Source organism: Callithrix jacchus, chromosome 7 (assembly GCF_049354715.1).
Source record: "Callithrix jacchus isolate 240 chromosome 7, calJac240_pri, whole genome shotgun sequence".
Lineage (NCBI taxonomy): Eukaryota > Metazoa > Chordata > Mammalia > Primates > Cebidae > Callithrix > Callithrix jacchus.
In genome coordinates, this window is record NC_133508.1 from 113,288,484 (window position 1) to 114,441,916 (window position 1,153,433).

At 38.6% G+C, this 1,153,433-nt stretch overlaps 3 protein-coding genes, 3 long non-coding RNA genes, 1 other non-coding gene and 1 pseudogene across 15 annotated transcripts in view; 4 read left to right on the forward strand and 4 right to left on the reverse strand.

Annotated features, from left to right (window-relative positions):
• The first annotated feature begins 1,301 nt into the window (after positions 1 to 1,301).
• On the forward strand, positions 1,302 to 581,969 carry ST6GALNAC3 (ST6 N-acetylgalactosaminide alpha-2,6-sialyltransferase 3). 5 transcript variants are annotated; one of them, XM_002750988.6, is made up of 5 exons: positions 1,302 to 1,440; positions 257,364 to 257,558; positions 359,303 to 359,712; positions 574,856 to 574,963; positions 576,025 to 581,969. In XM_002750988.6, exons 1-5 carry the CDS (start codon positions 1,423 to 1,425, stop codon positions 576,209 to 576,211), a joined length of 918 nt encoding a protein of 305 aa, XP_002751034.1. In that variant the 5' UTR covers positions 1,302 to 1,422; the 3' UTR covers positions 576,212 to 581,969. The 5 variants fall into 5 exon arrangements, with proteins under 5 accessions (XP_002751034.1, XP_035107814.1, XP_054092408.1 ...); XM_035251923.3 differs by lacking the exon at positions 257,364 to 257,558; XM_054236433.2 differs by lacking the exons at positions 574,856 to 574,963; positions 576,025 to 581,969 and adding an exon at positions 418,679 to 421,082.
• On the reverse strand, positions 491,781 to 491,850 carry LOC118143298 (U4 spliceosomal RNA; annotated as a pseudogene).
• On the reverse strand, positions 527,667 to 536,828 carry LOC118142992 (uncharacterized). Its single transcript, XR_004726995.3, has 3 exons — positions 536,699 to 536,828; positions 533,494 to 533,676; positions 527,667 to 527,820 (listed from the first exon to the last, which is right to left on the reverse strand). It is a non-coding gene; the product is annotated as an uncharacterized LOC118142992 (long non-coding RNA).
• Positions 581,970 to 687,559: 105,590 nt separating the features above from the next.
• Positions 687,560 to 687,662, forward strand: LOC118143407 (U6 spliceosomal RNA). The gene has a single exon (XR_004727627.1). It is a non-coding gene; the product is annotated as a U6 spliceosomal RNA (small nuclear RNA).
• Positions 687,663 to 806,029: 118,367 nt separating this feature from the next.
• ST6GALNAC5 (ST6 N-acetylgalactosaminide alpha-2,6-sialyltransferase 5) lies at positions 806,030 to 1,003,962 on the forward strand. 4 transcript variants are annotated; one of them, XM_035251927.3, is made up of 5 exons: positions 806,030 to 806,240; positions 807,053 to 807,280; positions 959,286 to 959,695; positions 965,413 to 965,520; positions 998,315 to 1,003,962. In XM_035251927.3, exons 1-5 carry the CDS (start codon positions 806,226 to 806,228, stop codon positions 998,340 to 998,342), a joined length of 789 nt encoding a protein of 262 aa, XP_035107818.1. In that variant the 5' UTR covers positions 806,030 to 806,225; the 3' UTR covers positions 998,343 to 1,003,962. The 4 variants fall into 4 exon arrangements, with proteins under 4 accessions (XP_035107818.1, XP_002751035.1, XP_008999764.1 ...); XM_002750989.6 differs by lacking the exon at positions 998,315 to 1,003,962 and adding an exon at positions 979,545 to 982,264; XM_009001516.5 differs by lacking the exon at positions 998,315 to 1,003,962 and adding an exon at positions 978,093 to 979,513.
• On the reverse strand, positions 961,803 to 965,532 carry LOC118142993 (uncharacterized). Its single transcript, XR_004726996.2, has 3 exons — positions 965,381 to 965,532; positions 963,937 to 964,010; positions 961,803 to 963,851 (listed from the first exon to the last, which is right to left on the reverse strand). It is a non-coding gene; the product is annotated as an uncharacterized LOC118142993 (long non-coding RNA).
• Positions 1,003,963 to 1,005,925: 1,963 nt separating the features above from the next.
• On the reverse strand, positions 1,005,926 to 1,132,951 carry PIGK (phosphatidylinositol glycan anchor biosynthesis class K). The gene is made up of 11 exons (XM_002750990.7): positions 1,132,836 to 1,132,951; positions 1,118,767 to 1,118,820; positions 1,115,607 to 1,115,698; positions 1,090,539 to 1,090,674; positions 1,087,540 to 1,087,651; positions 1,084,628 to 1,084,724; positions 1,084,104 to 1,084,221; positions 1,083,795 to 1,083,905; positions 1,077,235 to 1,077,407; positions 1,038,744 to 1,038,828; positions 1,005,926 to 1,009,721 (listed from the first exon to the last, which is right to left on the reverse strand). Exons 1-11 carry the CDS (start codon positions 1,132,926 to 1,132,928, stop codon positions 1,009,605 to 1,009,607), a joined length of 1,188 nt encoding a protein of 395 aa, XP_002751036.1. The 5' UTR covers positions 1,132,929 to 1,132,951; the 3' UTR covers positions 1,005,926 to 1,009,604.
• Positions 1,132,952 to 1,133,021: 70 nt separating this feature from the next.
• The window catches only part of LOC118142994 (uncharacterized), a 44,698-nt gene continuing 24,286 nt past the window's right edge, over positions 1,133,022 to 1,153,433 (forward strand). The window contains exons 1-2 of one of the 2 annotated variants that reach the window (XR_004726998.3): positions 1,133,022 to 1,133,185; positions 1,137,623 to 1,137,691. This is a non-coding gene — a long non-coding RNA (uncharacterized LOC118142994). The remainder of the gene's footprint in view (positions 1,133,186 to 1,137,622; positions 1,137,692 to 1,153,433) is intronic. The other variant, XR_004726999.3, reaches the window with a different exon arrangement.

Here is a 1,153,433-nt window from a genome sequence, read left to right on the forward strand (position 1 = left end):
TTTCCTGGCCCATGAAGGACCATGAGCTAAAGCAGCAGTTTAAAGTACATAGTCCTGAACAAGGAGTTTGTACTGAAAACATACTGGATCTGTAAGGCAGAGGAGGAAGGAGAGGGAGGGAGTCGAAGAGCAGGCTGTGGTACCCCAGGGAGACTGAAGACAGGAGCTTCCCATGGGAGAGGCAGTTCATCCACAGGCTCAGCTTCTGCAACCTCCTTCTTGTGGTTACTCCTGCACTCTAAGAATTTCGCGTGCTCTCATCCAGAAAATACCAAATTCCTTGAAAGCCTGGTGTCTGCCTTGTGGTTTGTGAGCCAATCTCATGACACCACCAGCCCACAGTGCTTTTCCTGATTCCATAGAGGCAAACTAGACAGGGCTTCTAGGAAGTAAAACTTCTTCTGGATAAATATTTGGGGGCTGCTTTAAAATTTTTCTGACAGACCAAGTGGTAAAAAGTTGTGTATATTCAGGGAATGCTCTGTCTCTCCTGCAATGTGTTTTCTCTCCTTGTGGAAATAACTGCTTCTCTTAGCCAGCTCTTGCTTGGAGCAGTGAAGAGCAGAGTCCTGCCATGTACACACACACACTTTATAAACATATAACGTACAATCAACATGTGCATATATAATGCAATATACACCTGTGTACATCCTACCTATGTCTATATACTGTATCTTACGCATATACAATTTCATAAACAAGCTGGTAGCAGGAAAAGGCAATCATCTCTATATTATACACATGCATAAACACAAAATATATGACAGGCAGTGTAAGGTTCATGACGTCTTTCATTCATTGACATTTGTGCTCCCTTATTAGTGGCAAATTATTAACTTTAGATGAGCCCATCACAGAGTGAAGGCTCAATCCTTGAACAGCCCAGGGAGAACTTCTTGCTACTTTTGAAGAACCCTTTGAAGTCTGTAGAAGGGCGATGCCAAATCCACTGAACTTTGACGAAAGTGTGAAACTTCTGTAAAAAGGAGTTCTCTGATGTGTGAGAGGAGACGGAACCAAGGAGAAGAAAAGAAGGTTCTTTGCTCCCCCGCGGGACCCAGGTCCCTGACTGCTGCGGAGCGCACTCGGTGCACGTCGAGCCGCCAAAGGGTCACAGAAGAAAACAAGAGAAAGAAGCAGTAGACACCGAGGGGCCGCCGGCGCCGGCGCCCGGGACGGCACGTGACCTGGGGGCGGGGCCTCGCGGGCCGCGGGCCAGTGGATGGGGACGGGGGCGGGGCCGCGGCTCGGGGGGCGGGGTCTGTGGCGGCGCAGCTTGTGCCGCGGTCCCCTTATTTGGATCTGCGGGAATGTGGGCTGGAGCGGTCCTGCCGCGGTACCAGCCTCCAGCCTGCCGCCGGGACTGCCCCTGACCCAGGCGCGCCCGCTGCTCGGTGGCAGGAGGGCCGGCGGAGCGCCATGGCCTGCATCCTGAAGGTAACGACTCGGATCTGTAGCTCGGACGCGTGGTTGGCCAGCCCCTTGCTGCTCAGAGGCACGGAGTCAGCCACGGTCCCACCGCATCCTCGTCTCAGTTGTCTTTTCCTGGCATTGATTTTCTTTTTGTTCCTCTGGCAAATGCATATGGAGGGAGATTCTGAAACATGCAGCTGGCACAGCTTCTTTTCCCACCATTCCTGCCTGCTCGCGCCTGCATTGAAGGAGCTGCAGACTGTTGGCTCCAGGGGAGAGCAGGGCTGTGTGCCGAATAATGGGGATGGTAGGGAGAGGAGGGGTGTTCCCGCGGGTCCCGCGGCTCTGTGGAGCCTGAGGCCTTCCAGGGGCCACGGGGAGGGGTGGAGTGGCTAGGTGTGAGTTGCTGGTGGTGAGAGGCATAGCGCTTTGAATGGAGGGAAGAGTGAGTGGAGGTGGGCTCTACTGTGCATTTGCCTCATGTGAAGACAGAAACTTCTGAGTTTACAGGTAGTCCCTTAGGAATGAGTTTTCTATGAGATCGGCTAGCTCTGTGTGCCGTTAGCTCTACTTTGGAAAAGTTCACACGAGGATGTATGTGTTAGTGGAGAACCTCTCACCCTTCTTATGCTCATAAATTTGAATAGACAAAATGATTTTATACTTTGTCAAAGTGCGCTCAGCTGCTCCTTCTTTGTTGAGTTTTCTTTTTCCAACACCGGATTCTTAGACTCAGCTGAGCATCTTTATGGGTTCACAGACTTGTGGCCTCAGGTCGGGGGACTTGTTGTGAGGGCCTCGCTTAAAAAGAACTTTCCAACCCCACTGTTAGAGGCTCTCCTTCCCGCACTACGTTTCTACAAGAGCATAACCTGGCCACGTGAATCAAAAACATGCACAGTGTGAAAGTTTCCTGGGCCTTGACTGGAAAATGCAAAGGCCTATTATCTGTCCAAGCATGGGGGAACTGTGTGACGAAGGAAAATACCAGAAAACAATTCGTTGTTGTTGTGTTATTGTGAAGTAGCATTTATTTCTCTGTAAGATGTTGTGAAGTCATCTACTGCTATTCTGGTTACTTGAATCATCTTCTAATGTGCCTGGTGTTAATGATGCAAATAAGAAATGATCCTAGTAGAATTTGTTTCTCCTTCTTTGAGTTAAGGAGATCAGACATTTCCTGTGACCTTTCTGAACTTCCTTCTTTTGTTTCAGAAAAATTTCCAGGACATAATAAATGGCAGCAAAATCACAAGGAAATAATACATCAGTATTACAATATGCAGTATTTAACCTGGAGACTCTTAGTACAAGGACTGACATATGAATATGAGTCATCTCTACTATTCATTGTGTTATTTGCTGAAAGGGACATTGAGGAGCATGGTATTTATTGTTGGCCATCTTTTTCCCTTTTGGTTTCTCCCTTGCCTTGTCCTGTACATGTGCTAAACATCTTTAATGCACATCCCAAACTGCACATGAACCTGGTGGAGTTTTTCTCCTCTAGCACTTCACACTGCTCTCAGACTTTGGGACATGTTTGTCCACCTTATCTTCCCTCCACTGAAACTAATCTGGGCTTTAGACTTAGATGTGTCTGGAGCTGGCTCTGCCCACAGCTCCCTCTGTGATGCTGGAGAAGTTACTTAAATGTCTCTGGGCCTTAGTTGCTTCAGTAAGATCAAAGTAGTGACACCTGCTTCACAAGGTTGCTGTGGGAATGAAATAAGATAGGGTGGGAAGAGTACTTTGTGGCACAGGCGTTAATATGTGCCTTTTTTCCCTCTAACCTGTAATAATAACTGCAGTTTGGTTGACCCTTACTATATCCTCAGTCTGTTTCATATCATGATTTTTTATAAAATACAAAATGTTTTTTGTTCTTTAATCTTTATATAAAACCCTGAAAGATAAGTATTATTGTTTTAAACCCCATTTTACAGATGAGAAAGCTGAGGCTTCCTAGTTGAAGAGATTTGCCCAAGGCCACACAGGGTTAATGATAGAGTGATCCTGGATTTAGACCCAGATATGTCAACCTTCCTTATACTTTGCTGCTGTTCCCAATACTTTTGTAAGTGATTAAGATGTCCTAATGCCATTCAGTTCCTACCACCTTTGAGCACCTTTGAGCACCTTTGAGCAATCACTTTCTCTAGTTACGGTCTAGACGGTCTGGGCTAGGTCTTTTTTCTGTGTTGTCTTTGAAAAGCTACAACTGGAGCAATGCAGAATACAGGTTTCAGTCCAGAGACTTGAGTTCAGTGTAAGTTTGGCCTCTTGCATATGATTTTAGACAGCTGCTGCAACTTGGAGCCTTAGTTTTCCCATGTTGAAGTGTTCACAGAATTATAACCTTGTGCTATAGGGTTGTTATGAAGATAAAACTATGGCCCTGCCTTTTTTTTAAAACGAAACATTTTCTTCCATATGCTGGTCCTGGACTTGGTGTTGGCATCTGTAGATAAGGAGAGATTTTCCTCTGCCTTCTTAGTTTCTGTGCCTGGTTCTGATAACTAAACTGACAAAAAGCATACTAACAGAGGAAAAGCATTCACATTTTATTTGATGTTAATGTTTTTAAATGTACACAGAGGGCTTCATATATAAGCAATAAAGACTCAAAGAAGGGGAGAGGCCTGCGAGTTTATAAAACATTTTAATAAAGAAGGCTAAATTGTGGAGATGTGACAAGACAAAGGAAAAAGGGGGTTTGGCCTGGGGCAGTAAATTGTGGGAAAGTGACTGGGAAATGTATGGGGAAAACTAATGGAAAATAGGTGAGTGTTTTTAGTAGCGATTCATCTTGGTGTTGACTCTCCGTCTTTGGTCATAAGAATGTTCTCCTCTTCCTGGCATAAGGAAGACACATTTCTCATGGGAACTTTTATGCCTTGCTTTTAGGTAGAAATGGGGAGGTCAGAAAGCCCTTCCTGTGTCTGCTTTTTCTCAATTGCCTTTAGCTCAAAGTAATCAGTATGCCAAAGTGATATATTTTGGGGTGGCCTGTTCTGATTCCTTTTTCATCACAAGACGCATAAACCATTGACCCCATTCTCAAACGGCTTGTGGTTTAGTAAGGGTGATAGAAAAGTAAATGAGTGCTTAGGTTACAATGTGAAAAATAAAACTACATAAGTCCCTGGCAGGCACAATCGAAGCATGGAACGAGACAGCAATTACCCCATCATTGGGTAATTCAGACAGTTCCCACTGATGATGCTGGAGCTGTGTTTTGAAGACTAAATAGGATTTACTATGATGGAGCTTGTGTTTTAGGAAGATAACTTTTGAGGCAGTGCCAACTGTGTTCTGTGGGCTAAGACTTTAATTTTTTCAACAGACTTTTGCAGATTTTACTCCATTTTTTGCAAATGAGAAAACTGAGATAGATACTGATTAAAGTATCATTATTGCCTACACAATAGTGACCCTCACTAAGAAGAGTCACCCCAATTTTGGTCTTTTAGGGGATATGGAACTATCCCCCCAAGGTGCTGTGCATGCTGAGGGCCCATTCTGCCCATGCATAGGGCTTGTTCTCATAACAGAATGTTGATCACCTCATAATCATTCAGTTTTGGAATACAGACTTCACATTGCCTGGACTTTAAAGCCAGAAAGATGTGAATTTTAATTATGGCTCCACTCCTTTTTAATTGTAGGACCATAGCAAGTTTCTTGATTTTACTACCTCAGTTTCCAAAATGGGAGTGATCACACATTCTTCAATGGGTTATTCTAAAGGTGAAATGAGATAATCTGAATATTGGTTATATTGCAGGGGGAAAAAAGAAACTCCGAATCTTAGCAGGTTCATTTCTTGCCATGCTCCTGGTTAGAAGGCTCTCCTGTGTAGCTCTATCATTGAATAAAGAATCAACTAAAGGACCAGTCTCTTTATTATTAATGTTTTGAGACAGTCACACTCTGTTACCCAGGCTGGAGTGCAGTGGCGTGATGTTGGCTACCTACAACCTGTGCCTCCTGGATTCAAGCGATTCTCATGCCTCGGTCTCCCAAGTAGCTGGACTACAGGTGTAGTCCCCACCCATGCTTGGCTAATTTTTTGTATTTTTAGTAGAGATGGGGTTTTGCCATGTTGGCCAGACTGGTCTTAAACTGCGGGCCTCAAGTGATCTGCCTGCCTTGGCCTCCCAAAGTGCTCTGGATTACAGGCATGAGCCATGGTGCCCAGCCTAGGACCAGTTTCTTTTCATCAAGGAGCTCTGATGTCTTCTTGGGTCCCAGAGCCCTTGTCAGATTCTCTGCCTTTAGCTGCTCCAGCAGACAGAGTACAGGGAAGATCTCGTGGGGGTGTTTAAAAAGTCTCTCAAATTTGATAGATAAGAAAATTATTTGCTTTAATTTTTATTTATTAGTGATTATTTTAAATTTGTATTAGTTATTTTTTTCTTTTCTAAATTATAGATACTTTGACATTTTACATAATAAAGCCTATTCATATTTTATTTTATAATTTCTACCTTTGGTCAGCAGGTACATTTTCAGCACAGTGTCTTGTACACTTTTATTTTTAAAAAAATATAGGTGAATTGTATAAACTTTTGTATCAGAAGTGGACATCGAGTGGACATGAGGGCACAAGATCCTTGTGAATCAGTTCTGCTTTGAAGAAGATTGTGGTTTTGGCAGGTTGATGAAGCTTATGAACATGAAGCAGTTAGCTGATAGAACACATGCGTGACTAAGCCACAGTTACCTTCTCTCCAGTGACCTGTCCCCATATATCAATCTTGATTGATAGGAAATTAGATGAATGATGATATCAAATTATGAACTTGGTGTCTTCTCGTTTCCTCTTTCTCCCCCTGCCCCAGATCTAATCCGTTTCTACAGTGAATCAATTCTGTCTCAGGAAAAACTCAACTTTGCCCCTTACTCTCCAACCTTACTCCCTCTGCCTTGTTCAACTCCTACTTTAGAGCCACGTCCGTGGTCAAGCCGTCCCCTGCCTCAGCGGCTTCCTCTGTGCTCCTGTGGTCTTAGTTCTTGACTCTGTAGTAGCAGGCGTTGCCATGTACTGTCAATAAACTGCTTTCATGCCCAATTCTTTTGTTTAACTATCAACTGTTAGGGAGCTGCAGCCTTTCAGTGTTTACTGAGCATCTGTAAATGAATTCTGTTATCTCCCTAAGTGTGATTATAGACTTATTGAGAAGGCAAATAATTAAACTAGTAATTAAAACTATGCAAATTACTTTGAAACTTACACCTCATGGTATGGAAGTACATGGGTAGGGTGGTGGTAGTTTCTTACCTGAATCCAGAAGGCAGAAAAGGCTTTGTTTTATTCAAATTCGTATTCCTAAGAACTAGCCTGGCTCTCAGTAGGTGCTTCTTAAGTGTTTGCTGAATGTATGAGTGGTGTTATTAATTTTTTTTGATGCCAGATATAGAGACAGGTCCAACCTGTCTTCTGAAAACAGCTAGTTCTTCAAGGATGTGGGATGGATTTTTTTGCGTTAATATATAGCAAGCAGATTAGAGCTTGTCAATTAGTTTGCTCTTTACATTTTTTCTTAATGTGTTTCTTGTAGATAGGTCTGTTATCATTCCTCATATAAGACCTGGGGCCAATTTAAAATTTGGGGTTGGGGGTATGGGGAGATGAGAGAACTGGGCTAGAGGAAGAAAAAAAGGGAAGCATGGGAGTGGCTTAACTTTCTTGAGACAGAGTCTCGCTTTGTCACCAGGCTGGAGTGCAGTGGTGCCATCACAACTCACTGCAACCTCCACCTCCCGGTTCAAGCTATCCTCCTGCCTCAGCCTCCCGAGCAGCTAGCACCTGCCACCATGCCTGGCTAATTTTGTTGTATTTTTAGTAGAGATGGGGTTTCACCATATTGGCCAGGATGGTCTCGATCTTTTGACCTCGTGGTCTACCCACCTTTTTCTCCCAAAGTGCTGAGATTACAGGCGTGAGCCACCACGCCCAGCAAGAGTGGTTTCACTTTCATGATTATTTTGGTTCCCCAGATTAACAGAAACAGATAAACCAAAAAAGCAAAAAACGAATCAAAAACCAAATACCCACAACCAAACGATTGTGTGGTTCTCAAACTATGAGGTCTCAAAGCATTTGAAAACAGTATGGCTTCACTGAGACTGGAGAGCCACAGGGACTTCACAGGTACACAGATGATAAATCTGAAACTAGGATAACCCTGGCAAGTAGACAAGTCACTTCATTTAATAAATCTGCTATGACATTTCTTACTGCTGCCCAGGAAATGCTGAATTCTCAGCAGCTGCCTGGCCTAATTTCCAGTCTTATGGTGACTGAGCAGATGCTTTTTGCTACATATGTCAGCACACCGTGGGGAATGAGTGGCTTGTGTAAAAGTAGTGCTCTTTGGATGGACTAGTAACAACAGCGACAATAGGTACCATTTATTGAACAGCCAGAGTGCTCAGGCTGGGTTCTGTGCTAAGTAAACTTCTATTACAGATGAAGACACTGAAGTTCAGAAAACCTAAGTAAATTGTCCCGTGTCCTGTGGTCAGTTAAGTGTTGGAGGCGCGGTTCACTCTGGCTTTGCCTGGTTAAAGAGCAGGGGTGTTCAATCTTTTGGCTTCCTTGGGCCACACTGAAAGAAGAATTGTCTTGGGCCACACATGAAATACACTAACACTAACGATAGCTGATGAGCTAAACATAAATAAATAAATAAAAATCAAATCTCAAAAAAAAAATCTTATAATGTTTTAAGAATGTTTACAAATTTGTGTTGGGCTACATTCAAAGCCATCCTGGGCTGCGGGTTGGACAAGCTATAGAGCTTGTCTTTTACCTTCGGTGCCAATTAAGTAAATATTTGTAGGGATTCTGAGTTTATTTCACCATCTTCTACCCCAGGCAATATTCAGTCTAGACAACTTCCTAATCTGGTGGCCTGATGGGGACCACTTTTAGCTGTGCTGTTTTTATTTGTTCCTCCAAGTTTCCTTTGTGACAGAGGAACTAGAGGGGCTGCAAAGACTGGGGAGGTAAGAAGGCTTTAATTCTGTGTCTAACTCTGAATAGCTGTTTGACCCTGGGCAAGTTATGTGAACCTGCATGTCCTTTATGGGGGTGGGAGTGAGGGAGAGTTGGATTTACCCTGAGCCCAAGTTTCAGGGCCCTGCCAAGGTTCTGGGAAGAGACACTAGCATTTTGGTATTTATCATTTTATATTCATTTTATCAAAGAATCCCACAAATTTTATACATTTCAGGATCCCCAACCAGGATCTGTTCCTAGGGTGGTGTTAGAGACTGAGATACTGCTTGTGAATGCACTTTGCAAAGCAGAGTACACTGCACAGATAGGAGGTGGAAACGGCAAAAAATATTATTAGTATTATTAATACTGATAATAGCTGGAATCGAGGAAACCATTCTTGAAGGACTAGTGGAAGAAAGAAGGGGTTTATATCTGAGGAAAACAGAGGAAGCCTATTAAGCTTTCTAGTAAACCATTGAGCAAAGTTATGAAAGTTTCTCTCCAGGAGAAAAATTTCTGTTTGTGAGAATTTAACACACTCTGCCTGAGGGCTGGGAGCTGAATGAGGTTCTTCTCTATTTCCTGGCTTAAGGGAACAGTGCAGGAAGGCATTTTTCTAATTGGAGGGAGTAGATTTACAAGTGCTACCTGGATCCCATTACCAAAAGCTGCAGTTAGCTCCTGGTTATTAAAAGGCTCATTATTCAGTTTATGGATTATCCAGACCCTGTTTGCCTCCAGCTATTCTGATGTACACATTTTATGTATTTTACTGCCAATTAGCATCTTCACCTGAGCAGGGAAAGAAAGGGGTGCTAAACCCCAAATTGGCTCATTTCTCTCTTTGTTAGCAGCGCTGTAAAAGTTTGTCAGCAGGAGAGTGGATCTAGGAAACGGCTCAAATGAGGTGAAGGGATTATCTGTACTTTGTCTATTGCTGTCTCTCTCAGTTCAAAAATTGAGACTAGCCTCTGGCTCTGATTGCAAAGGGATTTAAAGTCACTAAGTCAGAGACCTTGGCCTGGGATCTCAAAAGACTTTAATAAACAGCAGCCCCAGGGTAGGTGATATTCTTTGAGAAGTCCCTTGCCCCACACTCCGTATCTCCAGGCCTCTCTTTCATTTCCTGTGTGATGTGGAGGGGTGGGGGCCAACGACATCTGCCACCTGAGAGAGTGAGGGAGAAGTTAACTTCTAAACAGATTTGTCGGAGGCCAGAAAAAGAGCATACTCGGGTGATCTTAGTATGTGTTTTTTTTTAAAGGTGTGTGTTTCTGTGCACATGTAGTAAATATAAATATACATCCACATTCATTCAATCTTAATATTTACTCAGATTTGAAAACTGTCACACACAAAATCCTTTTCTGGAAGAGACTTCTCTCTGATTTCAAAGGTATTTGATTTCTTAGTGAATTTATAAGCTTTGCATTTACTAGATATAAAATAAAAACTTACTTGGTCAGCTATGAAAACCATTTGTGTCTTGCTCTGAGAAGATCATAATCACAAGGGAATTGGAAGTCCAATGTGTATGCTCTGGGTTGGAAGTGAGTCCTGATCTGGGATTAAAACCTGGTTGTGATACTCATCTTAGATTTTGAGAACTAGAATGAGCAAATGACTGTTGTAAATTGATTCTTCTCCTTGGGACTAGTGGGATATGCACTTGGATGAGCAGGGCTGAGATTCCTGGTGCTATTTGCTGCCTGGCTGGCTGCAACAATGGGCTAGACTCTAAAGAAAGAGGAGTGTAAGTCTGTCTTTGTGAAGAATTTGCGTTATCAATCAGAGAAAGTGGTACCAGAGAAAAGACGCAGGAGCTGCTCTCTGGGGCGTGGGCAGTAGGAAGACTGTGGGGTGCAGAGGTCAGAGCTGGACTGACTCTGAGGCCCACTCTGGCTTTGTGATTAATATGACGATTAATATGTGATTAATATGACAATAATACCTTTATTTCATGCTCTGTAGCAGTGCTGTCCAGCAGAAATACGATGTAGGCTATTTATGCAATTGTACATTTCCCAATTGAGCTATATTTAAAAAAGCAAAAAAGAAGCATGCAGAATTTAATGTGTGTTAATTAACTTGACATATCCAAAATAATTTCATTTTAACATGTACTCAATATAAAAATTAATGAGCTATGTATATCCTTTTTTTTTTTTTTTAACAAAAAGTCCTTAAAAATTCAGTGTACATTTTACACTGATAGCATCTCTCCAGTTGGATGCTAAATTTTTCATCAGAAATACTTTTTTGTATTTTGATTTTTAAAGTCAAAAAGTAGGTTCACTCATCTAAGTTGAATTGTGTTTAGACCTTTTCCAATAGCTGAATGGAACATTATTTTTTAAAGGTAAATTAATTAATATAAAATTAAATAAAAAACCGTGGTTCATTGGTTTTGCTAGCCATGTTTCAATGCTCAAAAGCCACATGTGGCTAGTGGCTCCTTTGAGTATTCATCTTTGCCATCAGAAGAGACCACTAGATTCATCCATGTCCCTACAAACGACACAAACTCATCATTTCTGATTGCTGCATAATATTCCATGGTGTATATGTGCCACATTTTCCCAGTCCAGTCTATCATCAATCAAAGAACTCAAACAGATTTACAGGAAAAAAACAAACAAGCCCATTCAAAAATGGGCAAAGGATATGAACAGACACTTTACAAAAGAAGACATATATGAGGCCAACAATCATATGAAAAAATGCTCATCATCACTGGTCATCAGAGAGATGCAAATCAAAACCACATTGAGATACTATCTCACGCCAGTTAGAATGGCGATCGTTAAAAAATCTGGAGACAACAGATGCTGGAGAGGATGTGGAGAAAAAGGAACACTTTTACACTGTTGGATGAATCTGGAGAACATCATTCTCAGCAAACTGACACAAGAACAGAAAATGAAATACCGCATATTCTCACTCATAGGCAGGTGATGAAAAATGAGAACACATGGACACAGGGAGGGGAGTACTAAACACTGGGGTCTATTGGGGGGAAAAGAGGAGGGCCAGTGGGAGGGGGAGCCGGGGAGGGATAGCCTGGGGAGAAATGCCAAATGTGGGTAAAGGGGAGAAAGGAAGCAAAACACACTGCCATGTGTGTACCTATGCAACTGTCTTGCATGTTCTGCACATGTACCCACAAACCTAAAATGCAATAAAAAATAAAATTAAAAAAAAAAGAAGAGACCACTAGACTTGGAGACAATGAGAGTAGTGTAAGGGGCTGCAGAAAGGATTGGCTGCTGGATCAAGTTCAGATGTGGAAGACACACCTGTTGGCTAGACCCCCTGGCAGCCAAAGCCTGGCAAATGATGAGCAAGTAATAAGTGCCTGACTCAGAGACACATGTGAGCCTTTGATGAGCCCTTGAAATTTTATCTGGAAATGCAGTCCTATGTTTTACCATATCCTGAGCCTAATTTTCCCGCAGATGTTGTGCAGCTGTGAATTTTCCCAAGGGAGTGCTGCTTTGTGGGATGTGTGAGTTGGCTCTTTGGTCTCAGTGTGGTAGTGTGGACTTCTGGAGGCTTAGAGGTCAGAGACAGACTTGATGCACTTTGAGTTGTTTCATTGCTCCAGCAGGGTGGTACACATATGGGAGCAATTTAAATGTCCAGAACAAACCGCATGTCTTCTTTTAAGTCAAGAGAGCAAGGTGATTGCAGTTCCTTTGTTCAGTTTGCTTATTTTTTACTGCTTATTTCTGTGTGTATAAATTCAGCAACATGCTAATAGACATATGGCCAGTGGTGCTTAGAGCAAATCTGTTTGTAAACCTTTGTCTCTGTTTTGCCTACACATTTGCATTGTATTCCTGCCCTGCTTCAACTCGTTGTTCTAGATCATCCAGTGTAGGTATTTTTTTCTGTGAGGTGAACATTTCGTTATAATAATGACAGTAGATGTCATTTGCTGAGGGTTTTCTCTGTGTGAGGCGGCCTACTAGGTAGTTTATAGAATTTATTGTCTCACAACCACCTTCAGCATGGGCGAGATTGGTTTCATCAGATAGGTGATCAAACTCTGGCTTGACAACTTTACCAGTATGAGAGTGCTAGACTAGGGTCAGCAAACGACCTTCTCTAGGACAAGTCTGGCCTGCTGCCTATTTCTGTGCAGCTCCTGAGTAAGAATGGCTTTTGTGTTTATAAATGGTTGAAAAAAATAAAAATAAGAGTAAGATTTCCTGACATGTGGAAATGACATGAAATTTAAATTTTCTGTCCATAAATAAAGTTTTATTGAAACACAGCCATGCTTATTCACCATATCTGCTTTGATGGCACAAAAGCAGAATTGAGTAGTTCAGATGGGTGAGGCATGGCCTATAATGCCAAAAATATTTACTCACCATCTCTTTACAGATAAAGCTTGCCAACCCTTGTGCTAGACAGTTGAGTTCTTTCAGTGGACTCAAAGCACCACAGTGAAGAGCAGTGTGGTTCTCCCATGTCTGGCCAGCACCAGGCCTCATGCCTCACACTCTGAATGTTGGGGATATTTACTGAGTAGAGCCAAGCATAATATGTGGAAGAGGAGACTGACACTTAGAGAGGTCAAGTGGCTGCCCAAAGACTCATAGTGGGGCTGGAATTCAGACCCAAATTCTGAGCCCATAACAGTTATGTTGACCTCAGTGCTCCAAAACCTGAACTACATCAGGACCACTGGAAGGGACGATTATACTAGAGTTTGTCAGGCCTTACTACCCATTTCTGATTCTTCCAGTCTGGGTAGGACTCAAGAATTTGCATCTCTTACAAGCCACCAGGTGATACTGGCACTGCACATCTGGGAACTGCACTTTGATTAACCCTACCATGTGACATCCAGCTCAACGAACAGTGTCGAGTTATGGAAATTGCAGAGCATGGATTCAAACCCATGCATTTCCCAAATGAAATTGACTAGAAATATAAATCAATTTAGAAATTTAAGCGCAGTGTATTCCAGTTAACTTTCTTGGCATTGTAATAATCTGATTTCTGGCTCCACTGTTTTCATTGAACTCAAGATTTCTGATGCTATGAAGCTGAGGCCACCATGTACTTTGACAAGCTTTTGCCTTTGCATGAGCTAGGGGGGCTGGGACTGAAATTAACCCCTCACTGATGGCATCACTTGTGTGTTTCTGGAAAAATCAGTTTATGATTATTTCTAAACCAAGGAATTTTGTTTCTGCCGATTGCATACCAAACCCTTTCTCACAGTTTGCCCCCCCCCCCCATATCTTTGCTGGCTAACAGGGAGAATTAGGGGTGCAGGAAACAGCTTTCGTAGTTAGATTTTTATGCTGGCTTTGGTTACAAAAGTTTATGCATCAGTGCTAGAGTTCACTATCTGAATTATTGGCTTACTCTCATACTTAAAAAGTCATTATTTAAGGATAAGGAATGGGAAGATCGAAGATTGGTGAAAGATAGTTTTTTTTTCATGTTGATGATTCATAGCCTTGTTTTAGATTTTTGTAAGTAACAAAAAGCACTGGATACTGCTGATTTAGTCTCTTCTTATAGACTCATGTTTGTGTAAAGAAGGAAATTGCTCTGTAAGTTTTCCCTTTTGCTGTCTCCTGGCTCTCTATTTCTGTGCCTTTATCTATAGTGCAGCCTATTTTTCTGCTGTTCCTTCTTCATCTCCAGCCTTCATACGCCTTCCCAATACAGGTGTTGCAGGGATTATTAGCTAGGAGGTCTAAGGAACCATCCTATCAGCCCAAGAGAAGGGAAGCTTGGGGGACTCTTACAACCAGGTAGATGAAGCCCTCTTGCAGAGTCCCAGGATGTAAGCTCTTCCATTAGGAATCCTTCTCTGGAAAATATGAATGTTTGCTATGCCTGATATAAAGTCATTGGCATGGCATTCATTACAGCTCACCATGTCATCCCTCACACCTTTGTCATGGCCTGCAGGCTGACTTCACTGCTCCTCGTGTTTGTTCTTTTATTGCTGACCTTGTCAACCAGGTCATTCCATCTTTCCTTCTTCCTATTTCTAAGAGAAAATTCATTCCCCAAAAACAGCAAGTACCTGAACCATTGCTGCTTTATATGTGCTGCCTTATTTATTTTCCTCTAATTCTTTTGGCTTGGAGTACCCTGGTTTATGTGGCCTGATGATCTGTTCGTCGGCTGGTTTGATGTTTATTTAATTCTGCCATACTGCTTAACCTCAGCAGCCTGGTTTTATTTTTGCATGTGACTTCTGACTTGTTGGCAAATTAAGGTTTGTTTTTCTCTCACCTGTTAAAACCTTATTTGAAGAAAGGACATCCAACCCATATACCACTCTAGACTTCAGTGTTAGAACTACTGAATTTCACTATACATTACCTCAGATTTACATAAGTTAAAGGGATCTGGGTTTGACCTTTCCTCACTTATTTTCAGCAAGTAGAGACGTGTGAAGGGGAGGTTTATTTATCAAGCACTTATAGAGAATCTAAGTACTGTGGGTAAGGGGAGGGGTACAGAGAATACAGATAAAAGAGACACTGAAGATCTAATTATTTTTCTAGGGGAAACTTCGGGTGTGTGTGAATGGTAATAATAATTGTAACAATAGCTTACATTTGCTGAATGCTCACCTGTCCTGTGTTAGGGCTTTATGTTTGGGGATTATCTCATTTCATCCTTATAGGCTCATGGGGTACATCCACCTAGGTGAGAAAATGAAGGCTTGGAGAGGCGAAGTTGCCTCTCAAAAGCCAAACTACTAGTTAAAGGGTATTATGCTTGAATACAGGAGTTTGGCTGAAGTAAAATACATTTCCTGAAACATATTACTAAGGTCATACATAGACAAACCTATCTGTAACTTGCTCACAATAATAATAACTTTAATGACACAATAACATCAGCAAACATTTTCTAGGCACTTACTATATGGTAGATACTATGTTTAATGCATACAGATGATTTCTTTTAATGTTTAGCAATTCTATTAGAAATCTATTTTATCTGAGGAAACTGAGGCTCACAGAGAACTTAAATTCTTTGTCCAAGGTCATGTGGCTGGTGAGTGGAACACCTGTGGGGTCATGTTATTTTTATAATTGTTATTCTTATTAGCTAAGAGTTACTCACTGCAGTAAGGAGGAGGCATTGTTCTCAGCACTTCACATTTATTAATTCATTTAATCCTCATTTTACAGGAAGGAAACTGAGGCACACAGTGGTTAAGGTTATAAAACTATTCTGTGGCAGCGGTGAGATTTGAACCCAGGCACTTTGACTCTGGAGTCTGTAGCAGACACGCATGTGACCACAAACTTTGTCTCTTTTGCCACTTTGGTGGTCGATCTCCTAGAGCAGAGAATCACTAGTGCTATTAAAAACCATCCCAGTATCAAAGTAACTTACTTGAAAGGAGCTTGTGGAAACGAAAAATACAACTTGAATTTTGACTTGAAATAAACTGAATTTTTAAAATCCTTTGAGGCTTTAAAAAAATGTATTTGAAGAATTTCAAATCAGATCAACTTAGGAAGGCCCACTTAGGTCAAATCAGACATGGAGGAATTCATTTCCTTGTGGAGCTGGTGTTGAGCATGAGTCCATCGAGCTGCCTGGGTGGGGAATGCCCGGCAGCTTTCCTTCCTTCTGGACTGCTCTCCCTGTTCTCCCCTCAATCACTCATCTTTCTGGATAAGGACACGAAACAGCCAGAGTGATCTTTTAACAAAGTAAATAAGATTGTGGCAGCCTATTTGTTTGTTGATCTGTCAGTCAAAAAACTAAAAGGATCACAACAAAAACTAAAGGGATCGCAACTGTTTTGTTTATGGCTGTGTACCTATCATCCAGCACAATGCAGTCAACAAAAGCATGATGAAATTTTTTAGGCAAAAAAATAGCATGTGCAAAGATATGATGCTGTGAAGGAATAGGACATTTTGGGAAACAGTGAAAAGTTGTGGATGGCTGGCATTAAGCATTAAGCTGGCATTAAGTTGTGGATGGCTGGCATTAACAGTGAAAAGTTGTGGATGGCTGGTTTTGGGAGCTGGAAGAGATAATACAATTGGGATCAGATCATAAGGATCAGGTAGATTTTGTCAAGGAGTATAGATTTTATCCTCTAGAAATAGGGAAACATGAAAGGATTTTTAACCAGAGTCCTTGGGTTGGCTCTGGACATTGTATTTTGTATTTGGAAATTACTTGTCTCAATGATGATTTTGCTGCAGTGATTGCACAGTGGTAATTTCAAACATGACACTAAAAGCTAAAATATGCCAAAGATGAAGGTGTGCTTGTTTACGACACAGCTTGGAGTTGTATATATCAAATGGGTCAAGCCAATGACAACATAACTGAACATTTTATACAAGTAAGTTATTAGTTGTACCGGTTGTTAAATTTTCCATTTGATGAAGGGAATCACATCTGAGCATTATCTCTTGGGTCATTTAGATGATACATTGTGGATTTTTGGTTCCTTTTGGTAGAGTCAACAATTGACATTCAGTTGACAGTATTGCCCTTAAGGAGGATGCTAGGTGGTCCTTCCCTCAGAGTCACTATGTAACAGCTGTCTGAGTCCTGCCTTGGAAGGAAAATATTCTTTCAGCAGCTACTATTCACTGAGCACCTACAATGTGGCAGATAAACTAATCATCTTGCCTTATGTGAGTAAAAACTTTATAGCATTTCTTTAAGGGAGGTGTGTCCCTATTTTACAAATGGAGACACTGTGGCTCAGAGAAGTTAAGAATAACGTAGAGTGCAGTTACATACACCTGGATGTGCACCTCGAGTATGCTTATATAAACGTAGAAATTAAGAATAACTTATCTGAGCCACAGTTTCTCCATTGTTAAGTGCTGGTGGGGCCACGGAATAAAATTCAGATCTGTCTGACCCAAAATACCTTGCTTTTAACCATCTGGTATTCTACCTCTGTAGAGGAGAGAATCATTTAGGACTGTTGAAATGAACTAAACATCAGTACACTTTGAAGGAGCTTATGGAAATAATTTTGATCTGAATTAAACTATTTTTTAATCATCAAGGAATTCCTAGAACTTTTCTTTGATATTAAGAACTTTTCAACTAGATTGTACCTAAGAAGACAATTTATTTAACTTGCTTAGTTCAGGTCAGACCTAGTGGAATTAGCCTCACTCATAAGCAGATACTTAAACAGAGTCTTGGTGAATAGGCATGAGGGTTAACTTCAGGCTAACTGGCCAGATGGCTGTGCCTCCTGGTCTCCCCACCTATTGGTCTCCCTGCCACAAGTTCCTCTTCTTCCTTTGTCACTCTTTTATCATTTCTTGGCACAGCAACCAGAAGGAATTTTTAAAAGATGCACATAAATTGATCTCATTCCCTTTCTTATCTGCTCAGTGGCTTCCTCTTTCATTTGGAATACATTGTGGTCTTTTAATCATGACTCCACAGGCCTATGTTATCCCTCTCCAGACTCTTCCAAGGCACTCAGCCTCTTATTGTTTATTTTCTAGCTACTCTGGGGTCCTTTCAGGCCCTGAATCTGAAACATGATGTTTGTGGAAAATGGTGGGGAGTACTTTATGGCTAAAGCTCAGTCTGGACTCTTGGGGGCTGGTGGGAGATTAGGTAGACTAAGGGGTTTGGACTTGACCTTGTAGGTAATGAAACACCTTTGAGACATTTTTAGCACAAAACTAAATGTGATGGAGCCACTGAGCTGGGGGGTAGAATATTCTTCTATTGTCTTATTGCCTTTTTAAAGTGCTCAGAGTGCCTGCATTGCCACTGGTCATTGCCCTTTGTATTTGGAAATGACTTGTCTCAATTATGACAGCCTTGCAATTGCACAGGCAGAATGTTTATCAGAAAGCTGCAAGTTAAAGCATGGCAATGACATCTCTCCTTGTGTGTCATATTTAAGGCACTTGCTCTCTGAAATAAAGGAGCTGGGCTGGGTCTTGCACTGGCCCCAGACCACATTCTGTTATGACCATGCTTCAGTGAGAAGGCATCACCTGTAAAATGAAGATAAGCAAGAATATCAGTCTGTTTGAAAGTGATAATAGAAGTAAAATGTTCTTGGCAAATAAAGCTGTTAATGTAGGTGTCGAAATTTTCATTTACTCAGAGCAGTCCTAAACTTAAATGTAACCTTTCGAGCCTTGAGATCATTGAGTTAAGGCTCTTTCTCATGTGGGTGAACAGTAAAGGCTTGTGATCTGAAGGTATAATTTAGGAGGAGTAAGGTACTTCTGGCCCATTGTGCATTAATGCCTACTGTTTGTTTCCCTGACTTAGAGTGTGACTCTGTAATATTGCCCTCAAGGCAGCTGTTGATGGTGTCATCCTGTGCTCCAAACCTTGAGCTAAGCACCACATATAGGCATGTGCCACATAACGATGTTTCAGTCTAGTCAGTGACAGACTGCCTATATGACAGTGGTCCCATAAGATTATAATATCACATTTTCACTGTATCTTTTCTATGTTTAGGTACACAGATACTTATCATTGTGTTACAGTTATTATACCTACAGTATATGGGTTTGTAGCCTAAAAGCAATTGGCTATGCCATGTAGCCTAGGTGTGTGTAGGCTATACCGTCTAGCTGTATGTAAGTGTAGTCTATGATGTTCACACAACTACACCTAAGGATGCATTTCTCAGAACGTATCCCTGTCCTTGAGCCATTTGTGACTGTATGTATATGCCAGTTAAAGCTTATAACAACCCTGTGAATCTGTTTTTTCAGCCTGCTGTGACTCTGGATTGTTTATGAGGAAATGCAAACTTAGAGAAGTTAATTGCTTAAAGACAAAGAGTTAGGAGACCCTTCAGGTTTGACTGATGTCCAAATTCGTGCTCTTAACCTCAGCCCTGTCCAAGTCATAAGACCGTCCTATAGACAGGCCAGAATGGTACAGGTGGAAACCCAGGGAGAGATCTCCTTTCCTGTAGACCTTAAATAAAAATGTTTCTTGGACCATCTGGTCTGAAAGCCCATCTTTTTGGCTTTGTTTCTCTGATTAGAGATAAACTTTGTTTTGCCTAATACATATTTTTAGTAAGTAGTACAGGCATCAGTCTTTTGTAAACTATCAGATTTAAACAAGGAAGTTTGCTATTTGAAAGACTTTGTGGCTAAACTCTCGGTAAAGAAGTATCTTATAATTGACTGTTAATGCCTTAGTAGCTCTTCTGTTTCATAATTTGGCTTTCAAAAAATAATAATGGCAAAAGATAACTTTTTTGATAAGCACCAGGTGCTTTTAGAAGCAGTTTTTATGGGAGTTTCTAATGTAATCATCACAACAACCCTTTAAAATGGGTGCTATTATTGTATCCATTTGACAGAGAAGTAAAGGCATTTCACCTGCATGATCACACAGGACCGCGCTTAGAAGGGCCCCATACTTGGTGTAATATTCTGCAATTACTGTCTTAAAAGGCTTCGTAAGTTTGAACAAGGGCCCTGCATTTGAATTTTGCATGGGGCCCCATAAATTACGTGGCTGGTCCTGCCTAGCCAAGTTGTCTAAGGCCATTCTGCAGTGAGCAGCAGAGTTGAGATTCAAACCCATACTGCCTGGCCTCCAGCGTGTGCCCTTCCCATTGCGTCCTCCTGCTTCCCACATTCCCATCTTAAAGCACTGTCCTCCATCTTCTTTTTCTCTGGGTGTGTCTTTAGAGGCACGTGGTTTGACTCATCTCTGTTCAATTCTTCAGATTCAAAATTTATTTGTTGAACTGAATGTTTGATACATACAATTTCCTAATTAGGTTTGTGGAAGTGCAACAGTAAAGATTTGAAGATATGGTAAGAATTGCATATCCTTGCTGTAGTGAAGAATCATAGTCTAAAAATAAATGGGAATGAAGCGGAAACATTGTAACATATTTGTTTTGTACAGCTTTAATGGAAAAAGGAAAGAAAGCAAGCTCCAGTACATATGAAAGGAAGGCAGTCCCTTGGCACTGCCTGTCTCAGTGCTGTGTGCCGTGGGCTGGGGACACTTAATTACCACGTACAATTTTATGGACTGTTTACGAGAAACTGCTTTTTAACTTTTCATGGATTGCAGTAAAGCAAAATGTAGAAAGATAGAGGAGGATTTTCATCACTTTGGCAAAAACTGTTCCTCCATGGTCTATGGCTACAGCCTGAAACTGCCCAAGTTCATCTCTCACCATTTTCTCAGCACTTTCTGTGAAGAGAAGTTCAGAGGCCGATAAAACAAGTGTGGTCACCAAGAAAATCAGAACATGACTCCCCAAAATCTGCCTCTCTGATGTAAAATTATTTTTGAGCTGAAGGCAATTAAGAAGCAGTAAACAGGGGAAAAGCTCTAGTCTCCTCATTTTTTGCCTACAGACAGGATATAAATCTTCCTCTACTGGAGACAACTCTAGACTCTCATCAGCCCAGAGACAATGCCAAAGGAATCTGCAAACAAACCTCACTTCATTAATTTCTCCTATATATTTACCTTCCCAGAGTTTCCCATCCTTGGAAGCCCAAAACTTCACTCCTTTGTTCTGTCATTTCTTGACAACTTTATTGTTCTTTGTTGAATATGCCGCATAAGCCAGAGTTGTAAGCCGCTGCCATAGGCTACCTTTCATTGAGGTTTCTCCTGTGTGATGTACACTGCATGCATGTATTCATAAGTTCTTTGTGTTACTTCTGTTAATCTGTCTGTTATTATGGGAGTTCATCCCAACTAAAACTCATGGGGCTTGGAGGCAAAATTATTTTTCCTCCCTGATAGTCACTGGAGGGCAACTAAGGCTCTGACAGAGGCAGGCATCTGCCACAGGAGCGGCTGATAGAGTTAAGAGCAGTCTAGAAGGGTCAGGGGAGTTATCCATGTAGAGAAGAGGGAAAGAGTGTTCATCTATGGAGGGAATATAAGAACAAAGTCACGGAGGCGAGGGAGATCATGGTCAAGACGAACTGCAGTATTTGGCCCTGGGGGAAGTGTTAGAAACGTAGGTGGGGACCAAATGCTAGTGTGCTAAGTTAAGGAGTGTGGATTTATATATCCCAAGGCATTAGGGATGCTGATCATAATAGCTAACATTTATCGAGAGCTTCCCAAGTGCTAGGCACGATTTAGCCCTATAATATCTTTATTCTCCAACACTGCTCTGGGGTTAGTTATTAATCTCATTTTACAAAGAAGTAAACCAAGACACAGAGACATCTAGTAACTTACCAAAGGTCATACAGCTAGTATGTTTCAGAGCCGGGATTGTGAACCCGGGAAGTCTGGTTCCAGAGCCTGCGTTCCTGATGGCAACGTTATACTGATTCCAGTGATGGAAGAATTTTAAATAGAGAAGATGTGTATATAATTTACATTTCCAGAGATTGTTCTACTGGAAGTGTGGCCTGCTGGGTGCAGGGAGATGAGCATCTCTGGTTTTGCCACCGCAGGAGCTACGAAGATGTGTTCTTTAACAGTGACTTCTCCTCTCTTCCCTTGGCATGCGGGTGCAGTCAATTCTGGCTTTAAATACCTTCTCCCCACTCTGTCTCTGAACAGATTCCTCACCCCACTCCACTGTTCCTTACCCATGGCCTTCAGCATGTGCTCTTTCCATTGTGTCTTCCTTCACTTCCATATTCCCATGTTCTTAAAGCACTGTCCTCCATCCTTTTCTCGGGGCATGTTTTTAGAGGCAGGTGGTTTGACTCATCTCTGTTGAATTCCTCAGATTCAGAATTTATTTGTTGAACTGTTCAACAAATTCTGAATCTGAGGAATTCAACAGAGATGAGTCACTTACTCATCAGCATTCACTGACCTTTATGCTACTTGACCATCACTCAACATCACTTACCAATCTAGCTTTCTTTCTCCTTCTTCTTGGTACTGTTCTCTGCATTAGAAACATCCATGTGGTCCCTAGTCACCTGTATGTATACCTATTAGGTGACATGATGTGCACACTCAGTGGTCATTATTAGCACATGAAATGACTGAGGACTCTAGAGACACGAATGGAGTTAGAGTCCTTCCTGTGTTATATATCCCCCTGGGGTCTGGGGGGCAGGCAGCAAACCTCTTTGGACCTTAGAGATAAACTGGGCAAAGTAATCATATCTGCCACACTGGTTTTTGTCAGAAACAAAATGAGATAAGATTATATACTCTGTATAAATAATGTTCTCTGGCTAAATTGTCCCTAGTGTTAGCAATTTTATTTACTATTTGTACTCTACTTGTTTTGGTATCATTTATGGCAGCTTTATGTATTATAGCATTTAAACCTGGAGGGATCCAGGCAGACTGTGGTTAATTAGCTGATGTTTAGAAAGACTGGTTAATTCACTGCCAGAATGGAGGTGGGGTGGGTGGGGAGGATAACTGTTTTCTCCAGGCAGTGGGTCAGACTGTTCCAAAAGTGTGATCTTACCCATATCACTTAACCTCTCTGGGCCTCTGTTACCTCCTGGAAAATGAAGGCAAAGTTGCCTACTTGTAGGGCTAATTGTGAAGAAGACTGAGATATTTTATGTAAAGAACTTGGCACATAGCAAGTGTTCTATAAATGCTATTATTATTTTCATTCCTGAAAAGGAACAAGTTAGTATTCTAGTGTTGAGTGTAAAAAGAGCGGGAGAAGGAGTGTGGGAGGGGTTTATACAGTTTTCTTCCTGTCCTCTCGGTTGTCCTCCCTCATCTGTACTCCCTCCATCTCCAATCTTTTCTCCCCTCAAGGCTGAATGAAATTGGATGTCTTGTAAATGTGTGCAGCCTTTGCCACAGGGCCCTCAGACATGCCCTTCTAACACTCTGACGTAATGGATGAAAACATGAACAGCTCAGAGTCATTGGTTAAATCTCCAAATGTTTCACCTCCTCACTTGTAGGCATGGTGCCCTCTGCCTGGTGAACCCAGCCTAGGCAGAGCTTGCAGGAGCCAGCTCTGCTGGTGGTGGGCCTGGTTATCTAGGCAACATTTACCTGTGCTGATGACAAAGGGCCTGTCACTGCCTCCTGATGCATGTAGAAGAATATGAACTTTGCGGGGAGATGGAAAGAAACAATTTTCTCTTGAAATGAGGTAGAGGCAGGTGCTAATTTCTTTGGAGTGAATTTTATGTTTTCAGAGAGGCAGGGGTAGAGCTTAAACACAAACTTCTGGCTGAAAATACTTAGTTTGCGAATGTGGTAAGCCTCTGAAGAAAAAGAACAATCCTAGCGCTAGGTCTGTTAGACTTCCTGTCTTTTTCAGCAGCTTGTTGCATTTATTTTACTACTTTGAAGGATTGGAAGTCTGAAGGCCGTTTCTTTAATGACTTGGAATATTGATGTAAAAACTTGCTCGTTGGACAATATAGTGAATACTAAACTTTGTCTCTAATTGGCTTTTCACTTCTTCACTCTGTAAAGCCTCCCCTTTTAAGATATTTTCTTTATTTTAAAATATAATGTATTTTATATTTATAAATTCTATTTATAAAATATGCTTATTTTATAAATTAATTAGCGATGATGGAAAGTACATCAAACAAATAGCCCAATGATTTATTATAAAATGGATATATTGATGATTGCTGCCGTTAACAAGGTAAAGACAGAACGGTGTAGCTGTCCCAGAAACAGTCCTCCCCATTTCCAACCATTGCCTTCTCTCACTTCTCCAAAGGAGACCGTTGTCTTGGCTTTCCAAAGAAAATCAATGAAGTTCTTACCAGAACTTTTGTTGCTTAAGCGTTCATTTTAAACACTGTTGTTTAGTTTTGTCTCTTTTGAATTTCATGTAGATGAAGTCATATAGCATTGTTTTGTGTATGGCTTCTGATATGGTTTGGCTGTGTCCTCGCTCAAATCTCCTGTCGAATTGTAGTTCCCATAATCCCCATGTGTCATGGGAGGGACCTGGTGGGAGGTGATTGAATCACAGGGGTGATTACCTCCACGCTGTTCTCATGATAGTGAGCCCTCATGAGAGCTGATTTTTTTTTTTTTTTTTAACAGTTTCGCTCTTGTTACCCAGGCTGGAGTGCAATGGCGCGATCTCGGCTCACCGTTCCTCTGCCTCCTGGGTTCAGGCAATTCTCCTGCCTCAGCCTCCTGAGTAGCTGGGATTACAGGCACGCGCCACCATGCCCAGCTAAGTTTTTGTATTTTTAGTAGAGACGGGGTTTCACCATGTTGACCAGGATGGTCTCGATCTCTTGACCTTGTGATCCACCCATCTCGGCTTCCCAAAGTGCTGGGATTACAGCCGTGAGCCCCCGCGCCCAGCCGAGCTGATGGTTTTATAAGGGATTTCCCCCCAACTTTGCTCTGCACTTCTGTTTGCTGCTGCCATGTGAAGAAGGATGTGTTTGCTTCCCCTTCTGCCATGATTGTAAGTTTCCTGAGTCCTCCCCAGCCATAATGTCAATTAAACGTCTTTCCTTTATAAATTACCCAGTGTTCAGTATGTCTTTATTAGCAGCATAAGAATGGACTAATACAGCTTCTTTTTTTCAGTGTTATGTTTATAAAGTTTATCCATGTCGTGGTGTACAGCTGTAGTGCATTCATCTTACTTGTTATATTTCATTATAGAAATATTCCACAGTTTATCTGTCCACTTGACCGTTGATGTATATTTGAGGTATTTCCATTTTTTAGCTATAAATAATGATGTTATGAACATTCTTGTACCTGTCTCTTGGCCACATGTGCATGCATTTCTGTTGATTGCATTCTTAGAAGTGGAATTGTTGGGACATAAGATATATGTTATCTTTGACCTTAGTAGTATAAAAAAGTTTTGTTGTTGTTTTTTCACAAAAAGCAAAATAATTGCTCTCATACAAACACAAAATGAACATATATCAAAGGTTTTATTTAACTCATTAGTTAATGAGGGATCCAGTAGATGTTAACAGCTGGTTCAAAGGAGAATGGAAAGATCTATGTATATGTAGGCAATAAGAGATGAGGAAATGAATTTATCAATAAAAAGTGAAATGGGTCTTTCCACAAGGCAATAATTTGTTGCATTTCTAGCATACATAATTCACTTGCCTTTCTTTGGACAGGAAGAATTTGTATCATTATCAGTTTTCTGCAACTTAAATAGTTGTAGAATAGCTGAAAGACATAGAAAGGCATGATAACACAGTAGGGTGCATAAGACTGGACACTCAGTATGCTTTTTCTTTCCTATTAAAAATCTTTCACAATTTTTCCTGATGGTAGATAATACCAACCTGTTTTCCAAAGTTAGTGTATCCAATTACCCTCCCACCAGAAGTGTGCAGGAGTTCCTTTTGCTTCTGGCCAACAACTGGTTTAAACTTTTGCCATTCTGGTAGGTACGCAGTGGTATCTTTGTGGTTTTAATATGTATTCCTTGATTGAGAGTGAAATTGGACACCTTTAAGATACTTATTGGCTATTTGAATATCTTCTTGTGTGAACTGCCTGTACTAGTCTTTTCCCCATTTAAAAAAAATGGGTTGTCTTTTACTTTTTTGACGAGTAGGAGTGTTTTATGTAATTTATGCATTAATATATATTTTCCAATCATTTGTGTTCAGACATCTTTCACGTCTTAGCTTGCCGTTTCATTCATTTACTGGTGTCTTTGATGAACAAAACAATTATAGTACAGCTCATTTTCTTAATCCTTTGTTTTACAATTAATCCTTAAGAAGTCTTTCACCAGTTTGATTTTATGGAAATATTTTAGCATATTAATGTCTAGAAGCTACGTTATTTTGCCTTTCAAATTTAGATCTAAAATCTATTTTGATTTGATTTTGTTTTTCTGTATGTATAGGGCATCATTTTCCCCCCAATATGGTATCCAGTTTTCCTGACATCTTTCATTAAAAAGATTGTGGTTTCACTATTGCTTGGCAGAGACACCCAAATGTTCATATGTTTGAGTCTTTTTCTGGATATTTTGCTACATTCTATTGATCCATTGATCTATTTGATCATTTTAATACCAACGCCACGCTGTAGTTTTTATAATAAGTTTTATAATAAGTCTTTATTTCTGATAAAGCCAGGCCTCCCACCTTGCTGTTCCCCTTTGAGGCAATCCTGGCCCTCTATACTTCCTTTGAATTTTAGAATTAGCTCATAAAGTTCTGCAAAACTGTGGATTTTATTTATTGAGTTTTTATTTAAGACTACCTTGAATCCTTAAAAATTCCACTTGTAGGTGTTTATCCAAGTGAAATGAAGACATATGTCCACAAAAGAGTGGTACATGCATATATTCAAGCGCTTTTATTCGTAATTGCTCCAAACTGGAAACGACCAATATGTTTATAAAATGTAAAACCACTAAGCAATGAGAAGGAATGAGCTATTGATACGTGCAACAATATAGATGAATCTCAATAACATTACATTAAGCAAAAGAAGCTAGACCTGAAAGAATACGTAATACATGATTCTATCTATATGAAGTTTATAACAGCCCGAACTTTACAGTGATAAAAATCAATCAATGGTTGACTACAGTCAGGGATGAGTGGGGAGATTAGGGGGAAGAGCCTTACAGGGGCATGTGGGTACCAACTGGGGTGATGATTACAGAGATCACCAAACCGCATCCTAAAAATGTATATATTTTATTGTAAATAAATGATACTTTATTAAAGTTTTTTTTTTCTTTTTCAAAGATTCCATTAACTACATAGATCTGTTTAGGAAGAACTAACATTTTTACAAATTGAGTCTTTCCACCTAGGAATATGTTATATACCTCCAAGTACTATTGCATTTCAATTCTTGCAATAATATTCTATTTTTTACATAGAGATTTTACATATTTTTCAAAGAAATATCCTTAGGTACTTATTTTGAGGTATTGTTAAGTTTTTATGATATAGTGGAAATAAAATAAAATTTGATTATAGCTGGTTTATAAACAATTAGTTTTTATTTATTGAAAATTTTGTCTAGCGATCTTGCTACATTGACTTATTAATTTTATCTGTAGATTCTTTGGATTCCTACATCCACAATAGTATTATTTGCTAAAAATGGCACTTTTACTTCTTTTCTAATTGTTTTATATCTTTCTTTTTACCTGATTATACTGGCCACAAAAATTAATACAATGTTGCTATCAAAAAGAAAGTTTTCGACATTTTATCAATGTGTTAGGTTTGCAATAGTGTTTTTTTTTTTTTGAGGAGTTTCCCTCTTGTTACCCAGGCTGGAGTGCAATGGCGCGATCTCCGCTCACCGCAACCTCCGCCTCCTGGGTTCAGGCAATTCTCCTGCCTCAGCCTCCTGAGTAGCTGGGATTACAGGCAGGCGCCACCATGCCCAGCTAATTTTTTATATTTTTAGTAGAGACGGGGTTTCACCATGTTGACCAGGATGGGCTTGACCTCTTGACCTCGTGATCCACCCACCTCGGCCTCCCAAAGTGCTGGGATTACAGGCGTGAGCCACCGCGCCCGGCTGCAATAGTGTTTTTAAAGATACATTTTAAAGTAATTTCCCTTCTGTTCCTCCTTTGCTAAGACGTTTTATTCATTAATGGATGTTGAATTTTATCAAAGCTAATCTTGCATCTATTAAAATTATTATATGTATTTTCTCCTTAATTCTGTTAATGTAATGAATATTCTTTAAATGTTGAACAACCATGCATTTCTGGAAGCAACCCAATTGGGTCAAGACGGATTAACATTTTTATATGATGTTGTATTTGGTTTGCTAATATTTTGTTTAAGCATTTTGCCTTTATGTTCATGAATGAAATAGACCCGAAATTTTCCTTTCTCACAAAGTCCATGTCAGGTTTTGGTTATCAAAGTCATGCTTAAAGTTAGTTAGGAAATGTATTCTCTTATTGTTCGGTGGTATTTGAATATAATCAGTATTGTTTCTTCTTTAAATTTCTGCTACATTTATCTGGTGAAGTTATCAGAATCTGTTTTTTTTTCTTTGTGGGAAGTTTTAAAATTATGCATTAAAATTTTTAATGGACAATTTTTTTTAGGCAGTTTTAGATTCACAGCAAAATTGAGCAGTAGGTACAGAGATAACTAATGTAATCCTTGCCCCATCCATGCCTAGCCTTCCCGTAACCAAGATACCCCATCAGCGTGGGATATTTGTTACAATGGAGAAACCTAAATTAACACATCATTATCACCCAAAGTCCGTAGTTTATATTAGGATTCACTCTTGGTGTTATACATGCTGTGAGTTTGGACAAATATATCCACCATTGTGTCATGCAGAATAGTGGTACTGCCCTCTGTGCCTGCCTATCCATCCCTCCCTTCTACCATAACCCCTGGACACCACTGATTTTTGTTTCTGTCTCTACAGTTTTGCCTTTTCCAGAATGTCACATAGTTGGAATCATACAGTATGTAACCTTTTCAGAATGGCTTCTTTCACTTACTAATATGCACTGAAGTTTCCTCCATGTCTTTGCACAGCTTGATAGCTCATTTCTTTTTTAGCACTGAATAATATTTCATTTTCTGGGTGTATCAGAATTTGCTTATCCATTTCCCTCCTGAAGGCCAGCTTGGTTGCTCCAAGTTTTGGCAGTTTTGAATACAGCTTCTGTATTTGTAAACACAGAATAAACACCTATATGCAGGTTTTGGCATGTACATAAGTTTTCAACTCCTTTGGATAAATGCCAAGGAGAATAATTGCTAGATTGCGTGGTAAGAGTGTTTTCAACACTTCCTCGTGTTGGTCTTCTATTTGTAGGTTTGTTTTCACTTCACTCACTTCTGCTCTTTATTCATTTTCTTCATTCCACTTTCTTTTGTTGAAATTTACTGATTTTTAAAAATAATTTCTTGAAGTGATTAGCAGATTCTCAGATTTTGTTCTGATGTGTTCAAACGATAGTTTTCTGTTTAAGTACTGCTTTTGCTGTGTTAGATGAAATCATTTTATTATCATTCAATTAAGAGCATTTTCTAATTTCTACCAGATATTTTCTAGCCATCTTTTCATTATTGATTTTTGGCTTCATTGTATTGTGAGCAAAGAACACACTTTGAATGATTTCAGTGCTTGACATGTGTTGAGATGTGTTTGATATCGTAACAGCTGGCATATTTTTATATGTGTGTGCTATGTGCTTGAAAATAAAGTGTATCCTCTATTTGTTGAGTGCAATGTTCTATATGTTTATTTGATCAACTTTGCTGTTTATGTGCTTCAGATTTTCTGCATCCTCACTGATTTCTTTGGTCTTTTTATTTTATATGTTTCTGAGAGAGATATGTTAAAATTCCATAATATGATTGTAGAATTGTCTTTTCCTCAATTACAAAGGATCTTCCATATACCTAGTAAGATTTTCTGCCTTACAGTCTATCTTATCTGATATTAATAAAACCACACCAGCTTTCTTTTGGTTAGTATTTGCCTGGTGTGTGTGTGTGTGTGTGTGTGTGTGTGTGTGTACGCCTATTTTAATACTTTTAGCTCCGGTATTTCTATAGCATTATTTTTAGTTGTGTCTCTTGTAAATAGCATGTGGTTGAGTTGCACAGAATTTGTCTTTTAATTGCAGCATTGAATTTTCCTAATTTTAATGTAATAACCCACGGTGGGTTGAAATTTACTATTTTATTAATTTACTATCTTTCTTTTAGTCCTGCTTGTTCCTGGTTCCAGTGTCTCCTCTTTTTCTCCCTTCTTTTGAATTGAGGATTTGTTGTTGTTGCTTTTAACCATTCCACTTTTTAACGTCTATTACCTTTGAAGTTTTATGTGCTTTTATGATTATTCTGGTGCTTCCATTAGAGACTATAGTATGCGTCCTGACTCAGGTCTTAGCCCACTTTGATGGCATTTATCACTCTCTTGACTTCAGTGTCAGTGTTACGTATTTTACTTTTATACTTTTCAGATGCCCAAAACATTGTTATTATGGCTTTATTCAATCATAATTCATTTGATTACTCATGTATTTATTCTTTCCTTTGTTCTTCATTTTATTTTCTTGTATTATTTATCTTTCATCTGGGAGCACTCTCTTTTTTCCTGAAGAACATCCTTTAGTATTTCCTTTGTTGTAGCTCTGTTGGTAACAAATTCTTTTAGTTTTTGTCTGAAGTGCTTTGTTTTACTATTACTCTTAGGGATATTTCCTCTGGGCATAAAATTCTAGGCTGTCAGTTATGTTCTTTCAATACTTAAAAGATATTTTATTTACCCCTGGCTTCCTTTATTTCTGTTGGTAAGTTAGCTAAAAATCCATTTTTTGTTTCTTTTTACCCCTTAGGCTGATTTTAGTTCTTTTTTTTCTTTGTGGATTTAGCAGTTTTAGTGTAATTTGCCTAGGCTAAGTTTTCTTTTTATAAATTTTGCTTGGGGTTTCTAGGGTTCTTTGTCTTGGCTCCTTCTAAGGCCTGATATCTTTCTTCAGTTTTGGAAAGTTCTTAAGCATCATTCATCTTGTCTAATACTGCTTTTCCCCATTCACTGTCTTCTTTTCCATGGACTATAATTACACATGTGTTATACCTCCTCACTGTATCCTGTAGTATCTTATCCTGTATTTTCCATCTTTTTGTCTTTCTGTACTTTATTCTAGCTATTTTCTTTTGGCTTCTAATTCTTGCTTCAGCTGTGTCTATTGTTCGTTTATCAAGTTTATTAATTTTAGTTAATGTATTTTTAGGCCTAAAGTTTTCATTTGACTCTCTCTGTTGTCTTTTTATTAGTTTCATAGGATGGCATAGCAAATTCCTAGAGACTGGGTAGCCTAGACCACAGAAATGTATTATCTCCCTGTTCAGGAGGCTGGAGGTCAAGGTGTCGGCAGCCACTCTCCCTCCAAAGGCTCTAGGGAAGAATCCACCCCTTGCCTCTTTTAGTTTCTAGTGGCTGTTGGCCTTCCTTTGCTTGTAGCTATCTGTCTCTCCATTTTCACATTGCTTCTCCTCTTTGTGTCTGTCTTAAAATTTGTTCTGCCAATCTCTTGTAAGAACACATGTGATTGCATTCAGGGTTCATCTTGATAATCCAAGATAAGTCCTCCTCTCAGCACCCTTAATTCAGTCATATCTTTCTCCATATAGTGTATTGTTTGCTCCATTGCTACATAAGGTAATATTCACAGGTCTCAGAGATTAAAAGGTGGACATATCTTTTTCGGGGCCACCTGCTATACCATTGTATCTTGAAATTCTCAACTTTATAATTTTATCTTTCTATATATAGGAAGACTTTTTACAAAAAGTCTGTTTCAGATAATTCTAGTATCTGGAGGATTGTGGGTGGGTTTCTATTTCTGTTATTTCTGCTGGGTTTGTTTATATCTTCTTATCTCCTTATGTGCTTGGTTATTTTTAATTGTGTGTGAGACAGTATATTCGTACAATTTTTTAGAGATATAATTTGAGGTCAATATTGAGGTTTCTCAAATGCAGAAGGGATTTAGATTTGCTTCTGCAAGCACTTGGGGTATTAGAATTCTGGAAGCATCTGATTTTAGTTTCAGATATTGAGATGGTTTAAAGATGATCCATAGTCCTCTGCAAGGGCCTCTTAGCTCTCCACTCTCCCTTCCTGTTAGGATACATCTCTGTGCGGATCCCAGTCTGAAACAAATGATATACCTGGTCAGTTCCCCCATCCTTAGAAGGCCTTAAACCCAAATCTTTATCTTTATTTCCTTGGCTCCTCAATACTCGATAAGGGAAATGCAGGTCCAGAATGTTAGCCTCTTCTGTCTGGACTTCGTCCTTCCCATGATCCTGGCCTGATGCTCTTCTTTTTTTAGTTTTTACGTGTTTGAAAGCATTTACTAAATGCTTTTTCTCTCTTCTACTTGTCTTCAATGGGAAGGTGTATTAGTCTGTTTTTGCACTGCTGATAAAGACATACCTGAGATTGGGCAATTTATAGAAGAAAAAGGTTTATTGGACTTACGGTTCCATGTGGCTGGGAGGCCTCACAACCATGGTGGAAGGTGAAAGGCACGCCTCACCTGGCAGCAGACAAGAGAAGAGAGCTTGTGCAGGGTAACTCCCTTATTTAAAACCATCAGATCCCATGAGACTTACTCACTATCATTCAATTACTTCCCGCTGGGTCCCTCCTACAACATGTGGGAATTCAAGATGAGGTTTGGGTGGGGACACAGCCAAACCATATCAGAAGGTATATCTGGCATATCTAGTGGATCATTATCAGAAACAGTAGTCTCTCTGAAGCTTTTCTCATCTATTGCACTTAAATTTTTATGATTAAAAATTCCAAATATTGCAGAAGTGGAGAGAATAGCGAAAATATCCCCCCATCACTCAAATGCAACCTTTATCAAGATTTTGTCACATTTGTGTGGAAATGTTCACAACCTATAAGAAGAGAAAGTTGTAAAGCAAGACAGTATCTCAACTCAAAACCATCCACTCATCTCTAACAGCCAGCATCGGAGACAGAGACTTCTGCCTTGGTTACTGTTGTCCTGAGCTTTCTAGCACAGGTGTGCCCCTGGTTGATACTCTGTGAGCTGTTGTTAAATGAATGTGAATTCACTGAAGAACCGCAGACTGTTGGAGTTGGAGGAAGTCTTGCCTTCTCATAATGAACCTCAGATTACAGATGGTGATGCTGACATCCTGAGATTTCAGAAGGGCTATAGGTCACACAGGTGCATAATAGAATTAGGCTAAGGTCTCAACTCAGAGCTCTTCCACTTTTCCACACTTCCTCCTCACTTTACTAGCTCATTTAACTACCGCTTTTTCTTCCTTTCTGATAGCACTGAAGTTTAAGAGCATTTCATTATAGTGTGATGATACAATGTGGTATTGAGACATGACAAGGCAGGTTTTATTGGCCATTACTATTTGCCTCAAGTGAGTGGCAAAGCCTTTGACCACTTGAGGCATATATTAATAGCTCTATAAAATACATCCTGGATTGCTAGAGCTATTACTGTCTGGCTATTACATTTAAAAAAATATTGTATGAGTACCACTTCAAACAGTTTTCTTCCTTTTTTTTTTTAAACTGGAAAGATGAGCTTTTTTTATGAGGGACAATTCTTCACATGCTGCTGGAGAAAACAGAATTGTCAGGTAACACGGAAAGAGTAAGCTTTGGAGTCGTATCGAACTGTGTACAGGTATTTGCTCTGCTATGTATTATCGCTATGACATTAGGTGCTTTTCTTAAATTCTCTGAGTCTGTTTTCTCCTCTGTCAAATGACAATAAGAATACTTGTCTTTTAGAATTCCTACGTATATTAAAAGACCTAGCATAGGGCCTTGAACATAATGAGTGATCAGTCTTATCTTTTTGTTGTTATTATGGTTATGATAATGAAAGCAAATGGGAAATTTTTTCTTTTAATTAGTTGATTTATTTGTAAGATTAAAAATGTTGTTATAACAGATCATTGTCTTGTAGGGCAATCTTTAAGTTCTTCTCTAGCCCGCATCCCTTGGAAAAATAAACTGAACCATGTTGGTTGGTACAAGAGGGGCTGGCCAAGAAGAGTTTTCATAAATCCACAAGATAGCTTTGGAAACTCTTCGCCATTTTCCCCTCCTACTCAATGCTGCTGGGACTTTGGGCTCGTCGAGGGGGTCTGCGTCTGTGCTTTGACGTCAGCGCTGTGCGTTGTGCTTGGGATAATTGTGTTTTCCATTTGATGACCCCCAATGCTTTGTGTAGGAATTGGATGCTACACCATGATCTTCAAATGACGAAGTAGTCATGTCGCTTGGTGGGGTGACGTGGATCAACAGCAACAACATACTTTTCTTTTCTCTTTGAATTAAGCATACGGAAAAAGCCATAATTTAAACACGAGGGACATTACGTTTTGGATGGAAGAGAGTAAATTTTGCAATGATAACAACTAAAAGCCCAGGACAGAGAATAATGACTGAAAGCAGCTTGCTGAAGTATATAAATAAATAAAAGTGTCATTTCCAAAGTGTCTTTCCTTCCCTAGGCTCACTGCCATTGTCATGGGAAATGTGTGCATGGCAGCATTTACTCTGAAGTAATAACATAGATACATTTCCTGTTGCTCAAAACTTGCACGTGGAGTCTAAATACAATTTCTTGCTATCTTGCTGAGAAATTAACTTCTATTTTTCCCTTCCTGTGAGCCAGAAGAGTAATCATCACATGTTTCCAGTCATGAGTTTATGGAAAGAAACACAGGCTTCATTCAGGGTCTTCACCAACTGGGTGGAGTTGGATTGGTCACGGAGGGAACTTTCATTGTGGGTTTACAGCTGTACTGCAAACGACTCTTCAAATCTGGGGCAAACTCAGCCCCTCTTTCCTGACTAACTTCCTTGACTAATCCAATGAAGTCAGTGGTTGATGAGAATAATAATAGTTATAGCATATTAAGTATTAATCAGTCATGTTATTCTTTAAACACATTTTTGCTTTTCTTCAAGAGAATCAGCAATCCAATGAGATCCATCCTCTTTTTAATCCTCATTTCCCTGAGGAGGTACTGGTGGCTCTGAAGAGTTAAAAAACTTACCTAAGCTGACAATTTTAGATGGTGTGACCAAGGCTCAAACCCAGATTGGTTTGATTGTCAAAGCTACTCTCTTTGGTACCAGGATGATCTCCTTGCCTTATAAATATTCTTGTATGTGATATTATCTTGGTCTTATTATTCATAGTACATGGGAGCTTTTTTCTTCCTACTTCCGTTTCCAGTTCCTTCCTTATTAATCAGTGTGAGCTTTTTGTGACTGAGTCTTCTTTTCTTTTGCCCCACCTGCCCAGTCCACCTCTTGTTCAAATACAGCCCTGTGGGTGGACACTATGGGCAGCCCATGTGTGTAGGCTCATAGGAAGATGCAGTGTGGAGAAGAATGAAAGCTTCTATGGCAGATCTAGGTTCTTTGTCCTACCCACTCCTCTCTGTACCCAGTGTACTTTTTGGGGGGTCAATTTCTGCTCCAATATGCCCTTCATCATCCTCAGAGCCTGTAGCCTTGGCATTTTGTCTGGAGACATTTATATCTCTTGGCATTGAGGCTATAGATCTCTGATACTTGAATTGATTTTCAAAATTAGGGAAAAGAGCTATGATGTTAGCTATATATTTGGGCTGTTTGCATTGAGAATGATGAAGAGCAAAGTAATGTTTGGCTAAGAGGTGGGAGGCAGGACTGTGACATGGTCAGCCTGACTCTCAGATGTGTGATAATGGTCTGGCACCACCAGTCTTTCACTGTCTCCTTGAAATCACCTCTGAAGAAGAGTGATCTGGAAGGTCAGCACTGGCAGTGGGCTGAAGCTGTTCTCCCTGTGCATCTATTCATTTATCACAAATCAGTTACTCGCCTATGTGCCTCAAGATTCCTAAATCTTATTGAATCACCAACCCTTTTATTGAAAGCTACAGGCTCTTTTTTTCACAAAAATTTGCAGAATACATAACATGGTTTTGCATGCAATTTGAAGGGATTCACAGATCCTTTGAAGCCCATCTGAGGACTGCCAACCAGGACCCCTAGCTTGGTGATGCACTACCCTTCTTGTTTAATCACATTCTGATCTCCAGATCAAGGCCTTTTCCATTGTGAATAGAGATAGAAACTCAGCCCAGATTCTTTGATGGAACTGTGTTCAGCCAAGTTGTATTTACTCCTCACTAAAGCTTTAAGAGATGGTTAGAGAAACAAAGTAACAATGTGGAATTACTTGTGATCAAAAAGGCATCCATAGCAAAGGATCTATCTTCATAGGAGTTGCTTTCTGAGCCTGAGGGTCTCTAAACTATTTCATGGGAAATTTAAATCTCTCGATTGAAACAAATTATCATAGGAGGGAAGAAAAAGAAAATCTCAGTAATGCTTAGGTGTAGTGGGTTAAATATTTGCAAAGTCTCTTTCATTTTGAAAATGGTAGTACCAATTCAATGAGTTCTGAAATCTGTTGACATTGTGTGTGTGTGTGTGTGTGTGTGTGTGTGTGTGTGTACGCGGGCATGTCTGAAGAAAATAAAAATTTTCATCTAAAATAAAGGTGCAATTTCCTTTGGGGTTCCTTAGTTAACAGCAGTATGACAGCTAATCAGAAAGCTGCCATACTGTGATTTTGTTTTTATATTATTTAATTAGATGATTTAAAGATTCTCTGAAAAATCTGGTGCAGGCTTTGTGTTCCTGGGAGGAATCTTACATAACGTGGAGTCCTAGAATACAGGAAGACAGCAGTGGTACCCAGGCCTGTTTGCTGTTATGGTTTATGTCACTGACTTGATATGTATGGCTTCCATCAACAGAAACAGAAGGTTACAAAAGAGTGGATAAAATTTTTTGCTGACTTTTCTCCTGGCTACACTCTCCATACTCCATCCCCATTAAGAGTAACAGGAGAGTTCCTGAACTAAAGTGGCATTGTGTTTCCATACAGAAAACCAAAGCCTCCTGTAAACCGAGCTGAGGTAGGCAGGGCATGAAACCCAAGGGCTGCAGGTTTGTTGTTTGTTGTTAAGAGCTGTGGCATAATTGATCTAAGGGGCTCACTGTCTAGAGCCTTCTATAAGTTATTTTGTAATATTCCATTCAAAGGAAAAGCAACCAAGTTCTGTTTCCATCTTTCCAAAGCCTTTGGTGGTCCCTGTCCATTGTGTGTGTGTCCTGCTGTTTGCCTCACTGTCTCAATGTAGCATGTGAAAACCAGCTTTCTCTCTGGTCTGGGGGATCTGTTGAGCAGGGAGTGGCAAAGACTGCATCTGCATTGCTTGCTCCTGGCATTGCCTGTCTGCCAGGGTACCAGACAGAGCTTGGGCTTTCAGGCACATTTTGAGTGAAGTCATTCTTCCCTGAAAACTGAGATGGGAAATGTATTCTGACATGTCAGAACTGATGAAGAAGGCAAAGCCATGGCTAGCCGAGCATTAGTCTGGGAGTGTATTCTTTTAAACACAGGTTTAGAAAGGGATCACTTTACCCTTATTTCTATTGTTTTCTCTACTAAAAAATTATGAACTAGATTTCCATGAGAAAGAAAAGACCAGAATTTGAAACTGTAATAGAGTGCACATTCATTATCAAGATTATTAGAAAGCCTTTGAGAAGATCAGGCAGTGAGCTGAGAATTATTTGTTGGATATCTGGATGAAAACCAGCAGGACTGGCCACGCCCTCTTTTTCACAACGCTTCTAATTCTTTTTTATTCTTTCAGCACCCTCATATTCTCTACATACCTTTCTCCTCTGGAATCCTGCTCTGGGGAAAGAAATGGGTCTGAGTCACCTACACCTTTTACACCTTACTGTGAATGTAAGGATATTGTATAACCTGGATACTGATACTCGCAGGTCATTTGATTGTTATCATTTACTGTGAGTTAGAAGACTTTGCCTTCTTTAAAAAGGAAGGAGAAGCCATGCTTAAATGCTTTCAAAAACAAACCTGCACAGTTTGTGCTTTGCACTATTTTTGAATCATTTGTATTAATGCTATGACTTTGCGAGCACAGTATGTGTGAGTTACAGTAGAGATGAGGACCTACAGAGTTCTGGCTTGCCATTAACCTGCACTGTGGCTTTGGGACTGTGATCTCCCTGCATCACTGTAAAATGAGGTTGTATTAGGTGATTGCTAGGGGCCCTTGTAGACCTGAGAGCCCAGGGATAAAGTTGAGTGCTAAAGGAGCAGGCTGTGTAGCCAGATTGCAAGTGTCTACCAGTGGATGGTCTTGGAACAACAAGGCTGCCTCATGGTCATTTTTGGTCTCGACAAGTTCAATATAAAGTGGAAGAAATGTTGTAATTGTAACCATTGGTACCAGACTTTCCCTTAGTGGGAGAATTGCCTTTGTGTGGGAAAATACCATGATGAGACATTTGGAGTAGATTGGAGTAGATTGTGAAGCACTGAAAACATTAGTGTCTGGGAACCTAAGTCAAAAAGTGAATGCTTAATCTTCTGTACACAAGGAAGTACAAGAAATTTGTTCAACCTTATGCAGAGGTAGAAAAGAAAATGGAAGAGAAGAGACAAGAGAGGAAGGAGAGAGAAACTCTGGAAAGGTGGCAGAAGACTGGATGCTGTGTGTCCTAAAAGCCAGTAAGAAAGCCTTACAGACAGATATTAGGAGCTATAATGTCTAATGTGAGATATCTATTTAGTTTACTGTGTGTTTTTTGCTCTCTTGTTTCTGTGACTCACCAATCTTCATAAAAGATTTTATTTTTCCTTCAATTGTGAAGCTTAGTTTGGCAGGATATGAAATTCTGGGCTGAAAATTCTTTTCTTTAACGATGTTGAATATTGGACCCCACTCTCTTCTGCCTTGTAGGGTTTCTGCTGAGAGATCTGCTGTAAGTCTAATAGGCTTCCCTTTGTGGGTAACCTGACCTTTCTCTCTGGCTGCCCTTAGTATTTTCTCCTTCATTTCAACCCTGGTGAATCTAACAATTATGTGCCTTGGGGTTGCTCTTCTTGAGGAATATCTTTGTGGTGTTCTCTGTATTACCTGGGGTTGAATAGTGTCCTGCTTTGCTAGATTGGGAAAGTTTTCCTGAATAATATCCTGAAGAGTATTTTCCAGCTTAGATTCATTCTCTTCATCGTATTCAGGTACACCTATCAAACGTAAATTTGGTCTTTTCACATAGTCCCATATTTCTTGGAGATTTTGCTCATTCCTTTTTATCCTTTTTTTCTCTATTCTTGTCCTCTCATTTTATTTCATTAAGTAGGTCTTCGACCTCCGATATCCTTTCCTCTGCTTGATCAGTTTGGCTATTCAAACTTGTGCATATTTTGGTAAGTTTTCATGTTGTGTTTTTCAACTCCGTTAGTTCATTTATATTCCTCTCTATATTGTCTATTCTTGTTAGCATTTCGTCAAACCTTTTTTCAAAGTTCTTAGTTTCTTTACATTGGGTTAAAACAAGTTCTTTTAACTCCCAGAAGTTTCTTATCATCCACCTTCTGAAGCCTACTTCTGTTAATGGCACACAGTCCTTTTCCATCAGGGCTTGTTCCATTGCTGATGAGGAACTGTAATCCCCTGTAGAGGGAGAGGGGTTCTGATTTTGGGTATTCTCAGCCTTTTTAGGCTGGTTTCTTCCCTTTGTTATAAATTTATCCATCTGTCATCTTTACAATTACTGCCTTTCTAGTTGGGTTTCTGAGTGGACGTCCAGTTTATTGATTCCCATTGCTGGAATCCGAGGAACCCACTGCGCCAGCCAAAACAGCAGCGATAAGACTGATGGTGCTCTTCTGCCCGGGAATCTCCTCCCATTTACTCTGCACGAAGAGCTGCCGTTCCGAGGCGCCAGCAAAACCGCTGCACCGGCCACAAGAGTCATGCTGGTGACCCGTGGGGCTCCTCCACTGGGAATCTTCTGGTCCGTGAGCAATGAAAATTCGTCTGAAAGTGTGGCGTCCTCTTGTTCTCTGCACTTTCACTGGGAGCTACGATCCCGAGCTGTTAGCGATCAGCCATCTTGGATCAATCCCGACTCACCAATCTTTAATAACTCACAAATTGATTTTGAGTGAATTATTTTGTGAAGACTAAGAAAGGCATGGAGGTTTTTATTTATTTATTTATTTTGGTCTACATTAATGTGTAAACAGATAGCTGGTGTGGAAATAAAATATTGCAGGCAGAGGTGAACAGAAAACACATTCCCACCTAGACAATTGTAGACGTCTTAGTGAGAGGTTTGTGTCTGCACTGGACATGGAGTTTGGGAGTCTCTAGCCAATCTAATCTAGATCTTGCGGGGCTGGTCATGTGGGAGGTCCCCAAATGGCATTATTATGAGGTCTTATCTGCAAACACAGGATGCTTATGACATAATGATGGATGAGCCATTTAACAAATTTGCAAGACTCTAGAAGAAAGAAGAAGAATCTGGAATGTGTTCTTATACACTGGTTTTGGTTTAGTTTGTTTCTCTATTTTTTTTTCCAAGATGGACACTCAGTTTAAATGTTCTTATGTACTGTTCATTGTACCTCTAAGATGATGTAATGACCTCATCTAGCTCTCAACAATGGCTCCTTTTTGGCCAGAGGTTATTTGACTGCTTCAGATAGATCTGGAAAACACAATTCCTTACTTTATCTGTGGCCAGTTGTAACTCCGTAATGGCTGTTTTGTCCAACATTGTTTCCTGAGATTTCTTAGGAAAATTCTGAGACAAGTAACTCCTTTGTTTGTGGAATATAGTTTTGGAAATGACAAATGAAATTTCTATTCTAAAATGGTATGCATTATCTAATCCCTGGTGAGTAAAAAAATGTATATATATTTAATAGTTGCTCTCAAAAAATATAGAAAGCATGGGTACCAAAATATTAACTATAGTAAGGGGTCCCATCATAGTTTTCATAGCATCCTATCCTGTGCTTGTATGTTGTCACATTTATACAGATTGAAATTCATTACTAATGTGGTTGGTTATAAGTTTCTTTCCTAGAACAGAGAGCAGCTGTCCTGCACCAGGTCCAGAGTAGTGTAAATGACACCTCAGCAATAGAATGAGAAGTGTATATATATATATGTGTGTGTGTGTATTTATATATATATATATATGTATGTATATTTTTTTGAGATGGAGACTTCCTCTGTCACCAGGCTGGAGTGCAGTGGTGCAATCTCAGCTCACTGCATCCTCCGCCTCCTGGGTGATTCTTCCGCCCCTGCCTCCTAAGTAGCTGGGACCACAGGCACGTGCCACCACAACTGGCTAATTTTTTTATATTTTTAGTAGAGATGGGGTTTCACCGTGCTGGCTAAGATGGTCTCGATCTCTTGACCTCATGATCTACCCACCTTGGCCTCCCAAAGTGCTGGGATTACAGGCGTGAGCCACCACGCCCAGCCGAGAAGTGTATATTTTTATATTTTTGATGTTCTCTAGTTTTACAGTTTCTACATTGAACATATTATTTTTCCTGATTAAAAAATATAAATCTCTTTAAAATGAAACATGTATAAGTACTCAGTATTACTTTCAGGAAATTATATTTGTACAACTGAAGAAAAGGCTTACATGGAAAGAACTAGAACAGAAAGGAACAGTTGAGGGATGTTTATGAATGGTAGGTTTCCCACTTTGAGAGGCTGAAGCAAATGGATCACTTGAGGTCAGGAGTTCAAGACCAGCCTGGGCAACATGGTGAAACTCTACCTCTACTACAAATACAAAAATTAGCCAGGTGTGGTGGCACAGGCTGGTACATGCCTGTAATCCCAGCTACTTGGGAGGCTGAGGTGGGAAAATTGCTTGAACCTGGAAGGCAGAGGTTGCAGTGAGCTGAGATCATGGCACTGCACTACAACCTGGGTGACAGAGCGAGTCCTTGTCTCAAAAAAAAAAGTGGTTTTCTGCTCTTGGATCTAAGTGCTCAATTGTAGAGATGCTATCCTAAAGGGAGTCCAGAGAGTGAGTTCATACCCACAATAGCCAGTAATTGACGTGGCAGCTTTGTTTTGCCTTCACTTAAAATACTGGCACAGTGTATGTTCTGTTCTCTGTCCTTCAGAATTGGATTTTGTTTTTTCAAGGAGAAAAATAAATGAGACTGCTATTATAGAATCACTTGTTAGATATATTACATTTCAGGATATGGTTCCAGGCACTTCATGGTGGAAATTTGGCTCTCGGAGCTTAGGCTTGGTTTTGGTATGTTTTCTGCATGTCAGTATATTTCAGTATGCCTCTGAGTAAACCAAGGAGCTCCTCCTCCCCCTCAACACCTGGCATGATCCATGACTGATCTGGGTAGCTGTAATTTTTCTAATGTCAGTTAGAAGGGAAAGAATTTAAATTTATTACATGTCAATCATATTCCAAAGCCATACTTGGTATTAAAACCACAGAAGGAGTCATTTGCATTTAACAGGAGCTGTGAGGTCTTAAGCAATGATCATTTGGTAATGTATGTTTTGATTTTAGGTTAAAATGAACCTTGATGTTGTGGGATTTCTGGTTTTCAGATGAGTGGCTAATAGCCTGTTTTTAGAAAGACACTGGGATGGGAACATGTACTTGGCTTCTTCGCATACGGACATTCTGCTTCTTGGTGGACCACAGTTTGACTTCGTTTTCAGGGTTGCCTCGGTGTAACAAACATCCCTTATGCCTTCGGGGCTGTCCTTGCCAGCCATCACCTGCCAATTGGTTCATGTCTATGTCAGTGTTTTGAGTCAGAATATGAGGTGTGAGAAATACTTTATTCAATTTTAGACCACTCCTACCTTTTGGAAACTATTACATTTGAAAGTTTAGGATTTGGCCTAGTTCACTTGCATATTTTTTCACTCTAAAATAGATGTTAATGTATTTTGAGCATTTACTGTTGCAGGACACTGTGCTAGGCACTAGGAATTAGATACAGACTGGAGAGACAGGCTCTGCTCGCATTAAACTTATCAAATGACAGGAAAGAAAGAAAACAATTGAAAAGCTATGTAGCCCTTTCGTTGCAGAGTGGACAGTGCTATGGTGTGGACAGGGTGTCCTGAGGGAGTCTAAGTAGAAGGTAGGATGAGGGAGAAGTAGATAGCGAGTGTGTATGACCTTATGCAAAGGTATTGGAGTAAAAAGGTGCATCTGTCATTGAAGAGATGGAAAAAAAAAAAAAAACTGCAGGGACAGGAGCGCAGTGAAGGAAGGTGAGTATGCCCAGAGGAGGACAGGATGGATGGTGAGGAGCCAGACCATGAAGGCTCCTGGGCTGCAGGGAGGACTTTGGACTCTATGAGCTAGGAGTGCTCTGCCCACTTAAAAAAAAAGGCATGTAGGGGACACATTATTTTATTTGCCTGCAGCTTGACCACTTGTCCTTTAGCTCCCTTCTGGAAAATGCTTCTGCATTTCTGTAGCTCCATGGTTACCATGGAGGCAGCCTCTTGTTTTAAGCTACTCTGTGTCCCAACCACAGATGATTGATCCAGAGGTTTTATTTAATTCTGGGATATTGGAATTGGATTGTAAAGTAAAGAGATGCTGAAGGCCACGTTCTGTCAAGAAGCCTGAAGAGCAGAGATAGAAGAATGAAGCAAGACCAAAGAGAGTATTGAGAGTAAAATCTGGCCGGGTGCAGTGGCCCACACCTATAATCTCAGTACTTTGGGAGGCTGAGGTAGGAGGGTTACTTGAGGCCAAGAATTTGAGACCAGCCTGGCCAACATGGCAAAACCCCATCTATACTAAAAATACAAAAATTAGCCAGGCCTGGTGGGGTGTGTCTGTAATCCCAGCTACTCAGGAGGCTGAGGCAGGAGAAGTGCTGGAACCTGAAAGGCGGAGGTTGCAGTGAGCCAAGATCATGCCACTGAACTTCAGCCTGGGTGACAGAGCAAAACTCTGTCAAAAAAAAAAAAAGAAAGAAAACAAATAAAAATAAAGTAAAATCAAGGAGGTATAGCATATTCCTGGGCCTTCCACATGTTCCAGGCACTGGTTCCAGACCTTTCTAACATGTATCCTAGTCTTGGATTCTATAATACAACAGTATTCCTCTAACAAGTCTTCTCTTCCTATTTTGTTTACTAGCCAGAGTTGGTTTCTGTCACTAATGTAAAACTATTTTCTCTGTATGTGCAGGTATTTGTAGATATTTACAATAATTTGGCTTTAGGGCGATCTTCTGATTGTAAATGGGCCTTAAAGCTTCTTAATTCATGGAAAGTCAGTTATCCTCTGGTTTAGTTTGAGGATACAAAGGGACAGGAGAAGCTAAGCTCATCTCATATTTCCCAAGAATGTAAATGTGATAAAAGGGAACTTTTCAGCCTAAGCAAAAACACTCAAACAAGATAACTTATGGATTTGAGTGTAAATACTTCATAAGAAGTGGGCATTTACTTGTAACATTCTCTCTGATGTGAGTCTTTCCAGCCTACTCAGGTCTTACTTCTTTTTGAAAATGATGCAAACAGCAATATTATTAGCATAAACCTAAAATGTAGTTTATTTAATATAATCTTATGACCAACTGCATTTTCCTAATTCTGTCTTTGCTGCATTATCAGCTCTTGGAGTGTGTAGCTTTGCTAATGGCAGGGTTATTCACGCTGGACTGGCCTCTGAGCCTCCTGATTCAAATGAGCAGTCCCTGCCAGTCACTGCTAAGCTTTGAGAGAGTCTAGCCTAAAAATGGGAAAATGAAAGACAATTCCACACTGTGGTAAGATAATCAACTAGTCTGGTTACCTAGCAACTAAGCTGAGTGGGAAGCAGTATAGTATAGGAGATAAGAGCTGCTATGTGGATTCAGACCTGTGTGGGAATTCCACCTCAGCTATCTACATGCTGGTTGACTTCAAGCAAGTTCCCTGATCTTTCCGAATCTCAGTTTTCCTATTGATAAAGTGAAATAAAACCATTCCTATGTTGTGGAACTATTATGATTCTGTAAAATAATATTTATAAGACACAGTAAATTCTTTTTTAAAATTACTTTAAGTTCTGGGTTACGTGTGCAGAACGTGCAGGTTTGTTACATAGGTACACGTGTGCCATGGTGGTTTGCTAACCTATTAACCCGTCATCTAGGTTTTAGGCCCTGCATGCATTAGGTAAATGTCCTAGTTCCTTCCCTCACCTTGCCCCTGACCCCGACAGGTCCCAGTGTGTGACGTTCCTCCCTGTGTCCAGGTGTTCTCATTGTTCCACTCCCCCCCATGAGTGAGAACATGCAGTGCTTGGTTTTCTATTCCCAGACACAGGGAAGTTCTTAAGCATTAGCATTATTATGGATGTCATTTTGTAAAGCAGTTAGCATAATGCCTGGAATTTGATAAATGTTATTCACTCTTTTACCTTAAAAATGTACCTATCCATATCTTTGAAACTGCAGTGAGTAAACATCTCCCCTGATTTACCTGTCTCTGGACAGCAGGTTAAGAATCCCTGAAATAAGCTGACCATCTCTTTTTGTAGATGGAAATTGAAACCCCAAAGAGTGGCAATTTTGTAGGGTCAAGTGGAGCTGAGTCTGGAGCTTAGGGGCTGTCTCCTAATTCAGTGTTTTACGAGCTACACTGCTTGTTTCATGTGCAGATGACCTAGGGCATTCTTTGGCTGCATGGATATGTATACAGAGGCATATGATGCTTGCAAAAGGTGCAGTTTAAGACCTTCCCAAACCCACAAACTTGTGAATATGGAAATGCTTACGTGCTCCTTATTTTTCCCAAATCATATTTCTATAGGGATTCTCATTTCCTATACACATTCCTTTTTTTATGTGCATACAGTTTTACTGAAATATCTTCCCTTGCTTGATGGCAAATATTTACAAGGAACCTGAGTTTGTAATCACTTCACAGGTATCACCGCATCCAAGGACAAAGGAGGAATCTCCAAGTTATATTGCCAGAAAGATGCTGGGCCCTTGGGACCTGCATAGCTATTCTAAACACTGGGTACATCAACCACAGGATCCAAGTTTGCATCTCACTGAGATTTCACACTAGAATATGCTCTTTGGAATTCCTCGTGAATAATTGAAAAAATGATTGTTAAGTCCTTTCATGCTAAATATTTACTCTATAATGGTCCCATTCTACTTGACATTAATCAGACTGACATGTTCCACTGAGGGTCGTATTTAAAAGAGCTGTGGCCAAACCTAAGTTTACAGAACAGAATGCATTGAGGCTGGGAAGGAGTTCTAGAAGTTGTTTGTGGGATGGTGTATTTGTTCTGCACGAGAGACGAAGAGGAGCAATAAAAGCCACCATTAAATGTTTTAAGGCTGTCAGGGGAGGAGGGATTTTACTTACTCCGTCATACTGGATATTTCAGAGAGGCATGGTTTTTAGGCTGTTTAATAAAAATTTCGGTGAAACTTGACCAAAAATAATAACTGTAACAATTAAGGCTGCCAGTTCTTGAGCACTTAGTACAGAGCACGAGGTTAAGTGCCCCCCAGGGATTGTAATCCCTGTTTTACAGATGATGAAACTGGGATTCAAATAGGTTTGGGCATTGGTCCTTAAGTGGCAGATCCACAGGACTCTAGAGCCTTGGGAAGAGCAAATGCCTCCCTCACAGAAGACGTAAGAGGTTGTAGGAAGAATAGTTCTGTGAACTATTTTTTTAATTTAATTTAATTTAAAATGTATTTATTTATTTAACTTTAAGTTCTGGGGTACATGTGCAGATGGTGCAGGTTTGTTACATAGGGATACACTTGCCATGGTGGTGGTTTGCTGCACCCATCGCCCCCTCATCTACATTAGGCATTTCTCCTAAGGTTATTTCTCCCCAATTTCCCAACTCCCTGCTCTTCCTCCCCTAGGCCCCCATCCCCCAGGCCTCAGGGTGTGATGTTCCCCTCCCTGTGTCTGTGTGTTCTCATGGTTCAAAACCCACTTATGAGTAAGAACATGTAGTGCTTGGTTTTCTGTTCTTGTGTCAGTTTGCTGAAGATTGCTGGTTTCCAGTTTTATCCATGTCCTTGCAAAGGACATGAAATCATCTTTTTTATGGCTGTATAGTATTCCATGGTGTATATGTGCCACATTTTTTTTATCCAGTCTATCCTTGACGGGCATTTGGGTTGGTTCCAAGTCTTTGCTATTGTGAACAGTGTTGCAGTAAACACAGGTGTGCATGTGTCTTTATAGTAGAGTGATTTTTAATCCTTTGGGTATATACCCAGTAATGGAATTCCTGGGTCAAATTGTGTGTCTAGTTCTGGATCCTTGAGGAATCACCACATTGTCTTCCACAGCGGTTGAATTACACTCCCACCACTGGTGTAAAAGTGTTCTTTTTTCTTCACATCCTCTCCAGCATCTGTTATCTCCTCATTTTTAAATGATCGTCATTTTAACTGGCATGAGATGGTATCTTGATGTGGTTTTGATTTGCATTTCTCTATTCATATTCTTTGGCCACTTTTTGATGGTTTTTTTTTCTTGTAAATTTTTCTCTGTAGTTTCTGTATGTTAGCCCTTTGTCAGATGGGTAGCTTGCAAAATTTTTCCCCATTCTGTTGGTTGCCAGTTCACTCTAATGATTGTTCTTTTGCTGTGCAGAAACTTTTAAGTTTAATTCAATCCCATTTGTCTATTTTGGCTTTTGTTGTCAATGCTTTTGGTGTTTTAGTCATGAAGTCCTTTTCTATACCTATGTCCTGAATGATATTGCCTAGGTTCTCTTCTAGAGTTTTTATGATGTTAGGCCTAATGTTTAAATCCTTAATTTATCTAGAGTTAATTTTTGTATAAGATATAAGGAAAGGGTCCAGTTTCAGTTTTCTGCATAAGGCTAGCCAGTTTTCCCAATACCATTTACTATATGGGGAATCCTTTCCCCATTTCTCGTTTTTGTCAGGGTTGTAAAAGACAGTCTCACTGTGCACAGTAATTGTCTGCTTGTGTGTTTGTCACTTTCCCTACAGCAAAGCTTCTTAAACATTAATGTGCAGAGGAATCACCTGGGCATCTTGTTAAAATGCAGATCTTGATTCAAGAGATGTGGGGTGGGTCCTGAGAGTCTGCATTTCTAATAAATGTCCAGGCGATGCTGATACTGCTGTTCCACAGACCCCACTCTAAATAGCACTGATGCAGACTACAAGCTCCTCCAGAGCAATGCCTGGAGCTGTCTGAGCTTTGTGTCTGCAGTTCTCATCTCAGTTCCCAGCACATGGCATATGCACAACAGGGTCTGGCTGAGCTGATGAAAACGATGCTACCCATTCCTGGAGCTCTGGTACCCCTTTTGCAGCTCATGCAGACATCAAGAATATGGGAAGTGCTTTGGGGTCCAATGAACATTCTCAAGCATAACCACCCTCATATTAAACTCATGAGAGAGTTACGAAATGTGTGCACATAATTGTAAGTGGTGCATAGCCAGTGAAAGAGGCTTCCAAGGAGTCATTGGTTCACCTTGGGAAATTTTCAGTAAATAGCTCAGTGCTTTGCCAGAGAGTAGACAGCTCTTCATTGGCTTGAGAGAGAGAGCCATTCACCTGTTCACCTCCCTGCCTCCCGGCAGACATCGGGGCATGTTTGACTTGTTCTGACTGATATTTGGGAAGGTGTTAGGAAAACATACACTTTGCTGATGTTACAAAAATCATAGTTTTCTTTAACCACCTATGAAGAAGACACATGAGGGAGGGAAGAGCACATTCTATCCAGAGCCAGAAGACCTAGATTTAAACCTCAGGTTTCATCTATATATTTATTGAGCTCTTACTATGTGCAAGTAATCTTTTCAGGTTCTTAGAAAATGCAAATTCTCTGCCCTCATGGAACTACCCTCTGAGGGAGAAAGGTAGATGATACACTTACAACCGCTGTATATACAATATATGGTCAGTAGTGCCAAGTGTTTGCATGGGAAAATAAAGTAGCGTAAATTGACAGTGTCAGGTCAGGTGGGCTGACATGGAAGGTAGCCCTGCAGAGGTAAAAGTTAAGCAGAGACATGAAAGAAGGGAGGGAGAGAGACACGCAGATATCGAAGGGAAGAACATTCCAGGCATGTTCCAGGTATGGTTATACAGCAAGAGGGCTGGAACAGAGTGAGTGAGGTGGAGAGTGGAAGAGAGGAGGTCAGAAATGTAAGGCCAACAAGGGCAGGCAGTAGGGCCCAGAACCATGAGAAGGGATATGGGTATTCTTGTTCTGAGTGAGATAGAAACCTCCTGGAGGCTTCGTGTGCAGAGCAGTGGTGTGATCTGACCCATATTTTTAACATGCTGCTGTACGGAGAACATACAGTAGGGAGGCAAGGCTGGAAGCAGGGAGATCAGATGGGATGTTCTGGCATAAAAAGCCCAGGTGTGAGAGGGTGGAGATCCCAGCAAGGTTTGCTGATGAACTGGATGAAAGAACAAAGGGTGATCCTTGTAGTAAGCAGAAGATCAGCCCACAAAATGCCAACATTTTGCTCTCAAACCTGTGAATATGTTGCTTTCCATGCCAAAAGGGACTTTGCAGATGTGATGAAATTAAAGATCTTGAGGTGCGGGAATGTCCTGGAATATCTGGGTGGGACTCCGTGTAATTATAGGGATTCTGATTAGGAAGAGATGGAGACAGGAGGGCCAGAGTCAGAGAAGGAGATGTGATGATGAAGCAGAGGTCAGAGTTATGCAAACCACTTGCCAAGGAACATCAGGAGCCTCTAGAAGCTGAAAAGGCATGGAAACAGTCTCCTCTGAAGACTCCAGAAGCATTGCAGCCCAGCCAACCCACATTAGATTTCTGGCCTCCAGAAGTAAGAAATCATAAAGTTGTACAGCTTTTATGTTGGTGGTGTTTGTTACAGCAGCAATAGGAAACTAATGTACCTGGGTTCTCTGGGATGCCATTTGCTGAAACAGAGAGCATCAGTGCTCTTCAGAGAAAGAGCAGGAGTCAGAAACTCTGTTTAGGAGTCAGGAGCTGGATTTAAGGTGCCCATTAGCTATCCAAGTGGAGGTATCAAGTGGGCAGATGATAACTGACCCTGGAGCTGAGAGAAAGATTGGAATTTCATATGACCTTGAGCAAGTCCTATAATTTCTCTGAGCTTCAATGTCTTCTGCAAAATGGGGCTTATATCTTCTTTATCTATCAAGGATCAAAGGAGACATTTTATGGCAAGTGTTCAAAGTGTGCCACTAACATAAGGCATTTGCTATTCCTGTAAATCAGCCTCTCACCCAAAGGCAATAGGAGTCATTTCTCACAGAGACCTTTTAAGTCTTTTGTCCCCACAAAGCTCATCATGTCCCATCAGGTGCCACAAAATGCAGAGAGCAGCACTTAGGGCAGTATGTGGCCACAATTCTCAAGGAAACACCAGATCTTTCTGGACACATCCAGTTAATAGAACTGTAAGGAAAAATCCCACCCTTTGCACTCTCAGCAACTGCCACTCTTCCCCCAGTCCAGCCTTGCCAGACTTTAACTGTGATGAGTTTATATTTAACAGCCAAGTGACGGGGCTGTATATTTTATTTCCACCTAAATGATTAGTGAGTTTGGAAAGACCTCCAAGTCCAGTCAGAGAATTCCAAGCTTCCACTAAATGCAGAGTCCGTTCCTGTGTCCACTGCACAACCATTTTCTGAGCACTGGCAGAGGCCAGGCCAGTGCTGGGCACTCCGGGTAGAGTGGGACACAAAGCAGGCCTGTGCTCACAGAGTTGGGACTGTGCATATAGTGTTTGCATACCCCAGAGTTGCTCCCTGCCCAGCACAGCTTTTTGGATGAAGCTGGAAACCATCATTCTCAGCAAACTGACACAAGAACAGAAAACCAAACACCACATGTTCCCACTCATAAGTGGGCGTTGAACAATGAGAACACACGGACACAGGGAGGGGAACATCACACACTGGGGCCTGGGGGATGGGGGCCTAGGGGAGAAATAGTAGGGGGTGGGGGTACTGGGGAGGGATAGCATTAGGAGAAATACCTAATGTAGATGAGGGGGCGATGGATGCAGCAAACCACCACCATGGCACGTGTATACCTGTGTAACAAACCTGCACGATCTGCACATGTATCCCAGAACTTAAAATATTAAAAAAGAAAGAAAGAATGGGAAGAGTAGGAAGCACAGCTACCCAGAGGGGATCATCCCCTCTGAGTGTGTGAGTGCACTTTTTGTGTGTGGCAGGTAAGGGGATAGGTATGGGGCTTGGTCAGAAATAACTAACTAGCAGAATGAGGTCATAGCGGAAGTAATGTTTGCAGGAAGGAGTAAAGATTTTAATAATCATCATAGTTTTCACCTATTGAATACTGAATAATAGTGTAGCAAATAATAGTAAACACTTGTGTAGTTCTTAGCATGCTCCAGGCCCAGTTCTACTCATTTTAATTTTTCTTTTTTGTTTTTGGGATGTCTCACTCTCACCCAGGCAGGAGGGCAGTGGCACAATCTCAGCTCAATGCAACCTCCACCTCCGGGGTTCAGGCAGTTCTCATGCCCCAGCCTCCCAAATATCTGGGACTACAAGTTTGCACCATGATGCCTGGCTAATTTTTTTTTTTTTTTTTTTTTTTGGTAGAAACAGCATTTCACCATGCTGGCCAGGCTGGTCTCAAACTCCTGACTTTTAGTGACCCACCCGACTCTGCCTCCCACCCAAAGTGTTGGGATTACAGGCGTGAGCCACCATCCCCGGCCTTATTTTAATTTTGAATGCATTTGTTTTAGAACATTAATTTTAATCTTTACATGTCTTTGTGAAGTACACATGATTATTATACCCATTTTTAAAGTGAGGAAACTCACTCACTGAGCCCAAGTAATTTGTGCAAGTTGACACAGTGAGTGAATATTAGCAGCAGGACTTGGGTTTGTCTTTAAAGCCTGATGTATTATCTACATGAGCATGATTCTGCCTCTCTTCTTGGGTGTGTATGCATGTCTGTGCGCATGCGTGTCCATGTACGTGCGCTTGCATGCCTGAGGGAGAGGGCAGATACCCACTAGCTGCATGGTGTTGCTAAAGTACAAAACAGGAGGTGAGGAAGGTACGGACCTGTGCGAGATGAGGCTGGAGAGGCAAGCAGGAATCTGCTTTCATTTCATGGGCTTAGGTGTCAGAGCCTTGCCCTTTTCCCCTCTCAGGAATGACAGTTTGTAATGAAAAACATTTGGGGTTATCAGAAGTGAAAAAGAATACTTTTGGTTTCTAACACAGCTGTGAGGGTCTCAAAAGCTGGAGAAAAGAGGCAAGCAGAGACCAGGCATGGCAGCTCCTGCCTGTAATTCTAGCACATTGGGAGGCTGAGGTGGGTAGATTACCTGAGGTCAGGAGTTCAAGACTTACTTGGCCAACATGGTGAAACCCCATCTCTACTACAAATACAAAAAATTAGCCGGGCATGGAGGTGGGTGCTTCTAATCCCAGTTACTTGGGAGGCTGAGGGAGGAGAATCACTTGAACCCAGGAGGCGAAGGTTGCAGTGAGCCGTGATTGTGTCATTGCACTCGAGCCTGAGCAACAAGAGTGAGACTCTGTCTCAAAAAAAAAAAAAACGGAAGAGAAAAGAGGCAAGCAGAAAAGCAGAATTTAGTAGAGCTCCCAACTATGATTGCTGGAGTGCCAGGTGAGCCCCAGCTGGGCGATTCCATTCATCTGGTTCCTGCCCTTCCTCCTTGGGGAGCCTGCCTTGCTGCTGATGAGATCGAGGTAGAGAGCCGTGAAGTGGAGTCCTGTTAGCATCCCGTGATGAAGAAATCATGCACATTCTTTCAAGGTGATGTGAAGAGATGACTAAAAGGTTTTGAAAAGTCCCAGATAGAAATCTTCTTAGATGGCATTGTCTAGGCTGGTGTGGGGGTGGCCCCTGCTTCTGTGGGTGAGTTGCAGTCCTCCCTACTTGACCTTGAATAATGTAGCCTGTCCCTGAATGACGACATGCCGCACTCCACCGACTGTGTATTAAAAAGCTGTATTGACTTATTCCTACAGGGAACAGGCTCTGATTTCCATTTCACAGCAGCTGTCACCTGCTCTACTCTTTAGCAACAAACACAGGGTCAGCTTGTCCCCCAATTTTTTCCCTCTTGTGATAGTGTTAAAAAGCACCACAACTGTCCCAGTCTTTCTGTACCTGCTGGATTTGATATTCTGCCTGCTACCTAGGCCTTTCAGAGACCTCCTTTTGATCATCTACTTCTCAGGGGTTTTTATTATTGAAAGAAAATTTGGGGAAAGGTAAAATATTGGTATACAACTATTAATCTTCATTGTCCAATATGGTACTAGCTGTGTGTGGCTCTACCGAGTACTTGAAATGTGGAGGGTCTGAACCAGATGTGCTATAAGAGTAAGATACACACCAGGTTATAAAAGACTTGATTACAAAATGTAAAATATCTCATTACTAAGAAGATAAAATAGCTCATTAATAATTTTTATGTTGATTAGTGAATATTTTGGATCTACTGGGTTAAGAAAATAGATCAAAATTAATTTCACTTGTCTCTCTTTACTTTTTGTTAATGTAACTACTGGAAAATTTAGTTTCCTGTGTGGCATGTGTTTGTAGCTTGAATTACATTTCTCTGGGGCAGCCTCTCTCTAAACCCATTGGACCAGGAGCAGCCAACAAGGTTTCTGTATGCCGGAATCCATATTTAGAGGCAAACGCTGAGTCACTTTAATTCCACACATGGCATTTTCCCCCCACCCCCTCCTCCTTACCTGTTCCCTGGACCTCATATCAGATCTTGTTCAGGTTTCGGACACTGCACTTATGACTGATCACTCAGTGGCTGCTGGCTGGCTCTTTGTCCTACCTTCACCTGGTCTTTCTGGGACTCCTTAGCCGGCTCCTCTGGGTGGGCTAGCCCTAAATGTGAGTGACCCTCACAGTTCTGACCCCTCTATCACTACTCTCCTCTCTGCTCCTTTTACCTGGTTTGGGACCCAGATTCACACTGAACCTTTTTTTAACTGGCAGGGCAAGCCTCCATGATCCATCTGGAGAGAGCCATAAAGCATCCTTTGTCATCCTGGTTTACTACCTACAATACGCTCTGAAGATCAGAAGCAGTCTCTCTATACAAGACATGTGTTTCCCATCAGCAGACAGCAGACTCTTTTGTAGCTGGGTTCAAAATCTTTGTTGTTGACCGCTTCTGGTATCTTAGCTTTTGTGAATCTGGGGCAATACCTTTTGGTTTCTCCTCCTTTTCTTTAATATCAGATCTACTTCATCCTGATGCATTTTTAAACGCCAGTCAGGATATGCCATTTGTGTTCGTGCTAAAGTCTTTACTGACACTCACCACACCAATTTCCTACTTTCATTCCCAGTTACTATGTTAGAATCCATTTAGATAGACGGAGCCAATTGAGCAGGCCCTGCAGAAAGCCGTATTCAGTTAGTGTAAATCTTCCTGCTGATGTTGGAGACAGCAAGGTCTCCTGGGATTCAGTCTAGAAATCTTATTGGATTTTCAAGACTTAAGCTAATATTGAGACCCCCCAGATAGTATAGGGTCTCATTTCTTTGTCTTGAAAGATGTTTTTAGAGGTCTGCCTCAAGAGTCTTGCTGATAAGGAAGTTACTTCAAATATTTCAAGAGAAATGACCACAAAGAGTCTTCTGTTTTCTCAATATTTTTCTCTCCCTGCCCTTCCATCTTTTTAGTATTTTTTAAATGCCTGCCCTCCACATTTATTTCCCACTTTCTCTCATGCACTCATTAACCTTAGGACCCCGTTTCAAATGGAATTAATTAGTAACCATAAAACTTTGTAAGTGATGGCCTTAAGGGAAAAGTTTCCCTCCCTCCCTCTCTCCTTCCCTCCTTCCCTCCCTCCCTCCCCCTCACTTTCCCCTCCCTCCCTCTTTCCTTCTCTCTCTCTCTTTCATGAGGAATGAATATACCTTATAGACATAAGTGAATACATTTCATGATACTGTACTTTTTTCTTAATCAACTGAACACCTTCCTTACTCACATACAGGATACTGTTTCCTGACTTTTGCTCTGTGAAACAGCACTCACCAGAGGGACAGAGTGTGGGCTTTGGATTCAGAGCCATGAGTTTGAGTCCCAGCTCTACCTTTACGCTGGGCAAACAATGTCACTGTTCTAGAGTTCCATTCCCATAATTGTAATATGGGCGCGATCATATCTGCCTTGCCATATTGTGTTCAGAACTAAAGGTGATTGTGCATGTAAATTACCTCACTCCCAGTGGACTTACAGGGAGTAGTTCTAAATACCTCCCACCAGTGTCTTTGATAAATGTCTTGTCTCAGCCTTCTTGAGTCCAGTGAGGATACCACCTTCATACCTTCAGTAAACTAGATTTTGTACTTCTAAAAAACTTTTATTAGGCACATAAGAAAATGGTGCTAACAAAGTTCAAAGTTGCTGAGTGTTGCAGTGATCTTTTAAAGGGGAAGCTTTGAGGTAGTTTTGAAGTTGAATTCTGAAATCATTTTCAGGACTTTTGTGAGCTCATTGCAGTGTGCTATGTGAAATGCATGTCCTCAAAATGTGGATGGTTGGATAAATGCGAAAGCTGGCACCTTGGAGCCAAAGTGGCATGGAGAGGCCCAAACAGCTTGCTGTGGGGAAGCCTGACTGCCCGTGGGATTTTTAATCAGCATGAAAAGCCACCCAGGGCCCCAAACCATTAGTAATGTTTTAATTGGCAGCAGAGTAATAGTGTATCTACTTTGGCTTAAAGATAGAGATTTCCTGCTCTTTGATAGCAGATGGTGATGAGGTGCATGGTAACTAAAGGAAGCATGGCAAGAACTGTGTTACTCAAAATGTAGACTTCACTGCAAATCTGAAATGGAAATAAAGTGAAGGTTCTGTCTTTATTTACAATAAATTTCACGTGCTAAATGGACTTGTCTGTTCTTCTATTTTACCATGCGACGAGATAATAAACATTTATTATGTGCGTCTGGCATGCACTGTGTTAAATACTTTACATGGATTATGTCATGGATCCCTCGCCATGATCCTAAGGAAAGTACTATTGCTACTTTTAGTTGCATCAAAAGCTTGGAAGAAAGTCTGCAAGGGAACCTGGTAATATGTCAGCGATGTCTGTCTTCTGAGATGACAGTGATGAAGGGCTGACTGCCCACCTAGGAAGGCAGTCTCGTCTCCCGTGAGTGCCAGGAGCCATAGAATGTGAGCCTGGAGGCTGTCAACACCAGGTAGGTGACCCTGTGCACACCCTCCCATTGCTCTCATCACATTCAGATAGCATCTGCAGTCTTTACTGTCACCTTTAAGGCCCTACATGACCCAGCTTCATCTTCTATTCTCCCTCTGTTCTTTTTTCTCCCTCTGCTTGATGTTCCTATGTAGCAGTTATTCCTACCTGGCATTATGTTATGTGTCAAACAGGTAACATAACATAATGTTATGAAGATCCGGCTGCCAATCTCATGTGGGGATTCCCAACCTGTGGACGATGGCAAAGAGTATAACACCACCAGCTGCTAGAAGTTGGAGCCCATTGAGCTTGGGCCCGCATCACCTATGGGCTTGGACTCTGCAAGGAGACCTCAGCACACAAGGTGCTGGTTGGAACAATGCTTTATGCACAGAAAGGAGAAAAGGCACAGCATCTGCAGCATGTGCCAGTCTTCTGTGGTTACCAGGTCCCTCCAGATAAAGTGGAAGACTGTACGCAGGCTGCTCTGACTGCAGGAGAACACCCCATTCCCTCCCCAAGGGGAGCAGATATACAAGTGGGCTGGCAAGATGCCATACGATGCACACACATAAGCAGTACAAGAAAGTTGTGTCCCCAGAACAAGAAAAAATTTCTCCCAATGAGGAAGAAGAATCTGGGAGCCAGTGGCAACTCCAAATGAGGAAAGGTTCCTGGTCCAGGGCACTGACTGGGCAAACTTGGGTTGAGGAATGACTGATTCCCCCACAGCACATCCCCAGGTCATCATCAAGATGCCAGGGCAAAAATCTCAAGCATGTCATACCCAATAGGACAAACAGCTCCTCCAAATATGGAGTGCTTCCACAGTCACCACCGAAGATAGAGGTGTGTTCAATGGGGTCCTAGAGTGGTTCGCATGGCTCACAGAGCTTCCCTGCCCAGCTGAGATAGCACTTTGTCAGCGCCACTAACAGGGACAGTTCAAGGAAGATGATCAGGCCTCCCTGGTTGTCAGCCCTGAGCCATAGGTGCTGGGATTTAGTCAGTTAAAAAAGTCAAAGGAAGAGTCTAGCGGATACACAGGTTTACAGACAACAACCATTCTGTTTGAATGTAGATTTCTTTTCCCGAATAGTTGATGTGTTGGCAGTGGCATGGACTCTGCCCTGAATAGTGTCCCAGGCCATCTCTCCTAACCCAAGGGCTTTTACCTCTGTAGGAATACATTGCTCTTGCTGTTTACCCAAAGCTCTCTTCCCTGATCATCCAATCGAGGCAGTGAGTTATGTCTTGTACAAATTTTGCGTGTCCTATAACATCACCCAATTCTATAGGGGAGTTGGTAGTTCCTGATGCTACCAGGGAAATTTTGGTATTGTGGTGTTTTATGCTCCTCTCCTTTCCTGGGGGTCCCCAGGAGGTGAGCAACCTGGGGCAACATCACTTCCAAGTTAGAGTCAGGGATGGGGGTCCCTGTCAGGCACTACAGCTGCAAGGACTGCAGACCACTCTGGGCACAGTGCTCCAGAAGGAAAAAACTAAAGGAGTGGTTGTGCACACAGAGTGGGATGCCTCAGGCACAGCCTAATCAGGCGACTGCCTGCTCCTTTACCCACTGCCAAACTCAGGATGCCCCAATGTGCATTTCAGTGCTGTTTCCCTTCAGGTAGAGTGCAGTGTCAAGTGTCCAAATGGCCTCAGCGAGGTGAGGGTATCATCTTGTTAATAATCCTCCTTTACGGCCCTTCTTTAATTATCGACTTCGTCTTCTATTCCACTTCCGTGGCTCTCTTAGCTTATGGGTGGTGTGAATGTGGGAGATGCAGTGTATGCCATGGGATTGTGCCCATTGTTTTGTGGCTTGTGCTGTAAAAGAAGTTCCCTGATTTGATTGGCATTTAGCATGGTATCCAAACTCATGGCAAAGATTTTTTTCCAGGGCAACTATGGTGGTACTGGCATCCGCATGCAGTGCAGAGATGACAGTTCTAAACCTTGCGTAGGTGTCAGCTGCTGTGAGGCACCAGAAGAATCTGTGGCTGGGTGTTAAAGATCCAGTGTGATCTATCTGCCAAACCCAAGCCTGCAGATGCCCCTCACGATAGGTCATAATTCTCATCACACTGTTTGGGCCGATTGGCAGGAATTGCACCACATTCTTGGCTTCTGTGTCTTCAAGGATTACAGCCATGGATTTGGCCCATTCCTGCATTTGAGGTGGGATTCCATGACTTGTTCATTGATGCACCTAGTGTGTGACCCTTACAACTTGTTTTGCCCAGGCTCTGATTCATTAGGAATTCCCCTTGTCTTCTTGTTTAAGAGGCATTTTGCTGGGAGCATCTACATGAGTGATAAATATTTGCCCATTTCATGCAGCAAACTTGCCATAATCCCTGTCCCCACACAGATTTTTAATAGTTCGTTCAGTCATGTAGTTGCCAGTCTGCTGACCAAATGGCTAGACCACCACCCAGGAATCGGCAGACATAGCAAGGTGTGTGGGGTAGGTTGGCCTGCATATCATTACCACCACATGAAATTCAGCCTCTCGGGCCAAGTGTTGTCTTCCAGTTTCAGGTAAGAATGGCTCTCCAAGGGGTGGATGGCTGTGTGGGCACAGTGGACTCCACCAACTCATTTTGCAGAAGCCTGGGTAAACTAGGCCATACCTTCAGCTGAAACCTCTTCAACATGGCCCAGGTGACCAGGGAAGGGACCAGCACTCTGCTCCCTCTGTCAGGGTGGCCACTTGCTCATGTAGTTGACCCCTTGGAGTCCTAGCCTGGCTCAGTCTTAGATGTACCATTACCATTTGATGATGGAACTCTCCTGGGTTTGTCCAGTTTTATTAGTGATACTGGTGAGAACCCAAGTAAGGATGAGTGCTTCAGGCCCCAGAAGCACATAATGTGCTTTGGTAGTGAGATGTTCTATCTCCGCCGGAGCCCAGTTGCAAGCAAGAAGCTACCTATAAAGGGTGTGTATTGAGCAGCAGCTTCAGGCAGTTTGTGTGTCCAGAACTGCAGAGGCTGCACCCTGCCCAGAGGTAGGTTCCTGCTGTTACTGACTCAGCGTGCTCAGTGCTGCAGACATCTGAAGTTTCATGTGGCTATCAGGCTCCAAATGTCCCACTCAGAGGCAGAGCCTAGGCCATGGCATGCTGAATAGTTTTCATTGCTCACTGCTGAGAAGGGCCCCATTTAAAGGTTGCTGTCTTTTGTGCCACCTTGACAAAGGGGCCAGAAGGATACCTAGATGGGGTGTGTTGTCTGTGATGTTTGAAGAGATCCACCAGGTGCTGTGCTTCTATCTTGTAGAAGATACAGTGGGAGAGCCAGGGACTGTAACTTCTATGTAACCTTCTCTATAATACTCTGTTGATTTTATGCCCAGATGGTCCTGAGAAATTGTACTTGTTGGGTGTGTCCTTGAATCTTATCTGAATTTATGGCCCAACTGGTGTTAGTCCTTGCACTGGTGATCGAGCGAAAAGCCAAGGCCACTTGTTCTTCAGTGGGACCACAAAGAAGATGCCATCTATTTAACCTGAATTGGGCTTGCTGTAAATCAAGCCCTACCCATTGCTGACAAATGGCAGGGTCACGAAGGGACCCCTGAAGGAAGACAGAAGAAGTGTATTACAAGCCATTCCACAGGATGCAAATTGGTCTTGGTCTTCCTCCGCCTGGGAAATTGAGAAACAGGCATTGGCCAAATCTGTAACAGCACACCAGTCTCCAGTATGAGCTGCCATTGACTCAGAAAAATGGGATGATCGCCAGCACTCAGGGGCCAATGCATTTGGCCTGAAGTATTCCAAGCCAGCCTCTGGGGCACAGAGGCTGATGCAGCCTCTCGGGCACAGAGGCTGATGCAGCCTCTCAGCCTCTCTGTGTTGAAGGCCTTTTTGGCCAGATATTAAATTGTGACAAAGTTGTTTGAAGCAGTCCTGCTTGCACCAGGTTATTCTCATATTGAAAGAGTAATGCCTTTCTTTCCACAATGAGTAGGGGCTTGGGCAGTTCTGGGAGGAGGAAGAGGAGAAATGTATTTGGCTCACATGGCTCAAATATTGCCCTGGGGAGGTGCAGTGCACATTCCTGCAGGTGACCCTGGTGTTCAGTGTCATAGGCCATCAAAATGTCATTACCCATAACACATGGTGCAAGGGGTACCATGATCACTGGCGCCAAAATGGTCTTGCCCATAAGTACATGTTTATTTGTTTTCCATGGGCTATCATGCCCTCCCCCAAAACACCCAAGGCCACCGTTCCACTCCTCCCCTTGTGGGGACTTGGTATAATAATCACTAAGCACCGTGCTTGTTTTCGTACTCTCTCGCACTCCCATATTTTCCGTCCACCCCCACAGGGGCACAGAGCTGCAGGACCCTGTGGGAGCATGGAACCTTTGGTCCTACCCCTAATCATTCTTTTTAAAGGGAGTCAGGCTATAGGTAGCACAGCTCCTCCTCTTCATCTGAGTCTAGCCCGTAATTGGAACCACTGCTCTCCTCACTTTCCGAGCTGGGTATTGTAAAGCTCCAGCAGCAGTGGGGTGGAGCAGGGAGTATCTGAATCTTCAGGGTGGCAATCCAAAACTCTAAATCCTTCCAATCTGGTGAGTGCCCCTCTTCCTGTTCCTTAATGGTCTCCATGAGTTCCTTCATCTCTAATTTAGGGGGTCCTCTTTCTGCTTTATGTCATGGAACAAATGTCTTCAGTGGAGACTCTGTCTATCTCAGTCTTATCTATTCTGTTTAGAAGCCACAACCATAGTGCACTGTGCATGGGTCCTGACCCTTTGATTGTCTCCCCTTTTTGCCCTTGGAGGACCACTTATAGGGGTTTCTGCTGCTCCGGTCTCATCCATCCACAGCTAAAATGGCTTCCACCTTGCAGTTCTCTCCACCAGACAAATGGGACATTGCAGTGATGTGTCTCCACCACCTCATTCATTATCATCCCAGGGGACAGAAGAAGGGACATTGGAGTCTTCCATTGTGGGGGATCCTGCCTCTTAAAGGCCTCTAAGGCTGTACAAGATGGGACAGCTTCATCTACATCTTGTCTGGGGGAGGATCATACAGCAAGGTGTCAATGGCCTTTATATCTGAATGGCTATACTGGTTTTCTGTGACATTTTCCAGGGAGCCTTGCTTCCAGGAAATCCCCCTGCAGTAGCATCCACTGTGGTTATTCTTCCACTCACCCAAAACTAACAGTGGCACCAGTTTGTCTTGGGCAGGTCCCATTAGTTGTTCTCTGTGATGCAGGTGAAAAGATGCTGGAGTAGGGGGTGGGCTCTCCACTTCCCAAACTACACTTTCTGCTGGAGACACTGAGTCTGCAAGGCCCCCTCATCCAACAGGCACCCAACCAGGTAGCTTGGGACTCTCCTGGCCTCTGCCCACATCTATTCTTTGATTTCCTTATCTTGCTGCCCAAAATTGAACACATTTCCATGGTTTCATCTTCAGGGACACCATCAGTCCTTTGGCCTTTTGTGACAATGGATCTCATCTGCCTGTGGCCACAGAACCTCACTGGTTGGAACTCTGTCCTAGGGCCTTCAGTCTGCATTGGAGCTTGTAATTTTTGAGCTACCGGTGTACCAGCAGCAAGGTGGCCAGCAGTCAAGGGACAGTTTTCCTGCTCCTCTTATATCTCCACCAGGGCTTCCACTTCCCCTCTCTCCACCGTATGACCCATTGCCCCAGTCATTCTGCTCTAAAAGTAGATTGTTAAATCTCATCTGTCCTCCTGTCTCCAGAGGGTGGCCAAAATTTCTGCCAACTGGTTACCCCGTGGGGAGCTCGTGACAGAAACATACACCCTTGCTTTCGGTGAGACCACAGTACGTATCTTGGGCAAACCTAACTTCAGAAGCTGTGCAGCAGGAAGATGCAGCTGCTGATCTCAGGGGAAGATTCTGTTCACGTGCAGGACAGCAGAGACCATACATTGTCGACTTCCAGGAGGAGGATCCCACAGACATTTGCTCACTGCATCTTCTGCAGGTCTGGATTCACCAAAGAGGACTCGATGCACAAGGGCCGGTTGGAACAATGCTTTACTTACAGAGTGACGAGAATATGGGTCCCTCTGATAACCAATGCAGGGTGATGGCCTGCATGCAGCCCTTTAGGTTATAGGCAAAGACCCCCATCCCACCACTCCACCGAGTCATATAGACAAGGGGAGCTGTCCAGGAGCCACTGACACACACACTTAAGTGGTAGAAGGAAATTCACCACATACCCAGAACAGAGAAATATTTCTCCAAATAAGGAAAAGAAGACTGAGGCTGCGGAATAGCTGGACACCTGGCCCCTAGATTAGGGAATGTCCCAGGTCCAGGGCACTGATTAGGCAATCCTGTGGAATGATGGACAGGTCACAAGATGGCTGCTTCCTCAGCATTATACATTGTATGTATGTTTATTTTCCTCCCCCATACATTCTCTAGAAGGCAGGTACTTTGCTCACAGCTGTATCCCCACCCCCTGAAACTGAGTAATGTCTGGCATGTAGTTGGTGCATTCAATAGAAACTGTTGATTGAATCAAGAACGAATAAATGCCCTTCAACTTTTCCAGGCCTGAAGCTCCTACTCTATGAGATGAGAGCACCGGACAGATGACACCTGAGGTGTCCTGCAGCTCTAACATTCTGTGACTGTCCTGCTGTGGAGGGGTGTCCTACAGCAGCCAGTGATTTAATCATGGGTTAGGAGACAGGTCAGAGACAGGATTGGGCTTTTTCCTGCTCGGTTTTCAGATGTCCCTTTTCCCTCAGCTTTTCATCGTTGTGAGTCCCTGAGGTGTGAGCCCCTCTAGGGGTGGCCAGTGCTTGTTTCCTGTTTGCGCCCTCCTGACCAAAGGCGCAGCACCTGGGCTCCTGCATGGTTAGTGTTTACCAGCTGCTAGAGGAATGGCTCTTGCCTTGTGTCTGTGTCTTGAAAAGCACTGTCTTCAGACAGACTGTCTCCTTCAAGAACACTCTGGTTTAATAATTACCTGTTACTAAAACAATAACATTTTGCTATTATAAAAGTAATAGTTTCTGGCAGGGTGTGGTGGCTCACCCCTGTAAGCCCAGCACTTTGGGAAGCCGAGGCAGCCGGATCACCTGAGGTCAGGAGTTCACGACCAGCCTAACCAACATGGTGAAACCCTGTCTCTACTAAAAAAACAAAATTAGCTGGGCTTGGTAGCACATGCCTGTAAACCCAGCTACTTGGGAGGCTGAGGCAGGAGAATCACTTGAACCCAGGAGGCAGAGGTTGCTATGAGCCAAGATCACACCACTGAACCCTAGACTGGGAAATAGGATGAGACTCTGTCTAAAAAAAATTAATGTTTTCTTCTTAAAAGTAAATTTGGAAAAAAAAAACTTGCTAATAAGCCCTCCACACAAATGTAGCATGGCTAAGGTTCTAGAGAATTTCCTCCTATTCTGTTTTATATGTTTGTTTGCTTGATTGCACAAAGTAGTGTTTTGCATTTGTGTTAATATATATATTTTTAAACTTAGTATGTAAGTATATTCCACGTTGCTGTGTGACTTGTTTTAAAAATAAACCAAATATTGAGTATCTACTGATAGACGGAAACTAAATTAGGTATTTTGACATAAATTAGCTAGTTTACTACACCACTGTAGTGAGGTAGACATCATTATCCCTATTTCGCAGTTGAGAAAACTAAGGCTCAGAAAGTTTCGCCTACTCAAATCAAATAGCTAATAACCACCAAAGTCAAAATTCACTGGACATGGGGCTGACTTGAAAAACCTGTGTTTTTTGGGGTATGCACTGTAATGGCTACCAGATATTCCATCTATCATGCCATGAAGCAAATTGAACATCAGGTGAGGGGCCCTGTAGTGGAGCCTCTTGCCATCCAAGATAGGATTTCTCCTTTCAGGCAACTTCTTCAAGGCCCAATTCAGCACATAGACATATAGATAGAAAGGTTGTTGTTTCCTGCCTGGGATAGGCTTCCCTGCATTGGGCTCTGCTGTAATCTTAGGTGCACATTATTGATTCCAGGTGTCTTATGTGTCCCTATGTGTATTGTGGGTAAGAAGCTCCGCAGTCTTTTCTCTTGATAGACTTGGCTCTGGCTCAGCTGTGCCTTGAATCTGTGATCCTGTGGCATACCCCAGGCTTTTCTGCTCAGGATGGGGCCCCTTTGAGACCAGACCTTTTATGCAGTCTGGAATCAGCTGCACATGGCTGGGAAGCTGCGTTGCCCACCTCTAACAGGCTCACAGTGGAATTCTTAACACAGGTGCTTTATTTTAGAAGTGTATACTCTTCATTGTAAATAGCTAATAAAAAGTGACAGCTACAGCTCATTTATAAATGCACTTCCAGAAACCAGATTCAAAGGGTTTACTAAATGGCAGGAACCTGGTCAACAGCTGTTTTAAATGCATTTATTTCTGTCGGGAGGCAAATGTTCTGCAAAATAGCTTTGTTGTCAATAGACTCTTTGTTCCTTGATGTACGGCTTACAAATAAATGCATTTATAAGACCTGCTAATGTGCGAGGGTTCTGATATTAGTGCTAAATTTACAATCTATGATATATCATCTAGTCATCTTTGACAAACTCAATTTTAATCTAATTAAGTGGTGTCTTCTGTGATTCTGAGTAGAGATCCCTAAGGTAATTCTATCCTACTTGGTTTTCACAGGAGAAAAAAAAATCCCTAAGAGTACTGTTCAACAATGTGTGTGTGTGTGTGTGTGTGTGTGTGTGTGTGTATAAAATAGTCCTTTTAGATGAGCAAAACCAAGAAGATGCCTAGTAATAAATAGCTTTCACAGTTGGTTAAATATCAGAACTGGGGAGGCATTTGACCCCGAAATCATATGGCATCTTTAGTGCGTGGCAATTCTGGGAAACTGATTGTTGCTTAAAGAAGGTTTAAAGTATTTGGGAAGCAATTTCTCTTTTATTTTACTCCCTTAGGATGATTTGGATTTGCAGCCTTTATCACTAACTCCTTGGTGGGAATTTTTTTGTAGTTTGCCAAATCTATAAGCCTCAGAAATGGCGGTTCTCATACAAATCCCAGTAATGACGGGATTCATCCAGTGTCAGAGTCAATCCAAGGTTCTTGAAAAACATTTCGTTTAGTCTTTACAATAGCTTATGAAGTCGGTACTTTTGTCTCAGCCTTTAAATAAGAAAGCCAAAACTCAGATTGGTTTAGTAATCTGGTCAAGATTCCAGAGCCAGGAAGTAAAAGGAGGAATTGAAAACAAGGTCTGCCTGCCTGGGAGTCGGTGCTGTTTTAAGTCACTTTACTGTCCCATGCTCTGCCACACTGCCTGTGTATTCAGAGAGGAGGCAACCACTAGCTAAATGACTATCTGGCAAGAATCTTTGTGGAGTTGGTTCTTCCTATTATATTGTATCTGTCTGGGACGTCTGAGTGTTTGCAGAGATTCTTGCCCTGATTTTCGGTACCCTCAGCTGTTAGCCGCTCTATGGATCTGATGTTGGGGCACTTCTGGGATTGAAGTGGCTAGTTGCATGTAGATGAGAAGACTTTCTTTCACTTCCCCTGAGTAGACATTCTGCAAAGTCAGTGTGTGTTCTTGATACGTATTTCTGGGAGGCAGGTGATCCAAGGGATGTTGATCAAAAAGCACAAAATATATAGAGATGGAATAGAAACAAATGCAATGGAAGATCAGGACATTTTGTTCAAAATCAAAATTTCCAGTAAAGGATCTTCCTCCCACCTACCCTCATGAGTTCCAAGGAGATTTTGATTTAAGAATCCTAGTCTTTATGTGTATTCTTTAGCATATGAGTAAAACATATTACTGGTTTCTCTTTTCATTAAGTTGTAGTCATGCCCCTGCAAGGCAGCTAGTTTGTATGTACTGCTAGGGGCTTTAAGATGGCGATTCTCCAGGCTGGGAACCCTTCTGAGATATTCTATTGCTTACCCAAAGATTTCATTTTTCCTCCTTCTTACCCCTGTGAATCTAAGGAGTTTAAAAAAATCTATGCATCTACACATACACACATAACACATGCAATCACACAAACATAAGCACACATGCATGCGTATTTAAGCACACAAATCCACACCTCATACACACACATTCACAACTCATACATGCATATGCACCTGTATAGCACTCACATGCTCTTACAAATATACACATATACAAACACAAATACATACAAAGCCAAAACACTTGTCCCGTTTAGCAGGAAATGTCTGTATGAATATGATTTTCTTGCTTTCAGCCATTTGTGGCTCTGAGTTAACTGGTGCCCTGAGGAAGCCACCTCTGACCCAAACATTCCTTGTGAAACCACTGACATGGCTCAAGTGACTTGGAAGCCTCACTGTAAATATTATTGCGTGACTTCCACAACAAACCTTCATTCTTTTGTGGTAAAACCTCACTCTATATTCAGACATACACCGATTAGTACCTATATTCTCTTAAACGTGCACTGTGCATCATGACATGTCCTTGGGATATGGAGATAAAATACGTCGTTTTTGCTCTCAAAGTGAAGTGAAGAAGACTACATTCTGAAGTCTCTGAATGTCAAAAAGTTCTGGTTGAAAATATTTCATTTTTTGTCAAACATGAGAATAGGTAAAATCATTTTCAGAAGCGCTTATGGAGGGGAGACATCTGGTCCTTTAGAAAGGCAAGGTTATTGAACCCTCAGGGTTTTAGTGAAGTGACAGAACAGTGTCCCCAGAGTGATGTGTTTCCTTGAAAGATACTTTGAGAACATAGGGTGGGGTTCTTCCTGAGGACAATGATGATATTGCCAGTCTGATAATGGTGAGGTTGAGAAAAGCCAGGAAATTTAAACAAAGGCACGATTCAAGACCAATATTTAGGAGGAAGCACTCACCACAGGACCAGAGCCTGACCTTTGGACCCTTGTTCTCTGCATTCCAGCAGTTCCCATGCTCTTCCCAGCACCTTCCTCCAAATGGGTCATTCCATGCAAATCCCAGCAGCCTTCCAAAAGAATGTCACTGCCCTGCTTAGCAAGTATTTGTATACTTTTTCTCTAAAATGTCTTCTTGATATGTATCTTCTTGTATGTTCCTTCTGGCTTGTATTTGTTCTTTACAACTTCAGTACAATTCCTTTTTCCATCTATCAGACAATGCAAAGGACTTCCAAAACTCTCCAGTGGGATATATGCATAGCTTTGTAATGGCAGCCAAAAACGGTTTGTAAAGATTTTATTTTCCCCCCTTTTGCCCCTGTGAATATAAGGAGGAGTTAAAAAACATCTTTGCAACTACACATACATACATACATACACACACAATCTCACAAACATAAGCACACATATATGCACATTTAAGCACACAAAGAGCCCTCAGACACACACAGACACACATTCACAACTCATACATACATATGTACATATATAGCACTCACATGCTCTTACAAATATACACATAAACATATACACTACATATAAACATGCACACATGCAAACATATACATACATATAAACCAATACACACACACACTGTACGTGTATTGTTTCTTGGGAAGAAATGCTCATTCTGTGACAGTGGCTTCTTTTTCTTTGTGGATTTGCTCCTTGGCCTTTATCCCTATAGGAAGCCAAGCCTTTTAAACTGGTACAGCGTTTGTCCTACCTACATCTGGGTGACACAGATTCTCAGAGAGAGGGAGAGATATTAAGGGAAAAAAGTCTCTAAGCAAATCATAGTCTTTCCCAAAGAAGTTCTTGCCTAGTGCCAGGTTTCTGGGCTCAGGGCAGATTAGTGAAACAAGAACTCAACTCAGAGTCCAGGGCCCGCTTTCTGGTTCTGGTTTGACCCTAATCAGCCGGGCAAATCACTTATGTTCTATGAGCCTCAGCTCTCTAACCTGTGCAATGATGATATCTCAGATTCTAGCTCTGAAATTCTGTGCATGTCTCTTTCCTAGTGACTGAGGAAGTTCAAAGTAGAATAGGATGGATGGTGATAACACGTGAATAAGCTCTGAATCCTCACCTGTCTCGAGGAGGAATGAATTCAATCCTAATGCCAAAATGACAGAATCTCTTTACTTCCCCACTGCTTTGCTAAATGCTCATTTAGATGTATCTATCAATCACAGGTTTATTCATATGGTGCCTCTCACCATGAAATCTAGGTTCTGGAACAATATAATTGGTCTAATTTTGGTTTTCTGACTGCAGAAGCGGATGCTTCCTCTGCCTGTCTCTACTCTCAGCACTTATTGATTTTGATGGTGAAAGAGATTAATCCATGCTCCGTGGAAGTAGATATCAAGGTCTCTTGTGCAGAGAGATGTTTTGCATTCTGCCTGTTTGACATTTACAAGGTATTTCATTAACACTGTGGGCAATTCCAGCCCCTTTTATTTTTGGCTGCCCTTGCGGTGCCTCTGAAGGAAGGGAGGCCATTCTTTTGCCAGGTAAGGGACAGGAAAATGCATGGCTCCAAAGCTACCTGGAGCCTGATGGGGGTTAGCTGGGTCCTCACTGCCCCTCCTGGTCACATAGTCCCTGCTTACCCTGCTTGCCTTCTGTCTTCCTCTTTGTGGACTCCGGTTGATTCCTATACTTCCTCTGGCAGAGTGTTTATCATATTATATTGAAACTTCCTGTTTATTTCTGCCATTCCCACTGAACAGCAAAAACCTCAAAGACTGGGGCTTTGCCCTTCCTTCCTTCCTTCCTTCCTTCCTTCCTTCCTTCCTTCCTTCCTTCCTTCCTTCCTTCCTCCCTCCCTCCCTCCCCCCTCTTTCTTTTCCTTCCTTTCTTCCTTCCTTCCTTTCCTCCCTCCCTCCCCCTCTTTCTTTCTCTTCCTTCCTTCCCTCCCTCTCTCCCTCCCTCCCTCCCCCTTTCTTTCCCTCCCTCCCTCCCTCCCTCCTTCCCTCCCTCCTTCCTTTTTTTGGACACAGGATCTCACTCTGTTGTCTAAGCTGGAGTGCAGTGGTGCAGTCACAGCTCACTGTAACCTTAGACTCCTGGGTCAAAGGATCCTGCCACCCCAGACTCCTGAGAGGCTGAGACTACAAGCATACACCACCATGTCCAGCTAATTTTTTTTACATTTTATTTTTTTGGTAGAGGGGGTCTTGCTAAGTTGCCAGGGCTGATCTCAAACTCCTGGCCTCAAGTAATCCTCCCATATCAGCCTTCCAAAGTGCTAGGATTATATGAGCCACCATGCCCAGACTTGTTTCTTATTGTATACTTAGGGACTTGCCTATGGTAGGTACTCAGTAAATGTTTCTTGAAATAATTAATTACAGGTTCATTTGAATGAAAGAAGGAATGGATGGAGGGCATTTTTTAGTAGCTTGGAGACTTGGTTTCCATGCCCCATGCTGGGATGTCCCTGGCAGCCCATCTACTGAGCTGGCACCAGGATGCTTACTGGTCTCCTTTGTGACAGGCCCAGTGGACGTGATTATTGGCCAGCATGGTCTATTTCATCATGCTGAGCGGTGACACCCTGCATGGCAAGGGTTTTTTTTTTTTTTGCTGTGGAGACAAGTTCTAAGAACTGTCTCCATTCCAGAAAAGAGAGGGTTTCTCTTGTCTGTAGCCCAGAAAAGAAGTCAGTTTACATATGCATCTGTCCTGGGTCAGGCTAAGAAGTGGCCCCAGCACTGGCATGCTAGACTTACAGAGTCTAATATTCTTCCAGCCAAACCCTGAAGCAAACTGCACCTCTTAGGTCCTGCAAGTCCCCATTAAGTGTGCTTGAATCATTTGAACTCCTGGAGAATCTGTGTCAAAGGTGGGGAGTCAGAATCTAACAAGAGATAACATGTAATTCTTTTTTTTTTAAGTGAAAAACTGAGCCGGGTGCGGTGGCTCATGCCTGTAATCCCAGCACTTTAGGAGGCTGAGGTGGGCAGATCATGAGGCCAGGAGTTTGAGACCAGCCTGGCCAACATGATGAAACCCGTCTCTACTAATACAAAAATTAGCCAGGAATGGTGACATGTGCCTGTAATCTCAGCTACTCAGGAGGCTGAGGTAGGAGAATTGCTTGAACCTGGGAGGCAGAGGTTGCAGTGAGCTGAGATTGTGCCACTGCACTCCAGCCTGGGTGAAAGAGCAAGACTCCATCTCAAAAAAAAAAAGTCAAAAACAAAGCTTGCCTTTTATATTGATCATCAACATGTTTACTTATAGCAAAAACAAAATAAAACAAAACACGTAGAGATAGATTTTTGCCATTTAAAGCATTTGTTAAAACCCCTATTTTCAGCCAAGATTTATGCCAAAGTTTTTGGGGAAATAACATACAATCTCCTCCCATCTGGAAATGAAAAGAACAAGCAAAATGGATGTACTGTCTTCATTGTAAAAGGTACCTTAGCATGTACTTCAGTCTCCCCATGAAGTACTCCCAATACGTAAGGATAGGGAGAGGCTCTGCAAGCCGCCCATTTCCATGCTGCTCTAGAGCTGAGATTCAGCCAAGACCCCTGCTTTAATTTAGGCTTCAATAAAGCCTAAGGCAGCGAGGAATACACTCACAAGACAAGTCTTGTGCTTATTGGCACCTGATCAAGTGCTAAAGCTTCAGAGGAAAAGGGCAACAGAGTCTCCAAGGAAAAGGGATTCAGTTAGTGGAGGATTCTTTAGAGAGAAGGGAAGAGACCCTTCCTGGGCCTTGGGGGAATGGAGCATTTAGTCACGAAGATGACATCCCAGAAGGGCAGTCTACCCCTTAAAGCAAAGGTGTGGAGATGGGAGGGAGTGCGGAGAGGGGTAGAGAAATTCCATCTTTGTTAGGACAGGAGTCAAGGATGAGTGAATTCGCCTCTGAAGGAAGAGGCTAAGCTGTTAGAATACAGAGGTTTAAAGCATCCGTGGCTTAAATCAAATAGATTTTCACATCAAAGTAGATGTGTCTAGAAAGGGTATTTGGCTCTGCTCCGCTGTGCCTCTCAGGGACCCAGGCTTCTCTTGTCTTCACGCAACGCTTCCTAGGGTGTTGTCTTCATCTACATAGTCATAGCTAATTTTCCACAGTCACCACCAACCAGGGGAAGAAGAGGAAAGGTAGCCTCCTTTTCATGATAGGTGCAAAGTTACACAGGACACTCTCAGAGTGAATGGACCACCGTGTGGCCCCCGACGGGGCAGGGAGGATCTGCTGCTGGAGAAAGAAGGGAAGACAGTCGATCATCTTTGCCATCATGAGTTGCATAAGATGGGAATAAAAACTGGGAAAGACCTTAATCACCATTAATAGTGAACTCTAGCCATTCTAAAGACATTGTAGAATCCTATTTGGATCTTTCAGCAGTGAGGAGCAGCCAGCTCTGGTTATCTGGAGAGTGCAATGGGCGGAACTTGTTGGTAGAGGCCCCGCTTCCCTGACTTGAATGCCTGGCTTTTTTTTCTGTTAAATTTTGCATCTGCTTCTGGATCACATTGCTGTGAGCCAAATTGGGTCAATTCACGTGGAGGATTAGATCCGGACATGCCGTATCTTTTATGTGTCATTTATTTCCTTGACTTTATTCTGCTGGAAAATGTTGGCTCACAGCCAGAACCAGGAGAGGCCAAAGGAGGGATTACTTTCTTATCACAAGGAAATTAGATGCCTAAGCCAGCAATATAGTGATTTTTTAAAAAAAGAATTTTTAGGAAAATTGAACGTACCCTGTTTACTTTTATGGAAGGCTTTTTGGACTGCGGGAAGGAACCTATTTTTGTACTTAATGAAATGGATCTTGGCAGCAAAGGGTTTAAACTAACTTTGGATTTATTTAAAAAGTAATATCCTTGCCACTAACTTGTCTTCTGTCTTTAAAGGGAAGAGAGTTTTTACAGTGCCTATAGAATACGCCATTCCTCACCGGTTGTTTCACAGTCCTATTAGCAAACTCATTTGTCAAAGCCTCGTTAGGTGATTGCAAAAGTACTCTCCCAGGACCCACTTTGGACATCTTACCAAGTCATGTGTTTGTGTGTGTGTGTCCATCTGTGTGTGTGTATATTTGAAATGGAAGCGTGGGAACATGACAGTGTAGAAAAGCTTACAGCCCCTGTTTTTCTTCAGGTGGCCCCCTCTGATACAAGGTTATATCTTGGAAGAGAACTTAAAACATTTGAAAAATCAAATTCTCTTGGAATATAATACCAAAGTGATACTGTTGTTTTTCTTGCATCCACATGTTCTGTAAATATTTTCCAATAAATTACTCTTCAGCCCAGCGCCCGTGCTAACATAAAAAACTTTTGGGAAGGAAAATTATTATCAAATAGCAGTATGGCACCAAGCAGGTGGGATCATTGTCCCCCAGGCTAAGGCATTTCTCATGTGATGGAGAGGAAGACTGTGGATCTGACAATATGATGAGGACTGTGGCTTACTGAGGCCTCGCTATTGAGAGGCGGCTTGGAATGATGGTGAAGAGTGGCCTCTAGTGCAGGACTGCTGGGGGCTTAAGCACACTGGACCACTTCCTAGCTGGCCAACCTTGGACCAGTCGATAGCCTTTCAGGCATCAGTCTTCTCATCTATGAGATGATGTAATGTCACCTCCCATGTCAATGTGAGGAGTACAGGAATGGTTACGTGTAAAGAGCTGGGAGCATCATCTAGCACGTGGAAATGCTCAGTAAATGATGCAGGTCTCTCAAACTCTAGGGCCCATTGTTTTTCCCCTATACCACTAAGAAACCTCATAAGCAGCATGGGCTCAGGAATAGCAGGAGGCTTCTGGCACAGATTGAGAAGATGGGAAAGTGTGCTGCTTGGCCACAATGGAGAGAGGAGAAAGGTCAAGGAGCCTGGTCAGTAATGCCCACCCCGAGGCCAAGGAAAGAGGATGGAGGAAACGTTGAATGCCACATAAGCAAGAAACCATATGTTTCTTTCCAGACTAACAGTTAAAAAGAAAACAGACCTAACTACTTCTAGTCAGGGACTACATCTTATTTATTTTTGTATCTATAGTGCCTGGCCTCTAGTTGAGCTTCACAAATAGTGTGTGCTGACCTGTTTCTTGTTCACTCATTTGTTCAGTCATTCAACAAATATTCAAGTGCCTATCATAGAACAGCCACTGCTTTGAGAGCTTAGATTCAATGCTGAAGAAAACAGACATGGACGGATCCCCCTGCCTTGGTTTTACCTGGGAGTGGAGATGGGCAGTGAGCCCATGCTGGCTTCTAATGCACTCACCACTTCTTTTAATACATATAATACTCTTCCCAGTTTTGCTGATTTTGTGAAGCAAACTAGTCTGCAGTTCCTGGTATCTTCTTTTCTTGAAAATCTGACATAGATGACAGTTGACTCCTGAAGCCTGATAGCTTTTATGAGTTTTTGGTTACCAGCTGGTTTGGGGATCAGCTTGATAAATTGTGTTATTTAGAGGAGAGGCCTCGTTTCTTGGAGTCAGAAGACCTCCTGGGTTTGTATCTTAGCTCTGTTATGAGTTGAGTGGCCCCGGGCATCTTCTGAGTTTCTCATTCCTTTATTGCAAATAATAAGAATGCTTATCTTAAGTCAGCTTGTTCAGAACTTGCCTTGTCCCAAGAATCAGCCAGACATTTATAAACAAATCCGAACCCTGAACCACAACCCAGGCTCGTCTAAGAACCCTCCTCTTTATTATTCTTAGCTGCTCAGAGTAGAGAGCCGGTCACCACATCTCACACTGTTATTACAGTTTCATGTTTCTTCTTAGCATTTTGCACATATGACTTTAGGCCTTGAACTTTCAAGTCTTTTAGAGCAAAGGCACAGCAATGCTTTCCAGAGAGTCCAGCAGGAATCACACTGGGCAAGCTAAAAAAAACAACTCAATCCCTTTCACCCAGCTATTTCCTCCAACCCCGCTGCCCTTCCTTAAAACCTGGAAGGATGATCTATTGCCTTGAGACTCAAAGTGCAGGACATGTACCAGCAGCATAGGTGTCACCGGGGAGCTTGTTGGACACGGGGAATCTCAGACTCCACCTTAGACCCACTGACTCAGAATCTGAGTCCTGACGAGGTTCCTGTGCATCATGCTTGTTATTCTTTGGGAAGCACCAGCCTGTTGAATACCTCTGGGCCAAAATGCTATTCAGATGTTTTGTTCTTTTTCAATTAGGAAAGTAATTAGTGACTTAAAACTCACTTCTGATTCAGGACTGCATGGCTATGTAAGTCGGTATATCTGCATTAATGCCATTGTAATGATATCACTGAATTGCGGTGTTTATGAGCTAGAGAGTAAATTCTATATGTGTTTAAAGAATTAGATAAATAAGAATTTACATGACAGATTAATAGGGGCTTTACAATTTTAACACAGATAAGTCATCTGCTTTTTCAATGAATTTTTCTAAATAGTGGGATCACAAAAGAGATTTATGTGTTTTTCTAAGTTTTTAAAATTTCTTTTCATGTGGATTTATGAGTGATTAATTTATAAATTCACTCTCTGATTAGCAGGTAACATTTATAATCTAGGCCTGTACCTAAGACAGCTTGGCAAATAAACACAAATGGCTTACTAGGTCTTTGCTTTTGAAAACGTATGACCATCTAAAAGTAGCAAAGGCAATTTAATAAATACAGACAACCTGCTAAGCAGCCAAGGAGAAAAGGTGCCTGAATTCTATGTCTGTATGAGTGGACAGGAGCTGTTCTTTACATTCCCAGCCTGATTAAACAAGGCTTCATTCTAAACAACACTTTTTCCTTCTCTTGCTTCTTCAAAATGCACTGTCCTTCTCCATCCCTTCAGGAGTGATTGCAGGGCGATCCAGGATGGTGTCTGTCTAAAGCCTTAACTTCTCCCTCTTTATAAAAGGAAGATTATCCCCTTTTTAATTCCTTGTTTTCATTGATGTCAGATGGGAGGCATTCAGAAGGAGTGAGTCAGCGTTCACTGCACTTTCCCTGAAGGTGGCTCAACTTTCTATTGAGACATTGTTGAGGATTCCGTTAGTGGCATCTTGACATGTTCCTGTCCTCTCTGACTCTGATGGCTCCTCCCTTCCTCTTCTCTTCCCTCACGCTCCTGTCCACACTCCCAGTCAAGTGCTTGCCAGAGCCTGTCATTCAGTTTTTTCTCTCTCCCCGAAATCTATCATCTTTTCCCTATTTAAAGGACTTTCTCTCTTTCCCTCTTGTTGAGCATTTCATAAAGTTTGTCCTGCCAGCTTTTACTAGGGATTCCACTTCCCTGATCTATAAAACAATAAATTGGTCAGGACAAAGTATCGAATGTTAATTTAGACAGTTAAATATCATTTTGCTTGTTGGTTTAGGCTCAGGACAATTTAGAACTTTTAATATGCTGCCAGGAGGGGGTTAGGTGGTTGTCTCATTTCTGAATTTATTTCCCTGTAGAACCTGCTTTGGGAGTATCTAGGAAGACCCATGTTTGATGAAATGCACTTTCCGACCTCCTCCTTAATGTCTCTCCTACATGCGTCTCTCTGTCTCATGCTGTGTCTAATGACTCCACGGGCTACTGCATATGTAACATCCTCAAATGCATCCTGAATTAAACACTACCAACACTATATAACTTCTACTGATCACTCCTGCTTTTTTGTTTTTGTTTTTGTTTTTGAGATGAGTCTTGCTCTGTTGCCCAGGCTGGAGTGCAATGGCACCATACTGGCTCACTGCAACCTCTGCCTCCTGGGTTCAAGCGATTCTCCTGCCTCAGCCTCCCAAGTAGCAGGGATTACAGGCATTTGCCATCATGCCCAGCTAATTTTTGTGTTTTAAGTAGAGATGGGGTTTCACCATGTTGGCCAGGCTGGTCTTGAACTCCTGGATCAGGTGATCCAACTGCCTAGGCCTCCCAAAGTGCTGTGATTACAGACATGAGCCACCGTGCCCGGCCTGATCAGTCACTTTTACTGCTAAGGCTTTTACAAGCATTTTGGCTCTTTGGTTGTTGGTGAAGTCAAGTGCAGATATCTTAACCTGGTACGCAAGACTGTGTGCATTCTCGGACCAACCAAGTTGCCATCATACTTCCCCCTTCCCCAGCATTTGACATTCTTCTCCGTGCTTGGTTTCTCTTTACTAGGGTAAACGTTACGCCTCCCAATATACTATACCATTTACTTATATATTTTGTTTACTGTCTATTTTACCTCAACTAGAATGTAAGCTCCATGAGACTGGGATATTTGTTTGTTCATGCTGTGTCCCAAGTACCTACAACAGTGTCTGGGAAATGGTAGGTGATCAGCATGTTTCCGATACAGGCCGAATGAATGAGTGAGCATTCTCAGTCTCGTCTCCTGCCTGTGCCTGGTCTTTTTTTTTTTTTGAGACAGAGACTCTGTTGCCAGGCGCCAGGTTGGAGTGCAATGGCACAATCTCGGCTTACTGCAACCTCCACCTCCTGGGTTCAAGCAATTCTCCTGCCTCAGCCTCCCAAGTAGCTGGGACTACAGGCACGTGCCACCATGCCCACCTAATTTTTGTATTTTTAGTAGAGACTGGGTTTCACCATGTTGACCAGGAGGGTCTCGATCTCCTGACCTTGTGATCCACCTGCCTCAGACTCCAAAAGTTGGTCTTTATTCCTACTCTTCCCTTGCCTTTTTCACTCTCTTAGCCTTCAGTATCCATCTGTCATCATCTCTCTTCATTCTGCAGAGTTTCTCTCTCTGAGCAACGTTACTTCCAACAAGTCCTCTCTAATTGTGACTCTTCTCGCTTTCTATGGGTCCCTCTCTTTGGAATGTTGTGTTTTTTTACCTGTTTTATCAGTCAGTTACATTCTGCCTTGTAGTAGAGTTACTTTTAAGCTGAAAAAGGATAATGGGGTATTCATGTTTGCCTCTTACCTCACTGTGGAATATGCTCAGTAAATTCATAATGAATAGGACAAATCCAACATTGTGCTTCCAGGAAGGTAAACCCCATGTGTGCCTCAGTCTGTACCATGGGGACTGCTTGACACATCTGCTTCCTCAGTTGAGCCCTTAAGATGAATGCTTGATATTCTCAAGAGGCTATTAACGAGAATTTTTATTTCCCCAAAGTTTCTTTTTTCCTAAAAGGCATTTCTTTGATATGTAACAAAGCTCTGTTATAAAAGTTTCAACTGCTCATCCCAGTAGGAGAGAGTGTTCTACAAAGTCAGATACAGGAGGGGTTCAGGGGCTACATTTTCTTTTCCTTTGGGTTTTCATGTTCACGTTTCATCTATTTTTCCCCTCTTGGGCAATAGGTTGCATAATTTAGGGCAGATCTCTTTGGTTTTCCTTCTGATGTCTTTATTTATTTTTCCTTATTATTTACTTTCTCTCCCTTCCCTCCAAGAGAGTTTGGATACTTACCACAAAGGATAAACTTAGGCTGGGAAATTGCAAAGCTTTTCTTTTTTTTTGCAAAATTCAGGCCTCATGTACATATGAAGACTGCTGACACTAGCTTTCCATCTGGCCACAGCAAAGTGTGTCCTCTCTTTCTTCCACGGCTTGTCTCCTGTCCCCAGGGGCCTCAGTGGAGGCCAGGCAGTAACTTGTCTCTCTTTCAAAAACCCACCCAAATCCCCAGGACCTTTCGTATACAGCTTGTCCACATATTCGTGTATCACCACCTTAAACTTGTTCCATTCTAAGTTAAGGATTAACGAAATGAGTGAAAACTGTATTTATTTGGGAGACAGAATAGGAAAGGCTTAGAATCAGGCAGACTTGTGTTTCATCCTGGAATTCTCCTATTTACTCATTGTATAATCATAGCTGGGTCAATTCCATTTGCCGAGCCTCAGATTCATCATCTGTCAATTGGGGATAACAATGCCTGCTCATTATATTCTTGCAAAAATTAAGTCAGATAATTCATGTAAAGCTTGGAGCATAGTATGTGGCACCTGGTAATTGATCTCTCTATGATGAAGACTTGCTAATGATGCTGCTTGCTTTTCTGGCTTATGGGGGCCTAGGTTCTGAATCTTTTAAATCTTTTTGTGCCTGAGGCATATGGTCAAATCATTTTAGTTTGATAGACAGACGTGGGGTTTTTCCTTAACAAGCCATTCAACCACATATAGTAAATAGTTGCTTATGATTGGTGTTAGTCTACCATGTCTAGATATCAGAAGAAAAGGCTCAAACATGAGGTTACTCTCTATAGTGCAGTGGGAAAGAGCATATTCCCAGGAAGCTGGCACCCACTATTAATCTATAAGCAGACCAATAAGCAAAGGAAGGGCTTTAGGATGCTTCCCTCCCCGACTCCATCAGCTTTGTTGAGGTATAAGTGACGAATAAAAATTATATGTATTTTTGGTGTACAACGTGTGTGTGTGTGTGTGTGTGTGTGTGTGTGTGTATATATATATATATATATACACTCTGGATGATGTTTTATCTGGATGATGATAATGTCATAATCATTGTGAAATGATTATTACAATCAAGGCAGTCTATCAGCTCACATAATTGTCCCTCCAGGTTCATCCATGTTGGTGCAAATGACAGGATTTACTTCTTCTTTAAAGTTAAATAATATTCCATTGTGTGATTATATTACATTGTATATTCACATCTGTTTATTCATTCATTGATCCATAGATATTTAGGTTGTTTCCAAATCTTGGCTTTTGTGAAGAAGATGTGCTGACCACAGGGCTGCAGATATCTCTCTGAGATGCTGATTTCATTCATTTGGATGTGAACCCAGAGGTGGGATTGCTGGGTCATAATATAGTTGTAGGAGTTGTTTTGCATGTTGCTAGATGTTTCCTGAATGATATGAGGAGATGCTTAAATACAGGAACCTCCCTGGAGCCAAAGCTGACCTGATTTATTCTTCCTAGGAGGGACGTGGTGGTGGAAAGAGCTCTGCTGGGGAGAATGGGGACTTAGCTCTTCAGCATGCTGCAGCGTGACACAGGAAGAGCCAGGCTGTTAGTAGCCAGGTTGTAACACTGATGTTTCAACTACCTGGACTCCGAAGAGGTGTGATCAGGCCCAAGCCTGCACATTTCTGGACTGCATTTCCTTCTCTACAGGATGAGACAGCAAGCCTAGACTATCTCTAATACCTTACAGCACTGCAGACCCTACCCCTCCTTTGTTTTCAGCCCCTGTTTAGGAGCCTCTTTCTGTTTCTGGTAAGGGCATCTTCACCTGTCACCGCCCTGGTGGGCTGGCTTTTACACGAGTGCTTTGGCGTGAAAGGCAGGCTTCTCTCAAGCTGACTTCAACTTTCCTCCTTAACCTTTTCTCTTGTGTTCTTGTTCATTCTCTTCCTTAACGGTGTCAGGTAAAGCGAGTAGGGATGAATCCGGTTCACTGTTCTTTTGGAGATGTGAAATCCTTGAGTGGGGCTAGGTTTCATTGTGTCTCCCTCTGGGTAGTCTCAGTTCCCTCCTACTTGCCCTTTTCCTGTTGATCATTCACATCTTCTGCCTTGGAATTTCTTTGAAGTTTTGTCATGGTTTCCCTTCATCACATCCTTCCCTTTGTGACTTCAGATTTTCTGTGGATAGATGTCTACTAGATTCCCTCTGAGCGTGGCTGGTGCAGTGGTAGGATACTGTGAAACCACCTCTGTTTTATCTGGATGATGATAATTACAGCACCTCAGTAGATGTAGAGATTTCTCCAGCAGTGGTCTAATGGTGGCCTTGTGTGCACAGTGGACTGGGAACCAGAAGGTGGCTTTATCAAGGAGATCTTAGTTGCAGGCAATCCTATTTCTGCCAGGCTAGGGATTGTCTGGGTCTTGGTAGAGCTGGGTGTTTTGCACCATTGTTAGTAGCCAGGCTGTACCTCTGACATTTCAACTGCTTGGACTCTGAAAACCTGTGGTCGGGTCCCAGGTCTTCAGCCAAAACCTTCACTCAGCCTGCTTCATGACCTGATGTGCTTAGCATTTGGGCCCCTTTCTAAGAGTGAAGTAACACACTAATAGGGAAACAAGGAAGTGAAATCGTGGCCCCTTGGTTCTGACGAGGAAGGGAGGAGATGTGTTTAGGGGCTCTCTGCCTTCATTGCTTCCTAGGTGAGAATCACTAGGAATCAGGAGGAGCCATCAGAACAGACTTGAGATCTTGTGGGGCAAACAGGAGGCAAGGGGTGATATTAAAACCAGGCTTTGTCACTTTGAGAAGGCTGCATCATGATCAGCCCTGGAGAAAATGGCCTACTTTCTACATCACAGGCATGGCTTAAAGATACAATGCCAGGCCATTTGAAAAGATTTAGTCCCTGGTAGAAAGGCATACAACCACCCCTCCTAGTTTGGGTTCCCACAGAGGCAGGATTCCAGTGCACATAGTTTATGTGGGAGATGATCCCAGGAAACTTGGGAAGGAGAATGGGGGGATGAGAAGAGAAGGGAGGAAGCCAATAAAGGATGTGCTGTCCAGCTCGCCATCCCTGAGGACAAGTGGAACTCAGTTCCACTGCAGAAGTTTGGGAAAGCATGCAGCACAGGTGTGTCTGAGTAATCCCTGAGAGGGAACATACTGCTGGCCAGAGAGCCCCTGGTGAGGAGGTGCAGGGGCCGGCAGCTGGAGGTCAGGCCAGTGGACACTGTTATAATGAAGGCTGAGGGAAAATGGGTGGGGCACCGATTGGTCCGCTGCGGGTCCTATCCCGGATTCACCTTCTGAGGGATCCTAGATGGGAGTCCACACATTGTCTTTATAGAGAACGAATCCAGAATTCAGAAAGGCAACCAAGGCCCACCGTGGCAGAGCCAGTTCTTGAGAGCTGGGTGAGAATCCAGGCTTCCTGACTCCTGCTGCAGTGTTCTTTCCACTTGGCTGCTCAAGGCAGACACTGAAATGTGTGATGACTTATGAGGCATACCGCACCTGATTCATGGAACAATGTTGTCCTTCCCACCACGGATATTCTTCAGTCTTTCTCGGAGTGAAAAATCGTCAAGGGATTAAATCCTATTTGAGAGCCAGACAAAGAGCAAAAGAATGGCTGAGTGTGTAAATAAAGTCTCCCAGGAAGATCATATTTTTGAAGGCATTTATTATTCATGTCTTTTTGTCATTGTCGTGTTGTATGTAAGTGTTTACTTGGCTTCTAGCTTTTTGCTTTTCCAAGGACACTGCTGATCTATCTTAGAAGAAGCTGACAGCTATCGCCTTAACACTTGTTCATGGCTGTCTGGGTTATTTAAGATGTGGAGGAAATCTTATCATAGAGAAACAGCTTCTGAACATGTCCTGCTAGGTGGGTGATGAGGTAAAGGCTGCCCAGGTGCCTTCTGCATACCACATGCTTGTGGAGCCACTTTGATGCAAGGGTCGGTTGTTTGCAAAGTCTTGCGCTAGGCGAAGGTGGGTCTTTCTTAGATTATGAAATGCCCACTAGTCTCTGGTAATGGTCATAGTGAAGCATCTTAGCTGAGCCCAAACCTTTCAAGGAGGCTATGCCAAGGATGAAACACACTGAGATTGTTGACTCTGGCCTCCTGGCAGCACGAAAGGCCTCCACAGTTTCCATTTAAACTGTAAGCCTTTACATAGAAAATAAAGTGCTGGCGTATGATTCTGAACTCGTGAGACTACTGGAAACCTGAAAACACTTTTTGACCTTTGGGAAGAGATTTCCCATCATGAGATAAGCCGTAGACCATGTCCACTGGGAACATGGAGAAAAGGTTTGGAAGTGTCACCAACACTTTCCCTAATTCTTCAATGTCGTTTGGTGGTTGAATTCTGTCTTTATTTTCTTATGTATTTGAAGCCCAAAGTATAAGCCCTATAATGTGGTCATTCATAAACCTTTAGAAAAGGGATATTCATATTGGAAAATGTTGTTCAAGTTTTATTTTAGAGTTCCCAGAAGGGAATTACTGGACCTTAAGATATGCACATTTTTAAGATATTGGATACATCTGGTCTCCAGAAGCGGGAAGACCATTTTTACTCCTTTTAATAGTGGTTTCTGGTGTCTTTCCTGAGATATTCAGTAATGGATATGTCATGCTTTTTCATTGTGCCCTTCTGATAGGTGGAAAATGATGTAACATCCTTAATTTAATTTGCATTTTTTGAATGCCATTGTGAATTTTTTTCCCTGTGGCTACTGCCTATTTGCATACCCTCTGAAGTTGCCCGTTCTTGAAGGACACTGATAATATTCTCCTCCCCTGCCCTTTCCTCTTTGCTGTCAGAATAACCTAATCTAATATCTGTGCTGCCGAAGCGAGCACAAGAATAACCTAATCTAAACCAGACGCTCCATCGCTTCTTCCCCAGGGCTCCTATAGATCTATAGGCATCCAGAGTATATCTATGAGCCTCTGGGGAGATGTCCCACCCCTGGAGAGCTGCTCCCAGCTCAGGACCTCACCTGCCAGTGTGTGCAAAATCACACCTGAGATGGAGTGGCTTCGTCCAGCTAACAAAGCCATTTGTGGAGGGGATTTCAAGTGATCATATTCCTTTTTCACTTCAGTAAAACATGGCATGAATTCAGGCAAAGGGATTCAGTCCTTCCTCCCTCAGGTCAGACTTTTCTGTGTTTTGCTGTTGGTATAACTTGTCCTGTGTTGCTAAGTTTTAAACATATCTATATTTTGTTTAAAACACTAACCATGGCTTTGAGTGACTTATTTTTGTGTCCTAAAGAGGTGACAAAACGGGACAGTTAGTCATATTCTGTATCAGGCCAATCCCTCTGACCCCTCCCCTTCTCATTTTTCTCTGTTTGAAGTGATGTTCTTGGCTGCCAGGTTTGAAGAAATCTTACCATTTTGCTGTTTGTCCAAAGGCACGCCCCTCAGCAATGGGCAGCTGTCTCCATTTTGGTGTCTTCTTTAAGACCTTGCCTACTGGCTTAAAGGGTTGGCTTATGTTCCTTCACGGTGATGAGACGCTTGCCCTGCGGTCTGTAGTCCGGAGGGCTTTTTCTGTAATGAGAATGAGCTGCAAAAGCAGGCAAAGACTGATCAGAAGAGACATGAAACCCAACCTGGCCCAGTCGGCTTGAAAATAGTCCCATCATTTCCCCCAGGAATTTTCTCGTACTTATGTGGGTGGGCAGTTCTCTTGGAACACCACCAAGATCACGAAAAGGAGAAAACAGCAGGCACCAACCACGTGAATCCAGCCCAGGCTGACCTGTCCGTCGCGGGTGCATTGGCCCGCGCAAGTTTGCCCGCTGCGTGCAAGACCCTTTCTCCGCCACGAGAGGGCGCGCTCGTCCCTCTTAAAGCCATTGTACCGGGGAAAACTCGGGTGGTTTCTTCGTGAAGTCCCTGAAGAGCACTGCATTTAAGCTGCTACTTTGTGTCTCAGCTTCTACTTTCAAGGTTTGTTGTGAATGTAAAGATATTCTCCAACCCAAGCAGGTGTGGGCAATATTAGTGTTTGGAAACGCCTGTTGCAAATGAAGCACTGCCGCTGCTTCTTTGTGTTTCATTAGTGAAGCGTGATTGTGACCCAGAGTTTTTGACACTCACAGAAGCTGTGGTAGTGCTGTACATGAAGTCTCCTCTCCTCCTTTGTCGGCACCTGGTTGCAGTGTGGCCCTAGCATGCTTGTGTTGAGGTCTGACAGGAGATGAGGACTCGACCTCCTTCCTGGGCTGTCTGACTCATTTCGGGGAGAGCAGTAGTGCCCTTGGTTAGTGTGGATCAGCCTGACAGGAGATTTTCCACTGAGGGAGGATTTAAGACTGCAGGCAAGGGAAATACAAGCCATATTTCACCAGCTCAATACACCAGGTTTTGCTACCATTTACCAAAAACCACCATTCTGACTTCTGGGTTTTTAGGTCATCGGGCAGCCACTGTGTGGGGTGAGTTCCTCGGCCCTTTGTTAGAAGTCCCTTCTGATTACAAAATATCTCTTGATTGAAATCTTTGCATTTCCACCAATCTTCATTTTTTCTTTAGCCGTAGAGGATGTGTGTGTGTGTCAGGGTGACCTTCTCTTTATTTATGGGAATCGGGAGGTACCCTCCTTCCTACAAAGTCACTGTAAAACTATGGGCTGTGCTGTTCTTGGTACAGGCTCTGTAAGTGGTTGTTGGGTGTGACAACACTATGACAGTTTATTTCTTGGGCCTTTTAACCTGAATTCCCATATGAAGAACACAAAGGACTCAGCAAATCTTGCCCCCAACTGCTGCCACCTCCATCCCCCTACGCTGGAGCCATGAGTACTATTGCCACCGTCACTACTGCCAGATAATTATAGAGAATTACTATGCGCCAGGCCTGGGTAATTTCTGGTTGTTTCAGCAAACTTTGTTTCAAACAGCTTTAGATTTGCAGAAAAACTATGAACATAGCATTCTCCTACTTTCCCCTATTTTTAAAGTGTATTTCTCCTGTTTTTTTTTTTTTAAATCATATGAGCATAACACATTTTGTTATAATTAGTAAATGAATATTGATGCATTATTATTAAGGGAAATCAACACTTTATTCAGATCCCTTTTATTTTGACCTAGTGACCTTTTTCTACTCCTGGAGCCTACCCAGGACACCACATTACCTTAGTTGTCATGTCTCCTTAAGATCCTGCTGACGGTAGCAGTTCTCAGACTTTAAACTTGTTTTAATGACCTTGAAAATTTTAAGGAGTACTGCTCAGGGGTTTTGCAGAAGGTTCTTCTTTTGGAATTTGTCTAAGGTTTTCTGATGATGAGACTGGGGTTATGGGTTTCTGAGAGAAAGATGACAGGGATAAAATGCCATTCTTATCACATTATATTCAGGGCGTATCTTACAAACATGATTTAACGTTGTAGATGTTGAACGTCATCACCTCGCTGAGACGGTGTTTGTCAGGTTTCTTTTCTGTAAAGTTACTGTCCCCCATCCCTTTTTTATACTATCACAAGAAAGTGACCACATGCAGTCCACACTTGAGGGGGAGTTATATTCCATCCGCTGAGAGCACAGTACCTATACACATTTTTTGAAATTTCTCTGCACAGAAAATTGATCTCTTCTTCTCCCTTTCTTTACATATTTAATTGTTTATTTCTAACAGTATGGACTCATGGAGATTCATTCCCTATTTGGGGTTATAATCAAATGGTGTACTACTAGATTTTGTGGATTGTGTTGCCTCTGGGAGCTCTTTCACTTGGCTCCTGTGTCCCTTTGCCACACCTCATCATTGTGGGTGTTTTTTTGGAGTTGTTTCTTTCCTGCTTTCCTTCTAGCACTACAAGATACTCAAGGCTTGTCTTTTATATCTTCTGCCCTAATCCTCGAATCGGTGATTTCTCCAAAAAGTCCTGGCTCTGTTTGTTGGAGGGTGGCATTAGAAGCCAAGGTCTGGGCTCTGGGTGTGCTCAAACTTCCAGGTGCTGCTGCTGTATAAGGTTTCATCTGACAGCCAGGAAACGTGCATACGAACCCATCTATAGATGCCTGTCTATTGATCTACAAATGTATCTGTACATAACCCTTTGTATCTGTGTTATGCTAAACATGAGTTCACACTGATGTCTCCAGCTCTAAGCCATTATCACGTGGATCATTCTAGCCTTCCCCTTGTCTGTCTGTAGCCTCCTACTCCAAAAATGATAAACTTGGCTCTCAGTATCTGCCACACATTTATTTAATTGTTCAATTCCAGTATACATATGTAGCAGTATCAAAATTGTTAACTCATACTCCCATGGAAATAGCTTCGTCAACTGGAGTACAGTGCTTGTGTATGGTTTATTTGCCTTTAGTTTTACAGACTGCATACATTTCCAAAGACACTTAAATAGCACCTATTTTTCCCACCCACTTCAGTGAGGGTTGCTCACATATTTGTACCACAGATTGCTTTGGCACATTCTACATTTCATTCTGGGATTACCCTGACCTCCAATGAAATGATTCTTTTTGTTTGTTTGAGGTGGAGTCTCACTCTGTTACCCAAGCTGGAATGCAATGGCACAATTTTGGCTCACTGCAGCCTCCATCTTCTGGGTTCAAGCGATTCTCCTGCCTCAGCATCCTGAGTAGCTGAGACTACAGGCCACCACGCCTGGCTATTTTTTGTATTTTTAGTAGAGATGAGGTTTCACCATGTTGGTCAGGCTGGTCTTGAACTCCTGACCTCGTGATCCACCTGCCTTGGCCTCCCAAAGTGTTGGGATTAGTGGCACGAGCCACTTGCCTGGCCTGATGTTTTTTGAAGTTTACGTATGTTAAGATTTGCTCTTTGTGCTATAAATTTCAATGGGTTTTCACAAATGCATAATATTATGTATCCGCCATTACAGTAATGTACAGAATAACTACACCATCCTAGAAATTCTTGGTGCTTCATCTCTTCACTACTATTTAATCATCCTCCATCCCTGGAAACTGTGGATTTTTAAAAACTATATTTATCTATAGTTTTGCCTTTTCCAGAATGTCATATAATTGGAATAATATAGTAGATAGGTTTTTCAGACTGGCTTCTTTCACTTTAAATATGCATTTAAGATTTATCCATGTCTTTTCATGGCTTGATAGATTATTTCCTCATATTGCTGAGTAATGTTCCATTGTGTAGACATACTCCAGTTTGTTTAACTATTCACCTAGTTAATGACATCTTGGTTGTTTCCAGTTTTTAGTAATTGTGAATAAAGCTGTTGTAACATTCACATGCAGGTTTTTGTGTGGACGTGGTTCTCAGATTAGTTGGGTAAATGTCTAAGACTGTGATTGCTGGGTTGTACGGGAAGGCTATATTTAGCTTTGTAAGAAACTACCAAACTATCTCCTAAAGCGGTTGTACCACGTTGCCTTCCCACCAGCAGTGAATAAGAGTTCCTGTTGCCCCGCTTCTTTGCCAAGAATTGGCATTCTCATTTTGGATTTTAACCATACTAATAGGTGTGTAATGGTATCTTGTTTTAAAATTTTCTAATGAGAGATGATTCTCAGCATCTTTTCATATGCTGATTTGCCATTTTTGTATCTTCTTTGGTGAGGTCTCTGCTCAGATCTTTTGATCGTTTTTAATTGGAATTTTGTTTTCTTGTTGTTGAGTTTTATGAGTTCTTTGCATTCAAGTCCTTTATCAGATATGCGTTTGCAAATATCTTCTCCCAGTTTGTGGCTTTTTTCATTTTTTGAACACTGCCTTTGTAACACCTAAGTTTTTAATTTTAATAACATCTGACTTAACAATTTTTTCTTTCATGGATCATGCTTTTATGATGTTGTATCCAGAAACTCATCTCTAAGCCCAAGGTCACCTAGATTTTCTCCTTTGTTCTTCTCTAAAAGTTTTAGAGTTGCATTTTACATTTAGGTCTGTGATCCAGATTGATTTAATTTTTGTGAGAGATGTTAAGGTCTGTGTTTAGATTCTTTTTCTGCATACGGGCATTCAATTGTTCAAACACCTTTTGTTGAAAAGGCTGTCCTTTCTCCATTGAACTGCTTTTACGCCATTGTCAAAAGTTAGTTGACTTTATCTGTGTGAATCTGTTCCTGGGCTCTGTATACTGTTCCTTTGATCTATGTGTCTATTCTTTTACCAGTACAGTGCTGTTTTGATTACTGCAGCTTCATTGTTAAGTTTTGAAATTGGATAATGTTATTCCTTCAACTTCGTTCTTGTTCGATATTATGTTGGTTATTCTAGGTCTTTTACTTCAGACTTGGTTTGAGTCCTTTACATACATTAACTCAAAGAAGTGAAACCACCTGTTCAAATCACACAGGTAGGAAATGGAGGTGGTAGGGTCGTGGTGTCAGAAGTGAAACCACCTGAAGAAATGAAACCACCTGCTCAAATCACATAGGTAAGAGATGGAGGAGGTAGGATTCAAATCCTGGCAGCGTGGCTACAGAGGCTGACTCATGCCCACCCCACAGACGGCCTCCGAAGGTAGGGAAAGAGGCATGCTTGTTGACTTTTGACAACCTAGTGAAAATATATACGAGGTGGCTTCCCGGACCCATTTCATTGGAAAGTAGGCAACAGACGGCCTCCGAAGGTAGGGAAAGAGGCGTGCTTGTTAACTTTTGACAACCTAGTGAAAATATATACGAGGTGGCTTCCCGGACCCATTTCATTGGAAAGTAGGCAACAGACGGCCTCCGAAGGTAGGGAAAGAGGCGTGCTTGTTAACTTTTGACAACCTAGTGAAAATATATACGAGGTGGCTTCCCGGACCCATTTCACTGGAAAGTAGGCAGCATAGTGGGGAGTTTCAGAGTTCTTATTTTAACATCAGAGACTTGGGTTGACCCTGGCTTCACCATTTACAACCCAGAGAACTCTGGGTAATCACGAGTTCTAGGTCAGAGTCCTCAACAGGAAAGTGGGAACACGAAAGCGTTTTAATCCTGTCTTTCTTGGCTTACTAAACAATTCTTCCTTTTTAGGAATGTGGGGGAGGGGAGATCTGTGCAATGCATTTGTACACCTGGACATAGCAATCGACTGAATCAGGCCAATTAACTTCTCTAGCCTAGGGATTTGAAACCCAGAGCCTGGGCCCTCTGCCATGAAGGCACCTTTATGTCTGTAGTCTGGAGGGCAGGCCATCAACCCCTGCAGCCACAGTTCCTGGGGTGGCCCCAGGTCTGGATGCTTAGGGATTTATTAGTTCTTTAAGCAACTGCAGTATCTTAAAAAAAAATTCATCCTTCTCTTCCTTTCTTTGTTGTTCTTCTTTTATTCTTATTTTTAAAATTTAAGCCAGGTAGAATTAGCCCCTCTTAGCTACAGATACTTTACTATAGGAGATCACAGTGACTACCTCATTGGTCCTAAGAGTTAAATAAGATAATGTATAAGGCAGTTAGCACAGTGCCTGTGAGGGAGTAAGTCCCTGGTAATTAGTAACTTTTACTATTATCTAATAATCGTTCTTGATACTTACTTAGAGCTTTGTAATGTGAACCATACACTCCTGTATGCTTCTCTCCTTGACAACTGAGTGGAAATTGCATCTCCATTTTATGGATGAGCAAAGGTGATGCTTTGGGGTTTGCCCAGGGTCACAAAGCTGGCAAGGGACTGAGCCGGGATTATGTTGTGTATTCAGGGTTCTCTCCAGTGTGCCAGGGCCCTGTGTGGTTTCCCAGGGATGTGAGTGATGATGGAGAGGGAGGCAGCTTTCCTTTTCCATTTTAGGGACAAGAGTGGAGATGGGAAAGCACTCTCCTGGCGACAGGATGGAGGTGAAGGTGGTGGATTTCTTTAGTTATGGGGAGTTAGATTGGGAATGTTAGGCCTCCAGTCCTTTCCTTTTCTCTACTTTTCTTTTTCCTTTTTTTAAAAGACAGAATCTTGCTCTGTTGCCTAGGCTGGAGTGTAGTGGCAAGATCTTGGTTCAGTGCAATCTGTGCCTCCTGGGTTCAAGTGATTCTTATGCCTCAGCCTCCCTGGTAGCTGGGATTACTGCTGTATGTCATCATGCCAGGCTAATTGTGTTTTTAGTAGAGAATGGGTTTCACCATGTTGGCCAGGCTTGTCTGGAACTCCTGGCGTCAAGTGATCTGCCTGCTTCAGCCTCCCAACGTGCTGGCATTACAGGTGTGAGCTACCACACCCAGTCTAGGCCCTGAGTCAGCTTCTGACTTGCCTTCCAAGCTCTGGATGGTGCCTGGGATCAGCCTGCTTCTGGCTTCACCACTCTCTATCCTGCTGCATTTATTGTGGAAATAGTTGTTTCCAACTAGTATGTGGCAAACACTGTACTAGGGATACAGATGAAAGAATGCGCGAGACCCATTAAGGTCTGCCTTTCAAAAGCTTGTAACATGTTGGAGAAACCAGACATGAAAACAACTAAGTATGATACAACATAAGGTCAGAGCGATAACAAGTGTTTTAGGAACACAATCACCTACGGAATACCTACACATGCCATAAACTGTGCTGACGGTTTTCCATGGGTTAGCTAATTTAATTTCCCCACCAGCCCTACAAAGGAATTACTGTGGTTGTGGTTCTTCTCATTTCACAAGTGGGGAACTAAGCACAGAGATGTTAAATCACTTGCTCAATGTTATAAAGACAGGAGTTGTAGAGTTAAGTTCCAGAACCTGCCCGGTTATCAATGGCACGAAACTGCCTTCCAGGGAAGGTCAGAATGCATAGCTCTTTCTAGGATCGCCAGTGAAATAGCAGAAAGGGTATTTTCTGAACTGATATTAAGGGATGAGTAGGAATTTATCGATGGAGAGAAGAGTGTATTCCAAGTAGAGGAAGCGATGTGAGTGGATGCACAGATGGATAAAAATACGTAATGTGTTCAGGGAATGACTAGTAATCCCAGAGGTCGAGAGTGGCAGAGTGGTTGACTGTTACACTTGAAACGTTAAAGCTGATGCCCTAGGCGCTGGGGAGCTCTCAGAGGATTTTAAGCAGGGGAGTGAGTGTCTATAAAGGATTCCTGTAGTAGCAGTGTGAAGGCTGGCTTGAGCATGTGTCGCATTGTTGGAAAGGCAAGAGGGCCTGCTGGAAGGCCCCGCAATAGTCTAGGTGAGATCGTGCATCGGCTTTGGGATGTGACAGTAGAAATGCCCACTTCTTGTGGTTTGGGGGCTTTGTGCTTCACAGAGTGAAGTAAGAGATGTCAGAAGGGTCATTAAAATCCCACTTGTGGCCAGGCGTGGTGGCTCATGCCTGTAATCTCAGCACTTTGGGATGCTGAGGTGGGCGGATCACGAGGTCAGAAGATCGAGACCATCCTGGGTAACACAGTGAAACCCCTGTCTCTACTAAAAATACAAAAAATTAGCTAGGCGTGGTGGTGGGCGCCTGTAGTCCTAGCTACTCCGGAGGCTGAGGCAGGAGAATCTATTGAACCCAGGAGGCAGAGGTTGCAGTGAGCTGAGATCATGTCACTGCACTCCAGCCTGGGCAACTGAGACTCCATCTGAAAAAAAAAAAGCCCACTGGTGTGCCTGTTGATATAGGAAGCACCCATCTTACTCTCTAAGAGTGCTCTACAAACTAGTCTGGCTGTGAAACTGTTCATTACTGTTTGGGCCAAAATAAGGGGCTTACACCAGAATGTAGATCAACGCACTGCTTTCATCATTGAGAAAATCTCATTGCACACACATACAGTCTACTGAGGCAAAAAGTGTGCTTAGTGACAAAGTTGATTTGGATTCTAGTGCAAGCTCCTATTTTCCTGCAGTTGACAACATGTGGACCTTCTCCAGTCTACAACCAGAGAGAGCGCCATTGCTGTATAATCAACTTATTTGATTTGCCAAATGGTTCAAATATCTTTTTCTCTACAGCTGAACTTTGCATGTGAAAAAAATTATTTTAAAGTTTCAACATTTTAAGAGGTTCCTTTTACTCTACAGGCAAACCACTTATGTCAAGGACCCATCTCTTAATTTTTGATTTTGGGAAACTTACATGAGTACTTAACCTTGATTAATAATTGATAACTCTTTCCATAGAGATGGGTCAGTGACCTCTTCCTACTTTCTAGCATGGTTAAGTACTATTGCCTTTCAGACTTCAGATTCTTTCCAACCTGTAACATTTAGGTCGTTATTCCTTCTCCAAGCTTCTCAGAAGCGATAGAGCACTGGAGAGGTAATGGAAGCAACGATTTCTCTATCACTAGAGTGTAAAGTGTAAACTCAATTATCACTTAGCAGCCATGTTATAAAAGGGATTCAAACATTGGTAAAGTGTCTGGACTAACAGAACTTCAAGATTCTTTGCAACCCTGAGATTTTCCATTTGTCTGAGATTATAGAACTGATAAGCAGCAGAGTGGGGCTACAGCTGGGTTTCCTGACCCTCACTGCTTGCTTCCCTGCCGCTCCCCTCAGTCCATCATCAAGAGCTGCCAGAACAAGTACCATGCTTTCTGGGGGACAGGTGCTGTGGGTCTTCATTTAATGATGGGGCCTCCAGAGACTTTTCTGTCTGCTAATCACCTAAGGATGCTTTACATACCGCATTAAGATCTAAATTTGTATTGCAGATGGGCTGACGCTGATGTCTTAAAGTACATGCTGGGAAGATAATCCCCATCTCTGGAGGAAAGAGCATTCATATTTCTTTTTACTCAGTGCTGTTCTGTAATTTGGCTCTCCTAACTCTGGCTTGCCCTAGCAATCAGCTACATAATTGACCTTAAAGGGCCACGCATTGATTTGGACAGGGTCTGGACATGCACCAGTTAACACAGTGCCTCATGCTGGGTCTGTGTATTTGTTGAGCTTTCTTTTCTAACTGTTATCTAATTCCAGGGTTTCCATTAGTGTTTTAGTCAAATATTGTCAGGCTTTTGTCAAAAACCCTTAACTGATGATCAGGGTTGGTCATAAAAAGTTGGAAATTGACATTTGCCAATGCCAATGGCAGACAGTTGTCACTCAAATTAGGGAACAGGGCCAGGCAAAAAGAAGTCTTCAAAAATTGCGCTCCCAATCCTCTAAAATTCATTGTGGTTGCATCATTGCCCAAACTTACAGCTTAATATGTTGGCTTTGCTGCTTAACAGCTGTGTGAGTGGGCACGTTACTTAACCTCTGTATTTCTCCATCATAACATACAGATAATACATTTAAACCCATGGGATATTGTGAGAATACATAAGATAATCCACATAAAAGATGCTCAGCCCAGTGACTGGCGTATGGCAGGTACTCAGGAAATGTTTAATTTGAGTCTGTTGCATGTGTATTCGCCATTGTAGCCAGTTAAGTCTCTCTGCACCATGAAATGCCATTCTATCCCTGCCTTTTAGTATGACCTAAGGGTTAACAACTTGGCCGTTGGTGTCGGGCACAGCTGGCTGAAGTTTTGCCTTCTCTGTTGCAGGACTGGGTGAGTTAATTAGCTTCTTTAAGTCCCAGTTTCTTCACTCCATAATGGGGGAAATAATGGTAGTGATCTTACAGTGTTGTAGTGAAGATTTAAATGAGATAGTTTGTGGATGCTTGGTTAAGACGATCATGAGCCAGCTTATTGAATTCCAATTATGAGTTAGTCCTGGAAGTAGAGTGCTGAGCACACAGCTGGGTCTAATGGATGTATAACCAGAAACAGTTATAAGCCTTGAAGTAAATATTTACAAACGATTACAAAGGGGCAATGCATGTAAGTGCCATGGGAGCAGTTACTAAGGGGGCCCAACTAGGTCTAGTGGTCACATAAAACTTCTCGGTTACCTTAATACCACACAGGATGTGGTATTAAAGCTTGACGTGAAGGACAAAGAGAAGGTGATAGGCCCAGAGCTGGGGCAAGACTGTCCAAGGCAGGGGAATAGCAGTGTGTGGACTCAGAGGCCAGAGGGCATGTGCTATGTTTTGAGGAGCTGAGAGAAGTCCGGTGTCCGTGCTCCGTCAAAGGCAATTGTCATTATTCTAGATTCCCTCTCAGGCTGCCGAATCCTGACTCACAACTTGAGTGCCTTCCTTCAGTCTCATTTGTTTCTCTTTTTAATGAGGCTTCCTTTGACCGACTCAGAACTGATTCCAATCTACTCTAAAAACTTATAGTATTTCAGTCAGTGCTATAGAGATCAGCACTTAGTTATATGATCTGAAAAGTTGTTCTTGAAGTTTTATGTATCTTTCCTGAGTCATCAAATTGATTGAACATTCACTGAAGAAAAGAGCCCTGATTTTATATCATCAGTCTCCAGAGGGCTTAGCACAATGTTGAGTCCACAGTGATTAACAAATAAGTAATGCTTGTTGTAGAAATAGATCTTCCACCTAAAACCTTATAGCGTACCCTGGGCAGTGCTGGGAGGGTGCGCACTTGGGATCCAGATTCGATGACTTCACCATTTTCTACGTGTGTAATCTTGGGCAAGTCTTTCTTTTTAAACCTCAGTTATCTTGAATAAAAAATGAGGATAATATCATAGTTCATTGACTGTAAGACTCATTTTCTTTTCTTTACATTTTAACATCTCTACAACTTGAATGTGTCCTACAATAAATGGCATGTTACAGTTTAATTGGCCTTTTTTTCTTTGTTGGTGATTATAAAATAATGATGTGTCTTAAATTCAGTGGCATTTTAGTTTTGATGAAATACAACTTTTACATTTTAGGATGTTTATGAAAATTCAAGCTAATTCACACAATTTATTTGTCCACAATTCATTTACCTGATGTTGCCATGACAGGGAAAAGGTAGCTGCCAGACAATGAAAATCATTCTGTGATCCAGTACGAACTTTGCTAACTGCCAAAGTTAAACGCTGTTATGGCCCACACACATGCCAGAACTCAAAGACACCTCCCCTCAGCCTCGATTCCTCTAAATGTATTTTGCTACTTTTACACATTGTTAAGGTTCATGGCATAATGCTTAAGATGTTGGATTTGTTGAGAAGCTCTAACCCTCCTGCCTAAGTTCTAAGCCAGTTGAGAAATAAGGTGAAAAACCAACAGACAAAGAATCAAAATGTCACTAAATTCTAGGTTGGCGTGTGTAGCTTTTCTCTGTGGTTAAGTGCGTTCTCTGGTACTGAACCCAAGAATTATCTGTGCATTTAGGGATATGCTGATAGGCCATTGCTGTGAGGGTGTAAAGGAGAGTGAGGATGCCTGTGGCAGCCCATTCCAAGGAGAGAGGGGAAGAGCTAGGAGCCGGACTATACATGTGACTCACAGATCATGTAAGTCAGTCTCAGGCCAAGGAGAGAGGGGAAGAGCTAGGAGCCCGACTATACATGTGACTCACAGATCATGTAAGTCACTCTCAGAGCCAGGAGAGAACTCTAGCAAGTCCCTGCCCAACTAAAGGAAGCGTCTAGGGTGGGGCAGCACCTGGCATAGAGTAGGCTTTTAGTAGAGATAGCAAATAGGGAAAATCATGGCAGCTTTAAAAAGAAAAAGAAGTGATCTCAATGTTCAAAAATACTCTGTTTTTTACATTATGTACCCTATAAGTAGACATTTAAGAGCATGTATGTTTGTCTAGGATTCCTAAGCATTATTTTCATTAAATATTGTTAGCCCAGTGATTACTTGGTTGGTTATGCAATTCTCAAATCAGATGGATTTTAAAACATTAATATCTCAGCAATCTTAAAAACACTATTCAAATTATGTACTTACACTAAGTTCATAATAATAGGGTATTGCAAACACAGGAATTGTTGTTGTAAACTTAAGGATAAAAATAATTTGAGTGAGTAAATTAGGATGGAGAAAGGCTGATGTTAGTCAACACCAAGGCTGATTTCGTACAACTAGAATAAAAACATTTCTTTGATTGAAAAATGTGGGCATCTATCTGGAAGACTTTCTAAAACAAAGTGAAGATAGTAGTAATCTGCATTGCTGGAGAGAGGGGACAAAAATGTGTGTGTTTTTTCTTAATTTAACTTTTAAGTTCAGGGGTACATGCGCAGATTTGCTATTCAGGTAGACTTGTCTCAAGGGGGTCTGTTATACTGATTATTTCATCACCCAGGTATTAAGCCTAGTGTTATTTAGGTACGCGTGTGTCATGGCGTTTGTTGTGCAGATTGTTTTATTGCCTAGATGTTAAGCCTAGGACCCATTAGTTATTGTTCCTGATCCTTTCCCTCCTCTCACCTTCCATCCTCTGATAGGCCCCAGTGTGTGTTGTTCCCCTCTGTGTGTTCTTATCATTTAGCTCCTACTTATAAGTGAGAGCATGCAGTATTTGGTTTTCTATTCCTGTGTTAGTTTCTTAAGGATAATGGCCTTCAGCTCCATTCATGTCCCTGCAAAAGACATGATCTTGTTCTTTTTAATGGCTGCATAGTATTCCATGGTGTATGTATATATATACCACATTTTCTTTATCTAGTCTATCATTGATGAGCATTTAGGTTGATTCACTGTCTTCGCAATTGTGAATAGTGCTGTAATTAACATACACGTAGATGTGTCTTTATAATAGAACGATTTAAATTCCTTTGGGTATATATCCAGTCATGAGATTACTAGGTTGAATAGTATCTGTTTTTAGGTCTTTGAGGAGTCACAAATGTCTTCCACAGTGGTTGAACTAATTTACAGTCCCACCAACAGTATATAAGCATTCCTTTTTCTCCACAATCTCATCAGTATCAGTTTTTTTCTGACGTTTTAATATAGACATTCTTACTGGTGTGAGATGGCATCTCATTGTGGTTTTGATTTGCGTTTCTCTAATAATCAGTGGTATTGAGTTTTTTTCTCGTATGATTATTGGCTACATGTATGTGTATATCTCTTTTTGAAAAGTGTCTGTTCCTTTGCCTGCTTTGTAATGATTTTTTTCTTGTAAATTTGTTTATATTTCTTATAAATGCTAGATATTAGACCTTTGTCAGATGCATAGTTTGCAAAAATTTCCTTCCATGCTGTAGATTGTTTGTTCACTCTGTTGAGAGTTTCCTTTGCTGTGCAGAAGCTCTTTAGTTTAATTAGATCCTGCTTGTCAATTTTTGCTTTTCTTGCAATTGCTTTTGGTGTCTTTGTCATGAAATCTTTCCCTGTTTCTATGGCTAGAATGGTGTTGCCTAAGTTGGAGTTTTTATAGTCTTAGGTTTTACATTTAAGTTTTTAATTCGTCTTGAGTTGATTTTTGTATGTGGTGGAAGGAATGGGTCCAGTTATTCTGCACATGGCTAGCCAATTATCCCAGAGCAATTTATTAAATAGGAAATCCTTTCCCCATTGCCTGTTTTTGTCATGTTTGCTGAAGATCAGATAGTTGTAGGTGTGTGGCCTTATTTCTGGGTTCTCTAGTTTGTTTCATTGGTCTTTGTATCTCTTTTTATACCAGTACCATGCTGTTTTGGTTATTGTAGCCCTATAGTACAGTTTGAAGTTCAATAGCGTGATGCCTCCAGTTTTGTTTTGCTTAACATTGCCTTGACTATTTGGGCTCATTTTTTTGCTTCCATATGAATTTTAAAATTGTTTTCTCTAGTTCTGTGAAGAATGTCAGTGCTAGTTTAACAGGAATAGCATTTAATCTATAAAATTCTTTGGGCAGCATGGCCATTTTAACAATATTGATTCTTCCTATCCATAAGCATGGAATGTTTTTCCCTTTATTTGTGTCACGTCTGATTTCTTTGAGCAGTGTTTTATGGTTCTCCTTGTAGAGATCTTTCACCTCCCTGGTTAGCTGTATTCCTAAGTAGTTTATTGTTTTTATGGCAATTGTGAGTAGGATTGCATTCCTTATTTGGCTTTTGGCTTCACTCTTGTTGGTGTATAGGAATGTTAGTGATTTTTGTACATTGATTTTGTATCCTGAGATACAGCTGATGTTGTTTATCAGCTTAAGGACCTTTTGGGCTGAGACTATGGGTATAGGATCATCTTGTCTGCAAATAGGGCTAGTTTGACTTCCTCTCTTCCTAGATGGATGCCCTTTATTTCTTTCTCTTGCCTGATTGCTCTGGCTAGGACCTAATACAATTGAATAGGAGTGGTGAGAGAGGGCATCCTTGTCTTGTGCTGGTTTTCAGGGGAAATGCTTCCAGCTTTTACTCATTCATTATGATATTAAGTGTGGGTTTGTCATGGATAGCTCTTATTATTTTGAGGTGTATTCCTTTAATACCTAGTTTATTGAGTGCTTTTAACATGAAGGATGTTGAATTTTATCAAAAGCCTTTTCTGTATCTATTGAAATAATAATTGATTTTTGTCTTTAGTTTTGTTTATATGATGACTCACATTAATTGATTCTGCATGTGTTGAACAAACCTTGCATCCCAGGGATAACAAGCCTACTTGATCGTGGTAGGTAAACTTTTTGATGTGCTGCTGGATTTGGTTTGCCAGTGTTTCGTTGAGGATCTTTGCATTGATATTCATCCAGATATTGGCCTGAAGATTCCTTTTGTTGTTGTTGTGTCTCTGCCAGGTCTTGGTATCAGGATAAGGCTGGCCTCATAGAATGAGTTAGGGAGAAGTCTCTCTATCTCAAATTTTGGGAATTTTTTTCAGCAGGAATGATACCATCTCATCTATGTACCTCTGGTAGGATTCAGCTATGAATCCATCTGGACCTGGGCTCTTATTGGTTGGTAGGCTATTTGTTGGTTCAATTTCAGAGCTTGTTATTGCCTGTTCACAGATTCCATTTCTTCCTGGTATAGTCTTGATACATTCCAGAAATGTATCAGTTTCTTCTAGATTTTCTAGTTGATGTGCATAGAGGTGTTCGTAATATTCTCTGATGTTGGTTGTATTTCTGTGGGGTCAGTGGTAATATCCCCCTTGCCATTTCTGATTATGTTTATTGTAATCTTCTCTCTTTTCTTTTCTTCTTTATTAGTCTACCTAGCGGTATATCTATTTTATTAATTTGTTCAAGAAAACAGCTTCTGGATTCATTGATTTTTAAAAATGATTTTTCATATCTCAATTTTCTTCTGCTCAGCTCTGATTTTGGTTATTTCTTCTGCTAGCTTTGGAATTTGATTCTCTATTTATTTGGTTGTGATATTAGGCTATTAACTTGATATCTTTTTAACTTTTTGATGTGGTCATTTAGTGCTATAAATTTCCTTCTTAACACTGCCATTAGCTGTGTCTCAGAGATTATGCTACATTGTATCTTTGTTCTCATTGGTTTCAAAGAACTTCTTGATTTCTGCTTTAATTTATTTATCCCAAAGCCATTTAGGAATAAGTTACCCCATTTCCATGTAATTGTATGGTTTTGAGTGAACTTCTTTGTCTTGATTTCTAATTCGATTGTGCTGTGGTCTGAGAGATTGTTATGATTTCAGTTCTTTTGCATGTGCTGAGGAGTGTTTTAATTTTAGAGTAAGTGCCATATGGCAATAAGAAGAATGTATATTCTGTTCTTTTTGCATGAAGAGTTCTATAGATGTCTATCAGGTCCATTTGATCCAATGCTGAGTTCTGGTCCTGAATATCTTTGTTAATTTTCTGTCTCAATGATCTGTCTAATATTGTCATTGGGGTGTTAAAGTCTCCCAATATTATTGTGTGAGAGTCTAAGTCTCTTTGAAGATCTCTCAGAACTTGCTTTATGAATCTGAGTGTTCCTGTGTTGGGTGTATATATATTTAGGAAAGTTAGATCTTCTTGTTGAATTGAGCCCTTTACCATATGTAATGGCCTTCTTTGTCTTTTTTGATCTTTGTTGGTTTAAAGTCTATTTTGTCTGAAACTGAAATTGCAACTCTTGCTTTTTATCTGTTTTCCATTTACTTGGTAGATTTTTCTCCATCCCTTTATTTTGAGCTTTATGTGTGTCATTGCATATGAGATGGTCTCTTGAGGACAGCATATCAATGAGACATGTTTTTTTTAATCCAGCTTGCCACTCAGTGTCTTTAAACTGGGACACTTCGCTCATCTACCTTGAAAGTTAATATTGATATGTGAGGATTTGATACTGTCATAATAATGTTAACTGGTTATTTTGCAGACTTGTTTATGTGATTGTTTTATAGCATTACTGGTCTATGTACTTCAGTGTGTTTTGTAGTGCTGGTAATGCTTTCCTTTCCATATTTAGTGTTTCCTTCAAGAGCTTTTGTAAGGCAGGTCTGGTGGTAATGAATTCCCTTAGCATTTGCTTGTCTGTAAAAGATTTCTCCTTTGCTTAGTTAGGCTGGATATGAAATTCTGGGTAGGAATTTCTTTACTTTAAGAATATTGAATGTTGACCCCCCCAGTCTATTCTGGTTTGTAGGATTTCTGCAGAGAGGTCTGCTGTTCGTCTGATGGGCTTCCCTTTGTAGGTGACCTGACCTTTTTCTCTAGCTACCTTTAACATTTTTCCTTTCATTTCAACCATAGAGAATCCGATAATTATGTGCTTGGGGGTGATCTTTTTAGTATTGGCAAAAAGTATTTTACTGGGGTTCTCTGCAGTTCCTGAATTTGAATGTTGTCCTCCCTAGCTAGGTTGGGGAAGTTCTCATGGATGATGTCCTGAAATATGTTTTCAGGGTTGGTCGCATTCTCCCTATCTCAGGGACACAAATGGTTTGTGTCATAGTTTGGTCTGTTTACATAATCCCATGTTTCTCAGACATTTTGTTCATTCCTTTTCATTATTTTTCTCTATTCTTGTCTGTCTTATTTCAGAAAGCCAATCTTCAAGCTCTGAGATTCTTTTCTTCACTTGGTCTATTCTGCTATTAATACTTGTAATTGCATTACTAAATTCCTGTAGTGTGTTTTTTAGCTCCATCAAGTTGGTTACTGTTTTTTTTTCCCCTTATATACTGGCTATTTTGTCTGTCAGCTTTTGCATTGTTTTATCATGATTTGGAGAGGTGATGCAGTCATTTGAAGGAACTAAGGTACTCTGGCCTTTTGGCTTTTCAGAGTTCTTACACTGATTTGTTTTTGTCGGTTTATCTACCTTCAATCTTTGAGGTTGCTGACCTTCGGAGTTTTTTTTAATCCTATTAGATTATCTTGAGGGCTTGATTGTGGTATAATGTGGATTTAACTGACTGGCTTCATTTCTGGAAGATTTTAGAGGGCCAGTGTTCAACTCTCAACTCCTGAACTGTGTGCTCTAACTCTGGAGGACTTTTATTGGGCCCTAACTTTGTTCTTTGGCTCCTCAAGGTTAAGAATCCACTGCACTGAAGGGGCCCAAGGTGTGGCAGCTCTGGGAGAGTGCAAGCAGGTGTCAGGACGCCTGCCTCTATGTGGGTGTTCATCACAGTGGCAGAGGCAATGAAGCAGTTGGGGGAGTCCCTGCTGGCAACTATTTATGTGGTTGTGCTGGACATGGTGTTGGCTTGGGGTGGAATGCTGGCAGACACAGGTCTGGGTGTCTTTCCTGTGCCAATAAGCAAGAGTGATTGCTCAGTGTGAGGGAGGGCTGTTGTTCTCTGCAAAAATGTTTGAAAAAGAAATTGTTTCAAAAATCTATGTAAAGCTTTGGATTCTGTAAATCCAAAAGTCATTACTAGTTTATTACTTTACTGGCCAGGGATTATGGCACCAGAAGAGGGATCTGTGGTCTTGACAATAAGCCATAAATGTGGTTTGCCCTGCACATGGTTTAGCTTTGTTTCTGTATCAGACATGCTAGTTTAATTTACAAATGGAGTTTTGATATACTCAGGACTGTGAATAAGTATTGGGGTGGTGGTGTCTGGTGAAAGGCAGACAAACCACAGTAGCTCATTCTTTTATTGATCTGTGTACAAAGCCTTGCTGTTGCATCTTAGAAATTAAAATCCTTGATTCATGGAATAGTCTGGTGCAATCTGGAAAGATGTTGTTGCGGTCTCTCAGGAGTAAATACTATGAATTTTTAAACACTCTCCAAGAATAATTTACATGATTCCAAACACTCGAAAGCATCAGGATATACAGTATTTCTTACAGTAGAGGAAACTGCCAAATATTTTAGAAAAATGTAAGACAGAAACTATATGTTGGTAAGAATGCATTTTTAAAGACTATGTATTTTGTTTGTTTTTAACTGAACAATTATTCACTGAGAGGGGTGTGTGTGTGTGTGTGTGTGTGTGTGTATGTATGGGTGCTGCAGATAGTATTATCCCAAATATCATATTATATAGAGAGTAAAACTCAGACTTATGAACTGCTCATATTTGAAACTCACAACTACCTCCCATACCTGCTTGGCATTTTTCTAGTGAAGCTATTGATGTAATTATTGCTTTTAGTGTTCTGTATTAAATTTAAAAAACAACTTCTTTTAATTTTGTGCTTAGTACAGAAATCCTAAAAAAAAATCATAGAAAAACACAAAGGGAAAAAATCCAGCATTAACCACTAAGTGGATAACTAAGATCAGAGAAGAAACTAAAACAAGTAACAAATAACTAAGATCAAAAAGAATTGCAGGTGATAAAGACACGAAGAACCCTCCAAAAAAAAATGAATCCAGGAGCTGTTTTTATTATTATTATTTTTTAAATCAACAAAATATACCACTGGCTATACTAATAATGAAGAAGATGGACAAGAACCAAATAGACACAATAAAAAATGATAAAGGGGATATCACCACTGACCACACAGAAATACAGACTGCCGTCAGAGAATACTATAAACACCTCTATGCAAGTAAACTAGAAAATCTGGAAGAAATGGGTAAATTCCTGGACATATACACCCTACCAAGACTAAACCAAAAAGAAGCTGCATTCCTGAATAGACCAATAACAAGCTCTGAAACTGAGGTGTAATTAATAGCCTACCAACCAAAAAAAGCCAGGACCAGATGGATTCCCAGCTGAATTGTACTAGAAATATAAGGGAGAGCCAGTCCCATTCCTTCTGAAACTATTCCAAACAATTGAAAAGGAGGGACTCCTCCATAACTCATTTTATGAAGCCAGCATCATCCTGATTCCAAAACCAGGAAGAGACACAATGTAAAAAGAAAACTACAGACCAGTAACTCTAATAAACGTCGATACAAAAACCTTCAATAAAATACTGACAAGCTGAATCCAGCAGCACATTAAAAAACTTATCCATCACGATCAAGTTGGCTTTATCCCTGGGATGCAAGGCTGGTTCAACATATGTAGATCAATAAATGTAATCCATGACATAAACAGAACCAAAGACAAAAACCACATGATTATCTCAATAGATGCAGAAAAGGCCTTTGATAAAATTTAATATCCCTTCATGTTAAAAACTCTCAATAAACTAGGTTTTGATGGAATATATTTCAAAATAATAAGAACTATTTATGACAAACCCACAGACAATATCATATTGAATGGCCAAAAGCTGGAAGCATTCCTGTTGAAAACCAGTACAAGACAAGGATGCCCTCTCTCGACACTCCTATTCAACATAGTATTGGAAGTTCTGGCCAGAGCAATCAGGCAAGAAAAAGAAATAAAGGTATTCAAATAGAAAAAGAGGAAGTCAAGTTGTCTCTGTTTGCAGGTGATATGAATTTATATTTAGAAAACCCCATCATCTCAGCCCAAAAACTCCTTGAACTGAAAGGTAACTTCAGCAAAGTCTCAGGATACAAAATCAATGTGAAAAAATAACAAGTTATTACTTTACACCAACAATAGGCAAGCAGAGAGCCAAATCAAGAATGAACTCCCATTCACAATTGTTACAAAGAGAATAAAATACCTAGGAATACAGCTAGCAAGGCATATGAAGGACCTCTTCAAGGAGAACTACAAACCACTGCTTAAGGAAATAAGAAAGGGCACAAACAAATGGAAACACATTTTATTCTCATGGAGAGGAAGAATCAATATCATGAAAATGTCCATACTGCCCAAAGTAATTCACAGCTTCAATGCTATTCCCATTGAACTACCATTGACATTCTTCACAGAATTAGAAAAAAGCTATTTAAAATTTCATGTGGAATCAAAGAAGACCCCATATAGCCAATACAATCCTAAGCAAAAAACAAAGCTGAAGGCATCACGCTACCTGATTTCAAACTATACTACAAGGCTGCAGTAACCAGACATATCGACCAATGGAGCAGAATAGAGACCTCAGAAATAACACCACACATCTACAACCCTCAGATCTTCAACAAACCTGACACAAACAAGCAATGGGGAAAGGATCTCCTATTCAGTAAATGGTGTTGGGAAAACCGGCTAGCCACATGCAGAAAACTGAAACTGGACCCTTTCCTTACAAATTATACAAAAATTGACTCAAGATGGGTTAAACACTTAAATGCAAAACCCAAAGTCATAAAAACCCTAGAAGAAAACCTAGGCAATACCATTCAGGACATAGGCATGGACAAAGACTTCATGACTAAAATGCCAAAAGCAATGGCAACAAAAGCCAAAATTGACAAATGGGATCTAATTAAACTAAAGAGCTTCTGTACAGCAAAAAACAAAAACGACAACAACAACAACAAACAAACAAACAAAAAACCCCCAAAAACTATCATCAGAGTGAAGAGGCATCCTACAGATTGGGAGAAAATTTTTGCAACCTACCCGTCTGACAAATGTCTAATATCCAGAATTTACAAGGAACTTAAACATATTTACAAGAAAAAAACAACCCCATCAAAAAGTGACCAAAGGATATAAACAGACACTTCTCAAAAGAAGACATTTATGTGGCCAACAAACATATGAAAAAAATGAAATAAAAGCTCAACATCACTGATCATTAGAGAAATTTATATCAAAACCACAATAAGATACCATCTCATACCAGTGAGAATGGCGACTATTAAAAAGTTAGGAAACAATAGATGCTGGTGAGGCTGTGAGAAATAGAAAGGCTTTTACACTGTTGGTGGGATGTAAGTAGGTTCAACCATTGTGGAAGACAGTGTGGCGATTAATCAAGGATCTGGAACCAGAAATACCATTTGACCCAACAATCCTATTACTGGGTATATACCCAAAGAAATAGAAATAATTCTATGAGAAAGACATATGCACACGTATGTTTATTGCAGCACTATTTACAATAGCAAAGACATGGAACCAATCCAAATGCCCATCAGTGATTGACTGGATAAAGAAAATGTGATACATATACACCATAGAATACCATGCAGCCATAAAAAAGAATGAGATTATGTCCTTTGCAGGGACACGAATGAAGTTTGAAGCCATCATCTTCAGCAAACTAACACAGGAACAGAAAACCAAATACCACATGTTCTCACTAGGAAGTGGGAGTTGACCATTGGGAACACATGGACACAGAGAGGGGAACAATACACACCAGGGCTGTTGTGGGTTGGGGGTGAGGAGAGGTAACTTAGAGAATGGGTCAATAGTTACAGCAGACCACTATGGTACACATATACCTGTGTAACAAACCTGCACGTTCTTCACATGTATCCCATTTTATTTCTCAGAAGAAATGAAGAAAAAAATCCAGCATTAATGACTGTTTACATTTTTGTGAATTCTTTCCAACATTTGATATTTATACATACATAATAAAATTCTATCTATCTGCTTTCTAGTCCTCCTTTTTCTTTTACTTAAATATGTTAATATGTTTCGTTTCTGTTTTTTTTTTTTTTTTTTTGGAGCTGGAGTCTCACTCTGTTGCCCAGGCTAGAGTGCAGTGGCATGATCTTGGCTCACTGCAACCTCCACCATTTGGATTCAAGCAATTCTCCTGCCTCAGCCTCCCAAGTAGCTGGGATCACAGGTTCCAGCCACCATGCCCAGCTAATTTATTGCATTTTTAGTAGAGACGGGTTTCACCATTTTGGCCAGGCTGGTCTTGAACTCCCGACCTTAAGTGATCCCTCCGCCTTGGCCTCCCAAAGTGCTGGGATTAGAGGTGTGAGCCACTGTGCCTGGTCCAATATATATGTTTCTGTGATGTGCTATTTAATGTTACTTGTTACATTCGATCATATGGAAGTTCCGTTGTTTACTTCATCTGTTCTTACTGGACTTTAGGTCTCTGATTTTTCTTTATTGTAAAATGTGACATCCTAAACATCTCTACATATTCATCTTCTTGCATGTCTTTGATTATGTCCTTTGTATAGTTCTTAATAGTGTTTTTGCTGGGTCAGTGTTTTTATAAATTAAAAAAAAAATGTTAAGGATTTAGACATGTATAACCAAAGTGCCCTCCCAGGTGAGTGTAATCAGCTTATGCCACCTCCAGGACTTTTTGGGAGTGCTTGTTTTTTCATATCCTCTCCCACCAGATAAACTTATGATTATTTTTACCATTTTTAACCCATTGGATAGGAAAATATTTTCATGTTTTTATTTGCATTTCTTTCACTTTTTGAGGCTAAGTTTTGCAAAGCTGTTACTTTAAAGCATACCAGAGAACATGAAGTCCTATTTTATTCATATCTTGGTTTTATCCATTTGCTTTGAACCCCCTGAGCCAGCTGCCCTGATGGATGGGTTTTTTTGGTGTGGGCCTGGCCAGGATGGGGACTTGGTTGAAAGATGAGTGAAGTTAAGGCAGTTCAAGGGTATCATGCTTTTTAGAAGTGCCAGAAGATAAGAAAGAAGTACAGAATATGAGAAACAAAGAAATCAAATACTTAAAAATATACTCCCCCAGGTCAATGCTTTACCACAAAAATGAGGAAAAACAATTGTTTCTCTCCTCTAAGCTGCAGTACCCCTGGGTTACTGTTCCAAAGCTCTCAGGGTAGACCGTTTGTCCTATACATGGCTACATGTGGATGAAGTTATTTTTGTGTGATCTTTTAAGAATGAAGGTACTAATCACAATTTTAACATTGCTTCTCCAGAAAAATACTTTCTAAGTTACGAGCTAGTTACCCCTTTATTTTTCTAAATTAAACTTTAAGACAATCTGAGCTTTGCCTTTTTTTCTTTTGTATATCTTGATGTACCAATTATAATTAATGTCTGTTAATTCTTTCACAGTTTAGGGTGAATTCTAATTAGCCATCTCCCTAAGATATGTGGTTTGTGGCTTGAAAGGTTTTCTAATGCCTTCCCTTCCTAGAACTAATGACTCAGTACTGAGAAAGACTGACACGAGCTTCATCTTCTGCTGGGGCTGCAAATGCTCTAGAGATTGCTCACGCCCTCTTGCAGGCACTTCTAGCTGAAGACTAAAGCCCACTGCCCAAACAGCATCAGGATTTCACCTGTTCGGTATTGCACAAAAAAGGCATGGTTTGATTTACAGAATGCTCATTGCTGGAAGGTCAGAACCACTGTTTTTTGATAGAGTTTTGAGTAGTCATTTTTCCTAGTGCTTTGAAGAGATTTAAATGTGGTTTTATGGATGGTCATTTCCCAGATCCTTGTGAAAACAATTCTAATCCTAATTGATGGTAAAACAGATTCAGAGACTCAGAAAAGAAAGATGTCTGTGACTTTTAGTTCAAAACAGGTTTACTATTGATAGATCACTCACCAGCATTAGCTTATAGATACTTGAAGATTAAACATGACCTTCTGGAACAAAATAACATTGTTTGTTTTTTGTTTTTTTTTTTTTTTTGCTAAACATAATGTACAAGCTGAGCTTAAACAAGTGAAATTAGAAAATAATCTCAATTTTGCCCTATTTAAGAATAAAACATCCATCAAAATATTTAAAGAATAAAGGTTTCTGTTGGTGCAATCTTCTGGTTAAGAGGTTAACGGAGGGGAATGGAAAGTAATTATTTTATGGATACAGAATTTTAGTTTTAGTAGACAAAAAGAGTTCTGGAGGTAGATGGTGGTAATGATAGCACAACAATGTGAATGTATTTAATACCGTTGAGCTGCGCATTTAGAACCAGTTAATGCCTGGTACAATAGCTTGAGCCTGAAATCTCAGCTCCTCAGGAGGAGGGATCCTCAGTGGGAGGATCACTTGAGCCCAGGAGTTCAAGACAACAGTGAGCTCTGACTGTGCTACTGAACTCTAGCTTGGGCAACAGAGTAAGACCTTGTCTCTTAACAAAAAGAATTAAGAAAAGATTAGGATAGTAATTTTTATGTTACATGTACTTTACCACAATTTTTTTTTTTTAAAGTGTGAAATGGAAACAAACCTATTTTGGAGAGCCTTTTGGTCTGAGCTTTGACTTAGTAAATGCAATATTAAATGTAACTCTGTATTTAGCAGATATTTGAGGGACATTATTCTGGAAGCCAGGTCTCATTTCCTAGGACTGGAGAAGACACAATGTGTTTTGGACTCAGGATGTGTTTGTGAAAGAGCTTAAAATTTCTTTAGGTGATTGTGCATTCCTGTGCTATGCATTTTCTCCAAAATGTACAGAAAGAAAATACTTTGAATCCTAACGAATTAGGTTCTAATTGGTCTGTGTTTTAGGCTCTAAAAGATCTTAAAAGATCAGTTACCAATACAGTATTTAAATGTAACTGATTTTTATGCAACTGAGCGGGAGAAGAATTGTTCAGATGCAGCTTTCTGCACATCCGTGCCTTCGCTAGGCCATTGTGCTTTGTGTTCTTGAGACTCGGTGAATGTTTCTGAAGGTCAGCTAGAGTGCAGAGGAGAGTTAATATTAAAATGCTTTTAATAAATAAGCTGTCAGATGATTCCTGAAGATACCATAAGCAGCAGAAATTCTTCTTTCCTCTTTCATTCAGCTCTCTGTGTACAGAGGGTATACTGGTTAATATAGAGTCTCTGTTGGTGTCTCCTAACGGGTTTTGGTAATCATTTCTAGCCTAGCTGTGCTCTACTGATTTCATCACTCTTGAGTGACGGGGCCATTTCCTCACAGAACATGGCCCCTCCCTTAAAAAGGGAGTTGAAATAGTCATCTAGCAGTGTAACAGTTGGGGAATGGAAAGAAAATGGCTGATTTTGCAGAGGAGGCCTGCACAAACTGATCCAGTGTTTCTGGCAGTTTGAGTAGAGAGTGGGATTTTGGTCTTTGAATTGTCATGATTATTTAATGTCAAACCTATGGAGTGTTATGAGGCTGCAAGATTTTGAACTCTGTGCCCTTCAGAGGCTTTGCCTCAGGGCACAAACACAGGAAGATTAAACATTAATTAAAGTAACCACACAGGAGAATAAACAATGTAAAGAAGTAGAAAAAGATCTGGCTTCCCCACCTGGGTAAACCATTTTAGAAAGAGAGATCTTATATCGAACTTTGGAGATAGATGAAATAGGCTTCACTAGACCCAAGGGCATGGCTTAATTTCTCAGGAAAGCATTCTGCCGTTGATTCCTGGAAGAAAAATTAGAAAAACTCATTGGATGATGGACCAACCCAGAGGCCTTAATGGTACAGAGAGAACGGAAACATGACCATATTCAAGTTACAAGTTGTAGCTGACCTTGATGTTTATTGCCAGACGGTGGGAGGTTTTGGAACCTGACTGATGCCTTTCTTCCCTATAGATTCTAGTTCAGTGCCTGGGATGTGGGCCTAGGAAGCTGTATTTTTAAAAGATTCTCAGATGCACAGCCGGGTATGAAAACTACTGGTTAAGATCAATAGTTTTAATTAAAGTCAGCGTGGAAGGAATAGGAGGGAGGGAAAGACAGAAAGAGGGACAATGAATGAGCTTTGGATTCCTTTGTTCAAATAGGATCATGTGAGGAAGAGAAATTTGTCAGCCAGTTCAGAGCAGAGCTGTGCTGGCTCAATTGGAGCTGGGAGACTTTTCTTAGGTTCCCAGGGCCACAGAAGGGAAGCCCATGCAGAGCTATCCAGATTTAAGCTTTACGCATTGGCCTTAGATGCCTGTTTCCATCTTCCCTGTCTGCTGCTGCCACTGTCAGCTCTTTGTAGCTGTTCCATCCCATGTGTCAGCTATTTGTGAGCCGGTTTCCCTCTGGAACTATTGCTCTTGGTTCTTCTGTCCATTCCCTGCTTGGCTTAGTGGGCTCCCAAGTTAGCCTTCAGCATGACATGGTTCTGGCATCTCCATGGTACTAGAGCCTTCATTCTTCATGGGGTCTCTAACCAGCAGCATCTCCCCACTGGGAGTGTCTTAGGCTGATGGACAGGACTGGACACTCAAGGTGGGTCTGAATTAGATATTAAATGAGTTTAATAATTAATTATTAAATGAATTTCAATACTTGGTATACCTTTGTGAAAGTATGGTGATTTTGAGAGAGCATTGACTTTATATCTGATAGATTTTTTTTGCAAGCTTCTTTTCAGCAAATGGCTTGCTGTCCTTCCATTTGCTGAGCTCAAACTCCTCAGAGTCATTCTTAACTCCTTTCTGTTTTTCACACCCCACATAAAAATAGTGAATCCCTTAAAATATGTGAAGAAGCCATCTCTTTTCCCCGCCTCCATTGTCAACATCTGGGGCTGGGCCACCACCGTGTGTGGCCTGGATTGTTGCCACAGTCTCCTAATCAGTCCACCAGTTTCTGCTCATTTCTTGAATCTTTTCCTTACGTAGTCACATAATGATCCTTTAAAAACATGACTCGGGTTCCTCCCTTTTACTCAGAACTCCTATCTCTTAGAGTCAAAACCAAAGACTTTATAGTGTCTTACAAAGCCCTCCATGACATGGTGCTCCTCATCTGGATTTACCCTTGATCTTAGCCAAAAGCTTGAGAAGCGAGCTCATCCGGATCTCACCTCATCTCCAATTTATTTTCCCCCAAGTCACTCTGCTCTAGCCGTAATTTCCTCCTTGCTTTTTCTCACTTGGCCAAGCATACTGTTCTTTTTGGGCCCCTCCCTCATTTCTTCTGGCTGAAAGAGGTTTTTGTAAGTTAGGTATTTGTATGGTTTCCTCACTTTCTTTCAAGTCTGACCAATTTTGCCTTGTTAGAATCAGTTTCAGACCTGCCTATATAAAAATGGAACCCCTTTGTTAATTTCATACACTGTTTTCCCCTTACCCTGCTTTACTTTTCTTCACAGCACATTTCATCATCTGAAATTCCATTTATTTATTTTATTGGTTTATTATTTATAAAGTGCTAACAAGTACTTTAATCCAAATTCCGTGAGGGCAGGGCCCACATTTTGTTAATTACAGATTCCCAGTGTTTAAAAAAGAACCTAGCACATAGTAGGTGTTCAGAAAGTATTTGTTAAACAAATGTATTATTAATAAATCTGAGTTTTAAATTCAAATTTGTCACTTCTTAATTATGTGACACTCAGCAAGTTACTTCTCAGAATTCAAGCTTTCTGAGGTTAAAAATAAAGATAACTTCCATTTCATGGAGTTGTTTTGCAGAGTAGAACTAAGGCTTAAGCTTCCCACCTAAAGTGTGAGATCAAATTTGCATTAAAAATATAATGTTGTTAATATTGCTGTTGATGCCGATAAGAGACAGGGAAATACTGGGTAGATGAGGGCAGTTCCCCAACAAAGGCCCGCCCCTCAAGCCTGGTTACCCATGGCCCTTTTTGGCAAAAAGGCCCAAAACATTGCCTTTTACCCCACCACGCTGCTTATCCTTTACCCATATAAACCCTGAACCCCAGGCTTCAGAAGCAGATGAGGAGACGAGCAGATGAGAAGATGCGCAGGTTAGCAGACGAATGCAGAATGTTGCGGCAGAGAAGGAGAGAAGGGAAGGAGCATCTGAATGTTAGCAGGAGTTTGGCTGGAGATGGTCAGAAAATCAGCCACTGGATTGCCAAACTCCAGGGGAAGATCAACTTCCCATTCCATCCCCTATCTACCTCCCCATCCATCCTGCTGAGAGCCACCTCTACCACCCAGTAAAACCCCACTCACCATCCTTCAAGTCCATGTGTGACCCGATTCTTCCAGGATGCTGGACAATAGCTCAGGATTTGAAAGCTGTCACACTGGCCCTCTGCCCTTGCAAAAAGGCAGAGGGTCCACTGAGCCAGTTAACGCTTAAGCCATGTATGGATGGCAAGCCTAAAAGAACACATTGTAATACACACCCAACTGGGCTCCAGGAGTCACAGGCTCCCATCCCTGGACGCTGCTGTGGGGCCAGAGTCCAGTGTCTTAGCTCCTGCACCTGTCTGTCTGCATGCTCACCCTCCTGTAAGGGGTTTGAGCAATGGTGGTGACTGAACAGACAGGCCACACCTCTGTTGCAAGCCCTGCAAGGGAAGTCAGGGAACTCTCCTGTTTCACTGTTGTTAATATTGATAGAGCTTTAAGACTGAATTTATTCTGATATGGGTAGAATTTCAGTGGAAGTGGAATTCAGGAACTGGCTTTAATCCTATGTGACTTTTCTAGAAGGAAAGTCGTGATTGCCTCTATTTTACTTCTAAAAAAGTGTCGGCTACCTGCTAATGCCTCCTGGATTTCTGCTTGAATGATCTTTGAATAAGTAAAGGTGTTCTGATTATAAATTTTTCTATTATTCTTAAGCAAGTCATTAAAATTAAATATAACTATAGAATGGAGAGTGTTTTATTCTTTCAATTACATAAGGTTTGTGAAGAGTCATTTTTTTGTCTACTTATATTTAATCAACATGCAATATTTCATGTGCTTTTATTATTCATGTGTTAAGGTAATATTCACATTAGCTAGCTATTTTTTACATTAACCCAAAAATATATGGTTATGTGCAAATTCTGTGAAGAATATGCATGCAAGTAGTTTGCTTATTAACCAGGTTTGGTATTAGCTACACACTTATAAAGCTAATAATTGCTAGCTATTAATATTATAACTTTAGCTCAAATATTATTGGTATCTGTTCTTCTAAGACTGCGTGTTAAGATTAGGATTTAGAATTTAGTACAAGTATGTATAAATCATTTCAACAGAAAAAATGAATGCAAATCAGGAACCAGCTGGAGGCAGATTTGCATGATTATTTTAATGCTGTGACAGGACACGAGCACTCAGAAATTCGAATTAGAATGCTTATTTCTCATACCTGCAGTGGTCACCGAGTCTCTCTTATGATGTGGCCAGCTATCACTGTGTGTTTTCAGTAAACCCTACTGACAGAAATTTGTGAGTCTAATATCAAACTCACTCTTGCTATTTGTTTTCTCTGCACCCTGGGTTAGAAGACTGAAATGAAATAGGCATTTTCACTATAGTGAACTACACTTACCATTTACATTATTGGAGCTGCTTAGAAATTACTCTACAACTTTTCAAAAGATAAATCCTGCCATTTGATTATCAGCAATCATTTGTCCAGTCAGCACCCAAATGCAGTGTTTTGTTTGCACTGGGAAGCCACTCTTAAAAGAGATTTAAGAAGTAACAAGGCCATTTTTTGTGGATAAGTCTAGACAATAGTCTCTTCTGCAGCATGAAACTAATATCTGGAGGGTCGAGTCTTATTGCATGATCATTTTTCATGCACATGCTAAATCCTTTAATGCCATTCATAAAACTTTTCATAAGAATGACTTCATAGGAGTTTCTGTTCTTTTTAGAGATATGATTATCTATCTGCTTTCAGTTTACACTATTGCACTTGTGTGTGTAGGGGGATGTCCTCTGGTCTTTTGCAATTATTTTCCTTTTAGTTATTCAAATGAATTGCTGATTAAAAAATAAATATTGATGGTCACGTAAATTGGAGATGATTCTGGCTTAAAAGGATAACTAGGAAGGTATTTTTGAAAATTAACAAGTAAGGCTATCACTCCACATAAGCAAAGTGATTTTTTTAGGAGCAGAACGCTTGATATACTGGTTGGTGCTTCAGTCTGGTGTGGTATTTGAAGAGCATAAAGTTGTAACATAGATTTTCATTTTAATGGGAGTGTTGTAATATCCTCATAATTTTTTTTTTACTTCTCATTAGCTTTTACAACCTATGAATTACCTAAAACAACTTTAGTCATTTGAATTTTGACTTGCCACTTATTTTACTATGTGCAAAATTGTCATTTGAGAAATGTAACCTGTATTTATGGTACTGGTGTCTATGGCTAGACATTAGGACTATTGCAGAGTTTGGAGATGTCACTACGTATAATGCAGTTCCAATGCAGATTTGTTTGGGGTTTTGTTCAATATAGAATTATGGAGAAGTCTAGAAAGGAATGACAATGAAGTAGCAGGTACTGTGAATCTTGTGGTCACATAATGAAACTTTAGGGGGCTTTTCTGTACACAGGTTTAGCTCTGCTCTTTGTAGACTGACTCATCTAGAGGAGATTTTGTACAATTTTTAAGCTTATTTCTCCAGTTTGTTTATTGATATAGTATTACATTATTATTTACTTAAGAAAATGGTCTACAGCACAAGACTTCAAGCCTAAATGTCTTCTTTTTTTTCGTTGATTTGTATACTAAATTTCAGAAATGGCTCTTTGTGGAAAGGATTGGAGACAAATAATGACCATATACACATATTTCACATGTATACATTATGGAAACATATATGTCATATATGTTTAAGTGGATGGAGACAAGTAATGACTATATATACGTATGCAGTCATGTGTCACTTAACAACAGGGATACATTCTGAAATGCATCATTAGGTGATTTTGTCATTGTGGGAACATCACAAAGTGTATTTACACAAAACTAAGTAGTAGAGCCTAGGCTATATGTTACAGCCTATTGCTCCTAGGCTACAAACCTGTACAACATGCTACTGTACTGGATGCTATAGGCAATTGTGACACAATAATAAGTATTTGTGTCTAAACATATTTGAACCTAGAAAAGGTACAGTAAAATTATGGTATTATAGTCTTATGGGATCACCATTGTATATGCATTCTGTTGACTAAAATGTAGTGCATGAATATATACATATACATGTATACATATATACATATATATGTTAATATGTTATATTATTGAAACCTACTTTTATTATAACACGCATATACATAAATATATGGCCCTACTTCTGCAGTCATGTGAAGTTATGCCTACTGACATGTATATTAGTCTTTCTTTTTTTTTTTTTTGAGACGGAGTTTTGCTCTTGTTACCCAGGCTGGAGTGCAATGGCGCGACCTCGGCTTACCACAACCTCCGCCTCCTGGGTTTAGGCAATTCTCCTGCCTCAGCCTCCTGAGTAGCTGGGATTACAGGCATGCATCACCATGCCCAGCTAATTTTTTGTATTTTTTAGTACAGGCGGGGTTTCACCATGTTGACCAGGATGGTCTCGATATCTTGACCTCATGATTCACCCTCCTCGGCCTCCCAAAGTGCTAGGATTACAGGCTTGAGCCACTGTGCCCGGCCATATATTAGTCTTTCTATCTTATTTCTTCTTGCCACTTCTCCTTTCTCCTCTAAGCCCATTCAAGTAACCCATTTTAACAACTACTTACAGATTATTTCATAATTTTCTTATTTTAGTTCATTTCTAATTCTTAACTGTGTTATTGATTACCCCATATGTGAGTTCTACTTTATTATAGGTAAGTCAGCTTAACCAAGTCACCAGAACTGAGTTAAAAAACATACGAGGGTCAGGTATGGTGGCTTAAGCCTGCAATCCCAGCACTTTGGGAGGCTGAAGCAGGCAGATCATTTGAGCTCAGGAGTTTAAGACCAGCCTGGCCAACATGGTGAAATCCCATCTCTACTGAAAATACAAAAGTTAGCCAGGTGTGGTAGCATGCCTGTAGTCCCAGCTTCTTGAGGGACTGAAGCAGAATTGCTTCAATTGAGGAGGTGGAGATTGCAATGAGCTGAGATTGTGCCACTGCACTCCTGCCTGGGCAACGAAGCAAGACTTGTCTCAAAATACACACACACACACACACACACACACAAAACTTATGGGCAGTCCAGTGGATTCTAGTTCTTCAGAGTTTGCCCAGGACTAAAACTGGCAGTACAAAATTTAGCATTGACCCTTTGAGATCACTGGAAGCAAACCAACTAATGAGGACCACCCATGGGAATAGATGGACTTCAGAAATGGGTTTGAAATTAGGGCTAACTGTATAGAGGGTATTGTGGCATGAAAAGGAGTCTGTTTGCCTGGGTCATTGGGGAAGTTCTTATGTGTCAGACTGTCTTATTTTGAGTTAAAAGTTTTACAGGTGAGGATTTTGCTGTAATTTTCTACTCATGTTGTCCAGTCGAGTATGGCCATGTGTGCTTCTGTCTCTGATGAGAAATAATAATGATAAAGATCATGAGAGCAGCAGGTACCACTCTGACAATGAAGTGCCCTTCTCTGTCCCAGTTACTTAAAAGGTAGCACATTTTTTAATCCTCACCACAATTCTGTGAATGCATATTTCTTTCTTTCTTTTACAGATAAGGAAACTGAGGATCAGAGAGGGAAAGCAACTTGCTCAAGCCCACCAGGCTAGTTAGTGTTAGACCTGAGACTCAAATCTAGGACTGCAGCACTTTCTATCCCAGGCCAATATTATCTGGTGCTTCTTGACATTTTGAGATCAGTTTAGATACTTATTGTGCTTTTCTTGTGGGCCTGCTGGCACTGGGGCCAGCACTGAGGAGTCAGCGATGACCAAGACGTGGTCCCTGCATGTTCATAACACATGCACCATTTTATTGTAACATCACATTACATTGTGTTTAATGTGACATAATATGAGCTCCAGATGAGGAGGTCTTTTCTTTATTTTGTTCTTAATATGGTGCTGGGAACATAGCATTCAATGACTATCTGAAAAACACAAAGTATGTCATGAAGTCCTGTCATGGAGGGAAGCACTCTTTGCTTTGTCTGTGCTTTTCATCTGTGCCTCACTCCTAGCTCCTCACCTCTGATGCATTTGCCCATGAGCTCCTGGCATGCCTTGCTGTCCTTAGCATTCATTCTGCAGAAAGTTTATGGAGCACATACTGTGTCCCAGGCATCATGCTGGCACTAGGAATGCAGAGGTGGACAGACCAGACATGGTCCTTGCCCTCATGGAGGAACACAGTTGCTTCTTTGTACCCATGGGTTCTGCATCCATGGATTCAACCCACCTTGGATCGAAAGTACTCAGGGAAAAAAATATGTGTCTGTACTGCATACATAGAGACAATTTTGCCTTGTCATTATCTCTGAAACAATACAGTACAACAACTATTTAGCATTTATATTGTGTTAGGTATTATAAGTAATCTAGAGATGATCTAAAGTATACAGGAGGATGTGTGTAGGTTATATGCAAATACTATGCCATTTTATAACAGGGATATGAGCATCTGCAGATTTTTGTAGTTCTGAGAGGTCCTGGTACCAATCCTCCACAGATATGGAGGGAACACTGTTCTTTCATACTCAGTTCTCCTTCAGGCATTCAGAATTTAGCTCAGCTCTTCACCCACACACATTACACTCTTCCACCCACTGCCCCTATGTCATTGATAGCATTGATTTTTAAGTGTGTGAATGGCAGTCAAAGCCCATGCACCTCAGTTCTGACTTGGCCAGATGCCACACCCTGGAGTTTCTCCATAAAGACTTCCTGCCATGAATTTTCATATGAAATCAACTTCTTTGTGCATATGGAATATCCATGGTAGAAAGAAGCAGAGAGGTTAAAATAAACCCATCAACTACTGAAAGAAGAATTAACATGTATGAGTCCCTCGACTATGTCTCAGGCAATATAATAGGGCTTTTCCTCCTTCATTCAATACTCATAGTAATCCTGAGGGGAAAAAAAATAGTATTTTCTTTGTTTTTCTAGATAACGTCCATGGAGGTTAGTGGGGTGTCCAAGCCTGGAGAGCTAGGGAGTGGCACAGCTGAGATAAGGAATGGAGGTCGGTCTTTGTACAAACCTGCTTATTTCGTACAAACCTGCCATGTATTCTCAAGGCTATGAGAGAACCAGGGAGGGCTGCAGACTGAGCTGCCTGGTGGTGCCTATTGATATCCACGCCCTGGAAATTGTACATGTAACTTATTACTGTGGTCATCTGCTTTCTGTAGCCTCCTGATGGGCCCTTCTTCTGTTCCTCTATAGATTTATGAGCTTGTATATGGCACCACCATTCTACAGCAGTTTTTAGAGTTCCCTGAGGATTTTATAACAATCACAATTATTTAGGTTCTAAATTACCCTTGTCCAGTGTTAAGCAGATGAGCATTGTTTTCACCTTCTAAACAATGATTCCTAAGGTGACTGCTGCCATAATATCACATTTCGTTTCCAAGGAAACTGCGTATCTATCCCTTTCTCCCCGCCTTCCCAATTCCTTAAGCATGAGTTTTTTTGAAACTCAAAATGTGCTATTTCAACCTCTTGTTATTGTGAAAGTTTTAGTTCCGGCATTGGTTCCTAGGAAATTATAGTTTTCCTTCTGATCTTCTTCTTAATGTTTTAGATGCTTTTCTGCAGAATAGCCGTGCATTCTAAACAGCATTGAAATAAATTACTGCCTTCATTGTGACACACAATAGATGAATGTATTCTACTTCAGAGTCACAGCTTCTTTAGCCAGAATACCTTGATTGTTTTCCATCCTGACATTCTATAATTGCTTACTTGATATTCCATTGTGAGACCTCAGAATAAAGTAAAAGGTAGGCTGTGCATATATGTATCTATTTCTCTCAGGATGTATGTGCATTCAAGTTAACTGACTGGATGGATTCAATAAGTTTGTCCTCCAGATAAAGTAATTACTGAATCTAAGCATCCCTTTTCTATAGATTATGCTACTAGTGACTAAAAATATCTTCAGATATTGTATAAATAATGGAATTCAGGCAGCCATGTTTACTACAAGTGGCAGTGAAGTATTTACTAACTCCAAAGGAGCTCTGGAGTACTCTGCAATCGTGCTGGAAAGCAGGCAAGATGTGGGTGGCCACAGAGGGTCAGAGGATGTCAACATGCAGGTCCTGCGTAGGCATTTGAGCTGTGTGGATTGAAGACTCTCTCCTCACTCTTTAGTTTCCCCACTGCACACACACACACACACACACACACACACACACACATCTCAGAAAACAGTGGTGAGCAGCCCTGTGTTTACAGATGCCCACTTCTGGCAATATCCATGCAGCTAAATAATGGTCACTCTGTCTGTCCCAGGATTGCCTCAAGCCTCCATACTTCCCTCCAGCCTCTGGGTTTTTGACATAGAGACTTGGACACTTGGATATTGTTTTTGTTTTTCCAGAAAATCTCTCTGAGACTCAGCTCTTAAGGAATGTGGAACCCAGAATCTGACTTTTTTTTTTTCAAAGGAAGGAGTAGTCATGAACAGCCTATGAGTAGATACAAGTTGATGCAGAAATAGTCTGTATGTATTTAGTAGGTAAGGATTGCAAATGTATGGTGTATGTGGGAGTAGGAGGAAATTAGCCCAGGTACAATTAGACTGGTGAGGTGTTGTATATGCAAAATTGATCCTCCATTTACCCAGTCTTTTAAGCACTTGGGTCTGGTCAGTTGATCAGGTAAAATTGACCCAATGAACTATATGGGAGTTAGGGGCGTTGACCCTGTACAGTGGAAAATTTGTGTTTAACTTTTGACTCTGCCCAAAACCTAACTATAATAGACTGCTATTGACTGCAAGCTTTGCTGGTAACATGAACAATTGATTAATACATAAAAAATATTATTAAGAAAACCATAAGAAAATAAAATGAATTCATTATTCATTAACTGCAAGTGGATCATCATAAAGGTTTTCATCCTTCTTGTCTTCATGTCAAGGAGGAGGAACAGGAAGAGGACTGTTGGTCTTGCTGTCTCAGGGATGTCAGAGGTGGAAGAAAATCTGCATATTATTGGGCCTGCACAATTCATATTCATGCTGCTCAAGGGTCACCTGTACTAGCTTCTCGTGGGCAGCAGGTCTGGAGCCAATGTCTCTGGTAGAGTTGGATGGGGCCAAGAGGGTGTAACTCGTCCCCCTTCTTCCCATAGGAGAATGGAAAGGGAGCTTCCTTAAGGGCTTCTGGCCCTGCTGGGCTATATGGCCCTGCAGGCAAGTGTGCCCATCTGCTGAGAGAAAATGTTTTGTGTGCATATTCATGCAAGTAAGTTTTTAGATTTTTTCCTTACACAAAGTGATTTGTACATTTTGCCTATGGTTACCACCACCACCCCTGTGATAAGTCCATAGCTTTCCAAACTCCAGGTACGTAGAACCTTTCTGCCTCTTTTGGATCTACCTCTGTACACAGTGGCTCTGGACTTCTCAATGTCCCCACATTGGTCTGTGCTGAAGCTGACAGGCCAGTAGACAAGGGAGTGAACTATGGGATGTACTCAAGTTCATTTAAGTCCCAAGTCATTGTGCTTAGTGAATATTGAATCTGAGACAAAATATACCCTTTGATGAGCAGAGAGTAGAATAACTAATAAGAGATCAGAAGCCAGCAAAGAGTAAATCCAGCAACAACAAGAAGAATGTAGAGTTTGAAATTTCTTAGGTTTAAATGAGAATGTTAGCTTATTTTGCAAATAGCTTTGTCTTTTTCTGACCCCTCCTCTCACCCACGTGGAAGTATGGAGGAGAGAAAGGCTCTTGCAGAAAAGTATGAGTGCAAGTGGAGAGTACGGCAGAGATGGAGGTGGAGGCCCGGTCTGCTTGTGAAGGGTCTTGTCTTATAGTCTAGGCTAAGATGTTTAAGCATCACCTTAGAGGTATGAAAGAATCTCTGAAAGCTATTAAGTGGGGACTGAAATTCTAAAAGCCAAATTATGAGCCTGGCTATGAGATCAGTTTCTAGTCATTAGATCACAGTAGACTAAATTCTGTGAGCTCAGTGTGGCAGATAAAGGAAAGTTTGTCAGATGGATACTCTTCTGACTTTTGGGGTAGAGTTAAACCCCTTATTTTAAAGCAATGCACTATGTCTAGTTGGTAATTAACGTAAAAAAATGCAGTATGTGACACTTATGACATTTCACCTATAAAGTAACTTGTGGTGATTTGCCCTAGAGTGTTCCATCAAAGGTTGATAGGATTCAAGAACTGTATCCTTGTTTTCTACCCTAATAGATTGGAAGGCGGATTAGGATGAGAGGCAGGTTCAGAGATAGGAAGAAAGAATATTTTCATAGCAAAGCAAAACTTTTTTAGGAAAGCGCATGGTACGCCAAGCCTTCAGCCTAGTAACTTCTTGCTGCTGTTTCCTTCTTTGCAAGTTTGGAATGTAGGCCCAGCTGCTGGAAGGATTTGGTTCACAGCATATTGAAAAATAAGGCCAGGTGTGGTGGTTCATGCCTGTAATCCCAGCACCTTGGGAGGCCAATGCAGGCAGATCACAAGGTCAGGAGTTCAAGACCAGCTTGGCCAACGTGGTGAAACTCCATCTCTACTAAAAACAAAAAATTAGTTGGGCATGGTGGCATGTGCCTGTAATCCCAGCTGCTCAGGAGGCTGAGGCAGGAGAATTGCTTTAACCAGGAGCCAGAAGGCAGAGGTTGCAGTGAGCTGAGATCATGCCACTGCACTCCAGCCTGGGCTACGCAGCAAGACTCTGTCTCAAAAAAAAAAAAAAAAAAAAAAGAAACAGAAAATAAAACAAGACAAGTAAAAGAAAACATTAACAAATAAAACTCATAAGCAAACACAAATAAAATGATTTAGTGAGGTAATTTCTCACAAATTTCAGAATTTCCCATGAATGTTCAGAAATAGTTCTTGCCTGTGGATCACAAGGGCTTCAAGAATTTAGTTTACGCATGTTGATCAGATGTGTAAAATGATGGTTCTATCATTTGTTGAAAAAACTTTAGGTGCTAGAATTTGGAAATATTTGCTTACAGATGTCCATCATTGTAAGCTAAAGCTTTTTAGCCAACCAGGCCAAACAGTGGGACTTAAATTCCATTTGCTGTTGTTCTTATGAACATCTAAAAATAGCAATAAAGGGGTTTTTATATTTATTTTACATTTATACTCCCATCCCCAGAAATCCATTTAAAAATCGATATTGGTTCTGGTAGCAGAAAAAGTAGAAGTGAAAGTAGAGTACAGAAATTTATTTCTCAAAGTGTGGTCTGCCCACATCAGCATCACCTGGGAGCTTGTTAAAAATTCAGAGTTGCTGGCCCTACACCATCTCACTGAACCGGAACCTGCATTTTACCACAATCCTCAACTAGCACATTACTGTTGAGAACCACCAGTCGGGAATACCCTTTTAGAAAGCGTGGTCATGAAGATAATAGGGTGGGTGGGGAGCAGGTCCTAGCTAGAGATGGATCATGAGGTCAGGGCATTTGTTTGTCTTAAAATTTAGACAAGCCTTGAGCATGTTTATACTTGTAGAGAAGGAGACCTTTGAAGTAACCAGACACTGAAAGACAAATACCACATGATGTCACTCTTATGTGGAATCTAAAAAAAAGAGGATTGATATCATAGAAACAGAGTAGAACCATGGTTACCAGGATACTAGGAACTGGGGAGGGATGGAAGGAGGGGAGGATGGTCAACAGGAACAGAGTTACAATTAGGAGGAAAATGTTCTGGTGTTCTATTGTAGAGAGGGGTGACAATGGTTAACAGTTAAGATGTGGTATATTTAAAAATAGCTGGAACATTGGGTTTTGAGAATGTCCTCACCACATAAAAATGATAACCGCATGAGGTGATAGTCATGCTAATACCATGATTTGATCATTATATAACATATACATGTATCAAAACGTCAAGTTGTACCCCATAAATATGTACAATTACAATGTGTCAACTAAAATATAAATAAGAAAAGAAGTCGAAGAGAAAGAAGAGGTGACTGAGGTCCCTGGGAGTAGAGGGCTGAGATGCAGTCATAGGAGGGAGATTAGACTAAGGTGGATGAAGGACACTTGTTCTTCCAAAATGAGAGGGAAGGAAGAGAGAGTGGGCTAGGGTGGGCTGCCTATAAAATAGCTTGTGTATTGAGGAAGCTGGAGAATTGAGAGTAGTAAAAAATGGTGGCTTATTTTTACCCATGGTGGTAGTGAAGTCATTTTTTGAGCATAAAGGGGCAGACCTGGTCATGGGATTTCAGAAAAGTGCAGGGCCCCTTGGTAAAACACACCGATGAGGGGGAAAGAACAGATGGGGGTAAGAGGACCTGAGTTACCGGTTTCTTTGGTCTCCCCCTCGTACAATTCAATACACCTTTCAGATATGTAGAATGGAAGAAGTACCCAACACCGATGTATATTAAATTCCAGCCCTGAACATCATATAATTAAATAAGCGAATATAATACCTACATAAAATGTGAGACTGTGTATAATGCTTCTTTCAGAAGTTCTGGTAAAGCAGGCCTGGTGGTAATAAAATCTCTGAGTACTTGCTTGTTCATAAAATATTTTATTTTTCCTTCAATTGTGAAGCTTAGTTTGGCATTATACATAGAAAGGAACAACCAGTATGAGCGTTTCTAAAAATATACCAAAAAGTAAAGAACATCAACATAAAGAAGAATTTACATCAACGAATGGATAAAATAGCCAGTTAACATCAAATGGCAGTAACCCTAAATTTAAATCAACTAAATCCCCCAATCAAAAGATACAGCCAAAACGTAACGGTATATCCAAAGATACACAAAGACTCAAAACAAAGGGTTGGAGAAAAATTTACCAACCAAATGGAGAGCAAAAATAAATAAATAAACAAAAAGTAGGAGTTGCAATTCTCACATTTGATAAAATAGATTTCAAAGCAACAAAGATACAGTGGTAAAAGGATCGATGCAACAATAAGAGATCTTAATACCCAGATACATAAGACCCATAACGAGATTTAGACTCAACGAGACAGAAAATTAATAAGGATATCCAGGACTTCAACTCAGATCCAGAACAAGTAAACTCAATAAATATTTATAGAGTTCTCCATTTTAAATACACAAAATATTGATCAGCCATTATTAATACCCATGTTTAGAATGAAGCAATATTCCTGTTCTCCCTCTTTTTCTTCCTCTTTCTTCCTCTCCTTCTCTCCTTTTTTTACTTTTCAACATCCTAGTTCCTCACCTCTACTCAATACATTCCTCTGAACACTGATTCCTTGTGATTCTCCCATCCCACTGAAACCTCCAATCCAAAAAATAAATAAATAAATAAATAAAATATCAAATAAATAAATAAATAAATAAAATGTGAGACTGTTTTGACTATATTGGTACTTTCTTTTCTCCAAAAAGGCAGAGCTGTTTGCAAATGAACTCATTTTCTTCAAAATCCATTATCCTTATGTGAGAGATGGAGAATTTGGGGCATAGAAAACAAATTTTGCCTGTAGCCCTGAACTGAAATTGGTACCAGGCTCTTCTGGCTGCCAGCTAGAATTCCTTCCAGTAAGCTATTTCCATTTCATAATTTATCAAGAGCTCCTCTCTACTTGACTTGGAAAAAGAGTTTTTGAAGAGTCCTCGTGGGACATCTGTGGGAATGCAGAAGGAAAAGGTAAAGAGAGGCACACTTCAATATTTTATTATCTCCACACACAGCCTCAAAGGTCCCCTCAATTGTCTCTGCCTACAGAAAGACTCAGCTGCTTTTTTTTTTTTTTTTTTTTTTTTGAGATGGAATCTAGCTCTGTTGCCCAGGTTGGAGTGTAATGGCTCGATCTCGGCTCACTGCAACCTCCGCCTCCCGGGTTCAAGTGATTCGCTTGTCTCAGCCTCCTGAGCAGCTGGCACTGCAGCTGTCCACCACGATGTCCAGCTAATTTTTGTATTTTTAGCAGAGACGAGGTTTCACCATGCTGGTCAGGTTCCTGACCCGTGATCCTCCTGCCTCGGCCTCCCAAAATGCTGGGATTACAGGCGTGAGCTACCGTGCCCAACCTCAGCTTTTTATCCTTCCATTGGCGCCTTGTTTCAGGGGCTTGTGTTTTGGTAAGATGTTATGTTTCTGAGGACAGGTGGTTAAAACGCACTTCCTTACCTGCAATATTCACAGGTATGTACTGCTCGGCCCTGTGAATCATTTTTCAAAGCTTTTCGTGGCTTCCGCTCTTTGATCAGGATAAATCACACCACAGTGAGATTGGAATCTACTTTCATAGACTCCCATGTGTCCTTGTTCTCAACCACTGGGCTTTACTTCTCTGAAGAACCTGACCTTATGAATTTAATTCTTTCTGATTGTGACATTAGTCAGACGAATTGGGGAACTGGGGACGTTTGTTTATTGGTCCTTTTATCTTCTGCTTTTTTGCTCAGAAAGGTCATTTTTCAATTCCCCCAGAAGATAATTCTACTTCTGTCAGTAATTCTCCACAAACGCTAAGCTTAGGACATTTATATAAAAGCCAGAATAAACATTCAGTTTAGAAGTGTCATATAAAAACTAGAAACAAGCTTTTATGCTTCTGAGTATACCTTAAATTAGGTAGAAAAATATCTAATAATGGAAGTAGATACTTCTACCCTGTGCAGGGTCCACAAAGGAAAGCACATGGTCTCTTCCTTCTAGGAGTTTAGATGCCACTTTCTTAAAGTGCCTTCCTTCATGTTTAGCCAACCCCCTCTCCAGTCTACATCAGGGCCCCCCCTTTAGAAAATGTCTCTATTTATTTTTAATTGTGTATATTTCTCATGTACATGTTGTTTTGAAGTACGTGCACATTGTGAGATGACTAAATTGAGCTACTTAACATATGTACCAACTCACATGAAGTCTCCCTTCTTTATCTTATCTTAGCATCCTTGATTTCCTCCACAACATTTAACACAACTACAGTATATTTATTTGAGTAACTATTGGTTTAACTGCCTCCTCCCTGCCACCCCAGACTATAAGTCCCATGATGGCAAAAGCCTTGGTAGCTGTAGTAGACACTACATAAATCTTTCTGGAATGAATAATAATAATAGTGGAGAATATTTGTTGTGGTTATGATGCACCAGGGACTGTGTTACTCATCCTGTCTTACTCCTCTGTCTTAATCCACTTAAGTGGCCATTACAAAATGCCATCGACTAGGTGACTTAAACAACAGAAATGCGTTTTCTTGCAGTTCTGGAGGCTAGAATTTCAATATCAAGGGTCCAGTGATTTGATTCCTAGTGAGGGCTTTCTTCATGGCCTCCTTCTTGCTGTATCCTCACGTGGTGTAGAGAGAGAGTGAACGGGTTCTCTGGTGTCTCTTCTTACAAGAACCTTAATCTTATAGGACCAGGGCTCTACACTTACTACTTCATTTAATTTTAATTACTTTCTTATGCCTAATGTAGCCACACTGGATGTCAGTACTCCTATAGATAAAATTTGAGGGAACATATAGCAATCCATAAAACCCACCTAACCACCCTAATAAAGTAGGCACCGTGATCATCTCTGTTATACATATGAGACCTCTAAGGCTTAGAGCAAGGAGCTTTCTCAAGGTCACATGAGTAAGTGAACAAGCTGGGGCAAGGTTGTAGGTCTTGTTTACTCAAACTTGGGCTTATAAAGGTATAAAAATCTGAACTAGTTACAGGTACTTTCTCTTTGGAAGAGATGTGATCTGAGATACAGAGTAGGAACTTAAAAAACTATTATATATGTAAGGAAAAAAGTTTATAGGCTAAAAGAGTGGTTGTCAAACCTTGTGTTTTACGATGCTTCTATACTAAAAAACGTATTAAGAAACTCAAAAAGCTTTTGTTTATGTAAGTTGTATCTGTTGATACTTACAGTGTTAGAAATTAAAACTGGAAAAAATTTTAAATATTTAATTTATTTCAAAGTATTAATAAACTCATTACATGTTAACACAAATAATACATATTTATGAAAAATAATTATATTTTCCAAAATAAAAAATTGTATGAATGATTGCATTTAAAACGTTTTTTGCAAATCTCTCTCACATCTGCCTTAAGAGAAGACATAGATATGGATTCCCATATCTTCTTCTGCATTTACTCTGTTGCAATATGTTGTATTGGTAAAAGTAGATGAAAATTCAGCCTCACACAAATAAGCTATTGGAAAAAGGAGGAGTATTTGATTAGCCTTTTCAGATAATTGTGGACATTCTATTTTGTTATTACGGCAAAACTCCAACTGGTAGTTTTCTAAAGGTTAGTTGCAATGTGAAATCTGAAACAGAATCAATGAACTTTTCATATTCCACTACTTTGAAATCCACTGGTCTAGCTTGCACTTTGAATGGATTTTTCACTCATGCATGATTTTGTAACATCTTCCATTGGTCATTTGAAAATATCAGTTCACTGAGTTAATACAGATCTTTCAGATGTTGACACATTTCATTATATAATGTCCAAAAATCACATTGCTTAATGCCACCACTCAAATATCTCATCAGAAAAATCTTTATATACTGGGAAGCTGTCAAGACCATGGTGGCAGATATGAGTTTTAGAAAATCCCAATTTTCATTTGAAAATGAGATTTTTATCATTGGCATCAATGTAGTTGCTTTTCTTAAAGTGTTAAGATGGTTTCATTCATTTTTAAGAAAACATCTGCCAACTGCCCACATATAAATAACTTTACTTTGTTAATTTTCCTTTCGAGTAAAAATTGTGTTCACCAAAAAAGCAATTATTTGAGTTTGCAACTCAAACAATTACACAAGTGCTTTTCTTTGTGAAAACCACTGTATTTACGTGTGTAATAGAAGTATTTTATACATTTTCTCATTTCATCACATAGAATATTAAAAAGAATGTGTACTCAAGGTTTAATAAAATTAATAATTTCTTCTCCTTCAAGGACATTCTTAATTAAAACTAGTGTTTATTTTATTGAGAGTGCAGGGCTGTGAATAACGCATGGCTACTTGCACAATTTGGAGCTGCTGCCTTAATTTGTGCGAAGGCGCTAGAAATTATCTTTTGTATTTTTGGTGCAAATGTTAACATAGTTTAAAAAAAAGGCCAATACACTTTAGTATTCTTGCAAATACAATTTTCACCTTGTGGTTCCCTAGTAGGGTCTTAGGGAGCTCCTAACATCCCCGACTCCCCAACATTCCTCCAGGATCAAGGACTTCTTCCATGAGGATGAGTTCTACAAAGGAATTCAGGAACAAGCATGCACTTGGTTTGACTGTACGGCTCAAGAATTAGGGAATCTGAAGGAGTATAGAGTGGGGAATAGGGAAGCCATTAACTGAGGTTGGTAAGGAGAAACGTTTTTGCAAGGAGTCTTAAAGCTCAGAAGCTCAAATTCTATAATTTCTCTTTAAGGAAAAGCAGGAGTTTCTGTAATTTGTTGAGACAAAAATGACACTGTCCATGTGTTTCCTTATCTGTAGTAAGAGCATTGTTATTGTGTGAATGAATGTATAAACAGTTTAGAACAGAGCTGGGCACACAGTAGGTCCTATATAAGTGTTATTATTGTGAAAATGGGGTTTTGTTCAGTTATATGATGAATTGGAGCAGCTGTTCTTACACTTCAGTCAGCAGCAGAATGCCTTGGTGGGATTGTTAAAACACAGATTGCTGGGCCTTGCCTCTGGAATTTCTGACTAAGGAAGTCTGAGATGGGGCCATGATTTTGCATTTCTATCAGGTTCCTGGGTGATACTGATGCTGCTCTTCTGGGTAGCACACTATAAGAAACTGAATCACGGGAATTCGCACAATGAATACTATAAATATCAGTAGATACAACTCACATAAACACAAGCTGTTTGAGATTCTCAATATATATATATATATTTTTTTGAAATGGAGTTTTGCTCATCACCCAGGCTGGAATACAATGATCTAGGCTCACTGGAACCTCCTCCTCCAGGGTTCAAGCGATTCTCCCACCTCAGCCTAGCAAGTAGCTGGGATTACAAATACACAACACGATGCCCAGATAATTTTTGTATTTTTAGTAGAGATAGGGTTGCACCACATGGGCCAGGCTGGTCTTGAACTCCTGACCTCAGGTGATCCATCCACCTGGGCCTCCCAAAGTGCTGAGTTTACAGGCATGAACCATTGCACCCGGCCTCTCAATACTTTTTTTTAAGAGTGTAAACGGGTCCTAAGATGCAAGGTTTGATGCTCTTTTGATTTCTAGATATTCAACAAGCCATTGCCTTTTATTCATATCCAAGTATGGAAAGCAATGTCTACTTATTCTACTTGTTTTCATTTAACTTTGTGTAAGAACTGAAATTTCCCCCATGTTTTTATTTTTATCTGCACAATAAGCTGGGACAGTAACTGGTTCAGTATTTACATTTTTTCCAGCATGCCCTATTTTGCTGTGCCTAATTGCTATCAAAGCCAGATGGCTGGGTTCCAAAGACTTGTCTGATTTGCCAACAGTTTTACTCACCTGCATAATTTTCACTGGCTCTAAGCTCCCTGACTTATGTTACAGGGCCTCATTGCCACTTTTCTGAACTTGCCAAAGCATACTTGCTTTCAGGGCTTAGATTCATTGTTAAGATTGCCGATGAAGATGTGCTAAATGAAGAGTGTTGGTATTTGATGATTACTGATGATGTTGATTTTAAATCCTACATTCACTTAACAAATATGTGTGTGCCAAGTGTATGTAAGGCTTTGCGCTGAATGCTGGGGACCAAACTGAGGATAAGAGGGGCGTAGACTCTGATTTTCAGTCTGGGGAGACACTAAGTCAACAGGCCATAAACAGTACAATGGCAAGGGAAGGGCAGCGAGATAATTGGGCTGAACGGGGCGTCTAATCCATGAGGGGCAGGGAAGGCTTTCTAGGGTAAGTGATATCTGAGCTGAAAACTTGGAGGAGACTTTGAATTCGTTAGGTAAAGAAAGCAGGTAAAAAAGCATGACAGTATCCCAGGCTGAAAGGGACAGATTGCAGAAAGACCTAGAGGAGAAGCAGCACACTCCACTGTCTTTGAGAAGTTTCATTTGGCTGGTTCACTGAGTTTAGGTCAAGATAGGGATGTAGAAGGAGGAAATGATAAAAAAGTAAAAAGGTTAGGCAGGACCCTCTAAGCCTTTGGGGTTTCTCAGCCTTAGCACTATCGCCATTCTGGGCTGGATAATTTTTTGTTGAAGTTGGGAGGGGAGCTGATCTATGCATTAGAGGATGTTTAGTAGCATTTCTGGCCTTTGTGCTAGATACCAAGAGTGACTCCCATCCCTCCAGTTTTAACAACTAAAATGGTCTCCAGATATTGCCAAATGTACCTTAGGGAAGTAAAATTGCCCCGATTTAGAACAACTGTTACAGCGTTTTTGCCTTTATTTATGTTTTTATTGTTTGTTTTGAGACAGGGTCTCACTCTCTTGCCCAGGCTGGAGTCCACTGACACAATCAGGGCTCACTGCAGCCTTGACTTCCCAGGCTCAAGTGACCCTCCCACCTCAGCCCCCAAGTAGCGGGGACTACAGGCATGTGCCACCACACCCAGCTAATTTTTTAAAAATTTAGTAGAGATGAGGTTTTGTTATGCTGCCCAGGCTGGTCTTCAAACTCCTGAGCTCAGGTGATCCTCCTGCCTCAGTTTCCCAAAGTGCTAGGATTACAGGTGTGACCCACCATGCCTGGCTTTGTCTTTATGTTGAGAACAGTGGTGGGCATGTATAAGATTTATTCAGGTGAATTACAGCAAGATTTATACCTTTTGGATATTCATTTATAATAACAGTGTGGAAAATGAACAGAGAATTGACAGCATTTGAGAAAGGGAAACATATTAGGACGTCACTGTTGCAGCTAGGATGTATCTAAAGAAGTGGCTGTAGGAACGGAGACAACTATATATACTTGAAATGTAATTGGGAGATAAACTCCATAGGGTTTGGTGGCTAATTGGACATGAAGGGTAAAGGAGAGAGAGGAATCAAGTCTGCCTCAAGGTTTCTGGCCTGGGTCCTGAAGAAGATGGTGCAATTCACTGATGAAGGGAGCACGGGAGGAGAGACATACTTACTTGAAAAATCAGGAGAGGATAGCTGGTATTTGAGATATGTTGGATTTGAGGTGCCTTGTGACAGCCATGTGGAGATTTTCACCTGTGGGTAGAGTTTGGGTTCTGGAACTTAGGAGATATAACTGAGTCAATCAGCAACTAGACAGTAGTCGAAACTCTTGGCAAAGCTAATTCAGAAAGGCTGCATTGAATGGGTTGGGCTGGGGACTAAGGGCCGGTCCTGGCTCACGCCAGGTAGATCATGGCAAGAGTTGGAGGGGCTGGTGAAGAGGATATTTCAGAGGAGGAAATCTAGGATGTGGCAGTGTCAGGGAAGTTTGGAAGAGTTAACTATGTGAAGAGAAACAAACTTTCCATCCATGGTTCAATGTCCTTCCTTTCCTTCAATGAGTAAAACTTTCATGTGGTTCTTGATACTCATTAGCATTCTTCTGAAGTGATTGGATCCTCTAAGACATAGAAGGTTATGGCTGGTTATAAAAATTGCCACATTTACCTGTGGTATAACCCAAATAGAAGCTCTGAATCATAAAATCTGGAGTTGAAGACAGATACCTTCATAGGATTGATGCCGGGCCAGACTGCTGAATTATGTAGAGGCCTTATAATGGAGATACATCTTTCTAGCCAGATATGATTTGCCACTTCATATCTTTCCAGCCAGATATCACTTGCCACTTCCATAAGGAAAACTCCCTTGAGTTGAAGAGTAGTAGAGCTATGCTTCTGCTTTATATCATCTACTTTTGATGAAAAATTAACATTTTAATTTAGAGATGTGTAGTTACCACCAAAGGGTTATGATGTCATGTTACTAAGTCTCAGATACCAACATTGTTCAATATTGTATAATTTTTTCCTGACTGGTATGTGCTCTAGATATCTGACCTTTGAAGGTAGTAATGTATTATTTACATGAAACTAAAATCCAGTGCATTCTAAATGGCTGATTTATCATGACCATTTTGAAATTGGGTGCTGTGGCCTTATGCTAATCTGACTCAAAGGAAATTCTATGCTGTATGCTTGGATTTCATGCTTAAAAAGTTCAGCAATAGTTTCAATGCTATTTTAATTAAAATAAGATGCTTCATAACATTTCCCACATAATGTGGAATGTACTCTTTTGCTCATATATGAATTAAAATCCTTCGAAGATTTATATTTTCTGGTCTAGCGACCTTCATTTTTCTAATTTATGTGTCCCATTTGTTCTGAAGGAGTTGGGAAGTTGAGATTTAAAGCCATTCCAAATGGGAGAGTTAAGATTCTTGATTAAATGAGAGCTTGTTTGTGTATTAAAATGGAAAAATGTGGGTGGACAAAATTAAATTTGCAGTGGGTTATCTACTGAACAGTTTTGTCTTTCCTGGTAATTTCACCCTGCCCAACTATCCACATGGTAAGTATGAGGAAAACCATGTTGTATAATAAAACTTTTTAGCAATAACTGACTGGACCATGTTGGGCTTCTATTCCAAGTTATTCTAATCAGCCCCTGCATCTGAGACTTTGTAACTGGCTCCATCATATTCCCAGTATGCCTTTTGTGTGTGGCCTTTTTCTGCTATGTAAATAGGAAAACTGAGAAATCAGGTCTGCAGAAATAGAAGAATGAATGCGGAGAAGCAAAGACAAGCAATGCAGAGAAAGAATCCCCAGTCATTCCTGGTACACTGTAGTCTCCAGTTTCTGTGAGTTTCCAAGACCCAACTCATTCATGCCTTTGGGGTCCTTGAAAGACCTCTCTATCCTTCAGGGGTCTTTGAAAACCCCTGTTTATTTCAACCAGCTCAGATGATCTCCTGCATGTGGGAGCAATGAAACAACCCATATTGCTTAGACTTCTATTTTCTGATTAATGATGACTATGATGCTATGTGTGTATCCTTAAAACAAGCCCCTTTATATAAGTTAGATAATATTTGATGGTTTTGGTTGAGCTAGTCTTTGGCTTAAGTGTTACTGAAATTTTTGTGAAAAAAATATGGTAAGTATAGGAAATGTATATCTCACACAAGTTTGAAACTATTTAATAGATTCTTAAAGGAAGGGTGTATTTGTAGATATGTTGGTTGGTTCTAGGTCTAGGAATCCAGGCCATTTTCAGTTTGATGTGTGGAGAAGGAAAAGAGTACAATCTCTCAGTGGTAGTAAGGAGGCAGGATGGATTGGGGGGAACCAGAAATGCCCCTGAGATACAGTGTCCCAAGGTCCAGTGTTTTTATGCTTGGGAAACAGACTGCTATAAAATTTTTGACATTTGAAGATTATTAATAATAAATGTCCTCACTAAGTTCCTCCATTCATAGGATGGTAATGCAAAACAAATTTTATCCCAATACAGCAGTGTGAAAAAAATAAGAAAAAAAGGCCAAGATTATTAAATTCTAATGTTCAAACTGAGAACCAGAAAGTGAAAGAGAGTTAATCATTGAGTTGTGTATTCGTCTGTTCTCACACTGCTAATAAAAATATTCCTGAGGCTGGGTAATTTATAAAGGAAAGAGGTTTCATTGACTCACAGTTCCATATAACTGGAAAGGCCTCACAATTATGGTCGAAGGCAAAGGAGGAGCAAAGGCATGTCTTATGTGGTGGCAGGCAAGAGAATTTGTGCAGGGGAACTCCCCTTTATCAAACCGTCACATCTTGTGAGACTTATTCACCATCACAAGAACAGCATGGGAAAAACCTGCATCCATGATTCAATTGCCTTCCACTGAGTTCCTCTCATGACATGTGGGAATTATGGGAGCTATAATTCAAGATGAGATTTGGGTGGGGACACAGCCAAGCCATATGAGGTTGGAAACAGAATGTATAGGTGGTCATAGGGCTAGATGGCACTGATGATAACTGTTTGGAGTCTTCTGTGTCTGGAAAAAAATAATAGCTTCCCTGCTTAGAAAGTCAGAATGTAGGTGGTAGGGAGAAAAAACTGTTCAAAAAAAACTTCAAAGACTGGAATAAACTACATTTTTGTAGAGCTACTATATTAAAATATAAGAGGAAAGAGAAGTGGAAAAGTGGGGGAGTGGGAATTGCAGGCCTCTGCAGAAAGGAGATAAACAAGTGCCTTTGGCTGGGATCATTTGTGATTTTAACAGAAAGACATAAAAAGACACAAATATGTCCTTAGAAGCAGAGTGGCAATTTCAAGTTTATAATTACCAATAACCCCTGTGTACACAGCATTCGGCATGCGCAAAATATATTGGCAGATGCATTAGTAAAATTTAACTATACTAAAGCCTCTGGGAACATTGACTTGGTAAAATAACAGAATCTCCATTAAAGCAAAAGTAATGAACTGATGCAGCACTCCTTCTGAGTAAAGTGACCAAATGTCACAGATACCCCTGAAGGACACAGAGGGCAAATCTGGTGAATTTTCTGGCTACAGTTGGAAGGGTGGCACACAGAGACACAAAACCATGAATATACCTTTGACTTCAAGTTTACCTCAAAGGCAGTGACATTTACCTGGAGAGCAGGGAGAACCATTGATGCTTCCAAGCTGATTCTTTAAAGAGGTGTGGGTGGAGAATGTGTGTATGTGTGTATGTGTGTCTGTGTGTATGTGTGTATGTGTGTGTATGTATATACACATATATACAATTAGCTCCAATGCTTTAAATACACTCAACACAAGTATTTATTCAGACTTTTATTGTGTAAGGTCCTAGGAGGGAAAACATATATGTGTGAAGCCCTAAGCCTTGCTTTAACAAAGCTAATAGTAAAATGAGAGTGAAGATGACCCCACCTCCTCTCCAAGCTCTCTCCCCCAGCCTCTTCCAGTCATGGCTCTCGGGAGACCCTACAGTAGGAACAGTTGAATGTGTGTGTAAGTTGTTGGAAAGGGAAGTAGAGATGATACTTAGACAACATAAATGAGAGAAGTGTGAAGTGTTTGCAACCAGAGAGTAACTATTCCCAATAGGCTGCTTTTCATTTGGATAAAACCATTCAGTTTTGGATGTTGAGATCAATTTTTTTCAGTAAAAATTCTGCCCAAAGTCTTAAAAATGCAAGCAAGTCATCTGTATATGACCTCAGAGCCATATACATTTTTGATGTACTGATTTTCTATGTACTTATTTTCTAGGTATATATGGAAGTGGCCTTTGGACCCTGGGTATTAAATACAGAGATCTGAATGTCCTTCAGTTCATTTTAATTGTGAAGAAGTTAACTACTGAGGAAACACACTTCCTGATATAATCAGTCTATAGCATTATAGAGATCCAAATATGTCACCTTTAACACATAATTCAAATTTATTAGTTTTGATTAATTTGTGGAGAGTTGCAAGATTGGAATTTAGAATATTTTAAGTGAAATTATTGGATTATAGATTTAAAAAAACTTACAAAACTCAATTATGTACAAGTTCTGGGCTAGGTCCTAGGGTACATGCCTAAGGAATACAAGGATGTTCCCAGTCTTTGTTTCAGAGCAGAGTCACCTGGAGCATTTTAGAAAAATCTTGAGACTCTCGCAGCACTCAGATCCATGGAGGTGGCACTCAGAATCTGTGCAGGGGATGCCCATGCATTACTCAATTGTAAAGCTCTCTCCCAATCAGGCGATTCCAAGTTCAGCCAGGTATGAGAAGTAGATCAATTTAACATCAATTTAAATAAGAATCTCTGGGCATTAGTTTGCAGTTGGTAAGTTTTCCAGGCTCTCCAGGTGATTCTGATGTACATGGAAGGTTTAGAACCTGTGGTATAGACCCTGCCCTTCAGGTGATTATACTCCAACGAGGGAAAAGGTGCCTATGTATTAAACTGTTTAGGAAAATTATAAGAAAGTTTACATTTATTTTATTTATTTTTTTACAGATGTGCAAAATTTTATTATCCTTCTTCTATAAGCTTTTATATTTTTAAAACTTATTTTTATTTTTATTTTATTTTTCACATTTGTGAGGTTTTTTTTTGCATTTTAGGTTTTGGGGTACATGTGAAGAACATGCAAGATTGTTGCATAGGTACACACATGGCAGTGTGATTTGCTGCCTTCCTCCCCTTCACCTATATCTGACATTTCTCCTCATGCTATCTCTCCCCAACTCCCCACCCTCTCCTATTTCCCTCCAACAGTGTGTGATGCTCCCCTCCCTGTGTCCATGTATTCTTGTTGTTCAACACCTGCCTATGCGTGAGAACATGTGGTGTTTGATTTTTCTGTTCTTGTGTCAGTTTGCTGAGAATGATGGTTTCCAGGTTCATCCATGTCCCTACAAAGGACACGAACTCATCATTTTTTATTGCTGCATAATATTCCATGGTGTATATGTGCCACATTTTCCCTGTCCAGTCTATCATCGATAGGCATTTGGGTTGGTTCCAGGCCTTTGCTATTGTAAACAGTGCTGCAATGAACATTCGTGTGCATGTGTCCTTATAGTAGAATGATTTATAATCCTTTGGATATATACCCAGTAATGGGATTGCTGGGTCAAATGGAATTTCTATTTCTAGGTCCTTGAGGAATCACCACACTGTCTTCCACAATGGTTGAACTAATTTACACTTTCACCAACAGTGTAAAAGTGTTCCTATTTCTCCACATCCTCTCCAGCATCTGTTGTCTCCAGATTTTTTAATGATCGCCATTCTAAATGGCATGAGATGGCATCTCAATGTAGTTTTGATTTGCATTTCTCTAATGACCAGTGATGATGAGCATTTTTTCATGTGTTTATTGGCCTCATGTAAGTCTTCTTTTGTAAAGTGTCTGTTCATATCCTTCGCCCACTTTTCAATGGGGTTGTTTATTTTTTTCTTGTAAATCTCTTTTAGTTCTTTGTAAATTCTGGATATCAGCCCTTTGTCAGATGGGTAAACTGCAAAAATTTTTTCCCATTCTGTTGGTTGCTGATTCACTCTAATGACTGTTTCTTTTGCTGTGCAGAAGCTGTGGAGTTTCATTAGGTCCCATTTGTCTATTTTGGCTTTTGTTGCCAATGCTTTTGGTGTTTTGGTCATGAAGTCCTTCCCTCGCCCATGTCCTGAATGGTTTCACCTAGATTTTCTTCTAGGGTTTGTATGGTGTTAGGTCTTATGTTTAAGTCTTTAATTCATCTGGAGTTAATTTTAGTGTAAGGTGTCAGGAAGGGGTCCAGTTTCTGCTTTCTGCACATGGCTAGCCAGTTTTCCCAACACCATTTATTAAACAGGGAATCCTTTCCCCATTGCTTGTTTTTGTCAGGTTTGTCAGAGATTGGATGGTTGTAGATATGTTGTGTTGCCTCTGATGCCTCTGTTCTGTTCCATTGATCTATATCTCTGTTTTGGTACCAGTACCATGCTGTTTTGATTACTGTAGCCTTGTAGTATAGTTTGAAGTCTGGTAGTGTGATACCTCCCACTGTGTTCTTTTTGCTTAGAATTGACTTGGCTATGCGGGCTCTCTTTTGGTTTCATATGAAGTTTAACGTGTTTTTTTCCAGTTCTGTGAAGAAGGTCATTGGTAGCTTGATGGGGATAGCGTTGAATCTGTAAATTACTTTGGGCAGTATAGCCATTTTCACGATGTTGATTCTTCCTAACCATGAACATTGAATGTTTCTCCATCTGTTTGTGTCCTCTCTTATTTCATTGAGCAGTGGCTTGTAGTTCTCCTTGAAGAGGTCCTTTACATTCCTTGTGAGTTGTATTCCAAGGTATTTTATTCTCTTTGTAGCAATTGTGAATGGCAGTTCATTCTTGATTTGGCTCTCTTTAAGTCTGTTATTGGTGTATAGGAATGCTTGTGATTTTTTCACATTGATTTTGTATCCTGAGACTTTGCTGAAGTTGCTTATCAGTTTCAGGAGATTTTGGGTGGTCTTCTAGATATACTATCATGTCATCTGCAAATAGAGACAATTTGACTTCCTTTGTTCCTATTTGAATACCCTTTCTTTCTTTTTCTTGCCTGATTGCTCTGGCTAGGACTTCCAGTACTATATTGAATAGGAGTGGTGAGAGCGGGCATCCTTGTCTAGTGCCAGATTTCAAAGGGAATGCTTCCAGTTTTTGCCCATTCAGTATGATATTGGCTTTTGGTTTGTCATAAATAGCTTTTATTATTTTGAGATACGTTCCATCAATAGTTGATTTATTGAGGGTTTTTAGCATAAAGGGCTGTTGAATTTTGTCAGAGGCTTTCTCTGCATCTATTGAGATAATCATGTGGTTTTTGTCTTTGGTTCTGTTTATGTGGTGAATTACATTTATAGACTTGCGTATGTTGAACCAGCCTTGCATCCCCGGGATGAATCCTACTTGATCATAATGGATAAGCTTTTTGATGTGCTGTTGCAATTGGCTTGCCAGTATTTTATTGAAGATTTTTGCATCTATGTTCATCATGGATATTGGCCTGAAGTTTACATTTAAATGCCAAAAAACAGATAAAAGACAATAAGGAGTGATAAGAAAATGCAAAAGGTAAACATTTAGTGAATAAATTAATAATGATTTATATTTAGCATGTTGATTCAGGTGCAAATTGTGTTTTTAAAGTGTATACATTTTTTGAAATACTCTTTTCCTTTGTATAGTTTCAATATGTATTCTACCATATATATATATATATATATATATATATATATGTACATATATATACACATATATTTATAATTACATGATAGACCTACATATTTTCAGGGTACCTGTGATAATTTAATACACACATATAATTTGTAAAGATCAAGTCAGTGTAATTGGGGTATCCATCACCTTAAATATTTGTCTTTTCTTCTTGCTAGAAACATTCAATTTATTATCTTCTAGCTATTTTGAAATATGTGATAGATTATTGTAAACTATTATCACCCTACTGACCTATCTAACACTAGCTCTTATTTCTTCTTTCAAATTGTGTATTTAATCAACCTTTATCAACCCATTAATCAACATTTGTTTATACCCTTCACCCCCACTACTCTTCCTGGCCTCTGGTAACCACATGTCTACTCTCTATCTTTATGGGATCCACTTTTTTAACTCCCAGAGATTAGTGAGAACATGCAATCATTTTGTCTTTCTATGCTTGGCTTATTTCACCTAACATAATAACCTCCAGTTCCATCAGTGTTGCTGCAAGTGCTTTACTTATGGCTAATATTCCATGTGTGTATGTGTGTGTGTGTGTGTGTGTGTGTGTGTGTGTGTGTTTATATACACACCACAATTTCTTTACCCACTTACCCCTTGCCCATTGATGGGCACTTAGGTTGAGTCCATATTTTGCCTATTGTAAATAGTGTTGCAATAAATATAGGGGTAGAGACAGTAGATGAAAATGTAATCCTCTTATCTGAAGAATTACTTAAAATTTTAAAGTAGAAGAGTTGGAATTGAGAGCTAGATAGATCATCTGGTCTCTGATGATCTGTTTGCAGAGGCAAGTTGGGTGGAACTGGGTGCTCTGGGAGGACTCTGATGGTAGAAAGAGTACTTTTTATTTCACTGTGGGGGTGGGGTATGTGCTTGAGTTGGGTTTTGGGTCTGGATATCCAGGAGCAGTATTTCTCAAATGGCACTATTCTGTATATTCCTTATTGTAAGATGTGTATCTTCTTGCTAAAACCAGGCAGTAGCACTAATATTTGATAGAAATATTGGTAGAACTTTTTTATTTTAAGTTTTATTTCCATAATCTTCTCTTAGCCCTTTGGTAACTATTACTGGTAGTCTCAAGAAAATTGAGTGAGAGATAATATGGAATATTTCTTTGGATTTTCATAGCACTTCATCTGAGTACCAGTAGCATTGGATTCTTACATTAATAACTGTACCTTACCTCATAGGATTCTTTTGCAGACTTACATGAATTGATATGTGTAAATGTATGGCTTAGGAAAATGCCAGGCACATGGTGAGCCCTCAGTAAATGTCAGCAATTCTATAACTTCCCCACCACTGCTATTATTCCCAACATCATTTGCTTCATGAACTGTGGAACCCATGAGGACAGGACAGATCTTTTATCTTTATACTCCCAGTCTCCTAGCACAAGGTTTGGTTTGGTCTCAACACCCTTCAGCATGTGCTGAGTGAAGGATTAGCCAGTTTAGATCTGATTTAGCCCCAAAGCATTTATGCAGTTATTTTAAGACTATTATATCAGTGTTTAAATAATTTTCTACCTGAGTGAAATGCTTCCAAATGCTCTTCTATGTTAACAGTGCAGAGAATGACTGCTTTAGAAGAAAGAGCCCCTTGTACACTCAATAGTCCACAGACTCCCCCTTTACCTTCCTGATGGTGGTCAGGCCACTACATCTCCCCATCTGTCTCCCTGCTTGCTTAGGGTTCCCCCACACACAGATCAGCCCTGATTCATCATTCCCTACAGAAGACTGATCTTGGGGCCAAAAGACTGGTAGATATGATTCAGGGGATAAGGAGGGGAAATGAGCCAGCAACATGCCAGCTGGACACCTGAGTCCCCTTTCAAAAGAGCATCTTGTTTTGTCCCATCAGGCATCCTCTAAGAGAAAGTTAGCCTGCACTTACGAAAGAGACCCTTGCTGCTGTTTTGATGTTGTAAAGGAGGAGGGAAATCTACAATGGCATTGAGGAATAATGAAAGTGCATATATTTTTTCTCCCAAAGAAACCAAAAGTATTTCCTCCTCTGTATTATCCGATGCTGCCGATTTTATGCTTCAAAGAATTGAGAATGAATACCTGGCAGTAAGTACTAAATCTGTGTGTGATGACTGACAGATTAAGCACCAGGGATGTTAAAGGAGATTAGACCATGGATCCCCAAACAGTGAATGTCAGTGTTATTTTCCATTTTGAAATTGAATGAAGTTACCTTTCTATTCTTACCATAGCCAGCACTGTTGTATCCACCCAATTTGGTTCTTACATTACTTCACTCTTTAGAACATCATTCATTTATTTAAATGGTATTTCTTGAGCTCCTTTTGTGTTATGGCTTGGTTCTGGCTACGGAGAAGTATATAATAAAATGTGAGACATGGTCTTTGGATCCAAAATGTTTGTAATGTCAAGAAATGGAAAAATAAGGCCATAAATCATGATTATGTGATTAAGTTCTATAGTTCCACGGTGAAAGGATATTTTTGAAATACAGGGAACAGAACAGAAAATAATGCTACCTTTCAAGATGAGTCTAATTATACCTCTTATGTTGTCAGCCTGTGAGAGCCGAGGGTTGGTGGCTTTTAATTCTCATTCAGGCTGTTGAAGGCAGTGGGGGTGTGGAAGGAGTGTGATCATTAGAGTTAGTTCTGGATTCAAATCCAAACTCTGCTGCTTTCCACTTGTAGAAATTTAGGCAAGTGACATTATTTCTGAGCAAAACTAAGTATATCCACATCTGTCAGAGATGTGAAGAATTGCACTAATGCTCACAGTTAGAAAATTGCTGTCAGAGGCGGGTGGATCACGAAGTCAGGAGAACGAGACTATCCTGGCCAACATGGTGAAACCTAGTCTCTACTAAAAAATACAAAAATTAGCCAGGTGTGGTGGTGTGTGCCTTAGTCCCAGCTTCTCAGAGGCTGAGTCAGGAGAATCGCTTGAACCCAGGAGGCGGAGGTTTCAGTGAGCCAAGATCGAGCCACGGTACTCCAGCCTGGCGACAGAGTGAAACTCCCTCTCAAAAAAAAGAAAAAAGAAAAAAGAAAAAAATGCTGTCGTTAAAAAGGACCTCAATAAATGGTAATGGTGATTGTTATTAACAATGATCACTAACAGTAAAGATACTGCTTTATGAAGCTCATGCTTAAATGATAACTTCCAGAAAAACAACTCCATTTACCTTGCTCAGGTTAAGCTGTTTTTCTTTATACTACAAAATTAGTACTTTTTGTCCCTCTAAATAGGCAGTATTAGACAATATATCATGGAGAGTTGTTTCCTTCCCTTGAGGAAGCAATATGCTATTTTATTTTTCATTCCATTGACATTTCTTAAGAATTCCCAAGGAAGGAAGTCTCAGGTGGCCTCCTTCCACATATTAAGAAAGAACTGTCACTCCATTATGTTAGACTTCTGATTCCTCTTCCTATAATTTTAATAGTCACTGTGCTGAGTATTTTACACTATTTTTCTTATTTAACTATCCTCAGAGTTTCCTGAAGTAGGTGTTAACCCTGTTTTACAAATTGAAGCCCAAATTGCCCAGCCAACTAGCAAGTCATTAGGTGGGATTTGAGCTCTGGCAGTCTGGCTCCAGAGCCTGTGTGTCTCACTGTGATGCTAGGCTTGTCTGCCTGTGTGCCTGTCCCACCATCAGGGGGCTGTACTACCCCTACATCTGCTCCTTTTGCTCCTGCCTATATGGGCTTTAGCACCATTTGCGAGAACACACAGTAAAGGTAGTGTCTTTGTTAGCTTTCTGTTGCTGTAACAACACATATTGGGTAGTTTATCAAGACAAGAAGTTTACTTGGCTCACAATTCCAGGGGCTGGGAAGTCTGAAAGCATGGCACTGGTATCTGGTGATGTTCATCCCAAGGCAGAAGGTGTCATGTGGCAAACATGTGAGATAGAAATGGGACTGATCCTATTTCCTTGACAACTAACCCAGTCCAGTGATCATGGCGCTAATTCATTTATGAGGTCTCTGCCCTCATGAATTAATCACCTCTTAAAGACTCCATTACTTAACAGTATTACAGAGGCAATTCAATTTTAACACAAGTTTTGGAGGGAGACATTCAAACCATACCAGGTGATTACCCACAGCACCCATTCAAATTGATGGTAAAGAATGAATGTTAAATTTATTTTCTCTCTAGTATTGATTCCCATAGTCCATATTCTTCACTGGCTATTAGATTTTCACCTTACATGCTCCAATGTGCTCAATATATAAAATGATCTTAGAACCTGCACCATCCTGAGGGGACAAGAGGAACCAGGCCCTGAGTTCTGCTGCTGTGTTTCAGAGGGGCCTGCATTAGCCATCTCTGGCTGTTCCCACTTATGAGTGCACCTCCCTCCCACGGCCAAAAAATTAGTTCACCAAGAACCCATGCTGGTCCTTTTATGTGGCAGGGACTCAAGATCCTGTAACTCCCCACTTAAACATCCCTTACCCCTTCTCAGGGCCTACCAAGACCTTTGGCCTGGGCCTGTCCTCCTGGGGTCAGCCTGGCACCACCAGTGGGAGCATCCCTAGACCTCAGGGATATAGGGTGACTATTGGGATGGTGCTACAACTTGCGGGCTGTCCTGATGATCATTGAAACAGTGTTTCAATATGAAAGTGCTTTGCAAATGGTAAGATGTCGCATGAATTCAGCCACTGTTGGGTCATTTTCACTTTATCTGTGAAAGCTCATGTTTATAGCTAAACATTTGGTTACAGGATTAAAGTCTGAAAAAAGTTGGATCTAGTAGGTCACAGCTTATTAGGAATAGGACAGAGACTCAAACCATGTGCCTCCGTCTTCTGGAGTTGGACTTTTACCATGACGTTCCTTCTCTGGATGAAATCTGAGGGCTCTTCAGTCTAACTTTCGAAGGGGGTCATTCAGGGAACGTTTTAGTGTCAAGACATTAAATCACACCTCAAGAGGCTGAAAGTGGCCCAAATATGAGTCTATATAGGTGGGTCTGGAAAGGTGGGATGAGTTGCTATAACTATCTTTGGACTTAAACTCTGCTGAGATCTGAGTGCCTTGTTGAGCAGAGCAAGAATCTCTTTCCATTATGATGTATGATGATGGAGTTTCTAAAGTAATTATTGCTTTTTTTTTTTTTTTTTTTAACATTCTGCCTCTGCCATTTTCCAGTCACACTTTTCTTGGAGCAATGTGCATCATAAATACTTTTCACATTAAACAGCCTCTGCTATTAGATTTACCTGGATTCTAGAGGTATCTTTTTCACATTTCTCTGGAGACAATTAGTGCTGATAAGGATTTTCTGATGTCTCTCTTGCTCCCAAGCTCGTTTTCCTTAACTTTTCTTGTCCCAGTTTCCATTTTCTTTGGTCTCCCGAAACCCTTTAAGCTTCGTCTTTAATGATAAATTCATCTTTTGTAGTTCTCCTCTCAAAGCTTTTGTGTTTAATGACTCATTTTGCTTAATTGCTAGAGTTTTCTGGCCTTTTGTTATTTGGTCCTGCATATTTTCAAAGATTCCGTAGAAGTTTCAGGCTGTTACTCTAATGTCTACTTGGTAGATTGATTGCTAAGTTACACTGTGTTCAGAGTAGGTTTTTGAGGTTGTGCCTATTATAATGTCTGCTTCGACCTGGAGTCCATTGCACTTGGAGTGCTTCCTGAAGCCCCTGAGTTTGTGCTGTGATAAAAGCATGGATGTTTTACTGTGTCATAGCACAGTGGCTCATAAGGCTTCAGAAGCTATGGCTTTTACTTCAGAGCATCTCATATGGTTGTGCAGATTGCATCTTGGTCAAGCATGCTGGGTTGAGGATCTAAGGGGGTACTGAATGCCAGCCTGTGCTTCATTTGCCAAGCCTTGCATCTGATGCAGGACTGTATCCTCACAGGGGGCACCTTTTCCTAATATACACAAAGCTATCATGTGGGCTAGCAGCTGTCCTGCTATAACTTACAAGTTACAGGCGGTGGAAGAGGTGGTGGTGTTTCCCCTGGGGAACTCAGATCAGCTTGCTCACCAGGAATCTTTAAGGGTCCCAAGATGAAGCCCTTAGTGCCTGCCCCCACCAATTGTTTAAAAATTGTTAAAGAACTGCTTGACATTTGCTATCATGTTAAATGCTCAGGATGATTTATGAGGCTATGTCAGTTATTCTTTACTCAGAAGGGGACTTGAAGCTGCAGATCTGATTTCAGCCTCTGCTCAGCCCCGGGGCTACCCTTCCTGCAGTCTGAGCCCTACTCTCTCTACAGAATTAGCCTGGGGTTTATTTTGGCTCCTGGCTTTAAGTCAGAATTGCTGCCCCTCAAGTTATATTTAAACAGCTCTATTAAGATAACCTTGTCTCCAGGGGCTGCAACCAGCCAGTTTCATTTTCTAACTAGTTTAGTTGGTCAGTGCCCAGAACAGACCCACCTGAAATTAGAGCTGTATTTTCTTTTTTTTTATTATTTTACCTTAAGTTCTGGGATACACGTGCAGAATGCGCAGGTTTGCTACATAGGTATATGTGTGCCACTGTGGTTTGCTGCACCCATCAACCCATCACCTAGATTTTAACTCCTACATGCCGTAGCTAATTGTCCTGATGAGAGCTGCATTTTCTAGAAGTCAACAACACAGTGTCTTGAAAACCTTCTTTGTCATATTACAGTTGTGTCTGAGACCTGCACGTACCTTAGTTTTTTGGGTTTTTCTTTCCGCATGTGAACCACAGTTATCTTTTCTCTGGCTAGTATGCTGAAGTGTTAGTACATTTCTATTTAGCAGCTGCTTCCTGTGGTTGGCCTTTGTTCTGAAATCTATGAGTTGGACCTTATCTATATTGATCCAAATTTATTATCTATCTGCCTGGACATCTGTACTACATGACTCATTTTGTATTCACCTTTAATATGGTAGGATTTCCATAGCAAAATACTGCAGGCTGGGTGGCATAAACAACAGAAATACATTTTTTACAGTTCTGGAAGCAGGAAGTACTACATGATTCATTTTGTATTCACCTTTAATATGGTAGGATTTCCATAGCAAAATACTGCAGGCTGGGTGGCATAAACAACAGAAATACATTTTTTACAGTTCTGGAAGCAGGAAGTCTACAATCAAGGTGTTGGCATGTTTGATTTCTCCTGAGGCCTCTCTCTTTGGCTTGCAGACAACTGCCTTCTCTCTGTGTCCTTACATGGACATGGACTTTTCTCTGTGCATATATTCCTCGTATCTCTTTCCTTCTTTTTTTTTGAGACAGACTCTCATTGTGTGGCCCAGACTGGAGTGCAGTGGCATGATCTTGGCTCACTGCAACCTCCACATCCCGGGTGCAAGTGATTCTCCTGCCTCAGCCTCCTAAGTGGCTGGGGTTACAGGACCTGCCACCACGCCTGGCTAATTTTTGCAGTTTTAGTAGAGAAGGGATCTCAGACTCCCGACCTCAAGTGTTCCACCCCCCTCAGCCTCCCAAAGTGCTGGGATTTCAGGCATGAGCCACTGTGCCAGGCCTCTCTTTCTCTTCCTATGAGGACACTGGTCTATTGGATTAGGGCCCCAGGCTTATGACCTCACTTACTCTTAACTACTTCTTTAAAGTCCCATCTCCAACATAGTCATACTGGGGATTAATGCTGAAACATATGAATTTGCGGGGGAGCACAGTTCAGTTCATAACAATTTTCACTGCTAGGCTTTCTTATTTAAGCATATCCAGTAGATATTAAAACAAAAACAACATTTCGGTTATACCTTTTCTGTCCATTTGGGCTCATGCAGCTTGTTAAAGACTTCATTTCCATCCCCAGAAAAACATTCCATTTAGCAATAATTATATTTTGGATCTTGCCCCTTAGACAGCTTCCTAATTGTTATTTCCAAAAATCTAAGCCTCATTTTTTGGAAACTGCTCCCCTATGTTAAATATAGTGAAACGCTTCCAGACAATCTCATTTTGTTAAAATTAAATTGGTGTTTTCTGGACCATGTTTGTCCCATAAGCAGCATTCTCGAAGGGCTCGGCAGGCTGGGGCCTCTAGCCTGTGCTTGTAGAAATCATGTTGATTTTTAATCAAAAGCCATATTTTGGCAGCTTCCATTTTTTTGATTGTTTGAAAAATACTTCCTGATGGTTTAGAGTTTAGATTCTCAGTTGCTGGATCCTGGAGAAGAGTTTGAGGCCTTAGTTTTTCAGAAAAATGCACCAGACATGTGTATATTAAGCTGCTAAATATTTAGGAGCATCGGGACTTAGTTCCACTTCTACCACACAGTATTGAAGCAATTCAACAATTGGATTTTTTTTTCCCACAAGAAGAGAGGGTTTTTCAGGCCACTTTGAAATGCAGGTGGTTGATTTAAAAATGCAAATTCTTTGGGGATTAATCATGAAATGTTTCAGGGTTTTTATAAGGAAGCTTATCCACTTAGTGAAATAAGGGATGCTTTCTTGGTCATGGATTTTCTTTTTGCATTATTTTGTTAGTTACTTGCTAGGCTAGATAGTATTTGTGGGTGCCACTGGCAAGTCTAAAACATAGGAAGGGAGAAAGTAAACAGCTGAGACTTACGAAGTCTGACTCCTTCTGTGCTGGAAACATTTGGTAAATGGTTAAATTTACTGCATACGCTGGAAATGAATAGCTGAATAAATTAATGAATGACTTTGTTAATTCAAGCTGTTCTATTTTTCAAATAATACAAATTGGAGATAGTGATAAAGACCATCTAAGCTCTGATCATTTTCCTCCTGGGAGCTTAATGTGCAACTCATTCTCAAGAGTTATTGCGTAGGGCCATGGGGTTGGATTCTGGCCAATGGGATCTGTTAGGAATGACATATGGTACTTCAAAACCTAAAAATCCTCCTGCATGATTCTCCACATTTTCTGTCTTTCTTTATCTACTGACCGGAGGGTGCTAGGGGATGGTGGAGGTATTAGATGGAAGCATGCCGTGTCCTTGAAACACAGCATAGAGCAGACCCCCTGTCGGTGTACCTGAAACCACGATGTAATTGAGCAAGAAACAAACCTTCATTGTGTTTTAAGTAAAGGAAATTTGATTGTGGGTAGTTTGTTACAGTAGCTTGTGTTAATTTTGAAAAGTGTCACTATGGTGTAGTTTCTTAGTATCATTAAGCTAAAAAATATTTGATCAGAAAGCAACAAATACTGCAACCAAAGTACCTGTGCCAGTTTCTATTCTGTTAAAAACAGATTCCTCTTGCTCTATTCATTCCTAGTAGAATCACAGAGATGTGCTCATTTACAGGCCAGCCGAGCACTTGTCACATGCACATTAAAACAGTGAACACACAGTCTTTTGGGGAGGTGAATAGTGGCAGGTGTCTATTCTCCCTCTGAACCCTTCCCAGGAGACTGCTTTGCCTGGGCATAACCCAGCAGATGAAGTCATCCACCTCTGCTGCCCACCATCATCTGATAGGGGAATTCAGACCACATGCTTTAGATGGTGAATGTCTCACTAAAGGGATATGTTGTCAGAGATGAAGTGCATGAATTCCACGTATGACCACTGCATCATTTGTGAATGCTTACTGTATATTACTGTATGAATGGGCCACCTGCATCTCAGAATGTTTTTGGAAAAAAGATTAAATATAATTGAAAGAAACCAAAGAAAGAGCAAAGGCCATAAGGAGTGAGTCTATAAGGTTTTATGTTTTCCTTCCCCTTTGAGAGGTGGCCAGTTCATAACCTAGATTCCTCCCAAGCTGTGCAGCTCAACATCATGGACACTACTATTTAAATTTAAGTGTAAATTAAAATTAAATAAAAAACTTATTTTCTCAGTCATACGAGCCACATTTCAAGAATACAATAGCCACATGTACAGTCAGGTTGCCAGACTGTACAGCACAGATATAGAACATTTCTGTCATTTCTGAAAGCTGATCTAGAGCTAGCTTTCATATTTTCATCTTTTCATGATGCAATCCAATTGCCAAATTTCTTACTCTCATATACTCAGAGCAACCCCTTGAAATGTTTTTAAGATTGTTACAATATAAATTCTGGAAAAGGTTCTAGAACAAATCACAAAAGGTTGATTTCTAAGTACACATTAAAGGAAGCTATGATAATTAGAAAAGCCAAGCATTCACTGAAATTAAGTGACTACACATTTACTTCATTTCCTTCAGTGACTGGAATAAAAGTCTAAGCTTCAATGAAAGAAAGGACTTTTTTTTTTCATTGCCAAATATTTGCAGTTCTTGCACGTAGTAGGTACTCAATAAATATATTTTAAATGCCTATTAGAGAAATAAAATTGGAATAGTCAGCTTTAGTTTTTAATCAATTTAAATGAGAAAAGTCCCTATGCTGTTACTGAAGAGATGGTTACTGGGTCGTAGGGCAGTTGAGTCAGTTGCTAAAGAGCTAACCAGTCATGAGAAGTAGCTGATGAAGAGAGCGTGAGACTTGAAATTACATATAGACCTACCTTCACTTCTAGGCATTCACTCGATCTGTATAATCCCAGGCAGGCATTTCACTTCGCTGAATCACTGTTTCTTCATCCTCAAATTGGGCATAATAGGGTGCTCATAACAAATATCATAATATTAAGAGCTAGCATGAACATAGCCCGGAAGGTTTCTAGCAGAATGTTGTGGAGTGGTTCTTCACACTTACCTAGCCAGTAATTATATCTCTGACTTCAGTAAGGATATACTGATTAAATTTGTGGATGACTCAAGGTGGAGTAAGAATCAGAACTCAGAGGGACCTTAGTAGACAAAAAGATAGGCTGAATGTAATGCTTTAAAGTTTCATAAGAGTAAATAATAAAACTGCAACAGTAATTGACAGAGGACATGTCATTTAACCTCATTGTATAATAGACTTGGGGATTAAAAAATAATGTCATTCACTATGTGATGTGGCTGCCAGAATTTAGATTTTACCAATAGAAAGAAGCAATGCAGAGCAGCACATTGGAACTCCTGGGAAGTTAAAATGCCAACGGCAGGGTTATTGCCAGAGATTATTTCATTGATGTGAGATGCAGCTTTGGCATTGGAATATTTCATGCCCCTCCCCTGCCCCAGGTGATCCTAATCTTCAGCCATATTTGAGAACCACTGAGGGAGGTCCTACCTATTTCTGTTTGCTCCAGGTTTACATAGTCTATTAGGTTACCGGCATGGAAAAATGCGTGCTGCATGTAGTTCCGAATGTCCCACCCAAAGCTTGGAATGTATCAGGAAGACGATTGGGACAGTGAGTAGATGGCAATTGTGAGAGAAATGTTGAAGAAAACAAAGAAATTTGTCCTGAAGAAGAGTGGGAAAAGGTAACAGTCTTGAACATTGCCTGCTTGGTCTATTTCAGGAAGCTGGCTTCAGTTCTTCTCTCTGGCATTCCAGAGGGTAGAAAGCGATCCACTGGGTGGCAGCTTCAGGAGATGAATGTAGGGAAGCATGTGCTTACCATAGTACTTTCTAGAGATGGTGGGTTTGCCAGGTGCCACAGATGTTTACAGAGACCCCACAGATGTTTTTGAGAATTTAAAGGTACATAAATGTTTATTGACAGATTCAACTTCCAGAAGGTTTTGTTTCATCCCTCTTCTCATCTCTTACTCTTTCGCTTTCATCTCCTGCCTTGGCAACACTGGTCTCATGGATGTCACTTGAGCCCCCCATGCACCACCTCAGGGTCTTTGGACTTGCTGTTCTTCCTGGTTGAAATACTTCTCATATCTGGACAATTTACTCTCACCTCCTTCAGGTTTTTGCATATATTACAACCTTACCCTGGACTCCGTGTCCTTCTTATATTTCTCTATCCCCATCTCTCTTAAACACACCACTCACACACACAAATATGCAAATATGTATATGTTTTCCTCTAACAAAATGTAAGCCCCGCATGGGCCAGGACTTTTGTCTGATGTGTTTGATGATGTATCCCCAGGGCAAGTATAGTGCCAGGTTTTCAGAAGTGCTCAAGAAATAATTGGTTGTTGAATAGATCTCTAGGATCTTCTAGTTCCTTGGAATTTCCTATTCAGGCAACTTGGTAGCTTGAATTTTCTATTCAGGCCTGGACAAACGTCCTGTGAAGAAGGCCATCTAATTTGTATCTTTGAAGGATGAATCCAATAATATGTGTGTAGAGTGACCACTTTCAAGCTTTTCTTCTTTCTTCTTTTCTCCCCCTGCATCAAACAGGAACAGCATCTTCTAAGACAAAACGTTATTCATTGGTCAGCAGTTTCAGGCAACCATTGAATAAAATCCAATGTGAAAAGGAAATCCAAAACTTTACTGCAGTGTAATTTGTTTCTTCTGTGCCACTTTGTGTACAGTAAAGGTCAATAATGCGCAGGAAAGTTAGGTTTAATTTCTTTGATATGTAAAACTTAGTGCTTTGTCATCAATTACAGTTGCAAGAGGACAAATCACTGGCACATTCAGTTGTTCCTGCTACATAAATTACAAATCTTGTTAGGAAAAAAAATATTCGCATCCCCCCTTGCTATTTTAAAAATGCCAACACTGATAAACCGTCAGCCTTGGGCATATATTAAAATCTTTGAATTGTACTAAAATAAATTTAGTCTTTTAAGATAACACCTTATTTTAATTTCATACATGATTAAATCCATCAATTCAAAGGTCTTTTAAGATGTAAGTTTTGAAATAATAATAGTACCTTTTAACTCCCTGTGAAAAACTTAAACCTCTCTCTACTTCATTAATAATGATCTTGACAGACAAAATTTTTAAAGAAAATTCTCCACCGCTTTGTTTTGTGTTTTTGTGTGTTTTTCTTGAGAAGAAATTAAATTATGATCCTAAATCCCTTTCATTTTTAGAAGTAGATTTTTCTTTTAATCATAATCCATAGGAGGTGGAAAAAACTTTGTGAATCAAATATTGTATTTCTAACATGATGACATAGTCTAAATTATTGTCCAATATTCAGCAAAATCTTTATTTCTATATGTGGCAGAATTGAATTTTTTAGTGCGTCCTCTTCCCTATCCAGGGTGATGACTGCTTCTTTGCGACTTTACAAACACAACTTCTTATTATTATTATTTCAGTAGGATTTTGGGGAATTGGTGGTGTTTGGTTATATGAATAAGTTCTTTAGTGGTGATTTCTGAGATTTTGGTGCACCTATCGTGCAAGCAGTGTACATTGTACCCAATGTATAGTCTTTTATCTCTCACCCCCTCCAACTCCTTCCCCGTGTCCCCAAAGTCCATTGTATCTTCCTTGGGCCTTTGCATCCTCATAGCTTAGCTCCTATATATGAGTGAGAATATATGATGTTTGGTTTTCCATTCCTGAGTTACTTCACTTAGAATAATGGTCTCCAGTTCCATCCAGGTTACTGTGAATGCCATTATGTTATTCCTTTTTATGGCTGAATAGTGTTCTATGGTATATAAGTACCACATTTTCTTTATCCACTTGTTGATAGATGGACATTTGGTTTGGTTTTATATTTTTTGCAATTACAAATTGTGCTGCTATAAACCTGCATGTGCAATTATCTTTTTTGTATAATGACTTCTTTTACCCAGGAGTGGGATTGGTGGATTAATTGATAGCTCTACCTTTAGTTCTTTAGGGAATCTCCACACTGTTTTCCGTAGTGGTTGTACTAGTTTACATTCCCATCAACAGTGTAGAAGTGTTCCCTTTTCACTACATCCAAGCCAACATCTATTATTTTTTGATTTTTTGATTATGGCCATTCTGGAAACACAACTTTGAAGAGACTTTCTAAGGCTGGGGCTGGATATAGATCTGATGACTCACACTGGTCCAGGAGGCCACCTTCAGGCAGAGCAGCCCTGTAGCCTTTCCAGAAGAGGTAGCCTCCTGCCCATGTCAAAGACCTTGGAGGCTTGATAATTTGCACTTCTGCTCTAATCAAGATCTCTTTGGAAAGAAAGCTCAATCAGCAAATCTTTGTTGAGTACTTTCCATTAGATAGATGGTGAGGATAACTATATCTCCTATAAGATACCTGACCTACAGAAACAATGTGTTGTGCATATTACCATTTTAAAAGAAAAGCTGTTCACCATTTTCTGTAGGAAAAATTATATCTATAATATATGTATTCATATATATATATATTTTATATCAGTATTTATCTGCTTTTCCTTTCCATGCCTCCCCCATCTCTCTCTACCCTCTTTCCTTCCTTCCCTTGTCTTCCTCCTGTATACATCCATTCCTGCAGCTTAATTCTTATTAGCTAAGAGTTATATTGCAGTTGTGTGAATTAAGAGCAAAGGCTCTAGAATCTGGAAGACCTATGTTTGAATCCCAGCTCTGCCACTTCACAAAAATATTGGTGTATTTGTTATTGTTACTGGCACTATTATTGCCGTCATTTGTAGCATAGACAATTACTACTTGTGCTATTTATGTTTATTAGTTATTTACCATATCAGGCACTAAGGGATTTGCATGCATTTTGAATTTAATCCTTGTAACAATTATATGATGTAGGTAGTATTATCCCCACTTTATGACAAACGAAACTGCCTTGAGATTTTAAGTAATATGTTGCCCAAGGCCGCATAGTAAATGTGTAAAAGAACTGAAACTAGCTTTGTGCTTAGAACTTACTGAGATTTGCTTTATCCTCTGTAAAATGGAGATACTAATTCCTGCCATGGTAGCTGGTTGGGATGATTCAATGAGATGGAATATTTCACATTCGCAGTTTGGTTTCCTGCATATAACATATGCTCACACAGTATATGGCTGTTCCTGCTCTGCTTCTACTATCTGCTTTAAGGTTGAATAATCTTTCTTTTTTCTCTCTTAGCTATTTCCTAGCCCCTCACTTAAGTTTGTAACTTTATTCTTTTCATCAGCCTAGAAAACCAAATGAAGCCTGAAGTATTGGAACTCACAAAATGTTTTTGAGGTCCCACGTGTTTCAGTGGCAAAGGCAGAGCAGGTGCAGGTGCAAACCTCTGGGCTCCTAGATGTGAACCCTCTGTCTGGTGTTTTCTCCTGGCTTGTCTCTGCAGCAAAGCAGGTGCTAGGATCCAAGTGGGTCCTTGAGGCCAGCTTCCCCCAGGCACAGAAATTCGCTCTCCCTCAAACCATCCCGTGGTGATTTTTCCTGGTGATCAGGAGCCTTAAGGGGTGAAAAGATTTTGGCAAGTGTGTTAGTAAGAAGCATGAGGCAGCTAAGGACTGGATGTGGTGGATGTGTCATATGACATATGAAGTGGCGTTATTTGATAGTGTGCCATTTTCTGTCTGTAACTAAATCAAATTCTGTGGTTGAAAATGACTCATACATAACCTTGGTGTCCTTTAACACGGTAATAGTTCTTGTGTTAAATCAGTTAGGATTGGAGAGTTGGATTGCTAGACCCCAGGGGAGTGGTTCTGGATCTTGTTTTGGTTTCCTGAATTGCTGTGGCATCCAGCCCTGGGCAATTCCTGTGACTCTTGGTGGTTGTTATAGAGAAGATACACAGTGGTGAATGAGAAGGAGGTTTATTATTACTGTAAGCACCATTTTGCTTGAAAATGTGTAATGGCAAACTGCAAAATTAGAAATACTTATTTCCAATTAATTGTGGTTTTGGTCATAGCATTCTTTTAATTTTTTGAGAGTTCTTTGATTCAAATTTCACAAGATCTCGCCTAATAAGCTGGTAAATTTCACCAGAAGTATGAAGACAGAATAAAGTTTCTTGAATTTTTTTCCTGCAATGTAACAGTCTGATTCTAGATGACTTCTTGAAGAATTATCTACTCTGATTTGTATTTTTTAGGAGACATCATAGAGAGAAAAAAATTCACGTTAAGGAAGATATGCATATTATATCAGTAAATCTAAGTAAATCCTCTTTGCTTACAGTTGTTCTTTTTTAAAAAAGCATATTATACAAAGTAAAATCATTTTAGCAGTTTGATTTATTTTTAAGGTATCTCATGCCTATATACATGATTGAGTCATTCATTCCTTTTAACTAATATTTGAGCACATACTATATGCCAAGAAATGGGGCTACTCAGGCCTTCACAGATCTTATAATCTATCAATCAATATAAACACATAATCAGGTTATTATAATTTAGAGGACAGTGTTGTGAGAGCACACGGCAGGGTAACCCAATGCTGAGTTGGTGGATGATGCAATGACTCCTCCTGAATGAAGTAGGTGCTAAGCCAGATCCTGAAGGAGCAGTGAACGTTAACCTGGTGAAACTGTGAGGGCAGGCTAGGGCTTTGGATGAGGGAACAGCTCATGCAAATGCCTGGAATGGGCAGCAACCATGGTGTTATTTTGTTCTTCTTCTCAGAGATATTTACATGAGCAGGAACTTCAGATTATACTTGATTGTGACATTTGCAGTTTCAAAAAACTGCAAAAGCTGCTTGGGGAAAACCATCCCAGCGGTGACAGGTGCATAGTCTAATATGTCCAAAGGCAACAGGTGGCCTGCCTTGTTGAGATACCAGCCCGTTAAGCAGTTTATTTTCATCCCATGGCCAGGTTGGCTTTGGAGCAATCAGTGCAGCCTGGTACAGCCAGGAGTAGAGATCCTACTGGATAAGGTGAGTAGCCTTTGTCAATCAAAGGTTGTAGGACTGCTCCTACTAGGAAGATAGAAGTGATGGATGGAATGGATGGGTAATTATAAAGAAATTCTTTTGGTTCTAGAACCCTCAATGTAAAAAACATTGGAGGCACATAGATCCATAATCATGTAGCATAATTTTGATTAATTTCCCAGGAAACCTTGATACTACAAAGTCATTTGGCATCATAAACTTGTGTTTTATGGTGCAAAGAGCCCTGGACTTGGGAAAGGTCCACAGGGTCTGTGTTCTAGTTTCAATCACGTGCCCTGGGGTCCATTATTTATAATGTATAATTAGGCTGTCATATTGTATCACCATGACATGGATCTGGTTGTGCCAAGGCAGACATTTGAGATGAGATGCCTTAAAATACCATGGAAAATAACTGTGGCTTTCGCCGTCTCTAGCCTCTTTCTGGGCTTCATAGCTCCCCTTCCCCAGAGAATATATCATTCAGACCATCTTCCTTCCTTCATTCAGTGTCATAGTCCCATGCCTCAGTGATTCAACAATCAAGCTCTGTGACCCTCTTTTTGCCTAGCCTTCGTCTTCCTTTCATTTCAGGTGTTCAGTAACTAAAAACAAAAAAGGGAAAAAGTATATGAATATATTTCATACTCAATATAAATATTGGCAAAATTGGCCTTTTTCTCTATGTTCCCTACAATGAGTGATAGGTTCTCAGTCAATTTAACTTAAATGTAGGGATTATTGGCATAAAGGTTATTAATATAAAAATTATTTGACTCAAAAATATCTCCACTGTTTAACACCTCCTGCAAAACTTTATTGTTTCTCTTGGCATGAGCTTTGATTGTGTTGAAAGAATGAACTTGCATTTTTGTTCCTGTATTGTAAATGATGGACAGGGGAGTGATTTTTCTGTGGCTGAGTGGTATCCTCTTGACTAAGAGGATTCTGAAATTTTCTTTTCATGTATATATGAATGTATCCTTTTTCCTTTTTCATTTTTGGTTATAGTGAAAGTTCTATCTCTAAGCATTAAAAATTAAACATTTAAAATGTGCTTTTACAGTGGGGAAAAGACTCCCTATTCAATAAATAATGCTGGGATAACTGGCTAGCCATAAGCAGAATATTGAAACTGGACCCCTTTCTTAAAAAAAAATCAACTCAAGATGGATTAAAGACTTAAATGTAAAAGATAAAACTATAAAAGCCTTGGAAGATAACCTAGGAAATACCATTCTGGACATAGGACCTGGCAAAGATTTCATGATGAAGATGCCAAAAGCAATTGCAATGAAAACAGGAATTGACAAATGGGACCTAATTAAGCTAAAGAGCTTTTGTATAGCAAAAGAAATTATCAACAGAGTACAGAGACAATCTACATAATGGGAGAAAATATTTACAAACTAGGCATCTGTGAAAGGTCTAATATTCAGAATGTATAAGGCGTTTAAACAAATTTACAAGCAAAAAGCAAACAACACCTCCAGAAAGTGAGAGACGGAAATGAACACTTTTCAAAAGAAGGCATACACATGGCCGACAAGGATATGAGAAAATGCTCAATATCATTAATCATTAGAGAATGCAGATCAAAACCACAATGAGATACCATCTAAAATGGCTATTACTAAAAAGCCAATAAATAAATAAATAAATAAAACCCAGATGCTGGCAAGATTGCAGAGAAAAGGGAACACTTATACATTATTTGTGGGAGTGTAAATTTGTTCAGCCATTGTGGAAAGCAGTGGTGATTCCTCAAAGAACTTAAAACAGAATTACCATTTATATCCAAAGGAATATAAAGCATTGACACATGCATGCATATGTTTATTGTAGCATTATTTCAAATAGCAAAGACATGGAATCCATCTAAATGCTCATTGATGGTAGAGTAGATAAAGGAAATATGATACATATATATCATGGAATACTATGCAGCCATAAAAAAGAACAAGATTGTGTTCTTTGAAGCAACATGGATGGATCTGTAAGCCATTATACTAAGGAAACAAACTAAGGCAGGAACAAAAACCTGAATACTGTATGTTCTCACTTGTAAGTGGGAGCTAAACATAAGAACACATGGACACAAAGAGAAGAACAATAGATACTGGGGCTTATTTCAAAGTAGAAGGTGGGAGGAAAGAGAGGATCAAAAAACTACTTTTAGATACCATTACTGTGCTTAATACTTGGGTGATGGAACAATCTGTACACCAAAATCCTGTGACATGCAGTTTACCTGTATACCAAACCTGCACATGTATCCCTGAACTTGAAATAAAAGTTAAAAAATTGTACTTTTACAAGTATCCAGCCCAGGCCAGGGCTTGTATAAATCCATGTTACTATCTTGCAGTTGGTCAAAATAGTTAAGAACCTGTGTAATGGTGTTTTCTGGAATATTGGAACAACTTTCTATCTTTATTGCAAGGGTTTCTATCTTCCTGATTATACTAGTTAATTCCTCCAGTCCCTCCTGATTATTGATGCCATGATGTTTTTTTTTTTCTTAAGAATTTGATCCTGCAAGCTTTTATGCCTAAAATCTCTCTAGCTTTATTATTGCCTCCAGCAGGAATTCTTAACCTAAGTTAATAAATTGCTGGCAGGAAATTGGTGAACTCTGAAGCTTTCTGTAAACTTTTATATAGAGAGCATCCAGAGAGAGTTTGAGTCAGAGCCTGAAAGGTATCCTTGGTTGGATTTAGAATATCCTAATTCTTTAGTAAGAAATACACTTGTCTAGTTTTACATGCAGCCATTGGCCATGACATGAGACTCGCCTCACACTAACCTGTTATTCAGCATTTCCTGACACTCCTGTACTTCTCTGCCGTTGAATCTGATGATCATTCTACTTATAATGCCCTTTCCTCATCCTTAACTTTGCCTGTTGAAATTCTATTTCACCTTCAAGATTTACTCCAGAGCCACCTTGTTTGGAGAGATGTTGTTTACTTTGTCAGGAAGAGAATGCTGCTCTTTTATCTTCTTCCTCCTTTAAAACGCTCATCACATCTCCCCGCTAAGTTTGTGGACAAGAAATGTATTCTGTTTACCTATGTATTCCCAGCCCAGATAAAGGTACTGGCCCAGAATAAATGCTCATTGAATATTGTGAATAAATGGGCAGAAGGATAGAAGATACATTCTTTACTTAGATGGAGTTGAGATAAACTTAGAGAGTCACAGTGCTGGAATCAACATTGTTTTCTTGCAGGCAAATGATTTACATAATCTGGACATCAAGCTGCCTGTCCTTTGGATGAAGTATCTCAGTCTCCTACGTTAAATAATAGTATATTGATTCTTTCTCCAGCACAAACAGGGCATAACAAATACCTCTAAGTTTTATGAAACAAAAAATTTCTGGTGCTGGAGATTGATGTTGGTAGTTACAAGCTTCTCAGTATATCTCCAAAGAGACAAAGAGCCTAGGTGGTTAAAAAGATTTCCCTTAAATCAGCCTGATAAAAAGTTCTCCATGTTAAGGTAGCCTTGTCTTGTATTAAAACTCGTTTTTTTCACCAAGTGACTTTGGCAGGTTGGTGAATCTTTTAAGAAAAAGAGATCTGGTCTGGAGTTGTGGGCCCCCAGATATTTAGTTGCTATTGTGATCATCTGATTACAGCAGAAAACCCAGGAGGATCAGCGTGGTTTATTTCAGACTGCGTAGATGTCAACCTGGTATTATAGGAGTGGGAGCTACCTAGGCAGATGACTGCTTTCTAATTTGTGGATTGGGAACACGAATTGAGCAGCAGCCAGTGCAGTGACACTTGTAATACTCTTCTGAAGCCCCTCTTTTTTTGGCTACTGAGAAACAGTACCCACCTGCTAATCTACAAGGCAAAGCCATCCTTATTTCAAAGTGTATTTGATACAACAAAATTCTTTATGCTGAAAGTCTTTAAAAGGTCTCTAAATTTCTTGAAATGAGATTTAATCTGATATTTGAATCTTATGCCTTCTATCCAAAGAACAATCTCTCCCTAGTTCCCATTTCTATGTATAGATGCAGAAAGTTCAAAATTAGAAACTTGGGACTTTAGCTTATGGCTTGGTCCCTCGTGAAGAATGTATTATGCTTTTTAAGTGATGTGTGTATTTTTCTGATTTCGTCTCTCAGAAGTATCTTTGTTGAGACTAGTCATTGATGAAGATGAGAAAGAGAGCTCGTAGGGACACAAGGAGGAAAACAGAGCCATTAAAGAGAGGAGAGAATTCCCTGCCCCTACCCCAATGGCATTTAAGGCCACCAAAGGTAGCTTTTTCTGTGTTACTGTTCATTCAGGAGTTGGCTTCTAACCTGCCATGTGCTTCACTGTATTTAAAGAGCCTAGTTAATGTTCTCTCCTTTTATAAGGAAATAATATTACTTACATAACAGCTTGTGCAAACTGAGGAAAATAGTTTGCTAATAAGTTACATGCGTCCATGAATTGCACCATAGAGATGAAATGATGACAAACTGGGATGAGAGGCAATGAGTGTTGAATGGGAATATACAGGATTTAATATTTGACAAGAGCCATTTTAAGAGCCCATGTTTTGCTTTCTGTCCTCAGCTTAAGGACCCCAGTTATACTCACTGGCTTCATTGTACCTGACTTTACCCATTCACACACCTGTCATCCAAAATACTACCAAATATTTTCCTTTAATGTTATTTTTGCATTTAATCCTCATGAAGGCTAATAAAGTCCTCTCTCTCTCTGTGGTATGAAAGCATAACTGATGACTTCATTGGTGCAGATATATTATGGCTGCTTTTGACATTTATGTTTTCAGCCCAGATAGATGAATGATTCCAGTGAAAGTAAATCAATTGCACCCAGACTGTGGGTATAAAACACCACACTCAGAGTTTTTCTTCTTGTCTGGCAGATAGTAGAGGGTGTGAAATATTGAAATTGGACTTAATGCTGTATATTTCTTCTGAAAAAGAGAATTCCCTTTGACTGTCTCCAAAGTACATCTATGATCGATATTTGGCCTGGCATTTAGTGCCAATCTAGTGATGGGATGCCTCTTTCGTGGGGCCTGTTTGCTCGCCAGGGGAACCTTTATGGCTTTCTTTGGTCTAGTTGGAGTAACTTGGAGGATTGAATTCAATAAAGAGTGATTACAAATTCAGTTATTAAGAATTTATCAGTGATGGGAAATGGAATTTTACTGGTGTATTAGTACATTCTTGCATTGCTATGAAGAAATACCTGAGACTGGGAAATTTGCAAAGAAAAGAGGTTTAATTGGCTCACCATTCTGCAGTCTGGCTGTACAGGAAGCATAGTGGCTTGTGGTTCTGGGGAGGCCTCAGGAGACTTCAAATCATGTTGGAAGGCAAAGGGGGAACAGCCATCTTACATGGCAGGAGCAGGAGCAAGAGAGAGAGTTGGGGGCGCAGTGCTACACAGCTTTAAACAACCAGATCTCAGGGGAGAAGTCACTCACTATCACAGGAACAGAACCAAGGGGATGCTGCTAAACTATTCATGAAGGATCCACCCCACCTCCACCCCACCCATTCCAGTCACCTCCTCACCTCCAACACTGGGGATTACAATTCAGCATGAGATTTAGGTGGAAACACAGATTGAAACTTTATTAACAGGATTCCCAACAACTGGAAACATGAGAGGGTAATTTCAGTTTCTAGGATGGGTTTAACTGGCTCTCATGATAAAAAGAGAAATATTTCTTGATCCACAAAAATACAGGCTTTTGTCGTTGCTGCTGCTATTTTTTCCAAAAGTGATTTGAGTTCCTAGTGTAAATCAAAACCAGATGCAACTGTAATTGCCAACTGATGGTACAAACAGACAGGTAAATCCAAGAAGAGTGTTTCTCTTTTGAAAAAGTTCTGTGCCCTGGAATTCCCTTCTTCAGCTTGCCTCCCACCTCTGCATTCAGGAGAGCTCTGGCCCCAATCAATCAAAATGAACACTTGCTGTAAACAGCCAGTATGGTGGTGATGCTGAGCCTGAATGACAGCCTTTTCTGGTCCTTCAAGCAAGAATTAATTACATTCTCATTAGGAGTCCTGGGATCTTCAGGATCAATCTTTCTTGTGGCATTGATCACATTGTTTTAAGCTGTTTGTTTATTTGTCCAGTGCAATTTCCTTCTAGACAGTGAAGTACTTGAGGGCAGGGACTGTATATATCTATCTTTATATCTTTATCAGCAACTTGGTGCCTAGTCCAGAGATAGTTCTCAGTCAGTATCTACAAAATAAATTAAAATTATAGAGAATATTGAGGATTTTTATGTTAAGATAAATGCAGATGTGTTACTGTGTCAAGCACTCATGTGTATTTAAATCCCACTTACTGAAACGTGTTTTAACAACAGTTTAGTCTGCACCTTACATTGACTGGATGAGTTTCTATCCTATAGTTTAAAAATCCCTAGGGAAGAAAATTTCAAAACTTCCTTGTTGCTCTTTTTAGAAGTTCAATTACAGTAATAATCAGCACCTACTAACTCACTGGGATATTTCTAGTATTATTTGCACTCATGTGACCATATAGCATATATCTCAAGTGCTGCAAAAGATTTGCAGCTGTGACTATATGGAAAACTAGGGAAATGTTGTGCTGAGCTCCTTTTGTGAGGGATGTGGTTTCTAGAATCTGTGTTCAGGGGAAAAAATGTCTAAAACCTGCAAATAGTCATTTGTGGAACATTTAATTTCATTACTTTGTTAACAAAGCATGTATCTGGACGTAAATACCAATCAGCAACAGTTAGCTTCAGGCCCAAAAGAATTGAGGTTAGGAGTCAAGACAGAAAGATGGCTGTTGTAGCAAAATACATTTGCCCTAGACAAGGACAGATTTTCCTATTGAAATATGGAAATGGACCATTACACAGAAGTTTGCCTACCACTTAAACATTTTTAAGAACGTTATAGTTCAAGGTTGTCAAATTTTAAGCAAAGCCCTGTGGTTTCAGTAATACTATTATCAAATCATGATAATCGAATGCAGCACAACAGGAGTAAAAAGCAAAAGTGTAGCTTTCTCTCACAGAAATTCATATATTTTGGCTGTCCTGTCTTCCACTAATCTGAGAAGTTTATGGTACGAATCCAATTATTTTCCTTAAACACTTGTACTTACCAGGTTAATTCATAGGTGGTCCAGTAACCTTGCAAAGAAAGGTCAGTTCGGGGAAAAACCATGTGAAGCCCCCTTTCAAATTTATTTCTGCCCTACTTTCCATCTGATTTAATCCACCACATTTCCTTGTCTACTTCGTACTCTAGGTCAAACCACAGCAGCACATTTTAAAACCCAGTAGGAAGTGAGTCTCAGAGCTCTAGAGGAACTATTATGCCAGTCTCACAAATTATTTTTTAATTATCGATTTCTCAGACAACTCACTTGGTTTACTTTCAGGAACAATGCTATTGCTGTAAATGAGTTGTACTTTCTTCTGCCAGAAAACATAAAATGTGTAACCAGTTTTATTTTAGCTGAGAGTAAATTTTTTGATTCAAATTGTTTGCCATGTATTTCTCAGTTTGTCAGTTTGAAATGAAGCAACATAAACAATGGTTTCTGCCCAGAGAAGGTCATGCCAGTCAGGACCCTGTGCACTGATGGTCATCTTCAGGTGATTAACGTTGATGGACACCTGACTTGAGAATAGTGCAGGATAGAGAAGGAGCCACCATCAGACAGGGTTTAGCGCATTCAGAGTAGACTCACCAGGCTAATGCTCACTGGGCCTGCTCTGGTTTCATTTAGGGCGAAGAGGCTGATTATATGAATGGACAATAGCCAGACCCTGTATGAAAATAGAAACCTGACCTACAACCTACAGCAACCTGCCCAGGAAACTGAGCCTTTATCCACAATAAAGAACCCAGCAAGCTAGCCTGCTGAGTTAGACTTGTAGCAAGTCAGATTGCAATTTCCAGTAACCATCTAGTAAGCGAAACAATACTTCAATAATTGACTCCAAGTGGCCAGGACTTGATCAATAACTGCCAGCTTCCCTAATTGTTGTCCCCATTTTTAACTTAGGATGAACCAGAGAAAGCCAAATAACACACCCCTAACAAATGAGACAGGATGCTCCACTTCCTGTTAGACCACCTACAGCTTCCCTGCACCCATAGCCTTTAATTAGGGCACATCTGAAACCTTCCTTTTTTTCAGGAAGGTTTTTTTCTACTTCTCTCCCTGCCTTTATGTCTCTGCCAAAACACAAGTGACCGTGTGGCTGGCTCCCTGGCTCTAGCAAGCTCAGAATAAATAGCCTTTGCTTGCTCTCATTTGGTTGGTCTTTGTTTATTTCCAGAGGGCTTGGTTGGGCAGGAAATGATATTGTCCAGGAGCACGTTTTAGTTTCATGTTCTCTGTAGGTGGGTGGCTGTTGTTCCTTCGGATACATTAGCATTTTCTAGCTTTGGGGTGGGGGCTGTGACTGACCTGCGAGAGAGGCAGCCTTGCTCCCACTTGCTGTTCTGTGTGTGGAAATGGCAGAGCAGTAAAGCACATTACTAAATGTCAATGCATGCATTAGGCATTACTATCTCTCGGTGAACCCCACTCACATGGCGCCCAGTAGGGAGGAGCAGAGGGGCCTCTTTGCAACAGAGATCAATGGCCAACAGCTTTTCTTTTTTTAAATGTAGAACTATAAAGGAACACCTTTTCAAACATTATCCTCGAAAGATTTGAAAATAGGAGATCTGAGCTTAGTGGGTCACTGAAGGGCTAGCACTTGCTTATAGATGAGTTAGCTTAGAAACTCCAACTTCCTCATACTTTTGTTTGTGCTGATAATAGAATGCAGTACAACAAGAGTGAAAAACAAAACCAAGTTATTTATCTTTTTCTAATGAAAATTCAATGACATTTCAGCAGTGACCTCTTCCCAAACTTTAAGGAGTACATGTAAGCGTTAAGATGAGAATTTAGACCAAGAACAGTTTGGAGCTGCATCACACCTTGTTTTGTTATTATACTTGATTTCTGCGGCATTGAGTTCATTATTTGTGTTCTCTCTGTTATTACTGTATTTAGGAATTGTAATTATGGAGCTTTAACAGGATGAAAGAAAAGAAAGATGCAAAAATACTTAAATATAATTCATGGTGAAAGATCTACATTATTTTCAAATTATCTTTTGTTAGCTGTTTTTGGGTCCTATGGCAATATACTAGAGTCCAAGCATTTTTTCAAAATGATTTAATTTTATGCTGTTATGATTAGGTAAGCCTACTGAATTGAATCAGTTTCTAGGAAGAGTATGAGATTAGTATTATTAAATTTTATATTGTAGTCTTTGGTTTATTTTAATATACCTATATATGTATGTATGTGTGTATTTAAGACTTTAGTTGGGAAATATAGACTCCTGTTAGTAACTGATGCCTTTTCCTCTTTTTGATTAGAAGAAATATATTAGAATGGTATCACAATCAACTCATTTGCCAGTTGGCAAACATTTCTGCAATTTTAAGAATTGTAATAACAATAAAACAGTAACCGCTTATTAAGTGCTTACTCATCACACTGTTCTTAGTGCTTTACTTCTGTTACTCTAAGCGTTAGATTATTTATACAGATCACAGTAATCCCTTCATTGTTTATGCACATGCACATTTGCAATGTAAATTTGCTGTCTGCCCCACCTCCTTCTGTGAGGGAAGTCTATTTTCCTTTTCTCTGATTCTGGTCTGGCCTTGTGACTTTCTATGAATAAACTGTGGTGAAAGTGATATTTTGCAAGACAAGGCCTTAAGAGACATGGCTGCTTTCTCTCTCAGCTTTTTGGAACACAGGACTGGGATTGACCATGGAGGGAAGAGGCCCAGCCACTGAGCTAGCACTGATATGCAAGTGAGGCCATCTTGAACAACGCAGGTCCAGCTGAGCTACCAGATGGCTGCAGGCAAGACCCAATCCAAATGGTATATTATAAACCAAGATTTATAAACTAAGTAAATGTCTGTTTTTTTAAAAAATTTAATTTTTATTATTTTATTGTTAATTGTAATAAAATGCACATAACATAAAATTTACCATGTTAACCATTTTTAAGTGTACAATTCAGTAGTGTTAAGTATATTCACATTGCTGTACAACCAATCTCCAAAACATTTTCATCTCGTAGGACTGAAACTCTATACCCATTAAACAACAACTTCTGTTTCTCCCTCCTGCCATTCCCTCACAATTCCATTTTACTTTCTGTTTCTGTGAGCTTGACTATTCTAGATACCTCCTCATACAAGTGAAATCATGCTATATCTTTATGTGACTGGCTTATTTCATTAAGTATAATGTACCTCAAGGTTCATCCATGTCATAGCCTGTATCAGAATTTCTTCCTTGGTGAGGCTGAATAATATCCATTGTAGGTATGTGTCACTTTTTGTTCATCCATTCGTCCGTCAGTGGAAACTTCTGTTGTCTCTATCCAAATGGCTATTGTAAATAATGCTGCTATAAACATAGGTATACAGGCACCTCTTTGAGACCCTGCTTTAGATTCTTTTGAATATTCCCAGAGGTGGAATTGCTGGATTATATGGTAATACTATTTTTTAATTTTTTGAAATGGTGGTTGTTTTAAGCCATTAATAACTGAGGTGATTTTGTCTGTGTGATAGCTGAAACACCTAACTGATTTTTGACAACAATGCTTAGAGGTAGATACCATAATTCTCATTTTTCAAGAGAGAAACTTCACTTATCCAAGGTCATATGGTTTGCACAGACAGAGCCAGTCTTTGATACCATGAAGTCTGGTACTAGAGCCTCACTCTTTGGCACACTGTACTATTTTATGAAAAGCGTGTTCAGAATTGTTTTACCTATAGTGGTTGACACTGGACAGAAAGAAACATTAGTAACCAACAACATTGAAAAGATGCCTATCCTGACTGATAGAGTTCAAGGAAATATACTTTTCCAGAGTTGATAGTATTTATCCATCGTATGGTGGCCTCTGAGCTTATTTCTGTGCTGCCAGCTAGGCTTACTCTGGTGGTGGTGGGAATATTACTGGGTGATCTATAAGGAGATCCATCCCCCTCACTCCAGGGCTGCTGGATGCAGATGGGCAAACTGGTTTTGAACAAAGGGGCTTGCCAGAGTGAGCTGGAAGCCAGAGCCCTTCTGGATTCTACTCAGGTGGGACCAAGCCTGTGCTCTGGCCATCTGGGAGTAAGGGGTCCTTTTTCTAATTGATCCTCCCAGAAAGGCTCCTTTGTGCGATTCACTGGAGCATGTTCTCTCCTTAAGTTCTTCTACGTGTTCTACTTCAAAACACTCTTCCCTCAGATAGCAGCACTGTCGTCGAACTGTGTTACAGCTCCCTGTCCTCCCCAACACCCAGTCCCTGCCCCTTAGTGCTGGGCGACTGTTGTTTTTCCTCCATCAAGGTAACCCATGTTGTAGAAGAAGCCACCTGGAAGAATTGTGGTTCAGTGATAATGAACTCTTGACTTGAGTGTTAAAGCTGGGCCCCAGTGGTTTGCAGGAGCCAGCCAAGTAGAGAGAGACTGCGATGGAGATGAGCCACCATCAGCTGAGTGTGTAATCCAGAAGCCTCTTTACACAGGCCTGGGCTTTGAAGTCGGAGCAACTCCTGGTTTTACCACTTAGGAACCACATGACTTTGGACACTGTACTTAACCTCGTCAAGTCTCTGAGACACAGGTACATGAGAAATGCCTGCCTTGCAGGACTGCTGTAGGCTCAGGAAACAAAGTCTCTAAAGGGACTGGAAGAGACTCCTCTAAATAGTCAGTGTTCAATACACATTTATTGGCTACCACACCCATTCTTCCTGGTTCCTTCCTTCCTCACTTCCTCCCAAATTCCTCTCCAGTAATACTAATATTAATATTACAATGATTACCACTAAAACCAGAGGACAGTTTTGTGAGATTTGGTGGTATCTGATACTATTAATGTTGAGAGTTATAATAAAGACCTGCTTTTGATTGCAGAGTTTCACTTGCAAAGGCATAGGATGAATGGGATATGGATTAGCTGCCGCATTATAAAAAGCTTTGCAAGTTTCAGTTGAGAATAATCTAACATGCTTTGACCAAAGCAAGCATACAAGTAAGCCCACAAGCAATGAGTAGGAAAGGGCGTCCACCAACCACCAGGCCAAGGCAGGGCCTAGGTATCTCTACAGGAGAGACGAATCGTAACCTGTAGTTTAATCCGCCACAAAGGGCACGTGCTGGTACAGTTGGCCAGTTTTTTAAGGCATGTATCCATCCTAAATGGGTATCCTAAATGCTTGATTCATAGTGCCAAGTAGTGTCTGTTGCTAAGTATTTTGAGTAGCATCCTCATTGCTAAGAACTTCGTCTACAGTGTATATCATTTACTCTTTTTGTCTCTGCATTAGTCTGTATTATGAGATACCTATTTATGTATTTATTTATTTATTTTTTCCGAGACGGAGTTTTGTTCTTGTTACCCAGGCTGGAGTGCGATGGCGCAATCTTGGCTCACTGCAACCTCCGTCTCCTGGGTTTAAGCAATTCTCCTGCCTCAGCCTCCTGAGTAGCTGGGATTTCAGGCATGTGCCACCATGCCCAGCTAATTTTTGTATGTTTAGTAGAGATGGGGTTTCACTATGTTGACCAGGACGGTCTCGATCTCTTGACCTTGTGATCCACCCGCCTCAGCCTCCCAAAGTGCTGGGATTACAGGTGTGAGCCACCACGCCCGGCCTGTTTATTTAAATAAATTTCAGAGGTACAAGTGCAATTTTGTTACATGGATATATTACAGTAGTGGTGAAGTCTGGGAGGAAATACCATTTACTTTTAGCAACAAACATATACTTTTTGTACATTTAAAGAACAGATATATGTGCAGTATATAAACAGATACACAATATATCTGTGGTATTAAAATTCAATGTGGGGAAACAATTAGAAAAAAAATGTCTAAAAACTGTCCTTAGAGGGATAATAATAATAAAAAAAATCTAAAATGTACCGCCAATTAATATTATTCCTTTTATTAAATAAATGTGAAAATATAGGTTGAGAGGTTAAATAATCAGTCCAAGAACATAAAATAAGGCGTAAGAGCTCTGCCTTCTACCCACGTTTGTGTAGTCATGAAGCAGGTGCTTTTATCCACTTTACCACCTTGCCTCCTTGCCCTTCCTTCAGCTCCCTGAGCCTCTGCTTCCCTCCAGGTGCTTTTCTGCTTCCTTCCTCCCAAATCCCTCTGTTCCCCCGCCCAGTAGTGGCCTGGGTTCTCCTAAACTGCTCTGTCCTCCTTCCAGGATCTAAGACCCCACCTCTTTGGTTTCATTGTTAGTGAAGAAGTGGTTCAAGAGAACTTTCTGCTCTTGGGTTGGAGGAATGAGTGTTTGCATTTTAATGCCCACGCAGAGACATTTCTCAAAGGACTGGGTCTTTTCCAGTGAAACTTCAGGATCTCTCGCATGCCAGTGGGAAGCAATTTGGAGCTGTGTGCTTTGCAAACCCATGCAAATCACAGCAGGAAGGCCAACACCATTCTCTCACTGAAGCCTTCTGTGCTACATCTCTTCCTGTGACCCTCTGGACTAGAATCCCTGCTGTTATGCCGTAACCTGGGCTCTACACCTGAGTTTCTCTGTGGAGCAATTCCAAGAAAATTCAATCTTCAAAACACATTTTTTTAGTAAATAGAGGCAGCCATGAGAAACATTTTGTTGTTGCTCTGAAAGTTGTTGTTTTAGAAAATGGAATAATAAGTCTCAGCTTTTTAAAAAGGGTTTCTAGGATCAATTTATCAGGAAAGACTGGATTCCTTTTTCTTCCTCCGAAAGGGCCTATGGAAGATGAAGAATTGCTATTATTTGCAATAATAGCAAATCAATCAAATTTACATTGCAAAGAATCTTTCACGAAAGTACTTTAGAGGGCTCTACATAGATAATTAAATGCTGACACTACCCCTTTCTCAAATATAGTCCACTTCTGCAAAGAAGCAAGAGGGTGGGCTTCAGCTTCTCTACAGAGTCACTGGTGGTTAAACTCAAGGTAGCAGGGCCTGACATGTGAGCATTGCTGTGTAGGGGGTGCCAAGAGTCAGCCACTCAGCTGATGGCTTCTGGTTTTCAAAGGCAAAGCAAAAACTGTTCAGAGCCATTGTTCAAAAGGGAAAAATGATTACCCGCCAAATTTTAGCATCCAAAAGCACACATGTGAGTGTCAAGTGCTAACATTTCCTGAATCAGGTCCAGAAGCTCGGCCTCAGCACTTTGGGAGGCCAAGACCGGAGGATCACTTGAGTCCAAAAGTTCAAGTCCAGCCTGGGCAGTATAGTGAGAACCCATCCCTACAAAAAAATGAAAAATAATAGCCAGGCATGGTGGTACATGCCTGTAGTCCCAGCTACTTGGGAGGCTAAGGTGGAAGGGTCGTCTGAGCCTGAGAGGTTGAGGCTGCAGTGATCCATGAAGTTGCTGCTGTACTCTAGCCTGGGCAACAGAGCAAGACACTGTCTCTAAATAAATAAGTAAAATAAAATAGAATCTGCCTATATAGAATGCCTACAAAAGCCAAGGATATTTCTTAGAATTGTAAGTAAATAGGGGTTTCTCATTTGATATATTGGATACATTCATTCAAATGCCTCAGTTTTGCTATCTTTAAAATGGGAATCATAAGAATACCCACCTGCAATAGTTTGCTACGGCTGTGGTAACAAGGCATCACAAAATGGGTGACTTAAATGAGAAATTTACTGTGTCACAGTTCTGCAGGCTAGACATCTGAGATCGAAGCATCATAGGGCTGTTTTCTTTCTCAGGGTTCCTGGGTGTGCTGCCAGTCTTTGGTGTTTCTGATCTCTGCCTTCATCTTCACATGGTGTTCTTCCCTGTGTATATCTGTATCCATTTTCTCATTTTAATAATGGTACCGGTCATATTGGAGCCATGCTACTCCAGTATGACCTCATTTTGTTTTTTGTTGTTTTTTTGAGACAGAGTTCCACTCTGTTGCCCAGGCTGGAGTGCAATGGCACAATCTTGGCTCACTGCAACCTCCACCTCCCAAGTTCAAGCGATTCTTTTGCCTTAGCCTCCTGAGTAGCTGGGATTACAGACACACACCACCATGCCCAGCTACGTTTTTGTGTTTTTAGTAGAAATGATGTTTTGCCATGTTGGCCAGGCTGGTCCCAAACCCTTGACCTCAGGTAATCCACCTACCTTGACTTCCCAAAGTGCTAGGATTGTAAGTGTGAGCCACCGCGCCTGGCTGACCTCATTTTAATATAACTAATTATATCTACAATGGCCCTATTTCTAAATAAGGTCAGACTATGAGGTATTGGGGTTTAGGATTTTAACATAGAAGTTTTGGAAGGATATAATTCAATCTACGACACCACCTCACATGGATTGGTGTGGATTAAATGAGTATATAAATTGCTATGTAAGGGTTTGCTCTAATTATTATTGGTAAGTAGGTATCTTAAAGGATAACAATATAAGCGATGATTACTACTTGAGAACCTATTAAGTGTCAGACACTATATTGTCATAAACTCTTTCTAATCCTTGTAGAAACCTTCAAAGTGTGGTTTTTATCTCTAGTATCCCCAGTTTATAAATGTGTAAGCTGAAACTTAGAGAGGTGAAAAGATTTTGATGTAGCTGAGGCTTCACAATTGTTTATGATTATAAACAAGACTATAATCTCTACCTGATGGTGAAACTCATTGAATAATGGAAGAACATTTTAAAAATTCATACCTCCTTACTTTAGTTTTTGTCTGTAAATGCAATCCTTCATATAATATATTGAGTGTGTGTAATCAAAGGGTTCTAAAATAATTTTTTAGATAGGAAGCTTAGCTGTTGCATAAAACTGTCAAACAGATAAAAATATAGTCATTTTGATTTTGTCAATAATTAAGATAGTAGCAGGTACCTGATTTAGTTAACACTCAGTGAACAGAGTTTCTGAACCTGTGCTAGGAATCCCAGACCAATAAAACCTTGATCCTGCCTTCAAAGAACTAACGTTGGTTTGGAAGTGTGCTAAGGGGATAGATGGGCCACGGGGCCAGGTAGGCATCTGTAAGAGGCTTGGAAGAGGCCACGTGCAGGTGAGCTGCAGCATGGTGAGGAAGATTCAGGTTCATGGTGTCTGGTACAGGCGTGAAATAACTTACTTGGGATCAGTGAATCATTCAGGAATTCTGTTTTTTACATTTTCCCCACCCAGGCAAAAGTGCTGTGGTGCAATCTTTGCTCACTGCAACATCTGTCTCTTAGGTTCAAGCAATTCTCTTGCCTCAGCCTCCCAGGTAGCTGGGACTACAGGCACCTAACACCATGCTGGGTTAAGTTTTGTGTTTTTAATAGAGACAGAGTTTCACCAGATTAGCTCAAGTGATCCACCTCCTCAGCCTCAAAGTGCTGGGATTACAGGAATGAGCTACCCTTCTGGCCTGGAATTCTTTGATGCAGTGAGAGGAGGTGAAGGCCACTTAAGCTAAGCCTTTAGGTTCATTGAAGGGGCCATTCAAAAAGCTGAAAGGTTTGACATACACTTCCCTATATCAAACCATGCCTGATTTTTTAGAAATAAGGTGGAAGATAAATGGATGTCATAGTCTAAAAATTTGTAATGTAATCACTGTAAATAGAGGAAAAAACCCAGTTATTTTCTTTTAGGGCCATTTCTCATGGGAACGCAGACTAAAATAAAAGAAAGTTATTTATAGTATATATATTACGCAGTCACCCACCATGATTCTAGATAGAACAAAAATATTTCTGGATATGGAAATGCTGGCTCCAGTGTCATGTGGAAAATTTTGTTGAAGACCTATCATGTGCAAAAAATGAATATGATAGGGTCCTTGATTTAGAAGAGCATATAGTCTAGAGGAGGAAGATATACACTTCAAACTTTTCACCTCACTTGCCTGGATATGAAATGCTTCCTGCTTTTGAATGAATTATGTTGATCTTGATTAATGATAATGGAATAACATTACTTTGCATTTGGAGGATGCTTTTAACATTTCAAAGTGCTTTCTATATTATTTCGCCTGTCAAACTGTCCGACAAGCCTGGTGTGGATAGGGGCTGGGCTGATACTCGCATGGGCACAGGGCCCCCAGGAGCCTGGCCTGACCGCTACTTTTCTGCCAGTGGCTTTCCCCCGCTTGCAATTTCTTCCCAGCCTGAGCCTTCTACTTTTTCTCTCTAGTTCCCACACTGTGCTTCCTTTGTTTTGGTCTTCCTGGCTATTGCCTTGGATTCTTTACATATCCTGCCATGCTCTTTGAAGCAAAGCTATTACAGAAATGTAATAAATAATAAATTTCATCACTCAGACAGATCAATAAAATGCATGATAAGAAGAGGCCATTGCGGAGAGTGAAAAATGCACAAGAGGATGCCCACAGCATGAGTCAGTCTTCAGCCAGGAGATGCCAAAGACCGGCCAGGCCATTCCTGGGTACTTTAAGCTTTTATTTGTTAGTATATTCACAGATATTTGTTGAGGATATGTTTCCTGCTATGCCCAGGGCTAGGCACTGGACATGCTGAGACATACTGTGTCCAGAAGCTCAACAATTTAGCTGAGGAGACGGATGATGCAGCCATAACTAATTGTAATGCAGTGCTGTTACCTCTGTAGACAATAGGCAGAGAGCAGTGAGAGTTCAGAGTGGGAAGGAACCAGCTTTGGAGAGGAGAGGGAGAGGGGGCTTTTATTAAAGCGATGACATTGGACTTCAATTATACAGTATGAGCAGAATTTTTCTCAGGTGGAAGAGTTGAAGTAGATGTGAGATAGAATATTTTCCAAGGGCAGGAAATGTCACATGCAAATATGATGGATCCTACACTTACTGACAATGTCTAGGGATTTTTTTTGGTTCACAGTTTTTATACAGGTATTTAAAGTCTTTCTCAATCTGGGACAGTTTAGATAAGCAGCCTTTTCCACTAAGCCTGTTTCCACTAATCTTTTTTTTTTTAACTGTTAAAAAGATAAGGCCCAGTAAGAGAGAAGTGAGCACAAAAGCAAGGGGCTTCTGTGCTCCAATGGCATAGCATATAGGTAGCGTGGGCTGAGGCCACCAACTGCCTCTGCGGGCTCTCAAGCCTGGAGTCCTGGGGAGCCTCTTGTCCTTCTCACTTCTCTGGTCTCCTTGAAGGAAGAATCCGAAGAGAAGAATTCAGTGTTATTATCATCCTGGTAACATGAAGAAAAGAGATAGAAGGGTGATGCTGTTTCTCCTCACGCCCCAGTTTTTGAATATGTGGCCCAAGTCAGCATCCTTGAACTTGATCGGTCAGTGACAATACTCCTCTTCCATGGAGGAAGCGGGGAGGATGTGGAGAGAGGATATATTAATCCATTTTACATTGCTATAAAGGAATACCTGAAGCCAGATAATTTATAGACAAAAATGTTTTATTTTGGCTCATGATTCTGCAGACTGTGCAAGAAGCCATGGTGCCAGTGTGTGCTTTTGGTCAGGACCTCATGGCAGAAGGCAAAGGGGGAGCAGGTGTGTCACATGGTGAGAGAGGAAGCAAGGGGGAAGGGAGAAGATGCCAGACTCTTTAAACAAACAGCTCTTGCATGAATGAATAGAGCAGGAACTCACTCATTACTGCAGGGGAGGCACCAAGCCATTCATGAGAGATCTGCCCCCATGACTCAACACCTCCCACTAGTCCTACCTCCAATATCAGGGATCGTATTTCAACGTGAGATTTGGATTGGATAAACATCCAAACTATATCAGAGGAGCTTTGAATTATATGGTGCAGAAACATCAACTTCCAACCACAGCTTTGTTATGAAATTGGATACAGGGCTGAGATGAGATGCGAAGAAGGTCCTATGCAATAGAAGTTTCTTCCGTTACCTCCTTAATCTTTTTCTTCCGGATAATCCTCCTTCATTTATTTTTATTCTCACTTTACACTCTTTATTCCCAGGCACAACGTTTCAGCCTCTTTTGCATTTCTGCCTTTCTCTGTTAAGGTCACCATTGATAAATTAATTATGGAAAAGGAGTATGCACTTTGGAGTCAGAGGTGGGTTCAAATTGAAGAACTATTACTAGCTTAAACACATGACCTTGAAAAAGTTGCTAGGAAAATTTAATAAAATAACATAGGTATAATACATAGTGCCTTGCAGTACAAGCATTCAATGAATGGCATACACACACACGCGCGCGCGCACACACACATGTGTATATATTCACTGTTAGTTTTTTACTAGTGATGTGGTATGCTGGAAAGAATAAAATATGTAGCATGATGTTTTACATAAAACTGCTTGAAAATGCCTGTCTCATCTCCTCTTTTGAGTCTCTATAAAGCTTCTACCTTGCTTTACTTTTTACTAGCAATTCTGTCTCACTTCTTGGCAGACTTATATTTAGTTGGCTAATGTTGAACACTAACTGCTAACTGTCCAGCCACATCCATTCTCTTGTTCCTCTTTAGTTGGTCATGTCTTCTCCATTTCTCAGCCTTTTTATAGTTAAGTGTGGCCATCAGACTAAGTGTTCACTGGTGTGGAATGTAAGTAGAAGTGATGTGTGCCATTTCCAGTCTTGGCCATTAACTTCCTACAAGCAATTCTCTGTGTTCTTATCTTCCTTCCAGACAGCTGGGATGGGGATGCCCAGAGCAATCTTGGAAGCCAGTCTGCTGATCTGTCCCTCAGCTGAGTCCCTAAATGACTGTTGAGCCAATTGCCTCCCACAACATACAGATACATTGTGAGCATGAACATGCACAAACACAGCAACAAAACATTTGAAAATAAACTATTGCCTTTGAGCCATTTAATTTGGGGTCTTTTTGTTCTGACAGTTTATCCTATCTCCAAGTTTGACTGAGATACCTGGAAAAAGCCAAACTATAAGGTACTTTTGAAAGCACTGAACCTAGATACAGATCTAGGTTTAAGATAGTGTTGTGCCTAACAGCTATATAATCCTTGTATTTAACTATTCAACTCTTCTCTTTCTTATTGAGAAAAATGCTAATAATCTCTGTGACTTAGTTGAGCTATTTAACTTCCTGGTTATGAGGTCACTAACTTGCAAAATGTGTCATAGAATTACTGTGAGAAATAATTAGAATAGTGCATGTCATAATTTTAAATTTGTAGACTCCTCTAGCACTTCACTGTCCAAAATAGTAGCCACTAGCCATATGTTGCCATTGAGTACCTGTCTTAGTCTGTTTTGTGTTGCTATAAAGAAATATATGAAATAGGTAATTTGTACAGAAGAAAAGGTATCTTTGGCTTACAATTCTGATATTTAGGAAAGTTCAAGGTCGGGCATCTGATGAGGCCCACAAGCTGTTTTCACTCATGGTGGAAAGTAAAGGAAAGCCAGTGTGTGCAGAGATCACATAGTGAGAGAGGAAGCAAGAGAGAGGTGGGAGGTGCTAAGCTTCTATAAACAATCAGCTCTCTCCCGGGAGTGAACACAGTGAGAACTCAATCACCCTTTCCCTTCCCCAAGAATGGAATTAATCCATTCATGAGCGATTCTCCTCCATGGCCCAAACACCTCCCATTAGTCCCCTTCTCCAACACTGGAGATCAAATTTCAACAAGAGATTTGGGTGGGACAAATATCCAAACTATAACAGTACCTGAAATGTGGATAGTCTGAATTGAGATACTCTATAAGTGTAAAATACAAACTGTATTTCACGTCTAGTACACAAAAAAAGTGTATCACATGGTTCATTAAAATTTTAAAATACTGATATACGTTGAAATGATAATATCTTGAGTCTAGTGGGTTAATAAAATATGTTATTCAATAGGATTTCCTTTTTTTCCACTTTTCATGTGCCTAGCAGAAAATTTAAGATTATATATGTAATGTGACTCACATTACATTTCTATTGGACAGCCTTGTTCTAGACATAAAGTATTGTAATTTAGTGCCGGCAGACATCCTCAATACTTTTGAATGTGGGGGTTGAGTAGTAGGAGTCAGAAAGCAAGATTTCTTTAAACAGGATTGATCATCCTTACCTTGCAGGGTTGTAATTGGGATTAAAGATCTTATATGCCTAGTGACTGGTCATAGAAGTTGCTCGGCAAATACTAGTTATTGTTCTCCCACCTTTTCCTTTCATCCAAAAGTAGCTTCCACAATCACAGGCTATCTGGCTTTGGATTTTTCTCATTTAGAAACAATTTCCTTTGTTTTCTCTTTTAAATATTCTTTTTATTTTTTGAGGATTGGAAGAAACCTTTTTTCTTTTTCTTTTTTTTTGGAGATGGAGTCTTGCTTCTTCCCAGTGTCGCCAGGCTGGAGTGGAGTGGCATAATCTTAGCTCACTGCAACCTCTGCCTCCCAGGTTCAAGTGATTCTCCTGCCTCAGCCTCTCTAGTAGCTGGGACTACAGTCACGCACCACCACACCCAGCTAATATTTTTGTAGTTTTAGTAGAGATGGGGTTTCACCATGTTGGCCAGGATGGTCTCGATCTCTTGACCTCATGATACACCTACCTTGGCCTCCCAAAGTGCTGGGATTACAGGCTTGAGCCACCGTGCCTAGCCAGAAGAACCTTTTTAATAGTACACACACACAAAAAGAGTAGACTGAGGAAAATGAGATTAAAAGGAAACCCCGAGGCTGGGATGAGCTAGAGTTGGAAGGAAGGTCTTGGAGGTCACTGCATGCTGAGGACCTCACGTCTGGAACAGAGCTGGGAGCAAGTGTTAGGGTGATGTTGCCAGATGCTTTTTTTTTCTTTTTTTTTTTGAGATGGCTCTCTGTCGCCCAGGCTGGAGGGCAGTGGCATGAACTCAGCTCACTGCAACCTCTGCCTCCCAGGTTCAAGTGATTCTCCTGCCTCAGCCTCCCAAATAGCTGGTACTATAGGTGTGCACCACCATGCCTGGCTAATTTATATATTTTTAGAAGAGATGGAGTTTCACCATATTGGCCAGGCTGGTCTTGAACTCTTGACCTCAGATGATCCACCTGCCTCAGCCTCCCAACATGCTGGGATTACAGGCATGAGCTACTATACCTGGACTTTTCTTTTTTCTTAAATTCTACTTTAAGTTCTGGGATACATGTGCAGAATGTGCAGGTTTGTTATATAGGTGTATACATGTGGCATGGTGGTTTCCTGGACCTATCAACCCATCATCTAGGTTTTAAGCCCTGCATGCATCAGGTATTTGTCCTAATGCTCTCCCTCCCCTTTCCCCCCATCCCCCAGTAGGCCCTTGTATGTGATGTTCCCCTCCCTGTATCCATGTGTTCTCATTGTACAACTCCTACTTACAAGTGAGAACATGTGGTGTTTGGTTTTCTGTTCTATGTTAGTTTGCTGAGAATGATGGCATCCAGCTTCATCCATGTCCCTGCAAATGACATGATCTCATTCTTTTTATGGCTGGAAACTATTCCATAGTGTATATGTACCACATTTTCTTTATCCTGTCCATCATTGGTGGGCATTTAGATTGGTTCCAAGAATTTTCTATTGTAAAATAGTGCTGCAGTAAACATACATGTGCATACGTCTTTGTAGCAGACTGTTTCATAATCTTGGGGTATATAACCAGTAATGGGATTGCTGGGTCAAATGGTATTTCTTGTTCTAGATTCTTGAGGAATTATCACACAGTCTTCCACAAAGATTGAACTAATTTACACTCCCACCAACAATGTAAAAGCATTCCTATGTCTCCACAGACTCGCCAGTATCTGTTGATCCTGATTTTTTAATAATCGCCATTCTAACTGGTATGAGATTTTTGTGGTTTTGATTTGCATTTCTCTAATGTTCATTGATAATGATCTTTTTTTCCTATGTTTTTTGCCACAAACATGCCTTCTTTTGAGAAGTTAATGTTCATATCCACCCTCTTTTTAATGGTTTTTTTTTTTTCTTGTAACTTTAAGTTCCTTGTAGATTCTGGATATTAGATGTTTGTCAGATGGGTAGATTGCAAAAATCTCCCATTTTATAGGCTGCCTGTTCACTCTGACAATAGTTTCTTTTGCTGTGCAGAAGCTCTTCAGTTTGATTAGATCCCATTTGTCAATTTTGGCTTTTGTTGCCTTTGCTTTTGGTGTTATAGTAGTAAAGTCTTCGACCATCCATGCCTATGTCCTGAATGGTATTGACTAGGTTTTCTTCTGGGGTTTTTATGGTTTGGGGTTTTACATTTAAGTCTTTAATCCATTGTGAGTTAATTTTTGTATAAGTTGTAAGGAAGGGGTCAACTTTCTATTTTCTGCATATGGCTAGGCAGTTTTCCCAGCACCATTTATTAAATAGGAAATTCTTTCCCCATTGCTTGTTTCTGTCAGGTTTGTGGAAGATCAGATGGTTGTAGATGTGTGGTGTTATTTCTGAGGTCTCTGTTCTGTTCCTTTGGTCTATATATCTGTTTTGGTACCAGTACCATGCTGTTTTTGTTACTGTAGGCTTGTGGTGTAGTTTGAAGTCAGGTAGAGTGATGTCTCCAGCTTTGTTCTTTTTGCTTAGGACTGTCTAGGCTATACAGGTTCTTTTTTGGTTCCATATGAAATTTAAAGTTGTTTTTTCTAATTCTGTGAACAAAGTCAATGGTAGTTTGATGGGGATGGCAATGAATCTATAAATTACTTTAGGCAGTACGGCCATTTTCATGATTGATTCTTCCTATCCATAAGCATGGAATTTTTTTTCCATTTGTTTGTGTCCTCTCTTATTTCCTTGAGCAGCAGTTTGTAGTTCTCCTTGAAGAGGTCCTTCATGCCCCTTGTAAGCTGTATTCCTAGGTATTTTATTCTCTCATGATTTGGCTCTCTGCTTGTCTGTTGTTGGTGTGTAAGAATGCTTGTGATTTTTGCACATTGGTTTTGTATTCTGATACTTTGTTGAAGTTGCTTATGAGCTTAAGGAGTTTTAGGGGTGAGATGATGGGGTTTTCTAAATATACAATCATGTCATCTGCAAACAGAGACAATTAGACTTCCTTTCTTCCTATTGGAATATCCTTTATTTCTTTCTCTTGCCTGATTGCTCTGGCCAGTACTTCCAATACTATGTTGAATAGGAGTGGTGAGAAAGGACATCCTTGTCTTGTGCTTTTCAAAGGGAATGGGGAATGCTTCCAGCTTTTCTGTATTCAGTATGATATTGGGTATGGGTTTGTTATGAATAGCTCTTGTTATTTTGAGATGTTTCATCAATACCTAGTTTACTGAGAGTTTTTAACACAAAGGGATGTTGAATTTTATCAAAGGCCTTTTCTGCATCTATTGAGATAATCATGTGGTTTTTGTCATTTGTTCTGTTTATGTGATGGATTATGTTTATTGATTAGCACATGTTGAACCATCCTTGCATTCCAGGGATAAAGCTGACTTGATTGTGGTGGATAAGTGTTTTGATGTACTGCTGGATTCAGTTTGCCAGTATTTTATTGAGGATTTTCACATTGATATTCATCAAAGATATTGGTATGAAATTTTCTTTTCTTTTTGTGTCTCTGCCAGGTTTTGGCATCAGGATGCTGGCCTCATAAAATGAGTTAGGGAAGAGTCCCTCTTTTTCTATTGTTTGGAATCATTTTAGAAGGAATCATACCAGCTCCTCTTTGTACATCTGGTAGAATTCCTCTGTGAATCCATTTGGTCCTGGGCTTTTTGTTGTTGTTGTTGTTGGTACGCTATTAATTGCTCCCTCAATTTCATAACTTGTTATTGGTATATTCAGGGATTGTCTTCTTTCTAGTTCAGACTTGGGAAGGTGTATGTGTCTAGGAAATTATCTGTTTCTTCTAGATTTTCTAGTTTATTTACATAGAGGAATTTATAGTATTCTCTGATGGTAATTTGTATTTCTGTGAGATCAGTGGGATATCCCCTTTATCAATTTTGATTGTGTCTATTTGATTCTTTTTTCTTCTTTATTTGTCTTGCTAGTGGTCTATTTTTTTGTTAATCTTTTCAAAAAAGAAAAAAAACAGCTCCTGCATTCATTGATTTCTTTGAAGGGTTTTTCATATGTCTATCTCCTTCAGTTCTGCTCTGATCTTAGTTATTTCCTATTTGCAGCTAGCTTTTGAATTTGTTTGCTCTTGCTTCTCTAGTTCTTTTAATTGTGATGTTATGGTGTAGATTTGAGGCCTTTCCAGCTTTCTGATGTGGATATTTGTGCTATAAATTTCCCTCTTAACACGGCTTTACCTGTGTCCCAGAGATTCTGGTACATTGTCTCTTTGTTCTCATTGGTTTCTGAGAATTTCTTTATTTCTGCCTTAATATTATTATTTAACCAGGAGTCATTTGGAAGCAAGTTGTTCACTTTCCTTGTAGTGTGCAGTTTTGAGTAAGTTTTTAAATCTTGAGTCCTAATTTGATTGCACAGTGGTCAGACAGACTGTTTATGATTTCTGTTTCTTTGCATTTGCTGAGAAGTGTTTTATTTCCAATTATGTAGTCAATTTTGGAATAAATGCTATGTGGTGCTGAGAAGAAAGTATATTCTGCTGATTTGGGGTAGAGAGTTCTGTAAATGTCTATTAGGTCCACTTGCTCCAGAGCTGAGTTCAAGTTCTGAATATCCTTGTGAATTTTCTGTCTCCTTGATCTAATACTGAGAGTGGGTGTTAAAGTCTCCTACTATTATTGTGTGGGGGTCTAAGTCTCTTTGTAAGTCTCTAAGAACTTGTTTTATGAATCTGGGTGCTCCTGTATTGGGTGCATATATATTTAGGATAGTCAGCTCTTCTTGTTGTATTGAGTCCTTTACCATTATGTAATTCCCTTCTTTGTCTTTTTTTATCTTTGTTGGTTTAATGTCTGTTTTATCAGAGACTAGGATTGCAACCCTTGATGTTTTTTGCTTTCCATTTTCTTGGTAGACATTCTTCCATCCCTTCATTTTGAGACTATGTGTGTCTGTACTTGAGGTGGGTCTCCTAAATACAGCACTCTGATGGGTCTTGAATCTGTGTCTTTTAACTGGGGCATTTGGCCCATTTACTTTTAAGGTCAGTATTGTGTGTGAATTTGATCCTGTCATCATGATGCTAGCTGGTTATTTTGTACATTGGTTGATGCAGTTTCTTTATAGTGTCATTGGTCTTTATATTTTTGTGTGTTTTTGCAGTGGCTGGTACTGCTTTTTTCTTTCCATATTTAGTGCTTACTTCAGAAGCTCTTGATTTGCTATTGATACTTGTGTATGCTTCACGAACTTCTCATGTTGTGTTTTTCAGCTCCATCAGGTCGTTTATGTTCCTCTCAAAACTGGTTATTCTAGTTAACAGTTCCTGTAACCTTTTTATCAAGGTGCTTAGCTTCCTTGCATTGGGTTAGAACATGTTCCTTTAGCTCAGAGGAATTTGTTATTACTTACCTTGTGAAACCTACTTCAGCCAATTAATCAGACTCGTTTTCTGTACAATTTTGTGCCCTTGCTGGAGAGGAGTTGCGAACATTTGGAGAAGAAAAGGCATTCTGGTTTTTGGAATTTTCAGTGTTTTTGCACTGATTTTCCCTCATCCTCATGGATTTATCTACCTTTGATCTTTGAGGCTGATGTCTTTTGGAGGGGATTTTTGTGTGAGGGTCTTTTTTGTTGATGTTGTCGCTTTCTGTTTGTTAGTTTTTCTTCTAACAGTCAGGCCCCTCTTCTGCAGGCCTGCTGCAGTTTGCTGGAGGTCCACTCCAGACCCTGTTCGCCTGGGTATCACCAGTGGAGGCTGCAGAACAGCAAAGATTGCTTCTGGCTCCTTCCTCTGGAAGCTTCTCCCCAGAGGGGCATTGGCCTGATGCCAGCTGCAGCTCTCCTGTATGAGGTGTCTTTCAACCCATGTTGGGAGGTCTTCACACGCCGGGGGCACAGGGGTCACGGATTCACTTGAGGAGGCAGTCTTTCCCTTAGCAGAGCTGGTGCACTATGTTGGGAAAATCCCCCTAGTCAGGATTAGCTTTTCTCTTCAGAGGCGGCAGGAAAGATTAAGATTAAGTTTTCATATCCCAGTGGCATCTAGAAACCTAGCAAGCTGGAAAAACCATCCACTTCCCTGAGAAAGGGGCTGAAGCCAGAGAGTCAAGTGATCTCACCCAGTGGGTCCCACTCCCATGAAGCCCAGCAAGCTAGGAAACACTGGCTTGAAATTCTCACTGCCAGCACAGAAGTCTAGAGTCAACCTGAGATGATTGAGCTTGGTGGGGTAGGGGATCCACCATTACTGAGGCTTTAGTAATGGCCCACAGCCACCTCTCCCCTAGGTGCTCTGTCCAGGAAGATGAGTTTTACCTGTAAGCCCCTGATTGGGGCTGCTGCATTTCCTTTGAAGATGCCTTGCTCAGTGAGGAGGAATCTAGAGAAGCATTACGGCCACAGCCGCTTTACTGCACTGTGGTGAATTCATCCCGGCCCAAACCTTTTAGTCTCCTTAGCACCGTCAGGGGAAAACCACCTACTAAAGCCTCAGTAATGGTGGATCCCCCACCCCACCAAGCTCAATCATCTCAGGTTGACTCTAGACTTCTGTGCTGGCAGTGACAATTTCAAGCCAGTGTTTCCTAGCTTGCTGGGCTTCATGGGAGTGGGACCCACTAGGTGAGATCACTTGACTCTCTGGCTTCAGCCCCTTTCTCAGGGAAGTGGATGGTTTTTCCAGCTTGCTAGGTTTCTAGATGCCACTGGGATATGAAAATCCTCCTGCAGCTAGCTCAGTGCCTGTTCAAACAGCTGCCCAGTTTTGTGCTTGAAACCCAGATGTTGTAGGCTCATGAGGGAATCTCCTGATCTGCAGATTGCAAAAATCTGTGGGAAAAGTATAGTACCAGGGGTGGATAGCACATTTTCTCATGGCTTCTCTTGGCTGGGGGAGTGTGTCCCCTGGCTCCTTGCACTTCCTGGGTGCAGAGATGCCCTACCCTGCTTCTGCTTACTCTCTGTGGGTTGCACTTCCTGTCTAACCAGTCCCAGTAAGATGAACTGGGTACCTCAGTTGGATATGCAGAAATCACCCACCTTCTGTGTTGGTCTCACTGGGAGCTGCAGATGGGAGGTGTTCCTATTTGGCTATCTTGGCCCCTCCTTTGTCAGATTCCCTCTTTTAAAAACTCTTAAATATATTTGCAGTATTAAAGTTGAGACTATTTTTGTTTTCCTTTACAGCCTTTTCAATATCACCATCTCCCTAAGTATGCAGTTACAACAAGTAACCTCTTTCTGGATCTAATCTGGAAACTGAGAGTGTTTAGCTTCTTTGGTATGAGGAAAATGGGTTTATGTCTAGCAGTTCCTACTTAAAGCCCTTTCCTTAGCTAATGCTTTTCTTTAATCAAATCACTGCTCCTTAGATTCTAAAGGAAACAACCATTATCCTAATTTCAGGAATGTTTTATTTTTCTTTGTTTTTGGCTGAAGATCCATAATTTTGACTGTCTAATATGAAGCATGTATTTTCCAATACTTTTCTCTTGGAACCAAATACTTGTTTTTCCCTCTTATCTCCTCTTGTCTTCTCTCCTTTTCCTTCCCTCTTACCTCTTCCCTCTTCTTCTCCCCTCTTTCCTTCTTTTCCTTTTTCTTTCTCTCCCATTTCCTGCTTTCCTTCTTCTCTATTTTCTTGCCTTTTTCTTTGTTCACATGACAGAGATGGAAACAAGATGACACATTAGGAAGACAAGAAACTGTCCCATTTGTGGCCACCCAGAAACCAGAAGCTACTAAGATCTAGCACTAATAAATTTCTTCTCAAAGTACTGATTTATCTTGTATTAACGTGGCTTTCAAGATACTCTTGAGACCAGTGTTCCCCTCTTACTTCCTGAATGAAGACTATTTGTGTTTTCACTTGAGGAGGAGACCTTGAGAGATTAGGGTATGTAGTCAAAAGTTTCTTTTTAAAATATTAGCTTTATAGAGAGATAACTCACTAACATAACATTCACCACTTTCTAATATACAGTTCAATGGTTTTTAGTATGCTCACAGCATTGTGCAAACATCTCCATTGTTTAGTTGCTTTATTTTTTCAACCTTCCACAAACCAAATATGTATTAGTAGACATTTCCCATTGCCTTCTTCTCCTAGAAACTGCTAATCTACTTTCTGTTTTTATTAATTTACCTACCCCAGACATACATTTTCTAGAAGTGGAATAATATAATTGTGACTTTTGGTTTTTGATTTTAATTTTGTGATTTTGTGACTGGGCTTTTGTGACTGGCTTCTTTCACTTAGAAAAATATTTTGAGTTTCATTCATATTGTAGCATATATCAATGCTTCATTTTTTTTATTGCCACACATATTCCATTCTATAAAGCTACCATATCTTCCTTTTCTATTAATCAGTTCCAGCCACTTTTTGGATATCATTAATAATGTTGCTATGAACATTACTCTATAGGTTTTTGTGTATATGTGTTTAATTCTTTTAGGTATATACTTAGGCTTAGAAGTGTTATATTATATGATACATCTGTGTTTAATTGTCAAACTGTTTTCATAAGTGGCTGCATCATTTTATAATTATACCAGAAATGTATGGGGGAATCAATTGCTCCACATCCTTGTCAACACTTACTATTGTCCATCTTTTTTATTTTAGCTATGCCAATGACTATGAAGTGTGTCTTGTGGTTTTGATTTGCATTTCTCTGTTGATTAATCATGTTTAACATCTTTTCATGTGTTTGTTAGCCATTTGAATATGATTTTTGGATTAAAGCATATTCAAATCCTTTGTTCATTTTTGATTTTTATTAAATTGTTGAGTTGTAAGAGTGCTTTATATATTCTGCATATATGTTCCTTATTAGATATATGATTTGCAAGTATTTTCTTTCATTTTATGTTTGTCTTTTCACTTTCTTGATGGTATTTTCTGAAGCATGAAATTTTAATTTTGATGAAGCCCACTTTATTCTTTTATTTTGTCACTTGTACTTCGAATGATAGATCTAAGGAATCATAGCCTAATCCTTAGAAGTTTCTCTCATGTCTTTAAAAACACATATACATAAAATAGAATGGTTTGTAATTTCCTACCAGCCCTTGTCAGGCTTCAGTGGCTTCCAGACAAAGTTTTGTCTGTGCTAGCAAAGACATGTTAAAATCTTATTTTCATAGCTAGCCGGTAGTATGAGGAGGGCACAGCTGCTAGGCATTTGGACACTGCAGCAATTGCCTTAATTGGACATTCCTCACCCCTCTCGTCTGACTTGTTAATGGTTTTTTAAGTGAGACACACCAGCCAAGTGAATTAGACTATTTGGCAAGTCAATTCCTGCTCACTTGGAAGTGTTAATCCATGGAAAATAAGCAGAGGCCTTCAGCCAGGAGGAAACCTGAATTTCATTTGCAGAGGTGAAAGAGAAAGAGCTGTTGTCTGCGGTCTGAGGAGTTTCCAAGTACACTTCCAAGGGCTGCCTGGAAAAGGTCTTATCTAACTGTATCTCTCTCTCTCTCTCTCTCTCTCAAACCCACTTTTCAAAATTCAGCACATATTTATTTTTACCAGCAACATGGGTGTAAGCATACAAGTGAGATCTGTCGTGGTGCCTGCCCTGTGAAGCATCTATGCATTGGAAGCAGGAGAAAAATACACATACAAAATAATTAGCAGTAATTTGCTAAAATATAATGTATTTTCCTTTCACTCTTTGACATAGCATATTCTGACTTCAGTCGACCGCTCTACTTAAATTGGTCTCTTAAAAAACAATGACATTCACTAGTAACCTATTAGGTGTCAAACTTGACGATTTTTGAAATCTGCGTTTGTAGCGTCGACCTTTCTTCTGGGCTTCACCCTGAATTTCCCCTGCCTATCACACATGTTTACATAGAAATCCTAGCAGCACATCTATCACACATCAAAAGTCAAACTTCTCCTACCCTTTTGTCTTAATCGCCTTTTCCACCTTCAACAATGTATTCTCCTCCTCTGATCATGGCTAAACACCTACTTTTAATTAGAAAATTCTCCCATTAACACCTTCACATCACTAGTTTTAGTGCATTTATGTGACTTCCTTTCTACTCCCACTTCCTTAGTGTAGACTTTCTGTTTCCTGCGTAATACAGTATAAGGCTTCTTCCACACCCAACTTCTCCTCTAATACTTTGTTATACTTCTGCTCAAATATTTTTTCAAAACCACAAACCTTATCCTGCCTGTTCTTTTTTCACACATCTTCAGTTATTCTTCAGTGCCTGGGGAAGAAGGTCGAAATCTTTGGGCAGCTTTTGTAGACCTGGTCACTCTTGCCTCAATCTCTCTTTCTGGCCTTGTCTCATGTAGCACTAAATCCTTCACTGTTCTCTCCTCCCATCATGCTCCTCTGCACATCCACTCTCCTTCCTCTCCCTGAAATGCCCTTTCTTTTGTCTGTTTGGAAAACTCTTAAGTTCCCCAATCCACGTGAACTTGGAAAGTCTTCCTTGAGATCCACGGCTTCATATAGACGTCTCTTCTGGTTTTTATCATACTTCTTTGTGCACAAATTTTTCTCTTGCTCCAATCCCTTACTTTTGATTCCTCCAATGCATTTTTCAATCTCTTGCTCTTTATTCCTCTCTCAAACTCCCTCTACACCATACCTCCATTTATGAACTGGTCTGCTCCTCGATGAGTGGGCTCTGTCCTGCCTGAGCACCTTGCTTAGTGCCTCACTTAGAAGAGATGCTCCATAAAGGGCCTAAGGAAGGAATTTGTTGAATTAAACCTCACCCATCTAAAGACAAACATGCTCAGGTTTCAAATTAGTTTAAAATACGGCTTAAGGGGATTTTTTAATGTGATAGTTTTTGTCGTTGTTAGATGGTGGGGAGCGTTGGTATGGTGGGACCAAAACCTGGAAAAACCAAATGTGAGGAATGTAGTGATACAGAATTGCCGATGGAGGGCCAGAGGCCATCCCTGGAGTGGCTCATCTGACCCTGTATGTGATGTTCATTTGGATGGATGGCTGTAGTGTAATAGTCACTTGGACACCAGCTTTAGAGTCAGAAGAGATTTGACTTCAGGCTTTTGTATGTCTCATTCATAGTCATCTGCCTAACTTATCTGAACTTCAGAATCTACTACTGTGATATAAACAACCTCCTAAACCTTGAGGGTTTTGTGGGAATAAATAGGGTAAATATTTGTAGCTTAATCAAATTCTTTCCTGTGGCAAGTGCTTATCAAGCGGGAACTGTTTCATGTTTACGTTTAAAAGAGTATGTATGTATTATTTAACTAGCCTGGAAAAATACAGATGATATTTTTATTATATCTGACCAGTTCTCTTGAGGATGCCCCTCCTTTTAAAATTTCTTGGGCTGGGGACCCATCTCTCATTCCTGAATGCTGTGAGTACTGAGAGAGATGTGCCATTAAAGCTAGTGAATGGCAATTGGACAGAGACATTTTTTCTAGAATTTGTCCTTGGGGGTATTTAAACAGCAATGTCCAAAGACTGTAAACACAGCTGAGAAATGCTGTTATTGCATTTAAGAATCTCTTTTCTGTAATATTAAGACATCTTGATTTAATTGGTAAGCTGCTCTGTGATAGTGTTCAATTTAAATGAGGTTTGTCGAGTGGAGAATCATAAGGCAATCTCTCATGGACCAGGGATTGCTGATGAAGTCTACCTTATTGCCATGTGTCAGAAATTAAATCACTGTCTATTATCATGAACCAGTCGATCAGATTCTCTTTCTGATTAGAATGCACTAGTGGGGGTGGTAGAGAAAGTGAGAATTTAAAATAGAGTTTTACCACTTCTGTATTGTGTTGCTTACTTTATGATACTAGAAATGCTCTTGGCTCACTAGAATATTATCAATCAGTATTTTCATGGGAAACAAAAATACACACACATGTATACACTAACAGAATGAAATCTAGAGGTAATATGTATAGAGGAAAATATAATTTTGTCTTTAAAAATTCCAGAATCCTTAGACTCCCATGATTAGAATTGTTTTCGACTTGTACATTCTTCTGTGTCATTCATCCTTTGGTAAATTAAGAATGACTAGTATGTGCTAGCTCCTTTCTGAATAAGGAAGTGTAAATAAATGTTTGCTGAATTCCCTGAAGTCCTGGGCAAAGCACACTGTCATAATGTCTTCAGTTTGCATGAAGATGGAGGCACTCATTTATAATGTGAAGCCTTTCACCATTAAAGCTTCACATGAACCCTAACTGACACAGAATCAATGCTTTTGTGAGAGCTTGGTGGAAAGACATTATGTCAATATATCCAGTCTCAAAATGTTGTGAAGTGTCAGGCTTCTCAGGGTATTCCATGATACTGCTAGAATCTGTCTGGTATTTGGTCACATAGATCATTATTTTACTATTTATTATTTTAGATGAGTTCAATTGGAGCCTGCCCTCTAATGGAAATTATTGATGCAGTTACATTAATCCTGATCACCATGGTGATGTATAGTTATAAAATTGGCTTAAAATACTGTAAGGCAGGAAAACTAGGCAACCTTAACTCTTTTAGCGCAGGTGGTCCTCTTTGCAGAGCATTCTGACTTTCTTAGTTTCCAGTATTCTAGCAGACAGCATGGGTAGTTGGGCACAATCAGTTCTCTGTGCACTGCCTCACATCTTCCGGTGAGACTCTGTGGAAGGATGGTGTGTGCACCACAGATCTTGGGATCTTTGAAAGGATTCTCAAAGCTCCTCAGTGGCCAATCAGCAGTTAAGAGGGCAATGGTGGTAAATGAGGTAGAAGCTCTCTGTGAATGAAGTAATGTTCTGGAAGGGGCTATGCATTTAGATTTTCATTCTGGTAATTTTCTCTATAACCTTGGAAAATGACTTTATTTCTTGGCTTTTGCAGATGGAAGGAATTCTATGAAAATGGTTCCATGAAACCTTGAAACCATAAAATGCTATAGAGATGCTAAATATACAGCATTTAGCATGCGACTTCCCTCTGTTCTTAGGACAGTTACTATTTCTAGACCTTAGTGGATGGGGGAGAATAGTGCACTAATGCTCTAAGAAGGAAACGAGTGTTAAGCTGGATTAGCTAAAACTAAGGAAGCTGCTGTGGAATTAGTCACTCATCCTTCATTGGGATGGAAAACTGTCTCATGCCGTGTTTTTGATTTTTCTCCCCTATTCAATTTATTTGAAGTCTCTCTTTTGTGATAGGAGAAAATGACAATTATCCTTCTCTTGTGTTGTTTCCATTTTTGGTAAGCAGTGGGCAGAGTTTACACTGGATGAAATTTCAAAAGCTGTTTTTGTTTTTTGTTTTTGAAAAATCACTTCCTCTGAACAATGGCAAAATGGTGAGAGAGAGTCTATAGTTGGCTTTTAGTTTACCAGGTTCTACCACCTGCAAAGGCTATATTCAAGACTGCCCTATAGACATTGAGAATCTAGTTAATGCCACTTTCTGCCTGTGAATTTCCTGCCTTAAACTGTCTTGGATTATACATTAAACTATTCCCCCCCACCCCGATAATGTGTCAGAAAACAAAATTTCAACAAATTGAGCTTAAAGATCTAATTGGCTTTTATTGGTGATTCATGAATCAATTTACATCCCATCTATGAGACAGCGAGGTGCTCTTCGGGGTGTGGCAGAAAAGTGGTTTTCATAAGGCAACTTGAGCAGAAACAATGAAGCAGCAAGTGTACAAAATGGATTGGTTGACATCATATTACTTCAGGTTACTTTCCTTGTATAGAAAAGCACAGGAGGTTTCCTTATCATCCTGGCTCAGCCAATCTTCTGCTTGGTTTCCACAAATTTCTTATTTTTTTTATGGAAAACTGGCTCATTTCGAAGTTTGATTTGATTATGTGGCACCTAGCACAAGTGATGCCATTCTGGTTTGGTCTGGTCTGTTAGAGTCAGGAGCCTAGTCCAAAGCATTGGCCTCCCATAAATTTTATTCAACAAATGTTTCCTATACCCCTGTGTCAATTTCATCACCTACATAAATCTATCACCCCTGCCCCTCCTCTTCCCCAGCCCCTTATACTCAGAGTTGTTTGTGCTTGGGAGGAATACAAAGTATTTTCAATACATGGTTAGCAGGAACAAATTATAGTTAAATGATAAATTTTATAGAAAAAGCAATGCACACTGAGGTCATTTGCATGCAGATATTAAATTATCTGCTTTTTGTGTTATTATATGTGCTGTAGCACTTATCCACTGGTGTAAATAAGAAAGTCAATTTAACACTCTTTGTCTGGAGAGAGAGAAAATGAGATTGGGAATAAAGTCTTGCAAATGTTGCAGACTGGCCCTGCAAGGCTGAATTCAGCCCTTGTATGTATTTTGTTCAGTTGGTACAAAGTTAAATGTAAATGCAGTTAAATGGCTTCCAGATACACTTTGCTACAGTCCCCATTCCTCCTTAGTGTCTTGTGCCCTTTTTGTTTCACTACTTTGTTGCTTATGTAGTTTCTGAAGGAATTTGAGCTTGCAACTCCTGGTTTACATACTTGCTCCTATTATGAAATTGTGGGTACTTAATGCTAAGGACTTAATCTTTCTCTCTTGCACAGCAGGAAAGGATATTTATACTAGAACAATAATTGTAAACTAGGAGAGTAGAAAAAAACGCAGTGTCTCAGGCCGGGTGTGGTGTCTCAGGCCGGGTGCGATAGCTCACACCTGTAATCCCAGCACTTTGAAAGGCCAAGGCGGGTGGATCACCTTAGATCAGAAGTTCAAGACCAGCCTGACCAATATGGTGAAACCTTGTCTCTACTAAAAACACCCAAAATTAGCCTGGCGTCGTGGCCTGCACCTGTAGTCCCAGCTACTAGGGAGGCTGAGGCAGGAGAATTGCTTGAACCCAGGAGATGGAAGTTAAAGTGAGCTAAGATCGCGCCACTACACTCCAGCCTGGGCGACAGAGGGAGACTCCATTAAAAAAAGAGAAAAAAAAAAAAAAAGAAGGAAAAGCGCACTATAAAAGGCAGGGAAAGACTGGAAATCAAATACATTTATTATTTATTAGGATGAGAGCTTCTATACAGGAAAAAGAAAAGCAAAGTATAATAATAGAAGGCAACCATATAACTAAAAAATTTTTTCCAAAGACTGTCGATGGTAACACACACACACACACACACACACACACACACACACACAATTAGGAAAAGCCGTAAAAGAGTCTCAAGTCTAACTTGACAAAATTGAAAGTATGTTATATTTTTTAAATAAAAATTACTTTAAACTAGTTTAAGAATATATCTCTACTTCATGTATAGCTATTCTATTTGACATGGTATAACAAATGTTAAATTGTCTTTATAATTTAAGAAGAAAAGAAAAGTAATGGTCTTCCTTCTCTCCCTCCAATTCTAGTTCTTTGGAACAGTCATTGCTAATTAGATTGTAGATATGTTCACTTTTCAACATTATAGTAATTTAAAAAGACCATGCCTATGTAAGAAAAGGCCAGGTATATGGAATTTTTCTTGATCATAACGACAAGACACTGAAACTCAGAGGCAGCAAGAGGCCCCATTACGGGGGCAAAGAGTAGCAGTGGAAATGAAAGTGAGTTCCTGAACAAGTTGCTTCCAACAGGGTAGGGGTATTTTGAAGTGGTGTCATAAGTGGCATCCTACTGCTTCCATGAGTTTAAATGGTATCAACTGAGTATAAAATGTAAGCCAATTTTAAAAATGAGAATTTGTAGAATATATGTGATTAAATTCAAGGTTTTTTAAAAGTAGATTTGAATTTCGTCGGCGGTGGGGAGGAGGGCGGCCAGTGGGGGGTATTTATAATGTGTTCATAGGATGACAGCACATATCTCCAAGGAAGTGGTTTGGAGTACATTAAGTTCTGAATACATAAAATTACTTTTTTGTTTTCCTTTTTAGTCTTCAGGAGACTTGAGAAAACAAATGCTGTGTTAAGTTATAAACAGGACACATGGAATACTGATTTTGCAGGAGTGAGAAAAATACTCCAGTCACAGAAGTTAAAATCAGAGTAATCTGAGGCATTCTCCATACTTTGGATATCCTGTCCACATGCAGGGCTACTGATTATATTTCTAAAGAAACTTATAAAACCAGATGTCTAGCTGGCAATTGGTTTTGACGAATCTCCAAATCTCAGCAATGAGAAAATTTGACAGTTGTCAGAAAGCAGCTAGCTATTACGAGTGAGCCAGGGAATTTTCTTATCTGTTACAAGTATAGAACTATTACAGGGAGGTACCGAATCATAATGTCATGTTTATAAAGAAGGCTTCAGAGCATATGGTTTAATCCCCAAATTTCTAGAATGACAGTTCATTTTCTTGGTTGTTGAAAGACGCCTTAATACCTATACTACATGAATATGGTTTTATTATCACCAATCAAAATACATTGGTATTTCTTAATTTAAAGAAATTCATTTTATAGGAATTACATTGCCAAGAATTCACACCATGACACTGACGTGGCTTATAATAGTGGTTCTAAAGCCTGCATGTACATCAGAATAATTTGGGGATTTGAGGGGACTTGTTAAATATACAGTCACTGGGTACCCCCCTGTAAGATTCTGATTTGGTAAATTTGGGGTGGAATCCAGGCATCTACATTTTTAATAAGCACCTTAGCCAATTCTGAATCATGGTCAGGTTTGAAAAGCACCAGGTTTGGGCAGGCCTGGTTTATTTCAAAGAATTTTCAAGTATCTTTAGTTGTGCTGTTCAGTAATAGTAGCTTCTCTTGTTACTGTGTGTATCCCAATAAATCTCTTCCCATTTACTCTTTCATCACCCCACTCTGGGTTCTTCTGCTCTGACGCTATCTATTTGGCCTATACCCACTGTTCACTAATGAAAGCCCATAGCTTCTAAAATGGGCCGAGATTCACAGTTGATAGAAGCTGAGAAAGACTGACAAGTTATTCTGCCAAATGATACTGGAAAAAAGAATAGGATAGAGGGCTGATGATGTTATTTTATTTTTGTCCAGTGTCTTTACACTGTGAGTTGCTTTTTCATTTGTCAAATGGAATCTCGTGTAGAATCCCACTCTACAAAGCAGATGAACAAATGTGGAGCCAGTCTGGCTGGCAGTCCCGTCCCCTTGGTTTCCCTCTGACTCAGACACTGGTGTCCCAGGCCCCTTTGTCTCATATCTCCTTGAAAACTGCTGTGACATTTAAGCTTTTGTGTCTCACATAAAGGCAATAAGCATATTGCAAGGTTTTCTTTTCTTCAGGATTCAATACTCTAGTATAACAGATATGTTCTCAAATTCGAATTAGTCCTTAGTTAAAATGATTCACATGTAATCTAAAGTGTTTTTCCTCATAAACTCATCTCCAGCTTTTATAGTGAAATTCAATTGTAAAATAAGATGAGGTATTAAGTTTAATTTTTTTGGAAGATGTTCATTCCATAAATATTTATTAAGCACTCTCTAGATATGGCACAATTCAGTTTCTATAAAGCACAGTACACCTCTTACAAAATTGGATAATCTTTAAACTGAAAGGCCAAATATCTTCATCAAATACTGCTTCTTCAGATCCCTGCTTCCTTAGCTCTTTAAAGAAATGGGCAACTTTGGCATGGATGGGCTTATATCCAGATGATAATTCCAGAACCATCAGGGCTTCAGGTTTTCCGGCAAAAGAAATCAATTTTATTGCTACTTGAAGACTCCCCTGGGCTGAAGCAATATTGGAGGAAGCAATGCATTCTAGAAACTCACAGGTTTGGAGTTTGCTCAAAAAATAAATGCTCTCTGACTTGATTAAACCTCTTTTGAGTTCCTACTATATATAAAGGGCCATGGAAGGGCTGGGTACCCTGGCATTGTAAGATGCGACATCAGCCCTCAAGGGGATTGCAGTCTAGTTGGAAAGAAGGATCTGGCAATAAGAAAGCACAGTGAGCCCAAACGACGGGATCAGATTCCACAGATGCATTCTATGTACAGAATGCATCATGTAATTGAAGAAATAGAAATCACCAGGTTACATGGCAGAACTAAAAAATTCAGCGAGTCTCTTTGAATGGTCTTGTGACTGTCAACATTTACTTTGTCCAGAATTTTCCAATGAAGTGAGGGCATCAAAGAACTCTTAAACGCTTTCATATGTGGTGGGAGCACCTTGCTTCTATGTGAAGATTTATATTCTCCTTGCCTTCTCAATTGTTTCCCTATCTTACATGCTATAAACAAAACCTCGCCCAGGAAAATAAAAGATGAATGTGTGTTCTGAAAGAATACAGAAGCATGACAGCTGAAATGGTCATGGTTTCTTTTAGGAGGTGAAAAAATTAAATATGTAGGTGAAAAGCATTACAATGAAATTCTCTAGGTTACCATATGCTTCCAAAAAAAAAAAAAAAAATCAAAAGCAGCTGCAGAAATGGAAATTTCTAATGACAGAAGAAATCAAATACCAGATACAGTAGAGACGTTAGAGATAAATGAATGGCAATATAGTGGTAAGAATATGGGTTCAGAGGAGATCCCATGTTCCACTTAAATCCTGGTTCCATCACTGACTGGAAATTATTACTTGATCTTTCTGTGTCTCGTTTCATGTGATAATATCTATTATATGTGGTGTTGAGTAAAACACTTAGCATAATGCCTGGCACCCAGTCAGTGTTCAATAAATGTTGAATATTATCATTATCACCACCTCCATCATCATTCTCGAATAAAAGTAAGCCCTTCTCTCTCTTGAATAAGCCCCTCAGTTAGTACTAGTGGCTCCTTTTAAATAGCCTAAAAGCAACCAACACTCTATAGATTGCAGTGGGGAAGATTGTAAGTGAAATGGCTGCTGTGACCTTTCTTGAAAATAACCCTTCTCTCTATTAGTATCTAAATGCTAGTGCTGAGTACACATACTCTGAAGTTGAACTTAATTAATTTGGGGCAGTAGCATTTTCACTGTTGATGAGCTTGTATTTATTTTCTCTGGGTTACAAAGCAGCTGGTGTTGTCCAAAAATTAAAAAACCCTTTTCCAAAATTTAAATGAACCCTCCATTTACGGTGTTGTTCTAGAACCTGGGAGGACGCTCTGCAGGGTGAGTAGACTGCTCCCTCTGTCTTCTTTCCCATCTCTCTTGCTTTAGTTTTGCTTTTTTCTTTCTTTCTTTTTTCTGACTGAAGCATGGAATAACTGGCTGTGTTCATTGAGCTAATTTCCTCACCTGCTTCAGGGTCTTTGAACCCAAAGACCTATGGGTGATCTGTGATCATGGCAAGCAGGAAGACTTGGGGACCACACTTCACTTTTGGAGTAGTCCTGGTTTGAAAATGTGGGAGGGAGCTGGGCAGCCGGAGAGTACCATGTGGCTGCCGACTTAGAAAATGCTGAAATGGAAAGATGCTGGAATAGAAAATCAAATGTCATTTATTCATTGGCCTACACTTTCACAAGTACCTTCCTGGTAGCCAAAGTGTATTCTTTGTGGTGATGGCCTTTTGAATGTCAGTCTGTGGAAGAACTTCTGTTTTTAGAAAAGGCTGATCTTTAAGGCAATTAGATAACAGTTATAGTAATAGCCCCCACTTATTGAACACTTGCTATATACAGGGTACTGTGCTCAGCACTTCCCATGATTTCACTCAATCGGGACAACAGCCTTTTGCAATGAGGTATTATTATGATCAGTTTGTAGTTGAGGAAACTGAGGTTAAGGGATAAGTGACTTCCCCAAGGTCACAGGAAGTAAGTCATGGAGATGAGATATGAACATGGGCTTTCTAATTTCAAAGCTTGTGCTGTTAACCCCTTTGCTATACTTCCTCATGTGTGTTTAATGGGGTCCAGTTTCTACCAAAAGAATATTTTACTTCTATGGTAAATCAGACAGGTCTAAAAAAATTAGGTGCAGACTGTGAATAAATTGAATATACTTACCCATCTCTCTCATTCCTCTTAGGCTCATTTAAAAAAAAAAAATCTGTTTTAAAAAGGAGGTTTTCTTTTTAAACTTAATGATATACTGTGGACATCGATCCAAGTTAATAAATATGTGTCTTTTTTTTTAGAAATTTTTTAAAAAGTTTAATTGACAAGTAAAAATTATATATATATTTATGGTGTACAACATGAAATTTTGGTATGTGTGTATATATATACATTATTTTATATATTACATATGTTATGTATAATATATAGTTATATACATTATTAGCTTGATTTGGCCATTTCACAATGTGTGTATATAAATACATGTATACACACACACACACACACACACACACACTGTGAAATGGCCAAATCAAGCTAATAAACACATGTATTAACTCAGGAACTTATTTTTTATATTATATACTTAAAATATAATTGCTTAGCAATTTTTAAGTATATGATATGTTATTATTAACTAATATCTCCGTGAGGCATGGTAGACATCATGAATGTATTCCTCCTATCTAACTGGAGTTTAGTCCCCCTTCCCACTTTAAGTATCTCTTTTGATGGCTACATAATATGGTTTAGATACATTATAATCTGTTCAATCAGCCTTTTGTTGATTTAAGGGACTAAAAGAGGAATGTACACAAGGCTAAAAGAGGAGAGTATTGCCTTGTCAATTTTGATGTCTTTCTTTAATGTTGATATTTGAATCATCTAAGTAAATGCTATGATGAAAATAATATTCAAGAGTCTGATCTGGCTGTCTGGGTAGAATGAGGTAGATGTAGTAAAAGCTGGAATGGAGGAAAGCAGCTAAGAGGCTATTATAATCATTAGACACTGAAGTAAGAACATATGGCAGTGGTAATGATTAGGGACAAATTGGCAAACAAGTGGGTAGCAATTAGACCTTCATTCAGTGGCTTGTAGGAAGTGGGGGTCATGGTTCACCATCCTCCAAGATGGATCTCTCCCTGGAGATTGCAAACATGCACCCACTCATTTCTTACTTCCACGTACTTTGGGGAGCATTCACAGGTGGTATTTCCCAACCTCATGGAGTCATGTTTATTATATCCTGGATAAAGAAGCACTTTTTGTCATCTGAGGCTCACTGGGTCTAGGGTTGTGTGGTGATCTAAAGGCCTTATCGATGAGGAATTTTTCTAAGAGTATCTCAGATAGTGGCTCTCAGGCACAGCATTTTAGCTGAGTCACCAAACTCCAGATTTGATCTTCAATGTTGTGACTGCAGAGAATGAATATTTTCAGGTGACTCAGTTTAGTGTCTACCTCATGAAAATTAGGCTGAGCGGGAGAGATCGAAGATGGCCCATTAGCAGCAGCTTAGGATTGTAGCTCCCAGTGAAAGCACAGAGAGTGAGTGGAAGCCACACTTCCAGATGAATTTTTGTTGTCAAAGGACCAGGAGATTCCCAGCAGAGGAGCCCCATGGGTTGCCAGCACGACTCTTTTGGCTGGCACAACTGTTTTGCTGGCGCCTGGCATGGCAGTTCTAATGCGGAGCATATGGGACTGGGTGCCCTTTTGGTTGGTGTTTGGAGCTCTGGGAAGGCAGAGTCACCCATTCAGCTGATTGAAGGGGGGACCGAAGTGGGGAGCCAGACCAGGAGATTCCCGGGCAGAAAAGCGCCACGTGTCTCAGCACCGCAGTTTCAGCCAGTGCAGTGCCCCCACAAAAAAACAGCAATTGGAAGTGCTGAAGATTGAGAGTTTTACATCAAGCACAGCTGAACCCGGGAAGGTCCAGCTCTGTGGGTGAGGGGCATCCACTGAAGGAAAACTAAGAAACAGAAAAAACTTTATCTCCAGCAAGCTGGACGTCCACTCAGAGACCCAATCTGAAAGTCAGCAATTACAAAGACGACAGGTGGGTAAATCCACAAAGATGGGAAGAAACCAGCGCAAAAAGGCTGAAAACACCCGAAATCAGAATGTCTCTCCTCCTACAGGGGATCGTAGCTCCTCATCAGCAAGGGAACAAGGCCTGATGGAGAATGAGTGTGATGAATTGACAGAATTAGGCTTCAGAAGGTGGGTAATAAGAAACTTCTGTGAGCTAAAAGAACATGTTCTAACCCAATGCAAAGAAACTGAGAACCTTGAAAAAAGGTTTGGTGAAATGCTAACGAGAATAGACAATTTAGAGAGGAATATAAGTGAATTAATAGAGCTGAAAAACACAATACGAGAACTTTGCGAAGTATGCACAAGTTTTAACAGTTGAATTGATCAAACAGAATAAAGGATATCAGAGATCGAAGACCTACTTAATGAAATAAGACGAGAAGACAAGGTTAGAGAAAAAAAGGCCAAAAAGAAATGAGCAAAGTCTTCAAGAAATATGGGACTATGTGAAAAGACCTAATCTACATTTGATAGGTGTACCTGAATGTGACGAAGACAGTGAATCCAAGCTGGAATATATTTTTCAGGGTATTATCCAGGAAAACTTTCCCAACCTAGCAAGGAGGACAATATTCAACTCCAGGTAATACAGAGCTTAGGATTCTTTAGGAACACCACAAAGATATTCCTCAAGAAGAGCAACTCCAAGGCACATAATTGTTAGATTCACCAGGGTTGAAATGAAGGAGAAAATACTAAGGGCAGCCAGAGAAAAAGGTCAGGTTACCCACAAAGGGAAGCCTATCAGACTCACAGCAGATCTCTCAGCAGAAACCCTACAAGCCAGAAGAGAGTGAGGGCCAATATTCAATATCCTTAAAGAAAAGAACTTTTAACATGGAATTTCATATCCAGCCAAACTAAGCTTCATAAGTGGAGGAAAAATAAAAATTTTGCTAACAAGCAAGTACTCAGAGATTTCATCACCACCAGGCCTGCTTTACAAGAGCTTCTGAAAGAAGCATTACACATAGAAAGGAACAACTAGTATCAGTCATTCCAAAAACATACCAAATGGTAAAGAGCATCACCATAATGAAGAATTTACATCAACTAATGGGCAAAACAGCCAGCCAGCATTAAATGACAGTATTAAATTCATATATATCAATATCAGTCCCAAATTTAAATGGACTAAATGCCCCAATCAAAAGACACAGACAGGAAAATTGGATAAAAAGCCAAAACCCGTCAGTATGCTGCATCCAGACCCATCTCACATGCAAGGATACACAAAGACTCAAAACAAAGGGATGGAGGAAGATTTACCAACCAAATGGAGAGCAGGAAAAAAAAGCAGGAGTTGCAATTCTTATTTCTGATAAAATAGACTTTAAAGCAACAAAGATCAAAAGAGACAAAGAAGGACATTACATAATGGTAAAAGCATCAATTCAACAAGAAGAGCTAATGATCCGAAATATATACGTACCCAATACAGGAGCATCCAGATACATAAGGCAAGTTCTTAATGACTTACAAAGAGACTTAGACTCCCACATAATAATAGTGGGAGACTTTAACACTACATTGCCAATATTAGACAGATCAACAAGACAGAAAATTAACAAGGATATCCAGGACTTGAACTCAGACCTGAAATAAGTAAACTTAATAAACATTTACAGAACTCTCCACCCCAAATCCACAAAGCATGCATTTATCTCAGTATCACATCACACCTATTCTAATAGTGACCACAATATTGGAAGTAAATCACTCCTCAGCAATTGCATAGCATTTCGCAGGTTTAAATAAAATATTGGTTGACTGCTTGTTATTTTCCTCCCTTATTTCTTCCTGTCTCCATTGTTAAGCACATTTATTGACATAAAAGAGGTTTCTAATACCCATTTTTAGACTGCATTTTAGCCTGGGCAATAGAGCAAGATTCCCATTATCTCTCCCTCTTTCTCTTTCTCTCTTTCTTCTTTTCTTTCTTTTTCTCTCTTTCTTTCTTTTTTCTCAAAAAGAGAATTAGGCTGAAAGAACAATATAGAGATTATAGTTCAAGTCCTCTGCCACTGTGTAACTGTGTAAGATTGGGCAAATGATTTAATCTCTGTCAGCTTCGGTTTCCTCATATTAGCATGGGATGGTCCTCAGAAGACACTATGTTGGTTAAATGGACCCATGCATGCAAAGAACTTATAGTGCTTGGTACATTGCCAATACCTGATAAATATTATATGCTAATATTTTAATGATCTATAAGTCATAACTACCTTGTCATGTAATATTTTTTATATGGTTATCAAATCTAAAACCTGCATATCAAGAGCTCTCTGAGCCGTTTTTGTCACCTCGTCTTTCCCCTACCCCAATTCTTGTGTTGAGGTTATTGGGAAACTGAACTGTTAATCGGACGGTAGCTTAGTTAAGTGTGGACTCAACAAAGAAAGGAGATCATTGAGATGTGTAATATTGAAGACCTGGGAAAGTGACAGAATATTTATATCTACAATAGCAGATACCTTTCTGTCAATGGAATTGGTTTAGTTTCTCAGCTCCATTGTCCCATTCTTTTGGAGACTTCTGGGTAAACACATTTTGCTCCTCTGAACACTATATTTCTCTACTGTTCCTCCCTGGCAGTTGCCATATTCTTTCTGTTGATTTGTTAGAATCACTTATTAAATTAAAGTCAGGGTCACCCCTTATAGGGCATAGAAGTGATTTTTTTTCTAAGACAGAGTCTCACTCTGTCACCCAGGCTGGAGTGCAGTGGCAGAATCTCAGCTCACTGCACCCTTCGTTCAAGCAATTCTCCTGCCTCATCATCCCAAGTAGCTGGGATTACAGGTGACTGCCATCGTGTCCAGCTAATTTCTGTATTTTTAGTAGAAATGAGGTGTCACCATCTTGGTCAGGCTGGTTTTGAACTTCTGACCTCATGATCCACCTGCCTCGGCCTCTGAAAGTGCTGGGATTACAGGAGTAAGCCACTGTGGCTGGTCAGAAGTGCTTTTTAAAAATCTTTTGTCTGTTGATGGAGCTTTTGTTTCTGAGTGGAATCTTGTAGTGAATGATATTTGGTCTAGGTAGGAAGAGGTTTGAACTAGAACAGCAAATAAAAGGCATTGGATGGACAAATCATCTTAAATGTAACTGCCGTAATCAGGGTAGTTGAAACAGGGAGATAAGAGAAGGTTACCAAAAGTTCTGTGTTAGTTGGATAAGACTCTTCGTACAATATACAGAAACGATTGTCTACTCATACAGCTGGAAGGAGCCGTGGAGATTACCTTTATATCCCACATTTTACAGGCGGGGAAACTTCTCAGCAAGTAGGTAATAGTCTGAAATTCTATTACTTAGAGCAAGCAGGGAAGGTGTCAGGAGGGAGTTGGGGTTAGCTCTGGGCAGCCATATCAGCATAATAGTAGTAGTGTCAGTTTTTCTTCCTATTGCACTGAATTCATTTGTAGTAATGAACCTATCTGTCTATTTATATTATTGTCATCAAATTATCTTCAGTAACTATGTAGGTGTTATTAGTTTAAACCTTTAAGACCCATGAAGATACTTGGGTTCACCAAGCACGTCTGCCATATGCACTTAAGGAGATTCTTCACTGAATAGTAATTGTAGTAACTGCTGCCCTGCTCTTGTAATATCTTCTATAAAAATAATAATTTGCGCTTCAAATGTCTCTTTCTGTGAGGTGCTTGGCGTACCTTGCAGGAATCACTTACCTAAATCTATCCTTCAAGGTGGTGTATGGAATAGCTTCTAGTGGAGTAGCTCAGTAGGAGGAGAGGAAGAGGGCTGGGAGTGCCTAGAATGCCAACCAAAACCTGGTTTTGTTCAGACAAAATCTTTATTCATCAAATTAAAATAACACCTTATATGTTCAAAGCTCTTTTATACTTATTGAATTAATAGAGCCACTAAACCCCTCTGAAATAGTAGTAGTGGATAGGGTGACAGATGATTAAGACCAGAAGGAGAAGTCTTTTTTGACCCTAACAACACCAAACTGATTAGTGATGAAGCCATTCTTCAAGACACTTGACTGTAACTCCAGTGTGTGCTCTCTCTCTCTTACTTGATTATATTAACTAGAGATTTTTCTTGATAAGACAGTGGTGCTTTAAGGGCTTTATTCCTCTGGATCACAAAAAGTAAGTCACCTATTCCTCATTATATGAAGCAAGTTAACTCTTTCAGGAACATCTAGAGACCATTTACCACATCACAATAAAACTCAAGGTCATTTTGCTCCAGGAGTATTTATACAGGTAATATTTGATGGTGGTACCTACCTTGAAGAGAAAATAAGTCATTTTGGCTAGAGTAAGCACAGTTAAAGATGGTCATGGCAGCTTCCAATAAGTCATGCCTCTTTTTATGGCACAATTAAATTTTTTGAGACCAACTGTGATTGTATCAGCTATCCAGGTCACCTGTAGGCAGGTCATGGTTGTTACATGGGGTGGTGATATTGGTACAAGGTCATGTTCTAAGCATGTTATAGAATCAGCTATCCAGGTCACCTGTAGGCAGGTCATGGTTGTTACATGGGGTGGTGATATTGGTACAAGGTCATGTTCTAAGCATGTTATAGAATAGTAGCCCAGCATTGCTATTTTAAATCAAGAATACAAAATTCAACTGTAGCATTTCACTTCAGAGAAAATTATTGCATTTGCTTGTCCATGTTGCTATTTCCCTTCCTCTCCATGTCTTTCTCTCCCCAATCCTATCACTTTGATAGGCTGTAAGAAGCTTCATACCCAGCAAATGTGACCATATTTCCTCTCAGCTCTTCAATACAAACATGCACTTTTATCAAAATTTTTAAAAAAGACTGAAAATGAGACTCAGAATCTCTTATTTATCACAAGGAGGGACCCTGGCTCAGCTGATTATTGGGTGTGTAAACTTGTTTGAATCAGTTTCTCTGCTTAGAAAATAAGGAAAGTAATACTTGTCTCATAGAGTAATTGTAAGCATTAAATGAATGTGTATAAAATCTAGAAAAGCTTAAGGTCTGGAATGTAGTATTTTTCCATAAATGTAAGTTTCCATGTTTTTCAAACAGTTGTGTGCATAGGTATCACCTGCATTACTTGTGAAATCTTCAAATTCTTGTGCTTATTCCTGCTCCCTGAGGATTTTGGTGCAGTAGGACTGGTTAGGGCTTAGGAATCTGCAGTTGCACAGGTCTGAGGATCATAGTTAGAAATGCCATGCATTAGGTTTGAAGCAAATGGGCTGTATAACACATTCTTCATAAATTTCTGGGTTACGGTCAAATTTCCTACATTTTACAGAGAAGGAAATTATAGTGTCCAGGGGTCACTTAACTAACTGGAAATAGGTAGCAACAGAAAACTGGATGTTGTTGAATTTATTTCTTGATTCACCATATGTTACTCTCACTGGCAAACTTGCACCTTCTCTCTGGCAAACTTGCCCATAGCTGCAGGGAACGCAGTGATAAATGAGGTAGGGATGGAGGCAGAGCACTAAATGAGTAACTCTTTCCTGGGATCCCAGGGCTCTATTACCCAGGATATGCTGTCTTCTTCAGCATAAGGATGATGCTATCAAGTAGGTCTGTAGATACTTTCAAGTCTTTACTGCTGAAACTCTCACCCTTGCCCTAGAAAGGTGTTGGGTCTCAAAGGGAGTTGTCTTAGAGAAAGGACAAGCTGCAGCCTTTATTTTGTTGGGACCAGACCCTGCATCTTTGGCTCAGATCCATATTTACATGTCCTTGTCATCAGATGTGGCGTAAAGTCTTCTGGAGCAGCAGATGTGGTTTTCTGCTTATGAAGGTGACACTCTTTAAAGCCTAGAGGATGGAATCTGATCTCTAGGGATAAAAGAGCAACAGTGGCTCTTAGGAACTTGTCTAACATTTGGTTCAGAAGGTACTATCTCCAATTCTCATCTACCTGCTCCATCTTGATTTTAGCCACCCATCTAAGCTTCCAGCTGCCACCTTTCTTGTGATTATGCTAGCCACTGACTGTGCTCCCTTTGGTCCCACTTGGGGAAGAGACAATCCAGAATGCTGGGAATTACCTGAACTCTCATCTCATTTGTCTCTCCAGCCATGTGTTAGGTTCTGTGGCCACCCACAATCTCAGGTGCAGCTGTTCTGTAGGACCAGCCCCAGGTGGCCCACAGAAATATTTTCTTTGGGTTATATCCAATAGAAGGATACACTCGGGTCTTGTTGAGAGGCAGCCTGGTAAATGGAGCAAAAACAGCTGGAAGCAGGCAATGCCAATGTGAAGTCCCTCTGGTCCAGCCAGCTGCCCAACCTTGGCCAAGTGCCCACTTTCTCAGGAGAATCCCACCTCCCTTCCAGACCAGAAATGCTGTGGGGCTTGACAGCCAATTTGCAGTCTCTTTCCTACATCCTGACCTCTTTGACTCAGATCCCTGATCTTTTGATCATCAGTGATGAATCCTCAAGATTCAACCCCTTGATCATGATCCCTTGCCTACTGGACTCATGGAATTCTGTCTCCTCTCTCTAGCCCCTGCTAAGCTTTCTAGGCTTTGTCACTAATTTACTTCACCTATGGTCTTCCTAGTTGCTTCCTCTGTCACCTCTTTCCCAGCCCTCCCAAGCGCTGTCCTGCTGCTGGTCCAAAGTCAGACGAGGCAGAACTGCCTTCCTTGCTTTATTTTCTCTCCCTTCTACTTTGCTCTTTCTGTCTCTGCAGAGCATCTGCAACCACCCTCACTGCATTCATTTTTTTTTTTTTTGAGGTGGAGCCTCCCTCTGTCACCAGGCTGGAGTACAGTGGCACAATCTCAGCTCACTGCAGCCTCCGCCTCCCAGGTTCAAGTGATTCTTCTGCCTCAGCCTCCCATGTAGCTCGGACTACAGGCACGTGCCACCATGCCTAGCTAATGTTTGTATTTTTAGTAGAGACAAAGTTTCCCCATGTTGGCCAGGATGGTCTCAATCTCTTAACCTCGTGATCTGCCTGCCTTGGCCTCCAAAGTGCTGGGATTACAGGTGTGAGCCACCATGCCTGGCCCTCTCACTGCATTCTTTACCACCTTTCCTTCAGGGCCTACTTGAAAATGAAATACAGATTTGTTAGAAATATATTTTTATACTGAGGCTGAATAAGAATCTGATCTTTATGATTCTTAGACTTAAAAAATAAATATTTTCTGAAGAAAGTAGACTGTTATCTTCCTTATCACCTCTGTAAAATTGCAAATGGTCAAAAACACAAACAAATGGCTTTGCTCTATGTATAATAGGCAAATGAAATGAATTCATGGCAACTGAGGCCCTTGCTTTAAAATCAGCTCTTTGTGAATGGAAAGCAGCTGATATTCTGTAAATCTTCCCCAGATAGAGTTTCTTATAGAAATACTGGCAGACTCTCTAATGACAGTGACTGCTTTGATATGAGGATGTAGTAAATATCTCATGAAAAAAGATGGCAACTTTCTACCTTCTGCAGTATAGAGAGGAGAAAAGAAAGTATATAATGTTCTCATGTCCATCTAACTTAGCGACGAAAATGCTCTATAGTTTTTTAATTGATTCATCTGGAAAGAGTCCATGCCCCATAGAACTCACAGATCTCCATTTATGTAGGAAAGAAAATTGTAGTCCTATTCCCTTGGCTGCTTGAAATTCCATTATTGACGTGATGAGCTCTTTGTTCTTCATTTTGATACAGATAAGATATTGAACTGAAGAAAATGCACAAAATATATCTCTCTCCACTAATGAACTGAAAAGTGATAGTGGTGCCATTTGTTAATTTGGGATTTATTTTGCTTTGCCAAATGGATTTGCCATTAATTTCACTCAGGTCACACAAAACTCTACATCAGTGACATGCAGAAATAGAGGTGAGATTGTCCAGTAGTTGCCAGAATTTGTCTTGATGATGCTTGATGCAGATTCTACAGAGAGAAGGTAGAAGCAATCTATTTCCCTGGGGTGCTGGAGCCAGGAGGACTGAGACTGCCACGATGTGTGGGGCCTTTCCTTTCTGAGCACAGCCTGGTGGCCGTCAGCATTTCCCTGTAGCCCCCGCACAAAACAAGTCGGTCAAGCCATGCACGAGTGATCTTGATTTGAAGAGAGAGAAAGAAATTGGATCCCCAAGTCTCAGAGCTGAGGTGCTTATGCACTAAACTCTAAGAGGCATTTCATTTCTAACTAGCTTAGAGTTTCCCATAGTTTGACAGCAACCCAAATAAAGAAAATACTTGAGGAAGCAAAGTAGATGTGGTGGAAGTTAAGGGCATTACCTGATGGCTGAATGAATTCGACAGGCTTTTCTCCTGTTGTTTTGATGCAATTGTGTTTTCCTCTACATAGCTGATGGAATGCTCTGCCTAACCAGGATGCACCCACCTTCCATGGCTCAGCTGAGGGCCACTTTGTCAGTCTCTCTGTCTCACTCATTCCTCGCCATTGCCCGCTCCCATTAGGGACCTCCCAGATCACTTTGTCACACCCAAGACCACACATTTCAGCACGTCTTGCTGCCTTCTCTTACTCTCTGTTTCATGTTTTATTGCTTCATGGCATTTAACGTTATTACTACAGCAAAATTGTATTTCCCTAGAGGGAGGAAATTTGACTTGTTTTGGTCTCAAACTCCGGTCAGCTGTGAAGAAGCTGGGAACCAAATTTGCAGCCCTCCTCCAGGAACATGTATAAAATTGTGTGATGGATACTGTGGGTCATGACCCTATTCATGGCTCCATCTAATTCTTTCTTCTCCCTCTTCCCCCTTCCTCCTTGTTGTCAATCTTTTCTAAGCTTCTTTCAAGCCTTTTCGGGATTGCATGGAATATAAATAACCTTCCACACGCTAAGCCAGAAGTTACCAACACGGATGTTTGCTGATGCCAGGGAAGTGATGTAGTATAATGACTCAGCCAAGGGAAGAGGGCATGACTCTTCTCTGCACAGCTGCAGTCACCGGTGGCCATGCTGGCATGGGGGCCCTCTGTTGCCAAATTTTCAGATTTTTAAAGAGAAGTTAGAAATACAGAGTCTTTGGCAAACTTCACAATTTTTAAACATAGACAGCTAAAGTGTGGGAATATCCTTGGTGTTTCCCTTAACCTGAAAAACATATTTGGGTGCCATATTCAGTTTGTGCATTACTGGTTTACACAACCTGCTTTAAAGTTTCATTTGGTAGGTACCCAGTTATAATGGAATGAACTATCCTACTCTGGCTTTCTTTCTTTCTTTTTCTTTTCTTTTGAGATGGAGTCTTGCTCTGTCACTCAGGCTGGAGTGCAGTGGTGCAATCTTGGCTTACTGCAACCTCCGCCTCCCAGGTTCAAGCAATTCTCCTGCCTTAGCCTCCCAAGTAGCTGGTACTATAGGTACGTGCCACCATGCCCAGCTAATTTTTAGATTTTTAGTAGAAACAGGATTTCACCGTGTTGTCCAGGCTGTTTTCAAACTCCTGACCTTGTGATCCACCCACCTCGGTCTGCCAAAGTGCTGGGATTACAGACTTGAGCCACAGCACTTGTCCTGGGTTTCTTAGCATAAGGCCATGAGCCATGTGCTGATCAGCAAGAGCTGTTGAAGTATTTTGAAAGGACTGGAAAAAAGGAAATCTGGTTGTTTAGTTGTCTAAAGACCCTGGACTGTGTTATATCCACTATGAATACACCCTCCAAAATCTGAGACCTTGTTAATGAACCCTGTCTTTTCTCCCAGATTCTAACTGCTTTTCAGTGCTATAACTTAGAGGGGATGCCATAATGTATGTCTGCCTAGAACCCAGTGAGGCAGAGGTCCTAATGTGAAGCATGAAGTTAGACTCACGTAGAGCCTCACACAGAGGTGTGCCATTCTGGATAAGGGATTAAGGAGCATTTGCATTCATACTCCCCAATAGTGGTCCCTGAGAAAACTTCTCTGACATGCTGAGAAAAAATAAAGAATTCATAAGGTTGAAATTATTGAACTTGTTTTGAGATTATGTACTTTTTTCCCTGTGGTTGTGCCAAAATATCTCATTGGGTATATTACCTGACAAAATTAAAAGTTGTCAACCTTAGAATGGTTCCTCTCATCTCTCTTTATTGTTTCATTTTTAAATTATAGTTTCATTTGGTAGCTACCCAGTTATAATGAAACTGAAATCTATAATGGTCTGTGAAATCTAAGTCTGTGACCAGATTTGAGCCACACCCTCAGTAAATGACAGTTTAGGGAGAGAGAGGGAAGGATGAGAATGACCAGGAACACCAGGTGCAGATAGAAAATGTCCATCCTCAGTAAGACTAGTCACCTCTGTGAGGGGTACATGTCCTCATTCAGTCCATACTAAAAAGAGATTTATCTGAAAGCTGTCACAAGCAGCTCAGGATTTGGGGCAGGGGGTTGACCTTTTCTAGTCTTTGAAAGAGAATGTATTACTCTTGAGAAATGGAGGATTTCATTGTCAGTGTGTTTGAATTCAGTAAACAGACCCGGAGATGGCCCCATGGGGACAATAGGCTCAAAGAACATAGATGATACCATGGAACTGTGACCTGTTTCATGTGAGCATCCCTGAGCCTGCATTTGGGACTGACTGCCTTGTTTGTTTTATAAGTTGATCCTCATATTGATTCCTTACTTGCTGGCTATGGGAAAGGAGTCTCCTTCTTGTTTGAACTTGTGTCTTTGTGGGCTGCCTTTATGCTTATTACATAAAAGTCTCTCCGATTCTTGTTCATTTGGTGAGGGACTTCCTTGCTGAGAATTTTGCAATGGGAGAGGTTCCAGAAAGTTTCCATTTTGAAATGCCACTTCTTGGAACCAGAAGAATTTATTCTAGGAGGAAGAAAAGAATTATTGATAAGTTCATAATTATTCACAGTTATTTATTGAGTACCCACTCTGTGCCAGGTTGTATTTTAGACAGTAGGGCTCTAATAACCACTAAGCAAAATGGACAAAATTGCTTGTCCTCAGTGGTCTCATGCTTTATTGGAACAAAACAGATCGGAAACAAAATTCACAACATATAAGAATATCACATACTATGTGAGAAGGAGGCAATTCTACTTGGAAAATCTAGCAGAGCCAGTGTGATCAAGAGTTTAGAAGAAGGGATTGCTATTTAAAACAGGGAAGGCAGATTAGGTTTCCTTGACTAAGTGATAGTTGAGTGACAATGATCACTGGCTGCTTTGATTAGGAAAAGACTGCAGAGTAGCTAGAATGACGCCATGGAGACCTGTTAGGAAGCCATTGCAAAAGTCCCGGCAGATGGCTGGGAATAGGGTGGTAGCAGTAGAGGTGGTGAGAAGAGGTTAGATTTTGAGTGTATTTTAAAAGCAGAGCCACTGTGGACTTCCAATAAACTGGATTTTTAAATAAAGCTGAGGGACTTTATAGATCATTTAGACCTCTTCTGAGACTGGGTAGGTGGCACGACTGAGTGAAATTAGCTCCATGGCAATAGGGGCTCTTAGAAACAGGGTGCATCGTCTCATTACATTAAAATAATTAACACCAAGTGCAGTGCCTCATGCCTGTAATCCCAGCACTTTGGGAGGCTGAGGCAGGTCAATTACAAGGTCAAGAGATTGAGACCATCCTGGCCAATGTGGTGAAATGCCATCTCTACTAAAATAAAATTAGCTGGGCGTGGTGGCGCATACCTGCAGTCTCAGCTACTCGGAGGGCCGAGGAAGGAGAATTGCTTAAACCAAGGAGGCGGAGGTCGTAGTGAGCCGAGGTCGTGCCACTGCCTTCCAGCCTGGTGACAGCGCAAGACTCCATCTCAAAAAAAAAAAAAAAAAATTAAAACACCATTCAAGCCAAATTATATCTGTACAATAGGCCTATAAACTTTTAAAGCTAAATCCTGTAAGAATCAAGCCCATTCTTTTTACAAATGAGAGATTTGGGGTCTTACAAAGTTTATTGACTTGTCCAGGATAGAAGCCTCAGGGTTCCTCATTTGTAGTTAGTGTTCATTCATTACATCTATACTTGAACCATGAGCAGCTTTCCACCTTAGTACTGCTCTGAGTGGTTGCTAGCCATGTAGAATATTCTTCTATTTTCCCACTGGTGCAGCATTTTACTCTTCATCTCTATCATCAGGTATCACCTTTTAAAACTTGTGAGCCCTTGGCTGTCCCAGCCACCTACAAAGAACATCCTTGGGATTCACTGATTGGCTGCTTGTGCTCTAGGACCACTATTCGGGGAGTATGAATGCAAATGCTCCTTAAGCACATTGTGAGCAATGAAAGAATAGGCCAACTTCCCCTCCTCCCTAGTTTGGTGGGTCACATCAGAGAGAGGAAGACTAACAAAGAAGGCCTGTAGAAGACTAACAAATGGGACTGAGGACTATCTTATGCTTTAGGCATCCTGATGGATGCCTAAGGTGGATCAGTATTTATGTAACATAACAGGGGTACTTTACCTGTGAGGAGAGGAGTGACCATTTAAAACACTGTTCAAAGGGATCACTGATAGTCCTGCATTTATAAGTTTTTAAAAAATAGCTTTTTTCCTCTTATAAAAGACATATATCTTGTTATATAGAATAATTTTATACATTTGATAAAGAAGATATTTCCAGGGAAATGATGTTGAGAAGATGAGATATCCAGGGGAACATTAAGTTGGATTTTCATTTTATATTGTTGACAGAAATAAAAATCTGCATGGATTAAAATTGAACTAGAAAACGCTTTTAAAAACTCTAAGGAAATTTAGCCAATATTTATTTAACCTCTGCTAGAGAGAGGTTTTGAAACTTTAAAAGTAATGAAAAGGGAAAAAAAAAGTAAAATTTATCACATGAAAATTAAAATACAAACCAGAAAAGTATTCACAATAAATACTGAATAAAAGGTGAACAACCTTAATGTGAAAAGTTACATTTTTCTTGGATAGGAATCCCATGGCATCAATAGATAATAGAGCTGAGAGGAAGAGCTCACAATTCATGACAGAGGAAATACAAATATGGCAAGTCAACTTGCAAGAAAAGGTAGAACTTCCTATTAATCAAAGAAGACAGGTTCAATTAAAATGAAAACCATTTTTTTTTGGTGTGTCAGATTGGTAAAGATTAAATAAAATTTGTAATACGCAAAGTCAGCGAGTTAAGACAGACCTGTTTACATATACCTGGAATTAGTATCACATGGCATATCAATTTGGAAAGCAATATGGCAACATGCATTGAGAGCCTTAAGTTGCTGATATCCATCAATCCTTGAATCTCACTTTTGGGACTTCATTCTAAAAAATGCAAAAGCTAAGGTTTGAGCAAAAATTTGCATCATAGTCTTATTTATAATAGGAAAAGTTGGTAACAATGTACATATCCACTTGTAAGATGTGTAAGTAAATTTTGCTATAGTTATGTGATGGAATGATGTATCTGGATGTTTATTTCCCTCCATACATACTCTCTGTGCCACTCCTGTGCTTTATATACTATGGGAGTCCTCTGTTAAAAATCTCACTGCTTCATCCAGTGGTAACATGTTTTATGGCCCACAGGTGAGAGTCCCATTTATCACAGAAACTTTGGAGTGTACATAAAACTAAAAGAGAGAAAAAGAAAAGCCATAATCACAGCATTCAAAGTCAGACTTAGTTAATATTTTCATATTTTCCTTCTAATTTTTGCAAAGTACAGTTGTAGTTCAAGAGAGTTTTACTTAAGTGTAATCTCTCAATAATGAAAACTCTTTCAAACTATGGATCAATTTTGCATGTGTGCACCTGTGGGTACATTATAAGTATATGTCTGAATATATATAAGCAAGTTTATGTCCTAATTCTCCAATTTAATATTAGTCTCTGAACCTTTCCAACTCATCTTACATTTTTAAAGTTTTTATAAAAATTCTAATTTGTGATTTTAAAAACAGAACTGGTATGTGAAGACATGTTAGAGAACCCAACTCTGTAACTATTTAAACAACATGGTGGCTTATAGCAGGCATGGGCGGTCTTTTACAACTTTGCTCCCAATCTCTCCCAACCTCCTGCAATTCAGGCATTTCACATTGCTCAACCTTATCTCTGATCAGCCTCTTCACCCATTACTCATCATTTCACATCAGGAATCCACAAGTAAGCAATTCAAGACCCTTGAGTGGAACATGAGTGAAAGCTATTTCTGCAGCCTAAACCGCTTCAATCAATACAAGAATGTCAGCAATTCTATAGTCCGAGCTTATTGAATTCTCATATTATTTTAAAAATGCTAGCACCAGACCTCTTTGATTTCTAATCTGTGAGAGAAATCACAGATTTCTTTCAGTAAACAGTAAACAGAGATTTTAATGGGATGGGGTGGAGAGGGGATGCTTTTTCAGGGTATTCTCTTATCGTTTTCCTGACAAACTTATGTGATTTAACAGTTACTGGTAAAACCTTTCACCAACAGTTTGTTACTGTGACAGCAGAAGCACTCAAATTCAGAGAATGTCGAACTTCATCTTGTGAATTCAGACCTGGCAGAAGGCCATTGCTTCACTGGAAGATGGAAAAATGTCAGTCTCTGAGACTGCAATAAATGGACCCCAGGGTTCTGCTTTGTGTACTGAGTGAGAGGATAACAGGGTGATATCCCTGTAGACAGAGAGATTGACTATGCTCTACAGAGATGGTGTTTTCTAAAATGTGTTAAGTGTAATTCCAGCTTCTCAGCTTTTAATAGATGTTCCTCTAGAAATGTTCATTGCTCAAAGGCATTTAGGAAAAGATTCATTGCAGGACTGTAATATGCTAAGGTGCAATATGAATCAATAAGCACAAATTGTAGCATTGAAATCTACATGAGCATGAAACCCTTCTTCAAGGGAGAATAGTGTTTTCCAAAGCCTGATTTGGGAAATTCTTATTGGATGCTTTGCTTTTGTAGCAGATTTGAATCTTAGTTCATAAACTCAGATATGCAAGAAATAGACATTTCACATTTTTGAAATATTGAACCCTGACTTTAACGTCCCCATTCCTCCAAGGTGGCAGGAAGCTTAACTTTGGCCTTTCTTGGAGCTCTGAACCGACCTGTTGGTACCATGCCAAAGTTCTGGTCATTGCTCATCTGTCACACTTGTCTAGTTGCCCCTTGACTCAAACAGTACCCAGGATCCATTCTAAGGTCTTCCCTCAGGATGCTTCATGGGCGATACCCGAGTCTCTTTCTACTGGTGGTATGGGGTGTAAATCTTTTTTTCTCTTTTCCTTCCTGATTCTCTTGCCCTGTACTCCCAAAGTCTTCCTGAGTATAGCTAGCATTAGGTTCTACTGTTTCTTTTTCTTAATTGATGGCTAGTATTTAAGAACATTACCTTCTTTTAGTATTCATGTATTTTTTTTGAGATAGAGTTTTGCTCTTGTTGTCCAGGCTGGAGTGCGACGGAGTAATCTTGGCTCACCACAACCTCTGTCTCCTGGGTTCAAGCGATTCTCCTGCCTCAGCCTCCAGACTAGCTGCGATTACAGGCATGTACCACCACACCCGGCTACTTTTGTATTTTTAGTAGAGACCGGGTTTCTCCATGTTGGTCAGGCTGGTCTTGAACTCCCGACCTTAGGTGATCTGCCTGCCTCGGCCTCCCAAAGTGCTGGGATTACAAGTGTGTGCCACTGCACCGAGCCTATGTAGTTTAAGTAAGACTATTTACTGTCTTATGTATCTGAATGGGTCACATGTAGTGCAAGCTTTAAGACTGGTTTGATTCAGCAGTTCAGCAGTGTCATCAAAATACTAGTTTCATTCTTCCTTTATGTTTTGTGACTGTGCTATGACATCAAACCTGAGATGTATCCCTTTTTGAAGGGGAAATGGCTAGCATTTCCAGGTTTTATATTTGCACACCACGTCTTCCAGTAGAGAGACACAGTGGCTTTGGGTAACTTTTCAGAACATTAAGCAATCCTTCTCTTAATAACTTCCATCAAACCTCTATAACATCTTACTGACCTTCATTGTATCACATAAGTACATTAAAATTATGAAATGTTTTATGCATGTAAAAAATATATATAACATGTAAGATATGTGAAGAAAAATATAATGTGATTTCATAGCCTCCTATATTCCCTGACAGGGGTAAAGTTTCTTTGTATTTATCAATATCTTACTTTCCTGCATAATTTTACCCTTTATGTACATAATCCTAAACACTATTTTTTTAGTGTTGCATGATTTAAAATTTTTCCTTAATGGTATCAGCTATGTGTATTCTTCTGCCACTTGCCTTTTTGATTCCACATGATTTGTGAGATTCATCCATGCTGGTGGATGAATCTGTTTCTTCATTTGTATTGTGATATATTATTCCATTGTGTGATTAAACCACAGTTTACTTATCTGTGTGTTGTTGAGAAACTGTTAGGTTGGCTGTAGTTTGGGAGTATTAGGAATAATGCTGCCAGTCTTCTCTTACACATTCTTGTGCCTGCATGGAAGAGGCACCCAAAAGTACATACATACTTAAGAATGGCATTGTCAAATGAAGTCATGAACAGTTTTTAATGTTACTGTATAATGCAAAATTATTTTCCAAAATAGAATAATATTTTCAATATAAGTAGAATATAAGAAATCCTGTTTTTCACATCTTTGCCAACACTTGGTTTTGTCAGCATTTTAAAAAGTTGTCACATTGGTGTGTATAAATTTATACTTTACAGTTCAATTTACCTTTTTGGCAAATTAGTTAGGCTGAGAATATTTAATTTTTTTTTTTTTTTTTTGAGATGGAGTTTTACTCTTGTTACCTAGGCTGGAGTGCAATGACGATCTCGGCTCACTGCAACCTCTGCCTCCCAGGTTCAAGCAATTCTCCTGCCTTAGACTCAAGTAGCTGGGATTATAGGCACCTGCCACCATGCCTGGCGGATTTTGTATTTTTAGTAGAAACAGGGTTTCTCTATGTTGGTCAGGCTGGTCTTGAACTCCCGACCTCAGGTGATCTGCCCGCCTCGGCCTCCCAAAGTGCTGGGATTTCAGGCATGAGCCACTGTGCCCAGAGAGATATTTGCATTTTTAATTGATATTTTTATTTCATCCTTTGTGAAATGTTTATGATTTTTACCCATTTTGATTTTGTGTTGTTTTCTCCTTCTTAATGGATTTGTGGAAGTTTTTGTATGTTCTGCTTAATAATCCAGTGTCAGTTATACATGTTGCAATATCCTCTCCCAATTTGTAATTTACGTTTTCACTTTTTAAAATAAATTATTTTAACAAACTAAAAAAATAAGGTGGTCAAATTATCAAACTATTCCTTGTGGTTGATATTTTGTTGTCTTATTTTTAAAATTATTTCTCTAACTTCATATATATTGTGTATGCATATGTATGTGTGTGTATTTACATATGTGCTTATATATTTATTTGGGCAGTGTGGTACTGACACAAAGACAGACCAATGAGACACAATGGAAAGCCCAGAAATGAATCCAGGCATATATGTAAATTTCGTAGATGACATTACAGAACATTGGGAAAAGATAAGTGGTACTGAAACAATTAATTGCCATATTCAAAAAAATAGATGGAATAAGACCCCCATAGGTCAATTAAAGCCTTATATGTATGTTTATATATATATATATATATATATATATATGCACACTTATTTCTACATATATACCTGTATATATACTAATATACACATACATGTCTTTAACATAAAGGAGGAGTTATTTCATCTATGTTTTAATATGGCTATAAATTGTCTCAGCATCATTTACCTTTCCCAGTGATCTGTAATGATATCTCTGTCATGTACCAATTTTCCACATATTTCTGACTTTATTTCTGGGCTTTCTGTTGGTGCCTTTGGTCTGTTTTCTTTGAGTCAGTACCATACTGCCACTAGCTTCTGCACCTTTACAACAAGCTTTCAGACTGGTTAGGCACGTCTCCTCTCACATTCTTACTCCTACACCTTATTCTTCAGGAATATCTTGGTCATTCTTGGCTCTTTGCATTTCTACAGAACTTTTTTAATGGACTTGGAAACTTTTAATATCTTTATTAAATTTTATTAAATTTATAGTTTTGGGGAAGAGTTGATATCTTTGTAACATTATAATGTTGAGTCTCTCTATCTGTATCTCTATCCAAATCTCCTTATTTAGATCTTTAGTGTCTTTCATTGCTATTATAAATGGTATCTTTCAGCATCATGTACTCGCATTATTGCTAGGCATTCTTTTTTCTAATGGACTTCGGTGTTCACATAGGTTAAGAAGAGCCTTTGATATCTGGTTACCTCTACTTTTTAAATTCCTGATTCAGAGAATGAGTTTGTCTATCTGCTTGAACGGAGAAGAAAAGAAAAATAAACAGAAAATATTGCAATTTAAAAGTGATTTTAGGAAACTTGCCTGCCGTACCTACATAATCTTATTAATCTTCACCACAACGTTCCAAGTTAGGTGTTATTTGTCCTGTTTTCATGACAAGGAAACCAAGTTTCAGGAAAGCCAAGTACTTTCTCAAAGTAACAGAGCTAAGGTGTTTATGGTAAAGCCAGGTTTTAAAATCAGGTGGATTTCACACCAAAATGTTTCTGTTCATCACATAGTACTTCCCTCAGGCAAGAAGAATGTTTAGAATTTTCTGAGCATTTGAGTACAAAGACCAGAATGAATAATCCTTTCTGGAGACAATTATGTGACAATTATGTCTCCCCATGCTAAGGCCAGCAGACATTTGAAACAACTTTATCCATCTCTTCTTGTCACTGTTACTGGCTGAGGACACCACTTGGCTCCCAGGGAAGAGATTTTGCACACCTGAAGAAACAGACAGCAGACAGCACCAAAACCCTTCCCCTTGACTGCGTTTGGACACATGCAGCCAGGTGGGGGACCTGAAATTGCATTCTGAAAGAGCAACATTCTGTGTGGAGTCATTTTAATATTTTCTTAAACAGTCAGTGATGGAAAACTGATAACTCAAGTGAATGCTTATGGCTGCAAAAAGCCTCCTCTGTGGATTTGACTGGGAAGGATTCTCTGCTGAATATAGCTTAGATGCCTGAGCCCCGTGTTCTTTGGTAAGAAAATTACTGCAAGTCATTCACCATCTGTGATCCTCAGGGGTGGAATCTTTTGCTGGAAGACACAGTTGTTCTCAATCAACCTGCACTAGTCAACAGGCCTCCAGAGCTTCGCGGGTGGGGGGAGTGTTATCACAGAAGAAACAGGAAAGAGGAGCCTTTGTGGGAAAGGAGGATTCGTATTCTTGATGGCTTCTCAGAGGCAGTAGTAGTCATAATCAAGTGAGTGCAGCACTTGAGCTGTTCAGAGCTGCAGTGTCTGGAGTCCTGTCTGCCAGCAGCTGCCGGAGGCGGAAGTGGCATCCATGGTGGCCACTTCCTCGGGAGGGCTCTTCGGTTTTTAGAGCCAGAGCACAATTGTGACTCCTGCACCAGGCGCACTCGACCTCAGGAGCCCTACTGGTGTCTCCTCAGAATTCAGAAAAAAAATATGAAGAATTAAGAAGAAAGTTTACAAAACTTAGTAGAGATCCTCTTAATAGATGCAATTTGAGAAAGCGCACAGATATAGGTTACTCAACTGGAGTTCTGTGTTTGTGTTTTCCTATCGGGAGAAAGTGGGTGCTCACTAACCATTGGTTCTCTGTCTTCTCTTCCTTTTCTCTCATCTTGCCCTTTCTCTTTTGCCCTGTTCCTTTTCTCATTTTTTTTTTTTGAGACAGAGGTTCGCTGTTGTTACCCAGACTGGAGTGCAATGGCACGATCTCGGCTCACTGCAACCTCTGCCTGGGTTCAAGCAATTCTCCTGCCTCAGCCTCCTGAGTAGCTGGGATTACAGGCGCGTACCACCATGCCCAGCTAATTTTTGTATTTTTAGTAGAGACGGGGTTTCACCTTGTTGACCAGGATAGTCTCGATCTCTTGACCTCGTGATCCACCCGCCTCACCTCCCAAAGTGCTGGGATTACAGGCATGAGCCATCTCATTTTTTGTTCTCTTATTTGTTCTTCCCTTCTCCCTCTACTTCTCCTTTTCTCTCTCGCTTCTTTCTGTGCTTTACTTCATTCTCCCTGTTCTATCCTCTCTTCCAGTCCCCCCTTTCTCCACTCCACCCTTTTCTATGTTCTGAATTAGTAATTAACTCAGTGGAAAGTTGGAAACTGTTTCAGAAATCCTATTTATTTTATTTCATCCATTGTTACTCTGCGCTTTTTGTTTGAGTGAATTTCGGGTATACCCTCAATGTTACTGATGGAGTACAGAAATTTCTGGTGACTGCTACTCTCTGATGTCTCTCTTTCCTTCCTAGAACTGACTACTGGTTCTTTCCAATTCGGGCAGACGGATTCTATTTCCTGCATAGTACTTTCAGCATTGATTGTTTTTGGTAAATGAATGCCTAATGTGCCACTCGGGAAGCTAAATTCATACCTCTTTCAGCTGGGATGAGCACTGTGACCTTCTGCTATATATACCTACTGTTGCCACCAGAGACAGAAGATTGAGTTGGGTGTACTAAGGGTAGAGACAAGGGCTGGTGCTACATACTTATCAGATGAGATTCTTCCAAGAATTAAGTAAAATAATGGGCATAAAAATTTAGAATTAAATAATCCTTTGTGCATGGTATGCCACAAAGATTTAGACCTCTTTACGAATCTCAGATTAGTCATTTACTAGCATGCAAACTTGGGCAAGTCACTTTATTCCACTTGAACCTTAGTTTACTTTTCTATAAAATGGAATCAAATGCTTCTTCCCTCTACCCAACTATGCATTTATGTATCAGTCAAGCATTTGGATCATGCTCACTTTATGGCATGCACTGCACTAAGCACTTTATAAATTTATTTAATATTTTCATAACCCTTTGATACTTACTGTCTCATTTTGCAGATTGGGAACTGAAGCACAGAGAGGTTTAATAACTTGTTTAAAGCTTCGTGGATAGTAAGTAGTGGAGCCACTAACATTTTTTGTGCAGCCACCTTAATTCAAGCTTTTTTCCCTTTTAACTGAAGATATTATTGCCTTGAGATATTGCCTTGAAATTGATATAGATTTTTTTCTTGAGTTTGCAAATTTTCTCTCTTAGAGGCCTTAGGAAAAAATAACATTAAACAAATGCACACTTAATTATGAGTTCATTTTCTGTGTTAATGTAGTAAAGAGGTGAATGAATGTCATAAAATATATTCTCATTTGGTTCCACTCCGAGAGAGCCGTTGGATTGCAGCCCCAGCACTTTTCAGCTGGGGAACCAGCCAGACATGGCTGCAGCCTGTTGGGCAGTGTGTGGGCAGCTCGTGCAGCAGTGTGCCTGCACTCCTCATCTGCATAGAGCATGCACAGTGTTCAGAGGCACACAGATGGGGACTCAAGTGGGGCCAAGATCACTGGGAAGAGTGTCGGCAAATGAAACCTGGCCAACAGACAGCACCCTTCTGTTTAATCAGAATGCTGGAGCCAGGTCCAGAGAATAATGACTACAAGCTGGCTGTGGCTTGGGCCTATTCAGCATCTTGTTCTCATTTTCAAATGTCTGGTCCTTGGGAAGGTCTCAAACTTCACTTTACTACTCAATTATACTGCCTATTGAGGAGTTTTCAAGGCAAAGTGAATTCATGTGGCCTGGATTCATTATTTTTATTCAAGATTATTAACACATTTTTAGACCAAATTGGCAGCAAGAGGCAGAAGGAAACATCTATTGAAGTTATACCAGGTGCTGGGTGCTGTAACGGGCGCTTTTATGCATGTTACCTCAACGGACGATACCAGAGAAGTGGAAATAACTTCAGATTGTCATAGAAAAGACAAATAGAGAAGGTGAGATGCATGAAAAATGGACTTTTAAAATTCCTAAATCAATGCCCTCAAGTCACCTAAAATGATTAGAAACAGTTTATAGTTGCCTTATGTGTGTGTGTGTATGTATATGTATATGTATATGTATATGTATATGTATATGTATATGTATATGTATATGTATATATATTGTTTATTGTGTTTTAGGTTTTGGGGTACATGTGAAGAACATGTAAGATTGTTGCATAGGTACACACATGGCAGTGCGGTTTGCTGCCTTCCTCCCCATCACCTGGATAACATGTGGAGAAATGCCAGATATAGTTGCCTTTTATGAGGAGACAAGAACTGTATGTGTTCCTCGTGTTTTCTCTGTCTGCTTGCTGAAGGGTCCCGGTTTCACTTGTGTAGTCCTTCTCCTTCCCTTTGTCCAGTCTAGAGAGACTGATTTTACTAAGCTTTTGTGTGGAATTTCAGGTGAGAGGGAACGGAGGAAGAAAAAAGAGCCTTAGAGACACATGTTCATATCCATGTGTGTATGTGTATTTACGTGACATATGTATAATTTTATACACATGATACATACACATTACGAATGCAATTAGGCCATACTTAATGTTTCATGATATATTTTAAATCTTTCGAGTTTATTATGAACATTTCCCCATGTCAACACATTTAAAACCACAGTATCATTTTTAATATTGCCTAAAACTCCTACTCGGTATACGTCAATACTTGATTATTGGATACTTAGGTAGTTTCCGGTTTTAGTTTTATCAACAGCAGTGCAGCAGTGACATCTGAAAAAAGTCATTTAAATTGGCACCAATTCCTGTTTCTCAGGGATCAGCTTTATTGTGATTTTTCTTAAATTAGAGGAGTTGCCTATATATTTGAACTTTCTTTTAGATTATTAGAAATATTCTTGTAACAATATCTTATGGTGGACCCACTGTATAAAACCCATAGAAGTGTACTTCCCTGGCCAGGCATGGTGACTCACACCTGTAATGCCAGCACTTTGGGAGGCCAAGGCGGGTAGATCACTTGAGGTCAGGAGTGCCAGACCAGCCTGACCAACATGGTGATACCCCATCTCTACTAACAACAACAAGAACAAGAACAACAACAACAAAAATACAAAAATCAGTTGGGCTTGGTTGTGCACATGTGTAATCCCAGCTATTCGGGAGGCTGAGGCAGGAGAATCACTTGGCCCTGGAGGTGGAAGTTGCAGTAAGCTAAGATCAAGATCATGCCACTGCACTCCAGCCTGGGTGACAGAGCTAGTCTCTGTCTCAAAAAGAAAAATAAGTGGTACTTTCCTCCATGGGTTGCCTCCTTTCCCTCAACACTCCCATCCCTCTGTGACCTCTGAGCTTCCACAGTACCCAAGACTGCTCCAGAACAATGGTGAGACCACTGAGCTCGGGACTAGTTTTGTTTTGTTTGTTTATTATTCCTTGCTGATGTCACAGAACACTGAAAATTTGCTTTTTTTCTTTAAAAGAGGAAACTTTCTTTTTTAAACTCAGATTGAGCGTTGATGTGCTACTTTTTTACCTGAATTCATAATGATTTTTCTCTTTTTTCTGATATAACAGAATCTTTATATTTAAACAAACTTAAACACATTCAGGCACTGTGGTTTAGAGCTCACTGAAAATGTTATGTATACATGAGCAGGAACCCCCCCAAGAGCCAACCTGTGTTTTTTGTCTCATTAGCTTGGAGAAAGGCATGAGGGGTCAGGACCTACTATATCTCTCGGAAATTAAGAATATAAAGACAATCTGGCTTGTTTGGTAAAACTGTGCTTCTCCATGTCTTGCCCCTTTTGATCTCTTGCCTCAGTTTTGTTTTGAAATGTTAACACTGTTCATCTTGTCATGATCTTTTGATCTTGGATATTAAGGTAGTTTCCAGTTTTAGTTTTATCAACAGTGCAACAGTGACATCTGAAAAAAGTCTTTTAAAATGGTACCAATTCCTGTTTCTCAGCGATCAGCTTTATTGTGATTTTTCTTAAATTAAAGGAATTGTCTATATATTCAAACTAATTTTTTAGATTACTAGAAATATTCTTGTTAGTGAATATTGAATCACTTGATCTCTTCCCTAAGTTTTGTGTTTAAAATGTTGACACTATTCGTCTTGTCATGACTTTAATCAGATGACTTTCCTATGCAATGGTGCTTCGTTTTTCTAAGTTTCTTATTTCTCCAGTGATTCTGGGGTGGGATGGAGAGTGAAATAGAAATACAGGCATCGGCCTTTGTGTTTTCATTGGAATTGTTTTGTTTGTGCCCCTCAAGGTGAACCTCTCTGATGAATGTTATCATATATCTCACAAACCTGTGTTTTTTCTTCAGACGTTGATATTGAAATTCTTTGGAAATTTCACATGTTGAAGCTAACTTAGTGACATCATGTGATCATGCATAAGAGAACCTTCATGATTTTTTATATTATTAGGAACCCGATCTCTTTGTCATTCCTCTATTTTGTGCCCTGGCTGTTGGAAGATGAGAATCTTGTGATTGGATCTAACCAATGGAAATGCTGGAGAACTGAGTTAGATATGCATATGCGTAGGATGTTGAAAGAACAGAAATTTATGCTTTAAAGTATTACTACTATTAGATTTATAACTTTATTTCCCCCCCCCCCCCCGGTCTTAAATAAAGCAGATTGCTCACATGTCTCTGACACCAGAGGGAAATTAGTCAGTAAATGTGTGTTGATAATACAGAAGGATCAGAGAGAGAAATCCATTAGCAAATAAAAGAAAATGGGAAGAGTAAGTACATCATTGTAAGCAAAAACTGGCAAAAAGGAAGGTTTGAAGCCAGAAACAGTCAAATCGTTCTTCTAAAAGTGAGAAAATGTTTATGAGGCTCACATTAGACATATTTTCTATTCTATTGGGGTCTGGATAAATAGATAGGAAAGTATGATTGAACAGGTGGAATTTAGTTGTTTTTCAAAACTTGAACAAACAAAAAAGGGTATTTTGGGGTCCAATTAGCAACATTAAGATAAATTTTATGTACTGGCTTCCTGGGATTTATGCCTTCAATTTACAAGTTTTGCTGATAAAGAAGAAAATCAATTTTATTTTATTCTATTTCCCAGGGAGATAGCAAAATGCTTGAGGAGTTTTTTTTTTGCAAGAGACTTTTTAATTAGGACTATTATAGAAACGAGTTAAAGAGCCAAATATCAAACCTGAAAATGATCTCCTGAGGCAAGAGTGTGCATGATTATTAGGTTTGGAGGCAGACTGTTGTTAAGGATCCTCATGTAAGGTTTCTTAGTCTCCACAAGCAAAGGTGCTCAAATCTAGTTGAACTTGGTTTACACCATATGCAATTGCCCTTCATTCTCCCAAGTAGACAAATCAAGCTTGCTTGATTGCATATGAGATACCAAGGCATCCAGAGAAATGATAGTGGGTGTAAGTCATGTCACAATGGAGTGTGGGTAGGTGTTTCTGGGTAGGAGATGGATGGCCACACAATCCTGCCTCCTTCACCCAGCCAGCTCACATCTTAAGAGAGGCAGAAAACAGGACAAAGAAAGGAAGATCTGAGCCCTTCCCGGAGCTCAGCTGCATCCTGAGGCAGATATCTAATGGACTAGAACTGACTACGTGGAGAATTTCTTGTGTCTAACCTAGAACTGAAGCCTATGTGAACACTCTCTTAGTTTATTTCCATCCTGAAGCTCTAACCAGAAGTTTAGATATTAGCATTCCAACATAACAAGGAGACAAGGGTTACCAGCCTAATCTCTGAGAAGTAAAATAATATGTGAAAAAAGTAACATGAGCCCCAGAGTCTAAAGCAGAAGTGGATAAGATGAGCTAACCTACAATCTTCTAATCTGAGACAAGAATAGACCAGGCCCCTGGTCGGGAGGATGGTGTGTGTGTGTGTGTGTGTGTGTGTGTGTGTGTGTGTTTTACCCATTAGGCACCATAGGTACAATGTAGTGGGACCATGACAGTTTTAGGGGTCCACAAAAATGTTTCAATGTTTTTTAAAATCAAGAATAAAAAATGAATATAATAAAAATAATGAATATTTAATAATGAATTCAGCATGGATTATATAAACTTGCCTTATGCCAATGTAGTCCTAAAATATGTTTTCATATTTTTTTTCTATGGAGGAAGATGCTCATTATGGCCGAAGTGACTAGGGCAAAAAACGTCATCGTCAGCTCTGACAGAGAATGCCCATGAGAGACACAGAATGTCAACCTCCTGATAGAGAGATTGGCAGAAAGGAACAGAGACAGAACAGCAAGAATCAGACACAGGAAGATACTGCAGAGTGAGAAACGGAGACAGAGAGAGGGAAATGAAAACAGACACACAGGCACACACACAGAGAGGGAGACAGGCAGACACACTCCTACACCCCCTCGCCCTCCCCGACCTGCCCCACCAACATCCTGACAGATACAGGAAGGTGGAGAGCATGAGACAGATGGAGAGACAAGAAAGACATAGAGAACTAGACAGACAGACATAGGCTAAGATATCACAGGGAACATTCTGCTGGAAGGAGGTGGCCATCAGCTTGATCTTACTTGTTTCAGCCTCCCAGGATCAAATATGTCTGAAGAGTAACAGGCCTTTCCATGCACTCTTTAATTCTAACCGCAGAGAAAACAGTAAGAGAGAAGAGGGCAGACTCTTCTGTTTACCAGGATTTTAATTGGCTACCTTTGGAGCCTGTGGGCCTAAGCTATGACTGTTGTCTGGAAGCTTTGGGAGAAAGGTAAAATCACAGTGGAAGCTTGAAGCTGAAATGATTATTGTATCTTCTCCAACCTGATACCCAGTAATGATGTGTTTGTAAGGCCAGTGGTCCAATTTTTTTCCTGCAGAGTGAACAAAACAATGGCTCCCACACTACTTCTATATGGATGTTTTAACACAGATACATTCTAAACAGCAAACTACATCAGAGGCCATTCTCCTATAATTACCAGAGAGCTGAGCCTCCTCCTGGCCTTAATTTTCCCATGCTCCTCGATACATAAGCGTCTCAAGAGGGAGGTTTGATGTCAATCCCTGCCCTCGACCTTGGGGAATGTTCTTCCCTTTTGTGGGTGGAATGAGATGCCATGACTTGTTGCTTTTATTCACGAAGTGCCTCACTTGTTGCTCTGAATCCACTGGCCTCATGGCCATGCCTCCCCAAGCCAGCTGGGAATTGCAAAGATTGGTTTGAGGCAGGAGGTGCCCTGGCTGTAGAGCTAGGACAGCTGCTTTGATTGTGGGTGCACCAGGAAAGTGGGACAGTTGAAACCTGAAGACCTTCTCCCTTAATTGAAAGTCACAGCGTTCCTTTTCACCTTTATTGTCTCTGAAAAATTGGAGAGAGATGATCTATACAAGACCCAGTAAGATACATGCCATTTAAAATGCCCTACAAGAAATCACAGTGAAATGAAACAATTTACATGAAAAGGTGTATGTACTTCAATCTCCTCTGAATTCTGGTCTTCTGATCTTGCCAGAGATGGGTGTAAGAATAAATCGATAGTAGCTCTTTTTTTAAAAGAGAGAAGTTTTAAAATTAGAACTAGCTAAGCCTTCCCTTCATTCAAGGCTGGAGAAGCAGTAGGCAGTGAGGACCTGGGAAAACAGTCTTGAAGAGGAACTTGTTCACATGTCCTTAGTCATAAGAAGCATGTTTAGGTGAAGTGATTTCTCATTTTGCACAAATGTTCACAGCATGTGTCTGTTTGTGAATTTGGTCATAACTGCTGCCCCACATCCTTATGGAGATAATTTGTTTAGCTAAGAGAATAAGGACAGTTGAAGTTTTTTGTTTTTTTGTTTTTTTGTATTTGTTGACACCAGCTGAGTGTGAGATGGTGAACAAATCCCCTCAGAACTATGGTCACAGTTAAACTGAAGCCTCTCCCCAACCCCCAAGATAACAGTAATTACTTTGGATTCATTTTAGTAGGTGTGAAAAGCTCATCTGTTTAAAAGATGAGTAGCATGCTTTATATAGGATCCTCTGGTATCAGCAGGTTAATTAAAGAGTGATTCTATTATCTCTAGCCCAAATCACAGGCATTATGAAAGCCAGCCTGCATTATGACTGCCATGTGAGAAATGTGCACACTGATATCCCAGAGTTAGAAGTTAGTTCACTGGGTGGGTTTGTTCTTCACATTATACAGGGCCTCTGCCACTTTCTTCTTTCTTGATGATATGCACCTTGCAAACAATAGTACAGTTAACAACACTCTTCTGAGGGTGCCACATTTAATTCCAGGTGGGAATAAAGCTTTAATTCCATTTTACAGATGAAGAAATGGAGGCAAAAAGTTGTTAAGGACCTTTGTTCAAGGTCCTAAAGTTTGTGAGCAGCAGAAGGGCTTTAGCAGTCAGCCTGCCTTGGGAGCCATGTGCATTTACCCACAATTCACTGCCCACCTGAGAACTAGTATAGGAGATTACATCTCCCACTCATCTTGGAGATACTGATTCATTATTTGACTAAGAGGGCAGACTCTTCTGCTTATCATGATTTTAATTGGCTATTTTTGGAGCTTTTGGGCCTCTGCTATGCCTGTTGTCTAGAAGCTTTGGGAGAAAGGTAAAATCACTGTGAAATCACAGTGGAAGCTTGGAGCTGAAATGATTATTGTATCTTTTCCAGCCTTATACCCCATAATGATGTGTTTGTAAGGCCAGTGGTCTAATTTTTTCCTGCACAGTGAAAAAAAACAATGGCTCCTTCACTGCCTTGATATGGATCTTTTAATACAGACATATTCTAAATAGCAAACTACATCAGACACCTGTCTCCTCATCCCTGGAGGCATCACACTGTGTGCTGGGCCCTGGAAAAAGTAATGGAAATATAAGTTCTAAGCAGTCCTTACCACCAAGGAACTTGTAGTGTAAGAGAGGGAATAGCACACAGAACTGTCAAGTCATCCCTTATTGCAAAGAAGGTCAGATGGGTGGTGCAAACAGTAACTGCTGTGGAAGCTCAGATGAGGAAGAAAACAGGTCAGGCTGAATGGTATGGGTCTCCACGAAGGGGGCAGGATGTGTGTTTGTCTGAGTTTGGGGATAAGATTCAATTATATTCTCAAAAAAATTGCACTTAGATGAATGGAGAAAAGAAGATGCCATGTGCAGAGATGAGAGCAGGACTCTGTGAACGTAAAAGATGGGTGATGGTCAGTCACGGGGAGAGGCTGAAGATACCCACTGACTCAGGCTCCACTATAGCGAGCAGAAAAATGAACACGTTGTACTTTGCTTATTTTGTATATGAAAGTGTGTGGCTCAAAAATCTGATTACTGTGTGTGGCATGTAGAACTACACTTCCCCCTCCAAAGTATGTCTCACGCCATTGTATATTCTCATCTTGTCTAAGAAGAAGCTGTATCGCTAAGTGCCATCAACTCCAATAAAAACAGGGTTTGCTCTTTCCTTCCACTTGTGTTCCTGAAACCTATGTTTATAGAACCTTATGTTACTTACACTTTGGTACGTTACCTTTAATCTTAACCTCTGTTTGCTACAAACAACACTGAAAGGTGACAGTTTCATGTGAGATAAACTCTATTGATCTCCATCTGTGAGGCAAGATGTTTTTCTCAAGCATTTTTGGGCACATTTTCTCTGAGAGGTGGCATAAGGCAGTGGTCGTGAGCATTGATGGAAGTCAGATCGTCTGGTTTATGATCCCGGCACTGGCACTTATTGCTGGGCAACCTATGGTATGTACTTAACTTCTCTGTGCTTCAGATTTCTCATGTGTTTAAAGATTAAATATGTTAATTCAGACACCATGCTTTAAGAAGCACCTGGCACATCGTATGGAATAGTTGTCGTAAATCATGGGTTCCCAGCAGGAGTGACAGCACCCTCGAGGGGGCAAAAAGTTTAATTTCAGGAATGGTTTCATTAGGAAAAACATTTTTTAAAGAGGCTTCTTGTGGGGCTAAGGGGTAAGAGGAATGAGTAGAGAGGAAAAAAGTAGAGAAACCCTGGGTTACACCAACCTGATTAAATTCAACCCAATGAAGCATTGATAGAAAGAATTCCGAAAGAGGTTTACATGTTGTACTTGGAGGCCCATAACCAACAGAGGATTTAATCGACAGGCTTTTACCTGATGTATGTTCTGCCTTAAGGCCATCACAGTCACTGTTTTATCATTTGCAAAGGAGGCAACCAATGGAAGCCCAGTCCCCCTTCCACAAGGTTCTTTCTTGAAGCTAGTAGTGCAGGGAACAAAGGGAGGAGGAATGAGTTGCTTTGCCTGCTTTGCCTGAGTGAAAATAGCTGGGATAGATGTGGTGTGACCTGGGCAGAGTTAGTAGTAAAAGTTCACAACCACCCAGCACTTTCTGTTTTTCAGAGTAGTTTCACACTCGTAATCTCACAAGCACTATTTTTCTTTTGAAATGATTTTTAATTACACATGTAGTAAAGAAGCGAATTATTTTATAATAAATTGAAGTGTTACTAATAAAAGTAAAAATGCCCCATGAGCCACAGCTGGTTCCGGTTTCCTGCTCCCGCCAGAGGGTTAACACCTATTAACACTGTGATGTCCAGGACTTGTTTCTGTTCATTTACACTCAGGTAAACCTCTTTTTAAAAAGTACAGTATTGCTGTGTAGATCCTTTAACACTAAGGATATCAACTGTATGTAATTTTCTTTCTTTTTATTTTTTTTGAGATGGAGTCTCGCTCTGTTGCCCAGGCTGGAGTGCAGTGGCATGACCTCGGCTCACTGTAACCTCTGCCTCCCAGGTACAAGCAATTCTCTGCGTCAGCCTCCCAAGTAGCTGGGATTACAGGTGTCTGCCACCACGCCTGGCTAATTTTTGTATTTTTAGTAGAGACGGAGTTTCACCATCTTGGCCAGGCTGGTCTTGAATTCCTGACCTCAAGATCCACCCACCTTGGCCTCCCAAAGTTCTGGGATTACAGGCGTGAGCCACTGCACCTGGCCTATATGTAATTTTCTACTTCAAGCTTTTTTAAAGTCATAATAAGTCATGGTGATGGTTTCATAATAAAACATACAGATCTACCTTAATCCTTTCACTGACTGCATTCCCATGGAATGAATACCTTATTATTTATTTGGCCATCTTATCTTCTGGTAAATACTGATGTTGTTCCATTTTTTTCTTTTCTTTTTCTTAAATATATTTTTTATTGTACTTTAGGTTCTGGGGTACATGTACAGATCATGCAGGATTGTTGCATAGGTACATACATGGCAAAGTGGTTTGCTGCCTCCATCCCCATCACCTGTATCTGGCATTTATTCCCATGTTTTTGTCACTCCCTAACCTCCCCATCCCCTGCTGTCCTTCCCCTAGTCCCCACCTACAGACTCCAGAGTGTGATGCTCCCCTCCCTGTGTCCCTGTGTTCTCATTGTTCAACACCTGGTTATGAGTGAGAACATGCAGTGTTTGATTTTCTGTTCTTGTGTCAGTGTGCTGAGAATGATGGTTTCCAGATTCATCCATGTCCCTACAAAGGACATGAACTCATTTTTTTTGTGGATACATATTATTCTGTGGTGTATATGTGTCACATTTTCCTTGTCCAGTTTATCACTGATGGGCATTTGGGTTGGTTCCAGGTCTTTGCTATTGTAAACAGTGCTGCAATGAACATACCTGTGCATGTGTTTCCTTTTTTTTTTACCACAGCTATGAATGCCACCTCTTTGGGTATGTGGGTGCATGTCTACAGCTGCTCACTGAGTCAGATATTATCTTTACAGAAAAGGAGACTGAGGCCCAGAGAAGGGACACAGGCAGTGAATAGCAGCAAGTCCAGGACCAGAGGCCAGGTCTTTTTGTTCCAAATCCAGGTTTGATGGATTTTGTTTCCTCATTCCACAGCCGCTTCCCACCCTTATCCCATACTGGGACATTTGCATTTGGCAACTGATTTCCTAGCGGTAACATCCCCGGGGTGGCCCTAAATGTCGCTACTTTTATTGCTGTAGATGATGGATCAGCTGCTATGTGTCCCTGAAGGAAGGCAGCTTCAGGAGGGGGACAGCTGTGTGTGAATAAAACCGGGGAAGAGGGGATCCACACATACCTGACCCGACCTATTTACCGAGGGAGCTGTTGAGCCAAAGCAGCACCATGTTATCTACCCACAGCTAAAATTTGAAGGGTCTGACTGAGAAATGTCAGGAGGAAGTAAAGCTTAAATTATTAAGGAAGTAGGTACTAAAGGAGATGGAGAAGAATAACCTATGAGACCGCTTGTTTCCAGCAGGAAAGGAAGAGATGGATGTTCTAAGTGACCGACATAACTTTAAAATAAAATGGTTCCTGGCGCCTACTAAATGTTTAAATTTCAGAGAACCCGAAGCTTCTTTTTGATGAGCTGCCTTCAATATTTTACAACGGCATATCGAAAGGGTTTCTCAATTAAAATCCCCAGCATGTTGGAGGGGCGGGCTGATTAAGGATGCAGCGCCTGCAGGCAGGGTGCCCACCTCCATCAGCCATGCCAGCCAAGGGGGCACCGTGCAGCTCCTCTGTCAGAGGGATTCCTACCAGAGCATATCCTGGCAGACAGCATGGGGCCCGGCCGGCTCAATGTGGTCTCGCTGCCCCGGCTCGGCCAGGACACTCCCCAGGACCCAATTAGCAGATTGGAAATCACATCCAAGTATGCTACAACCACCAAGTTAAAGGGGAGTAACAGATATGAAAGAATCAGGTGGGGAAAGGACATTCTGGACCCTGAAGGAGCACGTTACTTGTTGGAGATCTAACGAACCTAAACAAAGCAAGTAGTTGTTCCTTAAGCCTCTTTTCTAACACTGCTGAGATTGGTTAGTGTAGAGAAAAGCACCGAAATTGCAAATGAAAAAAGTGCTTATTGTCCCTAAGTTCAATTTGTTATATAATATAACTTGTTTTTTTAAGAATTTAATTAAAAAAGGGAGGGCATTATTAATATTAGATTCTGTGAGAAAATGAAAAATGATCTGCTGATTAGTGATGTGCAATTTGTTCCTTGAACATCTCCAGTAATGTGTGAATGTCACATTACATAACACTTATAATGATTAAACCAGAAGATGAAATAAGATAGGATAGATCTTGTGTTCTTTCCTAGACTGGTGGACAACTCATCTCATTAATCTCTTTTGGGCTTGCAGCCTTAAATTGAACAAGCAGTGTTATTGGGCGAGATTTATGGCCAAAAGACTTAGCAGCCTCACTGAGGAAATCTTATAGCACTATTTTGAGAGCTTTCCAAGATAATTCTTGGGATTTGTATTAATTGTAGCTTGTCATAAAACATTGCTCAAACCAAAAATGAGCAATGAACCTTCTCAGGAACTTAATATTATAGCAACATTGAAAACACACACTTCTTGATGTTCCATCTCATGAGATGTTAAAACATTCTGAGTCTCAATTTAAAATTATTACATTAGAAACGGTAGCTTCAGCATAGCGGGAAATAATACACTGATAGACCTGGATACTGAGGAATGTTGGTGAAAAACCAGTGAGCTTTCAATATCACAAGGGCAGCTCTTCACAGAGGAGTGAGCAGAATGCCCACATGAGATGATTGTTGAAAAAAATGAACAAAATGGTAACCATGAGTCCTATTTTTAAAATTTAAGTTCTCTTTGTGGCTGAATTTCTGACACGTGGTGTATAAGTACCAGTCAGTAACATTGGCTCACTTGATGCAATTTTTAAAGGCAGTGCCTTGCCACTCTCAGAGCCAGTAGCCTTGACTGAAAGTTGAAAAGAGGTTAGATTTAACAAGTCATCCAATATATGCAAGATTTCCCTTTAGCAGTCATCAGTAAGCCTTGCTTGATGATTTATTCATTTGGGGTATTCACTTCCTCTCACCATAGTGTGTTTATTACTGGACCGTGGGCTCCTTGAATGTGATTCTGTGCCCTTTTCTGTAGCACCACATGCCATTTATGCACAGGACACATTAAATGCTCCATAAACATTTTCTGTTATATAAAACCAATATTATTGTTTATATGAAGTCAAAATCTACCTGCTTAAACTTCCACTTGGTGGACCTAATCCTATCTTCTGCAATAAAATGAACATGTCAACTCCCTCTTCCATGTGAGTATTTTGAGACTAAATCACTCCTCGTGTTCTCCGTGCCAGATTAATCAATCCCCAGTTTCCTAAATTAATTGTTTTCTTAAACAGCCCTGTCAATCATTTTGTGCTTCCTGGTCAACTAAAACCTCAGGTTGTTCTTCTCTTAAGTAATATAAAGGAAACAGTTCTACCCATCTTTTATTGGAGTCATGTTTTCCTTTTAATTTTTCTAACTGAATCCTACTTAATCACTGTCAATTTTAAAATGTTTTTTAACCAATCTTTCTACCTTACTGAGTTTTTCAAATGCTGATTTTGCCAATAATACTGTTGCCATGGCGTCGTATCTTTTGCAGATTTGATCAACAGAACTGGCAACAGAAAAATGCAGATGCTGTGGTAGGTGCCACTAGGGTCCTCATCTCTCCCTATTCTGGCACTGATCTCTATCACCTTATGTGATCTTTAGCCCCATAAAAATTTTCATGTGACATTAGAAGTAAATTTAGAAAATATTAAATCTATTTGTCCTGTCTATTGAGGACATATTATACGTGAGGAAACTGAGTCCCAAAGAGCCCATGGCCACATTACTGGTTAATAGGAAAACTCATATTAGAACCAAGGTCCAAGTGACATCAAACCCAGGTGTCCTTTTCTCTTTATCATAGCTGCCAGTCTTCATATCATTTGCAAGGTCAATGCAAGAAACATGTAAGCATCTTGTTGGAATCCCAACATATTGCGGTAGGTTACCTACTATGGGAGAGTCATATACCACTGTCAATTAGAAGATAAAGCAAAGTGGTGGCCTTTTTCTCTTATTCTAAGATCTTCAGTAAAATTCCTTCTGTTTCTAAATATAAAGCTTTAAAACAGACTATACTGATGTTGTGAAAGAACTGGTACATTATAAGTAGAAGTGTGTGTGTATGTGTGTGAGGGAGGGGTTTTATATATATATGTATGCATTTCCTTTATATCATAATTAAAGAGTATAAGAAACAGGAGGCCGGGCGCGGTGGCTCAAGCCTGTAATCCCAGCACTTTGGGAGGCCGAGGCGGGTGGATCACGAGGTCAACAGATCGAGACCATCCTGGTCAACATGGTGAAACCCTGTCTCTACTAAAAATTACAAAAAATTAGCTGGGCATGGTGGCGCATGCCTGTAATCCCAGCTACTCAGGAGGCTGAGGCAGGAGAATTGCCTGAACCCAGGGGGCGGAGGTTGCGGTGAGCCGAGATTGCGCCATTGCACTCCAGCCTGGGTAACGAGCGAAACTCCGTCTCAAAAAAAAAAAAAAAAAAAAAAAAAGAAACAGGATGTATTACTGGTCAATGAACACTTTGCGGAGGAAGGCAAACTGGTCATTTATAAAACACCATTTGGGGACCATGTGGTCTTCCTTTGCCCTGACTAAGAAAGCACCCTTTTTAATGAGGGAATATACATTTGTTCAATGAAAAGAAAGTAACTCTTTGTACCTTATTAACTGAATTGCTAACTATTCTTCAGATACAAGTCTCATTGTTCCCACTATTCAGTATTTAAATACATATAATGCCATGTCTTTACTGCCATTAGTCAGTATTTTCAAAGAGCTCTTTTTATTAAATTTCTGAAACCCAGGACCAAGGAACACTTTTCTCTTAGGTATATATTATTTGTTAGAATAGAAACAATCAATACATTTTCAGAGTCAAAAAGCACTGAGAAAAAGTTTCTTTTAGAATCTTCTTAGAACCTATATTTAGTCTGAGGGTATTTTTATTTTATTTTTTTTAAAAAAAACCTTTAAAATATTTTGTTTTATCAGAATTGTTTGTAGGGAAAATGTAAACCTCAGTATTGTTTAACTGCAGTCCAAAGAGGACTATCATATTGCACTTCTAATCAAAAAAATAAATTGAACATAGTGGTAGGCTTACAGAAAAAGAGAGAATTAGGTTTGATTAGATTAGCTTTAACCTGCCCAGAAGAAAACTGTCTGCCTTTCCTGTTATTTGTCAGTGTTTATAGCAGGTTTTGTCTACAATGCTTTCACTATTATTTCTAGGTGGTAAAAAGCAGTCAAGCAGAAAAGACACTCATAAATGTCAGAAAAGAGTAAGTTTTTCTTTGCATTTCAAGGGCTTCGAAGGTCAAGCTCATCCCACTTAAGGGAAGCAGAGTGATGGGTATGTGGTCGCATGTTGTTAGCTGGTGTTTAGGCATATAATTTATGTGAAGTTAATGCACTTGTTGATTACTCTAAGAAAGCAAAAGGTCCTGGGAAGATTCTATTTATTTTATCCATTTTGTTGAACTTTTAGAAGGTAAAATAATTCAAATTTCCATAATTTGTAATGGGAAAGAAATATGTTTAACTTGTTAACAGCTGATGGGGTAGAGCACTGTAATATTTCCCTGGCTCTTCCTGTTATAATTTGTTTCTTCTTCCAAGCAGCTGCCCCACTCCATGCTGCGCAGAAGAAGAGCTCTGTTAAGAATTTTTGCAAACCAGTGACAATTTTTTCCCCTTCTGGAAGCCATTATTGAGATGTTTTCTTTTTCTTTCTCTCTATGAGACTATTTTTTCCCACCAGGGAGCCTGAGCAATTATAGTTTAAAGCTTCCGAAGACAGGTATGTTCTTTGATATCAAAGAGCTTCTTGAAGATTTTTCAAACTAAAGAGACCCAAAGAATGTATTTTAAGGTGCTACTAGCATGGCCCTTTGTAGCTGAAAACTCTCAGAATGTCTACCAAGTGTATTATGCTTTATTTGGAAATGTTGGACCTCCATACTATCGCATTTGTAAAAGGCAGGGTGTTAGAGTCTGTGTGTATGTGTGTTCCTGCTGCTGCTCAGTGGAGTCTCTGAAGTTGCAAAGTGTTTCCCTAGTGATATAGGATGACTAGGGAGAGAATAGGGAGTAGGGAATAAAATTGACATTTATTGAGCACTCACTATGTGCTGGAGGCATAATGTACATAGGGGATGGAAAATCTTGTCTCTATTCTTTTGGGTTTTTTCCCAGCTTGAATTGAATTGACATAGACAGATCAACGGGAGAAAAGTTTATTTAATACAAGTTTTATGTGGCACAGGATCCTTCATGAAAAAACAAAGACCCAAAGACACAGTTTTGTTGAACACTTACATACTGAACTGGACAAAGAATAGTGAGTTGTGAAAAAGAAAATAATTATGTGGAGAGACTAGAAGGTAAGACTTATTTTAAGGTTAGTACGGAATTCTCTTAGTCTCAGCTTCCTGTCCTTGATGATAAGAATGTTGCTTTCATTTTCTTATAGGGAGGGGAGCCTTCACAGGAAATCCACATGGGAATTTCACCTCCTGCTTTTAGGAAGCAGATGGAGGGTCAGAGTGATTTAGCACCTCCTATTTTTTGAGTACTTTTAGCTCAAAATGATTACGCTAAAGTAGCATATGTGGGGGTAGTGTGTTTTGAACATTTTTATGCATCTTATTTCTTTCAATCCTCAGTTATTCTGAGAAATGGCAGGTTACTATCCTCATTTTCCCGAGTAGAGAATCAGAAAGGGAAAGTTTACTTGTCTTTAAGTCAAAACTGGTTTCTTTAACATCCGTGGTGGCCTTATTAGAATAGTCTCCAGAGGGGAGGAATTGGAGGAAAAAGAATGAAAACTCACAAAGCAAAGCAAGCTTCTTGGGGAAAGTGTGTGTCTATGTGAAAATAGATTTTTGAGTAGTGAAATGGTTTGAGTACTGTAACTCTGAGTTCTTTCATAGCTTTGAGGGCTTTTACCACTAAATGGTAGAAATTCAGGTGTTCTCTTTCTTTCTAAGGAAACGTCTTTGCACCCCATTGAGGTGCTGGCTTGCTGCCTCTTTCCTGGACTTCTTTTCCTCCATCGACCCTTCTCTTCTTCTATTCGTCAGTTCTCATTCTGCAAATTCCTGTTACTTTTCATATATAGAAAATTCAGTTCTCTCTTTGTTTTTACCGTCCATTTCCAGATCATGCTTTATCTTAGAAACCCCAAATGTCCACAGCAATATTTTACTGAATAATGAACCATGAATGTGTATTCAGCTAATGAGTGTTGAGTGCCACCTGTATATCAGATATTATACTGGGATGACATAGTGGTAAACAAAACAGACACAGTTCCTGCCCTTGCAGAATTTCAACCTTGATGAGAAAGAAAGGCATTACATTGTTTTATAATAAATACATTATAGTTTTTCTCCTTTATACTTTCTGCTGCCATCAACTTTATTATTTTAGAAGAAAAGATGGAATTTTAACCTATAGCTTGTGTGGTGCAGGTGCTCAATAAAAATGTATTGATTGGTGGAAAATATCAAATCTCTTTAGCTCTCCTATTTTCTTGTTGCAAAAGTATTAATAATATTTTGTATTAAATGGTCAATGAAGAAAATCATCATGTGTAATTGAGTGTCAGCATCAGTCAGCATCTATATAGAACTGGAGAGCCTATAAAGGGAGGATTTTTATGTACTTTTTCAGAAGTAAGCTTTATAAATCTGTGGGGAAGGGGCTCTTCTCTCCATTTTGCAGTTGAGAAATTGGTAGATGGGAACTGATTTGTCCAAGTTGGAGCTGAGATGAGAATCTCGTCTCTCCTGTCTCTAAATCATGTTTTCTTTTGACTGTATTGTCTCTTGATGATAATTAAAACAAAAAGGAATAATATAAGTATCTCAATATCCACTAAAATAACTTTTTTTTCTGCTTGAAAATTATAGGAGCAGATTATTTCATTCATTTAATGTATTGATTCATCAACATTTCTTGCACATCTAATATGTGCCAAATAATACATTTCCAGAGCCAGGGGTATGTTGTCCTTTTCCTCAAGGCATTGTATTCTAACTTATTGGAGTAGAAAGAAACATGACTAAATAAATACAGGATCCTTATTTAGGATAAGGACACATCACATAAGTATAGACTAAGTTATCCTTGTAGAATAATGAAAAGATCATTAGCTTTTTAGGTGAGTCTTCTTTGAATCTTGACATCACCAGTTACACTGTTAATTTGAGCAAATCATTCATCCTTTTTTTATTATACTTTAAGTTCTGGGGTACGTGTGCAGATTGTGCAGGATTTTTAAATAGGTGTACATATGCCATGGCAGTTTGCTGCATCCATTCCCCCGTGATCTACATTAGGTATTTCTCCTAATGTTATTCCTCCCCAATCCCCCCATCCCCTGCTATTCCTCCCCTACTCGCCCCCACCCCTCAACAGGCCCTCATGTATGATGTTCCCCTCCCTGTGTCCATGTGTTCTCATTGGTAAACGTCCACTTATGAGTGAGAACATGTGGTGTTTGGTTTTCTGCTCTTGTGTCAGTTTGCTGAGAATGATAGTTTCTAGCTTCATTCATGTCCCTGCAAAGGACATGAGCTTACCCTTTTTTATGACTGCATAGTATTCCATGGTGTATATATGCCATATTTTCTGTACCCGGTCTAACCTTGATGGGCATTTGGGTTGGAACAGACACTTTTCAAAAGAAGACATTCATGCAGCCAATAAACATATGAAAAAAAGCTCATCATCACTGGTCATTAGAGAAATACAAATCCAAACCACATTGAGATACCATCTCATGCCAGTTAGAACGGCGATCATTAAAAAATATGGAGACAACAGATGCTGGAGAGGATGTGGAGAAATAGGAACACTTTTACATTGTTGGTGGAATGTAAATTAGTTCAACCATTTTGGAAAACAATGTGGTGATTCCTCAAGGATCTAGAAATAGAAATACCATTTGACCCAGCAATCCCATTACTGGTTATATACCCAAAGGATTATAAATCATTCTATTATAAAGACGCATGCACACATGTGTTCATAGTGGCACTGTTTACAATAGCAAAGACTTGAAATCATCTTTTTAATGAACAGTGAAACCATGTTCAACTATGAAGTGGAGGATAAAGGTATTTACATGCATTGTAGTTGTAAAGATCAAAGGTTATGTTTGTAAGAGACCTAGTGCAATTTCAAAAATGTAGTAGATGCCCAATTAATGGTACTGCAATTTATCATGTCTATTATCTACACACACACACACACACACACACACGCACACACACAATTTATACTGTACTTATTTGTTTCTTATCTACATATCTATATTACCTTGTCTATCTGGCTACCCACCCACTTATATACTTGGCTTCGTATTCCTCAAGAATCAAGAGACTAACTTCCTGAAGAGACAGAAGAACAGCTAGGAGAACTATCAGAGAAGTAAAGTGCTTTTAGGGTTGAAGACAGTTTTTTTCCAAAAACTTAAGTTTTATGCAGCAAAAAACTATACTAATATATGTGGCAATTGAAAAGTATGGAATTTATCAAGAACCACAAAAAGCTTACCATGGATAAAGTATGGGGTATAAGTTTGGGAGGCTGAGAGATGAGGCTGGATGAACAGTCAGAGGTCAGATTATGAAGGGGCTTTCATAACATCTTAAGATACTTGAACTTTATCTTGCCATACAGACAACTCCCTCTCACTTAAATAGGAAATGACAAACTGGCAATTAAAGTGCTTCAAATCGTATATCTTAGTTTGTGGAATTCTTAATTGTATAGAAAGAGGAGAAAAATCTATTTTAAAACTTACCCAAAATACCAACACATGATATATATGGAATAAGAATGCTTATGATTGATGGGCAAAGAAGAGGTGAGATTTCTAGTGAAATATACCATTAGAAAGTGTCGTAAACCAAATCCCAGAAGGAGCATGCAGTGCTGAAATGTTATAGGCCAAAGCACCCTCAGGAAGATGTTGTCCATTACATGGTAAGTTTTAAAGCAGCAGGGACAGGGCTCAGAGTAACTAAACGCCATGGAACACCTGCAGTTTTTTCCTGAATGTCAGCATAAATATTTGACAATGTCTCCCTTTCTGTGAGGGGCCCTGTCCCAGTGGGAGTGGTGTCTGGTATTCCTTAGCAGAAGTATTTGTTTTCTTAAGTTTTTCTTTATGTCCTAGAGGTGGATTCCAAAAGCTCCTAACGTATTTGATTTTGAATTTTCACAAAAGTATTTTTTTCTTTCACAGTTATTCAGTATAAAAGGCAATAAAATGATATATTCAGAAAAATTCAAGACCTGCTATCAGCACCACATGGGAATAAACTATCTTGCCACTTGCACATCCCATGGGAAAAAAGAATCACAATCCACATATAGGAAATACTGCATGTGTTTGCCTCCGTTTTGCTTGTATTGTCTGCTCTGCTGAAAGGCAGATTTTTTTGCAGATAAAAGCTGCCCTGTGTTACCGAACTGCTCACCTATTTTACTCAGGAAGAAAAGGCTTTGTGAAAATCAGGAGCAAAGCCTGATTTGCAGAATACCACCTAAAAATAAAATGCATAAAAATGTCAAAATAGCTAAGGATATAGGGCTAGCTTCATGCTTTGAAAAATTACCTAGTAAATTCAGCAAATGCTGTTTTTAAGTGAATGTAAATTGTGTGTTTTTGAGTATCATCTTGTGAATTCGTGGTTATGTGCTGGAGGAGACGTGAGGGTGTGGAGGTGGCCTTTCCCTTTCTGCTGTGCTAGGGCAATAGATCTGTGGTTAAAGCTAATGAACTGAAAACTCTCGATTGGGCCTACAAAATACCCAGATTCTTGTGTATTTTCTGGTTTGTGTGCACAAGGCTTCTGGCTTGAGGCTGCTTTTGCTAGTGGGGAAGCATTAGTGAACAAAACAGATATAGCTTCTGGTTTTCAAGAGCTCACAGTCTAGCAAGTCACCTCAACTTTAAAAAGGGGATATGCATGTGTGGTTTAAGGTATGGTGGGTAAAGCCTCTTAGGGGTTGTAAAAGTTCAGTCATTGTGAGTTAATTCTGCAAAAGAGAAATTCTTACCAAGGCTGGGACACAGTGAGAATCTTGGCCACTAGAGCAGAAGTTTTAGTTAACGTATTAAGATCCAGCCCAAAGTTACCTCCCACCAATTGAAACTGTTTTCGAAATTTGGAGAAATGGCCTGTTTCTCCACAACTATGTATTGATAATTCTTCCCTAGGGACTAGCTTCATATATATTTTCACAATAATGCTCACTGAATAAAACGGAATATTTTGCTTATGGAACCAACAAATAATATCCAGAGAAAGTTTCATTATGCAGTCATACATATGATACAAAATTCCCTTTATTTTGAGAAGCATACATAGAATAAAAATTCTCCGACTTTCTTTGCTTTATGTAGCACCATTTCTTTTTTTTCCATTGTATCCTTTTTTTTTTTTAGTTTTTTTTTTATTGCATTTTAGGTATTGGGGTACATGTGCAGAACATGCAAGATAGGTGCATGGGTACACACGTGGCAGTGTGATTTGCTGCCTTCCTCCCCTTCACCCACATCTGGCATTTCTCCCCATGCTATCCCTCCCCACCTCCCCACCCCGTGCTGTCCCTCCCCTATTCCCCCCAATAGACCCCAGTGTGTAGTGCTCCCCTCCCTGTGTCCATGTGTTCTCATTGTTCATCACCCGCCTATGAGTGAGATCTTGCGGTATTTCATTTTCTGTTCTTGTGTCAGTTTGTTGAGAATGTTGTTCTCCAGATTCATCCATGTCCCTACAAAGGATACGAACTCATCATTTTTGATTGCTGTATAATATTCCATGGTGTATATGTAACCACATTTTCCCAGTCCAGTCTGTCATCGATGGGCATTTGGGTTGGTTCCAGGTCTTTGCTATTGTAAACAGTGCTGCAATGAACATTCGTGTGCATGTGTCCTTCTAGTAGAACAATTTATAGTTCTTTGGATATATACCCAGTAATGGGATTGCTGGGTCAAATGGAATTTCTATTTCTAGGTCCTTGAGGATTTGCCACACTGTCTTCCACAATGGTTGAACTAATTTACACTTTCACCAGCAGTGTAAAAGTGTTCCTATTTCTCCACATCCTCTCCAACATCTGCTGTCTCCAGATTTTTTAATGATCGCCATTCTAACTGGTGTGAGATGGTGTCTCAATGTAGTTTTGATTTGCATGTCTCTAATGGCCAGTGATGATGAGCATTTTTTCATGTTTGTTGGCCTCATGTATGTCTTCTTTTGTAAAGTGTCTGTTCATATCCTTTGCCCAGTTTTGAATGGGCTTGTTTGGTTTTTCTTGTAAACCTGTTTGAGTTCTTTGTAAATTCTGGATATCAGCCCTTTGTCAGATAGGTAAACTGCAAAATTTTTTTCCCATTCTGTTGGTTGTCGATTCACTCTAATGACTGTTTCTTTTGCCATGCAGAAGCGGTGGAGTTTGATTAGGTTCTATTTGTCTATTTTGGCTTTTGTTGCCACTGCTTTTGGTGTTTTGGTCATGAAGTCCTTGCGTACTCCTATGTCCTGAATGGTTTTGCCTAGATTTTCTTCTAGGGTTTTTATGGTGCCAGGTCTTATGTTTAAGTCTTTAATCTAACTGGAGTTAATTTTAGTGTAAGGTGTCAGGAAGGGGTCCAGTTTCTGCTTTCTGCACATGGCTAGCCAGTTTTCCCAACACCATTTATTAAACAGGGAATCCTTTCCCCATTGCTTGTTTTTGTCAGGTTTGTCAAAGATTGGATGGTTGTAGATATGCTGTATTGCCTCCAATGCCTCTGTTCTCTTCCATTGGTCTATATCTCTGTTTTAGTACCAGTACCATGCTGTTTTGATTACTGTAGCCTTGTTGTATAGTTTGAAGTCCTATAGTGTGATGCCTCCCGCTGTGTTCTTTGTGCTTAGAATTGAGTTGGCTATGAGGGCTCTCTTTTGGTTCCATATGAAGTTTAAGGTGTTTTTTTCCAGTTCTGTGAAGAAGGTCATTGGTAGCTTGATGGGGATAGCATTGAATCTGTAAATTACTTTGGGCAGTATGGCCATTTTCACGATATTGATTCTTCCTACCATGAGCATGGAATGTTTCTCCATCTGTTTGTGTCCTCTCTTATTTTGTTGAGCAGTGGTTTGTAGTTCTCCTTGAAGAGGTCCTTTATGTTCCTTGTTAGTTGTATTTCTAGGTATTTTATTCTCTTTGTAGCAATTGTGAATGGCAGTTTGTTCTTGATTTGGCTCTCTTTAAGTCTGTTATTGTTGTATAGGAATGCTTGTGATTTTAGCACATTGATATTGTATGCTGAGACTTTGCTGAAGTTGCTTGTAAGTTTCAGGAGTTTTTGGGCTGAGACGATGGGGTCTTCTAGATATACTATCATGTCGTCTGCAAGTAGAGACAATTTGGCTTCCTCCTTTCCTATTTGAATACCCTTTATCTCTTTTTTCTTGCCTGATTGCTCTGGCTGGAACTTCCCATACTATATTGAATACAAGTGGTGAGAAAGGGTATCCTTGTCTAGTGCCAGATTTCAAAGGGAATGCTTCCAGTTTTTGCCCATTCAGTATGGTATTGGCTGTTGGTTTCTTGTAAATAGCTTTTATTATTTTGAGATATGTTCCTTCAATACCGAGTTTATTGAGGGTTTTTAGCATAAAGGGCTGTTGAATTTTGTCAAAGGCCTTCTCTGCATCAATTGAGGTAATAGTGTGATTTTTGTTTTTGGTTCTGTTTATGTGGTGAATTACGTTGATAGACTTGCGTATGTTGAACCAGCCTTGCATCCCCGGGATGAATCCTACTTGATCGTGGTGGATAAGCTTTTTGATGTGCTGTTGCAATCAGCTTGCCAGTATTTTATTGAAGATTTTTGCATCTATGTTCATCATGGATATTGGCCTGAAGTTTTCTTTTCTTGTTGAGTCTCTGCCAGGTTTTGGTATCAGGATGATGTTGGTCTCATAAAATGATTTGGAAAGGAATAGTTTCAGAAGGAATGGTACCAGTTCCTCTTTGTGTGTATGGTAGAATTTGGCTGTGAACCCATTTGGACCTGGGCTTTTTTGGTGTGGTAGGCTCTTAATTGCTGCCTCAACTGCAGATCTTGTTATTGGTCTATTCATAGTTTTGGCTTCTTCCTGGTTTAGGCTTGGGAGGACACAAGTGTCCAGGAATTTATCCCTTTCTTCCAGGTTTCCTAGTTTATGTGCATAGAGTTGTTTGTAATATTCTCTGATGATGGTTTGAATTTCTGTGGAATCTGCAGTGATTTCCTCTTTATCATTTTTTATTGCATCTATTTGGTTATTCTCTCTTTTCTTTTTTATTAATCTGGCTAGTGGTCTGCCCATTTTGTTGATTTTTTCAATAACCCAGCTCTTGGATATATTGATTTTTTGAAGGGTTTTCGTGTCTCTATCTCCTTCAGTTCTGCTCTGATCTTAGTTATTTCTTGTCTTCTGCTAGTTTTTGAGTTTTTTGATCTTGCTCCTTTAGCTCTTTCAATTTTGATGAAAGGGTGTCAATTTTGGATCTCTCCACTCTTGTCATGTGGGCACTTATAGCTATATATTTTCCTCTAGAGATTGCTTTAAATATGTCCCAGAGATTTTGGTATGTTGTGTCTTCATTCTCGTTGGTTTTGAAGAACTTCTTTATTTCTGCCTTCATTTCATTGTTTATCCAGTCAACATTCAAGAGCCAGTTGTTCAGTTTCCATGAAGCTGTGCAGTTCTGAGTTAGTTTCTTTAGTTTCTGAATTCTGAGTTCTAACTTGATTGCAGTGTGGTCTGAGAGACTGTTTGTTATGATTTCAGTTGTTTTGCATTTTCTAAGGAGTGCTTTACTTCCAATTATGTGGTCAATTTTAGAGTAGGTGTGATGTCACGCTGAGAAGAATGTATATCCTGTGGATTTGGGGTGGAATGTATATCAGGTTTGCTTGTTCTAGGTCTGAGTTCAAGTCCTGGATATCCTGGTTAATTTTCTGTCTGGTTGATCTGTCTAATATTGACAGTAGAGTGTTAAAGTCTCCCACTATCATTGTGTAAGAGTCTAAGTCTCTTTGTAAGTCATTAAGAACTTGCCTTATATATCTGGGTGCTCCTGTATTGGATCCATATATATTTAGGATCATTAGCTCTTCTTGTTGTATCGATCCTTCTACCATTATGTAGTGTCCTTCTTTGTCTCTTTTGATCTTTGTTGCTTTAAAATCTATTTTATCAGAGATGAGAATTGCAACTCCTGATTTTTTTTGCCCTCCATTTTGTTGGTAAATTTTCCTCCATCCCTTTGTTTTGAGCCTTTGTGCATCCTTGCATGTGAGATGGGTTTCCTGGATACAGCACACCAATGGGTTTGGCTTTTTATCCAATTTGCCAGTCGGTGTCTTTTGATTGGTACATTTAGCCCATTTACATTTAGGGTTAATATTGTTATGTGTGAATTTGATACTGCCATTTTGATGCTAAGTGGCTGTTTTGCCCATTAGTTAATGCAGATTCTTCATTTTGTTGATGCTCTTTAGCATTTGGTATGTTTTTGGAATGGCTGGTACTGGTTGTTCCTTTCTATGTGTAGTGCCTCTTTCAGGAGCTCTTGTAAAGCAGGCCTGGTGGTGACAAAATCTCTGAGTACTTGCTTGTTTGCAAAGGATTTTATTTTTCCTTCACTTATGAAGCTCAGTTTGGCTGGATATGAAATTCAGGGTTGAAAGTTCTTTTCTTTAAGGATGTTGAATATTGGCCCCCACTCTCTTCTGGCTTGTAGGGTTTCTGCCGAGAGATCTGCTGTGAGTCTGATGGGCTTCCCTTTGTGCGTAACCCGACCTTTCTCTCTGGCTGCCCATAGCATTTTCTCCTCCATTTCAACCCTGGTGAATCTGACCCTGGTGATTATTATGTGCCTTGGGGTTGCTCTTTTTGAGGAATATCTTTGTGATGTTCTCTGTATTTCCTGGATTTGAATATTGGCCTGCTTTGCTTTGTTGGGGAAGTTTTCCTGGATAATATCCTAAAGAGTGCTTTCCAGCTTGGATTCATTCTCTTCGTCACATTCAGGTACACCTATCAAACGTAGATTAGGTCTCTTCACATAGTCCCACATTTCTTGGAGACTTTGTTCATTCCTTTTTGCGCTTTTTTCTCTAATCTTGCCTTCTCATTTTATTTCATTGAGTTGATCATTTCTGATAAGATACTGGGTTTCAACAGACTAGCTCAGTGGACATTTAAAATTCCCATTGTGAGTGCCAGGGCTTAGTGGAAGACATTTGACCATGTGTATTAACATGTCAATGTCCATCTACATATTGGCAGACTGAACCTGATCTATTCTGCACAACTGGGTGAAAAAATATGGAGGTGTGTTTTCACCCAAGGGTTAAAAAGGAAATAATCTCTTTTGCTGCAAACTTTTTCTCAGTAGGTGTAAAATAGCTGCTTTGGTAAATGGCAGCTGCTGTCTGCCAAGTTGAGAGATCAGAAACTCTTACCCCATTTCTATTTCAATTATGTAGACAGTGGCTTCAATTTTCGTGTGTCTAAAGGCATGCCTAACTCTGTGATAAGAAATGAATGTGGGCCAGAGTGGGAGTCATGTGCAAAGCTGTGCTGCAAACCCTTTTTTTAGTGGTACCAGCTCTAGACAATCAAGATGCCTTGGTTATCATTATAGAGTCATTTAACTCAGGAGCCAGCAGGGATCACTAAAAAAATGGATGTACACATGAGGAAACTGAGGCCTAGAGAGGTTAACAATCTGACTTGTGGTCAGACAACTTGTAGACTTATCTAGATATGGCCTCTGTCCTTAAGCTGCTGCCTGTTTAGTGCTAAGTGGTAAACTGATTAGTATCATAACCACCTGGAATATTATATTGTGAGGCTTCTGAAGTTGCATCTGACTCAGGTGGAAATAGCCCTGTGATTGATTAGCAATGTCTGCCTGGGGTGAAGGTGGGATATGGTGTGCTATGAATTTGCTGAATTTGGTTGAATGATGATGGTTGCTTGGTAATCACATGATTGCTACAGGATATGAAGTGTGCTTCAGTCAGAACAAAGTGCTCTAAAATCTTCTTGGAGGGGCAGGACATTTTCACAGAGGAGACAACATCTGAATTTGATCTTGAAGGACATGTAGAAGTTTTCCTGAGAGAAACAGGAAGGAAAGGAAAGAAGATACTGCATGAAGAAAGAGTAGTTTGTATAGGCAACCTGATATGTGGAGAAAAAAAGGAAATCGATGCTCATTGATTGTCTGCTATGTAATGGGCACTAAGCTAGGCCTTTTCTGTGCTATGTAAGTATTTAATTTTCATAATGACCATTTGGTTTTACAGATGAGGAATCAGAGACAAAGAAAATTAAGATATCTGAGATTACTCAGCTATTAAGTAGAGCTAAGATTTTAATTCTTGTGGTTTCAAAGTAACCTTAGTGGCAGCAACTCAGAGGGACAGTATAGGTAAGGAAGAGTGGATCAGAGAGGCAGAGATCATTAGTTTGGATTCAGACTATTGAACTTGAGTTGCTTCTGGAACATCCAGATTGGGATGGCGAATACTGTTGAAAATCTGGCACAGAGTGATCTGGTGATGAGAAAAAGAAAATGTCAGTCTCTTTGATACAGACCTGGTGCATTGTATATCTATCTTCCTGCCTAATAGTGGAGATCTTTCTGCCTTTGCTATTCTAACACAAGAGAGTATATGTAATAAATGAATATGCTTTATATTGTATTAATGATTCAAATGACTTCCAATGCAATATGAAATTCAGAATCGATAGGAAAACTGTCCTACTTAGAAATTCAAGTGTTCCTGGGACAATACTATTTATTATCACCATGAGACATGTGCTCTAGCAAAAACTCTGCTTGTGTTTCAGTGAAAGACTTTAATATGTATATGTTACTTTATCGCGGTTCAACTTTGACCTCTAAGAGGACACTGTACATTTTTTAGAGAGATGCTGGAAAGTACCACAATTGATATCTATGTATGGGAAAGGGTGGGATATGCCTGCACAAGCAACATAATCTCAACCATGTTCGAAAAAAGAAGGGTTGTTTTTATCTTTTACAGGTGCAATCTTGACAAGAAGAAAAACCTCAAAAAGGTATTTTACACTGGAAAATTCTGATGTCTTGGGCAGCTCCAGGACTGTTTGTCATCCTTTCCTTATGGACTTTTGGTTTTGCTTCCTTAAGGGTATGGGATGAGGGATAAGTGTTTAAAATAATCCAGGCACCATTTCTGATTCTTTGTTCCCTAGGATGATGATAATTGTGGTGTTGGTGACCACAACAGCGACAACAATGATACCGCCATATTTCACTAATTATTAAAATGTCTTTCCACATTTTCACATATCTAAGAATACTTATACTCAGTATTTCCTTGCAGTCACTATCAGCCTGCAACAAAGTTAAATTCATCCACAGAGGATTGGTGTTATTTCAGATGGTCAACTGGGGACACTACCAACTTGAGACCCCATTTAAAATTATTTGCTGAGGTTTTTGTTTTTTTTTTTAAATCATACTTTCAGTATGAACTTGTATCAAAAACCTGCATGAGTACCTGCTTGTGGTTCAAATTCTCAGGGAAGATTATTTTACCTCTTTCTCTTCTTGCTGTGCCTTTCTGAATGGAAGCTTTATTTCTGGCATATTCAAGCACTAAGGAAATAGCTGTTTGGTGTTTCAGCTTTTTGCATAGGTCTCTTATTAGACTCCTCATCTTATTTTGCTTTCTTATTTTATTTAGCATAACAGTGTAACTAACAATTGACGGTCTCTTATAGTTGATGAACTACTATAAGGATAAAAGCTAACATTTACTTAGCACTTTCCTTTTGCCAGGCAGTGCTCTAGGGGCTTTTTATATGTGATAACTCATTTAAACCTTCAATAATGATACTAGATAGATACTCTTATTTTCTCCAATTTTAGGTAAGAAAACAGAGACACAAAAGTTCCACTGTGTGCCCAAGTTTGCATGTATTGACTCACTTAGTGTTAGCGGTGAAGGGTGTCCAGGTTCTGGGCGTTTTGAACAAAGAATTGCACAAAATACACAAATAAAACCAGAGCAAAGTATGAAGCAGCAAAAGCAGAGATTTATTGAAAATGAAAGTACACTCCACAGGATGGGAGCAGGCAGAGCGTAAGGGGCTCAAGGGCCTGGATGTGGAATCTTTTCAGGTCCAAATACCCCTCAAAAGGTTTCTCATTGGCCACTTGGTGTTCACCTCATGTAAATGAAGTGGTGATTCAACCACTCAGAGGCTGAAGTGAAGTTACAAAGGTCACAGTCTTATGCAAGCTTTTTGCAAGCAATCAGAGGCTGGAGTGATGTTACAAAGTTGCACCTCTATGCAAATGAAGACTTGGTTGGCAATCAGTCTAATTGGTTGCAGACAGCTATTAATCAGAGGCTGAAGTAAAGTTTCATAGTTCACACTCCTATGCAAGTATCTGATTGGCTGCAGAAAACAACCAATCAGAGGTACTTTCAATTTTCCATCTGCCACCCAGAGAAGATGGGGGTTTGCAAAGGGAGTAGTCTCTGGTCCTTTAGTTACCGAACAGTGGAAAATTAGGGTTTTCCTTTCAATTTAGTTTTAGGAAGTCAGTGTGAAATGGCCTTAGTTTCCCTGCCTCCAGACCCTATTCTCCTGCCTCATTAGTGTAACTTGACCACTCTGAGTCTACAGGTACACTCCTGGTGAGAATCCACTTTTAGCTCTCTAAAATACTTGGCATAATACCTGATACTTGCTGAGTATACAGTGAGCTGTTGCAAGTCCCTTCTGCTAAAAAATAGGCTATTGTCCTTATCAGAAGAATAGGATACTCTTTTGTTATCTATTTCTCATTCCATGATATGGGAATCTAGCTTTACATGTTGTCAATCTCAGAGAAGAGGTGATTTTCTAAAAAATATGGATTCTTGTAAGTCTTTTCATTATGTGCCATATAAAAAATGTTGCTCTAAGCAGATTTACTAGTTTACCACCTCTCAGATTTACAAGTTCTATCAGGAAATTCAAAGCAATTTCTAGTAAAATGTCCAGCTTAACAAATCTTTAAATTTTCTCACTTCTCTTTGTATTTCACACCCTAGCCCTCTACCTCACTTTCCCACCACCTTCACCTCAAATCTACACAGAAATCTTAAAGTGAGGTGAATTAAGAAAAAAGAAAAAAATTGCCTTTTTTCTTTTACAGAAAAACATATTTTTATAATAATCTGAAACTGAAACTTTTAAAATAATTTAGGACTTATATTTAGAAAAAATAACATTCAATCCCTCTGCCCTTCCTTCTTTCTGTCCTTCATTCTTTCATTTATTCCACAAATATTTACTGAATATTTTCTAAGTTAAAGACATTGTGCTTGATACTGCTTTATGAGATATATTTCTCAGATTTTGTTCATGACCTCAAGAAATTTTCAAAGACAAAATTAAGGGGGAATCCTTCTCTCCCTCTCTCCTGTCCTTTCTTCCTCCTCTCTCCTTCTTCCCTCTTTCCTCCATCTTCTTTCTCCACCCATGCCACCATAGTCATTTTCATCATTGTTGGGATGGCTCTGGCAGGACTTCCTCCCTAATGACACCAGGACCACCAGAATTTACACTTATGCTCTGCTTCTATGTCCTGAACACCTTGAAGGTAAGAATGGATTCTAAGAGACAATCTCATCTTGTTTGGAGTGAAAAGACAACAAGCAGAGGTTTGCAGGAGCCGCATACAACCAATGAAGCCTATAAGATAGCTGAGAATTAAACAAAAGCACGTGTTATGATTACCTTCATTGTTCCTGGTTCGTTAGCACCTCCCTTTCCTCAACAGAATGCCAGGGGCACAGGAGTGGGATGTGAGTGAGGGCAACAGGTGGATTGGAGAACATTTCTTCCCATAAGTAGTAGGATTTGATGGAAAAACAAGTAACTTCAGGGTAATAAAATGATGGAAAGTTCTGATGGGTCGAGTCCATATCTGAGCTTATGAAGGGCAGCCTTAGGCAGCATAGCTGGTGCTAGAATCATTGATATCATCAAGAAAAGAGTAGTAAGATGAATGCCAAAGAAGATCACTTTGGGATAATGGACAGCATGACAGAATCCAGGAGCCTAATGAAGAAGATGTGATGTGGTAAAAGAAATACATTGAGAGTAGGCTTTGAATAGGGCAGAAGAAGTGGAACTAGAAAGGCAAGAAGAGATGTGCTTATGGAAGGTCCTGTATATCATACTAAGGGTCTGTCCTTACACTGTAGAGTCCAAAGGGATCTAAATGTGGGACAGGCAGGGTCAAGTCTGATTTTAGAAAGTTCAGTCTGGAGGTGGTGTGGCCAGTGTTTGGGGGGGTGGTAGAGACTCTTTCAGGAAGGACAATATCAAGAGCAAACATGGACTACTTCATCAGGTATCACTAGCAGATATTAAATTATTGGTATAAAAACCAGCTACTATTACTTTCAGATTGGTCTTTCTTTTCTTAGTCAAGGCACTTAGTAGGAGAATCTAGTCCAGATAGAGTGTAAATGCATGAATAATCATCATAGTCTTACCAGAGGATAATGTTTAATGTGTGTTATCAGTTAGAGAAATATTTATATAATCTCAATTTTCAAGACAAAGAAATAGAGGCATAGTGAGATGAAGTGACTTGCCCAAAGTCATAGATTGAGAAAATGGTAAAGATGACTTGCACTCTGATATTCTGCCTTTAGAGCCCAGCCCACGTTCTAGTGTGTGAATTAACTAAGTTATTAATTATTATTTGTACCAATGGGAACATTATCATATAACTGGTTCAGAAATGTTAAAAACTGGTACTAGCCTTAGGTAGATTTTGTAATGCAGTTTGTCAATAAGCAAAATACCTAACTTGTACGGAAAATTAAGAGGCTGATGTGAAGCATGATAATTACATTTACTTTGAAATCAGCAATTTGTGGACAAATTTAATTCATTTTGCCCAACTCTGGCTTCATTCCCAGTATTGAAAAGACAACTACAGGGTACACTTGGTTAGCATCAGGGAAAATAAAGCAATTATTTTCCAGTTTCTGCTAGAGAACACTAAGTACCCTTTGTCAGTCAATGGTATTGACTCTTATTGTAGGCAGTGTGTAGGAACCAATCTGATGGAATGGGTATGTCTCCCTCATTCAGCTCTGCAATCCAGTCACCCTTTTATTCAACAAAGACACAACTAAACAACAAAATGTTGGTAGTTAAAAAAAAAGTTTAAAAGTAATAGAATGCCTTCAACTTGGTAATCTACTTTAGAGCACATGTCAGTATGCCACCTTCAGACATGGTCATAATCAAGTCAAAATTACAAATCCAACAAACAAAACTCAAGGCAAGAAAATTCTCCTGGGTACCACTGTATAAAGTCTTCTGTGCAAAAAGTGAGTCCTAGAGAAAAATTATAGTTAGGCAACATTTCCTGAGGGACTTTTTTCCCGAAGGAGATTTTGTTTTGGCTGCAGACATTATTGAGAAGTTCAAGTTAACAGGAGGATTATGAATGCGTCAGATGACATAATAAGAGGTTACACTGAACTTTCTAACATCTATTTTTAAATTATAATAGAAAAACTCAATGAGTTTTTAAGATACCTGCACATTTTCCCATTTTATTCAGGGAGTGGATTTAGGTTTTTCTGGCCTGACTGGATTTTTAAACTGCTACAACATGACATGAAAATAATCATGGCTATATTCACTGAGTTTGATTCATTTGGCCAAATTGTGAAAAACATGTTTATCTTTTCAGCCTCTTTAGCATATTGATTCAGTATATCTCACTTTATAGAGAAGAAAGAAAGCAAAGATTTTCACAAGATAGAGCTGAAGACTGATATTGAGTATATAGAATGAAAGAAGAGCCCAGAAAGCAACATCTCTCAGTGCGGCTGGACAGGTAGATACACATAAATGTGATCCAAAGGGTTAGTTCTGAGTATGAGAGCATGGGAGCCTGGGGCCTTCCTTACTTACCCATACCCCTCACAAATGAGTGGGGTTTTTCCTAGAGTTTACTGTAGTTTAATAAACAGGATACGCCCAGAATGTGGATTCAACAGATGAAACAAAATGAATGAAGGTTTTATTTATATACTCTGTGCTTTGCTACTTCATCTTTGTGCAAATGGCAAGAAGCTTTATCGTATTCAGGGAGAACTAGATTTGGAACTTGGTCAGTGGCGCAAAGTAGAAAAATAACATATTGATGACACAACTTTTTATATGGGAGAAGAATTAGCATTTGATAAAAATCACAAAGAAGCAATGGGCAGGGACTCATCAATGTATGAGGTGACTGGGCATTGGTACACATAATACAGTTGACATTGTCTTTAAAATTTATTGAATAAATGATAGCATATGAACAAAAGCATATACCTTTCACACTTCTTCACAAATTATAACCAATGATATAAAGGTGTGTTTTTTATTTAAAAATATTGTTTAGTGACTACTTGGTCATTAAACAATATTTTAAAATAAAAAATGCACCTTTATACCATTGATTATAATTTATGAAGAAGAAAACCAGAAAACCAAAAAAACTAGCAATAGACTGGATTAAGAGTTAAAGATTTTATTTTGTGGTTAAAGACTACTTCTACAGTAGAAAGAATAAAAACATATACATATTAATATAGATTGCAAATTTACTAGGTACAGATCTTTGCATTTGCGTTTTCTCCTGAAATAATGGATTCTCTGTGGGTTTCATTTTGGAATAGGTATTTCTGCTATGAAGTCTGATAAATGATATTCCCACTCTAAAGAGCAAGCAACTAGCATGCCACATTTTTGATGCATATTTTTGCAGCACAGAGGGGATTAAATTCTAAATGTCTCAGCTGTTAAAGGCCCCTTCAGACTTGCCCAAAATGAGAACAAAGAAGGAGAAAGCTTTCCCTACAGCAATTCATCAGATCTATTTGGGCACAGTGACATTCTCTCAGAACTTGTATGGATAAGTTACACTGAAAAGTTCAAGGGTTTGCAGCTGCTTGGAATTATTGGAGAAAAATAATATCTCTGGTTCTTAGGCATTTCACGTGGCCTGACCAGTGCTCAACACTGGCTAATGTTCACTGAGGATCTAACAATCAGTAGTTATATCATAATATCTTCTGTTTCTCAAGTGCGCACTATGTACCTGGAACTGTGTTCTGCATTTTCCACCCATTGTATCATTTAATATTCATGCTTCTTATCTTAGGGGAATGACTGTTTATATTGCATATGTGCCAGTTTTTTTGCAGTATGAAAAATTTGTTGAGCTGAGTGTTATACATTATAAACTGACATGTAGTTACTGTTGTTTAATCTAATTGGTGGTTGTTGAATCTAAAAGATGTTCTGACTACTTCAATAAAGGCAGCAGCAATCACTTCCATAAATAAATCATTAGACGTTGAACACATGTGTAAACAGGTAGAGTCTTCTAATTTGATGAGTGTTGATGGACTCAAAACAGTTACTAGAACAAGCCATAGATGGAATACATTTATTGATGGAGTAAGTCAGACAACTTGAAACAAGGTATTGTGGTGTGTTAAATGGTAATTCAAATAAAATGAAGTGACTGATAACATTTTCATTTGTTTGGAAAGTGGAGAATATTTAGAATTACAAAACATGGCACTTTTACATACATTTGTCCTTTCATTATCCCATTGTAGGGTACATAGGACAAAGGACTGCATCCAACTTAATTTATTTGGTATATTATCTTTTGTTTTATGATTTTAACTCTAGCATCGTCTCCTACCACTTAGAGCCTATGTATTCTTTCGACCAATTGACTTGAAGGTTTCTGACCAAATTATGGCCTTTCAAACTGTTAATCCCTCTGCCTGGAATGCCCTTTGCCTCTTCTCTTGGTGAGGCCACCTCGGTCCTCAGGACTCTGTTGGAATATCACCACCCAGACAAACATTTCCTTACCTGTTTCTCCTGTACCCACCCTTCCTCTGAACTCTCACAGCACCCTGTGCACATCCCCATTAGCCTCATTTGACACCTGGTATTAGAGTGTTCTATTTACTGGCCAGCTGCAGTAAGTTGTGACTCTTTGGAAGCATGGTGTGTCTTTTATGGTTTTATTTCTATTGTTTCAGCACCTAGCCAAGTCTGCACAGAGTATGAACTCAATGAACAATTGTGGCTTGAAGATGTAAATTCTTTAGTACGTATTGCATGATATCCATGTGATACATGCAGGTATATCATGCATATTAGTACTTTGTCCAACTCCCACATCCCTACCCCCTGCCCCCACCCCCACACACACATTCTCACTGCATTCATTGATGTGTAGACTTCTGTCTCGTCCATGGTTTTCATTGTAGTTGCTGAAGCTTGAGGTCACAATCTGGTGGAAGTGACTACTAGAAGGCACCTGTGCATTGTATTCTGTTGTACTTGTCATCTGGAGCACATAGTGTGCCTGAAGGTATGCCTTTCCTAGTGGAAAGGAAATACTAGCACTATGAGTACACTTTCACGCCAAATAGGAAGAAGGGCAAAGAATCGAACCAGGCAATATAACAGAAATTGGGTTGGGGACGTGAGCTGTGGAAGGAACCTCTGTCCACTGCAGAATACTACTCCCAGTGGCTCACAGAGGAGTCAGTGTCTGGCTTCAGCTCTCAGGTTGCTCCCTTCACCCTCTCTGTGCTCATTACATGGTTCCCTTTGATAGAACATGAGAGGCAGACATGGATTGCCAGGAAGCAGGCTTTTACAACTGTGATTTCATTGTGTTTTGAAGTTTCTCTCAAAATGGTTGATTTATTTTTCTCTCATGTATGCATTATGTATGTGTTGCTGCACACAACAGTGGATTCAGAACGGCTGTCCACGTCTTTGTGCCTAAACCCCAGCTATGCAATGTGATGCAATGCAGTGACCAAGAGAACCAGATTGCTGTGCTGGGCTCAGAATAAACAAGAGCACAAATCCCATCTGGGTCTCCTTCAAAGCAAACTGCTGTTTTGCAACAAGCTACCAAATGACGATTAAAAAAAAAAGATTCTTACCTGTTTACTTAATGGGTGACTGGCCTCTTTGCTTTTATTTAGCCATCTGTTCTGGTCTATGTCCCTTTAAACTTGTAAGATCCATCACTTCATTTAAGCTGTTACCTTGACACATTGCAATGTTGTGGACATAATGATTCCACAGAGGAGCAAATTAAAACAGTTTTTCATGATTAGAAGGTTAAATGAGGTAAGGCTGTGGTAGTTAGTGGTGAGATAAGAGGTGTGAGGCGGCAGAGCTCAGGGGACTTTCAGGTGATTGGAAAATTAGGCTGGTGAGACAGAGGGCTGGGGCTTTTACAAATTATGGGAGGTGAGCAAGAAGCAAGACTGCCTTTGGGTATCACCGACTCCTGGAGGCTGGTTCCACTGCCCACACAGAGGCTATGGCCCTAGCCCTGGGAGAATACAGGAACTGCCTTCAGGTTTCTTGACTTCCCTGGGAGAGTCTGAAGAGCAGAAAGAACTAATTCCACCAGGTAGTAGTAAGCTGAAAACACAACAACAATAAACATTTTGGTCTTTCGCAGACAGTTCCGTGGCTTTTCTTAAGTTCGAAGAAGAATCATGGGGGCCCAGCCCAACTATATGAAAACAGATTTTATTGTCTTTACCCTGTACTTCATGGCTTCAGCAATGCCCCTTTTTGCTCTAGACTTGACCTTCCACCTGACTCCTTCACAGTCCCTGAAAACTAGAAAGCGAAGAGCTTTATATTTTTTACTATCTTAAATCAGTTCCTGCTCTGACAACTCTGGTTTCTCTTGATATGATCCATAATATCGTAGTCACCTAGACTCAAAATCTGAGGCATCTCTGAATTTTCCATCAGCCACTTCTGTCCTGTCAGTAGCCCAAGTTCCATTTCTTCCACCTAAATCACGTTTCTCACATTTTTTCCCACCTTGTTATTTTCTCTGCTTCTACCCTAGTTTCCATCCCTCATTACCTCTGTCCTAGGCAGTTGGGAAATAGCCTCCTAACTAGTCACTTTTACTCTCTCCCTGCCCCAAAGCATCTTAAACACTGATGTTTGATCATAACTCATGACTGTCTTCTTTTTCTTATTATACTTTAAGTTCTGGGATATATGTGCAGAATGTGCAGGTTTGTTACATAGGTAACACGTGCCATGGCTGTTTGCTGCACTATTCAACCCATAACCTACATTATGTATTTCACCTAATGCTATCCCTCCCCTAGCCCCCTACCCCCAATGGGCCCCAGTGTATGATGTTCCCCCCTCCCATTTCCATGTGTTCTTATTGTTCTACTCCTACTTATGAGTGAGAACATGTGGTGTTTGGTTTTCTGATCTTATGTTAGTTTGCTAAGAATGATGGTTTCTAGCTTCATCCATGTCCCTGCAAAGGACATGAACTCATCCTTGTTTATGGTTGCACAGTATTCCATGGTGTATATGTGCTGCATTCTCTTTATCTAGTCTATCATTGATGGGCATTTGAGTTGCTTCCAAGTCTTTGCTATTGTGAATAGTGCTGCAATAAACATATGTGTGCACATGTCTTAATAGTAGAATGGTGTATAATCATTTGGGTATATACCCAGTAATGGGATTGCTGGGTCAAATGGTATTTCTAGTTCTAGGTCCTTGAGGAATTACCACACTGTCTTGCACAGTGGCTGAGCTACTTTACACTCCCACAAACAGTTTAAAAGCATTCCTATTTCTCCGCATCCTTTCCAGCATCTGTTGTACCCTAACATTTTAATGATCACCACTCTAACTGACATGAGATGTCTCATTGTGCTTTTGATTTGCGTTTCTCTAATGACCAGTGATGATGAGCATTTGTTCATATGCTTGTTGGTTGCAGATGTATAGACCAACAGAACAGAGGCCTCAGAAATAACACCACACATCTACAACCATCTGATCTTTGACAAACCTGACAAAAACAAGCAATGGGGAAAAGATTCCCTATTTATTAAATGGTAGTGGGAAAACTGGATAGCCATATGGAGAAAACTGAAACTGGACCCCTTCCTTACACCTTGTACAAAAATTAACTCAAGATGGATTGAAGATTTTAAATAAGACCTAAAGCCATAAAAACCCTAGAAGAGAACCTAGGCAATACCATTTAGGACATAGGCATGGCCAAAGACTTCATGACTCAAACACTGAAAGCAATGGCAACAAAAGCCAAAATTAGCAAATGGTACCTAATTAAACTAAAGATCTTTTGCACAGCAAAGGAAACTATCATCAGAGTGAACAGGCAACCTACAGAATGGGAGAGAATTTTTGCAATCTACCCAGATGACAAAGAGCTAATATCCAGAATCTACAAGGAACTTAAACAAATGTACAAAAAAAAAAACCAACCTCATCAAAAAGTAGGTGAAATATATGAACAGACACTTCTCAAAAGAAGACATTTATGCAGCCAACTGTCCCCTTTAACGAAACAAATAAGCAAACAAAAAACAAATGTCTTTTGGCTTTACATAACCTAGCAAACTCAGTATAGATGTATTAGCTTGATATCTGAGACAATTCAGCATATAGTTATCATTTGTGTTCTAGCATTTTCTCTTTCTTTGTACTTCAGTAGGGCAAACTACTGTGTGGCGACGAGTAACTCTATGTATTCCTGTCTCCGTGCTGTTTCCTTTGTCTAGAAATCTCTGTTCACAGATCCCTATCAAGTGAAACACATGCATTTTATGAAGCTCAGTCTCAAAAACATCTTTGCTTTCTCCCATCTCAATCAGATGCAGTTGTTCCTGCTTTTCTTCTACAGCAACACACTTAGAGGAATGTTCTGCTGCTTGGCACAATTTTTTTTCCCTCTCATTTTTTGAATCTTACTTTTGCACATCGTATAGCACAAGCAGAATTTCCTACTCATAGAGGGTGCTAGATACAGAAACAGAAGAATGAATGATAGTGATACTGTGTCCACAAGAATGTGAACATCCATTCATTTATTTATTTATTCGTTCATTTGTTTCACTCAAGTGTTCTTTGAATGCTTGTAGCATGTAAGGTACCATGTTAAGAGCCTGGGATACAGAGATTAAGATGACACAGTACATTCCAGTTCTCTAAGACCTCGCAAATACATGGAGGAAAACCACATAAATAATTGCACAGTGAAAAAGTACAACGATAGAAGTGTCTTTAAAGTATGGGAGTGATGGGTCTTTACCTCTGTTAGAGTGGATAGGTTGGGGGTCAAAATATGGTGGTGAGGAGAAGATTGAGCAATTAGAAAATGTTTCCTGTCATTGGAAATGTATGATTTGGGTTTTGCAAACTAAATAGGAGCTTACAAGGAATATAAGGAGATATGGAAGGGTGGAGAGGCAATGGAAGAGTCCAAGAAAGCAGCTCTGCTTGCTCTCAGCAGCCCAGCACACTGGGACAACCTGGTCACCAAATAATTATTTTCTGTTTTCAAGTAAAATATCCTGAATGACAGAATCCTTTGATCCCTATGAAAGAAAAAGAGGAATAAAGGAAGCTCTTTCTGTGACTGCCTTTGGTTGAAAGTCATTCATTCTTCTTTTTTTTGTTGTTTTTTTTTTTTAATGTTTTGTAGAGAAAGTCTGTGATTGCTGTGAGCTTCATAGCAGCGTTCCTTTTCCTGCTGGTTGTGCGCCTTGTAAATGAAGTGAATTTCCCATTGCTACTAAACTGCTTTGGACAGCCTGGTACAAAGTGGGTACCATTCTCCTACACATACAGGCGGCCCCTTCGAACTCACTATGGATACATAAATGTGAAGACGCAAGAGGTAAGACCTCAGAGAGTTACCTAGCAGTTGGAGAGTATCCATGGTAACGGCTTTTCTTTAGGAGCAGGAGGGCTTCCAACTCACTGAACTTACTCTCTCTGCCCTAGAGAGCTTGCTTGGGTCCCTGATGACATCTTCTGTTTTATTATTCTTAGACTTTTACTGACAAATGTCTAAATCTGCCACCCCTACTACATTAAATCTTCTGATTCACTGGCTTCATATGGAGTCAAGGAAGCAATTACTTGTTTTCCTGGTGGTTTGTGACATAACGTACATATCTCTCCATTTAGAAGCTATGATCAGCAGTTACCAGCTGGAGAACTGGCTGGCTTGATTTCCTGTAGGTCAGCTGGGTGGGGAGAGCTCTTTATAGAACTTCAAAAAGGCATTTATACTCCTTAAAACTCTGTAATCCTTAGACCTGGAGCTAGAAACGGCCAAGCTGATTTTAAAATTTGCAGTGGCTGCAGAGATAATGGGATTTAAAGAGTTTTCAAATTTAAAGGGGTTAAAATCATATAAATCCTATAATCACTGAACCTTTAAATCTTTGTAGCCAATTGGTAGTACAGGATGGAGGTATATTGACAACTAGAAAGTGCACAGTATGCTAGCACTCTTGCAAGCAAACATTTGCCTCAAAAGTAAAATAAAAATAATGAACCTCACAAAATATGTGATGTATATAGAAGTGGTTAATAAAATTGTTTTCACTCTTCATTTCTATGGAGTGGGATGAATGTGAGTTTAATATTCAGATACACAAAGTCCAAGCCTGTTGGTAACAAAGGTACAAGCTACCAGTGTGTCTACATCACTAGACAGAGTCTTGGATCAGATCCCATTGAAAGGTCATTTTGTAAAGATACTAGAGGGTAGAGTCATGCACGGAATGCTACTCCTATCCTGAGAGTTATTCTTAGCATTCTGGGAGAAGGCTAAGCCTGGTCTATCTCCTTTTGTAGGGAATCTCATATCTGAGTCATTGCTTCTGGTTTACTTTGATTCTTCGAAAATTGTTTCTGTATCTGCAGGATTTACAGGTTTTTAATTAGAACTTTGTAGTTGCAAAAAAAAGCACCATTAATAACACATAAATTCTTAGGATTGTTGTTTGATGTTTATCCTTTAATTGGTTTTAAATTAAGTTTTTAAAGTGTCTATTGCTTGAATTTGTTGAGTGTTTAGTAAATTGATTACCTATCTAAAAATGTATATTTGAGGAGAGTTTGTCTCACTCTTGTCTTTTGTTACTTTTATTTCTTGCTGTCATTTAATATTCTATAACTCTGCCGTACAGTGTTAATTCACAAGTGCCTGTCACAGGTTGAAAATGAAACATGTGACTAAAATGTCTCACGAATTATTCTCATATGGGAAATCCCGTCAAATATCAAAGACCCCTTCATTTGTTTAAATATTAATGAATTGGATTTTGGAGTGTGAAAGGACAAACTGACCTATGGATGCAGTTATTTAATTGGTTATATTAACTAGACTATCTGTGAAATTATTTTGATGTACTTTTTAATATAATGACTTTACAAAAGAATGTTGAATATTATTTTGCTCTTGCAAAGGTTATTTCTTAGAAAATATAGTTACTGGAAAGAATTTGGGCTCTGGAGGCATACAGGCATGGTTAGAGTGCCATTTCTAACACTTAATGAACTTAAGCTGTCTATTTGCTTTGGGGTAACTTCCTTAACCTCAGAGCCTCAATTTCCTTATTTTGCAAATAAGGATAACAACATCAGCCTAGCAAAATTATTTCGAGGGTAAAACAGGTCAAAGCATATGAGGTTCCCAGCTCCAAATTGCTATTCAGTGAATGAATTTCTTTTGCTTTCCCTGGCCTTTCCAGGATGGTTTGAAGTGTTCAGTATAAATAACATCAAATTATCCAAGTCCCGAGTACCTGAATTTATATGTACATTTTAAAGTTTCTGGCCTTGGGGCAGTAAACACATGTAGGAGTTCTCAATCTTATTAGTCATCATGGTTTTAGAAATTAAAGCCACATTGAGAAAAAAATTACAAATCACAAGGAGATACTAATATACACAAAATTCCAGATTGGCAAAAAATCAAGAAGTCTGACAATACCAAGTGTTGGTGAGGATGTGGAAAACAGACACTATTGTATACTTGTAGGGGAAGTAAACATTGCAATACCCACTTTGGAAAAACGGCTTCCATCTTGTACTGAGCAAAGTTGAAGATTTACATGCTGCATGGATATCTACATTAGAGGTGCTCATGAACCTGTGCACTGGAAGGCATGGACAGAACATGTGGCAGCCAGATCCCAGAATGCACCTAAATATTGATGAGTAGGAGAATGAATTAAACTCACACCACATGCACTGGAATACCATACAGCAGTGGCAGTGAAGAAACTGCAAGTATATGTGACGACATGGAATATAAAGCAAAGTACAGTTACGTTCCATTTATGGGTCACAAGCAGAGACAAAACTAAATAACGTTGCTTAGGGACGTATATAGCAGTAAACCAAAACAGGAAAAGAAAAGCAGGAAAATTATTGTCATGAAAGGGAATCTAGCAGTTACCTCTGAGAGGAGCGGGCAGTTTGTGATCAGAATGGGCTTCTGGGGATTTAGCAATATGTTACCTCTTGATCCTGTTGGAGGTTACACAGATGTTCATAGTTCGTTTATTAAGTATAAATTATGGTTTTTGGACTTTCTTGTGTGTCTATTTTATTGAAAAATTAAAAATATATTCTGATCCCAGGAAGAATATTTATTTACCACTTATTACAGTTAAGAAATTGTACAAAGCGATTCACCTAATTCAGCAGCAGGAAATAACTAAAAAGAAGCAATGAATGGGATATTAAGCTACCTAAAGTAAACTAGGAATATTTGAAATAGGCAGTTTGATTTTATACGAAGACTAACAGACACATAGGCAACTTATTCCTCTAGTCCTGGTCTATGCATGATAGAGAGGCCTCGTATTACAACAGGAATGCAGGTGATAGAGCAGAAAATTTTGCATGAAAGTTAAAAACATTAGAATGCTAGAAGAAAATGACAGTTTTCTCCTAAATTCAAGTATTTGAAGCTAAATCAGGAGGACATCAAAACCTTGTGACTTTTGACCACCCTCCTCATTGATTTTATCCTTTGTTCTGATAGTCCCACCCCTACCACCATGTCTGTGCCATGCTCTTACTCACAAATGATTGTGCATTTGTTCTCACCAATAGTGTCCTCAGGTCAGCCCATTGTGGAAATGGTTGCGTTAAATAAGAGACATAGTATGATAAAGCTTTCAAGATCCAAAGAAATATAGCTGAAATGTTAGGTGGTGAGTTCAATGTTCTAGGGCAAATACTTTAAATAGTGACCACAAAACCAAGCTTTAGAGATTGTCACACACAATGCCCCTATCCATTCTATTCTAATCCTGAGAAGGTCAATACGATCACTGAATTGAGTCAGGTGATCACCAAACTGATCTACTTATTTCAAGAACTTGGCCCTTAAAGTTTTCTCAGAAGTTTCTTCCCTCTTAAATGCATATGCTTTCTGGAAATTACTAAACTTCTTAGCATTTTTTTTAATATATGCAGGCATACCAGCAGTGATTTCCAGACCTAGAGCATCTGCAAACGTGATGGCTGTTGAGGGTGGTTTTACTGCCTGATGCTTCAGCTTGGCCAGAAGTTGTGTAACTAGACATGGATTTTATGAGCTAAAATGATTACAAGAAAGAATATCTCTTCATTACTGTCTAAAGAAAAGTGGAGTAGGAGGCAGCAGAATTAGGTCAAACATCTAGTGGACACTGTAAAGTACAGGGTTGCTTAGGAGCAAAATCTGATTCTTTACTTATCTTTTAAAAATAGATGAGCCTGGTCCTTTGGATTGGCACAATTGAAAATATTGGTGGCCCTGTGAATCTATGAACGCCTGTCCTGAAGTTCCCACATATAGTAAATTATGCCCAGTTTAAGCTCTGCTTCATTGTATCAAATAATCTTTTTTAAAAAATAATCTGTTCCCAGGGGAAATAAAAATATTAAAAGAAACACAGGACATGTAGTTTTTGCTTATATTTCAAATCGTTTATTTTTTCCCTTATCTAGACCCATAAAAAGGAACATGTGAAAACTGTGATGACTATATAAAGGAGTTAAATAGAAAGATTAAAATATTCCTTCCCACTGTAATAATAATGATCTAAACATAACAGAGTTGGTGATTGGCTTTAACTCTTTAGCCAGTCTCCCCTTCACTTTCTCAACCAGTGCAAGCTAAGGGTCTTTTCTTCGGGGGAGGGGAAATCTTGAGAAGCAGAAGGAAAATGAGTGCCAACTGTTTGTGAGTGCTGAAATTCTCAAAGTCTTTGCTGGCCACAGAGCCCCAAATTCCTCATCAACACATGTTTAAGCTGATAGCAATCATGATGTCAAACCAAAGCTTGGATCCAGAGTGATTTAGATTTTGAAACAGACCCAGCCCTTACCTCCCTGCTGTATCATTACTGTATCTATAATGCAATCCCTCATTTTAAAAATTGACAATATGGAGATTCCACCTATAACATTATGGCAGAATTACTGTATTATCAATTGGTCTTGGATATGATATAAAGCATATGTCACCCATGTGTATTTCCAGAAAAAAATTAAAAACATATTCATGCTTGACAATATCCTAAAACCCCATTTTCTCCTTGACACAAATACTATTTATTTTAAATTATTAATTGTAGCAGACAGAGAAGGTATAAAGGGCTAAGGTAGTCCAGGGCTTGGTTCGAGGTAAACTTGTTTCCTCCCTGTTAGGATGATGGCAAATTTTTGGGGAAAAGGAGGAAATGAACTTCAGGCTCTATTCCATTTGTAGTTTCCTATCATGGACTCAGTCATTGTGTTGTCTTTTTTGTTGTGTGACCTGGTGTGAAAACATTCCTCAGGGCAAGCAACCTGAAGTTTATTTGCATTTACTGCTAGGTGAGAGGATCCAGCTCTGATGATCAATAGGATGCCAAGGCCAGATTTTTCTGGTAATCAGTGGGGGTAACAGATGTCTTCCTCAGATCTGATAGGAACTGTCTTTTTTTTTATTGCATTTTAGGTTTTGGGGTACATGTGCAGAACATGCAGGACATTTGCATAGGTACACACATGGCAATGTGTTTAGATGCTGGGGCTACAGAGGATTTCTGGTATTTGGGGAACAACAGAGCCCTTTCCCTGGGTGTCTGAAATGTGCCAAGTGGATAGGTGCAAGATTTCCAGAGCACAGAAAGCAAGTGTAGGGGTTGCATACCGACTTACTCAACAATTTAATGAGGCTGAAGTATGCCTCTTTAAAAAATGAGAACTTTTTAAAACCTCAAGTAGACTAAATAGGAATATTTAGGATCAGTTGCTGTGAAAGACAGGCCGCACTAGCCTAATTAAAGATGTGCATAACATATTGATGTTGCAATAGAATTTCCCAAATTATGGTTATAGTAACAATTAAGGAAGAGAGCTGACTTTCTTGGCAATAAAAGCGCACACTCCACACATTTAAATAAATGTACACATGTAACTAAAGCTGACATGAATAGGTTTTCTATATTTGGAAATAGAGGCTTTGGGTTTTACATAAGTATATTGAGAGCAATTATATGCAAATGTATGTTTCAAAAGTTGCAAACTAATCAATTTAATTGTTAATTAAAATCTGAACATTCCTATTTATGTAATCATAAAGCAAAATAAAATTTGACTATTAAGTTGTTATAGAAAAGGAGACAGCTAAATTAACATGTAATAAATCAAAACTTTGTGACTTTTTACCACCCTCCTCATTGATTTCAGCCTTTCTTCTAACAGTCCCACCCCTACCACCATGTCTGTGCCATGCTCTTACTCCCAAACGAATTTGACATGTGCATATTGGATTTGTCATTTTAAGGATAATTTATCATTTTCTCCAAGTATGAAAGGATATATTTTTTGAGTGGAGAAGAGATGACCATGTTTCTCAGTCTGGTTGTAAAATACAACTCTCAATCAATGACCATATCTCAAGACAATCTATAATTGAGTGACAAATGAGAAGGTCATATACCATTGTGGGTTGGAATAATTCCAGGAAGCTTTTATGGGAGAGGTGAGACATGTGGGAGAAGGGTTTGGATGGGACAGAGTAAGAAGAAAAAGTAGAGTTGGATAAAAAAAGGGAAAGTTCAGAATATTTATTGTGCATTTTCATTCAGCCCCTATGACTCCCAGTAAGCCAAGGACATGACATCAAAAGCCACAGTAAACCCCTAATGTCTATTCAGGTAATCATCATTGCCTCTCACTTGGTGGATCCATTTGATACCTTTCTCTGGATCCAATATCTAGTCCTAATCTTGTGGCTCTTCTTTTTGTTTGGCTGGTTACCTAGTCTTGGAGTGCTCTTGCCTTGTTCCTGCTGCCCTGCATACTACGTAGGTGATCAGTTCTGATAATGCTTCTCTCTATGTACCCCTGACGTGGACACAACTCCCCATTTCCAAGGGGCCCCTGAAGTACTGCCCCAGGTCTGTGTGATCCTCTGACTTCCAGAGAATGAATTCAGGCACATGTATGGTTAATACATAGGTCAATCTGGCTGGAATTAACTTACTCTGGAGTAGAGAAGAAGATAGAAAAGGCATTCATTGGGTAATTATGATCTAGGAATGTGAGTGGGATTATAGAAAGACTACACTTCTATGTAGACATTGGAGTAATACATACATGCAATATATACATCCATTCATATTTATGAATCAGTATATGCACATCTATGGAAAATACATGTATGCATATATTCAACATATGTATGCATATTCACAGATCATGTTTATCTTCTTAAATACAAGCATATGTAGAATATATACATACATACTATATTACACATTAAATGATGTGTAAATGGTATGTAAAATGGTGTGTTCATGGTGTAAAATGGTATGTGTACCCAAACACACACACACACACACACACACACACAAATTTTATATATACATGTATATATCTATATGTATGTATATATTTAGACCGGTAGGTGTATATTGTGCCTCTTGTGGTTGTCTACTCTCCACCTTCCCTTTATTAGAGAAGGTGGCCCGCCCTTTTGACCACAAGGTTTTAAAAAAAACTCATTTTTAAACAAGTTGCCACCTAGAGGAGGAGAGGCTTGGTCTTTCCCAATCTGTACTCTCAAACCTGCTGTGGGCCAAACACAAGTCATATCTATCAGTCAGTTCAGGTGTCTGCAAGGGGCACACGCTATCTTTCTGCTTGGGAGCATATTGCTTAGTAACTAGCTTATCCTTTTGTGGAAGGAAAATGAAGGTCAATTTCCCAGGGTTATAATGCCAGAAAATGGCTGGACAAGACTGATTACTACCTGAATTGCTAGTCGTACTCAACTGATAAATCATATAGTTTTATTATAATTGCTGGGTGAAATTTTCTCTATTGCTGTGAGGCATCAGCAGTCAAAATAGATTGATTTTCACTTTACAGATTGCATTTTTGATTGATGAAAAATCCATTATTATCATAGGTTTTAATGTAGTAATTGGTTCCCCAGGAATATATACTGCAATTTTATTTATTACAGAACCTTAGGTAGAAAAGTACCCATTCGCCAACTGTCTTGTTAGCGTACTTGAAAGGGGTGTATTAGAAATATCAAATTACCTCATTTGTGACAAGCAAAGGAAAACAAAGCAGTGTACCTGTCACAAATACCTCTATTTGAGAGTTGAAAAACATGATAGAACTCGTGCTGATGGTGAGAGTTCGTAGCTTTTCTCAAGCTGATGGTCTGGCAGAGTTACTAGCACAAAAAGCTTTCATCAAATGGCAATTAGTAGTGACCGTAAATATTAGTCAATTACCAAATATTTTAACAAGTGCTTATTCTGTTCCAGACATTGTGCTAAGGATCAGCAATGAACTGTAATTTAAAGAAGTGTTAAAATTGGGGTTCACCAAAGAAGAGAACAGTAAGGACTCAAGTTAGGCATATCCGGGAACAATACCACCTAGGTGGTGATTGCATGGCCGCTGTAATGACGATGGCTGCGTAAACATCTTACACAAGAGATTCATTTCACTGTTCTTAAGAATAGTGAATATTCAAGTGATTTCAATTGAACAATTGTATTCAGTGTCTGAAAGGTAATTTGTCACTAAGTAGATGGTGTCAGATTGTGAGTTCTCATTTTCAGAGTAGTCTTTCAAAGGCTTATTCACAAAAGAAAGATAGCCATTACAGAATATTTTATTTCAAAAATAAATATATGCTTTTATATCAAATGTTATCCTCCTCACCAAGTTTGGGAAATGGTATGTCTGGTTAACTGAGTCATTTGACTAATAGGGATTTGCCAAGTATTTAATACATAGGCTATTTATTTATTTATTGAGATGGAGTCTCACTCTGTCACCCAGGCTGGAGTTCAGTGTCGTGATCTCAGCTCACTGCAACCTCCGCTTCCCGGACTCAAGCAATTCTCCCGCCTCAGCCTCCCGGGTAGCTGGGATTACAGGCATGCACCACTGTGCCCAGCTAATTTTTGTATTTTTAGTAGAGATGGGGTTTCACCATCTTGGCCAGGCTGGTCTCAAACTCCTGACCTCAAGTGATCCACCCACTGTGGCCTCCCAAAGTGCTGGGATTACAGGCATGAGCCACCCCGCCCAACCCAGATTATTGATTTAAAAGGAAAATGAAACCAGGAGTTTTGGTCTGGCAATACATGGTCTAAGATAACATGACAGCCCTCCTGTTGTAGCACCGTGACACGCTAGATAAAACTGGATGCATTACTTAATTCCCAGCTGGCCTGGACAGAGTAGAGGAAAATCTTCAGGTACCAGAAAGTGAGAAGGAATGGGAAGTGAGGTAAGCATGAAAGCTGTGGATGTGGCTTCTGTGGGACTCATCAGTGTCAGTAACTGAGGGGATTGGGTAGCACTGGCTCTACAGGTCAGAAAGTGAGGCCTGGGCCCAGGAAAGGCAAAAAGTGAGACCTACTCTCACACATACCCACCTATAGCTGGGCCTTTAGAAACCATACTCTAGCAAAAGGATACACTAGAAAACACACACACACACACACACACACACACACATAAAAAATGAAACAGAAGGAAAAAAGGCTTATTTATATATTTGGTCTTTGGGTAACAAAAAAATTTATCCCTTGAAATTCGTGATGCTAGATGTGTACCCTAGTGATCTTACAGTTTGAATTTTACTTCTTACATTTTCTAGGAACCCTGCAAACTGACAAATATACCAAAAATTGGTCTCCATTTAATGACAAATCAGGGCTAGAGGCATTAAATACTCCTCTAGAGAGTATTCACACAACCTAGACCCAAGATATTCTTAAAATACACCATTAAGAATTATAGAGTGCACAAGGAAACAGTCTATTTATTGTGATTAGTCATACTTTGCTACAAAAATATTACTGTTTGATTATAGCGTGTTTAGCTATACTGCTGTGGTGTTTAATAATATACTGTGTATTTGCTCCACTGTCTTCTTCAAATATGAACAGTTACAAATTCCAAAGTATACCTGGTTCAAATGATTTTGGATAAGGGATTGTGGGCCTATGTCAAACACAGACTATAAAAATGATTAAGAATAATTAAATAAAATACATGGGAAGCAAATTCTAGCAAAATAAAATAGCTCTGAAAAACAATCGAATATAATGCCTAGAAATGAGTAAATAAAATTTTAATACCTCAGTGGTTAGATTAAATGAGTCACTGTGTTAAGTATTTAACTAATTTTTTAGGACCCCAAACTATTGATTCTATGCTAGTGTCTTTCATTGTCCTGTGTGGCAAAACAAGAACCTGAGATTATCCTGGTCAACAGATTCCTTTAAACGGTTTCACAGAATGTCTGCCAATTCATCAAGTCAGTAAGTTCATGGGATCCCATTTGTTGAATTTACTGCATGCCAGGCACTGTGCTAGGCTCTGGAATTATAAAAAAGAAAACAGTTTTTGCCTAAGAATAAATAAAATTTTTAATAATGTTAAATGGTAATAAGGAAGGTAGAGTAAGTATATAAAAGATTATTTCAATTCCTTAAATGTAGTCATAGAAAGAAGGTTTGGAGATAATACTTCAAGATATTAACTGTGGTGGTCTATGGGTTGTAAATTTTAGTTTAGTTTTTTTTTTTTTTTTTTTTTGAGATGTAGTCTCGCTCTGTTACCCAGTCTGTAGTGCAGTGGTGTGATCTTGGCTCACTGCAACCTCTGCCTCCCAGGTTCAAGTGATTCTCTGGCCTCAGATACCCGAGTAGCTGGGACTACAGGTGCATGTCACCACGCCCAGACAATTTTTTGTATTCTTAGTGGAGACAGGGTTTCACCATGTTAGCCAGGATGGTCTTGATTTCCTGACCTAGTGATTCACCCACCTTGGCCTCCCAAAGTGCTTGGATTACAGATGTGAACCACTGTACCTGGCCAATTTTAGGAATTTTTAAAAAAACATGTTTCCAAATTGTCTACAGTGAGCCTGTTTTGCATTTATTACTTGAAAATTTTTTTTTTTAATTTTTTGAGATGGAGTCTCATTCTGTAGCCCACGCTGGAGTGTAGTGACATGATTTTGTCTGACTGCAGCCTCCACTTCCCACGCTCAAGTGATTCTCATGCCTCAGCCTCCTGAGTAGTTGGGACTACAGATGTGCGCCACTACACCCAGCTAATTTTTTGTGTTTTAGTAAAGATGGGGTTTCCCCATGTTGCCCAGGGTGGTCTCAAACTCCTGAGCCAGATCCGCCTACCTAGGCCTCCCAAAGTGTTGGGATTACAGACGTGAGCCACCATGCCTGAATAAAAAAGTATTCTTTAAGCAGTATATATCTGTAAATACTCTAGAACTTTCACTATCATTTAAAAAATAGGATTTAAAATGTCTAAAAAATATATTGTTTGGAATACTTAAAAAAGTGAATATTCTCCCATTCCTTAAATGGGCTAGCATCAGTACTGACAAATGGCGTTGGTAGTATGTACCCTTGGTATGATGTGATGAAAGTGATACTTTACCACTGAGGTCGTTGTCCCCAAATCCCTTAAGCTTGTCTAATAATGAGATAAATACCAGACAAATAAATATTGAGAGCCCCTCTACAGAACACCTAATGACTACTTCTGTAAACTGTTAAGGTAATCAAAAACAAGGGAAGTGTCAGAAACCACCACAGCCAAGAGCATCTTGAGGAAACATGACAACTAAATGCAATATGGTATCCTGGATGGGCTCCTGAACAGAAAGACATTAGATCAAAACTAACTATGAATAAAGTATGGACTTGAGTTAATAATAACTAATTGTAACAAATGTATCATACTATATAAGATGTTGATCATGATAATGGGCGTGGGCTATATGGTAACTATTCTATCTTCTCAATTTTTAAATAAATCTGAAACTATTTTAAAATAAAAGGTTTACTTTTTAAAAAGGTATTTAGGTTTTTGACCTGTGCATCTAGAAGGTTGGAATTTTCATTGACTGAGATGGAGAAGACCATTGGAGAAGGGGAATTGAAAAAATTTGAAATATATTAGTCTAAATCCATAGGGCAGGATGTATAAAATACATTCATTGTGCATACATCACTGTTTTAGTATTCTGTACTGAATACCATAAATATTTTGGCAGGAAAAAAGTGAATATTCTAGAAGTAATTCCTGTCCTCTTTAAGAAGTACCAGTTCTTCGAAGAACAGCTGTGCAAGTCAGTGTGGCTTTTTAATCTCTTTCATCTATACTAATATACTATAACAGTTTCTTCTATTGCAACAGAACCCAAGATTTTTGCAAGGTAAATTATTTGTGATATTCTTAGGAAGAAAGGGTGGAAAGTAAATAACTTTTTGGTGGCTTGGTATGGGCTTGTATTTTGCCAATAACTATTTATTTTCAATAGAGTTTAATGATATTTATTGGATTGAAGTAACTTAGTTATCTTTCAGGTATCTTTCCCAGAGTGCACAGGACAATATTTCTAGCACGTACCCAGAATGGTAGGCATGCTGAGAATATTGTGTTGTGAGCTCTGACCATCTAGTAATTGTCACAAATAATTATTATTACAATTATTATTGTTATTATATCATTGCTACCATTTGTATGCATACACACAAATATATATACATATATATATTTGTTCTTTTTGTGCTGTTTATTTTGTTTCATTGATCAACTTTTTTGGTAAATACTCTTTTAAAATAATTGTTGCTTGTGGTATTAGACCTACTTTTTGCTCATCTTTTTTCAAAAATGTTTCATAAATGCAACTCTCTATGAATTTCAGCATCATTTTATTAAGTAAAATAGGAAATCTTGGGTGTGTCAGACAACTATTTGCATAATAATGCTGTGTAACAAATCCCCCAAACTCAGTGGCTTAAACAACAATTGTTTATTCTTGCCCTTGTTTTCATGGGCCAGCTTCCATCCAGGCTGAGATCAGCTGGGCTTAGTTCCAAACCTGCCAGTTGGGTCCTGGTCTGTTTCATGTGTCTCTCTTCACCAATGACCATTGGGCCACCTGGGGCAAATTCTTCTCATGGCATGGTAAAGGAAAAAGCACAAAAGATTAAGTTCAGTCTTGAAAGCACATTGCAAGCTTCTGGTGGCCTCACATCTGTTAACATCCCCTTGATCAAAGGCAGGCCCAAAATGAAGGGGGAGGAAAGTGCACTTCACCCACCATGAGGTCAAGTCAAGTTACACGGGGAAGTCTAACATCAATGAAAGGAGAAGTATACTCCTCCTATGAAGGTAAGAGGAGAGAGAGTGACTGTTTTCCAAAAAGAATTTCATTCACCATACTGGTGGGATGTTTATGGAAACTGCATTAAATGTTGACTTGAAAACAGACAGTATTATAACAATTGCTTTTTCTACTAAGATCTTATCTACATAAGTAATTGTTAAGTAATTTACTAAAAAAGACCATGAATGTACATTTCAAGTAGATTTCCTGTGGTATCTAGTAAGAGCTTGAAAAATGTTTGCTAAATTCTTATTCATGGATATTTTGTATTTTTCTCGAGTGCAAGCTCTTAAAATGAAATGTGGAATTATTTGGCATGCAAAAAATGCTAATAATTTTATATATTTTTCCTGCATTTGGTTGCTATACTGAACTCTTCTAATTAAGTTCTGGAAGTTTTGGGGGTTTTTTGCATTGTTTAGATATGCCATCTCAATGTTTTTAAGTAATCTTTTTCTCGTTTCTTTTCAATACTGATTGCATTGACTAGAGCTTATTCAAACAATAGTAAACAATACTGTTAGATTTTTAAAGACAGTACTTCCAATGTTTGCTCACTTAGTGCATAGTTGAACTGACTTAGTTTTCTTTACCATATTAAGGAAGAATTCAAATATTTTTAAAATTATTTTTCTAAAATAATACCTATTTGTGTTGAATTTTTATCAAATGACTCCTTGGTATCTATTGAAATAACTGCATGATTTTTCTCTTGAATCTTCTCAAGGTGGTATTTTCTTATTTTGAACCACCATTGCCAATTAATTTCTTTTTTTTTTAATAGTGTATATTAGTCATGGTTCTCCAGAGAAAAAGGACCAACAGGATGTGTATATATATATATGTACATATGCGTGTGTGTGTGTGTGTGTGTGTGTGTGTGGAGAGAGAGAGAGATTGAGAAAGAGAAATTTTAAGGAATTGCCTCATGAGATTGTGGGGGTAGGCCAGTAGGCTGGAGACTTAGGAAGATTTGCAGTTTGACTCCAAAGACAATCTGCTGTCAGAATTCGTTTTTGCTCAGGGACAGTAGTCTTTGTTCTGTTAAAGCCTTGAACTGATTGGAGGAAGGCCTATCCGTTTTATGAAGGGTAATCTGATTTACTCAGAGTCTACTGACTTAAATGTTACTCTCACCTACAGACTGTCTTCACCGAGCATACCATTTTAGCATACTGTTTATTTTTTGTTTGTTGTTGTTGCTTTTATTTTTTTTTTATGCTGTCTCACTGTGTCGCTCAGGGGGAAGTGCAGTGATGCAATCTCAGTTCACCACAACCTTCCCCTCCTGGGTTAAAGTCATTCTCCTGCCTCAGCCTCCTGAGTAGCTGGGATTACAGGCACCTCCCACCATGACCAGCTAATTTTTGTATTTTTAGTAGAAATAGGGTTTCACCATGTTGGCCAGACTGGTCTTGAACTCATGACCTCAAGTGGTCTGTCCTCCTTGGGCTTTCAAAGTGCTGGGATTACTGGGGTGAGCTCCCATGCCTGGCCCAGAATAAAGTTTGGGTACCGTAATGTGGTCAAGTTGAAGCATAAACCATCACAACATATAATTTTAATTGTTGAATTTGAATATTTCTCAGAAATACTCTTCAAGTTATACAAAATTATTATCCCATATAAAAGATGAGTCAGTTGAAGCTAGGAAAGATAATACAAGTCACCCGAAGTCACACATGCTCAAAATAGCAGGACTGAGATTTGAACCCTGGCTCCAGAGTCCCAGGTTTTAGTCACATATTCAAGAACACAGAAAGAACATCCAATGTGCTGATACATTATTCTTCAGACTGGCCTTACTTCCTTTGCTCAGGATCCTCCTGCCTATAATTCTCATGTGTGATTTAATCTTGATTGTTTTTATTGAATTGGGGAACTTAATGCATGAGAAATACAGGAGTTGAGATTTTTACTTTCTGGCATGAGCTGCTGTTCAGCCGATTATCTTGCTGCAGTCCACATTTCCGCCAACTACGAAAGTACAGCTCTCCTGACTTTACTCTATGGTGCTGATAGGAATAGCAGGCAAAACACCACCATTTTTGCCATCTTGCTGATGAACTGACCTACCTAAGTTTTTCAAAATAATGCTCTTTTATGAGTTACTCAAGCCCCATTTCAAAAGCAGTGTGGTTGATAAGTATGTTTCATATCTGCTTGTACTGAGCTTTTTAAACCCTGTGCTCTTGAAATAATATGAGCTTTTGGGCACGATGTATTCAATACAGCCTTTCAGAGTGAAAATGTTGATTCTCCCAAATTAAAGAACTAGGGGATATGGTAATATATGCTCTCGATTTTAAATTGGGTGGAAATTGACATCATTAGTCAGAAATCTGCTGAGGATAAAAATGAGGTAAAGTTTTAGGTGCTGAGCTCTGTGCCAAATAGCCCTTGTGTTTCTTTCTTGAACACCTACTTCAAAGAAGCAGATTTGCCTTTGATATCCCTGGGAGCCACATGAATATGAACTGACTCCAATTGCCCTTATCATCCCCAGAATTTATTTTTTATTTTTTTTAGGGCACGAGTCTGTGGTCAATTTGCTTATTTGCCTCTCCAAACCAGCATGATCATTATAATTCTTCTTTTCATGAAATAACCCACTGTCAGCCTGTTGTTAATCCTACCTAGAGGTTGGGAGTGGAGTCACCTAACATGAGGGCATTCATCTCTTCAGTAAGTGGTGTGCTTGTGTCAGAAATTTTTATGCAGACAAAAGCCCAGGAATCTTCATGGCAACAGAATAATATTCACCACCTGAGCCACCTTGACATTTCCCTGCTAGCAGGAAGCTTTCCTTTTTCTTTTGTGCTTTTAACATAGAAGAATGCCTCCTAAATTTTGTAGGCTACATAATCATGCCCATGAGCCTCCTCTTTTCAATGCATCCTGCCCCCATAACCATTTTTCTCTGTAAGTGATGTTAACTATGCAGAAAGCCAATTAGGAGATTCCACTTTGGATTCCTTCTCTTAACTGTTTCTTGAAGCTTATATGGTATAACGGCTAGAAAAAGATGTTTGAAAAACAAGAATATATTCTATATTGGCCATTCAGTGTCTTAATTTCATGCCTTAGCTCAAACTGGCAAGCTTCTTTATGCCATCTCTACATGTGGAAAGTCTACCTATTACTTAAAACCCCATCCAAAGACCATTTCCTCCATGGTGGTTTGCCTGTTTTGCTTCCTTAGCAGTCATGGCTCTTTCTCATGAATCCTTTTAACATCTTAATGATAACTTATAATTATAAACACATGGGTCATTTTTTAGGCTTCACTAAGTTTGTTGACATATCATTTTATTTAATAAATAATCCTGTGGCCTTGATTATATTCTCCATTTTCTTTTTTCTTCTTCTTTTTTTTTTTTTTTGTTTGAGATGGAGTCTTGCTCTTACCTAGGCTGGAATTCGGTGGCGTGATCTTGGCTCACTGCAACCTTTACCTCCCAGTTTCAAGCGATTCTCATGCCTCAGCCTCCCAAGTAGCTGGGATTACAGGTGTGCACCACCAAGCCTGGCTAATTTTTGTAATTTCAGTAGAGATGACATTTTGCCATGTTGGCCAGGCTGGTCTCAACATCTGACCTCAGGTGATTCACTCGCCTTGGCTCCCAAAGTGCTGGGATTACAAGTGTGAGTCACCATGCTAAGCCTATATTCTCCATGTTCAATGGAGAATATTAAACAAATAAAACACAGAAGGGTTAAGTAAGGGTTTTTTTTGTTTGTTTGTTTGTTTGTTTTGAGACAGAGTCTTGCTCTGTCACCCAGGCTGGAGTACTGTGTTGCAACTTTGGCTCACTGCAACTTCCGCCTCCCAGGTTCAAGCTATTCTCCTGCCTCAGCCTCCTGAGTAGCTGGGATTACAGGCGTGCACCACCACGCCTGGAAAATTTTTGTATTTTTAGTAGAAACGGACTTTCACCATGTTGCTCAGGCTGATCTTGAACTCCTGACCTCATGATCTACTTACCTCGGCCTTCCAAAGTGCTGGGATTACAGGCATGAGCCACCGCACCCGGCCAAGTAATTTGTTGAGTGCCACACAACTGTCCTCTGTCTTCTGACATCAAATGCTTCCTGTGTTAGCTATATCCTGTTGATCTCAAATTATCATTATCTTAGCCAACCCTTATGGAGCACGTCTCTGTGCCAGGCATTCTTCTAAGTGGTTTATATGCAGCAACAGTAATAGCTAACATCTTCTGCCAGATATTCACTTAGTCTTCAAAGCAACCCTGTGTAATAGATACCATTATTATCCCACCATTTGCAAATGAATAATCTAAGGCACAGGGAAGTTAAGGAACTTTCTCCAAGTCAGATAACTACAGCAGGTTGCTGGAAGTGTCATTCTTTCCATAACCAAAATCTGGTGTTTAGTCAGTGAAGATGCTTCAAAATCTCAAAATTGACAGAGGCCACCCTGTAGACATCATTGCTACAGGAATATAGATTCCATCTCCTCTTGTATTTCAACTCTTGTGAAGTGCATTCCACAGGCGGAATCTAAATGGTATCCAAGACCCTGGTGGCAAGAAAGTATGGGAAATGTGGGTGTTAGATTGCCAGCCTCTGTTGTGTAAGATGGCAGAAGAGCACAGAAGAAGGTAAAAATGAATACTGGGTACCTATCGGCAATATCTAGCATATCTGTGATAATGATGTAAGGTTACTGGCATTTCTTTTTCTTTTTTTGAGACGGAGTTTTGCTCTTGTTACCCAGGCTGAAGTGCAATGGCGCTATCTCGGCTCACCAACAACCTCCGCCTTCTAGGCTCAGGCAATTCTCCTGCCTCAGCCTCCTGAGTAGGTGGGATTACAGGCACGCGCCACCATGCCCAGCTAATTTTTTGTATTTTTAGTAGAGACGTGCGATCCTGGTAAGATGGCCAATGAATGTTGTCACTCAGATATGCAGTGGTGTTCCCCGACCACTAGGGGGAGATGAACAACCGGCATAGTTTGATGGCTTAAGAAAGATTATTTGTTAATGAGTAATGGAAAAAAGGACCGAGAAAGAAGTGGGTTTTTCTATGGCTTATGAGGAGAAGCTTATGTTATCTTTAATGAAGAATTAATCAGGCAAACGAATGCCCAGAGGAACATACCCACATATATTCCTATTTGCAGTCACTTAGTGGATGTGCGAGCATCCAAATGCTTCCTTAATCCTTCAACTATCTAAGTAATGATTGAATAGAACCTGCTCTCCCCTTTTCCTGCTCAAATGCTACTTTATTAGTATTACTTCTTGTCCATAGCCATCATTTCCTAAGTGCTCTGCATCTTAGCTCTATAAATACTAGATAGATTGTCATCAGTTCCTCAACTTACTAACCATTTGTTTCACCAGTTACTTGCAAGTTCTCATTCTCACAGTGTCCTACCATGGAAGGGTTTCATCTCCTTGTTTTCCTCACCACCTCCAGCTAATCAGGGTAGCGTTTGCTCCGATGAGCTTGTGTCTCAGGTGGGCAGGCCTTCCTGTGAAAAATTGCCAAGATTCTTCTAATGGGGAACAAATATTAATGTAAATGTAGACATTTATTTGCCAAAAGAGTAGTAGCTCAAGAATTACTAGCTAATAATTACCCTACTTGCCAGTGTATTGTGTCTTTTTTGATTATTCCTGTCTTTCTATGTAGAGACCTGCCTAGAGCAGCTCATGAATTTTTCTCCCTCAAGAGTGCATTTGTGAAGTTTCTCAAAAGATTGATTGGAACACAAGGATTTCAATTCATGGCATCCTGTTAATCAGCTCAGATTTGTTAAAGTCATTAGTGTTATAAATTTCCCTGTACTCACAATTCTCCTTACCCAGAGTTAGTTCTGTGGCAGTGTATTAGTGTGAGCAGGGTATCTTCCATCAACTTAGAGTTTTTAATGGAGCTTACCAGAGTTAATGACAGTGGCAATCCCCCCAGGGAAAACAAGGCAGTTGGCTCAGATGTCTTGTGGGAGCTGAACCTGCTAGAATGTTCTTCTGGGGATTTCATCACTAATCTGCCAACAACTGGAGCCTGTATCCTATTAGTTTCTATTCCCTGAAGTTTTGACATGCCATGGACTTTCTCTTTCCAGTCATCTCATTTTTCTCATCACCTAATTCGTGAAAGGGACACAAACATTTAGAAAAGTTGGGACTCTGCAAATTGTGAGATTGATTTTCCTATGTTCATCCCATTGTTCAGATTGAGATAAGGTACTTAACTTTACTAAGTTCTTAAGTTGCCTACTGTAAGACAAAGTCAATACCACTTCCTTGGAAAGAAATAAGGCCATGATGAGTGAGGTTTTCACCATGTGTAGGTTATGCTAAGTGTTTCAGGGCTAATGATATCCCCTGAGATATTAGGTAGATAAGTTGGTCATCAGCTTAGAGCCTGTGTTGTGAATCAGTTCATGTGTAGTCCTTACAACTGTTCAGTCTACAGATTCTGATATCTACCCACTCTCAGGCCCATTTCTCATTGCACGCTGTACCTGCAGTGCTCATGCTTCTCCCATTCTGAATCATTTTGAGTTCTAAGTTATACAGTATACTTTAATACATTTCTGAATTTTCAAATGCCAGCTCCTCCCCTCATTTACCTGGTAAACTCTTCACCTTCTAGGTCTTTTCTGGTTATCTTCCTGTGGGTGTGCTCAGGTTCCTAGTGTAGCTTATACCTGTTTCAACCAGAGCACCTATAGCAATTGTTTGCCATCACTTATGAGCAGAGCTCCTTCTACAGCACCATAGGCCCCTAAAAGCTGGACCCTCTTTACATCTCAGGTCTCTTCTTCCATTCCCTGCCTGCCCGTAGTGGGGTCTCAATAAAGTATTTGTTTCAACCCATAGAGAAAGTGAAATCAGATTTGTACAGAGATGTGGTTCTCCTCAATTATGGTAATTTTAATGGGTGAGAATGCTCAGCAGGATTTGCATTTCATAAAAATCACAGGAATTAGGACTAGTGACTGGAAGTTTCAAAGGAAGATTAAGCTCAGTATAAGTAATAAGTTTCTGGGCATTAACATTGTTCAAAACTGGAATGCACTATCTTTTCAACTAGTGAGGTCTCAATTACTGGAAGTATTTGTACCAAGACTCATAAGGATGCTATCATATATATTCTTATATTGGTTCGGAAGAGGTGCTCAGCAATATTATTTCTAATCTTAAGATTCTGTTTTTACTTCTGTAATTCAGTTCAAATATTAACTTCTTATAATTGCCAGTCATGGCTTTTATATTTGTCATTATTCATTTGATATTCATCGTCAGTTAAATTTTTCTGTTAATCAAAGTCAGTGAAAAAATTATCTAAAAATCTGACTGTTCCTGTTTGTCCATGTTTCCTTTCACTTCTCTCTATATACACCATAAAATTAATGAGACTTTAAAAAAATCTTTCAATTTTAGTCAATAAATACTTGAGTGTTGGTCCAGATACAGTAGGAGGTACAAAGAAGATATGACATTGATTACAGTAGCTAGTGTTTATCAGTGATTACTGGCATTTTCTGTCTATGAATCATTTGTTTCTCACAGTAATGCTATACAATAGGTACTGTTTTATAGACGAGAATCCTGAGGCACAGAGAGACTAATTTTCCAAGACTGTATTGCTCTTAGATGGAAGAACACAAGGAACCTAATCTAAAATCTGAATGTGTAACCATTAAGCATTACTGCCTCTCGATGAAGAAATTTAATACCATCTCTTGCCTTCAAAGATGATTATTTATTATTCACTGGATAAGACTGTTCTTTTACTTATTGTAAAAATCAAACTTCTCTGCATTGGTATCACTTTATAGTGTTCTGGCATTGGCCAAACAGAAATCCATGTTAATCTAATTTACATCACGTATGATATTCTAAACTTGCTGTGTAACTATATATCTATTTTGAACTCAAAGTGATACAATTGTATCTCCATAATTATGTTAATTATCCTTCCCTGAGACTTCTCCATTTACCTTTTGCTTTTGTGGAAATCAAAACAGCATGCAATAATTCAGTGACACAGAGACCTTTTGATTTGGATATAGTCATCTTTCCACGTTATTAAATGGATACTACATGCAGAATGTCTAGGAGGAAGTAGAAGATATATGCATCCAACAAAAGATACCATGTGAGAAGTACAAATAAAGCAATGTTGGACAAATGAAGTGAAATGAGCAGTCATAGAAATGAGATTCACAATATGCCTTCATGAGCGTCTTCACTGGTATTTATTTTGAAGTGGCCATCATGTTGGTAATCTCACAGTAGGCAGGTAATAGGTTACAGTGATTCTTCCCAATCTTTCCTGAACATACTTCTTCTGTAAGCACAGCTGAAACCCTGGAAAGTATAATTTAGAAAAGCAATTTTTAATCTTTAATATGCATCATATTAAACTGAAAGATTAGGTAAAACGCCAATTGATGGGCCCCAGCCCCAGGGTTTCGGATTCAGTAGATGTGAGGTCAGTTTCAAGAGTTTGCGTTTGCACTTTGAAAGAGCTGGAATAATACTAAAAATATGCATAACTCCTGTGTGTGCTCTAGAATCACCTGTGATTCTGGTCACAAAGACAATCACCAAACTTCCAAATAAAGACCCAAAGCTCTTCTAATATTAAACCCTGAGATAAATATGAGCTGTATGTATACTTTAAAAAGATGAATACAAGCAAGTAAGGGAATCATTTACCCAATTTTTCATGAATAAGTGAGTGGCAGCAGTTGCAGTGGTAAGTTAAATCAGGGAATAAATGTTTGCAAAGTGAAAATTGTAAGAAGCAACTCCTCTTACCATGCAGTTCATAAACAAACAATCACAAATAGGGCAGGGTTGCTGAGCTCTTTCGCACCTGGTGGGTTATTGTCATGAATTTGTAGGATTATTATGTACTTTATAAATTTTTATTTTACAATAATTTGTATTTTTCATTCATTCATTTTCCAACCCACTTATTCCAGTTAAGCACTGAGGATGGCTGGAGCCTATCCTGGCTGCTCAGGGTCTGAGGTGGTAACCAACCTGGGACAGGACAGGATCTCAGCACAGGGAAAACACACACACACACACACACACACAGACACACACACACACATACACACACACACACATGGAAAACACACACACACACACACACACACACACACGCTCCGGCTGGGACCATTTAGACACACCAGTGAACCTCATGTGCACAGCTTTGAGATGTAGGAAGAAACTGGTGTTCAGAGGAAACCCACAGTCATGGGAAAAACATACAAACTCCACACAGACAGTGGCCCTGGCAAGAAATTGATTTTTTTCTTCATAAACATTATAATGAAATCCCTTTGAATAAACAATGTTATTCAAGTATTTGCTCTAATTAATTGAGGCTTTTAGTATCTCCTTTTCCAATTATGTTTTCCAATTACCAAACATTGCCCATCATATAATAGATGCTCAAGTAATGTTTGTTAAGCAAATGAATCTCTCTTATGATAAAAAATATTGCAGCAGGCTAGGTTGACTGACCACATATCTCTAATCATGCTGGAATGACTTATTTATGATGAAAATCATTCACTTTGTTGATCTAAAAAGAGCCATGTAAAATTGTTTTCCTCTTCTTGCTTGCTATTTTCAAGTTTTCCAATTTGGACTCAGCTAGCAGTGCCACAGCTGAACGAACTGCATGGATTTTAATAAGGACTCCTATTGCTGAGAAGGATAATGAGTGAGTCTGGAGGGCAGGGTCATACTCTTAAAGCCTTTCTGATGGGAGGCAAGATTAAAATGCACGGCAGGCTGAGAGGGCTGGGAAGAAGCTGTGGTTTCTCACTGTGGATTTCCTCAGAGTGCCATTAGTGTACCAAGGAGAACACAGGGGAGATTGCATTTACATGAGGAAAGCAAGTTAGAGCTCAGTGATCTTGAATTTTTTGGTGTTATTTCAATTATTCCTTGGAATAATTTAACTTTGACCCAAAACGTGTCTTAGTATTGTATAGATTTGCAGGTCACAGAATATTTCCAGTTTTTCCCTAATGATTGTCATGGAATCCCCTTAAATTTAATGAATAAGTGAATCCCAAGACAGTGGTATAGTAGGCTTCTAATTCTGAACAGTAATGTATTTTTTTGTGAAATAAGGCTCAGTATTTCCATTCGATTCGGTGGCATTGATGGAATCTGAGCACATTGGGCGGTTCACAACACAGTCATATTCTTATTCAGTCTTCATTAGAAATTCATGAGATAATCACTGTGCTATTAACCTCATTATATAGGTGAGGAAACGAAGTCACTAAAAGTTTAAATGACTGGTCCAAATTAAAATAGCTGGTGAGTGATGAGGGCTGTGAAGACATCCCAGAATTTTTCTTCCCTGGCTCAGTGCTGCTCTACCCAGCACCTCTGTGGACAGGAACTCCTTTTATCCCCACTTGGTTGATGAGAACTTTATGAGGCCAGGGAAAGGCAGGTGACATGGTCAAGGGCAAATGGCATTGTGAGAGTCTGTTCAGGAATCACATCTGAATCTAAACAGAAATCCACCCCGCCTGCCATCCTAAAGAGATTCCTTATTTGCTCCCAATCCTCACTGGGTCTGTGGTGTGTTTGTGAACAGCAGCTGCATTTGCAAGTAGCCAGGACTTCCTCCAGATGACCTAATGTGCTGCCAGAGTGGAGACAAGCGGGGCTCACTTCACAGGCCAAAGAGGGCATCTGCATTTGCCACTCACCCCCAATTATTCAAATCTACTCAAGGCAGGCGGGATGGTGGGTCCCTTAGGCACAGAGGCCTGCCTCTGATCTCCAGGCACTCTCATTTTTCCCAGATCTGCTACCTCCTGTTGCTTAAGCAGAAGCCAGGCTCTACCCCCGCCCACCCCACCCTTGAACGCGAAGCACATCATTCCTGCATTCCCTAAGCACTTTCTGGCTGCTGTGTCAGCAACTGGATGCTCGCCCAGGCTCTGCAAGACTCTAGAGTCTAGTGCCTGCTGGCCCAGAGGCAAGAGGGCTGCCAGATGTGCGTGCTAGCAAACCGCAGGAGCTATTGTGAGATTAGAGTGGCACAGAAATAGGCAGGAAATTACCCTTCCCACTGGGCTTGGAATCCAGGGTAACTGAGGCAGCAAACAAACTTCTCTGCATGTGAGGTGTCCCAGTGTACCAGTGCCCTCTATTCAGAGATGTCCTCTTCTTGGAAAGAGAACTTTTTTTTTTTAACCCCTAAAGGGTCAGGGCTCTACAAGCTGATTGGCAGCAGTACTTGATGCCTAAATTGTGGTCTGTGGGTCACCATCACCTGGGTGCTAGTTAGAAATGGGGAATCCCCTGGCCCAGCCCAGACCTATGGAATCAAAATCTGCATTTTAACAAGATCACGAGGTTTATTTGCATATTTGAGAAGCCCTGCCCTAAACAACACTCATAAGCTGGGGGAGAATCTTAAGGGTTTGTGAGACAATTGAGGGCTGTGACATTTCCTAGGTACTTTTGGAGCCTAAATTGATGGATCCTATGTGATTGGGATCCATCTCTAGTACTGGGTCTGTGATGATACTAACTTTCCTCTCTCCTGGCCCAGACTGACATTTCCAAAGGGCTGCTTGAAGTGGTGCATAATACAAGGCATTACTGGTCACACAAGGACTCCAGGGCTTTCTCCTGGCATTGCTTGAGCCATGTGGCCCTCCATGGAGCACCTACCTCTATCTTGGACCTTATAGTTAGAAAAGCCAACCGCTGCCCTGTGTGGGGGAACTGCACAGTATGCTAATGGAAGAGCAGCATACTGAAAATGATGTTGTGGCTATTAACATTTTTATGGGTGGACTGCTTTGCAAAGCAGAGGGAAAGTATTACTCTTCTAGGATTAATATATTTAACAAAAAGTCTGCCAGGAGAGGAGGTTTTTGCTGATAAATATAATTCTGCTGTTGATTTATTTAGTAATGGAGACTTGAAATTACAGGAATCAATGTGTATATGGAAGCCATTGTCATTTGGTTAATTATGTTTTGCCAGCAGGATGGGGAAGCACTTTATGCTCAGTGCAGCCAAATGTATTTCAGCCAGAATCCTGTGTTATAAATGATGAGCACATAAATGTAGATAAAGAGAAAGACTCCTATAATTCTAGATTCCTGTACACTTGATCCTCCAGAGGCTTGACGTCCCTGGTCCCCTGCGCAGGAGGCTGTAGTATGTAACGTAAATAGGTCTGCTTCTTCTATAGCAGTGCTTCTTAACTGGGCTGATTTTGCACCCATGGGATATTTATAGATGTCTGGAAACATTTTGGTTGTCATAACTGGACAGGGAAGGTGGGCAACAAGAGGGTAGAGGCCACAATGATGCTGATGAGAAGTATCCTACAATGCAAAAGATATGGCCCCCAACCCTGCCCCTAACAAAGAATTATTTGGCTGAAAGTATCCATAGTTCTGAGGTTTAGAAGCTCTACTCTAGAGCATTCCTATTTATGATTCTGACCAAAAGAAATGGGGTCAAGTGTATAGTATTTCTGTTGACAAATAAAGAAATAAGGTGTGGCCATCATGTCTGGTTATGTAGGATTATCTTCCAAGATATCTGCCTGGGGTGGAGTCAAGATGCATGTATAGTAGGAGAGGCTGGAATAGTTCTCCAGCCACTGCCACTTATCTGAAGAGGTCTAGCACTGTCATTGTCGCCATCCTGTCTTCAAGGTAATCCCCAACCTTCCTTTCCCTGCATTCTGATGAACCAGCCATGTAGCATAACCTTTGCTACAATCACAGCTGTGCTATTTACTGAGTGATGTTGAGAGTGGTGGACAGTATAATGTCCCTCAAAGATGATGCTCACATCCTAATTCCTGGAAACTGTGACCTTTCATGGCAAAGTGGACTTGCAGATGTGATTTGGTCAAGGATTTTGAAAAGAGAAGTTTCCCCTGTATTTTCTGAGGTGGTCTTTGTAAGTAGAAGATGAAGACAGGAGGGTCAGAATCAGAGATCTAAAGATGCAGTGCTGCTGATCATGAAGATGGTATGAAGCTAAACGAAGGAGCCATGAGCCAGGCATGTGGGAAGTTCCTAGAAATTGGGAAAGACGAAGAATCAGATTCTTCCCTAGAGCATTCAGAAGGCACACATTCCTGCTGACACCTTGATTTGAAGACCCATTTTATACTCAAGACCTCCATAACTAGAAAAAAGACAAATTTGTGGTAATTTATTATAGCAGCAATAGGAAACCAATCCATTAAGAAAGGCATTTTTCCTCTTGAATGTCCCACTATAAAATAGGGCTTCATCCACTATAAAATAGGTGTTGCTCATTTATTTGTTCCTTTGTTCTTTGAAAAATCATTTATTGAGTGCCTACTATGTGTCAGCTCTTCTAGGCACTTGGGAGAGACCAGTAGACAACAGAGACCAAGCAGCTCCTCTAATCTAGTGACAGGAGACTGATAATAAACTTCCAAAAAATACATAAATCTACAGTGATAAGTGTTATGAGGGCAAATGAAGCCAGGTAAGGCGACCGGAGTCCACATCTATTTCTTACAAAGCATTCAGAGCAGGTTCAGTGAAAAGATGACATTTAACAAAAACCTCAAGGAAGTAGGAGAGAGAGCAATGCAGATATTCAAAGGAAGAATATTTTTAGTAGGGGAAACGGCAAGAATACGTCCCCTGAGCTAGGAGCTTGATTCTGAGATTCAAAGAACAAGGGAACCAGTGTTGATAATGATAATAATGACCTCACAACGCTGGTGTGAGAATTTTGGGCAACATGAATGAAACCCTCTGGTGAATTTCAAAACACTGCACAAGTATAAATCATCATTGCCATGGTCCCTCAGAGTGCATTTTGGGGGATGCCAAGGAATGTGTAGAATGACCTTCATTTTTTGCCTATATGAATGTGAAGGGGAAACAGCTTTTGGCCTAAGATCATGGAAATTATGCACAGAGGCCCAGAAATAGGAGTATTTTCCCAAAAAGGAGCTAATGATGACTCTATGTGTGTCCTTCACAGTGGCAAACCTTCAAGTGGCAGAGACATCATTGCTGCTATGGTCCTTACAACCCTGTGGTCCAGAAGGGTGCTCCCCACAAGCCAAAGGGGGGCCAGAGTAGTCAGCTTGTCTGTCATGGAGACATATAAAGAAATAATTCAACAAGGAATTCAAAGACCTCAACCCCTGCCTTGCTAGGGCCCAGAGAGAAGCAGTTAGGACAGCCACTGATACCCAGCCTTGCCAGCAGCTAATCTGCCAAAGGATGAGATTGAAATATTTGAAATATAATCCATGCACTTCTTTTTCCAAGACAGGTGGTGAAATGGTCTAGTTTTTACAAAAGGTTGAGAAAATTAAAATGCTAAAATGTTGCACGTCTTTGTGTTTGGGAGTAGGACTTCCCATGGAACCTAGGGTGGGGATTAGAGAAGCCTGAGTAGGAGGCATCTGGACGTCTCTCAGAATCTAAAGCTGGCCCATTAAAACATTAGGTTAAAGGAGCTTTTTCAGCTCATTTTGTATTTCTTATCTTCAAATGACCAAGGCAAGGCCACAGATAATGTGTATATATTTCATCCTATTTTATGCTGAAGAATCCATTTGTAACTGAAAAGTATTTTGTGTATTAATTTCTCATGTTAGATTCTTTTTTCTAAATGAGTTTCTTTAGGCTGTTTCTCCTTACTTAAAACAAATTTATTTTTAATTTTAGATTCAAGTGCTACAGGTAGATTATATGGATACATTGCACCATGCTAGGATTTGGGCTTCTAATGATTCTGTTGCCTAAGTAGTGAATAGAGAACCCTGCAGGTAATTTTTCAAGGCTTGACCCCTTCCTCCCTCCCCTTTTTTGGTTGTTGACAGAGTCCCCAGTGTTTAATGTCCCTATCTTTGTGTATCCTTGTGGACCCAATGTTTAGCTCCCACTTGTAAGTGATAATATGCAGTATTTAGTTTTCTGTTTCTGTATTAATTCACTTGGAATAATGGCCTCTAGCTGCATCCATATTGCTACAAATGACCTTATTTAATTTTTTTAAAATGGCTGCATGGTATTCCATGGTGTGTACATCATACATTTTCTTTGCTAATCCACTGTTGATGGGTACCTGGGTGGATTCCATGTCTTTGCTATTGTGAATAGTGCTGTGATAAGCATACTAGTGCAGGTGTCTTTGGGTATATACTCAGAAATAGGATTGCTGACTGAATTCTTTTAGTTCTTTGAGAAATCTCCAAATGGCTTTTCTTTTTTTTTTTTTTTCCTTTTTTATTTTACTTTAAGTTCTGGGATACATGTGCCAGATTCTACAAACCTGCAGAATGTGCAGGTTTGTTACATAGGTATGCATGTGCCATGGTGATTTGCTGCACCCATCAACCCATCACCTACATTAGATATTTTTCCTAATGCTATCCCTCTCCTAGCCCTCCACCCCTGTCAGGCCCCGCTATGTGACCATGTGTTCTCATTGTTCAACTCCCACTTATGAATGAGAACATGAGGTGTTTCATTCCTGTGTTAGTTTGCTGATGATGACAGCTTCCAGCTTTATCCGTGTCCCTCCAAAGGACAAGACCTCATCCTTTTTTATGGCTGTGCAGTATTCCACGGTGTATATGTGCCACGTTTTCTTTATCCAGTTTATCATTGATGAGCATTCGAGTTGGTTCCAAGTCTTTGCTATTGTAAACAGTGCTGCAATAAACATACGTATGCATGTGTCTTTATAGTAGATGATTTATAATCATTTGGGTATATACCCAGTAATGGGATTGCTGGGTTAAATGGTATTTCTAGTTCTAGATCCTTGAGGAATCACCACACTGTCTTCCACAATGGTTGAACTCATTTACACTTCCACCAACAGTGTAAAAGCATTCCTATTTCTCCACATCCTCTCCAGCATCTGTTGTCTCCTAACATTTTAATGATCACATGAGATGGTATCTCACTGTGGTTTCATTTACATTTCTCTAATGACCGGTGATGATGTACTTTTTTTCATATGTTTATTGGCCGCATATGTGTCTTTTTTTGAGAAGTGTCTGTTCATACCCTTTGCCCACTTTTTGATGGGGTTGTTTATTGTTTCCTTGTAAATTTGTTTAAATTTCTTGTAGATTCTGGATATTAGCCTATGTCAGATGGCTACACTGCAAAAATTTTCTCCCATTTTGTAGATTGCCTGTTCACAGTGGCTGAACTAATTTGCATTCCCACCAACAGTGTATAAACTTTTTCTTTTCTCTGCAACCTCACTAACCTGTGTTATTTTTTGATTTTTTAATAGTAGCCATTATGATTGGTATGAGATGGTGTCTCACTGCAGTCTGGATTTGCGTCTCTCTGATGACTAGCAATTTTGAGCTTTTTTTCATATATTTGTTGGCCACTTATATGTCTTCTTTTGAGAAGTGTCTGTTCAGTTCCTTTGCCCACTAATTAATGGGGTTATTTGTGAGGTTTTTTTCTTGTTTATTTGTTTAAGTTTCTTATCGATTCTGGATATTAGTCCTTTGTCAGATGTATAGATGAAAATATTTTCTCCCATTTCATAGGTTGTCTGTTTACTCTGTTGATCATTTCTTTTGCAGTGCAGAAGCCTGTCTGCTTAATTCAGTCCTGTTTGTCTACTTTTAATTTTGTTACATTTGCTTTGGGGATCTTTATCATAACTTATTTGCCCCGGCCAATGTCTACCAGAGTATTTCTTAGGTTTTCTTCTAGTTTTTCCTCTGTTTTTTTTTTATAAAACAAATGCCTAAATTTTTCAGAACTGAAATATTAATGTGTACATGTTATTGTCTTAGTGGGCAAACTCTCTTTTTTTAGACTCATAGTAACAAAAGGAAGGTGGACATCTTTAGCAACTCTTTCAGTGACAGAGCCTCTTTTATATAATCTGAACTTTTATATCAGTTGTTTCTGAAGTCTGAAGGGAATATAAGAGGAAAATAAAGGAAGGCTGGACAAGATAGATAGCTCCATATCAGGAGAAATAAAAATGAAAAGACCGTTAGATCAGTGTGTACTCTGAGTTCTGTGGGAGCTGAGTCTGTATCCTAGAAAGCCTGGGAAAGTAGTCTAGGGCAGAAATAAACCAGGCATGCTGCCAGGATGAACAACTAGAAAAACCTTTTAGAACCATGGTCTGTCAAATGCTGATGTGCAGGCAGCTTCCTCTGTCCCCAAGGTCAGAAGAAATTCCTATCTTACTATTTCTTTCTTCTCCTCAACATCTAAAGCAAAACCCTACTGAGTACAAAGGTAAAGTGAAGACAAAACAAGTTCTTCTAGCTTCGAAGTGCTTTGATATTCTTTGTCTTTTATTTTCATAAAGCCTTGATAGCATGCTAATGCCACAGAATGGCAGGATTCCCTTCTATTATATGATAAACATGCTAGGAGAAAAGAATTATAAAATAGTTTGAACAGAAGAATTAAGGCAACCTGTGAGAATTGCTTCAAGTGTATTCATCAAAGAGTTGTGGTATCCACTAGATGTCAGGCATTGAGCTAAGTATTGGACAGGGGGCAAGTATGGGACAAGACCCTATTCTGGGATCCTGGAATTCATAATATAAATGGTGGCATAGACAAATATGCAAATGAACAAATATACACTTGAGTTACAAATTGTCAAAAGTGTTATGAAAGAAACAGACGTGATATTCTGCTAGAGTTATGACTGACAGATAAAGGGTGAATAGCCAGGGATGGCCTTGCAAAGATTTAATCTGAGACTTCAATGATGAGAGGGAGCCAAGTATATTGTTATAGGCTAGGAACAGAAACAATTTTTACTCAGGCTCTTCTGGAAAAACATGAAAGCCTGTGTTTACAAAAGGAGATTTTGATTTACCGAGTCACATGATCTAAAGAAACACTTTCATTCTTATGCTTCTAAAGAGATCTTTCTCGGTCCCCCACCCTCCTGACCACATTTCATAATCTTTTTCCCTGCATTATTTTTTTCTCCCCAGGTATTATAAATCTCTGACATACTTTTTCACTTACTAATTTGCCTGGTTGAATGTCTGTCTCCACCACTAGAATATAAGCCCTATAAGGAACTAGTTTTATCCATTTTGTTCAAGATGACTGTGTCTCTGGTGCTTAGAGAAGTAACTGGCACATTAGATACTCAATGAATATGATTCCTGCTATACTAAGTTATTTGTTTTTGCCCCCAGGGAGGGAGTGTGATATAGAAGAAAGATACGGAGTTTTGAAAACTGCCAGGTTTGGAAGAATATGCTATACTTTCCAAGGTTGTTAGATTTGAATGAGAAAAATAAACACTAAAAGGAGTCCCATGCTGATACATAGTAAAGGCTGAGTAAATATCACTCTTGGATACTTCCCTGTGTCTTTTCTCCTAAGCACACTGAGTTCGGTGGGAGCTGTGAAATGCTGTGAGTTAGGAGAAGGTGATGGCTAATGTTTCTCTACTGCCCTGTTGGGGCTCCCCATGTTTCTCTCAGTGCCTTTGCCCAGCCTTCCTCTGCACACACTGCAGCCAGCTCTACCATTTCCTCATGCTCCGTCAAGTCCTACCTGTCTTCCTAGACCCTCAGGATCCTTGGCTCTGGCTTACAAGGGACATCTGATTAATCTGTAACCAATTCATGTTGATCCCTACCTGATTGCCTCTCTGCCACCATGCGGCTATCCTCCTTACCATGTGTGGGTGCAGCAAGCAGGCACACCATCACCCTGCATGAGATATCAGGCTCCTTCTTCCCCAGACAGTGATGAGGAGACACTGTCATCCTTTGCCTCATTACCTTTCTCATTTTAAAGCTATTGACTAATTTTGAGAAAAGACTTTTTGAATTCCTTTTACTCATGGAAAGCAGAACAATGGAATAGTAAGGAAGAAAAGAGAAATCAAGGCTGGAGAAGAGAAGACAGAGACACAGAGAGACAGGAAAGGATAAGAGAAGAGAAGACAGGAGATAAGAGAATGAATGAACGATCAAGGGAGAAGAGAGGCAGTGGGTAAACAGCCTGTTAGATGTTGGCATAGCTTTTACCTGTTGAAAAGATGTTCACAGCAAGGTCTATTAAAACCTACCATGGTATAGTGGCTCTATCTTGAAATAGTATTTCTAATGATAAAAATAATAACACAAGAAAGTTTATTAAACACTCTGCTAAGACCTTTGCATATGTTATCTCCTTCACATGATTCTTTTAGTTGAAGGCGAATTTTATCCTATGCTCAGAATTCTTCAGTCACCTCTCATCTTATTCCGAGTAAAAGGATGGGGATCTGCTCCCCACCCTTTCCTCCAAGTAGGACCCATTCTTCAGCCCCAGCTTTGACAGTATGTCCTCCCACTCTCTCTCTTGCTCCCTCTATTTCACATATACTGGTCTCCTTGCTATTTTTGATCAAAGTAATTGACCTGCCTGAGGGCCTTTGCACTGGCTATTGTTTTGCCTGGAAAAGTCTTCTCTTATATGTCCTTCTGACCCTCTCCCTTACATCCTTTGGGGGCCTTCTTCCTTTACTTCTTAAGCAAACGTCTCCCATGGCCACCTGTATAAAATGTCAGCCCGCACTACCATCTCTTCCTCCTGCTAACTACTCCCTCACTTTGCTTTAATTTTTCTATACTGCTTATCACCACCAGGAGTATAATATTATTTTATGCCAATTGTTTGTCTTTTAACTCCAAATTATGAGTACAGGGACTATGTCAGCTTTCTTCTTGATTCATACATAGTCAGCACTTACTGTATCCTCATAATAGCCCTAGAAGGTGGATACTGTTTTTTCTTCCATTGTAGAGGTGGGGAAGAAAAGCTCACGTCAGGTAAGTAAATTTTCCAAGGTCACAGACAGGAGGTGGTAAAGCCAGGCTTCCAATAGAGCCATGCCCATGTCCAAGGCCCATGCCTTCAACCACTATGCTAGAGGATTCCCCAGTGGCTTTCCACACTGTTAGGACACCTGTCCCAAAGGGTAGGTTGGCATTTCAGGAGATGCCTTTCTGTGCTCACTCAGTATCAATGCAGATGTAATTGTGGAAAGCAAGACAGGACTATAAGGCAGAAGAAATAGTGTAAAGCAAAACATTGACTGTAAGGCAAGGTGGACAGAAATGCACTTGCCTTAAGCTTGACCTGTATGATTGACTCTGGCTGTACTGCACAGCTACAGAGGCAGTGGTGTATGATATGTGGTGCTTAAGGACATAAGTTTTGTGAGATAAGCGTGGCTTCCAATTCCTACTGTGCCATTACTTAGTTCTGAGACCTTGGCCAAGTTACATAGTGCTCCTGTGCCCCAGTTCCTTCTACATGAAATGTGGTTGGATAAATGGGAATAATGCCTACCCTTAGAGATGACTTAAAAACTAAATAAGGGAATGTTTACACTGTTCTTAGCATAGTACCTGGATCATGTAAAGATTCAATAAACACTAAATAAATTACTATTATTATAATGATTATGACGTTTACTTAGTATATAGATGTAGAGAAAGTTTTAGTTGAAATCGTATCTGTTTATCCATCATCATTTTCTTTTAAGAATGAACATCTACATTTGGAAATAGGACAAAAGCTTCCTGCATATCCTTTCACTGTTATGCCACAGCATTCTCTAATGAGCCGTCCTAAGGGTCATCTCACTCTGTCAGACAATGTAATTTTGTTCAGCTTAAAATTTACCATTGATTACAGTATAGCCTCTGCAAAGTAGATGTTGGTATGTAGAAAATTAATAAGATGCAAATCACTGCTGTCCAATACAGAGACAAGTGATTTCTAACAGTAGAGAGAGAATAAAATGTTAGGGTTTTATTGCCCTTTAGACTATTAAGCAGTTTTGGTTATATGACTTAAAAATATTACTCCAGCAAACTCTTCCCCATCCGTCCATTGATCTATCCACCCACTTACTTTCCTACTTACCCATCTCAATTTCTTGCATTCTTCTTGAATCTACTTTATTTTGTTACTTCCTTTATTAATGATTTTAATATATCTTTGATACATGCCCCCTATGTATTTGTATGAGAATAGGTTTATATATATATATATAATAGAATAGAATACGATACTTACATAATGTAGATGTTCTCCTGGAAAGCAATTGGTGGTATCTAAGTTATTTAATCTTGGAAAACCCTACCGGATACCTAATTTCTATGCTGCTACTTCTGATGATATTGACTACTTTTAAGTTTTACTGTACTTTTGCTTACTAAATATGGGAAAAGTATATCATAGTGTTTAACATCAATGGCTCTGGACAGACTTCCTGGGTTCAAGCTCTTGCTCTATCACTTATTAGCTCTATGATCTTGGAAAGTTGCTTAAACTACCTACAAAATGAGGCCATATGAATACCTCTTATCTCAGAGACTGTTTTGAGGAGTAAATGCAATAGTGTGTGTAAAAGTGTTTAGTATGGTCCACGGTGTTGAATAAATATTGGCTATTATGATTTAAGATTGACTTTAATTTTAGAACTTAATAAAGAAAATGAAACTTTGCAGTTCTATTGTCAATGGTTGATTTTAATACTTCCTTGGCAAACTCTGGTAGTAATTGTATAATACAACTGTTTTTCCTAGAAACCTACCACCTAGAAGTTCTGAGAGCAAGTGTTTACCATGAAGGGTATTTTATTCTTAGAGACCCCTACAAATTAAAATAGCCTACACAGAATGCAACTGAAAAATGACCTCCAGATTCATCCATGTCCCTAAAAAGGACATGAAGTCATCATTTTTTATCGCTGCATAGTATTCCATGGTGTATATTGCCACATTTTCCTTGTCCAGACTGTCATCGATGGGCATTTGGGTTGGTTCCAGGTGTTTGCTGTGGTAAACAGTGCTGCTATGAACATATGTGTGTGTGTGTCTTTATAATAGAATGATTTATAATCCTTTGGGTATATACCCAGTAATGAGATTGCTGGGTCAAATGGAATTTTCTAGGGCTCAGCAAACTGACACAAGAACAGAAAATCAAACACCTCATATTCTCACTCATAGGCAGTTGGTGAACAATGAGAACACAGGGTCACAGGGAGGGGAACATCACACACTGGGGTCTGTTGGGGGGCACCAAGGTAGGGACAGCGGGGGCTGGGGAGGTCAGGGAGGGATAAGATGGGGGGGGAATGCCAGATGTAGGTGATGGGGGGATGGAGGCAGCAAACCACATTGCCACATGTGTACCTATGCAACAATCCTGCATGGTCTGCACATGTACCCCAGAACCTAAAGTACAACTAAAAAAAAAAAAGAAAGAAAAGAAAAATGGCCTCTATTGTTTATTTTCTAACTGCCTATGGTGCAGACAGAGATAATTTAGTTGTTTAGTAGTGACTGGTCTCGTCTGTTTCATTGTCTTCTGCACTTTCTGACCCTCTTGATTTACCCTGAAAGTCTAATTTAGTGTGAGAGATCACCTGTGATTTTTTTATATTTCCGAATGTGTAAGTATCTTTCCCAGTAACTTGTACATTCTGATTTCCTTTGCATATGAGAATTGATGTGGAAAAGACAGCTGAGCAGAGGTTGGCAACCTTTCTGAAGTACTATGCCAACTCTCCATTTATTCACTCTAATTTAAGGTTTTCCATGCCAGGATGAACCTCCTGTCTTCCAAACCACTGGAGGCTGAAAACTTCTGAGACAGAGCAAGGCTACAGAAATTAAAATTATCACTGTATGATAGATTTTCTAGCTTTTTTCCTTTCCTGAAAACCAAGAACTTTGAAAATGCTGAGGCCAATTTTATGCAATCCAGGCAGAATGATCTTATATATGGGCAGGTGGTTGGTGGAGAAGATTGCAGTTCCCAAATCTCTTGAAGCTTTTCCTATAGCATCTATTCATTGATGCATGCATGCCTATAGACATGTGTTGTGTGTTCATTTAGTAATTCATTCATTACATCAATATTCAGTTTTAAAAATGTGCCAGCCACTCTGGTTATGGCTTTACATATACAATACTTAACGGTTTTGAAGACTAAGTGAGAGAACACATTTAATGCACCTAGCAGAGTGCCTGGCTCATAGTATGTATTCAGTAATGAAAACCATTAGTTTTAATCTTCTCTTTAAAATTTTACAAAAGTAATAAATGTACATAGTAAAGAATCTAATAGTGCAGAAGAGTTGAAATAAAAAGCAACAATTCCCCATGCTGCTTCTGTTCTCTCCCAGTCATATTCTCCAGAGCCTTAATTTTAAAAAACCAGTTCTTCCGATACTTACCTATGTAGCATTAAATAATGCAAGTTCCAGTGGTGTGTGTCCTCCCCTAGACTCTCATAGGGAAGTTCTCTGCTTGTTCAATCTAGATTCACCTTGGTCAGGGGCAGAGTTCCCTCTTATCATTTTTCTAGTGAGATTCTTAAAAGTGTCTATGGCTGTTGGACACCAGATCTGTCGTCCAGGGGAATAAATTGGCATGGAGGAGACCACTGTGGAGGACAGCTCATCTTCTAAGTCCCTTTTGCATGTGCTGCTTTCCAGACCTGTGTGGGAGGCAATATCCTTTGCATCCCTTCAGTATTTCTCCTGTTCTCTTTCAGTGGCCGCCTCTTGCCTTTTCTTATATGTATCTCTATATTCTGGGCTCTCCAAGAAAAAACACCCTGAAGGCCTCTTAGTCTGGCTTTTTGAATTTTTGTTTCCCCCCTTGTTAAGAATTGAGAGTGACATGGCAGGAGGAAAATGAACCAAAATATTTGCAGGGAAATGCACAGAAAACAACTAGATTAATATTTTGAGACAGAACCATCCTGCTCTGTTTTCTTATTTGACTATTCTTTGATTTATCAACTTTAGACATTATTTATTGACTCCTCTCTATGAAAAAGGAAAATTTAGCTCATACTTCTTTGTATCTGTTTCTCTCCATCCCAAAGCTGGATTATTAATGTTGGTATTTTGGTTCTTCTGTTGTTTCTTTTTGTAGTTTTAAATAGCAAGCTTAGATCTGTCTTGTTACATCAACTTGAGACAGTGTCTCTCTTTTTTTTTTTTGAGACGGAGTTTTGCTCCTGTTACCCAGGCTGGAGTGCAATGGCGCGATCTCGGCTCACCGCAACCTCCGCCTCCTGGGTTCAGTCAATTCTCCTGCCTCAGCCTCCCGAGTAGCTGGGATTACAGGCACGTGCCACCGTGCCCAGCTAATTTTTTGTAATTTTAGTAGAGACGGGGTTTCACCATGTTGACCAGGATGGTCTCGATCTCTTGACCTTGCGATCAACCCGCCTTGGCCTCCCAAAGTGCTGGGATTACAGGCGTGAGCCACCGCGCCCGGCCGAGGCAGTGTCTCTTGTCTGTCCAGCAGAATGAGGGTATTTGCTCCCCTATGTTTTTTTTCCTTTTTCCTTGTCAAGGTTGCTAGTGTTCTATTCGATAGCTGTGTTTAAAGTTATATATAGCTTGATTATAAAAGTTGAAAAATTATATACTGGATTGATTTTATAATGTTGCTTAGAAAACTGTGAAAATTGTGTATTAGAAATTATTCACTCTAATGCATTATACATGTAACATTTCTGTTGGTTTAAATTTTTGCAACATAAAAATTTCAAGAGAAAATCTAGCTCATTTCAGAATCCAGATTTTTAAAGAAAAGGTTTTTTTTTAAAAAAAAAAAAAAAGCAATGGAGTCTCCCTATGTTACCCAGGCAGGACTTGAACTCCTGGGCTTGAGTCATCTTTCCTTCTGAGCCTCCTAAGTAGCTAAGATGACAGGTGCACATCACTGATGTGCTCAAAATCAAAATTTTCAAACAAGCTTAAAATAGGTAAAGTTTATCTTGATTTTAGCTCCCTTACAAGATTTACTAAGCATCAGGTTCAAAAAGGAATATTTAAGCTTTACTTTTTAAAGGAATAACTACTGACAGTTAATAATATTAAGAAAAAGAACATGAAAATGTCTTTTGAATGACATTTTAAAAGCATTTGTTTGAATCAGATTTCTTCAGCTCAAGTGCAATTAATAGTCTAATAAAAGAATCATCAATAAGATGGGTAAATGTGCGAATCATGTCTTAGATTTTTAAACTAAGACAGGTTGAAAATAAACACATTTTCTGGCTTCTTAGATAAGCCTTCTGTTATACCAACTCTGTGACATAGATTAAAATTACGATAATGGATTACAAGTATTATTTTGTCTCATCTAAAACATGAAATATTAGCGCTGTAATGTCTTTTAGTGCTTAAACTAATATATGGGCTGACAGTGGTGAAACAAATACTAGGTTACTGAAGTTTCCCTAAGCATTATAATTCTGATATATGATCATATTATTTTCAACACCACATCTCAATTTCCTGACACATTTTTCACTTTCATAAGTCTAAGGATTTGCAGCATCACATTCTTCTCTAACTCCTTGCTTATGTGACTAAGAAAAGTGTTAAACTAAATACAAAGGCTCAGAGTGTAACTCCGTGTTAAGAAGTAAGCCAGATTGTGCCCCAGATCTTACATACTAATCAACTTTCACTGAGAGATTAATTTACTAGAATTTCTTTTGAGTGTGGGTGTCTGCATTCATACAGAGATTGGGCTACAGTTTTCTTTTTTGTGTATTAGCTTTGTCAAGTTTGGCATTAGGCTTATGCTGGTTTTACAAAATGGATACCTTTCTTTTTGTTCAGCTTTGGAACAAATTGTTTAGCATAGTCATTATATGTTTTTTGAAGATTTCAAAGAACTCTTTTCAAAGAAATGTATGGGCCTAAATATCTTTTTGAAAACATTCCATTGATAACATTTTCAAAATTTTTCATAATTATCTATATTGTTTTAAACTCCTTCTTGAGTCAGGTTTAAACACTTGCACATTACCAGAAAATTCCCTTTTTATCTAAATTTTCAACTTGTTTATTATAAAGACTATATGGCGATCTGTGATACGTTTTAAAGCTACTATATGTTTTTTTATAACTTCTTTTTTATTTTATTTTATTTTATTATTATTATTTTTTGAGACAGAGTCTTGCTCTGTCACCAGGCTGGAGTGCAGTGGTGCAATGTTGGCTTGGTGTTTTCTCCTTTTTGTCTTTGTTAGATTCTCCATGTTTGCCCATTTTGTTCATTTTTCTGACAGCCCAGCTGTTGAATTTATTTGCCCCCTTTAGAATTCAAATATTGCCTATTTTGTTTTTATAATTAAAAATTTTTCAGTTTGTAATGAGGAGGAGAAGCACATATCCTAGTTGCCTGGCATATTCTGGTATATGCCCTCTATCCCAGCGTAATTATTAGCAGTATTCTCTTTCCTCCCCAAAATATGTCAGTTCGGTAATAAATTACGTGGCCACTATAATGATGAGTGAAACATACATTTTCCTCTCAGTAAACAGCAGGCTATAATTACAATGCATATTTATAATTATAGATGTTGTCTCATCCCGAGGGGTATGAAAATTCACGTTGAGGAGGCTGGGGTGGGGGTAGGGCAAAAGGCTTTTGATATTATAAAGGTGTGTGGCCGTCCAAAGGGCCATAGTACCTAAGTAGATAGCCAGGTTAACTGCAGTATCCAATTTCATGTAGGAGGGGGTGTAAGTAGGATAAAATTGTTTTAACCAGGCTTTTTAGAGGGACAATAATGGAAAAAAAAAGACTGAGAACAATGTTATAATACTGTTTGAATACCACCATTGATTCATTTTATTTTTTGCCTTAATAGTTATTCAGTGTTTTATAATTTCTAAGTAGATATAGTTTCTGTTTAAACAATAAGTTATTGTTTCAACACTGAAATACCCTTGTTGACATCATCAGTGGTCAACATTGTCAACACAATTGTTCTGTTTTTAGCTGACTCTGCCTTTCAGTAGCATCTGTCCATTGACTACTTCCTCCTTTTTACAGTCAGAATATTATTGGCCTCATAGGATTAAATTAAATAAGACAGTGAGGCATTCAGAGCTGTGCCTGTCCTCCTAATTTCCCTCTGTCTCACTAGTTATTTTCAAACCTGTTGGGTTTTTTTTTTTAATTTCTGGCTGATGTCTAATTGCTGGAATGCTGAAGAGCTTGAGCCCTTTTTCTTCTCTCTCTGCATTTTATTCCTAGTGACCTCATCCAAGTCCATTGCTTTACTCCTTCTGTATAACTGCACACCTCCAGCCCTGACTCGTACCATGAGTTTCTGACTTAAATATTCCACTGCCCACTTGATATTTCCATCTGGATATGTAATAGTTATCAGAATTAGGTACAAGCTCAAAATTGAATTTTCTATTCACACCTGTTCTACATTCCTCCTTGTTCCGGTAAATGGTACTGCCATTGACTCAGTTTCTTAAGCCAAAAACCTAAGATGCATTCTAGAGGTTTCACTGTCTGCCTTGCTCCACGTTGCATCTGCCATCATGCCAACTGATTGTATCACCAAACCTGTCCACTTCTCTTGATTTTCTCTGTTACTCTAATCCAAGGCACCGTCCGTTCTCACCTACTCTCTCCACTGGTCTCCTGTTTCCACTCTCATCCCCCAGCCCTCACTCTCATCATCCATTCTCCAAAGAGATCTTTTAAATATACAAATCGAATTGCTTCACTCCCCTCCTTAAATTCTCTGTTGGCCTTTCACCGCAGTCAGAATAAACACTGAACTCTTTATCATAGCCAATGAAGAACCACACTCCCATCTCCCCTCCAGCCACACTGGCCTTCTATTTGTTTAATGTGCCTAACCAGTTTCTGTCATGGGTTTGCTCTTTGCTTCCTCTACCTGGACATTCTTCAGGCCCACATGTTCCTGTAGCTGACCCTTCTTGTCTGAGCAGTCTCAGCAGAGTTGTCACTCCCTCAGAGAGGCTTCCAACCTGTTACCATAACCTATGTCAGCTTTTTTTCACCAATGACTATTGAGTTCCCCTGTCCAGTTTTTCTTCTTCATTTTTTTAAATTGTTGTTTGTTTTGAACTGGATTATTTATTGCAGAAATTTGGCCTAGGTTCCAATTGAGTGACTCCAGTTGAGGTTAGACTGGGGCCCCTTGCCCAGGGCTGGGCACATGAGACAGGAGAGTGGAGGGATCTGGTCCTCAGAGCTGTGGGATGGGACTGGGGCCAGGCTGCAGGTGAGGCCTGTATGGTCAGGCTCATGCAACGCCTTCACCACGCCATCCTCTATCACCAGGAAGAATCTCAAAAGCCGTCATCCCCAAAGAGTGGCAACAGCAAATCATCTAGTAAAAATCTGTCTCCTTCCCAGAGGCCTCAGGGTGGCCACCCATGAGCTGATCTTGGCCTTCTGCACTATGGCCTGTTCCCACTCACCAGTCACAAAGACACAAAGACAGTGGCACTCAGACATGGAGCTGGCCCCTCTTGACCTTCAGAACCCCAGACTACTCCCCAAACCCAAGCAGGTGGGTCTTTGACAGTTGGGGTGAAAGCCCCAGCGATTCTGAACAGCACACCCTTCTTTCCCTGGCATAGTTCTGTCAGGTCCACCTTGTTCCCAGGCTCCCTTTAAAACACCACTAGTGCCAGGATAGCATCTCCCAGCATGACAGGGGCCATGGCTGCAAAGGCACTGCTGAAATTATGGGTCCCCAAGCATCCAGCCTCCTCTTCTTTCCAGTAGTCATACTGCTCCTGCTGCTGCTGCCACCACTGCTCCTGCTACTATGATTCTATCATGGCAGCTCCAGTGAGGACCAATGCAGTCCAATGTTCTAGGGTACACAGTTGTGCCAGCTCCAGGCTGGGCACTGTGGCTGTGTCAGTCCTATCTCTCTGGTTAGGCACCACCTATTGTATTCAGTCTTCTTAGGGTTATCTTAGTTTTTGGTATAGGACTTTCTTTTCTGTTGTCTTCCCAATGCTATCATGTCAGTTCCTTGGGAAAAAAGGGACCCGTTTCTTTATTCACAGTGCACACACTCTCAGTACCTAGAACAGCTCCTGTCCCACAGTAGGTATTTGTGTGTATGTTTTATGTAATGGACTTTTGGATTAATTCTCATAGAGTCAAATGATGAATGTGAAATTCTTAAATGCTGAAGGTTTGCTGTAGTTAGAGGGGTTTTTTTTGACTGATGGGTTGGTTGGCTTTAAAGTGAAGTAATCCATCAGGTTTTATGTATGTGAAATTTTATGGAATTTGGTGAAGTGTGTGCCTGTGTAGATGAGGATATAGGAGAGAGGTTTGTATTTCTTTTCAGATGATTAGTTATGCTTTGCCGGTATTTCCCTAGAAATTCTAAGAATGTTGGTTTGGGGGAATGTATTCAGTATTGACAATTCCACGTTTATCTACATTCAATTATCAGGTTGGTGAATTAACCATTCTGAGGCTTTTCTTTTCTATTATGGCCACTTAAAACAAAGCAAAGCAAAATGCAACTAAACTGTTTTGGTAGACTTTTATTGAAATAAGAAGGGAAAATGTAGGGGGTAAAAATTGGTAAGTTATTTGAAATAATTTTTTGATGCAGAGGTTGACTTTATTGACTGAAACAATTTAAGAAGTATCTGTACATTTAGTTGATTGTAATTAGCATCTTATTTGGATGTTAAGAATTGACTATCCTTTGGTTGTTTCCAGAACAATTATGTAGGTTTCTTTTTGCTTAGACTGAAAATGATTTGGGATGAAATAAAAAATTCACTCCCCCACGATAGATTAATTGCTTCTCTCAGTGGAAATGCCATGCTGTCAGAATTTCTTGAAAATGACCCGCAAGCTTAATAACTAAGCAGCTTGGGGCCAAAGAGCACTCTTTTAAAGAAAACATTTGATTTATATTTCTAATTAGAGAATAATATATATTCATTGTAAATAAATAAAATCGAAATTATGTCTTTTCCACCAAAGACAATTTCCATTTTAGTGAATTTCCTTTCAGTTCTTTTTCTGATATACTATCTCTTCACTTCTGCTTTGAGATATGCATTGTGACTTCCCTTTGTGATAAAGAGGATAAATCTGCTGGCTCATTTCCTTTTATAGACTGCCACCTTCTCTACCAACCAAGAAAAAGTATATTTTGGATTTTGCTTGAGTTGAAACAATTTATTCTGGAACAATTATAAAAAGTAGCATCTGTAATGTGAATCTGGGCCACTCTGCATCAGAAAAAAATAACTCCCACCACAGCCTGAGAGGAAACTTTACGTATCTATCACTGATAGAGCCAATGCTTTTAATACATATTTCATGATCACAGCTGAGGCTTTTCCAAACTCAGAGTGCTGTATCATTCATTCACTCTTTTAAACTACAAGATTGTTTTTGGCTCTTTGTGTTGGCACATAGGCCCTTTCATTGCTGATCTGCATGAACCATTTATCAAGTCAAGGGTCTAATCTATCAAAGTCAGGGTTTCTTTGTTCTGCCTGTCTCTGCCTTGCCCTCCCAGATGGTATTGTCTTATATGTGTACACTGTTGGCTTAAAAACCGCTATTTGGAATGCAAAGGTTTATGAAGTTTCTCCATTTTTTTTTTCAAAATAATATATTATGGAGCAAAGTGATATTTTTATAGGCAATGATAATTATAGTGTTGATCAGGTTCTGTAGGTAATGTTGAACATTACCTTCACTATAATGTACCAAACCTTTTTCTTGGCTGGTATTCTGGTTCTGTTCTTGCCAGTAGCTCCTGCTTTCTCTACTCACTCACTCTGAAAACTTGAATCATCTTTGATTTTCTTCTCTCCTCTTTCCAAACATTTATTGAATTGTCAAATCCTTTGGATCCTATCTCCTGGATATTTCTTGAATTCATCCTCCAGTGCCTTTGTTTACTGGACTCACGATGCTGCCTGTTGTCTTCAAAAAAGCAGGCAATCCATTTTGAATGCTTTCAATTTGATCAAATATAAAGGCTAAAACAACTTAAGTCATTTATTTAATGACACTGACTGCTTGCCACAGGCCAACCTCTGATCTAGGCTCTGGTGATACAGCAGTGAATGTAGGGTTAAAAAAAAAAAAGTATAATGGAACTTACATGCCAGTGCAGGAACAGGGGAGAAAGAGACAAAAAAATAACAAAGTAAGTAAATTATAGTATGTTGGATTTTTTAATGTTATGAGGAAAAGTAAAGGAATGAAAGATTGCAGTGAAAGCTGGAATGGACAGGGAAAGGTTAGATCTAAAGCAAGTGGTGGGCATGATAATGAAAGCTAACTAAAACTTAAAGAGGCATCATAAACAAAGAGAATACATCAAAAAGCATTCTGATTCTGTCAGCGTGGTGTCCTGAATCCCCTAGTCCTGATGCCTAGGATGCATAGATGATGAAAGGGATCTTCTATACCTGAGTATAATGCAATAAGAATGATTACAGTCGCCACCAAGCTGTTCTCCCTCTCTTTGAACCATCCCCTTCCCAGGTCAGCACTTTCAGCAAAACCGTATTGTGATCTAAACATAGGAATTGTGCTTAAGACAAAGTGCTAAAGTTGATCCAAAGAGGTATGTTCACAATAGGTAACCCAAGGCACACAAGGTGAGACTTCCTGGGCCAAAGTAAGACTCAAATCGAAATCATGAATAATATTTAGTGAATCCTTTCCATCAAGTTTATAGTCGTTAGCCTAATGTTTATGGCTCGCCACCAAATAGCTTCATGCTAGTTTTCTTTTTCTTTTCTTTTGTTTTTTTCATGTTTGAGACCGAGTCTTCCTCTGTTACTCAGGCTGGAGTGCAGTGCTGCAATCTCAACTCACTGCAACCTCTGCCTCCTGGGTTCAAGTGATTCTCATACTTCATCCTCCTGAGTAGCTGGTATTACAGTTGTATGCCACCAGGCCCAGCTACTTTTTGTATTTTTAGTAGAGACAGGGTTTCACCACATTGGCCAGGCTGGTCTTGAACTCCTGACCCCAGGTGATCCACTTACCTTGGCTTCCAAAAGATCTTGCTAGTTTTCTAACCTTATTTACTAGCACTCATTCTTCACATCCTTCAACATGTTTTCCGATTTCCATCCTTGTTGTCTTTCTTTGATTCTTTTTTCTAGGTGGAAGGTCTTTTTGTACCATATTTTTAGGGTCCGAATTCCCTCTATCCAGTAGGACTCACATCAGATGTTTTTTCTTCTATGATAACGTTACAGAAATCATCACCTCCTCTTTACAATGTTAATAACAAACTCTTTTGGGGCAGTTGGTATATTTACTATATGTGTGCCTCAGCATTTCTGTTAGATTAAAGCTCTTCAAGGGTAGCTGTCTGGTCTGGCTGTTCTTTGATCCTTTCCCCATGGCCCACACAGTGTTCAGCATGGATGAGGGAATGATTAACAAAGTGCTCAGTGGCATTTTCAATGACCCATTTTTTAAATGGCAATTCGAAAATATTGTTGCACTGGACTGCCTCCAGATTACGGTCTTAGAAATGGTAAAGTGTCATGAAATAATCAGTCAAAGACATGGAATGTTTAGCTTGGAGAGGAAAAAAAGTGATGATAGGCAAGATTTTTTCAATATTCAACACCCCCCACCTGCTTCCCCACACATACTCTGCTTTTTTCAGTATTTTTATTAACTGACCTTCTGGCTATATTCATCAGTGTTCACCACTTCTTTTTAAAAACATTTTCTCCCCTCGGTGTACATGGTATACCTCAAATCTCTCCATCCCTATTGTTGGCTTTTTTGCCCATATCCAATCTTTAAATGTTAGAATATAAGCTGAGTCTTATATGCCCTATTTTTCTCAGTTCTGACTTATTGATGCTTGTGGCTTCAATTTCAACCTACATGGTGGAGAGTCACAAAAGTGTACTTCAACCCAGGCAAGACCTCAGAACTTCAAGTACTTACTCAACATCTCTCCGAAGATGCTTCAGAGGACCCAACATGTACATATGGAACTCACAAAACCTTTCCTCTCTAATTTTAATGAATGACTTTGCAAGTCTTCCGTGTACTAAGTAAAAATTCTGAAAGTCACCCTTGACAGCTTCTTCTCCCTTACTCCTTATAAACAATCCATTTCCAAGCCTCTAGTTTTTACCTCCTAATGTATCTAAAATCGACTTAGAGATAGATCGTTTCCTCATATAGGGCACCATTGTCCCTTATTTTACACAGACTTCTCCAGTAGCCTCTAACTGAGCTTCCCCCATCCACATTTGCCTCCTCTACTCTGTTCTCCACTCCTCTATAGTTGCCAGGGTGATTTTTTGAAATGCAGATTTTATTGCTTTATTTCCCTGGGTAATAATCCCAGGGATTCTTCTGTGGCTTCTCTAAACTCCTTCTGAATATGGCCCACAGGCCCCTGTTTCATCTGGACCTTCCTACCTCTCCAGCCTCATCTCCTACCATGTTGCTCTTATCTTTCTTTGGTTTATTCTTCAAGCATAGAGGACAAACTAAATCTTCTGTCTGGGATGCTCTTCTCTTCTGTTTCTACCTATTTAGATCTTTTCTCTCAGATCAGTCATCACTCCCTTGAAGAGGCAAATTTTGATCCTCCTGAATAGATCAAATCCACTATTAGAGTCTTCGCTGGCATCAGGTTATGAAAATATGTATTGCGATTATAATTTTACATTTGTTGCTGAGTATTTCTAGGAGTGGGGTGGGAAGAAGGAGAGCTGCAAGGTATGAAACCAGAGAGGACCTAGGGGTCAGAGTATGAAGCACTTAGTAAACCATATTAAGACATTTTGGGTGTTATCCTGAAGACAGTGGGGAACCATTTTAAGAGGAAATGACAGGATCATATTAACATTTAAAAAACATAATGATTGAATTGTGTCCCTCCATAATTTTTATGTTAAAGTGCCTCAGAATGTGAACTAATTTGGAAATTAGGTTATTGCAGATGGAGTTAGTAAGATGAGGGCATGCTGTAGCAGAGTGGGCCCCTAAACCAATAAGACTGATGTCCTTATTGTTAAAATATCATGTGAATAGATAGAAATTCACACAGGAAGAATGCTATATGAAGATTGGGGTTATGTTTCTACAAACAAGGAACTACCAGAAGTTAGCAGAGAGGCCTGGGATAGATTCTTCCCAGTACCTTCAGAAGTAGCATGGTTCTGCCAACACATTGATCTCAAACTATAGATTCCAGAACTGGGAGACAGTGGACTGCTATTATTAAGCCACTCAGTTTCTAGTACTTTGTTCCAGCAGCTCTAGAAAACTGATATAGTAAGGATAATTCTGGCTGCAGTATAGAGAATGTTTTGGAAGTGGGCAAAACTGAATATGGTGAGACAATTTGAGGCTATTAATATAAGAGGTGACAATGACCATGGGAAAGATTAGAGAAAAGAACTAATTTGAAAGTGGAATCAATGAAGATAGGTGAATGATTAGACTTGCAGAGTGGGGAGAAGGGGAATGGCTTGAGAAACAATGGAAAAATTTCAATCCCATTTATTTATTGATGACTCACAAATGTACATCTTTAGCTAAGACTTCTCTTCAGTCTTCCAGATTCTCATATCCAAATGCCAGTTTAGCTGTGGATTTTCCACAGTCACTTTGATGTATGTTTAAAAAAAGAAAGAAATTAATAACTAATAGTTGACGAGCTACCATATAGATTACAAAGAAGAATTGATGTATTATTTATCAAAATAACTGTTAAAGGAAGATTAACTTTCATTTGACCAAGGAAAGAGTTTTTAATCAACCATAGCTCCTCTAAATAGAATGCAATGGAAAACCTGCTTCTGTGAGGTAGATTTCTATCTCTGATGCCTTCTTTCAGGGTCTAAATGTCTGTAAGTCTGCAACTTTAGCCTGTTTATCTTTCTCTTTTTCATTCATGTGGTTGTTTGTTTATAGCTCTTATATTGTTCTCTTTACATTCAAGTTATATAGAGGCCTAATGATAGTCCTCATATTATGGTAAGCTTTCTCACAGCAAAGAACAAGGTTTGTTAATGTTGTCAGCACATGGAACCAAACACTAAGCCATATTCCTAACGACTTAATAACTGCTGCTCTGTTGAGAATGAAAAAGTTTAGGCCCCAATTTCAAGTATTTTCTACCCCAACTATCTTATGCAATATGTTAGTACTAAATATGCCAGTCTATTTTCTTGCTTAATAATAAAAATACAATGTGTTGAGATAAAATATTTCTGGTAGCTAACCAATATTCCTGTTATCAATTATCCATGCTAGATTATATTATGCATTAATTTGATTGCATGCTCTGCAGTATATTGTGTATGTGTTGTGCAAAGGCATAATTGCTCATGTTCATACATAATAAGTAGGTTTGGGAATATTTCTGAAGGTATATCTTAGTTATTAATAGTGATTGTCAAGTACACATTTCAAGTTTAGAGCCTCATTGGCCTTCTGGGAGTCAGAGTCTCAATTTCAAGGAAAATTTAAACCTTTCCTTTCATGTATTCCTGTTCATTTAATTCTGTCAAAATAGAAGATTTTGTGTCTAAGAAGAAAGAGCTAGAGGCTAATTAAAGGACTGAAGCAGAGGATTTCATGGACCTCTGATTTCCCTCCAAATGAGTGATGAATTAAATGTAAATGAGTCAGAAACATACCTTAGATTTTGCTTTTTTCTTAATTGTTATGAGAAAAGTGACAATATTTAGCATCTTAATGATTCTTAAGTGCACAGTTCAGTAGTATTAAGTATATTTGCATTGCTGTAAAACAGATCTTCAGAAGCTTTTTCATCTTGCAGAACTAAAACTCTATGCACATTAAACAACTCCCATTCCCCCGTCCCCTCGTTTCCTTCCTGGTAACTGCCATTCTCCTTTCTGTTTCCATGAAATTGACTACTTTAGATGCTTCATATAAGTGGAACCATGCAATATTTGTTTTTCGGTGACTAGCTTATTTCAATTTGTATAATGTTCTTAAGGATCATTCATGTTGTAGCATGTAACTTGATTTCCTTCCTATTTCCTGTATAATATTCCATTGTACATATATACCACATTTTGTTTAACCATTCATCTGTCTATAAACATGTGGGTTGTTTCCACCTCTTAACTACTGTGAATTTCTTTTCTGACTAAGTGTATTTGAAAATATAAAGTTCCTGTATCTGTTCCTTTAAAATTTTCTCTGTATGAAAACAAAAGAAGAATATTTTTATATACTTGAAAACTTAAAACTCTTTGTCCCTTAAGCCTTCTATATTAGTACATTCTCACACTGCTATAAAGAAATACCTGAGGACTGGGAGCAGAGGCTCACACCGGTAATCTCAGCACTTTGGGAGGCCAAGGTGGGTGGATCACCTGAGGTCAGGGGTTTGAGACCAACCTGCCCAATGTAGTAAAATCCCGTCTCTACTAAAAATACAAAAATTAGCCGGGCATGGTGGCACATGACTGTAATCTCAGCTACTTGGGAGGCTGAAGCGGGAGAATCACTTGAATCCAGGAGGCAAAGGTTACACTGAGTCTAGATCATGCTCCTACACTCCAGTGTGGGAAACAGAGTAAGACTCTGTATCAAAAAGAAAAGGTAAGAGAAGAAAGACAGGAGAAGAGAAGAGAAGAAGAGGAAGGAAGGGAAAAAAGAAAGAGAAAGAAACATGTAAGACTGGGTAATTTATAAAGAAAAGAGCTTTAATTGTCTCTGTGTTCCACAGGCTGTACAGGAAGCATGACACTAGCATCTGCTCTGCTTCTGAGAAGGCCTCAAGAACCTTACAATAATGATGGAAGGCAAAAAGGAGAGCCAGCACTTCGCATGCCCAGAGCAGGAAGATGTAGGGGGAAGTGCTACACATGTTTAAACAACCAGATCTCATGACAACTCACTCATTGTCACCAAGACAATACTAAGGGGAATGGTGTTAAACTATTCAGGAGAAACTGCCCCCTGGTCCAATTACCTCCCACCAGACTCCACCTGCAATATTAGGGATTACAGTTTGACATGAGATTTGGTAGGGACACATATCCAAACCATATCATTTCACCCTGGCCCTCCAAATCTCATATCCTTCTCATATTGCAAAATACAACCATCCCTTCTCAACAGTTCACCAAAGTCTTAACTCTTTTCAGCATTAACTCAACAGTCCAAAGTCCAAAGTCTCATTTGAGACAAGGCTGGTCCCTTCTGCCTATGAGCCTGTAAAATCAAAAACAAGTTACTTACTTCCAAGATACAATGGGGATATGGGCATTGGGTAAATACTTCCATTACAAAATGGAGAAACTGGCCAAAACAAAAGGGCTATAGGCCCCATGCAAATCCTAAACCCAGCAGGGCAGGCATTAAATTTTAAAGCTTCAAAGTAATCTCCTTTGACTCCATGTCTAACATCTAGGGCACACTAATGGAAGGGGTGGGCTCCCAAGGCTTTGGGCAGCTCTGTCCTTGTGGCTTTGCAGCAGTCAGCCCCGTGGCTGCTCTCTTGGGCTGCCACTGAGTGAGTACCTGCAGCTTTTCCAGGTTTCAGGTATAAGCTGTCAGTGGATCTACCATTCTGAGATCTGAAGGATGGTGGCTCTCCTGACAGCTTCTCTAGGCAGTGTTCCAGTGGGGACTCTATGTGGGCTCCAGTCCCATATCTCTCCTCCACACTGCCCCAGTAAATTTTCTCCATGAGGGATCGGTTCCTGCAGCAGGCTTCTTTCTGGACATCCAGGCTTTTCTTTTCTACCACATGGCCAGGCTGCAAATTTTCCAAACTTTTATGCTGTGCTTCCCTTTTAAATATAATGTCCAGTTTTAGGTAATTTCATTGCTCACACATATGAGCATAGGTTGTTAGAAACAGCCAGGCCACATATTATACACTTTGCTGTTTAGAAATTTCTCCCACCAGATTCTATAAATCATCACTCTCAAGTTCAAAGTTTCACAGATCCCTACATCAGGGGCACAATGCAGCCAGGTTCTTTGCTAAAGCATTGCAAAAATGACATTTACTCCAGTTCCCAATAATTTCCTCATTTCCATCTGAGACCTTCTCAGACTGGACTTCATTGTTCACATCACTATCAGCACTTTAGTCAAAACCATTCAACAAGTCTATAGGAAGTTCCAGACTTTCCCTGACCCTCCTGTCTTTTGAGCCCTCCAAATTGTTCCAATCACTGCCATTACCCAGTTCTAAAATTGTTTCATTTTCAGATCCTTTATAGCAATACCCCATTCGGTTCTAATTTTCTGTACTAGTCAGTTCTTGCAGTACTATAAAGAAATACCTGACAGTGGGTAATTTATAAAGAAAATACATTTAATTGATTCATGGTTCTACAAGATACACAAGAAGCATGATGCTGACATCTGCTCTGCTTCTAGGGAAGCCTCAGTAATCTTACAATCATGGTGGAAAGCAAAAAGGGGGAGTTGGCACTTCACATGGCTGAAGCAGGAAGAAGAGAGAGAGGGGAGAGGTGCTACACACTTTTAAACAGGCAAATCTCCTGAGAACTCACCCATTGCCAAGACAACACCAAGGGGGATGGCGTTAAACTATTTATGATAATCTGCCCCATGATTCCGTCAGCTCCCACCAGGCCCCGCCTCCAACATTAGGAATCACAACTCAACATGAGATTTGTTGGAAATATAAATCCAAAGCACATCAGCTTCTTATTGTAGATTGTTTTTCTCTGATAAAAACTGGTACCAAATATTTTTAGACAGAATAATGTGAAAGTCAGTACAAGGAATGTATGTAAGTCTGAAAACAGATATTAGATTTGTTTGGCAGATTGGTGAATAGGCAATGGAAGTGAATGACTTTTTATTTCTGAAGAACCAAAGAGACTCTGAAGAGAATTACTAAGACATACTCATATCTTTTTAAAAGTAGCTCTTGGTCAGGTGGCTCATGCCTGACCACTTTGGGAGGCCAAGGTGGGTTGATCACCTGAAGTCAGGAGTTTGAGACCAGTCTGGCCAATGTGGCGAACCCCTTCTCTACTTAAAGTAAAAATACAAAAATTAGCCAGGCATGGTGGCAGGTACCTGTAATCCCAGCCATTCAAGGGGTCAGGTAGAAGAATAACTTGAACCCAGGAGGCAAAGGTTGCAGTGAGCTGAGATGGCACCACTGTACTCCAACCTGGGTGACAGAGCAAGACTCCATCTCAAAAAAATAAAATAAAAAGTTATTCTTCAAAATTCAGTATTTTCCATCCTTATTAGAATCTAAAAGGATCTCAAACAGCTCAACAAAAATAAAAAAATAAGAAACCTCATTAAAAAAAAGGCAAAAGGCACCAACAGACATTTCTCAAAAGAGGATCTACAAGTGGCCAACAAAAATATGAAAAAGTACTCAATATCACTAATTATGAACAAAATACAAACTAAAACCACAATGACATATTTCATACCAGTCAGAATGACTATTAAAAAGTCAAAAAATAACACATTTTGGTGGATGTAGATATAAAGGTATGCTTATGCTCTATTGGTAGGAATGAAACTTAGTTCAAACACTGTGGAAAGCAATTTGGAGACTTCTCAAAGAACTAAAAATAGCACTACCATTTGACCCAGCAATCTCACTATTGGGTATACACCCAAAAGAAAAGAAAACATTATATTTAAAAAACACCTGCATTCATAAATTTATCGCAACACCATTCACAATAGCTAAGTCATGAAATCAACCTAAGTGTTCATCAATAGTGGATTGCATAAAGAAAATGTGGCACATATATACCATGGAATACTATGCAGCCATAGAAAAAAATGAAATCATGAAGTTTGCAGTAACATGGATAGAGCTGGAGGCCATTATCCTAAGTGAAATAGTTCAGACACTGAAAATCAAATACTGCATGTTCTCCTTTATAAGTGGCAGTTAAACAATAGGTACCCATGGACATACAGAAGGAAATACTAGATACTAGGGAATCTAAAAGCGGGAAGGTGTTTGGGTGTGAAGGTTAAAAAAGTACCTATTGGGTACAATCTTCACTATTTGAGTGATGGGTTCACAAGAAACCCAAACTCCAACACTACACAATATATCCGTGTAACAACCTGAACATTTACTTCCTGAGCCTAAAATAAAATAAAATTTAAGATTTAACTTCTTTTCCACCTTTATTAAAAGTAAACCTATTACTTTTGTTTTAATACTATAGTGAGTAGACTTTTCTGTGTTGTTTTAAATAATTCAGTCATCTAAGTATCTGGTACAGAGATCTTTACCAATGATCATCAATGGTTTTTCCACAAAATTAAGCTTCTCTAAGACAAATTCTCAAGGGCTTTGAGTGTGTATGTAAAAATAAGTCCTAGAGTTCTTTTACAATAATGACAAGCTTGGTCTTTCAATTTTTCAACATTCTGAAAATTGATGAACAAGCCATTTGCCCTGTCTCTAATTTTCTGAAGATTAGGTTCATTAATTTAAGTCATGGTTACAGTTCTTGTGTCAACTGTATTGATGTATGCATCAATAAACACAGTCTTTCACTTTCACTCAGTCTTCTGTCTCCACCTTCTCTCTCCAGTTCTTACATTATTCAGAATCCCTGGCAATTCATATGTGTTACGTGTGAAGATGTGGAATTGTCAGCATTAACAAAAGCTATTGCCTTGCTACTTCAGACGGAGTCCTTCTCTTTTCTTTGTTTACTTTAGGTGATTTCTCTTTTTTAAAGACTGAGTTCTTGAATTCTTATTCTCTGGCTTGCTTCATAGTCTATTTCAGAATTTCTTGCCCCTACATCATATTTCTTTATTAATCTGTGCATGAAATATATTCCATTTTTAACCCTGCTTAAATTTCTCCAATGTACCCTTGTTTTGCTTTCAAGGCAGTTAGAAGCTCTGAATTCAAGCCTATGATCTTCTTTTAGAAACCTGATCTGATTGACTCCTGGAAAATTCTACGTTTCTTTTTCCTGGCTCTTAATTTAGCTTCAAAAATGAAGTACATACTATTTGTTTGGTTATAAATTTAAAAGTGGATTCTAAGTGCAAAGAATGTGCCTAGTCAATTCAAATTGACTCTGATTTTTTGAAAAAACATTGAGAATTTAATAACAAGAATAAGAATAAATATAAGGCTATTGACTGCAATGTACCATGATCTTTCTCTAATTTTGAACATCTAATTTTACAGATTTCTAAGTCCTTTTCTATTTGGCTTGACCTCTTCTATATGACCATGGACATAAAACAATCAAACAGAAAGTTCCCATTCAGCAAATATCAGGTGTTCTTAATACAAGAATTTGAAATCCGTGAAGAACTCACATTTTTGGTTTGTAAAAACTGCCTCATGTGTCCCTGATCTGGCAAAAAATACACACACAAGCTCTGAAAATGGAAGACTGTAACACCAGCTAAATAGCACCATTCCTAGGCATAAGATTTGAAAGCCAGCACTTAGCAGGGCAAATTTGAATAAGCAATCCTCTGTAGAAATACAGTTAATTAAATCTCTATTCTATCAACTGTGAACCAGAGCTTATATAAAAGAGAGACTGAGGAGTCTTTGTTGTAAGTGTGAAAAATTCTGACATAAGGAAGTTACCACTCTAGCAGATCAGTGTTAGAAAAATGACAGTGTGGGACTCCAAGGCAGAGGCCCAGTGAGGCTGCAAAATCTGGACCAAGAAAGGCAGAACAAGAGCAGAGACTACAGAAAAGAGAACCTTCTCTGAGCAACACAAGGCTAATTCCTTGGTGTGAAGAAAAGAGGAGTTAATGCTGAAAACATATGGCTCATTATTGATGTAATTATGCTTATTAGCTATATAGTAAACTGTGTATGAAATTTTCATTCCATAATATAAATTCAATCATTAGTTTTTCCTTTTCATATATACATTAAGTAAATATATATTGAGGACCCTCAGATATCTCAGGCATGGACCTATAATATTGAAGGATTCAGCTCAAGGATCTTATAGGAATGGGGCAGATGGCAAGGAAAGAAACGATACTGTGTGGTAAGCGCAGGGCATTAGGAATACAAGAAGCAGGATATTTATCTGGACCCTTGTGGGCCGAGGAAATAAACATAATTAAGAAAAGTGAATGATAGATTTACAAAAGGGTAGGGGAGAAGGTTCCAAGTAGAAGCATGTACTAAATTTTGAATGGGGCAGAAGTTCAGTGAAACTTTTATTTTTTATTATAAAACCACCAAAGTAAAAGTTCTCAGCTTATATATTATACATAGCTTTCTGAACTGGATGAATGTCAACTGTGATTTCAGTCAAGCACTGATGATGTGGCCAGATGGAATGTGCCACCTCCCTTCAGCATTTTGTCTTAAGAGGGCTTCTAATATGGCTTGTCAGATGGTATGTATATTCCACCTGTTGATGGAAATTTGAGGGTACCATCTAGAAACACAGGTCTTGGTCTCAGCAGCATGCAGTGAGTTAGCACCCCCCAGTACCTCAGATAAAAAATGTATCCTATAAAGGGCTCGACAAAGCACAAATGTAAAATCATGCTACAAAAGCATCTCTTCCTTTCATAGTGCCACAGGGGCTGTCCCTGTGAGTCTGACTTGCAAAGTGCACAGAAAAGCCAGCCTGTGGACTCACTATTTCGCTTTATACTACTGCCCACTCCAGCACCTGCATAATGCTGAAGGATGTCCACTGAGAATGCTCATCACTTTGCCAACTGCTGTCTGTGCTGTAGCCTGGGGTGGGCATTTTTTTTTTCTGTAAAGACCAGCTGGCAAATATTGTAGGTTTCAAGTACCTTACAGTCTCTGTGACAACTTATCAACTCTGCCATCATAGAGAAAACCAGCATAAAACCATCTATAGGCAATAGGCAAATGAATGAACGTGGCTGTGTTTCAATCAAACGAAATTTGCAGAAACAGGCAGTGGTCCACAGGCCATAGTTTGCTGATCCCTGCCCACAACAGTCCTTTAAGGTGTGGTATCTGGATCCTAGCATATGCTGTTTCTGTTGCATGAAGCATTCCTCCTTCCTCTCTCTACCTAGCTAGATTTTAGTAATTCTTCAGCTATTAGCAGAGGTCATTTTTTGCGGGAAGATGCTTCACGGATGCCCCAAATCTGAGGGTATGTCCCTTCCTCTCCAGAGTACTAACTGATTTCTCATTGCTTTGAGACTTGCTCTCTGCACTTAGAGTATGAGCCTCGTAAGGGTAAAATCTGCTTCCTTTTCTCACTGCTGAATCCCTGGTACCTAGCACACAATGCCTGGGACTGAGAAGTGACTTAATACATATTTGTTTAATGCTTAATGAATGAAATTACTTACATCTTCCTTACCTTGTTAGGATCATAAGTCTAGCAGGTGAAATTTATTTATGGTCTTATAGTTTATGAGCCATGTCACTGTGTTATCACATTGTAACACAGCAAAGATTTAACTATATCTCAGCTCCAGTGGCATTCAGAGGGCTGTGGAAATCAATCGTTTTGGGTTCATTTAGCTAAGTAGAGAATGTCATTTGGACAGTCTGTGTCCACTAACAACTTGGCCCACACCCACTGCTTTGGTGTCTCGAGGTAGGGGATAGCAATTCTCTGTCCCCATCAGTGTCTTCCACTCTTTTTAGAGTTAGTGCCAGCACAATGCTGTCTGTGCTCCAATGTTTAACAGAATTTTTAGTGAAATATCGCTTACCTTTTTGATATATCTTATTATCTTCCTAGAGCCCAGAGAAGTGCATTAAATTAACATGGAATCAGAATCCGATGTAACCAGAATAACTTTCCTCCACCAAGACTAGTTCTATGTTACTGGGTCTAAAATGTTGGGCTCAGTTCTTGGGAAGAATTACTTCCCAGGAAGCTCTGTGCCTCTTAGGCTCACACTTCAAGGAGCCTGCTCACTAATTTTTCAACATACTCTGATATCACTTTGAATTGTAGCCAGAGCAAGCCGGGACCTTGACTACTCTTTTTTCCCTCTTCCACTTGCAGTTAGAACAACAACTAATAACAAATGTTTATATGTAGCTCACTATGTGTCAGGTATTCACCATCTGTAAGTTATTCAGCAATAGTAACTTAATTGGCCCTCATGGTGATTCTACTGTATTATCTTTATTTCACCAAAGAAGAAGCTGAGGCACAGAGATGTTAGTTAGGTTGCCCAAAGTCACACAGCTAGTAGTGATGGAGGTAGGAATTGAACTCAGACACTCTGGTTCTGAGTCGATGCACTAAACCCATGCTGCTAGTGCTGTGATAGCTGACTCTCAGCCTCCTCCTTGCTCCTACCCCCATAAAAGATGGTCTTCATTCTCACCACTTCTTTCTCAGAATCTCAGAAACTAGGAACATAAAAGGGGTAGAAAACACGTAACAGTGCATAACTTACAGTATAGACTGAGACTTGAGGGGAAGTATTCAGAGACCACTTTAGATATTAGGCAACGCGAGCTCTGTAATAGGTAGAAATTCCAAATTCAAGATATTCTGAGCCTTGAAAATCATGAGGGAAATAAAAATGCCCTTGAATGGCTACACTACTTTCTTTATTCAAAGAGCTAGCCAGAACACTAAAAGGATGTTCTTATTCACTAAGTGTTTTTACTGTTTGAGTCTGCAGTGGAGTTTTAGCCACAAATAAATGTTTTTTCTAAAATTGAAATCAATTTGTAAAATAATGTAGAAAATATCAAGCCTCTTGCTGTTTTTCTCGGTGATAAAGCAGCAGGAACCAAGCAGGAAAAATGTGACCACCCCGTTGAGCTTTGCACTAGGAAGTCACTTCATTTCCACATACAAGGATTCTCCCTATTCCGTGTCACAAATAAAACTTAGTAAATTAGTAGTACTAAATTTAATGAACTCTGCTGAACTCAGTGTGACACAGGACCTGACCACTGTGGGTCTGAAGATATTACATCCCTGTTGCTCTGTGAAAATTATCTTTATTCCAGACTTGATAGAATTAGCATAAACAGATAACTCATCCATCTTTCAGTTTAAAAACGTTCCTTTTCCTTCTGTGTTTCCATCTTCAATGGTTAATTCTCATTTGAAAGGATCATCACCTTCATAGACATATCCCCAGATTAAAACATGCCCTTTCTGACTTAAAAAAATGGTTTCTTCATAAACTCATAGGCGTTAACATATTTTTGTCAGGTCACCAAAAGTGACTTGTTCAGGGGAACCTGAAAGTCAATGTGGCAAAAAATTGAGATTTTTGTCTCCCTGATTTTTCTAAGATTATTGTGGGTAAGATGAACTATCACTTTTTGGGCCCCAAAAATGGGTTAATATAGAGACTAGAAAATGTTTTATATAGAGAAACTGATTTATATGCAGATTAGAAAATGTTTTTTGAGTTTATTTTTCCACCACTAAAGCCAATTTTTTGCTATGTAATGAATCCATTCACCTACCCATCTACCCATTCACATGTCCATCCATCATTCCATCCATCCATCCATCCATCCATCCAACCAATCTATAATTCCAGCCATCTTGGCACTTTTTATATTGCTTCTGTTTCTTCTCTTTGCTTTTGTTATCTTTTACTAGTTAACACAACTTCTAATCTCATTTATTGTCTGCCTCACACTTTAGAAGGCAAATTCCATTAAGTCAGAAAGACCAGTCCATTTTGTACATAGTGGATCCCCAGAACCTAGAACAGTACTTAACAATAAATGGTAATAAATGTGAGGAATGTTGCAAGAATTTTTTATTAAATATTTATTTAGCATTTGCTACTTTTAAAGCACTAGATTGAGTGCCAAAAAGAATCTAAGATGAAACAGATATGGGTCTCACTGTCAAGGAGATTCCAGGCCAAGAAAGTTATCGCCAAAATATATCCTTTTAATGGCATCATTATATAAGAAGGAAAGTTGTTTTTATGAGAAAAATGAAGCAGATGTGCTATTTATACTTCTACCTGAGTGAAAGGCTTTCCCAAGGAAGTGACACATGACACTGAATAAGGGGAAATATTTGAAAACAGAGAGTTGTAGTGGAATGGCATCCTAGAAGAGAGTGACAGCTGGAATTAACAAGTAGAAGTGGGACACGCAGGATATGTAGGAGACAGAAAAGCAATTGGTTCAGTTTAGAGGAAGGCTAGAGACCGGAAAGATAGTACTGGAAGATCTATTTAGAAAGAGTGGTTGGGTCAGATTATGGAGGATTTTGATGTCTCTTGTTGGCAGCAGTGAGTCTGAGATTCTCCCGAATCTGAACTTCTGTCTCCCCTATGTTATAACTTTTGAAATGACAATATTTTTGCTTCCTGTTGTGATTTTCAAAGCAGCAATGTGGCCACCACAGTTTTCTAGAGTCTGAAAGGAATCTTGTATGAAATGCAGATTTAGTCTTCAATCTACATTTCGTAGGTCAACAAGCTCAGTTTCTTGGTGGTAATTACAGGGCTCACAAGGATATTATTTGTGAGTAATGTATCTAATATATTAGTCACCAACAGTAAGCATCTCATTTCCCCTACTCCTGCTTTTGGTTAAGGAACTATGAATTGTCCCCAGTTCCTTGAGGTTTCTTCCAGGTTCATCTGGAGCATGGATTTCTACCTTCACAAACATTTAACTTGCAGCCCTAGAGCTGTGTAATAACAGTAGTATTTTCTACTCCTAGCCTCATTTAGGGAGGACACACAAAAAAATGTGTTTTTTATCTTGGCGTGTGAGACTGTCGAGTGTGTCCTTGTTCCATAAGTGTACTTTGGCACCAGGAAGCGGAGATAGCAGCTTTCAAGTGATGGGAGAAACAGACTGATTAAGCGATCTGCCTGGGCAGACGGTGCTGAAACTGTTTGTATAGCCCTTGCCTCATCATTTCAGTTTTTTGAATGTAAATTTTCATTTTTGATTGAAAAATAATAATGTATTTACAATGCACAATGTAATGTTTGAGTGTATACACACATGCACACACACACACACACACACACACATTGTATTGCACCATTATTCACAATCACCAAAACAGTTTTGGGGTTTTCATGATAACAATTCCAATTTTGGGTCTTTTAGTATAGTTTATCATTTCCCCCATTCTCAATTCTTTTTCCTCTAAATTCCTTTCCCTCTCAGTTGATACCGATACTGTCCTACCTTTCCAGGTACCCAGTATTAAAACTTCAGTGTCAATGGGAAAAACTGCTAATAACATAATCTATTTTAATTGAATTTAAGTAATTTATTTACTTAAAAAAAATCAAGATGAAAATACCTAATTTAAATTGGCACTGAAGGCCAGCCCTAATTTCCATGGCATGGGCCTTTATTTGTCCTTTGACTTCATTTTCTCCTATTATTTTCACTGCTATCCATTGAATAAATTCTGAAATGGGAATAGTACCTAATGGTGACCATAGAATGCTACTTCCACACTTTGCTGGATGGAGCAAACCTATCACCACACAGAAGGGATGAAAGTCAGTTTACAAATGACTTCCCTGATCCTACCAGCCAGACATGCTCCTTGCCTCTTTTTGCCTCCTCCTTTAATATTTAAAAAATATTTTTAAAAATATTTTAATTTTTTAACTTCTTGTAGATATAGGGTCTTGGTATATTGTCCAGACTGGTCTCTAAGTCCTGGACTCAAGCGATCCTCCTGCTTCAGCCTCCCAAAGTGCTGGAATTATAGGCATGAGCCACTGTGCCTAGCTTCTGCCTTTCTGTCATAACAGATGGTTAACAGGAATGACATTACACTCATGTGTACCACTGTCATGGCTCTAATGATTATGGCTGTGCAGTGACATCATTTGTTTAAAGAGCGCAGGTTGGTGTCCCAGCAAACTGGCTTCAAATTATGACTCTAGTACTGACTTGATGACCTGGGTCATGTCACTTGACCTTGCTGGGCTTGTTTTATCACCTGTAAGATGGAGATGACAGAAACTTTCAAGGTTTTTGTGGGAAGTAAGCAAGTTAATATGTATGTAAGTCACATGCACATAGTCTGGGACCTGGTAAATAGGTGCCAAGGGTAGTTATTATTGTTGTCGTTGTTGTTTTACTAGTACTAAAAATGGAAGATTCCCAAGGACAGAAGGTTCATATTCTCCACCTTGAAGGGTAGTGGTTTTAATAAGCAAAGATGAGTGTGTGAGGTGTCAGATATGAGCACTGAGCTGTGGAGGCTTTCTTGGTCTTTTGCTTCCTATTTTAATAGATTTCTTTTTTTTTAGTATCCTGCCTTCTGGTAATGAGAAAGGGGATAAGGTAACTTACACATAAATTTGGTTCAGGTAAATCATTTTTTGTCTCTAGATCATAGATGTCTATTTGCAAGGATGCAATCTGTGATAGCTAAATGCTTGCTTTGTTTTCCAAAATCGAGCTAAGAGAAATGAATGTTAGGTTTGCCATAAAAAAGTCCCTTTAAGAAAGAGGGTGCTGTAAGTATTTTCATTCTCCCAAAGCATTCTAGAGACTGAAAATGTGTTTTCTAACCCCCTCCCATTCCTGCTATTCTTTTCTTTTGGTGCCTGGTGAAGATTACATTAAAATAGAAAGGAACATTCCAGAGTGCCCAATTGCTTCTGTTCAGGGGCCACAGCTGAATTTCTGAGTTCTTTCTCCAGTGGTTAATGTAGCGTATACTTTCACTACTGCTAGTTAAAGAGAAGGAAAGTTCACACATTTTGCAGTGAGCCAAGGTAAAAGAGAGCTCTTTTGTCAAGGTAATAATAACACTTAGCACTTATACAGGGCTTTTTATCTTCAAAAGGCCTTGCAAACATTAGCTAATTAAGAAGTCTGCTCAATGTGCAGCAGCTGTTGAAAAAATAAATGTGATGCTTGGGTGTATAAAAAGGAGGAGCGAAAACATGAGGACATCCTATATCAAGCAGCTGTTGTACTCTGTCTAATTTGTTTGCTTCACCTTATGGAATAGATCAGATGTTAAAATAGACCTGCTCACAGAGTAGTAGTGGTTAGGGATAAGCAGAGCTTGTACCTAATGTAATATTGCAAGGGCTACTGTTATTTACCTGAAGACGAAAAGCCAAAGAAAAATTGCAACGCCTAATTTTTATTAAACTTTTATAATCACGGGCACATGCAGCACTAATGAAACAGGCATCTGCTATGTCCAATGACACGAGCTTCTTAGATTCTTTAAGAAGAACCTATTTGCAAGAGCAAGAATTCTCATTTATTCATTCTGATTTTCTAACAAGTAGGTATTGAGTACTTACCAGGCACTGAAGACATACATTTAAAAATTACTTGCAGACAGTTTTAAAACAGGTGAGGCTCTATCATCTTACATGTTATTTACCTATTGTACCTTAATTTTGCATTAATATGCAACAATCTTGCATGTTCTTCACATGTACCCCAAAACCTAAATGCAATAAAAAATAAGATAGATAATAAATGTTGACACACCTGCACACAGACACAGATTAGGTTCAATCAGCATTTTTCTTTGTTGACTCTTAGGCAGAAATGAGCTAATACACCAGTGCAAGGGCTGAGCTATTACCTTGGCAAAAAAATAAAATTTAAAAATAACCAAAAAATGCTTTTTGAAGTGGTTTTTGCAATGGGCATTTGGATGTGGCCATCTTTTTCTTTTTGTTTTTTATAACGACATTCATTGATCTATACCTGCTGTTCTGCTTTAAGTACCTGTTTCAAGTGGTTGCAAATTCCAAAAACTTGCAAATTTCAAGAGGTTCCAATTCCAAAGGAGGTGGTACAGGAAAAGAAAAGGGAGAGGGATCATATTATGGCAAAATATAAGTGCCTGCATCCCATAGGGTATACCCCATGTTATTTATAACAGTTTACACACATGCAAGGAATATTAGAATACTTTGAATTGAGTTGATTGTCGAAATGGAGTTGTAAGAAAAATTACTTTCTCATTCAAGGAGGACAAATTATAAAAGAGATAGCAAGGAAATGAATAAAGAGAAGGTGTTCTAGGCATTGGGAAAAAAATTCCAACAGAAAATGTTCCTAGACTGGAGAAAAATGTCTGAAGGAATTAGAAATAGGTTAATTTTTGCTAAGCAACAGTTACAAGCTGCAAAATAAAGTAAAATAACAAGGAGAAGCCAAGTGATGCAAAACCACGGCCATCATTACAAAGATAAAAACAGCATCTGCTTGTCATTTCCCAAGTTCAGAGCATGGCACAATGAGAAGTGACTAGAAGCCCAGGACCAAGGGTTGATTTTTGAAGGTAAATGGCTGGGGAGGGTCTGACTCGTTAGAAAAAAAGTCCATTCAGTTATCACAGGCTTATGCTGGAGCATTGCTTATAATAGGAAATATTTAGAAATTTTTTTTATTTGATCATATTTTTCTGGGAAGAGAGAATTGATTAAATAAATCAGGATTTATTCATATAATAGAATACTATACAGCTATTAAAACAAGGAGCTCTGTCACTACTCACAGCTCAAATGTAGGTTGATAAAGCAAGGTAAAGTGTGCATAGTGTTAAAACTTGTGCAAAAACTATAAATCCGAATGTGTGAGTGTATTCATGCATATTTATATATGAAGAGACTATAGACTAACTCTGGAAGGAAGTGTCTGAAAGTACTACAGTGGTTCCCCTAGTGAGGGAATGGAGAAATTGGAAGACTAGGCAGATGGGAGACTCTCACTTTTTAGTGTTTATTTCCTCCTTCTCTCCCAACTTTTTTTTCAAAAAAGAAAGCATTTTATTTTGAGATAATTACAGATTTACATGCAATTGTAAGAAATAATGCAAAGACATCCCATATACTTTTCATCCAGTTTTCTCCAATAACATCTTGCATGAAGAGTATAATCCACTGACCTTATTCATATTTTGTCATTTTTACATGCATTTGTGTATTTGCGTGTGTGCACGTTTAATGCTATACATTTTTATCACATGTGTGAGTTAGCATAACCAATACCACAGTCAAGATACAGAGCAGTCCTATCACAAGGATATCTCTTGCTACCCCTTTACAGCCACAGCCAGCTCCCTCCTTCTCTCCTCTCCTTACTCCTGGCAACCACTAATCTGTTCACTAAAGCCACAATTTTACCATTTTAAGAATGTTGTATACATGGAATCAGGTAGTATGTAACCTTTTGAGACAGGATTTTTATATTCAGCATAATTCCCTTGAGAGTCATCCAGGTTGTTGGGTGTATCTATTCGTATGCAGAGCATATTGTTGGATGGTTGTTTTTATCCACTCTGCACTCCACAAATCTGATTTTTAGTTAGTGTATTTAGACCATTTACATGTTAAGGATTATTGATATGCTAGGGCTTACATTTGCCGTTTAATTGTTTGTTTTCTGTTTCACCATTTCTCATGTTTCTGTTTGTCTTTTCTTCCTCAGGGTTACTTGAACATTTTTTTGATTTTATATTTATATATTTACAGCGATTTTGAGTCTATCCTTTTGAATAGTTCTCTTAGTGGTTCCTCTAGGAATTATACATATAAAAAGTAGTTTTATCCATGAGAATTATATTCCCTTTTTACCTCTTGGGGTATATCATCTTATCTACATGTTCAATTTAAAAATAAATAAAACTAGCCGACCAAAACACTCCTTCATATATACTTACTTAAAACAAATAAAACTCACCTGGGTACAGAAGGACTGTAGACAAGAAAATAACTGAAAACCAAAGCATTTCAGAAGTCATGCAAATAAATCTTCAATTAAAAAAAAGATTAAACCAAAATTTTTAGGGCATGCCTGAGAAATTGAAAACTGGTGGCTGTCCAGGACATTAGAAGCCTGGAAGAGAGAAAGCCATGTTGTTGAATGTATAAGTTTGTTCTCACATTGCTGTGAAGAACTACTTGAGAATTGGTAATTTATGAAGAAAAAGGTTTAATTGACTAACGGTTCTGTGGGCTGTACAGAAAGCATGGCTGGAGACATCAGGAAACTTACAATTGTGGTGGAAGGGCAAAGGGAAGCAAGCATGTCTTCACATGGCAGAGAGAGAGAAAGAGAAAGAGGGAAGTGCTACACACTTTCAAATAACCAGATCTTGTGAGAACTGTACCATGAAAACAGCAAGGGGGAAGTCTGCCTCCAATAGTGAAACCATCTCCTACCAGGTCCCTTCTCCAACACTGGAAATTATAATTAACAATGAGATTTGAGGGAATGATCCAAGATGGCTGATCACTAATATCTCAGGATTGCAGCTCCCAGTGAAAGCTCAGAGAACGAGAGGACGCCACACTTTCAAACAAATTTTGGTCGCTCACGGAGCAGAAAATTCCCAGTGGAGGAGCCACTCGGGTTGCCAGTGCAACTCTTGTGGCTGGCGCAGTGGTTTCGCCGGCACCTCCGCACAGCAGCTCTCAGTGCAGAGTAAACGGGACTGGTTCCCCTTCTGACCGAGGTTTGGAGGAGCCACACGGGTCGCCAGCGCGACTCTTGTGGCCGGCGCAGTGGTTGCGCCGGCACCTTGGCGCAGCAGCTCTTGGTGCAGAGTAAACAGGACTGGTTCCCCTTCTGACCGAGGTTTGGAGCTCCGGGAAGGCGGAGTCGCCTATTACTGACTCAAGAAGGAAGCCAGGCTGAAGATTCCTGGGCAGAAAAGCACCATCAGTCTTAACGCTGCTGTTTTGGCCAGCGCAGTGGGTTGCTCATATTTTGGCCCTGGGAATTAACAACTTGGACGTCCACTCAGAGACCTAATTTGAAAGTTGGTGATTACAAAGATGATAGGTGAATAAATCTACAATGATGGGAAGAAACCAGCGTAAAAAGGCTGAGAATACTCAAAATCAGAATGCCTCTCCCTCTAAAGAGGATCATAGTTCCTCATCAACAAGGGAACAAGGCTTGATGGAGAACGAGCACATCCCATTAACAGAATCAGGCTTCAGAAGATGGATAATAAGAAATTTCTGTGAGTTAAAAGAACATGTTGTAGCCCAATGTAAAGAAACTAAGAACTTTGAAAAAAAGGTTTGATGAAATCCTAATGAGAATAGACAACTTAGAGAGGAATATAAGTGAATTAATGGAACTGAAGAATACAATACAGGAACTCCGAGAAGTATGCACAGGTTTAAACACTCGAATTGTTCAAGCAGAAGAAAGGATATCAGAGGTTGAAGTCCAACTTAATGAAATAAAATGAGAAGACAAGATTAGGAAAAAAAGGATAAAAAGGAATGAGCAAAGTCTCCAAGAAATGTGGGATTATGTGAAAAGACCAAATTTACATTTGATAGGTGTACCTGAATGCGACAGAGAGAATGAATCCAAGCTGGAAAATATTCTTCAGGATATTATTCAGGAAAATTTTCCTAAACTAGCAAAGCAGGACAATATTCAACCCCAGGTAATACAGAGAACACCACAAAGATATTCCTCAAGAAGAGCAACCTCAAGGCACATAATCGTTAGATTCACCAGGGTTGAAACGAAGGAGAAAATACTAAGGGCAGCCAGAGAGAAAGGTCAGGTTAATTACAAAGGGAAGCCTATCAGACTTACAGCAGTTAATTAATTACAAAGGGAAGCCTATCAGACTTACAGCAGATCTCTCAGCAGAAACCCTACAAGCCAGAAGAGAGTGGGGGCCAATATTCAACATCCTTAAAGAACAGACTTTCAGCCCAGAATTTAATATCCAGCCAAACTAAGCTTCACAACTGAAGGAAAAATAAAATCTTTTATGAACAAGCAAGTACTCAGAGATTTTATTACCACCAGGCCTGCTTTACAAGAGCTTCTGAAAGAAGCATTACACATAGAAAGAAACAATCAGTATTAGCCTTTCTAAAAATATACCAAAAAGTAAAGAGCATCAACATAAAGAAGAATTTACATCAACGAATGGATAAAACAGCCAGTTAACATCAAATGGCAGTAATCCTAAATTTAAATAGACTAAATCCCCCAATCAAAAGATACAGCCAAAACCCAATGGCATGTTACATCCAGACCCATTTCACATGCAAGGATACACAAAGACTCAAAACAAAGGGATGGAGAAAGATTTACCAACCAAATGGGGAGCAAAAATAAATAAATAAATAAAAAGCAGGAGTTGCAATTCTCGTATCTCATAAAATAGATTTTAAAGCAACAAAGATATAGTGGTAAAAGGATCAATGCAACAACAAGAGCTAACAATCCTAACACCCAGATACATAAAGACTTCGACTCAATGAGACAGAAAATTAATAAGGATATCAAGGACTCGAACTCAGATCCGGAACAAGTAAACTTAATAAATATTTATAGAGCTCTCCACTTTAAATACACAAAATATACATTCTTGTCAATACCACATCACACCTACTCATAGGTTTAAATGAAACATTGATTGGCCATTATTAATACCCATTTTTTTTAGAATAAAGCAACATTTCCATTCTCTCTCCCTCTTTTTCTTCCTCTTTCTTCCTCTTCTTCACTCCTTTTTTTCTTTCCTTCTCTCAAAAAAAGAAATCAACTTGTAGACCTCTAGATCCAGGTCGGCAATGTCTCTCTCATTGCTTGATTTCCTTCCTTCCCTTCTCTCCCTCCCTCCCTCTCTCCCTCCCTCCCTCCCTCCCTCCCTCCCTCCCTCCCTTCCTCCCTTCCTGCCTTCCTCCCTTCCTCCCTTCCTAAAAAATAAAAAAAAGAATAACAAAAAAAAAAAAAAGAAATTTGAATAGGGACACAGAGCCAAACTATATCATTGAGTATTCAGGCCGTGGCTTTTATGACCTGCTGCTTACCACCTGAGGGACCTCATTTCATGTCTTAAACTTTCTAGGTCCCAAATATGAAAGGAAGTTAATAATAGGACCTACCTCATAGAATGTTGTGAGGATTCTCAACATGTTTGTAAAGTTCTTAGTGTCAGGTCTGACACATAGACAAACTCAAATAATTGCAATCATATAACTAAACTTATTCCTGAGTGTCTACTGGGGTTCCAGGGGTTGCAGGTTACAGTGATATGGTGCCATTCCTCAGGATGAGAAGATAGTGCCCCAGACACGTTTATAGACCCTTTGATACTGCTCACTTCCCTAACTGTACGAAACCCTCTTTTCAGTTTCTTTCCACTAAGAACAGATTTCAGCATGTCACTATACTCGAAGTAAAAAGAGCTTACTCCAGGCCTCTTAGCTCATCTCCCTGCCTTAGACTGATGGCCTTGGTTTTTGGTATGTGAAGTAGCAGTTTGGATATGGAGTACAAAGAGTGAAAAAAAGATTGAATATGGATTTTTAGGCTCTTACTTTGGGAGGATGAGAAAAAATTCTCAGAATTGATAACATTGTCCCTAGTAGTAAGAAGTATCATTTTTTCCCATCTTTCTAGGCATCCTTGTTGATAGATATTTGGATAGAATTTTTTTTTTTTTGCAGAGAATGGGTGATGTTTAAGCTTTTTATACAGGACCCAGAATATATGTAAATGATTCTAAAAGTTGCTATTTTTAGGCCAGGCATGGTGGTCCATGCCTGTAATCCCAGCACTTTGGGAGGCTGAGACATGCACATCAGGAGTTTGAGACCAGCCTGACCAATATGATGAAACCCTGTCTCTATTAAAAATACAAAAATTAGCTGGGCATGATGGCATGCACCTGTAGTCTCAGCTACTTGGGAGGCTGAGACAGGGGAATTGCTTCAACCCAGGAGGCAGAGGTTGCAGTGAGCCAAGATTGCCCCACTGCACTATAGCCTGGGCAACAAGAGTGAAACTCCATCTCAAAAAAAAATGTTGCTTTTATTAGTGTTTCTGTACAAAGGATCATGCAGGTCTGATGGCACTTCGCACACGTAGAATTGTCATTTTAGGCTATTCTAACTATGTAGACAGCAATTCCTTGGGATGGTCTTTACTTTCATTTCCCTCATTTCTAACTTTTGTGGTGTAGAGCTCTGGCTCCATTTCAAATCAGTGGAAAAATTTTCATCCGACCTAAGAATGTTTTTTATCTCCTTGTTTCTTTTCCTTTTATGAGTCCTAATCTTCTGTTTAAACAATTTCTACTTCATTTTGACCCTACATTTTCTTTTCAGCGCTTTTTCTCCCTGCATCTTGCCAATATCCCTAACCTTATTGTACACTCTGGCAAACTCTCCTCAATCTCCCACCATGAATTTTACTTCCAGGTTAGACTTTTGGCCTCATCTCCCATTCTACTAAACAAACTGCAAAAATATTAATACTAAGGGCAGTTTAGAGTCAACAAGAACTGAGAAAACTTGCAGCTGGTGGTACCATCTGTGCCTGTCAAACTCTGGCCAAGTAGTTTTCCGTGGCTGAGAGAGAATCTGATGACGGCTTTTGGTTTGGGGTTACTGAGAACTGAGCTTGCACTGGAGGAAGATCAGGAGAGCTGGGAGGGAGCTCTTTCTCTTTGTGATGTGTGGCTCATCTCCCAGAAAAACAGGCCTCTCCCAGAAAGTGGTCATATTTGGCATCTGAGACCTGAGAGTGGCCTCCTGTGAGTCCTTTCTCTCCTAGCCCATCTGCGAAATTGGTCTGTGCCAGGTGCCCCACATGGCAGAGGGGAGTGGTGGAGTCATGAAAAAGAATTAAACAAACAAGCCTCACAGCGCACACAAGAAATTTCTGAAGAGAAGTTTCCCAGGCTTTTGGTGAGGCAGAAACAGGAGGACAGTAGAGGGTAGCAGCAGAGGAGGAAGGGGGAGGCTATGGAGGGCACCTGATGGCTTAATCGGTTCCAAGAGAGCTCTTCTCTGTTGGAGAGAATCTGAATCATGCAAGAAGCAAATAAATAAAGAAAAAAGTATGGCAGCTAGGTCATATCAATCTACATTAAGAAAAATAAATGAGGGAGATTAGGGAGAAGATCCTAAGAGGAGAAGGCCAGAGAGGCACTTTTAGGAAATATTCTTAAAATGGGCAGGTAATGTGAAAAGGTACTTTAGAAAGAGGATTGTGAGATGAGCAATGAGTAAGTAAAAGGGTACTTAACCTCATCATTCATCAGGATAGCGCAAATTAAAACCACAGTGAGATAAAAATACTACCAGAATAACTAAACCAAAAATGACTGACCAAGTGTTGGCAAAGATATGCAGGAATTGGAACTGTATGACACTGCTGGTGTGAGTGTAATTAGTGCAACTCCTGTGGTAAACTATGCCATTCAATTGTTAGAATTGAACATATGCATATCCTACATCATAGCAATTTCTAAGTGTATATCCAGGCATGGTGAGTACATATGACCACTGAACATCATGTACATAAATGTTTGTAGCAGCTTTATTCCCAATAATCATATTTGGAAATAATAAAAATGTCCATCAACAGTAGAATGGATAAACATATTGTATATGTCATGGAATACTATGTAGCCTGAAATGAATGAAATAAGAAAGAATGAAATGTGGATGAGTCTAATAAAGATAATAACAGAAGAAAATTAGATGACCTGGATGAAAAGCATAATGTTTGGGGTGTTATGTGTATGTAGCACATTACAGAGAAAATAGAGTGATGACTTGAGTTCTCGTGAGCTCCAAAGTGATGGAAAGAGGTGTAAAAATTACCAGAAATTTTCTTTTAGCCATGCTGAACCTTTCTATAATGAGACCTAAATAGAATAAAATATTGGGTAATGAATGTTTCCCAAATTATAGCATGAATGTTTAAGGATTATTTCATTTTGAGAGATGCATTGTCCGGAAATTGTCACTATGGTAGTAGTTTTTAAAATGTGTTCCTCAGAGCTGACTAGCTCCAAGACTGTGAAACTCAGGATTGTTGTCTACCATCTGTTTATCTATGTATTTACCTATCTGTTGTAGAGAAGGTTGTGATGGACTAAACCAAACAGGCAGCTCAGAATTCATTTGTTGGGGATCTGCACAAGATATTTTTAGAAAAGTTTGGGCTGCTAAAAAAAAAAAGAAAAGAAAAGAAAACACTTCTTCAGAGAACTGTTAGTGTGGCGATAAGAGATTACAGAGCACCAAGAAAATCTAGCAAATACTGCCATTTAACCTAAAGGGAATATCAGCATCCTTGCAGTGCCAGGGTCGGGTGTTGGTATATACAACACTTGGAATTTGGAGTTTGGAGGGAGGACTCCTTGGAACATTAAAGAAGCCCCTGATAGAAGTAGCTAATAGGTAGCAATAATAATATTAGTAAGCATTTATTGGTTATTTTCTATTATTTAGTGATGTCTGCTATTTTTACACATTTAATCATCACAAGAGCATGGACCTTATAGTCATGATGAAGTAGCTGCTATCAGGCTAACCCTCCCACCAAGAAGCTGGATAAATTACTGTTTGAAGGAATCAGTGTATACCAAAAGGGGCTAACATTTGAGAGATCAAGAATGCTCAAAGAAGGGAATGCATGGAGGTGAATGGGACCTCTGTGGGTTGTTTCCTGGGATGCATATGCAATACATAGAGGCAAAGTGGCCTAGATCTTACAGGAATCACAGTGGAATTGGTACATAAAAATTCCTGTTCTGGAATAGTAAGATAGCCACAATATGAGGCACCAAGATCCTGGTGAGAAGGAGCCACAGAGTTCTGAGCCAAAATTCTACATGTTACTTTCCCTGAAGAATTTGCAGATTTCTCTACTACATGAGCAGTGAGATACTGAGAAGCCAAGAAGAATGCAGTAGTTTAAAAGGCCAAAAATCTAAGCAGAAATTTAGGCAATCCCACAGAACTGAACTGAAGAGACAGAAATTGCAGTTCAGAGCCTCCCAAGCAAAAAGAGTCTTGATAAACATGGCAGATTCTCAACTGAGACTCTGAAGAGCTAAATTCTCATAGTATGGGCAAACTGAACATAGACCATTCTCTATTGGATCAAGATAATCTGTCTATGTTCTGTCTTCCAGAAATAGGTGGAATCCTCTCTATAGGATTTCAGGGTCTAAAAAATTATCCTGGGCCTAAATAATTATTTTACTTACAATGTATGATAGGTCAACAGAAAATTACCAGGCATGTCAGGAAATGTAACCCAATAAATTAATTTCTTAGTGAAAACAAATAAACTGTAGCTTATTGATATATTGGGATTATCAGACAGATTTCACTAAAACTTTGATTAATATATTTAAGAAAATAGATAAAAAATTGAGTATTTCGCAACTGGAATCTATAGACAAGAACACAGGGAAAATCCTAGAAGTAAAAAATTTAAGAATGTAAAAGATGTGTTTAATAGCACATTATGCATAGTAGAAGAGTTGAGTAGTAAAGCTGAAATGTTTTTAAAAATAGCAGATCAAAGCATCAAGAGTAAAAAAGGTGAAAGATAAAAGAGCATAGCAGACATATGACACCCAGTGGAAAATGGTACTTCTCAAAATATGGTTCTGAGACCACTTCTGGTGCTGGTCCCTGACAAGATAGAATGTTCATGAATGTTTATAGCAATTGACTTTGCCACGGCATCTTAATAGTGTATTTTATGACAAAATTAGACGATAAGGGATTATAAATAAAATAAAAAATATTCATCACAACTAGCTTAAGAAACAGTTGTATAACATAAGCATGTTAGAGTCCCAGAAATTGGGGAGAGAAAGAATAGGGCAGAAATAATATGTGAATCTCCATCAGCTAAGAATTTTTCAAAACTGATAAAAGCCTCAAGACACAACTTCAGGAGGCTCCATGGACCCTAAGCAGCTTAACTACAAATAAATTGTTACCTGGGTACATTAGAATGAAACTGCTAAAAACCTAAAAAGAAGAAAAGATTAAAGTCTGTCAGAAAACAAAACAAACAAAAAACCAACCTTCAAAGGAACTGTAGTTTCTGAAGCTGCTGTGTTTTCAACAGAACTGGCGGAATCCAGAGGTTGATGACATGGCATTTTCAAAGCTCTGAAAGGAAATAGTCACCAACTTAATTATGTATCAAGTGAAAATATCCTTCAAAATAAAATTAAAATATTTATGGATAAACAAAAGCAGATAATTTGTTAGCAACAAACCCACACTAAAATATTATTTGTTTTTTGAAAAGTTGTAGAGACAGAGTCTTGCTCTGTCACCCAGTTTAGAGTGCAGTGGTATGAACAAAGCTTACAGCAGCCTTGAATTCCTGAACTCAAGTGACCTTTCCACTTTGGACTCCTATGTAGCTAGGAGTAATGTTGCATGCAACTAAGCCTAGCAAATTAATTTGTTTTTGTTTGTTTGTTTTTGTAGAGGCAGATTCTCTCTGTGTTGCCCAGGCTGGTCTTGAACTTCTAGGCTCAAACAGTCCTCTAAACTCAGACTCCCAAAGTGCTGAGATTTACAGGCATTAGTCACTGTACTTGTCCCCTACACTAAAATATTAAAAGAAGCTGTCCAGGAAAAAGAACATGATCCTAGATGAAAGTATAGAAATGAAAGAAGCAATGAAGAGTAAGAGAAAGGTTTAATATAAAGGAACATATAGATAAATGTTGTGTAAAACAAGTAATAATGTCTAGTGAAATTAAAATACTATGCATTAATAGCCAAAAATGCAGGAGCAAAGTAAAATATTAAAATGTTTTAAGAGTCTTGCAAAGTTTAGAATTTGTGAAGTTATACATTATATTATAGTAAGTCAATAATTAATAATGCAATTTTAGGATGACCACTAAAAAGAATAACAAAAGAATGTTGACATAACAAACTGATAGATAATAAATAGGAAATTTTCTTAAGTACTTGATAAATTTTTTAAAAGACAGGAGAAAAATATAGGACCAAAGAACAAATGAAATAGAGAACAAATATGAATGTGGTAGATTTAAATTCAGATGTCTATATTTATATTAAATATAAACAGCCTAAATATTCTCATTAAATGACATATTGCTTAACTATATAAAAATAATTTTAGGCTACCTAAAGAAACATACTCTTAAATATCAGGGCACAGAAAGGTTGAAAATAAAATAATGGAAAAATATATACTATGCAAACACCAATCATAAAGAAGCTAGTATAGCTGTACTGATATTAGGCATGGTAGATTTTAAGGAAAGAAGTCATGTTAAAAATGAAAGATACCATGTCATAGTGATAAAATGGGCAATTTGACAGGAATATTTAATAATCTGAAAAGATAGGCATTTAATAACACAAAATATTTAAAGCAAAAACTGACAAAAGAAGAGTAGTAGATAATCTGACAATCATAATTGGAGGTTTTAATATACCTTTCCCTCTTTAACTGTTAACATTAGCAGACAAAAATATGAGTAAGAATATAGTAGATTTGAATAACACAGTTGACAAACATGATCTAAATGACATACAGAACTCTACATCCAGAAGCTACAGAATACATTCTTTTCAAAGTAAACATAACACCTTTAACAAAATTAATTACATACTGGTCAATAATGCAAGTCTTTAAAAAAATTCAGTGAATTGAAATCACACAGAATATTTCCTCTGATCAGAGTGGAAATAAGCCATAAATTATTAGCAAAAAGATAACGAGAACATACACATAATGCTGTGACCCAGTAATCCATTCCTAGATGCCTCACATTCATGGGTACATGTGGCATGAAAGGAAGTATACAATCATGTTTATGCAAATCAGAAATAACCCTGTGCTCAATAGCGGAATGAAAAAATTGTATGTTGAAATTATATGCCATATATTAATATAATGAGATAGTAAATAAGCTAGTGATATGCACAACATGCATGAGTATTGCAGATATGTTAAGCAAACAAAGCTAGATGCAGAGAATGCATACCATAGTAATTCACTTATATAAGCCAAAATGGGTAAAATTAAGTGATAGTGATTTAAGTTGGAATAGTGTTCTGTTTTCTTTGTGTACTTGTTGTACTTCATTAACATGTGTTTTAAAAAACCCAAAATATCTCAAGATGTCTGGGTAAAGAAATATGGATAAACATCACAAACAGAAGGAAATCTGGGGGGGGGTTCAAGTTCTATATCAGACATGAGTCTTCTTTCATTCACAAAGCTTACTTTTGAACTTTTAAACTCTATTAACATTCTAATCTAGTATTTATTATGGAACTAGATGTACCCGCTTATAGTATTATTTAATTGTCTCAAATCTGATTTCTTTCCATCTAGAATACATGTAGGGTAGTACAATGCAGTGATTAAGGACACAACTCTGGAGTCAGACTGAGGATAAATCCCAGCTCTATCATTTGGGCCAGTCACATAAACTCTCTGCATCTCCGTTTCTTCACTGGAAAATAGAAGTAATAGCAGTATCTATGTCAGAGTGCTGTTTTGAGAATTCAATGAATCAATATAATTAGTTACAACAGTGTCTGGCACAAAAAAAAGCACTTCATAAATGTGTGTGATTGCTGCTATAATTACCTCGGAGGATTGGATCATCCTTATATTTGTTTTAAATACCTCTAATGCCTACAACTACACTAAGCAAACAGAAAGATGGGCTTTCTGGCCACTAGAAAGGAAGATATTTTGGAAACTGACTGCTTCTCTCTGTGGGTGAGGATGAGCTTACATTGATGACTAGTTTGGCTTAAAAACGGAGAGCTTAAGTAGAGCTGCATAAGGTAGTGTAAGTGTTGTGAATAAGATGGGAAGAATTTGCTTTCTCAGCTCTGGCAGGAGTTAACATCCTGAGAGTCACTTTATGACCCTGGGATTGCCATAAGAAGCTTAGTGTTCTGATAGGAAACCAAATGGTGAATGCCAAGACACTGGGGCATTGGTCTCTTCTCTGCATGGTCCGCTTACTTTCACCGTGTTCTTTATTCATGTTATTTATTCAAGTTGGGAACTTCTAGCAAAGTTACGTGTGTGTCATCTACAGATGTGTAAGCAATCTGGACTCTGAAAGCCTATATATTAAAAAAAGTTTACGGATTGAATTGAATTGAATTGAATTGTACTGACTTGAACTGGAGTGAATCTTGAGAGATGCCTAAGAACCAAGAAGTCTTAGTGGCTTAACTTATAGAAGTTAGATTGATATGAGTTTGATTCATCAGATATATGAATTTTCACAAGACACTTAACTTCTCAGGCCCTTACCTTACTCCCTTGTAGTTTGTGGCTAATAATCATAGGAATCCCACAGGGTTGTTGTAAAGACTAAATGAAAAATATGCCTGGTACATGCATTAAGCATTCAGTAAATTACAGCAATCGCTATTATTGTGGTTGCTATTTTTATTTTTCTCAGCCAAGAGGCTCAAGCAAGGGTGAACTGAATTGTGAAGCTGCAAGCTTTTCAAATGTGTTCCTTCCTTATTTTAAAATCCTTTCTGTTTTCATTCTCCTGACAACCCTGAGAGCTTGGACAGGGTAAGTGCTATTATCTGCAGGTGGCATTTGAATATAACATAGACAGATAAAGTGATTTGCCTAAGGATGTCATAAATATGGGTGTTAGAGTTAAGCCTACAACCCAACATTCCCTAGTGTCGGCCTTGAGATTTTTATTGATTCCTGCTAGTTATCATATCTCTTGTTAACTAGCGAGAGATTATTCTTCACCTCTGTGTAGAAGATCCCTGAAAGAGCAGTATTATCCAAATTGCCAGCAAAAGAAAATCTTATCTTTTCAGATATGGTAGTTAGATGGCTGGCATAGGTCAGTAGGGGGTTTTTTGTTTGTTTGTTTAAGTTCTGGGGTACATATGCAGAACATGCAGATTTGTTACATAGGTATACATGTGCCATGGTGGTTTGCTGCATCCATCACCCTGTTATCTACGTTAGGTATTTCTCCTAATGCTATCCCTCCCCAGCCCCGCACCCCCCTGCTATCTCTCCCCTAGCCCCCCGCCCCTGACAGGCTTCAGTGTTTGATGTTCCCCTCCCTCTGTCCATGTGTTCTCATTGTTCCATACCCACTTGAGTGAGAATATGTGGTGTTTGGTTTTCTGTTCTTGTGTTAGTTTGCTGAGAATGATGGTTTCCAGCTTCATCCATGTCCCTGCAAAGGACATGAACTCATCTTTTTTATGGCTGCATAGTACTTGTAAGAAGTTTAATACAGAAGTTTCATTTTAGGGCCTGATATCCTCACTCACCCAAACTGGAACTCATTTTACCCTTAACCTCTCTCCAGCATAGGCTTTCATCTTAACTGCATTCTTCTTGCTCTTTGGTGGGCCTTTTCCAGTTCTCTGCCTAACTTCATGAAGATGATTATCTCACAGTTCCCAAGATTGTTGCCTCTCATTTCAAACTACTAGGAGAGATTCAGCAATCAATTTTTACACTGCGGATTCAGTTTCCTTGAGAAATCTTTAAGTCAAAACCAAACCCTTTAATTTTCCTTAACAGTGGTGACTCTAGGGCTGTGGGAGGTATTCTTTTACCTTCCCTCTCAGCACTAAATGTAAGCTCCCCGAAAACAGGGACTTTGTCAATCTTCCTACAGAATTCCTCAGGGGACAGTACAGTGCCTGGCACATAGTAAGTGCTCCTTACATATTTGCTGAATAAAGGCATGATGTCCCAACTCCGACATTTTTCATATTTTAGTTAATTCCATTTCTTTGTTATTTTTTGCTATATGGATTAGATTTTTAGCTTAGATTCTGTTTAGATGCTTTTTGGTTTGATTCTGGTGTTGGCAGCTTGAGAAGTCTGTAGAATTACCTCGTGTTCTAGTTGGATTTTAAACTTACTACTCTTCAGCATAGCTTTCTGCCTCTCCCTTGGCCCACATATTTAAGTCCATAAATTTACCTCCTTTTGAAGACTGGATTTTGAATGTAAACAAATTAAAAGTAATTATTTTTTCTTAATAATTATTATAGCACTAAGTTATTTAAGAAATTTTGGGTAGAGGTAGGGTATTCTGTTGGCTAAGGTCATAGGATATTCTAAAAGTTGGTTTTTTGATCTGAGATACTGCATTCTCTTCTTGCCAGGTCATACGAAATAGCATTTGCTACTATTATTTGTATTTGATTACCCCTGGTAGGCTATTCAGCTAGGCCAGCCTTCTATGACTGAAAACAGGAGTCTTTAACAAACAAAGCCAACAAAGAAAGCAGTAAGCTAGCCTGTTTTGGGTCTCAAGGAGAGTCTCTGGTGGACTCTGGAGCAGAAATTGTAAGTTTCTTCTGACTCCTGGCCTGCCTGATACCATAAGAAGGTGCAGGGGGAGATTTGCTGCTTCCCTTCTGTGTCCAGGCTGACTGAGTAGCTGTTAATCCACTGTATTTAAAACAGATGTAAGTAAAATAAAATGTCATGGGAATACCCAGACGTAGGCACATAACAACCCTGCTTTTTACATCCCACTTATTAATCCATAAGAAGGAAGGGGGTGAGAAATAGTCTTTGGACGGTCAGCTATCCATGCACAGTAGTTGGATGCTGAGCCTTTTTCAAATGTACTCAGAATAAAATGAAACCCTACTACTTGTTTTGCCCATTAGATAGCATTATCTCCATGGAACACCAATTCATATCTCTTTGTGCTGTGTGTGGTTCTCACATATGGGATTTTAATAACTTCCATGCTGTGCTATGAATTTATAAGCAGAGCCGATAGAGGGAAAGCACCACAGGACTTTATATTTTCATTATTACTCTTCTGAAAAACAGGGTCTGCCTCGTTTCTGTAAGGTTCTGACAGCACCGGCAATGTTGCGGCCAGAGGAATAGTTGTTACTATGGAAAGGACTAAGCTCTGTATTTATTTGCTATCTATTTTATTCCAGACTCCCTTTCCCACCGCTGTCCTGCCTTTAGCCACCTCCATAATATCCACTGGCATTGTACTTGAAGCTTCAGTGAACTGATTGCAAAGAAATAGGCCCCGTTTGTTCTCAAGCTCTGCAGTTTATCTTACATTCTGAATGTTTTTTTCTGCCCATCCCTTTAAATGTGATCACATTTCTCCTCTGTATAATTCTGCAGGTCCAAGGAGCTTATTTAGTGCAGTGGTTAAGACAGCAGGCTCTGTAGTCAGCTAGTCATGGATGTGCTGACATTGCTCTCTGATCCTTCAGAAATTATTTGAATTTTATAAATTCCTCTGTGTAATGGTAATGATTAACCTTCCTTCTAAGGTTGGTGTGAGTGTTAGCTGGTATATGTCCTTTTTTTTTGAGAGAGCATCTCCCTCAGTAGCCCAGGCTGGAGTGCAATGCCATGATCTCGGCTCACTGCAACCTTCATTCTGTGAAAGGGACTAATGGGGAGGATTTACCCTAAGCTTGACTGGGTGTTCAGGAAAAGACTTCTTTGAGAAGCTGAGCTCTGAGCTAGGTCCTGTGTGATGAAAAGGTATCTGCAAAATTGGAGGTTGAGCAGAAGACAAAGAAGTCCAGGAAAAAGACAGACTAGTCTGTCCTCAGGCTGAGGCAAGAACATGGCATGGTTGAGAAATGTAAAGAAATTCAGTTTGGGGGCTGATCACGACTGAGATGACCAGAGTCCAGGGCACCTGGAACCACATGATTCAACATGCAACAGAAACCTTGTTGATTTGGGGATTAACACAAGTAAGGAAGCAGTTTCCTGCAGGTTTCTTCTACCAAGGAATGCCAGAGAGGCGTGTCTTGCTTTGTGTGATGAGTGTTTTGATTCATTTACTTTTACGGGTTGATATGCCTTGTGAGAGTATGAGATGTGGATTCCAGAGCTTAAAATCTGCACTTTTATTTTGAATGCTAATTACCACAAATATGTTTTTAATTGATAACTGTATATCTTTAGACATACTTCATTACATTTGACCTTTGAGATCACTTTAAACTCATCTTCTTTAAAAAAGTTCTCTTTGAAGGAAATATAGCACACACCAAAGGCATTTCAATTATTTACCTTTGGAATATTTTTTGTGTTGCACACAATTTATCCATCAAAGAAAAAGTTTAAAAAGTCATATTTTGAGAAAATAACACAAAATAGGGCCAAATGCCAAACAACCTAATATATTTGTTTTCTGCATAATTTAGTATTATGCTTTTACAGAGTTTACACACTTAGCCTTAAAATTTTTTTGGTACCATTTACAAAGAATGCATATAACCTAAGTTTTCACAGTAGCCAGCAATTTAAGGTATATAAATATTTGCTTTCTTCCATGTAAATTATCTTGTACCACCTATCATTGTATCATACTGACCTTTAATCCAGCTCTTACACACAGTCACTTATCAGTATATTTATTGTTTCAGTGAGTTTCGGTGGATTTCCCTATGCTCAGTTATACAAATGATTTATTATATATGTTGGTTTTATGACAGTTGTTTATGCATTTTTGTTTTTTTTGGTGAAGCTGTTTTATATTCTAACAAATATTTCTTAATTGGGAATGTATGAATTTTAGATAAGTTGTTCATATAAATAAATGTTTTGATTCCTTCTACCATTATCTACAGCTGTTATCATCTTTAACCTCCAGGCTTTCCTAACTTTCAAAAGGAATGTATTGAATTTAATCTGAGCCAATGAGACAGACTTTGGTGTTAACTAATAGAGATTAGTTGCCCCTCTCTGATGTCTAAGTAACTGATACGTTATTAACTACCAAACTCCTGTGACACAGTATCCTTTAAATTTCAAAACTTAGCTACAACTTACCTTACTGAAAACTCTGCTACTGGTAATCGGTCTTTTAGCTAATGCAGCATATATTTAGCTTTTGCCAGAAGATGGTTTGCTCCCAAGGGCTTTTGGCTCCAAAGACTAAGTGTTACTTGGTGGCTTGGCAGGAGTCAGAGGAGCCTGGCTGTAGGGAACTGACATGCTTAGAGCTTGCCAGCCCCAAACCATTGTGTACCTCGCAGCTCTCTAGTGTCAAGCATTTGTGTGCCAAGGAAACAGAAACCTGTCTAGAAAACAAACTGTTTTCTCTTGGATGTGTCCTCTAGGAAGACAAGAAGAGGATGAACCTGTAAGTTGTTTTGTGATTAGAGACGTTTTAGGTCTTTACATAGGAAATATAATGCTATGACCATACGTAAAACAAAATGACACATTATTTATGCTCTACGAATCATTTTACCTCCAATTGTCAAAATTATCAAAATGCTTGTCAATCTTTTCAATAATCAATATAGTTGTTATTATGGTGACAGTAATTTCAGCTCTTGTACTGAGGCAATTCCTGTGTGTGAAAAGCTTTTGATGTGAGTGTGTGCTGTGGATGTATGGAAATCATCCAAGTTGGGTGGTTGTACATGAATTAATGTGGGTTATGCGGGCAGGTAATGCTGGAGAAGTCAGTGGAAGGTAAATTATCCAGCTAACAAAACATGTGCAGAATTGAAGGTTCTTTAGAAACAAGTTGTAAGCCGTTAGGACCTTCCTTCCCTCCCTCCCTTCCTTCTTCCTTCCCTCCCTTCCTTCCTTCCTTCCTGCCTTCTGGCCTTCCTGCCTTACCTTTCCTTCCTTCTTCTTTCCCTCCCCTCTTCCCCTTCCTTTTTCCCTCCCTCCCTTCCCCTCCCCTCCCCTCCCCTCCCCTCCCCTTCCCTTCCATTCCCTTCTGTTTCTTTTCTTTTCCTATAGCACATAACATTGGAATTGACTCGACACACTTTCATCCAACTATTCTCACCTCTTCTTCCTACTTACCCTAGATTTTTATTTCTATCTCTCTACTAGTACATATTTTCCTCCATCTAGTTTTCATCAGAGAAAATCTTCTACTTCATCAAACACAAAACTGAGATATAAGTGTGGGAACATATGAAATTAAAGCTTGACCTACATTTAGTACAATTAGTACTATTCTAAGGAGGTAGACATTTGTGGAAAAATAAAACTTGGAACACAGAAAAGATTAAATTCATGGGCACTTATGTAGCTTATTTTCCTGAGACCCATTACCTAACTACTTATTAGAATTTCTTTATTTCTTTTAGACCTTGGTGTCTCAACCTCAGCACTACTCTCATTTTGAGTAGGATACTTCGTGTGGGTGGGGGCTGTGCTGTGCTGCAAGATCTTTAGCAGCTTCTTGGCTTCCACTCACTAGGTGACAGTAGTGTCCCCTAATTATAACAAGCAAAAAATATCTCCAGACATTGCCAAATGTTCCCTAGGGAACAAAATTGCCTCCTGGTGAGAGCTGCTTTTTAAAGATCCAGGTACTTAGCCAAATGATGATATGAATCAGTACATCAAGTAGAGGGATTTTTTCAAAAACTCAGTTTCTAAAGAATAGATTTCCCAACAACTTTTCACATTATTTCCAACAGCATTCAAATTCAAAAGCTGATGCCCAATGCTAGGAAAGTATGAATAGATAGAAAGTAAATGTCTTCCTTTTTATTAGATAAGATGTCCAGCAATGGAAATCCCTGGATTTAAAGAGCTTGTTAAGATGTATTATGTCAGATGAAAAGTGCTATTTTAATAACTCATTGTTATTCTTAGCATGGATCTTTTATTTTAGAAAAATGGATAATTAGCATTTTGGCTTATCACTTTCCCTCCATGAATACAAATAATTTGATAGACAACCAAGAGAGACTTCATTAAATAATGGGATTAATCAGCCTGGGACTGGAGTAAATTAGAGGTTAGGCTTCCAGGCTGAGAGATGGAACTTAGGGTTTGGTGGCGATGTCATCTAATTCATGCAGGATTTTTTTTCTTGATTGACCTAATGTTGCAGTAAAGAACCAGAGCAAGGGTCAACTGGCCAAAAATAAAAGTCAAAACTCAGCTTGGGAAGTTATAGGCTACACTGCATTTAACTTGCAACTGGTTAATTGCAAGAACACATTCAGAGCGTCACTGCAAAGCCTCTGGTGTTTAGCCGTAGCTGCTTCAATTTCTAGATAATGGCCCATTATTAATGTGGAAGTATTAGAAAGTTTTCCAGGGAAAAATATCAACCTGGAACCATGCCCTTTTGCATACATTATACACTTCACTGCCATCTGGTTATCCATAATATCCACAAACCCCTACCAGTTTTCCAAAAAGATCTACAAATAACTCTTTATAAAATTTTTAGAAAAGTCTTCCTAACATCTAGCCAGGAAATCTATTGTGAAGTTAATTTTCTTTTTCGAATTTTTAAAAGTAATCTATCCTTTATTTCTAAGAAACAAAGCCCAATGCTATGTTTAAGCAGTGATTTGGAATTGTCTTGTTGTCAGCCAGAGAAGGCAGGTTAGTGGAATCTTTGAGGCCTTGGCTGTCCTTTGAAGCTAGTGTAGTCTTAAGAAAGTCTTAAGAAAGGATCATGATTCTTACTTAAGATTTTTTCTGTGGGGCAGTGAGAGAACTTAGATCTGAGAAATTATTCTCATCATGAGTTAGAGGAATGATTTTATTCACAATTCATAGTCTTCATTCATTATCCAACCTACATAGAAGCCTTAGTTTTGTGTATCCTTAAGCTGCATTTGACATTTTACCTCCTGATGTTTTTCTAAGTAGCATTTTTCTGCCAACAGACTCATGTGAAAAAATGAAGATATCAAGTATATGATGTGTTCTCAAATGTATTTAACTTTATTATTAGAATTTTCTAACAAAAATAGCAAAGAGCTAAAACCAAAACAGAATGATTTTATAAGTCCCGAAGGGAATCTTCCTATGATACAATGCAAGCAATAGAAAGGCCTTATTTCCCCTTACAAAATGTGTGTATATGTGCTTTTATTTATTTAATCATATAATTTGTTTTTGCTAAACCTCTCTGGCTCCTAAGAGTGTGGATCCTGGTAAAAAGAGAGTCTTTAGTGCACTGAGTGAGTGATGGCTGTGAGGATACGTGAGTGGAGAAATGAGAAGAGATAAACTACTGCACTTTACAAAGAAATAGAGAGAAACTGAGTCTAGGGTGTGTGGCTTGGAAGAAATAAAGATCCAAAAGGGCAGAGGCCTCTTGCATATCCATAGAGCATCTTAAGCAAAGTTTATATTGTCCAGTAATGCTCTATGAGTAGCAGTGTTGAATTTTATCTAAAGTTACCATGGGGTAAAGAGGCTGCTCTTGGATGACTAAAGCATGGCTTGCAGAAGTTGAGAAACAGATTCTAGAAGTTGAGAAATCTCTGTAGAAGCATATAGCCAGAAAGTAGCAGAGTGGTAATTGAACACAAATCTGATGACAGAGCCAATGCTTCCTTTTATTCTGGCATGCTGCTAGAAACTGGTTCTTTTATAATAGTCTTAAAACACCTCAAGCCTTTGAGATGAGATGAAAGTGAAATATGATGATATGTTGAAGATTGTAATTGAAATTATAAAATTACATATTTCTTTCATATTAGACTTTCAAAGTCCTAGTACTAATAGCTTGTATTTTAAATTATGTCTTTATTGTTTAATCCATATTGGAAAATATGGTTTATGGAAAATTATATGCCTTCAACACCAAAAAGATATAGAAAAGATATGACCACTGTATGATAAATTTCTTGTCCTCTCTAATAAGAAATAAACATTTAGCTGAAATCAGTCCCAAGTTTTGAGGTGTTACGTATACTTTTTCAAGCCTAAAATTTTATACTTGAAAATTAGTGATAAATAGTTATTATAGGTAATAGGTATGTATTGACAAGCACTTGTTTGTTTAGATATGGTACTAAGTGGTTATTTATTTTTATGGTCAGGTTTGTCAATAATATATCAATTCATAATTCATTAGCTTATTAAATAAGCTCTATATTTCTGATATGTGGCTACAGATAGAAGCCTGGGTATGAGGCAGGGGGGCTGTAATGATGACCTTTGTTTCAGCAGTGACTCAAAGACAGGATTCCAAGGCTCAGAATTTTTCCTTTCTTTCTCTTCATGAGTGTTGTCTGTCAGTAAACCCATTTTGTGAAGTGAAACAAAAAAAGGTTTATTTACATTTTGGATTGGCTTTGCATTAGCATTTTATGGTAATTGATCTGGTTTGACTTAAAGGCCTCTTTTTTCATCTTTAAAGTGTGAAGCTGCTAAAATATTCAGAGCTTAAGGTATGCCACTACTGCTCTATCAAAATTATGCCATGCAGGTCATAAATTCAAGTTACAAAAAATGTATAAGAGGTCATCATTTTAGACTGTGCCCCTTCAGTAGACCTCACCATACCAGACCTAACCAGAATGGAGTCACTCATGCTAAGTGCCGTGTAATCAAACTGAACTTAGAAAGGAGCCAGTTTCAAAAACAGGAGTTACACAGCACCAAATCCAAAGGGGCCCCGTCAACCTGAGCTCTTATACACTGGTGGTAGAAATGCAAATTAGTATAGTCATTATGGAAAGAGTATGGAGATTTCTTGAAAAACTAAACATAGAACTGCCATATGATCCAGCAATCTCACATCTCAAAAAGAAAGCAAATTAGTATATCAAAAGGATACTTGCACCCTATGTTTATTGTACCACAATGCACAATAGCAGTGATATAGAATCAATCTAAGTGTCCATCAGCAACTGACTGGAAAAAGAAAATCACACACACACACACACACACACACACGCATACGAATATTATTTAGCCATAAAAAAAGAGTAAGATACTGCCATTTGCAGCAAGATGAATGGAACTAGGGGTCATTCTGTTAAGTGAAATAAGCCAGGAATAGAATCACAAATAGCACATGTTCCTACCCATATGTGGGTGTTAAAGAGTTTATGTCATGGAGGTAGAGAATAGAATGATAGTTGCCAGAATTTTGGAAGGGTGTGGGGCTGGGGATGAAGAGAGGCTGGTTAGTGGGTACAAATATACAGTTAGAAGGAATAAGTGCTAATGTTTGATAGCAGAGTAGGGTGAATGTAGTTAACAATAATGTATTGTATTTTGCAAAATAGAAGAGAGGATATGAAATGTCCCCAACACATAGAAATGATAAATACTTAAGGTGAAAGATGCCTTAAATATTGACTCAGTCATTCCATGTTCTATGCATATAACAAAATGTCACAAGTATCCCATAACTATGCACAAATATGTATTAACAAAAATACTTAAAAAAGGAAAAAAATTCTCCTCTGCTTTAACTCTAAAAAGGAAGTAACTTTGAAATGACCAGTCTGGCCAGGCATAGTGGCTCATGCCTGTAGTTCCAGCATTTTGGAAGGCCAAGGTGTGAGGATTGCATGAGTCCAGGAGTTCAAGACCAGCATGGGCAATGTGGCAAAATCTTGTCTGTACAAAAAATATAAAAATTATTCAGGCATGGTGGCATATGCCTGTAGTGTCAGTCATTTGGGAGGCTGAGGTGAGAGGATCACTTGAGTCCAGGAAGTAGAGGCTTCAGTGAACCAGGATGGTGCCACAGCACTCCAACCTGAGCAACACAGGGAGACCTTGTCTCAAGAAAAAAAAAAGAAAAAGAAAAAAACCAGTCTACTTCTTGTTTGTTCTTTGTTTATTCTTTCTACAGCTTTTTTTTTTTTTTGCGCCTATAAAAGCCCACCTCTATCTGCTTAACTCGTTGGAGCACTTTCCTATTTTGTAGATGGGTTGTTGCTCAATTTATGAATCGCTAGTAAAAGCCAATTAGGTGTTTGAAACTAAATCTGTTGAAACTTGAATTTTTCACTCCACTTTTGCTCTTTATCAAAACGATCTGATAGAGAGTCTACTGTCTTTTCTTCATGTTTTCTCCAAAATCTGTTGGGGAAGAAACTAAGAAAGTCCTCTAAGTCTGAAATTTGGTCCTAAAACTGTGTTCGCTAGGCACCATTGTATTTAATACAGTATTTTGGTTTAATCTTGATCTTCTAAAATCTGAGTAGGGTCTTTAGTTTGCCTAGTTTCTGCAGTCTTGTGTACTAGAAGGGTGGTAATTTTCAGTTTCAGCTAATTACTATGCTTTACATGGTCATAGGGATGAAGCATTTTAGAATGCCACTTCATTAAAGCGGTAAAAATACTGGACTCAGCCATTTCATTTACTGGGTCAGTAGCCCTTAATATCTAGAAGAAGATTTAAAGTAGTTTAAAAATAATTATTCAAACAAGAAAGGGATTTCAAACTGTAATTACCATAGCAGTAAAGGAAGGAATGGCTCCAAAGCAAATATAAATATTATATTTAAATCTTAATATCTGATTGCTATAACTCAAAGGGTTTAGCTCTTCCAATACTAAAGATCACAAGCTCTTAGGCCTGAAATAAACTTCAGCAAGCCAATAGTCTTGGTGTAAAAATTAAATTTGTTTCTGAAAAGCCACTTATAGTTAAATATCCAGACTGACAGTCTGTTGGAGCTCATTCTTCAATAAGGTGCTCATTTTTTTGTTTTTTGAGGTGGAGTTTCGCTTTTGTCACCAAGGCTGGAGTGCAATGGCAATCTTAGCTCAATGCAACCTCTGCCTCTTGGGTTCAAGCGATTCTCCTGCCTCAGCCTCCTGAGTAGCTGGGATTACAAGCACCCACCACCACACCCAGCTAAGTTTTTGTATTTTTTTTTTTTTTTTAGTGGAGATGGAGTTTTACCATGTTGGCCAGACTGGTCTCGAACTCCAGACCTCAGGTAATCCACCAGCCTCGTCCTCCCAAAGTGCTGGGATTACAGGTGTGAGCCACCATGCCCAGCCAGGGTGCTAATTTTTCTTAGAGCATTTGCATATCTCTTACTCAGTTTTTTCCCATGTATTTGCATTTTGGTTGCTATTGCATGTTAGATTTCTTCTATTGTGGGCTGTTTTTCTGCTTGTTTGTTTGTCTTTTGATGATGTACTGCTGGTGATTTTCTGTATCTATGTTGTAGCTGGTTACCATTTTTAATTCTCCTATTAGTTCTAATAGTTTTTCTTTGGTTGCTGTGTTTGCAAGGAGGACTATTGTATCATCTGTAAATATAATTGTTTTTCTTATCTATTTTAGTATTAATACTTCCCTTCCCCCTGCCTCTGGGTTTCTGTGATTACATGGAGCAGAACTTCCAGAACAATGTAAAATAAATATTAGCAGAGCTTCCAGAATCATGTAAAATAAACATTATTTTGTTTCCAGTTTTATTAAGAATATGTCTAGTTAACAGCTTCTAGATTATGTTCCAAACCATTATTCCATGAGATGCTAATTGATTTCCTACAAAAAAAAAAAGTCTTCTAAATAATTTTCTGGAACTCTGAATTGACCAAAATGAGACAAATCTCTTTAGTAAATGGGCTTTTATAACCTTTACTATTTAATATGCATTGACAGTCTTCTAGAGATGGAAAAAGTATGTGACTTTTCCCAATATATTTGTCATAGGACAGTGTTTTTGAAGAACATTTACTAACATTTTACAAAACAATATGTCAATGTTTCTCTGGTAGGGTACTGTCTTGTGATGTTTGGTTTAGGTTTCCAAATGATTTTCTTTACTATATTAAGAAAATATCCTACTTTTAGCTTACTTAGAGTGTTATATAAATCAAATCTTTTACTATATACTTTATCTGGCTTTTGCTGAACATAACATTTTTTATTTTTATTGATGCTTATTTGTTTTCAATGCTGGATAGTAGCCCTTACACAGGCATCATAAAAATTCGTGTGGTTTGTGATTTGAGGAAGTTATAAACAATGCTGCTTTGAATATTTGTGTACATAAAAACTGGTACACAAAAATAATGCATGTTTTATAGGACATATAGCCAGAAGTAGAATTTCTGGGTCATACATCATACATACATTCAGGTATACAGTATAATGCTACAGTTTTCCAAAGTGTTAATGAAAAGTTGACAGTCCCACCACATTTGTTGTCTGAGACTTCCAGTTGCAGTGCATTTTTTTAAAAAAAACACTTTAACTTTTAATTAACAAATTAACTTTTAATTTCAGGTAACCTGGTATCTATGTAGTAACATCTCATCTTTAAAATTTGCCTCTTCTAGATTATGAATGATAAACACCTTTTCTTGTGTGTATTTGCCATTTGAATTTCCTCTGTAATCAATGGTTGCATCTTATGCTCATTTTTTATTGTTTGGGCTGACTTTTATTGTCTACATATAGGAATTTGTTACATATTTTGTATATTTCTATAATTATGTTCTCCCTCACCATAGCCTGCCTTTCACTCTTAATGTCTTTTGAAGGATAGTCATTTTTAAATTTGATATAATTCATTTTATCAATCTTTACTTCTACTGTGAGTGTTTTTCTATCTTGTTGAAGAAAAATGTTTCTTACCTGAGGGTATGAAAATTTTCTCCTATACTTTCATCTTAAAGCATTACTGTATTGTATTTCAGATGCAGGTTTTCAATTCACTTAGAACTGAAATTTGTGTATAAATAAGGCTCTAGATTTACTTTTTTCCATGAGGTTATCCAGTGTTTTTTAAAAAGTCTATTTTCCTCTGCCCAATACTCTGCTTGGCACTCTGTCACAAATTCTTGGGATCTTTATTATGTTACATGGGTCTATGTGTCTGCCCTTGTGTCCACGCCATCTTGTTCCTCTTCATCAAGAGCATTAGCTTTCTTGGTCCTTTGCATTTCCGTAAAAATATTAGAATCTGCTTATAGAGTTCCATGGAAGAAATCTTGTGGTATTTGGGGATTTTGATTGAGATTATCTTGAATCTGTAGATTCATTTGAGGAGAATTTACCTCTTTACATCATTGAATTTTCCATTCCATGTACATTCCATGTTATGTCTCTCTAATTACATAGATTCTTTTTAATATTTCTCAGTAAAATGGTGTTATTTTCTCCACAGAGGTCTTGCACATCATTTATTAGACTTATTCCTAGTTATTTAATATTTTGAGGCGGTAATGAATATCTTTTCTTAAATTTTTATTGTTGCTATATTGAAATATACCTGATTTGCATTCTGATTTGTATCTAGCAATCCTAACTTTAATAAAAATTAAATAAATTATATATGAATTTTTAATACCATGATATCTGTAAATGATTATATTTCTATTTCTTCTTCAATCTTCAAACTTCTTTTATTTTTTATGACCTCAGTATAATATTAAATAGCAATGGTGATAGTGGAAATTTTTGTTTTATTCTTCATTTCAAAGGGACAACTTCGAAAAATTTCACATTAAATACATTGTCTGTTATAGAATTTTTGTTTTGTAAAAACATTTTTTCAGAATAAAGAAGCTCCTTGTTATTTTCCTATAACTAAGAGTTTTAAATTATTAGTCAGCATTGAATTTTCTCAAATTCTTTTGGTGCATCTATTGAGATAATCATATAATATTACTTTTGAGATGATCATATGATTTTACAAATAATATTGCAAATTACGTCAATTTATTTTTCTCTCCACCTTTTTTTATTGTGAAGAATTGCAAAGGGTTGCAAGTTTCTAAACATCATTTTTACTTGAAAAAACAGCCAACAGGCAAACTATGAATATTCAGATTTTGGCATTGGGAAGACATTTTCTCAAAAATGAATGAAGTGGGTCCATCACTTCAGGAAAATAAACATGACTTTTAAGAATATAAGTAAGATTGGAGACCAAAAGTTTGAAAACTGCTGCCCTCTTAGAAAGTGTAATCTTATTTTTAGTGCATTTACCCTCTTCTCATGACAGTATAAGATACTTAAAACACTTAACTTTATACTTCCTCTCAAATTGTATGCTGTTTTATAATTTTAATTATACAATTTCCTCTCTGTTTTTGTTTGATGAAGCTTAACTATAACATGTTTACATGTGGATTTATTTTATTTGAGAGTAATTGAGCCTTTTGAATTAGTGAATTCTCGTAAATTCTGAAACACTTTCACCGACTTGCCTTTCACTATTTTATCTCTTCTCTCCCTCTGAGATTTCAAATACATGTATAGTAGGCCTTTTCATTGTATTATCTGAGTCTCTTGCCCTATTTTTAAATCCCATGTTTCATTCTGAGCACTTGCTTCTGTCTTCTCTTTCATTAATTCTTTCTTTAGCTTTATATACTTTGCTGTTAAATTCATTTCTTGAGTTCTTTATTTCATGTATTATATATATATATCAATTCTAGAACTTCTAAGTAACTATTTTACACATCTGCTCCATCACTTTTTATAGCTTTCATTTCCTTGCCAAAATTTTCCCTTGACTCTTACCTCCTTGAATATTGTAAACATGACTGTTTCAGTCTGTATCCTATAATTCCATATGTGGAGCTTTTATGCGAGTGTTTTTGTTGGTTTTCGTTGATGGTGGTTTGTTTCTTTTTTATCCGGGGTTTTAAATTGCATATTGGGCATTGTGCTTAAAAATGTATTTGTAACAATGATTTGAGATATTGTCTTCATCTGGAGAAGATTTTCTTTGCTTGTTCTAGGTGTCTAAGGTCAATAGAAGTTCAGAAATACACAATAAAATTTCCAAAACTGAGGTCATCAGACACAACAAATTGATATAAAATAGGCTGACAGATTTATAAGACTGGTTTATTTCCAGTTCAGACTTAATCTGAGAATACATGTAGGAATCCTAGTTCAAAGCCAATGTTTGTTCACCTCTGGGCTCTGGATTCTGATTTCTCTTCTTCTAGGCCCAACAGCTTCCCGAAACAGAGCTCAGCTATTCCTTCCAGAATTACTAATGCCCCTGGGCAAAAGCAGACTTTAGTGTTAGTGCGTTCTAGTCTTCTCCACGCTGGTAATTTTTTTACCATCTTGTTAAGTCTTTGATGGTTTAGAGATGACCTTTTATATTGTTTTCCAGCTAAGTTATCTTTCATGGAAGGGCAGTTTGAATTTTGAAAGTTAACAATATTGAAGCCAAAGTTCTCATGATGGTACTTTTGAACAATAATGAAGTTGAATATCTTCTGTACTTAGATATTCATTTTGATACTAGAAGGCATGTCCTGTGCTACAGCTTATTTCCTGGAGCCTATTCTAGTTGCAATCACAGACCTTTAACTCAAAGATTATGGAAGGACCTATTCCTAAAATAACCCTAGTCATAGAATATGCAATGTAAACATATCTCTCCTTGTCTCAAAGGAAGGTACATAATCCCACTAAGACTGTCTTGCTACCCTATCTTTTCATTTACTAATATTACCACCATTTCCTTCTACTTTCAGTGTGGAATCCAGGTTTGCTAGGGCCCATGACTATTTCTCAACTTCTAACTTTAAGTACACTATTCACCATAATCTCCTAACTAGCTGCTTTCTTCATTCCTTCCCCTGTTCTCCTGAATATTATTTAGGCAGAATACATACCTTACAGTAGGTTCATCACATATCTACCATTTGTAAATGCTAGCTAAAACGTTATTTGCAATCCTTTTTATTCTCAACTCTCTTGCTCAAAATATTCTCTTTCTCAAAAATTCATTCTATTTTGAAGTCTGTTAACTGTACGTCTAAGTACCCTATCTCTCAACAAATAGCACTTGCTTCCTTTTAGAAATATAAGGGAATCTAGTTGAAGTCCTTTCTTGTAAAGTCATCTGTTTCTTCTCTCATTTTTGGTTCATTCTTCCCATTTCCAAGAAAGATGTATTTCTGCCTTTCCAAAGGGTACCAATCCAACTATACTCTGAAATTACTGAGTGTTGTCTTCCATATATTCTTACTCCATCAGTGGTTCTTATCTTGCATTTTCAATCACTCCAGCTCTACCAACCTCTTCCTCTCAAACTACAGACTTTAAATTATCCTCCAGCTCAGAAAGCAAAACAAAATGAAAAAAGAAAAACCAAAAATCTGTATGGAGTGAATGGAAATGAGTGTTCAGTTTACCACTAACTTTATATGCTGGCAGGAATCCCACATGAAAATTAAGAGAATTTATTAGGTAGTATGATTTTCCTTACTGCCAAAGAAAATTCTAGCCAAAGCATTGATACAACCTCTAATGCTATATAATTAACAATAACTCAGTAGGAAATAGAGTTCTTATGCTTGGCACTACACGCAGACTTCCAAGAAACCAAGAAAACTCTTTCTTGGTTTGAGAAAATGTATTTTTTTGCCTCCCAGTGTGGAGAAAACAAGTTGGGTTCCTCTGCACAACATGTTTATGTAGATCTATTCCCTAGAGGAACTTCCAAATAAAGGAGCACATTACCTATGGCAACCGAAACACAGCTTCATGTTGTCTGTTGTAGAATTATTTCTTAACATTTACATTTTTATGCAACCCCCCATATTAAGTTTTATGCTCAGTTTACCACTAGCTTTACATGCTGGCAGGAATCCCACATGAAAATTAACAGAATTTATTAGGTAGTATGATTTTCCTTACCTCCAAAGAAAATTCTAGCCAGAGCATTGATAAAAACCTCTAATGTTATATAACTAACAATAACTCTGCAGGAAATAGTTCTCATGCTTGGCACTTCCTGCAGACTTCCAGTATCCTCTTCATTTGCTCTTTAAAATGTCTGACTACTAGGGCTGACTTCATGTATAAGTGCTTCTTGCCAATCTGGTAGTATTTGAAGGATAACTAGAAGGATTTCCTACCCCAGCATCCTCTTCAGTGATTCAAATTTATTATTTTGTTTTCATACCTTGGATCAGACATTATAGTCTCCTCTTTTATTGTTTTTAATTATTTTAGGAGAATGTTACCCAAACCTAGGTGTCTATTGAAATAATATGTGGAACCTTTAAAAAATACTATATGCAGGTGCCATCCTCAAAAAGTGACTGTCTTATTTGGTCAGGTCATTGCCATTTTTAAAGGTTGCCCTGGTCATTGTAATGTGTAAGTTGAAAACTATATTCCTAGTTGAGTGACATGCAATGACGCTAATATCATATAGCACCAATCAGTTTTCTTACCTTCTTTATGTGACATTCCTGTATGGCATTTTAGCAGCAGGTTCTGACATCATCCTTCTGAAAGGAGAAAAAAATAATCCAGAGGTAAGTTGGCCATAAAATTTTTACTGGGATCTAGTAGTAACAATGGAATATGAATTATCACCGTAATTTACATCTGTATGAGAAAACTCTTTCTTGATTTGAGAAAATGTGTTTTTTTGCCTCCCAGTCTGGAAAAAACAAGTTATGTTCCTCTGGCACATCTCTGTGTTTATGCAGATCCCTTCCCTAGAGGAACTTCCAAATAAAGGCAGCTCATTATCTATGGCAACCAAGAAACATAGCTTTATGTGGCCTGTTGTAGAATTATTTCTTGACATTAACATTTTTATGCACCCCCATATTAAGTTTAATGCTTAGATTTAATGTCACCAGGTAGGAACCAAGGTAAATGCCACATCCCCAATCCGCAGAGAATCAGAGCTAAACCATCAGTTATCAAATCTGTCTTTTTATGCACTGTGTGATTTACACACATTGCTTTAGAAAACTGCATTAACTGGAAGATGCTGGTTTGTGGAGGGGCCAGGAAGTATATTTACAGGGTAGCTTGGCTGAACTGTGTTGATTTCTCTCTAGAACAGTCTTCACAGTTCTTTGCTCACAGTTAGAGGTCTGCTGAAAGTGACTCGGTGTAGATGAAAACAGCTTGCTTAATCATTCCTGAAACACGGGAAAAATTAAAATACATTTTTTTCTTTGTCAAGCAATAAAAACAATGCCAGATTGTTAATGCCTCTTTTGTACCTTTCACTTAAAAGACCTCAAAAAGAACATCAAGGAGAATAAAGGCAAAATCTATTCCCCAATGGCGTCATTATACATGTTGAAGCCTCTAAAACTAAAACTCTAAAGACATTCAGGAAGAGTAGAGGAATAAATGACAGCAAACAGAAGAGTGTGTCTCTGGAGCTTTGTTCAACCTGCTTTGTTCAAATTCATTCATATTGGATAATGAAAAGCAAAGATCTTTTTTGTTTCAACATTAAAGTAGTAAATTAGTGATGGTGAGTTGCTAATTGTTCTGTAAAGTATTTAAGGTGCCAGGAGTGTCCCATCACCCGTTTTTAAAATTGTGTCCTTATGATTGAAATGAAAGCAACTGTTAGAGTAGTGTAAAACATTGTTTTTAATATAATTTATGCTAGTTCAATTGAAATGATTTTCATTTCAAAATACTCATCGAAGTTTTTGTTTTTACTTTAGATAAGCAAGTTTTATTTTAGACTTCAGTATATCAAATAGAAATTCATTTTTATCATGTGGGGCTAAAGTAGGAAGATAGATTAGAGCTATCCAATGTTGTGTTTCAAACCTGGCTGTTTCTACTTGGTTCTAGGGTATAGAATTAGCCGGTTTGGTTAAATTTTACTTGAATTTTAGGTGACCTTTTCTATCCTGACTATTTCATAATTTAATGTCTTGACCTTCGCTTTCCATAGAGCCATCTTCGTGATAAATGCAGAGATTTAAGAACTAGAACTGGTTGGCAGGTGACCTTTCGTACATGGATGGTCCTTTTGCTGTGGAAACCACTGTTTTGCAAGTTTTATTTCACAAATTTTAATTGCCTATTCTATTGTCTATAAGCTTATTCAGACAGAAAAAAGTAAAGGTTAAATATTTCATTCTCCTTACTGATTAAAATGTAAAGTGCTTGGCAGTTGTCCCAATATGTCATTCAGAAAGGATAGGGCAATTTGTCAGGTTCATACCCAAAGAAGAGAGAGGGATCGTTTTCCCGGGGTAGTTGATAAGGATGAAACTGGCCAGGAGAGCGAGCAATCACATCAACTAAGTGAAGGTAACACGGGTGTGTGTGTGTGTGTGAATTTAGAATGGATGGACAGAAGGGTTCTTTTACTGCGTGTGTACTAATTGAAAGAGAAAAGTGACTCTCAGTCAACGAGAGGTGAAACTTGCCACTAAAGGTGAATAACCTGCCAGTTTTGGCCATTTCTCTCTCTCTTTCTCTCTCTCTCTCTCATTCACTCACTTTCTCTTTTAACCAGGGAAGAATTGGTCAGGCATATTATGGTAAATTGATTTCTGGAATCTATATCAACAAAATAAATTGTTTAAACACATGGAAATGAGGCTGAGTAATTATTAAAATGACAGAGACTCTTACAAAGAGTTAAGAATATCTATACTTTACCCCCAACCCTACAGTATCAGAGAACGTAGGACCTTCACAGGGAATCAGTTCCTCTGTGTTTACATTATTCTGTATTTTTAAAACCAGAAATAATTTGTATGTCTCTAAAATACTCATGCTTATATTAAAATAAAAATAAGAACAGGTATAGTATAAAAAGACCCATTGTGTGAATATGTTCACACAATGTACGCCAGTCAGCCATTGCCTTGGATCCTCATAGAATGGAAGAGCCATTCAAGAGTTTAGAGGACCTCTTTAACAGTCTTCAAGGAACTTTGATTCCCAAGGACTTCTAAATGGCCAGTGTGAGTTTCTAAAAGGAATTTCTGAAGGGGGATTTGGGGCAGACAGGAGGTATTATTCCCTTTAGTCCTAAAGACCAATTTAGAAAATAATAGCATCTGCCATGGTCTTTTTCTCCCCCCGACATGGATGCTAATTATTTATTGTTTAAGAATCTTTCACTGCTGATGTGAAAGAAACAGTTTAAAAAGCAAATTGAGTAAGTAGATGTGAAGGGCTATTTAAAAGCTAATAAAATTGGTCATGATTAGTTGATCTTAGACTGAAATTTCAGGCATATTTCAAGTTGAGAATATCAAGAAAAACATTTTTAATAATTTTATGCCATGCTAGCACTATTGCCAAAAAGGAGAGTTTATGCTCACATGCAAATAATTTTGGTGAAATTACTGATTTTAAGCATGTTTAAAGCATTAATATATAATTTAATTAAAATAATTTAAATATAATAGTGAACAAGATTTGAGGTTTATGCATGTATGTAGTATATTAAGAATCATGAAAATCAGTAATTATTTCTTTGATATTCCACATTTCCTAATGCTGCTGTGAGTGCATTTTCTGAAAGATAATGTTCTTCTTTTTAACCTCAAATAAAGGTTGGGCATCACTTTTATCTCAACTTTCTCAACTCTGTAATGGAAAATAAAATAACTTGAAAAATCTACCCTGAAAGTGATGTGAAATAATGTAATAAAGTACAGAGAAAGATGACTGACCCATGATAGGCATTCAATCATGTATATATCAAAAAGTATACTACACTATACTTATAGGTCTCTCTGGTACTGTTTCTTCCCATCCTCTCTGTCTTACCCTCTACCTGTGCCCCACCCAGTAATGAAGTCATTTTTCCTGTAAGGTGACAAAACGTCAAGATTCATTGTAGCAGAGAAATGACTTGTTTTTCAAGGCAATCCCTTAGGCCTCTAAAACAGCATAGGTATTGACTGTAGTTGATCATGACTCCCCCATACAGCTTAACTCTGTGTATTGAGATTAAGTTTTTACTGATTAGAATTTTAAAATTATTTTACTCGTCACAGTGCCTTGCACAGAATAGTTACTAAATAAAAAATATGTGGTTATTCAATAGATGTCACCAAATTCTTAACTCCTCCCAAGCTGATAGTTTTGAAACCAAAAGTGCTGGTAGAGAGTTAGTATACTTTTTCAGAGGAAGAAAATAGCCAAAACAAATATAGTGTCATTACCATAAAAGAAAATCAAAATTTATATCTTAAATAAAAGGAAGTGTTTGACATTTGGGGGTTTCTTTAACAAAGACATAGGGGCGCAGACAGGGTTGGCTGAATAGTTGTGGTGCTCTCAGTTTATAGACACAGCCCAAGCCCAGTGAAAGTATTTTGAATGTACAAGATGTTTTCAAAAATGTTCTGAGTGTACAAGAGACAAGATGAAGAAGACAAGTTTGCTTTTAATAAAAAAAATAGAGACAGTTCAACTATAAAAGGAGAATTCAAAATTTTGATAGGGCTTGATAAAGTGAAACTGGATAAATCTAAAGGTCTTGGAAAATCTAGGGCCTCAATCTAGAAAGAGAGAGTAACTGCTCACTGAAGCAGAACTGAGTGAGTGGAGACATATGGAATAAATGTTCAAGCAGAGCCCCAAATCAAAGAATATAAATGAGTTCAAAAACTAGCAGTACACTTTAACAAAGAAAGTTGAGATCATAAGATGTAGCAATAAAGCTAATAAAAGAACTGAGATAACTAGATAAGAGCAGATTTGGGGTCAAATTGTCCATTTGTGCCTAGGTATGTTTTTCTTTTTATCATGGCATACTGTAGTTTGAAGGTGACTTCAAATATATAAATGAGTCCCTTGGGTTTTGCAAGCAGGCTTTTTGTGCTACCTGAGGCTTCTGATTATGATAAGGAACGTTTCATTCATCTGGCCCCACACTCTTGTCATACTTAAAAAATGGTTCCTGCAAGTGGTAAAACAGAGCAATTATCATGTTCATCCATGTCTCCTGGTACCTTATTTAGGAAGGCAGATAGCTAGGCAAAGCTATTACCCGGAAGTATTGACCAGGAAGTGTAAATGTCTCTTAAGATGATGGCCATGGTGACAGCAGGGCCAAGTGAATAGTTAAACAAAAAAACAAAGTGGCAGTTTTATAGATCACCATCTACCCTCAACGCCATTGCATTCATAGTACTCTGCCAATGACATATTTGTCACATAAACAAGAGACTGTTGTTCCCAATGTTTGCCCTCAAGTTGTTAGTTAGCTACTGACCTCATAATCTGCACAGCTGTGGCATCCCAATATGTTGTCATGAAACAGATTGTGATGTCTTAATTGATCACTTTTAGAGGTTACAATTGTCAAGTGAGACCAGTATGCTGATTCTTATTAGTTAAATTAAGCCTTGTTACAGCAGAACTGGCTAATGCACTATAATGACTAGGAAATTCAATGTAATTTGCTGCATTTCATAGATTAGAACACATCCAAGGCCTTTTCTTTTTATTCTCTTTGATTGTTTAAATTTGTGGAAGCTATACCCCAACCATGCTTTTATTATACAATGAAGCAACTTCTTGGAATAGTAAATGGAATGTAACCCCCCGCACCATATGCATCTTGGTGATAAGTTGGAGTATGCCATATGACACACACAATTTAAATCAGGCATTGATTTGCATGACTCTATGTGAATTGGAGGACTCGGCTAAGAGTAATAGATGTCAGGCTCTGCTGCAAATCGTCTGGCAAGAAAAATATTATGTTCTTCCCTGTTGTCTAAAAGAAGGTAGGCTCCTATGAGGATGAGGAAGGGTCTTAAATCAATGTGTGCCCCAAAGGGCATCTTCTTATGCCTTCATTTCAGTCATTGGTGAAGTCTTCACTATGGCACTAACCTATAAAACCCTGTTTTCCAAGTGTCCTAATACACTCACTCACCTTGTATGGTGCCTTATCCGGTGCCTGGACTGCCTGCTACTCACATTAGTTGAGAAACCTTATTGTGGAGGGGGTGATGAACAGTCTCTTTCATAGCCGAGTTTTAAGATAACTTGTAAATGGGCCTTTGTGCATTCTGCAAGTCAAGTTTTTTCAAAAGTTTTATCTTTGACATTTGAAATAAACAGATGCCTTTGTCAATCTAGCACATTTTATATGAGCACAAATAAAAATGAAATCAAAAAAACTAATTTAAGTTAATGTAATAACTGTTAGCATAAAAATGCAGCAGGAAACACAGGATGTTCATCAAAGCACTTTTTTTATAGTAGAAAAAAAAAGCAGATAATAGCCCAGCGGTAGGCAAATTGGTACATATGGTATATCCATATAATGGAATCTTGAGCAGGCATTAAAACTATCTCTAAGGGCTGACATGGAGATGTTGATGATTTTTGGTTAACAGTGTCTCATTAAGTGAAAAACCAAGGTAGCCAAATTGTATAAATGGTATTTCTCAACCTGTCTAAAATAATATCTGTAGGAAGGAAAAAATATGACAAAAATAGGTGTAGTATTGTTGAGTGATGAGAATATGGAGAGTTTTCTTTTTAATCATTTTATCCATTCTTTCTAGTTTTTCAAGTTTTCCATATTATTTTACTAATTTGGGGGAAAACATTTTTAAAGCAGTTTGAATAGTTTGTTAAAACATTTGATTTAAGAGTCTGCACTCAGGCACCTCAAATCTAAATGGCCTGAAAAGGAATGAGCTCCTGATCTTCCTCCCAGATCCTGTTCTCCCAAAGGCTTCTCTCCTCAGTTGAAGGAAATTTACTCAGTTACTCAGGCTGAAAACCTGGAGCTATCTGTCTGTGACTCCTCTCTTTATTTCTCATCCCACCTTCAATCTATGGCCAATTCAATAGGTTGTACCTTCAGAATATTTCCAGAATGTGAGCAGCTTCTCTCCGTCTCCTTTGTTACTCAGCACGACCTACATCACTGTCCTCTCTTGCTGGGATTTTAGCAGCAGCCTAATCCCCTGCTTCAACCCTGGCCTGATTTTTATCAAGTTTCCACACAGCTGCCAAAGCTGTTAAAATGTAACTCGGTTCAGTCATTCCTCTGTCCAGAGACCTTCAATGGCACTTCATCTTGCACAAAATGAAAGGCCCTAAGTGATTTCTCCCCCGCTCTGTGTCTGGCCCCAGTATCTACTTGGCTCTCCACACTGGCTCTGCCAGGCTGCATTGCTCTTCCTTTTATTCCTTTCCTTCCTCAGGGTATTTGCCCTGGTTTTTGCATGTGCTCTGTAGGAATGCTTTTCTCCTAAATATGCTCATAGCCAACTCTTTCACTTCATTCAAGTCTTTCCTCAAATATTTTCTCAGCAAGGTCTTTTTCTGATTACTCCAGCAACACACACACACACACACACACACGCCCCTCCTAACCTCCTTTCCTGCTTTAATTTTTTCTATTTAGTACTTAGCAACATTTAACATATTATATGGTATGAGGGTTTATTTATTGCCTTTCTCCTGCACCCAACTTGAATATAGGCTCTATGAGGACAGGGATTTTTGTTTATAGTTTTCACAGCTGAACTCTAACCCCCGGAACTGTGCCTGACATGTTTCGGTGCTCTATGACTGCTGTGAGGGCCTACCGTTGATAGGAACAGTGATCTGTTACAGTTGTACGATGGTTAGCCAGTTAATTTTTATGCAGTGTCTTAGATACCAATGTAATTATTTTAATTCAATTGCTTTCATATCCTAATTTAACCAATTGGGCCCCTAATGTATTCCAGGGACTTCGGGGGAGTGGGGTTAAAATGAAGAAGATAGACATTGTTCTGACATAGTTTACTGTCTAATGGACAGACATAATTAAACAATATACTCCAACACAATCTATAAAAGGACAGCACCCAGTTGAGAGAGGCTGCTCACCAACAGGCACAATTAAAATTCAGGAGCAAATGTCAGATACAAAATGTGGAATCTCACAGAAGAGAGATGAGAAAGATGTATATCAACAAAGCACATTGCTTCTTTATTACTGTTTTAAAAGAGAGGGTGACTGTTAGAGGGAAGCAGCAAAAGTAATTTATTTGGTTGTTGTAGGCGAAACAAAAGCAAAGGGTAATGGAAAGGGCAGTGGGCTTAGAGTTAGAGGATCTCGATTTGAATCCAACACTGCAACTTTATCATCTCCAATGCCTGAAAGGCGATGCTTAACTTCTGTGAGTCTCTATTATCTCCATGGTTAAATGAAAAGGGAGAAAGGGACTTACACTAGCTCTAGAGACTGTCTGTGTAGATGCCTTCCCATCTGAAAGAAGGCCTTTCCTTATCCATCTGGAATAAACATAAACACAAAAGCCAATTAACACGATGACTTGAGGGAATCTCTGAAAGATCTCTGTAATATTTCATCTAGCCTGGGGCTTACCTTAAATGGTTACGGGTTCTGAAAATCTTTTTCATAACCTCATTGTTTGCTGGACTCTTCATATTTCTATCAATTGCTTATAACCACTCATGCATGTAAGTAAAATACATAATTGACCCCCAGATATGCTTCTTTTGCATTTCTTTTATAGCCACCAACCTTATTACAAAGATCAAATCTTTTCATATTTTCTTACTTCACCTGAAATTATAGTTCTGAATAAAATATTTATCATTTAGAGTGGAAAACAAATAACTATTGTTTGGCTATAATTTTAAACCAGCACATGGGGATTGTAGAAATTAAAATTATTTTTTGACAGCATACGTTTTCTTTCTTAATGGAAGCATGGTGTTAACTTGATAATCTGTGGCAGAGACTGTGGGTTTGGTATTTGTAGGTACTGTAGAGATATTTCTGTATTGTAATTATACAGTATCTGAACTCTTGTTTTACCAGGGGAACTTATTTGACTAAGTGGAATTTACTAATTGGCATGCCTTCTTTCTCTGTTTTCAGCCTTTGCAACTAGACTGCGACCTTTGTGCCATAGTGTCAAACTCAGGTCAGATGGTTGGCCAGAAGGTGGGAAACGAGATAGATCAATCTTCCTGCATTTGGAGAATGAACAATGCCCCCACCAAGGGCTATGAGGAAGATGTCGGGCGCATGACCATGATTCGAGTTGTGTCCCATACCAGCGTTCCTCTTTTGCTAAAAAACCCTGATTATTTTTTCAAGGAAGCAAATACTACTATTTATGTCATTTGGGGCCCTTTCCGCAATATGAGGAAAGATGGCAATGGCATCGTTTACAACATGTTGAAAAAGACAGTTGATGTCTATCCAAATGCCCAAATATATGTGACCACAGAGAAGCGCATGAGTTACTGTGATGGAGTTTTTAAGAAGGAGACTGGAAAAGACAGGTGAGTCCTCTCTGAAGCAGCTTTATTGTCTTTTATTATCTTTTATGCTAAATCTTTGCTGATTTCTTTTGTGGGATATGAAATGAACAGTTATTTTTTAAGCTGATTGTTATATGTTTTGACTATTATGATTACTTGATGAGCCAGCCTGAGGTGTCATTTATTCCACCTATACTACCTTCTGTTCTTTCCATTCTGATTGGTTTGCATCTCCAAGAAACACTGGATACTTCCCCAAGGTATCTTTAGATCTTTTCTTATTTAGTTCCATTTGCTATTAACTAAGTTGGATTTCAGCTGGAAGAGGAAGTCTACACATGTCTGCTTCAAACCCTAGTAATAGTAAGGAACTTTGCATAGGACTATGCATTAGTCTAAAGTCCTCTGGGAATTTTGCCAAAATTTTACATGAGATCACAAACAGAGCAGGCTATTGATCCTCCGGTAAGATTATTTTTATTTAACTTCTCGCATGCAAATAGGCACTGTGATTCTGAACATTGTAACTTAGTATCGAACATGCTTAGCAGAATACCATATTGAAATTATACATCACTTAAAATTATTAGCAGTTGGATTATTTTAAAGAAATCAGGTATAAATGCCATTCATTCAATTATCCAAAAACCAATTTGCATTTTTTATTACATCCATATTTTTTCTGTAGCATCCTGTAAACTATACTTCCTACTTTCTTTTCTTGAAGCCTCATTCTTTCCCCTCCCCTTCCTTCTATTTCCTCTCTTTGCTTTCTTTCTAGCTCCCTCGTCTCTCTTGTAACTGTATTGCAGGCCCTTTTTTCCTCCTCTTTAGAAAGATAATTACTATAATGGAGAAAACAGCAATTATGAATCAGTCAATCTTGGTTCATATATCTAGCTCTAATAAAGAACTGCTAAAGAAAGATATTGAAACCAATGGCTAAAGTTTTAAATTATCTGTTAATTTTGCTTATTTGTGCAATATCATGGATGAATTAAGCATCTGTAAGTTCCAATATTAGCATTCTAGTTTCTTCAAAATGTATGAATTTCACTATTCAATATTATCAAATCTAAGCTTTTAACCATATTGAGGTATGTGCTTAAGGGGTGCAGTTTCTGATATCTCTGGATGTAATTTGAATGCTGGTGATTATTTTAAAATCCTAGGTGGATCAGCTCTCCTATTGGTAATGTGGGTTGATCTGAATTTAACACTTTTTATTTCTGAGTACCAAAACTACACAGCTTCATATGAAATACAAGACAGAAATAGCCATGAAATACTAGTTTCTCCTACCGTATGAGTTAGCAAGAAGAATCCCAAAGGTGAGATTTGAATCAGTGTAGGATAAACTGTCCAAAATGGCAGGCAGTAGAGATGAAAGGAATAGGTATGGTGCTTCAAAGAAATGTGGTCCTATGTCTCACTATTCTGTATAAATATGATGTCTATTCATAAAGGGCTTTGGAAATTTCTGGTCTCTCAGTAGCCCAGAGCAGTGAAATTAATGAGATGTATTTGGTTTTTCATTAGTTAGAGTCAGCCCTCAGGGTATCGCCCAGACATAACTATAAGCCCTAGAGTCATTTGGAGGGGTATCAGAGAAGAGCTTAGCATGCAGTTGGTTCATGTTTTTGTGTGTTTATTTCACATTGACTTTTGATGTGAGCTTTCAGAGAGACAACACATCACGTGTAAATTTTATAAGAACTGGGAGAGAACAGCTTTGGGAGATCCTTTTCTTCTTGGCCATGATAAAGAAAACTGTATAGTGGGAAAATTACTAGGTAATTTTACTCATTTGATAAAGTTAATTTTCAGGGTATCATTTGAATGATAGAGTTACCAAAATGAGAGTTAAAGAAACCAAAGTATGGTTTTGGTTCATGGTGTGTACTTATCTTTTTCACTGAGTATATTTCTGTCTGGTTGCCTCACTGAGTACTCTACCCAGACAGGAGAAGACAACTATGCCAGTGTTTTAGAAGTAAGCAGAATGGTGGTGGCTCAAGCCTGTAATCCCAGCACTCTGGGAGGCCGAGGCAGGTGGATCATGAGGTCAACAGATCGAGACCATCCTGGTCAACATGGTGAAACCCCATCTCTACTAAAAATACAAAAAATTAGCTGGGCATGGTGGCACATGCCTGTAATCCTAGCTACTCAGGAGGCTGAGGCAGGAGAATTGCTTGAACCCAGGAGGCGGAGGTTGCGGTGAGCCGAGATCACGCCATTGCACTCCAGCCTGGGTAACAAGAGCGAAACTCCGTCTCAAAAAAAAAAAAAAAAAAAAGAAATAAGCAGAATGGGTGATTTATTTACTTTTTTTAATAGATGGATAGATAGATAGATAGATAGATAGATAGATAGATAGATAGATAGATAGATAGATAGATTTTTTTACTGTACTTCAGGCTCTCAGGTACATGTGCACATCTGGCTGGAACTTGCAATACTATAGGTACGTACATGGCAATGTGGTTTGCTGCTTCCATCCACCTATCACCTATATCTGGCATTTCTCCCCATGTTATCCCTCCCAACCTTCCCATCCCCTGCTGTCCTTCCCCTAGTCCCCCTCAACAGACCCTAGTGTTTGATGCTCCCCTCCCTGTATCCATTTGTTCTCATTGTTCAACCCCCATCTATAAGTGAAAACATGCTGGTTTGATTTTTCTATTCTTGTGTCAGTTTGCTGAGAATGATGGTTTCCAGATTCTTCCATGTCCCTACAAAGGGCATGAACTCACCTTTTTTATGGCTGCATAGTATTCCATCATGTATATGTGCTAAATTTTCCTTGTCCAGTCTATCATCAATGGGCATTTGAGTTGGCTCCATGTCTTTGCTGTTGTAAACAGTGCCTCAATGAACATATGTGTGCATGTGTCTTTATAAGAGAATGATTTATAATCCTTTGGATATATAACCAGTAATGGGATTGCTGGGTCAAATGGAATTTCTATTTCTAGGTCCTTGAGGAATTGCCACACTGTCTTCCACAATGGTTGAACTGATTTACACTCCCATCAACAGTGTAAAAGTGTTCCTATTTCTCCACATCCTCTCCAGCATCTGTTGTCTTCAGATTTTTTAATGATCGCCATTCTAACTGGAATGAGATGTTATCTCGGTTTTGATTTGCATTTTCTCTAATGAACAGTGATAATGAGCATTTTTTCATATGTTTTTTGGCCTCATATATGTCTTCTTTTGAAAAGTGTCTGTTCCCGTCCTTTGCACACTTTTGAATGGGTTTGTCTGTTTTTTTTCTTATAAATCTGCTTTAGTTCTTTGTAGATCCTGGATATTAGTCCTTTGTCAGATGGGTAGATTGCAAACATTTTTTTCCATTCTGGTGGTTGCCAGTTGACCCTAATGATTGTTTCTTTTGCTGTACAGAAACTCTCGAGTTTAATTAGAGCCTTTTTGTCTATTTTGGCTTTTGTTGCCAGTGCTTTTGGTATTTTAGTCATGAAGTCTTTGCCTATGCCTCTGTCCTGAATGGTTTTGCCTAGGTTTTCTTCTAGGGTGTTTATGGTGTTAGGTCTTATGTTTAAGTCTTTAATCCATCTGGAGTTAATTTTAATGTAAGGTGTCAGGAAGGGGTCCAGTTTCTGTTTTCTGCACATGGCTAGCCAGTTTTCCCAACACCATTTATTAAACAGGGAATCCTTTCCACATTGCTTGTTTTTGTCAGATTTGTCAAAAACCAGATAGTTGTAGATGTGTGGCATTGCCTCCAAGGTCTCTGTTCTATTCCATTGGTCTGTATCTCTGTTTTGGTACAAGTACCCTCCTGTTTTGATTACTGTAGCCTTGTGGTATAGTTTGAAGTCAGGTAGCATGATTCCTCCAGCTTTGTTCTTTTTGCTTAGAATTCTCTTGGCTATGCAGGTTCTCTTTTGGTTCTATATGAAGTTTAAAGTGGATTTTTCCAGTTCTGTGAAAAGGGTCTTAGGTACCTTGATGGAGATGGGATAGAATTGAATCTATAAATTACTTTGGGCAGTATAGCCATTTTTACAATATTGATTCTTCCTAACCATGAACATGGAATGTTTTTCCATATATTTGGGTCCTCTCTTATTTCCTTGAGCAGTGGTTCATGGTTCTTCTTGAAGAGGTCCTTTACATCCTTTGCTAGTTGTATTCCTAGGTATTTTGTTCTCTTTGTAGCAATTGTGAATGGGAGTTCACTCTTGATTTGGCTCTCTTTTAGTCTGTTATTGGCATATAGGAATGCTTGTGATTTCTGCACATTGATTTTGTATCCTGAGACTTTGCTGAAGTTGCTTATCAGTTTAAGGAGATTTGGGGCAGCAAATAGAGACAATTTGACTTTCTCATTTCCTAACTGAATACCCTCTATTTCTTTTTCTTGCCTGATTGCTCTGGCTAGAACTTCCAATATTATACTGAATAGGAGTGGTGAGAGAGGGCAACCTTGTCTAGTGCCAGATTTCAAAGGGAATGCTTCCAGTTTTTGCTCATTCAGTGTGATATTGGCTGTTGGTTTCTCATAAATAGCTTTCATTATTTTGAGATACGTTCCATTGATACCTAGTTTATTGAGAGTTTTTAATCATAAAGGGCTGTTGAATTTTGTTGGAGGCACTCTCTGGCCTTCTATTGAGATAATCATGTGGTTTTTGTCTTTGGTTCTATTTATGTGGTGGATTACGTTTATAAACTTGCGTATGTTTATGTTAAACCAGCCTTGCATCGCCAGGATGAAGCCTACCTGGTCGTGATGGATAAGCTTTTTGATGTGCTGTTGCAATTGGTTTGCCAGGATTTTATTGTAGATTTTCACATCTATGTTCATTATGGTTGTTGGCATAAAGTTTTCTTTTTTGTTGAGTCTCTGCTGGGTTTTGGTATCAGGATGATGTTGGTGTCAAAAAATTATTTGGGAAGGATTCACTATTTTTGCATTGCTTGGAATAGTTTCAGAAGAAGTGGTACCAGCTCCTCTTTGTACATCTGGTAGAATTCAGCTGTGAACCCATCTGAACCTGGGCTTTTTTCGATTGGTAGACTATTAATTGCTGCCTCAACTTCAGCACTTGTTATTGATCTATTCAGGGTTTCAACTGCTTCCTGATTTAGGCATGGGAGGGTGCAAGTGTCCAGGAATTTATCCATTTCTTCTAGGTTTACTGGTTTATATGCATAGAATTGTTTGTACTAATCTCTGATGGTAGTTTGTATTTCTATGGAATCAGTGGTAATATCCCCTTTATCATTTTTTATGGCATCTATTTGATTCTTCTCTCCCTTTTTATTAATCTGGCTAGCAGCCTGTCTGTTTTGTTGATCTTTTCAAAAAACCAGCTCCTGGATTTCTTGATTTTTTGGAAAGTTTTTTTATGTCTCTGTCTGCTTCAGTTCCTCTTTGATCTTAGTTATTTCTTGTTTTCTGCTAGCGTTTGAGTTTTTATGATCTTTCTCCTCTAGCGCTTTCAATTTTGATGATAGTGTATTGATTTTAGATCTTTCATTGCTTCTCATGTGGGCATTTATTGCTATAAATTTTTCTCTAGACACTGCTTTAAATGTGTCCCAGAGATTCTGGTACGTTATATCTTTGTTCTCATTGGTTTTGAAGAACATCTTTATTTCTGCCTTCATCTCATTGTTTATCCAGTGAACATTCAAGAGTCAGTTGTTCAGTTTCCATGAAGTTGTGTGATTCTGAGTTAGTTTCTTAATCCTGAGTTCTACTTTGCTCGCACTGTGGTCTTAAAGACTGTTTGTTATGATTTCTGTTCTTTTGCATTTGCTGAGGAGTAATTTACTTCCAATTATGTGGTCAATCTTAGAGTATGTGTGTTGTGGTGCTGAGAAGAATGTATATTCTGTGGATTTGGGGTGGACAGTTCTGTAGTTGTCTATTAGGTTTCCTTGGTCCAAATCTGAGTTCAAGTCCTGGATATCCTTGTTAATTATCTGTGTCATTGATCTGTCTAATATTGACAGTGGAGTGTTAAAGTCTTCTATGTGGGAGACTAAGTCTCTTTGTGGGTCACTAAGAACTTGCTTTATGTAACTGGATGCTGCTGTATTGGGTGTGTATATGTTTAGGTTCCTTAGCTCTTCTTGTTACATTGATCCGTTTACCATTATGTAATGCCCTTCTTTTTCACTTTTGATCTTTATTGGTTTAAAGTCTGTTTTATCAGAGACTAGGATTGCCAACTCCTGCTTTTTTTTTGCTCCCCATTTGCTTGGTAGATCTTCCTTCATCCCTTTATTTTGAGCCTATGTGTATTCTTGCATGTGAGATGGGTTTCCTGGATACAGCACACCGATGATTTTTAACTTTTTATCCAATTTGCCAATCAGTTCCTTTTGATTGGGGCATTTAGCCCATTTACATTTAAGGTTAATATTGTTATCTGTGAATTTGATCCTGCCATTTTGATGCTAGCTGGTTGTTTTGCCCATTAGTTGACACAGTTTCTTCATTGTGTCAATGCTCTTTACCATTTGGTATGTTTTTGGAGTGGCTGGTACTGGTTGTTCCTTTCTATGTTTAGTGCTTCTTTCGGGAGCTCTTGTAAGGCAGGCCTAGTGGTAATGAAATCTCTAAGCAATTGCTTGTTCATAATGGATTTTATTTCTCCTTTGCTTATGAAGCTTGGTTTGGCTAGATATGAAATTCTAGGTTGAAAGTTCTTTTCTTTAAGGATGTTGAATATTGACCCCCACTCTCTTCTGTCTTGTAGGGTTTCTGCCAAAAGATCTACTATGAGTCTGATGGGCTTCCCTTTGTGGGTAATCTGACTTTTCTTTCTGGCTGCTGTTAGCATTTTTTCTTTCATTACCACCCTGGTGAATCTGACGATTATGTGCCTTGGGGTTGCTCTTCTTCAGGAATATTTTTGCGGTGTTCTCTGTATTTCCTGGACTTGAATGGTGGCCTAGCTTGCTAGGTTGGGGAAGTTCTCCTTGATAATATCCTGAAGAGTGTTTTCCAGCTTGGATTCATTCTCTCCGTCACATTCAGGTACACCTATCAAATGTAGATTAGGTCTTTTTGTATAATCCCATATTTCTTAGAGGCTTTGTTCATTTCTTTGCAGTCTTTTTTCCCTAATCTTGCCTTCTCATTTTATTTCATTGCGTTGTTCTTCAGTCTCTGATATCCTTTCTTCTGCTTGGTCAATTTGGCTATTGAAACTTGTGTATGCTTTGTGAAGTTCTTGTGTTGTGTTTTCCAGCTCCATCAAGTCATTTATATTCTACTCTAAGCCGTTATTCTCATTAGCATTTCATCTAACCTTTTTTCAAAGTTCTTCGTTTCTTTGCATTGGGTTAGAACATGTTCTTTTAGCTCAGAGAAGCTAAAAGAAGGTCGGTGTTGTTATTACCCACCTTCTGAAGCCTGTTTCTGTTAATTCATCAGACTCATTCTCTATCCAGCTTTGTTTCTTTGCTGGTGAGGAGTTGTGATCCCTGGAGGAGGAGAATCATTCTGGTTTTGGGTGGTTTCATCCTTTTTGTGCTGGTTTCTTTCCATCTTTGTGGCTTTATCTACCTGTGGTCTTTGTAGTTGGTTACTTTCAGATGGGGTCTCTGAGTGGACGTCCTTTTTGTTGATGATGAAGTTATTTCTTTCTGTGTTTTAGTTCCTTTCTAACAGTCAGGCCCCTCTGCTGTAGGACTGCTGGAGGTCTACTCCAGACCCTGCTTTCCTGGGGATCACCTGTGGCAGCTGCAGAACAGTAAGGGTTACTGCCAGTTTCTTCTTCTGTTATCTTCCTCCCAGAAAGATACCTGCCAGATGTCAGCTGAGCTCTCCTTTATGAGGTGTCTCTTTGGATATATGGGGGTTGGGATGCTGCTTGAGGATATGTTCTGTCCCTTATAGGAGCTCAAATGCTGAGCTTGGAGTTCTGTTGTTCTGTTCAAAACTGCTGGGTAGGTACTTTTAAGTCTGCTGCAGTGGAATTCATAACCATCTTTATTCCCAGGTGCTCTGTCTTGGGAAGATGGGGCTTTATTTATAAGTTCCTGGTGTGCTGCTGCCTTTTTTCAGAGATACTGTGCCAGCAAGGAGTGGTCTAGTCACAGTCTGCCACCAGAGGCATTGCTGAGCTGCCCTGGGCTCTGCCCAGCTGCTCTTTGAACTTCCTTGCAGTTTTGGTTACAGAGGTACAGTTAGAACTGCCTCAGTAATGGCAGTCTGCCTTAGTAATTGTGGACTGCCTAAGTAGTGGCGGATTGCCTCAGTAAAGGCGGATTGCCTCAGTAATGGCAGACTGGCTTGGTAATGGCAGACTGGCTCGGTAATGGCAGACTGCCTCGGTAGTGGTGGACTGCCTTGGTAATGACTGATGCCCTTTCCTCCACAGAGCTGGACTGTCCTGGGACCAGCAGTTGCTGCGAAACTCTCAATCCAGAGTGTTTCAGATTGCTGGTCTTTGTGGGGTGTGACCCACGAAGCCAGATCACCTGGCTCCCTGTTGCAGCCCCCTTTTTTTTTTCAGTTGAATGGGTGGCTCTGTATCCAGGTGTTTCAGGTGCCCATTGAAATGGCCGTCCAGATTTGTATGAGTTTTTGTGCAGAGGCCCATGGTGCTGGCTGAAACAGCCATGCTGGAAACTCGTGGTGTTTTCCAGCCTAGGAATCTCCTGGTCTGTGGGCAGTAAAAACTCATTTAGAAGTGTGGTGATCACTCACCCTGTTGTTTTTTTCTCACTGGGAACTGTACTCCAGAGCTGTTCCTTTTCAGCCATCGTGGATCCCCAGAATGGGTGATTTAAGTGAGCCTGGTTGGATAAATAGTGTTGACCAAAATAATGTCAGAAGCTGCTGCTCCCAATCTATATCCTAATGACATCTATGTTAAAGACTTTTTTTTGTCTTTAAAGAATTTTATTGTTTTTAACATAGACGTCATTAGGGTATAGATTAGGAACAGCAGAATATCCCATGGTAATCTTATATTCATTGCCAAATTTCAAATAAGAATATATTTTTCAACTTTTCATGAAGGAAAATGTCAAACTTACAAAGTAGAGAGACTAGTGGTGTAATGAGCCTCTGTATAACCACCACTTAGCCTGAATAATTATTAACTCATGGCCAGTATGGTTTCATCTATACCCCTACCCACTTTCTGTCTCCCCAGAGAATGTGTTGAAACAAATTTCAGATATCATATCATTTTATTTATAAATTTCACTGTATAACTAAAACATAAAGAATCTTAAAATCAATACAATGCCATTGCCCTACATAAAAATCAACAGTTCTATCTTAATATCATTATATATTTAGTTTGCAATTTTCGAATTGTCTCATTGATATATTTTTCATAGTTTGTTTTAATTAGGATTAGCATAAGATTCATACATAGCAATTGATTGATATGTGTCTTATATTTGTCTTAACCTATATAGCTACTTTCCTCTCTCTCTCTCTCTCTCTCTTTCTCTCTCTCTCTCTCTCTCTCTCTCTCTCTTTCTCTCTCTCTCTCTCTCTCTCTCTCCTATCTCTCTTATCTCTCCATATCTGTTGTTGAAGAAACCTAGGCATTTGTCCTACAGGGCTTTTCACAATCAAGATATGTTAGTTGTCTTTCCATGATCTTTCTTTTTCTTCTACGCTGGTATTTATATACTGAGGCTTGGTTGGATTCAGGTCTTTTTGTTTGTTTTTTTGCCGAAACCATTTCAGGAGAAATGTTCCTAGTTTTCTCTTTTTGAATGTTACATTCCATTAATGATTATTTTCTAGATTGAATAATTTATTAGAATTGCAAAATGGTGCTATTTCATCTTTTTATTTAATAGCTGATATACTTTATTAAGAGTAATTTACCTTCTTATTCATTTGGTTACCATGAGATAGAAGTCTCATGGTCTCCTCCTTATTTACCAGTGTTAATGCATTAGTTTTCTTGCATTCTCTATAGGTGACCAATAAGCTTATTATGAATATTTACATATTAACTTATAGACTTAAACACACTTGAAGTATTTTAATTTTAATTTTATTAAAATTACATCCTTATTCTCAGATTTCCTATTTTGGCCTATGGGAACCTCTTTAAACCAGCTTTGAGTTCTATTGACATGCCCTTACTAATCCTTGATAGCTTCTTTGTTTCCTGGTATTATGGGATGTTTCGGGGTTTTTTGTACATATTCCGAGGCAGACCCAGATTCAGACATTTCCCCAAAGAACGTCAGTTTCTTTTAGCAGTTAAGAGAGCATAATAGTAGCACTATGGCTGCTCATTGCTACTGGATTGGTCTTTGTTTCTTGGGCTTTACAGTGGACAGAGCTGGTATATAGACAATATATACTATATATGTTGTTTCATTATGAAATCATTAGGAGTTCAAACTGAAACCTTCAATTCAAATCCAGGGCTAACAGGTTTTAATTTTACATCATCTATCTTATGTCTGTTACTTCTTTTTACCATGCTGACAATCACAGGTCTCAGAGATTTCAATGTATTTATTTATCTGCTTTATCCCACAACACACACACACACACACACACATGGACACGCGTTCACGCACAATAATCTTAGAATAACAGCACAGCACAACAAGCAATATAATTATGGTAAACACTTTAAGGATATTTTGCATCAAAGAAAACATTTGAATGGCAAGCATTTATGTGGATCTATGCTCACAAAATATATGTTGATTATAGTCTCCAAAAAAGTTTTTCTCCTAAGTAAATAGAAGTGAGTTAAGTCGTATACATCACTGCAGCCATGAGGAAATAGAGCATAAGGAGTGTCCATTTAATTTTGTTTTAATTGTAAAGCTACTTTGCTTGATTTGCCTATAGTTATTAGAACATTTTAGCAAGTACTCATTTAACAAAGAGATCATGTCATCATTATTATGTATAATTTATAGAATTTTAAAAATATGTCACTAGTAGGTAAAGTGATTCATGATAGGAAAATGATTACATGGAGTTCCTCAAAGAAAATTATGCTTCTCAGCTTGTTTCTTAAAACTGTAAAAATACTTTTAAAAATATAGCCCTTCCATTTAAGGTAGGTGTCTTTTCATTTTTCCAAGCATTGTGTTTTATTGTTTGTTTGTTTGAGATGGAGTCCCTCTCTGTTGTGCAGGCTGGAGTGCAGTGGCACAATCTCAGGTCTCTGCAACCTCCACCACCCAGATTCAAGTGATTCTTCTGCTTCAGCCTCCCGAGTAGCTGGGACTATAGGTGCGCCACCACGCCCATCTAATTTCTGTATTTTTAGTGGAGACGGGGTTTCACCATATTATTCAGATTGGTCTTGAACTCCTGACCTCATGATCCACCTGCCTTGGCCTCCCAAAGTGCTGGGATTACAGGTGTGAGCCACCGCACCTGGCCAGCATCGTGTTTTTTGTCTTAAGGAATTCCTCACTGAGGAAACATGAAGGAGTAGAATAAATGTGTATACCATTTAAATGTCTTAGAGTAAGTTTAGGCCAACTCACAAGCATATTGGAATACCTTTTTGAAGCAAATGAAATTGAATTTGCTTTCTTTTTAGTTAGTGTTTAAAATGATTTTGCTTGTCAGTTAGGGTTACCTTGTGGGAAAGGCTAAGAAGGCTGCCTTCCCTTTCTATCTTTATCTTCTGCGGCCCAGTTTGTTTTTTGATTTTTATTTTTGAAATCTAGGTTCACTGGTTAGTGGTCACTTTTAGATTGTCACCTACCAAACATACTTCTGGAAAACAAGTATTGTGAATTCTACAGAACTTTCATTTCTTCTAGAAACCTTTGAAATTAAAGGTTTTCAATCTGGTCCAAAACAATCTGGACCAAATATCCTTTTTCACTTTGAATGATTGGTATGCATTAATAATGTTAGCCTGCTGACATTTACACATTTGCATTAATACATCTTAAGAGTGAAATATAGAAATGCTGGAGGGCTGACAGTGGCACATTGTGCCACACTTAACATTGAAGAATGTGATCATGTGGCTGACACACACAGATGCAAAAGGAATGTTAACTTTTCTAGAGAAGCAGTTGAGAGCCAACGTGAGATATTTTGCTTTCCTATGGGCAGGTGGGCAATTGAAGCTTGGATTTCAGTTGAAGCTTCAATTGAAGCTTGGATTAGAAATATGCTGGCAAATATAGGCACATTATTTAATTAAGTAATAATTGAGAAAGCTATAGTCCTCATTAAAAAGCAAAGCTAATTCTGGGCTGATAAAGGACTCTGAGCTGCCCTAAATAGGTCTTAATTAGCTGGTGCCAATGTGGCTCCACCTTTAGGGATGGATGAAATTAATGAAAGCTAGCAGCAAATAGAATCAATGTTTCTAGATGTTCCTGCCTCAGGTGAAGAGGATGAAAAGAAAGGGAGTCATTTTTAAAGACTGTTTAGGAAACAGAATGCACATAAATCAATTTTTAAAAACAAAAAATGGGACACTGATTTGTAAATACAGTAGGAAGATCTCCACCTGGCTCATCTTTGCCAGCCTGCTCCATCCATTCCCACTCAATCTTAAGGAGACAAAAATCAGTGATGTGTCATTCCTCACTGTTTGGGGGTGACAGTTTTATTAGCTGGCAAGGGTTTTAAGGGCAGCCCAGGTTTTGCTCTTTCAGCCTGGCCATTTTGAAAGTTTCATTTGTCATCGCATGATCAAGTGTAGAGATTAAATTGGTTCTCATTTCTCAGGTTTGCAAACCTTTAGTAACATCTAGAGTGGAAAGGGGTTTCAAGTCTTCTTCCCGGAAAATGTGGGAATCCTCCTGAGGTTCCCTCTGTCAATACACAAGGAAGCGGCCTTATCACACACAGTGTAGCAGGAAGGTGGAAGGCAAAAACCAAAATCAAAATGAAACAACTATGCCAGCCTTTTCTTAGAGTCAGCCACGGGATACAGAAATGTCCCACATTTGCCCAAAGAAATGCCATACCTAGATTCCACATACAAAGATGTCTGGTTATTCCTAACTCAGAATAGTTGCTAACCCCAGGAAAACTTCAACCAAGGTAAAATAGTCAAAAATAGTCAAAGTATAAATATCTTATTTGAAAGACAGGACACAATATTAAAAACAGAATTTTCATTGGTTTTTATTTTTTTTCATTTGAAGATGGTCTTTGCAAATATAAGTATCTCAGCAGTTTTTCAGGAGCAATGCTGACAAGCCTCTGTTAAAATGAATTAATGTCCCCACCCCAGCTGATGTATTTGGCAGGAATAATAAGTTCATGCAGAAGTCATAGGCAGATCCATAGGACCCCTTAGTCAAAAAGCATAATACTGCATCCAGGGCTGTGTTTTCACGCTAATAAGCATTGTGTAACAGGGGAAATTCCTCCTTACCATTATTTATGATGGCATTCTGTGACCTACATTAGGCCTCCTCTGTAAAACACGTGTGTTGGAAATTAAAAATTCAGTAAAAAAGAAGGAATAATCTATTTTAATAATGGGAGGTCAGGAGGGGCATTTGTAATTTATCAAGATATCAGTACCAACCTTTCATGTGTTTAAAAACACCCACATGTGTGCGTACACGCACACACACACACACATATACACATATACTGGGTGAAACTATGAGATATTTGACAAGACAATTTAGGATTCAAACAAGAGCAACATCTTAAGTTTAGCAATCATATTTTAAAGCAAAAAGCTGTGCAGAACATCAGTGGTTGTGGAAATCAAGACTTGCAGCCAGTCTACTGAGTGAAATAAAGTTCTCTAGGCCAGAGGATGACTTGACAGATGCACAGATGCTCCGACAGATTATACTGTATAGAAAAATGTCCCAGTAGACACAGATGGTCAATAGTTTCCTCAATGTAGAGGCTTTTAAACCCCCCAAAGGGTGTGAAACTCAAAGACAAAAGGAGGCCTTAAATGAGAAGCTTCATTAAAATATATCCAGACTTCTAAATTTTATACAAGATTTAAGGGGTTTATTTTTTATCATGGGACTTATCTCTGCAGTTGACTGACTTCCCTCTTACAATTATTTTTTCTCTCCTTAGATTTTTTTTTGAACCATGTCTCCTTCTTCAAGTTTAGTTCAAAATTAAGACAATTAAGAATAGTTACATTCTTGTCTTTAAAATGTATAAGCCAGCAGCAATCTCTGTTTTTTTCTCTATTCTTGGATGCTTGACTCTTTTTTAAGGCAGAGTTGGCTGTTTTGAGAATTTTCACCCTATATTATGCCCATCTGTACTATTACATTTTTAATTGCTTGGACAAATATTTCAAAATGCCTTTCTCTGTGTCTGGGATGTTGTAGGAGCTCTACCGATGTTTGCTGAATTGAATTTTTGCTTCTCTGTAAACAGACTTCTTACTAGATGCGGTATTACTGACCTACATGGACTCCTCTACATAGCTCTTTTCCCTCCTTGCCTCCCTCCCTACCTCCCTCCCTTCCTCTCTTTCTCTCTTTCTCTCTTTCTTTCTTTTTTCTTTTTGTTTCAAGGAATGGGAAGTTTAATAGGCAAGAAAGAAGGAAAAACTCCACGTACAGAGACAGAGGAGGGGTGCTCAGAGTGGAGAAAACCCCCATAGCTCTTTTTCTTAGTGAAGAGTAAGTCCTCCAGATCAGAGCAGTGCTTTTCAAACTTTAATGCACATCAAGTCACCTGCTGACCCACATGATTTGAGGCAGAGCCTGAGATTTTCATTTCTAACAAGTTTCCAAGCTTGGTCAGTCCTGTTCATCTGCAGATGGTACTTTGAATTGTGCTGTTAACAAAGTAAAAGACATTCACTGTTTCTTGAACCAAAGACATACATAGGTCAAGAATATCTGTTTCCTAAATAGCTCAGTGATCTGCTTGGAGTTGAATCCTAACTTTGTGATCCTGCCCTATTCCTTATCAAATTAATAATGGGGCTCAGAGAAGTCCTTAAGAATTCAACTAGAGACTTGTTTATCTGAATTGTGTTTATTCATTCATTTCTCTCATTGAACAACACATTTCCTAAGGACACAAACTATACACATCTCCATTTTATTCTCATGCCTAGCATAATGGTGCTTTGCCATAAAATACAGTACCAAAAGAATGTATCATTTTCACTCTCTTTCGGTTAAAGGGCCCACAGATGTTTCAGGGGTCCTTGAATTGACCTCAGCAATAGCTCATTTTCTTTGTTCTATTACTCTTACTACCACTGCTCTAGTTTAGGCCTTCTTTACCTCTCACATACATGAGTACTTATCTAGTCCTACCTCTATGTTTTTGGAGAGATAGTTCCCTCTGCCTAAATTGCACTTTCTCCTATAACCATGCACACACATGCAGCCCATACTTTATGAATAAATCAAATGTTAAGCCTTTTGTAATATCCCTAGATAGAATTCATACTTCCTCTGAAAACCGTAGTGTTATGGACTTCCTTTTTATAGAAATAATCACTTTCTACCATGCATTATTGCTATTTATGTCTAATCTCTTCAAGTGGTCCATAAACTATTTGAAGTAATACCAGCACTTGTTTCTCCAGGCACCTTGATATAATGCTTGACTTTAAGAGGTATTCAGTGAACATTTAATGGGGAATGAATAAATGATGACTAAAAGAAATAATATTTAATATATTTTTTAAGCTTAAAATTCCCTTTGCCATATGTTGAAATACTAGTGAATTCCAAAACACTTTTTTTTCAATATAGAAGGGTCACAGCAATGCCAAAGAGGCAAGTTCTCGGATTGGATTTTGATAGAAAAGTTTCTACAGTTCTATTTAGAGAGACCACCTCTTGCTTTATTTTACCCAAAGGCTAGCAAATCTATTACCTTCTCTAGGGTTTTTGTGATTGGGCACCAGGTTTTTAATAAGTAACTGGCAGAGCCGTTCCTCAAATACAGGTTTCCATTTTAGTTTCACTTCAGCTGTGAAGCAAGTTCCAAGGCTTCACTCACAATTCTGTTAGTTGTCAGTTGCCTGGTGAGAAAGCAGATCCTAGTACCCAAAGTCAAAGTTATACTCTTGGGTCTTAGGAGGCAAATATAAGCATCACCACAGAAGTCAGGAAACAAAATACCCAAGTAGAGGAGAACCGAAAACTCATAAAACAACCTGAGCTTCACTACCAAACTTTATCTTTAAATCACCCTCCAGAAAAGATTTTCTTCTTTGGTAACAAAGAAAATAAATTGCCTTACTTTTCAAATGCTTTCATGATGAACATAAAGAAAAGAAAAAAATTCGTAGTGGTGTCTTTCAACCAACTGCATAAATGATGGATAAATTTGTATATAGACTAAGAGGAAAATTAACAAAAGCATTTCTGACATATTCAGATCATGTCACTCTCCTGCTCAAAACCCTGCAATAGTCCTCCGTTTCCCTTGGAATAAAAACATGTGTTTACAGTGATTTCCAGTTAATTCTGATGAGTCTACCAGGGCAGCATTTAAAATTGAAATCCTGGCCTGGCATGGTGGCTCAGTACTGTAATCCTAGAACTTTGGGAGGCCTAGGCCAGTGGATCGCCTGGAGTCAGGAGTTTGAGACCAGCCTGGCCAGCATGGTGAAACCCCATCTCTACTGAAAATACAAAAATTAGCCAAGCATGGTGGTGGTAGCCTGTAGTCCCAGTTACTCGAGAGGCTGAGGCAGGAGAATTGCTTGAACCCAGGAGCTGAAGGTTGCACTGAGCCAAGATTGTGCCATTGCACTCACCCAGGGCCACGAGAGCGAGCCTTTGCCTCAAAAAAAAAAAAAGAATTGAAATCCTTACCTTATATACCCAGCATTCCCAATTTACCTTGTCTCTTGTTCTATTGTATTTTTTCTCTCAAATCATTACCTTCTAATATTCTATATAATATGCTTATTTATTTTCATTTTTAGTGTTTTCTATGTATTTCCTCTACTGGGATATAAGTTCTCTAAGGTCAAGGATCATTGTTTCGTTTGCTAATATAGCTCAAGCACCTAGAAGAAAATATGTTGTGTAGTAGACAATATTTGCTAAATAAATGACCCAGAGGTGGAAAAACAATTGAATAGAAGATTCAGGCAAACTTGTAAAAAGTTATCTTGGGGGTGTACCAAAGTATTAATAGCATAAAGACAAAAAAATACATCCACTCAGAAACAGTCCAATTAAGTTAAAAATTTAAGACTGTTTGTTCTGCTGTTTTACAAAAAGGTGCCAGAATCAGAGCTGTCTTATCAAAGAGATCATCATTTCACTCAGGAAACTGGTCTGACTGATTTTTATTCTTCAACACATGGACCAGCTGTTTAAACAGAATTGATTTCTGATTTCTTTGGTATCCAGGAGAAACAGCAAAAATGTCTCACTCTTATTTGGATTAGTAGAACAGTGGTTCGCAAACGTGAGCTTGCATCAGAATTACATGGGGTGCTGATTAAAATAGAGATTGCTGGGTTCACTCCTGGACTTTCTGAGTTGGTATTCTTAGATTTAGGCCCAAGAGTTTGCACTTCTAACAGAATTCCAGGTAATGTTTCTGCTGGTCCTGGGATCACACTTTAAGAACTACGATGATAGAGAATTCTAAGATAACCAAGAGTCACATTCAATTATTTTGAAAACATTTGGTCCTATAATCTTTATTCTATTGGCATATTGTTGTAAGAACATCTAGAATTATTTTTGTTATGATAATTTTCATGGTTAGGAATTTTTTAACCTTCTGCGAAAGTCCTACTGCAGCTCTGTCATTTTCTTCTTCTCTCTCTTAAGATCTTGCTCCTCTGTAATTATGCCAGATGGTGCTGCTCATTAGCTTATAAGGGAGTGATGCTTCATCATTCTAGACAGAGAGACAAATCATTCTGTTCTCTGACTTTTGAGTCAAGAATCAACATTTGGATGTATGTTCAACCTACTATTTGCTTTAAAATTTTGCTCATTAGGTATTTATTACCCTGACAATGTATGAGCTAGTCATTTTCCTTCTGCCATGTAGTTCAGATTAGCACTGTTTGACAACTGCCATCATCACAGCATTACCTCCAATAATATGTCATTTTTTTTTTGCCTATGTTATTTGGGTGAGACGGTTATCTAGGGAGTATATCTATAAAATGAAGATCACAAATAGTATTCCACTATCTGTGGAATGTATAGATATGTATAACTATGCATATCTATATAATGTTAGACATGTATAACTATTTATAACTAATATATAACTATTTCAATCCTAGGGCCATTTACTTGGAGTTTCTGGCCCTAGGATTGGCACTGCTGATTTATGAGAAACAGTGAAACATGAGGACAAAAGAAAGCAGTATTATGACCAAAGTCAAGCACTCTTTTTCATTGTATGTTTTTGTTATTAAGAAGGTGATGTGAGGTAAACATACAATGTAATGAAAAGCATTGAAAAAGAACAGAAATATTTATTAAGCTCTACTGGCAAAGTAGGTGGGCAACCCTTTCCAGAAACATGGAAACCATGCAGAGCAGAGAACTGGCTTGAATTTATAACATGGGAAAAAGTCTTATCTGAGATATTCAACAATTGGATCAAAAACATATTTTCCTTTTCTTTATAATCTTCACTAAAAGGAGGACTGAAGTTATTACTAGATAACTCATGCAAGGGCACTATTAAAAGTGTGTAATAACATTCTTCTGATGTGAATTGGTTGTTTGTTCTCTCCTAAAATACTTCTCTACATAATTTTAATATTAAACTTATGAAATGTTCTTGAATTTTGTTGATTGAAATGTAATAGAGAGAAAAGGGTATATAGTTGGGAGCTTCTGGGAAGGATTGTCAATCTATCTTAATTTTTTCTAGTTGATAGTAGATTTTGGACCATTAAATCTTTCCTCACCAAGGGGCTAATATCCTCCTAATGAAATGAGTGTCCTACATTACATCAGCTGTATCATTGTGGAGGCACAGAAGCTCCAAAGGTAAATGCAAAACAGAGAATGGTTGCTGTTCCAAGGTGACTTTTCCACGACATGTTCTATATTTCTGATATGTCTTCTAGTCTTAACCTGTGAGTTCATAACAAACACAGCTGGTTTTATTTAGGAGTGTATTCAATTTTCTTCCATTGAGCAAATTTCACTTTTACTTCATAGTGATTGTAATTACTTTGCTCTTTATCTTTTCTTTGTCTTTGCTTCACTCATTACTCATCTGACAGCTCACCATCCCACCTTAATTAGAAGAGAAGACCCTTCCAAAAGTGAACCATTGGCAGTTCTGTGATCTGGAAAGAGATACATAAAATATGTTAAAAACAGAAATGACTATATAACTGGTTTATCATATTTCCTTAGCAGGTGGTTTCTTGGTGGGCAAAGAGCATGTTTCTGGTGATTTTGCTGCCAAGCACATTGTGGGTGTTCAATAAATATTAAATAATAAGAAGAGTTTCCTAATTAAGATGAACATTTTTCTCTATTAAGCAGATGGTGCTCAATAGGAGTAGCCCATTATTTATAAGTATGACACAAGGTGCTGGCAATTGTTGAGGAAATGTGGCTCTCGTATAATCAGCTGCTGATTATATGTTAAAGCAAACTTTTGTGACAAACAGATTGGTCAATATTAGTTAATGTTTGTGATTAAAACTGTTGCTAGAGATGGACTTGTATGTATGGGTCTGTAAGTCTTCTGTTTTGATTATTAATACTGGCTTCATCTATTGAAATATTTCTTGCTATTTGATGCAAGGCAAGTTTTAGCAAATCAGTGTATACCTTACTTTACCCATAGGTTCACCATTTGATTTGAATTATCATCATTGTCTGATTTCTGAAGAGATTTTTCTTTTAAGCCCTTCGAGTCTCTTTGTGGTTGCTAAATCTAGATGTGAACACCTCCCTGATATTTGCAATGCTTATATTCGTAGCTGAAACCTCAGTGGAACTAAGGAGAGTTAATTAGGCATTCCCAAAAATACACATCATTTTATGATTTTGCAGATCACCCCGATGAAAATAACAGTTTAATTTTGTCAAGTCATGTAAATTATAGTGAGAGGGATGATGAGAATTCTCAGCTCTTTGGAGAAGTTAATTTTGTTGTCAGCACATCCACATTTCAAAAATCACTAACTAGAGGCAGAACTTTCCAGTACAAGTGAGATTTGGTGATCAGATACTGTTTTCATTTATAATGTCTGCCTTCTGTATAGGGTCTATGCAAATCGGGGCTTTCAAGGATGCAAAAGTAGCAGCTTCCCCTATTAGGAGCTTAGCTAGCAGCTGCTGTGATTCTCATAAAAGATAGAAAACATCCTGTTTACTAACAGAACCATACGCCCTCACCCACATACACTCACACCAAGCTCTTCTATTTAGGCAGAGCTTTTATTTTGGTTTCAGATAGGCAGCACAGAAATGTAGTCTTTTACAAACATTCCTTGAGCACATATCCCCTGGGAGCTAACTAGGTGTCAGACATTGTTTTAGATGTGGGGAATTCACTGATATTTGAAACACATTCTCTAATTTTACTGGGAACTCATCAGAACTTCTGACATTTGTTGGCAGATTCTTTGCATCTGGTCTCACCTCCTTATTTTTAATATTTATAAATCATGCTCATCAGGATGTCAGTAGAGAGGAAATGAAAGCTGAGAAACCCTGCTGAGAGAGACCAAATCCCAAAGTGAACTAAAAATATCTTGACCACAAGGATAGAAAGTGAACTAAGATATATGTTCTTGAGGCAGCAAAAATAAGTATTGTGCCAAAATCCAGGCTTTACCTCAGTGTCAGACAATCAATGGACTAGAGATTTCAATGTGTTCCCCACAGCCCTGTTAAGAAATCAAGACCATGTGCTTTTTCTATAATCCTAGAGTCTGCCCAGAACATGAGCTCATAAATATGATAGCTTAAGTAAAGTTTATGATAATATAGACGATGAATCATCTTCCTATTTTGAAAAAGCAAATATTCTATAACTCAGGATTTCTGGAGTCCCTCCAGGAAATCTACATGACTTTCACCCCAGTTTCTTTAGGTCTTGATTCAAATGTCACCTTATCAGAGAGCCTTTCCTTGACAACATTCTCCCACCTCCAACTCTCCCTTTAAATTCTAATTTTCCTTTACATTAATTTGTTATGGCCTGATATGTGTTTGCTATTGTCTGTCTTCACTTACAAGACTGTAGGCACCATGAGGGCGTAACTTGTTATTTACCTCTCTGCCCCCTCAAATAACATCTGACACAAAGGTGACACTACCCAGTTGTTGAGTGGGTAACGTGAGGCTGTCTGGGATTGTTAGTTCATTATCCTAGGCCTCCACTGGGTCAGAATCACCAATATCACTCTTCCACCTTCACATCTTGTCCCACTGGAAAATCTTCAGGGACAATAACATGCATGGAGCTGTCATCTCCTGTGACAGCAATGCCTTCTTCTCGAATACTGCCTGAAAGAACTGTCTGCAGCTGTTTTACAGTTAACTTTCTTTTTTTGCAAGTAGAAAGAATACACTCTAAAATATGAGGAAAAGTATAGAAAAATAAATACATAAGCCTAGTAACATAGTTGTTTATTATCATTGTCAAGTTATATACTGTACATAATTGTATGTGTTATACTTTTATATGGCTAGATGTGCAGTAGGTTTACTTAAATCGGCATCACCACAAACCCATGAGTAAATGTGTCGTACTATGATGCTATGACAGTTACAACATCAGTAGGCTATAGGGATTCTAATCCTATGAGACCATGATCATATATGCGGTTCATCACTGACTGAAACCTCTCTGTGTGGCACATGACTGTTTAACTTTCATGAGAGATTCTGATAACCACGGGAACATTGAGGGATATAATTTAATCCAAAAAAGTAGATGTTTCAAATAAGATTTTATATTGGGTAAATAAATAATTACCGTTTGGCTTTCTGGAATTTCATACGTAGCTCAAGAATCTGTATTGCCAACTTTACGGACCCCTGAGTGGTACAGAGATCTCAGAAAAGAAACTCAGAAGTGAGTGCAAAACACTTATTTCATGGGTAAGGAAATCTAAGACCAGGGCAAATCTAGTGACTTTCTCAAGGTTCCACCTCTTGCAGTGAAACTACATTCATGGGGTCTTCTGAATCCTAGACGAGTGTCATGTTTACTGGCTCACAAGGACTGTTGCCATTGAATTGAGCACCAGCTTCAGTATTTCTCAGATGTGCTCTGAGGACCATCTAATTCAGAATCTTCTGGAGAGTTCTGCTAGAAACATAGCCTCTCAGCTCTGTGGATTAAGAACCTCTGGAAATGGCTCTGCATTTAAACAGTTCCCCAAGTGTGTCTTACACATTCCTATCCCTGGAGAACCAATGACCCGATATGATTGGGTCATATTGATTCTCCTCCATGGAAAAATTTTAAAAATTAATGATATCACCAGTGTATGAGTACATATCTATTGAGAACCTGGACCAACAGTTTTTCTTGGGGAGGAACACTGGTCCATATTAAAATCATGTTAGTTTACCATCAAGTTGGATAATATGAGCTACTTTAAACTTTTGGGTTTAAGTCTAGTTCATTAATTTCTGCCACAAAAGTTTTACAGTGCAAGCTGCCAGGATTTCAGAGATAACCGGGACAGCCCCACTGCATTTGGGGGAGACAGATATAGTTTCACAGGGCTACAAAAAAGCCCCGAAAGACCTGTCTTATCTCCATGTGAGGCCTCAGAACCAAGTAATGCAACTGCCTAAGGCCAGGTGTGTATCATAAGCCACATTCCTAAATGTCTTTGCATCGTCCCAGACATCTCTCCAAGTCCACCAAATAGTCTCAGCCTTCACACAAAGAATAGTGCAGAGGTCTGCTTATTCTCAGAGTTAGTGGACGAAAGCAAATACTCTATTAGATGTGATTACAATTATTATTATTTTCAGGACCTACACCCAGCCCCTTCTTGCCATAATCACTATCCAATCACATTGCCCTTCTCCTTTGTTCTAATAAATTTCTCCCATTCTTCATCATCTTTGAGGATGAATCATACAGTTCATCAGCATCTTACTTCCTGATGTACAACCCTGAAATTGAACAATTCAAAAAATTTCCCAGAAATGACTTTGTGGGATTTTTAATCTAATTCTCTGACTGGTGAAAACTCTTTAAGACATTTTTCAAAGGCTAGGCTTTTGAATATTTTATACCATGGAAAATGTCTTAAGAAAGAGTTGGGGACTTAAGGTCACAAAAATTGAGAAAAATTATACTTGAGAAAACCTTGTAAACTAGAACTTCTTGTAAGAATATTAATATGTTATTTTTGCCATCTTAAAATTTCCTCGGGCATGTGCTGAATGAGCCGACTTCATGGTTGTAGCTTTGTTGTTTTTCCAGGTTACTTTGCAGTTCTCCCTATGGCCATCATATTGATTTTAACACTGTGGTCATCATTATCGGAAAATGGAGGCATTAATAACTTGGTCTCTATGGACAGATTATAATAGAAAACCTTATAAATAATTGCCCACTAATGGGAAAATTGAAAATATGCACTGTATTATAATGGTCATAATGTAATCATTAAAATTATAATTATGTGACAATGAAAGAGCTCTTTATGCATTAGTTTATCTTTACATAATGCTACTAGCTAATGAAAGTGTAACAATTAGATATAATTAAGTTTAATAACATTTCTGCCTTCTTGTAAATGGGCTATGTTTTGCTAGAAATTGTATATGTGGAGAGATTCGTGATGCTGAGATCCATCTCGAATATGAGTTTTGAAATGTAACCATCAGTCCTATGAAGAACCTTCACTTAATAATGCCTTTTTGTTAAATGATCTGGAAGTGTGATTCCTTACTAAGGGTAGCTTTATAAAAAGGTTTCTTGGATTGTGTCATGATTTAATTAAAAATAACAGCCCTTTCTCTCCTATAATCTGTGCATACATATTTGTGTATGTGTATGCGTGTATTTGACTCATCTATGTTTTGTTTTTAACAATAGAATTGTTATACTGAATTATCAAGTTAGAGGTTTGATTGATTGATGATAATGAATAGAGTAGGTGTTGGTTTCTTGTCATAGATTATGGTATATAACGGTCTGCCGTGTCCTATCTGTATGATCTAGGCCAAGTGTAAACTCTCTGTGCTTCAGTTTTCTCATGTATAAAGTAGTATCTGTACTTTGTTAGAAATAAACTAGAGATTTATAAATTTCTTAGCCTGGGCACAGCACATGGTGCTAGTATTTACTATTATTATTGGGCATTATTTTATATCTGTATCATAATATGAAGAGAATTATTCCAACTGGTAACACTTTTCCTCCACTGACATTTTACTGTTCATTTAGAAAATTATCCAGACTTTTATTTTTCTCTCATTTAGGAAAATCATCACATACATTGTATTGAAAACAGTATAGAGGCCTTCAATGTGTGCTCAGCATATTCTTCAGAATGGAGTTTTGAGACTCTTGAGCACTAGAAGACACTGGCTAAGTCACCATGGTTTCCAACTGCTCAGGTGATACAGAATGATAGACAATGAGATAAACTATGAGTGACTGCTGGCCACTGTCATCAGTCTTGGATCATCAGGAAGTCTCAGGAAACAGAGACTGTTCAAGTAAATACAGATAGAAATTGGCAAACTCCGTCACTTGCTACCATGCTTCCAAAAAGCCGTGATGCTGGCTCTGTACTTTTCTGCCATTCCTTTTAATATACGTTCAGTACAAATGAAACGTTCTTATCCCAAGAGGACTCATTCACTTCCAAAAGTCAACTATCACTCCTACATCTTGTCTCCATCTCTGATATCACTTCTAAACATTGGTCTCTTAAACTAGGTTGGTCTTTAGGAACTTTCTATGTGAAATTCAGTCTGTTTAAATTGGACTCATCTTTCCTAACCAAAATTTAATTGAGTTACCAAGGCTACAGTCCCTTATTTCAAAATATTCATTGATTATATGCTTTATTTCTGTCTCGAGGCTCTCATTGCTTCATGTCTAGACTATAAAAATAGTCTCTACCTATTCTCATTGCTTTCCATCTTTTCCCCTTCAATCTGCATTTTGTACTTCCACCAGATTAATCTTCCTAAATCACTTTTGCATTCCATTCACCTACCCACAAAACTCTGATGGTTCTTCATTGCCTTTAGTTTCTTTTATCTGGCATTCTTGTCCCTCAAAGAATTTTGTCCAGCAATTTTTCTAAGTTTGTTGACAACTAGTCCCTACAGATATTCTCTAGCTTAACCAAAGGTGTCTGTTTATTATCTCCAGATACGCATTCTGAGTTTTGCGTCTTTGCTGACCCTGCTTCCCCAGCTGAGATGCCCTTCCTTTTCTACTGTCATCATATAAATCATTTAAGGCGTAGCTCAAGAGTTGACTGTTTCCATCCAGCTGTCTCTAGCAGCCCTGTTTATCCCTCCCTCCTATGAATTCCTCAAGCATTTATTTTTCTTGCTCTGTATTTTGCACTTGTACAGGCTGGTTTGGCTGTTTCTCATCTTTTATGTATAGTTCTGACTGGCCAATGGGATTGGCAATATTAGAAGTCCCTCAAGGCTATTCTTTCCTCTCTCTGTGCGGAGTTCTGAGCGTATGTTTGGTCCTTAACAAATATTTGTTGATGCAAATGTCAATTTCATCAGCACTTGGAGATAGTACTAAAAAGCCTTCTTGCAACTTGAATCTGCCTGGAGCTGATTTCATACTTACAAAGTAATGTTTTCTGAGCTTCCTGCTTATAGAAGTCTTGTAAAGTCTCTTGGTAGAATGAAACATGATCCCCTCTACTCTGAACTCAAAGACATTTTTGGGAAAGTACCATTTTAGCTGAGAGTTTAAGGGAGATGACACAGATTCCTGTGATGCAGAGATCAGCATCACAGACCTGGTAGTCCACCTTCTCTTGCTGAGAATAGCTGTTTCAAACACCCATTTTAGAAAGACCCTTAGCTTTCCTTAGGTCTACTAAGAGCAGGTTCTGGGTCACCTGTAGCTGCTGCTGCTTAGAGAATCCCAGAAACAAAAGCAGGTGAACACTGTATATTCTGTCCTCAACTTTGTCACTAACTAAGTTAAGCTGGAGAAGACAGCTCACTTCCAAGAGTCTCAAATGCTTTATCTCCTCTGCCCTAAAGGAGATGAAGAGCTCCAGAATTAAAATTTGATGATTTTTATTTTATTTTTAAATCAAAGGTAGTGGAAAATTGAATTTTCATTAAAAAAAATAAGATTCAAGACAAATCCACCTGAATTTTGTAGCTCTTCATTTCATAGATGCAAATCTATCCAAATTATCATTCTGCCTCTCAATCTCTCTATCTATCTCTCTCATACACATACATACATACATACATATACACGAAATCACGAAATATTCTATAAAATCTCTATCATGCTGTTCTCCTTTATGTACAAAGAGCTACAAATGAACATGGGAATAGAACAAGAAGCCAATTCTCTTTTAAAATTCATTATTTGTTTTTTATTCGGGAAGTCTGAATTTTTAAAGACTTAATTTTTTTAGAGCAGTTTTAGATTCACAGCAAAACTGAGAGGAAGGAATAGTTTTTCATACACCCCTCCCCCCACATACACCACCTTCTGCATTATTAACACTGCCCTCTCTGCCCTCTGCCAGAGTGGTACATTCATTACAACTGATGAACCTGCCCTGAGACATGATTATCGCCTAGAGTCCACAGTTTACATTAGGCATCCCTCTTGATGTTGTACATTCTATGGGTTTATACAAATGTATGAGGACATGTATCTATCATTATAATACAAAACAGTTTCACTGTCCTAAAAGTCTGCTCTGCTCTGTCTATTCCCCTCTCTCCCCAACCCCTGACAGCCAATGATCTTTCAGTATCTCATTGTTTTGCCTTTCCAGAATGTCATCTACTGGGAATCATACAGTATGAATCCTTTTCAGGCTAGATTCTATTACTTAGTAATATTACACTCATTTAAAGTTTTTTCTTACTACAGTCATTTAAAGTTCTTCCATGGTTTTTCACAGCTTGAGAGCTCACTTGTTTTTAGTGCTGAATAATAGTCCATGGTCTGAACTGTACACAGTTTATTTATCCACTCATCTACTGAAGGACGTCTTGGCTGTTTCCAAGTTTTTTCAATATTTGGATGACATGGATAGAGTTGCTATACATATCTGTGTGCAGGTTTTTGTATGGATATAAGTTTTCAACTCGTCTGGGCAAAAAATTTTTATTTTATACACTGAAAAATTCTGGCTGAAATATGTAGCCAAGTTGCCTTTATAGCCTGTTATTTTTTGTATTGTTTTGCTTCAGTTTTTTGAGACAGTCTCACTCTGTTGCCTAGGCTGGAATGCAGTAGCATAATCACAGCTCACTGCGGTCTTGACCTCTTGGGCTCAAATGATCCACCCTCCTTAGCCATCCAAATAGCTGGAACTATAGGCATATGCCACCATGGCCCAACTAATTTTTAAATTTTTTTGTAGAAGCAAAGTCTCTCCATGTTGCCTAGACAGGTCCTGAACTTCTGGGGTTAAATGATTCTCCCACCTAGACCTCCCAGAGTGCTGGGATTACAGGTGTGAGCCACCACGCCCAGCCTACTTTTGTATTCTCTTATAATATTGGGTGACTTAACCTTTTGGGAATTATAGATATTATATATAACTTGAAGTATTTTACCTTCATTTGTACCACCAAAAGGTATTTTTGGTGTTTTATGAAAATTTTAAAAAAAGGAATTTGACAGTCCCCAAGCTTCTACAGGCGGTCTTTGAGGATGAAATATGGGGGTGTCTCCATTCTCATTATGTTGATTTATCCTTGTGACAAAGACCTTTCACCATTCCTCCTGCTTCCCCTCTTGTGCTCTGTCTTTTCTCTCCTCTTTCCTTCTGCTACTTGCTCACTCTGTTTTTCTCTGTTATCTCTGTTTGTTCTTTCTCAGAGCTCTCGCCTCTGACACACATTTTAGAATCATCGTCTTTTGAGACAGCCTGATTTGATCACTGTCTTTTCTCTTTCTCTTTGAAAGCTTTCTCTGTTCTGTGTATTTCCGAGATTTCTGGTGATACTTGTCATTCTGGCTAGATTTTCTTCCTATTTTGATTTCATTTTTCTGTAAGTTTTTTGTTTGGTTGATTTTTTTTTTTTTTAGAAAGAAAGAAAGAGATTTTTTTTAACTTGCATTCCAGACTTTTCTTTCTGTTGTGCTGTGTAATGTGAGTGTGCAATATGTTCTAAAGTCCAAAAGGATGGTTAGCACAGTGGGTGGCAGGGCTATGCATAATTTTTGCCTTCTTTCTTATAGCGTTCTGTGTTTTCTGAAATTGTTTCTTGGTGCATATGTACACGTAATAAAAAAGAAAAAGCAATGAAACTATTTCTATTTTGACAAGGAAAAAATCTTAATGAGAGCCTGGCCTTGGGTCTTGCCTTTAGCTCTCCATGAAACCTTATCTTTTCTGTCTTCACCACCAAGCGTAACCACAACGGCTGGCTGAGCTGGAGATGGACAGCAGTCTGTGGGGATTGTGGAAGTGATCTGATGGCTAGCTGCAACCTACCAAACTACAAGTCATGGGTCACTTCTGTTGACTCCCCAAGGCTGGGCTCTTACTGTCAATTGTTACTAACTGGAAAAAAATGCAGAGAAAGAGCACTAACTGCTGTATAAAATCCGGTACCCTTTGTCCAATATGAAGATTAGTTTTGAAAGCTGCTGATGATAGCAGATAGGGCTGATACGTGATAATGCTTATTCATTATGGCAGCATCACATTGTGATGGTAGAGTTTAGTTTTTATTTTATCTGTTTATTCATTCATTTATTTATTTTAGCATTCTTATCGATTGCTCTTATTGATTACGGCATGCTCATTTAAGTTGTATGACAAGTGCTGTTATTTGCTCCCTCCTCACAGCAGGCTTCGAAAAGCAAAGCATGGCAGGTCACCCAGAAACTAAGGTGGCAGGGCACTGAATAAAATGCAGGTCCCCAGATTTCCTTCCATCTGGTGTAATCATAAACCTGGGTTAGCTCCTTTCTAAGGTGGCAGGAATCAAAGATAGAAGTAATAAACTTTGGCCAGAGAGGAGGCCCACTTTTACATGCTTGTAAAGTTGTTTTTACATGCTTATACAATGGAGTGTGTAAATTCACAGTCCATTGTGGATGTAGGCATGGTATTTCGTGACTATAAACTGTCATGTTTTAAGCTCTTTGGTCTGTCAGGCTAACTAAATATAGGCCGCTGTCCTAAAGAATCAAGCTCACACAGTATGACAAATCAGTATTTTATTTATTTGTGCTAAAAACATTTATTGAAGAGCTGTGAACTAAAAATCTTGCAACAATGAGTAACATTGAAATTTCCTTAAGGAACTTCTTCTATTGAGGAATGTAGACATATCAACAAATAAATAAAAAGTAGGATTCTAAAAAAGTATTTTAGAAGAGGTAGCCATTTACAGGATAGAGGGAGAGGTTAAGGTTAAAAAGTTAATTTAAACTAATTTTTATTGTTATATGAACAAAAGTATCTTCATGTTAAATTAACTGTAATTAGCCAATATATGTATGCAACTGCTTTTTATGAGCTGTCACTAGAAGATGACTTTTTATAGCCATTTTTTTATTTGTTTATTTTAGAGACAAGGTTTCACTCTCGTCAACCAGGCTGGAGTGCATGGCAGGATCTCAGCTCCGTGCAATCTCCAACTTGCGAATTCAAGTAATTCTCCTGCCTCAGCCTCCTAAGTAGCTGGGACTACAGGCATGTGTCACCAGGCCAAATTTTTGTATTTTTAACAGATGGGCTTTCTTTGTATTTTTCACCTTGTTGGCCAGGCTGATCTCAAACTCTTAACCTCAGGTGATCCACCCACCTTGGCCTCCCAAAGTGCTGGGATTGCAAACACGAGCCACTGTGCCTGGCCACCATTTTATATTTTGATAATTCATATATTTAGTACTCTTAGTCACTTAGTTTCTCAATATCTGAGTTTCTTTATAAAGTTGACTTAAACATCTGTGTGTTCAATATTCAAAAAGTATATTGGTTAGGAATGTTTTAAAATATACATCAAAGAGGTGACTATGAATCTAAAATCAATTTGAGACTACATATAAAATTAAAGGTATTATAAATGTTATTAGCTTATATGTGAGTAAAATAAATAATTAATACATGCATGCTATGAAAGAAAAATTTGTGAAGTGAATATGTACATTTGGCAAATGGTGAGAAAAATCCCGTATCTCCTCTTTCAGAAATAAGGAACATTCTTTTTCAGTTGCTAGAGCAAAGGTTAAAGAAAGTTTTAAAGACTTGGTATTTCTGTATTTGAATGATAATTCATAGATAATGGTTGTTGTGAACACTCAGTAAACAATTGAATAAATCTAAAAATGTGATATGCATTATGCTAAGACCCTGGTTGTACTCTCCCTGAATAATGTTATTTGGGCAGAGCTAAAAAGACTTAACTATAATTCCCCTAAAATTAATGTTTTTTTTCTTTCTGAAAAAGTGGTTTTCATAGGATTTAGAAAGTATTTCAGTATAACTTCAAAATAATAAGTCTGATGTGTTTGTGGTTATATTGGTAAATTAGTTTCAGCTGATAAATACCTATGGCTTATAGAGAATGGCAATCAACAATAAACCGATTACTTTATGCTTCAACCTTTTTTTTTTATTTTAATGTATTGTATTTCCATGGGTTTTTGGGGAACAGGTGGTATTTGGTTGCATGAGTAAGTTCTTTCGTGGTGTTTGTGAGATTTTGGTGAACCCATCACTTGAGCAGTGCACACTGCACCTGATTTGTAGTCTTCTATCCCTCACTCCCTTCCCACCCTTTCCCCTCAAGTTGCTTCACCTTTTCTAAAACTAATATGGAGTAAAAGCCAAAATCATTTTTTTGCGTTTTTAAAACACTGTTTAGTAAACTTTGTAATCCAGTCTTTTTTGTATTAAAGCATTTGAGTGCAAAAAGTGTCAATTTTATATGTGTTAATATGCAATTTCCTAAACTCACTTAAGCTGAAACTGCTAGTGATCAAATAAGACCGAGTTCTAAGAGAGATTAAAGGACAGCTGATTGAGGATGGCAGTGATTCCTAAAGGACCTGAAAGGTTATCAGAATATCACATTTAGGAAACCGCTTGTCATTAAGGTGTTGGGTTTGTGAATCTGAGTCTAAATAGATCCTGCTTTCTTTTAGAATGTATTACCGGGTGGTTATTGAGGTACACTGAATCAGAATTTTCTAATTTAATGAGCACTGCATAACCCTTAAGAAATCGAGGCCAACATTTTTATTTTTTACCTGTTTGTGGTGCATAAACCATTATTTAATACATTAAATACTGGAAATAAGGCCTTAACCAAAAATACGGACTTTAAGCAAAAACATAAATGTTAGCGCTTTTTAAAAGCGTTCAATGAATCCTTAGTTTTGTACCAAGTACTGTGCCACTTATTTTTCTTACATTTATCTCATTTAATTCTTATAATAACTTCATGAGGAAAAATATCCTCCCTCCCGTCACAAGGAAGGAGACATAGTGATGCTATCTTGAATGCTGAGTAAATAACTGAATAAAGTCACATTATGTGGAGTCCATACTTATCTTCATTTAAGATTATATTCAATACATTTGGGGATTTTTTTTTATTTTAAAAGTTGTTCCCATTTTGAAAACTGAAATAACTATGATGTCATCATCATTTTTAGGAAATGAACCTTGGCATATCCTAGGAATTTTATTTTCAATCTCCAATCCAGGTGGCATTCTGGAAAGTGGACTGTTGCTCTGACCAGACATTCAGCCTGAGTGAACTTTGCTGTACACTACTCAACTGACCTACTTCTTTAAGGGTTTTTAAAACTCCTGTGTTGACAATAATAAGCATGTCTCTGTGTACCATGATCAACTGAATGCACACTATTACAAACTAAGCAGCTTCTTCTTGGTTTCTTTGTTTTATGTTTTTTTCCTTGAGTCTTCACATTCTTAAAGGAAATGTATTTTATAAAATTAAGTCTGAATGAGAAAGCAAAGCCTCACCTAACAGAGGAGATCGTGTCTTTGGAAGATGATTTCTTCATCTCAGCTTCCTCAGGGCTCTCGAGATACCTACTCATAGCTTATTTCTCAGGTATCTCGAGATACTTATACATATTTCCATACTATGGAAACACAGGATTCTCAGTGTGAGCAGCTCTGCTAGGCTTCATGTCATTACCTCTCTCAAAAACCCTGTTCAGTAAGATTTTCAGTGTCTAATTGTTCTTATAATCAAATGTGCCTTTCCAATTAACAAGCTAAGTTTGTTTTTGATAAATATAACATTCGTTGGTGCCCAGTTAAGTCTTTTTTTTTAACTTACTGAATTATTTAGTACAGAAAAATAGCTAAAATTCTACATTAATAATAATATTAATCAGTTTGTTTCATTTGGAACTCTTTTCAATTTTGTATTTTCTCAAATTCTTAAGATCAATTCTAAGAATTTACTTGGTAAATAACCGGTTCTTAATAAGTATTTATTTTGAAAATTAATGTAAAATAAAAAGAACTGAACACTCCAGGTACAGAGAAGGATTGGTTTAAACTTATTTTTTTCTAAGATGATCAGTCTTCTCCATTTTTTTGAATGAAATAAGATGCTATAAAAAATATATTCTGACTGTGAAATAAATTACTTAATGGCATTAAATTTCTAGAAACCTCTTCAACATCCTTATATGAGATTCACATCTTTAGGCTCTGCCTTTCTTACACAAGATATGATAAAATCTTTCTATTCTCTCTCTTCCATTCTTCTCCTTCCATATCTTTTGGCACCTTGTGCTCTAACATAAGAACATTTTAAGCTTCCCTTCTTGCCTTTATGCTCCTGAATACATTTTCTTCTAATTCCAGTTCCCATCTAACCTCCCCCATACCTCTCTACTGAGTGAAATCTGGTGTTTCCTTGATGCTCAGAAATGGCACCTCCTCCACAAACCCTCCCTGCTCTGCCCACGCCTAGGCAGAATAGTTCCTTCTTTCCTCAGGGCCGTCACCTTTCTGGAGTGCTGGACAGAATAGTTATTAAAACAAATGTTTTTAGTCAAATGGTTATTTGACCTTCCGACCAACTAGAATGTGAGCTTTCTGAAGAGCAAGGGGCAGTTTTATTCCTTTTCTGTCTGCAACACCATGCTCAATAAATATTAATTTGGAAATCAGAGAACTGATGTCATGATGAGTTCAATGTCTCCTGGTTCACTTTTTCATCTTTGAAATAAGGACTCCGGTGTTCATTGCTGCATACCTTTATTAACGGCTGAAGTAGATGTTGAGATGCTGTCTTTGTAAATGTCTGAAGGTTTTTCCATAGTAACATGGAGACTTTCCACGTAAACTGTTGTCCAGGATAAGTGATCTTCAAAGGAGGACATGAAATGCCACATATCACTGGTTTCCCTGTGACAGCTGCAGAGGGAACACCCTGGAGTAATGGTGCAGTGAAGAGTCTTTGCCCAAGAGTTACTGTCAAAAACGAACTAAGCTGTTCTGAGAGGCTCTTAAGTCTCCATAATACGTATGGCTTAAAATAAAACATGAAGTATAGAAATGAAAAAATGACGTTTATTTTAAAAGGTTTGGGGCCTTGAAAAGCTGTGCTTTATCTTTTCAGTTTAGGAGTATGTAAGGCCTTTGGTTATTGCTGCAGGTTGGCGCATGTACTTTAACACAAGTATACCAGCTCAGAAACCATTTCTGTCCTCTCGTCTTCCCACTTTCCTTTTTACTCAGGTGCCACTCAACCCATTTTTGCAACCAACTAAAGATATAATAGCATACATGGTGTTAGGAAATCTGTAGAAAATGAAGCTGCAGTTTTCTTATTTGGGTTCATGCAGTTAGTAAACATTAGTTAAGCACAGACTAAATGTAAGGTACAGTGCTGGGCAGTGAGGATTGACGGGTACATGAGATACGGAGCTTGAAACACATCAGACTGAGCAAGTAGCAAAATGGCAGCATAAACAAGAGTCTACACTAGAAAAAGGGCAGAATTAGTTCTGACTAATCAAAAGCAGCTTCCACTTACCATCAGCGTCACTTCGGACACATCACTTAACCTCTCTATGTGCCTCACTTTTCTCTTTTATACGTAGAGATGGTAATAATACTATTTCATAGGATTGTAGTCAAGATTAAATTAGTTTATATGTTGTAAGTGCTTCAAACAGTCCCTGACATCTAGCACGTGGACAAGATAGTTATAATTTGTTTTGCAAAAGATATCATGGACGTTTTACAAGGCAAAGGGGAAAGAACTTCCTAGGCAGAGGCCAATAGCCTGAGTAAAGACACAAAGCATGAACGTGTGAAGTGTACTGAGGGAGTTCAGTGTTGATAAAAATGTCTTCAATGCAAAAGAGTGGAGAAATGTCCTGGAAATAGATTTAGGTTCCAGATTGGAAAGTGCATTATGTGTCAGATCAAGAATTTGTGACCCTAATGTTTATATTTTCAAAAAGTCAGCCTTGTGGCAAAAATGGAGTTTTGCGAAAGAGTAACCATGGAGCCCAGTTACTAACTGCTTATTATAATCGCCCAAGTTGGAGATGATGAGGCCAGATAGGGACATGCTGTCCAAGGGGTTGACATCATGAACTAGGATTTGAAAGCAGAGATTATGCCAAGGGAAAAACATCCACTGCAGGTGCATCCTTTCTCTTTTCTAGAAAATAGAATTGTATTTTGTAAATCTTTTTGTTCTTCATCAAACTCTGTTCTTAGACTTTTACCTTTACACCATCCAAGAACATATGGCCTCATAAACTACAAATGATTAATTTTATGACTCACAATTTAAAGTAAATTGAAATTTTAAACTTGTTTTTATCATAAGAGTCCCTGTCTAGCAAAAACTAGGCAGAGAAAACAAGATAAAAAATGGATTTTTCTTCAGGATCTACTAAGTAGAAATAGCAACAAAGAGGCTGGGTGCAGTGGTTCATGCCTGTAATCCCAACACTTTGGCAGGCCAAGGCGGGTGTGTCACCTGAGATCAGGGGTTCGAGACCAGCCTGGCCTACGTGGCAAAATCCAGTCTCTACTAAAAGTAAAATAGCCAGGTGTGGTGGCATGTGCCTGTAGTCCCAGCTACTTGGGAGGCTAAGGCAGAAGAATCACTTGAACTCGGAAGGTGGTGGTTGCAGTGAGCTGAGATCGTGCCACTGCAGTCCAGCCTGGGTGATGGAGTGAGACTATATCTCAAAAAAAAATTAAAAAAATAAATAAAAAAGAAAGCAACATAGACACTGAACTTCAAGGAAATGTGAAATGATATAGACTTGCTCAACACAAACTATTGAAAAATAGTATAGTTAAAATTATTATAATGATCATAAATATTTACTGAACCTTTACTGTATGTCAGGCATATATTATATTACTTATGTAACATATAGTATATTACCTACATTATCTCATTTTGTCATCTCAATAACCCTGTGAGGCAGATATGACTGTTGTCTTCATTTTGCAATAAGGAAAGTAAACCTCAGAAAGATTATGTGAGTTGCTTAAGCTAGCAGAGGAAGGAACTATAGGGAAAAAAATATGGTCAAGACAGAATTCCAACCCAGATCTGATTTTTTAAAAAATTTTTATGGGGACATAGTAGATGTACATATTTATTGGGTACATGAGATGTCTTGATTCAGGAATGCAGTGTAAAATAATCACAGCATGATGAATAGGGTATGCATCCCCTCAAGCATTTATCCCTTGTGTTACTAACAATCCAATTACACTCTTCTAGTTATTTTAAAATGTATAATTAAATTATTGACTATAGTCACTCTTTGTTCTATAAAATGGTAGGTCTTGTTTATTCTTTCTATTTTTTTGTACCCATTAATGATCCCCACCTCCCTCCACCCTTCACCCAATCTGATTTTAGAGTCCATGCATTTACCTGTTCTGCCCTGAGAGCACTGAATAAACATTAGCATCAAATTTGGTTCTTTCTCTGGCCAAGCTCCCTGAGGACACATTTTGAAAGGATAAGCTTCTTTGATGTCAGCCGAAATCTTCAAAGTGTTTTAATTTCTCTAAACAATGCTTGGACAGTCTCTCATGGAATTTATCAGAGCCTTTGTGAGTTTATTTATGTTCAGCCACTGTAATAAATACTAGCATGCAGGTGCATGGGGCAAGTAGTGCAACTGAGTGGGAAAAGAACGAAGAAACATGTGAGAAGCTGGGACCTTGAATTGTGTGTCCTGCATTAGGTAAATTTATCTCAGTTGCAGTTTTCCCTTCCATAAGATGAGTTTATGTCCATTCCCCTTCATAGTTCAATGATTAGTCAACTCTAAATTTGCCACCTTGAGTGTATCTACAGAAATACTCCATTCCGGCTTGATTCATTTCTCTATCCCAATTGTCTCCTCCATCATTTGATATGTATGTAAGGGCTACACACTAATTTTCACATTTCCACAAACAAAACACAAAGGTTAACCTGATGCCTCCCAAGTAATACAGTATCTGCTATAACCAAAAGTAAATTATTTTCTGATTTTGCACTCTTTTGGAATATCTGCATCACTGTTTGCTTTCATTAGCATAACAGTTCACAGTTGATTATCCTAATTTTACCTTGTACACATCCTAGTGGCAATGTATTTGTGCTGTGATATAATTCATTACAAGATTTAGTGAGTCATGGTATGAACTAAGGGAAAAAGTATTAGGTATTTCTTTTTGCTCAATCAGCCAATAACACATCCTACTTTTTCCATCTGTCCCCAGCAACAGATGTGTTATTTGACAAGAACCCACTGATTTGTACCTCGCCTATATTAGGTTCACACCACTGAGCAAGGTATCTGACTCAGTGGGCACCTTGGCATAGTCCCTTTTAGGACCCTTCTTTTGGTATTCATTAAAAGAATGTTACTGCCAATCAGAATATGTATTTTGTAATGGAATTTAAGATTCAGAGATTTGAGTAGAAACAACTTAGCTGTTCCTCCTTCATGAGATTCCTGCTGAATACTGCCCAGTCAGAATCCTGCTCATTTTCTCACACAGAGGACTGATAAGGAAGATCAAAATGGTCCTACTGTGTTTAAGATCTTTACTTTTCACTCCTTAAATTACTGGCTTTCTGTAACTTCCTTCTGTGGTTTTTGACATTTACAGTTTCACAATTATGATTCTTCAAGTTTTGTTTTCCTTGAGGTCTCCATTTTTTAAGTCTAGGAGGAGCACTAAACTTGGCTTTATTCCAGCACAGTCTGATAGACTTCTTCTACTTTTTGTTTTGTTTTGTTTTGTTTTTAAAGACAGGTTCTCTGTCACCCAAGCTGGAGTTCAGTTGTGGTGGATCATACCTCACAGCAGCCCCCATCTCTTGAGCTTAAGCCACTTTCTACCTAAGCTTCCCGAGTAGCTGGGACTACAGGCGTGAGCCAATGTGTTAGCTATGGATACACTTTACAATGAGAAAAGTTGGCCAAACCAAAGCCAAAGGCAAACCTTTCATGAATTCAGACAGTTCTAGGAACAGCTTAAGATAAACAGTGTTATCCTACTTGGCCTTAAGAATGAAGACTCTATCTTCCACATTCAGGCCAGAGTTGGGAGGAGTCTACTCCTGTCTGCAAGGTGCTATTGCAGGGTCCAAGGCAGGATTTCTCAGAAGTGCTGACTGGGGCAGGGAACTTGTGGCCTTTTGTAATTCCTAAGCCTCTTCCTCCTTTCCTACCCAGTCCTCATTAAGAATCCTACACCAGAAACTTATTTGACTAAAGTGTGAAGGAGACAGTTGGCTTTCTTGAAATTTTTCAAGTTCTGAAGCTCTACAAAAATTATTTTATGATTTCAAAAGAAAGTGATTTTAAAATTAAGGACTAAGATAGAAAGTACCCTTCTAGTCTTGCCTTATGCATGACGAAGAACTCAAGTTCCCACCCAAGAGAGAGATGGTGAGGGTTATACTTTACATAAACACTGTTACTTTCACTCTCTAGGAGACTCTACAATGGGTGCAATTTGGTGTTCTAATAACTGTTAGTGCAGAAAATAGTGTTTCCAATTATTTTTCAACACAAATTTCCATTAGAGTAGTTGGAATCAAGGTTTCAGATAACTGGAATTGACCTCTTACTTCTCAGAGAGCTAGAAGCCAAGAAGTTGGCAGCTTTCTAGAGATCATGTTTTAATTTATGACAGACTTGGTCGACTACCTGGCTTTACTGTACTTATACTCTGAGTTTCTCCTCTCCCAGCAAGAAAACTGATGGCCACTAGCATGGCAGGTGGTCTTCCACATTTATTACTCCAAAAGTGCACCAAACTGTAGACCCTCAGAGTTAGACTAAGGGATTCTAGAAAATCTCAATTTTCTGAGGCTAGAGTAAAGAAAATGTATTGTGTTCTCTGCATGTGTTCTGGAATTCTCGCAGGCAGCTCCTATAATGCTTGTCTAGCCAGTTACTGAACAATTTTCACTCAGCACCAACTCTGGACCTGACACTGTGCCAACCACAGGGTCCAGTAAACAACAGACAAGTTCATGAAACCCTGTAATGAAACTGGAGAACTCATTTTGGTTTTGTCTTTAAGAAGCAAATTAAAAGGTGAAAAGGAGTAAGTGAGAAGCTAACTGGCCAACATGTGAGTAGAGGTTAGCTTTTCTGATACTTCCTGAACATCCTGAGTACCTAGAGATGTCCTTTCCATTTCAGACACCATTGAGTACCTAGGGCAGTGTCTGGACTCTGGTAGGGAGCCACTAGTGTAAGTCCTTCTCCACTTTCCATGGTTGCTTCTAACCGTGAGAAGAGTAGCATCAAGGAACACTCTCGGCTCTCTTGTAACCAGCTTGCAAATATGTATCCTCTCCTTGTTAGGCTGAGCCAGGACTCCCTTCCAAAGACCCCAGACTTACTCTGTACCCTCCCAGCCATCCCTAGCTTGGAAGATTTTGGTCATCAATCTAAACATTTCGTATGCAATAACTTTCTCATTTTGTCTATTTCCTTAATAAAAAGCAATATAAAAATGCCAAACACAGCAGCTGATTTGTCTGAAATAACCAGTACCGCCTAGAAAGTTCTAGTACAAAGCAAGGAAACATGATGTTTGGGGTTACTATGTGCAACCTTGTAATTGGTAAATCAATCATTTCCATTAAGATTTGTCAGTAGTTTTATGACTTTGTGACACTTCAGAGGCTACTGAGAACCACGTAAGTTGTAACTTGGGAACATCTCTACTAAGAAGACTTCCCAGACTCCCATGCTGGGCCGAGTGTATCCAGACACTCTGTATATAACAATCTTAGTGCTGTTGGAAGTGCAGTCCCAGATCAGCAGTGGCAGCATCTAGCATCTCCTGGGTACATGATGGATATGCAAATCCTCAGATCCCACCTCAAATCTGCTAAATCAGAAATGGGATGCAGACCTAAAATCTTTATTTAAATATGCCCTCAAAGTGATTCTGATACACAGTTAAGTTTGAGAATCTCTGCATCCTATTAACAAATACGTCATATTAAAACTATTATTTTTATGTGTTGAATTAGAATTTCTTTGAGAGCAAGGACCATGTATTTACAGTATAAACACACTGTGTATGGGTGTGTGTTAACAAAAATGGAACCAAACAATATGTACTGTTGTGACATGCTTTTATTTTCTTCCAGCAATATTTTGTGAAATTTCCTTATTTTGCTTGCATACATTTTGTGATATGGTATGTGATGGCTGCGTGGTATCTTACTGTGCCAGTTATATCAAAATTTCTTTAATTCTCTAGTGTAGGATATCGTACAGTTCTTTTTAAAACTAGCTTTTATTTTTTATGAAAATAATGCATGCATGTACTTAAAAGATCTGTTTAAAATAGCATCCCAGTCCACCCCTTGTCACTTCTTATTCTTACTTCTAGCAGCAGTCACTTCTTGGTCCTTTAGCTGATACTATTTATGCCCATGGTTCTAAATGACATACATATACTTCTGTGCTGTTTCAATTTTAGACATTATCTATGAAATTCCTGTGATGGCAGTTGAGAATTTATCTCTCTCATGTCTCTCCACACCTTCTTCTTCAATCTTCCCAATATAGCTTTATCAAATTTTTGGTTACAGCAAAAGTTCAGTGTTTATAACTGTATAAATATTATTCATTGCAAAGCCCACAATATGCTATGGTTATATTTATTTTCTTAAAAATATTTTTTTCAAATGATATTGTTCCTTTTTCTAAATAAGCTTTTTTTTTAAACAACAGTTTTAAGTTCACAGCAAAATTGAAAGGAAAATACAGCATTATTCCTACATGCACAGCCTCCTCCAGTATCAACATCCATTACTAGAGTGGCATATTTGCTACAACTGATGAACCTATGTTGACACATTCTTACCCAGCATGCAAGGTGTATGTGAGGGTCCACTCTTGGGGATGTACTTCTTAAGGATTTGAACAAATGCGTAATCACTTGTATCAATATTATAGCATCATAAACAGTAGTTTCATTGTCCTAAAAATTCTCTGTTCTGCCTATTTATCCCTTCCTCCCACTAACCTCTGGCAAACACTGATTTTGTTACTATCTTCTTAACTTTGCCTTTTACAGAATGTCATATAGTTAGTTGGACTCTGATACGGTTTGGCTGTGTCCCCACCCAAATCTCATCTTGAATTCCCACGTGTTATGGGAGGGACCTGACAGGAGGTAATTGAATCATGCCTGTCTTTCCCATGCTGTTCTGGTGATAGTGAAAAAGTCTCATGGGATCTGATGGTTTTAAAAATGATTCCCTGCACAACTTTTTTCTTTGCCTGCTGCCATCCATGTAAGACTTGATTTGCTTCTCCTTGCCTTCCACCATGATTGTAAGGCCTCCCAGCCATGTGGAACTATAGGTCCATTAAACCCTGTTTCCTGTTTAAATTACCGAGTCTTGGGTATGTCTTGATCAGCAATGTGAAAATGAACTAATACAGTAAATTGGCACCAGTAGAGTGGGACTGCTGAAAAGATACCCAAAAATGTGGCAGCAACTTTGGAACTGCGTAACAGGAAGAGTTTGGAACAGTTTGGAGGGCTCAGGAGAAGACAGGAAAATGTCAGGGAATTTGGAACCTCCTTGCTCCTCTTTGCCTTCTGCTATGATTATGAGGCTTCCCAGCCATGCAGAACTGTTGAAGCAGGAGTGGCCACAAGAAACAGACCTCTCAAACACCGAAGTGGGAAGGAAGAAGTGTTTATTATTACTATTGCAGCCAGGAGCCAGGCAACAATCTATCTAAATGACCCAGCTCCACTAACAAAGAGAAGCTCTGCCTTTATATGGGCTTACACTCTAGATATTACACATGAAAGGATCTTAGGTTTCCAGCCTTAGAAGTCACATATGAAAGGGTCTTGGGTTTACAGTTTTAGGAATTACATGTGAAAGGGTTCTGGTCCCTGGATGGAGGTGTGGGATAGGGATTTGATCGTTTATTTAAGTAAAAAGAGTGTCTTCTGGAGAGTTTTCCCCCATCCCATGCCTGCTATTTACAGGAAGGTGATTTAGGAGGTGCCAGTCATCCAGCCTTTTCTTCTATTGAAATGCAGTGTGGAGGTCAAGGGGGAGGTGATCCTAGATGCCTGGGTCTCCTTCCTCACCCCCTCTCTTTGAGACCCTCACCACTCTATAATATTAGTGAGAGGTCTCACTTTCATTCTCATTTTCCAGATCCTCTGAAGAAACACTTGTGATGTGGTTTTTCTGGTCTATTACAGCAGTAAAGGATTTTTTAGCCATTTAGAGGAACAAGGAGGGAAAGCAGGGGAATAGTAAACAAACACCCACTATTGTTATCACACTTATGATGAGGGTTTTTAATCCTCCCAAGGCTGAAGACCAACCTTTAATCAAGAACTCAGGGTTGAATTCATGCCATACCTGCACAGGCACGTGTGCTAGTTTGGTCATATTTTTAACTCCATGACCCTGGTCATTTATGTGCAGGCAGCAGTTGGTTAGTTTGAATTTTTTTTTACAGACACCTCCTTCAGCTGCCAGCAAATAATCTAAAGCCACCTGGTTCTGATAAATGGCATTTCTCATTTGAGTTTCTTGTCCAGCCAAAATGGACAGAGTTGCCAGTTTCATTAATGAGTATTTCCAAGGCAGCCTGCAACTGGATGATCTGATTTAGTGTATAGATAGAAGTCCGGTGTCCCCATGGGCCATTCTCTGTCCCTGTGGCCGGCCTATAGTACTCAATAATTCTTTCCAGTGGCCACTTATTATTTTCCCATTTATCTATCTTTAGACTTCTTTTCTCCTGGGCGGAGTAGACTGGATGTCCTAACAGCTCACCTGTCTTAACAGATAATAGGAAAAAAGAAGGCTTAATCACACCTATGACACAGCTACCTGTCCATCTTTCAGGCAGCTGTGCATATACTTTATGCCCGCATATCCACTACAACCCAGGAGGGGCTGTCCAGTCTCTCTGGGACCCAGAGTGATTCCAAGCATCCTGTAATTTTGGAAATTCTAGGAAGGGGTTCTTTTCTGTATAGTTTGAGCTCCACCAGGTTACAGTGCCCACTGTTCCATTATACAGTCACTGCCCGATGCAGCTAAGCTTTCCAACTGGAACAGTGAAGTCTGTTCCTTCTCTGACCAAACAATATTGTCCAATAATTGAAACCTTTTAAACCCAGAAACTGTTGGTTTGAACCCTTTGGACTGAGGTCAGGTCAGGGACAGGGTCAGAGGGTAATAACTCATGGGCATCCCATGGCCACCTGTCCCCCCAGTCATCCCTCCACTTACATAGCAAGAAGTGACATTGAGGGAATGGGCCACATTTTCAGCAAATTGGAGGAACAAGTTCATTGTCTTTTTCACAAGTTCTGGCACTGGCTTATTTAATATACCATAAAAGTGCTGGTACACTGGCTGGGCTGAGCGTTTTTGGATTTTTCCTGAATCTTGATACTGACTCCTGGATCAAGCCCTTTCCCATCAGTTTCTAGCATTACACTCTCCCCTTTTTCCCATTTAGAATCTTGGGGGTTTGTGATTATTCATTCTACTGGGTTACAATGTCCTAAGACACAAGGGACATTACTCCCTGGAATGATGTCTCTCTCTTTTGTAAGATGAATGGGATTATTCGTATTATTTTTCCAAGTGGCCCAGATGACACATGACCCAAAAATGCAATTACTGCACCAGTAGGTTCTCTGGCAGATATACTTTTGCTCTTTTGCATGACTTTGTTCCCATCTCCCATCCAAGAGAACCACAGCCCCCCCTACTGAAATGATAGGCATTGTTGGCTGCACAGGCATCAAACCGTAGTGTAACCTGTTTTGGCTTCTGTTCTCCTCTGTTTTAGCTATTAATTTAGTAGAGCAAGTCTATTGCCCTGTTAGGAGTCTAATTTCAAAAGTAGGATGTGTAGGGGGCTTTGATGGGTTGTAGCATACATTGGGCTGTCCATACCCCAGATTACACACCTTATACTGAGTACCATTATATAAGAAGGTTCCCTTCTGTGTCCCTGTGCATTCATAATAACTGTAGAACAAAAGAATGGCAGTAACTTTACGTCCTACCTTAGTAACCTGGTGTGCACACTGAGAGCATTCTTCAAAATTAGTTAATGTCCCTAGTGTACGGCTCCAAATATTAAGAAGAACAAGTCCCATTATGAATTTCCTCATGCTTTGGCCATGTGTGGATGAGCCAGCTTCCGGGATATGGCTGGAGCAGGGCTTGTTGTCCTTCTTAAGGTGATTCTGCAGTCATTGCCTAGGGTCTGGTGTAGCTTCTGAAGACTCAGCTGCTGCCGGGTTTCACACAGCTGTGGTGGATCCAGGCTGGGATTCCCCCTACCTTTACAGCTGTGGGAGTGGTCAGGATCACAGTCTGAGGTCCTTTCCACTGTGGCTTTAGAGGGGCTGCATTCCAATTCTTTATCCACAGGCGATCACCTGGTGAGAAAGGGTGAACTGGGGAGAATAAGCTTGCAGGACATTTTTCGTTTATCCGGGTTGAAATATCCTGAGCGATTCTCCCTAGAGCCGGTAACTGGCATCCTAACTCAATCTTTCCCCACTCCTGAGGAGTTCCCGGGAGTGCCTGGAGTATGGGAGGGGGCCTATGATATAAGACTTCATAGAGGGAGTATGCTGTCCTCATAGAGGGAGTGCATCTAATTTTGAATAACACCAAGGGAAGTGCCTGCACCCACTTTGATCTTGTTTCCTGACACACTTTCCCTAAGCTATTTTTGATGATCCAGTTCATTCTTTTCACTTTTCCCGAACTCAGATGGCAATAGGCAGCATAAAGTAATACCCCAAGGCCATTGCTGTCTTCTGGGCCAAGTTCACCACAAATGCTGGTTTGTTGCCCGATCCAACATGCAGTGGCAGTCCAAACCTGGGGATGAGATCTCGAAGCAGCACACAGGTTATTTCATGGGTTTCCTGGCACCAGGGGCAAAGTGGCAGAGTTTAGGGTGTTGCACAGACCCCAGTGGTGATGCAGAAATTTTCACTTTAGCAGGCTCAGGTATTTGGTAGGCCTAGCATTTGTTAACCAATGATGTCCTTTGGTATTCATTAGGGTCACTGCTGTGTGGGGTGCTTTAATATTTAAATTCTTCCCAGAGTTGATGATGCTAGAACTACAATTGCCATTCATTTTTTTTTTTTTTTTTTTAACATATACAGCCTGAGAGGCTTTGTTAAATCGGATAGCCCCAAAGCCAGGGCTGACAAAAGTTTCACTTTTAGTTTCTGCTCCATTCAAAGGGTTTCTTGTCTTCTCCCCTCCCCACTTTGTCACTTTGTGTAAGGGTTTGGCCAGTACTTCGAAGTTTGGAATACACAATTTACAAAACCCATGGCTCCCAGGAACCCTCTCGCCTGCCTTCTAGTCTCGGGTTCTGGCAGGTTGCAAACGGCTTGCTTCCTCTCTGCTCCTAGGCTGCGTTCCCCCTTCCAGATGGTGAACCCCGGATATCCCACTTGCTGTCGGCAAATCTGGGCTTTCTTTTTAGACACTTTATATCCACAGTCCTCCAGGTGCTAAAGTAACGCATCCGTTCCTCTTGCACACCCGACTGCTGTGGGGTGTCCCTCCTGTGGGGTCATCAGCATATAGGGGCAGCATGCAACATAAGGCCTTAGCAAGAAACTTCTGGGGGGCAGTCACAGGCTAGTGCCTCCCCAAGGATGGTGAGAGAGTTTCTGAGCCCCTGGGAAGCCAGGTCCAGGTGTACCAGGGTGGGCACACCTGTTTCTGGATTTTTCCCATTGAAACACAAATAGTTTTTGACCCTCCGAGGCATGTCCAGTGCTAAAGAAATAGTCTTTAAGTCCAATCAAGTGAACCAACTATCCAACTGTGTGCACAAATCGGGTGCAAGTGGGTGCAAAGTCACTGTAGTCTGACTAACCAAACTCAAGCCCTGCACTGGCCTGGGTGGAAATACCAGTCTTCGGTCCCTGGTTAGGGAAGGTCTCCACCCTCATTCCCGAGGGATGGTGAGAGCCTGGATAAGCCCTGCCTGAGGCAATCTTAGCTGCAGGGAATCCTTATTATTGAGTGGGATAGTTGTAGCCCTTAATTTGCACAGAAAGTTTTGCTGGAAAAGGGGGGTAGGGACAGTCCGGCAAGTACGAGAAAATCTGTTTTCCTAACACCTTAGTAGCTCTAACAATATTGGTTTGGTTTCCTTTGATGGGAGTTTACAGGGCCGTAGTCAGGACCATGGGCTCTTTGGGGGCATATGAGCCCGCCCCCTCCTTTGGTCCAGTGACCCTTCCATTAGACTGAGCAGAGCTCCTCCACTGTCATCTGGATCCTTGTGCTTAGGCTCACCCTGTGCTGTAGTTAACTGAGGACATTTTTCTCTCCAATGTCCCGCTTCTCTGCAGTACACACACTGATCACATTGCAGGTGCGGGCAGGCAGACTGTGGGGCTTTCCAGGAACCCCCCTTTTCCCACACTCTTGGGGATGCCCCTTTAATAGCAGCAGCTATCAAGTTGGCATTTTGTCAAGCCTGATGCTGGTTTTCTCTATGATTTTTTTCTACAGCTCACCGCTTCTTGGTTCACAAACACCTGGTTAGCTATCTCCAGTAACTGTGAGGTATTCATGCCCGCAAATCCTGCCTGTTTCTGCAATTTTCATCTAATGTTCTGCACACTGACTGACTAATGTTATATTTATCATGTGTTGGTTTTCAGGGCTTTCAGGATCAAAAGGAGGATACATGCAAAACGCTTCACCCAGTCTCTCATTTGTGTTAGAAAGATACATAAGCAGCTGGTGGCAGTCAGCAGGAGTGAGGTTATGAGTCTGAATAATCATTTGCAGTAGGCCAATGAGAGCCTGTGGCTTCTCGGTATCAAAAACTCTTCTGCCGCCGGATCTGCCAGAACGTTGAGGTCTATGTCTCTGCCACTTAATCTGCCCCATCCAGGTGCCAGAACTTGGGAGTCTGCGTCTCTTGGTGGCGGGGGATTTTTTTCTAGCGGTCTGTCCGTTGGCCCCTAAAACAGTCACTGCCTGTCCACTTAACCACTTTGGAGGGTTCAGAACTAACTGCAACAACGAGTCTGTGTACAGAAATTGACCAAGGTGTTCTAGCTCACCTCATATAACCTCATGCCTTACTTTGGAGACAAGAGACCTGTCGAGGGTCCCCTCTTGGGGCCAACCTACCCCAAATGCTGGCCAATCTACCTGACATAAAGTTCTTAATTTCTCTGGGGTCATAGCTATTCTGTAATTTCCACTAAAGCCCTTCTTAAAACTTTTCAGCATGGTCTCTAAAGGAGTGTGTTGCTATGAGCATGACCCATGCCTATGCACCAAAGAAACAATTCCCACAGTTAAGAGAGTGTTACTCCACCCACAGCAGTTCCCACCCAGTGAGAGGCAGTACACATTCTCCAATTTACATTCACTTCAATCCTTTTACAACGCCTAGATAGCAAAGGCTTCTCCACTTAGCCTTATGTGGCCATCTCTAATTCCAACTAGCCCTACAAATTGCTCGAAGTATGAGGCCCCTTCCAGATGGGCCTGATACTCCCACCTTTCATGGCTGATGAGTCCAGTTGGACCTTTACACACACACACACACACACATACACACACACACACACACTCTCACTCTCCACCCTCCACCCTAATCAAAACCATAAGCAAAAGCTTCCAAGGTTAGTTACAAAAGGAGAGAGCGAGCGAGAGCCAAGTTCAAAAGTGCCAAATCTGGCACACGTGGGTGATCAGGCCACACTTCCACCTAAAGGAGGTGGGCACGTTTCCTGGGACCAATCCTACTGTATTTCTGTTGTCCAGATGTTCCAAGTACCCGTTCCTTCTTGGTGTTCAGCCACTGGGTGGATCCACACTGCGGGGGCTTTCCTGCTCCAGTCTGAGGAGGCTTTCCACCAGGTAAATACCTGCCCGGGAGCACTCTCAGGAACTGCATCACTCCAGTGGGCGGAGCCCCTGCAGGGATGCTCTGAAGGGTTAGGCAAAGCACCTGAGAGGATTTTCTGGCCGCCTGCCAATCGAAACTTTCTTCCCAGTCAGGGAACCCATGAAGCAGGAGCGGCCACAAGAAACAGACCTCTCAAACACTGAAGTGGGAAGGAAGAAGTGTTTATTATTACTATTGCAGCCAGGAGCCAGGCAGCAATCTGTCTAAATGACCCAGCTCCACTAACAAAGAGAAGCTCTGCCTTTTTATGGGCTTACACTCTAGATATTACACGTGAAAGGATCTTAGGTTTATAGCCTTAGAAATCACATGTGAAAGGGTCTTGGGTTTACAGTTTTAGGAATTACATGTGAAAGGGTTCTGGTCTCTGGATGGAGGAGTCGGGTGGGGGTTTGATCATGTTTAAGTAAAAACAGTGTCTTCTGGAGAGATTTCCCCCATCCCATGCCTGCTATTTACAGGAAGGTGATTTAGGAGTTGCCAGCCAGCCAGCCTTTTCTTCTATTGAAATGCAGTGTGGAGGTCAAGGGGGAGGTAATCCTAGATGCCTGGGTCTCCTTCCTAACCATAAGTCCATTAAATGCTTTTTTCTCTGTAAATTACCCAATGTCAGGTATGTCTTTATTAGCCATGTGAAAACAAACTAATACAGATGGCTTTTACTACATTAAGTTATGTTCCTTCTATGCTAATTTTGCTTAGTGTTTTAATTATAAAGGATGGTGAATTTTGTCAAATGCTTTTTCTGCATCTGTGGAGATGATCATGTGATTTTTGTTTGTAATTCTGTTTTTGTGGTATATTACATTTATTAACTTGTGAATGTTAAACCATCCCTACATCCTTGGTATGAAACCTACTTGATCGTAGTAGATTATCTTTTCAATATGCTGTTGCTTTCAGTTAGCCAGTATTTTTATTATGGATATTTGCACCTATGTTCGTCAGAGATATTGGTCTGTGGTTTTCTTGTTTTGTTATGTCATTTCCTGGTTTTGGTATTAGGGTAATACTGGCTTCATAGAATTAGGAAGGATTCTCTCTTTCTCTATCTTGTGGAATAGCATCAGTAGGATTGGTACCAAATTTTCTTTGAAAGACTGATAGAATTCAGCTGTGAATCCATCTGGTCCTGGACTTTATTTTGTTGACAATTGTTTGATTACCATTTTAATCTGGAGCTTGTTATTCATTTGTTCAGAGTTTCTATTTCTTCCTGGTTTAATCTAGGAGAGTTTTATCTTTCCAGGAATTTATCCATCTACTTTTGGTTTTATAGTTTATGCACATAAGTGTTCATAGTAGCCTTAAATTATCTTTTGTATTTCCATGATGTCAGTTGTGATATCTTCTATTCCGTTTCTAATTGAGTTTATTTGGATTTTCTCTCTTCTTTTCTTGGTTAATCTTCCTAATGATCTGTCAATTTTATTTATCCTTTCAAAAAACCAGCTTTTGGTTTTATTTATCTTTTGCATTTTTTTGTTTTAATTTCCTTTAGTTCTGTTCTGACCTTGGTTGTTTCCTTTCCTCTGCTGGGTTTGGGTTTGGTTTGTTCTTGTTTCTTTAGCTCCTTGAGGTGTGACCTTAAATTGTCTGTTTGTGCTCTCTCAGGCTTTTTGATGTAGCCATTTAGGGCTATGAACTTCCTTATTGGCACCACCTTTGCTGTATCCCAGAGGTTTTGATAGGTTTTGGCACTATTATCATTCAGTTCAAATAATTTTTAAATTTCCATCTTGATTTCATTGTTGATCCAAAGATCATTAGGGAGCAGATTACTTAATTCTGTGTGTTTACATGGTTCTGAGAGTTCCTTTTGGAGTTGATTTCCAGTTTTATTCCACTGTGGTCTGAGAGAGTGCTTGATCTAACTTCAATTTTCTTAAATTTATTGAGATTTGTTTTGTAGCCTATCATATGGTCTATCTTGGGGAATGTTCCATGTACTGATAAATAGAATGTATATTCTGTAGTTCTTGGGTAGAATGTTCCGTAAATCTCTGTTAAGTCCATTTGTCTTAGGGTGCAGTTTACCTCATTGTTTCTTTGTTGACTTTCCATTTTGATAACCTGTCTGGTGCTGTCAGTGGAGTATGAGGTCCCCCACTATTATTGTGTTGCTCTCTATCTCATTTCTTAGGTCTAGAAGTAATTGTGTTATAAATTTAGGAACTCCAGTGTTAGGTGCATATATAGTTAGGATTGTGATATTTTTCTGTTGGACAAGTCGTTTTATCATTATATAATGCCTATCTTTGTATTTTTTAACTGCTGTTGCTTTAAAGTTTGTTTTGTCTGATACAAAAGTAGCTATTCCTGCTTGTTTTTGATGTTCCTTTGCATGGAATATCTTTTCCCACCCCTTTACCTTAAGTTAATGTGGGTCCTTATGTGTCAGGTGAGTCTCTTGAAGACAGTAGATACTTGATTGGTGAATTTTTATCCATTCTGCCATTCTTTATCTTTTAAGTGGAACATTTAGACCATTTACATTCAATGTTAGCATTGAGATGTGAGGTACTGTTCTATTCATCCTATTTATTATCTGAATATCTGGTGTTTTTTTAATTGTGTTTTTGTTTTATAGGTCATGTGAGATTTGTGCTTTAAGGAGGTTCTATTTTGGTGTGTTTTGAGGTTTTGGTTCAAGATTTAGCACTCCTTTTAGCAGTTCTTATAATGCTGGCTTGGTACTGGCAAATTCTCTCAGCATTTGTTCATCTAAAAAAGACTATCTTTCCTTCATTTGTGAAGCTTAGTTTCACAGGATGCAAAATTCTTGGCTAATAGTTGTTTTATTTAAGGAGGCTGAAAATAGAGCCCCAATCCATTCTAGCCTGGAAGGTTTCTATTGAGAAAACTGTTGTTAATCTGATAGGCTTTCCTTTATAGGTGGTTACCTGGTGCCTTCGCCTCACAGCTCTTAAGATTCTTTCCTTCATCTTGACTTTAGATAACCTAATGGCTATGTGCCTCGGCAATGATCTTTTTGTCATAAATTTCTCAGGTGTTCTTTTAAATTGGTCTTTTTAAATGAATTGTGCTAGGCTTCAGTGAGCAGTTTGAATATATATATTTTTTTTACTTGATAATTTTCTCCTATGTATTTTTTTTCAGTTTTCTTTCTGGAATTACTGTCAGTTTTGTATTAAGCAGGAATTCGTTCTCTTGATTTCTTTATTTTTACAAACATTCATCTCTTTTTTTTATTTTGCTTTTAGGGAGATTTACTTAAATATATCTTCCAATTACTTGACTTTTTAATACTCATCTGCTAATTTTTTATTTTCAACTCTCTTTTTGCATTTTCTTGTTGTTTCTTTTTCATGACCTGTTTTTATTTTGTGGCTACAATACCTTTTTTATTTATATCTATCATTATTTTCCATTTTCTGCATATATTATGCATGCATATTATTTTTTGCCATTTCCTTGTTTTCTGCTTTTCTTACTATTTGACATTCATTTTAGAAGTTCCTCTCCATTTATGACCATCTTCTGCTGCTCATTTATATTTAAGAATAAAGCAAAAAACAAAGGCAGATTTTAAAATGTATTTGAGTGGAAGGTTTTATGTTCACTGTAGCTTGGTCTTGCTGAGGCAGCTCTTTTGGAGGATACCTAATTTAGTATATGTAGGTTTTTCTCAAGAGAGACATTGAATTTTTTCAGAAAATACCTCATTCTCCTTCTTGGGAGCATAACCCTAGCTTCTATGAGGCTGAGAATCTCTCCATTCTGTGTATGGATATGGGGCTTTCAGCTGCAAGTCGAATACCAATTCTCCATTTTGTCCACTGCTCTTTTTATTTCAATTGCTGTGGAAAAAGTCTTTTGACTGATCTCTGGGAGAGGACTACGGTTACATGACTATTCTCTGGGTATTGACTTTCAACTAGTACTCCATTCCTCTTTTAACCCAGCATTTTATTTTGTTTTTTAAGATAGGCTGGACTCTTTGACAGACTTACTATCCCTAAAAATGAAAAGTTCTTGAATTTTCAGAGCCTCCTTACCCTTATCTGTAGACTATCCACCTTAGGAATGGAAAGAATTATTTGTGTAAAAATACTTTCTAACTGGGTGTGATGGCTCACACCTATAATCTCAGCAGTTTGGGAGGCTGAGGCAAGCAGATCACTTGAGGTCAGGAGTTCGAGGCCAGCCTGGCCTACATGGTGTGCCCTGACCCTATCAAAAATACAAAAGTTAGCCAACTCCTGTAGTCTCAGCTACTCCAGAGACTGAGAAAGGAGAATCGCATGAACCCAGGAGGCTGAGGTTGCAGTGAGTTGAGATCATGCCATTGCATTCCAGCCTGGGCAACAGAGTGAGACTCTGTCCCAAAAAGAAAGAAAAAAAACTTTGTTAACTAACTGTAAAGCACAATACAATTCTGCTATATTACTGTGACTTCTTTCTGTGGCATTAGATGAGATACTCATATATGCCAGCTATAGTGCAGATGTATATGGTCTGTTGTAGTTAACAATGTGCTCTTACATGTTCTTAAAGGCAGGGGAGAATGAAATTGCCCCTTCAGAATCTGGAGGCCAATAAGAAATTTCTTTTAAGTTTTATATAATCTTAAAAGTTCACATGGATCTTGCATCTTGGTCCATATTTTATCTGTTTTAATGTAAAAATAATGTTCTTCAGTCTTTTATCATGAAGCCAAACTGACAATTTAGAAAGAGATATGTATTTCTTTTGGGATTTATGTGCCTCCCTGTATATAGGTAAATATCCTTAGCAGTTTATATACCCCTGTTTAAGTTTTATAGAAATAATCTCTAGGCAATTCGTTTCGATAAATTTGGTTCCTTCCAATCCCTTGTTTTTACACTTTGATTCAGGATGAGCTGACAAATTAAATGGCATTCTTAAACAATAAGGCATCACTGCCTAGTAAACAGAAAATATGGAGATAGGATAGAATTGACTATGGACTCTCGAGGGAGTAGCTTATTACAAATATGTAAACCTACTTGCACCCTGTTGTTATACAGAACAATAAAAATTGCCAGGGGAGTGAATAAGAAAATTAGCAGAGTCTTCATATTGCAGAGGAGAACAATAGGGACACTGGGAGTAGAAAATGTATGTTATGCTTTAAATAAATAGAGATTATGAAACATGAACTCTGTTGAATACACAAAGTTATTTTATTCTCTCTGCATCCCCAACAAGAAATTGTATTCCAGCCGGGTGTGGTGGCTCACGCCTGTAATCCCAGCACTTTGGGAGGCTGAGGCAGGTTGATCACAAGGTCAAGATATCGAGACTATCCTGGTCAACATGGCGAAACCCCGTCTCTACTAAAAATGCAAAAAATTAGCTGGGCATGGTGGCGCGTGCCTGTAATCCCAGCTACTCAGGAGGCCGAGGCAGGAGAATTGCCTGAACCCAGGAGGCAGAGGAACGGTGAGCCGAGATCGTGCCATTGCACTCCAGTCTGGGTAACAAGAGCGAAACTCCATCTCAAAAAGAAAAGAAATTATTTTCCATTTTAATTACTTTAAATTTGAAAAACTGGTTACTTCTATGTCATATTTTAACATTGGTGATGCTATGGGGTGATGTCTTCATATGCCCCCTTCTTTAATCTCCCTAAAACATATACTCCTAGCCCTTCCTCCAAAATATCCAATCTAAGTGAAAAACCATGCTCATTCTTAGTAAGCACAATTTTGAACCCAACCTCTAGACCCCTTTTAAATGTGTTTCTACCCCTAAACATTTTTCTCAATTCTATATAGAACTTCTGGAGCTGCCATGTTGTATGTGTGTGCATGTGTTAAAATACACATAGTGTTTACCATTTAAACCATTTATAAGTGTACCACTCAGTGGCATTTTGTACATGTACAATGTTGTATAACCATCAACATTACCCAGTTTCAGAACATTTTCATCTCCCAGAAGGAAGTACAGTGCCCATTAGGCAGTTATTTCCCATTATCCCTTCCCTCCAGGCCCTGGCAACCCCTCACTAATCTGCTTTCTGCTTCTATACATTTGCCTATTCTGGATATTTTACATCAATGGAAATAAACAATAAGTGGACTTTGGGTCTAGATTCTTTCACTTAGCATGCATGATTTTTCAAAGTTCTTTCATGTTTTAGCAGATATCAGTACTTCATTTTTATGGCTGAATAATATTCCATTTTATGGATATAACTCATTTTGTTTATTCAATCATCAGTTGATAGACATTTGATTGATTTCTATCTTTTGGCTACTGTGAGTAGTGTTGCTATGCATATTCTTATACAAGTTTTTACATGAATACCCATTTTTCAGTTCTTTTGGGTATACCTAGGAGTAGAATTGATGGATCATATAGTAAGTCTATGTTTAATCTATTGAAGAACTGTCAAATTGTTTTCTACAGTGATTATATCATTTTAAATTCCTATTAACAATGTATGAGGGTTCAAATTTCTTCACATTCTTGCCAATCCTATTATTTTTCATTTTGTAAAATAGCTGTACTAATTAGTGAGTGGTGGAATCTCATTGTGGTTTTGGTTTTCGTTTTCCTAATTACTAATGGCATTGAGCATTTTTTCATGTGCTTGTTGACCATTTATATCTCTTTAGAGACATATCAAGTCTTTTGCCCATTTGTAAATTGGGTCATTTGTCTTTGTGCCATGGTGCTTCAAGAATAAAACTATAGACAAAATAAAAGCTACTGGTTGACCATTTAATTAGAAATCACACAACTTGGGAAAGTATCAAGGATGAATTTTGCTAAATTCTTTGTCCACTGTTTACTAAGGGGGTCTCTCTCCTTTCTTTTCCTTTGATCATTGGTTGTCTGGCTTTACCTGACAAGAAACAAGCTACCCTTTGATTCTGGATAATGAGTAGACACTTCAGAATCCAGTCACACTGTTGCATCCAAAAAGTTTATCCCTGCGGGCTTCCAGGAGTCAGCATTGCCATCAAAGTCAATTGCTGAATGACTCTGACTTTATTATTCTTTATTTGCGTTAACAATTGCTCTAAGCAGTAACGTGATTATAACCCAAACCAGCAGCCTGTTATCTATCATTTATTTGATTTAATACACAGAAATGGATGTCTTTTAAAGAGGATTTTTTTTCTTCACATTCTCTTCCAAAATCATTATCCATGGATACATTTCGCCTTATAACATGGATGGATTCCTTTGTAAATCCAGTGACTATGTGGGAGACTTAGAATTTTGGATTTTATTAACTATTTAGGTAAATGGGCAAAGAGAAGATTGGTGGCAGATTTTATAATGGTTGGTTTAGGCTTCTGCAGGCCTTGAATAAAGTGAGTAGGAGTAATGTCTGTGGTCATTTCATTTGAATGACCACTTTATTGAAGTAAATTCATAGCTCAAAAAGATTCAACTCAGAAAAGCCTGAGGCAGAAATGGAATCCTGGGAGTCCAGATTGGTCATTGTCTTATTTAATCTGATTTCACTTTATTCTCCTCACTGTGAAATCATTCTTTATGATACTCTGTATCTACTGGTAGTTCATATCCTTCACAGAATCCTTTAACTATGCAAAACACATAGTGATCAGTTATCATTTGAATCTTAGTACAACTTTAATAAGCTGTGTTTCATATTTAAGTAGTTTCTCCCCTGATGGTTGCCTGTGGCAGATTTTGGAGTTTGATAGCTCTTCACTCCCTGTTTTATACATGTCTAAGTAATTGTACCCTGTGCCCTTAAGCCTCAAAAGCATCAAATTATTTAAAAACACACAATTAAACACTTCAGATGACAGTGTTAAAACTTCAGAAAAAGACACTCACTTTGGAAGAATGGTGCGTGGCACTGGAGCTTTTATGTCAGTTCCTTCTTCTCCAGAGACTTCGGGCTGAAGTTTCTGTCTCAATATGGTTGTTGTCTGCCATGCTTGTTACAAGCTCAAAATGACCCAGCCTCAAAAATTCTATTAATGTGGATACCATTTTGCAAGGGAATTCTTGTCATCAGCTTTGAGGGAGGGGAAACAGAATGACATACCTGATGTTGGCAGTAACTGTTGTACTTGCAGTGACCATGTGTTATGTTCCTGATGGTGTGCTAGGCTCCTTAGGACATCATTTTACTTAATCCTATTGAAACCCCACCAGGTGATTGTTATGACCCTTTCATTTTACAGGTAGAAACACTGAGACTTAAGAGGTTGTTTTGATTAGTGAAATGGTAAAAGCCAGAATGAGGATCCAGACCTAGGTGAACCGACCACAGCTCTGAAAAAGCAAGCTGGGCAGGGTCTTGATGGTGCCTAGCATGTCTTCAGCATGGTCTCCTCTGGGCAGTGCATCTGACTTTCCTAGTCAGACTCAACACAGAGCAGGAGTTCATAGGCATGTACAGGATGGCCTCCTGTTTCCTTGGCATCCTGTACATGCCTCTTCTGTAGCTGTTGTCATCGATGTGGCAACTCCTTTCAAATGTGCCTCCATCCTCCCAGACTGTAAACTTCTTGAGAGCAATGATGCTCTGTTGTTTGCCTCTATATCTTCAAGACTCAATACAGAGCAGGAGTTAAAAGTTTGTGGAATGAATAACTGAATGAATGGTTTAAAAAAACATGTACATAGTGAATTCATAGATTGTTTCCTGCTCTCTCAACCCTTAATATAAAATGGGCCCAGTCATTTTCATAAGTTCCTGGATAAATCATTCCATTGTTTTTCTTTTTACTTTGTTCAGTCCCCATAATTTCTCTTTTAGCCTGCTTGTGCATTCTTATTTTTAGAGTTGGCACTTATCTATGAGCTAAGTCACATACAGCCTTTTAAAAGTAGAGAATACTACTCATTAGTAGGTCTTGAAATTAATTTTGAGGGTGACAGGCAGCTTTTTTTTTTTTAGAGGAAGAGACAAGAAAAGAATACAACTTCTCAGCACGCATGGCACATGGAAAGACACAGTATTTGTCTCAGATGGATAGACAAATAGAGGATATATATGTATCACTAGCACTGATTAAATATACATGAAGGTGTTAAAGAGGGCACATGCTACATTGGGATGCTCATTTAGGGGAGTGTATTTCAAGATGTGTGACCACTATCCACATTTTAAAAATTTTACATTGTGACCCATTACATATCTGCATGTGTACTAGATTGCACTCTGAAGTATATTCCTTATTGTTTGAAAAACACTGTCCCAAATGACATCCCATTGTGTGACTTGTCAAACATCCCTTGCCCTGCTAAAGCAGTTCCTAAAGTCTTATATTTTGTAAAAGCTATTATAAAACTATCACCAAAGTTTAGAAAATTTAATCCCAGTGCAATTATTTTAATGATGTCAAAGTATAAATGCTGCAGAGAATTTAACAGGAAAAACACAGAGAAAGTTCTAAAAATTTTAATAGTGGAAGCTTAACTTTGAAGTTTGCAGAATTATTTTATTTTGTACTGGTCTTTAAATTTGCTTCTCCAAATGTTCACCTAAAAGCCCTACTGCTTTAGGTAAATTGTGGGGGCTCCATTTATATCAGTCAGTGGCATTCATGTAGGATTTCAACTTTAACTTGCTGTGAAGGAGCCAGACTTTGCTGTGGAATGCATTCATGTGCAGAGCCGCCTTGCACAGCTCATTGGAGATAAGACAGTTTTGACTTCACATGCCAAACTTTTGTCACTTTGTCTATTTTCATTTTTCTCTATGACTCTGCAGAGCCAAGCTTTTGATCGGTTGAGCAGCAAATTGAAAATCCTCTTCTTAAAAAATCTAATACTAAAGTGAATACCAAGCAATACTGCCTTTCCTAAAATGAGTATTTGAGTGCTTACTCTGAGCTAGGCAACTGTTGCACCCTGGGGTTATAAAAAATGAATGAGATTCACTTTCTGCTTTGAAGAGTCTTCTGGTCAAGGAGCTTTCCCACCAAAGGGTTTGGATTCATCTTGCTTGGGTGTATGGGTAAGACTGAAGATCCTCCATTTGCCCTCCCAAGCCCATTCTGGGCCTTTCTCCACCTTGTTCTTTGCCCTGAGAGGCTGGCCAGTATGGGCTGCAGTGGAGGGCTCCCTTGCTATCTGGCATCTGGTTAGGTTTAACCAGTGGGAACACTAGCAGGAACCAGAGGGAAGGAGAAAAGGGACGTTGGCATTATGTGTTCTCCCAGCTCCCTCCTTGCAAGGCCACCCAGGTTGGCTCTGTCTCTCTACCAAAAGTCACAGCTCCTTTCAGGTGTCCTCTCCACACTGTTGTTTCTATTTCTATGTTCTAGTGACTGCTCCCTCCCCCAGCTTGTCCTTCTTTCCCCCAAAGGGTACTACGCCATCCCTCATGGTTTTGCGACACCCTGCCCATACCCTCCTAAATCATCCCTTTTGCACAGACTTAGTACCTTGCCAGACACGACTTCACTCTGAACTTTTTCCTTTAGGTCTTTTCAGTGCTTCTGACTTATGCCTTAGCTAATTTTCTGCCATACACCTTTGAAATGATTTCAAAAGACTTATGTATTTGTACATATGTTTCCAGGAAGCCATCTTACTAATCAATATGGAAAGTTATTTAAAATCACAACCTCTGGTTCCTGTAAATTATGTGTCAGCTCTATCAAATTGATACTTGGAAAGCTCAATAACTATTTATCGTTGTGGGTGATGGTGATCATGGCCTCTCAATAGGTCAGAGCCTTCATTGTTTATTTCCTAGTTCACTAGGCTTTGTTAGAGGCCGGAGGTAGATATTTTGGGAGGAACAGTCTTGCAGAAGCGTAGGAGAACTTACCACTTGGCTGACAAGTTGACCACCAGCCCCCACTCTGTGAGACCTATTTTAAGTGTTGCCATCTATTCTTAGAAGAAACCGAAAAAGGATGAGATAACCGTTTAAGCCCCTGGCAGCAGCAATATCAGAGTAAGTGGTCATTGATTCATTGCCTCTGTTTATCAGGTATTCTACTTGACAAGCATCCCACTAGAATCTTTAAATTATCATCTTATTTAATAATCACAATTACTCTATGAGGTCATTCTTAATTCTGTTTTATAGACAGAGAAGCTGGGAGTAAAAGAATGTAGGTAACCTCCTGGGGAAGCACAGCTGGTTATTTCCAGAACTGATTTGAACCCAATTTCATTCAACTCAGAAGTGTTCCTCCCACTATTTCACCTCCCAAAATCTCTTTCTTTTTGCCTTCCACTTTGCCAAAAGTCGTGTTTGGCATCAGGTTTGAGGTTATTAAAACTTCAAACTTCCTTTTTTTCAAAATCAAGTATTCTACAAATAGAATTCATCTTCTTTTCTTCCAGTGGAAATGGAGTAGAGGGCATAGAATTTGAGGGGAAAGGAGGAAGAATAAATGAATGGCCTTTTAGCAAATGGCCTGAGGAACCCCCAAGTGACTAACAATCAAAAATAGAATTTTCTGCATTTTAGATACTGAGTTATTTGCCATATGGCCCAATTAACCTTTCTTCTGATTCCAGATTTTGAACTTGTGTCCTTGGAAAACTAAAGTCTTACCCATCACTTGGCTGAGTCACTTTTGTGCAGTTTTCGAAGAACCCTGCTTGCACTTTATTCTCTTGGAAACAAGCATTTTCACACTAGGCTAAGGACTGGGACTGAAAGAAAAGAGAAAGCTAAGATGTCCATCTGAAAACTGTCAGTGTCATCTCAGTGGAAAGTTACAATGTTTTACTTCTCTGAAAAAGCTAAGGAAAGCAATCTGGCCAGTTATAAATTTAATTTATGAAAATAATATCACAGTTCTAAATCATCCAACACCAAAGCTGTTAATTCTTCATTCTAGTTCCTTGGGGAGCAGTTTGCTGTATTTGAGAAGGTAGAACTACAGTTGTCTTACTTTATCATTTAAATGTCATATTAGCCAAATGCTGAACACAGCTGAAGGGTTGCAGACTGACTGGGAAAGAATGGAATAGTATTTTTCACTTACTTTAAAAATTGTAATTGGTAGACAGATTTTCCTGTTGGTGAGGGCTGATTTTTTTTCACTTATTATTTCTCTCTCCTTTTATCTTCACCACAATGTTGCATTTTCTTGGTTTTGTGTGAGGCATTAAAAAAGGATAAATCATGACGTTCTGGGTCTATGGTCTTTTTTAACCTCTGGGATTATTTTCTTTAACAGAATTGTTGAAAAGTTGGCTGTTACCTGACAGAAAATAAAACAACCAATTTTTCATCACAAGTTAAATAAACATTGAAAAATCAGCATTCTACAAGGACCATTAGCTTATGTATCACTGTAAAATGTTTTATGACTCTTGGTGTAAAGGATGCTCATATAAAAATAAATTGTGTCATAACAAACATTTCTCCCTGTCATAGTTTATAATAGCCTTAATCTCAAATAAATCTAGGTTGAACATTGCAGTCTCCAGTAAAACTGACCTTCAGTTTCAAATAGTTGGGTTAAATCATTGTGATGATGACATAGTCTCAGATATAAGGAGATACGAACTTGAATCAGCTCCCCAGATAATCTTTTATTTAGAAGAGGAGAGATGTCTCAATGAACTGAAATTGCTCTTGAGTGACCCATTTTATTTATATATCTCCTTATTCTGGCTACCAGTTCACACACGTGCCACTGAGAATCCTGCACATAGCTCCCTAGGGTTCCTGGAGAGCAATCCGTGGAAATACATAGATTAAAAACCATGAGCAATGACCATTTTACATCTGTCAAATTAGAAAACACTTTTAAAGTGCAATACTGCTGGTACAATGTTGGCGAAGTGACTGGACTCCTGTGCTACTGGTAGCAATGTAATTGCTTGGGAAAGCATTTTGGCAATACATAAAGTGTTAATATACCTTCGTACTACAATTACACTTCTGAGAATTTTGTGTAAGGAATCATTTAGAGGAATTAAAAAAGCTAAGATGTTCACTGCAGAATTTTTTATGCTAGTGAGTTAGAAACAACCTATACGCTCAACAATGGAGACTGTCAGTCAATTTTAGAAGTCTGTTATGAGTTATACACATGAAGTCTAATTGGTAACATTTAAAATTTTGTGGTGTAGTGCTGAGTAGGAAGTACTAATTATAAGCATATAAAATTATTGCATATAGATAAGCAAACTTTGCTGAAATTATTCAGATATAGCTTTTAAATTTTATTTTAACTTTATAATTTTTGTATTTAACAATAATTAAGATCTAAAAACTACTTGACTGTGAAGATTAATATTAATGGAAAACATTTTTATAAGGACTTTGCTTAAGATATTTTAGTTGTTCAAGTACAAACCTTTGAGACCAAAAAGTGTCAAGGATTTGGAGAATCAGCATTGATATGATTGAATTTACGAAAAAGGAAGAAACCAAATAAATGAACAAAAGAAAGAGACATTCTTCCAGAAAAATGAAACCTCTCATTTTTGTTCTTTTGAAGATTTTTAATGTTGGTACTTGGAGTAAGATCTCATCAGATAATTTAGAGGGAAGTCATTCATTTAACATGATGAAGCAGTGTAGCTTGTGGCCATGAACCATGAAATGTCCTGATAGGAGTGGGGTAAATAGGCTTTTTGGAAGGGGCTCTATCCCAAAGAACCATAGGACAGAAGAAAACGTGAATATAGGCGATCTATCCCTGCTAGGCTTGAATGAGTTTCATAAACATCACATAGGGAAAAAGAAAAACCTTTGGAAATAACCTAAATGCCCAACAACTGGGGATTGGTTAAATAAAGCATGCTATAGTCAGCTGAGGAATTATTAAGTAGGCATTGAAAATAAAGTAGAAAAATATTGATCTGATTAAATATCTATAGTAAAGTTATGTGGAAAAGGGATATAGAATTAGGCATACAATATTATAATTTTTACACATTCATAGAAAAAAAGGAATAAAAAGTTGTAAACTTATCAATAGTGGTTAACTAGATGTTGGAATAACAGACAATTAATTCTCTATTCCTGTCCCTAGTCTTCATTTTTTCTCCTGTACTGTGCATTGCTAAAATAATTAGGAGAAATTTTTTCTAATATTTTTCTTAAACTGTATGGGTACCCAAATATGTAATAAATGAACTATTGCCTGAAATAATTATTAAAAGTGGCAACATATAAATTGCAATAAAATGAAATACAATTTTGATTGTATCATTGGAATAAAAGTCTATAGCAGTGATCAGGTAAGGACATTTTCTTGTAATGTAACTCCACCAGTGTGTAGCTTGCATGTAAGTGCCAAATATTGGTATTTATGTTTATGAAAGTTCTTCCTTGCTCTCTCTCTCTTTTTTTTTTTTTTTTTTTTGAGATGGAGTCTTGCACTGTCACCTAGACTGGAGTGCAGTGGCACTATCTCAACTCTCTGCAACCGTCACTTTCAAGCAATTCTCCTGCCTCAGCCTCCCAAGTAGCTGGGCTTACAGGCTCCCACCACCATGCCCGGCTTATTTTTCTATTTTTAGTAGAGTCGGGGTTTCACTATGTTGGCCAGGCTGGTCTCAAACTCCTGACCTCATGATCCGCCCACCTTGGCTTCCCAAAGTGCTGGGATTACAGGTGTGAGCCACCATGCCTGGCCTTTCTCTTATATTTTCATTTTTTCAAAAACTTTTTTTTTTGCTAAAATTAGGGTGTCATATACACCAGAATCAATCAACTCTTCCTTCCCTCCCTCTTTCTGCTTCCGTTCTTCCTTCCTTTCTTTCTTCCATCTCCCTACCTTTCAATCCTGTAAAGATAGGTAAGTGAGTGGGGGTGGATTTAGCTTATTGTTTGCCCATATGTAAAATGTTTTGAGTTCATAAAATCCTGAAAAAATTAAAGTAGCATACAGAAAACAGAAAATACTCTCACTTAGGTACTGATTAGCAACTAGACACAAACATTTCCTCTAAATGCTTCAGTGCTTGTGATTTAAGTAGCTACTTTGGACATATTGAAGAGTCTGTTGTTAGCTTTCTGCATTCAAATGATAAGAAACAAAGAATTCTTTAGGCTTGACCTTTATAAATAGAAAATCCTGAAAATGAGAATGCTGTAATTTTTCTTTGTGAAGCTCAAACATATATGAAAGGAGACTGGCCCCAAATCTGTCATCTTCTCATCAGTAAATATGGCAGCCTTAAAGTTAATGAAATAATGCAAATGTTCAAGGCAGCTTTCACTCACTCCTCTCAATGCGCTGATAAGTGGAGGATTTTATTTAGGGGTTTGTTCTTGTTCTTACATATTTTTTACCAAAAGATTTTGCAGTACTTAAGGATCTAGACTCTTGTTATCTCAATTGAGGCTAAGGGACTATGGGATTCCCTGTCCAGAGTATGATGGGCCAGTGTAATCATTATACGGGATTTCAAATCAGTATAATTTCACAACAGCAAAAACTATGGAAATTTCTCCCTAATTTTTTTATTGGTTTGAGGTAAATACTTCTGAAGTGGAGGAAAGAAGGGAGGACATGTGAATGGAAGACAGGAGGGAGGGAGGAAAATACTCTGAAGTCATGCAGGAGAAAATTTCTTTCCTTGGCCACTGTACCTGCTGATGTGGACTCAGTTGTTTTTATTCTATCTTGGTAGTTTAAAAGGGAAAGCCTCACCAAAGGGTAGTCAATTGATTATTATAATATCATTGTCTGGATAATAAAATCATGTTATTTGTGATTTTATCAGTTATTTCATAGGTTTGTTTTAAATTCCTCTGATTATGTGTTGTACTGGTTTAACTTAGGAGTTGGCCAAAAATGATTTTCTTTTCTAACACAAGACTGCTGTTGAAAGACTTCTTTTTCCCTATTCATTGCTAACCTGACACAACACACATCCTCCTGTTTCCTCCTTCATGTCATCATCGTTTACATTTTTGTTACCTCCTTGCGGATTTGAGGGATGGTATCTAATAGTACAAAATATAGCACTGCTCCAGGACGTAGCATAATGTCTTGTATAGTGTAGATGTTTAGTAAATACGGAATGAATTAAATTTAGAACCCTGGGGAGAAAAGTCACAAATTTATCAAGTAATTCACAAAGAAACATATCCCTGACAGCTAATCCAGTTAAATGTATTAAGGTAAGCTGAATCCAGAGTATGTTTCAAATCATTTCTCTTCTTCTAAGAGTTTTGTTACTGGCTGGAACACTTGTTTCTCAATATGCTGATCGAATGTGACTTGAGCCAGAAAGATTCACAATAAATAACACCAGGAGGCTTATGAATGATGTATCAAGCCCACCAATCTAATGACAGGTAAGACAGAGGTGAGCAGTTACTTTATTTCAGAGCAGCCAAAGCCTGGGCAATGTAATGCAACCACGGGAATATTGAGTGGTTTTGACCAGTCTGTAGTAAACGTCTAGAATGAAATAAGCCTGAAATGTTCTGAGAATATTTGATATTTTGTATTAATGGAGCCATTGCTTCAGATGAGCACAAGTGAAAATGGCCCCTCTTGCTCCTCTAGTATTTGCCCGGTGGTCATAAGGGTCAGCTGAGTGCTATGTAGAATATTAACCACTTTTTACTCACAGTGAAATTATACATATTTTTGGTAACTAGCAATTTGAATACACTAAAACTTACTAAATAAGTATCATTAGTGTTATCATTAATGTTATGACTGTAATTGAAGACCAAGATGTCACCATCTTGAAGAAAAGTGTGAAAGTTTACTTTCTGTTCCATATTGATACATCAGGACCAACAATGATGACCTGTTAACAGTAATAATACAAAATTTTCTTTTCAGTTTTTCCTGAATTTTCTTTATAAAACCCAGGTTCTACAGCAAATTAAGCAAATGATGTATTTCTTTGCCACTGTGTGCCTAGTGCTGTGATTCTCTGTGACCAACTTGATAGAAACATAGATCACAATATTGTTGGGTGGAAGTGAATCACAGCGTATGGTTGCAAAAGATTCCACATGAAGCTAACTGATTGTAGACATCTGGGAATGGGAAATGATACGGTAGATTGGCTCGCCAGATACTGGGCTTTACTCCCACTGCATGTGTTTCTGTATATCAAACCAATCACTCATGCTTCTGTTTATTCATTAAACAAAGCTTTTATTTTAGCAGGTAGATTCCTTTTCAGTTGCAAGTTAAAAGAAGTTTGAAGAACTAGGAAGTGAGGAAGTGATGTCACAAACATGAAATACATTTTCTCCTGTGTTGTCTCCCTTCTCAAACAGGTTTTCCCCTCATGGTTCCCCAAATCCAATGGCGGGGGGAAAAAATCAAGCGGGTCTCTTCCCCAGGAGTTTGGATAAAATCTCAAGGATTGATCTCATCAGTCCACATTGGGTCACCTGTCCATCCCAAGAGGCCATCACTGAGGCCAAGAGTGTAACCTGGGTCACAGTTCTCTACTGGATTAGCTCCACATATGAGCATACAGCGGGAATTCTTATGCTGAGGTGATTTTGTCAGAAGTAGAAATTGGATGTTGTAAGCACATGACAGATATTCACTGTGCTTACTGATAGCCAGGTCCTTTACAGATGTTGATACAAAGACAAACATGACTTGATCTCTTTCCCTCTCTGAATCTCACCACCCGGTCTTTGTTAATAAAACCCTGTGATCAATGTTTCTTAAGTCGTATTTCTAATCCTGCTCTACCCTTCTTCAAAAATGTTTCTGGTTCTTTATCAGCTATTGATTAAAATATTCACTCCTTGGTTAACCTTTCTTCCGGTCTACCTCTCAATCCTGCCAAAAGTGACTGATCACATATCCTTGGATTTTCCTGCCTCTGTGACTTCCCTGGAATGTCTTCCTCCATGCTAATCACTGATCATCTGAATACCATTAAGGCACAGTTCAGATACTGTCTTCATGAAACACCCACTGATTTCCTTCTCTACTGTCTATAGCACTTAACGTGAACCTAGCTTAAAGCACTTGCAGTTTGTTTAACAAGTACTTGCCAAATGCTTAAATATGTTCTTATTGCTTTTCTAAGTGCTTAAAAATATGTGTTTTTTCTAAGTGCTTAAAAATATGTGTTTCTACTTTGTATCATTGTTCATGGTGCTCTTGTCTTTTTTTCCCAATAAGATATATGCTCATTGAAGGCGGGATTCTTAAAGATGGTGAGGTACCTACCCACGATGGGCAAACAACATTATTTCTTTTTTTTTTTTCTTTCTTTCTTCTTTTTTTTTTTTTTTAATGGAGTTCCGCTCTTGTTGCCCAGGCTGGAGTGCAATGGCACAATCTCGGCTCACTGCAACCTCTGCCTTCCGGGTTCAAGCGATTCTCCTGCCTCAGCCTCCTAAGTCTGAGCTGGGATTACAGGCATGCACCACCACACCCAGCTAATTTTGTATTTTTAGTAGAGACATGATTTCTCCATGTTGGTCAGACTGCTCTTGAACTCCCGACCTCAGGTGATCTGCCCGCCTCAGCCTCCCAAAGTACTGGGATTGCAGGCGGGAGCCACTGCACCCGGCCTACAAATAATATATTTCTAATGCATGAATACGTGTTAATCTAATTTGCAAATTTATTGAGCACTAGCACTTAAAGCCTAAGAAGAGTAGGGCCCTATTTTCTTTCAAATCTCTCTCTGAATGTGGTATGGTGACATATATGTGTTAGGCATTCAATAAACATTTGCTAACCCTCTAAATGTGATAAAAATTTTAAATATCCAAATATCTAAGAATGAACCATTTTCTTTTGTTTTACATTTGTCAGTCTTTAGGCATCATTTTTGAAGCCTCTTGTCATTTTGCTCTGCTGAACAGCTTTTATAAGAATGTCCAAGTTCTACTTTCTAACTTGAGTAGGATTTGGGTCACTTTTTTTTTTTTAACAGCAGAGGCTTTTCAGCAGTTGCAAATGCCAGTGTTATTGAGCCATTGCTAAAATACTGAGTTTTACAAAGTGCTTCTAAGGGCCAGAGGGCTTTGCAGGCTCATGGTCTGTGCTGGTGTTCATGAGTTAAAGTATTCAGTGGTCCTAGAAACACACGGCACTTAAGGAGGTAAGCACTGATTTGTAGGGTCACTTACAAGTACAATTGAGCATCTTGCCTTCATTTTTGAGTTTGTTATTTGAAGTGACTGATATTTTAGGGTTTTCATGTAGAAATTTCGCTAAAATATGTAAAGCATAAATGGGTAAAAGATTCATTTACTTGATCTCATCTATGCTGGCCAAGAATAAGGCTTCCATGCTTTCTTCTGCCTCTGAAAAAGAGGTTAAAAGCCTCTTCACTCTTTTTTCTTTTCTTTTCTCTTCTCTTCATTTCTTTTCTTTTCAGTTTTCCTCTTCTGTTGTTTCTCTTCATGAATAACTTTTCAGCCAAGTTAGATGAATGCCAATAGGTGTCAGTTGCCACTGGCAACTAGAATGGCCTTGGTGATCTGTGTGAGGGCAGTTTTAGGGAAGTGGTGAAGGCAGACGCTGGAGAACAGCGGACTGAATAGCATGAGCAGCTGACTGAGTAGTCTGGCGGGTGAGATGTGGGTTCTGGAAAGGGACCAACCAAGCTAAAACCCAAACTCTGCTACCCACTAACTGCTGACAAGAAGCGGTTACCAAAGCACTCACTCTCCTTGCCTCAATCTTTTCCCTTATAAAATGGGAATAAAAATAGAACTATCTTAAGGTTGTTATGAGGAGTGAATGAGTTCAAATGGGTAAGATGCTCTTGAATGGTGCCAGTTTCATTACGAGTCCTCACTAGAAATTAGCTGTTGTTTTTGATGCGTATGCAAAGACAGCAAGTTGAGACTACTTTCGAAGCTTAATTATGAAAATTGGAGAGAATATGAGGCCATAGACAGACACAGGCCAGGAATTATGTGAAAGGTGAATATTTTATGTGCTGGTGGAAAAGAAGTGGTTCGGAGAGTGACAGATTAAAAATGTGGGAAGAAGAATTAATTGATGGAGTAATAGTGCTGAAAGGTGAGTGAGGATGGAATTCAGAGAAGAGGTGGATAGATGGTAAATCTTGGATTGAAGGGGCTTCTTGTTCTCAAGGCTGAGGCTAAGGTGGAGGAAATAAGACGGAAAGGCTAAGAATCCATGTCTGTGGGTGGGGTGCAGAGAGTTGAAAGCATTCAACATTAAGAGCTTACTGTCTTTGTGAAATAGAAACAAGCTCATCTGATGGGAGACAAGAGGTTTCAGGAATGAGGAATTGAGTGGAACTCATAAATGAAGAAGAAGTTACACAGCAGTAGCTCCTGGAGACATGATGACACTAGCCTGAATGTATAGTCTAACAAAAGGACTGAGAATTCAGGTGTGATAAGAAATTGTGCTCACACAGTGAGACACTGGCATTTGCTTCCACAGGTGGGACATTTCTAGATGGTGACAAATCTAAGATGAACCATTTGAAAATTTTTGTGGTCTGCAGTGTAAATCTTGGACTTAAAAAATATTTTTGCCACGAATAAATGATTGATTCTATTCATACCTTTCTTGAGTTATTAAATTAACCTGTTTCCTATAAATTTGCAATGCTATTGGGATGGTAGACTTTCAGAGTTGAATTAGATCCTGCCTCTATTCTAACCAATGGATCCTTCATAATAGTTATAGATGGGAAAGTCACATATTATTGTACTGATCACCTTTTTTTTAGTAGACTGCATTCCCAGGTAGAAGCATACATGATGTGATATGGATTTTATCTTGTGATGATCACATGAAAAGCCCTCCTTTCCTGCATGCCCTTTTGAAATGCTATTTCATCACTCTTCCCATCAAGAGGTGAAGTCTACATTTCCTCTCACTGAATCTGAGCCAGGCTTGGAATTAGTTTAACTAGGATAAGGCAAAAGTAGCACAGTGTAACCTCTGCACCTAAACCTTAAGACGCATTGCACTTTCCATTTTTGCCATGTTAGAATCCTAAGCTAACATGTTAAAAAAAAAATCTAATTTCCCTGGCCTGCTGGAGAGAAAGACCAAGAAGACAGAGACCCAGGGGATGAAAACCCATAGAAAGAGATAGGCTGAGACAGCCGCAGCAAGTTCAATCACCCCATCAGAGACATCGGACATGTTAGTAGTTCCAGCTTGCCTCAGTCAACACATGTGGCACAGAGACAAGCCATTGCCACTGAGCCTCCCCACAATGCAGAATTGTGAGCAAATACATGTCACTTCAAGCTGAATAGTTTTGAGCTTTATTATTTTGCAATAGGGCATGAAAAGAAAGAGCCTCAAAGCAGAGAGACAAATTACAAGACCACTGGCATAATCCAGATGTCAGCCAATGAGCTGGAAAGTACAGAAAGGTAGGGGAAAATGTGGGAGAGCAGTAGGTGGCAAGTTTCAGCAGAACCTCAGGATTGGACCTGGGGCAAAGGAGAAGGAGAAATAAAGATGACTATGACACTTTATTTCTACAAAAATAAAGTTGTGAACAGCATTATGGTTTAGATAAAGACCTGGATTTTGGAGGAAGATAAGTCCAATTGGCAGTTGTTATTTCTTGATGTGATACCACAACTTCCATGTAAAACATTCCTCAGCAGATGGAGACACAAATCAGAAGCAGAGAATGGAGTCAAGTGATTAGAATAGCTATTAACTGTTCTCATTTGAAACAAAAAGATGCAGCCAGCTCGACTTCCCTGTTGTTCCAGCCTAAAGGATGTTTTCTGATTTCCTAACTCCTATACTGAGTAGGAAAGGAACAGATGTCAAGTGAAGGTGGAAGCGAGAAAGAGAGGAGAGGGAGAGGACTCTAGTGAAGAGAAAAACCCACCTCGCATCCTGTGGGATTGCACCTTATTTTAGCTGCACCTCTTGGAAGCTTCCCCACTTATATAAAAATGAGGAAAGCAACATACACACTCTACTAAAATTATCATCATTCAAGAGTCCTCCCTTTAAATAGCACCAAATGAAAATAAGAAACCCTAACCTCAGCTTTTTAAATCACAATGAAAGGATAAGAGATGCTTTCCATTTATGGATTCTTAGAACCTTCAAAATGGTCCTACTTTTGTTCTGTGTGTATGTACATAGGGAGGAAGCTGCTGAGGTGGTGAGGTTTCACCTGGCAGGCAATATTACTCCTTCCCACTCACCTAGTTGTGCAGTATTTGCAAGAGTAAAAGCTAAAAGAGTCTCTCTTTAAAGGGAGACGGCGTAGTTCAGAGAGGCTACAGTGTAGTGTAGCCGCTTATGCTCTATGTTCAGTAAGAACTGAATTTAGGTCCTTGTCCCATCACTTATTAGCTGTGAGACTGTGGATACAATATCAAGTCCTCAAAACCTCAGTCACTTCCAGCTGTAAAATGGGGAGAATGCTGTATACTGGGGTTCTTTTGAAGAGTAAAGTAGAATATGTATGAAAAGCACTTAGTCTGGTAAGGGCACAAGTTAGTAAGTGGTAATTATAATCATGGAATTAGTAATTTGGGACTCTCACATACTTGGCTTTTCACTAATACTATTTTCCAGGAATGTTTGCAATATAAAGAAACAAGGGCCAACTGCATTTTAGTCAAGGATTAAAATGTAACAAATGTGTAATATAATATTATGCAACAACAGGCCATTTTACAATTTACAAGTGTCATTAAGATTTCTCTCCTAGGGTACAAATGTTGCTGTTTCACAGCATTTAAAAAAAATTTTATTCCTTAATTATACCTCAAGCTCTGAGACGCGTGTGCAGAAAATGCAAGCCTGCCACATAGGCATACATGTGCCATGATGGCTTGCTGCACCCATCAACCCATCATCTACATTAGGTGTTTCTCCTAATGCTATCCATCCCCTAACAGGCCCTGGTGTGTGATGTTCCCCTCCCTGTGTCCATGTGCTCTCATTGTTCAACTCCCACTTATGAGTGAGAATATGTGGTGTTTGGTTTTCTGTTCTTGCATTAGTTTGCTGAGAATGATGGTTTCCAACTTTATCCATGTCCCTGCAAAGGACATGAACTCATCCTTTTTTTATGGCTGCATAGTATTCTATGGTGAATATGTGCCACATTTTCTTTGTCCAGTCTATCACTGATGGGCATTTGGGTTGGAATTTTTATAAACCTTCAAGCAAACCAAAACGGACATACTGGCTACTTCTTATTTTTTTCTTCATAATTTTCGATGTCAGAAAATGAACAATGTTCTAATGTGTAAGGCAAACTTTCTATGAAGGAGCAGAGAGTAAATATTTCAGCTTTGCAGGCCACATATGATCTCAATCGCATACTTCTTTGTTATTTTTATAACCCTTCTAAATGTATAAAAACTATTTTTAGCTCAAACAAAAACAGATTATTGGTTGAATTTACTTCCCTGGCTGTAGTTTGCTGACCCCTGCTCTAGTATACATTTGTCTTGTTTATTACCAGGGTGCTTATGCCAATAAGGATTTTTTAAAGAGAGAGAAATGCATTAAGTAAATAACATTTAAGTGATTCTTTTTCTGATTCAGACATATTCTGGGATGAAATGAGACCATTGATCATTTTCTTTGATGGGATAGAACTGTTTTCATTGAAACACAATGAGATTAGGTATGATTTTTGAGGACTGGGGACCATTCAGCACATTAGTTCAGAACCATATCTTTGTGCTTTGCAGAATTTTTTTCTCTTCCTCAGAGAAGCAGTTTGGATCAGGGCTTTATGGCACCAGGCATAAGCTGCTATTAAAACCCTCAAGTGAAAATTGTGCTGCCCTTTATGAAAATGAGCAGCTGGTCAGCCAAACCGTCGCCTGCCCTCAGCTCTACACATGTTGCGTACAAGTAGCTTAAATAGCCCTTCATGAGCAGGGCTTTCACTGACATTTTCCTATCAGCTGTTGGGAAGAAATTCCACACCAGCAGCTAATGTCTCTTTCAGTGTCTGCTGTGCCTCGGCATCTGACTCTCTGTGGACCCAGGAGTGAAATATCCTGGAAGCGATGATCTAGGATGGTCTTGTCTCTCTGACTCCTGTCCCAAGTTGCTTCCCTAGAGATACCTGTAGCATCCTTTTCCTCCTTTATTCTGTTTTCCTGCATTTCCCTCTATTTTCCACTGATTACAAAGATAAAGAAAAGAAGAAATAATTTTAAAACAGATAGAGTACTTTGAAATATTTATCCTTGGATATGTGGAGACTGGATCACATTCTTTTCATCCAGCATATTTTTGGTGAATACCATATTATGTGTTTAAAAAGACAGATGGAGACATGACTCACTCTCTGAATCTTCCAGTTGTACCGTCAACCGCTTTCCTAAAGCCCTGAGAATACCAGGTCAGGCAAAGGAGCCTCTCCGTTGAGGTCCTGGCCCCGCCTAAACAGGTCCTCCATGAGCCGGGCCAGATCAGAATTCCTTTTCGTTGGGGTCAGTCTTAGCAGAATGTAGGGCCTAGAGCAAATGTTGTCAAGCAGCTTCCTTTGCTCCCATCTCCCTAAGCCTGCACTGGAACCTGGCTTCTGGCATTTCACCAATCCAGTCATGAGGGAAGACTGGCTCAGAAAGAGCACCTTGTCAAGGAAGAAACAGCTCAAGACCATGAGAGCCCGAGCACATTGTCCTTGTGCCCAGAGCAGAGCTGGTCTGGTCTGCCTCTCCCTGCATTCTTGGGGCTCTTCACTCTGTATATTCTCAGGGCAAGGGTTGTAGCAAGGGAGAGCACACTCAACAGCCTCCTCTCACCGATTCATGCAGTCATTCACCTACTCAATTCAGATTTAGTGAGTATTTGTCATGTGCCAGACACCATTCTAAGTACTGAAGACCCAGAAGCCTTTGCTCATTTTGCTCCATATCTTGCTCGGCAGAGATGCCTCCAAGGATCTCCCTCTTTCGTGGGCTCTGTTCCTGATCACCTTTATTCAGTACTGTGAAACCTATGGGCCTGTGATCAAGAAAAAAAATGTCTTTAAAGCAGTCTGATCCATGGCAAGGTCCTCTTTGGAAGGGGAATAGCAAGGACTGATGAGAAGGGAGCTGTGGGTGCTTTTAAAATGTCGGCCCTCCTCCTTGCTGGAGAGTAACTCATGCATTCCTACCTTCCTCCAGTTCTCACGAACATGCACAGTCCTGTGTGTTGCCTCTCCTAACCTCATCTGATTTTCTTCTGTTTGCCTGGTCTTGGACTTATTTCTCTTTAGCCCACATTATGATCTTTGAGTTAAGTCTCAGCCTATTCAGACTCAGGCTGCCTCACTCACCTTGCAGTTGCCATCTTTATCATATCATGGGAGTCAAAGGTTGTTTTGCTCAGGCAGAGGAATTCTTCTGCTGGATGGTGGCCTGTCATAAATGTTCATATACATATCCTTTTGTTTTCTGGAGTTTCTCCTGGTTTGTTTTCTGATGGATTTCTGTTGACTCCCAGATTGAACCAATGCTTATCCTGTGTTAGGTGTATGAGGCTTTTCTGTTCTGATTGATTTACTGTAGCTAATTTCTAGGGAGACTTCAATTCCTCACTGAAGTCAAGTTCCTTGCTATACAGGCTCAGTATTTCTAACTCCCATTCCGAGAATTTGTTTTTATTACCCACAATGGAAAATGATCTGACTTTCCCGCTCTAAAGATACCCCTAGTACTACTATTTTTTCCAGTCATGTGTTTTTAGATATTTTTCTTTAATTGACCTTCTCTATGGTGAGATTTGTGGCTGTATTCTGTCCCTAGTTTATTAATTCTTAAGAGCCTTCCTAGAACAGTGTAAACATAGAGACATATAGCAGAACTAAATACTTTCCACTCTACACAAGGAGAGGCTATTTGGAACTACATATATCTTCACAGAGGCTACTCCAGTAAGTAATTTACAACAGGGAGGGTCATTGGAATATAGAAACAGACAGAATAAAATTTGTTCCCTTTTCCCCAAACCTCACATAGCCTCATATAATTGAGATCTTGGTTACCTCTCGGCCTGTAAAGATTCCCCTGAGTGTGTATGTGTCCATCCTGTCTTAGTTCATTTAATGCTGCTGTAACAGAGTGCTGGGTAATTTATAATGAGCAGACTCTGCAATTTATAACAAACAGAAATTTATTTGGGTTATGGTTCTGGAGGCTGAGAAGTCAGTCCAAGAACATGGTGCTGGTATCTTGTGAGGGCTTTCTTCCTGTGTCATAACATGGTAGAAGGCATCAAATGGTGTAGAGGGAACACGCTCAAGCGTGGGCTGGAAGGAGCCAAACTCATCCTTTTATCAGAAACCCACCTCCATGATAACTCATTTCCCCAGCAATGGTATTAATCCATTCATGAACATAGAGCCCTAATGATCAAATCGCCTCTTAAAGGTCTCACTTCTCGTTCCTTTCACATTGAAGATTAAGTTTCCAACACACTAATTTTGGGGGACATATTCAAATCATAGCAACTCCTTATTACCCCAGTTTATGCTTATACTGGTCAACCCACACTTTAAAAATTTGCATTTTAAAAAAATACACATACTGACCTGAAAGTAGTCAAGTTATCTGTAACTGCTGGTTGATAAAGGCCACAGAATTGACAGCTCCCACATCTGTAATTAAATGTGTGAAACTAACAAATGGAAATAATAGAGAAAGATTTTTATTCTTTACTCGTTATGTTGTGACATCAATTTGTTTTTAATGATGAGAAAAGAACTGAAAGGATTTGCTTTTTATTATAGTGCTAATTAACATTCAACTACTGAACTGCAATAGATTTGCATAAGAGTTATCACTATCAATAATCATTTGAAATTCATTTTACCGAGATAAATTAGAATCTCCAGTGATAACAAGTAAGAGTTATCTCCTGCATTTTTGAAAAAAGGTTAAAATAAGAGCTATTTCCTATAACTGAATCTTGAGATTGGACGTAAACCTTGTACATGCAGCTTCTTTGTCTGATTTTAAGTTTCTTTAACTGTAAACATGAATTAATGCCATGTAAAACTAGGAAAATAAGGTGGAATGTAAAGATGATATTGGATGTATAAAAGTAAGGAAAATCTAGATTTGAATGATACGGCAATGTAACTTAGTTCAGTGTTCTGGAGGGGTACATAGTGTCTCTAGTTGCTGTCATCCAATGATCTCCAAGGAAGAAAGTAGATAAAAATCCTTTCATTATCAGTTGTAGGGCTCTCCTTAACCTTTCCCCAAATACTAGACCTTCAAACTGTCTTTGAGCAGTACATTTTATGTAGGCATTAATATATACCTTAAATAACACATTTGATAGAGATGATAAAGGTAATAATAACAAGTAATCACTCTCTTTATTACTCTGAAAATATTGTATATAACAGTAATATCAACCACAATCAAAATGTCATATACTGAGTATTTAAATGCACTAGACTGTCCTCTGAGCCTTTTTTTGTAAAGCATCATTCCACTCATTTCCTTTGCTATTATCCATGAAGAAATAGAGACTTAGAGAAGATAAGTAATTGGCTCATTTCCACAGTTTGTAAGGGACAGAGTTGTAATTCAGGAGCAGACCACAAGCTTCAAACCCTCCTGACCCTGCATCATCATACAGTAACCGGGTATCTACTGAAAGTCTCTGGTTAGGTCCCTTGTGAACTTTCTGATCTCTGAATTAATTATTTTCCATTTCTAACATTTTGCTATAGTGTCATGTTCCAGCATCAGTCACTTACAAAGATGTAGGATGTGCTATTATTTTAAAACCACATTCATCAAGAAAATAGGCCTAATTGGAGGGAATTAAGGTAGTCGCAATTTCCTGATGATTAAGCACTAGAATATGTTGCTAGGAAAAATTGGAGAATTTTCTTTTTTGAAAGTCTGAAAGGCACCAGTTAGGTTTCAACAAACTCTAACTCGAACCCCGGTTTCCTGATTTGTGAAATGAATGGTTTAGAGGAGGTGATCTCCCTTGGGTCTCCCTCTACCCTAACAACCCACAAGTCTGTGACTTTAAGTAGCAACTGGATGTTATAACCTCTCAAGGTCCTTTTTAAACTTCTATTTTTATGCTTGAATGATTCTTGACTCTTTGGTTCAGCTCCACATTCTTGAGTTTCTTTCAAATGGAGATCTCATAAGAGCTATTATTTGACAGTATCCCAAATGTGCAATGTACAGAATTAAATACAGCCATGCATTTAAGACTTTAACAGTCATAGTTCATCAGCACTATGTGTTCTTTCTCCTATTTGATTAAGGTTAAACAACAAGATGATGTCTCCTCATTGGGCAGCATTTTAAAGTGCATTGTGTATGTGACAGATGGGATCTTATAAATGCATTAGGCATGCTTATTTTAATATCTAAGCATATGCAAAAGTTCTAGAAATATTTTACATGCAAATGTCTGGGGCTCCACGAGGGCCCATAATAGAAAGCCATACTCTGTGACTTCAAAGCCGTAGTCTCGACAACTAATCACTTGGCTATTTCCAAATCAAATTTCTTCAAACAAATCAAAGGCATTTGTCCTACCCAAGAACCAAGTTCTCTGGCAAGTTTGACATTTTAAAATCAAGCTGCTTATTGAGATATTCATGCACTGAAAACAGCACACAAAATTTCTTTTAAGAGATGAGACACCTTTTTTCATGCTCCAACGAATTAGAGATTTCTTAAAGAGAATTTTAACAAATTTTCTACACACACACACACACACACACACACACACACACACACACGTGCACACAAAATCCTCATCTTTGTAGTAAGAGCCAAGATTCAGAATTTCAACCCAGGAGAGCTTTCATTTTCTGAAAGGTTATGAGCCCCTGAGATTTCACTCCTTTCAGAGTCATAATTACTGTGTTGCTTCCAAGTTGTTAGCAATAACACTGATTAAAAGGAAGACCAAAAAAGAAGAGATTGTCCACATACCAATATTAAGTGGCTTCACAAAGTAGGAATATTTTTAACACCACAGCATTTGTGGTAAGTACAATGAAGTGTGCAATTCACTGGGAAGCAGAACAGAAAAGAGAATGATACTGATAAATAACTCACTTTACCGAGGGCTCCCTATGGGCAAGGCACGGTGCCAAGTCCTCCACAGGCATTGTTGCATTTAATACACTCAACAGCCCTCCAGTGAGGCGCTTTTACTATAGCATTTTTACCCATGAGGAAACCGAGGTTCAGAGAAGTTCAGTAACTTGACAAGAGTCACCCAGACCCCAAAGTCGCTGTTCTTAATTGCTCAGCTATGCTACCACCTTTTCGAAGAGAACAGTAAAACCGGAACCCCTAAGAAGAAGAGTGATATAGTTTGGAATCTGTCCCTGCCCAAATCCCATGTTGAAATATAATCCCTCGTGTTGGAGCTGGGGCCTGGTGGAAGGTGTTTGGTTGATAGAGATGGATCCCTCATGAATGGCTTGGGACATCCCCTTGTTGGTGAGACTTTGCTAAGTTCACATGAGATCTGGTCATTTAAGTGTGTGGCACCTCCACACCCACTCTCTCCCACTTGCTTCTGCTTTTGCCACGTGACGTGCCTGCTCCCCCTTCACCTTCTGCCTTGATTGTCAGCTTCCTGAGGCCTCCCTAGAAGCCAAGCAGGTGCTAGTGCCATGCTTCCCAAAAGCCTGCAGAGCTATAAGCCAATTAAAACACTTCTCTTTATAAATTACTCAGGCTCAGGTAGTTATACAGGGTGGCACAAAGCCAACACTTAATATATATTTGTTGAATAAATAAATACATGGGTGAATTCAACACAATGCAAAATAATTTACAGGGCATATTGGCCCTTTGACCCCCACTAGTCATCCAATCCATTCCAGCATCTGTCAGTTGTCCATGATTCTGTAATGAACAGGGCTTTCACTCCCAGAGCCAGCTCTGCTCACATTTGTGAATAACAACATGCCTACTTGGCAGCCTCTGCCTTCTCTTGTTCTTTGCTGGGACTGCTATATTCCAAGCCTGTGTTCTCTTTCATGCTGGCCCTTGACTGTCCAGAACTGTGCAGGCCCAGGGCAAATTCCACTCATAAAGTTTTTCTAATCAGCTTTCTTCTTCATTTCTTTTCTCTATTCCAGTCAGAATTTCAGCATTTCTAGAAGCAATTGCTTGTTTGCTTGTCTGCCTTCTTCTTCAGACAGTAAGATATGTGAAGACAGGTGCTGCATCATTATTCTATCTCCAGTGCCTGGCATCATACCTGGGAAAAAGTAGTTGTTTAGTCAACATTTATTAATTTACTTAAGTTAGTGGATGAATGCATGGATGAATGAGTGCTCTCCACTGCAAACCTTGCAACCTTGCTTACCAAGATTGCAGGTAATTGAGTACTATTACTATTCATTGTTATTATAATATTGAACTTATTTGGAAGTATGACTGTTGGAAGATTCATATTTTGCAGGTGTGTAAAACTATCATGTTCCTTATTTATTCAACAAATGTTTATTGAGTATGTACTATGTGACAGGCACTAGGATATATTATATTATTGTTGACCATTATCTTTCACCATCCCTTTAAATATTTTAGGACAGTTCTCTCTCTCTCTCTCTCTCTCTGCATGTGGATGAAAATTCCAAAAGGATCCATAATTCTCTGCATAATAGACATTCTAAAATACCTTGAAATCAGAAACACAGGCTCAATTCAGGAATTAGATTTGTGGTTCCACAGAATAATTAAAACTCAGAACTGGAGTTAATATTAAGCCTTCTCCACTTCAAAGGTGGGACCCTGCTTCTAGGAGGGGTCCTGGGACTTAGGTACATTCCTGCCCTCTCCATGCTCACCTTTTTGCTCACCTGATTACTGCTGTTTCAGATCTACCCAACTCAGGGCTGGACAAGAGGTGAGAGGGAAGGAAAGGAGATAAGACCTTAGTCTCACTAGTCCTTACTTTCTGTCAGTTCTCTGAGCCTGTCACACGGTTCAAGTTGTACCTGGTTGAAGAAACTTTTATGTCCTCTTCAGAGATTCCCCCAACAGGCCCTTTCTTCTGAGGGTCCCTTTCCTAAGCACATATTCTAGTCTAATTGGTCTCTGGTGGCTCTTCCCTAAGCCCCAAGCAGCTGAAGGGAACATACCCAGCCCCAGTGTAAATCTTCCAGGCAGACTTTTAGGTATGATGAAATTAGAAAATCCCACACTTACTGTCTCACTCACATGGTCCTCACATGTTCATGGGAAACATTTACATCCCTGCCCCAACAGCCTCTGGGAATCAGGGGTTAGTTAGGCATCACTCTTCTTTATTTCCTGGCCTGAAAATAGCCCACAGATCTTTCAGTGACCCTCTTGCATATCCCCTCTCCAGACCCAAGGTAAAAGTAGGAAGGTAAAGACGGCTAGAGAGGAGAGAGTTTTCTGATGAGATTCCTTACCTGGCTGTCCTGCTCACCACTCTCTAGGCCTGCTTGGATTCTCAAAGCAGATAATAAGTTCTAGGATCCAGAGACTTTAAAAAAAAATCTGCATTTGGTAGGTTGGCCTTGGAAATTTCCATTTTATTTTGTAGTCCCCTTAGACACCTCAAGTTTGAGCATATTATTTTATATAATATATGATATATAGTTATATATGACATCACATATAAATTATATGTGATATATAAATATATATCAATATGTCATATATATAGTGTGTATGTTTCTGTGTATCTCAAGTGTTTTGAACACAAATTGTGAAATGCAATGATAAAATTATTTTGTCACCTCTCCCTTTAAAATATATTCAGTTCTTTTGCTGCTCCTGGATGAATACTCATCTTGGGCCTTCCCAGAGCTTTTCTAATATCTCTTAGATAATAAAAAGTATTCTGGTCACTTAAGGAATAAAATACTGTCATAATTTGATACTTTAAGTGTCCAGTTCCACACCTTCCATCTTCATTCAAAATTACTCCTCCTCCTCCCAGTGGGCCTGCAGTCTGGGAATGCGATGCATTTAGTTTCTTTTTTTTTTTTTAATTTGAGACCGAGTTTCATTCTTGTTGCCCAGGCTGGAGTGCAATGTCGTGATCTCAGTTCACCACCAGCTCTACCTCCCGGGTTCAAGCGATTCTCCTGCCTCAACCTCCCTAGTATCTGGGATTACAGGCATGCACCACCACACCCAGCTAATTTTGTATTTTTAGTAGAGACGGGGGTTTTTCCATGTTGGTCAGACTGGTCTTGAACTCCCAACCTCAGGTGATCCGCCCACCTCAGCCTCCGAAAATGCTGGGATTAGAGGTGCAAGCCAGTGCACCTGGCCGATTTCTTTTCTTCTTGCTTCTCACTGCCCTAGCTAGCTGTTATTTATAGATCATTTGGAGTTGAAACAAGAGGGTTGGAGGAGAGGCAAGATCTTACATCAACAGTTCTGCTGTAAGCTGGCCTTGTGTTTTCTGGGTCTGGCCATTATTAAAACTCTTTGTCTCATGGAATACTTTCAGAAGTTCTTTGAAATGCCCCTCCCACCCCTGTACTGGGAAACTTTCAGCAGTACAGTTCTCTTGATACACATCACGTATTTTCCTCTGACTACTTCTTTACATCTTCCACAGTCCACAGGAATTGGGAGGTGGTGGTCACCCCTGGCTTCTGCATGCTGAGTTTTTAGTCTCTCATCTCAAAGGCCCCATTGATCAGGATGGAGTAAACACAACCTGATTCTGAATGCCTTGTTTGTAGGGCCTATGTTTAATCTAAGGGAAACATAAAAGTTCTACTCCTAGAAACTCTAGGAGACACATCTGCCGTTGTTATCAGTGGAAGTGAGATGCCAGTTCACTGTATCTCCCCAGCTGCAGGGCACAGATACACAATTTCCAAGTGATTTTGTCAGAATCTCTTTCACTAGATTAGAAGTGAAGGGGCAAGAACTGCTTTGGAAGAGGGACCTCAAAGTACAGCTATTGTTAAAGACATTCCCCCTCAAGTTCTTTCTCCTCTCAAACCTTTTATATCCTCTGTGTGCCTGAATTGTTTACAAGCCTTGTAATTAGTTTTTGTTGTCTCTTTTTCAAGTCCTACAGGCTGGCCTATTTCACACATCATTTTGGTCTCTGATAACTGTGAGAGCTGAGTGTTCAGCCAAAATTTCCAATTGAACATCTCAATATGTACACAGTTAGATACACACAACTGTCCTGTGGCATCAGCAGCATACGTTGTTATTCCTGTTGGACATATGAGTAACCTAAAGTACAGACAAGTCAAGAAACCTGCACCATGGCTAGTTGGATTTTCTCATTCCATGTCTTCACTCTTTCCCCAACTATGAGTAACACATTGTCCTTTTGAGAATGGACTAAAGGTGTAGCAGTAGACGAACAGAAGTAATCTTATTGGTTTTGCATAAGCCTACAAAATTACTAAGAATTCTTTACAGCAAATAAATATAACACATATATGATGGGAAGTAAAATAGTAGATTTAGTGATGGCTTAGAATAAGTAGTATTAAGTAAGGAAAATAGTGACACAAAAAAGAAACAAAGATAAGACTGAGAAATATATGCATAGTAAAAATTAAAAGAAAAGCATCATCTGTTATTGAAAATTAAATATCTGATTGTGTGATAATAAAAGCTTAATGTATTTTGCCCACGTTTGAAAGAAAACTGACAATAGCTTATTGCCAATAATGAACCCCACCTGTGCCATACAAAGTGTCTTGGGACACCAAACCATCCTGCACCCCTCATGTTGTAACACCACAGTAATACAAGGAGGGAGATGCACAGACCTAATCTGAATGTGAAGTAGGCCATGGTGTAGGACTACCCAGCATACATATAAGCCACCCCAAGGGAAGTACTGAGCAAGAATCTAGGTGGGCTCAGAGAAAGAATGAGTAAAGGAAGGAGAGCAGGGTTAAATAAATTTACAAGATGAAACACATGATTTGAGAAGTTTTGGGGTCCCACAGATCTATTGCAGGGTACTACCAATCATGACACTCATGAACCATGTACCTTTACCTGTTCTACTAACCAGCTGATTTTCTTGAATAAAGAGGTCATCCTCTGGTGCCTTGGAATTGGGACTGCTTAAGTCATTTCTAACCTTATGTTCTTACTTCCCTTTAGGGTTTGGCCTAGAAAGAGGAAGGGCATGAAACAAAGAGTTGACACCTTCTGACTTTTTTTTTAACCAAAATTAATGGTACCATTAGACCTATCTTATACTTCATTTGACTTCCCATCAAGTTCAATTCAGATTTTTTTGTGCAATTGCTTATATCATTTAGCAACCTTTCAAAATTGAATGCTGTCTTTGGAAGTAAAGAACATCTGCTAAAAATCTAGTGCTGGAGGTTTTTCAAGAAGCTAGAGAGACAGATGCTGCCATATAGAGTTGGCAAAGTCCAAAAGACATGACCTACAGGCACACCAAGACTACAGAAACTGATGAGAAGTGGTGCTGCAAAATAACCCTTAGAGGAGGACTTGTAAAGCAAAGGAATTTAGAGGATATTAGAAGTAGAAATGTAATCCAAGTATGAAATAAAATCACAAAAAAACTACAGCTATAATACCTTCGCCTCTAGTCTCTTTTCTCAAGCCTAGCCTTCACTCCTGATTTTGCACTGTGATCTCAAAGTACTGACTGCTGATTTTGATTGACCATTTTTCAAATTTCCCCTATGAATTTAGAATCTTCTAGTCTTCTACATAGGAACCTTCCTGGACCATACAAAAAGAATGCCTCTCTTTGCTTTAAATGGGATAACAGATATAAATGTGTTCTTAGCTCCTCAGTATAAAAAACAGTACAAATATTGGGCATGATTTCTGTCTTTTTATTATTCAGTTTGGTCTAATTTCAGATTCTATTTAACATGTATTGATTTATCTATTAGGCCCACTTTGTCATTTTAACATACATATTTAAAAAGAAGAGGTGTTGAATTCAGTGATTCAGATCTTTTTCAAATTGGAGTCAACATCAGAAACTTCCACAATCTGAAAATGTTCCTGTATGTAGGGCCATTTCCTTAGGGGTTGTAAATAGGTTCATGAAGATGACCCACACCTCCAGATTTGTTCCTCTTTTTCATCAGAACTCCTTTGTCATCTTTGCCTGGGCGCTTAGGAGGGCTTTCTACCGTGTTAGTATCTTGTCAATTTCTGCAACTCTATGAAGTGTTTCACTTAGTAGAATATATTGTCAGAATGTCTTGATGTCTTATTACAACCTTTACCCAGTCTTGGCAGCAGGATTTCTGAACACACTCCTGGTGCCTTTTTCCTAATACGTTTATTATCCATTGTGAGAGCTAAATGATATCTCAACCACATCCTATTCTTCCTGGAATCCATGCCACCTTAAATATCTAGCAGCCTCATTTACGACATTCTGGTGGGGAAATCTATTTTTAGGTAAAGTTGCTTATTTTTGTTGGAGGAAAGTTTGATTTTTGAAGTCTCTTAAGCTCCTTGAATTAGGTTTTCTAATCCATTTGTTCATATAAAATATTTATTGAGTGTATATTAGAGTTCTCCAGAGGAATAGGACTAATAGGGTGTGTGTGTGTGTGTGTGTGTGTGTGTGTACTTTCCCTACTTTCTTCCACTTCCTATATATATATATATATATGTGTGTGTGTGTATATATATATATATATATATATATATATATATATATATACTTCAGGTGTATACACACACACACACACATACACACATACATATATATGTAGGAAGAGATTTATATTGTGATGCGCTGGCTCATGTGATTATGGAAACTGACAAGTTCTAAGATTAGAAGTCAGCAAGTTGGAGACCCTGGAGAGCCAATGGTATAGTTTCATCTGAAAGCTGGCAGGCTTGAGACCCTGGAAGAGTAGATGTTTCAGTTTGAGTCTGAAGACTGAAAAAGATGATGTCCCAGCCCAAGGCAGTCAGGCAGGAGGAAATTTCCTCTTACGCAGGAGAAGATCATCCTTTTTGTTCTGTTCAGATCTTCAAAAGGTTGGAAGAGGTATCCCCCACATTAGGAAGGGCAATCTGCTTTATTCATTCTACTGATTCCAATGTTAATCTCCTCCCAAAACACCCTCACAGACACACCCAGGATAATGTTTGACTGAATATCTGGTTACCCCGTGACCCAGTCAAGTTGACACATAAATTAACCATAGCAGGTACATACTGTGTGTGTGCCAGGTACTTAACAGACATTTTTTACTGTTCATTTTACTATTATTAAAAAATGTGGCTGAGAAAACAGTATACTCTTCATAGTATTGTTGCATGTGAATTAGATATTTAAGGGTGGGATTTCTTGTTCTGGTGGGAAGATATGTATGACTGCCTTTGTCATCTCAAACAAAGGTGCAAAAAGTATCCCGACTGAGGGTGACTAATGGTAATTACCATGTCAATCACTCCCTACATTTTCTAGTGGAATTAAGAAAAGAAAAACTTATTTCTAACTTACTTCACAGTCTGATGAAGATCAGGAAACTCTCCTAGGTAACTTACCTCCAAGTTGTAGCATTCAGGTCCCTTTCATGAGTTTAAATATAACCTTTTTTTCTTCCCCTCTAACTCCCCTTCCTAAAGATAAACTTTTAAATCAATATGTATCTCACAGTACTTTGAGAAGAAAGGTAAAATAAAGTCAACTCCAAAATTGTATATTCAATTGATTACTGACCTCTATAATTTAAAAGCTGCTTGATCTTGGACAAATGATTCTTTTCCATTGATGATCTTGGAGCCCCATGGGAAAGAACTGCAGATCCAAATAGTAAATTAAATATCCAAGATGTCTGGTTACTTGAAAAATATTCTGTTAGTTTGGTATAGCAGAGGAAACCTTCCAGTTGAGTTTTTACTTTAAGTAACAAGTTTTCCTCATCAAGCTGGGCAATCTGGGCAAACCAGTTAACCGCTCTAGGCTTTGGTTTCCTCATTTGAAACTTAGCATGTTAGCCACACTGATTTTTCTAAGATCACATCCAAATCAAAATTGCAATTATTCTAATTGGACCATCTCTTTAGATCTGGATTAAGGATGAAGTCTACGTGGAGGTGAAGAAATCAAATGGAAAGATGTCAAATGGTTCCTCCCTCCATCTGAAAAAACCTGCCTGAGATTTAGACAAGACATTATTAAAAACTGTAAATCCACTGAGCACCAGCTGTAGTACAAAAAGTTAAATTCCTGGGTCTCATTTACAGAGTAGTAGCTACTTGTTAGTTATACCATGCCAGAGATTCAACTGGAGAAGCTGAGGCAGAAGGCAGTTATGTAACCGTTACAAAGGAGTGTGGGGGAAGCACTTGAACCCATACCAGGCATTCTGGCTTCTGGTCAGATGTGAGGGCTGGATTCAATGTCATTTTATTCTTTATTCATTGTTCCAATCTGTTAGCACTGTTATGGTAAATGAATTTCCAAGAACTTGTAGCAAGAGCGCTTAGAGCCATCCTGGACAGCCCCTTGCTGTGCCTCACACATGCACCACATCTTCACGGGGTCATCCAGAAACTGCCTCCAAGCCTCCCCACCCGCTTCCACTTTGCCACAACCCCAAGAGTGGCCACCCAACTGGAAAAGGTTTGCTTTCCTGTGGAGCAAGAGGTATAATTAAATTGTGTCCCAGCAGTGAAGGTTCCTTAAGGATGATGAGCCAAAACTAATTGTATTGATTTGTTTATTACTGGCTTAGGAGGCCCATCAAACAAATGGACTCAGACTATTTCCATATTCTTATCTGTTGGGTAAATGAGAAACAAATGACCCCTCCATATGTCTGCCTCCTGAAGTCATGGCCCTCTAAGGTTGAGTGCTCTATGGCTTTGGGTGGGAGCTTTCTCCAAAGCTGGGGCCGTTCTGCCCTCTGGCTTCTTCAAATAGATGAAGAAAGCTGGAAATTTTGGTATTCATTCTTTTATTTTTCGTTTATTTGGAAGGATTTGTTTTTAACAGTTACAATTTGGATCCTTGCCAAAGGTACCAGATGCTCTGCTTTCTTCAGGAGACCCAGTCATGAGTGTTAATGACCCTAATTTGGAATTCTCTGTGGAAGGGGGAGCCACAAGAACTGGAATGGGAGGAAACAGAATCATTGCTATCAAGTGAATTTGGAGAAAAAGACTTGAATCTTGGTCAGGAGTGAGGCATAATGGTAGGCAGGCAGCTTCAGGGGGCCACAGAAGGAGAAGCCTGATGTACCTGCACCTACCCCTCTTAACCTTGGGGAACCTTCTCAATCTATTGCTCCACAAATTAAGAGAAGTGGAGAGGATTAAAAGAGAGCTCTGAAGAGAGCCATAGCAACATCCAGAGTTAGGTTATTGGGCCCAAGTGAAAGAGGATAAAAGAAATGGCTTCAAGAATGTGAAGAAATTAGCAGCAAGAATGTAAAACTAAACAGTGGACGGAGGGTTATCTATGACTATTCACTTACACTGAGATGAAGGAGCAAAACTCAACCTATTCCTCAGAAAAGATTTAGGGGGTATAGAAAGAAAACCGACATTTTTTGAGTTTGTGTTCTGCTCCGGTTACTTGGCTAAGGAGTGGCCAGGAGTGAGCCTGACATACATTGTCTCTAATTCTTTCCCCTAGCCCAGCAGGTAGGTATTCATATCCCATTTTGGAGAGGAGGCAGCTACGGCTCTCATGGCTTAAGTGTCCAGTTAAAGTTGGTAAATTTAAAGCCACTACCAGCTGCATCAAAGCCCCAATCTTAATGGCTGAAGCCTGATTTCTACCTCTCCCAAGGAGTTCCATTTAGCACCTCTATGTGAGCAGTATTGAAGAGCGTGAGCCTTTCTTTTTCTCTCACTTGCCTTTCCTCTCTTCCAAGGGAGGGTCTCATCTGAAAAGGGAGAGTCTGAAGCCCTTTGATTGCATTGGTCAGTGGCAGGACCACAATATTGATACATACCTAGGCCACCCTGTGGCTGAGCACTCTCTCATGCCCTTTACACCAATCTGTGTCCTGCTCCAAGGGCCTTGCCCCTGTGACTCCATGCAGTAAACAAGCCACACAGCTGCTTCTGGTAGCCCAGGCAGAACTCTGAGCAGAACCCTGGTCTCTGTGTTTCAGTTTGCACCTAGTGGCCAAGTCAGAGATGTAAAGTCCCAAGCAGAGAAGGTGATCAGAGATCCTTTCATATTCCCCAATTCCTTTTATCATAAACACAGCTGATGCTCCATTTTGATCACCAGTTTGCTGTTTCTTTTTGCCCTCAATTGATTAGATTCTCTAGAAATGAGGCGTACTTAGGTATTTTTCCTAACCACCTATCTCTACTACTGATGAGACACATGAGGAGCTTTCCAAACGTGAGCATCATTCAGGTGACCTGATGTCTTATGGTGACTGGGAAGGTTTAGGGAGAATTTTTATTAACCGGAGAAATAATTTTCACAGTGAAAATGTACACAGTAATAAAATATTTCCTTGCTGATTTTGACTACTACTTATAACTCAAATGTACTTTACTAATAGAACCTCCCTTAGTGTGCAAGAGAGAAAATGAAGGAGGAATGAAAACTTGTAATCAATTATGATATAAATTGACCCAGAATTGACAGATGGAGGAATCTATTCCATGGACATACTTCCAACGGTATCCGAAGATACATTTGAGAAAGTAGTTGTCACTTTCTAACTGCAGAACATAAAATGTGAATAGCCATCACTGGACAACCGACAAAATAAAGCATGGTGCATTTCTAGTATGGAATACTATGCAGTCCTTAAGATTGGGATAGGTCTTCCGTAATGTTCCAATAGAAAGTTACCTAGAATACAAAAGAATCCCATCTTCTTCAACGTGGAGATTTAAAAAAAACCTTTGGCCAACTTAAATGTACATGCTGTTAGAATAAATGAAATTATTGAATGTTTACTTGTATTTAGTTTATTAATCTAGTTACACATTCACATTTAAGATTGCATATCATATAACCTATTCAGAAATATTTCTACTTTTTGCATTTCTTGAATCAGTTTTATTTTAATACTTCACATACATCTTTGACGTTAATCTTTTACAAACTGGAGCTGCTTTCTGAGTCATCTGATACATATTTTTTCAGAGTACATTTTCCTTATTTCCATCTGTTACTTGAGAAACAGCATTTGTTGACCCACATATGATGCTATCACTGGAAATTTTATCACAAACCACAAGTACCCATTCATAGAACATCAGTAAAACTGTTTTATTAAAATTCACTCTGGAAGGTTGTATGTTGGATCTCACAACACAACTACTTATTCTATTGCTTGGTAAATAATCTTTGAAAGGCTTGTTTTTACAATTTTAAGCTTGAAGATTTTTCTCTTAATCCAAGAAGTAAAGACTAGTCTGTGATAAATTTCTTTGCCCCTTTTATTAATGTCATAGGTGACCTCAATAGGTAACCGAACTCATGATGACCGAGATTGTTTCAGGCGAATGCATCTTTCCCAAACAATAATGTTTAGTTCAAAATTAAGTAATAAAGAAAGCTTCTCATAATCTCAGAGACTTCGAAAAGACCTGGTGATAATTATCTTTCTTTTCTGAAAGATAATTTTAGCAGAGTAACCTTATCATTTACTCAGGCATTTATGGAATGTATATAGATACTCAAGTATCAAGACACAGTCTGAAGTAAAAGAACAGATTGCAGAATAGTATTTACAGTGAACCCATTTGTAGAAAATAAAAAAGGCTATACCAGTAAATGTTATCTCTAATTATATGTGACTACATATTCATAAACCTCTCCTGGAATCATGATTACTCCTAAGATAGTAGGGGGAAGACCCCAGAAGGAGGAGGAAGACTGGTATATTTCCCCTTTGTCCCCTTGTTCCAGTATTTGCAGTGATGTATTAAATGAAAATTTGTTTTAAAATGCATGCCTTTCCTATCCCTTCCCCTCTCTCCCTCGCCATACAAGCTATTTCTCATTTGGAGTTTTGCTTGCTATTACCTTGAGCCAAATTAAACCAGCGACCTCCTGATGGAAAAGGCCAGAGCCTGTTCAATGACTCCAGCCCCTTTCCCATCCATTGTCCACTAGAGCCATAACCAAAGCCCTGGTCACACTCTGTAATTTGTAAATTCCGAAATGGTGGTTTGCATGGCAAATGATTCAGAGCAAGGTCTTTATATAACCCAGCATCTGATCCTCCTAGTTGCACAAAAACAAACACTAGGGACAAGAAAATTCTCTCCTTCCTTCCTTCCTCCCTCCCTCTCTCCTTCCCTCCCTTCTTTCTTTCTCTCTCTCTCTTCTTTTTTTGGGATGGGGGAGGGGAGGAGGTCAGTTTGTGGAAAATGAACTGAAGGAAGTGAATTGTAAGAGCTGGTTCGAAGAAAGAAAAAAAATATGCCTGATAAGGAAGCTAACTGCAGTTTTTCCACATAAATTAAACCAAAGATAGAGAGACAGACTATCAAGGCAGCCTAAATGAGGACGCCTCAAAAGGGAGAATGAGGAATAAAGCTTCCAAAGCTTCAACATGAGAATAAAGAGGAAAAGTAAGCGGTGTTTAATGAGCGCACAGTATGAAGCAGGAGCCTGACTGCTTTGGTTTGCTGTGAGAATCTCTGGCTAACAGTGCCTAAACAATAGAAGCTTATTTTTTCTTAAGACAACCAGTCTGGATATAGGCAGTCACTGGAATTGATTCAACAAATCAATGAAATCAGAGCTCCCTATCAGTTCAGCAATTTCTGTGATACTTTTAGCCTCTTCAATGTTCCCACATTCTGAGATGGCTGCAGCAGCATCAAGCATCACATCCTCCCACAATCCACTTCAAAGCCTTGAGACAAAGAACAACACAGGCCAGTGATGCTCCTCTTGTGCATCTCTTATCAGAAAAAAAGAATATCTTTCTCAGAACCCCACAGCAGCCTTCTTTATATCTCATGGGCCATAGCTGTGTGTATCACAAGCTCACCCTGTTCCAGGGATTGCCTCCACCTGTTTTCAGATCAAGGGATCTCTTCCTGTTACCTAAAGAAAAGTTAGAGTACTGTTAGTGAGTGAGAAAAGATGATGCCTTGGATAAAGCAGCCAACAATTTCTGCCACATTAAATAATCTCCATATATAACCTTTTGAGGTAAGTATTGTTATTGCCATTTAAATTAGTCTGCTATGGTTGCCAAAAAAAAAAAAGACCACAAACTGGGTGCCTGGAACATTGGAACCTTATTGTCTCCGAGTTCTGAAGACTGGAAGTCCAGAATCAGGACATCAGCAGGCTTGGTTCCTTCTGAGGGCTGTGAGGGGCATATTTGTTCTAGGCCTCTCTCTTTGGCTTGTTAATGACCATCTTTTAACTATGTCTCTTTACATAATCTTCCTTCTAAGCATGTCTGTGTCCAAATTTCCTCTTACTTACGTCTGTAAAGATCCTGTCTCCACATTCTGAAGTAGTAGGGGTAAGGATTTAGACATACACATTTTAAAAGGTACAATTCAACCTGTAACACCACTGTACAGGGGAAACAGGCTAGTAGAGATTCTATAACTTGCCCAAGACCACAATAGCTCCAAACCTACATCTGCCTTATAACAAACGTCTGTTCTTTCCACCATAACACGAGAAAACAAAAGTTAATATGTGAAAAATAGCGTGAATGAACAATATTAAATATTTCTAAGGCATATGACAGAGGTATAGGAATATTATTAGGATGTGTGGGCAAAAATACAGATTTTCAGCTAAAACATTTTAATTTGTATCTCAGTGTAGAAACAGTGTAAATTAAGAGCTGTAGACTCAATAACATGAAACGGAACCTGCAAGTTGGGTGCTTTAAGCTCTATACACCAAAATCAATGAAGCCAAGAAAAGAATTTAAGAAGGAGGCAGAGAGTATAGCTGGCTGGCCAGTGCTGTCAGCAAGCAGGATGTGCCAAAGGGAAGGCAAACCAATGGGAAGGCCAGCCAAAGGGAAGGCCAGCCAATGGGAAGGCCAGCCAATGGCAATGCCTCTCTCAGAGCTCATTTTCTGGTCTTCACTTGCTTTTTCTGAACCCATGTCCCACTGATTCGCGCATTCCCACAAAATTGCATCCTAACTGCCCAACTCCCCGCCATTTTTCTTAGCTCTGCTCCAATCAGGCTGGAAGAATGCCCACTGGGGATTGCTCTTTTGCGTTTACACCACTGCAACTTGCTATGCCTCTCGTTCCCACCTCTAGGGCGCCTTAGGAACGTTGGGTTCATTCCTGCTGAGGTGTTACTGGCTGGTAATAGCAAAATCTGTTCCTATGTTGCAGGCTGAATGTTTACTTTTGCAGAGGATACAGTCTTAATTCAAAGAATTCTTAATATTTTTTCCCACAAAGTGGGTGATCTAATAAGATGTAGGGGAGAAGGAGATTTGAGAAAGCTGGAGAAGTCTTGAAATCTGGGCGAGTGTGCCAGACACTGTTAGAGACTGTCTGCTCTGAACATTCTGTTCATTGAAGTAGCAATAGTAGTAGGAGCGGTCAACTGAAATGTATGTTTGTTCCTAATCAGGACTGAATAATCAGAACTGAATAATCTGGAGCATTTTTACAAACTAAGCTTAACCATCCTCTCTTCCAGAAGGCTTCCCTGACTACCTCTTGTTCACCCTCTGGGTTGGTTGAACTCCGTGGCATCCTGGCAGTTCCGTATCCATCCTAATGCATTGTCATTGTTGGTTTATTGGACATTCTTTCCCAAGTGACCACAAACTTTTCAGAGGAAGGAACTGGGTTTCTTATCTCTATAGGCAATGCCACGCCCAGAACTGTGCACACTGCTGATATTTGTATTAGGCTCGTAGTCTGCTATAGCAAATTCGGTGGCTTAAAACAACAGAAATTTATTCTCTCACAGTTCTGGAGACCAGAAATCAGAAATCAAAATGTCAGCAATGTTGGTTTCTCCTGGAGGCTCTGAGAGGCAATGTGTCCCGTGCCTTTCTCCTAAAATTGATGGCTCTTGTCAACAGCTGGCATTCCTTGGCATAAAGCTGCGTAACTCCCATCTCTGCCTCCTTCTTCACGTGGAACTTCCCTGTGTGTCTTTGTATCTGATTATTCTTCTCTTATAATAACCTGTGATTGGATGTAAGGCCCACCCCAAGCCAGGGTTATATCATCTAATGAATCCTACCTAAATTACATCTGCAAAGACCTTTATTCCATGTAAGGTCACATTCTCAGGTTCCGGGAGGCCATAGTTTTGGGCAGCCACAATTCAACCTAACGCAATATTAATAAATATCTGAGGAATAAATAAATGGTCAACATGGCTTCAATATCTAATGTGAAGAATTATACTTTCATATTACATGAAAGTAATCTGTATTTAAAAGTACACAAGAAACCCAATTGATGCTCAAAGAACCTTTAGATGCTTGTGTTAGATGGTAAGACTAAGGTACTTTGGGCTTTCACTGTATGGAGTCTTAGATTTGAAAGAACCTAACGTCTTCTGTGGCCCTGGAACGTGATACATCATATTACAGTGAGGTTTTATTATTGTTAGACTTACCTTATTTGCTCTTTGAGCCTTTCTAAACTATTATCTATTAGTGTTGATGCTAGGTATTCAGTTATTTTAACAAGGTTTAGACTAAAGAAAGATGTTCTGATGTACAGAAGCATGTTAGTAGGATCACACCCATTGTCGTTTTTTTCTATCATACTTCAGACATGGCCTCATTCAAGGATAGAGTGGTCAAAGGCTTTTAGTACTTCTCTCTCATATAGTAATTTCACACTTGAAACTCAACATGAGGAAATAGGTATCTTTCTATCATAGTCCTATTAAACAGAAAACAATTCTCTATTAGGAAATGTGGCCAAATATTTTCTGGTATCTAGTAGAAGCAGTATTTTTAGTAGTGATATAAGCAAGAAATGGGAAGCCAAAACTATTTTTAAAATTTGGGTATATCAAATAACATTTAGACATTAATTGAACTAGAGTTTGTCCTGTATTAACAATTATTGAGACCACAGGGAATAATTGTCATTCATTTCTAAATAGGTCCAAGTAAAACCTAGACAGGACCCAGAATGGCAAGACTCAGTCTCACTTTAGAAGTTTATTTCCAAAGAAGTAAAGATCTGAATAAGTTTAGAAATAGAATCAGCTCAATGTTCCTGGGGAAGCAGATCTAGCCCCTCTGGCTTAAGTTGTTTGAAATGCAGTGTTGTATCATATATTAGGACACTGCAAATGAGGTTCAGCATGGAGAGCCCTAGGCTGCACTATCATGAATCTTTCACCTTTGCTAATCTTAAAAGTCAGAAATAATTTTGCAATAGATGCATGGAGCAACATGTGCACAGGGCAAGTGGGTGCCACTTAATTTCAGTGCCAGGCACAGTATTCATTTGGCCATTCATACTTGTCAATAGCTTCCGAGGGTAACCTTCTTATTTAACTGCTGGAAAAAAAAGATGAAATATGTTCAGCTCCTACCTTGAGACATAATCGTTATTTAATAAGGCACTATATATGAAACATGGGCTTTATTTGACACATGATATGCTAATAAGCTCCAGAATATTGATAGGTGCTTTGAAATGGAGCCTGTGAGATTCATGATAGTCAGTCACCTGCTTACAGTAGGTGTAGAAACCCTTTACTCTGCTGAACGTTGAGGCTCTTGCAAATTTGTATTAGCTGATATCTACCTGGTGAGGGAAAAGCAACCACTTCTGGTACTACTGAAATATAACAGAAGTGATATTGCATTGAAATGTAAAAGAAAGAGAAGACTCGTATCCCAGAAAGGAAGGAATTTGGGCCTGTCTCAGGCAAAACTGTGAATTAAGTGAAAGATCTCTTACTCTAAAACCTCATATCTCCCTAATGGTCACTTACTTTCTTTCGGTGGCTGGCATAAGCAGATTTTAATTACCCTGAGGCTTTCCCTGGCACCATGCATCTTCCCAGTCACCTTTGCTGAGGTTGTCAAAGTAGCACAACCCTAGGTTGTGCCACATGCTCTAGACCTTCCCAACCCATTCCTTAAAAATACCAAGTCATGACTGTGTTTGATTCCATATTGGGGGATAGATCTAGGAATATATCAATATGCTTTTCTTTCTAAGGCACATTTACAGTTCAAGGTTGACTTCAAAGTTTTATTCCTAAGGAGACACTAATAAAGGGCTTTTCTGGTTCCAGGCAGGTGGCTTGGCTAGTAAAAAGAGGCAGACAATGGTAGATAATATGTCTAAAGAAGCCTGGATCAGATGACAACACTCAAATCATGTCATAAAGGCAATCAGCTGTCACCTCTCCATGTAGGAAAGGCCCTGGAGAAATGACTAAAAGTCAGTAGAAGTAAATATATATAAATGTTGACATAGTGGAGTGGAACCTTGGAGCATAAGTGAAAGAGCAGAAATAAATATTTAAGGTGAACATTTCTTTGGGAATAATTAAAAGTGACGTGTATTTGGTCTCTGGCAGAAGTTTTCAGGAAGAAGCAAGCAGGATCAAACAAATGTCCCTGCTGTTTGTTATTTCACAAACTAAACAAAACCTCCCAAGTTCTGACCAGTCCAGAGCTGTGTCTCTCAGGAGCTGCTGCTGGTTTCGATCCTGTTGGCCCTTAGTATAAGGAAGGTGAAGTTGGAGGGAGAGGTTGCTGGAGGAGGTAATACGGTCAGGTAACCAGTGACACCGTCCAAGAAATTATCTTTATGGGAAATACTTTTTCTTTTCACTTCTTCTTTTAAAAAAGCTTTATTAGGATATAATTCTCATGCTGTATAATTTGCCCATTTAAAGTGTAGAGTTCAATGGCTTTTAGTATATTCAGAGTTGTGCAGTCATTCTCACAATCAATTTTAGGACATTTTTACCACTCCAAAATGAAGTCCCATGCCCCTTAGCCAACACCTCTCAAGCCCCCCAGCACTCTCAAGGCCCCTGAAACCACCAATCTACTTTCTCTCTCTGTAGATTTGCCTATTCTGGCTATTCCATATAAATGCACTGATAAATAAGTGGTCTGTTGTGAATGATATAATGTTTTCAAGGTTCATTTATATTGTAGCATGTATCTGTACTTCATTTTTATGGCTGAATTATACTCTGTTGAATTATGGATATACCACAGTTTATTCATCTACCCATTCTCTCTCAAATAACATTTGGGTTATTTCTACTTTTTGGCTTTTACGATAATGTGGTTATGAACATTTCTATACAAGTCTTTGCATGGACACAAGTTTTCATTTCTTTGGATAAATACCTAGAAGTGGAATTGCTAGGTCATATGGTAATTCCATGCATAGGCTTTTGTGGAAGTGTTAGATTGTTTTTCAAAGCAGCTGCACCCTTGTACATTCTCACCAGCAATGTGCAAGGGTTCCAGTTTCTCCACATTTTAACCAGTGTTTATTATTTGTCTTTTTCATTATAGCCATCCTAGTGGATGTGAAGTGGCATCTCCCTGTGGCTTTGATTTGGACTTTCCTGATGGCTAATAATGTTGAGCATCTTGTCATGTGTTCATTGGCTCCTTTCCCTTCTTCACTTCAACTAGTAGACCTGCCTTAAGGCAGCAGTTTCCAACCTTTTTGGCACCAGGGACTGGTTTCATGGAAGACAATTTTTCCATGAGGTGAGGGTGGGGGGGATGGCATTAGATTCTCATAAGGAGTACACAACCTAGATCCCTTGCATACACAGTTCACAGTAGGATTCGTGCTCCTTTGAGAATCTAATGCTGTTGCTGATCTGATGGGAAGTGAAGCTCAGGCAGTGATGCTTGCTTGACCACTGCTCACCTACTGCTGTGTTGCCCAGTTCCTAACAGGCCACAGACAGGTACCAGTCTGTAGCCTTAGGGTTGGGGACCCCTGCCTTATAGGAATTTGGCCCAGTACTATAGTTATATAATAGCAGAAAAATTTAACATTTTAATCTCTGTGGACAGAAGAGCTCCCAGAGTGTCCATAGGAAGACCTAAGAAGACTGCATCATGTTTGGAGTTGGGACACCTGGGACCCAGTATTGCTGAAGCATAACCCCCAGAAGTCTACCCCTAGAGCCTCAGTATTGCTCAGGAAGGCATCTAAACAGACTCTGGAAAGGGAGTCAGAGAATGGAGAGGGCTTTGCAATAAGCACCAGCCGGGGCTTAGCTGGACCCCAGGTTTCTAGGTGATAACCTGGTAGCCTATACCCCGTGATCTCCTTTCATCCTCCCTATTTATTCTCTACCGTTTTAGAGCTACAGGAACACACTCTCACTTGAACATTATGGAAAATTTGAAAATAGCTGATTCTGAGAAACTGGGCATATTTCTCATTCAAGAACCAATAAGAAAGTTTTTTTGGCACATAAAAGTAGATGGAAATTTCCAGGATAAACCAGATGGTGAGTTTAGAGTATCAACTTACTAAGGACAATATGCATTTAGAATAAATCGAGTCATTTTTCAACTCGATCAATACATGGGAGTGCAATTATTTATTCTGGAAAGACCAACAGAGTTATTCTTCAATTGTTGATGTAGTGTAAAATGATTTTAATGCCTGTGGTCTAAGGAAGTATCTCTAGCACTCAGTGGAGTCTAGAACAAATAAACAGGCACACAAACAAGAAAACACAAATTGGAAGATAAATAAAAGGAGCGCAGGCAGTAAGTAGTTGTTGCTTAATTAGTATTCAAGGAATGGTTCAAAGAATATTGGCAGGAATCCAGTAAACTAGCTTGAGTCAGATGAACTTCATATTAACAATAGGTGGAAATTTATAATATTGTGGTTTGGCTGATACTACAAGAATTTCTTAGTTAGAATCATGCAAAGATAAGAGAAGCCATGCTAATTCTGACACTTCGTAATATAAGAGCAGTTCTTAAGGTATTGAATCTACATCAACGGAATGGAATAAATTAGAAATGATTTGTATCAAGATTTGAATTACCAGCATGTGTTAGTTTTCTATTGCTGTTATAACAAATTATGACCAACTTAGTGCTTTAAAACAACACAAAGTTATTTTCATACAGTTCTGAAGTTAGAAGTCTAAAATGGGTTGGTAGGGCTGTGTTCCTTCTGGAAGCTCCAAGGGAGAATCTGTTTCTTTTTCCAGAAAAAATGCAAGGCTGCCTACATTCCTTGGCTTATGGCCCCACTTTACTGATTTCTACTTCAGTTTTCATATATCTTCTTCTCACATTGCTGTCTCTCTCTTTCTCTTTTAAGGGCGCCCATGGTTACACTGGGCCAGAATAATCCATAATAATCCTTCAAATTCAAGATCCTCAATTTAATTACACATATAAAGTCCTTTTTGCCATGTAAAGCAACATATTCACAGGTTTCAAGTATTAGAATGGGGACATCTTTAGGGAGCTATTCTACCTAGCACAGGGAAAAAAAAGGATTTTCTCAGTCTTTTAAGTATCAGCCTGAAAGTGGTAGAAAGTAAGTGTTTGTTTTGTGAGGGCTGAGCCTGATCCTGCAGAGCATAGTTAAAACACAGTGGTTCTGCCCTGACATGTTGTCTGCTGCTGATGAAATCAAAGCCTTGGATGGCATAGCTTTTCCCTGTTAGAGGAAGTAATCACAGCATTAATATGTAAGACATGATTTAACCCACAGCATACTAGAAGCTGTGGACAACAGCTTTGCAGTGGGTCTTCAGCATTTTGAGGCATGATTATGAGCTAAAAATACTATGTGTAAGATATTATTATTGCCTTGGATTTCTACCTTTCATGAAAAATATCTTGAGCACTTTGTGCCAGGTGGGGGGTAAGAAAAGAATAAGAATAAGACACAGACCTTGCAGTCTAGAAGCCAGTAGCCAGGTATTATGCATAAAACATAAATATATATTACATAGGAACAAAAGAGTGAGATATGGAACCAGAGAGAGGGAACCAAAAGGATGGCCCAAGAAGTAGAAGTAATGACAGAGTATGGCGAGCCCAAGAATAATAATGACAGACAGTCATATGGTGTTTCTTCTATGCTATCCACTGTCTGAGATCTTTACACAAATGTTCCTTGAATTATGATGGGGTGATATTTGGATAAACCAAGTTGGAAATAGTGGAAGTCAGAAATGCATGTAATACTGTACACCGAATTCACCGAACATCAGAGCTAAACCTGCCTTACTGGAAACATACTTGGAACATTTAAATTAGCCTACAGTTGGACAAAAATCATCAAACACAATGTGCATTTTATAATAAAGTGATGAATATCTCATGTACTTTGTTGAATTGTGTACAGAAAGTGAAAACCAGAATGGTAGTATGAGTGCTCGAAGTACAGTTTCTACTGAAACATGTTGCTTTTGCACCATCATAAAATGTTTAAAAAAATGTAGGTCAAACCATCATAAATTGGGGACTATCTGTATAGATTAACTCATTTAATCCCCATAACCCAAGCCTGGTAAACTGACTTCCTAGATGGAGTTCTCAATCACATCTCCATTTCCCCTCCCAACTGTTACCACTGTAGTTCAGGACATCTGGGTCTTTTGCAAATGCTTCCTAACTAGTGTCCCTGCCCTGTACTCTTATTCTACACCAAAGTGATCCATTTATAAAGTAAATCTAACTGTGTGACTTAAAACCCTTCAAATCTTGCTCCAAAAAGAGCTGACATTCTTTAACTCTCATTTGAAGCCCTCAAGGGTCTGACCTTGGTCCTCCTCTCTGACCTCACCTCCACCTTCTCTTTCCCACCCACTCTCACCAGCTACAATCCAGAAAGAGTGGATTCCGCCTCCTCATAGGCCGCTGTGCTGTTTCAGGCCCGTGGACCTGCCTCCACCTTTTACCTTCCCCCACTCGCTGACTCCTGCTGCTGTTCACGCTGCTGCAGCTCACATCCCCAGCCTGTGTGCGGTGCCCCTCCCCTTTCCTCCCACAGTGACCTGAGCACAGCTCAGGTATTTATGCCTCTGTTCTCCCCCAGTAGGCTTAAAGATTCTTTAGAGCAAAGATACAGAATTTTCATCTTTTCTTCTCCAGCCGTTGCATAGTACCTGGCGCCTAAAAGCCATTCAGCCAGTGTTTGTTAAATTCGACTAAACTGAGCAGGAAGCATCTCCCTGGAGTGTGGCTGTGCCTTTTTGCCATTCAGAGAGAGGCAGTACAATCATGGTGATTCGAGGACACTTACAAATGGAAAGGGCTCCACATCGAAGGCCTCTTGACTGTAGTGAAAATGAATATCAAAATCAATATGCCGTTCAGTTTAGGGATATGAATAAATGATTTCAAATGAATTGAATTTTCCTCTCAACATTAAGTGGGGAAGCAAAATGAATTATTAGATAATGTATTCGAAGTAATAGCTCTCTTCTGACTGTTCCTACAATTTGTTTTTACTTGTCTTTGGATCTCTGTGTCATGTGATACTGTGTGTCATGACACTCTGAGAAATATTTCTCGCTCCTGACCTTCTAAAGGTCAGAGACTGTATCTTAGGATCCAAATTTCAAATTATTTCCTGAGATTAGTCTCTTCTTCCTCTGTGTTCCCGTAACATAATTTCTTCTTTTTAAATGGTTGTTTAAAATGGAAAAATGTCATTTTTCCAGTTGAATATTATAATTTTTGTGGGGGAGGAATTTACTACTATGAAAAAAATAGAATAAAACAATGTGAAAGAACACCTCCGTTTCTCCCTCAAACCACACTGCTGTCCACAGGTAACCCCTAGTAATAGTCTCTTTCTTTTTCTGTGCATGTATTCATCCATGCATGCACCATGTATGTATGTGTTGTTTGTTCTTTCTGTTGCTTCTTATTGGTAGATAAAATTAAAATTACACTCTCAGCATTATTCTGCCACTTGAGTTTTTTTTTAGATGATAGTTATAAAACTTTTTTATTGACGCATTTTATAATTATATGTATTATGGTGTACAATTTGATATTTTGATACACCCATGTTGTAGAATGATCAAATCAAGGTGTTTAGTGTGTCCATCACCTCACGGTGGTGGAACAGTCAAAAGCTCCTCTTCTAGATACTTTGTAATACACAATACCATCCTGTTAACAATTGTCACCTACTAGGCAATAGAACACTGGAACTTATTCCTCCCACCTAATTGTAACTTTGTACCTGTTGACCAGCCTCCCTCTATCCTCCCTTCTCACTCTCCTCCCAAATCTCTGGTAACCACTGTATTACCCTCTGCTTCTATTATATCAACTCTTTATTTATATACACACAAACACACACATTTTTTTTATTGGTAATAGCCATTTTGAATAGAATAAGGTGAAGACATCTCATGATGACTTTGATTTGCATTTCCCTGATGATTGATGATGTCGAGCATTTTCTCACGTGCCTATTGGTCATTTGTGTGTCTCACTTTTTCTTTTGAAAAATATCTATTTAGGTATTTTGGATTTTTTCTTTTGTTTAAGTCCTGAATATATTCTGGATATTAACTCCTTGTCAAATTTATAGTTTACAAATATTTTCTCCCATTCTATAGTTTGTCTTTTCACTCTGTTGATTGTTTTTCTTGCTGTGCAAAACCTTTTTAGTTTGATATAATCCTATTTGTCTATTTTTGCTTTTGTGGCCCATGCTTTTGAGATCTTTTTTTTTTTGAGATGGAGTTTCTCTCTTGTTACCCAGGCTGGAGTGCAATGGCGCGATCTTGGCTCACCGCAACCTCCGCCTCCTGGGTTCAGGCAATTCTCCTGCCTCAGCCTCCTGAGGAGCTGGGATTACAGGCACACGCCACCGTGCCCAGCTAATTTTTTGTATTTTTAGTAAAGACAGGGTTTCACCATGTTGACCAGGATGGTCTCGATCTCTTGACCTCGTGATCCACCAGCCTGAGATCTTCTTTTAAAAATCCTTGTCATGCCCAATGTTATAAAGGATTCCCCCATGTTTTCTTCTAGTAGTTTCATAGGTACAGGTTTTACAATTTGTCTTTAATCCATTTTGAGTTGAATTTTGTATATGGTGAGAAATAATGGTCTATACTCATTCTTCTTCTCGTGGATATCCTATTTTTCCAGTACTGTTTATTAAAAACTCTGTCTTTTCTATAATGTGTATTCTTGGCACCTGTGTTAAAAATCAGTTGAATGTAGGTAGGTAAATTTATTTCTCTATTGCGTTCCATTGATCTATGTGTCTGACCATATGCTGGTACCATAGTGTCTTGGTACTTACAGCTTTGTAATCTATTTTAAAGTCAGGTAGCACGATGCCTCCAGCTTTGTTCTTTTTGTTCAGGATTGCTTTCGCTATTTTGGGCCTTCTGTGGTTCCATATAAATTTTAGGATTTTTTTTTTGTATTTCTGTGAAGAATGTCATTGTATTTTGATAGGAACTGCATTACATCTGGATAATTTCAGGTATATGGACATTTTAATATCAGTTCTTATAATCTATGAATATGTGATATCTTTCTATTTATTTGTGTCTTCCTCAATTTCTTTCCTCAGCATTTTATAGTTTTCAGTGTAGAGAACTGTCACTTCCTTGGTTAAGTTTATTCCTAGATATCTTAATTTTTGGAGACTATTGTAAGTGGAATTGTTTTCCTGACTTCTTTTTCAGATAGTTGGCTACGAGCACACAGAAAGGCTACTGATTTTTCATATGTTGATTTAGTGTGCTGTGACTTCATTGAATTCATTTATTGGTTTTAACAGTTTTGTTGTAGAATCTTTCGAGTTTTCCCTACATAAAATCATGTCATTTGTAAACGGGAACAGTTTGACTTTCTCCTCTCCAATTTGCATGCCTTGTATTTCTTCCTCTTGCCTGGTTGCTGTGGCAAGCATACTCAGTATTATGTTGTGGGTTTCCCATATATGGCCTTTCCTGTGTTGAGTTATATACCTTTTATACTTAATTTGTGGAGAGATTTTATCATAAAGGGTGTTGAATCTTGTCAAAAGCTTTTTCTTCATTTATTTAAATGATTGTATGGTTTTTTCCTTCTTACCTTTTGTTAATGTGTTTGTATGGTTTGGATATGGTTTGTTCGTCCCCGCCAAAGGTCATGTGAACATTGAATCTCCAGTGTGGCAGTACTGGAAGGTGGGGCTTGGTGGCAGGTGTTTATGTTATGGGGCAGATCTCTCAGGAATGACTTGGTCCTATTCTCAGTGAGTTCACATCCTCTCACAACTGGATTGGTTCTTGCAGAAATGGATTCGTTCCAGTGAGAGTGGTTTGTCATAATGCCAGGATGCTGCTCAGGGTTCCCTCTCTTCACACCCGTATGCTTTCCGTTTGACTTTCCCTGCCATGTTACGATGCAACAAAAGCCCTTGCAAAAGCCAGGACCATGCTTTTGAACTTCTCAGCTTGCAGAACTATGAGCTAAGTAAACCTTTCTTCTTCACAAATTACCCAGTCTCTGGTATTCTCTTATACCATCAGATAAACTCAGACAGTGGTGTATCACATTTGTTGATTTGCATATCTTGAACCATTCTTGCATCTCTGGGATAAATTCCACTTGATCACAGTAATTGATCTTCTTAATATGCTACTATTTTCTGTTTGCTAGTTTTGTGTTGAGAATTTTTACATCTATCTTCATCAGGAATATTGGACTTTAGTTTTCTTTTTTTGTTGTGTCCTTGTGTGGCTTTGGAATCAGGGTAATGCTGCCTCATAAAATTACTTTGGAAGTCTTCCCTACTCTTCTATTTTCTAGAATAGTGTGACAAGCATTGGTATTAGTTCTTTAAATGTTTGATAGAATTCAGCAGTGAAGCCATCAGGCTGGGCTTTTTATTTTATTTTTTGATGGAGAATATTTTATTACTGATTCAATTCCTCACTCATTATTGATCTGTCCAGATTTTCAGTTGCTTCATAATTTAATCTTAGTTAAGTTATATGTGTCCAGGAACTGGTTCATTTCTTCAACTTGATTCTCAAATTTGCTGACTCATAATTGTGCATAATGCCTCTTACAATCAATCCTTCATATTTCTGTGACATCAGTAGTGGTGTCTCCTTTTTCATCTCTGACTTGAAGTTTTGGGATCTTTTCATATTTTTTCATAGTCTAGCTAAATGTTTGTTTATCTTTTAAAAAAATCAATCTTTTGTTGATTTTTTTGAATTTTTCAGTCTCTATTTTGTTTATTTCTGCTCTGAGTTTTATTCGTTCCTTTCTTCTACCAATTCTGGGCTTAGTTTCTTCTTGTTTTTCTATTTTCTTGAGGCGTATGGTGAAGTTGTCTATTAGAAATCTTCCTTAGTTTTTGATGCAGGCATTTCTTGCTATGAACTTTCCTCTTAGAACTGTTTTTGCTGTGTTCTGTAAGTTTTGGTGTATGTGTTTTCATTCTTTGTCTCAAGGAATTTTTAAACTTCCCTTTTAATTTGTCTATTTACCCAATTGGAGCATATTTAATTTCCATGTTCTTGTAAGATTTCCAAAGTTTTTAGGTCATTGATTTCTAGCTTTGTACCATTATGGTTTGAAAAGATATTTGATATGATCTCTGTCTTTTTAAATTTTTCAGTCTTGTTTTTTAGACTACAATATTATTTATCCTGAGTGTTCCATGTGCAGTTGAGAAGGCTGTAGCTGTTGGATGGAATGATTTATAAATACCTGTTATATTCATTTAGTCTACCATGTAGTTTAATATGATGTTTCTTTGTTGATTTTCTGTCTGTGTGATCTGTTCATTGTTGACAGTGGGGTGTTAAAGTCTGATACTATTATTGTATTGCTGTCTATCTCTCCCTTTAGAACGAATAATATGTGCTTTATATATCTGAGTGCTCCAAGCTGGCTGTCCAATCATGGATAGGCATGTCTGTGCGTGAAAGCTGCACAGTGCCTCTCTCCAGTAATGTAGGGCTGACTTCAGCCAGCTGTTGTGCTGGAAATGGGTATGTGCAGGCGCAGAGGCTGCACAGGGCTTTCCTGATGTGCAGATATTCCTGTTTCCCTCAGGGATAAGGAGCCTATGAGTTCACACATAAAGGTCTTAGTCATACCTTTGGGCCTAGACTTCGAGTAGCCAGGATACTGAGAAGTCAAGCGTCTGTGTGAACATAGTAAAATGATGGTGGGGCCTCAGGGATGGAGGGGCCCATGGCTACTGGCCTCTAAAGTAGGACATAATTCAGCTGTGGTTCCAGTTTCAAGGTGGTGCCATGGCATAGCAGCTTAGGTTGTGTGGTGAGGAGAGCCAAGAGGGTTCCTGCTCAGGGCAATGCAGCCATGTAGACTCCTGACCACTGTCTACACTGGACTGAGGGCTTGTGAGAAGTTGGATACCATTCTGTAGCAATGACTTCTGGAATGTATGGCAGCAAAAGAGACCACTGAGGGTCTCAGGGTGACCTTTTCCCTGTAAGAAATCTCCCCTGGTTTCAAGTTGATCCTGTTAGGGAAGACGGTATAGCAGAGGCAGGATGCTTTGCTTCCCTCTCTACAGTGCTATCGAGACTTCTGTATTCCACGGGGATTTTGCTTCTCCCCGATATGCTCCAACATACTTCTGCAATCATTCCCATAGAAATACACAATTGTTCATTTGTTGTTTTGGTCCTTTTTTGTGGGGGCAACAAATGATAGTCAACTCTACTTGACTATCTCGTTGATATCAAATCCTTTGAGTTATTTTTAAAATGCTATTTTCCAATATGTCTTGGAGATTATAGGTACACATACACACATACATATACAGATACATATATGTGTGTATACCTATATTATACATTTTCTTAGTTTTTCTGTTGTTTGCTTTTAATGGGCATATGGCTTTCCTGTTTGCTTTTGTTTGGTTTTGCTTAAACTTTTTAAGATAGGTTTTTATAACTGGCAATTTAAAAATATATACTTTTTTGCTATCAATGAGTATATATGTCTTTTGTATAAATGTAAGCTTTTTTACACAAAAGATTCCTAGAAGTGAGCTTGCTAGGTCAGGTGATATTTGCATTTTATAGCTTGATAGCTACAGTCTGACAGATAGCTTCAAAAAGAACTGTGCTTAGATAACATCTGAGCTTGTTCTTTTCACCACATTTTCAAAAATACTATCAGCCTTTTTCTTACATTCTCAATCTAATGAGCAAAATGTTATGTCTTCTTATTTTAATTTTTATTCCCCTGTGCTAGCGAGTTAACAAGCACTGCATATGTCTCTTAGTTCGTGTATATTTTCCCTTGTAAATGGTCCTTTGTTCAGGAATCTATTAGCTTGTCTTTATATTTTTTGAAAGAACGCTATATAAAATGAGTATTAAACCTTTGTCTATTATAGATGTTACAGCTGTTTCCTCCTAGTTATCTTTAAACTTTGTTCACTGTAGCTTTTTCAATATGGAAAATTAAAATATATGTGTAGTAAAATCTTTCAGTCTTTTATAAAAGTTTTTCTAAGTCTTTTTATTGTTTTGTTTTTAAATTTGATATCTGGTGAGACAGATTCCAATTATGGTATAATTTTAAATTTTTCTTTGGGATTCTTGCCTATTTTATTGTTCCATATAAACCAACAAGTTATTGGCTTAAATTGATTAATAATCCTTAGGATTTTGATTGAAATTTTATCTTTATAGATTTATGTAGAATCAACATATTAAAATATGGACTCTTCCCACCCAGAACACAATATATTGTTTTATATGTTCAAGGCTTTTTAAATGTCTTATCATAAATTTTTTTCATTTCTAATATAGGTCTTACACCTTTTTGGTAGCTCTATATTTATGTGTTTTTTAGTATTTTTGTTCTGGTGAATGCGACTTTCTAAGTATGATTTTAATGTTTTTTTTTTATCATATAATCAAGCTGGTTTTTAAAATTTTATCTAACTTTCACATAGTTTTTCATTAGACTTGTCAATTTTTTGTAGATTTTATTTATTCTTGCAGAGTCACTTTTTGCTCTGATTAATGAAGCCTACCTTAATTAAACCTTTTAAATTTAAACCTTTTAAAGACACTGTAAATAATTGCTGCATTTAATTTTCCATCCTTATTAATTCTTTCCTTCAACTTATTTTCTTTGTTGTTTATTAAGTTGATTATTTAATTATTTTCAACATTTTTGCTATTAATTGGTACGTTTTAAGGCTACATATTTTTCCTTTGAGCTTATCTTTGGGGTAGCCTATTTTGATATCTATTCACAGCTATTCACTTCCAAACAGATTATGATTTTAATTTTGAATTTCTCTTACAGTCAAGATTTATTTGAAGTGAAATTTTAAATGTAAACAATTAAAGAGTTTTCCTGTCATTCTTTGTTTTTGCAGGAAGGGGGTGTTTATTTCTACTATTTATTTAGTCAGAAAATGTGGACCATAATTTCTACTGTTCACAATGTGTAAAATTATTTTGTAGCATTATGTAGTCAATCTTTATAAGTATTCTATGAATATTAAAAATAAGTTATTTTGTTTGTTCGATATAACTTTTAATATTGAATAATCTACATTGCTGTTTATTTGACCTCTTCATATCATAGATTTATAATTTGTATCCAAACACAACAGTGAATTATTTCTCCTTATAAAATTTTAATAAGTTGACCTTATATTTTTGATGCATGTTGTTAAGTATCGATGATGTATTATCTTAATACTTGTTTATTCTTTTCATCTTAAACTCAAGCATATTTATGGTTGATAGGACCAGTCTTGATTTATTAGTGAATCTTCATGTTCAACCATTCTATGCCATTTTCATGTAGTTATGATTCTAATAAAAGCATGTAGCTAAAACTATGATGTATATCTGACATGGCTTCTATTTTTAATGAGGTGTTTTACTTAATTCACATTTATTGTAATGATTGAAATATTTAATCATATATAACCTGGTTGTTCATTTTTCTTCTTTTTTGTATTAAGCTGATTTTACTAGTTTTTTTTTTGTTTCTTTAGTAATTCTGCGTTCCATTTGTCTCTCATGTATATTTAAATACAGTATGTAAACTTACAATTTCCAATTCTATGTTGACATTAAATATGTCCTAAAATTGCTCTTTCTGAATTAGACTTTTAGTAATTTTTCATTTTCTTTCTACTTTCCTGCCCCTTCCTGTGTTTTGTTAAACTGATCATCAATTATATATTCAGCTTATTTGTTCTTTAAAGCAGTTTTCTTAGGAATTATTTCTTGGAAATTGCCATTTAAAGGGTCATGTAGGCTGGGCGTGGTGGCTCATCCTGTAATCCCAGCACTTTGGGAAGCCAAGGTGGGTGGATCACTGGAGATCAGGAGTTCAAGACCAGACTGGCCAACATGGTAAAACGCTGTCTCTACTAAAAATACAAAAATTAGCCAGACATGGTGGTACACACTTGTGGTCCCAGCTACTCGAGCAGCTGAGGCACAAGAATCACTTGAACCCAGGAGGCAGAGATTGCAGTGAGCTGAGATTGTGCCACTGCACTCCAGCCTGGGTAACAAAGCAAAACTCTGTCTGGAAAAATAAAAAAAAGTATCACTTAGCCTTATTACCAATAATTTTTTGACTTAAAGGCATGAATTCTGTTTAAATTGTTGACCATCTTTTCTTGTATCTCACAGTGTCATTTTTTTTTTAGATTTTTTGTTTGTTTGTTTTTCTTGCATATATCCTCAAATACTTTCTTCAAAAGAATCCTATGAGATAAAGCTTTCTGAGATCTTGTGACTGAAAATGTCAACTAGGTCTTCACATATTAAAGATAATTTCAATGTAAAATTCTAGGTTAAAAATTATGTTTTCTCAGAATTTTGAAGACACGTGTCTATAATCTCTTTGTATCCACATTTTGTGATGAAGATGATAATATTAGTTCCTTGTTCCTTTGCAAGGAATCTTTATTCACTGCACAGTCCAAAACGCAGCCACCAGTCACATGTGTCTCTTGAACCTTTCTTTGAAATGTGGGTAGCAGATGAGGAACTGAATTTTAAAATTTCTTGCATTTTAATTAATTTAGACTTAAATGTAAATAGCCATGTGTAGCTAGTGACTGTTGATTAATACAGCTCAACATCCTGGAGATGCATACAGTTGGTTCATTAATCTTTATGGATATGTGGTACGGGCCTTCATTCTCCCTGAGTTAATTCATTTCCATACTGTTCAACCCTTTGTCATCCCTACTCTTTTCTAGGAGAATCCCTCATTTTAATCTTCTAGTTTATTATTCTATTTTGAACTATTCTGCTGATTTATTAAGTTTATGGTAATTGTGTTTTTAATTTCTAAGGACTCTGCCCATTAATTTTTTATAGCACCCAGTTGCTTTTTTCATAAATATTTATGAAAATTTTTTAAAGTGTATAAATATATATGGATATATCCATACACACATGCATGCACATGCATACTGTATGTATATTTTCATATATATTTATACACTTCTAAAATTATGTATTTTTACACTTAAATATACACTCAAGTGTATATATTTTTAAATATGCACTTAAAAAATTATATATATATGTATTTCCATTTTATTCCTGTTTCCTCTATATTAACTCCTACTTTCTTAGGGGTTACATTTTTGCTTGTTGCATCAGTGAGTCTCTTTTCATACTGTGATTCTCTCAAATGTTTAGTAATTGATTATATCTTGATGGGAAAGTATTGATAGTGTCATCTTATTTACTCAGCACAAATGAGAAGTAGTGGTAAATATGGGTACAAGTAGCAGAAGCCTTCATTCTACTTACTAGGCAAGAGAAAAGAGACATAACTAGAAGGGCCCCTCTAAAAGGGTAGGTCATAGCCTCTTATCTCAGCACAGGAGACCACAATTTATCAGAGGTACTTCTCAGAATTCCCACTTTATAAAGCTGTATTTACAGCATGATCCTAGAAGCAAACATTGAGGTCAGCTGCTCTGAGGGCAGGGGATTGGCATGGTATACATGCACATACCACACACACATACATACATACACACAATAATAAAAATACCGGTCCAATGACCCATCGTTTTCTAATTCTAGCCTTCTCTGTTGCTTCTGATCTTGGGCTTAATTGTGGTTCATCTGGCAAAAATTACTTACCTTGGAGGCTCTTTTATCTGCATGACTTATAGATTTCAGAGACATGCTAAGTTGTTTTAAATTGGTTGCATTGAGATTTAAAATTGGTATATATTGTCCTGGTGGACTGACCCCTGATCACTATGATATGACCTTGTTTATTTCTAGTAATATCAGTATAGCTATACCAGTTTTATTTGGTTTGTAATTACGTGGTACATGGTACCACTCTACTGTCATAAGCACATACAATTTTTTAAAATCTAGCTTAAAAATGTTAATCTTTTACTTGAACTATTTTGTTTATTCATGTACTTATTGATATATCTGAATGTATATCTTTCTTATTATTTAGTCTCTCTGGGCTTTTTAAACTGCCTTTTGTTTTTCTTCTTTCTTTTAGATTAATCAGGTGATTTGTCATTCAGTAGTTTATTATCTTATTATTTTTACATTTTAAACAACTTTTTTAATGCTTAAGGTAACAAAATATGTACCCATGACTTATTACATCCTAATACAAATGATTGCTTTCACCTCTTCCACAATAAGGATACAACCTATAACACTTTAACTTCACTTATTCCTTTGGAATTATTGCCATGTATTTTAATTGTATATATATTTTAAATTTCCCAAACACAACCATTGTTATTTTGTGCCATATATATATGTACACACACACACACACACACACACACACACACGCAGAGGGAAAGAGAAGGAGAAAGGGAGGGAGATTGATAGAGAGTCTCACTATGTTGCTCAGTGGGCAACTGAGCTTATCCTGAAACTTCTGAGCTCAAGCAACCCCCAGCCTTAGCCTATTGAATAGCTGGGATTACCAATTGTGAGCCATGGCACCTGGCATATATTCACTTATATGTACCCAAATATTTATCTTTGTGTTGCTCTTCATTTTTTCCTTCATTTCTGCATTTTCCTCTGTGATTATGTTATTTATGAAAAATGTTTATTTAATATTTTCTTTAGTGCAATTCTACTGAGATGAATTGTCTTTTCATTTTTCTGGAAATGTTAGTATTTCCTGTTTAATTGTAAGGTATATTTTTATTCAGTGTACAATGCTAGTTGATATTTACTTTTTGCATTTAAAAATATCATTTCAGGCTGGGCATGGTGGCTCATGCCTGTAATCCTAGAACGTTGAGAGGCTGAAGTGGGCAGATTGCCTGAGCTCAGGAGTTTGAGACCAGCCTGGGTAACATGGTGAAACCTTGTCTCTACTAAAATACAAAAAATTAGCTGGGTGTGGTGGTATGCACCTGTATTCACAGCTACTTAAGAGGCCGAGGCAGAACCTGGGAGGCAGAGGTTGCAGTGAGTGGTTCCCACCACTGCACTCCAGCCTGGGTGACAGAGCAAGACTCTATCTCTTAAAAAAAAAATCATTCTTCAAAGATAACATGTATTTTTCTTTTTGCTTCTTTTGTGATTTATTTTACTTCTTTTTTTTTAAATCTGTTTTTCTATGGTATGCCTTAACGGCTTAAAAACATTTATTATGCTTTTAGTTTACTGATTTGTTTGAATTTATGGATTGATGCTTTTCTTCAATTTGGAAAAATTATGTTGCCATTATCTCTTCAAATATAGTTTCTTCCTAATCTTCTCTCTTTCTGATATACAAGTTACATATTTGTGACCTGATTTCTCTTCTGCTCTATTCTTGCCTCCTCCCTTTCTTTCCTATTTGTACTTCCACTTGCATCTTTTGTATTGACAGTCTTTGAGTTCACTAATCTTGTCCTCAGCGATGTCCAGCATGGTACTATATGTATCCATTTAGTTCTTATTTTAAGACATAGCACTTTTTATTTCTAGAAATCCCACCTAATTATTTTGTATAGATTCTATGGTGGCTTTATGTTTTGTCAGTTAGGTTAGTCTGATCTACATTTCTCACGGTTCTTTTTCTTCCCTGTTTCCAATTGAAGTGGGTCATGAAAGACATTTCATGTGAAATTTGGAAGGTGGAATTAAAGCAGTGACTATTTTGATTTGCACCAGGAAAGTCATGAACAGACTCAAATGCTGTCGCAGCTCACACATGCCGTCATTGATCTGTTGGTTCACATCACTGGTATTGGGCAGCAGACAGGCCTTCAGCTACTCCTCTTTCAGCATCTCTGAATCCTCAGCCAAAGGTGTGCCGACTGTATGATGAAAGCTTATAACTGCTTGTGCACAACAATTCCCACTGAGGGTAGAAGCAATGAGAAACTGGAAGGGTCCCAGGTCCATCCCCATGTGTTCCAGTTTATTCCTACAGATTACAATTTATTGTCCTGACCCAACCTTGGCATCCATCCTTTTCCCTCAAATGTTTAACCTTGAGACATGAACCTCTGGTATCAGATACAAAGGCATCAACCTTAATGTGATTCTAACCAGCTAGACAGGTCATGACTGGTTCAGATTTTAATTATCTGATAAAATTCTGCAACATTTTATCTTTTTGCTGTATAATTTGTCTGCTTTTCTTGTTCATGTTAATCAGTTATTTTGTAGTCTTTGTCTTATCACCTACATCATGTATGGACTTGTTCTTGTTGCCTATTTCTGTTCTCTTCATTTTTGGACCCATGGCCCTGTCTCTTGCTATGCCCAAAAGGATTTTAATAAGTACAGGAGACTGAGTATAAAGACTGCAAAGGTTCTAGATGTTGTGATCTTGCATTAGAAAAGAGTTGCCCTTTCTTCTGCCAGACAGAGAGGCTATCACCTTAATTTATCCAGGAATAGGCTGACTTTAGACCCATTAGAAGTTGTGATTAAGACTCGGTCTATCTTTGGTTTCTTTTGTCTGTATTCTGGAGATATCTGCAGCTTGCAATGAAGACACTACTTTGTCCACTAGCTCATTCATCCTAGCAAGTTTTTGTCTTCTCAGCACTAGGAGAGTACAAAATGTCCCACTCCACCACTCAGGGTTTGTAGCTTAGCTCTTGAGCTCCACCCTGTACACCTTCAATATTTGGCATATATTTTGAGGGGAGAATGAGTTGTGTCTTGAGGCTCTTCAGTTGTCCAATTTTGTGATTCTAATCCTTGTAAATGCCAAAATAGCCACTGGTTTCTCTGTCTCCAACATTGCCCCCTTCCCATTTGAAAGCCTACCTTCCCAGTCTACCCATGTCAAGAATCAACACTGTCTTCCAGGACAACAATGCAGTTGAAGATCTTTATTACACCTGTCCAATAGCCTTCCTTTCCAGTGATTTTAGCCTCTCTAGTCCTTATTGTTTCTACAACTATCTATTTCATACTTTTAAACATAATTTTTGTGTTTATTTTCTTGTTTTTTTTAAAAAACATTTATCAACAGGTAAATCAATCTACTGAAAACTAACCTTCGTGGAACAAAAAGCCTGCCAATCTGTTCTTATTCATATCTAACTGAAATTTCTATTATATACTGCTCTGCTGTTGGGATAACAAGTTATCTAGTCTTACCCTGGCTTTTACAATCATATTATAAGGTCTTGTCAGTAGTAATTTGAGAGGGAAGATAGGTGAGCATGTCCCTTCAATGAATCATCTTGAACTAGAACCCCCAGCGCATTTTGAACCTTCTGCATGTGTTACAGTTATCTGATTATATATTTGTCTCTACTGCTATGTTAGACATTTCTTAAAGGTGAAGACTATATGTTCTATGTTATAGTTATCTGATATATCTGTCTCTACTACCATGTTATACATTTCTTAAAGTCTTTATGTTATTCATATTCATGTTTACCATAATACTTAGCATATGTAATCATGTGCTAAGATGTTCATCATTTATTTATTAAATAAGTTGTGAACAGATGACTGCATGAAGTTCAGAGTCAGTGGCTTTCTTGGTATCTTTCACATGATGCATAGTATTGCTTTTAACAATCCAAATATTGTGTATAATATTAAAGAAATAGAGACAAACTTTTTTAACAGAATTTGGTATATTCTATGCCCCTAACAAAACTCAAGCAATAATAAAAATGATTTGTCTCTAGCTTCTGGGATTTTTGAGAGAATTCTTTATAAATGAAGGACTTTAATCATCTTATCCCCCTAGATTTTATAGTAGTTGAAGAAATATATATAAAAAATTTGTGAAATATATTTTGTTTCTCTCCTAACATTTATATTTCCCTTTAGAAAAGAAAAACTCCCATATGAAAAGGGAAATTGAAGAGAAATATTACCTACTACATAAAAAGTCATACTTTTCAAAGATTATATTTCCATTTCTACATAATATTCTCTCATTATGAAATCATCAGTGCATTTTTTAGTGATAAACAAGACAGTGAAAAGAAAATGAATAACAATATAAATGACTTTCTGGAAAATGAGATCTATTCCAATTTCAGAAAAAAAATTAACTCTGAAATATTAATCGATCATAATGAGGAGGCCAAACTTCAGATACACATGGGAGCCATGGAACATTTCCCACAGGCCCTCCGCTTGTGAAGATGTCTAGGAACACTGGCTTGAATTTAAATTTAAAAGTAAATAAAAATAGATACAACTATCAGACTGTCAACTTGAAGAACTTCAACAAGGAAGGCTATGCTTCTGGCTTTTGCAATTCAAATACACAGTAGGAAGAAACATAATCCCAGTAAAAAATACAATTGCCGTAATTCCTGGCCACTAGAAAGGAATTTCCAAAAGGTCAGCCTCTGCTCCTTTCTTCCCTAAGAAGCAAATTGATGATATAGATCATCTCATGAGCTCGTGAACAGATGCCCAGTTCTTTTGGCAGTATTTTAGCCCTCTGGAGAGAATCTTAATCTAGTATCTTTCTCACTGCTGATACAGGAGGCATCGCCGCTATCTACAAACTTCCCAACCCTGTTTCATCTTCACATTCTGGTCTTCTTCTTTGGCATTCCACCTGAATATTACACTTTTCTTTAAACAATTGTGTGTGTGTGTGTGTGTGTGTGTGTGTGTGTGTGTGTGTGTGACTTGTTTACAGAGACTAAGACAATTCATTCAGTACAGCTTTTCCAAACCCCAAATTTTTATTATCAGATGCTTCAAATGGACACCTCACTAAAGTGGACCTAATATGTACACATCTTAAAAATGGAAGCAGACTCTCAAGTTCCAAGCTTAAGAACAAATACCAAAAACAATGACAAACTCAGTAGCGATTCAATATTCAATACACTGACCATTCAGAAAGAGAGGCTTGACCTTTCCTCGTCTTACATTGTCTTCTGAATTCACTACCATTAGATTTTGGAATAGCGTAAATTTGGAAAAATGAAGACTCATCTTCCCCCCTTCCTCTGCATATCTCTGCAGAACGATGATAGAATTTTCCCTTCTCTCTGGTACTTATCCTGAGTATATAGTATGCAACACTTCCGGATCTTCTCAATGGACTAGTGACCATATCACTTCCATTCCTAGCACTCTTTATCAAACAGTGAGCCGTGGAATCAAAGTTGAGCAAATTTTCTTTAGAACCTGGTTTAAGAAAACTAAATCCCTTGTGTTTACAACTTCAGGTTGTTTTATGCCCAGAGAATGACCTACAGTCCTTTCCAGATATTCATGCATGAAGCTCATTAATAATTTTCTTCTCTCAGTAAGTGAAGACGAATCCTTTAATTTGAAGTGGCCTTCAAACACTAACGAGTCATGTCATTACTCTGGAATCCTTTAAGTTGATTTTATTTTTTCTCGTTGACTCAGTGAGGTAGAAATTAAGGACAGCTCCCTTTAACTTTATGTATTTCTTGAAGCTTCTGCTCATGGTGGCAAACTGATCTATCCTAAATATTTATTTGTCTATAAATGTTATGGAGTCAACACATCGCTTTTGACTATCTTTCTTTAACCCAAACATAAAATTTCTTTAAAAGTTCTGTCAATAACATCATTTGCAATTTAAATGCTTTAAATATATGATCCTTTTTGCTGTATTTTTGAATACTTCCTTCATATTTAATTGCTGTAGACACTTTAGTTCCTAAATAAACTTTATTGTTTATGATATTCAGTCATTAATAGACGTGATAACACAAAAAGCCAGTTGTAGAAAATTCTCTGAATGCTAATTCTAGTCTTAATCTGAATGCTTTCTATAGCCAGTGAACTCATGGAGTTGAGAGGAGGATGGGTAGAAAGAGATGCAAAGCAAGTACATAGTTCATGTTTTTGAGGATTTACTAGCTGTTCTGGAAGACAAACTTGAATTAGACTTGAACTGAATTGGACTCCGTGATTTGCAGGGGAGATTAGCTTAGAAATAGTATCTCAAACAATCACAAGATAAATATCCTCCTTTGTCAATTCTGTTTCCAGTGCATCCCCAGGTTTTGCATTGGTGACAGAGAGGAGCATATATTGCACACAGAAATCTTGCTTCATCCTCAGAGCCTTAAAACACTTTTATTGTGAGAGAATGGAGACACTTGATGAATCTGATGGGATCTGCTCATGGAAGGACTTTCTATGAACCATTGCATCAAGGCTGAAATGCCTAAGAGGCTGACAAGCTTATTGTCCATTTCAGAGATTAAATAGTTTTGGAAAAATTTTCTTCCCTGGCAGTTGTAATTGTGTCTGTGAAATAAGTGTTCATTCTGCTTGAGAACTGTGGTTTGAATGCTTCCTTCTATATTTCCCTCCAGTGGATTGATTCAAAAATGATTTACTATTTTAGACAACGCAAATTAACCCTGTGAACCTGATAACACCTCCCCCAACTCCTAGCATCCTTGCTATGTCCCATGCTAATAGGCAATCAGAGACACTGTCAACTCTTTATTATGGATTATCTTTGTATCTGTTTGAAGGGAGGAAAAGGAACTGAAAAATCACTCTTCCAGGTTAATAATATGGTTATGAGAAATGGACAAAAGCTACCATTAATAACCTTGAGAGCTTTGGGCTGCTAGAATAACACTCATGAGTCGGTGAAGTGCCCATTTAATTGTTGGGACTTCCAAGGCACCTGAAAAGGGCACCCGAAAAGGCCTCGATTGTCCCACATAAAATAGGTTAGGATACCATCTCCAAAAGAAGGGAGATGTTATCAGCAGAAAAATACAGGCTCATTATAAGCCAATCATCTGTTCCCTGACTTTGCCCTGGGTCAACATTACGTATTAATATGCTACCTGCTGACAAGTATTTGACCTTTTGAGTGATTTACAGCATTTCTGTCTCTAACCTGGTGAGATAAAGATCATTATGTGTTAACACAGACCACAACATATTCCTCTTTCACAAGTAATTATATCTAGAATTCTTGTTTATCATTTCACGATAGGTTTAGTATTATGCCTTAAAATTGAATGTGAGAATATCAAAGAAACCTGGGGACAGTGAATAGTATTTGCTTCTGAGCATTTCCCTATATCCCTGTCACTGGGCTAAGCCTGTGAGTAATTTCTTTGTTTATTCTGTAACAATTCTATGAGGTAGGCTCTGGGACTATCCTGTAGAAACTGACACCGACATGCAGAGAGATAGAGACACTTGCCTAAGGTCACACTGTTACTAATTCACTGAATCAGTTTGAACCCAAGCTTCTTCAGGATGCTAGAATTGGAGCTCATTCACAACTATTGTCCTGTACTACCTTCCTTTCAATCCTCAGTATTCTGAGACAGCAGGATAAGCTAATGCTAGAAAGAAGATGCTTTACTAACGAGATACATACATGGTATGTTGACACTGGCTGGATATGATTTTTGTGTCATTCTATTAATAGGAATAACTTCTAACTAATTTTGAAAATGTTGTTTGTGGCTCCAAAGCATCTTAGGATAGTGTTTTTAGCCCTTGTTCAACTACTTTTATTGCTCCACATATTTGGGTCGTCAGAGTAATTGGCATCCATGCCTGAAGTGAGGCAATGGTGGTCCCAGGATATGAGTGAGAAATCAATGAGCAAGAATACCTTCATTCAGGTGCCTGGTGAAATCAGCTCAGCATTATTCTCTAGAAACTATGAGCCAAATAACAGGGCAACATAAAGGAAGCTATTAATATATTGAATGTGACTGAAACCATACTAGATGTTAGCATCAAGCAGATTCTTTTCTGTGAAAAGTAGAAGGAGTAGTGGGAAACAGGACTTGGAATATAAGTATGCCAATATCATGAAAATTGACAACTAGAAGCACTTCTTAATTAGTGGAAATGAGATCTCAAGTGATTGGTGTGCAGGCATCACCTGTTGAAGATGAAGATGCAGGCTGCTTGCTGTTTTCTTATATTTCAACCAGTCAGAAGTGAATAATAATTATTATATGCATATTTTATGCTGAAATGCATGTGTCGAAGGCAAACCTCCACAGAGCCGGAGGATTTTCTTTCACCTTCACTGGCCACAAGTCTCTGTCGTTCTTGGCTGTATGTGTTTCCTTGCTTGATTTATCTAATTATTTTCTTCCTTCTTTAGTCGCCCAAGTATTTAGATACCAGATGGTAGGGAGATCAGAGGCAGGCTCAGGAACCTTTCCTGTCTCACATGGATGTTGTAGGGATTAATGAACTAACATATTCTAAAATGATTTTAAAAGGTGAAGTGCTATATAAGTGTCAAGCATGATTAACTAGCAGCCAAGTTATTAGGCACCTGAATATTATGCATCTTTCCTGAATTTCAAAAAATGGATGTACATATTAATTTTCAACAGCACTATTATTTGAATGATATTCGTGCAGTTAAAGTTTAGCCCTATCCCAATTATCTCTGCTTTTCTCATACCAGTCATGTAGGCCTTACAGGTGGAATATGTATGAAACTGTGAGTAATACAGACACAATTACCAATCTTGTGGAGTTTTTAGTGCCTCAAGGGAAAGATACACAGTAAAATGCAAAATATTACAGGAAGAACTAAGGGGCAGCAAGGCCTGGTGATCGAGAGTATGAACTGTCGCTCAAACCCCCTGGTTCCAAACCCTGGTTTACCACTAGTTCTATGACTTTGGGCAAGTTGTTTCACCTTTCTTTGCATTAGTTATTTATGCAAACACTGGGACACATGATAGTACCTACTTCATAGTTTATACATATAAAATGCTCACAAAAGCAGTTCCTCACATGTAGTGATTGTGCCTTAAATGTTACCTATTATCATTTTAATTGTCATTAATACTGGCCTTAGCTGGTTTCACCCTCTGAGAGAGTTAATAAATAAGATTTGTAGTTCTTTGGCTAGGATTCATATTTGACTTTTAGTAGTTTACAAAGTCCAGTTATTTCTAATAGTAACCTATGATTACTCAATACTTGCTTATGCCAGAATCCAGAAACCTTGGTGAAATAGGTTAGTAGAATGGTAGTTTTTATTTTTGCCTTATTTGCTCAGTGAGGTTTTTAGTTCCCTTCTTCTGGTTATGTATCCTAACCACTACCTTTCATCCCAGGAACAGGGGTGGACACAACTTCATGGCTGATTAATCATATACTTCTTAACCTAAGGCAAACATGTAAACCAGCAGGGCCGATCTGAGGCCCCCTCTGACATACTAAGTAAGGATTTGATTTGAAATAAATAAAAAACAGCCTTGCCTCAGGGTTCATTATACTAGAAGAATGTGAGATTGGGGCTAAAACCGACCACATTCATTGCCACATAAAGAAAGTTCAGCTATAGTAAAAAAGAATGAAGCCAAACAGAGCTGAGCTGAGCAGAGCTGAGAGATGGACTAGGGAGTGAGTTCTCTTGGCTTTGAGTTTTGATCCTAGCAATTGAGATCTTGATCCCTATCCTTTGATTTGGTCAGATAGCGCAGTATCCCTTCAAGCCACGTGAGCCAATAAATGTTTTCTTTTTGTTTACTTTTAAATAGTTTGAACTGGGTTTCTGTCTCTTGAAACTTAAAGAATCCTTACAAAACAAATGCTATAATTTGCCCATTTCATGGATAAGGGAATTGAGGCTCAGAGAGATTAAATGACTTGCTCATGGTAACATAAGTGGCCATTTATTAAAGCCAGAACTTCATACCCTAGTTAATGACTCCAAATGCTATATTTCAGTCAAGAGAACAAGGCCAGGGAGCTGGGAGATGGAGCTGATTATTAATGAAAGGAGCAGGGAAGTTAGAGGGCACCATCAAATTGTGGCTATCCTCATAGCTAATTCATTCACTGATTCATCAAATATTTGTTTCAGCACTAAGAAAAAAATCTAAGGCAAGTTGTTTAGATAGAGAAAGTGAGTGATCTGCAGGTACCCTCAACCCTCAAGGGTGGCTGTCTGCTGTCAGCTGCTGTCACCCAGCAAGAGGTGAGAAAGCCACAGAGCCAGCCTACTCGTGTCTCCAAGTTTTTATTCCAGTGAATGCAATGTATGCAGAGCATGTCAAGCTCTCGGGCCGCTCAGAAAATTGATTATGGAGCTTGCCCCTTCATTAAAAAGCAAGCTTTAGTTTTTATTAGCATGTGTAAATATGGAATAACTTTTAAATGCAAATATGGATGACATTTTATTTTTCTGACATGTTTGGAAGCAGCCTGGGGCAAGGTGGCAGTGAATCAGTAAACATCACAGGAACTATACTGGGAATTCATCAACTGTGCATACTATTAATGGGCTTTTGCCATATGTTCCATAATAACATGTTTGCTAACATGAATTGGGCTGCCTGGTTGTATGACAAAGCTGCCATGTCAGTTTCTTAATGTATAGAAACAGGGTCTGTTAGCCAGCTATAGAAATCTAGCAAGGTCATTTTAGGAGTAATTTCCATTTTGTGTGCTTTTTTTCCCCCTCATTGACTGTAAGAGAATGCGATTTGCTTCATTACAATACAATTCCAGGTGCAAAACATAATAATGACCTTTATGCCAAAGACTGAAGTTCACATAATTGATAAAATAGACCCAATTCTGCAGTGATGGAAACCATTAGCTGGAGGCAGGAACCGCGTTAACTCCATGACATGGGGGTTCAAAGGTCAAGGTAAAGGCCCAGGCTGTGCCCCTTCTGGACTCAGAAAAGAAAAAACAGTGCTGCCTAGCAACATTGGAGTTTGAGGCCCTCCCTTGGAGCATCCAAGACATCCTGGGGCATGTGTAAAGTGAAGGAAAGGCCTGATATTAAGGTGAGGGCTGAAAAGAAAGCAGACAACCACAGCTGCACAGTGACAGACTAGAACAATGGGCAGGGATATTGGGATACCCGTCGCTCCGTTTCTCTTTTCTTTACTGATTTCCTCTGCTTCATATATGACCCCAAATCCTACTGCCCTATATGGAGGCATCACTTCTTTTTCCTCTCCTGGATTCTTGATTGTTGGCGCTCAAGGGAGAAATCAGAAATATGTTATGAAATCTTTACAGTTATGTACGAAACTTGAGCCTGCCATTTTCACCCACCCAGGGAAGATATTTGCCTGCTGGAACCATAGGGTGACCTAACATCTGCCTTTTGTTTAAAGTTGCCAAACAAATCACGTTCACCATGTGGTGATATGACAAGTATATTGATTGCCATTTTATTAAACATGCATTTACAAATGGTGTCTAAATACCGAACGCCAAATGCCACTACGAACCTTAGCACCCTTCCCCGGGCAGCTTGGTCAGAGTGACTCACCACCAGCATTCATTCTCCCCTTCACTCTGGTTCCACTCTGATTGAGAGCGCAGTGTTTAATATCTCTTACGAATGACAACAACCCAAACCTAACGTAGAAATGGGGAGTGAAAAGGGACGGTATAGAGTCACACACTATCTGAAACGTGCAGCTTATAAAGAATGTATATATTTGGTCAGAAGGAAAAGAAGTGTGAATAAGGGTTTTAAGCAGAGGAAAATGCCTAAAATGATAAATAAAATGGTTAGTCCAGTTGTTTCTTTGTATCCCTGGAGCTGTAAGTATCTCCATCTGATCATGAGTTAATGGTATTGCATGTTTACTTTGGTTTGATTTCCAGAGCTTCTAGCCCAACTGGAGATGAAAGCTCTGTATTCTACCAATGCTCATAGATGAATAATGCTTTTTTAAAAATATCACCAATTCTGCTGTCATTTCAGACCCCAGAGACTCTGCTTATTAGGATAGCAGGCAAGCAATGAAATGAGGTGGGCATAGAGGTGGCAGGGGTTAATTTCACATTTATCATGAGATCTTGCATGATTTCTCTAAAAGATATTTAATTTCCACTGGGCATAATCACTTGCAGCTGCCAGAATGTGCTGTGTACCAGTGGTGAGTTCTTGTCTTTGGAGACTCATGCAAGTCATTATTTAAAAATAGAGATCCGGGAGTTACAGCTGGCTAATTAATCTACCACTAAGGAAAGCTAAGCAAGTGACCCACTTAACTGCTTTCAGGAACCATGGCTATTCTGAAGCAAACTTTTGAAAAAGTCCCATACAAAGAACCAAGCTGATATATCCTCATGGCACTGTCGTGGTCTTCTCAGAAAACACGTTCCTTCTCCATCTGCTCCTCATTCCCACAAACACCACCAATTCAGACCCTTATCCATCCACATGTGAACATCCACAGTGTGGGTTCCCAGTGCTTTGCCTCCTGGATGCTTCTTTCTGAGGATGCTGCCAGATTTTTATTCTTCCTCTCTTTTTCCTACATCACCCGCCTGCTCAGGAACCCCACTGCAGTCCATGTTCCCAATTACTTCAGCTCTGAGGCCTCTGCCTGTCTTCTGAGGATTCCACTAAGAGACCCACACCACATATTTACCCATATTTCTTCCACTCCCTCCTCTGTACCTTTTCTTCCAGGCAGAAGAGGTCTCTGCCCTCTCATTCAGTCCCCTTACACAGACCACGTTTCCCATTCCTCTCTCAGCCTGAATGTGGTCTGTACATCCTGCAAAGCTCCATGTGTCTATCCCAGGATATTTTTCCTTGGACTTGATAGCAGAGGGCTGATATAATCAAATTATGACACACTTTTATCATTGGTCTGTGAGGACCCTGACCTTGTTCCTCAGTGGGTCTATTGATGTATTTATTATATTTCTTCCTACTCCTTTCCTGCTCCCCAAAGAGGGAGGCGTTCTGTTACAGTTCATGTACATCTTTTTTTATTGCACACATCCTTGTAAAAAATTATTGTCATATGTATATGTATTTTAATTTCCATAAATGACATATGTTAAATTTCCTGTTCTTATTTTATTTACCCAGTCCTGTACCTTTTTTTTTTCTTTTTTTAGACAGAGTCTCACTCTATCGCCCAGGCTGGAGTGCAGTGGCATGATCTTGGCTCACTGTCACCTCTACCTCCTGGGTTTGAGTGATTCTCCTGCCTCAGTCTCCTGAGTAGCTGGGACTATGGGTGCCCACCACCATGGCTGGCTAATTTTTGTATTTTTAGTGGAGACAGGGTTTCACCATGTTGGCCAGGCTGGTCTTGAACTCCTGACCTCAGGTGATCCACCCACCTCAGCCTCCTAAAGTGCTGGGGTTACAGGCATGAGCCACTGTGCCTGTCCCTGTCCTATACCTTACAGTCCATCCATGTCTCTAATACTCCATGGTAGGTAACCACCTTTAACTCTTCACTCTCTTCATAATGTACACATCAAGATCCTTCTTACCTCCTGTGTCTCCCCTTCTTTAAAATCCCCTGGCCTTAATTTACTATAAAGTGGACTCTTAACTATATACTGCTTTTTAATTTCCTATGAAGGTTTTATGTTTCTCCCTTGTCTCTCATGTAATTCCTCTGAGATCAGAGAACATCTCTTCTACTCTTTTCTTTCCTACTCTACCCAACACTACTTCTGTAGATGTTCTTTGTAGCTCTCTGCATAATTCATATTCAATAAATCCTTGTTTATTCAGAGAATTGAATAGCATGACTCCATGAAGGCAGGTATTTTCTCTGTTCATAACCATATCTCCAGTGTCTAACTTGTGTATGGCATGTCACAGGTGATCAGGAAATAGCTTTGAAGAAAATAATTGTCTTACCTTTCACATAAGAATGGATTATGAAATAACCGATTATACAGGGGTCAGGATACCTATGTTCCAGTTTCTAGTTTGCTGCCAACTAGATTGTGTGACACTGAGGTAGCTTTTCTGGATCTTCGTTTGACTGAATGATTTTGCATATTTTTTTTCACTTTAACTTGCTAAGATTTGAGTTTATTAACAAATTTTCAACATGAAATAAGACAATCCTCAATATAAAATTATCTCTAGGGATGGAATAATCATACTCAAGGCAGTAGACCATGGGAGAGGTAGTGTTAGGTAGAGAGATAAGAAAACATCCTATGGTTCTAATCGTTGGCTCTCGGAATGGTTGGTAGAACCAAATGAATTACTACTTGTAAAGGGCTTAGAAAAGTACCAGGCACTTTTCTAGGGATTATTCCATCCCTAGAGATAATTTTATATTGAGGATTGTCTTATTTCATGTTGAAAATTTGTTAATAAAGTCAATCTTAGCAAGTTAAAGTGAAAAAGGATATGCAAAATCATTCAGTCAAACCAAGATCCAGAAAAGCTACCTGATGTTCTCAATGTCACACAAGGCTAGTAGAATTTCTTAAATTTATAAATATAATAGTAGGCACTATTTTGGACTTACTTTATAAATTTAAGAAATTCTACTAGCCTTCATAATAATCTTTTTCCTGGCATTTGGAGGTTATCACTGTGACGAACCAAACAGAATGCCAGGAATTCTGGTATCACTACTGAAATAATAGGTTTTTTTGATAGGACAGTAATCACCAGACACAGTGTGATTTCTTTAGGCATAAACGTTTTTTTCCCTGGTAACAGACAAGTTCTAATTCTCATGGTTTTTATAAAGTGAAGTACAGGAATATCGTCCTTCAACATCAGGTAGCAGCCAGGAATGATATTGGGGCCAGAATCCTGAGCTCTATATTTCTATCTATTTTTTTTTTTTAAATGACTGTTTCTTCTATAAAGCAGTCACTTAAAACTGGAAACAGACTAGAGCTGTGAATTTATTAATATCATATCAGGATGCTATTTTTCCCTGTGGTAAGGGAGTAGTAACTAAATAACCTAATTTGGTTTCTCTTATCCTCAGGGAAGTGAATCCAAATATTGGACAAACCATTATTAAAATTCTGAACAGCATTTAAAGCATGAGCTTGTTTGTTGCTATAAGGCTATTTTTTTTTCTCTAGGTTAAGAGGTAAAGCTATTTGTCTTCAAGAAAAAAACATTAAATGGTATTGGTAATGGGCTGCAGGTTTTATAACTTAACTATATTTGCTTCATGAGCAAAAATAGCATTTGATGACTATTTTATTCTACTATTCTTGGACGAAAGAAGTCTTAATCAAACATCACTTCACTTTAATGCTTTTACATGCAAAATTCAGTTTGGGAATTTATCTGCTATCTAAATATTAAGATAAAATAAGATAAAAATACAAAATGAGGACTAGAGACTCTATATAGACTAGAAATTTTGGACAAAGGAAGGAATACAACTTCTACCCAAAGGGTTGGAGAAACAGGTAAATAAAATATTCAGTTATCAATAACAACCTAGGAAAATGACCATGATTCAGTTGTTTTAGAGCTGAGAAACACTGGATGTCTTGGTCTATTCTCACACTGTTATGAAAAAATACCTGAGGCTGGATAACTTATATAGAAAAAGGTTTAATTGGCTCACATTTCAGCATGCCTGGGCAGGGCTCAGGAAATTTACAATCATGGTGGAAGTGGAAGCAAACATGTCCTTCTTCACATGGTGGCAGGAAGGAGAAGTGCCAAGCAAAAGCTCCATATAAAACCATTATATCTTATGAGAACTCATTCAACATCATGAGAACAGCATGGCGGAAAACTCCCCCGTGATTCTATCATCTCCACCTTGTCCTTCACCCAACATGTGATGACCACAATTTGTATTAGAATTCAAGATGAGATTTGGATGGGGTCACAGAACCAGACCATAACATATGGTGGAATGAAAATGTGTTAGAAAGCAAAGAAAAAAAAACAGGGGTTGCAATCTTAGTCTCTGACATAACAGACTCTAAACCAACAAAGATCAAAAAAGACAAAGAAGGGGATTATATAATGATAAAGGGAACAATTCACCAAGAAGAGCTAACTATTCTAAATATATATATATGTACCCAGTACAGGAGCATCCACATTCATGAAACAAGTTTTCAGACACCTACAAAGAGACTTAGACTCCCACACAATAATAGTGTGAGACTTTAACACCCCACTGTCAATATTAGACAGGTCAATGAGACAGAAAATTAACAAGGATATTCAGGACTCGAACTTAGCTCTGGATAAAGTGGACCCATTAGACATCTACACAACTCTCCAGTCAACTTACACAATGGGAGAAAACTTTTGCAATCTACCCATCTAACAAAGGTCAAATATCCAGAATTTACAAGGAATTTAAACCAATATACAAGAAAAAAAAACCCATCAAAACATGAGCAAAGGATATGAACAGACACTTCTGAAAAGAAGACATTTATGCAGCCAACATACATGAATAAAATCTCCACATCACTGATCATCAGAGAAATACAAATCAAAACCACAATGAGATACCATCTCATGCCAGTTAGAATGGTGATTTTACTATTAAAAAGTCAAGAAACAATAGATTCTTGCAAGGCTGTAGAGAAATAGGAATGCTTTTACACTGTTGGTGGAAATTAGTTTAACCATTGTGGAACAAATTATGGTGATTCCTCAAGGATCTAGAACCAGAAATACCATTTGACCCAGCAATCCCATTAGTGGGTATATACCCAAAGGCATATAAATCATTCTACCATAAAGATGCATGCACACATATGTTTATTGCAGCACTGTTTACAATAGCAAAGACATAGAACCAGCCCAAATGCCCTTAGATAATAGACTGGATCGAGAAAATGTGGTACTTATGCATCATGGTATACTCTGCATCCGTAAAAGGAATGAGATCATGTCCTTTGCAAGGACATAGATAAAGCTGGAAGCCTTCATCCCCAGCAAACTAACATAGGAACATAAAACCAAACATCACATGTTCTCACTCATAAGTGGGAGTTGAACAATAAGAACACACGGATACAGAGAGGAGAACATCACACACCAGGGCCTGTTGGGGAGTGGAGTGTGAGGGGAGGAAACTTAGAGGATGGGTCAATGGGTGCAGCAAACTATCACAGTACACATTTACCTATGTAACAAACCTGCATCTTCTGCACATGTATCCCTTTTTTAAAAAGAAATGAAAACAAAAATATTTAAAAACTGGAAATTTGTTTTTATACATGAATTTAATTTTGTGAGTACCATAGTTCTCTACTAAGATAAAAATGGGCTATATTCTAATAATATTATTCTGTTTTGTGTTACTATATTATCACAATAGTTCTCAGCTGAAGCTGCCATTTTTTTGGTATATGGTACCAATTTAAATACAATAGGCATTTTTAACCCCCATATAATGCTGCCATGAATTAAAGATGATATTTAGAGGCAATTTGAAAAATCTCAAGTGCTATACACATTTGTTTCTGCTATTATTTTATTCAATAAAAATCAGAAAAGTGCCTATTGTGAACCAGAAACTGCTTCAGGCACTTGAAGATTTATAGAGAAATAATAATACTGACCTTTGCCCTTAAGGATTTCATAATTATGTTGGGGAAACCAATATCTAAACAGAATGTCAATGTCATGTGGTAAGTGTGATGATAGAGACATGCCAAGGTGCTTGGGGGACATAGAAAGGGATCACTATGTAAGTTTTTAGAGTCAGAAAGTTCAAAGGCGGTTAGGGAAAATAGAGGAAGGGAATTTCAGAGGAGGAGGTGGCAAGAATGTAGCCTTCAGGTAAAAAATAGTATAGTATATTCTGAGCAGTAAAGAGATCAGCATTCCTAGAGCTTCAAATATTGAGCAGAGAATAGCAGAAGATGAGTCTCTACAAGTCAGATTACAGAAGGTCTGTTTGTTATGTTAAAGGTTCAGATTTATCTTCTTAGTGATGGAAATTCAATAAAGGAAACAATGGGGTCCCTCCAGGGGAGTATGGAAGGTGGATCCACAGGTCAGAGAGAACAGTGAAGAGGGTATTGCTGAAGTCTAGGAGCAAGAGCCTTCCGTTATTCTTGTTTCCATACTGTTTCTTAGAGGCTCAGCCCAAGTATCTGATCTTTCCCACATCTATGCATAAGCTTTTCTCAAGCAGTGCTGGGGATCTCCATACTCCATCTTCCTCCTAAAATATTTACTAATTATCTGCATTCAAGTATGAAATAAACTATTTTAATTTGACATATAAATATCAGTCATGTAGCTAACTGCACCCACCTTCCCAGGAGCATCTGCTTTTTGTGACAGAGACTCTGGCTTTCAAGGGCCTTGCCTTATTACACCATGCCCCACTATTCAACCTGTCTTCCTACCAATGTACTAATATGCACCCTGTGCTGCAGTTATGTATAAGTCTTCACTGTTCTAGAAAGTAAAGCACATGGTGTGCATCTCACATGGCTGGAGTAATCATTAGGGCAGTGAAGATTTTCTGAGGTGTCCCCATCATCATATCACACCTGTTGGGGAATGCCACAGGCAGCTCTGTGAGGGGGTGCTGCTGCTTCCGAGATGGTATGTTCCCACACACATTGCCTCATTCATGACAAGGTTTCAGCTACAGATTAGGAATACTATTCATACCTTCTGTCTTAGCAGAATGTTAGGAACATTTGAATCAGTGCTACTTTTTTTTTTAATCAGGTTTTACTGCTGTTTGCTATTTACTGTCACAATCACAGAAGTAAAGGCTAACCCATTTTTGTCTTTAAAAAAATTGTGTTTTACAATATGTCAAACAATCTCCAAATGAATAGAAGAAAAAATGCCCACAGAATTTTCTTGGACTCACTGTCATATCTGGATACTTTATTTTCAGATGTTCTGGCTTTTCCCAGGCTGATAGGATGGCTGGGCTAATAATACGAACACCTTAAGAGCTCTGTTCTCTACTCAGTCTGGACCTAGAATGCGCAGCTTTAGGATTGAGGGTACTAATTTTAGAGTCAAACTGATTTGATTCCTGATTACCACTTACAAACTGTGAGATGTCTTTAGGATGGTTGTAGGGACTAAATGTGATCATCTGCATTGCTAGTATATAGTAAGGGCTCAACAAATGAAGGCTGCTACGGAATTATGACTATTAATAATTAATGATTTAATTTAAGACATTGCCAGGCAGAGGCTGGGACCGCTTTCTCATCAGGCCTCAGCTATATGACTACAATATAGAGCGGTTCCTTTTCAGATATGCACACACACTTGCTTCTCATCACTGATGATGCTTGCTCTCTCTAGTCCATTAATATGATCCACCTCTTAGGGTAATCATTTCCCTAAGGACCAAATGTGCTTGCATTCAGTGGCACCCATTGTAATGCAATTAATTTTTTCCAATAATTTCCATCTAATAGATAGGTACATCATAAATGAGGGCCATAATAATAAGCTACCTCCTGTTTGCTCATTTTGAAGAGATTCATTAGGGACCGTGGTCCTCAATGTTAATGAAGTGACAAAATCTAATTAGAAGATTGTAGCTACACATGCTAGTGGTAGAATGAGAGGAATTGCTACCTAACAGGTAATGTCACTATCTGTGCCTTGGTTTTGCCCTCCATGGGGGTTGTTTTCATTTTGGTCCAGATCTCACTCTTTTCTTGGGCCTGTTTCAGGTTTCCACCATCTTCCAAATGCTGGCAAATGCCTAAGCTGTAAACAGCTTGCTTTTCTGCAGAACAGCTCATGCCTGAAAAGGTTGATAATGATTTCAAAATTTCTTTTAATTGAGTTTTTAATTACAACACAGATAGCAAATATCCCTATCACATGTAATTTTGACAAAGATAACAAGCAATTTCATATTCTTTGGAGAACGTTTGACAAGTGTGGGAGCCCACAGTTAAGTACCGACTGCCTTGTTTTTAGACAGGAATATCTGACAACCACCCACTCAGGGAAGGTCAGGAACTGGAACATCTGGATCTCAATAAATTGTTCAATATAACAATCCAAGTGCTATAATCCAAGCTGCTACTGGGAATGTAAATCTGACTGGCTGGCTTAGGATCTTGTCTTTCTAATTAATAGACCACATATTATGAATTGGGATATTGTAGAGACAGTTGGTGTACGGGCACAGTTTCACCTTAAATAATTTTTTTATCTTCAGATCTTATCACATCAGAAAAAATATGCAAATAAATTATTGCAAAATGCAAAGCTTACACTTGAAATGGGTACCATGTTTCTTTACTACTTTTCTTTTCTTGGCATTTACTTAAGAGTTCTAGAGCCATGTCCAGATTTCCAGAACTCCAGAACTAAAACTAGACAAAGAAATTTCTCCATCTCGGAGAGCAGAGAACCCACCCACTGCTGGATACTAGCACCTCCCACAGACTCTCAAAGGTCATTTGCATAACCCCCATGCCTCCTAGTAATATCCAAATGCTCAAGCTGATATATCTTTTCAACTACAAACCAGTAATTATCAGACTTTTGCATTTGAAAACCCGGAAAACAAAAATTCTTCTTAATTCAAGTCCTAAAGAGTGGTCAACTTCTTATTTTACTAAGTAAAAATCATTCATTTCTTTCCTTTTCACTCATTTGTTAATTTAATGAATATTTACTGAGCACATACTATGTGCAGCTACTAAGGTATGTTCTGGGACTGCAATGAAAATCTAAGCTAGATATAGCCCATGACCTCAAGCATTGTATAGTCTAGTGGGGGAGAGAGTCATCATTAATTACTTTAATATATATCAAATTTACATTAAACTACCTACTCTGCAGGAAATAGACTTGGTTCTCTGCAAGCATGTCATATTATACATTAATATTATATGGAATGAGAGTATCAGGGAAATATTTCCCTTAAAAATTAAGGCTTCCACTGAACAAATCTCAGATTATACAGGCCATTTATACATGGTAAGGATTTTGAGCTTTCCGTGAAGAGCAACTAAAAGTAACTAAAGAATTTTGAGCAGGATTGATGTTTTTAAAGAATTCCTCCAGATATTATTGGGGAAAGGATTGGAAGAAAAGTAAAAGTAGAAGGAGAGAGATCAATTAGAAACCATATCTACGGGTCATATCTATGGCATTTCAGTGGCCTAGATATGACCCGTGTGATGGCCATGGTGCAAGTAACTAGCTGGATTTAAAACGTATCTTGAAACCAGGATTTTTGAGACTCTGACAGATGAAGAGAGAGGAAAGAAAGAGAGAAGTATGAAGGATGATTCTCATATTCCTGGCAAGAGCAACTTGCCATTTAATATACCATTTTCTGAGCTCTAAAGACCAAGAAACGAGCAGGTTAGGGTAGGAAGGGAGAATCATAGGTTCCTTTTGGGGCTTGTTAAATTTAAGATGCCTATGATATATCCAAGACAGGAGGATATAGATGTCAGAAGCTTAGAGGAGGGTTTTGATGCTAGATATACATTTAGGAGTTATCAGCATATCGATGGTATTTAAAGCTGTGGGAGTCAATAAGATTTCACAGGAATAAGCATGATGGAAATTACAACATTTTGAGGCCTGAGACAGAAGGCGAAATCTTCAGAGCATCGTTCTATGAAAGGAATTACATTTTAACACCCACAAAGTAGAAAGAACATAATATCAGTCCTTTAAATTAAGGACATTTGGCTGCATGAAATCTTCTCTCCATTGTCTTTTTCTCATTTTGCTGTAGATCAGTGAGAATTTGTTGTGAAACAGCAGTGGCAAACCACTACCACGGAGTTTCTGCAACTGCCTCAGGCAGGAATGACCTCATTTTGGTAGCAGAAAGTCTTGTCCACACTCAGACTCACCTGACCTTTTAGATTTTCCAAGCTTAAAACACATCTGGAGTTTCTGAATCAATTTAGGAAGGACTGAAAGTCACAAAGTAGCACAGATCCTACAATATGACATCCGTTCCCTCCTATCCTACAATGCAAAACCCGCTTCTATGCATTTTGTAGCATTCCTAAGTCTGGGGACTTCACTGCAAATTGTACATTGTCAGTCATGTGTAGGGTTAAAAAAACTTGCACAGATATGGCCTCTTCCTGCCGATCACAATACTGGCATTCATTGCCGTATTTTTTCCTACTGAACCTAATATAAGTTTCTAGATCCACCTGTTACAGTGTCCAAGACAGTCCTGATCAATCAGATTGAATATGGAAGATAATAGTAATAATAATAAAATAATTTTATTAGACTTACAGCTGCTATAATTAATAACATTTTTAGTACTTTGTCTCATGCGCTACACTAGGTGTTGTCTATGCCTCACCTTACGTAAACATTAACTGCAACTTAGAAGATTGCTAAGAGGAGAAGAAACATTTTACAGATGAAGAAACTGAGGTTGAACAACAAGCAGCCCAGGTGTACATTTCATTGTTGTTTATACATTGTGTTGCAATTATATGCTATTATCTGTTTCGATGAAAACTCTCCAACGACTGAGACTCTGTACTTTCCAATTTGGAATCTTAACACCTAACAGTGCTTGGCACATTTAAGGCGTGTATTAAATGTTGAATTATGGAAGACCTTATGTACTTTATAATGATAGAAGCTTTTCAAAGGGCAGTGGTTATGTCCTGTGTGATTTGGACCCTCTTACAGCACCTAACCTAATACTCAATAAGTATTTGGAAGGTTGAGTATATGGATTTAAAATTGGCTGAAAAACTCGAGTAAGCTCAGAAGTTTCTGAGTGATGGTTCTAGTAGAGGCATCATTACTGAAGGAGGATTAAGATGAACCTCCTAATATGCTCTTGCTGCAACTGTGGATCTGACTCTTATTTAAGCATTCTTATTCATGACCTGGATGGAAAAAAGGAAGAAGCTGCTCATTTTTAGAATTCACTAATGATTCTAATTTGGAAAGTATCTTGAGCAGTTCAGGCAACAGAAATAAAATGCAAATGACCTTTGAGACTCGAGGTATGTAAGCTGGGAATAATAACTTTGTGAGCATTTGAAAAAGGCAAGGCAGTGAATACACCTGGGGAAAGAGAATCCAAACACAGAGCTGTTCTGGGAAGCAGACGCCAGATCGCAGTGATGCCAAAGTAGACCCAGGAGGCACAGTGGTTTGCAAATTAAATTCAGGCCAGCCATGCAGTCTGGCAAGATGAAAGAGAAGTCCAGGTTGAGGCTGCCTGTGCAGAAGGGCACGGAATAACAGTTCCTCTGTGGACAGTTGTAGCTGAGCAGCACCTGGCACCACACGTTGTGTTCCCACCACTTCATTACTAGGGAAGCTCAGGCAATTTGAAAGTGCAGAGAATAGCAATAAGAGTGAATGAATTCAGGAGCCGGAGGAAAGGATTCGGATGAAAGATTAAAAGGATTAGATAGCTGTAGTTTAGCTACAGAAAGCTAAGGGAAGAGAAAAGAGAGGCCTGGAAACTAATAATAAATATTCAAGTCTGTTCTAAAATAGCCAAGTGGAAACTTACAGAGTAACCATCAAATTAAGATTTTCAGTTGAAAATGAACATTTTCTTCCAAGTCATAGGCTTCTTGCCTGAACCAGCACTCTGCCTACCCAGGTGCTCAGTAAATACTATCTTATAGAATAACTTTTGTTTGCCAAGAGCATAGGATCTGGGAACGAGACCAACTGAAAGCACATGAAAAAATCAGCCAACTTGCTCCTTAGCACCCCGTGAGGACAGGAGTAAAGGAACCAGATTTTTGTTGTGTTGTTCAAGTCATACTCTTTTCAATTAGCAATAATCGAGCCTCGGCTAAACCACATTGGCTACGATACTGCCACTGCGCAAAGCTAAGTCATACTGTTTTCAACAATGAAGTTACCTCTTCCCATTCAGACAAATAAGGAACAAAACAGAAACCTTTGTAGCACAGGGAATGCCTAAGACATGGTTGACTCGGCTGGTTAAATCCCAGCATTGCAATTTACTTTATGCCAGAGGGAACAAGCAAAATGCTGATGCCCACCCCCTCAGACACACCTTCCTAGGCAATGGAGGGGGTGTAGAAAAGGCTGTACTTCTGGACTAATGGACTTGATGGACTTCACCTTGAAGGATCAACTGCTTGGGAGGCCAAAGCAGGTGGCTCACGAGGTCAGGAATTTGAGGCCAGCCTGACCAACATAGTGAAACCCCATCTCTACTAAAAATACAAAAAATTAGCTGGACTTGGTGGAGAAAGCCTGTAATCCCAAATCCCAGCTCTTTGGGAGGCTGAGGCAGGAGAATTGCTTGAACCCCAGAGGCAGAGGTTGCAGTGAGCTGGGATCGGGCCACTACACTCCAGCCTGGATGACAGAGTGAGACTTCACCTCAAAAAAAATAAATAAATAAATTGCAAATATCCAAGTATCTAAGTTAGAGGTAATTTCTTGTTCTATAGAAAGAAGTCTCTCTAAACAGCCAATTCCCCTTGATTTGTGCCATCCTTTGTTTACAGATCATTAAATACACCTTTCTTAACCTAGCACCTGGGTAAGAAAATAAAGTATTCAGCTTCCCAGCCAACTGCAAAGCCATGGCAGCGCCATCATTAAGCTCCAGGCTCAGAGGGCTTCCTCAAACAAGCCAAGCCTTTGAGGCATGCTGCTCCTTCCTCTCCTGGTCTTGTTTATCCTCCCACGTCTCTACCCCATTCTTGCTTTCTTCCTAGCTGGCTCCCTCTCATTCTTTTCCTCTCAACTTAAATGTCCCTCTTCTAAAAGGCCACTGTGTGTGTGTGTGTGTGTGTGTGTGTGTGTGTGTGTGTGTGTCTGCTTGAGATGATTTTGGCTGCAAATACGAGAAAATTGTATTGATAGTGGCTCAAGCCAGTAGGTATTAATTCACTTGCTTGAAATCCATAAATACATAGTCCAGCTCTAGTACTACGGCTCAGCAATGTGGTCTGGGACTAAGCAGCCTTCTATCTCTCTGCCTCACCTCATAGCATTGGCTTCCATCTTCATTATTTCAAGATACCTGCTCCACTCCAGCCTGACATCCATGCCCCAGGCAGGATGACATAGCAGGAGTTAAAGGAGCATAAAGTCTTTCTTACAGTGAGGCTTTGTTTCTTTATTCAGGAAGGAGAGTCCTCCCCAGAGACTCCTAACTCTCTCTGATTGATTATAACTGTGTCACATGCAAGGCAATCTGAAATATCATGATTAGCTTCCCAACCTCTACAGTAGAGGAAGGCAAGGGAGAGGGGTAGGTGGATACCTTTTAGGTAGCCAAACTTCAGTGTCTGCTATGGTGTATGTCTCTCCCTCCCCTACCCCAATTTACCCTCTGTCATGGTTCCGTAGTTTTTCTTTTCATGGCACTTACCATGATTTGTAGTTGTACATTTTAATCCCACTGGGATAGATACCTTCCATAGCTAGTTTTGTCACCACTGTATCCTCAGCCCTTAGTGTCCTGTGCCTGATGAATAGCAGATACTTAATAAACCTGGCTTGATTTGTGGGTTAGTTGGCTGCTAGATGAAAAAAGAAGAGAAATTATTCTGGAGTTATCTCACAATCACAACATCCTGGAAAAACAGGATTCTGGTTATCAAAATTCGATTTACACATACATCTTCTGTATTTATTATATAATGTTTCAAATATAAAGGGATATATATATGAAATAAAATAAGGAACATTCAAATACTCACCTTTCAGCTCTATCAAATTTACAGATCTTGCCATAGACCCTTGAGGTCTGTTGATATTGTTACATTTTAAGCAACAAAACATCTCAAATACAATTGAAGCCCCTGTGTTCCTTCCCTGGTTCTGTGTTCCTGCCTTTGTGTCTCCGGAAATAACCATTACCCTGAATTTGAGCTTACCAGTCTAATGTGCATTTTTATACTGTGGCTACATATGTACCTCTTCATAGCAATTACAGGGCATTATTTTGCACGTTTTCAAGCTGTTATGTAAATATTGTATAAAATTATATAGATTATAAAAATACTGAAAATATATTACCTTTTCATTTTGTTATTGATGTTTAACTACATTTTTGCATGGAGCTATGTAGTATTTTGTTGTATAAATATACCACAATTTAGTTTTTCATTTTTCTGTTGCTAAACATTTTGATTGTTTACGGTACCCCCATTACAAGTAATGCTACATACAATTAACATTCTTTTCCTTTTTTTTTTTTTGTCACACATGTGAGGGTTTCTTATTCTGAGATATATACCTAGAAGTACATTTACAGGGTGAAGGAGGTAGGATTGCTTTGATTTTCTTTGATTTGGCCTAAGTGTTCTACAAAACAGTTGTGCCAATTGATACTCCCACAAGCAGTGGAGGAAAGAAGCTGTTTCGGGTTTCAGCAGTTGGTATCATCAGGCAGATCTATATCAATCTTTTGGTGTGAAATAGCATCACATCATTTTATTTTGTGTTTCCCTGACAATGAGGAAGGTTGAAGATCTTTTAATAGGTATCTTGGCCAATCAAGTTTCTTTATAAAAAGCACCTATCTGTGTCTGTTTCCTTTTTTGAGGGGATCGGTTTTTTTTTCTTATTGATTTATAGAGTACTTTATATATTCTGGATAGCAATTCTTTGTTGCTAACACACATGGCAAATGTCTTTTTCTACACTGTTGCTAGGCTTTTCATGTTGTTTATGATGTCGCTTTATTAATAGGAGTATTAAATTTTAATATAGGATGATTTATCAACCTATTACTCTGTGGTTTGGGCTTTTTCTGTCTCATATAAGAAATCCTTCTTGATCTCCAAAATTCTAAAGATATTCTACCATATCTTCTTATAAAAGCTTTACAGTTTGTCTTTCCACAAGTAGTCCAGCTGGAATCATTGTTATATAATATAATGTGCTCTGATTTTATTTTATTTTTTTCTGTGTAGATAACTAGTCATCTCAGCAATGTTATTGAATGCTTCATTTTTTGGTCACTGATTGATGCCAAGTTTGCATTTATGTGTGAGTCTCTTTTTGGATTCTATATTATGCTTCAGTGCTCTATTTTTTCCCCATGACTGTACTACTGTAGCTTTAGAGATATTATTGCATAGGGTTAGGGGCAGGGACATAGTAGCCACACTGCTTGAGTTTGAATCCTAACTCTGCCACTGCCTAGCTATGGGACCTTGAAAGAGTTCCATAATCTCTTTGTGTACTTTTTATCTGTAAAATGGTGACAACAATCATATTTAACTTAAAATGGATAAAAAGTTTTTGTCTGGCATTTTTTTTTTGAAATGGAGTTTTGCTCTTTTTGTCCAGGCTGGAATGCAGTGGCACAATCTCGGTTTAGTTCACTGCAACCTCTGCCTCCTGGGTTCAAGCGATTCTCCTGCCTCAGCCTCCTGAGTAGTTGGGATTACAGGTCCCCACCACCAAGCCCAGCTAAATTTTGCGTTTTTAGTAGAGACTGGATTTCATCATTTTGGCCAGGCTGGTCTCAAACTCGTGACCTCAGGTGATCCGCCCTCCCTCAGCCCCCCAAAGTGCTAGGATTACAAGCATGAGCGACTGTGCCCAGACTTGCCTGGCATTTTAATAAACCTTATAAGTGAACAGTTTTAGTCATAGTATGAATATCAGTATTATTATTACTAATTGTGATATCTGATAGGTCAGATCACTTCTACCCTTTCTTCTTCTTCAAAATAGTCTTAACTGTTGTTGACCTTCTGCTCTTTCACTTGAATTTCAAGATCAGCTTATAATGCTTCATGACAAAGTTGGATGAAAACTGAAATGTCATTGCATTGACATATGGATTAATTTGATTCTTCTCCGTAAACTTGGCATAACTTTGTTTATTTAGTTATTTTAAGCTAATTAGAAAGTAGTTTTGTAATTTATTCCACAAAGGCCCACACATGTTTCTTAGAATTATTTTTAGCTACATTGCTGTTTGTTGTTGCTATTAATTATTATTACAGCTTAGAGTCTACTGTCAATGCCATGTTCTTTTTTTATTGATACATAATATTTGCACATATTTATCCAGTCCATGTGATATATTTTTGCATTTATAGAATGTGCAATTATTAAGTCAGGGTATCTGGGGTATTCATTACGTTGAATTTTTACCATTTCTGTGTGTTGGGAATATTTCAGGTCCTTTCTTCTAGGTGTTTGAAATTTACAATACATTTTTGTAAACTTTAGTCACCATACTCTGCTGTCAAACATTAAAACTTATTTCCTCTATTTCACTGTATGTTTGTATTTATTAACCAACCACCTCTCTTCATACCCCTCCCCCCTGAACACCCCTCCCACTACACACACTTAACAACCTCTGGTAACTATCACTTCACTCTGTACTGCCATGAGGTCCACCTTTTCAGTTGCATGTCAGCTCCACCATTGGGGTCAGTGGGGTCACTGCCAATAGTTCATGTGTTGGCCCTGGTGGCACCAGCCAGGAGCAGCAGCTGCTGCAGGTGGGGGATGTCAGTGATTCTCCAAGGGTGTGGAGATGCAGGGACTGTTGGCCCTATGGCAAGATGCAGTCTGATGGAGGCTGAGCTCTCAAAATGACACCTTGCTGTAGCTAGTTAGAACCTGGGGCATGTGTGGGACCCAATGTGAGCTCCCTCTCTGGAGCAGTGCTGTTGTGTGGACTCCAGGCAGCTCCCTATATTAATCTCAGGGTCCGCAAGGGTCAAGGAACTCTCTCATGGCTAGGATTGCTGAAGTCTGTGGTGGTTATGTGGACCACTGAGGGTCTCTCACTTACCCTTTCTCCCACACTGGGGAGCTTCTCTAGGCTCTGAGCTGCTCCCTACTGAATTGGATGCCTCACTTCCCTCTTCCTTTGCTTTCCTTTCACTTTTCTGCTGAATTCCAGTGTCCTCTCTTAGAGGACTGATGTGTGTACCTGTTCACTCTTTTGGTTCCTCTTTGTGAAGGAGGTAAATGCCAGATGCCTCTAGTCAGCCATCTTGAAGCTCCTTAGTGTTATTATTCTTGAATATGTTGTTACTGCTCTGCACAAATTCTGCTGTTACTTTTATGTTGATCCTGTATCTAGCCACCTTGCTGAACACTGTCTAACATTTATGGTCTGTAGATTCCCGTGAATTATTGTTGGAAACAAACTGATTGTTTATGCTTCAATATAGATTTGTTTCTTTCTAATATGTGCCTCATATTTATTTTTCTCTTGTTAATATGTTGACTGACACCTCCCAACAGCATTAAAGAGTTGTAGTGATAGCAGGCATCCTTATCTTATTCTAACTCTGCTGGTAACTTTAAGTTGCATTATTAGGTTTGATTCTTGCTGTAGGTTTTTGGCAGATAATATTTATGAAGTTTAGAAAGTTCCCTTTTATTTCTAGTTTACTGTGATTTTTAGACAAAAATGAATGTTAAATATTTTTTGGAATCTATTGAGTTTATTTTTCATTTGTTAATATTGGGTAGTGCTTTAATAGATTTTCTAATGTTGAAACATCTCTTCATCCTAGGATAATAATATACATTGGCTATCAGTAGTGTTTCAAAGAAATACTTGGGTCTTTTCCCAAAGGACAAAAAACCTGAAGGTTTCAATCAACTACTTTGATTTGATTTTACATAAGTTGTTGTTAGATCTTCATAGGTACCATTTCTTTATCTCTGTCATCTTTTGTATTTATTTATTTTTTAATGTGGAGCATGTAAAATGTGTATAATAGTAACAAAAGATATGAACAGTGGAAGGTGAGGAAGATGGAAGTGTTAGCTCGACTTATTCTGGACCATGAAATGAAGAGTTAGTAGAATCTCCTCAGAAGTACCGGATTTGAAAATTGATCAGCCAAGCATTTCTGGAGTCACTCAGGCCAGTGCCATCATTCCATTATTTGCTGAGGAGGTGAATCATGTTGGCCATTTGTCTAAAGACCTGGTGACACCTCTATCCAAAATTATTTACAAAAGGAGCCCTTAAATGCCCAGTATAACTGGGTCCTGCTTGTGAACTGCAAGGGCTTGACTTCTTCTTCTTTTTTTTTTTGAAACGGAGTTTCGCTCTTGTTACCCAGGCTGGAGTGGAATGGTGCAATCCTGGCTCACCGCAACCTCCGCCTCCTGGATTCAGGCAATTCTCCTGCCTCAGCCTCCTGAGTAGCTGGGATGACAGGCACGCACCACCGTGCCCAGCTTATTTCTTGTATTTTTAGTAGAGACGGGGTTTCAACATGTTGACCAGGATGGTCTCGATCTCTTGACCTCGTGATCCACCGGCCTCGGCCTCCCAAAGTGCTGGTATTACAGGCTTGAGCCACCGCGCCCGGCCCAAGGGCTTGACTTCTTAGGAGCTGTCCTGTGTAGCACTGATGATACCTGGTGATGGAAAATGTGTCTGCTCTTATTCTCTTAGAGCCACTTTGTTTTCTGTTTTTATTCATCTTCAGTAATTGCATCATTTTTGGACTAAGATACATGTAAAACCTTTTGTAGATCTGATGCTAAGCAAAGAAACTCTTCTGCTCAATAAGTTGAGTTTCCATCTTACAAAATTATTTCAATGTAATTGCTCTTGGTGGTAAAATGCCAAGCAGTGTAGAAATATGGTTTTGATGATGGTTGAGCAGTACTGTTTCTGTCTAATTACACTCACATATTCATTTAATTACTGAGAAATTACTGTACCAAAAGCACTATATACACAAAGTAATAATAATGCAATGTTCTGATGTTGGCTTTTTAAAAGATTTCAGAAATTGATTAAAACATTTAATGTTCTTCTTTCAAGTATTTGTGAAGCAAATTTCTTATTCCAATTGAAAATGTGTTATAAAGAGCATATTCATTTCTCCTTCCCCCTTCATCATGTAGAACACAGAGAGAAAGATACAGAACTCCTGGGAGTTATCTCCTTGATTAACTATGAAGTAATAAACATAAGAAAACAGCAACAATTCATGTAGTTGGGTACTAAATCTACACCTTTATGGCCTGCATTTGCCAACTGTCTCCATATTTGACAGATAAAGTGCATCTGTGAATTTTAAGCCTCTCAGGTTATAGTTAAGATATGCAATTAGAGTTCCAGATATACATCTTACCTAAAAACTTCTGCTATGGGGAGGGGGGAAAACAAATTAACTCAGTTTTACTTGTTTCAGAAAAAAAATCTTCAACATGAAAATTGATGAAATAACTAATGAGGGCCCTTCATGTGGGACATGTTATTTCTTGATAGAGAAAGCGTGCTCTGGGACAGAGGCTCTTCTTTCCCTGAAGGCTGGAGTCAGGAGGTTTACTTGGTTAATAAAAAAAAACACCTCCTTTAGACATGTGACTTGATGTGTGTGGGTGGCAAGGGATGAAAACTAGTATTTTTGAAGATTTGATATATATAGTTTCCTAAGCATTTATACTAATCAGAAGAAAGTTAACTATCTGAGCAACTCTATTAACTTAAACAGGCCAATGAAGAGCTGCTTCAATGCACTGAAGCACAAATGCATTACAATCCCTGGGCTGCTAAGCACCAATTCCAGACTAGAAACATTTCTAATAACTATAGTGATAAACAATAACTAATATTTCCTGAGCAGATAGTACATGCAAGACTTACTAAATATTAAGTAAGCATTAACTTATTTAATATTCAAAAAAACATACATGGTAGGTAATAGGTCATTTACAGTTAGTAACTGAGGTTCAAAACAGTTAACTAGTTTGCCCAAGGTTCATAAATAGCTTTTTTGGCAGGTTAAATCCCTTTTTTTCTGTAAAATGGAAACAGACTAGTTGATTATTGTCATTTATAAAATACCCTTAATGCCCTTAAAAGTAAAAACTTCCTTGAATAATACATGGATAGAAGTCAGGAAGGTGCTAGAAATGTCAGCTTATTAGATTTAGTATGTATTTTATTGTTAACAGGCATCAAAAATTCACATAGAAAGAAGTTACTAGAGATATTCAGGAAGATTACAGTCTAATCAGACAGATAAAACAAATACACAAGAAATTACTTAAAATAGTGAAAGAACAAAATGTCAACAAATGCAAAGTAGATAGATAATTGGAATTGAATTCTAGTTTCTCTGGAATTAATGTCATTAAATCAGATACAAAATGATGGGATGGGGGAGCATGGGCAACTCCTTCCGTCAAAGAATTCTTTCTATTTTTAAATGTAAATTGGTGATTCCAATGAATGCATGAGAACAACTCAATGTGAATGGCCCTGAGAATGCTGACCTATCAAAACAAAGTGATGCTGGTCATTAATGTTCTCCTCAAGGTGAGATTTGAGATCCAAAGAAGGCGCGACCCATTGATCAGTTCAGAAGAGCCAGGGGATATTCTGATTTGAGGATAAGGTGGAGAAAGCAGATTAGGCTATTGATAGGCTGAAGAAATAGTGAAAAAATAGCAGGTGTAAAGGAGGGAGGAGTAAAGTCGCTGGCTTAGGAAAATTTGAAGAACTGGATAAAGAGCACAGTAGAATTGCCAGGGTTCTATATTTTTAGAGGGGTTCTGAGTACCAGGAAAATTAAATCAGAAACTCTGGGGTTAAGACATAATTTTTTATAAACAAATTTATTAAGATATATTATTAACATACCATACCATTCACCCATTTAAAGCATATGATCCTGTGCTTTTAATTATATTCAGAGTTGTGCAACCATCACCACAACCAATTTTAGAACGTTTATTACCACAAGATGAAACTCTACCCATTAGCAGTCTACTGCCCAGTCCTCCCAATAACCCCAGCTGTAAGCAGCCACTAATCTGTTGTGTCTATAAATTTGCCTGTTCTAGATATTCCATACAAATGGAATCATATAATATATGGTCTTTTGTGACTGACTTCTTTCACTAGGTGTAATATTTCCCAGTTTCATCCATGCTATGGTATGTATCTGTACTTCACAACTTTTATGGCTGAATAATATTTTGTTCTATGGACATACAAACATACATTTTATTAATTAATTTATCAGTTAATGGACATTTGGCTGGTCACCTTTTGGGCATTATGAATAATGCTGTTATCATCATTCATGTACAAGTTTTGGTGTGACCAAAACTTGGTTTTTATTTTTATTTTTAGAAAAATACCTGCCTACGAGTGAAATTGCTAGTTCTTATACTAACTCTATGTTCAACATTTTCAGGAACGACTACAAGACTATTTTTTAGAGCAGCTGTAGCATTTTACATTTCTGCCAACAGTTTATAAGGGTTCTGATTTCTCTATAACTTCGTCAATGTTATTATCTATCATTCTGACAGTAGCCATGATCATGGGTATGACGTATCTCGTTATGGGTTTGGTTGCATTTAATGATGTTGAGCATCTTTTCCTGTACTTCTTTACTATATATCTTCTTTAGAGAAATGTCTTTTCAAATCCTTTGACCATTTTTAATTGAGTTATCTTTTTCTTATCGAGCTTTAAAAATTCTTTATATGTTCAATATACACATCCTTAATTATATGTATGAGTGCAAATATTTTTTCCTGTCTCCGGGCTAACTTTTCACTTACTTGCGAGTGTCCTTTGAACACAACTATTTTTAATTTTGATAAATCCAATTTATCTGTTTTTTCTTTTGTCACTTACGCTTTTAGTGTCAAATTTAAGAAGGCTTTGGCTAATCCAAAGTAAGGAATATTGACTCCTACATTTTCTTTTGAGAGTAGTAGAGTTTTAGCTCTTATGCTTCGGTCATTATCTATTTTGGGTTGAATTTTGTGAATGGTGTGAGGAAGGTGTCCAACTTCACTTTTTTGCATGTGAATACACAGTTATCTCAGAACCAGATGTTAAAAAATTGCCCCACCCACCCCCATCATTGAATTGTTTTGGCACTCTAGTCAAAAATTAATTGACCATAGATGTATATGCTTATTTTTGGACTCTTAAATTTATTCCACTGATCTTCATGTATTTCCTTCTTCCAGTGCATGCAGTTTTGATTACCATAACTTTGTAGCAAATTTTAAGATCATGCAGTGTGAATCCTTCAACTTTTGCGTCTCTTGAATTTCCATATGAATTTTAGGATTAGCTCAACAATGGGAAACTGGAACATGGGCTTTTCCAAGTCCCCAGGCAAAACTAATGTTCAATCAGAATTGCAAATCACAGGTAAAGATCTGAGAGGAGACCAATAACATTTACTGATTACCTACTGTGCATCTAACCTCTGCAGTGGGGAATTTATGTCTTATTGCTTAATCCCCATGGTAGCCTTATGGGGCAAATGCTCCGATTTTCAGGTGATAAATCTGAGTCTAAGAAAGATTGTCTTGTCCATAGTTTATAAATAGTGATGTCAAGATTTATCTTGGGTGTTCACATTACTTAACTCTTTCCCCAGAAAAAAGTAGATTAGATGGGCTGGAAACTAACCCTTCCACTCCTGTGAATAGCCTTTGCATCCCTAATATAACATTTATATTGTATTAGACTTAATATGTATATTTCTCCCATGTGCAGAGCGAGAGTGGGTAGAGTCATTTTAGCCAAAAGCAGAACAAAAGAAAATAAACCATAAATTTTAAGTGTGGCTGCATCATAAAGTTACATAAGAGGAAGATAACAAAAGATGAAATTTGTTAGTGAGACAGAGCCATGGTGTTTCTCAAATAACAAACTGTAATAAATATTTCTCCAAAAACAAAACTACAATGAGACACCATCTCACAACAGTCAGAATGATTATTATTAAAAAGACAAAAAGTAGCCAATATTGGAGAGGTTGTGGAGAAAAGGGACCACTTATACACTGTTAGAAGGAATGTAAATTAATTTAGCCACTGTGGAAAGCAGTTTGGAGATTTCTGAAAGAATTTAAAACAGAATTACCTTTCAACCCAGCAATCCTATTACTGGGTATATAGCCAAAGGAAAATAAATTGTTATACCAAATGACACCTGTTCATCACAGCACTATTCACAATAGCAAAGACAGGGAATTAACCTAGATGCCTATCAACAGTGGGCTGGATAAAGAAAATGTATATATACACCATGGAATACTAAACAGCCATAAAAAATAATGCAATCATGCCCTTTGCAGCAACATGGATACAGCTAGAGACTGTAATCCTAATCAATTTAACTCAGGAACAGAAAACCAAATGTCACATGTTCTCACTTATACATGGGAGCTAAACATTGAGTACACAAGAAGTGAAAGATAAGAACCAATAGACACTGGGCACTGGGGACTACCAGGATGGGGAGGGTAGGAGGGGAGTGAGGGCTGGAAAGCTACTTACTGGGTACTGTGCTCACTGCCAGAGTGAGACAATTATTTGTGCACCAAACTTCAGTGCTGCAATTTGCCCATGTAACAAGCCTGCACACACCCCTGAACCTAAAAGTTGAAAATAAAGTAAAATAAAATGTCATAGAATGTAATAGATACATTTATCTATGCCAACGTTCTGACTGTGATATTTTACTACAGTTATACAGGTATAAGTCTTGGGGAAAATTGGGTAAAGACTACGTGGGGCCATTCTGTACTGTATTTTCAACTTCTATAACTATACAACTATTTAATAATAAATTTTAAAAAAAGAAAAAAAGGGGGGCAATGGGCTGAGTTTTCAATAAAGCTAAAATTACTTAAATACTTGACTTCTAAAATTATTTTTCTTCTGGTGTGTGACTGTATATGAAAAACAACTTATTAAATAATGGAGAAAATGTATAGAAGGTATTTCTTCTCCTCTCTTTACTTGGAGTAATAAAAAGTTTGTAACTCTAGGTAAGTCTTCCATAATTGTTAATATTACTTTGCTGGTTCAAGAAGGCAAAATCCAGAAACCACTGCCATAGATGACTGTAAGCTACTGAACAATTTTGAATGTAAAGTGCAATGACTCTTTAGACTTATGTGTGAGACTAATCACCCTTTCACCAAATGATATTAGGACAACTGCACACACAGATGCAAAAGAATGAAGTTGAACCCATACCTCACACAACCCTCCAAAATTAACACAGTGAATTATAGACTTAAATGGAGAATAAACAACTCCTACAGGAAAACAGAAGAATAAATTTTCATCATCATGGATTAGGCAATGATTTTTTGCATTTGACACCAGAAGCATAAGCAACAACAATAAAGAACCACAGATACATTAGACTTTATCAAAATTAAAAATGTCCTTCAAAGGATGCCATCAAGAAAATGAAAAATCAGGATTTGGGGTGGAGCAAGATGGTGGAATAGAAGTCTCCCCTGATGACCCCCTCTCAAGGACATTAATTTAACAACTATGTACACATAATAAGGCACCTTCATAAGAACCAAAACACAGGTGAGCATTCACAGTACACGGTACCTGGTTTTAAATTCTTATCAATGAAAGAGGTCCTGAAGAGGTGGGAAAAACAGTCTTGAATTGCTGATGCCACCTCTCTCCCATCCCCCTGCAGTGGCAGCATGATTGAGAGTGCTACTGTGTGCTGGCGAGAGGGAGATCACAGCAACTGTGATGCATTTAATGATGTCTCAAGACATTTAATAATGAAACTCCCAAAGGTCAAGAATAGTGAAAGGATCCTAAAATCAGCAAGGGAAAAGAAGCAAGTGACATACAATGGAGCTCCAGTAAAGAATAGAGAACCCAAAAACAAATCAACACACCTACAGTGAACTCATTTCTGACAAAGGAACCAATATCATGCACTAGGGAAAAGTCGATCTCTTTAATAAATGGTGCTGGGAAAACTGGATATTCATATGCAAAAGAGTAAAACTAAACTCCCTATCTCTCACCATATACAAAAAGCAAATCAAAATGCATTAAAGACTTAAGTCTAAGACCTCAAACTATAAAACTAGTATAAGAAAACATTGGAGGCCGGGCGCGGTGGCTCAAGCCTGTAATCCCAGCACTTTGAGAGGCCGAGGCGGGTGGATCATGAGGTCAAGAGATCCAGACCATCCTGGTCAACATGGTGAAACCCCATCTCTACTAAAAGTACAAAAAATTAGCTGGTCATGGTGGCGCATGCCTGTAATCCCAGCTGCTCAGGAGGCTGAGGCAGGAGAATTGCCTGAACCCAGGAGGTAGAGGTTGCGGTGAGCCAAGATTGCGCCATTGCACTCTAGCCTGGGTAACAAGAGCGAAACTCCGTCTCAAAAAAAAAAAAAAAAAGAAAGAAAGAAAACATTGGAGAAATCCTTCAGAACATTGGTTTGGGCAAAATTTTATTGAGCTACCCCAAAAGTAGAGGCAACCAAAGCAAAACTGGACAAATGGGATCCCATCAAGTTGAAAAGCTCTGCACAGCAAAAGAAACAATGAAGTGAAGAGATAACCCTCAGAATGGGAGAAAATACTTGCAAACTTCCCATCTGACAAGAGATTAATAACCAGAGCTCAAGGTTATTGAGATTAATAATAAGGAGCTCGAGGAGGCTGAGGCAGGAGAATTGCCTGAACCCAGGAGGCGGAGGTTGCGGTGAGCCGAGATCATTGCACTCCAGCCTGAGTAACAAAAGCAAAACTCCGTCTATTAAAAAAAAAAAAAAAAAAGGCAAAATATTTGAATCAGCATTTCTCAAAAGAAGACTTACAAACAGTCAACAGGCATATGAAATAGTGCTCAACATCACAGGTCATCAGAAAAGTGCAAATCAAAACTACTATATTATCTCACCCCAGTTAAAATGGCTTGTATCCAAAAGACAGGCAATTGCAAATGCTGGTGAAGATGTGGAAGAAATGAAACCCTCGCATACTGTTGGTGGGAATGTAAATTAGTACAGTCACTGTGGAGAGCAGTTTGAATGTTCCTCAAAAAACTAAATATGGAGCTACTGTATGATCCAGAAATCCCACTGTTGGGTATGTACCCAAAAGAAAGGAAATCAGTATATTGAAGAAATATCTGTACTCCCATGTTTGTTGCTGCAAAACTTTGGAAGCCAAAACTTGGAAGCAATCTAAGTGTCCATCAACAGATACATGGATAAAGAAAATGTGGTATTTATACACAATGAAGTCCTGTTCAGCCATTAAAAATAATGAGATCCTGTCATTTGCAGCAACATGGATGGAATTGGAGGTCATTATGCTAGGTAAAGTAACCCAAGCACAGAAAGACAAACATTGCCTGTTCTCCCACTTATCTGTGGGATCTAGAAACCAAAGGAATAGGATTCATGGAGATAGAGTAGACGGATGGTTACCAGAGGCTAGGAAGGATAGTGGGAGGGATGCAGGGAAGTGGGGATGGTTAATGGGTACAAAAAAAATAGAATGAATAAGATACGGTGTTTGATAGCCCAATAGGGTACTATAGTCAGTAAGAGTTTAGTTGTGAATGTTTAAAAAGATAATGAAAAATCAGCTCACAGAATGGGAGAAAATATTCGCAAATTATGTATCAGATAAAGAACTCATATCTAGAATATATAAAGAATTATTACAATGTAATTTAAAAATTTGCCTAATGATTTCAGAAGACATTTCCCCAAAGAAGATATACAAATGGCCAATAAATACATGAAAAGATGGTAAACACCATTAGAAATCTGAAAAGCACAAATCAAACCACAGTGTGATACCACTTCACACCCACTTGATGGCTACCGTCAAAATGATAGATGATAAAAATTATTGGCAAAGATGGATAAACCGGGATCCTCATACATTGCTGATAGGGAATCAAAATGGCACAGCTGTTTTGAAACACAGTCTAGCAGTTCCTTAACATGTTAAACATAGAGGCCACATAGGATTCAGTAATTTCACTCTGAGAAAAATAAAATCACATCCACACAAAAACTTTTACATGCATTTTCAAAGCAGCATTATTTTCATAATCAAAGAGTGGAAGAGATCTACATGCCTGTCAACTGATTAATGGATTAAAAATATACCATATCCATACAATATAATACTATTCAGCAATAAAAAGTACAGATACATGGTATGACATAGCTGAATCTTGGAAACATTCTAAGTGAAGCAAGCCCATCACAAAAGACCAAATATTATATAATTCCATTTTATGAAATGTCCAGAAGAGGCACATCTATGGAGATAGAAGCTAAGTTGTTTCCCGGGACCGGGACAAGTAGGAGCTGGAATAAGAAATGACCACTAATGGATGTTTCTCTTAGGCTGACAAAAATGTTCTAAACATAGATTGTGGTGATAAATGTGCAATGCCCCGAATATAAATGCACTGAACTCACTTTAAATGAGTGAATTATATGGTATGTGAATTTTATCGCAATAAAACTCTTAAAAAAGTGGGGGGAAGATCACTAAATGTCATAGTGAAGGACAGGATGTAAGAAACTGAGATCATAGACAAGGACATAAGCAAAGACAGTGTTTATGTAGTTGAGGAGAATTATAAGCAGGGCTTGAACTAGCATGGTGGCAATGGGAATGATACGATGGGAACAAATGCAGGATGACATGGTGGTAACTAGGCACACTGTCTCTCTACATCATCAACACCCACTTGATAGCTACTGTCACCCATTTCAGAGCTACTGTCTCTGGTAGGTAGACACCTCACTTTGTGTAAAAACACCCAGAGCCACCTCCTGAGTTGGTCTGCCTACGTGGAGAATCATTTAAATTATTTTTACTATTTGAGGCAAAAATGTGCTTGACTGAAACATCTACCCATTGTCTTTCATTGTGCCTTGTGAAAGTAAACATATTACTATGATAATGTTTGAAAACATTTGTTTAATAGATGATTCAGATCTGTTAGAGATTATAGACTGTATCAATATTTGTACAATAAAGGTCAGAGAGACAATTCTCAAGTTAGAATTTTTGAAAAATCTAAACTGTTCATCAGACAGGCAGATGAAGAGACCAAGCCCTCATGTGGTATCAGACCAGTTTTCTCATCACAAATATTCATACATTTGGGCTGCATATAGAAGGTATAGGAGCCACACTGCTATGTGGGGCTTTTACTGATGAGATCTTTCTGGAATCCCGAGAAGGTACTATCCACACTCCTGTCATTCAGTTTAATTGAGATGTGACTCTTTCAGGAAACCTAACAATATGTTTACATTACACAGACAAACTTTTTCCCTTAAGATTCCATTAAATATTTAACTAACACCACTAAAGAATAATACAACCAGCACTATAGCTGTATCAGAATGGGAAATCAATCAGTTTTCAATGTTGTTTGGCAACCCTCTCACTACACCAGGCAGACAGAAACCCAGGGAAGGGGAGAAAGGGAGGTTAGGCCTTGAGCCAGAGATGAAATTAAATCTGTGTTGCATCTATTTCGAAATCTGTATCAGTTTCCAAGTGCTAACAAAGGGACAAACTGGGAGAGGCTGGTGCTATGTCTTCTATCTGGAGAATCGGGAGGTTTCCCAAGAAGTCATGCTGATTGCTTCTGACAGTTTCTTTAAAATGTTGCTCTTTTCACCCATACAATTTTCTTTAGTATTCCTCAGAGGAAGATAATACTTGGAATTTCAAATCGGCAACACCCTGATGGCAAAGTCAGGTATTTAGAAATCAATATAACTCTCATGCTCCCAAACAGTAGAAATAATGACAACAATAACAGTAATAAAGTTATTGTATATTTATTTAGCATGGTACAGTTACAAAGAACTTCATATATATTGTCTTAATTTACCCAGCAGAGAAAACTGTGTGGTTTAGCTGTTCGATATATGTTTTGTTTGATTTTATTATGAAAATATATGAAGCAAAAAGTCTTTCTCCATAGAAAAATCAAGTAAAGCCCATAGAATAGTTATTAGCCTAGCATATGTGAGAGTGCTCAATGAATGCTCTTTCTCTCTCTGCCCCTCTAACGCTACTTTGGCTAACAGGCAGTCAATGTTCCTAATACCTTCCCCAACAGAGATTAGTTATTATGTACAGGAAGGATCTATTAAGCATCCCAAGTCCAGGGAGGGGAAAGGGATGCCAAGAAGTAGACAAGAAGTACGGGAGTGAGCCTGTGATGACCTTGACCACTTCCCCCTTTCTCCAACGGGCAATCACGCCAAGGCAGTAGGCTGTGTTCTTCTAGTTAGACCATAGACTTCATCTTGCAGCATTGGAAAACAGGATGATCTATTGGAATAAACGGAGTACCTGAGATATAACACAAAGCAGGTGAAAATTGTGTCAATGCCTCTCACTTGTAAGGACCCAGTGGGAGGTAAAGAGATTATAGAAGAAAAGAAACTGAATTACCGAGTCTCCAACAATTTGTTGTGATCTGTTTTTTTCATTCTAAATATTTACTTTTAAATGTACTTTTTATTTGTAATTTTATTTTTTCTTAAAGATTCTAACTTCCTTCAATAATATAGGCTATAGGTGCCACACAAGCTAAATTCACCCTTAAAGAGAACTTAATTCAAAAGAACCTCACAGCAAATGATTGCAACCTTCACAGCCAGGCCAGGTTCAGGATTAAATGCTAAATTAGTGGTGGATTCACTGGTGATGCCAAATTGGTATATCAAAAGACAACATACCAGGTTCAAATATGCAAGGTCAATGCAGCATTTTCATTATTCTGAAACTGATCTAATTTTGATGAACTTTTACCTTCCTCCTAGGCAGCAGAAAAAGTTCAACTTACTAGTTCTATTTCTTATTTTTGTTTCCACTTAAAATGGTCCCCTGCAGGAAAATACTTGCCCTTTTAGAATTCTTCCCCTTCGGCTTTCTGTTTCAAAGATGATTGCAGGGTACATGGATGGGAGGATGTCTATCAGTCCTGGTGTCCAAGCAGAGGGGGCCCCTCTGATCTCATGGATGCTGCCTGTGCTTTTTTGCTGGGCTCCCATGGGGTCAGCATTAAGGGGGCCGGCTATGCTGACAACTGAGGACACACCACTTTAAAGCTCACCAGACTCGCTATCCTTCTATTGACTTCTGGAATGCAGAGGAAGCTTCTGGATACCTTCCACACCACACGGGAGTTGGAGATTTTGGAGAGCTAACCTCAGCCCATTTCACTTTGGTGGAGCTACCACTGTGATCTCCTCCCAGAGCACAATTGTCCTCCTCCTCCAGGAGACACTAGGATGTGTCTTCTCTTTCCCTTAGGAAAATTCCATGTCTTCTTTTCTCCCCACAGGAAACTTCCTTTGGAAAATAGCAGACCCTTCCATTTTCTCTTCCTCTCTTGAATGGGCTTCCTCAAAGTCGTCTCCTTCTTCCTGGGGCACTAAGCACCCCAGCTCAGCAGACATGGAAGAAAAGGTGTCCTTCCTACATTATAGAAAAAGCACAGATATGCCAGATTTGTGCTTCAGGCCTGGTTCTTGATGTGTTAATTGAGGCTAATTAACGTTAGCCTCATTTCTAACAAAACCAGTTTCATTTCTAACAAAAACAGTTGTTCAAAACTATTTTCTTGTTTCCAGTGCCAAAGCAGTGGATATCCAAAGATCAGCTCTCCCTCTGCCTCTGCACTCCTACCCTGCACTGTTAACCCTCCCTGGGCAAACAGATGCCCCTGGAACAATATGGGAGTGAGCACAAATAAATTCAGGAGAAGAAAGCATATTCATATAATTCAAAATTATTATCTCTATTTAGGGAGATATGTCTGAATTTAGGGAGATATTTCAGATTTATCTCTGAAAAAGCCTTTGTTCAGATTTTTTTATTGTGAGCAGTGTTGTATTTTTATTTATTATTGTTTCAAGTGATAGGTTGATATTTTGATATCACTTAGAACCGAGTCAAGTGAATTACATATTTATCTTTGATTAAGATTCTGTTTTTAAAGAAAAAGGGACATGTTTGGCTAGTAAAGATTGGGTAACAGTGAATGGCAGGTGCCCTGTGGATCCCTGGAGCACACACGGACATCAACCAGCAAGTATTTCCCAGATTCTACCCTAAGACAGTGATAATATGTCACATATGGGCTAATACATATAGTAGCTTTCAAAAGGGACTGAACAACTAGCAAGTAAAGAGTAATTTATGTTAAATGGTAAAACATCCCAATAATAGATGGACTATGGCAAGAACCTCCAAACTAGTCTCTCTGCTTCCACTCTCCCTCTCTAGAGTTTATTACCTACACTGCAGTCAAAATCTTCCTTCCAAATGTAAGTAACCATCCAATGGCTGGAATAAAAGCTCACACTCTTTACAATTGCCCTGCAGGTTCCCCATTTCTTACCTCCAACATCTTCACCTCCCTCTGCTCCAGTCACACTGCCTTCTTATTCCTCCAGACCCCCAACACAGCCCTGCCCCAAGACCCTTCCAATGACTCTGATTCTCTTCTCTGTGCTACCCAGTGTCTCACTCCATTAATTTCTCCATATCCTGCTCAAATGCCACCTAACCAGAAAGGCTTTGTGGAACGACCCCAAATAAAATAAAGTCCCCTGCCCTTACTCATCACTTGCTCTTGCCCGGTTTAATTCTTTCTAGCACTTACTCACATTGTGAGAGTTTCTTTTCTGCCTCCTGCCTCTTTTCACTGGAAACTATACTACATGAGAGGAGGTTTGCTTTGTTCATTGCTGAATGCTCAGCACCTAGAGTAATACCTGGCCCAAAATAGGCTCTCAATTATTGTACCCAATTCCTCCTAGTTCACTTGAAAATTTCCTCATTTTACCATTGAAAATTTCACATCTTTGTGATTCACTCTGTCCCAGTGAATTTCGAACAGCCGGCCATCCTAACCTTAATAAATAGTTGTTGACGAAGGAAAGGAATGAAGAAAAAAGGACAGGGAATGAAGGAGGAAGCTAAGACAGAAAGGAAGAGTGAGAGAAAGTAATTAATATTTTCCTGTTCTATATATAGAAAGCAAAAGAGTATTTTTCTACTGTTTTTACAAGAAATGCCTGGATGAAATTCAGTATGTTTTTTAAAGCTGTGAGACCCTCATATTCTTGGTTTTGATGTTGCACAGTGTTATAATACATCTGATCAGAATTTCAGTACCAGGTTTAATATATGATGCAGGCTGGTATAGGCTCTGAAATTATGCATATTCATGAGAGCAATAACACCCTTACTTTTGATATAACTGACAAAGTAAGGTACCAACAAGAGAACAATAATCAAAGAAACAGGAAGGAGTACCAATTATTTACTTATGACATTTTACTGGAAAAAAGCAACAAGAAAGACCTGTTACTAAATGATGTACTAAAACTAACAAAACAATGTTATAAAGTGCCATATTTTCTTTCCTTTTATACAATAAAACATTGTAAAGCTGCACCACGGTGCAGCCACTTCACCAGATGCAATAATATCCAAATGTGAAGGTAGTTAATAATATTGTAGCTTTAATTCCCTTGGTATTTCGGAGATATTCTTTGAACAGCTCAAATCAAGTGGTACTTATGAGAAACAGACATCTCTTGTGAGTCCTTATATTGTGGTTCCCAAGAACCTACAGTGAATTTCAGTTATTTACCTTGAAAATTCTTCAGCCCGTCCAGAGTGGGTGTGGAAATGTGTAATCATTTTGTGGAATATGATAAGGGAGGACCTGCCTTCCTACATTCCCAAACTTGGAATTGTCAATTTAGTGTCGGGACCGTAGGCTCTCTAATGCATATATATTTGCCCTGAGCAAATAATTATTTCTCTCTGTGCTTCAGTTGTTGCATCTGTATGTTAAAAATAAGATTAGGGCCGGGCGCGGTGGCTCAAGCCTGGAATCCCAGCACTTTGGGAGGCCGAGGCAGGTCGATCACGCGGTCAAGAGATCGAGACCATCCTGGTCAACATGGTGAAACCCCATCTCTACTAAAAAATTAGCTGGGCACAGTGGCACATGCCTGTAATCCCAGCTACTCAGGAGGCTGAGGCAGGAGAATTACCTGAACCCAGGAGGTGGAGGTTGCGGTGAGCTGAGATTGCGCCATTGCACTCCAGCCTGGGTAACGAGAGCGAAATTCCGTCTCAAAAAAAAAAAGATTATTAGATTATTGCTATGTTGATTTCTTACGATATGGGAGAATAGGCTTTAAAAATTAAAGAAAAGAAGAACACTTTAAACTCGAGATGGGAATCACATCTTATTCTTTCATATTCCCAGTGCCTAGCAGAAGGCCTGGCTAACTCCTGGGGGCATTAGCCAGTTTCTTGTCTACTACGTAATTCCATCTTTTGAGCCACCCTTTGCAGCATGTACTATTACACCTTATTTGTAAAGCTTGGAGAGGTCTAGTGGCTTGTCCAAGAACAGACCACAAGTACACAGCAAAGGCACGATTAGAACCCTGCCCTTCTAGCTGCAGTCTGGTGCTCTTTCCTGGACACCTGCACATCTCTTCCAGTAATTGAATTGACCTGCATATTAAGCATTTCACATTGCTATAACACACCGAAGCCTATCTACAGAAATGTTCAGGAAGATTTTTTCCCAAGCCCGCTTCCATGTCATGTGTGCAGTTTTATCCTGGCACTCTTTGCAGACCATCTCTCTCCCAGCATGAAAGTTGTCTATAAACCCTGTGTAGTCCAATTGTAATTTGGAATCTCTACAGAAGCCTGACTACATTAAACCAATGCATGGATTAACACCAACTTCAACACATACAACCATTCTCCACGTACATGGGCCGTTTTACCCAACCAAACAATATCAGACAGGTTCTACTCATAAGAGAGCAGGCATTGAAAGGCACGGTAGAAACACAGACATGCAGTACAGTACTTCGTGTCCAGGTGCATTAATGAGCTGTGGCCTCAAGTCCCGGGTTTGCCAAGCGTGATTCTGCTCATGCATCAAAGCAAAGTCATCCTGGATGTGAGTGGAAATGCTAGTTGCAATTGTGTCGGCACTAGACATTTCCTGGAACCCATTATGCAAAATTCATTTTCCAAATGGATTTTGTTAATTTATTTATTTTTTCCTTTTGTAGTTACAAACCTAGAGGAAAACTGAGAAGAATAAATGTGGTTAAACTGCCCCAGGGGATGGCTTGTCTGTGGAAGCATCCCAGGCATACCGAATGGCATACAGAAGAGACCTTAATGAGTACTGCTTGTCAAAGGATCTGATATGCATTTTGCGGAATAACATAAGTCCTTTTTCAGCTGTTGATCAACTGTTCTCTAGGGAAATGAATGAAGGGCCATATACTGCTGTCTTTGCTGCCCAAACATACACTTGTTTGAAGGGAAAGCAATGAAAACAAAACAAAACAAAAAACCCTGCTGGTTTCTCCATTTTCTAATTACATTTTCTTTCCAAGACATGTTTTGTTGTATTGGTACAAAGTACATTCAGTAAATTCAAGGAGGAGAAAACATTCCAGTCTGAAATGGATTTCAGCTTGGCAAAAGTGAATTAATAGAAGCATGGCAGGTCACTCATTTAACTAAATACAGGGGCTGCCATATTAACCTTGTGTGAGCTGAGAGAACTAAAGAAAATTCTTTGTTTGTCCTACTGCAAAATTGGCCCAGGCAAATCAAAACAAGATGCCTAGGCAAATCAAAATGACACGTTCAAAATAAAATCATGTTAATGCTGGTTGCAAATGCAACTTTATTAGCAAGTCAACTTTAGTAGAAGTGTTGTCTAAATGTGAAAATCTGATTGCTTGAAAATAACACCCCCAAATAATTAACTCTCCTAATATAACTACAATTAAGATCTCGTAGGACAGCATTTAGGGAATTTCTTCCTGCTTATTCTTATCATGTATATTTTGTGTGGTGGCAGGTTAGTTTATAGCTCCAAATATTATATTTCTCACTAGAAACAGCACTGAGTAATCGGGTGCTGCAGGGCTTACTGTTCAATACTGAGTCACTTTGATTAGACCCATATTTTATCACTTGTGCCATTAGCATCAGATATTTTTTTAAGCCATGAAAATCCTATGTTCTTGGATTTGATGTTCATAAAATTAAGGATATCAGTTTCTACCATTCATTTTTCTCTTCAAAAATCAAATGACATGGCATCTCATCCATGTCAGGGCAGTCTGAATCACTGATCATTTTCCATCTGAGGCTAGGTGTGAAGCTAATCCATTTTCTGTAATGAAGCAGGAAAGCTAAAGAAGGGCAGAGCTATGCTCTGAACTATGGAAATAATGGATCTAATTTAGGTAGTTAATCCAGCCATTTCTGAATAGTGTGCACTCATGTTTGTTGAGCTAATAATGTCCATCTTAAATCAGTAAGACATTCAAGCTTTTATGGAATATCTTTATAAAATATCAACTTTTATGGAATGTTATTAAAAATGTATGTACAGTAATGGGCAATTCTTCACCTGTGATTTAAATCTTCTGCCCTCAGACCTAAGATGCTTTTCTTCCTTCTCTCTCTTCTTCCCTATCTCCCTTCCTCTCCTCTTTCCTTTCTTTCTCTCATGTCTTCAATTATTTCTCTGTACTCCATGCCGAATGTGCAGTTGCTTAATTCAATTCAACTTTTATTTTTTTTAATTTTTTCAATCTTATATCTTTCTCTATTTACTATGATAAAACTCTTTCATACTTCATAGCAAGCTACTTAAAAGATGTATGTACCTTCAATGTCTTTCTCCCTAAATTCTCACTTACTTCTAACTCAAACAGTTGATTCTTTATACTATCACATGAATAAACTGGCCAGTGATATCCTATGTTGCTCATGTGTATGGGTGCTTTTGTTTGTTTGTTTTTGCTTCTTTTCCTAGAGCATTTGACATAGCTCCTTGTCCAAGTGTTAGAGAACACTTCTCTTGCCTTGTGGAACACCACTCTGGTTGTTCTTTCTTCATTTCCTTTCTTGGATGTCCTTTTTCACCCAGAAATATTATTCTCTCCAGGACTTTTTTTTTGGTTCTCTCCAAATTCTATTCTACACCTAATCTCTCAATAATTTCATACAGACCCATGTGTTTAGGTACCACTTCTCCATTCATATTCCCAGCTTAAGCCTACTGAGATACAGACTTAAATATCAGTGCTCTTCCAGATGGCTCTACTTCAGTACCCTTTTAGACAACTAAACTCAAACTGTCCAAAATTAGCCCATCCTTTCCTCTCTCAAAATTGCTCATTGACTTATTTTTCTAATGTTGTTAATGGATAAGGTTTCTATCAAGGCCTGAGGCTAGAATCTCAGTTATTCAAGTATCTTTTGCATTCAATTTTACACTAAATGTTATCTATTCTGTCTCCTATCTGCGTACATCTTCCCATTCATAATGCCTTTTAATTGTCATTTCTTCAGTGAATTACAAAGATGTTCTGAAGTATTATCCCCTCTTCCTGCAAAATTCAATTCCAATATCATGCTCTTAATTAAAATCTCCCAATGGTCCCCCACTGTTTCTAGACCTTAACTTAGCATATTGAGATTCTCTTGAAATTGTCCTGAACTTATCTCCTGCCTCCATGGCTCCTCCCATCTCCACAGCTGTACCACACAACTTTTATTTTCACAAGTGCATTGTGTTTTTTGTTTTTGTTTTTGTTTATCGCCCTGTGCTTTCCCTTTGCCATAGAATAATTTTCTCTGTCTCATCCCCTTTCTTTTTCTATCTGTAATTTATTCTTAAACCTTATATCTATCATGACTTCTAATGGGAAAATCCTTTCTGCAGTTTACATATACCTCTCTTAACATGTACTAAACTTGATTGCAGTCATTAATGGTAATGTTCTATCTGCCTTCATAGTCCTTGGGCTTATCATGATACCTAGATTATGTTAGATGCTCAGTAAATGTTCTTAGAACAAATGAATGAATTGATGAAACAGTGAACAAATGACTGAGCCCTTCTGGAACTCTTGGACCAAAAAATGTGAGTGACCTCTGTATCCATTTACTTTTTTAAAGAGGCAACTTTCACGCTTGTAAGAGACAGTAATCCTTGTGCCAGTTGAAATATTTTCACAGCCATGATTTTATCATAGATTGTAGAAAATAGATCCTCTTTCTTCTAGAAAGCATGTTTTGCTATGGAACTGTGTTGAATTCTTCACCTCTATTAAGCTCCATTTTCTGAGCACCAGAAGTATTTACTATCTTATATTATAAATACAAACTTTTTTTCCTGGATCAAATAATTGAAGGATAACTAGGATTGTGAATGGGAAAAAAAGGTTCACTGTGCCTGAGTTGAGTCGAGTTGGTGTTCTTTCCTTGTCATATATAAAGAGTGATTGAATTTATTATCAGCCTTGTTTGTATGTGTTAACTCAAAATTATTGTGGTACTCACTATACTTTGTATGGTTGAGTTCCAATGGTTTGTAAGGTAGCAATTTATGCAACATAAATCTTTAATTCTTAATTAAGAAAATCAAGAAATGTTTAATACTCAAGAAAAAAGGGTTAATTTTTCTATATTCTCTTATAACAATCCTCTTATCGAAAATTATTGCCCTTTTGAGAAAACTACATCATCATAACATCACTTTGTATCCTCTAGCTTTCTCTGATGTTAGGCATTTTTTTCTTAAGCAAGTTAAATATTCCTCTTGGAAAAATAATTAGCCAATATTAGCCAGTTCCTTAAATTTGACAAAAGCATTCAGAATTGTTGCTATCATTCCTTTTATTTTCTGCTTGCCTCTCTTTTTTTGGATATTTTGTGTCCAGGCAAATGGTGGAATAATTGACTTTATATTGTCTACCTGAACTATCTTATTTCCTGCCTATCCTACTAATATTACAGCATCTAATTTATTTTTTAACCATTTAACATATCCTTTTCTTTTTTCTAATAAAATATAGTTAACTTAGGCAAATGAAGCAGTGCCTGACACATATTAAGTGCTATTAAATGCTCAATAAATGTTGCATGACTGAATAAACTCAAGGCCAGGTCATAAGAATAGAGAAAAAAATAAGAGTGAAGCTGTGATCAGTAGTTTTTTTGTTTGTTTCATATCTACAACCTCTTGGTAGCTTCCCCAAGAATAGTTAATTGTCCATGTGACAAGGACTTTATATCCTTATGTCACCTACTTCTGCTTCCTTCCCCCACCAGTTTCTGGAAAGAATTTTGCCAGATCACCAGATGCACACAGTTAGCTACTGAAGAATCTCTTGTCTGTCTCTTTAGCTTCTCCATAAATACACACATTTCTTCATTTGTTTTTAAGGCAATGCTGTATGTGTAATCATGTGTGAATCTTTATTGAACACTTATGGAATAGGCCACCTGTTCTTACAAATTAGCTGAGTTCTCAAGAAGGCCCAAATTAGTGAATTAGTTGATGAAGGAAATTTGTTGCAGAGACAGCAGGCAGCTAAGAAATTTTTCAGCTTGTCAAAAGTATTGTTAGTCTCACAGCTTGGCAAAGAGACAAGAAGATACCATTTTGAAGAATTTTAGGTAGTGACTTGATACCTTAAACTCACTAGAGAAGAAAATGAAATTGCTTGTCTTATCAGTTAAAGAGAAGCTTTACTGATCTCAGACCATAGCCCAGAAAGTTAACTAAAAGTTTTGTAGAAGTAGATAATCTTTTCCCGGTGATCGATGTGGCAAGATTAGAAGTGAATTGCCAGGGGAGTCAAGGGGAAATAGGCTTAATCATTTTAGGTGTATTTGTGCTGAAGGCAGTGCTGAACAAACCTCAGAAGTCACTTGGCCATGTCTTTTCCAGGGGGCATGCAAGGCGCCTGCTGATTTCTACAGACACTTTTTAAGCGATTACCAGTGCTGGCGAGTGGAACTACCTTTCAGGTCGTCTTACAAGCATACTGTCACTTGCTGAAATGTGATAAGCGACATAAACCTGCTGCCATGCCAAGGTCATTGTGTCTCCTGCCTCCTCCTCCCATGTAACAAATCTCATTGTTGATTGGCTTACAGCAGCAAGCATCCCATACATACAAACACCCAGAGTGGTGTTCTTATTTCTGAGCGAGGAGGGTCTGTGTGTGAATTGCACAATAGGGGGCAATCCAAGAAGGGCCCCCACCATGATACAGGGAACCTGAGTGCTTAGTTCCTTCTGTGCTAAGAACTTTGTGTGACCGTGTGGCCTAACTCATGTTGTTTGTGTTTTACAAGAAAAAGGAAAACATTCTTGTCCTTTTAACTCCATGTTTATAGAGATGTTGGTCCAGTTTGAATGAACATGTAGCCAAGGTAGTATCTTCTTCTTTCTTCTCCTTTTTTTGGTATCATAGGTGTAATAAAATTTTATTTAAAAAATAAATATAAAAATGGAAAAGCATAATTAAAAAATAAACACATTTATGCAGATATATTAAAAATTTTTATGCAGATATAAATACTGTTAATATTTTAATGTTTATTCTCTGATCTTGTACTTCTAGGAAGTAATGAGTGGTCTGGTTCTTTGAGTCCTTGGAGCCATTGTGGGTAGGAGTGGGGTTGGCAGGGACAGTAGAGAAGGATGCAAGAAAAACATTTGCTCTGGTTAGATAACTGTGTCTTTTTCATCTAATCTTATGGGTAAGAAAATGTTTAAAATTCAAAAAATATTCAGTGAACACCTACTATGTACCAAGCACTCTTTAGGTGCTAGAAATACTGCAATGAATAATGCGAAAAAATGCCTTTGTGAAAGTTATAATCTATGGGAAATGGAAGAGACAGAGTAGAAGTACCCAGTACAAAACTAGACAATTCAATAAAAAGTAGCCAAATTATTCGAATAAATACTTTAAGGACCTGGTATCTGGCACAATTTTGAGTGATGTGTTAAATTTAAAATCAGGAATTTTTATCTAAACTGTGTATCTAAAATAATGGATTACATAAAATGAGACAGTCTTGCAAGTCTTATTTCTAGATATTTTATAGCCTTTTGACAATTATTTAAGTCTGCACATAGAATTTATCACCATTTAAGTAGACTCTATTAGGACCAGAGTATCTCTAGATGAACTTCAATGGTCTACCTTCTCTATTTCTGTTATCTACACTGCACTCTTGCTCCCATGGCTGAATCCTCTCCCGGACATATTAGGCAGTAATTAGCCTCTTTTTGAAATCTTCTGGCACAAAAAGCTCTCTACTTACTGAAGAAGCCCATTCCACCAGCCAGTACCTCTAATTTTCAAAATGATCTTCCTTTTATTAATCTGAAATTCAAGGGCCCATAGTTTCTTCTGCTGAAAGTTTGTGCAAGTCTCTTAGAACTATCTGAGGCAGCAGAGTTGAAACATGAGGATTTTTTTTTCCAAGCTTCAAAGTTCAAACTGCCAGAAAGAGCCCTGAAAGGGTCTAAGGTGTTAAAGGCTTCCATAAAACTGATGAAGAAAATAATAGATTGTATCAAAGGAAATTTAAGGAAATTTGTTGTAGAGACAGCCGGCAGCTAAGAAATTTTTAAGCTTGTCAATTCCAGTAGCATATGGAATAAGTGGTTGTTAGGTGATCTGGCTTTGATGTGCTGCTCTTTTATCAGTAGAGTTGATTAACTCACTTGGCTAGTTGAGAAAGTGGCCCTTCCTCCATATGCGGTCTTTCTCAAGCCACACGCTAAGGCAAAGAAGTTGACCTAAGCTCTGTCTTCCATAGGGCAAAGGTACCTGAATAGTTGAGTTATTTTAGTAGAAACTCTGAATATGGAATTGCAGTTTGAAGCAGCAAAAATATCCTTTTTTATAGCTGGGAAGAGACTGTAACATGCAGAACATGATGTCGTGGAGAAGCCAGTGATGAAATGTCTTGGTTTGAGCCATAGCAACAGTTCATCTTTATATGCAGAGGAAATGGAAATCCATTTTAATTACCAGTGTAAAGAAATCATTCTTAGGTTCCTTTCCTTAGAATCACAAACACTCTGAGTTTCCTTGTAAAATAAAACAACTGAGTTTTCCCTCCATCCTGTGATTTCCAATGGCACCTAAAAACGAGTATCCTATTCTCTTATTCCCTCAGTGGCCAATCAAAAGAGAACAGATTTTATTTATTAATTACATCACTAATTTATTCACCAAACATGCATTGAGCATCCAGGGGTGTCAGACACAATCGTTAGTACTGAAGATAAGAAATCTGAGATCCTTGAATAAAATAGTAGACTGTGGGTGGATTGGAGTAGACTGGGTTAGAAGATATTGAGGAAGGAAATTTGAAGGTAACTAAATATGAGAGTAGTGAACGCATCAAGATTAATTCTCCAGTTTCTTGTATGCAGAGTTGGGAAGATGATGGTGACTCCACAAACTTGGGAAAGGCACCCAATTTTGCAGGAGCAACATACTGAAGGAAATTGTAGGGAAACGGTGAAATGGTGTATTTACCAATGGTGGTATTTGGGCATCAGGGTCTGGGAACTTTTCTTCAGATATGGAAGCCAAGACTTGGTGGTACAGTGGACTGTATGGTAGAGAACTAGCATCTTTTCTATAAAGAACCAGATTTTCTTTTTTTTTTTAAATAAGAGCTCCTGGTTAAAATCTGTGTGTCAGATCCCATATGGGGGCTGTAAGATCTAATTTTACTTAAGGGCCCTGAGGCACAGAGGCTAGCCAAGATTCTGAGAAGATATCAAATAAAAATCTTGGAACCAATAGAAAGCAATTTTCATAATTAGGAGGAACACAGCACCCCATATATCATCATTAGTCTGAGACAAGGAACAGAAGGTTGGGGAGGAGAAAGGATGGTCTCCCTAAACAGGGAACAGGTGGCCAGTGCAGTCAGGGCCAGCTAGGGAAACCTTAGGCAACTCTGCTCGAAAATTTCTCTGCTTTTCCCCTAGAGACTCTCAGATACAGAGGAAAACAGGATTATTAGTTATTGGCAGTGGGTGTTTGCCTCCACGGTAGTGTTTTTATTCTTACAGAGACACAGAGAAAGGCCAAGGGATGGAATTTAATGGCACCCATAGACACTATGGAAAATGAAGTGTTTTTGTATGTCCTGAAAAACTGAGGTTTTGATGTCACAAAATGTCCAAAATGCAATTTGGCTTTCATTTGAATTGCTTCCTGCAAAGTTAATTGTTTGCTCCCAATCCATAATTGATGATAGCTTTTCCCCTGTTGCAGTTAGACCAAGGAATCTTGGCAGTCTAGTGCTATAGAAGTCAGACACATGCAGGTAATAACACCCCAAGAAGAGCTGAAATAATAGCCTTCTGAGACACAGGCTGTGCAAATTTCTCTGGCTTACAAAAGCGACATCAGTTACACCTTAGAGCCTGTCTTGTAGACTTAGTTTCATAAAAGTTGTATAATAATTTTAGAAAGTACAGATGACATGGCAGAAGAAATGCCAGAGGATAAGCTCTGGGGAGCCTGATTAATCATTTTCACAGTAGGTATAAGGAATGAGGGGGTTCTCATAGCCAAAGAAGTGATTTGCATGTCTAACTCATTTTCTTCCACCATTTCTTGTGCATTCGCATGATGTCCAGTGCAGAGTGAGTGTGCAGTGTCGATTGCTTTAACAGCAGCCACCACATACATGTCCTGCCCCACCACAAAAGGAAGGAAGAAAGAAAGAAACAGCAAGATACAAAAACTAAGCAAGACAAAACAAATATCCACATCTGTGGTTCAAAGATTGAGACTGTGACTTTATATAAAGTTCTTTCCCTGTGTCGACTTGCTGCAAATTATTCAGATATGATGGTAACAATTTTTAAAAAGGAAGGGAAATTGTAATATGTGGTATGTCAATGTTTTTAAATGTTTTCTCTCTGTTTTGATTGCTTTTGCTTTATTCAATTTGTCTTTATTAAGTATTATCAAAGCAAAACTTGTTCTTCCCATTACTCTGTTTTGATTAGAGGACTACTGAATGGAGAGTTTTTTGATTTCTCCAAGGGAATTTGTTTTGCAGAAAAGGCCATGCTAGGTTTCCCTTGCCACTACCTCCTCCTGCTGGGAAGGTAACCTTTAGCAAGAGCTATAGCCTCTTAATCTTTTGGTGGAAATTGCTCTTGTGAAAACGAGCCCTGATAGTATCTTGGCTCACTAATTCATGCCATGTGGCCCAAAATTAAAGCATTAAAATTTCATAGATGTAATATCATTTATAAATCATGTCATAAAAAACATTTATTTTCTTATAGATCTTGAAAACTGGGCATGTCTTTTTCTTCCAGCTGTCGCTTAAAGTTCATTACAGCACACTGATTATTTGTCGAAAACAAAGCTCTGGTAAGGTGGGGAGATATTTAGCCACAACACCTTCAGAGCATCAGGGCACTGTCCTCCCATCCTTGTGTACACATTGCTCACATTAGTGGTCATGGAGACTGCAAGCCCACCTCTGTGCAATGAGAGATTCCCGGCAGAATTGTATTAATGGAGCTGGTGGTTCTGCGAGGGCAGTTTTATCATTCTTTATGTCCTTATTCTGTTCACTTGGAGAAAGAGACTATTTACCATTGTCCCTGAATTTCTCTCCTATAAAATGTCAATATGTTTAGTGGATGAGGACAACAGACTAATTAAGTAGACGGTCAACATTTGCTACATTTCAAAAAATGACAATGACAGATGATTCTTTTTGCTGTTTATCCTTAAGAAATAGATGGGGACTTGGTAATTGTTTAAGCAACAGAAATAACGCCCTAATGTACTCTCTAGTTTTTTGTTTGTTTGTCTTTCACTATGCCTGAATAAAAACCCTTTTGTCCATTCAAAATGGAGGAAATTAGAATATCCGCGTTGAGGTGTTTCCGGGAGGTACATGCCACATATTTGGCTTGCAGATGCTAATGTATGTATAATCACATTTGCCAACCATAAAATCCCTATTGGTAAAACACTTTCATCCAAAATCATCTGCTACTTTCTTGGAACATGATAATTTTCTTAAATAATGTAGAGGACTATAAGGACTTCTATTTACATAAACAACTAGATGTGGTAAACAATCTGATGCAAGAGGCCATTATATCACAATCTGGACTTGGTTACTTTGCAGGGTTTTGGGGTTTTTGTTTGTTTGTTTGTGTTGTTTCTTTTAATTTCATTTGGCTAGCATTTTACAGTGGGGTATTAAGATGTATTCTTTGACCTTTGATATAAAAAGTAGCTGAACCATCTTTTTATTGCTTGATTTGTTGGATTGGAGAAGATTTTATCCATTCAGTATTAAAGATTAACCCCAGGAAGCTGGGAGCTACTCTAAAGTATGGAATTTCTAAGTTGAGTGCATTTTCTCCAGGCTAAAATCAGCCTAGACACAGATATCTGATAGTGTAGAATTCCCTTAATCTTTGAGGCACAGCATCTGTATGCTCATTCACATGGACACATTTTACATACACTGCCTGTCCATGCTACCAGGATCATTTGTCTGGTATGTGGTTTTGTGCTAATTGAAATATGGGTTTGTTTGTCGTCAGCCTGAGATGCCTTCTTCAACAAGGCTAAAAACAATTTCAAGCAGAATATAAATAAGATGCATCTGAGGCTATACCTATGCATACACAAATGTGTGTGTATGTGGACATACATATATTCTACACAAAGGCACTGAGGGAGAGAGCAAGAGGGAGTTTCTATTTTCATTCGATCATGCTTACATATATTTGTATGCTTTCATATTGGGTATAGCTTTGGATCTGAGAAAAACAGACTATTATGTGTCTGGTTAACTTCACTGGAAAATCTGAAAGTCTAAATTAGCCAATTCCTGCTGATCTTTTGGACACATGAATTTATACGTCCACTAATTTGTTTTCTTTTTGCTTTTTATTGTGGAGAGGGGAGAAATCCAAACATACACAAATATAAACAGAATAATATAGAAGAAATCTCTACACATCCAATGCCAGCTCCAGAAAAATACCAACTCATTGGTCTCTACAGCCCCATTGCCATCATCAGTCACATCTTCCCAACCTTTCTCCCACCTATGTTTTCATGAGGCAAATTCAATATCATATTATTTCATTTCAAAATATTTCATTATATACTTTTATAAGATAAAAACATAGTTTTTATATATGAGTAGAATACTAATCCCACACATAAAAAAACAACATAAGTCTTAATGTTATTATATCTCCAGTCACTGCAATTATCTAATGCGTCATACATTTTTTAAGAAATCATAATTCAAATATTCTATGTATGCAAAATACATACATTGCTTGTCCATAGATTGATTTGTCTTTGAGACTTTTTAAAACATATGGGTACTCCTCTCCTTTCCTTTTTTCTTCTTGCAGCTCATTTGTCAAACTGCAAGAAAAAAAACGATCATTTGTCCTGTAGCTTCTCACAGTCTAGTTTTTGCTGATTGCATCCCCATGATACAGTTTAATATGTTCTTTGGTCTCTTATTTACGGTACTTAGTAGTTGGATCTAGACATTTTTTCATATTAGATTTTTGTGGAGTTTTTTTAATAGGATATTTACATATGTGTTCTTATCCACTTAATAAAAAGCATGCTATATGCTCTCTTTTTGAAGTGCTAGTCATTGATGTTCTATGCCTAAATCCATTCGTTTATTAGAGTTTACAAAATAGGGGTATTCTTATTTTCTCATGCCTTCATTATTTATTCAATGTGACATTTTTATAATAAAAATTTCCTCTTTTCTACTCTTTGGCTACTAGTAGTACAACGAGTATAGCCAAGGGAGGATAAACTCTTGATTCTTTTATTTACAGTTTTCAAAATTATCATTAGTTCCCTGACAGTATCCCTCTGTACTCAATAATTTTTTAATATCATGAAGAACACATGGATTTAAAATTTACTGAAGTATTTCAATCTATTATACTTACATCATTCCTGTTGAAGCTTAAATTGTTACATCTTTGGCCTGTAGGAGGCTCTCACAGGTTATTCTCACATTCTTTTGACAAATTCATGTCCACTCTTCACTGTGTTGAGGATATTGAATCTCAGGGATTTTGGAAATAGCTGCTACCCTCTCCCTTCCATTAAGCCTACCCTTTCTGTCTCTTGCTCTTTCCAGGTGTTCTGTCACCTGACTTTAACTTGGGGGTAGTTCCTGAAGAAGCCAGTGTTTATGTGTAAATTATTGAGAAACACGAAAGTGCCAGAACACATTAGTTTTCAACAACCTGTTTTATTCTTCTCACATTTTTATGTTATCTTAGGGAACCAAATTCACCTGGTGTTTGGAATTCTAGCTTTTTGATAGCCCCTTAGCTCCAGGTTGCAAATTGCTGTACTCTTTTTATGTCTCCATCACTGCATGGCTTGTGGTAGTCACTTGAATACTTGTTGAATGAATCAATGACTGAAAAGAACAAATAAACAAAAAAATAAACCCATGACCTCTTTTTACTTTAAAGCATAAATCTACTTTTAGATATGGTGCCGTGAAACAGAACAATCTTAGCTGTTAAGGGAGAGTTGATATTGCATGTGCAGGTTGGGAGCACATTTCTGAGTCATTTGGGAGAGGGGCTTCAATAGGAAGCTGTCCCTTGCATGGAAAAGCAGTCCCTGTATAGTCTTTCAGTCACTAATTTTGACAAGCACCAAAGCAAGACACTTGCTTTGAAGTGCTATGGGATTTCGTGCCATGAGGTTGAAATAATTTAATGAATCTGGAGGGGTTGGAGGTAGCATAGAATTATGGTTGCTTTATCCATTTTTTTCTGATCTATTTAGGTGATTTATCTATTCCAATTTCCCTGAATTGTTTAGTGTTGAGATTTCATGGAAATAGGTGTTCTAAAACCCACTAAATATTGTTTTTTAATTACCTCACAGCCTCAAAGGAACAAGTAATCCTCATCTTCTTTTTATTGGCACTAAAATTCTCTATAACCACCAGCTCCCATAAAGATCATTCCTTTTAAAGCCTTGTTTTTTACCAAGGAATGTTGATTTTCTAGATAGATCACTGCAGGATGGAGTCAGGCAAAGAATAATTATTGTCATTCAAGTCAGTGTTTCATATTCTATCTGGGTGGTAAGAGCCACCCCAATTGGAAAGAGTGCATGTTTTATGATAAAATTATCTATTCACCAGACAAGGAGAGCAATAATTTTGTAAGATGTCATGTGTCTGTGTTCACATATATACATATCTGGGGAGCAATGGTTAACAGTTTCCTAAGCACTGTTTATGCTAAATTCATGTTTATCAAGTATCTTATTCCTTAAACCAGTAGTCTACATAGATATTGTTACTGTACTCACTCCAAAGTAAATAATTTTTGAGCATTTAACCTCAACAAATTAGATTGAACCATATGAAATTGATATTTTATGGGTCAAAAGTAGTTGAACATTGGCAATTTCATATTTTTCAACTTTCTAATTTTATCTATTAGTTATAAGTATGTACATATGTACTATCATCATTAATATAACAAGCACAATAACTCTTTGGGTAAGAGTCAATAATATATTGGCTGTAAATCTGCACTTCTAATAGTCTCCTAGGTAATTTCAAAATCATTGAGTTAGTTCTGATGAGATCAGATCATCACAGCTTTTACTGTGATACTGTGGCTAGCTAGAAACTTGCCCTAGGAGATGTATCAACTCTTCCAGTTTCTTCTTGTGTCAATGTGCTTGTCTTATTACTATTTTTAGTCAATCTATGCTTTCTTTGCAGAAATCTCTTTATGCTCCTTGTCCATTTTGAGAGGGCTAATTAATAAGTCGGAACTAAATAATATAATACATATATAAACTGGTTTGACTAGACCATTTAATTCAGAATATGTTGCACAGTACTCAAAGAGAAGGTTTAACATGTTGACTCTGACATGCAGATGAGTGATGGTGCCGTAGACAAATAGGATATTAGATTTTAGTAGAACTTAATTTATTTCTAATTTTTCCAGTTACACAATGGATATAAATGAAGGTTCAAATCTAATTTGAGTTGGGCCTCCCACATGCAGTCTTTCCGTGTGGCTTGGATTTATCACAGCCTGGTGGCTGGGTTCTGAGATACAGCATCTGCAAAGCAAGCATTCCAAGAAATTAGGTGAACATTGTATAGACTTTCATAACTCAGCCTTGGAAATCACATAGTGTCACTTCCTCATCCTTAATTAATTAAAGCAATTACAATCCCATGCAAGTTTAAGAGGACGGTACATAGACCTCTCTATGGAAGGAATGTCAAAGAGTGTGGCCACTGTTTATAAACCACCACACTGCTCAATGCACGAATTCCTCAACAAATAGTCATCCACATTTACTACCTCTGCTGATAAGGAGTTCATTATCACAGAACGTAAACTATTCCTTTTGGGGGACAGTATTAAACATTAAAAATATTTTCTCAAGCTGAACAAAAACATGCTTTCTTTTTACCCAGTTTTCGTCCCCCACTTCTGCCCTCCTGAACAGGACAGAGCAAGTCAGCTTTCCTTTTTGCTTGGAAGTGGTTCTCAAGTGACTTGTTTTCTTTTGGAGGTTCATACTCCTAGTTGCTGACTCTTTCCTGTTTCTCTCATCACCTGGATATCTTCTAAGCAAACAACACTTTATCTCTATTTCTCTTAAAGTGCTACTAAATTTGAGCCCATGTACCATTTAATGCTGTCCTTGCTGGCTGGGTTGTTACAGTACTATTTGTGTAAGTAATAGTTTCTCAAAAGAAATATCTACAGAACAATTAATTAGCACAAACTGTTAATATAAAATTTTTCAGATCCTCAGAGTACCAGCATACTCTGAGCCAATGAGAGCTGATATGGGAGTTTGTACCGGATGCTGTCAGGCTGCAAACATTTGTGCCCCATATGGCAAATGTTCTCAGCCAGTGAATACTCTACTGTACCATACTGAGTTGAAAGTCTTAAGCGATGTTTGTTATGTACCCCTCAGGAGCCTTTCTTTCTGCCATATATTTTTGTGTTCTGGTTAACTGTTTGAAACCATAATGGCCAACAAAAGGTATGCAAGTGATGGTGTCGGGACTGAGGCAAAGAAACCCAGGAAGAATATTCCACTGGGTGTTAAGATGCAGGGCTTCCAGCAGCTTGAGGAGCCTTTGATGAAAAGGTCAAAGCAACAGATGGTAAAGATCAGCAGGAAATTAGGGATTGGGATAAGTCCTTTTGACATTCGGAAGGGCATTATAAAATATCCCTGTAGGATTGCCCAACAGTTGTTTGAAAAACTCCTAGAAGAAACTAAGGCTAGAATATGTCATGACTTCTGGTGATTTAACAAAAAGGAAGGAATGCCATTCACTGTATGATGCCAGGAACTTATCTTTATAGGAACTATGTACTTAGGACCCTGTGTGATGCAGATATACTAGGCACTCTTTCTTTTTCAGAAATGAATGTCCCACACCAGAATTGTATTTCTATATTCCAGGTGAATTTTGATCAGAGAAGACTGAAGTAGAATTAATTTTCTTACAACATTACATTTTTCATCAACTACTTAAGGTGGCTTTAGCTTTTTAAACAGTTACATAATACTGTTGACCCATCTTAAGCTTCTTCAATAAAGACCTCCATATTTATTTCAGGTAAAATTCTTTTTTTAAAAAAATTGGACTTTAAGTTCTGGGGCACATGTACAGATCTTGCAGGATTGTTGCATAGGTACACACATGCCATGGTGGTTTGCTGTTTCCATCCCCCATCCCCCACATCAGGCATTTCTCCCAGTGTTATCCCTCCCCAGCCTCCCCGCCCCCTGCTCTCCCTCCCCTAGCCGCCTAGCCCCCAACAGACCAAATGTGTGATGCTCCCCTCTCTGTGTCCATGTGTTCTCATTGTTCAACACCCATCTATGAGTGAAAACAAGCGGTGTTAGATTTTCCGTTCTTATGTCGGTTTGCTGAGAATGATGGTTTCCAGATTCATCTATGTCCCTACAAAGGACACAAACTCATCGTTTTTTATAGCTGCATAGTATTCCATGGTGTATATGTGCCACATTTTCTTTATCCCGTCTATCATAAATGGGCATTTGGGTTGGTTCCAGGTCTTTGCTATTGTAAACAGTGCCACAATAAGCATACATGTGCATGTGTCTTTATAATAGAAAGATTTTGGTATATATTCAGTATATATTTATAATCTTTTTGGGTATTTATTCAGTAATGGGATTGCTGGGTCAAATGGAATTTCTATTTCTAGTTCCTTGAGGAATCGCCACACTGTCTTCCACAATGGTTGAACTTATTTACACTCCCACCAACAGTGTAAAAGTGTTCCTGTTTCTCCATATCCTCTCCAGCATCTGTTGTCTCCAGATTTGTTAATGATCACCATTCAAACTGGTGTCTCAATGTGGTTTTGATTTGCATTTCTCTAACAACCAGTGATGATGAGCATTATTTTCATGTTTGTTGGCATCATAAATGTCTTCTTTTGAAAAGTATCTGTTCATATCCTTCACCCCTTAAAATTCTATTTGTCATCACCACTCTAATACGTAATCTGATCATGGTGTGATGAGGACTGTGACTAATGTTTATTGGCACTTGCTTAGCTCAGGCACGATTAAGTGCTTTTCACTGTTTCAGGAAATCCTCACCCCAAACCTATGAGGTAGTTACTTTTATTCTCCCTACCTTATGTATGGGGATTATTATAGAAGCTGGGTAACTTGCCCCAAGTCTTATAGTTAGTAAATGGTAGAGCTGGGATCAGTGGAGCAGTTGTGATAATGTCAGATGTTGAAAATGTCATTTATGATGTCAAATATCTATCCCAGGTTGGGTTGTATTTGCAAACTGCACGACAGCAGGATTTGATCTGAAACAGTGCTTGCTTGATCTAGAATCGATGCTGAATGAATGAATATGTTGTGGGCCTGTTGATCCATGAATTCACTAATAAGCATCTGTGATGCAAAGCCCAATTCCTCCTGCTGCAAATCATGTCTGTCAATCTTAATGTGCACCAAAAATGTTTTTTAAAGCCATGATTTCATAATTATAGGGTTCCACGAAAACATCCTCTTGGGAGAGTCAGCAGCATTAAGGCATAGCAATATTTTTGTTCAGGACCCATTAGGTATCTCTGATTTGCCAATATCTTAAATGCTAGTAGCAGCCTCAGACATGAAATTTCTTAGTGGGCAATCCTAATAGGAGAAACAAGCTCTAAAAGAGAAACATATAAGGAATCCTACCTCTGGCTCTCAATGGAAAGTGGCATGAGTCATGCTAGCTCTAAAGAAATATGGTATCCACCACTGAAATCATGTGACAAAAGAAATTAAGCTGAGATGGTTGAGTTGAGCTTTCTCAAAGACCAATTGACCTATTTTGTCCAATGATATGTGGGCAGAACTGATATAGGCTACTTACCAAAAGAAAATTTTAGAAACCTTATGTGTAATGTACTACCACGTGGGGCTTTTCCTCTGTCCCAAGGCCAGCAATATCCCAAATATGAGTGTTTCATTAGTCTGGGTCCCAGAGTGAAGAAGACATCAAGCCAGCCCATTGTGATCATGCAGTGCTAGCAAGAAGTAAGCTAAGTCCTTGAGGACTTGGGATTGTTACTACAGCACATGTAACCTAAGCTGACTAAAAAATTGTAAATATGCTTGGCCAGGCACTGCGGCTCACACCTGTAATCCCAGTGCTTTGGGAGACCAAGGCGGAAGGATCACCTGAGGTCAGAAGTTCGAGACCAACCTGACCAACATGGTGAATCCTCATCTCTACTAAAAATACAAAAAATTAGCCAGGCATGGTGGCATGCACCTATAATCCCAGGTACTTGTGAGGCTAAGGTAGGAGAATTGCTTGAACTCAAGAGGCAGAGGTTGCAATGAGCTAAGATCACACCACTGCACTCCAGCCTGGGCAACAGAGTGAGACTCCATCTCAAAAAAAAACAAACAAAACTATAAATATGCTTAAGGAAATCAGGGCTAAAGCTGGAGAAACATGTTAAGCATAAGGGGAAGAACAACCCCTTACAGTCCCAGGCACTTCCAGCGAGGGGAGAGCCTGAGTGCAGACACCACCTCGGAGGCATAGTTGGATGTCCTGGGCGGAGGAGCAGACGCAGAGTAAATGCACAGTTCATGCTGGAACCAGATCCACAATGGAGGGCCCAGGAATAATATGAAAGAAGACAGTATCTTCATGTGGCAGAAAGTGAATAACATTTATTTTAACAATTATTTCATCTAATCTTACTGCTCTTCCCTATCATAACCAACCCATTCCAAAAGGCCTTCCTCTGAAATACACCGCTTTCTACCTTCTGTCAGTACCCTAAAATCAATCAAATACCCAGTGGATTTTCATTTTACTTATTTATTGATTAAAAGAATAGTTGAGAAGTCACTGCCCTGGAATACCCTGACCCCCTGCAAAAATCAGCTCATTTATCTCACTTCAATCCATTTCAAATATTTAGTTTCTAATTAGATTTCATTTGTGCAAAGGGTTCTGCAACCAAAAGTGCTAGAAAATTACTGCCTCTGATGAGGCCACCGCTCATTTCAACTATTTTGAAATGATTATCATCAAATCCTGTGGACTCTGTTTTGGTCTGTCCTAATCTCAACCCTTCTTTTCAGAGCATGTGGCAGAAGCAGCTTCACTACTGAGATAAATATTCATGCGCATCGCATTTTGCTCACAGGCACTGTATAAACTATATTTAGAACTCTGAATGTTGAGATGTACTGTGTCAACATTGAAATTTAATTACTGTGATGGACTTTAAACCCATGTACCTTCTTGCACTGCGGTATGAATATTACCTCTTGTGTTTCTTCATTCTCCTTTACGTTCCTGGAGAAGAGGGTTGCAATCTGTCGAACCAGAACACCCACCTGCCCTTCTCCTCCAAGTGAATGAAATGAACTCTCAGTTTTACGACTGTTTTATCTTTGTATTGTGAAAAAGAAATATTGTCTTGCTAAACTCTTTGGACACTTCCCAATATGCACTATCTCTCTGCTACTCCTATTATCACTCATTCTGGTAATAAATGATAATGTTCGTTGCTAGGATTTGTAAAGCACTGTCAAGTTAGCCCATTATTTTAAACTCAGGTTAAAGTAAGGATTTTAGATTTATATAAGGCTGGTGCAGTTTCATTAAGAACCAAAGGCATTTTAATTTTTCTCCCTCTACCCAAGAGACTTTATACTTCTTAATGTGACATTAATCAGTGTTTTAATATTTCCTCAAAATGTATCTATTCTCTGTAGGCTATTTACTGTCTTTGTCAAAGTCAATGCACAGGAATAAAAAGTAACTACATGATGTAGAAACTGCCTTCTTGGCCCTTGTGTAAGAGGTAAGTGGATGCTCTTAAAAGTGAGTCTATCCAGGGTGCTTTTCCTATTCTGTGTAGGATTTTGATTTCATTTTAAATGAATGTCATAAACCCCAGGTCTGAAAGCTAACAGAACTTTTGCATTTACCTACTGATCTATAACCTTTAGGTTAGCCTGTATGTCCATTTGCAGTCAGTTCATTGGATGATGCAATGCTCTAATGCTGAATGAAAAGATTGCTGCTATATTCCAGACCCCAGATATGAAGGCCGATTTGGGTGGATTATTATTAGAATGATTTTATATTAGTTCTGATGGGTAGTACAGAATAAGCAGTAGGAGTTAGCTACAGCTCCCTAAATGAGAGGAGACAAGGAAAGAGATGTGTTTGATTACCTGACACTTACTTACCTTGGGAGATGGAAGGCTAATTAGGAGTCCAGGGATTGGCAGAACAGGTTTTCTGAGTCCTGGTCAGTACACAGTGAGTGTGTACACTGTTGCTGGCTGGCTGATCCCCATGGAGACATTACTGCTCAATCAGTTCTTCTCAGTGCCTATGTGTTCAGAGCTGTGACTGTGGCTTTGAGATGCCTGGTTAAAGGGAAAAGTTCTCCAGATGCTGAGAGGCTGGCATACATGTGGAAGAGCCTACATTCTGCTGCCCGTCATGGCCCTGGACAGTATGATGCAGTATGTGCTTACATGCAATGAGTCAGGTCCAAATCCCACCTCTAGGCTTACTGGTTGAGTGACCTTAGGAAAATTATTTAATCTCTAAATTAGTCTGTTCATCTGTAACCTGATGTTGGTGTGAGTATTAAATGTGATAATCCGGAAAAAGCATCCAGTCAAGTTCCAGGCACATAATGAGCTCTTGATAAATGGAGTTAAAAGAAAAGCCTGTCCCTCAGGCAGTTCAAATCAGGTCTAATGACTTCCAATGGGACAAGATATGTGGCCTGTGGGTGGAAAAGCCTGGAGGCTGGTATTGATGAGTGGCAGGCTCAGGGTACCAACAGGTGCAGAGAGGTCCTTCCTGCTACTGGCTGTGACAGCACCAGCTCTCCATAAACATCCATCAGTTAGGATCCACCAGGCTTTGAGGAGAGTAAAGAGGGTACTAGGGAAGCTATCCCCAGGAGATCTGGCACAAACCCCAAGGAGAAGAAGGTAGGACACAGGGATGATGAACATGCAGAGCACACATTTCCATTTTTACCCAGAGCCAGTCTGCTCCTGACCAGATCAGATCTCAGCCTAGATCCCATTTCTCTTTGTACTGCATATTCCCCTAAAGCCATCTTAAAAGAGAATGATAGACCCAGTGAATGCTTAGTAGCCACAGGTAGTTGTTTATTTTTTTAATAGCGTCTGTCCAAAGAAATACAAATCCAAAAGATAAAGCATTTCACCTAGTTTTTTTTTAAATGTAGCCATATAAATAAAGTATATGATGCCTTCCCCACCTGTCTCCTCCCTTTCATGTTTTCTTGATTTCTGCTTTTCTACCACAGCAAACTCCAGTGTCTTTGTGCTCCATAGAACACAAGGATTAATCAAAGTTACTCAGAAATATAAGCTTAAGAAAAGAAGTAAACTGAACTTCAAAACTAATAGCACAAAAGTAATACATTTGATATTTGCTATGGACAGGATGCTGTAGATCAGCACATGTGCTAGTTGGCCGTGTGCCTGCATATCCTGATTCATTTCCCTCCCTTCCTCTACTTTGCTGCCAGTCACAGGAAACACCATTTGCAGGGGCTCTCTTGACAACTAGCTTCCAATAGTTTTGGCAATCATGTGTACTAGCAGAAAAGCGTAGGATGAGGAAAGGGGAGAAGTCACCGTATTTTTCCCTCTGCCTTAGGGAGGCATTTCCAGCAGGAAGAAGCTGTGTCTTCTGGGGCTCCACTCCCACTAGACATCCTTTCCTTCATGGTCCCAGCTTCTGCCAGGCATTCACTAGATTCCACTTGTTCCAGCCTGAGTAACTGATTTCTGGAAATATCACATCCTAGAGGTAGTGGCTTCCTGTTCTTGTATATCTTTGAATTGCCTCCTCTGTCCCTGATTAGCTTTTCGGGTAATTTATCATCTGTGTAACCAATTCCAAGTATTAAATTTTCTCTGTTTAGAGCACTTAGGGTAGTTTTATTTCCTGTGTAGATCTTGACTGATACACTGGTGATTTGAATCTATTCTGTTCAATGAATTAGTAGAATGGGAAAGTTAATGTATTTAAGCAGATATGTCTTTCTGCAACTCTGAATAAAAACAAAAATGCATAAATAATGTACCAAGACATTCCATCACAGCAAAACATTGCTTTGGTTTCTGATGTTTCATGCCATTCGCAAATCTTTCATTTGTTATTCTAGGGAGTTTTCATTAGGGCTAAACTATTTCACGTGACAAGTACTTTTACAGCAGTTTGCAAGAATCATGCACTTTCCCAGGTTAGAAAAATAACCCTGAACTATATTTTCCCTTAATGCTGTGCTTCCTGCATTGAGCCCATTTCTAACCAACCGATCCCTGGCATAAAGGAATCTACCTGGCCCACAAGACAAATGTGCCCTGGCCAGCTTTTCATGATCTCCTTCTGAGCTGGAAAAGCTGGAGATAATTTTATTAAGCAGTTAAAGAATAAAACTTGATAATTCTTGTAAGAATTCAGACAATGAATGGCTTATAAAATGAGCCATTAAAATAGTTCATGTCTGAAATTCAGCATTCCTGAGATGCAACATGTCAGGTGGGGGAACTGACTCCCTGGAGCTCTACTCCTGACTGCTTGGCTGCTTGAGTAATATTAAGAGAATCTATCTGAAAGAAAAGAAATAGAAATACTGACTTGTTCTAAGGGTGGCTTAACTGAGCTTTGAAAATAACAAGATCCTACTACAAGCAGATGAACTGGGCATTCAGATACCTAATGAGTTAGAAAGCAATTCTTCCTTGATACCCAGCACCCCCTCAGCCCCTCTTCATACATCTAGTTTTTGTCCATACCAAACTTGGGAAGTTGGGATAAACAATAATCCTTACTCTCTCCCTGAGAGGTGGGAGAAGGTCTCCAGTTCTACTCTTATAATCCATTTTTTATTCAGCGTCACCTTCTTTTTCAATGGGCTAAGTACCCTACAAAGTGGGGATGCATCTTAATAAATTCTAGCCCGGTCCGATGGCAGTTAAGAGCAGGATCAGCAAATGGCCTTGGAAAATGTGCTCAGTGTAGCCACGTTGTACCCTTGAGGACTTCGGTACTTAAGATGTACCTGTGTTTCTGCTCCTTATCAACGCCCACACAGCTCTCTTTGTAATCAAGACCCATCCTTTACTGAGGTTCTTGAGCAGCTGCTCAACATGACCACATTTCATCTGCCATTACTTTTCAGTGTCTTTTAATGTGAAGGAATACATTCAATCTGTAAGAAAAATAGGACTAGGATTTTAAAAAGCCTGGCAAATAATGCAACAATAAGTTCTTCAATACCCCATTGTCAGATGTTTCAGTAAATTGCAAATATCAGATTTCTTTTTAAAATCATTTCACACATACACTGGGAATTAAACAAGAACCATATATTAGGAAAGGAAATAAGCTTACCTTTTCTCTTGTTAGACTCCAAGCACCCATATGGATCTGCATGGTGGAGATTTTAACAACACTGCTAATACTGACTTATTTCCAATCAGAGCTGAGAGATCAAAAAAGACAAACCCTCTGTGGATCTACTCATTTTTGAAAACTCATATTTAAAATTAAAATTTTCTTAGGCATTCAACAGTGAATAATAAAGCTGAGCTCATTTACTTAAAGTTTTAGAATAGCTCTGAATTAGTTCTCTGTGATACAGGAAGCCAGTATGCAGAAAGCCAGTAACTATCTCACTGTTTCATCTCTTAATTGTACTCAGTGTCCATTTTCTCTGGAAAGTGCATATGATAACAGGGCTCACCTTGGTTCGTTATTATGAATATTAAAGCAGATTATTCATTTGCTTATTATTCAATAAATTGGCATTGAGAATCTCCTATGTAACATACATGGAGCTTACTGTTGAACTTATGGTTTGGAAAAAGAAATAGAAAATAATTTTAAAAACATAAATAAGTATAATTATAGCTAGATAAAAGCTACTGAAGGAAGATATTGGATGTTCTGAGAATCCATGACAGGAGACAATCTGTGGTGATAAGGCTTAGGAAAGGTTCCCTAAATAAATACAAATGAGATATGAAAGATTAGTAACGGTTAACTAGGCTGTGTGTGCATGAGTGTGTGTGTGTGTGTGTGTGTGTGTGTGTGTGTGGTGTGTGTGTGTGTGTGTGGTGGACATTTCAGGCAAAGAAAGTAGCTGGTATATATATCCAGGTTTCCTCTGGAAATTCACCACCCTGAGGCAACAACTGTAGCCTCCCTTCCAGTTATGTTTATCTTTTATTTTCAGCTAAATAAATTCTATTTCGATTCAGAAGTCTGTAGAATTACTTTCACATTACATGTGTGTGTGGTGGAGGGTCCTCTGATGATGCACTTGTATTTTTTCCAGAGAGCCCCGGGCAAGTGTGCATGATGCGGATTTATCCTAGACATACATCATGGGCACCTATTATAATTCATTCAGAAAATATTTCTGTATTTATCAGGCACCTCCTTCATGCCTGGCATTACCCTAAACACTGAGGATAGAGATGAATAAGGTACAGGCTCTGTCTAGGACTTTAACCTTCAGTTTAGTGAGGAAAAGAGATACAAAGACCCATTATTTGTCATATGCCACATCAGACCTCTGTATGTGAGGTAATAAATTCCAGAAGCATGGAAAACAGCCTGGCTGCTTCTACCTGGGAGGACCGGTGAAGACTACACAGAGGAGGTCATATGTGAGCAGAATTTAAAGGAAGGACATCCAGAAGAGCATGTACCAGGACACCTCATCTATGTCTCTAGGACCTAGAAGAGTGCCTGGCATGTGGTGCCTCCATAATAAATATCTATCTAATTTACAACTGGCACAGAAAGAAGTTCTGTGAGTTATTCTGAGTGGATCAAACATAACATGCAAGTAAAGGGTCAGCCTGCAGCCAAGAGGCCAGAAGTATAAACAGAGGTAAAATTGTGAAGATGTTCTTATGCATGGTAAAGGATCCCACATTTTATTCCCTAGTTTAAATGATAGAAAGCAACGGAAGCCTTTTAATCAAGGAGAATGACATAATCAGCTTTGCTTTATAGAAAACTCAGTGTGTCAGCAGTTTAGGGGATGGAGAAGTGGGAAAAAAGAGAAGGCAGAGAGACCATCAAGAAGAGATTATAGTTGTCCAGAACAGAAACGATGAGGTTTGATGTGAAGGAAGATGAAAAGAATGCATTTCAGAAACATTTTGAAGTAAAACCCATCAAGAATACGTGGGATTAAGGAAGAACAAAGAGACGGGGTGATGAAGAAATGTTTCTGGCCTACACGACTGCTGACACCATGAATTGATATGGGAAGACAGAAATGAGAAAAGGGTGGAGAAAATGCAAGATCCCTTTGGGGCATGTTATAGATGAGGTGCACAGGTGTATGCATGAGGGAAATGTCCAGATGGAGAGACCACTGGGCCTCTTATATAGATTTGGGAGTCATAAACCTGCTTCCCAGGAGAAAATAGAGAAGAGAGAACATTTGGAGCCCCTGACCTTTGCTCTGTCACCGCCCACTCCTCTTTGCCTCAGGCTTCCAGGTCAGTCCTTCCTGCTCACAGAGGGCCTTGTGGACTGGCACGCATTTCCCCACTGCCCCAATTTCTGCTCTTGCTCAGCCGTTCTCCCTCAACAAATTAGGTATCATATCAGGTATTGACCTTTTCAGGACAAGAACACCAGAATAAATGCCAAGAGACATCATGCCTTCTCTAGCATAGCATTTGGGGACATGGAGGAGAGGAGGTGTGCCTTACGTAACTTGGAATGGTAGGGAGTGAAGAATCTTACAAAGAAGCCAAAGAATATTTTATACAAATCTACTTTTTAAAAAAGGTAATTCTTTTCTACATACAAAGAACCAAAAATATTCGTTTTGTCCTTTTTTTGTGTGTATCCACTCACAGCTGCTAAGAATTAATACCGACAACATTATTTCTTCTGAATAACTCCTTGGGAAGGCGCGTAAGGCCTCCATTTATTATCCAAAAGTAACATGAGGACAAGAACAGAAGAATTATTTCATAAAGAAAATAATCAATGAATCATTTATCAGTTTTCCTGCTCTTTGTATAACAAATTGTAATTAGTATGATGTCTTTGTTGGCAACTGCTTATCAGATAAAATGCAGTATAGAGGCAAAGGAAGATTCTGTAAAGAACTGTGTTGTTTTGAAGACCTAATTGTGATGTTATCTCTGGAATGTTATGTGATTACATTGTTAATTTTTAATCTGGTATCCTTAATAGCGTCAAGGTTATTAGGGCCTGCGTAGAGTTCTGAGTGCCCACATTATATAACACAATCTGGGCACAGTGAACATTTGGAAATAGGCGATTGTCTAAGATAGAAAAGAGATTCAGAAAGCTCTGATGGCCTTGGACAGGGCACAATTTTGAAAAATGGAATGTGGCAGCATAAAAAGAGGTTTTATCAAGCATCTTTCCAAAGTGCTTTCATACATTTTCTTTTTGGTCAAGAATGTACCACACCCTATCAGAAGTGTTAGAATTGCCTCTCAGACACTTTATCTGAGACTCTGCTCTACTTTTCCCAAAGTTTGTTTTCACACATATAATTAATTTTTGAGTGCCTACTACTTGTGATACTTGTTGGAAAATTAAAGATAAATGGGACCCAGTCTCTGCTTTCAAAGCACTCACACTGGCGCCTGTAAGCAAATGATTTCAGTATGATGTCATAAGCATATTAATGTGGCCCTCATAGGCACAGGGATGGCAGAGGAGGGAGACTTACTCATTTGAAATAAGCCACCTACTCACTTACGGAATATCTGAAGATTACTAAGATTCCCACAGAGCCCATCACAAGTAACGTGAGAAAGACCCCAGGGTGGAAGGGGGCCCTCATGCTGCCCCTTCTTCCATTATTTAATCAACATGGAGTTCCCGGATTGCCTTTGAACATGGTTCTGAACAGGGCTTAGGGGATAACTTTTAGTGATTACTGAAATCCAGTCATATGACTATGTGATTTTAGTCGTGGCTTGTGAAATAAATGTGCTTTTCTTAGGAGTATAAACAAAAAATACTAACAAAAAAATGAAGCTATTTCTACATATCCAGAACTATTTTTTTAACTAGAGAGCTAGCAGTCTCATCAGTCAATATTACGAATGATATTCATGGATTTCCAACTGCAAAATTAATCATGAATAAACAGCAAAAAAGAACACACCTCATCTACCCAACTCTTTAAAGGCTATGGCCTGCTCTTGGAAACATGTTTGTCCCTTATCTCAATACCTGTATTGACTTTCAATACCTTCTGAAGAACCAAAGATCTCTCATACCCTCTTATTCCTCTGTTTTCAGAGGATGTGTGTTACCAAATTAAACTGTGTAATAAGTTATTCTTTTTTTTTTTTTGAGATGGAGTTTTGCTCTTGTTACCCAGGCTGACATTGTCTCCTCATAAAGGAAAACTAAATAACTATAGATAAATAGATGGATACATGGATGTGGATGGATGGATGGATGCCTAGATTAACTAGCTAGCTAAGTGAAAGAATAGGTAGATGTTAGATAGATAGAGAGATAGATAAATACATAGACAAAAGATAAAGCTGTTCCTTTGGGATCTTTAACCTCTTCAATCATCTTTCAATAAACTATGATACCACTTAATTAGCCTGAATGAGTACCTGTAGCAACACTGATTCTTGAATTGATTTATGTGACCACTCAACAGATATGTCTAGATATATAAGATATATGTCTAGATATATAATACATCATTCCTCATCTGTCTACAGCCTTTTCAAGGAGGTAATGATATAGGTAGTCAATATCCATCAGGTGGTATTCCTTCAACAGACTCATTGGTCTCCCATAGGCCACATTTAGCAATTTGGTTACTCAGAAAACTCTATGACAGGAAACAGCCTGTCAGCAGGGCAGCATCAGGCTCTTCTCTTTGTGGGACACCTAGAAGAATCCATATTCTCTTGGCATCCAGGTGACAGTTTAAGTGTAAAGGAACGGGCCTCGTGTCAGACGGGTGGCAACTGTCTTGGATTCAAAGATTTATGCCTCATAGGAGTCAATATCACCTTAACTACTCCCTAGGGATAGCTCAAATCCCGCACAAGGGTCATGACAATTAAAAGACCCCACACTCAGGAAAGCCTAAAGCTGTGGTTTCCTGTCAGATATTTATAGGTTTTCTAGCTTAGATGCAATGGAGAAATTTATCACTTTATTAACATTTAGATGTACAATATATTGCAAAGATTGTAGTACGGAGAGGGTTATATCGTTCCTCACCACCAGTTTTCCATATTATGATTAATAGCATTTTACATTAATGAATTTATCAATTTATCAATACTTTGTTTTTATTGCAAGCAATGTTGGTCTGCCAACAGTTGACATTCTATCTTATTAGGTTGCAGGGAAAGAGAACCGGAAAGTTAACTGACTATCAAATTCTCATGCAGAAGGGGAAAGGTAGCATTGGATGTTGTATGTCAGCCTTAAACCAAAAGAAGAGGCTTTTTAAAATGAAACTTTAAAAATGTTGAGTAGTTTTAGATGTACAATATATTGCACAGATGGTAGGTAGTGTTACACTGTATCCCACATCCAGTTTTCCCTATTATTAGCATCTTACGTTAATATTTTTCATTTGTCACAGTAAATGAACTGTTGATATATTACATTATTATTAACCAAAGTTCAAACTTTACTGAAATTGTCTTAGTTTTTCAAGAAAAGTAGAGATGTTTAATTGGTGTTATATTCTATGTCTAATCCATTGCACCCTTAAAATGCTCAGAAAACACTCAGGATAGTGGAGAAGAATCGTTTCAAGTCCCTAAAACCCCAAAGTCTTTAATATATATGACTACTCAGGTCTACTTGCTGATGTAGTAGTGCCTACATGTGTAATTTTCAATGCCCTGTCAATAACTATTGATAACATCTTACATACACACACACACACACACACGCACGTGCACGTGCACATGCACACACACGGCAATTTTGGATTTGAATTTTACATTGCAGTCAGGTGTAAAAAAGTGAAGTTATATATTTTAAACATTTGTGTATCTCTTAAACTTTCTTTTCAAGGATACAAATGGATCTGACGTGTATTTTACCCTCCCCACCAAATAGTGGTCCCCTTGACTTAGCGCAGTGAGGGTCTCCTCTAGTTGTTTATTATGAAAAAGTTGTTCTCAGGGCTGAAGCCATGATTAGAACCAGCTGGGGAAATTGTGTTTGAGTAGCAATGACTGAAGCTTACTCAGGGGATGCAGCTTTAATTGATGTGTGAAGTCCCCTCATCCCATTTTTTAATAAACTCCCCAGGTGACTGTAATGCGCAGCCAAGGCTGGGAACCAGTGCATTGGAAAATGCAGAATTTATCTCTTTAATTCAGATAAACATATGAAATGTGGACCTTGTGTATTAACATGAAGCCTGGAAGACTCCTAGAAAACTCTTCCAGGACCTCCTGCTTTAGCTTTGTTTCCCCTTTGCCACTCAAGCAGAATTAATTACTTCCTACCTAATAACATATTCAAGCTTCTTTTATTTTAATCATCATGTGGAATTATAATCATTTTTTCAGTGCCTGTCTCTCCAGTTAGACAGTCAGTTTCTGAGGCCAAGATCATGTCTCGTTTCTGTGAGATAGCCTCAGCTTTTAACACAATTCTGGCACATAGTAGTTGTTCAATAGGTATCCTTGAAAGGGAAGGTGAACATAAAGCAGAAAAAAATAGAAAAAGTGTAGGTTAGTATTAACTGAAAACATTTCTTCTTGGACAAGCACTCACTTCTAACTACAGGACATTTAATGTAGACAAATTTGTATTGTCTTATATTATGATATTCATCAGAAATATGGCAGCTATCAATTCTTTTATTTAAAGAATTTAACCCAGCATCTCATTTCAGAAAATAAAGCAACATATATTGAAGTAGGGATTGCTAACAAGTGAATAGCTAGTTCTATTAAGCCATAATAAAACTGAAATAATATCAGCCCAGGACTTTTCCGTACATTTCCTATGTCAGAATATTTGCAGTCATTGTTGGAATCAATGGATCCTACACTTGACCAGCTGGGATTGTCTGAGTTTCCACACACAAAGAGATAGATGGGATGCTGTTAGTTATTCTCTTTAGACCTGAATTCAATTTTGATTGAATATGTTTATACTTGTGAGCTTTTAATTATCCTTGAGATCATTTTAAGAGATGGTTTTAAAGGTTTCTTTTTTCCCTTCTCACTAACTACTGCTGTGTTTTCAGAGAGATTTACTAGCATCAAACATTTCTGGGGACATTAATAAAAGGGAAGAAAATCCATCATTTTCTCTGGGTCTAAAAGCACAAAGCAAAGGGGATCCAGGCATCTTTCTACTGAGTAGGTTCCCCACTGATCAATGTTAGGAAGCCTGCTAATGACAATCCTACTCAGAACTTTTGGAGAGGAGGGAGAAACTAACAAAATAGCAGAGAACTGAGGAATTCCAATATTACTAATCATTCATTTTGAGTCATTTATTTACTCAGTAAATATATGTTGCTTGCTCACCATATATTTATTTCAGTAAATATATGTTGCTTGCCAGGCCCTGGTAATGACAGTGGTGATTTTCTTTCCCTTGTTAGTAGGATCTACAGCTACTTATAACTTAAGATTCTCCCCCACACAGCCCAGACATACACACTATTCTAAGATCTGAATGTCTGTGCCCTGCCCCAAATTCCTAAGTTGAAATCCTAACTCCCAAGCTGATATGAATAATGTACCAAACCCTGTCAAGAGTTTTAGAATTGCCTCCCAGAGACTTTATCTAGAGACTGTTTGCTCTGTTTCCCCAGGTTTTCATTCCAGTATTTAATCATTGAGTGTTTCTACTTGTGATACTTGTTGGAAAGTCAATGATAGTCAAAGAAGTTCAAAAACTGGTTACTTTGGACTTAATAAGCAAATGGGCTTCTAGGTGGCTTTTGAAAACCTAAAGTACTAGTAAGTAGAGGGCTTCTGATTTTTATAGTGATTTTATTAAGAGTAATGGGCTAAAAGCATTGGAACTGAATTGGAGCTCTGAGGTCTACACTGTTTCCACTGAATCGTTCCTAATGTGATGCTTTCACTCATGCTCTTGGCTCTGTCTGGCAATTCTCCTCTCCACACCCTGATTTCAGTCATCCAGGCTAAGTTTAAGTACATATAACTATTTCCATTTATTTGTGGTGCTAAAACAAAAATGCTAAAGACTGGGTGCCTTAAACAGGAAAAGTTTATTACTCACAGTTCTGCAAGCTGGGAACACCAAGATTAGGTATCTGCAGATTCTCTGTCTGGTGAGGACCTTCTTTTTAATTTACAGACAGCACCTTCTTGCTGAATCCTTCCATGGCAGAAGGGGTAAGAGAGCTCCCTGGGGTCTCTTTCATAAGGGCACTAATCTTATTCATGAAGGCTGTACTCTCATGACCTAATCACCTCTCACAGGGCCCACCTCCAAATACCACCACATCAACATATTAATATGTGGGAGATATAAACATTCCATCTATAGCCATAGACAAATGCTTTTGCAATCAAGATGGTAAATTGTTGTTGAGATTCACTTGGGGTGGCAAAATATTAAAGATATACTAGGGAAAGTTATGGCTTAGTCTCAAACCTTTTGGAAGTCTGAAAGGTTTTATTGGGACAGATCGAAGACCGCTGGCCAGTCCATTAAGTTAGGGAGAGATAAACATGATTAAAAGCCTTACCCAACACCCGTTTGTCTCCACTCTGTTTACTCATGTTAATTTTATGCTGGGTGGTCTCTCCTGGGAATATCAAAGGGGAATTATCTGTCAATAGCATTTACTCTGGGCCTGGGAACCAAAAACTTTTACCAGTCCTAAAGCCACTCTTTTAACCATGTTAATTATTCACAAGTGTGTTAACTTAGAACCTCTGTTATGAATAAAAGTTGGACAGACAAAGGTCTGGGTCGATTGGTTGCATTTCACCCTCTGAAAGCAGCCAACGTCCATCTCTAGCCCACTTGAAACACTGTAATGGTGTAAGAGTGCATTCATTCATCTGTCATTGAGTCAGGATCTGCAGGTCAGACTTCCGCAGCAGTAACCCATGTCTCAGGTGGTGACCCCAATGTAACTGAGGGCACAAATTCTTCCTGAGGAGTTGCCAGGCAGACTCCAGGAGAGCAGGGATCTCATGCACTCATGTACTTCCATCCGTCTCAAAGCCTCCATGGCCTTCAAAAGGTTAAGCTGCCCTCGGGAACCAAAGCAAGCACTAGACTTTAGCTGATAGGTAGAAATGTTTTGCAAAACGTTGCTTACAGATTCAGAATTTAAACGGATTTTGATCTCTTGAAAAAGAAATATGAATTCTAATTTGATATCAATCTTTCTGTATCAAAAAACCTTTTGAACCTATCTTCAATGATGGGGAAAAGTAAAATGCCTTTCAAGCCTCCACTAATCCTTCTACTGATGTCTTCTATACTCATGATTCAGATGTGCTTTGTAGACTAGCACAGATCTTCACTGCTCACTTCTGCCACAAATGCTTCACTAATTTGAAAAAAAAGTGGTAAGCCTCCATTAGACAGAAAGAAAACAATTCTTTTCACTGTGCTTAAGAGGACTGATTAGGGCATTTCTAGAGTTGAACCAATGTCTACCATGCACTTCTTCCTATACCTATATAAAAATAAATTTCTGACAAAAATATGTAAAATCTAAACATGTCTATGTTTTTCATGGAAAGAGAAAATAATGATGAAACTTTGTAGTATTGAAATGTTTATTTTTCAAAAGTAATCTACTTTATTAATAATATTTGCTTTTTTATGGTTGTAGGTTTATGGCATTGCTTTTGTCTTATAAACATTTTGATAATCATTGAGTTTCATAAGTTTGATAGAAGAAATGCCATTAATACTTCTCATTTATTTTTCATTATTTGTTCACATTAAAATAAATTATCTTTTGTAATTTTCTTATGAATACAAATAATTGGAATATTTATGTAAGATTTTGTGTGTGTTTTTAAGTTTTAGAGTATGAGCTTATTATAAAGGAACTGTTGTAGATTAAACTTTTTTTAATATACTTAAAAGTTCTGGGATACAGGTGCAGAATGTGCAGGTTTATTACATGATTATACATCTATCATGGTGGTTTTCTGCACCCATCTACTCATCATCTAGGTTTTAAACCCCATATGCATTAAGTTTTTGTCCCAATGCTCTCCCTCGCCTCCCCCAACAGGCCCTGGTGTGTGATGTTCCCCTCCCTGTGCCCATGTGTTCTCATTGTTCATCTCCCACTTATGAGCAAGAAAATGTGGTGTTTGATTTTCTGTTCCTGTGAGATTAAACATTTTATGATGAAAGGAGCTAAGCGCTGCATCTACATGTGAAAAATCAAATATAATTCAATCTAGAAGGATGAAATACCTGGAATATTTAAGTAATCAAGTAATTCTAATAAAATGAGTTTGATTATTCCTCTCACCACCATATCTTAGCCCATTGTGTGTGTGTGTGTGTGTGTGTGTGTGTGTGTGTGTAATGTAGCTTAGAAAATATAGATAAATACTTCCATTCTTCATCACAGTTTGTTATTTTGGGTGAGATTATGATCATCAACACATAGTTTTCAGAATATGCAATTTTATATCCTATGTGCTGTGTTTGCTCTCTGCAACTGTGAAACTGACCTAGTGAGAAGAAAGGAATAGGTAGCCTTTAAAATCTATTTAACAACAAAAGTTATTTTAACATAGATGTTATGGACTGAATATTTGTGTACCCTTAACATTCTGAAATCTTGTCTTCCTACTGTGGTGGTGTCAGGAGTTGAGGCCTTTTGAAGGTAATTAGGATTGGATGAGTTCATAAGAGTGGGGCCATCACGATTGGGATTAGTGCCCCTAAAGTCATGAGAGAGCTTGCTTCCCCTCTCTGTTCTCCACCGTGTGAGGATACAAGAGTTATAGTCTGTGCACAGAAGACTGCCCTTACCAAGACTCAACCATGCAGGCACCCTGATCTCAGACCTCCAGACTCCAGAACTGTGGGAAGTGAATTTCTGTTGTTTCCAAGTCTCCCAGTTTATGGTATTTTATTATAGCAACCCAAATTGACTAAGAAAGTTAGACTAGTCTGGAAATGGGATTGTCTTCAACTTTCTCAAGTGAAGAGTCAAATTTCAACCCCACCCCTATTATTCAATCCAGCCTTTACTGAGTACTTACATTCTACTGGGTAGTAGGGACATAAGAACTGATAAGACAGGTCCCTGCTCATTGTTCTCTGCCCATTCCCCTCCAAAAATGTCTTGGATCTGAATGCATGCTAGTCTCTACCTCATTCAGTGTATAAATCTATTCCAACTCTGTCTGAATGTTCCTCATTCAGTGTATAAATCTATTCCAATAGATTGGAACAAATTCCAATCTATTTCATCATGCTGAGAGTGCATTGTGCTATGTCTTGAAGACATCTGTCTGGTATGTTTTGAAACATATCAAGGTTATTATAAAATAAATGCATCAAAGCAATATTTTTGCCAGCTTTCAACTTATGAATATGGATCGGCTTTAATAATTAGATTAGGACACTACTTCAGAAGCCATTTATCTAATGTATCTTTCCAAATGCTATTTAATCAAAAAATTTCCTGGAAATGAACAAGATATATTGAGGCCAAGATGTCACCTAAAAAGTATTCTCTTTTGGTGGGGCATGGTGACTCATACCTATAATCCCAACAGTTTGGGAGGCTGAGTTGGGTGGATGACTTTAGCTCAGGGTTTGAGACCAATGTGGGCAACAAGGTGAGGTTAAGACTCTATCTCTACAAAAATAAATAAATAAATACAAAAATTAGCCTAGTATGGTGGTGCTTGCTTGTAGTCCCAGCTACTCAGGTGGCTAAGGTGAGAGGGTTACCTGACCCAGGATGTGGAGGCTACAGTGAGCTGAGATCATGCCGCTGCACTCCAGTCTGGGCAAGATTCTGTCAAAAAAAAAAAAGAAGAAGAAGAAGAAGGAAAGAGGTAAGGAATGAAGGAGTTATGTTTCAGGATAATAGCAAACTAAAGTTCACTAAGTCTTGTTCTTTAGAACAAATAATTCGAAAGAATAAAGTATTTTTTGGAATGTAACTGGATAAATTAAATAAAATGAGCAATGTAATTTGATGGAAATATGTAGTTATTTTCAGATAATTAGGACTTGGGTCTTGGTTTCAAAAAATTTTTAAAAAGGGTAAAAGTACATAAATCATTAGCTCCGGAAGTAAAGGAATTTATTTTTCGAAGTTGAATGAGGGGATTTAAAAGAGGAAAAAAATTGAAGGATAAAGAAAGAAAATTTGGCTGGGCAAGATGGCTCACACCTGTAATCCCAGCACTTTGGGAGGCGAGGTGGGCGGATCGTGAGGCCAAGAGATCGAGACCAAAATGGCCAAAATGGTGAAACCCCATCTCTACTAACAATACAAAAAATTAGCCAGGAGTGGTGGTGCACACCTGTAGTCCCAGCTATTCGGGAGGCTGAGGCAGGAGAATTGCTTGAAACCAGAAAATGAAAGTTGCAATGAGCTGGGATCGTGCCACTTCATTCCAGCCTGGTGATGGAGCAAGATTCCGTCTCAAAAAGAAAAAAAAGGAAGAAAGAAAGAGAGAGAGAGAAGAAAAGAAAGAAAAGGAAGGAAGGAAGAAAGAAAGAAGAGAGAGAGAGAAAGAAAGAAAGAAAATTTAAACCTATGGAACTCCTACCATGTGCTGGCCTGAAGCTCAGTTCTAAGTTCTATGCTGTATTTCATTAACCCTCACAACAACCTAATGAGATGGGGATAATAATTCCCATTTACAAGGAGTAAACAACAAGTCAGTGGCCAAGCCATGGTTCAAAGGTAGATTTCCTAAAGGAAACCATTTGGAGTCCATGATCTAGAGACTGAGAAGAGGGAAGAAGCCTTTTGCACTGGAATGAAGAAGGAATGGGAAAGGAGATAAAGAGATTAGAACAGGCAGTGCTGAATTAGAGACTCTGAAAGCCTCTCTAATTGCTTTGCAAAGTAAGGGATGAGATCACCATGTGAGTGAGGGAAGAGGTTCATGGGGCTTCGAGAATGAAGAAAAGGATGTGACAAAACTGAGAGGCCTAATTACAGACAGCCGGGGTAAGGCTTGCCTGTACACATAGGAATGAGCTTCAGTGTGCAAGTCTGATGGTGGGGTTCCCCCGAGTTGCAAATGGGGAATGTGTCAGTGGGGAGGCAGAACTGGGGATGTGGAGAGAGGAGAAAGGAACAGGAATGTGTGTGTGCACATGTGTATGCGTGTGAGCGTGTGTGTGCACGTGCACACATGCCTGTGTGTATAGAAGAAGATCATAAGTGAGTGTGGGTGAGTAAAAATGTGTTCAAGTGGATCAGTCTAAGGAGGGACCAGGAAGGAGAATAGGAGGAGGAAAGGCAGAAAAGTGAACTTGAGAACTCCCAAACCATTTTGTTTGCAAGTTGTTAGCACGGTATAATAATACTAGACAGTAGATTTGTAATTCTAAGTAGTAAGACAAAGAAAATATGCCTGTTAAAAAAACTCTTAAATTTGATAGCAAATTAGGGATTGATGTCTTAAAAACAGCCCCCAAAGCACAAATGGTAAGAGAAAAGATGGAATACATTTGATTACTTTATTTTTAATTTTATCAATTAATAAATTAATGTATTGGCTTTATTTTTTCAAATTTAGGGAATTGGATTAATTTATTAATTTTAAGTTAAAATGTAACATTTCAGAGACATAAATACACAAGCCACAGTGGGAGGAGATAATTATAACACATACAAACAAGAGTAGCATAAAGCACACCTAGAAAAACACTAAAGAAAATACAAACAATCCATTGGAAAAAATATGCAGTAACCTGAAGAGGCATTTCACAGAAGAAGAAACATGAATAGCTAATAAACATGTGAAAAGATTATCAGCCTCATTAGTAATCAGAGCAATGCAAATTCAAAGCAAAATTAAATATCATTTTACACCCACCAGACTGGCAAAAATTTTAGTGTGAAAATATAAGTACTACTGAAGATAAAGAGCAGCAGGAGCTCTTATATGCTGTCCATAGGAGTATCAGTTGGTTCCAATTCCTTGGGAAAGAATTTGAAATTACCTTGTAGTTGAACATTTGCTTAACTTTCTACCTAACAATTCTACTCCTGGAAATTTCCCTAGAGAAGAACTAGTACAGGTGTGTGAATGTTCAGAGAGGTAATGTTTGCAAAAGGAAAAAGAAAGCTGGAATCATCTCAAATATCCATTGACAGAAGAATGGCTAAATAAATTGTTATGTATGCATAAATGGATTTTACTATGGTAGTAACAAAATGAATGAACTGCAGCCATAAGCACCAACAGAGATGGATCTCACAAACAGAATATGGAATGAAAAAGACAAATCACAGGAATACATACAACACGATGCCATTTATGTAAAGGTGAAAAACTCACGAAATCAAATAATATTTTGTTTATGGACACACCCATGTACGGCAAAATGACATTGAAAAAGTATTGAGTAATCCAAAAACTAAAATAACAATTACTTCTGCCAGGGAGACAGAGGATGGGAATGTGTCTGAATTGACAATGCTCTGTTTCTTTTATTTACTTATTTTTAAATGTGTTAAGAGACAAAGTCTCACTCTGTCACCCAGGCTAGGGTGCAGTGGCACAATCACAGCTCACTACAGCCTGGAACTCCTGGGTTCAGGCAATCCTTCCACCTCAGTCTCCTGATTAGCTGGGACTACAGGCATGGCTAATGCACTATTTCTTAAGCTTGGTGGTTTATTATTCTATGCGCCTATGAACACATTACCTATAGTCCTTCAAATGTATGAAATATTTCCTGATAATAACAAAGGCAAATCAAGGCCAAAATTAAAGGGAAATAAAAAGCCAAGTATATAGAAGAAAATTTGGTATTGTTCTAAAACATACACATTTAGTTTAAATATATAAATCTTGTGACCTTCACTCTGAATTACATTGGCTCTGAATTGGCTGGGCCTTGCAAAGTCATAGTCCTTTGAAAGAATGGTTGAATATTTTAAAAATGGGGAAAAATCAATTTAGTGTTTCATTTTTAATAGGTAAGAAATACTTTATTATAATGAATCTGTCAGTTTAACTTCTTTTCATAAAGAACACAAGATTACTAAAAGAATGTAGTAATCTCGAGAATATATTCTGTGAAACACCAGATGTTAAAGGTTCTGTAATTCATTGTGTCAGGACATACTAGATACCATACCCACTTTTAGACATTCATTAATAAGCACCTAATATGGCTGCTAGATTATTTTTCCAAACTTTAAAAATCAAATATTAATGAAAAATTAAATTTTCTCTATGAGACTACAAATTAAATCTCTTGCAAGGTCTAAAAAATTCCTGCATCAAATGACATCTCTGAGAGTATTGCTCTCATTCTTTGGTTCTTTGCCCTCTGCTTACCTCTCAAATGTTGGTGTTCTTTAGGCTCATTCTTGTTTCTCTTCTCTTCTTGATCTCTTTTTCCCTCTGCAATCTATAATGTGATCATTTCAAGATCTCTCTCTTCAGACTTTTCCAGATTCATATTCTAAATTCATATTGGAATTTCTCAAGCTATGATCCCACAGGCATCTCTGATTTAACACATCCAAACCAGACTCTGTTACTTCACATCCTAAAATAGCTTGCTCTCTGGATTCTCCATTTTCATCATGGTGTCACCAACCCATCTAGTTTTCAAATTAGAAATCACTTCAAGTGGACTCTTGCTGCTTCTTGCATTTATTTTGCCATTTTTCAAGAGTGTCCTTGGCTGAAGGATTAGAGGACTCTATTATCTCTAATCCTTTGTCACATCTTAGTCTCCAGCTTTATTATGTCTTTTTTGGGTCATTCTATCCCAATATTTCCCATATGCAGTTCATAATTCACATAGTATTATCATCAACATTTAATCATGTCATTTCCTATTAACATGAAATAACATGTTCTGTTATTTTTCCTGTATGGAGAACCTCCAGAACTCTATACAGGTGATAGACAGCCTGTTAAGGTGATAGACAGTGTGTTAGGTGATACTTAGAGGGCCACCAGATTTTTGGTAGTTTAGAAAAGGAAGTGACCATCTTTTATTGGGCACGTTGGAGAAGGTGTTGATAGAAGATGATATTCCTGGGTATTAAAGTATGACTAGGAGTTTGCCTGTTTGATGAAGAGGGACAGAGACAGCTGTGGAGTCTTGACAATTTATCTTTGTCTTTGCCTCTGAACTAGTGGTGCATTGACTACAGAAAGTCTTGATTATCACGAGGGCCATTGCTATCACAACCCTAAACTTTGTGTACAGTAGGAAAAGGTAATTCTTGCTCAAACCTGGGAGGCAGAGGTTGCAGTGAGCTGAGATTGTGCCGCTGCACTGCAGCCTGGGTGACAGAGCGAGACTCTGTCAAAAAAAAAAGAAGAGGGTGATTCTGCGAAAGAAACTATCAACAGAGCAAACAGGCAACCTACAGAATGGGAGAAAATTTTCACAATCTTTCCATCTGACAAAGGTCTAATATCCAGAGTCTACAAGGAGCTTAAACAAATTTACAAGAGAAAAACAAACAACCTCATTAAAAATTGGGAAAAGGGCCGGGCATGGTGGTTCACGCCTTTAATCCCAGCACTTTCAGAGGCCGAGGCAGGCAGATCACCTGAGGTCAGGAGTTTCAGACTGGCCTGGCCAACATGGTGAAACCCCGTCTCTACTAAAAATACAAAACTTAGCAAGGCGTGATGGTGGGAGCCTGTAATCCCAGCTACTCAGGAGGCTGAGGCAGGAGAATTGCTTGAACCTGGGTGGCAGAGGTTGTGGTGAGCCAAAATCACGGCACTACACTCCAGCCTGGGTGGCAGAGCGAGATTCCATCTCAAAACAACAACAACAACAAAAAGTGGGCAAAGGACATGAACAGACATTTCTCAAAAGAAGACATTTATGTGTCCAACATGTAAAAAACAGTTCAACATCACTGATCATTAGAGAAATGCAAATGAAAACCACAATGAAATAGCAGCATCTCATGCCAGTCAGCATGGTAATTATTAAAACATCAAGATACAACAGATGCTGGTGAGTCTGTGGAGAAATAGGAATGCTTTTACACTATTGTTGGGAATGTAACTTAGGTCAACTATTGTGGAATACAATGGGGGATTCCTCAAAGACGTAGAACCAGAAACGTCATTTGACCCAGCAATCCCATTACTGGGTATATATCCAAATAAATATAAATCATTCTTTATAAAGACATGGGCATGCATATGTTCATTGCAGCACGATTCACATTAGCAAAGACATGGAACCAACACAAATGCCCATCAATGATAGATAAAGAAAATGTGGTACATATACACCGTGGAATACTATGCAGCTATAAAAAGGAACAAGATCGTGTTTCTTGCAGGGACATGAATGGAACTGGAAGCCATTATCCTCAGCAAACTAATGCAGGAACAGAAAACCAAATACCACTTGTTCTCACTTATAAGTGGGAGCTGAACAATAAGGACACATGGACACAGGGAGGGAAACAACCCACATAGGGGCCTGTTGGAGGGTGGAGGGGGAGGAGGGAAAGCATCAGGAAAAATACCTAATACATGCTGGGCTTACTACCTATGTGATGGGTTGGTAGGTATGGTAAACCACCATGACACGTGTTTACCTATGTAACAAACCTGCCTGTCCTGCACATGTACCCCAGAACTTAAAAAGGGTAAAAAAAAAAAAAAAAAAGAAAAAAAAAGAAAAGAAGATCTTTGTAGGTGAGGTATTACTAAACAGCAACTAAAAGAAAAAAAAAATGTGTGTGTTTCTCTGTACTTACAACAATTCTGGACACCAAATATGTGGAGTTTTTTCCCATGCTGACCAATTCTCTGACACCAGCTGGGTCTACTACAACTCAATTCAGTTCTGACACCACCCACAGTTAGCATAGACCACATAGTTAAAGGCCTCCGTCCCACAAGACTGCCCTGGACTTCAAATGCCCATTGCAAACCTGGGCCTCTCATATTTCTGACCAACCAGCAATAAATCAGGGCTGCCTACAACTTCCTCCTTAGGTTGGATAATTTTCCCACAGCACTTAGGAAAGCAGTTTATTTACTATTGCTGGTTTATTAGAAATGATACAACTCAGGAGCAGCCAAAAGAAAGAGATCCAAAGGGCAAATGTTGTGAGATGGGAGCTACATGCCCTCTCTCGGCCCACTACCCTTCCAGAACCTTCCCGTGTTCACCAACCCAGAAGTTCTTGGAACCCCATTGTTGAGAGGTTTTATGGTGGTTGCATTATGTTGGTAGAATTGATTAAATCAATGGCCATTGACGGTTCAGCTCAATTTTGAGCTCCTTTCTTATCCCCTAAGGTCGGGGGATGAGGCTGAATGTTCTAATTGTCTAATCATATGACTGGTTCCCCTGGCAACTAGCCCTATCCTGAAGCTGTCTAGGGAGCCCCACTCACCAGGCATTCATATTACTCTGGAGATTCCAAGGGTCTTAGAAGCCCTTGTGTCAGAAACTAGGGACTAAGACCAAATATTATAACAAAGGCTATTCCTATCATCCCTATCACTCAGGAAATTACAAGAATTTTAGGACCTCTGTGGCGGGGACTGGGGGCAAAGATCAAGTGTTTATTTCTTAGTATATCACAACATCATAGTATTCTTCTTCTAGGTTGATGCAGACAGAACCAAGGTGCAAGTCTTGTACAAGCAGAATTTCCGGTCCCACACACTTCCAACCTCTGCCCAACCCCTAGCCCAGTACTCGTGTATAGGGGACACACTCCACAGGCCTAACCTGCAGCTCTGATTCTGAATCAGCAGTTCTGTACATTATATGGCCCCATGATTGCCCCAACCAAATGCAGCATTTGCAGCTCTCATCTTTTGCAGCTATATTATCCTTGGCAGCCAGCCTGCTGCTAGGTGACAGTTTCTGTTAAACTACTGAGATGCACCAATCAGTCCACACAAATGGGAGTTTTCATAGGCCTGTGACAATCTCCAACTAAAAATGTGGTTTTCTACCCAAAGCTTTAGTGTCCTGCTTCATATAAAGTACAATTTCATTACCAAATAGCCAGTGCTTTCAAGCTAATGAGGTATCTTTAAATACATGGACCTAAGGCATGAACATGCTGATATGAATGAAAATGATAGTCACACATTAAAATAAATTAGTCAGTGTCTAATGATTTTAGAAAATACTTCAAATAAATACAGGAGACTAAATGGTATTTATTCATTCAATCAACAAATATGTATTGAGCCTCTATTATATGAAAAGAATTACCATAGATCCTGGGAAAACAGAGATTAACCAAATAAACAACACTCATGAAATGTGCAGTCTAATGGGAGAAGAAAGACAATGAATTTAAAAATCTCTACTACGTTGAGTGTGATAAATGTTGTGGAGAAAAGTGAAGTTGGATGACAAGACTAGGAAGTGCCCTGGTGAGGCATGAGGGCATTTGATATTTGATATAGGGTGGGCAAGAGAGAACCCTCTCAGGAGGAACTGTTGTCAGGAAAAGATCAAAAGCCCTGAGCTGGAAGAGAGAGAGAGAGAGAGAGTACCTGGCTCACTTCTTCTTCCTTCAGTGTTTGTCTTTTTACAATCAGTTTAAAAGTGCAATTTTTATACTAAAAACATTAGCCCATTTGAATTCCATTATGTGACCAACATTTTATCCTCACTTTGTCAACGTATTTTTCTTTTGTGATTTTTTTTTTGCACCAGTGGAATTTTGATCAGAATTGTACTCAAACATATTAATAATTTGGGGAGAATTTACATGTCTGCCTCTTTCAGTCCTCCCCTTTAGTAACACTGGTAGTCCAGTCTTAAAAGTCCCACAAATTTTTATTAAGATGATTCTTTGGTTTTTAAAAATACTTTTGCTGTTATTAGGAATGTAGGATTATTTTGGCTCATTGTACTTTCTAACTGTTGTTTCTGGTTGTAAGAGAAAGGTATTAATTTTGGGGGCACAGTGGCTCACACCTGTAATCCCAGTGCTTGAGAATATTATTTGTTTCTAAATTTATACGGTTCTGTATTCAGCCATTTTATCAAACTCCCATATTTGAATGGCTTTTAGTTTCTTTCCACTATTTTTAAACAATTATTTCATCTGGGTATAGTATTTCTGTTTCTTCTCATGATTAACATATCATGTCTTAATTCCATTCACTAAAATTGCCAGGACAACCTTAATGAAAAAGAGGTAACACTATATACATTTTTCTTGTTCCTAATTTTAATAACATATATTGCTAATATTTTTACAATTGCTTGTGATGCCAGCTGTTAGTTTAACAGAGGTGTTCTTTATTAGGTTTTAAAGAAATATCCCTTTAGTCAGAGATTAAAACATTTGGATTGGATGTTGCATTTTATCAATCTCTTTTTGGTATCTGTCAAAGAAATGATAAGTTGTTTCTTCTTTAAAAGGCTAATGTCATAAATTAGCTTAATATAAGAGCTATTAAAATGTTTGTTAGAGAACACTTTTTTCACAGGCTGGTCCATGAAAAAAATTGAGGGTGGGGAGATTATTGTCTGATCGAATAATTTAGGGAAATGCTACATAGTATATTTTCTTCTTGGAGATTAATTAGCTCATTAGCATACTAAAGATACTGAGAAGTCCATTAGTCAAAAATTCCATTAACTTTGTTAAACCCTTCATTTCCAGACATTACCTGTCCCCCCTCCCTCACATAACACTTATTAGTATCCCCTTGACTTGGTTCAATCTAACACACTTGAGAAGTGTTATATTAATAGCTTTCCTTATATTAAATCATCCTTGCACTCCTGGAATAGAAACTTCTTGGCTATGGAGTGTGGCTTTTTAATCTAGTGTTAAGATCAGTTGGTTGGGTTTTAATTGAGGATTTTTGAGTCTTTAATTATAAATGGGGTGGTACTATCATTTTTTTGTGTCTGCCCCCTTTTGGCTCTTTCTCTGATTTTAGTATCGGTGTGATGCTGGATTGGTGATATGAATTGGGAAAAGTTCCACATTTTTCTGGGCTCTGGAACAATTTATGCAGCATGGGGAATTATCGTAGGATTTTATTTTCTTAATTTGAAACATTTTTTTACAAAATAGCCAAAAGAGAAATTAACCCAAACACAGTGCTAACCGGTTGTCAGTGAGCTTGTAATTAAACCCCCCTGTTAGCTTTATTTTCTTTGCTGATGAGGCTTCAAGTGTCTCCATTTTTCCTCATTGTGAGTAAACACGATTGCTCTTTGCCCCAGAGGTTGATGGTTCAGATGCCTGCTCTGCTTAGAAGCAATCACTCCTTGCTCTTGTCAGTCCAGTTCACTGCAGAACAGGGAAGCATCAAAGTCAGGTCAGGGAAGCAGGAAATGATAGAATCCCAGGCAGGAGAATCAAACTTCTCCCTGAGCCTGTTGTCCCTTGAGGCTGGGAACAAAGTGGGGTGACAAGTATGAAGGCCTGGAGGGAGGGAGGGAGGCAACAGAGGCAGGTGAATTGTGAAGTCTAGAATCCCAAGAAGAGGTGGAAGAGTATTGATCCTGTTTTAAAAACACTTTCTTTGAGGCCGTGTTGAGAGAATGTTGGACATTTAGTCTGTAAGCGGGGAGAAGGAGTGTTAAGTCCACTTCTGAGACCAGTTCCTCCCTAAGTCACAGAACTCTTTATTCAGAGAGATGACATAGACAAAATACTTCACACAACTAAGGGCTTAGGCATAAAAACACATAAAAATTGATATATACCTTCTTTCTTGGTATGGGGATTACTCTACATTAAAAAACAAAATACCAGCCAGGCGCAGTGGCTTACACCTGTAATCCCAGCACTTTGGGAGGCCGAGGTGGGTGGATCACAACGTCAGGAGATGGAGACCATCCTGGCCAACATGGTGAAACCCCATCGTTACTAAAAATACAAATATTAGCTGGGTCTGGTGACACATAGCTGTAATCCCAGCTACTCAGGAGGCTGAGGCACAAAAATCGCTTGAACCTAGAGTTGGAGGTTGCAATGAGCCGAGATTGCACCACTGCACTCCAGCCTGGCAACAGAGTGAGACTCTGTCTCAAAACAAAGGGAAATACCTTAGCCATGCCTTCCAGCCTCATAGCAGGTGCCTAGCTATGTGCTTGGTGTTGTGAATAAGTACATGGTGTTTGTTAAATAAAGACGTGTGTCATCTTTCCCTGTTTTCATGCAGTAGATGCATTTCTAAAAGGTGGAGCATAAATTAAAATGAGAGAATTAATCTTTTTTCCAGGTGATACACAAACACACAAACACACCCCTAGATATCCTTAGGCACTAAATGTGTCTGTTTTTTAATCCATTTTTAGTTGGTGTTTCTGAACATGGAAACTTTTTCACCTCTCCTTATCCTGGTACTTTTAAGGTATAATAAGGGTCTCAGACACTTCAATATATTAAGTTTTGAAAATTATTATATTAATATTCAAAATTGTATTTTTCTAAATAAGTTCATAAGTTGCTAGTATTCTCTGTTGTTTCTTCATATGCTGGGTAGCTTGTGCCTTCATCTAAAATACAAATTGTACATAATACAATTCTTTAGTCAAATATTAGTTGTGTTTCTTTTGAGACAAAAAAGGAAACTGCTAAGATTACATATCTCAGAGTTATTCTCTGTAGTGTGGTGAATGCTGAAAACAAGAAAGATGTACAGTAGAAGAAAACGGTGGTGATCAACAGCAAAGTGGTTCCCTCTGCCCCTCTCCACACCTGTCTCCCCCCTTCAGAGAAGCACATTCATCTAAGTGAATTGTTGGGAGAAACTTATAGTCCATTCGTCCATCCAAGGTTCCCTCCACATTGCAGGCATATGTTTAACATGCTTATTATATGCTGTTTCTTCTCCAGTAGTGTACAGCAAAAAATAATAATAATCAAAGGAAAATTTTGGCAGTCTGTTGCAATACAAAATCAGGATTTGAATGGCTGTAATATTACAGCCAATACTGAGTTCTTTGAAGTTCCTTGATTCTCACAAAGCTAAAAATCATTCCTTACCCTTGATTAGAGAAAAATCTGATTTTCCTGTTGCATTGCCTTCTTGAAGGAGATGATGTGGGAAAGTGCCAGATGAATTGTTGAGGCTGAATCAGACGATATTGATTTTGTGTCTAACCCAGCTGTACTTTCTCAGTTCCCACACCTCACAGGGAAATACAGAGAGGCCATTTCCACAATAAAGACATCTGTGACTAGATAAAATTATTGGTTAGGGACATGGGAAAGCATATTTTCCTCGATAGCCATGCTTGCATGTTTTTCCTTCTTTTTTTTTTATTTTACCCGCTTTTCTGCCTCCCATTTGTGTGATTGTATAGAATATACCAGCATTGTGAAGGGACACCTTGGGAGGTGAGGTTTGTTCCCTGTGACTGGATTCTCTGCTGTCGTGAGCCATGTCACCACGTCATTCCCCTCTGTTAAAGGTGACTGTAGAGTCCGCAGATGTTCCACAGTGGGTGGTGGTACTAGTCTGAGCTCTGTACCCAAGTCACCTTATGGCCTGGGTTTTAGTCATGTGGGAAGCAAAGAAAAAGATGCAAAAGACAACATACAGAATGAATGAACACAACTCAGTGACTAACAGGGCATGCAGGATCAGGAAGAGCTAAAAGTCAAGAGTGCCATTCATCTCCTGGAGAATGAGGTGCCCCATCAAATTCATCCATTAATTAATCAAACAAAATCATTCAGGAGCTGGAGCCATTCCTTCTCTGACATACTCTTTGGCTGTGTTAATATCGCCATGAATTCCTGGACCTCAAGCAGAAGGAAACAGTACTTAACACCATGGTTGTGAGCACTTAGGTTTCCTTCTCTGACGATGTGCAAATCGACTGTTCACTTTTAAAAAGCCTTTCACATAAATCTGGGTACCATCCTGAATGCACCAGTCCTATTCACAGCATGCTAGTTTTGGAGAATTGCTACAAACGCAGCCTCAGGTGAACAGCAGCTGCTATTCTCTGGTCAAGGCTACTTAAAGAAATGGCAAGTCCAAGGCCATTTAAAAACCAAAAAGTGGCCTTCTGATAAATAAAATGACATGTCTGAGATGCAACATCATTGAAAGAACTTTGTGCTGACATGCAACTACAGAAGCTTTCCTATGGGAAGCTGGCATGCAGATGTCACCGTGGGGCTTTGCTGATTGTGAAACTGGAAGCCATCGCAGTAAGTGGATGCATGGAGGCAACCAAAAGCAGGAGGACGGCCTTGCCTGCATCTGTAGGATGACTTGAGACAGTAACTGCCACCAGAGTCCCTTAGGTGTGTGCTTTACAACTGAAGGATGGTACAAATGGCACTCTTAATTTTCTGAGAGTTTGCTTTGCAGTGAAGATTTAAGACACTGAGATTAATTTAGTTAAATTGATATTTCCCCTTGTGATTTCAGGGATTTAAGAATGAATAAGCCTCTTGATGTTGATATATCTCCTGGGGGAGGGGGTCTAATAAATTACAGAAGCACATCTCGCCATGTTTTGGAGCTTCTGCATCATTTATTCTCCTTTCTAAGGCATACTGTTTATGGCCAGGACTTCACTGTAATTTGTTATTTATAAAAAGCACAGAGCACATTTCAATTCTACCAGATCAAGTCAGGATTCTAACTGAGCTATGGGTCAACTGACTAGAAAAAGGAGTTTAAGACCCAGCTCTGGAGGTAAATGATGACATGGCTGTCTGTGAGTAATATGGTTTGGATTTGTATCCCTGCCCAAATCTCATGTTGAATTGTAAACCCCAGTGTTGGAGGAGGGGCCTGGTGGGAGGTGAGATTCAGGGGAGAGGGGAGATTTCTCCCTTGCTGTTCTTGGGATAGTTAGTGAGTTCTCAGAAGCCCTGGTTGTTTAAAAGTATATAGCACTTCCTCCTTTTCTCTCTTCCTCCTGCTCTGGCCATGTAAGATATGCCTCCTTCCTCTTTGACTTCTGCCATGATTGTGAGTTTCCTGAGGCCTCCCCAGCCATGCTTCCTGTGCAGCCCATGAAACCATGGGCCAACTAAACCTGTTTTCTTTGTGGGGCAATCTCAGGTACTTATTTGTGGCAACGTGAGAATGGACTAATAGAGTAAGGCCTATGGAACTTCTCGTGGTAATTTGGGTTGGATTCCTGACATCTCCTTGGTATATCCTTAGACACATCGTGGAGTCTCTCTGTTACATCATCATTGAGAAAACATCACCAAAAATGCTTAAAATGTTTTCAGAAAAATTATGTTGGCAGATTCTTACTTAGGAACAGGATGCATTCCAAAATTATTCAACTAAGTTTGGACAAATTGAGTGTCTACTATGTGCCAGACATAATCGACTTGGATAGATGGGGCACCTTTGCCAACAAGTAATCCCTACTGGCACGTTTCCAGTTAGTTTGCAAGTCAGCTGTGTATAAATTGGGATACATTTTCCTAAAGAGACAAATTTTAAAACAGCGGTTAGATTCTCAGATGAATTCTCAGAAGCTAAGTTAATTCATAATGAAATGGAACTCAACTTCTAATGGAATTCTCAAACCTAACCACCATTTACACAGTGATTTTTAACCCTGGTTGCTGCCTACCACATTATAACCACCTAGTAAGGCTTTAAAAATTTAATAAATACCAATATCCAGACTATGCCCACAGGACAATGAAATCAGAATCTATTACCAGTAGCAATGGTGGACAATGGAGCTTGGGAAAGATTAGAGAGGACTGGGAAGCAATGTCTCTAGGGAGATCAGGGCTGTGACTAGGGGGAAGGGGCTAGTGTTCCAGGGGTTGGAGGGTGAGGTCTGTGGTATTGTGGCATCGGTGGCTAGAATGACAAGAGAAGATGCCTCCGGAAAAAGTAGTAGGACTGTGGGCTTGTACCCTATAGGAGATTTTTGTCTTTTGACAGTAAACCATTTTTCAGGAGTAAGAAGATGGTACATGGGGCTAGAATATTCTGCTCCAGAAGCACAGGGATTGGTGCTGCGATGATAAGGAAAAAGCTGATAAGAACCTAAGTGGTCAGCATCACTCATCAGTTTCCTTTTGCCCGGTTCATGAGGAAATGAAAGAAGCTACCTTCAATGCACCTTCTAACTTGTGGGTGAGGCTTTCACAAAATGTCATGCCTCATGTTTCCCCTCTGAATATGTAGTTCTTTTCAACATCTTGGCCAGATTGTGGGCCCTTAAGACTCAGCAGAGGTAAGGGGATGGGAAGGGAACTACCAAGAGAGCTCCAAAAGCAAGAGTTGGTAGGTAATTCTGTTCAACTACAGCCACTCTGTAACAGCTTTCAGAGTTCAGGAGCTCTTACTTTCAGTGACTTCTTTGCAATCCTTGCAGTCAGAATTTCAGGGTTGAGAAACATTGGCCTGAAGTGTTACCACCACGTGGTGAAAGGAAATTTGCTGGGTAGAGAATCTCCTCAGCTGTTTTGCCAGATTCTTCTCATTTTTATAGCTGGACATGGAGATTTCTTTTTTTTTTTTTTTGACATTCTGTCACTGTTACAATGTAGGAAAATCTGTGGAGATACAACATTCTCATGTTTCAAGTAGCTGCTCTCAAGTCAAGGACATTTTCTAAGTTCTATTGTGTACTTTTCCCTGAAATTTTCTAGGATATATTGCTTTAGCTCTGTGTTCTAGTTTTCTCTTTATGACATTTTGGCTACTCCAGGTCAACAAAAATACTGCACTGGAAGAATTCCAGAGACAGGTGAAACTTATCTGTCCTGCTTGAAGGGAAGAAATTACTACTGTTTTCTTCTCTTTGAGAGATGACCCTTTAAGTATTGGAATGTATCTCTTTTCTTGACATTTTCTGATGTTCCTGATTCTCTTTTCCTGGTGAGGGCAAAATCAGTTATTGTGGAAAAAAAGGAGAGAAGACCCTGGTTCTACAGGTTTCTAGAGGTTCTGGTATGGGGAGGGTGTGCACAGAAGGACTTCTTCCTAGGCACAGATTTACTGTAAGCAACAAACAAACAGATCTTTTTATCATAGATTGCCAGCTGAACTATGTAGCAACACTCTGGAAAAGACCCCAACCACCTCCACAGAAGAAATTCTTCCCTTCACTAAGCAAGGAGTTTAGCTCCGTTGGAAAATCTGGATGGACCTCAAAGGAAGAATTTTCTCATTTCAAACCCAACCCATTTCAATAATGGAGAGAAAAACAGTTATTTTTAGAACTGAAATTCCTTAGCAAAATTTAATTAGAATATCATTCTACCATAATGGGCAATTTTTGTTTAATATATTTGTTTAATAGGTGAGACTCCATTGGCTTTGTTTCAAGGAGATTTCATAACCAAGTCACTTGACTTCAGGTATTCTGATGGAGCAGATTGACTCCCCATTTAGGAATGTGCTTGTGCTGGAGTAGGACAATGACAGTAGCACCTGCCTTGATATGCTGATGATACCCTCTTATTTGGCACAGGTATTTTTAATAAGGTAGTCAATTAATGTCAGCCTATTGGGAAAATGACAGGCTTTAAAGCTTCCTCTTTAGAGACGCTAAAATTCTAAATGCCTGCAGATCCATATGTCAGTTGTTGCTTCTGACCTTTCCTAATTGAATGAGCCTCCTTCTAGTGAGTTTGATAAAAAAAATAATAATAATAGATGGGGTTGCTGGGGTAATCGCTTAGATTTTCCTATTGAAAATATTCCCTCCAAGTAATTTTTTGGGCCGAAGTAATGTATTGAGCCGAAGTCAGAAAAGTGGCAATAGCTTCAAATAGACAGGAAGTGGCTATAAAATTAGTCTTTTTTAACGAGAAGAAGGTCAGAGCTGCTTTATATTTTTTAAATTTCACTTTTATGTGTGGCTCATTACTTAGGCTCTGGCTGAGGCTCATTTAACAATGATCCCAGCAGTACTGGAGCCCTAAGCAACAAGACTTGGAGACCTAGTCTCCTTCCCTGGGGTGAAATCACCTTAAATCACTCTTAAATACTTGTTAAAATTTTCAATTGCTTAAAAGTTATTTTAAATATAACTTTTCTTTTGAAAGCAAACAGGGACTCAGAAATGATTTTTGTCAGAATAAGTTTGGGTCTGACTCTCTCCTATTACTATTTCTAAAGGAAAAGTTTGGTTTAATTCAAGCTCCAGTTAAGTCAAAAACCTAAAGAAAAGCGAATCATTTCATTTCTCCTCTAAAAAGTAAAGTGGCAGGAAAAGTTCTTTTATCTGTTTCGATGTATTCCAACCTGATTTCAGTCTTTTTTTTAAGTCATAGGAAAGTATATGCAGAAGGAGTGGCTGATAGGTGAACTAAAAGAGAAAGCCAAAGTTTTTAATTATCTTTATCAGGTTAGCAGGGAAGCAGACACCTATGCCTTAGGTAGAGAAGGGTGATTAGCATTCAGAATACTGAAGCCCACATCAATTTAAAAAGGGCATGATTTTAAGATAAGTTGAAGGGTAAGTTAGAAAGAAGCAACTTTTTTCTAAGCTTAAGTATAAAACTAGGCTGAGATCAAAGATGGATTGTTAATAAGAGTCAAGAATTAGTTGGAAGTAAAGTCCCTAATTATACCCAGAGTATTTAATAGACTCAATTGTGTTAAAGAACATCTTAGAGGTCAACCAATCCAACTTCAATCTTTGGTTGCAAGGAACAGATGCCTCCTCCAGCTGACATTAGCCAGAGACAGGAATTTATTTCAAAGTTATAGAAACTAAGCACTGAAAGAAAGCCAGGCTTGGAGGATGAAGGAGATTGTAGAACTTGATATTTATTTCAAGATTTATCTCTTTATTTCTTTGAAAATTGATGCAGATATCCTCATCAGCAGCTTAAAGCTATTGTTTGTACATGACTATGGGTGAAGTTCTAAAATATGCTTTGAATTGTGAAATTACAAGCACAAATCTGTAAAATGGTAATAGTATCTCTATACTAAAAATGCAACTGTACATTTACAATTTCTCTATGTTACTATGTAGTTGCATTTACAGAATTGCTGATAATGCTGAAAGACCCTAAGTCTACCTAGATCAGTCCTCTTATTCTACCACTAGAGAAACTGTACCCCAGGAAGAAGTGACATGTTCATGGTTTCCCAGAGCTTTAATAGTAGAGCCAGTAGAAAAATGGAAATCCTTCGATGGTTGCTATATCAGATTGATGCTTGAGCAGTGGCCAAGAAAGAACTTAGTAAAGGACTTGAGTTCTCTAATGTCAGACTGTCCTTGCACAAGTACTTTATACTTTCCTGAGTATTCCTTTGTATAATAAGGATATTAGTACTCTGAATAGGATGGGGTTGATGTGAGGATTCAATGAGGCAACAAATGCACAGTTACTGACACAATGTCCAGTACATATAAATGCTCTAAAAACAATAGCAGTTATCAATTGAAAGGCAGCAGACCATGTCATGTATATACCTATGTAACAATCCTGCACGATCTGCACATGTACCCCAGAACTTAACATAAAATATATCTATAAAAGAAAAAAAAAGAAAAATACTAGCTTTTTGCTACATAGCAAACAACCCTGAAACTCAGCGATTTAGAAAAATATTTTTATTTCATACCTATAAATCTGTGATTAGCAATAGCTTTGCTAGGCTTAGCTGGACTTGGCTCCAGTTTTGGGCTCATGTTTTGGTTCCATAAGCTTCCTCATCCCAGAACCCGGCTGAAGGAACAACCCCTACCTTGGATGTGTTGTTCTCACGATAAAGGGAAATATGAGAAATGGGGACCATGTGATGCTTCTTAAAACCTCTACTGGACACTATCACAATATTGACTTCTGCTCATATTCTACCCATCACAGCACGTCATTTGACCAAGCCCAAATTCAATGAGGAAGAAAAGTTAACTGCACCCACAGGCAAGCTATGTTCAAGGGTGGAATGAACAATATAATCTAGCACAGGAAGGTTGCAAGAAACTCAATGGTCACTGAGACAAGCAGCTTGAATAGTCTGAAACTCTATCTGTAATATCTCGAGTCTTCAAAATTATGGACTGTTTAGGAAAAACGGAGATCTAGGGAAGGTAACAAAGTTATAGACTGGAGATGAGCGTTTATAATCTCATTCCTTCTCCCAGATGCTTTAATAGGTAGAGGATATACTAATTTAGAGGTCAGTTATTTCACTGTTTCCAGACCTGAAAGGTGTTTCAAAGGGTTCATATTCTTAAAGCAGCAGTGACATCTGTTTGAATTTCCACTACTTTTTTGAAAAACTCAATACCTTTAATGTTTATGTAAAAACTGTTTCCATTAATGGAACACATCAAGAGCCCCCAGGTGTATATGGAGGAAGCCTGCTTGGTGATAAGTGGAGATTAGATGACTTTGCTCATGATTTGTAACTTAGTTTATAATACAGATGAGCACTACTAGGTGCATCCTTTATCATCATACATTTTTAATTGTTTTATTCTTAGTCGTATGTTGTTTGCATTCATTCTCAACTCTGAATTAATGAGGAATTTAATGAAGAAGAAAACATAATTCTGTCAATTTTCCTCTGGATACTTTTCTCCAGATCCATAAATTTCTTTCATCTGAAAAACTAACTATATGAAACATCAAACTATCTCTAATATTTCAAAACATAATGTAAAAAAGAAAAATAAATTAGTGCTATTTATGCATCCTGTCTCTAACCAACAATCTACTGCAGAAGTAAACACTGATAATGCTTTGAGGTCTGTACCATGTTAGGGGATAGATCAGAATGACTCTCTGTTCCCATTACTTTTATACCTCGGTACAACATCACAGGCCATTTCTTCTGCCTGAAAAGCCCTCCTCCTCCTCCCTTCTTTGCCTAATATTCCTACTCAGCCTTAATCCACAGCTCAGCTCTTACCTCCCATTGGAGAAGGAATATTCTCTTCAATTCTCTCAGCTGTATTTGTTGCTCTTTCCTCAGTTTTCCCATAGCACATCCAGGGGAATTACCTCCTGAAAAGCCCTGGTTTGGAAAATAGTCACTGAGTTTGTCTCTGACTTAACTGATTTCAACTCAGGGGCACTTTGGTTTTCCAGTGGCCAGCAACATGCCTCACATCTAGAAAGTACTCAACACATCTTTCTTGAGTCAACGAGAGTAGACAGAATTGCAGTTTGATAGATAAGATTGAAAGCTGGAGAGGACACTGGGGAGAGCATTTCAGGAAGAAGAAAAGCACACAGAAGTAAGGAGTAAGAAGATAGAGGCTGACATGCACAGGTTGTGTTTAACGGGCAATAAATGAGCCCACGTGATTAGAGCAAAGAGTTTAAGAAGTCCTGGAAAAAGCAGTGTGGAGTTCAGGTGTGTTAAGGAGGGGCTTGAGGGACACTCATTGTCTGAGTCTGCTCTGGCCATCCTAGGTCAAAATATCATGTGGCTTAAACAGCAGAAGTTTATTTTCTCCCAGTTTTGGGAGTTGGAAGTCTCAGATCGGGGTACCGGCATTACAGGTTTCTGGTGAAGGCTCTCTTCCTAGCTAGTAGATGGCTGCCTTCTGGCTGTGTTTTCACATGGTGGCAAGAGGGAGAGTGTCTCTCCCTTTTCTTATAAGGAAACTAGTCTCATCCTCACAATCTCATCACATGACGACTTACCCTGCTAATCTCATGTAAAACTAGTTATCTCCCAAAGGCCCCATCACCAAATATGAAATATCATCAAACTGGAGATTAGGGCTTCAACATATGAATGTGAGGGGAACACAATTCAGCCCATAGCACCCACCCATATTGAGTGGTTAAGAAACCGACCACTGATAAATGAAATGGACCCTAAAAATTGCTTTCATCCTTTCCTGCCATTCTTAGGGTTCCATTGTTCAGTTAAGAAAGTGAATGAAATCTAGAAAATCAGCATTTCCAATTAAAGAGGCATTAAAGGCTAAGGACAAGGAGAAAATAATCTTTTAATTTCTGAGACGAATGAACAAAGCAGTTTTTGTGAGTGGGATCTTCTGTTTCTGCAGCAGCCATAAATCATACCTTTGAGAGCTGTACCATTTTACTTTTAAATGAACATTTTTGAAAAGAACACAGTTGTTTCTTATTATTCTCCTTTTGTACAATTTCATTGCGTTCGTCACCAGTCAGAGGGTGCTGTCGATTCTCCAGCAGAAAAACTATGTTATATTCACAGTCCAAGTGCCTACTGATTAGCACAGGTGGTTTGCATTAGCTGATTGGGATAGCAGTACAATCTTCCTCTAAGCTTTACTGCTTTCTCCATTTTCCATTTTTTATTATTTTTCAGGCCTGGATTCCTTTCACTTCATTCATTCTCTTAAGAATTACCAGCCACCGAATGATGTTTTTATTCACTTGAAAAGCTTATGTCCACTTGCAAATGATTCAAGACAAGACTGAGAATTCCACTGCCTGATTTGCAGAAAGTTGTTGCTGCCTGAAAATGTGCTGAGCATGTCCTGTTGATAGATAGTACAAATATACAGTGCTAATACAATGGGCAAACTGCAGAGCATTTCCATAGCTCCCAACTATTGAATGATATACAAAAATATATGACTTGGGGACAGCTGAAATTGTTTCCACACTTTGAGCTCTGCTTCCATTAGACTGGTTCACAATATTAGATTGAATCCCAAGGTGCTACTGATAATCATCAGCTGTTTTTCTTGCCAAGTCTCTTTGTTTAAATGTATTCTTTCATTATCCATGTGCTTTTGAAAAAAATGAGGGAAAGAATGCTTTTAATTGAATAATCTGTATTCTGTCAGGTATTTCTTCTCCCTAGGAAGATATCTGAAAACTTACTTTGCTGTTTTTATTTATCCTGCCAGTGTAGTATATTGATGAGAGAACTGAGGTCCAATAGTGTTAAAACAAGACATGAAATATTGATTAATTCTTCTTTTAAATTCTCTTTTTACCCCTGAGTGTAGCAGATTTCAGAAGCTGCTGCCACTACCGTGCTCTCCAATAAACCTCCTTTATTGGGAGGGGGGTCTTGATACCCTTCAGGCTTTGATAAATGATTATTATGCTTTTGAAATGTTAGCTTTGAGTGCCTGAGGCTTGACTTTCATGAGTTCATGAAAGAAACAGTAGAATTGAAGCTGCAAAGTTTGAGCCAAAGGCCCCCAAAGGAACCATTCCGTGAAAAGAGGTAACCACAGATACTGAGGCTTCTGAACTCCTTGTCCTTGTCCCACCTGACACTTTTTCTCCATTCCTAATTGTACATTTTCCCATTGCACGCTAAGACTTGTCCTTTGGGTCAACTGAGTTTGCTAATTTCTAAGGTTGTTAAAAAGTAAGATATTGGGTTTAGATGGGTGTGTAAAGAAGGGAAAAGGAAGTAAGATGTTGGTTGGATGAAGAAAACCAGGGTACAGTGAATGACCAGAGTAGGAACTGGAGATAAGAGGAATCTGGCTGTTTAGGGTCAAGGACACCCTCAGAGCAATCACCCTAAAGTGAGAGTAGGCCCTCGTGAGTCAAGAAATCTACTGCCTTCTTAGGTCCCAGATGAGCTTGAAGCAGAGGAGAGTTGGATAAAATGTATGAGACAACTGCATAGGGCAGCAACCCCACAACAAAGAATTATCTTGTCCAAAAATGTCAATAGTGCTGAGATTGAGAAACCCTAATCTAGAGAAACTGCTACAATTTTTTGTCATCAAAGTATGAGTTTCTTGAGTTCAGAACCCAACTCATTGAACTATTGGTATTCAATAATTAGCAGAGCATTTTGTGAATAGATTAATAAATCCAATGTAATCCAGTTCTCTTTTGAAGAGTAGCCATTTCCATTTCCTCAGTTCCTTCCCTGAAATTATCTGAAAAGGAAATGTCGCTCAGTTACAGGTCTCCAGCTTGCCAGGTAATAGGAAGAAAGTGCTTCACAATATGTTTCCAGAAATAAGAAGAGGACAGAGTGTGCTCAGAAACAGAGGGACAGGCAAATGAAGGCTGCTGACAGACAAACCTACAGAGACTGATAAATATCATGATAGCTGGACAAACAAGGAATCCCTGTATCCATGTGATAGCCTTTCGCCATGAAGGAATAGGGGTAAACAGCAAGGGTAAAGTAGCTTATATTTTATTTGAAATAAACTAGATGAATGATCATATCTTAAATGATATGCCTTCAAGCATGTGCTACATCAAGGTCTTGACAGCATCATTTTCCCAAGAGATGCACAAGTAAATTTAAGTAGTTTCCAAGTTGTAAGTATCTTGATTACCAAGGAGCAGCAGGATGCAGAGCCTGACCAGTAAAATCAAAGGATTGATGGCTTCCTCTTCACACTTCTGCCTTTATTTTCCCCTGCATGGCTCATTATTCTGCTGCATTAATTTAAGCTTTCCTATTGCACTGAATTAGGGGCTTAAATTCTCTTATCATCCCTGTGGGAATCTTGATTGTTTATTTGTGGATGAGAATAATTGTTTTTATTGATCCCCAAATGTGGAGGGTAAAAAAAAGTGCTATGGTTGATGGCCAGCTGATACATAGTTAGTGCTGCGTGCATTAGTGACAAATTATGAGACAGTATTTGGCCCCGGAGGAGACCCTTTAGGAATTTTTAAGGCATTTGATAGTTATCAGTTTAAGGAATTGGATGGTTATCAGTAAGTCTTTCCAAGCTGGAAATCATAAACAGTTTCACATACTTCAGGTGAAGTCCTTTTGTTGCAGTTTTTATTGAAACTTAAAGATCTAGTTGGGTATAATTTATACTTTCTCATTTCTAGTATGCCCACACACCAACCCAGGAGAGTTTGGAAATGGTGCAGCTACAAGATGTGCCAGAACCAGTGCCATCAGGCCAGTGAGTTCCTCTAGGGGCCCAGATTACTAGGCATTTATTTGGAAGAATTCCTGTATTTGTCCAGCAGTTGTCGTGATTCCACTGCAAGCATCATTGTATGGGCGTTAGCTCCAAATAGTTTGAGGAAAAAACTACTTTGCTAGCCCCACCTTCTACTGTGGGTAGGAAACCCCATGCCATTTCACATCCAAAATATATCAGAGGCATCAGGGAAAGGAAGTGCAACTGTCTAATTAAGTGCTGTTTGTAGGACAGGGCACTTGGGCAGTATGAACCTCCCTCATCTGAATCAAATGCAACACATCTTGTTTAAAGAGCTATTGAGCTAATTAGCGTGGCCTGTCTACACAGAAATAAAACAAATCAGGTTAGGCCCAAAAGGAATCAAGTATCAGAAATGTGGTGAAGTTTCCTTATTAGGTGGTAAGATGCAGACATCTTTGACCAGATGTTGGACCCTGAAATTCTTGATCCTCTTTTCCTGTGGTAAAGAGAACACAGTTATATAGAGAAGCCACTACGACAATAGTTTCTTCTTTATTCTTTGAGGGTTCTGTTCTGGAAGCTTACTGATGAACCTTCAGAAATGACTGTGTGGGCTGGACCAGAATGAGTCAGGAGAGCTTGTTTTGCAGAATAAGTGTCCATATGTTGCAAAGAGGATCTTTCTCTTTTTCCTGGAGATATCATATTATCTTTGTCTTTGATAATTAGCACCTCTGTGAAGGGACCACATCAAAGGGAGGATGATTTTCCCAATTGTGATTATCTTTTCTCACTCAAATTCACCTTTACCCTTAGCACTATGGTTCATTTGTGGCCTTGGCCTTCACAAGCCATTGCAACAGCTTCCATGAGTGGCAGTGTAGAGGAGGGAATCATGGAGTTCTCCCCACAAAAGTTTTGTGACCATTGTCACTCCCATTGCCAGATAAAACTTTATACCCAGTTTGTCCTTTTATATATATCCCATACATTTAGTGTCATGTCCATCACACAAGGGAGCATCAAATGTGATCTGACCGATTCGCATGTTTGCTCATTCACATGTTTCCAACGCCCAGTATGCATGGAGCATGATACTGTACAGTGCTTAAAACTTAACTGCAGACTGACTATTGAAGGTGATGCTCCTGTACAGAATCATTTTATTTTTAAATTAGAAGAAACCTTGACTATGACTTAGTTCAACTGTCTTATTTTAGACACAAGGAAAATGAGACCCAGAGAGGCTAAATAAGTGGCCACAGCCTCATGTTCGAGTAGTGGCAGAGCTGCAGTGTGAAACCAGATATTCTCACTCCAATTCTGACTGCACTCCGTGTTGACTCTGAAACACGTGGCTGTGCTTTGTTGCACTGTAGTGTGATCAATTGTTTTAACGTGTGTGCCTCCCTGACTAGACCAGGTACTCTTCAGAAAATATTCATCACCAGGCTCCCAGCACAGTCAGTGGCACATAATAGGATCCCAATATATGTTTGTTGAAAAAGTGAATAGGTGGATAAATACATGAGACTTGTTTTTTTTCTCATCATGTAGAAACAAACAAATGCCATAATTTTTAGTGATCTTTATGAGTGCTGGTCAGCCTAATAATGAAGAACAGACAAGATAGGGAATTAAAGGTAGAACAAATAGTATGAGAAAGAAGAGAAAAAAAAAAAGACTACACAATTCCATAGGAATAATAACTAGACAAATTCAGTATGTAGACAAAATGTTTGGATTCGATTTGGGAGCATTTTGTCAAGAATCCTGCCTCTTCTGATCTCTCCCCATTTTCAGATAAGGGCTTTTTAAGCAGATGGTGCTTTAAGCAATTCCCATCAATGCTGCTCCTCCTTAGACCCCAGAATGCAGGATTGATGGCAGGTTAAGTTGTCTAAAAAGCAAAGTTGATCGTTAGTGTATGTCGCCTCCCTAAGACATCTTCCCACTCATTTTGCATCTATTGCTGTCCCATGTTGTTGCTACTACCACAGAGGAAAGTGCATGTAACTCGATGTGATCCAGTTTCTGGAATATTTTCCATACACCAGAAGATGCAAAGGAATGGCTACTTAGGTAGTAACATTTCAGACTCGGTGACAAGTATGCAGAGAGGATGTGTATGGGCTGAATTTGTCTCTCCCTGTAAATCACCCAAAGTCAATGAAAGTAAAAAGCTAAAAAATCTGATCATCAACCCCCACTGTGAGTTTATGTTTTTCCTGAAATAATGGCACATTGTAAGTAATTTGACACTAAGCAGTGCCTGTTAAAAAGCAGCAGCGGCAGCAAAGGATTCAAGGCTAATAATTATAGCACAGTGATGGCTTGGTACTGGGATGTGCATCAACAATATTGAGCATCAGTGGGAGCAACAACTGGCTGGAGGGCTGTATCCAGAGAGCGGTTATCAGTATCTAAGTGTCAGTTTGTAGAACTGGCTCCTGTAGGCCAAGAAGTCTAGAAGGAAGGTAGACCATTTAATCTTTTCTAGAGGTGTTGCTACGCAGCTGTCAAACAAATTGGGGTGGTTCAAATGCCCCTATGGAGAGAGTTTTAAGGAGATGGGCAGTTACCTCCTTTGAATGGATCAAGTCACATTGGCTAAAGAAATATGGAGATCCAGCTTTTTGTTGAACATTGCCTTGAACCATGTTGAACTTGGTAGATGCCAAATCAGCACTGCATCTAAGCTTATCACCACCCTCTCCAGCAGTTCCTTCATGTCCCAACTCTTCTTTGAACATACCAAGCATACTTCCATATCTGTAATTTTGTCCTTGCCCTGCTTTCTTCCTTACATACCTTTTTCTCACGTGGTCCACATGGCTTCTTCCTCCTTGACCCTCCCCTCTGTCTTTTTCAGATCTTTGTGCTCATGATCAAAGGAGCCTTTCTTGGCCAACCTTTATAACATAGCTGCCTCCAAATCCAATCCACCAGCCTTCACAAAGACAGAAGCTTTGGTTGTTCTGATCATTGCTGTATCCCCAGTCTCCAGAACAGTGATTAGCATATAGCTTGTTCAATAGATGTGTATTGCAGAAGTTGGTAACATAGGTCTTAAAAAGGAAAAGTCTTGTCTTATGATGCCTGGAAAGCAGTTAAAGAAATTTTTCAGATGCTTTCAAGTTATTTACCTACACTGCATGGAAGTTATACTTAGAAACCCAAGCAGCCTTCAAGAAAGTAATATTATGTACAGGTAAGCAAGATAGCACTATTATCATTCAGTTCCCATCTGGGCTCCAAGCAACTTTAAGAGAACCTTTCCTCTGATAGACAGCACTAATTTGTGTCTTATGGAAACTTAAATAAATTATTGTTCACCTGAAGGGAGCAGGATTATTTGACTTCAGATATTTGCCATATGGCTTCTCTTCCACACAACATAGCTTTGAGGCTTAAGGTAGTAAGAGCAAGAGAATTCCTATAAATTATTTAGCGATAATTCAAAATAAGTGTGCATCTTTGACATATTGTCAAGTTTCTCAATGCTTTTTCCTGATAACAAGTGCTATGTTTTTGATGAAATGTTGCTCATTTCTCACACACCTTATTGTTCTGTGTGTGTGTTCTGTGTTTTGTTTTGTTTGTTTTCATTCCTCTCAGAGTCCAGTCTGGCTCGTATCTCAGCACAGGGTGGTTTACCTTCATTCTGGCCATGGACGCCTGTTATGGCATTCACGTCTACGGGATGATAAATGACACCTACTGCAAGTAAGATCACAAGAAATTATTTGTATGCAACTCCAATTCTGAGATCTTGTCAAAATATCACAATTCATTTTAATACCATAAATCTGAGAAACAGATAAAGCAACAATTATTTCCCAGTGTTCTTTGCTGACATGACATTTTATTGTCAGTGTATCAAGTTGTGACTTCTCGGGGTGATAAAAAGAAAAATATTTACCAGTCTAATGTCAAATGTCAGAAGGAACACTTTTCCCTTAATCAGTGGCATAGCAGGGACTTGTGGCTTGAAAAAACAGAAGTTTAGTGGTTGCTTGATTTGCAAAAGCAATTTTGTCATTTCTGCTGCTCTGATGCTTGATGGATAGCTGTCTACTCAATGGTTAGTTAGATTTGATCATGAAGGACAAAATGTCCTAAAGCCTCAGAGAAACTGACAGCTTAACAAGAATACCTAGAAAGTATACTTCACTAATAAGTGAGTAATCTGCCAGATCCTTATTTAAATTGAGTATGTTTACCCACAATATATCCTCACTGGTGGGATAGTTTCTAATTAGATAATAAAACAAATCCTCCATGCTTCATCAGGATAATGAAATCTATTTCCTTACCAATGATTGGCACAATATAATTCACAGACTGTTTTAATCAGAATGTCAAAATGGTAACTCTCAGCCACAGTCTTCATGAACAAGTATTTCTTCCCTAACCATAAGCATAATGGTGCTCAGATGAACCCAATATCTTACTGTGAAAAATCAGTTTCTTCAGGTTCTGCAAGAGGCTATCTAAAGTTTCCTCCATTATATATTATTTCCTGTTTCAAAGGATAGCCATATGTTTGAATGTAATTGGCATGATATATAAATTTTATTTGATCTATTAAAGCACTAAGAACCTGGTACATCTTCCTAAAAGCTTTCATAGATATAATAGCTTTTAACTGAGTTCATGGACAAGAATCATGTATGGGTTTGCAAGTAAATGCATTTACTGGGCACATAATGGATTCTTGTAAATGAGTGCTCCATTCTTCATCACAATCTTTCTCTCCTTTTCTTTTCTTTTTTTTTCTTTTCTAGGACAGAAGGCTATAGAAAAGTCCCCTATCATTACTATGAACAAGGAAGAGATGAGTGTGATGAATATTTTCTTCATGAACATGCCCCATATGGGGGGCATAGGTTTATCACTGAAAAGAAAGTGTTTGCTAAATGGGCCAAGAAGCACAGGATAATATTTACACATCCAAACTGGACATTGTCTTGATAATGGTTTTCCTGATCTTGCCGCATCACTTAATGTGATCCCCATATTGCAAGTGTGATGCTGATGACGCTAATGAAGATGACGGTGATGATCAAGACAACAACAATGGTTATCAAGTTCCTGTACATCTCAGATGTGGATGGTGACTCTGCTAGTAATTTCAACTTGGCATTTCATGGAGGATGGTTGTGCTCATTATGTTCTTTCTGGAGGTTCAACACTATATACCGCACTTTATAATTTAACTGGAATTGAGACGAAGCCCAGTGACATGACAACTGTGACCTAAGAAATGGGAAGATTATTCTTCAAGATAGCTGCAGAGAATTGTTAAACAGTGAGTAACTTCCAGAAGCCAAAAGGGTTTGGCCTCATAAGGCAAGGTGACTGACTCAATGGCTTCTTGAATCTCAGCAGCTTCGCCATCTTGAAGAATGATTGATTGTCAAACACTGAACCAAGAACTGCTATCAAGGTGCAAGTATCTTACTAGTTAGCCTAAGGAGGGGAAAATATCTCTACGGAATAAACCATCTTTCTGCAGTATTTCCTATAGCTAAAGCCTCAGGCCACTGCCTAACTAACAACAAAGATTTCATGGACATCCTGCACTTCAGGATTACTTGACTATCTCAAACACGTAAATGAAAATGGGCCAAGTAGCAAATCTTGATGACTTTCCACTCTTACCATCAATTCTTACTACCTACAATATAAGTGAACATGTGATTAGAATGATCTATATTAATGTTTAGTTATTTTTGGTTGAGTCCTAAATATTTTAGAAGGCTACTTAACATGTAAGATACCAACTTCAACACTGTAATAACATATACTGTGAAAACATTCCTGAAACATAACCAAAGGGTTTACTAACTCTGCTTCAACATCCAACAACACAAAAACGTATGATTTTTAACATCATGAAACAGGGAAAGCAAAGCATATTTTTACATCAATTTGTATCCTATCATACTTCATAATATATATTTGTATATTCAAATTTCTATTTTGTAGGCCCAAGATGTGTTTCTCCAAACATTACATTCTCATTGCCAAGTGCCAACTGTTAGATGTGGAGAGGAAATGATTCCTTGCATTAAACCTGACCAGAGCTTTTGCCTTCTAGGGATTTATTTTCCCCATAGTGTATCTGTTGTTATATCACAATAACAACAATAATAATGACCTTAATGTCCAAAGTGCTTTCCATTTAGAGTCCTTTAACATGTGTTATACCACGTGACGCCCGTGAACACCCCATTGGACTATTGTCTGTGTATTCTGCTATCTCTTTAGCAGATGATCTGTAATTTGGTCATTGTTCTGTTATACTCCAGATTGCTCCACTTGCTAATATTTGTATAGAATAGAATTTATGTAAATTAGTAACCAGTTGATTTCTGTGCCAAATACGTTATATCAGGATTGCCCAAAAAGTATCACAAAGGATGATCTTGGCCATATGCTAGGACCCCTGTGAAAATAACTAGTTTTGAGAAATTTTCTACATATGTGTGTGTGTGTGTGTGTGTGTGTGTGTGTGTGTGTGTGTGTGTGTGTGTATGGTTCTATTTAGGTGGGGAAAAGATGAAAAAGCAAGGACAACAGGAGGAAACAAAGGCAAAGAATATAGTTTCCTGTCGTAGGCTTGAGACAACTCTATTTTTCATGTACTCATTGCTCATTAAATATTAGAAGGTGATTTGCTGAGAGAGTAGCTGAGAGTTCAAAAACATCCTTGCAGAATGATTCAAAAGACAAAAGCCAGGTTCAACTGACAGAATGTTTTGGAGGCTGGAGGTAATGACACATTTCACTTCAGAAGCACTTGTAGGTCTTTACTAGTGCTAAATATCATGGTGAGTTATCATTAAAATGTGCCATCTTCGATAAAGGCCTTTTTCCTCCTCTCTTCTGCCATTTCAATACCTCAGTATTCACACCCATAAAAATTACCAAGCCCCAGTTCTATCGTTGGAAAGAGTTGCTATTCTTTTGTTGTTCCCTTATGTAATTTTTAGTCTATGAATGGTAAGTTTTTATAGCTAATGATAGATAGAAATGCCCACTCAAAGAAAAATAGAGACAAATGTTAAAATTGCCAAACAGGCTGTTTTCCCCCCTGTTGTTTCACTGTTGAATAAAAAGAAATCCTTGATTAATCAGAATGCCTTGGGACATGAACCTGATTTATTTAGTTTTCTAATAAATGAAGGGCCAACTCTATTTGTTTTAGCCCCTACTGATGAGAAACATTTGAAAACTTGCTTGCTCTCCTGCCTGGCTGTAGCTTTCTCTGTTTGCAATACACTGTATCCCTCACTCTATGGCAGAAGGTAAGTGTGGAATAAGTAGACTCCAGTGTTTTCTTTGGCGGTGTGAGGAAGGGTTTTTTTTCCCCTCTCCTCTCCTCTTTCTTTCTTTTATTTTTTCAACTAAACTCCTACTCTACATTTTTTATGGTTGTTTTCATTTTCTTTCTAAAAATAGGAAACAAAAAAACCCAAGTTATTCTCGGTTTGGAGACTCAATTAAATAATTCCCAGTAAAATCAGCATTTTGATAGAATCTCACAAGTTATTTTTCTTTGCTTTTATTTCCTGTTTTCCTTTGATCCATCTTTGTAATTCCAGTGAAAAATGCAAAGTGTAATTTCTCCCATGTTGAGAATAAATTTTTCATCTATGATTTATTGGTAGAGAAGAGTTTGGTAAGGGAGCAATTCAAGGAGAAGATTTTGTCATGCAAATTTCTGATCAATTCCACAGATTCTGGTCAAATGAAAGATATCTTATCCAACATTTAAACATTGAAAAATTTAATTGAACCCACTTACAACTGATGGCGTATTTATCCCAGAAATTAATGTCTGCAAAAAATAAAAATATTTTAATACTACTCTCCATGGCTCTAGGCAAATGAGCTATAAAAAAGGGTCACAATTTTCTGAAATTGGCATGAAAACATTCAAGATAAAAATAATAGACTAAATATTATTCTCTACTATGCAGAATTCTATGAAAAAGCAAGGTAATTTAAAAAGAGTTTTAAAATGAATGTTTAAATCCTTTTCAATTTAACTAAGTGACAAGTAGTAATGATTTACGTTGTTACGATGATAATGTGAATAAGAAATATTTTAGATCATATAATTTTACATTGCTATTAAACCTAACAAAGAAAAGGTAATTGGGATTTAAAAGAATGTTTGAATATATGCACAGAGTCCATTTGTATGTGGACACACACACACACACACATATATATACATCTATATACTTATAACTATATATAAAGGCATATATATAATCCTATATTCTTCACTGGTGTGTGTGAATCAGAGAAAACCCTATTTTAGACTTCATCCAAAATTTGTTGGGTTACATTTTGAATCCTGATGAAAAAAGCAAAAATTCAAATTAAATGGACTGATTGCTAAGAGTACATAAAATCATATTCAAAAGCTGGCCAGAAGAATAAAGCTAGAGAAGCTGCTAAATCTAGAACTGAAAACACAATTAGATGCCACAGTTGTCACAAATCAGACTTGTAAGTATAGCAATCTGTATTGTAGGTTCCGCCGATTGCAGGCTTAGCTGAAGTCACATTGAAAAACATTGCATCAAGCTTCATTCACACTGAAGTAAATGAACACTGGTCCTCCAATTCAAATAAGCCGGTATTTAGCATAAGCAAAATCCAGATTTGCATGATTTTTATTATATAGCTAGAGAACTGTGACCACTATGAAAAAGGAAATTCATATAAGGAAATTGCTCTTGGAGAAATTGGTATAAATCAGCTAAGCTAGGAACAAGAGTCTGAATTGGGGACCTGCTGACCTTCCAAGATGTAGAAGGCCATCAGAAGAAAATCACTGTTACTTAGAAAAGAGACAACATGAAAGTACTTCACCTGGTATTATTAATTGGATGTTAATCATGAGTTTGGTTTAATTTCAATAAGCAAGAAAATATAATCAGATGACTGATTTAAAAAAAAGTGCCCATCTAAGCTTTAATATGACATGTCAAATGCAAAGAATAAATTTTGTTTTTCAGTGTCTGTTATTTGCATGTCTTAGCACAAAAAAGGATTTATATTATGGGGCCAAGAGGGAAAAAATGCTTTTTTCTTAAAACAGCATATTTAAAAGACAAGACCTCATCATTTTAATAGTGTACATAGATTAGTGGCTGGAGGAGCCAGGGCTAGCCTTTATAAGTAGTCTAGGCTTTTAGAGCTGAAAGAGATTTTAAAGACTAGCCAGTAAAACTCCTACATCTTGGAGCTGAGGAAAGAGAAGTGAAGTGACTTGCCTATAATTATAAACTAGACTAATGGCAGCACTGTGACTCAAATTCTTGTCTCATGTTTTCTTGTCTAGTACTTTTGCCACTACACTTTTTAGACAGAAAGATAGCTAGAAAAAAATGCCTAACTGATTACTAAGGAGTCTATTCATTGAATCCAAGAGCTCCAAATTGTGTTCGTTCTGCTCAGGATTAGAGAAATCCCCACAATGAAGTGTAGAAATATTTTCATAATTGACGGAACATGTCCCACTGACTGGCTACAGTCTCCCTCCTCTATGTTTGTTGCTATTGCCAAGGCAGGCCATGTTCTGTTATCTCAAATTTCTAGGACTGGTTTAAAGAACATAAAGGTGAGTTTCTTACTTTCTCTTTGTAATTGAGGATGAACAAGTTATTGATAAACCAAGCTCTTGAGTGTTGGAGGTTTCCTGGTGAAACTGGCAGGCCCTGTTGTTAACATACCCCAGAGCTAAAGTGTCCTCATATTCAAACCAACTCTGTTGCCCACGTTAGTGAAATTATCCATCAGCACTAACACTACCCTTTGGGTTCATGCTCATCCCTGTACTACATGTGATCCTTGAGCCCAGATACCCTTCTGGAAAGTGAATGAAATCCCCAAATATCCCATAAGACTTGGTTGGCATAAAAGATTGAAAAAGATCTTTTTTCTCTACAGTCCATTTATAGGATACTGTTAGAAGTGAAGAATTTTGAAACTAGATACACTGGGCTCTGAAAATGGTTCCTGTGGCTCAGAAATAGTATATTGTTCTGTCGCTTGTATTTGCTGAACTCTGGAGAAACCACCAGAGTAAAATTCCATGTAAATTGCTTAGGCATCGAATCAGAACTGTCCTTGGGCTTTGTAACAGTGCAGAAAATCTCATTTAGTTTTGTTTCTTTTTTTTCAGCTATTTTTTTTTTTCTTTTCAGAACAGGCAAAATTTGTTTTTGGAGTAGAAAAGCTCTTCTTTCTCTGCAGCTATATCTCTTTATGTTCATGCCTTGGAGACTTCAGAAAAATAGAAGCTCACTTCCTTCCATAAAGGTGAAGAACATCTTGATGAATAGTCAGCCACCAAGTTCACATATTTGCCTATGTTGTGAGAGTTGTTTCTAAGAAACCTCAAAGCCACCAAAAGCAGGCAGTTTTATAGCTTTTTGTTACCTAATCTACAAAGTACTAATTTCCTTGTGTTTAGCTTTGTTGTCACTGCTACTGAGCCATTTCTATTACATACGGTACAGTTTTTGCTTCACCCATTTTCCTGAGTTTCCATGATTTTTTCCTGTAGTTTCTCACTCACTTTAAAACCTGTAATCTTCATCTATTTTTAGAAGAAATGTGCAGTTGTACATTCGTGGAGAGTTTGTATGGCATTGTAGTGCTTTATTTGTAAACACTGTATCTTAGAATAAAGCATAAAAATGGCAAAGGGCTATTGGCATATTTCAGTTTATTTTACAACAGGACAAGGATGGATATGTTAACAAAGCCAGAGGGAAAAAAGGGCATGGGATTTTTAATATACTTGATATCCAAGGCAGAAACATATCCAGGATACTATTATAAACAATGACAAGATAAAATGTTGGTCAGCCTTTGGAATTTGCTTTGTCCATATTAACTATCTGGTGCTGACATATGTTTCCTTTTTTGCTATGCCGGACACATTAACAAAGGTGGGTTAGCACATAAGCTGTATAAAAGAAAGAAGTCTTCCTTTTTTCCTCCCTTCCATCCTTATTTCTTACTTTCCTCCTTCCTCAGCTCTTATTTTCTTTCTGCAAAAATCAATACTCTTGCAGTTGAATGTCAAATTGGGATAATTTTTCTTTTAACGAATCAGCTTAGAGTTATCTATCCAACTCTGTAAGAGATCCATATTTGGAAATGATCTCAAAATGGGAGTCATCTTTGGAAATAGTAACTTCTTATATGCTAGGCTTATTAAAAGGCTGTACATCTCATTCGGTTCCCCCAATACTCTGTGAAGTACATAATGTTACTATCACCATCTCATATATAAGGAAATTGAAGCACTAGAGAGATTAAATAGCTTGCTCATTGTCACACAGCTTTTGATGAAATGAGATTGGAACCAAGGCAGTTTGGCCCAGAGTCCATACCTATCTGGGGGAGGCTAAAAGATGTAGCCAATAACCCCCCAAATTTCAGTAGCTTAACAGAATAAGATTTTGTTTCCCTACAAAACATCAATTCTACATAGATGTTCCTCCCCAACCAGCTTGTTTCCAAGGGTGACTCAGAGACAAAGGCACCTTCCATCGTGTGGCTTTGCCTTCCTCCAGGTCCTTTGTGTCCTCTCTATTTGGCCTGCTAAAGAGGAAAGAGCAAGAGAGATCTTGTGTTGGAAGGTTTTATGGGCAACTCTGGAAGTGATGTATATCACTCCACCCACATTCTGTTGGCCAGCCTCACTCATGTGGCCTGGGATGGGCAATGCTGTGTAAATGTGTAGGAAAAGAGTTTGATGAACATGTAGCTGTTTCTGCCATGATATTCTTAGTCATGATGACATACAGCTAAAAAAGAAAACACTGAGTTTTGTGCAACTCTGTGGGTGAGTTGTTTGTTTTGATAATCCTTGTACAAGCACTAGAAGCACTTGAGGAAAAAAAATTTGTATATAGATATAAGTACCCACACTTGAACGAGAATAAACTAAGAAACACTATATTATTCTAGGGTATATTATATCAAGAAGAGAGAATATGGTTTGTTTTGCCCAAGGAAGCAAGAGAGAAACTGGTACACTAGAAATTTTTAGGTGACTGAACTCTACCCATAATAGAAGTAAAATGAGTTTTAAGGTCTTAGTGATCTATGGTTAAAGTAGGATAGATGCGCCCTCACCTCTGATTAACCCCTTCTTTTCATGCCTGTTCCCCTTGCAAGATGACACAGAGATTAGCCTTTTCTTTTTCAACTCTCCTTTGGTCTTCAGTACTGTGTATATTTTTTACTGTATCAAATATAATTGCTATTTCTTGAATCTTAAATTTAGGAATTTCCCTCATTCATCTTTTTTCTTTGTTAAAATGGACATATAAACTTAATAAACGTACTAATATGCCTTTAAAAGACTAGACACACCACATCACAGGGCATATTTCTATGAAGAGAGAACCTTATACTCATTCTCTCCCTCACTCTTCTTCACTTCCCAAGACTTTCTACTCTTTGACATCATTTTCTTTAAGATACCTAGGAATCCTTCTCCCTTAACGTACCATTTTGCATCCTAGAGTTCTTTTTCACCTAATAGGAAGCTATTTGCTACCTTGGGGAAAGTATTTCGCATGTTAGCATATAAATTTTCTTAGTTTGTCCATTGAGGGAGATTAGCTGGGACTCTAAAAACAATATAATTAGAGGAGAGAATCTGCCAGTGTTTGCCTTCTTTCAGATCAATGTGAAATTTCTTTTAAGGACAAGAAACTTCAGTGCCTAGCTGGTAAATGACATAGGTTTAAATCTCTTTCTAAGAGTTGTAATTCATGATAAAAATATTCTGTGGTGCTTTACAGGGATAAATTGTTTAGTTTAATCAGAGTGGTGACTCTTACTGTCCCTTAGTCCCTGGGCAAAATTTTTGGCAAATACAATCATATGGTGTATGCCAGCATCACCTTACGCCATGCATTCTTGAGAGTTCTTGGTCTATATTTGATAACACTTTTCAAATATGCCATTTTCCATGATTATAAAATCACTTAAATATCTGTATAATCTTTCAAAATAATTTTCCTACAAATGTCTACATTTCTCCAGAGGTAGAACATATACAGAACAATCAGATTTACCTGGAAAGGTCTTCCTTATCAGTGGTAGTTTTCCTTCAAATTAAAATGATTTGGACAACACATCTTTTGGTGATGCTGATTATGATGAGTTTCCTTCCTAGTTAAAAAAATAAAAGGTGAGGGGAATACTCCACAATCTTTGATGGATAAAACAACGTTAATGTTTGATGAGGACACTAACATCATGCAAATGAATCAGCGAAATATGCATAACTGTGCCTGGCTGTTCAATAAGGAACAACAGAAAAAAATTAAAACTTTTAACAGCACAACATATAGACTCAATAAAATGAAATGAAATTTGATAAGAACGAATGTAAAACCAACATAAAGGCTTCAAAAGACAGGAGCATGACTTAATAGCAGTAGTCATGAAAAATATCTGGAGGTTTTAGAACACGGTAATAGAAGATGATAGCAATGAAAACGTCACCATGACCCTGATACACGCAGAAAGAGTCTAAGAACAGAACAGCAAAGGTCAGGACTGATCAGAAAACTTCTGGAATTATTTATAAAACGTGTTTTTTGTTTTTTGCTTTTGAGATAGAGACTCGTTCTGTGTCCCAGGCTGGAGTGCAGTGGTGCAATCTTGGCTTACTGCAACCTTTACCTCCTGGATTCAAGCCATTCTCCTGCTTCAGCCTCCTGTCTAGCTGGAATTACAGGCATGCGCCACCACATGCAGCTAATTTTTGTATTTTTTGTAGAAATGGGGTTTCTCCATGTTGGCCAGACTGGTCTCGAACGCCTATCCTCTAGTGATTCATCCACCTCGGCCTCCCAAAGTGTTGGGATTACAGGCGTGAGCCACCATGCCTGGCAAAACTTGTTTCTACTCAATGAGTTAATGGACAGATAATGTATTTTCTTTATCAGAAACATTGAGGACAGAAAGGTATGATACCTATTATTGCACTGCCCAGTATTCATTCAGTATTTTTTTAGATATTATTGATCAAAATACATATATAATTTTGTTTTATGGCCTTCTGTGTCTTCTAAATAAGGAATTACGAGCATTTTCTCAAAGTCATTAAATTATCCTAAAACATATTCAGTAGCTACATTGTGCCCTAAGCTATTTAACGATTTCCCCCTTGTCACTTTTCTTTATATGCTAAACAGTTTTGTTAATGAATTTTTGAACATTCTGATTCTTTTTTCTTTTATTGCATCGGCGTACTGTGGTGCCTGCTTCCCTGAACCCTTGCCAAAAATGATGGGGCACTTCAACCTTGCCGACTTTATGTATGCAAAACAAGGCTATCTTCTTTTAATTAGCATTTAATCGATTACTATGGAAATTTAAAATTTTGCATATTTATAGAAAGCTAACATGTCTTCTTACATGAATAAGCTCTTCTTATACTTCGTCCAGTTTCTATTGCAGTAGAAGTCACCACAATATAAAGAAACAGACAATTGAAAATTCTTTCAAAAGAGAAGAAACAAGTTGAAAGCAACCAGGATCATGAGGGAACTAGAAATTATATTACACCAGGAGTTTGAAACACTTAGCCAGATTACTAGAATGTTTTAGAGATAACAAAATCCAAATACTTAAAAGGCATTAATGCAGGTGCAACATTAGTTTTAAACTCTATCAGTCTATTGGACATAATAGAGCCAATATATGAGAATATGGATTTTATCTCAGGAGAGCATTTAGAAGAGTTCAAAATTAGAGAGTGGAATTTTAGGATGAATGAAACTGTGTTAAGTGTTTGCAGATAGATCACTGCACTTTTCAATAATTCATGTGTTTATGTAGCTAGTTGAACTCAATGACCACCCAGGTCCCTTCCAAAGTGCACCTTCTGTGAAACAGGATGCAACACTAAAGCTCTGAAAAAAAAACAAAAAAACTTACTAAAATGTTTACCCTTGTCTTAGCAGAAGCATATTCAGAAGTCATTTCGTAAAAAAGCCTATTTCTGATGATAGAAAATTTTACCTATTTCATATTCAGAGTTGGTTCCCCAGTCCTGGAAGCGCATTCAATTAATGGTAGGTATACACTCACAACACACACACACACACACACACACACACACACTCCCTTCTGCTTGACAACCTCCCCACCACCACCCCCCAGCTCTACTACTGCTGATTGCTGACTTCATTCTCATAACGCCTCACAAAAAGGTATGAGTTCTTTTGCTTCCCAGTGGGGAAAATTCATTCACATTTTATACATCCATATTTTTATATACTATGTGATATGTACTTGAAATGTAATGACTCAAGAAAATTACATTTAGTATTGCAGCATTTCTCATGTTGGTAATTTATGATAATGGATGTCACTGTAGATTTAGAAGTCATTTATATTGTCCACCTTTTCCTATTTCTGCTAGATTAAATAAATTCTTCATATCGAATTTTGTGGCATTTTTCAGTTTTCTAGTCTGTACTATTCACTTTCAGTGTATTTATAACCCTTTTATCTGGTCTTTGTAGTTTCAAAATGATGCCTTGGATATTTTAAGTTTAGAGCAATCAATGTCCTTTTCAAATTGCCCTCTTAAGATTTTTGTAAAATAATATTCTCCATAATACAACTTTAAATTACCTACCTTTTTCTTTACTAGACTTAATCCAAGAAGGCTAATTGAACATTAAGCATTTTAATCATCCCACCCTGTCAAATCTGTCTTCTCATTACTGAGAATTGGATAGTTCATGAGCTTAATTGTGTTCCTGGCAACGTAACTAGAAAGAAACGTTGATAATATGATTTATATATATCTAAGGAATTCATCCTGGTCTTCACTGATATATATGCAAAACTATCATCTCAACAAATATACTTTAAATATAATCAAATTCATGGTACTTTATTAAAGCTTTGGAGAATACAGAGATAAGTAGAATGCAGTATTTATGAAGTTTACTAATGAATTTTAAAAAATAAACAAAACTTCCAAATAACTACAAGATGACTCAGAACAAAGTAATGGCCACAAGAGTTATGCAAACAAAAAATGTTACATGTAATACAAAAGCCCAAGGAGTGTAAGGACACGATGATTCTGATATTAAAATGATCATTGCATTATATGTACAAGTAGTGTTCAACTATACCTATAGGGTGATTTAGACGCTCAGGATGGCACAGTACATGCTGCGCCAGGATTTCAGGAAGTGCATTTTGAACTGCTATCAGCAATGCCTTATAGAAATGGTTAATACAGAAGATAGTGCCAAGACAAAGATGCTTTCATCTAACACAACATGAGGATCCCTGACAGTAGTGTCTTGTAGAAGAACAATATTTATTTGAAAATATAGGGCTTATTTTTGACAAATGAAATGAAGACCTTCATTGTATAGTAAAATGCTAAGAATTCTTCTATCTTCTCTGGAATCTGCTAGGGGCTGCAGGGTTCAGATAAGGCTCTAGTACTATTTTAAAATGTATTCATTGAACAAATAGCACCTTTCAAAGACATTTTAAAGTGAGCAGTGAATTCAAATAGCATATGATGTGAAACCAATGTAGGTGTAAATATGGATCCATTTTATCCCTTTTATCCATGTAGATTAATTAGTCTTGTATTATTATTCTTGATATGCATTCACTCTCAGCTTTAGGAGTTACCATGAATGTGAATTACCCTGATTATGCTTTTTCTTATGACAGTTTCATTTATACTTATCTAGAGTGCTTGAATGGAAATTTTCTAATGTAATGATAGCTATATGCATCTAATTGGAGACTTTGGCAGGGCCAAGAAGCACACCATGAAAGTGAAAATCATAAAATGCACCTGTCCCAACTTTTACCTGCTGTGCCCAAAGAAAATGTAATAGAGGAGTCACACTCTTGTATTTTATTAAATGGATCCCATGTTCTAAATAATCTAGTTATGTCTTCCTGGAAGTAATCCATTATGTCCCAGAAAAAAAAATTATTGTCCTACATAGTAGGTGACTTACTCCAGGTAGACAAGAAGAATAAAGGAAGAAAAGATGGCTACCTGCAAGATCATGAAGCAGTACTCTTCCCTGTCTCTTCTCAGTTTCTGCTGAAGTCTAATATTCTTCGCTAGTGAGTCTCTGTCTTCATATATTAGCTGACTTGCTCACCTACATGATCTCATGAGCTCTGGTCATTTCTGTAGCCTAGATTCCAGAAATAGATCCGTATTTGATTGATTTTTACTTTAATTGATTTTTATAGAAATGACAAAATAATTCAATGGGAAAAACAGTCTTTTGAAATGTGTTGCTGAAAAAACTGGAATCTGTATGAAAAGAAAAATGAAAAATTAATGTGAAATGGATAATTTACTTATAACAGATGAACCTATAATAAAAACAAAGGATAAAATCTTCATGATTTGGGGCAGGCAAAGATTTCCTAGGACAAAAAGCAAAAACATGAAAGAAAAAATATTGATAAATGAGATTTCATCAAATTTTAAAACTCCTTTTTGAGAGAGACTATTAAGAAAATGATAAAGCCAGCCACAGACTGAAAAAAATTTGTAATATGCATAGGAGATGAAGGACTCGTATCCAACAGATAAATACAGATAATGATAGATAGAGAGATAGATCTTAAAATTCAACAATTAGGAGACCTTAATTAAAAGTGCACAATTTGAATAAACACTTCATAAAAGATGCACAAACAGCCAATAAGCCCATGAAAAGATAACACCAGAGTGAACAGGAAGTACAAATTAGAACTGAACACTCTCCTAGGCATAAAGGATTCACTGCCAAAACTCCTGCTTTTGTGGAGTTTACAGTGTAATGAGAGATACAATTAAATAGGCATTTCTAAACAATGGAATAAGTGCTGGGATGGAAGAAATACAAATGTTTTGGGGATATTGTCTCATGGAAGAAGTCAACTCAGACGAGGTTGAGTAATCAGGCAATCCAGTGTCATTGGGTAGGCACACAACTCGAGATTCCCAACATAGGCTTCCTTGGCGAAGTTAATTTAAACTGAGATCAGCATAATGAGTGGAAATGAATAGAGCAAAAGGGAGGTTAAAAAGGCCAAGCATGGACAAAGAATAGAATAATACAGGGAGTCATAATAAAGAAAGAAAGCATGACAAGTTCCAGAATTTGAAAGACATTTAGTATGACTGGTTGGAGGATGGTATAGTTTGGATGACCCCTCCTGATCTCATGATGAGATGTAATGTCAGTGCTGGAGGTGGAGACTGGTGGGAGATGTTTGGGTCATGGGGCCAGATCCCTCATGGCCTGGTGCTGTCCTCGCAATAGAACTGAGTTCTCAGGAGATCTGGCTGTTTAAGTGTGTGGCACCTTCCCCTCCCTTGCCAATTTTCTCTCTTGCTCTTCCTCTGGCCATGTGACATGCCTGCTCCTGCACCAGGCATGGTCTTCCACCAGGAGTAAAAGCTCCTTGAGGCCTCTGCAGAAGCTGAGCAGATGCCTCAGCATGCTTCCTGTACCGCCTGCAGAACTGTGAGTCAATTAAACCTCTTTTCTTCAAAAATGGGCTAATGCAGAGGAGAACCACGGAGGTCAGAGGTGGAAGGTGGTGGTTAGAGATAAGCCATTTAAATCAGAGGTCAGATCACTCAAGCCTTACAGGCTGTAATACAGAGTTTTAACTTTATTTATAAGAGCAGTGCAGCAAAAGTGTGGAAAGGTTTTAAACAAAAGAGTTATTATGTCTGATTTGCCATTTAGAAAGATCACAGGAAGGAGAAAGAAACTAAGGGCAACTCATATGTTTTTGGCTTGAATAGCTGGGCAGACATTGCTACTATTATTTGATAGAAAAAATATATAGTAGAAGAAACAGCTGGAGATAAGTTTTAGATACGGTCAGTTTGAAGAACTCATAGGGCACTGAAGTGAAGATTTACTTATGAAGCTCAGGAGATAGGTTTACTGTAAAGATTTAAACTTGGGAGTCAGATTCCTTATAAAGCTCAAAAGATAGGTTTATCTTAAAGATTTAAACTTGGGAGCCATCTGCAAAATGGAGAATAGGATGTGATAAGTGGTATGACAGAAATATGTACAGAAATGCCATAAAACCAGAAAAGAAAAAGTAGCCATCTTTATTAGTTCTCTATTGCTGTGTAGTCAAATATAGCAGCTTAAATGTATGTATTCATTACACCACAGTTTCTACAAGTCAGGAATACAGGTATGGTTTATATGGGTTCTCTTCTTTGGGGTGTCTCACAAAGCAGCAAAGTATTAACCAGGGCTGACATTTCGTCTGAAAGCTCAACCACAGAAGGATTCCCTCAATATTAACAATTGCGTGTGTCACTACACATTGTAGAAAAGAATACAAGATGGTACAGCCACAGTGGAAACAGTTTGACCATTTTTTATAATATTAGATGTATATTCACCCTATAACCTGGCAATCTTACTCCTGTGCACTTAAGAAAATAATTTATGTTCAGAACAAAAAACTTTACATGAATATTCATATCAACATTATTTGTAATCACTCCAAACTGAAAAAAATCCTTCAATATGTGAGTGAATTAATTGTGGTACAGCCACACAATGAAATATTACTCTTTAGCAAAAAGGAATGACCTTTCATTCACACAACAGCATGGATAAATCTCAAATGTATTATGCCATAGGAAATAATTCAGTACTGTATAATTCCATGTATATAATATTCTTGAAAAGGCAAAATTATAGGGTTGGAGAAACAGGTCAGTGGTAGCCAGGAGTTGGGTGGGTTAGGCAGTGACTCCAAAGAAGCAGCATGAAGGAATTTGTTGGATTATGAGATCGTTCTGCATCCTATTTACAGTGGTGGTTACACAAATCTAAATATATGTTAAAACAGAACACAAACGTGAATTTTATTGTATGTAACTAAAATAACCATAATAAAAAGTAAAACTGGACAACTGACACCCCTCCTTTGTCCTTTTACTTTGTCCTAGGAACATGAATGCCAACTTGGACCATGACAACATAGACAGCAGAAATTGCCTGGTAATAGGCAACATGCTGGCCTATTATTTGGGGGTTTTATATTACTAGCAGTCAAAACTATTGTAAATAACAGAATCTTTCATTTATGAGTCCCCAGTAAGCTCATAAAAGCAGTAGACACATTGTATACTCAATAAATACAGGACAAAGAAGGACTAATTTAATGAAATGCTTTCTCTTAATTATCAAAACACTATATTCCTCAGTTTGGACAGTAAAATCATTGTTAGACTGATTTCATCAGTGAGTTCAAAAAAATAAGTGCTGGCCTGGTGTGGTGGCTCATGCCTGTAATCCCAACATTTTGGGAGGCCAAGGCGGGTGGATCACCTGAGGTCAGGAGTTCAAGACAAGCCTGGCCAACATGGTAAAACACTGTCTCTACAAAAATAAAAAAATTAGCCATGATGGCAGGTACCTGTAATCGCAGCTACTCAGGAGGCAGAGGCAGGAGAATTGCCTGAACCCAGGAGGCAGAGTTTGCAGTGAGCCGAGATCACGCCACTGCACTCCAGTCTGGGTGACAGAGCAAGACTTTGTCTCAAAAAAAAAAAAGTGCTTACCACTATCCTTCTTCTACCCTGGTAAAATAAAAGATTTAATAAGTCAGACATTATATCTGCGGACCAACCACATCAAATAATCTACTCAACTGTTGTAAAACCATTCAAAAACCATTCAATCTAAGGCAGTAAGACTCTCTCTCCTAGATCAGATTTCTAGGACTGATGGTTAGGGGTCGGCTGAAGTGTGGAGCTTTCTTTTCTGAACCTAGCTGCAGTCTCATAATCCCCAGAAAGAGTTCCCCTGCACATATTTTCCTGGACTGTCCAACTTAGATGAAAACTGCTGTTTTAAAAACTGTGAGTTCCTTAATCTTCCTGTCTGTTGGAATCTCAAAATCTCTTCTGCATTGACAAGAATAGGCAGAAATTTGGAGGTGTCTTTGTTTGGAAATAACCTTTGCCAAATCCTTTACCATCTTCTTGTGACTTCAATTGAAAGCAACTCAGAACTAAGCACTTTCTGCAGCAATCAGAAGCCAGACTCTAACAATTTTCTTGAAATCAATTTCTTCATTTAATAACCAAATATTTTCCACAGCAATGCTTCAATCTGGAATTTGGAAGCTGGCTCTGGTTTCTTTATGTCTAGACTATTTACTGTCTTCATCATATACACACTCTCTTCTCTCTCTCACACACACACACATGAAAGAGAGAGAGAGAGAGAGAGAGAGAGAGAGAGAGAGAGAGAGAGAGAGAGAGAGAGAGAGAGATGAAAACAAGGGTTTTGTTTTGGAAACAAAAGTTGTATTTAATATTTTTCATATTCTTCTTTGCATCCACCAGCCCTAGTATTTGCCTGCTAGTCTGTAATAAACACTAAAAAATATTTCTTAAATGAATAACAATTTTAAAACTGTTATTAAAAAGACTAGAAATAAATATCATTCTGCCAAGTAATCAAAGAAAAGGAAGAAGGAAGTAGCCAAACATTACAGCGGCGCATTTATCAGTTGTTTACCCCTCACTGGGCCTTTGGTCCACGCACGGCGATTCCTCTGGCACCGTGGCTACCACTGTACTCTAGAGATCAGGCCTCTTTTCTAAAATGGATCAAAACCTGATTATAGTTTTGGATAAAAATCAGAGGAGCACTTTGAGGCCTTAAGGCTTCTAAACTCTGACAACACGGGGCTGTTGGATCAAAGTGTCACCAAGAGAACACCTATTTCATGTAGAATGAATAAATCCTGGGGAGGTAAAGGTTTTCAGAATTTCTGTATCTGACTCTTCTGACATTATTTTAAAGCTTTGATGTAGCTTAGCTGGTTCACTTTTCTGAGTCTATATTCATTTATCACAATGATTCTTCAATAGCATTTCATGTTAGAAATTTTAACTTGTAAAAAAATTGAGTTTAGCATTATTTCTTTTAATGGAACACATCCGATAAAAAAGTATTAATTCAGTTAGTAAATATATGTATATATTGTCAGGCAAGGTGTTGCAAATAAATAATATACCTACCTTCTAGGAATTTATCACCTACTAGTAAAGGTAGGATGTATGCATCAAGTTACAATTAAAAAGCACAATAAGAGTTTCTGATCCCAGTGATGGCATATTAACTTGTATAAGACTAACCTTTACTGCCAAGAACAACTGAGAAGCCTGGATAAAATATGAACCCCAAAAAATATGTTGGAAAACACCAGGGAGCCATGAAGAAACAAGGATATCAGGAGCCAAGGCTCTCAGAGAAGGGAAGTGCAAGGAGGTGGACCTGACATTTAGTTCTGCGTTTCCCTTCGAAGCACTTGCTGATTTGTAGGCAGCCCCCAGAGCCTGGAAAGCTAACCAGTGTTCTTAGCAGTCTCATAAGGATAGGGAGAAAAACGTTCAAGTTCAAATCCAACAAAGAGAAGCAGCTCTGGAAAACATTCACAGCTTTCGGTTAAGACCTTTGAAGGACTACTCAATAGAAGAAAGGCTAACAAGACATAAACTAGCCCACATGAATCAACATTCTAATCATCTCAGTCTGAAATTGACCTGCCCCCAGCCTAACTGCCTGCCAAGAAAAATTAAACCCTCTCTGAAAGAAAATAATATCAGACAGAACCAAATTATTTCTGTATTTTTTCATATACAAAATGACCCACAAAATCTAAAAAGTAAATACGTAAATACCTACAAGGCAAACTAGTAGAAGAAATGAACAAAAAAGTAAATAGCAGACAATAAGACAATGATAATGAAGCTATGGGAAATATAAATACTGGAGTTAACATTTATTAAAAATTACTGTGGCTAGTATATTCAAGAAAAAATACAGCAAGAAAAAAATCAGCAGATAACCAAAAAATCAAAAATAAATTCTACAACTGAAAACTTCAAAAATTGAAAATTAGAACTCAGTAGAGTAGTTTCATAGCTGACTACACATAGCTAAAGAGAGGACTAAAAGGTGAACTAAAAGGTAGGTCAGTAGTGAATATTTAGGCTTTGAAATACGAAGAAAAGATTAACATACTTGCTACTGAAGTTTTAGACGAAGTAGACAGAATATTTCATTATATATGGCCAAATAATTTTCTGAAACAAGAAAAGCATCAAGCCATAGATTCAAGAAGTACTTTAAATTCTAAGAAGGAAAAATACAAAGAAAACAACACGTAGGCACTTCCCACTACAACTGCGAAAAAACAAGTGCAAAGAGAAAATCCCAAAAGCAACTAGAGGAAAAAAGATACATTAATTTCAAAGGAGCTACCATTATACAGACAGCTGGCTTCTCAACAGAAATGATTAAATCAGAAGATGATGTAACACCATCTCCAAAGTTGCCAACCTTGAATTTTACACCTAGAGATATCCTATAAATATGAAGTCAAAACAAAGAAATTTTCACACAAATTAATTTTTCACCAGTAAACCTGTGTTGAAATAAATGTCACATAATTTCTTAAGGCATAAGATAACATGTCACAACTGTAAACAATGTGATGTAGGAAGCAGTAAGGAGTAATTAAAAAGATACATATGTAAGTAAATATTAATGACATAAAACAATAGAAATAATAAATTGGTAGAATTTTAAATATATGTTCAACAGAGGTATGACATAATAACTAGTAGGCATGAGGGTAAACAGAGTTAAAGTTTTCCAAATTCCTTTTTGAATTGAATTCCAAATTCCTTCTTTCATCCAGGAAATGGTTAAAGTACACATTTATACTAGATTTTAAAGTCAAATATTAATTGTAATTTGGAGGTAATCACTAAAAATTTAAAAAATAAAAGATTAAACATCCAACAAGCTATCTGAAATGATAATATGTAGAAATAGGTAGGAAATCTTAATCCAAAAGAAGGCAAGAAGGTATAGATGCAGAATGTAAAATAAATGAAACAAATACAATCAAAACAGTAAGATGGCAGGTTCAGACTTCAACATATCAGGAAATAATGAAATAGGAGATGTGACAAATAATGACATACACAAAATATTTTTTGTAGGAGATACACCTTAAAAATAAGTATACAGAATAGGTGAACATAGGAAAAACCAAATACAGTATGCGAACACTAGCCAAGAGACAGATGATACATCTGGAACAATATCAAGATCGATTTGAAGGCAAAAAAAAAAAAAAGAAGAATTACTTTTTCATGATAAAATGACCAATCTAGCAAACAGATATAACAGTTTTAAATTTGTATTCACCTCATAACAGAGCCTCAAAATAAATAAACAGAGCAAAAACAGACAAATAAAATGAGAAGTAAACAAGTGCACAATCCTACTGTGAGGTTTTAACAAACTGTGTTCAGTAACATGAAAAAAGCAACTGAAAAATCAACATAGCCAAAAGTTGGTTACTTTAAAAGACAAATACTGATAGGCTGTTTTGATCTGTGAGTCTTCTCAAGGAATAGAAGACACACATTTCCAGGATCAAAGATTGAAAGGGGATAACATTGCAGATCTTACAGATGGCAAAAAGTTAATTAAAGAATAGTATGATGGGGTCCAAAGTGGCTCCCGCCGGAGGTCATGGCGCTCGTGAAGGCGAGGTCATCAGTTCAAGGCTAACCTGAGCAACCTCATAAGCTCAAACTGATTGGCAAAAAAAAAAAAAAAAAGAATAGTATGAGCAAATTAATGCCTATATATTAAGCATTTAAGATGAAATGGATGAATTTCCACCAAATGACAATTTACCAGGGATCTTGAGCCCCCTCATCCCCTCATCACAGAAAGAGAATATGAAAGATCCCTGCTCACTGCAACCTCTGCCTACTGGATTCAGGCAATTCTCCAGCTTCAGCCTCCTGAGTAGCTGGGACTACAGGCACATGCCACTGTGCCCAGCTAATTTTTTGTATTTTTAGTAGAGATGGGGTTTCACCATGTTGACCAAGATGGTCTCGATCTCTTGACCTCATGATCCACCCGCCTCAGCCTCCCAAAGTGCTTGGATTACAGGCATGAGCCACCACACCAGAGGGTGAAGAGAGAATTTGCGGGTGGGCGGTGGGGGGCAGAATTGGTTAAGAAATTTCTTTGGAGAAAGCTGTTGCCTTGTTTGAGTTCCCACGCCATTCTTTGGGCAAATGTTCTGCCTTCTAATCCTAAGCCCAGTAAGAAACATCTTAGGAGAGCCTTGAAATTGATTTCCTAAAGTGAAGAAAAACAGAGAACTGGTACCTGACCCATATAGTGTGGATATTGGTCCCCACCCAAATCTCAGGTTGAAATGCAATCCCCATTGTTGCAGGCTGGGGCTAGTGGGAGGTGTTTGGATCATGGGGGCAGATCACTCATGAATGGCTTGGGCCATCTCCTTGGTGATAAGTGAACTTTCTGAGTTCCCAGGAGATCTGGTTGTTTAAAAGTGTGTGGCACGTCTCCTCCCCCACAATCCTCTTTCTCTCTTGTTCCTGCTCTGGCCATGTGATGTGCCTGCTTCTGCTTCACCTTCTTCCACGAGTAAAAATTCCCTGAGGCCTCCCCAGAAGCAGATGACAGTGTTATGCTTCCTGTACAATTTGCAGAATGGTAAGCCAATTAAACCTCTTTTCTTGTAAGTCACCCACTCTCAGATTTTTTTTACAACAATACAAGAACAGCCTACTACACTGACACACCTAAGACAGAAGGGTGTGGACTAGAGTCTGATTCCTGGTGGAAAGACCTGCAGGATGAAAGAAAGATTCCCTGCCTTCTTTGGTGGCAGGGCCATGAAAGCAAATCCCAACAGTGACATGTCTCCACTTCCACAGCTTCTCAGAGCAAGGGGCCCACACAGAATATAAATCCATCAGCCAGGTCTGGAGAACTGCAGGAGAAAGGGATTCTCTTAGTCTGCTCTCATGCTGCTTACAAAAACCTACCCGACTGGATAATTTATAAAGAGGTTTAATTGGCTCACAGTTCAGCCTGGCTGGGAAGTCCTCAGGAAACTTAATATCATGGTGGACGGAACAGCAAACAGGTCCTTCTTCACATAGCAGCAGCAAGGAAAAGTGCTGAGCAAAAGGGGGAAAAGACCCTTATAAAACTATCAGATCTCGTGACAACTCACTCGCTCACAAGAACAGCATGATGGTAACCACCCCATAATGAAATTACCTCCCACTGGGTTCCTCCCACAACGTGTGGGCATTATGGGAACTTCAATTCAAGATGAGATTTGGGTCCAAGTCCCTATCAGGGATTCCGTAGAGAACCTTTGAAGAGCCCCATAAGAAAGAGGGCCAGCTGGTTCACATTTCCAAAGCCAACAGACCCAGAAGCCATACAGCCAAATAAGAATATGTTTATTCCCCTTTCTTCCTCCCTTCACACAGCCTACCCCAAGATGCCAGTGGGAGTCAAATGGCAAGGCAAATGGGAGAGGAGGTTAGCAGGAAAACAGTAGAGAGTAGAAGGATCTAACCTGAAACCAGGAAGAAGATCTGGTGAATGGGAGGAGATGTGATTGCTACATAATATTTGGATCATTGAGGGTTACATGAGACAAAATATTTTAATTTCTGAATTGAAGCTTATTTTTATGACATAGATGACCAGATTATATTGTGTTGCCTGTCTAAGTCTTTATCTTGAGACAGAGGAAAAATCACTGGCATTTAATAAAGTTTGAAGGGATTGTAGGATACATAAGTGTGTGCTGATCATAATTTTAAATTGCTTGTTCAATATAATAGTCACAGAGGATAATGATGACAGATAGGATGGAAGAAAATGTAGAAACCTCAATGCTCTGTGTATGGTGAGTTACCTATAACAAATAGGTAACAAAAATTAGAAGTAATCAGGGATACCGTCAAATGACATGAACTTTATAAAAATAATAAATTTTGCCAAACTGTTGAGGAATAGCAGGGTGGTCCCATATGAAGGCCAGCTCCACCTGCCAGTCAAAAGTTAAGTAGAGAACAGGGGCACATATAAAGGAGAGGGAGAACGAGCAGCATCTGGCACTCCATGGCTACACTTACCCCTCTAACTCTCACTGTGGGTTTCAAAAGACCTTTGCCTTTAATCTAAAATTGGTGTCTGTGCTGGATTCCTGTGTGGGATGAAATTAGTAAGATGAGAACCTACGTGGATTCCAGGTGTGAACTTCTCAGTGAGCCCCGAACTTCTGTGGCCAATCTGTTGGTCTGGCTTCAGGCCAAGGCCTCTGATTCTCACTCACCTCTCCTGAGATTTAGGTCCCTGTCCTGAAACGCTGCCCAGTTGTAAATTCCTCTCAAGACATTACCACAGCACTACTGTCAACCACCTTTATTTTCTTTGGAAGAACCCTCTGAAGTACAACTCAGATATCACCAGACACTAACAGCTGGTACAGCCGGAAATCTTCACTACCAGGTTCTGAGTTCTTCACAGATGGAACTCCTTAGATAATAATGTTGCCCCGGATTGGACTGGACTTGGCTTGGGACCAGGTGATTTGTGTTCTTCCCTAAGGAAGGGTCTCTCTTGGATTGCTCAGTTTCCTTATCTTTCCCCTATGTCACCCTCAGCTCATATTCCCCACTCCTCCCCCATGGGAATTGTTGGGATACAAATAAACACCATGACTTCTCCTCAGAAAACCGCAAGAAAATCTTCGTAGATGGGAGGAAGTGACACTGGAGTTAATGTAAAAAAGTGACAGGAGCTCTCTAAAGAAAGATGATGGATGAGTACAGGAGATTCTAAAGCACAAGGCCCTAGAAGGTGTTAAACAGGTGTTTAATTTATAACTTATTAAACTTTACATTGATGTGTCCTGTACTTTTTGTGGTATTGTATTTGACAATAAAATACAGTTTTTACAAAACAGTGTGGAAAAATTTCTGGATAATAACCTGACATGGTGGAAAGGAAGATCAAGAGAAGAATAATTGAAGATAGCAAGGGATGGGAAAGATAAGAGGAATTTAGGGGCAGAGAAGGTACCATTAATGGGTAAAGCAAATCAAAGGAGCAAGAACTTAAAAAGTGTCTATTATTTCAAGTATAAAGATTTCTGGGTTCTCTCTTTTAATCCCCATGTTAATTTTGTGCTGTAACTGCTATTATTATCCATTTACAAATGAAGGAAATGAGGTTCAGAGAGGTTAAGTATATTGCTCAAGGCCACAATGCTAATAAGCAAGTAGATAAAATTGTATTCCAGGTCTGGCTGACCCCAAAGGCTGAGCTCTTTCCAAGTTATCAGAAAGCATAAGGTCTTCAGGGAGAAGTGAGAAGGCAGCTGGAGGAGCATAGAAAAATCAAGCTAGAACTTCGGTGCAAAGTTGTTTCAACAGTGCAGTCTACCACAGCCAGAGTCCAGGGCATCCTGTAGGCTTCTGATTTCCTTAGGTGCCGGTTCTTTTGCTTCAAAGGCTCAGGCTTGCCAGAGTCTGAGAGCTACTCCCACTGTATGATCACAAGAACACTTGGAATATGTAAAAGATGGGAGAAGCAACAAAGGGAATGGGAATTGCAGATAACCTGAGAATAATGCTCAACAGATAAGCAAAGCAGAGGGCCAAGAGGCAGGGAATAATAATGAGGTGTAAATCTAACAAAACATGTTCAAGATCTATATGATGAAAACTGCACAACTCTGATGAAAGAAATCAAAGAAAGACTAAATAAATGGAGAAATATTCCATGTTTACAGATAGGACAACCCAATAGTGTCAAGATGTCTGTTCTCAACTTGATGTATAGATACAGTGAAGTCTCCCCAAACCATATTTTGTGGATATCAACAAAATAATTCCAAAGTTTATATGAAGAAGCAAAAGACCTAGAATAGTTGCCACTATATTGAATTAAAAGAACAAAGTTGAAGCATGACATTACCCAACTTCAATACTTACTGTAAAGTTACAGTAATCAAGATTGTGTGGTATTGGTGAAAATACACAAAGAAAAGAATGGAATAGAATGAAGAGTCCAGAGACAGATCCACATAAATGCATTCAACCGACTTTGACAAAGGAACAAAGGCAACAAAGAAGCAAAGAAAGTCCTTTCAACAAATGGTGCTGGAACAACTGGACATTGACAGGCAAAAAAATCAATCTAGACACAAGCCTTACACCCTTCACAAAAATTAACTCAAAATGAATCACAAACCTAAATGTGGAATGAAAAACTACAAAACTCCTAGAACATAAGATAAGAGAGAATCTAGATGATCTTGGATTTGGCAACGACCTGTTAGATATAACACCGAAGGCACCATTCATGAAAGAAAGGATGAATAAGATGGACTTTATTAAATTTACATTTTTCAGCTCTGTAAAAGACATTGTAAGAGAATAAAAAGCCACAGTTTAGGAGAAAATATTTGTAAAAGACACATCTTCTGAAGGATTGTTATCTAAAATACACAAAGAATTTTAGAAGTCAACAATAAGGAAACAAAAAACAGTTGAAAAAATAAACCAAAGACCTTAACAGACACCTTGCCAAAGAAGATATGCAGATGGTAAATGAGCATATGAACATATGGTCCACATATTATGTCATTAGAGAAAAAATTAAAACGAGATACCGCCTATAGTGGTATAGTTATTAGAGTGGTCAAAATTCAGAACACTAACACTAAATTCTGAGAAGGATTTTGAACAACAGAAACTCTCATTCATTGCTGGTTGAAATGCAAAATAGTATAGACACTTTGGAAGACAGTTTAGTGGTTTCTTACAAATGTTACATACTTTTATCACACAATTCAGCAATCATTCTTCCTGGTATTTATCCAGGTTGAAAACTATGTCCATATAGAAACTTACACATGGATTTTTACAGCAGCTTTATTTATAATTGCCAAAACTTGGAAGGAGCCAAGGCATCCTAGGTGAGTGATGTAAATAAACAGTGGTACATCCATATAATGGAATATTATTCAGCACTAAGAAGACTTGAGTTATCAAGCCATGAAAAGACACGGAAGGACCTTAAACGCAAATTATTAAGTGAAAGAAACCATTCTGAAAAGTCTACATGATGTGTGATTCCAACTGTACAACATTCTGGAAAAGGCAAAACTACGAAGACTGAAAATGTCAGTGGTAGCCAAGGGCTAAGGGGAAAGAGGGTTAAATAGGGGAGCACAGAAAATGTTTAGGACAGTGAAGCATGTCATGGTGAATTAGTCCAAATCCACAAATGTACAACACCAAGAGTCAATCTTAATGTAAGCCATGGACTCTAGATGATAATGATGTTAACAAATGTACCATTCTGGTAGGGGATGTTGATAATGGGAAAGTGGTCGGACATCAGTGGGATCAAGGGATATATGGGAAATTTCTGAACCTTCCTCTGAATTTTGCTGTGAACCAAAAACAGCACTAGAAAATAAAGTATATTTTAGAAGCAAAAGTAGCAGTGGGTATCCGGTCAACTAGGTAAATGGGAGGGAAGGCTCAGGTAATTCCTCAAGCAGCCCCCATCACTCATTGTTAGCTTTTGTGTTCAGGATGAGTGAGCTGGTTGTGATGAAAGGGGCAGTGTTAGAGCACAATAGCCACACTCGCTGCTGTTCTTGTTACTGCTACTGCATGTCTTTCTTCTCTCTTACTTCTTGGCTGGATGCTTTTCCTTTTTTTCAGAGCTGTGTATCTTTTATTTTCCTTTGTTTTACCTGTGATCCTTGAAGTCACCAAAACACTTTAAGGAACCCCACTCATGTATGGCAAAGTTTGTGACCTTTATGATCACATCTCTCTTCCTGGTCTCGCTAACCAGTTTAGTTACTCACTAAACTGATTAGTTAGTTGTCATGGAAGACTACATGCAATATTCTGGTCATTACCTGCGTGAAATTTGACTGATATCCGCAGGAATTTCTGATGGTGTCCCTTGCGTTCTTCTTGGGTTGGCAAGTGTGCTGGTCTGCTCTTAGCATACCATCTTGTCTCAGGTTTGGGGTTGCCAAGAAGATCTGGTGAGCTATTTATGAAGAATCCTGATCCTCTGAAAACAATGGATTCTCTCTTCTACATTCTATTTTGCTTTTTTCTTTTAAACATTGCTGTTTGTCAGATCTTTCTGCCAGGAATTAAAGCCATGCCTCTAATCATCTCAAAGCCCACATAAAGTAGATTATAACACTTTTAAGAATACAGGAAGGAGACTAGTAGTTTAAAATTGAGGCTCCATAATCTGAAGACATGGGTTTCAAATCCTGGCTTCCATTTACTGTGTTACCTTGTGCAAAAGACTGATGATAGTAAAGGTTGTGCTTGTCTATTATGTGATGGGGGCTTACTCTGTGCTAGACATTGTAGCTAAAAATAATCACTTTATTTAATTGAGCACCAATAAAAATCAGAGGGAATTCGGTAAACACCTACATTTTTGGATGAGAAATCTGAGGCATTTCAGATTCACTATTTATAAAATGTATGACTTTGGGCAAGTTGCTTAATCTTTCTAAGCCTCATGTACAAATAAAAATATCTCATTTCTGTAGCTGCATGATTAAAGGACTTCATTCATGTAAATAACTTAGTCCAAAATGAGCCAATAAGTTTTATCTGCTAAAACTACTGCTATTATTTTTCACTCTCCCATATGTGAATTACTTATATCTGATATACAGAAACCAAAAAGAAAAATTACCTGGCCAATTAGATCCAAAGGATACAACTAAATTGAGCTGTTCAGACCAAAGTACTAATTTGAAGATAGTCAACAATATCCATTTCAATTTGCAGTATGAAAGCAGAATCCAAGCAAGACATAAGAATAGGTATCAGGCTGGAAATAAACAAACAAAATCACTTTTAAAAATACTAGAAATATCCCTGGGTCAACTAGTGGTAGATAATTAGGCAGACAGATGTTCTTTCCGAATTGCTTCCTCATTCCTGCTTCTACACCCAACTATTTGAGGACATTTCAGGTGCCATTGCCCTTAACCCAGTTCATAGTCTATAGTACATCAAGCAACTCACGTTCAGCTTCCCCATCGAAGACCACATATATGTAGTCGCTCTTGCTTAGCCAAGTGTTTCTTTTATCAAGCTGGTTTCACAGTTCCAGAGGAAAGAATCAGTGTAGTCACTATTCATCTCCATCTATCATGACACCTCAAAGAGCTGCCTTCACAACGACACCATCTTCTTCTAATGTTTTATACAATGTATTCTTTTGTCTCATTAATAATCTTACCGATAAAGGATGTCCTGTAATTCCACTAGCCCATGTGTGGTCCTGCTTTCCAGTGATTCCAATTACATGCAGATGTTTCCCTGTCCTCTTCAACTTCAGACACTAGCAAAGAAAAACACAAGCATTCTTTATTTCACTTCTTCTTGCTCACGGTGTGCTACTTACAAAAAAAAAAAAAGATTGTTAGCTCTGCATTTTTTTGTGTGTGTGGTTTCAGATTCTAATTTTTTTAATTTAGCATTAGAATAATAAAACAGTGTTGGTCAGCACACAAGCCAAAAGTAGATTTCCCCTATTAATAAACGACAGAAATAAGTCCTGTACTATGATATGTAAGTACAGATTTTTTAATAATTAAAGAAAAAGCATAAAGACTTTTTCTTCTGGCCAAGACAAGAAAAGGCTGGATTTATGTTTTTACCTGAAACAAGCAAAAAAGTAAACTATATTCAAAACATCAGTTTTTAAGACACAGTATGCAAGGGAACAAAGAACAGTGATCTCTCAGAAATGGGAAAACAAGATGAGCCTTAAGATTGCCCCGTTTTTAAAAGAGTTTCCAGAGGCCATGTCTCTGGAAGGGGAAACCTAGGCCAAGACTGGTGGACACCCTGAGTAAAGAAGAGGAAACTGGATTCCAGAGAGATTAGGACGACTAGTCTCTAGGTAACAGATGGAGAGCCAGAGAGAAGAAAGAGGCACAGAGAGAAAACTTCGGTGATTTCCAGAGGGTCCCTCTGGAATCTTCAATTGTATGCTCATCAGCCCATGCATTTGAGGCCAGGGGATTAACCACCGAAAAGAATTAGAGAGAATAATTGCCAAGGCTCACACTAGGTTAGGAATAGTGCCCATTTTCACCAGCAAAATTAGAAAATCTCATGATTCATACAGCATTGAACACATTACTCAGAAAGTTCGCAACAGTAATGGGAAATAATTGGCCCTAAGCTTAATACTATCCTGGTCCTACCTAAAAATTTTAAAAGCAAAACCCAAAAGGAGTAAAGTAATTCCAAGTAATTTAACTACCTCCAAATTAAAGATCAAGAATATTTAATAGACCTACAAAGATGTATAGTACCCCCAAAAATGAAGTCCACAACATCTAGCATTCAATAAAGAATTACTAGGATGCAAAGCAGCAAGAAAATTAAAACTGACCTGGAATTGACACAGATGCGGATACAGAGATTGCAGATTACAGAGAGAGATTACAGAGATACACAGATGCAGATACAGAGATAAACTAGAGTTAGAAGTATTTTCCATATGTTCAAAAGCTAAGTAAAGACATCAAAGATAGTTTAAAAGACCCATATCAGATTTCTAGAGATGAAAACTTCAATGTGTAAGATTTAAAATACACTAGATATAATTAACAATAGATTAGATTAATTGCAAAAGAAAAAAACTAGTGAACTTGAAGACTTAAAGGAGGCAGAGACGTAGGCATATGGATATCTAAAGGAAGAATGTCCTAGATATTACTAGAAAATATAAGTCCAGATATAATGATTTTAAACTTAACATAGTATTTAGCATTTAACAAGCACTCAAAACATAAAAGTTTATATATAGATAGATATATACATCTATCTATCTATATATATATATATACATATATCTATCTATATATATATATACGTATATATCTATCTGTATATATATCTATATACATATAGATATATATATATAAAATCTCCTGTAATCTTAACAAGAATCCTGTAAGTTAGATAACCTCTTTTATTTTCAAGAGAGCAGAGGTTCTAAGGAGTTGAAATATTTATGCAAGGTCATCCAGAGACCAAAATAGAGACACAATTTGACCTCAGACTGATCCCAGCCCTCAGGTCTGAAGTTCAGCTGATCCACACTGGGCATGGCTCCAACCTGAGGGCTGGGTTCAGGTCAGCTCCATGCATATTCTTTGGATTAGCAGCTTCCTGGAACATGCTCTTCTCATGGTGAATGACAGAAACCTAAGAGCATGAGCACAAACACATGATGCCTCTAAAGCCTTGGCATTGAGCTAGCCCACTTTCCTTCAGCCAACATTTTGTTTGCAGAAACAAGTTGTACGACTAAGTCCCACATGAATGGAGCAGAGAAACAGACTCTGGAACTCTTGGGAGATGTATTTACAGAAATCACATACCAAAAGGTATGGCTGTAAAATTGTAACATATGGAGAGGTAAAGAACTAAGACTAGGACTTTAATTTACCATACAGAAACAGAGGTATGTAGTTTTACAGAATTGGAAAAGGCTACATCCTAACTTTAAAACTTCCAAACACTATAAATTATTAAGAAAGGTAGAAAGATGGCCAGGCGTTGTGGCTCCCTCCTGTAATCCCAGCACTTTGGGAAGGTGAGGTGGGTGAATCATGAGGTCAAGAGATCGAGACCCTCCTGGCCAACATGGTGAAACCCTGTCTCTACTAAAAACACAAAAATTAGCTGGGTGTGTTGGCGTGTCATGTAGTCACAGCTACTTGGGAGGCTGAGTCAGGAGAATTGCTTGAACCTGGGAGGCAGAGGTTGCAGTGAGCCGAGATGGCACCACTGCACTCTAGCCTGGTGACAGAGCAAGACTCCATCTAAGAAAAACAAAAATAAGAAATGTTGAAAGATATTAGGAGGAATAACATTTCCAACTTCTTTTACTTTTGGTAAAAGTTTTGAAGTTTTTTCATTTGCTATTTTGTAGGTATAGGTTTCACCAGGTGAATTAGTCCCTTTTCACACGGCCATAAAGAACTACCTGAGACTGGGTAATTTAGGAAGAAAAGGGTTTAATTGATTCACAGTTCTGCAGGCTGTACAGGAGGCATGATTGGGGAAGCCTCAGGAAACTTACAATAATGGTAGAAGGCAAAGGGGAAGCAAGCACTGTTCTCACATGGTGGAGCAGGAGAGAGGGAGAGAGAGCAAGGAGGAGGTGCTGCACACTTTCAAACAATGAATTCTTGTGAGAACTCTATCACAAGACAGCATGAAGAGAATATTGCTAAACCATTAAAAACCATGCTCATGATCCAGTCACTTCCCTCCAGGCCACTCCTTCAATAGTGGGGATCACAATCCAACGTGAGAGTTGGGTGGGAATACAGAGCCAAACCATATCACAAGGGATCAACAAAAATAATTATGAATCTAAATTAACTATACTACAAAGAAACCTAGACAGCAAATAAGGAACACGATGAGTGGGTGACTTTAACTTTCCAGAATACATAAAGATATATTAACCATTTTGAGAGAAATAATTTCCAGAATCCATATGACAACAAAAGATAATGAAATCTTCAGAGGAAAAGGGAGAGATTTATTTTTACACACACACTCACATGCACACATGCACACACACATCTGCAGACTAGGGGGGCTTAGCCTTTAGTACAAGTGAGAGTGTGCTCTCTGAAGAACAAATGGAGGATCTTGCTTAAAGTTCTCACCCCAGTTCTCAGTTAGGTCCTTTTATGCAGATGAAGGATTCGAACTTGTTCAGTGATAACTGGTCAAATAGTCAAGCTTTGATTGAGTGGTTTCCAAGCCCCAAACCAGAAGTCTTTGTCAGATGTTCCTTTCAAATGTCCTTTGTGGGTAGCGGGGAGGGGTTCTAGCCACAGTTTATCTTGGCACTGACAACATAAACTAGTTTGGCTTCATTGTAGAAAGGGAGATCCTGTGACACTTTTACAACATCCTTCTGAGAATACAGAGTTTATGACTACTCCCCCACCTATCCATGACCAACTGGTTCTGCTTTAACTTTGAACATCTCAGCCACAGGGAGTCCATTTTGTCTGTCAGCCAGGAACACACTTTAACAGACCCCAGATAAGATGGACCATGTAGAGAAAATGGGCTATATTTTCAAGTGATTCTAAAGCAACCCCAAATGAAAAGACTGAGCTTAACAACAAAAAAATCAAGAAGGATGTAAAAACATGACTTTTTCTGCTTCAGAGGGAGACTTTTATAAAATGTATCCATTTGCCCAAGGTCAGAAACAAAACAAAAGAGAATTTTAGATCTATTATATTTAGGCCAACCAAGAGCTTCTTTGAACCTGAAATATTTATTTCCAACCTAGATTATCAGACAGCAAGAGTTAGAAATATAAATCTTGTGTAATCAGATAGCCATGTTCCCATTAAAATGCAATCAAAAGTATTAATAAAATGAAGTTCCAGTTTGGGAACTGCTAAGTGCCTACCCTTTGCCCTGAAGAGTATTTTTTGGGAATGGTATCAGTTTATAATAGTGATAGTATAAACCCTTCATCTTCTAAATGCTTTGGACTCACTCAAAGACCATGGGATTAATTATTTACTGGGAGCAACAATTCATGAATATTTAACATCCTCATCTATACTTAATAAATAAATTTGCATTTTGACACTATTATTTAATGTGCTTTAAGGAAATAGTGCTCATACCTTTCAATTTGGTAGATTAATTGAATCTAATCAGAATGACAAGGCAGGAGAGATATAGTATTATTTGAATACCCTCGTTTTTTTATGACTACGTCTGCTTCCATGAGTTTGTTTCCCCCTTTTCTTTTATGCAACTAGGTTTACTTCATTTTATTCTGGCTGTTCTGTCTTAATCATTTTGCCTCTGTGGTCCTTGCAGAAGGGAGTTTCTTTAGAATCGTGGAAAAACAATGCAAATTAAATAATCATTGTTTTGCTTCCCTATGTGTGTTCTATAACAGGGCATTCTCTCACACAAAATATCCCAATGCAATTGGCAGTAATTGCGTCCCAAGTTGGCAGTCTCAGCAAGGTTGCTGCGACCCGCACAGCAAGCTGGGAGAGTGGCAGAATTAATGGCGTGAGCAAAGGTCTCTGAATTTCCCTAAGAAAAATAGAACCCCAAAGAATCAGGGCTGAGAAAAACTGACAAGGATGTTGTGGAAGATAAGCTTTTGTGTTTATCTGTTTTTTAATCTTTGGCTTATTATGAGGGCCTTTTTTTCATAAGCAATGAATTTTTTGTTTATGAGGTGGGCACCTAAGATATGAATCCACCTTAGGGAGTTTAGGCACAAGAGCTTGCCTTTAGATATCTGATTTTAATGAAGAGCACATGATCTTTCCAAAAGAAAGGAGACCTGTGACCAAGCTCTTGGAAGTCAGAATTCAGACTTGCCAACAAAGACAAAGGACAAAATTGGACAAGAACAAGAGAAAGGAGAAAGAAATGAAAATCTAGATGGCTGACACTGTTGCTCCAAATGATTTCACATTTAATCCTATTTAATCCTTTCCTGTGAGATCTCTGCTATTGTCATCATCGCCACCTTCCAAACGAGGAAACTGAAGTTCAAACAGGTTAACATCAATTGTAAAAATTTGGGCTGAATTTTAATTCACTTCCTTTAGAACCAAAAATTCACATCCTTTCCTCCATTCTCAATTAATGGGTGCTTTAAAGGAGTTTGCTGTCAACATATCAGATGCCTTAGTTCATTCAGTCAGCTATAACAGTACACAATAGACTGAGTGGCTTATGAACAACTGAAATTTATTTCTTCCCATTCTGGGGGCTGGCAGTAGAAATGCACCCACAGATTCAGTGTCTGGTGAGAGCTTGCTTCTTCATTCACAAATGGCTGGGTTTTCACTGTGTCCCCACAGGGTAGAAACAATGAAGAAGGTGCTTTCTGGGGCCTCCTTTGTAGGGATACTAATTCTATTTTATAAGGCTCTACCTTCCTGACCTAAATACTTCCCAAAGGTTTCATCTCCATCAGGTTGAGGGTTAAGATTTCAATATATAAATTTTGGGGTGACACAAACATTCCTTATATAGGACCAGGGTTGAGAATGAAAACGCCACTTGCTCAGGGAATCACTCCCAGCACCCCTGTCCTGGTGCAGGTTGTATGTCAATCACAATGTGTGATTATGTATGTGTCTATGAGCTATCGACTTCTTTCCTCCACACACTTGACTGTAACTTACAAGAGGGCAGTGTATTAACCTGTCCTCACATTGCCATAAAGAAATATCTGACTGGGCATGGTGGTGCATGCCTTTAATCCCAGCACTTTGGGAGGATGAAGCAGGTGGATTACCTGAGGTCAAGAGTTCGAGACCAACCTGACCAACATGGTGAAACCCATCTCTACTAAATACAAGAAATTAGCTGGGTATGGTGGTGCATGCCTATAATCCCAGCTACTTGGGAGGCTGAGACAGTAAAATCACTTGAACGCAGGATGCGGAGGTTGCAGTGAGCCAGGAATCATGCCACTGCACTCCAGCATGGGCAACAAGAGTGAAACTCTGTCTCAAAAAAAAAAAAGAAAAAGGAAAAACCTGAGGCTGCATAATTTATAAAGAAAAGAGGTTAATTGGCTCATGGTTCTTCAGGCTGCTCAGGAAGCATGATGCTGTCATCTGCTTCTGGTGAGGCCGCAGGAAACTTAAAATCATGGCAGAAGGTGACAGGGAACCAGCATGTCACATGGGGTGAGTAAGAGCAAGAGAGAGAGCAAGGCAGGGGAGGTCCCAGACTTTCAAACAACCAGATCTCTAGTGAACTAACCTAGTAATAACCCACTTATCACCAAGGGGATGATGCCAAACCATTCATAAGGGATGTGCCCTATGATCCAATCACCTCCCTCCAGGCCCCACCTGCGACCTTGGGAATCACATTTCAACATGAGGTTTGGAGGAGTCAAATATCCAAACCATATCAGGCAGGAACCCTTTTGCTTACCCTTCATCCCTAGCACCCAGCATACTGCGTGACATAAGGTAGTTTTCCATGTATAGGTGTGTCTCAGTTTCTTCATCTTTAAAAATTTGGTGAAAAATATCTATTCACAGTGTTTATGTGATAATTAAATAAGACAATTTATATAATATGATTTTCACAGAGCCTGGAAAACAGAGTGCTCAATAGACAGTAGTTTTAAAAAGTAAAGATGTGTATGTCACTATGAGCCCATGAAAAAGGGCCAAAGCCAGGTTTTGAGTTTAGGTATCATAGTGAGGGGCTCTGAACCAAATACAGACATCTTAGTTATTCTCAGGACTGGTATGGCCTAGAAAACCAGGCAGAGAACTATAAAGAATATAGAAATAGAAGGTATAAGAGTCAGTCTTACCCTTAGGGTAAGATGTGAACAGATTAAATGGCATAAAAGTCAATAATGACTAAATTTGAACCCTCTGTCTTCATGCAGCCTGCCTAGCTACTCACTGTGTTATAAATCTGATCTCAGAAGCACAAATGAAATACAAGTGGAAAACAAAACACTTTTACAAGTTCCACCTGAGCCCCTGATTCCACTACCCTTTCCAGTGGAAGGATTCTAGCTTTCTGAGTCAGCTTCAAGGTGTCATTTACAGTACTTCAGAGTTGAGTCTGACAAACTTGTGAGTAGAGATGCAGACTCTAACCAAATGGCATTAAAATGACTTTAGAAAACTGTGGCTCATTGCTGTAGAGATTCAGAATTCACTCAAAAATGGAAAGTAGTTTTTAAGCAAATGGCTCCTATTGGTTGCTATGAAATGCAAATGCCCAAGCACTTCTCTCCACTGCATCTTGGCCTCTGAGTCACCATGAAAAACACGACACAATCAAACACTGGACAGAACAAAACTTTGCTTATATAGAGAAGAGAGAGCGCAAGATCAGCTTCAGCAGAGTGTATCAGTCCCCTGTGGCCACGGGGTCCCTGTGGCAGCAGATACCAGGCAACTGGCCTGCACTCAGCCTTCTTGCTGCAGCAGAAGGAATGTCTTCTTATGTAGCCTAGTTGTGGTCAAAGACTGCATGCATGGAACTGTCTTTCACAGCAGAAGTTAACTGACATCTGAATGAAAATTTAAAATTCCTAGTACCCAAATCACATGAAATAGTTAGGAAGAGTGTGACCTTCCAATAGATAAGGACTATTTTTTTTAAAGGACTAACTGTATCCATGTATGTTTCAGAAAGAATGACTTGAATGAATATAGTCTGCATATCTGCCTCAGCTTACCCAAGATGGTGATTGTAACATGAATATGAGCTGTAGATACAGTAACATTAGCTAACTAAACAAAAAACTGTCACATAGGTGGGTGTCTTTTCTACTCTGGAAAAGTTTAAAAATAAATACAGAAATGCATAAACAACTCAAAGCTACAGTATAAATATTGTTTATTGTATTAAGTTCAAGCTAATCCATATTTCCTTACTTAAACTGCTTAAGATAGCCTTGGCATATGGAAAAATCCAAAAATTAGCCTTTAGATGCCAAATTTAAATCAGTAATTGATTTTAGAGTTATGATTTAAGTTCAATGCTCTACAAGAATTTGACTAAGTTTGTAAACACATTGAAATGCTTATGTGAACTTGAAATTTCCTGTATTTATATACTTCTTATTACATATACAAACACTGCTTAAGTGTTTGGAAAGATTTTGCTTACTAAGACATTTAAGTTTGTCCTTGCTGGTATTTTGAGTGCTTAAAGTGAAAATTAATTGTATTACGTACAAATATAAAATTTTAAAGTCTAAGCATATTGAATGAATTAGGCGCATAAATGAAGCTGCTTGTTTAACTCATGTTGTATGATACAGTGTGCAAATGAGTGTCCAGATGCCATATCCTGTATGGCAGTCAAGGTCCAATCAGGAGATAGAAATTGCACAACCACTCCCCAGAGAAAGTTGGATATAGAGTGATTACCTGTAATAGGGGATTGGAATAATAAGGGAATCTCTAATAAGAAGTAAAGAGAACCACAAAGACTATAGGAATAGTAGATATAAGGAGCTGCCTTGCCCTTAAGTGAAATGTAGCACATGGGAAGAAGTCTACCCAGGCCTGTGATCCAGAGCTTTCTGGAGAGGGCATGATCATGGCTCACTCCTTGGTAGAGAAGTCACTGTGGTGCTCTGTGCTGAGACTTTCTGGAAACCATCATTCTCAGCAAACTAACACAGGAACAAAAAACCAAACACTGTATGCTCTCATTCATAAGTGGGAGTTGAACGATAAGAACACATGGACACAGGGAGGGGAACATCACACATCACATCGGGATCTGTCAGGGGGTAGGGGGTAAAGGGAGGGATAGCATTAGAAGAAATACCTAACGCATGCAAGACTTAAAATCTAGATGATGGGTTGATGGATGCAGCAAAACCACCAGGGCACATGCATACCTATGTAACAAAACTATACATTCTGCACATGTATCCCAGAATTTGAAGCATAATAATTTTTAAAAGATTAAAAAAAAATAAGTTGTTTGGCCCTTAAGTGAAATGTAGCACACAGGAAGAGTTTTACCCAGGGCTGAGATCCAGAGCTTGCTGTAGAGGTCATGATCATGGCTCACTGGATGGTAGGGAAGTCACTGCAGTGCTCTGTGCTGGGACTTTCTGGAAATTCACCCTCTGGAGCTTCCATAAATCCACTCTCTAAGATGCCAGCTGTTTATGGGAGTATCTTGTCAGAAGCATGCTACTACAAAACCTCCTGAGAGGGTGCAGAGGAGGGAAGCTTCTGGCTGTCAGGTGCTGCTGACTGTGGGAGCCTCCCAAGAGGAACACACTGGAATCAGGAAGAAAAGCCCTGTCCCGCTGCAGTGCCCAGTGCCCACTACTGAAGTGTAACATCAGGCCAGCTGGCAGAGAAAAAGATATTCAGGGGGCCCATTGAGGATGAATTTTTGAAGAGCAAATAATGAAGGATGGGGCATGTGACATTCTAACTGGTAACAGTCACGGAGAATTCAGTCTGTTTACAACGTTAATCGTTTTTATTTTATGCTGAAATTACTAAATTCATCAATAGACTAATAAGACTTGAAGTTCAACTTAAAGGCTTAAATAAAACTGAGTTTTAAAATTATGACTGATTTACATAAACTAATATTAATTTAAAACCCAGGTAACTAAAAATAAGACAAAGTTCTTTCTATGCTGAAAATCTATCCTTGATTATTAATAGTTCATATTAACACTGGGGTCTTACTGATTCTGAAAAATCATATGTGTGAAGAGTAAGAAAAAAATGAAGTAAATATATAAAGAAATAAGAATGTAGCAAGGAAGAGAAAACAGAGAAGCAGTTATGAAAGTGCTGAGGAGACTCTGGCAAAATTTTTAGCAAAAAGGCTTAGGAAGCAGCCAAGGGTGTGAAAAATTGGAGAAGAACAAGGAGGATTTATAAATAATTGCTTCTGTGTTTTAAATTGGATTCGTTTTACCATTTCTTAGGAGATGCAAGTAAAAATTGGAAGTGCAGTACTTTTTAGTCACTTTTTGTTGCTGAACTGTGTTTTGGTACATGAGACATTATGGTGAAACCAAGAGATGTGAAATCCTGGAGCTTATTTGGATCTCACCTAAACAATGAAATCTGACAAATAATCTATTGGAAAAGCAAAAACGCTGCCAAAGCCCTTCCAAGATGATGATGTCACCAGCCCAACTGAGACAATGGCTGTCCCAGAGGGCACATCACCTACAGTTTGCTGTCTACTGCATGGCCTCTGGCCCCTCTTGTGTACAGTGTGTGGTACAGCTTGACCTAAAGGAGTGAGGAAAAGCTTCCCACCTTCACCTGTGTTTGAGAGCACTCATCCTTAACATCCCTCTATCTTTCCCACCCAATTTGTGAAGCAATAAAGAGAGAGATCCAAGAGTCAAATTACTGATGAAAGCTAATATTGAAGAGTGGTGACTACGGTCTACTGGCCAAATGGGCCTGCTAATACATTTCCCTTTTAAACAGACGTATCCATTCACAGCTTTGGAAGTACTGAACAGCCTGGAGACTACCTGGTGGGGTAGCGCAAAGCAGAGAATTTTTTTTTTTTTTAATTTGGACTCTGTTACCCAGGCTGGAGTGCCGTGGCACCATCTTGGCTCACTGCAACCTCCACCTCCCAGGTTTAAGCGATTCTCCTGCCTCAGACTCGCAAGTAGCTGGGACTACTGGTGCACACTGCTACGCCTGGCTAATTTTTTGTATTTTAGTAGAGACGGGGTTTCACCATATTGCCCAGGCGGGTCTCAAACTCCTTGGCTCAGGCAGTGCAGTCCGCCTGCCTCAGCCTCCCAAAGTGCTAGGATTACAGGCGTGAGCCACCACACCTGGCAGCAGACCATAATTTATACCTTCTGTCAATAACTGCCTCCAGAGATCCCCCCCCACCCCCACAAGAAGAGGAAGGGACTGAATCACGTGAATACAATGCCCCTGAATACATTAATTATGACAGGTTCCTTCATAAGGCGACATGAAGCTGTAGAAATGAGGTTCTCCCTAGATATTCCCTAACCTAACAGTCAGGAATATGGCTTCTCTCTTGAGGGAGGAAATTGTCCTAACCACGAATGGGACATTTAGATCCTGCCTCCAACCCGAGAGTCTGAAGTGGGTCTGAAGCGTACAGGACAGGATCGGACAGTATAAGGTCATTCTACAACCAGGGTTGAAAACTCGCTCTGCTCTTTAGCTCCCCACCCTAAATTATGTCCAGGCACAGTGTCTGATTTAGCTCTTTAGTGTTTTTGCGATGAGATTACATGCCAATTACATGAGATTACAGAAGAAAAGTAAATCATTCACATGGAACTTTGCAACTATTCTACTTCTGTTTCTTGTTGAAACTCAGAAACTTTACAGCCCCCTTGGATCCATCCCCTACTCAGTAATGGCTCCCATCTCCTGTTTTCCTTTTATCTAGGAATCCAGTATCTGTATTGTCTTTGCCATCCCCATTCTGTGGCTGCATTTAGATGTCAATTCATCAACTTCCTATAATCTCTCAATCTCTCTCATCATCGCATTGCCAGATCTCAACTGCTGAAAAATGTGTGCAAAGATGCTACTTAAACTAGATGCTGTGAATTATGTTAAATATATGGTTTCTAAAATTTTATCCAAAATCAAAAATCCTTCAGTGATGGAGGAAAATACCAAAACCTGTTTTGGCACAAAGTACTACATCTTTATTTTCAAAAGGTTTTTATTGTGACCAGTAAACATTTTTATTTCTCTTTGGGTAGACCTCCTTAGCAAGAGAACAATTAAAAGGGTTGGTCAACCAGCTTCGGCAACTCTAGGTTCTATATATAACCCTGGATCACAGGGGCAAGACTATATTCTTAAATTCTTAGCTCCAGCAATGGTTTCAGAGGTAGTAGCCACCCGAAAGATCAGTAAAAAACGGTTTTGTGACTCATTCTTGTGCCCTCCTAGCACCGAATCCAGAAGTCCTTCTGACAATTTTGAAAGCAATCAAGTCCCCCGTCTTAAATTCTTATGGCTTTAAGTATTGAGAGTGGTTCTGTTTCCTGAGTGAATTTCTGACTTATCATTATCATTTTCCTTAGCTCTAAAAGGCAAAAGATTTACATAAACTGAAGAGAAATGAGTCTATCACCTTAGCTCTAAAACCACATAGCTCACCCAGCTGCTAACTCTCTCAGTGTGAATTCAGCTACTCATTTTTTTTCTTAGAATTTCACTTTTCTTCTACTTTTTCACTTAATGCTGTGCATTGCTTACCATCCAGGTTCATCCGGGGCCCCAGGAAGTAATTTTGCTGAGAAAACCCTTAGTTCATCTTGGTGGAACTAGGTAAAAAAACCTAGTGATTTTGCTGATTTAATGTTTAAAGCAAGAGTGTGGTTTGAACCTTTGAAACAGCCAGCATGGATCTGGAAACTGTTTACCCAGCAAAGATATTTAAAAACTGGCCCTTCAAGAGTTAATTTTCCAGGGAATAAATGCATTTCAGCAAATGTTGATTACGAATTTTACAAGACAAACTAGTTGAATCTTTTTCACAAGGACCAAAAGGTGAAAACAAGTGTCTATCCCAAATGAATGGAGAAACAAAATGTGGTCTATGCATACTATGCAAACTTATTATGCAGACTTAAGAAGAATGAAGTTTCTATGCATGCTACAATATGTGTGAACCTTGCAAACATTATAGCATGGGAAATAGGATGGACACAAATTGACAGATATTATATAATTCCACTTACATGAAATATCTTGAATAGGCAAATTTGTAGAGACAGAAATTAGATTACAGGTAACCAAGGACTGGGGAAGAGGAAATATGCTGAGCTAATGCTTAATGGTTACAATGATTCTATCTAGTGTGATAAAAAATTTTTGGAAATTCTGGTGATGGTTGTGCTGTGAATGTAATTAATGCCACAAAATTGAATGGCACAATTAAAAAACTGCTAAAATAACAAATTTATTCATATATTTATATAAAACTACAAGACCACAAAAGATTGAGTAAATGGCAATTATAGATAAAAACAGTGTTTAATTCTCTAAAGGTTTCTGGTAACAGTTCTGGGAAGCAATGATGATATGGTGCAGTTTTCACAAACACGTGGACTGTGCATCTGGAGACCATCTCTATAAAAGATGATTGTAGGAGTCAGTCTTACCGTGTAAAACCATGCCACTAAAAAGTTTTTCCAAACTTATAATCAGCACCCAACACAGCCTTCAAAAGTGTGGGAGAAGGACAATTCATTTAAACAAAAGGAACTTAGAAAAATTCTTTACCTTAGAAAATGTCTTTCAGTCTCCTCAGATCAAAATGTGAAGCTTGATTTGCTTGCCCGCCCACGTGTCTTTTTTTCTTTTTTAAATCTTAATGTCAGGATAGCATAATAGCCCACAGACAAATAAATCTATCTCTGACAAATCAGCTTTATCATTATATATGCCAGTGCTGGACCACACCGTGGCTTCTGGTAGATCAGAATCTCAAGGTTAAGTAGGATATTAGTCATTGCATTCTAAAAATGAAAATGATATTTCTTGAAATTCATCAGGTGGCTGAAGGTAATTTTCTCCAGATTTATAAGATTCTTTAGAATGGTATTCTAGATACTAACCTTAAGCCCCTCCCCCCCCAGGTGATTTTTTTGGGCTGGAGGATTTGTTGTTTAATCTATGCAACTGGCTTTCACCAAGATAATATTTTTTCCACATGACCTATTAATGTGAGACATATTTGAAAACACATCACCCACGAGCTTTGGAGTTAATAGGGGTACTTCTGCCTGGTACCTGGGGATTCTCATTTTCACCATCTTCAAGTTCATTTACCAAAGAAGAATACCTGTGTGTGGCTAGTAAATCATCATTTTGGAGAGTACATTTTGTAAAACTGACTAAACCCCCCAAGTAGGAAAAATCTTATGAAATAAGTCCCTTCCCAGAAACATGTTTCTCTGCTTAAATGAAGAACTTTTTGTAACACTTATCATCCTCTATCTCCCTTCACCCTCTTCAGAACCCCCTACCTGCCCCTACAACCACAACCACAACCTACATTAATTAGGGAATTATTTTACACTATACTCGTTTGAAACAACTGAGGGTTTTCCTATGACAAAGACACCATTCAAATGTGAAATGTGGCAACCCTCATTCCATTTTAAGTTGCTAAAAGTTAGAGGAACCTTTAAGATGACAAATGTATCCAAGGGAAAATCAGAGATAATGTGCTGGTAATGGGCACTAGGCAAAAAGAATTATTAAGATCATAATCCTTCAGGCTCCGTACCTTGTGGCAGAGCTGGAAAAACCTTGGAGACTGTTTTTTCTTTTAAACCATTTCTCTCTTTTGAAAAGGAGGGATGCTGAGGCACAAGAGCTGGAAAATCTCTTAATTACAGTCCAGCCAGACCACAGACACTCTGTGATGAGTCCCTTCATGGACTGGGGCCTGCAGTGGATGGTACAGCACTTGCTCCTGGCCCCCATCTATGTGCTGCCTGACGCTGATTATGTGATTCCATAATGAAAGGACGCTGGAGTGAGGCAGAAGTGGAACAGAAGTGAGCCTGTTCCTCGTACTTTGAGGATAAAGAGGCCACTTTAGATGTGTGATGGCTTCTTGCATACTTACACAGTGTAATAAGGTTACTCTGGCTCAGGAAGCAGATATGCAGATTCCAATCTTGACTCTGGCACTCATTGCCCCTGCCTCTCCATATTTCCTCTACAAAAGTTTTCCCAACCTCAATTCCCAACATCTGTAACAGCCAAGTCTAGATACCTAACTTACCTTCACTAGATAGGTAGAAAATCATTTGCTTGTCATTTAACAGGATGATGAGAAGAGAGATTTCTGCTGGAGCAATGCTGAAAGGATAAGTTATTTTACACTGGGCACAATGGCTCCATTTTCTGCATCCAGAGTTGCATTAGAAAGAATTCCACTATCACAGTTTTTGTGAATAAGAAATTCGCTGAAGTTTACAAATTTTACAGATCACTGAGCTCAAGAAGAGGAAGAAGGGGTGGGAAGAAAAAAAGTGAAACAGAGAGACAGAGGAGAAAATGTGTGTGAAAGAGAGACACGGAGAGAGAATTTTTGAGATTTTTAAATTCAAGAAAGGCTTTATTAAGTCATCTTTCCCATTAAATACTAAATGGAGTGCTCAATACGTGCTGTCCTCATCCGTGCTATGGCCCTGCCTTGTTAGTGAAATCTCTGAGGACAAGTTCCTTTAGCCACTTGACTAAGAACACTCCCTGAGATAGGCTGAATAACTTTACACTGAATGTCAAGCTGAGGCAGGTCTTGTTGCAACAATATTCTGCAATGAACATTTTTAACTGGCCTTTAAAACTTAAAGTAGTCCTAAATTAGCTTACCTGATAAATCTCAGCACTGGGCCCACTCAGGTCTGTGTAACTGTGCTTCTGCATCTGATCTGATTGCTCAGCTCCTGTCAGCAGAGGAGACCGACACCTGGGTCTGTACATCTTATTCATGGCAGCATCTCAAGTGGAATGTTTTTCTTCCAGTATTCATTGAAACTGATTTGAGAGTCACTTGGTATTCTATTGCCAAACACAAAGAGAATGCAAGGAGGCTGTGGCCTGCTGTTTATCTATCGCAAGGAGGATGGTCAGAACGACTAAATTCCTACTATCTTCATACTAGCATTGTTTGAATTTGATTATTCAATATTAAAATGAAGCTGATAGAGGGTGAGCTAAGATGGAAAAAGGGGTGGGTCCCCTAAACATTTAGAGTCCAGGTCAATGGTTCCACTTTTAAAAGTTAGTCATTAAGTCAATGGGTTGGAGAAATTGGGAGTGAACTGATCCATGCATTTGTAAAACTCTCAAATGTCTGAAAATTAAGCCTTAATAATCATGGAAACCTATCTCTCTAGTACTGAGGCCACTTACTATATATGTGACCCTACCTAAGTCACTGAATGTCTGCAGGGACCTTGGGATGTATTGATGTTATTATCATCATCTTTGTCATCCTCATGGGACTTCCTGGTCAGAAAGAATGTCATTTGGGGATTCTACCTTCAGACTCTCCAGGACATTCTATATGGGTAATAAAACTGCCAACAAGGGAGGTGTGAAACTTTATCTTTCTCCGATGGATGTCTGAAACACAGGAAGACTGCCTTCATGCCAGCTGATTTCTTATTTGTGTGAATGCCTCCTTGAACAAGTCCAACCTTACACAATCAGCCTTATTAATCAAACAGAACCAGAGCTCCTCCTTCTTTTAAACAAAAGACAACTGGGCTGGTACCTGGGCTTGACAAAGAAAGCCACAGGGTCCCTACTTCAAGACAGTTCCAAAGGACTCAGTTCTCTGGCTCTTATGGTGGGGGATGGCATGAGGAATTCATTGTATTTCACATCCTGGAATGGAACTGAGAGTAGAGTTCCAAGTCCCACTATTGCTCTAAGAAGACCTCTTGGGAGGCCACATAATTGTCCAATCCATGGGCCAGGTGTGCTCTATGTAGTGCTGATAGTTTAGTGCCAAGGGAAAGAGCATTTTTAGTTCCTGTGTCTATGCTAATCACCCACAAAAAAAAATCATTTCTCCAAAAAGATGGTACCCTGATGTCATCTTTTGCCCCTGAGCATTGGTGGTAGGAGCAAGAAACCCTGACCTCCTCTTCCTGACCAATAAAACCTCCATTTTGAATCTGACATGGAGGGTTATAGCATTCTTCAGTTTCATTAACTGTTTTCTTGGGTTCGGACAATCAAAAGTATGCTCAGGAAATATGAGGACTTTACCTGATGTCCAGTTCTCACTGCTGGGGACTGAGAAGAACCTCTTGGAGAATTGAATCAGAGTTGGGTAGGTGTGCATCAAAGGCGGGGTGTAGTGTAGTAGAATCCCAGTTTGTACTCCACTGAGAGGGTTCATATATTGGGCAGCCTAAGTCTACTATAATAAAAGTGTGTGGGGGACTTGGTGTCTAGTCTACATTTTGGTGTGTCAAAAACCTGTTTGTTAGCCTTGAAAATTAATAAGGATGACAAAATATGTTTGATTAATGGAAAAGATGAAAATAAAATAAAAGCCTCAAGTGGAAGATGTGGTGACCTAATGAACTTGTCTCTTTGAGTAATAGCCTGTACTTTCTAAGTATACAACATTTCTGGGCAACACACACATAACATGCCCTCACCTTCTCAAGGTATCATTTAAAATGTCCGTAAGGCCCAAAACTTTTTTGTTGTTGTTGTTGTTGTTGTTGTTGTTAGACAGTTTCCCTCTTTGCTGTCCAGGCTTGAGTGCAGTGGCACAATCTTAGCTCACAGCAACTTCCACCTTTTGGGTTCAAGCGATTCTCCTGTCTCAGCCTCCCAAGTAGCTGGGATTATAGGTGCCTGCCACCATGCCTGGCTAATTTTTATATTCTTAGTAGAGATGGGGTTTCATCATGTTGGTCAGACTGTTCTCAAACTTCTGACCCCAGGTGATCCACCTGCCTCGGCCTCCCAAAGTGCTGGGATTATAGGCATGAGCCACCACGCCCAGCCTCCAAACCCCTTCTTAGGAAATCTGCCCAAGTCTGCAGTCTCTGCAACAGACCCAGCCATGCTTGCACCGCCTGACCTCAATCTGACCACAGCTGATTGCTTGTCCCAAGACGGGCATCTCTTTCCAGGGCAATCCAAAGTAAAGAGACCAATGACCCAAGATTTACATGGCCAGGCTGAAAATGATTAAGCAAGCTGGACCAGTGAGATTCCGCAATACGTATTGGAATTGGGGAACTGAAAAGCTGTGGACAGTTATCTGAGGCCACTGCAAACAGAGTGACAGAGGCTCAGGGTGACCCTGGTAGGCCGTGCATTGATTGAGCTAACAGAAACGTGAGTAACAGAAACACGAGTAAACAGAGGAGAGCAATAGTGGAAAAAGGGGAATGGAGCCAGTAAAGGTACAAATAAAATGCTGCCAGATGGGAAAGATAAAAGAAAAGGGAGCCCTGAGCTATCCCTACTCCCCTGCTGTTTCTAGCTTTCACATCCTTCCAGGAAACTCCTCTCTTCTTGCATCTAACACACACGAAGGATCTAAAACACCACCTCTGGTCACTCTAGGGACAGGCTGGCATTTGGAGGTGCTTTGCGGGCATGTCTCTCAGTTCCCAGCTAGATGGGGATGTCTAGTTTCTTACACTACGCGATTTTATTTTCTATTCTTCGCAGGCAAAAACTGCTTAGGCTTGTACACTCTTGACATTAAATATATGGTGCGTGCTTCCAGGTCAGTTGGTGGAAGTAGTGGCCTTTACCCCAAAAACTGATTGTTTGATCACAGACTTATTAGAGTTGGAAAATATCACTCTTGAAATGATTCTTTATTACAGTCTCAAAAGCAATCTCATTTCTCTTCCTGCGGGACGCATTTTAAAGAGCCAGATGGTGCATGGCTGTGACACAACTCTCTGTTCTCCCCTCCAGCCCTGTGGATTAGCCGCAAACACTTACTTTTCATCCTGAGAAAATATTTATGTGCCTTTCTTTAGCACTATTTCAAATATCTCACTTGGGCCTCAAGAAATGAGTCGATGGAAGTAGATGAGATATTATTTCTTAATAATTTAAGACTAGGAATCTAAGGTACAGAGAATTATAGTGACTTCTTGAGGGTCACACAGCACTAACATGGTAGAGCAGAGACTTGAACCTTTTGATGCATAGCCAGTGTCCTTTCCAGTACGACAGAGAACATGTCTGGTTTTATTTTGTACCAAAGTTTTTATATTAAATTTACAATCCTAGACAGTGGGATTGGGTTGAATCAAAAGTCCTTTGCCTTTGAGTAGAATATATTTCGAGCACACAGGTAACGTGGAATAGAAAGGTACACACACTGGAGCTGCTCACTACTCATCTCTAGAGACCAAATAAAACTCAAACCCATGACCCCTAATTGCCAGTATCTTTAAAAGCTTTAACGTGTTCATAGTGTTAATTGTAGTGTTCTTTCAATTATCACTATATTTTAAACATACTTATTGTATGTATTCTATGAGCCATAATTATTGCATGGGCTAGATGTAAACATGTGAATTAAACAAGGCAAAGTCCCTGTCTTCATAAAACTCTCTTTCCAGGGGGAGACAGAGTTAAAGGAAAATGCATGAAGTCAGGTAGCGATTAGTACAATTTAAAAAAAACAGAGTAAAGAAATAGAGAGTGACAGGAAGATCATGAGGTAGTCAAGCAAAGATCGGGGACGTGATGTTTAGGTAGAAGCCTGAATGAAGTGAGGAAGCAACACATGCAAAAATTTGAAGAGAGTTCCAAATGAGAGAAACAGCAAGTGCAGAAGCCCAGGCTGGGAGAAGCCTTGGTATGTTGGAGGAGGAGCAGGAGGTCAGCAAGGCTGGAGCCGCATATTTGAGGAGACAGTGCTTGGAAATGAGAAAGGAGAACTAGCCGGCAGGAGCTTACAGGTCATCATACGGGCTTTGGATATTTTTTAAGTGTGTTGGAAAGAGATCATGATAGTATTTGACTTAAGAGGTGCATAATCAGGGGATATTTGGAGAAAAGATTACAGGATGCAAGAGTGGATGTAAGAAAACAGTGACAAAGCCACTGCCATGGTCCCTGCAAATAGAGGATGATGCTGTGTATTTATCCCGTTGCACTCAAATATACTGTTACTTTTCCATTTATCTTGACCCCATGTTTCCCACCAGTTCCTCCCTTATTTCTCTGCTTCTGTTTGCAGCAAATCTCTTCCAAAGAGTAGTCTGTATTCCCTGACTCCAATTTCTCTGCTCTCATTTCCTCTCAATCCTTAACATTCATGGATGTGTGATACCACTCTTACAAAATGGCTCCCATCAAGGTCATTAATGACATCCACATTGCTAAATTTGGTGATCAAGTCTTGGTTCTTATTCTACTCATCAACAATAAGAGTGACCACGTACTTTTGGATGCAGCTGTACAGGTTGTAGCTGCCCTAGGGCACCTAAAAGAAGGGATCAGTGGCAAGGTAGGGGGAATCTAATCCACATTGCAGTTGCTGACTTGCTGGTTAGAGGGAACACATTCCCAAGAAAGGTTGCCTTTTTCTACTTTATGCAAGGCATTATCTTGACGAGTAGCAGTGATCCAGCTAATAGTAGTTGACATAGTTAACCAGTCTTTCCTCCTTAATATATCTTCTTTATCTGGCTTCCAGGACCCCATTCATTTGGTTTTCCTCCAGACTCACTGGTGGTGTCCTCTCTGTCTTTTTTGCTGATGCCTCATCATCGTTGGCGGGCATGTTGGTGTAGAAATGCCTCAGCACTTTCTGTGCTCTTCTGTTACCTACTCACTTATAATGTGATCTCATCCAGTCCCTTGGCTTTAATGCTACCTATTTATTCATGACTCCCAACATTGTGTCTCTAGTCTAGACTCATATTTCTAGGACTCTGCTTGAACTCCAAGCTCTTAAATCCAATTGCATCCTCAATATCTCCACTTGGATGTTTAAATGACATCTCAAAATTAACATGACGGATACTGAATCCCGATCTCTGCCTCCTGAAATCTGCTCCTCCCACAGTCTTCCCAGCTTGCTACAGGATAACTCTCCCCTTCCCATTGCTCAACCCAAGCACCAGGAGTTGACCTTTCATTCTTGTCTTTCTTTCACACACCACATCCTCTCCAACAGCATATATCAAAGGGTACTTAAAATCTACAATATATGCACCTACTATGTACCCACAAAAATGAAAAATTTAAATTTAAAAAAAATACATGGATACCATCCAAATCACTGGGTACCTTCAAAATCTGTCTAGGACTGAACTTCTTACTACCTTCATTACCCTTTCCTGGTGGAAGCCCTCCTCACTGTTGCTTGCTTCACTGCAGTAGCCTCCTAACTGGCCTCTTCTCTCTGCTCCCACCTTTGCCCCTTACCTTCTATTTTTGACATAGCATTCAGGCAGATCCTGTAAAAATAGAAGTCAGATCATGTCACTCCTCTGCTCAGAACACTCCAGGGACTCCCAATTTCCCTTAGAGGAAAAGGGAAAGCTCTTTACAAGGTCTTCTAAGTTCCCACTTGACCTTCCCTCCTACATTCTGTGACCTTGTCCTATTTTTCTCATTCTACTTCACAGGCTCTGGCCACCTTGCTGTTCCTTGAACATGCCAATTACACTCCGATTTGGGGGTCTTTGCCGTAGCTATTTCATCTGCAAGAGACACTTTCTTCAAAATATCTATGTGGCTAAATCCTTCTTCTCTTTCAAGATTTTATTCAAATATCACCTTTTAAAATGACCATCCTGTCCTCCTACTTTCCTGTCACTCTCTCCCCTCTTCATCCAGCTTTATTCTCTTCCATGGTGCTTATCATCTTCACACATGTATATATTATGCTTAAAATTTTGTGATCTGCCTCCTGCCACTACAAATGAAGTCCCATGAAAGCCAGAATGTTTTCTGGTCCCCAGTAGAGCCCAAGTGTCTAGAATAGATTCTGGCACATGGGAAGTGTTCAAAAAATATGTACTGAAGAAATGAAATAATGAGAATATGCTATTGGATATTGTCTAATTTTCATTCCCAATGTGTCTACGAAAGAGTAACTATGTACAATTCTTCTATAAAAATAGTTAATGACTTGGAAAGCTATTTATAATCTATTGCTAAATTTTTTACAATCAGGTTTCGGACAACTAGGTACAATATGGTTCATGTTTTTTTTTTTAAATGTATATATTTGCATTTTGAAAACACTGGAAGGAAATACGTATTCAACAAATATTTCTTGAATACCTACTGTGCACCAGGCCCTGTGCAAGTTAACTCTCTCTGGTGTGAGATTATACATTGTTTTTATTTATTCGGTTCGATTATTTGTCTTTTCTGTATTTCTACACTAATTTTTTTTAATTTTATAATAAAAAATTAAATGGAGTGCTTTTGTTTGTTTATGTGCTTTTGAGTGGTCTATTTTTGGGCAGCACATTTTCAGGATGTATGAATGACCCTACTTACCTACTAGTTTACTAGATTATTAGAAGAAGAAGCCGCAAATGGAGTTATTCATCCCAAATCTCATTGCCCACTCAAGTAAATGCATGGAGAGCTATGACATCAGAAATCAACACTCCTCTAACAACCAGCAAAGTATTCTAGGAATTTTGTAAACTATAAGAGTAGACATTTTATCATTGTCCACCCATCCTTGGTCTCTCAGCAGTTTAAGTGCTTGTTAGAAAGACACTTAGCAAATCCTTGAGCATGAGAAAGATAACACACAGTAAATTTCAGTATAATTTTCTCATATTCATTAAATCACTGCCAACTTGAACATGATTTTGTCTGTACTGAGGTATACTTGCCATTTCTAAGAACAGTACTTTCTGTGTACAGGTTTGAAGAGCGAACCTTACCTAGAGTTTATTCCCTGGAGGTGTTTCTATAACATGCTATTTGAAGATTCCTCTATTTCAATTTTTTAAAACCTCCATTGGCAGATACTGTGAAATTCTCAGGATTAGAGTGAGACAGATGTTTCCCAGGGCTGATTTTTTTTCTCACTGCCACTTGGTGTTTTGTTATATCAGTCAGATAATGAAATGCTTAATTAGCTCTTTCCTTTTGCCACAGGATCATTTTATAACATGGTAAATTAAGAGCTTTCAAAATGAGAGATCTCCACTTAGTACTCAGGTGTCTAAGTCTAGGTGTGTCTCCTAGCCATTTTTGTCTAATTGAAATACTCATGAAAGGTTGCTCATGGTCAGACATCAGACTTCATGCTTCTATATAGATACTGATTGCTGAGAACGCTGTCCACCCTAGCAAACACTAGGCTACTTAGAAGCTTTGTCTCACAGATTACGTCAACCAAGAATGTCTTCACTCATCTGACTATCTGTGTGGAGCAATCCAGTGGAAGAGTCAATAGTCCTTTTCCTAAGCGTCCTTCTGCCCCAACTGCAATTCATATTGTTTAGTGTCCCTCAATTTCTCCAATCTTGAAAACAGAGAAGTTATTTTCCTTCTCTCTACTCCATCCACCTTGTCACTCCACATACCAGCCTTTTCAGTTTGCTCATTATACGGGTGATGTGCTCAGCCAGCATCCTGTCCGTGTTTTCTTTCCTGTTTAGTCTCTTTGTCCCTGGAAGTGAACAAAGGTATTTTCTAAACAGAAGATTATTTTCTCGCCAGTCAAACTGGAATTTCCGGTGTGAGCTTCCCCCTACGACCCACCTTGAATGACAGATATTTGCTCAGGGAAAAGCTAGCAGGCAAATCAGCTGACATATGGCCTGAGGTGACCAGTCAAAAAATAAACATTCTCGGGATGTTGCTATAACTATTATTTTTGCCAAGTAGAGACATACTTTCTGCTAGTAGGCATGGCTATTTGGTTGAGTTAGGTAGCTCCAGGAAACAAGTGCTCAGTTCTGATCACTGTTAAGCAGACAGGAACGATGGTGCATGCAGTGATCAGCTGATTACATTAATGCATCAGCACATTCGTTTAATGTAGTCAAGGTCAAGGAGGTCTTTGTCTCAGTGGTACTCGACAGGAAACTCAAAATATTATGTATGCTGGCAACAAGTGCCATGATTGATTTTTGTTATGGAATTAATCTGTCAAGAGTTGCAGTTTCAGGTTTGCTGCCATGAATTATATCTCCAGTTCAGCTGGAAGACACAGTGCCAGAACAGAGGACTAAGCTGTCTGTGGCTGTTTGCCTTGGTCAGAGCTTTGTTAAGTGCTACTGCTGCTGCTGTTTATAGGGAGGTAGGTATGAGAGCTGGAACTAAACATTATTCCATTAAATTGTAATATAAAAAGATACCCACTCCCTGTAGTGATAGCCAGACCAATGTGGATGGAATTGCTGGGCTGAGTTTCTTAATTTAAGGGTCCTAGCTTCAGAGACTCTAGAGGTGGAGATCAGGGACAAACATCATGGATAGTTAGCATCCTCACTTGGAAACAGATGTAAGATGTTAGAATTTCACCACAGTTAATGATGAATTATTAAAGAAAAAATTTACATGTCATACTGTAGACTTGTGGGGAGTCCTTGAAGGGTGTTATGCAGGGGTGAATCGGTATTCTAGAAGAAATACTCACCAGGAGTATACAAATGGATCGGAGACTAAAATGGGAGAATACTGAGGAAGCTGTTTGCAGTGAAGAATTATTGCATTACCCCCTGATGGAGACACCCATCAGACTGCCATCCAGACCCCTTAGGAAGCGCAGGGTGAGCGATCAAGGGGTGTGTTTACCATGACCACAGCAATCGTCCTTCATTGTGCCTGCATCATACCACAGAGTGTTTTTATGGACTTCTCTTCTAAAATGGATTTAACTTTGATTTGCATCCTTCTCTGCTTTCTATCTCTACCTCTGCTGCTCCTAGATGCCCAACTGCTGGTTTTAGGGGGAGCTATTTTCTTTTGGAAGTCAGAGAATCATTGTATGAATAATCATTTAAACATGTTATTCATCACTATTCAGGAAAGTATGGTGGAAGATTTTTTTTTTTTTGAGATGGAGTTTCGCTCTTGTTACCCAGGCTGGAGTGCAATGGCATGATCTCGGCTCACCGCAACCTCTGCCTCCTGGGTTCAGGCAATTCTCCTGCCTCAGCCCCCTGAGTAGCTGGGATTACAAGCATGCGCCACCATGCCCAGCTAATTTTTTGTATTTTTAGTAGAGACGGGGTTTCACCATGTTGACCAAGATGGTCTCGATCTCTTGACCTCGTGATCCACCCGCCTCGGCTTCCCAAAGTGCTGGGATTACAGGCGTGAGCCACTGCGCCTGGCCAGATTTTTTTTTTTTTTAGAAAAAAATGATTTGTTGTTGTCACTTTGTTTTTGACTTTCAAAAATGCCTCAGCTGGTGCTTAATGAGCAATTTTAATCTTTTAGTGGCAGAGCATATAGAAACATAGGATCATGGGATCTCAGAAAAGGAAGATCCCATACTGGTCATCCAACCAAGCTCATCCAAAGCACAGATTCTTTCAACAACACCTCCAAGAAATAATATCACTAACAAAGTCTAAAACTTACATGGCACTGATGCACTTTACATTTGTTAATTATAGGCATTGCTTTTATCTCCATTTTTACAAGTGGGGAAACTGAGGCAAAAAAAGCACAGCTTGAAAGGGGCAGAGCTGGGATTTCAACCCAGGCAGTGTGTCTGTAGAATGCGTGTGTGTTCTTAACCATTAGGCTATACTTCCTTCAGTGCAAGTTTTGCTTGCTTACTTCCAGACATGGGTACTAATTAGCTCCAGAAATGGCCCACATCATTCTTGTCAGTTCTGGCAATTAGACCTGTCTCCCAATGACCTAAACGTTTCTCTATTTCTCCCCCAGGAACCCTCTGGAGTAAAAGTTTAATCTGTCTGTTGCTAAAATTCTTTTTCTGGGAACACAGATTTGTCCTCCAATCCTTAATTCTCATGCCTTTTCCTCCATGAAGTCTGTGGGTATGACAGTTTAAAGCCAATGTGTATGTTTTTCTTTTACATGAAGTTCTGTTGGCTCCTCCCTAGGTGTGCATGTAATTACTGTGGCACTTGCATGCTTAGTGATATAAGTTTCTGTAAATCATGAGTAGAATTTCATGTATTTTCTTATTGAATTCCTTTTAAGGCAGAGTCTATTTGCTGCAACCTATTGAGATCTCTTGGGATATATATACAGGTATCTCAAATATTGTCCACTAGCTCTGGTTCCATGTTAACCAAAAACTTTATGAAAAAAATGAGGAAGTTGAGGCTCTGAGAGGGTGGTTGCCCAAGGTCTTTGTAAGAAGAATTCTCATGCAGTTCTCACTGATTTTAAAAATGCGCGCTAATCCCACTTCTTGCTCTTGCTGCCCGATCTGCTCTTTGCAGCCTCTGTTCTGGGCTTGCCTCAAGCTCCAGCCCTGGCCCCCAACAAGTGTGAAAGGGGCGTGGTTCAGGCAGATCGCCTTGTCTCCGCGGCCTCCTCACTCTCCATTCCTCATTTTTATTTGACTTGAGTTGGGAGAAAAGGTGTTGTCCTGATATATTGCCTAATCATAGTGCAGCTTTTGGCTTGATACTGACTCTTTTAAGTCATCTCATCTGTACTATCTGTGATTATAGTTTTTTTAAAAACCTTAATTAATGTCATAATGAAATTAATTCATGGCTGTGCTAACGTTCAGAAAAATACATCCCAAAGACAAATGTGAATTAGTAGGAGGGTTTTTTTTAATCTCTGTTCCTGGGCTAGGGGATGATACAGAGTCAGCTGCCAGCATTATTTTCTCAAGGAAGAGTAGAGTGATGCTTCCTTACTTGGGTAAGGAAGTGACTTTTTATTTGGAGAAAGATTATAGAGGAATGAGGAAGCCAACCTGGTTGGCAGGACCACCCTATAAATAAGGCAGTAAGGGTGGTTACTAGGGGGGCCTGTGTTTTGGAAGGAGTACAGCAAAATGCTGTGCCTTACAAAAGCAACAAAGGTATTATTTTATATACATACCAGTCTTAATAGAGTCTTAGGAAGTTATCTGCAAGTTGTATAAACTAGAGAGAAATATGCCACTGTCGAGCAGTTTGACAGTTTGGACTAAGAGGAAAGGGTGTGGTGACAGTGGAGATCACCTCACAGATCACTTTGAATCCCAAAAATAAAGGCAATAATAGGGAAGTAAAAAACAGAAATGGGATTCTCTCTTCAGGATCCTGAGCTCATTTTCAGTCTTCTCCAACTCTTCTAGGAAGAGTAGGGTGGTTACTAGGGGGGCCTGTGTTTTGGAATGAGTACAGCAAAATGCTGTGCCTTACAAAAGCAACAAAGCGTTTTTAAAAAATTAAATATATTTTACATATATATGCATTGCTCTATGACATTATTTTATATACATACCAGTCTTAATAGAGTCCCCCATATCCTACACTCCATTGCTAATGTTCTGTAGAGCCCAGAGTAAGACATACAAAATAATTTAAGTATTTATAGCTTATAAATCAATCTAACAAAATGCCAAATGAAAACTATTTTATATTTCTACTTTGATAAATATACCTTTATAACAACCTGTGTATCAGCCTGTTCTCACGCTGATATAAAAAAAAAATACCAGAGATAGGGTAATTTATAAAGAAAAGAAGTTTAATTGGCTCATGGTCCTGCAGGCTGTATAGGAAGCATAGCGGCTTCAGCTTCTGGGGAGGCCTTAGGAATTTCCCAATCATGGTGAAGGCCAAAGGGGAATGAGACACCTTACATGGTGGACGCAAGAGCAAGAGACAGCAAGTGGGGAGGTGCTACACAATTTTAACAACCAGATCTCATGAGAACTCACTCTCTATCAGGAGAACAGCACCAAAAGGATGATGGTGCTAAACCTTCGTGAGAAACCCACCCCCAGGATCCAACCACCTTCCATGAGGCCCCACCTCCAACACTGAGACTACCATTTGACATGAGATTTGATGGGGATACAGATCCAAACCATATCATTCCACTTCTGGACTCCTAAATCTCATACCCTTCTTGCATTGCAAAATACAATAAACCCTTCTCAACAGTTCTCCAAAGTCTTAACTCATTCCAGCATATATTCAAAAGTCCAAAGTCCAAAGATCTGAGCCGTGGCTTGTCCCCTCTGCCTATGATTTCATAAAATAAAAAACAAGTTAGTTACTTCCAAGATACAATGGGAGTATAAGCATTGGGTAAACACTTCCATCCCCAAAGGGAAAAATCAGCCAAAAGAAGGGCTACAGTGTCCACACAAGTTCAAAATCCAGCAGTGCAGTTTTAAAATCTTAAAGCTCCAAATTAATTATCCTTTGACTCCATGTCCCACATCTAGGAAACATTGATGCAAGAGGTGGGTTCCCAAGATCTTGGGCAGCTCTGCCACTGTGGCTCTGCAAGATTCAGCCCTTGCAGCTGCTTTCAAGAGCTGTCATTGAGTTCCTGAGGCTTTTCCAGGTGCAGGGTCCATGCTGCCGATGTATCTACCATTCTGGGGTCTGAAGGAACGTGACCCTCTTCTCACAGCTCCACAGGGCAGTGCCCCAGTGGATACTCTATGTGGGAGCTCCAACACCACATTTGCCCTCTGCACTGCCCTAGCAGAGGTTCTTCATGATGGCTCTGTCTCTGTAGAAGGCTTCTGCTTGGATATCCAGGCTTTTTCATACATCCTTGGAAATCTAGGCAGAGGCTGCCAAGCCTCAACTCCTGCACTCTGTGCACTCACAGGCTTAGCACCACGTGGAAGCTGCCAATTTTTATGGCTTGCAACCTCTGAAGCAGAAGCCCAAGCTGTACCTAAGCCCCTTTGAGCTATGGCTGGAGCAGGAGTGACTGGGATGCAGGGAGCAGTGTTCTGAGGCTACACCAAGCAGTAGGGCCCTTGCCCCGGCCCACAAAGCCATTCTGTCCTCATAGGCCTCTAGGCCTGTGATGGGAGAGGCTATGACAAAATACCTTTGAGGCCTTTTCCCCATTGACTTGATTATTATCACTTGGTACCTTTTTACTTATGCAAATTTCTGCAGCCTGCTTGAATTCTTCTTCTGAAAATGAGGTTTTCTTTTCTACCACATGATCAGGCTGAAAATTTTCCAAACTCTCACACTCTACTTCCTTTTTAAATATAAGTTCCAACTTTAGGTCATTCCTTTGCCATATGAGCATAGGCTGTTAGAAGTATCCAGGCCAAATCTTGAATGCTTTGTTGCTTAGAAATGTCTTCTGCCAGATACCCTAAATTATCACTCTCAAGTTCAAAGTTCCATAGATCCCTAGGGTTGGGGTACAATGCAGCCAAGTTCTTTACTAAGGCATAACAAAGGTGACCTTTACTCCAGTTCCCATAAGTTCCTCATTTCCATCTGAGACCTCAGCAGTCTGGCCTTAACTGTCCATGTCACTACAAGCATTTTGGTCGTGAACATTCAACCAGTCTCTTGAAGTTCCAAACTTTCTCTCATCTTCCTGTCTTCTGAGCCCTCCACACACTTCCAGCTTCTGCCCATTTCCCAGTTCCAAAGTTGCTTCCACATTTTGAGGTATCTTTCTAGCAATACACCACTCTTTGGTGCCAACTTTCTGTATTAGCTTGTTATCGTATTGCTATAAAGAAATGCCTGAGACTGGGTAATTTATAAAGAAAAGACGTTTCACAGTTGCACATGCTGTACAGGAAGCATGATATTGGCATCTGCTCAGCTTCTGGGGAGGCATCAGGAAGTTTCCAATCATGGCAGAAGGCAAAGGGGAAGAGAAGCAAGGGTGGTGGGAGCAGGAGCAAGGGGTGGGAGGGAGTCCTCACTATCAGGAGAACAGTACCAAGGAGATGGTGTTAAACCACTCAGGAGAAAACCACCCCCCGTGATCTAATCACCTCTCACAGGCCTTACTTCCAACACTGGGTGTTACAATTCCACATGGTATTTGATTGGGACAAAGATCTAAAACATATCAACATGGAAGCTCAGTCTTGTGGTGGTTTAGGGAAATATTATTGATAACTGCCCCCTCTTCCCACTCCTGATTTCATCCCACACTGTGGGATGTTCAAAATATCTGAACGCTCCTGTTCATTTGCCATGCACTATTACATCCCTCATCACACAAACAGCCCCTCTTTAGCCATACCTAGGGCTTATAGGGATGGTCGTTTGAGGTATGGAATACTCTTGGGAAGATAGATTCAGAAAAAAGATGTGCACAAGCTCTTGTAACAAGCTTTCAGCTATGGGTCTGAGGTACCCAGATGTAACTTAGAAGTTGGAGGTTGAGGGGAGATGCAGGTTCCTCTTAGGGCTGTTTTTTTGTGCCCAGCATGCCTACCCCAGTAAGGAGAAGCGGACACAGAGAAGTGTTATATGAGGTGCCCTAAAGTACAGAATACAGGGCAGGTGCATCTCTTATCCACGTCTAAGGGCAATACTTTCTCCAGCATCCTTATCTTGAAGCCTTTACCCTTCTAAGGGAAGCCCTGAAGGTTAAAACTAAGGACTGCTTATGTTCAGTTCCCAAAGCTTCCAATAAGATGGCTCCCTCACTCAACTCTTACATTTTAATCTCCCCCTAAAGGCCTGTCTCATATAGCCATCTTCCTTCAAGACATACCCAGGAGCCAGTTTATGCATGTGTGAGAAGGAAGAGTGAGATGGGAAATTTACTTTTCTTGCAGATTAAACATTATGAATTGTTAAATATCAAATATTAAACTCTTCTCACATTTCTTGAGGTTACATTTTACCACGTGCCTCTCCACCAGTGTGAAGAATAACTTTTTTTGTCATTGAGGCTAGTGATGGAGTAAAATAATACAATGTGGGCAAATAAAAAGAAAAATTCTGCTTCTTCCAGCTGCAAGGGAATGGTGGGCAAGGAGTCCACCAGAGGAAGCGAGGGTTAGTGGTGAGAGCATTGTGCTGTGAGCTCCATCCTGGGGAGAAAGAATGCTTTGACAGTCCAAGGACTCTTACCCTACTCTCTTTATGGACTTCTGGAGAACACTACATCACCGCCTTGTGCAAGCCACTGTGAGGACAGCTACATCAAAGCAGAGGTGAATATGTAGCAAGGTTAGCATAGACAGACAACCTGAGTACACTTACTAGATTTACCTTCTTAGCTCTTTGGTGGCAAAGCTGGGATCCCAGAACCCTGAATTCTGATAGAGTCAGACTACTAGTGAGTAGTCTGGCACCACTGAGATATAGGCTTCTGCTGCCATCAATTAATATGCATGGCTACAAGGACCTCGGGTTTGTTCTATTTGTCATCTTGGTCATTCAGCAACATTTGACACATTCAACCACTTCCTGCTTCTTGAAAACTTTCTTCACTTGACTTTCAGGTTATCACTCTCTCCGGGTTTATCTCCTACTTTACTAGCTTCTTTGAGTCTTTTTTTGTCTGTTCCTTCCTATCCTCCCAACCTATAAACACTGCCATGCCCCATGACTCAATCCTCAGATTTCTTTCTTATTTTTACTCTGTGTTATCTAATCTCTTGGCCTGAAAGGTCATCTAAATGCAATGATTCCCAGGTTTGCTTTTCAACACTGGACCTCTTCACTGAATGTCAGAATCATATATCCATCTGCTTACTTAAGAGTTTATTTGAAAGTTTGTTATTAAGGTAAAATTAAATATTGGCAATCCACTAACATAACTGGGGACTTAAACATAAGGTTTTCAATGATGGATAGAATAAGCCATCAAAATTGAGTAAGGATAGCTGAAACAGCCCAATGAACAATTTAGAAATAGCAGGAATACCGTGCCCCAAAACTTCAAAACACACTTCTTTTATGATACACAAGGAATATTTAGGAAAATTAGTCATGTGCTCGACCATAATGATAACTTCAATAAATTTCAGAGAATTAATACCAAGTGCAACGTATTTTCTGATCATGATGCATATAGTTAGCAATTAATTATTTTTTTAAAGAACAACTAAAACACTCTAAATGTGTGCAAATTTAAAATCATACTTTAGAACAACTCTGGTCAAAAATATCACAATAGAAATAGGACATATTTACAACTGAACAATCCTTGAAGCAGTATGTATCAAAACTTATGGTATACAGTTAATGCATTACTTAGAATTTATAGCCTCAAATGCTTACTTTAGAAAAATAGTAACAGATGAAAATTAATGAATTAAGCATTCAACTTCTTTGGTTAGAAATAGAACCTAAATAAGCCTTTAACAGCAGAAGAAAGGCTATAATAGGAATAAGAGCAGAAATGGCGAGCTACTATGAAGAGTATGAACAAATCAAAATACAATCTCTTTAAAAAGGAAACAGTTTTTCCAAATAGGCAAAATGCTAGAAAAAAACCAGGGAAGAGAAGTCATAAATGAATAATTTTTTAGAAGTCAAAGTGTGGAATACCTACACATGGAGCAGAGATTAAGAATATTATAATCAGTTTTATACCAAATAAACCCTGAAAACTGAGATGAGATGAGCAAATTCCTAGACAACTATAATTTTCCAAAATTTACTCACATATAAGAAAATTGAATAGTCCATAGCCATAAATAAAATCAGATCAGAAAAAATGCTATTTTTACTGGCATTGCTAAGAAATATTCAAAAGGCAGCGTATTCTAATCTTAAACTATTCCTAGAATAGAGAAAGAAGATCAGACTCTCTTTTTTATTTATTGAGGCTGGCACAACTTGTATACCCAAATCTGACAGTGACAGTACAAAAAGGAAAACTATAGTCCAATATCTCTAGTGAACATAAATGTAGAAATGCTAAATTACTAACCAGCCAATTCCAGACATGGCTAGATAATGTTTTCATGAACAACGTGAATTTATTTCAGAAGTTCAAAATTAGATTAACACTGACAAATTAACAAATGTAATTCACTGAATTAACAGACGAAAGAGAAAAATGATATGGTCACCTGAACGACTTTAGAGAAAGCATTGATGATTTCCAACAAAGCAAGAAAAGAAATTGTCATTATTTGCCCATTATATAATTCTGTACATAGACAACCCAGAATATTCTACTGTTACTAAAGTAAAAGTGCATAGTATTTCTACACATATGCAAAAATGAGCTAGAAAATATCATTTTAAGTATCTATTTATAATGCCAAGAAATATATAAACTACCTAGTAACAAACTTAAGAAAACATATAGAAGACTTCTAAGGATAAAATTTTAAACTTTTATTGAAAGATCTTAAAATATGCAAAATATGCAAATATGTGAGCTGTACCATTTTCATCGATAGAATAACACAATATCACAAAATTGCCTGTTTTCCATGAAGGGAAATTTGAAAAATTTGCCCTATAAGATATAAAAAATTATATAAAGCTTTAGCAATTAACAGCTTTGTGTTGGCTCAGGAGCAGATAAATAAACCAATAGAACAGCAAGAGAGTCTCAAAATAAATCCATTTTATCTGGTAACCTGAAATATGAGAAAACTGTCGTTGCAGATTAGAGAGACAATGACAGATTAGTTAATAAAAGGCACTGGGGCAATTGGTTCTTCATGGAACAAAAGATGAAATTGGACCTTTAATTCATGCCCCACACAAAAATCAATTCTAGATAGTTTTAAAGCATGTGAAAAGAAAATATAAAACTTTAAAAACAGAAGATAGGAAAATTCCTTTATGACTTTGGGATGATAAGGATTTCTTAAAGGAGATACAGAAATTCAATATGTGAACTAAAAACAATCAATCTGACTACACGGAATTTTTTCAAACTTCTCTTTACCAAAAGATACAATCAAGAGAGTAAAATTAGACTCCAGAAGCTGGCAAAAAAATAATAATAACTTGCTACATATATCTAACAATAAATTTAGCATCCCAAATGAACAGTAGAAAAATATTATGTTGGCAATTATGGGAACAATGATAACTTTTACAAGCAGTTTGTTGGATTATAAATTGGTACAGCCTCTTTGGAAAACTGGCATTACACAGTGAATTTGAACATGCCGATTACTTATCACCCAGTATTTCCTCTCCTCCTATATATAGCCAAATGAAATTTTGTACATGTGTTTGAGGAGGCATATACAAGAATTTTTATAATAACAAAACCTAGAGGGCCGGGCGCGGTGGCTCATGCCTGTAATCCCAGCACTTTGGGAGGCCAAGGCGGGTGGATCACGAGGTCAGGAGATCGAGACCATCCTGATCATCATGGTGAAACCCCATCTCTACTAAAAATACGAAAAACTAGCTGGGCATGGTGGTGCGTGCCTGTAATCCCAGCTACTCAGGAGGCTGAGGTAGGAGAATTGCCTGAACCCAGGAGGCAGAGGTTGTGGTGAGCCAAGATCGTGCCATTGCACTCCAGCCTGGGTAACAAGAGCAAAACTCCATCTCAAGAAAAAAAAAAAAAAAACCCTAGAAACAATCCATTCTCCATTTACAGTAGAAAGGATAAATTGTGATTTATTCAAAATATGGAATAATATACAGCTGTAAAAATAAATGAACACAGAAATGTACATTAACAGGGATGGTTTTAAAAAGAATAATTTTGAATTTAAAAAGGAAGTCACTGAGATAGTATATGATTACATATATAAAAATGCAAATAAATAGTAAAATAAAACATCGACTATTTTCAGGGATGTATACTTTTCAGATATAGTAAAACTAGACAGTAAGCAAAGGAAATGATTATCATAAAATTCAGGATGGAGACTACCTCAGAAAGGTGAGAAAGAGTAGGTAGCATGACGGACAGGGCAACACAGCTAGGCTTCTATTATACGTCATGTTCTATTTTTAAAGCTGGGTGACAAGTACATTTTTTAACTGTAGATGTATATTTGGATTTGTTTCATGTGTTTCATTGTAAAAGAAAAAAAATGTATATGTCTTAGGAAATCTTGATCAAGATAAGTCATTTTATATCTGCAATCTCATATTCATTGCTACATAATCCATACTAGACAAGATATGGAATCTAAGTGTCCATTGGCAGATAAATGCATAAAGAAACATGGTGTGTGTATTAACGGAATACTACTTAGCCTTAAAAAAAAAAAGAAAGAAAATCCTGTCATTTGTGACAACACAGATGAACCTAGAGTACATTATGTTAAGTGAAATAAGCCAGGCAGAGAAAAACAAAAACTTCATGACCTCACTTATAATGTACACAGAATCTAACAAAGTTGAACTCAGAAGCAGAGAGGAGAATAGTGGTTCCCAAGGGCTAAGAGGAGGTGGGAGGTTGGAGAGATATTGCCTAAAAACTATAAAATCTCTTTAGCTAGGGAGAATAAGTTTAAGAGATCTATTGTACAACATGATGACAATAATAACATTAATAATAATATATTACATCCTTGAAAGTAACTAAGAAAATAGATTGTAACTGTTCTTACAATGAAAATGATAATATGTAAGGGAATGTATATGTGAATACTGGATTTAACTATTTCACAATGTATACATATTTCAAAACATCATGTTGTATATGATAAATATATGTATGTTTTTATTTGTCAATTAAGAAAATAAATTTAAAGGAGGAAAAAGTTGGGAAGGGAGGATCCAAGATGGCAGAATGGGAAGAGCTCTGGAGTGCAGTTCCCAGCAAGAACTCAGAGGGTGAGTGATCACCACATTTCCAAGTGAGTTTTTACTGCCCACAGACCAGGAGATTGCCAGGAGAAAAGCACCATGAGTCTCCAGCACAGCTATTCCAGCCAGCACAATGGGTATCTGCACAAAAACTCACACAAATCTGGGTGCCGTTTCAACTGGCACCTAGTACACCTGGGAGACAGAGTTGCCCATTCAACTGAATAAAAGAGGGCTGAAAGAAGGAGCCAGGTGATCTGGCTCAGCAGGGCCACTGCCACAAAGACCAGGTATCTGAAAACACTCTGGATTGAGAGTTTCACAGCAAGTGTAGCTGGACCTGGGACAGTCTAGCTCTGTGGGGGGAAGGGCATCCACCATTACTGAGGCAGACTGCCATTACTGAAGCAGTTCTAACTATACTTATATAAACAAAACTGCATGGAAGTTCACACAGCAGCTGTGCAGAGCCCACAGCTGCTCAGCAACACCTCTGCTGGCGGACTGTGACTAGGCTACCTCCTTGCTGGGCAGGGCATCTCTGAAAAAAGGCAGCAGCATGTCAGTAACTTATAAATAAAGTCCCACTTTCACAGGACAGAAAACCTGGGAAAAAAGGCAGTTATGAGTTCTACTGCAACAGACTTAAAAGTACCTGCCCAGCAGCTCTGTACAGAATGGAGCTCACAGTTCAGCACTTCAGCTTCTACAAGGGTCAGACTGTCTCGTCAAGCAGCTCCCCGACTCCTGTACATCCAAAAAGACACCTCATAAAGGAGAGCTCAGGCTAACATCTGGTGGGTATGCTTCTGGAACAAAGATAACAGAAGAAGAAACTGACAGCAACCATTACTCTTCTACAGCTGCTGCAGGTGATCCCCAGGCAAGCAGGGTCTGGAGTGGACCTCCAACAGTCCTAAAGCAGAAGGGGCTGACCGTTAGAAGGAAAACTAAAAAATAGAAAGAAATAACTTCATCATCAACAAAAAAGACGTCCACTCAGAGACCCCATCCAAAAGTCACCAACTACAAAGACCCCATCCAAAAGTCATCAACTACAAAGACCACAGTTAGATAAATCCACAAAGATGGGAAGAAACCAGCACAAAAAGGAAGAAAACACCCCAAACCAGAATGCCTCACCTCCTCCAAGAAATCACAACTTCTCACCAGCAAGTGAACAAGTCTGGATGGAGAATGAGTCTGATGAATTGACAGAAACTGGCTTCAGAGAGTGGGTAATAAGATACTTCTCTGAGCTAAAAGAACATGGTCTAACCCAACGTAAAGAAATGAAGAACCTTGAAAAAAGGTTTGACAAAATGCTAACAAGAATAAACAGCTTAGAGAGGAATAAAAATGAATTGATGGAGCTGAAAAACACAACACAAGAACTTCATGAAGCATACACAAGTTTCAATAGCCAAATTGACCAAGCAGAAAAAAGGATATCAGAATGAAGATCAACTCAATGAAAAAAAATGAGAAGGCAAGATTAGAGAAAAAAAGTAAAAAGAAATGGAAGAAGCCTCCAAGAAATATGGGATTATGTGAAAAGACTTAATCTACGTTTGGTAGGTGTACCTGAATGTGACAGAGAGAATTAATTAATGCTAGAAAACACTCTTCAGGGTATTATTCAGTAGAATATCCCCAATCTAGCAAGTCAGGCCAACATTCAAGTCCAGGAAATACAGAGAACACTACAAAGATATTCCTCAAGAAGAGCAACCCCAAGGCATATAATTGGCAGATTCACCAGGGTTGAAATGAAGAAAAAAATGCTAAGGGCAGCCAGAAAGGTCGGGTTACCCACAAAGAGAAGCCCACCAGACTCACAGTAGATCTCTCAGCAGAAACCCTGTAAGCCAGAAGAGAGTGGGGGCCAATATTCAACATCTTTAAAAAAAGAACTTTCAACCTAGAATTGCATATCCAGCCAAACTGAGCTTCATCAGCAAAGGAGAAATAAAATCCTTTATGAACAAGCAATTGCTCAGAGATTTCATCACCACCAGGCCTGATTTACAAGGGCTCCTGAAAGAAGCACTAAACATAAAAAGAAACAACCAGTACCAGCCATTCCAAAAACGTACCAAATGGTAAAGAGCATTGACACAATGAAGTAACTGCATCAACTAATGGGCAAACAACCATCTAGCATCAAAATGGCAGTATCAAATTCACACATAATAATATTATCCTTAAATGTAAATGGGCTAAATGCCTCTATCAAAAGACACAGACTGGCAAATTGGATAAAAAGCCAAAACCCATCAGTATGCTGTATCCAGGAAACTAATCTCATGTGCAAGGATACATATAGGCTCAAAATAGAGGGATGGAGGAAGATTTATCAAGCAAATGGAGAGCAAAGAAAAGCAGGATTTGCAATCTGAGTCTCTGATAAAATGGACTTTAAACCAACAAAGATCAAAAGAGACAAAGAAGGGCATTGCATAATGGTAAAAGGATCAATGCAGCAAGAAGAGCTAAAGATCCTAAATATATACACACTCAATACAGGAGCACCCAGATACATAAAGCAAGTTTGTAACAACTACAAAGAGACTTGGACTCCCACAATAATAGTGAGAGATATTAACATTCCACTATCAATATTACACAGAACAATAAGACAGAAAATCAACAAGGATATCCAGGACTTGAGCTCAGACCTGGATCAAGCAAACCTAATAGACATTTACAGAACTCTCCACCCCAAATCCACAGAATATACATTCTTCTCAGCACCACATCCCAGCTACTCTAAAATTGACCACATAATTGGAAGTAAATCACTCCTCAGCAAATGCAAAAGAACGGAAATCATAACAAACAGTCTGTAAGACCACAGTGCAATCAAATTAGAACTCAGCATTAAGAAACACACTCAGAACTGCACAACTACATGGAAACTGAACAACTTGCTCCTCAATGTCAACTGGATAAACAATGAAATGAAGGTAGAAATAAAGACATTCTTCAAAACTGTGAGAATGAAGACACAACGTGCCAGAATCTCTGGGACACATTTAAAGCAGTGTCTAGAGGAAAATTTATAGCAATAAATGCCCATATGAGAAGCAAGGAAACATCTAAAATCGACACCCTATCATCAAAATTGAAAGCTAGAGGAGCAAGATGAAAAAAACTCAAAAGCCAGCAGAAGACAGAGCCAACTAAGATCAGAGCAGAACTGAAGGAGATAGTGATACAAACACCCTTCGAAAAATTAATAAATTCAGGAGCTGGTTTTTTGAAAAGATCAAGAAAATAGACTGACCACTAGCCAGATTAATAAAAAAGAAAACAGAGAAGAATCTAATAGATGCCATAAAAAACAAGAAAGGGGATATCACCACAGATTCCACAGAAATACAAACTAACATCAGAGATTACTACAAACAACTCTATGCACATAAACCAGTAAACCTGGAAGAAATGAATTAATTCCTGGACACTTCCACCCTCCCAAGCCTAAACCAGGAAGGCTACAAGACACTGAATAGACCAATAACAAGGGCTGAAGTTGAGGCAGCAATTAATAGCCTACCAACTAAAAAAAGCCAAGGTCCAGATGGGTTCACAGCTGAATTCTACCAGACATACAAAGAGGAGCTGGTACCACTCTTTCTGAAACTATTCCAAGCAATCCAAAAAGAGGGAATCCTTCCCAAATTATTTTATGAGACCAATATCATCCTGATACCAAAACCCAGCAGACACTCAAAAAGAAAAGAAAACTTCAGGCCAATATCCATGACGAACATACATGCAAAAATATTCAATAAAATACTGGCAAACCAATTGCAATAGCACATCAAAAAATTTATCCGTCACAATCAAGTAGGCTTCATCCTGGCGATGCAAGGCTGGTTCAACATATGCAAGACTATAAATGTGATTTACCATATAAACAGAACCAAAGACAAAAACCACATGATTATCTCAATAGATGCAGAGGTCTTTGACAAAATTCAACAGCCCTTTGTGCTAAAAAACTCTTAATAAACTAGGTATCGATGGAACATATCTCAAAATAATGAAACCTATTTACGACAAACCCACAGCCAATATCATACTGAATGGACAAAAACTGGAAGAATTTCCTTTGAAATCTGGCACTAGACAAGGATGCCCTCTCTCACCACTCCTATTCAATATAGTATTGGAAGTTCTAGCCAGAGCAATCAGGCAAGAAAAAGAAATAAAGTGTATTCAATTAGGAAAGGAGGAAGTTAAATTGTCTCTATTTGCAGATGACACGGTTGTATACTTAGAAGACCCCATCGTCTCAGCCCAAAATCTCTTGAAACCGATAAGCAACTTTAGCAAAGTCTCAGGATACAAAACCAATATGCAGAAATCACAAGTATTCCTATACACCAATAGCAGACTTAAAGAGAGCCAAATCAAGAACGAACTGCCATTCACAATTGCTACAAAGAGAATAAAATACCTAGGAATACAACTGATGAAGGATGTAAAGGACCTTTTCAAGGAGAACTACGAACCACTGCTCAAGGAAATAAGAGAGGACACAAACAGATCGAAAAGCATCCCATGCTCATGGTTAGGAAGAATCAATATTGTGAAAATGGCCATACTGCCCAAAGTGATTTATAGATTCAATGCTATCCCCATCAAACTACCTATGACCCTCTTCACAGAACTGGAAAAATCCACCTTAAACTTCATATGGAACCAAAAGGGAGCCTGCATAGCCAAGTCAATTCTAAGCAAAAAGAACAAAAAAGGAGGCATCACGCTCCCTGACTTCAAACTATACTACAAGGCTACAGTAATCAAAACAGCAGGATACTGGTACCAAAACAGAGATGTAGACCAATGGAACAGAACAGACGCCTCAGAGGCACTGCCACATATCTACAACCATCTGATCTTTGACAAACCTGACAAAAACAAGCAATGGGGAAAGATTCCCTGTTTAATAAATGGTGTTGGGAAAACTGGCTAGCCATGTGCAGAAAGCAGAAACTGGATCCCTTCCTGACACCTTACACTAAAATTACTCCAGATGAATTAAAGACATAAACATAAGACCTAACACCATAAAAACCCTAGAAGAAAACCTAGGCAAAACCATTCAGGACATAGGCATAGGCAAGGACTTCATGACTAAAACACCAAAAGCATTGGCAACAAAAGCTAAAATAAACAAATGGGACCTAATTAAGCTCCAGAGCTTCTGTACAGCAAAAGAAACAATCATTAGAGTGAACTGGCAACCAACAGAATGGGAAAAAAATTTTGCTATCTACCCATCTGACAAAGGGCTAATATCTAGAATCTACAAAGAACTAAAACAGATTTACAAGAAAAAAAACAAACAAACCCCTTCAAAAGTGGGTGAAGGATATGAACAGACACTTTTCAAAAGAAGATATATATGAGACCAACAAACATATGAAAAAATGCTCATCATTACTGGTCATTAGATAAATGCAAATCAAAACCACATTGAGATACAATCTTACACCAGTTAGAATTCTCACTCATAGGTGGGTGATGAAAAATGAGAACACATGGACACAGAAAGGGGAGTACTAAACACTGGGGTCTATTGGGGGGAAAAGGGGAGGGCCAGTGGGAGGGGGAGGTGGGGAGGGATAGCCTGGGGAGAAATGCCAAATGTGGGTGAAGGGGAGAAGAAAAGCAAAGCACACTGCCATGTGTGTACCTACGCAACTGTCTTGCATGCTCTGCTCATGTACCCCAAAACCTATAATCCAATAAAAAATTAAAAAAAAAAATCTATAGATGACAGATGCTGGAGAGGATGTGGAGAAATAGGAACACTCTTACACTGTTGGTGGGAGGGTAAATTAGTTCAACCATTGTGGAAGACAGTGTGGCAATTCCTCAAGGACCTAGAAATAGAAATTCCATTTGAGCCAGCAATCCCATTACTGAGCATATACCCAAAGGATTATAAATCATTCTATTATAAAGGCACATGGACACATATGTTCATTGAGGCACTGTTTACAATAGCAAAGACCTGGAACCTACCCAAATGCCCATCGATGATAGACTGAACAAGGAAAATGTGGCACATATACACCATGGAATATTATGCAGCCATAAAAAACGATGAGTTCATGTCCTTTGTAGGGACATGGATCAATCTGGAAACCATCATTCTCAGCAAACTGACACAAGAACAGAAAATCAAACACCACATGTTCTCACTCTTGGGTGGGTATTGAACAATGAGAACACATGAACACAGGGAGGGGAGCATCACACACTGGGGTCTGTTGTGGGGGAACTAGGGGAGGGACCGTAGAGGGTAGGGAGTTGGAGAGGGATAACATGGGGAGAAATGCCAGATATAGGTGATGGGGATGGAGGCAGCAAACCACATTTCCATGTATGTACCTATGCAATAATGCTGCATGTTCTGCACATGTACCCCAGAACCTAAACTGCAATAAAATATATATGTACACATATATTTTAAAAAAGAAGAAGAAAAAGTCAAAACAAGAAAAAAAGAATATAACCAGAAAAAAATGTTAAAAGTTTATGTGTTAGATGTTTCCTAGGGTCTTGTAGATAATTGTAAGAAATGTAGAAACAGCATAAACGTTCAACATTAGAGATGTGATTAAGAGAGAAGCAAATTCAGAGAAAAAGTAGACCCTAGACTAGCAGGAGCTGGGGAAGGGAGAAAGGGAAGGGGCTGCTGGTAGGTGCAGCGTTTCTTTGGGGAATTATGAAAAGATGTTAAAGTTAGATTGTTGAGATAGCTGCACAATTGTGTGACTGTATTGAAACCATTGGGTTGTACAAAATGACTATCCAGTTGGGTGTGGAAGAGACAACTTTAAAAGACAGAGGGAGTTGGAAATTTGCTTCTTTAAGAAAAGTAAAAGGTAAAATTGTAAAGAGCACATAGTTCATGTAGTTTATGCAGGAATGAAAGGTGGTAATTTAACGCAGCAGTCCCCAACCTTTTGGCATTAGGAACTGGTTTCACAGCAGACAAGTTTGCCACGGATGGGTGCAGGGGATGGGGAGTTTTAGGATGAAACTGTTCCACCTCACATCATCAGGCATTAGATTCTCATAAAAAGCGTGCAACCTAGATCCCTCACATGTGCAGTTCACAGTAGTGTTCTCTCTTTTATGAGAATCTAATGCCCAGGCTGTCTGACCGGAGGTGCTCAGGCACTGTCACCCACCAATCCCTTACTGCTCTGCTGCCAGGTTCCTAACAGGCCACTGACCAGGGGTAGGGGACCCCTGCTTTAATCAATACATTCGTATACAAATGGAAGTCTTTGAATTTATATTAAAAAGCTAGGCAAAACACTGTGCATGTATATGTTTTAAGTTAAAATCCCTAATATATTTAAAAGTCTGTTTCTGTGATGTCCCACCTCACTAAATTTTTTCAAGTAACTGACCAAGTATTAATAATGAGCACATTAGGTAAGAAGGCTTCTATGGTACTGCATCACTCAGTTTAACTAAAATTTAGTTTCTTTTCTTTTTCTGTTACCCAATGAATGGCAGCTTGTAAAATAAAAAAGTGAATAGCTTATAGAGAAAGTGTCTGTGTACAGTGTGAGTAAAAATTGTAAGTTTGGAACAAATGCTTTATAGTTTTGGTGAATGAATACCTAACTTTTGAATACCATGTCTATTTAATCGATATTTACTATTGTGACAGAGACAGTTTCACTTTTCTCAGAATGATAGCTAGAAAACATTCTCCAATTGCCCTGCAACTGGATATGGCCATGACTAAATTTTGGCCAGTGCAATACAGGTAGAAATGATGCCACAATGTTTAAGCCTATTAAAACACACACACACACACACACACACACACACACACACACACTACCCTAAAACTTTCCCAGGTAAAATCCTCCATAATACACCCTCCATCCAGTTGACTCAAAAGGAAATGACCCTACAATGGAACCTGAGAGCCAAGTTGAAGTTCTGAAATGGAAGGAGCCTTACTCACTGTAACATAACTTGCAAAAAAAACCCTACCTGACCAGATCACCAGTACTGAAGAATGCCATGAGTAATAGATAAACTTCAATGATATAAGATATTTCAGAGATGTTGGGGTTTACCTGTAACAGCCATTCGAATGTGCTCTAACCAATATCAGTAAAGCAATTTTTTAAAAGGGTAAAATGAGAGAGAGAGAGAATAAGGCTACAATTGAGTATCTTTTTATTCTCCCTAGAGAACAGACCCAGCTAATTCCATATACACCAAATGACTGGGCAGTGCCAAAGAAGGAAGGGGGCAACTCTGCTCATTTGTTCCCCAAAAATCTTTGTGAGCTGTGATATAGTCTGTGACCAAAGTTGTATTGTTACCATTGGCCCCATCAACCAACCAGTAATGGAATATAAGCTTCTTAGAGGCTTGAATTGAATCGGCATACATTCATTGATTCAACAAATATTTAATGAGCAACTACTACATGTCAAAATTGTAAGATTCTGAGGATACAGTATTGTGAAAGTGCTTTCCAAAGTGGAAATATCCAGAATACAAATATTTCATTAGCATTAGTGATGTCAGAATTATTGATCATATTGAGTCCAGAATTCATTAATCTAAAAAGCCCACCACACTCTTGGGAGAAAAGATGATTTCTTTGTTTTGTTTAGCTATGGATGGAATTTTGCTTTCCTTCCTTTCTCAATAGCAATAATTCTATTTTTTCTTAGATATGACTGAATGTGTCCTTACTCATAAAATACTCATGATCCTTACTGTGTTCCTTGTGCTCAAACATCAAGGTGGGGTCCTGTGGCAAACTCCTGCCCGTGGGTAATTAAAGAAAGTCTACGTCTTTTCTAATCTGAGGCAAATGAGGGTGGATGTGCCTTCTCTGCACACACTCTTCCTCTCTTCTAGCCAAGAGGCTAGAAGCAAAGGAGTCTAAGATTTCCAAGTTGCAAGATGGAAATAGCCTTGTCCCCAAGTCACAGGTTAGATAAGAGTCAGGCAGGATTGCCTCATGACCCATGTCGAACTGAGCCACGCGCAAGGAATTGGTTCTATTAATCCAAGGAGACTAGGCTTTATTTAAGGTAGCAGTGTTCTGATAAATACAAAAGACTGGGTGATATACTAAGAAGAAGGAACAGTAAGAGATGAACAAGATTTATTAAAATACTAGGAAAAAACTAAGAAAAACAGTACAGTCTCAGCCCTACATGTACACTGCTAAAGAAGGCTTTAATTGAAATTGGCAAATCAAAGTGCAAACTCCAGTTTCTTTAAACATCTCAGGAGCCTGCTACTCCTTTCCTTATGGCTGATTACAAAATTGCTGTACATGGAAGCTGAAAGAGAGTGGTTTAAATTGTCACATGCAAAGGCCTTATTTATTTACTAGGTCTCTGTGGAAGCTTGAAAATTCAGCCCTGAAATAACTGGAAAATTTTTGTGAGTCATTTTGGAATTATTAATGATTTCTTTTTATCACAAGAGAATTGACATAACTGCAAAAGAGAAATAAAATACTTTATTAATATTGCTAATACAACTATCATTAAATATTATTCACACACTAGCAGTGATATATGTAGTGATGTGTTACAAAGAGAGCAAATAAGAAAAAATAAAGGCCTTGCTCAATTTCTCAGATTTGAAAGGCTATAGCTATTCCCTAGTGTAAGAACTTTTGTATTATATTTGTAAAAGAAATCTATTTTTTTCCAAGTCTGCTAAAGATGAAGGAAGCCAAGAGAAGCGTACATTGAATGCAAGCAGCTACTTTCCTCACCACAAACATTGAGTGCTAGCAGAGAAAATATTGAAAATATGATGCTGCATGTTAATAAAACAAGTTCCTCTGCTTCCCTTTTTGGTAAAACACAGTTTACCTAGAGCAGCATAGGCTTGAAGAATTCCTTTTGAACTGTTTCCTCTTACTATTTCTTTAAAATTTCTCCGTCGATAATCAACAAAGCCTCACTACTTATTCATAAGAATCCATGTTTATCCTTTTAAAATTATATGCATTTTCTAAGAACTATGCTGGTATTACTCTATTGATAGCTGCATTTATAAGCCAACTCAAAATCCAAAATATTTGCCTCAGATGTTAGCTAAAAGTAGTACACATTTATGAAGATATCTTGCTGCAGCATAATTTTCTCTTTCTTATTAGTCACCTTTCTGAGCACCTTGTTTGCTAGACTCTAGTTTTATTTCTGCATTTTGTAATCAACAAAATAGACTTCCTAAAGAAAACGGCTTGTTCCATTACTGCATGGCTGAAAGTTCCAGTGCAAGAAAGCACAGCTGGTTGGTTCTTTCAACCAACTCCCACTGTGATATAAGATCTATCTAAACATGCCATCATAATCTCCAGAGGTAGGCTAGGGCTGGCTTCAGACATAAAAATCTCAACATGGCAACCTTGGAAAGGACTGATTTCTGCTGAGAAATTTGCATATATTTCTTAATAATCACAAGCAGTACTTCATCAATCGTCGCTAAGACCAAGTTCCTATTACTCCGCACTGACGTGCCAAGTGAAAATAAGCTGTTGATGTACCCAGAAAAGCAAGAAACCTGCAGTTGTACCCTTAAATCTTCATTCACCTTAGAAATGTTGATCCAGGCCGGGCGCAGTGGCTCACGCCTGTAATCCCAGCACTTTGGGAGGCCGAGGCGGGCGGATCACGAGGTCAAGACATGGAGACCATCCTGGCCAACATGGTGAAACCCCGTCTCTACTAAAAATTCAAAAAAGAGCCGGGCATGGTGGCACGTGCCTGTGTTCGCAGCTACTCAGGAGGCTGAGGCAGAAGAATCGCTTGAACGCAGGGGGCGGAGGTTGCAGTGAGCCGAGGTCGCACCACTGCACTGCAGCCTGGCACCTGGTGACACAGTGAGACTCTGTCTCAAAAAAAAAAAAAAGAAAGAAAGAAATGTTGATCCAGTGTACTTAGACAACAAAATGTACCACTGAGGTTTGCATCATACAGTGTAAACAGCATCATATTGGACAATAATTTAAAATCACAGAGCTATAAGCATTTAGATCTAGAAAACATCTTTCAAACCACCATAATTCAATGCCTTTATTTTCAGAGGAAAAAACAGAGCTCAGGAGAGTTAAGTGACTTATTTAAGATTGATCACACAGCTAGTTCAAAGCAGAGTTGGGACTAACAACTCAGATTTCTTGACTTGTCAAACATTTGAGTCACGAGTGAACGGAAGCCAGTACTCCACCCAAATGAACCACCAGGACACCTAGAGCTAGAGCCATTTGCACTGATTTGCTCCAGGTATTTGGAGAGGAACTTGAAAATGCACTACTTTCTCAAAACTGGCGGACTTATATCCAAAATGATGAATGTGTATCAAGACTTTGCTATGTGAGACAACATAATCAGGGAATTTAAGCACGTTTTATCTTAGTATCCAGTAAAACCCTTTGGGATATTCCCATGGGAGCCACACCATGTCCTCGACATATTTTAATTTGCATATATTCTTCAGTAGTCTACTGTCAGCTGATAGAGACAAAAAACAAAAGGAGCATTTCGATTTTTGAGGGGGGAGATGGAGGAGACAGCAAAGGGATGGCAGGGAAAGAGACCAAATCTCTTCTTCAGCACCTGAACCGAACGGCTTGGCCTTTTATGTTTTTCCTCCTTTCCATTCCCCTTTCCTTCACCCCCACCCCCACATATTCCTTCCCCTTTTCTTCCTGCAGGGCTTGTCAGAAATAGATAGAAGTCTAGGGTATTTCAAACAGAGACAGAGGTCTGAGAGATTTCCTTTTTCTATTATTTTTGTTCTTGTTTTCTTGAGGCTTCAGGTACATGAAAATAAAAAGATGACAACTCAGGATACACATATTAAATGTTTTCATTTAATGAATTAACAATTTTAATACACACAAAAAGCAATATAATTGTACTATTCATAAGGTAATTATGATACTTTAAAAGAATTATTTCACTACACAATAGACACCGTGATCTGAAACAGTGCATACATATGAAAGTGTAGGATGGATGCCTTCTTTCTAATCTGTATTTCTAACCTCTTTCTAAACTGTGTAATTGGATGGGAGAAGCCGGAAGTTTAAATCTGACTACTACTGTGCACATGCTGACCAAGTACCTTTTTCTCCCTTGCTTCTGTCTTTGCCTTTCTTCCATTGAACCCCAGGGATGGCAGAATGTAGGAGTTTCTGGAAGCACAAAATAAGGACCACTCACAGGCCCTCTATTTGGGTCTCAGAGTCATCGTAGGGCTGGGCAGGGTAGGGGACATTAGAAGTACAACAGCAAACTAAAAGGAGGGTTTGCTCAAGGAAGCATGAACAACTATTTCAAGAGAACACAATCTAAGAGCAAACCAGGCCAGAAAGTAGAAGAGGTCCACAATACTTTGTTGAACCCAAAGTTCAAGATGAAACTTGAGTGAAGGATCAAGGAGTATGGCAGCAGGAAGGCAGGTCAGATGAGATATCAGGGGCAATGTGAAAACTCCATGAAGGGCCTGGCCTTTCTACCCATTGTTACTGGCCCCTTTTAGGTCATTCTTCCATTGCTATAAGGAAATACCTGAGTCTAGGTAATTTATAAAGAAAAGAGGTTTCATTTCTCACTGTTCTGCAGGTTGTACAGGAAGCACGGCTCCAGGTATCTGCCTGGCTTCTGGTGAGGAATCTTACATCCATGGCAGAAGGCAAAGGGGAGCTGGCACATCACACAATGAAAGCAGGAGCAAGAGATGTGGGGGGAGGTACCACACACTTTTAAACAACCAGATCTCACAGCAACTCGCCATCGTGAAGACAGCTCCAAGCCATGAGGAATCCACCCCCATGACCCAAATACTTCCTACCAGGCCCCACCTTCAGCATTGGAAATTACAATTAAATGTGAGATTTCTGCCGGGACAGATATCCGAACTCTATCGGCCCTACTGGAATAAGGAGTTCTCATGACTTCCTATCATCCTGTACTTGGATGGAGAAAAGATTGGTTCAGAGGGAACGCCAGAGTTGGAAGAAAAAAAAAATGGACAAAGTTATTATCTAATCTCTCATCTCTTCCCCTTCCCCCAAACTAATAATAACATTTATTATTCAGGAGCTGATCCTATAAAATCCTCTCTCTTTGGCCACTCTCTGGAAATTTTTTCTCCATTGTTCCCTCTTCCAGAGTAAAATGGGAAGAAAGAGGGTGAAACCAGTTAGAATCTGACTTGTCAGGAAGACTAGAAAACTATTAGCTATGATCATTTTTTTAATTATATGAATTTAATTTCACCACTGTAATTGACTTTATTAAATCAAATATTTGAGAACTGACAGTTGTATACATTTTATTGGAAGAAGTTCATACTGGCCTCTTTTTATATAAGCCTCAATCTTGAACTGCAGACTTCCTGCTAGGTTTCTAGCCCTGAAATTTTATGCAAAACCAGTATGTATGTGCATTTTTTTCTAGGATAAATGTCTTCAGGTTATATTAGATCCTTAGAACAGGTTTGTGACCCTAAAACTGTAAAAAATATCTTGCTTTATAGTTTTATGTATACTCTCTGCCCTAAGCAACTTCCTTCTGGGTAAAAAAAAAGATAATTTACTTTGCTTTTCATACATGTGTCATTCATCAGAATGGTCCCAGACAAGACAGAAAGTACCACTGAAAATAGTGCCATCCTACATAAGCTTGATATCTAGGGGGTACTGAGAACAGCTAGCTTAAATCTCCGAGCAGGTGAATGGATTGCTGCAAAATGCAGACTGGAGTGGATAGGGCATCTGTACCCATCTTACCAGGCTTTTCCAAGCAAGCTGAGGTCCAAGTCCTGGTTACCATGCTTTAATCATGTCTTCTAAAATTGTAGGACAGTGATTGAAAAAGGGATCTGAGCTTCAGTTTTGGGTAGACCTTTCCCATAGAGAAGGAGGCACATAATTATTCTCTTTATCATAAACACTGAGTCTTCTTTGCCTGGAGAATCAAAATGGAGGAATTTCTCCCTCTATTCTGGATGGCTTGAATATGGTCCTGCCAGGGGCAAAGGGATTGATCAGAGGAAGGACTTCTCCAAAGATCTCTGGATTTCCAGCATTCTATATATTTAGAGTATTTTATATTTCTCCAACCTACCTTAAAAATGACCAGAAATGACGCCTTGTTGCAACCATATATCTTCCCCTCCAAAACCAATCTTCAGGCAGGTGCCAAGGCCTTGAGGAGCAAAGCAGTCTCTCCATTCTGTCAAATCCACTTAGGTGGGGCACTTCTTCTTACACTTCAATTGTTCTCCAGTGCCTGACCCTTTGTCTAGATTATTGTTTTCAGCCAGTCTGGTGTTTGGCTGACTCCCAGGGTCCTGATAACGACATTTGAAAGGATATATCTGAAAATGGAGAGGGCCATACAAATGGTACTTAGAAGTGCATACATTTGAAAATTTAATGGGACATATCCATCACTCCCAGACACCAAAGTGATGATTTCATAGATCACGTAATTGTTCTGAACACCTCTTCTTGACAACCTTCATCTTTGAATGGTAGCTATTTCATTTATTGCAGCTATTTGGATCATTTAAAATTTAGCTCACTTTTCTCCAGGTGATTTATTTAGTGTTTATAAGTCCATCTTGACATCTTCTTTTATTTCTTTCACCAAAAAAATTCTCACTGTATGGTCTTAGTGGAGGCATCATTTATAGCCAGAGAAGCATATCTGAAAATGTATTACCTTTAAATAGTAGGATTCATCATGTCTGAGTTCATACGTCTGATAGCCAATATGCACCATTTCATTTCAGAAGAAAAATTGCTTCTGTCAGTGTAAACAGAATGCATTACCCCTTTTTAATAACCATTCTTAAGTATGCTGCTGTATTACTTTTTCACAGCTGTATTCCAATAAGCTGTGGAGTAATTGCCAGTTCTCCTATCTAATAGGTTCATTATTCTTTTGCCATAATTGCAGCCATTAAATGTTCAATTGCTAAATTTCCACTCCTACATTTACTTAGTGTTACATTTTATAATGGGGCATGTCATTACAGCACCCCAGTGGCCATGGCTGTTGTTGAAAGTATTTCTAAAGTCAATGAGATCCCTGTGAAATATGTCTTCATTTATCATTTGTTCAAATATCCACCCGCCCTCCCCAAAGTCACTTCTTCCCATTTTTAGACGTTCTAGAAGTAGGCTTTTTAAAAATTGTTACCTTTTACTAGAAGTTTAAGAACCTGACCCAGACTGGAAGACATAAAGCTGAGCCCTCAATGTCTCTGAGCAGTGCTTTCTCACTTTAATGCCATGATTCATATATAATAAGGTGATAGAGTGAAGATTTCACTAAGGAAATTAACATTTAAGACTTAATGGTCTTTTCAAGAGCTCTGATTTATCTTGTATCTGTTAAATTTGTGGAACTTTTTCATCCAATGAAAGATACATGGGTCAGGGGTTATGGAATTGTTAGCCCCTGATCTGCAATGCTTAGGATAATAAAATGAATGCCTTCCTTTTATTGCTTGGCGTTTCTGGACATGCCACTTCCTCCGGTCTGGGCTCACCTATTCTGTCGGATGCAGTGGATTCTGTTACTTTGGGAGGTTATATTAATGAAGATGAATAAGGAAATAATAAGAGATTTTGACTCACTCACTGTATGTAGTTGAGTATCTCCCGATTTGCTTGAGTTATTTTTTTGTCAATTTGCTTGAGTTATTTTTTGTCTATTTGCTTGCCTTAGGGTTTCAGTATAAGGCTAGAAGTTCTTTTTTAAGACACCTAACATTTCTTAAGTACTCAAATATTAGCCGAAAGCTTTGATTTAGGTCATATTTCATTTTAAATAGTTTTCTAATCATCTATTCATCAGTTAATCATCACTTTCATGGTTATTTTATTTCACTTCCATTCATTGCATTAACTTTTATTTCCTTCTGAAGCTGAAAATAATTTTTATAGTCAATGGGTTAGTATTGTAATTTTGTCCAACTCATTTCAGCTCTATGTGGGAATCTATTTCGGTTCTTTTTGGAATCTTCTATCCTTTAGAGTAGGTTTTTTTTTTTGTAAGCACAATAGAAGCTTTACATTTAATAACATGGTTCACGAAATTAGATGTGGCATAGATCAATTTGTATGCCTTATACCGTAACCACAACTAGACACACAGCCACTTCCCCTGTTCATTTTTTCTGATGTTGGTAACAATAATAGCTAACATTTGTCAAGTGTTTACTCTTATCCTGTCTCTGCACCATATGATTCTATGTATTTTCTCATTTAATCCCTATGAGGTAGGTACATTTATTATACCCACTTTATGGATGATGAAATTCAGACTCACAGAGGTTAGGTAATTCGCACAAAGTCATAGCTAGTAACTGTTGAGTCCAGAGCCCATACTCTTCACTTTTATTTGACACTGTTATAAAGGGGTACTTCTATAAACAGTGAAAGAAGCTTAAATATTTATAAGGCAGAAAATATTAAACAATCCAAGAATTCTGCCACTTGCCTGGGCAAACAGAGGGATATTCAACTTGCCAAAGGTCACAGGGAAAAACTGATACCCAGGAGAGAATTCTCCCACTGTCATTTTCCCTTCACAATATCAACCTGCTCACGAAATAGACCAAAGGAAATAATTGACCTTAGACTTGTTTACAGTTTATTAGCCCTAGTAACTTTCCTATAAAGAAAAAACTTGCCTTTAAAATATTTAACATGCATATTTTAAATAAATATATATATATATATATATATATATATATACACTATATTATACACACACACATCATCCCAAAACTCCATCAAAGTTTTTTATCCCCAAAATTCTACCATCCCCAAAACTATCAAAGTGTTTTGGCAAGATAAATTTTGTGTTATGACTTTAGATATAATTTGATTGCTGATAACGAAAACTGAATGACACTTCTTTTTCTCTTCCCTGGCTATATTGGGTTTGCAACATTACTAGGAGTGAATATTTGTTGTCAATAAAGCAGTCAGCCATGTCACTTGGGACAGGAAGATATATGGAACAGGATAGTGCTCTTTTGACAGCTACTTTCTTCCAAAGCAATCCAGTAAGTGTGTCTTGTTTTGCTTGTTTACTTACGGCACAATGGCCAACCTGGAAAAAGAAAGAGCACCGCATAGGTAGGGTCGATAAGAAAGCCATATTGTGTGATTAACAAAAAGAGGCACATTACCTGATGAAGTCAAAGGAATCACCCAGGGAGAATGTGACTACAGTGGTTGCAGAAATAACTGGAGAGAGAATGAAAAGATAAGCATCCACGTGTCTGAAAACACATTTCCTACCTGTCCAATTAGGCTGGTGATCTTTTGGTGGTCACATATTTTAGAAAACCATCAGTGACCACAAAGAGAAATAGTAAAAGATTTGTCAATCAAAAAGTGGCTATCATTAGAGTTTTTCAGTGCAAGATAAAATTAGCTAATCAAGTCTCAGAAATTTTCTGGGAGAATTGAGTATAAAGTAGTTCAAGAGAAGGGCATTTTTTCTGTTCAAATTCTCTTTAGATTTGAGGCATCAGAGATAACTGACCCAATTGAAGATGAAGAAAATATAAACAAGTCCATTGTTCTAATTTACTTAGTACATTCAAAAGCTTTTATTAGATCTTTAAGAGTTAGCTCTAATAATTAGATTATTTATTTTGTGATAACTTATTTAAACTACATTCTAAGTGGAGGGCATGGTCAAAATACTTATTTCAGTTACATTATCTATGGAGATTTCAAGTGGTAAAACAGAAAAAGAAATGGGATGTTGATTTTCCCCTATTCTACAGAAACATTGAATGACTTCAACCCTCATATATCCTTGTTTCTTAATAGAAAAAAATATACACACATATTAAATACAAGGAACTCAAAAAAGAGAAAAGTCTAAACTGAATCTTTCTATTAGTTGGAAAGCTTTACACGGATGTGATTCCATTCTCCAAGTCCAATTCTGGAGAGATCCAAGAGTTATGTTCCCCAGATGTTACAAAAGCAAAGTGAGAAACCCCTGGAAAGACAAAGATATGTGGTTCCCTGTGTGTGTGTCAGAGTGAGATGGAAGTGCTTTTCACCCAGGGTGAAAGAGGAGTGAGGAGACAAGACAAAGTTTTCTCATAAAGAGCTTGACTTCACCTACATTGCCCCAAGTAGGGGAGAAAATCAGCGCCTCCAACCCAACAAACTAACTGGATGTTCTGTCTATTGCTGGTAAAGAAATGCAATCTTTTTCTATATTGATCTTGTATCCTGCAAACTTGCTAGACTGCCTTATATTTAAGCAGCTACACTGTGTATTTTTTAATACATTCTAACATCTCTGAAATTAAAATGAATCATAATGTAATTTCTAATCATTGTTTTCTAGGTAGTAATGATCATCGCTAGTGCATGAGTGAACTTGGTCATAGCTATCATTTCAACTGAATGTTGACTATAGTTACCACTGCATGTGCTGAGTGTAACTGTCCATGATAATGTCGTTACAATAATTACAATATTACTAAGTTTTGGAAAGAAAAGTTATTTAGTACACAAAAAGGCACAGGAACAGAGTAACGAAGCATAAATTATATACTGAGTAAATATTAATTATATATTTTGGGGGAATAATAAAAAAATTTCCTTACAAAATAATAACCTTTCCTTACAAAATAAAGTGCTATGTTAGAAAGGAAAATGACCACAAGCAGATAAAAGCTGTATGATGTGTTATTACTGCAGTGAGTGGAAAATAATTATCTATCATATATCAAGTAACAAAACCAAGGGCAGGAGAACTTCCCTGAACACTGCAAAGACTGGAGAAAATGACACATCTCTCTGCATAGTGAAAGACACTAATTCACATACCAGACAGGACTCTTGTCAAGGCAGTTTCAGAACATAATTGACATCACTCTTTTTCTTTCTTATTGGTAGAAAATAACGATGAGTCACAACAACTGATAAAAATTGTAGAGTCAATGAAAATCTATGATTTCTAACCATGTTCATTATCATAGTTGAAAATGACAGCTGTGTTTCTTCATAATCCATTTATTTTTTTTTTCCTGCCTTATTGTGCTATCTGGGATCTCCAACAAATACTAAAAGAAGAGAAAGTAGAAGCCTGTTCCCTTTTGCTAATTGTAGAAGCAAAGCTTTTAATATTTCACTTTATACAAAAGGTTTGGTTTTTTAAAAATTGTTGTAAATATCTTTAGGGGTTAAGAGACCTCCCTGGTTTGCTCAGAGTAATATCATAAAGAGATGTTAAGTTTTGTCAAATAATTTTAATGAATCTCAGTATGTAATTATGTGAGTTTTAAAAAATATATTGATGTGAAATATTACATTAATTAATTTTTCTATTATTAAATCCATCTTCAATTGTTCAGTTAAACCCAAAGTGACCATGATGTATTTTTCTTATAAATTGCTGCAGTTAGTTTCTTACTATGTTGTTTAGAGTTATTGCATCTATTTTACAAGTGTCCTGTCTTTTTCCTTACTTGATTAATTTACTTCAATTTTTAGTATCAAGCGTAAGCTAGTCTCCTAACGTGAATTTGAGAGCAGTCATTTTTCTTCATATATCTTGAATATTTTGTGATTGAAAGTATCATTTCCTTCAATACTTGATGAGACTTGCCTGAAATCATCTGGTTGATGAATTTGCACTGTGAGAATAATTTTGGCTGCTAATACAACTTTTAAAATGTGTTTATAGTTTGGGTTTCCTATTTCTTCCTGAGTCATATTTGGTAAGTTATATTTTCCTAGAACTTTACCTACTATGTTTTTATAACTTGTACTTTTAATAGAACATAACCTATCTCATCTATTTTTATAATTTGTTTTTACGAAACTACCTCTAAATTAATAATTTTTATTTCTTTCATATCTGCAGTTTCCATATTTATGTCCCTTTCTACATTCTTAATGTAGTTTATGGGGTTTTTTGTTTTTTTTTTTTCTTTTTCACTCTCACAAGTTTGTCAATATTTTTCAACTTTTCAAAGCACATTTTGTCTTTGGTAATGCTGTATATTACAAGTTTTAATTGTATTTATTACTTTTTGCTCTTATGTTTAGTTTTTTTTTGGTTCTTTGACTTTATTTTGCAATTATTTTCTGATTCTAATTTGGATGACTAATTAGCATTTTCAGTTTTTTTACTTCTTAAATGTCAGTATTTTAAGGTTTTACACAATATATTTCACTGATAATCGTTTTTATTAAATGTTACAATACTTAAAATGTAGCATTTTCATAACCGTCAATTCAAACTATTTTCTGATTTCCAATGTGATTTGTTTTTTGATCCATGGGTTTACTTTAGAAGTGTATTTTTTAAATTTCCAAATATGTAATTTGTTTTGGCTATTACATTTCTTATTAAGGTATAATTGACAAATAAAAATGTATATATTTACTGTATACAATGTGATGTTTTGATACATGTATACATTGTGAAGTATAATCAAGGTAATTAACATATCATCACATCAACAAATGTAAAATTTTTAATTATCGAGTCCTGGGTTTACTTTATTGTGACCAGAGGCTGTCTCTGTTCCAATCTTTAAATGTTTGTGGAGATTTGTTTATGAATCAGAAAATATTCAAACTCTGCTTTGTGTTTGAGAAAATGTATTCTTTGTAGTTGTTGGATGCTATGTATGTCCATTGGATGAATTTTGTTAATCATATTGCTTAACTCCAGGAAAAACATCACTGAATGTGAGCATGATGCAATTGTCATTCATGATGAAACCATATGGCAAGGACTAAGTGGTTTAGAAAGTACACGCATGTGACATTTTGTTCACACCTCCGCTGGTGTGTCCAGTTTTAATCAGTCATCTTACAGAATTACTAATCATAAACAGAATGACATTGAACCACTTCTCTCATTCTCTCACCAAAGTCAGTCTCCATAATGCACAAGAGATCTTGGAACAGCCTTATATTGTACTAACACAAGATGTGTTTTAAAATATCAGAAAAACAGCTAATACATGGTAATGGAAGAAATAACAACAGAAACTTTAATACCATACAATGCGGTGAACAATATCAATAAAGCAGGATGCACAAGCATACAATGAAATAATGTATTGGTTGGAAACTGCTGCAGAAGCACCCAAACTTGTGTGCCTTTATAATGCAAGTATTTCTTACCTGACACCTGCTGAAAAAACTTTCCCATTATTCTATTCCAGTGAAGAATCTGAAATGATTGGATATGCAGTGAATGCTGAGATGCAGGTGAAAATTTCCATGTAACTTATTTTCTTTTGTAAATCTTGGAAGCCAGTCATATTGTTGCAGTCTCATTTCTAAATCCAAGATTTATGGGAAGTTTTTATCAACTTGAAAACGTAAGAAAATTAAAACAACAAAATTTTAAAAATTAAAAATATAAGTGAGTACCTTGGCCTTTAGTTTACTTTTGAAAACAGTGAGACATAACTTTCAGGCAATATCCAAATCTTCCATTTGTTTCAGTGAAATTGCGTAGTCACCATAAACCAAGTTTTCAAGTCCATGAATTGAAGTAAAGTTTTATCTTTATAATAGCCCATTACTACTGGTAAGAAGAAAAATGTAACAGTAATTCATGCCAACATTCTTATCAGAGAATCCCATACTGATGGAGTGATACCTTACTTCTCCTCTGACCCTGACTCAAGGTGTCTATTGCAGAAATGCAATATGGTACTCACAGCATCACCAACAGAACTCAGAGTAGTCAAGAGCATTGGGAATGTTCAAAATTTAATCACCAAACATTTTAATCATTAAATTGCGATAATTACACTTCATTTACAAAAGTTCAGGTATTATTCTTGTGTAACATAATTGAATCTATTATGACAGCATTTATGATTGGTCTCAATTTGATTGAAATTTGATTTGAAACCCCTGTCAAAATGTACCTTTAGAATATAACCTAGAGAAACTCCTGGACAGTGCGCATCCAGAGACATGTTTAAAATTACTCATAACAGCATTGCTCATAATGCTAAAAACTGGTAACAAAAAGGCCAATCAACGTGAAGTAAAATAAATAAATTATTATATATTTATATAATCATATACTACTTGCAGGTGAAAATAAACTATAGATATACCCATCAACAAGGACACATCTTACGAACATATTTAGTAATTTTAGGGAATTTAAGGAATTATGTTGCCAAGAATATATGTGGTATAATTTTATCCATGTATATTCAAAAGCAGACCAAATTAAACACAGATTGTCTGAAGATATATATGTAGTTGGTAACTATTTCTATAAAAAGGAAGGAAATAATAATATATAATCAGGATCCTGGGTACCTCTGCAGGGGAGGCAGTGGAATGGTATAATTGAGGAGCAAGTAAGAAGCTACAAGTTATGGATAATGGCCTAGTTCTTTGGGTAGGTGTGTAAGTTCATTAGTTCATCATATTATTATGAAATGAAATGAAAATAAAGGGCTACGCATAGGACACTTATGGCTGAGTGCCATGAACCAAGATTTACGATTAATGCAATTCTGTACATCAGAAACCAATGAGAAAAAGCAAATAAAAGAAGGGAATAATTATCCCCAAAAATCAGGGTAGTGCTCCTGATCATGGCTACCACTAATAGGTGAGAGAAGGGGTGGTGATTGAAAGCTTCTAAGGTAGGAACAATACTCTAGCTTCCGGTCTAGAAGGCCCTTTTACAAGGGCACATGTTGTAATTATTGGTTAAACTGTGCTTATGTGTTTCAGACATTTTTCTGTATGTATAAAGGTCAGTATTTTTTGAATGGTAAAAGCATACACACAAAAATGCATACAGACACAAGGATACATACGTATTACAATTCAGTCGCATAAATTAAACACACGGTAGTACGCTTTGGTGGCAGCGGACGTGGTGGTAGTCCACGGGATAGGGGTCAGGAATCAGCAAATCTGTTCCATTCAATAAGCTTATGATGTTGTCAGTTCTGCTTACACTCCATCTCTATAAATGATGGTGACATGAAGAAAACAGTACACTAATGCTAAGGCTTAGAACAGCTCCCCTGGACTCAGATAACCCACATAACCATTTTTACTAAAAAATATAGTTTATATTACACATATTTACAGTGATTTTTCCGCCACTAAACTAAAACAGCAAAATCTCCACAGGCATCAGATAGAATTCCACATATCCTCTTTACCCTATTATTTACCATTTTTTTATAGATTAACACAAAAGTAATTGTGTTTTTTTTTTTTTTTCATTTAAGGGCAAAATAAGCGAGTATTTCCCTTAACCAGTTCTGTTTCCATTGAATTTCATTAAAAATATATTTATAATTTATTAACCACAATTTTGAAAAAGAAAGGAAAATCACCCACAAGTCCTCCAAACTAATGTAGCTATATTTATCTCTGCACATTTTCATTCCACTTAGGTGCATATTTTCAACAGATCCAGTCAGGAGGTCATAGCATTTAACTCCACTGTTTTCTTTTGACATCATAATGTAAACATTTTTTTCTTATTTTTTATGGTCTTTGTAATTATAATTTTAGTGACTAAATAATATTCCATAATTTCTACACTTTTCTAAATAATTTCACAAATGTTTCATTCACATATTGTTTCTCAGAGACCCTTTTGCAGTTGTTATGAGAAGCTCTGAAAATGAATATTGTCTTGCATATAGATTTTTTGCTTCTGTGGAATTATTTGCTTAGGATATATTCTCAGGGTGAGATTCCTGGATGAAGGACTTCACCCACCCTTCAGTTCTTGCTTCATGTTGCCATGTCGCTTTCGAGTAGATCATAATAGTTCGCTGCTGTCACCAGCAATGTAAAAGGTATTCAAATAGAACCAGATAGCATTTGTAAGATTAATCATTTCTGCTGTCCTAAATTATTTTTCCCACGAGAGAAATTCTTGACACTTTGCTTTTCTCTCTTTTTGAAAAATTAAAAACATCCTGAATCCGGCTTGTCTAAAGTTCCCAAGTTTCTTGAGCACGTAGATTGATTGACAGCATGACGGTTTGGATTTAGCACACCTGAGACCCTGCAAGTCCCCATCTCTACCAGGCACTGGTTCTTCTGTGGCAGGAGTTCATACTGACTATAAAGAGGCATTTATTATGACACATAATAAATATAATTATGTTACACTCTGTTGCGTGGGGATTCCCACCTTGCCTAAGTGTATCTCAATCATTTCTTTAAAATATTTTTTAAGATTTTCATTCCCAAGTGGATTTTCTTCAGTAGATAGCATGCTTATATTTTCTTTCAAAATCTTGGCCCTTTGCCTCCTCTCTGCACCACCTTTAGCATGTCCTGTTGAAAAACTTTTCTTTTCAAAGAAACTCTACATGCCTCCAGTCTTTGAACACGGGCAGGGGTTGTTTGAAGCTAGCAAGTTAGCTATCACCATTTTCTGCCCTTTTCATTTTGAAGCAAAAGAGTCCTGGAGACCAGAAATACCTCGGCTTTGTTCCACAGGCAGCCTTCTGCACCAGTATTCTGGTGGCATCACCCCCTGTTCCCTGGGTCTACTCAAAACAGCCCAACACCTACATGCTAGTGAAAGCTTACAGAAGGCAGCAAAACTGATGCCAAAAATTTGGAGGTAATTTTACCCTATTTTCTAAGGTTAATTCCTAAATATATATCTTCTCATATTTTCTATTTTATTCTTCCAATCACCTTTTGGAATCTCCCCTTCTAGAGTGGACAGTTAAACTTTGCAACTTGTTCAGAGCCCCTACATAAACAGAACCCTTAATAGACTCTTTCTAGCACTCAAGACACATGGCATTGAAAATACTTTGTGCTGCAACCATAGAGAGGGACACCAACAAATAATGTTGCTCAACATCTTTAAATGAATGCTTCATCGTAAACAATATTAAAATCTCAAGAGAAGATGGCTTATCCCTTCTCACCTCATATGTCTCACCTTTATGAGAACGTACTGCAATAGAATGATGTTGACACTTGCATTTTAGGAAACCGTATTCTTATAAAAATCATCTGCCCTGAATTATTTTCTTTATTTTTCTCTTTTCTGCATCATTTCTTTTGCTCTTATGCCATGTAACAGAAGACATACTAGGTTAAAAAACATACACACAAAGGCATTGCTGTTTTAACCACTTTTAATCAACAGCTGTGGCCTTCCATAGGATGGTTTCAATTTTGATGGTATTACATAATTTGAGAACATTCACAAAATGAAAATGGGCATTGTAATGTTCCCTTTGATACATTATGACCCTCTAACATGCTTTTGTGCCTCTTTAAGCCTCAAATTAATTTTTATAGGCCATAGCATTTACCAGTTAGTATATGTCATCCTCATATTTGAGCTTGGGTTTCTAGCCAAAAGAGTTTTCTTTTAGACCTAGCTGTAAAGTTGGTATTCAATTTTAGAACATTAGTATACCTAACTGTGTAAGCCTATAAATGATAGTGGATAACTCTCTCTGACAACTCTTTAATTCTCTGTAAAGAAAATAAAACTTTCAGCTTATGTTTCTATGCAGAGCAGAAATGATTGCTAACTAAACAAGGAATATAGGCCTAGTTCACAGGGCTCAGTAGCCTACAAAAGTAGAGAAAAACCACTGCAGACTGGATGAGGAAGTTCAAAGTAATAAGGAGGACATGAGCAGAAATACTGGGGTTAGAGGGGGCCCTGAGGCATCAGAGGGAGCCTGTGTGTGACTAGTGGTTCATAAATATCTCTGGGGGAAAAACTGTTTTTCACAGTTTTTTTCCATAATGCTTGATTTTGAAAATATCTTTCTGCATCCTCTTCCCATCAAAGCCAATAGTTTTGGTTCACGGAACATACGCATTTTTGAATTCCAAGAAAAACAGAACATTCTAAATGCTTCTAAAGAGGTAAAAACAGACTCTCGAATTGCTATTAGAAATATGAAACATTAAATTCTGGAAAACAATGGAGCAATGTCTTTAAAGTATATCTATTTTAAACATAGATTTGTTTGTCAGGCCAGCAAATAAAGGAAAGATGGGATAGTTTTAGACATGCAAAGATTTGGAAAACATATCACTGAAGAGCTACTTCTGCCAGGATAATACATCTGCAAAATAAAAATAAATCCAAGTGGAAGAAACACAGGGGATAATAGAGAAAATGCTGACCAAAGGACCAATAAAACTAAGAGCTGTCTACATCTATGTCACCTAAAATGAGAAGGCTTCTGTTTCTGGCCAGGACAGAGTAACAGAGACTGAAATAACAACTGGAAAAACATGCAGAATAGATGAAACATTAGTTCTCAGCCACGGAAAAGTGGCAGTGCAGGATAGTGCTGCCTGAAAGTTTAAAAAAAAAGGTGAGTTCTATAATTTTCCCTGTTTACTTCTTGGGGTCAATATCCAGGCCTCAGTGAAAGGAGAGAGAAGCCAAATATCTCAGCAGTTTTGCTAAATAGAGGAGATATATTTCATAATACAGAGATGTCAAGTGGCAAGAATTTGTGGGGCAAAATACTAGAGATGAGAGAGTTGCACAAAAGCACAGCTCTAGAGGTCGGCAGAGGGGTTCCTCAAATCTCATTCTGAGTACCAATGTGCACATGCATGGTAAGACATTTTTTAAATCTGGAGAAGAAGCACTAGAAAGAAGTAGATGGAATAATCCCGAGATTGCATAGGGTCAGGAATGTTCCAACCAGCCAAAGTGGAAAAACCTCTAATCCATGGGGCAGTGCCTGGAGTCCTCAGAAGGGTGTTGACGTTCATAGTGGAGCTAAATTGGCCCCGGTTAAAGCCTGCTCTGGAGCCCTCTTCACAAAGCACAAAAGTAAGCCTTGAAAGAATCAAATTTATTCCAAGTAATTAAACTACATCCCAAAACAAAACCCCACAATATTTAAAGAAGTACAACAAAATCCAGTACCTATTACAAATTTCAAAATTGCTAGCTCTATTAAAAAATCAGGGGGCACACAAAACAATCCAGAAAGTATAATCATAAAGTAAGAAAATCCACATTCTACTCCTCTATCAAAGAAACAAATAAAATATGATAAAAACTTCTGGAATCAACTGCTGGAAATTAACCAAAGGCTTGCAGCAATCTAGTGCTGAGGTCAAGACTTATCCTCCGAACTCCACTTCTAGGCAATTCTGAAACTGGCTGAGTCAGCCACAGCTTTCCACTTCCCTGATGATACAGTGTTTAGTTGTAATTAAAAGTGCACCTACCTTCTCTTAGTACCATCAGGAAGAGGGGTGAGATTTGTAAACACCTCTGTTCTTTAGCAAGACATCTCAGCATAGTACTTGGTGCTAATGTAATTACCTGTCACCTGGAGGAGCTATTAGTTTCCTTCTCCTTCCTCAAAGGACAAATGTGAAACACAAAAGCATCCATCAAGATGAAAGATTAAAAATATTTTAAGTGGTGTCATTATTTACATACTACATGGCCCTTAACCAGATTGACAGATCCAAAGTGGGGCCCAATGAGTTGACAGCTTGAAATCTCAAAGTTCGACCCACCAAAGAGTGGCAGCAGTATTCAGTGGACAGTAGGACAGGCAACAACGAAGAGTGACTCCTCAAAGTGTTTTAGTCTGTACGTAATGCAAATGTGTCCACATGGAAATAGTCTTCAGGAAAGGAGTGTTATACCGGTTATATAAACCAATGAATACAAAGCAATGAAGGGAAGGAAACGAATATTGGGTGTGAGGTGCCTTTCGCAATGATCATATCTGTCTTTTACAACACTCTGCAAGATAGGTAACCCCACCACCATTTTGCAGATGACAAAACTGAGGCCCTGAGAAAGAATGCAGACATTGACAAGGACACACAGCAGATGTCAGATCCAGGATTCAAACCATGTTTCTCTTCCCACAACTTCTGCTCTCTCTTACATCAAGCAATTATTCCATGAACATGGGACTTTCCCGACTACTGTCTAAATCTTTCAGCAAAGCAAGATTTCCACACATGCCCCACTTAGAAGACATTTGTCTTAGTAAAAAGGCAGGCAACAACTGCCTAGTCAACTTAGATTCTAAATCTCTGTTTCTCTCTCTCTCTCTCATACCTCACTGTGGAGAGGAATACTAGCCGACAACATATGAGGACAGATAAAGAGAGTGATTAGAAGAAACAGTGTGAAAATAAACTGTAAGAAGGCATGAAAGTTGGTTCTCTACTTATATTTGGCTTCAATTGAGGGTTCAGTGCATGAAAGAGAGTCTAGACCAAGCCCTTTATGTGTGATTATCAGGAATGTGATTTTGAAATGACATCTTGTTACTCTGTATAACTGCTCCCGCCTGATACCCTGTGCTGCTTATTTTCATCTTTTAATAAGATTCCACCACAGTTCAGACAATATAGCCTTTACAGCTATGAATCACCCACTGGATTTCATCCTTTTTTACAGAGTCCTAACAATTAGCTAATTTCTACTAATGACAGTACTGGAGGAGGTTGATGACTTTGTCAGAGGTGCTAGTCCGTAAAAATTTTTAAGGGTCTTACCACTCACCACAACCACTTGACTTCTATTTTTCCAATTTCTCCTTATGATTTTCTCCCCTCTTCCTTGTTTTCTGCTCACATTGTCTTTTCTTTATCTCTCCCTCTATTTTTCCAGTATGAATCTTGCTAGTGGCTAATAGAGCTTTTTCCCTCCTGATTAAAGTACCCAAAGTTTCATATGGGTTTTCTTCTTCCCAAGAGTCTATTGCTAGATTCTGCTCATACATTCATCACCTTTAGAATAAGTTAATATTTCTAGATGATATGAATAAACTTTTCCTAGAGTGATGGCCTCAACTCGCTGGCTCAAGCCATTATCATCTTTCTCAAGAACTTGAATGAACTCTTTAGTGGCATTCTTAGTTACACTCTTTCCCCCCTGCAATCTATTCTCACATTTTCAGGCAGCAGCTAGAGTTTTTTTCTTCTTTTAATACAAATCCATTCTTGTTATTCCCCTGTTTAAAATCCTCTAATGGAACCGGGTATGGTAGCTCACAACTGTAATCCCAGCACTTTGGGAGGCCAAGGCGGGCGGATCACAAGGTCAGGAGATCAAGACCATTCTGGTCATCATGATGAAACCCTGTCTCTACTAAAAAATACAAAAATTAGCTGGGTGTGGTTGTGCGCATCTGTAATCCCAGCTACTTGGGAGCTGAGGCAGGAGATTCCCTTGAACCTGGGAGGCAGAGGTTGCAGTGAGCTGAGATTGCGCCACTGTACTCCAGCCTGGAGACAGAGCGGGACTCCGTTTCAAAAACAAAACCAAAAATAAACAAAAACAAAACAACACCCTCCAGTGACTTGGATCACACACAGAGAAAAACTGTGTAGGAACAGCTGGTCCTTTGCCTCCCTCTCCATCCCCGCCTTATACTTCTCTTCACCTTTTATTCCAGCTGGAAGACCTCTCTCTTCAGCCCAGCAGCCTGGTTCCCCCTTTAAGCCTTTGCATAAGCTGGTTTCATTCTCTCTGCCAGGAATGCTCTTCCTGAGGTCTTTCCATGGCCAGTCCATTTTGTCATTCAATTCACTATTTAATGTCACTTTCTGAAGGAGTCCCCCTCTGCCCATTCAAACAAAAATGTCCCTGAAGCTCTCTCACATCAGCCTGTTGTTTTCGTCATATTTTCTTGTTCATTTCTTTCTGTCCTCTTTACACAGCCAAGAGAATCACTGCCTCCATGAAATCTGGAATTTGTCTTTTGTTCACAAATTACCACAGAATGGTAGCTGGCACATAAAGGGTGCTTAATGAATACACATGAAATAGATTAATACATATTCACAGTATCTTTTTAACTAGAAAAGTATAAGCTATAAAATAATTTGTCTCCATTTTTGTAAGTATATTGGTGTAACGTGCCTCTGTGTATGTGTGTGTGTGTGTGTGTCCTATGTGTATGTACAAAGTAAATATTAAAGCAGCAAAAAAAGTAACAGTGGTTATCTCTTGATGATTATGAACAATTTTTTATCTTTTACTCTGTTGTATAATGTCTATCATTTCTACATGTTCTTCAGTTACCATGAATTTGCATGGGATCACCAGGCCAGGTCTTACTCCTGAGTATTTCTGATGAGTCTGCCCAGCAGTGTGGAGTGAGGGCCAGCCCACCTCCCATTGCCGCTGTAACACCTCCCCTACTGGAAGGTTATGGCACCCAGAATTCCAACCATGAAGTTCCTCCCCTTGTCTATGGTTTATGTGAGAGCATAGATGACACAGTAATGCACAATGACAGCCATGGAGTCGAGCAGAAATCTACCTGACAGTGAGAAGCCTACCCCAGGAAACAACCCCACGGCACAGTCAAACACAAATGGAAGCAAGGCATCTACAAATCCCACACCCCGCGGCTCCTAGCAGAGGGCCGGAGACATGCAGCACTCAATAAATCATGATTGAAGAGGATGGAATATTACGGGGTTTATTGTTCACAATAAAATAAGAGGCAGAACACACAGCTTGATGTCCCTATCTCAGAACGGCCCTCAAGTCTGTGCCCCTGGCAAAACCACCTCATCAACCCATAATCTTTGAGATTTGAAGAGGATGGACATGGTGAAATGGAAGCAAAGGCAGTCATGGCCCCTGTGTCATTTTGCTGTCATTTCCAAGATATCGTCTTCTCACTTCACAATGAAGAGCTGGCAAAACTGCTCATTTGGAAAAGGGAATTAGATGGTTTTGAGTTTCGCCTTCCTTAACAGTTCTTTAGGGGTACATGACATTCAGCTGCAACCACTGCCATTTTTCTTTACACAGGAATGACAGCCAAATCAGCTTTGGTGACGTGGTTATGTGGTTATGCAAAATCAATTGTTCGATACCATAATTATCAGCTATACTGAAGAAATTGAGTTTAGCCATGAGAGTCAGCAAGTCTGATGCATATGAGACATTGGGGAGAAAAGCATGAGTTGTTAACTGTTCAGTGAACATAGTTGGGCCTGTGCAATTTTCATTATGATGAACTGTTGACCCAGGAGAGATTTTCTGGCCTGTCCTCTACCATATTGTTCTGCTAGAGCAATTCCATTGCAGGAAATGGTGGCTGTTACTGAAAGTTGAAGGGGGAAAATGAAGCTAAGCATTACTAGGCTGAGGCATAGCCTGTTTTCAGATCAATAATCAGCGCTTGTGCAAATGACATTGGAATATATAGAATGAGTCTCTCTGGTTCATTTTTATTAAGGTGAAGTGAGTTTTATTGCAGCTGTTATGATCAATTGACAGCAAAGAAGGAGAGAGAAACCTACTCAGAGGAGAGGAGGGGGTCCTCTCAAGGGCAGCTAGAAATCCATCACAGCGACCTAATCGCTCCCAACACACTGTGATCCTGGTGGTTCTTTCACAAAAAGAGTTTCCGTCTGGACATGAGCAAAGGAAATGGTGCCTGTTTCCTGCAAGCTAACTAACTGCAGAACGTTCCCTGTAAACGTATCCATTCACAATCTTACTTAAAAGTGCTGTGTGAGATAACAAAAGGAACACTCCTACGGCTGAAGTTGGAATCATAATCACATGTTTTCTACTCAAGTTCTGCATAATTATGCACAACTCCACCCCATGGGGGAAAGAGGGTAGATCTGTAAACAAAATAAGCCAGATTCACGTAGTGAAATCAGAAAGCAGATGGGAAATGTATGATTGCTTCACAAACATGACAATGGGCTACCCATAAGGCATGTGACTCATTCTCTCTCCTTCAACATTTGTGCCAGCTCCGCTTTAACTTGTTTGTGGTGGAAGTAAGTGATCATGACAGCAACAGCTTAGCACAGTAAAGCCTCATTAAGCCCATCCTCACTTAATTGAAGTTTCCCGGGTCTGAGAGTGCTTTGTTTCTGACACTCTCTTCCCACCCCAGAAGGCCTCCCTTTTTGGCACTGCCTCCCTGTCTCCTGCCTCACCTGTTGGCCCCACTTCTTTCCTGGACATCAAGATGGCTCTTGTGGGTTCCTGGATCAGAGCTTCTTTCCCACATCCCTGTCCCCACGTGGCACTTTGTTCTTGCTCCACAGGCAGGTTTCCCTCCAGGCACTACCCTGCCACTCAAAAGCCATGCAGCCATGGAGTGACTTAAACTCTCAGTGCTTAAGTAAAGCAGGAATAATAATAGTATGGTCCTCATCAGGCTTTGTGAAAATTAATTAAAATAAGGCACATGATCTAGCACTTAGCACTATGACTTATGAACATTATTTTTCAATAAACATTATTGTTGCTATTTTTTTTATTATAACATAAGGCTTTCTTTCAGGAAACCTATTTCCTCCGCTTGGGAAACTCTGTGGCTTCGGTACAGCTGATAAACAACACCTAGGTATCCCCTCCTTTTCGAGGACACAACTGACATAAACCAGGTCATATCAGAGCACCTGTCTCCCTGGCTACAGTGATTGGTTCAAGGTCTGGTGCATCATCCCAAATTATGTGGGACTACTGGGAAAGAGAAAGCTTCTTTCCACTGGGTTTTCTGAGTGGTAACATGTAAGCTTGGGATGTTGTTGCCACCAGAAAAAGACATCCTTTCTGGAAATGAAGCCAACACAGCTGAAATCATGGAAAAAGAGGGACTTTATGGGAAAAAGAAGGACTTTATGGGAACAGAGTTTGAGCATCTGAATCCAGTTGTGCCTTAAATAATAACTTCAAGTGACTGGCAATAGAGTCCCAATTAAACAAGCTGCTCTTCTCCTTGTACCCCTGGAATTTTGAAATGCTAATGAACAAAAACCTACCTTGCTACACAACAGTGTCTACCACTATTAATTATGCAAAAGAGGTGCTCAGTATCTTTTGACCTAACTTGTTTTAACAGTGGCCTGAAGATCTTCTCCCATTCCTGGTAAGCTGGGCCTCCACAGCCTCCACTCTCATGGAACTGCTCTGGATGGAGAGCTGCCCTGCAGAGCCCCTTGGCCTTCCTTCAGGCCTACACCATTCCAAGTGGTAGAAGTAAAGAACTGCCTAGTGACTGAACCAGGAAACGTCCACTGATTACTTTCCTTCCAGAGACAATGAGGACTGATACCAAGAGATCTCACATCTCTGTTTTGTTCAGCCATCATTCCATTGCCAAGCCTATTATTTTAGTTCATTATTGCATCCCTCCCTGTTCCCCCAAAACTTCCAGGTTGCCCTCTAGCATTCATTCTGTTACAGCAATCTCCTCATGCCCTGCAACCTCTTCTCTGAAACTTCTGGCTCTAAGGCACTGATTCTAAGAGCATGGTCTGTGGACCAGCAGCATCAGCATCACCTGGGAACTTATTAGAAATACCAATTCTCAGGCTTATTCCAGGTTTACAAAATCATAAACTCCGGGGACAGGGCCCAGCAATATGTGTTTTAACAAGTTCCCTGAAGGATTCTGATGCTTTAATGGGACTCCAGATTTCCCCTGGAAACACCGCTTTCCTCGCAACTCTCCTAAGATTGCAGTATTTGCTTCTCTGTCTTCCCTTGGCCTATATCTTGGGAGTAGAGGTGGAGTATGTCCTGCTTACACCATTTTGCTTCTCTCAATTCAGTTACCCTGCTTTCTCCTAGGCCCTTTAAAGTGTAAGTCACCAAATTTGGTACCTCCCATCCTTCCTGGTTGCTGCTATCTATCGACATCCAGGTCCCTGCTCCTCACTATGGTGGCTATAGCATCTTAGCCTCTGTCTTCGTATTCACTTCTTTTCCTGCTGTTATTCTGAGTGACTTTAGCATCCCCGAAGGATCAATAGCAATTCCCTAACATACCATCCTCTACCCTCCACCTCAACACCTCCCTCCATGCTCCTAACCTAGGTATAATTTTTACCAATAACAAACACAAACTCTCAATTATCCTACCCTGTGAATACTCCTTCCACCATCTAGCTCTCCCAATGTGGTCCTCTCAACCTAAATCTTCTTTGACCCTATAAGATTAGCCAGTCCACTGACCTGTTGCCTCCATTATTCATGGCTTCCAAATCTGCATCTCCAGTCCTGACCCTGTCATGAGCTATAGACATACAATTTTGACTACCTCTGAGATGCCTCTATTCAGATGTCTAAAAATCTACCTCAGTGACTTCAAAAAAGTTCTTGTGTTTTACCCCCCAAACTTATTTTCCCAGTGTTTCCTCATCTGAGTAAATGGCACCACAACTCAGGAGGTTCGAACCAAAAACCCAACACTGTCATCTCTAATTTCTCTCTTTTTTACATATATTTCATTCAGTCTTTCAAGTACTGTAGACCCAGCTATCAATGCATATCCCAACCCAACCCGCTCCAACTGCTAAAGCTTCAGTCAGCTCTTGCTTAGGCTATCACACAAATTCCTAGTGATTTTCTTGCTTCTTTTTCTGTCTCACAAATTCCATGCTCCACACTGCAGCCAGAGCAATGTTTAATGCTTACATTAAATCACATCACCCATCACTGCCTCTCCATTGCAAGGGTTTAGGGAAGCGTTAGTCACCTGCTGACCTCATCTCCTCCTATTTCTCTCATTTAATAAAGTCTAGCCATACAGACTCCTTTTCTATCCCTTGAACACATCATTTGCCATCACGTTTCAGGTCTTTGCACATGTTCAACCCCCTGCCTAGAGTCCTCTTCTTCCCAAATGTTAGCCTGACTGTCTTGCCGTCATCGTTTCGATCTTAGATCATTACATCAACTCAAAGAGACCTTTCCTAATGCTCTAACTGAAGTAACCTCCATTTCTCTAGGCATTCCCTATTCTAACTTCCTATTTCATATTTTTACAATACTTAGCGATATAAGAATGTGTTGTTATAGTAACTCTTCTATCTCACTATCTGCATACACTGAAATAAATGAAAGCCCTATGAGGTCAGAAATTTAGGATCATAGTTTATGCTTTATCTCTTTGTCCTGAAATAGTGCTAAACACAAAGCAGAACCTCAATAAGCATTTGTTGAAAATGAAATCACTGGCATCACGTTGAGAAATGGCCTGCAATTTAACTTTGTACTAACACACATAACGTAGCGTGTGTCTAGAACAATGAAATGTCTAAACAAAATTTTGAGGAGGATATTGGCTGGTTCATCCAGCAAAGCTTTTGAAAGCTTCAGAGACACCCATTTTCATACAAACTGTGATTCTCTAAATTCTTATGCTGATGCTTTCATTTACTAGCTAGAGGTAATTTTTTTTATTTCTATGTTAGGGCAGAACAGTTATCCAGAATCATGTTGGCTGGCACAACACAGAGTGAGCATAGTTACATTTATAACTGTTTTAAAGGAGCCCGGAGTTCAGACATTTTATCATTCATTCCAACCTGAAATTGTTTTTCCAGCCATGATCTTTGTACTGTGTGCCGATGTGACAGGTGTATTGTGAGTATCCAACACTGGGGTGGTTAAAAGAATATTTCAAGGAGGCACATCCCACCAGCGTGGTCAAGGAGAGCATGCCAAATATTGGTAGGCAGCCACCACACGTTTAACCTCTGTCACTTTTCAGCACGTGTCTATAGCCACTAAGAAATGTTGGATAAATTGTTGGAAATCATTCGCCAGCAATTGACGGAGCTTGCCGGGAGCTGTGCATAGACTGGGATTGCACTGTCTTTCTAATCAAGGTTTAAATTTACTCTGTACCAAGTGTGTTTAGGTAGTACTAAAACAGGTTTGACAGTATCCATTTTGTTTGGAAACTGAAAAAAATGGTGAAAACATTGGGCAGAAGACAAATTACTACTCATAGTCAGTAAAAAAGTTTTTGTTTAAAAGTATATCCTATTAAAATAGGATAATATTCTATTATAACCTTCTCCTCTTCATTGTCCTGATTCCCTAGCTCTTAAGAATATTCGTATCATCAAGTGCCCTGGGATGAAAGCTTGCTGTCATCAGAACTCATCTCTCTCCCTTCCTTCTATTTCCTCTTAAGCTAAAATTTCTTCCACTCCATTGGTTTCTACTTGTGTGTTTTTTTCTCCCTACTTGCAGAGATCACCTAATTAAATTTCCTCTCTAGCTGCTGTAACCAATTCTCTCTATTCCAGGCACTGAAGACTGGGGAGCCAGGAGGAGGTAGGGGTTGGCGATGTGTTGCAGAGAAATAGGGCTGAGTCCCTAAAGGCATGCCTAACACCCTCACAGCCTCATTAAATTGTCAGGTCGGAGGACTCAGTGAAAAGGGCCCTTACTCTAGCCCTGTGAAATTCATTGTTGAATGAGCAGATCATCCATGTCAGATAATCTCCATTTAAAAAAAAACTTCATGAAACAGAGCAGAAGCTTTTCCTGACATGCTCTCCCCACTGCCGGGGAGATTAGGTACCACTCTTCTCTTCTATCTTAGCACCAAGGCATAGCTTTGTCAGGGGCCTACCTGCCACAGTTACGCAGTTTATACAATTAAAGCTTTGTCTGATCCACTTAAGCCAGAAAGCCAGGTACTTCTCATCATTTTATCCCTAGTACACAACACCTAACACTTGATCAGACCATAGAAAAGAACCTGGTATGTAATATGCATGCAATAGCTTTTTGGTTCATCAAATCAATTAATTATTGCAGAATTAGTTAATCAGATTGTTCATGGGATGGGAGGAGATGGCATTAGGAATTTAAAACTTACATTTTTGGATACACAAAAGATGTGATGTTGAGAGTTCAAAACAGAATTTGAGCAGCCGATGATCTCAGCTCTATATTGTAAAATAAAAACAATAAGGTTTTTAAGAGCTCCATTTTTGTATGTCAGGTAATATGTGCTGCCTCGGGTAGAGTCTCAATTCTCCGCATTTGCTCTATGCTTCTTCAGAGCTCAGCGAGTGGTTTATGATTGATTCAATAAAGCTGATTTAAAAATCTAAGGTTCTCTAATGAGTCAGAAAAAGAAAAATGTTACATTCTCTACAGTCTGACCACTTCCACCCATTTCTCATTTCTGAACACATTTATTTATTTTTTATAACTGAATGTAATTTTAATTTGTGCATCCTTTTTATTGGGTAGTGGAAACTCAGTGTCAATTCAGAGTGTCCTCTGGCAATTTATTTTTTTTTTTATTTTATTGTAGTAAGAACACAACATGAGATCCATATTTTGAACAAATGTCCAGTGTACAATATGTTACTGTTGACTGTAGGTACGATGTTGTACATCAGATCTCTAGAGTTTATTCGTCTTTCTTCACTGAGACTTTACGCCTGTCAATTAGTAACTTCCCCTTTCCCTTTCCTCTTAACCCTGTAACCACCATTAGACTCTTAAATACCTCACATAACTGGAATCATGCAATATTTGTCGTTCTGTGCCCGGCTTAATTATTCAACATAATATCCTCAAAGTTCATCTGTTCTGTCTTATATTGCAGAATGATCTTCTTTTTAAAAGGCTGAAGAGTATTCCATTGGTTATACAGACTACATTTTCTTTATCCATTCATCCATCTATAGAACTTTAGATTGTTTCCACATCTTGGCAATTTTAAATAGTGCTGCAATGAACATCATTTATTGTTAATATCTCTTCTAGATCCTTATTTTGATTTTAAAAAAATACCCAGAGGTGGTATTGCTGGATCATATGTAGTTCTACCTTTTTAACTTTTTAAGAAACCTCCATACTGTTTTCCGTAGTAGCTGCACCATTTTGCATGCACACAAGTCGTGTGAAAGGGTTACAATTTTCTGAACATCCTTGCCAACTTATTTTCTGCTATTTCTTTTGTACAATAACCATTCTAACAAGCGCAAAGTGATAGTTCGTTGTGGTTTAAATTGCATTTCCCTGATGATTAATGATACTGGGCATTTTTTCATATATCTGTTGACCACTTGTATGTCTTCTTTGGAGAAATATATATTCGAGTTATTAGTCCATTTTTCACAAGGTTTTTTTACTATCATTTGTTTTTCTTTTTGGAGGGGGAAGTACTACTGAGTTACGGATGTTCCTTAGATATCTTAGAAACCAATCCCTCATCAAACAGAGAGTTTGCAAATATTTTCTCCTCATTCTATAGGTTCCCTTTTACTTTGTTGATTGTCTCCCTTGCTATGCAGAAGCTTTTTAGTGTGATGTAGTCACACTTGTTTTATTTTTGTTTCTGTTACCTGTGCTTTCAGTGTGATATCCGTGAAATTATTGTCAAGAACATTGCAATGGAGCTTTTCCCCTGTGTTTTCTCCTAGGAGTTTTGTGGCTTCAGGTCTTAGGGTTAGGTCTTTAATCCACTTTGAGTTGATTTTTGTGAATGGTGTAAGATAAGAGTCCAATCATTATTTTGCATGTGCATGTCCAGTTGTTCCAACACCATTTGTTGATAAGCCTATCCTTTCCCCATTGTGTATTCTTGGCACCTATGTCAAAAGTCTGTTAACTATATATGTATAGATTTATTTCTTGGCTTTCTATTCTGTTCCATTGGTCTACATACCTGTCTTTAAGTCAGTACCACCCCATTTTGATCACTGTAGACTTTTAACTTATTTTGAAATCAGGAAATGTGATGCCTCCAGCTTTGTTCTTCTTTCTCAAGACTGGTTTGGCTACTTGTGAGTTTCTTTGGCAGTTCTATATAAATTTCAGAACTGTTTTTATTTTTCTATTTCTAAAAAATAATTAGGATTCAATAAGAATTGTGTTGAATCTGTCAATTGCACAATGTCTCAGTCCATTTGAGCTGCTATAAAAATTAACATAGATGAGGTGGCTTATGAAAAACAAAAATGTATTTCTCACAGTTCTAGAAGCAGGAAGGGTCAATATTAAGGTACCAGCGGAGTCTGTGTCTGCCTATGGTCTGATTTCTCATAATAGACCTTCTCGCTATTATCTCACATGGCAGAAGAGGTGAGAGATCTTTCTAAAGCCTCTATTATAAGACACTAATACCATTCACTGAGGCTCCATGAATGACCCGAAGTTCCCCCAACCCAAAGTACCATCCCCTTGGAGATTAGGATTTCAACATATGAATTATGGGTGGGGTGGGGGACGTAAATAGTCAGACCATAGTAGGTAGTATGAGCATTTTAACAGTATTAAATCTTCCAGTCCATCAGAATGGGTTGTCTTTCAATTTGTTTGTGTCTTATTTAATTTTGTTTATCTATTTTTATAGTTTCTAGTATTCAAGTTTTTAACTTCCTTATATAAAGTTCTATCTAGGTATTTCATTCTTTTTTGTGCTATTATAAATGGGAATGTTTTCCTAATTTCCTTTTCAGATAGTTCATTGCCAGCATATAGGCTGAAATTTGCATTCTGCAACTTTTTAGAATTTGTTAATTCTAACATTTTTATTGAGTTTTTAGGGTTTTCTACATATATAATCTTGTCATCTGCAAATAGGGACAATTTTGTCTCTTTCTTTCTGATTTGAATGCCTCTTTTCTTTCCTTTTCTTGCCTAATCACTCTTGCTAGGACTTCCAGTTGAATGGAAATTGCAATTGTGGGTATCTTTGCCCTGTTTCTAACCTTAAAGGAAAAACTCAATTTTTAACCATTGAGTATCATGTTAGCTGTGGTCTTTTTTATTTTTGGAAAGTTCTTATTATTATTATGATTGTTATACTTTAAGTCCTGGGATATACGTGCAGGACGTGCAGATTTCTTACATAGGTATATACATGCCATGGTGGTTTGCCGCAACCATCAACCTGTCACCTACATTAAGTATTTCTCCTAATTCATTTGTATAAATAGAGCCATTTTTGCTCTCTTTTGGTGATAAACTCACAATTTATTTGCATGGAATATCTTTTGTATTTATCCACTGTAAGCCTATATATGTTCTCAATTTTACAGTAAGAGATAGTGTATATATTTAAACATATTTTAGAGTTATCTTTAATACTTTGTCTTTTAGCTTTTATAGTAGAATTAAAAGGGATTTAGCCACTGCCATTACAATAGTGCAGTATTCTATATTTGTTTACATATTTACCACTATCAACAAATTTCACACTATCAACAAATTTCACACTTTCTTATGCCATTGTGTTGCTGTTCAGCATCCTTTCAATTCAACTTGAATAACTCCTTTTAGCATTTCTTGTAAGGCAGGTCCAGTGATTATGAACTTTCTTAGCTTTTGTTTGTCTAGGAAAGTTTTTAATCTCTCCTTCAGTCTTGAAAGATAATTTTGGAAACAGTATTCCCAGTTAGCAGTATTTTTTCTTTCAGCACTTTGTTTATATCATCCCACTCCTTCTGTCTGCAAGGTTTCTACTAAAAAAATATGGAGATTATCTTATGAAAGTCCTGTTGTATTTGACAAATTACTTCCTGCTTGCAGCTTTCAATAATCTCTTTGTCTTTAAATTTTGACAATTTGATTATGTGGCTCAGTCTGGATTTTTTTTATTTAAACTTATTTGGTGCTTTTTGGACTTCTTAAATCTAGACATCCTATTTGTTCCCCAAATTTGGGAAGTTTTTAGCCATTATTTATTTGAATAAGTCTTCTATTCTTCCATCTATCTTCTTCTGAGACTCCCATAATGTTTATATATCTGCTTGATGATGTCTCACAGTTCCCTTATGTTTTCTTCACTTTTTAAATTCTTTTTTCTGTCTGCCCTTTTGACTGAATTATTTCCAGTGATCTGTTTTTGCATTCACTGATCCTTTCTTCTGCTGTTGCATCTCTCTAGCAAATTTTTTATTTCAGCTATTGTATTCTTCAGCTCCATGATTGCTATTTAGTACCTTTTAATATTTCCTATCTCTTTATTAAGCTTTTCACTTCGTTTGTGTATTAGTCTCTTGATCTCAGTGAACATCTTTATGAGAATTATTTTTAATTCCCTGTCAGGTAAATCATATAATTCTATTTCATTAATATCATTTCCTAGAGAATCATCTTATTCCTTTGTGTGGAACACTTTTTCCTGATTCTTTGTTTTTCTTAACTCTCTGTATTGATGTCTATATATTAGACAAAGTGGGCCCTTTCTCCAGTCTTCAGAAACTTGTTTTATGGAGAGGAAAAATCCACCAATCAACATGGTCAGATTCTGCAGGCCTCCACCAACTCTTTTTTCCCCCAGGAAGAGGTAACAAGTTGCTGCTTTGTCCATGTTCTCTATTATGAGCCAGAAGGGAAAGCTATGGCATCTACCAACCCAAGTTGCTATCTCCATTGTACCCCATGTGGCTAGAATGTGCCAGGTCTATGCCAGGGTTGATGAGAAAGATGCTATTTCTTTGGGCAACCCCAAAGACATTGGAGTGTGGGATCCACAAATCAACTCTTCTGTCCATGAGGAAAGGGAGAAGCTGAGAGCTGGGATTTTTTCATCCACTTAATCTTTGTGAGCAGTGGGGAGAATCAATGGTGTTTACCAGGCCAAGCCACAGCCTCTGTTCTCTTCCAGGTGGCTTCGCTATGCCAGACCCATCAGAGCTCCAAGACTGACAAGGTAGAGCCACTCCTCTAGGGGGTGGTTCATAAAAGTCAGAATGCTGGATGTGTAAACCAACCCCTGCCTCCCCTGAGTGGAGTTAGAAGTGAGAGATTATCTTCCTGATCATATGATGCTTCACTGGGGTCAGGGTCTCTGGAAGGAACATATCCCAAATCTCCTTACTGGCTTCAGTGAGTTGCTATTAGTTCCTCTCAGGATGCAAGAGCCTTTCAGTTAGTTTCTAGTTTCTCACAAAGGGAATTTGTCTATAAGTTATTCCTTAATTTGTGTGTTCATTGAGGGGGAAGGAGGATTCAGGTCTTCCTACTCTACCATGTTGATAACATCACTCTGAGCCATTTATAATGAGCACATACTGCACACTAGATTCTGTAGTCATCCCTTTAGGTTCATGATAGCACTTAGTCATCATACCATTGCCACAAGATAGGTTTTATTATCATCCAGATCTTACAGGCAAAGAAATTGAGGTTTAAGAAAGTTGAAAAATTGTTCAAGATCACAAAGCTAATAAGTGCAGAGCAAGAATTATAAACCAGGCCTGTCTAACTCCTAAAGCATTTCTTAAGCATCATGATATTCTACCTTTGCACAGAAGATGAGAGGACACATGGAAGGGGAGAGAGGCCAACATTTTCCCAGAGGGAAGCAATGCTTTTAGGTAGTGCCAGCACCATCAGTCAGTCTAGGACTAATGTCAGGGTTATCTACAGGAGAACAGCATGAACCCCCACACTGGGTTGGTCAGTAGTGAGTCATATATACGACACTTATGTATGCTTTGAATTGTGCTTTGTGCTGGAAGGAACAAAATCATTAAGACATGGTACCTGCCCTGGAGAATGCCTTAATGTGAAAATAAAATAAAGACATGTTTTGCATTCTCAGGAAACACTGGACACAGTCATTTGGTCCAGTCTGTAGACTAACAAGGCTTCCCAAAGAAGCTAATACCTAGGAGTTAGGTATCAGAAGAAAAGTAAGAAGGGTTTCCAGGCTGAAGAAATAGGATATGCAAAATTTCAAAGGCTTGAAATCATATGGTGGGTACAAAAACCTAAAAATACTTGAGTACTATTCAAGCTCTTGAAGTGGAAATTAGAGAGTGGGCAGATGAATACAGTGACCATCTGCTCAGGTTTTCCTGGGATGGTACAGTTTTATACACATTGTACCAGCTAAGTTATCAATTACACCCACACTTCACACTAAAAAATATTCTGGTTTGGGTGATAAATTATAGGGCCACCTTATAATCACCCTACAGATGAGGCTAACCAGTGAAATAGAGCCAAATCACAGAGTCATTTACATCATGTTAAGAAGTTGACTTAGGCGGTACATGTGCAGGTTTGTTACATGGGTATATTGTGTGATATTTGCACACATTTTTACAATATTTTCAACTCATAATGAATGTATCTAGACATAACCTCGTCATAAGTTGAGGAGTATACTGAATATATGTAGCTTTCATACCATTATAAAGTCAGAAGTCAAAACATCAAAAGTTGGGGATCATTTGCACGAGGTTTACTACTGGTAAAGGGGAGGTGACTTTAGGTAATAAACTTTTGAAAATTAATGGTTTTGTATGTATTTTAATGTATGACGGGGGAGAAACATAGCTAGCACATTCAACACACGACTTCATAAATATTATTGCCCCAGATAAACTAAAATATGTATTGCTCTGGTGATGAATCCTACCTAAGCCCATGAATTTTAAACCCAGTGCTCTGGCATGAATGTTCCAAACCCTGAACAACTGAAACTTCTCTCACAACTTTGGGAGGTTGAGAAAGCACATGATATGTGTTGGTCATATAGATTCTTCTATATTGAATGTCTGTGGGTATCAATGTATTCTTTCCAGCAATACATCAAATATCACTTTCAGTGGTATAAGACTATGGCAACAATATGAAAGAACTATGAAAATGGCTGAAATCTAAGATGCACTATTATGGGAGACTGGGGTGCAGTCAAAGGGCTCAAGGCCAGGGATTTCCATGGGAATCTCACCACTTTACTCTCCTGCTTAAAGCTCTTCACTCTGGTTTCTCATTGGACTTAAGGAATTAATTTTGAAAGAAGAAACTCTAATAAGAAAATTATTTTAGTAATTCAGATAAAAGTAAAGACTAAACTGAAAAGGTGGTGGTGAGCTGGAGGGAAGAGAAATTTTTGAAATGTATTTAAAAGCTAAAATCAACAGGTCTTAATGATTGAGCAGAGATGGGAAAGAAAAATTATATAGTCGAGTTTTGAGTCCTACGTCTCTGACTCAAGCAACTGGATAGAGAATGGATCCACCACTTGTACTGTAGCCCAGAACTGTAGAGGAAGCATATTTAAAGTGAAAGTGAACAAATTCATCAGCTCTCCAGCCACAATGTGACCACATAGAGATAGGAGGGAGATGAATTTTGCAGAAAAGAGCATCACATTTAGATTTAGAAGAACTTGGCTCAAATTTTAGTTTTGTTGGTTGCTTCTTCTGGGAAACGTGTATAATATATTAGAAAGTTGTTGTGAGAATTAAATGAGAGGCTGTGTGTGAAGGCACTTTGTAAAGTGTAAAGTGTCAGTTGTTATTTTGAAGTAAATAAGCAGAAGTGATAATGAATTCTAAGAGTTTAGAGATTATAAGGCTCAAAGGCACACTTAATAGACCACATGGTCTATTCTTAGCATGCAGTACTTAAACTACCTCCCTGAGATAGGGATTTATTTTGGTTTTTAAAACTCATAGAGTAAGTAACCTTATTAACCCATTTTAGAGTTTTTAAGCCCTCACTATTTAACAGTACTTAACCTACTCTTATTATTCTCTGATTCCTTTCGTCCTATATCCACAGTTCCCTTACATTCTTGAAAACCCTTCAGGAGGGCTTTCAAACTTTTCTTCAGTAGACTAAATGATACTTTATCTTTTAAACTATCTATAAGCTATTGCATGCATGTGTTTCTCAGAGTGGCCAGATTAAAGTAATAACAACTTCTCATCTCCTTAAATCCTTTTTTGAAAAAAGCAGGCTATAAATAATGAAGGCTTATTGCACGGTGTTTTTCTCAAACCTGAACATCAAGCTTTGCCGCTTATAATTTATATGAGCTTAGATGAGTGACAAGACATTCAGGCTTTAGTTTTCTTATCAGAAGTCAATTCAGTGATGGCTGTTCTCTACTACAGGCAAGAGATGGGACTGAGGCAATAATGGAGTGCTAAAGAGGAACTATGAGGACTAGAAAGTCAAGAGGGGGAGTAGAACTGAAAGCACTTTGCAAACTGTAAATACCTACACCATGCAAAAACCTTTATTGTGCATTATTTTATTTGACCTTCTTTACAGCCCCATGAGGCATTTGCATGTAATGGCACCATTTCAGAGTTGGGAAAAAGCAGATAATGAAAAGGTCAAGCCATGTGCTCAACATCTTGTAGCCAATCAGTGATGATGCCAAATCCTCCCAGATCTACTGACTTTTACTCCATTCACTCATTATTAAATGTGGGGTTTTCTTGTTTTTGCTTGTTTGTTTTTGAGACAGAGTCTCACTCTGCGCCAGGCTGGAGTGCAGTGGCACCATCTTGGCTGACTGCAACCTTTGCTTCCCAGGTCCAAGCTATTCTCCTGCCTCAACCTCCCAAGTAGCTGGGACTACAGGAACGTGCCACCATGCCCAGCTAATTTTTTTATATTTTTATTAGAGATGGGGTTTCACCATGTTGGCCAAAATGGTCTCGATCTCTTGACCTCGTGATCTGCCCACCTCTGCCTCTCAAACGTGTTCTTTTGAGCTCTTATTATCTATGATGCATTAGGTGCTTGGAAAAAAACAAAACAAAACAAAACTACAGACCCTACCCTTCCTCACTGACTTCCCTAACCCTTCACCAGAGCTCACAGCCTAGTAGGGATGAAAAACAGATAAGGCCCTTGAGATCTAGATCTAATACCCACACCATATCTGAACCAACAAAAGTTTATTAGAATTTGATTAGCTGTTCGCTTTATTTTACAGAAGCTTGAATTAACCTCTATGTTGAATCATTTGGAGTATGAATTTGGGGAAAATGTTTATTCCATATATTATAGCATGACAAAAATATAAGCTTCCTAACCAATAACTTTACCAATACGATGATATCTATATTTTCACCAGTAGGGCCCTGGATTTGTCTGAAATGGCAAGAAAAAAATTCTCCACTTTGGTAACCCTACTTTGCTAAATGTGGCCATTTGCTCTTGTTCTGACCAAAGAAATGGAGGTAGAAATCTAGTCAGTTAAGATTTTACTAAAAGTATTGCCTTCCTGAAAAAAAACAAAAGACAGACTCAGCCAGCTTACACTTTTGCTTTTTATCTTCCCTCTTCCCACACTCTCTTTTTTCTTGGAATTGGATGTGATGCTCAAAGGAAAGTAAAAGCCATCTTGGAAGAAAGTCAAGCAGTAAGGGAGTCAAAGCAGAAAGGTAGGTAGAGCTCGAGGTCTGGACAACATCATGGAGCTACCCTAAAGAACTAGAATTTGTACCCCCATACTTGAGTAGTTAAGAAAAATAAAACCCTACTCTATTAAACCACTGAGGCCAAATTTCTATTACATGCAGTCTAACACAATTAACAATATAAGTGCAGCCCATATTTTATTAGCAATGAGGAATACCAGCGAGCACTCTCTGACATAAAAGGACAGTGACAAATGTCACAGAGCTACCTGGACTTTGTTTTTTGTTTCTGTACTATATCAGCAATTTGAAAGCAATAAATGAGAATAACCTATAACAATTAGTGTTCTTAATTGAGATCTCTAAAATTTCTTTTAATATGGTTGCTAGATCACAATTTTTGGAGTAGTACAGATATCCCTAGGGTGATTGGATGGTGTCTGGTCAGAACTGTTCCCTGTGTGCCCTTCCCCTATTTGTTTGATATTTCACTGCCACAACACAAAGAGATAGGTGTATGTGAGATATCTGAGACACAGTAGCTTAGAACAGATGCTTGTATAGTCTGATGATGGAGATGCAAAATAGATTCTCTCCAAGATTAGTCTATTTACATGGAGTTATAGATTCACACCATCTGGATACAAACACAAGCAAGCATTAATGTCTTGGTCCTGCTGAAGTGTAGTGGAAAAAAGAATAGAGGATCCCTGGCAAAGAAGAGATGAAGTCTTCAAATCTCATGCCACTCCAGGCAGGGTGTGGTGCAATTGTTCTCACAGCCACAGTTCCTGTGAGATCTGGATCACTTTATCAGTGGGTCCCAATGTGTACAAGAGTGACAGCATGGGCTAGCTGAGTGTCCCAGTGCCTCGGGCTGTGCTGGAGAGCTAGCCATAGTACCATCCTCTAATAAGGCTGGAGGAGATAGACCTGACCCTTGTCAGAGGTAGCAGGGCAGCAGAGATTAGGCCAAGAGCTTTACCAATGGTAACTAACTGTGCACATATTGGACCGACAAATATCAAAAATGGCAAGGAATTCAAGAGCAGGAGACCTCAGACTAAAGTAACTCATTCTCCAATCTTCTAAAAACATATACCTAAGAGCCAATACACGTTGCTTTTGAAGAAAAACGGCTATATTAACTTCTGGTTGCATGGCTGCAATGGCTGGTTTCATACCCAAGGCCTAAAAGCATTTTATTTTTACTACTTCAGGGTCAGTCTGAAAAGTAATGAGAGGAAGATAAATAGCAGGGGAAGAGGATCTCTGTGCCTTCTTCTCAAGACAGATCCAATAAAAATGCTGAATAAACCATTTGCAGATTTCCAATAAGATAAGAAATCCTTGCTTCAAATGCAAAGAAAAAAGTCTTTTTAATCATTCAACAAATATTTATTGAATGCTGATTCTATCAGGCTTGGTTCCTTTAATTATATCATTTTTCATTCTGTATGTATGGGTTTGCACCATACAGGTTACACGTGGCAAGCTTTTTCCCTGGCCTGACTTTCCAGCCAGCCAACATGCTTCTCAGCCCCTTCTCTCTCCCCATATACTTTGTCTTTGCTTTTCTTCTACTCTTCTCTCATCCAACTGCTGCCAAATATCTTCCAAATGCAGAAGGACGACAAACTAATTTTACTATAAGCTTAAGCAAAGCAAATAAGATGTAAATCCTCTGCCAAAGAAGTCAAAGAGTGCATTCCAAAGTCCCATTTTTATAAGCAATTTCAAATGATCTACCATGTGGTGTGATTCAGGACACTGTTCTTCTTCCATTAACTGAGTTAATTTTATGACCTCTTCGTTTTGACACCTGACATTCTAGAATTAAATTCAGCATGCTAAGAGTTCCTGTTACTCTCTGCTGTGGTGAACAGCCACCAATATTATATTGAAAGGCACAGAAAGTCAGCTCAGTTCATTCGCACCATCACCCAATCCCACCAGCAGTTTGCTTATATATGACCTTTGAGAGTTCCCAAGACACAAGCAAATTTCTGGATCACTAAGTCCACATGTCAGTAAAAATTTCACAAAAACCACAAGTGAAAAGATGGTGAAGTAGCTCTGAAAATAATAAGGATCCAAACTGATATCCAGAGATAGAGCATCTCATAACCCAAAAGTTGTGCCAGGAAATTCTTTTAGTCCATTTAACCTTTGCTGCCTCTCCAAGTCTCTCCCTCTCATTGAGATGTAACTGCTTGCTTGTCTAGAGTTAACTTTCTTAGGGATTTGTTTTCACAAACCTTTAATTTGTATCATTTTTTCCTCTTCTCTTTCTCCTCTTTCCATTTTCTTCTTTTATTCTTCTGATTTCCCATTATTTTTAAATCTCATGCCTTTCTTTGCTCCAAATGACATTTGCTAATGCTGTCAAATGAAATTCAAACCTAAATTCAATTTTCTGATTGCTACTGGAGATGGTATGCTCACAATGCTTCCAGAGTGTCCTTCCAACACGTAAATGAGATCGTATTACTCTGCTGCACAAAATTCTTCAACTGTCCTTACTAGAATCTCAAAGTTAAATCAAACTTCTTTAGCAGGACCTTCATGTATTCATTTGATCAAATGAATGTGTGTTTACTGAGAGACTGTTATGTGCCAGGCATGATTCTAACACACAGAAATATAATAGTAAACAAAGTGTCATGCCTGCTTTGGCAGCACATATACTAAAACTAGAACGATACAGTGAATACTAGCATGGCCCCTGCATGTGGCTGACATGCAAATTCCTGAAGTGTTCCATTAAAACAAAATGCCTTTCTCCCATGGAATTTACATTCTAGTACAGAAGAGGGAGAGAGAGAGAAGAAGAATATCATTTTTGGTATAAAATATGAAGAAAATAAAAGCTATTAAGGGTCAAGAGTGACTAAGGGAGGGAGCTCTTTAGCTAGGATGGTTAGGGATGTCCTCTTTGAAGCAGTGACATTTGCCCTGAGACCTGAATAACAAGAATAATAAACTCTTAAGATTAAATTGTTAGTGACCTGTGCAATTCAGTTATATCAATGATTTTTTCCCTTATAATATGAATTTTACTTTGTAAGACATATTTTGAATAGCAGTCTAACTTTGTCTATTTTTATATACTGCTTCCTTGCAGATTACAGTTTTGTATTTGTGTGTGTCCTGTAAGTTAATAGAACTTTACAGTCCAAGAGAGCAAACTATCTTCCTTCCAGTTAGTCCTGCAGCTACTCAAAATATGGGTCTTATTGGGATTGTAACTCCTAAGTATTGTGAGACCTTGGGCAAATGGGTTTCCTTTTCAGGTAGAAAATGAGACCTTCTACTATCCAAGACCCTTCCAAGTCTAAAATATCTAAAATGGCATGATTCCACTTTGGGTCATATGTTTATGATCTACAAAAAAAACTAGCACCTAAATTGACAAAAATCTATTTGTCTATGAAACAACATTTGAGTGGAATAGAGGTAATTAATAATGATTGGTGACTTTACTAAGTTTTAAAAATGAATTTGTGGCTTAACATCTGCAGACCTGTTATGTATGCTAAGAGGCTTAGTGCTTCAATGTTAGTGTTTTGCTCCTTTTGAATTCCAACGTCTGTCGTTTTAGAAAACCTAATGAATGGCCTTATCTTTTCAGTTGCAAATAAGATAAACAACAGGAAAATTGGACAATAATAGGTAACACTGATTGAGGTCTTATTAAGAACCATGCTCTGTTCTAAGTCTCCATTTGTGAAAATTAACTTACTCCTCACAACATCGATACAGGTCATTATGCTCTTTTCACAGATCAGGACATTAAGGGGTGATCACATTAATAATTCAAAACTATTTATTGGTAAAGCTGGAATTTGATCACTAGCAGTCTGATAGCAGGGGCTATATTTTAATTACTACACTGTACTATAATCTTAAACACTATACTGAAGACCCTAGTTAGATAAATGCAAATTTGCACTTAACACTAGGGCTCTGAGAGACAGAGAAATTACAAAAGTTCCTACAGTTTTTTTAAAGATAAATTTATCTCTCCACCAAAAGAAGCCGCAATCACTGTGCTTGACAAATATATACTGCCCTTTGCTGAGTCATGATATACAGGTAAGAGGAAGAGTAGAAGTGTAATTCATATATTGCTTTAAGACTTTTGTGCAGTTAAGGGATCAAGACCACAACTAAAACTGAGAAGCAAGTACATGCTAATACCAGTAATTAACTCCCTGAATTAGCATAAGTTATATCTATGGCCAAAATGCATTGAACCTCCTCCACTTTTACCTATCTTAGGTTATATCCAACCATAGATATAAGTCAAGCTAATTCATGAGGTATATCTCATAAGTTATATCTTTGGTCAGTTTCAGGCTTCCTGGTTATAACTTAATAGAGATATGATCACTAGACTCCTGCCAAATAGCAGCGAAATATGACTGCAGGTACCATATTATACACATGTTCAATAAGCATTATGTAAAATTAGGCTGGTGGGCATGCATGCCTGTATAAGAAACAGATGCAAACTAAACACAAGGTTTGTTTATTTTTCATGTACATAAAGGAAAGAGATCCATGGAAATAAGATAACATGTTGCTGGTCCTAGGGACTATTTTTTCTTTTTTTAAACAAGGGAAGAAGCTTCTGAAAAAAGGAATCACATTTGGTCCACTATAGTAACTCACCAGAAGCCCCAGTAGGCACTGTGATCCAAACTATTATTGTTCAGTGAATGAACTCTGATGGGAGATTCTTAGAGGAGGGTTTGCCAACATCACTCTGGCTGTTACTGACCAGTGTCCCAGATCTAACAGACAAAGCCTCAGAAGGAACATGATACTGCCTAAGTCTTGACTATGAGAGGATACCTGTTCTTTCCAGGGTTTTTCAGAGTTGCACAGTCCACTGCCAGGAGTGGGTTTAGCCCATGTCATCTTCATGCAGCTATGAAGGTATATTTACATCCTGCTCAAGTCTATTTCATACATAATGTTTACCATGTGCAAGGCATTTGGAATGAGGCATTAGCAGAGGATGAAAATGAATAAAATACAGTCTCTGCACTCAAAAAGCTGTTTTTAACAAAATCTGTAAATATAATACAAGACAAAATGAAATTCATTCTAATGACATTCTTGGAGAAGAGCTATAGGAGGACAGAGTGCTGAGATAGTTAAAATGTAGTACATCACATGGAATTGGGATGGATCACTCAGTTGCAAGCAACAGGCAACATCTCTAGCTAATGTGAGCAAAGAATAGTTTTAATAAAAGGGTATTGGGTAGCTTGCAAAACCTCTAGAAGGACCAGGCACGGAAGTTTTGCAAACAAAAGCAGTGTCCAAAACTGCATATGGCAGAGCTGGTCTGATGAAGACACAACTGCAGCAAGAGCTGGACACAGAGTCCACAATGTTTGGTTCCAACTCATGGGCAGTAGACACGCACTCAGTCCCCAGAGCCACTTTCTACTGCCTCAGAAAACTCGATGTTGCTGCTGCCTTTCTCACCAGAACAGAATCCATGCTGTCCCTCCTTTTCCACGTTAGCAGCATCCAGCTTTGAGTGAGGAGTGGCTGTCTCTCATTGCCAAGGTCTGGGTCACATGCCCATCCCTTAGCTTCCTGGGTCTAGGAGAACAACTGTGATGTTTTCAGCTTCTCCAGTAGGAGCCAGCTCTTTATAATGTGATGGAGAGTGGGGGGCTCACAAACAGGGAGGCCAAAATTCCTTGCAACCATCTATTCCATGAAGGAAGCCACATCGAACACTCAGCTTAAGGGCAAGAGATCTGTAGTCAGCACATTTTGGCTTTCATGTCTTCTTTCCTTTGTTCAGTGAGATAATGCTTTTTATCTCTCATTTCCATCCTGTATTTCTTTTTGTCTTAGAGCATTTTACAGTTTCCTTGTTGAGATAATCTGAACTGGGACTCCTAAGATTTATTTAATCATGGTATTTTCATTTGTGTCCAGGATTATAAACAAGGCAATAGTGAAGGGCCAAATGTTTAATTAGAGGAAAAAATGATAATTCTTTGAAATTAGAAGATGGTATCGAATAAAAATAGATATTATGGCATATATTTTCAAGGAGACAGTTGGAGATAATTCATGGAGGTGGATCGTTCATCTCACAACCAAGATAAGTTTGATACTACAGAAGTAGAAGTGACACAATCAGCTATTTGTTTCCAGACAATGAGCAACATGCAATACAATAAATTTAATGATGCAGAATGATTTTAAAAAATGAAAAAATGCAGTAAAGAGGAAAACCTCATCCAAGCATTTAACATGATAATATGGAACAGGTTTCTCTAAGAAACTCTGATTCACTCCCTTGATTTCCTCCTATTATTAAGTGTAAAAGTTTTAATAGCTAAAAAGAACTTTAAATCAAATGATCACACAGCACAAATGGCCCTATAGAAGATTCAAGTCATTCCTTCTGAATTTCAGGCTCATATATGCAAATGTCGACTAGAAGTTCTACTTAGACCCTCTTAAGTACATCCTCCTAACTGAACTCACTACCTTCTCACCAATTCCTGTTCCTTTTCTAGAATTTTCTATTTAGTGAATGATGTCCCCATACACATAGGCAACCTAGTAGGTACTGGAAAGTTGCCAGCAAATCTTCCCTTGCCTAACCTCCTGCATCTAATTTATCTCAAAATTTCTCAAATTTTGTGTTCTAAATATGTTCACAGTCTCTCTGCTTTTCTTTGTTCTCATCTCCACATCAACAGACCCCAGCCGAAATCACAGCATCCTGCACAGGAATCATGGCCATGTGCTCATACCTGCCTTTCCAGCGGACCTGGTCCCCAGAGAACCATCCCTGCGCTGCAGTCAGAAAGCTGCTGAGAGACAGTGCTCTCATGGCTCCTCTTTGCGTGGATTATTATTCAGATGAATCTGGCTTCAAATTCTGACTTTTCCACTTATTAGGGAAATGGTCTTGGGCAAGTTACTCAACCTCTAAGCCTCAACATCTACATTTTAAAAATAAAAAATAATGCTTTTTAAAATGGAGATTAGTCTGAGGATTAAATGAGAAACTGTGTTGAAAATTCCTAGCACAGTAGCCAGCATAGAGTAAATCCTTCAGTGAAATTTTCATAATCACTATCAGGAATTAAAGTCTTTTTGATGTGGATTCCCAATCAGAGGAGAATTCTAATACAAAGTAGAATTATTTTCTAAAGTAAAGAAGCAGAAAGGACAATGAATAAAGAGTTATTTGCAAGTCATAGGTAACATATGACACCCTTGGAATCTCCTAAGGGAAAAGGCAAAAAGGACCTTGTTTACCTCTCAGTGGGAATAGTATTCAAACGCAAAAAAAGAATTCCACTAGACACATGAGAAGTGACAGCAGCAACAGCTGCTGTGCCATTAAATGTTTTACAGGTATTTATTCATTTATGTATTCATCAAACATTTATTAAGCACCTACCATGTGCTCTATGCTTCTCGCTGGAAATACCAACAATAGAATTCAAAGTATGCTCTTAAAAAATTCACAGAAAAACCATATTAACATGCTTATATGATAATACAAATACATCCCACATCCTTTGAGATTAATAAGACCAACATAGAGAGAAGAAGGCATTGAAGGGAGTGACCAGAATAGGAGGAAAAGAAAGGGGGGTGGGAAGGTCATCTGGGTCGAAAAGTAGCACCTTGACAAACTCAGATATCAGAGAAGTTCTGGTTGACAAATGGGTGATGAGTCAAAGGTGTGTCTTTCGATGTCACTGAAACATGCATCTGGTTGTGGCAGGCCCTTGCTTTGTAATTGAACACCAACCTGGGGAAACAAGTTTGGTACTATTGCCTCTGGAGCCCAGGTACATCTAATTGTCTCTAGATCATGCATCTATCTCTCCAATATCCCAGCTTAGTTCATTCAAAAGAAAAATATCTCTGTAGCTCCTTTACCACAAGCCACACAAGAGTGGGTATATCAGCCCTTCTACAGGGCCACTTGGTGTGTCTGCGTCTACCTGACCAAACTCTCATTTCTGATATATCTCTCTCTGTGTGTCCCTTTCTTCCTTTCCCTTTCTCTATCTCCATTTCTATCTCTGTGTGTCTCTGCCTCTCTCTCTCCCTTCCCCTACCCTCTCTTCTCCACACCACCCCTTCATATCTCCATTTAGTCACCCAGCTCCCCCTCATAAAATTTCCTCCAGTATCTTCTTGCCTCAGTTACTCATGGCATCCTCTTCAGCCAGACTATTGAGAGCCCCAGAGAAAGAAGGAAATACGGCCCCCCAATTCCAATCTCATCTGCTTCTCAGTAAGAACTGCAGATCCCCTAACTTCTCTACTAATACTGAAGTCATATTACCTGATTTTTAATTCCAGACCTACCTCTACCTGTAAAACCTTCAGAAAGTTACTTAACCTCTATGTCTCAGTTTCTTCATCTGTAAAATGGGAATAATCACAGTCTCTCTTAATGCTGTTTAATGATTAAATGAATTAATCCATAAAAAGTTTTAGAATAATGCCTATTATATAGTGAGTGGTAAGTACTATTATCTCCTATGAAGTAAGAACATTTCAAAAAGATACTCGTTATACTCACTAACATCACTCAGGGAAAAAAAAAAGTCCATTTCTCTGAAGGAAAAAACATTTTGCGGGAAGACACAGAGTTAGATTGACTCTTCAGGTTAGCCATCCCATCCCACCCACCCGCTGCTTGTACTGCGAAACACTTGACTGCTCCTCCCGAAGTGAGCCCTCACTGAGGTATAAGGCATGCCAACTCCTTGGTATTCTTCTTCCTGTCAAGGCAGAAAGGCACCGGCTTTGATGCTGCAGCTCGTATTCAATCCTTTGTTCTCTCAGAGCTGATCCAAAAGATCTTAAGATCACCATAAGGGTTCATCGATCATACTAGTGTGCTTGGATTTTCATCTCAAGGAAATGGGGATGCACCAAGATTCTTGAAGGAGGAAAATGGTGATCAAACTTTCATTTTAGAAAAAGAAATCTGGCAGCAATTTATATAGCTGTATTGAATTGGAGGTAAGAGAAGCTGGAGGCAGGGAAACCATGCAGAGTGCTGGTAGGAAGGAGTATAGCTCAGGGGTAAGCGTTCAACTGCATATAGTGCACAGTTTAAATAGTCCAGGTGTGAGATGCTGAGGCCTGGCCTCAAGCTTGGCAAAAGGAAAAATGGATCTCTTCTGAAGGAGGAATGCTAGAATTTAGATAGGTAAGGGAAAGGTAGGAAGTTTTTAGCTTAGACAATTGGGTAGATGACAGTCCATTAATTGAGAAGAAGTATAAGAAAATCTAGAGGGTGGATAATGAGCCCCCCATTGGTCCATGCTGAGTATGAGCTCTCTCTGCACAGTGTGCAACAGGCTGTTGGAAATACAGATCCTTGGAAGATAAAAGACCTAAGAGACATCACCACGCAGGGAGAACCCAGGTCACCAAATGGATGAGGTTGCCCAAGAGCAAAATATAAAGAAGAAAAGAAAAAGGACCAAGAACAAAATCCTGAAGTCCAAGGAGAGTGAAGATCTAGTGCAAGCAAGAGAGGGCATGGTCAAGGAGGCAGCAGGAGAACCAGAAAGAGTGGTGTCCCAGATGCTAAGAGATGAGGGACATTCAAACTCAGTCAACCCTTAGAGTAGTGACTAAGAGCAGCTCCACTTACAGACCATCTACTACGATGCACTAAGCACTGCTATGGCTGCCAGAAATATACTTGTAAAACAAAGAGGAAGTCCCTGACCTCATGGAATTATATTCTGGAGAGACAGAAAGAGAACAGGTAGGTAGTGATACTTGGTCTGAGAAAAACCTAAAGCAGGTAAGAGGATCAAAAGTAATGGCAAAGAGATGGACAAAGGGGGTGCCACTTTAGATACCAGTGTTCAGGGATGGCTTTGCTAAGAGACACATGCAGATACCAGAATGAAGACCAGGAAAGAGCCATGCAAATGTTTGCAGAATCATGTTCTAGGGCAAAGGCACCAGCACACGCCAAGACCATGAGATAGACTGCCGTTTGCAGAACAGTCGTATGCCGCTGTGGCTGTGGTGTGGAAGCAAAAGGAATGTAATAGGAAATTAGGCAAGAGAATTGGCCCCAGGCCAACCCATGCAGGGTCTCGCTGAGGGGTCAAGTGTGGTGACTGAGAAGATGCTATTGGATGTAACAATTAACCGGGCATTGATGACCACCGCGAGAGTAATTCGGTCAAGTGTTGTGGAAGGAAGCCAAATAGATTGCAGGAGTTGAGAAGTGGATTGCACAAGAGAAAGGAGAGATGGCTAGTACAAATCTCCTTGCAGCTATGTGTCAATCAGTGAAGGAAAGGAGAAAAGGCAGGGGCTTGTCAGATTGCAGCGTTGAGAGGGGACAGGCAAACCCCTGTGCTAAGAGTGTGAGAACTGGATAATGTGGGAGCCTAGGCAGGGTGGAGAAAAGAGACAAGGAGATTGGTCTGGAACCAGGAAAAGGGTTGGGAGAGTGGTGGCCCACACCTAAGACACATACAAAGACAGAAAGCCTGCAAGACAGCTTGAGAGGCTCTGCATCCAGTGAGGGTCAGCGCAGGGCCCTGGGAGGTGAAGGGAAGTGGGTCAGGACAGAGAGGACACCAGATGGTAAACAGAAGAGACAAGAGAGAAGTAAGAATCATTGAGGAAGCTGATACCCACACACGAGTGTCAACCCCTGGTGCAAAGAAATTGATGGGTGAGAGGAAAATCCACACTGTACAATCTCTATGCATTTAAGATTAAATATTCACAGCTAATTCAATTCATATACAAGTCTATGTCCAACTATTTCCTTTGTGTCTGAAGTTCTGGTAAAGCATCTGCCATGTATGCTTGACTGACAAATATTTAAAATGCAAAGTATGTCAACTTCAGTTATCAGGATGCTATAGAGTAGTGGCTAAGAACATTGTCTCTGGCACTGGACTGCCTGAGTTTGAACCCTTCCTCTGACAGTTACCAGCTCGGTCATCTTAAACAAGTTATTTAAACTCTGCCTCATTTTTCTCAACTGTAAATGAGAAAATGAGGCATTTTTCTAAACTCATACCTACCCTCACAGAGTTATTACAAATATTTATAAATCACTTAGAACAGGGTCTGTAAGTGAACATTATATAAATATTTGTTAAAAATAAAATTAGTGGTAGGACAAGTTGGCTCATACCTGTAATCCCAGCACTTTAGGCCCAGGAGTTCAAGACCAGCCTGGGCAACACGGCAAAACCCGTCTCTACAAAAAATATGAAAATCAGCCTGGTGTTGTGGCATGTGCCTGTAGTCTTTGCTACTTAGGAGGCTGAGGTAGGAGGATAGCTTGAGCCTGGGGAGACAGAGCTTGCAGTGAGCTGAGACTGCAACCCTGTACTGCAGCCTGGGTGACAGAGAGAGACTCTGTCTCAATAAATAAGTAAATAAATAAATAACATAAAATTAGCTTTTGAGCAACATTAAGGCTAATTGTTACACATAAATTAGCCTAAACCTCACTTTAAGAACTATAAGATGGGCTATTCTCATTTTACAATGAAATAGGATAGCTAAGTGACTCCTGTCATCTGAATGTCTGTGTCCTCCCAAAATTCCTGTGTTGAACCCTAATCTCCATTAGGTTTTAAGAGATGAGGCCTTAAAGTTGGTTGGGTCATAGAGGTAAAGCCCTCATAAATGGGATTGGTGCCCTTATAAAAGACCCCAGAGAACTGTCTTCCCCTTTCTACAATGTGGGGACATAGTGAGAAGTCATTATCTGTGAAGAATGAGCCCTCACCAGACACTGAATTTGATGGTTTATTGATCTTGAGCTTCCCAGCCTCCAGAACCATAAGAAATAAATGTCTGTTGGTTATAAGCCACCGAATGTATGGTATTTTGTTATAGCAGCCCGAATGAAATGAAAAAGTGACTTCTCCAAGATCATACAGCAAGAAAGGATAGGAGCTAGGATTTGAACGCTGTTTATCTGACCATAAACATGTGCTCCTTGCCCTAAATTGCTGCAAAGGTTTTCCCTTGCAAAGGTTACATTTATGCCATAATTTCCAGGCACAGAAGGTCACTTATGTACTTAATGCTATTGTTTTTTTGAGTGGTTTGTGTGGTGTGTTTTGATATACACCCTAGCAATTGAATCCAAATCATTTCATATCACATGCATGCATGCATGCACACATACACATGCAAACATACACACTCCAAGCTCAACACTGAATCACAGCCCAAGTTTTGAGATTAAGTTTAAAGTACATTTGTTTTGGTTTGATTGTTTTAAACCTTTAATGGCACTCGATACATTAACTTTCTGCCACCCTGAAGTATTTTCAAAATGTCAACTGAAATGATTGATTTGCACTCACCTTTTAGAAAGTTGCTCAAGCCCTACCACAAAATATAGATGATTTAATTTTAAAAATGAGCTATTTCCCTTATCTGTCTTAGGATTTCCCCCCATAAACAGCACAGAACATTTCCATTCTGGATCCCCTGCCGGCATGCAGCCTAAGCTGCAATCTAGGGCTTCCTAAATTCCAGTCCAGCCTGCTCTGCGACGATGTTATCACAGATCTGCAGCAAAATAAGGAAAAATAAAATAAAAAGATCCACATGCACCCACCCCAAAAACATCTGAGGATGTTTGCTGAGGTTTCTTTTTTGGAAAAGTCATCTTATTAGAGATGCAAGATCACATGATGCTCAAGATCCTGGCATCATACATTCCAGAGCCTGTCTTATGAAGTCAACTCCCAGCCTTACCATCTATCAGCAGATGACCCTAGTCAATTTCTAAACTCAGTGCCCAATTTCCTGTCCTATAAATGTAGGTGGTAGTTTCAACCTTCTAGTCTGTTTGTGAGGATGAGTGGAATCTATTCATATAAAGCATTTAGAACATGCCTGACACATAGCACTCAAAACACATAACCCATTGGTATCATCATGACGTTTTGTTCTTTCTGCCCTTTTGGTTTTAGAAATATCCTTTACTTTTATAAATAATATCACTAGTGCACGGTTATGACAGAGAGGTTGATTTTGGTTTTTTTTTGGTATGTTTGGTTGTTGGTTGCTTTAATATTCTTACTTGGTACAATTAAAAAGTTTAAAGTCACTAGCACATGATGGTTGTTGATTCTTGTTCATTTTGTCAATTGTTGTTTTAATAACAATTGATAAAATGAACAAGAAAAGAAAAAAGACAAAAGAAAAAGTTTGACAAAAGAAACTTCATTTGACAAAAGAAAAAGTTTTCAAATCTGTCATCTTCAAATTATTTTTTAATATTTACTTGCCTATGAATTCCTGAAATTTGGCCAATCATTATTCATCCTTAGAAATTTTCTCAATAAAGTAGCTGCACTACCAGTTCATGTGCAGCCACGAATTGTATCCAGTTTTAATCCGTTCATTTTAATCCAAGCCAGTGGGATAAAGGAATACAGCACAGACAGGCTAGTGTAACTCCTGGAACACTTTCATCAACCCGTCTAATTAAAGTCTGCAGCAGTTATTCAGCCAAGACAGAAAGATCGTATCAGCTTAAGTAATGAAACTAGGTTTATAATTTGAGCATTTAAGGATGGAAGAAGGCAGTCTGTCCATTTGCTTTACACAATATCTCATGTAGTTGGCCAATATTTTTCTTTTAAATGTGAAATAACATCAATGTAGTCAGAATTTACTCTGCCCGCAAATATACAGAAAATCCTAAATTGAGCCGAAAACTTCTTAAAATCTCAAACTTCTGCTAATGTATTCTTAGAGCATTATATCTGTTATTGTGGTAAGCTTGTTAAGCAGCATTTCTCAAAGTTCCTCAAAACAGTGTCCCGTTGCATAGTGTATTAGTTCCAAGGCTGCCATAACAAAAGACCACAAACTGAGTGGCTCAAACAGCAGATATTTATTGGGTCACAGTTCTGGAGGCTGGAAGTCTAAGGCTACCGTGTCATCATGGCCACGTTCCCTCTGAAGGATATGTTTAGTCCTCTCTGGCAGCTTCCAGGAGTCCCTTGGCCTGTAGAAGCATAACTCCAACCTTCACATGGCACTCTTCTTCTGTGTGCATTTGTCTCTGTGTCCAAATTTTCCCCTCCTCTGAGGATATCAGTCATATAGATTAGGGGTTCAGCCTACTCCGGTATGACTACATCTGGACTAACTATAGCTTATCTTTAAAGCAGGTCTCATTACGAGGTTCTGGGGATTAGGCCTTCAATATATGAATTTTAGGAGACACTATTCAACCCATAACAAAAATTCTTACCAATTTTTGAAATATAATTTTGAAAATATTTTCAAAACTTCAAAAGAACAGAAAAAGGATTCTAAGGCCAAAAAAAGTTTGCAAAATTTGGCCAACTCCATTCATTATCCACATCCAAAATGTACATCAGCATCTTAAAAATATTAACCCACTTACGGTATAGATGCTTTATACAATTAGAAAACCCAATGTTTCTCAAATTTAGGTGACCGGGGAATCTATTTCCATAAGTGACACCCATTTACAAACCTCTAGTCTTCCATGAAATAACCTTCAGGAGATGCAACCAGATTTCAAGCAGTCCAGTCGGAGAACAGCCCAAGACTTAAATCCTGACCATTATCTAAACAATAGTGAACATAAATTCCAGGCGAGCCAGCAAGCCTATGACAGCCCATAACCCTCTCACCTCTTCCTGCTTCTTTGGGAGGAGAGTGGGAGTGTTACAAAGTCCTGAATAGAAGCTCATCACTGCGATTATAACAAACTCAAAATCAAGTGGCAAAAAGGAGCGCCATCTAAGCGAGGAGGGAAAAAACATGATGCTGACATTCTGCCAAAGCTTTTTAAATGAGGTCATACACTTGAGTGCACAGACTATTGCTGGTAACTGGCAGCGCAGGGAGAATTGGTAGGAAACAATAGAGAGTGCATGGCGTGGCTGTTTTATGAGTGGGAAGGAAAGTGAGGGTGGGGCGAGCTCTGGAGCTGCCCTCTCTGCTGCAGGTAGTCAAATTCACAGCTGGCAGCCTTGGGCCAAGGCCTCCGCCAGTCTCAGCGCCCCAGGCACATGCGGGCCAGAGCTCCGCTGCCACCTCAACCGCCGCGCGGTGGGTTGATGCCCTGTTCATCCCACTCCGCACATCCCCCTGCTTGACGGAGCAGGAGAAAAGTCACTGTGCAGCAGCTGATGTGCTTTCCTTCTCAGGCAGATGCTGCTTTATTGGACGTCTGACTTTGCGATTAACTTTGGCTTATTTTTTACCGTATGCCTTTCCCAAAGCTGCTTTAGTTCCGGGTGCAAGCTGAGTGCCTGCGATTTCATTAATCCAGTACTTTCTGCCCTCAGCAGCCTGGTTCACCACCGGGTCTGCAATTCATTTTGCTCGACTCCTTTGGCCTGGCTAGAACAGTTGCTGGCCTATTTGTCTCAACAGGCTTATTATCGATTTGGCCCATGGACTCATCTCAGACACTGCAGAGGCACCGTCTTCATTCAGACCTGATAGAAAAATACCCTAACTATGACAACGCCTGTGGAGTCTTCTTTAGGTCTGATGTGGAAAGGGAAAATGAACAACTGTAGTGCAGAGAAGAGGACGGCCAACCAAAGACATTTAATTGGAAAGCCAACTCACCTCAGGTATGTGAAGATGGAGGAAGTGATACCCGAACGTTGATGAGAAACAAATACTGAATAAATCATTTTAAAAAGAGAAGGGAGAAGAATACAAAATCTGTTTGTGTTTTAAAGAAAACCCATTCAACTGAGCTCTTCCACGTATACATAAACAGGGATTTGATCTCATATGGAAGGCAATCGGCATCCTCTGGTTAAAAATGAGGCTTTGAAAGTAAACTTCCAGGGCACTCAATTCATCCTGTAAATCCCCAGCACATCCACATGAAACAACTGCTAACCACATTCAATGATTAGCTGAGCAGGAAGATCAGAGATTGATATTCCAATCCAACATGTCATGAAACCCAAGCCAGCAGTGTCTGTAACATAAGCCTGAGCTCCCATTTCATCATTATTTAAAACCATTCAAGATCCCTATTCTTCCCTTTTCCCACACTCCAAGAGACATAAGTGCACATGTATGCACACACACATACACATGTGTACATGCACATACACACAGAAACATGGCTGAAGTTTCTGCTTTCTTATTTAGAAAAAGAAAAACATTTGCTTTTAAGACCTTCTTTGAGAAGGGTCTACATGTTTGCCTGCCTCCCCTCCCCATTTCATCTTAAAGAAGGCTATGAAACAAAATAAGCATGAAACACATTGAGGAAAATTGTGGGAAAATATTACTTGGTTCTCCTGGTGAGAAATTGAAATCCAAAAAGACTATTGCATATAATTCAGTTGTTCTTCAGCCAGCAACCTATCATAAATTCTGCCTTAGAAACCGAACCAAAGGACTGCAGAAAGTTTGGAGACCTAGAAAGAAAACAAAACACCAGAGAGAGGTTAGTGATTCTCTCCAAGTGGTCCAGAGAAGTCTTTAAAACCACATCATTACAGCAGGCTTCCCACAGGGCTTTTTTTAAACAGTTTCTTCTAAATGCCCTGGGAGTCTAAACATGTTGTAAGTTCTTTAAAAAAAAAAATGATTATACTTTAAATCCTGGGGTACATGTGCAAATTGTGCAGGATTGTTACCGTAGGCATACACATGCCATGGTGGTTTGCTGCATCCATCCCCCAATCATTTACATTAGGTATTTCTCCTTATGTGATCCCTCCCCAATCTCCCCAACCCCTGCTATCCCTCCCCTAGCTCTCCCACCTCCCAGTGAAGAATGAATTTCTGCGATAGAATAGGCAACCTCTTTGGGATCTATTAACCAGAGGGTGACGCAGGAGAGCATCTGATGCTAGGCATTAGAATTGCTGCAAGAGATAAAATATGGTGGAATCCAACCCCATTTGGCAAAATTTGAAATATTTTGCAAAATTTTCACAAGCAAACAGAAAAAAATCAAAGCATTTTCTTTCTAACTGCATTTCTTTCTTTCTTACCCCAGTGCTACCCAATTTTTGCTTCCACTAATAAACCACTTTAACAACAGTGTAGAAGTCTTGAGCTGATTAATTTCAATTCAAATACACTCTATTTTGCTATTGAGACTACATGTGAGCCAGGCATGCTATGGCCCCCTCTGGCCCCTTTCAGAAGGCAGTATCTTCTAATCCAGTGGTTCTCAATCTTGGCTGAACAGTGGTATCACCTGGAAAGTATTTTTCAAATACTGCTGCCTGGATCCTCTCTCTTCAGAGATTTTGGTTCATAATTGGTATGGACGACCACATGGTTTTTAAATTTGCAACCAAGACTAAGAACAATGTAAGAGTAACCTATATTATTAGAGTTTATCATTCTTTCAGATATGTTTCTCTGGTTCTGGCCCTTTGCGGATTCTCCACAGACATCTCCTCTGAACCAGTACTGATGTCATAAGTCCAAGCCATAGCCCAGTGAATATACCTGATGCATTTTACAAGATGAAGTAGGACAGCACCTTCTCCCTGCTCCTGATCACTTAGTCTCCTTGAATACACCAGGTTGTATCAGACAGATTAATAACAGAAGGGTTTGGGCAATTTCAGAAGAGAGTTACAAATCTAAAAAAAAATAGAATGCTCTACTAAATTGCTGTTTTCTGGGCCTCAAAAGGAAGATATGATTCATGGATATTTTCCCCACCATTTACCAGGGTTCCCAGCCATCACGTAGCAAGTTCTTCCCACCAAAGGGCCTCTGTCTAAAGTCTCTACGTAAAAATCTCTATCTTTTCTAGGAAAATTCCCCCCTTCCCACTCCCAGATCCTCTCCATCCCCACCTCATACACCATTTTCCAAGTTGGATTCCTGCCATCTTAAGATGCAACTGCATGTGTAAGCCAGATGAGCTCTCCAACCCTCTCTACTTGCAAGAAGAAAAATGGGGTCCAATGTCATCAGCAAGGTTGGTCCTGGATCCTCCAATTGAGCTTTGTTGTTGTTGTTTCTTGTAGCTCACCACTAGAGCTGTAGTCCTACCAGTGACTTCAACAAGAACATCTTAATTAGGCAATTTATCCCAAGGGTGAATTAATAGTTCCTCCCAATTACCTATGCACACCACTACAGTCCACTATAGTCTTAGCTAAGGGTCTCAAACTTAAATGACTTCATTTAAGAGATAAGAAATGAGTTAATGGTCTCAGTATAAGACAGTAGAGAATGTCGAGAGTGAAATGCATTTAATGTTTTTCAATACTAAAGGCACAAAATATAAAAATCACTGTGGCATTCAAACAAAATACAGATTAGGACCTAAGCCAGTCTACTGGCCCATTGTTGAACTCTAATCTAAATTCCTATTGAGAAATAAAATATTTTCATTTAACTTTCAAGGCCCTAGACTTGGAAGTAATAGGAATCGCTGCTGAGTTCATAAAGGGGTTTGCTTGTTCCTGCCCCTGGAGGAGATAGATCCACCTAAATCAATGAAGGGCTATACTGGCATTAGCGAAGACACTCTGTCCTCCTGCCCACCTGTGCCATATGTATTCCCACTTCTACAATTTCCATCAAGCTGTTTCCTTTAGCCCTATCCCCCTTCCACTTCCCTTCACCGGGCTAATGTCCATTTATGCCTCAAGTCTCAGCAGAGGGATGACTTCCACAAGGCAGCCCTCTCTACCACCCCTCCAGACTAGTTTAGATTTTCCTTACACATTCCCATAGCATTCTATATTTGCTTATTCATGGAATACATCATAATATTAAATACCTGCTCTGTACCCACTGGCCAGATTGGAAACAATTAAAAGCCAGATGGTATTGTTTGTTGATGAGGTTGTGTAGTAACATGAACTGTTTAACATTGCTGGTGGTAGTGAAAATTTTAACATGTAATAATACAGAAATTCAATTCCTAGGTATAAACCTCTAAAAAATTATCGCAAATGTATGCAAGGAGATATGGATGAGAATGTGCATAATAGTATTGTTTGTAATGCCCATTATAAGGAAAATGGATTTTTAAATTGTGTTAGCTAAAGTATATCCATAAAATGGACTATTACGTAGCAATGAAAAGGGAGGTATTAAAGGAACATGTACCAAAGGATGACTCACATAGACATAATTCTCAGACACAAATTTAAGTCATAGAAGACTACTTGCAGCCTGGTATGACCACATAAAGCTTTAACATGTGTAATCAAAATTATGACTTGTTTAGGAACACATACAGGTATAATAAGTTGCATTAGTTTTAGGGCTGCTGTGACGAAGTGTCACAAACTGGGCAGCTTCAACAGCAGAAATGTATTATCTCAGTTTTGTAGGCTAGAAATTGGAGATCAGGGTGTCAGCAGCGTTGGTTCCTTCCGAGGGCTGTGAGGGAAGGATCTGTTCAAGACCTCTCTCCTAGCTTCGGGTGGTTTGTTGGCAATCTTTGGTGTTCCTTGGTTTCTACATGCATCATCCTATGTCTGCTTTCATGTTCACCTGGCATTCTCCCTATGTGCCTGTCTGTCTCTATATCCAAATTTTCCTGATTTATAACAACACAGTCATAATGGAGTAGAGCCCACCTTGGTGATCTCTTCTTAATCTGATCATTTGCAAGCATGATGTTTCCAAATAAGGTCAAGTTCACAGATACCAGGGTTAGGACTTAAACATTTTGGGGGGAACATAATTCAACTCATAACATAAATATATAAAGAAATGCATGGTAATGATAAATGCCAAATTAAGGAAAATAATTATTTCAGGGTTGGAGGAGGAATCTGTATTCAGGAAACGGTTGACAGGGGTCTCAGTTGCCTCAGGAATAATTTATTTTACAGCTGATTCTGAATATGCAAGTGAACCTCTATTAATCTTTATAGCTCTTTTTAAATCTAAAATACTTATGGTCATTATACAATATATATTTTATAATTATTAAAATAGATATCTTTTCCTTTATGGTTTCACATTACACTGTGAAGCATATGAGGGCAGGGCCACTGTATCACAGGGGAGCACAATGCTGATAACAAGCAGGCATTCAACAAATCCTTGAATTAACTAATGAGGCTGACATTATTTATCACTACCGGGGTGTGAGGAACTGAGAGGGCACAAGTTTTGATTGCATTATTCTATATGAGATCGGCAGCTTCAGGACTTTAACTCAAGTAATCTAACCTTCCACATATCATCATCTCTCTTCGCTGATGTGGAGGAGGAAAACTGAGTACTGCAGAATTCCAAAGAGCTGTTTTGCTTCTTTATTCTTGTCATTGGGTACTCAACAGTTAAGTTGTCAGCGACACTCAGATGTTAATAGTCTCATCTTTAATTACAAACCCACTATTCAAGGAATTCAGAGACCAAGATATTAATATATGGAGATTCACAGCCACTGTAATCGCAGTGCTTGTTACCATCTGAATCTGGCCTGGGTCCAGATGGGTAGCCTTAAAGAATTACAGTGGACATATCTTCCTTGTGACAAAAGCATAAAGTAATAAACTAGATGAATGTAGGAGAAAAAAAGGGTGTACAACAGCACATTTCTGGGGATGATGGTACCTGGTAAATTTGCCTGGTTCTGATTTGTCCCCGTTAATTGGGAATTATCTGTTGGTCCACAGAAGTGGGGCTTTCCATCAAGTTATACTATGTGTTTTCACCTCTTTAATTGCACCTGATTGGACCAGAAGTGAGTACCAGACCAAAGCTTACCAAGCAGATACAGATGAGAAACTGGTACTGAGAAATATTAGTCTCTGCAGAGGAATAGAATTGTAACATCCGAATTAAGGCACTGTGGGGTGGACACATTCTGTGTTTTGGACCAAAAAGAAAAAAATCTAGAAAAAGAGTCTGCAGAGGAGAGAGAGAGAGAAAGAGAGACAGAGAACGAGTGAATCATGAGAAGATAAAAGATGAAAACAGAAGAGACTCAAAGCTTTTTCAGGTGCTCATTCTGGATCCTTCCTGAAATTTGCCTGTGTTTCTGTCCTTGGGTGCTATGAAGGTTCCCTGTATCCTTAAAAGAAATGCCTATTTTATTTAAGTGAGGTCAAGTTAGTTCCTGTTACTTGTAACCAAAGAGACCTGACTAATATAGCTTGGCAGATGGTGGGATAAAGCACAAAAGAGAAGGGAACTGAATTTCTCAGCCTAACAGGTGGCAGGAATGATGCACCCGGTTCCATTCTTTCAGCCCACCCCACTCACTACCTTTCCTTCCCACTCAGCAGGCAGATTTCCATATTTTTCAATCCAGAATGGGAAACAAATGAAAGAAACAAAACCTTCTAAATTATTAGCACAAGCCAAATGGAGCTGGACGGCCTCCAGCTACCCACTCAGCCACCCTCAAGCAGCTGTCTCTGAAAGCTAAATGAGAGCAGCGATGACAATAAGAATTCAGCTTTGGAGCACATAGGAGTCTTTCCTGGAGCCAGGGAGGTGGAACACTGAGTCAGTAAGGGAAGTAGGAAAGGGTTTTAGGGCTGAGAAGTTTGAGCAACAAAGGTGGGAACTGGAAAAAAAAAAGAGGCTGGTTGTCAGAACCATCAAATACCTTCTTTAACCTCTTTAAGAGCTCTATTAGTCACTATTGAATTAGTCAGTGACAGTTTGCAGCGAAGAAGAAAAAGAAAAATGCCGAACTGACTTATTGGTATATCTCCATGCCCACCAGCCACCTTACACTGGCAACAGGCACATATTACATGAACAACATCAACTTTAATGAATTACACAGAACTAAGCTGTATTTGGACTGTGAGCACCTATAATCATATCTTGTTCAGCTTTCTTTCACCAGTAACTAGCCTGATTCTTGGCTTAGAGTTGGCACTGAATCAGGCTAGTTACTGGCTTAGAGTTGCTTCCCTTTCCGGCAGGTTATTCTAACACAATCTTTAGGTCCTCTGTGCTCTAGGGCTGACCTTGGGATTCTCAGAGCCTTTCCTCTCTCAATATGCTTGGTGAATGTGATTACATTTACTTAAGTGTGCTGTCAAGATGCCCAGTGTTGGTCCTGCAGCTTAGGAATATCCTCTTGATTATTGCAACCAGAGGTGAATATCTAATACTAATACGTGGAACCCATGTTTCTGCCCCAAAGAAAGAAAATTAAAAAGCTACTTTTCTACCAGGAAAGTTCAAAATGCTGTCTCCTATACTGCAGCATAACTACAAAGACAAAACATAGAAAAAGGGCCTAAAGCATCCAAACTATAAAGAGATCGAGTTTCAGTTTCAAGCCAAGTGAGACAATGCAGCATTCCCTGTAATTGGGATGTGTTACCCCAAAAGGCCAGCCACCCGTGTTTTCTTCCACACTTCCCATATGCCTCTTGGCATCATAGGTTTTTACTGTTTGATTAAGAGAGTTTGCGTGTGTCCCAGAAGGGCTGAACAATTGGAGAATGCCCATTTAAGACTGTTCAAATGGGGCTCACCAAAGCCACATTTCCGATGGACAACCCGTCAATGACAGATGGTCTGGAAGCCATAACTAAAGGATCCCACCAGGTACACAAAAGGGCTAATGTGACTTCCTAGCCCAGATACTGGACAGAGCTTCCCAGAAGGTTGCTGAGTGGCCCAGAGGGTTGACCTGCCTTCCAGGAGGCCCCACTGCACTGGGAATCAGTGATCTTTCATTTCTGACTTTATTCCTTTAGGTGGACCCCTTCTCCAGCTCCTTCTCTATGCCCAAATTCCATTCCATTTCTACTACCCTCCAGGTCTCACTGACCCTCATTCCAATCCCCTAGGAGCAAAATCATCTGGTTCTTTTTGCTTCCCTTTCCAGCAGTTTATTCTAACACAATCTTTAGGTCCTCTGTGCTCTAGGGCTGACCTTGGGATTCTCAAAGCCTTTCCTCTCTCAATTAGTCCCTTCTAACTAAAAAGTTTTTCCTTTTAAAATTTATTTCTGCTGCAGACCCCAATATCCTATTTTGGAAGTCAGAAAACCTCAATTTGAGTCTTTTTTCTCTTTGCATTTTTGCTACACCAATTCCCATTCTTCTCAAGGTAGTGTGTATACTCCAACCGTCTAAGGAACATGTCATTCATCTTCAAGTAGAGGCTGAAGATAAATAGGCCCATTTTTTGATGTTATCTTTACATACCGTCTTAACAGGAATCAAGAGACCAGCATTTTGCAAAATCTCTTGCAGGAAGAAACCGTGGCAATATTATTTCTGAAGATGATACCTAAAGGAATTCCAAGTAGGACCATACAAAGAAATTTTAAACGACTGTTCATCTTTTCTAAAGTTTTGTAGATAAAATCTAAAGTCCCTGAATCATATGTTGGAATGAGGCTTCTGATACATAGATGCCCAAGGGACACTTCAGAAAATGCAAACTCTTAGTCACTAGCGAGGCTTTGCTCCAGTTTTTGCTCTCTCGAGTATTCTATCCTACTGAACGTAGCCAGTATGTGTGAAAACTGCAATAATACTTTAATCTTTCAGGCTGAAGTCAAGGCTCATTGAGAGTCCTACTTCCTCCTATCTTCACTTCAGGGCCCCCTTTGACTCTTCAGACTTCCAAATGATGATGAGTCTAATAATTCAGGTATCCTCCAACATCAATGCCATGTGATGCGGAAAGAACAATGAGACAAAAAAGAAGAAAGGGAAAAGATAGCTTTTTAACCCTCTTTTCTCTTCCAATCCAGTTATATCTCTATCAGAGAAAGTCCACTGTGTGTAACCCAAATATTCTGTTCTCCTTTATCTAATCAAAGTTTCTTCTTCTGAACTTGCACTGTCTAGCATGGTAGCCACTAGTCACATGTGACTATTTAAATTTATTTAAATTTCAACTAATTAAGATAAAAAATTCAATTCTCAATCATGCTAACCACATTTCAAGAAGCCTAGAGCCACAAGTAATAGCTACTCTTTGGAGAGCATGATATAGAATGTTTCCCTCATTATGTGTAGACAATGAGAGAATGGAGAGTTCTTAGAATGGAGAGTTCCTTAGAGCTTAATGAGTGTGACCAAGGAAGCAGACTCAGCTAATGACGGTAGTAGTAGTAGTAATAGCTTAACATTTATTGAGCACCTCTTGAGGTAGTTACAAGGATTATTTTCATTTTACAGAAGGGAATAGGAAGACTATGGTCTTGTGGAGTTTGAATCCAGCCACCCAGCTGGTCAGGTGCCAAGAGCCCGTTCTCTTCACTGTGCTTTGATGTGCAATATAAAAGTATCGACAGAACCTGAAAGAAGAGTCACCCACACCAAACCAAACAGCCTACTGCAGTGATATTTGAAAACGAATAAGGCGACACTCTTGCAAACACTAGCTACAGGTTTCCATCTGCTACTTAGCAAAAAAGGTTAGGGCATCGATATCAGAATCCGACAGGGTATCCTTTGTGGATATAGGCACAGATGTCAGTATGTTGTAAAATGCATGTTCATTATTATTCCACAATCTCTAATTATCCCTTAACTGTCATCCTAGTCTTCCAGATTGTAAGTTTCAAGGAGGTGGGGATTATGCCTATTTTTAACATGACTATATCTCCAATATTTAACACCAGGATTTAACGTAGTATAGAATATGTAATAATCTCTCAATACATATTTTTGCATGAATATTAAGAGAATAAACAAAAATAATCTTTCCAAGTTTTTTCTTTCTTTCCAAGATCTACCTGATCATAAAGTCGGGACTTTGGTGTATACAGTAGGCAAAAACAGATACTCAGTGTCCTTTTCAGAATGCCTTTCTCATGTAATGGGCATTTGTTGATTTAGTAACTCAGGCTGCATTCTCTCTTCCTGTGGTGCAACGCCCCAATTCCTATTCTGGGAATGAGTAATTCCCATTGTGTGCGATCTTAGAGTACTGTAAGTCAAGGACATCTGCATTCCTCTAGCCAAAAGGCAAGCCCAGGTAGAACCAATCTCCTTCCAAACTGAGACTGCTAAGTGGAGCTGCACAGACTTAAATCATCCGTTGGAACAAATTCACTCAAGGTGTGATGCCCATAAGATTGTCCTTTCGTTTCTGTGTCTGAATCCGTAGAACTGTTCTGATTTCTTTTTTTTTCTGCATCTATTTTCTCAGCTTTTCCTTCAGTCCTATGAGTACCCTGCATCCTCCCAAACAAAACAAAGTAAAACAAAATGGTTTTATTAAGTTAGCCAAGTTCGTTTGTCTTTCTTTAAACTCCCAAGTTCAACCAGTGCATCTAAGAAAGCTGTTCCCTACTCGTTCTGCGTCTCCCCATGCTCATACCACCCAGGGCTGGCTACATAATTTGTGGAGCCTAGTGCACTATGAAAATGTGGCACCCCTGACACAAAAACAGGGGGACAATGTCATTAGAGGTACTAAAATATAAAGCTCTTTCCTTTCTTCTGTACTCATCATAAAGTTTGTTCTTTTATATATAATGTTTGAAGTTAAGAACAATTGTAATTTCCCATTATTATTATAGATTTTATTTACCTTTATTGTACAATGCCCATGTTAAGTGCAAATAGCAGACCATTTAACTGATATCAAAAATTACCAAAATTATACAATTCTCATTTCATAGTTCATATATGTGTATATATTTTGTTCTCATTAGAATAGTGATTAAACAAAAAACTAACTCAAACTCATTTTATTTCACTTCCCGGTACATATACATTACACCTTTGGACTTACTGATGAGTAAAGAACTGAAATGAATGAGAATTACAGAAACCTTCCCTTTTCAGTCATCATTCCCAGCCTGAGTTTCAGGGAAGTAACAGAAGTGAAAAAGAATATGATAAGGGTTTTTGGTCATTTGTATTTCCTGGAACATCGTTGCTTTCCTTTTACATTCAAAGCCAATTCCAAGTAGAATGGAAAGTGTAACCTCTGAGGGCTGTCAGTGCCCTTGTTTACTCAGTTGTAAATGTATCGTGGTTACCTTGTATGGGCTTTGAGTATCACTGAACTTCCACACATTGTGAATCCACCAGAATTCTATCCTCCTGGAGCATCGGGAAGGCTATATTTGGATGAGGTGTGAAGGAATGGCAGCAAGTACACATTGCCTTTATCTCCTCTGCTTTCACACCTACTCTATTATTCCATTGAACTTGGCTTATGAAATATAAGTTCAAAGATAAAATTATTAAGAATGTCAGGATAGTGACAGAAGACTACTAAGCCACCTCTAGGCATGGCACCCCAGGCAAATGCCCAGTGAGATGCTATGCCTTGCATCTGGAGCAAGAGTAGTCAAGCTACCTATCCTCTCATCAGCTTATACCCACAAGTCTGCTTGATGTGTGGATGTCTCATTGCAAGATGTCCCTGCATGATGGTTCACTCTGTCCTTGTGTGAGGTTCACTGAGAGTAAGAGAAGATGGAGTTTCAAATAAAGGTTTTGCACTTTTCCTATTTAAATGAGTTTCAGAGAAGCCTCTATAGCCCCACTTAGGTAGGACCAAAGATAAAAAACTCCTGAACATTCTACTGCTTTCTATAAAAGCAAATGAAGGGACATTTTACAGGGCAAGAGAGGATCCAAAAGTGAGTGTCTAATAGAAAGGATGAGAACATTCCAGGAAATATTCTCAGAGAGAAGCCCAGAGAGTGACCCTCCTCATTCTCAAAGCCTCCATCTGTCATCCTATGGCAATTCAGATGCCACAACATTTAAATCCCAAAATCATATGCTTTTGAATTGGAAGGGACCTTTGAGGTCATCAGATACAATCTTTCGTTTTACAGATGAGGGTAGGTGACTTTGCTGATGTCACCATGCCAATTACTAAGGACCAGGCAAGGGCCTTAATTCTTAACTTTTACCCTCATAGTTAGCCAAAGCATTCTTTTTTGAAAAGATAAAAATAAAGCGTATACGGTATGATTTTATTTTTACAATGCTGTTGAAATGTCAAAATTATAAAACGAAGAACAGATTAATGATGACTGGTGGCAGAGATAAAGGAGGGTGGAGGGAAGTGAATGTATCTATAAAAAAGAAGTGCAGGGTCTTTGTGGTGAATCTGTGTCTTGCTGTATCAATGTAATATCCTGGTTATGATGTTGTACTGTAATATTAAAAGATGCTCCTTTGGGGAAACGGGAAAGAGTACATAGGATCTCTGCATCATTTCTTACAACTACATGAGTCTACAATTATCTCAAAATTAAAAGTTTAGTGTAAAAAATTAACATAAGACACATTTAAAGTTTGACTTCATCCACTTAAGATAAATAATAAAGAAGCCAAATATTAAATGAATAATAATTGAATGATTGAAATAAATCCTATTCTCTTGATTTGAGGTTGTACCTGGATTTTTATTTTGCATGTAATTCCTGCTTTTTTGTATCACGATTAGATCTTACTTTTCAGAGTCATCTCTTTTCATAGTCTTTCTGACAACACTCATCCAAGAGGGCAGGAAGTCATAGCCCCAGAATACACACAATGAAGATGACATGGATGCCACTGGTGACCGAGTATGTTTAGAATGCAGAGAGATGATGAATATCAGTCGGCACATCTAGACAACATTGTTTTGTCTCTTCAGGATGTCTCAGTGCCGGAGAATAAAAATTTTAGAAAAAGATGTCTATGGAATGCAAACTTAACAAAGATTAGTTACGCCATTAGGGGCTTTTAGGACCCATTCTGAAAGACCAGAGAAATACTAGAGGGTTCCAAATGTGTCAGCCTCATGTTAAACTAAATGAATCATTAAATGATAGTGCCACTTCTCTGAGTAAACATGCTCACCGTCTGTACCAACCACCATCAAAGAATCAATGATTCCTTTATCAGATATAACCTCCATCACAGGTGCTTTGGAATGTAACTTTAAGGAAAGAGAGAATGAAAACATTAAACTTCACAACAAGAATAATAAATTGGCTTCAAAGGAAGTTTTAAACAGGGAAGGTCTTTGTTCCAGAGAATTCCCAGTGGGTCACCTTTGATTCTATTTGGAGGTACAGCTAAAGCGCATTGAGGAAGAACCAGAGTATATCCATGGTTGGATGTGCATGCTTTTCACAGACATGATTGCTTTGTAAAGAGTCATGAAAAGGAGGTGACATATATTATTAGAATAACATTAGAGTGTAGATACATAAACAAAAAATATCAGTACACCACTTTGATGTATCCATATTTTGATTTTATTCTAGCATTTGAGACAAAATGAAGATATTTTGGCAAATATGGACTTACTGACTAAAGAAAAAAATGAAATACAATTTTCGTTTCTCTTATTTATCCATTGATTCCTTTTATTCCCAACTACTCTACGTAAGCACCATGTTAAGTTTTGGGATAAGGTGTGAAGAATAATAACAGCAACAGAAGTTTATATAGTTTACATAGGCATCAGACACTGTTCTCACAAATATTAAATTACACAGTTTTTCTAATGGCCCTGTGAGGTAGGTATTACTATCATCCTTGTTATATGGCTCAAGAGGCTGAACTTTCCTAGGGTTACAAAGCTAATAGGTAGTGAAGTTGAGATTTGAACACAGTAATCTTAGCTCCAGAGCCAAATTCTTAAGTGGTACACTTAGGTAAAGATTCACTGATACAGCTCCAACTTCATGGAATTTTTCAGTTTATCAGGGGAGACACATTAATAATGTTCATGAATACTAACAACTGGAAATTTAGGATATGGTGAGAACTGGCCAAGGGGAAACGGTCTTCTCTCACTCTCTTTTCCCAAAATATCTAACCCTTCCACCTGGTTGGGACAGACTCCCTTTCACTTTCATGGATTTTCTCGTTGGTTAAATCAAGCACGGAGCAGGTACTAGCCTTGTGCTGGATCTTGGCTGTCTTCAGCATAATGCATCTGGAAACTTGCAAATTCTCCATAAGGAAAAATTATCTCTGGTCCATGGTAAACAGCAAAGCTGTAAAACGTGCCTGGCAACCCAGTGTCAATTTCCAAGCTTCTTCTTATGGGCATTAAAAAAAAACTTGCTGTTAGTATTTTGTATTTCTTGCTGCTGATATTTCCACTGCAAAAGATTTTATTAATGCGAGGATTCAAGAGGACAACGTGAAGTGAAATTTAAATAACTTTTTCATATTACAATAAACCTTCATGTGGGAACTGACAGTTAGAGCTCAATCTTCTTTGCTCTTTGAAGGCCCCACAAGCCTAATTAACACTGGCTTGCAATCAAGGCTATTATTTGGTGGCTACTCCTCCGCGGATCTGCCGCTACAGCATTTCTGACCCTACATCTTGTTTTCAGGTTCACACAATAGATCTTTCTAAAATGTCTCTCTTTCCCCTATGAGAATAAAACTGGCGGTATTAGCTCTCTCCCCTACTGTTTTTCTTTGCAGATGCCTTTTTTTTTTTTTATTCCTAGGGCTCTCTCTGGAATGAAAGTACTTTTTCTATTTTGCAAAGGCCTCCTTTCACACTGGAAAAATTGGAGTTCGGTACTAAGTAAAATGGAGGCCCTCTGACAGTAAAATGATTAGAAAGCACTTTGTTCAGAATTCTAATCCCCTGCCCCACTGTGAGAACAGGATTACTCCCCAGAACACGTTCAAGAGGCCCTGTAGGAAACGGGAAGGACACAGGCCTCAGAGTGAGATGGATTTAATTTTAAATTTCAAATCCGATACTTTCTAGTCCGTGACCTTGGACGAATTAGCTGAACCCTAAGCCTAAGTTTCCTCACCTATAAAATTGAGGTACTAGAGTCTACTTAGCAAGGCTTTTTCAAAGATTCCATGCATACAGAACAAGGTCTACAAAAAAAATCTATTTTTTTTTCTTCTTTTTTTGGGGGAAGATGAAGGTCAAGGTCAGCAGGCAGAGCAATCCGACAGAGAGTAAAAGGAAGATTGACTACTCTATGAAGACCCGAGCTGTGGAGTCTAGGAATTAGTGATGGCAAGAAACTCACAACCACAGCGCAGGCACCTAGTGTGGACTGTAGTGTGGGTGTCCATGATGAAAATCACCTGCCAGTTCTGAAGTCAGACAGACCTGAGTTCAACCCAGTCTCTGCCATTTTCTGGTTGTGTGATCAATCTTTCCTTCTCCTTTAAGTCGAGGGAATTGATAACTGTTTCAAAACGTCATTATAAAAATAGCTTTAATAATAATAATAAAAGTCCGGGCATGGTGCCTCACGCTTGTAATCCCAGCATTTTGGGAAGCCAAGGCAGGTAGATCACCTAAGGTCAAGAGTTTGAGACCAGCCTGGCCATCATGGTGAAATCCCATCTCTACCAAAAAAAAAAATTAGACAATACTTGCAAGATGCTTAACCCAGTGCAGGGCACATAAAACTCTCTTAATAACTGATAACTGTTTTTATTATTATTGGTAGCAGTTAAATGCCAGTTTTACCTTAATAAAATTTCTAAATCTTTCCAGGCCTTATTTTTCTTACCTTTAAAATTATATGTAATAGAAGCTACCTTATAGGGTTATTGTTAGAATTGAGACAACCCACTTAAAAACAGTTGGTAACATACTTGGCACCTAGTGGGTAATCAATAATTGTTTCTTTTCTTGCCCAATCTGATGACTATAATCATATCTTGGAACTGCCCCCTTGACTTTATGAAAATGTACCTCAATGAATGAATATTCTGTTATTTACACCTACTTCTTGTAGTTTCTTTGTATTTCTCTCCACCTCTTAGAAATCTTGGCGTTTTTTTTGTTTGTTTGTTCATTTTCTGTCATTCTTAGAATGGGCCCTTAGTGTGACAAAATTTCTGGTGACCTGGAAGATGTGTCTAAAGTTTCCCAGGAAGTTCTCCCTTCCTAAGAATGTCTCTGCCACAGATCCCACATTTCTACTGTTAGTGATTTATTTCACCATGTGCTCTATAAAACAGAAGTTCATTTTAACACTGCAGTTGGAGTGAGTTTTATCAGAAAACTTTCCTTCTTGACAGAAAACTCAGGATCCTGTAGGGGACTGGATGCTGGAGCAAATGAAGGCTGAGAACATAGAAGAAAAAGGTTTACAAGGAAGGCAGGCAAGGGAGGCAGTTCTCAAAGGACACCAACTTCATATTTTCACAGCGTTTTAAGGAATAGATCAAAACCTTCTAGAATTACCCTCTGTCCTCTCCTCTCTCCCAGTCCATTCTTCCTTTCCCTCTTTCCATCCATCTCTTTCTCTTTTTCTTTCTTTTCTGGTTTACACTTATTTTGTACATTTAAATAACAGTACCTGCTTTCTCTTTCTTTACCAGAATATTGGAATTCACATTTACTTTTTTTCCATCTAAATAACTATACCTGCTTTCTCTTTTTCTATCAGAGTGTTTTAAACTGTTTCCCAATTTCCCTTCTTAGTTTCAGACACCATTTTTATTTCATTTGCAATCTATACGCTGACACAGCACTCATTCCCCTCCCTCTCTTTTCCCTTTTATATCAAACACTATGCAGAAAATTCATCCTACTCAGTGTCAAATGCCATATCCACTTTGGATATGCATTATTTTTGTTTAATGTAGGTTTTATTCCCACTCTTTGCCATAAAACACCACCCCACCTTCTCTCTCTCTCTCTCTCTCTCTCTCTCTCTCTCTCTCTCTCTCTCACACACACACACACACACACACACACACACACACACGTTTTCCCCACCATTACTTGACCAGTAAATCAAGAAACTATTTTTAATACCCTTTGGAGATGTGTGAAAATATTAGATTGTGAAAGCTGGATCCATTCAGAATGAATTAGTGCTCAAAAGCTAGAAGGCATGGAAGCTGGAAGCTTATCTAATCAGATTTCTTTTTTTCTCCCTGAAACTTATCCCAGCTTTTGAATTTGTAAAGTGAATGAGTAATTTGGTGAGAAACAGATTTCTCTGAAGATTTGCATCATCTCCAGCTTCTCTTTAGGCTGAGTTTTCAACTAAGAACACCCTTGTCTTCTGGCAGTTGGAGAAATTCAGGTCCAGGGAAATAGAATGGACTCACGACCAAAGGACACACAGCTGCAGGAAACACATGTGCTATCAGAAATATTAGGTGAGTCTGTAATTACCTCCATTTGAGTCCAGTTTAAGCCTAATACAGCGAACAATGTCTACTCTGGTGTTAACTTTCATTGGATTGAAGATCTAACACGTAATCTGTGACCAGAATTATTGGAGAGTTCAACTGAAGAAATACCCCCACACCATGACTCCAAAAACAAATAATTCCTTAGGGACACAAATGTGAAGTGCTTTAGTATATGATAATTATATTCCTTTGTCTCATTATGCCCATTAGACTCTAGTCTCTTTGAAGGAAGGTTGTGCATGTGTTACTAATATTCCTGACCACTGAGCCGCCAGCACAGTACACAGAGCATCTTTGCAGTAAATGCTTTTTGAGGTGAACTGAACTGAGCAGATGTTGGCAAAGCCAATCTTAATGAATGATGCTCAAGATGAGTTGATTAAGGTTCAAAATACAATACCTAGCCTCTTATCACATTCCACTATGTAGTCCCACCCAGGTTCCACACAAATCTAGACTCAATTTAAAGGCAGAGACAGTGGCCAGAGAAAAACTGCCTTTCTCTCGGGCTAGTTTCCATTTTTTTCCTTTTGTAAGAGTACTATACATGTTACCTTTATTTAGTTTGTTCCTTCACTGAATTGTGCATACAATGCAGTAGTATCACTGGACTGTGAGTTGAGACAGTCAATTGATGTGCAACCAGAAAGATCCTCAGAAGCAGTCATGTTGCACTGAAACAGCTTGGTCCTGGCAGGAGTCTATTAGCAACGAGCTCCATCACTTCCAGGAAGATTTGCCTTTCTAAGATTGCAACATGGTTATCCTTTGGAGTAACATTTTTTATAGACACTTGGAGTAGGAATCAGGAATCCTGATTTCCATTTCTGCCTCTTCCCACACTTGACTTTGGGAGTCTGAACAGGTGATTAAACCACTGTGGGCCTCTCCAAAGACACTTTGAATTTGTGTTTTGTGTGGATTATCCCACCTTTTTTTCTTAATGTTTAGATTAAATTTTTCTATTCTTACACTACAGATTTTTTACAACAGCGAACATTTTTGAGCACCAACCATGTGCCTTGCACTATCATGTGCTAGGGATGATCAGTCTTAAGACTCACAGGAGTTTTGTAGTAAGGTCATTACCTATAAATTTCTTCCAATGATGGTGTTCTAGGCAATTTCAATCAACTCTCTCAATGAAGACAACAAAGGGAAGGGTTGAAGTATAAAAAGTAAAACTTTTTAAAAGTACCAAAAAGCTCTCAGCATCTCAAGAATGACTCAGCCACAATCTAGGAGGAGCTGAGGCTCTGGAAAAGTAAGCCTATCACCGAAAGCAGCAATTGTCCTCAGTATGGTTACCTATTTGGAGGAAATAGCTTCAAAACCAAGTTGTGGTTCTGGTGGCCTTAAAAGATGAGAAGGGAAAAATGAATCCCAGGACTTGTCCAGGCTAGGGGAGTCTGACAACCCCTGCACATTTAGTTGAGATCTCTAGAGGGCTACAGTCTCAGAAGTAAATCAGAAATAAAACAACGCTTGCTTGCTGAACTTGTAGCCCAGGTTCATAGCAACTAGGAGGTCCGGGGAACCTCAAAGCATGTGCTCTGATGAATGTTATCCAGGTTTAGGATTACCCCCAAGCCCCCGGCATAGGCCGACAAAAAATCTTCTTTGGAGAAAAGTAGCTTTATCCTAGGCTTCCAGTTATTTATATAAATTTTTAAAATATAATGTCCAGTACAGAAATATAACCAGATAGCCTGGAAACATGGTACCATAATCAAGACAAGCAGAAAAACAACAACAGAAACACATGTACCATCTTAATGTGGGAATGACTGAGTCAAGGGTTTGAGTGGAGGAAACCTATAAAGGAGTGGAGAAGTGACACGTGGAAGGGAAGGCAGCCAATAGCATACATCCAGATAGTTACTGCTTGGGAGATTGGAGTTCAATCCTGCTAGAAACCTCTGGGATCCAGTGAAGACACAGGCTTCAGAGTTCTCCGCCTTAGGGGCAAGACAGCAGAGGCAAACCTTCTTCCAGAGTATGTTAGTTGTCTAATACTTCTGACCTAGGGGTTTAGACCACCATAGCAAGCCTCCAAACAAAGAGATGCAGAGGCTGGCACTGGGCCAGCATGCACCCAAATGGTAAGGTCTGAGGAAATAGGGGTGAAACAACAAGAGTATTTTCTATACTCACAAAAACTTGATATCCTCAAGTTATCAGACATACACAATAAAATAACACATTTTGCTGACCATGTTTAAAGAAATAAAAGGCATGCTTAAAATATCTATAAGAAACAGGAAAATAAAAGAATTTCCACAGCAGATTTGAAGAGGAACCTCTACAAAACTTCTAAAACTTAAATTTCAATAACTGAAATAAAGCACTAAATTGCTATATTTAACCATGTTAGACCCAGCTGAAGAGAGAATTGGGTAGCTGGAAATAGTTCAGAAGATATTTTAGTGAATGTAGCACAAAGAAACCAAAATAAAGAGTATAAAAAAGAAAAGGTAAGGTATATAGAAGATAATATGAGCCTTTCTAAACATATTTAAAGTAGATTACCAGAAGGAGAGGAGAAAAGGAATGGAATGGAGGCAGCACTTTAAAAAATAATGGCAGATGACTTCCAGAAACAGGAAATGAAACCCAATTAATACAGGTCCAAATTGTATGCTCTTTCATGGTGTTTGGAAGGGATTTGGATCTGTTTATCACAAACTATATTCATTTAACATTTACCTTTATTTTCCCTTATTTAATCTTATTATATGTACTTGTCCTGAAAAAGTCTGGTCCTCAGAAGAATGGTGATGAAATAGCTCCCTAATCTCTTGTAGAAAGAAATAGGATAGGGGACTTAGTGAGTAATTCATAAAGAGTTCATTACAATGTCGAGGGATTCTTGCTACAATGAAGTGTTTTTTTAAAAACAATAGTGATATGAGAACTTAGAGCAGGAAGCAACTAATTCTGCCACTGAAAGCTTGAAAATCCTTCACCAAGGAGATGACGCTTCAACTGGGTCACAAAGAGTCTTGAGGGATGAGAGAGAGTTTGTCAGACAAATAAGGTGGAATGGGTATTACAGACAGAAGGAAGAAAATGTGTGCGGTCATCAAGACATTGTAAATCATGGAATGGTAAGGAAAGGGAAACAATGGATGTGGCTGGATATATAATGGGGAGGAAGAAAGGTCTGACAAATTAAGATGACATGTAAATGGAATGGGTACTCCTTTAAGGAATTTGAATTTTATCCTATAGGTTAATATCTCTCAAACTGAAGTCTATGGACCCTTGAGGCAGAGAAAGTGAGGGCACACTCTTGGGATGCATAGGTTCTCTCAGAAAAGTTTTTCTTCCCACTTAGTTTGATGAGAATCTAAACAAATTGAAACAAAAACAAAAACCTTAAAATGAATACACGTATGTTCTAGATCATTTAATTACAACCATGTTTAGTGCCCATAGTTACATTATAGTCACCTTAGACACAGTAGGGAAATTGAATACTCAATGGATTCCATTTTATAAATAAATGATTGCATGCTAACTATAAAACTGTCAAAAGCCCATGGTATATTAGAGATTATCTGCCTTGTTTTTAAAAGTATTCAAACATGATTTTTAAACTAATAACTTTATGCAGTCCAAACAAAATAGTGCACCAGCAGTTTGCAATCCTGACCTAAAGTGACAGTTTTCAACTTTGGATGTGCTAGTAAGTATATTTGATTGTACTAGGTTAGATCAGTACATTAAATGACAATTGTCCTACATGAATTCACTGTATTAATGTTGAATTATTTTACCACTTATGGTGATAAAACCGTTCGTTCTGATTGATAATTGAAGTAAAACACATTTTCCTAAAATATGACTTTTGTTTCTTAAGGTGGACAATAAATTGAGACTCATGTGAACTCATTATAATAACACTGCAGAGAGGAGTAAAGCCCCCTCTTTAAGTGTTTCTGGCTTATAACAAATGAACAGGGACAGATTTATTAAGCAAGTGCTTTGTTTATTCCAAGTAAAGGTCAAATAACATCATAGGACACTGTATAAAGGAGGCTTTTGCTGTAGTTTAAATAGGCTTTCTTCCAAATTTCAGACAAAATGGAAACAGTGAGAGAAAATTTGATTTATGGCTAAGCCACTTTGAAATGGTCTGAATGAGTCACTTCCAGTATTTACTGATGTCTTTCCACTGGCTCTGTGCCGGGGCTATGAATATTTTTTTAACAACTATAAGAAACAAGAAGTAACTTCAAATATTATTTTCCTGTTCACGAATCCAGTAATAATTGGATTAGGTAATCATTTAATGCAGATTTAAATATGCTATAATGATAACCTTATCTTCAAATCAACAAGACAGATTCGTGGGGATCAAGGAGGGCTCATTAAAATTGGCATTTGATGATTACTCCACAGGCTGAAACAGGGTGAGTGGGTGGTCTGAGCACCCTAAGACAGTAACCAAACCTGCGATGCTACTTAATGTCAATATGAACAAATTCTTCAGTAAACAGCATTGCCCTCTTTAGTACTTTTCAATTTAAGATACAGAAACAGATTAAAGATAGAACATAAAACACAGAAAGATTTAGCTTTTAGCTTTGTGCTGTTAATCTTTCACATAATTAGAATTTCATTGATTTTATCTTTTTTATGTTTAATTGTATATCTGTTTTGGATCTAGATTTGTATATTATCCATGGGGAAAAGAAGTGATTATATCTAGTCTTATGTGTCTGTAGACTTTATTAATATTACAATGAATTTAAGTCAAGGCTGAGGTTTGAAAGAATTTTTTTTTCCTTTAAAAGAGAAACATTGTTATAGGACTTACTACGAGAAGATTTTAAAGGGGCGTAGGTAATTAGGTTTTTATTTTAATTTTAAATTTACCCTCAGCCACCGTGTGAAGGTTAGGATGGCAAGAGGCAAGATCAAAGGCAGGAGTCCCACTAGGAAGCTGTTCCAGGAAGCCAGTCAAGAGGTAATGAGAAGATTAACAAAAGATATCATATTAGGGTGATAGAGGAGAGGCTTGAAATGTAGCATGCCAGGTAGGTCCCTATGGCTCCCTTCCTTTTATGTACCTGATTTGAGATGTATTCCACAAGAGCACCTGGCAAGACATCAAGAAAAGTTCAGGGTCTCTGGGTCTTAGTATTACTCAGAGAGGGTTATACTGTGAAATCCGCTCTACCAGACAGACATTTTTAGTCTCTGTGCCAGTAGAAAGGTGATCTCCACTCAGCCATGGGTCTCTCTTTCTATAGAATCAACCTGAGAAAAAGCCTTGCCATTGGAGGAATACATAGGCTGCCTAGCATAAGACTGTCTGAATTTGAAATGCCAGGAATTTAGGAGTTAACGAAGAATGTTGGTTCTTTAGAAGCCAGAAAACTTAGACCCATGAAATATTGCAGTTGACCCTGCTAAAGGGAGAAAATCTCTTTATCCATGGGAAGTAGAGCTTGGGTGCAGCCTTTCTCTCCGGACGAAGAGTCCCTAGTTACAGCTGGCTCACTGGTCAATGAAGGTAAGGCCAGGCACAGGGGCTCATGCCTGTTACCCCAGCATTTTGGGAGGCTGAAGCAGGAGGATCACTTGAAGTCAGTAGTTACAGACCAGCCTGGGCAACAAAGCGAGACATTCATCTCTAAAAATAAAATAAAATAAATTAGCCAGGTGTGGTGGCACATGCCTGTAGTTCCAGCCACTCTGGAGGCTAAGACAGAGGCGTTGTTTGTGTCCAGAAGTTTGAGATTGAACTGAGCTAAGCTAGCATCACTGCACTGCAGCCTGGGTTTCAGAGCCAGACTCTGTTTCTAAAGAAAAAAACAAAATGAGGGTGAGCTTCCAGCATCACTTTTATGTTCATTACATCACAATTCAAAAGTTATTTTATGGATAAAATTAGCCAGACTTGGTGAGGAATTGGGTACAGAAGAGTATATGATACAGGGAAAGAAAAGTCAAGAATTACTCTGAAGGTTGTATCTTGGCTAATTGAAAGTATGATGATTTCATTAACTGAAATCAGAAATATAGGAGAAGAATAGGCTTTATGGGTGGAGATGATGCATTCACATTTGGATATATTAAATTTGAGGGATCTATGAGATATCCATTCGAAAGAAATGTAGGCTAGGGAATATTAATTTGAACATCAGATGTATACTTGAAGCTTGGGAGGTGAATGACAATGACATTGTTTTATGTAGACTGAGAAGACAAGGGAAGGGAAGGGCATTTTATCATGTAAAAGGCAGTTCAGTACAGTTGGTCAACTGTTGAGTGGGGATGATGCTGGGGATGGAAATAAAACAAACATGATTTAGATTTTAGAAAAAAAGCATGACTTCAGATGATAATGAGCTGTCAACAAAATGAGCCATTCAGACAATGTGAGAATTTGTAGGAAAGTAGTGAAAGCATGTTTTTGTTTTTGTTGGAGAAATGACTGAGTTGGGAAAGGAGATGGCTTCTTTTCAAGAAGTTTGCTGATGAAGAGAAGAGAAACAGGGGAGATGGGCTAGGAATCAAAGGAGAATCAAATAAGAGAAGATAATAGTGTTTTTTTGCCATAAAATCATATTAAAGAAATACCTTATAAAGCTTTGGGTTCACATTATGTAATATACATAGGCTAAAGTTGGGATATATTTGCCTACCTCAAGTTTTTTTTAATGATAATTATGTTTTAAGGCACTTACCAGAAGAGATTTTACTTTAAATATAAAGTGGATCTTCAAAATAGTTCCTCGATTTTAATTCCCTTCTATGGCTTTCCCTGTCTTCATTTTTAACCCCTCTGAGTCAGCCCTCCCCTAATTCCCAAGACCATAATAATTGATCAAAAATAAAAATTTAGTCACGTTGCTAGATGTTCACGCCTTCCATGATCTTTCTTGCCCAGATTCAAATATCATTTAGCACATACCTATTACATATCTTTATGTGAGGTCTAGTGTGGAAGACAGAAAACTAAATAGGCAATTAAAATACAGCATGTTGCATGTTATAATAGGGAGAAGAATGGCAAACCAGATCTAGAGGGCCCTCCAGTGCGGTCATGGGTGGGCTGAGTCCTGAGGAAATGTCAGGAGTTGCCTTCATCTCCCACAAATGTGCCTACTTTGCTATGGCCTTTCTGTTTCAAATTCTCATGTCTCTGTATGTGCTGTTCCTTTCAAATGAAATGCCCACCCTCACCCCCATCAGCCTGTGGAATTACTATTTATTTGCAAGACTACGCATACACGTCACCTGTCCTTAAAGCCTTCACTTACAACTAGGTTCCTAGGCTGGATTAGGTGCCCTTACTTGTGGTCCCAAAGGATTCTGCAGCTATACTTCATATGCTTAGGATGTTCCACATATACCTAAGTATGTGCTCTTCAAAGGCAGGGTGTGTCTTTCATCTCCAATTCCTCTCTTCCAGCATAGGGACTGGCATATAATAAATCCTCAATAAATGTTTGTTAAATGGCTGAGTGAATACATGTTTTCTGTATTCTAGAGCTTTTTAGGATTTGAGGCAAGGGGTTGCTGTGACCGTTGAAAAACATTTCTCTGATCTTCTCAGCTCTGTGTGTAGCTGTTAATTACTAAGGTCCTTACTACAATGAAAACCTGTAACTGTATTTGACTCTGTGTCTATAAACATATATAAGATTTTATTATTCAAATATGTCTGCAGCTGGCAGTGTCTCATGAACTAATTCATTTGACCTTCAACCAATATTTATTAAACATTTACTATGTGCAAGAATCTGTACTTGGCATAACTATCAACCATGCAGACAAAAAATACCCTTGTCTTCATGGAATTCACGATTTAAAGAGGGAAATAGTAAAGAAATAAACTTGTATATAAATACAATTTGGGATAAATGTAATGGAAGAAAAATAACATGATGCAGCAAGAGAGATTAACCGGGAGGTCTAAGTTAGATTATGGGGTCAGAGTAGGTCCATATGGAGAAGGGTTTAAAGCTAAGACATAATGGAGGAATAGGAGGTGAGGAGAGGGCAGGTGGCATTTGAGAAGACCATTTGTCAGGAAAGTTGGCATGTCCAGAGCCTGGTGAAGGAGAGGCAAGCCACTCAAGATGAGGTTAAAGAGGTAGGCAGAGGACGCTGTGACTTTTCGGCCAGGCTATAGATTGTTCCATTATTTCTATGAGTAATAGGAAATTATTGAAGGACTTTGAATAAGAAAATTATATCATCATTTACGTCTATGGTATAGAAAGTGGATTTGAAGAGGCAAGAGAGAATATGAGACCCCAGTTAGAAGATCTACTGGTTAAGAATTTGGGCTTGGTTCTTGTCATAGAAAATCTCAGAGAAGAAAGGTTTTAGAAAGCTAGGAGCTTGCTCTCCTCTCCTGTGAGCAGAAACCTAGAAGAGACAACCCAGGGTTGGAAAGGTTTGGGTATGTCAGGGGCTGAGGCTTCTTTGATTGTCTGGGCCTTTCTCTCATGGAGTGGGAAGACAAAGCATCCAGCAGCACATCCACATTGCAGGCAGAAAGAAGAGGAAGGCCTTAAGGGCAAAGCCGGAAGATGTCAGCATCTGTCTATCCCATGCAGCCCCTGCTTTGCAAAGACTTTTCTTTCCCAGAATTCCACCCGACAATTTTTACTCACATTTGTCTACCCAAAGCTATGTCACATGGCCATCCTCATCTGCAAAAGAACCTGGAAAATGTTGCATTTTTTTGAAAACTGGTTTTGTTACCAGCTCAAACAAAATCAGACTTAGTAAGAAAGAAGAGAAAAATGAGTATTTGATAGGCAACATGCTACCTGTGCCCAGTCCACCACTTTCCATCACTCAAAAAGAGGATAATTATGGTTTGCTTGTATGAGGAATAGTTGTACCCTGTTAAACAGAAGCAGACTGTTGTTTCTAAGTTTAATCTTGGGAAGAGAAATGTGCTATAATGTAAAAGCACTGAAAAGGAGGGCTAGCAAATGACTATAAACCCACTCAAAATCTACCCTTCTAACTTACCATGCTGAACGGGATTGCTTTGTGCTGAGATGCTGGCACATTATCTGGTTTACACCTCGCATACAGAGTCATCCAAACTTTGGATGCAGAAGTGAGCAATGTATAGATAGCAATGCATATCCATACTTGTAGGGATATCAGCTTCTGTGGCAAGCAATTGAAAGACATATCTGGTCCTTCTGGTGCTGCCAAGTTCTGGGGTCTCAACCTTAAGCTTAGGGGCTAAACAGTCCAGGGGTGGGTGTGGTTGGGCATTCTTCCTAAGTGTGTTGCCCCTAACTGTGTTGTTTATTACTATCAAGTATCCAAAGGTAGTCCTCTATCTCTATAATACATTATTTGGGTCAACTAATTTTTGGTAATAAATACTGTCCTGCTACAACGAGCTAGAGAAGATTCACTTGTCTGCAACTAAGGACCCTGAGCAGTATAAAAAGTATTAACCTATGGGCCAGTATATCGGCAGTTTCTTGTATTTTTGTGAATATAAAATGTTTATGTAATATCATGAATACATGTCCTTTTATTAAGACTTCCCTATGTGCCAACTATCTATTGAACTCTCTTCTTGGATATCTCAAAGATACCCAAAGATCAGCAAACAAGGAACTCCTGATTTTTGCCATTTAGCTTTGTTTTTATGGCTTTGGGTTATGTAATCCAGAAATCCAGAAATGTGGGAGGCTTTGTAGACATCCCTCTCAGTGTACACATTTATTCCACAACCAAGTTCTATTTTGCCTCCTAAATACCGTATCTTTTGATTTCAGACACTTTCCTACATTTTCATCATCATTCTAATCCAAGCTACCATGATCTCTCACCTGAACTACTAAATGAGTTTCTTAACGGATATAATTGTATCTTCTCTGAATCTCCTCATATCTAGATTTTATAATTTCGCCACAATTTTTAACATGAAATAAGATTATGTTTCCAACTGCTTAAAAGCCTCCAATGGCTTCACATTGCTTGTGGGATACACACAAATGTATGAACTTACCCAGAAACCCCTTCTCAGCCTTGCCCTTGCTCTCCTTTCCCACATTGCCCCTTGCTTTCTATCTGTCCATGTTCTCACCACATTTATAGCCCTTGCCCATGCCATTTTCTCTTCTAGAATGTTCTTCCTTCTGCTCTTTTCCTAGGGAACTCTCATACATCCTTCAGTTCTCAACTTAAGCACAACTTTCTACTTAGCTGGCTCAGAATACCATCCTTTATAGCATTATTCACAGTGACAATTTTAAATGTATTTGTTATTATTTGGTCAATGCTTATCTAAATCCACTAAGTTGTAAGTTCTATGTAAAAAGAAATAATATCTCATTAGGTTCCTTCTATACCATGTATTGTTTTAATTCATATTTCTTTGATTACTGAGGTTGAACAAGCATAGCACCTTTTGAATAGTGAATAAAAGAATGATCAAGCCAGGTAGTTGTATATATAATTGATCATTTTGATGTCAAACTTGCAAATAGGCATTATTTCCAAATCTACAGACATGTCCCAAAAGCAGTATGTGGCAAGCAAATGTGGAACATAAATCCAGGTCTGTCGGAATGAACCCTAAGTCTGAATTCCTCCTATTTGGTCATGCTGACTTCCTCTCTTAAATGACACAGAGTATGTGAGAGGACTTTGTGAAAAATATTATTGTTTGGTATTTTAATCCTTATTATCTAGGCTGGGAGAATGAATGAAGGGCAGTACTGCCGCTCGTCCTCAACGTAAAATACCAAATAATGAAGGAAGTACCTAGCATACCCAGTTTGCACAGCACCACACTGGCAGCATCCTTGCATTTCTGTTTGGCGGCAGTCTCAGGAATTTCGTATTTTATTAGGTGTCTTGTGATAACAACCACTCAACACACAATTCATCTTGATTATTAATGTCTTCAGTATTTGTGTAATAAATATAGTGTTCTGATCTGAACCAGATAAAACTAAGACTTTATTCAACTCTCCACATCTCAGAAACCTATAAGTCATCAAGGATATAATGTTTGAGGCAAAGAACAAAGGGGCAGAAAGATGAGTACAGACAGAAACAACTCATCATTTTCTTATTTCTGAGGAATGTGCCCTCCCTGTATTTCTAACTCCAGCCAGTTACTTTGATTTGTAGCTAGGAGTTGGTTTTCTCCAGGTAAACGCGTGGTCTACTCCTACTTAGCAGAGTAGCAGGAGGGAAACTGCATAGCTCCTTATGGTCTTAAGAGGACCCAAGTCCTGAGGGAAATAACAAAGGCAGACAGGATTTGGGAAACACTGCCAAGGGCAGGAGGAGTAGGGACTCTGGGGACTACAAATGTCAGGGCTAACTGATTCCCAACTACTTCAGTCTCCATCTTAAATTAGGAAAGGAAGGACAAAAAATCAGGACAGTTTTGCCAAGACACTCAATATGACCAAAGCTACCCATTAAGTGGTGACAGATATTAAGAAGGTACATTGCTTTAAAAAAAAAAAAAAAAAGTGTTTTTTTTCTTTGAGTTGGGTTTTCACTCTATTGCCAAACCAGGATACGGGAACACGATCATGGCTTACTGAAGCTTCAACCTCCTGGTCTCAAATGATCCTCCTGCCTCAGCTTCTTGAGTGCTGGGACTACAGGTGCGCACCACCAGGCCCAGCTAAATTTTGTATTTTTCTGGAAATGAGGTTTCACCATGTTGTCCAGGCTGGTCTCAAACTCCTGAGCTCAAGTGATCTGCTGTCCTCAGCCTCCCAAAGTACTGGGATTACAGGTGTGAGCCACCATGCCCAGCCAACATTTCCTTATTTTTCTATTGAGTATTTGAAAGCTGAGATATTATAAAAAGCAGAAAGATGTCCATTAAAAAAAATCAACAAAGAACTTGTTTTATGTATCTGGGTGCTCCTGTACTGGGTAAGTATATATTTAGGGTAGTTAGCTCTTCTTGTCGCATTGATCCTTTTAGCATTATGTAATGTTCTTCTTTGTTTCTTTTGATCTTTGTTGGTTTAAAGCCTGCTTTATCAGAAAGTAGAACTGTAACCCCTGCTTTTTTTTCTCTCTCTCCATTTGCTTGGTAAATCTTCCTTCATCCCTTTATTTTGAATCTATGTGTGTCTTTGCATGTGAGATGGGTCCCCTGAATACAACACAGTGATGGGTCTTGACTTTTACCCAATTTGCCAGTCTATGTCTTTTGATTAGGGCGTTTACCCCATTTACATTTAAGGTTAATATTGTTATGTGTGAATTTATTCCTGTCATTTTGAAACTAGCTGGTTGTTTTGCCTGTTAGTTGACACAGTTTCTTCATTGTGTCTATGGTCTTTGCCACTTGGTATGTTTTTGCAGTGGCTGGTACTGGTTTTTCCTTTCCACATTTAGTGCTTCCTTCAGGAGCTCTTGCAAGGCAGGCCTGGTGATGATGAAGTCTCTCAGCAATTGTTTGTCCATAGACCTAACACCATAAAAATTCTAGAAGAAAACCTAGGCAAAACCATTCAGGACATAGGCATATGCAAGGACTTCATGACTAAAATACCAAAGCATTGGCAACAAAGCCAAAACAGACAAATGGGATTTAATTAAACTCCAGAGCTTCTGCACAGCAAAAGAAACAATCATTAGAGTGAATCGGCAACCAACAGAATGGGAAAATATTTGTGCAATCTACCCATCTGACAAAGGCCAATATCCAGAATCTACAAAGAACTCAAACAGATTTACAAGAAAAAAACAAACAAACCCATCCAAAAGTGGGCAAATGATATGAACAAACAGTTTTCAAAAGAAGACATTTATGTGGCCAACAAATGTGAAAAAATGCTAATCATCACTGGTCATTAGAGAAATGCAAATCAAAACCAAATTGAGATATCATTTCATCCCAGTTAGAATGGCGATCATTAAAAAATCTGTAGACAACAGATGCTGGAGAGGATGTGGAGAAACAGGAACACTTTTACACTATTGGTGGAAGTGTAAATTCGTTCAACCATTGTGGAAGACAGTGTGGCGATTCCTCAAGGATCTAGAAATAGAAATATCATTTGACCCAGCAATCCCGTTACTGGGTATATACCCAAAGGATTATAAATCGATCTATTATAAAGACACGTACACATGTAAATTCATTGTGGCACTGTTTACAGTAGCAAAGACTTGGAACTAACCCAAATGCCCATCGAAGATAGATTGGATAAAGAAAATGTGGCACATATATACCATGGAATACTATGCAGCCATAAAAAAGAATGAGTTCATGTCCTTTGCAGGGATATGGATGAATCTTGAAACCATCATTCTCAGCAAACTGACACAAGAACAGAAAACCAAACACCACACGTTCTCACTCATAAGTGGGAATTGAACAATGAGAACACATGGACACAGGGAGGGGAACATCACACACCGGGATCTGTTGGGGAGTTGGGGGCTAGGGGAACAATAGCAGGGGGTGGGGAGGTTGGGGAGGGATAACATTAGGAGAAATACCTAGTGTAGGTGAAGGGAGGATGGAGGCAGCAAACCACCATACCTATGTAGCAATCCTGCAAGATCTGCTCATGTACCCCGGAACTTAAAGTATATTTAAAAAAACTAATATAATAACTTCTGTCAATTTCTGATCAGATATTTTACTTCCAGTATTAAATAGAATGTCTTCACGTGGCTGTTAACAGCCTAAATATACAATTTTGCATCTTTTTTATAAGATACAGTGGTATTATTTTACCATGTCATTAAAAGCTTTTCACAGACATAATTTGAATAAACAGCATAATATTAAATTACACAGATATACATAACCTACTTAACCCTAGCCCTAATTTGTTTTTCTTTTTTCTTTTATTATTTAGCACCGTAATTTTTGTTGCTAAATCTTGTCTCTCTATATATATATCATTTCCTTAGGCCAGATTCTGTAAGGGGTTTTTTGCATCAAAGGATGTGAAAAGTAAGGCTTCCAATACAAATTTCAAAATTCCTTTTCACTGCCAGCATGAGTTAATCTCACTTTTAATATTAGTAATTTAGAAAACTTAATATTCCAAAGAATAATAATAGTCTTATTTAATTTTCATTGATTACTGAGAGTCAATTAGAATTTTATCATTTCTTCTTTCAGAAAATTTGTTTATTTATCTTTCACCTGTTTTTCTATTGGTCATTGCTCATTTTCTTAAAGATTTGTGTAAGCCCCTTATATATCTAGAATATATATACAGCTTCATGAGAATAAAGCCTATGAGTAGCTCTGTTTTCTGAAAACAATAGTGTTTGACAATTCAGTTGGCTCTAATTCATCTAATTTACTATTAATATTTTAGAAGACGGCCAATGAGAAAAAGATAAAGAAGACTAATCAAGCAACTTTAAATTTTTATCTATAATAAGTGATCTTTACATAACCAGGGTTCTAGTAAAACAAGCATATTTTTAGGAGAAAAGAGGAGTTCCAAATCCCCTTGTGGTCTGAAGGGAATTTCTGTTTGCATTCAAGGGAAGAATTCCATTTCCATTTGACTTCCTATCTAGGTGCTGACCAATTATGTGTGTCAAAAATGCAAGCTGATCAGCGAGTAAGAAAATTAAGATGAAAAGACTTGAGCCCTTCCTTTTATGTTGCTTTATATTGCTAGAATGATGTATTCCTAGACAAGGTAAAATAAGTTATCCAAAAGTCAACCATAAAAATACTTTAAAGTTGCAGAAAAAAAAAACAAAAATAAAGTTATTAAGAACGGCCTGAAAGGTGAGAATTGGGGAATTTTTTATTTCCATCTTTATGCTTTTTTTCATTTGTTTTAGTAAGTATGTATACTACAAGCATATTGTGAGAGAAAACAAGCTATCAAAAATGGCCTAAATTATTGGCAAATTCAACAAATTTAATGGTTATTTCTCAAAGATATAGAAACAGAAATACCATTTGACCCAGCAATCTCATTTCTGGCTGTATACCCAAAGGAATATAAATCATTCTATTACAAAGATAAATGCACACATAAGTTCATTGCAGCACTATTCGCAACAGCAGAGAAGTGCAAATCCACCCAAATGCCAATCAATGATAGACAGTATAAAGAAAATGTGGTACATGTACAAAACAGAATACTATGCAGCCATAAGGAGGAAGAAGATCATGTCTTTTGCAGGATAGAGAAGGAAGTTGTTATCCTCAGCAAACTAACACAGGAACAGAAAATCAAACATCACATGTTAGTACTTATAAGTGGGAGCTTAACGATGTGAACACATGGACACATGCGGGGAGCAAACACACCAGACCCTGTTGGTGGGGGAGAACATCAGAAAGAATAGCTAATGGATGCTGTGCTTAATACCTGGGCAGCAAATCATGGCACGCATTTACCTGTGTAACAAACCTGAACATCTTGCACATATACTCCGGAACATAAAATAAAAGTTTATTTTCAAAAAAACTAAAAGAGAAAATGATACCACCAGAGCTGTAACATGTGATTGTTAGTGGAGGGAAAATTTGGAAGCAGCATTTCTACTAACACCAAAGAAGGGGCATGTATTAAGTGACAAGATAAATTCTCTTGCAGTTACCAGAAGAAAGAACTAGAGGGTGCCATTTGGAGGCAGACTGACCTAGACCTACACCACCACTCAGTAACTAACTAATCTTAGAAAAGCCCCTTAATCTCTGATCCTCATCTTCTTCATCTGTGAAACAAGCAGTAACTAACTAATCTTAGAAAAGCCCCTTAATCTCTGATCCTTATCTTCTTCATCTGTGAAACAAGGGCTAAAAATAACCACTTATAAGATAACTGAAAATTAGCACCAAGATATGCAACACATTTAGCATAGGTTAACACAAAGTAGGTACTGAGCAAATAAATATTATTTTTATTATAATTGTCATGTGACGATCACGCAATTTGTCCTGACACAGTCAATCAGCAGAATACTCACTGACTTCCTGAAGGAAAATCCAAGATAGGTACCTGACAACTAGTCCAGAGCCTAGGATATCTTTTTGTAGATATTATTTAAGACCACTCCTTATTGAGTACTCACTATGTACCACACATTGGCATAAGTGCTTTTTATGCAGCACCTCATTCTAATCCTCAAATAATCATTTGAGGTGCTTTTAACCCCACCTTAGAAATAAATAAAGACACTGCTCAGAGAGGTTAATTCACTTGCCTAGCAGTTGGTGAGTTGTGGAACGGGATTTGACCAACAGATATTTAACTTCATCCCAGTGCTCAGAACCACTAAGGTGTTAAATACATGATATTTGAGTGAATGAATCAACACTGAATATGATGATAATATCCCCAAAGACAGTTATCAATCAATAGAAATCTGGATTCTGTCCCGGGTGAGTTTGAAGTTCTAGCTAGGAAACAGAAGGACTTTGAGGCCTGTATGCATTTCACATTTTTTCCCAATAAACGTTTCTGTCTCTGTATGAAAAAGGAGTCCATCTAGTCAAACCTCTATACAGAGTGTTAGATGAACAAGATTTCGTTGTTAAAGTTTGTGGCAAGAGATGAAATACATATCACAAAAGCTGGGAAGAATATGTTTGGCGGAAGACACAATAACCTGACCAAAAGGATTTTACCCTGAGATGTGGACAAGAGAAAAGTAAGTAAATAAATAAAACCTCCAAGGCACATTCAATGGAGGACAGCAGATATGACAAAGAAAATCGCCATCATGAGGGTACATCTAACAATTGTCAAGGAAGACTGTGTGAAGCGGGTCAGCCACAGGCCTTGCAGTACCAGGCATGTTGACATGGCCAAGGGAGATAGGGATATGTTCAGGAAAAACAAACAGCATGTGAAACCACGCATCGGGTGAAGTGGGGTGAGGACATGGCAGAGTAAAGGGACTGTAACTGTGTTAAAATGGCTGATGGAAGGATGTCCACAGGGAATTATGAGAAAGAATCTGGAAAGACTGGGAGGATTCAAGCTAGGACTATCTAGTACTGCATGTTATGACGTTTGAGTTTTATCCTGATAAAGAAGAGAAGCCACAGTCGGATTTTAAGAATGGCAATGATGCAATCAATTTTTTTTTTTATTTGAGACAGAGTTTCACTCTTGTTACCCAGGCTGGAGTGCAATGGCACGATCTCAGCTCACCGAAACCTCTGCCTCCTGGGTTCAAGCAATTCTCCTGCCTCAGCCTCCCGAGTAGCTGGGATTACAGGCACCCGCCACGATGCCCAGCTAAGTTTTGTATTTTTAGTAGAGACTGAGTTTCACCATGTTGACCAGGATGGTCTCGATCTCTTGACCTCATGATCCACCCGCCTCAGCCTCCCAAAGTGCTGGGATTATAGGCGTGAGCCACCACGCCTGGTCGATACAATCAATTTTGTGTGTTTTTAATAGAGGTTAGATGGAGAAGGATCATGACAGTTGGCCATAGTGGTGGTTAGGATGCATAGGAAGTAATTCGTGCAAGAAAGCATGATGACCTAAATGCAACACCATGCAGAGAAACTGGAAGGAATAAGGCTGGTTCATGGGCTGTTTAGAAAATAGAAGCTGTAGACCTGGTTGTGTGGGATGCAGGAGGATGAAGCATTGCAAATGACTCATCAAACGTGGAACATCTGCACTTGCTTCCTTTTCTCCCTACGTCTTGGTTAAAATGTCGTTTCATCAGAGAAGGAGTCCTTTACCACATTATTTAAAATAAATCCCTTTCCTATTTTCTGTCTATCACATCATCTTGTTAATGTTTTTCATAATAGCAATCTCAATTGGCAATTAGTTTACCTATTTATTTACTAGCTGTTTGTCTCTCTCACTGTCATAAATTCAATGAGAAGAAAGATATTTTTGTCTTATTCCTCACTACAGAGCCAGATACTTACTAGGCAGTTATGTTCATGATTCTAACCTGGGCAACTGAGAGAGCATCGTGCCAATGACAAAGTCAGAAAATACAGAAAAAATAACATTTTCGTGGGGGTGAAGGAGGAAGTCGAGGAATTCTGCTTTGGAAGTAAACAGTTTTAGGTGTTCGTAGAAATTACAAAGGGATATCTAGTGGACAGTTGATCAAACACCTGTGAAACTCAGGGCACAGATGCGGGCTGGAAATGGGGGCTGAAGAGCTAACTGTATTTAACAGCAGCATTGAAGAGGTTCTGTGCACACAGGCACTGATCCAAAGGGATAAGTAGAGGCTGAAATCCAAGCCTGGGTCTGGCTTGCCAAGCCTTATGCCCTAGAGCAAACCTAACGTCCCTGGAGGAAAAGATGGTTTTATTCTTTACCAAAAACTCCTGTTGGCCAGAAAAGCTACATGCCCAAGAAACTGTGACACCTACCAAAGAAAAGAGGAGCTCCTTTTTCTAATTTGCACAAAAGCACAGTCTAGGCAAACCACATGCCAGAACTTGAGTGGATATTCTGAGTGTAGAATGGACGACAAAAGACTTACCACAGTTATCATTCTGTTGGGCTAAATTTTAATGCACAGGTGATTTCAGCTGAGAATCAATGGGAGACTGGTGCGGGCTCCTGGGTGTGAATGATTCTGTTCAAAGCCCAGCTCCTCTATGTACTACCTGTCACCCCAGAAAAGTCACTTTACCTATCCAGGCTTCATTTTCTTATTTTTAAAATTGAGAAAATAGCAGCACTCATCCCACAGGATTCTAGAGAAAATGAGTTAAATGATGTCAATAATGCATGTAGCACAGTGCTTGGCACAGATGAAGCCCTGGGAAATACTGATTGTCATTTTCATAACTATGGTGGAGCCTGGTGTGCCACCACACAGACCCCTCTTCAGGAATAAAAGATCTTTTCTCCCCAGTGAAGAGTGCTGCCAACAGAAAGATCTAACAGCTTCTGCAGAGATAGTCATGCTCCCAGAGAGCCATTTTACCCTAGGCCACTCATGGTCCCCAGAGTAACCAGCATCCAGTGAATAGTCCACGTGGAATATAGAAACCAAGCCCCTTGACCCCAACTCAGAACAACTCTGAAGGCTTATCCCAGGTTTGGAACTCCCTTAGGGTCATCTCTGCCACCATGGTGACTATTTTACAGCTCCAACTTCTCCTTCTGCACCCTTGACTTTCCTTTCACAGTAGAAAACATCCCCATAAAGATTAATCTCCACCTTAATCTCCACCTCAGAATCTGCTTCCCAGCAAACCAAATCTGAAACAGTTAGTGCTGAGAGTGATCAGAGGAAGAGATACTGCAAAGAGATTTTGCAGCTTGCTTACCCGCCATCTGATGGCAACGAAAACCCAATCACTGGTGGCAGATGGAGCACAGATAGTCCCCGATTCATGGTGCAATTGTTAAAACTTCTGCCAGTGGTAAGAGAAAAGATACGCTAGTGGAAGACAATGTATCAGCTGGTTGATGTGTCAGGCTTTTATGAGATATGGAAGAAATAGTACCTGTAAGTAGAATGGAATTGCGTGGGCATTGCTAACTCAAACTGACCTCTGGAAAAAAGACATAAAAAGTCAAAAGGGTTTAATCAGCAATGACAAGCATACTGTGAAAGTGAAAGGACTTCTAGAGATGCATACAGAGATGCTCTGACCTCCTACAGTGCGAGGGGAGAAAGCTGAGGACCAAGCCTAGGACTTCATTGGAAGAGTAGCATGGATTCAAAGAAAGTTAAATTCCTAACCAAGGAAGGTCAGCTACACCAAGCTCAGGGCTTTGGCAAGAAGGAATGTGATCCTGACACATGGCACATCTATGTCAACGCACCAGCCAACATTGAGCCTGAGGGCGTAGCCCTTCTTTCAGAACTAGCATTTCTCCCTTGCTTGTTACAGAGGCAAGGGAGGGTGACCCATAGGCCGCTCTCCAAGATGAAATGTGTTCCTCTCCAGCAATGCTTCACCTTCCCGCCAGTCACTACACAAATAATAAGGAAAAAATTACAAGACAACAGAACTGGAGACATGCTGGGCTTGATAAACAGGAAAGGGAGTCTATCCCAAAGGAGCCGCAACACATAGCTAGCATGTAATGGCAGGGACTGGGATAATGCACATGGGACTGGATTCCGGGGATGCTTCATCAAGGAAGTTGAACATAATGTTTCATAAGGAACAGCTTATCAGTTTGGGAGCACTCTCTCAGGATGTAAGATTTAACACCCTGGCAAGGATTTTGGAAGATGATGTGAGCATGCTACTAACGTAACAGCTATAAGCATGGTAAAAATCATGATCCACACAACGCGAACTGGAATAACTACGACATATGGTAAAAGAAAGGAATAAAAGACTCAAAGAAGTGGGCCATAATCAAGTGGATATACTATGTAAAGCCAAAATAACTACTGGAGGGCTGTGTTCCATAAGAAAGTCCAAATGACAGACCGTTTACCAAGGTAATAAAGAATGCACTGGTGAGATGGGCACCAGTGATGCTAAGTAGTTTAGTGGTGGCTCGCCTCTGCAGGCCAGAGCTAACAGTTGGAGATTCCATTACAGGACTGGGCTCACAAATAATCAGGGGATAATAAGACCCTGAAACATTAAAAACCAGATGCCAGAAGCCATGTGGATTCAATTACGGTGAGTGACAAAGTCAGAAGGGCTGCCAGGGGGCCTGACCTACAGAGGATATGGAGATGATTAATTGCGTATGGCATTCCTGAGGGGGAAATAGATGAGTAGTCAAAAATGATGCTAGTCAATATACCCAATCAGAAAAATCAAGGATAGATGAAGTGATAGTTTGTGAAAATGAGAATGAAGAAACTCCAATAAAAGGGAAGTAACTCCAATAAAAGGTTACAATTCCTTGCACAGTTTCCAAGCCTGAGCTAAGTTTCAGACCCAGAATCCATTGACTAAAAGAGATGATGGGCCACAGGAAGAAGGACCCTATAACCACACAAGTGTACATAATAATGATTGCCTCTTAGGGACTGCTTTAACTCACAACACTCCTGACACAAAACGTGTAGGATTCTTCACCCAGGCCAACCAATTCAAAGATACCCACTGGGTGTCCTACAATTCAATTCAATCCTGACACTATCTATCTGGAGTTAGCATCCAATCCTACAAGTTAAGAACTCAGTTTCAAAAGATCGCCCTCACTTCAGATACTAATCGCTAGTCCCATGCTTCCCATTATAAATTGGGGTTCCCACGACTCCATCCTCAGGCTTAATAATTTGCTATAACCACTCACAGAATTCAGGAAAATAGTTTACTTGCTTTACTAGTTTATTGTAAAGGATACAACTCAAGAACTGCCTAATGGAAGTGATGCATAGTGCAGGGTATGGGGAGGGAGAGAAGTGTGCTGAGCATTCGTGCCCTCTCTGAACATGCTCCCTCCAAGCACCTCAATGTGTTTGCCAACTCGGAATCTCTCTAAACTCTGTTCATTTAAGATATCTATGGAGGTTCCATTACATAAGCACAATTGGTTAAATCGTTGGCCATTGGTTATTGCACTCAACTCCAACCCCTCTTCCCTCCCTGGAGGTTAGGGGATAGAGCTGACAGTTCCAACCCTATAATCACATGGCTGGTTCTTCTGCCACCAACTCCTGATCTGAAACGATCCTGGGGCCCACAAAGAGTCAGCTCATTAGCATAAACTCAGATATGGTTGAAAAAGGCTTGTTATTAACAACAAAGATTCTCTTTTCCCTCCTATCGCTCAAGAAATTGTGAAGGTTTCAGGACCTGTGTGGTGAGAACCAGGGAGGAAGACCAAATATATATATTTTTATATCACAATATCCCACCCCCAAACTGTGCCTCAGCCATTTACTTGAATGGCTGCACACTGAAGAAAGGAGATTACCCAAACACTGAGAGGCTCTCAGACACAGGGTCCAGGTTGACACTGATAACTGGAGACACAAGGTAGCATCATGGTCCTCATTAGCATGATGATGCCACGGTCCAAGGCAATAAATGTAGTCCTAGCCCAGTTTCAGGTCACAGTGGGGCCAATAATTTCTTGGACCTACCTACTATTCATTTTCCTAGTCCCCACATGTATAATTAGTATGAACACACATAGCAGTTGGCATAACTGACACAGGGCATGCATACTCCACCTATAAGACAAGAGCTGTTACAGTGGGGAGGGCCAAGAGAAATCCTCTGAAATTATTCCACACCCTAAGCCAACATAGAAAATTAAAAATAATATTACATATCAGGGAAAATGGGGGAAATTCATGTCACTCTTAGACCTGAGAGATGTACAGATGGTGATCCCCATCGTAAGACCATTTAATTTATAATTCTGGTCTCTATAAAAAAGTAGATGGATCCTGGAGGATGATAGTGTCCTACTGTAAATTCAAAGAGTAGGAACTCTATTTGTAGCTGCTATACTAGATACGTTATCTATACTAGAGCAGATTAACACAACCTCAGATATATGCTATGCAGCTATTGATCTGGCAAATAAATTCTTTTCCATTCCTATCAGAAAAGAGGATCAGAAATAGTTATGCTTACTGTGTGCACTCAAACAGACAGCAATATATATTTGCAGACTTGCCCTAGGGCTTTGTGGAAGAGACAGAACACAGGACATCAAATGATCATGCAGCCAGAACTGTCCATCATGATCTGAGTTCCGTCAGACTCACCAACTCATAAAATTGGATAGGCCCAGCAGCAATCCATCTTCAACTGGAAGTGGTACAGCCAAATCTGAGCATGAATAATTCGGGAGTGCACAAGCAGGCTATGGGAGGAGGTAGGACAGAGTGACATGTCATCCACCCCGGTTTTTGCACCAGCAATTCTCCCTCACCCATTCTTCCACATCTATGGCCCCTTGGGCAATCCCTGATGACCTACTAATGCACGAGGAAAAGACTCCCAAATTTAGTTTATGGGTATGTCAGTTTGGCATGGGAGTGAAAGCTGAAAATAAACAGTGGCAGCAATATACCGTCACTTGGAGGTGTCCCTGATAGAAAGGAATGAGTGGAAATCCTCTCAATGAGCAGAGTTTGGAACAGTTTACCAGGTCATCCAATTTGTGTCAAAAGTGAAGTGGCTCAGTGTGAGAGTATAAGTGGAGTCGTGGACAGTAGTAAATGGTGTCCCTGGTTAGCCAAAGGCCTGAAAAGAGAAAGATAAGAACACTGGAAACAAGGAATTCTAGAGAAGAGGGATTTGATAGTGTGCACTAACTGGTTGTTATCTACCAAGATTATACTGCCACTTATTCTCTCTCTACGCAGTTCTTCCTTCTGCCCTTCATGCTCCTTCATGGTGAACCAAGAACACAACCTAACAAATCTTCAGCTCAGAGTGTGCCACCTAGGGAAAACAACCTACCAAGCATACCTCGAACACTGAAATCGTAACTTGGTTTTCTGCCATATTCCCAGTGCCTGGTTCTGTCTAGCACATATTAGGTTCTTAACAAATACTTGTTGAATAAATTATTAAACTTCAAGGGAGCTACTTTGCCAAGACCCATACTTCTGAGATCTGTACCCAACTGTAAATTCTTGCCTCCTTGGTCCTAATGTAGGTTCTAGCAGCCTGAGGAGGACATAAAATGGTAAGAGGAAGAGGATAATTCTTACCATATTTTGTAGGCCCCAATTGTCAAAACCGCAAAGACACACACACACACACACACACACACACACACACACAGGCACACATGCATACACTCAAACAGACATAACAAAACATGCACTTTTGTCTGCGTTTTGGGCAGCCATATCATATATTAATAACTTATAAAATCATTAATAACACAAAAATATCACTACAAATAATAAGTATTGAACTTCTTGATAAATTGTATTAGAGAAAAAAATAGCATTTTGTAGATAATTAGAACTTTCAAACTCCCAAAAAAGAATTACTTTGTTGTCATTCAATATTCCCGACTTAAAATTTTTTTATGGCTGCTCAAATGCAATGCATAAGTACAGTTGAAAATGTGTTACATATTGTAAAAGCCACTTGTGTTCAAATATTCAAAATAGTAGAGATATAAATTTAAAAATATATATATGATATATACGTGTGTGTGTGTGTGTGTGTGTGTGTGTGTGTTTGTGTGTGTAGTGTTTGTTGAAGGCCAAACTAGAAGGGAACTTGGTGATATATGATGTTATGCATAATAGCATCTGCTGTGGTTTAAATGTGTCCCCCAAAGTTTATGTAGCAGAAACTCAATCCCAATACAACAGTGTTGAGAGGTGGGACATTTAAGAGATGATTGGGTCATGAGAGCAGAGCCCTCATGGACTAATGCCATTATCATGGAGATTGTGTTCGTTAACATAGGAGCCGGTTTCCAATAAAAGGATGAGGCCAGCTTCCTCTCTCCTTCTTTCTCTTGTGTGAACTCTTTTGCCCATATAATGCTTTCCTTCATGTTATGAGTTAACAAGAAAGCCCTTACCAGATGTGACCCCTTGATCTTGGAAATTCCAGCCTCCAGAATCATGAGCCAAATAAGTTTCCATTCATTATAAATGATGAAGTCTGTAGTATTCTGTTATAACAACATCAAACAGGCTAAGACAGAAAATTGGCACCAAGAAATGGGGCTGTTTTAAAAACAAATACCTGACAATGTGGAAGTGGTTTTGGAACTGAGTGAATGGGTAGAAAGCTGGAAGAGTTTGGAGGAACAGCCTAAATAAAACCAAGAATTCTGTAAATGGATAGTAAGGACAATTCTGGTGAGAGCTCAGAAGACAAGAGCTATAGGGAGAGTGTAAATCATAGAGATGCCTTAAGAGGTCAGGATCAGAATGTTGGGAGAGATATAGACAGTAAAGGCCATTCTAGTAAGGTCTCAGAGGGAAATGAGGAACAAAATATTGGAAACTACAGTAGAGGCCATTCTTGTTATGAAGTTGCAAAGTCCTTGTCCATGTCCTAGTACTTTGTGAGAGGTAGAACTTAAGAGGGATGAACTAAGATATCTGGTGGAAGAAATCTATGCATTCTTAGATTTCTCTTTTTTTTTTTTTTTTTTTTGAGTTGAGGTCTCCCTCTGTCAACCAGGCTGGAGTGCAATGGTGCGATCTCAGCTCACTGCAACCTCTGCCTCCTGGGTTCAAGTGATTCTTTTTTTCCTCAACCTCCCAAGTAGCTGGGATTACAGGTGCCTGCTGCCATGTCCAGCTAGTTTTCATATTTTTAGTAAAGATGGGGTTTCACCATGTTGGCCAGGCTGTTCTCAAATCCCTGACCTCAAGTGATCCACCCACCTCAGCCTCCCAGAGTGCTGGGATTACAGGTGTGAGCCACTGTGCCAGGCCTGTTTTTGTTTATAGAAAAACATGTTCTTAGATTTCTAAGCAGCAAACTGTTCAAGGGGCTACATAGCCTTCTTTTGGCTGCTTAAAGTAAAACGAGAGAAGAAAGAAATGCTTTAAAGATGGAATTAATAATTAAAAGGAAAGTAGAACGAAAGATTTAGAAAACCCATGGCCTGGCCTTGTAAAGAATAGAAAAGCATGTTTGAGAGAGAATACCAACAGCGTGACCAAGCAATTGTTTGCTAAAGAAATGAATATGGTTATAAGGAAGCTAGCTTCTAGTCACCAAAACAAGGAAATAATGACCCTAAAGGCATTTCAGAGATCTTTAAGGAAAGCTAAGATCTTGAGGGCAAGGTTTCCAGAGAAGTGCCCAAGGGACCTCAGCCTTTGTTGCCTTACACTGCTTCAGTACTCTGTCCCCCCATATTCCAACACAGTGCCCCTCAGCCACCCCAGCTGTGATTCAGGTGTTCCCAGGTGTGGCTTAACTTGCCACTCGGAGAGGTGCAAACCTTGGCAGCATCCAAATGGTGCTAATTTTGCAATTGTGCAGAATGCAATAGCTGTGGGTCCATGGCAGCCTCCATCTAGATTTCAAGAGATGTTTTAGACAGTGTGGGGCCCTAGGCAGACACTCGTCACAGGACGGAGTCACCACAGAGAACCTTCAATGGGGCAATTCCCAGTGGAGCCATGGAAGAAGGCAACCTCCCAAACCTCAGAACTATAGGACTACCAGTCTGCAACTCAGCCCTGGGAAAGCTACAGGCACAAGACTTCAACCCACTTGTGCTGTGGCGTGGGATGAGCCTAGCAAAGCCATGGAATGGAGCTGCCTGAGGCCCTGGGGCCCAGTTCCCACCCTAGTGCGTCCAGGATGTGAGGCATGAAGTTAAAGAAGATTATTCTCCAATTTTAAGGCTTAATATTGTTTTCTCTGTTGGTTTTTGGACTTGCTTGAGACCAGCTTCCCCTTTCTTCTTGCCTACGTATCCCTTTTAAAATGGAAATATCTATCCTATGCCTCCCTACCACTGCCCAAGGTTCATGTGTTAGAAACTCAATCCCCAATGCAAGAGTGTTGAAAAGTGGGACCCTTAAGAGGTGATGAGGGCATGAGGGTTCTGCCGTCATGAATGGATTAATGCTGTTATCGCTAGAGCGGGTTAGACATCACAGGAGTGGGTTCCTGTAAAAGGGTGAGTTCAACGCCCTCCTCACACACAAGTATGAACCTGTGCACTTGCTCTCTTGCCCTTCCACCCTCCTCCATGAGGTGACACAGCAGGAAGGCCCTCAACAGATGCGGGCCCTTAGACCTTGGACATCTTAGGCTCTAGAAGAGTAAGAAATAAATTTCTTTTCTTTATTAATTACCCAGTCTCGAGAATCCTGTTAGAGCAGCACAAAATGGAGTAAGACAGCATTTCTCCTAAAATATGATAAATTAACTACTTGCTTTTTGTCAGGTTCCCTTCCTGACTTGCTCTCATATTCTACTTGCCTGAACAGAGAAAGAACTGAAAGTTCTGCTTGCACCATTATTTGTGGGATAATAAAACTTCTAATTTTAATTACATAATTTTCTATGTAGATGGGCCAGAATAAATGGATTGAATATGAATCTTGGGATCTCATATAATTTAATAAAACTGTATCGACCCAGCCTGGGAGTAGGAAAGAGCTTCCACAGTATCTGAAGGCTGTGGTGGTGGCAGCAACAGCAGCAGCAGCAGCAGCCTGGTATGGTCCTTTAATGTAAAACATAGTTGTCTGGGACATTGAAGTAACAGCATTTTAATTACCAGTTGTAGATAGTAGTTGGAAATTCATGTATCTCAGTAGTTTTTGGCCTGAATCGTCACTACAACATTATGTTTATATTCATTGCTAATCCATCTTTCATTTCTTTATTTTTAGGTATTCAGTTATGTTTACTTTATTTAAAAGTAATACTTACACACTATGAAAATGCTAAAGCTAATGTTATGGTCCTCCCCTTCCCTTCCCAATTCAATCCATATTTCATTATTTTGAACAGGGAATGTATGTAGTGGAGGTGGTGTATAAGTATTTTATATAGATTCGTTTTTATATAAATGAGTTGGAAAATCATCCTACTTTTTATATTTTTTTCAATCATTTGCTAGATGGTCTACGATATGGTTTGGCTGTGTCCTCACCCAAATCTCCTCCTGAACTGTAGTTCTCATAATTCCCACATGTCACAGGAGGAACCTGGTGAGAGGTCATTAAATCATTGGGGTGGGCTTTCTTCACACTGTTCTTATGATAGTGAATAAGTCTTATGACAGCCAATGGCTTTATAAAGGGCAGTTCCCCTACACATGCTCTCTTGCCTGTGGCCATGTAGGACGTGCCTTTCCTACTCCTTCGACTTCTGCCATGATTGTGAGGCCTTTCCAGCCATGTGAAACTGTGAGTCCATTAAACTTCTTTTTCTTTATAAATTACCCTGTCTCTGGTATGTCTTTATTAGTAGTGTCAGAAAGAACTAATACAGTCTATATTTTGGTTTTATTTTGTTTTGTAAATTTTCATTTCTGACCTGCTTTTAGTTCTTCCAGTGTTACTTTTGTAACTATGTAAAATACACTTGTCTCTGTTTCTTGGTTTAACAGTGTTGTATTGAATCTGTTGAGTCTCTAAAATGAAAGTTGAGAGCATTAGCATGTGTACCTCTCTCCTTGTTCCTCTCCAAATCTCCACCACCTCACAATCTCAGTTTTGTCAGTGGTATTATTACTTATTACATTATCAATCATACCAACATTTATAATTTGTTTCACAACCAAAATTCTAATAATTTGTTAGTCCCTCCTCTTTTTGCAATAGCTTTCTAATGCCAGAGTTCTTTTTTATTCTCATAATTGGCATATTTTTTGTATTAATTACAGCTCAAATGTTTGAGAATCTATTACTCCTGTATTTATTCATAAACAAATTGGCTTGATACAAATTTTTGGATTACCCTTTATTATGTCCTCTCAGACCTCTAAAACTATTGTTACAAAATCTCAAAAATTTGAGACCAGTCTGATTTTTTCTTTCTGTATGCACTTACTCTTTCTACATGCATATCAATAGGGCTCTTTTTAATCTTTCCTGAGGTTCACTGCCTCAGCACACCATGCCTTGGAGTTATTTTTGTATTTCTTTGTGTTGTTCTTCTTTCTGGAGCAATCTGATGTAAGAGAACAACACACTATCCTGGAGATCAGAAGACCTGGGTACTAGAACTTGACATAAATGAATAATTTTGAGTAAGTCATTGAAGCTCTCTGGGACTCAGTTTCTAAGAAGAAAGATTACAGTATCTCCAAGGAAATTTCTAGCTCCCAAAGCCAATGATATCCATTCAGATGCATGGCTTTATGCAATATTTATTAAACGACTACATGTGATCCTTGATAAACTGATACTATCGTAATAAATTTAAGTTAATTATAATAAAGAAGAGAGAATAGATGTGACTATCTCTTTAGTTCTTCCATCTTGCTACAGGTTCAATATGTTAACATTAACATAGATGAATGTTTATGTGTGATACTCTAAAGAATATGGGAGGATTCGTAGAAGAAACAAGAAAAGACATTCAATGCCTCAGGCTTTATTCTTAGGGTTAAGTTTCAATCTTGCTTGGAGGCATCATATCAGCGGGAAAATCACTAGGCAATGAGTCAGAAAACGTGAATTCTGGTCCTATTAATGCAGTTGACTCATTGGTATGAATTTGAGCTAGATAAACACAGATTTGAATCCTGGCTTTGCCGTTTCCAAGCTGTGTGATGTGGGACAAATTACAACATTTCTCTGAGCCTCAGTTCCCTCTTATGTAAATAACAATAATTATTCCAACTTTCTAGTGATGTTGTGGGTATTAAACGAAGCACATTTATTTAAATGGCTATTTGTTCTCCACCTCCAAGCCACTTTCTATCTGAGTGCTCTTCCTATTTTAACATGCCATGAGTCTAATTAAATTTGGGACAATATAGCATATTGTTCATTTCCCCCCATTTGTCTGTAATATTTTTGTAAAGCACTTGTCATTATAGCTTGGCTGTGACATTTTTCTATTACTTGGAAATCTCCTTTTTAATAAAATATTTACTGAAGACCCATTTATGCTCCCTAATTAGGCATGACTGATGGGTATCCTTGAGACCACCATTTAGTAATTGCAAAATAGGCACCATGAAAATACATAAAGGGGAAGAAAACTGCCTTATAGCAGCCGGATTCTTCTCATTCCTCTATTTAACAGTTTCATTAGATCTGGGGAATTCTCTGAGGTCAAAAAGAAATGAGATGAGTGAACAAGAAACTTGACATTTTGTTTCTAAATAATCCATCTGCAGAATCTGAATTTGACATGAAATCTCTTGTTTAATTAAAGAAAAGAATTTTAAAATGGTATTTTGCAAACAAAAAACAGGTGTTGGTTAATATGCTGTATTCTGGTTCTGTTAAAAATGCAGAAGAGAAACAAAATATATGCTTCACTGTTTTAACTCTTTTAATTTTTTCTTTCCAGAAGCCATACATCATCTGGCTAGATGATGGATGGTATCATTTAAACTCAATTCTCAAAAAAAAAAAAAATAGCCCATTAAGTTGCAAATAAAATTGTCATATTTTCCATTGACAAAAAGAAAAGGTAAGAGATGAATATATTAGTAGTCTATAGCATTCCTTTTCAGGAAATCTGGCATTAAGTATTTTTGAAGTAATGAGCAGTGTGGTGGAATCAACACTAGTATCAGCTCTGTTTACTAGTAAAGTGACACCAGGAAATGGCTTGATCTCTTTGGGCTTCATTCTCTTCATCTATAAAGTGGGGTGATGGGGGGGAACTATTCCAAAGGAGGTTTTAAAGATGAGACTAAGATAGTAACCTAGAAAAGGCATTGTGAAATAAAATGGCATCATTAATAATGGTTAATAATTAAAATGAAATCCCGTCATCTTTTCATGCTTTTTATTTCATTTTCCTACAGCCCTAAATTTAGAAAATTTGTATGTCTTCCCTTTCTCTCAGTTTGTAGAGGAAAGTATAAATTTTAAGAAACTATCACATTCCTCTAGATTTTAGCTCCAAATTTAAGGCCTTAAGATATATCCATCTAACCAAATCAACGCATCCTTGGGAAAGAAAGAATGCTGAGGCACGTTAATTTATGGGAGGCTATAAAACAGAATAATAGTAAGCAAAGCCTCTTCAGTAAAGACGAGGCTGAATACTGGAGTCCTCTTTTGAAAAGGGACTTACTCCAATCTCTTTTTTTCTTTTTTTGAATAATATTTTTATTTTTATTTTTTATTTTTTTTAATCGCATTTTAGGTCTTGGGGTACATGTGAAGAACGTGCATGATAGTTGCATAGGTACACACTTGGCAGTGTGATTTGCTGCCTTCCCCCTGTTCACCTCTATCTGGCATTTCTCCCTATGCTATCTCTCCCCAACTCCCCACCCCTCACTGTCCCTCCCCTATTCCCCCCAACAGACCCCAATCTCTTTTTTTCTAACGCCTTGAGCTGGGTGTCTTCCTTGTGCTTTGCCTTCTTGTTCTCTGCCGGCAAAGTCTGGTCTGTCTGTCTGTATCAGCAGTTTCCCCACCCTGGTGGAGTTCAGTCAAAGAGAAGCCTCACAGGAGACTGGAGGCAGGAAGGAGGCTGAAGGTGGGATATTTCTGCAGCCCCCTCCCATGGACTGGCCATGGCCTTGGCTGAAGGTCATTCAGCAAAGGGACCTGAGCTAGGTAGTTAATCTTGAAGAAGTAACTAAGAAGATAAAGGTTCCTTTGATAAGGTTTGTTTTGTACAGATTTTTCTGAGCCTCAACTTTCCATTCTTGTTGGAAAGAATGGAAAGTGATAAGAGCGTTTCTTACCACTATCATTCTAGTGATAAGAGTGTTTCTTTCCTTCTGCTATAGGGAAGGCATTCTTCTGTGCTTCTACTCTAGAGATTGCTCCTTCCTCCATCCTTGCTGGTTGAGCAGCATTAATGGTGTCTGGGCACCGTACCTCCCTTTATGGTTTTTCTAAAGCTGTCAACGTTGTAAACAGACTCTTAAGTAAACTCTCCTCAAATTGTTCATTTTGGACACATCTCCACTTACTTTCAAGCGCCTAATGACTACACCATTTTATTCCCAACCTTTCACCCAACTTCACCTAGCACCCATCCACTTCCAATTCTAGGTCTTTATAAGAGAGGAAATATATCTCCTTTACTCTGTTAGAATCTCTAGCTGGGCTTAAGAATTAAACTAACGTAAGACAGAATAACTGGAGAAAAGCATACAAGTTTCCTTTTTTTTTTTTTAACATGTTCATAAGAATTTTGCAAGAAAAATGAAGACCCAAAGAAGCAGTTACAGTTGAAACCTTACATACTAAATTGGACAGAGAGTAGTAAATTCAGAAACATGACAAGGCAAAGGGACCTGGGCCAGGGTAGTTAATCTTGAAGAAGTAACTAGAAAAATAAAGATGCCTTTGATAGGATTTGTTCTGTACAGATTTCTCTCAGCCTCAACTTTCTATTCTTAGTGATAAGAATGTTTCTTTCCTTCTGATATAGGGAAGGCATCCTTCACGAAGTCGCTTCATCTCCTGATTTCAGGAAGAAAAAAGAAAGTTCTCTTCTTGCCTCTGTGGTTTTTCAAGTGCTTTAAACTCAAAATGGTCAATATGCCAAAGAAGAATATTTGGGGGTGGCATGTTCTGAACTCCTTCATGCTGTTTAGTTTGGTGCCTGAGCTCCAGCGTTTCTCAGACTTAGGAATTTGAAGACCCCAGAGAATACATCTGTGGCATCTCAGGAGTCTGTGGATTCCAGTTAGAAAAGCATTGTTTTGTCTATTATTCCACCCACGCTCCCCAGCATGAGAGCCCCATGGACCAACCCCTTTTCTATTTAAAGGAATACGACCTTACTCGAAAGAAATCAAAATAACAATTCTATGTTGTTTTGTTTTTATAACATTACATATTATAAAATCCAGTAGTCTACGTGACTGTAGATTTTTAGGACTAAGAGAAAAACATAGAGTTTAATGAAGTATTTTTATTTTATAAAATGAATGAACTAAGATGTAAAGAAGTGAAGTGATTTACTCAAGGCCATACAGCTGTCATTGACCAAAGCTATAATATGCTTCTTGAGTCTTTATCCAATGATGTTTTCTGCCCAACACCATGCCCAGTATACACTATCATATACATAAGATAATGAAAAACAAAATGTGTGCCTGAATGGGAAGATTTTTCTAAGAATCTATTCCTAGACGGGGTGAAGAAATTATAAATTTGTGAGATATTGGGGCTAAATAAAAGATACTTTTGGACTCCCTGACTTTCTAGACAGGGAATCAGAGCCCCGGGAATGATCACTATCTTGTACTCCCACATTTTTGGATTATTTCCATAGCATTTTCTCCATCACTTTCAGGATCTCTAGGGGAACTCGGAATAATTTTATAACCAGAATGTCTCCATAAATCTGTTATTTTTCTTGATGGTAGGATTTTAAGGCTCAAAGAGGTAGAAAGATACAGAATGAAAAAGCAAAATATGCTTTCTCTTAGTGAATATTACAAGAACTGACCTGTAAATTGAAATATGAATTCGCATTTCCCTTTATACTAGCTTGATGGCAACTGACAAAGGCTCTGTGAAAAGAACGTCCTTGACCATTGAGCCCACAGAGTCCAGGTATCCGTGGTAGTGCATGTTCACTAACAAATACAAGGAATGCTTTTGCCAGTGCAAGACATTCAAGATGAAGTTTTCAATCTCCATCTGAGGAAGGAGCAACTACCATTCAATCCATGGGAACACTTACTCAGCGTCAAAAGATGCTATTAACGCTGAGCTCGCATCATTTTTCATCTTAAAGAGGATACTAAATAAGCACCGTAAATTCATACTGGTGAACCTGCATGTACTAGCCATAAAACAGCACATTGTTCCGGTTGAATTCCTTTATTAATGCTTATTCTTTGAGTCAATGGCCAATAACTTCGCCAAATTGTTAATATCTATATTGAGGAAAGCCATGAAATTGAGGTCCAGGCCCCACTATGTCACAATCAGCTCCAGTTTTCCTTTTCTGCCATAATCAGTGGGCGCACTGGAATTTGGAGAGAGACACCCGTGTTTTATCCTTAGGTGTCCCTTTCAGACAATGCAGGGCTACTCATCCCTGGTATCGGGTCATTACATTTTGCTCACCTTCAGAGTAGAAAGACCTTTTGGAACACCTTTGGCATTTTCCTCAGTCAGGTTAGAACTTCTCTATCTAAACAAGAAACTGGAAGGGGAAAAAGAGATGAGATGTCCTCATGTCAGAAATCCTATTGAGAAAACGCACAGTTAGGAAGGCAATTTGATTGGATGATCCCCAAGGTCCCTTCCAACTCTCTAATCCTCTGGCTAGAAACTACAGTATGGGTCTCTGCCATGGTCTACAGCTGAATTAATCCACTGAGGTTTGCCACAGAGTAACCTAGACTTCCATGTGTCTCACTGCCAAATCCTTCAGCCCCTTTCTCCACTCTACCCTTCATCCAGATGCAGTGCTATGACTCTCTGAGACTTACCTGACCAAAAGAGGGTCTTCTACAGCTGCAGAGGATTTCTCAGGCTCATCCTTCTGTTTTAAATCTCTAAATTGTCTGCAAAACAAAATAGAGTTCAGAGGTGCAGCCCACAAAGACACTAGGGTGTTTAATCCAGTTTATTGCAGAGTGAAACCCTTGGATTCACAATCCTAAATTTGAATCCTGGTATAGCCTTGGTGCAGTTGATTACATTGTCTGAGGACCCAGGCTCTAATCTATAAAACTGAGCATGGATATCTATCTAGTGGAGTGTATGAGTGTTAAAAAAGATCATATATAAGGCTTGCATCAAAGTTCATCTCCAGGAGTGGCGTTTAGCCAAAATCTGGTACACAGCTTCAGCTTTAGCCCTGATCTTTAAAAGGCATACTAAACAATTTACTTACTTCATCATCGTTTCTTGCATCCCTCATCTTGCAAGTGGTCAATGATTGTGTGCTCTCATCAGTAACACAAGATCGATACAACACACAGCAAGATTGGTAATGAGAACAAGGGGTTCTATTCAGATTCATCATTAATATCTTTATATTCACCTTCTAGTAGGCTAACATTCCTGACCCTGCTTTATTTTTCTGTCTAGTCCTTATCACTATCTGACTGAATAATATAATGACATTTGTGTTTTCTACATCTTGTCCGTTCCTCTACCTAGTACATAAGCTACACCAGGGCAGAAATTTCATGTTCTGTTTATCGCAATATCCTAAATGCCTAAGCCATGCCAGCCACTTCACAGGCACTCAATAAATTATTGTCAAATGGGTGAATAAATGAATCAGCAGCAGGTCCTAATCTCTAGCTTCATACTCAGACCTGCAAGAACAATCTCTTTTTTACTCCCCTATAACTGAACTGAGTTGCTCTTCACCAGATTGGCAGTGTGGGATTCAGCCCCTTTTCTAAGGTGGGTCTATTACATATAAGGTCTGGGACTTTACACAGTATTGAGGTATTGGGTGGCACCATAGCCTCAAGGTAAACTTTCACTTTACCATGCTGACACCCACTGTCATTTTTCCATACTGTTACCCACAGATATGTTCCTTCTAGTAGCTACCACGTCATTTCTTCTATTCCACCAGAGTTTTAGTAGCTCTTTTCCTGCTGTTTCTAGGCCACTCCTGGACACCCAGGAAACGTTGTGCAACTTCCATGCCACATTAGAACTGAGGGGAATCCTGCATTTCTGAAGCCCAGTCTGCTTAGGCATCACACAGTCACTCCTCTTCTAGCATCTATTACTTAACCAGGGCTCTACCTAGGAGAGGACTCGGAGACCCTCTGTTTTCACATTCCACAAGTCCATCTGAGTTTTTCAATGGCCCAGGCACACACAGCTTTTTCCTAAGAGTCTCATTGGTGTTGCTTCTCTAGCCCCTATCCTTAGTGAGAGAATTCTTTCCCAGTCTGTTGAGCAGTCTGGGAATCTTCTCAGAGTCTGTGCTTTTGAAACTCGAAAACCAGGAGAGCAACTCCCTTTTCTCTTTTCTATGTAGGCATTTTCTTCATCTAAGCCAGTGAACACAGATTAGTTCAGTTTGTCAAATGTGGTAGAAGAGTAAGACATAAGAGGAAATATAAGGAAGAAAACATGTAGTAGCATTTCCAAAGTATCATCCCACCCCACCAACACACACACATACAATACTACCAATTCAGCTGTTTCAGCCTCTCAATGAAAACTCGCATCTTCTTTTATTTGGGAAATAGCAGACCAATTTGCGTAAGAGCTCTCAGATCCTCCTTCTAATAAACTTGTCTAGGCATTGTCAACAATACCTGTAAACAGATTCTATGGTACCAAACTCCCAACATTGAGGAACATAAAGGAGGCTTATTCTCCCAGACCTGCTTTAGTATCACCTCCTCTGAGAAGCCTTCCCTGTTCTCCCAATTAAAAGGTCACCAGTCCCTCCTTAGTGTCCTTCACTATATCCTATTGCATTAACACAATTAAGTTAGGCTGCAAGTTTCAGAAAATGCTAAAGAATAGTAACTTAAAATATATGCTTATTTTTCTCTCATGTAAATGAAATTTGAAGGGAAGACACCCAGACTGGAGGCTGGCCTCATAGTCACCAAAGATCTAGATGAGACAGTAAATCCACTTTGCTGCTGCAATACTCTCTCCTGCAAGATGTCCAGCTCAGGCAGAAGATGACTGCTGAAGCCACAGCTATCACAGACAGCAGAAAAGAAAAGGAGACATTAATGAAATATCTTCTTACCTTCAGGAAACATTCCAGGTGTTGCACATAGATCTTCTGTTTATCTCTCATTGGCTATAACTTACTTGCAAGACCGTATCTAGCTATAAAATGGAGTTGGGGATATACTATTGTAGCTGAAGGGCAATGTTTGCAACAAAAGTTTGAAATTCTTGTTTGTAGAAAAGAAGAATAGATGGACACTAGAAGGCACTTCACACTTTCTTCCACTGCTTCTTGTTTTTTTGTTTTGTTTTTGTTAATCAATGAGAGCTTGTAACGTTGCTCAGGTTGGCCTTGAACTCATGGCCTTGCCTCCGCAAGCGCCAGGACATCTGGCTGGAGCCACTTCGGACCCCTGCTTCTTGTTTTTTTTCTGTTTGTTTTGTTGTGGTGGTGGTGGTGGCCTTTTTTTTTCATTCTTTTTAATAAAATAGTTACCATGCTTGTTACCTATCTTCTGAGCCAGAGAGTCAGTCCATCAAAGAAAAAAGAAAAGAAAATAGCATTTCATTCATTTTTGTTTCCCAGATTCTAGCACAGGGCTTGACTGGAGTAACAGTACATTCTTATCAGTAAAGGAGAATTTAAAATTCCTGCAATGCATCTGGTGCTCGATATATGTAATCTCCAGTTCCAATTAAAATACAATATCAAAGCAAATCAGCTTAGATAGAATCTGTTTCTTCTTCTTTTTTTTTTTCTAAAAGAAAAAAAATGGAGATACATTTTTTTCCTTTTTCTTTTCTAAAGGAATCCCATTTTAGGGAAAGTATAGAATATAGACTCAGAAATATTAAGTCACTTACACAGGATTTCATGTCCTTTAAATGGCAGAGGTCAGAATTAAAGAAAGCACTGCCTGATTCCAAAGTCACACTCTTCCTACTGTATGGGAGTCCCTGTTCACTGCTTCTAGGATTTTCCTCCCTCCCACTTTGGTGACAATACCAGGGAGGCAACATGGTCTTCTGAACCTTGGTTTATTGAGCTGTATGATCAGCTGTATCATGACCACTCTGGTGGGCAAAGTGGCTGGTGAGAGCAATGCACCACCCCAGGTTCTTGAAGGTGCAAACTCTCACTTACCATATAAACCCTTCCCCATTCAATCTTACTTTGCTGTCTACTCCAAACATTCCCTTGCTCCATCCCAAGCACTCCTGTAAGGGCTAGATGATATGAGCTTGTTCTATTCTGCCTTGGTGACTTTATTTGCATGTGATTTTGCTCATCTTAGTATCTTGAGAAAAGGAAATGCTCTGTACTTGGACCACCAAGGGTGATGCCTGCCAAGTCCATGGTTATTGAAGATTTCAGCCCATTTAATGAGACTCTGATAGATGCCCTTGGTTTTCATCATTGCTATGGTCACAGAAACATAGAACCTCATAGCCTTCTCCTCTCCATTTTAATAATGCCTTAAAATAGCTAACTATCTAAAATTTTTCCTCCAAGCTCACTGATTCATTATATTCTATTTGCATTAACATAGCACAAATTATTTCCAAGCATATGTAACTGCATAATTATATCTTTATAAACCCTCTAACCATATACATTTTATATGCTTATTAATTAAACGAATCCAATTTCCAATAAAATTTTATACAGATCTACATTATACATCACACCACACTATGTTGTCTCTCAAACAGAGAAATTATTAACCACTTTTAGCCTATGACTACACAACTGAATTCAGTCACAGATCAGGATTAGAATGTGAGGTCTTTGGAGAAATGGAATATCTGTTCATCTTCTATACCCCTGTTCTCTGGCCCCCACTTGCTGTGCGTCATATCAGCTCTCACTTACTTCTCAGATTGATCCATATGGAATTAACAGTCTTTACCAGTGATCAGGCCCAGCTCTAAATGTTCTTTGACTTCTTGCCAAACTAGATCTTTCGAGAAATGAGTAACACTCAGGAAAAAGAATTTTGCTCATGTTTGGGTCCTCTATTTTCTGACCATGTGAAGAAATGTTTGCCCAGAATAGCAAACTGCCCAACCAGGGGTGCACATTTCTTATTTTCTTCAGGCACTGTCTCTAAGGGTCCTGCCATCATCTCAGCGAGCAAGTGAGGGACCAAATACTACTGGCATCCTCTAGGCACATATTTGGGACACAAATTTCAGGAGCTTCCAAAGAAGTGGAAACTGGAGTAGGTCTAGAAATCCTAAATTTCATATATTTATGTGTGTGTGTGTATACATATATATCTATGAAATCATAAAAACAATTTAATTTTGACTAACTTCAGTAAATACGTATTGAGTGCCTAGTACATACCAAGACCAATACTAGGCACCTGGGTTAGATAGGTGAATAAAACACACTTTCTGCCTTCAACAGGATTACAGACTACAGAGAGAGATAGAAGTGTATATAATTAGCTGATCAATGTCACATTGTAGCATGCATTCTAATAGAAGTATAAGAATATGAATAAGAACAAGAGTATAAATATAAATACGAATGCAAACATAAACATGGCAAATATTTGCTGAGTGTTTACTGTGAGCTCCAAATGCATTATTGTGTTTATTCCTTGTCGTAACCTGTAAGGTAGACGTCAGTTGTCTCCATATTGCCATCAAAGAAATGCTGTTGGGATGAACAGAGGGAGCAACAAATTCTGCCTTCAGGCATTGAGAAAGGCTTCACTGAGAAAGAAACATTTGTCGGTATCATCAAATCTGGTTCCTGGTACAGCCCCCAGCAGGCAGCGGTGAAACTTCATAATAAAGTCCCTAATAGAAATTACATACTGGAGGATTTCCAATGAAATTGCTAATGGGGAGACTGCCTATATTAGATGACCAAATATGCTGTTCTGGGTCATTAAAATTGTATTATGCATATGCTAAGGTTGGGATTGGCTACAGAATTATAGAGAGCTGCTAATCTGATCACTAGACCATGTTCAGTAAATTTGTTCAGGGATGAGCTAAAGTTAAAAGTATAAATCCAGCTGTAAATAAGGAAATAATTGGACTGCCTGAGTCAGTTGATGGGAGTCTCTGGCCAGCTGGAAACTTTTTAAAAATGTATTTTTCATAAAGTATTTCACACATTCAAAAAAGGATATATAATGAATACTGAAGGTATAAAGAATAATTAAGTGAACATCCTTGTGCCCACAGCCAGCCTAAGAAATAGAAAATTACTAATTCTGGTAAAGCCCTTGATATTCTTCTCCATTACTTTTTTATTTCCCTTCCTCCACCAGAATTACAGTTTTTAAAAATAGCAATAATAATCCACCAAGTACTATGGCTTTTAAAAACAGTATTATTACACATGCATATAACCCAAAATTATAAACTACTTATTTTTGTACAGGTAAATTTTATGGAAATGGAATCGTGCTCTGTGTATCTTTTGTGATTTGCTTTCTTCACTCCACATTATGTTTTTGATTCTCATCCTTGTTGAAGCACGTAGTTGTATTCAGTCATCTTTACTGCTGTATTGTATGCAATTTGTTGATCAACTCTTCTGTCAATGGACATTTGGGTAAACATAATAGGAATCTTATTATACATTGTACACATAAGCAAGAACCTCTCTGTAATACATACCTAAGAATGAAATTTCTAGGTAATAGGATATGATGTTCTTCAAACTGAAAAAATAATGCCAAATAATTTTCCAAAGTTGGTTACACCCATTTACAGTCCCACAAGGTCTAAGTGTCTCACATTCTCATCAAAACTATCCAACTTTGCCAGTCTGCTAAGTATAAGATGTTAATTTACTGTTGTTTTTATTTGCATTCTTCTGATTACTAATTAGGCTGAATATTTTCTTCAGGTGTTTATTAGTATTAAGGTTTCTTGTTCTGTGAAATGTCTTTTCATGTCTCGTGCTCATTTTTCTCTTAGGTTTTTTATTTTTCTGTCTTCTGAGAAGCACATAATTTTTTGTCAGTAGGATCAAATATATTGCTTTTTAAATTTATGATTTATATTTCATGTGAATTGTTTAAAAATACATCCCTACTCTGAAGTAAATGACTATATGAAGATATTTTTTCTATATTCTTTTTTTAAAAATTTAAAGATTTATTTTATTTTTAAACTTTTAGTTCACCTGGTATAGATATGTTTAGAATACGAAATAGAGTTGCAATTTCACTTGCTTCCACAGGGATAGTCAGCTGTCCCAGCACCATCAATTGTATAGTCCATTTCCTCCCTGTGCTATGCAATGCGAAATCCCTGAGTCATAGGCTTCCATAGATGGGTTAGTCTGTTTCTGGCTGTCTGTTCTGTTTAGGTGCTCTCTTTATGTACCCACGTGGGAAGCTAATATAAAGCTTTATAATAAGTCTCCATGGCTAGTAGGTCAAGTTCTCCACATTTTTCTCTTTTTGGAATGTTCTTGGCTATTTATTTGCCCTTCCCTCTTTTATATACATATTAGATGCCATCTACCAAGTTTCAGAAAGAATTCAACTTATATTTTAAAAGATTCATATGGGCAACCTAATCACGTTATCTAGGAACCCTTCCTGTCTCTATTTACTTAGGTCATCTTTTCAGTAAAATTGTGTACTTTTCTGACTGGCAAGAAATGGTATCTCATTGTGGTTTTGATTTGTATTTTTCTAATGCTCAGTGATATTGAGGTTTTTTTCCTATGCTTGTTGGCCACATATATCTTCTTTTGAAAAGTCTCTGTTCATGTCCTTTACCCACTTTTTAAGGGGGTTGTTTTTGTTGTTGTTGTTGTTGTTGCTAATTTGCTTAAATTTCTTAAAGTTGCTGAATATTAGACCTTTGTCAGATACATACTTTGCAGAAATATTCTATTCTGTAGGTTGTCGTTTACTCCATTGATGTTCTCTTTTGCTGTACAGAAGACCTTACATTTAGTTAGATCTCATTTGTCAACTGCTTTTGTTGTGATTGGTTTTGGTGTCTTTGTCATGAAATCTTTTCCCATTCCTTTGTCCAGGATGGTATTGCCTCAGTTGTCTTCCAGGATTTTTGTAGTTTTGGGTTTTACATTTAAGTTTTTAATCCATCTTGAGTTGATTTTTGTATATGGTATAAGAAAGGAATCCACCTCCAATCTTCTACCTAGCCAGTCATCCCAGCCTTTTATCCAGCACCATTTATTGAACAGGGAGTCTTTTCCCCTATTGCTTGTTTTTGTCAATAGCCATTACTAAAAAGTCAAAAAATAACAGATGTTGGAGGTTACAGAGAAAAGGGAACATTTATACACTGTTGGTGGGAGTCTAAGTTAGTTCAACCATTGTGAAAAGCAGTATGACAATTCCTCAAAGAGCTAAAAGCAGAACTACCATTTGACACAGCAATCTCATTACTGGGTCAGTATATTCTCTGGTATATATCCAGAGAAATATATATCATTCTGCCATAAACATGCACTCAAATGTTCACTGCAGCCCTACTCACAATAGCAAATAAATGGAATCAACCTAAATCCCCATCAATGATTAGACTGGATGAAGAAAATGTGATACATATACACCATGAAATACTATGCAGCCATAAAATGAATAAGATTGTGTCTTTTGCAGGAATATGGATGGAGCTGGAGGCTATTATCCTTAGCAAGCTAACACAGAGACAGAAAACCAAACACCACATGTTCTCACCTGTAAGTGGGAGCTGAATGATGAGAACTCATGAATACAAAGAAAGGAACAATAGACACTGGAGTCTACTGGAGGATGGAGGGTGGTAGGAGGGAGAGGAGCATAAAAAATAACTATCAATACCTGGGTGATAAAATAATCTATACAGCAAACCCTCATGACACAAGTTTACCTATATAACAAACTTACACGCATATATCAAAACTTAAAATATAAGTTTTAAAAAATCTTTTTAAAAATTGTGTACTTTTCTACATAACTGACTTGGACATCTTTTGTTTAAATGTATTCCTTCATCACATTTTTTTCTCCTATTTTCAAACATAGTCTATTTAAAATGAACACTTTGTGGCTATTGGTTGTTGTATAGCTATGCAAATGACTTTTTTAAGTTGATCATATATATAGCAATCTTATTAAACTCTCTTGTGTGTGTGTGTGTGTGTGTGTGTGTGTTATATGTCTATAGTAAACATTAGATCTTCTATTTGGAGAGTTTTTATGTTATCTCTGAATAATCAGTTTTCCAATCACAGCAGTTTTTATTTCTTTTTCTTGACTTACACCAATGGCTAGAGCCTCTAGTACAATGTTGAATAAAAGCAATACTACTTGGCTTGAAAAAATTAGAATGTTTCAATAACATTCTTACACAGGAGTCATGCTAATATTCTTGGACTTAATCCATTGTTGGTGCGCGTGCCGTCAAAGGAAGACACAGCCTAACTCTGCTCCCCTAAGTGGCAACTGATCCCTTCAGGTCAATTCCCCATGCAGGGACCTGGGGAAATGACTGTACAGGTGGGGTCTGTTTTCTGAAAAGAGAGAGACTGCCTCCAGGACAAGAAGTTCTAGCCCTTGGATTGGAATCGTCCTTTTGACTATTATCACTCTCTGGTCCATTCCCTTAAATACACTCTGCATGTCATAAATAACCATGAGATTTGTCTTATGTTCTTTTACATTAACCACCTTGAAGAGTGAGCAACATTTCTGCCACACAATGAACAGAGATCTCAGGAGAACAGATTCTCAGTCCTCCAGAGGACCACAATTGCAGTAGGTACTGACGCACTTGATTATTCTGCCAGCCTCAGATGTGTCATTTGTTATTACCTAAGTAACCACGTGAAAGTACTTGGGCTTTTCAGCATGTGGTCTTTTGCCTTTCTTGCTAAATCCCTAGTGGAAAACTTGGAATTTCAGCAGCCAAGGGCAGGTTTTGTTCCATGCTACATTTTTCTGGTTTCTAAGACTGAAATTGAGCACATCAGTGTTAACTCTCATGCTTATATAATTTAATGTATAAACCAGGATACTTTTGAGATGGAAAGGGGTGTTAAGTACATAGGTGGCTGAGCATAGGCATAAACCAGGACTCTCCTGAGCAAACCAGGGTATACAACCACTCCAGCTATAATACTTCCGTAAGTCCTGTTTCTTGCTGTAGCTCCTCTCCATGTAGCATTTCTGCCTGTCATATTTCATCTGTAGTTCAAACATTCCTCTGTTCTATTTTGGGAGGGATTCACCCAACCACTATCTAAGCTACTAGTCCACTTGAAAACTGTGAAGCCACAAATGAGGCATAGCTCAAGTATCTCATGTAAAATGATTCCAAAGAACCTCTGACTGACCTCTAATGCTGTTTCACATCCTTTGTAGTGTTACAAAAGATAAGGCTCTAATCTTCTCATCTGCACTCTTCTTTCTAAATTAGACTATCCGAATGTCCTATTACAGCAAACAGCATACATTACTTAAACACACATACAGGCACATAAAATAAAGCATGAATGATGTCTTTATCCCTGATCAGGAAATGTGCTATAAGCAGCACCACATAAAAATGTTCTTTGGTCATGTTTTTTGCTCTTTATTGGTGACACTCAAAGTAAAGCATTTCAGTTCTTTTCAAAGAATATTTAGTTGGGTTTCTAGCTTATTCCACCAACATGACAGGCATGCTGGGCTGCTTGTCTCCAAAAGCCTTTCCACAAGCCAACATCATTCAACACCAGAGTTATCATTTATTAATTGCATTTTAATTTATCTAGCTATTGCCAGCTAACGAGGAGATGACCATCAAGTGTGACAGATGTGAACTTAAAGGAATGGAGTAGGGACTACACAGAAATGGCCAATTTGAAATCTGGCTTATCTGAAAAAGGCAATATAACTTTCAGAAGCCACATTTCCTGATACTCATGAAACTGGTCTTCTGATGGCCTTCAGTTTTATATTTGCACAAGAAATTATAATGTTTATCTGCCAGAAGGGTGGCTCCAAAGAGTCAGATTCAAGACTCACCTTCAGTCCAGTGTTTTACAAGTACACGGAGAATGACACACTCACAAAATAGCAAATGATAGTAACAGTTAACGTTATTGAGTTCTTACTCTGTTACCAATGCTTATCATGTCGAGCTTAATATTTATTATGATATTTAATCCTCAGGTACCTATGTTGTGGGAACCGTTGTTAATCTTCAGTTTACAGGCAAAAAACCTAAATAACCTGTTTATGGTCATATGGTAGAGTGGTAGACTGGAGTTTGATGACCAAGCTGGTAGTTTTTTCATCAGTATACAGTAAGGCTTGCACTATGTTGACCTTAAGTGTCAAGAAATTGATACTTGCCTTTAGAGCCTCATGCTACCTTATTCTGCAGACTCATCCAGTATGCTGAAGAATACTTTTTACCCACGCGCCCATGAATATGGCAAGATAGGACTTATTTACTTATTCACACACCCATTGATCCACCAAAAATATATATTGCTACAACTTTACAAAGAAGGACAGTTTGCTTTCAGGCTATAATAATAAAGCAAGATTTCACAGGTGAGGTCAGAGTTAACCAATTTATTTTTAAAGTTAGGATGGGAATCTTTCCAAGTAGAAGAAATAGAATGTACAAGACACAGAGTTAGGAAAGCACAAGAATTGCTTAAGAAACATGGTGGTTCAATGTGGACACAGCATAATATACTGTGATGGAAAATCCATTTGGAAAGGTGAGTTGGGGCCAGATGACAGAGTTTATTAGACTAAGCCAGGCATCCACGCGCACCCCAGAATGACTTAGAGTTCCTTGGGGTTAAGGACTATGATCATTCATCTTAGTGACTCCCTCTTCCCGGCAGGACACTGCATGATGTCTGGCTCATCACAGGCATTTATAGATAATGCTAAACATATAAAGGAATGAAGTGTCAATCTTACCAAGACATTATGTTTTTTAAAACATGGATCTAAACAATAAGGAAATATGTTCAAGTGGTGTAGTTGGAGAATCATAAGAAGATAGAGAAAAATATAAGGAGTTTTCAGCATCCCACTAGAATTCCTAAAATCGCACGAGTTAATACTAACGAACATTTTCTGTGCTGGTGCTGTGTGCTAGCCAGTGTCCTTGGTGTTTCTTTCAGTGTCACACTTAATCTTTACAAATCCTATGAGTACATATAATTATTATGACTACTGTCCATTTAGGGATACTAGGGAACCATTAGTAATCTTTGCCACATTAAACTAAAATTATGTGTTATCAGAATTTACAGAGGCCTCTACTTTCGTACCCTATTAAGACTGACAAGTCTTCAAGGCTTGGCAACACTGGGAACATTCTACTGTATGGACATAGAGTAGTTATAATCCCCACTATTTGTGAGATGAAAACATGTCATTAGATTATTACTAGTGTTGTCTTGATTGACCAGGACTTTCCATGGGTGCTATTCTTGCTTTTAAATTAGCATTAGTTTAATTTCAGTGCTTTTATTTATTTAAATTTTTGATCAGTTAATGAACTCTAAAATTGATAATGGCATTTTTGGCTCATAATTTTTCAGTAACTAACATGGAAACATTTGGCTATGGTTTTCTTTATTTTGTTCTTCTCCAGTGTTTTGTCACCATGGAGTATTTTTTTACACTAGAAATTGGAAATTGATAAGGTATATAAATCATGGAATCTTTTATCTACCTAAGCAGGCTTCAAAGATTAAAAAAAGACAAAAATGACCAAGAAGAAGACTGCTAAATAAATGCCATCCATAACCACCTCCTGTTCTCACGGCTGACATCTCTGATTAGTCATGCACACTTTTCACTGAGCCAAAATATAGCTTCAGAATCCTTCTTAACTCAGCATTCCAGATAGCATGTGAGTAGAAGAGTAAAACTCTATTTTTAGTCTCTATCTTATAGCTATTACTCTAATCTTTGATTGGAAAAAATCTGCTTGTAAGTTATTGTTTTGCCTGGCATACTTAGGAGACTGTTCGGCATAATCAACATCATCATTCCCATAGCCATGCTTAGGCATCATGCTAAGGGCTTCATACGTTATCTCCTTTAGTTCTCACACAGCCATGAGCAAGTACAACCAACAACCACTTTGTGATACTTTTGTATTTTAATTGTCAGAAGTGAATCTTACTTCCAAGCTACTGGCTTCACTGTGGCCTCCAGATCCTAACAACTAATGGCATCTCAGTCTTTGGGCAAAGGAAGGAGTCCCTAGAAGAATTTTAGAAAAGCTTCAAGTAGCAAATGTCTAAGCAGTCCTGAAAAAATAGGAATACAGGTGCAATGAACAAAGTATATTTGTAAAAGATAAGAAGGCTACATAGTGGAAATGTTTCAAGGCAGACAAGGTTAGAACTGAAATTAAGCTTCAGTTATAGATAAAAAAACAAATATTCTGTACAAGTGTGCATTATGTCAGGGAATATGACAAGTTGTTTCATCACAGTTTATCTCCATAACTATCTAGAATGTAAGCACAGTTTGAGTGTCATTTATCCAGAACACTTAGGACCAGAATTGGATTTCAGACTTTTTCAAATTTTAGAATATTTGTTCATAAGATAGTTTGCTGATGAGAGCCAACTCTAAGAAATTTATTTATGTTTCATATACACCTAATATACATAGCTTGAAGGTAATTAGTTCAGTATATTGAATAATTTTGTGCCTGAAACAAAGTTGGGACTACATTTTGACAGCTACTCATGAGGTTGGTCATAGAATGTTTTACTTGTGGTGTCATGTTGCTGCTCAAAAAGTTCCAGACTTTGGAACATTTTGGATTGTGGATTTTCTGATTAGGGAAACTCAACCTGTATTACTAGCTCCTTCTACAAAAAAGAAAAACAGAGTTCCATGAGATTAAATCACCTTTCAAAGTCTTACCACAAGGAACGAAGATTCGAACCAGTTTGCCTTTCCCCACCCTGATGAGTAACTAACATGGAAGTGTTTGAATATGGTTTTTCATTATTTTGTTGCCTGATGAGGCAACCTGAGGAAAAAAACTAACAGCAGTCCTATATGATTTCCTATTGGGTTCAAAATGTACTTACATTAAAATTCAGACCCACTAGGTCCTACAGTTTGGAACTGACCAAAGCCTGTGATAGACTCCAGAACAATATCTAAGATACTTTTGGGGAGATGATCCAAGATGGCCGAGTAGGACCAGCACTGGAGTGCAGTTCCCAGTGAGAACACAGAAGGTGAGTGATCACTGCATTTCCAAATAAGTTTTTACTGCCCACAGACCAGGAGATTCCAGGGCAGAAAAACACCTCGAGTCTCCAGCACAGGAGTTTTAGCCAGTGCAGCAGGTCTCTGCACAAAAACTCACACAAATCTGGGTGGTCGTTTCAACTGGCACCTGAAATGCCTGGGAGACAGAGTCACCCATTCAACTGAAAAAAAGGGGGATGAAACAGGGAGCTAGGTGATCTGGCTTGGTGGGTCCCACCCCTACAAAGACCAGCAATCTGAAAATCTGAAATGCTCTGGATTGAGAGTTTCACACCAAGCACAGCTGGACCCAGCACGGTCCAGCTCTGTCAGTGGAAGGGTGTCCTCCATTACTGAGGAAGTCCACCACTACTGAGGCAGTCCACCATTACTGATGCAGTCCACCATTACCAAGATAGTCTGCCATTACTAAGGCAGACCACCATTACTGAGGCAGTTCTAACTATACCTCTGTTTAAAAAAAAACCGCAAGGAAGTTCACATAGCAGCTGGGCAGAGCCCATGGCAGCTCAGCAATGCCTCTGCTGGAAGACTGTGATTAGGCTACCTCCGCGCTTGGCAGGGCATCTCTGAAAAAAGGCAGCAGCACATCAGGAACTTAGAAATAAAGCTCCACCTTCCCAGACAGAGCACCTGAGGAAAAAAGACAGTTAGACGTACCTGCCTAGCAGCTCTGAATGGAATAATGGAGCTCACAGCTCAAAACTTGAGCTCCTACAAGGGACAGGCTGTCTCTTCAAGCAGCTCCCTGATCCTTGTATATCCAAGGAGACACCTCATAAAGGAGAGCTCAGGCTGACAAGTATCTGGCAAATATCCTTCTGGGACAAAGATAACAGAAGAGGAAACTGGCAGCAACCTTACTGTTCTGCAGCCACTGCAGGTGATGCCCAGGCAAACAGACTCTGGAGTGGACCTCCAGCAGTCCTACAGCAGAGGGGTTTAACTGTTAGAAGGCCAACTAAAAAACAGAAAGAAATAACTTCAACATCAACAAAAAGAGCATCGACTCAGAGACCCCATCCAAAAGTCATCAACTACAAAGACCACAGGTAGATAAATCCACAAAGATGGAAAGAAACCAGCACAAAAAGGGTGAAAACACCCAAAACCAGAATGCCTTTCCTCCTCCAAGAAATCACAATTCCTCTACAGCAAGGGAATAAGGCTAGATGGAGAATGAGTCTATGAATTGACAGAAACAGGCTTTAGAAAGTGGGTAATAACAAACTCCTCTGAGCTAAAAGAACATGTCCTAATGCAATGCAAAGAAACTAAGAACTTTGAAAAAAGGTTTGATGAAATGCTAATGAGAATAAACAGTTTAGAGAAGAATATAAATGAATTGATGGAGCTGAAAAACACAACACGAGAACTTTGTGTAGCATACACAAGTTTCAATAGCCAACTCAACCAAGCAGAAGAAAGGATATCAGAGATTAAAGATCAGCTCAATGAAACGAAATGAGAAGGCAAGATTAGAGAAAAAATAGTGAAAAAAAAATGAACAAGACCTCCAAGAAATATGGGATTATGTGAAAAGACCTAATCTACATTTGGTAGGTGTACCTGAATGTGATGGAAAGAATGAATCCAAGCTGGAAAACACTCTTCAGGATATTATCCAGGAGAACTGCCCCAACCTAGCAAGGCCGGTCAGCATTCAAGTCCAGGAAATACAGAGAACACCACAAAGATATTCCTCAAGAAAAGCAACCCCAAGGCACATAATTGTCAAATTCACCAGAGTTGAAATGAAGTAAAAAATGATAAGGGCAGCCAGAGAGAAAGGTCGAGTTACCCACAAAGGGAAGCCCATCATCAGAATCACAGTGGAAGTCTAGGCAGAAACCCAACAAGCCAGAACAGAGTGGGGTGCAACATTCAACATCCTTAAAGCAAAGAACTTTCAACCCAGAATTTCATATCCAGCCAAACTAAGCTTCATAAACAAAGGAGAAATAAAATTCTTTATGAACAAGCAATTGCTCAGAGATTTCATCACCACCAGGCCTGTGTTACAAGAGCTCTTGAAAGAAGCACTAAACATAGAAAGGAAAACCAGTACCAGCCACTCCAAAAATGTACCAAATGGTAAAGAGCATGTCAACTAACAGGCAAAACAACCAGCTAGCAACAAAATGGAAGGCTCAAATTCACACATAGAAATATTAACCTTAAATGTAAATGGGCTAAATGCCCCCAATCAAAAGACACAGACTGGCAAATTGGATAAAAAGCCAAAATCCATTGGTGTGCTGTATCCAGGAAACCCATCTCACATGCAAGGATACCCAGAGGCTCAAAATAAAGGGATGAAGATTTATCAAGCAAACGGAGAACAAAAAAAAAGAGCCAGAGTTGCAATCCTAGTCTCTTATAAAATAGACTTTAAACCAACAAAGATCAAAAGAAACAAAGAAGGGCATTACATAATGGTAAAAGAATCAATGTAGCAAGAAGAGCTGATGATCCTAAATATATATGCACCCAATACAGGCGCACCCAGATACATAAAGCAAGTTCTTGACCACTTCAAAGAGACCTAGACTCCCACACAATAATAGTGAGAGACTTTAACATTCCAAATCATTTTATGAGGCCAACATCATCCTGATATCAAAACCTGGAAGAGACTTAACAAGAAAAGAAAACTTCAGGCCAATATTCATGATGAACATAAATGCAAAAATCTTCAATAAAACAATAGCAAACCAATTGCAACAGCACATCAAAAAGCTTATCCATCACAATCAAGTAGGCCTCATCTCAGGGATCCAAGGCGTGTTCAACATACGCAAGTCTATGAACATAATATACTACATAAACAAAACCAAAAACAAAAACCACATGATGATCTCAATAGATGCAGAGAAGGCCTTCAGCAAAATTCAACAGCCCTTTACACTAAAAACTCTCAATAAACTAGGTATTGACAAAATATATCTCAAAATAATAAAAGCTTTTTATGACAAACCCACAGCCAATATCATACTGAATGGGCAAAAACTGGAAGCATCCTTTTGAAATCTGGCACTACATAAGGATGCCCTCTCTCACCACTCCTATTCAATATAGTATTGGAAGTTCTAGCCAGGCAAGAAAAAAACATAAGATGTATTCAATTAGGAAAGGAGGAAGTCAAATTGTCTCTATTTGCAGATGACATGATTGTATATTTAGAAGACCTCATCATCTCATCCCAAAATCTCCTGAAACTGATAAGCAACTTCAGCAAAGTCTCAGGATACAAAATCAATGTGCAGAAATAGCAAGCATTCCTATACACCAGTAACAGACTTAAAGAAAGCCAAATTAAGAACTAACTGCCATTCACAATGGCTACAAAGAGAATAAAATACCTAGGAATACAACTAACAAAGGATGTAAAGGAGAACTATGAACCACTTCTCAAGGAAATAAGAGGACACAGACACATGGAAAAACATTCCATGCTCATGGTTAGGAAGAATTAATATTGTGAAAATGACCAAACTGCCCAAAGTAATTTATAGATCCCACACTATCCCCATCAAGCTACCGATGACCCTCTTCACAGAACTGGAAATATCCATCTTAAACTTCATATGGAAACAAAAGAGAGCCCACATAGCCAAGTCAATTCTAAGCAAAAAGAACAAAGCTGGAGGCATCATGCTCCCTGACTTCAAACTATACTACAAGGCTACAGTAATCAAAACAGCATGGTACTGGTACCAAAACAGAGATATAGACCAATGGAACAGAACAGAGGCCTCAGAGGCAATGCCACATATCTACAACCATCTGATCTTTGACAAACCTGACAAAAACAAACAATGGGGAAAGGATTCCCTGTTTAATAAATGATGTTGGGAAAACTGGCTAGCCATGTGCAGAAAGCAGAAACTTGACCCCTTCCTGACACCTGACACTAAAAAAAACTCCAGATAGTTAAAGACTTAAACATAAGACCTAACACCATAAATAAAAACCCCTAGAAGAAAACCTAGGCAAAACCATTCAGGACATAGGCATAGGCTAAGACTTATGACTAAAATACTGAAAGTATTGGCAACAACAGCCAAAATAGACAAATGTGATCTAACTAAACTCCAGAACTTCTGCATAGCAAAAGAAATAATCATTAGAGTGAGGTGGCAACCAACAGAATGGGAAAAAATGTTTGCAATCTACCCATTTGACAAAGGGCTAATATCCAGAATCTACAAAGAACTGAAACAGATTTACAAGAAAAAAACAAACTCATTCAAAAGTGGGCAAAATATATGAATAGACACTTTTCAAACGAAGACATATATGAGGTCAACAAACATATGAAAAAATGCTCATCATCACTGCTCATTAGAGAAATGCAAATCAAAACCCATTGAGATACCATCTCATGCCAGTTAGAATGGCGATCATTAAAAAATCTGGAGACAACAGATGCTGGAGAGGATGTGGAGAAATAGGAGCGCTGTTACACTGTTAATGGGAGTGTAAATTAATTCAACCATTGTGAAAAACAGTGTGGCGATCCCTTAAGGACCTAGAAATTCCATTTGACCCTGCAATCCCATTAGTAGCTATATATCCAAAGGATTATAAATGTTCTATTGTAAAGACACACGTACACGTATGTTCACTGTGGCACTGTTTACAATAGCAAAGACCTGGAACCAACCAGAATGCCCATCGATGATAGACTGGACAAGGAAAATGTGGCACATATACACCATGGAATACTATGTAGCCACAAAAAAACGATGAGATCGTGTCCTTTGTAGGGACATGGATGAACCTGGAAACCATCATTCTCAGCAAACTGACACAAGAACAGAAAAGCAAACACCACATGTTCTCACTCATAGGCAGGTGTTGCACAATGAAAATACATGGACACAGGGAGGGAAGCAGCACAAACTGGGGTCTGTTGGGGGGATTAGGGGAGGGATAACATGAGGAGAAATGCCAGATATAGGTGACAGGGATGGAGGCAACAAACCACATTGCCATGTATGTACCTATGCAACAATCCTGCATGTTCTTCACATGTACCCCGAACCTGAAGTGCAACAAAATATATATATTAAAAAAAAATTCAAGTGTTAAGTGTAGGGCTAGGTGTTGAAGATGAAAAAGCTCTTTTACCCAATAGTTCTTTACTCAAATATTTCTCCTTTCTACTAGAAAAAACTCTTATCCTTTCTCACCCAAACTACAGGTGCCAAGGGCCATCATCATTCATTTTACCCCATTGTACTGTCATCAGACAAATAATGCTAGTGATTATTTCTGCTCAAGACTTGCCAGTGAAAATGCATCAGGAAATGTCAGCCTTCCATTTCTCATCTTAAAGATGACAACATTAAATAAGAGCAGAAATTCACACAGGTAAACCCATCTGTGCTAAACATAAAGCCACACAGTCTTCAAGATGAATTATTTCAGCATGTGAGCCTTTGAGTCAGCTGGCCAACTTTGCCAAATTATTAATGTGTTGGGTGTTTTTATCTTCTCAGAAAGAGACTGAATTCAGAAGGACGTTCTCACTCATACTCCCTTAGAATCTGAAATTTAAATCTTGGGTTTCAATGGCTAGATTTTTCTCACATTTTGAAAGCAATCTGGATTTAGAGAGCCTGCATTCCTTTTCTTGTGCTACATTTAAAAATGTGTCTCCTGTCAATCTCCTAACCAGTGGGCAGCTCCACATAATATGCTTTCTCATCTTCCCCCACCCTCTGCGATAACAACACTGGTCAAACTTCATTGAACTCTCACTTACTTGACATTAGAGCTATTGAAGGGGAGTGTAAGATCACTATGAGGGTCAGGATGAGCAATCTGTTCATTTTTCCTGTGGTGTGCTTTGTCTTAATGTTTTTTAGTTGAGGACAAACATCCTTCCCTTCATAAAATATTTATCTAAATGAAGTACAACTTACACAAAAATAAAATGTTTGTAAGTTCCTCCCCAGCAAGCAAATTAAAAATATATAATTACTTTTATACTTATTTAACAAGTAGATTGCTCAGTGTTAGTATGATAGCCATTTTACAAAGCAGTCTTTTCAGAATTATTTGTCAAGTCTTCCATTTTATGTCATATATAAGACTTAAAATTAGGAGCTTAAGCATAAAAATGAGACTTAGCCATAATTACCCAATTTCTTATCCCCTAAATACTTCTAAATACTTCCTTTAATTGTTTTCTTATCACAAGAAGAATATATGCTTCTTGGAAAAGTTTTGCTTAAAAATTAAATTCACCCATAGTCCACCACGCAGAGTTAAGCTCTGCTGATATTTAAGTGTAGATGTCCCTCTCATTTTTCCCTAGGAATTAATATACAATGTATTCACTGGAAGTGGGCAGAAGAAACCTAACTGAGGTAATTAAAGCAAAAGGGAGATTTCTGATAAGAATAGCAGAATGTCTCCCTGACCTCACAATCAAAAATGCACCAGGCCTTAAAAACAGACTTAAACACTGCTGGGAATTGGGAAAAATCAGTTCTCTGCATTCTTCACCTCTCTTTCCTCATCCTGTGGCAAATAATAATAATGGCTAGTAACAACATTTTGAAATTTTAAATCTCCTCTGCTTAAGATAACAGCCAGACTGAGACCAGACATTCTTGGTCACAATCCCAAAACCCTCTGGGTAGGAAATGAGGATTGGTCAGAGAACCCATCACTGATTTAATCAGCTACAGATGGGGACATGCACATCTTCTATTAATATAACTGCCTCCATTGAAAGTGTGTATCTGGGCTGAAAGGGGACAGGAAACAGAAAGGAGCCGTTACTCTGAGGTAGGGAGACAACCACAGATACCCACCAGTAGTAGTTTTAACATCTTTATTTTGCAAAAGTGAAAATAACCACGCATATGGTTTTGTAACTTTCTCCCCTCATTTAATACAAAGTGGCTAATGTTCAAATGAGCTTCCTGCATTCCCCCTTTATTTTTGTTATTGATGCAACTTTCTCTGTATATTTGTTTCCCCTATACAATGCTTCCAGACTTCTTTTACATTGACACACACACACTGGAAATAATACTTGTGTTGCACACTCAGTAAACTGGAGGAAATATGAGGGTATATATAGGGTTTGGGGCAAAATATATTTTCTTTATATTATAAAAGAAGTAAAAGGCCGGGTGCGGTGGTTCAAGCCTGTAATCCCAGCACTTTGGGAGGCCGAGGCAGGTGGATTACGAGGTCAACAGATCGAGACCATCCTGGTCAACATGGTGAAACCCCGTCTCTACTAAAAATACAAAAAATTAGCTGGGCACGGTGGCGCGTGCCTGTAATCCCTGCTACTCAGGAGGCTGAGGCAGGAGAATTGCCTGAACCCAGGAGGCTGAGGTTGCGGTGAGCCGAGATCGCGCCATTGCACTCCAGCCTGGGTAACAAGAGCAAAACTCCGTCTCAAAAAAAAAAAAAAAAGAAGTAAAATATACTTTCTTTATATTATATAAAAGTAAAATAGTACAAATAGTAAAATTGAGGGACACATTAAATATTAAATTATACAAAGCTTCTAATTAAAGTATTCTCAAGATGTTTGATGAAATTTGGGCTTGCTTCCACAACTCTTTTATTCGTGTCAGGTTTTATGCTTGAAATAACTACAAAAAATTCCTGATGAAGAATTTTCCATGATGATACTTTCAAATTCTTTAAAAGCACTATCATGAGAACCTTTGCACACATAGGTGATGAAAGAAAGCAAAGTATTTTTACAAATTATTCCAAAATGGACACATTTAATTTATATTTAAAGAAACTAACAGCTCTTCCTTTTATCCATTCATGTAATATTGGAATTGCTTGTGATAATGTGAATAGATTTTGAATGCATTGCATTTTTTTTCATATTAAGAATCTCAAAATAATTGTAATTCTCTCATTTTCAGAATGAGCATACATTTTTAGAAAGGCCATTCTGAAGCTAGCTAAGTTGCCCCTAAAAATGCACTCTACCAGTAATGGACAGAAGTTTCAGATACATGTCAATGCAGAGATTGGGATTATCACGGAGCTGTACCCACATGGGCCCAACCCCACCTGGGGCTAGTGCTGTACTTTCCCAAAAACATCACGTTAACATTGGCTGCTGAAGGAGATCCAGGTGATAGTAGTACCTCCTTGTCAGTGCTCTGCACATCACAGTGGGGCAGAGTGAAAATGAGTCAAGACACATTGTCAGCCTGTGGGACTGACAGCATACATCAGACCACTGTACTCTTCAAGGTGCCCTGGATGAGGCAGCTCCAAGTCAAAGACTATGGGACTCCAGCAGCCCCAGGCCTGCCCAGCTACCCCATGGTCAGAGATCAATATCTCATGGCAAGTTGCAATCAATAAACAGCAGATTGGCAAAAGCTGTAATCTAACAAAATGGAAGTTTTATCGATTTTATTCTACTAGTGTAGTGGTTTTCAAATTTTGTTCCATGAGTTGCAGGATTTTGCTACAGGGCTCTACAACAAAATACGGGTGAGGAGGATGCCCAGGAGTTAAGATCCTGGGTCTGCCGCTCTGTCTCAACCAGAGAAGTCTTCACTGTTATCTCTGCTATATTCAGGTGTGTGGGTGTGTGTATAGGGAGATAGGGGAGGATTTTAACTGCTAAAAACAGAAAGGTTTAACCTGCCATATTAATGTTCATCCTTAAACCTTTTTCAAAAATGAATGAAGATTCTGTATATGTATAGTTCTACAAATAAACACGACACAGTAGTACTCCTTTGTGTAAAATGTAAAATTTCGCATGCACATGTCAACACTCAGTTTTTGTTGAAATTATCTAGGATTTTAGATCTCAGTTCTTTTAATACATTTTGACATTAGGTATCTTCTGTTTCCCTTTATTTTTGACATTTGCAGTAACTTTCATAACTACATTACGTTAGTAATCTAAATTTAATACTATTTCACTTGCTCCATTTTTCATTATATTTCCTTTGATAAATCTGCCTGATTTCTAAATTCTTTATTATGATTAATTTCTTGGTTCACTGAAGCACTTGTTCAAGTAATGTTTTCAGGAAGAATACACTGACAGTATGCTCTCTGAAGCTATGCACATTGGAATTTGTTTTTCCTCTACTGCCATTTGAAGACGAATATGGGTAGGACTAGAAGTCTGGGAATGTTACATTTTGCCCCTGAAAATTATGTGGACAATGTTCCATTGTTTTCTAACAGTGTTCATTTTAAAGAGAAAAGTTCTGATGTCAACTGGATTATTTTCCTTTACCATGAATCCATTTGTTTCCCTTGAATCTGTATTCAGGGATGCTTTGAAGGATTGAGAAATCATTGAGATTTTAAAACTTTAGGATACAGTTATTTCAACTCAAGATTCAAACTTTTCCTCCATTTGAAATCATTTTCTTTGGCTAGTTCTTTAGTTACTTCCCTCCACCCATGTTCTCCTAAAGGTATTTCAATGATGTAATGTCAAAGCACCAGGATCCTGTCCCACATCTTTTTTCTTTCATGATTTCCATTACTTTATCCTTTTCTTTCATGTCTTGTGACATGATAAATGATAAAGCTTATTTTTCATGCATGAATTAAGTTTTCGACTATGTTCTACTTATTGCCTGCTTCCTCCATTGTATGAATTCAGAGGTCATGTTTTTCATCTCCAAGATGTTTTTTTACTTTCAAGACTCTTTTAAGGACTACCTGCTTCTGTATTATAAATGCAATACTCTCTTACTGAAAATACAAATGAGTCATTATCTGGGAGTTCCCTTCTTCCTTGACTTGTAGGATAACAGTGCCCTGGGTATGTCAGCATGTCTGTCATCTTTTGAGCCAATGCCTCTTCTAAAATATCTGGTGAGTTTTCTATTTGCCTGCTCTGCAAAGAAACGGCTGTTTGCCCAACATGAAGAGTTCAGGCAGAACCTGCCACAGAGGATATGAGTCCCTGATTAAATATTTCAGGCTCAAGACAAATAAAAAAGGAAAGAATTTAGATTGACTATAGTGTCACTTTGTGAGATGAGAAGTCTAGCTGCCCAGGGAAATTGGGAGGAAGCTACAGCCCCAGGGCAGTCACTTAGGGAACCTCATCTCTGTGCCCATGGTTCTGATTCTTTTCCACGTGTGTTGTGGCAGCCAGAATGTGAGCTGGGGCTCTTACTTTCCTTCTTCTCTAATGGGCACAACCACCTTTGCTAAGAGCCTGCACAATATAACTGATCATCTGAGTCAATTAAAATCCCTTAAGTGAGTACCAGGAGGGGTTCGGTTTTCTCATCTACACATGGAGATGGTGATACTTATATCATGATGATGTTGTGATGATGGAATGAGTCACTGCGGGTAAAGGCCATAGAACACTGCCTAGTGTGTAGGAAGCACCATATTATAATCTGCTGTTTTCATACTGGCCTGCACTCTGGGAATTCCAATACTAGTTGCTTTTCTCTGAGGAACAAGTGAGTGAAGATCACACACACACACACACCTGTCACATCATGTGTCCTGCTGTGTAAGCTGGTGGTGTTGCAGTCTTTCACTGCGTGTCTTCACCACTCACACCTTGGGCTCTTCGTTCACATGCAGCAATTTGAAAGCCGGGCAGTGCTTCCCTCAACCTGGCCACACCATCTTTTTCAATAACATTAACTTGCTCCTTTCGACAAAAATTTGGAGAAGAGACTAAGTTTTTGCCCCATTCTGACAGTACCTGGCACATAGTCAGTTCTTAATTTAGGTCTGTTAAAGGAAAGGCTATCCATAGCATCAATTCCCCTTGCGAATCTAAAAGTTTCCTGTTTATAAGTGTGAGAAGTGACCTAAAGTCACCTCTAGAATGTCAAGGCTTCCTGAAATCAGTTTTATCACAGCTGGCAGCAGCTGACACCAATCAAAGTCCAATTAGTCAATGAGAATGTCAGAGAACGGATTTTAGACTCCTTTAGGGCTGGGAGTTGGAACGGCAGTTGGTCAGTTGTGTTAGACAAGAGGCTTGGAAACTTACTGAAGAGTTTTTAAAGGAGTTGGAACACTTAAACGAACATTCCTGATCAGAGACAAACTGAGCTGCTAAAATCTGTTCAAAGGCTTTTAGAGCTTCAGCACTGAGCTAATTTTAATTACCATCTTTAGATAAGAGAGAAATAAACAGATCGCTTTGGAACATTTAGAAATGCTATGTGAGTTTTGAGCATTTTGAGCAAGGAGGTAGAATGCTGGGTCTAAACCTTCCCCCTTCACGCCACAATTGCAGAGACCCAAATAGCACTCTACATCATGAGACCAATACTTCAGTGCAGTCTCTGGAATAAGTTCAAAAGAATATTGAATTTGGAAAGTAGAATAAAATTCATTTTAGACCAACCAAACTAATCCGTTAATGATTAAAAACATGGTACATCCAAAATCAAAACAAATCTCAAAATGCCAAGAATCAAACTGTGTAAACGAGCTAAAGAGGTTCTGAAATACAAGAAAATAAAATAATAATTCAGACCTTCATGAGGTTTCACCTTAGTGGACTTGGTTATACATGGTCCAAGTAGAAGTTGGTCAGATAACTTCAAAGCCATAATTGTTCATGACAATTAATTTAGCAATGCCAAAAAGGAGGCTGTATCCTGAAGAAAATGGAGCCCCCTTTAGCCTTCCCTAAATGAGAACATTAAACTCATTTATGTCAAGCCACTGAGATTTGGGGATTTATTTATTACTGCAGTGTAGTCTAACAGTGTCAGCTTTCACTAATTTATGCTGGGAAAACAACCACAAAATACCAGTGGCTTATAACAGTATTAGATGTTCTCCCATCAGATGTGGTATGGATTGGCTGTGTCTCTGCTGTATGAGTCACCTTTATTCCCAGGTTCAGAGGGAAGAGGCACCCCTTGTCTTGAATACCATTGTTCAAGACATGGGAGAGGCAAATGAAGGCTTTTACACCTTCTATTCAGAAGTGGTACACAATGCTTCTGCTTTCATTTCATTGTTCAAAACAAGCCACAGCCGGGTGTGGTGGCTCACGCCTGTAATCCCAGCACTTTGGGAGGCCAACGCAGGTGGATCACAAGGTTAGGCGATCAAGACTATCCTGGCCAATATGGTAAAATCCCCTTTCTACTAAAAATACAAAAATTAGCCAGGCATGCTGGTGGGCACTTGTAGTCCCAGCTACTAAAGAGGCTGAGGCAGGAGAATCTCTTGAACCCGGGAGGTGGAGGTTGCAGTGAGCTGAGAGAGGTCACGCCATTGCACTCCAGCCTGGGGAACAGAGCAAGACTCCATCTCAAAAAAAAAAAAAGAAAAAGCCACATGGCTAAGCCTTACTACAATGGGGCAGAGAACTATGATCTTTTCACAGTGAGGGGTAGCAAATAATTGGGGATATAATACAATCTACCACGTCGTCTTACCTTGATGAATACATACATTGGGAAGAGAAATGGTGAGCTACCACCAAATAACAAAGCCAAAAAAAAAACATAAAGCTAAAATATGTGGCATTGGCCTAGCCATGAGTGTTGAGAAACCTGACTTCCGAAGTTGGAGATTTAAAGATCTATGTACTGTATTTGATGGAACCATTTTCTGAGGTAGCACTGGAAGCAGATCATGTGTCTGGTGAGGAGGCATCCTAAGAGAAGTTGGAAGACCGAAATTTAATAACTGTTTTTGTTATTGGCCATTTGGCAATATTATAGGATAAACAATATCTCTAAAGAATTGGGCAATTTCAGGCAAAAATGAAGTAAATGGAGAGTCCAGAAATGTGGGATCTTGCAAGCCCAGAAAAACTGACTGCTTTCAGACTCCAAACAGTAGAGATGGAAAAAATGACCTTAAATGACAAACTAAAAAGGAACTTTGGTCTTTGGAGCAAAACTGCCTACTCATCTTCATGCTGTTACATAAAGAATAAGCTTCGATCTATGGTGAGCTACCGAGTTCCAGGGTCTCCTTGTAACAGAAACTTGGCTTGCACGCTGACTAACAGATAACTGTCAAGTCACTCTGAATACCAAGATTACTTCCAAGATTGGTCTCTTCAGGGCCAGGACAACTGTCTGCACTGCTTTGGCATCTAACCTAACCTTGACTAACTTCTTCTTCATTTAGAAGAATGTAAACTCCCCAAACACAGAATCTTATGCAATTTGTGTTTTTAATGTGAAGTGTCATTCATGGGGAAATATCAAGGAATTCAAAGCAAGCTTATTCTGTAGGAAATTATTATCTAGTAAAGAATTTCCATTTAATTTAAATAAAGCAGAAGATGCCAGGCCAAATCTAGGTGCAGTCAGGCATCACTAACCAGTATTCATTCTAAGAAATGGGTCTTTAGGAGATTTCCTCCTTGGGTGAATATCACATAGTGTGCTTACACAGACCTAGATGGCATAGCCTACTACACACCTAAGCTATGTAGTATAGTCTACTGTTCCTAGGCTACAAACCTGTCCAGCATACTAAATACTGTATGCCTACTGAATAAGTGCCTATTGTACTGAGTACTGTAGGCAATTGTAACACAGTAGTAAGTGTTTGTGTATCTAAACAAAGAAAATGTAATGTAAAATTATGATATGAAAATCTTATAGGACCACTGTCATATGCACAGTCCATTGTTGATCAAAATGTCATAATGTGACACATGACTATACTGACATTGTTGCCAATCTAGTTCAGTTCTTCATTTATTGAAAAACAGAGAGATAGAGACATACGCAGTTTTTATCCTCAAGAAGGTGATAATTGATTCAGGGAAACTTATCTTACACATATAGCTGTGATATCGTGTGTTAAATGGTATTGCAGAGAAAAGTAAGAGGGGTGCCGTGGAAACACAGCTATAGATGCCTATCACAATCGGAGGCAAGGGCTCAGGGCAGATTCTGCAAAGAAGGAGGTACCTTAACGGAGTCTTTTAAATAATTAGAAAAGTATCCTGGTAAAGAGGGAGACAATTATCCCTCTGTGTTCCAGGCAGAGGGAGCCATGGGAACTAAGTTGAGTATGTAACGGAGACATCTTTACTCCTACTCCAAGATCTGCAGTTGAATGCTGAATCCAGATCTGTCACTCTGTGAGTAGTGGTCACTGAGACTCTGGAAGCTACTTGATATGTTTGCCTTTTTTTTCTTGAGGAAGCATTCTTAGACAGCCAGTCTCAAAGAGTATCCTTAGGTACACTTGGTCAAGTGTGTAAAGTTGCTAAGGGCTAACATTCTTTCTCTCAGGTGTCGATTGACAATTCTCCATGGTGTTTCTGCATGTCTCTTATTAGCTTTTGCTCCTATCTTGTCAAGGATGTTTGTTAAACAGGCAACTTAGAAGAAAGAGATAGTGTCTCCCTCGAACAACAGAAAACATGTATGGCTCCTGACCTAATATAATGAAGATAATGTCTCCCTCCAGGGCAAGGGTTGGACAGGTTTACAAACAGCCTTTAAAAGATACGGACTTTTTCACTTTCAATGTAGACCCACCATGTGCACGTCATCACCTAACCGTGCCACCGAATCTCCCCATTGGGATTGAAGGGTGAAGGGAACCAATGTAAATATGAAGTTCATGCTGCTTGTTGGCTTGCTGGGCCATCAATAATAAATAAAGTCCTTTGCCTCTGACCCAGGAGTCTCATATCTCCTGCCAGCATCTGTGAAATTGTGGCAGGGTAATTTGTTAGGTTCTGAGTGGGTAAAATCTCAGATTCCTGACCATTCTTGATATTCCAGAGACATATTCACTTTGAAACAGAACACATTCTCTTAAATCAAGGTAATGAATTTCCAATTTGTGTTTTAGAAGGATAAATTTTCCTTATTAAGAATTTCAGACATTAGTGAACGATTTTTTCAAGTAATGGAGACCTTTCCATCGTGTCCCTTGTCCAGCTGTTAGGACAGCCTGGATTGAGTGCTTTGGCATTAGCTCACCATCTGAAAGTAAAGGACTGAGAAAGTCAGGGTGAGCAGAGCCTTTAGAATACAACCGATGCATCTCAATATGCCATAAATAAAATATTTAGAATATATTGATATCTAGAACATTTTATGTAAATAACATTTTCTCTAAATAAAATGTTCTAGAAGCCTGGCAGTATTCCTACATGTGCTGACATCTTTTCAATTGTTGAATGCGTGGTGTCTGGCTCCAGAGTATGATCTGTGGTTCAACCAACTTTATGGGAAACCATGTGTGTCAAACTCCTTGCCTTCTGAGTGATAAGGGCTCTGTCATCTCCTAAGGAGTAGTCCTAGTCATATCATCGAAGCTATCTCAGCAGCACAGTGTTCATTTCCAGCCAGCAGGAAAGCAGAAAGTGAGTACCTGGAAGGCAACCAAGCTTCTTTAAGGAAAAGAATGGAAGCTGCCTACTTCCCTTCCACTCATACTCCTTTGAAAAAAGGTAGTCATATGTAGCTTGCAAAGAGAACTAGGAAACGTTGCCTTTAACTGAATGCCTCTAGCTGTGCGCCCTGCTAAAATCTGATGAAGCTGAGTAAAGGCTCTATAGTCACAGAAAGAAGGATAGAAAGAATATTGGGAGACACCCATCTCTTTCATGGACTGAAAATATATTAACAATAATCCTCTCTACTGTGCATCCTTGCAGTAAACCCAATTATCAAAGGTATCCTGCATGAGTCAGTTCCTTAAAATGTCCAACCAGTACATGTGTAGGCCCTTCACAAGTGCTTCCTAGTTAACCTGATGGGTTGAAGGGGTTCTTTACCTTTATACTATAAGCAGAGCAACTGCAACAACACTTGTGAATGCTCATAATATGCCCAGGGAGAGATAGAGAGCTGATGCCCATATAGAAATGAAAATCTCTTGTGTGCCCTGGCTGGCTAGACTTACTCAGCAGCGAGAAGTCAGTGTCACTCATGCTGAAGAGTAGCACACACTTCTCTCTCAGCATTACCTTACTAGAAGCCACTGGTGGTAGGAGGAGTGGTGGGGAGGATGGGCTTAATGGTCCCTTCCGATCTGAGTGAGGCTGATCCCAAGAAGACGTGATAGTAACAGGTAAGCACGAGGGGAAAACTTTCTTCTTTGGATGCAGGTTGTTCCAGAATGAAGAAGAGAAGTGATGTCCAGTTAAGACTGGTCTGTTTTCTTTCTCAGTAATTTATCTAAATAATTCAGCAACATATTTTCTTGCTTGATGCAAAGAATACAGTTAAAAAGGCGCCAAGCAGCATTTTCCTTGATATTTGTAAGAATTTGGAAATCAGTTACTAAATTGGTTTGGATCTCAAGAGTGATTTGACTATCACTTTAAAAAACAAAACAAAACAAAACCAAGCCCTCCATCAGTATTTATGCCTGTTAAGTGAAAACGCACTCCACGAAATGAAGACTAAGTTGGGAGCCTCATGTCATCAGCACGATCTCCATCAGCAGCTTACCTCTAAGAGCTTAACCCTTCCACAAGCAGCACAATTGCCACCAGCATCTGCAATAAGCCCGTTTCACCGTGTCATTTTATTACGCTGCTTTAGGTTGTTGGCTGTTTTTGCTCTGTGCTACCAATTCTAAAATGGGTCTCTCCTCATCTAAGGCATCCTCTACCTGTATGTTTCTCCTTCCTCTGAATTCTCTACATGGTGGTCAGAAAAATCCTAAAACACAAGTCTCATCATGCCATTCCCCTACTTAATTTTCTTCCGTGGCTTCTCCTGGCCAATAACAGTGGCTGTCAGTGCTCTTCCCCTGCAATACACAGAATAAATGTCATTGAGAAACAAGAATCCACCGATTGCTGGCCAAAGCCCACTCCTCACATTGTGTGCACAAGCAAAGCAAATAGTATCACAAATATTTATCAGAAGAACCTCATGGACATGGAACCAGCTAAACATCTCATTTCATAAGAAAAAAATATTGCTAATTACTGCCAATTTTTATTTTTGAAGGGGGTCCGGGTTTCCCTCTTCCCCTCCCTGGGACTGTGAGCTGCTTCTTACTTTCAGGGCCTTTGCAGCCTCTCGGATCTTCACACAGTTTGCCACACACAGTGGCAAAGACTGTTCTTTCCTCCTTCTAGTTTCCACTCTGTTGCCACTTCTTCAGGGACACCTTCCCATCTATTAGGTACTTTCATTTTCTTCCTTGCATTTGTCACTCTCTGAGATTTCATAATACATTTATTCCTTTGCTTATATGTTTTCTCCTTCTGCTAACAGAACATAAGCTCTTTAAGGACAAGACTTTTCTTTTATGGCTATATCCCCAGTAACTACAAGAGTAGGTGAGAAATTATATTTGTTGAATAAATACATGGTAATACACTATTCACTGTCTCCCAAGCTAGCATTATTTTTATACCCAAACTTTTCATTGAAGTTTGATATACTTATGTAAAAGTACATTTACAGATCCTAAACTTACAACGTAGTGAGTTTCACAAGTTGAACACATCTGTGTAACCAGCACCCAGATCAGAAAATACATTATCAGCACCCTCAAAGCCCTCTTCATACTTCCTTTCAGTCACCAGTCCTCATCAAAGGCAATTATTATCTGGACTTATAGAGCATAAATTAATTTATTCAGTTTTTGAATTTTATCTAAATAGGTTTATATTAGTAGGTACAATCATCCCTCAGTATCCATGAGGGATTGGTTTCAAGACCTCCCTCTGATATCCAAATCCACAGATGCTTTAGTCTTTTTATGTAAGATGGCATAGTATTTGCATATAGCCTGTCACCTGCACACATCCTCCCACACATTTTAAGTCATCTCTAGATTATTTATAATACCTAATACAATGTAAGTGCTAAGTCAATAGTTGTTATGCTGTACTGTTTAGAGAATAATAAGAAAAATCTATACATGTTCCAGTGCAGTCACAATTTTTTTCAAATATTTTCAATCCGTGATTCGTTGCATTCATGGATGCAGAACCCGCAGATACTGGGGGCTGACGGCATGTACTCTTTTGCATCTGACTTCTTTCATGAACTGTATTTATGAAATTCACACATATTGTTGTATGTAGTTGTAGTTGTTTCTTTCTCCTTGCTGCAGAGCTTTCCATTCTATAAATGTCACATTTTGAGTCTATAATTACACTGTGTTGTTGATGGCCACGTGGTGGTTTCCAGTTAGGGGCGACTACTCTCTGTGCTGCTCTGAACTATTTAAGGATGTGGTTTTGGTGCATATAACCAATGTGTATCTTGGGAGTGAAATCCAAAGTCACAGAGTTTGCTATACATTCACTTTTTTCTTTTTGAGACAGAGCTTTGCTCTTGTCGGCCAGGCTGGAGTGCGATGGCACGATCTCTGTTCACTACAACTTCCGCCTCCCTGGTGCAAGCAATCCTCCTGCCTCAGCTTTCTGGGTAGCTGGGATTACAGGCACTCGCCACCATGCCTAGCTAATTTTTGTATTTTTAGTAGAGACAAGGTTTCACAGTGTTGGCCAGGCTGATCTTGAACTCCTCACTTCAGGTGATCCACCTGCCTTGGCCTCCAAAAATGCTGGAATTATAGGCATGAGCCACCATGCCCAGCTACATTTACTTTTAATAGACACAACCGATCTTTCCAAGTAGAATGTATGAATTTGTACCAATTTGTATTCCCACTGAAACAGGTAGGCAGGCTGATTTCCTCTATACAAGTCTGTGTTCAAATTTTCTCTTCTTATAAGGACACTAGTCATATTGGATTACAGTTCATTCTAATGACCTCCTTCCAACTTAATTACTGCTTTAAAGACCCTGTCTCCAAATGTAGTCACATACCGGGGCTCAAGATTTCAACATATGAGTTTGGGGGAGACACATATAATTCAGCCTGTAATGGGAGTATTACATTATGTCTCAGATAACCCAAATATCTGAAGTTCATAGGGTTCAAATCTTTGATTGGTTGTTTCTGTTGATTTTGAAACATGATTGCTAAGTTCGGGTTACTTAAAACCATTAGCTCGTATAAGCTCTGGTTTTCTCCAGAGAAGATCTGTAAGAAAAAGTTCTAGATACCAGAACCAGTTGAAGTTCATCCGTTAGCTTGCTATTTCTCTGGCCAAAGAGGTCATATAAATTTAAACTCCAAACACCACATAAGAGTAGGGCAAAAGTAGCAAATTCCCAGAAGATACCTTCCTCTGTTTTCCACCTGGCAGAGACTGGCCAGTTTCACTGTCGATTTCTAGCCTACTCTTTCAGTGAGTGTGGACACTTACAGTATCCCCAGTGAATGTGGGAGTGACCCATTCAGCTGCCTGCATTGCAGAGGTCTCAGTTTAGTATTCCTCATCCCTGTATGCGTCATTAATCTCCAAAGTTCTATTTTAAGGGTAACTGTATTTCTTCCTCTTCCCCAGGCAGGACAGCCGCAGGTTGCTGTGCCCCTCGATCCCTCTGGTTTCATCTCCTAATGATGTAATTTTTAATATTCTTTTATTTATTATGTTGTTGGGGTTTACTGGTCTTTGGACAATTCCCTTACTTTTTGCACATTTAGTTATGTATTTATAAATCTTTTTGTTTTTTGATGTTAACTTACCCATCATCTAGATGTCTGTCAGTGAGAGATCATTTCAATAATACATAATCTACCAGGTTCCCCAAAGCCCAAGTCTATACTTGACCTCTTCACTTTTAAGAAAGAAGTACATCTTCTTGATTTTCCCTTTACCTCCCTCCCTTCCCTTTTCCTTGGAAATGATGGCACAGCTGGGATCAGAGAAGGGGTGGAGCTGAAAGGCAGCAGGACCCAGGAGGGCTGGCTGCAGGGTGGGAGGCCTGTGGTGCTGTGGAGGGAGCAGTGAGTCCAGAAAGTGCAACAAGGCTAGAGAGGCAGCAACAAGGCTGAGGACCAAAGAGACATCTATGGCCTAAAGGTTGGTGACATGCAGGGGGACTGAACAAATAAATATTCCCATATTGCAAATAGTGGGAATAAGTTTCCCACTGTCAGAGAAAAGATTACAAATATAGAAAGGAGGAAGACTAGAAAGAGCAGAATGAGAGATATCAGTGTGAACTCATGGTTTTTAATGGATATAGATAAATATTAATGTATGTATGTATAAATATATGTATATGTATGCATACATGAATACTTTTTAAAGGCTAAATATATATGTACACATATATGCCACTCTTTTTATTCATTCATCTTTCTATAGACACTAAGGTTGTTTCCACATGTTGACTATTGTGAATAATGTTGCAATAAACACGAAGTGCAGACATCTCCATTTCCACTGAATAGCTTTGAGATGCTGATTTTGTTTACTTTGGCTATAGAGCCAGAGTGGGATTTCTAGATCATCTGGTAGTTCTATTTTTAATTTTTGAGGAACGGCCATACAATTTTCCATAATGGCTAAACCTATCTACATTCCTACCAACAGCAAATAAGTGTTCCCTTTTGTCCACATTCCCACTGATCCTTACCTTTTGCCATTTCAGCAAACATGAGGTGATATCTCATTGTGGTTTTGATGATGGTAAGAGATATTTAGCACCTTTCCCGGATGATTGGAGATGTGGAGCACCTTTTCATAAACCTGTCAGCCATTTACATGTCTTTGAGAAATTATCTATTCAGATCCGTAGCCCATTTTGTAATTTGTTTTATGTTTGGTTTGGTTTGTTTTTTTGCTATTGAGTTTTTTTAATTCCTTATATAGTTTGGATTTTAACCCCTTATCAAATGTATGGTTTGTAAATATTCTCTTTCTTCCCATATTGCTTTTTCACTCTGCTGATAGTTTTCTTTGCTGAGCATAATTGGCTTTTGAGTTCGATGTATCCCATTTGTCTATTTTTGCTTTTGTTGCCTATGCTTTTGGTGTCATATCCAAAAAACCATTGCCCAGACCATTGTCAAGAAGCTTTTTCCTTATGTTTTCTTCTAGTAGTTTATAGTTTCAGGTCTTATGTTTGAGCCTTTAATCCATTTTCAGTTGATTTTTGTGTGGTGATTGATGAGGGTCTAATTTCATTCTGCATGTGTATATCCAGGTTTCCCAACATCATTTATTGAAGAGACTATACCTTCCCTAGTGTGTGTTCTTGTCACTTCTGTCAAAGATCAAGTGACTTTAAAGGCATAAATTTATTTTGGAAATCTGGATTCTGTTCCATTTGGTTCGTATGTCTTTTTTATAATTCCAGTATCATGCCATTTTGATCAATGTAGCTTTGTAATATGTTTTGAAATCAGGAAGAGTGATGCTTCCAGCTTTGTTCTTCTTGTTCAATATTACATTGGATATGCATGGTCATTTTAGAGGCTATATGAATTTTAGAATTTTTTCCTATGTATTTAAAGATAGCCATTGGGATTTTGATAGGGATTATATAGACTCTGTAGACACTTTGGGTAGTATGAACATTTTAACATATTCTTTCTTTATTCATGAACGTGGATGTCTTTCCATTTATCCATGTCTTCTTTAATTTCCTTCATCAATGTTTTATGCTTTCAGTATACAAATCATTCAACTCTTGGGTTTAATTTATTCCTGAGTATTTTTTTATTGTTATTGTGAACATAATTTCTTACTTAATTTTCTTTTCAAATATTTCATTGTTAGTATAAAAACCAAACTAATTTCATATTTTCATTTTTGTATCCTGCAACTTTATGGAAGTTATCGTCTAACAATTTTTTGTTGAGTCTTTAAGATTTTCTTTATATACAATCATGTTATTATCTAACAGTGTTTTTTTGAGTCTTTAAGATTTTCCTTATATACAATCGTGTCATCTGCAAACTGGATTTTACTTCTTCCTTTATTTCAGCTTGAAATAAACTGTTATAAGATGTAAGTTTTTCCTTTCTTGTTCAGATGTTTTATTTATTTATTTGTTTGTTTGTTTGTATGTTTCTTTATTTGGTCTAATTGGGCTAGCTAGAACTTCCGGTACTTTGTTGAACGTAAGTGGTGAGAGTAGGGGAAAATTGAAAGCTTTCCCTCTAAGATCCTTGACTTGTACTGGATCTTAAAGGGAAAGTTTTTGTATTCCTCCACTGAGTATGTTAGCCATGGGCTTTTCATATATGGCCTTCCTCATGAGATAAGTTCTTTCTATTTTGTGAGACTTTTCTTTCATGTATTCAGAAATGTTTATTGAAAATGTAATACAAGTCAGACTTCTTTGGAAAATAGTGATCTACAAAGCAAAAAATAAAATACATAAGTACTTGTGTTATTGGAGCTTACATTCTAGTCTTAATGTAGTTGATAATACATATAATAATTGACTTTTGATTATAAATTTAAAAGTTCCTTTAAGCAACAGTAGTTGTGTTTTTTTTTTTCTTACGGCATGATCTTACTCTTGCCCAGGCTAGAGTACAGTTGGCATGATCACACTAGCTGTAGCCTTAACGTCCTGGATTCAAGTAGTCCTCCCACCACAGCCTCCTGAGTGGCTGAGACCATAGGCATACACCACCGTGCTCAACTGATTTTTTTTGTAGAGACAGGGTTTCCCCATGTTGCCCAGGTTGGTCTCAAACTCCTGAGCTCAAGTGATCTGCCCTTCTCAGCCTCTCAAAGTAGTTGTATTTTATTATGGATAATACTCTGCTTTAAAAAAAGTATGCAATTATATTTTACATGAAAGCACACTAGAAATATGATCAAACTACAATGAACAAAACTGAATTCTGTTTCCCAGACTCTATGTCAGCTTACAATGATGAGAAGTTCATTTATTTTCTAGGGTGCAACATTTTCTTCTGAGTTGACTTAAACTACAAGATCATTCTTCTCTATGTTGAGTCAAAGTCAACTCAGTAACTTCAACCTGATGCCCCATGTTTAGATTTGTAGACAGATACACAAAATAAATCAAATTATTCTTCTACACATGCACTCATATGTTCATTGCTGCATGATTTACAATAGCAAGTATTTTAATAGATGTCAAACTTTGTCAAATGCTTTTTCTATTGAGATAATCATGTGCTTTTTTCTTTCATTTTGTTAATATGGTGTATCACATTGATTTATTTGTGCACATTGAATCATCCCTGCATCCCAGGTGTAAATCCTCCTTGGCCATGATGTATAATCCTTTTAATGTGCCATTTGGCTTGGTTTGCTAGTGTTTTATTGAGGATTTTTGCATCTATGTTCATCAGTAAGTTTTCTTGTGCTGTCTTTGTCTACCTTTAGTATCAGTGATGCAAGTGTCATAAAATGAGTTTGAAAGTGTTCCTTCTATGCTTATAAAAAGTTGAAGAAAATCAGTATTAATTATTTAATGTTTGGGAGAATTCACGCATGAAGCCATGTGATCCTATGCTTCTTTTTGTTGGAAGGTTTTTGTTTCCTAATTTACTCTCCTTATTTGCCGTTCAGACTTTCTATTTCTTGATTCAGTTTTGTTAGAATGTACATTTCTAGAAATTTATCCTTTTCTTCTAGATTATCCAGTTTGTTGGCATATAATTTTTCATAATAGTCCCTTATGTTCCTTTTCTATTTCTGAGGCATCTGTTGTAATGTCTCCTCTTTCATTTCTGATTCTATTCATGAGTCTTGTCTTTCTTAGTCTAGCTAAGGGATTGTTGATTTTGTCTATTTCTGCAAAAAAAATCTTGGTTTGCATATTTTTTTTTCTGTTTTCTATTTTATTTATATCTGCACTAATCTTTATTATTTTCTTTCTTCCACTAACTTAAGGCTCACTTTGTTCTTTCTTTTCTAGGTCTTTGAGGTATAAAGTTAAATTGTCTATTTGAGATCTTTCTTCTGTTTTAATGTAAGCATTTAGTGTTACAAATTTCCCTCTTAGTACTATTTATGCTGCACTCCATAAGTTTTGGCATATTGTGTTTCATTTTTGTTCCTCTCAAGATATGTTTCAAATTATTTTTTTATTTTCTTTTTGATTCAATGATTGTTCAATAGTGTGTTATTTGGTTGCCACATATTTATGAATCTTCTTATTTTCTTACTGTCATTGATTTCTGGTTTCATTTCATTGTGGTTGAAAATAATACTTGGAATGATTTCAATCTTCTCGAATTTGTTAAGACTTGTTTTGTGACCTAATATGTGATTTACCCTGGAGAATATTTCTTCTGTGCTTGAGAAGAATATGTATTCCTCAGCTGTTGGCTGGAAAATTCCACACGTATACATATGATGTGTTCCTGTGTGTGTGTGTTTATGTACATATGCACCATATATACATATATTTATATATATACACCATATATACATATATTTTTATATATACATCATATAGTATATATACAACATATATATACATATGCCATATATGTACCATCTATATATACCATATATATGGTGTGTGTATACAATATAGATGCAATATATATAACATATAAAACATCTATATTGCATCTATATTGTATAGTGTATATATCTGTATTCATATGGTATACATATATGGCATGTATATTTGGTATATAAACCATATACATATATTTACACAGATGACATATATATAGTATACATGTGTATATATATACAGATTATGTATGTGTGTATATATATAGTGTGTGTATATGCATATGGTGTGTATATACATATATAATTTATATATGTGGTGTGTGTATATATGGTGCATCCATATGCACATATATTGTGTACATATATATGGTATATATATGGTGTGTATCTATGGTGTCTGTATACATATATGTATAGGGAGTCTATATGTAGATACATATATACATCAAATATGTATCCATATGGCATGGTGTATATGGTATATATGTATACATGGCATATATGGTATCTCATATATATACACATGATGCCATATATGTCTACACATTCACATATATGATGTTTCATATATATGTGTATATACGACATACTGTGTACGCCATATATACATGTATACCATATACATTATATATATACAATGTGTGTGTGTCTTGGTGTGTGTGTGTGTATATATGTATATATAACTTAAGAGAAAAGATTGGGTAAATGTGGTTAAATGTAAAATGTTAACAATTGGGAAATCTGAATAAAGGGATTTTGAAAATTTTTTCTACTGTTCTGTTAGCTTTTGTAAGTTTGAATTTTTTAATAATTTAAAAATGTACCCATGGATAAAGTGAAAAATAAACATGAAGTGACAATGAAACTGCAACTCATAAACACCATTAACAATGCATTACCAACACAATCACCAGTGTCACAGGAGTACCAGTGGCTCATCATGCTCTGTAACTGAGATGGGATTGATGGTCATTTGTGTGCAATTCTTGGAGCCACAGTTAAAATTCTACTCCATTCTCTTACATTCAGGGAAACAAATAAGGATGCAAATAGACAAGATAGATTAAAGAAAAGTCAGCCTGGAATATGCTCTAAATCATAAAAGAAACAATGCACTTGTAAACCTTGGCATTTCAACTAATATTAGTATCAAATTGTGCCATGATAGACAAGCGTGTTAACCATTTTACAGTTAAGAACTGCTGAGTTAGATTAAATGGTTCCCTACCATTTAAATGGTAAGACTTCTTGTACTTCACAATAGTACATGATAGTAATTCCGTGGATTTTCATTCAATCTACAGATGAGGTTTGACCACATATGGATTCTTATAAACTGTTTTTTAGACTGTACAACACCCCTGGGATTCCGATCTCCCATACCGGGAATTACCACACAAGGATAAAAACTCCTTTGTGATTAATTTTGCACTGACTCCTTGGCCTAACCTTGGAATTATCCGGACTCATCATGCTGTTTGAGACAGTCATCACTTTGCTCGTTTCTTCCCTATGTCAGGAGAACTTATCTCTCCTCTTTCTGCTTGCTTTTCCATTCTGACATACTTAGAATTGTTAGATGCCAAATCTCTGATAAACACAGACAAAATAAGTTTTTTTGGAAGGCTATAGGATGGTTCTCAAGATTGAATGAATATCAGAAGAACCAGGCTCAGAAGGGGTAGGAGCCAGGTCAGCTCCAGAGATCCTATTGGAAAAAAATGAAACATAAGTACTGCCACCGTGGGGGTGAGTCCACTTCTACCAGAATTAGTTTTCATCTGTGCATCACTGTGTTCAAACTCCTAAATCGGGGGGATAGAAAGTGTGATTGGCCTAGGACATGTGTGCCCACTCATTGGCTAGAGGAGGGCAGGGCCCTTTGATTAAGAATGCCATCTAGCTGATACAAATGTGAAAGAAGTAATGCCTTAAAAGAAAACAAAGAAGAATAGATTCTGGGCAGCAAGCAAACTAACAAAACTTACCTCCAAAATTTTTAAGACTTAATTCAAGTAATATCTTTATCAGGTAAAGTAAAAGCATATCAAACTAAAAATGTACTCACTCACCCCCAAAATGAAGAATACACCAATGTAATATAATATGATTTTTTATTGACTTCTGTCCTCTACCCAGCTCCTATTCTAATATTGGACCAAACAAAAATTCTTATCTTCTTGAGTGGGGAAAGGGGAAAGGTCAAGTTAAAAAATGACTGACTGCCTTATAATCATTTGGGGCTTCCTTAGGTCAGCTTATAGGACATATTTTGTTGTAATTATTCTTGTATTTCCCACACAACTAATAATTTAGAATATTTTATTTCACACTGACTGAAAGACCAACTATTTTAGTCCATTTTTGCTACTCTAACAAAATACCCAAGACTAGATAACTTATGAAGAGAAATATATTGGCTCACAGCTTTGGAGACAAGACTGTAAATTCCAATCTAGGGGGTGGCACATGGCAAGGGCCTTTTTGCTGCATCATCCTATGGCAGGAAACAGAAGGGCAAGAGAGAATAAGAGGAGGATGAACTCATCCTGACATAATAGCTCCATTCCCAACCATGAGGGTGGAAGCCTCATGACCTAATACCCCTTAAAGGACCCCCATCTTAATACTGTTACAATAGCAAGTATATTTCAATATGTGTTTGGGAGGGAACAAACATTCAAACCAGAACACCAAGTAATAAATAGTGTTTTTTCACCAACCTCATAGTAACGAAACATTTTTTTTAAGTTTTGGGTTCCACTTTTTATGTTATGGTGTTTTAATGTGTGTGTGTGTTTGTGTGTGTGTATACACACACATGTATGTATATATGTATATAGAGATTCACACATACATACACAGATACATATGCACATGCATACATACACAGAAATATAGACACATGCATGTAAGTGCACATATATATGTGCACAGATATGTATATATGTGTGTAAATGAGTGTTTTTATATATCTGAGTATATATATAGAGAAACACATGCATATCTATCTATCTATCTATGTCTATCTACCTATCTATCATCTCTACAGTATAGCAAGGAAGGGAATATAGGTCAAAGCCACACATTCCATGTTCTCTTACTTTGAACCATCAGTTCAATCATTGGGGTTCTCTGTCCAGTTCATTAATGCAGATTTTCATTATTTAGGGATTTGAACCCTTGGTGGATCTGCTTATGAGGGGTTGTGACAGTCTTCTGTTAAGATTCCATGCAAAGTCTACCATTTCCATACTTCCTTCTCTCTACTCTCACTGTATAACAGCAACTCTATTTTGTCTTGCTACTCAAGTTCAACCAGCCCAGCTGAAATATAACTTCTTTTTCTGTGATCGACTCATGGCATAAAGAACCAGAAAGGCCAAGGGGGCACTGGCAGCCTCCAATTTAAGGCAATAATTATTATGTCTCTGGGTAGAAATAGAACCCGGAGTCATAAGGACAAGCAACACAAATATTGCTAGGAAGTCATTAGATATAATAATGCAAAACACCACTCCCTTCTGGCTGTTGGTTCCCAAATGTCCACTCTTACTTATGAAGGGTAGCAGTAGGAAAACATTATATTATATATCAATCTCTGATTTATAGCAACATCTAGAAGAGCAAGCTAGGTTTATAGGGTGTTGGCATCAACCAAAAACAATAGTCCAATATTACATTCCTCCACTCTAGAAGAGTAGCTGCTCCTGGGTGTTGAGGCATACAGTGGTACCAGTAATTTCTATGAGCATCATCCCATTGCCCGTTATTCTGCTATGATGTGTATTCTTTGGCCAAAATTGCGTAGACCACCATTACACTGCATATGGCATTGGTGTACCCAGAGCTGGTGCCAGCAGAGGCATGATGGGTGGGGAAAACAATCCCAATCTTCTTATCAATACTATGATATAGATATTCCTATTATTTCCATTTTACATATCAGGCAATTAAGACATAAGTTAAATAAAACATGCCCAAAGTCACATAGTAAGTGGTAGGGACAGGATTCACATCCCTATCTGGGTCCAGTGGATGATCTTAACCACTGGGCCTCTTTGGAGGAATTAGGTGACTCAACCAGTGCAGTAACCAAGACGCTGGTACTCTAATTACTGCTTTATCACTGTGTAATCTCTGCTGTGCTACCTGCCTGCTTCGTGGGTACAGGAAAAACACCAAGGATTTATAATACCTAGGAGAGAAAGAGTAAACATTCTTTACACCACCATCGAAAGTGCTAAACATATCATGTTGTTTATCTTACAAAGATGAAATGTGAAACCTCATTAATTTTTAAGTAGCATAGATTTATTAACATAGGTTTTCACCAAACAGAAGTAAACTGAAATCATCGTCAGTCTCCTATGTAAAACCCTTAAGCAATTTCCCACTCCCTCTAAAATACTGACCAAATTCCTTAGCCAGGTGATCTTCATGAACTGACCCCTGCAGACATCACCACCCGTACACCACCACTCCAGTCTTACTGCTCCTGCTGCATCCTCACTACAGGTTCCAAATACATTGAAATACAAACAAATTCTTCCACGTACCTGGGCATTTGTGTAAGATGAACCCTCTGCTCAGAAGGTTCTTCTACTTCTGGTTTAGGCCTCTACTCTGGCCCCACATAGTTGTATTAACCATGCTTTTTTATTTTGTATATTTTGACACTTTAACATGTCAGGCCTTGCCGTCTCCCCAGAGGGATTGCCCCTCCAAGGTTAGCTAATTCTTAGAGAGAGCAAACAACTAGCCTGGGAGCATGCCTCTGATAGGCAAACTAACCAATCCAAAGCCTCAACCACCTTATCTATCAGCTCTCCTCTACCTGCCCTAATCACCCCAGGGCCAGGTACCAGACGACTAGGAACAGTCCTTACGCCAGAGACTGTTGCAATTATTCAAACTAGCCAATCCTAAATCTGCTCACATTGCCTTGTCTAGTCACAAGAAAGGCTGTTGCCCACATTGCCCCTTCCATCCTCCCCACCCCCACCTTCTGACCGATGCTGGTGCTTCCCCACATGGCCTCTCATAGCGTGGTGCACCTTCTCCTCTTGAAGTTTCTGAGTGTAACTATTTTTCTATCCATTCATCTCCTGATCTGTTGGCCTCATCATATCTAAATAATAACAAAAACTTTATTTTGAGATATAGTGAGTTGACCGCTCCTTTTTTGCTACCACCATACCGTGAAGATACTGCGATTGCACTTCCACAAGCCACACTGCAATTCTTTATGAACTGTCTCTGCTGATAGCCTATGAGCTTTCTGAGAAACACTTCCGTGTTTGTGCTGTCAGCACCTTGCCTGCTGCCTGCCACAGTGCAGGCTCTCAATAGATGCTTAATAGGTTAATTAATTGATTAATTATTCCTAAAAACCACGACATGTCAAGTCACTTCTATTTAAACCTCATCACTTTTCAGCTGCCCTGTCCACGTAACGGTGCTTGTAAATCCAGGCACCAAATTTATGCATGAAAACTTAGAATTCAACTCATTGGTACATATAACTAGTTAATGTAAGTATGAAACAACTTCAACAGTGGTAGCAAATGTCCAAGTCAGAAATAAGCTTTTCAACTTCAAAATATTATTAGGTACAAAAAATGTGTGTGAAAGAAGTTCTGAGCAAAGGTACAGAATGGAGCTTTATTGCCTCAATATTAAAATCTTCATCCCAACCCCATGAATCTGAGGGTTCATAAATTCTATTTGATGATAACTTACAAAAGGAAGAAATGACCTCCATATATTTAAGCCCTAGATGTATAACAATACATAAATTGTAAACGATCTAACAGTATTTCATTTCAGTTACCATGTTGCTAAAGAGGGGAAATCACATGTGACTGAGGGCCTACTCTGTGCCAGGGTCTGTGCCAGGTGTTATATGAGTTATTGAGGTTAAGCTTCATGATAATCTAGCAAATCCAGCGCTGTGGCAGACCTCTTCCTTCAAAGACAGCATGTTAAATGAGATCCTATCCTTCTACCTGACTTGAAAAGATAAATAAGTTCCCATGGAAAGTTAGTCCCGGTTGGAAGGCAGTGGGAGGGCGGGACTGAAAATAGAGAATGAAACAATGCGTGCTTCTACTGTAAGAGAAAATAGAAACACCACAGAACATATAAGGATACATGGAAAAAGATACCAGTATCTGGGTTGAGACAGTGCCACAAAGAAGTAGTCATCCAAACTGCACGAAGGAGGAAATAAGGAGGCAGGGTGGGTGGTGGGGGACTTGCAAGTGCCAAGGTGACATAGAGGGAGGAGGTGTAAGGGTGTATAACTGGGTTTCTGCTTCGATATCTTCAGCCCACCCTGGAATTGTGTCTAATTCATTATTTGTACTCTCAATATTTGTTGAATGAATGAATGAATGAATGAACAAACCAATGAATTAATATTTTTTAAACAGTTTAAGTTGTCACTTAAGTACAACTTTTAATGCAAAACAGTCTGGTTGTGCCACTGACATACTTATGTGTGGATCTGATAAAAATGGGCCCCCACAGAAACTGCTGTCATGGCTCTCATCTGCCATCTTAAGGGATACAGCTGCCTGTTTCTTGAACAAAAGGAGACATAGTTACCTCTGAAGTATCCATAATGCATAGGGATTCATCAGCTTGTCTTTATTTCTTTTTATTAATGTTTACATTTCTCTCCCAGCGTAAGGAAAGCCTGCTCTTTCCAAGCTCTGCTTGTTTTCCAAGGAAGTGCCTTGGTGGCTGTCTCACGGTGGGAGAAAGAGATCTGGGCTTCCTAATCTGATGTCAATCACAGCAGCTTTGATTTAAATTCCTATCATGAGCCTCCAGGTCAGAGTTTTACAGCAATAATTAATAAGTTTTTTTAAGTTAATTATGTGCCTAGGTCCAAATTCTGACACTACTACTTAGTGACTATGTGACCTTGAGCAAGATACTGATCTGTGCCTCAGTTTCCTTATCTGTAAATGGGGGATAGTAACAATACCTACCTGAAATAACTGTTATGAAAAATAGAAAATGCTATATTGTATACATACTAGGTAGTCTTCTCATTGTCACATTTTATCCTTAAAATGGTCCCTCTGAGAAAATAGCTCCCTAGCATAGATGAGACATATTTGCTATGAGACAGATATGCTATCTCCCTAGCATAGATGAGACAACTGGAGTTTAGAGAGATGTAGTGTCTTACTCAAGGTCACAGTCTATGAGTGGCAGGGCTGGGACTGAAACACAGACCTAGTCATCAGCAGAGTCTGTGCCCTTCACCTTACACAGGAGTAAAGTGGAGGCTCCACAGATAAAAAGACATTTAAAAATTACAAATTTAGATCTTTTGATGAGGAGGCGAGATTCAAATTGACTTTTTAAATAAATGTTGACTTTTTAAAGTTTAACATTTCAATGCTGCTTAAATAAAATCGGCTATTTTAAATGGCATATGCAACATTTCCAAACAAAAGTAGGAAGACACCAGGATGATATAAATTAACATGTGAAAAGAGGCAGAAAAACACATGTAGATCAATCATGCCTTTTACATTAGCAGAAATATTGCAAGGCCACTCAAGAAAGCGCGTTTAAATTCATTTTGAAAACTCAAACTGGTTTTCCTTCCTGCAGCTGCTACTCCTTATGTTGCATGCTCTACTAAAAGCACAAAAGAGCCTGCTTTCCTCGATGTGTGCCATCATCACCCTTGACTCCCTGGGTTAGCCACGAACACAGGGAATTCACAGCAGGGGTCTTCATTCAGCTTCAGATTGTTACATTGGGTCCTGTGGGGATGGTCCCTTATCTTTAATATTTGGAGGAAATGTCTGTTTTCTTTTAGGAGGAGTTACGGTATTTTTGCCCCTATTTATCTTTCCCCATTTTACTTTGAGACACTATAAATAATAATATACAATATCTATTCCCAATGTGAAAAGCAGCTCCCTTTTCTGACACGTCCTGGTCTTCCTTCATAGTTGTTGGCCTATCCTCAAATAGGCCACATTTAATATGCTGGTGGGGTTTATGAATTCCCAGCAGAGATTAGGCATACTTTCGAGAAGAAGGTGGAAGATCTGAGTTCAAGCCCTGGCGCCACTATACGGGTAATGCCACTAATCAGGTAACCTTGAATACGTTACTTAGCTCTCTCAGTCCTAAGCTTTAAAAAAAAGTTAAAATGGTGATGATGATAATAATCATTCAGTCATTCCTTCACAATTACATTTTCTAAGCACCTACTTTTAGAGAGGCACTGGAAAACAAAGATGAGTAATAAAAATATTTCCAAACGCAACTACTCACAATCTAGATCAGGAGACAGACATCTAAACAAATCAGTAATAAGACAAAGGAGAAGGGCTGTGACAAGAGGTATCTCTGTTTGGAACAGCAGCTGTGGAGGAAGGAGGAACTGACCATTAATAACAGATACGCAGCCTTAGCTGGAAAACCACACATTTTTCTACTTCGCAAGGTGATTGGGAAATTCGAGTAACATAAGGAATTTGATTCCTTTGAGAACGTTACAGAGCCATTTCCATGTGCAGCAGATGCTGTTGATGCCCCGCCCTCATCCCTGTGCCTTCACCACTGCAGTGCAAACTGGGGACTCTAAACTTCCAGCACCTGCACGTTTGCCTGAGGGGTTTTTCCAGCCTCCAGGGCCCGCCTGCTTTTACGCCTGTGCTGCCAAAGAATCAATGCCCACCACCCCATGCCCAGAGCAGTCCTCAACCAAATAAATACCACTACTCCCTCACCCCTCAGGTGCAGTAACAGGCCTGAGTTCCACACTGGCTGCCAGGATATTCCCCGCAGGACTGAGCTCCAGTTGTCTACAGTAGTAACATGCTTCGTAACGCAGCGTGTATTGGCCGCCTTCCCTTCCTGAGCCATTTCCCCACTCCCTCAATGGGGTTTCTTCCACCTGCCAAATATGACTGCACATGGATCCTATCCTGGGGTATGCTTCTGAGAAAGCTCACACTAAGACAAGATGTAAGTCATTTTTTCTTCTTATCCTGTACCATTTTTAAATGTGACCAGAATTATACACACCATTTTGCATGGAAAAAAGCACTGCTTTGTTTTTATAAATCCTCTTCGGCAAAGTTAAGATTTAATCCACTTTAGCCATTGTAACATAATACCTGCCTAGGAATTCTTTGAATCCATCTCAAGCCAACACTCTCTGGCTGAAGCCTGCATCTCTCACTTGAATTTCTACAGCAGTCTCCTAGCTGCTCTCTGACTCCACTCTTTCCCCCAACAAATCCCTCCTTCTCACTATCTACAGCAACATTCACCTGGAAAGCAATTCTGAGCAGACTACTCCCAGCCCAAGTAATACTTTCATGCAAATTTACATAGGCCCCTGTTACTTGCAACACTTCACCTTTATCTACTGGAAAATTGTTGTGACTCTCTGATATCTGGTAAAGCAAAATGCTTAAGTGTCTTCTTCAAAGAAACTGACAAAATAAATACACAAATCTGCAACATGTATGATGGATGATGCCCACTTAGATGTACGTCCTCAGGCACTGCACAACCTGCACAACTGTATAGCACCGTCTTGGCTATAACACCCTGCCTCACCCATGAAGTGCTTGTCTGTTCCCAGCACCTATCACAAGGTTCCATGCCTTTGTTTATGCTGTCCCCTCTGCCTGGAAACACTGACCTTCTCCTGGTCTGCTTCAGGTATTCCTTTAAAACCAGCTGAGCCTTTCTCCTTTGCCAGAGATTATATCTGAACCACTCTCACATGGCTACGTAATCCTCTTCTGTGCCCCTTCCACTTCTTGGTTTGTAAGACCAAATTTGTTTGTAAGACCTTCACACTTAGCACATTGGGTTAGAACTATCTGCTTATGTGGGCTTAATACCTAGGTGATGGTTTGATCTGGGCAGCAAACCACCATGGCACGTGTTTACGTATGTAACAAATCTGCACATTTGCACATGTACCTGGAACTTAAAAGCTGAGCAACAACCAAAGAGGACTATCTGCACATGGGTTTGTCTTCCGCAGTGAGGGCTGTCTTACTCTTCCTCAGATCGCATCCCCAGCATTTACAGGAGGGCAAAGTCTTGGGTCAGAGCATTTTGGAAACAGTGGAGTGTGGAATGTGGAGTATGCGAGAGAAGGCTCTGCAGTGAGACAGATCTAGTCAAATGTTGATCTGTCACATTCTAGCCATGTGACATTGGGCAAATAGCCTCACCTCTCTACATCTCAGTTTCTTTGTTGGTAAGATGGAGATGCCATTACCTGCCTCAAACAGTGATGGTGTGGGTCAAGTAAGCTGCTGCCTGTAATGAGCACAGTGCCTGACGGCAGACACACAATCCATAGTAACTCTTGCTTTTTATAATAAGCTCAATGAACATTTGAAGGATGAATGTGTCTCCCATTATACCAAATAGGCAGTCCCCTGTGAAAAACGTACTTTAGATGGACCCATCTCTATACCCGAAAGGGTGATGAACACTTTACATACATTAATATATTTTGTCATACAATCACTTTGCTAGAAAGGTCCTGTTACAAATGAGGAAATTGAGAACAAAAAAAAATCAGTGGCTTTTCTTGGAGGCACAGGCATTAAGTGTGAGAGGCTGGGCCAAACCTGGTCTGTGAGATACAAGCTTGTGCTCTTAACCAAATTACGGAAGCATAAAAGAGAGGCCACACTATTCAACTGGAAGTTGAGGAAGTAAGGCGTGCTGTGGAGGGCACAGGCAGAGACATGAGGAAAGAGCAGGTGGAGGGACTCCTTGAAAGACACAGTACGTGCAAAGACTATTAATTCAAGGAACAGTTTTCACGGCTAGTTCCAAGGGTTCTTGTGTAGAAATTAGGAGGTGAGATTAAAAGGGAATAGTGGGTGCAAAGTCAGGAAGGAGTCTGTGTGCTAAGCAAAGATTTGGGACTTTATCTTGAAAACTGTAGAAATATTTTGCAAGGCAAAGGACACTATAAAGACTGACCACATCAAGGGCTGACAAGCATGTGGAACAAACCGGGACTCTCATTCTTTGCAAGTGGGAAAATTGTTTGATAGCCTTCCAAAGTCAACTAGACACCAATCATATGATACAACCCCTCCACTCCTAAGTTAATAGTTTTGCTCATAAGAGCCCCCAATTGGAAACAAACTAAATGTTCGTTAATGGAGGATGGATTTTTTAAAATATTGCCGCAGCCACACAATAGAATTGTACTCAACAATAAGAAGAAATAAGCTATTAATACTCTCAACAACACGGATAAATCTCAAAAATATTATGCTAAGTAAAATAAGTCAGAATAAAAGGCATATGCTGTATGATGTCATCTATATAAACTTATAGAATAGATAGATAAAACTCAAAACAATGTCTCCGGGTTTGCCTCTTGGCTGGGGGTAGTATGACTGCTAGAAAGTATGAAGGCATTCTCTGGAGTGGTGAAAATTATCTGTATCTTGACAATGGTGGTAGTTTAAAAGTGTATAATTTTGTCAAAACACATCAAACCGTACACTTAAATTTTGCACATTTTACTGTATGCATATATCTTAAAGAATAAAAGTAGCAAAAAAGTAACTCACAAATGAGGAAATGCCTTTGGTTATGCTATCTAAAGATTGGATTTTAAGTATACATACAGTTTTCTTGTAAATCAGACCAATTTAGAGTTCAGTGGAAGAATTTGGTTATTGGGACTCTCACAAAGCTTCTACTCATTCTTTTGTCCTTGTTGCATTGCTGTTGAGACTTGGTCTCATTCCGTTGCCCAGGCTGGAGTGCAGTTGCCTGATTTCAGCTCACTGTAGATCTAACCACCCAGGATGCAGGTGATCCTTTCACCTCAGCCTCCCTAGTAGCTGGGACTACAGGTGCAGGCCACCATGCCTGGCTAATTTTTGTATTTCTTATAGAGACGAGGTTTCTCCTTGTTGCCCAGGCTGGTCTTGAACTCCTTGGCTCAACTGATCCACCTGCCTCAGCCTCCCAAAGTGCTGTATGTAATTACAGGTGTGAGCCACCATGCCTGGCTTATTCACACATTCATTAACAAAAATGTATTTGTTTCAGCAAATGCTTATTTAGCCCAATGCTACCACTTATTATCTGGATGACTTTGAACAAATGACTCTTTGATTTTCAGTTCACTCATTTGTAAATGGGGATAGTGATAGTAACTACCCCATGAGGTTGTTGTAGGAACTAAATAAGTTAATATGTAGAAAGTTCTTAGAATAGTGCTGGTGCACAGTAAGGGCTAGCTAAATGTTAGTGATTCATATTATTATCCTCAGTTATATGCCAGGCTTGGTGGATATAAACAGTAATAAGACATAGAAAATTTACAGTCTAGAAGAGAGGATGAACCACAAACATGTAAATACATGACTAAATATGCTCGTTGTCATAATAAAATTTGAAAAGTGCTTTCAGAACATAAATGACTAACTGTTGGCATGAAAAAAATCCATTAAAAATGAGAACCATGAGCCACCTAAATCAAATCGAGTTCTGATAGTCATTTACTGTTTCTCAGTACTGTGCTTACTAAGATTCCTCCTTTTCCTGGCAACTGAAACTTGCAACTCTCAAGGCTCAGGCCTGTGACCTCTTCTCTTCTGCGGCTCATTCGTGGGTGATCTCATCCATTCCGACTTGTGATGCTCAGTTCACATCTCTACGCCCACCATCATGGGGAAACTGCAACTACCTGTGACCTCTCACAATGATGGTGTCTACAACCAAAGCCTCCATCCACAGCCCCCAAACCTGCCTCTCTCACAGTGTTCCCCACATTGGAAATAGCAGCTCCATTCTCCAGCTGCCCAGTCCAAAAGCTTCACAATTGTCCTTGCCACCTCTCTACTTCCATTACAGTATCTCATACCCAGTAATCAGCAAATCTTGAATTCAGTAACTTGTAAGAGTCCTATAACCTCCTTTCATGTAGACCATTACAATACAAACTGATCTCCCTGTTTCCACTCTCCCTTCCCCAAAAGCTGTTCTCAGCACAGCAGTCAGGTGATCTTTCCGAGGCATTATGGACCCAGAATCTTCACCTGCCTTAAATGCTCCAGTGGGTTTTCTTTACACTGTTTCATGACCGAAGAGGTCCTAGATAATCTGGCTCCAGACTGCCTTTCTGCAGCCATCCTCTACCACTCTCTGACTCCATTCATTCCAGCCTCAATGGCCCCCTTGCTGTCTCTTCAACATGCCAAGCAATCTCTCTCTTAAATCATGGTCTTTGCACATGATGTTGTTCCATTTGCGGGGAATGACCTTTCTCCAGATAGCCTCATGACTCACTCCCTCACTTCTCTCATTTATCTGCTCCATTGTTGCCATCCTAGCTAAAACAGCACCCATACTTCAATCTCTAACCACTTCCCCTGGTTTTCTTCCTAGCATCTGACATTCTTTTTTTTCTTGACACGGGGTCTTGCTCTGATAGCCAGGCTGGAGTGCAGTGGCACAATCACGCCTGACTTCAATCTTGACCTCCTAGGCTCAAGCAACCTTCCCACCTCAGCCTCCCAAGGAGCTGGGACTACAGGCATGTACCACCCTGCCGAGCTAATGTTTGTATTTTTTGTTTTGTAGAAACAGGGTCTTGCCATGTTGCCCAGGCTGGTCTTGAACTCCTGGGCTTGAGCAATCCTCCCACCTTGGCTTCCCAAAGTGTTGGGATTATAGGCATGAACCACCATGCCTGGCCCTGTTGTATTAGTTTATCATCCTTGCTTAAATAGAAACCTGATGAGGCAGCATCTATGTGTGTCTTATTCATAGCTCCACAGTCTAGAATAATACCTGGCATACAGTAGATGCTCAATTAAATTTTGTTGAATGAATGAATGAGTTACTATTACCTTAGTTTACGCAGAGCGTCACAGTTTACAAAGCAGTCACATTCACAATATCTTAATAAGCCCTCTAATGATTTGTGACATGGGCTTTGTTATATCCATTTTATTGATATGTTGACAGTCTGTTGAATACATTTTAAGTCCCTTGCTCAAGGTCATATAGCAATTAGAAACAAAAGTCAAGCTCTGTTGTTTTGCCTTCAAGTTCAGTTTATTAATCATAAATATAAAATGCTATTAATTTATTAGTGTTGCTCAAGATATTTCACTTGTAGTATCTCGTTTAACTTTCACAACAATGCTTTGAGGTGGGTTCTGTTTTGCAGATGTGAAAACTAAATCCCTACTAAGTAACATACCCTAGGTCACAGAGCTGAAAAATGGTAAAATCAGAATCTGGGTCCTGACAGCCTGGTTCCAGAGGGTTCTTCTCCACAGATGGACCTGCTAGACTTAACCTGTAAAATGAAGAGAGTGAATGAAACTGCAAACACAAATGGAAAAGCATCAAACTTGTTCCATGGGGACTTTCTGCCATCATTCAAATTTTCGCTCTCGTTACATGTAGTGAAACTTTCTTCTTTTTCTTTGAGATCATAAATCTGGAAAGAATTGTATCTCAAATGCAGTTCATTATGTTGTTTTCTGGTTTTTATCCGTCTTTGAAATGTTTGAAACGTTTGTTTCTAAATTGAGAAGTCACTTAGGAATTTTAGGAATCGTGGGCAGAGCTCATGGATTTCCAGCAGTCTGATTTTTTCCTCCTTTGGTAGCTTCATGCTGCCTTCTGTGGCGTGAGCATAGGCTGGTGTTCCCTCTGAGCACAGATTCCACCTGCTCTCTCATCACCCTATGTCATGCCTTGTTTCATCAATTCTCACCTTCATTTTATCACATAACCTACATTGTGGAACACTCAATTTCTTTTCCTTTCTTTTTTTTTTCCTTTTTTCAAAAGGAAGAAGCTATTTGATTGGATGTGATGGCACCAGAGGCAGAAATGTGGCAAAATTTTAAATGGTGAGAAATCCATCTCAGCTACCTCGATTTTGAGAAGCAAATTGTGATTTCTCAACTCACTTTGGATTGAACTGTGCAACTTAGATGAACTAAAACAGTTTCATTGATTTGTCTACTTGTCCACTCGTCTCCAAGTCAGTCAGGTGTTTGTGAATGCTGCCTATTTTCTACCCTGTCTAGCTATTCAAATGATTAACTTAAAGGTGTATATAAAGGTACATAAACATAGCTAGATGCCTTTGAAATAACAAAGCCCTCAGGTCATACATAAGCAGGCCTTTAGAAGTTGAAAAACAAATTAGGGATGTTGATTGTTCCTAAAGGTTGTAACAGAAAGATTCTAAGCACTTATCTGGGAATAGACTGTGAGGATAGCATGTGGTCTATTGATCCAGGCATCCCCAATGCCTGGCACATAATAGGTGCTCAACAGAGTAAGTGCTTAACATAGGAAATGCTTGGTAAATTTGTGTTGAATCTATAGTACTCTGTCTTTTATTGCCTATTCATGAACTTGTCTCGGCACACACGCACACACACACACACACACACACACACACATATTAGATTGTAAGCTCTTACAGGAGAAGGTCTGTCTTATTCACCACTGTATTCTCTAATACAGAACCACCAAATAAGAAGCGATCATTAATTCTCATCGAATCGAAGTAAATTCTGTGGCTTGTTTTCTTTATCTCACTTCCCTCACCCTATCGTGTCCATTTGGCTCTCAAACCAGAATGCCTAAAACAGCTGCATTAATCTAATCAAATATGTAAAAGCCAAAACCTTGAAACCTTTTAAATCCAGCTCTGAATTGCATTTTTAAACTTACTCTGGCCATTGCATAAGTAGATTTAGCAACTAGCTAACTGCTATCCCAGGAGGGGGGAAAACCCATAAGCTTAATGAAATTGGTCAGACATACAGTGTAACAGATGTCCAACATGCCGCCATGAACCTAAATCATCAATATGATGCTTCTGTTTGGCATGGCAAAATATATTACAACTGTTTTATCAGTCACTGGGCAACTTGCTGGATGGAGGGGGAATAATCCTGAAAAATGCAGGAGCTGCTTCTAATAGCATCTAAAAGGATCCCTGGAGAAACACAGATAATCTGCTTGCAATGATTCATCAAGTCGGTCCTTTGTTTCATTAATTTGAGTGTCAAGTGCAACCATACAATAAAGAATTGCCAAGACCTGATAAGATTCTCCTCTGGCTGCTGCTTCTCCTGCCCTAACAACTGGTACTATTCATGCCTAAAGCACAAACTGAATAAATAGCTTCAAGGCTGGCAATGTTGGACAGTGCTTAGTATTTTGCTTTTCCTTGAAAGGCTAAATCATGTGCTTTCTTGCCCTCTCCCAAACACGTTGGGCTGACATTCATTATTGCACCAATAATTTTAACTTTCTTAATACTAAGTATGGAAAGATGCCTCATAAGATAAAAATAGTTCCTGTTGTATCATCAGTCCAGCAATAGATTAGGGAAGATTAAAAATGGATTGTAATGCCTTTTTTGGCCTTGAGAAAGCTCTTATTGCACCCATGGTTCAGTTGGCCTGCTGATCATTTCCATCTTAATGTAATCTTTAACATTACACTGCTACAGGTGAGGTGTTAAGTAATACATTAAGACAACTATTTTCACTAAGCAATTTCATGAGAAATATGTTTTTAGCTAAATTAGACATTTAACAAATGTCATTTGTAATTCAATGCAGAGGAGAGAGCATCCTTAAAACAAGCTATTGATGTAAATTTCCCAACATAAAACAATAATTATGTTTTCCTAATTTTAATTGAAGTTCTGAATGTGAAATTATGTACCCTCAGCCCAGAAGACCAACGGAAAGCACCAAAGACCCTAGGATTATGAAATAAGCCATAAGAAGTTTTATCTCTAGCAGGCAGAAATTCTTCATCCAAATTAGGAAGAATCTACAGGTCAAGTTAATCATGTAGCTGTGACGTGCTGAATGTTTTTAAAACTTTAAGATCATTTAGATGAACACAAGGAAATTCAAAGGTCAGGTAGAAATATAATTGTAATATTTAATACAATAATAAATGAAATAATTGAGATGAAATATTGTGATCTAAAAATTGCATGAGAGTAACTGGATTTGAAAAAGTAAAATTAAGAGGAAAGAGAAAATTAGAAAGTGAACAATTGTAAAACAAAATAAAAAATAATTTTTTAAGCAAAATAATTTCGTGCTGGATTTCTCTATGCTCTGAACATAAATGCAAACTCTGTAATAGAGTTATTGACATTTGGAAGGTTGACTTGTTTTCATCAACATCACAAAACAGAACATTTAGTTTGCAAATTTTGAAATGGCTATCGCGTTCAGAATCCAATCAGGTTCTTTATCACTTGATGACTTCTTTAAAGATATATAAGCCCACGGACCAAGAAGTGGATATACTGGCTCTGTTAACTCTCTCTCCCCAGAAATTTCACTACTGAAAAGATTATTATTTGGGGGCGGGGAGGGGGATGCAGAGAGAGGTCTTTAGGACCCAGCAGGCGGCGGCAGGCGGCAGTTGTGTAGATCACTGAGAGACTACGAGGGTCCGGTTCAGTTTTAATTCTGTCTCTAATCTCTGCAACAGCAGCGCTTCCCGGGTCCCGTGGCTCCCGCGAGCGATTTGCCGCGGCAGGCTGCCGGGCGAAAATCAGAGCCGCCTCCGCCCCATCACCCATCATGGAAACCCTCCAGGAAAAAGTGGCCCCGGACGCGCGAGCCTGAGGATTCTGCACAAAAGAGGTGCCCAAAATGAAGACCCTGATGGTGAGTCAGTTGTGGCAACTCCACTGGGCAAAGAGGGGGATCCCCGGGCTCAGGGTCCGCGGGACGCACCGAGGAAACTCCAGGACGCCTAATCCTGGGCCGTGATGTCGCCTGTTACAAAGGGACAACTTTCTACCCGCTTGGCGTTCCCTCCCGATTCTCCAGCTCTGCCTATCTCGGAATCCCAGAGCCAGGATGGAACTCGGGTTGCCTCGGCTCCTAGATCTCCGGCGAGAGGTCTGATGGGGTGGCGGAGAGCTGAAGGAGCGGTGGAGGAGTGGGCAGATTGCTCCAGGGATGGGGGGGGTCCCCAAAAGCAACAGCCTGCTAAAAACTAAGAGGGACGGAGAGGGGGGACCTTTGCAGACTTTCTTCATTTTCTTGGATTTTCAAACTTGCGAGGATTAGCGAGGTAGAGCCCCAGGTCCCCAGGAAAGGAGGGGTGTAAGGACTCAAGATTCCAGCAGCTTGGCTGGGGCAGACCGACCCTTCCCCAAAGTGCAAACCCACCCCTGCCCTCCGCCCCGGAGCGCTCCCTCCCGCAGCGGGGGACAGTGCACCACCTGCCCTCTACCGAGAGATCTGGGCGGCGGCGGCCGAGAGCTGCGACGCGCCCCGAGCATCCCTTTGGGCTTGCGAGGGGACGGTGCCTTACCGTCCCCAGCTGCGTGCGGCTGGACTGGGGCCCAGGCCGCCCCCCGCCCCCAGATCTCCCCGGCTAGTGTGACCACCTCGCAGGTGTCCCCGCTGGGCGCGCTCCTCCGGTGTCTGCGCTCAGCCGCTCTCCTCTTCTCTCTCCCGCCCGCCCGCAGCGCCATGGTCTGGCAGTGTGTTTAGCGCTCACCACCATGTGCACCAGCTTGTTGCTCGTGTACAGCAGCCTCGGCGGCCAGAAGGAACGGCCCCCGCAGCAGCAGCAGCAGCAGACGTCGGCCACCGGCAGCTCGCAGCCGGCGGCGGAGAGCAGCCCCCAGCCGCGCCCCGGGGTCCCAGCGGGACCTCGGACACTGGACGGATACCTCGGCGTGGCGGACCACAAGGTGACAGCATGCCCACCAGCCCGCTCGCTGCTCTGCCTGGGGATCCCGCACACCTGAGCCTTCTCCCTTTCCCGGGGCTGGGAGGCGCCGTGAGTAGGTGCCGTTCGGAGGCTGGAGGGGGAGTGGACCCACTGGGGTAGGGTGGGCTAGTCCCAACTTGGTATGAATTCTTATTTGGAGAAAGACATAAAGTTTTGTAGAAAATAGAGGTCAGCTGAGTGGACCCCAAAGCTGATTTCCCAGCAGAAATCGACCTTGGAACTAGAACTCCCTGTTCCCCAGAATTACAGCTGCCGATGGAGGTCCGGTTCCCGAACCCTCGGGTTTCAAAGCCGAGTCGCTCCAGGGTGGGAGGAAACTGGGGATGACGCGGGTACCAGCCTGAGCGTTTCTCTGACCCGGAACCAGAGGGTGAGCACAGCCAGCCTGCGGCCACTGCTCGGATCCTCCGAGGTGGCCCCCTTATCTCTCCAGCGCATTGCTTTGGGCTGAATTCCCTCGGCCCTGGGGAGAGGTGCCCAGGCAGGCATGGAAGACTTGAGGCACAAACTCAGCTTCTATTGGTTTGAAACTCGTCGTTGTGATCCTGTCTTCCTGTGCCTTCCGGGAAGCTACTGCATGGCTTGGCTAATAATTAATAAGATGAATTTTTTAAAATTGAGCCTCCTTTCCCTGGAATAATAAATATCTGGTTTCAGTGTGTGAAGCCTCTGGGAGAATCCTAATCAAGTTTGCTGATTCTGAAGATACTTTAATACAGTTTAAATGTATCCCTCATTATTTGAAGCTCATATGTTTTTCTTAAAACACAATTCCACTCTGTATCTGCTTTATAAAGCTAGAGGATTTCTTGAAGTCTCACAATTATTCTTTTTATTTTACTAAATTTTATGGTTGTGAACTGAAGTGGTATTTAGTAGATGCTCCTTTTGTGTGAAAAGCTCGCTCTAACCATACATGAAAAAATCAAACTTTTTAAAAATGGCATACAGAATATTGCCACACATCTGTTTGATGCATAAGGCTAAGGATTTGAAAGGTATAAAAGAATTTAAGGCAGGACCCAGCTTACGAATCTTTAAATACCTGAGGACAAAACAATATACCATGAAATGTGTGTAGATAGATAAACTGATAGATATAAATGTATAATAAATGCTAGATATAAGCAGTACTGTCAGGGTGCAGAAATGAGAAAGATGACTTCCCTGGAAGGATCAAGGAAAGGTTATTTGAAAAAGTGGAATTGGCAATGGGAAGAATTCAGGGAATCAAAAAGGAATCAGTCTCATCAGGAAGTGATTATTTATTTATTTCTGTCAGGAGCAGGGGTTGAGGGGTGGGGGTGTTAGTAGACTTAAAATCCAAAAGCAGAAGGCTATCAGTTTTACGATTACAGCTTTCATTTCCTTTCTTAGTTGTTGATTGATTACATGCTTTGTATCTGCATGCGCAAGCAACCAATAAGGGCTGGAGTTCTAAGAAAGTTTAGACCTGAGCTTTTCACTGTGGATGGCTGTGGTGTTTATGTGTAACAACTGGTGTATGATGGATATATTGAGCTCATGGATTTCCATGGCTATTGTTTGGTGGAAATGACTAACACTTGTGAAGCTTTGATTAATGGCAGCATCAGAAGGTAAATTTGCTGAAAGTTTTGATCAGCTTTTGGGAAGATAGTTCCAATACTTTTCTTCCTGTGTTCTTCTACTGAACAGACACCAGCTAAGAATGTTGATAGCTTAATGCAGGGTATAATACCCTAATGCTTATGTTCAAAACAATGTTTATTGACACAAATGTATTTGATTTCAATTTTCATTTATCAGAACCTTATTTTATTGAAACAAAGAACAGTCCTTTTCAATTTGGGGGGAAAATGTTGATACTCTACATGGGAAATTAAATGATATCTAGTAAAAGGGTGTTACAATTTGTGAAGAGCTATATGAATGATATTGTGTGAAAGTCATTGGCATTCCTAGTAGAAGAAGGTCTTTGGAGATAATTATGAATATCAATGAAATTATTTCATGGAACACCAACATCTCACAAAATTCTATACCCAAAGGTTCTGAGGGAGTTCACAGCACCACAAGCAAAGGAACAAAAAGCGTATCTTAAAAATCTATGTCTTCTGCTTGGGAATTATCCCAATTGTCCACTGAACTAAATGTAAACTCCTCGAAATGCGTTAACAGATTCTTTTTACTGGTACTATTTAGGTAGCTGGAAATTGGGCAGAGTTCCCTTATGGATGGCTGTATGAAGGTGCATGTGTAAAATGTTGCTTGTGTTCTCTCCAAAAGTTGCTGTTTAATTAGTTTTATTTGAGATATTCCTATAGTCTTGCATAGGCAGATGTGGAAGTCATTTGTGAGAATATTGCTAGGAATTTGTTTCCAATTAACACAGAGGAGGGTAAGAAAGGAAAGCTTTTCTATTCTTATTATATTGCTAGATGATATTCAGATTGCGTTTTTTTTTTTTTTTACTCTCACATCAGGCCTCAGAAAAATGATGGGGTATGCGGGATGTGATGACCACCAAGCCATGTGCTGCTGCATATTGAATCAAAATTCCAACAGCCTTTTTTATTTGCCATTGATTTACAGAGTCTGGAGAGAGTTACAGATACTATTTAGGAAAATGTTCACATCTCCTTAGCTGGAGGCCCCAAAGACTGATAAATATGTAGTGTTTATGTTCAGTTACATGATGTTATTAACATTACCAGCTCCAAGATTAAATTCAACAGGTGGTCCTAATCCCCAGCACCTGAATTTCACAAATTACAGCCCGTCTGCAATGCTAGTTTTGTCTCATAAGGCTGTAGACTGAATTACTGTTGAGATTAAATCACTATGTGCTTTTGTTGAAAGATATGCTGCAAGTCAAGTCAGTGATGAGCAGCATGTGTTGAAGCTTAAAATATCACTTTTCATGGTCATATTCTCTACTTCCTCTTTTACAAACTATGTGAGCTGCAATTGTAATTTCAGTATCACTAAATGAAGGCTACATGGAGTTTCTTGTCATAATGAAGGCATTTTCTGTTAGAGTCTTTCTCTTCTTTCCCAGTCCCTTTCCCCAGACCTCTTCCCACAAATGTTCCACCAACTCATTTCCATGGTGTTACTGGTCTGTCTCTTCAGGTACCATATCTGTATTCTAACGTTACTCTCTTGGTCCCAATTTTTGGAAGCCAGTGATAAGATTGCTTAGGTACAAGTGAAGAAGCCAATTTTCATGGCTTTGGGAACCTTCTGCATTTCGAACTGCAACATAATGTATAACCAAGCTAACACACACACATTAAATCAAGCAATCCTCAAAGGAAAGCTCCAAGTCTTACAGCAGAGTAGAAGGGAACATGGAATGCAGTCCGGTCTGAGTAGATGAGGTCATTTGCCATCTGGTAGACCCAGTGAAATGGAACTGTGAGCTAATTCCCATTTCCAGAGGACAGGCTCTTATCACAGAAGGCCCACTATCACCCAGGCTGCCCTTTACTGAAATGGCTTATGAAAGGGCAGGGATCAATAGGGTCTACAGCTCAGCAGCTATCTCCTGGCTTCAGAAGTAGCCCCCAGGGATGGATTTTACATAAACCAATAGCATACTTGTTCTTGCTTCTTTTCTTTCCTAGGCACTCAGTTATTCAGACAAATCAAAATTGCTTAGTGGTAATAGGACTGTTATTATCAATTGGTAACTATCCAGTTGGAGTGATAAGACAAGTCAGTGCAAGCATTGAAAAATAATAATCCAAAACCAGAATTTGGATGCATGCCATCTAACTTATTTTGTAATTATGGGATAGCTATTCCTCCTTTAGAAAAGTATATAAATTATCCAATGCAGGTTTGACCTTATTTTATGACATATGAGTTGTGAATGAATGACTCAAATGAATGCTCAATCATTTGAATCTCAAGGAAATTCAAAGTGAGCTCATTTTCAATGCTCAGGTATTATAAAACATGATCTGCCAGTGATGATTAAACCCTGTTACCACAAAGCATCAAACCCCCAAAATCAGAAAAACATATTTCATGTGTGAGGAGTTGCAATAATGTGGTCACTTTTAACAGGGTAAGTTTTTCTTTTTATAAGGTTTATTAAAAGACTTCATCTTCCTTAATTCTGCGATAGCAAAGAGAATTTTTCCACCTTCCCACAAGGGTAATTTCAAGATATCACTATCCTTTTGTCCATGGCAGATGAGTTTGACCTGGTTGCTTTCAAGTTCCAGGTATGCTGGCTCTCCTGCTGATCTGTGAACACTCAATCTACCTCAGGACCTTTGCACATGCTCTTCTCTCTTCCTGGAAAGCTCTTCCCCAAGGTCTTTTGCTTGGTTGGTTCCTTCTGGTCATTCATTCATCAGGTCACATATCATCTTCTTGTGGACCACATTCTTTAACTAGCCCCCACCTCAATAGTCATTCTCTATCGGATAAGCCTGTTTTATTTTCCTTATAACACTTAACAATATCTGAAGTAATCTTAAAACGCTTAACAATAACTGAAGTAATCTTAAAGTTTGTCTATTTTCTGTCCTTCCCCCAACAGGGGTCTAACTGCTGTGACAGCAATGTCTTTGTACATCTTGTTGACCAGTTTAATCCCAGGACCTAGGACAATATCTAAAATTTAATGGGCACACCTTAAGTATGTATTGAAAGAAAGAAGGAAGTGAAGGTGGAGGAGAGAAGGACAGACCTACTTCACCTCTGTCAAGTTTTTTCTCTATAATAATCACCAATGCAGTCCCAAGACTCTAGTATGTCTCATTTTTTTTCTAAATTTGTTATTCCCACAAAAGTAATGGTGGAAGGAAGGAAGAGGAGGAAATGATTTAAGAGGAAAGACAGAAGAATCTTTGGGAATGAGATTTAGTGATCCATGTTTAACAAGCTTCCTTTTTAAATATTGCACACATTAAACTTGGAGAAAACACTGTTTGAAATGTTTTTAATCATCACAATGTGTACTTCTGTAGCTAATTCATTTCTAGGTTTTTGAACTAATCATAGCCTTTGATAAATACTCGTTGAAGGCCTAATAGTTTCAAAATTGGGCATTCTGGAGGCAGAACACACTACCTACCCTCAAAGAACCCTTGATCTAATAGTTGCCGAGAAAAGACAAAGAAGCAAGACAAGTTAAATAATAAGGCAAGAACTGAATAATAATTTTAAATGAGGAAGCAATAAATACAGGCACTGACTCTAAAAAGGAGATAATTTCTGTGATCTTTCTCCATCTATAAAACAAGTTAAATCCCATTATTACCTTAGAAGTTTGTAAAGATTTCAAACTAATATTCCACTCTGTTAGCCTCATATCTGTTCGTGTGTGTTTGAGGGATATCCAATGAATAATTAGTGAACAAATTGTATATCAAAGCAACTTCAAAGTGGATTGATTTTAAAATCAAAATATTGTCTCTTTATGATTTTCCTTTGGCATGACATAGGGTCTTCTGCACTCAGGAAGTTAAACCTTCTTAAATATCACCGTAATATATGGTGATCACCTTAACCAAGCTAAGTCTCTTAACTCATTGTATTAGTCAGCGTTCTCTAGAAAGACAGAACTAATAGGATAGAGATAGATATATAAAGGGGAGTTTATTAGGTATTAACTTACAGGATCACAGGGTCCTACAATAGGCTGTCTGCCAGCCTGAGGAGCAAGGAGAGCCAGTCTGAGTCCCAAAACTGAAGAACCTGGAATTCAGTGTTTGAGGGCAGGAAGCATTCAGCATGGGAGAAAGATGTAGGCTGGGAGGCCAGCCCCATCTTGCCTTTTCACGGTTTTCTGTCTGCTTTATATTTGCTAGAAGCTGATTAGATGGTGCCCATCCAGATGAAGGGTGGGTCTGCCTGCCCCAGCCCACTGACTCAAATGTTAATCCCTTTTGACAACACCCCCACAGACACACTCAGGATCAATACTTTGTATCCTTCAATCCAAGTTGACACCCAGTGTTAACCATCACGTCTACGCCTTGTTAACTTGAACCCATACACATCTCCTGAGATCATACATAATCTTCAAATAAAGACAATAATGAGATCATAATAATGCCTAAAATAGCACAACTCTCCTTCATACAACTGGAAATGCACCAATCCCCAGCCCAAATACTATAACATAAAGCTAACAATACTTAAATGCTGATATGAAGTCAATAAATCCTATGTCAAATGATAAAGGAAAAGGAAATAAAATGAAGATGCTTTCTTAGTGCAAGTGTATACATGCACAAACATGTTATTAACAAAAGAAGGAGGAAATACTCATGACAATTACTGCCCTCGTTTCTATAGCTGCTCAAGTGATAGTAGCTGGTATTGATAATTACCTTCTTCTACTGTCCATTCTGCATTCCCTTTGCCTTCAACAAGCACCTCAGCAGGTCATGGGTTTTTGTCCTGGTGGAGTGACCCAGATCTTCTTTCCTGAAGGGTCCTACCTGGATTGGGCTGTTGTAGTTTCCCATTGACTTTAATCACAGGGCATGGTAATAGTAAGAGACGCTCTAATGGATCTCCTGTATTCTGTGCATACTCTTCCTTACCTCCGTTACGAAGTAGTAGACTGATTTCATCTGGATAGTCTGGGTCAGTCACCCCAGGCAACACTGTAACTCCCTTCTTAGCCTGTTGACTTAAAGGTAGGAGTAGCCCAAGGTGTCCAGGTGGCAATCATAACTACTAGTTTAATGGAATCATTGTGTCTCCTGGCGGCAGCATTCCTCTCTGAAGCTAAGACCTCTAGGCTAGCAGAACATAATGTCACAGGAACGGGAAGCAAAAATTTTGTTCGTCGATCACTAGGAGTGACAGCAAGTGGTTCTGTTTCCACTTCCACCCCTTGATTCCTTGACCTGGGAATCCCGGCTATGAGATAAACAGTACCATATATTGGACACTGATGCAGAGCATACATCCCTGCCACCATGACCTTCTGAAGATCTTTTCCCCAGCCCTGCAAAGTATTGTCACCTAGTTGGTATTGCAACTGTGACTTCAAAAGGCCATGCCACTGTTCTATCAATCCAGCTGCTTCAGGATGATGAAGAACATGGTAAAACCAGTGAATTCCATAAGCATGAGCCCACTGCCACACTTCTTTAACATAAAGTGAGTGTGTTGGTCAAAGGCAATGCTGTGTGGAATACCGTGATGACAGATAAGGCATTCTGTGAGTCCACAGATGGTAGTCTTGGCAGAAGCATTGTGTGCAAGATAGGCAAACCCATATTCAGAGTAAGTGTCTGTTCCACCTAGGACAAACCTCTGCCTTTTTCATGGTGGAAGAGGTCCAATATAATCAACCTCCCACCAGGTGGCTGGCTGATCACCCCAAGGAATAATGCCATATTGAGGGCTCAGTGTTGGTCTCTTCTGCTGGCAAGTTGGACACTCAGTAGTGGCCATAGCCAGGTCAGCCTTGGTGAGTGGAAGTCCATGTTGCTGAGATCATGCGTAACCTCCATCCCTGCCACCATGGCCACTTTATTTGTGGGCCCATTGGGCAAGGACAGGGGTGGCTGGGGAAAGAGGCTGATTGGCTTCCACATAATGAGTCATTATTAAAATCCTCCCCTGCTGAAGTCTCCCATTGGTAAGCACTCACATGGGATACAAATATCTTCACATTTTTTGGCCCCTCAGAGAGATCCATCTGCATACCTCATCCCCAAATTTCCTTGTCACCAATTTTCCAATTATGCTTCTTCCAAGTGCCTGAGCATCCAGCCATTGGCTACAGCACATGGATCAGTATATAATCACACATCTGGCCATTTCTCCTTCCCTGAAATGTGAATAACCAGGTGCAATGGTCAAAGTTCTGTCCACTGGAAAGATTTCTCTTCACCACTGTCTTTCAGGAATGTTCTAGGAAGAGGCAGTAGTGCTGCAGCTGACCACTTTCAGGTGGTACCTCCATATTGTGCAGAACCATCTGTGAACCAGCCCTTAGTCTTCTCTGTCAACTAATCATAGGGACCTCCCCATGAAGCCATTAGTGCAGGCTGAGGGAGAGAAGGCAGGGTGGTAGGAATGGAGACCATGGATATTTGAGCCACTTCCTCATTTAACTTACTTGTGCCTTCAGGACCTGCTCAGGCCCGATCACATATATACCACTTCCATTTGATGATGGAATGCTGCTGTGCACAACCCACTTTATGGCTAGATGGGTCATAAAGCACCCAGTTCATGATAGGCAGTTCACATGGTGACCTGATGACCCATAGTCAAACATTCAGTTTCCATCAAAGCCCAGTAATAAGCCAAGAGCTGTCTCTCAAAAGGAAGGTAGTTATCTAAAGAAGATCACAGGGCCTTGCTCCAAAATCCTAGAGGCTTCTGCTGTGATTTATCTGTGGGGCCTGCCAAAGGCTCCACACAGCATCCCTATCTGCCACTGACACCTCAAGCACCATTGGATCTGCTGGGTCATATGGCCCAAGTGGCAGAACAGCTTGCACAGCAGCCTGGACCTGTTTCAGAGCCTTCTCCTGTTCTGGACTCCACTCAAAACTGGCAGCCTTTCAGGTCACTCAATAAATGGCCCAGAGTAATACACCCAAATGAAGAATGTGTTGCCTCCAAAATCCAAATAGGCCCACTAGGCATTGTGCCTCTTTCTTGTTGTAGGAGGTGCCAAATGCATCAACTTATCCTTCACCTTAGAAGGAGTATCTCGACAGGCCCCACACCACTGGACCCCTAGAAATTTTACTGAGGTAGAAGTTCCCTGAATTTTAGTCAAATTTTTATTTCCAATCCTCTGGCATGCAAATATTTCACCAATAAGTCCAGTGTGTTTTCTACTTCTTGCTCACTGGATCCAATGAGCATAATGTCATCATTGTAATGGACCAGTGTGATATCTTACAGAATCGAAAAGTGGTCAAGGTCTCTCGGAATAAGATTATGACAAAGCTGGAGAGTTTATACACCACTGAGGTAGGACAGTAACTGTATATTGCTGGTCTTGCCATCTGAAGGCAAATTGCTTCTGGTGGGCCTTATGGACAGGAATGGAGACAACAGCATTTCCTAAGTCAGTGGCTGCATATCAGGTACCAGGAGATGTGTTAATTTGCTGAAACAATGAAACCACATCTGGTAATTGGAGTCACCACTTGGTTAAGCTTACAATAATCCACTGTCATTCTCCACGATCTGCCTGTCTTCTGCCCAGGCCAAATGGGAGAGTTGAATGGGGATGTTGTGGAAATCACCACCCCTGCATCTTTCAGGTCCTAGATGGTGACACTAATCTCCACAATCTCTCCAGGGATACAGTATTGTTTTTGATTTACTATATTTCCAGATAGTACCATCTCTAGTGGCTTCCATTTGGCCTTTTCCACCACAATAGCCTTCACCCTACCAGTCAGGGAGCCAATGTATGGGTTCTGCCAGCTGCTGAGTACATCTGTGCCAATTATGCATTCTGGCACTGGGGAAATGACTATAGGATGAGTCTGGTGACCCACTGGACCCACTGTAAGTCAGACTTGAGCTAAAACTGCCTTCATTACCTGACCTCCATAAGCCCTTACTCTAATAGGAGGACCACAATGACATTTTGGGTTCCCTGGAATCAACATCAGCTCAGAGCCAGTGTCCAGTAGTCCCCAAAATGTCTGATCATTTCCCTTTCCTCAGTGCACAGTTACCTTGGTAAAAGCCTGGAGATGTCCTGGGAGAAAGATGGGAAAAAGATTCGCCGCATAAATTGTCAGTAAAGTGGGGCCCTTCCTCAAGGGGATCCAGCCTCCCCTTGATTCAAGGGGTTCTGGATCTGTAAACTGGCTCAAGTCTGAAAATTGATTGAGGGGCCATGATTCTCTGTTTTCATAATTCAGATTAGTCTTTTGCCCATTTGACCTTGAAGTTCTCTGTATAAATGAAGTAGAAATGTAGTAGACTTCTTAATCAATTTCTCTTCTAGGAACTCCATGATTAATTAACCAGTGCCAGTAGCTCTACATGAGTCAGGCTATTCTCATTGCCACTTTGCCTCTGCTGTCCATTACAGTAGCTATGCCCACCTTGCCTTTGACGGTTGAGTGCTGCCACTTGGCCCCTGCCACCTCAAGATTTCTCATTGTATTTAAATTTTGTATTTGAGTGACTTGTTTCCCACTGTTAGATCTGACATATACACAGAGAAGAGAAATTACAGAGCACTTCAAAAATGCAGGTGCTGCCCTCACAAATCTATTTTGCAAGGCATTGATCAAGGGTGTATCTTCTGGACCCTCCCAGCTAGGATGAGTAGGTCTAAAGTGACTAATCCATTCAACCATCCCAATCTTTCTAAGACTTCGGGTCCCTTTCTCTCCATTAAATCAAGGGAGATCAGGTATTTCCAGCTCACTCACAGTGGACAATCTTTTAATCCATATTTCAGTAATCTATAACCAAGCAAATAAACTATTAGAACGTTTTTAAACTCCCTGAGCTGCAAGATTAAAATCATAGTGGGCCCCAGTGAATAAATTCAGCCTGATCCAACTCTATTTTCCTTCCACCATTATCCTGCCTGTTCTCCAGATTGCTGTTTATATAAAGCAGACAATTCAAACAGTTCTTTTCCAATGTAGCACACCTCCTCATGGTCACACTGTCAACCTCACCTCTAGGGACCCACTGGGACTTTAGTCTAGTTATAGGTTTAGGGGCAGACAGGGGTGTTGGGGGTGGCTCCTGAGGAGAATCAAGGTTATCTTGCCTGGCAACTGCCTCACAGGAGGCCCTCATTATAGCCTCAGCAGCACAGGGTTTATCTCCTCAGACAAAGGTGGAAAGGCTGATGGTAGCATGGGTGGGGGAGAGGATGTTGTCACTACTGGCGATGGGGAAGCTCTTCCTTTAGCAAAAAAGGTTCATCAGAGTTTACAAACCAGTATCCCCAGCTTCATTGGGGTCCTCCCACATGTCCCCATTCCAAGTTGCAGGGTCCTATTCTTTTCCAATCAATGCCTTTAACAGTAGACACGTGACAAAGCTATGCATGCACCTTTTGTTGTAGGTCAGCCACTCTCATGATAAAAGCTTTCTGTCTGTTTTTCCACAATTTCAGCTCTTTCTCTATGGAAGATAAGACTCACTCAGGACAATCTTACCAGATTTGAGTCTCAGTATCTGCTTCTGAAGCTGGGAGACAGAATCCCTGAGTTCATCATTTTCTTTCATCAGTTTGTCCACTGAACTTAGGAGCAACCAACCAGCTTCAATATTTTCCTTGGTTCTCCACATATAAAGGTATTACATATAGAGCCACTAAACTCCTTGCATCTCATGAATCGTGAATCAAGAGTATCAAATGCATTTATTTTGCATAACTCTCTAAACAGTTTACATCAAGGACTATCAATGTTCTCCATAGTATTAGAAATAGAGTCCTTAGCATTTGGGGGTCTAATCATATTAAACAGCCAACTCCAGAAACCCCAAAACCAACAAAAGAACTCCATCCTTAATATTCTTTTCCTCTAGAACCACTCCTGCTGTGAAAATCTGTATTAGTCAGGGTTCTCTAGAGAGACAGAACTAATAGGATAAATATATATATATATATACACATACATACACACACACATATGTACACATATGACATATATATGTATAGAATGACAAGGAGAAAAAGAAGAATGACAGGAGTGATTATCTCTTAAATATTGTTTGGTAAAATTTGGGAGGTATGTGCATTTACAAGATGTGTTCAGATTCTTCCCCATAACTACGTATATATATATGGGAGTTTATTAAGTATTAACTTACACAATCACAGGGTCCCACAATAGGCTGTCTGCAAGCTTGATGAGCAAAAAGATCCAGACCGAGTCTCAAAATGAAGAACTTGGAGTCCAGTGTTTGAGGGTAAGAAGCATCCAGCACGGGAGAAAGATGTAGGCTGGGAGGATAGGCCTGTCTCGCCAGCTTCACTGGAGGCTTATTAGATTGTGCCCATCAGATTAAGGGTGGATCTGCCTTCCTCAGCCCACTGATTCAAATGTTAATCCCTTTTGGCACACACACATCCAGCATTAATACTTGTATCCCTCAATCCAATCAAGTTGACACTCAGCATTAACCATCACACTCATGCTATGGTGAATGTGGATATAATTACGTTGGTCACAAGACAGAATATTTGCAATCAGGTCTGTCCTGGAAACATAATACCTGTTATAGAATAGGATTTCCATAACCTCTAGGGTGAGGTGTCAATCCGGTATAATTTCTGCTTTGTAAATACTAGGATAATAGAAGATGCAGTATGTGAAAGGATTTTGGAAAATTGAGACATGTTGTTAATCAGCAAGTCATCCTGAAAACCTCTTATTCACCTATTATATACTCTTTGAACAGCTGTGTAGGATCTTAAGTATAGAATGACAAGGAGTAATTGTCTCTTAAATAATATTGTGATCCATACCTCAGAACTTGATCCAACGAAGAATTCCCTTGGGAATCAATGAATTTATGATCAAACGATAGGTAAAACTTGGGGGGGGGGGTATGTGCATTTATGACATGTGTTCAGATTCTTCTCCATAAGCTCTGGGTCTTAAACACTTAGTCTGGGCCTGGGAAGAATAAATATTTTTATTGCATGTTCTATTCAATATTTCTTTCCAAATAAAAATCACACAAATGCATATTCTCAGCTCAGACAGCCCATCTGCAGTGAAACCTTCCCTGACTTATAGCCCCGGTTTGATCTGAGCTGTATGTTTTGCCTTCATAGCTGAGATCCCATGATAATGCTTATTCCACTTTATTGTTATTTCTTGTCTAAAACTGTCTGCCTTCCTCACTAGACAACCAGCTCTTGGAGACCACGCATTTTTTTTTCTCTTTTATTGTCATTGTATTCCCAGCCTTTAACATAATACCTGGCATATATTGAGTCTTTAATAAATACTTGTTGAATGAATGAGTATATCTTCATAAAGATTTTATATTTCTTGTAAAATAAGCCTACCTCAAGAGTTTCTAACCATTTGGAGTTACTGAAAAGGAATAGCTGCACATCATGAATATCGATTTCTCCTGCCACAATTTGTAGGTCTGTAACTAATTCATTTCTACCTTCTTGTACTAATCAGATCTCTTAAAACATACTCAGAATTTTAGAGCTAGAAGGAAAACTTAAGAATTATCAAAAGGAATTCCAGAGTGGCTGTGTGATTTGCCCAGGGTTGCAGGTTGGTGGCAGAGCTGGGGTAAAACGTCGGTCTCTGAAGTGAATATCATTACCGTAAGGGAAATTTAGTGCCAGCATCTTCTAAGCAGTGACTCAACATTATTTGGACAGAATTTATTAAAATGAAGAGCCTAGACCCAGCTGTTGAAAAGAAATAAATATTTAAACACCTATTATTCTGAAATGAATATGAGAATATGCCTCTGGATAGTTAAAATAAGTTTTCTAACTTTGTAATGGGTGTTCCAGAGACTGCATATAATGCATGGTACTAATGAATTGAAACAACTTTCAAATCAGAGTAGATTTTTGCCTTTAAAACATAAAGCAAGCCAAAGAAGTGTTATGTTTAGTTATTTGCATAAAATTTCCTGACCGGACCACTCATTTAGCCGAATTACCTCCTCCACGGTGCAGAAGAAAACATCATCAGCAGACTCAGTTAACCAAGTGTTTGAAGAACTACCGTTCTGCAAATACCATTCACTCCCCCTAAATTCTGAGATGTCATACTTACTCTAGGATGGCATTATTTTAGGCAAATACAAAACCATTTTACCTATCATAGGGAAAATTAACCTTAATTATTGCTATAGCTCATGAAAAGGACACTTTTTTAGTATATTCACTCTTAATTGCTAAGGAGGCATCTGTAGAGATCCTGGAAACCTCACAGAGTCTGAGTATTCTCTGGCATACTGAAATGCAGTGTCAAACAATTTTTTAATCAGAAAGCATATTCTGGAAATTAATTGCACGTAAGAGACACCTCTACAGACTGAACTGCAAGCATGATTGCATTTCCAACTTACAGATCTGCTCATGTTCCTTGTGTGTTTTCCATGGCTTCCCATTGCCTACAGGATCGAGTTCAGACTCCTTAGGAAGGCTTGCAAGGCCTGACAGGAACTGCCTGGACCAATTCTCCAACCCTACCCCACACCGCTGCCCTCAGCCTAGGCACCATACACCCAGGGAACACAGCTTGTTGTTTTGTTCTTACCTGCTTTTCCTTCAGCACCTCTTTTCAAAAGTTTTCCCAGATACAACATCTGCGCAGAGTAGACCCGACATTCTCTTATGTCAGCCACACATCAGTCAATCAATCACATATTGCCTGAGTACCTACCATGTGGTAGGCACCAGGGAGGGGACAAGATAAAGGACCTGGTTCCTGCCCACAGGAAAATCAGTGGAGGAAATCAATGTTATAATTATTACACCTTGGTAAGTGCTAAAATATTCTCTATATCTTACACGTTTCTAATCACACAATATTGCGATTATTTTTCCACATGTATGTCTCCCTGACTAGGTTTTATCTTTTTGAGGCTAAGACCATAATTTATTTATCTTGGTATCTACGGAATTGAAAACTGTGTCATGGGTGTGTCATGTCAAAGCTCAGTAAATCTTTGTTGAATGTTGGGTGGACAGAGTTCTGTTTTAATTATGTGTATGTAGTATGAAGAGATTTGACCAAGTTTGGCTAATAGGCTATTAATCATAGGAATGGATAAAAATGATAAGTAAGGGCAAAAGGGCTTCAGGTATGTGGCATACACATGTTTAATTTCTGCTTCCCCTTTGAATACAGAGCAACATCTCCTGACCTTTTCTGAATAGTTGGCCAGATGTGGAGATGCAATGATGCCCATATTTGGAAACAGTATAGTACCATGAGAGGCAGGCCCAGCTATTTGTTTGTTGTGAGCTCTTTGGAAAGTCTTAACTTCTAGGCTTGATCTAGTTTGTAGAAGAGGAGGTTACACATTCATTCATTCCCTCATTTATTAAATAATATTGTGTTTCTGCCATATGCCTAGCATTGTGTTCAGGACCCAGGAAGCAATGAACAATGAATAAGATGCGATCCCCAACTCCATGAAACTTACATCTGTTGGGAGAGGCAGAGACATGGGTAAAATTTTAGTGCAGATTTGGAGATGTATTATATGCTGTGGAGATTGGATTTTTATCCTGAAAGCATTGAGGAAGTCTTTAAAAGATAAATTAGAGGAGTAACTCCATCAGATATGTGTCAGTGGATCACCCTGGCTTCAGTGTGGCATAGGTTAAAGTAGCCACAGATGTAGGAAGAGGGACCAATTAGCAGACTGTTGCTGTGGTTTGAGTAAGTGGCACAGCCAGAGGATAAAGAGACTTCAGGTGTCTGCCTGCCCTAAGTTTCTGTTATTGGCCACCCTCCTGTGTCTGTGCAGACAGTCTGAATGCAGCTTCTCCACCAGCAGAAGGTTTGTGGTTCAAGATTGCCTCACAATAGCTGGTAAAGAGAGCTGAGGATGATCCCAGCTAGCACTTCAGCTTTGTCTAATTTTGAACCTTGCTGTGCATCTGAATACCACATATTGACTTGAGCAAAACAGTGGTGTTATGGTTAGGGCTGAAGCAAGCTGTTTGTGGAGACTCCATAATGCACACTGGTGACAACAGGAATTAAACTCTCCACCTGCAGGGAAGCCAGTCAGTGGGGTGTAGAATAACTGTGCTGGCAGAGACTTTAGAATGTAAAAGTGCCACAGGGAAAGGGGGCAAACCTTATGCTAGAATAACCTTGTCAGAGAGATTGATACATAATGAATTTTACCAGGTATAGATCTGCTGGAAGTATAGGGTAGAGAATGGTTTTCTCTCCTTTCATTTCCCACATAACTATAGAGAGCAGTTATCATTCTTTTAAATCACTTAAGTTTGTTAACAACTTCTAAGGAAAGTAAAGTTTCCATTTCACTTGCATCAGAAGGAAATTGGCCATAAAGTAATGTAAAATTTGTCAAGAGGATTCTGGTTCCTGATTCATCCAAAAGCATTTGATTGGGAACAAAAATGTATACATCTTAATGAACTCCAGTTTTATGGGCACATATTTGGAGTTACATGGCAATGTCACACCTACCAGGCTGCTGTCAGAGATATAGCCAAGTTGTCTCTCATTACCTGAAGTGGTATCTGCCTCCACTCTGCACTGAAAATCATAAAGCTTGTTTATTTTCTTTTTATTCCACTTGTACAAGTTTTGAAAATCAGAGCTCAGGAAGTAATAATGTGCCACTGTATTCCAGAACACAGAAAAGGGAAAGAGGATTGTAGGAACTTGTGTGTATTCCCCATTACCAAATCCCAGCCACACTGACTGATGCTCCAACCATTACTAATCCCTGGAAGAGTTATGTCCATTACTCTCGGTAGCAACCATATATGATTTGGGACAAATGTGATGGGCTTTTAATCCAAAAGTTCAGAAATAAAAGAGATGTCACAGAGAGCAGGGTAACCCAAATGAGGCTGCAGTAGTGAAGGCTTATCTTAATTCATCTTGTGTTGCTGTAACACAGTACCGCAGCCTGGGTAATTTACAAAGAGCAGAAGTTTATTTCTTACAGTTTTGGAGGATAGAAGTTCAAGATCAAGGCACCGGAACTTACTATCTGATGAGGGCTGCATCCTTCAGAAGAAAGGAAACCTGCATCCCCATATGGTTGAAGGTAGAAGGGCAAGAGAGAACAAACTCCTTCCTTCAAGCCTTTGTAGAGACACCTAATCTCATTCACAAGGAAGGAGCCCTCATGGCCTAATTGCCTCTTAAAGGCCCCACCTCTTAATATTATCAGATTAACAGCACCTGAATTTTGGAGCCCCATTCAAACCACAGCAGGTAAAGATAATATAATTAGAACCAGGATCAAGAATAAGTACTAGAGTGAGAAATGACACCAACTCCTTCTTCCCAGTATCAGAGGGTGTCTCTTTGGCTATACGGACATGAAATGTTGATTGGGTTCCAGAAAGGCAAGAAAGGGTGGCTTGTCATGGGCTTTCTGATGTCTACGAATGACTCACAGTTATTTGAGATATTACATTTAAATATGATTTGATGTTCCCATTGATTCAATGGGCAAAAGAATCACTTAGTAAAAATAATTTCTTCTTACTAGGACTTATGACAGCTAGGGAAGAGTAGCAACTAGGCTTTTTCTAGAATAAACACTATAGTGTCCCTCTATGATGAGCAAGACCAGATCCTCCAAGGAGTTATACATCACAATATTGACTAGTCTGGCAATTTTAAATGGGTGTATACTCATTGTCTTCTCAAAAAGACAAAAGGTGAAAAGAGGAAAATTACAATTATTTATAAATCTACCAACAAGACATAATCACTCTTGGTACATTAATGTATTTTCATACAATCATCATGTGTGTTTATGATACTTAAGTTTCCTTCCTTCCAGTTTTTAATTCATCTATGTTGGATATGTGGGGTCTGTGTGTACATTGATTTAGCAGTGCACGTGATCAGCAGTTTAAAGGAGGGTATGGCTTTGCCATTAGATCCCAGTTACAAAGACTTCCCTTGTTTAATAGTTTGAAACCAAAATATATTTCAATTCAAGTTGGAATAATTAGGAAATAGTCTTGCTACTTGGGCTAAATTATCCCTTTACTAATCCAGAAGATATATTCATCACTCTAGTAGTTTAAAAACCCCTTTCTTTCCCTGCTGTTTACAACACTTAGCACTTTTCAATTGTGGCATGCTTCCATCTTTCATCCCCCACCTGTATGCTCAGGCACAGAAAGTGTTCAGGCAATTTTTAAGTTTTGTAAATCATTCCCAATAGTCCCTTAATCCTTCTTGCCACTTTTCTCTAAATCCCTTTAGTCAATCAGTAGCTACTTGGAGGATATGGCCAGCAATAACCTCACACAGGCTTCCAGTACACTGTTAGAGATGATCGTCTTCATGGGCAGTGGGGCAGTCCATCCTTTGTGCATATGCAGCACATTTGCCTTTATTTTCCAGGCTTCTGCTCTGTGATTTAAATTCCTCTCCATAAATGGTACAGATCTAATTTCCTGACCATATATCGTAAAGGTTTACTTTGACATACTGTCTTTCCTAAAAAGAAATTTTACAGCTAAAATCATTATAATTATCACATTTTTCTTAATTAGTAACCTCTTCTGTATTTCTTTTTCATCTTCTAGTTTTATAAAATATTTTCTTTGTTTTATTTTAACCCAACTTACTGAATTCTAAGACTATTATCTTGATTCCTTTTTTTTGTACATGATAAGATTCTGAGCTACTCTTTATTGCTTAGTTTTTCAAATAATGTGTGATTATATCTTGTTTTTGGTGTAATCTCAGAACTCCAGCTATTCTTCCAGTCTACAGGTAGAATAATTCTGTCATTAGAGATACTGGAGCCTGCCTCTCTTGTGATGGCCAGCTGGCAGGGGATATATTTTATATGTCTTGGTTGATGGCTTTCAAGTAAAAGTATGAGTCTGAGAAGACCAGCGCTCCTTGCCAACAAGCGCTTTATAAAATCAACTATTTCGTTTGGCTGCCTGAGCTCTCCTTTAGGCTTTAGATTGAACAATCACTGAAAATTCCCAAAATTTGTCATCACCCCAAACAAAGACTCTGTAATATTAAGTAATAACTCCTTATTCTCCCCTTCTACCAGTCCCTGGTGACCTCAATTCTTCTTTCTCACTCTATGAATTCGGCTATTCTAGATATTTCCTGTAAGTAGAAATATCATTCAATATTTGTGATATTGCATCTGACTCATTTAGTTTTATGTTTTTAAGGTTCATCTGGGTTACAGCATGTATCAGAACTTCGTTCCTCTTCAAAGCTGAATAATATTCCATTATATGATATACTGTACTTTGTTTTTCCAGTTATTAGATGATGGCCTCCAGGGTTGTTCTCACCTTTTGCCTATTAAAAATAATGCTGCCATGAATATGGTGTTCCCATTCATCTGTTGAAGTAACCCCCTCTTTTTTCTTCCTTCTCAGCTGTATGGCAGCACTTGAGTCTCCAACTCTCGTATCCATGGAGGCTGTTCTACTTCTAGCTGTTCCCACCTCCACACACAAAATTAAAATAGACATTTTTTAAAAAGGGAGAAAAGAAGCTTTTAATCACCCTAATTATGTTTAAAAATTATGTATGATTTTTGAAAATATTTGCTTAAAAATTATGTATGATTTTTGAAAAATACAGAAAAAATAGGAGAGGGGAAATGTTCCCATAATCCCACCACCTTGGTGTAAGTAATGATATAATTTTGGTTTATTTCTGCCAGTTTTTTGCATTGCATTCTTTTTTAAATCTAAATGTGAACATGTTATGTGTTCAGAAGTCTATGTCTGTTTTGTTTTTGTTTTGCTGAAATTAAAACAGTCATTAAGATTTCCTTTGGTCAGTGTTTGCCTTTCATGTCTTTTTCCATCCTATACTGTTCAGTCTCTCTGTGCACTTACATTTCGTGTATGTCCAAGACTGCTCCTAATATTTTCAGAGCCTGAGGCAAGAGTACAAATAGAGGCCCACATACATTCTAATTGCTTTATTCAGCAATTATGTCTTCATTTAGGAGAGATTTTCAAATTACCAAGGTCTCATCTGACCGATTCCAGTTACGAATTAGGTCAGAACAATTCTTTTGCTCATTTTTATTATTTTGGCTAGTAATTAAATCTTCATTAAATATAAAATTTGTTGTTTGAAAATTTTTTATGATGAACGCTTGACAAAGATTTACCCACTTTCATTATTTCTAGTTTTAAAAACGTCAGCAGACTGCTTATTTTTCTATTTATGTTTTTGGCTTTTTTTCTCAGATGTTAGATTTTTTTTCAGACGTTCTCTTTTGTCACAATCTCAAGTTCTTCTTGTTCTATTTCACCTCCCACCATACACACTGTGAAGCAGTGACTAGTTCCTTCTTAGCTGCAGTACAACCCACAAATCTTTATGGCATTTGAACACAGTGGCCATTTGTTTCAAGGTTTGGGGCAAGGAATGTGGAGAAGTACTTTTTCTAAAATATGAATGCTGTTAGAAACAACCATGGATGCTTAGCATTACAGATCATGCTGTGACAGAATGACAAAGGTGTTAATGTGGTCTTTAATTTGTGTGTTTGTGATATGATGTGCCATTTAAAGCAGTGCTTCTCAAACATTAATGCTGCATATCCATCACCTGAAGAAGCTTCTTAAAATGCAGATTCTGAATTTTAGATCTGGGTTGGGGCCTGACAGTCAGCATTTCTAACAGGTGCCTGAGTGATGCTGCTGCTGTTGGCCCAAGACCCATCTCTAGAGTTCTAAGAGTCTGAAGCATAGGACCAAGATCAGGGGTCTCTCTCATCTGATGTTAGGGGTAATACTGTGTATGTCCTATATGAATACTATATAGCTCGAATTGATTTTTAATTTAAAATTATAATCATTGCCTTTGAAGAGTTATTTTTAGTTTATTTACATTTATTGTAATTTTCTCTATTAGTTATTGATATATTGGGATTTTTTCCTTATCATTTAAACACTGGCTTTGTATTTTATGCATTCTATGCTTTGGGGTTTTTTTTAAGTCTCCTTTTCCCCTGGATCATTTTTTCCCCTTCTTTTTATTTCATTTTTTACCTGTATTAGTTTAAAAATTAAATGCTTGATTTATATTCTTTCAATGTTATTCTTAAAATTTTAACATGCATATTATCAAAGTCTTAAATGAATTAATTTATTTTCAATTGGCAAATAAAAATTATATATATATAGTGTACAGCATGATGTTTTGGTATATGTATACATTGCGGAATGGCTAAATCAAGGTAATTAACATATGTATTGTCTCACATACTTATCTGTTTTGTGGTGAGAACACTTAAAAATCCACTCAAAATATACTCTGTTAGCAATTTTTAAAATACGATATATTGTTATTAACTATAGTCACTGTGATGTACAATGGATCTCTTGAACTTATTTCTCCTGTCTAACTGAAATTTTGTACCCTTTGACCATCATCTTACCAGTCACACCCCCACACCTCTGGTAACTATCATTCTACTCTCTAGTTGTATGACTTCAACTTTTTGAGATTCCATATATGAGTGAAATAATTAATATCTTTATCCTCCTCCCAGATAATTCAAGGACCTTAGCATTTTGACTCTAGTCAATTCTAATCTTACAATCCATTTTATTGCAGTATTTTAGTTCTCTTCTATTAAGCCTTACAAACTGGATATTAGCATTATTGTGGTTATTGTTTCAGATAATCAATATTGATATAGATTTACCTGAATATTACCCATGATTACCATCATTCCTTCTTTCTACTTAGATCTCCATCATCCTTCTTGAAATATAATTTTTAGAAGATCCATTGATGAAGTTTTGTCAATAGTAAATACTTTCTCTGAAAATATATTGTGTCCACATCAGTTATTTTCTTGTTCAGTATTAAGAAAACCTGATTTTTGTGTTTTCTCCCTGTCATTGTTGATATTGTTTGCCATCAGGCTAACTGTCATTACTTTTTAGGTATTCTAAACTGTTACCTCTTCAAGTACATCATTGTCTCCCCTTAATCTATTCTCTTCATAATGGTTTATTTATTTGTTTCACTATGATGAATTCTGGACAGTTTCTTCTGATCTTTCTTTCATTTTGCTAATTCTCTATTTAGCTGTATCTAATCTGCTATTTAAGTCATCTGTCAAGTACTTTTTCTTAGGATTTTATTTTAATAATTTTATTTACTATTTCTAGATTTTTTAATCTATATTCATCCTAGTCTTTTGTGATAATATCTTCTTCTTTATATATATTTTATTTATGTATCTGATAACATTAATGACTTAAACCTTTTTAAGTCTATTTTTAGTTTTTGTGCTGATTTCATTCAAAGGAACTTATTTTTATATGTATTGTTTGTGTTCATGCAGGTGTGTATGTTTATCATCACTCTATGTTCATCTGTACTATATCTCTGGGAATTCTTCATATCCAATATCAAAAATGCACTCCTTCAAAGAAAGATTGCATTTGCTTTTGCCAAGCCCCTGGAAACCCTACTATCTAAAACTAAAGCTTTACTAAAATAAGCCTAGACCTTCCAGACACATGCCAATAGTATGAATGTAAATCACAAATCTACATTATTTTTATGAATTCTAAACTTTTATGAAGCAGAGAAGTTTTTTTATTCTTCTTCACCCACAGCCAAGGACAAAACAGGCAAGTTTTCTTTCACTTTCCCTATGCTGGTTGGATTTTCTTTTTCTAGTTTACTCATTCCTTAGGGTTATAGCTTTTCAAGTCTTCCCTTGTCGCTTAGACTCAAGACTGTGCCTCTTGTCCCTCCACATGGCTGTTGAAATGCAAAGTTCTAGGTTACAGCAATTACAGCAGTTACCCTTAGAATGGCCACTGTCTTCAATTTCTGTTCATTATGCCAGATTTGCACTCCAGTCTTTTTTTTTTTTTTTTTTTTTTTGAGCTCTATGGATTTCTCCTACTTAACTGTTACCTTACTTAATAAAAACAGATTTAAGAAACATTTTAAATGTTTAGGTACTAGCTTTTCTTAGTACTCTGTAATATGAGTGCTTGTATCAATGGCAAATTTTAAAATAATATTTGTAATTTAAGTGGTTACTATGGTTAATTTAGAAATGCAGAAAAATAGGAGAATAAAAAATTGTAGGAATGTTGTAAACTAGAGATAACTATTATAAACGTTGGAATTTAAGATTTTTTTCATATACGTTTTTACACAAATGAGATTACACTACATATATCCATTTAAGCATAATTAAGATAGTCTCAAGTAAGAAAGTGAGTGATTATATTGAGTTGGCAGCAAATAATATCAAATCTTTCCAAATAAAAACCTCAATCTTCATATCATTAAATGCAAATTTTTCAATATAGTAATAATTCATCATATATATTTTTAACAATAAAACTTTCCATTATGCAGTCCTCTACTTGTGGAAGCACAAGTTTGTGTAGGGGACACATGTTTTCATTTCTCTTGGGTATACACCTAGGAGTGGAATTGCTGTATCATGGGGGAAACTGAGTCTTAACCTTTTAAGGAAGAGCCAAATGGTTTCCAAAAGGCTGTATCATTTACATTCCCATCAGTAAGATGAGGAGAGTAGGACACAGAGACAGACAGAAACCACATGAAGACACTTTGACAACGCATGTTATCATCTGTCTTTTTAAATTTTAGCCATTCTACCAAGTATAAAGTGGTAGGTATTTCATTGTAGTTTGGATTTGCATTTCTTTAATGAAGAATGATGTTGAACATGTTTTTGTGTGCTTATTGTCTCTTTGTATATCTTTCCTGAATTATGTCTATTCAGATTCTTTGTCCATTTTTATTAGGTTGTTTTTATTTTTGAGCTGTGTTTTTAATATATTCTGGATACAAGTTCGTATGAAACACATGATTTGCAAATTATTTTTCTCCCATTTTGTGGGTTGTCTTTTCACTTTCTTGATGGTGTTCTTTGAAGCACAGAAGTTTTTAATTTTGATGATGCTAATTTACCTATCTTTTCTCACTTATACTTTTGGTGTCTTATCTAAGAAACTGTCACCTAATCAAGATCATGAAGAATTACTCCTACGTTTTCTTTTAAGAGTTTTGTAGTTTTAGCTTTGACATTTAGGTCTACAATCCAGTTTGAATTAATTGTATACATGATGTGATAGAGAGTTCTAGCTTCATCTCTTGCATGTAGTTACCCAGTTGTCCTAGCATCATTTGTTGAAAAGACTATTCTTTCCCCTATTCATTTGTCTTGGCATTTTTATAAAAAAATAAATTGCATATCTTTGTATTTGAAATTCAGTTATACATACTATCACTAGCCCTGCCAGGCATCAGATGTACTTACAAGCTGACGACTAGCACAGAAATGATTATTATCACTGGCCATGGCAAAGAATAATGATCTGTTATTTCCAAAGATTTTGTGAAGATGACTGTGCACCTGAGAATTTGTTTGGTTTATACAGACTAAGATTCTGTCTGCTTTGTTCACTATTGAGTTGTAGCTAAACGGTTGTAAAATTTCTCAAGTCTCACAGAGCTCACACTTGCAGGAAGCTTGATTTCACAACTTGTACATGACAGTCTCACATAAAAGTACTCTCATGAGAGTGTTACTATGGACAGAAAAATGACTATGCCTCTTTTATGACTGCTGTTGTTATTTAGGGCTGTTTTTTTCTTGATGTTGTTCTAAAAGGTTCCATTTTGCAATAAGCAGCAACACCTTAAGATAGATCTTAAACAGAACCATGGTTAGAGCTTTTTTTCCTCTCCTTTAGTCACAGTGATTTTCCATTTGCCCTGGAAGGCATTCAGCATTACTCATAAACAGCAAAGATAAATGTGGCTTCTGATATTCATCTTTATGAATAGTCCATATGTTTATAAATAGGAATAGAACAAAAGCACTGTCCCAAACTTTCCTTTCAATTGAAAACATCCAATTGTTTTTTAAATATTCCACTCCAATTAATCTCACTTTTAACTAAAACATTGCGTGTCCAAGGTGGGAAAACAGAAGACCCTTAGGCAACGCCACACAACTGTATTTTTTTTAAGTGGATGGTCACTTTTAACTGATATAGAGGAAATTTAGGAAAGAAGAAAAGTAATCAACTTTCCTGTATCTGGAATCCTTTAACCAATAAACAGACAAACCAACATAAAGTACACATGGTAAGCTCAGCATACGTAACTGAATTTCTCTTTTTCAGTTTTTTTCTGTTTTTGACTCTCAACCTGTCCAATTGTGCAAAGAAAGGGAGGATGATTCAATGTGCAACTGAGTAGTCAGGGCCTGTGGCTGCTGGGAGTTCCCCAAAGCTCTATGTCCCTCCCTCACCGGAACTTATTTACTCTCTCCAGCAAGTACCATGTACTAGGGTGCCCAGATTCACCACTGTAGGCCCAAGACTGTCAGGTTCCTAGACAGCAGGATTTTGCTCTAAAGATCATCCATAGATCCACTTTTTAATTTAACCCTATCTTGGCAGGCATAAGGAATAGCACAATGAAAAAATGTAAGCTTAGGAGACCAGCACTCAGAAGGTATTTGAGCATAGAGTTAAGTACTTAGTAAAAGTTTGTTAATAAGGAAGGAAAGAAAGAGAGAAGGTGTGCAGGAGGGAGGAAGGACGGATTTGGATTTCATACCTCATACCAGAAGAAGATGAAAGCAGCATATTGAGACATAGAAGTGGTATAAGAGACAAGAAGAGGTGAATTAAAGAAGGCATAGGAACCAGAAGTGGAAAATTATGGTATAATACTTCCGTGTCTTTGGAGACAAATTGGATTTGAATCTTAGATTTGCCATTTATTGGCAGTGGTTTTGGGCAATTTACTTGATTATGTTTGATCTTCAATCACTCCATAATGTGTAAGTATAACAGTATCTGCATCACTGGAATTATTAGGAAGATTTAAGAAGATAACAAGTATTACCAATTTGGTATAATACCCAGCATATAGGAAGGACTCAGGAGATATTAGCCATCAATAGAAGATGCTGTTTATATTTGGGTTTTCTTTCACCCTGAGATTCGACATGGCACACAAATGTAAACATTTTCAAATCAGTTCCATGTGGCAGACATCTAGATTTTTGATTTTTACCTTTGAAATAGGTTTAAGACAATGCCATCATGGAAAGCCTCTGTAGAAGAAACTATTTTTATTGTACCCATTGCCTTTCTAAAATCTGTCAAATCTCTAGTTTCTCCCTTGACCTTTTTGGAAGCTTAAACAGAAACTGAACCATCATAAAATTCTTGAAGTTTGCCTTGAATCTACTTTGGAGCTGCATGAATTGAGGTCTTTTGATAACTGACCTTTGTTGACCCAAATAGGCCTGATCCAGTGTAAAATGTATACACCACAATGTTTGTGTGGGGAGTTTTGACAGAAGTCAGCCAAATGTAGGTAATGATGTTAGGCAGCATGGAAGGTTGGAGCACAGGAAGAGGCAGGGGGGAGTTTTAAGCAAGGACCCCTTGTATCCAGCTGTGTTCAATTGGCCTTCCCTGAGGACTTGATAGTCATCCTGTTGTCACTTGTTACTCAGTAATTGAGGTCACAGTCAAGGGGAAAAAAAACCTTTATTTTTCACAATGTCATCTTTCAGCAATGCAGCTTCATGAGTGAAGATGGTGATGTTCCAGTAGTTCATCTAAACTCTTTAAAACCTTACCAAATACCTTACAGGGGGTGGGTGTGTAGTGGATAGGAGCAGGATAAGTACTAATATTTAAACTCTTTAAAATCCTACCAAATACCTTACAGGGGGTATGTAGTGGATAGGAGCAGGATAAGTACTAAGGTCTGTTTGAGATGTGAAACTGCATGAGTAAGATTTGGTGTCTTCACCACAATCATTCGTAATAACCAGACCTTTAGATTCCTAACTGCAATTATTAAAGATTGTAAAGGTTATATTACACTGAGATACTCCTTTCTCCAATAAACCTTTAATGTTATCCCAGAATTAAAATACCCTTTTGCAAAATAAAATGTTTATCAAGTCCGACAAAAAGATGAGCCAATTATTTGGGTTTCTCTCTAGGATTTTAATAAATTCCTTTGATAGTCAAAGCAATTAAGCATGCTCACGTGGAACAAAATAAAAGCAAGAAAGCGGTCAATCTCATTTCAAAGGTGAACAAACATAAACATCGTTATCATTTCAAATTTTTCACTTTTTTTTTTTGAGACGGAGTTTCGCTCATTACCCAGGCTGGAGTGCAATGGCGCGATCGTGGCTCACCGCAACCTCCGCCTCCTGGGTTCAGGCAATTCTGCCTACATTTTGCAGATAAGAATAACGTTTCTTACAGGTTCCTTATTTCCTCATTAATTAAAAAAAACATATTTAGATACATTTATCACTAATGAATATTTTTCATAGTTTAATCACATTGATTTGTTGAGCATTATGAGAATATATAATTATTTAGATAAGGAATTGTGAACAGTCTCATCGATTCATATTTTCAGAACATCAGTGTTTTAGCAAATAAGATGTTACTGACAGTTAGCACACTGTTAGCCTCACTATATCTCAGTGCAGTTCTCACTTAAATAAATATTTTATATAGTTCCTCAGTAGTGTTGACTGAGAAGATGTTTGCTTTAGAACTTAAAGACTGGGGAGATGGAATAGTTGCAATAAGTGTTTGTGGTACATTAATTCCAACATCTTCTTCTGATGAAAATACGTAATTGGCAAATTTATACACATCGACACAAAGCCACAGAATATTTGAAGGATGCAGAGAATTATGAATTCATAGGATATATCATGCTTCCTTAGGCACCAATGTATTTTCAGTAGAATGAAAAGTCTTACTGTGCATCACAACATACTGGTCAACCTTTAGGACTTTCCCAATTGCAAAGGGAGCACGGTTACTCCTGCTAATACCTACCTATGCCCTCTCAGCATCTGCCACGAGAGGGCAGCACTAATAGTGTTTCCAGTCCAGAAAGCGGTGGGCACTGTTAAGTATGGGTTAACACCTATGTTTTTATGTGGAAACATTCAAGTCAGGCTGTGGTGATGTATGTTCTCAGAGTCTACTGTAGTGTCATTTTAGTGCTTTTATTACAAGTCATCAAACACTGTATCTGAGAAACATGAGGATAAATTATGGTACATTCAAAAACTGCTGATAAATAACAAAGAAGAGAACAGGGTACTTTGGGAATGTAAGGCCTTGTGAGTGAGAAATGTTTTGTGCTAGCTATGAGTGAGTTTTCTACATGCAGAGAAATTCCATTACATTGGTCCTCTGAACTGGTTAACATTTTCTTGATTCTTTGCTTAGTGTAGCAAATAAAAATCTATTTATTCTTTCTGGGAGTTCCCAAAATATCTTTATTGATTTGAATTTTGCTTTTTCACTTTGTTATATAGTTGTTTTAAGTTTCTCTTGGGTGTACTCATGAGGTCGCCATATAAAATGGAACAACTTATTTGTAATAACAAATATTATATATTATACATGATTTTTTTTTAACTGGCCCAGTTGCAAAGTAAATCACTCTCCTCCTAATTCTTTTTCATATTTTTTCTCTGGATTAGAAAACGTTACCTTCTCATATCCAGAAAAGTATTATAAAATGATACATTGAGATCATCTGATTCCCTCTTTATTGTGATTGTCTCTAAAAAAAAAAAAAGCAAAAAGTGGCCATGAACTTATAACGAATGTTTGAAAGAAGACACCAAAAATTGTTAAAACAATAAATAAATTCATCAAGGTTGCAGGGCACAAGATCAACATACAAAAATTAATTATATTTTTATATACTCGGAATACTGAAAACGAAGGAAACAATTCTATTTATAAAAGCATCTAAAAGAATAAAATATTTAAAATAACTATAACAAAAGAAATGTAAAACTTATACCCTGAGAAGTATAAAACATTACTGAAATAAATTACAGAAGATCTGTATCAGCAGAAAAGGCTGGGCGCGGTGGCTCACGCCTGTAATCCCAGCACTTTGGGAGGCCGAGGCGGGTGGATCATGAGGTCAAGAGATCGAGACCATCCTGGTAAACATGGTGAAACCCCATATCTACTAAAAATGCAAAAAATTAGCTGGGCATGGTGGCGCGTGCCTGTAATCCCAGCTACTCAGGAGGCTGAGGCAGGAGAATTGCCTGATCCCAGGAGGCGGAGGTTGTGGTGAGCCGAGATCGAGCCATTGCACTCCAGCCTGGATAACAGGAGTGAAACTCCGTCTCAAAAAAAAAAAAAAAAAAAGAAAGAAAGAAAGAAAAGAAAAGAAAAACAGTCTATGTTCACAGACCGAAGATTTTAAACTTATTAAGATGATAGTACTCCTCAAATTGATCTACAGATTCAATGCTATCTCTGTTGCAATCGGGGTTCTGTAGGCCAGTTGGCTTCTTTATACAAGTTGATGGGCTAATCCCAAAATTCATATGGAATTTCATGGGACCCAGAATGGCCAAAACAATCGTTTAAAAGAAGAATAAATGTGAAGGCCTTTCAACGCCAATCACTCCCAATTTCAAAACTTACAATAAAGTGATGACAATCAAACATATGTTACTAACTTAGGAATAAACATGTAGATCAATGGGATAGAATTGAGAGTCTACAAATAAATCTATATGTCTTTGATCACCCAAATTTAACAAGGGTGCCACAGTTAAGAGTATTTTTAAACAAATGGTGCTAGGATGATTGTATATCCACATGTAAAACAATGAAATTGGACCCTTACCTCACGAAATAGAGAAAAATTAACTCAAAATAGATCAAAGATGTAAATATAAGATGTATGTACATGTAAACCTATAAACCACCTAGAAGAAAACTCGGGAGTAAATCTCCATGACCTCAGATTTGACAATGAATTCTGAGGTATAATTCCCAAAACATGAGCAACAAAAGAAAAAATAAATTGGTTTCTGTCAAAATTAAAATTTCCTGTGCTTCAAAGGATGCTATCAAGAAGTAAAAAAAACAACCCACAGAATAAGAGAAAATATTTTCAAATTATATATCCCATATGAAACTTGTATCCAGAATATATAAAGACCCATACAACTCAATAATAAAACAAATGAACCTCATTTTAAAATGGGCAAACGATCTCAATAGACCTGTCTCCAAAGAAGACATACAAATAGACAAAGCACATGAAAAGATTCTCAACATCATTAGTCATCAGAGAAATGCAAATCAAAACCACAAGAAAATACCTCTTCACACCACCTAGGACGGTGACACTCAAAAAGATATAACAATAACTTTTGGCAAAGATGGAAAGAAAATTAGATCTCTCATACATTGCTGGTGAACATGTAAAATTACGCTGTCACTTTAGAAAATAGCCTGGCAGTTCCTCAAATGGTGGCACAGAGTTACATGCATCCCAGCAGCTCTACTCCTAGGTATATACCAATATAAATGAAAATATCTAGCCACAAAAAAACCTCGTACACAAATGCATTATTTATAACAGTCATAAGATGAAAACCTGAATGTCTGTAAACTTTTGAATAGATACACAAAATGTGGCATATCCATACCATTAAATGTTATTTGGTCACAAGAAGCAATGAAATGCAGTAGTTAGTGATAGATGCTATAATACAAAGGAAACTTGAAACCATGAGACCACTATGCTAAGTTAAAGAAGACAGCCACAAAGGACCACATATTATTTAATCCCATTTACATGAAATGCCCAGAATAAGCAAATCCATACAAACAGAAAGTCAATTTGTGATTGCTTAGGGCTGGGAGTGATGGGTGGGTAGGAGAGTGATAGCTAAAGGGCAAAAAAATGTTCTGAAATTGACTGTGAGGGTGGTTTCACATGTCTCTGAATATACTAAAACCATCCAATTCAGTGAATTTAGTGGGTGAATTCACATAGCTGTGAACTTAATCTCAATCATAGAAATAATACAGGAATGTGATGCTCTAACTTGCATAGGCCCAGGCCGCATGCTTCTGGGGAAGAATTTCTACCTGAATACTTGGGCTGTAAATAGGTACATAGATGTATAGATGCCAGATGGTAAGAAGAGTGAAAGTCTACTACACATCTCTATGGGGTCATTAAGGGATCCAGTCTTTGCAAAGGAAGGTTATATTAGAGCTCAGTTGAGAAGTGAAAAGAAAAGGGACTCAAATTCATGGTTAAGGGTGCTGTGACAAGTCTCCATACTATTATTAAAAGACACATAGGGGCCAGGCGCGGTGGCTCACGCCTATAATCCCAGCACTTTGGGAGGCCGAGGCGGGTGGATCACGAGGTCAAGAATTCGAGACCATCCTGGTCAACAAGGTGAAACCCTGTACCTACTAAAAATACAAAAATTAGCTGGGCATGGTGGTGTGCGCCTGTAATCCCAGCTACTCGGGAGGCTAAGGCAGGAGAATTGCTTGAACCCAGGAGGCAGAGGTTGTGGTGAGCTGGGATCACGCCACTGCACTCCAGCCTGGGTAACAAAAGCGAAACTCCGTCTCAAAAAAAAAAAAAAGACACATACAAGAATGTTCATAGCAACACAGTTTATTAGCCCCAAATATCCATCAACATTTGATCAAATAAATTGTGGTATATACAAAATGGAATACCATATAGCAACGAGAATGAATAAACTACAAAAACATGCAATATGAATGAATCTCATAAACCTAATACTGAATGAAAAGAGTTATTCCACCAGGCAGAGTGACTTAGGCTTGTAATTCAGCACTTTGGGAGGCTGAAGCTGGTGGATCACTTGAGGTCAGAAGTTTGAGAGCAGCCTGACTAACGTGGTGAAACCCTGTCTGTACTAAAAATACAAAATTTAGCCGGGCATGGTGGCACGTGCCTGTAATCCCAGCTACTTGGGAGACGGAGGCAGAAGAATCACTTGAACCTGGGAGGCGAAGGTTGCAGTGAGCTGAGATTGCCCCACTGCACCCCAGCTTAGGTGATAGAGCAAGACTGTCTCAAAAAAAAGAGCGAGTCATTAACAGACATGCAAACTATGTGATTCCATTTATATAATGTTCAAAAGTAGGCTAAATGAATCTATGCGGTAGGAAGAGAGATTAGTATGTATCCTTGTGGGGGGCTGTGAATGGATGAGTGGAGGAGAGGAAGGACTTTGGGGTGCTGACAGTGATCGGGGTGCTGTGGATATGAGGTGTTCACTTTATAAAAATTCTTTCAGTTGTGCACTTTATTATTTACACACCATTCTCTATGTAAGTTAGACTTTGACAAAAGTGAAATGAAAAAGAAACTAAATAGCCTTGTTGACTTTCCCTAAAGATAGAGAGCACATCATGTTTATTTCTAATGCTTATTCAAATGGGTAGAGAATTGGGGGAAGGATGACATGGCGGGATAATCACTTAAAGGAGTAAGAGTTATGGGGCTGTTATTTCCTGGGCATGGAAAGATGCCCTTCCAGCCTAGCCATTTCATTCTTATTATCCTGGAAGCAAACTGTCCAGCTGTTCTTCCTAATGTCAGGTTAACAATGATTGTGGTTGTTCCCAGCGGCATGGGTCAGGCTGTAAGACATCCTCCCCTTATATTTACATAGAGCCAGAAGGTATAGATAGGTGCAAATGGGAAGGGAACACTGTATGCTTATGTCCAAATCAGAAACCAGCCTCATTCTTGCTTATTAATTATTAAGGAAAATAAATTTTAACCATCAGGGCACTGTTCTTCAAATGGTGATTGGGGGAAGGGGATTCTCTGAGTTCTGTGAAATACTAAAATTTCTATATGTTGATAATGACTAAAAATAAATTTTCCACTTGTAAAGACAAAACTTCTGTATTGCAAAGTTATTTTCATAGAATAAAATCTTAGTTTCTTAAGTCAGTCTTTTGCAAATTGGGGTCCATATATGAATTATCAAGAAAATCTTTCCAATAAATGCACTGGGGTATGTTTAGGTTTATTTGACATACGCAGGAATATTTGAGGAAAGGGAGCAATAAATTCATCCCTTTAATTTGCTGCGGACTTTCCTTAGAGGGAGTGCTTTTTAAACTGGTGTTAAGATGGAGAAACATGCCTTCTATCATGCTATTGCTCAATTCCCTGCTCCAGAAACATACAGAAAGTTAGCATGACCCAACTGCTCAAAAGCAAACAAGATGCTCTTGTCTTAAATGTAGTCATCATTTTGGAGGAAGAAAAGCCATAAGGAGTCCTTCTTTTTTCTTTTTCTTAACTGAGGAGTAGCAAATGGTATTTAAGCTGTTATCTGGCAACAAAAAATTTCAAGTAATGTTTACGAAAAAAAAAGCCTGCCAACACTTATTTCTGCTGGGCACTGATATAGCTGAGTTAAAAGCCCTTTGGAGATGGAGAATATGACAAGAAAAGTTGCACACCCCTAACCAAAGCAGGCTTTCCAAGAGCTAGAATAAAGCCACTGTCATTAAGGTTTTTCACACTGGGGCTTGTTGGCGCATTTTGCAAGAATCATTTCCTCCATGGTGGAAATGAAGTGGCGGTGTCTTTCCTGACTGTTGCTAAAGGTGAAGTAAGAATTTGAATTGAGAGAGGCAATTAAAATAGTGTCTGAACTTTTGAACTTCCTGATCAGGTAATTATTCTTGAAAGTCTGTATAAGATGGAAAAGAGAACTAATGCTACTTAAAGTGTTTAATTTTAGAGGAATATCATCATTAAATAGTACTCCTTCCATAATTTTTTGATTGTTGAGTGCAGGCATGACAAGAATTTAATAAAGATACTTCTGATTGATAAGATGGGGTATAAACAGAAAGTTCTCTTAAATAGGAAGGTGTGTATGTTTGGAAATTGAACTTGTCTCTTTTTGCTTAGAAGTGTGCATAAACTAATGCCAGATATTTGTCTGTATCTCAACCCCAGGTCTCCCTCCTGAGCAGCAATCTGCAAGCCCAACTACTTACTAGACGCATTTCTTGAATGCCCCATAGGTACCTTATTTCAACATATTCCAAATAAAACTCATCATCTCAGCCTTCTCCTGCTCACCCATCTTGGCCCTCTACTACTGTTTCTTCATTCTTTCTATTAATCATTGTTAAGCCAGTTTCCAAAATCATGCATCTGGGTATCAACCTTGGATTCTGCCATCACTGACGCCACACACCCCAATAAGTCACTTCCAATGTATTTCCTAAATCCACTCACTTCCAGCAACCCACTGTTTCACATCTAGAGGTGACCACTATTATTGCACCGCTTGACATTTCAACATTCTCCTGACAAGCCTTCACTCTTTTGCCTCTTTCAAGCTGTTACCATGAGACGGATCTAAGATTCAACTCTCAGTTTTTTCATTTCTGTACCAAAACCATTCTTTGGGTTTCTATTCTTAGGATGAACTCCTCAACATGTTGTGTAAGATTCTGTGTACTCTGATCTTGACCCTGCTTACTACTCTAGCTGATGTGAAGCTCCCTCTTCCTATTATCTCTGAGCACACACAACCCTGCTTGTTGCCAGCAAAGGACAGAAAAAGCACTTGAGGCAGCGGGCTGTCAGATTTGCTAATGGTCCAAGCCAGCTCCGAAAAACCACCAAGTCCAAGACAAAGGCTCTTTCTGTGAAGTAACAGTGACAAGTAGGACAGACATTGCGTCCATTTTCTCTGGCTGTGACTCTGCTAGTGAGAGAAAGCCCCTGTACTTTACCCTGCAATGCTTCCCCATATCATCCCACTCTTTGTCCTGAGTTTTAACTCCCCCAACTCTACCCAAGGTCCACATTCCCCTATCCCTGGATGCCACGTGTTTCACTGACATGAGGTTTCCTCCTTATTAAGCATGGAAAGAGGTCTTAGAAATGGTGCTGTGAGGACAGATGCCTGCACCTTGTCTTGACTTCTGCTTCACCCAGTGTATTCTCGCTACATCCTTAGCTCACTTCAGCTTTAGTCTCAAGATGGTCCCAGCCCCCTCCTCTATATTTGTTTCATGTTTTCTTATACTGTTAACCAGGAATGCTACAAATATTAATTTGGTACATTATATTTATATTAGGGGAACACTTGAGATATTTCTAGCTTGGAAGACCACCTGCGGAAACTCTGGAAGGGTCCATCTCCCTTACGCACAATCAGCCCAAAACCTTTTTAATACAATAGATTTTTTTTATGATACTATTACTTACCTCCTACCATCTTCCTTTTCCCACCTATGGCTCCAAGCAGACTAAATTTCTCTCAGGCTCTTATTTTTGTTGTGCTGTCTTAGTCTGTTCGGGCTGCTATAACAAAATATACTACAAACTGGGTGGCTTATAAACAATGGAAATGTATGTCTCACAGTTCTGGAGGCCTGGAAGTCCAAGATCAAGGCAGTGGCAGGAGATGTCAGGTGAACACCTGCTTCCTGGTTCATGGATGGGGCATTCTCACTATGTCTTCACATAGTGGAAGGGGCAAAGCAGCTCTCTGGAGCCTCTTTCATTCATAAGGCCATTAATACCATTCATGAGGGCTCTGCCCCTAGGACGCGATCACCTCCCAAGGGCCTCACCTCCTAACCTCATCACATGGGTGATTAGGTTTCAATATTATGTGAATCTGAGGGACACACAACATTCAAATCATAGCATTTCTTTTCCCTTCAAGACTTTTACACAACAGATTGCCTCCAGATCACAAGGCTCTTACTCCTCTTTTGTGCTTGGCTACTTCATAACATCCGTTTAGATCTCACTTCCTTCAGGACACCTAGGTTAGCCTTTGCCTGTGTGCCGAGCACCTTCCACTCCCTTCACAGAGCACCTAACACACTCTGTTGGGTTTCTCTGAGGTAGGCAAGCTCCAGAACAGCAGGGTTCTTGTCTTTCTTGTTCATCCTTGCATCTTCAAAGCCTGCCGCGGTACCTGGCCCAGAGCAAGTACTTAATGATCATTTGTTAATGAATGGATAAATAGATCTTTCCATTAATCACTTAATCAGTGAATTTACAATTCTATGCAATTCTCTGATGCTCTAAGAAATTGAAATTTGTTTTCTGAAGTTATGTATTAGCTTCATTTCCTAAGGAATTTGATTTTTCCTTACTTTAAATCATTACTACCCAGTAGTTATTATAGCTATGCTGCCATATGGTAAAACACATGAGGCATCTAATATTGCCGTAAGAAAGCTGTTTCACAGTAAAAACTATTCAGGCCTTTCTCTCAGCACTTTTTATTTTATGTTGACATTATTGGTGTTTGTATCTCTCTTACCTGTAAGACATTAGGTGCCTCAAAGGCACTGACCATGTGTTATTCAACTTTGTATCCTCACAACCTTATATCTAGTACAGTGTTGGAAGTCAGTAAATGTTTGTATAAAAGCTTAAGATGGGCCAGAATCCACGTCTTTGCTCAAAAACTGTGTAACTGCCAACACCTATCTCTGTACTCACGCCCTCAAAGCCTCAAGTTTCTACATCTGTAAAAATGGGGATTCTGCTGCCATAAAACATCATCTCACAGGGTTGCTATGAAGTATTACGTAAAATATAATGTAAAGAAGGAACTCAGCATTGTGACTGAAACGTAAGAATTATGAATAAACCAGAATGGGGATAAATCTAACTTCCTTTGTGAAGACGTATGGTGCATCAAGATGTTAATTTTTCACTGTCACAGGCTGGCAAGGCACATTCTTAAATCTTGTAAAGTTGTTGCAAAGAGGCAAACTTTTCCATTTTTATATTAAAAAAATATTCTTAATTTTTGAATATGTCTGCAATGTAAAACAAAGTGAGATATTCAATGCAATGAAATATCCTACAGGACAATTTATAGGGAGCTCAAATGGATGAGTTGCATAATTTGTCTTATGAATATTCTTTACCAAAAGCAAAATCAATTGAATAAATAGTATTCTCAGACTGCAAATCGTTGAAAATGATATATACAGTTGGAGAAAAGGACAAGAAAATCATAGCAGAACCTGCTGTTTTCTAATTAAAATTCCATAGAATTGTCTGTAGATTGCCTGCTTTTTATTAATTTTGTGATTATCCTTCCCTTTTCTTTGAAAGAAAAATAAGAAAACACCAAGGAAAAAGGTTCTCTAGTCATAATGTTTAGGAAAGTCAAAATGTTAAACATTAACATGCTAGGACTGGGATACAAATTTTAAGGAAAAATAACTTTACCCTTAAGCCTTAAGCCTCAGGTCTCCCAGTGTGACATGTTTCAATTTGCTGAGACTAAAGTGTTTGGCTGGAATGTTTGCTGTTGTCTGGTTGGGTTCATCTTAAAGCAGTTTCTATTCTTGTATTGGTTTGTGTGACAATTTTCATATCATTTAGTGAGAATTTGTATTTTTTTTCAATTGTTGCAGATTCCTCTGTAATTATTGTAATTGCATCTTATTATATAATTTGCGTAAATATATGCAATCATGGAATTAGAAAACTCGGGTGGTGATATTCAGTGTCACAGTTGCAGTGGTTAAAGATGTCTGATTTTTTTAATCTTCGGAAAAAAAAAGCCAAGTAAATATAGCAATTTCAGGGGAAAGCATTTTAGCTGTCTAAAACTGATTGCCCCAAAGAAATCAACATAACATTTTTATTTAGACATAGATAAGAGTCTTCATGTTTTTGCCTGTTCTAACTCAGATATTTGAAAATCTTAGTTTTAAGATATCAGTTTGATGCCTGCTCAAACACTTATAAAGTTTCAATATTAACTTTATAAAATACTGAGGTTCATATCCTCCTAATGATACCTTTTCTGTAGGTTGTTATCAATGTGAGTTTAAAGAAGGATTTATTAATACTGTGAATAGGACACATACTATCAATATTGATATCTGTATCCATACAGCTGGAGATATTTACGTTGATGTGAAGACACAGACAGTAGTAATTTATATGCCTTTCAAAATCCCAGTGACTATAAAATTCTGTTCCTCTGACCATACATTAGGCGAATGGTTTATTTAAATAAGTGGTCAAGGGCAAAAAAAAAAAAGCAAAACTCAAGTTCAGCACCCACTGCAATCATAGATGATAAAAATGAGGCATTCATCAAGCTAACCCTTTCAGCTCTAGAATTCCATGTGCACTGAGAGCAAAGTCCATTGATCTACATTCATCTTTTTAAAACTGCACTTTCTACTAGAAGCAAGGACATATGCTCACTTAGGAAAGACTTCGGGCTGGTACTGCTAAGATTTTAATACATTTATAAAACTTCCTGGGTGGCAATAATAATCATTTTTTCTATTTGAGAATTTGGAATGTTAACAGAAAACCTGTTTTCCCAAAATAAAGGCAAGATTAACCTAGCTCTCTGCATTTTAAAAAAGCCTCACTGAAACACTCCTATAGAATAGATCACTCACTTATTCCTTGCATTTGTAGTTCATAGTTTTTAGGGAAAAAGTATCTTTTACCTATACATCAAGAAGGGAGTCCAAATTTTGATTGAAAACACTCCTGTACCTGTGTTCTCATGAGTGTTTCCAAGATGAGTTTGCAGGTAGGAAGCTGAGACGGATGACAGACACATCTGGGAGGGACAGGACCAAGCCAGCCTCATCCAGCTACATGCAGCAGCTTTGCCTTTGTCTCTAAAGGACTCATCCCTTGTTCCACATTTTTAAGACAACCACGCATTAACAAAGAAATTCTCAATCTTCTTGTTTTCTCTTTAATTCTCTTTAAAAGAAAGAAAAAATTCTGTTGGCTCTACTCAAATGCTATACAGTGGTCTTAGGGACTGGAACTAAAAACTTTTATGATTAAGAAACTTTCTCTCCCAGTTGTCATCCTGTTCTGATTTTACTTTATTTTTTGATGTAAGGATGTTTCTTTAAATATCAAGATTTCACAAACACCACATGTTCTTACTCATAGGCAGGTGTTGAACAATGAGAACACATGGACACAGGGAGGGGAGCATCACATACTGGGGTTTGTTGGGGGGACTAGGGGAGGGACAGCAGGGTGTTGGGAAGGATAACATGGGGAGAAATGCCAGATATGGGTGATGGGGATGGAGGCAGCAAACCCCATTGCCATGTATGTATCTATGCAACAATCTGCCTGGTCTTCACATGTACCCCAGAACCTTAAATGAAATAAAATATATATAAAAAATTTTTAAATATGAAAAAATAAAAATAAATGAAGATTTTTTTTTCTAATGGAAAAACTAATGAATTATTAAAGGATGGGGAAAACTAATGAATTATTAAAGGATGGGGATTTGAATCAATCTTAAATGCTCAATAAGGAGAAACCACAAGGCTTCAATAAACTGTTCCATATTTCTCTTTTAATGCTCTGTTTAAAATCTAGACAGTGTGTCATAAGCCTTTTAAAAAAAGGATTGTCTTTACCAATAGAGAATATCAGGTTTTTCTTTCTTTTTAGATACTTTTCTTGCAATTAGGATATACCTTGATGTTACCATGGCTATGGCTTCATGTTCCAAGCAATGAGTTTTTTCTTATGCTTGGTTAAACAAAAATAATGTTAGTATAATTTCCCTGTCAATTGTTTTCTTTGTTGATAATCAGGGTTAATGTCACTAAAAATTAAGTGTAAATATTGACAAAGTACAATGGTAGATGATTAACAGGGAAAATGAAAAGAGAAATACAAATTCTAAATGAATTGCTATACTTCTCCAGAACCCCTTCTTCCTAGAGTAACTTCCTTAGCATGAATGAACAGTCAGGTGGGCAAGGCTGTGAGCTCTACTTCCTTCAAATATACAAGTTTTGATTTGGAAAGGAAATTTTGACCTCATTATTTTATCCTACCATGAACCAAGTTTTTATGCATCTACTTTATTATTGCTCTTTGTGTATACATAAAAACATATTTTATTTTGACTTTAACCTTGAAAGAATACTACAGCTATAAGCAACTGACACAAGATAAACCTAAAAGAACTTTTAAAAACCATAGAGTAAGATTCGTGATAGATAAAAACTGACCTGCTTGCAATATTAAACATTGTTAAACTCAGGCAAGGAAAAATTAGGCTAAATATTGACAACAGTGTCAAAATGTTCTCTATCCATTCATAATCTATTATTGATATAGGATAACTAATAAATCTGTACAGTGTGATTCATTTTTTTGGAAAATTAAACTCCTGACTTACACAATATATTCCAGTTGACTCTGAGTAATAAGGTTATAAATAATTTTAAAATTTGGTGTCATGTTTTTCTTTAATAGAAATTTAATTCCAAGGTATAGTAGTGTATTAGTCAGGGTTCTCCAGGAAAACAAAAACAATATACATTATATATAAGTAAATATATTTATATATTTATATTTATGTATATATATATATATATATATATTTATCGTAAGGAATTGGCTTATGTGATTATGAGGCTAAGAAGTCCCGGAATCTACAGTCTCTAGGCTGGAGAGGCAGGCAAGCCAGTGTGTAAGTTCTATTTCAAAGGCTAGCAGACTGAAGACTGAAGAAGAGTCAGTTTTTCAGTTTGAGAAGAGTCAGTTTTTCAGTTTGGGTCCAAAGGCAGGAAAAGACCTATGTCCCAGCTCAATAGTCAGTAGCAGGCACTCCCTCTTACTGGGCCTTTTGGTTCTATTCAGGTCTTCAACTGATTGGATGGGGCCTGCCCACATTCGGGAGCAGAGTAAGCTTTACTCAGTCTACCAATTCAGATGGTTATCTCATCCAGAAACGCCCTCACGGACACACCCAGAACAATGTGTCCAAATGTTTGGGCACTTCATGGCCAAGTCAAGTTGATGCATAATTAACTGTCACATTAGGTAACCTACGAAGAATTATTTAAAATAGATCAATAAGTTAATCAGCTGGATGGAAATTACATCTTTCTAGAAAATAGAGTTGTAGAAGAGAATGAAGCTGATAATGTGCCTGAAATCTTTTTTCTGGCTTCTATTCCAGTCTAAGAATGAGGGGGAAAAAAAGCGATCTCTAATAAAATCCTTATAACATGTGGGTCATTTTTATCACAACATCAGTAATGGAGGGGAAAGGCAAAAGAATAATGCTCTAGGCCGGGAGCGGTGGCTCACACCTGTAATCCCAACATTTTGAGAGGCTAAGATGGGTGGATAATGAGGTCAAGAGATCAAGACCATCCTGACCAACATGGTGAAACCTCGTCTCTACTAAAAATACGAAAAGTACCTGGGCGTGGTGGCACAGTCCTATAGTCCCAGCTTCTTGGGAGGCTGAGGTAGGACAATAGTTTGAACCCAGGAGGCGGAGGTTGTATTGAGCCGAGATCACGCCACTGCACTCCAGCCTAGGTGACAGAGCAAGACTCTGCCTCAAAAAACAAAGAAAAAGAAAACAAAGAATGAGGCTCCAAGCTGAGCACCTTATTTCACTTATTTGCTGAAATAAAGTGGCTTCTACACTGAAGAATCATAAGGCCTGTATTCCACCCATTTGCTGTTTACTTCTCCATTTCTTTGTTTTCATAGGTGAGGCTTACTTGCACATCATTAAGATGCTATAAAACAGCATTAAAATCCTACCTTTTAATTTCCTCAGGTAAGCCCCTCTCTTCCTGTCTTACCAATGCCTCAGTTCTCAGGCCATGGTTATCTTTCTCTGTAATTGTGAATGAGGAACTTTCTGAACTGGTTTGACTGCCTCTGGTTTTACCCCTTCAAATTCCTCTTCCTTGCAGCTGATTGAGTGATCCCTCTGCAGAACAAATATGACCATGCCCTCCCAACTTAAACAGCTTCCAGGCTGCCTCGATAACGTGAGGATTGAGTGAACACCCCTCGGCCTGGCTCCGACAGTGCCTCCCGTCTTGCGCCGCCTGGCTCCTCTCCTCCCATCCAGCCACGTTATTCTCCAGAAGTACCAAACAGCTCGTAGGTTTTCACATGCACCAAGGAATGCATGCGCCGTTGTTCACACTGTTCTTCCTCCTAGATGGCTTCCTACAAGCTGAAAATCTCCACCTTCTTCCCTGAATGGGTTTCTGTTTAGTCTTCAAGGCATGGTTCAGGCATGCTCTTTTCCCAAAAGTTTTCTCTGACGCTTCCTCTGTCTAAGGACAAGGTGCCTTTCCTCTGTCTTTCAGAAGAAATTTACCAGTGATCGTACTGAACATATATCCAATAGTCTCATCTCCTCAGAACCTGTATTAATTCATCTTAACATCCCCAGTGCCTTACAGTGTAAGTGCTGAGTAAATGGGAGCTGAACTAAGCTAAATACCCAAAGATGAAACCAACAGTTCTTAGTTACTTTAAAAAAAATAAACTTCTGACCTTTCTTCATTATAATCTTGGCGAATCAGAATACCTTTGCCCTAAAATAACTGTAATCAGGGAGTTGAAGCTGGAGTGATAATGAGAACTGTAGTGTTACTACACTAATGAATTTTTAGCATTGTATGAGAAATAATAGAAAAAACCCATAACCAGTTTCACAGAGGACTGCTAATGAAAATCAGAGAAAACAGTATAAATATGGCATTAAAGCTGTGATCTTAAACAAGCTTAAAGATGGGAATATTTGCAGAAAAATAAGGCAGTGAGAAACAATGTCCTGTATAATGTTTTGACGTGTTATGTTCATCTTTCTAGTGATGACTTTATCTCATGTAAATCAGAAAAAAGGGAAAGGAAAGTGCAGCCATACCATTCATGTCCAGGGAAGGAGAGTCAAGTGTCTTAGAACAACTTCTCGAGTCAGCTCTACATATTCTGGGCTTTTGAAGTGCTGGTGAATTTTTTTTAATCTTGCCTTCTACAAAGAAATTTTAGTCTCACCTTCTACAAAACTTAGAAATTTAAAAATCCAGGCTACTGTCAATTCTGTGACTTTCCAAGAATCAGTCTCATTATTCTTTGACATCTTAGAAGAAAACAGCCATATGACTGATAATCTTTGGTGAATTTCAGATGCATGTGCCGTAGAAACTGTGAAGAAATTTAAATCTTAAAGTACTGATCTTTGGGCTTTTTAAAAAAACCTGCCAGTTCAGATATAATGTCTGACACTGAATAATCGACTTATCTCCTTTACTAAAAATGGCCAGTACCCGAAACTAACATGATAAGTACACCCAATTGGGAACTTAAAATTGTGATTTACTCTGTGTACTTCATAGAAGTTCCCACTCTTACCTCCTTCTGACAAGTTTTTTATGCACAGTCACATGCTTTGTACCTGCATTACCTTCTTCTACCAGTCACAATGCATTGGATCAGGAGACAGTGGCTGGCCCAAAATCAGCCTATGGGTTAATCTTACAAGTAGATGTGGCCAGTCATGCATTTATACTGGAGAGCAACTGACAAGCCAATCAGATACTTTTTTGAAGAGTCTGAATATGGAAATGCAAATAATAGAGTAATGCCCAAGCCCCCAAACAGAAAACATATGGTGGAAAGAAGAATAGAGAGGTCAGGGTGGGTTACTGTAGTGCCAACCATCATTTAGTTGTGGTTAGGGCACAGTCATGAGAATAGGATATAGCCATAATGAATGAGAAGTGAACTGCTATTGGCAGAGAATGTAGACTACCTGCTTGAGAGATTTGGTAAGGAAAGCAATAAAGTAATAGCTTACTGGGAATTATGCCTGAAAAAGTTTATTTAGGGTAGACTGAAAGTAGCAATAAATTTAGTCTAAGGCATAGCTTGAAGATGAAAGAAAAAGGAAAGTTACAAATGTGGCATGGCCCCAGAGGAGAAAACTGAAACAAAATTGGGAATGGAGAGTTCATCTGTGGAAAGAGGGAAAGGCATCCTTTCTTTGACACAGAAAGAATGAAGAAAAGATAGTGGAAGACACTAAGAAATGGAAAGAAAGTAAGTGAAAAAGGGGCTCTTCTTTTCCTATCTTGGTGATTGATCTTCAGCATAAAGAAAAGTAAGAAATATAAAACAAGAAAACAAGAGAGAAAAATCAGTGACACAAAAACCTGATTCTTAAAAATAAATCAATAAAACTGATAAACCTCTATCAAGACTCATATAGTTATAAAACAGGAAGACGGAAATCACCAATAGCAATAATAGAATAGGGATTTCAATACAAATTCTACAGCCATTACAAGGATAATGGGATACTGTGGCAAGCTTTACATTTATAAATTTGGAGAAATAGACCAATTCTTTAGAAATTACAAACTACCAAGCCTCGACCAGAATAGTTCTATAACCATTAATGAAATAGAATATGCAATTAAAAAGTTCCAGAGGTGTGCAATACTAATTAACCATATGAAAGTCAATAAATCGCTAACAGAGTAAAGGAGAAAAACATGAGCATATCAATTGACACCGGAAAGCACTTGACATATCCAGCACCCGCTCATGATAAAAGCTCTCTAAGCAAACCCAGAATGAGGAAACCTACTCAACTTGATACAGAACATCTACAAAGAAACCCTTACAGAATATATCATATGGAACAGAGTAAGACTAAATACTTCCCTTTAAGATCAGGAACAATGAAATAACGTTTGCCATAATTCTTATTAAGCATGATGCTGGAAGTTCCAACCACTGAAATAAGGTAAGAAAAAGAAAATAAGAAGAAGGCGTATGTATTGTAAAGGAAGAAATAAAACTGTTCCCATTTTTAGATGACATGATTATTCTATGTAGGAAGTTCCAAGGAATCTACCAAACAAACAAATAACTGCTAGGACTAATCAATAAGTTCACTACAGCTAACAGGATGAAAGAACAACATGCTTAAAGCAATTGCATTTCTGTATTCCTACGATGAATATATGGAAATATAAATTTAAAACTCAAAACATTTACAACCACTCCAAAGTAAATGAAGTATTTAACTATAAACAAAAAAAAAATGTTCAGAATCTGTCTGTGAAAGCCACAAAATGCCATAAAAGAAATCAAAGATCTGAATAAATGGGAAGACATACTGTATCCATGGATCAGAAGAGTTGATATAGTAAGTATGTCACTTCTCCCCATATTGATCTATAGATTGAAAGTAATTCCTAGAAAAATACAAGCAAGATTTTTTGTGGAGCTTTTTCTAAAATTTATATGGAAAGGCACAAGCCTAAGAATGGCTGAAGTGATCTTGAAAAAGAAAAAGAAAATGAGACTGTTCATTCTACTGATATAGCTACAACAGAAAAGATAGTATGGTATTGCCAGAGGTATAGACACATAGATCAATAGAATAGAATGGAGAACCCAGAAATAGACCCACCAAATATACACAACTGATTTTTTTCAAAGGTGCAAAAATTTTGCATAAGAAGCTTTTCAAACCAGCCTGGGCATCATGGAGAAACATCTCTACTAGAAGTACAGAAAATAGCTGGGTGTAGCAGCATGCAACAGTGGTCCCAGCTACTCGGGAGGCTGAGGCAGGAGGATTACTTAATCTCAGGAGGCTGAGGCTGCAGTGAGCCATGATCACACCATTGCACTCCAGCATAGGTGACAGAGTGTAACCCCACCTCCAAAGAAGGAAGGAAGGAAGGAAAGGAGGGAGGGAGGGAGGGAGGGAGGGAGGGAGGGAGGGAGGGAGGGAGGGAGGGAGGGAGGGAGGGAGGGAACAAAACTTTTAAAAAGGAAGTAAGGATAGAGGAATGGTAGGTAGCATTTTAAATAATATTGGAGCAATTGAACATCCATGGGCAAAAAGAAAATCAACCTATTAAAGGGCAACATGAGGGATGCTTGTAGCAATTGAATATTTTCTAAATCTACTGTATCAGTGTCGGTACCCTGGTTATGATATTGCAGTATACTTTCACAAGATGTTACAATTGGGGAATACTGGTAAAAGGCATATAAGATCCATTTGTATTATTTGTTATAACTGCATGTGAGTCTAATTATTGCAAAACAAAAAATTACTTTAAAAAATTAAATGATACTACATGATGAAAAAAAGAGTGAGTGGACAAATCAGGAAGAGAGACTGGAGACTTACAGCCATCGGACAGTGTTTGGAGCCATCCATGTGGAAGGTACTTGTTTGTCAATAGGAGATGAATAAAAGGACAACCCACAGCTGGGCACAGTGGCTCACACCTGTAATCCCAGCACTTTGGGAGACAGGCTGGTGGATCACTTGAGGTCAGGAGTTCAAGACCAGCCTGGCCAACATGGTGAAACCCCGTCTCTACTGAAAATACAAAAATTAGCCAGGCTTGATGGCAGGTACCTGTAATCCCAACTACTTGAAAGGCTGAGGCAGGAGAATCGCTTGAACCCGGGAGGCAGCGGTTGCAGTGAGCTGAGATTGTACCACTGCACTCCAGCCTGGGTGACAAAGCGAGACTCCATCTCAAAAAAAAGAAAAAAACAAGTTTCATCACTAGTCCCACTGAGGTTAGATCTCATGGGTTTGCAGCAGAACAATTAAGTGTATTTGGAAAAGCATAATCTCAAGATATAATGACTTCATATCACATCTCATACATATATACACTGAAACTGTAAACTCTCAACTCCAACATCTTAAAAATTTATGGCCATTTCAAAGAAAAGATACGGCATGCACTTTCCTGAACTTTTGCAAATGCATCAAATGGAAAGTCCTATTGAAAATATGGTCAGATGAGCATAGCATGACAGTACAAAAATGAGCAGTAGAGCTAGGTGGGGTGGGAATCAACACTGCAATGCCAAAGAGTAGGAGAGACAGATTTCTGCTGAGTTGTCTTCATCTGTGAGTGTGTGTGAGTGGGTGAGTGTGTGCATCTATGTAAGCTGAGGCGTGAACAAAGGATCTTTACCTCCAGATAAAGAAGTATTATTTATATCTTCAAATCCCACAAACCAGATTCTGTTCAGTAGCATTGTTTTCTCATTCCACTAAGCCCTTCCACTCCAATTTCAACTTCAAGAAGTGAAACGTAGCACATTGAAGAGATACCCTGAAAGTATCTAGATACCGTGTTTCAATTGGGAGGAGAAGATTAATTGGAATTAAGTTTCTGGAGGGCAGGTCCATTTCATGCATTTTAATATCCCCTCCGCAGTTACTTTTATGTAAGAACACACAAGTATCTTCTGAATGACTGGATGAATACACTCCTTTTAATGAGATCAAACTTTGTGTCCAACATTTATTGGACTTAATGGAGAATACCAAGGCATTTAATATACTGTCTTTTCCCTAAAATATTCATAACCAGAATTTTTGCCTGTCTCCTTTTCTCTGCAATGACAACTTCACAGATGAATTAGTTCAAATGTGTTTCTTTGCTTCCTCACATACTTTCATATATGTACCAAAGTTCCCTCTATGCCATATCCTTGGTGTACAATGACCAGAGCATCCACAGTTCCGTGAGCAAACACCTAGGGTTTCAGACCAAGGACAATTTAATCTAATGGAACCAAAAGCTTTCAAGAAACCCTGAAGAAATGTGTAATCCTTTGTGTCCAAACATTCCTGCTCCAGACCCATGAGCAGCAATTAGATTTATTTTTCAGTTTTTTGAAACTGAGGAGAGTAGGTCATTCTGGATGGCCTGGTGGGTTATTCCACTTCTGTATAACTATGAAGGAATACCTGAGACTGGGTCATTGATAAAGAAAGGAGATTTCAGTCACTCACAGTTCTGCTGGCTACACAGGAGGCATGACACTGGCGTCTGCTCCTGGTGAGGCCCCAGGAAGCTTACAATCATGGTGAAAGGGGGAGCAAGCGCATCATAGGGCAAAGAGCAGAAGCAAGAGCGAGGGAGGGGGAAGGTGCTGCCTACACTCTTTTAAACAACCAGATGGGTCTTACAAACTAACAGTAAGAACTCGCTCATCACCAAGGGGATGGTGCTAAGCCATTCATGAGGGATCTGCCCCCAGACCCAATACCTCCAAGCAGGCCCCATCTCCAGTACTGGAGGTCACATTTCAACCTGAGCTTTGGAGGGCACAATTATCCAAACCGTATCACCTGGTTTTGTTAAAGCAATCTACGTAAATTTGCCAGTTCAACACCAAAGACACAGTTTATTATCACCATCAGAGTCACTCAATCTTGAAGATTATAGGGCTGAGAGGACCAGAGCTGACTCTCTTTTCCTACCTTCAGTCATTAACGTACTGAAATTAGTTCAGATTAAAAAGAGTGTCTTCTTTGCTTTAACATTTCAAGTGACAGAGCCTCTCATGAAAATGCCTTCAGTAGTTTCAAAGCCTCCATCATTAGGTGCAGCCATCCAAGGCAAACATTTGATACCTAATGAAGAGAAGCAATAAGAAGATATATGTGTCCTGCAGGATACATTCCATAGTGGGTGGTATGTTTTAAATATATGTATATACCAATAAAAACCTAAATACTAATTTTTTCAGGAGTTTCATTAATAAATATAAACATTTCTTCCATTTCTTGAACTGTGAGAAATACAAATTTTCTTTTCAAAAACTCTGTTTTGCATTTGTCAACTTTAGAGAGACAATATTTTAAAAGATAACTGGTGACAAAACTCTCTAGAAGAGATGGCTGGGACCTAGAATGACATTTTGATCCATAAGGCAGCAACGCGGAAACCAGGACTTCAACCCACATGCAGCTCTTTAGGTACCACATGCAGATTTGATGGGCTCTCTGGTTACCGAGACCTGGCCAAGTCCGCAGAACTCTGACAACTGCGTGCCTCCCACGCCAGCTGACACATTTGTGGGAAAACTGAGCAAATGGATCTGCCATGCATGATCAGAAGAAGTAGGCACCAGCAATTCCATGGCTCTTCTCTTCCTTGCTATTTTATTTTTCTTGTTATGAAATAAAGTCAAGTAATACAAAATTTAGAAAGTACAAAGCAAACCTTAAAAAGTAATGAATGCTTTAATAGAGAAGTCACTTATAATTCCACTGTCAAGTGTGAATCACTTTTATCTTTGCATATAAATCTTTTTCTAAAGTTGAAGTAGCATGATTATTTAGAAAATTCAACTATCACCCAGAGCCAACCATTGCTAATACATTAGTGACTGCTTGGTCATCTCTTTATTCACACCTAAACACAAGGGTAACTCTAATTTATGTAGGAGTTGCCCTCTATATCATGTCTTGCATCTGGCTCTTTTATTCAGTTGAATTTTAGAGATCTTTCTATTATCAAGAAATATAGAAGAACAGTATTTTTATTGTTGCAGAGAATTTCTTTAAATGGATGGATAGATGTTCTAGAATGTATGCAGCTAATCCCTCATTTATGAGTATGTAGGTTATTTCTAAGTTTCTCTTCTCTGAAATAATACTTCAGTGAAGTTCCTAGTATATGCATTCATGTGCTTAAGCTAATAGCTCCTTGAGAGAAATTTCTAAAAGAGGAATTAGTGGTTTGATTTTGATATGTATTTCAGGATGGCCAAAAGGAAGGTGTTGAGAATATATGCTCTCATTAGCAATACATAAAAAGATGGATTCTTCATACCTTTACTAGTATTACTAATATTTGTCTAATTTACTAGGAGAAAATGAAATATTCACCCCATTTGTTGGGTAAAAGGATGGGCCATTTTTACTGATAATTTTTCATTAATAGTACAATCAAACATCTTTTTGTATATTCATTTACCATTTTATTCTTTTGTGAACTGCTCATTTTTAAATTGTGATTTTCATCTCATTTAAAATTGCTTTATAAAGGTTTACTTTGTGTTATAAATATACGCTTCACATCTATCATGTATTGCAAATGTTTTCCTAATTTGTTGCCTTTTGATTTATGATATTCTTTTACTGTACAGAAGTTTTTCAATTATGTATATATTTTAATGCCTTCAAATAACACCTAATACATAATTTTATATCTGGCTTTTGCATTTTTAATATTGCATTGTTTTTATTTTTCCTTGTTATTAAAAGTTCTAAAAGATACTTTAATTCATATATAAAATGTATTTTAGGAATGTACCATTATTTCCTTAACATTGGCTATATTTATATTTTTTTCATTTCTCAACACTAATAGTGCTGTATTGGAGGATAATGAGGTGATGGAGAGAGAGAGAGAGAGTGAAGTAGTTGTGATTCAAAACTCTAGTAAGAAGAGAAAAAAGCAAAGTGAGACTGTTTCCTTTATCACTATTGGGAAAGGGACAAAGATTTAGCAAAGGACCCATTGTGATAACGACAAAAATGATGAGAGGAATGTTAAGTAAAAGAAACCCTAGGGGTAAATAAATAATTCTTTCTTCTGAGTGACAGAGGACTATAGCACATTTAATTTGTGTGTTTTAGTAGACATAATTTTAATTAAGCCTCTGGGTTTTTTCTTTGTGCTTGTCCCTTTTGTTTTACTGCGACATGAGGTCTTTTCTTTTTTTCCTTATCTGTAGGGTCCCTGATGACGTCTATTGCATTTTGTTAGTCTTGGCAATAATAAAATACATCCATTCTCTTTAGGCTTGTCTAATAAGTGGTATTATTGCATTATTCAAGCATTTAAATTTGATTGATGAGTTTATCCATAAGGTTGTTCATAAATCTGTTAAAGTCATTTATTTTTGATTCTGAAATAATTGTGCATGCCATTATAAATGCTGCTTTCTGGAAGAGTAACCACATGTTGTAAGGCCTGATTTTAGGGTCAAAGTGGAAAGTGGTGATCTTCTCAATGTGTGATTTATTGGAGGAAAATGGAGCTTGACAGGGACAATCTGGGAGTACCTGGCTGGGAGGGAACCCCAGATAGACCTCATGTTACTTTGCTGTTGCTCAACAGTTTTTATTGTGGGACTTCCAGCACCAGTCAGGGTGAAATATAGTTTCATATTTTAATACCATCTCTATTGTTTCTCTCTCTCTTCTTTACTAAGACCAGGGAATAGAACATAAAGGTTGACAGCTTTATCCTGATCTGAATTGTTTTGAATACTGTGCTTGTATTTTCATCGTTCATTGATTTTTAATGCAATGTGATATATTATAGCCATATTCATTACAGTGTGCTGCACCAAAATTATGTTTTTGGAAGTATGGCTTTTAATAAAAGGAAACACTTGTGATTATTCATGCCATATCAGCTGTGTCACATCAAGCCCTTAATATACTTAATTCAGTAGGGGTTCTTTTTCCAATTTCACAGCAATAAAGGTAGCACGTTGGCTCCATTACCTTACTTAGGTTTCAGAGTTGTTTTGAAACATTAAGGATTTTGATTTTAGTTTCTATGCCATTTCATTTATATCAGATGAGTGAGTCCAACCCAAAAAGTGAGTTGAGTACATATTTGGAAGGCTACAGTGAGTGAGAAGGGGGCCTTATTTTGCAAATCGGCATGTCTACCTCTGCCTAGCCTCATCATCTGTCATCTTTGCTCTTTACAATGTGGCTGTTTAGGTTCTGTCCACACCCACACTGTAATGTTAAAGTATCTGTCTTCCTATGTGCACCCTAAGGACAGAATCCGGGTCTGTCATCTGAATTTCCTCCAGGGCTTGGTGTTTACCATAGATAGGTTCCAGCACAAGGTAACATTTGATGGATTCAATGGAGTGAGCCCAATGTAGACATCTTAACGTATTGAGTCATTAATACATGCAATTGATTGTTAAAATACAAGGTCCAGCTTCCTTCAAGCCTTCCTTTCTTTCAAAAATATTTGTTGAATACTTGCTGTTTTGTGGATGTTGTTTTGGAACAGAGAACATAGTAGTGAGATGATAGAAGTAATCCCTGGCTTCAGGGAGTTGCAATCTAATGAAATAATTCATTAGTCTTGTTTCTCCAATTCATATTCTTTCAAGTTTCAGGTTGGGAAAAAAAAATCCCCTCGTACGAAAAAAATAATAAACTAAAATACTACATTTGGATGGCTAGGTACAGTGGCTTACACCTCTGGTCCCAGCATCCTGAGAGGCCAAGGCAGGAAGAGGGCTTGAGTCTTGAAGTTGGAGACCAACCTGTCCAAGACCATGAGATCTGTCACTACAAAAAATAAAAATAAAAAATAACTAGGCACTGTGTTGCATGCCTGTAATCTCATCTACTTGGAGGGTTGAGACAGGAGGATCCCTTGAGCTGAGAAGTTTGAGGCTATAATGAGCTATGATCATGCCACTGCACTCCAGCCTGGGCAATAAAGTGAGACCCCATCTCTAAGAAGAAAAACAAAACTGCATCTGGAGCTTGCTCCTGGGAGCATAGTGGGGCAGAGATGCATGGTACAGAGCTGTGCTGTGCATTACAGTAGCTGCTAACCACAGGTGGCTGTTAACACTGCAGTGTGCTAGGTCTGAACTGAGAGGTGCTGTCACTATGAAATACATAATGGATCTCAAAGACTTATATATTTGTAGATTGATTATATGTAGAAATAATATTTTTATAGTTTGGATTTAATAAGATATTATTAAAAGTAGGGCCAGAAGTGGTGGCTTATGCCTGCAATCCCAGCACTTTGGGAGGTCGAGGTGGAAGCATCGCATGAACCCACGAGTTCAAGTCCAGCCTCGGCAACATGGTGATACCTCATCTCTACAAAAAAAAATAAAAAATTAAAATTAAAAACTTAATTACACCTAGTTCTTTTCATCTTTTTATGGGATTGCAAGATAAATTAAAAAAAATAGATGTAGCTTGTGTTTGTGACTTGCATTATTTTGGTATTCAAAAGTGCAAGTATAGAGTGAGGCACAACATAGGCTGGAGGCACATTGCTTCACTTCAAATCCTGACCCTTCCCCCTGCTAGTTTTGTGGTCTTTGGCAATTTACTAAACCTGTCTTTCATTCTTTGTCTTACCGTCTTGTAAAATCAAGATAGTGATAGTACCTAACTCAAAGTATTGTCATGAGGATAGTTTATATACAGAAATCATTTATAACAGTACCTGGCATAGAGCGCATACTCTTTAAATGTTTGTTGAATAAGTCAATAAACCCACTGGTCAGGTGTGCCTTCACCCTAGTAGGTAGAATTTATCAAAGAAGTAATGCAGTTTTTAAATAGCAAGTTTGTGAATAACCTGCATATTTCTAGGAGCAAGAGTAGCAATTGCAGACTGACATGGTGAACACTTCTGATAGTTTATTAGTTCAATTCCCATCTCCCCACTCTCTTCCTCCCCCCAGAGCAGATGGAACGAAAGGAGTAAAACTCAAGTGAATTAATTACATTACTCTTTTTGGGAGAATGATTCTAAAATAGATGGCAAACCCACAATTTTTTTCTTTGCTTTATGACGGTTTTCTGTTACTTTGTGTAGGTACCTTGAAAGAAATCTAACATATGAAAACTTAGGCTTCTAAGTTAGGGAGTGGATTCTTTGGATTTATTGAAGAGAATTGTCAGCAGCCATCCAGACACCTCCATGTGTTCATGTATTCATTAAATAGAGAAGAGACGCTTTGAAGTCAGTTAAAATTTAAGATGTTTATGAAGTCTATATATAAAGGGAAAATATATTGGTTGAGGCAGAAAGACTCTTAAAGTGGCATCCAATCCTTGTCTCCTGGTGTTCACATCCTTGTATGGGACATTCCTCTTGCAAGTAGGCAGGACCTATAACTTGCTATATGTGGCAAAGGGGATGGAATGTTCATGATGACACATATGCAATAACATGACATAAAATGGCAACGCCCATCCTTCTGGAGTTTCTCCTTCTTGTGACAGCTTTCAGAAAATATGCAGCCCTGTTGGGGGACCTTCACCGCAAGAGACTTCTGGCAGTTTCTAGTGGCTGAGTGTGGACTCTACCAACAGCCAACAAAACACTGCCAAGAACTAAGTTCTTCCAACAACTAGATTGAGCTTATAAATTAATCCTTCCCCAATCAAACCTCTGATGAGACCACACCCTGCCAACACCTTGATTGCACCTTGTGATACTCTATCAGAGGAATGGGTAAAGTAGTGCCAAACTCCTGTTCCACAATAAATATGTGTTCTTTTAAGCTGCTAGTTTGTGGTATTATTCTTATTTATCAATAAATAGCTAATACATTGGTATTTTTACTTGCCCAAATTTAACCTCCAAGCATATTTTATGGCTAAAGCAAGATATATGCATTGAAGTTATTGGGTGATTGTTCCTTTTCTTCTTTTACTAGCATCTGACTGATTAAAGTGTATGATGCTTTGCAATAGAATCAGTTACTATATTTATAGTATTTCACAGCATTTAAAAACAGTATACACATAAAAGACTTTAGGTTGGCAGATGATGATTCAGTTTTTCATATGTTGCTCTGATATAACTATGTTGTTAGGAGTGTATCAGACACATATATTTGGTTTTCTGAAGACAGATTTGAACTGAAGATAATTTTTTCAAGTTATTAGCATCTTCCAGGTGGTAGTCAGAATACCAAAATGACTTAAATCACCTGATCATCTGTAGACATTATAAAAGGCTAAGGACAGAGTCCAGAAAGCAACAACATTTAAGGATCATGCAGAAAAAGAATCAGCAAAAGGAAAACTAAACCAGGAAGGTAAGGAAGATTTAGGGGAGTGATGACAGAGATGGAGAGAATTTGAAGATGAAGAGAGTACCAAAAAGGAGAAGCAAAAATGAAACCTGAGTTAACTGGATTTAGGAATTAGAAAGTGATTATTGACTTGAGCAAGGTGGAGTAGGGTTGAATTTCCGTGAATCATTATGTTAGGAATAAAGAATTGGAGGTAAAATATTCACTTGAGTAATAACTAATGGGAGACTAAGGAAACAGTTGTCCTTAAATGATGGAAGAGATGTTTATGTCTGTAGGCTTTGAAGAGTTACTAGAAGAGAGGTGGTCATATGGGAAAGGAAAGGAATAATTGCTAAAGTGAGGTCCGGGGGGTGAAAGGGAATATGCCAAGTGGCATCATAAAGAGCTAGCCTGAGATGAAAGAGAACACATCTCTCTCTGACTAGAGAAGAAGAAGCTAGCCTCCATGGGGAAGGAGATGCATCACAGGTATGGGGGATAAGTCAGAGAATGTACATATCTTCAGTTTTCCCATTCACTGAGAGTCAGTGAGGCAGGGTTGAGGAGGGCTTTAGGTAAGTAGGTAAAACTGCTGATAGCAATTAGAGGGAAAGCTCACTAAACACAAAGCAGAATCTTGCTGAGTAGAACTGAAGAGGCATTGAGAATTTCATCAAATCTGAAAGTAGTATCACTGTGAAATCTCCCTTGGAATTAAAGGTGAAGGGACTTTGATTTGTGTTCAGCGAAGTAAGAAACCTGAACTTGGGAAGTACCCTGCAGCCCCACTTCCAAGCTGTTGCCAAGGGCATCCCTCGTGCACACGTGCAGACTATCCTCATGCCTCTTGGCTGGCAAACTAGGCTTGTGTTGTATTTAACCTTAGCATAGTTCGAGGCAGAAGAAATCAGGTCTTCATATTGGAAGTAAGGAATTTCATATGTAGGAGATGCCCTTTGCAATGGGGTGTGGCATGCCCACTTTCTTCACTAGACAGTATATTTGCTGCTTTACTTTCTCCTTCCTGTTGGAAATATATTTTCAGTCACCATCCCTTTTTCCCCCAATTTAAGTGAAACAGGTAAGAGCCATCCCTCATCTTTCTCTGAGACTGGTTGTTTTGGAAACTGCACACTTTATAATTCTGAGCAGTAACTTTTTTTAAAGAAGAATCTAAGACCATAAAACTGGAATTGTTGTCCATTTAATTTCTTAAATGGAATCCTAAAATTTTGTGTCTAGGGAAAATGGTCTATGAAAAGGCATCCTCTGTATCTAGATGATCGGTGTATGGGTGGAACTCTGGCAATGGCTACTACAAGAGTCAACATACAGATCTTCTGAATTATTACAGCAGTTTATTCTTTCACTTAGTATGATGATCGAATGCCTATTATCTGTCTGGTGCTATTCTCGGCTGCAGATAAGGACCCTGCTTCAGGGAGCTAACGTTGTATGCATGCTGTGGGGGAAAGGAAAGAGAATGAAGCTGAAAATAAACAAATAGAAAGTTTGATGAACGATACAATGATCAAATTAAGTGATAAGTATGAACAAATTAAAATAGAGAAAGATGATGGACAAAGCTGGAAAGAAGAGGCTACCTTTAGACACCAAAAATCTACAGATTTCAGAAGATTTTTGGGTTGTGACCAGACAGCTAAACAGTCTGTGAGTACCTTGGCAAGAACATAAATGGCATAAGAACTGCTGTGTCCATATTTTTGAAAAGCTGAATCTAAATAAGGAGAAATAAGTATGTTCTGTGAACCCAGGAGCAGAGACGTTTCCTTGATATTATCTGAGGTGAGTAGAGCCAGTCAATTCTTTTATCTGCCCCAAAAAAATGCCCAGAAAGCCAGAAAACAAGAGGACAGGAGCCTCATGGGTGAGGAGAATCTATCTTTAAACCCAGTTTCTTGTTGATAAATAATCCTCTTAGTGCATTGGCTACCAGGACTCGCTCCTGCCACTCCCCCTTTTTCTTACATTTTTAAGCAGTTGATTCTATTCCACTAAAAATACGCATAAGGCCACTTCCTCTTTACCTGATCACAGCCACAGATCTCCATCTTCCTTTTTTGTCGTTATTTAGGCTTTTGGTTCTGAACTTTGTGTTTTTTAACTACGTTTAGACTCTGGAAAATGGAGGTTTCTGAGGTTACCTTTGAAACATGTTTGAGTGACAGGCTCCCTTTGGCCACACAGAATTTCAAGAGTGAAGTAAAAAATGAGGATTAAGTTCAAACTCCAGTAGCTTTTTTTTAAACTCAGAAATGGAATCTGGCTTTGACTAGCCCCAGGGAATGTAAACAGAACCTTACCTGTAATTAACCTAGGGCTTCTCTTGTTCTCAATGCAAATGGAGTTATAATTGTATTTCTTTTAGTAGAATAGAAAGCCTGTGTTTCAGAGGGGAGCTGGCAGTTGAGGACAAGTTATCTGTCTAACTGTGACAGCTCTCTCCTATCTCCTTCTAGAAAACCTGAATGATAATAAAACTGGAGTTGCATTTGATGTAAGACATATGGTAATTACTATAATAATATTATCACCGGGCTTCTGCAATGGCTTTGTCAGTGAGGTGCAATTTCACATATTGTCTGCGATAAAATCCCCGTTTTTGGTTATTGATAGCAATGCCTTTCTCAAATGGTAGAGGTATTTTGTGACAGCTGCAAAGTTCCTGCTTCATATCCAGGTAATTGGGTTGAGAATAAGGCCTGCATGCTAAAACCTGATGATGTGAGAAGCAGTGAAAGCCCAGGGAATACTGTGAATATTTTGGTAGTTATTAACAGACTAAACGGGAAGCTTTGCTAGTCAGTGCTTTTGAAGCAATCCTAGAGAAAAAGAAAGAAAAGAAAAGAAAGAAAGGCAATCTCTCCTTTAGAAAGCCTCCGTGGAGTCTTCAACTATGATTCGCAAATTTTGAGCTAATCAATTATATTATGAACCCATAGATAATATTTAAAACCTATCTACAGATTCAAAAATTAATTACTTTCATGCCATTCTGCTACTGATTGTTTCATAAGTCAAATTTTATTTGGCATGATTACTGATTTAGTAGAAATTGTTTCAGCATAGGTAGTATGTGAGCATGTAATAAACACTTTTATTTATTTGTCACAGGAGGAATTGGTTCTATAGTATGTTAGCCTGAGCTTAGCTGATATATTCAATTTCATAGCTGTTTTCAGGGAACCAAAATTTGAAGACACTAACAGCGTGTTAAAATGGACTACTATAAATCCTTTTTTGGAAATACGTGGGAAATAAATAATAAATAATGACAGTGTGTCAAAGTGATTTTATTGCTTAGCTTAATAAAAGGAAACTAATACAATGTCTGAATAGGGAAAAATCAGATTATGGGGTTTTTTCCTTGTTAATGTTATCCCTTGTGCAGAATTCATTTTTTTTTAAATCCCACCAAAGACACATAAAACAGTGAGCTCTATTCAGGGGTTATTATTTAGGCACATAATCAGTAGTGGTAATATTCAGGGAGTGTGGCAGAGCATACTCTTGTTCAATCAAATAAATATGTATATATAAAGGTGCAGATTAGCCAGTTAATTCTGCTAGGAAGTGCTAAAAAAAACTAGAAATAATGTTATTAATTTGGAAATAAAATTGATGTTGTGTTAGTTGGTTGTTGCAATTTAAATTCCTTAATTCCTTTCTTTCTTATAAAGGGGAAATTTTCCAGTTTTTGAAGAATTGAACTGCAAAGTTAGCACAAAAACTGAAGACCTTTGGCCCTAGCATTTATAGAAAAACACTTGGGATTTCTATTAAAGATAGATAGCAACGTGGTAATTTAAATCATTCTGATGCAATTTAATTCAAGGATTACAATTATTAAGTGCCTGTGAAGTCCAGACACTTTCTAGCTCTTGGGATACAGCCATGAACAAAATTAAAGTTCAGCTTCCATGAGCTTGCACTGATTAGGCATGGCTCCATGCCAGAACATCTCAGGTGTACTTGGTAATAACACACCAGATGAAGTTGAGATTCTGAGTGGTCATTCGTTAGTAAGAGAAAGAACCAGGAATTAGCTCCTGTTTGACTCCCCAGTCACTCTGAACCCTGTGTAACAGAAAGATTACCTTCTGCAGAAGTCAAAATATTCTGAATTTCCCAAAAGAAGTTTGCTAACATAACAGGCAATCGATACCTCTAGTCAAGTTGCACATTTTGCACACGTTTGTTTACTCGCTGTATTATTTCCTTCTCCAAATTGTTCTTTGACTATTTTCCAGGGGTCTTAGTATTTTTACATCACTTGAAGCTCATTGAATGATTAAGATATTATGCCTTTTTCATGTGTACTGTAACTGGTGTTCCCAGCTATGATTTTCTGTATTTTGTTGGTGCATTCCTTTTCATTGTCCTTATTTTGGAGCAACAGACTTATCTTCGGATGGAAGTAAGATCTGAACTGCAGCTTATTTGGTAGTTCATAATCTAAAACGTAGTAAGAAAAAGTTGCACACCAAAAACCATGGCCAGTGTGAATGAGTCTTTCTTCTTGGAGAAAAAAATTACAGGCCAGTTTCACAGATGGGGATTCTTTCTTTGAGATTTTATACACATGTGCTATTGAAATCTGAAGGAGAAGAAATATTTTCTGTGGCATAGTTCCCTTTGTAGGGTCAACCCTTAATTTACAGAACATCATTATAAGACAATTCATAGTGTTTGTGAGGTTGTCCAGAGGGAATACATTTTATGATCACTTCTCTTTTGAAACTGCATTAATTGTTGAACTACTGATAATGAATCTTAGATACTAAATCTTAGATACTGAGTAAGTGGTTAGATACTGAGGCAGAGGTTATGTGGTCATGTGGTGGAAAGAGCATCGGACTTTGGACTTTGTATCAGAGGATGTGAGTTTTCACCTAAAAATGAGGAAATGAACTAGATGATACTAAGACTGAAAAGGCAATCCAAGTCAGGAGACTGGAAGAGAAGCAGGGCGCGTGTGTGTGTGTGTGTGTGCACGCGCGCGCGCGCGTGTGTGTGTGTGTGTTAGAAAGGGAAGCTGTCAGAGACATATTTTTGACGTATTCCTCAGAGATGGCATGTTGAGATGTTTTGTAGATAACTGAGTGTCATCTACCTCTCAAGAGAATGGAATGGGTGAGAGAATATAGGTCTGCTAATAACATAGCAGCACTAATAGAAGCCAAAGAGAAAAATGAATGACTTGGGGAGACAGTGTGAAATGCAAGCCCTAAACTGATGCTACAAGCGGTTTTTATTGTTTTCCTTGTTGTTTCTTTTGGGTTTTTTTTTTTTTTGTGAGGAACTGGGATGTTGAAAAGTGAAAAAAAAGAGAGAAGGAGAGGAAGAAAGAGGAAGGAAAAGAAGGAGAGAGAACAGGAATATTGCTTCATTCTAAAAATGGGTATTAATAATGGCTGATCAATATTTTGTGCATTTAAAATGGAGAACTCTATAAATATTTATTGAGTTTACTTGTTCCGGATCTGAGTTGAAGTCCTGGATATCCTTATTAATTTTCTGTGTCGTTGAGTCTCAATCTCGTTATGGGTCTTATGTATCTGGGTATTAAGATCTCTTATTGTTGAATTGATCCTTTTACCACTGTATCTTTGTTGCTTTGAAATCTATTTTATCAAATGTGAGAATTGCAACTCCTGCTTTTTGTTTATTTATTTATTTTTGCTCTCCATTTGGTTGGTAAATTTCTTTCCAACACTTTGTTTTGAGTCTTTGTGTATCTTTGGATATACCATTAGGTTTTGGCTGTATCTTTTGATTGGGGTATTTAGTCGATTTAAATTTAGGGTTACTGCCATTTGATGTTAACTGGCTATTTTATCCATTTGTTGATGTAAATTCTTCTTTATGTTGATGCTCTTTACTTTTTGGTATATTTTTAGAAAGGCTCATACTGGTTGTTCCTTTCTATGTATAATGCTTCTTTCAGAAGTTCTTGTAAAGCAGGCCTGGTGGTAATAAAATCTCTGAGTACTTGCTTGTTCATAAAAGATTTTATTTTTCCTTCAATTGTGAAGCTTAGTTTGGCAGGATATGAGATTCTAGGCTGAAAGTTCTGTTCTTTAAGTATGTTGAATATTGGCCCCCACTCTCTTCTGGCTTGTAGGGTTTCCACTGAGAGATCTGCTGTAAGTCTAATAGGCTTCCCTTTATGGGTAACCAGGCCTTTCTCTCTGGCTGCCCTTAGTATTTTCTCCTTCATTTCGATCCTGGTGAATCTAACGATTATGTGCCTTGGGGTTGCTCTTCTTGAGGAATATCTTTGTGGTGTTCCCTGTATTACCTGGGGTTGAATAGTGTCCTGCTTTGCTAGATTGGGAAAATTTTCCTGGATGATATCCTGAAAAGTATTTTCCAGCTTGGATTCATTCTCTCCATCACATTCAGGTACACCAATTAAACGTAGATTGGGTCTTTTCACATAGTCCCATATTTCTTGGAGACTTTGCTCATTCCTTTTCATCCTTTTTTCTCTATTCTTGTCTTGTCATTTTATTTCATTAAATTGGTCTTCGACCTCTGATATCCTTTCTTCTGCTTGATCCACTCTGCTATTTAAACTTGTGCATATTTCACTAAGTTCTCGTGTTGTATTTTTCAACTCCGTTAGTTCATTTATATTCCTCTATATTGTCTATTCTTTTCAGCATTTCGTCAAACCTTTTTTCAAAGTTCTTAGTTTCTTTACATTGGATTAGAACAAGTTCTTTTAATTCCCAGAAGTTTCTTATCATCCACCTTCTGAAGCCTACTTCAGATAATGGAACACAGTCCTTTTCCATCAGGGCTTGTTCCGTTGCTGATGAGGAACTGCAATCCCCTGTAGAGGGAGAGGGCTTCTGATTTTGGGTATGCTCGGCCTTCTTAGGCTGGTTTTTTCCCTTTATTATAAATTTATCCATCTGTCGTCTTTACAATTACCGCCTTTCTAATTAGGTTTCTGAGTCGACGTCCAATTTATTGATTCCCAGTGCTGGGATTCAAGCAACCCACTGCACCGGCCAAAATAGCAGCGATAAGACTGATGGTGCTCTTCTGCCGGGGAATCTCTGGTCTGGCTTCCTTCTTGAGTCTGCAACAAGCGGCTCTGCCTTCCCGGAGCTCCAAACACCGGTCAGTAAGGGAACCAGTCCCATTTACTCTGCATGAAGAGCTGCCGCGCCAAGGCGCCGGCAAAAACGCTGCACCGGCCACAAGAGTCGCGCTGGCGACCCGTGGGGCTCCTCCATTAGAAATCTGCTGGTCCGTGAGCGACGAAAATTCGTCTGAAAGTGTGGCGTCCTCTCGTTCTCTGAACTTTCACTGGGAGCTACAATCCTGAGCTGTTAGTGATCAGCCATCTTGGATCTCTGTTTCTTTTGGTTTTTGATGCTTGACCATACATCTTTTCTCAAAGACAAAAGTTTTACAAAATCGCACAATAAGAACAATAGGACTTATGGGAAAAATTGGGATGTGACAGATCACTCAGAACTCATACACGTGTAACCATAATGCTAACAAAAATAACAGTGACCTTTTTAAATGATAAACACTGTTAAAAAGCATGTTCACTTCCTGATGAAGTCTTTAAAAGGAAAATAATTGACAGTTTACTGGAAGATGGTGTAAGGAAGGGTTGAGGCCTCTGAGTTACAAAGGAAAGAGCAGAGGCAAACACACAAGGCACTTCCTCAAGTCAGAAGACATGCACACAGAAAGGAAGAACGGAAAATGGATGCCGTCAGCTGGCTAGTGCACTTTGTGCTCAGCTGCTGTTACTTGTTGGAGCAAGATGTTAGGACGGTGAGAAAAATGTGAACCTATACCTCACGCTAATGTTAGCCTTACTGGTCCCAGAGGAGCACATGGAAGAAACACACTTTTCCTCTGAACTACCTGGTCAAAAATATTTATGATTCATTATTTTCAGTAAGGCCAAGAGAACAGAACTTTCTGCATTCCAATTTGCACACCTTTATGAGTAGGGTATCCAATATCTATTTGCCACAGGCTCCACCACGCCCTATTGTCTTATACCCCCTCATCTCCTATTCATTTCACACATGTATGTTTCCTGTCTTTTTTTTGTTGCATCTAATTTGCAGGCCCTTGTGCAGCGAAGAAAAGAACTTAGAGGAAAAGCTTACATTTAAGGGCAAACTCTAAGAACTGATCATTAGAGAGGTAGAAAGAGCATCTAGAAGAAAATATTCGATTGGAAACAAAAGGAGGAGAGAATTTCAGAGCAGAGATCTGAGTATAAAATCCTGCAGAGAGGTCCATTGAGATTACGGAGTCTCTCCAGTAAGACAGCAGTGGTACCTTTGGTAAGAAAAGTGTTTGCAGAGCCAGGCTGCCATGCCAGGGTAAGGGAGCAGCAAAGAGTGAAGAAAACAATGTGCTCCACTCTTTCAAGAAGTTTGATGAGGAAAGAAAAGAGAAAGGAGGACTGGCTGCTTTACAGGGAGACATGTTGAAAAAGTTTTCTTTGTACAGTAAGGAGTACTTGAACATATTATTTGCAGATGGAAGAGAAGTAGCTATTTAGGAGGAAAAGAGAAATGATTGAAGATGAGAGAGTAAGAGTAAGAGAAGAGAATAAATAGAACAACTCTCCAGAGAGCTTATTTCCATTACATAATTCACTCAACAAATGTGGGCTCAGCTTTGTTGCGTTTCTTGCTCCTTCTGACTGGAAGTGTGATTTCTAGCAGTATATTTATAGAATCTCCTCTGCCCCCTTTCCAACACTTTTCAATAAATGCTCCGTGTGGTTCATTTGTAAAGCAAGTTTCTACCAGAAGACATCTGCAGATAATTCTCTTCACCAAATCAGCATGAAGGGTTAAATCCTTGGAACAACTAGGAGTGTTGCAGGCTGTTTCTGCTGTGACACAGCCCTGAAGTGGCTAGCAGATATTCAGCCTGAGTGGACCCCCTTTATTACTGATCTATTGCCTGCCTAATTGTGCTTGACATTCCAAACATTATTAATTTTTAATTATTTACATTTAATTATCTGCATTAGTTAAGCATTTGAATTCCAAAGCTAATGTTTTCAATGAAATATTTACTAAACGGTCAACCCTCCTGGATTCCACAGAATTAAACGTTTTCAATTTGCAACAAACCTTTCCTCCAGGAGGGATTCTTTGCACTCTAGTGCCCTGGAAGTGGCTGCAGCCTGGGTGGTTTGTTGCAAACAAGATGGCTTCAGCCTTACCATCCTTTGCATCTCAGGGACACTGTCAACTCTAATAGGATGGATTGCTCTGCTTGGCATTAGCATTAGCAGATTGAGTGCCGTTGGGACACTCATGCCATCTCTCTTCCCGTTTCTCTTCTGTTATGGCCAGAAAATGCATTAATGAGGAACCAGTTCTGGTGATAGGAAAGCGAAACAACATTATTGTGGTCAAAAGGCAGAGGCATGATGAAAACTAATAATAGCTCCTACGAGAGATGATCACTCACAGCTGATCAGCCAGAAAGCTTTCGAGAGCAAAATCAGAACCCACTGTCAATGGAAATGCTGTTTCCAGAAGAGAAGCCAAGGAAACAGGATTATCCACCCCAGCATTCCTGACATAAATATTCTACACCTCCATTATCCTTTGTGCAGAAGGAGGGGGCCCATGGTCAACAAAATGTGAATGGGTTTCAGTTTGTTTTTTAGGAGTGGAGATGGAAGGAATTGTGCTGATGTACCTATGCTCACTAATAGTGTCTCCCTTATCGCCAACTACACAATCACTGTACAGCAGATAGTGTTAAGACTGAGGGATATACATTGGACCTTCATTCATTCCACAACTATTTACTGACCACCTGCTCTGTGCCAGGCACCCTGCTGGGCACCTGAGAGACTGAATAAAACAAGAAAAACATAGTTGTGTCCTTCATGGAACTTACAGTCCAGCTAATATAAGACTCCCTGGATTTGAGCCACGCTGGCTGCCTAATAAGTGAATGACTTTGGAGAGGTTACTTAACCTCCTCAGACCTCAATTTCCTTATCTTTAAAATTGGAATAATCATAGTACTTTCCTCTAGGGTAGTTATGACTACTGAATTGTTGATATGTGAATGCAGGTGAAACTCACAAATCACAAGACTGGCACTCACAGCATATTTCACTGGGTTGTAGATTAGCTGTGTGTATGTGGTTTCACTAAAAGCTTGTATTGAAGCCTAACAAAAATAGCAATTAAATTATGACCATTGAATACACGCTATAATTACTGGACACAACTCTAAGTAGCAGAAGGTATGGCTGAGGCGAGCAGAGAGATGTTAGAGAGTAAAACTTCCTGAGTTTGGATAATAAGTAGACAGTTGTTATCAGTATTAAGCCTTGAGGGCTTCATATTCATGTGTATATTAAGCTGAATTCATGTGAGTTTGTGCCTGGTAAGTAAAACTGATATAAAGGAGCACTGGCGTGGTACTTGTACGTATCAAATAGTAAATGTTAGCTGACGCACACATGCACATTCACACAAGCACATACATGTTACTGTGCATTTTTATGGCAGGCTATTAAAAATATCTGTTAACTGGAAGGTACCTCAGAAATGAAATAGTATGGCTCCTCAGATGATGAAACCTGAGGCCTAGAGAAAGGAAAGCAATGTGACAAGAGAGTGGTAAACCAGGGACTAAAATCGGGTCCTTTACCCCAGCTAGAGAAAGTCTGCCGGACCCCACCCTGCCTCCCTTCTAACTACTTTGCGTCATGTGCGATGACAAGGACAGTAAGTAATATCCGCACCCCGCTGGCAGTCTGTAAACGCCCTTCTCTTTCATGGCAAGCTGAATTGGAAGCTTTGGAGTGTAGTGATTTTGCCTTCTCTGTCTCACCACCTTCCTGCCACCTGTCTTTTTGCGTTCCTAATGAAAATAAAACCCAAATGCATAAATCGTACGACTGATAGTCATAACTGGTTTCATCAGATTGCTGTAGCTAGGTTACACATGTATAGATTCACTGAAAACCTTTTTTGACACCTCATAAAATTAGTATTTAAATTGGGGGTAAAATTGAATATGCCTGATTTAAATACCCCCAATTTAAATTACTTGGCACAGCTCTACTTAAGTAGCATTTGGAGACAAGATGTAGAAGATGTGGCCAGGGTGACCAGGTGTCAGGATTGACAACTGTAAGCTTAGGCAGTGGGTTCAATGTTTTAAAATTCCTCATTCCCACAAGCCTCATATACTACCTTTGTGTCTTCTTAAATATGCAGTGTTTTGCTTAGTTGTTCGCAGCAGGCATTCAACAGGTGGCAATATTCAGAAAGTTATGGGGCAGCACCTTCCAAAATGGACCTGGATTTATCCATTTATCATGTTTTCTCCTGCTGAGGAGTTTACATTATCATCAACATAGTAAACATTCCATCACTGATTATTTTGTGTGAGATAATCCACAGTGTTTTGCTTGAACCCCACAACATCATCAACATAGTAAACACTCCATCACTGATTATTTTGTGTGAGATAATCCACAGTGTTTTGCTTGAACCCCACAAATTGAATTAAGAGAGCTATCTGCCATTCTCTTGCTATAGTGGAAGGCTCCCCCAAAAATATCCCACCTCCCAATCACTGGAACCTATAAATCAGCCTTTTCCAGAAAAAGGGTTATTGCAGATATAATAAAGTTAAGGCTCTTCAAATGAGATTATCCTGGATTACTCAAATAGACCTGAAATCCAATGACAAGTGCCTTATAAGCGACAGAAGAGAAGAAGATGGATACAGAGACAAGGAGAAGGCCATGGGAAGACAGAGACGTAGATTGGAATGAGGCAGTCACAAGCCAGTTATGCCTGGGTCACCTGAAGCTGGAAGAGGAGCTTTCAGAAGGAGCCTTTGGATGGAGCAAGGCCTGGCCAGCAACTTGATTTCTGACTTCTGGCCTCCAGAACTGTGAGCGAATAAATTTCTCTCGTCTTAAGCCACCAGGTATGTGATAATTTATTATAACTGCCTAAAAAAACTAATACACCTGCCAGCTGTAAGTTGGCCCTCCTCTGAATGCCAGATATTGGAAAGGACATTGTCTCTCAGAATCCGTTCTGAAAAACGCTAGTTGTGGAGTGAAGAGATAGGTGGGTCTTAAATGCAGAAGGAGTGAATGAGATGAAAGTAGGGAGAGGCTAGACACCAAGACACTGGGGGGATTCTTTATGTGTTTTCCTGCATGGGTGTATCATTTCTGAGAGTCTTGTTTGCTTGTTTTCACACACATGCTTCCATTTATTCCCTTTTCTTGTGTATGTGGTGGAAGAATGCTCAAAATTGGCCTTTCGTCTTCTAACCTGTAATGTGAGAACAACTTGAATGTCAGAACCAGCCATTTTAGCACACAGTATTCCTGAAATTGATTTTAGTTATTTTAGTTATGTTTTAAATTAGCATTCATTTATCTTTTACCATTCATTCTCACACATCAATCACATGAAGTTTCAATGTTCTTTTAGATTTGGGAAGTTCACTTGCAGTAAATAAATCAGTCACCTAAAAGATTACTGTCTAAAATCACTAGAGCAGTTGATACCACCAGTATCAGTGACTGAGTGCATTCCTTCATTTGATCTATAGAGATATTTATCAAGCTCCATGTGTGCCACACACTGTATCTGCGTGGAGTGCATATGATCACAAAACAGTTATGGTGTGGCCCTTCTGGAGCTCTAAGCACAGCAGCACATCTTCTAGATCTTGGCTGACTCTGGACTCGGTGTTCTCCAAGATCTCTTCAGAATCTAACTGAGTTGGTTTTGTCTTAGACTCTTCCCTCTCCCAGGCAAGTCTGAAATGGATGAGGTCATCTATGGCTTTCTGGGGCCATGGGATGATGTGTTTGGCAGAAGTCTCCTGTCATTCTCCATGTCTACAGACTTTTAGAACAAAAGACAGGTCTGAAATGGATAAGTTCATCTATGGCTTTCTGGGGACATGGGATGATGTGTTTGGCAGAAGTCTCCTGTCTTTCTTCACCTCCACAGGCATTTAAAACACCTCTGTCCAACTGTATATCTTGACAGAACTTAGAACTTGACTCGACATCCACAGCATCTGATTTTGTGCTGAATTTGTCACAGATACGTAGAATCTGAGGTTTCCCTTCTAAAGGGGTATTTTGAGCCATAAAAAATTCCATGAAAAATGGCTCTATGTCCTCCCTAAGTCATAACAATATTAAGAGTAGAAATTGTCACTCACAAAGAGCCTGACTAACAAATTCCAGTTGTTTCTTACAGGCGACTTTTCTCTCCTCTCCTTCCTCTAGCCACAGTTAATGTTTGCTGAGATGTAAGTTCACCCTCCACTGCTCTAAATATATGAGAGGCATCAATTCATTTTTTCTTCATACAACCAGAGATAGGTGCTATTATTCCCATTTTACAAGTGAAGAAACTAAAGTACAATTACTTGCCCAATTTCCAAGGAAATTCTGTGTAACAGTTGGGATTCGAATTCAGATCATTTGGCTCAAGGGTCCACGGTCTTTACCATTATCCGGGACTGCCACCACAGAATCAGATCAACATGCATTGTTAACCTAGCTGTGACCAATGGTTAGCCATCGGTTACTGGTTTAGCCAATCAATAATCAAACTGCAAATAACCCAAGTTCTTTGACTACAGGTACTAATCTCTCTGCTCTGAGCCATGTGAAAAAAACATAATAGTAGAACAGAGGGAAACTGAAAATTAAAGTGTGGGGGCATTGCATTGAAGTCACGCATTTACTTGAGTTAAAAGAGTCCCTCATCACAAACCACCCTTCTCCAAACTAGCCTCCCATGCTCTAAAGGATGAGACCCAGCTGACTGCCTTCTACCACATTCACATACCATGAACATTTGCAGAAACAACCTAGGCTTCCCCTAGGTTGAAGATAGCTTCATTCTCACACTATTGTGAGAGTGAAGCTATCTCATTCCCTGTATCAGCCATCAGACGTACAAGTGACGTGAGAGTTTAACTGGAATCTTTTTCTTCCTTATGTCTCAATGTATACTTTGCACTTTTAATTCAGTATTGTGACAAGTTCATACACCTAGTTCATGGAAACGACTTATAAAATATGAAAACATGTTAGCAACTAAGATTTGGTTAATACACGTTTCAAATGCTATGGGATTTCTTTGGAGTACAACAATACTCCATTCCTTAACAAATGTTTAACAAATGTTGGAGCGGTTAACAAATGTTGGGGTGTGGATTTGTGCACGTAGGGTGCCCAGCAGGTAATTTGTTTAGTGATCATCTGCTAATGAACACAAGGGCCCGATTATAGGCAGATTGAAAGAGGGAGGACTATGTCCCAAGTATTGCTTCTCTTACCCCAAGGTTGCCCAATGCAAGTTTTCTCCTGGTACTGCAGACGTGTTTCCTCTAAGATACAGTGCCAGAAACCTAGAGTAAAATGTGTCTTGGTTCTGTCTGAGAAAACTTGCAACAATTCCTTTGGAATTGATTCCTCTTTTTTATTTTAAAAAGAGAATAGATGGCTATTATATCACTTCCGCAACAAATAGTTTATAGGTCAAGATGATCCGGAGCCAAGAAATTTGATACTCATTATGATACAGCATGAAAAAGAGGAAGTTTTGTTTGTAAATGATTTTTTATTAAGTCACAGGCCCAGGGGAGATGAGTACAGAGTGCTGTTTAGGGTACTGAGCATAAATTGGATGGTCCCCTCTCTACTCCCCTTTCTTTTTTATTCCCCTAATTATTTATTCTGCACCATCCCCCTCTCAAGAATGTAAGCCACAGCGGGGCTGGGATTTTCGTTTATTGTGGTATTCCCAGTGCTGCTGTGTACACTGTATTTAAAATATGTTAATGAATGGAGTGAATGAATAAATGAATTTGAAGAACAATCCTTCCAAAAGAATTCCTTGTTAAAATAAGTGAGCACATTGTCTATAAAGCAGGTTCCTTGATCAATGGGTAAGCTCTCAGGTTAACATGAGGTAAGAGTTTCTGATTTCAGCACACAGTCAAATGATACTGTTCTTTGAAACACACTCTCCTCTTCCCTCCACTGATGTTTCTTCCCCAGCATTTGTTTTGGATCTGTAGTTACAGCATTTTTTTGCTTAGAATCCACCCAAGGAAAAAAAAAATGTGTTTTCCTTACATTTGAAGCTTAGCAAATTGAGTAATACCCACTAAGGTGAAAGTCTGACCATATTTTGAGAAATAAGGGGTTTGGAAGCTCAGGACTGACCATCCTACTGCTCTCTTGGGGACATCAGGCAGCTAAAGCCTGGCCCAAAGAAGGTCTTCTGAAAATCGAGACTGAGTATGGATTCTGTTCTGACCCACACAGAACTGCCAGGGCAATGCTAGAGTAAGTGGTTAAAACGGCTTTGGGGTGTGGCACACATGGTAAGGGTCTGTAGAACCCTCCAGATTGACCTGTGCCCAGCCTAAGCTAGGATTCATCTAAACCTAACATAAGGTGTCTAGAGGGTTTGGGATTAAGGCTGAGTTATTCTTCAAGTACAAAATCATGGTTTCCAATAAAATGAATTTCATGCTTGAGGTAATATTTGTGGGAGGAAAACAAGGAAGATTAAAAAGGCTGTGTCAAAATAGTGTTTCGATTAGACCAGAAGCATCATTTTAGAAAATGCAAAATAGTAGGAATGCAGTAAAACAAACAAAAACCCAAACAAACAAGCAAAAGGTGCTTTGGGCTTGCCTTTCAGGGATGAACAATGAAGCAAGGTCATAAATTATCTCCCTCTGTTCCCTATTTTTCAGGTGTTATGTTTCTGTATTTTGTAGACTTCGCATATAGTTCTATATTGTGAAGAAATAACTAATGCACAATCCCATATAGTTAAGCTTGTATGATTATGTTTGACATCTTTTTTTATATGTCATAAGTTTATTTACACACATATCTAGTGTGCCATATGAGTCTGAGTTTGATCCAGTTTCCAGAGACTGAACCTCTTAAAATGCTCTTTATATCTGTTAAACGGATGAGCTGGAACATCCCTATTTTTGAAGCAGTTGGTGTCTTACTATAAAGAAGGGTGCAGCATTTGTCATCTTTTTAATCTGTAGAGGATATTTTATTTACTCTTTTCTGGAATATATGATAATCCTGTGCTTTCTCGTGAAGGAGAGAGAGTAAAACAATAAGCACCTTGGGTTAAAAAGGTGCTTAATAATTACTTTTTTAAACTAATTATTAAGTTTCCCTCCAGTTCTCCAGACTTGTGGCAAATAACTTTCTTCCTGACAACTGAACTTTACATCCCAACCTCCACTGGTCTTCATAGAAGTCATGCATGCTCTCCCACTTGCTGTGATATAAGAATAATTTTTCTTCTGAGTAGAATAGTGATTGTGAAGCCATTTAGGTAGTCATAGAAAAAAAAATAGCCTTTTATTGTTGTTGGGTTTTCTTTGATTCCGGGAATGAGGCTAAGAGAAACCCTGCTCCATTTTACTGTAAATACTATTAATCCAGAGATGAGTCCTTAGTGTATAGAAATGATTGATTTGAATTTAATTGAGTTAATATTCAGAGTTTCCAGCTAGAATCAGATAAAACATCAAAATTATCCAGTGACCATGGCTAAATTTTAAAGTTGCTATTTAGTTGGCCTAAACAAAATCTTACATTTTCTGCACACATACCATATGAAAAAAAGAATAAAAGCTACCTTCCCCCATTCTGATGTAAATTAGATACTGAAAGTATACACTTCCCCTCCTATTATTGATTAATTCATTTTTGACCTCACTCCCAAGGCAGCTCACTCATTTCCTCCACCAGGTCCAGGACCAATATCTTACTGTGAGTGGAAAGTTTTCAGAAAAAATCTGGTTGACTTTTATATTTGACAAAGTAACAAACAGAGTTACGGTGCTGTTTTAAAAGAATTGGGGAGGTCTGGTTTCCAATCTACATAATAAGGCTGTCTTTAGCACTGTGCATTAGCAGCAAGTAATTACCTCCAACTGGAATGAAATGGGGTCAAGAATGGTTCCAAGTAATCCAGTGGAAGTGTTACTTTCTTTATTGAACATGCTAATACAAAGCTGTATTTGGAAGAGTCAAAAAAAAAAAATGCCTCAAACTCAAATTGCCTTACAAGCTTTTTCACAAGAGCAGTCCAGAGTGGTTTGTAAATGATAAATTTAATAAGAGTTGCAGTTGTTTAGTTTTACCACTTTAAATTAATTCCCCTAAGAATTTAAATAATTTGGGGTTTGTGATTTTGTGTCTAAATTTAATGATGCGTTCTGCGAATATGAGGATAAGCACACACAGATTTTTATACAAGTAACTGACCTATTTTTAAATAGGTGTACCTATTCCTCAGTAGATAGCTTGGTGTCCTACCGGGTTACAAATGAAGTAGATACAAATTATACGGGTTTAGTGTGTGAAAGTACTGGCTGATTCTAATTTCTTGTGAAATACTAAGCGAATGAAACATACTTATCAAAACTCAACCTATTATTGACTCATAGTGATCCATAGTTCTCATCTGGATGAGTGACAATTCAAAGTTATAACAATAATTTATTTATTAGCAGCAAATTAGCTTTGAGAGTAAAAATGCAACCAGCTCCAGAATTTATACATTTTTTTCTTTCATTAGACATTAACCAACCAAAGTTTAGGGTGAATATATTTCATGCATCTAGGTCAATAATAATACAAAGAATGCTGGCCTAACAGCAATACCTTGTAGCTTTTCCCCCCTCTAACATATTGCAGAAAACATGTAGAAATTAAGCTCTCTCAACTAAATAAGTAACTAAAAATGATGGCTTGTTCAGATTTAAATTAAATGATGATTATTCAAAAATGACAAAAGTATTCAAAGTTTATTATTCAAACCATCTTAGAAGTTTTTCCTAGTATACACTACAACAACAAAATGAACATTACAAAAAAACTAAGACTTTGGGAGACCAGGCATGGTGGCTCACATCTGTAATCTCAGCACTTTGGGAGGCTGAGGCAGGAGGGTAGCTTGAGCTCAGAAATTCGAGACCAGCCTTGACAACACAGCAGACCTTGTCTCTAATAAAAGTTTTAAAATTAGCTAGGTGTGGTGGCATGCACCTCCAGCTACTCAGAATGCTGAGGATGCTGAGTGGGGAGGGGACTGCTTGAGCCCAGGAATTTAAGGCTGCAGTGAGCTATGATCACATCACTGTACTCCAGCCTTGGTGACAGAGCTTGACCTTGTCTCAGAAAAGGAAAAAGAAAACCCGATAAGACCTTGGGAAAGATTTAAAGCAGAAAAGAAAATGTGGGCAAATGTATAACTTCCCCTCAAATCACTCTATCCTATGCTGACACACTCATATTGCTAAGAAAGATAGCTGGAGAGGATTGCCAGACAAATGCAAACTTTGTTATCCTGCAGAAGTTTCCTGTCCTGCATTCTTGCCTTCTTGACATCCTCAGATGAGATGAGCTTGATAGATCAGAAAAGTCAGGACATGGTATGCTATGCTCCAGTAACAAATAAACCCCTAAGAGTGAACTGTTTAACACACCAAGTTTATTCTCACTCAAAGTCCAAAATGAATCAGATGGCCCTTTTCCAACTTATAGCTTGCAAGGTTGCTGTGTCAAGGAAGAGAGAGCTAAAAGTTTACACAAAGTTTGCCTGTAAGGGCCAGGTTTAGAAGTGCCTCATGAAGTCCCCCACATTGCTTGGATCAGGGCCCAGCCATGTGATCCCAACCTAAGGCAAGGGAGATAGGGGAGTGCATGGCCCACCAGAGGATATGAAGTGGGTCTTAATACTGTCTCTGCTGCAGGAGACATTCTAGCTCCCTTACGCTCATCTGGCTTGGCAGCCAGCTCTGTTTTCTCTCCTCAGGGCTGCACTGTGTGCCTTCTGAATCTCCAGAACCAACATCCTTCCAGAGAAAGAAAACGTTCAGTGAAAGAGGAACAGACAGGGATGGAATGAAAGCACTAGCTCTCAAATGAAGTCCCAAAAGCATAGAATTCCAGAATGGAATTCATCCTTCACATCATGTTCTTTAAGTGGGGGAGAGAGAGAGAGATCCAGGGGACACAAGAGAGAAAGAGAGAGATAACTATTTAAATAAGAATATGCCCTTATACTTGAAATAAGTAAGAATATAAATAAGAATATCCTTCTCACTCTACTTTCTTCCTCCCACATAACTACTCCCACTATAGTGAATATGATAAAGTATATATCTGATTTCTTTACTCCAAAAAGATATCAAGAACTTTAAGCATTTAGTAGTAGGTGAGGACAGAATGTGACAAATCTCATGAACCACCCGTGATAAAAGTGGTTTTCTTTCTGAGCCACTTCTCACTAATCTTATCCTCATTTCTTAAAGTATATGGACCATTTTACATTCTACTGAATATTCTGTGACACTGTGGTCACCAGAATTAATGACACTTTGGGGACTCATCTAACCAATATTTTGGATGTCTCCCAAGTGCCAAGTCTTGTGCTAACTCCATCCTGAGGCTGTGCTTCTCTCAAAGAGCTTATGGTCTAGCTGATAACATCCAAATACTGACAAGATACATTACAAAAAACACAGCCACCGTTGCTTATAACCCACATCCTGAGGGATGTGCTCAGCCACACGCCACACACCACACACACAAATACCTTCTGAGGTACCAGTTGTGTACTGCTGTAATCACATCCAAGATGGGATGGCGCATCCATTAATGACTAAAGCTTTGCTCTTCTCATGGGTGTTAAGAACTAGAAATTAGTTTTTTCCCAAGGCCAACTCACAGTCTTCATCTGTCAGATCTTACTGGGGGTTGGGAGAAAGATGATGTTCGTTTAGGGCTCAGTTTTGCCATCAAAGATGTTGCTTGCTGGCAGTGGCACTGGCCCACAATAGATAGAGCTGGTATGAGGAGCAGAAGCTGTAAACCAGGACACCAAGAGGTGCCCTTTCCAGATCCAGCTCTTCCACTAACTCACTCTGCAACTTTGAAGGAGTCCTTTTGGCCTCTCTGAGCTCCAGTCTTCCTCATGTGTAAAATCAGATGTTTGGACTAGACAAGGGCTCTTCCAGCTGTGACACCCTGTTATTCTGGGCATCTGTGTTCCTGCCTCTGTAATTGAGGTCATCAGTCTTATGTCATACTGGGTCTGCAGGGAGGATGAATTGGAGCAATGTCACTAGGTTTATCAACTTGAGAGGCATCCCTCCCACAGTGACTCACCAGGAGTAAAACTGTGAGACTCATCACCTCTGGAACTTGTTGACACAGATTTTGTTTTTATTCTGTAACTTCCAGATGTTCACAAACTGAAGATGGCAATAATCCTTTTTCAGTCAGCGCAGCTACCAGAGTGGAATGCAAGTACCTCTTGCACCTAATGCTGAGCTAGCCTCTCCAAAGGGTACGCAGTCCATTGCTAAGGAAGTCTGTGGGTTTAGAGAAAGGACTTTATAGAAGACAGGGTGCTGCCTGTCACCGGAAGCCCAGCCTAGCATGAGGGGACTTGTCACACAGTACTGTGGAATTATACAACTTTAGAGCTGTTAATAGGCTCAGCCTTCTCACCTTCACACAGATTTCTTCACACACATTTTGCAGATGGGGAACTGAAGCCCAGAGAGGTTAAGTAACTCCGGGTCATGCACAGAAGGAAAGACTGAGATATGAGAACTGGAATCTTCTGACTTCTGACTGTTAGGCCAGTGCTCTTCCACTCTACTGCACTAAGTAATTCATAGACACAGGCACTGAAACATGAATCTGGCATCAATAACAGTAACATGATAATGGTACTGCTAATAATGGTAATTACATATACCATAAATTTATTTTATATGTATATAATAGGTACATATATATATAGATATATATTCTTTTATTCTTTATTCTCAACTTATGGGCAAGAAACTGTGACACATAGAGATAAACTAACTTATTCATTTGGTAGCATATAGCCCACTCATTCCATTGAAGCAATTTTTTAAGTGCTTGTCATGAGCAGGCATTAAACTAGTCACTGGATGGAAATTAGAGATAAATTAAAACTCTGCCCTCAAGGAGATGATAGTGATGTATGACCTAAGCCACAGACATGGGTAACAGTTATATAAGATAGAGGTGGGACTGATGTCAGGAGAGAGAGCTGGCTAGATTTTGAGGAAATGCAAAGAAAGGGATGTGTTTTTTCCACATCTAATGGGTTAGAGCAGGAAAGACAAGGGAAGAGGTAACTGAACTGAATCTCCAAAGAAGTGTAGATTGTAGGGCATAGAATAGGGAGTGAAAAGCCTGAATGAGCCTAAAATCTCTAACTGTGCATGAAGCCAAATAGCACATCAGTTGAGAAGTTTGATCTTTGACAAGTGCACAGCCACAAGGAAGGGATAGCGAGTGTAAAACATTTAGTAGTATGTGTGACTAATCTCTTGAACCACTTGTGATTAAAAAAACTTGCTCTCTGATTTTGTTACACACACAAAAAAATAGAAAACCTATTATAAAACTTGTAAACCTGGTGTGTAAACTACAAGTAAATTGAAACTGACCCAGCTCACTGTTAAGAGTCTCTTTGTGAGGGAAACTAGAGCATTTTCCTGTAAAGTCAACAGGGTTTACAGTTGTAATAGGCCATTGATTCTGAATACACAGATTTGAACAAACCATGGTCAAATCAGTTTCCCTGAGAGACGGTAGCAGCAAAAGGTAAAAAACCAGATCCAACAGAGTTAATCTACATCACCACCTTAAAGAGGAGCAGAGCTGTGATTATCTCTACTGAAGTAAAGGCAAAGTGAAGATTGGATTTAAACCAGTGTTGTGCTAGTAAGTGTTTGAACACTGGCTCTGTTTAAAAATGTGTGTGTGCATAGGCTCAAAATAAAGGGGATGAAGGAATATTTAGCACGCAAATGGAAAGGAAAACAAAAAGCAGGGGTTGCAATCCTAGTCTCTGATAAAAAAAAAGCTTTAAATCAACAAGATCAAAAAAGACAAAGAAGGGCACTACATAATGGTAAAGGGATCAGTGCAACAAGAAGAGCTAACTATCCTAAATACATATGCACCCAATACAGGAGCACCCGGACTCATAAAGCAAGTACTTAGAGACCTACAACGAGACTCAGACTCCCATACAATAATAGTGGGAGACTTTAACACCCACTGTCAGTATCAGACAGATAAACGAGACAGAAAATCAACAAGGATATCCGGGACTTGAACTCAGCTCTGGACTAAGCCGACCTAATAGACATCTGCAGAACTCTCCACCCCAAATCCATAGAATATACATTCTTCTCTGCACCACATTGCACTTACTCTGAAATTGATCACATAATTGGAAGTAAAACACTCCTCAGAAAATGCCAAAGAATGGAAATCATAGCAAACAGTCTCTCAGACAACAATGCAATCAAATTAGAACTCAGGATTAAGAAACTCACTCAAAACTGCACAATTACATGGAAACTGAACCTGCTCCTGAATGACCGCTGGGTAAATAACAAAATTAAGGCAGAAATAAATAAATTCTTTGAAAACAATGAGAACAAACACACAACATACCAGAATATCTGGGACACAGCTAAAGCCATGAGAGAAATGTATAGCCCACAGGAGAAAGGAGGAAAAACCTAAAGTGGATACCCTAACATCACAATTAAAAGAACTAGAGAAGCAACAGCAAACAAATTCAAAAGCAAGCAGAAGACAAGAAATAACTGAGATCAGAGCAGAATTGAAGGAAATAGAAACATGGAAAATCCTTCAAAAAAATCAAGGAATCCAGGAGCTGATTTTTTTAAAAGATTAACAACATAGATAGACTGCTAGCCAGACTTATAAAGAAGAAAAGAGAGAAGAATCAAATAGACACAATAAAAAATGATAAAGGGGATATCACCACTGATCCCACGGAAATACAAACTACGATCAGAGAATGCTATAAACACCTCTATGCAAATAAACTAGAAAATCTAGAAGACATTGATAAATCAATGGACGCATACACACTCTCAACACTAAACCAGGAAGAAGTCAAATCCCTGAATAGACAAGTTCTGAAATTGAAGCAGTAATTAATAGCCCACAAACGAAAAAAAATCCCAGGACCAGACAGATTCACAGTTGAATTCTACCAGAGGTACAAAGAGGAACTGGTATCATTCCTTCTGAAACTATTACAAACAATATAAAAAGAGGTACTCCTCCCGAACTCATTTTATGAGGCCAGCATCATCCTAATACCAAAATCTGGCAGAGACAAAACAAAAAAAGAAAATTTCAAGCCAATATCCCTGATGAACATAAATGCAAAAATCCTCAATAAAATACTGGCAAACTGAGTCCAGCAGCACATCAAAAAGCTTAACCACCATGATCAAGTTGGCTTCATCCCTGGGATACAAGGCTGGTGCAACATATGCAAATCAATAACAGCACATAAACAGAACCAATGACAAAAACCACATGATTATCTCAATAGATACAGAAAATGCCTTTAATAAAATTCAACACCCCTTCCTACAAGAAACAATTAATAATCTAGGTATTGATGGAACATATCTCAAAGTAATAAGAGCTATTTATGACAAACCCACAGCCAATATCATACTGAATGGGCAAAAGCTGGAAGCATTCCTTTTGAAAATCGGTACAAGACAAGGATACCCTCTCTCACCACTCCCATTTAACATAGTTTTGGAAGTTCTGGCCAGAGCGAACAGGCAAGAGAAAGAAATAAAGGATATTCAAATAAGAAGACAGGAATTCAAATTGTCTCTGTTTGCAGATGACACAATTCCATATTTAGAAAACCCCATTGCCTCAGCCCAAAATCTCCTTAAGGTAATATACAACTTTGGTAAAGTCTCAGGATACAAATTCAATATGCAAAAATCACAGGTATTTTTATACACCAATAATAGACAAGCAGAGAGCCAAATCATGAGTGAACTCCTATTCACAATTGCTACAAAGAGAATAAAATACCTGGGAATACAACTTACAAGGGATATGAAGGACCCTCTTTAAGGAGAATTACAAACCACTGCTCAAGGAAATAAAAGAGGACACAAACAAATGGAAAAGCATTCCATGCTCACGGATGGGAAGAATCAATATCGTGAAAATGGCCATACTGCACAAAGTAATTTATAGATTCAATGCTATCCCCATCAAGCTACCTCTGACTTTCTTTACAGAATTAGAAAAAACTACTTTAAATTTCATATGGGGCCAAAAAAGAGCCTATGAGGCAAGAGAACCCAAGCAAAAAGAACAAAGCTGGAGGCATCACACTACCTGACTTCAAACTATACCACAAGGGTGCAGTAACCAAAACAGCATGGTACTGGTACCAAAACAGATATATAGACCATTGGAACAGAATAGAGGCCTCAGAAATAACACCACACATCTACAATCATCTGAACTTTGACAAACCTAACAAAAACAATCAATGGGGAAAGGATTCCCTGTTTAATAAATGGTGTTAGGAAAACTGACTAATCACATGCAGAAAATAGAAACTGGACCTCTTCTTTACACTTTATACAAAAATTAACTCAAGATGGATGAACGACTTAAGCATAAGACCTAAAATCATAAAAACCCTAGAAGAAAACCTAGACAATACCATTCAGGACTTAGGCATGGGCAAAGACTTCATGACTAAACACCAAATGCAATGGCAAGAAAAGCCATAATTGACAAATGGGATCTAATTAAACTAAAGAGCTTCTGCACAGCAAAAGAAACTATCATCAGAGTGAACAGACAGCCTACAGAATGGGAGAAAAAATTTGCCATCTATCTATTTGACAAAGGGCAAAAATTAAAAAATTTGCCATCTATCTATTTGACAAAGGGCAAAAATTAAAAATTCAGAATCGATAAGGAACTTAAACAAATTCACAAATAAAACAAACAGCCCCATCAAAAAGTGGACAAAGAATATGAACAGACACTTCTCAAAAGAAGACATGTATGCAGCCGACAAACATATGAAAAAGAGCTCATCATCCCTGGTCATTAGAGAAATGCAAATGAAAGCCACAGTCAGATACCATCTCACGCCAGTTAGATTGGTAATCATAAAAAGTCAGGAAACAACAGATGCTGTAGAGGATGTGGAGAAACAGGAATGCTTTTACACTGTTGGTGGGAGTGTAAATTAGTTCAATTATTATGGAAGACAGTGTGATGATTCCTCAAGGATCTAGAACCAGAAATACCATTTGACCCAGCGGTCCCATTACTGGTTATATATCCAAAGGATTTTAAATCATTTTACTATAAAAATGCACATGTATACAGCACTATTCACTATGGCAAAGACTTGGAACCAACCCAAATACCTATCAATGATAGACTGCATAAAGAAAATGTGGCACGTATACACCATGGAATTCTATGTAGCCATAAAAAAGGAAGAGTTCATGTCCTTTGCAGGGACATGGAGGAAGCTGAAATCCTTCATTCTCAACAAACTAACACTGGAACAGAAAACCAACACCAGATGTTCTCACTGGTAAGTGGGGGTTCAACAATGAGACCATGTGGACACAGGGAGGGAAACATCACACACCAGGGCCTGTCGTCAGGTGAAGGCCTAGGGGAAGGATAGCATTAAGAGAAATACTTAATGTAGATGACAGGTTGATGGGTGCAGCAAACCAAAAAGGCACATATAGCAAACCACAAAGCACGTATATACCTATGTAAAAACCTGCACATTCTGCACATGTATCCCAGAACTTAAAGAAATATGTGTGTGTTTAAGTGTATTATTAATTTTCCCAATAAAAAGCACACAATTTGCAAATAACAATAAAACATTCATTATTCTTTGTTCTAAATTCCATGTACCCAATTGTTTCTTTAAGAATGCTTTCATTGACTTTTGCCAAATTATTGTATCTATAGCTAACCTCTGGGTGCAATTGATGAATGAATATAGACCCAAAATAATATGGTTAGTATTTTTATTTACCTTAGTAGTCAAGAAGAAAGTGAAACCAAAAAGACCTATGTTGGAACCTCATTTGCTCCTCAATAATATGAGTAACTTCCTTACTGAATCAAGTAACAGTTTTTGAATAATAGACCACCACTATTTTTCCAGTTTTGTGCTACTCATGATGTAATGTCTAAAAACACAACACACTTTGATGTTCAATGTATAATATTTACATTTTCTCCATCCGTTTCTTAATAATCGACAGTACAGAAAACCAAGTCCTGATTGGTGATGTTTGCTTATTTCTATGGTATAAATACTGTCTTATAACTGGTTTCCAGCTACCAATGAGATTCACTGAATGCAGAGCTGGGAAGAGAGGTACAGTAGCAGACCTAAAATGATATTTTCACTGTTGTGCACTGAATATGTGCGTGTGTGTCTCCAGGTCTATATGTGAAGCCCTAACCCCCAATGTGATGCTATTTTGAGGTGGGTCCACACCTGAGGTCACAAGCGTGGGGTCCCAATGATGAGATTAGTGACCTTATAAAAAGAGACCAGAATATTCTATAACACTGAAGTTAAATATGACTGGAATTAACAATAATGCATAGATTTAAACAGCTAGAACAAAGATATTGAATGGTCTCAACCCAACGAAATGATAAATGTTTGAGATGGTGGATATGCCACCTACGCTAATCGGATCCCTATCCAGCATGTATTTTGCAATATCACTATGTACTCCATAAACGTGTACAATTATTATGTGTCAATTTTTTTAAACTAAAAATTGTTTTAAATATAAAATAAATGTAGAAAATAAAAACACCACGGTCACAAAAAAATTAAAATTAAAAAAGAAACCAGAGTTTGCACTTCTGCACGCACTCTCCTGTCCCAGACCCATAAAGGAACGCCCTCTCTGAGCTTCCCCTTCCTGTTGTTACCACTTACCACCCCCCCACAACCGCTAATCTGTTCTCCGTCTCTGTAGTTTTATCTCCAGAATGTTGTAAATATAGAATCAATACAGTACATTAACTTTTGAGACTGACGTTTCTCACTGGGAATAATTCCCTAGTCTCAACGACATGGTTGCATGTATTGTTCCTTTTATTTCTGAGTAGTATTCCATTGTATAGATAAAAAAGAGTGTGCCTAGCCATTCACCCATTGATAGACATATGGGTTGTTTCCAGTTCTTTGCTGTTATGGATAGAGCTGCCATAAACATTTGCGCATTTTGTGTATGGGTTTTATATGAATGTAATTTTTGATTTTTCTAGGATAAATGCCTAGAACTGATTGCTGGGACATACAATTGGTGCAAGAAACTTCCAGACTATTTTCCAGAGTGCCTGTATTATTTTACTTTCCCATCATCATGTGTAAGAGATCAGGCTTCTCTATATTCTCACCAGCATTTTGTGTTGTCACTGTTTTTCATTTTAGCAGTTCTAATTGCTATGTGCTGATATCTCATTGCGGTTTTAATTTGCATTCTCTAATGGATAACAATGTTGAATGTCTTTTTATGTGTTTATTTGCCACTCGTATCACCTCTTTGGTGAAATGTTTCATGTCTTTCACCCATTTTCTAATTGGAGCTTCTTTCGTTACTATTGAGTTTTGAGAGTTCTTTATATATTCTAGATATAAGAACTTTGTCAGATACGTGGTTTGCAAGTTTTTTCTACCAGTCTGTAAACTGCCTTTTCATTTTCTTAAAAGAGTCTTTTGCAGTGTAAAAGTTTCAAATGTTGATAAAGTACAATATATCAATTTTTGGTGTCATGTCTAAGAATGCTTTACTTAGATTTACATTCTGAATATTTTCTCCTATTTTTAAATAAAAGTTTTATAGTTTACATTTACGTTTAAATCCATGATCCAATACGAATTAATTTTTATGTGGTATGAGATTTTAAATCAAGGTTTATTTTTTTGCCCATTGATGTCCAATTGCTCCCGTGGCCATTTGTTGAAACAATTATTCTTTCTCCACTGAAATTTTTGTTTTTAATATAATTCATTTCATTATAAGTTTTAAGTATAATGCCTGTGCTTAGCAACTGGCTCACAAAATTCATAAAAATTTGATAATCAGTTCTGGTAGCCAGCTCAGGATGGTTCCAGCACATTATTTGTTTAAACTATGTTGCATGGGAGAAAGCAGTGGTAGTAATGATTAGAAATGACCAGTGTTTACCTAAATGCCCATCAGTGATAGACTGGACAAAGAAAATGTAGTATATATACACCATGGAATACTGTGCAGCCATAAAAAGGACCGAGATCCTGTCCTTTGCAGGGGCGTGGATGGAGCTAGAGGCCACAATCCTTAGCAAACTAATGCAGGAACAGAAAACCACACACTGCATGTCTTCACTTATAAGTGGGAGCCAAATTATAAGAACACATGGACACACGTGGGGAAATTACCCACACTGGGGCCTGTTGGGAAGTGGGAGGGGAGGGAGACTATCAGGAAGAATAGCTAATGGATGCTGGGCTTAAAACAAAGGTGATGAAATGATCTGTGCAGCAAACCACTATGGCACATGTTTACCCATGTAAAAATCCTGCACATCCTGTACGTGTATTCCTGAGCTTAAAATAGAAGTTGAGGGAAAACAAAGGAATAGTGAGTGTTTGTAAACAAATACATACATAAAACATTATACAATCTTAAAGACGCAGAGGTAACACTAGTATCATCTTGTAGGAAATTAAAACTCGGGGTGGGAAAAAAAAGAGAAAATTAAAACTCAGGTTCGAAGCTCACATTTTACTAGCCTCAGAGGGAGTAAGCAGGAAGGGGATGTAGTTCATGCTATTACCTTGAAATTGCTTAATTAATAGATTACTTTCAAAGTAATTGGATTGCCAGGAAGCTTAGTAGAATAATCATGGCCTCTGTGGTCAAACCTTGGTCCGAATCTTGGCTCTGACATTTACGAGCTTTGAGGAAATGCCTTATTCACCATCACACTAAGTTTCCTTTAGTGTTAAAGTGGAGAGAACCCCAGGAATCAAAAGCCGTGTTCATTAATTTAACAAATACTTGATGAGTTCCAGTCTATCGAGAAGAGATTGGGGATACAGCAGTGAGCAAAAGAGGCATGAGTTTTGCCCTCAAAGAGTTCACAATCCAGTGAAGAGGTGGGCAGTGAACAACTAAGCACATTAGTGAAATGGTATTACCATTGCGATAACTGGCATGAAGGAACAAAACCAGATGTGGTGGTTTAAACAGACAAACCCAAGACTTAGCACTTTTTCTCACACACAGAGGTTGCTTAGTGGCAGCTATTCATAATATTTCAGGTTAGGATGAGTGTGGCCCAGGCAGAGGCTTGGAGGCCTGTCTGAGGACCTGACCACTGTCATTTATGTTGCATATATGAATGTTCATTTTGCATATCAAAGCTGAATTGGACGTGTTTCAAGGTCCTCCTCTTACTCTAAGAATCTGTGACCATCATGTGTGTTGTTTAGTTTTTTACAAAAGGTGAGGGTAAATTCAGCAATCAATATGGTAGTCATTGAGTCGGTTGCTATATGTATTTACATTTTAATAATGTTTTTCTGTCATATTCCCTACTTATTATGCCTTTTTTTAAATGGAGTAAATTATGAAGAAAGACTGAGGGAGCTAGAATCCTCAAACCTAGGACAATGTGATGGCTGCTGAAAGTGTTTACCAATTTTTACTTCCAACTATTGGCATACACTGAGTTTTGTTTGGAAGTAAGTTATTGTTAATCAATGTTTTTTTGTAATGAAGTCCATAAATCCACATTAAATAAACATCTAAACTTGTTGATGTCCTTTTGATTTTGCTGTTTTCATCAGAATAATTCAGTAAGTTCAATCTGAGTCTTTTTCATTTTATTTTAACTTTTTGCTGTTTTTCCACCAAGTGTCCTCTGACTTATTGAGCAACCAATGCAGTGCTGGCTGCCTGGGCAGGGAAGGGAACAGCAGGGGCTATGTAGGCATCTGAGTGATTCTGCTTCTTGGCTCTTGTTCTTATTGTTTAAAATAGAAGGAATAATCTTTCCACCACCTCCATTTTTCAGTGGGAAGATGAAGAGTGAGAGGTATGTGATTAGTTATTTTCTGTTTCCCTTCTGTAGTTTTTTTTATTATTACCAAATTGATAGTGCCATGTTGTAAGAAATTTCGAAAATAAAAACTACAAAGGGGAAAATAAAACTTATCTGTAATGCTACTATTAGCAGTCATTTTCTCCCATACTTTGAAACTGGATATGATAATTCCATAATTTCAGGGTTAAACTCTATTAAATGTCTTCCTTCTGCCTACCCAGCAGTTTGAAACTAATAGAGGAAGCCATATACCGAAGTGAGGCCCAAGATCCAGAAAAAAAAAAAAAGTATAGGTAAGAGCTGTGTAATGTTGTGTTGCAGGAACTATTCTAAATACATTGCAGATATGTTTCTTTTTTTTTCTTTTTCGGTTGTGGCATATATGTTTGCAAATAGCAAATATGTTCCTTACAGCCACACTCAATGGATACTAGTATTACCCTCATTTTTCTACAGTCACAAAAGCAGTAAGAAGTAGAACCCGAATTCAGGTCCAGCAAGACTGGCTCCGGAGTCCACAGGCTAACAGACTTTGTAATGCTACAGAAAGCTGAGTAACATTTCCAACTTGCCTCCTTCCCTAGCTCATTCCCTCCTGTGGGAAGCCAACACTTTCAGTGTTTCTTTGTCTCAGTCCAGGCCCAATATTGACTTTGTTCCTATTTTGACTTGTTATGTGATGTTTCCTGTCACTCCTGTGACTGGAGGAACTGGTTTGTCCCTTTATCCTCTTTCTAGAACTTTCCCTCCACTCACATCTACTGAAGACCAGCTGTATTTCCATGACCTAGCAGTATAACTCTCAACTATCTCCTCTGAAAATCCGGCAGTGTTACACGATAACCAAAATCTAATACACTCCTTAGCATAGATGTGGGCAAGAGAGCGGGAGATGATTCAGTGCAGTGTTAACATGGGGTTGGGAGGTTTTGTGAGCTCACTGAGGGGCCAACAACTCCTTCACACCATCAGGAGGTAACTTCTGTTGATTGGTAAATTTTTCTTGAATTTTTTTTCTTTTTTTTTTTTTTTTTTTTTGAGACAGAGTTTCGCTCTTGTTGCCCAAGCTGGAATGCAATGGCACGATCTCGGCTCACTGCAACCTCCGACTCCAGGGTTCAAGCGATTCTCCTGCCTCAGTCTCCCAAGTAGCTGGGAACACAAGCATGCGCCACCACACCCAGCTAATTTTGTATTTTTAGTAGAGACAGGGTTTCACCATGTAGACTAGGCTGGTCTTGAACTCCCGACCTCAGGTGATCTACCCACCTCGGCCTCCCAAAGTACTAGGATTACAGGCATGAGCCACTGTGCCTGGCCTTTTTTGGAAATTTTTTCTATACATATACTTTTCTAAAGTTTATTTTATGTATTTTTATTTTACCCAACTTGTGATTCTGAAATAACTCACACCTGTAGAAAAATGGAAAGCATTTTCACTGAAGACTTTTTACTTTTACCTACTATATTAGTTTCCTGGGACTGCTGTAACAAATGACCATAGACTGGGTAATTTAAAACAATAGAAATTTATTGCTTCACAGTTCTGGAGGCCAGAAATCTTTAACGGGGGTGTTGGCAGGGCCATGTTCTCTCTGAAGGCTCTAGGGAAGAATCCTTCCTTTCCTTTTCCTGCCTTTTGGCGATTGTCGGCAGCCCTTGGTGTTTGGGGCTTGCAGAGGCATTCCTCAAATCTTTGATGTCACATGACCTCCTTCCTCAGGATTCTCCTCTCTCCTCCAAGGAACTCAGTTGCACTGGATTTGGGGCACATCCTAATTCAGAATGACCTCATCATAATTTAATCACATCTGCAAATGTCCTATTTCCAAACAGTGTTACATTCTGCAGTTCTAAGAGGACATGAATTTTGGTGGATATTAATCAGCCCAGTACACCTGCAGTCACCAATTATTAACCTTTTGACACATTTGTTTTATTTTTAACTCCATCCATCCACCCACTCACCCATGCATCCATCCACACGCACAGCTATTGTTGATCCATTTGAAAGGACTAGACACAACACTACACTCCTAAATGCTTCAGCTGCTGGCATCTCTCAGGCAAAATAACATTTTCTCCGCATAACCGCACATACTGTTATCTCATAAGATATTTAACATGAATACCATAATATCTAATATAGAGACCATATTCATATTTCCCCATTTGTTCTAAAAACATTCTTAATAGCTGATGGATTTTTTCCCACAAATCAGGATTGAATAAAGGATCAAACATTGCATTTATTAATTATATTTTTTAAATCTCCTTTTAGCTAGAAGAATACCTCCCTTTTCGTTTTTTGTTGTTTTTTTTTTTCTTTATACTGATATTGTTGACAAGTCCAAGCCATTTGACATTGAGGATGTACCATATTCTGGGTTTGTCTGATTCTTTCTTCATTATTAGAGTCAGGTTAAACATTTTTGGAAAGAAAGCCCTGCAGGACACACTGTGTACTCACAATGCCCGTTTTCTCTGCTGGTCGTGGTGCTGCCTGTGAGGGTTTTGCTGGGGTGCCGGCGTCCGCCCCTCCGCACAGCCAGGCGCGTTGCTTCCTGGTTCTTTCAACTCTGGCTTCACGTTGCCTTTTTATTTATCCTTTTCTCTTCAGAGCTTTTGGATTTCTGATTCGAAGTGTTTCGAAAATATCCGTAAGTGTGTTTCTGTAGACATTTATCTCAGTCCGGCGGAAGTGTTCGTTTTCTTCTGCCATGTAGCTGTTTAGGGGAAAGGATTTTCACCTGCTGAAATGTTTTGACTCTCATTTCCTAAAGTTTTATAGTGCCTTTGTGGGGATGTCTTCTGCTTTTATGTTTTAATTGTCTTGTATTTTCCTGTACCAACAAAACCAGATGATTCTGTGTAGACAGCGATAAGCCATAAGGTTTTGGAGAAACTTGATCGATTTCCTGGATCAAGAACACTGTCATCCACTGATACTGTGAAGTTTGGCTTTTGTTTGTTTGTTTTTTAATAGTAGATGGCACATTTTGTGTAATGGGATGGGGTGGTATGCGTCGTCTCTTCTTCCTGAATAACACTTAATTTCATGATCGTGGTATCTCGCCCCCCCAAGTAGAAAGAAACCCTTAATTTTGGATGCTTACTTCCTTCTGCTGCTTGGCCATCTAGGCTCCAAGGGCACCTCCTCTCCCAAAAATAGCCATGCCTGGAGCTGCACTCTCAAGTCTCCTCCCTTTGTGCCCCGGTAGCTGTGCTCAGATCCTCCAGGTCATTGACCTTCCTGTCTTTCTCCTCTCAAGTGTGACGTTCTTCCTGGGAATGATTTTATCTGTGCTCTTCCACTTGGTAGGCACCGCTGCCTCCTCCTCTTTCCTGAGCATTCTCCAGCTGACTTTTAGCTCCAGCAAGGGCTTCAGCACTGGCTCTGCAGGTTTCAAATTTTTATTTCCCCACCTCTGTGTAAATTGAGATCTGTAGCATGCTCAGTCTCTTAGTTATGTTAGACAGCAGTTATGGGTGGTTTTATTTGCTCTCCTTGTTCATCTCTGTAGGTTACAGAGAACATGTGTGGAGAGATCCATATTTAGTTAGTGACTAGAAACTCCAAGCCTCCATATATTTATTCTTGCTTCTTTGATGTTTTGATGTAAATACAATTGTGTATTGCACATTTTAAAAATCTGACATGGTATAGTATAATTATATCTATCTTTTTCTCTCTTTTTTGTGGTTTGCTTTTTACATTTAACTTTTTAATTCTTCTGGAATGATTCTTTGCTTTGGCTTGTTTATCTAGACCTTCTGTTCTTGCCTGTGGGCACAATAGAACATAAGGAAACATGGCCTAGTTAGCTTAGCAATGGACAGATGCTTACAGAAATGAGGGGAAAGCTCAAGCCTGGTGCAAATGGGATCCAAATGTGGTGGATGCTTGCTGAAGCACAGAGTGGGCAGGACCAGGCACGACCTGACTGCGAGTTTCTTAGGAAACTTGAGTGCCAGTCTCTTGGCACTTGAGGCTCTCATTTCTGCAGAGTTTTTTAAGGACCAACTGCCCATCAAATCTGGCTGCTAGACAAATGCCTCAGAACAGCTTTATGGCTTGTCACATTCTTAGTCACTTGCTTATGCCCCAAATTCTCCACTGACATTTCAGCTTCTCATGAGCAGCGACTATATTCCTTGTCTCGGAGGACATCCAGCTGGAGCCTTGACCAAAGTGAGTTCTCAGAGACAATTCAGTCACCTTTGAAAGCTTCCATCCTGAGATCACAAAATGTGTTACAACAAAAGCAGTGTATTTTTTTTGGAGACTTATAAGAAAAGAAAGACACCTGAGGAGGAGTGAGTGGGAGAGGTGTTATGCAGCCTCTATGAGGGCTGGCCCTTTGATAGCCTCAAGCCCTCTTCATTTTGCTCAAGAAGAGCTGAAAAAAAAAAAGGAAGCCTGACAATAATCACTTTTAAATATATACTATATTGGCATATTCATCAACAGGCACCCAGGGTTGCCCATAAAGCCCTTTTGGAGAGGCTGGATTATGGATCCAATTAAGAATCCCTGTACTGCAAATTCAAAAGGTCTCGCCTAGAGTCCTGCGAGTTATCCTGTTCACACTTGTTACTGGAAGCACACACATGTCTCCGGAATGCAAAGAAGAAGGAAAAAAAAGACAAGGAACATGAAAATTGGGTGATGTCAGCCTCCCTTGGAAAAAGCCCACATCAATGGTTTTTGTTGTCGTGGGGTGAGGAACAAATCCTAAATAGAACCAATATGATCCTCCATGATCTGCTCACGCCAGCTTCTCCAGCATCATCTGCTACCCCGACTCCCTTGCTCTCTGTGCACCAGCCCCAGCCTCGTTTGAGTTTCTCGAACTTTCCGAACTGTTTTCCACCAGAGGGTGATTGCATATGCTGTTCCCACTCCCTTGAATGCAGCTCCTCCCTCTCTTTCCTTCGTTAATGCTTGGATATCTTTCAGATCTCAGGTCAAATTTCACTTCTTCAGAAAGTCTTCCTTGATTACCCCTGTTACACACACATTCTCATAGCAACTGGTATTTCCAGGTTGTAATTTCATGTCTTTTGCAGGGTCCTTTCACTAATGATGTTCTTCTCCCTACCCGACCAGGCTTTAATCTCCATGAATGCAGAAAAAGAGTTTATTTTTGCCAACCATTGAAATCCGTGTGCCAAAAATAAAGACTGGCCCACAGAAGATGCTGAATCAAATGTTTGTGGTATGCATGAATGAAGTGATTAACGTAAAGCAACTGGTGAGGGATCAATGTCCAAAGTGAAACAAACACTGAACAATCATGTAGGCAGATAAACAGGTGGCCGATTTTTTTTAAGAAGTCATTCTTTGGTAATCTCTGACAAAGATGCTGAAACAACTGAATATATACATAGCTGAGAGACAGATGGAATAACTAAGAGGAACGTTGAGGAAGAAGATTGAAGAAAATATGATAAAAAATTCAGAGCTGCTTGCTGGTTGTGTCTGAAAGCAGTGTTCATTTCTAGTCGTATCACTGCCATAAGGAGTTGAAAGAGTGAGAAGAGCCTGGGAAGGGCAGCATGGATGACCCCAGAATAAATGTCAAGCCACTCACAGAAAATTTAGAGACTTACGGTGGAGGACTTGTAGGAGATACAATTACAGATTCAAAGCTCAATGACTGCACGTGATAATGTCACCTGCTTTCATTTTAACAGAGAGCTATTTACACAACACAGATCCTAACGTGCAGACTTGAAAAATTCCAAGTAAATTTATGAGGGATTTTTTTAGTAGCAACAAAGGAACCTAAAGGCATAGGGTAGTGGAGGGTATTAAAGTTGCTATGTGAGAAGAAACACTTGAATCTGTGAATGAATTCTCTTTCTTTCGCTCTCTCTCTCTGTCTAGTGCATGCACACACATTTATATTTTAAGAAAAGTATTTTTAAAAGGACTCTAACAAAGAGATGGTTTTAATTTGGATCTTTTAAACCAAAATACTACATATTCATTTTGCATTTTAATCAGCTTCTTTTTTTATAATCTGAAAGAAACAGATACATGGCTGCTGTTTTCCACTCATTAGTATATTCTATGGACTCCAAAAGTAAAGGGAGATTTATAATTCTTTACTGTTTTCCAAAAGCACTGAAGGAAAGAGCTGAACATTGACTTTTTTATAGAGTTGTTATATTATACTTCATACTGATATGGAGATGGAATTGGCTTCTCAAAGCACCATTCTTGAAATATATCTCTTCCACCCTATAGAAAAATTTGCATAGGTAATCCTAATAATTTAGGGACATTTGTGGAAGATCTCATGAGAATAGAAAAGCAGGGAGGTGGGAGGATGACTGGGAACAGACGGAGCTAAGGCACAGTTAAGTGAGATTTTGATAGTAAAGAGAGATTGTCCATTAGCTAGAAGTTATTGAATTACTTATCACATTAAAGAATGTGGCTAAAGGCTCAAATAGTCACATTTTTCCAGCTAGAAAATAAATCAAATTTAACACAACCAGCCAATGCTTTATTGATAATAGGCTAAGATCATATAGCGAGTACTCTGTCTAACAGGATTGCTGTGCACTTACAACCATTGCTATTACAGCAGATACAGTTCTGCCTACAAAAGCACCATGGAATTGTGCATGATTGAAGACTTGAATTGTCCTGGATATCTTTGACCTTGAGAAGAGGAGATAAATAGGACTGAGCAGCATGGAGACTAAGGAAGACATTCAGGACAGACCTGAATTGAAGATTGAGGTGTCCAAATCACAAGCCTGGCCTGGTTTAGGTGACCATCATATACAGAGTGGATTGGGAGTCTTAATTTAGTAGGTAGGTGGAGGCGGCTAGAGGCATTCAGGCTGCTTCTCAAAAGCAGGTGAATACTTTGGGTATGTCCTCTTTTTTCCATTTCCACCTCTACCTTTGTGGTAGACAGAACAAAGGTCCACAAAGATATCCATGTCCTAATCCCCAGAACCATTCAATGTGTACCTTACCAAATAATTTACCTTGACTTACTAAAAGAGACCTTGCACATGTGATTAAGGTTAGGGACCTTGAGATGGGGAGATCATCCTGTATTATTCTGTTGTGAACCCAACCTCATCATATGAATTCATAAAAGGGGAGAACCTTTTCCAACTGAAGTTAAAAAAAAAAAAAAAGAACAAAAAACAAAGAGAGATGTGCCTACAGAAGGATGGTAAGACAGATGTAATGTTTTTGAAGACAGAGGAGGGGGCCATGAGCCAAGGAATGTATTTGTCTCTAGAAACTGGATAAAGCAAGGAAATGGATGATTTTTGGAGTCTTCAGGAAGAAACACAGCCTGGCCAACACTTTGATCTTAGCCCAGTGAGGCCTGCTTTGGACTTGTAACCTACAGAACTTTAATAAGTTGTATTCTTTTAATCCCCTGGTGTTTGTGGTAATTTGTAACAACAGTGACAAAAAACTAATACAGTCTCCTAATCCAAGTTACCAACACCACTTGTTTGAAGTACTGACTGCAGTAATCTTCTTAAGTGTTTCCTTGCTCCCAATTCTGTCCTTCCACAACCCGCAATTGTTCAGAGTTGTCCTCTTGAAAAATACCAGGTCAGTGATATTTCCTGGCTAAAACTATTCAATGAATCCATTGCCCATGGGATAAAACCCAGAATTCTAAATGGCCCCTTGTCAACCTCTTATCACATTACTTTCCCTTTCATGGGCTCAGAAGTTCCCCCTCAGAGATAAAATTTCTGGCTTTTATAGTTGCTTTCTTGCTTTTGTTCATAACATGATTACCTATGCATATGTCACTAGATTGTATAATTTGATTTTGTCAGTTTCTTAAACATTATATAAATAACATAATACAGTAACTGTTTTTTTAGTATGACTTTCACTCAACACTATCATTGAGAATCTTGTGTTGCATGTAGCTGGAGTCTGTTAATTTTCATTCTAATAACTCATCTTTGAATTATTTTGGATTTGCTATGTATGTAGGTAGTTTGTACCACTACGTAATTTGTAGCATCATCTATGTAATTTGTAGATGATATGATTCTTAGATAATGACATCATCTATTAATAAGAAAATATTTGTTTTTTTCCCAAAACTTCTTTTATTTCTTGTTCTTTCTTGATTGCACTGCAAATGACCTCAATGATGATAGTGAATTAAATTGGTAATAGCCACCGTTTTTCTCATTCTCAATTTCAGAAAGAAAGCTTTCAGAAGATCATTATTAGGTATGAGCTTTATTTAAAGTTACTTTTGTTTTGTTTAGATTTGTAGATAGCATTCCTCAGAGTAAGGAATTTCTCTCCTGTATCTAATTTGTTAGTTTGGGCATGGATGAATGTTGAAATTTATGTAGTGATTTTTCTATATCAAGATGATTATATCACATGATTTTTCTCTTTTAATGCTATGATCTTACAAAATTATTTCTCTTCTTTTCAATTCTATATTTTTCCTTGTTTTTATTTTTCCTTTTTTCAATTGATTGAATAATTTTTATTATTCCACTTAGTACCCCTATGAGCTTAGAAATTTTATACTCTCAGAATACTCACATTAGCCTATGGTTGGGCAAAATCATCCAACACAAATCCTGTTTCGTGATGTTGAATATCTCATGTAATTTATTGAATACTATACTGAAAGTGAAAACAAAGAAAATTTCTATGAATAATCGAAGTATGATTTCCACTGACTCAGTATCACTTTCACACCATTGTAAAGACAAAAAATGTTAAGTTGGAAACTGTCTGTATACATATTGTTCAAATATCAGAAAGTGTAAAACATTATTCAATGAAAAGATATTTTTCTGCTCTAGACCTTCATTCATCCAGTTTCCATCCCTCTCAACATAATGTGTAACGTTTTGAAGTTTTCACACTGATCCGTCCCAAAATATTTTATGCATATACAAGTCAATGTAAGAATATTGCATTACTCTGTTCTCACATTGCTAATAAATAAATACCGAGATTGGGTAATTTATAAAGAAAAGAGGTTTAATTGACTCACAGTTCCACATGGCTGAGGAGGTCTCACCATCATGGTGGAAGTCAAAGGAGGAGCAAAGTCACATCTTACATGGCAGCAGGCAAGAAGAGAGCATGTGCAGGGGAACTCCCTTTTATAAAGCCACCAGATCTTGTGAGACTTATTCACTATCATGAGAACAACACTGGAAAGACCCACCCCCATGATTCAATCACCTCCCCACAACTCCCTCCCATGACACATGGGAATTACGAGATCTACAATTCAAGCTGAGATTGGGTGAGGGCACAGCCAAATCATATTACATATGTTACTACTCTTCCATTTTTATACAAGAAATGCACACTTTACACATGATTCTGCATCTTCTTTTTTACCTTATATCTTTGAAACATTTCATAGCTACACAGAGAAAAATCTTTATTTTTCAAATGTATAGGTTTGTCCCATAATTATATATTACACTTAATTCAATCAGTCCCTTACTTATAAAATTTTGTGTTGTTTCTGATCCTTTGTTTTCATAAACCTACAAACAGAGTACAGACATCATTTTGCACATGAGAATTCTTATCTGTAGAATGCATTTCTGGAAGTGGAGTGTGGAGTCTATAAGTAGGTGCATCTGTCATCTTGATAGATAATGTCACTTGCCCTCAATATAGGTTGTACCATTTTGCACTCAGGTCATATATAGTTGAGACTGCTTTTTTTCACCTATCCTCACCCACTGTGTCTAATACATTTAAATTTTTGTCACTCTGAAACGAATAATGATAATTCTGTGTAACTTCATTTTTTATTTGTAATTATGAGAGTGATCATATTTTCATAAGTTTAAGAGAGATGTGAGATTGTTCATCTCCTTTGCTCATTTTTCCATTGGTCTGTAGATCTTTATTGAGCAGCAAGTGATCATTCTCTAGTAAGGAGATCAGTCAATTGCCTGAACAGATATGTTTCCTAGTTCATGAAATGTATTTGAATTCATTGATGGGTAGCGTTTTGCTTGTTTCTGGTTTTGTTTGGTGTATACAAATTTTCTTTGTATATGGTAGAATTTTTTATAATTCCTACATTAGTGTTTGTCAGACAAATAGAACCAGTAAAATACATATAATTATATAAAGAAACTTATTTAAAAGAAATGAGCTCATACAATTAAGGAGGTTGGAAAGGCCAAAATCTGAAGGGTGGTCTGGCAGGCAAGAGACCCATGGAAGAATGGATGTTGAGGTTCCAGTCTGAAGACTGTCTATCAGCAGAATTTCCTCTTACTCAGGGGGCAGTCAGGCAGTCAGTGTTGTCATTTTTTTATTCAGGCCAAGTAATTGGCCCATCTATGTTATGAAGGTTAATCTGCTTTACTTGAAGTCCCTAACTTAAATGATAATCTCATCCAAAAACACCCTCATGGAAACCTCCAGAATAATGTTTGACCAAATATCTGGAGACCGTGACCCAGTGAAATTGACAAATAAAATTAAATATCACATTACCCTTTATGGCTTCTGAATTTTTGTGCATTTTTAGAAGATCCACCCCCACTCCAAAGTTATACAAAATACCCCATTTTTAACTCTAGTGCATTATGATTTCATTTTTAATATGTATATGTTTAATTCTCGTGAAGTGTTTCTCATATGTGTAACCAGACTCAATTGTCCAGATATTGTGGATTGAATATAATCATCATCATCTTCCTCTGATTTAAGATGCCAATCTTTTATTAAAGTTTCATGTGCATTTAGATGTCTTTCTATGCTGTATGTTCTGTTTGGATTGATTTATTTGCCTTATCATGCAAGAGAACTGGACTGCTTTAATTACTGAATATTTATAGAATATTTTAATTTCTGATAAAGTTAGTCCATGCGCTCTTATTTGTTTTTTTAACTACTCTAATATATAAAATAAAACCAACTAACTTTATTACCGGAAAATGTCATGTGCCACATTGGTGTTTTTATTAGATTCAAATTAAAATTACAAATCAGTGAAGATTGACATCTTTTTTATTATGAATCTTCATTTCTAAAAATGTAGTATGTCTTCATTTGTTGAAGTCTTCTTTTGTATTTCTTTCACTTTTTTTTTTTTTTTAGAAATAAGTCCTTGCTCTGTCACCCAGGCTGGATTGCAATGGCTTGATAACAGCACCTCAAACTGCTGGGGGCTCAAAGTGATCCTCCTACCTTGGCCTCCCAACTAGCTAGGACTATAGGCATGCACCACCACACTCAGTTAATTTTTTAAATTTTTTGAAGAGAAGGGGTTTCTCTATGTTTCCCAAGCTGGTCTCAAATGCCTAGTCTCAAACTATCTCCTGCCTTGACCTCCCAAAATGTTGGGTTCCAGGCATGAACCACTGCACCAGCCTTCTTTTGCATTCTTTAGACCTGTTTCAGAGGCTTCTTGCTTCTCAATATAAGTCTGTAAATTTTCTTGGTACATTTTTTCATAATCATTTTGTTATTTTTGTTGCTGTTACAAGTGAGGGTCTGGTGTGAAGGTTATTGAATTTTGTATGTTAGTTTATAACCTGATACATTTCTGCATTTTCATACTGCTTGCATAAGTTTTTAGATATACGATCTTATCATTTCTTCTCCTTTCCAATTTTTATATCTCTAATTTTTTGTTTTTTGGGTTTTTTTTTTTTCTTTTTTTGAAACGGAGTTTTGCTCTTGTTACCCAAGCTGGAGTTCAATGGCGTGATCCCAGCTCACTGCAACCTCCACCTCCCGGGTTCAAGAGATTCTGCTGCCTCAGCCTCCCAAGTAGCTGGGATTATAGGCACATGCCACTATGCCTGACTAATTTTTTGGATTTTTAGTAGAAATGGGATTTCACCATGTTAACCAGAATGGTTTTGAACTCCTAACCTCAGGAGATCCGCCCACCTTGGCCTCCCAAAGTGCAGGCGTGAGCCACCACGCCTGGCTTTTTTCTTATAATTTCATGAGATTTTAAGTCTAGTACATTGTTAAGTCAATACTTAATATCCTAAGTATCTTTAGGAGGATACTTCTAGAGTTTCTCTATCAATTTTAACACTTACTTTAGGACAAAAGTGAATACATTATCCCATGTTAAGCAACTATTTATTGATTTCTGTTTTATTGAGTGTTTATAAAGAATGGATTTGGATCATTCAAATTATTTTTTTGTATCTATGGAGATTATCGTATTACTTTCCCTTTTGACCTACTGAAATAATAAGTTATATCTGTATATTTCTTGATATTAAACACCACCTTTCTTTATCTGGAGTAAACTCCACTAAGTGAGAGTGATATTTTTAATTCTTCAGGGCGAAATTGTTTAGTGCAGCATTTTAACTTTCAAAAACTTGAAATAATCAACAGCTTCTTCAACTACAAAATTGAGGTGCTTTAATGTGTGGATATATGTAAGTGGAATTAATATTGTATGTGAATGGAAATTAACAGATTACAAATATATGCAGCAAGGTAGAAGAAAACAACCTACTAGAAGAAAACACAGGGGATATGATTCACGAAATTCGACTGAGCAAGAATGTTTTTCATAAGACCTAAGAAGCACAGACAACAAAACTATGTTATTTATTAATAATTTATTAAATAAGATTAATTTTAAAAACTAACTTATGAAATTAATGATTTATTAATGTATATGTTTCTATGAATTTCCAGAAGTCCTGCTTTATAGTATGTAGTAGTTTTTGACCTATATACAATGGTATTGTTATCTCTTTTTCTAGATATTTTGATATTTCAGTATTTCGATATTTCAGTATTTGAGCTAAGAATTGTCATAGCAAAACTTTTTAACATTTAGGTGCAATTGAACATTGTTTTCTGAATTTTGTTAATTTCTCATTTTTTTGCATTGATTATGCTGTTTCTACTTCTTAAAATGTATTGAAGTTTTCTTAGAGGCCTAGTAGGTGGTTAATTTCTGTGACTGTTACACAAAAAGAAAATGTATACTTAGTTTTCAAGTTATATAATTTGAGGCATATCAGTTAGACTATATCTATGTTATTTAGCACTATATATTTTGCTATTTAGTACTTCTATACCTTGGCTAATTTTTTTCCACTGGATGTGTCATAAACAGAAAGAAGAAAATTAAAATCTCCTTTATATGGAATAGGATTTTTTATTCTTTATAAAGAATTGATTTTTCAACAAAGGCTGCTTGAACAACTGCATATCCATATGAAAAGAAGGGAGTGGGACCAACTTTCCACACCATACACAAAAATTAACTCAAAATGAATCAAAGAGCTAAATGTAAGAAATAGCACTATAAAATTCTTAAAAGAAAATGTAGATATAAATCTGTATGACCTTGATTAGGTAATGGATTCTTAGACATGATACCAAAAACACAAGCAACATAAGAAAAAATAGAGAAAGTGGAAATAATCAAAATTTAAAACTTTTTTCCTTCAAAGGATACCATCAAGAAAATAAAACGATAAGCCAAAGAGTCAGAGAAAATTTTAGCAAATCATATATGTGATAAGTGACTTGTATTTAAAATAATGAGTAACTAGTACAATTCAGTAATAAAAAGACAAATAACTCAGTTTTAAAATGAGCAAAGGATTTGAACAGACATTTCTCCAAAGAAGATGTAAAATGGCTAACAAACACACAGGAAGATGCTCAACGTCATTAATCCTCAGGGAAAATGCAAACCCAAGCCACATAGAGATATCACTTGACACCAATTAGGTTGGCTATATTCAAAAAGATTTTAAAAAATAAGAAGTGTTGGCAAGGATGTAGGAAAATTGGAACCTTCATACATTGCTGGTGGGAACGTAAAATGCTGTAGCCTCTTTGAAAAGCAGCCTGGCAGTTCCTCAAATGATTAAGCATAGAGTTACCATGTGGTTCAACAATTCTACCACTAGATATCTACCCAAGAGAAATGAAAACATGTCCACATAAAAGCTTGTATATGAGTATTCATAGCAGCACAATATATAATACCCCAAAAGTGGAAACAACCCAAATGTCCATAAATTGATGAATAGATTAATAAAGTCTGGTAACCCGTATAATGGAATATTCTTCAGCAATTAAAAACAAAGTACTTGATGCTTTTACCTCACAGCTCTTAAGATTCTTTCCTTCATCTTGGCTTTAGATAACCTGATGACTGTGTGCCTAGGTGATGATCTTTTTGCGATGAATTTCTCAGATGTTCTTAGAATTTCTTGTATTTGGATGTCTAGATCTCTAGCAAAGCCAAGGAAGTTTTCCTTGATTCGTCCCTCAAATATGTTTTCCAAATTTTTAGATTTCCCTTCTTCCTTGGGAACACCAATTATTCTTGGGTTTGGATGTTTAATATAGTCGCAAACTTCTTGGAAGCTTTGTTTATTTCAAAAAAATTTTTTTCTTTGTCTTAGATAGATTGGGTTAACTTGAAAGCCTTTTCTTCAAGCTCTGAGGTTCCTTCTTCTGCTTGTTCGATCTTATTGCTGAGACTTTCCAGCACATTTTGCATTTCTTTGTGTGTCGTTGATTTCCAGAATTTGTAATTGTTTTTTATTTACACTATTTGACTGCAAAATTTTCTTTTCATATCCTGTATCATGTTTTTTATTCTGTCACTTTATCTATATGTTCTTACCAATATTTTAATTAAATTATTCACTCTATGAATCTTCACTTTGTTTTCTCTTTGAAGTTATACTTTTGTGTTATTACAGCATTTGCATTTTTATTATGCTATCTTTATAGTTATAAATTGATCTTAGTCCTCTGGTGTTTGGTTACTCCTATTAGGTATAACTGTGAATAGTATTATATTTCTTCCTTTTATCTCCGGATCCAGCAGCATACTGATTTTAGTCAATAATTTCTTTTCTGGTGTTTGCTTTGATATAATTGTGTCTCTGATTTATTACTTGATTTGCCAACTTTAAATGAAACGAAATCCTTTGGTTTCCAGCTCTTTTAAACAGTAAACACATTTTCTCATCGTTCTAATTTCTTTCCCTCTTCCCTTCCCAGTGTTCCAGTTGTGTGGTATCAGCCACTCTAACTCACAATTCTTGTAGTTTTAGTGGTATTGTTAAATATATAGTCTCCCTCAATCTTTTCCCCAAACTTATTGATTGACTAAATTTTGTCCTTTATTGGTTTCCACAAAAAGACATAGACAAAATAATATTGCTCCGGTTTTTGAGCCCTTATTAAAGCTACTGTTTGTAGCCTTTATACTTCAAGAAGAGTTTGCATCTCTATCCTTATCTCAAACTCTCTTTGCTTGAGAATCTCTGGGATTGTATCTGATATTCAGTGTTGCTGTGTAAAAATAGAAGGGCAGCCTGAATTCTTCCTTCTTATAAAATTGACCTGATCTTTTTACCTGTCTGCCCAAAGGATTCTTTGAAGCCCAGCGACTTTATTGGGATCTGTCTCACTGGTCATTCTAGGTTTTTCTGTATTTCCTTTATTCTATTGCACTTTCTCGTTCTCATCCTCTGTGAATCTACTACGCTTCTTGTACTGTCTGATTCTTGTGCCCCATTTTGTTTTTATTTCCTTAATTCTGCTTTTTTAAAATCTTGGACTACTCCTTTCCTTAGTTGTACAAGCTCATATCTCTTCGTGCTATGGTACCATAATTTCCCCAAATTATTCCATTACTGCATGATATATCTTCTTTCATCCAGGTGATCACTTTAATTTGAAGGATTTTTTCCTCCAAATTCATGGTAAAACATTTGTTCCTTGCATCCATTGGTATAGTAATATTTTATAGAAGGATGTGCTTTATTAATAAATGTTTGGCCTCTTTTCCCTTTTGTCTTAGAGTACAGATATAAGTTTTATTATTTATATTTGAATGGTTTTCATTTTCCTAAACTCTGTATTTATAAGGATTTTGCTGAGGCAGGACCAGGTCAGATTTCCTGTCTAGCACGCTTTTGCAATGCAAAGGGTCTTCCTTCCATAGTTTCCGCAAAGATGGAATGCTTCTCAGGAAAAGTGCTTTGCCCTTCCGAATCTTTATTTGGCCTTGCTTTTTTATGGAAATCGTTGTGGTCGGACAAGGGTAGAAAGTCACCTCCTGCTTCTGCCACACTTTTGCCAGCAAGGGGCACAGCTCCTGACTCTCGGGGTACACCTGTCACTCTCGGGAAGGAAATTGTCGGTGGCCTGTTCTGAGATCCGTCATGGCTGGTCTCCTACCACTGAGGTCTGAGATCTCTCTTCAGCCCCTCCCAAATTTTTGCCAGGAAACTCAGTTGCTTTTAGAAAATCTTAAAAGTATTTTAAGATTTAAGATAAATACTTAAAAGTATGTAAACTCTATTAACAACTGAGTTTTTGTTTTGAGTTTTTCACTCTTTAATCGCCTTAGGTTGGCTCCAAGGAGAGAAGTTTGGAGAAGACTGCATGACGCAGCCGTGGTACACACTGGGAGTCTCCACTCCCTATCTCCACCAAAAAGACCGTGCTTTTGAAGGTATTTGTTTTTCCTTCTAAAGCCTTAGTTTCTTTATACAGTGGCTAAAAATAGTGCAAGAATATCTTCATGGCAACTGCAAGCATTCCTCATTGTATGGCAAGCTGATTTATGGAACCTTTCCACCACAGAATTGATGGTTCTGAGCATGAACTCAAACAGCAGTTACCTGAAAATCCAGACACATGAGGTCTCATCCCCCTATCTGTCAGTTCTGTCAGGGTGAAATGTGGGCCTTCTCAACCTTCTACTGTCTGTGGTGCTCACTGCTAAATGGTTGAGTAGAAATACCTCAGAGGAATCATCTTGGCGCTGGCTCCAAGGCTCTGTGCAGTCAGCCAGGCTATGAAAGAAGGCAGTCTGTGCCTTCCCCTGACTCATTCCTGCTCCCTCTCCAACCTAATCTTCTTGAATACACACCCCATTCAAGAGCCGATGGAAAAATGGATCACTGACAAATAACAAATTATTGTATGGATTAACCTCTTGCTGGCAGCTGAGCAGTTGGATAGCTGACTCAAACTGGGTGATTCGAGAATTTAATAAAGGGACTACTAATAAATCCTGTGGGAATATAAAAACTCTCATTTAGGGTTGAGAGAGACTAGTCAAGGGATAGAGCAGTAGTTGGGGATTTATAAATGTTAGAGAGCCTGTACTGTTTCTCGGCCTGGAGGGACTGAGAAAGGGAATGGCACAGGAAACTCCCGAGAGTATTGCAGAGTGGGGGCTTCTGGAAAGGAGCTGTGGGTGGCCTTCAGTACTGGGCTGTAGACTGTGTAAGGACGGAAGTAGGAAAAGAATCTCACCTCTCTGTGTCCCTTCAGAGCTCCTGACCATGCTTCTCATTGGCCAAACCCAATCAAAAGCCAGATAGCAAATGGAGCCACCTGATCAAGTCCTTCTCCTTGAGGCGAAGAGCATAGATCTGGAGGGGCAGAAAGAAAATAAACAACCCTGCAGGGATCCACCCATTGCTAGAGCAAAATTCGAAAGCAATTTTATTCTGTAGCAAACACATTGCAAATATTGTTGGCTTACAGAAAGCAAATATAAGATTATTCTAAAGAAAACATAAACCTAAGGCCATATATCAATTACAAGGTGAATTTACAGGCTCAACACAGTAATATATCATCATATTGAAACCAACAAATACCTGGATTTGAATGCTCAGGCAGAGGTTTATTTCAACATGCACACACTGAGCATTTTCTGAAAATCATCAAGTTTTTATTGCCATTTTATCCTAAATCTCCTGACCACTTCTCATTCAGTTTCCACAAACAGGCTTCCTGTTTCCACCCTTATTTTAATCCTGGAGTTTCCTAACTCAGGCTTCTTCTCTGCTAATTCTACTCCTAGACACATATTTTTTTCTGTTCTTTGACAACGGTTTCCACGTCTTCTCTAGTGAGATTTCACACTATTGCTTTAGCCCAGCCCTCCCTTATGAATTCCCAGCCCATAGACCATAGCTGCCAACTGGACATTTTCACCTAGATGCTTAATAGACATCTTAAATTATGTTGAAACACTAACTCATTATCTGAAGCATTCCCAAACAACCCCCTAACACACACACACACGCACACGCACACACACACAACACCCTATTGCTGAATTCTCAAACTTATTTAATATTTTATGGCCTTCCTTTTTGTTTTCTAATAAAAATAGATAAACATATTGATGGAATTTCTTTTTTGGCAGAGAAGTAAATATTTTAAAATTTTCTTAAGCATTTTCTACAATGAAAAGAAAATCAGCAATTTTTTTGTATTATTATTATACTTTTAACACATGTGCAGAACGTGCAGGCTTGTTACATAGGTATATAAGTGCCATGGTAGATTGCTGCACCCATCAACTCGTCATCTATATTAGGTATTTCTTCTAATACTATCCCTTCCCTCGGCCCCCACCCCCTGACAGGCCCTGGTGTGTGATGTTGCCATCCCTATGTTAATGTGTTCTCATTGTTCACCTCTCACTTATGAGTGAGAACATGTGGTGTTTGGTTTTCTAATCTTGTGTTAGTTTGCTGAGGATGATGGTTTCCAGCTTCATCCATGTCCCTACAAAGGACATTATCTCATCCTTTTTTATAACTGCATAGTATTCCATGCTGTATATGTGCCATATTTTCTTTATCCAGTCTATCACTGATGGGCATTTGGGTCTGTCCAAGTCTTTGCTATTGTGAATAGTGCTGCAATAAACATACGTGTGCATGTGTCTTTATAGTAGAATGATTTATAATCCTTTGAGTATATACCCAGTAAGGAGTATGTACCCAGTAATGAGTATGTACTCCTTCTCATAGGTATATTTTATTCTATAGCAAACACATTGCCAACAATATTTGCAATGTGTTTGCTACAGAATAAAATTGCTTTCAAATTTTGCTCTAGTATGTACTCATTACTGATTGAAAATATACTCATTTTCTCAAGGATGTAGGAAATGGTCAAACGGTATTTTTGGTTCTACATCCTTGATGAAATCACCACACTGTCTTCCACAATAGTGGAACTCATTTACACTTCCACCAACAGTGTAAAAGCATTCCTCTCCAGCATCTGTTGTTTCCTGACTTTGCAATGATGGCCATTCTAACTGGTGTGAGATGGTATGTCTCATTGTGGTTTAGATTTGCATTTCTCCAATGACCAGTGATGATGAGCTTTTTTTCATATGTTTGTTGGCCACATAAATGTCTTCTTTTGAGAAGTGTCTGTTCATATCCTTTGCCCACTTTTTGATGGGGTTGTTTGTTTTTTCTTGTAAAGTTCTTTGTAGATTCTGAATATTCATCCTTTGTCAGATGGCTAGATTGCAAAAGTTTTCTTTCATTGTGTAGGTTGCCTGCTTGCTCTGATGATAGTTTATTTTGCTGTGAAGAGGCTCTGTAGTTTAATTAGATCCCATTTGTCAACTTTGGCTTTGGTTGCCATTGCTTTTGGTATTTTAGTCATGAAATCTTTGTCCATGCCTATGTCCTAAAGAGTATTGCCTAGGTTTTCTTCTAGGGTTTTTATGATTTTAGGTCTTATGTTTAAGTCTTTAATCTATCTTGAGTTAATTTTTGTATAAGATGTAAAGAAGGGGTCCAGTTTCAGTTTTCTGCATATGGCTAGCCAGTTTTCCTGACACCATTTATTAAATAGGGAATTCTTTCCCCTTTGCTTGTTTTTGTCAGGTTTGTCAAAGATCAGATGGTTGTAGATGTGTGGTATTATTTCTGAGTCCTCTGTTCTCTTCCATTGGTCTATATATCTGTTTTGGTACCAGTACCATGCTGTTTTGGTTACTGTAGCCTTGTAGTATAGTTTGAAGTCAGGTAACATGATGCCTCTAGTTTTGTTCTTTTTCCTTAGGATTATTTTAGGAATATGGGCTCTTTTTTGGTTCCATGTGAAATTTAAAGCAGTTTTTTTCTAATTCTGTGAAGAAAGTCATGGCAGCTTGATGGTGGTAGCATTAAATCTATAAATTACTTTAGGCAGTATGGCCATTTTCACGATATTGATTCTTCCTACCCATGAGGAAATCAACAATTTCTATGTGGTGGCAGCAGACTTTGACATAGGTCCTTCAATCAATCACTAGAAAAGAAATTATTGACTAAAATCAGATGAAGCAGGGCTGGCAGTGGAGACAGTTAGAGGGTGGAGCTAAACGACATATTCATTCAAGTAGTAGCTATTTTCATGCCAGGCATGGGCATACAGTTCCAAACAGGGAAGACATGAGCTATGTGTCTTCACCATGAATTTACAGCCACCTGGATATGAGACACCAGGGAGAAGGTGTTGATGGTTACTAATGGGTTATGTTTTTGGGAAACTGATCCCTACATAGACTATAGAAATTGCTGATTTCTATAGTGTTCCTATAGTCTTTCTTGAATTGTAGATTTCTATATTTCTTGAAGGAATAACTCTAGTCCTTTAGCTGTACCTTCTATCTCCTCTGCTAGCCCTGCTTCACCTGACTTTAGTCAATGATTTCTTTTCTGGTGTTTGCTTTGAGGACCTATGCCAACATCTGCTGCCATCACCTTGACATAGGCCCTCAGTGTCTTTCTCCTGTAGCACCAAAGGACCTTCCAAATATTCCCTCCCTAATCCTTTCTCTTCACTGTAGCCAATTACCTTTCTAAAGAGCAATTGTGTTCCCTTTTTAATTTGATTTAATTTAATTTAATTTTGGACTGGGTCTGGCTCTGTCACCCAGGTTGAAGTTCAGTGGTGAGATCTTGGCTCACTGCAACCTCCGCCTCTGAGGCTCAAACTGTCCTGCCACCTCAGCCTCCCAAGTAGCTGGGACTACTGGTGCATGCCACCATGCCCCACTAATTTTTCTATTTCTTTGTAGAGATGGGGTTTCACCATGTTGCCAGCCTGCTGTCGAATTCCTGAGCTTAAGTGTTCCACCCACCTCTAGAATTACATGTGTGTGCCACTGAGCCCAATCCCTTTTTAAAATAACAAAATAAAACTCTCACTACTTCTGCCTTGCTGGCTGGGCCACAGACGATTCCTGCGTATTTTCCAGTGTGCACACACTTGCATTTGCATGTTAGAGATGAAGCAGGTCCACTCTAGGTTCCTGCCGCCCTTGAGCTACCTTCCAGTTTGCTACCGCCTATTTACAGGACTAAGTCCTAAGCATGGAAATCAGTTTTCCTTTCTAGCCTCATTTCCTGCATTACCCATCCACTCACTTAGAACTTGGATTCTTCAACCTTTTACACTCCCCTGAAATATTTTCTGTTTCCTTTCCCCAGGATTTCCTATGTATGCTTTAAGAAGCATCTCAAATATCACTCCCACAGTGATGCCTTTGTGAACTCTCTAGCATTAACTGCTCTTTCCTCTGCTGTTGTCTTATTTCATCCATCTCTGGTTGTGCAATAATTACATCTTTACAATTCTGTCAGCCCAGCATAAGCCCTACAGGCCAGGACTGTATTGTAGTTTTTCTTTGTCGTCCCACCCATCAGTGCAAAATTTGGAAATAGCAAGAACTCAATCGATAGCTGCTAAATTAATGAACACGTTATTAGCCTACATTTATGGTGCATTCTTGGTACCCATTAAACAGTTTCATTGTCCTCATCTCAGCGTTATGCTTCGCTGCAGCTTTCCCTAACGAATTTTGTGAGAAATATGGAATATTGCAGCAAGATTCTTTGGTCACATGGGGGTTTAATTCCTATTTATACTTTTCCTGTATTACAAGAAATCATGACAGTAACTACTTATCTGGCAAATCTCTGAGGTTCCTTTTTAAGGCAATTGTTATTGTTGGAGAAATTTCCAAAGCCTGACTCTTAGCCTCCTATCTAAGTGGTTAATTCTCTACTACGTTATGTTTAGCTTTCAGCTCTGGAAAACACTCTTTGAATGCCTCCTTTGTGCAGATTTATTCAACTGTCTCCTCTTTCTTTCATTAAGCTTTCCCAGTAAAGCCACAGTCCTTCTGTTTTCAATTGTGAATTTATTTCCACTGGAGCTTTCTGACTTAGAATCTATTTGAACTTCTACAGAAACTTTGGTTGAAAAGGGAAAAAAGAGAAAAGGACCCGTTTTTAAAGATTTTCTCTTTCAACTAATATTAGAGGGAATGTCTTTGTGATTAAACAAATTTGTTAGAAAGTAACACACACTGTGAAATAGCCATACAACCACAATGTCATTATGAATACATTTTTCTTATCAGAGAAGACAACAGGCAGATCAGCCACTCTTGCAAGGTCGTATTTCACAGAGACAGCTGAATTCACCCACTGTTGAATTATGTTATGAAGCCAGTGATTTAGTATTGTCATCTATTTTGATTGACACCAAAAGCCTCCCAGGACAGTAAATGTGAAGACGTTAGTAGAAAATCACTTACAAAATGGCTTGATAGCTCCTGTTAATGAGTTTTAAAACGTGGTATAACAACTTAATCAAATCAGACAGCTCCGTAAAAGAATTAATTTGGTCATTGGCCCTCTTTCCAAAAATGACTTTGTTGTACTGAGTAAGGTGAGAATTTTTCTGTGGCTAAAACATTCACCACTCTATTCTAAATGACATGACATGGGATAAGTTATAGATTACCCAAAGTTTCTCAGGAGTTATTTATATTGTGGCCTCCTGTTAAATGAGATGCATGTCTTTTCTGAAGTTTTATTTTAATGAAAGAGAAAGAAGAATATGAATGGCATGTGTTAAAGACCCGGAGCCCATACTTAAAGCCTCAATTTTGGGTAACTTGTGTGTTACCTTTTAGAAATTAGAGTGACACTGAGATGCTATTAGGGGTCACCAACGGGAAGGGATTCAGAAATATCTCCATATGCTCCAGGCCACAGCAATAATTTTCTACAATGTCAAGAGAAAAACACAGGACCAGTTTAAAGCAGCAAAGGTCTGCATTATTTTTTGCTATCCTCTTGTCCCAAACTCTAGAGGAGATTATTAGAAAGGTAGTATCTGCCCCTGTAGAATGATGGGCTTATGCCAAGACTAGAGACCTAAGGAGACTCATGTCTTGTCTTCCCAGACTCAAACACCAGTCTTTTTAGTGCACCTCCAGACTGAGGTCGTTTCTAAGGTCAGCTTTAAGGAGAAAATTGCATATAGTCAGAATTACCCTCTAAAATTCATAAATCACCTTCCTCTGGTATAGATCCCTGTCTCTTGGATTGAGCAGCAGATTAAGAAGTCAGATTGCATTTAGGTTTACATTACGCAAATTTTAATATGTTTTGGCTGGTCACAATGGTTCACACCTGTAATTCTAGCACTTTAGGAAGCCAAGGTGTTAGGATGGATAGAGGTCAGGAATTCAAGACCAGCTTGGGCAACATAGCAAGACCCTGACTCTATAAAAACTTTAAGAAAATAGCTGGACACAGTGGCACATGCCTGTAGTCCCAGATACTTGGGAGGCTGGGGCAGAAGGATCATTTGAGCCCAGAGGGTTGAGGCTGCAGTGAGCTATGATCATGCCACTACCCTCCAGCCTGGGTAACAGAATAAGACCCAGAATGTCTTTTACAAAAAAAAAAAAAAACCCTAGTATCTTTAAACACTGAGAATCACCTTCAGAATGGCATTGAGAGGCAGGAAGTCTGCCAGGCAGAGCATGAGGGAGGGAAGAGCAGAGTCACAGACTCTACCTCGGACTGTCTTATTTACAGACAAGTTACAGGCACTATTAAAATCAGTCTCTGCTTTCCTTCATCTCTCTTTCCCTTTCTCAGGTTTCTGTCTCTCTCCTACAGTTAAATTTTAATTAATAAAAAAGAAAAATAATGAGAACTGTGTGTTAAATATGTATAGCATTTCTATATATTTATATTACTAATGTGATATAATAATATATTTGTATTATTAATTTTTAATTAAAACCATCCGCACACACTTAGGACCTCAGTTTTGGGCAATGTAATTATTACCATCATTCCTATCTGACATTTATTTGTGTCTGTGCTCAGTGTATATCTGTATTATCTATGAGACTGTGGGGTCCATGAAGAAAGGGACCATGTCTCTTTTCGTTCACCATTTTATTCTCATGACTAGCACGGACCAAGAGGAGCTGAAAACATTTTTATTAAATGAATGGCTGACAGAGAGAGACCATTAGGCATTACTGTCTTTGGACTTCTTCTCGTAGTAACTGTGGCTCAATAACGTTGCAGTGTTATAGATACATTTATTATTTACAAAGAGCTTTTGCAAACATGACTTTATTATAAAGGTGACCTTATTATAGAGGTCCCCCACCCCAGTTTGTAAAAAAGAAACTGAGACTTGGAGAGGCTAACCAACTTGTCCAAAGTTGCACAGCTAACTTGTTGCAGAACTAGGTCTTGAACCTCTGTCTTCTCACCCTGAGCCAGACCAGTTGGAGTTCCCCATCCCCCGTGACCTCTCCTACATTTATGGGGACTCTTATGTATCAGAGTTAGTCACTCTGTGCCTATGTAAAAGGCAGTGATCACATCTTATCACTCACAGCAGAGATGTATTAGTGCCTACTATGCACCAGACATTGTGCAAAAGTCCCAGGAGGCAAACATGAATGAGATGTAGCTCTTGTCATCAAAATAACTCACAATCTAATGCAGCAGAGTGGTGAACATGTACATTTCCAATATACCGTTAAACATTTTTGTGGATGAAATCCTATCCTGCGTGCAGTTGCAGTAATATGCAGACCAAATGGAAGGAAAAGCAAGGCTTGGTGGTTTGCACATACATGAACTACTATTACTTCAAGTTCAAAACAAGGTTTTAACCATTCTGCACAAGTGTTTTCACCATAGTGTGTATTCGCAGAGCTGAGGCCAGGAGCCTTAAATTTTAGAAACAGTTGTGGAACTCCTTTCAGTACATATAGTTGGAAGGAGGCTGATATTGTCAGGGAGTTGCTCTGGAAAATACAGGCAGTGAACATATTGTATCTTTTCCCTTATTCCAGTGTTAGTGTCCCCATAGAATTCCAAGTGAGAAAATAACCTGCAAAGGTGTGAGGCAGGAATCATATTACAACATTCAAGCAGGTGAGATCCTCAGAGATGAAAGGGGAAGAAAATGGCACTTTAATGCATGAGAGTAATCTTCCAGGATTTGTACTAGGATGTGTTATATTTTAACAAGAAGAGTTCCCAGAAGGGTCAGTTTCAGGAACATCATGTGACTCCCTGGAGAAAAGTAAATGATTGATTGGCTGTCACACGTACAGCTTCAATATGCTGGGAAAAGCAAAGCGAGGAAAAGTGAGGTCTCACCAAGCACAGATTACAAAACAAATGCATTTTTTTGTGTGCTTGTTTCACCGTAGATGCCTTTGAAACAAAAAGAGAAAATCCTGTTAGTGATTTTTACTCGGGAAGTAAAACTGAGTGACAGAGGATTAGTTTTCACATGCAGGTGATACACAGTTTGTACCATTTTCTAGTTATAAGACAGGGTAGAATGAATACTCAAAGAGAAGACTGCTATGAACAGTGGTTCAGAAGGATGAAGGCACTTGATGAGGTTGTGAGGGATCTAGATGGAATGTTTTGCTTGAAACATGAAGAATGGCAACAATGAATGGGCCTAGTTTTGAATCAAAATGACCTGAAAAGCTTCTATAGAAAGTTTCCGACCAAGCAGTGCTCTATTATGGAAGATCCTGCCATACTGATTGAAACTTTTCTAGAACTTTTAATAGGTGAGCCTTCATAAGTAAGATCCAGCAACCAAATTACTACTCTTTGAATGCTATTGTGGGTATCATGGTCAAGATCTAATGTTTTATTTCCATTTTATACTAAAGAAATAAAACTTAATGTCTGTAGTTCAGGTTATATTTGAAACTTTAATAGTTCTAGATTGAGGTTAACATAAAAACACTCTGTAGCCTAAGCATGGTGGCTCACATCTGTAATCTTAATGCTTTGAGAGGCCAAGGCTGGAGAATCACTTAAGGCCAGGAGTTCGAAACCAGCTTGAGTAACACAGCAAGACCCTATCTGATATGGTTCGACTCTGCATTCCCACCCAAATCTCACCTCAAATTGTAATAATCCCCACATGTTAAGAGTGGGACCAGGCAGAGAAAATTGAATCATGATGGCAGTTCCCCCCTCATCCCCCACGCCACTGTTCTCACATAGTGAGTTTTCATGAAATCTGATGGTTTTATAAGGGACTTTTCCCTTTGCTCAGCATTCATTCTCCCTCCTGCTGCCCTGAGAAGAGGTGCCTTCTGCCATGATTGACAGTTTCCTGAGGCCTCCACAGCCACGCAGAGCTATGACTCAATTACATCTCTTTTCGTTATAAGTGACCCAGTCTCGGGTATATCTTCATAGCAGCATGAGAACAGACTAATACAGTAAATTGGTGCCAGGAGTAGTGGATCGCTGCTGTAAAGATGTCCAAAAAATGAAAATAAAAAATGTCCAGACATGATGGCATGCTCCTGTAGTCCTAGCTGTTCAGGAGGATAAGGCAAGAGGATTACTTGAGCCCAGGAATTTGAGGTTACAGTGAGCTATGATTTTGCCACTGCACTCTAGCCTAGCTGAGAGAGTGAGACCTTGTCTCCCTAAAAAAGTAAAATTTTTTAAAAAAAGAAAGGCTCAATAAATGACATTTTAAAGGGAAAAATGTTTAGGACAATTACATCGTGTATTCGAACAAAATGATTTCTTATTTCAGAACCAGTGAAAATCTACGATGACTGGAAAATAGATGAATTATGGTCACTGAGAAGCAGAATGTAAAGCGTTAGTTGCAGGAAAAGAAAACCTAGTTTCCTTTACATGCCGCTCACATGTTGTTATTTTCTCATTATTAGAACTTACATTTTTTTAAGTTCAGAATTTTAAAATTCCCCAGACACTTCTGCAAAACCTAAACCATCATTGAGTAATTCATCAAAAATCCAGAGGCATTAAAAGTTCCATGACTAACATGTGTGAAATGTTTGAAGATGAAACTCTCTTTTGTAATTATATACTGCAGAATGTGGAATAGCTTCTGTCGTTTGAATTACCTACCTGAGGATACTACTTGAAAGTTCTATCTTGCATAAATAAAAGTCCGTCTCTTATAGAAGACAGGCAGTGTTTTCATACCTGGAATAGAAATTATTTTAGAATCATTTCCATGCAACATTTTTTTATTATTACTTAGATCTGGTGACTATGAAAGGGAGTAAACTTACACAGCTGGGTCTTTTCAGACAGAGCGATTCAATTTATTTTTGCTCCGATACTGTAGGAAAATAAAAAGGTTAAAATTACCTTGTGGGTTCAATGTGGTATTTTCCCTAGATACCTAAACAAACGGAAGACAGGAAGCTTTCCCAGCTTTGGAATGGGGGACAGTAAGGGATTTCCCTTGTAGTGTGTTGTTTTATCTGAAATCTGGCGCTTTTCTGAATTTAATCCTTCAAACAGACAATATCTTGTAACTTTTCCAGATATTTTCCTGGTTCAGAAAGAGGCAAGAGACTTACTTTAATTCTGATCTAATGTATATATGCCTTTTAATTATGTGCTAAAACAATTTGGGAGATGGGATAGTTTGTTACAAAGTTGCTCCTGCTGTGGAAATGGTGACTTAGTTGGTCTGGCTTCTGGTCAGGAATGTGCAGGTTTGGGGATTGTTTATGACAGAAAAATATACATATTATAAAATGTACCACTTCAATTTTTTTAAATCTACAATTCAGTGGCATTAAGTACACTCACATTGTTGTGCCATCAATACCACTATCCACATCCAGAACTTTATTCTCATCCCAACTCGAAGCTCCGTACTCATGAAACAGCAACTGCCCATTTCCCTCATCTCTCAGCCCTTGGTAACCACTATTCTACTTTCTGTTTCTATGAGTTTAACTATTCTAGGTACCTCATATACATGAAATCATACAGTGTTTCTCCGTTTGTGTCTGGATTGTTTTATTTAGCGTGTTTTCAAGGTTCAGCAATGCTGTCATTTGGATCGGAATTTCATTGTCTTTCAAGGCTAAGTATGTTCTATGGTATGTTATACACATCTTGTTTATCCATTCCTCCATTGATGGGCATTTGGGTTGTTTCCACCATTTGGCCTTTGAGAAGAAAGATGCTATTGACACTGGTATACAAAATTTACTTGAGCCCCTGCTTTTAGTTTTTTTGATATATATCTGGACGTGAATTGCTGGATGATATGGTAATTCTATGTTGAATTTTTTGAGGAATTTCCATACTATAGAAATGTGTCGGTTTTTTGTTGTTGTTTGTTTGTTCTATTGGTTGCTGAGACCGGGTCTTCTGTTGCCCAGGCTGGGCTTCAGTGGCATGATCACAGCTCACTGCGGCCTTGACCTCCCATGCCCAAGCAGTACTCCCACCTTAGCCTCCTGAGTAGCTGGGACTACAGGTGCATGCCACCACACCCAGCTAATTTTTGTGTTTTTTTGTAGAGACGGGTTTCACCATATTGCCCAGGCTGGTCTCAAACTCTTGAGCTCAAGCAATTTGCCCACCTCAGCCTCCCAAAGTGCTGGAATTACAGGCATAGGCCACCACACAGGGGCAGACTGCATAGTTTTTAACCAGCATTCAGGTGATCTTATGATTAGATACTTTGAGAAACACTTATTTGTCAGTTACCTATTCCCATGCAACAAATCACTCCAAACAATTAGTAGCTTACAACAACAACCACCATTTATTTAACTCACAATTATAGTGGGTGGTTATTCTGGCCTAGGCTGGGTTTGTCTGATCTCTGTTGGCATAGCTCATGTTTCTGTGGTCACTTGGCTGGTCATTTGGGTGCTGGCTCTTCTCAGACGGCCTCAGTCATATATCCAGTGGTTGCTTGGCTACAGGCTAAAGCAGTGGCGTGACGAGGCCTAGAACCTTTCCTTGTCTAGGAAGCTAACCCCAACTTGCTCCTGGGGTGGTAGGGTCCCAAGAACAGCAAGAGGGCAAGCTCCAGTGCAAAAGCTCTTTCCAGGTCTTTGCCTGTATTATGTTTGCTTGTCCTATTGGCCAAAGCAAGTCACCTGGCCAAGCCCAGTGTCATTATAGAGGGCACTACCAAACACTGCAGATACAGAGAGGCAGAATAAGAGCCGGGGTCGTCACTATTATTATTACACCACAACTTAACTGCTTCATTCAGTATTCTGATGTGGACTCAGGGTTATCTGAAAACTTCCTCCTGCTGTAATAAATCCGTAAATGGAGCATAATAGTGTCTGAAGTTGCATACAGGCCTCTGAACCACATGCCCCAGCATCTCTACACTGCTCTCCATTTGAGGATTTCTTCCTTAATTTAATAAATACTTATTGTGACTCTACTTGTGTCTGGAACTCTTCTAGGACCTGGGATATAGCTATGTACAAAATAGTCCAAGTTCCTCTTCTCTAGGGACTGACATTCTACTGCAGATGGAAAAGTTGAAGGAGTGAGAATAAATGTTTGGATCCCTGGCACATATCCAGGAAGTTTTGTTGTTGTTGTTAAAAGAAGAAAAAGCTTGGAGAATGTTCTTTATTCCCTGTTCTGCACCCCTATGTGTTTTTAGTAATATTTGAGTAGAGGAAAATATTTTGGTTAATTAGAATTTCCAGGTACTTAAATGCCAGGAAGCAGATGGCAAACCTGTGTTAGGACGTGAGGACTGACTTTTAACTTGTAAACCTGTGTTAGAACATGAGAATTGACTTTTAACTTGTAATCCTTATAGGTTGGTGCAAAAGTAATCACGGCTTTTGCCATTACGGCAAGCCACAGTTACTTTTGCACCAGTCTAATACAAGACTGATGGATTTGCTTCTCACTTCCTTTATGCTTTCTGAAAGTCTTTGTGGCTAAGACTTTTGGCCCCATAGCTACCTGAGGGAGGGCGGCTGATCTTTAAAGCTCAAAGGGCACCGAAGTGTCACATCCAGCTGAGCAGTGATGGATGGCTACAACAGACATTTTCTCTGGATACTTCTTTATTTTTTTTATTGTTATGTGTGTTTAATCTTATGGGAATAGAGCAGCATTCTGTATTTTTAAAGTAGCACTACTTTGTTTGAAAATTTGATTTTTATAAACTTAAAGTGCATGTCATCAACACCTGAAGATGAGATGGGTCTGATGTCCAGCTGGGGCTCAGAGGGGCTGGGACTCTCGGCATGGGTACTTTGCCAATGAAAACTCACTTCACCCACAAGAGCTTTCACTGAACAACAGTCAAGCTTTGCTTCAGTGTAAGCAGGTACTTCAGTGGGGGAGAGTCAGGAGACAGCATGTAAGAGTGTTCAAATTAGGATCTTTAGAGTCAGACGGATGTGTCCATTACTAGCATTGACCTTGGGCAAATGACTTAACCTCTCTTGAGTCTCAGTTTCTTTATCTATAAAATGGGATAATAACACTGTCTGCCCCCATGAAACTGGAAACACTAACAGAAAGCATGTAAACTTGTAGCATAGTGCCTGCTGTAGGCACTTGATTAAAAATGTTAGCTAAAGGCTGTTATCTTTTTTTCTTTTCTGAGACAGAATCCCGATCTGTAGCCCAGGCCTCCACCTCCCAGATTCAAGCAATTCTCCTGCCTCAGCCCTCCGAGTAGCTGGGATTACAGGCGCCCGCCACCAAGCCCAGCTAATTTTTCTATTTTTTTAGTGGAGACGGGGTTTCACTATGTTGTTCAGGCTGATCTCAAACCCTGACCTCAGATCACTCACCTGCCTCAACCTCCAAAAGTGCCGGGATTATAGGCATGAGCCGCCGTGCCCAGCCTGAAGGCTGTTATCTTAATCAGTGCTGTTCTGATCTACAGTTTCATCACCACAAACAGGTGACTTTGGCCTGGCTCACAGTGCCAGAATCTGAGCTACAGAGGCATTACTGTTTGGACCACTCTAGCACCAATCCAAGCTGAGAAAAAGACACGTATGAAACTGACTTGCCATTTATATGTAGCCAGTCAGGAACTCCTACTTGGGCTCTTGGCCACCAGCACTGAACCATAGAAGCAGTCCATCCACCACTACCACGACAGTAAAAACTAGCACTTCAAACACTAACACCTTACCTTGGAATGATTTTAGGGGTGTTAGAAAGAGAGCCCCAAAATATCTCCTGTATCTCTCCACCAGGCTTCATGGAAGAGCCCACTACCGAGACATAAATTGACTGGATCTTGTATTTTCCTCTTTGGCCTTAGCTGAAACATCAGCTGGGCCCAGTGAGAGTTTGGTTGGGAGTAGATTTTGATAGATGGGAACAGGAGTTTCATGAGGTAAGAGGAGAGGAGAGAGAAAATTTTGGTTCATGGGTATAGGAGCCATGCAACTTATCTAATTTCACCACAAACATGGTACACAGGCCGGGCGCGGTGGCTCAGGCCTGTAATCCCAGCACTTTGGGAGGCTGAGAACATCCTGGTCAACATGGTGAAACCCCGTCTCTACTAAAAATACAAAAAATTAGCTGGGCATGGTGGCACGTGCCTGTAATCCCAGCTACTCAGGAGGCTGAGGCAGGAGAATTGCCTGAACCCAGGAGGCGGAGGTAGCGGTGAGCCGAGATCGCGCCATTGCACTCCAGCCTGGGTAACAAGAGCGAAACTCTGTCTCAAAAAAAAAAAAAAACATGGCACACAGGGAGAGGGTGAAATGCCCCAGGTAGCCAGAGGAAATTGCAAGGCTTTGGTGTTGGGGAGAGCAGGGAAATAAAGAAATTAGGGGTAGAGAGGGATCCAAAGGGGAGGTGAAGAAGAGTGAAAGGTAGATTTTCAGCTGAGTTACAGGAGCAGCGTCCACTGTAACACAGGGCGGAAAATACGATCTTCCTGCCCTCCCCATGTGACAGGAAGCTCATCTGCCTTCTTGGATTTGTTTCCTTCTGGGGCTATTTCTCTCCTTGAGCTTTGTCTCACCTCCTGTCTTGTTATAGGCGATCTTCTCCCCCTGAGGAAATCATAATTCTGTCACTGTGGAAATTGAAGTGTCTTCAGCTCTCTTACCAGTCTTAGAGTATTTTCTTAGGACAAATTGCCAATTTCCTCTTTTATGGAAAATACTAAAATACTTTTTTTTTAATAGCATGACCTTGATCCTTTCCCATTTGCTATTCTTCCTATTTTCTAGACTGGAGCTAGAAAAAGCTGAATAAAGTTGTCAGCCTAATGGCAATAACCACATTAAAATGTTTCCCTGAAAGTCTTTGGAGCAGAGTGCTTGGGCATTTTTACCAGTGACTATCCGTGAAGTGACAGCACTATAGACATAGGGTTTTACTGTGTCCAGAGAACTTTCTACCACCCTTTCTGGTATACTTCACTGTGTCTATCTTATCCAGGCCCCAACACAGGGCTTGGAGCAAAATCAGTGATCAATAAATGTTAATTCAGTGATAGGGCAGATGGTTACTGATTTTAAAACAACAAGCTTGGGCTGGGTGCAGTGGCTCTCGCCTATAATCCCAGCACTTTGGGAGACCAAGGCCAAGATGGGTGGGTTACATGAGGTCAGGAGTTCAAGACCAGCCTGGCCAACCTGGTAAAACCCCATCTCTACCAAAAATACAAAAAAATAGCCAGACATATGGCACACTCCTTTAATCCCAGCTACTCAGGAGGCTGAGGCAAGAAAACTGTTTGAGCCCAGGAGATGGAGGTTGCAGTGGGCCAAGATCATGCCATTGCAGTCCAGCCTGGCCAACAGAGCAAGACTCTGTCTCAAAAAAATAGTAATAATAATAGTAACCTTGCATCATATTGTTGGGATACACACTTCTAAGAAGTGGCCCTTGACAGCTCTGGGAAGCTCTGAGACACTGTTCTTCCTTGGAGTAGTCCCTTTCAGCCTAAGACACTGTCCATCTCAATCTGTGGCACAGGGTCTCCAACTCTAGGAAGCTAAGAGGCTCAGTCACTGACAATCGTTTGACCCTGTGGCTCCAGGATACCCCAGCACTCTGTACTAAACACTGGACCACTCCTCTCCTTAAAGATATTCAAGATTGCGCTCTAATTAGTTTGGAAATGGAATTTCTTAGACTATTTCTAAAAGCAGCTGAAGCCTGGGGACAAATTGATTAAATTCACCAGTTCTCCTGAAAATGATATTTGAAAGTAAATTGAGCTGCTTCTATCTTCCTAGAGAAATCTACGTGTCATTCAGATGTTGGAGACCCTCAAGAGGCAGAAATATCTTCATCCCCTGCTCTCTGGGTGCTGACTAAAACCCGTGATCCTTTTCTTTGAAGTCTGAGGTTCTGTTGTGAGCCTCTGAAAAGCAGGGGACAGATTATTCTGGCAGACTCTGGCAAGTAGATGACTCCTGGCTGGGAATAAGCTTCAGCTTTTCCAAGGTCTGCCACAACAAAAGCAGTAGCATGAGAGAAGCACTCAGTAGGACAATAACGATGAGGCTAATGAGAGCTTTAGGCCATGAGAAACACTGCCTCCCCAGGCAGCATTCAGATAGGCGGAAACATTCTTATTTTACGTGCGTTGGTGTCTGTGGCCTGTACAAGGTCAGCAACACATTCAAACTGGAGTGGAGAACTGAGGATGTAAAAATGTGATTGCTGAAGGCAGCACCACCCAACCCCTGGATTCATCGAGTGCGCGTTTGCTGTTAGGGGACAGAAAAGCCATTAGAGATATTACCTGGGTATGTAGCCTGGTTTTGATTGTTTTTTAACATATACCCCAAGTGATTCAAGAGCATGACAAGGTTTGGGAATTATAGTCCTTGAGCACAATCTCCCATTGGTAGTTTACAAAGTTATACTTTAGGCTAATTGAACTTGTTTTGCTTTTATTTTATCTGTAATAATATTTTGTCTTCATTTTGTATATAAAATAATTTTGTTTTTATATTTTGTATATATACTATATAATATAATTATTCTGTTAGTAATATTTTAATTTTGTAATATAGTGATAATGATAATATAGTAACTGAATGTAATACTTATTATATACAATATATTGCTCTACTGTAATACAATTATTTTGATAGTAATATTTTTATTTTGTAATATAGTGATCATGATAATATAGTAACCGTACACGTAAGTACTACTTATTATATACAAGATATTTTTCTGAGTGCTTTTGCATACATGATTGAAATTAATCTCCACAATGACTTTTTGAAGGAGGTGGTATTGTTAATATGATTTTACAGACGAGAAAAGAGACACACAAAGATGCTCAATGATTGGCCCAAGGTTCCATCACTGGCGAGTGGTAGAGTTTGAATTTCCACCCAGACCTGGCGATTCTCATGCCTTAGCCTTTTAACTATCACACTGCCCTGATCTAAGTGACCAGAAGCTTTGAAAAACATTTGATTAGAGAGAGTTACATCATTAGGTAACAGAAAGATATATTAAAAAGTCTGTGGGAAGGGAAGGAAAGATGCCTTCTCTGCAGAAATAATGTTTAGGAGTTTTTTGAGCCTTAAGTAAATTAGACCATCTGTTTGTGGCCAGGAACATACTCAGTGAATAATGTCCCAGACGACAAAAAAAATAGATTTTGCAGAACCCCAGCAGTCAGTTGCCACATGAGTATGGAATCCACAGGAATTCCAGGTCACTCCTTGTTCCAGAAATAAGAAGAAGCATTAATAAGAAGCAGATCTTGGCTTCATTCAACCTGGAGTAGGAGGAAGTCTGCCTCTGAATGCCAGAAAAAATGAGGGATAGTAGGGGACACCCATTGCAACCAGATTCCTCAAATTCTGCTTGAAAGCTGGAAAGCTTTGCTATGTGTTCCGCACTGACAGGGAAAGACAGGTCCTAATTGAATTGGATTGACTGGTCCTCTCTTAGTGGGAGAAGCTTTGGCCTTTGAGAACCAAGGAAGAGATTTTTATGACCAACTGTTCTAGATGTTTTTTCACTGAAGTTAAAGAAGATTATGAGTGAATTAGAAAAGAGGTTTATAATAGAGCTTTGGATTAATTTATTCATTCATAAACATTTATTGAGTGCTTTAGTTGACTTAGGCAGTACTCTAGAGGATACAGAAATGAAGAAAAAAATGGTTCTGTTCCCAAGAATCTTACAACTGACTGGTAGAGACAGACAGCAAAACCAGCAACAGCTCAATGTGGTGTTTCCGTAGGCATGTTTGAGAATTCCTATGGTCTATGTGGCAAGGGCACTTCAAACTTCTTAAGGGTGGGAAAGCCAAGTGCAAAAGAGCACCCAGAGGAGCCCCCAGAGGAGGCCTTGCATTATGTCACAAAGTATTCGCAGTTGCCCAGGCTGATGTGCAAAGACCTCCCTAGCAGAAGGAGCAGTGTGTGCACAAGAGGACAAAAGGCAAGGGCCCCCCACAGTCTTATAGGTGCTCAGTGAGCAACCAAAACTACCAGCTAGTCTCCCAACTCATGTTCTCTTTTGGTGGAATCTCCACTTCCAGCTCTACAACCTCAAGAATCCCAAGCCAGGGTCTCGGTCTCAATATGAAGTCAGACTGTTTCTGGAGCCTACTCTGTGATTCAATGAACAATTTCATACTAATTTCACCGGGACAATGGAAGGCATGAAAAGTCATCCAGCCTCTTTTGTGAAATTAGAATTGTCAAGGAAAGGAGCTGATCCTTCTCAAGAAATCAGTCATGGGGCTAAAGACTTTCTGGGTTTTGGTGGGGAGGTTGTGGTTTGGTTTTACGTATCGTCTTTGTTATGGGCTTTCTCACCAAACTGTTGCTGTTTGTCTTCACTGAAAAGCATCCTCTCCTAACCCAGAGTCAGGTTATGATTTGTTTTCTCCTAGTCTCATACTTTCTCTAGGTGCATTTCATCCCTGTGTGGGGAGAAGCCATCCCTAAATCCTAATGCTACACTCTATGTTTCTAAGTGTTTGCCTCAAGCCCCGACTCCCATTAGCTATTGATCCCTGAAAGACTGTTACATTTATTTGCATTGACACAGTGGCTCACCACCTTAAGTGAAAGGATAAACTATATTTCCCAGCTCCTGGAAGTGGGATGGCCTTTCTGGGATGCCATTAAATCTTGTCTTGGAGAGGGCTGTTTAAAGTAGCTGCTCAGACTGAACTTTGACTAATTATTCAATCAACGATTTGGCAGGTCAGTCAATGGGAAATGATGTACAGTCTGCTGAAATTGATCACACTTCATTTCCCATCAGTTGTAAAGCCAAATTGTGGATAAAGTCATAAGTAAAGGATCATTGCCTGCCATTCTTAGGACCATGTTTCCCTATCCCTTCCACTTACTTAAACCTCAGCCTCATCCATAAAAGCAAGAGAATTTTGCACTTACAGAGGAAATCAGTATAAAATGTTTACCGCCTTCTGAGATGGAAAGGGAAGGGAGAGTATTTCCTATTTCATAATTGATGTGCTGCAGCCACATAATCCTCTAACCTTTTCAGGCAGCTCGAATGTTGGAGGCTGGATTTTAAATCCCATGATCCATTATACATCACTTACTTCCACATCTATTACCATTCCATCGGCCAAATGACAGGATTCCCCATCAGGGTCTTTGACTGTATGGGGCTCTTCAACTTTATGCCGGTGGACAGGCATGTGGAACTTCACACATGGGTGATTTACAGGCGATTAGTAGGAGGCAATGGCAGATTTAGTGTAGCCTTTCTGAAAAGTTTTGAATAAAGAATGTAAGGAGGAAGGTTCCCCCACCCAGGAGAAGGCTTGGAATAATCCAAGCAGTGAATTTTATGACTGTAACTACCACCCTCTCAGAAGGTGCAAAATGGAATGTGTGCTTGTCCACATTGATTGGTACCTTCTGAAACCAATCACTGGCTCAGGTCAGTCACAGTCCCAGTGTTAGGCAACAGATCATGAAGAAAGTAGAGACACCGACTCAGATTTCCACATCAGCTTCCTCACCCACTCTGCGCTCCCAGGACAACTGGCCTTTTTTCTTGCACTCTGAGGCCTGAAAAAGCCTCTGGGACCTGAGATGAACCACCAGAAAATAATCCGAATGGCATTTTCTGGGAAATATGGCCATATGAAAAAATGATCACATTTTCCTCACAAGGATTTGCAAAGTGGAAAGAGCAGGGTTTTAAAATCTGTATTTTGTAGCAGAGAAAACTAAGGTTTAGAAAGTTGAATGACTGCCTTAACAAATATTTATGGAGAATTTACTATGTGCTAAGCATAGTTTTAGGCACTAAGCTTACTGTATTAGTCAGAATTCTCCAGAGAAACAGAACCAAGAGGACACACACACACACACACACACACACACGGAGCTTTATTATGAGAAGTTGACTCATGCAATTATGGAGGCTGAGAAGTTCCATGATCTGCAGACTGCAACTTGGAGACTCAGGAAAGCCAGTAAGGTAAATCAGTCCAACCTGAGACCCAGCGGAGCTGATGATACAAATCCCAGTCCACAGGCAAGAAAAGATTGGATGACATGTCCTAATTTAAGCACTGAGGTAGAAAAAAAGAGTGCTAATTCTTTCCTTAACCTTTGTCCTGTTCAGGCCCTCAATGGATCTGATGACACCAACTGCATTGGGGAGGATCAGCTACTTTACTGAGTCCACCGACTCAAATGCTAGTCTCATCCAGAAGCACCCTCAAGACACACCAGAAGTAATGACTACTCTGAACCCTGTAGTTCAGTCTTCAAAGGGCTCACAGTCCACCCATAAATATGTACATATATTATGTATCAATAAAAATGGTACCAATTTTCTTTCTTTCTTTCTTTCTTTTTTTTTTTTTTTGAGAGACGAAGTTTCGAGCTTGTTACCCAGGCTGGAGTGCAATGGCGCGACCTCAGCTTTCCGCAACCTCTGCCTCCTGGGTTCAGGCAATTCTCCTGCCTCAGCCTCCTGAGTAGCTGGGATTATAGGCACACACCACCATGCCCAGCTAATTTTTTGTATTTTTAATAGAGACGGGGTTTCACCATGTTGACCAGGATGGTCTCAATCTCTTGACCTCGTGATCCACCCGCCTCGGCCTCCCAAAGTGCTGGGATTAGAGGCTTGAGCCACCGCACCCGGCTCCAATTTTCTTTTTTTTTTAATTGCATTTTAGGTTTTGGGGTACATGTGCAGAACATGCAAGACAGTTGCATAGGTACACACATGGCAGTGTGTTTTGCTGCCTTCCTCCCCTTCACCCACATTTGGCATTTCTCCCCAGGCTATCCCTCCCCAGCTCCCCCTGCCGCTGTCCCTCCCCTATTCCCCCCAGCAGACCCCAGTGTGTAGTGCTCCCTTCCCTGTGTCCATGTGTTCTTGTTTTTCATCACCCGCCTATGAGTGAGAATATGCAGTATTTCATTTTCTGTTCTTGTGTCAGTTTGCTGAGAATGATGTTCTCCAGATTCATCCATGTCCCTACAAATGACACGAACTCATCATTTTTGATTGCTGCATAATATTCCATGGTGTATATGTGCCACATTTTCCCAATCCAGTCTATCGTCGATGGGCATTTGGGTTGGTTCCAGGTCTTTGCTATTGTAAACAGTGCTGCAACGAACATTCATGTGCATGGGTCCTTACCCAATTTTCTTAATTAAAAATAAAGAGCTTGTAGTCTAGCAGAAGAGACAGACCTGAAGGCAGGCGAAAACAATACAATGTGGACAGAGCTGAAACAGTTTAAGGGGAAGCGCTGCCGGGTCCAGCAAGGTCTGTGCTGAGGAAATGACATAAGGCATCAAGGACAAGCAGGAGTGAACCAGGTTGAGAGAGCTTTTCAGGCAGAGGGAACAGCATATGCAAAGTCCCAGAGGCAAGACAGGGCACAGGCAAAAGGTTAGAGCCCAAAATACAAGGTGGAAAGGGGAGAGGTGGGCTGGAGAGACCCAGGGCCAGTTCAGGAAGGAGTTTGTGAGCTTGTAAGTAGCTTTCTCCTGAGAACGAGGCCTCTGATCTTAGGAACCTGAAAGGCAGAGCGGGGCAGCTTCAGTTCTAGCCAAATTCACCCTCCCCCATCTCCTTCTCCTCCTCCCCTCCAGTCTCCTCCACCTACCCCCGCATACCCTCTTCCTCCACTCCCCTTGAATCCTCCTGTTTCTCTTCCCCTCCTCCTCCCATAGCTCCTCTCATCCTCCTGCATCTCCTCTCCTTCACCCCCTGAATCTCCTCCCCATCATCCTCCTGCATCTCCTCCCCCTCATCCTCCTGCATCTCCTCCCCCTCCTCCTCCTGAATCTCCTCCCCCTCATCCTCCTGCATCTCCTCCCACTCCTCCTTCTGCATCTCCTCCCCCCTCCTCCTGCATCTCCTCACCCTCAATCCTCCTGCTTCTCCTCTCTCTCATCCTCCTCCTCTTTCTCCAGTCCTCCTCATTCTCCTAGCTAGAAGGAAGAAAGATTTTTTTATTGATACATAATAATCACACATATTTATGGGGTACATGTGCTGTTTTGAAATTTTCATTTCCGGCAGTCACGCATTCTGGAGGCGCCTCTTCTGCAAAGTGCACAGTAGCCATTGCTCACTCAAACATCCCCCGGCCCCCTGCCTCCCAGACGAAGGCCGTATGGGCTACATGATCTGACCACAGTCACTTGGTGCTGATCAGAGACAGAGCTGGGATTTAAGGCCAGGCTCTCTGTCCCAGCTGCCTTCATTGTATGTCACTCAAAAGACTCACTGAGCTGCGCACCCTTTTAAATGACATCTTTTTCTTTTTAGAATTGTTTCATATTGGAGAAAATAACATGGTTCTCAAGCCTTTCAACAGTCCTACATCCACAAAAGAGGAAAGGGACGCTGCACTGAAATTAGAATCTTCAACAATTTCTTAAATCTTTCCTTTTTAATTGGGTGAAAGTAATGTACTCATAATTATTTGAGAAATAATGTGGTTAGCCCCATTATTAAGACCTCTTGTTTCTGAGTGACATGAGCAATTTAAAAGAAAGGGAAAGTAACAATGGCATGAATGGTGCATGATGTGCTCCAAGTCCGGGTACAATCATTGAACCAAAAGAGAGGGGCGGGGAAATGAGACTGGGCCTTCTCGTAATGTTTCCAAGGTGGTGAGCATGAAGGGAGAAAAAAGCCTAGCCCACGCTTGTGTTACAGACTCTGTAATCAGGAAAAGGCAAAAAAAAGAAAAAAGAAAAACAAGAGGTAAAGACCCAGTATCCTTCCCTCCCTTCTCAAGCAGTAAACACTGGGGGGCACTTGTAGTGAGTGCATCTGACATCAATTTCTATTTCCTTCAGCATCGGAATGTCAATGAAGTAGGACAGGGGACGTTTCCACAGGATATTAAGATGACAGATAGTGTTCACTGGAGAGCAGAGCTGGTAGCTCCCCAATGGGTATAATTTAGGGGGTGCAAATATTAATGCCACTGGGAGCCAGGAAGGAGCTGTCCAGGGGCAAGGCTGGCCTGGGCGAGGGTCAAGGGCACAGGCACATGGGCTCTCTGCACGTGAGGGCTGCTGCTCCCCTCTGCATGACTGTCATCACAAACAAAAGGGACCCAGGGATCCGGGCCCTCTGAGTTTTCAAGGGAAATCAAAGAATTCTAGGTTTTATGTTTATATTTTTAAGTGAGAAAGCTCCTCATTCTGAAATGTTGCAGTGCTGTTGACATGTTACTAAATAAGGTTGGTGCCCTTATGTTGTAGAAGGAAAAGTAATGGATTTCTGAATATTATTGAAAGTTCTTATGCAGGATTTTGTAAATATCGATGGTATGAGAAGGAATGAGTGTGAGATACGGATTTGGTATTAAATATTGAAAGCAAGTCTTCAAAATATGGAGGTCACATTGCAGAGATAATACGTAAAGAGAAATAATATGGTACAATGGAAAGAACACTGCACAGGGGATGAGAATGACTCAGGATGTCCACAGACAAGGGCTTCATTAGTTTCTGCCTCAGTTTCTTCATCTGAAGAGCCAAAGTTTCAATTCACAATCTAACTGGGCTCTCTTCTAACCTTAACCTTGGTGACACCCCCAGATCCACATTGAAATCCATGTGGCACCCCATCAGGGATCCTCCGTTGGCACTGAGCTGTTTATGTTACATTCTGAATAATGAAGTTCTTTTCCATTAAGCAACTTCGGGCAAGAAGAAGAAGATTGTATCGGGGGTTCACAGAATAAAGAAAAAAGAAAGCAGGAAAGAATGCTCTAGAAAGAGCCACCCTTTAAAAAATTCTGGTGCACTTTCATCTTGTCACCATCACAATATCCCCATTTCTGCTTCCAGGTCATTATAGATCTTAACTTCCTATCAACAGTTAAGAATCTTAACCACAGCTAAAAACTCAGAATCCCAGCCACGCAGCCATCTTCAGAGTACTCACCATGCATGAGGCACTGTGCCAGGCACCAACATTCAGATTCCTCACAACAACCCCAGGCGATAGGTTTCTAGAGAACTGTTACTGTACACATCTTGCAGATAGGAGAACTGGGGCTGAGGGAAGAAAAGCCATTTGCACAAATCCACACAGCTAGGAGGAGGCAGATCACCCAGCACTCAAGTCACAGCCCTTGATCTGAATCACTCCCAAGAGGCTGAAACATGTGCTACACCATTTGGGCTCTGGGAATCCGGCCTCAGTTTAAATCCTGCATCTGCCACTCAGTGAATATCCTTGAAAAAGTAGTTTAACTGCTTTAAAACCTCAGTTTTCTACCTTGTCATTGAGAAGAATGAAGTAACTGCCACGAGTTTTGAGGATTAGTGAGCTCTACATAAGGCATGTCAGGTACATTATAAGCGTTCAATAAATGGCGGTGATTATTGTTATTAGTCCACTATTATTCTCAAATGTCTTCTTTCTTACTGAACTGCCAGGAGCTGCAAAAACATCCTGTTAAGCAGGAAAAGCAAGGAAAGCACTTAACACATGAAAATGGCATTTCACAAGGGAGTCAGAGACAGGGACTGAGAAAGGACTCAGGTGACTTCAGTCCAGCCCCCAGCTGACTGGTCTGATCACTTCCTTGAAGCCCCTAGAGGACATGGTGGAATGATACCAATTCCCTTAAGCTTTTGGGAAGGAAAAAACCCTATCTCTGCTTAAACTGTTCCACTGTATAGAAATCATATGCTTTAGATGCCAGGGCGGGGGGAAATACCCCTGGATCTTCCCAAAGGTCATTTGTTGCAGGCGGAGGGACTAAATACTTCCCACTGCTGGCTGGCATGGAACACTGGAAACACATCTTCTCTCTAAATAGGACATTTGAGACAAAAAGGAGGCCCCCTTCTGCCAGCAGAGGGAAATTGCAGGCAGGGCACTTTGTTGTCACCATGGAAGTGCCTGGTAGAACAGGTGACATTGGCAAGAGAAAGCCCTTCAGTGCCAGATTTGTTTTCATCAGTGTGTTCTGTTCTCATCACATTGCAGTGTGAGGCTCGCAAAGCTCATGCGCTCTCACCACGGGAGCCTGCATCTTCATTGCTAAAGGGAAGTGGAGAGCTCAAAGCAGTTCATGCCGGCAGTTCCTGCAAAAGTTCCCCAAACTATCTGGAGCATCATCTCATTCTCCACTTCAAGTTAATTCCAAAGGCTGGCCTGGAGGAACTTCTGCACAGAATTTATAATTAGCCCAGCTTCGTGGAATAGTCAGGCCTGAGTCCTTTGTTCACACTGGTATGAGTAGCAGAAGGGTTTCTACAAGTTCTTGCCTAGTTGCAACTGAAGTGTTTAAGCAGTTAGTTCTTTCTGCTGGAAAACTCACCTTGGATGCGCTGGCAACTCTGGCACATGTCTTTATTATGTGCTTTGTCACATAAATATTGCTGTTTTGCTCATAGTTATGGAAATGTAGGAGTGTCTGTCTGATGGTTCATTTTAACCACCAACTCCTATCTTATACTTTAAACTGCCTTGAAAATTAAAAGCCCTTGGAATCAAACTCCAGATAGCCGCCATGTTGCCAACACACTACTTTAGCAAAAAACCCAGAACATATTTGACACTAAAACTTGTCGGACTGGATTTTTATTGTAAAAATAATGTAAAGAATTGAGCCAAGCACCCATGTTATTCTGATGATGGAGAAAACGAATGGTCTAATCACACTAAGCAGAGTCTTCAGTAATCACTCTGAGCATAAACTGGGGATGCTTTTTCAACTGTGGAGCCTCCTTATGAGGTATATGAATATAACAAGCATGCTTTTGAGGGGATTCTTGTGTAACTGATGTTTTTTAAGTGCCTAGAATGTAGTTCCAAGAGACATTTGAGACTGGGGTCTTGCACTTACTGGGCAGTCCAAAGTATTTCTAGCTTCCTGCTCATTGGAGAGCTAGCATTTGGGGAATAGGGAGAATGAGGCTTATGCCATGTTTTTTTCTTTGTCGGGAAGTGGGGGTATACAGGATCTCACTTTGCCACCCAGGCTGGAGTACAGTGGCACAGTCTCAGCTCACTGCAGCCTCCACTTCCCAAGCTCAAGCGATCATCCCACCTCAGCTTCCCAAGGAGCTGGGACCACAGGTGTGCACCACTTGTCTAATTATTGTAATTTTTTAGAGATGCAGTCTCTCCATGTTGCCCAGGCTGGTCTTGAGCTCCTGGACTCAAGAAATCTGCCCACTTCAGCTTCCCAAAGTGCTGGGATTACAGGCCTGAGCCACTGTGGCCAGCCTTATGCCATGCCTCTTACTGAGTGTAGCTAGTAACAAACTACCCCAAACTTGCTAATTGTTGATTATTATTGTCTCTCAGAATTCTGAAATTTGCAGTTAGATGGAGGCTGAGGCTGGAACCATTACAGGGTCCTTTACACCTCTGGGGGCTGATGCTGGCAGGTGGTGTGCACCTCAGCAGAAGCCATAGGCAGGTACCCCCACAGAGGTCCTCTTCATGTTACCCCGGGTTCCTCACAGCATGGCTGCTGGTTTGCAGCAGCAAGCATCCCAAGACAGAGAGCCATACAAAAGCCGTATCACCACTTCTAATCTAGCCACAGAAGCCACACAGTGACACTTCTCACTGCATTCTGTTCATTGGAGGTGAGACACTAAGATGAGCCCATATTTAGGACAAGGGAAATTAGATTTTATCTCTTGATTTAGGTGGAGGGTGTCAAAGAATTGGAGGAGATTGGGCCGACGCGGTGGCTCACACCTGTAATCCCAGCACTTTGGGAGGCCAACGCGGGTGGATCACGAGGTCAAGAGATCAAGACCATCCTGGTCAACATGGTGAAACCCCGTCTCTACTAAAAATACAAAAAATTAGCTGGGCATGGTGACACGTGCCTGTAGTCCCAGCTACTCAGGAGGCTGAGGCAGGAGAATTGCCTGAACCCAGGAGGCGGAGGTTGCAGTGAGCCGAGATCGCGCCATTGCACTCCAGCCTGGGTAACGAGCGAAACTCCGTCTCAAAAAAAAAAAAAAAACAAAAAAAAGAATTGGAGGAGATGAAAAACTTCAAATCAGTCTTTTTTAAAAATGTAATCAAACCCTTCTTCCATCCCCTGCTTATCAACTCATATCCTGAGGAATAATGACTGGAATAATTCTATCAGCATCCAAGACACCAGATTGGTTGAGGGCAGGGTATGTTGATTTTATCATTTCCAACGTGAAGTTCTCTGTGAAACTTATGCAGCTCCTCTTTTAGAACCCTCTGGAACTAGCAAATGATTCCCAAACAGTACAGGTAAGACTCCTGCGTAGTTATGACTTCATTATATTCTGTTGCCGCCATACCCCGAGTCAGGATGCTTGATGGGATATGTGTCTTCTCCCATCCTCCTTAAGATAAGCAATAGGCAATATCCAATTGTGTGAGAACCTGCCTTGTTCATACAAGCCTTTGTCCTGGATAACAGCTCCTGTTCATCAATATGATACATTGCACTCTGGCTTTCTTCCTCTGTCTTTCTTTGTGGATATTCCTTTCTCCTCTCTGATTGCTTTTTCTTCTTAGACCATTACTCTAGTTCATAGTGCCAGGTTATCATTGGATCCCATCTCCCTTTCCAATAAGCCTGTGATTGATACTAATCTTCCTCAAGGGACACATTTTATAGGATGCACAGTGGAAACCACTCTCTAAATCTTAGCTTTCTATTGCTGACAATTTACAAGGTTGCACCTCACACACATCTCAGGAGGCTTAAGGGAAAATTTGAGAACTGTGTAATCAGACCTCCTAATAAGGACAGAAATATTCTTCATACACAGATGCTGTCATGCCATTCAGCAGTCTGTGCTATGCCCCCGTTTGTCTTTTTTTCCCCCAGCCAACAAAATGCACATCTAGGTAAGTGCTATCTGGGATGTGGCCAGTTCCTAGAAGCCCAGCATGCATCATTTCTCTCTTCTGCAGGAAAGTAGTGTTTTAATTATTCTAATGAAAGCTCTCACTTGCCATTTAAGCCACAAAAACAGAAAATTAAGGTGGTTGCAAACACCTCACTGAAGCAGAGACCTCGCATTATAATATACCTGCACCTTTTCTAGGAAAACTGAGACCCCAAGAAATTTACAGACACAGGATGTTACCCTTCCAGTTTAACACATGCTTTGCGGTTGAAATTTTATCTTTCCAGACCCAAGAAAGTATTTTGTGAAAAGTTTTAATTCCTCATGTGAAGTTTGTACCACTAAAATATGCAGGCCAAGGAAGCCAATATAATGCAGTATTTACTAGCAACAGTATGAGATTCAGTGTGTCCTTTAAATGAAGGCTTGTGTCCAGAAAACAGGGAATCGTAAGACTCAAAACTTAAGCAACCCAGGCTAGATTCAGGAGTTGATTATTAGTTTACAAGAAACTCGAAGGAGGAGGCTGTGGTCTCTTGTACCTCAGTAAGGTCACACTATGGACCAGCAAAGTTTAAGTGTTAAGAAACTGGGTTTGTTTTGCATTTTAACTTAAAAATTCACACCCAGTTTTGTCTATTGTGAAAAATAAATATTTTAAAACTTGGGTTTTTTGAATTGCTAGATTTCATTCCCAATTTTGTTCTCGCCTCTGAAAAGGAGATACTCCTTTGTATTGGCCCTTTTAGGAAAGGTTTCAGACCCCATCTGTTTTTCTTCCTCTGTCATCTGTGTTCTTTTTTTTTTAACTTTAAGCTCTGGGGTGCATGTGCAGAGCATGCAGGTTTGTTACATAGGTGCACACATGCTGTGGTTGTTTGCTGTACCAGACAAACCTGTCATCTGCATTAGGTATTTCTCCTAATGCTGTCCCTCCCCTAGCCCCTGACAGGCCCTGGTGTATGATGCCCTGTGTCCACATGTTCTCATTGTTCAACTCCCACTTATGAGTGAGAACATGCAGACTTTGGGTTTTTGTTCTTGTGTCAGTTTACTGAGAATGATGGTTTCCAGCTTCATCCTTGACCCTGCAAAGGGCACGAACTCATCCTTTTTTATGGTTGCATAGTATTCCATGGTGTATATGTGCCACATTCTCTTTATCCAGTCTATCATTGATGGGCATTTGGGTTGTTTCCAAGTCTTTGCTATTGTGAGCAGTGCTGCAATAAACATATGTGTGCTTGTGTCTTTATGGTAGAATGATTTATAATCCTTTGGGTATGTGCTCAGTAATAGGATGCTGGGTCAAATGGTATTTCTAGTTCTAGATCCTTGAGGAATATATTTCTTAGCAAATTTGGTGTCATGGGCTAAATTGTGTCTCCCCACATTTATAAGCGAAGTCTTAATTACTTCAGAATGTGACTGTATTTGAAAACTCAGGATGTGCTTAAGGAGGTAATCAAGTTCGAATGAGGTCTTTATAAAGGCCCTGATTCAATATGACTGGTTTTCTTATGAGAAGAGATTGGGACACTGAAAACACAGGCCAAGAGACTGCGTGAGGACATAGTGAGAAGGCGGCCCCTGCAAGCCAAGGGGAACAGACTCAGGAGAAACCCAACCTGCCAACACCTTGATCTTGGACTTCAGCCTCTGGAACTGTTGCGGGCAGGGGTTTCGTTATTTAAGCCACGCAGCTTGTGGTGTTTTTTATGGTACCGCTAGCAAACTAATACACTGGAGAGTTCTCCTGCATATAACAGAAACTCATTTTTCTATATTACAGACTAAAAGCCCCTTATATGTCCCTAGGTACAGCTCTGTGCATGGTGACAGCAGATTAAAGCTGTAATATTTTCCATGACTTAGTTTCAAGGCCACCGGCACTAGGCAGAGCCTGGAACCCAATAAGCCCCCCGGAAGCTCTTCCAGCATGAGTTCCCACTGAGAGGCAGGCAGAGCAACTGGAGGCTTGTGCTGACAAAGTGGCATAGACCTATAGTGTCCGGAGCTACTCGGAACTGTAGGATGGCACAAATCAAAGAAGAACAGCGTCAGACAGAGCCGAAATCTGGGATAGCTCAGAAATCATGGCACGGAAGGAGGCAGGAACCTTCACAGTTAGATTGAGAGTGGGCAGTTTTTTCTCTATCCGCTGTGCTTTATTATATTGTGTTTTTAAAATTATTATTGTATCCAGCGCCACAGGGAAGGGAGAGGCTGAGCAGGGGGGCCTGGTGGAACTGGGCCACTGTAGAGCCAACTAGCAGAGTGTGAGCTACAGAGCAGGAGGAACAGTTTCCCAAAGGGGACAAATTGGCAGAGTAATTGGGGTGCCATGGGCAGGTGTCCTGTGCTGGTGCTGGCAGATTAAGCCCACTTGGGTTTGCTTTACATTTTAAATACAAAATTCAGCCTCGGTTATATTGGAGAGTATACACAGGGACAGAGGGGTCACGGGTTAAAGAGATGGATCTGAGAGAGCCCAGGTAACAAGCTACAGCCAGGCCCAGGCAGTGGAGGAAAGAGTCACTTGGTTGGTGTGAGCCTGGAATCTTGAGAGCTTCTCAGAAGCCGGGACCACAGCTTTATTCCAAGACTCCCCCAAGCCGACCCAATCTGCTCCCCACAGAGAATGTTCTCATAACAGCTTGTACTGCAGGTGTAATTTTGCGTTTGTGCAATTCTTTGATTAATATTGGTCTTCCCCCTCAAACTGTATGTTGGTGAGGGCAGCTACGGCTGTATTACTCTCCACTGTATTCCCTGAACCTGAGGTGGTCCTTGGAAGGAGTTGACACTCAGGATATTTCTTGAATGAATAAATGAATGAATAGATTCATGTTTGTATCACGGCCCCTTCTCCAAGTAGTCAGAGCCTTGCTACTGGTACAGGAACTTGTAAAATGCATGGAAGGCCAGGACAGGAGATGGCAGCCTCCGGCCGCAGATGGCAGGTGCCTCCAGGCAGGCTGGTGAACATCCCACCTCTGCCTAACGCTGTATGCTCTGAAAGGCCAGGGAAGGCCTCCAGGGCAGGATCTGATTCTGGGGATTTCACAAGGGACTTTGATATGTGAGACCCAGAAGCTCCCTGCAGAGAAAAAAGGAGGAGTGGACCGCCTGTGGAACCTTAGCTAAGACATGATCTGGGCCTAAGGAGGCACCATGGCACAGATATTCAGTAGTCCCCAGTCCTGCTCTGGAGCAAACCAAGACCTAACCATCCACAGAGCACAAGAATCCTCAGTCGTTCAGTTCAGGGATTTAGAGAAGTTTCCTTTCTCCCAATTCCATCTGCTGAGACCCACCTTCCTTAGTCAGCCCCACACCAGGCAGGACCTTTCTTGCTTTTGCCTTTTCTACCTTCTTCTGTGTCCTTCCCCTGGTCCCAGCTCCCTGTCTTTGTGGATTCTCTTTGTCCTGGGCATAGGCATAAACATAATAGGCATTAAGAGGCACTGCAAGGCCTCATCGATTCTGAAGGCTTGCACTCCCCCATCATCCTATTAGAAATTTTTAAAAACCTGATAGTCTACCACCATCATCCTTTTAGGCTTTAGAAATTATATTCTTACACCTGGACACAGTCTACTTAGTGGCAATCAACTCTCTCTAGGCACCTGAAATTGTCTTTGAAAAATGGATTATGGAGCTCAGTCACGGTGGCTTATACCTTTAATCCCAAAACTTCGGGAGGCCAAGGTGAGCAGATCACCTGAGGTCAGGAGTTCAAAACCATCCTGGCCAACATGGTGAAACCCTGTCTCTACCAAAAACACAAAAATTAGCTGGATGTGGTGGTGGGTGCTTGTGATCCCAGCTACTCGGGAGGCTGAGGCAGGAGAATCACTTGAACGTGGGAGACGGAGGTTACAGTGAGCAGAGATCATGCCATTGCACTCCATCCAGACTGGGTGACAGAGCAAGATTGTCTCAAAAAAAAAAAACGATCATGGAGTAGAACAGTTTTGATCAGAAAATGTGGTTAAGAAAGGTGTAGAACATGGGGTACATCTGTGGCCACATGGGATCCTCGAGTGGCCAGGAGGCTGTGGTGTGGTGACCATTTGGGGGTCACTTGAGAGGGATGCTTGGAAGAAGAAAGTGAGAGAAGGGGGTCCATGGAAAGATGTAGGTCAGTGGCTCACAGCCCATCCACTGTGCTAGGTCATCCAGCCCCATTCAGGCTCCCTCCCTTCTGCTGCCTCTCCCCCTGCAGGCAGTCTTCTCCCCTGCAGCTACAGGGCCCCAGGCAGTCTTCTCCCCTGCAGCTACAGGGCCCCTGTGCCAGGCCCCAGAGACCCAGCTGCCCTCCATGGGTGGGAAACATGAACACAGGCAGGTCTGCTCAGTCTTCTATCATAAAGTTCACAACCAGAGGGAGGCCCAGCTTTATCCAGGGCTGATTTCAGGAAAGAACATTATTCTCCGAGGTTTCCTCTTAGGAGGCAGCACCACACAAGGGAATTAACTTGAATTCTAGTCTTGGCTTTGGCAGTGACTCACTGGGTGACCTTGGACAAGTTCCTTCGCCTCCCAGGGCTTCTCTATCTTCCAGGGCACTTACGTGGTTTATTTTAAAGGTCATGCACGCTGTCTTTGACCTGTTTGCTGCCATTTTCATGGGAAAAACAGCCCTTGGAGATATGATTAAGGAGAGACTCCTGGCCTGTTAGCCAGGGAGCCCTCCTGTCCAGACCCTGTGAGCACTCTGGATCAGCCTCCGCTCGCTCCTCTCATGTTAATTTCCTCCACTTTCTTACCTATCCTGCTGTCTCCGTATAAGGGCACAGCACAGCACGGCCTATTGCATTTAAAATCACCATCTAAAAGGCACACACGTGCATCCTGGCTGGGAAGCCTTTGTGTGGAACTGGGACTGATTCATCTCAGGGGCCTAATTTCAGCTTTGGCACTGGCTCATGGAGGTGTCATTGAGAGGGCTTCAGAGAGCTAAGCTTACCAACCCTCCAGAACAGGGGAAACATAGCCTTGGCTCCACATGCCAAGCAGCAGCATAATATGCAGGGCTCTGCAAAGTCAGCAGAGAAAGGATGACAGGTGTCAACCACTGCACATGTTTTACTTATGTATTGCTTTACCATCCATCTCCCCAGTTTGTATGTAGCCTCCTTCACAGTACAGATTCAGCCTCATTAGCTATCTCTGGTATCCTTAGCATGCAGAATGGTGCCTGGAACACAATGGACCACTAAGGAACACTTTTTGAATGAATGAATGAAAATGTGTTGAGTACAAGTGCTGTGTTGTGGAACACTCTCCTGGAGTCTGGCTCCTGCCCCAAAGGCTTGTTCCTAAACTGTTGAAGAGCAAGGCAGGCAATGGGTACAGTGACTTGGGTCATCAACAGTCCAAGACTGCTTTCCCCAGTGTGGGTGCTCCCCCAGTTGATGGGAGTCTGGGAGAGGTAATGCTGGCAGGAGAGTTTCTTCAGCTTCACTCCAAAGACAGAAAGCAAAAAATATTAATGACAGAGGCAAGCAGCAGGTGCCAGTGCCAGCTCCACTGCTCGGTGCTTCCAGGTCCTTTCACGGTTCTGTAACATGCTCAATCCCCAAGGGTCTATCTTCTGCCTTCTAATCACTTACCACAAAAATACGTGTTGTCCTTTACACCGAAGATAAATTGAAAGGCTTTCAAGTTCCCTTCTTCTTGGGCTTATGACTCAGTCTCATTTTGGGGAAAGGGTGAAGTGTACTTTCTCATCAGCCTCTTCTAGTTGCTGGAAGTGTGCACTGAAGATGGGTGACCATTTATTGAGGGTCTACTGTGTGTGTGTGTAATACTGTGCCAAGCTCTGTAGGTAAGACAACAGCCCAAAGCAAAGCGACTGTGATCTCCTGAGAGATGCCGGCAAACAAACCACCATTATAACCGAGTTGGAGTCATTCAGGGCAGAGATGGTGGAAGGCTGGACTGAGGTGCACAATGGGAACTGGGAGACGCAGAGTTGCGAGAAATTGAGGGTTATAAGACTTAACAATTGAGTTGTTGAACAGAAGGAAATGGAGGGTTTAATGTGACTCCCAGTCTTCTGGCATGGGCAGCCAAGCGGGGTTGTGGCCTTCACTGCATGGAAGACAGACTGGCAGAGCGGGGCAGCCTGAAGTTGAGTTCAGCTTTCAATATGTTGGTGGTGATGGTCTGATGTGCCATCCAGGTGGAAAAGCTCACTAGGGAATGGAATTTTTTAATACCAGATATCATTTAATGAGTGGGGGAGCTTTTTTGTTCTAGTATTTTTAAACTTCAATAGTGTTCTAGAGAAATATGTCCTCTTGTGTTTGACAAAAGACTGATGTGCAGTTCTGCTATCCCTCCTGAGTAAGTCTTATTTTTGAGACAAACATCACATCAGCCCTGAGTGCAACTACAAATGAGCTGGGCCAGGGCAGTGGGGACTGTAGGCTGTCGAAGCTCTGTATTTAACAATGCCTTTCTCCAGCGGCCTCTGCCCTGTGCCTCCCACACTGTCAGCTCTAAAGGACATTTAGTCCTTGCAGCCTCAAGTTCTTTAACCCTTCTTTGGCCTCTCAAGACAAACCCTGGGTATCACTGAAACCTAAGGCATGTCCAGAAACAAGCACCAAAGAAGAAAGTGACCACCTCTGCTTAACCTGGCCAGAGCAACTCACAGTCTTGCACCTGAAAAGCCAAAACAAAACTTCCTAGCAAATCAGGTCCTCACAATCAAAGGGTGGAAAATGTCACTGGAGGTTGGAAAACTGATCAGAGCCTCTTCAAAACTTCAGGACATCAAAAAAGACCTTGCTGTTCTCGGATTAGAATTCAGGCTGAGAGGAAACATCATACTCCTCCAAGTGAAGCATGAATGAATGGGATGCTGAAACCCATTTTCTGCAGCTTCCGAAATTCACATTGTTATTCATTCATCCAACATTTATTGGATTTTTTATATGTAAAACACTGAATGAAACAGTGTAGGACACAAAGAAAAAGAAGTTATTCTGCCTCCCAATGAAGTGACACACAAATGGCTGAGTTTGGTGAAGAAATAACAGTGAGCAGTGGGGTTTGCTGATAGCAGCGGAGGAGGTGGATTAGTTCATTGAACCCTCACAGCTTTATGAGCTCGGATCTACCATCACCATTATTTTATACGTGAGGGAACTAAGACACAGGGAAGTCGAGAAATCTTCCCAAGGTCAACAGTTGGTAAGTGATGGGATTTGAACCCAAGCAATCATTGTTAAAGTCACTCTGCTGAATAAGTAACATTTACTGGACCTGGAATGTTGGGTTGGCTGTCAGGGACTGCGGCTGGGACAGCTGGAGTGCATTCCAGATGAAGGCTATTCTAAGGCAAAAGGCAAGGACAGGGCACGTTTGGGTATATGCGTGGTGATCCAGTGTGGGCATGCATAGAGTTCTTGAAATGGATCGGTGGAAAATAAGCTATAAAGGGGCGCTTTTAGAAATATAGACTTCCCTGTTTAGGTAAGAGGGGTTATAGAAGATCATTGAGTTGAAGTGATATGCTCAGAACTGTCCTTTAGAAAGAAAACATGATTCTTGCACTCTAGCCACTTAGTACAATAAGTGGAAAAAAGAGAAAGTTTCTTGGCTTTTGAAACAATGATTATAGTTGCATTGCCTGCTGTCGCAAAGGGATCCCCAAAGATGTGTAATAGCTCAAAAATGACAGCTTTTGTCTTGTTCATGTGGTCAAAAAAGTGGGAGTTCTACTATGTCTCATCCAAGCAGTGATTCAGGGATTTGGTCTCCTTCTGTTCTTTGGCTCTGCCACCTTCGATGTGTGCTTTCCAATGTGCCGTGTGTATCAAGGTAGCAGAAAGGGAAAGAATGGAGAAGACACCTGCTTCTGAAGTTTTCCAAGGACCTCCGCTCCGGCTCCATTAGGAGGCACAGGGTTCTCCTTAGAGGCATGGGGAGTAGAAGTGCAGTCCCTGACTGGGCAGCCACTTCCATCTGTGACTCTATACTGTAGAAGGGAAGCATGAGTTCTGGTGAAAAGTTAGTCATCACTATCATACCTGAGTGAGAAAAGAAAAACATGTTTACCCTTCAGCAATAACTTTTCAAAGTAGTCTGGCACCTCATTTTGAAGGCTGGTTGAGAAATGAGTTTTACGAGCAAATGAGGCTTAAAATAACATAAGCACAGTCCCGTTTAGCACCAAATCTTATTTGTCTAAATTATTTTTGAAGGTTCCAAATTGATTGTATACTTTCCTACATAAGTGAACAAAACTTAATTTAAGCTTTTCTTGATGACTTAGGATCACCATTATGAATGTCATTTATAGGAATGCAGTGCGTTGTATACCAGCAGCTTTTGAGTGGTCTGGAAATGTTAGTTCCTGGGCTGAATGCCTCCTGAATTCTAGGCTGTTTCTCTATGTCTCTCTGTTAACCTCTTGGGTCCCTTAGAATTTTTACAGTCACCGTGTGTTCTCAATACCCCAATTTCTATGTTTCTCTGCTCTCTGATTTCTCCTGCCATTTTTATTATTTACTAACCCATTTATGTAGGTTTTCCTTTTTCTTCTTTAAGACTCCTAATCTTTTTTTCTTTCCAGTCCTTCCACTGATTTTGTTTTGCATGTTATGGTGGAAAGAGTAGGCACACATGTGGGAGCGGCTTTGGTCTCTCAGCACTGACCAAGCTGTGCTGCAGAAACTATGACCTTAATCAATTTAACCCCTGAGCCCCTGTTTCCTCAGTATAAACCAAGGCAGTAATATGGATCTTATGGCTTACACTGAGATTAACTGAGATGCTAGTAATAACATAAAAAGTTCATCTGTAAAATTTGATAGTCATTATTGCTGTTATTTTGGCACTTGGACCCAGTTTTTATTGTCATTGTCAATAGAAATAGAGAGAGTCCATAGGACCCCAGGGAGTTGGAATTCAGACATGAGGAAGAGCTAGAATATTTGAGACATCTCTGTGGAGTGGACAGCTGAAGCCACGAGTCAGGCTCCTGAAAATCTCCAGGAGGTTATAGATCTACTAATGTGCTGAAGCAGAGTCTAAAGAAAGTTCTAATATAAATGGATGAAGCCATAAGAGGAATATCAAGAAAAGAACACTGGATGAAAATGTTCCCTTTTTCTAAAAAAAGAAGAACTTTTCTAAACCTTGAGCCTCTTTTAAGCTATCAATCTTATCTGCCTTCATTCACTCCCAGGCTTCTTGAAGCAACAGGGGGCCAGGACTCTTCTTGCCAGGACTCTGCTTCTTGTAGTTTACAATTCCTTGCCAAATCTGGGCAGAGTCGGCGGAGTAAAGGTAGTTGTGTCTGGGCAGTCTGCCTAAGAGGTTCCATTACATAAACAGTAGGTGCTTAATAACTATGCATTGTGCACATAAAAGGGAAAAAGAAGAAAATATGTTTTTCCACTGCTACAGAGTAAACCATTCTGTGGCCCAGAGGATGCATCATGTTTAGCAAGATTAAAGCAGGTGGCAAAGCACCTCCCCAGTGTGTACATCACAGCTAATGTCCATCAGTGGTTAGCAAATGAGTAGACAGGTTAGCAAATGAGTCAATAATCCTGTTTCTACCCTCATGCTTTATTTATTTAACTAATGGCTGCCTCGCTGGTAGCTCATCAAGATGGTGTTTACTGAGCTTGGCAAAGTGGAAAATTATGACTCTGTTTCCAGCTGGGGTGCTGAGTTGTTATCCAGGCAGCCGATGACCGTTCTTCCACTCTCAGAGCCCCAACACAGGCAGTTCAATAAACAAACCGCCAGCTTGAGAACCAGAGTGTCAACACTGCCACAATCTGATTATTTGCTACTAGGCGGTAGTCAGTGTCCAGAACCTCAAATGATGACTCATCTGGAACCTCCCTTATACTTAGATAATAAAACAAATAGAAGTCAGGTTAATTGTAATTGGTTTAGTTTGAGCTACTCAGTCATTTGTGAGAAAAAATGAGTATTTGCTCCAAATTAAATATTTTATTTGGTATAGATTTGTCTCTTGAGCTATACTCAGGCATGTAAAATTAGAATGGAAACCCAAATGGAAAACCCGGGAGAGGCTGTGACTCTGGAATGGTTCTTACACCTGCATTAACTCATTTAGTTACTTGTACGGCAAATGTTTAGTGAGTACCTACTGTGTATTAGGTACTGGGAATATTGTGGTGACTTAAACCTAACACAAACATGAACCTAATTCTTCAGAATGTTGCAACTTTGTAAGAAAGAGAGACAAACTGTGATTGTCAATATCGTGATAATTACAAAGGGAGAAACAGGGCACTATCCTAGCCTTGGGGTTTAGGGAAGGATCCTTGAGAAAAAAGTGATGCTTTGAATGGGAGATGAAGGAGTTCCAAAAATCATAGACAGGGAGAGGCAGAGAGGGTAAGTTTAAATATTATTATTATCTCAGTTAAGTCCCAAAATAACTCTGCAAGGTCAGCATTATTGCTCTGGTTTACAATTGAGGAGACTTGGGTTCCAGGGGAAGCATGTACAAAGACCTGAGGCCAGACTTTATGAATAGTGCCACTTGGAGCTACAAGGTCGAGCAAAGTCAGTATAGCTGGAGTAGAGAGGAACCAGGAGAGGGCATGAGACACAGAGGAACTTCCAAGGAGGTCCTAATTAAAGATGCATTTTAGAAAAGCCATTCTGACTGGTATAGAGAAAGGATAGAGGTGGATGTAGGAGGACTGGCTCTGAGGTAAGGAAGTGACTGGGTGAAGACGGTAGTGGATTGAACCAGGGGTGGAGTCAGGGGAAGCCACCTGGAGGAGGATAGAAGGATTAACACCAACAGACACACGGGAGGTTGGGTCGGCAGGATCAGTGAGTGTCTGGGTATGGGGGAGAGGGACTGGCAAGTTATTCTGCATGGCTTTCTTTATATCTGTAAAAATTAAGCCATAATAGTACTAATAGCTGCTCCTTGCTGAGTTTCTACCACAGTTGTTTTGTAGATGAGACCGAGAGTAGGAAGTACCTACCAACAGATGAGCTGAGATCTCAACCCCAGCCCAACTTCCAAGCCAGCGCTTTTTCCAGTCTAACACTACATTTATGGTTCTGGCCAATTAGATGTTTTTTTCATTTGGTCAACTGAAACCTCAGCTCTTTTCTGCCATTTAATTCAGCTATATACGTGACTCCAAGTTCTCATAATTCTTTTGCCTTTGACCATTAATTCACAGTTATCTTCCAGATTCTGAGCAATGCTATGTTTATCTTAGGGCCATTGCAAACATACCAGAGGCCAAAGGAGCCAGTTTTGTGGAATTGGGCTTGTCTGGCCATATTAAATATCACCTTGCTCTAATAATGAAAATGCAGCTTTTTGTTTGTTTTAATGAGTGCAGGGGGCCTTTATGTCCAATCTCCTCCTAGAGGAAGTAATTGCATATGAGTGACCTTTGAAGGAAATCACATCAGGGAGTTATTTGAAGGCGCTGAGGTGAGCCAGTGCGTAACATCAACCAATGTACTAGCATTCCAGAAAAGAAACAAATAGTCTTGTTCCACTGACAACTCTTCCATGCCCCCTTTGAACAGAGGAAAATCATCTACTGCTTGCTGAGAAAGTGAGGTACTGAGGCACAGAGATTTCTTTAACTATTTCTTGAACACCTGTTTTATGCCGTTCACCGTGACGAATCGCTGCCTCATGTCGTGCCTGTTTTAGTGGCAGAGAACAGTCAACACAGAAATTTAAAAAAAATTTAAATCATTGAAGATTGTGATAATTACTATGAAGGAAACAAATTGGATTGTGAGAGACGGTAAACTGTACCTCAACTTCCTCATGCAATTAAAAAAGAGAGAATGACAGAATTTGCCACTCCCGGCCGTCTTCGGGACTAGGTTAGATAACATATGTATTGGGCTCAGAAGAGTTCCTGGCACGTTGGTTGAACACTTAGTGTTATGCATGGTTAACATCTTTGTTCTAAAATAAGTGGGAGAGGCAGTCAGGAGGGGCCCCCTGGAGGAGGTGACTTTTAAGCTGAGACCTGACAGATGAGAAAGAGCCAAGCTTATGAACAACTGGGAAAGCAAAGGCTGGAGACCAGGGAAAGAATGCCTACTGCTTCCCAGGAACAGAAAGGACAGGGAAATCAGCCTGGCTGGAGAACAGAGTAGAGTGGGGAGTGAAATGAATGAGGGCCATGAGGCAGATGAGATTCCAACCAGGTAATTAACTCAGTTTTATTCTATAAGCAGGGGTGGGGAGTGGTGTGAGCTATGCTTTGAAACCCCACTCCGACAGATGTGTGGAGCATGAACTGAAGGGTGAAAGCTGCAAGACAAAGGAAGATAATTGCCAAGTCGGGACACCGGTGGGAGGGTGTTAGGCAGAGGGTAGCTACCTTGTTGGTGGCAAAGTATTAGTTTCTTAGGGCTACCAGAATAAATTATTACAGATCCGCTGTGTTAAAACAACAGAAATGTACTCTCTCCCAGTTTTGGAGACTAGAAGTCTGAAATCAAGGTGTTGGCAGAGCCTTGTTCCCCCTGCAAGCTCTAGAGAAGGAGGCTTCCTTGCATCTTCCAGCTTCAGGTGGTTGCCAGCAAATCCTCCGCATTCCTCACCTACTAGATACATCACCCCATTCTCTGCCTCTGTCATCCCATGGTGCTCTCCCTGTGCGCCTCTGTGTTTTGTGTTTCTTCTTATAACTTCACCAGTGACTGAATTGAGAGTCTGCCCTCATCCAGTATGACCTCACCCTGACTTACATCTGCGAACCCCTGTTTCTAAATAAAATCACATTCTTTGGTACCAGAGTGTAGGGCTTCAACATAGCTTTTGAGGGAGGCAGAAAACCCACAACAGTGAGGTGAGTCCTGACTGTCCCACCTCTAAGGGGCTGTGCTGGACTGACAGTAGCCCCCATGGCCCAGCTTCTGGAGTAAGAACAACCCCCAGCCATGCACAGAGGCATTCAATATCTTTCCTATAATTGGGGGTTGAAATGCTGTATAGCTATTCCCAGTTGCTGATTCTAAATAAGCAGGCAGGTGGGTGCAGAGGAAGGCAGCCCCATTGAGTGAGGGCAGCATGTCAAACAAGGGACATTCCTTCTTATTTGTCTGTTTCCACACACTTACACTTTTAGGTTGCAACTTAACTGTACTATTATTTAATGATTCCTTTTCAGTGAGTGCCAAGTGACTTTGAATAGTCTATGGATACAAGTGGATTTTCTTGGATTTTTAGAAGTGAGGAGACATAGGGTTCATTCCAGATGCTACTTTTCATGTATGGCTTTGAACAAATCCCCTAGCCCCCTGAGCTGCAGCTTCCTCTGTAAAATGAGGATGCTGGCCCAGCCCAATGGTTCTCAACCTTGAGGATGCAACAGAAGCACCTGGAGGGCTTGGGAAAATGCAGATTGCTGGGCCCCATCCTGGAGCATCTGATTCAGAAGGTCGAGGGCAGTGGCTGAATATTCACATTCCTAGCAAGTTCCTAGACTTTGCTGTTGCTGCTGGCCTGGGAACCACACTGTGAGAATTACTGGCCTAGACCATCTCTGAGATTTCCGCAAAAATATTATTCCATGAATCTATGAAACTCATTTTGATGTAAATGACTAGGTGAAGTGAATTTTCTAACCTCAGCTAGCAAAATTCGTATTCAATACAAAAATATGTCCCAGCTACTGCTCACTCTGTTTTTCACTTTGGTTTTACCTTTCTGGACTTAAGGGTGCTGCACAGAGAACAGAAAGAGAGAGGGGTCATTGAAACAACACCGTCAAGTCTAGAGAGGTATCCAAATTTTGCTAAGATTAGAAAATTCACTTCACCTCCTGTGGCTAGTAGGGCCTCCACATATAAGGGTCCCAGAGAAGTCAGCTGAATGTTGGCTCAGAGCTCAATAGAATCATTTAGCTTTGGTGGCACTTATTTAGGGCAGAGGGTGGGGCACAGTAGATGCAATTGAAAACCTGAGAATAATGCCATAAATAAGCCCATGAAAAGATGTTCATCATTAGTCACTCGGAAAATGCAAATCAAAAGCACAATGAGGTACTTCTTTTCACCCATTAGAATAATCAAAAGAGACAGTGCTAAGTGATGACAAGGATGTAGAGAAATTGGAATACAGTGGGTGGGAATGTAAAATGGCGTAACCACTTTGGAAAGTAGTTTAGCAATTTTTCAAAATGTTAAACAAAATTATCATATGACCCAGTAATTCCACTGCTAGACATCTATTCAAGAAAAAATGAAAACATATATCCACATAAAAATTTGTATCTGAATGTTTATTCATTCTTCATTATTCATAATAACCAAAAAAATGGGGACAACTCGACTGTACATTGAGTAATGAGTGAGTAAACAAAATGTAGGATGGACAAAAATAATCAAAGTACTGACACATGCTAGATACATATGTATATATGCACAATGCTGAATTCTGATGAACCTCAAAGTTGTTATGCTAAGTGAAAGAAGCAAGACACAAGAGACTATATATTGTATTGTTCCATTTATATGAAATGTCCAGAAAAGGCCAATCTGTAGAGATAAAAAGTAGATTAGTGGTTGCCTAGGGCTGGACATGGAATGGAGAGTGACTAGAAATGGACATGAGATTTCTCTTCAGGATGATGGAAGTGTTTTAAAATTAGGTCATAATAATGGTTGCCCAACTCTGTAAATATACAAAAATTTATTTTTAATTCATGTTTTAAATTGAGGGATTTTATGGTTTGCAAATTAATCTCAATAAAGCTGTTAAAAGAATTTTTAAAATAGAATACAATTAAATAAAAAAACCTAATTGGATTTCCTGCATCTCCCTCTGAAGGTCATTTAGTGCTGAAGGTGGTTATGACATATGCAGATTCCAAATACTGGGCTTTGGAAAACATTGTTCTAGTTACCCAGTCAGAAAATATCAGGAACTGCTTACTGGCAGAATGGGTAAACTTAAATACAATAAGCACATCTATTTCACACTCTTTATCTGCCAGACACTGTGGTAAGTGTTTTACATAGCTTATCATTCACTTACTCTTTGCAAAGTATATTTGTTGAACACTGTCTATGTATTGGGCACTGTCCTTGGTGCTGAAGATACTCTGTGACTGAGACTAAGTCCCTCCTTTCAGGGAGCTTAAACATGTAGACATACAAAGATTATTTTAAGATTATTTTAGGTAGTGATATATGAATTTAAACAAAAATCTTGATAATGAGAGGTAGTTATAGTAGGTGGGAAAGGGGACCAGTTTAGATTGGATGGTCAGGGAAAGCCTCCCTGGAGAGGCAGACTGAGGTAACACCTAAAGGACATGAAAAAGTCATCATGCAGAGATGAAGATAAGAGTGGTCTGGGTGGGAGGAATTACTAACATAAAGTGTATCAGACAGCAAGCAGTAGACAAATGGCAGTGTAAGCAAGGGAGAGTTCTGTACAGGATGATGCTGAAAGGATACACAAGGATAGAAGTTGCAGATCTTGAAAGCCACGATACAGAACTCAGTTAAAAGTTTGGCTTTTTGTGGAATACTACACAGCCACAAAAAATGAAATCCTGTCCTTTGCAACAACAATATGGATACAGCTGGAGGCCATTATCCTAAGCGAATTAGTGCAAGAACAGAAAACCAGATGCCACATGCTCTCACTTATAAGTGGAAACTAAGCATTAGGCATTCATAGACTTACAAATGGCAAAACAGACACTGGGGACTGCTAGCATGGGGAGGGAGTGATGGCGCAATAGTTGGAAAAAAAACTGTTGAGTATTATGTGTACAAGCTTGATGATGGGATCATTCATGCCTCAAAACTCAGCATCACACAATATACCCATGTAACAAACCTGCACGTGTACCCCTGCATCTAAAATAAAAGTTGAAATTATAAAAATAAATACATAAATGAAGTTTGGTTTATTTTTCCAAAAGCAATAGGAGGCAAATAGTAAGATCTAAGCAGGTGAGTGACATAATCTGATTTACATATTAAAAGGGACCCAGGATCTTCATAGGAACAGAAATACAAAAGATAGAATAAAAGAAGTGAACTTAAGAGCTAAGTGTGCTGCAGGAGCTACAACAAGACAGTGGTGGCTTAGATGGAGATGGTGGCAGCAGGGATGGTGAGAGGTGGTGGGATCTGGGACATATGGAGTAGGATAGACCCACTAGGATTTATGAGTTGTAAAGGGCAGAGAAAAAGAGGTATCAAGAAAGATCCTTGAATTTGGGCTTGAGCATCTGGGTAGAAGGTACACTGTTACTTGAGATGGCAAAGCATCCCTTTGAGTCTGGCTTTACTATCTTCAAGTCACAGATGAAAAATGGGGCTCAGAAAAGCTAAGCAACTTTGCTCCAAATTACCCATCTAACGAGTGGAAGAAGCAGAGTCAAAGCCAGTGACTCAAAAAACCATCTTCTAAACTGCTCAGTACTGCCTTCTGCACACGGAGTTCTTGCATCCTTAGCCAGCCAGCAGATGGAAATCAGATGAGGGGGCATTCACTGGATGGAGACAGGCAGACTTCTTATTGAAGGCTGGTGGGTGGGCTTGTCATTGAACAAAAGAAAGGAGCAGCTTGGAAGAGTAACATTTTTCTAGTGAATCACATTAAATAATCAGCATGGCTTATACCCAGTGTCAGCCTGAACTGAGATTGACAGCTAATAAAAGCACAGTAATTACAGGAAAACATCAGATTGGAAAGTGCAGAGATTCTGGAAACACCTGAAGCCGTTTAATATGTCTTATGTTTGCTCCAGACCAACAGGCAGCTCCCAGAGCAAGACCGGTCTCATTACTGAGCTAATGGACATTATGCTCTGAGGTTCTTTTCCCTCTGCCAAATAAATCAGAATTTTAAAAACAGAAGCCTGATATTGCCGTGCTGCAAATGTTTGCAAGGACATCGCTGAGTGTTTTAGGTGTCAAGTTTAATTTGAGTTGGCCTGGTCTATTCTCTTAAGGAAGGCTCTGGAGCCGTCAGCTGGGTCACAGGGAGATTTCCTTCTGCTCTTGCTCTTCAGGCTGTGACAGAAATAAGACCTTGATTCCCTGAGCACACTTCCCCAAAAAGGGATTGCTCCTGTTGCCACAGCCCAAAGGAGTTAGTTGTGATGAAAGTTGTCATGCTTCCCTATTCCGTGATTTTAGGTTTGTTTAGGGGTTTTGTTGGTGATGGTGGCAGTTTTTGTTACTGTCGTTGCTACTAAAATATCCATGAGTCCTCTTCTAAATTGCAGGTAGTGTCTTAGGTTCTGGGATGGTGGCAAATGCTTAAAATTATCAAATAACAAAAGAGACAGCAGAAATAAAATGGTAAGCTCTGAGTGTGTGCACGCATGTGGGTGTGTGTGTGTGTCTGCACACTCCCTCTAGAGACCCCGCCCACCTGCCTTCCATTGGTTCCAGTACAGCATGCTGGCTCCTGGAGGCCTGGGCTGCAGCTCTGAGCACCAACAGCCTGGAGAATAGTCACTCCTCCATGTGCTGTGTGTTTCCTGGGCATTTTTCAACTCACAACAGCTCTAATGACCTTGGCATCAAGCTCTTACTGGGGATTAATAACTGGCTGGGCTTAATGGCCCTTACTGTGTCCTGGGCCATTTTCCCAGCCAGCCATTAATTCCAGGCAGTGCCCTGGACTCTGGTCATTATGGTTCCCTGGGACGAGAGGCTGCCCAGTGGCAAATGGCCGCAGCCTCCTCTGCAGACAGAGGTATCCATAGCCCACCACACTTTCTCTTTGTGGCATCTGTACCAAGGCCTGAGATTTACAGGCAAATAATTGGTTATGGCACCACATTATATCTATTTTGTATGTGTCAGAGGGTAGGTTTCTCAGAGGATAGGCAAGGCAGGAGGTTGGGTTTCATTCACTCATTTATCCATCCATCTATTCAGTATTAATTAAGTGCTTTTTATGGATCAGGATGGAAGAGAGATTACTAAGCTTGGAGTGAACTAACATAGATGCTCATGTTTCCTACCAAGGGATGGAGCGTCTCACCAAATGAGGCTTTAAGGAAAATGTCCCAAAGAATCTGGGAGGCTGAATACTATGAGGAGAAAGTCAAAGAGAAGGCCTTGCTCGGCAGAGAGCCTGCTGGAGCCACCTCCCATCCTGTGTCCTCAGCAGCCCGTCATCTCCCAGGCCGAGGGGCAGAGCTTCAAGTTCACCTCCCCATGTTCCACTTAGTGATTCATCAACCCAGCATCTGAATGCTTAAGGGAAGGACATGTAAATACTGCATCAGGAATCTTAACTCACCAAGGCATTAGTATTTTCAGTAAGACACTAAGGGTTATGATGGTACTGACATACGTGGGAGCATGCTTTTCTCAGAGGACTGTACCAAATCATGAGAAAGAGGGTCACATGATTTGTCCAATTTTTTTGTCATTTTGCCTTCTAAGATATCATTAGTCCCCCTGAATACAGGAAACAGATATCATTTTGTCCTTTGGAAGTGGATCGGTCTTTAGTACATACTCTTCTCAGCTACTGGAACTGTAACATTATGTTTCGAACAGCTAATGTCATTTTATTGGTACCTCTTACAGAAAGCACCTAAGGCATAATTCAGACTTCGATTTTTTTTCTGCATTGTTTGATGCATTTGCACAACTCAAAGAATGGGAGTTAGTGTCCGAGGCAATCAATACCAGAGCTCAGGCAGGTAGCAGAAATCATGAAGGTGGCTTTTTGGGACTGGTCGACCTGGCATGTTCCGGTGGTGCCCAGTAATCACAGTGTCAGTATGGCAAGGTCAGGAAACGTGGTCTTCTCTGAAAAGGTCTTCAACTGGCCTTCTGTGAGCAAAGAAAAAGAGAGCACCAGGTCCTTGGAAGGTCCCTAAGGTGATGAATGTTTCACCTGCCAACCAGTCTCTGTTCTGAGAATTGAAGCAGAATAACTAATTAAGGGGAAAGAGATGCTTCTGGGATCTTTCTTCAGAATGTTTTCCCTTGTAATAATGACTATAATAAAATTACAGATCAAACTGGAAAATTCAGGATAATTCTAGGTGAGCGTGATGAGAAAAAGCAGCTTCCCATGGCCTTAGGGTCTACTGGGATGAACGTACAAAGTAACCTTATTAAGCAAATGTGCTGAGTTACATGGAACCTCAAGGGTGTATTAAGTCCTCAGTGAAGGTCTTTAGAATGAATGAACAAATCAATGTTGTCTGCCCACAAGTATTTAGTGTCAAAGTCAGTCCTGCCATGCTCCACCATCAACCCTCTATCAACTCTTTGCAGTCAGCTGTGGTCTCTACTTCCACAATCCAACCACAATCAGACTCTGTCACTTCCATTCAGCTGAGACTATTTTGATCAAAGTCATCAAATCCAAAGCACACTTCCCAAGTCTGTTTTTACTTGTCCTATGACACTGTTGACTACTTGCTCCTGTTTAAAATGGCCTCTTCTGCCGGTTTCTATTACATAATCCTTTCCTGGTTGTTCTCCCACCTCTCTGGCTCTTCTGGATAAGCCAAACATTCCCTCATCTTCGGTCCTATGGCCCCTTGTGCCTAATTGCATTAATAGCTCTTACAGCACAGTCCTGTCATGGTTTATCTCGGGGTACCCTCAACCTGGACTGTATGCTCTTTTATTGTGTTATTAAGGTTGGTGCAAGCGTAATTGTGATTTTGGCCATTACTTTTAATGGCAAATAGTTTTGCACTAACCTAATATCTGTAGCACCAGGTTCAGTGTCTGGTCCATAACAGGAGCTCCACCATTGAATACATTATCATGAAACGCTTTCCTCTTCATCATTTATGTATGAGATGTGCAGGTAAAATAGGGGAAAGGAAAGTTAAGAATTTACTCCATTTTCAGCCACTGAAATTGCCTCTCATCCCAACAGTTTGCCCAGGGATTCAGGATTCCTTACTCCAAGTTCTCGTAGTTTTCTGAGGGGAATAGGGACCACTTTCTGGACATCTGGAATGTGGCTCTTCCTGAAGAAGGTTAGGTCTCAACCACATTTCAGCATCATGTACTTAACGTTCTAGTTAGATGAATCTATTTCCAATGATCCTCCAAGGAATGGTGGTATTTGGTAGAAGATTGTTGTCACTTTACTGCATCCACTGAGCCCCGGGCCCTCAGGTTGGTGACAACACTACTGACTAAAAACTAGCATCACTGTGTTTCTAGCGGGGAGGAAAGAGGCAATGAGGTAAGAAAATATCCATGACGCATATTCTGCTTATTATACTGCACAGTGTTGGCATAATGCTTAGTCCCTTTGTCTCTGCAGTTGGGTTTCTTGGGTTCAAATTTCAGCACTGCCACCTCCTTACAGTGTGATCTTGAGCAAACTGCTTCATTTTTCTATCCTTTAATATTCTCGTTTGTAAAATGGGAGTGATAATATAGTATCTTAGAGTATTATTTGAAGGATTAATGCAATTATATATATAAAAATCAGAACAGTTGTGGGTAAGGAGCACTGAATAAATATTAGCTGATTGGCCACTGTTTTCCTTTGTGCTACAACTTTGTTCCTTTCCACAGCTTTGCTATGCTCTAAACAGCACACTTACTCAGCTTCAGCAGAGCCTCCTCTCCTCATACTGGGTCACACTGTATGGGCCTCCTTTACTGACCCCTGTCCCTCAGTAAAGTATAAGTTTTCAAGCCTGTTTTCCCCATTTTTTGCATTCTGACTGCCTGCCACAGTGCCTGTCACATAAGAGTAATTAGATGTTGGGGGAATGATGAGAATTTGCAATGGTAGAATCTCCATTTCATAAGCCCTGCATCTATTATAGACCCAGAGTGTTCAGTGCTGATTTGATGAGTACTTCTTGTACAATGTGCTCCACACTGATCAATAATCCTAATAGTACCTATCATTTATTGAATGATCACTGTAATAATCCTATGCTAAAGGTTCAACCACATGCAGTTGCAATTTTTATATGCCAAATATTGGCGGTTTCAAAGGGCCCAACCTAATATTGTATGTATCTTAATTATTTTTATTCTACCAAGTAGAATGAGGTTTTAGCCTCAGTTAGAGATGAGAAAACTGAGACTTGTGGAGGTTGGTGACTTGCCAAGATCCCATAGCTAGGAGGTGGTGGAAGAAAGGCTGGGCCCACCCTGTTACATCCCAGAGCTGATGCTTTGAGACACCACATGGTGAGGGAAGCTGGCTGTCCTCAGGTGCTCTCACTGTAGTTCTGAAGACAGCCATGTCTCAGGAAACTCCCAAAGTAAATAGAAACCTGAATATATGCATACTAAATTGGATGCAATTTCCTGAGACAGTGCAGAAAGCTGGCGTGTCCTGTTCAAAGTTAACAGAGAAGAAGGGTGTAGGCTCTGGGGAAAATCTAACAATGCACCATCCCTTCAGGACATCTTGATTGTTATTTTTTTGTACACTTGCTGGCCTTGGCTTTGGGCCCTAATTACACTATCTTTAAAGAGCAACTAGAAATATTGCTCATTAAACATGAACATGGGAATGGTTAATTTGTTAGGGCGTGGGTGTTTTGAAAGCAAATCATTGATTCGGGGCATTGAACTGAGCACTGCCATTGGAATTGTCTCTGGTGAACACCATATCCTGGTCAGAACTTCGCCAGGATGCATGTTCACTGCAGATGAGAGAAGGACCTACGCCCTGCAATTCCTGGATGGGGTCCATGGTGAGAAACAATCCTAATTGTCATTTCAAAATTATGGCCTCTAAGGGGTTCCAATCAGCATGTCATTTCCCATATGATGGTTAGATGATGTTTATTTAGGATAAACATATTGGTACAGCATCCAAGAATTTTATCAATGTTTAACTTTCAATAAGAGCATCATGGCCAGGTGCAGTGGCTCATGCCTGTAATCCTAGCACTTTGGGAGGCCAAGGCTGGCGGATCACAAGGTCAAGAGATTGAGACCATCCTGGTCAACGTGGTGAAACCCATCTCTACTTTAAAAGTACAAAAAATTAGCCGGGCGTGGTGGTGCGCGCCTATAGTCCCAGCTACTCGGGAGGCTGAGGCAGGAGAATTGCTTGAAATGGGAAAACGGAGTTCTAGTGAGCCGGGATGGTGCCACTGCACTCCAAAACAGCGAGACTGTTTGGACAGCGAGACTCTGTCCCAAAAAAAAAAAAGCATCATAACTAGTGTCACAGCAATTTGCAGGATAGTCTTTGCTTCCACTTGGGAATAACTTTGGATTCAAAATACCTAGTTTTGAAAGCTGAAAGCACGACTTTATTACTTGCTAGGAATAAAGGGCAACTTTGGACAAATTTCTTAGCATGTATCTCTAAGCTTGAGTATCTTCATCTGTACAATGACCATGAGAGCAACCTTGCTAGGCTGACATGTTAATTTGGTTATTTAATATCAGTAAAGCCCTTAGTCCAACATCTGACAGGTCAGTGCTAGCGCCCTTGTCAGGTGTTCCCTGTCACTCATTTAGAAGAGAACACAAGGGTCTATAAAGTAATAGCAGAAGGATATACTCTGACATGATGGGAAGCAGAGGAGAGATGGGTGCCCTTCTCCCAAGGCAGGGAAGCAACCTGCTGGTGCCGAGTGAGTTAAGCCCTTTGCCCCTGACAGTGATCTTTTCCCCCCTGCCTTCCAGCCCCTGAAAATGCACTGCAGGGACTGTGCCCTGGTGACCAGCTCAGGGCATCTTCTGCACGGTCGGCAAGGCTCCCAGATTGACCAGACAGAGTGTGTCATCCGCATGAATGACGCCCCCACACGCGGCTATGGGCGTGACGTGGGCAATCGCACCAGCCTGAGGGTCATCGCGCATTCCAGCATCCAGAGGATCCTCCGCAACCGCCACGACCTGCTCAACGTGAGCCAGGGCACCGTGTTCATCTTCTGGGGCCCCAGCAGCTACATGCGGCGGGATGGCAAGGGCCAGGTCTACAACAACCTGCAGCTCCTGAGCCAGGTGCTGCCCCGGCTGAAGGCCTTCATGATTACTCGTCACAAGATGCTACAGTTCGATGAGCTCTTCAAGCAGGAGACTGGCAAAGACAGGTACAAAGGCACAGGGAGGAAGATGCAGGGGAGGGTGAGGATAAGTCACTGTTGGCTGACTCACTCAAAGCAAAGCTTTTGCTACGGGTTTTTGTTGTGGGCTCCACTGCTCCTGTCATTGCTAGAGTTCACTCTTAGGGTCCTCCGCGTGACTGGGCGGCTCAAGCTGACTTTACAAGGCAAAGTGAAAAGAAGCATGGAGATAATTACATGAATATCTTAGGGCTGAATCCTTAGATTTGGGGAAGAGGCTACACAGCTACTGGCCTTCATGGGTTAAAAGCACAATATAACAGCTTTGTTGCATTTCGGTTTACTTACATGAAGACTCACCAAAAAAAAAAAAGCGTATGGGCTTATTTTTCCCATTCAAAGGCAAACATTTATTTAGTCAACCAATATTTATTGAGTGCCTCCTACTTGCTCAGCACTGTGCTTGGCAGTGGGGAAACAAACACAAGAGCCCACCCTCCAACTATATCAAGTCTTGCACATTTATCAAGTAGTAGCCAGTGGACTGAGGGTCTTGTGAGGAAAGAAAATGGTGCTGTAGATGCGCCCTGGGCCCTGGCCCATGAAACCCAAACTGTTAGCTACAACTCCATATTAAGACATGAAATCAATGCAGTGAGGCACGGAAAGATTTTTTTTTTTCCAAAGTAATGGGAAGAGGGGGATAAAATGGAACGGAATAAAATAGAAAAGACATTATCAGCATTCAGCCCACATAGTAAGTTGGCAAGGTATTGTTTCATGAAACTTTTATTTCAGTTTGATAGAGATGGAGATAGATGGATAGGTATTTCTTCTCAAAGTGATGAAAATGTTCTGAAATTAGTGGTGATGGCTGCACAATCCGTGAATGTAAAATAAATATCACTGAATTACACACTTTAAAAAATGAAATTAAACTGTGTGTGTGTCTGTGTGTGTATGTGTGTGTGTGTGTATGTGTGTGTGTGTGTGTCAATCATTATGCAAAAATGTATTTTTCCCTATAGGTTAAAATTTTAGAAATTACTGGTCTGGGAGATGAGCAAAATGCTTTCTCAAAAAGATGAATATAAGCTGAGACCCAGGGCAGTAAGTTTTGGAGAAAGTAAAGAAGGACCTGGGAGGGGGAGAGAGAAACCTCCCTGGAGGTCCAGGGAATCCGATGTGAGAGAACATGCAGTGATTGGAGAAAAGCCCCCTGTGGCTGCAGTCAGGAGAACTTGGGGCTGCGGGTGACACAAGGTGAAGAAGAGAAATGAAGGGACGTGAGCTGGACAAATCTAGGTGGAGAAAGGACTATGAAGCATCAAGGGCCACGGTATAGTATAGTCCAATACCCAGCTCTAGGTTGGAACTCTGGCTCTGTCACTCTCTAGTTGTGTGAACCTAGACAAGTTATCCAACCTTTTAGAGACTCAGTGACCTTATGTGTGAAAAGGGGATAATGACTACCAATCACTAGACAGACAGGTCTAATAATCAAATTGCCTCATTTCCTTAATTCTAAAACCTGTACTGTTACACATTTATGATGTAATTTACCCCTCTTATAAAAATGGTTACTGTGTCAATCACTTATCTTTAAACTAAAGGAGAGCCAGACTTAGTGGTGCATGCCTATAATCCCTGCTACTCGGGAGGCTGAGGCAGGAGGATGGCTTCAGCCCAGGAGTTCAAATTTAGTATGAGCAACATAGCAAGACCCCATCTCATAAAAAAATTTTTCAAATAAAACAATATGATAAGTGCAAGAAAGAATATAAAGCAATAAATCCATTCTTTAGCTAGCAGCTCATTATTAGAGAGTAGTCTTAAAGAAAGACTTAAGTCCAATGTCCCCAAATTCTTTGTGTGGAAGAGCTAGGTAGCTTTTAAATCCTCAAAACCTTGCCTGACTAGTCCTGGGCTGGCCCACGCAGGAGGCATGAGCCTGGTGGAGGAAGAAGAGCTGGCTGTTGGCACCGTGGCCTTCATCCGTGGGCACCCCAGCAGGCCCCATGGGTAACCCAGCCAGCAGATCACATTGGGAATTCCAGTCATCGTCGCCAGCTGCCACAAAATCCACTCATGCATTGACCCTTTGTAACTCACAAATAAGAGAGACTGTCTGTCACTCATTTGAAAGTGTTATTTAATCAAGAAAACATTTTATAAGGAATCAAGAAAGAGGGGAGTTATTTACTTTCATTTTTTACTCATTGGAAAATCTGAAATAAGTAGAAACTGTCTCAACAGAAAACATTTCTCTCTTTTTAGTTTAATGGTTGTTTGCTAAATAAGTATTCCTAAAACACTGCAGCAGTGTTAGCTATTTAGAATAATTGAACATTGTTCTGGACTCCTTAAGAAATCATTTTTAAGCTGATACGTTAGATACTAAGTCATCAGACTCCTTGGCCACTCAGGATCTTTAGAAACTCATCTCGCATGAAGGCATATCCTGCTCACTAAATTCACTAAATTCTGACCAATGAGAAGCTTTTGCTCACCAGGTCTTACTTCCTGGTCATCCTGGCTGGTAAGGATGGAGCCAAAGCTTCGTGGAGTGGCTGCTGGGCCTCCTTCCACAGACATCCATCTGCCAGGGTTCACATAGCCCCGACTCAGAGGAATCACACTTATGAATGCGGAGGATGCCAAAGTTCATGACCGCTTCCAGAAACTTTGTGCCTCTTGCCTTTGGGAAACAGTCTTAAAGAAGCCTCTATTGACTTAATACTCTTAACTTGTAGCCTGCTCCAAGCTGAAAGAAACAAGTCAAAAAAAAAAAATGGCCCTTCAGGACAAACTATTGCTGTAAATTAAAACATAAAACATTTAGTGTATAATGATATTTCTCAGTGTATGCTCTTCTTGAAATCCAACAAAACAGTCACATATACTGATGATACATAAAGTGTAGAGTATCTAACTTGCGGATCTCATGATCTGTACTTTCCTTTTGGGCTAATATTTTGAAGAAATGGGATCATTCAATAGCTTATGATTGATAGCAGTTTCACCCTCCTTAAAAGTGGAGAAAAAAATGGCTCAGGAACAATCTGCAATTAAGAAGCATGACAAATGACATAGATGGCCAAGTGGCATTCTTTGATATTAAAAAGTAACTGTACTTGAAAATAACTTTATAATTGAATAAGGGTACATTAAGAAAATATGATTCAGAACCAATATTATAGTAATTAGATAAAGGAAGCATAAATGAAATAACTGCAGGAAGAATATTTCCATAGAGATTATAAATGAGATTCTGGTGGAGCAGAAAGGCCCTTAATTGTAATTTAGTGTGCACTATAGAATTATCAGCTCAATGTGTTACTTCATCATATAAAAGAATATCTGATAATTTTCCCTAATAAGCATATGACAGCTCTTCATATTCTTTCATTACAGCTGATTAAGTGTAAAAACAGTAGATATTCCTTTGTCAGAAAAATAGTTCAACAAAGAATTTTAGAAAGACAGCACAAAGTGTTGCATTTCTACAGCACGTGATCCCAAAAGGCTGTTATTTAGAAGTCTGGGGAATTTTAAGTGGCACTTTAAAGAACTCTTCACTTTAGTTTCATCGGTCCTCCACTTTGCATTCTCCCCATTTTATCCACAAAGCCTTTTCCTGTGCGGTCATAGCCTCCTGTATTCAGGCTGTGGCTTGTGATCTCTACTGTATCACACAAAACAGAACCAGAGTGATGGGAGAGTTTCTGCCCCTGGAAAAAGCCCTCTTTGGTGTGCCCACTCTCTTAAAAGCAGAGGGAATATAATTGTGATTCCCAGATCAGTCTCCTGAAGGTGTAAGTGAGTTGTCATCCTTTTCCTGGGTTCCACATCCTCCCAGTTATTCACTCATCCAGGTTAGGTCTAGAACACATGGCCAATGCATTGTCATGGCCCATAGGTGAAAACAGCCTCTAACTTAAGGGAAGCCACTTCCTCTTCTTACCCTTTGCCATTCAGTCAGCTCTTCTTCATCCCAGCTCTTTCAGTCTCAAAGGTCTTAAGAATACATAGCCTTGGTGAGAAAGAAGGAAAAGTGTTAATACCTATGTAGGCTGAAGGCTTCTGAATGTCATAATTCCTGCCCCGACTACGGATGGTGGCCCCTATACAGTCATCGGTAGCAGAGTGTTCGAAGAATTTTCTTCAGGGATGCTAAAAAACACTGAAAGGAATGATGAAATTATTTACCTTGTTTGCTCAACCTAGCAATTAAAAGAGGAGGAAGAGATGTCAATATATCAACATACCAAGCTTGGTGCTTTCCGTGCATGCTTGCCATTTAGCTCTCAAGTAGCCCAGGGGACAGAGATTCCTATGCCTGCTTTATAGATAAGAAATGAAGAGTCAGAAATCAACAGTAACTTGCCTCAGGTCATCCAGCTGGTTATGATAAAAACAGGTAAGATTCAGACCACGTTATTCCCATCTTTAGGAGCTTTTAAATGTACTTCCTGGGATATTACTAGGTCAAAATACAATGGAATAGGGGAATGAATGAGCAAAGTGCTTAAGAAATAATAGAAAGTTGAAGCCATGATCCTCAGAGATGACCAAGTCACCCATGCTTGTCAGGTATTGGACAAAATGAAGGACTCCTTAAAAATGTCCTCTCACTCTCTCTTTTTTTTTTTTGGTCCTTATACGAAATGAAAATAATGACACAAACTGAAGGTTTTCCTTCTTCTCAAGGATGGGTGCTACACAGTGCAAGTAGAAAAGTCTTTCTGCACCTCTGTTATTCTCATCACAAATGGTGCTATGTCTGGGCAAAGTCAGACAGTCTGACCTTGGGGATAAGGTGTTTGAAACTGGCTAATGAGGCATGCCATAAGCACTGAAGGAAAAGTAAAAGCAGCAATCCCTGAAGAATTGAAATTAATATCCACAGCAATGTAGCATGGTAAGCCAAGTCATTCTCGCAGGGTCAAATTAGACCTTAGTGTTATGTCCCCACAGTTATCCTAAGACATGGCATATGGTAGATGCTCATTACAGATGTCTGAATGGGAAAATTCATGAATGGTGGAGTGCACCAGTTCATTCCTTAAATTTTGTCAATTTCTGGTCTTCTAATAAAAATTGATATGTAAAACAAAGCAAATATTCAGTTAAATATAAGCATTCCTGTGGCTCTTTTCCTCTGGTCAGTAGCACATACCCAAGGGAGTGTGCTCTTCTTATGGAAAGACATTCAATCAGGATGTTGGTGTTAGTCTACATGAAGGCAAGCTTTCACCCTAACTTCAATTAATCAACCAATTGATTAATAGATAGATAAATGCACATGCATGTTTATTTATATTTAATAAGCTACCTATTATCTAGTCTGTTTGGGGAACAAGGAGAATTTGTAGCTAGTCAAATTCTTGTAGTGTTCTCATTAAGAAAGAGTTGTTAAACAGGGACTGTAATAAGAAATTGAGTAGTGGTAACATACACTTAGACATTGAAATACTGATCATCTTTGATGATGCAGAAGTCCCTTGAACATCTTTTATTGTCACAAATTCAACATGAGCATTAACATCAATTCTGATTGTACTGTGGAATATGGTGACGTTAGTAAGAGATGTCAATTTGGTAAAGTTCCAAATATTTATCAAATGGAGAGAGAGAGGGAGAGACTCTGTTTATAGTAACCCTTACGCCAGAAAGAATTAAAGATGGTAGTGGGTATAATGGTTACTTTACCAGCTTGCAGACTTAATTATTGTTCCTTCCAGGAAGATATCCAACACTTGGCTCAGCACTGGCTGGTTCACAATGACAATTGCACTGGAGCTCTGTGACAGGATCAATGTTTATGGCATGGTGCCCCCAGACTTCTGCAGGTAGGATTTATTCTGCAAGTGTAAATCATCAGCTGTGTTGTGCAGGGTTTATAAATATCAGTTTCTGAATATCAACCATGAAACATGTCTAACTGTCTTCTTGAAGCAATTAATTAGCATGTCCCAAGTTCTCATTCTAGAAACAACAAACAGCATTTAATTATGTGATATAAAATATTGAAGGTTTTTGTTTGTACTGCTGGAGAATAAATCCATCGTGTGGGCTTCATTTGTCCTCTGAATATTTATCAGCCAAAAGTAATGCAATAATTGGCATACTATTAATGGTGAACAAGCATTAAGAAATATTAGTTTTACTCTCATTTCAAAGGAATCTGATAATTTTTTAATGAATTAAAGAGAGCAATTCCTTTGACAGTGAGGCCTTTTTTTCTAAAATTAAAATATTCCTGTGAGCCTCCCTCCCTTGCCACATCAGTGGCCTGGGCTTACACTTCTGAGGCCAAAAGCACAGGCATAATTAATTTGAGGTACACTTTAAAGGGAACATGCAACATCCCTGTTGCCACCTTAACTTTCCTCCTGGCATGTGCTCAGGCAGAGTTCAGGGTATACCACAGATGCACTCAGCAATATTCAGGGCCTGACTTTTGGAAGCCTGCTTGAAAACTCACCTGTAATTTAAAATAGGGAGGCCAAAAGTTCCAGAAAGTACCCTAGTTTTGGGGAATGCCTGATTGCCTGCATGTGGCCTCAATCCCAATCTTCAAATGGCAAAACCTGGGGTGGGGGACATTTTAAACTTCCTCCTTAAAATGTGTGCTTACTTATACTATCTGGTGTTTTATTTGTTTACTTTTTCTTACAATATCTTTAAGGCCATGAGTATTTAGGCAAAAGCTGCAATTTTGGGGGTTTAAAGCATGTAATCAAGTAGTTACCATTTTGCCACTCTTCCCTTTTTTTTTTTTTTTGAGAAGGCGTTTTGCTCTTGTTACCCAGGCTGGAGTGCAATGGCACAATCTCAGCTCACCGCAACCTCCTCCTCCTAGGTTCAGGCAATTCTCCTGCCCCTGCCTCCTGAGTAGCTGGGATTACAGGCACGCACCACCATGCCCAGCTAATTTTTTGTATTTTTAGTAGAGACGGGCTTTCACCATGTTGACCAGGATGGTCTCGATCTCTTGATCTCGTGATCCACCCGCCTCGGCCTCCCAAAGTGCTGGGATTACAGGCTTGAGCCACTGCACCCGGCCCCACTCTTCTCTCTTTTTAACCCGAAGATCAAACACAGCAATAATATTAATTGATATGGAAGAGTCAGGCCACAAATGAGGAGAGGTACAGACAGAGCAGAACTTGGACTACAGGTCAGGGTCAAAAACACTGGGGCCAGGCTGCACAGGTGTAAAGCCTGGCCTGGTCACTTAACCCACCTAGTAAGACCTTGAACAAGTCACTTAGTGTCTCTGAGTCTCAGCTTCCTCATCCATAGAAGTGGATGTGATAATAATAGACTCTGCCTCAAAGAGCTGTAGGCAGATTAAATAAGCTAATACATGTGAAATGCTTGGAACAGTGCCTAGGAAGTACATGGCAAACACAAGGCAAGTTAGCTGGAATCCTCACCCACTTCTGCCTCACTTAACTCACTGGCCCCATGTCCCTGTTTAACAATCTATGTGCAAAAAGTAACTAGAATGGCATAAAAAAGCAAACTGCCTCCTCAAACCAACAGGCTAACAGAGACAGTGAGAATGGCACTTATGGGCATGCAAAAAGCCATCAAAGTTGATGGTTATACAGCAGATATAATTATGCAATATTGCCATTAGGACGCCAGAAAGAAAAAGCATGAATAAATTGAAATGTTAATGACTTCAAGCGTTCAAGGAAATATTCCATTTATTATGGAAAACAAATGAAAGGCAAGTTAACCTGTCATTTCTCTTACTCAGAGTTAGTTCATCACAGCTTCATGTACAGTAGGATGGAAACAATTTATGGAAAATACTCACAAAGAAATTAAGATAATGTCAATGCATTATATATTGCCACTGGCTCTGGGTTTCTGTTCCTAACAGCTCTCATACCCAAAGGTTTGATAGTTGTTTGCATAAGATGGTTTCAGCAAGAACTCTTCCAAAGGACCCTGTGCCCGAGTTCTGTCACAGAAGTGGAGTGTCATCTGGAGGGAAGGTTCAGGGCTGGAAAGAGCTTCCTGCTCAGTCATAAAGCCTGTTTAAGGAAGGGTAAGAAGGAAGACCAGGAGCGGCACAGTTGCATTCCCAAGTTCCATTCATCTGCATTTCCAGGACATGTGGACTGAACCACGAGGCATCTGGTTTCAAATTGTGGGGCCTTGAGCCTTGCTTTCCTTGTTTGTAAAATAGGAATAAGAAAATAAGAAGAAGAACAAGCAGGTCATGGTGAGAATTAAATGAGATCATAGATGTAGTGTGTTGGATGCAGTACCTAGCACACAGCATTCGGGAAGGAGTATCAATATCATTTATATTAATAAGATATGTAAAATAATTTATATTATTAATATTATCCCAAGCACTTGAGAGTTGCCCTGAAAGATACCAAGAATTTTGAGTGGGAGGCTGGGCATGGTGGTCCACAACTGTAATCCCAGCACTTCAGGAGGCTGAGGCGAGCAAATTACTTGAGCTCAGGAGTTTGAGAGCAGCCTGGCCAACATGACGAAACCCTGTCTCTACAAAAAATATAAAAATTGGCTGGACATGATGGTGTGCACCTGTAATCCCAGCTACTCGGGTGGCTGAGGCACCAGAACCGCTTGAAACTGGGAGGCGGAGGTTGCAGTGAGCTGAGATTGTCCCACTGCCCTCCAGCCTGGGCGACAAAATGAGGCATTGTCTCAAAAAAAAAAAGAATTTTAAGGGGGGTTCAAAGAAGAGGACACAGCTTCTTGCCACCTGGAGGTTTATCATAAGCCTTATTCATGCCAAAATATAAAGAACACAGACAGCAAAGCCACTTGCCAGGTTACTATAAAAGGAGGCAGCTTTGCAATCTTCGTTTAAGAGTTAATAAGTCTGTAAACAGTATCTTCCTCACCACTAGAGAATGAAAAAGAAACTGGTAGGTATCCACTACTAGTCTGACTATTTCCTCTTTAATCTTTATTTTGAAAGAAGCAATGAAATATCAGGGGCTGAAAACATGGTGCATATATCATGAGCTCCGTGGCGTAAGGAGGTAAGCTATCACCAGGGCCAAAAATGGCTGGGGATGGTTTTGTGAGGTGGCAGCACTCACACTGGTTGGGCGTATAGCCTCCCTGAGGGCAGAGTTCTGTGTATTTAGTTCAGCGTTGGATGCCTAGAACACAGGACAGCAGATATTTACTCTACCAGCATATGGCAGGCACTTCATAAATATCAAGGGAATGAATGGCTCTATCCTCTACTCTCTGTAGTGCTATAATAAACGGTGTTGTGTATGGATAAAAATAACCATTTCTGGCCGGGTGCGGTGGCTCACACCTGTAATCTCAGCACTTTGGGAGGCCGAGGCGGATGGATCACAAGGTTAAGAGATCGAGACCATCTTGGTCAACACGGTGAAACCCCGTCTCTACTAAAAATACAAAAAAATTAGCTGGGCATGGTGGCGCATGCCTGTAATCCCAGCTACTCAGGAGGCTGAGGCAGGAGAATTGCCTGAACCCAGGAGGCGGAGGTTGTGGTGAGCCGAGATCGCACCATTGCACTAGACCAAAACTCCGTCTCAAAAAAAAAAAACATTTCTGCCTCTCAGAAGCTGTGACCTTGAGAAAGTTACTTGACCTCACTGAGTCTTAGTGACTGAAATTGGGCAAGTTATCTAATGCTCCCTCTCAGAAGCCTCACCTGCAAAATGGTGACAAGGATTATCATATCTCTTGCATTGAGAGCTTATATGATAATTCTATGAAGTCATAGATGAGGAATGCTTAGCAAAGTTCCGGGGTCTGTTCAGTACATAGAAAGTTATGAGGTGAAAGAATTCACTGATATAAAATTGGTGAATTTTACAGAATTGGCATTATGTGGCTACCAGCTCCTTGCAGGACATCTCATGGGCTGCTCAAAGTGTGCCTAGCCTTTCTATAGCTTCCCTAAAGTTCCCAGTGTCTCACTGCAATGAAGAGCTAACATGGAGCCAGGTTTCAGCAAACAAAGAGAGCAAGCTGTTCACTTTGGGCAAATTAACCATTTCAGACCATAAGACACAATTGGTACCCTCAGAAAAGTCACTAAATAAATCACAAGCCTTTTATTCATTCAGCTAACTCGTGCTCGGCACCAGGGAGCTAATCAGAGATGAATGAGACAAGGTCTCTGCCTTCAGCAGCATCTGACCCACTGAGCTTTATTGGACCATTTGTCTCCAGCTTTCAAACTGGACTCAGAGAAGTTCTCACATTCCTCTGATTCTATCAGGTGGCACAGGGACAAGGAGCCAGGACAACAGGAATATTGGACCCTTCCACCCCACTTGGTCAGGGGCAGACCCACTTGGATCTGTTTTGCTTATGGGCTGTTGTATAAGATTTCTTTTCAACAAAAGATTCCCTGACAAATAAGAACTTTAAGAACCTCTGGTCTAAGACACAACCCTGCTGCTTTCCAATCTAAATCAAACTCTTTCACACTTTCCAGGATAGTTGAATCATCATCTTTGTACTATCCCAAAGAGAATGTCAGCTGTCATATGCATGGTGTGATGGAGGGGAGGCAGTAGGAGAGAGAAAAGTGCTCAATTATATCTTAGGGAGCAAACAGCCAAGCAATCTGTGAGTGCCTGATCTCCAAGGGGCGGGGTGGGTAGCCTGGAGAGTCATTTCCCATCAGCTGTCCTGGAGGTCTGCGCCTTCTCATCTCACCCAAAGGGCCTGAGTTACTTCTAGGAGTCATTCATTGGCAAGAAAACTTCTAGCACCCCCTAAAAGTATTAAGCCCATGGACTTTTTAGGAAGAAAGATAGCATCACATTCATATTTAAATCCACAAATGGAAGTGGTAGACATGTAAATGGCCATGGTGGCAGATGACAGATGTCTCTCATCCAAGATCTGGCAGACTCTAACTGACTCAAAGTCATTTGAATAGCATGCACCATCTTTCCTCTGGTACTGCGATAACTTCCTGGACTGTTCTCTCCAACTCTCGTCTTTTTCCTCTCCAAATATGACTGTGCCTTGTTAGATAACAAATCTGACATTGGGGAGTCACTTAAAACTCCTCAGTCACTTCCCAAACTTTCTGAGGAGAGTTCACACTCTCTAGCTTAGCACACAAGACCTTCAGGATAGGGCTTCTGCATACCACTTTAGTCACATATTCTCGACTGACGCAGACTTATGTGATTATTCGTTTATTCACCCTTACTGAAAAACTTGTAAAGGAACTCACCCTGCAGATACCTGTTCCTATGCCCTCAGTTTGCACTGCCCATCTTCTACTTCCTTAAGCTGGCTGGTTTCCTGCTGGCTCTTTACTAATAACATTAATGGCTATTTGTTGTGCATATACCTCAATGCTGGCTCTGTGCTTAACATGAACACATGCCTTCTTTCCTTGAGACTTACAGTAATCTTATGAGGTAAGCATCATTAATATCACCATTCTACATATGAGGCCTAAAGACATGAAACAGTTGCCCATGGTCATAGAGCAGATAAATAACAGTGCTGGGATTTCAATGCTGTCTCCAGGGCCCAAAAGCCAATGCACTTTATATATATATATTATAATATGTATATTATATAAAATATATATAATATATAATATATATATTATTGCACTTTAGGTTCTGGGGTACATGTGAAGAATATGGAGGATTGTTGCATAGGTACATACAAGGCAATGTGGTTTGCTGCCTCCATCCCTATCACCTATATCTGGCATTTCTCCCCATGTTATCCCTCCCAAACTCCCTACCCCAGACTGTTCCACCCCTAGTCCCCTACAACAGACCTCAGTGTGTGATGCTCCCCTCCCTGTGTTCATGTGTTCTCATTGTTCAACACCCGCCTATGAGTGAGAACATGCGGTGTTTGATTGTCTGTTCTTGTGTCAGTTTGCTGAGAATGGTGGTTTCCAGGTTCATCCATGTCCCTACAAAGGACATGAACTTATCATTTTTATGGCTGCATAGTATTCCATGGTGCTCTTAATCCTTCGGTTTACCTTTCAGATACAGCAGCCCTTCCTCCTCAGCTCTCCCTAGCCTCCTGTCTGAGTCAGACCTACTGGGCCCACTGGGCCTCCCTCTACCTCTGCCCTGCCCCACCTCACTGACTGGTTTGCCCATCTCCTTTGTTTGACTCTAGGCTCCTTAAGAGGAGGGCCCTGTCTCTATTTATACTTGTATCGTTAGCACGTGTCCTTGTGTCTGGCACAGCGTGTATTTTCAGTATAGATTAATTCAATGATAAACAAAAATAATCCCTGTCCATGAACGTGTTTAGGAGATTGATTCTAAACATTATTACTGCAAAACCAAAAGTGCCAGACACATCAAAACTACAATTAGCAAATTCAGATTTTGAGGGGGCCCCAGAAGTCAATGGCGCCTACCTTGTTTTGTTCTCACAAGGGCCAGCTCTGGGTACTCAGAGAGGGGCTTAGGCATCAGCCCCCACCCTGCCTGTATCACCAGACTTTAGGCACCTCGAAGTTCAGAAAGCTGGAGAAACTTAATGCCATGTTGCACCAAAGACAGCATCAAAATATACAGTGGACTCTTAAATCATGCCGCATTCATACTGCAAGCCAAATCCATTCTCTCTAGATGGCCTATAAATTGCGTGGAAAGAGCTGTTGCTGTTGCTTTCCAAACTAAGTTATGGTGAGTATTTAATCTCATTTCCATTGTAAATTATTTGTGATAATAATGGGCCAAGCATTTAAATTCTACGTAATAATCTTATTTCTGGTCATACTTAGCACATTACCAAGTTTACAACTTTCTGTTCCCCATCATATCTTGAGTATTAATTAGCAGGGTAATGATTCAGAGTGATCGCTGTCACGGAACTAAATTAATATCTCATCTGTAATGTGAAGGACATCTCAAAGGTATCGTGAATATCAGAGAGTTGATGCTGCTAGAATTATTAGCTAGTGAACATTAATAAAGCTGCCAGCCTAACAGGGAAAGTTCTTACTTGGCGACAGTCCACCGGGTAGAATCGGAAGCTTACTTACAGAAGACGGGTGTGGAATGGTAATGCCGCCCATGCAGTTTACATTTTATGAAGTAGACTTAAAATGTGTGGTTGTGTTTCTTCCAGGGTGAGGGTGGGGCTTGTGTGACTCACTGTGGCTCTGTGTTTCATGAAGGGTGGGCGGCTACAGGCTGCTGGTGCTCCATGCTCTCAGACACACAGAGATATGGTGCTCCATTCCATGCTCCCAGACACACAGTGCTATTCCATAGGCTCCCAAGGCATATAGCTCTTTTCCTCCCAAAAGAATATCCAAGGATCAGAAATCAAGGCAGCAGAATAAGCGTGGCTCAGTGCACCTCCGGGACTGCGGAAGATGCTTGGGAAGGACTGTTTCAGAAGCGTCATCTTCTGAATGTCTCATAGTGTCACCAAACCCCCAGTGAAAGCCAATTGCAGAACAACTTAGAGACTTCACAGCTGTTAATTCAACTCTATTCTCTCTATTCTCCAAACGTTTCCTGAGTGCCTACTATATGCCAGGTACCACACCAAGAATAGAAATGTGTTTAAAGAGCATGTCTAAGAGTTCTAGAGAGAAGCAAAGACATCATTCTTTCCTCAGGATATTTGCAGCCTTCTGCACAGTCCAGCCCCAGACCCAGTGGGCAGGGTCAATGTAGATGATACTATAGGGAAGAAAAAGTAATTTCTTTTCCTCACCTATCACAGGTTCTTTGCTGAGACTACTATGACAAAAGACAGATTAACAAGAGAAAAGCATACACATTTATTTAATATAAATTTTACATGACACCAGAGCCTTCAGAAATGAAGAGCCAAAGAAACAGGAAAACCTCCATATTTTTATGCCAAGTTTGATGAGGAAGTGGATAGTAGTGAAGAAGTAGGATTGGACAAAGAAGGTGAAATCTAATGGTAATAAACCAGGGTGGGTGGGGGGAGGTAGCAATGTCTGTTTGTTCAGATTCTTTTGGCATTTCGGTGTCTTTGAGGATAAGGATGTTCTTTTCCTCCAGGTAAAGGTAAGGTACCTCTGGAATGAAGGTTTATGACCTGCTTTAGAGGAGGGCACAGAAATCTTTTATGACCCGTGTCAGGGGAGAAGAGTGAAGAGAGGGTGACAGTGATCTCCCTGCTTCTATTGTTTCCTCAAATGCCAAGTTATCGTATTTTGGAGCAGCATGACCTGAACCTCGTCAGTACCCAGAAATGGAAGTGTCTTCCCTTGCTTGTTAGAGTCATGAGGTTTTTTTCAGTTGTAAAACTTAGCTTTAGAAGAGTAAAAAAAAAAAAAAAAAAGGAACATTACAAACCCCTGCTGCCATCAGCACTGATGGGCAGAACTGTACATGAGCACAAGGCCTCTGTGTATCAGCCTGAGCTGCTCGCGATCCCCACACATGGGACTCCTCTGTAGCAAGAGCTCAGAGGAAAGCGGCAAGGACAAGCTGTTTTCAACCACATACTGTTAATGCCAGTGAAACCTGGGTGCCATTAGTACAGAAATCCCACCTGGAGGACAGGAGTTTTTCCAAGACACAGAATCTCACTTTTAAGAGTACAGGGTCTGGAGTCAACTGGCTTTGGTCCAAACCTTGGCTGCAAAACTTGGTTTTTCTGTGCATGAGTTTCCTCATCCATAAAGTGGGGGTGCTAAGAGTAGCTCTCTGCTATAGTTTGGATATATTTTGTTTGTTCCCACCAAATATCATGTTGAAATTTGATCCCCAGTGTTGGAGGTAGGGCCTAGTGGCAGCTGTTTGAGTCACGGGGGACGGGGGCAGATCCCTCATGAATAGATTAGTGCCAACCCTAGGGCAGGGCATGACTGAGTTTTCACTCTCTTTGCCCCCAACAGATCTAGTTGTTAAAAAGAGCCTGGCACCTCTCCTCCTCTCTTCTCCCTCTCTCACCTTGTGACCTCAGCACATGCCACTCCCCTTCACTTTCTGCTATGAATGAAAGCAACCCAACGTTTTCCCAACATGTCCAATCTTGAACTTTTCCAGCAGCCATGAGAATCATGAGCCAAATAAAACTTTTTTCTTTATAAAATACCAGGACTTGGTTATTCTTTTATAGCAATGCAAAATGGACTGACACTCTCTTATAAGGATATTGTGAGGACCAAATAAGCTAGTATATGTGGAGTGATGAGCACTGTGCTCTGAGCTGAAATGCTCAAACCCAGCAGCTTAGATGGACAATAAGTGAGCTTGTGTGCTGAGAGCCAGGCAGGGGACTGTCTCCCTGGGTGTCAGATGCTCCCTCTCAAATGGGAGCTGAAATAATTGCCTCAGAGGGCTGATGGGGATGTAAAGGAGATCACATCAGTTAAGCACTGAGGCTGAGCAGGTACTTACAAAATCAGTTGTCTCGAACTTGGTTGCATATTAGAATCTCAAGGAGCTTTCTACCATTAGAATCTTCTAAGGAGTTTTATTGTTATAATATATATTATTTAAAAATATATATGTTTATTTTGTTTTGAATAATTTTAGGGTTACAGAAAGGTTGCAAAAATAGTACTGACAGTTTATAAACCCTTTATTCAGCTTCCCCAATGCAGATTTGCATTTCTACAGTTCGATTATCAAAAGTAAGAAATTAGCATCAGTACAATGCTCAGCTAAACTACAGGCATTATTGATATTTTACCAGTTTCTCCACTATGTCCCTTATTTCCTCCGAGAAGGAATCCAGATTCCCTTTGCATCTATTTATCAGGTATCCTTAGTGTCTAAATTCACGGTAGCTCCTCAGGCTTTCCCTACCTTTTATGACACTTTTGATGAGTACTAATCAGGTATTTCATAGACTGTTCCTCAGTTGGGGTTTATCTGATATTTTCCGGTGCTTAGATTGAGATTATGCATTACTGGGAAGGATACCACAGAAGCCATAGGCCCTTCTCAGAATCTCGTAACAGGAAATGTGACATCCATATGTCCTATTACCGGTAATGTTAACCTTGATCACTTGGTTAGGATGGTGTCTGCTAGGTTTACCCATTGTAAAGCTACTGCTTTTCCCTTTGTCATTAATCAATAACTTGGGAGAGATACTTTAAGTTTATATAGATAACCTTTTTCTCTTCATCTTTATCCTCATTAATGTTCCTTTCACTGGTGCATCTTGCCTGCAACAATTACCACAACGTGCTGAGGATGGTTTTCTATTCCCTCATTCTTTCTACATGGCTTTATTGGAATTTTTCTGTAATGAAATGCTGTTTCTTCTTCTCCATTTATTTATTTATTTATTCGGTTATTTATTGAAATCATCGTGGATTCATGGGTATTTATTTTATTGGTTTTATAATCCAATACCAACATTGTTTATTTTGGTTCAAACCTAAGACACTTTCTAAAATTCCTGTGCCTGAGTTTCTCTCCAAGTCATTTGAACCAGAGTCTATGGAGGTGGAGCATAGGTATTTCTTTAAAGTTACCCAAGTGCACTAAAGGTTAGTTCCCTCACCCTCCCCACCTGCTTCCTCTAAAAACAAAAAACATCTTCTTCACATCATTCTTCAGGGCTTGTTCTCAAATTGGCTGCCAGAGTGTGGATGGCAGGCCGCAGCCCCTTGGGGAACCGGCTCTGTGGTCATCTCCATCCCTGCCTCCCAGCCCACATATCCTTTCCTTCAGCTCACCAGGCCCACAATGGGAACTTGAGCACCAGAATCTCTTTTATATCTGCTTCCTCCTGTGGAAATTCTGCTGATGATTATTGTAGTTTCACTGAGGTCAGGGTGAAGGAAGAAAAAAGTAGGGCAGCCTTTAGAAAGTCACGTTTCAAGAAAAGACCCAAGGAAGTATGACCTTCGGCTAGGAATGTCTTTCTAAATGGCATAGTGAATTCCAGCTGATGGCAGGCTCACAGCTGGGAGAGGTGTTCCTGCAGTTTCCAGCTCTGCCTTCTGAGTTCCACAAAGCACTTTTTTTTGCTGCTTGGACAGAGTTTTAACATGTGGAAACAACCCGCTTACATGAATAACTTATCTTGACGCCTCTGAAATCACAGTAACCAAATATGTAAATTTAATTCTCCTTTTAGGAGATCAATATAGAGTCAGATAAGTTTTTTTCCAAAGAGATGGTCTTCCTGAATAAGGAAATTGATCCTATAGCATCTTTAGCTGGTTTCCAATTACCCTCTACTCCTACGTGCCAAATCAATCTCACGATATTTTTAGAAACCTAACTGTTTCTTTAGTCAGACTGATGCCAATAAAATGTCCAAAAGTTAGATGAATCTGATTTAAAACCTGATTTGTGATGGAATAAAAGCTTAACCCCAAGTATACCATGGCAACGTGGTATGGCTCCCCCAAATTATGCCATATGAATATGAGAAGATTTGTCTCACAGACTTTTATTTTTTTCTTTATAATGGTCAGCTCCAACCTGAATTTTTCTTAGCATGCATTTTCTGTATCGAAAACGCCTTCTATTAAAATTTTAATGGGATTCCAATTTCTAGGGTAAGTAAAGTAATAAAATCTGCAATAACTAGACAAGAAAGGATTCAATGTTTCACTATAGAACATAGAGATACTTCTAAGGCAGGCATATTAGAGATGCAAAGTGTTAATTCAGCATAGCATGCAAGCCAGGATATGGGATGTTCAGATGCTGCATGACAAAAATAAATCTCTCTTCCTGGAAGAACTTTAACCTAAGAGGAGAAACAGCTCAAAGGTTTATTGTTGTCAGAGCCACAAACATGACACCCCTCTTGATAAAAGACTTCGATCCCTGACCCCAGTAAAGTTGCTACTCTAAAAGCCATTTGTGTATTGATCTCCTCGGAAGAAAACAAACAGGTATGTAGCAGGATGCGCATCCTTGGGAAACCAAGTTATTATATTTAGAGGAGAGCCCAAGTGACCAAAGTGGGAACGCTGGGGCATCAGGCTCTGAAAGATGATTTGCAAGATGCCAAGAAGCCTGGGCCTTTTCTCTTCTTAGTCTCTGCAACAAGACCAGTTGCTGAGCACAGCTCAAATTAGGAAAGTATGTCTGTCAGAAACCCTGACTAATCTTACCGTTCCTTCTTCAAAAGACAGAAGAGGTGGGTAGACTGGCCTATCATAGAAACCAGTCTAAGACCAACACTCTTTCCTGAGTAAATATTTTATTAACCCTAAAACAAAGGCACCTACCACCCCCACATGTTAACCCTGTGCATGCCACCTTGAAGAAGTGAGCCAGTATTTCCTGTTTAAAGCTGAGACAGAGCTATGGGCAGAAAAACACTATGAGACTCTCAGGTTACCAAGCAAAGACTGAGGATGTAGAGTTTCTGGACTAAAAGGCTAGACTTTGAGTACCTAGGCCATCTGAACTACAAAAAAAAAAATCGTGGCCTCTGGTTTGCTGTCTTTCTTTTTCTCCCATAGGTTGAAAGTAGGATCAACAACTTTGCATACCTGTTAGAAACAAGCCACCTCAGAAAACCCACTGGGCTTGAGCTGACCCTTTCCCCTACTCTGATTGCTCTGCAGCTGCATTCCTGAACCCTACCTAGGCGCCGCAGAAAGCCTGCCAGACGTGCTACAAAGATGCAAAGCCTGATTACAGCATCCGGGCAGGTCGGGCAGCTGGAGGGAGGACAGGGAAAACAAGTGTTTGCTATCCATACTTGTAAATTCCTGTTTGACTCATTCTGTAAAAAATCCTGGTTTCTCTCTCTTTTTTAAAAAAACTGCCGCCACAAAAGTCACAGGATGATGTATTGTAAATCTGTTACAAGTTGACAAACTATCTCTGTGCCTGTTACCGGCGGATAGATGACCTTAGTCCTGAAACTCCCTTATGCCCCCGTCACCATATATAAACCCCCCATTTTGTAAGCTCGGGGCTGCCTCCTCTGATTGTTACAGAGCAGCCGGGTAGGTTAATAAAACTTGCTTGCCTGACTTTGGGTCTATTCTCCTTTCTCTCAGCTACCCTTGCAATACCCAGAGAAGAAAACGTCTTTAGAAGTTTGCTGTTTAGCTGCTAATTCCATATAAATTTCTTTCACCAACAAAATTTTAAAAATTATTTATTGAGCACCTACCAGGCATTGTTCTAGGAATAAGACAAAGCACTGTCCTCATGAACAGCCAATAAACAAGTAAACAACAACAATTTCCGAGAGCAATTGATGCTATAAAAGAAAATGAATTCTAGTGAGATGAAGTGAGAGGAGCAAGTGTCAGGTAAGATCTCACAAAGAAGGATATTATTTGAGCTGATACCCAATGGTGAGGAGTGAATACAGAGAGAGTATTCCAGACAAGTGACCGCCATCAAGTGCAAAGGCCCTGAGGTAGGGATGAGCTTGGTAGAGTTGACCAGAAAGGCCAGTATGGTGGGAACGTAGGGAACAAGGCTGGATGGATTAGGAGAGGACTTGGAAGAGGAGCCACATCATATTGCGCCCCAGAGGCCATGCTCTCTGTGTAACTGGAAGCCTCTGGAGGGCTTGGGGTTGGAGTGGGGAATAGGAGTAACGTATTTTGTTTTGGTAATATCTCTCCAGCTCCTTGTGATAAATAGACTGTAAGAAGAGTGGAAACAATACTATTGTTGTGACTTATTAATATGTAAGATCTAAATCTGGGGAGATTGAACATTCTGCAGCTCGTTTTCAATCTCTGATAGAAATGATGGCCACTGATTTTATTTCTCAACCTCAAAACCTCTCCACTTCCTTATCGTGTAATCGGAAAAACCATTTGTTGAAACTCATTTAACTAGAAAATACACTTTATGTTTATCAACTTATTTAAGATAACATCTTAACTCAATCAGTTATAGGAAAATTTTTTTTTGCTTTAATCAGTTATCTCAATTTCCTCCTACAGGGATCCCAATCACCCTTCAGTACCTTATCATTATTATGAACCTTTTGGACCTGATGAATGTACAATGTACCTCTCCCATGAACGAGGACGCAAGGGCAGTCATCACCGCTTTATCACAGAGAAACGAGTCTTTAAGAACTGGGCACGGACATTCAATATTCACTTTTTTCAACCAGACTGGAAACCAGAATCACTTGCTATAAATCATCCAGAGAATAAACCTGTCTTCTAAGGGATGAGCGTGCCAGACTGTAATCCCAGGTATTCACCGCATCAGACACTGAGACCCTGAACTTCCTGAGCCACGAGACAGGAAAGGGTAACAGAACTGGCAGCAGAAAACAGCTTCGCTCCTCAGGAAGTACCGTGGACAGATGCCTGCCAGGCGTGACAAAGCAGTGCAGTTGGATTGCAAGGAAAAATTCCAGAAGTTATGCATCCTAATGAGTGTTGTCCCTTTCAGTGGTGTTACCTTAGGAGCCAAACACTCAATTCAGTTATAGCACTATGGCTAAAAACATTTTGGATATCTTAGTATTGCCTTTGAAACTGCAACATAAGCAACTCGACAATATTAGTTGCATTCCTTTATAGAAATACTGTGTCAAAGACATTTTTCTATCAAGTTGTATTCTTTCCTGATCTATAGCCTTTGTCGTCTGTTAGACTGTGTGTGTGTGATTTGTAAAATGCAGCCTGAAACTATGGACTGTTTCTGAAGAGCACATCTCCACTGACTTTCATAAAGCAAATGTCCAATATTTATTTACTGAGCGTTTTTTAGTGCAATCTAGGCCAGTATTTTTATAGATGATGATTATGTGGTAATTTAGCCTTCCTAACTCTTTAATCCTGAATGATGGTTGGAAATGGCCTAGAATTGGGTTGACGAGTTACTCTGTTCACAGTGCTCATTGTTAGCATGCAGTTGGTATTTGACTTGGAAATGTTGTGTTGTATTTTTTGAACCTCTAGGCTTCAGAAAAACTGCTCTTTTATAGAAAGAATAGAGATAACATTTTCCAATGTGCAGAAATGTTCCAAAAGGACAAAATTGAAAACCAAAAATTCTGTTATTAAAACAAAAAGAAAGCTAACAAGAGAAATTTAAAGACAGTTTTCTTTAGTAATAATTTATGTAAGTATCCCCTCTTGAGCCCTAGTTTCCTCTTCGGCAGAATGATGTCAGTGTACCAGATGACCTCTTAGGTTTCATCCCAGATCTAAACTTCTGGCCTCTTGTTGACCCATTTGAAGACTGCACTTGGAGTGATGGGCGCCAACAGTGGCGGGAACCTTATTTTGGGGGCCTTATCGACATTCATATTTTTCTCACTCTTGTGGTTAAAAATTCTCTTCTTCCTGAGTCCACATGGGCTAAAATCTACCCCCTGCTTCCTTCAAAGCATCACCATCCACCTCTTCCCTGGCCTCTCAACACACCAACACAGGCTACACACACACACACAAAAGACCTACTTCCAAGTGGTTCCCCGGCTACAAGAGCAAAGAACTGCCCTTTTGTGAGGAAAAGAGACTACAAGGAGATGCCCTATTATTCAACTCATTTATCCTACGAACTGTTTAGACTCACTACATATCTTCTTAGATAATATTCATTACCATTCTCTGGTCTGAAGGAGCATAAAAGACTTATTTTATTCAGAGCCAAGATAAATTTGTATTATAGATTTTTATTTAAACAAGCAATATTCTTATAGATATACTAGTGTTTTCTTTACCCATTACTTAGAAGGCATTAGAGAACCAAATTTGAAGGCACCAGCAAATATTATGTATGAAGACTGACATTGTTTTACAGACATGACCTGGCCATTACCACCTCTTTTCCCTTTTCTTAATTAGTAATAAGATTTCACTTCCTTACACTAAGTAATTATATGGAATACCAATTATATGGAATACTGTTGTTAAAATGCAAACACCATCAGGGTACTCCATAGCAAAAACAAAGTCGGTACTGTGGTGTGTGGCTTGGGCTATTAAAAGCCAGTAGGATTGAACTGGCTGTCCCAAACATACTGGAATATGTTCTTTAAGTTTTCTATGAATTTTATTTCATAAAAGTGGCTATGAATTCTATTTCAACACATTGTCTTCCACAGTATGGACTCTGAACACATCATGTTTTATCAACATATGAACAAGTATATTAATTGTATACAGTTTATAACCACTTGAAGAGATTATGTTCCTCAAACATAAGTGGCTCCTCTGACAACTTCTATATTTATGAAAAGTGGGAAGGGAATAGTTTAGACATGCAAGAATGTACTTATATTGCCTCATCTAATAATATCTCACATGTCTGTGTATCTTCAGATTTTAGATTTTCTTTAAAAAAAAAAACCCATCACAGTAGCTCCCATCTTGTTTGTAACTTCTCCCTCTCAAATACTCAAAAGAATGAAAAGAAACCAAGTTCTGAAAATCCTGGCTTAACTGGGAAATGTTTTAAATCTACATGTAGCTAGGATATGTGATTTCATATTTTTAAAAAGTGTGGCGTAAATAAGTGTAAAAAATTACCACCTGCAAAGTGGTTTTATTACAGCATTAAAGAAAATGGCTAGAAATCTGATAGATTGTGCTGATGAACCTGGTTGTGGGCAAATTGAATTCTTGTCTTGCCACTATCATTTCATGACTGTCAGTCTTAACACCATTCAACACCATTAAATATAAACTCTGATATAAAATATGACTACAGAACCATGTTTATAGACCTCAGTGATTCCAGTATCTGACTGTGTCTGAAGCCTACGTCATACTCGTTATGTTACATACCTTTTTCTTCTCTCCCAGCTGTGTCATCAGCTCCCTCCTAGCTTTTAAAACCCCAGTAATATAATGCCACAGCTGGCCGATCCATGGCTTCTGTTATTTCAACATAAGAACATTTGGCAGAGGCCATTACAATAGATAGCCATTATGGGCAAAGAGACAGGAATTTGCAAACAAAATCAATCACTTCAAATGGCCCATAAAAAGAGGAATCTTGGATTTAATATTCGACAGTAAATATTCACCCAAGAAAGCATACATTAAAAGAACATTAGGAGGTAAATATTCAGCATGCTGCGTGGGGACTTAGCTGTGTGATTTCCATTACCGTTAATGGGAATTTGGCAACTAAGTCCCTGTGCTTCGCTAACCCTGGTATGTACTCGTAAGGGCTACACATAAAACCTGAGCAATTCAGGGACTTCTGAGGTCATCAGATTTCAGAGTAAGATCTTTTCTTTTAGAAAAATAAATAAATGAAAGCAAAACACAAAGTACTCTAACTAAAGAGAAATTTGCGTGGTCCCTCACAGATTTGTGTATCCTTTGTTTTCTGAAGTTCTCCCCATTTCTGATCTATTTGAATTACATGAGAATGGAGGGAAATAATCTCATTTTGAAATAAAAACTCCCCTCAAAACTTAAAATTATCAACTTAGAAGATAATTAATGCTAAGTAAAAATAGAAGAAGAAAATTGAAATTATGTTAGGATTAAGATAGTATTATTTAAAGTCATATGCATCCATTCAGTAGCTGCCTAAATATCTGGCCCTGGTAAGACCAACCTCATTTCAGAAATATACCCTGGATTCCACCAGGGTGATGCTTCGAATTGTTCAATAAACCTGCTCTGAGAGAAGGGTCTGTGTTCCTATCTGTCTCTGCAGCATTAGGCGGTGATGTTAACACTCTACATGTTTTATATTTGACCCAATCATTTCTTCCATTCTCATTGCTTTCTCTTGAACCTCATCGTGTCTCTTTGCTGTCATTTTCTCCCAATTGTCTTATTTTGTCTACAGTGTGCTCTTAAACCAGCAGTTTTTGGGGCTGTTAAGGTCTTCCTTGTAGGTTTTTAAACTAAAAGTCTATCTAGGGGGCAGATTTGGAGTAGGTCCTTGCCAGAGTAATGACCATGGTAGGTGGGAGTATATATGGCTACCAGACAAGATACTTTGGAAGCACCATCTTGGTTTATCCAGGGCCAGATGGGGAGGGAAGAAGAGGGGACTCCAAGACACAGATTTCAATGCTAAAATCAGGGCAGCCCTGGGCACCATGACAGTAGGTCACCCTATCAGAAGGCCATCTCAAAGAGATTTATAATAATAAGTCCTGGGGGGGGGCAGGATGTGTGGACCAATTGCCTAGGTGTTAGCACATGCCAGAAGATACTTTGGAATGGAAAGAGGTGAGAGTGTCTCAAGGCTTAAAAATGAACAGATGCAACCCCTCTTTTCTAGGTCACTCATCCCATCTTCTCAGGGTATTAAAATACAAATGCAAAAAGGCTGAAACCCCATTTCTTTCTACTCAGTGCCCTAATATTATATTCTACCTTAAATTGTCCTTTGTCTTTTTGTGTGTGTGTCCTGTTAGTCTAATTAGATTGTAAGCTCCTCGAGGGCAGAGACTCTTTCTCCTTTGTCTCTGTAGCCAATACCTAGAATAGTGCCTTGCACACAATAGGCGCTCAATAAATGTCTGTTGTTGATGATGACCTCTTAATTTTGACCCATTGGATTGATAATTGGGTATAAACACATCCTTCTATTTTAAAAGTACAAGGAATATAGTATGTTTTGATATAGTAAAATTTTAAGTGGATTTTTATAGGGTTAGTTCTTAAACCTATAATGTTTTTAATCAACAGAGCTGACCTAGATTTTGGCAGGATAATATTGCTGAATTCATTAGGTTTGCTAATCCTGGCTGTACTGAGCACACAGGTGAAGTAAAGTTCAGCAAGCTTTGTGTTTTCACTGTTAGTGAACTCCTCTTAGCACAAATTAAATTTAATATTGACAAATGCTACACCATCTGCAGAAAGGCGGAAGAACAGCTTGGACTCTGACTTCTGTGGTTCAGCTACTAAAATGAGACAGGGGATAACATGCTTTAAACTTGACAGCTTTCTAAAGCTGCTGGGAATCCAACTGGTGGTTATCAAAGGTTTATAAAAATTAAGTATACATTTATCTTAAAAAAAAAAATGAAACAAACAAACAAAAAGAAATTTTGTTTCCATGAAGCAGATCCGAAATGGTTTCATCTCTACCAGAATGTGAAAGGAAAGGAGAACCCTTGGGAAAAGCTGTCCTCAGGCAGAGCATCTCAGGCTTCTGAATCACCACCTGGCCAGCACCTGGTGCTTGGTTACCTCCCAGCTGCAGGAGAGGGCAATAGGCAAGCAGTAAAGGTCAGTCAGCTGCCACATTTACTTCTACAAAGGACCATATTATTACCTTCTTGAGCATGTGGCTATTCTAGAATTCCTCTCTCACCATCTACTCTTCCATATACTTATTTAAATGTGTGATCTCAATTTCATTTTTTAAAGCATAGGAAAAGGGCTAGAAGATACTACATTAAACTGAGATAAGTGTTTATTTCTAAATGGAGAGGTTCACAGATTTTCTAGCATTTTCAAAATGTACGTTATAATCACACAATGTTATTTCATAAAATTTTAAGAATGTCTTTGCTCACAACATAAGTTATCTCAATGGTTAGTGTCCTTAGTTCTTTACCACGTGACTAGCTCTTTAATTTCAAAACCAAATATAGGAAATTCATAATATTGAGTCAAAATTTTTATAATTATACTGTCTGTTGAATATCTTCTGTGTTTTGCACAATGTCCTTTGTGACATATATTATTTCACTATAATCTTACTATTATCCCATTTTGCAGACAAGTAAACTGAAACTAACAGAAGTTGTGTATCTGGCCCCCTGGGTGATGAAGATGAGAACGGACACAGCATGTCTTCTATCAAGCATTCTTCTACATGCTTCACATATATAAATCCATTTAGTCCTCACAATAACTCCGTGACACAGGTTCTTTTATCATTCCCCTTTACAGATGCAAAAATTGAGGTACAAGGCACTTCAGTAACTCGCCCAAGGTCGTGCCTCCATTAAGTGGGAAAGGCAGGTTAGAAGCCAAAGAGACCGTCTCTGGAGTGTCTGTTCTTTGTCACCACGTACTTCGTGGCAGAAATTTAATCCTACAGGCAACAATTTCTATTAGAATATTACTTATATAATATTTGATACACACCAAATAATGTGATGAATGTGTAAATTATGAAGCAAACATAAAAAGAACATTATCACTATTTTTGAAGCTACCTAAGTATTCCTTCTATTGTCTTGAATATTTTTATTTACCATTTTCTTGCTTTCTAAATGGTTTGTTACATACAGATATATATATATAAATACTATATCATTTTGTTTTGCATATTTATATACATTATAATCCTGTTAAAATGTTGTATATGTCTTCTGAAACTTGCTTTTTCCCAAGATTTATCCATATCCTTTGCATATATATAACTCTAGTTTATTTTCACTACTGTATAATGCCATCATGTGAATATACCATAATTTACTTTTATTCATTCTTTCAGTGAATATTTGGGTTTTCTGCTTGTTACTAATATATACAATGCTTGTCTGAACGTTCTTAGAAAATTCTAGTACATGTGTGCAAGAATGTTTTAGAGCATACCTAGGAATCAAATTTCTGGGCTGTAGAGTGAAATGTTCACATGTGCTTGATATTGCCAAGTTGTTTCTCAAAATGGTTGGACATTTTATACTCCTGACAGTAGTTGTTCCACATCCTTGCCAACACCTGGTATTTCCAGACTGTAAATTTTTGGCCAGCTTGGCGGATATAAGTTATATCTCATTATGATCTTTACATATATTTCCCTTATTCCTTATCTAGTTTAGCATTTTTTCTTATTGTTAATTCCCCATGAGTGTTACATCATCGATGAAAAATGGCTATTCATCTTTGTTCACTCTTCTCCTGGGTTACTTTACTCTTTCTTCTTAGCATATTCTTGATACTATTTTTGTTGATTGTCTGTGTTATAAGTATCTCCTTCCAATTTGTGGCTTGTCTTTTCTTTTTGTCTATGGTGCCTTTCAAGAACAAAAGTTTTACATTGTATTGTTTATATCAATTTCATGTTTTCTGTGTCATTAGAGCTTCTTGTTTATTTAATAAATCTTCTACTGTTCTTATTAACTATTTTCCTATATCTTATCCTAAAAATTTCAAAGCCTTTGTCTTTCACATGGCAGTCACGATTTATTTTCTTATATGATGTGAGGTAGCACTCACTTCTGTTTTTATATAGATACCAACTGTCCTAGCCAGCACAATTTACTGAAGAATTTGTTTTTCCCTAGTGATTTGCAATCAAATTTTCACATATGTGGGAATTTATTTCTGCTCTCTGTAATCTGTTCAATTCTAATCAAATCGACTATCTCTTTACTAATAAAAATCAAGGTCTTAGTTACTATAACTTTATAATAAATCTTAACACCTTGTAGAACAGCTCAATGCAACCTCCGCCTCCTGGGTTCAACCTCCATCTCATGGGTTCAAGCGATTCTGCTTCAGTCTCCTGAGTAGCTGGGATTACAGGTGCCTGCCACCACACCTGGATATTTTTTGGATTTTTAGTAGAAACAGGGTTTCACCATGTTAGCCTGGCTGGTCTTGAACTCCTGACATCAGGTGATCCGCCCGCCTTGGCCTCCCACAATGCTGGGATTACAGGCATGAGCCACCACGCCCAGCCCATGTGGTATATTTTTATATCCAACTTCTTTCCATCAAAATTATGTTTGTAAGGTTTATTCCCACCAATAGTTCTTTCATTGCTGTGTAGTATCACATTGCATTAGAATTACTAATTCTAATACTGATGCTCTTTTGGGTTGCTTTCATTTTAGGGCTACTATAAATGCAGTTGTTATGAACATTCTTAAACATGTATTTTGGTGGACTGTCTTGGCCCATCTGGACTGCTACAACAAAGTGCCATAGACTGAGTGGCTTTCAAACGCAGAAATTTATTTCTTAGAGTTCTGGAGGTCAGGAAGTCTGAGATTGGTGCCAGCATGTTCAGATTCTGCTAAGAGCCCTCTTCCACATTGCAGGGCCATCTTCACATTTTATACTCACTTGGCAAAAACATGGCAAGAGAGCTCTTTGGGGTCTGCTCAGGGATTCTTCAGGCCCAGTTCCCATTTTAATTTATTCCAACACACTGGTTTTCAAATGTTAATACAAACTTGCATTGGAGGAAAAATAAAAACACTTATGATGTAGTATCCTTTCTACTTATTATTATATTTCAAGGCTGTTTTTTTTAAAGGATTTCTTACAAAAGTTTTCACGAGATAGTTTGGTCTGTAATTTTTCTTGCTTGTATTAACTTTTTTAGGTTTTGATATCAAGGTTATGCTAGTGTCATTAATGGATTAGAAAGGGTTTCCACTTTTTCTGTTTTCTACAGGAGTTTGTGTAATGTTGGTATTATTTTTTTCCTTGAGTGTTCAAAGTAATTAAAGCCATTCAAAGCTACAATTTTCCATGTGAAGAGATTTTTAATTATAGATTCAATATCTTTAATAAGTACAGAAGTAGATTTTCTATTTCCACTTCTGTCAATTTTGATGAATTGTGTTTTTAAATAAATTTGTCCATTTCATCTAAATGAAATAAAGTTGTTTGTAATACTCCTATTCTTTTGTTAATTTCTGTGGGATAGCTTGTATATCTTTTCTTCTTTACTGATAGTGGTTCTCTCTCTCTTTTTCTCTCTCTCTCTGTCTGTCTGTCTTAGTGTTTCCCTCCTCCTTTCATTGGATTTAATTTGCTGTACTTGTTCTAGCTTCTTGAGGTGGAAGTTTAGGTCTATGATTTTTTTTCATTCTTCCTGTCTAATATATGACTCCGAAGCTATAAATTTTTCTCTAAATTCTGATTTAGCTACATCTCACAACTTTTGATATGTTGAATCTTCATTAACATTCACTTCAAAATATCTTAAAATTTCCCTTGTGTTTTTTTTTTAATGCATGAGTTATTCAGATATATGTTGCTTCATTTTTAAATATGTTGGCATTTTCTAGAAATGTTTTAGGTAATTTTTAACTCTGTTCCATTGTGGTCAAACATCACAACACTACTCTGGCAAACAATAATCAAATTATAATTATAATCTGTATTATTTCCATTCTTTTTTCTGAAATTTATTTAGACTTTTTTTAATGGTTCAGAATGTTGTCTATTTTGATGAATATCCCATGTGTATTTTACTATAGTTGTGGGTAGTAATCTTTATGTGTCAATTAAGTTAAGTTGATTACTAATGTTGTCCAAATCTTTTTTATACTTAACTGATTTTGTTGTCTGTTCCTTCTGTCATTTACTGAGGAGAATATATGGAAACCTATAACTATTTCTATTTAGGATTGTTATACCTTTCTTTAGAAGTGATCTTTTTGCCATTGTAAAATGTATTTCATTATCTTTAGTGATGCTGCACTCCTTAAATCCTATTTTGCCTGGCACTGGTCTAGCTACACTTGCTCTTATTCATGTTTGTATGTTTATATCCTCTTCTACCCTTTTATGTTTTTTTAAAATTTCAATTGTCTTATGTTCTTTCATTTAAATTGGTTCTCTTATAAAAAGCAGTAATTTACTTTTCTTTATCCAGTCGGATGCAGGATATTTTTACTGAACACTGCATTTTACTTTGACAGGTTTTTTTCTTCAGCACTTGATGTCATTGCATTATCTTCTTGTTTCCATAATTTCCATTTTATTGTATACATATTTATATACACACATATACATACATAAGTCTGTATTTATACATATAAGTACATCTGCACTATGTATACACACACACACACACATACACGTACAGAGAGAGAAAGAGATGTTCTATCAGTTTTGTTTCTCTGAAAAATCTTTACTAATACAGTTGATGTCTTAGGTTTCCTCATGTCAAGTTACTGTTTTCCCTTTTATAACTGTTAAGAATCTTGCAGGTTGATAATTTGAAAATATCCTGTTTTCATCATGCTTTCACTCACTAATGTTAGCATCCATTGATGATCCTTGCTTCAAAAACTATTACTGTGGTGTTTACCAAGTACTGATTTTTTTTTTCATGATGTATTCTATATTTTGTCTGGAATATGGGGTTGTACTGTAAGGGAGAATCACCTCTTTTCCCCAGTTATTCAGATATCTCAAATTTCCAAATATATAAAACTTCATTAATCTTTTTATGTTGATAGCTAACTTAACTGCTTGTGGTTAGAGAATATGGTCAGCATTATGTTGTTTTAAATATTTGAGACCCATTTTATACAGTACATTGTCATGTTGTGCAAGTGTTTCGTGTGTACTAGAGAAGAATATGTGTTTTTCTCTAATACTGGAGCCCAGTTTTCCATAATACTCACATTACATCAAGCTTGCTAATTGTGTTGTTCAAATATTTTATATTTTTACTAATTTTAATCTGTTAGGTCAAACAATAATAGAGAAATGTTTTTTGCTTACCCAATGTGATATTGAATTTGTCACTTTTCCTCTATAAATCTACAACTGTTTTTGCTTTAGTTATTCTAAGGTGTATATAAGTTTTTCATCATTTTGAAGTTAGTCTTTAGCATTTGGTATTAACTACTTGTATTCCTAATACCACTTTTACCTTAAAGTCTGTATTTTTTTTTTTTGTCAATATAACTGAATGCTCTTTTTGTTACTGTTTCCTATAAATATCTTAAATTTTTTTTTTTTACTTTCAGTCTTTTGTGCCCTCATATTTTAGGTATTTCTTAAAAACAACATAATCTTTTGATTTTCTGAAATCTGACAATCTCTGTCTTTTATTAGAAAGTTGGCTTAATTTCTAATTTGGGGAATTAACATTCTATTTAGACTTGTTACTATAATCCTATTTTGTAATTTTCATTCATTCATTCTTCTTCTAAGCCTTTCTCTCCTTTATTGCCCATTTCTTCTAATTGGTCATGTTTATTGTTATTCCTCTTTTCGCTTTCTGTAATTTGGACATTATATGCTTTTTCTGCTAATGGTTACTCTTGAAGTAAACTTTTATCATATATTCTTAACAACTTAAGAAATTCTATGATCAATATCTTCAAATTCCCCCTCCAGGCCTGAAGAATCAAGGACTTTAGAATCCTTTAATTCTCAGTGATATTCTTTCTACACAGTCAATTTTATACACCACTTTTTCAGTTCCACAAATTAGAAATTAGTTTAATTTTACATATATTTTTATATTTTTATTACTTCAATTTATACTTATTTACCTGTTTTTGTTCTCCATTCCTTTTTGCATATCAGAATTCTTCACCGTTTTTTTCTATTGTTCTTAAATTCTTTAGAGGCTCCATTGACGAAGATTTATTTGTGGGGAAACTATCATATTTGTATGCATGAATATGTCTTTATTCCATCCTTGCCTTGCTTTTCTGGATACACAATTCTAAGTTAACAGCAATTTTCTCTCACCTGTTTAAAGATATTGTTTGACTATCTGCTGATTTATGTCACTGTTAAAAAGTCTTCTGCCATTGCTTTATTATTCCTTTGTATAGTCTCTGGCTGCTTGTATGATCTTGTTGATCTTCGGAGTTCTAAAATTTCACTACAATATGTCTAGATAAGGATTTTCTTTATTCTGCTGGTTATATAGGTTACCTCCTACATCTACAGAGTGACATCTATCATCATCTCCAGAAAACCTTTAAACATGATCTATTGCTTCTCATATATTACCTCTATTCTCCCGTTTAGGACTCAAGTTAGATACATATTAGATCTTCTGTTTTATCCTCCATGTTCTTAATCATTTTTTCATGTTTTTCATCTCCCTATCTTTTGTGTCACATCCTAGGTCATTTGTTCAATTCTATTTCCCAGTTTGTTCATTTTCTCTTACCCGGTCTGAGCTATTATTTAATTCACTCCAACACAGACCATCTGATCAATTCAAAGCAATACCCTTTAGCCCAAACCTGTATTTCTGTTAATACATTTTTTAGGAAGCAACATTCCTTTGTAGGCTCCTCGTCAGACATGTATCTGTATAATCTATGTAAAAATCACAAAATACCAAAGGAAATATACCAGCATAAGGGAGATTCCTCAGAAATAACAAGCAACAATTTAGAAATTTGAATTATCAGATATAGAATATAAAATAATTACATATGGAATATTTAAAAATACTTAAAATTAATTTTTAAAAGAGCAAGTTGTCATAGGATCAACTATAATTCCCAATAGCATCTTGGTCAGTTTGGGCTTCTATAGCAAATTACCATAGACTGGGTGGTGAAACAACAAGCATTTATTTCTCACAGTTTTGGAGACTGGGAAGTCCAAGATCACTAGTGCTGGCAAATCAGTATCTTGTGAGGGTCTGCTTCCTTGTTGGAGATGTCATCTTCCTAGTTGAATCCCCCATTTCCTCCTCTTTTTAAAACGGTATTGATCCCATTCATTTGGGCTCCACCCTCATGACCTAATTATCTCTCAAAAGCTCCACCTCCAGATATCATCACATTGGGGAATAGGCTTCACCATGGGAATTTTGGGGGTGGAAGTGCACAAACATTCAGCTCATAGCAGCATCTTCTTATAACCCTGTATACTAAACCATAGCAACCTCAGCAGAAAAACAATCAGCCTACATAAAGAACTTAACATTTATCTATGTTAACTTTAATAGTACTGGTGTCAGCTTGTCAAAATAATTTTAATTCTGCCATCTCTTAGACATCTAATCCCTCATTGTTTGTGCCAAGTGTAAAGTTGCTAAGCATATTATTAGAAGATGGTAGTCCAGCCACAGAGTCCCTGCAGGATTAATAAAAAGCCGCTAATTTTGATATGACTGATCTACCTGGTATCTGTTGCTTGATCCAAAGCATATTTCTCTTTATTTTATAAGAATACAGTGGAAGGCTTTAGCAAATGTTTTGCTGAAATACATTTTCTGACTGTATCATCCCCCTTTCCTGTCACAGCATAAAGAGAAAATCAAGTTGGTCCCTGGTGAGAGCTGTATTCCTTCTCATAAGTTTTTGCTTCAAATGTAGAATTTTCAAAGCCCTTTTTGGTGAGTCTTCCTTCATTTACAGCATGATCCTTTCCTGCAGTTATTCTACTATAATTTTTCAGCTTCCTCTTTTCTTGGACCATGTTACAACCATATTCTTCTGCCTCTGGTGTCCACATATTAGCTTTCTTCCTTTCCTGGATTTCAGACATATGAGTCTCATTTTAGCTGGCCTAGCATTTTAATAACATGTTGTTTCCATTAAAACAAGACAAGATGTTGGAAGTGTTACTTGCCTTTTCACTACTTGCCTTTTCACTTGCCTTAATCACTTGCCTTTTCACTACTAGTACTTTTCATTCTTTGAGTTTGTAACAAGATATGGATTTGACTGTTACCAAATGGGCCACCCAGCTAATAGGCCTTTCATGAGACTAGAGCTCTTTTTTCATCAAATGCAAGCTCTTGAAGGAGAGGCATCACCAGCCAGGCTCACTCATAGGATGAGAGAATACCACACTAAACTGGCAAGAGATTTCACTGGCAAGAGACTTGTGCCCACAGTATGCCAAATTGGGATGTTAGTCCTCAGAAGAAGTTTTTGAATTTCTGCCAAGTATTTTCAGCATAGACAATATTGTCAGTAGCAGCAGATTTCACTGAGGAGGTAGGACTAAAATTGAAGGTAAGCAGAGAGAAGCAAGCCCAGACAGAGGAGGAAAACTCTAAGGGATTCAGAGGACAGTTTGGAAATAAAACTAGAAATCTAGGTTGTGATGAAATTATTGCGGACCTTGAATTCCAAGCAGAAGAGTGCAGACTTGGTGACATTTGCAGGGTATCACTGAAGTTCATTAAGCATGGCAGTTACATGAATAAAATAATGCTTTATGGTATTTCTAGGAATATTAAAACTGTTATTTTAAAGAAATACATCAAAAATGGCTTCAAGTATAGATGTTTCAATTTCTTTAAATTACTTCTTGTTCTCAGCATAAGTGTCTCTAATGTAGAGGAGAAACGAATCTTGCTTGACTTATTTTAGTAATAATAAACTTGTATCTTTAACACCAGATGTCTTTCACTATAGATTACCCATTATTCTTGCATGTGTGCATATGTGCGTGTGTGTATTTGTGTGTCTGTGTGTGTGTGTGTACAGTTTATTCTGTCTATAAAAGGCTTCTTCATTGAACAGGTGTCAAAACTGTTGGGCTTATGCTGGCACACAAATGAAGAAGTGAAATAGCAATGGACAGAAAAGGGAGCCCTAGTTGTCTGACTCAACTCCAAAGGGACAGAGTCACTGCAAGCAGAGAGCAGGTAGAAGCCATATGCTCTAGTGCAGCAAAAGATCTACAAACCAGCCCATCTCACGAGGCCACTCCATCCTCCCTTCCCAGCTGTGTGACTCTCAGTGACTTTGCTAAACCTATTTTCTGTAAAACTGGGTTTCCTCCTATCATTTCCATTGTACAGCATTGTAGTAAAAATTAAATAAGCTTTGGGAGACTGAGGCACGAAGATTACTTGAGGCCAGGAGTTTAAGAGAAGCCTGGGCAACATAGTGAGACCCTGTTTCTATAAAAATGCATGTTTTAAAATTAGCCTGGGGTGGTGGTACATACTTTTAGTCCCAGTTACTCAAAAGGCTTAGGTTGGGGACATGTTTCAAATGTAGGAGTTTGAGGTTATGGTGAGCTATGATCGAAATCCAGCCTAGGCAACAGAGCAAGACCTTATCTTTTTAAAACAAAATTAAATAAGAATATATAAAAATCTGTGTAAACTCCAAATTCACATATTGATTTCTACCAGATGACTCAGTCCCAGAATGGACAGAGGTTGAGCCAATTTCTGGATTCAGGCAACTTAGAGTCCTCTTAGAGTTTCTCTAAGAAACTCCTCTACATATTTCTGAAGACATCATGAGTTCAAAGTTTCTATGGCATTCTCCATATTCAAACATCCATCTGCCAGATGTGAGCACTTTCCAATGCTCCTCCTTTCTCCTGCCTTCTTTGACTACTTGTCTTTTAAGACTCGTTGTTAAGTGTTGCCTCTGATGAAGCATTTCCAGTTCTTCCCACACACAGTGGACCTCTCCTCTCACTGCACTCTGTTCAGATGTCTCTCCCAGCACTTGTTAAATGCCTTACTTGCCACACTAAACCAGAGCCTCCCTAGGTTCAGGTCTAGCTGGGATTCATATCCATATCCCAGCTCTAGTCATGGTGCTTGGATCCAAGTAGAGGTGCTAGGAAAGAGGAAATTATTTTACTCAACCTGAAGAGGTTTCTGTCACCCGAAACCCTCATCATAATCTAGTGGGTAATAAAAAATGCATATATGTAATATTGGACAGTTGAAACCAAGGTTCTATAAGATAAGGAGGAGGATAATTCTCACCACAGGGCTCTAGAGAGAGAGGGGCCTCTGGAGCCTGTTTAGTGTCTTAGAAATGTCTTTATTTCATTTCATTTGTTGCAAAGTAATTTAACCATGTGATGAGATAGGCTTCTGTAATGAGTTACATAACTATTCATTTTTTTTTTTTCCAACAGGTTGTTTCTTCTTTTTTGAAAACTAAAGCTCTCAGGAATTATTTAATCGTTGTTTGAAGCCAATTGAATATTAAATGATCTCTCCCACTTTTGCATAAGTCAACAGAACAGAAAGTTTCATGGGGTTATGAGAGAGAGGGGAACAGAGCTTTGGAGTTAATTCCTCTGCTCTCTCTACACTCATTGCTACCCTGTTTGGCACTCCATTAACTCTTGCCTGGAATACTGGAATCTTCCAGGAGTCTTTCTCCAATGCATTTCTGTCCCATTTCATTAATGCAAAGTTAATCTCCTATGGTGCTAATTCTACTTTAAATCTTTCTCTGATTTCTGATCAGCTGCTAAATTTAGTCTTCAGTCTGTAGCCTGGAAATCAGAACCCACAGGCTGCTTTATCAGCTCTCACCTCATCTCTCACTGCTCCTCAGTGTGTGCCCTGAAGCTCCAGCTACACCAGATGATGTAAGGTAGCCCCAGGCCTCACTCCTGCTGCTCCTTCCACATTACAGCCCTGTTCCTGGCCTGTCCCCTGTTGACAAGGCTTCCCCACCACAACCTTTTTTCTTATGTCCATGCTGCATCTGAGGCTCAGTAGAGTAAGCACCTGCCTTTGGCAGCCCCACTTCCATTTTCCCATCTTCCAAGTCACAGTTCCCCATATTTTCTTTGAAAAATCAGTCCCTCCACTCTTAATCATGTGGGAGCTCCAGGAGTAGGCCCTGACTGGCTTACACCTATTGGCATATCCTGTCTCCCCAGACATAATAATTGGTGCAGGAATGAGAACATGACCCTAGGCAAAGATACAAACTTTTCCTCCAGTTCATGGTGCTTTAGGGTTTGGGACTATAACAGTCATATTTGCAACCACAAGGAGAGCCACCTTGAGTATGGAGACATTTCACAGAAGCATAGCTGAGAGATGCATCTTAGAATATCATTTAGTCCTGGATCAAGCTGAGCCTGAAGACAAATCTCTCCTAAACATTCAGTCATGTAAATAAATTCTAACTTTTTATTTAAGAATACCTGAACTAGATTTTCTGTAGCTTCCAAAAAAATTATGTCCAACAGATAGTCTCAATTCAATGACATCTAGAAACCCTTCTGAGCTCTCTTCACCAGTATCTTGGCTCCCCATCCCCTATTATAAGCACCTTACAGATAAAAGGTATTTATGTTTCACAAGTGTAGGAGGAACAGAGACACAATGTATAGACCAGAGCATCAATAGGGAGTAGTAAAGTGCATTTTCAGCACCAAGATTTTGTAGTGATTCTACCTCCCATTAGGCACTTTCCTTGTCTGTGGTTGTCTGTGCTGTCATTGAGTTGGCTTGGTAGGAATCTTGGAGTTGCTAATGTAGGTAGATACAACTGGGAAGCTGTAAATAGAACTATAATACAATACAATAGAAGATGAAAAGATATGCTATTAGAAGAAAGACTATTGTGTTGTGAACTTTTAACTATATAGATACATAAACATATGTGCATTGGGACACAATGTATTTCTTAGTGTGGATAGAAGCAAAATAATTTTTAAAACCATTGCTCTAGCTTCTACATGAGACAATTCTGTAATAAACAACACAAAGAAAGTAATGGAGGACATGATATTAGAGAGGGTATTTATGTTATAAAATTTCTTTTTCAGTTATATAGATATATATGTATATGTATGTATTGAGTCACCATATGAAATGGACTTCTTTTTTTTTTTTTTGAGACGGAGTTTTGCTCTTGTTACCCAGGCTGGAGTGCAATGGTGCGATCTCAGCTCACCGCAACCTCTGCCTCCTGGGTTCAGGCAATTCTCCTGCCTCAGCCTCCGGAGTAGCTGGGATTACAGGCACGTGCCACCATGCCCAGCTAATTTTTTGTATTTTTAGTAGAGACGGGGTTTCACCATGTTGACCAGGATGGTCTCAATCTGTTGGCCTCGTGATCCACCCGCCTTGGGCTCCCAAAGTGCTGGGATTACAGGCTTGAGCCACCGCCTCCGGCCTGAAATGTACTTCTTACTGTGGGTGGTAGGCCAAAAGTTACTGACTCTCTACCTGGGCCTGAAATATTACAAAATAGTATGATTGTCTAAACTGCAGCCAGCAACGTGATGGGAAGAAGAGTCTGTAATAATCTCAGCACCTAGAACTATCTAGGCAGGCAATATATTTGTAGTGATTCCTGGGCTCCCCAGCAAGCAATGAAATGCGCGTCTACCGGAATGCTAGCAAGGCCAAGGCTTCAACAGGGCTGGCCAAGCCAGGGCATGTATCTTTCCAGCCTGTTTCCCTGGCCAACTCTTCAAGGTATCTAATTAAAGACCATGCAGACAAAGGAGACAAGAGCCTTTGGAGAAAGAGGAGCTAGAAGAGGTTAAACATTTTGAACTGCTTGCTACCTTTGGCTTTGGCCTAAAGGAACCCTAAGGGTGCTTTGCAAAGACCTTGACCTTGGGAATCAAAAGTACAGAGACAATCTACTGGAATGTGAGGCTGCTTTAGCATCTGGAGAATAATAGTAACAAAATCCAGATGTCCTTATAAAGCAAGTAATTTGCTTTGTTTAAAAAACAAAGTTTGCTCTTCTCATGTTTTAAAGTGTTCAGCTCTTGTCTTTTATATTTAGGTTGCTTTGTTCTCTAAATGTTTAGCACTTAGAGAATGCTATACTCCTTTGACTAGCTTTTTGCTTATTTTTTATCCTCCTTTAAAATGTTTCAGCTACCTGCTTAGTCTTTCTATTCCATTTACTTTTTCCCTCCATTGTTTCCAGTTGAAAACATTGTTGTTTCCTTTTCTACTTAAGCTGTATTTGCAATGATATCCGTGAAATTCTACGTTCCTGATTTTAACATCTAAAATTTTAATTCTTTTATCTCATTTTTCCCTAGTTATACTTTTTAATTTCTGAGCTCCTGGTTTTTCTTTTTAACCAGTTCAATGTATTATTTGTATTCCTCTTATTTGATTTCTCTTATTTCAACCTCAATTTTTCTCCTCTACGTTTGGTTTTCTTCGTTTATAAATGTATTTTCTTATTCATAATTTTAATCATTATGTTCCTTGTATAGTGTGCATTTATCAGGCTGACAAGCAACAGAAATGCAAAGCTTAGGCTTTTAGCCTCTACACCATTCAAGCTTAATCTCCAAATATCTTTGTAACTAACTAAACTAGAACATTTCCTGCACCCATTGGACGCTAACATGCTTTTTTTTCTCTTTTGATCTATCTCCCTTCTTGGCAGGGTTACAAGAGGCTGCTCCTGCTCCTGAATCTTTCCATTTCCTGTACCCATCAGAAGAAACAAAGAGAGGCTGCCTAAAGCCAGAAGAATTGAGGGCTTTTAAAACAGTTGCTCAGACTCTTGCAGTACGGCTTCCACAAATAAGATAGGTCTGTGCATCACATAGACCAGCTCCAACTTCCAGAACAGTGTCAGAAGGTGGTGCCTTTTCATCTCACTTTTATTTTAGGTTTGCAGCAACATGTGCCGGTTTGTTACCTAGGTGAACTCGTGTCACGTGGGTTTGTTGTACAGAATGATTTCATCACTCTGGTATTAAGCCCAGCACCCAGTAGTTACCTTTTCTCAGCCTCTCCCTCCTCCCACCTTCCACCCCCAAGTAGGTCCCAGTGTCTCTGTTGTTCCCTTGTTTGTATTCATGTGTTCTCATCCTTTAGTTCCCACTTATAAGTGAGAACATGTGGTGTTTGGTTTTCTATTCCTGCATTAGCTTGCTAAGAATAATAGCCTCCAGCTCCACCCACGTTCCTGCAGAATACATGATCTCATTCTTTTTTATAGCTGCATAGTATTCCATGATGTGTCAATACCACATTTTCTTTATCCATTCTATCATTGATGGACATTTTAGTTGATTCCACGTCTTTGCTATTGTGAATAGCATTGCAATGAACATTTGTATCCTAAGGAAACCTTCAGAATTAGGATAGGTGGTCACGAATGAGTTGTGACTCTTTGTTCATCTCTTTGGGAGAGAATAAGACTTTTTCTTAAACCCAGAGAAATAATGTGAACAATTAAATGACCACGGCCAAGAATTTCATCATGTAACACCACTGAGTTTCTTTAAGGATGTGTATCAAAGTCCAATCAGGACACAGAAATCACTTAGTAATTTGAAAAAAGAGTAAAGGGGCAATTGCTAGTGAGAGATAACAAGTACTCTAAAGAATACAGGAACGGTAAGCATTCTCTCGAGCTTTGCTACTTTGGAGGTATTCACCCCAAAAGGGGGAAATGCTTTCATCGGAAGACACGACAGTAATTTTACTGAATTAGAAGAGAAGATTGCCACCTGGTCATTTGAAACTGTTTATGTCACTAAACAAATGGGCCAAAAATAAGGAGTTACTTCACTGGCTGGAGTAATTGATCCCATTACCAAAGGGAAATTGAATGGGCAGCCCCCTACCCTAGGACTGAGATAGAAGTCCAAGGAAGAAGCCAACTCTTCCAAGGACTGAGATACAAACATCATTGTAGAGGGCATGGCAAGGCAGATTGGCTGGCAGAGAAATTCACTGAGACGTCACATCAGTGGAACTTGCTGGAAAACTGCCCTTTGGAGTGCTAAGGTCATATCCTCAGGAATGAGCCATGTCCCAGAACTCACTGAAAGCCACCTGAAGGAAGGCGGGAAAAGTTGTTCAGAGGAAAGTGCCCTGTTAGCAGCTCCCTGCAAGGAAGCATGCTGGGGGAAGATGATCACAAGAATGGGCCTGCCATCTGCATTTTGCTTAGAATGGCTGGAGCCAGTTGCCTGAGGCAGCCATTCAAGTGAAGGTGCTTTGCTGGTAGCCCTCCCACTATAAAGTTGTCCACAAGAAGGTGCTCTGTGCTGCCAGCCACTGGGCACTGCAGAAAACATAGAGCATGTGCACACACACACATATACACACTATCTCTTTCTTGTTCTCTCTCTGCAGAAGATCACTAGAAACAAGAAGAAAAACTCCTTCCTTCTGTGATCCTCCAACACTGTCTACTGACAAAGCTTAGCAACATGTTCACTGTAAAGAAGAAATTCTTAAAGATTTCTGCTTCATTATCATAGAATGGTAATAAGTGGATTGGGGGTTGAGACAATGAGCTGATAACTGGGAATAGTACATTCCTTTAGCTACTCATCTTCTGTATCTACCCTTCACTCATGTGAGCTCTGTACAGTGAAGCAACTCTGTTTCCACCTAACAAGATATTGCAAAATCTCCAAGAAATATGAGACTATGTGAAAAGACCAAATTTACATTTGATAGGTGTACCTGAATGCCACAGAGAGAATGAATCCAAGCTGGAAAATAATCTTCAGGATATTATTCAGGAAAACTTTCCCAATCTAGCAAAGCAGGACAATATTCAACCCCAGGTAATACAGAGAACACTACAAAGATATTCCTAAAGGAAGAGCAACCCCAAGGTACATAATCGTTAGATTCACCAGGGTTGAAATGAAGGAGAAAATACTAAGGGCAGCCAGAGAGAAAGGTCAGGTTACCCACAAAGGGAAGTCTATCAGACTTACAGCAGATCTCTCAGCAGAAACCCTACAAGCCAGAAGAGAGTGGGGGCCAATATTCAACATCCTTAAAGAACAGAACTTTCAGCCCAGAATTTCATATCCTGCCAAACTAAGCTTCAAAATTGAAGGAAAAATAAAATCTTTTATGAACAAGCAAGTACTCAGAGATTTTATTACCACCAGGCCTGCTTTACAAGAGCTTCTGAAAGAAGCATTATACATAGAAAGGAACAACCAGTATTAACCTTTCTAAAAATATACCAAAAGTAAAGAGCATCAACATAAAGAAGAATTTACATCAACGAATGAATAAAATAGCCAGTTAACATCAAATGGCAGTAACCCTAAATTTAAGTCGACTAAATCCCCCAATCAAAAGATACAGCCAAAACCTTCTTCCTTTCTTCCTCCCCTTCACTCCTTTTTTTTATTTCTTTCCCAAAAAAAAAAGATTGCTATTTTCACAAGTGAAGAAATTCTCACTCTTCACAAAACAAAGAGACACACAGTCCTAACCATCTCTGTATCCACTGCCAGCTATATTCATTACTCCTCAAATTCTATCATAGTTGCACTGAATATTTTATTGCCTAGAGACTACTATGTATGGTTAAGCACCACTAGTTTGTGTAAAAATTAAAATGGAAAAAAGAGAAAGAAATAGCCTACACACCTAAACGTATAGTAGCCAAAGAGAAAATGCACAAAGCCACTAAAGTCCTCATTTCAGTAGTTGGCCACAAGGCCGTAGTTGATACCCATGACTCATATTTCTCTGGCCATTGGCCATAAGCTCAGCAGGTCAACTCTTTATCCAGTAGAGTGACCTAAACCTTCCTTGGGAAGGGTAAAGTTCTCAGTCGTCTGCCCTTTTTTTGGTTGTTATAAGAACTGCTAACAGGCACCCCAGATAATTTCCTGGATTCCACATAATTCTCCTTCTCCCCAGTGTGTAGCAGCAACTCAATTTCCCTTTGATAATTGGGATCAACCATTCCAACCAGTGAAGTAACTCCTTATTTTTGGCCTGTTGGTTTAGTGACATAAACAGCCTCAAATGACCAGGTGGAAATCTTCTCTTGAAATTCAATGAAATTGTTGTGTCTCCTGATGAAAGCATTCTCCCTCTTGGTAGCAAAGATCTCCAAATTAGCAAAGCTCGAAGTTTCCGTTGGATTTGGCAGTTCCATCGGTTATAGCAGTAAAAGAGAATCATTTCAGAAGAATGGTGGGAGCAGAAGCCAGATTACAAGGGGGTGTACAATGAAGAGAAGGCAAGGCAGGGAAACCAGGAAGTGAATGCAGCCCACTCTTCCAAAGGAGAAACTATGAAATGAAGTAGAGGAGAGCTCTGTAAAGCATTTAGAATAGGACACAGGATTTTGGGAGGAATTTTTAAAATAAGGAAAACTTGCACATTTTATAAAATTTAAGGGAAAGCCCCTTTATCTAAAAAGAAATTGAAGGAAGAGATGAGAGATGTGGTTATCGGTAAACAAGATTCCAAAAGGGATGGGATCAATAAAACGAAGCAGAGGGATCTCTGCCTCAGGCTCTGAGCCCAGAGAAGTGGGGAAGGGATGCGATGGGAGAAAATAAAGGCACATTTGTAGGAGGTAGAACAGGAAGTTAAGCTGGTCACCTTCCCCTAGTTTAATTTGCAGATTACAAAGCAAAGCCTTTTGATGAAAGAACTGAGTTGGTAGAGCAGGAAGACTGAAGAAAATGCACAATTTTGAAAAGAACAGTAGTGGAAAATGGAGAGGGACAAGAAATAGAGAAATCGAATCTGGTTGTCTATAAATCATGGTTATCATAAATCAACTGCTAGTAGATAAAAGATTAATGACTTATCCATATAGCAGTTAAAAACAGGTTTCTCTTTAATCTCCTATCCTATAGCTTTTATATAGCACTTACCATTTTCTGCCATGGGGTTTCTTTCCTTTCTAGAATCCACTTGTAACTCTTTAATGAGTTAGATTTTTGTATTGCCCATAAGCATCTACTAGAGCGTGTAACTCATTAACAGTGTTTCAACAACTAATTGTTGTAAAACAAACCTCTATACTAATGGGGCAAAATAACCATCTTTTAAAATTATTATCTCTCATGGTTCTGGGGATCAACTAAGTGGTTCTCACTTGGGAGTCTGTCCTGTGGTTGCAGTCAGGAAACATCTGGAGGCTCCTTCCTGCACATCTCTGGAGTGTGATGTTAACTCCTGGCTGGGACCTCAGCCTGGAGGGGCTGTCCTCCACAATACACGTATGTGACTTCTCCATGTGGCTTGGGCTTCCCCGGGGGACTGCTGCTGGGTTCTGAGAGCAAGTGTCCTAGAAAAGAGCTGGGCAGGTGCTATAATCATTTTTAAGGTCTCTGAAATCATGCAGTAGTCTTCTGTAACATTCTATTTAGAAGAATTAAGTCACTAAGGCCAGCCCATATTTAAGGGGCTGGGAATTTTGACTCTACCTCTTGATGAGAGGAGTGTCAGGGGATTTGCAGATACCACCCACACATATAAATGCTAATTAGCTGCTTGTTTTAAGCATTTATTACATTTTGAAAAAGCCTCAGAAAGAAAGAGAATGAGTGGTGCACAGTCTTACAAGGTCTGAATAGAAGTCAATAACAATGCTAAAGAGTCAATTAACCCATAAAAGATGCTACCCATGCCTGCTTATTTCACAAGTGTTTGTAATCTTCTTTTACAATCTCTTTTTAGGAGATAAAATTGAGCTGTTTGGTCTAGAAAGGTATAGTTGGTCAGTGCTTCTCCTACTTTACAGGCATGCAAACTGCTGGGGATCTTGTTAAAATGCAGATTCTGATTCAGTAGGTCTGAGGCGGGGCATCACATCTTGGATTTCTTTTGTTCTTTTTTTTAAAATACTTTAAGTTCTGGGATATATGTGCAGAACATGCAGGTTTGTTACATAGGTATACAAGTGGCATGGGGTTTGCTGCACCCATCAACACATCATCTACATTAGTTATTTCCCCTAGTACCATCCCTCCTCTACACCCTCACCCCCTAACAGGTCCCGGTGTGTGATGTTCCCCTCCCTGTGTCCATGTGTTCTCACTGTTCAACTCCCACTTATGAGTGAGAACACCCAGTGTTTGCTTTTCTCATCCTGTGTTAGTTTGCTGAGACTGATGGTTTCCAGCTTCATCCATGACCCTGCAAAAAACATGAGCTCATCCTTTTTTATGGCTGCATAGTATTCCATGGTGTATATGTGCCACATTTTCTTTATCTAGTCTATCACTGATGGACGTTTGGGTTGGTTCCAAGTCTTTCCTATTGTAAAAAGTGCTGCAATAAACATACATGTGCATGTGTCTTTATAGTAGAATGATTTATAATACTTTGGGTATATATCCAGTAATGGGATTGCTGGGTCAAATGGAATTTCTTGTTCTAGATCCTTGAGGAATCACCACACTGTCTCCCACAATGGTTGAACTAATTTACACTCCCAACAACAGGGTAAAACCATTCCTGTTTCTCTACATCCTCTCCAGCATCTGTTGTTTACTGACTTTTTAATGATCATCATTCTAACTGGTGTGAGATGGTGTCTAACTGTGGTTTTGATTTACATTTCTCTAATGATCAGTGATGATGAGCATTTTTTCATGTTTGTTGGCCACATAAATGTCTTGTTTTGAGAGTGTTCATATCCTTCACCCACTTTTTGATGGGGTATTTTTCTTGTAAATTTGTTTAAGTTCCTTGTAGATTCTGATATTAGCTTTTTGTCAGACAGATAGATTGCAAAATTTTTCTCCCATCCTGTAGGCTGCCTGTTCACTCTGATGATAGTTTCTTTTGCTGTGCAGAAGCTCTTTAGTGATGAAGTCTTTCCCCATGCCTATGTCCTGAATGATATTGCCAAGGTTTTCTTCTAGGGTTTTTATGGTTTTAGGTCTTATGTTTAAGTCTTTGATCCATCTTGAGTTAATTTTTGTATAAGGTGTAAGGAATGGGTCCAGTTTCAGATTTCTGCCTATGGGTAGCCAGTTTTCCCAACACCATTTATTAAATAGGGAATCCTTTCCACAATCTGCATCTCTAGGAAGCCACAGGGGGCATACTGCAGCTCCACTGAGCCCCCATTGAACAGCAAGTTAGCAAAAGTAATAAAGGTAACTGTCTGGCTTCTGTGATCGCACCCTTCTCTGGGAGGAGCTCTAATGGAGTATGCCTCCAGAGGTCCTTATGTGCTTACAATACCTTAGCCCTCTGGCCAGTGAACCCCTGATGCAAATAAGGTTAATCTGTTCTTTCACAAGACTTGTAGAACTGGAATTAAAGGAAGAGAGTAATTTATCTCTCTCTTGTGGTAGAAGCAGGGGTATGAGGCTCTATCCATCATGTGAGAAAGCTAGTTTCCAGGAAGAATAAAGGGAACACAGAGAGAAGAGAATCCAGGTGACACTCCAGTGCCTGAAGAGGCTCAGATATGACCCCACTTCCTGCAAGAATATACAAAAATATCCTAATATTCTTCTGGCAAATTCCCCTCTTGGCCTAAATTTGTTCTACTTAGGTTTTTATCATTTGAAACTAAAAATACTCTAACAAAAGATAACAAAGGGTAGGGAATGTAGGGGACATGTTCTCCTGAAAATGTAATCCCCACTGTTTTACAGTACTAGATTATTATCCAGACATCTGCAACCTGAGGGTGAGGATAGACTATCCCTTAAATCATGTTAAAGGCATGCTCCCAAAAGAGTGAACTGTCCATGAAAAAAGAGGACAGTAGAACACTAAGGCTGAGAGAAGATTCAGAAAAGCCTCAATCTACCTAAAATAGGAAAAAATTTGGAAAAGGGAAGCAACAGAATCTATGGATTAAAATCACTGGATAGTATTGAAAGACACTGTTACCCAAAAATGATGCCTGCTGAAAACAGATGGGAAAAGGACAGTCTAGGAAGAGTGACCAGACCTTGGGCCTGAGCAGAAGTTAAAAGCAAGATTATCCCTGTCCAGCAAAGAACAAAACATTGACCTTACCTATGTGTCGGACATTGTGTGATTTGCTTTACATTTATGACCTAATTAAATGACCCCCTAAGAAAGTTTCACTCTTGCTCCTGTCCCTGAAACTCTGGCACAGTCAGAGCTGGCACTCCTAGAGTCAAAAGAGAGAAGACTGAATGAATGTGGGTCATATCATATGATTCCCACCTGGTAGACCCTATGACTGGGTATTCCTCTGCAGGCAAATCTCAACGTCCTCTGAAGTCTCTGTGACTGCAAGCTGCCCAGGTGACACAAGAATGACAGTGCCACCTTTCCATGTTTGGAATAAATGAATTTTTAATAACCAGTTTCTTGGTTACAACTTCATCTATATCAATCCCCTTATTCTAGGATTTACACAGTTAAACCAAATATTTCACAGCACATTTCCAAAATCGTACATTTTTTACACTAAAAGAAAAAAAATAAAAGCCTGGTCACCACCAAGGGATTGAATTGAATTGAAGCCTGTCCATGAATTGAAAGGCTTTCCTATTTAAGTAGCAGGTATATGTGTACATAGGGCAGGCAGCAACAGAACAGCAATATTGGAGAATGCTTCCTTTGTAGTAAATGTGTATGGGATGTGACAACGCAAAAATGGATACTGATCTCATTATTTTATTGCCATATCTTGTGGTATGTTTATATTTATTTTGCATGTTAAAACAGTATCTGCTACAGATGGGCTTAATTTTGGTAAAGTGAACTGAAAAAAGGGTATATGTTAATGCAAAATTTGTTGTAAAGATTCCAGAAACACAGGAGTCAAAATTTCAAATTATGATTCCCATAGTAACTGTAACTCTGGTATACAACATACATAATGGAAGAAATGTTATCAACATATACCATAGTAGAAAATACTCAGTAAGCAGAAACAAGCTGAGTTATGCTTGTTGTGGGAATCATCATTTTCAACTAGCTGAGAATATATAAAAATTGAAACCATAAATGCATGCATTATTCTTTGCATTTAATTCTAATTTTTCTTGATCCAATTTAATCAGCTTTACATCCAAACTACATTTTCCTTTCATAAACTGCAAATGAATATATTTTGTAATTTCAAAATCCACATCATTTGATTTCTTTTTCTCACACAGGCTGCCTTTGCAGGATGGCACCATTATACACTGTCCCTCCCTGAAATGTCAGGACAAGTCTGCTGGGATTCATTTATCTACATTCCTTTTCTCCCTGAAGGACACCATGAGGGAGGAGAAAAAGAATACCAAAAAGAACAAGAATCACATTGAGTAGCTTAGAAAGGTACAAAAGTGCAAGAGAAACAGGGACACTGTCACCATTAACTTCCCCCTTGGTATTCTCCTAAGCCGACATAAGTAAAATAATGCCATCATACATTTACAAGTTCCAAAGTGTTTAGTCAAAATATTACCTCATCTGATTGATTCTCACCACAACACTGTGAGATAGGCAAAAACAAAATACCTTTCTGTTGCTCAGCTTCTGTGACTCAAGTATTATATATTTAAGGATCTGTTTTTATGTTATCATTTAAATTGTAGGTCATTTAATTGTGCTGACAATGTTACCTAAATATACTCATCTACCACATGCAGAGGATTTAGTTATTCCTATTTAAGTAGCAGGTACATGTGTAAACCGGGCAGACAGCAACAGACCAGCAATATTGGAGAACACTTTCTTTGTAGTAAATGTCCTTGAGTATGAGATGTGACAATGAAGCAATAAGGCCAAGTCTATAAAGCAAAAATGGATACTGATCTCATTATTTTATAGTCATACCTTGTGGTATGTTTATAACGTATTTCTTTCACACGTTAAAACAGTTAAAACAGAAAGGCAGAATATGCTGTATGTAAAAAGATTATGGTTATAAGTGAAACAATATATTTTAAGCTTTCGGCTTTAACTATATTCTGAAGATTCAATAATGAAACAGACAAATAACTGCCCTTTGAAATTCTGCCGAGGCAAAATTTATCCTGAATATTATATACAGTATTACTTTTCCCAGTTTGGTTTTAACTAAGAAGGGCACCTTCTACAACCTCTGAAGAGAAATCCTTTTACTTTCTAGCAGTCTTTACCATCAGGGTATGTTTCATTATATTCAAACTAAATTACTTGGCTCAAGAACAATCATAATTCCTTTACCACCCTAAATAGCTCCGCCTAACCATGATGTCCACGACCTTGTATGAGTGTCTGGAGGGCAATATGGTCAATCTTTTTGTGTCTCATTGCTACTGTCATCAAGTCTATTCAATTGCAAGTTTATTATCCCTTCTTTTCATGTACAAAAAGATCCTTCATATAATCAAACAAAATTTTCCTTCCTCATTTATATAAGACACCAATAAAAAGATCAATTAAAATAAAGATTCAAAGCTAGCAAAAAGCCTCAATATCATTTTATCTAACTAGGAAGATAACACAGTCAATCCTTTACCTGTGAAAAATATTGACAATCTTGCATGCACTTAAAAGGTAATACTTTAAATGCAAAAGGAAAAACAAATCTTAAGTAATATTAATTTTAGGAGGTTTTCTTGTGGAGGAAGCATTGTCTTCTTAATGTTACCTACAATTATAAACAAAATTATAAAACAGATCTTTGCACTGAATAAAGATAAACACATTAAGTTCTTGGATAAACAGATAAGACACTTGAAGGTATCCCCCCCAGACATAAATACTGAACTTTTAGGCTTTTGCTCCACTCATATGCAGAAGTTTTAAAAGAAAAAACAATATCAGGGGTTGATCACAGCAGTCTCAATATTACTTCCAAGCTAAAATGTCAGTGATGGGGATATAAGTTCTGGCATCTTATCAGAGACCAGTAAAGGGGCTTACTGCCTTATGGGATACATCAGCCAGACATGACAGCCAGGCCATAAGCACATATTTTCTTCACACGTCATCCACTTTAAGGGATTTTTTCCTCAGGGAAAGTATAGATAGAGCCAGTAGGCAAGGTCTGCCTTAAACAGAATGAAATAAAGTCCTTGTTGGCTCTCTCTTTAAGATGGAAAATGAAGAGGAGGTGACCAATTCTGGAAGATCACAGAATGCTTAGAAATGAAAATGTAGATAAGATACTACATTACCTAGTTTGAGAGATAAGATACTGATTTCGTTTCTTTCATAAGAAATGAAAAATAATGGGGTATGTTTCTCTTGAGCAGTCAATACGTAAAATTACTAACGGTCTAAAATTTCCCAAATAAACTGACAACAAATAAGGTCCTGGAGATTGTCAGTGACATAAATTAAAAAAACAACTTTTCATCTTTGATTTTAATTAAACCTTCAGGATTCCATGAGTGACCGGCAGCAAAATATTAATACAGTAAAGAATAAACCAAAGGAAAACACTTGGAACAATGTAAGTGTCCAACAATAGAAGACTGTGATATGAATTAAACATTCATACAGTGGATACTATGCAGTCATTCACAATGTATTTTTGAGAGGGAAAGGTTAATTTTTTTCCCTTATTGTAAAATGAAAAAAAGAGATTACAAAGTAGTATATTCTACATGATCTCCATATTGGAAAAAAAAATAAGTGTATAAGTCAAAAGATTGAAAGGATATATAGAACATAATTAACTGAAGTTACCTCTGTGAGAATTTAATGTTTTCACAATTTTTTCTTTTCTAAATGAAAAGGGGATAAGGGGAAATTATTATTTTCAAAAACAATCAATGTATTCTTATCTTTTTGTCCCATTTGCTTTTATAACATGAAAATATAAAACTAGAATATATTTAATGCCATTATGCAATTGCATTAAGAATTATTTTTCTTTAAGTTATGAAATAGTTGACTCAAATTTAGTTTTCTTATACTTATTTCCAATTCACATAAGAGCAACGCATTTTTAAAAATACATAATGACATAAATTATTATCCAAGGTTGCACTCTTTCATGCAGTCTTCATATATCATCAAGTCTAAAAAATGAACTTCATATGTTTGATTCCGTAAGTTTTGAAGAAAACCATGATAATAAGTGCCCATAATCCCAGAATAAAGCCCCCAGGAGGATGCCAATCTTTCAGCTTCGGTTTCTGCAAAAGAAGAATAACACAATAAATTTCATGACAGGTAAATAATTCAGGAATGAATAAAGCAAACATTGATGAAAAAGAGAAATTTCACTGGTTGTGTTTGAAGGGGGACTAGTTTACCCAAATTAAGAATATATGGGGATAGCAACAATGTAAAGACTTCAAACAGGGTAAATATCCCACAGGGTAAACTGGCTCCTAACAAAGGTCAGTTTTGCCTTATATTTTGTTTCCTTACAGTCATTCCCTAACTTCCTAATCATACCGTCTATCCTCACTCAAGTTATTCAGTAGCCTAACGGTCTTTCTCACTTTGGATTTATATATTCATTAATTTGTCAGTTTTACCTGTCTCTATTAGACTGTAGCTCCATAAGGGTCATCTTATTATATTCCCAGCACCAATCTGCCACAGTGCCTGGCATTCAGGAGGCACATATAACATACTGAGTAATCAATGGAAAAATAAACGCTACCAAACTCCATCAGGTATTCAACAAACACCTGTCTGGGGGCCAGTGCCCTGGGTCATGTTTTTCCCTTGAGATAGAATGCTTCTTACCCTATTCATTGTGCCTATTCAAAACTCACTAACTCAACTGCCAACTCCTTTAGACTCTCCCACCTGATACATTACTTTCTTTGAGTTCTTATAGTACCCAAACTATAACTCCTTCTATTGCTACTCCTATTTACTATTGTATTTATCATTTATCTCCCTGCATATTCCTTGGGATCAAAGTCCATTTAAGTCCATTTTTTTATGGACTATTCCTCACCCTCAAGTGTTTTATATGCATCTTTGTCCAGCTAGACCAGTCTTTCCCATTTAGTTGTCATTCCAACAGCTCCATTACAGCCTTGTAATTGGAAGTTTGTGACAATGATCTCTTTAGGAGTCTACTTACTGAATTACTGGCCAAGACTTTAATGACAGTTATGATATTAGAATCATATTTTAGACTATAGGGGAAAGAAATGGTAACTAAAATTTGCTTTAGTCATCATTTAGTATAATGTCCATCGATTCAAAATTAACTTTTCAAACTAAAAGGAGAGAAAGCTACCTCGATATTTTAATTTGGATCATACTTCTAGAGTTTTCAGAGCCTTTAATCAAGTGCTTCATATAAACTGACCTACCAATGTTTAAAGTGGTTACATTCCATCTTCATTACTATGCCTACTCTCACCCTCTACCAGTCCATCCAGAAAACTCCCCCCAAATATTAAATCCAATTTTCCTCATGTTATTTTACACTTAAGAGTATGCAGTGGCTTCCACTCAATAAGTGTGATGATGATGGCAAAAGCCTTGCCCTCTAATATCTTACAAGATGGTAGTAAGTTCAGTGGTTCTCAAACCACTTCTAATGGCAAAGCTCTTGGAAGTTACACTGCTTTCTATGCAATGCTGCGACAAATCTTAATTCCAGTAGAAAATCTAGAATAATAAAAAGCAAAGCTATATTAAAGATAGGTAATATAAATATCACAATCATGTGTCAATGAAAAAATGAGTGAACTAAAGATTTACTGCTCAGGTTTTTTCCTGCTTATGTTCTACCAAACAATTTGTAATTCACACAAAAGGGTTGAAAACGTTTAAGATCGAAAACTATTTTTCCACACACTGGGAAAGATTACTAGGATTCATTATTAGTGGAAACACACTTTTACACAACCTACAGATATTCCCTGAAAGCCCAGTTTAAGAGCACTGACCTAGTTTGAGAGATAAGATACTGATTTTCCCTAACAACTAGGAGTCTCTGATTTATATGGCATTTAAAAACACTCACACTTAGGTTACTACTATAGAAAAGCTAAATACATATTGTCAAAATCTGGCACTAATGTAAACTCTTAACTAAGGAGAACAGGCTATAGACAATTGTTCATCAATTCAGTTAATGAACTTCAGTGCTAAAAGAGTTAAGATGGCATTTAAACCAAGTCATGTTTTTCAAAAAATGGTGATCATAATTTAAGCTGCACATTCATTAGAGATTATAGAAACAATAATCAAGTACTTAATAGCAAATCTTAATTCACAGCTGTAATAACTCCAGTTACTTTCCAATTAGATGGATTCCCTGAGGTTGTAATTTTACTATTAGATCTTAAACTTAGCAGCCAGAAACAAAACACCTAAAGAAAAAAGAGCATCGTTGAAAATAACTATCATTTTCCCAAAGATTCAGCAATTAGACCTGGCAGCTATTTTGACCCATTATTCCAGAGGCCGGCTTAGAGAATTCTGGAGGCACTTCATTCTGGTCTTTCAACCTCCTCAACAGGAATGTGTTTCACTTCTAGACCACTGATGGCCGGGGAAGGAACAGAGAAAATCAAAGTGCTATTTCTTCAAAAGCGAACTTGAAAAGTAATAATGGAGGACTGAGAAATATATGTAATTCCTCCAAAATTATAATGGAATGGTAAACTTATTCACATGATAACACTGCACAAGCTACCAAAAGCAGCAAATCTTGGCCTTTCAAAACTGCTCTTTGTGGTTGCTATATTTTTTAATGTTTATTCAATACCTGTTTTTGATTAACAAAAACTGGAAAACACATTATGAATTAAAAGCACTTTGGACTCAGCTTAAGATGGCATCTGAACAGAATCCCTTAGTGCAGTCTCTTCCACCTTCTCACAATAATCCACACAAAGGCACAGAAAAAGACAACAGCACACCCTACCAAAATTCAGTTAACTTCTGATGAGAAATCTCTGATAATAGCACTATCTGAAAGTCCCAGAAATGAGGACTAGAAACACATTAATGGTAGGCTCAGTTTTCTGTTTGGTATATGCCATGCAAAGGCTTGCTTTGCTCTGTGAAACACAATACTTCTGCCAGCTGAGTAAGGGACTTTAGCTCACTCCCTTTTTCTGCCTGCTGCTTAACAGACACAGTGCTTATACATTAGAAAGATAGCTTTATGAGGCAGCCAGGGTTGTGTAACTCATTCCCAGTTCCGAGTGGCACAGCTCTTTATATATCCATCTAAATACAATTCCCAGCAAACAATATGACTAAAGGGTAGAGGGACACTGACAATGGTTTGCTGCTTCCTGAAAGGCTTAGTATCATATGAAAAGCTCTGCAGAGACCAGAAAACACAGGGAAAACCTTGTTAGTAATACATGTTTTAAAAATATGTTTTTTCCATATACTTGACCTTTAAGTACCCCCAAACCAGGCATAAGTGGTATGGTAGCAGATGACCCTAGTTTAATTCAGTAGAGCCACATTTAGACTGGCCTAAGAACCAGTCACTGGGAACCATATAACAACCTATTCCTTAGATACAGATTTGAAAGGCATTTAAACCTAAGTGGATAGTGAAAAGCATCCACACACTCTGTTGGCAAATACCAACAGTGTCCAGATAAAAAGGAAAAACTGAGATGGGCTCTATGAGGAAAAATATTCCCAAACATGAGAAATAAGTTATAGCCTAAAGATGCAGAGATGACATCTCTGAGAAAAATTTAATAAGAAACCAAAAACAATTTTAAACAATTTTTATTTGGCATGGATTTGAACAAAGATTCACAAGCAACTAAAAATGAAAAAATAATATAAAGATTATATGATACAAGGACAACTGGCTGAAATAAAAAGGGAGCTGGATGATATAATTTTGTAACAGCAAAATTAAAATCCACATTTACAAGAAACATAGTGTTCTAAACATATCTTCGAGTCCTTCATTCATCCAATTATGTTAGATTGATGGCAAACATGGCCCTAATCATCCATACTTGGCTGTGTCCATACCCTCTGCAATGTGACTTTATAGAAGCTCTCATCAAGAGGTAGAATCTATATATCTATCCTTTGAATCAGCAGGTCTTCTGACTTCTTTTGGCCAACAGAATGTGAAACAAGTAACAGTGTCCCAGCTCTAAGTTAGCCTCAAGAGGCTTGGTTTGCTTCTGCTCTCTCTCAGACCTCTGCCACCATAAGGAGAAAAAGCCTAGACTTCTAGAAGATGAAACATGAGCTGCAGAAAAGCTGAGGTTCTCCCCAGTTAACAACCAGCCAACTACAAGGGCAAAACCATCTAATTAATCCAGAGTTGTCCACACCACAGACTCATGAGGGAGCCTAGCTGAGAACAGAACTGCCCAGCTAAACTCATCCTAAATTGCCAACCTGCAGAATTGTTAGCTAAATAAATGACTGATATTTTAAATTACTAACTTTGGAGTGGTTCCAATACAACAAAAGTTATGAAATACCTCCACAGTGGTGATAATTAATGTGAAGAAAAGAAAACTCTAATCCTTTATCACCATAACAAAATAGAAAATGTTCCCATCTCCATACTTCCAATTTCAGGTTTTTCTAACAATGGCATAAGGACAGCATGACAGGCAGCAAATCAAGCCCACACTTTAGTGGAGATGCAGTGCTGCTCTCCTCTAGCTCTCCTTTACAGTCTTCCTGGAAAGAGAGAAACTCCACCTGCCACCATGCCAGGAATTGCTTTCAAGGAAATGATGGTGACGCAGGGGAATAATCTAGAAACTAACTTACCTAGTTTCATTTTAGCCTTCTTCCAACTGAAGTCTAGATCTGAAGTTTGGTTCCTCTTCCTTTTAGTTACCAATTAGAGGTAATCAGATGTTGCCCCTGTGCTGGAGAAATGCACACTACCCAAGATTTTTATATACCTTTTTCCATTATAAATATTACAAAGCAATTAATGTAATCTAGAAAATTAAGAATGATTTGTTTTCAACTATGATTTTGGTTTTAATTGAAAGATGACCACAGTTTTTGCTTAACCATGATTTTAACTTTCCTGTGATAAAAACACCCACTATTAACATTATTAGTTAACATTACTCTGGAATTTCTAGCCAATCCAGACATAACATGTAGGAAGGGACAGTAAATTTTTATTACTCATTGATATTATCATTAGATATCAAAAAGCTCCATAAAATCAATTCTTACAATTATTGAGAATAAAGGGCTCAGATTTCATATAAATATTTTACAGAATCAATACCTTCTAAGTAAGTCAGCAAATGAGTCAGAAAATACAAAAAAATTTCATTCATAATAACAATAGAAAAGCAAAATAACTATGAATACCTGTAATGAGATGTAAGGTAAACAATCTACATTACTCTACAGAGAGGGGTAAACAGGAATAAAAAAGAAGATATAATGCTAAACAATAATGTGATTCTGATGCAAGAGTAGAAAGATGAATAAAACAGAATAGAAACTAGGCAATCAGTACAGTGTCCCAGGATTTAGTATATTATAAAAGGGCTGTCACAAATCAGTGGGAAAGGGAATAGTAGTCCTACTGCTGCTGTAACAATGGATTAGCATTTGGAAACAAAATCAGTTTTGTTCCTAACCCAACACTGTAAACAAAAACATACTTTACATGGTTTAGAATTAAATGTAAAAATAGAAGAAAAAGAGATAAAATGTAGGAGAATCTGTATGCTGAGGGGATTAGTAAGCTTAAAACCAATGATTGAAAATAAAGAGAAGGTGGAGGGATTTTTTGCTTTTTGAGACAGAGTCTCACTTTGTCACACAGGCTGGTGTGCAGTGGCATGATCTCAGCTCACTGCAGACTCCTCAATCTCCCAGGTTCAAGTGATCCTCCTGCCTCAGCCCCCAAGTAGCTGAGACTACAGGTGTGTGCCACCATGCCTGGCTAATTTTTGTATTTTTGGCAGAGACAGGGTTTTGCCATGTTGCCCAGGCTGGTCTCAAACTCCTGGGCTCAAGCAATCCACCTGCCTTAGCCTCCCAAAGTGTTAGGATTACCAGCATGAACCACCACACCCATCTGTAAAGGGATTTTTAGAAGAGTTTTTTTAAAAGTCTGTATTTCCTAATGTATAGAAATCAAATTAAAAGGCAAATAAAGGGAAACTATGACACAAAATGGTATAAATACGTAAGGGTCTCCCCCAAATCAGTAAGACATAGAGTACATCAATAAATGGAACAGGGAAATATTTTCACAAAGGAATAATTACAAATGGCTAACACTTGAAAAAAACATATGTCTTAATCATAAACAAAATATATTAACCATTTCTTCCTCTTCTTACAATGAAACTAGTAAATGTTAATAAGGACAGTCAATTTTTCTGGAAAATAACCCATTAACATGTTTAAAGGTCTTCAAAATATTCATTTCTTCCCATTCCTAGGATTTGTAATGCTTCTGGAATCTATACTAAAGAATTCAGAAATGCTTACAAACGTTTTGCACAAAGATTTTCTTCTCAGTAGTTGCATAATAAAAAAAGGAAGGAATCTATATTCACATAATACAGGAAACATTGCACATCCACATATTAATCAATAAAAACATTTTCAAATTTTTAATAATTTTGAGTTGCTTATAATACAAAAATGAAAATAAGCAAACTGAACCTAAAATATGATCTTTTTCTAAAACAATATTCAAAGAAGGGAAATATACTAAAATCTTAGTGTTTTTCTAGGGGAAGCAGGGTTACAGGTGGTTTTAAATCTCTTCTCTACACTTACCTAAACTTTTAAAAATGTTTTCTATAATGAGTATGTCTTACTTTAGTTATTTTGGGGAGAAATCAGATTATGCAGCAAAAATTTGTTCTGAAAAAATCCGGGCTGGGAGCAATGGCTCACTCCCTTAATCCCAGCACTTTGGGAGGCCAAGGCAGGTGAATTGCCTGAGGTCAGGAGTTCGAGACCAGCCTGACCAATATGATGAACCCCTTCTCTATTAAAAATACAAAAAAAAAAAATCAGCCAGGCATGATGGCGTGGAGCCTGTAGCCCCAGCTACTTGGGAGGCTGAGGCAGGAGAATTGCTTGAACCTGGGAGGCAGAGGTTGCAGTGAGCCAAGATTGTACCACTGTACTCCAGCCTGGGTGACAGAACAGCATTCCGTCTCAAAAAAAAAAACAACAAAAGAAAAGAAAGAACCTACCTAGAAGAATTTTCATATATTCTTTTCCAAACTAGGAGAAGTACCACAGTAACACTGTTTATTACCGATATCCAACTTTGAGAAAAATAACCTGAATAGCATAACAGCAACATAATATAATAAGGTACTTTTTCAGTATCTGTTTAATGATATTGTTTCCATATGAAAACAGTGCTATTTTTAAAACAACTATAGATAATATCTTAGACATTTTACAATGATTTTACTTATGATCAAGTGACAAATTGATATAATTATTGCATTTGGTAGTATGGCTGCATTTAAGGTAAGTTCATATTAAAGTATATCTTGTAATTTCATTTGTGTCCATTAGAGCTTCTTAAAAAATGACTGATTTTATGTAGTTAAGGTAATCTAGTGACTGCTATTAAATGCACTCATCTTTTTTTAAACTTTCACAATAAGTTACAAGACAAAGGTGAAAAGCGTACAAAAAACACTGCAATATATTATGAGCAAACACCTTAAAAGCTTAAGGGCTACCCTATTATTGAAATGCCTAATATTTCAAATGTAAAAGAGGTAGCTAAGCAACACTGTACTTCCAATTACGAACAGTATTTAGTTTCCCCTTCCATGTTGCTAGGAGAACATTACCACATATCTTTCAAAATAGTTAACAGAGCATAGATCTAAGTATTAAAATTATGTAAAAAGAAAAAACTTAGGATTCTGAAAACTGTACACATTTACTGGAAAGCAAATGGAAAATTTCCAAGGTTTCAATGAGATTCTTAAAGTATAATGAGCATATCAGTTCAGTTAAATTATATTTTAAGAAAGAAAGTATAAAACAATCTACTAAGGCTATAGTTATAATTACTTCAGAAAATAGCTGTTTTCAACTATTTAATCAGTGGTAGTTTATGAGTATTTCCAGTCTATCTATATCCTTTATATGAAATACAATTTGTATTCTTCTAATCAATAGTAAACTGTGATAGGCAGAATGTAAGACAGCTTCTAAGATTCCCTCTCCCTGTGATACATGCCGATATAATACCTGTCCCTTGAGTCTGGACAAGACCTGTGAATATGATGAAATATCACTCCTATGATTAGGCTGAATTATATGGCATATGAGGGATTCTGAGGATATAATTAAGGTCCCTAATCAGTTGATTCTCAGTTAATAAAAAAGGAGATTATCTAGGGGGTAGGAGGAGAAGTAGGAAAGAAGGCACTGATCTAATCAGATAAGCCCTTTAAAAGGGGGTCTAGATATCAGAGATTGAAATTGGAAACACAGATATATTAGAAGTAGCCAAGATGCTATCCTGCTGGTCTCCTGGAATCAAGCAGCCATGCTGTTCAGTGGACCACAGACAAGGAATGGCAAACAGCCTTTAGAACTGACTGACACCCTCAGTTCTACAAACACAAAGAACTAAATTCTTTTAATTAGGAGGCTTGGAAGAGAACCGTGAACCTCAAGTAAGATTACAGTCCTGACTGACTCCTGGATTAAATCTTTGTGAGATCCTGAGCAGAGGAACTAGCTAAGCTATGGCTGGACTCCTGACTCATGCGAAGTGCAAGATATTAATGGTTTTAAATCACAAAGTTTATCATACACCAATATAACTAATTCACAAACAAATCTGCCAAACTTGGGATGAATAAACAATACATGAACAAGACATGAAACTATTTATTACATCTGATACTAAAAAAATATGCAAGGAATCCACTTGAATTTTTGGCAGAGTTCCTTGGGTGGAATAACATTTAAAGTTATGATATTAACTTTATGTTCTAAAAAAAACAGAAGTAAAAAAAAAGAGCTGAATTCTTCCTCGTCTTTCATACATATTTATTATTCTGTAAGATCCAGCTCAAATTTCACCTCCAGGTTAAGTCTATTCTCATACCCCAGAAAGAATTAATTTCTTCTTTTCAGGGCACTGGTGATATTTGGTTTATTATTTCACACTACAGTTAGTATATGGGTATGATTCTACTACATTCTGATCTGTTTGTGATATCTATTTTTGAACCTGATAGGGTCCTCACATGCTCTGACTACAACAGGCCAATTTGTCTTAGTTGTGTATTATTTTCCTCTCGAAGAAAAGAAATATAAAATACTCAAATATAAACATCACCCATTAAATGCTAATTCATTAATGTTCTTGGTTTTAGAATTTAAGGAAAAATTAAGAATTGTAGTGATCAATTGTATAATCTACTTTAGGATTCCATAGTGAGATTAAGTAAAAAATATTCTTTTAAAAACATGTAAAAGATAGAATTCCAATGGAGGAGGTTAAAAGAGTTGACATCCCAATTGAGCAAAATAACTACAGTTGGTGAAAACATTCAACACTGGCAGCAAGATCTGTTGTGGTATTCAATTCAGTGGATCTCATTTCAGTGTCTTACTTCATTGTGTGCTTAATGAAATCTAAAGAGCTCCACAGGAGAGCCATCCACTGAAGAGGCATCCAGGCTTAGTTTCTTAGTGACCACCCCTCATTATTTGGATTCTATCTTATTTCTAGAGGGAACACACTCCAACATTGCGAGTGCTATGCTTTAAAATTAAAGATTACAAATGCAATTAAATTTGTTAATCTATTGACCTTAAAATAGAGAAATTACATTGGATTATTTAGGTGGGCCCAACAGCATCACAAGTATTCTTCAGTGTGGTAGAGGGAGGCAGAATAGGGAGAACAAGAGTGATAATGACCTGAGAAGGGACTCGGCTGACTTTGAAGGTGGAGGAAAGGGGTCATAAGCCATAGGATGTGGGTCGTCTCTAGAACCTCAGTAAGGCAAGGAAACTGATTCTCCCCAACAGTCTCCAGAAATGACCGACATCTTGATTTTTAATCCAGTGAGATCCCTGTTGAACAGGTGACCTTCAGAACTATAAAATAATACCTCTGGGTTGCTTTAAGCCACCAAGTTTTGGTAATTTGTTGTAGCAGTGATAGAAAACTCATATAACAGCAGAAGCTTTTGATACAGATAGTCCGGATGTTTATTATATATTTAAATTTCAGGTTTTATATTTAAATTTCCAATAGCTCTTTCTCATACAAAGAAGTTTTTTTGTTTCATACCATCCTAGTCTTGTTTAGTAAATGGAATAAGGGTCAGATAGCAGTGGCATACTATCTTTAATTTGCTTTGAGGAAAATAACTCTCATCCTAGTGAAAGAAAGAGGGATGAAGAGGGAAGGAAGAAAGAAACCAAAGTAAACACCAGTGGTTTGCGTAAATGCCCTTCAGTTTGGATCTTTCAGATGTTTACTCATTATTAGATTCAGGTTATGCATTTTGTTTATTAGAAATACTTTGTAAGTATTACTGAGTCCTAATTGTATCACAATATGAGGTGTACAATAACAGTTTGTTCCATTATTGGTGATGTTGGCTACGGTGGCATCTTTCAAGTTTTAATGTAATAAAGTTATTATTTTTACTCTTTGCAATTGATAAGGAATTTATGGGACAATATTTTCTTTTCTACTCAAAAAAATGTAAAAGAATTTGAAGTTCAAAATAAATTAATCTATTTTTTAGTTCTTAAGAAAAATAAACCACAGTCCCCTCAAATAAATAATAAAGCTTCATTTATCAACAATGTCTATCAGTGTCTGTTTAGAGGCAATCAGAGTTATGCTTCCACGTATGACAGATTAAATGCTAAGGAATTGTCTGCCCATCTTGAACAATTAGAAAGTCAGAAAAAGGTAATTAATAATGATTTTTCAGACATTGGACAATTTGCACCAGTTTTCTGATCCCAGGGAAATCGGAAACCATGAGTCCTTTAATTGCCCCTTGCTTATTACCTGCAGGCAGTTTCCAAACTACAGCATAAGGAAGGAGACCCAAGTAGAGCCTTGCAGTCTTGCTGAGTGTAAGATACACAAATTAGAATTCAGGAAGGTTTAGGCGGTTAGAATTTGCAGAATAGAAGAGGAGGGAGCTGCACAAAAAGAAATACATGAAGAAGTTCCAGAGATGGGCAGAAAAATCTACTTGTATTTTTGGCAGAGTTCTAATCTATGCATGCATGACAAGAAACTACCTGTAGCTGGTAGAAGGGAAAAAAAATATCAAAAGGCCAAACAATTCCCAAAGCTCCTTCAGGCTTGGGATTTGTTCATGTACACACTTAGAGAAACAGACAGACCTTGTAAGACCCAAAAGCATCAGATCACAGCTTATAGTGAGGCTAAATCAGGATAGTGGGGCTATCTTAAAAAGAAGAAAAAAAAAAAGAAAAAAACAAAGACTGCTCCGGATCTGTTGGTAACAACTTAAAAGCAATTCTTAAAGTGACCAAACTTATACTTGAACAAAATTCTTCACTCACTATATAAATAAAACAAAAATCTAAAATACAGCAACTAATAGCAACAACAGCAAAAAAAATATCTGGCATCCAGTTTGAAAATCCAGGCATGCAACGTAGAAGAGATATATGACATACAGCCAGGAGGAAAAACAATTAATAGAAGAAGACTCATAAATAAAAAGTTAAAAAGATGATGATTTTAGTGGACAGGGATCTGAAAACAGATATTTTAAGTAGAATGTAAAGAAAAACATGAACATATGAGAAGAGAAACAGAATATTTAAATAAGACCAATAAAAGATCTTGAGATAAAAATATGACACATAAAATGAAAAATACATTGGATGGAATCAACAGCAGATAATACAGTACAAAAGAAACATCAGAGAATAAAATAGCAATAGCAATTATTCAAAATGAAACACAGAAAAAAAAGGGAAGGGAAAAGAATACATAGAGCCTAAATAAGCTACGGCAAATATCAAGCAGGATAACATTTGCCTAATTGGAGTCCCAAGTAGGAAGGGAGAAAAATATCCAAAACGAATAATGGTACAGGATTTTTCTTGCCCCTTTGCCAGATTCGCAACAGAGGTGCCCTTCTTACTTGGCCCCCCATGCTCAACCCCTTGTGAGAGGGAGCATGTGAGTGAGCGAGTGAGGTATCTGGCTGGCCATTCCAGGCACTGTCAGGAGAAAGCTCCATGTGGGGCCCACAGTGATGCCCAGATGAGAGGCCCGCAACCCTGAAATCGCAGAGTAGCTGTTAGTTACAGTGTTCTCTGAGTTCCACTGTGTGTGAACAGCACTGTGTTAGTGGCTCACTTGACCCTTTGCCTCATCTCATGGGGCGACAGGGCAACTGCCCTCTACCAGCGAGGGTAAGGGCTGGTGTGACAGGCTTTCTAGGTACCTATGCTTGGTGAGTTCTGAGCTCTTGTCTAGTGTCCAAGAAGAATGAGGTCGTGTAGACAATTAAAGGATGGTGAAGTTGGAGAATTTTATTGAGCAATGAAAATGGCTCTTGGTGGAGAGGGGAGGTAGAGAGGGGACAGGAAGGGCAGGCTGTCTTCCCCCAAGTCAGGTTGTCTCTTCCCTGAAGTTCAGCCATCTCCCTTGAAGAACAGCCACCTCCCTCTCTACCAACTGAGTCTGGGGTTTTTATGAGCACAGGATGGGGGTGGGACAGGCCATAGGTAGTTTTGGAAAAGGCAACATTCAATTGGTTAAAAAGGCATTATTCAGAAAGAACCAACTGGGAAAGAGTAGGCAAATGGGAACAGAAGTTCTCACTTTGGGCCATGAGTTTCAGGCTGTTTGCATTTTTTTTTTTTTTTTTTGGCTTGCAGGTGGGGTTTCAGTGGGAACCCACCCCTCTCTGTCTAGTATTTCTCTGCCTCATGCCTCTATCAAAAACAGCTGGAATTTTTCCAAATTTCATGAAAACTAGAAAGTACCAGATCCCTAAAGCTCAACACCAACCAGAAGAAACAGAGAAAACCACACAAAGGGAAATCATAATCAAAATACTGACAATGGCAGAGAATATCTTTAAAACAGAGAAAAAGGGATTTGTCCTTACAGAGCAGCATTCAGTAAACTACAATACACATGCTGGACATCTGTTTTTATAACTAAAGTTTTGATGGAACATAGCCATGCTCTTTTATTCACACATTATCTATTGCGGCTTTCACATGATACCAAAAACTGAGTAGCTGTAACAAACACCATGTGGCCCACAAGCCTAAAATATTCACTATTTCGCCCTTTAAGAAAAAGTCTGTAGTTCTTGCTACAGAGTAACAAAAATAAAAATGATTGAAGGTGGGCTGTCAGAAACTATGGAGGGCAGAACACAATGGAAAGCTATCTTCGAAGTGCTGAAAGAAAAACAGAAAAACTTAAAATCGTAATCTTGAATTCTAAGGAAAATGTACCAAGTTAAAAATCCAAAAAAGTACATTAAAACTATATTTTACATAATATCAAAAAAAAAGAAAATCACTAACACACCAAAAATGAATAATGCTTGTTTCCAGTTGTACAAATATTCCTAAATGGACAAATAGTTAATGGGAAAGTTTTAAAATTACTGTAACAGGCTTTTGTTACTTTGCTACTCAAACAAAAGGTAAATTCCAACTCCTTGGTTTTAGGCAGAATTTTTTTAACTTCTTTAATATAAATCTCTCAAAAGAACCATCACATGCTTTCAAGTGTTAAAGCATGTGATATGAGAATCATTACATGCTTTCAAGTGTAAAAGGGGGATTGGCATTTTCCTTCTGAGATACGTAGGTGGATGAAAAAATCATTAAGCCTCCCACTATGCTTAAATGAAATCACTCTCGGGGAGAAAAAGTTAATTTCAGTCAAATTAATTTTTTGGAACACTATTTGCTTGTATTGAAAAAGATCATAAGCAACATTCCTTTTAAAATAAATTATCTAAAGTTTGAAAAAGTATTTTTAACAAAAGTAGTCACTTTTAGTCATGGTAGTCATAAAAATGTTTTTCGTATTTGTACAACAAAACAAATCTTTTAATTACTTTTCCCAAACTCTACTTATAATGATCTTTCCCATGGATAAAGGCCCTCTATGTGGTTTAATCAATGACAATACCCTGAAACAGCCCTTCTATTTCTGTATACTAGTTGAAGACAGCATGCTAATGTTTATAGTGTAATAATTACTTGATAATTTTAGTTATACTAGATATAGCTACTTAGCACAAGGAAAATGTTTAACTAGCATCTACATATCAATATATAATTTATACATTTCTCTCTAGCAGTGTTACACATTGAATAACACTACCTAAAAGTAAACATGTTTAATTATTTCACAAGACAAAGGTATCTATTGGCATATTTTAAACTAGAAACACCTTAATCAAAACTAGGTAACATGGATACTACTCTGTCTTCACATAGTATTAATAGCCTTGGATATAGAACTGGTAAATGAAAACGATACACAAAATCAATAAATACATTGATTAGGCACTGAAAAATATATATGAATGTAGGTTAAAATAAGAAAGTCTTTTAAAGGAAAATCTGTGTTTATCTAAGAATGATCAGAAATTATAATCTGAGATAACTGACATAATAATATACAAGTTACCACCAAATATGATTGGTATGACAAAATGAAAATTAATTCTGAAAGTTAAAAATCTGTACCTAAAGATATTGACTCCTTAAATATAAAATGTGACTTTTCCGACATTCGTATACAAATTTTAAAGTGAATAATAATCTTAACTCATATCAGGAAGCACATTAAGGTGATTTCAGGTCAATTTAGATGGCAGATTAAATAATTCCTAGTTACATTATTTTGATCAGTTGCAAGTCAGTATCTAAACTATTGTCACGAATATAGCATTAGGGTGAAGGGAACTGTGTTTTAATTTGTATCTATCCAGTCAGTTTCTGCATCTATATGAGATAGATGGTCATGAGTAATTTGATTCTGTTTTCTTCACTGTATAATGCACCTTCTGTTCTTGCACAGTTTCTCTACCTTAAAAGCAGGTACAAATATACAGCTAGAGAACCAAGGAGTACCATTTTTCCATTTCGTGGAGCTGAAAATGGCCCATTTCCTCACTTTCAGTACTGCTTACCTCAACCTCCAGAAAGTCAACATTTATTAAAAACCAACCAACCTCCGGCAAAGCATATTTATGCCCCTAATACTATGGTTTACACTTCATCCTTTAAAAAAATACAGTCAGAAAATCTAATAATATATCAGACAACATATGTGATACATTTTGGCATAATGGACTATAGAAACAAATAAACATTCTTCATATTTGGCATATTTATAAAATTACAATGAATTTTAAAAGATCAAAACTCAATTTAGAACAGTCATTATGATTCTTTCATGATGTCTTATTAAAATCAAAATCTATTATAAAGCATATTTAATGTCTACTATTTATAAAAAAACTAAGAAAAATAAAAATTTATATTTTTTGTGAAGAAGCACCAAAAACTTTTCTGAAAGCGTCTTTCTTAGTAACTAAGTTGATGAAGATGTAATAGAAAGGGAGTAAAGTTAATTACTACCAAGTATCTTAATATTCAAAGCAATACAAAGGGTCAAATGTCTAAAATTCATTAGGGATGTTTGCATTCTAAATGTGATGAACTTTAAATGACTTTGACTTGTGAAGGAAATGTATATCTGTCTAGTTGTTTTTAATTACTAATTGTTTTAGTTGTATGTAGCTATTCCCAAGTATTCAAGGTTCACTCCTAAGTTAATGCTTATCAAGGCTCTTTGACACTCATTTTTCTCACAACTTTGGACATTCTACTATCAGTTGCCCACAGTAGTGGGAAAAAGATTAAAAAAAAAAATAGTACAGGCAATCTTCAACCTGAGAATGATTTGCATTCTAAACATTCTCTTTATCATCAGTTTTATGAAAATTAAAAATGATTTTATTGAAAATCATGTTATGAATGGTGGCAATCCAGACAGTTCACAAATGCCTATTAAATTCTTAAGGTCATTGTACCATTGAAACTACATGGAACCTCAAAATAGGTGATCACATAGCAAAAAGTTTTCTCTTTTCAAACGAGTCATCCATAGGTAACATTTTTAATAAGCAAAGCTAATCTTTAGCACTCTCCCCTATCATTTTTTTGAACCCACATCCCTTCAGATCACTACATGTCTTAACCCCTCATTGGGAAGTCATGTGCAGCTAGGGTGAGGAAAGCCATTGCAAACAGAATTGAGAAGGGGACTCTCAGGCCAGTATCTAAATAAATGGATACTTGTTTGCTGAAGAATATTGAACTAAATCTGTTATATTTATTCTTCCAAAATATAGTTTCAATTAATCAGAACATGCATTACATCTGTGGATACCTCATTCATGAAAATTTTCTAGAGACAAAGCCTTCGTAAAAAATTTTAAATGTTCATAAGGAGGAAGTATAGCACAGTAGCTAAGAAGATAAACTTCAGAGTCAAACAGACATAGAATCAATTTCTGGCTATCCCACTTATAAAATGGAAGGCCTTAGGCAAATTATTTAAACTATTCTGAACCTCAGTTTATTCATGTGTAAAATGAGAACATTTCGTCAATGGCACTATTTTTGGATGATCCTTACCATTATCAACTGTGAAATATGTTTTGCACCTGTTTACAGTTACGCAACAAAAATGGAAAGAAACAGATGGTTCCTCAACTATTCTGAGTTTAAAAATCTTTATAAATTTGGTGAAGACAGGTATCTGATTCTGCTGTGGAATACTTTCAACTAGTGACACTCACAATTTCCATTTCTATTATAGAAAGTTCACATATCAGAAAAGGGATGTAATGACAAATTTGTAGGTGGTCGAAAATTTTCAAACTTAAAGTTGATGAAAACTATTAAAATGCTGTCATTCTCAAACAGCTTTCCCCTTGCATTTGTTCCTTGAAAAGCGACATTTTTGGAAGTGACTGTAATAAGTTATAATATGAAAGCTGAGGTTAATTTATATTAATTGAAAAACATACCTGACATGATATTAAGAGATTAGCATATGACCTTCAAAAAGTTTAGTTTTCATTACTTGCCTTATCATTTGAATAAAAATAAGTGGAAAATGAATTATTTTTCACTAGACATCAGTTTTAAAGTTGCTATGGTTAGAGAAAGCTCCACAAGATTTTAAAGCAATATAAGTCAGTCCTGAGGCAGACAGAGTGATACGGATTCAGCATCTTTTGATGATTTTCTAGACATTGATAATTCAATAGGCACATTTTTTAAAAGAAGGTGGCAGAGATATTCTACTTGATAGAAATTTCAGTCAACCTTTAGTAAAGTTTAGCTGTAATGGGGTAGGTATTACTGAAATGGAAAAACACTAAAATGCCAAAATTACAATAGTGGAACAAAATAAAGGGTAATGATAAACAACGACAGAAGAATTGAAAAATTACCCCAATCCATGTCATATAATGTCAGGAGATAGAATTATAGAGCCCAGGACAACATTCCAGAACGTAGAAAAGTAAGAAGAGATTCTCAACTATATGTATTTTGAAATATCCCAATTACAAGAGTAAGAGGCTAATTATACAAATAAAATATTTGTCTACGGGCAGAAACTGCAAATAATTACCTCATTGGTTCTCAACCTGAGGTGGTACTGTGTTCCACAGGTGGGGAGGAGTACAAAAAACATGAGGGCATTTTTTTTTTTTTTTTTGCATCACAATGCCTAAGCAGTGCTACTGGCGACCAGTATTTGGAAGGAAAAGGGGTGCCAAACATCCTGCGATGCACAGATCAGTCCTGCGCAATGACAGAACTGTCCCATCCAAATACCTACAATACTCCCAAAGAGCAACAACGGACACACCAGGACATTGTATGAACTGGTTACACGGAAAAAAATTATCTATAGGACAAAAAAAGAGTAACAAGGAACAGATAAAACAAGACTTTGCAAAATAATCTTCTGTGTTTTAAGCAAGAACCTGGTAGGAGACCCCAGTACTTCTCTCCAAGAAACTAAATCTGTAATGGATACATAACTCTACAGTAATCTGTGCAGCTTATCTTAAAAAAAGAGAATAGTGAGGTGATACTGTACAGTGTGCACCATGTACAGTGTGAAGAGGGACATTAAAAAAATAGAGATCTTGCAATCTACTAATCTTACCAAAATATGAAATTTGTAGGAAGGCCTTGTAACTGAAGTTGGAGGAACAAGAGAAAGCCTAGAAGATGGTTAAGAACACAGTGGGGAAAACAATAGATAATATTTCTCCACCAAGACAAGCTATTCACTGATATATAACATTTGAGTAAGTTAAAGTTTTTTAAAGCATTACATGGGTTTATGGCTTTGTTTACACGGAGACTCTCCCTTCGTGGAGGGACCTGAATTCATGAAGATAAAACTGACTCATAATGGTGAGTACCAGAATTGAACCTCTCACACATCTTAAACCCCAGGCAAGCATGTACCAAAAGGTTTCTAATTAAGCTGTTTAAATCGTGTGTGTGTGCGTGGGCGTGCGTGTGCACTTGGGCGCGTGCTTGCTTAATAGAGGAAGCTGAGACAGTAAAGGTAAATTTAGTGTCACAAATAGAAATTATAATCGTCAGGACCAAGAACAGAGAGACTCCTGGGAGGTTTAAATTCAGTGCTTAGTTTACTGAGTTCACACCATGCCTCTAATGCTTTCATAGCATAGTATTGTCGAGTCATATTTACAGTCGAGTCATCATATTTACTGTCACACATTTTCATTAAATAATTGTTTCATAATTATTACTATGTAACTATTGTTTGAGACATTAAATATTGATATCTTTTCTTGTATTAATATAACTTTTATTACTGAAACTAATAGTGACTTCATTACCCTGTTCACTTAATTTTCTATGTTGCTCTAACTAAACCTACTCAACTTTAAAATTTCTTTTAAAAGGGTCAAACACATTAGATAATTTGCCACCACTCCACCAACAGCAGACACCCATCTTGGAGTCCTTCGTTGTCTTGCTCCAATTTGTACTCTTTACTCTTTAAACTTCTACAGCTGTCACCTGAAGACTCGCTTCATCATAAACCTGGGAATTTCGCTAGCATCTCACTATGATGGCACAATCTCCTGTGCCTTGGATGACGTCCCTTCAGGATTTTTGGTTTACTCTTTCATTTAATGAATCTCAAGTAAATTCTTGACAAAGGATAAATAAGAAAAATTATCTATTGAGACTTGGAATGTCTGTCCTATTTCATGATACTTAAACCATAATTTGGAAGTGAACAGGGTAATGTTCACTTTAAGTTGGAAATTATTTTCTCACATAATTTTGAAGACATCACTCCACTGCTTTCTGGTTTGACTGGTATCTTTGGGGAGGAATCCCTCATTCTTCTGCTAATAAAATATAAGCCTATATGCCAGTGTTCTGAAAGTTAAATAGGAGGAAGACATTTGGGAGAAAGACAATGGGGTGTTTCTCTTTGGACCCAAACTCTGAGGTGCCTGGTACCTACCCTCCCAGGGTTCTGCAGTAGAAACCAGCATGAAGGAAGTTAGGGCTCAGCTTTTCTACTCTGCTAAATTGGTTATCATTTATCCAACTACTTTTCTCCTTTCCAAATTGTGTTACCACTCCCATCTGTCATTCTCTTTTTTCCATTTTCTTTGTCTTTTGGGGTTTATCTATTTTTATATCTTTGTTCTCATTTTAGTAGTGTTTTGCAGGAAGGTAAAGCATAAAAATATGTCTTCAACCTGTCATGCTTAACTAGTTTGTAAACATATTTTCAAATGTTGGTACCAATTACCACAGTGTCCTCAATTAACGCCAATTTATACTCCCCTCCAATAGTATCACTGCCTCAGTCATCACTGAGTATTACTATTACGATTTCATACCTTTGCTTAAGAGGTTTAAAAATGGAACTTTCTGATAAAAATAAATAATTCTAACATCATTAATGAACATCAACATGTTTTTATCAGTTTATTACCCTCTGATATTTCAACTTTTGAGGCATGTCTGTGTGAGTTCTTTGTGTAAGTTCATTAGGATGTTCAGTTTTTTTTCTTGTCATTCTATCAGAGCTCTTTATATATGAAGATGTTAATTCCATGAAGAAAATATCCACTTTGATATCTGCCTTTTCTTTTCTTTTCTTTCTTCCTCTTTGAGAGAGGCTCTCACTCTGTTGCCCAGGCTGGAGTGCAGCGGCGTGAACATAGCTCATTGTAACCTCAAACTTCTGTGCTCAGGGTATCCTGCCTCAACCTCCTGAGCAGGTACAATTACAGGTGCCCATCACCATGCCTGGTTATGGTGGCTTTTTTTTTTTTTTTTGCCATAATTTTCATGCTTAGAAAGTTCTTACCAAAAAATTTTACCAACAAACTTTTCTAATTGTTTTGCTATTTCACATTTTTTGCATTAAGCTTTAATCTCATTAGAATGTACTTTTCCATGTATTACGATGCAAAAACATAGTATCACCCTCCAGTAGTTAATCAATCATCTCAGTATAACTTATTGAATAATCTTTTAATTTCCCATTGATCTGTATGTCACCTTTATCATTTACGTAAACCGTATGCATTTTAGAGTATCTAGGTTTGTGGTGGTTAGTACTGAGGGTCAACTTGACTGGACTTAAAGATGTTCCTGGGTGTGTCTGTGGGGGGTGTTGCCAAAGAAGATTAACATTCGAGTCAGGGGACTGGGAGAGACAGACGTACCCTCAATCTGGGTGGGCACCATCTAATCAGCTGCCAGCATGGCTAGGATAAAAACAGGCAGAGGAACATGGAAGGACTAGACTGGCTGAGTGTTCTGGCCTTCATCTTTCTCCCTCACTGGATGCTTCCTGCCCTCGAACATTGGACTCCAAGTTCTTCAGCTTTTGGACTCTTGAACTTACACTAGTGGTTTGACAGGGGCTCTCAGGCTTTCAGCCACAGACTGAAGGCTATACTGTCGGCTTCCCTACTTTTGGGATACAGACTAATTTCCTTGCTCCTCAGCTTACAGACAGCCTACTGTGGGATTTCACCTTGTGACTGTGTGAGTCATGCTCCTCTATAAACTCCCTTTCATATATACATCTATCCTATTAATCCTGTCCCTCTAGAAAACCCTTAGTAATACAAGGTTATCTAGGTAATCTATCTATTCTCCTCATATATAGTCTGCTCTAAGATCTAACTATATTTTTACATTAGTGCCACATTCTATATTTTCTAAGCAGTACTAGCCTAAATACTTTTATACCTGTCAGGGCTAGCTAAAATTGATTATAAATACAAAATGAAATAAATAAAAAGTCATGCCTAACTAGATGAGACTACAGAAAAGCATTATGATCATAACAAGCTAAATTATATATATATTCTTTCACTACTTTTCATTTTTTAGCACATTTCTAAATTATTTTACTTCAAAGAAAGTTTAACATTTATATTTGAATCTAATGTATATTATTAACTATATACACAATTCTTTTTTAAAAAAGACTGTCCATTTTTTAATCACTAATTGTCATTATATAATCCATTGAACACTATATGATGCTAATCAACTCTTCATATTTACAAATTAAGGTGACTGTAAATATACACATATATACACACTGACATATATGTACGTACATACACATACAAAATCTGACCCATCTGCAAGTGGTCCTTTTTACAAGGAAGAAAAAAATATCAATTTTCATAAAAATACTGTTTTATATTCACTAATTTCAAATCTTGACTCAAAAATTAAGCTATTTTTTAGAAAGTGGCTTTATATTAAAATTTGTATCTGTGAAGTAAACCTAAATTTACTTATATGGAAAAACCATCCGTTTCTATCTCTGTCTCAGGTAAGACAAGACACAATAGTTCTGTATCTCCCTTCCTAGGAGACAAATTTAGAGAAAAAATAATTTCCCTTTAAAGGGAAATTCTCAACATAAGTGTGCTAGGTTCACAAAAACACTTACTTTATATGTATTTTTCTGTTATTTCTTAATATTCTAAATAGTAACGAACTTAATAAATCCTTTAAAAAATTAGATGTGCTTTCATATACAGTAACACCCCTTCTATCAGTAATTGCAATTTATACTTCTCATGATTTGCACTTTCTAATCTTGTTGCAGGAACACTAGATTGCCTAAATCGTTAATATAATGAATGCTACAATTTGCATACCTTCTCAGAAATGTTTAATAAATACTAAATTGCTGGCTTGGAAAAGAATCAAAGTATCAAAAACATGTTTGTTAATTAGCTCTTGGTGACCTTCCTTAGCGGTCCATTAACTCTCTTAGCTTCTCAGTGCATGTCAAAGAAGCATATATTCAAAAATCAATGGCCACCATACTTATCCAGTGTCTACTAGGCATCACAGTACATTTAATTAACTTTTCAACAAAAATACTACTAAAATTCACCAAACATTTGGGAAGGAGTCATATCACATTACCTTACAGGAATGAAGCAGAAGGAAATATGGGAGGGAAAGGAGAGAAAGAAATGTGAGAAAGAAGGCAGAAGAGTGGAAAAAAGTTGAAGAAATGATAGCAAACAAGGAACTGGTGCCTCACATTACCTACTGCAGTCTTTTCCCCCAACTTTACCAAAGCTAGGCAACCATGTATGGGGGGATGATATGTTAAGTATTAACAGATATGCTATGCACACCAGCCACCTCAGTGGCTACCAGAGTAGATAGTTGCCAATCCAAAACCTCACAAAATAACAGTATATTTCAGCGGTAGAAGACTTCAAATTTTTAGTGCCATGATGCCATGTCAACTACACCTTATTACCTAAGCTGTGATGCCATCATCCCAGGAAGGAACAAAAGGAGAAAATCCGGGCAGTGAGTGACTTTGTCTAGAAGTCATTAGATTAAATTTTCTGCCATCAGGCAAAAACAGAAGGAGGGGACAGAGGCTGGGTTAAGAAAATAAATCCAATTAGGGCCTGGCACGGTGGCTCAAGCCTGTAATCCCAGCACTTTGGAAGGCTGAGGCGGGTGGATCACCAGGTCAAGAGATCAAGACCATCCTGGTCAATATGGTGAAACCCCGTCTCTACTAAAAAAAAAAAAATACAAAAAAATTAGCTGGGCATGGTGGCGCGCCCCTGTAATCCCAGCTACTCGGGAGGCTGAGGCAGGAGAATTGCCTGAACCCAGGAGGCGGAGGTTGCGGTGAGCCGAGATTGCACCTTTGCACTCCAGCCTGGGTAACAGGAGCAAAACTCTGTCTCAAATAAATAAATAAATAAATCCAATTAAAAATACAGGCGGCCAAGACAGATGGATCACTTGAACCCAGGACTTCAAGGCCAGCCTCAGCAACATGGCAAAATTCCACCTCTACCAAAAATACAAAAATTTGATGGGCATGGTAGCACACACCTGTGGTCCCAGCTACTTGGGAGACTGAGGTGAGAGGATCGCATGAGCCCAGGAAGTCAAGGATGCAGTGAGCCATGATTGTGCCACTGCACTCCAGACTGGATGACAGAGCAAGACACTGCCTCAAAAAAAAGTTATGTATTTGTTTCTACTGAAAAATCATACACTATATCAACTATGCTGAGGGGCATTCACATTGTTTCCAATTTGTTGTGGCCACAGTAGGGCTACTATAAATATCACTGTACTAAGATTCTTATACAGCACTACTTTTATTTATATATTAGAAGTATAGGCTAGATTCTCATGAGTGGAACCACTGTGTTGAAGAATATGTATACAGATACTTCTGTAAGTCCAGATAAACCCATCATAAATTTAAAATACCATAAAGTTGAAAATGTATTTAATATACCTAATCTACCAAACATCATAGCTTAACCTAGCCCACCTTAAACATGCTCAGAACATGTACATTAGCCTACAATTGGGCAAAGTCATCTTACACAAACGCTGTTTTATATTAAAGTGTTGATCTCATGCAATTTACTGAATACTGTATATTACATCAAACTTGTGACAGTTTTGCACCATAGTAAAGTCGAAAAATCCTAATTTGAACCATTAAAAGACAGGGACCATCTATCTGTATTATACGTAAAGAGATGTTGTCAGTTGGTCTTCTCAAGAGGAAGGAATAATCCATATTTCTACCAACAACGTACACAAGTACCTTTTTCCTAGCATTGCTGCCAGGATAGGTGATTTTAATTTTTTAAATATTTTTATTGAGATCTAATCACATACCATAAAATGTACCCTCTTAAAATGTATAATTCAGTGGTCTTTGAATATTCACAGAGTTATGCAATGATCACCACCAAATTTAGGACAGTTTCATCACTCCAAAAAAGAAACCCTGTTCATTAGCAGTTGGTCCCTATCACCTCACCATGTCTCAGACCTAGGCACTCATTTATCTATTTTCTAGATTTGGTTTTTCTTGACATTTTATATAAATGAAACCATATAATATGTGGCTTTTTGTGTGACTGGCTTCTTTCATTTAACGTATGTTTTTCAAGTTTCACTCATGTTTTATCATGTATCTGTACATCCTCCCCTTTTGTCGCTAAATAATATTATCCTGTATGGACATGCTATATTTGATCTATTTATCAGTTGAGCATTTGTAGTATTTCTACTTTTTGGCTGCAATGAATATTTGTATACAAGTTTTTATGTAGATGCATGATTTTATTTCTCTTGGGTATATAACTAGATTGGAATACTGGGTTATATGGTAACTGTGTTTAACCTTTTGAGGAACTGCCAACTGTTTATCAAAGGATTGTAATGTCAGTTTGATGAGCATTAAATAATTTCACTGAATTTGTAATGCATACTTCCTCACTGAATTTGAGGTTTTCTACTCTCATTCACTGGCCATTTCATTTATTTCTAAATGGATTTTCATCATTTTTGTATCTTTTTTCTACTAAATTTTGTTTGCCTTTTATAAACTTCTGAGAGTCCTCTGAATATTACAGATATTAAGGAATTTTCTGTTGTCTTCTTTATAAACGTATTTGTCTTGATTCTAGCATTTGTCTTTTAACTTTGTGGAACCTTGTGTCATAGAAAATATTCCATGTTTCTGGAGCTAAATATATCTTCAGAGTTTTAGTGTTCATTAAGAAGTTCTTGTCTGGTGGGGCGTGGTGGCTCATGCTTGTAATCCCAGCACTTTGGGAGGCGGATGCAGGCGGATCACAAGGTCAAGAGATAGAGACCATTGTGGCCAACATGGTAAAACCCCATCTCTACTAAAAAAATACAAAAATTAGCTGGGTATGGTGGTGCATGCTGTCATCCCAGCTACTCAGGAGGCGGAGACAGTAGAATCACCTGAGCCCAGGAGGTGGAGGTTGCAGTGAGCCAAGATGGCGCCACTGAACTCCAAAGCTCTGTCTCCCAAAAAAAAAAAAGTTCTTCTTTACTTCCAGATTATACATGCAGTTGCCTATATGTTCTTATAAGATTTTTGATTTTTTATTTATTTTACGTTGTCTTTATGAAAAAAATTTACATTGTACCTAGTATGAAATAGATGCTTATCTGCTTTTCTACTGAAATAAAAAGATATTTATCATATATTAAATTATCAAATATAATAAAAAATTTTTCTGGATTTGCTAGGATTCTTGTGTGTTTTAAGCAACAGGTCAGGACTACCTGTTGCTTATAAGATCAGTTTACTAGGCTTTAGCATTTTTTTAAAAAATGTAAAATAGGATAAGAAAATAGAGTATATCATATGTAATAAGGATACATGTGTCATAAAAAATTTTATTTCTATCTTTTAACATACACAAACATACACATTTAAGGTCATTATGCATATAAAATCTTATCATGAATTAGAATTCATAAAGTTTGAAATTCATTCCTCCACATTTCAAATTCATTCCATTGATCCTCTTGTTTATTTCTTTGTCCATACAATATTTATCTGATTATAGTTGCTTTAGGCATATTATGATATCCAGTAAAACAAGTGCCTCTCTTACATACTTTCTTTGTTTATTCTTGAACATTTGTTTTTCCACATAAAGCACGTGGTTATTTTTTCCTAACATTAAAAAAGGAAAACTTGTTTCTAATTAGAATTGCTAATTTGAGAGAATTTACACTTATACTTTCAGCATTTTGTTTCTCTTTCACCATCAGGTATTTGGTATAATCTTTCTGTTTCTGAAACATAGAACATTTATGGTTCTTATTGTGCAGCTCTATGGTTTACTTGTCAAATCCAACTGTAATTATTTTATAGTTCTCATCACTGTTGTGACAGAAAAATTTTTCCATTTCCATTTCTGTGTGTTTACTGCAAATACAGAGAAGTTATCAATTTTATTTAGCTTATATTTGGCTATCTCTTCACATTCTCTTATTAATTTTATTGTTTATATATAATCATATTTTCTAGGATGGCTAAGAAAATGGTAAATAATTTGACAGTATAAAATGGTAGTAGTGAGAATCCTACCTCCTGATTGTAAAAAGCAGTTTAAATATCATACACAAGAAATGAATTACTCAAATGACTGATGCTCATTCCTCTCTCTTCTATCTCTCAAGTTCCTCCTTCTATTTCAGCATCTGTTCCTGCTTTGAAAGCCTCCATCTCTCCTGCAGCTTCTAAACTGTGCTACTAGTGAGAGTCCCTGGCTTCTGGTGCCTGGGTTATAGTGAAAAGAGGTGGTCCTGCCTTTCAAGGTACCATTAAAAATACATACCTATCAATTTAGATAGATGTGTATATATATATATATATATATATATATATATATATATATATATATATATATGGTACAAGGCAAGATGCTAAAAGAAATATCAAGAAACTGAAAATGTCAGAAAGATGATAAAATAGGATATACAAAACGTAAAAGTGGGTTAACTTCATTTTAAATAGAAATGACATGTGCTCCAAAACAGATGTAGGTAAAGTATAATACAAGATTATTTCTCATGAAAATAGTTACAGGGGGAGATTATATACTATAATAATGCTATAATTTAGATATAGATCAAAAAGGTTTTGTGAAACTAGCTGAACCTAATTATCTCATGTATTACTATTCTCTTAGGAAAAAAGTTGCATTCACTTATTGAGACAGGGTCTCACTCTGTCACGCAGACTGGAGTGCAATGCCACAATCTCAGCTCACTGCAGCCTCAATCTGGATCCCAGGCCCAGGAGATATTCCCACCTCAGCCTCCTGAGTAGGTGGTACTACAGGCAGGAACCACTAAGCCAGGCTAATTTTCTGTATTTCTTGTATACATGGGGTTTTGCCATGTTGCCAGGCTGGTCTTGAACTCCTGGGCTCAAATGATCTGCCTGACTTGGCCTCCCAAAGGGTTGGGATTACAGGCGTGAGCTACCACATGACTGGCCAAAATTCGCTTTTAAATAATGGACTTATCAGTTAATTTCTGGCAACATAACTCATATGTTTCTTAAAGACTAGTTGGACAGGCTAATGGTAACAGTCCCTAAGTTGTAGTACTGTCAAAAAAGGAAAATAACTAAAGGAATAAATGAAGAGTCTGCTATTAACAATGACCTGTCTGTCCTGACTACTCTTTGAGAACAGAATTCATTTTATTCAATAAAAATAAAAATAAGATACACAAATTCCTATTGTACAAAATTTCTTAAAGATAGATGTTTAGTAAAATCAAGTGCTACTGAATTTTAATATAATGTTTGTAATTCAGTGTTAAAATTAACACAGTCTCTTGTACTGCCAAAAAAAAGTTCACAATCTAAAATTTTCACCAGGGTAAAAAATTTTTATATTGGAATTCACACCATGTATAATAGCAAAATCAGCTGTTACATAAACCAGGTAGTTTATTGGTTCATTCATGCTATAAAAATATTACTGACATTTCATCTGGTCAACCATCTAAAAGGTTAATTCTTATTTCCTCTTTCAGATTTTATTCTAGGTGAACTGTTCTGGGCAGATTCTATTTACCTATTCTGAGCAAACCACAAACTGTTTCATTGCTCACTCTTACTGTTAAGAACATATTGACTTGCTGCCTGCTCTGCTGTTTAATTCATTTATGCTGAGAGTCAGGCATGAAGACAGAATTTTAAATGTGACATTTGCAGACTGTTAGGTCATTTAAGCTCTGACAACACTAGGGAATTCCTGACATATAAACTGGACCTGATTACCAAGCACAGATGAGCTTCCCAAAGGAGCAAATTTTTTGTCATTTTTTGTAATTTCTCACAGAATTGCAATACTAAATTTTAATGTCAATGAAAAATATATATAGCTAACATTTTAAAGTAAAAGCCTCTGTTTCTTTTAATAAAGTTCAAACTGGCACTTCTAACCAATACATATCAGCTACATCAAAATTATTTTGATTGAAAAAGGCGTATGCAAAGACTCACAATCACAATCATAACAATTCTGAGAAACTCAGAATTTAAGGGCTTTTAATATTTACTACAATATGTAAGGCTCTGCAAACTCTGCCATTTAAGGGCTTTTAATATTTACTACAATATGTAAGGCTCTGCAAACTCTGCTAAGTCTAAAGGCTATAACTCTAGTCAACAGACCATTTAAAATCATTAGATTCTGGTCTAGCAGGGCAGAGGTTATATGCTGTCAAATTATAGTACAAAGTTTAAGCTTACATATTTACAACACCACCTTCTCAAAGATTATAGTTATGTAGAAAGGATGACAGAATCATTACAATTGGAAATGAACAAATTGCCCACATGACACGCAGAATTACACTTTACAAGGGTTGATAATGGGGTGGGGTAAAGGATGTAGAGCAAGATTGTTTTCTCTTTTTAGTGACTCCAAAAAATTACACCCAATGATATTTTTGCAGCGCTTTTTCCTTGTCACTAAGTACTATAAACAATGGGTCAAATGAAAGTTTCCTGAAATTAAATATTGTAATTAAATAATACACACAAGATAATCCTTATTTTATCCGATATTTTATGTAAGTAAGAATTCTAGAGTTAAACAGCAAGTAGCCTTTTAATACTGTGCTTTGAATGGGACTTTCAACTATAATAGGGGTAGTCTAAATAGGGATAGACAGCCCAGAATGCCTTTTAACTATAGCACATTGATTCTGAAAAACCTAACAAAAGCAATTACTTTTCAGAGATTAAAAATCTTGTTTCTTTCAAAAGAATAAAATGAAATGCAAACCTGGTGTATTATCTGAGCTACAGGAAGTTGTTCAGCATATTTCAGAGGTTCCATTAGTTCCTCATCCATCTGGTCTTCCTTATAGCTGAAAAAAGAATTTAAAAACATAAAGCTAAGGTGAATACTATTTTGAAATATGACAAATATTTAAATATGTCAAATATAAAATATATTAAAATGCATATATGTAAGTTTTTGAAATCATCAGTATTTATCAATAATCTTTGAAAAATTACCACTGAAAAATTGTTAATGACTATAAAGGTATTCAGATTTATTAAATAACTATGCAATAAAATTAGCTAACCTTATTTAATGGTCTCAGTTCCTATCTTTCTCTCTGAGACAAAAATGTTTCAGGACTCTGTTCAAAAGAGGGTGTTTCTTTCATAAAGGTCTCCAAAACCTGGCTCCAACCAAACTCAAGCCTCATCTCTAGTAACTCTTTCTCTACTTAACAGTCTATTGCTTTAGTTATATTTAACTATTGGCCACACCCTATTGGGCCTTGCACCTCCGGAAGTCTTTACTTTCCCCATGCTGTTATATCTGTTTGGAACAACCACCAATTCTTATTTATTATTCTTCTTAATATATTAATTTTATAGCCATCTAGGTATATTATTTTTACTTCCTTGAAGATGAAAACCATGTCTTCTTCTTCTTTATATATCTAATACTTATCAAAAAGACTCAAATGTTTGTTGACTGAATCATGAATATATAAATAAAATGAAATAAAAACAATCCTGAGAGGTTATTTTATATAGAAAAGATTTCTAATATCTGCATGTACAATGAGATACAAAGTTGATATAATACATACCTAGTATAATATGAAACAGTAAATTAAAACTTTTCAAATGAAGAAAACGTGGCATAATGATTTTTAAAATGATTGACCCTCTTAGAAATGTAATAACCTAACTTGTACTAGCTTAACTGACTCCATCTTAGCTACAAACCTGACAAGCTCTCTCGAGCCTCTCCCTCCCTGCCGCAGTCCATCAGGTGCATTACTGGGTCACGCTGCACTCAAAGCCTTGAACCGTTAAGAGTGGTTCACACTGTTCACAGTACCTGTGACCATATCCTGCTTGGCGAGCCCACCTGCTACTGTGAAAAACTCCCCTTTGATCATTGTGTAGAAAGTACCTCAACATCCCCCTTAGTGATTATATGGAAAGCTCCCCCTGCTACCTACCTTAATGCCTCCTACTAACTTGCTCTTTCCGATTGTGTAAAATTCTGCTTCAGCTAGGCTCCTCCTATCTAAATCAAGGTATAAAGGGAATTTCCTTGGGGCAGAGAGATTTTGAGCATGAACAGATTCTTGGTCACCGGCTAATAAAGGACTCTTAATTTGGAACTCAGAGTGTGGCGCATTCCTTCTGACTCGCTCAGTTACAACAGAAATAGCAAATAAACATTTGATTTCAAGACAATAAAACCTTAAAACATTTAAACTTTCTTTTACCTTTTTTTCTATGAATTATACATGAACTTATCAACTTAAAAATTACTAAACTTTACTTATCTTGAAAAATAAATGAAACAAGATTGGCTAAGTATCTAGGGCTTCAGTTAAGGAATCTAATGAGAACTCTGGAATCTCTCCCAAGAAAAAGGCAGATATAGAAAAAAAGACAAAATTGTGCATATGATTTAAGAGCTTCTTAAAGCTCTTATCTAGGTAAAAGTTTGTGGATATTTTGCAGAATTTGCATAAAAATAACTATCTTAATTTGAGAGAACTTTGAAGATTCTCACTAACGATGGAAAAAAACTGCCTCAAAACATGTTTCACAGAGACAGAAAGTAGAATGGGGGCTGCCAGGAGCTGGGAGGAGGAGACTCTGGGAAGCAATTGTTTAACAGGTAGAGTTTCGGTTCACGAGACGAAAAAAGTTCTGGAGATGGATGGGGGTGGTGATAGGTACACAATAATGTATATTTGATGCCACTGAAGTGCATAATTAAAAATAATTAAAATGGTACATTTTATGTTACGTATTTGCTATAGTCTGAACTGTGCCCTTCAACAAACCCCAAAATTCACATTTTGAAGCCTAACCACCAGTACCTCAGAATGTGACTGCATCTGTAGACAGTGTCTTTAAAGTAGTAATTATCTTACTAATTACTAATAGAGTCAACCCTATTGACCCTAGTCAAATATGGCTGGTATCTTATAAGAGGAGGAGAGTAGGACACCAAGACAGTAAAAACCACATGAAGACACTAGAGGAAAATGGCCATCTACATGTCAAGGAGAGAAAACTTAGAAAAAAAATCAATCCTGCTGACATCATCTAGCCTCCAGACTGTGAGGAAACACATTTATGTTGTTTAAGCCATCCAGTCTCTGATATTTTGTTATGGCAACCCTAGTAAACTAATACCTATTAGTACTAGGTATTTTTTACCTCAATTAAAAAATAAATATTGACCAAAAAAATCCAAGTTGCTTTAAAGCATTTCTCATCATTATCTTCTAAAAGTTTATTCACATTATATATAAAAAACACACACAGGCCGGGTGCAATGTCTCACCCCTGCAATCCTGGCACTATAGGAGGCCAAGGCAGGTGGATCGTTTGAGGTCAGGAGTTCGAGACCAGTCTGGCCAACATGGTGAAACCCTGTCTCTACTAAAAATAAAAAAATTAGCTGGGTATGGTGGTGCGTGCCAGTAGTCCCAGCTACTCGGGAGGCTTGAGGCAGAATTGCTTGTGAAACTGCAAGGTGGAAGTTGCAGTGAGCCGAGATCACATCACTGCACTCCAACTTGGGCGAGAGAACAAGAATCCATCTTGGAGGGGGGTGGAAACACACACACACACACACACACACACACACACAGCAACAAAAGAAAAAAATAGACAAACTGTAAGGACATCAACAAATTTTAAAATGTTTTTGTTTCAAAGGACAGAATCAAGAGAGCAAAAAAAAAAAAAAAAAAGTCTGCAGAATGGGAGAAAACTTTTGTAAATCATACAACCAAAAAGAGATTTCTATTAAGAATATATAAATACAACTCAAGAATAAAAAAGCAAATAACTCAGTATTTTTTCCTTCCTCATCAAGGACATTCTTAAGGATAAATGATGTATCTTTGTTTCTTTTCTACTGTGGTCAATGGTGGGAAGAATACAGTGACCCCTTATGCAGTTTGTTTCCACTGCCTCAATTCCTGTTAAGGCATGAGCAATTTTAATAAATATCTGCTGAAAAAATAAAAATTAAATCACTGACATTAATACTAAAAGTATAAAACAAATATGAAAAAATCACTCTTCATTGGTTATTCCAAAAATCTATAATAACAATGTCTAAGATAAAATACATTTTTTTCTCACAAAATGTCTCTCAGTCAATATAAAAGATACTCTTTAGGTATATAGAATTATTTGAAATCTGGCAATTTGCTTTGAATAACTTTTTTAAATGCCATGTAGCTGTTATGAAAAATTCCAAACATGTCTGTATCTTTTTTCTATTATTTTCACTAGATCACTTGAAAGTGAGCTGCAGATATCATGACAGTTCACATCTAAATGTTTCAGCAAAATATTTATCAACCAAGGATATGTCTGAAATGTTTCTTAATAACTGTACCACTTTACCCAAATGTAATTCACAAGTAATCTTAAGTATCACTATGGACATGCAAGTATTTTACTTATCTAATGTTTGACAATCAATCAAAATGATTACTCATTTTTATAATTTCTTAAAAACACATGTCCATTGTTTTGTTTTCTTGCTTTATTTTGATATTAAGAAGTGTGTAATTTTTAAATTCCTAATTTCTTGGCTTAGAAGCTCAGACACCCTTTTTTCCTCCATTTTGTTTTAAGGTCTAATACTAACATACACATAGCTTAAAAGTTGATTGTTATAGATCAAGTTTCCCAGGTACACAAGGAACAGGAGTCCTTTCAATATGGAAAGTCAGATCTCATTTTATTTCAAAAAAGTTTTATTATAATTTTAAATATCATATCTGTTAATTTTCCATTTCTTTCCTAGTTCAAGGTATTGAACTAAATATATGGAAAATTATCTTTCTGATCCTTTTTATTTCTCTTATTTCAGTTTCATTTTCTTGGCTCTTTCTATTCTTTATGTCTCTTTTTGAACTTTTGGAATATCTAACTTCCCTGTCTACCTTATAATTCATTTTTCATTTCTGAGATGATTTTTGTATTTTTTCACCATTTACTTTCCTGACTTCAGTCAGCTGCTGTTTCACATATCTTCTTCTTTGTCCATTTCAATTGTGAGTTTTTGAATGTCTAATTCATGGTATCCTTTCATAATGCAATTGCTTGTTTAATATAGGTTATTCATGTTCAGGTGTTTCATTTCCGTTTCCCTGTTTTGTAATTTTTCTTTGATTTCTTTTTATTTGTGCTTTCACTCTCTCTCTCTCTCTCTCTCTCTCTCTGTGTGTGTGTGTGTGTGTGTGTGTGTGTGTGTGTGTGTAATTTACTAAGAAAGTTTGATTTTAATTTTGTTTTATACTTACTGTAACTTTGTAGAGGTGCTGGCTTCTTTTTCTGTCAAGGATTATTTGTATTGGCTTTTTCAGAATCAGCAATGACAAGTTATCTTGCAACGGAGGGTGAAGGGAGATAAGTTGACTTACTAGGTTTCTCAGTTCAACAGCACCCTCTTCTGTGACTTCAGTGAAATGTAGTTTTTTAAATAAATGGCACTTGTGGTGAGGGGAACAGGATTTGTCTTAAAAAAAAATTACCTTTTTCCCATAGTTCCTTTATCTTCAGCTGCTTTCTTCTTTCCTTTTGCCACCAAGCCTCCAGGGGATACCCCAGTCCCACTCTGTCCTTTGCAAGGTGTCTTCCATTATCCCAGAATTAATGCTTTCCCAAGATTGTCACCTCAAGTCATCCATAAATTCTAAGCTCCATCTTTCAAATTATTATTAGTCAGATCTCTGACAAACCATATATAATTCAGATACAGAAAACCACAAATACTAATTTCAATTTACATGTGGCAGCCATCCTAAAGGAACCTGGAACGTTTCTCCTGTAAAATGGTAAAGTTCTCTTTTCTTAAAGTCATCGAAGTGCTCCTTTTACTTAACATTTTGAGTAATTTCAGAAACCACCCCAAAAGAAAGTTCTTCTTCCATTATCTCTTCCCAAGATCCTTCACTAAGAAAAATTATTGAAATAATTTAATAAGGGAGTAATTTCTACATGGAAAAAGCTGTGCTTTCCTTATTTTGCTTTACTATTTTTTAAATAGAATTTTTGTAGAAGACAACAAATTGGTATTGTTTACTTTATAAAAGGATTTTGACTCCTATAATAGTCATACTACCATCTCAAATTAAAAGGCAATTAAAGTATTGTCCAAATCCTCTACATAAATAAAATACTCCTGACAAATTATGAAGCCTATGAAGTTAGTCTTTACCATCCCCTGTGCTTTCTGTATCCTTTTTCTCTTCCATGTTACGCCAGGCCTAAAAAATCTTTATCTTCTGTGCTTTCCAAGCACACCTATGATAACACTGTAAAATTATTTACTGTGTCCATACAGACGGTTATCTCTAACTCAGAAAGAGTAAAGTTTATATTCTATAGTGCCACACTGAGATCAGACAATTTATGTATAAAATAACATACAGCCATATATGATGGTATGTTCCTACAGTCCCAGCTACGTGGGAGATTGAGAAGGAAGGATTACTAGAGCCCAGGAGTTAGAGATCAGCCTGGGTAACATAGTGAGACCCCATCAAGAATAAATATATAAACAAAAAATTACAAAGTTTATTTCAACTTGAAGGCCACAGCATCTTTCCAAGCACTGGAAATAAAGCCAACAAAAAGAACAAGAAAGCAGAGACATTGTGCTATGCTAAATATAATCTAAAAATTAAGAATATCAATAAATAATTCAAGACACATCATCTAGAGTAATCTAAAATCATTAGGAAGAAATTTCCTACATGTACCAAAAACAGGAAGGTAGCCCAAAAGTTAGTATAACCTGTTTTGAACATGACAGCTCAAAAGAAGTACTTCAAATAAAAAGGAAATAATAGAGAAATCAAATTAATTCCTTATTACGATCCTTTAAAAAAAGGATAGAAGGCCGGGCATGGTGGCTCACGCTATAATGCCAGCACTTTGGTAGGCCGAGGCAGGTGGATCACGAGGTCAAGAGATCGAGACCATCCCAGTCAACAAGGTGAAACTCCATCTCTACTAAAAATACAAAAATTAGCTGGGCATGGTGGCGCGCGCCTGTAGTCCCAGCTACTTGGGAGGCTGAGGCAGGAGAATGGCTTGAACCCAGGAGGCGGAGGTTGCGGTGAGCCGAGATTGTGCCATTGCACTCCAGCCTGGGTAACAAGAGCGAAACTCCGTCTCAAAATAAATAAATAAATAATTTAAAAAGGATAGAAAAATTCTTACTTCTAAACTGCATTTTTAAATGTTCAAATAGTCATATGATTGATAATACAGGTTATACAAGACATAATTGATAAACCTGAAAATTTAAAGACACTCCAAGTTGAAAAAAAAACTGAAGTTTATTGGTCAATGCAGACAAACACAAAAATGCTATTACAAATTCAGAAGGTCTCTAGAGTCACTAAAGATTATTTTTGTGAAAACAGGCTATATAGTAAGGAGAAAACAATCCAATACTTTATCTCCCTTGAAATGAGATCCCCCTCCCAAACTCCCTGCATCACTGTTTTTCTAATTATCAAACCAAACACCTGTGAGAGAAGATATGAAAATAGAACTTCACTTAAAAGCTACTCTAAAGAAGCACAAGGAATATGGTTAGCTATGGTAAAAAAATATATAACATGGACACAGAACATCAAGTGAAGTCTAAATAGAACTAAGGTTACACTATTTTACGGCCCAACTATTGAAATGCATCTTATTTACTGTCAGTTTCCAATGTAGTATAAAAATGCACACATCAGTTAAATAAGAATACCTGCCAAGTAACTCAGTAAAGCTGATACAATAAAATCCTAGAAAAGCAAACTCTTGTTCTCATTTGAGAGACTTTAGAAATAACTTATTGTTTGGTAGAAATTATAGGCAGGCTTTCCAGAAATTCACACAACTAGCTAACTGGAATGTATAAAGAACTATATGTGTAGAGTCAAAGACAACTCTAAAATAGTAGCGTAGAGGTCTGGGGGATGTCAGAAAAAAAACTTGTCAAAATTATTGAGCACTTACTCTGAACTCCACTAAATCTATCAGGAGTTAATGTATATTGTTCCAGTCATTTTATTATGCTTTAACATACATATTTATACACACATGAAAAACACACAGAATATCTACAAATCATTTCATCAATAAATTGTACTGTGGAATTCAGACACTAGCTTTTTTTCATTCAAATGTGAGGTCAAATGTGGTCTGTCACCTGTTTCTGTATGTCCTGTGAGCTAAGAATGGCTTTTATACTTTTGAATGGTTAGAAAAAATAAGTCAAAAAAAGAATAACATTTCACAACAAGTGAAAATTACACAAAATTTGAATTTCAGTGTTGTACTATAACAGCAGAGTTGAATATTTACAACTGAGACCATATGACCTATGACCTACAAATGCTTTAAATATTTACTATCTAGCCCTTTACAGAAAAAGTTGCCGAACCTATGCGTTAGAATAATTATTCAGAAGTGGATTTGCTGGGTCATAAGTTGTGTACATTTTAGTTTTTGCTAGAAACAAGCAAACTGCTTTTCAAAATGGCTCTATCAATTTATACTGCCACCAGAAATGTGTTAAGTTCCCATGTCCTTTCATCATCACTACTTAAATTTCTACTAGAAACAGTATTTCATTATTTTAATGTCCATTTCCCTTCTAAAATCACCTTTAGGTGAACACTAACATGAGTCTTTTCCTCTTCTCAAACTGTATGTCTTTTATTTATTCTATTTGATTTGTCTTTTAAAAAATTAACGTGGAGTTATTTCAATAATCTAGACAAATTATTTGGACTAGATGTTGCAAATAATGTCACCACACTTTTTCTTCTCTTTTAACTTTGTTTGCATTTTTTCTTCCCCCTATAAATGATACTCTATTTTGCTAATCTTTGGCAATCTTTTTTTTTTAACTAGCTGTAATTTGGGCAGTGTGACATATTTCCCTACTCCTAAGCAAAAAAAAAAAAAAAAAAAAGATATTCTCCAATAATTCTGATGTTTTCTTTTTGCATTTTTATCTTTAATTCATTTGTATTTTGTTTTAACACACAGTGTAAAGGGGAAATCTAATTTTCTCAGTGGCAAACCAATTGCTTCAACATAAAAATTTTTGACTTACCTATCCTTTCCTCCAGTTTTTTGTAAAACCATATCCATCATACATATATGGTTACGCATGAGTCTCTTTGGGGGCTTTATAATATGTTGTATATTTATTTACTTAATCTGAACAAATATCACATTGTCTGAATCACTACAACTTTAAAATAGAAAATCCTGGTATCAGATAGACTAAAATGCCTCTCCTACCACGACCATTCATACTCCTGGATCATTCAAATGGCTTTAGCTATTTGTTCCTTTACTAGTCCACATGAATTTGATAACCAGCTTATTAAGTTCCATGAAGAATGCTAGGAAGGCAGAATGTATTAACAATTAAGAGCATACCTGGAGTCAGACAGCTAGCACTTCCACTCATGAGTTGTGTGACCAGATACAAACCTCTCTACATCTGTAGTCATATATAAAATGACTACATACTCGTTTTATGGATTAAACAAGTTAATAAATTCAAAGTGCTTAGAATAGTGCTGGGTATTTATTACATACTGGAAATTTAAGAGAAATTGAATTGCATTTATTTACAGATAATTTAGATTAACTTATATAATTTATTCTTCTCATCCCTAAACATGTTCCACCTCTCCCACTTATTTAGGTGTTTATGATCTGTAATTAATTTTACATTTGTCTCCATAAAGAAGATGTACATGTTTTAAGATATATAATCAGGTGGCTTATAGCTTTTTTTGCTTATTTTGTTGCTTATTTTGTTAGTCTATCTATAGATACATACATATATCTATTAAATACACATAATATAGGCATACATACTATCGATTTCCATGTAATAATCTTTTACCTGGTTATTTTACTAAACTCTCTCATTAAACTTAATATTGGTAAATTCACTTAGATTTTTCTATTACATAGCACCTGTGAAAAAAAGGAAGGGAGAGTTCCTGATCTTTATACCTCCTATTTCTTTTCCTCATCTTATGCTATTAGTTAAGACTTTCTGTGCGGTAACAAATAGATGGGATTATAGCATGTATTCTTATTTTGTCCCTAATTTCCATCAAAATGCTTCTATAATTTCACACTATAAAGTTTGCTACTAGCTTTAAACACATTCCCTTTATTAAGTTATCTCCCATTTATCTGTAGTTTCTAAGCCACATTGCCTTTTTAAGAAACATCATTTATGATGAATAATTTTATTCAAATGTTTTTTTCTGTATCTTTTGAAATAATCACAAAATATTTCTCATTTACTATATTGATATAATGAAATACACTAATACATTTTCTAATCTGAAATCATTCCTGCAATTTTAAGATAATTTCTATTTGGTCATGAAATGTTTTTATAAGTTACTGAATTTGAATTTTATTTAAGATTTGTACATTTGTGATCACAAGTGAGGCTGGCTCTCTTATTTTTTTCATTCTTTCCTTGTCTAGTTTTGGTTTCATAATTCTATTTATTCCACCGAATGAGGTAGGAAGCTTTCTCTTTTTATTCTGTTCATATATGTCAGCACCACAAGTGGTTAATAAATGTCAAACGTAAAAACCATCTTAGCCTGCTGTTCTGTTTGCAGTTTGTTAGGTAAGGATACATATTTTTTACAATTAAAAAAGAAGCAGTATTTTTTAGTTGAAGGCTAAATTTATTATTTTTCCTAAATCTAAATATTACTTTAGCCACATCCAAAGTGATTTTTATATCTTTATACTGAAAATATCTCATGTAAATAGCCTATTTTTGGCTTCTGTTTTTAATTTAGTAAAACCACTTTACTCTTTGAAATAGAGTACTTGGTCCAATTATATTTAATTAGGTTTAATAACTGAGATACCTGAGTTTACAACTACTATCTATTTTCTATTTCCTATCTATTTGAAATTCCTTTTTCTCTTTTTGAATCTGCCAAATATTTTATTAAATCCTTTTTTCTGCTATCAACTTGATAGACATATTTTTACCATTATCGTGGCAGTTACCTTGGACATTAGAACACCCAACTTGGACTTGGTAGTCTAATCAAACTGTTCAACATTAGCATTTCTTCAATAATAACAGTACTTTACAACACTTGGATTCCATTTATCCTCCTGCCTTTGACATTATTATTGTTATATAATTTAATTCTACAAGTATTTTATACTCAACAAGATTATAGGATTTTCCGTCAGATTAATAGTCAATTATTTTAATTGATACATTTACTGATTCTGGTTCTCTTCATTCCTTACTAAATTTTGTTGTTTCTCTTAACAATCATTTTATTTCTCACTGAAGAATTCCATTTAGTTTTATTTTATTTCAAGTGCATTGGCAACAAATTCTGTTTCTCTGAAAAAATCTTTATTTCATCTTCATTTTTGTAAGATATTTTTGCTCTGCAGAGAGTGATAGGTTAAAAGTTTTCTTCCTTTCACCACTTTAAACATGTCATTCTATTGTTTTTTGGCTCTCATTGTAATAATATCTTACCATTAAAGATAATGTCAGGCTTTCCTTCTCTGTCAGGCTTTAAAATTTTGTTCTCTATGATTTTTCAGTATTTTGAATATAATGTGCCAAATGATAGTTTTCTTTGTATCCATTTTGCTTACAATGAATTAACTGAATATGTGATTCGATATATTTCATTAGTTTAGGAAAATGTTTATTATTGCTTTAAATATTGTCTTTTCTTCCTTCTTTTAAATCTGTCTAGTTTGGGATGTTATTTAAGCACATGTTGGACCATTTTTCTGTGTCTAACACGTCTCGTACTCATTTCTGTTTGTTTTTTGTGTGCTTCAGTTTCAATATTTTCTATTGCACTGTCTTCAAGTTCACTAATTCTACCATCTTCTGTATCCAATTTGCTGTTAAGCCATCTATTGAGTTCTTAATATCAGATACTATATTTTTCAATACTAGAATATTCATTTTGTTATACTCATAATCTCTGGTTATATTCCCCATCTTTTCATCTATTTTCAAGAATATTTTTCCTATTTTCTTGAACATCTTAAACATAGTTATTTTAAAGTTTTTGTCTACTAACTCTAAGTTCTAAATCACTTCTGAGTTTGCTTCTATATCCTGTTTTTTTGTTTTTCTCTTGGTATATAGTTACAGTGTACTAGTAATTTTTAATTAATGGGTGTAGGAAACTATATACTTAAAGAAAAAAGTTTATATACAGTGTTATTTTTCTCTTGGTATATAGTTACAGTGTACTAGTAATTTTTAATTAATGGGTGTAGGAAACTATATACTTAAAGAAAAAAGTTTATATACAGTGTTATTTTCCTCTTGAGAAGGCCAATGTGTCCCTCTGTTGGGCAGTTAAGAGTGGTTTTCTGATGACTTTCACTCATTCATGGATGGAGTTGAATTTAGACCATCTTAAAATTTCAATAAGACTAATTCATTGCACCTTAATGTGGCCGTATTCTAACGGTGAGAGTCTTCAAGGTTTTCAATTAAGAGCCTGGCAGGTCTTTGTCTCCTCAACACAGAGAGAATAAGACTATAGAGATTTCTACTATACTTTTCAAAGGTTTCTGACTTAGATTTTTGAGTGCTGTCCTGCACAGCTTAAGAATTCGGCATGCCAGCCTCACTGAACTACCAAAAGCTATACTGATGACTGTCCCCATTAGTAACCCTTTAACAGAGGCCAACCCCAGATTCTCAACCTATATCTCAGAGGTATGTGACTTTTCTGTGCAACTCATCACCTCAACCATTGTAGTATGAAAGCAGTCATGATTATATGTAAATGAATAAGACTATTTTTCACTAAAACTTTATTTTTAAAAACAGGCAACAAGAAGATTTCACCCATGGGCCATAGTCTGCTGACTTCTGCTTTTGCTGCACCCAGAAAAAGCAAGTATACCCCAGAAAAGAATATGGCTAGAAATTGTCAACATTAGTTCACCACAATCTCCACAGCTGTCAATTCTTATCTGGTATGTTCTTAAGGGACTCTCAGTGTGAAGATGTTTATCTCCTCAGTAATACAAGACTAGTAAATTCATAGCTCTGCTTATCAGAAGGTTTTTGCTGAGTAACTTAGCTTTGCTTTAGTTTTAGAATTTGGCAAATATTTTGAAAGAAAAATTGATAATATGATGGAGGCCAAGGCTGGTGGATGACGAGGTCAAGAGATCGAGACCATCCTGGTCAACATGGTGAAACCCCATCTCTACTAAAAATACGAAAAATTAGCTGGGCATGGTGGTGCACGCCTGTAATCCCAGCTACTCGGGAGGCTGAGGCAGGAGAATTGCATGAACCCAGGAGGCGGAGGTTGCGGTGAGCTGAGATTGCACTCCAGTATGGGTAACAAGAGCAAAACTCCTTAAGAGTCCAACATTTTACAGTTATTAACACTTACTTTTTTGGCCTAATATGGGTTAATATTTATAAATATTACAGTTGGTCTTAAAGAGAATGCTGATTCCCCAATTGTTCAATTTTTTGGATCAAGTTTATTGATTATGTTGCTTACATTTTCAATTTTAAAACTTTTGGGTGGATCTTTTATCAGTTTCTGATAATGTAATACTGACATCTTCCATTACAATAGATTTATCAACCTGTTTTTGAAATATGTAAATTTTTGTTTTAAATATTTTGTGGATATATTACTAAGCAATTAAGACTTTAACATGCTTTTCTCTTCCTGAAATAAACCTCTACTTAGTTGCTTTGTTTATGATTAATAATGCCATATATTATATACTCTATGTACTATGTGCATATATATATGTATATGTGCTATGTATATATTGTACACTATAAGTAAGCTTTCATTTGGTTAGCAGTTGCCTGGTAATCCTTTCATTTTCAACTATTTAACATCATTATAGGGCTGGGCACGGTGGCTCAGGCCTGTAATCCCAGCACGTTGGGAGGCCAAGGCAGGTGGATCACGAGGTCAAGAGATCGAGACCATCCTGGTCAACATGGTGAAACCCCATCTCTACTAAAGATACAAAAATTAGCTGGGCATGGTGGCACGTGCCTGTAATCCCAGCTACTCAGGAGGCTGACGGAGGAGAATTGCCTGAACCCAGGAGGCGGAGGTTGCGGTGAGCTGAGATCGCACTATTGCACTCCAGCCTGGGTAACAACAGTGAAACTCCATCTCAAAAAAAAAAAAAAATTATATTTTCTGTCTGTAGTTATGCCTCTTTTTATCCTAATACAATATTGTTTTAAACTATTATGATGCACTTATTTAACTTTATTGTGATTAAAAAGTTATCATTATTAATTTTCACTCCTTTAATGCCTTCTCACTGATTTTTTAATTTTGTTTTTTCTCCTGTAAAGTTCCTGATCTTATTTCTTCTATTTCTACTCATTTATCGGTCACTCTAAAAATGCAAACTGCATATTTTCCTCACTGTCTAAAGTTATTAAAATTTACAACCCTTTTCCAAAAATAAAAAAAAGCTGAAATTCCAGAATACTTTAAAATCAATCACTTCCTCTTATCTTACATAATATGGTTATTAAATACATTAATACTTCGGTTTATCTTACTCCCCCAAATAATTATTATTAGTCATTATCATAATTGTAAAATATATTCCATTTTTGCTTAAATTTACTCACATTTTACCAATTTATTACAGCATTCCTATTTACACTCAGACCTCTCTTCTAGTACATTTTCCTTTTTCAAAAAGTCTATCCCTTTAGGTGTTAAGGTGTGTTGATAGAAAACACTCTCAGTTTTTGCATGTTTGAAAATATCCTTATTTTTTCTTCATTCTTTAATGGTACTTTAACTAGCTTAAATTCTAATCTAATGGTAATTTTCTCTAAGTACTTTATTGGTATTACTCTAGTATCTTTTGCTTTCCACTGTTGCTATTAAGATGTTTGCTGCCAACATAGTTGTTACCCATTGTAGATATTATTTTTCTCTTTGACTGATTTTTAAATCTCTTCTGTACTTAGAGGGTTCTAAAATATTCACATGAACTATAAATTCTTTCTGTGTATTGTGCTTTGTATTTGTTGAACTACCTACCTTCAAAACGTAAAAGTATAAGCTATTATCTCTTTAATATTGCCTTTTGCTCATTCTATATTCTCTTCTCCCTGGAACTCTAGTTAGACATAGCCAACAGTTTCCATATTATCTTCATGTCTCATAACCCATCTTACATACACTTTCTATCTCTCTGTCTATATTTCATACTGAGTTATTTCTTCAGATCTATCTATTTTACTAATTCTCCTTTCAGGTGTGAGTAATTTTACAAAAATCATTAAAATTTTTTACTCCTTCCTGTATCTATTAATACCTTTTGAGATGTGAATTTGTAGCTCCTTCTAAGAAAAGCTAAAGTCTGTTTTTCCAACCCTTGAATTTTACTTGAATTTGTGATTCCTTCTGCACAACAGGATGCAGCAAGGATAACAGTGCTCCAGTTTCATATCTAGGCCTCAAAATGTCTTGCACACTTCTGGGACCCGTGGATAACCTCCTGGAGGATAAAGACCACATGGGAGCTGAATCAACATCAAAAGCCCCAGAAATGTGAGATAGTATAGCTAAGATCAGAAGTCACTCACTCAACCCAAAGATGACAAATTCTGAGAAAGCCCAACATAAAGTAGAAAAACCATGCAGGTTGAATCCACCCTAAATTGTCAACCCTCAGAATCAAAAGCTAAATATGTGATTGTTATTTAAAGACATTAAGTTTTGGAATGGTTTGTGATGTGTCAATAACTCAATAATGTCTACTATTTAATCTGTAAATTCAAATTTTTAATTTGAATAACTGTAGTTTACAAATATGAAAATTCTATTCTGGCCTTTTCCAAATATGCCTCATCATTCTTTATCATGTTGTAATCCTTGTTCATTTACTTATTTTTTTGAGATGGAATCTTGCTCTTGTCGCCCAGGCTGGACTGCAATGGCGCAATCTTGGCTCGCTGCAACCTCTGCCTCCCAGATTCCAGCAATCCTCCTGCCTCCACTTCCCAAGTAGCTGGGATTACAGGTGCATACCATTACACCAGGCTAATTTTTGTATTTTTAGTAGAGATGGGGTTTCACCATGTTGGCCAGGTGGTCGTGAACTCCTAACTTCGAGCCATTCTCCCAGCTCAGCCTCCCAAAGTGCTGGGATTACAGTAGTAAGCCACTATGCCTGGCCTCTTTTATTTTTAAAAAATAATTTAAATGGTTATTTTATATTTTGAATTTGATAATTCATATGTCTAAAGTTCTTACAGTTCTAACTCTCCTGATTATTCTATATCATGGTAAGCAAAATTCTTAGATGACCTTCAAGATTCTTATCCCTTAGTGTTCATATGTCCTGTATTGTCCACTTTCCTTGAACATAGGCAGGACTGTGAATATGATAAACTTTACTCCTATAAGTTATATAACTTCTCATATAATATATAACTTATGTTATATAACTTACATATAACTTAACATACACAAAACTCCTATGTTATATGACAAAAGTGAGGAAATTTTGCAAATATAATTAAGGCCTAAAATCAGTTCACATTTAGTTAATCAAAAGGAGGCTGCCCTGAATGGGCTTGACCCAACCAGGTAAAACACTGAAAGAGACCACACCCTTCCTAAAGTTAGACAGATTCAAAATAGGAGAGATTCTACTGTGGGCTTTGAAAATGCAAATGACCATACTGTGAATTGCCTTTCGAGGGGCCATGAGGCAAGGATCTAAGACAGCTTATAAGAGCTATGGATAGTTTTTGGCTAATACTCAGAAGAAAATGGGGATTTCAGCCCTATATGTGCAAGGAACTGAATTTTGTCAACAATGTGTGAGGCTGGAAGAGGACTCCAAGCCTCAGATGAAACCATGGCATCAGGTGACTTTTTTTTCAGCCTGTGAGACTACTTTAGGCAAAGGACCCAGCTAACCTGTACCCACACTTCCAGCCTACAGCTACTGTGAGATAATACATGGGTGCTGTCTTGCACTGCTGCGTTTGTGGTAGCTTGTTATACAGCAATAGAAAACTAATATTCTCGTGGGATTAGCTTGCTTTCTCAAATTGTCTGCAATCTAAGAACATAAACACATATTTCACCTTCATCTGTGAGGATCCTGAGGAACTTCAATTGAGAGTGATTCCTCCAAATCGAATTTGACTTTGCTTCTGTCTTGCTTTGGGTTGCTATCAATGTAGTATGACTTCAGCTAAATTGCTCAACTTTAAATTTCTTGGGCCAAGAAGGTTAACCACATTAAATCATGGTAGAATATGACTACAATTACATATTACCAGAAAAGACTCTTTTACCCCCCAACTCTAGCCAAGGCAAGAGAAATGTCCTCATTTTCTTCCTCTCAAGCTGTTAGATTTTATTCCATGCCACTCTTTGATTAAGGGTGAAGTCTTAGAAGTTAATGGTTTTATGCAGAGGTCTTAAGCTCAACTGTTAACAAATGGATCCACAGTCTTTTGTTCTAACCCTCACACTAAGTCATTATAACTTAAAATTCTAGGTTTCTGTATTAGTACATATCACTTAGGTAGTCTTGCCTTCCACATTCATCCGGCACTTGGGTTTTAGCGTCTGTGTGTTTTTCCCCAAGAGATTTCCCTACTGTTGAGCAAAGTGGAGCTTCCTATTGAGAGCCACTGCTCAGCAACAGGCTCCTGCAAATACTTTCTGCTTCTAGATAAAAAGGCCAATAGCAGGATAAGGCACACGGTCCTCTGTAAAGATTTCTTTGGATAAAGGTGCAGCTGGAAACACCATGGGTTGGACCAAGAAGCAAATTACAACCCTAAATCATGTGAGAGACCTAAAGGAAGAAAGGGCTCCTAAGGATAATCCCTCTTTTTATAATAAATCTATACCATCCTTGCAAAAGGAGACAAAGAGTCTGAGTTTGGTGCCAACTGCTCAGGACAGCTGCATGTTTGGAATACCAGCTGTTACTACCTAGAAACATTGTAGGAAGTTGAACCCATGTAGTCCTTACCACTGAATCAGAGGGTGCCACCAGCTCTGCTTCAATCTGGAAAAAGCCAGCAAGGCTATTCATCAAATAATGTTTGTCTCTACACAAATACTTTCTTGGCAGCTCAGCCAAGTATTTAAAAACAGCTTTCTAAAATATAATTTATAGAGCATCTAGGTATTTTGTAACAGAATAATTTTCAGAGAAATCCAGTCAACAACATTACAAAAGTGAAGTCAATGATTATTCTTTATTATTAACTTCAAACCATCTCTCTAAACTCATTTACATTAATTTCTTGTTCTCAGAAAGTGAAATGTTGTATCTCATTCTAATACTACAGGGTGTTCTTTTATTGAGAAATGTTTCCTTCTGATGAAATGTGAAACTATGAATGCCAAAGGTTACTGACGTCAAGCTGTATTTTTATATCTGATATAGGTTAAATATTTGTCCCAGCTCAAATATCATTTTGAATTGTAATCCCCAATACTGGAAGTGGGACCTCATGGAAGGTGTTTGGATCATGGGGGTAGATCCCTCATGTATTGGTGCTGTCTTAATCATAGTGAATGAGTTCTCGCAAGATCTGGTCATTTAAAAGTGTGTAGCATCTCCCCAGTGCTTGCTCATACTTGCTCTCACTCTCGCTCTTTTGCTCTCCCCCAAATCCTCTCCTCCCTCTCTTCCTCTCTCTTGCTCTCCCCTACCCCCCTGCCTCTACCCACCTACACTTGCTCCTGTTCTCACTCCTGTCCTCATCATATGATGTGCCTGTTTCCCCTTTGCCTTCTACCATAATTGGAAGCCTCCTGAAGCCTCCCCAAAAGCAGATATACCTATGCTTCCTATACAAACTGCAGAAAAATGAGCCAATTACCCAGTATCAGGTGTGTGTGTGTGTGTGTGTGTGTGTGTGTATATATATATATGTTATTGCATTTTAGGTTTTGAGGTACATGTAAAGAACATGTAAGACTGCTGCATAGGTACACACATGGCAGTGTGGTTTGCTGCCTTCCTCCCTATCACCTATATCTGGCATTCTTTATAGCAATGCAAAAATGACAATGCAGTATCTAAGGTAAAAGTGTTTTTTTTTTCATATTCCGTGTTAACTCATGGGAATGTCATGTGCTCTTTATTACCAGAAGTTACCTAATTTCTGGATATTCAAGGTTTTACTGCATCTAATTTCCAAAGAAATAGCAAAAAAAAAAAAAAAAAAAAAAAAAAAAGACAAGAAAAACCCACATTTGACACTAAAACAATACAAGATATATTTTAACCATTTTCTATGATTTAGAAGATACATATCACAGTGTTTTTACATGCAAAAAAGAAATCATTGTGAACATCACTTTTTAAAATTCTACTTTAAGTTCTGGGGTACATGTGTAGATCTTGCAGGACTGCTACATAGGTACACACATGCCATGGTGGTTTGCTGCTTCCATCTTCCCTTCACCCACATTAGGTATTTCTCCTAATGTTATCCCTCTCCAACCTCCCCAACCCCTGCTGTCGTTCCCCTAGCCCCCCACTCCCCAACAGACCCCAGTGTGTGATGTTCCCCTCCCTGTGTCCATGTGTTCTCACTGTTCAACTCCCACTTATGAGTGAGACCATGTGGTGTTTGATTTTCTGTTCTTGTGTCAGTTTGCTGAGAATGATGGTTTCCAGATTCATCCATGTCCCTGCAAAGGACATGAACTCATCCTTTTTTATGGCTGCATAGTATTTCATGGTATATATGTGCCACATTTTCTTTATCCAGTCTATCCTTGATGGGCATTTGGACTGGTTTCAAGTCGTTGCTATTGTAAACAGTGCCACAATGAACATATGCATGCATGTGTCTTTATAGACATGTGTCATTATAGAATGATTTATAATCCTTTGGGTATATACCCAGTAATGGGATTGCTAGGTCAAACAGTATTTCTATTTCTAGATCCTTGAGGAATAACCACACTGTCTTCCACAATGGTTGAACTAATGTACATTCCCACCAACAGTGTAAAAGCATTCCTAGTTCTCTAATCCTCTCTAGCATCTGTAGTCTCCAGATTTTTTAATGATTGCCATTCTAACTGGCACGAGATGGTATCTCAATGTGGTTTTGATTTGCATTTCTCTAATGACCAGTGATGACGAGCATTTTTTCATGTTTGTTGGCCGCATGTCTTCTTTTGAAAAGTGCCTGTTCATATCCTTCATCTACTTTTTGATGGGGTTTTTTTTTTCTTGTATATTTATTTTAGTTCTTTGTAGATACTGGATATTAGCCATTTGTCACATAGGTAGCTTGCAAAATTTTTTCCCATTCTGTTGTTTGCCAGTTCACTCTAATGATTGTTTCTTTTGCTGTACGGAAGCTCTGGAGTTTAATTAGATCCTATTTGTCTTTTTTGGCTTTTGTTGCCATTATTTTTGGTGTTTTAGTCATGAAGTCCTTGCCTATGCCTATGTCCTGAATGGTTTTGCCTAGGTTTTCTTCTAGGGTTCTTATGGTGTTAGATCTTACATTTACATCTTTAATGCATCTGGAGTTAATTTTTATACAAGGTATAAGGAATGGATCCAGTTTCAGCTTTCTGCACATGGTTAGCCAGTTTTCCCAATACCTTAAACAGGGAATCCTTTCCCCGTTGCTTGTTTTTGTCAGGTTTGTCAAAGATCAGATTGGTTCTAGGTGTATAGTATTGCTTCCGAGGCCTCTGTTCTGTTCCATTGGTCTATATCTGTTTTGGTACCAGTGCCAAGCTGCTTTGATTACTGTAGACTTATAGTATAGTTTGAAGTCAGGTAGCATGATGCCTCCATCTTTATTCTTTTTGCTTAGGACTGTCTTGGCTATGTGGGCTCTTTTTTTGGTTCCATATGAAGTGTAAGGCAGTTTTTTCCAGTTCTGTCAAGAAGGTCAATGGTAGCTTGATGGGGATAGCATTGAATCTATAACTTTGGGCAGTCTGGCCATTTTCACACTATTAAATCTTCCTAACCATGAGCACGGAATGTTTTTCCATCTGTTTGGAACATCACTTATTTTTTAAAACATAAGTTAGAGCTTTCCCTTTAGTTAGATATAAGCTTTTAAATATCTTGCTTATGCAAAGCAACTGTAGCAGTTACAACGTTATGTCTCACTGTATAGTTCATTACTACCTATTTCAGTACCTTAAAGGAAAAGTACCAAAAATTGCTATAAAGCATGCAATCTTTAAATCACCTAAGAGAAATCTAAAATACTATGTTCTTGACTCCATCTCTCAATATACATGTTCTAAATATACACATCTCTGATATAAAGAAATAAATATAAAAATTAGATATGTTAATTTTAATATAACCAAATTTAAACTGCTTACCAAGTATCTCTGAATCTCTGGCTGGCAATATAGTTCAGGCCAAGCAAACTAAGTCCATTAGTACTCACAGTGTAGTACAATATAATTCTCAGCCAGCACACTTAGTTATCATGTGCCATAGTCAGTCAGGTATTTTGAGATCATATTCTAAGAACTCTTGTATTTCATTATTTTGTCAGCTCTATACTTCTTGGGAAATCATACTAAAATATATTAACATTAGAAGCTGATGCCATCAGATAAAGAACAGAGAATGGCTCTTAATACTGAAGTTAAAAAGAAGGAATTGGAAAAGGCATTCTATACAATATGAGCTGCATGCTTCCCTTAGTGCTGTTAGAATGTCACAATTTCATCAAATTAAAGAAAGTAACAAGTGTGGAAAATCTTTCTGAGTATAACAAGAACTTTGTATATAATAAATGCATTTAAAGCAGAGAAAGATGAAGTGTAATACAGCTAGTCAGTGTTGGTTGATTAATGTCACCTATAGCACAAAAGAAAACTGTCAATAAATTTTTGTTCAATGAAGAAACAAAATGTTTCCCTTTGTCATATAAATAATTACTATTTATACTAACAAGACATGGCCAAAATGAAACATGATTTTTTAAGTCTCCTGCTTTTCCTTTATTTTAATGAGAAAAATAATTTCAAAAAATTTTTTTAATTACTTGATCATAATTTATCAATAGCATATGTAGAAAAACATACTTTAAAAAATATTTATTATACTAATGTAATAAAAACTTACATGAATAACTTTACTTTGACTTTTTAGGTCTACTTTGGCATTATTCAAAAAATTTTTATCATGAAATTTTAGCCCTGACAAATCAGTTTTCTAATAAAGTTAATAGCTGTGACCCAAAATTGGTATCCTACATAAAGGATCTCATCAACAAAGACCTCAGATCCATATCATATAGCAGGTCCATTTTTCCCCCCACAGTAAAAACCATAGATAGTTTAACACTAATACTGCAATGTCAGAATGAGTATTAAAAAAGACTAATAGGCTATAATATTGAGTTAATACTGGTAAGATAAAAACAAAGAAGTATAAATCCTGAAATCGAGTTTTGTTTTGCTTGTTTTTTTTAAAGTCAGCTACACAGGTAAGTATGGGAAAGCCAGGCTAACAATAATTACTGTCAGAATGGGCCATAGATGGCATGGCTGATAAAAATACAAATCAAGCTACTGAAATAGAACTATCATACACCACATAAAGATAGTATTGTATTGCTAATTGTACCTCTTGCACTTGGTATTGTATTGCTCATTGTATCTTTTACACTGGAGGAAAGACATCAATGTGACTGTGATGAGTTTTGGATGGCACACTTTTAAAGTCATGGACAAAGTATGTTCATTTTACATACACTCCCCACAATCTTCAAAATAACTCTAAAGGTAGAGAGTAGATCACCTTATGACAGATAAAGTATCTGAGTCTTAGATCAAATAAGGTACTGTATTAGTCCATTTTCAGACTGCTATAAAATTACCCAAGCTGGGTAATTTATAAAGGAAAGAGTTTTAACTGACTCACACTTCCACATGGCTAAGGCCTTACAAAACTTACAATCATGGCAGAAGGTGAAGGAGAAGCAAGGACCTTCTTCACACAGTGGCAGGAAAGAGAAGTGTAAGCAGAGGAAATGCCAGTAGCTTATAAAACCATCAGATCTTATGAGAACTCACTATCACAAGAACAGCATGGGAGAAACCACCCCCATGACCCAATCACATCCCTCCTTCCCTCAACCCTTGGGGATTACAATTCCAGATGAGATTTGAGTAGCGACACAGAGCCAAACCATATCAAGTACCAAAAAAAACAAGCAAAATTTGAATGCAAGTCCATTCATCTTCGTGCTCATTCTACTAGATCATGTTGCCTTAAAGGTTTCTTCTAGCACTAGGAGGGAACAATTTGGCCACACTTCACTTGCAGAATAGTTGAAAACTGGATAGCAAGACACAACATTACTTCTTTTTTTTTTTTTGAGACGGAGTTTCACTCTTGTGACCCAGGCTGGAATGCAAAGGCACGATCTCAGCTCACCGCAACCTCCACCTCCTGGGTTCAGGCAATTCTCCTGCCTCAGCCTCCCGAGTAGCTAGGATTACAGGCATGCGCCACCATGCCCAGCTAATTTTTTGTATTTTTAGTAGAGACGGGGTCTCACCATGTCGACCAAGATGGTCTCGAGCTCTTGACCTCATGATCCACCAGCCTTGGCCTCCCAAAGTGCTGGGATTACAGGCGTGAGCCACAGCGCCCGGCAGACACAACATTATTTCAACAAAAATGGACATTTCTGAAATGGGATTACAGATTTATATTATTAATGTAAATGTCTTTTTCCTCTTGTTTTACCTAACAACTACAATCCTGAAGTGCTATTTTATAATCAATTTTAAAATGGAATCCACTTTCCCTACTGATAAGCTAGAAATAAAGATTGCCTTTTACTAATTGATAATAAATAATCCTAATACGCACACACTCCTTAACTTTTTTTGACCCTTCAATTTCTTGGTCAAGTATTTAATAATATGGAAACTAATATCTAAAAATATGCCAGAAGTATCTGATATATTCACCTATTTTAGATAATATTCCATATTGTTAGGTTTTTTAAAGCAAAACAATTTACATATAGAGAGAAATCTTTACCATCCTTTATAAACTGACAATTTAATATCAAAATTATTTTAAAATAAATATCATAATTTATTTGAAGCCATAACCAACCTTGATCTTCAGCATTAAAAAAAATTAGACAGTTCCCTATGTATAAATATATGATACTACCGCCATCTTCTGGTAAAACACAATTTCCCAATTCTGTATAGTATTTCTATAAATGAGAACCCTCCAGATATGAAATAACTAGTTTATATTACTGAAAGTAGAATTGATAGCCAACTGAATGGCTAAAATGTAGTACAAATAGAATTCTAGCAGTAATGAATTTTTATCAGTGTGTGTGATAAGTTCTCTAAATAATACTTAACACTTACTGAGTGCTTTACTATATTTGAGGCATAGAATTAAGTGCTAAGCAAAATAAAAATTACTTTAATAACTATATGAGGTAGAGTTATTATTCTCATTTTACAGATGCAGAAACTGAGAACAGAAGTCAAGTAGTTTGCCCAAGGCTCACAGCTAGTAAATGGCAGAGGATCTGAATTTAGGAGCTCATTTATTCCAATGCCTTTGTTTTTTATTATTATATTGTAATATCCCCGATAATGTCAGATAGTAGACAATAAGTATGTTAACTCATTTTGAATGGTAGAGATTTAATTTAGTGGAGTGGAACAGTAATATTACAATTAGTGTGAAGATCAGAGGAGTCACAAGTCAAAGGGACATAAATCAAAAAACTAAAAGGAACCTTAAAGGTCCCATAATTTTTCCATATAATATAGAATTTTATTCTCTAAAACTCCAAATGAACTTGCTTTTAAATATTTTATAAATTTCATATGATTTGTAGATTTTATACAATTAAAATTTTAGGTGCGATGCATTTAGTGTTTAAAATTAACTTTGCTTTGATATATTTAAAAATATGAATAAACATTAGTTGGAAATTACTACTCCTAGTAAACATATTTGCCAATTTATATTTAGAGATGTTTTATTAATACAAAGGGATATGGTACTATATTATGCTACACTATATATACTGATTTCTTAAAAATCATAAAGCAACTCAATTGATGTTTTTGTTAATTACAGATAGGACAGTGAAATAAACTGCTAAAAAACAAAAAACTACCAATGATATGAATACATTTTGAAACTACAACAATAAGAACTTTATATGTATGCAAAATGACAAAATGAATATTTTAATTATGTTTTGGTGCCTTTATAAATCAAATACATTTCTGAAATTTCATTTTAATGAGGTGTTGAGTAACTAAAGTAACAGCTGAAAATTTAACAGTATAAAATAAATGACAAAATAAAATTCTAAGATAACACAGAATTATACTGATGAGTAAATTAATCACTTTGAAAAACATAGTAATATATAGAAAAGTAAAGGAGAAATCCTATCAATTGTTACTTGAGTCATTTTGGTAAATTTTTGGTTCATAAAATTTCATAATCATAACAATTTACTATGAGCAATTTGAAGTGAATTATGTGATCAGAGTTTCTTATTCTTTACAGTCAATTTTACTTGAATCTCAAACAGACTCAATATGTAAATTTAACTTTTGATTAAATTTTCTGGTAAATATTCTAAATACACTAGAATCCATATGTTCAAAAATATAAAATATACTGTATAGATCGTTTACATTTCCATATAAACTTTGGAATCAGCTTGTCAATCTCTACCAAGAAATAAAAAATTAAAAAGCCTGTGGGGTTTTGACTGAAATTGGGTTGACCCCAAATCAGTAAGATCTCAGAAAAATAGTCATTATAAAAATCAATTGTATACTTCTGTATTTGAACAACAAACAAATGTAGTTTTTTAAAAAAACATACAAAATATTTAGGAATAAGTTTAATAAAATGTGAAGGAAACATCTACAATAAAACAACATAGAAAGAAATTATATGAGCTCCAAATAACTGTAGAGATATGCTGATAGATTGTGGAGACTCAATATTGTTAAGCTGTAATACAGTCCAATGTAAAGTTAATTCAATCCCAATCAAACTGCCAGGAGGCTTTTATTCTTTGTCTTTTTTTACTTTAAGAAACCTACAAGCTGATTTATAAACTTATATGAAAATGTGAATAACCTAGAATACTGAAAAATACCTTAAAAATGAAAAAAAAAATTTGGAGGACACACACACATAACTGCAGAAGTTTCTAAAAAACTACAATAATCAAGAGAGTGTAATACTGGTATAAAGATGGAAATATTTTAATGCAACAAAATAAAGTCCAGAAATAGACCCCCAAAGCATGATTTTTTGATAAAGGGATCAACATAATTCAATGAGGAATAAATACAGAGCTGCTCAATTTATGATAGAGTTATATCCCAAAAAACTTATTATAAATAAAAAATACTGTAAATTAAAAATGAATTTAATACTGTGATAAACCCACTGTGAAGTCAAAAATGATAACTAGAACACCTGTTAGTAAGTAGGGGGCCATCTGTAATTTTTTCAACAAATGTTACTGGAATAATTGGACGTCATATGGGAAAAAAAATAAATCTTCACCCCATACTCAAAAACTAATTCAAAATGGATCACAGACCTACACATAAAAGCTAAAGCTATAAAACTTCTAGAAGAAAACAAGAAAATCTTAATGACCTTCAGTTAGGCAAAGACAACTTGCATAATAGGTACTAAACATAAAGAAAAAAAATAAGTGGACTTCACCAACATTAAAATTTCTATCTTTCAAAAGACATCACTAAGAAAATGAAGCTTGGCACCATAGCTCATACCAGTAATCCCAGTGCTTTGGGAAACCCAAACAGGATGACTGCTTGAGGCCAGGAGTTTTAGATCAGCCTGGGTAACTTAGCAAGACCCTGTCTTTACAAAAAATGTAAAAGAGGCCAGGCACAGTGGCTCACGTCTGTACTCCTATCATTTTGGGAGGCAGAGGTGGGTGGACTGCCTCAGCTCAGGAGTTTGAGAGCAGCCTGGGCAACAAGGTCAAACCTCGTCTCTACTAACATACAAAAATGTAGCTTGCCATGTCAGCACACACTTGTAGTTCAGTACTCAGAGGCTGAGGCAGAAGAACTGCTAGAATTCAGGAGGTGGAGGTTGCAGTGAGCTAAGATCACACCACTGCACTCCAGCCCAGGTGACAGAGTAAGACTCCGTCTCTTTTAAAAAAAAAAAAGAAAAGTAAAAGAAAAATTAGCCAGGCATGGCAGCATGAGCTTGTAGTCCCAGCTATTTGGGATCCTGAAGTGGGAGAATCACCTAAGCCTGAAAGTTCAAGGGTACAGTGAGCTATGACTGTGCCTAGGCAAGAGAGAAAGATCCTGTGAGGGAAGGGAGGGAAAGAAGGGAGAGACGGAGAGGAAGGGTTGGGAGGTATATTAGCCTGTTTTCACACTGCTGATAAAGATATACCCAAGACTGGGAAGAAAAGTAGGTTTAATGAACTCACCTTTCTACATAGCTGGGGAGGCCTCACAATCATGGCGGAAGGTTAAAGGTACTTTTTACATGGTGGCAGGAAGAGAGAATGAGGGGGAGCAAAATCAGAAACCCCTGATAAAACCATCAGATCTTGTGAGACTTATTCACTACCGCAGAACAGTATGGGGGAAACTGCCCCCATGATTCAATTATCTCCTACCAAGTCCCTCCCATACACATGGGAATTATGGAAGTACAATTCAAGATGAGATTTGGGTGGGGACACAAAGCCAAACCATATCAGGAGGGGAAGGGAGGGGAGGGGAAGGAAAAGGAGGGGAGTGGAGGGGGGAAAATTCAGCCTAGGTTAAGTTTCTTCTAACTCACTAAGATAAAAGCTGAGTATTTAGAGTTCATAATGTCCTAGATTCTGTTTTTCCTTAGGTAATTCTATAGAATTTAGACTTCTACAAATTTGGTAACATTAAATGTGCAATATTTTTACAGACACAACCTGGAGGATATCTTCCTAATACAGAAAACTGGTAACCCAAGTAAGATTTGCTGACACAGAATTACCCAGATTCTAAAAAACCCAACTCTTTGAAGAGGAAGACCATTTATCTGTCTGCATATACTTATCCAAAGCCAGCCTATGTATACTATGATGAAGCTGTTTAAAATCAAGTTATCTAAGCAAACCTTATTACAATCAGTCCTTATTTTACTCAACTGCTCTTGCAAATAAATCACAACACAATTATATATACATGCAGAAACAAACTGTTGTTACTAATTATATAACTTTATCTTACTTAACATATCTAAGTTTCAGAAGACATAAAAACAATTAGTATTTCATACAAGTACTCCCAATCAGTTTTATGTACTAAAGTTCTCCATCATATCTGATTTTAGTCTAGGGTACTACACAAAATATAAAATATGAATAACCGGAACCAACAGACTCCATTGTTTCCCTAACATGTGTAGAAAGTATTTTATTGTAAATTTTAATAACACTGTACTGATAATTTAACCTAAGATATGAAAAAATGCATACATACTCCAGCCTATAACTTCCTTAATAAAATAGTTTTTATGATATCTGATCTCTCATTATATATCTAACTCTAAATAAACTTCAGATTGCCATTCATATTTGCATGCAAATAGCACCTACAAATACAATTAGATAATATTTGTAGCATCTATGAAAAACTTCCTGAACCACCGGGAGCCTGATTCTCATAAATTAATTGAATAAAGTACACTAGTAATTATGAAGCCATCTGGTAAATAGCAACATTGTAAATAAAAGTTATTTATATATTTATAAACACTAGAGGGTGCTCTAAGTCAACAGTGCTTGGTATCTGGCTGTGATAGTTACAATAATTTTCTCCTTGATTAAATAACAACCTTAGCACTGACAATTTTTTCTACTGAGCTAATACATACAAATAAATTAAGAGCCAAAATTTCGAGCAGAGATCGATCCAAGATGGCCGACCACTAACAGCTCAGGATTGTAGCTCCCAGAGAAAGCCCAGAGAATGAGACGACGCCACACTTCTGGACGAATTTTCGTCACTCACCGATCAGCCAATTCCCAGCGGAGGAGCCCCACGGGTCGCCAACGCGACTCTTGTGGCCGCCGCAGTGGTTCTGCCGGCGTCTCAGCACAGCAGCTCTTCATGCAGAGCCAACGGGACTGCTTCCCCTACTGACCGGAGTTTGGAGCTCCGGGAAGTCAGAGCCGCTTGTTGCGGACTCAAAGAGGGAAGCCAGACCAGAGATTTCCGGGCAGAAGAGCACCATCAGTCTCACCGCTGCTATTTACGCTGCCACAGTGGGTTGCTCGGATCCCAGCACTGGGAATCAGTAAGTCGGACGTCGACTCAGAAAACTAATTAGAAAGGCGGTTCATCTACAATGAAGGGAAAAAAACAGCCTAAGAAGGCCGAGTATACTCAAAATCAGAACCCATCAGCAACGGAACAAGCCCTGATGGAAAAGGACTCATCAGCAACCGAACAAGCCCTGATGGAAAAGGACTCATCAGTAACAGAACAAGCCCTGATGGAAAAGGACTGTGTTCCATTATCTGAAGTAGGCTTTAAAAGGTGGATGATAAGAAACTTCTGGGAGTTAAAGGAACTTGTTCTAACCCAATGTAAAGAAACTAAGAACTTGGAAAAAAGGTTAGATGAAATGTTGAAAAGAATAGACAATATAGAGAGGAATACAAATGAACTTATGGAGTTGAAAAATACAACACGAGAACTTAGTGAAATATGTACAAGCTTAAACAGCCGAATGGATCAAGCAGAAGAAAGGGTATCAGAGGTCGAAGATCAACTTAATGAAACAAAACAACAAGACAAGAATAGAGAAAAAAGGAATGAGCAAAGTCTCCAAGCAATATGGGACTATGTGAAAAGAACTAATATACGCTTGATTGGTGTACCTGAATGTGACGGAGAGAATGAATTCAAGCTGGAAAATACTCTCCAGGACATTATCCAGGAAAATTTTCCTAATTTAGCAAAGCAGGACACTATTCAACCCCAGGCAATACAGAGAACACCACAAAGATATTCCTCAAGAAGACCAACCCCAAGGCACATAATCGTTAGATTCACCAAGATCGAAACGAAGGATAAAATATTAAGGGCAGCCAGAGAGAAAGATCAAGTTACCCATAAAGGTAAGCCTATTAGGCTTACAGCAGATCTCTCAATGGAAACCCTACAAGCTAGAAGAGAGTGGGGGCCAATATTCAATATACTTAATCAACAGAACTTTCAGCCCAGAATTTCATATCCTGCCAATTTAAGCTTTACATTTGAAGGAAAAATAAAATTTTTTAGGAACAAGCAAGTACTCAGAGATTTTATTACCACCAGGCCTGCTTTACAAGAACTTCTAGAAGAAGCACTATACACAGAAAGGAACAACCAGTATGACCCTTTCTAAAAATACACCAAAAAGTAAAGAGCATTAACATAAAGAAGAATTTTTATCAACAAAAGGACAAAATAGCCAGTTAATATCAAACGGCAGCAACCCTAAATTTAAATCGACCAAATCTCCCAATCAAAAGATACAGACAACATCTAACGGTATATCCAAAGATATACATAGACTCAAAATAAAGGGTTGGAAAAAAAAACGTACCAACCAAATGGAGAGCAAAAATAAATAAATAAAAAGCAGGAGTTGCAATTTTCACATTTGACAAAATAGATTTCAAAGCTACAAGGATACAAGGATAAAAGGATTAATGTAATAATAAGAGATCTTAACACCCAGATACATAAGACCCATAATGAGATTTAGATTCAACGAGACAGAAAATTGATAATGATATCCAGGACTGGAACTAAGATCCAGAACAAATAAACTCAATAGAGCTCTCCATTTTAAACACACAAAATATACATTATCCACAAAAATCTAACGATATATCTAAAGATATACAAAGACTCAAAACAAGGGGATGGAAAAAAACTCACCAACCAAATGGAGAGCAAAAATAAATAAATAAAAAGCAGGAGTTGCAATTCTCACACTTAATAAAATAGATTTCAAAGCTACAAGGATGCAAGGGTAAAAGGATTAATGCAACAATAAGAGATCTTAACACCCAGATACATAAGACACATAATGAGATTTAGATTCAACGAGACAACAAATTGATAATGATATCCAGGACTTGAACTCAGAGCCAGAACAAATAAACACAATAGAGGTCTCCATTTTAAACACATAAAATATGCATTAACCACTTTAAACACTCAAAATATTGATCGGCCATTATTGAAACCCATTTTAGGAATGAAGTAATATTCCTTTTTCCCTCTTTTTCTTTTTTTCCCCTTCTTCTTCTCTTTTTCCCTCAAAAAAAAAAAAAAAGCCAAAATTTCATTCTCCTAGAACATATAACAAAACGATTTGTCAAGATAAGCAATATTAAAAAATGCAAATCGTGACATCAAAAATTCAAAATGTCAGGGGAAAGAGAGTTAATGTGTACAGGTTTCAATTTGTTTGTTTGCTTCTTTTCTCTTTTTTGGTGATTGACGTTACATTAGTATCAGTTTTAAATAACTTATTAGAACTATAGGATGTTTTTTGTGAACCTAATGGTAACCACAAAGCAAAAACCTATAATAGATACACTAAAAACAAAAGACAATGAATTAATACATACTACCAGGGGAAACTATGTAACCATAAAGGAAAATAGAAAACAAGAAAGGAAGAGAGGAGTCATAAAACAACTAGAAAACAAATATTGAAATTGCTACAGTAAGCCCTTACCTATCAATAATAATATTGAATGTAAATCGACTAAATTTGCCAATTAAAAGACATCATAATGAAAATACATGACTAACTAGATTAGAAAACAAGGCCCACCTATATGCTACCTACAAGAAACTCACTTCACCTACAAAAGATACAGACCAAAAAATTAGCAAATGGAAAATAATATTTTATGTGAATGAAAACCAAAAAGAGCATGACTAGCAATGCTTATATCAGATAAAACAGACTTGAAGTCAAAAACAATAAAAAGAGACAAAGAAGGTCATTATATAATGATAAAAGAGTCAATTTAACAAGAGAATATAATAATAGTAAATATGTATGTACCAATTACAGTGTTACCCAAATATAAAATAAATATGATTAGGTCTAAAGGAAGAGGTAAATTATAATACAGTAATAGTATAAGACTTCAACACTCCACTTTCAACAACAGACAGATCATCCAAGCAGAAAATCTACCAAGAGGTATTGGAGTTAAACTATACTCTAGACCAAATGGACCTAATAGACATTTACAGAACAATTCAGTCAATTGCTGCAGATTCTGCATTTTCCTCATCAGCACATAAAACATGATCAGGATAGACCATATGTTAGGTCACAGAATAAGTCTCAACAAATTCAAAACAGCTGAAATCATTTCAAGTATCTTTTCTAACTATTAAAAAAAAAATCAATAACAGGACCTTTGGAAAACTGTACAAATACATAGAAATTAAATAATATGCTCCTGAATAACAAATGGGTCAACGGGAGAAATTAAGAAGAAAATTTAAAAATTTCTTGTAAAATACAAACACAACATATGAGAATATGGGATACAGCAAAAGTAGTATTAAAAGGGAAGTTTATAGCAATAAATGCCTTTATCAAAAGGAGAACTATTTCAAATAAACAACCTATATCTCTTAAAAAACTCAAAAACCAAGAGCAAATCAAACCCAAAATTAGTAGAAGAAAATAAATAATAAGGATCAGACTGGGTACAGTGGCTTAGACCTGTAATCCTGGCAGCTTTGGGAGGTCAAGGTGAGAGGATCATTTGAGCCCATGAGTTCGAGATCAGCCTAGGCAACCTACGGAGAGCCCCATCTCTACAAAAAATAAAAACAAATTAGCCAGGTGTGGAGGTGCATGTCTGTAGGTCCCAGTTACGTGGGAGGCTGAGGCAAAAGGATCGCTTGAGCCCAGGAGTTTCAGACTAGCCTGACCAACAGAGCAAGACCCCATCTCAAAAAAAAAGGGGGAAATTAAATTGAGACTAAAAAAATACACAAAAGATCAACAAAGCAAACTGTTGGTTTTTGAAAATATAAAATTGACAAACCTGTGGTTAGACTAAGAAAAGAAAAAGATTAAGAGCCTAAATAAATAAAATCAGAGACTAAAAAAAAAAACATTTCAATTGATACCACAGAAATATAAAAGCTCATTAGACAATATAGTGAACAAGTACATGCCCCTCCCAAAAACTGGAAAACCTGAAGAAACAGAGAAGATCCTGGACACATACAACCTACCAACATTGAACCAGAAAGAAACTGAAAATCTAAACAGACCAATAATGAGTAATAAGATCAAAACCGCAGGGATGGGGAGGTTGGGGAGAGAGAACATTAGGAGAAATACCTAATGTAGGTAGGTGACAGGGCGGGGGGAGGGGTGGGGTGGGGAATCCAGGCAGCAAACCACCATGGCATGTGTAACAATCCTGCAAGATCTTCACATGTGCCACAGAACTTAAAGTATTTAAAAAAATAAAAAACCTCCCATCAAAGAGAAGCTCAGGACCTGATGGATTCATTACTGAATTCTGCCAAACATTTAAAAAACGAATACCAAGTAGACAAAGACACCACACACACACACACACATAAAAAAAAACTAGAGGCCAGTATCTCTGATGAAGATAAATGCAGAAATCCTCCACAAAATATTAGCAAACTGAATTCCAGAGCATATTAAAAAAAGACTATTCCATCACGATCAAGTGGGATTCATCCCAGATAGACAATAATGGTTCAATATGCAGATCAATAAACATGATGAATGATAAACAGAATCAAGGACAAAAGCCATATAATCATTTCAATAGATGCTAAAAAAGCATTCAACAGAATTCAGCATCCCTTCATGATAAAAACTCTCAACAAACTAGACTAGAAAGAACATATCTCAACATGATAAAGACCCACGGCTAATATCATACTTAATGGGGAACAAATGAAAGACTTTCCACTAAGACCTGGAACAAGGTAAGAATGTTCACTCTCATCACTTCTATTCAACATAGTACTGGAAGTCTGACCAGAGTAATTAGGCAAGAGAAAGAAATAAAGGGTGTCTAAATTGGAAAGGAAGAAGTCAAATTGTCTTTGTGTGCAGACATGATCTTATGTTTAAAAAAACCTAGAGTCCAACAAAAAATTCTTACAACTGATAAATTCAGTAAAGTTTTAGGATACAAAATCAACATATGGATATCAGTAGCATTTTTATCCAACAGTGATCAATCTGAAAAAGGCATGAAGAAAGCAATCTCACTTACAATACCTACCAAAGAAAAAAATACCTAGGAATAAATTTTACCAAAGTGAAAGATCTGTACAGGAAAAACTATACAAAGCTAATGATATAAATTAAAGAAGACACAAAAAGTGGAAAGACATCCCATGCTCATGGATTGCAAGAAATAAGATTGTTAAAATGTCCATACTACCCAAATAAGCACTACAAAAATGAAAATACTGAGGAAACATTCCAGGACATTATTCTGGGCAGAAATTTTTTAGGTAAAACCTTAAAGTCATAGGCAACAAAAGCAAAAATAGACAAATGAAATTACATCAAGCTAAAAAGGTTCTGCATAGCACTGCATAGCAAAGGAAACAATCTTCAAAATAAAGAGACAACGTACAGAATGAGAGAAAATATTTGCAATTTATGCATCTGATAAGCAATTAATAACCAGACTATATAAGGAATCTGAAACAATAACAAAAAGGAAAAAAAAACAAATAGTTTAATTATAAAATGGGCAATGATGTAAATAGACATTTCACAAAAGAAAACAGATATACGAAAAAATGCTCAAAATCACTAATCATCAAGGAAATGCAAATCCAAACTACAAGATATCATGTCACCTCAGTTAGCTTATTAAAAAGGCCATAAAATAACAAATGTTGGCAAGAATATGGAGAAAGGAAACACTCATACACTGTTGGTGGGAATGCAAAATAGTACAGTCATTATAGAAAACTGTATGGAGGTTGCTCAAAATATTAAAAATAAAACTACCATATGATCCAGCAATCCCACATCTAGCAACATAGTCAGAAGAAAGAAAATCAGTATTACTGAAGCATTCTCTGCACTCCCATGTTTATTGCAGCAGTATTCACAATAGCCAAGATATAGAATCAAGATGTATCCATCAACAAATGAATGGATAATGAAAATTACTTATATACACAATAAAATGTTATTCAGCTATAAAGAAGAATAAAATCTCGTTATTTGCAACAACATGGATGGAACTGGAAGTTATTGTTAAGTGAAATATGCCAGGCACAGAAAGACAAACATCACATGTTCTCATTCATATGTGAGTGCAAAACGAGTGGATGTCAATGAGGTAGAGATTAGAATGGTGATTACCAGAGGCTGGGTAGGAAAAGTGTTCAGGAGGAGAACGAAGAGACGTTGGTTAAGGAGTATAAAAATACACTTAGGGAACGATCCAAGATGGCCGATCGCTAACATCCCGGGATTGTAGCTCTCAGGGAAAGCGCGGAGAACTAGAGGACGCCACACTTTCAGACAAATTCTGGTTGCTCACAGAGCAGAAGATCCCCCAGTGGAGGAAACACACGGGTGGCCAGCGCGACTCTCGTGGCGGCGCAGTGGTTCCTCCGGCACCTCCGCGCGGCAGCTCTCGGAGCAGAGTAAACAGGTTCGGAGGACCCGCACGGGTCCCCAGCAGGACACCAGAGCCCGGCTCAGCAGCTGTGACGGCACCTCGGCGAGGCAGCGCTCGGCGCAGAGTAAACAGGACCGGTTCCCCTTCTGACCAAGGTTTGGAGCCCCGGGAAGGCAGAGTCGCCTACTACGGACACAAGAAGGAAGCCAGACAGGAGAATCCTGGGCAGAAAAGCACCATCAGTTTTAACGCCTCTGCTCTGGCCCTGGGAACTAACAACCTGGACGTCCACTCAAGAGACCTAATCTGAAAGTTGGTAAATTCAAAGACAACAGGAGGATAAATTTACAATGACGGGAAGAAACCAGCGTAAAAAAGCTGAGAATACTCAAAGTCAGAACGCCTCTCCCTCTAAAGATGATCACAGTTCCACATCAACAATGGAACAAGGCGTGATGGAGAACGAGCGCATCCTGATGACAGAATCACTCTTCAAGGAATGGATAATAAGAAACTTCGGTGAGTTAAAAGAACATGTTGTAGCCCAACGTAAAGAAACTAGGAACTTTGAAAAAAAGTTTGATGAAATCCTATTGAGAATAGACAACTTAGAGAGGAGTATGAGTGAATTAATGGAACTAAAGAATACAATACAGGAACTCCGAGAAGTATGCACAGGTTTAAACACTCGAATTGTTCAAGCAGAAGAAGGGATATCAGAGGTCAAAGTCCAACTTAATGAAATAAAACGCGAAGAAAAGATTAGAAAAAAAAGGATAAAGAGGAATGAGCAAAGTCTCCAAGAAATGTGGGACTATGTGAAAAGACCAAATTTACGTTTGATAGGTGTACCTGAATGCGCCGGAGAGAATGAATCCAAGCTGGAAAATACCCTTCAGGATATTATTCAGGAAAATTTTCCTAAACTAGCAAAGCAGGTCAGCATTCAACCCCAGGTAATACAGAGAACACCACAAAGATATTCTTCAAGAAGAGCAACCCCAAGGCACATAATCGTTAGATTCACCAGGGTTGAAACGAAGGAGAAAACACTAAGGGCAGCCAGAGAGAGAGGTCAGGTTACCCACAAAGGCAAGCCTATCAGACTTACAGCAGATCTCTCAGCAGAAACTCTACAAGCCAGAAGAGAGTGGGGGCCAATATTCAACATCCTCAAAGAACGGAACCTTCAGCCCAGAATTTCATATACAGCCAAACTAAGCTTCACAACTGAAGGAAAAATAAAATCTTTTATGAACAAGCAAGAACTCGGAGATTTTATTACCACCAGGCCTGCTTTACAAGAGCTTCTGAAAGAAGCATTACACACAGAAAGAAACAACCAGTATTAGCCTTTCTAAAAATACACCAAAAAGTAAAGAGCACCAACAGAAAGAAGAATTTACACCAACGAATGGATAAAACAGCCGGTCAACATCAAATGGCAGTAACCCTAAATACAAATTGACTAAATCCCCCAATCAAAAGACACAGCCAAAACCCAATGGCATGTTACATCCAGACCTGTTTCACATGCAAGGATACACAAAGACTCAAAACAAAGGGATGGAGAAAGATTTACCAACCAAATGGAGAGCAAAAATAAATAATAAATAAATAAAAAGCAGGAGTTGCAATTCTCATATCGGATAAAATAGATTTTAAAGCAACAAAGATATAGTGGTAAAAGGATCAATGCAACAACAAGAGCTAATGATCCTAACACCCAGATACGAGTCTTAGATTCAATGAGACAGAAAATTAATAAGAATATCAAGGACTCGAACTCAGATCCGGAACAAGTAAACTTAATAAATATTTATAGAGCTCTCCACTTCAAATACACAAAATATACATTCTTGTCAATACCACATCACACCTACCCATAAGTTTAAATGAAACATTGATTGGCCATTATTAATACCCAATTTTTTTCAAAATAAAGCAATATTTCCATTTACTCTCCCTCTTTCTCTTCCTCTTTCTTCCTCTCCTTTACTTATTTTTTTTTCTTTCCTTCTCTCAAAAAAAAAAAAGAAATCAACTTGTAAACCTCTAGATCCAAGTCGGCAATGTCTCTCTCATTGCTTGATTTCCTTCCTTCCCTTCCCTCCCTCCCTCCCTCCCTCCCCGCTTCCTCCCTTCCTTCCTTCCTTCATCCCTTCCTTCCTCCCTACCGTCCTTCTTCCCTCCCTTCCTGCCTTCCTCCCCCACCCAAAAAAAAAATACACTTAGATGAAAGACATAAGTTCTAGTATTTGATAGCACAGTAAGGAAATCATTGTTAACAATTTACAGCGTATTTCTAAATATCTAGAAAAAAATAGTAAGGAACCCAATACAAAGAAAAGACAAATGTTTGAGATGATGGATATCCCAGTTACCCTGATTTGATCATTAAACACTGTACACAGGTATCAAAATATCACATGTACCCCAAAATATATACAAATATTATATAACAATAAAAAAATAAGAAACTGTTATAACTAGAATCATCAAAAAAAAAACATCTTGTGCCAATGTTTGAATTTATTCCTACAACATTCACAAGCTCAATTACAGATTGAAATTTTCAAAACTGACTAACATGATGAAACCCTGTCTCTACTAAAATTACAAAGAATTAGCCAGGCGTGGTGCATGCACCTGTAGTCTCAGCTACTCAGTAGGCTGAGGGAGGAGAATCCCTTGTACCAGGGAGGTGGAGGTTGCAGTGAAGAGAGATTGTGCCTCTGTATTCCAGTCTGGGCGACAGAGTGAGACTCTGTCTCAAAAAAAAAAAAACTGTACATATTGCCATTTTGTAATCCCAAAAAGTTCCCTGTAGTGTGAGTTTCTAATAGATACCCACAGACAATCACAAATAACAGAGTTTCATGATTAACAACATACGCTATATTTCAAGAAAGTAGCTATTAACTGACCCATTATTTATTTCCAATAAAGTAGTTTACCTTTAAAAATGATTACAGAAAAAATAAAATAGATTATAAGTATTTCTAAAATCCGCTTACCCAAAGTGAACTAATGTCTTTCAACTTCTTCTCTCTTACAAATGTCAGTACTCACTCACACACAATTCACTCCCCTAGGCAGTACCTGGCTTACACTTCTCATTCCTTTCCCTGATGAATTACCAGGAGGCCTAACAGAAAATGATGGCTCTGGGACAGCCAGTTATGGGGAAAGTTTTAGGCCTTTTAGGCAAGTCTCAAATTGAACTACTACCAAGATCGTATTTTGGAGCTCCAACATAACCCTAATGATGATCTTAGTTTCCATGAATATTTGTAGTTTTTGCCTATAAATCTGAAAAGCATACAGCCTACATAAAGTGAAGACTGGGTATAAATATGCAATTTTACTTACAAACACCAACTTTTGCCTCTTAATATAGTTTCATAAAATGAACAATTTGTGAGACTAGTATTCTATTCAAATAATGGTTTAAGATGAATACCTGCTTTCCATGATTTCTGAATCCTGTTGCAAATTAATAGTCTCTGTTGTAATTTCCACTTTCCGTACACTTCCAAAGAAATCAGTTATCAGTACATTTTTAGGATCCCTCTGAAAAAGATCAGTCCGATGTCCAGGAGTAGACACACACAGACTTTTGGGACACACCTGAAACTGAAAAAATATATAATAATAAATGCATGCATCCACAGACATATAACATTTATTAAATCCAATGCCATAATACAGTAAACTACAGTGTATTTTTAAAACTCTCTTAACCTAAAGAAGCCATGCATTCTAAAGAGCGTAAAGTTTCATTCCTATCACAATGCTTGGCATTTTTAAAAAAACTATACAGACATTAGGATTTTTTTTATTAGATAGCAACAGACAATCACAAACAACAAAGTTTCATGGCTAACAACATATGTTATTATATATTTCAAGAAAGTAGCTATTAACTGACCCATTACTTATTTCTAATATAGTAGTGTACCTTTGAAAATGCATGTAAAAAAAACCTATACAAACATTAAATGTTTTTTAAATGAAGAAAACATTTAAGTGGAGTTGCTCTGGATTTCAGGAAGTTGAAGCACAGCCTCTCTACTGCATATCTTCTTGCTCTCTGTTGTACTCCTATGTAGCATTTTATATATCAAAGCACTTTCTTAGTGTATATTTGATTAAAATAAACCCAACCCACCTCTACAAATACTCCAGTGCTCCAAAGAAAACAATCTGAAAAACCAAAACTTCACTGTAAAACAGACATCACAATAATTTTTGTGCTAATCTTATCACTGAAATTCCAGGTCAGTGAATTACCAAGGACAGACATATATTCATTCACTCAGCAAAACATAAAAAGTGTTTATTACATAGAATTCAGACTGTTACTTTCCATAGAGGATGCAAAGACTGATAAGACATGATCCTGTCCTCAAGGATTTAAGTCTAGTTAGAAATGAATAAACTTAACAAGGTAGAAAAAAATGATGTCAAGTCCCACTTCAGAAAAGGATAAACTTCTTACAGTTTGAGGATGGAAAAAAAAACAGAGTGAAATTAAAGCTATTTTTTTTTTAAGGAAAATGAGGAGTTACTGGTGGGAAATAAGAGCATTCCTAATAAAAGAGCAGTTGCAGAGACGTGTAAAGCAAATGATTTAGTTTGGATGAAGCTCAAGAAATATAAAGAAAAATAATATAGGCCTGCCAAGAAGGGTCCAGGCACACAGCACCTATCCACCTGAGGAGATAAGACTATCTGCACTGGCAATCATCAATATGAAGGCAGAAAGGTGGAGAAGGGTAGAGCAGATACAATTTGTAAAACATAGTGTTCCTATAACTGTGCTAAGCAATTTGCAGATATTCTCATTTAAGCCTACCAATAACCCCGAGGTATACAAAAGTTGTATCTCCACTTCAAACTAAGGTTCAAAGCGATTAAGTAATTTACCTAATACCACACTGCCAGCAATCCTTGTCATCCCTATTCAAATGACACACAAAGAAGACACAAAGAAGAACTCAGGATACAAATTAAATGGAAAAAAAATAAAATACCAAACAGGAATAATAGATGGAAGATTGGAGAAAAAAATGACAGATAAAATAAAATAAGCAGAGTTAATATTGAAGTCTCAAGAACACTGAAGACTTCTTGGGTATTCCTGTATGAGCAACTTGATGGGCTTTCTTAGGTACCAGCAGAAGAAAACATACAGTATAGACAAATGGGCCTGGGAAACACCGAATAAAATTATCTTATTCTTTGCTGCCAAAATAAACATACTACCCCCTATTATGAAGTCACCCCTTTATCATATCAGTCTGAGTTCCTTAGCTCAAGTAACACAATGACCCACAGGTCCCATAGTACTCAGTTTACATTTTCAATAATCTTCTTCAATTACAGAATGTCCACACTCTAGCCAGGCCATTATCAAGATAAGAATCATCTATTATTCCAACTTCTGTGTGTCTGCACTGTTATACTTCCCTAGAGTTTTCTATCCTTCTCTTCCTTCAAACCATCCTTCCTTCAAGCTATTATCAAAGATAAGGATCATCTACTATTCCAACTTCTTCCGTGTGCCTGTGGGTATTCTATTTCCATAGAGTATGCTATACAACTTCTTTTCCTTAAAAACCTGTACTTACCTTCTCCAAGAAAAAATTATCACTATCTCACTATATTTGAAAGGAGTCATAAAAATGTGCATTTGTTATCATGTCCTTTCATTCATTTAGCAGATATTCAATGAGCATCTACAAATAAACCATGTACTATAATTAACTCTGTGGAGTATAAGATGAATATAACATGGTCCCTACACCTCTTATTCAAGAAACTCAAAGCCTTGAGGAAACATCATAAATATAAACAATTACAGTGCAATACTGAAAGTATAATAAAGGTATAGGTTATATGTTCACAAGGGAAAAAAAATTACCTGGAGGGTCCCGACATTTCACATAACAAATAATACTTTATAAATATGCTCTTCAATAGTTACCAATGACACTAGAAACTTTTAAGGGGCTAAGCACCAGGTCTTCTAATTTTGCTATTCCTAAAGCAACTAACATAGATAGTACTGTGAATACAGCTGATACTCAACAAATTTTACTATATACATATACTCTAACAGAAAACAGATATTATTACACAATTGAGCTAGAGATAGGTTAAGTCACTGCCCTAGCAAACTGCCAGAAAATGAATCATTCCTATTAAGATTACAATAGTCGTCATTAAATTTTTAAAATAAAGGTGTTAGGGTAAAGATGGGATAAGTGGGGAATGTTTATTAAAAACTAAATAGCAGTTATGAGCAATACAAAAATTAGTTTCCTCAATCTTTCCTCTATAATTTCAATAGAAGTATTTTTTAAATATCCATTAGACATTCAATGTGCAAGGTACATGTATTCAAACTTTTGAGACAGCACATCGTGCCTTACATAAAATATACAATGTATAATCAAAAAATAACAGTAAACTTTTAAATTAAAGTAATTGGAACTATGTGACACTAATTTTTTTTACAGTTAATGTTGCATTATCACAGGTTTTAACATTCAAATTCATATGAAGATTTAATAAGCATCAAAATATATAATCTTCTAAAGGAAGTTAGAAAGTAGTTGATATGGTTTGGCTGTGTCTCCACCCAATTCTCATCTTGAATTACAGCTCCCATAATTCCCACATGTATGGGAGGGACTCAGTAGGGGGTAAATCTTAATCATGGGGGTAAATCTTTCCTGTGGTGTTCTCGTGACAGTGAATAAGTCTCACAAGATCTGATGGTTGTATAATGAACAATTCCCCTGTACATGCTCTCTTGCCTGCCAGCATGTAAGATGTGCCCTAGTGCCTCCTATGCCTTCCACAATGGTTGTAAGGCTTCCCCAGCCATGTGGAACTATGAGTCCATTAAACTTCTTTTCTGTTTTATTTCTCTGTTTGTTTTGAGACAGAGTTTCACTTTGTCACCCAGGTTGGAGTGCAGTGGTGCAATCTCAGCTCACTGCAACCTCTGCCAGAGAGAGAGAGAGAGAGAGAGAGAGAGAGAGAGAGAGAGAGAGAGAGACACCTAAAAATGCAAAGTGGCTTTGGTACTAGGTAACAGGCAGAGGCTGGAACAGAATGGAGGGCTCAGAAGAAAAGACGAAGATGTGAAAAAGTTTGAAGCTTCCTAGAGACTTGTTGAATTGTTTTAACCAAAAAGTCCAAGTTGAGGTGGTCTCAGATGGAGATGAGGAACTATTGGGAATTGGAGTCAAGGTGATTCTTGTTATCCTTTTAGCAAAGAGACTGGAAGCATTTTGCCCCTACCCTAGAGATCTGTGGAACTTTGAAACTGAGAGAGATAATATAGGATATCTGATGGAAGAAATTTCTGAGCAACAAAGCATTGAAGAGGAGACTTGCGTGCTGTTAAAAGCATTCAAGTTTATGTATTCACAAAGATACAGTTTGAAATTGGACCTTATATTTAAAAGGGAACCAGAGCATTAAAGTTCAGAAAATTTGCATCCTGACAATGCAATAAAAAATAAAAATCCATTTTCTGAGGAGAAATTCAAGCCTGCTACAAATATTTGCATAAATAATGAGAAGACAAATACAAGGAGCCCAATATTAATTGCCAAGACAATGGGGAAAATGTCTCCAGGGTATGTCAGAGATCTTCACAGCAGCCCCTCCCATCATAGGCCCTGAAGCCTAGAAGAAAAAAATCAGTTTGTGGGCTGGGCCCAGGAATCCCTGCACTGTGCAGTCTAGGGAGTTGGTGTCCTGTGTCCCAGCCACTCCAGGTGTGGCTAAAATGGGCCAAGGTACATCTTGGCCCATAGCTTCAGGGGGTGCAAGCCCCAAGCCCTGGGAGCTTAAATGTGGTGTTAAGCCTGCAGGTGCACAGAAATCAAGAATTGAAGTTTGGGAACCCACATCTAGCTTTCAGGGGATGTATGGAAATGCCTGGATGTCCAGGCAGGTGTTTGCTGCAGGGGCAGGGCCCTCGTGGAGAGCCTCTGCTGGGGCAATGCAAAAGGAAAATGTGGGGTTGGAGGCCCTACACAGAGTCCCCACTGGAGCACTGCCTAGTGGAGCTGTAAGAAGAGGGCCACCATCCTCCAGACCCCAGAATGGTAGCTCCACCGACAGCTTGCACTGTGCACCTGGAAAAGCCACACACTCTCCATGCTATCCCGTGAAAGCAGCCAGGAGGGGGGCTTTACCCTGCAAAGACAGGGGGCAGAGCTGCCCAACGCAATGGGCACACCTCTTGCATCAATGTGACCTAGATATGAGACATGGAGTCAAAGGTGATCATTTTCAAACTTTAAGGTTTAATGACTGCCCTATTGGATTTCTGACTTGCACGGGGCCTGTAGCACCTTCATTTTGGCCAATTTCTCCAAAGTGAAACAGGTGTATTTACCCAATGCCTGTACCCCCATTGTATCTAGGAAGTAACTAACTTGCTTTTGATTTTGCAGGCTCATAGGCAGAAGGGACCTGTCTCAGAAGAGACTTTTGAGTTAATGCTGAAATGAGTTAAGACTTTGGGGGACTGTTGGGATGGCATGATTGGCTTTGAAATGTGAGAACATGAGATTTGGGAGGGGCCAGAGAAAGAATGATATAATTTGGCTGTGTCCTCACTCAAATCTCATCTTGAATTGTAGGACCCATAATTTCCACATGTCATGGGAGGGACCCAGTGGGATGTAATTTAATCATGGGGGCAGTTACCCTCATGCTATTCCCATGATAGTGAGTGAGTTCTCACAAGATCTGATGGTTTTATAAAGGGCAGTTCCCCTGCATATGTTCTCTTGCCTGCCTCCATGTAAGACATGCCTTTGCTCCTCCTTCACCTTCTGCCATGATTATGAGGCCTCCCCAGCCATGTGGAACTGTGAGTCCATTAACCCTTTTTCTTTATAAATTACCCAGTCCCAGGTATTTCTTCACAGCAGTATAAAGATAGACTAATACAGTAGTTTTATCAAAGTTCACAACCTATTGCAGTAGGCTTCAGAATCTTACAGTAAAACCCCTTTAATAAATGACAACTTACCTAAAAGATTTATATATAATTAAAAAGATCAATACAAAGCTTTTGACTGAAGTGCTAGAGGGCACAGCCCTATCTACTCAGTCTCCCCTTCACTCTAAGTCCCATGAAGGCAGGAATGGCATCTGCCTCTTTCATTAGGAACAGCCAGTGCTTGGCAGTTAGGAAACACTCAAGAAATGTTGGTGAAAGAATAAACAGACTATAAATTAATGAAAAGAATGAAAGTCATTGACACATAATAAATTATCCAGTCTAAAATTGTTGTTTCAAGCTTTTTGTTATGCCTATCTTTCAACAGCAACCTCAAAGTGCATTTAATTGAAAAGAATCAGCACACACACAAAAAGAAGAATCAGCACAAAAAAACTCATGAAAAAATCTAAACTAAATTCAACAAGTCATGTGAAAAGACTTTACTATAAATTGTAGGGCCCACAAAAATATGTAAGAAAAGGTGTCTCTTTTTCAGGAGCTTCCCATTCAGTGAGAAAGACTTACTTACATTCAATTAGTAAGATAAATAAAAGACAGTCTGTGGTAAATGTTTCAAATGAGAAATAAAGATCTATGGAGGCTCTGAAAAAAAAAACAGGAATTTCCCACATGGAAGAATTCAGGGAGACTTCCTGAAGGAGATACAATCTGAGGTGGCCCCTGAAGAATACATAAAATTTCAAAAGGTGAACCAAAAAAAAAGTACATTTCTGGTAAGGAAAAGAAAATGAGCAAATGAAGGAAAACAGTAACATACTTCAGGCCTCTTGGAGAGAGCGAGAGAGAAAGAGAGAGAGAGAGAGAGAGAGACTAATATAAAGGTAGAAGGTAGACAGCAAATAGTATTAAAAGCTATAATTCAACACATAAAACAGTACCCTCTAGTAGTACAGGGAATAATACACTTCTTTTCACATTAAGGTTAGCATACCTATGTGCTATAATCAAATCAAGTGAATACTTACAAGGTCATTCATGTTAGTTTGGCTAGCTGGGTTAATTTCTTCCAAAAATTCCAAGACATAAAATGTGTATCTATCCATAAGATGGACTCCAATTGCAGGATCAGGTTGATGCTATGTAAACAGGAAAAAAAGTATTTGTCTAACAATATCATTATAATAAAATGTTTTAAATGTAACCAAAATTTCCTTCTATTGTGTTAGTCTAAGAAAGAACAGATAGATTCATAAAGCATTTAAAGCATTTAATTGGTTTCAGAAATAGCTGCACATTCCAAAGACACAGTTTACAAATGGGGAAAATGCACATACCGAGAGTGAATCTTCTCCCACTTGGCTACTAGCTAGAGCCATTATGTTAGGAGAATAAAATCGTTCATACATGGATGCTCCTTGGCAAGTATCAATAATAAACAGTAGCTCATTGTAGCTGAAAGAAAAGTGATAACATCTTTGACAAGAATCATGCTGTAAATCATACACTGACTAATATTTCTACAACACTTTCATAAGACGTTTAAGTCATATCTTAGTCACTTCATTAGCTAAAAGTTTTCAGCAGAATTCCCAACAGAAATTTGACCTTAGAAAAGTTAAAGGTATACATTTGTCCGAGATGGGAATCTTAAAAGGTTAACTAGTTCATGTTATAGAATAACTGAGTTTTTCTTTGAAAAACAACCCAGTTCAGTGGAAATAACAAATGTAAATTTAAAAGGGTCAAAGACATTGTCAGAATAAGTAAAAAATCTTATAAAATAAAAACTAGAAACCTACTAACCATGTGAAAATTAGGTATGAATATAGCTTATGAAAAGAAGTCATTTGCTAATTACCGTCTTTTCTGCCACATTTGTTCAAAAGCATCTGCAAGTTCTATGTTGGTAATTTCTTCAGAATCTTGAAATTTTAAGAAACCATTTCCACCATGTCCTTGTATAAGAGTAAAAAAGATCAATAGATCTATTTTTTTAATGCAAACTGCATACATCTAGATATATACATATACTTCATTCATTGCAACATGTTAACATCACTTGTTATTCTATACTCTAAAATATATACTATGAAAACAAATTTTCTACTATGCCAATTAAAAAGAGAATGATAGACTATATAAAAAATAGCAGATATAATATCTTTTAGAGTGTTTCTAACATTCAATTCCAGAAACCTGTATTTATGCTCTTCCACTGGCTCCATCTTTATCAGAAATAAACTTCCTTTCATAAAAATGTTGCAAAATCCAGGGAAATAGTTTTGGTGAGAAAGAAGCTAAAGACACTAGCTAGTCCCACGGTATACTAGTACTATTTACAATGTATACTCAGAATGATATTAATACTACTAAGTGCAGTCCTTACTAAAAACTGACATTTTTACTACAAAAAGTGGACTAGAAGAATGTGCTATTTGTATGCAATCTAGAGGCAGGCTGTCTGGATTCAAATGGTAGCTATGCCATGTTAGTTTAGGAAAATAATTTAATCTTTCTAGGCCTGTTTCCTCAGCCAGAAAGTGAGAAATGTATCCACAACACTATCATTATCTTACTTATACAGCTCCTTTGTGGAGATTTTTAAAAGGTACCTTCCATTGGGCATGAAAGTAGGGGAAAAAAAAAAATTAGTCTCCCCACACTCCCCCGAGATATATACAGCCCTGAGAGCTTACAGGTAGTTAGTTGACTATGCCTTTGTGGAATAAAAAAGTACTCCTCCCTCCCATTAGAATACAACCCTGGGGCAGAGCAAATATTGCTTAGTGAGTGTAAGCACATACTAGATTTCAGTTCCCACTTAATCTCCTGGCCAGATGCTTGGGTGCACTACAACCCACACAACCACATACGGCAACCCAGAATATCAGCACCTAAGTCAATGGGCTGCTGTGAGGATGAAATGAGTTAATACAAACAATGATTTAGAATATTGCCTGATGTATACTATGCATCCATAAATATTATCATATAATCATAATTATCAACCCTTTTATTCTTTTACAGACACTGGCAACCTTCTTCCGTAAAAGATCAGGTAGCAAATATTTTAGGCTTGAGAGCCACATGGTTTCTATTACAACTACTGAATTCTGCTGTTGTAGTATGGAAGCACTCATAGAAACTGTAAACCAAATGGATGCAACTGTGTTCCAATGAAACTTCCAAAACAGGAAGTTCACAGTCCCTAGTTTATCAAATCCTATCTTAACTACTGGAATTTGTTCCAAGCCTGCAGTTACCCTGAAAGAGTACCAACAGAATCGGGAAGCAAACAAAAAAATAATAATAATAAATCCTTTAGTTTAGTACATCAAATAAAAGTAAGATACAAAACTGCGCTTCACCTTGTTTGCCACAAAGGCTTGAAAATTCCTTGTAATTTTCAGAAAAAGTAAAATAAATTTTTTTCTAACTTCATTAACTCTATTGAGTTAATTTATAAAGTTTATAAATTGAGTCTTGAAAGTTATAAATGCAACATGATAGAGAAAAGCCACTAAATAGGCATCATTAACTATCTTGCCATGTGATACCTAAGAATCATTCTGCACCTGTTTTATCATCAGTTGAATGGAATGCCCTCCAAACAATTTATAGAAGATATTTTGATTAACATTCATATTTACTGAATACTATTATAAGACAAGCAACTGGTGATTTAAAAAGGCAAGAAATATATAATCAATGACATCCTGGAATTCAAAATACAGTGAAGGCAACAGATACCCAAACAATAAAGTAATAATAAGTTAAATGCTATGAAAGAAACTAAAAATTAACATGGGAGTGCACAGAGGAAAGTCCAGACCAGCCAAGAAGAGAAATATCGTTGGACAGGAAAAATATAAGCTGTGTTATTCATACCTATTCTGAAGGAGAAAGCAGAAACTATTAATAATTAGAAGAGACAACAGTTGTAAACTACAACTGTCCCAAGTAATTGGAAACCTCAGTCATCCTAGACTTAGAAAGGATGTCATCGAAGGAAGTAAATCCTGAGTTAAAACTAAAAAGATTTGGAATAATCAAGTAGGCAAAGTGGATTGAAAAGGTGTCATAAGCAAATGCAAGAGACTAAACAAATGTTTGAAGGAGAGAAGAGTCGAGCTTGGAAGAGAATTTTCAAAAGTATTAAGAACTAAGACTGAAATTAAATACTATAGCTAAATCATTCAATTATTATGTGTTATATATATGATAAGTATATTGTATTATGGTTCACATTATCTCTAATATTCCTCAAAATATAATCAAAAGACTACTATATCTCATATCTGAGGAGTATATCTACAATGCAATTACATGAATCCCAGCCCAGACGAAAACTGATTAAGAATTCTAAAATAAGGCCTAAGTATCTACAGTTGGGTAATCTTTATGTACAGCAAAATTTGAGGTGGAAAACCATTATAAAGTTTTAAGAGGAAGGGGGAAAGATTTGCAATTCCTATTAGACACTTTCACAGAATGATTAACAGGAGAACAAAACTGAAGGGTGCTATATAGCAGGATACCAAGTACAAGGTGCTGAAGTTTACCAAGTCAATAGTAAAAAAAATATAGAGATAGGGAACAGCACAAAATGTTATATTGTTTTCAAATAGTTCTAAATCATGGAAAACATAACTACATGAGAAACCATTTTAACCAAAAATCATTTCATGTGTTTAAATTTCTTTCCCTGTGGATTTCTTTTCCAAGAGTTTCAATATATTCTAATATAAAATCTCTAAATTATGAGATTACCTGTCATATAAATTAGAATGTTGCTTCTATCATCAGAAAGCAGACGTTTTGACCGCGGAGTACTAGGTGGAATCCTCCCAGTTAATACCCTTAAAAAATTCTCCACAGTTACCTGGAGGAAAAAAAAAGAAAAATCAGATGAAATAAAACCTGGGAAATCTTAACAAATTATTTTTTACTTTCAAAAATGTTCCTTCTTCTTTTTCCATATATTACTCAGCATCAACTGAAAATAAAACGCCCAAAACTTATATAACTCAATTAAAATATATTTTTTTAAACATATACCTCAAGTAACTTTGTTACTATATTTAAAAGTACTAAAAACTAAAAAAGAAGGCAGAGCATGATGGCTCATGCCTATACACTCAGCAATTTGTGAGGCCAAGGCAAGAGGATTGCTTGTGGACAGGAGTTCAAGATCAGCCTAGGCAAAACAGCAAGACCCCATTTCTATGCAAACACAAAAAATGTTTAAAGTAGCTAGGCATGGTAGCACACTCCTGTAGTGCTAGATACTCAGGAGACTGAGGCAGAAGGATCATTTGAGCCCAGAAGTTCACCACTGCACTCCAGCCTGGGCAAGAAAGCAAGACTATGCCTCTTAAGAAAAAAAAAAGCAAAGTAAAACTACCTTGGAGAAAAATAAGTTCTAAATTTAAAACCTTAAATGCTATGTGAAGTGCTGCCTTTAAAAACTACTAAAAAGGTGCAAAATTATTAATCTGGCTGGCATGATGGCTCACACATGTAATTCCAACTACTCAGGAGGCTGAGGCAGGAGGATCACTTGAGGCCAAGTGTTCAAAAACAGCCTGAACGGGCTGGGCGCGGTGGCTCAAGCCTGTAATCCCAGTACTTTGGGAGGCTGAGGTGGGTAGATCACGAGGTTAAGAGATCGAGACCATCCTGGTCAACATGGTGAAACCCCGTCTCTACTAAAAATACAAAAAATTAGCTGGGCATGGTGGTGCATGCCTGTAATGCCAGCTTCTCGGGAGGCTGAGGCAGGAGAATTGCCTGAACCCAGGAGGCGGAGGTTGTGGTGAGCCGAGATCGTGCCATTGCACTCCAACCTAGGTAACAAGAGCAAAACTCCATCTCAAAAAAAAAAAAAAACAAAAACAAAAACAGCCTGAACAACTAGTAACACCCTCTCCCTGGAAAAATAAAATAAATTAGCCAGGCATGGTGGTGCACACCTGTTGTCCCTGCTATTCAGGAGGCTGAGGCAGGAGAATCACTTGAGCCCAGGAGTTCAAGGCTGCAGTGAGCTATGATAGGGCCACTATACTCCTGCTTTGGTGACCGAGCAAAACTCCAGCTCTAAAAAATAAAAATTATTAATCTCTCTGCACAGGTAATTCTGTGGGAAGATATGAAATACAATAATTTTTAAATAATTTCAGCTACATTATTGGAGCTAATCTGTACAACTACTTAATCAACTATAGATTAACCATGAAATAAAATAGTTCCACGTTCACTACTTGGATCACAGGCCTAATCATACCCCAAACCTCAGCATCACAGAATATACCTTTGTAATAAACTTATACACGTATCCCCTGCATTTAAAATAAAGTTTGAAAAAAAAAGTTCCATATTTATTTCCCCATTATTACATATATTTAATTTTGAATGTACTTTGTTTCTTAGATTTTATTAGTGTTATCTTCAATGTGTAAAAACTTCGTAACACTTTAAACTAGATTTCCCAATCTAGAATTTCTATCCCTCTAGGATTCTTTGAAGGCATATTTAAAGTTGTAGAGAGTAAAATACTGATTTAAAGCCAACAGCTGAGTCATATATTATGCATATCTACATCTAAAAAGTAGAAAATCTATCCAGTTTTCTTGTTCAACTATTCCCTACAACATGAATGTATGATTTATATGTATATACATTTGTGTGTGTGTAAACTGATTTACATTTTTCCTGCAAGACAGCAAAATGCTAATTGTTTCAATAGGACTTCTTGTTGGCCAACAAGGAAGGAAAATTAGGGGGCTATGTTTTAAGATGACTAAATAAACAAGTGAAAAGTGAAACACACATATTTAATTCAATGAGCCAACATTTTTGAGCCCCTAACACAGGCTACAGGTACCTGCCAGCTATATAATACCTAAGATATAAGCCCTCCTGGCTTACAGTCTAGGAGGAGATAGATAGGCTTTTAAAATTGCTTCAAAAGCAGTCTGGGAACACACAGGAAATTGTCTTACTCTTGGTAGGCTTGGTAAAAGGGGAAGGATTATCTAAAAAGACTTCACAAAAGAGGACTTCAAATATTAAGCATATTCATAATCTATTAAATTAAAAGTAAAGTTTCAAAGGGACAAAATACAGTGTAATACCAGTTTTTCACATTTACATTTTTATTTCTAATCACATATTCATAAAAAACACTGGAAGCATACTGAAAGTGGTTATTTCTAAGTAGTGAAAATATGGGTGAGTTGTTAGTCACTATAGTTTTTCCACAATACAATTACTAAAACTAATAAACTTAAAATTTTAGGTCAAATATTAAAAATATGTTTCCTATGAAATATATTTATTGTAATCCCAGCTACTGGGGAGGCTGAGGCAGGAGAATTGCCTGAACCCAGGAGGCGGAGGTTGCGGTGAGCCGAGATCGCGCCATTGCACTCCAGTCTGGGTAACAAGAGCAAAACTCGGTCTCAAAAAAAAAAAAAAAAAAAAAGAAATATATTTATTGTTAAAAAAATTGACACATGAAACCTCACTATAATACTCTAACATTGAAGCCAATATAGTTTTTCTGTCCTAGATACAAATGTAAAATGTTCATGTTTTAATATTTTTTCTATGTATCATTGCCTTAATATGAACTCCAGAGACAGTTACATCAAGGCTTAAGTGACAATTAAGTTTAAAGAAAAATAATAAGACAATTTTATTCTGCCATTGTTTTAGAGCTTAAAAGTAACAATGCCATTTCAAAAATATGGCTAGATTAAACAATTTACCTCATAACTTCTATAATCCACTTCCACATCATCTCCATACACATTTAGTTCCATATTCTTGTGACTAAACACTGTAGCTGGTTTGGGATTTCTAGGATTACAGGCCATATCATCTGCAAGCATTAGGACAATGTGACTAGAAAAAAAAAACTCCAGTAAATATATAATTTAGATAAAAGGAAAAAGTTAAACACAAATTTATTTATATCATATAGCAATTGTATTCATTTTACTCCTCCTTAAAAAAAATTAATTTTCAACTACATATTTGAAGGTGCTTTAATTATTTTCTTCATACCCTTAAGTAGTATGTATTTTAAAGTAGAGAAATTAGAGCAATCTGGCATAAACTTATCAACAGAATTTCAAGAAACTAATGTTTTTCCAAATAATGTATACTTTATACCATATAGCAAAGGGAAGCTAAAGGAACTGTTTTCCTCAGGCACTGAAAATATTTTTTAGTAAAATTTCACATTCTCAAGACACAGAGTCCACATTAAACTATGATGCCCCAAAGATTTAACTTTCAGAATCTCAAATGCTTGAGTATAAAAACATGGAACTGGTTAGCAAGAACAATCAGTGTAGCACAAGAGCACACCTCCAATCCAATCTCTCCTCACAAGATCCACAAATCTATTCCATATCCCTAACACCAACAGCAGTCATCTTCTGGCTAGATGCTGGAATAGCTCCCTACCTGGCCTCCTGCTTCTACTCTCACCCTCTTTCAGTTCATTCTTCTAAAAGCCCCCAGAGTGATCTTCCTTAAATAAGCCAAATAATAAAATGTTCCCATTTAAAAGTTTCCAAGGACTCCCCATTAGATCTTTTTGTTGTTGTTCACCTGCAGTAACATGCATCCCCATTATATTTAGAGTGAAATTAAAATTCCTTACATCATCTAAAAGGCTCATTTAATCTGGTCTCTCTCTCTCCAACTTTAGCCTCTACCACCCACATTCTCTATGCTCCCTCCACACTGGCCTTTCTGTTCCTAGAATATGCCAAGCCTTTCCCACTTAAGTGGCTGCTGACCAAATTTAGACTTCACTCCTTCCAGATCTTCATATAATTCCAGCCTCAGCTATGGTAATCTATCTTACTATGCATTTTACTTTCTACAGAACATCTGTGAATCTGAAATCCCCATCATCTCCTATCACCACCACCCCCATTAGAATATAAGCGCTCTGAGGGCAGGGACTATAACTGTCCTGTTCACTGTATCACTCACACTACATACCAGAGCCTGGCATATAGCAGGTACTCAGCAAATAATTTTAAGTGAATGAAATATTTTAATTTTGCATATAATTTCTCTAGGAGAAAATAAAATTTCTCTTTGATACTTTTCATCTTCACTCTGCCATTAAAACTGGTGAATAATAATCAGAAAATTCTCCATTCTACCATATCTTAAGTTTCCCAAGCATAAGAGAAAAATTAATGTGGCATACATAATTAGTTTGGCAGGAGATAGCAAGAAGAAAATGTTCTGCTACATATGTTCCAACTACATTAAAGTTCAAAACTGAAACATTATGATTTTTCTTGAAAATTGGCTAGATTTCTACTTTGAAAGTGTTCCAAACCTGCCACGTTCAAAGATCAGATCTTCAGCTGTTACTGATTCATCTTCACAGAATAGTGAAAGTCATTCCTCTTAAAACGGAAAATATATTTTCTCTTTTTTAAAACTTAAGATCATTAATTTACATTAAGTAAATATCAATCATATATTCTTTTGTTAAACAAAATTGAACTGACCTCCAAATGTCAATATAAACATGAGTGTTTAAGCCATGTTTTCTGTTTAGGGCTAATTTCACTCTATGAAACTAAATAATTATTCAACAGCTATAAAATGTCAGTATCAATCATAAAGAAGTACTAATTTCAACTTAAAATCATAAATTTAATCAACACTTCTCCTAGAGATAATTTTGAACCTCAATACAAGTGCTATGACTATTAACATAATCAATATATTATAAACACCGTATTTGTAATAATACGGAAAAAGAGAAGTTGGGAAACAGAATGGATTTCAAACATTTCAAAATCCAACCACAAATTCTAATTCACTGTTTCTAAAACTTAAGAAATGTACAGAACTCTTTTCTAGAGAAAAAATTAATTCTCACTATGTCCAAGTGTTGAATTATTTATATAACAGTACTTAAATACACACCTGCAAACAACTACTTAGGCTTATACATCTTATGAAACTATAGAATAAGAGAAAATTATAAATTAAATTCTAACAAAACTAGCGAACTAATAATACTCTAAAAACATTAATCGCATTTGAAAGATGACATTATTATCCAAAAACTAAATGCCTCCTGCTTTGTTTAACAGATGACCTTCATATCTGGTTCTACATTTAATTTTTTTCTGTATTTTGACATCCATAATTGTTAAGGCAAACTAAAATGGCCTGAGAAAGATTCCATACTTTAATATTTGAGTCCTTGTGGACAGATTGCAACCTAACTTAATAGGTAGACAAGACTGAAAACCTAACTTAGAAGTATGCACCTATAACAACGGCTGCGCCTTGGCCAATCCCAGCAGCCATACTTCAACGACTCATATACTGCCAAATGCTCAAACTGTGTGCAAATAAGTAAAATGCCAAATTGTAACCAATCCAGTTGTTTCTGTATCTCACTTCAAATTTCTGTCCCTCATTTCCCTTTTTTTGTCTATAAATCTTCTTTCACCATGTGGCTGCACTGGAGTCTCTCTGAACCTGCTGTGATTCTAGGGGATGCCTGATTCTTTGCTCCATTAAACTCCTTTAAATTTAATTTGGTTGAAATTTTTCTTTTAACAGATGTTGTCAGAAGTGGGATGCAAAGCAAGCTTTAATGACCCCCAGGAGTGCTGAGTTAATAAGCAAGGTACCTGCAGGACCCACTTGTGTCCAATGATGTCTCAAAGTTCTCTCTCATGGGAAAGAGAGAACTTGATTCCCAGCTGTGGATTTCAGAGTTCCACTGATTTGTTTTGGGCTCTACAAGTTTCTTCAAGCAAATTTCTGATCCAAACTGGGTCTGGAAGTCATGACACAAACTGGACTGGGTCCAGGATCAGATTTGATCCAGTAATTAACTGGCTTGAATCCAGTTAGAGGCTTCTTACATCTGATTGGGTCAGAAAGAAATTGGTAGTAAATGGTAATATTGCAGAGGCTATAACTGGCTTTTAAAAATTTGGCAGGGATGGGCCCACCACGGTGGCTCATGCCTGTAATCCCAGAACTTTGAGAAGCTGAGGTGGGTGGATCATGAGGTCAAGAGATCAAGACCATCCTGGCCAACTTGGTGAAACCCTGTCTCCACTGAAAATACCAAAAAAATTAGGTGGGCATGGTGATGCACATGGGAGGCTGAGGCAGGAGAATCGCTTGAACGCGGTGGGGGGGCAGGGAGGAGGTTGCAGTGAGCCAAGATCACACCACTGCACTCAGCCTGGCAATAGAGCAAGACTCTGTCTCAAAGAAAAAAAAAAATTGGCAGGGATTGTTGTATTCTATCCCTTTATTTTTCTTGTGTGCTTAGGTAGGAAAACAAATCATTGACTAAGTTAATTGAGGAAACCCAAGAGTAAAGTCAATATTTTTGGTAAAAAATGGGATCCTTAATTTCTGAAGAACTGAGTTCCTTCTGGCTTATACATGCCTCAGTATTAGGCCCCAGAAACAGTAAAGTCTTACAAAAATGGTGAGATCTTACTAAAGATACCTTACAGTAGAACATTCCAAATGAACAACACACTGAAGTGCATTTAAAATAATGAGGCTCCCAAATTAGTTGCATCTAGGGATGCCTACTGATATGCAGAAGCTTCTAAAAAGATTTCAATATTTTTATTTAAAGCACACATATTTTGCTCTGGCCAGAAAGGAAAATATTAGCATTTGGGTCTCCCATGCAGCCGGTTGGGCAGCAACTTGAAAAATTGAGGTAATTCTGCCTGTGCTTCCATTATTTTCCTTTGTGATGCAGCTTGGCCCCTGGAACTATGGTGTGGTAAGCAGCATCACTAGGGCTGCTCAGGGAAGGGGAACCCAGAAACCTGACAGGCCAGCAAAAGGGCAAGAACTTTCTTATCAGACTTATGGCCATTCTCTCTCTGTGCAATCTGGTTAAATTAATGGTAAAAATCACTTTATCTCCTCTATAAAGTTTTAATTAATGCAAAAAAGGATTCTGGGGCTATTTTTAAGCTGTAGGGAATTCGGTGTGCTTTATCTGTCTTTCTGTATGGTTCTGTCATAAAGAGTACCTTAGGATAGAACACAGGCTTAGGACCCATAAGTTTGCTATTCAAGATGGCCTAGCAAGCTGGTCAATAAATGAAAAATAAAAACTTTGCTGCAGTTCTCTAAAACAAACAAAAACACTGGCTGAGGTCTCCATCTTGTTTTGTCCTTGGGAGCTTAATCTTGTAACCACATGGTGGTACTTTCTCTTAGTCTCTGCCTTATGGTGAAAAGAAATTTTGGGTTTCATGCCATAGCTAGCTCCAAAAATTATCTCAAGCAGTAAAAAGCCTTTGCAAACTCAAAACTGTCTGCTCTAGACTTCTGGGAAGAGCAGTAGAAGCTGTCCAATACTGTAGCTCAGCAGCTAAGGCCTTGCCTTTTTACAATGATGACCCTAGTTCAATTCCTGCTTAGGGAATGAGTTCTTTCAGGTTTGATAACTGTATGAACTTTACCATTTGTTGATTCTCTTCCCCTCCAAGAATATTTTCTTCTCTGAGCCAGAAGTATTGGCTGTTTGTCCTGGCTAACGTCAGGTAATAAGAAATTTAAAAGGACATTTATAAAGAGTGCTATAGTTAAAAGTCATCTTAATTTAAAGCGGATATTCAAGCTCTAACAGCCTGGGACTCCTTGGGAAAAGCGGAGGAGGCACCACAGACCCTGTTTTGGGAAAAACCTCTGTTTTCCTCAAGAAACCTCAGGAATTAAAAGCATATCGATTCTTCTCAAAATCTAAGGCTCTGTTATGTTTTGTATTGCATTATCTGATGTTTTTGACTTTGGGGAGTATGAGAAATTACTTCACATTATGAGAGAGCTTTGGTGTGTAATAACTAGGTAGAAAATACTTTTGGGATAGCTAATGGCAGTTATGGGGAGACATTCAGTTCTCCACATTTGGATCAGAGAAGCATGCTCTTGGCCACCTAGAAGTTATAAAAATGTCCCCACTCTGCACTGAGAGATTAGACACCCATGGGAAATGGGATGATTCCCCTTTTTTGGGATCCAGGATCTGATATAAAAATGGGAATGGGACCCTTAATTTCTGGAGATCTGTTTTGCCTTCCAGCTGTGTCTGCTTATTATATTAGGCTGTAGAAACTGCATGTTCCTGGCCCTGTTCCTCCAAGGACTCCACCCTAAAGCCAATAATCTAAATATATAAATTATATAATTTACCATATATATATATATATAATATATAAGCTACCATTATAATATACAATTGAGCCTACTGAAAAACCAAGTTTTACACACAAGGTGTGTAAGGAAAGTAAAATTTGTTTTTGGTTAAAAAAATTATAAGAAAGCACAAAAGCATATATTTTTTCCTAGTATAGAAGGTTAAAGGATTCTTTTAAATTAGATAAGACAAAGCTAAAGGTTGAGCAAGTCATGGAAAGTTTATAAAAATTAATTGTGGCCGGGCATGGTGGCTCACGCCTGTAATCCCAGCACTTGGGGAGGCCGAGGCGCATGGCTCGCGAGGTCAAGAGATCAAGACCATCCTGGCCAACATGGTGAAACCCAGTCTCTACTTAAAATACAAAAATTAGCTGGGCATTTGGCACATGCTTATAGTCCCAGCTACTCGGGAGGCTGAGGCGGAAGAATCACTTTAACCTGGGGGACGCGGAGGTGGCAGCGAGCAAGACTCTGTTTCAAAAAAAAAAAATGAATTGTACAAGCCATTCTGTATGTAAACATATTGGCTGAAGTTAAAGGGATATTATTCAGCTTTTACATAAACTGAACTTTAAAATAAAAGCACAACAGGTTTTTCTTAGAGCACTGATCTGCTCTTTAACAAAAATTCTAAAGGGTTATGCAAGGTTTATAAGAATCTCACCTTTAGCTAAAGTGATTAAGATTAATAAATTTGTCTACAGTTTTATTAATAATTGGGGTTGACATTAATAGCAGACTTATGAAATACTGAAATTTGGCTCTCTCTTGAACAAGAGTTTCATGTAATATTAAAGGATAATGAAAGACTTTTGTTTGCCTTTGGAATAAACTAGGGAAAAAAAGAAGGGAAAGGTAAGAGACAGATTGTTTAGAAAGCTGTCTTCCCTCTATTAATGAGTAACAGGGTTTTGCCTTTTTAAAAATTCTTTAAGTCATCATTGGCTAAATGAATGACTATGGTGACCTGGAACTGTGTTTCATAATATCAAGTGTTTTAAACCTTTAACATATTTAATAGTCTTCTCAAAATCAAATTTCAGCTTCAAAATTATCTTCTCTAACCTCTAATTTTGGAATGCTACAGAGGGCCCCTGAAGAATCCAAAAGACAGGTAAACAGAATTATTTGACATGTTATTTGGGAAGCATTGTAAAAATAAAAAATAATGCTTAACCTTCTTTATTTTATATTTTAATGTATGTCATCAATATGCTCCAAAATTGTATGGGATTTCTAAAATTCTAATATGTCTAAGTATATGCTATTGATCATAATCATTGTTACGTTACATTATTACAGACCCCAGAAATAACCAAATTTTCTTGTCAACTATGTTTTTAACTATGAATTAAAGTCATTTTCAGTTAATTGCTTAATGCTGCTGCAGTTTCTAAAAACTTCACAAGCACACAAAATCCTAGAATATGGTGTCTTTTAGGAGGTTCATGAAAGGATGGAAAGAACCCTGAAAAGCACTCCTGAATACATGTTTCTGATAACATAAGCCAAATTACCTATGATAACCCATCAGTTAGTTATCAATGCTATGCACCTAAATTGGAAAAAACGACTGGTATTCAAGACGACTTAAGTCCAATGTTAAGCTTGAACTCTTAGACTCTTGAAGAACCTTGTCCTTCCCGAGTCCTTAAACATTTGTTATTAAAAGTTATGCATTCCAAAACATCACAGAAAAGAGAAAATAATTCAAATTAAATATATTGGTATGGTAACTTATAAATTGCTAAAATAGTTTATAACCAATGTTTAGTTTATCAAACCTATATTCCTGGCAAAACAATCAAAGCTTCAGGTATATTTGGTTATCCAATGGGCCATGTAAACATTTTATAAAGGGATTTCATTCAATTGTCATTTTCAATGCATGTTTTCCGGTTGTATAAAAGCTCTCCCATGCAAGTGGGCTAATGTTATAACATATTATGCTACAGTGTATTTTCACCAGGTAAAGAAAGCTCTTTATAATTCATTGAGGACAGTAAACCCCTTCACAGTCTAGAACCCCAAGACTAGATCTTCTGAAAACATCAGAGAAAGACTACCCATGCCATCCACACTTCAAAAAAACTTTAGAACCTTGAACTTTGGGTTCATAATCTCACAACTGGGAAAGGTACCTCCACACTCTTGGAACTGTACACCCATTGGCATCCTTACGGTTAAGCTAACCAGTAAAGTTTCTCCCCAGAAGAAGATGGCAGCTTTCCCCAAGATGACAGCGTTTCCCAAGATCACAAATCAAGACTTCTCTACTATCATGACACTCTTATCTTTGAATTTTTTCCCCTGTATATGCCTCTATGAACAATAGAAATAAAAAGGGGATCACTTGTGTGCACTCACGGGTATACTTTTATTTGTGAAGGATCTTGCAGCCATCCTTATATATGGATAACCTTATACCTTGACAGATAAAAAAATGAAGGCCCAATGTACATGAGAAACTTTGACAGTATATACATTGCCTCATAATCAGTCAGAAACACAACATTAGTTCACTCCTCTTAACCCACATCACAGGTTAGAGAGAACATTGCCAGGAGGTCTTCACACTTCTAGAAGGCCGTCATTTGTTACGTCCTTTTTCCACAGTTTGCGGTAAAAAAGACAATGATTAGAAACGTATCCTTAATGATAGGCTCTATAGCAGATTCTATTGTAATGTACATAGCTACACAACAGACTTTAAGTTCTCTTTTGAAAGTTATGCTAAATAACAAAATTGGCTAAATACAAAAGTATCTCTGCAGCTGCTGGCACTTGCAGCCTGTGGAGAAACACATCAAATGTAGATTATAGAGATTCACTTGTGGGGTATTAACAAAGAGACTGCTTAGTTAAGTGAGTAGACTCTTTAGCTCATCATTTAATGTATTTGATTTTAGGTGGCTTGGTTTATGGGGACCCTGAGTAAGTAGCATACTCCAGAGTCGTCATATTGTTCTCCTGATAATTATAATAATTGTCTCCCTGGTGTGCTGTAGTCTCTCAAATATTTTTAATGTTTATATGCAGCCATCTCTAAAATGTCAAATGGCCTCTCTTCAACTGGAATGACAAGAACTGAAAGAAATGTTTGACCATGAGGACACCATAACCTATGAATGACATGCTGAGACCAGAAACCCAAAATGATGGTAACTGAGAGTGGCACTAAGGCCCCAAGTTTTGGTCACACTCTCACCTAAGTGAGAACCTGACTAAAAAGGGGTAAACAAAATTAAGTGGGTGGTCATTGTTTTGCGCTAAGCTCGTGCGCTAGACTCCAACAGATCAAACTAAACCAAAATGGAGTTGCTTATGCTAAATGGGACAACAAAATTAAGACTCTAAGGAAATACATAGATACTAGAACAGACCAGGTTTTATTTTTCTCCTGTCAATAGGACGTTCCAACATAAGAAGGTACCCTCTACTCAGTCCTTGTTCCTACCTTTGCAAAACTCACTGTTCTACTGTTTCCCAGTGGGTTTGGAGACCAAATAAGTAAAATTAAGATGGTGATAGTGACATTAATGACTATAAAGTTTTCGTCAATCTCTCAAATTTGAGAAAATAACCAAAAGGGGGGAATTGGTAAAGTGAACTAAATGCAGTCTGAGAAGGACTCTGTACTTCTACAGTTGAGTCATTGTGGACAAACTGCAACCTAACTTAATAGGTACACAAGATTGAAAACCTAATTTAGGAGTATGCATCTGTAACAATAGGTGAGTCTTGACCAATGCCAGCAGCCATACTTCACTCATACACTGCTGAGTGCTCACACTGTGTTCAAATAAAGTAAAAGCTGAGCTGTAACTAATCCAGTTGTTCCTGGACTCATTTCCAATTTCTGTACCTCACTTCCCTTATTTTGTCTATAAATCTTCTTTCACCACGTGGCTACTCTGGAGTCTCTCTGAATCTACTGTGATTGTGAGGGCTGCCTGATTCATGAATCATTCATTGTTCAATTAAACTCCTTTAAATAATTCAGCTGAAGTTTTTCTTTAATACACTATGAACATAATTTGATTATATAATGTCTGTTCATGAAAGTATTGGGTGTGCTACATAATTCATAATTTACAGGTTCTGTTTACTGTTCAGGACAATCAGATCTTATATTTACATAAGCTTTTGCCAATAAACATTCTTTGAATGGCATTTATCATAAGTTCTCACTTGATAACTCAAAGTGCCTTTTTCACTTGAATACCAGGTTAGCATCACAGCAGTTATTTAAATCTGCACTGAGTAAGTGTCAAATCAGTCACTGCTGAAATAAAGACAAAAAAAAAAAAAACCACACTGACAACATACTACTACATTCCTATAAATAACAATAACAAGTTGTTGTGTATCAAAATGTAGACAAAATTCCCAAAATTTCTGCAATAGATACAAGAATATGTTATTCTTACAATTTGGCAAGCCTATTCTACCACGTGTGATGATTCAACTCACACTTTATTCTTTTCAAACTCCGGTAAAACCTACTTCACAAAACACAGCATATGTAATATGGCCTTCTCTCAGCAAAAAGAAAAAGTGGGCACTGAAATTGCATAGCAAGTCTAGTTACACAGTAGTTATTTATATAAATAGTTTCCACATTTTCAAAATCATGCATTCCTATTAGTTTAAAAAAATGGAAAGGCACATTTATACATACATATCTACTTATAAGTCATACATATTTACTACTTTAAGTATATAATAAATATTAGTGACGTGTGATCCCCCAAAAACTAAGACAGAGCTCAATCAATTTAGGAACTTTATTTTGCCAAAGTTAAGGATGTGCACACCTGACAAAGCCTCAGGAGGTCCTGCCAACATTTGCCCAAGGTGGTTAGAGCACAACTTGGTTTTCATACATTTTAGGGAGACATAAGACATCAATCAACATATGTGCGATGGACATTGGTTAGGAATGGAAAAGCAGAACAACTCAAAGTGGGGAGGGGCTTCCAGGTCACAGGAACATAAGAGGCAAATGCTTGCATTCTTTTGAGTTTCTGATTAGCCTTTCCAAGGTGACAATCAGATGTACATTTATCTCAGTGAGCAGAGGGATGACTTTAAATAGACTGGGAGGCAGTTTGCCCTAAGCAGTTCTCAGCCTGACTTTTCCCTTTAGCTTAGTAATTTTGGGGGCCCAAGATTCATTTTCCTTTCACAGAAGCAGAATTTCTTTGTTTTTTCCTAGATAAAACGAAAGAAAACTGCTAATGTTTTCTTCCCTTACCACTTTTTGGTTATTTCATCTAAATAGAGTTATCTGGATCATGCCTATACTGATTTTTTTTAAGATCATCATCAATAAAAAAATGAAAGGTTAAAACTTCTCAAAAAAGTAGTTATGAAGCCCAATTTGATAAACATATTTGAAGAAAAAATGGCCTAAAGTAATAATTTCCCATTATTGTTTCCCAAACACTGAAAAAGCAGGTAAGCCCTGCATCAGAGCTGCATTCTTTACTTGCCTCCCTGAAATTCTTCTGCAGCCCAATCAGGAACTAGCAACCAGTAGATAATAATATATACATATTTTAAATAGATGAATGATCCTTCACAATCCTGGACCATTAGAGTGTGAAATTTCAAAAAACACAACTTTTCATTTGATATCATCTGATATTACCTTAATAAAAAATTTTCTCTGAATGGAAATTTAAATACACTGTATTAGTCAAAATGTTTTTAAACTGTTTTCTTAAAAATGTTATATATGATAATATATACTATAATAATACATAATACATAATATATTCCATAGCCATGCCTAATCACATACTACCTTACAGCATTGTTAGCTACTAGAAGATCTCCAGGCTTACCTTCAAGAAAAGCATCATCCCAAACTAGAATAATAACTGAAATTAACACAGCAGGAGACATGAGGGTCACAGAAATCTTTGATGCCCTCTTAGATATCTGGGTTTCTGCCTCATAGGTGTTGCTCTTTTCCCCCTGACATAAATTATTAAGGATACTCTGTAGATTATTGGTTCTACAACAATGTAATTAGACCAAGCAAATATTCAACAAATCAAGCTAATCAGTAGCTTAATGTCAGGGTAATTTACTTTTTGGTTTTTCTTCCTCCTCCCCTTCCATGTCTTGAAGACATGCTTGGTTAGCTGATGTGGTGGGGTGGAGGGGACCCCGCAAGAGAAGAGGCAAGGATCTGAAGCCTCAGCAGGTTCTTATATAAACGTAGAAACGAATTAGAGATACAGTTATACAGTTATTCCTATATATATATATATATAAATAATCACACAGCTATTCACATGTAATCATAAATATATATGTATATTTAATCATATAATCTTTAATTTTACTAATAAGACTCAGGTCAAGAAATATGGGACTGAAGTGACACTGGAAAAGAGGTGACCCTAAGACAAGATGTTCTAAGTCCTCTATCAGACCCGCATAAGGGCTGCTGGAGGATGCCTCAGCTGTGCAACAGCGTCAGCACTCTGAAAGCACCCGCTGTTTAGCCAGCTAGGGAAGGAGACGTCCAAGATGGCTGAGACGTCTCCTTCCTTGGGGTAGTGAGGAGAAAACTCCACTATTCCAAGCTCTTGTGGTAGGCCTGACGGCAGTCAGGAAGACCCACAAACATCCAGGGATTTAATTGTCTCTTTGTGATGCTGTGTTTCAGCAGTCACATTCCATTTCTACTTTCAAGTTCCGCTTCTGCACCTGGTTCCTCTTTTTCTTAGAAGATAAGAATTAGTAATAGCAACATAAATTGTAGTGACCTTATTTCTTGACAAGTATGAAAAAAGTGCTGACACCTTAGGTTTCCTCCTTGCCTTGGCTTCTTCAAAGTCTTGGGCCCCTGTCTCCAAGACGTGATTTACCTCACCCTATCACTGACCACCATTACCTCATCCTACCTACCCTTCTCCTGCTTTGTAGTCAATAAAAGTCAGAGTGTCCAGGTACCTGGGGCCACTGCCAGACTCTGCACTTTGGTTGGCAGTGGACCCCTGGGCCCAAACTCTGCTTTCTCTTTCTTGGGTGTTGTGTCTTTTATTTCCAGTTTCTCATCTCCATACCTGCAAGAGGGAGTCACGTGACCCTGTAGAGCTGGACCCTGTAGGGCCGGACCCTACAAGCTGAAAGATGGATTAAAAGATGGCCCACTGTGAGCAAGCTGGAAATCCCTGATTTCCCTTAGTTTAATGTAGAGGAAAGGATCCAAAAGCTTAGGAAGATTGGGATAGTGGAGTGAATTAGTCACTTTAGACCTACTCATCGCAGTGGGGAGGGTCCAGAAGATATATCCTTGACCAATGCCTTGTGAAATAGATTTGTGAGGTTAGCACCTGTATCTCTGAAGAGCCCTGCAATTGCTCTTCTCTGTATGTCAGATCTAATAGTGGAAACTGCAGTCACTCAACTACAAAATTTAAATATGGTAGGAATAATTGGATCCCAAGGTGGCTGGGGCCAAGTGACAGCACTCAATTGTCAAAGGCAATGTGGGTGTAGCCATAATAGACAGCAGAGACAAAGCAGCAATCAGAATAGTTTAACTCATGTAGAGCTCTGGCATTGGCTAATTAATCATGGTGTTCCTAGAAGTGAAATTGATAGGAAACCTACTGCATTTCTACTTAATTTATACAAGCTGAAAATTTCAATGTCAAATGAACAAAAGACTAATTTGAATTACAAAAACAGAGAATCGTGGCCCTTCAATCAATTTCCAGACTTGAGCCAGTTTACAGACCTAGAACCCCTGGAATGAAGGGAAGGACAGATCCCCTTGAGGTAGGAACCCACAACATAATCAACAGTTCATGGAGTGAATCTTTCTCCTATCCTTCCCCATGGAGAGCTCCAGCCTTTTATCTGGGTAACTGTGCATTATGGAAAGGGAAATAATCAAACATTTCAAGAACTACTGGACACTGGCTCTGAGCTGAAGTTGACTCCAATGGACCCAAAACGTCATTGTGGTCCTCTGGTTAAAGTAAAGGCTCATGAAGGACAGGTCATTAATGGAGTTATAGCTCAGATCTGACTTATAGTGTGTCCAGTGGATCCCCAGACTCATCCTGTGGTCATTTCCCCAGTGCCAGAATGCATAATTGGCATAAACATTCTTAACAGCTGGCAGAACCCCCACACTGGCTCCCTGACTGGTAGGGTGAGGGCTATTATGGTGGAAAAAATACAGAATAAGTCTTAAAATACATTTAGGAATAAAATACATTAGTTCTAAAAACAAGCACCCTAATAAGATCTAATTTGATTGTCCTTTGCTTCTTTTCTTTAGATATCCTGAAAAGTTGACAGGTTAGGTAAATTAAGTTCTGATTAACATAGGTTTTACTTTCCAAAAACATATCTGAATTTCATGATTTGAAGGCTTAGAGAATTGGATACCATTTTAAATATGTGAGTTAAGAGACAGATGTAAGGATTTAACATCAGGGTATCTTTTACTACATTGAGTAACTTCTCATTCATCCTCAGGCCAAATTCTTAGAAACCATTAATATAAAACTCTGTGAAATATTTTTGCTCCAAAGAAAGCAAATTCTTTTCACAAATGTTAATTTAACTTATCCTTTTAACTTCCTTTAAAGAGTCAGATATAACATGACAGAGTAAGAACAGTTTCCATCAGACTGTTATCTGATAGTGTGGCATGAGTGTACATGTGTGTGTTTGTGTGTGTTGTGTTCCTCCTTTGGTCTTTCCAGTGACAACTCAGGTATCAGGAAATGAGAATTACAATAGATGACCAGAATATCCACCTTTGCTTAGAAGCCTCATGCCACACTGGAGTTTGTGTCTTATGTAGCAATTCCATAAACACAGGTTTCAGGGTGTGTAAAAGGAACAGACTCAAGTACAAGAATCATTGCACTCAGAAAAGCCCAAAGATATGTCTTTCTTTTCAGTCATTCATCATTTATTTGTCCTACTCTAGTTGTAGTCATCTAATGAATAAGAGAACATTTTTACCATAAGCAACATTGCTTGCTTTATCATATTTCCAAGGGAACAAAGAAAGTGAACAAAAATCAAATTCTTACACAGAAGGAAAGAGTTTTGTTAACCCTTTACTGTATTTTAATATTTATTATAGTTTTTTGTTTTTTGTTTTTTTTGAGACAGAATCTTGCTCTATCACCAGGCTGGAGTGCAGTGGCATGATCTTGGCTTACTGCAACCTCCACCTCCCAGGTTCAAGTGATTCTTGAACCCCAGGAGACTGCCTCAACCTCCCAAAGAGCTGGGACTACAAGCATGCACCACCACGCCCATAATTTATGTATTTTTAGTAGACACCAGGTTTCACCATGTTGGCCAGGATGGTCTCAATCTCTTGACCTTGTGATCCACCCACCTCAGCCTCCCAAAGTGCAGGGATTCCAGGCATGAGCCACTGTGCCCAGCCTAGTTATTATTTTTAATTGCAAGGAATCTCTATAAAGCTAGATCAAGAAAGAAGGAAATACCTTTCTGGACATAGGCCCTGGCAAAGATTCCATGATGCAGATACCAAAAGCAACTGCAACAAAAACAAAAATTGATAAATGGGACTTAATTAAAATAACGAGCTCCTACACAAGAAAAGAAACCATCAGCAGAGTAAGTAGACAATCTACAGACTGGGAGAAAATGTCTGCCAACTATGCATCTGACAAAGTTTTAAAGCTCCAGAATCTGTAAGGCACTTTAAAAAATTAATGAGCAAAAAATAAACAACCTTATTTAAAACTGGGCAAAGGACATGAACAGACACTTCTCAAAAGAAGACAGCCAACAAACATAGAAAAAAATGCTCACTAATCATTAGAGAAATACAAATCAAAACCACAGTAAGACACCATCTCAGGCTGGTTAGAATGACCATTATGAAAGTCGAAAAAGAACAGATGCTGGCAGGGTTGTAGAGAAAAGGGAATGTTTATACATTGCTGGTGGGAATGTAAATTAACCCAGCCACCGTGAAAAGCAGTTTGGAGATTTCTCAAAGAACTTAAACTACCACTCAACCTAGCAATCCCATTACTAGGCACATACCCAAAGGAATATAAGTCACTTTACTTTGTCATTATATAAGGGATATATATAATAGCAACTTTGGTGCCCATAAACAGTGGACTGGATAAGGAAAATGTAGTACATATACACCATGAAATACTACACAGCCATAAAAAAAAGGTATGCCCTTTGCAGCAACACAGATGAAGCTAGAGGCCATTATCCTACCAAAGTGAATTAATGCAGGAACTGAAAACCAAATGTCACATGTTCTGACTTACAAGTGGAAGCTAAACATGGATACACAAGAACAGAAAGAAGAACAAACACTAGAACCTACAGTGGTTGGAGGGTGGTGATCAAATAACTGTCTTTTGGGTACTATGTTTATTATCTGGGTGACAAAACAATTTGTACACCAAACCCTGTGACAAACAATTTACCCATGTAACAAATCTGCATATGTACCTCCTGAACCTAAAAGTTGGAAAGAAAAAAAAAGACACAAGAATGACTATTAAAATGGCACACAGTTTTATGGAAATTCAAGAATAAGGCCTTACAGAGATTAAAACTCAAAAGTACTTCTAGATATATCAACATAACAATTGGTGGAACTTCATGGGCTCCAGTATTTTGCCACTAATGTGCTAATGTGACTAGTTATTCTGCAAACATCTGCTTCTTTCTCCTTTCCTTGCTAATAGGCTTATTATTCTTGTGTAGTAATCACTAAAAATGGTTTTACTTGTGCAAGTAATCACTAAAAATGGCTTTACTTTTTATGACCTTTCACATATATAGAATATATAGAGTCTAGATATATATATATATATAAATTATATGTACATGTAATTTTGACTTTTATTTTGCATTCAGGGTGTACATATGCAGGTTTGCTACATGGGTATATTGTAAAATGCTGAGGTTTAGGGTACAAATGATCCTGTCACCCAGGTACTAAGCATAGTATTCAATAGGCAGTTTTTCAGCCTTTGCCATCCCCCCCAACTCTAGAGGTCCCCTGTGTTTATTATTCCCACATTTATGTGCATGTGAACTAAATGTTCAGCTCTCACATTTACAAGCAAGAACACTGTAGTATTTGGTTTTCAGTTCCTGTATTAATTCACTTAGGACAATGGCCTCCAGCTGTATCCACCTTGCTGCAAAGGACATGATTTTGTTCTTTTCATGGCTGCATAGTGTTCCATGATATATATGCACCATATTTTCTTTATCCAATCTACCATTGATGGGCATGTAGGTTGATTCCATGTCTTTGCTAGTGTAAACAGTGCTGCAATGAAAATATGAGTGCATGTGTTTTAAAGGTAGAACAATTCGTATTCCTTTGGGTAAGTACCCAATAATGAGACTTCTGGGTTGAAATGGTAGTTTAAGTTCTTTGAGAAATCTCTAAACTGTTTTCCACAGTAACTGAACTACCTTTACATTCCTACCAACAATGTAAAGGCATTCCCTTTTCTCTGCAGCCTTGCCAACATCTGTTATTTTTTGACTTTTTAATAATTGTCAATCTGACTGGTGTGAGATGGTATCTCACTGTGATTTTGATTTGCATTTCTCTAATAATTAGCGATGTTGAGCATTTTTTCATGTTTGTTGGCTGTTTGTATACCTTTTTTCGAAAAAGTGTCTTTATATGTCCTCTGCCAAGTTTTTAAAGAGATTATTTGCTTTTGCTTGTTAGGTTGTTTAAGTTCCTTATAGATTCTGGTATTAGACCTTTATCAGATACATAGTTTGCAGACATTTTCTCCCATTCTGTAGGTTGTCTGTTTACTCTGCTGATAGTTTCTTTTCCTGTGCAGAAGCTCTTTATTTCAATTAGGTCCCACCTGGCAACTTATATTTTATATTTTTATTGCATTGCTTTTGAGGACTTAGCCATGAATTATTTGCCAAGGCCAGCATCCAGAATAGTATTTCCTAAGTCTTGTAGAATGTTTATTTGGAAATCTTACATTTAAATCTTTAATCCATCTTGATTTAATTTTTGTATATGCTTTTTTAATAATCTTTCTTATGATAATTAACACTCTCACAGTAATAATAAAACTAGTATTTGGCATCAATAAATTAAAGCCAAATCAGTTAATGCTAAACCAATGCAATCAATGTAATTAGAAAACATGATAGGCTGATTCAGGAGATTATATAATGAAGCAAAGGAGAACGAAAAAGAAAATACACACACACACACACACACACACACACACACACAAAGACATTGTGGTATTGGTGAAGGAATAAGTACCTTTCTCTTCAGTATCTCAAAATCTCCCTATCTATTTACAAATCAATAAAGAAATTTCCCCTATGCTTCATAAAACCCACTCATGGTCTTGATATATATGTATGTGCATATATGTACATATATATGTATATATATATATATTTATATATGTGTGTATACATATGTATATATAGTATACATGTGTGTATATACACACACACTCACACACACACACACACACATATATATATATAAAATCACAATACCCATTTCAAGTATTAGGTCTGCCACTATGCAGTTGCTGACTGTAAACATCACTTTACCTCTCAAGAATATACTTGTCTCATATATAAAACAAAGAATTTATCTGCACTATTAGTTTTGAGGTCTTTAAAGATTACTTTGATTCCAATTTTTTAAATATAAAAATCTTTTGAAGATTAAAAAATGTTTTAAAGGTACAAAGATTTGAAAGGAAGAAAACTCACTGTGTGAAGGTTTTATGGCTATCAAAAATAAAAATTTATAGTCAATTATTAGAACTAATAGGAGTTTAGCAAGTTGCTGGAACTTGCTGGAACTAAAAATCAACTGCATACACAGCAACAAAAGTTAGAAAATGTATTTTTGGAAAGGTACTATTTACAATAGCAACAAAAAACAAGAAAACTTAAGCTACCAAAAATGTTTATGGAGAAAAATTTAAAAATTATAAAACTTGAATGCTATTAAACCTATAATTAAATAGATATACCTGTTCATAAATTGAAAGACTTAATACCAAAGAAGCCCCTTCTCTCTAAATTGATCTATAAACTCACTGTAATGCAAATGAGAATCCCAACAGGGATTAAGAACTAGACAAACCAATTCCAAAATTAATATGGAAGAACAAGACCCAAGAATAGGCAAGACCATTCTAAAAAAGAATAAAGTCAAGGAAATCAAGTTAATAGATATAAAGATCGTAACGATAGTAAAGACATTGTGGTATTGGTGAAGGAATAATCCTCTTTCGCTTTAGTATCTCAAAATCTACCTATCTATTTACAAATCAATAAAGAAATTTCCCCTATGCTTCATAAAACCCACTCATAGTCTTGTAAGACTTGCAAATTGGTCCTACTTCCAATCTAAACATAAAAGCATGAAGGTAGTGGCTAAAATTCTCCTTTTAACTTGTCACTATTCTCCTCAGAACACATTTCAACTTCCTAACTATTCTAAATGTTTCTCTATTCAAGATATTATACACTTCTCCACAAGGAACATCATGTAGAGTGACAGATCAGCTGCCAATATGTGAAAAAATGACAGATTGTTCAGAATATATAAGTATCCTTATTTAAACATTATTATTTATATTTTTAAGAAGTATATGAGAAAAAAAGTGTTGAGAAGTGACAGGAGAGAAGGGAAAGACATTCAAAGGCATGAGTTAAAATTATCTTCACAATAACTATGATTGTACATTGCAAATTATGTATTTGCATATTAAGGACTGAAAAATCCTTTTGTTCATAAAAAATGAACATATTACAGGACTGAAAAATCCTTTTGTTCATTAAAAAATGAGAAAAAAAATCATAAAATATTGATATTAAAATAACATTAAATAGTAATATAATAAATGCAAAATATGTATATTTAGACATTTTAATAAATTAATTATATAAAATCAGTGACCTCCCTATACAGAGCAATCTATGAAGTTCTACACAGAGAAACAAAGGAACAAAATATATTTTGATAAAAAAGAACACAATATATTCTAGGTGTTCTAGGTTCCAGAGCATTTATTTATATCATGTTGATCTTCTTCCCAAGAATTACAACAGTTGATATTTATGTAACATTTCCAATTAGAAAATTCTTTTAATATATATTATCTAATTTCATTCTTACAACACTCTATAAAGATTGGTATAATTATGTACACTTATCACTGAAACACCTTATTAAATTCTAGGTGTGCTAAATCATCAAAAACAGAAATGAAAGTAACAAAATATTATGTAGTTATCACAACTAATGAACAAATGAAAGTAGTGAGTTGGAATTAATAAAGTAGTAGTTAAGGCCTAAAGGCTGGATGAAAATTTTGGATTTGTTAAAAAGGCGACAGTTACTGCAGGTTCCTAATTGTGGGAGTGAAAAGATGAAAGCAGTGTCTGAGAAACAATTCTAATAGTTATGTGTGGGATGAGTTGGAGGGGGAAAGGGGTTAGAAGCAGAGAATAAACAGCTACAAAGCTGCTGAAGTACAGAAGCATGTACCATAGCTGCCATGTATACTGAAGTACATGAATATTGAAGAAGCATGAAATACATGAAGCATTAAGTAATAATGTCTTAGACAAAAGTAAAAAAATATGAAAAAGAAAATGAGAAAATCAGAGAAGCATTCCTTACATTTATTTAATATTAACTGTTTCACACACCCCCTAGTCACCACATTCAACATATATACATTTTAGAATTTAATAAGATACTTAATGAGTGTGCATAATTATACTAACATCTATAGATTCTCATAAGAATAAAATGAGACAATGTATTTTAAAAGAATTCACTAGTTATAAATATTACATAAATATTAATTGTTGTAATTTCATGGGGAGAAGACAGCTGTGCTATAATAGAAATCATCTAGCCATAAAGTCAGAAGGCCTGAAATCAAATTGTGGTCCTATTTTTAATTATTAATATTTAATTGACCTTAAGCAATTCATTTAACCACTCTGAGCAACCATTTTAACTATTTTTAGTATGCAAAATGAGAAAAAACAACCTCTCATAAAGGCCTCAGGAATATATAAAATAATTCATTATAAAATTCCTAACATAGTCTCTGAATTATGGTGGACAGTGAATGTGTTACAGGAGAGTGAGAGAGATCTATAATGGCTGTTGTTACTGAACAGAAAGACACAAGTATTTTAAAAAAAGCATTTTAAGGAATTATTATGCAGTAAGATTGCTGAATGGCTTATTAATGCTCCACTTCAGTCTTCTCTTATGTATAAGGACAAATCCACAGCAGCATAAAGAGCAACAGTAAAAGCTATATGACCAATACGATTTAAAAAACAACAATAACAACAATTAGTGACTTTTACTACTTACAGAAACATTACCAGAATTTACCAAATAGCTCCTACTTCTAATTCTAATATTTATTAACTGTGAAATAAGTTAAAAGGGACAAAGGACAAAAAGAAAACATATGCATTCTGAAGGAACTTAAATGGTAATAAGTAAGGCTGGGGGTGACTTGTTTTGAGCAAGACTCTTGGAGATTTCTGACAGAAGGAAATCAATTGAAGCGCCCTGGTAAGATTGCCCCAGCCATTGGGTGGATCACTTCAGGCCAGGAGTTTGAGACCAGCCTGACCAACATGGCAAAACCCTGTCTCTATTAAAAATACAAAAACAAGCCTGTAATCCCAGCTACTCAGGAGGCTGAGGCACAAGAATCATTTGAAGGTTGTAGTGAGCCACGATCAGTCCACTGCACTCCAGCCTGGGCTACAGAGCAAAGCTCTACCTCAAAAAAAAAAAAACCTCACTAGAGAGCACTGTTAGCTCTGTAGGAGTTGAGAACCAAGATTATGAGAATGTTAATAAGTCAAATTCATAAAAGTTTCCTTTCTTGTCTAGACTAATGAGGTTCTACTTAGCTATGAGTAGCTAAGTATTTAAGTATTTAGCACACTATTCATTCACTCATTCACTCTGCAATAATATATCAAGAAATGCTCTGTGAGAAATATATAGTATAGCATCCAACCATGAAGACATGACATCAACACATGTAACAAAGTGCCAAAAGAGAAGAACAAATACAGTATTTATGCAAGAAAGCTTCAGGGAATTCATGGATTTAATCTGGACATCAGAAAACAAGAGGAGAGGGAGAAACGAAAGAACTGTAGATTAGCGACAAGGACAATATAATGAAGGACAATACAGGGACTAAGAAGAAAATGGCTGGAGCATAAGAGATTGAAACTAAAAGAACAGAATGTCAGATTTGGAATCACACTGCAAAAACGTCTTAAGTACCAGGATAAGGGATTTGAACTTTATTTTAAATACTCTAAAAAGCTTTGAGTACGGGGAAATGAAGAATAAAAGCTTTAAATTGGGAAGATTAATCTCACATAGAACTGAAATACAGAGTAAGAAAGAAAAGTGTTAGATGGACTCAGAAAAGCTCTTGGATTTTATAGAAACATGCATCAGACAGGGATCACTACATAAACTCACATCCACCCAACCTGCAGTAAAACTAAATCTTATTTTTTAAAAGATTATATAGACATTTTACTCTGTGAACTAAATCTTATGCACTCAGCCAAAAGAGAGAGTGACAGAGACAGATCACATCTCCAAACCTAATGCTAAAAGAATTTATTCCCTAGAGGAAACGTGAGATGGGAGCTATGATTCTACATTCCCTCAGTCAGCCTCAATTCCCATGTACTTCTCACAGCATGCAGAACACAATTCTAATGTTAAAGGTACGTATATTTTTTCATAAACAGGGCTCTAATCATAAGTAAACAATTTATCCAGTGTTCAAATGAAGAAAATAGTAATAGCACTGTGGTAGACCTGATGAAAGACAATACTAAACTGTAATTTATGTGCTATTTGATAAACTCTCAGGAGTAATTGTGGCTCTATGTTTGCTTCACATACTAACCTTAGAACCTGACCCCTATTTAATGCCTTTTCTTCATTTTAATTATAGTAAACATATTGAAGGTAGCTAAACAGGGATTTAGTCCAAAATAATTCATTGAGGGCAGGAAATTGCCTAACAATAAGGAAATATTTGAGGAAGCTAAAACTAGGCAAATAAAAACAAAATCTCCATAAGATTAGAGAAAAAGTATGGGTGCAAAGTATAGAAACCCCACCTGCGTGGAACTTGGATAAGAAACTGGCCATACTCAAGCTAGAGAGCACGTATGAAGGTCTTATGAGTGTTATCTTTGCATTTTCTCCCAGAACCATTAATAAGCCTTTTCCCCGAGTCAATATTTTGAAATAATATTATAAAATTCTGGCAACCTATTTTATTAAAATGCCTTTAATATCATACTAACATTTTCTAACACTGGACTAACACAATTTAGGGGATATAAATATTTTTACTTTTAAAACACAAACTGCATTTGCTTGGCACAACTGATAAAATATTTCTAAATCGTACATTTATTTACCCAACACCAGCCGAGCAGAATCTTTTCTACTGATTTCTACTTGTTAAAATGCAAATGACTTAAATCAGCAACTATTTGAATACATAATTCACCCCACAACAAAGACTTTATAAACACAGCTATAGATAAGAAATCAATAAACAGAAATAAGCTTTTAAATAACATTTTCACAAACCTAAAGACAAACCTACTAAACATAATATACAAAATACATCCTATTGCTATTGTCTATTCCTAAAAACTCCCTCCAAATCTAACTTAAATCATTTAAATGTATCTTAATGATTGACTCCTAGAACAAAATTAATTTAGCAAAGAAAAACTATTGCCAAGCCATGCGTAGTGATTCTCTAGAAGAGTATATCCAGTATAGACGCAAGAGCGGTTAAGGACCGAAAACTAACTACATAGGCCTATTTGAGAAAAACCAATGACAAATGACAAGAAGTATATCTATACACTTCACATAACAAATCAACCTCCTTCTCAGACTTAATGTAATTTTTAAATAGTATTATTATCTAGTTGCCATGATTTCCAGATGAAATATGGAAATTATAGCTTTGTCAGTTACTCAGACTTAAGTGATCTATTTACATAGACTGTAATATAACTTTGTTTCCTGAGTCATTCATTGTTTATTTTCTGTTCCTGCGGCACTTTATGTATATCTCTATTTGTTTTTACTGTAAGGACTTGAATCCTACAAAAAAAGTACTATTATTACCATGTAACAAATGAGAAACAAGCTTAGTATGGTGAAGTGGCTTAAAGAAAAATCATCACTAAAGCCAGATTTCAAAGTCATATCTGACTACACAGCTCTTTCCACACTGACTCACTGGTATTAAATAAATCAAACCTAAAAACTGAATTGACTGCAGTTTCTTGCTATAGCTGCTTTGGTAGTAGGGAAAACAAATCTATCATGGACAAAACAATGTAGAAGACATGATCTAACTGAAGGTATGGGGGATACTGCCTATTACCTGAACTCACTCCCTACAAGTAAGAAAATTCCCACTTTATGAGTCTTCATGTAAGGCAAAGCCCACCTTCCTATACAGAAGCTAACAATGCCATATACTAGATCTTCTGGTCACCCTGCAGCACAGACATGGGTGCTGCACCTAGACTTTACCAATGTAACATTCCCACCAAGATCTCTATAAGAGAGAAACAGTAAGAAGTTGGGACAGCAAAGCTAAATTTTGGCAGCAGGAGGCAACAGCAACATTAAGTTTCCAAAGCAAACAAACAGTAGCAGCTATGCAGTGGCTGAGTCTAGGCTTCAGCAATTTGCAGCTCCATTATTGTCACCAGACTGTTTTAGGTCATGCTTTTTAGCTATGTCTCTTCTGATATCTAGGGTTCCTTGTTCCTATATTTAAGGATACAACCTTCTAACTAATTTGGTAAGGTAAACAATATGCTTTCAATAAATCCCTTGTCTACTCAAATCAGTCTGAATTGCCCTCCATTATCTGCAATTAAAAACCCTGACTGAATCATTTGGTAATTAAATAAATTGCACTAAATAATTATACTTCAGCCAGGCGCAGTGGCTCACACCTGTAATCCCAGCACTTTGGGAGGCCAAGGCGGGTGGATCACGAGGTCGAGAAATCGAGACCATCCTGGTCAACATGGTGAAACCCCATCTCTACTAAAAATACAAAAAATTAGCTGGGCATGGTGGCACGTGCCTGTAGTCCCAGCCACTCAGGAGGTTGAGGCAGGAGAATTGCCTGAACCCAGGAGGCGGAGGTTGCGGTGAGCCGAGATCGCGCCATTGCACTCCAGCCTGGGTAACAAGAGCGAAACTCCGTCTCAAAAAAAAAAGTATACTTCATCCAATTTTTTTACCTTAGCATCTGTTCTTTTATATGATTTGTCATTATGATCTTAAGTAACATCTAACATATAAATAGTAGTATGCTCTAACAACAACAAAATAACTTCAAATCAGATTTTTTTTTACCTTTTTCAAACGTAACACAAAAATACAAATATAATGACAATTCTCTCAGGGTTATTTTCACTGAAGTTCACAGTTAAGCTTTATTAAAGCTTCTTACCTGTCAGGAATACCTAGCCTCTTGACACTTCTATAAACAGAAAGAGTATTTGCAACATGTCGATAATTAAACCAGAATCGGGATGTACACACCTAAAGTATTAAAACAAAAATACAATTTTTATGCATGAAAGTTAATCATGGAGCTGTAGAGTATTTTTCTTTAAGTAGGATACAGAGATCTCCAAACAAAGAGTATGATAATTCAGGCTTTAAAACAGCAAACATAAAGAATTGTCAGTAAAGGCCAGCCTCTGTGGCTTACGCCTGTAATACCAACACTTTGGGAAGCCAAGGCGGGTGGATCACTTGGGTCTAGGATTTTGAGACCAGCCTGGCCAATATGGCAAAACCCCATCTCTACTAAAAATACAAAAATTACCCAGGAGTGGTGGTGCACAACTGTAGTCCCAGCTACTTGGGAGACTGCTTGAACCTTGGAGGTGGAGGTTGCAGTTAGCAGAGATGGCACCACTGCACTCCAGCCTTGGTGACAGAGCAAGACTCTGTCTCAAAAAAAAAAAAAAAGAATTTTCAGTAAAACTAATCTCTCCAAAGAGATTTATAATTTTAAAAGACCATTCAGCTTAAGAAAAAGCATGTCCTTGCCAATTTCCACTAAGTGATTTTATCAATTCAATGTGATCTTTATGGAAATTTATGAAGGGATGGAGTGAATCTAGCATGAGACACAAATATACCTGGGAGATTTTTTACTATGAGTGGCTTTTCAAATTAATGAAAAAGGGGAAGACCATTCAATAAATATTACTGATAAACTGAAAAAAAAAAAGAAAAAGCATGTCTTTTTTGGGGAAATTTAATCAAATTTGAACCAACCAATTGTTATCACAATTTCTGTGACTCGATAACATTCCTATTTCTAAAATATTAAATTCTTTAGAATCAAACAAATGCCCATAATTTCTTCACAGAATAGAGAAGAAAATCAACTACATTGGGTTATACATTATTTGTTTCACTTTAGATTGCTTCCTTTGTTGTGAGAAATGTAAGACAGAGGATAAAACATAACATACAAAACAGTTGTAAATGCACACAACAGAATGCATTAAAAAGAATCTACTGAACTGAAGAGAAAACTAAAAACAATTCAACCAAGTTTTATAGTTTAAAAAAAATTCCTAAGAATTATATTAAAGGTGCTAGGAAAATCTAATTCTATGCCTCTAAATTAGTGTTATTGAGAACCCATTCTAAGGTAGGTAAACATAGATTTGGGGTCACTTGGTAATAGATCTACCAAGCACAATCCTGGCTTCTATCACATGCCTGTGCTTTTAGTAGGTATAAGGACAATTTTGAGAATAACGTATAAGTGTTCTTGCCCCTGCCAAATAGAAAGGAACTACACGTTTTTTTTAACTAAAGTAAATTTTCAATCTGGAATTCAATCAGGAAAAGACCAAATTTTTGACTACATAAAAATGTAAAATTCCATATGTCAAAAAATATCATAAAATTCTGGCTGGACACAGTAGCTCACACCTATAATCCTAGCAGTTAGGGAGGCCAGGGTGGAAGAGATCACTTGAGGCTAGGAGTTAAAGATTGGCCTAGGCAACACAGAGAGGCTCCCGTCTCTACAAAAAATGTAAAATTTAGCAAGGAGTGGTGGTTTGTGGTTGTAGTTCTAGCTACTTGGAGGCTGAGTTGGGAGGTTCACTCGAGCCCAGGAGTTCAAGGTTACAGTGAGCTATGATCACACAACTGCACTCCAAGCTGGGTGACAGAGCAAGATTTCATCTCTAAAAAAATCCCTTGTTATTTTAAAAAATAAAGTATAATTTATTCAAGTTTTACTATACTAATATATAAAATATTGGGCAAAGAAAGAAAACTGCAGTTGTAATACAATGCTCAGTAATGTTTCTTTTTCATCTTTTTTTTTTTAATCTGAATCCCAGGTTACTAAAATTGAAGAGAGGTTTAGTTAGAGGTTTCCCAGAGCAAGGAAGGGTTTCACACCCAAGGTGTGGGTCAGTATAAGCTAGGAGTCTTTTCTTAAATTATATATATAATTAACTTATTTATTATGTGTATTACAAATTATCTGTCTTTCTCCAAAACAATGTAAGCTTCAGTAGGGCAGAGGCTTTCATCAGGATAAGCCCTTTGGCAATTGGTGGTCTGCACATAAGCAGTTATTCCCTCTTGAACATGGAGGAACTCTCAATTTCCTGTAGAGAAAGGTTACCCTGTGAAATTGGTAGATCATGGCTTTGTTTCCGATAGTTTTCCTTACTTTAAAGTAGACGTTGAAAACCTCTCTCCTTTTCTTTAGCAGTTTTTTTTTTTCAGGAATTTTTAGTAACTTTGTCAAGTCACAAAGTTATGTGTATAAAAACATTCAACACAGCCCTGTTTACAATAATGAAAAATTTATACTCTAAATGCCCATAAACTGGAGGTTACAGTACATTCACAAAATGGAATAAAATACAGCTTTTGGAAAAGATCATGTATCTCCATACCTACTAGCAAGGAAACATCCCTAAAATATGCTAAGGGGTTGCGAAATAGCCAGTATAATATGATCCCAATTATATAAAATCATATGTCCATATATCTTTATGCTTACATATGAAAGAAAGAACTAGAAGAATGCTCACAAAAATATCAACTCTGGATGTGGGACTTGAAGCCATTTTCCCTGTCTTCTTTAACTGAGGTGAAATTCACATAACAAAATTAGTCTGCCTTCTTTAAACTTTTCTGTATAGTTTGAACTTTCTACACTGGTCATTATTTTTATAAGCAGGAAAAAAAAAAATTTTTAAAAAGGATAAACTATATAGAAAGTATCTATAAACTAATACTATAGATAAGAAATATAATTAGTAGTTTCCAGCATTAAAATAATTCTACCTCTTATAAAATGTTTCCTTTAATAATAATACTCCTAATTTATTCTTACATTTATTTTTCAGGTCACCACTTGACGTATATTCTGAGGATAAAGAATATTACTAGAATATTATAGCTGATGTGGTCAATTTAAAATATAGCTAAATCAAAATAAGAAATTTCTGATATAAAATGGACAAAAATAAATTTTATTTTCAAAAATTTGATTCACACAAATTTCTCAGACACATATCTAATGTGAACAGCAAGGAATACTTTTACAGCATACTTACCAGAACAGCCCAGTTGTTTGTATGGCCACTTCTAAAGAATTGTTCTGCTTGATCCTAAATAAAAGCAAAAAAATAGAAGACAAAGCCACAATTTATCAGAATAAAGACGGATAAAGGACAGTTAAGACTTATGTTGTAGGCCAAGATGGCCAGAGTCAGACCTATGTTATTTCTAGTTAAATAATTGTAAGCATGCTTTGCTTATTGTACACTGAAATTTATACCCAGAACTGAGCTATATCAAATATTGGTGCAGTAAAATAGAAATCGATTAACTCCAGATGGATTAAAGACTTAAACATAAGACCTAACACCATAAAAACTGTAGAAGAAAATCTAGGCAAAACCATCCAGGACACAGGCATAGCTAAGGACTTCATGACCAAAACACCAAAAGCATTGGCAATGAAAGCCAAAATAGACAAATTGAACCTAATCAAACTCCACGGCTTCTGCACAGCAAAAGAAACAGTCATTAGAGTGAATTGGCATCCAATAGAATGGGAAAAACTTTTTGCAATCTACCCATCTGACAAAGGGCTGATATCCAGAATCTACAAAGAACTAAAACACATTTACAAGAAAAAAACAAACAAGCCCATTCAAAAGTGGGCAAAGGATATGAACAGACACTTTACAAAAGACATACATGAGGCCAACAAACATATGAAAAAATGCTCATCATCACTGGTCATTAGAGAAATGCAAATCAAAAAACTATACTGAGATACCATCTCACGCCAGTTAGAATGGCGATCATTAAAAAATCTGGAGACAACAGAGATGCTGGAGAGGATGTGGAAAAATAGGAACACTTTTACACTGTTGGTGGGAGTGTAAATTAGTTTAACCATTGTGGTGTGGCAGGAGTGGCCACGGGAAACGGATCTCTCAGACACGGAATACAGGAGGAAGGAGTTTATTCAGCCGGGAGCAAGTTGGCATACCTGCCTAACATCCAAGCTCCCCTAACAAAGGAAGGTTCCTTCTTTATATAGGCTTATACTGTAGATGTTACAGGTGGAAGAATCTTAGGTTCATAGCTTAACATATCAAAAGGGTCTCAGTTCACAGTCTTATGACTAGGAACTACATATGAAAAGGGTCTCAGTTTACAGTCTTAGGAATTACATATGAAAAGGGTTTCAGTTTACAGTCTCAGGAATTACATATGAAAAGGGCTTCAGTTTACAGTCTTATGGATGAAAAGGGGAAGTTTACAGTCTTAGGAATGAAAAGGGGAAGTTTACAGTCTTAGGAACGAAAAGGGGAAGTTGATCTCAGATGCCTGGGTCTCCCTCTTCAGTGGAAGACAGTGGTAATTCCTCAAGGACCTAGAAACAGAAATTCCATTTGATCCAGCAATCCTATTACTGGGTATATATCCAAAGGATTATAAATTGTTCTACTATAAGGACACATGCACACGAATGTTCATTGCAGCACTGTTTACAATAGCAAAGACCTAGAACCAATCCAAATGCCCATCAATGATAGACTGGACAGGGAAAATGTGACACATATATACCATGGAATACTACGCAGCCCTCAAAAACGATGAGTTCGTGTCCTTTGTAGGGACATGAATGAACCTGGAAACCATCATTCTCAGCATACTGACACAAGAAAAAAATCAAACACCACACATTCTCACTCATTGGTGGGTGTTGAACAATGAGAACACATGGGCACAGGGAGGGAAGCATCACACACTGGGGTCTGTCAGGGGGTAAATAGGGGAGGGACAGCAGGGGGTGGGGAGTTGGGGAGAGATAGCATGGGGAGAAATGCCAGATATAGGTGATGGGGAGGAAGGCAGCAAATCACACTGCCATATGTGTACCTATGTAACAATCTTGCATGTTCTTCACGTGTACCCCAAAACCTAAAATGCAATAAAAATAAATAAATAAATCAAGCGGCAACAGGACGCCTAAGGTAAAGACTCTCAAGGCCTCTCCCAATAGTTTCAAGGCCTCCCTGATAATCCCTCTTTGTTCCCCCACCTCTCAATTAACAAGTGTATACACCTAATAAAGGCATGTGAAGCCCACAGCTCAGTGCCAATGTGGTCCCCATGCTTGCACTGGTCCCCTGGACCCATGCTGTAAAATTCTACTCTTTCTCTTTATTTCCTTTTCTCAATCCTCATCACGCCAGGACCCAGGGCACAAACGAACAGGGTTGGGGCTGGTACACAATACATGCAGTTTTTACAGTTTTAATAACAACCATCTTACATAAATTTATGAAGATTCCAGTATTTGAAGTTATGGACTAAATAATCAAAAGAGCTTATAGCTTAAGATACTATGAGGACAAAAGTCCTGAACTGGAAATCTGGAGATCTGGGTTTCAGTCTTAGCTTAGATACCAATTAAACAGAGTAACCTTGATTAAGATACTTAACCTCCCTGGAGACTCAGTTTCCTTATATGCAAAATGAAAGCAATGCCAATCCTATATTACAGTGCTCTTTTGGAGAACTGTAAGGTATATGTGCAAGAGCTTCTGCTTTAAAAAATTATTTAGCATATTATATAACTCATTTCTTTCTATTTCCCATACTCTGAGAATTATTAAGAAAGCAGATTGTATGCTCAAATAAGAACATACAATTTGCTTGTTCAACATTTAACAAGGCTATTATTTAAAACTGCAACCTTGCCACACCATTTTTCTTACGACGATTTATTTTTTCGATGTGTTTATTGCCTTTTTACGTTTTATATATATATAATTAACTTATTTATTATGTGTATTACTAATCGTCTGTCTTTCCCCAAAACAATGTAAGCTTCAGTAGGGCAGAGGCTTTCATCAGTTATATTCAATGATATATTCCATGTAAGTTTGGCGTACAGTGGATTTTGAATTTATCTTTTGAATGAATGAATCTGTGGTCCAAATGCCTTTATAGTATGTGAACAAATCAAGAGTCTCTTATGGAAAACTGAAACCACATGGTTGATAGGTTCGGAATAAGGTAAGAAGGTATTACATAAAGGTTGTACTATTAAGTTGTAATTTTCAGATCTCCTTTTAGGTTGTACTCTGATAATTCCTCAAAGTGATCACTCTCTATGATGAGAAGGCAAGGTAAAAATGCTTATGCCACAAAGACTTGGAACTAACCCAAATGCCCATTGATGATAGACTGGACAGGGAAAATGTGGCACATATATGCCATGGAATATTATGCAGCCATCAAAAATGATGAGTTCATGTCCTTTGTAGGGACATGGATGAACCTGGAAACCATCATTGTCAGCAAACTGACACAAGAACAGAAAATCAAACACTGCATGTTCTCACTCATAGGTAGGTGTTGAACAATGAGAACACATGGACACAGGGAGGGGGCATCACTGGGGTCTGTTGGGGGGAAATAGGGGACGGACAGCAGGGGATGGGAGTTGTGGGGAGAGAGCATGGGGAGAAATGCCAGATATAGGTGAAGGGGAGGAAGGCAGCAAATCACACTGCCATGTGTGTACCTATGCAACAATCTTGCATGTTCTTCACATGTACCTCAAAACCTAAAATGCAATTTTTAAAAAATAAATAAATAAAAACAGATCTCAAAGAAGGAAAAATAACGTTTATGCCAGAAATTTAATCAAAGATTAATATCTCACTTTTAGTAATGCCATACATATAATTTTTATCCTCATGAATTGCTTGTGAGATATAATCTCCCTACATTCTCAACAAAAACAAAATTATCACTCTTTGAACTTCTCACAGACATCTTTTTAATCCTTTAATCAATCATTTAATAGTCATCTCAGGTGATTCTATAAAATCTCTGCAATTATGTTAACTAATTATTAATATTGGTTACAACATTAAAAATTAAAGATCAGACAAATGTGCTGCAACACCCATAAAGAGTGCTGAGGTTTCTTTTCTTTTCTTTTTCTTTTTTTTTGCTGGGAGATACAACTGAAAGAGAGAGGGGCCTGATTGCTTTTAAACATTTTATCTCAAACACAGACAGGTCTTCTTCATATGCTTCTAATTTTCCATTCAGTCTTGTAATTGTGACTGATTCACTTCATGTCTTCATTCTACATATGTTAATATGCTTCCTGTTAAAATTTCATTCAATATCCATTCTCACTATGTTTTAGGTACTTTATTTGAGCTCACCAAAACAGTTGATTGAGCACATCCTCTAGCATTCTGCCAGGGACCATTTCACCAATGTGTTAAAGTAAGTCTAAATTATATTTGTCATCTCAAGACACTAAAATTTTCTAACACCATCCTGACATCTAATGAACATGATTTTGATTATATGTTAAAATAACAGTGGATACAAGCCATATTGACCTCAGATCAGCTCCTAAACATTATTAATTACTAGACCTGTTAGTATCCCCAGGTTCCAATCTGGGCTCTATTGCTTACTGGGTGTATAAACGGAAAAGTTGCTTAACTTTTCTGTGCCTCCAAATCTCCATATAAAACAGTAATAATATCATCTAACTGAGAGAATATAGAAATGGTGACTGGAACATACTAATAGCCTGAAAAACACTAGCAACTTTAATTTTGAGCTAACAAGAAGATTTCAGGGAGACTAAATTTAAACTTCTACTTGTACACACATCTGTACCTGTGTGCAAAGATGCACACCCAAGTGTAAAGACCTAAGTATTATATATGCTGCCTACAAGAAACTCACTTCACCTATAAACACGCATAGACAATGTGAATGAAGGAAAAAAGACATTCCACACAAATGGAAAACAAAAGTGAACTGGAGTAGCTGTACTTAGATCAGATAAAACAGACTTTAAGTCAAAAACTATTTAAAAAAAAGAGACAAAGAAGGTAACTACACAACGATAAAGGAATCAACTCAGCAAGAGAGCATACAATTATAAATATGTGTGCAACCAACACTGGAGCACCCAGATGAGTATAAAGCAAATATTATTGGCTCTAAAGGGAGAGAAGAGATCACAATATAATATTAGATGGGTACTTCAACACTCCATCCATTGGACAGATCATCTGGACAGAAAATTAACAAAGAAACATTAACTTTTTAAATTTTATTTTATTTCTGAGACAGAGTCTTGCTCTGTTGCCCAGGCTGGAGTACAGTGGCACAATCTTGGCTCACTGCAACCTCCGCCTCCTAGATTCAATCAATTCTCCCGCCTCAGTCTCCCGAGGAACTGGGACTACAGGTGTATATCCTCACACCCAGCTAATTTTTGTATTTTTAGTAGAAATGGGGTTTCACCATGTTGGTCAGGCTGGTCTCACACTCCTGACCTCAAGTGATCCACCCACCTCAGCCTCCCAAAGTGCTGAGACTACAGGCAAAAAGAACTAACAGACATTTACAGAACATTTTTCCAACAATGGCAGATTACATATTCTTCTCATCAGCACACAGAACAGGATAGACTGACTACATGGCAGGCTGCAAAACAAGCCTCAGTAAATTTTTAAAAATCAAAATTATATCAAAAAATCTTCTCTGACTACAATAGAAAAGAACTATAAATCAATTAATGTGACAAATTTTGGAAAATGTTCAAATATATGGAAATTAAACAACATGCTCCTGAACAACCAATGAGTCAAGGAATAAATTTTAAAAATTGTAATTTTTTCTTTAAATACATGAAAATAGAAAAACAACATACCAAAACCTATGAGATACGGAAAAACAGTACTAAGAGACGGGTTTATTGCAATGATCGCCTACAACAAAAAGTACAATTTCAAATCACCTAATAACACGTCTCAAGGAACTAGAGAAGAAAAGACCAAACACAAAATAAGAAAAGAAATAATATAGATCAGGGCAAAAATAAACAAAAGGGATTTTAAAAATACAAAAAAAAAAAAATCAATGAAGCAAAAAGCTAGCTTTTTAAAAAAATAAACAATATCAACAAAAGTTTAGCCAAACTAAGAAAAAAAGAGAAAAGACCCAAATAAATATAATCAGAAACAAAAAAGGAGATACTACAAATGGATACCACTGAAATGCAAAGAATCACTAGAGACTATTATAAACAACTATACACAAATACACTGAAAAACCTAGAAGAAATGGATAAATTCTTGAACACATACAAGCTACCATGACTGAACCAGGAAGAAAGAGAAACCTGAACAGCCTGAGACTAACAAGCTTGAAGCGTAATAAAGTCCCTCAACAAAGAAAAGCCTAGAATGGGGTGGCCTCACTGCTGAATTCTACCAAACTTTTAAAGAACTAACACCAGTTCTTCTCAAACTATCCCAAAAAGTTGAAAAAGGAGGAATTCTTCCCAATTCATTCTATGAAGCCAGCATTACTGAAAACAAGTATACAACAACAAAAAAAGAAACTACAGGCAATATCCCTGATGAACGAACACAGATGCAAAAATCCTCAGCAAAATACTAGTAGACTAAATCCAACAAAACAAAAAGATAATACACCATGATTGAAAAGTATTTATTGCAAACCAATAAACATGATTTATCACATCAACAAAATGAAGGACAAAATCCATGACTGTCTCAGTAGACACAGAAAGAGCATTTGATAAAATTCAACATCGCTTCACGATAAATTAGGTAGGTATAGAAGGAACAGCTAAACACAAAAAGGCGATCTATGAAAACCCACAGCCAATATCACACTGAACAGGAAAAAGTTGAAATCTTTCCCTGCAAGAACTAGAACAAGACAAGGATACCCACTCTCACCACTCTTGTTCAACATACCACTGGAAGTTCTAGCCAGAGCAATTAAGCAAGAGAAAGAAATAAAAGGCATCCCAATTGAAAACGAGGAAGGCAAACTGTCCTTGTCTGCAAACAACATGATCTTATACATAGAAAAACTGAAAGACTCCACAAAAACACTCTTAGAACTGATAGACTAATTCAGTAAAGTTGCAGGATACAAAATCAACAGACAAAAATCAGTGGTGTTTCTATATACTAATAATGAACTAGTTGAAGAAAAATCAGGAATTTAATCCCATTTACAATAACTACAGAAAAACTAAATGCCTAGGAGTAAATTTAACCAAGAAGTGAGAAATTTCGACAATGAAAACTACAAAATATTGATGAGAGAAAATGAAGAGAACACAAAAAGATGAAAATGCTTCCATGCTCATGAATTGGAAGAATAAATACTGTATTGTTAAAATGACCATATCACATAAAGTGGACTACGATTCAATGTAATCTCTATCAAAATACCAATGACGCTCTTCACAGAAATAGAAAAGCAATCCTGAAATATCTGCAAACTATTCATCCAATAAGGAACTGACATCCAAAATATACAAGGAACTCAAACTTATGTTAATATCAAAAAAACCCAAATAATTCAATTAAAAATAAGGAAAGGATCTGAACAGATATTTCTCAGAAGACATACAAATGGCCCACAAGTATATGAAAAAATGCTCACTATCACTAATCACCAAAGAAATGCAAACCAAAACCACAATGAGATACCATCTTAGTGGCTATTATCAAAAAGACAAAAAATAACAAATGCTAGTTAAGATGTAGACAAAAGGAATTCTTATACACTGCTGGTGGGAATGTAAATTGGTACTGCCACTATGGTGAACAGTATAGAGGCTCCTCAAAACACTAAAAATAGAACTACCATATGATCCAGCAATTCCACTACTGGGCATATATTCAAAGGAAAGGAAACCAGTAGGCCAAAGAGGTTATCTATGCCCCATATTTATTGCAGCACTATTCGTAATAGCCAAGATATAGCATCAACCTGAGTATCTATCAATAGATGAATGGATAAAGCAAATGTGTGTGTATGTATGCACATGCACATGCACATGCATGGTATATAAAATGAAATGGTATCCATCCATAAAAAAGAATAAAATCGTATCATAAACAGCTACATAGATGAGCCTGGAGGACATTACATTAAAAGAAATAAGTCAGGCACAGAATTTTAAATTTTTAAATTTCCATATCACTCAGATATGGAAATATTTAAAACCTTGATCTCATGGAAATAGCATCGAATAGTGGTTAGTAAAGGCTGGGAAAAATAGGAAGGTGACAGGGGTATTACAGAGAGACATTAGTTAACAGATATAAAACTTAGAGATAGCAGGAATAAGTTCTAGCCTTCTATAGCATTTTAGAGTAACTATAGTAAACAATAATTTATTATATTTTCTCAAATAGCTAGAACTCTCTTCTAACATTTTCAAATATTATCAACACAAAGTAATGTTACAGGTTTGAGGTAATAGATATGCTAATTACTCTGATTTGATCACTTCACATTGAATATATGTCTCAAAATATCACACTATACCCCATAAATAGGTACAATTACTGTGTCAATTAAAATATATATATTAATATTACAAAAAGAGAGGCATTGTTTAAAGAGAATACAACATTGGTCAGAATGTAAAGTACCTATTTCTGGAGATTTGTGAAGTATCATTAACAGATTTTAGAGTGTACAGACACATTACCCTCAAGAATATCAATTTTCACTAGAATATGATTTGCTGTAGTAATGCAAGTTAAATATTATGTTAACTACAAATAGAGGTAGAAAGAGACTGTTATCTCTGAAATTACTATGGTTAGGATAAAATACACTTAATTCATCAAAGCAGTAACATAGTATTTCACATTAGATGAAACTGAATGGGTTTCCTATGGTTAAGCACTGTATCTGATAAATCGCTGAAATGAAAAATATAAAATAATAACCTGAAAAAAAGTGTGTGTGTGTATTTTTCCTCCTCCAAATTCAACAGCTGCCTAGATGTTAAAGAAAGCAATGTGCTGCAGTGGTTAAGCACTGGTTAGGGAATTCAAAGACCTAAGCTAAAACACAGGTCCTATCTTACAACTGACCATGAAATTGGGGTAAGTCATTTAGCTCTTTACACTTGACTATTCTCATGTAGAAAATGAGAATTGACCCAAATAATCTCTAATGTGCCTGCCACCTCCAAAATTCTTACTTCTTTCAGACCTTAGTCAAAAACTTTGGATGGCAAAATTTTTTTACAGTTAAGTCTTGACAATATAGTCATTATAAAGTTATTCATTCTATAAACAGTAAATGGAGCATTTATTATGTACCAGATAGCATTATATAGTGAACACAATCACTAAAAAGCATGCTGCTTTCTCTTAAGGATACAGAGTTTGGCCAGACACAGTGGCTCACACTTGTAATCCCAGCACTTTGGGAGGCCAAGGCAGGTGGATCATGAGGTCAGGAGTTCAAGACCAGCTGGCCAACACAGTGAAACCCCATCTCTACTAAAAATACAAAAATTAGCTAGGTGTGGTGGCAGGCACCTGTAATCCCAACTACTTGGGAGGCTGAGGCAGGAGAATCGCTTCAACCTGGTACGTGGAGGTTGCAGTGAGCCAAGATAGCTCCACTACACTCTAGCCTAGACGACAGAGCCAGACTCCATCTCAAAAAAAAAAAAGAATCAGAGAACGATCCAAGATGGCCGATCGCTAACATCCCGGGATTGCAGCTCTCAGGGAAGGCGCGGAGAACTAGAGGACGCCACACTTTCAGACAAAGTCTGGTCACTCCCGGAGCAGAAGATCCCCCAGTGGTGGAAACACACGAGTTGCCAGCGCGACTCTCGTGGTCGGCGCAGCGGTTCCGCCAGCACCTCGACACGGCAGCGCTCGGCGCAGAGTAAACCGGACCGGTTCCCTTTCTGACCGAGGTTTGGAGCCCCGGAAGGCAGAGTCGCCTACTACGGAAACAAGAAGGAAGCCCGACAGGAGAATCCTGGGCAGAAAAGCACCATCAGTTTTAACGCCGCTGCTCTGGCCCTGGGAACTAACAACCTGGACGTCCACTCAAGAGACCTAATCTGAAAGTTGGTAATTTCAATGACGACAGGAGGATAAATTTACAATGACGGGAAGAAACCAGCGTAAAAAAGCTGAGAGTACTCAAAATCAGAACGCCTCTCCCTCTAAAGATGATCACAGTTCCACATCGACAATAGAACAAGGCTTGATGGAGAAAGAGCGCCTCCTGATGACAGAATCACTCTTCAAGGAATGGATAATAACAAACTTCGGTGAGTTAAAAGAACATGTTGTAGCCCAACGTAAAGAAACTAGGAACTTTGAAAAAAGGTTTGATGAAATCCTATTGAGAATAGACAACTTAGAGAGGAGTATGAGTGAATTAATGGAACTGAAGAATACAATACAGGAACTCCGAGAAGTATGCACAGGTTTAAACAATCAAATTGTTCAAGCAGAAGAAGGGATATCAGAGGTCAAAGTCCAACTTAATGAAATAAAACGTGAAGAAAAGGTTAGAGAAAAAAGGATAAAAAGGAATGAGCAAAGTCTCCAAGAAATGTGGGACTATGTGAAAAGACCAAATTTACGTTTGATAGGTGTACCTGAATGCGCCGGAGAGAATGAATCCAAGCTGGAAAATACCCTTCAGGATATTATTCAGGAAAATTTTCCTAAACTAGCAAAGCAGGTCAACATTCAACCCCAGGTAATACAGAGAACACCACAAAGATATTCCTCAAGAAGAGCAACCCCAAGGCACATAATCATTAGATTCACCAGGGTTGAAACGAAGGAGAGGATACTAAGGGCAGCCAGAGAGAAAGGTCAGATTACCCACAAAGGCAAGCCTATCAGACTTACAGCAGATCTCTCGGCAGAAACTCTACAAGCCAGAAGAGAGTGGGGGCCAATATTCAACATCCTCAAAGAACGGAACCTTCAGCCCAGAATTTCATATCCAGCCAAACTAAGCTTCACAACTGAAGGAAAAATAAAATCTTTTATGAACAAGCAAGAACTCGGAGATTTTATTACCACCAGGCCTGCTTTACAAGAGCTTCTGAAAGAAGCATTACACACAGAAAGAAACAACCAGTATTAGCCTTTCTAAAAATACACCAAAAAGTAAAGAGCACCAACAGAAAGAAGAATTTACACCAACAAATGGATAAAACAGTGAGTCAACAACAAATGGCAGTAACCCCAAATTTAAATTGACTGAATTCCCAATCAAAAGACACAGCCAAAACCCAACGGCATGTTACATCCAGACCTGTTTCACATGCAAGGATACACAAAGACTCAAAACAAAGGGATGGACAAAGATTTACCAACCAAATGGAGAGCAAAAATAAATAATAAATAAATAAAAAGCAGGAGTTGCAATTCTTGTATCGGATAAAATAGATTTTAAAGCAACAAAGATATAGTGGTAAAAGGATCAATGCAACAATAAGAGCTAACGATCCTAACACCCAGATAGGAGACTTAGATTCAATGAGACAGAAAATTAATAAGGATATCAAGGACTCGAACTCAGATCCAGAACAAGTAAACTTAATAAATATTTATAGAGCTCTCCACTTCAAATACACAAAATATACATTCTTGTCAATACCACATCACACCTACCCATTAGTTTAAATGAAACATTGATTGGCCATTATTAATACCCAATTTTTTTCAAAATAAAGCAATATTTCCATTTACTCTCCCTCTTTCTCTTCCTCTTTCTTCCTCTCCTTTACTTATTTTTTTTTTCTTTCCTTCTCTCAAAAAAAAAAGAAATCAACTTGTAAACCTCTAGATCCAGGTCGGCAATGTCTCTTTCATTGCTTGATTTCCTTTCTTCCCTTCCCTCCCTCCCTCCCTCCCTCCCTCCCTGCTTCCTCCCTTCCTTCCTTCCTTCATCCCTTCCTTCCTCCCTACCGTCCTTATTCCCTTCCTTCCTGCCTTCCTTCCCCCCCCCAAAAAAAAAATCCAAAGTTCAATAAAGAGGAACATGCAAACACATTACACTACAATGCAACATTCATTAATTTATCACATTCATTGGGTAACATGTGCCAGTCACTGCCCTGAGGTCTCCAAATACAGTGATGGGCAAAAATAGTTACAGTACTGCCTTCAAATAGGTTACTATCTAATTAGATATACATTTAGCAGATAAGGGAAAACTATAAATCCTATAGAGGAAAGACACACAATATAATAAGAGAATAACAGAGGAATCTGACCTGGTCAGGAAATTTTTCCTAAAGAAGTGACTGTTGGGTTAAAATCCAAAAGATGAAGAAAAGAGAAAATACAGTTCCAGACAGAGGGGAGACAGCTCTAATGTGAGAAGCTTAAAGGTTTTGAGAAGCTGAAAGAAAGCATAACTAGAAGTTTGAAAGAGAAAGAGAGAAAAAATTGGAAGTGTACTCAGGGGCCAAAAAATACGCAGGGTTTTGTTTGCAGGTCACAGTAAAGGGTTTAGAGCAACATTAAGGTGCCTGAATTACGTGATCAGAATTGCATTTTTTAAAGTTACTTTGGCTTCAATTTGGAGAACGGATTGAAAGGAAAAAAGAATGACTCAAGGCAAACCATTTAGGGAACTGTTGCTCCCAACTCTAAGTGAGAGATGATGGAATAATAATACAAAGTATACACAAGTTATAGCAAACAAGACTGTATCAAGTGTACAAATTACAAAAGTAAAGGCAAAGGTAAGAGATAGGGAAAGGTTCAACAGAAGTTATGCCTTTACTGTATCCTAGCAAATGAACAGCGGAAACAGGATATATAAAATATCGTGAGGTGAAAAGAGCAACATCTAACTACAAAAAACAGCAATGGTATCCAAGATGAAGTATTCAAAATTAGAATAAAGGAGGGAAATAGACCTTCTATTTACTCATATTTATGTTTTCTAAAAAATATGCTATGTGAGCACCGAATATGTAAGTTAACGGTAATTCATAAATATATACGAAGTTCATGATCAGTATCTTTTTTTAACTGATAGGGTGTGCATTCAAAAAGTTTGGAGTCCACTGGCCTAAGCTCAAGGTGCCCAGGTGGTGGGGAGAAGAGGTTCCAATATGGAACACTGGAAAGGAACCAGATCATAATGTTTAGACTTCATTCTGTATGCAATGGAAAAATATTTAAAAGATTTCATCAGAACAATAACCTGATCAAGCTTACATTTCGGGGAGACGATCTAGCATCAAAGTGAGAGAGGCCTATGGAAAACAAGATAAAGTAATTGCAAGAGTCTAGACAAGAAGTGATCACAGTCTGAATTAAGTCACTGGAACTGACGAGGTGAGGGCAATTTTAAGAATTCAGGTGGTAGAATTTAATGATAATTATAATAGGCGATAAAGAGATTAAGACTCTCAGGTTTCCAGCTTAGGGGCGGTATGTCTGGGTTGAGAAATGGAGGAGAAAAGGGGTGCTTGGTTTTTCAATGTCTTTATAAGAAAAAGTAGGATGAGCAGAAGATAGAACTTTGGACACAGATTTTCAAATGTCTCCTGCCTATCCCAGCTTCTTAGTCAGCTGGAAATGCAGATCTGAAAAAGATACCAGACATTTAGATTGCAGAACTGGACTGAGGAATCATTAGAGTACGGTGGACAGTTAAAAGTATTATAGAGCACCAGAAAGTCCTGTGTCCATGTTTAAAAATGGGAGGTTGGGAGAACCCAGGATAAAACTAAGCACCCCTTTTCTCCTCCATTTCTTAACCCAGACATGTTGCTCTCAAGCCAGAAACTTGAGAGTCTATTTAATAAACACTTCTCTGTATCCCATATTCTAATTATCACTAAATTCTATAATCTGAATTCTTAAACTTGCTCTCTCCTCTCCAGTTCCGTCTGATTCCTATCAAAACACGGCTGCAGCCGAGTATTGGAAAGTAGATGCCGCACTCTTAAAACTGACATTTCACCAGCCTCTTGCCCACACCTCACTTGCTAAGAACTGCACACATGCAGGAGCAAAGGATCAGGTCCTCCTCTGCTTCTGAGGGTTTGATTCTTTTAATTAATCGTTTTAAAACGCTGAAACAGACCGACACTGTCCTAACCTGCCCAGTGACACACCCTCCTCAAAGCCCAGCCTGAGTCTGGGGCTGACTGACTCCATGAGGCTTCCCTCAGCTGCTGTGTATCGGACATCTGCTGAAGAGCTCACAGCCACGACACAGCCGGCCTCTTGGGTCTCTGTAGTCAAATGAGCCTGACTCCTACCTCGATATGACTAGCGGCCACGCAGCCGAAGGAAAAGAGCAACACCGCTGTAAAGGCACTAGCAGCCCGGCTGAAGCAGTGGGAGACCGCCATGTTTGCCGGTTTCAAACTTCCCCACCTGAAGGGGCGGAGGGAGTGCCGTAAAGCAGCCCGGCGAGTTTTTGCGACTCCTTCCGCGCCTCTTTCAGGCGGCCTCTCAACCGGCCTCAGAAGTCCGCGCTTTCGTCGACCTGTAGGGTCCTGGGCAGCTGGGACGAAGCAGCCTCAGGATGTCGACCTTTTATCTTTAACCGCATTTTCAGTTTGGAAGGTGTAAAATAGGTATAACATTTAAGAAAAAAATTTGAAAGGTGAGCGGAGGGAAAACCCGTGACTCCTCAAACTTTAGAAAGTTGTTTCTCTTTTTTTTTTTTTTTTTTTAGTTTTTTTTTGCAGAGTGATGCTAATTCTTTGAAAATAGGAAGTTGGATGTGGTGGGAAAAACAAGCGTTTGGTACAAAAAGATTAATTGGATAAACTGTAAATGGAAAATATGGGTGCAGTTCAGAGGCTTGGGGTATATTATATAGTGAAATAACGAACATGGGGAAGCTAGTTAAGTTTTTGTTTCTTGAGTCTCTTCTGTAGTTATGGAACTAAAGCCTATCTGGAAGAGACACAGCTCGTGTATATATATGTTCCACCATTCTCTTTATTATGTGCATTCAGTTTTAAGTTCTGCATTTCATCTTTAAGCTTTGCATTTCATATAGTATGACATAAACGCTTCATAATCCTCACGATTTTAACATTTAATGGCGAGAAAAAATTCCATCCATTATTGATACCTCAGCCAAAGTAATTGTGCCTCTACTGTACAATGCAAAGGTTTTAACTATGAAAATAATACTATGAAGAGTCTCTTTTGTGTGTTTTGCTTTTTGCATCTGTTGAATTATTTTGTTTGGATAATTTTCCTGAAATAGGAATTTGGGGTCTAAATATTCAAAAATATTTTAATAACTATCAATGAAGACCAGAGTGGAGATGATGAAAAGTAAAGGGAACTGATAGGAATTTTAGAATTACAACCCAAAGAACATGGTGATGGATTGTATTTGGGAAGCAAGAGAAAGGACAATTTCAAGGATGACTTTTAAATATCTGGCTTATACAACTGAATGCATGGCACTGCCATTTTTTGAAACATAGGAACCACTGGAAGTGGAGCAGGTTTAGTATTTATATACAAGTGAAGTCTGGTTTAAATATTTATCCAGAGTAATTTGAAAGACAAACTTACGGGCCGGGCACGGTGGCTCACGCCTGTAATCCCAGCACTTTGGGAGGCCGAGGCAGGTGGATCACGAGGTCAAGAGATCGAGTCATCCTGGTCAATATGGTGAAACCCCGTCTCTACTAAAAATACAAAAAATTAGCTGAGCATGGTGGCGTGTGCTTGTAATCCCAGCTACTCAGAAGGCTGAGGCAGGAGAATTGCCTGAACACAGGAGGCAGAGGTTGTCGTGAGCCGAGACCACGCCATTGCACTCCAGCCTGGGTAACAAGAGCAAAACTCCTTCTCAAAAAAAAAGACAAGACAAACTTACATAAACCTATTATAAATACTTTTGTGACTACTAAATAAATGTCACAAAATAAAATGAGTGGAAAAGATACATTTAATCAGGATAAGAACATAGACCCTGAGAGAGATTTTACAATGTATTTTATGCTATATAGTTTAATTGCTACAGGCAAGTCTGTTTGCTACAAAAATCTGTGCCAAAACTATTCTATGGAAGCATTTTATATCTAACAGTCACAGTGTTTTGGGGGGCTGGGCACGGTGGCACATGCCTGTAATCCAAGCACTTTGGGAGGCCAAAGTGGGTGGATCACTTTAGGTCAGGAGTTTGAGACCAGCCTGGCCAACATGGTGAAACCCTGTCTCTACAAAAAATACAAAAATTAGCTAGGCCTGGTGGCAGGTTCCTGTAATCACAGCTACACCAGAGGCTGAGACACGAGAATCATTTGAAATTGGGAGGTGGAAGCCACAGTGAACCAAGTTTGTGCCATTGTATTCCAGCCAAGGTGATAGAGCGAAACTGGATCTCCAGGGAAAAAAAAAAGTTTTCAGGCCAAGGTAAAATTCAATAAAAGGAAATTAAATATAATAAAATACAAATAGAGAAAAGTAATTAAAGCAAAAGGGCTTTCATTCTAGTGTATTTATACCATTTTCTTGTATTTATATGTGTTTTCTGTCATGATCTTGATATTGCACCACCTTAAATTCCTTTTCAGTTTGGCCTGAAATACTTTTCTTCCCTCCTTCCAGTGAGCCATTTAACAATAGTTTGTTATTCTGCTGTAACCCATTTCCATCTCATGACCTTCTCATTAGCTTCAGACTAAGCCATAATAACATTGCTTCAATGCAAAAATAGAGCAACTGTCCTTCAAAGTCTCAGTTTTGGAAATCCTATGCTATTATAAAATGCCACAATGACCTGGACATAAAGTCCTGTCAAATGCTTTAGCAAGATAAAACTTGCTGTCTCATTAATAGTGTAGTCCTCCATTGTTAAACAAGAAGCCACCAGCTTCATTGGCACAAAGCTAATCAATAGTGAGTTTAGTTCCACATGAAGGCTGAGAATTTTCTACAAGTACAATTAATTTTATTCAATTGATTTTTCTTCAGTTGTACATTGGTTTTATTCATCAAGCATCTGTGACACTCTGAAATCCCAGGGACATTAAGGAAATATTTTAATCATACCACCTATTACAAAATATGGGACATCCTGAAAGAACTCTCTTAGGAAGATATTAGAATAGTGGAAAGGGTAGGGAGAAATGTGTCTGTTTTATAGAAAATTGCTAGAAGTGTACCATCGTAGGCAAAATAATGGCTCCCTAAAGATGTCTATGTCCTAATCCCTAGAACTTGTGAATATGTTACCTTATATGGCAAAAGGGAATTTGCAGATGTATTAAAGTAAGGATATTGGGATGAGGAGATAATAATGAATTATCTGGATAGGCCCAATGTAATCACAGTGATTGTTATAAGAGGAGGACAAGGGGGTCAGAGAAGACAAAGAGATATGAAGACCAAACCAGTGATCCAAGTGATGAAGGGCCACCAAGGAAGACATGTGAGTCGCTTCTAGAGATTGGAAAAGAAAAGGAATCGAATTTTCCCCAAGAGCCTACAGAAGGAACACAGCTCTACCAACCCATTTTGGACTTCAGACCTTCAGAGGTGCCACATAATACATTTGCTTATTTTCAAACCACTAAATTTGTGGTTATGTATTACGGCAGCAATAGGTAACTGATACAGGTACCTCAGCTGTTAGCAGGGGTTACCTTCTGGAGGTTTGGAAAAGAAGATCAGAGTTGAAGAGGACTTTTATTCTCCATTCTTCATGTTATTTGAACTTTTATCATGGATTTATATTGATTTTATCATGGATTTATATTGATTTTATCATGAATTTATATTGGTTTTATGATTTATATTGCATCTTAAATAAAAATATAGTTAATATTAAGTGAAAAGATAGGGTAGAAAATTGTATAGAGGGTAATTTCTCAACCATGAAAAAAATAGAAAAAAATAAGAAGGAATCTTACTAAAATGTTATCAAGTTGTTTTTCTGAGTATTAAGAGTGCACATGTTCTATTTTCAGTTATCCTCTGACTCACTCAAGTCATTCATTAAGCATCTACTCTGTGCTAAAGAATGTGATAGGAACTGAGAATGCAAAGGGGAATAAGAGAGACACAATCTCTGCCCTCATGGAACAAGGCAGATTAAACATGATCAGACAAATTATTCATTAATTATATTGTAATAAGTTTAACATAGGCAAAATACAGGCTAAAATCATCATGCACTAGGGCAACATAACATAGTCAGGGAATGCTTTCTTATGGAATTTCAGCTTGGAATTAAAAGATAAATGAGAAATTTCCAGTCAGAGACAGGAAATAAAATTTTTTACAAAGAGGATATACCCACTTTTTATCAGGAGAAAAATGAACATTTTAAATGATTTTTGAAGAAATAACTAACATTTCTTTCTCTTTTTATATCTGGTAACAGCAGCTGCTCAGTACTGAAAATGGTCTGCTCTCTCTGCTTGATTTAGCCAAATTCAGTTTAATGATTAGACATTTTTTTCTCTTGTTCAAACTCTTCAGGCAAATGAAATATTTAAGTGAATAAATTGAAACCACTAGACAAAAAAAGTAAAATAATAATGGTTAAATATCTTCCATATCCAGAGCTCACATCAGGAAACGATTAGATCTAATACCTTTTGGTCATCAATCAAAAAAATCTTGTGATATGCACTTAATATTGATTGACCTTGACAGAAGTAAGACCGAGTGTCTTTGCCAGTTGAAGTACTGTTTTTATCTGACCAAAACTGGGGTTACTTTCAGCATAAGAGCCGTGAGAATAACATCTCTGTAATGAATATTCACTTTTGATTTCATAGTTAATGATTAACATCTCTAGAAGAAAAAACAAAATAAAGAGTCTATTAATAAATATCATGCCACCAAAAATCACTACATAAATAACATGTTAACAATATAATTGATCCTTTTTGTTTGCTGTTGCTTGCTTTCCAGTACACTCATGTGTCGTAACACTTAGAGCAGTAATGTCCTTTAATGTAAATCAGAATAAATATGGTTATGTTTAACAAAAAAATGCATCATAATGTATAATTGACTTATAATGTTAATGATATAATGAGAAGTTATATGCTGTTTATGACAGAGATTACCAGGAAAATTGCAAATAGAAGAGACTGTACACATATCAATGAGAATGTCATGAAAATGGAAGGTATGAACTTCAGATGTTCTTACTACAGATGCAATAAAATATTTAGAATCTTTAAGATGGTTGAATAGTGTTCCCCGCAAAATTCATGTATACTCAGAACCTCAGAATGTGACCAAATTTAATAATGGAGTCTTTGCAAATATAATCAAGGTAAGGATTAATATGAGATCATACTGAATTAGAGTGGACCCTAAATCCAACATCTGGTGTCATTATAAGAGGAAGAAAGGACATGGATATAAATGGGGGGAAAAAAAAGACCATGTAAAGATGGAGGAAATTATTACAGTGCTGCAGCTACAAGCCAGAATGCCAAGGATTGCCAGAAGCAGGAAAGAAGCAAATAAGGATTTTTTTCCTAGAGCCTTCAGAGACCTGGCATTGAAAACACCTTGATTTCAAACTTGTAGCCTCCAGGACTGAGACAATTAATTTCCATTTTAAGCAATCTAATTTGCAATAATTTATATTGTAACACTAGGAAACTAATACAGGATTTAACGTAGCTATTTTCATAACCAGCAAATACTTTTTAGAATTATGCTATCTGCACTCATTCTTTCTTCCTCTTCTTTAACCTCTTTTATGGTAGAAATAGAGATGGACAAAGAGAACAATTTGTTTTGTGATGTTTGTAACAATCATATTTGTTTGTTCAACAAAAATTTGAGCACTGAATCAATTAGAATGATTTTGCCCATGAGTAACAACCCCACTAAAAGTGACTTATGGTATAAGGTTATTTAATAAACTGACCGGACTGGCAGTCCGCTGAAAGGTTGTTTCAAAATTGGTGTGCAAACGCAGTAACTTCTTCAATGGCCCTCCTGCTCTATCACCTCAGTACATTGGCTTTGGAATTCTGATTTGTTCCTCATGGTAGCAGAATGTCTGCTGATGCTCCAAATATTATATACTTGTCTTTTATCAAGGAACACATTCTTAGTGGCCTCCTAGAAGACAGCTTCTAATATTTGATTGTTCAGGATTTGGTCACATGCCCATTTCCAGACCAGTCACTGACAAAGAGTACAGAATTGGTAGGATTAGTCAAGATCAATCACTAGTTGTCCAAGAGGGCAGGTAATGTTGCTTCAGAAAAGGAGTTAGTGTTCTTTGAACAAGGAAGAAAGAATTGCCAGGTTAAAAGATATGTTTATTTAATTTGAATAGGTGGAGCTGGATTGCTCTCTAAAAATAAATCTCCATAAACTTCCACCAGCAGTGCATGAGGATTTTATGTCCCCATACTTGCCATTTCTCTTTTTCCCCATTCTAATAGGGGGAAAGTTGATACTTCAGCATTTTAATATGCATTTATCTGATTACTGATACTTTTGCGCATGTTTTCATATGCTTGTGACCTTTCAGAGTTCCTCTTCCATTAATTATCTGTTCATACTGTTTACCCATTTTTATGTTGTGTTTTCTATCCCTTTTTTGGTCTATTTGCAGTGGTTCCTCACATAGTTCAGAATCTTTTCTTGGTTTTATATATTTCAGATATGTTCTCCCCATTCTATCTGGTCTTTCAACTTTTTCTATGTTACCCTTCATTGAACAGACATCCATTAATAAAATTAAAGTATCCATAACTCATGAAATTATTGTTAACTTTAAATATGATGATGTATGTAAATCTCATGGCCATAGTCTCAAATACAAAGAACTCAATGAATAAATCTCAGATATTTTTATGATTGTTATTCATTTTACCCTGTCAATTCCAAAAGGATTGCAACTCTCTTTTGCTCCCATAACATTCTACATGTATTTCTATTGTGGCATCTGTTATATTATCTCTCATGGTGGACAGATTAAATTATTTTTAGCCAAAGATATCAAAGGTCTTATACATTTTGTAATCTTGTATTCCCATGACCTAGGGCAGTACTAAAAGGTGCTTAATAAATGTTGGTTAAATAAATATACACACAAAGGAGTTTTCAAAGAAATTTAATTAATGAAGAATACTAATTGGGGAAAAGAATAGCTCTAGAAACCACAGAATAATTTTAGATTGAAACAATAAAATAGAAAATATTTTTAAAGACACATCTGGTGAAAGACTTACCTAAAATATATAAGGAACTTAAAAAAGTCAACAATAAGAAAACAAACAACCTGATAAGTAAGGAAAAGACCTGAACAGACACTTCACCAAAGAAGATCTACAGATAGCAAGTTAGTATATGAAAATATGTTCAACATTATATGTTATTAGGGAAATGCAAATTAAGAGACCAGTGAGATACCACACATACCTATCAAAATGATCTAAACACTGAAATGCTAAGCACTGAAAACGTCAAATGCCAGCAGAATCTGGAACAACAGGAACTCTCATTCATTGCTTGTAGGAATGCAAAATGCTACAGCTACTTTGGAAGAGGATTTGGCTATTTCTTACAAAATTAAACACAATCTTACCATATAATCTAGCAATTGTGCTTTTTTGTATTTACCCAAATGAACTGAAAACGTATGTCCACATGAAACCTGTACACAGATATTCATAGCAGCTTTATTCATATTGCCAAAAGTCAGAAGCAACCAAGATATCCTTCAAGAGGTGAATGGATAAATAAACTGTGGTACATCCAGATGATGGAATATTATTCAACACTAAAAATAAGTAACTATTAAGCCATGAAAAGACATAGATCAAATTTAGTGCATAATTACTAAGTGAAAGAAGTCAATCTAAAAAGGGTACACATTGTGTGCTTCCAACTATATGACATTCTGGGAAACTCAAAACTATGGAGACAGTAAACAGATCAGTGGTTTCCAGGAGTTGGGTGGGAGAGAGGGATGAATAGGCAGAGGTCAGAGGATTTTTGAGGCAAGGAAAAAGTTCTGTATGATCCTACAATGGTGGATACATTTCATTATACATGTTTTAAAATCTAGAGAATGTATAATGCCAAGAATGAACCCTAATGTAGACTATGAACTTTGGTTAAAATGATGTGTTAGTGTAGGTTCATTGATTGTAACAAATCTACAGCTGTGATGAGGGATGTTGATGATGGAAATGGTTGTGCATGTGAGGTGGCAGGGAGAATAGTAACTCTACTTTTTGCTCAGTTTTGCTGTGAACATAAAACTGCTAAAAAAAAATGTCTATTTAAAAACTGAAAGACACCAATAAAAAGCACAGATCACATGATTGTCACAAAAAAACAATGGGCAAGAACTAAATTCAGAGAATGAATCTTTTAAAAAAGTGACATGATGTATGAAAAAAAGCAATGTGAGTCTATTATAAAAGTGGGGATATTTAAAAAGATAACTGTAGAATATATAATTTTATTTTTACCAACTGTTCTCGTAACCCCAAACAAATATTTTTAACCATGTCTGCTAACAAACAACAAGATGGGTGGATTTTAGTTGCAAATAAGCCAAGCAATTATATGGGGCAGTTGAAATGAGTAGGAGAAAAGTAGAAGGGTGTGGACTGTCCGTGTGCATAATCATTACATAGACCTTTAGTGTTGTCTATGTAACAACACTTGACAGATTCATCCACTATTGAGAAATTCTTTGAGACTCACAGAATTTTTCATGAGCCTAAAGTTTCCGCCGAAATGTCACCATTTACTTTGAGAATTACACTCATTATTTTGTATAGTTTCCTTGAACATATATGAATGAGCAAATGTTCATCCTTCATGCTTAAGGAAGTAAGCAGTTTAAATTTTAATTTAGGTTAAACATCAAAAAGAAATTCATAACCATAATGTTTTTTTAAGGAGGTTGTGAACTAGCCTAATGGTTTTGGCCTCTTGAGTTGTTATCTAAAATTATATGACTCTATGTATATGTCTTAATCTTTCTATTTGTGGCTTTGGTATTCTTACTGTTTAAGGAGCATGTCCAAAGTTTGGGGCCCCTTCCAAGGACCCCAAGACCAAGAATCTTAACTAGAAGTATTTTTCTCAATTTTCTGTTTGTAGAATTTCTGAAGTTGAACCTAATGATCTTACCTATAATCACCATAGATTACTGTTTATGGAAACCAATGCTGAATACGGAAGCAGTGGAGCTCCTGATGGGTCATTTGAGTCTGTTATGGCATAGTGGTTAAAAGGGCAGCCACTGGAGTAAGGACTACTTGGGTTTTGGTCTAAGCTGGATATTACTAGTTGTGTCTCTTTGGGCAGGTTATATAGTCTTTCTGAGCTTTGGTTTCCTCACATATAAAAGGGTAGTAATAAAAATGCCTATGTTATGATTTGAATGTGTCCCCCAAAGTTCACAAATTGGGAACTTGGTTCCCAATGCAGCGGTGTTTGGAGTTCAAGTCCTAATGGGAGGTGTTTAGGTCATGGGAGCATTTCCCTCACAAGTGGATTAATGCCATTATTGCAGGAATTGTTCATTATTGCAAGAATGTTCTCCTTATAAAAGGATGCATTGAGCCACCCCTCACTCTCTCTTTCTTGTACCCTTTCTTTGCTCTTCTGCCACAAATTATGCAACCAGAAGCCTTTTACCAGCCAGCCTCTCAATCTTGAACTTCCCATCCTCCAGAACCATGAGCCAATACATTACTGTTCATTATAAATTAGCCAGTCTGTGGTATTCTGTTATAGCAGCACAAAATGGACTAACACAGCCTACTTAATAGAGTTATCATGAGATAATGCACATTTACAAGCTAAAGACCTTAGCTCAGTGTCCAGTACATACAGAGCACTCAGTTAATACTAGTTATCATATTAGTTCATTTGCACAGTGCTCTAAAGTTACCACCTGAGACTGTGTAATTTATAAACAAAAGAGGTTTGTTGATTCACAGTTTCACATGGCTGAGGAAGCCTCAGGAACCTTATAAAAAGAGGTTTATTGACTCACAGTTCCACATGGCTGGGGAAGCCTCAGGAAACTTATAATCATGGCAGAAGGCAAAAGGAAAGCAAGGCATGTCTTACATGGCAGCAGGAGAGAGAGAGATCAGAGGGAAACTGTCACTTTTAAACCATCAGCTCTCATAAGAATTCCCTCACTATCATGAAAACAGCATGGGGAAAATCTGACTTACATCTTCACTGCAAAATTTACTTCCACTGCCTTCCTGAGTTTCAGTGTGATGATTTAAAAAATCATTTCTTGGGCCGGGCGCGGTGGCTCGCGCCTATAATCCTAGCACTTTGGGAGGCCAAGGCGGGTGGATCATGAGGTCAAGAGATCAAGACCATCCTGGTCAACAAGGTGAAACCCCCGTCTCTACTAAAAATACAAAAATTAGCTGGGCATGGTGGCATGTGCCTGTAGTCCCAGCTACTCGGGAGGCTGAGGCAGGAGAATTGCTTGAACCCAGGAGGTGGAGGTTGCGGTGAGCCGAGATCGCGCCATTGCACTCCAGCCTGGGTAACAAGAGCGAAACTTGGTCTCAAAAAAAAAAAATTATTTCAATGTTCTTGTTTTTCCCACAACATTGAGGAAATCTTTATAAAATGTATATTAATATTTCTAATATTTATATCAATAGAAATAGCAAAATAAATAGAGTTAAGTTATAATTCAAATGGCCAGACATCTCTGTTTGTATTAGCATATTTTGGCAAAAAAAACCCTAAAATTTTCATAAAAACAAGATCTTTCATAGACTTTCTAATTTTATCTGTCAGTTCTGATGAAAAAGCCTAATCTTTTCATATGTTATTTCAAAAGCTTTTTTTCTAATAAAAAACATACTGTTTTCAATAGAGAAGTTCCCATCAGTGAAAGATATGTAGGGCTATAATGTCACTTAATTTCTGTAGTTGCAAAATATACAAAACAAAAATTAGTTCTTCAGGGCATCATTAAGTATAGAGGTCTCAGAACACACTGAATGCATTTTTACTCCTTTTGTTTTGTGTCAGTACTACAAAATGAATATGAATGCTTTGTTTACATTTCTGTTCTCTTTACAGTTGGAGCTTTTTATCATTTGAGATCAAAGTCAATTTTTTCCAATAAGTAACATAATTTTTAATCTCTCCATGTGGCACTCTTTTATTTTCTCCTCTTCTGTAAAGGGATTTATAATTGTTCAAAAAAAGAGGTGATAAGGCAATTAAGCCAGACTTAAGAATTCAAGGACATAATTTTAAAAAGTTATCTAAAACTGACTTTGGACATTTTAGTAAAGATCCAAGTCAGGCAAGATAAAGTACTTTCTGGCTAACTACTGTGCACCAGGCTTCACAGTGAGTCCCACGAATATGAAACAGAACTGCACAGTTCTTCATTGCAAAGGCTCATTCTGCAGGAATGGAGGCAGAGAGCAGCCTCCCGAATAAATAATTGTTTAACAAGGTTTTAGAGCTATAATAAAGCTATATCTGAAGTCCTACTGGAATTCAGATAAATTGCTCTTTTTAGTTAATCTCACTAACCTTCTTCTTTATTTCTATAATGGAGAATAACATTAGCCCTATGACATAGGATTGTTAAAAAGATTAAATTAAATAATAAATGTGAAATATTCAGCACAGTGTCTGGCATATGGTAAATTCTCAATAATGAAAGCTAGGGCCACTTTTTTTTAGTATTACTATAATTATTATTAGGAAGGAGTCAGGGAAGACTTCTCTGGGGAGGCAACATTAAAACTGGATCTTCAAAAAAGGAAAGAATAAGGAGGAAGGGGAAAGGGCATTTCAGGCAGAAGTACAGAATCAGAGAAAGTCATGGTGGGAACTTTTGAGGAAGGATGAGCAACCCAAGTAACTGAAACAGAACATGAGTTTGAATAATAGGAAATGGTGCTAGTTTGTGAAGAACCATGTACTCTCTGTCAGAGTGCCAAACTTCTTGTGAATAGTGCACAGCTATTGATTAAGGCAGCCTGGAATGGTGGCCTGAGCCTGTAATTCCAGTGACTCAGCAGCTGAGTGTGGAGCACCTCTTGAGACCAGAGTTTGAGACCAGCCTGGGCAACATAGCAAGACCCTGTTTCAAAAAAAAAAAAATTAAACAGCAAGGTAACATGATCAAAATTATGTTTTAGGAAGACAGCAGTAAAGAGACTAGAAATAGTTAGACAATGATAATAGTTTATGTGAGAAAAGTAATAACACATAATGCTTATTATGTGCATATGTTAATTATTTACCATATATTTATGTGCATTAATTATTGTAACAGTTTTATAAGGCAGATATTATTATTTTCATCATTTAACATACGTACAACTGGGGTAAACAGTTTTTATGTAATTTGCCTCAGGTTTCATGCCCAGTAGGTATTGAAGCTAGGATTCAAACTCAAGTAGTCTTACTCTTGAATCTGTACACTTAATGAATATCCTTCACAGCTTATCAAGTAATAAGAGTCAGGATAGAGTGCCGGTGGGGTGGCCTGCACCTGTATACCAGCTGGTCAGGAGGGTTAGTCAGGAGGATTGCTTAAGCCTAAGGCTTAGAGGCTGCAGAAAGCTATGATGGTGCCAGTGCACCCAGTCTAAGTAACAGAGCAAGACCTTGTCCCTAAAACAAAAATTGTTTAGGCTACTTTAAAAAAATCGGCTAAAGAAAATAAAAGTAAAAATCAAAAAGGGAAGTAGTATTCAACAGAATTGACTGGCTTGTTTTTTAATGCCATAAGGATTTACCTATCACCTGGCAAGCACCTGCACCTTCAACAATGAAAAAACAATTTTTAAAAAGCAGCTACAACAATACAACAGTGAAAAAAACAAAAGCTATAAAAAGACCTGTTCTTATAAAGTTTATTTGCCAATGAAGGAGCAGACAATACATGGTAGGGAGGCACATGTAGGGAGGTAAAATTTTACCTCTCTTCTCTTAGGGCTTTTTGGCTAGGGCTGAGAATTAAATTGACATACAAGAAATGAGTAGGAGACAAGCATATTAATTTATTTAATACAAATTTTATGTGGCACAGGAGCCTTCCTGAGAAAATAAAGACCCAAAGACCCAGTTAGAATTGAAGGCTTACATACTGAATTGGACTGTATGAGGCAAAGCGGCTTGGGCTAGTGTAGTTAACTGGGTAGAGAAGTGACTAGGAAGATGAGGGTTAGTTTAACCAGGCTTGTTTTACAGAATTCTCTACCTCTCAACTTCTTGTCATTGAAGATAAGAATAGAACTTTCTTTCTGGTACAGGGAGGATGTTTTCTGTATAAGATTTTATCTTCACCTTTCAGGAAGAAAAAGGGGAGGATTAGAGCATCTTTCTTGCAGGCACTGTTCTTTTTTTTTTCTTTAAGTGGAGTCTCGCCCTGTTGCCCAGGTTGGAATGCAGTAGCGCGATCTCGGCTCACTGCAACCTTTGCGTCCCAGGTTCAAGTGATTCTCCTGCCTTAGCCTCTCAAGTAGCTGGGACTACAGGCATGTACCACCACGCCCTGCTAATTTTTTGTATTTTTAGTAGAGATGGGATTTCACCATGTTAGCCGGGATGGTCTCAATCTCCTGACCTTGTGATCCACCCAACTCAGCCTCCCAAAGTGCTGGGATTACAGGCATGAGCCACAGCACTTGGACTGTTGTTCTTTAATTTTTAAAGTGTCCTTATATCAAAATAATCCTATGCCAAAGTGGTGTATTTGCAGATGGCATATTCTGCCATCCTTCATTTACCTCTTTGAACCTTCCCCCCAGAAGTTTCCTAGTTTAGAAACTGAGTTGATAGATTGTAACCATATCTTACTGAAAATCTCTTATTCCTGGAGAACAGGTCAGTTCCATTAAACAGATGTGTTTAATTTTAGGAGATAATGTTGCAGGTGGGTTTCTACCAAAGTTAGGCCTCTATATGGTCTGAGCAATCAGGCATTACTATGGAAAAAACAAAAAAAAGACTAGTATCTGTTTTCTTTTGTTTTTTTAATTTTTTATTGCATTTTAGGTTTTGGGGTACATGTGCAGAACATGCAAGACAGTTGCATAGGTACACACATGGCAGTGTGTTTTGCTTCCTTTCTCCCCTTCACCCACATTTGGCATTTCTCCCCAGGCTATCCCTCCCCAGCTCCCCCCCCCGACGATGGCCCTCCCCTTTTCCCCCCAATAGACCCCAGTGTTTAGTACTCCCCTCCCTGTGTCCATGTGTTCTCATTTTTCATCACCCGCCTATAAGTGAGAATATGTGGTATTTCATTTTCTGTTCTTGTGTCAGTTTGGTGAGAATGATGTTCTCCAGATTCATCCATGTCCCTACAAACGACACAAACTCATCATTTCTGATTGCTGCATAATATTCCATGGTGTATATGTGCCACATTTTCCCAATCCAGTCTATCATCTGTGGGCATTTGGGTTGATTCCAGGTATTTGCTATTATAAACAGTGCTGCAATGAACATTCGTGTGCATGTGTCCTTATAGTAGAACGATTTATAGTCCTTTAGATATATACCCAGTAATGGGATTCCTGGGTCAAATGGAATTTCTATTTCTAAGGCCTTCAGGAATCGCCACACTGTCTTCCACAATGGTTGAACTAATTTACACTCCCACCAACAGTGTAAAAGTGTTCCTTTTTCTCCACATCCTCTCCAGCATCTGTTATCTCCAGATTTTTTAATAATCACAATTCTAACTGGCATGAGATGGTATCTCAATGTGGTTTTGATTTGCATCTCTCTAATGACCAGTGATGATGAGCATTTTTTCATATGATTGTTGGCCTCATTTATGTCTTCTTTTGTAAAGTGTCTGTTCATATCCTTTGCCCATTTTTGAATGGGCTTGTTTGTTTTTTTTCCTGTAAATCTGTTTGACTTTTTTGTAAATTCTGGATATCAGCCCTTTGTCAGATGGGTAAACTGCAAAAATTTTTTCCCATTCTGTTGGTTGCCGATTCACTCTAGTGACTGTTTCTTTTGCCGTGCAGAAGCTGTGGAGTTTGATTAGGTCCCATTTGTCTATTTTGGCTTTTGTTGCCAATGCTTTTGGTGTTTTGGTCATGAAGTCCTTGCCTCCTCCTATGTCCTGGATGGATTTACCTAGATTTTCTTCTAGGGTTTTTATGGTGACAGGTCTTATGTTTAAGCCTTTAATCCATCTGGAGTTAATTTTAGTGTAAGGTGTCAGGAAGGGGTCCAGTTTCTGCTTTCTGCACATGGCTAGCCAGTTTTCCCAACACCATTTATTAAACAGGGAATCCTTTTCCCCATTGCTTGTTTTTGTCAGGTTTATCAAAGATTGTATGGTTGTAGATATGTTGTGTTGCCTCTGATGCCTCTGTTTTGTTCCATTGGTCTATATCTCTGTTTTGGTACCAGTACCATGCTGTTTTGATTACTGTAGCCTTGTAGTATAGTTTGAAATCCGGTAGTGTGATGCCCCCCACTGTGTTCTTTTTGCTTAGAATTGACTTGGCTATGCGGGCTCCCTAGTGGTTCCATATGAAGTTCATGGTGGTTTTTCCAGTTCTGTGAATAAGGTCAATGGTCGCTTAATGGGGATAGCATTGACTCTGTAAATTACTTTGGGCAGTATAGCCATTTTCACAATATTGATTCTTCCTAACCATGAACATGGAATGTTTCTCCATCTGTTTGAGTCCTCTCTTACTTCGTTGAGCAGTGGTTTGTAGTTCTCCTTGAAGAGGTCCCTTACGTTTTTGGTGAGTTGTATTCCTAGGTATTTTATTCTTTTTGTAGCAATTGTGAATGGCAGTTCATTCTTGATTTGGCTTTCTTTAAGTCTGTTATTGGTGTAGAGGAATGCTTGTGATTTTTGCACATTGATTTTATATCCTGAGACTTTGCTGAAGTTGCTTATCAGTTTCAGGAGTTTTTGGGCTGAGGCCATGGGGTCTTCTAGGTATACTATCATGTCGTCTGCAAATAGAGACAATTTGGCTTCCACCTTTCCTATTTGAATGCCCTTTATTTCTTCTTCTTGCCTGATTGCTCTGGCTAGAACTTCCAGTACTATATTGAATAGGAGTGGTGAAAGAGGGCATCCTTGTCTAGTGCCAGATTTCAAAGGGAATGCTTCCAGTTTTTGCCCATTCAGTATGATATTGGCTGTTGGATTGTCATAAATAGCTTTTATTACTTTGAGATACGTTCCATCGATACCGAGTTTATTGAGGGTTTGTAGCATAAAGCGCTGTTGAATTTTGTCAAAGGCCTTCTCTGCATCAATTGAGATAATCATGTGGTTTCTGTTTTTGGTTCTGTTTATGTGGTGAATTACGTTTATAGATTTGCGTATGTTGAACCAGCCTTGCATCCCCGGGATGAATCCTACCTGATCATGATGGATAAGTTTTTTGATTTGCTGTTGCAATCGGCTTGCCAATATTTTATTGAAGATTTTTTTCATCTATGTTCATCATGGATATTGGCCTGAAGTTTTCTTTTCTTGTTGGGTCTCTGCCGGGTTTTGGTATCAGGATGATATTGGTCTCATAAAATGATTTGGGAAGGATTCCCTCTTTTTGGATTATTTGGAATAGTTTCAGAAGGAATGATACCAGCTCTTTTTTGTGTGTCTGGTAGAATTCGGCTGTGAACCCGTCTGGACCTGGGCTTTTTTTGTGTGGTAGGCTCTTAATTGCTGCCTCGACTTCTGACCTTGTTATTGGTCTATTCATAGTTTCAGCTTCCTCCTGGTTTAGGCTTGGGAGGACACAGGAGTCCAGAAATTTATTCATTTCTTCCATGTTTACTGGTTTATGTGCATAGAGTTTTTTGTAATATTCTCTGATGATGGTTTGAATTTCTGTGGAATCTGTGGTGATTTCTCCTTTATCATTTTTTATTGCATCTATTTAGTTGTTCTCTCTTTTCTTTTTAATCAGTCTGGCTAGTGGTTTTGCTATTTTGTTGGTCTTTTCAAAAAACCAGCTCTTGGATTTATTGATTTTTTGAAGGGTTTTTCGTGTCTCTATCACCTTCAGTTCAGCTCCGATCTTAGTTATTTCTTGTCTTTTGCTAGGTTTTGAGTTTTTTTGATCTTGCTTCTCTAGCTCTTTCAATTTTGACGATGGGGTGTCAATTTTGGATCTCTCCATTCTCCTCATATGGGCACTTATTGCTATATATTTTCCTCTAGAGACTGCTTCAAATGTGTCCCAGAGGTTCTGGCATGTTGTGTCTTCATTCTCATTGGTTTCGAAGAACTTCTTTACTTCTGCTTTCATTTCATTGTTTATCCAGTCAACATTCAAGAGCCAGTTGTTCAGTTTCCATGAAGCTGTGCGGTTCTGGGTTGGTCTCTGAATTCTGAGTTCTAACTTGATTGCACTATGGTCTGAGAGACTGTTTGTTATGAATTCAGTTGTTTTGCATTTGCTGAGGAGTGATTTACTTCCAATTATGTGGTCAATTTTAGAGTAGGTGTGATGTGGTGCTGAGATGAATGTATATTCTGTGGATTTGGGGTGGAGTGTTCTGTAGATGTCTATCAGGTTTGCTTGCTCCAGGTCTGAGTTCAAGCCCTGGATATCCTTGTTGATTTTCTGTCTGGTTGACCTGTCTAATATTGACAGTGGAGTGTTAAAGTCTCCCACTATTATTGTGTGGGAGTCTAAGTCTCTTTTTAAGTCATTAAGAACTTGCCTTATGTATCTGGGTGCTCTTGTATTGGGTCCATATATGTTTAAGATCATTAGCTCTTCTTGTTGTATAAATCCTTTTACCATTATGTAATGGCCTTCTTTGTCTCTTTTGATCTTTGTTGCTTTAAAGTCTATTTTATCAGAGATGAGAATTGCAACTCCTGCTTTTTTTTGCTCTCGATTTGCTTGGTAGATCTTCCTCCATCCCTTTAATTTGAGCCTTTCTGTATCCTTGCATGTGAGATGGGTTTCCTGGATACAGCACACTGATGGGTTTTGGTATTTTATCCAATTTGCCAGTCTGTGTCTTCTGATTGGTGCATTTAGTCCATTTACATTTAGGGTTAATATTGTTATGTGTGAATTTGATACTGCCATTTTGAGGCTAGCTGGCTGTTTTGCCTGTTAGTTGATGTAGATTCTTCATTATGTTGATGCTCTTTAGCATTTAGTGTGATTTTGGAATGGCTGGTACTGGTTGCTCCTTTCTATGTGTAGTGCCTCTTTCAGGAGCTCTTGTAAAGCAGGCCTGGTGGTGACAAAATCTCTGAGTACTTGCTTGTTCACAAAGGATTTTATTTTTCCTTCACTTATGAAGCTAAGTTTGGCTGGATATGAAATTCTGGGTTGAAAGTTCTTTTCTTTAAGGATGTTGAATATTGGCCCCCACTGTCTTCTGGCTTGTAGAGTTTCTGCTGAGAGATCTGCTGTGAGTCTGATGGGCTTCTTTTTGTGGGTGACCCGACCTTTCTCTCTGGCTGCCCTTAGTATTTTCTCCTTTATTTCAACCCTGGTGAATCTGACGATTATGGGCCTTGGGGTTGCTCTTGCGGAATATCTTTGTGGTGTTCTCTGTATTTCCTGAATTTGAGTGTTGGCCTGTCTTGCTAGGTGGAGGAAATTTTCCTGGATAATTGTAATGGAACAGAAGGAGTTAATTAAGTTTACAAGTCATGGACAGACTTTATGTTGTCTTCATTTCCTTATCATTGGGAGTATTCCGAGCTCAGAATTTTCCCAATGCAAAAAAAGGCTCTGAGGAGCCGGACCTGGGAACCTGGCCAGTTCCCTGATCGAATTTTTGGTAAACACCTCAAGGATGTTAGTTACATGATGAAGACGTGGACAGTGTCCTGACTTGACCCTTCTTTGTTTTAAAAAGTATAAAAGATTGTTTAGCAGAAGCCGAACTGAGCTTCGATGGTGATTTGGTTTGGACTTGCGAAAACCCATGCTGCTTTACTGCTGGTGTTGAAGTTTGTGAGCGTCTCTAGGTATCCTTGTAAATAAATTCTTTTTCTTTCTTTGTAAATAAACTCTTTTTCTCTATATACCTCGGCTGGTGTTTTTTCTTCCCACGAATCTGCCTGAAAATATTAGAAAATCCAAGCTTGGTACTGAGCAGTGCTCACACAATAATATCCTGAAGAGTATTTTCCAGCTTGGATTCATTCTCTTCGTCACATTCTGGTACGCCTTTCAAACGTAGGTTAGGCCTCTTCACATAGTCCCACATTTCTTGGAGACTTTGTTCATTCCTTTTTGCACTTTTTTCTCTTATCTTGGTTTCTTGTTTTATTTCATTGAGTTGATCTTCAACTTCTGATATTCTTTCTTCTGGTTGGTCAATTCGGCTGTTGAAACTTGTGCATGCTTCGCCAAGTTCTCGTATTGTGTTTTTCGGCTCCTTCAATTCATTCATATTCCTCTCTAAGTTATCCATTCTTGTTATCATTTCCTTGAATCTTTTTTCAAATCTTTTTTCAAGGTTCTTAGTTTCTTTGCATTGATTTAAAACATGTTCTTTTAGCTCACAAAAGTTTCTCATTATCCACCTTCTGAAGTCTAATTCCGTCATTTTGTCACAGTCATTCTCCATCCAGCTTTGTTCCCTTGCTGGTGAGGAGTTTTGGTCCTTTGTAGGAGGCGAGGTGTTCTGGTTTCTGGTGTTTTCCTCCTTTTTGCGCTGGTTTCTTTCCATCTTTGTGGATTTTTCCACCTGTCATCTGAGTACTTGCTGACTTTTCGATTGGGTCTCTGAGTGGATGCCCAGATTGTTGATGATGAAGCATTTCTGTTACTTGGTTTTCCTTCTACATGTCTAGCCCCTCCACTGTACAACTGCTGAGGTCCACTCCAGGCCCTGCTTGTCTGGGGTGCACCTATAGCAGCTGCGGAACAGTGAGGGATGCTACCAGTTTCTTTTTCTGCTGTCTTTGTCCCAGAATGATGCCTGCCAAATGTCAGTCTTTTGGATATAGAGGGGTCAGGGAGCTGCTTGAGGAGACAGTCTGTACTTTATAGGAGCTCAAGTGCTGATCTGTGAGCTCTGTTGTTCATTCAAGGCTGTTAGGCTGCTACGTTTAATTCTGCTGCAGCAGAACTCATTTAAAAAAAAAACCTTTTTTTTCCAGATGCTCTGTCTCGGGGGTTTGGGCTTTCTTTATGAGTGTCCGTTGTGCTGTCTTGCCCAGCTAGGAGGCAGTCTAGTCACTATTTGCCTGCCGAGGCTCCGCCCTGCTGGTGTGAGGTCTGCCCTGTTGCTGCAGGCTCTGCCCTGCTGCTGCAGTCTCCGCCCTGCTGCCATGGGCTACGCCCTGTGGCAGAGTCTCTCTGTTGTGGCGGGTTGCCTCGGCAATGGCAGGCTGCGTCAGCAATGTGCATGTACCTCAGTAGGGGCTGATTGTCTTGGTAATGGTGGACGCCCCTCCCCCACCGAGCTACACCGTCCTGGGTTCAGCTGTGCCCACAGTGAAACTCTCCACCTGGAGCGTTTGGAATCGCCGTTTTGTTTGTCCCACTGCGCTGGCCCAAACGCTGTTTCCCTGGAATCTCCTGGCCTGGCTCACTGTTCAAGTCCTGTTCAATCAGATGAATATGCCAATCTGCCCTCTCAAGTCTCAGATTGCCGGTTCAACAGGGGACCCAGACCAGTGCGCTTTGTGCGGAACGCTGTGGAGCGCCGCTGCGCTGTAGCGCTGGCTGCCGGCTGCACCAGCCAAAACCTCTTCACTGGCGCCCCGCATCTCTTTTATACCTGGGAATTTCCCCGTTCTGTGGGCAACAAAGATCCTTCTGGAAATGCGGCCCTGACTCACCCTCTGCACATTCACCGAGAGCTTCAATCCTGGGTTGTTCTCACCGCGCCATCTTGAGTCCATCCCCAAAGACTAGTATCTGTTAATGAGTCCAGAGGGTAGCCAGTCA

Bases quoted from the DNA above. Each gene is read 5' to 3' on its own strand.
- PIGK (XM_002750990.7), bottom strand. From the start codon at position 1,132,928: ATGGCGGTCTCCCACTGCTTCAGCCGGGCTGCTAGTGCCTTTACAGCG. The intron at 1,087,652-1,090,538 runs GTAAATTGTTTA...TTTTTCCTCCAG, and splicing joins TGGATTATAGAAGTTATGAG to GTAACTGTGGAGAATTTTTT. The intron at 1,077,408-1,083,794 runs GTAAGTATTCAC...ATATTTTTTCAG, and splicing joins AAACTAACATGAATGACCTT to TTTCAGGTGTGTCCCAAAAG.
- ST6GALNAC5 (XM_002750989.6), top strand. The intron at 807,281-959,285 runs GTGACAGCATGC...CCTGCCTTCCAG, and splicing joins TCGGCGTGGCGGACCACAAG to CCCCTGAAAATGCACTGCAG. The intron at 965,521-979,544 runs GTAGGATTTATT...TTCCTCCTACAG, and splicing joins GTGCCCCCAGACTTCTGCAG to GGATCCCAATCACCCTTCAG.
- ST6GALNAC3 (XM_002750988.6), top strand. The intron at 257,559-359,302 runs GTAAGACCTCAG...CTCTGTTTTCAG, and splicing joins TAAATGTGAAGACGCAAGAG to CCTTTGCAACTAGACTGCGA. The intron at 574,964-576,024 runs GTAAGATCACAA...TTTCTTTTCTAG, and splicing joins ATAAATGACACCTACTGCAA to GACAGAAGGCTATAGAAAAG.